The 1,153,433-nt window shown below is 44.0% G+C and overlaps 33 protein-coding genes, 7 long non-coding RNA genes and 1 pseudogene across 75 annotated transcripts in view; 27 read left to right on the plus strand and 14 right to left on the minus strand.

The window, feature by feature from the left end:
• Positions 1 to 14,143, minus strand: part of MCM3 (minichromosome maintenance complex component 3) — a 22,079-nt gene extending 7,936 nt beyond the window's left edge. The window contains exons 1-12 of the mRNA XM_083606475.1: positions 13,889 to 14,143; positions 12,809 to 12,921; positions 11,607 to 11,815; positions 10,409 to 10,539; positions 9,507 to 9,745; positions 7,989 to 8,097; positions 7,114 to 7,267; positions 6,426 to 6,557; positions 4,604 to 4,812; positions 3,451 to 3,625; positions 2,541 to 2,667; positions 1,372 to 1,522 (exon numbers count right to left, since the gene is read on the minus strand). Of these exons, the coding sequence (XP_083462601.1) occupies positions 1,372 to 1,522; positions 2,541 to 2,667; positions 3,451 to 3,625; positions 4,604 to 4,812; positions 6,426 to 6,557; positions 7,114 to 7,267; positions 7,989 to 8,097; positions 9,507 to 9,745; positions 10,409 to 10,539; positions 11,607 to 11,815; positions 12,809 to 12,921; positions 13,889 to 13,969 (1,830 nt within the window). The 5' untranslated portion in view covers positions 13,970 to 14,143. The remainder of the gene's footprint in view (positions 1 to 1,371; positions 1,523 to 2,540; positions 2,668 to 3,450; positions 3,626 to 4,603; positions 4,813 to 6,425; positions 6,558 to 7,113; positions 7,268 to 7,988; positions 8,098 to 9,506; positions 9,746 to 10,408; positions 10,540 to 11,606; positions 11,816 to 12,808; positions 12,922 to 13,888) is intronic.
• Positions 14,144 to 27,507: 13,364 nt separating this feature from the next.
• PAQR8 (progestin and adipoQ receptor family member 8) lies at positions 27,508 to 37,756 on the plus strand. Of its 3 annotated transcripts, none has more exons than XM_083606713.1 (2): positions 27,508 to 27,790; positions 34,883 to 37,756. In XM_083606713.1, exon 2 carries the CDS (start codon positions 34,907 to 34,909, stop codon positions 35,963 to 35,965), a length of 1,059 nt encoding a protein of 352 aa, XP_083462839.1. In that variant the 5' UTR covers positions 27,508 to 27,790; positions 34,883 to 34,906; the 3' UTR covers positions 35,966 to 37,756. The 3 variants fall into 3 exon arrangements, with proteins under 3 accessions (XP_083462839.1, XP_083462837.1, XP_083462838.1); XM_083606711.1 differs by having other exon boundaries at positions 27,637 to 27,790; positions 34,873 to 37,756; XM_083606712.1 differs by lacking the exon at positions 27,508 to 27,790 and adding an exon at positions 28,273 to 28,290 and having other exon boundaries at positions 34,873 to 37,756.
• A 5,087-nt stretch (positions 37,757 to 42,843) lies between these two features.
• EFHC1 (EF-hand domain containing 1) lies at positions 42,844 to 57,909 on the plus strand. The gene is made up of 11 exons (XM_083606538.1): positions 42,844 to 42,995; positions 44,679 to 44,900; positions 46,875 to 47,162; positions 48,030 to 48,179; positions 49,222 to 49,414; positions 50,193 to 50,413; positions 51,737 to 51,877; positions 53,980 to 54,193; positions 54,847 to 54,994; positions 56,360 to 56,573; positions 57,745 to 57,909. Exons 1-11 carry the CDS (start codon positions 42,933 to 42,935, stop codon positions 57,814 to 57,816), a joined length of 1,926 nt encoding a protein of 641 aa, XP_083462664.1. The 5' UTR covers positions 42,844 to 42,932; the 3' UTR covers positions 57,817 to 57,909.
• Positions 57,910 to 59,527: 1,618 nt separating this feature from the next.
• On the minus strand, positions 59,528 to 109,726 carry TRAM2 (translocation associated membrane protein 2). Its single transcript, XM_083606701.1, has 11 exons — positions 109,409 to 109,726; positions 89,064 to 89,127; positions 84,304 to 84,413; positions 83,473 to 83,589; positions 74,251 to 74,309; positions 71,631 to 71,715; positions 70,926 to 70,996; positions 68,237 to 68,341; positions 67,537 to 67,680; positions 66,092 to 66,270; positions 59,528 to 64,270 (listed from the first exon to the last, which is right to left on the minus strand). The coding sequence occupies exons 1-11, from the start codon at positions 109,526 to 109,528 to the stop codon at positions 64,197 to 64,199; spliced, it is 1,128 nt and encodes a 375-aa protein (XP_083462827.1). The 5' UTR covers positions 109,529 to 109,726; the 3' UTR covers positions 59,528 to 64,196.
• Positions 109,727 to 115,743: 6,017 nt separating this feature from the next.
• LOC310759280 (gallinacin-7-like) lies at positions 115,744 to 120,120 on the minus strand. Its single transcript, XM_083606250.1, has 3 exons — positions 119,916 to 120,120; positions 117,803 to 117,902; positions 115,744 to 116,042 (listed from the first exon to the last, which is right to left on the minus strand). Exons 2-3 carry the CDS (start codon positions 117,867 to 117,869, stop codon positions 115,900 to 115,902), a joined length of 210 nt encoding a protein of 69 aa, XP_083462376.1. The 5' UTR covers positions 117,870 to 117,902; positions 119,916 to 120,120; the 3' UTR covers positions 115,744 to 115,899.
• Positions 120,121 to 122,624: 2,504 nt separating this feature from the next.
• Positions 122,625 to 130,089, plus strand: LOC310759508. Its single transcript, XR_014546350.1, has 3 exons — positions 122,625 to 124,206; positions 125,941 to 127,195; positions 130,075 to 130,089. It is a non-coding gene; the product is annotated as an uncharacterized lncRNA (long non-coding RNA).
• Positions 130,090 to 141,591: 11,502 nt separating this feature from the next.
• LOC310759502 (cysteine-rich venom protein triflin-like) lies at positions 141,592 to 148,363 on the plus strand. Its single transcript, XM_083606818.1, has 5 exons — positions 141,592 to 141,660; positions 144,156 to 144,301; positions 146,574 to 146,668; positions 146,753 to 146,841; positions 147,702 to 148,363. The coding sequence occupies exons 2-5, from the start codon at positions 144,197 to 144,199 to the stop codon at positions 147,710 to 147,712; spliced, it is 300 nt and encodes a 99-aa protein (XP_083462944.1). The 5' UTR covers positions 141,592 to 141,660; positions 144,156 to 144,196; the 3' UTR covers positions 147,713 to 148,363.
• A 20,013-nt stretch (positions 148,364 to 168,376) lies between these two features.
• Positions 168,377 to 169,823, plus strand: LOC310759001 (NEDD4-binding protein 3 homolog; the record flags this gene model as incomplete). The annotated part of the gene is made up of 1 exon (XM_083605765.1): positions 168,377 to 169,823. Exon 1 carries the CDS (start codon positions 168,816 to 168,818, stop codon positions 169,821 to 169,823), a length of 1,008 nt encoding a protein of 335 aa, XP_083461891.1. The 5' UTR covers positions 168,377 to 168,815.
• Positions 169,824 to 176,378: 6,555 nt separating this feature from the next.
• On the minus strand, positions 176,379 to 177,397 carry LOC310759002 (NEDD4-binding protein 3 homolog; the record flags this gene model as incomplete). The annotated part of the gene is made up of 1 exon (XM_083605766.1): positions 176,379 to 177,397. Exon 1 carries the CDS (start codon positions 177,384 to 177,386, stop codon positions 176,379 to 176,381), a length of 1,008 nt encoding a protein of 335 aa, XP_083461892.1. The 5' UTR covers positions 177,387 to 177,397.
• Positions 177,398 to 192,050: 14,653 nt separating this feature from the next.
• On the plus strand, positions 192,051 to 211,033 carry RHAG (Rh associated glycoprotein). Its single transcript, XM_083606624.1, has 10 exons — positions 192,051 to 192,225; positions 194,642 to 194,825; positions 197,534 to 197,684; positions 199,197 to 199,344; positions 200,886 to 201,052; positions 202,474 to 202,611; positions 204,129 to 204,250; positions 208,426 to 208,499; positions 209,140 to 209,213; positions 210,822 to 211,033. The coding sequence occupies exons 1-10, from the start codon at positions 192,117 to 192,119 to the stop codon at positions 210,891 to 210,893; spliced, it is 1,239 nt and encodes a 412-aa protein (XP_083462750.1). The 5' UTR covers positions 192,051 to 192,116; the 3' UTR covers positions 210,894 to 211,033.
• A 5,542-nt stretch (positions 211,034 to 216,575) lies between these two features.
• LOC310759402 (cytochrome P450 2K4-like) lies at positions 216,576 to 235,189 on the plus strand. The gene is made up of 11 exons (XM_083606593.1): positions 216,576 to 216,948; positions 217,888 to 218,050; positions 218,979 to 219,128; positions 219,805 to 219,965; positions 220,505 to 220,678; positions 223,244 to 223,391; positions 226,578 to 226,762; positions 229,455 to 229,596; positions 229,978 to 231,861; positions 232,537 to 232,798; positions 233,895 to 235,189. Exons 1-9 carry the CDS (start codon positions 216,766 to 216,768, stop codon positions 230,163 to 230,165), a joined length of 1,494 nt encoding a protein of 497 aa, XP_083462719.1. The 5' UTR covers positions 216,576 to 216,765; the 3' UTR covers positions 230,166 to 231,861; positions 232,537 to 232,798; positions 233,895 to 235,189.
• A 1,895-nt stretch (positions 235,190 to 237,084) lies between these two features.
• On the plus strand, positions 237,085 to 316,203 carry LOC310759026 (uncharacterized protein). The gene is made up of 19 exons (XM_083605785.1): positions 237,085 to 237,370; positions 264,770 to 264,932; positions 265,751 to 265,900; positions 266,261 to 266,421; positions 266,889 to 267,062; positions 269,406 to 269,553; positions 277,899 to 278,083; positions 278,431 to 278,572; positions 279,298 to 279,483; positions 279,780 to 279,881; positions 282,174 to 282,358; positions 285,543 to 285,705; positions 286,316 to 286,465; positions 294,300 to 294,460; positions 304,347 to 304,520; positions 305,148 to 305,316; positions 313,902 to 314,086; positions 314,453 to 314,594; positions 314,967 to 316,203. Exons 1-19 carry the CDS (start codon positions 237,188 to 237,190, stop codon positions 315,152 to 315,154), a joined length of 3,111 nt encoding a protein of 1,036 aa, XP_083461911.1. The 5' UTR covers positions 237,085 to 237,187; the 3' UTR covers positions 315,155 to 316,203.
• LOC310759474 (cytochrome P450 2K6-like) lies at positions 247,139 to 257,732 on the plus strand. The gene is made up of 5 exons (XM_083606764.1): positions 247,139 to 248,082; positions 250,280 to 252,388; positions 256,212 to 256,396; positions 256,766 to 256,907; positions 257,292 to 257,732. The coding sequence occupies exons 2-5, from the start codon at positions 252,187 to 252,189 to the stop codon at positions 257,477 to 257,479; spliced, it is 717 nt and encodes a 238-aa protein (XP_083462890.1). The 5' UTR covers positions 247,139 to 248,082; positions 250,280 to 252,186; the 3' UTR covers positions 257,480 to 257,732.
• Positions 316,204 to 316,590: 387 nt separating the features above from the next.
• LOC310759506 (cytochrome P450 2K6-like) lies at positions 316,591 to 335,367 on the plus strand. The gene is made up of 9 exons (XM_083606822.1): positions 316,591 to 316,861; positions 323,588 to 323,750; positions 324,580 to 324,729; positions 325,722 to 325,882; positions 326,410 to 326,584; positions 330,278 to 330,424; positions 333,168 to 333,352; positions 333,723 to 333,864; positions 334,476 to 335,367. The coding sequence occupies exons 1-9, from the start codon at positions 316,679 to 316,681 to the stop codon at positions 334,661 to 334,663; spliced, it is 1,494 nt and encodes a 497-aa protein (XP_083462948.1). The 5' UTR covers positions 316,591 to 316,678; the 3' UTR covers positions 334,664 to 335,367.
• Positions 335,368 to 337,113: 1,746 nt separating this feature from the next.
• LOC310759401 (cytochrome P450 2K4-like) lies at positions 337,114 to 351,547 on the plus strand. Its single transcript, XM_083606592.1, has 9 exons — positions 337,114 to 337,335; positions 341,399 to 341,561; positions 343,207 to 343,356; positions 344,025 to 344,185; positions 344,860 to 345,033; positions 347,454 to 347,601; positions 350,215 to 350,399; positions 350,770 to 350,911; positions 351,321 to 351,547. Exons 1-9 carry the CDS (start codon positions 337,153 to 337,155, stop codon positions 351,506 to 351,508), a joined length of 1,494 nt encoding a protein of 497 aa, XP_083462718.1. The 5' UTR covers positions 337,114 to 337,152; the 3' UTR covers positions 351,509 to 351,547.
• On the plus strand, positions 350,917 to 414,649 carry LOC310759456 (uncharacterized protein). Its single transcript, XM_083606729.1, has 2 exons — positions 350,917 to 350,932; positions 413,483 to 414,649. Exon 2 carries the CDS (start codon positions 413,685 to 413,687, stop codon positions 414,624 to 414,626), a length of 942 nt encoding a protein of 313 aa, XP_083462855.1. The 5' UTR covers positions 350,917 to 350,932; positions 413,483 to 413,684; the 3' UTR covers positions 414,627 to 414,649.
• On the plus strand, positions 356,278 to 372,039 carry LOC310759416 (cytochrome P450 2K1-like). The gene is made up of 10 exons (XM_083606644.1): positions 356,278 to 356,686; positions 356,863 to 357,078; positions 358,963 to 359,125; positions 359,579 to 359,728; positions 360,403 to 360,563; positions 362,320 to 362,493; positions 363,379 to 363,520; positions 365,451 to 365,635; positions 366,257 to 366,398; positions 371,143 to 372,039. Exons 2-10 carry the CDS (start codon positions 356,896 to 356,898, stop codon positions 371,328 to 371,330), a joined length of 1,488 nt encoding a protein of 495 aa, XP_083462770.1. The 5' UTR covers positions 356,278 to 356,686; positions 356,863 to 356,895; the 3' UTR covers positions 371,331 to 372,039.
• LOC310759417 (cytochrome P450 2K1-like) lies at positions 388,818 to 401,764 on the plus strand. 2 transcript variants are annotated; one of them, XM_083606646.1, is made up of 10 exons: positions 388,818 to 388,947; positions 389,115 to 389,330; positions 391,127 to 391,289; positions 391,757 to 391,906; positions 392,564 to 392,724; positions 396,566 to 396,739; positions 397,244 to 397,385; positions 398,123 to 398,307; positions 398,919 to 399,060; positions 400,850 to 401,764. In XM_083606646.1, exons 2-10 carry the CDS (start codon positions 389,148 to 389,150, stop codon positions 401,035 to 401,037), a joined length of 1,488 nt encoding a protein of 495 aa, XP_083462772.1. In that variant the 5' UTR covers positions 388,818 to 388,947; positions 389,115 to 389,147; the 3' UTR covers positions 401,038 to 401,764. The 2 variants fall into 2 exon arrangements, with proteins under 2 accessions (XP_083462772.1, XP_083462771.1); XM_083606645.1 differs by having other exon boundaries at positions 388,876 to 388,947; positions 389,070 to 389,330.
• Positions 405,263 to 421,655, plus strand: LOC310759400 (cytochrome P450 2K4-like). 4 transcript variants are annotated; one of them, XM_083606591.1, is made up of 10 exons: positions 405,263 to 405,339; positions 406,080 to 406,295; positions 407,414 to 407,576; positions 408,044 to 408,193; positions 409,276 to 409,436; positions 409,955 to 410,128; positions 410,272 to 410,413; positions 410,920 to 411,104; positions 419,458 to 419,599; positions 420,738 to 421,655. In XM_083606591.1, the coding sequence occupies exons 2-10, from the start codon at positions 406,113 to 406,115 to the stop codon at positions 420,923 to 420,925; spliced, it is 1,488 nt and encodes a 495-aa protein (XP_083462717.1). In that variant the 5' UTR covers positions 405,263 to 405,339; positions 406,080 to 406,112; the 3' UTR covers positions 420,926 to 421,655. The 4 variants fall into 4 exon arrangements, with proteins under 4 accessions (XP_083462717.1, XP_083462714.1, XP_083462715.1 ...); XM_083606588.1 differs by having other exon boundaries at positions 405,267 to 405,339; positions 410,251 to 410,413; XM_083606589.1 differs by lacking the exon at positions 405,263 to 405,339 and having other exon boundaries at positions 406,035 to 406,295; positions 410,251 to 410,413.
• Positions 421,656 to 422,792: 1,137 nt separating this feature from the next.
• Positions 422,793 to 439,430, plus strand: LOC310759399 (cytochrome P450 2K4-like). Of its 2 annotated transcripts, none has more exons than XM_083606586.1 (10): positions 422,793 to 423,275; positions 423,838 to 424,053; positions 425,168 to 425,330; positions 425,798 to 425,947; positions 427,043 to 427,203; positions 427,733 to 427,906; positions 428,029 to 428,191; positions 428,698 to 428,882; positions 437,233 to 437,374; positions 438,513 to 439,430. In XM_083606586.1, exons 2-10 carry the CDS (start codon positions 423,871 to 423,873, stop codon positions 438,698 to 438,700), a joined length of 1,509 nt encoding a protein of 502 aa, XP_083462712.1. In that variant the 5' UTR covers positions 422,793 to 423,275; positions 423,838 to 423,870; the 3' UTR covers positions 438,701 to 439,430. The 2 variants fall into 2 exon arrangements, with proteins under 2 accessions (XP_083462712.1, XP_083462713.1); XM_083606587.1 differs by having other exon boundaries at positions 422,794 to 423,275; positions 428,050 to 428,191.
• Positions 439,431 to 440,888: 1,458 nt separating this feature from the next.
• On the plus strand, positions 440,889 to 450,148 carry LOC310759403 (cytochrome P450 2K6-like). Of its 2 annotated transcripts, XM_083606594.1 has the most exons (10): positions 440,889 to 441,050; positions 441,613 to 441,828; positions 442,787 to 442,949; positions 443,417 to 443,566; positions 444,666 to 444,826; positions 445,355 to 445,528; positions 445,683 to 445,824; positions 446,306 to 446,490; positions 448,094 to 448,235; positions 449,265 to 450,148. In XM_083606594.1, exons 2-10 carry the CDS (start codon positions 441,646 to 441,648, stop codon positions 449,450 to 449,452), a joined length of 1,488 nt encoding a protein of 495 aa, XP_083462720.1. In that variant the 5' UTR covers positions 440,889 to 441,050; positions 441,613 to 441,645; the 3' UTR covers positions 449,453 to 450,148. The 2 variants fall into 2 exon arrangements, with proteins under 2 accessions (XP_083462720.1, XP_083462721.1); XM_083606595.1 differs by lacking the exons at positions 440,889 to 441,050; positions 441,613 to 441,828 and adding an exon at positions 441,915 to 441,947.
• Positions 450,149 to 456,974: 6,826 nt separating this feature from the next.
• On the minus strand, positions 456,975 to 467,962 carry GLYATL3 (glycine-N-acyltransferase like 3). Of its 2 annotated transcripts, XM_083606750.1 has the most exons (6): positions 467,172 to 467,962; positions 466,330 to 466,439; positions 463,685 to 463,792; positions 462,499 to 462,625; positions 461,560 to 461,686; positions 456,975 to 458,474 (listed from the first exon to the last, which is right to left on the minus strand). In XM_083606750.1, the coding sequence occupies exons 2-6, from the start codon at positions 466,405 to 466,407 to the stop codon at positions 458,048 to 458,050; spliced, it is 867 nt and encodes a 288-aa protein (XP_083462876.1). In that variant the 5' UTR covers positions 466,408 to 466,439; positions 467,172 to 467,962; the 3' UTR covers positions 456,975 to 458,047. The 2 variants fall into 2 exon arrangements, with proteins under 2 accessions (XP_083462876.1, XP_083462877.1); XM_083606751.1 differs by lacking the exon at positions 463,685 to 463,792.
• A 1,907-nt stretch (positions 467,963 to 469,869) lies between these two features.
• Positions 469,870 to 480,959, minus strand: CENPQ (centromere protein Q). Its single transcript, XM_083606756.1, has 8 exons — positions 480,834 to 480,959; positions 478,093 to 478,150; positions 476,193 to 476,313; positions 473,914 to 473,982; positions 472,585 to 472,714; positions 471,726 to 471,845; positions 470,935 to 471,012; positions 469,870 to 470,473 (listed from the first exon to the last, which is right to left on the minus strand). The coding sequence occupies exons 1-8, from the start codon at positions 480,954 to 480,956 to the stop codon at positions 470,348 to 470,350; spliced, it is 825 nt and encodes a 274-aa protein (XP_083462882.1). The 5' UTR covers positions 480,957 to 480,959; the 3' UTR covers positions 469,870 to 470,347.
• A 129-nt stretch (positions 480,960 to 481,088) lies between these two features.
• Positions 481,089 to 497,597, plus strand: MMUT (methylmalonyl-CoA mutase). Of its 7 annotated transcripts, XR_014546322.1 has the most exons (14): positions 481,553 to 481,692; positions 483,034 to 483,451; positions 484,157 to 484,524; positions 484,615 to 484,772; positions 485,300 to 485,471; positions 486,146 to 486,394; positions 487,921 to 488,032; positions 489,388 to 489,503; positions 490,757 to 490,872; positions 491,946 to 492,077; positions 493,972 to 494,119; positions 494,455 to 494,545; positions 495,221 to 495,388; positions 497,166 to 497,597. XR_014546322.1 is itself a non-coding variant. In XM_083606484.1 (13 exons), the coding sequence occupies exons 2-13, from the start codon at positions 483,073 to 483,075 to the stop codon at positions 497,292 to 497,294; spliced, it is 2,247 nt and encodes a 748-aa protein (XP_083462610.1). In that variant the 5' UTR covers positions 481,089 to 481,222; positions 483,034 to 483,072; the 3' UTR covers positions 497,295 to 497,597. The 7 variants fall into 7 exon arrangements, 6 of the variants coding, with proteins under 6 accessions (XP_083462610.1, XP_083462611.1, XP_083462612.1 ...); XM_083606484.1 differs by lacking the exons at positions 481,553 to 481,692; positions 494,455 to 494,545 and adding an exon at positions 481,089 to 481,222; XM_083606485.1 differs by lacking the exons at positions 481,553 to 481,692; positions 494,455 to 494,545 and adding an exon at positions 481,094 to 481,358.
• A 468-nt stretch (positions 497,598 to 498,065) lies between these two features.
• On the minus strand, positions 498,066 to 505,665 carry LOC310759003 (rhodopsin-like; annotated as a pseudogene). Its single transcript, XR_014552298.1, has 6 exons — positions 505,659 to 505,665; positions 500,707 to 500,842; positions 500,400 to 500,433; positions 500,195 to 500,309; positions 499,475 to 499,626; positions 498,066 to 498,669 (listed from the first exon to the last, which is right to left on the minus strand). The product of XR_014552298.1 is annotated as a rhodopsin-like (transcript).
• Positions 505,666 to 505,930: 265 nt separating this feature from the next.
• LOC310759511 lies at positions 505,931 to 509,529 on the minus strand. Of its 2 annotated transcripts, XR_014546359.1 has the most exons (4): positions 509,468 to 509,529; positions 506,323 to 508,805; positions 506,127 to 506,199; positions 505,959 to 506,029 (listed from the first exon to the last, which is right to left on the minus strand). It is a non-coding gene; the product is annotated as an uncharacterized lncRNA (long non-coding RNA). The 2 variants fall into 2 exon arrangements; XR_014546358.1 differs by lacking the exon at positions 506,127 to 506,199 and having other exon boundaries at positions 505,931 to 506,029; positions 509,468 to 509,482.
• LOC310759556 lies at positions 509,108 to 510,150 on the plus strand. Its single transcript, XR_014546409.1, has 2 exons — positions 509,108 to 509,288; positions 509,477 to 510,150. It is a non-coding gene; the product is annotated as an uncharacterized lncRNA (long non-coding RNA).
• Positions 510,151 to 514,109: 3,959 nt separating this feature from the next.
• Positions 514,110 to 635,170, plus strand: LOC310759510. Of its 6 annotated transcripts, XR_014546353.1 has the most exons (7): positions 514,110 to 514,460; positions 514,511 to 517,711; positions 517,742 to 518,887; positions 519,422 to 519,729; positions 521,502 to 524,131; positions 528,861 to 528,957; positions 529,153 to 529,350. It is a non-coding gene; the product is annotated as an uncharacterized lncRNA (long non-coding RNA). The 6 variants fall into 6 exon arrangements; XR_014546352.1 differs by lacking the exons at positions 521,502 to 524,131; positions 528,861 to 528,957; positions 529,153 to 529,350 and adding an exon at positions 635,107 to 635,170; XR_014546354.1 differs by lacking the exon at positions 521,502 to 524,131 and having other exon boundaries at positions 528,861 to 529,350.
• On the plus strand, positions 518,992 to 519,321 carry LOC310759513. Its single transcript, XR_014546361.1, has 2 exons — positions 518,992 to 519,074; positions 519,198 to 519,321. It is a non-coding gene; the product is annotated as an uncharacterized lncRNA (long non-coding RNA).
• MLNR (motilin receptor) lies at positions 532,610 to 536,156 on the minus strand. The gene is made up of 2 exons (XM_083606714.1): positions 535,242 to 536,156; positions 532,610 to 533,099 (listed from the first exon to the last, which is right to left on the minus strand). The coding sequence occupies exons 1-2, from the start codon at positions 536,005 to 536,007 to the stop codon at positions 532,816 to 532,818; spliced, it is 1,050 nt and encodes a 349-aa protein (XP_083462840.1). The 5' UTR covers positions 536,008 to 536,156; the 3' UTR covers positions 532,610 to 532,815.
• AFTPH (aftiphilin) lies at positions 550,106 to 590,914 on the plus strand. Of its 5 annotated transcripts, none has more exons than XM_083606450.1 (10): positions 550,106 to 550,556; positions 561,177 to 562,905; positions 570,000 to 570,148; positions 570,697 to 570,823; positions 571,336 to 571,392; positions 572,204 to 572,326; positions 575,940 to 576,000; positions 577,362 to 577,445; positions 580,848 to 580,971; positions 589,763 to 590,914. In XM_083606450.1, exons 2-10 carry the CDS (start codon positions 561,208 to 561,210, stop codon positions 589,905 to 589,907), a joined length of 2,568 nt encoding a protein of 855 aa, XP_083462576.1. In that variant the 5' UTR covers positions 550,106 to 550,556; positions 561,177 to 561,207; the 3' UTR covers positions 589,908 to 590,914. The 5 variants fall into 5 exon arrangements, 4 of the variants coding, with proteins under 4 accessions (XP_083462576.1, XP_083462578.1, XP_083462577.1 ...); XM_083606451.1 differs by lacking the exon at positions 550,106 to 550,556 and adding an exon at positions 551,939 to 552,025; XM_083606452.1 differs by lacking the exon at positions 577,362 to 577,445.
• On the minus strand, positions 627,893 to 758,958 carry SERTAD2 (SERTA domain containing 2). 4 transcript variants are annotated; one of them, XM_083606720.1, is made up of 3 exons: positions 659,617 to 659,914; positions 659,150 to 659,256; positions 627,893 to 630,705 (listed from the first exon to the last, which is right to left on the minus strand). In XM_083606720.1, exons 2-3 carry the CDS (start codon positions 659,188 to 659,190, stop codon positions 629,742 to 629,744), a joined length of 1,005 nt encoding a protein of 334 aa, XP_083462846.1. In that variant the 5' UTR covers positions 659,191 to 659,256; positions 659,617 to 659,914; the 3' UTR covers positions 627,893 to 629,741. The 4 variants fall into 4 exon arrangements, with proteins under 4 accessions (XP_083462846.1, XP_083462848.1, XP_083462847.1 ...); XM_083606722.1 differs by lacking the exons at positions 659,150 to 659,256; positions 659,617 to 659,914 and adding an exon at positions 758,138 to 758,958; XM_083606721.1 differs by lacking the exon at positions 659,150 to 659,256 and having other exon boundaries at positions 659,617 to 661,644.
• A 25,063-nt stretch (positions 758,959 to 784,021) lies between these two features.
• LOC310759491 (histone H3-like centromeric protein A) lies at positions 784,022 to 787,544 on the minus strand. Its single transcript, XM_083606790.1, has 2 exons — positions 787,072 to 787,544; positions 784,022 to 785,654 (listed from the first exon to the last, which is right to left on the minus strand). The coding sequence occupies exons 1-2, from the start codon at positions 787,411 to 787,413 to the stop codon at positions 785,520 to 785,522; spliced, it is 477 nt and encodes a 158-aa protein (XP_083462916.1). The 5' UTR covers positions 787,414 to 787,544; the 3' UTR covers positions 784,022 to 785,519.
• A 15,166-nt stretch (positions 787,545 to 802,710) lies between these two features.
• LOC310759537 lies at positions 802,711 to 859,964 on the plus strand. Its single transcript, XR_014546389.1, has 2 exons — positions 802,711 to 802,758; positions 858,886 to 859,964. It is a non-coding gene; the product is annotated as an uncharacterized lncRNA (long non-coding RNA).
• SLC1A4 (solute carrier family 1 member 4) lies at positions 831,321 to 859,964 on the plus strand. The gene is made up of 9 exons (XM_083606564.1): positions 831,321 to 832,535; positions 839,192 to 839,234; positions 842,744 to 842,806; positions 843,461 to 843,529; positions 846,647 to 846,813; positions 850,909 to 851,142; positions 852,193 to 852,387; positions 854,503 to 854,637; positions 856,873 to 859,964. Exons 1-9 carry the CDS (start codon positions 832,000 to 832,002, stop codon positions 857,120 to 857,122), a joined length of 1,692 nt encoding a protein of 563 aa, XP_083462690.1. The 5' UTR covers positions 831,321 to 831,999; the 3' UTR covers positions 857,123 to 859,964.
• Positions 859,965 to 870,407: 10,443 nt separating this feature from the next.
• CEP68 (centrosomal protein 68) lies at positions 870,408 to 893,500 on the plus strand. Of its 3 annotated transcripts, none has more exons than XM_083606488.1 (7): positions 870,408 to 870,708; positions 882,092 to 882,538; positions 885,908 to 887,338; positions 888,556 to 888,678; positions 890,099 to 890,195; positions 890,850 to 891,012; positions 893,056 to 893,500. In XM_083606488.1, exons 2-7 carry the CDS (start codon positions 882,143 to 882,145, stop codon positions 893,057 to 893,059), a joined length of 2,214 nt encoding a protein of 737 aa, XP_083462614.1. In that variant the 5' UTR covers positions 870,408 to 870,708; positions 882,092 to 882,142; the 3' UTR covers positions 893,060 to 893,500. The 3 variants fall into 3 exon arrangements, with proteins under 3 accessions (XP_083462614.1, XP_083462615.1, XP_083462616.1); XM_083606489.1 differs by having other exon boundaries at positions 870,500 to 871,166; XM_083606490.1 differs by lacking the exon at positions 870,408 to 870,708 and adding an exon at positions 875,300 to 875,438.
• A 2,594-nt stretch (positions 893,501 to 896,094) lies between these two features.
• RAB1A (RAB1A, member RAS oncogene family) lies at positions 896,095 to 922,560 on the minus strand. The gene is made up of 6 exons (XM_083606769.1): positions 921,972 to 922,560; positions 909,129 to 909,201; positions 906,672 to 906,767; positions 900,593 to 900,688; positions 899,949 to 900,080; positions 896,095 to 898,112 (listed from the first exon to the last, which is right to left on the minus strand). The coding sequence occupies exons 1-6, from the start codon at positions 921,992 to 921,994 to the stop codon at positions 897,915 to 897,917; spliced, it is 618 nt and encodes a 205-aa protein (XP_083462895.1). The 5' UTR covers positions 921,995 to 922,560; the 3' UTR covers positions 896,095 to 897,914.
• A 5,359-nt stretch (positions 922,561 to 927,919) lies between these two features.
• On the minus strand, positions 927,920 to 952,019 carry LOC310759465 (N(4)-(Beta-N-acetylglucosaminyl)-L-asparaginase-like). Its single transcript, XM_083606752.1, has 10 exons — positions 951,889 to 952,019; positions 948,679 to 948,817; positions 948,295 to 948,451; positions 946,991 to 947,036; positions 944,024 to 944,062; positions 943,457 to 943,545; positions 939,419 to 939,434; positions 936,258 to 936,325; positions 929,342 to 929,446; positions 927,920 to 929,092 (listed from the first exon to the last, which is right to left on the minus strand). The coding sequence occupies exons 1-10, from the start codon at positions 951,998 to 952,000 to the stop codon at positions 929,000 to 929,002; spliced, it is 864 nt and encodes a 287-aa protein (XP_083462878.1). The 5' UTR covers positions 952,001 to 952,019; the 3' UTR covers positions 927,920 to 928,999.
• A 124-nt stretch (positions 952,020 to 952,143) lies between these two features.
• On the plus strand, positions 952,144 to 978,449 carry ACTR2 (actin related protein 2). 3 transcript variants are annotated; one of them, XM_083606666.1, is made up of 10 exons: positions 952,144 to 952,293; positions 958,722 to 958,832; positions 963,443 to 963,457; positions 965,649 to 965,864; positions 967,568 to 967,640; positions 969,592 to 969,728; positions 971,069 to 971,218; positions 973,482 to 973,627; positions 973,967 to 974,099; positions 977,056 to 978,449. In XM_083606666.1, the coding sequence occupies exons 1-10, from the start codon at positions 952,246 to 952,248 to the stop codon at positions 977,224 to 977,226; spliced, it is 1,200 nt and encodes a 399-aa protein (XP_083462792.1). In that variant the 5' UTR covers positions 952,144 to 952,245; the 3' UTR covers positions 977,227 to 978,449. The 3 variants fall into 3 exon arrangements, with proteins under 3 accessions (XP_083462792.1, XP_083462793.1, XP_083462794.1); XM_083606667.1 differs by lacking the exon at positions 963,443 to 963,457; XM_083606668.1 differs by lacking the exon at positions 952,144 to 952,293 and having other exon boundaries at positions 958,733 to 958,832; positions 963,440 to 963,457.
• Positions 978,450 to 987,913: 9,464 nt separating this feature from the next.
• On the plus strand, positions 987,914 to 989,903 carry LOC310759297. Its single transcript, XR_014546305.1, has 3 exons — positions 987,914 to 988,621; positions 988,876 to 989,053; positions 989,426 to 989,903. It is a non-coding gene; the product is annotated as an uncharacterized lncRNA (long non-coding RNA).
• Positions 989,904 to 1,012,329: 22,426 nt separating this feature from the next.
• Positions 1,012,330 to 1,092,295, minus strand: SPRED2 (sprouty related EVH1 domain containing 2). 3 transcript variants are annotated; one of them, XM_083606654.1, is made up of 6 exons: positions 1,091,787 to 1,092,295; positions 1,035,794 to 1,035,971; positions 1,033,146 to 1,033,314; positions 1,032,208 to 1,032,272; positions 1,020,664 to 1,020,813; positions 1,012,330 to 1,017,667 (listed from the first exon to the last, which is right to left on the minus strand). In XM_083606654.1, the coding sequence occupies exons 1-6, from the start codon at positions 1,091,831 to 1,091,833 to the stop codon at positions 1,017,014 to 1,017,016; spliced, it is 1,263 nt and encodes a 420-aa protein (XP_083462780.1). In that variant the 5' UTR covers positions 1,091,834 to 1,092,295; the 3' UTR covers positions 1,012,330 to 1,017,013. The 3 variants fall into 3 exon arrangements, with proteins under 3 accessions (XP_083462780.1, XP_083462781.1, XP_083462782.1); XM_083606655.1 differs by lacking the exon at positions 1,091,787 to 1,092,295 and adding an exon at positions 1,052,630 to 1,052,748; XM_083606656.1 differs by lacking the exon at positions 1,091,787 to 1,092,295 and adding an exon at positions 1,048,700 to 1,048,824.
• Between the last annotated feature and the right edge of the window lie 61,138 nt (positions 1,092,296 to 1,153,433).

Below are 1,153,433 nucleotides of genomic sequence, written 5' to 3' on the forward strand. Positions count from 1 at the left end.
TCCGCCTCCCGCTTTTTGTATATAGACTGAAGCAAAGACCTTGCAAACTAACAGCCTGGAAAACTGCTTTAAAGTTGGAAATTTCCTGCATCTACAACTAATAAAACCCCCCTTGAAAGCAGGAGAAAAGGGGGGGGGAATTTGACTGTTTAATCCTGCAGGAGGAGAGTAAAGGAATTTAAGTTTCCATCGTCCCAAACCTGGGGACGGGTGTCGGGACAGAAATTGTTTGAGACGTCCATTGATTGAAAGTGGAGTGCTTTGACAGATAGTATTAAAAAAGAAGAGAAACAAATTAACTTCAACGCCACCTTCTGCATTTCTGTATTTTAAAGATACAAAGTATCTTTAAGATAAGATAAGGGTAAAAAGATTAAGGTAAATTGAATAACAGATTATATTAAAAGATGGAAGGGCAATGTTGAATTAATTGATAAGATAGATTGGGAAGATTAATAATTTAAATTAAAATTGAGAAACATGGGAAGAATTTGCTGAAATAACGAATTAAACTAGAATACAAAAAGGGAGGTGTGAGGAGGTTCAAGAAATAAGCAAATGGAAAGTTGTAAATTTGAGATTTGTATTTTTCTTTTTCCTTTTTTGGTTTTTTCTTTTTGTTTTATTGTGTGTTGTATTTTTCTGATTTTTTCTGTTTTGTTTTTGTTTTTGTATTGATGAAATTCTGAATAAATATCATTTAAAAAAAAAGGAAAAAGGAAAAAAATATGAAAACCAAATACAGTCATACCTCGGGTTACAGACACTTCAGGTTGCATTTTTTCAGGTTACAGAAGCGCCGAAACCCGGAAGTACCAGAATGGGTTACTTCCGGGTTTCGGCGGTCGCCTATGCACAGAAGCACTAAATCGCGCTTTGCACATGTGCAGAAGCACCAAATAGCAACCCCCGCGTGCGCAGACACACCGCTGCGGGATGCAAACGTACATCCCACATGGATCACATTCGCAACCTGAGCGTCCGCTGTACATGTAATTTCTCAGATCCATAGAAAGAATCTGCCCACCCATCTGCCAATACTAGTGTGTTACATGCAGATGCAATTTTTTTTACAAGCGTGCTTTAAATTCAATGGGATTTTAATCTGAGGCTACAGGCTGCACTCCTAGATTTTGTATGTTATGGATGGGGGCCAGGGAACGTTATGATGCTCAGGTAACTTCCATCTGCACAAAATCCTCTTATTAAGCAGTGCTGCAGCCCTATAGCATTGTTCCCTGCTGCTGTTACTCAGAGAGGAAAGTGAGGATTTCCAGGCTGAGTTCGGCTGACTGAAAAGCAGCTAAGCTGCACATCAGAAAGCAAAACAGCTGCATAGTCAAGGTAAAAAGCACCCAGCCCCCTACTCACTCTAGCCACATCAGAGCTGATCTGGTCCTGACTGCGAAGAGAAGAATATTCCTGAGCGATGAAGGCTGCTGCCTCTTCGGTCAAGACTGGCTTGATCATCTTGGCGAAATGAATGTATTTCCTCATGAACTCCACACTAACGATCTTCTCTCTGTTTGGCAAACGCAAAGTGATCAAGTTCTGTAAGCAATTCAAACTAGGTTCCTCCCTTCAATGGGTCAAATACACAGCCCTAACTGTAAAAAGAAGAGAATTAAAGCCAGTGAACCCCTTTGCCGTTTCCCTTTTACGAACCCTGCAGCCTCACATCCCCAAACTAATCTTTGTATTAAGAACTGTGGTGGAAGCACCTTGTAGGAGGGAAGTCTCAGAAAAATGCGGGGGGGGGGGGGGTCGTGCCTCTCTGGATGATTCTCCTTACCTCCAACTCCCAGAACTGCCCTGCGCAGAGAAGGCAAGTAGTAGGGGGGGTCCCCAACACAAAAAAAGATGGAGGGGCGGAATCTTCTCTATGAGGAAGAGCAACAGTGTTTAAGGCTTTCAAGTTTAGTGGGAAACTACTAAGGGGGGGTAATATGAACAAAAGCTTATAAACTCATAAATGCTGGAGCCAAAAGTTCTCCTCTCTTGCCACAATACATGTCACCCAATGACTTTGGATTGGCAATAGATCCACCACAGAAATAAGTACTGCACAATAAGCATAAGGAAGTCAATGAATTCATTGCCACAAGGTGCAGGGCTAGTTGGGGGTTGGATAGCTTCAAAAGGGGGGAGTCATGGAAGATGCAGCCTATCTATAGCTCATCCCTGCAATGAGAGGCTGGCGAACAACAAGAGTAGGGCAATGCCTTCCATCTCCTGCCTGCGAACTTTCAGACACACAGCTCACCATTGGAAAATAAAAGCCGGACCTTTGGTTTGATCCAGCTGGGCTGCTCTTATACTATCTAACCAAAACTTCCTGTCAGTTCCTGAGAAAGCAAAAATATAGGGAGTGTGTGTGTGTGATATAGGGCCCCTGAATATAGGCTACTGATTTGCATTTCTATATGGTCTGGAGGCTGCGCTTTAAGCCACCTGTGTTTTAAGCTACAGTAAGTGGGGCAGGAGAAGAGATTACGGCAATCAATCTATCTGCAAGGAGGAAGACTGTGGGAGGCACTCACTTCCTCCTCTTAGGCCCATGCAGTAGATCGTCGTGTTTTTCATACACCTGCAACTCGTGGTCCTCCTCCTCAGCAAAGGCAGGATCATCGGTGGCCAACAGCTCAACGGTACTGCCCAAAGGCATGGCTGGAAAGAGAAGGGAAGGGTTGCCTGGAGACATATCTAGGTCACATTCAATCACTATAGCAACAGACACAAAAACCAGCACCTTCTCACTGTACTGTTTCCTGAAAAGCTCCATTTAAAAGAAAAAAATCTGGGCAGCAGATCAAGTTTTAAGTCACTACCGATGAGAAAATATTACAGCAATTGGGCAGTGCCTTTACTGGCATGTGCATGGGCCTCTCTGGGCATGCACTGTGCGCTCAGTGGCATCATTCCTGTACAAAGCCATGTAGAAGTGGAAATTCTGGCTGGTACAGCTTCCCTGCAGGGATGAGAAGAGCCAAGCTGCCAAAGCTCCTTCTAATAATGAAAGCAGGCGTGGTGAAATAAACTTGTATTATCGGTCCATTTTTGACTCTGACCCTACCTACAAGGGGCCTGTTGCCCAGGAGGAGATGTGGCTCTCGGGCTGAAATGGCTCCCTGATCCCCGTGATAGGAGAAAAGTCTTCTGCTTTTTCTCCCCTACACATCTGCATGCTAAAGTTCTATTTCCCCCTCAACTTCCAACCTGGCTTCCTATTAGTTGCAGTGGAATTCCTTATCTAATGTTAGGAGCATCCCTGCGTTCCACAGGCCACTTAGCACGATCATTCCACCTCCCACAACAGAAAGTGAAGACCTGAAAATATGCCATGGCACAACAGGAGTGTTGCTTGCAAAAGAAAGAAGCCTTGGGTAACTCCGATTAATTTTCATGTCACATAGGATTTCCCACAAAGCTTTTCGGGAAGAGAAGACTCACCATCTCCATCCTGTTCACCAGCTGCTCTGTAACGATGCATCCGCAAAACATGGTCCGAAATCTCCCGATCTAGCTCCGGATCCATTTGATCCAAGACAATGAAGAGCAAATCAAATCGAGACAGTAGAGAGTCTTGCAAGCCAATGTTCTCCATGGGGGTTTTGTATTGGTCATACTGTAAAAAGTTATATGAAAGAACAGCACGTTCAGCCTGCAACTGTTAAGGGTATCTTATTCCTAAAGAGGGAAATAAGGCCTACTGGACGGGGAGAGCAATAAAGAGAAACCCAGCATTTTCTGAAATAAAAAAAAAATAAGCAGCACAAATATTGGTACTCATGCATACCATGGTACTGTTTTTGAGTACAGAAAATGCAGGTGAATGACAGCCAAAGCTTGCCATTCACGTTCCCCTCATTCTCTATTACATCAAAGAACTCCATTTTCAAATAAAGACAAACAAACACAAACCATTGTGGTGACTCTGGCCTGCTTGGCATGGCTATTGCCATTTTTACAGCCAATTTTGGGAGCAGCAACAATCACGTCTATTAATATGCATATATACCTTGTTTCCTTTGCCTACGTATTACAGCACTTGGTTTTAATTGTTTAATATTAAATTATCCACCCTAAAAACCTTATGTAAGGCAGGCTATAAATGGATTAAGTAAAATGTGTTTAGTACAATTCACAGCATGTACCTGGGTCATTACATCGTGAATCTCCTGTTTCTGTCAAGAAACACCACTCATTGCATGGAAGACCACAATATCAACTCACGTGGCAAGTTCATCTGGATCATGTTTCAAAAAACTCTTTCTCTATCAACTTGGGGGAAAGAGGGCAGGAAGCACCCTAGCCGCTTGCCAGTCACTGAACAAAGTGCAAAATGCAGATTGATGCCAACTGGAGAATTCCACCTGAAACTATGCCACGGGTTCACCATCAGCCGTATGTGAGAATGTATATGACCATCTGAAGAAGGCTATCCCCATATTTAAGATGACACAACCTCTTTAGCTGCAGCCCCACAAAGTGACTAACAAAACCAGTATCAAAATTTGAAGCAATAAAAAGGAAACCAGAACGGTCTGCAAAGTCAACAACTCTGCCATTAGGTATGCCTGAAGAAGCATCTGCAAGTACTCACCTTTCCATACACTGGGTTGGCAGCTGCTAGGACACTGCAGCGAGCATTGAGCTGGGCCTGAATACCTGCCTTGGCAATGGTAACGCGACCTTGCTCCATCACCTCATGGATGGCTGTGCGGTCAATGTCAGACATCTTATCAAATTCATCAATGCATACCACACCCCGGTCAGCCAAGACCATGGCACCTGCTTCCAGACAACGCTCTCCTGAAGACAGTAAATTGAGAGTACACATGAGTTTAGACACAGCTCCCTTCACACCTTTCCAACTAGGTGAACTGGAATACTGATATCCAAGCACTCAAGTGTTATACTACTTCCCCATCTCCATGAACACAGTAAGTTGTCCCAGCACTGTCCCTTAACATTCAGTAAGTTCTACAGAAGAGCAAAGAGAGTCTAGCCCATTGCTATGGGCCTCCAGTTGCCCTGGATCAGAAAATTGAAGCACACATGTTGATTACACCCATCCACTGACCACAACTTCTTGAGCATTCATCTCCAAGTTAGCAAAAGTGATATGCTAAGCAGTACATATTAACCAAAGGCTGCTGCTCCACCTGAAAGACAGGCTATTTAGCAGAATTAGCTCCTAGAGTACTGTTTCCATCTATGAAGCTGCCAATAATCTGTGCAGATCCTGCACATAAATGCTTACTTGTGCAATTCAACTAGCAGCAACATTGTACTTTCCCAATGCCTCACTTCTGCTCAATAAAAAGGAAGATATTGAACAAAGGAAGATATTGAACAGGGAGAAATGTAAAGTATTGCACTTGGGCAAAAAAAATGAGAGGCACAAATACAAGATGGGTGACACCTGGCTTGAGAGCACTACATGTGAAAAGGATCTAGGAGTCTTGGTTGACCACAAACTTGACATGAGCCAACAGTGTGACGCGGCAGCTAAAAAAGCCAATGCAATTCTGGGCTGCATCAATAGGAGTATAGCATCTAGATCAAGGGAAGTAATAGTGCCACTGTATTCTGCTCTGGTCAGACCTCACCTGGAGTACTGTGTCCAGTTCTGGGCACCACAGTTCAAGAAGGACACTGACAAACTGGAACGTGTCCAGAGGAGGGCAACCGAAATGGTCAAAGGCCTGGAAACGATGCCTTATGAGGAACGGCTAAGGGAGCTGGGCATGTTTAGCCTGGAGAAGAGGAGGTTAAGGGGTGATATGATAGCCATGTTCAAATATATAAAAGGATGTCACATAGAGGAGGGAGAAAGGTTGTTTTCTGCTGCTCCAGAGAAGCGGACACGGAGCAATGGATCCAAACTACAAGAAAGAAGATTCCACCTAAACATTAGGAAGAACTTCCTGACAGTAAGAGCTGTTCGACAGTGGAATTTGCTGCCAAGGAGTGTGGTGGAGTCTCCTTCTTTGGAGGTCTTTAAGCAGAGGCTTGACAACCATATGTCAGGAGTGCTCTGATGGTGTTTCCTGCTTGGCAGGGGGTTGGACTCGATGGCCCTTGTGGTCTCTTCCAACTCTATGATTCTATGATTCTATGTTTTTGTCCACAGATATGCATAAGTGTAAGAAAGGATTAAAACATACACCCATTTTTCCAGCAAGGAACACGAAGACCCAAACCAGTTATAACCAGCAGGCTGGTAGCAGAGCAAGAGATATAAGCCAATTTGTAACAGCCATAAGGCAACTTTGCTCTCCACAGAGCTGTGCCCCATTGATGTCTCCAGTTCTGGCTCCAGCTGCCATGTAAGAACACACTATCTTGACTTCAGAGAGCCAGTCATCAACCTGTTTCCCATTGCAGTGACTGCTAACCTTGTGCGTTAGCGTGCTCCTTACCAGTTTCCGGGTCTGTAGTGACGGCAGCAGTCAGACCAACTCCAGAGGAACCCCTGCCTGTGGTGGGGATGGCCCGTGGAGCTGTGCACAGCACATAACGCAGCAACTGAGACTTTGCAACAGAAGGGTCACCTGAAAGAGAAGAGACAGTGGGCTCGTTATGATGTTAACACCGCCTCAGTACAGACCCTCTAGCCTTCCATTTTGGCCCATGAGACTATCATGGCCAAACTATGCTCACCTGTCTTACACTTAATGTCGTCTATGGCATCAGGTATGGGGCAGACAAAGCTGAAGTTGGGCCAAAAAGGGTTTTGCAGGCATTGCTGATTGGCTGATGATCAGCACCCGCAAATCCCTATGCAAAGTGCTGTGCTCGGGACTTCACAAGTGTTGGCCCTCAGCTGACCAGTGCCACTTGGACAGTGCAGGACTGTGCCTTTGCCCATGGGGTTTGATTTCAAATTGCAGAAGCCCAGACAGGTCACACAAGGTCACAGAGGCATTAGGTGATTGACAGATGGGTGGCCCTGGCCCCAACTACTACAGGACAACTAAGTGGCAAAGCAATACAGCAAAACAGAATTAAAACATCTTCAAAACAATTAAAAACATCTAAACTATGGCTAGCAAGCTATGAACATTTCCATGATATATATTTTTTAAAGAGAAGTGCCCACAGTCATACCAATTAGCAGGATGTTAATATCCCCTCGGAGGCGACTTTTGTTCTCCAGCACCTTCTCCACTCCACCTAGCAGCATGCAGAGAATTGCCTTCTTGATGTACTCATGGCCATGGATACTGGGAGCCAGAGACCTTGACAGCTGATCAAACACATCCTAGTTTCAGGAAGCAGAAAAATGTATTAGGAGGTGCCCATAGACAATTAACCGTAGTTTCAAATGGCAACAGAAATCAAAACTACTTTCAAGGCACATCAGGAAAAGGAGGGTTCCGCCACAATTGTATGGAGGGTCAGAACTGGTTTAAGATAACACCCATACTGGAACTAATATTTTTCAGTATCAGTTGAAAAAATGTAATACAGTACAGTGATCATGATATATTATGGAATACGTCAGAGCAAGATGATGCTATAGAAACACACTAAGATGTATTTGCTTATTAGCGGTATTTGAAGGCCAGTATATGCCGAAGTTTCTCAATGTCTCACAACAACAAAACCCCACAATTTAAAACTGAATAAACCATAAAATGAGCAGAGTAAAAATGGCTTTAAGCCTAATAGATTTTTAAAAATTCAATGCAGACATTCCTAATCTTAATTTTAGTTTTGATTTTACTATAAACAGGCTCCTTATAATTAAGATCTAAAGCCCTTCACACTACTCTCTGCAACCACAGTTTTTAGCACAAAGTTTACAAGGTCCACTTAACACATTCCACTTTTAGGCACATGGTTTAAACATTGTATGCCTCAGAACTGACTACAAGAAACACATGGATTGGTTGCAACTCTGCTGAGTCAACATTAAGAGCAAACCTGAATCTTCCCAAGCGAAATATGTGACATTGCCCTAACATCATAGCCCAATTTACCTTTGAGTGGCTTTTGCTGAATTTTTTTATCTTTGAAATATCAGCTGATGAATATTCAGGCCGAACCTCCTTATTCATCTGCTTCACTTGGCAAGCAATCAGAATAGTCCTAGAGAAGGTGAGAAAACAAAGACCCTTTGTTACAGGTTTGCTTTGTTACAGATCTATACCGACCAGCTGCAGATTAGCGGAAGATTGCTAAAATAATTTTGACAAATCTTAGTCAATAAGTGTTTGGTCCATTTCCAATGAAACTTTAGAGAAGGTACAATGCTCAGGGAGCCTTTTTTTAAGCCATACTCCACTTCACTATATTAATATCCTCAGAGCTGTAATGTTTTAAATTTTCAAAAGACTAAAAAGTATCTCCAGTTAATTTTTTTCCCCCAACACACACACAGATAAAACACCATCTGAAGAGTCTTTCTCTGCCTTCCTCTTATGCTACATGAATGGACTCCAAGATGATGGACTGGTTCACATGCAGCTAAGAAGCCATGGTTTAGCACTATGTACACAAGCCACAATGAGCCTGAACTAATTACACACTACCTCCCTGCCATGGCTGCTTCCCAATACTGGCTTCATATTGAAGGCAAGTCTGAAGTGGGGGAAGCCTGTGCACACAGATGGGGAACAATGTCATTTGTCCCACAGCCCCTTCTCCTTAATTACAGGCAAGTTGTACTTGATCAGCAGAAAGGGAAAGGCCTTCAGAAGCACTTCTAGTGAACCCAAATTGTCTAGGAAAAGTAATAATTGACTACTAAGCCAAAGAACAATTTGGGGACCTCTGAATATGATACTAAGTCTTCTGGGTGCTGCTACTCTCCTGCATTTAAGAATGGCATGTTCAATGGGAGGAGAGAGGGATTATCAGATATTGGCATGTGTAAATTCTTATGTATGCACCACCTGCAATTTTAGGAGAAATGTGTGATGGAGGAGAAACAAAAGAAACCATTTGTGAGGGGCTTCAGGCAAATTCTTATGATGGGGGAGACAGAGAAACAGAAACAAACAAAAAAAAACCTCATACTGAGAGAGGCCAACAGAGATCACACAGACCAGAAACAGTAAGTCAATGAATAAAACGACCATAAGAACATGTGTGAAGGACAGAATCACACAATTTATCAAGAGAACTGAGATCTACATGATGCACTTTAGAAGTCAGGCTATCTGGAATTTTTTCGGCACATATATTTGGCAATGTCCTTTGTGAAATAAACTGACATTAATCCTCTTATAGAATTGGGGGGGGGGAGAGGTCTTGGCATAGCAATACCTTCCCTGGGACAAGACAGAATCTTTGTAAACTGCCAGAAGATTTAACAGACAAGAGAAATGAAGCTTAAAATGTTGTAACATCATTACCGTAACTAGGCAGATAATGTTTTCAGTTTCTGTGGCAAGTAGGCAGCAGTAAGGGCAAGAATCCATTGCAAGAAGTCTTGCTGAGTAGATTAATTTTATGACAGCACGCCAACAAATAAGCTTGCCTGTTGAGCATTTTACCTAAATGTCCCTGAAGTGTAGCCACCTTTCTTTCCTGGCAGACAACGGAACGTCCCAATGACCTGCACTCTGTCCCCTGGTTTCACCTTGTCTACCAAGTCATCGTCTAAAATGATGTCCACAGAGCGAGGGAGCTGCCCAGCTGGTGCTTTCTCTGGCATCTCTTGGATTGTGATTGTCTGGTGGTCCTTGTAGGTAGACAGGCCATATTCTGTCTCAAGCGGGTTGTTCTCTTCATCCTAGATAACCAGCGTAAGATAAAAATGTAACTTGCTTTTTAGTGTAGCCTGTTATGTCCACACTGGGTGGCGCCCAGGCATGGTCCAAGTGCCACTTAGGGAAATGCTGTTGTTAAGTAATTTAGCAAGGTACATCATGAGAGATTATTTTAACTGTAAGCTTGGAGGATCATAAAATGAATGGTTTTTTTATGGGCAAATAAATTGAAGAGATTCTGGTAGACTCACTACTTCAACACATCAACACTTTCTGCTATTATTATTTGTTAAATTTGTATACTGCCCTATACCTGACCAGTATATGCTCTAGAGATCACTATGTAGAATCAGTTGCAGAAGCATCTGTAGCTGCATCTGTTTTGTGGGGGGGGGGGGGGTTACACACAGAGATGTTGAACAGCACAAACCCTTTCAGACAACAATTTGGGGGGGGCGGTGTCATTTTGAACCAATTTTCAGGGAGCACAAAGGGCAGCAGGACAAATAGCCTCCCTCAATTCTCTCTCCTTTTAGCAGAAAAAGAATGCATGAAAGACGTATTCTTAAAGAGGTAGGAAACTGAGGAGAAAATAGAACTGAGATAATTTGGATAAAAGATCCACTGAGGAATGTCCATTCTATTGATGGGAACACCCTTGAGGACATGGAACCCACTTGGCTCACCTTTGTAGGGTAAACAGCAGCTGATGGAAAAGGTTCCAGGGATGTCATATCTGTGTACCGGCGCTCAATTGTCTTCTTGGTAGCAGGGCAATAGTGCACACTGCGCACAATCTTTGGGCGGACCAAAGAACCTGTGTTGGAGTGGGAACAGCCTTTAATTTTGTTTTAGGTCACAATACTCTGCAAAAATAGATGTTGCATTAACAGCATTCACCCCAGACATTCGCAAGTGAAATTCCAAATTTCCATTTCAGAGCCTAACATTAAAAGCCCGATTCTGTCCAGGGCTACAGCCTAAGTACCTGTTTAAATATGTTGTAACTGACTCCAAAGGAAATCTATTTCCCACAGGTGCTTCCTTACTCCCCAGGAATAGCCATGACCAACATCAGAGCTCATGAATATTCTTTTTCAGAACGTGCTTCAACATTCCCAATCCCTTGTCAGATTCCTACACTCTCTCTCTTTCAGCTAATGCAAAGACTGGAAGAAATCCCACAGCTAGACTGACAGTCTCCAAGCTGGCTGGGGAAAGATTCTGCTGCTCCTGGCCCACTCACCATACCACTGTTTCCACACAAGTGTCCTCTCCCACAGTAGCATCAAGCTTTGGGGAGCACCCCACCCCCAGCCACCCATCTTCCTTTGTGAGTGTCCCCACCTGAGTCAAAAAGGTGTTTGCCAAGGTAACATTTACTTCCAACCAAATACATAAGACCTATACAAGGCGCATAAAAACACACAGGAAAAAACAAGGAGGAGTTATGTGGTTGCTGCGCCCATGCCCTCTTCAGTCTGGCACCATCAGCCTCGATTTGCAGACTTGCAGAGGGCAACTGTGTGAAACAGGTACCCTCCGGAGTACTGCATCCAAGGAGGCTCCCTGTGCATTGTGGAACCCATGGATACGAGAAGCTCCCTGCTTCACACAGTTGTCCTCTGCAAGTTGAGGCCTGTGGGCAGCATTCTCATTGCCATTGCCCCCCCCCATGTTTTCTCTATACCTCATGGCAACACCAAAATAGGGCCACTATATCCATTGTGCCACACTTAGCTTTGCCCTGCAGTCATTTATTTAGACCACTGATGGTACATGTTTTCGCAGAGAAATCAAGTGCTTGAGAAGACTACCACTGGTCCCATTACATTCCCATCCATGCAGTGTTAAAAGCTGTCCTCACTTTGTTTTTTAACTCACATTTTGTTACAATACCCTCCACACAGACGATGCAGCTGAGAAAGTGGGATGTCAACGTCCGTGGTGTCACATGTTTAGATCCAAAGCTTCCCTCAAGCCCAATGTAAAAATCTTCATACTGCTTGGAATAGGTGGCATCAACAGAAGCAACGAAGTCCTTCAGGGCACGCTGGAAAGCCACCATCTCCTCAAAGGCACTGTTCAGCAAACTGGAGCAAAGATGAACAAGACTCTGGTGTCAGAATCCCTAATGCCACGTCAGCCCCTACCAATATGTCAGTTGCTGGCAGTTTTTTCCAGGGGAAGGGAGACAGAAGATCCCTGGTCTTCTAAGGGATGCTTATTGGCCTTCCTCCCCTTTCCCATCTCTGTGGCCAAACAGTTCTTTCTTCCTAAATGGAAACTACATCAACTTCTGCCATTTTACTCTGCTTATGCTAAATCTTCATAACACTTAGGCAGGAAGAATCCACTGCATAAATATAAGATGGATTTCATGCACGATCTAGTTGAGATTCCTGCACTGAAAGGGGTTGGACACTGCAGGGCGAGAATCCTCGGGGGTCCTTCCCGCTCCACAATTCTATGATTCTATAAAGGGCTGCCCTAGCTAAGAAATGCAACACCTGGAAGCTTTCCAGTGACAAGAGCCAGAGAAATCAGCCACCATGGCTCCTGAAAAGCACTTAAGACAGCCTTCTCTTCCTTTTTCATCTCTTTAGAGGTTATTGTTTACGTTGTGTTACCACTCAACGGGCTGTTTTATATTTTCAAACCCTGCTCCAAATTCAATTCCACATATAAAAGTTTCTTACTGTGGCAATTTTAAATCATTTATCAGTCACATTGACAGTAGCATCTTATTCTTTAAAAAGTAGCTGTCATGTGTAGTTCTTTAATTCCATCCCAGTGTGATGCATATTAAGGCTTTTGTGTCTTAAACGTTGCATTATATACAGCAGATCTATTTGTATTTATTTATTTTAAAAAACAGTTGTACAGAAGGCAGTGAGATGTTCCTGAGCTTACAAGTACTGTAGCTGATCAAAAGAAAAGGAAGAGGGAAGGGTTAGAGCTGGAAGGGACCCCTAGAGTCATCTAGTCCAACCCCTCTGCAATACAGGAATCTCAACGAAAGAATAAACACACACACACTATATCTATCTATAGATCCGCGGTGACCCAGCGCAAGTGTAACTTACCGACTGGCTCTTTTCTCATTTTTTCTTCGGAGGTCATTGATGTTCACAATCAGGCGGTACTGGTTGTCGCTAATCATGTCCCGGACTTTACTCTGGTAAATCCCCTGGTCCTCCTGCAACCAAGATCAGATCCCAACCTTTGCTGGAGCCCAAGACCCAAAGCATTGTAAGGGACTCCGGCATCGTGCAGGATGACATACCCCCAAAAAGAAACAATCGCAACTATACACCTGTACACACACACACACAGTCATACCTCGGGATGAAGTTGCTTCAGGTTGAGCACTTTTGGGTTGCGCTCCGCGGTGACCCGTAAGTAACGGAATGCTCACCCATGTGCAGACGGTCAAAATGATGTCATGCGCATGTGCGGAAGCGGCGAATCGCGACGCACAGACGTGGGCTGCGTTCGCTTCAAGATGCGAACAGGGCTCCTGTTCGTATCCAGATGTACCACTCTGTGTGTGTGTGTGTGTGTGTGTGTGTGTGTATGTACAGTGGTACCTCGTTTTAAGTACTTAATTCATTCCGGAGATCCGTACTTAACCTGAAACTGTTCTTAACCTGAAGCACCACTTTAGCTAATGGGGCCTCCTGCTGCTGCCACGCTGCCGGAGCACGATTTCTGTTCTCATCCTGAAGCAAAGTTCTTAACCTGAAGCACTATTTCTGGATCAGCGGAGTCTGTAACCTGAAGCGTATGTAACCTGAGGTACCACTGTATATACACACACACACATATACATACATATACGCGTATATATATATATATATGTATATCCACGCAGCATGAGCTCTATTCCCTGGAGGCTTAAGCCCTCCTTCCCCGAGGGGACCCTCACCCTCCTAAGCCTGCCTCTCCCCCAGGGGACCCCCCCCCCGCCGGCCTTCCGCCAAAGCCCCTGCGCAGCCCCGCTCGGCCCGAGGAGGACGCAAGAGGCTTCTACAGGCAGCGAGGCGCGTCGCCCACACAATCGAGATTCCAACGAGCTCAAGTCCTAAAGAGTCACGAAGCTGCACTCTGCACATGCTCGGCCGCGCCCTCCTTCGCCTCACGGCCGCCGCCCCCCCCCCGCGCACCTCGTCGTCCAGGAAGTCCAGGTAGTCCCTCTGGGCCTCCCTCAGCTCCGCGTCGTCCAGCACCGCTGCCGCCGCCGCCATCCTGCCGCCCGGCTCCGTCCTCTTCCCTCTCCGGCTCCCTCACGGTTTTGGCGCCAAAAGCGCGCCGCCTTTTCCCGCCAAACCGAGCGGAGGGCGGGGGGGCGGGGCTCTCGAACACGCCGCCCAATGGAACGGCACGCACGGCGCGGAACTCCACTCGCGGCTCCGCGCACGTCCGGAAACTGTCGGCCAATCCGGCGGTAGGCGCGGGAGGGAGGAGGCGGGCCCTCGCGCCCCCGGTGCATTGTGGGGCTTGTAGTTCGCGGCCGTGAGTTCCTGGTTTCTCTCGGTTTCCCGCGCGAAATGAGCCTGCCTGTAACACTGCAGCCAGGAGGGGGCGGTAATAGGCCTTTTCCCCACCAAAGAAGGGTCAGCGAACTTTTTCAGCAGGGGGCCGGACCCCTGTCCCGCAGACCTTGTGGGGGGCCGGACTATATTTTTTTTGGGGGGGGGGGAGAACAAATTCCTATGCCCCACAAATAACCCAGAGATGCATTTTAAATAAAAGCACACTTTTTACTCATGTTAAAACACGCTGATTCCTGGAACCATCTGGGGGCCGGATTAAGAAGGCGATTGGGCTGGATCCGGCCCCCGGGCCTTAGTTTGCCTACCCATCCTCCAGTGCAAGATTGCAGTTCCTTTGCTCTCCACTGCCTGTTATCCCTGGGATTCTCCAGGAAAGAAGAGCCTTGCAGGATCAGGCCCATGAATAGCCCACCACGTCCAGGATCCTGTTCTTGCAACGCCCAACGTGTGGGGGGGAAAGGGTTAACTGCTCTCCCCACCCCCCACCCCCAGACCCCACTCCCCATCCTGCTCAAATCCCCTGCAACACATAAACACGCAGCTATTCAACGTGTAAAAACTTTTTTTTTTATCAATGCAGCCACACGATTGTCATGTCCCGCCTGGCCCAAGAGCGCTATGCAAAGGAGCCTCTGCAGCAGCAGAACTTTCTGTGATGTGTGACACAAAATGGGGAATAAGAATCATGAAATATACTCAGAGTCGCAAAGTGATTTCATGCTCTTTATTCAGCTCATAGTGGTGAGGAGGAATGAATGAAAGTCCCCTCAAAGTATCTGCTTTATATACATTATTTACACAATGGGCTGCACATGATTGGCTAATTCCGGAATTCTACTGTAAGCCAATCAGGTTGTGGATTCACTTCTATCTGGAGCATGATTGGGTGGTTCCTGCCAACCAATCATACTGCTGCATTGTTCTAGGACCAATCAAACTGTTGCATTCTGAATCCTATTGTTCTAGGACCAATCAGAATGCTGCAGTTTGGATCCTATTCAACTCAGTACATAACAAATCACTTATCCTAAAACACATCTTTCAACCTGATCTCTCTGTATTTCTTAAATAACCGGTGATCTTTAGCACATGATTTTGACTGATGCCAGTGGTCCTCCCTCTGTCGGCAAAGCAGCACTTACCTAACACCTGCAGGTGCAGGATTGCTCCCTTAAGCTTTCCTCCTTTTTTACGCTATGGAAGTTGTGTTCTTTCTTCTTCTCTTTTCACACATGATCATGTGTGGTGAATTTGAGGTGTTTAATAACAAATAGCCTACCCCATCATTTTCCTTGTGATTGGTCATATCAGCAGAATCAAGTGCCACAGAATATCTGTTCCGCATTTGTAAGACCTCAACCGTTTACTTTGGAACTCCCTGCCCATTGAGATCAAGCAGACGCCTTCCTTGTACTCTTTTCAGTACACTTCCTGCTAAAAAAACATTCTTGCTTAGACAAGCCTGCCTAGATGCTTAGAAAGTTGCGGTAGTTTTAATCTGTTTCAGTATTTTAACATTTTTATGTTTTAAAGTAGTGTTGTGTTTTTTTCTTGATTTTCTTGGTTTATCTTTTTGTAAACCACTTTGAAGTTTTTTTTTAATGAAGAAGAGGTATATACATTTTATTAAATAAACAAATGACAGCTGACACTGAGCATATAAAGTGTTGTGTTCTTTATATACTACTAATGATGAAATGGCTCACTAAGGCTCTCAATTTTCTTTCTGTTGCGTGTGTGTGTTTCTTTTTTTTAACAAGAATAAAAATATATTATCCATTACTTCTTATATTGTTTGTATTTTTGGGTGAGGTGTACATGTGTATATTTAGTAGGGCTTCTAACATTTTTTATATCATGTGTTAGTGAACATATGTGTACTACTAATACATTAAAATAACAGACAAAAAAATCAAGGTAAAATTCACCTCCAAGTTTCCCTCAAAAGACAGGCGTTCTATTGAAAACATCTATATTTGGAAGCCCATTAAAATGACTGTGTTAATTTTCAACATAAAATAATAAACCATCCAGTCTTGTAAACAAAGAACAAGGAAACTGCAGCCAAATCTCCCAGTATTGAATGAGGGATAGGTAGAACCAACATCTTCGTAGTAACACGACATACCCACTCTGGGCGGCTTCCAGCATCTATAAAAACATAATAAAACATTAGACGTTAAAAAATGTCCCTATACAGAGGTGCCTTCAGAGGTCTTCTAAAGGATGTATATTTACTTAGCTCAGGGGTCGCAACTCCACACCCTCCTACATTTCTCCAATTGAAATAGGGACGTCCTAAGGAAAAGTGGGACATTCTAGGATCAAATCAGATTCTGTAAATCCAGGACTGTCCCTGGAAAATAAGGACACTTGGAGGGTCTGACATGAATGAGTGAAGTGGAGCAACAACAGCCACATAATAGTGTTTCATGCCGTCCCAATCTCTGAGTGGCGTGAAATTCCAAGGGTCCCAGGCACTTCTCCAGGGTCTGTGTTTCCTTTTGGAAATGACACACAGTGGAGACTGTGGTGTCTTTATGATATATGGTTTAATTCCACATATATACAACCTAAGCCTAGATGGAGAGTGCAGAGCAGTCACATCCCAAGAGGGTCTTCTTGCCTTCTCTCTAAGCGCAGCGTTGGATTCAAACAGACACCAGCCATTTCTCTGCCTCCTGCTCTCTCTCTGTGTCACATAATTTCTTCCTCCTGGCTTCTAACCCACCTGGTGTGAGGTGATAGCTCTGTGTATTTGAGCTGTGTGTTGGGTGCTTCTAAACCCACAGGACATCACTTTACACACTTGACAAAGCTGATAGCAATCCTTGAAAGAAAGAAAAAGACTTTAAAGTGATAAAATTTTAGATGATAAATGTTTAGACTTTAAAGCGTCACAAGACTGTTGTTTTTGCTGCAAGAGACTCTATGAAAATTGGTTTAATGGGCTAGATTGTGAAAGAAACTACCCTTCAGGCGGGCTTGTAAATACCCACTTAACTGGATACCAGTAGCAAGTTAGGGTGCTATGAAGCAAGTGGGTATGTTTGTGACAAGCACACGAAATCAAAACATGTGTGTCTCGCAAGCAGCACCTTTTAGGGGCCACCACCATGCTAAATCATTGCTGGCTGCAGCCCTGCTCCCTTCCACTGAAAAAGTAAAACAGAAAACAGGCTTCACTGGAGATAGATAATTCTTACTCTTTCAGCCCTTTAGGAGGAGAAATGGGCCTTCAGTTGTACTTTGCAAAAAGGGTTGCTTGTCTCCCCATCCCAATAAGCTGCTGTTAGAGATTTGGGGGGGAAACAACGTCATGGGGCCATATTCTTAAAGTGATTGTTAGCTACTTTGGTTTTCATTATTCAAATATTTTTTCCATGAAGAACAGCTTGTGCCCAAAATGTATCGGGAAATACAGTGGACGCTCGGGTTGCGAACGTGATCTGTGTGGGATGCACGCTTGCAACCCGCAGTGGCGCGTCTGCGCATGCGTGGGTTGCAATTCAGCGCTTCTGCACATTCACAAAGTGCGATTTAGTGCTTCTGCGCATGTGCAACCGCCGAAACCCGGAAGTAACCCGTTCCGGTACTTCCGGGTTTTGGCGCGTCCGTAACCTGAAAAAATGCAACCTGAAGCGTCTGTAACCCGAGGTATGACTGTACTATTGTTGTGGTGGTTTTTAAAGCACCATCCTGGAACCCACTGGAATGTTTTTAGAGACTTAATATGAAATATACTCAGAGTCGCAAAGTGATTTCATGCTCTTTATTCAGCTCATAGTGGTGAGGAGGAATGAATGAATGAAAGTCCCCTCAAAGTATCTGCTTTATATACATTATTTACACAATGGGCTGCACATGATTGGCTAATTCCGGAATTCTACTGTAAGCCAATCAAGTTGTGGATTCACTTCTATCTGGAGCATGATTGGGTGGTTCCTGCCAACCAATCATACTGCTGCATTGTTCTAGGACCAATCAGACTGCTGCCTTCTGAATCCTATTGTTCTAGGACCAATCAGACTGCTGCCTTTTGGATCCTATTGTTCTAGGACCAGTCAGACTGCTGCAGTTTGGATCCTATTCAACTCAGTACATAACATAATATTTGAAGGATGGGTCAGGAGCAGGCAGCCTACGATTTCCTGATTCTGTTTTGTACCTTTTCTTGCTCCTGAACGGAATAGAGTATAGATAACAAGGAGTCTTCTTTTGCTGGCGGCAACAAAGGCTGCCAGTGCGACCTTGAGCCGAACACCTGTAAGGACCAAGAATGAAGAATGCATTAACTCAGGCTCAGTAATAGCCTTGTATGGTAATTGGCATTAGAACCAATGGCCCGTGTCAAGGTAACTAGAATCGGAACTAAAAATAGTGGCTGGTTGCTCTCCATTTGAGAATGCCCGTTTGAGCAATGCTAAAGCTATGTTCTATTGGAACAGTCCAGCTTTAAAGAAAATAGAGAAATGAAATGAGAAGGCACGAGCCTTGGCTGGATTGACTTCTTTCTTTAACCCCCCCATGCCACCCCTACCTAGGGTTGTCACCTGTCCTGTATAATACAGGATTGTCCCGTATTTCGTCCCGCATTGATACAGTTTGTCCTGTATTTCAAGTCTTTTCTGTCTCTGCCGAGTTAGGGATCCTCTCCAAATGTATGTGTTCGAAAAGGTCATGTGTTTAAGCTCTGGGTAGCCAAACTCAGACCAGTCCCAGAGGGCCACCCTGTTAGGCTGCAACAGATTGTAATGGATTGCTTTGAAGTCACGTCAGCAACAGATGAAAAAATAAATCGCCCCCAATTGCCCTGCCCTGCCTTGTATTTTAACAGAACAAAGGTGGCAAGCCCCTCACAAGTTCTAAGAGAGGGACCACTGTAGCGCTATCTCCGCAAGGTTAATTGTTTTTATTTTGTAGCTATCAGTAGCCATTGTTTATTGGGTAACTATCAGTAGCAATAGGCATTCACGGTATTACCTGGTGCCACATTTCTGAAAGCTATCTCTCTTAATGGTGGTCATATATCGGCGGGTGGAACCAACCTTTGGCTCCCCAGATGCTGCTGGTCTAGAACTCTTGTCCTGCCTGATTATGAGCTGGTCTGCTTGCTGGGTCTGCCAGGAACTGGGAAGCCATCAATACCCGTCCTCCATATCAAATCTGATTCTGATGGGAAGATCCAGGCTATGGCATTTCTGTTCTCAATTAGCAGCTCAAGCACAAGGGTGGGAAGTCCTTCTGCGGCCTGTGATAGGAATTTTGAGGTCTTAGATATATGTTGAATGTTCATAAGTGTACCAACCAAGCACGTACATAGATCAGCACAGGAAGACCGACCCGGAACCATTTTTGATTCCCAAACTGACCAAATGTTTTCTCTGCAAGGTCAAAGGAAAATGGAAAAGCCTCCCCACTGTCTTTTCCTTCACAAATCCTGTCTTAAGGGTGTGTCTGTGTTTGAATAGGGTGAGCCTGTGACCGGGCTCAGGAACTAAGTATTTATCATTACTAAGTATTTATCATTACAAAAGACTGGCCAGGCTCCCCAGGTTATCCAATCAAGTAAGCAGGGTATCCAATCAAGTAACCTGCCAGACAGGAGATAAACAACATTAAAATTTCTGTTTTAGACTGCCTTTTCTGTGATGTAGGGATGATGTTTCTGGGGTGGTGGTCTTGGGTTACACCCCTTCTGTGATGTGTGTATGATGTATGGAGGGGTGGTCTTGAGCTCCAGGGCAGGGAATTTAAAATGTCTATATAAGGCCTTGTGCGCCATTGTTCGAGGTCCTTCTCCTTTCCTGCGGGTGAGGGGAGCACCCTGTTGCAACAGATCAATAAAGATCAAGCTTACTAGCTGCTTTGCTTCTCAATATTCTCTGGTTGGCCTCTGTTATTTTCTCCTAGCAATAGGGAACCTACATAAGGACTCTATATGGGCTCTTGGATACCCCATAAGGGAAAAAGGGCAGATTTTGTTTACAGCAGGCCCAAGGGGCACATTTCCTCACGGACCCCTGACCCTTCCTGGGGTTGCATGCCAGTGGTGGGAGAAGGCAAAGACAAAAAGCAGGTGAGCTGACAGAGACGATTCTCACCTTTGCACAGTAACCTGCCTTCCAGCTCCACAGGCGCCAGAGGTTTCTGCAGGCAAATGCAGCCCTCTCTCCCCACAGTTCAAGGGCACTTTCTGGCCATGCGAAAGCACTCAAGGAGGGTGTGGAGCAGAGTCAGCGGCCTGGGCAGAGTTTTGAGGGCCAACCAGAGACTCGGAGAAGATGTCTTTGCGACAACAACTTGGTAGTTTTTTGACCAGTCAGTCTGGACTGTGGTTTGTATGACGGACAATTGTGTGTTTTTTATCAGTGCTGGTCCAGGGACAATTTATGATGTTAATTTAAACACCTTACAGCCAAATCCTATGCACGGAAAAGTATGGGCAATGTCTTTCATATCGGCAACAACAGGGAGGTGTTGGGTGTTTTTTCGTGATATGATAGCCATGTTCAAATATATAAAAGGATGTCACATAGAGGAGGGAGAAAGGTTGTTTTCTGCTGCTCCAGAGAAGCGGACACGGAGCAATGGATCCAAACTACAAGAAAGAAGATTCCACCAAAACATTAGGAAGAACTTCCTGACAGTAAGAGCTGTTTGACAGTGGAATTTGCTGCCAAGGAGTGTGGTGGAGTCTCCTTCTTTGGAGGTCTTTAAGCAGAGGCTGGACAACCATATGTCAGGAGTGCTCTGATGGTGTTTCCTGCTTGGCAGGGGGTTGGACTCGATGGCCCTTGTGGTCTCTTCCAACTCTATGATTCTTCTTCTTCTTCTGCTTCTTCTTCTCTTCAGTTCCCCCACCCCAACATATACTGTGAGTAATATGTCCATGTTCCCTTCCACCTCCTGCCTTTGCTCCCCTTGGCCCTGGCCCAAGAGGCGTTATGGCTCGCAAACAGCTGAGCTGCATTTTTATTTCGCTGAGGAGTTCCTTCCTTGACTAAGGATAATCAGAAACTTGGGAAGTCCTGCTCCTCCCTGACCTTTAGCTGCACACTGATATTGCTGGCAAATTGAGATGACGGGACTTGTTGCCTTTTGTTTGTCTACATGAGTCAACGAATTCTTTCTTTAAATTATCCTCACTGTTAATAGTAACCAAGGAACAATAAAGCCAACATAACTTCTGGCTGAAAGATAGCATGGTCCCTAAGAAGGCAAAGAAGAAACCGCCTCTCACTCAGGACAACACCCTCTGTGAGTCAGTCCTGCAAAGGAAAGACAGGGAGAAGTAAGTTTTTTAAGGCCCAGCATAAAAGCCAAATACGATCAAAACCCACAGGGTTGCTGTTAAGTTGTGGGTGAACATATCAGACGACGCAGCGATTTCTCCAAAGCAGCTCTTTATTGGTAAGCTGGAACAGAACTGAACAGCAAACAGCTCAGCCGGCCTGCTTTTCTAGGCAGCCGGCTGTCAACATTGTGACAACAACAACCACCACCCAGGGTTTCCAGCCTAAATTAACTTACGAGGACCTGAGTGAAAACTATATACAGTGGTACCTCGCAAGACGAAATTAATTCGTTCTGCGAGTTTTTTCGTCTTGCGAATTTTTCGTCTTGCGAAGCATGGAACTGCACCTCTTCAAGCAACGCACCCTGGGTATTAACGGTTTTAAGAAAAAGGAAACAAACTTGCAAGACGTTTTCGTCTTGCGAAGCAAGCCCATAGGGAAATTTGTCTTGCGAAGCAACTCAAAAAACGAAAAACTCTTTCATCTTGCGAGTTTTTCATCTTACGAGGCATTCGTCTTGCGAGGTACCACTGTACACGATACTCCTGGTGGCCAGGGTGAGACCTTCAATACATAACAGTTGCAGCTGCCATTATTTTCAGGACCTCTCTCTTTTCTCTTTTTTTTTTGTAAATCGACAATGTTAAAAACATAATTATGACCGTCTGTAATGTATGTTTTATTTCCTTCGTACCTCACGACCTTCCACTGTCAGACAGAAGGAATATGATTTTTCTGTCTGGTCTCATGGGAGCATCAGCTAGATTCTAGTATATGTCACTTCATTTCACATTAGATTATCTATCGTGGAGATAGGAACAGTTTGTGCATGCTTTATTTGCAAAAAAACCCCTACACCATTGGCAATATAAAATACAATGAATACATATATATATATATATATATATATATATATAACAAATGCACACAGACACATCATTCTGGTCTGCTTTGCATGTCATGCTGGCATTGCTTTCAAAATAGATATGCTGTTAAGCACTGGATTTCTGCAGGATAAATTTGATTTAATTACAGTGATCTGCTGAATAATACGGATCCTCAAATATGATATCCATGTCTTAGGTTTGCTGAGCAAGAGAAAAAGATTTTGGGGTTAGCAAGTCAGTAAAACATTTTAACTTCACATTATCTAGTACTGTACACTTCCAGAACAACTAATCAATATGTTTTCCTGTTAATGTTCCGTGTGCCCAAATTGAAAACAAAAACAAAAACTTTCAATTGAAGCTGATTTTTCAGTGATAAGTAAAACCAAACTGATTCTACAAAAGATGTAAAAATAACGCTCCACAGAAGGTTGTTTTATAATTTAAAGAATATATTTATTCTATTTCTTTGGTTGATGGGGGTAAACTGGACAATGAGATCCAGAGGTGACAAATCATTAGAATCTCAAATGTATGTGCATACTTTCTAAAATGTTTTTGTATTTTCAAACACTTTTCAAGGTCAGTGGGGGGGGGAGGGGAACTTAACGACCCCGCTTTTCTGCAAGAGCAGTTTGTAGCAAAACAAGTCTGTTATCCACTGGTTCAAACTGGGTCTGATATTTGACAACCTCTGTTCTGACTTAAATAAAAACCTCTTGACCAGTTCATCATAAATACTCAAGTATAGCCACATGAATGTACAGCGGTTTCTTTAAAAGGTCGTTTTGCTTATGGTTTATATAGTGCTGCTATCCTTTCAGAAGTCAGGATATTTTGAAATGCAAAGAACCCCTTTTTTCATAGCAGAAGATCAAATAATGCTAAGCAGACAGTGCAATAATCCATCTACAGTGGTACCTCGGGATGCGAACGGGATCCGTTCCGGAGTCCCGTTCGCATCCCGAAAGGAATGCAAGATGCGATGGCGCATCTGCGCATGCATGGGTCACGTTTCGCCGCTTCCGCGCATGCGCGTGACGTCATTTTTAGTGTCTGTGCATGCACGAGCAGCGAAACCCGGAAGTGATACGCTCCATTACTTCTGGGTTGCCGTGGAGCGCAACTCAAATGCGCTCAACCCGAAGCACATTCAACTTGAGGTATGACTATATTCAACTGCTCATGTGGCAGATAGGCTCTGGTTCAGGTGATAGGGATGGGAGAACGCTCTCGCCATCCCTATGTGAAGGGTATTAATAATAGTTGGTTGATATTGGGCAAGAGGGAAAGTCATCATCACTATGATATTTGTGTTTTCTTACCCAAAATGCCTTTCACCACTTCCTTTCAACATGCACTTTTTGTTCTTTGACTTTCCTCTTGCCTTCCACCTCCTTTCAATCTCACCTCCTTTCACAACCTGTCTGCCTGTGGCCTCCTTCTCGCTGCTCCTGCCTTCTTCCCCTTTGGTTTCTCAAACATTTATACACCTTTTCCTGCCTTCTTCTGCTTCCTTTTGCTTGCTGCTCCTGCCTTCGTGTCTCCCTCTCACTTTCCATTTTACCTGGCTCACTTTCTTCCACCTGATGTCATCTTCTCTGCCACTTTAACTTGCCTTTCTTTGACTTTGACTCCTCAGGCCAACTTGCCTGAAATCAAAATAAACTGGATTTCTGGTAAAGGCACGTCATTCTCAAAAACTCAGGTAGCCAGCAGCCATACTTGGTTGGATGATGACACCTGTAGACAATCCTCAGATTCTTTGAGACTGAAGTAACATACAGCTGTAGTTCCAAAACAAAAAGGGTTTTTTTGTTTTGGTTTTTAATTTGCAGAGTCCTGCCATTCTTTTTAAAAAGGCAAATCAGCACTGAAATATTCAAGTTGCAGTCCTGTACATACTTGACTTCTGACTGACATAGTATCTGCTTGTTACTTTAATTAATGTTAACTAAGGTTTTCTCTCCCTCTGGGGATCTGAGCCTCTTCCCTCTTTCTTGCAGGTTTCAAGGTTTTGTTTTGCTTTTTCTATGGGGGCCTTTCTTTCCCTCTGTCGCAACCACTGCTTATCTGCCCTCTCCTTGTGTCCACTTGCCTGGCTCCTACTCTTAGAGTGTGCACTGAACACCACTCCTTACTATTGAGTGGACTCTCACACTGTTGGGCTTGCCCTCCAGAACGGGAGGTGTCTGGACATACCCCTTCCAGAGTGAGTGCCCCACTGCTGCCACCAGTCTGAGCCCCTCTTTTCTACAGAGAGCAGAGGTGCCCCATGGCTTCTCGGCCTCCCGTCACAACTCTCTGGCTTTTGTGGCATGCCATCCACTAAAACTGGGTGCACAGCCTCTTCCACAGCCAGGGAGCATATGCCCAACAGGGATGGGACTGATGCTGCACCAAGGCTGGGTCGGGTCAGGCCAAAGTGGGGAGGTGGGAAGAAAAGTGAAGGAAAGGCAGCAGCGCCCAGGCTCAGCTGAAGGGTTTGCATGTAGTGACAGATTTTCTGGAACCCACTGAAGACCTAGGGAGATGTTTCAGAAGGAAAAAGAGAAAGTTTGCTGCTTAATGGAGTTTGCTGGGTAAGTCCACTAAAGTCTACAACCTCTAATCTGAGCGTATTCAGTGATGTCCTGCAGAAAAGATCGTGGCAGCTTCCAGCAAAACTGCATGATTTTGTAACCTGAGAATGAGTCAAGCATGTGCTCAAGTTCTGGCCTTTTTTAAGGTGCACACTTTCAAATTGCACACTTAACACTGCAATGTAGTGTTTGAAAGCATGTGTATCATACTCAACAGAGAGTTAGGATTGTTTGAGTCTCTCTGTTGCCTATACATTGTGAGACAAACTTGGGTATAATGCTGTGTAATGAGCGATAGCACTATTTGGACTTGTGTTTGAGTAGCCATACACTTGAAAGTCATGCATTTGTGGCCAGTTTATAGTTGCTTCTCTATTTGAATTTTCAGAATACACAGAGTGGGCGAACTACCATTGTTCTCCTACCCCTTCAGAGCTTCAAAGGATTTCAGAGACACAGCTGTTTTTCACAGCTGCTGTGCTATTGAAAAACAAATTGACCTAAAGGACATGAAGATCTGGTAATATAAAAGAAACTATCTTTGAAAAGATCAAGGGTTTGGAGAGAGATGTTGTTTCTTCCATTGCTGTTAGTCTTTAAAGCTGATGATTGCTGATCATTGTCAGTAAATATTATAAATTAGACCTGCAGAGGTAAGATAGGGGCTGTTTAAGCTGACTGTGGAAAAAAACAAGTGCAGCACGTTGTATAGCATGTGTCAGGAAAGATGAGTGTGCATAAGTCCAAGTGACTCTCATGCATGTGATCGTTTGAGTGATCCTATTGTATCAGGGTGAACATCTTGCAGAATGCAAGTTTGTGACTACACCAAAAACTGGGATTCAGTTTGTAGCTGTCAGTTTCTGTGCAAATCTTGTGGGCACACACATATCTTGTGATTGTCCAGGATGCTGACACTGTCCCCATAGTGGCCCCGATTCTGATCTGGAAAACAGAGCAGGTTCTCTTCCAAGAAGCCTTACGACCACAGTGAGAGTTTCACCATAGCTTTATTTTGATAAGTGGGAGGGTGTGTGTGGTTTTTTTTTAAAAAAAAATATTTCTCTTTGCTCTGGTTTTAATTTGGGGTGGGGGGTTGTTTGTTTTATTGTAAGTTGCTTTGAGTTGCCCTGGGCAAGATAACATTCAGCTTGGCAGAAAAATTATGAAAAAATAAAAAGGAGGTGGACATCCAGGGAAAGAAGACACTGGCAACCCATCTGCTATTGCACCCGATATGTTTTAACTATGCGTGATTTGGGATTCTGGGAACTCACCTCTTTGAGGTCTGTGCCCTGGGCGGCTGCCTAGTGGCCCTACTGATAGCACTGGCCCTGCAAACCCTATAATAAAAAAATGCTACAACGGAGGCTGCATTTGCAGGGTGATGAAGGGGGCAGGTGAAGAGGAAATGCAGGAAGAGGAAGGCGAGGAGGGTGGTGAAGAGAGGAGGCAGTTCCCACGTGTGTGCAGGGCGGGTGCTCTCATTCGGCCAACTAGGCTGCTGCCTCAGATGCAGACCTCACAGGAGCCGACCTTGGAGGAACTTTATACAGTTCAGTTTTGGTTATACAGCAACTTACAGATTTCTGATGATATTTTAGGCCTTTGGCTAATTAAGCAATCTGTGACAGGGGTTCTCAAAGGGTGTGGCAAGAGAGGATGACAAGATTCATGAGCAATCATAAAATATCTAAACATTCAGTGTAGGATCAAAATGAGAGCAAGAGCATCAAGTGGTTCATGTTCTTATGTGGCTGCATTGTTTTATATTTTCTGGATGTCCCATGATCGTATTCTAACATAGTTGTGTTCTATGTTACAAATCAAGCACTGCTGGGAGTTGTTCATTTGTTTCCCAGTGTATTTCCTATCAATAAAAACATCAGTGCTGCGCAAACAAATTCCGAGTGTGGCCCAGATAAAAATGTTTGGGAACCACTGATCCTTTTAAACTCGGGGGGGGGGGGTTGATGAGTAGTTTTTTGGTTGTTGTTCCTTACTACGGTATTTTTGTGCTTTTATATTGAAAACTGCCCCATGATCCTTAAATGAAGGAAGAGAAATGCAATGTATAATAATAATATAATATAATATAATATAGAAATGTAATATATAATAATAATAACCAGGAAGGCCAACTTGAATAAAATATTCGGGTGGGTGGGAGGTAAGCCCCGCCCACCTAATCGATCACATGATGCGGTGCACACACATTATTTGAATGGCAATGCCCATCAACTTTGGAGAGTCCGGCCCCCCTCAAATATTTTACTGGAGGGGCGGGCTGAAGGGATCTCGGCTCCTATGATAACAAAAACAACCATACTTTCATAGCCTGAAGAATTTCATCATTCCCACACGACATCTGTTTCTGAGAACTCAGAAGTCAGCCCAAAAAGCAACACCCCCCACCCCGCCCCCGCTTGTGGTTGTGCGCCGCCAGCAAGCCCTGGTCCGCGTCGCCTGGCGCGCAAGAGAGGTTTCCCCCGACGGCCGGGCGCGCAGCTTCGTGGGCCTCGGCGGGGCGAGAAGCCCCTTTCCGGAGGAGGAGCCCGGCCGGGGAGGAGGAGGCGGAGGAAGGGGCGCGGCGGCCGAGAGGGAGGCGCCGGCAGCTCGCCGGGCAGCTTCTGGGCACGGCGGGCGCCCCGAGATGCCCTTCTTCGGGGCCGGGATGGAGGCTCCGCCGCGCACCCCCGGCAGCTGAGCGGGCGCCGCGCATCGCCCACCTACCTGCTGCTCCAGGTGAGCTGGCAGCGGGAGTGGGGGGGGGGCTGTCCAGAATGCTCTCCAAGCATGTGCAGAGTGCCGTTTGTCCTCCCGCAGTCAAGCGCAGCGCAACGCTCGGGCGCAGTCGAGGGCTCCCCACCCACCTTTTTAAAAAGCCCCCCAGGTCCGTTTGCATCCCGGCCCGAGGCCAGGTGAGGCGAGGGCTCCGGCGGCAGGATCCCACCCCGCAACCCCGCCGGATGATGCCCGTCTCTCTTGCCTGGCGGCCCCTTGGCGCTTCGCCGCAGGTGCCCAGATGCCCGGAGAGGAACGGCTGAAGGGCGCGGAGGACTTTGCGCACAGCCCCGCCAGGGCGCCTGGCGAGGTCTGCAACGCCGCTGCGAGGAATCCTCAGCAAAGGGCGCTTGCTGCGTTTTCTTCGGTCCTCTCTGCCCGCGCCCGGGCTTGTCTTTGCGCACCTGCGTGTCCTGTTTGCGTTGCCTCTCTCTTTCAGCTGCGTTGCGCGGTGCCTGAAGGTGGGCTTTTGCCTCGGTTTGTCCTTAGCGGCGAATCTGGCGCTCACCGTCCTCCACAGTCAAGGAGGAAGGCGAGATGGGCTGCCCTTCATTGCTCAGAGAGTTGGTCCTTGGGGGGGACGATGCAAGCCCTTTCCTACCCAGCTGGCGCGTCCTCATCTACCCCCTGCAATTAATTGCAGGAGATCCCACTCGAGATTACTTAAGTTGGATCACATTAACTTGTTGACCGGTCTGTTGGTGCTCACAGCGGGGCGGGGGGTCTCTCCATAATCTTTCAACACAGCCCCATTGAATTGTAACCTGCTCCGTTTATTTTTAATATGGAATATTGTTGTTTCTTTAATAATTGCCAAGAGTGCAATTTTGTGTGTGTGTGTGCTTTGATGAGGGAGATGAAGGGAGGTTCCCTTGCAGTTTTCTTCCTGGATTATCTAATTGCCCATCAAATGCTACACACACAAGACCCAGGAATCTTGAGGCGGCCTAGATTCTTGCTTGTATGCAAGAATCAAGCGCTGGTTGGAAAAGGAACAGGTCAGTTTCCCCGCTTCAAAACTCCCAGCCAAAGGTGCTCGATGAGCTGTGTTGGCAGCCTAACTTGTCTCTGGGCGCAGATTTTCAAACCCCTGGATGGCTTGGGCCTGTTGCCCTGTTATTGCTTGCACAGAGGAAGTCCGGGCTCCAACCTTCAAAGGTTTATAATGTCATTGGTTAGGTGTGGCAAGTCTTCAAAAGGAGCGCTTTGGAGGGAACTGGAGAAAAGGAAAGCGATGAGGTTATAAAAGCATCTCATGTGTACAAGTTGCAGAATCAACAGTGGTAGAATTTACACAAAAGCTCTTACAGTTTATTAATTAGGATTAGTGTGATACTCCTAGTAAAAGGGTAAAAGGAAGGAATGTTAACTTATTCAATTCTCCATAAACAGTATAAGAAGCCACATATTTGGCTGAAAAACCATGCAAAGGAATCTCCTCCTCATCATGCACTTTTGTTTTTAAGTTATTTTTGGTACTTAGAATAGTAGTTTTGTTTTTCTTGAGTCAATTTTGCAAGTGGGTAAGGAATGCATTATAATGACTTTTGTTGACTTTTTTTACGCTGTTACAGCCTTTCAGCAAATATTTCCTCTGTTTATTTGCGGATTTAAAGTTTTTTCCAGCTTTTGTGTAAATATAAATACACTGGATAACTTATCTTTTTACTGTTTTTTTCTGAATGCATAATGCTTTTATATATTTTTTGTTGTGGATCGATTATCTTATGGAGCTCCTTTTTCTTACACACTTTCCAACCCAGTCTCCTGCTAAGCCCTTACCACAATTTCAGGCATAGTGCAAAAATTAGGAATGAACTAACTAATCAATTATTTCTCCAGCTACAGTCACTGACAAGTTCATTCAGCCTCATTTCTCCATCAAGATGATTTTTTAAATTAAAAAAACTGCATTAAAATGTGAATCTAAATATGTATTTCTAGAAATACCCACCACTAGATATATTTTCTCTCACAATACTAATCTTCAAATACATTTTGATATATCTTTTGAGCAGAGAACTGTGCCACCATAATTGGAGAACTGCAAGCTGCATTCTGATCCACACATTATTCCAGGAGGTGTAAGTCAGGTCAGCTAATACTGGAATTAAAGTCCTATGGTATAGGTTATTCCCCTGAGGAACCATGAATCGCTCAGTTCTCTGCTGGAGCTTGCAGAGGTTATAGAATTGAACTTAGCCTGTGCCAGATTCTAACAGTGTTCGCTCATATACAGCATTTCTGTGAATTCAGACTTGATTGGCTTTCTGCGTACCATGCAATCACAGTTATCACTGGAGTGTTTGCAGTGGATTCTGCTACATGCAGCTTTGCATGAGAATACATGCGTTCAAGGCCCAGGGGTCAGCAACCTTTTTCAGCCTTGGGCCAGTCCACCGTCCCTCAGACCTTGTGGTAGGCTGGACTGTATTTCGGGGGGGAAATGAACGAATTCCTATGCCCCACAAATAACCCAGAGGGACATTTTAAATAAAAGGACACATTCTATTCATGTAAAAACATGCTGATTCCGGGACCATCCGTGGGCTGGATTGAGATGGCGATTGGGCCGCATCCGGCCCCCGGGCCTTAGGTTGCCTACCCCTGGTTCAAGCCCATCAAACAAATGAATCGTTCCAAGTTGCAAGGGGTGCTGCCAAGCCTTATGAGGAACAGTTGAGGGAGACAGGTATGTTTAGCCTGCAGAATAAGAGACTGAGAGGAGATAGGAGAGCCATCTTCAAATATCTCAAGGGCTGTCACATGGAGCAAACTTGTTTTCTCCTTCTAACCTGAACCAGTGGCTTCAAATTACAAGAAAAGGGTTTCTGGCTAAGCATTAGGAAGAACTTTATGACAGTAATGCTTGGCAGTGAACGGACTCCCAGAAGAGGTGCTGGACTCTGATTCCTGGGAGGTTTTTAAGCAGAGGTTGGAGGGCCACCTGTCATGGATGCTTTAGCTGAGATTCCTGCATTGCAGAGGGTTGGACTAGATGACCCTCAGGGCCCATTCCAACTCAACAATTGTGATTTTATGTTGTGAACCACCCTGAGACCTACGTTTATAGGGAGGTATACAATTTTTTTTTTATAAATAATAATAATACAGTGCTGTGATTTTGTGATTATAACTGCTGTATTTTGCCCTTGCTTCTTTGCTGTGTCCTACTAGGAGTCCTTGAGGGACGCGGGTGGCGCTGTGGTCTAAACCACAGAGCCTAGGGCTTGCCGACCTCCCTGCGACGGGGTGAGCTCCCGTTGCTCGGTCCCAGCTCCTGCCAACCTAGCAGTTCGAAAGCACGTCCAAGTGCAAGTAGATAAATAGGTACCACTCTGGCGGGAAGGTAATCGGCGTTTCTGTGCACTGCTCTGGTTCGCCAGAAGCGGCTTAGTCATGCTGGCCACATGACCCGGAAGCTGTACGCCGGCTGCCTCAGCCAATAAAGCGAGATGAGCGCTGCAACCCCAGAGTCGGTCATGACTGGACCTAATGGTCAGGGGTCCCTTTACCTTTACTAGGAGTCCTTATCTGCTACTATTTTGTGATTTTAGGCATCTGTACTATTCCTATGTTTTGTAGCGGCCATTGCATCACACACAAATAAAATCAATCCTACCACCATAGAAAACGTTTAAAAATAATTAAAAAGTTGGGGGAAATGATTTGCCAGTGTACTGCACCTAACCTTTTTCTAAACTAGAACTCCTTCAGATATTTTGGGGGGAGTATTACATAGACCCCCCCTCCCCCAAATGCTAAGCACAGCAAAACAAACATAGCTACACTGATACTTCTGGAAACACGTCTAAAAGTAAAAACAGTGGACTGTTGAACCATAGAAATGCCAAATTCTGTACTCCTTAGGGAGACATGAGCATCACTTTGTAGATGGGAGTATATGAGCTCAGTATCCTGTTTTAGTACTGCAGTCAGCCAGATGTAATTGAGAATTGGTTGCCCAATGCCAGATGTATTATGCAAAAGACACCTTACAGAATTCTAGGCAGACCCACCTGATAGATGCTTTCTGTTTAAACTGACTTAACAAGTTTTAAAAGCTCTTGCAGCTGTGAAGATGAGCTTGAAAGTGTGTGGTCCATGCTTGGTGGCATTGTAGAAGCTGTGTGGAAGGACCTTGGGGGGGGGTGATTGGGGGGGTATTCTGGCTATAGCAACACCCATTTTATCCTCATGTTCTTTAATACGTGCACCAGCTAGTTGCGCCTCCCCCAATCTCTTTCATTTGCATCGGCTAAGTTACTCAGACAAGTTGCACACAAATGCTGTTATTTGGGAGTAGCCAAAATAATTCAGCTCTCCGAAGGATAGAGGGTAAGCTGAGGCTGAAATAGATGCCCTGCAAAATGAATATAGCTGTTCAGCAAACGGCTTCGCCCACGCAGAAATGAGAGAATAGAAGCTTTGTGGAAGTGAAACAGTGAGGGCTGCTGACCTTGGGCTTTTCAGTCTGTAATATTAATTGCTTTCTGCTTTGTTCATCATCACCACATGACTGCTGAAAACTGGCAAGTTGTTCTTGTTTGCTAATGTCCTGGAATTTTCTCAAATGAAGGATTCAATGACCGCTGTTGATTTTTAAATATTTTTTTAGCTTGTTTTCCAACTCTTCAGTGTTTTCTTGATGTTCAGATATTTTCTGAGAAATCTTGACTCTTAATTTAACTCTTCTAACACCAGTGTTTTCATCAAAACACCACAGATGCACTGTACTTGTTTTGTTCTACATATCCAAGCAGCATGAGATGGTTATCTGTGGTCATGGGAAACTTGTAGAACAGATTTTCTTAGTGTAATTGCGATAAAGAAAATGTGTCCTTTGCACCTGCTAATAATGAACTGGGAGAGGGGGGAGTTATGTGGTTCCTAATAACGCATTTAGCATCGGTTTGGACCTTAGTACTGAATGGAAACTGTGTGGAAGATGCTGGCATTAGAAAGCAAGAAAACAAGCGGATAGAACAAAAAACCAATGAAAGCCCTCACAGGGTTAGCCGTCATCATCCAGACCTTTTGATTTTGTGTTGGGAGGGGAGGGGGGTGAAGTTGAGTATGGCTGCTCTTTCTATTTCAGGAAAAGATGAAACAGTGATTTCTGAATTAATTTAAACTTCAAAAATGGTTGTTTTGAAAAGCAGCTCTGGTTGAGGTGGATGTGAAAATTAGGCTCCCTTTTGCTGGAACTTCGTTTTCAACAGTGGAGGAGTGGGAATTTGGTAACATCTGTGAAGTAGGTGGAGGAAATTATTTGACTTTCACAGGAGGGAAGAGTTAGCAAATTATTACGTGGTCAGAGGGCCTTTTTCTCTTCCCCTTTCCTCCTTCTTCTTTTAAAAAAACATAATTTGATGCTTGAAGCAGCTAGGAATTGTGACTTCTGCTACACACTTTCAAAACAGAGCAAGAAATCACCATGTGCATTGTACTGAGGGGGAGTGGGGAGATGGCTGCCTTGGCTATTGTAATTGTAAGCTAATTATCCACCCTCTTGGAAGTCCATCTTTCTCACTGGATTGTCCATCTCACGCTCCTGCTCTTCAGGAGGGTTTCTGCACAGGCAACAACCTTTGCAGTTTAGCTGGACTGATACTTATGACCTGGCCTTAGTAAGATGCCAGCGTGAAGCAGCTGGAGGTGTAATACAAAAGCAAGGAACACTAGGCTGCCAGCTTTTGTTGTTTAGTCGTTTAGTCGTGTCCGACTCTTCATGACCCCATGGACCAGAGCATGCCAGGCACTTCTGTCTTCCACTGCCTCCCGCAGTTTGGTCAAACTCATGCTGGTAGCTTCGAGAACACTATCCAACCATCTCGTCCTCTGTCGTCCCCTTCTCCTTGTGCCCTCCATCTTTCCCAACATCAGGGTCTTTTCCAGGGAGTCTTCTCTTCTCATGAGGTGGCCAAAGTCTTGGAGCCTCAGCTTCAGGATCTGTCTTTCCAGTGAGCACTCAGGGCTGATTTCCTTCAGAATGGAGAGGTTGGATCTTCTTGCAGTCCATAATTCAAAAGCACCCATTCTTTGGCCATCAGCCTTCTTTATGGTCCAGCTAAGAATGCCAAACAATGAGGCATGCTGAGAGGATCTTGCCTTCAAAACTGAGGAGCACAATGATCTTTAATAGTTGCTTATCTCCCCACTGGGGTGTTAGGGGAGGGGTAGTACCTCTGGTGGGGGACATGTCCTGCTCCTTCCGGAATGGCTTGGTCCACACCCTGCGCTCAGCTCTCACCTCAGGCTCCTAGAAGCTGTCAGCATGCAACAGCAGCCACACCTCCAAAAATGGCTTCGACTAGCCGGCTAAACCAGGTGAGGGAGCTGATGGGTCTCAAACCCTCTGTGGGCTCTGGCTGATTGAGTGGACAAGACCAAGATTGGGTCCAGTGGTCAAGAAGGTGGCTTCTACACATGCTGTGAAGGGACATGAGAGCAGATGGGCCTCCTCGATGAGCTACCTTCCCAGGTTGCTGAGCCCCATCTGCCCCTCAGTTTCCTTTACAGGACGTGCAGAAGCCTCCTTTCTGACAGGCATCATGGTAAGAATGCATACGTTTTAAGTTCCTTGGTTCCTTGCTTTGCAAGATCTGTGAATGGGAGCGGGAGTCAACGAATACATTCCATCAGCGGAAGCCCTGTGGAAGTGCTTCTGCAGGAGGGCTTTCTGCCCCCAAAATTGCCTCAGGGAAGTTGAGGGAGCTGCCAGAACTGTACATGGAGGATCATTCCCTCTGAGAAGCTGAAACGCTTGCCCAGATGCAACCATCGCCTTAGCTTAACGTTGAATTCCTCCTAGGATGTGTGGTTGTTTTCTTAAAACAAGTTTAATAGCAGCTTTGCACAGGGGACGAAGGAGATCATACACAGAAGACTTGAGTTCCACCCCCCTTGCTCCTGTCTTCTGTCCATACTTCTTAGATGTTGTGTGACGCAAAGTGACATACACAGAGACTATGAAATATCTGTCTCTGCTTATTTCCAGTTCCTGCTCTTGCTAATGGCTTCTCTTTCTCTTTTCGCTTCAGGGATCCACAGGACCTCGCCACACACTTCGGCACGATGACAGCCATCCTGGAACGGATCAGCACCTTGTCCGTCAGTGGGCAGCAACTCCGCCGACTCCCAAAGCTCTTAGAAGAAGGCTTCCCCAAGATGCCTGGCACTGTCAAAGAATCGGATGTCCCTCAGCTCTTCCGGGAGCCGTACATCCAAGCTGGGTATCGCCCCACAGGGCAGCATTGGCGCTACTACTTCTTCAGCCTCTTCCAGAAGCACAACGAGGTGGTGAACGTCTGGACCCACCTGCTGGCCGCTTTGGCTGTGCTGCTGAGGTTTAATGTTTTTGCGGAAGCAGAGGCGTTGACTTTGGAAGTCCAGTCCCTGCCCCTCTTCCTCTTCGTCCTCTCCTCTGTCACGTATCTCACTTGCAGCCTCTTGGCTCATCTCTTGCAGTCCAAGTCCGAGATGTTCCACTACACCTTCTACTTTGTGGACTACGTTGGGGTCAGCGTCTACCAGTACGGAAGTGCCCTGGCCCATTTCTATTACAGCTCTGATCAAGCCTGGTATGACAAGTTCTGGCTCTTCTTCCTGCCGGCGGCTGCCTTCTGTGGGTGGCTGTCCTGCGCCGGCTGCTGCTACGCCAAGTACCGCTACCGACGCCCTTACCCCGTCATGAGGAAGGTGTGCCAGGTGATCCCAGCAGGGCTGGCCTTCATCTTGGACATCAGCCCCGTGGCGCACCGTGTGGTCATGTGCCACCTTGAAGGTTGCGAGGAGACGGCGGCCTGGTACCACACCTTCCAGATACTTTTCTTCCTCGTCAGTGCTTATTTCTTCTCCTGCCCGGTTCCCGAGAAGTACTTCCCAGGTTCCTGCGACATTGTTGGCCATGCCCACCAGATCTTCCACGCCTTCCTGGCCATCTGCACACTCTCCCAGCAGGAAGCCATCTTCCTGGATTACAAGAACAGGCGAGACATCTTCCGCAGGCGGCATGGACCCCTCTCCGTCATTCTGTCCTGCGGCTCCTTCTTTGGCTTAGTGGCTTGCAGTGCTGTCACCGCACACCTCCTGCAGCGCAGGATCAGGGTGGAGCTGGCCATAAAGGAATCTTGAGGGATCGCCGTGGGGACAGGGCTCAGGCCCGGCCTGCTTGAAGGAAACCAGCAAAGATGAGCTGCGTATAAATACTGTATATAAGTAAATTAACAAAGGGAGTTGCCTCTATAAATTATAAACAAGGAATTGCTTGCAGTCTGGAACTACCATAAAAAATGCTGCCTTATGTCCTAAACATTTTATTTTTTTTACTGCAGTGTAATAGTTGCTGGCCAAAGAAGCTTTTTAGGCAGATGTTTCTAAGTTGTCCTGAGTTACCTGCTGAAATTTGTATGTATGTCAAAGAGAAGTGGGAACGGATAAATAATATAAAAGGGAAGTACCACGGAATCGCTCATTTACAAAGGCACAATTCTAACTGAAATACTAAATCTGTGTCTGTCACAATGGATGTCAGGGTTCACGTACCTGAAAACCAAAAGTAGGAGTGTGTGTGTGTGTGGAGGGAATCACTGCATATAGCAAAGTAGCATGTCAGGGAGAAGACCAGACCAGACCAGACCAGACCTCATCTACTTGCCATGCTGCTGCAGGAGTTTTGTTTTTGTTATGGCAGGCATTTAATAGTTTGAATTGCTACCTGCAACTGGAGACAGCGCATCATAAATACAGATTTATGAACTCAGGAGAACTGGGTTGTAGTTCCAGGTATATGGTGAAGATTGACAGGGTTCAGGGACATAACCCAGTTTGGTCTGTTCCATTTTAGTTACCTGTGGCCTTGAGGCTTGAACTTCCTCCTGAGTTGTAAATTTCAGGAATAAATATTTTACATGTCAGAGATAGTGCAGACAGGAGTAATGTTTGGTCTCAGTGATCTGTTTACCACTCTGATTTAGGTATTTGTGAATTCACAGCTCTTTTGTGGGAGAGAGTGAGCCACCTTTTCTTCTAGTAAGATGCCCTGTACTAGTATGTCCAAATTCCGTTTTTCGTCTGTGGGTTCCTGCTTGTTTAATCACAGCAAACGATTCCCCCATAGCAAAAGAGAAACCTTCCTCTAGGTGTGTATCCTCCCCCCACACCTCTGTCCCTCACCTCACCTCCTGAGTTGGTGAAGGGGAAGCAAGGTAATGTAGCCATACATGCAATTTTATCTTGCTCATATAATCTGTTGGCTCTCACATTTTTTCTTCCGCTGTTGAGATGTTTCAGATAGTGCAGCCGGCTTCCCTCTGCAACTCGCTTGAAGGATCTTGGGATGTGGAAAATAGGAGGGGAGAACATTTCAGCAGAAGAGATACAAGAGAAAGGGAGGGGTGGGAGTGCATTTTGATGGGGTTCAGCTGACTGTGAAGACTGGTTTTGACAGGAGCCCTATGACCATAAAATTGCCTTCTTCTCCATCACCCTCCTGGATCCTCTGATTATGCTCTGATTGTGAAGGTCTGTAGCTGCCATCTCTCTAGAAAATACAAGATCTTTTGTATCTTCCAAAGACTGTTATTTTTGTGTAGCCTAGTTCCTCCTTAGCCCATTTCTGTGGTCTCCACTGCACACTCCTGTTCAAATCAGCTGTCGGGGTAATGTGGTGAGACTTTTCTTCTCCCTTCTTTACCTTTACACATAGCCAGAGGGGGGCTGGCGATGTCTTCATCTGATGCACATTGCCTGTTTGGCTTCCCCATGCCTGCAACCTCTCCCCACAGCTCCAAAGAAGCCGTCTTTGTTTGTGCAGTGGCTGTCTCAAATGTACACACCTCCGCTTAACCACAAAATTAACGTGACTTACGTTTTGAAATCAGATGGAAATTGGTTTGTAGAAAACTACAAGATAGATATGTGTCAGAGCTACCCTAGGTCCCAGCTCACAAAGGACCAACGCTGCTTCGTTGTTAAGTATAAAAGTCTTTATTGGAGTTCAGTTTCACTTCCAGAGCCGCAGCGCGCAGCCCCACGTCTAAAGTCTCAGACCACTGATGCTCCGTCTGAGTCTCCTCCCCCTTGACACCAATCTAAGATTTTAGCCTTGCTCCACCTTCTCCGCTGCTCCTTCCTCCTCTGGGTCCGCCTGCCCGCCGGGGTTCCGCCCTTTCTAGCCTCTTCTCCCGCTGATTCCCCTGAGCCTTCTCCCTCCCTCCGGCGGGCTTTAGGAGCTGGTTCCCCATCTGGGTCTCCTGCTGTTCCGCGCGCCTGCACATTTGAACTTGGCGCGCGCGCCCAGCCAGCAGCTTTCCTCCTGACCGTTCCACTGCTGCTGTCACTGCTTCCCCCTTCGGGGGGGCTAGCTGCAACTGACCTCCCCTCCGTTGGAGGCGTGGTCAGCCCTGACTCCCTCTCTGGAGGAGACACTGCTCCTGACACATGTGACTCCTCCCCCCCACTACGCTCTGGTGGGGAAACTGGTCCCGATCCTCCACTGCTGCTTTGGGGTTCCCCTCTGGCTCCTTGTTTCTGGTGCGTCCCCCCTGGGACCCCCCTTGCCCTGACCATTGGCGCCCCCTTCTGGGAATCTTCTGATTCGCTGGAGAAGCTCATGGAATCTCTCGGGCCACTGTCATACTCCCCTAAGCTGCCCTCGGATTCTTCCCCTTCGCTCTCCCAATCCTCTCTCCCTGGTGCTCCTGCTCCTGATTCCCTGACAATATGGATTGTAGCTAATGTCATGCACAGCTTCAAACACCAGCCATGGGAATGAACTGGAACCAGAGTAAATGTCATGTGTACACAGGCAGCCTAAGATATAGGAGCTTCAAACGCCCCATTCACTTTCAGCTGTTCCTGCTATCCTTCTACTCTGCATGGGGTGAGCTCTGGGACCTGTGTGTCTTTTGAGAATGAGATACAGTCGTACCTTGGAAGTCGAATGGAATCCATTCTGGAAGTCCGTTCGACTTCCAAAACATTTGAAAACCAAAGCACGGCTTCTGATTGGCTGCAAGAAGCTCCTGCAGCCAATAGGAAGCCTCTTCAGAAGTTCGGGTTCCAAAATAATGTTTGCAAACCGGAAAAATCACTTCTGGGTTTGCGGCATTCGGGAGCCAAAACGTCCGAGTACCAAGGCATTCGGGATCCAAGGTACCACTGTAATGGTATTGAATTACTACCCCAGTCTTGCCCACCTCAAAAGGACACACAGATTTACCCTAATCATTGAAGGAAGGCCAGTTCGGCTGGATTTACAGATGCACCAGAATGAGGCAGTAAAGTCCTGAGATGATAAGAGTAGACTGTATCACTTTAGACTGCATCACACACACACACACACACACACACACACACACACACACATATATATATATATATGTAATTTTTAAATGCACACAAGTACTACCCAGAATGATGTAGCCATCTTGCAGTGCTAGTTTAATATTTTGCACTGGTGTTTATTTTTTAAATATAATTCCTGTCTGCAGAGTAGTGGGTACCATACATTCTGCTACCTAATTCTTCTCCATAAGACACATCTTGGACCAGATTAAGAATGCCCTGCAGGTGCCAACATCTTCTTAGTTGAAGCAAGGCTGGCGTGACTGATGGGTTTTGGTTTCACTGATAGTTTAGGGACCATGGTCTTCCATCTTCTCCTCTGTTCCTTTCCATCCCATAACCTCCCTCCTGGGCTCCAGCTTCACAGTGTATTTTAGGGACAGCTCCTTTGGAAGATGGGATTACCCATAATGGCCTGGCTTCTCCTTTTGGAAAATGGCAGCTAACTGTATCCCAGCTTCTCTTAGACAAACAGAAACATGCAGAAATTCAGCACTAGTAACCTTCATGAAAATTTAAAACAACGATAGAGAAAGAAACACTCAGGGATTGGTAATGAGATATGGAGCCATTCTTTCGTTAGAGCAATTTGAACACATGCTGAGCTTGACTGTGAACAAATATAACGGGAACCCAGTGAGCCTTGGGCCTAGACAGGATGAGGCTGTGTTCAAAGCTCGGTTTCCTTGGGACCAGGTTTCTTTGTTGGTAGGGAATCAGCATGAAATATTAATTTCTCCTTTGGCTTGAAGGGTAGATTTTTGCATAAAATTGACTCCTGTACTGCTTGCTCTGCAGCAGTCAATGAGGCGTATCATTCAAACTCGGGTCACTGAGTGAAGGCGCACTTTCTACCTTTGAAGCTGACGTTCTTGCTTTGTGCGCGACTCAGAATCACACGTGTAAAGTCAGACCCCCAGTTTCCAGCAAAATGTAATTTTCAACTGAGGCAACCAATAGGCTCCGCCGATAGGCATCATGTTATCTTCTAGCATGTCGCTGTACTTAAACGGTGTTAAACAGAGCATGTGTATGTTCTGTATGTAATGTAATGTAAAACTCAGTAATAACAGTAAAAACTCAGTAATAACAGAAAATATTTTTTCCAAGCTGAACAGTGCATATCTGAAAGCCATTCTGTCTGTTGTGCCAGAATATGGCAGAACTGGGATGGATTCTGGACAGTAGCAATTCAGATTGCACCAGGGCCCATAGGTGTGTTGTTTTCAAATGCTTCCCCTTTGTAAAATCTAAACATCTCCCTTTGTGCCGCAAACTAATACAGAATAAAGGAATGGGTGTATTAAACCTTTTCTCTGATGTGATGGTTTACTACATGTGATCTTTTTACACCACTGAGCATTCAAAAGGACGACTCAGCCCACTTTTGGAGGCCGAAGTAGTACAGTAGTACAAAGAGAATACTCTCTGTAGATCACCTTCATGAATTTGGTGAAAGTGAGTTTGGCTTATGTAGATTTTAAAAATACTGTAAGGCATTTAGTCTAACGCTTCTGATTCAATTGCACCTCTTGTTTGTTGTCACCAAAAGTTTTTAATACAGTGTAAGATATTCAAATATGTGCTAAAATTATTTGAGGAACCCTTATCAGCTTGAAGTTTAATGCAGCTGATTTCACTTTTAAATTACCACAAATTGAAAACTAACCACCCAGAAAAAGGAACGCATGAAATGTCATGTTGGATATCTTTAAAATAAGAGAATTGATATGTTCATCATTCTGAACTGGTGGACTATATGAAAATTCTCAGTGATTTTAGACCACCACCTAGTGGTATAATAAACCAAGATTTTCTGATAGCTTTAAAACTTTGGACTTGAGATTTACACTTGAGGCTTGTCCCCACTTCTGCTTGTTCCATGTCTGGACAGCATGGATCCGAGCAGTTTCCCTTCTGGCCCTCTCCTTTCCTTTCTTTAGCTCTAAATCAGTGACCATCTGCAGAAAACCCAATTGCTGTTTGCTCCAATTGAGTGCTAAAGAGCAGTTTTCCTCAGAGGCAAGCAGCACGACAAAAGGAACTCTGAACAAGCCCTTGCAGAGCTACTTTATTTTAATTCAGTAGGAGGTTCCTTTATAAATACTAATTTGACCAAAGTTACTTTTCTGTTATTATAAGTACTGTATGAAATACTAGTACTGTCCATGTCCCCCTCTCTGGAACTTCAAAAGTCACTTTCATAGCTCCTCATACTTCATGCTTGGTTGGCCTAAAACCTGATATTAAAAGTGATGACCGAGTCCCATTTAATGTATTGAAAGGTTTGTGACTGGCATCATTGGGCCTAGAGATAAGCATGTACGAAGACTTCTTTATTACATTTAGCTTGAAAAAGCACTTTGAGGACCAATCAGGTGATTAAAGAACTTCGGTGCAATTGGTTATTCCCCAGATCCTCTTTAGCAACAATATCTTCCTCAGATACTTTCCATAATCAATTGCTGCCACTTTTTCTCTACATTTCCAAGGAGACTTAGGCAGGACAGATGTGTTAATTCAAAGGTTTGTTGACCGGTAAAGTAAAACTGATTATCTTCTATAGAACAATCAGACAGAAACCTGCAACATTTACTTTGCAGACGCCATTACGTCTAGATGATCAACAGCAATTGAAAATGTAAGCCTATTTACAATAATACATGCTCACCAAGAATTGGGGGATGAGAATGTCATCTGCAGCCTCATACATTGTTGTTCGTGGGCTTGGGAAGGATATGAATTTAATAAATAAAGAAATTTCAACTGTTCAGGTGTGGTGTTTAGGCAGAACAAGGGCTGAGTTATGTGAACTTATTTTTTCCAGTACATAATTAGAGGAGCACATGCTAGGTGCTTCTGGTGTGTTTTGTGTACTTATGCCTTTCAAGGGACGGTTTTTAATGATAATTTTAAAAAATACATTATAAATAAGGGAGGGGGGTTGTATTTTCTTTTTTCAACCAAGGGGTGTTAGTTTTGATACTGCGCAAATGACTTCTCCTTGTTTATCTCCTGAAGTCTGTATTGTTCGGAACATTTGCACATTTATACTGTATTAACAAATGTTGAAGGGAATCAAGAATAAAAGTTGAGAAATTTAAAATAAATATTCCAGTCAGCTGTGTATTTTGTCACTGAATCTGAAAGAAAAGAGAAGACTCTTAGAGGAACTTAGGGGAGAAATTGTTCCATGGGGTGGTTGGTTGGTGGGGAAGCAGCAAAGAACTCTGGCAGAATGGTGAGAATTGTCCTGGAAGCAATTTCACTTTCCATGGAAAGCGTCTTGTCTCTTTTCCTTGCAAATTAGGGAGGGGTGGGGGCGTCTCACTAACAATGCCATGCCACTTTCAAACTTCATCTACAAAAAGTTCAGAGTCATTTTTTAAAGAAATGCACTTAATCCCGTATTGTGCTATCCGGTCCTAAGCATTTTTTTAATACAGGAGCACCTGCCACGATGCTAAAATTACACTGTAAACATTGGTGCCAACTCCTAGGGGTCGAGGTCTCTTCCGTGCCCCCCCCGGCCCAACATATTGGAGGGGGGCAACTACGATTCGAGGAAATGCAAGAAGCACACGCCTTTTTTTGCTGGGAGGGAGCGGGAAGCAGGCGAAGGAGGAGTTGGCTGCGCAAAGCGCGCGCAAGGAGGGGCTCTCCATGTCGGCGCGTCGACGGTCGCCGAGGAAACGCGCGCGTTGCCCGGCTGCGAACGGGGAAGGGAGCCGCCAGGCCGCCGAGGCTCGGCGCCATGAGCTCGCAGCCGGTGCAAGGGCTGCCCCTCCTGCCGGGCTCGTCGTTCCGGGACCCCACGGTGAGCACAGGCGCCCCGCAGGCCCCGGAGCCGCGCTCCTTCCCCGGGACGCGGGGCGGAGAAAGCGCCACTGGCTGCGCCCCGCTCGCCCCGCGGAAGGAGGGTCTTTGCGGGGAGCGGGTGGTGGTGGGGGCTGAATGCCGGGCCCCGGGGCCGAATTGAGGTTGGATGGGGCCCTAAGCTGCTGGAGGTAATGGGGTTCTTTATATGTCCTTTGTCAATAACCAATTGTCGCTGGTTTTTTTGTGATGCTAGATGGTAATTTATGGGTCTAAAGGTAAAGGGACCCCTGACCATTAGGTCCAGTTGTGGCCGACTCTGGGGTTGCGGCGCTCATCTCGCTTTATTGGCCGAGGGAGCCGGTGTACAGCTTCCGGGTCATGTGGCCAGCATGACTAAGCCGCTTCTGGCGAACCAGAGCAGCGCACGGAAACGCCGTTTACCTTCCCGTTGGAGTGGTACCTATTTATCTACTTGTACTTTGATGTGCTTTTGAACTGCTAGGTGGGCAGGAGCAGGGACTGAGCAACGGGAGCTCACCCCGTCGCGGGGATTCGAACCGCCGACTTTCTGATTGGCAAGCCCTAGGCTCAGTGGTGTACACCACAGCGCCACCCGCGTCCCCCTTAGCAAGTCTAAAGGTAAAGGGACCCCTGACCATTGGGTCCAGTCGTGACCGACTCTGGGGTTGCGGCACTCATCTCGCTTTATTGGCCAAGGGAGCCGGCATACAGCTTCCGGGTCATGTGGCCAGCATGACTAAGCCGCTTCTGGCAAACCAGAGCAGCACACGGAAACGCCGTTTACCTTCCCGCCGGAGCGGTACCTATTTATCTACTTGCACTGGTGTGCTTTCGAAATGCTAGGTGGGCAGGATCAGGGACCGAGCAACGGAAGCTCACCCCATCGCAGGGATTTGAACCAAGTTCTCTACCATCTCTGGAACAGGGCATCTAACCCTCTGCATATTCCACCGTCTCCCCTCTCCTCTATGCAAAGCCAGATATCCAGGCCTCTTCAGAAACATCCACCCTCCCCATGGATCCCTGACCAGAAAACCCAAAAGGGTGTTTGTATTGTATTTCCCTCTCTCCCACTGGTCATGAATGTATCTATGTGCGAGGGTTGTTTGTTTGCAATCTGCTCTGGGTTGCCTTAGGCAAGATAAAGTGACTAACAAATTTAATAAATAAAAATAATATAAGTAGTAGAGGAAGCCACACATTGGGACAGGGGGCGACATTCAGATTGTGGAAGAAGAAGGTTGAAGCGATTTAAAGTTTGAGAGGGAGAGGAGTGTGTTTGTGTTTGGGAGAGTGGCGTACCTTAGGGACAACTCTATATCCATGGAATGGATCCCGATCAACCTTTACTAGAGCATTCAGAGGCATCTCTTATAAATAAGCCACTTCTAAAGGCATCCAGCAGGTCTGCCTGGCATTTTTGAGGCGCAAAATCCTTCCCCCCCGTCTCCCGGCTGCCTGGCTGCCAACATTTCACAGCTGGGAACTGGGGCACTCATGCAACTTCCACAATTTCATGCCAAGGATCACAGCGTGTGCTCTGACCCTATCCCACTACGCAGGGTGTTCCCACCCCCAGCCACTGTACATTATGCACCTTTGCTCAGCAATGACAGTGATCTGTCCCGCATCCGACTCTTGGTTTTCTTTCTTCCCTTAGAAAACTGCCTTTCATCGCTCTCAGACTTTGGGTTACAAGAATGGCTTTGCGTTTAAGCGGCTTCCAACCACAGGGATCGGTGGCCAACGGCTGCATGTCAACCAGTTGTCCCCAGCTGAACTGGATGAACTGGCCAACAAGAGACCCACTTTGACCTACGGCCAAGCCAAGCAAGCCCCACCTTCAGACTTCATCCCAGCCCATGTGGCTTTTGACAAAAAGGTATTGTTCAAAAACATCTCATTTCAGAAATGCCCAGTCCTGGAAAAGTGTCTATTGGGAAGCTCAGGGAATGACTGATTTTAGAAAACATTATTTTCAAATATGTCTTTGGCAAAAGACAACCAAAGCCTGGCTTGAAAAAGAAATTCTTTGCTTAGAAACCATGCTGTTTCAGTGTCCTAAGAGTTCTCCTAGAAGCTAGAAGTCTGAATAGTTGGAAGAGATTAATGATGTAAGAGAACTGATGAGCATATTCATGTTTCTGTTTTCAGAACTGTGCTGTGTGGACTAATCTAGGTGTGCAGGTGTCAGAGTTTTGTGTCAGAACTGAGTCACAGCTGAATCCCAGTGCAGCGGAGGAGGACAATTTAAAGTTTACTAAGGGCAAGTTCTTTCTGCCCATGTTTCCTTCCCCAATTGCCTCTTTCCAGCTGTTTTTTTCTCTCTCAAGAGGACTCCATGCATTTAAAGCATGTGATGCCCCCCAAAAGTACCCCAGAAATTGTATTTTTTTATGGGTGCTGGGAATTTCAGCTCTGCGAGGGGTAAACCGCAGTTCCCAGGCTTATTTGGAGAAATCAAGTGCTTTAAATCTATGGTGTGTAGTTAGCTTAAGTCTGGAATTAACCTCCACAGAGCAAAAAAACAGCTGGGGAGAAAATGTGGTTTTCTTCACACCATGCAGATGATTATGCTTTTATAGAAAATCAGTACCTGTTTTCTGAGGTACTAATTTTTGATCAATATCCAGGTAGAATGCAAATTGGGATAATCCATAGTAATAATATGAAAGTACAGGCATGCCTTTTCAGCAGCAATTAAGGACTGATTAGCTGTTTATTGTTGGTATCTAGCAGTTAATTTATTAAAACGTTTCTACACTTATAGACAACCTTTCTCATTAAACCTTAAGGCAGCTCATATCAATATAAACAATATAATTAATTCCGTACACCCTATAATTGCACCCCAAACAAGCTCATCCTCCATGATCACCTGTGCTGAGGAAAGAAAGTTCTTGTTTTATTTTCTCCAAATTCCTCTTGGTTGAAAGACATTTAACCTCAGGGTCACATCTTAGGCCCACCTGACCTGTTTTCATAGGACTAAAGGGAATGGAGAGCATTGGGCAGCTAGTTGCTGCCATTGGTTTCATGTTTGATGGAGCTTTCCTCCTATTTCCAGAGACACCAAATCCTTTTATACCTCCTGCGTTTAGCATGTCCCCATGTGCTCCCGCTCTCACAGGACCTGCTCCCTGCAAGAGAAGGGCGTGCTGAATTTTTCAGCTTTTAAATTCCTAAAACCAGGGTTGCTAAAATGGTTGTACCATGGCTTGGGAATTCAAAAGGTATTTTGGTTACATTAATATGTTAATTTTGTAAAATAATTTAGTTTAAATAAAATGTGTGCAAAACTGCATAGAAATAAGTGCCAAATACTTGTAGTTATATCATGTATAAGAGCTTGGATGTTCCACCTCCTTTTGTGTGAGACAAGGGTTAAGATCTACCTCTGATAGAGAGCTTTGCATTCCCCCTTTTCCTTTTCTTTTTTGGTTGTTTTCTTTTTACCTAGATTAGTTTGTTTTTTATTGTATTGTATGTTGAAAAGTTTCAGTATTTTTTTTCTTTAAAAAGATTGCCAAGTATTTGCAGTTATATTATATATTAATATTAATATCATTACTTATTTAGCATTACCTGATATTCTGAGAAGGTAAAATTTAAATTCTTTGGTTTTCCCAAAGCAGTTTATGTGCTTCTCCATCATACATAGACTTACCAAGCTAAATGTTGTCCAAGCACAAAAATAATAGCAGACTCAAAAACATACTTTTAAGAACCTTCACTAAAGAAATTTGCAAAAATTAAGTTTCACCTCCTAAAATGACACATTCTTCTGCAAGGGTGTCTCCTGCGATTTTACCATGAAAGAAATACCTTGTGTCTCATGGGGCTCTTTTCCCCGCAGGTGCTGAAGTTTGACGGTTACTTTCAGGAAGATGTCCCCATATCTACGGAAGAGCATTTCCGCATCCGCCAAGTGGGCATTTATTATTACCTGGAAGACGATAGCATGTCTGTCATGGAGCCCATTGTGGAAAACTCTGGGATTCCCCAGGGCAAGTTCATCAAACGCCAACGTCTGCCCAAGAACGATCGCGGGGACCATTATCATTGGAAAGACCTGAACAGAGGAATCAACATCACTATCTATGGCAAGACCTTCCGGATCGTTGATTGTGATGCCTTCACACAGGTACTGGCACCCGGGCTGCTCGTTTCCAGAACTGACTGGGGGGAAAGTAGGAATTGAATCAATTGTAGTATTCCAATAGACGTGTTACAAAACAGATAGACAGGGAAACGTACATCTTTTGTCTCCCCTTTCAATTCATAGATTCTTTTTCACGGTCCATTTACAATTAGGGAGACACTTTTGTCATAGACATCTTGCAGTTGGGGGGAAATGAGTGGGGGCGAAAGGTGGGGGGTTGTATTGTTCTTTCGTTCAGTTGCCTAGTGTTAGTGGTAGGGCAGGCATGGCCAAACTTGGCCCTCCAGCTGTTTTGGGACTACAATTCCCATCATCCCTGACCACTGGTCCTGTTAGCTAGGGATGATGGGAGTTGTAGTCCCTAAACAGCTGGAGGGCCAAGTTTGGCCATGCCTGCCCTACCACAATATTGTGATAGATCAGGGGGTTCCTGAGCTGGGTTGGTTGTGTTCTGCTGATTTCAATGTGGTTTGTTTGTATGTGTTTGGGGAGGCAGGTTGTTGGATCAGTTAAGCCACATTGATTTGTATGCTGTTGCGCTGTTTAATGAACAGGAACCACACCGGGGCGAAGGCATCCTCCTTTGTTTGTCCCTGTGCTAGTTTAAGTTTGTTGGTCAACTTTCCCATACATTTTGATACCAGTGGTCTGTCTGTGTTCACTCCTGATAGGTCTTTCCAGTGTCTAGTCATGATGTTTCTGGCTGCTGATATTAAGTGACTCATGAGTTCCTTGTCTTGGATTAAACTGCCCCTTGGATGGAGATTTTGTAAATCGAAGCCCCTTTGCTGTTCTGCAGTTCCTTGCTGTCTTTAGCCTGGTATTAATGACATGGCTGTCTTTTCCTAGACTTTTCTGGAGAGCCAGGGAATAGAACTGAACCCTCCGGAGAGAATGATTTTTGACCCTTACACAGAGCTGCGTAAGATGCCTCTGCGCACATATGTCACGCCCTCAGATTTCGACCAACTCAAGCAGTTTTTGGCCTTTGACAAGAAGGTGAGTCTCTGAATTGTTCTATTTTAGATTCTTTCTAACACACCTTTCTATACAATGACAATGATGATGATTAATACTACTACTAGTAGTAGTAGTAGTAGTAGTGTGGTGAGAGCCAGTGTGGTGTAGTGGTTAAGAGCGGTAGATTCGTAATCTGGTGAACCGGGTTTGATTCCCCGCTCCTCCACCTGCAGCTGCTGGGTGACCTTGGGCCAGTCACACTTCTCTGAAGTCTCTCAGCCCCACTCACCTCACAGAGTGTTTGTTGTGGGGGAGGAAGGGAAAGGAGAATGTTAGCCACTTTGAGACTCCTTAAAGGGAGTGAAAGGCGGGATATCAAATCCAAACTCTTCTTCTTCTTCTTCTACTACTACTAGTAATAATAATACACCGTAAATTCAAAGCAGCAAACTAGCCCCCTATGATAAAATCAAGAAAATAGCAATCAACAAAACATGCAAGTAAACAAAACAATTAAAACAGGAGATTAAACACTAAAAAGGCAGTCTGAATAATAATTATAATTATAATAATGTGCCTGTATGAAACAGAGACTCTGCTCCTTCCTTCCTTCCTTCCTTCCTTCCTTCCTTCCTTCCTTCCTTCCTTCCTCCTTTCCTTCCTCTCTCCCTTCCTTTATTTAGAACTTGGGCTTATGACTGGCATTCTCATATGATTTACACAGCTACCTTTTACTAAGTCAGACCATCTAAATCCAATTCAGCATGTTTTAAACAGATTCTTATATGCATGTAGTTTTAATTCTATTAATGTTTAATTGTGTTTTAATTGTTGTTTTCCCTGTGCTTTTAGCAGTACTTGGTTTTTATCTGTAAGCTGCCTTTGAGCCCCCTCAGGGGGAAAGGTGGGGTACAAATAAATTCTTCTTCATCATCATCTTCATCATTGTCATCATCTAAGACTGCCTCCTCTGACTGCACCTTTTTCTTAGGGCCTTTTTCAATGGAGGCTGAGATTCAGTGGGGCTGGGCAAAGTCTGTTCTTCCTCACCCTGAGTTCTGGCCCCTCCCGTGCCTTACAGGTCCTTCGCTTCTATGCCATGTGGGATGATACCGAGAGCATGTTTGGTGAGAACCGGCGTTTCATCATCCACTACTACTTGGCAGACGACACAGTGGAAGTCCGGGAGGTGCATGAGCGGAATGACGGCAGAGATCCATTCCCTGTGCTGATAAGACGCCAGCACCTGCCCAAAAAGCTTGCAGAGAAGAAAGGTAAAGGGCAGCTGTGCTTTACCTTTTAGGGTTGATGTGTAAAAGGAATACCTAACTGGGAAAATTGGCGTGCAGACGGTATGTGTGCAAGCAAGAGTATTTGGGTGCAGTGTGAATCCTGTTAACATTTTGCATACCAGGAATGCATTCAGTGCTATTTTTCCAGAAAAGGAGGTGCCAGAACTCGCTGTGAACTTCTCCTTTGTTCTCTTAGAATGGCAATGGCGCCCACCTGAGAGGTGCCAAAACTGAGCTCTGGTTAGCTCTGGCTGGAAAACAGCCCTGAAGGCATTAATATGGGAAAGTGGGAGCTTGATCTATGGCAGGCAGTAGCCAGGATGAGAAGTATGTTGAGGCTGGGAGAGGGCCCTTTTTCAGACAGATGTGGTAGAATTAGACAGGTCTTCTAGCATGTGATGGGCAAAGTTATCCACCATACCAGTTAAATGCCCTGTTCTGATCACACTGCTGTCTAAAGTCCTAAATGTACTCTTGTCTTTCCGAAGGATGCTGCATTTTCTTTAGTTTGCTAAATATTGCCTGATGATACATTCTGAGATCCTTTGGAAATTACTTCCAGAGTTTAAGCATGATCGGTTTTGATCTGTTTAAAATTGCTTGTCCCATTTAAATTGCTGAGGCACGGAGGCTGCAGTGTTATCACCATTTGCGACTGTTTGTCCCCGGAGATAGTTTGTACTTCTTTCGACAGCCGAATACTCTCCTTCCTTAGGAGTAATCGGAGACAGGACACATCTAACTCTCTTTCTTCTGCTAGGACCCTTCCCAACTTGTGTGCTGGAGATCTCTGATCAGGAGGTCCTGGAATGGTTCACGGCTAAAGATTTTGCTGTAGGCAAATCCACTACCCTCCTTGGGCGCTCTTTTTTCATCTATGATTGTGATGAGTTCACGCGGCAGTTTTATCAGGATAAGTTTGGCATCACTGACTTCCATCCAGTCGATGTAAGAAAGCCACCTCCGGAGGAAATCAAGCAGGTAATGGCAGGGAGCAGGAAGGGGGAAGATGGAAGAGCGATCGGTGTTTGACTCAAGGCTAAGGCTCCAGTCCCTACCCTGCTTGCTTGCAAGGAAACTCAACTGAGTAAGGGGGCACCTTTGAAGGTGACCCGGAAACGGCAATTAATCCAGAATGTGGCAGCTAGACTGGGAGTGGCCGCCGGGATCACATAACACCAGTCCAGAGAGATCTGCATTGGCTCCTAGTACGTTTCCGAGCACAATTCAAAGTGTTGGTGCTGACCTTTAAAGCCCTAAACGGCCTTGGTCCTGTATACCTGAAGGAGCGTCTCCACCCCCATCGTTCAGCCCAGACACTGAGGTCCAGCACCAAGGGCCTTCTGGTGGTTCCCTCATTGCGAGAAGTGAGGCTACAGGGAACCAGACAGAGGGCCTTCTCGGTAGTGGCACCCGCCCTGTGGAACACCCTCCCTTCAGATGTCAAGGAAATAAGCAGTTATCCTATTTTTAAAAGACATCTGAAGGCAGCCCTGTTTAGGGAAGTTTTTTTAATATTTAATGCTGTATTGTTTTTAACATGCGATTGGGAGCCGCCCAGAGTGGCTGGGGAAACTCAGCCAGATGGGTGGGTTATAAATAATAAATTATTATTATTATTATTATTATTATTATTATTATTATTATTATTATTATTTGCAAACACCTCTCTGCTTATGGAGTCTTGGCAAGCCACAGCAACCATTGCTAGAGCATTCTGGTCCTTTTTTTAGTGGTTAGCTTAGCATTAGCTCTGCAGCCAAATGATTATGCATCTTTCCCCCATCAATGTTGAGCCATATGTAGGTTCAAGATGGAGCCTCACAGGGGCTCTGCTAAGGCTGCACGCCAGAGAGACATCCTCACTCCCCCCCCTCCCCAATTCAATTGGACAAACTGCATTTTCATGTTAAGCTGGAGGGCAGCCACCTCTAATAAGTATCTCATTCCAAAAATGGGATACTGACTGACAGCTGTTGAGAGATCATCCGCTGTCATTAGCTCCCCTCAATAAAACTCAGCTCTCTAAGACAGACAGGGAGCAATCAGTTCTACAAAGGATGGTCTGCCAACTGACATAACACCAGAGATCTGACATCAGCAGAAACTTGGGGATGAAGTTAGCTGGGACGCCTCAGAGGGTATTGACAGGGGACTGTCTCCTCCCTTCATCTCTGCTGTAATGGAAGATAATGGTGATACAACAGAAGGTGCAAAGTGAATGAAGTCCACTCTATGATCTTGTGAACAAAGTTGCAGAGCGTTGCATTATACTTCTTTATTTGTGACTTCTTTCCTCTGCAGGAAATCCCTCCGTACAACGGTTTTGGTTTCCTTGAAGACTCTCTCCAAAACTGCTTCAGTCTGATTCCTCAAGCGCCCAAGAAAAACGTTCTGAAGATGCTAGAGAATGACCGCAAAGTCTTGCGCTATGCAGTTAGGATGGTGAGATGTCCTGATGTGCTTTCTGGATGTTTTGGAGATTGGGTGTTCTCATCTCTAAGGGCAATCTTTCAAACCCCCAAATGGTTGGATTTTTGTGTTGCAAGAAAGATTACTCCAAAAGTAGGAGTGCCTGGGCAGGGGCAAAGCCTAAATGAGGCATCAGGGACGCTGCTTCACCTGGCCTGCTGCTGCTCGCTGGCTGGGGCAGAAGGGAACAGGCAGGTCACTGTGCCAGCCTGGAGCTGGCGCTGGCGCTGTGATCCGTCCAAGATTGGGCCTGATGCCAGCAAGTGATGGCAGTGCCTGGGCTCAGGACCCAGTAGATTAGAAGCCAGCTCAACCTCTGCCCAGGCTAGAATGCTCTGCCACACACAGGGATCCCTTCAGCAGGTGGAACAGGGAGGTCCGTGCCAGCAGAGCGATATTGCCTGAAAATCAGGGCTGAATGGAGGGACATCCACCCTGCTGCCCAGTCTTGATGCAGACAGCATTTGGATTGCAGCATCCATTGATCAATCTACTCATTAAGGCTTGCAGTCCTAATGTTAACCCTTTTCATGATGCTTTCAACATCTCAGGGTATCGGTTTAGTGATGTTATTTCTTCACCAATGTACATGGCATTTAAAGCCTTGGCTTTACATGGCAAAAAAGCAAAAATCCCTGTGCCGAGGACTTTTAATCTGCAGCATAACAGTGAGGAGGCATTGAAGGAAGGAAAAGAGGCTGTGATAGAAGGTGGCACACATTCCTGTTGTATTGCCTTAGTAATGTCTCCCATTTTCCTCATTGCATCCTCAACCTTCTTAGCAAAGTCCAGCATCAGAGCTACAGACCGTTAACAAACAAGAGAGTTGACAGCGGTTGAATTTATAAATGATCACCCTGTTTTAGGCTTCCTCCACGTGAATAGGAGTTCACTTTTTGAAAAATAAGAATTATATGTCACGGGGAGGGGGGCATCAGGATCTTAGAGGTGCTTAGGTGGGGCATGACACGGGTGGTGCTGTGGGTTAAACCACAGAGCTTAGGACTTGCCGATCAGAAGGTCGGCGGTTCGAATCCCCGTGATGGGGTGAGCTCCCGTTGCTTGGTCCCTGCTCCTGCCAACCTATAATAATAATAATAATAAATTTTATTTATATCCCGCCCTCCCCAGCCGAAGCCGGGCTCAGGGCGGCTAACAACAATCAAATAATCAAACAATCAAATAAACCAACATTCTAAAAATATTTCATTATAAAAATTCATTAAAATCAAGTTGATGGCAACCATTAAGCAAAATTCTGTGCAGGTTGCCAGAGGAGGGAGTCAGGCTGCGCCCTGACCAAAGGCCTGGTGGAACAACTCTGTCTTGCAGGCCCTGCGGAAAGATGTCAGGTCCCGCAGGGCCCTAGTCTCTTGTGACAGAGCGTTCCACCAGATTGGAGCCGCAGCCGAGAAGGCCCTGGCTCTAGTTGAGGCCAGCCTAACCTCTCTGAGGCCTGGGACCTTCAGGATGTTTTTATTTGCAGACCGTAGGTTTCTTTGTGGGGCATACCAGGAGAGGCGGTCCCGTAGGTACGAACCAGAGCAGCCTTTCAACCTAGCAGTTTGAAAGCATGTCAAAGTGCAAGTAGATAAATAGGGACCGCTCTGGCGGGAAGGTAAACGGCATTTCCGTGCGCTGCTCTGGTTCGCCAGAAGCGGCTTAGTCATGATGGCCACATGACCCGGAAGCTGTACGTCGGCTCCCTCGGCCAATAAAGCAAGATGAGTGCCACAACCCCAAAGTTGGTCACGACTGGACCTGATGGTCAGGGGTCCCTTTACCTAGGTGGGGCATGGCCAAAAAAAGGTTGGGAACCAGTGCTTCAGAGCCTTCTTAAGACCCTTTCTGAGTTCTTAGCTTATTGGAATCAGATTTCTAGCCAGCTCAGTTGTTTCCTGTCTGACAGAAGCAAACGGGGGGCTGGTGCTGTGCTATATACCAGGATGGAGAGACAGACGGGATGGGATGGGGGTGGCAGCACAGTTGGGGGGAGGTCAGGTGCGAGGTGCCATCCCAACCACACTGCCTGTTGCTGCTCCCAGTGCAGTGATCTCTGTATGTAATCTCTGCAGGAATCGCCCAATCCTGAAGACAGTAAGCGTCATTTTGTGCTCTCCTATTGCCTGGCCACTGACATGATGAGCATCTATGAACGACCTATGCGCAATTCAGGGAGAATTGGAGGCAAATTCCTAGCCAAGACCAGGGTGTGCAAGCCAGGGTCCACTACAGACTATCCTGTTTACTATGAGCCCGCTGACTTCACCATTGGAGCCATGGTGGAAGGTGAGTAGAAAACAGCAGGTAAGTAAATTGGATGCTCTTATGTAGAAAACAGCAATGTTGCTGGTTTTTTCTCTGTTAGCTATCCAGAATGTAGTCTGCCTTTGCTATTGTGCTGGTCAATATCTTGGCATGCAGTTGAATAATAAAGCTTGAAGTCATAATAGACCATTTAGAAACGTTTTGTTCAATTTTTCTTGCATTCGTGAGGCACAATGTTTAAACCCAACTAGCTCAGAACTGACAATCTGGCTAAAGCACTGCTGAACCCTTTGCTGAGGAATCAGAGTTCTTTAAGGTCTCTGACCTCCAGATCCCTTTTGCATTACTCTCTACATTGTAGGGAGAACAAAGCAATAAGGAATTGAGACGGAAGCAGAAAATGCTGCCAGTTCCTCCTTTGTTTTAACTCAGCAGAGGACTCACCAGAGAGCTGTAGAACTGGGCACCATTCTCTGCTCTCTGGTGATTGTAGGCATGGAAGGTTCTGTTCTGAGTTTTGCTCTGGCCACTTTGCAGAGCGAAGGAGACTGCCAAGCTGCAGGATCAGATGAAAACTTTGGCACCTTGGACGCTTATTCTTCAAAGAAAGTGCTCGATCGTCTGTGCAGCTCGTGCTTAATGGTGAACACTGGTCTCCTTTTCTTTCATTCCAGTGTTCAGCCACAGGTTCATCATCATAGATGCTGATTCATTTGTCCTGAAGTATATGGAAGGCAATTTGGAGAGTTTCCCACCAGCAGTTGTGCAGTCCATGAGGGATCACTTCGCACCTCGCCAGGCAGCAGCAGAGGCAGTAAAGAGGTGGGCTTTTAAAGAAACCCATGCAAACGTTTCTCCAGACATCATTAGATTCTTCTTGGGAAGCTTCATTCCATGTTTCTTTGTGTGACGCTATCCATGCCCATCCTAGGGCCATTATATTCATTGTGCAGAATAAGGTCCCCGTCTTACATTATCACCACGGGGAGGGAATCATTGTAGCACAGTCCCTCGGACACTATGGAAGTACCATGAAAATCCTCAGGGAGCCTATACTACTCTTACTTTACTAGCTGTTGGGGAGTAAGGGTGGGAGAGAGCTTTTTCATTCATGGCCCGTCTTGCAGGCATCCAACTGGCTGCTGTGGGAATTGGGGTGCTAGTCTAGGTGGGCATTTTGCCTGATTCACTAGGGCATTTAAAATGAATCACAGAACAGTCCAACCCCTGAGGGAGTCCATTCCACTTCATACGCTTATGTTAGTTTCCCATCAATTCTAATCATGTCCATTCAAACATTTCCAGGGTGTGCGTGTCTTATTTTGAAGACTCTTAAAGGGTGCATGCTAAACCTTTCTACCCTAATGGTGAAGGGTTTTCCTTTTTTACATGCAGGGTGCTATTTGCATAGCTGTCAACTTTTTCCTTTTCTTGCGAGGAATCCTATTCGGAATAAGGGAATTTCCCTTAAAAAAAGGGAAATGTTGGCAGCTATGTGCTATTTGTTGCTGGGGAGCAATTCTCCACCTGCTGTCTCAAATTGTGAGTTGTAGAGGAAAGAAACAATATCTAGGAGGAAAATGAGAATATTTGGTCCTAGTTGTTTCAGTGAACCAATATAGGAAACGGTTGGCTACTCTTGGTGTACCCTTGTTAGTCAAATGTGCAACTTCCCACTTTAGGAATTGTGCAGTTTAACCAGAACAGACACAGGGAGAACAGAAAGCTTTGTCTAGCTGCAAAATAGAACCTGAAATTCCTACCTTACTCAGAATTCTGATAAATTTTGCCACAGCAGTGTTTACGATTCACAAGTCTTAATCATTTTCTCTTGTAGGTGGATTCACTAAAAATTTAGTAGATTAATCAGTGGGGCTGTGAGTTAGGAGCAAGCAACAACAAACCCTTTAAGAGGGGACTTTCTGGCAGATTTTATTTATTAAATAGCAATTTGAATGTCTTTGTTGAGGTTTCGCCAGTATGCAAATTTATCTAATTTTAAATCAGCTTCGCTAACAGACTGGTGAATAAGGAACAACCAGTCTGTTCATCTTTAAGGTGACGGGCCTAATGATCTGTACGTAAGCCTTTTGAGATCATGGTAGCCAAGCCAGACAGGTTCGTGCACAATGGAGGAGGTGTACTTGCCGACTCGTGAAAGACGTTCCTCCCCCCCCCCCCTTGTAGGTTAGCTTCAGATGAGCCTGACAAGCAGGAGCTGGATGCCCTGACTGAGCAGATACAGGAGCACATGAGGAGACATAACTACTTGCCAGACAGCAACATGCAGGCAGCCTTCCTCCAGCAAGACAAAGATGGCTCAGGGCTCCTCAGCAGAGAAGAGTTCTGTGCCCTCTGTGACCACTTCAAAGTGCCTGTCGATGACCCCCTTTTCCAGAAGGTGAGGAGTAGGAATAGTCACAGCATCTGAATTTTGCCAAGAAAGCCACGGCAGCGATTTGCACTAACCTGACCGCTTGTCTGGTGCACACGTATCCTCATGAATTCAGTGGCACTCACTTCCGAGTCTGTTTTTGTCATATCGTATGCCAACATTAGGACAAGGGCAGGCAATGTGGTCAGCAGCAGGGGCCGCGATGGAATCATAAAACAAGAGCAAATAGCAGCACTGCTTTCTTGAATAGAATTTGTAATGTACTTCTGGTACAGTGCTAGTTTCCTCTTCACTGTTGGTGAACAGTGAAGAGTCTGGGAACAAGTCAAAATCAACAGTGACAGTAAAGTATTCATGACCTTTGGGTTACAGTGGTACCTCGGGTTACAGACGGTTCAGGTTACAAACTCCGCTAACCCAGAAATAGTACCTCGGGTTAAGAACTTCGCTTCAGGATGAGAACAGAAATCGCGCGGCAGCAACGGAAGGCCCCATTAGCTAAAGTGGTGCTTCAGGTTAAGAACGGTTTCAGGTTAAGAATGGACCTCCAGAACAAATGAAGTTCTTAACCCGGGGTAACACTGTACTTTTATTTTTAAAATAAATAAATAGTAGATAATGAGTGAACAAAGCTTACTCTTTGCTGCCATGTTGGAAGTGTCCTTAGCCTTAGATCTGTTGACAATTCAAGTTGCAGTAATTAGAATTGGCATAAATTTAGGAGAGGGTGTCCCTCACTCGGTGAGGTGTATTGCATGATTTCTCAGATGCCATTTGCCTAATTTCTCCTAGGAAATTAAAAGTAGCGATCCTTGGGATTTTTTGGATATGGGTTCCTTCCACACCAGCCCTTTTCTCTTGAATTGCCCTCTGTGGCTCACTCACTTTTTTACAGTATCCACATTGTTGTGAACTCTTTGGATTTAAGTGGTTTTTGGAGGTGCTGTTTTTTCAGACCTCACTTGTGGTGATTTGGGGGGGGGGTGGAATACAAAGCAATTGCACTACTAGCCTGAGCCCTCTTTTCAGGGTTCCTGTTGGCGACAAACTGTTTCTCACCACTGTGGAACCACATTTGTTCTTGAATATCAGATACATTACAAACTGGCCCCACTAGTGAAATAGTAATATTACCAGATTTTTCAGCTACTTGACTTTCCTTCCTTTTCTCTTCCAGCTGATCGCCCTTTGTTCCCATGGTGAAAACCAGATCAGATACCCCAACTTTCTCAGAGTTTTCGAGGGATGAACACCAAAAGGTATAAGCAGTAGTAGCAGCAGCAGCAGCAAGAGGCACTTTTGCATATAGATCAACATGGATTAAACTGAGCTAATTCTTATGTACTTGTTCTGGTCTCTTTTTCCTTCCATCCTGCAAACTTGGCAGAAACGAACATCACTGCACGCTCATTCCAGTTGAATACCTTAAACCTTCCGAGAAAGAGCTCCCAAAATTATAATCACACTAGATAGATAGATAGATAGATAGATAGATAGATAGATAGATAATTGGGGGGTAGAGAGAGGCCTTTGGACCTAGATGCGGAAAGGCATAAACCCTTCCACTTTACTATGCCACTTACCACAACTAATTAGATTTTCTACTCCAGAAGTGACTCCATGTCTGCTGTTTAGCAACATCCCCCTGTAATGACCCACATTTGCTGTTTGATTGGCAAGGGGGTGGAAAGGGGAGACTATTCAAACGTGAAGTAATTTGTAACTGCGGTCTGGTCAGGGCTGCCTGGGACGTTTTGCCGCTAGAGGAAAAACAGGTTATCTACCACCTTGCAGTCTCTTCCTCCACTGGTCGCCTACTGGGGTGTGCAACGCCCCCCCCCCCCGCTGTCTGGGGTCACATGGGTGGTTCTGGCCCTGCTATGAACCACAATACATCTGAGCAGTGCTTTTTTTCTAGGGGGACGCAGACCCCTAAACATTTTGTGAATCTAGGTTTGGCCTCATTGAGGGGCAGCATTTCAATATGATTAGGAAAATGAGAGCACCCCTAAACATTTTTTTTAAAGAAAAAAAGCACTGCATCTGAGTGCTCCTAGGACCTTTGTGGGTACCAGTTTAATATCCTCCCCTTTCTCCAAGGAGCACAAGATGGCATAAATGGCTCTTTTCCTTATCCCCATTTTATCGTCAGCCTAGCCCTATGAGGTGGTTTATCTACAAGACCCAGTCAGGTTTCAAAGCTCCATAGATCAACGTCCTTTGTAGACCGGGGTAGTGTGTCTAAATGTGGGCCATCTGAAGAGTTGCCTTACACACAGTGTGACTGTTCGTCTCAAGTAGCAGACTCTTACTTTGGCAGCAGCTCTGTCTCAGAGGTAAAGGTAAAGGGATCCCTGACCATTAGGTCCAGTCGTGGCCGACTCTGGGGTTGCGGCGCTCATCTCGCTTTATTGGCCGAGGGAGCCGGCGTACAGCTTCCGGGTCATGTGGCCAGCATGACTAAGCCGCTTCTGGCGAACCAGAGCAGCGCATGGAAATGCCATTTACCTTCCTGCCAGAGCGGTACCTATTTATCTACTAGCACTTTGACCTGCTTTCGAACTGCTAGGTTGGCAGGAGCTGGGACAGAGCAACGGGAGCTCACCCCGTCACAGGGATTCGAACCGCCAACCTTCTGATCGGCAAGTCCTAGGCTCTGTGGTTTAACCTACAGCGCCACCTGCGTCTCTCTGTCTCAGAGGACTTTCCTGCTAAAAGAGCCTGCTGGTTTCAGCCCATGGATTTCAAGCACGAGTCTGGGGAGGTAGCAAGGACTTAAACCAGGACATTTCTACAGCCAACCTCCCCAAAATGTCCAGTCTGCACCTCCAGCTTAGTCAGACAAACTGCAGACTGAACTTTCCATGCCTGGCCTCACAACAAAGGAGACCTATTCGCTGAGGTGACTAATGTCAAGCCAACACATGTTAGTGGTGAATGCACGCGCACGAGTTCTTGAGATCTTTCTATGCCTTTTTATTTCAGAAAATATTGTGTCACAGATAGCTTTGATAAAAGTTGTTCCAACAACAAAAATTAATACATACTTTAAGGTTTTCAATGGTATAAGGGGGAAAATAATTGACAAGGAATTCCTGAAAAAAGTTGTCCTCTCCTTCCCACCCCTCCAGAGCCATCAAGATGAAATGTGAAAAATGGAAGAACAGGCATTTTATTTCAGCTTCCTGACTTAAATTTGGTCCATAACATTAACACAAACCCCGCCACAACAGGTACACATTCAACACCATATTCTGTTGTATACTTTGCAACAATTCTGACGTAGTTGTGCACTTGGGATAATAGAGGCTACACTTCTGGAAGACACAAAATCAGGAATAGAGGTAACTGATTTTTACCTGTAGTAGTAGATGTGTTTTACATAGCATTTACCTTTTGTTCGAAAATCGCCCACAGAACACGTAAGGATTGTGTGGGCAGAAGAGAATTATGTTTTCCTAACCGCTTTACCAGATAGGCACTTTAAAAACAAGCAAAACCTAAGCTATTTTAAAGAATACAAATTTTAATGCCCTGCTGTAAAAATACCAATATATGAGCTTTGGAACGTTTGTGGTTAGACCTGCAATATATTGCTCCACAACTTCTGATCTACCTAGGACATGAGGGGCAGGAAAAGGACTGTGAGGTTACCTCTCTCAACCCAGAACAGGTAACAGGATAACTCCCCGCCTGGGCAAAAAGTAATAATAAAAAAACCCATCACATTAGATAAACGATTGCCCTATTTCCTCCTCCCAGAGTCAGAGCACTCACAAGGGACCACAAATCTAGGTGAGCTTTTTATTGTCCAGCCTGGGAGGAAAACCACGGGACAAGGAGGGGTGTTAGCACTAAACCAAGTAGCTATGAGCTCAGTGCTACGTGGGATAGCCTTTTCCTAGCTGAAGGCACCCTCAAGGTCAAAATGCGCTTGGGGTGTTGTTTAATTATGCTTCGGTGGGTGGGGGGCTCTGAAAAAGACATGCACTGCAGCTGCCGAGATGGCAATCTGAAGCAGACCACCAACACAGGGGAGACAGAGTTGGGACTTGGCCCCCACTTTGAGAGGCACCCTTTTCTTTCCCTTTTTCAGGGTGTTTTTCAGCAAAAAGGCAGAGCTAAGGAAACCTACACACACAGCTTCTGCTTCAAACTGCAGCCTCAGTGAGCGACTGCATTAAAAACATACACACAAAAGAACATAACTATACATAACACCTAGTTCTGTTCTCAGTCGTCACGAAAGGACCATACGAACAAAATGAACGAGACTCCTTGCAGCTTCTGCATAAAGTTTCAGAATGAAAGCTAGTTGTCTAGAATTAAAAGCAGGCAACTGAATCAGGTCTGCTGTGGAACTAAGAGTACATGTTTGCGTACTGAGGCTTGTGCTGTAATACAGCAGAGACACTTTCCATTAAGGTACTTACTAAGGAACACCTACCGATAGTATAAAAAAAGGCATAGAAAATTGAGGCAATGTGTTCAGCAAAAGCTGTCCCTTTTATGACTAGCTAAACTGGTGTACAAATGTCGGGGGGGGGGGGACACTACATGGAGAGACATACAGAAGAAAGGTACAAAAGGCTACGTGGCAATGTAAGGCACTTGTATTGTTCTGCAATATGCTACACGGTGGCTTGACAACTTTGTGCAGGAGGAAGCAAGGTTGTGCAGGCTGCTTTGTGCACCTTTTAAAAGTGATCCTCTGAGCTGCCTTGGAAGACATATGGCGCCGGTTGCTGCAAAGTCAAGGCAGCTCTATTTGGTGACGGTGGGTTGTGCTGCAGCAGCTTGGAGTCTAGCACAACAAAGTAAGGAGAGGTCCCAACTTAAAACAGTGGTGTCTCTCTTTGGAACAGTGTCCAACCATGCTAAGGAAGGTGAGGGCAGAAGGGAGGCAGGCCCGGCTCCCATTAGGCTCAACCAACAGAGAGAAGCCTTCACAGCTGTGTCCTGTTGGCTCAGCCCACTTCGCCTGACCTGCTTATAGCACCATCGTCCACCCAGCATCGCCCTTCACTCCTATTCAAAACAATATACAGATGAGGTATATTTGGGACTCAACAAGGAGTGACAGGCACACGCTGGTAAGTTTGGCTTCGGCTCAGAATGTCCCTTGTCTGGACATTCCAGGTTTTGGAGGAAAGGGAAACTGATGTCTCCAGGTACGCTCCCAAGTAGCGCCAACAAGGGAACAAGAGTGTTTCAACTCCTCATACTTGGCAACGTTCCCAAAAGCTGTGCAACCGGTGGCCAAGCAAGCTCAACCAAGCCCCTGCCTTGGCTGCCCCTCTGTTTTACTGTCCTGGAACATGAGATACAAACACAGCTTGGTGGGTTAAAAGTTACGCCGACTCAACTGAAGGACACTACAGGATAAGAACGTGTGCACAAAAATAGAAAGCTGGAAATGAAACCTGCACCAGTTACTATAAAAGATCCCATTTGGGGGGCGGGGGCGGGAAATATTTAAAAGAATAAACCAGGCATCTGGTGGCTTGAACGCGGTGAAGAACCACCCGGTCACTCGCTCGCTGTGAAGGGCTGCTGAACAAGCTGCCATTCCCTAACCGGTGTCAACCCTTTGCAGAAGCCTCCTTAGCATGCATAAATCGGGAGGAAATGCTGTTGGGATCAAGAATGCAGCAGAGAATGGCACAGGAGAACATCCACCACCATTTATGGCACAGGAGAATGGACGCTTCAAGCCCCCAGTGTCTGAGGCACAAGGTTTCTACGTAGCACTTGCTGGAAACGGCAGCTGGGCTCCAGTCCTGCTTTGCAGGCTTCCCAGGGGCACCTGGCTGAGAATGCTGGACTCAATGGACCACAGGGCTATAGGGCATAAGATGCTCTTATGTTCTTAAAACATGTGCAAGGTGATCCAGTTGCACTGGGGACAAAGGCAAGTCCCAAAACCCTGGCGACTGAGGCAGACACAACTGCACTAAGGAGGACAGCGGATACCGTTCCCTGAAAACCAAAAAGGGTAGCAGTACAAAGAAGCTGTCAGTTCTTCTTGGGTGAAGGACCTATTCCCTCTCCCAGAATATGCTTCTCACTGTTAGTTCCACTTCAACAAAAAGAGGAAATGTAGCAGTTAGAGAAGGGTGGCCCCCGAGGTAGACTGTACACTGAGTGCCCCCACCAGCTTTGAGAATAGGTGACAGTAGATGGAAAGCAGTTTCACCCATGAGATTTCCTCTCACCGCATTCATAATACATCCACGTATTAAAGGTTAGGAACTGTGCAGCATTCTGTGTGGAAGAAACCTATGTAGCCTTAGAAGAACACCATTCTCAGGAGCTGCAAAGAGCAGCCAGAGTGGAAATGGGTTCAGATCCCCTTGGACAAAACTTGTGAAAGAGTAGGGGGGTGGGGACGCCTGAAAAACAGAAGGCTATGGTTGCCATCCTAAAGACACTGGCTAGGGAAGAACAAGAGGCTTACTTCGGAGCAAACTTGCACTGAATACACTGTACAGGCAATAATATTGCTGTCCTATGTTGGTATGGGTGGACCACTTGAACATGACAGACCCAGTCATAAAGATTTCACCAACACTTCATGAAGGAAACTTGCTGCAGAGGAAACAAAGGCACGAGGAAACTGTCCGCTTGTTAAGTAAGGAGGTCACAGACCACCCACAGACGTCTGCCCTGATCTGCTATTTCAGTGAGCAGTGAATCTTCTCCCTGGACTAAGGCACAGTCGGCTGAGGGTGATTCTCAAGGCCTGGGGAGATGCAAAGCCTGTCTGACACATACCAAGCTGCCAGGCCAGCAGGTCTATTTGTTGGTGTTTCAGGAGAATGCAGTAAATTCTATTTTCGGCTAAGAGGAAGCAGTATTGGAGAGAAACTGTGCGCACCTGTCCCCTTCTCCAGAATGCAACTGGCTAAAATTTCAGTCTCTGCGAACAGGCATAGCACAACCCAAAAGTTACATACATACTAAATTATGTTTGTGCACTTCGCCATCATGCTGTGAAGGCCTGGCACATTCTAAATGTTCCGCTAAGATTACTAGATATGTAACAGAATTAGGAAATGCAGGCAGAGAAGGGACCTTAGAGGTTTGCTCCATTTCCCATTCCAATGCCATTTCCTACAAACTCGCTGTGCAAGAGTGCATTGTCTGAAGGGATTAAACCTCCACATACTAGCCAAATGTTCTATTGTCCCGGCAACGAAGCAAATCATGTCCTACAGATGCCACCTCTCCAAACCAAAGCATCACGAGCGAGAGTGAGGTGGGTGATACTAAGTCAGGGAATGGGATTCCAAGGAATAATCGTTTACAAAAACATCTCTGGGTGCAGGAAAAGCAGCAAGAATACATTGGAGGACAGATTAAAATGAGCAATAAGAAAATACACTGGCTGAGGAAGGTGTTGGTGTTCTGAAGCCCCACTGCGGATGGAGAGGGGCTTTTTGGTTATTGCAAACTGTCTGGAGGCAGAGAGAGAGGGGGAAAGAGCTTTTCGGTGGTACGTTGATTCAAGCCGTTTGAAACCGGGCTTGGTGAAGACACAAGGGAAGGAGCTGCTTCTTATTCCCAGAGTCCTTAGTCTCGCATTTTCCATTTCCTCCTCCAAGATTCCTTGAAGACTGTGCTTTGGCTCTAGGGAGACTTGATTTTCTTGGTCCGCGGCGACGTACCATTTTCTGCTTTCACCACTCCATTTTCATGGTAGCCTGAGGTGTGGGGAGGAGAAAATGGTATTTTAATAAAAGTCTTCAATAGGTGCTTGTACAAGGCTTTTAAAGACTCAAAGAATGGAGTCTGGAATGTTGTATTTAGTACTACAATTGTAGGGTGAAGGCAGTGCCCGCCACCCCCTCAGCTAACTCTGACAGTTCACATTGTCCCCTGAGGTTTTCCGAAGCCACAAGTATGGGGTTTGGTGGTATGAGCAGAACTGCTCTACAGGAAACATAGCTGAGGCTCCTGGCAGATTTATCCTATGATGTCGTTGGCTTAACTGGTCATATTCTGCCGTCCCTCCAAAGATCCAGCAGTAGCTCACCTATGGCTCTCACGAATTCACCTATTCAGGAAAATTGCAGTGCCAAAAAAAATTGCTTGGGCAGCAGCATGTGAATCAAAGACTATTATCTTGCCCGTTAGACCCCAGGGAGTGACTGGGTGAGATGGGGGGGGGAGCTGCAAGGGAACCAATAGGTGTCTCTGGGCCACTAATCCTCCCCCCCCAAATATGTGTGTTCTAACTGCAGCAGCTGCTTGGGACCCAGCCAGGTCTGGCCTGTTTCAGAAGAGCTCATTGCACAGACCAGAAAAAGCCACTATTGTCTACTAGCTGCCTAAACGAGAAGAGTTGCCCAATTAAAACAACCCTAGCCGCTTAGTCATATATATCTTAACAAATTAACCAGATCTGCATATATTAGGCATATAAAAGAACAACATGTGTCACAGCAGCAGGTATTAGCTCAGAAGAGGAGTCTCCCACATTCTTTTTAACACAGAAGATGAAGGTTAATTCTGTGTCCAGGGCGGCTGTCTACCAGCTCCACCTGGTACGAATGCTGAGACCCTACCTGCCTGCAGACTGTCTTGCCAGAGTGGTGCATGCTCTAGTTATCTCCCGCTTGGACTACTGCAATATGCTCTACGTGGGGCTACCTTTGAAGGTGACCCAGAAACTGCAATTAATCCAGAATGCGGCAGCTAGACTGGTGACTGGGAGTGGCCGCCTGGACCACATAACACCGGTCTTGAAAGAACTACATTGGCTCCCAGTACGTTTCCGAGCACAATTCAAAGTTTTGGTGCTGACCTTTAAAGCCCTAAACGGCCTCGGTCCTGTATACCTGAAGGAGCGTCTCCACCCCCATCGTTCAGCCCGGACACTGAGATCCAGCGCCGAGGGCCTTCTGGCGGTTCCCTCATTGCGAGAAGTGAGGTTACAGGGAACCAAACAGAGGGCCTTCTCGGTGGTGGCACCTGCCCTGTGGAACGCCCTCCTATCAGATGTCAAGGAAATAAGCAGATATCTTATCTTTAAAAGATATCCGAAGGCAGCCCTGTTTAGGAAAGTTTTTAATATTTAATGCTGTATTGTTTTTAACACTTGATTGGAAGCCTCCCAGAGTGGCTGGGGAAACTCAGCCAGATGGGCAGGGTATAAATAATGATTAATAATAATAATAATAATAATAATAATAATAATAATAATGCCTGCTTCTTTTCGTTCTTGATGAGTATTTTTAAATATATATATTTTCAAATCTGCTGCCCAATTAATCTTTTCCTCCCAGCTGAACAATATATATATTTTAAGAAACGGGATTAATCTGACCACACAGTCAGCTACACACTAGAGCTAAGGCACATCGCAAGCTGCCTCTCACACCAAGTAGGGCCCCTGCTCCCTCTGAGCAGAAGCCCCTCTGCAGGTTCCAGGCAGGCAGCCTTTCTGAGGGGATGCAGTGCACACCACACAGTGCTCAGAGCTTAAACCAGACACGGGTGTGATGCCCCAGCAGGATGCTCACCTGACTCCCTTTTGATGGTCTTCAGCTGCTGCTTGCCATGGGTGGCGGCCGCAGCCGCAGCGGCTTTTTTCCTAGCGCTCTGCTCATTCCAGTACTCCCGCCAGCGCCGCAGCTGAAAGTGGATGAAGCGCCACATCATCCAGGCCTGTGAGAAGCACACCAGAAGCAGGACACACATCCTGGGGGAAGCAAGCAAGGGAACGAAGGCTGTGACTGAGCAAGGAGCTGGCCGGCTTCAAAGGGGCGCCCCAGGGAGTGAAAGAGGCTGCCGATTTAAACACCTGCCTTTCTGTATCAAAAGCCCTGGGGAAACCTAGACTGAGGGCTGGCGCACCCAGGTTATCAACTCTGCCACTGCCCATCGTGGGCTGGTAGGCATGCACATTTTGCTTTGATCCACAGCCAGATCTCACATGGCAGTGTATGAAAAAAATCCTGAAGATAATGGTGGACAGCTTCATTCAGAGGACTCATTTCCAGGGAGAAGCTATTTGTGCTTGTTTACCCCGAGAACAAGGGATGCGGGTGGCGCTGTGGTCCAAACCACTGAGCCTATTGGGCTTGCCGATCAGAAGGTCGGCGGTTCGAATCCCCGCGACAGGGTGAGCTCCCGCTGCTCGGTCTCTGCTCCTGCCAACCTAGCAGTTTGAAAGCACGTCAAAGTGCTAGTAGATAAATAGGTACCACTCCTGCGGGAAGGTAAACGGCGTTTCCGTGCGCTGCTCTGCTTCGCCAGAAGCGGCTTAGTCATGCTGGCCACATGATCCAGAAGCTGTACACTGGCTCCCTCAGCCAGTAAAGCGAGATGAGTGCTGCAACCCCAGAGTCGTTCGTGACTGGACCTAACGGGCAGGGGTCTCTTTACCTTTACCCTGAGAACACTTCAGCTACACCGGAGCCCCATTTAGGCATTATGTTACCCTCTGGTAACATAAACTTCAGGTTATGTTACCGGCAATCCCAGAACTGTTTTGCCGTGCAAGCATGTGAAGAAGCAGTCTACCACCACGCACGCATGCGCAGAAGCGGCACTTCCGGTAGCAAAAACTTCGGGATACGGCCGGACCTCCGGAACGGATCCCGTTCGCAACTGAAGGTACCACTGTATATTCTAAACAAACCCATGGCACCTCTCTTATGGCTACAGGGCACAGTCAAGTACTAGTTAAGGGGAATCTCTAACAGGTGCCCGCTGCAGTCAACGCTGGTGCCAATTTAACACTTAACCATGTTTAAAACCCGCAGGGTAAAGGGAGGACACAAATCCTGTACTTTATGCCGTGGGAAAGAGATGGGAGCTGGACTGACTGGGAGGGAACTGTACTGCTCTCATGCATTACTTCTGCACCAGGCCTAAATAGATGGAGCCCTGAACTCATCCAGCACCCCTGCCCTTGGGCTTTCCTTTGCTCACCTCCCAGAAACAAAATGCACCTGAGCCTTACCTGAAAAGTAAAGTGTTGAAGTTTCCTTTCTCGGGGTCAAACGCCTGGTTCTCCACTCGAGCCAGCCCAAAGCCAATGACCAGCACGGATAGGGTGAGGGTGAAGAGCCGGGAAACGACGAACACCACTGCCCAAGCATTAAACCTTGTGGAATTAAATAGGAGACCATTCGACATTTCAAAAGGGGGATACTTGCCATGCCTCTTAGGTGGGCATTTTTAATAATGTACAGGAGCTGTCAAAGACTGTCAAGAGGCAGTAGTAGCGCTTCAGAAGAAACGCAGTGTGCAGGTTATTTCAGTGGTGCACCCACAAAACACTACACTGAGCTGTAGTCAACTAAGTCCTATTGAAATTAACAAAACTATGTTAGTAGTCACTCTTAATTTCAATGGGTCTACTCTGAATAGGGCTAGCACTGAATGCCACCTACTGGGTGTGATTCAACTAGTGAGTCCCGTCAGTAGAAGTTATTCAGCAATTATGTTAGAAGTCTTTCTTTCTTTCTTTCTTTCTTTCTTTCTTTCTTTCTTTCTTCTTTCTTTCTTTCTTTCTAATTCACATCTAGAGTATAGCAGGAGATGATACTGGAAAGGAGCATCTAGTCTTAGAATTCCCCAGACATTTGCTAGTGAGCCTCAGAGGCTGCGGGTAGCCATGAAAGGAAAGCCATGCTTCACCCACACAGAAGAGCACTTACAGCTTCTCGTTGTTTTCATCTGTGAAGTAGAACAGGCGAGCCATATGGAAAAGGAATTCAGCTACGTACTGCAGCAGCAACAGGATGAGTCCCAGGCGTGTGAGGCTGGAGAAAGGGAAGGACAATGGTGATTGCAGTAGAAGGGATGAAACCTTTTGAGCCTCCTCTTCCCTCTCCCTAGCATTTTACTCCAAGATTCCCCTCAGGGTCCCTTCCGACTCTATAGATTGATGAGTTAAAAGGCTGTGCTGCGATCATGGAAACTATCAGGCGAATCAACTTTGATTCCACCTCACCCCACTCCTTTCAAAGACCAACGCTGAGTTTTACTGTGCTTTTACCCCGGCCTCCCAATTTTATGTGACAAGAACACCAATTATGAAATTTATAAATCAAGCAAAGTCACACATAAAAAGTATCAAGGTGGTGCAGAACGACATATGCAGGTACAATGAACCTTAAGATACCATAAAAACTATGCAGAGTAGTCATAAAAATGACTGGCTCATCCTGAAAAAATGAAAACAACTGAATAGGCCTTTGAACGTAAAGAGGTCTTCCAGAGATGCCTGGAAGTTAGCAGGGAGGATACTTGATGAATCTCTGCTGGAACACATTTGCTGCGTTTAAATCACTGGGCTAGTCTTGGGAGGAGGCCATGAGCTTTGCTGTGTAGGAAATCAATTCCTCTACCTCCTGCTCAAAGCCTAGAGACTTTGGGGCAAACATGCTTAAAAAAGAAGTGTGTTTTAACACCATTACAATCATTGTGAAGAAAAAGCAGTTGTCTAGGCCCCTGATCCAATGCCATACTTCCAATCCAAATGGACCCCCCTCTCACCACGTCCCCATGCTAAATCCCCTACAGCTGCTTTTTTTTTTTTTACCCCAGAAGGTGCTGTTTACTGCAAAAATAGCTGTGTTAAGCATCCCTTTTAAAAAGCACGACCAGCACTAATACAGTCAGTAGGAATTGCACCCAACCTCTTGGCCTCTTCTCCGATGGCGGTGCTGTTTTGGGCATGGGACAGGCCTTGGGTCTGACAATTGTCTGACTTTATCTATTCCTTTATTTACTTTATTCAACAGATTTCTATCCTGCCTTTAAGAATGTCTACTGTCACAACATTGCTGGCATCTGTCTGTCTCGAGAGGCAATGGAGACCGCCTCTGGGGATGAAGTCAAATGGCTGTGTTAGCAGCACCCAAGGGACCTCCCTGGGGTGCAAGCCTGAGCAGTACGTATGGAGGTCCTGGGGTGCCCAGACCACAAGACCCCCTTCTCGGCCTTGCTGAGGTGGCCCAAAGGAAAGCACCAGCTTGGCTGCATGAGTTGCTGGAAGGAGGCATACGAGGCTAACACCCCAGAGGACAGGATCACACTTCAAAACGACCTTGACAGATTAGAGAACTGGGCCAAAACAAACAAGATGAATTTTAACAGGGAGAAATGTAAAGTATTGCACTTGGGCAAAAAAAAATGAGAGGCACAAATACAAGATGGGTGACACCTGGCTTGAGAGCAGTACATGTGAAAAGGATCTAGGAGTCTTGGTTGACCACAAACTTGACATGAGCCAACAGTGTGACGCGGCAGCTAAAAAAGCCAATGCAATTCTGGGCTGCATCAATAGGAGTATAGCATCTAGATCAAGGGAAGTAATAGTGCCACTGTATTCTGCTCTGGTCAGACCTCACCTGGAGTACTGTGTCCAGTTCTGGGCACCACAGTTCAAGAAGGGCACTGACAAACTGGAACGTGTCCAGAGGAGGGCAACCAAAATGGTCAAAGGCCTGGAAACGATGCCTTATGAGGAACGGCTAAGGGAGCTGGGCATGCTTAGCCTGGAGAAGAGGAGGTTAAGGGGTGATATGATAGCCATGTTCAAATATATAAAAGGATGTCACATAGAGGAGGGAGAAAGGTTGTTTTCTGCTGCTCCAGAGAAGCGGACACGGAGCAATGGATCCAAACTACAAGAAAGAAGATTCCACCTAAACATTAGGAAGAACTTCCTGACAGTAAGAGCTGTTCGACAGTGGAATTTGCTGCCAAGGAGTGTGGTGGAGTCTCCTTCTTTGGAGGTCTTTAAGCAGAGGCTTGACAACCATATGTCAGGAGTGCTCTGATGGTGTTTCCTGCTTGGCAGGGGGTTGGACTCGATGGCCCTTGTGGTCTCTTCCAACTCTATGATTCTATTCTATGATTCTATGAGGCGGTCTTAGGGACCCCACTCCAGATTTGTGTAGGGTTTTTACCCCTTTACCTTTTCTTCTCCCAAATATATCCCACAAAGCAGTAGAAGTTTAGGACCATTTTCCCTTCCCCGAGATGGGCTGCCTTCTCAGGTTAGCCAGCCCCATCTGCTCCTCGCTTCCCTCTACAGCACGTGCAGAAACAGCCTTCTTGACCGTTTGGACCCACTATGATTGCAACATAATCATAAAACAACCAACAATATATTAAAGCAAAAATTAATAAACAAAGGGCTTAGGCAGGTCCTCTTAGAAGACTAGAACCCAAGCCTGCTTTCTGTGAAGTTTAATTTAAAACCGAAGCAAACTATACAGCTTTGGAGCTGCAGACAGAAAAACGCAGGAACTATTTATTAGGAGTTCCTTTTAACCTGAAGAGAAAGCAGGTGTGCAACATTGCCATACTGAAGACGGTGGGACCCGCAACACTTACTTTAAGAGGTATGCTCCAGCTATATGCACTAGATAGAGGCTGATATATTGCAGCTGACGAGGAATCTCTTCCTGCAAAGAAAGGGGAGACCAGAAGAAGCCAATTTGCATCGTAAGTGGCAGTGACTGGGCTGCACCTAACACGGGCGAAGCAGAGCAGGTGCAGTCAAATGCAGGGCCTTGGTGCATCTCGCATCAAAGAAATCTGCATGCCAGTACAACACACTGCTGCACTTTCCACAAGGCTTCCGTGGAGAAATTCAAATATGTTAGTGGAAGGGTGTCTTTCACACACCACTAGGACCTGAGTAGGAGAGCAGGAGAAGTGCTTTTCAAAGTATTTTCTACAACTGTGAAAATGTACCGTGGCTTTCCTTGGCCTTAAGAAAAAGCATCAACTTGGAAACTTCTTAGTCAGTTTAATATTATTTTAAACATTCATTCAATTTTTTTTTTTGTATATAAAAAAACTTATTTATTTCACTTTGTATTTAACAACTCCGCTGGTAACTATGGGTGAATGGAATCTCATGCGGACACGCGAGTGGGTTGGCAGAGGAGGGACTGATCTCTCTCGCTCACCCACTGGCTTAAAAAATGCAGGCTAGTAGCTTTTGTGGCCTTATCAGCACAACCCCCACCCACCCACCCACCCCTACTGGCCTCCAAAGAACCCTAAGAGAAAGTTAGTTAGGATGGTACTTACCTTCCGCACCTTTTGGAAATATAGTTCAGGCAGTGCATGCAGCCAGTAGGACAGCTGGCAAAGGTAGAAAAACTTGACCTGGAACCTAATATTTAAGAAGAAGAAGTGCATTTCTTAATCATCCACATGAAGCAAAACATTTTTTGCCATTCTCCCTCCTGACTGTGAGGTCCTCCTTTTGAAGCTTAACGGCACAGACGTTTCGGAAACAGAGGATTCCTGAGACTGTCTTAGCGGATGAAAGCTGGCCACTGACCCTTGGCAATTGCTGCTGCAAAATATGTTTTGACGAAGGGGGAGAAAGGGAAACGAATCACTTCTGCTAATCTGGTGCGCTCTGGCAGGCGAGGAAGCAGATGGCCACATCCTATCTCTGTGCTGGGTCCCAGGCAGAGATGTGAGTTTGCCAAAGTGGTGCTTTCACGGCTGTGCAGCTGTCATGAACTGCTGAGAGGCACCGCTAGAGGGATGATAACATGAGCGGAAGCCTGACTTGGTTATAATTCATGCTCAGTGACGACAACTCAGGAATCGGACGTATCATTGACACATAAACTATGGAAAAACTACACACTGTATCCAAACAATATTTATTTAGGACTCACAGGGCAGACAAGGATATTGATAGGATTCAGGACTGAGGCTGATGAGACAAAAGAGTTCCAGAATACCTGCACAGCCTAGTAAAAGAGAGGCCTTGTGGAATCAGGAGCAGTTTGTTTCTAATGCCAGCTGTGAGGGTCTCTGGGGTAGTTTTTACGCCTGTTAAGATGCTCTGCTTTACAGTAACACTGAAATGTTCTCAGGATATGGAGGAATTTTATTTTTTTTAAAACTGCATACTTAAAATGAGGCAAGCAAAACTAACCAAAAGCCAGTTTTTAAATCTCTAGTGCAATTGTCTTGAAAAAGAATGAATACCAAAGTTGAGAGCAAAATTGTAAATTTATCGTTTCAATTCCTTCATCACCTGCCCAAATTACATATAAGCGCAGGGTAAGACGGGATGTCACCCATGGTGAGTGATAAAGGAAGTGAAGCCCCATCTGCACAAAATAGGGCAGTATCATGCCACTATAAACGGTCATCGCTTTCCCCAAAGAATCCAGGGACATGTAGTTTGTTAAGGGAGCCGAGTGTTGTTAGGGAACTCCTGTTCCCTTTTGAGAACTACAACTCCCAGAGTTCCCTGCAAAGAGGGATCAATAGTTACACCACCCTAGGAATTGTAGCTCACGCTGGTTGGGGGAGTGGGGGAGGAATGTGGGCCTCTTGACAATTCTCAGCATACTGAACACACACCAGTATCTCAAACAGACCCATCAATCATGCCATTATGTGTGCACTTAAATCACCGTTAAAGGAAATGTCATCATTTTCCCTACAATCCTACAGTGGTCAGGGTGTGGTCTGAAAGCACCTGATCTAGGGGTGACCACAGCTTGGCACCTTCAGTTCCATGAAAGGAGAAAGGTGAGATATGAAGTGTAAGGAAAATAGAATGTAATACGGGATTTTAGTTCAAGACACAATTTCTCAGAATGCATAAGGAACTCCATACAAGTGCAGAATCAACACAATCTTTTTTATCTGGCTGGGTCGAACCTTCCGGAGGGGTAGTATTTGAAGCTCCTTTCATAAAACACCCTTCTTGAGATGACATGACATTATTAATACTGGCGGGAATAAAGCCTTCAAGGACACAACTGATACATCAGAGAGAATCTATGGAGTACTTCTCTGGAACTGGAAGGTTAAAAGGTGCGCTTGATCCCAACATTCCTAAGAGAAGTATCAAGATCAGGATTTGCGAACAGAACACAAGAGCACAAAAGCGTACCTGAAGTTTGCTAAGGATGCTGTCTGGATTACTTGGGAATGAACTTCCTGCGGTTGGGACACAATCCTTTAAGAAGTGCCCAGCACAATGCGCAGTCCGTTCTTCCCCTGCTCTAGACTGCCCCTCCGAACACCTATCGGCAGACGGTTTCCTTTTCCTTGGAAAAGAGTTGGCCTCACGGGGAGCAAGAGCATTTATGAAGCAGAGTTGCTGCCCATAGACACAAGCACACTCCTACAAGGAAAGTGAAGTCCCCCCATTCCCTGGAATAAAATGGTTGCCTTTAAGTCTAACAACAGAATTCACGACCACAAGTCATAGTGCTTGTTGGCCACTTGGAAAGCTCTAGAAGGAGATGAGATCATCTTGTGGAGGAAAGGCTACTGGTCCTGATGGCTCTGTCTTGCCTCCAGTAGCAGAGACCCTATGTCTCTGAATACAAATTGCGAGGGATTCCAGCGCAGGAGAGGAGAAGGCTCTCAAGCTCACGTCCTGCCTGCCCATTGGGGCATCTGGTTGGCCACTGTGAGAACAAGATCCTGGAGCAGAGAGGTCTTTGGCAGGAGCCAGCAAGACCACCTCAGGTTCTTAAGGATAAGGATTAAGCTTGCAATATCAGCATTGCACACAGGAGGGGGCTGCAAGATCACTTCTGGCCGGTTTGAAGATGCAACTGAAGTACTCAATTCACCCTTATTCCTGTTATCACTCACTCCTGACCTCAGATAAACCAACGAGGAAGGAAGTGGTTGTACTTAACAGTACTCTGTGGCTACTTACGGGAGATGAACATGAGGGTAGTTCTCCCACAGACTCTTGGGGTTTGATAAGTATCCTTCCTGAAATGAAGGAAGACACACAAAGTGAGAGAGGGAGTGGGAAAGAAAGGTGAGTTAGCAGCGAAGACTGGCTAAACAACAGCTGCCCAAGTCCCCATCGCCTCTGCTAAAGTTGATATGTCTAGGTGACAACTCCAAGCTATTGCGCAAGACTGTGGGAAATATAGACACCTTTTCTTTGTACAATAAGCAAACAATGGGGAAGTTCTTTCTACAACAAGGGTGGGGAACCTGCGGCCCTCCAGATGTCGTTGGACTACAATGCCCAGACTACCTGGCCAGGCTGGCAGGGGCTGATGGGATGCAGAGTTCAGCAACAAATGGAGGGCCACAGGTTGTGCACCCTTGTTTTTCAGCAACAGCAGTTGCAGACAAGTGGGGTTGGTTGTTGGCTTCTGTCTGTCTTGAGGGACAATGGAGTGACGTCTGGGGACGAAGTCAAACCACTGTGTTAGCAACACCAAAGTGACCTCCCTGGGGCTCAAGTCTTGGCAGTGATTCTGGAGGTCTTGGGCTGTCCAGATAACAAGACTCCCCTCTTGGTCCCTGTGATGTGGTCCAAAGGAAAGCAGAGCAATGCGTTTGGCCCCAGCTTGGCTGCAGGAGCTGCCAAGGCACCATCCAACCATCTTAGGGACTCCACTCCAGATTTGTGTAGGGTTTTTACCCCTTTGCCTTTTCTTCTCCTGAAGATATCCTGCAAGGCAGTGGAGGTTTCAGCGTTTTTCCTCCTCCTAGATAGGCAACCTTCCCGGGTTGATGAACCCCATCTGCCCCTCATTTCCCTCTGCAAGCAGCATGTGCGGAAGCTGCCTTCTTGACTGCTGGACCCACTCTGGGTCTCGTCCGCTCAATCTGCCACAGCCTGACTTTGCATGCAGGGGAAGTCCCTAACTCACCAAGGGTTTGAGACCAGGGTAATGAAACAGGAAAGACACGCCCCCCCTCCAATATACACACAAATGCAAATCCCAACACTCAAAGTTCAGAATCTGAAAGCCAGATGCAGAATGAAACCGTAAAACAGCTGCAGAGGACGGAAGTGGCTGCTGGGCAAAACTCACACACGAGTTTCAGGGCTCAGAGAATTCTCCTTCAGCCAGCCACCATCAGCTCTGGCACGGAAACAGCTTTAGATGTTTACTCAGGAGACAACAGGCCCTGCTTAAGCAATCTGGGCATAAAGGGGTGTGATGGGGAGGGAGAGAAGCTTGGCTGACAAAGCCTCTTAGATAAAAGCCATCCTGCTGCTTCTTTCTCGAGGCAGATGGGCTGAAGAGAAGGTTTGAGAAATGGAACCAGGTCCCCAATTCACCCCCACCTCTCCTTCTGAAGGTCCCCCCAAGGCTCAGCTGCAGAGAAGTATCTGCCCCCCTCAAAAGTGCCATTTGCAAATAGGTTTAAACCAGCAACACTGCGATCAATTTCCCACACATTTCAAGATGAGACCAGCCCAGTACCTCTACCAAAGTCATTCAATGTAAAAGCCATAACTGGTATGGTTATGATGCAACTGGAGTTCCAGCAAGCGTGCTGGCATTCGTTATTTTCCCATCCTAGGAGGCAGTGGCAGGCCATGTATCTGAGAAGACCAAAAGCACTGGCTGTACTCAGTGATGCAAGCCGAGTGCTTGTCCTCTGGTCTGTGCCACAACCCATGTGGCAACAGGAAAAAGCAGCAGCTAGTAGTCTGGTGGCTGCTGCAGGCAGCAACATCCAAGGAGACTTCCTTAAGGAACAAGGTCACATGGACTTCCTTTGCTTTGGAGATAGGCTCACTGCCTGTTACAATGGCCATGGAAGGAATTAATTCAGAATTGGGCCTTTTGTGGTTAGTGGAGGTTTGTCTTGAAGCTAAGATATCTGCCATACAGAAGTCAACTGTAACAGGAAGCTCAAGAAGCAGGGTCAAATGAGGATCCCGTGCGATTAACAATGGTGGCCTCTCCGACTGCATTGCTGAAAGAAATGACACCAGTGTCATTCAAGAAGGACACTGACAAACTGGAACGTGTCCAGAGGAGGGCAACCAAAATGGTCAAAGGCCTGGAAACGATGCCCTATGAGGAACGGCTAAGGGAGCTGGGCATGTTTAGCCTGGAGAAGAGGAGGTTAAGGGGAGATATGATAGCCATGTTCAAATATATAAAAGGATGTCACATAGAGGAGGGAGAAAGGTTGTTTTCTGCTGCTCCAGAGAAGCGGACATGGAGCAATGGATCCAAACTACAAGAAAGAAGATTCATAGAATCATAGAGTTGGAAGAGACCACAAGGGCCATCGAGTCCAACCCCCTGCCAAGCAGGAAACACCATCAGAGCACTCCTGACATATGGTTGTCAAGCCTCTGCTTAAAGACCTCCAAAGAAGGAGACTCCACCACACTCCTTGGCAGCAAATTCCACTGTCAAACAGCTCTTACTGTCAGGAAGTTCTTCCTAATGTTTAGGTGGAATCTTCTTTCTTGTAGTTTGGATCCATTGCTCCGTGTCCGCTTCTCTGGAGCAGCAGAAAACAACCTTTCTCCCTCCTCTATGTGACATCCTTTTATATATTTGAACATGGTTATCATATCACCCCTTAACCTCCTCTTCTCCAGGCTAAACATGCCCAGCTCCCTTAGCCGTTCCTCATAGGGCATCGTTTCCAGGCCTTTGACCATTTTGGTTGCCCTCCTCTGGACACATTCCAGTTTGTCAGTGTCCTTCTTGAACTGTGGTGCCCAGAACTGGACACAGTACTCCAGGTGAGGTCTGACCAGAGCAGAATACAGTGGCACTATTACTTCCCTTGATCTAGATGCTATACTCCTATTGATGCAGCCCAGAATTGCATTGGCTTTTTTAGCTGCCGCATCACACTGTTGGCTCATGTCAAGTTTGTGGTCAACCAAGACTCCTAGATCCTTTTCACATGTACTGCTCTCAAGCCAGGTGTCACCCATCTTGTATTTGTGCCTCTCATTTTTTTTTTGCCCAAGTGCAATACTTTACATTTCTCCCTGTTAAAATTCATTTTGTTTGTTTTGGCTCAGTTCTCTAATCTGTCAAGGTCGTTTTGAAGTGTGATCCTGTCCTCTGGGGTGTTAGCCACCCCTCCCAGTTTGGTGTCATCTGCAAATTTGATCAGGATGCCCTTGAGTCCATCATCCAAGTCGTTGATAAAGATGTTGAATAAGACCAGGCCCAAGACAGAACCCTGTGGCACCCCACTAGTCACTCTTCTCCAGGATGAAGAGGAACCATTGATGAGCACCCTTCGGGTTCGGTCAGTCAGCCAGTTACAAATCCACTGAGTGGTAGCATAGTCAAGACCGCATTTTACCAGCTTCTTTACAAGAATATCATGGGGCACCTTGTCAAATGCCTTGCTGAAATCAAGGTAGGCTACAGCCACTGCGTTCCCTTCATCTACCAGGCTTGTAATTCTGTCAAAAAACGAGATCAGGTTCGTCTGACATGACTTATTTTTCAGAAATCCATGCTGACTATTGGTGATCACAGCATTCCTTTCTAGGTGCTCACAGACTGTTTGCTTAATGATCTGCTCCAGAATCTTCCCTGGTATTGATGTCAGACTGACTGGGCGGTAATTATTTGGGTCCTATCTTTTCCCCTTTTTGAAAATAGGGACAACATTTGCCCTCCTCCAGTCTGCCGGGACTTCGCCTGTTCTCCAGGAATTCTCAAAGATGACTGCCAGTGGTTCTGAAATCACATCTGCCAGTTCTTTTAATACTCTTGGATGCAGTTCATCTGGCCCTGGAGACTTGAATACATCTAGACTAGCCAAGTATTCTCGTACTATCTCCTTAGTTATTCTGGGCTGTGTTTCCTCTGCTGAATCATTTGCTCCAAATTCTTCAGGTCGGGCATTGTTTTCTTTATCGGAGAAGACTGAGGCAAAGAAGGCATTGAGGAGTTCATCCCTTTCTGTGTCCCCTGTTTGCATCTCACCATCTTCTCCTCTGAGTGACCCCACTGTTTCTTTGTTCTTCCTTTTGCTACGAACATACCCATAAAAGCCTTTTTTGTTGCTTTTAACCTCTCTAGCAAGCCTGAGTTCATTCTGTGCTTTAGCTTTTCTGACTTTGTGTCTACACGTGCTGGCTATTTGTTTGAATTCCTCTTTGGTGGTTTCCCCCCTTTTCCATTTTTTGTACACATCCTTTTTTAATCTTAGTTAAAAGTTCTTTAGATAGCCACCCTGGCTTCTTTAGGCACCTTCCATGTTTCCGTCTCATTGGTATTGCCTGAAGTTGTGCTTTTACTATCTCCCTCTTAACAAACTCCCAGCCATCATGAACTCCCTTTCCTTTTAGTATTACTGTCCATGGGATCACACCCAGCACTTCCCTAAGTTTTATTAAGTCGGCTTTCTTAAAGTCAAGAAATTGAGTCCTAGTATGCTTGGCTGCTCCTTTCCGCTGTGTAGTAAACTTCAGAAGAGCATGGTCACTCGCGCCTAATGATCCTTCCACTTCTACCCCACTAACCAGGTCATCAACATTGGTTAGGACCAGATCTAAAATGGCTGTTCCTCTTGTTGCTTCTCCCACTTTCTGGACAATGAAGTTGTCTGCAAGGCCAGTGAGGAATCTGTTTGACCTTATGCTCTTGGCTGAGTTTGACATCCAACAAATATCCGGGTAATTGAAGTCCCCCATTACTACTATCTCCCTTCCTTTTGCATGCTTGGCCATCTGTTCCAGGAAGGTATCATCTATATCCTCCGTTTGGCTTGGGGATCTATAGTAAACTCCCACAATGAGGTCACTGTTATTCTTCTCTCCCTTAATTTTGACCCAAATGCTCTCACTTTGGCTTTGAGGTTCTAAATCTTGGATCTCTTCACAGGTATACACATCCCTGACATATAACGCCACTCCTCCTCCTTTCTTGTCTGGTCTGTTTCTCTGAAATAGATTGTATCCCTCCATTATTACATTCCAATCGTGGGACTTATCCCACCAGGTTTCAGTGATGCCTATTATGTCATATTTAGTTTGCTGTACCAAGAGCTCAAGCTCATCTTGTTTATTTCCCATGCTTTGCGCATTAGTGTACAGACACTGAAGTCCATTAATCATTCCCCCGTGTCTCTTATTTAAGGATTTTTTCCACCCACCACTAGGTCTGCGTGCTGTTTGCTCCATTTGGTCTATGACATTTGGATGATCATCTTCATCAATTGATAGACTCCTACCTTCAGGAGCACTGTCTCCCTCCCCCACATTAGTCAGTTTAAAGCCCTCCTGATGAGGTTTCTGAGATTTTTTGCAAAAACATTCCTCCCAACCGTTGTGAGGTGCAGCCCATTGCTTGCCAGAAGTCCATCTTCAAGAAACTGCAGTCCGTGATCTAAGAATCCAAACAGTTCCTGTTTACACCATTTGCGAAGCCAGTTGTTCACTTCCACTATTTTTCCCTCTCTCCCTGGGCCACGTCGTTCAACTGGGAGGACAGATGAGATGACAATTTGTGCATTTAATTGCTTCAATTTCCCGCCCAGAGCCTCGTAATCTCTTTTGATCTTCTGGAGGCTATTGCTTGCAGTGTCATTGGTTCCCACATGAACCAAGAGGAAGGGGTATTTGTCAGGGGGTTTTATGATTCCTTGCAGTCGTTCAGTTACATCTTGGATCTTAGCCCCGGGGAGACAGCACACTTCCCGAGACATCTTGTCAGGCCCACAGATCACTGCTTCTGTTCCCCTCAGTAGGGAATCCCCTATCACCACTACATGCCTCCTCTTAGGTCTGGTCGGGGTTCTTCCGTGAGCTGTCCGTTCCAAGGTCGCTTGCACATTCCCTGAGGACTGACTTTGCTGCTCGTCTTCATATACCTGATCGACTGTAATGAGGGAGAGATCCTCAAATGGAGTCTGCTCTTTGTCTTCCATGCTAGGGGAGAGGACCTCAAAGCGATTGTGTATTTCTAAACAATCAGAGCGAACGCTGGGCCTCCTACTTCTTTGAGTCACGTTTCTCCATATATCTGGCTCCTGTGTTGGTGAACTAGCCTCCTTCTCAGGGGAGTCCCCTGTCTCCTCCTTGGTGGAGACGGTGTGCTCTGTTGCTTCCAAGAAGAGCTCCAGCTCTCTAATTCTTTGGAGCGTAGCTACACGTTCCTCCAGTTGCTGGACTTTGTCTTTTAAGAGGGCAATCAACATGCAATTGCTGCAGGTAAAGCTGCCTGCAACCTTTGGCAAGATGGCAAACATTGCGCAGGAACCGCAGGCGACTGCAGCTGTTCCCTCACCCTCCATGTTGAGAACGTGTCGTTGGGGGTGACTACAGCGGTCCTCCATCATAAAAAGCATGAAGACAGGACAAATAAATCCCCCCAAAAAAACCTAGGTCTCCCCCAACAAACGTTTGAGACTAGCTCCCCTAAATCTAAAAGATGGATCAAACTGCACACCGCTGCCCTGCAAGCTCTGATAAGCTCCTCCCACAGCTAATCACCTACCTCAACAGAAACCCTGCCCCCTCTGACCTTTGCACAGGGAGAGCAGCTAATCAGCCACAAGAAACACACACAAGAAAACCCTTTGTGCTCCCTCTTCAGCTGCTGCCCTGCAAGCTCTGATAAGCTCCTCCCACAGCTAATCACCTACCTCAACAGATCAATGGTCCTGCTAGCTAGGGATGATGGGAGTTGTAGGCCAACAACCTCTGGGGAGCCTGCATATCAGAAAACCCCACTGCGGTATCTGGGCTGACTGCGGAAAGTAACCAGAAACCCCAGATTCATTTTAGAACATTTGTGCTCCCTTGTGTTCAAGGTGCAAAAGGGATTGGTAGGAAAAATATATAAACTGCTTAGAAAATCAATGTACAGAATAATCATCAATGATATACAAATTCAAATTTAAAAGTATGTACAAAGTTATATATCGTGACAGTTCTTGTAGAACAGGGGTGTCAAACTCAAATTCATCGGGGGCCGCATCAGCAGTTTGGTCACCCTCAAAGGGCCGGTTGTATCGGCCTAAAATATTTGAGCAGGCTGAGACCCCCGAAGTTGATGGGCTTTGACATTTAAATGGAGTGTGTGTGGCATGTGATAAATTATGTGAGGTTCGAGCTGGTCTTTGACCAGTAATAAATTATGATGATGATGGTGGTGGTGGTGGTGGTGATGTGAGGTGGGGCCTACCTGCCCCCCCCTCAATATTTTATTCAGGCTGACACCCCTGTTATGAAAGATTACTAAAGTCTGCCCCTGTGGTGATGTATCATAACATTGTGCAGGCCCAGTCTGAGGGCACCTTCACCGGACTGCGTCTTGTGCCTGGGGCTTGACTGAGCCTTCTCTTCCTTCGCTGCCTGTTGCTGCCTCCTCCCTGTGCCAGGCGCTGGTGGGGGGGGGAGATGTGCCAGTTGCACCCCAGTTTCTGAGGGGGGCCAGTGCTGCTTGTTCCTCCCTCTGCTTTTCAACAATATATCGCTACCGTATCACAACATCACTATCACAATGTTGAAAAGTTGGTATCGTCTGCTTTTAGGGGCTGAGGGGCTTACTCAGTACGGACAGGGGCACGCCTAGGAATTTATTGGATTTCAAATCCCATTGAGGGGGGGCAGGGGCGGACTTTGGTAATATGGCATCCACCCTGAGTGAGGACAAAATTTGGTGCCCCCCCCCAATAGAATAAATAGGCATCGTTATCATTATTTTGTGCTCCCTTGGCTCGGGGCGGGTGAGGCGCCCGCACGGCACCAGATCTGGCGCTGGTGGAGGAAGCAAATTTCCACGACGGACCGAGCTGCCCCTGTGGATCCTGCTGCCTGAGGCAGCCGCCTCCCCTTGTCCTCCGTGGCAAGCTGAGGCGGAGGAGGAGCCAGGCGCGGGGCTCCCGTCCACTTGCTCCGGCGCGCCCGCTGCAACCCTGCTGCCAGCAGCCATCGGGGAAGGCGGGCGGCCAGGCTCCGGGGCTCGGTGGGGCCGGCCGGCAGAGGGCGGTGCTGCGCCTCGCCTGGAAGCCCTGCTGGCACGTTGTTCCCCACACCGCGCGTCCGCGCCGAGCTCCCGCCTCCATCTCGGCTTGCTCCCTCCCATCCTCCGCCTCCGTGCCTCGCCTGCCAGACTCGCATCCCTGCCCGGCGCCGCCGCCGGTGCAGCGGAGGCCGAGCATGGCGCCAGCAGCGGCTGCTGGGGCATGCGGAGGAGCGTCCGGCCGGGCAGCTCCGCTTGCTGCTGCTGCTCGCGCTGGGCGCCTCCTGGGCAGCGCGCCTGTCAGACCGGCCGCCAGAGACACGGCAGCCCGCGGGACGAGGCGGGCGGCCTGCGGGGTCGCACCAGCGGGGGACCTCCAGAGGCGGCCTCTCTGCTCACCACCTCCTTCGTGCTGAAAGGCGACGTGGTGCACAACCAGGCGATGGTGCACTGGACGGGCGAGAACAGCAGCGAGAACGGTGGCTACACGGGCCACATGACGAGGTCTGGCGGGCCGGATTCGGCCCGCGGGCCTTGTGTTTGACACCCGTGTTGTAGAAAGAGGAAAGTTTTTAACAGGCATCTAAAACAGTTCTGCGAGTTTACCTGCCTAACTGTAAGTTCCAAGGGGGGAGAGGGAGATTCAAAGCAGCAGTGCTGCCACACTGAACTATAGACTCCTCACAGATACAGAATGAACCAGTATATGGCATGCATAGGAGTCCAAGTTCTGCAGATCATAATGTTTGCGTGAGCAAGGTGGTCCTTCATGTAATCTGGTCCTAAACTGTTAATTTTTTTTATATACTAACAATAAAACCTGAGATGTGGCCCAGTGTGAACTTTAATTTTAAAAAATTGCACGCATACAGATTTAAAACTGGCTGAGGTCCATCACAGAGCCAGATTTTGAATTTCTATACAAAAATACTTGTTTTGGTATGTCATACAATTCCCACTTTGGGTTCAGAATGTGACCTGAATAGCAAGTGGACATCAATACACTTTTCAAAGTCAGCAGTGTATGTGGGGAGAGTTTGAACCATTCCCTCTAAGTCCTACCAGCAGATTCACATCCTGAATTAAGAGGTGCTTTGAATAAGGTGACCCTATTTGGCCACTTCCCGTAATGTGATCACATGTGCGCAAAGGGGAAGAGCAGAGAAAGCAAGCTGCACCCTCCATGTATAAATTCACGTCCCGTCTTTCTAAAGGAAGCTTACCGTTGCCAGTACATATAGGCACCAGGCCATGGAGGCAATATGAAACGCTACCAGCTGCCCAGACTCATTGAACTTGCTGTGCTTGATCTTGGAAAGGTGGAGCCTCCGGTTGATTTTCTAGAAAAAAACAAAAATTCAGCAAGACTGGAAGAAAAAACAAAGCATCCTACATCCTCAAGACACAATAGCTCAAAGCTTCTTTTTGGCATGTCACTATGCCAGCCCTGGAAAGTTCAAATCAAATGATCAGAGGATACCAATAAAGGGTCCACCAGATGTTTTGACTTGGCTTAATAACCAGCAGCCATTATTTGTGGGTGCAGTCAGTCCACCCTAAAATGCAAAATGAGACAAGGCCCAGGCAAGGGAAGAAGGAGAGAGCAACGCTACAAAAGCCTGAAGACGTCAGAGGGACCCCCAAAAGGAGAGCACTGAAAAGAAAAGAAAATCTCACCCAAACTCAGGAACAAGCAGAAGCAGTCCTGAGAAGGCAACTGACTTGTTCCAGCCAGGAAAGAAAGAAAGAAAGAAAGAAAGAAAGAAAGAAAGAAAGAAAGAAAGAAGACTTGAAAGTTAAGAGAGGGAAGTTATAGTTGTCACAATGACACAAGTTCACATTCTTCAGTCCCACAGTTTGGTAAAAGCTGAATGCGAAACAAGGCATAACATTCCTCTACAAGTCCATTTCACCTTCTAGAAAACAGGACTAAATACTTTCCTGGTGCCATGGGGCCACTGTAAAATGCAACTGTGAATCTGAAATGTTCTACAGCCCACAGCACAAGGGAGAGGTGTAGGTATTGGCTAGCTTGTATGAAAAGCAAGACTTACGTCCAAGGCATACTCCTGCACCACAGCATGCAGAATTATTGCTATGAAGATGTAGAAGAGGATTGTGACCAAATCCTTCAGCCCGTAGTGATAAAGAACAATTTCACCATCTGAAGAAGAGGAGTGGGGTAAGGGAGGAAGAGATTAACATTAAAGAGTTAAGCTGAGAAGCCATATAGGGATCAAACTTTTAAAGGCTAAGAGGCAGGATTTAAGTAACAAAGAATTAGCTCAAATGTTGGCAAGAAGCAGAAACAGACCACCATGAGCTTAGAAGAACTGAATTTAACCAGAATGCAGAGCAGATGTGGACAGTTCAACACACACACACACACGTATACATCTTCTTCCCACTCATCGGAAGTCCTCTGAGAGCCTGTTTGCATGATGTGTTATTCTGAGATAAGTGTCCCATGAACTCCCTTCATCCTCGGATTTATTGCCACGTTCCTTGGAGGCAGGGGGGTGTCAATCAGAAGGTGAAGTAGTTCAGAGGACTCTGGGAAGACCAAGGGTCCTCAACTCACCTATTTTTCATCCCCGGGTAAATGACTGTGGGTGGGTCGAGATCACAGTTCCATAGCGAAACACAGTGACCTGCGAATGACCCAAGACAGTTAGCAGCAGAATCCAGCTCAGGGCTGCTTCTCACTTTACATTTGTCCCTTGTGTACGAATCCACCAGAACAGATACACAACTCATGCCAGCTGTGAATGGAGGGTGTACATTGACATTACAACTTTCTTGTCATGACATATAGAACAGGGTTGCCATATGTCTGGATTTTCCTGGAGATGTCCAGGATTCCAAGGGCAAAATTACCATCTGGGGGGATTTTTGAAAACTTGGCATGATGTCTGGATTTTTGCAAACAGAACCAAGAAGCTCAACAACTTGCAATCCTAATATAGAAGTAGCGGCACAGAACCACTGAACTGGAAGGAGGGGGACCTTGGGGATCACAGAGTGCAGGATCTGTAAAGCGGGATGCGATTGCAGCATCACCAACAGATGGGCTCCCAGCTTCTGCTTAAATACCTCCAGCGAAGAAGAGCCCCCCCCACCTTCTAAGGGAGTCAAGCAGCACCCATCTTCTCTCTCTTAATATTTAGCCAAAATCTATTTCCCTGCACTGGTTCTAATCCTGTTCTCTGGAACAAAGGGAACATGCCTGCTCATCTTCCGTGTGACATTTGAAGATGACTGTTGTGTCTCCCCTGACAGTCTAAACTCAGCTTTTTCAACCATTCATCACAGGACTTGGTGTTGAGACCCTTCACCTTCTTGCTGTCCTACTCTGAGCGCACTGCAGTTTGTCGATGCCCTTCTTAAAACTCTTGCGCCCGAACGTAAGAAGAGTCCTGCTGGAGCAGACCAAAGGCCCATGTAGTCCAGCGTCCTGTTCTCACAAAGGTCAACCAGGTGCCCATGAGAAGCCAGCAGGACCTGATCGCAACCCCACTTGGTCCTCCTGTGATTCCCAGTGCCTGAAATTCAGAGGCCCAGTGCCTCTGACAGCGGAGGCAGAAACAGAGCTCTCAGGGTACAGAGCCACTCAGAGCTTTGTCCTCCATATATCTGTCCCATCCTCTTATAAATAATCCAAATTGGCAGCCAACCACTGCCACTTCTGGGAGGGAATGCCATGGTTTAACTATGTGCTGTGTGAAGTGCTTTTCTGGGAGCGGCCTGAATCTTCCAACACTTTCATTGAATGTTCCTCAAGTATTGAAAAAGGGAGGAAAAAATTACCCATCCACTATCTCTACAACAGGCTTAATTCAATGACATCACTTCTTACTCGCCTTTTGTACAAAATAAAAAGCCCCCAACATTCAAACCTTTCCCCATACAGAGGTCCTCCATTCCCTTCGTCATTTTGGTTGCTCTTTTCTTGCCCTCTTCCAGTTCTGCAGGATCCTCTTTGAGGAGAGACAACTAGAACCACACACAGCATTCCAAGTGAGCTCACACCATGGATCTGCATGAAGCTGTTATCATATTGGGCATTTTATTTTCAACCCCTTTCCTAATGATCCCTAGCACAGAATTTGCCCTTTTCACAGCTGCCACACTCTGGGTCGACATCTTTGAGAAGCTAGTAGCTATGACCCTAAACTCTCGTACCTGGCTGTCACCCCATGTTCACACCCCATGAGCATGTATGTGAAACGAGAATTGTTTTTGGCCCAGTGTGACTCACTTTGAACTTGCTTACATTGAATTGCATTTGCCATTTTACTGCCCATTCTCCCAGTTTGGAGTGTCTTAGAAGAGGACTGTCCAAAGGAAAACAGACAGGACCCAATGCCTATTCATGACCTGAACACAGCACTTCTGATGATGAAGTCTAGAAATGCATTAGCCTTATTGGCTGCCCTGTTGCACTGCTGACTCACGTTTAAGGATGGCTGCATCCCAATGTTCTCCTCTGTCAAGAGTGCTTTAAATCTTGACTGCATCTTCTATGACATGGGTAGGCAAACTAAGGCCCGGGGGCTGGATCTGGCCCAATCGCCTTCTAAATTTGGTCCGCGGACGGTCCGGGAATCAGCATGTTTTTACATGAGTAGAATGTGTGCTTTTATTTAAAATGCATCTCTGGGTTATTTGTGGGGAATAGGAATTTGTTTATTATCTTTTTTCAAACTATAGTCTGGCATCCCCCAAAAGGTCTGAGGGATAGTGGACTGGCCCCCTGCTGAAAAAGTTTGCTGACCCCTGGTCTATGATGTTAGCTACACCTTCCAAATTTTTGTACATGTGACAAACATCCTCTCAACATGTCAGCTGTAAAAATGTCCGAGCAGTGGGTCTAGGACAAAGCCCTCCAGTACCCCACTCAAGATCGCCCTTGTTTCCAAGTTACCTCCACATTTGTGTCTTGCACCTTGAAGAGTAGTGATTTAAAGGTGTGCCCCACTCCATTCACAACAGGCATGAGGTATGCATATTTTGTAGTCAGATATCCTAAGGTAAAAGTGGGAAGTGCCTTTGGGGTCCCCAGAGTACCTTGGTTCTTTATTGCAGGGTGTTAACATTACAAACTAGGGATAATTACCTGTACCCGGTAGCCCCTGCACCAGCAACTGAGGACCCTAGATTAATGTGCACTTTTTTGTTACGCAAATAGTAGACATGGGGAAGTCTGAGAAGGTGGTGGTGAGAAAATTCAATTTTTACTACCTCCTGAGTCTGTTGTTTGCATTTCAAAGGGAGCCTCCATTGAGACCCATCTCTTCTCAGAATTACTGTCACCAGCCTGGAGATATTAAATTGGTAAGACGGGCAGCTAAGTTTATACTGCGCTGCCCCAACAGAGCAGACCATACAATCTCAGTGCATAGACAGACAGGAACCCTCAGTCTCCAGGGTTGCTAATCTAGCTCTTTGCATCAGCACGCGAATCATTTGAATATGAGGCTCAGGTTGTCATGTGAGTCAGACCTAAAGCATTTGTATGTCTGAGGCAAGCATCCAGAGACAGCCCACACGCTGTTTCTTGAAGAGCTGTGGTTCAGGGCACGTGCCAAAGACCCCAGCAGCAGCGAGGCACATCGTGAAGTGGGTGACTCAAGCTGGGTATTTCCACAGCTGCGGAAGGAAGGCCTCAGGGAGCACCTGTTTGGAAGTGCTTTATGAACACACAGGCAGGGCAGCAGAAGTTCAAACAGGGCCTTCTTAGTGAAATATTTCTCTCTCTCTCTCTTCTTCCCTTTGATAATGAGCGCAACCCCTTAAGTCTCCAAGTGGCGCAAAGATCTGTGGGACCTCTTGCCTCTCCCCTCCGCCTGCCTGCACCCACTTTCCCTCACCTCCTGGGGCAAAGAGCTGGGCACGCTTGCCACAGCGCAGACGAGGAGGTGGAAGGGTGCCAGGAGGACTTGAGAAGGACAATGCCCCGGGTGGCCATTTGTGGGAGCAGAAGCTTCCCCGGGGGTTTTCTGCCGCACTCCCGTTTTGCTGCTCTTGCCATTTTGCTTCATCTTGTGGTTTTAGCTTATGGTTCTCATCAACTGTACATTGTTTAAAAATGTGGCATTTCACGTGACATGTCCTGGAACCACAGACATCATTCTCAGCCTCAAGGAGTTGCTGCATGTTTTGTGCAAGCACACGTTAGAAGCCTAATGCTGGCTTTTCGCTAGAAAGCAGCTTCCGGGGAGGGGACTGTGGCCGAGAGGAAAGAATGCTTAACCCTTTCTTCAGTCCATCTGTTTCCCTGCTCCATATCAGTACCCCAGTAGGTTTTCCTATGGCACAAACATACACACAAATTTTGAAACCCCACAAAAGGGGGGCAGGGAGGAACAACCTGGAGTGGAGAATTGATGGGCTAATGAAAAGGGTTGTTCAGTTTTCCACGTAAACAGCTCCTCTGCTTTCAGTCTCACCCATGCAGAGCTGCTTCACCAAAATGAAAACTGCAGAGAGCTTGACATGTTCCTACTGTGTAGTCTAGCCTCAGACACCAGATTACACCATGCACACTGGCTGCTCAGATATTCACAGGAGGAGGTTGGAAACCATCTAATAAACAAATAAACTGAACACACTGAAACCGAACAAACTTAAAAGCTTTTCCAGCATTCCTCTGTCTCCTTTTATGTCACAACCCATATAATCACAAGGAAGCTGGAGTGTCATGGTGGTGACACAAACCTAGCTAATGGGAAATCTAGGGCTCATAGCTTGCAGGCCACTGAAACAGGGTTTAATACCACCAAAGTGCTATCAAGATATGCATAGGCTGCCTTACCTGCTGTAGGCACACTGACATTATACTGAGGTAAGATGAACAAGAAGGCAGTCTTGGCTGTGACCTGTAAAGACAAAGTAAGTTGCTCTATTAGTTTGTATGGAAGTCCAAATGGAAATCTTTTTGTCGCAGGCATCTTGTGGGTCCCACCATCACAACAAAAGGGTGCTACCACAGTGATAACTTTATCCTACTGCTCCAACATCCTCGACAGGAAGGACTCCACTGCAAATTATTTTGAAAAGCGAGAAGTTAAATTCACTTTTCCTGCAAATGAACACAAATATGCAAGACTGCAGAAACATGGGAAACCAACTTGGTGCCTGCCATAACTTTTGGACTGCAGCTGCGATCGGCCCCAGCTCACCTGGCCAACAGACAGGGCTGGTGGGCATTGCGGCCCAAAGCATCTTGAGGGCACAAGGTTGGCTACCACTGTTGCAGATGTGCTTCCTGCTTCCAGGAGACAGAGGCTGCTGCCTGAGCTTGAAGTTTCCATGCTTTTTTTTTTGTGAATGACTGAATCTGTATGTGCCTAGAATTTCCTCCAGGTGGGATATTTTTTCCTCCACCTGATCTCTAAAGAAGGGCGTTTGCCACAGGTCTTCTTTTCCCCAAGCCAGGCTTAAGTGCTTGAGCTGAAGAAAAACGAGGGGACCAGTAAAGCCCTCCTGCCAGGCTAGGGCTGCTGTGTTTTAACAGCTAAAAAAATCAGCAGCTAAAGCTTGTCTGGTCATTGCATGATGGGGGAAGACTGTCCTACAAAATTACTGCCTGCTATGCAGCTGTTGAGGAGGCAAAAGGCCCTGTTGAAAACCGTAGAGCATCCAATTCAATCCCAACCAAAGAAGAGGGGACAAATTCCCCCAAGATTTCCAGGTCCCTGAGGATAAACACCAGAAGAGGCAATCCAAGTGTGGGTTAAGGCACAGAGGCTAGCAAGGATATAAAGAAGCAAGTTAGTCAAGCAGAGCCAAGATAAAGAGCCAAGTCTGTAGCTAGGAAGCATCAAGCGGAAAAAATGAAGGCAAGTATTAGCCGTTGGTTCCTCATTGTATACCCGTTATGTCAAGTATGCACTCTGGATGAAATATAGCTTAAAATGTTGAAACAGAAGAAAGCACAGCCTTCAGTAGCCAAGGGGTGCAGATGGGCATCGGAAAGGCACTGGCTTAGAATTTAGAGCGGAAGAGGGACTTTAGCTGAAGTTCATTTGCAGAACGGAGGAGGAATTTGCCTTCCTGCTGTGGACGTTGCAATAAACAGCAGCCCGTCTTGGAGAAGGGACTGCAGCAGCTGGAACTAGGCCCAATACAAACAAAATCAATGAGTCACCCACTGGGAAAGTATTACACAGACAAGAACAAATAATAATAATAACCAGGAGACTGAAGCCTATAGCAGTTGTGTGTATGTTGAGAAGGGAAGGGTAGTAAACAGCTACATTACTAGAAAGCAGAACTTGCAACAGCTAGGCATGGCTCACTTTCTTGATCTGGCAGGGAGAGATGGGGGGGGGGGGGGGAGTAGCAGAAGACCAGGCAAAATTAGGCTCTTGCAACTGCAGTCACAGCAAACAGGGCACAGAAATAGGGGGACAATATGCAGGGATAGGGTTCTCCTGGTGCAGACTGCTAAACAGAACAGAACCTGATCAAAAGCCAATTTTACCACTAAAGTAGTCACGAAGCCCACAAGATATTCTGCACTTGTAAGTGCAAATCAACTGAAACACAATTTTATTGACTTTGGGGTCTTCTGCATCCTCCCAGTCTACCAGAGTTTTCAAGAAGAGGTCCTAAAATACAGTATTTCCTTATCACTCAGTTGTGTGTTTTCTTTCTGTCTCTCTTACCAGAGAAGACGAAGAAGAAGAACATGAACATTTATTGGTTGCTTTTTCTTGCCAAAGGCAATTCAGAGCATCATCTCACACAACCAGAAGACCCCAAAGAAACAAAACCCCACATAGATACGTTAAAACAAAAACTACTTTTTGGTTTTGCTTGTTCTACATTCTTCCCACCAGTGGTTCTTTACTCTTCTAACAGTACAGGGAGATAGCTTCTCGCTGAGTGGCTTGCATGACACAGAAAGCCCAGCCTTGTCCAAACGCAGGCTCCTAAAGGGGGCAGCCGGCAGCCACTCTGCTTCTCCCCATTTTGCTGTCACTCTACATTGTGCTAAGCTCTGGCTTAGCATGGCTGTCTGAACTGCTGTCAGAATTCTAAGGTGTCAAAAACAAAATGAATGTTCTTAAGTGCATTCTTGCAACAGAACCAGGATTCATCCTTAATCACTATTTTCCCAAGCCATGAGCTTTGTCTGAAGAGGAGCAAAGCAGCCTCCAGGAACTATACGGCTTCTGCAGGCCACCTGCTTATTAATAATTAATCCTGATTTTATTGCTCACACAGTGGTTAAACTATTGGCATTTCTTACAATTTGGTTGGAAGCTCTCTCTCTCTCTCTCTCTCTCTCTCTCTCTGTGTGTGTGTGTGTGTGTGAGAGAGAGAGAGAGAGGGAGAGAGAGAATTTCAGTTATAGACAATAAAGTTACATAAAATAAAGTGATGAAAGAAGAAAGAAAAGAAGAGGGAGAAAAAAGTACAACAATACAATAAGAAAAAATAATAGAAAACAGTAAATATGATCAGTTACATTTCCATACATTATTATGCAGATACTGTATATAAATACTAGGTAAAGGGACCCCTGACCATTAGGTCCAGTCGCAGACGACTCTGGGGTTGTGGCGCTCATCTCGCTTTATTGGCCGAGGGAGTCAGCGTACAGCTTCCGGGTCATCTGGCCAGCATGACTAAGCCGCTTCTGGAGAACCAGAGCAGCGCACGGAAACGCCGTTTACCTTCCCGCCACAGCGGTACCTATTTTTCTACTTGCACTTTGATGTGCTTTCGAACTGCTCGGTTGGCAGGAGCAGGGACCAAGCAACGGGAGCTCACCCCGTTGCGGGGATTCGAACCTCCGACCTTCTGATCGGCAAGCCCTAGGCTCAGTGGTTTAACCCTCAGCGCCACCCGCATTCCTGTATATAAATACTACTATCGTCCAAATACATGTATGACAAGGAGTATCCCTTCTGCATTCCTCCTAATTTGCCCGTGGGGATGTTAACACATCTTCCTAGAAATCCTTTCTTCACCCCACATGTTTCGGTGCATTCACTGCCTTGTCGCTTTTGAAACCACAAAAATTCCTGCAGGCTTGAAACCACGTTAACTGGTCAGTTCCAGGACACCCTTGAATCCTGTCAAATACATTGGGCTGTAGCCAACTAAGTCCTGCTCAGAGTAGACCCAGTGAAATTAATGAACCTACGTTAGTCATATAATGGGACTATACTAAATAGGCTAGTGTGGGATACCATACTGACAGTTTGAAGACACTCATCGCTCAGCTAACTATGTTGTGCAACCCAGGTCAGTATTTGCAATGAAACGAGATGAGCAAAATGCAAGAGGTATCCATGGAATGATGCTACAGATTTACTGTATTTTTCGCTCTATAAGACGCACCAGACCACAAGACGCACCTAGTTTTTGGAGGAGGAAAACAAGAAAAAAAATATTCTGAATCTCAGAAGCCAGAACAGCAAGAGGGATCGCTGCGCAGTGAAAGCAGCAATCCCTCTTGCTGTTCTGGCTTCTGGGATAGCTGCGCAGCCTGCATTCGCCCCATAAGACGCACACACATTTCCCCTTACTTTTTAGGAGGGAAAAAGTGAGTCTTATAGAGCAAAAAATACGGTAAATATTTCTATATTACACATATAGAAAACTGTTATGAGTGTAATTTATTGTAATATCTCTCTTATGCATCACTCCCCCCCCCCACTGCCATTAAGATTTACAGTTGTATATAAAATTTGGGGGGGGGTGTCAAAGTTTAACTATCACTGCAACCATTTTTCAGTCTACAGCTCTCATTGCTTCATCTCAAATACTTCACCCCAATTCACCTTTAAAGAAATGATACAAGTATGCACAATAAAACAATGCAAGCTGTTCTAAGCTTCCCAATTTTTTTTAAAAATGAAGACATAAAAGTGAGCTAGAGCTATTATTTCTTCAACACATGTGTACAGAGTGGAGTCCTATCTTAACAGATAATTTAATCTCATTTGCAGGGGCATTTAAAATTCATGCCAATTTTAGGGGGGGAGCAGTTATCCTGGCAACACTAGGCAAATATCTTTACTATGAGGTGACAGGCATGCTGCAAGGAATTCAGACAACTTCTAGCCTCACACTCAATAGGCGGCTGAATTTCAATAGTGAATGTGTTCCTGAGATATACAGGTATAGGCAACAGACTTTACAAAACCTTGAGAATTCGGAACAGCAGCTGCTTGCAAGGTCAGTGATATGATTCCTTACCCAGACCCAGACATTGCAATAAAGAAAGGATATTGGCATCCTATGGATTCTGCCAGGGAAACAAACAGCCGAAGAAAACCTGAAGAACACAACAGCTGGAAAGGCTGCTGGTCAAATTTGTGGATAAGGATGCCCTGTGCCTGTATCACAGGTGTAAGTTTAGTATTTTTACATCCCCACAAGGCATATTTTAAATTTGCCCTTGTCAACATTCATTTGTTTGCTCTTCGATTCATTCAGGTCACTCTCAAAGTCAACAAACCCAGACATTTCCCTTTCCCATCATGGTTCAGGGTTCAATTCCACAGATGTTTGTACTTCCCATCAATGCCATTTGCACTCACCAAATAGTTCGGTACCACCGGATTATAAATCTACCACACCATTTGCTCCTACTTTCAAAGAAGATGAAGGAGGATCCCTTTTTGAATGCTAGATGCAAGAAGCATCTGTGGGAAAAGGCACACTCATCCACAGAGTAAACCATGGGCATAGCCAAACTGAAGAATTTAAGAAATATCAGCAGTGAGATATTCAAGACTTCTAGTGACCTCCCAGACTCACCAACCAATTCTTAAAAACATGCCCTAGGAATCGGAGCACTGAAGTCAGTCACCAGTAGTTGCAGTTCACCACCCAAGTACCGTATTTTTTGCTCTATAAGACTCACTTTTTCCCTCCTAAAAAGTAAGGGGAAATCTGTGTGCGTCTTATGGAGCGAATGCAGGCTGCGCAGCTATCCCAGAAGCCAGAACAGAAAGAGGGATTGCTGCTTTCACTGTGCAGCGATCCCTCTTGATGTTCTGGCTTCTGAGATTCAGAATATTTTTTTTCTTGTTTTCCTCCTCCAAAAACTAGGTGCGTCTTGTGTTCTGGTGCGTCTTATAGAGCGAAAAATACGGTATTTGTCATAAAAACAGGTCATTAGATCTCTTTGAGATGGACTAGTATTCTAATGCTATAGCTGCAGAAGCAAGTACTCCCCACTTACGTGGGGGCTCCATTCCGGCCCCCTGTGCACATAAGTGAAATGGGCCTAAATGGGGAGCACGCTGCTGTGTCTCCAGCTCATGAGGAGAACTTTCCTGGAGCCCAAAGAGGACACCCCTTAGGGCTCCGGGGTAGATCTCCTTGTGAGAATAACAACAGGCTGCCTGCAATGTGAGAGGACCTACAAATGCCGTTAACTTGGAGGGCGTATAATTTATATTTCTTAGAATCCATAGCTAGCTCACCCTTAATTCTGATTCCTTATACCCCAAATAAGCCTAGTAACTGTATGTGAAACCATCCGGGAATGTATTTTATTCCACTATTTATTTATTTATTTGTTTGTTTGTTTTCTGGTTGTTCTCTATTCGGGGAGGGTTTAAAAATGGACCTTTGGGCGCTGCTGGCAACGCCTCCTGCAATGAATGGGTCACTAGGTCCTTATCCTGGACTCCACATAGAACTACGGACACTCTTTGAAGATCACACGGCCTTTTGGGTGGGTTGACCTCAACGTGCTCTAGAAATAGCAGCTCCTATATTGAGCAGAGCTCATAGGCTCGACTTGGGAGAACATGACTTGTGACAGGACCAGTAAGGAAATGTTGGGTTTCCACATGCTGTTAGTCACCGGATCAAAATAAATGATTCAACAGAAAGGAAATGCAAACACACAGAGAGAGAGAGGGGAGGGGAGAGGGAGAGAGAACCCTGAATTATCTCTGTAATGCTTTGGGGCAGAAGGTTCATTTTTCCTATTCATCAGCAGCCTTAACCAATTTGAGAAGGAGCAAAAAACCCAAAATGGGTTAAACCTAGGCATACTTTGCTTGGAAGCAAGACCCATAAGCAAAGTGTGAGCTGCTCTAAGAGGAAGCTTGTTTCCCCAGCCCTTTCCAAATAAAATAATAGGCTGCTTATGGGTGAAACCAAGGTAGTGAGAAAGAGTGCAAGGAGGTCCCACTCTCGTGCTACGGGATGTCGACTGGAAAGTGTGGCCCTTTTGCTTCAAGACAGAGGTCTTTAAGAAGTCAGGCACACCCACAAGTTGTGTGAGGCCAGTGGAAATCCCACCATGATATCTGCTGAGCTATCCTGAGCTATCCGTATAGAAGACAACAGTGGAGATGCCATATTCTGAACAGCCGCCTTGTCCTGCATCTCTAGGCTCCTTTCTCTGCTCTGCTGTGACTGCAGATCTTTCCGGGGACGCACCGCCGTCAGCCTCTCACGGGAATCTTTAGGACCCTCCTTGAAGGAGGCACAACTGCCACTCACATCACAGATCCTGAGCAAGTATGCATTTCAATTAATGGGGACTTTACTTCCTACTAAATGTGTTTGAAATTATAGACTAAGCTAGATAACAATAGAAAGAAGAAGATGTGGAGAATGTTACCAGTGAGCAATTAGGAAAGCAGGTTCTTTTTACACAACTGTTAAATCACTCATGCATAATTTTTCACTTCCAAAATTAAAACCATAGTCGTTTCCAACTACATAAGACACGAGAAACAGACCCACAGCTGCATTCAGCCAACTGTGAAATACTTCAAAATGGGGCAAAGGAATATGCCCCACTCTTATCAATCTCCTACAACATGTGATGTAGGGCAGAAAATTTTTGGTAGAAAATTTTCAGTAATTGTTATATTCCTGTATTTTCACAGCAAAAGTCCATCAAAAAAATGAATTTTCCTAAAATAAATTAGTAGCATTCCAAAAAGATATCGTATCTTGTGAAAAAAAAAATTTAAGGTCATCCTAAGGAAACATGCATACATTTAAGTACTTTACATTTCATTTTAGCACACTCACGTATCAAAATGTGCACAATTATTCAAAGAAAAATAATATCCTATTAATTATTTTATTCTGTTGGAAAATAACATTTAAGCCACATTTAAGTAAGCTTTGTTCATTTTTTAACCCTAAATATTATTTCAAATACTTTTAGGTTATTGGGAAACCTTTCAAGATATGTGTTTAGCATGTAGAACATGACATACTTCAGTTTCGTCTGCTAAATGTAAGGCAAATGTGTTAAATCAGGTTCCAGTCAGTTTTTAAAGCACTGGAGATTTTCCAGAAAACTCACACCACTGCTAATAACCTAATTCCCATTGCCTTTAATTACACATTAACTTTTTCTTCCACACAGCCCAACATGTCTCCAAAGGAAAACTTAAAAACATGAAAAGAGCCTGCTGGATCCGGCCCAAAGTGGCCCATCTACTCCAGCATCCCATTCTCACAGAGGCCACCCAGGTGCCTGTGGGGAACCCGCAAGCGGGAAATGAGCGCAACCACCACTCTGCCCACCTGAGATTCCCAGTGACTGGTATTTGAGGCATCCTGCCTTGGTAGTGGCGGCTGAACATAGCCATTGTGGCTAGTAGTGACTGAAAAGTACAGTCATATCTCAGGTTACAGACGCTTCAGGTTGCGGTTTTTCAGGTTACGGACGCGCCAAAACCGGAACGGGTTACTTCTGGGTTTTGGTGGTCATGCGTGTGCAGAAGCGCTAATAGTGCTTTGCGCATAAGTGCCAAATCGCAACCTGCACGTGCGCAGATGCAGCGCTGTGGGTTGCGAACACTACGGGTTGCGAACGTGGCTCCCGCACGGATCACATTCGCAACCTGAGCATCTACTGTACTAGAACAGTACAGTGGTACCTTGGGTTACATACACTTCAGGTTACAGACTCCGCTGATCCAGAAATAGTGCTTCAGGTTAATAACTTTGCTTCAGGATAAGAACAGAAATCGTGCTCCGGCGACACGGTGGCAGCAGGAGGCCCCATTAGCTAAAGTGGTGCTTCAGGTTAAGAACAGTTTCAGGTTAAGTACGGATCTCCGGAACGAATTAAGTACTTAACCTGCGGTACCACTGTAGTCTGGTCCTCATTGAGCGCCTTTCCAAAGCAGCAAGGTGGACATCCTTTGTTTCCTCTGGACCCTACCCACACCTGCTCCTTTGCAGGTTATTACATTTGCCCAGCTTTCAAAACAGCAATGTTTTGTTACTGGGGGAATTGCAATATGCTGTGTGGAATGTGTGCACCTGAATGCAGTATTAGAAATTCCCCAGGAGTCAGGTGTGTTTTCTGACTCGCGCTGGTCTAATTGTGACCACGTGGAGATCTCTGGATGCCAGATCTCTGGCAACGGACATCTCCCTTTGGCTGGCGCCTCCAGGTTTCTGAAGCAGGTAAGCAGAAAAGCTTGTATATTTGGTGGTTGAATGTGTTGTCAACTGCTTTGGGATTTTTTTCTTTAAAATACAAAGAGTTATAGAAATGAAATCATCATCATCATCATGGGGTGGGGTTTGGTGCCTAGACATTCTGTTCAGGTGACCGCAACCTAGCTTGAAGGAGCCATTTGGCAATTAGCTTATACAGTGGTACCTCAGGTTAAGAACTTAATTCGTTCTGGAGGTCCGTTCTTAACCTGAAACTGTTCTTAACCTGAGGTACCACTTTAGCTAATGTGGCTTCTCGCTGCCGCTGCACCACCAGCGTGCGATTTCTGTTCTCATCTTGAGGTAAAGTTCTTAACCCAAGGTACTATTTCTGGGTTAGCGGAGTCTCTAACCTGAAGCGTCTGTAACCCAAGGTACCACTGTACATCTGAGTTTCTAACACTGCAAGAGCAATTACCCCTGGCACAGTGCTGTAGTTTTCATATGCTAGAGCCTTAAGCAGCGTTTAGGTTCTGCCATAATCAACCAAATTCTCGCCTTACATGTTGAAGTCCGGAGAGGCTTATCATTTTACTGCAGGGGTGACTTAACCTCTGGCCCCCAGATATTGCTGAACTACAACCCCTTGACCTCTGAGTATGCAGGATCGTGTTGATGGGAGCTGTACTTCAGAAACACCTTGGGGGGCTGCAGATTAACCAGCCCTGTTTCATGCCTTTGCTTCAGAGAGGCTGAAAAATGCTTTGAAAGTTCCTGGCCAAGACGGAGCAGAGATACAGTGGTGCCCCGCAAGACGAATGCCTCGCAAAACGAAAAACGCGCAAGACGAAAGGGTTTTTCGGTTTTTGCGTCGCTTCGCAAGACGATTTTCCCTATGGGCTTGCTTCGCAAGATGAAACGTCTTGCGAGTTCTTGCGAGTTTGTTTCCTTTTTCTTAAAGCCGTTAATAGCCGCTAAGCCGTTAATAGCCGCTAAGCCGCTAAGCTGCTAATAGCCGCTAAGCCGCTAATAGCCGTGCTTCGCAAGAGGAAAAAACCGCAAGACGAAGAGACTCGCCAAACGGATTAATTTCGTCTTGCGAGGCACCACTGTAATCATTTCAGGCCAACACAAACGCCGACAAAAGGGTTAAAAGAAACCAGAGTTTCCAGAGGCCTGGAAAAAGGAAAAAGCCTTCCTGGGAGGAAACAAGCTATTGTGAATCAGGATTCAGCCATTTCCTTTCTATAGCCCTCCATCATGCAGAGGATATACCAAGCCTACCCTCAACTCATGAAAGCCTTCTATAAGCTCTAGCACGAGGCCATAAGCTGCAGAAATGCTGATTTCAGTCCAAACAGACCAAAACAGCATGAAAATATGGGTTGCAATGGACTGTGAAGTGAGAGGAACATGCCTTGTGCAGTTCAGATGATCCAAACTGCCCCAGCATCACACAGCCACTGCCACCCAAGTCTAAGGTAGCTCAGAACTGAAGCAGAGACAACCAGAAAATGAGAAATAGATGCTGCATCCCATAGCATTTGTGTTATTTCAAATAAAAATACTTTTTAGGCCACCTTATGTGATAATGTCCTCTGTTGGTAACAAAAAAACCCAACACTACTCCCCTAGTGAAAAATCAAGTAGATGGCAAAAAATAACTACAGATTACTCTTCAACACAATCCCCGCGACAGGGTGAGCTCCCGTCGCTCGGTCCCTGCTCCTGCCAACCTAGCAGTTCGAAAGCATGTCAAAGTGCTAGTAGATAAATAGGTACCGCTCCGGCGGGAAGGTAAATGGTGTTTCCGTGCGCTGCTCTGGTTCGCCAGAAGCAGCTTAGTCATGCTGGCCACATGACCCGGAAGCTGTACGCCGGCTCCCTCGGCCAGTAAAGCGAGATGAGCGCCGCAACCCCAAAGTCGGTCACAACTGGACCTAATGGTCAGGGGTCCCTTTACCTTTACCTTTACCTTACTCTTCAAAACAGGGGTAAGGAACCAGAGGCTGCTGAACTACAACGCACATCACTCCTGGGGCATATGGGAACCGTAGCTTTCAACAACACCTGGAATAATAATAATACAGTGGTACCTCGGGTTACATACGCTTCAGGTTACAGACGCTTCAGGTCTTAGACTCCGCTAACTCAGAAATATTACCTCGGGTTAAGAACTTTGCTATAGGATGAGAACAGAAATCGTGCTCCGGTGGCGCGGCAGCAGCAGGAGGCCCCGTTAGCTAAAGTGGTGCTTCAGGTTAAGAACAGTTTCAGGTTAAGAACAGACCTCCAGAATGAATTAAGTACTTAACCCGAGGTACCACTGTAATATAATAATAATAATAATAATAATAATAATAATAATAATAATAATTTATTTATACCCCGCCCATCTGGCTGGACTTCCCCAGCCACTCTGGGTGGCTTCCAACAAAATATTAAAATACAGTAATCCATTAAACATTAAAAGCTTCCCTAAGGCCACGGGTAAGTCATCTCTGCTTTAAAACAAATACAGCCTAGCATGAAAAAAGCAAGAGAAAGCGAGCGAGAGAAAGAGAGAGAGAACTAGTAGGTTAAAAAGCTTCCCACAAACAGGAAAGGCAAACGTAGAGCAATCAGCTCCTTGCCAAAGATTCCTTGTACCTTCAAAGCGCACTACATTTGGCAGCTACAGCTTCTCATGAGTAAGAACTGCCTGCCATCTGCTCCACTCCTTCCTCTTATGCAACTTTAGGGGAAGATCACCAGAAAATATGGAGACATTTAGGCAACAATTTCCTTGCACCCCTACCACAATAATGGAAATGGTAAAGAGAAAGACCTGAGTGATTTATATTGCTAAATATAAGTAAAATATAAATATAAAAAGTAAAAAGTAAGCAAGTGAAAGTAAGGGTTGAGGGTCCACCAGTTTGCCCTTAAGCCAGAAAGCAAAATGGTATATGCCCAAAAGTTTACTTTGCAGGACAAGAAAACCACCCTGAGAGCCAGGAAAATAAGGCAGTCGTTGCCAGTTGGATCAAAGTGATAAGCAAGCGAAGAGAGACTGAACAGAGAAATACTGCAATTATTGACACTTTCATGCAATGGAGATAAACTGAGCCCCCTACCATTGCATATACTGGCCCCAGCCTTGCTTCTCACAAGCGTTCCAGTGCCTTTGCACTCACTGGCTAGAAAGCCAAAGGAGGCTTACAGGGCTACTCAGAAGTAAGTCACACACAATGGAGCTTAGCCCCAGGTACACACATGCAGTATTTCAGCTTTCCTTGGTATTAAGCCACTGGGTATAATACCGACTGCACATTTTGCTTTTGTATGTTTGTAAATAAAAAAGCTAGTCACTTTATTTTGTTTTATGTTAAAGCAGAGAAGCTAAAAAATGAGGGAAGCCCCCACCGCAACCGATGGCACAGGTCAAGATATCAATGCCTTTAGCATCCAACATGTTCAGCAAATGCAACAATCTCAATCCCAAGAACCACAGAAGGCTCTGAATGGTGGAAGAACTCCTTTTTGTTTACTACGCTGATGCATTCTGATTTCAGTTTCTGGGGTATTTTGTTCCTGTTTCCCCATCTAACGAAAACTAAGTGCATCTGCAGGTGCATCTTCTTGCAGCTCCACCTGTAACACTGTGCAAATAAAATTACAAAATTTTTCTTAAGGCAGCAACAAAAATGCAAGTTTTTGTGAGCACATTTCTGCACCCACCAACCTTGCAAGCACACAGCTGGCAAACCGTGTCCAATGAAAACAACACAGGTAGGGCAGATGAATTGCATCCACTGGAAAGTACGTAAACCGGTTAGCTGACAAAAGGCATCCAGTGAAAACCACAAGTGACCAGTTATTAAGCCATGTATTTAGTGTTGTGCAGTGGTGCCAAATGAGAAGAAAGCATGTTTTTCTTCCGGATTAAATAGGAATGAATAATTTTGGGGGGGGAGACACTACCATTTCCTTCTTCTATGCAGCATCAAAATCATGCACTGTGTTATGAAAGTCATTGGCTTAGCTAAAACTGCTTCTTGTCTTGCCAAGTTACAGGAAACCAGGCAGAGGGTCTTCTCGGTAGTGGCGCCCTCCCTGTGGAATGCCCTCCCACCAGATGTCAAAGAGAGCAACAACTACCAGACTTTTAGAAGACATCTGAAGGCAGCCCTGTTTAGGGAAGCTTTTAATGTTTGATGTATTACAGTATTTTAATATATATTTTTTGGAAGCCGCCCAGAGTGGCTGGGGAAGCCCAGCCAGATGGGCACGGTATAAATAATAAATTATTATTATTATTATTAGCCGCTGGTGTTTGCGTTTGCTCTTAACCATAATCCTGCAAGGCAGATCACAACAGTATTACATACAGAATCTTGAACATGGGTCTAACCCTGGCTCTTGTTTTCCAGCTCAAAAATTCTGCAGCTGAGATCATTCTACTGTGAGACGTGTTTTCCTCTAGTCGTTTTTGTGGGGGCAGGAGCAGGGGGGAGCGGGAAGAGGCCATGTATTTACCTTGAGCTAACTCACATGACTTATCAGCCAGCACAGAGAGAGGAATCTCAAAGTTTAAATGGGCAGGTTTCACCTAGCGGCAAGCAACTAAAGGTCAACTCCAGGCAACAGGGAGTTACCTTCTCATGTCTTTGTCCTTGCAAAATTTTCTCAAGGGAACTCAGATGTTCCCCCTTTAACATAGAGGAGCCCTAATCTAGCAGGAGTCACAAACTGTCTGGTTCACAGGAAATCAGGCCCTGGGAATCTTCAGTGAGAACCCCGCTGCAAATCTTGTAGCCTGCCGGCAAGAGCAGCAGTTTTGGAATTTGTATTCCTACCAGCTGGGATTTCTGGTTAATTAGATCAGCAGCAGCACACACACACACAAACACACACCGTCCCTCCATCAAGTCACCCATGTTTCTGTGTACTGGAAACTACTTGTTAAATGAAGTGAATGGGAACGCAAATGCAGCTGGAAGTCGCTCTTCTGCAATTTGCTAGCACAAAGTGAAACGTGGCACTGAGGAGCAAAGAGACAAGGTTGGGTTTGGGTTTTTCCTGGGTTTTTTAAAAATTCAGCTTCTCAATCGCACTCTCGACTGAGCCATAGACGTGCGCGCACACACGCACCGCAGCCAGACTCCACGTCAGAGTTTTGCAAGTGTGCCCCTCATCTGCCCCCCCCCCTTGCCTGCAAACTAGGGAGGGAAGAAAGAGAACGCCAGAAAGGCGAAGGAGGAGTTTGGCATTCCTGGCATTCCTGCGCAAAGTGCCAGGGTTGCAGAGGGGGGAACTGCCTGGAGCGACAGGGAGAAAGACCTTGGAAGGAACCCCCGAGAAGCCTGGGGCGGGAGAGGGAGGGGGGAGAAAGAAAGCCTCCATTCACAACTACCCAAATCTCGTTAGAGGGATGGAATTTGGGACAGTCTGAAGTTCTGAAAGAAACCCTCCAGCTGTACACCACAAAAAGGCAGGCCTGCGCAGGAATCAGACAGAGGACATTCATGTCTTGGCAGCAGCAAAACATTCCCTGGGCTCCACTGGGCAGGAGGTGGGAAGCAAGAGGAACCAAAGGCTGGGGGTGTCAGGCTGGCTCTAGGCATCCCTTACACAGAGAGGAGGATCCTTTGCTACCCAATACTTATTTCCAGTAGAGAAGGAACACCATCGCCAAGGAAGGAAAGCAGCCATGAAATGCCAAGGTTGAATGAGGAGGGTTGGGAATGAAAAAGGGAAATGGATTATGTTCATACATGTTAAAATAAGGCCAAGGAACATGTGAGGAAGATTTGTTTGACTCCCCCTCCCCCTGTCTCAAATACAGATGGGGTGCAATTTTGATCTCTGGCACAGGATCCTCTCCAGTGTGAGAGCCAGTGTGGTGTAGTGTAGTGGTTAAGTGGTTAATCTGGTGAACTGGGTTCGCTTCCCCGCTCCTCCACATGCAGCTGCTGGGTGACCTTGGGCTAGTCACACTTCTCTGAAGTCTCTCAGCCCCACTCACCTCACAGAGCATTTGTTGTGGGGGAGGAAGGGAAAGGAGATTGTTAGCCGCTGTGAGACTCCTTGGGGTAGTGATAAAGCGGGATATCAAATCCAAACTCTTCTTCTTCTTCCAGTGCTCCTGGAGAACTTTCCCCCACAATTCCATTTTTGTGATCCATGCCATCTTTCTGCAATTGCTTTCCTGCCCAAAGGGAGATGGCAAATAGGGAAGGCATATTGTGGGGTCCGGACGCGGGTGGCGCTGTGGTCTAAACCACAGAGCCTAGGACTTGCCGCGACGGGGTGAGCTCCCATTGTTCAGTCCCAGCTCCTGCCCACCTAGCAGTTTGAAAGCACGTCAAGTGCAAGTAGATAAATAGGTACCGCTCCGGCGGGAAGGTAAACAGTGTTTCCGTGCGCTGCTCTGGTTTGCCAGAAGCGGCTTAGTCAGACTGGCCACATGACCCGGAAGCTGTCTGTGAACAAACGCCGGCTCCCTCGGCCAGTAAAGTGAGATGAGCGCTGCAAGCCCAGAGTCGTTTGCGAATGGACCTAATGGTCAGGGGTCCCTTTACCTTTTTATTGTGGAGTCAGGCTTTTTTATTTTTAATGGAGTTCTATCAGTACAACATGAGTGGGTGATATCAGCATAATACAGTCCACATCATGAGTGTGATGTGCTCACCCTACAAGTGCCCTACAGATGAAGGAATTGAGGGGATGGTCATCAAATTTACAAGTGACACCAAACTGGAAGGGAGAGCTAATGCCACTGAAGACAGAATCCAGATTCATGATGACCTTAAACAGATGGGAGAACTGGACCCAAACTAACAAAATGAATTTCAACAGGGACAAATGTAAGGTTCTGCACTTAGGCAGGAAGATCCAGAGGCACGAGTATAAGATGAGGGACACCTGGCTTACTAGCAGGACATGTGAAAAGGATCTAGGGGTCTTGGTGGACCACAAGCTGAACATGAGTCAACAGTGTGATGCAGCAGCAAAAAAAAAGCTAACACTATTCTAGGCTGCATCAACAGAAGTATAGTGTCCAGATCAATAGTACTTCTCTATCGTGCCTTGATCAGATCACACCTGGAATGCTGTGTCCAGTTTTGAGAGCCACATTTTAAGAAGGATGTTAACAAGCTGGAACATGTGCAGAGGAGGGCAACCAAGATGATCAAGGGTCTGAACCAAGCCTTATGAGGAACGGTTGAGGGAGGTGGTCTGTTGAGCCTGGAAAACTGAGAGGAGATACGAGAGCCATCTTCAAATATCTCCAAAGCTGTCGCATGGAAGGTGGAGCAAGCTTATTGTCTCCTGCTCCAGAGGGACTCAGACCAGTGTATTCAAATTACATGAAATGAGATTCCGACTCAACATCAGGAAGACCTTTCTGACAGTAAGACAGTAAGAGGTCTTCAGCAGTGGAAGTGTCTCCCACAAGAGGTTCTGGACTCTGATTCCTTGGAGGTTTTTAAGCAGAGGTTGGATGGTCACCTGTCATGGATGCTTTAGCTGAGATTCCTGCATTGCAGAGGGTTGGACTAGATGACCCTCGGGGTCCCTTCCAACTCTACTGTTGTATGGTTCTATGAAAAAAGAATAAAGTGCTTGCGTCTTTCCTGCCATACCTGCCACATGCTCTGGTTGTGTGCTGCAGCAGCGATTCAAGCTCACAGAAAGCCATTGTCCCGATTACATGATCCGACGAGTTGAACATGTAAATGTCTGGGACATCAAACAAGCATAGGAATGCACCATGGCTGGACCGGCAGCCATGCCACAGCAACCATGACCATCCACAACACTCCCCAAGGAAAACAACCTACACAACAGTAACACCTCACTGAAGAGATAAAGCAAACTCTATGGGTGGAGACAGCATGCCACCAATTTACAAAGCAGCCACCACTGGCTCCTGCAATATGCAGACGTACAAGAGACAACCCACCAGCAAGAATCACTGGTTTCTCCCTGCTTGTGCAGAGGGCAGGCGGGTTGCCCGGCTGCAGGCATAGTGAGCAACAACACAGAGATGAGGTAGCCCAGAGACCCTCCCAAAGTAAGGTAAAGGTAAAGGGACCCCTGACCATTAGGTCCAGTCGTGACCAACTATGGGGTTGCGGCGCTCATCTCGCTTTATTGGCCGAGGGAGCCGGCGTTTGTTCACAGACAGTTTTTCCGGGTCATGTGGCCAGCATGACTAAGCCGCTTCTGGTTAACCAGAGCAGTGCACGGGAACGCCGTTTACCTTCCCGCTGGAGCGATACCTATTTATCTACTTGCACTTTGACATGCTTTCGAACTGCTAGGTTGGCAGGAGCAGGGACCGAGCAACGGGAGCTCACCCGGTCGCAGGGATTCGACCCGCCGACCTTCTGATCAGCAAGTCCTAAGCTCTGTAGTTTAACCCACAGCACCATCCTCGTCCCTGGATACCAATACCATAAAGTAGGATACCAATAAAAAGACCTGCTTCCTAATGCAGTCTTGCATTCTCTGAGGACCCTCTCTCACCATTGCTTAACGAAAACCGTTTATTTTTAAAATGCTTTGAACATCCTTCTTGACTGCATAGTGAATGAAGGTTGGCTATGGATTACGGAGTGAAATAATGACTTTGCCCCATTTTTTTCAGTGCATATTTGTCTGTGATGCTAATATTCTAATCCATGTCAGTAATTCATGAGTGACAGAAGAAGGAAGCATCAGATTACTCCGCATTAGCCCAAGAAGAAAAAGAAAGCTGTTAAGTGTCCTCATGAGGTGAACCATGCAAGGCTCTCTTGGATAGCACCATACGTTCGCAGATATTTTCCACATTTCTCACTTCACACACACACACACACACACACACACACACACACACACACACATCCTCTGAGAGAGCTATCCAAACAGTTGCTCCCCCATGTAAAGGGGTGGAGAGAGAGCCCTGCGGGTTCAGAAACTTTTTAGCCTCAAGGAATCTCTTTCATGTTCATTTATCTGCTCAGGAATCTGGGAACATCCTAAGGCACAGAGTTCACAAAGGATGCTACAAGAGCACACTGCAGAATGCATCCCCAGTGGCTGTAGGGAGCAATCAGAGTTCCAGGGTACCAGGGGTTTTATGATCAATACTCTCACTGAGAAACCGCTAAACAACCTCTGAGGATGCAAAGGTTTCCCTGGAACCGTGTTCGAAAGTGCACAGATCATGCCACCAGACAGTGACAAAACGACAGGCCTAGGGACTGGAGTGGTGGGAGTCTGATAGGGCTATTCCATGTTACAGTGATAAAGGTAAAGGGACCCCTGACCATTAGGCCCAGTCGTGACCGACTCTGGGGTTGCGGCGCTCATCTCGCTTTACTGGCCGAGGGAGCCGGTGTTTGTCTGCAGACAGTTTTTCCGGATCATGTGGCCAGCATGACTTCTGGTTAACCAGAGCAGCACACGGAAACACTGTTTACCTTCCCGCCAGAGCGGTACCTATTTATCTACTTGCACTTTGACGTGCTTTCGATCTGCTAGGTTGGCAGGAGCATGGACCGAGCAACGGGAGCTCACTCCGTCACAGGGATTCAAACCGCCGACCTTCTGATCGGCAAGTCCTAGGCTCGGTGGTTTAAACCACAGTGCCACCCACATCCCGTTACAGTGATAGTGTGGCATAAATCCTATGGCTCCAGCATAGCAATGCTCTCTGCCTGCTTCTGGACACTGATGAGAGATTTCAGAGCAAAACTAAAAGGAACAAGATGCCCACAGGTAAGAAGAGGCTAAGAGAAGAAGAATTATCTGCAGAGTAGGCAAACACTTCGGTATTAAAAGGGATGCTTTAAACAGCTGCCAATTAGCAAAAGGGAATTGAAGTTATACAAGGATGAGCAAAGTGTGTCTCCGGAACAGCACAGGGTCCAGGATGCTGGGGGGATGTGAGGTTGATGTGATGATTGTGCCTGCTGTTCTATGCCAGGAAGACTTCTGTTTCCTTCATTCTCTTGCCCTTCTCCACTGGGCAGTTCGGCAGGGAGGCCTGGCCAAGGTGCACCTTATCTCAACTGCCCAGGGAGACAGCAGAGGGTCCACTCCCCCTCCGCCTCCTGGCAGCACAGCAGGGAGGATAGCACCAGACCCCAGCTCCCTTCCTCCTCGCTCATTCTCTGTGCTCTCTTTCTCAATGGGTCATTAGGGGGGGCACAGAGAGCCCTGTCTTTCTCAAACTGCCAACCAAAGGCAACCAACTGCTCTGATTAAAAGCAGACTCTGCTCCTCTTCCTTGCTGCTCCCTTGCCTTGACTTGAAAAATGCAGGCAGGGGAGCAAGGGACGCGGGTGGCGCTGTGGGTTAAACCACAGAGCCCAGGACTTGCCGATCAGAAGGTCGGCGGTTCAAATCCCCGCGATGGGGTGAGCTCTCATTGCTCGGTCCCTGCTCCTGCCAACCTAGCAGTTCGAAAGCACGTCAAAGTGCAAGTAGATAAATAGGTAACGCTCTGGCGGGAAGGTAAACGGCGTTTCCGGGCACTTCTCTGGTTCGCCAGAAGCAGCTTATTCATGCTGGCCACATGACCCGGAAGCTGTACGCCGGCTCCCTAAGCCAATAAAGCGAGATGAGCGCCGCAACCCCAGAGTCGGCCACGACTGGATCTAACGGTCAGGGGTCCCTTTACCTTTACTTTATAAAGGGAGCAGCAGCCCAAACTGCCTCTGCACGCTCTCTGGGAGCTGCAAGTGCTGCTGGATTGGGCCCTACTGCCCAGAGCTGGAGGGCAAGGAAACAGGGGCAGTGGCTTGCTGCTTGCTCCCCTGAGCCGGAAACGGCACGCAGCAACAGGCACAATGAATTTAGTCGTCTCGCCAAGACGGGTCACCAGAGACTCCTCTTCCTCCTCCTCCTCACTGCTGCCGGCAGTTTGCTTGCAGAGGAAAGAAGCACCCAAGAAGCAGGCAGTGGCTGAAAGATGTGTATTTATGGGGTTGGCCAGATTGACCCCCGACAGGGTGCAGGCCCGGGGGGCGTGGTAACTGCACCTCTCCACATGGATACATCTGCCATATATGCTTCAGCTGATGTTCCTGAATTGCAGGGGGTTGGACTAGATGACCCTCGGGTCCCTTCCAACTCTACCATTCCATGATTCCTTGCCAATGGCCAGAGGGAGCCGAGCTATGCCTCTACCAGTCGGTGTGGACCCTGCTGAGCCAGGCGCTTCCTCTGTTCCAGGTGCCCAGCCCCACCGAGGCCCATATTCTCCAAGCCGTCTGGGAAGCGGCCCGCTCCTCCGCTGCTCCTTGGAGCTGCCAGCCGCTCGCCTGCCTCGGGTGGGAGAAGGAGGCCGCGTTTCCTGCCGCGGGTGAGAGAGGCGGCGCCCCCGACGGGTCTCCTCCGGCGCGGCAGCTCGCCAAGCGCTAGCGCCGGCGGGCCTGAGGGGCAGCTGCCCGGCACAGCTGACCCCTGGACGGCGGCGCCGCCAGCAGGACCGGGCGCGGATGCAAGAGCAGGAAGGAAGCTCGAGGGCTCCCGGGAGGGAGGGAGCGGGAGCGCCGTCGGAAGCGGACGGGGACAGGCTCCCGTTTGGGACACCCGTGAATCGGAGTGCTTAAGGAGAAGTTGGGGGTTTTTGGCGGGGGCGGGATGTGTCCCCAAGGGCCGGGACAGCGCGAGGAGTGGCTTTCACCTCGGAAGGGGCTCCTCCTCCTCCGCCGGCAGCAGCAGCAGCAGCAGCTCCCTGCCGGGGCCGCCGCGGAGCGCGGAGGACGCGGGGTCCCGCGGCCGGAGGCTCACCTCGAACATGAGCGCGACGAGGACGCAGAGCACCAGGCAGAAGCCCACGTCGGCGTGGTTGTGGATGAGGAACTCCTGGCTGAAGAGCGGGTGGCTTTTGGCCCGCCTGCGGAACGCCATGGCCGGCGCCGAACCCGCCAGCAGCGCGGCCCCCGCCGCCCCGCTCAGCCTCCGCGCGGCCGCGACGCCAACTTCGCCTGCTTCTTCCGCGGCCCCTCGGACAACTTGGCGGGCGGGCGGGCGGGCGAGGCGCAGCCCGGCCCCCCAGCGCAGGCGCGCCTCTCGCTGCTGCCGGCCTGCCCGGCTCCTCCGCCCCGCCCGCCCGCCCGCCCGCCTTAGCCCGGCCTCTGCCTGGACGGGCGTCCGCCGGGGGCGGGCCGGGGGGCGGCCCGAGTGCGGCTGCTGCTGCTGCTGCTCCGCGCCGACCCCGCCGCGTCCCGGAGCGCGCTCTGCCTTCGCCCGGCGGCCTGGCGTCGTGGCATCCCGCGGAGCTGGACGGGACCCAGCGGCCCAATTCCGGCCACGTTGGCTTCGGAGCGCGCGCGCGCGAGACACCCGCGGACTTTGCGCCCGAGCGCCTTCGGGATTTTTCACTTTTTTAGTCCTTTCTTCAGGAGAAAGAGAGAAGCTCCTGGACTGAGCTGGCCTTTGTCTTGTTTTGGCGTTTGTGTGGTGCACACACACACACGCTTTGCTCTGCACAAGGTGCACGGGATTGCACATACCTAATGGCTGGGCATTGCTTTATACATAACGCGCGTCGAGATACGTTTAAGAAATGTAAAATTCCAGCACAATTGGCTGTGGCAGTCTGTGATGCGTATAGGTACACAAACAGTAGTGCCTTGTCTTTTAGAAACTTAACTAGCTGCTTGTGGCACAAGCTTGCGTTAAAAATGTGTAGCCTGTCACCAGTTGTTGTTGGTTTGACACACTTAAACCTTCTGCACCATCAGGAGGGGTGTGGAGTTTACTTGCAATAGTGCAAACTTTGTGCCAAAGCCAGTCCATAGGTAGGCTTTCCTACTGTGCCTGTTCTTCACCTGTGGCACCACACACACACACACACACGTGGCCAGGGCTGGCCCAAGCCATTTTGGCACCCGAGGGAAACCACAAAATGGTGCCCCCCCCCCAGAAGCTGGGGAAGAGGTGGGGGGGGGGAGAGAGTGAAGATCTACATTGGGAGCAAGCGGGGGAATCAAATTAACCTTAGCCCACCACTGAAGTGAGAATCCAAGGCTGTTTGGGTGGGGGAAGAGGCCCACTGAATCACGCTGGGGGAGTGCAGAGCCCAGGAGATCCTGGAGGGCAGCCCTTGCCACCTCCCGGGAGAAGAGGAAGAGCAGCAATGCCTGCCATTGTGTACCACAACTGTTGCTGCCACCATGATGGTGGCTGCAGGCGATGCAGTACTTGGAGGTGGGATATGCTGCCCCTGTGGATCCTGCCACCTGAGGCATTTGTCTTCCTTTGCCTCGTGAGTGGACCGGCTCTGTATATGGTGAAGCCCAGCAAGTTTAGCGATTGTACAGGCCAGGAGAAAGCATTGAAACAAACAGTTTACCCATCCCAGCTCCTAGAGTCTCCCATCCTGAACCTGGAATAGCTGCCAGATTTCAGCAAATAAATTCTGGGCCACCTCTCTGTATCATGCAACTAATCTACTAAGATACGTTTTGCTTTCAGCAAAGATGATTTTGCAATTCAGCAAAGGGCTGATGTTCCGTCAGTTCCTTTAAAAAAGAAAAACTCTCCCCCTTGGGAAAGTGCATGAGTGTTTGAAGTCTCTGCAGGCTAAGGAATTCAGTGAAGATGAATTTATGTGGAGTAGTCATCTGGGCTGAGTTACAGTCAGGATTCCTGAGCTATTACGTATCAGCCTAGCCCTGCCTGGAACTGCGGGAGTGTATCTTATAAAACATGCTTATATGCATGCATAAGAGCCAACTCCTAGGGGCTGAGGTCCCTTTGCCTGCCCTCAATAAAATGTTTAAGGCCCCCCCCCCTCCCAAAGTTGATGGACATTGTCTTTCCAATGGTTTGCATGCACCATGTCTTATATTCGGTTACAAGGGGCAGGACTTACCTGCCCCCCCCCATTTTATTCAAGTTGGCAGCCCTGTATACATGGTACTGAAGTTAGTTTACTGGTTCCCAGCTCCTTACTCAGGTTAAGAACTTAATTCGTTCTGGAGCTCCATTCTTAACCTGAAACTGTTCTTAACCTGAGGTACCACTTTAGCTAACGGGGCCTCCTGCTGCCGCCGCGTGATTTCTGTTCTCATCCTGAAGCAAAGTTCTTAACCCGAGGTACTATTTCTGGGTTAGCCGGAGTCTGTAACCTGAAGCGTCTGTAACCTGAAGCGTCTGTAACCCGAGGTACCACTGTATTTGCTCTAAAGTTTGAAACACCTTAAAATAAAATAAATCCATAATAAACACTGGGATATGATATATCACATACTGGTAGCTATTCCCTTGAAGCCCAACAATTATCATACTTGTGAAACCCACAAATCCCCTTCTGTGCAGTCATAGCAAGGCAGTGTACCATATAAACAGGAAAAAATGAGTTTTAAACTCCTACGCTCAAAACCAGTTGATACACTTAAAAAACTATACAAAATAGACCCTCATGGTGAACACCCACCCAGTTATCCTGCTGAGAAAGCCTGCCGGAGCAAGAGTGTCTCCAGTTGTTTCCAGAAAGTGCAAGGAAAGTGTGAAATGGCAGAAAGTGTGAAATGGCGGGGAAATCCCCAGAATCTAATAATGCATCTTGACCTCCCCCCCACCTTTATTTCATATACTGTGCTAGCAACTGTTTAAGCAAGGCTGGAAACTTGCCCTTTGCTGCTTCTTTCATATGGAAAAGACTGGTTGGTGATGACGCTGCGCCAGCCGTTGTATCGCTGGTCCCTCCAGTGGCCACCAGACAAACTGAGTGAATGAAATGGAACACAACCCAGCCAGGCAGTGGGATTTTTAAAGCCTGACCTTCTGCCTGCGTATCATCCAAGTGCAGGAAAAGCACAATCCAAAAGAGGAGACAGAAGAAGCTATTTCTTTTATTCATTTTTAAGCATTTATAAACCGCTTAGTATTTTAAGCATCTCTAAGCAGTCTTGTGATCACCGGCGAGAAGGCTTGATCTCCTCTAATCCAGTTTTTGTTATCTGAAATATACTTGGAGTGAAGTGTGGATTTCATGCTCTTTATTCAGCTCATAGTAGTGAGTTTCCCCGAAATGTCTGCTTTATATACATTATTTACACAATGGGCGCCATGTGATTGGCTAATTCCGGGATTCTCCTGTAGGCCAAACAGGTTGCGGCTTCACTTCCACCTGGAGTTGGATTGGGTGGCTCCTGTGGACCAATCAGACTACTGCATTCTGAATCCTATTGTTCTAGGACCTTGGTCCTACCTTGGTCACCCTTGTTGGTGACATTTATCAGGAGAGAGGCGCCCAATTCAAGGTACTCAAATTCGTGTTTAAAACCCTAAATGACTCAGACCCCAGGTCTTTGAGAGGCTGCCTCCTTCCCTTCAGACCCTCTTGGGTGCCAAGATTGGCAGAGGGGCCCTCTTGGTGGTTCCTCCACCCTCAGAGGCTTGGGGTGGGTGGTGGCCCAGGAGAGGGCATTCTCGGGGGCAGGCACTTCCCACAGAGGTGTGCATGGCATCTTTATTATACAGCTTCTGAGGAAACATGGGCAGCGTTACGACTCACTACTTGGTGTTGGGTTTAATTTTACAAAAGGAGAATTAAGGTCAGAAGTCTACAGGAAATTAATAGCTACTGTCAGGGAACTGCCATCGGAGCTAGAGGCAGAGGGAAGGCTCCAGAGGGATGCCGGAGAGGGTCCCAGTAGGGAGAGAGGCAGCCCATCTGCTGGGGAAGGAAATCAGCGTAACACCAGTGGAGAAGGGGGACAGATGGGGGAATCGGAGAGGAGACGTCCAGGACTCTTCACCGGAGACCAGCGGGGAGAGCACGGGTCCTCCGCTGCCCACACCCTCCCTGCGCAGAAGACTTCCGCGCAGGGAGAGTAGGAGGAGACTTGGCGTCAAAGAACTTCTTTGCTGGAAGAGGTTCAAGAAATGCCCACTGACGGATTCTGCCAGCGACTGAGACAGCCACGAAGTGAAGGGCTGTCCAGACAGAAAGGGTTCAACCAGGTAACCTAGCCAGGAGTGGCGGCAACTTACGCACGAACAACCCCTTAGAACCATTACAGCTACTTTCTGACCAATGACAACCAAGAGCTTAGCCAAGTGATGATTTGGGATTCTTTCAAAGCTGCCCTTGGAGGACATAATATTAAAGAGGCATTCTATCTAAAGAGCCAGAAAATTCATGCAAGTTAGCTTTGTTGAAATAAATTATTTCCCTGGAAAGACACCACAAACTCATGGAGAGCACATTGTGAATTACAAGCTTTGGACACTGATCACATCTCTGTTGCCATGGCCAAAACGTACAGTATGTATTGCAAATTTGGTAATAAGAGTTCTAGATTCTTGGTGTGAGTGCTACACATAAAGGGAAAGAACACAACCACTTATGTAGAGTTCTAACTTCGGAGGGCATGCCCTATTATAACTCAGCTTCTACAAACAAAATATTTACATGCTTTGATAGTGACTTCTATAATACAGACTACCCTTCAACTGAGAATATCTGGACATGAGACTCAGCCACATTAGTAAAGAAAAAGCATTTTATATGCGTTATAGCACCATGACACCAGATGGCGTGGTGGAGTCCCATCTTTCACCAATGTGATTTTTCACTATGCAGTTTACAACGCATTTTCCTGAAACGCTTTTTCGAGCCCTGGTTAAACAGAGTAAAACTTAAGCCCTTGAGTCAACAGCACAGAGACTTCATGGAAGAACCCATCTCAGAACAGGAGATCTGAGATGTCATCAAAAAGCTGAGAAGGGGGAAAGTGACAGGCCTTGGTGGGTTTTGACTCCAAGATTGTTTTAAATCCTAGACCAACATATTATGTAATTATACACGCAATGGTAGGACTACATCTTGGTCCTGAAAAGAAACCAGGCTTTTTATAATAGTGAAGCCAGGTAAAGTCCAGAGTATGATGGGATCTTAACCATCCCAACTCATTAATCAACCAGGGCTGGATCTAGAGACATCAAAAAAGCATTTCAGAAGAACACATAAACTTCATACAGTGGTACCTTGAGTTACAGATGCTTCAGGTTACAGACACTTCAGGTTACAGACTCCGCTAACCCAGAAATATTACCTCGGGTTAAGAACTTTGCTTCAGGATGAGAACAGAAATCATGCAGCGGCGGCACAGCGGCAGCAGGAGGCCCCATTAGCTAAAGTGGTGCTTCAGGTTACGAAGAGTTACAGGTTAAGAACAGACCTCCAGAACGAATTAAGTACTTAACCCGAGGTACCACTGTAGTGGAAAATCACACTGGTGAAAGATGGAACTCCACAGCGCCATCTGGTGTCACAGTGTTATAATGCATATAAAATGCTCTCTCTCTCTCTCTCTCTCTCTCTCTTTTTTTTTTTTTGCTAATGAAGCTGAGTCTCAGGACATTAAGATTTTGTAATCAATAAAATTAATATTTTTTTTTTTAAAAAAAAGATTTTGTGTAAGCTTTCTCGGTAGCATGCCTCAATTTTTTATTGGTGCATACTGGCCATACTGGTTTTAAAAGGGAAATTCCCTTATTCCGAATAGGATTCCTCGCAAGAAAAGGGAAAAGTTGACAGCTATGTTTCAAAGGAGTAAATTTCAAACACCATTTCCAGGATCCTAAATTTGACCTATAAAGCCAATTCCCAACTATTGAAGAAAGAGGCAGTAAAACAAAATAGTTTGCAGTGCATCATGCTGCTAAAAATGCTTCCTGAAAGGTAAGCCAACCAGGTTTATTGCAGCGTACAGCAGAACAACGCTGTGCACTCTCTTTAAGCGTGGGGTGGTGCAGCGTTACTTACACTGTTGCAATGACAATGCATCATATTCTATAGCATCTCAACCAGCATATTCTGAATACAAACATGCAACCCACAGTTGTCAGCAGCAAATGTTTTGGGAGCACCTAAAGCAGTGGTTGTTGAAGCTCAGTGGGTTTGGGCCCCATAATTCTAGCTTTTCTACAATAAAAGTAGTGTATAATAAATAGGAGCAGTCAGCAATGCAAATTTCAGTTCTGTAATATCAATCTCCATATGCAATGGTCTGCCATAGCAGACTTGTATAAGACTTCAGGGTTTTGAAAGTCCGCTTTTGGCAATTTTGGAGAACTCATCAAGAGAAAATAACCACTGCACAAACACGTATTGATATATGTTCACAATAATGAACAGCATTTATTTATGACCATGTAAACCATTAGACTTTTCCACCTGACCACGGAAGCATTTCCCCCAGAACCACAAGCCTTGTTTTCGGCTGCATATCTCCCTTTCTTCGCTGCCGTTTCCAGCAGGCCTCCTACTGTCTGTGTCTCCGAATATCTTCAGCATCGTCGACACAGCAATTTCCCATTCCATTGTTGCATCGGCCAACATAGACTTCCACAGGATGGCAGAGAGTATGCCGGCAAACTCCCTTTAGTCTCCTACATCGCCCTGTGCCTTCATAGAGAAAATGAGACTTTGTGAGTCTTATCAGAGCTGCTCTGGACTCCTGTGCAGAAGACATTATACGAAGCTGGAGAAGACCAAGACAACACATGCACAGACTGGACTGCCATAAATCTTCCAATACAAGAGATTGAGATCTTAGGGGAAGCACCAGCAGATCAATATCCTTGCCCCTCAATTCTCCCTACCTACATGCACTGTCAGCAATACTGGGGACATCTGTAAGAAGGCTCTTTTGGAATGTTTGCACAGCTTACTATCGTACCAGGACTCTAAATTCTGATTTTCCTCTGCTGTTTAGGTGCACAACAACGCTGTGTATATCCTGGTACTCAGGAGTACTTCATGAGGGACCATCACACGATGTTGCACATGGACAAAGAACTGGTGTACAGAGGAATATTCACCTCTTCTTGTCTCCAGCATCATGCAATGACATTCATGTGTGCATAGGAGCCAACACCCAGAGGCTGAGGGGACTTCGCACCCCATAAAATATTAGAGGGGGTCGGGCCCCTCAAAGCTGATCGGCATTGCCATTCAAATGGTGTGTGCGCACCGCGCCATGTGATTGAATATGCGAGTCAGGTCTTACCTCACCCCCCATGTTTTAGTCAAGTTGGCACCCCTGCATGTGTGGATAAACCCTCACCAATAAATCACCGCAGGCAGAGGCTTGCCGTCAGCTGTAGCACAACACTTTCTCTTGGATGTGGCTCATTCAACATACCCATTCAAATGTTGCTGATTATTGCAGGGACTGGGAACAGATGTTGTGGGTCCTTTCAGTTCCAGCAGGTCAATGGCTAGGGCTAGTGAGAGTTGTAGTTCCAACAAAACCTGGAAGGCCAAGGTTTCCCCACTCTACTCCTGCCCCTCCATCAGTTTAATGCTTCTTTTTAAAAAAAAATACCCGTTGCCAGTTCCCTGCTTATAATAACTGAATGTCCCATCTGCAATGCTAAGCCCTCATTGTAATTAACTTCTGACACATTGCTCTTGCTTCTTCACCTTCAGATAACTAACAAAAGTCTAGGTGCTCTGCATTATGTAATACAGTTTACAGTCCTGCAGTCTTTTGTGCTCTTACCTGGGAGTAAGTCCCAATGGCTACAGGGGGACTTCTGAGTCACAAGCTGTACTGATGGCCACCAAATCAGATGGACGGCAAGGCTATCAATGGCCAATACTAGTCTATCTACTACTTCCAATATCAGAGGCAGTGTTTCTCTGAACACCAGTTGCTGGAAATTGTGTGTGTGTGTGTTGTGCTCATATCTTGCTTGAGAACTTCCCATGGAGGCATCCAATTGGCAGCTTTGAGAACAGATGGGCTTTTGGTCTGATCCTGCACAGCTCTTTTCATGTTCTAAAATGTCAAACATTAAAAAGGTCCCAACCCAGGGCACAATTTCCAGCGTTCAGATGTCATCGGAAAGTTGTGTGGTTGTTTATCCTTTCGAAACAATAATTTAAAAAGAGCAGGGGATGAATAGGAGGCAGTCCTCATAAATAAACATATTGTTTGCCACACCAAGAGAAGCAGGAGGAACCTGCTAGTCACCTGGGAGCTCCCTGCAATAGTTATGAATTAATTTGGAGACAATAACCCACATGACACTGTCGGGCCATTCCCAAAGAGAAGGGTTATGAAAACACACATAATACGGAAGAGGGAAATGAGTTTTTCCTTGGGGAAAACACCAGAGCAAATTGAAAATGTGTATAGTTCACACCTTTTTGACACTTACCTGATTTGTCCAGGTAGGCAGGTTGGAACAGGAAAAAGATAAGCAGGAACAAACAAAGAATCCTCATGCTGGCTGATGTACAGGTGGAACTCAAATTGCACTAGGAGGGAAAGTAGCACAGATACAATGAGACTGTGCTTCTTAAATATATGATAGCTATGAAATCTATGAAATTAACAGGCACTTCATGCCACCCAAATAAGGGCCATTCCTCCTGCAATGGGGGCAAGGTGTGTTTTTGTTTTAGTTTGGGGTTTTTTTTTTTTGCTATCCTCCTGTATTCACAAGAGAAACATAACACATTAGCTGGCAACTCAAGAGTCTCAGCCACAGTAAAACAATGTATTTTTAAATATTTCGGCAGTCTGTAAACAATTCATTCATAGGTAAGCACTTTAAAATGGCATATATTTCACTGAGAGAGTTAACCACATGCCTGGGGTTGATGCAACTCTATTTAAAAAAGGATCCATTTTATTCTGGCTTCTGACGATTTAAAGTTTTTGATGTCCCACCAGTGATTTGGATTTGGACTTAAGCACATATTTGGTCTTACTGAAACCAGTGCATCTTAAAAGTGCATAACTTTGGCTGGATTACACTCATGTTCAGTATAGAGTCAGTGCTTAAATTAATATTTTTTTCAATCTGCAAAAGAATATAATGACTACACAAGAAATGGATAGAAATGGACTATGAACCAGAATGGAAATCTAGTCTTCTGTATATCTTTCCTGCATGTAGATTTTGTATTCACATGACAGTCTTTCACAGGGAAGAAAATGGTCATGCCAGAATTGGGATTCCAGAATCATTCCATTTTATTGTGGGATTATTGTGGTGTTTTTTCGTTTTAAATCAGTTTCTAAAACATACTTTCACATGTTTTTTAAAAACCCTGTGCAGTACAGATTAATGGCCTGGGTGAATGTGGCCTGAGTCCTGCAGTTCAGTTGGCACCAGCCTTGGGTTGGCAGGCTTTGCTGGAGAAGGAAAGAGGAGAGGGCAAAACTGGGCAAACTTGGGCTGCAGAAAAGGAGATCTCCCCTTTCTACGACTTCAGTTGCTTTCTAAGCAGGGAAGGGATGCTGAATCTCCCTTCCGCGGAGGCTGGGGAGGGTTGTGATCAGCCACAGGGGGCAGGGGCTGACCAGGAAAGGTCATCAACTGAACAGGAGCCTGAGCAGGAGGGTGCAGTCTTGTTTCCTAGAACCAGGCATCTCCTTGATAGAGGAGAGCACGCTTGCAGCCCCAATATTCCCATAAGGCAAGAGAGTCTCGCAAGTGAGCAAGGCATGCCTTGTCTTTAAAAGCTTGGCAGGAGGTGCAGGGAAACCTCTTGGGACATCTTTGTGTCTTCCGTTGAGGCCCAATATACTTGCCTGAATAAATATCTCTTTCTTACTTCCAAGTAAGAACTTCTGCCTGTGTCTGCTGGGTGGCAGACAAGACACAGTGACCACTCCAAGAAGAAAACCAAACTAACTGTCAGGTGTGCATGCAGGAGCCAGGCCCTGTGACCAATAGGACTTTGCAGGACTGGGGCCTTCCTAAGTTTGTTCAGCCACATGGGTGAGGCTGATTGGTAACTCACAGCACCTGGTGGCAAGAGCCGGAAAGGATATAAAGTTAGCATTTTCCCTTCGGCTCTTTGCCACAGCAACACGTTCCCTGCCTTGCTGCATTTGACTCCTTGCTTCTTGATCCTCGGACCCCTGACTTCGTGACTCCCGGCTCTCTGACCCTCGCCTTGGCTTTCTGACTCCTGGCTTCTGGACTCTTGTTTCTGCTCCCACCCCGCCATCTTGCCCCTGGTCCCGACGTCCCCAGCCGAGACTTCGATCACCCGTGAACCGGACCATGACACTAACCCCCTCTGCCCAAAATGGGCACTTGCACCCAAGTGTGTAGTTGTCTTCTATGGGCCTTGCGTGTGTGTATGTGTTTTGTTTTTTTTTAAAAAAAGCAACCACCTTCACATCTCAAAATAATTCCAAAGGTCACCTTCTCTTCCCAAGTTTGGCCAATTTAAAGAAACCTAAAAAATTCCAAGCGATATACTCCAAACCTATTAAATCAATGGCAGTTTTTCTATTGGAACGTAGAACTTTACCTCTCCTTCTTGCCTCTAAAGCCTGTGTGAAGAATCTATAATAGCAGACTATTTCCCGCCAACATCAAATTGGAGTGTCTATGGACAGTGGCGCTCTCAGGACAGTATTGATATCTGAGTATTCCTGTCTTTCAAGTGCTGCCACCAGTTTCTGCTCCCAGTCTCAGCTGGGCCTCCAATGGCTGCAGAACAGAACCTTCACCACAGAATCCCTGTGACATCATCATTTGTGACATTCAGGCAGAGGCTTTTCTGATGCCCCTCCCACCATTCTCTTGCTTACCATACATAAAATTCAAAGACAGTTTGTGTGTGGTAGATAGGATCAGAATCAGAAGCCAGGGACCCCATAATGAGGCTTTTTGTTAATACTATTAAATTCTTTTTAGTTCTGCTCATTGGCAAGACCCTCTGCATCAACCCTGGTATTATTTGAGTAGTCCCCTCACCAGGCTTCCCCATCTTCTGAGGTCAACCAAGTCACTCCAAGTAACAGGGGTTTATTGATAGTGATGTTATCCTTACGGTACTCTTTAGTCCAGGCCGAATCTCACTGGATCAGAAATGGGGCTAAGCCGAAAGACCAGGAAAAGGTGAAATAAGCAAGCTGAATATAAATGGACTATTTGGTTCTTCCAGGGTTCATGTGTTTGTGACTGATCCTAGCCCCTCTTGGCCCATTTCCAAGGAGCAACGTTAGTTCCTCAGGTCATGAGACATGAAAGCTTTTACTGGTTCTGTCCAAAGTGTTTTATCTGTGAAGGTCTCACAGCCTTCCCCTTTGGCCTACAGGCCATTTTACAAAACTTATCAAAAGTGGGAAAGTAAGTAAAAAACATCCTTTTATTGTCACATGTGAGCAACCTGTGGACCATTGCAGCCCTTGTGGGTCTCCCCTGAGCTTGCCACTCTGCCCCCCCCCCACCAATTTTGTGGCACAACTGTGATGGGAGAGCACCATGCATGAAAATGGCCATCTCTGTGTACCATCTTGCCCAAACAGCTGCTTGGCAGGGAAAGCATGATAGTGATGCGGAGGATGTTTGAGGGGCTGCCGAGAGCCTTACGGTTGCTATCAGTGGCTTTCATCTAAAACCAGAGGGCGGTTTATGCACGCAGAGTCTTTTTCTCTCTCCTTTATTGATATATGAACACCCCTGGGTGTGTCTGTGTGCTTGTATGCTGGGATAGGACTTCTCACTGCAAAGGTGAAAGGAGATGTTGAGTGTTGTGTATTGAGTCAAAGGATTTTATATCTGTATTATTATTGTCTGTATTTGCATTAGGGTAAAGTAACTGCCTTTTGGTTCCAGAGGGTACAGCTACTATTGGTTCATTTAAGCTGCTGTATTTGGATCCTCTGTCTTATTGGTTTCCTCCAAAAGGCAGGACTGTGATTGCCTGATATTGTTCCCTCCAAAATGTATCCTTTCTAGCTAGTTCCCTGTCCCTATAAATGTAGCTCTCCCCTCCTCAGTTCTCAGTCTTGTTTGCTGTAATAAAGAAGTGTTACTACAGAACTGTCTCCAGCATATTATGTCAAGAGAGCTGAAATCACAAACCCCGCGTCACAACATTGAGAATGGTGGAACTCTAGGCACACGCTGTGCACTATTTCTCTGTGGGAGGAAATGAACAAAGAAGAGAGGTGTCCATTTTGTTGCTGAGACAGAACACCACAGTTTGCAATGGACATTTCATTTGGCAGCAATCCTTCCTTTCTTGGTTGGTCAGAAGAGCCACCCACAGCACAATGGCAGGGGTCAATAGTTTCGGGTAGGGGACCAGAGAGGCAAGGGAGAGAAGTTCACACTGCTTTGGGTTTCCAACCAGTAACATAGCACAGGGCACTTGCACCAAAACCAGCAAGAGGGATTCAAGCAGTTAGCTCAGGCAAGACTCACAGCACGCACACTTCTGCCCCGGGGCCAGGGAGGGGAATCTTCTAAACATGCTGAATCAGATCCTTTCTTTTGGGACAAATGACTATTGCTTAATAACTTATCACACTATAACACACAAGTTCACAGTAGGTGACAAAGATAGTCGTTTGTGTTTGTAAGGATGACCCATTAATGCAGAGATGGGGAATGAAAGCAAAAAATCTCATAAAAGGTGAGCGTTGATGGCAGTCGAATGGAATTGTTGGGTGATGAGCAGCTGATAAGGAGGAAGAAATAGTGGCTTGAGACCTAAAGCAAGACCGGCTTCAGGGTTTTGAGGCCTCACACCTTAGTGAACACACACCATTGTTTACAAACTCAGCATCTATTTCTTTTAACGGGACAATAAAGCAGAGGTGTTTTTTTAAAAAAACCAACAACATCTGAATAGGAAGAAATATATAAACATGGTTTCACAGACTTACAAATTCAGTTGCATATTAACATATAATTTATAACAAATTAAACAAAAACAAACAAAACAGCATGAATTTAATCTTGTAGACCAGGGGTCAGCAAACTTTTTCAGCAGGGGACCGGGCCACAGTCCCTCAGACCTTGTGGGAGGCCGGACTATATTTTGAAATGAACAAATTCCTATGCCCCACAAATAATCCAGAGATGCAATTTTAAATAAAAGGGCACATTCTACTCATGTAAAAACACGCTGATTCCCGGACCGTCCGCGGCCGGATTTAGAAGGCGATTGGGCCGGATCCGGGCCCTGGGCCTTAGTTTGCCTACCCATGTTGTAGACTAAGTTATAGGCAAGGCTGAATATCACTAGAGTAATATAATGTACAGTAACCTATGGTGTTTAGATTGGTGAGCACAGGTAAATAAATATCAGTTTAAACTGATAATAATTTAGATGTACTTATTTCAATATCCATTCATTTTGTTACTGGTTACCTAAGTGAATATTAAACAACCCAGAAGAAGTGACTCATACACACCAGACGGTATTGACGCTGTAGGTACTGCCCTGCCCTATGCTCCATTGTTTGTATAATTAATAAAAACTTATCAAACCCTATCTAAGCTGTCTTGTTTCTTTTGCCCTCTTGCCACTTTTAATTTTTGTGTCAATTTTTCTAACAATCCTTCATGCCAGACACTGCTTTACCATTGGTCTATATTTAATAAACAGATCCTGAAGCTGAGGCTCCAATACTTTGGCCACCTCATGAGAAGAGAAGACTCCCTGGAAAAGACCCTGATGTTGGGAAAGATGGAGGGCACAAGGAGAAGGGGACGACAGAGGACGAGATGGTTGGACAGTGTTCTCGAAGTTACCAGCATGAGTTTGACCAAACTGCGGGAGGCAGTGGAAGACAGGAGTGCCTGGCATGCTCTGGTCCAGGGGGTCAGGAAGAGTCGGACACGACCAAACAACAACATATTTAATAACAGTAAAAATTTTGGTTAAAAGTATGGCAGCTAAGGTAAAAGTAAAAGTAAAGGGACCCCTGACCGTTAAGTCCAGTCGCAGACGACTCTGGGGTTGCGGCGCTTATCTCGCTTTATTGGCCGAGGGAGCCGGCGTTTGTCCACAGACAGTTTTTCCGGGTCATGTGGCCAGCATGACTAAGCCGCTTCTGGCGAACCAGAGCAGCGCACAGAAGCGCCATTTACCTTCTCGCCGGAGCAGTACCTATTTATCTACTTGGACTTTGATGTGCTTTCGAACTGCTAGGTGGGCAGGAGTTGGGACCAAGCAATGGGAGCTCACCCCGTCATGGGGATTCGAACTGCCGACCTTCTGATCAGCAAGCCCTAGGCTCTGTGGTTTAGACCACAGCACCACCCGCGTCCCAATGGCAGCTAAAGGGCAGTATATTTTCAGAGGAGTTTGTGCCAGAGTTTGGTTCAGGCTCTGTCTGGGGAGTGCATCTTATGCAAAACCACGAAACCCTGTGGCAATTATACAACCTCATTGAACCTGTCACAAAGATCTGGCTAATTAGCATCTGTTCATTGGAATGCCTTCATCCTGTAATATTCTATTCATGAGCATTCACAATAAAGGTACCGGTAGATGTTTTGTAGGCAAACAAAACTGAAATGCAAGCTTCACCTGTCGGCAATACTTCTCTGTGACGTAGCAAATAAACATCAACAACAGAAAATTGCAACATAACTTTTGATAAATTGCCATTGTCATGGGGATAACGACATGGTTTCTATACCTCCCAGTTTCACTGAGCCACTATAAATGGAGGTGCAACCTTCCTCCTCACTGTGTGTCTTCTCTTTTCTGAAGACTTCAGGATCTCTCGCAGCACTCAGCATGAAAGCCCTTTTTCTTCTCTTCGCTCTCCTCCCGCTGGTGTTCCCTGCTGATCCAGGTAAGATGCATCTCAGTTCCAGGGCGACTGCAAATCAGGGGCAGCCAAGGCAATGTCACCCAGATGTTGCTGGACTGCAACTCCTATCAGCTGCAGCCAACATGTCTTTTGGTCAGGGATGATGGGAGCCATCTGGAGGGACCCCACACTGGCTTTCCTTGCTGTAAAGGGTGGAGGAATCATAGAATCATAGAGTTGGAAGAGACCACAAGGGCCATTGAGTCCAACCCCCTGCCAAGCAGGAAACACCATCAGAGCACTCCTGTCATATGGTTGTCAAGCCTCTGCTTAAAGACCTCCAAAGAAGGAGACTCCACCACACTCCTTGGCAGCAAATTCCACTGTCAAACAGCTCTTACTGTCAGGAAGTTCTTCCTAATGTTTAGGTGGAATCTTCTTTCTTGTAGTTTGGATCCATTGCTCCGTGTCTGCTTCTCTGGAGCAGCAGAAAACAACCTTTCTCCCTCCTCTATGTGACATCCTTTTATATATTTGAACATGGCTATCATATCACCCCTTAACCTCCTCTTCTCCAGGCTAAACCTGCCCAGCTCCCTTAGTCATTCCTCATAAGGCATCATTTCCAGGCCTTTGACCATTTTGGTTGCCCTCCTCTGGACACGTTCCAGTTTGTCAGTGTCCTTCTTGAACTGTGGTGCCCAGAACTGGACACAGTACTCCAGGTGAGGTCTGACCAGAGCAGAATACAGTGGCACTATTACTTCCCTTGATCTAGATGCTATACTCCTATTGATGCAGCCCAGAATTGCATTGGCTTTTTTAGCTGCCACATCACACTGGTAGGGAAAGAAAGAGTCTTCAAATGAGGAATGGTAGTAAAAAGTTTTGAGACGTGAGATTATCAGTAACCTGGGAGAAAAAGTGAATTACGGTAACATGCTCAGCGTGCTAAAAGTACGACAGAGGAAGGTGCCTTATACCAAGTTGTTTCATTGGTCCTTCTGTACTCAGATCTGTACTCTTCAGCTTACTTCAGCCAGTGTGGTGTGAGAGCCAGTGTGGTGTAGTGGTTAAGAGCGGTAGTCTCGTAATCTGGGGAACCGGGTTCGCGTCTCCGCTCCTCCACATGCAGTTGCTGGGTGACCTTGGGCCAGTCACACTTCTCTGAAGTCTCTCAGCCCCACTCACCTCACAGAGTGTTTGTTGTGGGGGAGGAAGGGAAAGGAGAATGTTAGCCGCTTTGAGACTCCTTAAAGGGAGTGAAAGGTGGGATATCAAATCCAAACTCCTCCTCCTCTTCTTCTTCTTCCTCTTCTTCTTCTTCTTCTTGCTTCAGAGATGCAGAGGAAAGATTTTCATGCATGCGCACCAGAGTCTTCAGTATCTGATTCTAGGTTAGCAAATGAACCTTCTCATTGCTGTTTAAAACAATGTTTGGTATCTGAATGAGAACCCAATCCTTCTGAAAAGGATGGTTGCGGGTGGGGCTCCTGCATTGCATGGGGTTAGACTAGATGACCCTGGCTGTCGCTTCCAACTCTACAATTCTATGATTCTATGAAAAACAAGACCAAGACTTGTGATGCAAAGACTCCCAGGCTGTGAAGTTAACGTGGGAACATGCCTTTCAAATTCTGCAAAGGATACCATGAAGTGCTCTTTAAGAAATACTATCTCTGTTCCTCTTATATAATAGTTAAGTAGGTGCTTCCTCAAAAACAAGAAGCAAAGAAACTTACCATATTTTCTCTGCTGCCTTTTTTTCCCTTTCAGAGACAAATGAATCTGATACGGTTGCTTGTCGGAAAAACTTCAACATATGTTCCACTTTGCTTTGCCCTGTCTTCTATACAGCCAATGGAACCTGTTATGATGGAAAGCAAAAATGTTGTGTACCTTGGAAGATCAAGGAGATGTTGTTGCCCCTCCGAAAAACATGAAAACAAGCAGTGCAATTTCTTTGCCTAATGTAGATAAAATGCACATTGTTTTCCTTTGAGTAAAGACTCAGGTTTAAACAAAAACATTTTGCTTGGATTGCGATCATTTGTCCATAAATAGCCCAAGGAATTATCTGAAGGTCATGACAGCATTTGACTGCTTGAAGGTTTACCCCAGCCACTGGACGGCTAGAGAGCCATAAGTGAATTGCCATGAGCTCTTTGGGGAAGAACAGCTTAAACATATAACAAAACCCACAAAGGTAACAATTGCATGTATGGGCACAGAGACGACCAGCTATTCTGTCCCAGGCAGTGGTCTCAGCTGGAAAACCAGGCTCTAGCCAAGTAACCTCTAGCCTCTGCTGAATTTAGGGCACCAGATCACGATGTCCTGCTAGCTCCAGTTCCAAATCCAAGAAGCAGAGCCCAGCCAGTCACAGGTCAGGTTCCAGCAAGATAAGGCTCAGGCATGTCCAGGACATCAGATATAATAGTTGTGGAATGTCAGATCCTGTATGTTGGGAGTAAAGCAACAATACCTGAACCGGAAAGGCAACATGTTCCTCCTCCATACTCATTCCTTCTCTTTTAGTAACTGCTTGTTGGCAATTCCATCCAGGGTTTTACTTGCTTCCTGCTTCTTCTACTAGTTCAAGGCGGTTACAGGATGAGCTGGTGTTAACTTCTTGGCTCCATCTTGGTCACCTGTAATATGGATGCTTAGAATGGCTTTGTTTGACATGAGTAACAATCCTTAAGTTCTCTTCACCCTTTCTACCAGCAGTCTTAGTGGGTGCTTTCTGCATGCTGCTGCCATGTATTTACCCAACTCCAAGAAGATACACTGGGAGATCAGGTCAGCGCAGGCTGCTTGGCTGGTTCCTCCTGATCAAGGCTGAAAATGATGCAGAGGAAGCTACTGGTGCTCACAAACACCACACTCTACAATAAACTGTGCGTGGTGGGAATAGTGATGGTGGCTGGGAAGGCAGATAGCAAGCAGACCCAGGTGACTGGGGTTCTCTGAGACAACACTCTCTCAAGGACACATAAGGCATCCAAGAACCCATCTGATTATGTGGCAGGTAGGATTGGGGGGAAAAGTTGGGCGAGTTCGCACATTAATGCGAGTGTACCTACCGTAATTCACATTTCTCAAAACATTGTGTGTACTGAAATGCAGCCATCCTTTGGAATCCACACTTCTCTGAGTTTTGTGATGCCGTTCTCTAACCCCAAAATGTGTACATCAGGGGAAAGTGCGCATAAGTATGCATAGAACAGTGAAAACACCACACAGAAGTGCATTGTATTAGGGAAAAACTGTTTGGAAACAGTGTGTTAATATAAGGCAATTGTGTACACATATTAGGAAAAATTGATGCTAAAATGCTAAAGGAATTTTTGTGAGGACTTTTTTTAATAGAAAAAAACTATTGCACTGATACAGAATTGTTTGCTGGATTTAAGACTGGAAAAATGAGAAACAGAGTATTTTAATTTATTATTTATTTAGCTGATAAAAATTCTATGCCACTTGATTGGGGAAAACCTCAAGGCAGTTTACGAAAAAGATAAGACAATAAAACCAAGACAAATTTACAATCCTACTTTAAAACATACAAAAGTTAAAATACTAAAACACATTAAAATCACCTCAATTTTCTAAGCATCTGTGTAGACTTATCTAAACAAGACTGTTCTTAGCACCTGGTTGAGTGGGCACTCGTAGGGTAAGGCAATTTCATTGGGCTTTGGGGCTTTGTATAGTAACAGCAGCACCTTGAACTTGGCAAATTGGCAACCAGTGCAGATCTCTGAGCTCAGGTATCATATGCTGTCAAAGCAGTCGCAGTTGGTGAAAGGCACTTCTAGCCTACCTGAGCCTCCAGTGACAGCTGGATCCAGAAGGACCCCTAAACTACGGACCTTCTCCTTCAGGGGGAGTGCAACCCCATCCAGGGAAGGCAACTGACCAATTTCTTGGACACAGGAACTACTGACCCACAGTGTCTCTGTCTTGCTAGAATTCTTGCTTTGCTTATATTTCTTCAAGCCTTTCCCCACTGTGCCCAGGCAGTGGCCCAGGTACTGTGCAGCCTTGCCAGATTCAGATGTTATGGAGCTGTGTGTCATCAGAATACTGGTGGCAGATTGCCCCAAAACTCCCATTGGTTTCACGTAGATATTTTTTTTTTTAATAAATGTTTATTAGGATTTTACAGCAAATAAAAATCAAACAAATACATATCAACACAAAAAACAAAAAATACACACTTAATAAAAAAAGAAAAAGAAAAAGAATCCACTTTTAAATTTCAAGGTTCTATATCCCTCTTTCCTGACCTCCTCACATCTCCCTTTTTTGTGTTCCTCTTTATTCCGTCAAATTCAGCAAATTCTAACCCTCTTTCACATCTCGTTTATAATTGTGTACTCCCACTTGTTATATCTCTAATTTCCCCTCTTTTTTAGATCCTTTTTTTCATACCTCTTTTAACCATATCCCAAATGCCGTGTTACCTTTACATCCCACATCATTTTAACATTCAAACAATTTACTATATTTCCGTAGATAGTCCTTGAACTTTTTCCAGTCCTCTTCCATCAACTCTTCTCCCAGGTCTCGAATTCTGCCGGTCATTTCTGCCATCTCCATATAGTCTATCACTTGCATCTGCCATTCTTCCACGGTGGGCAAATCTTGTGTCTTCCAATATTTAGCGAGAAGTATTCTTGCTGCTGTTGTTGCATACATAAAAAATGTTCTGTCTTTCTTTGGCACCAATTGGCCGACTATGCCCAAAAGGAAGGCCTCTGGTTTCTTAGGAAAGGTAAATTTAAATACCTTCTTCAGTTCATTATAGATCATTTCCCAGTAAGCCTTAACCTTTGGGCACGTCCACCAAAGATGAAAGAATGTTCCCTCAGCTTCTTTACATTTCCAACACTTGTTATCAGGCAGGTGATAAATTTTTGCAAGCTTAACTGGGGTCATGTACCACCTGTAAATCATTTTCATAATATTCTCCTTTAAGGCATTACATGCCGTAAACTTCATACCGGTGGTCCACAACTGTTCCCAGTCAGCAAACATGATATTATGACCTATGTCTTGCGCCCATTTGATCATAGCTGATTTGACCATTTCATCCTGTGTATTCCATTTTAACAGCAAGTTATACATTCTTGACAAAATCTTAATTTTTGGGGTTTCACGTAGATATTAAAAAGCAGGGGGACGAAAGGCCCTCTCCCAATGCTGCTCTCTGGACTTGGTCCTGAAGGTAAGATTGGAACCACTGTAATCCTGTGCCCCCAGTTCCCATCTAGAAGCAACAGTAAGGTCACGCTCCCCCTGTCCCACTCTCTGCAGAGGTCACCCATCAGGACAACCAGTGAAATGGACACATTTCTTCATCATTAATGGGGCAAGCGCTGGAGCTTAGGAAGACAAGCTAAGCCTTGGTAGCAATTCTTGTCCACTAGAGGACACTCCTGCCTAAGATACTGCCTTACGGAGATGAAGTGAGCATGCCAGCCACAAAGCGCTAGAAAATCTCTCCAGGAGCAAAGAACGATGAGGTGAGGCCTTTTCTGTGGAGAAATTTTTGAGACCCAAATCCGATCTAGACTAGCCAGTAGGCAGCCATATCAGAAGTGTGATGCCTTCTGATTAACATGGAATGAGGCCTCCAGTGCTGAGATAGGACCATCAGAGTGAGAACACTGTAAAGCCGTGTCTTTGAAATTGCCTTCTGTTTTCTAGCTGAAGTGGGCAATCCACCCATTAAATATAATCAATTAACTGATGAATCAATTAGTAAACAACTGCATGTAAAAAATTGGACAAAATGTCAACATGGGTGGGTGTTTTTGGTGTTTTTTAACATTGCAAGAAGTATAGTATAATAAATTACCAGACATAGCAAAAGCCAATGCCACCTCTCTCATTCTCTTTCAGAGTTACACCTTGGCCTGGGTCTGGGAAGTGGAGAGGAGCAAGTTCAGCTGCAGCCCACACAGGAATGCCAAGGAAGCAGAGCCCTTCCATTTTTCTGGAAAACAAACAAACAAAAGCAAACAAACACAAAACAGTTGTGTTGTTGTTGTTGTTTAGTCGTGTCCGACTCTTCGTGACCCCATTGAGCAGAGCACGCCAGGCACTCCTGTCTTCCACTGCCTCCTGCAGTTTGGTCAAACTCATGCTGGTAGCTTTGAGAACCCTGTCCCACCATCTCGTCCTCTGTCGTCCCCTTCTCCTTGTGCCCTCCATCTTTCCCAACATCAGGGTCTTTTCCAGGGAGTCTTCTCTTCTCATGAGGTGGCCAAAGTCTTGGAGCCTCAGCTTCGGGATCTGTCCTTCCAGTGAGCACTCAGGGCTGATTTCCTTCAGAATGGATAGGTTTGATCTTCTTGCAGTCCATGGGACTCTCAAGTCTCCTCCAGCACCAGAATTCAAAAGCATCAATTCTTCAGTGATCAGCCTTCTTTGTAGTCAAGGCCAATTGATGCATTTTCTCCATTGATCCCTTATAAGTTCTTATATTTATTTCTTGCATTTATTTAAGTGTATACAGTGGTACCTCGGGTTAAGAACTTAATTCGTTCTGGAGGTCTGTTCTTAACCTGAAACTGTTCTTAACCTGAGGTACCACTTCAGCTAATGGGGCCTCCTGCTGCTGCTGTGCCGCAACTGCACAATTTCTGTTCTTATCCTGAAGCAAAGTTCTTAACCTGAGGTACTATTTCTGGGTTAGTGGAGTCTGTAACCTGAAGCGTATGTAACCTGAAGCGTCTGTAACCCGAGATACCACTGTAAACCTATTTCAAAAATAGTGAATGTGAGCACTTACATGCTTGATAACTCTGAACCTTGAAAGTATTTTCTGCATCCCAGAACCAAAGCAACTCCATAAAATAATTGCCTAAACATGCCATCAACCCACAGCTCCACAAATTAAAACTGGCTTTCACTAAATAATCAACTGTCACTATACAGTGGTACCTCAGGTTACAGACACTTCAGGTTACAGACGCTTCAGGTTACAGACTCCGCTAACCCAGAAATAGTACCTCAGGTTAAGAACTTTGCTTCAGGATGAGAACAGAAATTGTGCGGCGGCAGTGGGAGGACCCATTAGTTAAAGTGGTACCTCAGGTTAAGAACAGTTTCAGGTTAAGAACGGACATCCAGAACGAATTAAGTTCTTAACCCGAGGTACCACTGTAATCCTATCTTCTTTGGCAATCACTCATAGCCGAGTAAGATTGTCTTCCATGAACAAGGTCTTAACAGTGAGTCCATAAGTGGCCGTGGAGGTCAATCCTGGATCCGCACATCCTTCGACAGTGGGCACATAGGTTTCCAGGCAGGAGTTGATCACAGTGAGGGGTTGCCAAACGTGCCTTCCTTTTAGTACATTTCTCCCTTCCATCCTGAGTTTGAGTGTCTTCAAAGCCCATGACACTCGAACTCAGGACGAAAGGTATAATCTGTTCTCCAATTGGAGGTATAATCCTTTACTTGTTTATCCAGAAGTAAGTCCCCCTTTGATCAATGGAACTTATTCTCAAGTATAAGATTACACATTAAAGCTCAAGTTGACTATCTTATTTAATATCTCCTTTCCAAGGAAGGATAAGTTCCTTTTGTTACAACTGGAAATATTTTATAGGTAGTTCTTCCTTTCTTTCAAGTGAGGTACATTGAACTATGTCAGCTTTATGTTGAAAATAAGAGCACTTTGTTCAATCTAAGCATCATTTGTTTCAGCTAATCTTTGCAATATGACTTTACACATGCAAGTTTAGAAACACATGACTAGAATGAATCAGTGCCCTTCTTTCTTTAGACATGCATGTGAATCCTTCCCATACTATGCTTTAGATCCCTGTTGTAATTTCTTAATAACTCTAAACGGGCAGTAGTGTATCCAAAACAGAAACAGAGGGTAGCAGGAAACAAAAGTGGTCACACTCTTTCTAAGTTAAGCTTTGATTCACATGTTTGAGTGTGTGTGTGTGGTTTTCATGGTGAGTGATCCACTGCCATCTGGTGAGATGTTAACTGGAAACTCATCCTCTTCTGCTACATGAAGCTGGGGGGAAACATTTCCTCTGATGCAAAACACAATTATGGAGAAGGTCCCTGACAACCTCTCCATTTCCCAAGCTGAAGATGGTTGTTTGCACAGTGAATGGAAGATCAGCCCTGAGAAGCATCTCTGTGATTCAATGCAAGCACGACATCTGGAGGAGAAGGCTGGGGTTGGGAATGGACCATGGTGTGCTCAGAGGTGTGGCTTTGCCACCAACTGCACAAATATGGCCCAGCCCCTTCTGGAGCTAACCAACCACCTCAATATGTCCATTGTTTTCAGTATAGGAAAGGCATGCAACCACATAAGTGGCTGGAGGGGGTTGTATATGACCCCTAGGCAAAAAGGTTTTGGTAGGAGTGGGCATTTGCCTCTGGGTGAGGAGTTGAAGGTTCAAATTTGGATTATTCTTGAAATAACCTGAGTAATGGTTCAGTTGAGTATATTTCCAGGGGGGTGAGAAAGAGAGCAGGAATTGGCCTACTTCAACTCCTACAAGCTAATATTGTTCTATAGTGGGGATTAGGGTCAGGAGGATGTGTACCAAAAACAGTTCTCTTTCCAGATCTATAAAGAGTGATAGGAAGGTAAAGGGACATTTCCCCCTCTTTCCCACTCCAGAATTGTCCCCCACTTGCTATGTGGCAATAATCAGACCCCATTTTGAACCCCTAATAGTATCATAGCCAAGAAAGATTTCAAGAAGATGGGAGAGAGAGAGAGAGATCCTTTCCCAGCTCCTGAAACCTTCCACCTCAACATGAGCACCTCCACAGCACTTCAAAATCCCTGTTCTTAGGCTAGTTAGAGGCCTGAGCAGGATTCATATAATTTATGTTCCCATTTGGTATTTTGAAATTCTGTTCACTGTAGAAAAACTGTGGTTGGTGAATATAATTGAATTTTTGTGCGGCATCTTAATATAACTCAAAAGCAAACAAAATCTATAGACCATCAAAGTTGAGCTGGCAGCATATCAGCCACATACTTCCTAAGAAAATACAAGACTTTAAGGAAATGCAGCTTGATGCTGAATATTGTTTTTTGCAGTACTCATTTACAAAGCAGGAAGTCTTCCTGCTATATACTGTATATAAATACACCGCCCCATTGCAATTTAGATGTAACTGCTGCAGCCTTTCCAAGTACCCCAAAGGAACTGCAAAAGGTAATGTAAAAAAGCCTTTATTTAGGGGGAGAAATAGAAGAAAATCTGCTTCTTAAAGCAATGGTCTGCCAATGGCTTTTAAATTTCCTATATAATTTCATTATTCCAGTTCCATCTTAATTTCTTAAGTTTATGTTTGGCATGTCTATATGTGTTGCTGGTATACTGATTTTAATCTGAAAGAATGTTCCATTGACTTGGGGCTTCGTTATCACCTTTATGTCCTCCCAAATCCTTTGTATTCCATGTGGTGATGGATTCTTATAAATCTGCTTGTATAATGAAACTGAAAGTTACCGTATTTTTCGCCCTATAGGACGCACCGTCCCATAAGGTGCACCTAGTTTTTTTGGGGGGGGGAAAGGGGAAAAAAATTATTTTTCCCCCCCCCCAGGCGCAGGGCTGGGGCGGGGGAAGCCCGAGCTTCCCCCAACCCCAGCCCCCAGAACAGGCAACTCTCCGCAAGCCGTGGGAGCCCGGCGCCGGGGGCTTGTGGAGAGCTGCGCAAAGCTCGAAGCCTGGGCGCGCTGAGCTCAGCACGCCCAGGCTTCGGCATTCAGGCAACTCTCCACAAGCCGCGGGAGCCCAGCCCCGGGCTCTCACCGCTTGCGGAGAGCTGCGTGAAGCCTGGAGAGTGAGAGTGGTCGGTGCGCACCGACCCCTCTCGCTCTCCAGGCTTCAGTGAAAGCCTGCATTCGCCCCATAGGACGCACACACATTTCCCCTTCATTTTTGGAGGGGAAAAAGTAAATCCTATAAGGCGAAAAATACGGTATTTCAGTTGAGCTTTCTCCTCCGTACTTGCATATTGCAACCAGAGACCTGCCTGCAGGAGCTATATGGCATGGCTGCTCCAGCAGCCTGGCTCTTCCCAATCACTGGGCTTTAAGAATGGGGCGCCTTATTTGAACTAGCTATCTTTTCATAAATCCAGATTATGGAAAGCTTTATCACTATCACCCAACTCCCCCCACCCTTGCCTGAGGCTGGGCTCTGGAGTCATTGGGCTGGGCAGAGGGCCCACTTCTGCTTGTTCTGCTGCTGAATGGGAACAAACATCAACTGGGTTTTCTGCAGACTGGCGTTTGCTCCGATTCAGTGGTAAACACCAGGTTTTCCCATGGGAGGCAGTGAGGAAAACGAAAAGCCGCTCAGTCCTGTGCTCTCTAAGGTCGGAACAAGCAGAAGTGTGGACAAGCAAAAAGTGATATTTGTACTTTCCAAGTGCAGACATTATTAGGAGTTTAGAGGAACTGAACCTGCTTGTGAAAACCATCAGAGATCGCAAAGAAAGGAATTTATGATAACAACAAGAAGAGAAAGGAAGTAACAAAGGACTATCCGGATCAAACTGGACAGAACTGTCTAATTAATGCAGTAAGACAAGTGATAGTTTTGGACTCGAGCTGAGCTTGATGTATGGGTATTCCACCCCCCCCCAAAAAAAATTGGCTGTATAATTTGGAATTAATGCGATATGGATAATGTGATGTGATTGGCCTGTTAATAAAAATTATATTTAAAAAAAGGAGTTTAGAGGAACTGGGGGCTCAACCACACTTCCTCTTGCTCCGTGCTTCCTAGGCAAAGGTCCCGGCTTTTCAGGCATGTGTCCAAGTGGGAGGTTTGTTGTTGTTGTCCTGGTGTTTTCCTTGGGAAAACATATGTTTTCCCACTGAATCGGAGCAAATGACAATCAGGCTTTCTGCGCCTCAGAGTTCCTGAGCCTAGAAAGTGTGGAGCAAAGCTAAGTGTGGATGAGTTCTAAGATAAGTAACCGCTTACACAGTCTTTCCCAAGACAACCTTCAGATTCCTTTTGATCATTTCATTGGGGGACTCTAATTACTAAGCAAGTTGCATAATGTCTAAATATTGTTATTTTCCTTCAACAATCTATGATTGTTTTCTCTCTCTTTTTCCCATTTAATGTTCCTATACATTTTACATTCTGTAACTTTTTATTTGTGGTCAACTATAAATAAACAATATTAGTATCTCCTATCCCTAAATATAATATAAATATAAATGTTAAGACCATATTCACAGAATACAATCTTCCTGGGCTGCATGTGATCGCCGAAGAAGAAGAAAATATAACAATATTTCATGTATATTTCTATACTGAATTTCTGTACTGTATATTTCTAACTGAATTTTCTGTTGATAGAAAAACATAGTCAGCTGTGGTCAAAGATGTTTACTTCATTATTCTTGCTATCAGAAGGGTTTTCCAGAAAAGACAGTTGATTGGTGACTTGATAATGTTGGATGTGTCCTCAGAGCATGGCAAAATTTTGTATGAATCCACCTCAAGGATTCCCTTCTAAGCATACTTACTATGAAGCTGGTCCTGTTGAATTCAGTGGGATTTGCTTCTAAATACAGACTTGCATTAGATGTCAAAAAACAAAAGGTTCTAATCACATTTGCTCATTGTTTTTGCTTCCCCAGAAATGCTTCTTCCAGCTGTACTGCTGCCATTGGCTGCTATGCTGCAACAGTCCCTAGGAGAGGCAAGTCTCTTTAAGATTATAAATCTTAGTCTACATCTGTCAGGCATGGCTTGGTCAGGGATCTGCAGTTACTTTGCGTTCCAGACTACACTTCCGTGTTTCTTACTGATCTTAACACTATTTCTTTGCAATTTTCAAAGATTTAAGAATGTGTAAGAGAGGTGGTAGAAGGCATGAAAGTAAGAGGAAAGATACCCAAGCGATTCTTGCAGGCTTTTTCAGTAGCATAGCTGTGAGGACATCATTTACTCTGAGGCAGTAATTTTTCTAACTTTCTGCCTCTGGGGAACTGTTCCCACATCCACTTGTCTGAGTCCTTGGTCATCCTCTGCCAAAGAACCTCAGCACATCACAAAGGATCCTAGGCCCTGCAAATTCACTTCCTGCAAATTCACTTCCTGAAGCATCCTCCTCTGCCTTGCTTCACAGCCCTAGGGAGAGTTCAGTTCTCTCCTTTATATGACTTGTCCTCATATGCAGCTGGGTTGGGTTAGATTTCTAGTGATACAGACTCTGCAGGGGTCGGCAAACTATGGTCCGAGGGCCGGATCCGGCCCAATTGCCCTCAGGATCTGGCCTGCGGATGGTCCGTGCCTCTCTGGAGCCAGCTGCTTGTCCCTCCGCCTCCATCTCTGCCGCTAGCCTCTGCTGCTCACAAGGGCAGGCACAGGAGCCATGGTTGGCAGAGTGCAGTGCCTTTCTGGAGCTAGTCAGCCCTTGCGCCAGCAGCACCATAGGTAAGTGGGGAGGGGAGGGGCTGGGGGAGAGAGGGGGAGAAAGAGAAGCCCCCTCCACCTGGTGTGCGTGCACGCATGCATGGTCCGGCCCGCCACAAGGTCTGGGGGAATGGTAAACTGCCCCCCAAAAGTTTGCTGACTCCTGATACAGACAATATCAAAGATGAGGATTAAGCATTCTGTTGCATGTCGAAGTCCTAAGACACCCCCCCCCCAAATAACAGACACATCACACAGAATTTTTGTTTAAGGTTTTTGGCATAATTTTGGCCACAACTTTATTAACATACATGGATGTGAGTCAGTGGCGTAGCGTGGGTTGTCAGCACCCGGGGCAAGGCAAGTAATTTGCGCCCCCTAACCCGTGGATTTGTGCCCCTAACCCTAACCCCCAGATGTTGCGCCCAGTGCGGCCGGCTCCCCCTGCACCCCCCACGCCACGCCACTGATGTGAGTGGTTGCTTAGGCATTGGTTAGGACTATCTGTCCCCCGCCCAGGGACAGAACTGACTTCCGGACACCAATGAAAGTCAGTAAGGGAAAGCAATATTGGGGAGAAAATGGAGCTGGTCACCAGACCCGCACCTCTCCCCAAATGCTCCCAGGGGCTTGCGTGGCCCAAGCCCCACGCCAGGGATTCGGATGAAAGCATGGTGAACCCCTGGATTCCTTTAACGGAATTCCCTTGCAGCAGCAGCATTGGAGGGCCAGGCATAGCCAATCCTTACCCATCCACCAACCAATTCCTAACCACAACCTTACAAGTTGTGACGATTTGCTACGCAGTAGGCAAAAACCACATGGCACCAGCCAATCAGCCAAATGGACAAAATTCCTACCAGGCCCCTGCCCCAAAAGCAGATGACCCCATGACAGGCATAGCAAGGTCAACACACAAGACCCAAAATAAGGGAGGGTGGGCGGCTGATCCATTGCACACAGCAAAAGTGAAAGCTCCCATGCTGCGTGCATTGCTTAAAAAACCTCTGTTCCCACCCCCAAAATGGCAACATCAATTTTACCCCAGCAACACAAACTACCAATCCCTGCTAGAGACCATCTATCCTAACCCGCCCGGCAACAGGGGTAGCTTGGCTGGCCCCAACCGCAACACGTGTTCTCTTTTAATGAGAACATGCTTTGTGTTCTAATGATACATCAACTATGTTGCTGCATTTTAGGCTCATGACAAATGGAAGTGTAATTTTTCAAATCTTAAGAAATCTCTGACACACTCCCCCCCCCTTTAATGTCAGCAACCCCAAGTGACTGAGATCAATGAGAAGCTGCAGATGGAAATTACTGAACATATCAATAATCTTAGGAGGGAGGTGATACCTTCTGCCAGCAACATGCTGAAAATGGTAAGTCCTCACTGTGGCATTGCAAGCAAAGCTTCTTTCCTCCTCTCTTCCATTTTATGGCGTTTGGGACTTAAGTTTGGAAACAGGAGATAATGGACACTGAGCATGTGACATGTTCTCAAACCCAGAGGCCCTGTCAGCTAGGCATGGATTGATCTCAGGGTGACGTGCTTATCCCATATGGGGCACTGTTAGGAATTAAAGCATCACCAGGCACTCATTGAATATTCAAAAGCTTTCCTTGCGGAACAGATGATAAAAGTAGAATATGCAAAACATATGCTTATACAAGCACAGCTCCCACTTTCAGCTTTGTGCTCAGCCTGTACTTTATTATATAGGCCACGCAGGTACTTTAAGAAATCCAGCATCTGTTTCAGTCTTTCTCTCTGCTCCACTCAGAGAGCCCATTTACTGCTGCACTGCACTCTCTCTTTCTGCATTTAGAGAGACCTCTCTATCTTCTTCATTCAGAGAAGGAGCATTAACATTGTCCTGCTGGCAACGTTCAGAGAAAATTCGAAACCCTTCTCTCACCACAGTGTTTATAGCAGCTTCCTAACACTGTGTCCTAACACTGTTGATCCAGTCAAAACACAAAGTGCTTTCTGTAAACACACAGCAGTATTCATTTTTGTGTTTCCATTTCTGCAAATTAAACTACTATACTTAACACACTAGCCAGGATGAATGCATGGGGCGAAGTCATGCATGTAGCCCAGCAAGTGTCGTCCTCTTTTTCTACAAAGTGAGTGGGAACACAACCCAGACACCTTGGGCACATGATGCAAGTCACACAAGGAGCAGTGTAGGGTTAGCAGCATGTAAAGCGGTATGTGTGTAGCACAGCAGATCTGAGCTTGCTCTGCATCCAAAACTATCCCCCTCTATATATTACAATAAAAAGTTTGTGAATGTTTATTCAAAACTTGCCAAAAAAGTCCAGTTCATTTTGTTGCTTCTTCAAATATTTCATAAAAGGTTCCCATTCGTCTTTGAAGTCACAGTTATCCTTATCACGTAGTTTGTGTGTCAGTTTTACCAGTTCTTTCGTCGGGATTTCCTCATTCTTCCATCCTTGTGCTATTAAGACTTGCTGCCGTTGTCGCATACATAAAAATATTTTTTAATTTCTTTGGCAGGTCTTTCCCCACTATCCCTAATAAGAAAGCTTCAGGCTTTATCACAAATGTTAAATGGAACATTTTCTTTAGCTCATTGTATATCATTTCCCAAAACATTTTGATTTTACTGCAATACCACCACATATGGTAAAAAGTCCTTTCTTTTTCCTTGCATTTCCAGCATAAGTTTGAGCCAGTTTTGTACATTTTCCTTAATTGTACTGGTGTTATGTACCATCTATACATCAGTTTCATGTAATTTTCTCTTAATAGAGAACAATTGGTAAATTTTAAATCAATTTTCCATAACCTTTCCCAATCTTCCAGCAAAATATTGTGCCAGCCTTAACAATCTTGATAGCAGATTCACCAGTGTGCTGTGGACGGAGGTTCACTGTTTTATGAAACTTTAATCCCCAAACAGCCTTTGAGGTTCCAATTTCTGCTTCTGTCCCCATGATGCAGCTTTTTATTGGAGACGTGTGTGAGCCGGATGAAAGCTGTAAAACTGACTGTGCAGGTCGATGCGGCCCCCTGCTCTGCTGTGTGGGGCAATGAACCTGCATTTAGGGTGCTTAATTCTCTTCCACTAAAATAAGTGTGACTTCAAAGCCTCAACTGTATCACGCTCAGCGAAATTATAAAATGATTGGGGTTTAAGCGGTTTAAGGGAAAGGACCTGCCTCCTATCTTCATTCAGTAAAAAGGTAAAAGTAAAGGACCACTGACAGTTAAGTCCGGTCGCGAATGACTCTGGGGTTGCGGCGCTCATCCCCATGGCCGAGGGAGCTGACGTTTGCCCACAGGCAGTTTTTCTGGGTCGTGTGGCCAGCATGACTAAGCCGCTTCTGGCGAAACCAGAGCAGTGCACGGAAACGCCGTTTACCTTCCCGCCGGAGCGGTACCTATTTATCTACTTGCACTTTGACGTGCTTTCAAACTGCTAGGTTGGCAGGAGCTGGGACTGAGCAACGGGAGCTCACCCCATCGCGGGGATTTGAACCGCCGACCTTCTGATCGGCAAGCCCTAGGCTCTGTGGTTTAGACCACAGCGCCACCCGCGTCCCTCTTCATTCAGCATTTGGTGCTTAATGATTTGATTCCAGTCCAGCAAGGGGGGAGGTGAATCCATGTGGGGCTTCCATGTATGCATCCCAGCTGAATAGGGACCCCCATAGCACTGGCAGAGGAAGGGGGGTGCAGTGAGTGTGGCCTACCCCAGGTGTCATCCCTGAGGGGGGTGACATCGCTGTCCTGCCCCTGGGACGCTTACCCCGCCCCCGGGTGCACAGCATGTGCACCGCTCCAGGTGCCGGAGCAGCTAGCTCCACCTCTGCCCCACAGGTACCAATGGGTACAAGTGGGGTTCCCCTCTCCAACTCTGCAGCCAGATCTGTGCAACCCCACATTTTAAAAAAGAAAGAAAGCTAATCTCCTGCTTTTGAAGGAGAGCTGCGAGTACAGATCCAATCCCCGTTCCCCATCAGTTGCCTGACTGGTAGGATTTTCCCTGTCGCGTGGGAGCATGTGTCCAGGCTTTCTCTGCAGCCTGCCAGTTTCAGCAGATATGGGGCTATTCCTTTTGCGGCTGCTAAGCTGTGCTATTCCTCACCCACAGAGTTGATCTGGCACCGTCACTGTACAATGGAACCTCTACTTACAGACGTAATCCATTCCGGAGGTCCGTCCGTAAGTTGATCCAGGTCGCTGGTAGAAGCGTCGTTGTGCGCAGGCGCATTCGGTGACAGCGTGCTTCTGCGCATGTGCGCAAACGGCAGAAGCTGCTTCTGCGCGTGTGTGAATCATGGCAAACCCGGTATTTACTTCTGGGTTTGCCATGGTCGCAACTTGAATCGGGCCCAAGTAGAGGCGGTCGTAAGTAGAAGTTCTACTATATAGCTTTCATCTTATGCTGAAGACACACCTCAGATAAGATATATTTTAGAACCCACACTATTCTTCCGATTGTAAATTGTTTAAACCTATTTTAGTATGTACTGTGTTTTTTACACACGGGTGCTGCTGTGGTCTAAACCACAGAGCCTAGGGCTTGCCGATCAGAAGGTTGGCAGTTCGAATCCCCTGTGACGGGGTGAGCTCCCGTTGCTCGGTCCCTGCTCCTGCCCACCTAGCAGTTTGAAAGCACATCAAAGTGCAAGTAGATAAATAGGTACCGCTCCGGCGGGAAGGTAAACAGTGTTTCCGTGTGCTGCTCTGGTTCGCCAGAAGCAGCTTAGTCATGCTGGCCACATGACCCGGAAGCTGAATGCCAGCTCGCTTCCGCAACCCCAGAGTCGGCCACGACTGGACCTATGGGTCAGGGGTCCTTTACCTTTACCTTTAACCTGCCCTGGGACCTTACAGCTAAGAGTGGGAAATAAATCTTATAAATAGTAGTGGTAGTAGTAGTAATGTATTCTCTCTCTCTCTCTCTTGTTTACTTTGAAAAGACATGGAGTGAGAAGGCTGCTGCTAGTGCTAAAAAACATGCTTCAAAATGTCAATTTAGAAACAGTCCCGAAGAGGACCGAAAATTGGGTGGTAAGTCAACTAAACATCTCTTTTATACTTTCTAAATAAAAAGTCCATGGAGTTTTCTTGGCAGGGATCCTGGAGTGGCTTGCCGGTTCCTGCTCCAGGTAGATCACGTTTAGTCAAAACTCTCCACTATGACCTGTCTGTTTTGGGTGGCCCTGCACTGCATAGCTCATAGCTTCTCTGAGTTATTCAAGCCCCTTTGCCACAACAAGGCAGTGATCCATGAAGGAGTACTCTGGTCCATGGGGTCACGAAGAGTCGGACATGACTAAACAACAAATAAAAAGTGTGCTAGCCACCAAGGGGAAACAGTTCTTTGGAGGGGGAGATTTTGAGCAGAAAATGGCCTGAGGGAGAAAGGGGAAGCAACCCCCCTCACAGTAGCTCCTCAATGGCAGGCAGTTACATACCTCCTCACAAGTCACATAGAGTTTCATCCTATGTTCAGGAGGGAGACAAGGGCTGTGTCCCCACTGGGTGTTAATGCATACTGAGCAGGGGACAGATCTGGTTTTTGCACAATTTTGTGCACCTCCCTCCACACATGAGCATTTTCAGTGTTATGCTTCTAAAATAAATCCCAGTGTTTCATCTCCTCAATTCCAATGACTACTCACTGCCCCCCAGAAGTTCCAGAAATCTGGATCCAAACATAGGCATGTTTGCTAATGAGACATTTGGACTTCTAGTTTGGTCCTCAGTAACAAAGAAACGAGCTTCTAGCTTCTGGTGTTCTGATCCATGAATGCCAAGACATTGGAATGATTGAGAAGAGCTTGGGTAATGGCATCCCCTCCCACACATAATGGTATTTTTAATGGCATTTAATCAAACATGTGGCCGCCGTTTAAATACATTAGGTTACTATTTATTAGGTGTGTACACAGGGGGAAAAATCAGTTTGGTTCCAGTCTCAGTACTTTAGAAAGGAGTCCAATTCCTCTTAGATGGATTCAGGGAACAATTTCGGATTGAGTCAAAGGCTTGCTTTGGTGAAACTTTGGGGCAGCTATCAAGCCGCCGGGAAACAATCAAGACAACATGAGATCCCATTAAATAGCTAGAGAGACTCCAAGTTTGCTCAGCTTGGGTGGGCTCTGATGGTGCAACCTTGGCTTTTGAATCTCTGAAGCACTCTCAAGCTGTGGGTCCAGCCAGCTCCACTTTGGATCATTTTGGGCAGGACCGGCACCATTTGGGGGGAGGTTCAAATACCGCCAAAGCAGGAGGCTGCAATTTGGTATTTGGGCTTCATCCAAAGTGGATGCATATCTCTACAACAAACTTAGTTGGTCTCTAAGGTGCTACTGGACAATTTTATTTTAGTCTACAATATATGTAACTTTTGGCTATGGTCTATGGCTGTGTGTGCATTGAAACACAGCTAGCTCATTCTTTCAGTTCAGATTGAAGTCAGTTGAGAGGTGAGGGACACATTAAAATGCAGTACAGTGGTACCTCTGGTTACGAACTTAATTCGTTCTGGAGGTCAGTTCTTAACCTGAAACTGTTCTTAACCTGAAGCACCACTTTAGCTAATGGGGCCTCCTGCTGCTGCCGCGCCGCTGGAGCACGATTTCTGTTCTCATCCTGAAACCAAGTTCTTAACCCGAGGTACTATTTCTGGGTTAGCAGAGTCTGTAACCTGAAGCGTATGTAACCTGAAGCATATGTAACCTGAGGTAGCACTGTATTTCATAAATGCAGCAGGATAAATATGGATTGCAGTCATGTGTATAAAGGTAAAGATAAAGGGACCCCTGGCCAATAGGTCCAGTCGTGGCCGACTCTGGGGTTGCGGCGCTCATCTCGCTTTATTGGCCGAGGGAGCTGGCATTCAGCTTCCGGGTCATATGGCCAGCATGACTAAGCCGCTTCTGGCGAACCAGAGCAGCGCACAGAAACACTGTTTACCTTCCCGCTGGAGCGGTACCTATTTATCTACTTGCACTTTGACGTGCTTTCGAACTGCTAGGTTGGCAGGAGCAGGGACGGAGCAACAGGAGCTCACCCTGTCACGGGGATTCGAACCGCCGACCTTCTGATCAGCAAGTCCTAGGCTCTGTAGTTTAACCCACAGCACCACCCGCATCCCAGTCATGTGTATACCCCTTCCCAAACCAGGGATGCAAATGCACTGGAATCAGAGTAAACACACACGCAACCAAAATGTCTGTACATGTCCAAATTCTAGGGTCAGCTTTGTGGCTAATCTTAATGAATCTGCGTCAAGCAAAACAGAGGGCTCATCCAGACTTGGGCTTATCGTGTGCCTAGAAAGCTGGATCCAAGCATTTTCCTGCTTGTCCTTTCTAAGCATGGGCTCAAGCGGTTTTGCCATTGCCCCAGGAAAACCCCCACTTTAGCAATAAATAAGAGAAAATCTGATTGATGTTTGCTCTGATTCAGCGGTAAAGATCAGGTGAGGGGCGGGGTGGGGGTGCATGGGCAAGCCCGGATGAGCCCAGAGTTTGCAACGACATTCCTTCTTCTTGCAGATGTGACCTGCAGTGAGAATCTGTCGCAAACAGAGACCGCCATGCCCTGGGGAGACTTGATTGAAGCCTGGGCCAGCGCACAGCAGTACTTCAAGTTCGGCAGTTTGCCAGGTGATGGGGAAGGAAGCATTCTTAGCTATACTCAGGTACAAACAGAAACACCCAATGAATCTAGGATGCAAGACGGTCTTTTGGGAATAAAAATAATGTACAGAATATTTGTTGTTTGAGTAATGATTCTGTTATTCTACCTGTGTGAAGCTTTGGTAATATGCGTAGGCTGTGAACTATGTTCTGTTCGTGCTATGCCATTTGGCCCTCTCTGTGGGGGGCACAGGGGGGCAGGAGGGCTCTGAGAGCCGGGCCACCAGCAGAAGCAGCAGGCTGGTTTCCTACACTTTGCTTCATAATAATAATAATAATAATAATTTATTTATACCCCACACATCTGGCTGAGTTTCCACAGCCACTCTGGGCGGCTCCCAATCAAGTGTTAAAAACAATACAGCATTAAATATAAAAAGCTTCCCTGAACAGGGCTGCCTTCAGATGTCTTTTGAAGATAGGATAGCTGCTTATTTCCTTCAGATCTGAAGGGAGGGTGTTCCACAGGGTGGGCACCACTACCGAGAAGGCCCTCTGTCTGGTTCCCTGTAACCTCACTTCTCGCAATGAGGGAACCTCCAGAAGGCCCTTGGTGCTGGACCTCAGTGTCCGGGCAGAACGATGGGGGTGGAGATGCTCCTTCAGGTATACAGGACCGAGGCCATTTGGGGCTTTAAAGGTCAGCACCAACACTTTGAACTCTGCTCGGAAACGTACTGGGAGCCAATGTGGGTCTTTCAGGACTGTCTTGGTGGCCACTCCCGGTCACCAGCCTAGCTTCCACATTCCTGTTTTAAACAGTGACACTAAGGGGCATAATTATCTCTGTTTTACTGATACAGTTGTTTGTCTATGGTTCTGTTTGGTTCTGTTTTCTGATGGTCACCAATATGGCTTTTTCATTTTATTTTTAAGCTGAAATACATATTTCTCCCATGGGACTAACTAATACATTTTTAGTTTTGCTTTACATGCTCTTCCATATCAGTGATTGGGTGACAGTTTTCCGTTTCCCCCTCTTCTGTGTTTGATGCAGAGAGGACCACTCCCTGCCCTTTACCAACAATCGTGGTGTTCCCATCCACATTCAGCCAGCCACCACTGCTTAAGCACGCTGCATGCTTCTCCCTCCCTCCCCTCTACAGAATCACAGAATTGTAGAGTTGGAAGGGACACTGAGGGTCATCTAGTCAATCTCAACAAAAGCATCCATGGCAGATGGCCATTCAACCTTGCCTTATGCAAGATTTATTTTTAGTCATGATTTATTCATTTTTCCAAATCTTTGGTCTTTTCTCTCAAACTGCAACATATCACAATTACGGCATGTTGGATTTTTCATCTTTCAAATTCCAAAAATGAGGTGTGCTAAAAAGTTGTATCGTGACTTGGGAATTCAAAAGATATTTGGGTTAAATTAAGATAATTTAGTTTTGATTGGGAAGTAAAATGTGTGTGAAATTGCATAGAAATTGTTAAAAAAAAAGATTGCCTGCTTGCAGTTATTATTCCTATATTCTCTCTCTCATTCATAGATAGATAGATAGATACACACACACACACACACACACACACACACACACACTTATTTTTATTACTTGACATTACTTGACATTTTCAGAACATAAAATTAAAATCTCTTGGTTTTTTAAAAGCAATTTACGTGCTTCTTCATCAAATGTAGACTTACCAAGCTAAATGTTGTCCAATAAGAAAAATAATAGCAACTTTGAATTCCTCACACCCAAAAACATATTTTTAAGATCCCTCACTGAATAAATTTGCAAAAAGTAAGTTTCATCCCATAAAACGAGGCACCCTAAATTTTCCACATGACTCCCAATTCCCATCAAATCACCACCTTTCCTTCCTTCCTTCCTTCCTTTTTGTCTCAACAAAGAAACATTACTTAATATTTTAAACCCTATATCCGAGAACTTTAATGGCAAGGATATTTTCTTCCTTGCAGAATGGATTTGGCAGTTGAGAATCAGATGTGTTGCTCTGTTGTGTATCTAAAGAAGTGTGATAGTTTTATATGTACGCAGAGATGGAAACAGTGTAAATGTTTAGGACTGAAAATGCATATTTTCTAGGGCTTACCTTAGAAAATGGCCTCCGGGCAGGAAAAAATGGCTCCCTTTGTAAATATCTGGGGAAACCCGGGCATATGGAACCCATATTGGAAATGGGGTTTTTTTTTGCCTTTTCAAGTGCAGAAAGTTTATCTTTTCATATCTTAAAGTGCTCAGTGTTCAAATGTAATTCTGTATGGTTTCCTGGTTTGATGTGTTTCCCCTCTTATGCTCATAGCTCATTTGGTACAGTTCACATGAAGTTGGATGTGCGCTTGTTCACTGCCCAGAAAGTGCCTCTCCTTATTTCTACCTGTGCCACTTCTGCCCTGGGTAACTATCAGTTTTGAATACAGTGTTCTTAATTTTCCCTCCATGAGAGCCCACATTTCATGCTCTATGGCTCTGTGATTTCAGCGGGGACATAAAAGGCAAACTAGCAGAACCCTACAAAGAAGGCCCATCGTGCGAAGCGTGCCCAGACAACTGTGAGGATAAACTGTGCAGTAAGTTACTTATATAAAGCAATTTCTCTGGACTCTGAAATTTGTGTTAGATATAGTTAAGCACTCCAGAAACTTTTGTGAATGGAAGGCTAGTGGTCTTTCTAAGAGGCATCTATAGCTGTCTCACCACCCGGTGCTGAGAGCTGCCTTGGGGACTGAATCCCAGCATTTATTTACTGCCACAAATAAGGCTTTATTCGGAATAGACTTTGCAGGGGAGCAGAACTCTAAGCAAGGCCCTTTGGGAGATCATTGCGAATGACCAAATTTCCTAAAATAAACTGGGCCTCTTGACCAGTTAATAAAATAATAATAATAATAATAATAATAATAATAATAATAATAATAATAATAATTATACCCCGCCCATCTGCCTGGGTTTCCCCAGCCACTCTGGGCAGCTTCCAGCAGAATATTAAAATACAATGATTCATCAAATATTAAAAGTTTCCCTAAACAGGGCTGCCTTCAGATGTCTTTTAAAAATAGGATAGTTGCCTATTTCCTTGACATCTGATGGGAGGGCGTTCCACAGGGCCGGCACCACTACCGAGAAGGCCCTCTGTCTGGTTCCCTGTAACCTCACTCCTCGCAGTGAGGGAACCAGCAGAAGACCCTCAGCGCTGGACCTCAGTGTCCGGGCTGAACGATGGAGGTTAAGACTTCTTTAGGTAATTAGTGACCGTCAGTGCCAACGCTGACATAAAATAGTTTGCATGAAAAAGGATAAATCACCCGGACTGTTGCAGGACTGAAGTCACAGAGTCAAGAGATAGATAAATGGCAGATAAAAGGAGGTGTGTTTTGCTTTCTGTTTCTCCTTTTGAATCTAACTTTTCTTTCTGTTTGTTCTATTTCAGCCAACCCATGAAGGCCTGTTGATTTTTACGACCGCTGTAAGGAAATGCTAAAACACTTCAAATGTAGTGCGGGAATATTGGCTGAATATTGCCAAGCTAGTTGTCACTGCCACACAGAAATTATTTAACATGTACACATGAGTACCACAAGGTTAATTTTCAGAGGGTCATTCTTTCATTCTTCACCGAAAAGCATGGAAACTCAGCATTAAAAAGAAACTCCCCCCTCTAAAACTGGTGCATTTGCATGCTATTGATTTTTTAAAAAGAGCATTTGCAGGAATTGTTTGCAAAAAAAGTGACAAAAATATGTCAACCTCTGTGTTCACTTTGGGTTTAGTTTTATTTTATTTTTTTAAAAAACTATTATGTTTTAGAGAATGCTTCGAATACTTCAAAGCTAAATGTTTGAATATTGCAAATATTGCAAATATATTCACTCTCTACCCATCACATTCTAACGTTGCGTTATATTTCAGTTCCCCACAAACAGTTTAGAATCTTGTTAAATAAGCTAGAAATTTGTTGTATAACTGCTTCAGATTGTGATTGTAATCATCAGGTGGTATGCTGTAGAACTCAACTTAAGTATAGCATTCCTATTTATTTTATGTTTAAAATCAGAAAGTGGCTGCAATAAACTTTTAAACAAACTATTAGACATTCATTATTAAGTTTAATTTCCTTCTCTCATAGCTTTTCATCGGCTGTAAAAAATGATAGTAATCTTGCAAAATAAATGTATTCTCAAACTTCACTAATGGCTGTCAAAGATCGCTCTTAATTCCCTACTTTTTAAGAACAAAGAATCAAGCATGGGTAAAATCCTGCAGCTAATTAAATGCCAAGCGATGGTATGAGTTATTAGGAGCATAGGGTAAAGACTGGACCATTAGGTCCAGTCGTGACCGACTCTGGGGTTGTGGCACTCATCTCGCTTTACTGGCCGAGGGAGCCGGCATACAGCTTCCGGGTCAAGTGGCCAGCATGACTAAGCCGCTTGTGGCGAACCAGAGCAGCACACGGAAACGCCGTTTACCTTCCCACCGGAGCGGTACCTATTTATCTACTTGCACTTTGATGTGCTTTTGAACTGCTAGGTTGGCAGGAGCAAGGACCAAGCAACGGGAGCTCACCCCGTCGCAGGGATTCAAACCTCTGTCCTTCTGATCAGCAAGTCCTAGGCTCTGTGGTTTAACCCACTGCGCCATCCACATCCCCTATTAGGAGCGTGCTGAGTGCCAAATCAAAGAAAAATGGGCCAGAATGGGGCACCATTGCAGCAGTTCTTTAGGGGCTAGGACTTACTCTCAATGTCTTGGTGTTTATGGCCCCAGGCACAACTGGAACTCAGACAGGAAGAAAGAAACCACATGAAACTCATGGTGGGATGCAAAGAAGCCATAAATATTATTGGCTACAACTTCCTAACTGACAAATTACAAACACAAATCATCAGGTCCAGATTGCATTGACCTGAGAACTCAGGTTTGAAACGGTTGATCTTCTAACAAAAATATGTAACTTGTCCCTAACATCATACCTGAGGATTGGAAAGTGGTCAATGTAACACCAATTATTAGAGCAAATGTGGGAAGGGTGTGGATCCTGGAAATCATGGCAGTTAGCCATGTCCTGTGGAAACTAGTGGAGAGTATTGTTAAGAACAAAAGAACCCCAAGCATATAGAAGAGCAAGACTTGCTGAAGTAGAACCAAGGTCTTACTCACCTTTTAGAGTTGTTTGAGAGTGTCAAGACAGAGGTGATCCACTTAGCATTGTGCATTTAGCCTTCAAAAAGCTTTCAACAAGGTCTCCCAGAGAAGGGATGTGGAAAGCAGAGTCCTCCAAAAGTTGGAACTGGGACCTGTGCTTCTTAACTTGTTTGTTAATGTTCTTGAGTTAGAACAGGCATCCCCAACCTGCGGCCCTCCAGATGTTCTGGCCTACAACTCCCATGATCCCTAGCTAACAGGACCAGTGGTCAGGAATGATGGGAACTGTAGTCCAAAACATCTGGAGGGCCGAAGGTTGGGGATGCCTGAGTTAGAAGTTACTAGTGAGGTAGACAACTTTGCTTTCCAGTTTAGAAAAAAGTAAGGAAGGTAGTGGCTGATAACATTTTGGCTTGGTAGGGTTGCAGTTTTTAACCTCGATTTTTTCATTACAAAAGGACTTGTGTACCCAGGCACAGAAATCCCCACATAACCTGACTTTATTATTAAGGAATATACAAAACCCAAAACTGTTGGCCAAATGTTATACCATAATGTTATTGATTACAGATGCAAGAGGTTTGGCATGGGCATTGGGTACAATCATTAACGGCCAGCCCGTCTGCTGGCAGTGCGTGAAGTGCTCGACCTTTTGTGAGGAGGTCCTATGACGTACAGTGGTACCTCTGGATACGCACAGCTCTGTTGTGTATCCTTCGGGTTACGCACGTGGCAAACCCAGAGGTATTTTTCTGGGTTTTGCTGCGCGCGCATGCACAAAAGCACTCTACCGCACTGCACACATGTGCAGAACAGGCACCTCTGGTTGCGAATCCCTTGGGATCTGACCGGAGCTCCGGAACGGATCCCGTGCGCAACTGGAGGTACCAATGTATATCAAATAGGACCATCCTGATGGGACTGCTGATGGAAGGAGACCTATGGCCCAGCCCCCACCTGGGCGTCCAGACAGAAGCACCTCCTCCCAGACACTTTTAACAGGATACACCTTTCTTTGGAGGGGCAGGCAGAGTCTACAACCTCCCTTCCAACCGACCAACGCTAAGGTCAACCCAATGCCAAAGTTGAAACAATTGCTATGAGGTTGGCAAAATCCCCAGGTTGGACCAATTTAGTCTAGTTCTGTGACCAATGATGTCGCTAGCAAAGTCAACCCAATACAAGCAAGGCAATATGGAAAGAGAGGGAGATTTGACAAGGAACTGCTGCAGAGGGTGGAGGGGGCTGTGGGGTGGCCCTGGGCACATTTTTTGAGAGGGCTCAAGGAGGGCGCCCAAATCACAGGCTCCCTCATCACAGCCAGAGCTGCAGGGAGGGAAGCCGTGCCTGAGCTGAGCCTTTGGGGCTTAGCGCCAGCATGTGAGGCAGCCATGAAGGCCGCTTCCTCACCCAACACTGCCAGCTGGCTGTAGTGCCGGTCCCAGGTCAGGCCGTCATTTTGACATCACACAAATATTGACTAAAACACATTTGTGAGAGATTAAAAATGCCTTATCCAGAAAGCAACATTTCGGCAGGACAGGGGAATCTCCTGATTATGCAGATTTTTTTCAATGAATCCAGGGACACTTTTCAACTTCCTACTAAATAGATAGGGACGCGGGTGGTGCTGTGGGTAAAACCTCAGTGCCTAGGACTTGCTGATCGCAAGGTTGGCGGTTCGAATCCCCGCGGTGGGGTGAGCTCCCGTCTTTCGGTCCCAGCTCCTGCCCACCTAGCAGTTCGAAAGCACCCCTAAGTGCAAGTAGATAAATAGGTACCGCTTTATAGCGGGAAGGTAAACGGCGTTTCCGTGTGCGGCACTGGTGCTGGCTCGCCAGCTGCAGCTTTGTCACGCTGGCCACGTGACCCGGAAGTGTCTTCGGACGGCGCCGGCTCCCGGCCTCTTGAGCGAGATGAGCACGCAACCCTAGAGTCGGTCACAACTGGCCCGTACGGGCAGGGGTACCTTTACCTTTACCTTACTAAATAGATGGATTTTGTCAGGGGACTGATTTGTAAATCCAGGGACTGTCCCCAGGAAATGGGGACGTCTGGTAACTTTAATCTACACAGAGCATACAAGGGTAGAATAAAGTTTGATTTCTAGACAGGGGAGGATACCAGCTAGTCATGAGTTTCTAAGATTGTAGTTAAAATTTACTACTGTAACCGTTATCTGAAACAAATGGAGTATGCATTGAACAAAGCACTTGTTATCTTTCTACTTCAGATTATCATTACCATTACCATTACCATTACCATTACCATCAGATTATCAGATTACCATTGTTCGCTATGATGTGGATGCCTTAACTGACAAAATAAAACTACCTCAGAAAAACCCCTTTGGTGCCCCATGGTCTGACTCAGTAGAAGGCAGCTTATGTTGCCCATGTGCTGCTGCCCTGGGAGCCATGAAGGGCATTCAGGGCAGTCAGGCAAGCCTCTTATTGCTTCTTAATACATCCTTTGTGCGTCCAGTACGTCCAGAAAATCCACCAACGTTGGGAACGGAATGCTCAACTGAGCAACCATTTGCTGTTGGTTTGTAGTTAAAAAACAGCTTCAGCTTATCTTTCAAGGGCAATGGTGCCCAACCACAAATATTAAAAGTACTCTGCATGTCAGCCTTATACGTCGAGATTGATTTATAAGATTGCACATGGATTACAGCAAGTAGATAGCAACAAGTTTTTCTCCCTTTCTCATAATACTAGAAGTGTCCAATAAAACTTCACACAGAGCACAGATAAGCTATGGGATATAAGCTATGGAATGGACATAGTGTGATGACCACCAACCTGGAGGGCTTCCAAAGAGGATTAGACAAATTCATGGAGGGGTGAGACAGCAGAAGCCAGTAAAGCAGTGTGGGCATTGCTCTCCTGGCTTTCCAGTGCAGTTGTCACTGCCGATAGCCATGAGGTGGAGGGAAGAGGCATGGGAAGGTACAGTGTGTGGAGGCAAAGTGCGGATCTAAAACTCCAGTGAGAGCCAGTGTGGTGTAGTGGTTAAGAGTGGTAGTCTTGTAATCTGGTGAACCGGGTTCGCTTCCCCGCTTCTCCACCTGCAGCTGCTGGGTGACCTTGGGCCAGTCACACTTCTCTGAAATCTCTCAGCCTCACTCACCTCACAGAGTGTTTGTTGTGGGGGAGGAAGGGAAAGGAGAATGTTAGCCGCTTTGAGATTCCTTAGGGTAGTGATAAAGTGGGATATCAAATCCAAACAATTCTTCTTCTCTTCTACCCATAGGACTACTCTATGCTGGGAAGTTGCCTCCCCAGCAACTGTGAAGATCGGACACTGAGCTAAATGGGCCTTGTTGTAAAGACTTCTCTAGAACATTAGCTCCTCGATTAAAATGGCTGTGGCCTGAATCCTGTCCAGGACAGACAAAAGCAGATGCAGTCTGAATAGTGATGCCTCCCAGCTGACCAGAAAAGTCAGGTCAGCAAAACACTAGTTGTGTGACCATGAACTGCAGCACGTACAACTGCACCCTTGAAATTGTCTCGTACTGTCTGGTTGAAACTAAATAGAGCAGTCATGTGATTACAGATAATTTATCTGACTAATAATCTTTTTCTAACCGATTAATCAAGTAACCAGTCTACTTGATTTATTTTATCCCCTGTGCAGTTTAATATTTACATGAAACATCAGCATGAGGCCAGTTGAGTATGGATGTCATCAGTATGCAGATGGCATCCAATTTGATTTCACTTCTCAGCAAACCCAGGGAAGGCAATTGCGATGTTTAATCAGTGCCTGGCTATGGCAATGGCTTCAATGAGAGGCTCAGCCCCAAGAAGACTGGGATCTCTGAGTGAGTGGAGGGTGTTCAACCTAAGCTGGAAGGGGCTGAACTCCTTCTAAAGCACCAAGTTAATAGTTTGCCGGTGCTCCTTGATCCATCTTTGTTACAAGATGGTTTAAGTGGTCTCTGTGGCACAAAGCACCTTCTACCTGCTTAGGTAGGCATGGCAGCTACAACCCTCACAGGAAAAGGTCACCTGGCTTCTTTTATGGTAATCTCCCATTTGGACTACAGTACTGTACTTGTGGGACGCGGGTGGCGCTGTGGTCTAAACCACTGAGCCTAGGGCTTGCTGATCAGAAGGAACAAATGTCAATCAGCCTTTCTGCAGATTGGCGTTCGTTCCAATTCAATGGTAAACAGGGGGTTTTCTCAAGGAAAATGGCAGGACAAACATAAAGCTGCTCAGACCTATGGTTAGAAAGCTCAGAAGAAGAGGAAAATCTCTCAGACCCATTTTTCGAGGACGGGGCAAGCAGAATTGTGGACGAGCCCTTCAGGTACTGCAGAACATAGGGAACAGGCTGAGCCACGAGGTGGGATACTCTGCAAACCAGAAAGGCAGCTGGGAGACATGACCCAAGGGAAATAAAACCAGCCGTAGCTAGGGGGGGTGAGGTGGGCCCCCGCCAGGGGTGCAGGTGATGTGGGGGCACAAAATCGGCTAAAAATATGTCCATAAATATAAATATTGATTGTTGCCTCATAAGAAATGGTTTTAAATAGAGGGTGAATTGAATGGGTGGGTGGGGGGTTGGTTGGAGGAGAGGTGGAAAGAAGAGCTAATTTGTCCATGGCTAGGGGGACGCGGGTGGCGCTGTGGGTTAAACCACTGTGCCGCTTGGGCTTGCCGATTGAAAGGTCAGCAGTTCGAATCCCTGCGACAGGGTGAGCTCCCGTTGCTCGGTCCCAGCTCTTGCCAACCTAGCAGTTTGAAAGCACGTCAAGTGCAAGAAGATAAATAGGTACAGCTCCGGCGGGAAGGTAAACGGTGTTTCTGTGTGCTGTGCTGGTTTCGCCAGAAGTGGCTCAGGCATGCTGGCCACATGACCCGGAAAAACTGTCTGCGGAAGTGGACAAATGCCAGCTCCCTTGGCCTGTAAAGCGAGATGAGTGCCTCAACCTCAGAGTCATTCGCGACTGGACTTAATTGTCAGGGGTCCCTTTACCTAGGGGGCACAATCTGGACGGTTCTGCCAGGGGCGCAAGATCATCTAGCTATGACTCTGCCTGAAAGAAAAGGCTTCAGCAACTCCCCTGTTGTAGAAGTGCTCAAACTGAAAGCCAGCTCAGGCTGTTTTTCATGGAACAAACCAACAGAAACAAAACTTTTGGGAGACTGTTGTATGCACCTACTATATAATATCTGGGTTCACTCACCCAGACTTGTGCTTGTTCTGCAGTTTCTCCCTGGGAAACAATTCTCTTTAGCACTGGATTTGAGCAAACGTCAATGGGGTTCCCTGCGGGGGGACAAATGCACCGATTCATTGCTAAGTAGTGGGTTTTCCTGGGGAAAGTGGCGGCGCAAACAGAAAACTGCTCAGGCCAGTGCATAGAACTCATGGGGAAATGCTTCGACCCAGGAACAAGGCAAGCGGAAGGGTAGACGAGCTGTGGACTCAGGTGGCAGCATGAATTGTGAAGGAGCGAAAAGCAGTTGGTTAGAGTATGGTGCTGATAACGGCAAGGTTGCGGGTTCGATCCCCGTATGGGACAATTGCATATTCCTGCATTGCAGGGGGTTGGACGAGATTCTCGGCGTCCCTTGCAACTCCATAGTTCTATGATTTCTATACTAAACTATAGTTTCGCTTTGCATTCAGCCAAACCAGGCCCAAAAGTGACAATAATAGCTGAAAATAGTATTTGTGTGTGTGTGTGTGATTTTTCACAGAGGAAAGCTGTATTGCACTTTTCAGGATGCAGCTCGTGGTTTTTTTTCCATGGGAGCTGCAATGCGGGGGTAGCCTTCTTTCCATCTTTTTATTTTTTTCTGCCCACAGAGGTGACAGCACCAGACCTTTTCTTTCTGTGGCGTGGGGGCTATATTCTGTCCCACGAAAGCCCCAATGCAGCTTGTGGCGATCACACAGGGCCCCCGGACGTTTCACGGTCTATTGACCCTGTGTCACCACTGTGATTGCTTTCTTCGCTGCCACCACCCCGCTTCTCACGGGGACACACGGAGTCCAGTCAGATGTTAACATAAACAAATAATCAAGTTTATCTTAAATGCAGGAACAAGCGTATGGTTTCAGTTTATTTTTCTCTTATCAGTTTCTTAATCTTAGTTCCTAACAACTCCAAACTGATTATTCCCACTATCTATCTGACTCCACCTGACAATTCCTCTCACTCTCTCACAATACAACTCTACCAACCCACACTCAGGGTCCCTTCCAACTCCACGATTCTATGAAACTATTATTATCTATGAAACCTAATCCTCCCTCTTAACTCCCAAACATCAACTCCCAAGTCCCAAACCTCAACTGACTTTCAAAACCTCCCACTCTTAACTTTTACTCCCCCCTTGCATTCTCACTGGCCAATCACATCACACCCATTTTAACCCTTTCCTTATGACCCATCCTAGGAGGCAAACGCCACACAGCTTCATCCCGGGACTTTGGGTGGGTGGGTGGGGGGGAGAATGGGCAGCTTCCACCTCCCAATTCATCAATGCTCCGTAATGACATTGTGTGTCTGGGGACTCTTAGAGGACCATCAGGAAATAATGGTTGCACCACCAAAAAAGGAAGATGAGTTGCTGTCATCATAGTTTGTTCTTAGTGTCCCCGCACTCCCAAATAATCTTGTTTAAACACTATGCCTTGCATTGTATGGTATCATATCGAATTTCTTTTAGATACAACCCATTCTGGAAAGTTCAGTGAAGGTCAAGTAACAAATACAGTAAATAAATAAATAGCAGTAGCAAACCTATCCCTGATTGTGGTGATTTTATCCACCATTGTGGATTTTTCTGCAAAATGGCACCCCAACTTCACCACCTGAGTTGGACCCTATTATACTCCCGTGCATTCAATCACGTTGTTCTTCTTGCAGGGATCTTATGTGGTGAAAGCATGTCAAATTCAAATTTCGTCAGACCTTGGAGAGATGTCATCAAAAATTGGTATAGTTCAGTGGCAACTTTCAAATACGGCCATGTTGAATTTGGCACAGAACATGATTTTTGGGGGTATACTCAGGTATGACTGGGAACACTAGAAACATTCTTTGTACTTCTTCATTTGAAGATTTATATCCCCCTTGCTATGGTAAAATCAAAGACAACTTGCAAGTAAAAATACAAATCACAAAACAAATGAAAAGAATCCTCACAAAAGACCCGTTAAACTATGGAACTCATTCACACAGGAAGCAGCGTTGGCCACCAATCTAGACATCTTTAAAAGAGAATTCGGCAAATTCATGGAGGGGAAGTCTATCTTCTTCTTTTTTATTTTTATTTTTATTGAAAGTTATAACAAAACATATTTTCCAAAAACATATCCTTATTCCCCCCCCCCATTTTTCCTCCCCCCTCCCCCCCACAAACCTATCCCCCCACCCCACCCCCCGACTTCCCTCAGTTCGTCTTTGGTTTCTCCAATAATGCTATTTTCTGCATGTTACAAAGTTGTATAGATCCTCAAACTGTTTAGCTAATTATTATCAGTAAGAAAATTGTGAATGTTTATTCAAAACCTGCCAAGGAGTCCAGTTCGCTTTGTTGCGTCTTCAGATACTTTGTAAAAGGTTCCCATTCATCCTTAAAATCACAGTTATCCTTGTCCCGTAGCTTGTATGTCAGTTTTGCCAGTTCTGCATAGTCCATCAGTTTTTCTTGCCATCATTCTTTAGTTGGGGTTTCTTCAGTCTTCCATCCTTGTGCTACCAGAACTCTTGCGGCCGTTGTCGCATACATGAAGATGTTTTTCAACTTTTTTGGCAGATCTTTCCCTACAATCCCCAACAAAAATGCCTCGGGTTTTTTAACAAATGTTAAATGGAACATTTTCTTCAATTCATTGTATATCATTTCCCAAAATGTTTTAATTACTTTACAATCCCACCACATATGATAAAATGTTCATGGAGGGGAAGTCTATTGATGGCTCCTAGCTTTGGTGGCCATGCTTTGCCTCCACATGACAGCTATGCTCTCCCTTCGGAGCACCAGTTACGGGAAACCACAGGAAGGCAGAGGGCTCTGGGGCTCGAATCCTGTTTTCTGGATTCCCACCGGGGCATTTGGTTGGCCACCATGTCAGAGAACAGGATTTGGGATGGGACGGGATGTTGGCCTGATCCAGGGCGGCTCTTCTGATGTGCTTTCTCTCTCCACTGCAGATGTTTTGGTATAATTCACATGAGGTTGGATGTACATTTGTCCACTGCCCACAGCTTGAGTCCCCTTACCTTTATATGTGCCGTTTCTGCCCTTTGTGAGTATGAACTCTCATCGTACCTTCTTAATTCTCTCTGTTTAAGACTTCACGTGCATGCAGAGAGCTCCGGGGTGTGTGTGTGTCCTCCATTTCAACACAAGTAACAGGTCTCAACACAGGTGTGCAAAGGATCCCAGGCCAGGCCAGCCCAAACAAAACATGCGGCCTCCTTTGCCACCTCTTTGAAGGAGCCAGGCAGTGGCGAAGGAGAATGTGGAGGTGGGCACAATGGCAGCTGCCTGAGGCAACTGCCTCACTTTGCCTCATGGGCTGGCCAGTCTTGAAAGGAACATACCAACCCGCTGTTCTAACACATGAATGGAACAGTTCTTGTGGGGAGGGAGGGTCTCATTTGTATGAAACAGCTGAAACAAAACTGACTCCCTGAACCTGGGTGGCCATCATGGGCTCAGGTATCCTGCCCAATAATTTTAGATGGGTTGGAAATGATCCAGCACAATGGGGTTTAATGACAGCTGCTCTGGTAGGGGGCTGACTACTGTTTCCTTAACATTGATTGTATGCTTACTTTCTCACTGTGGTGCACTGATGCTGTTTCAAATCCACTTGGCCAGTCCACTTCTAAGGATGGCTGGGCCTCAAGAGTACCAGTGGTTGATTGCATGCCAGTTCAGCCAAGTAACAAAGGGCAATGGCTATGCTAAGCCTCCTTCTCTCATGCATTCATTTCCCCCCCATGCAATTCTCCATTTGCACTCTGAATTAATATGAAGAAGGGTTTTTACCATCTCTGTTCATGTAATATGTAGATTTGCCCCTTTGAGGTCAGGTGGCATTGCGGGACAGCGCCTCCACCCCCTGGCTGGATCCCACAAGGGGGTGATTATCTTGGGACTTTTCCGGCTGGTGCAATCCTTACATGGACCCTTACGCCAGCTGGGAAGATGGATTGTAGCCTGCCTGCAAATCGGCCAATCACAGGCAGGCTGCTAGGCTGGCTCCTCCCCAAGGAAGCTTCCCCAGCAGGCTTCACTTGGGTCCGCTCCTTGGGTATAAATTCCCACCAGCCTTTTAAGTTCCATCAACAGTGTCACTCTCTGTAATCTATCACAGTCATTGTGTCTGCTGACTACCATATTTTTCCATGTATAAGATGAGTTTTTTTTTCTTTTAAAATTATGTTAAAAATTGGGGGTCGTCTTATGCACGGATGGTGCAGAGGGGAGTATGGGCGATTCGTTGCAACTGCAAGCATGAGATTGTGAGCAGCTGTTGGGCGGTTGATTGGTGGCCATGGCAAGGGCTGTTGTCGATTGGCTGCCCCTGCGGCAATTGGGTGGGCAATTGGTGGCTTTTGCGTTGCTTGCGATTTTCAGCATTGGTCAGGTGAGTGAACGATTTTCGGCAATTTTGTAATACTTGACAAATGACCTCACTGCATTTTAAGCCACTAATGTGAGCACCACCTTGGTCAGATTCCCAATCAATCTCCATACTCAAATTTGCTTTCCACCAAGAAGTTATATATGACTGAGACTAACCTTTGCATACCTTTAGAGTCTCCCAGACAAAGTTTCTCGATTATTTTGAGCCTGCTGGGGCAATCCCTCTTTTATTAGCAAATGATCTAACAGTGTGCCTTCTCTGCTTTATGACTCCCATCAGGGTATTCAGGGAACTAAAGCTATGTCAAGAGGACAGCTGCATTGGCCTGGCATGTCTAAGGATATTAGGGTTGTTTAAGAAAGACTCCAATATTGTTGAACATTTTTTCGGTTGACAAAGCCTTTCAGAAATCCACCCCCCACCAGATGTCAATTCCACCTTTGAAATCCCAGTAAGGTCCAGGAAAATCTGGACATATGGCAGTCCTAAAGGACATTGAGAATGTGGTTGGAAATGGCTGTGCTTGTGCTAGGCTTGCTCCAGGTAATCAAAAGGAACCACTTATATTGTACGAGATCCCTGAATTAGCATGTCAGAAGCTGAGTGTAGATATATATATATATATATATATATATATATATATATATATATATATATCATTCTTCCCCTTCTCTTCTTGTGGATGATTGTTTTTTGAAGCACCTAGAAGCATGGAGCCTATCTTGCAAGATTGCAAGAATGGTGGTTGTTGAACTTAAAGCTGTATTTGCTTGCTATGGGATTCTAATAGTTTCAGTGGTTTGCAGATGACTGGGGGTTTGAAAAATGTTTTACTAGCCCAGGATACCCACAGTCCAATGGAACGGTTGAAAGAGCAATCCAGTCTATCAGACAGGTTATTTACTGTGGGAGGCAGAAGCTGATTGGTTAGACCTGCATTTGGTGTTGCAGCAAAACATCAGTTACTGGAATTACCGTATTTTTTGCTCTATAAGACTCACTTTCCCCCTCCTAAAAAGTAAGGGTAAATGTGTGTGCGTCTTATGGAGTCAATGCAGGCTGCGCTGCTATCACAGAAGCCTGAGCAGTAAGAGGGACTGCTGCTTTCACTGCGCAGCGATCCCTCTTGCTGTTCTGGCTTCTGAGATTCAGAATATTTTTTTTCTTCTTTTCCTCCTCCAAAAACTAGGTGCGTCTTGTGGTCTGGTGCGTCTTATAGAGCGAAAAACACGGTATTTCCTCTGGCTCAATGTTAATGGGCAGGATGTGCAAGAGTAAGCATCCAATAATGACTAACTTATTACTCCCTAAGATACCTACTAATATACATAAGGAACTTCAGATAATTTGGGACAGACTAAAACATTTGTATGTTTGTGCAGCAAAGTCACTCAAGGCCCTGGCAAAAAAAGAAATTTCATACGGATAGATTCTAATGATTCTTTTTCTTTTGATTTGCAAACTAGCATCTTCATTACTGGGGTGGAAACAACTACCATGTCTTGGTTCATGGCTCTGTGGGTTTGTGCACAGGGCTACTAAAATTAGTAAAATCAGAGGGAAAGATAGGGATCTAAATGGTGATGTATATGAGCAGGATGAGGCTTTATTACGGAAGAAGGAAGATCACGACTTAATTCTAGTAATGAATGTCTAAGATAGCATTTCTAATAACCTACTATAGCAGGAACAAATGATGGAGCTTTGGTTGAACAAAGTTACTAAAAGTTATGCGCTTTCCAACATGGTACACAGTGCTTTTCCCCCATGTACCCACTTTATAAACTTCTTTCATTTCTGCGTAACAAATGTGAACAACCTGAATGACAAAAAGAGCACCATGAACCATAAAGAGCATACAATGTTGTCAGGAAATGTTAGCAAGTGTTGTGTTACTCACTAAGTATTACTTTATGTACCCAGTTTGTACAATAAATTACCAACATGGAAAACTAAATGTCCAACTTTCACCTATGTTTCTTTTCCTTATCAAATTTGAGCTTTACCAAACCTTCCAAGGCTGGACGTCAACACCTGGGAAAATTCAAACGATACAGCATGATGCTGTGGCTGCAGGATCTTGTTTCTATTGTTTCTATCCAACAATATAAATAAAGTATTTTTACATACTACTACTACTACTAATAATAATAATAATAATAGAATGATGAGAGTTCGTATTCAACAATATCTGAAAAGTCATAGGAGCTCTCTGATAGCCTTAGAGTAACTGAAAGAGAACTGAAATTGACAGAGCCTTCCATCCCTGCCTCTGAGTGCATTTTTTCCTCCCAGTTCACAGAGAACCCATTCCTGGTCTTCCCTAAGGTTTTCTTTCTTTTTTCTTTGCTTTTGCAGTGTAATTTGAAAGTGGTGTGGGGAATTGCTGCTATTGTTACTGTTAGGTTGTGGGCGAACATAGCAGACGACACAGCGATTCTTCAAACAGCTCTTCTTTATTCAGATGTCAGAACAGAACTAAGCTGAGGAGCTCAGTCAGCCTGCTTATATAGAGCTCCAGAACAATGTAACTGTTGCCATTTTCTAAAACTATCCAATCACTGAATGTCACTTTTCGATCCTTCATTTGCATACAAAACTATCCAATCACTGAACGTCACCTTTCGACCCTTCATTTGCATAACTATCTACAGTATCCCCCTGCTGGCCCAGGGTGAGAACTTCAGTACATAACAGTTACACAACTGGGAGACAGAAATAAATGGTGGGCTACTGCTGTAGCTGCCCTTCTGTACCAAAATCATGATTGGGCAACATTTGGGTTGTTTCTGTTGAGTTGGGGGGGGGGGGGTAGGGAGGCTATTTACTCCCATCACAGCCTCCAATTTACCTCGTGTGGGTCGGAGAGATGTTATTGTCAGCCATCTTCTGATGCGCCCCTAGTGGTCCCCCAGCCTACCCTACCTCAAAGGGTTGTTGTGAGGATAAGATTGGGGAGGGAGATAACTAAGTAACCACTTCGAGCTTGTTGGAAGAAACATGGAATATAAATATACAGTGGTACCTCGGGTTAAGAACTTAATACATTCTGGAGGACAGTTCTTAACCTGAAAGTGTTCTTAACTTGAGGTACCACTTTAGTTAATGGGGCCTCCCACTGCCACTGCCGTGTGATTTCTGTTATCATCCTGAAGCAAAGTTCTTAACCCGAGGTACTATTTCTGGGTTAGCGGAGTCTGTAACCTGAAGCCTCTGTAACCCGAGGTACCACTGTAATACATAATCACAATAAATGACACAGCAAAGATACATTAGGGGGCATATTTTGCCATAGCTGCTAGAAAGCTGTGCTAATACTATGTGTTTGAGCCAGCAATTAATTGCGTAGTGGGTGATTTGTTTTAAACATTTGTTTGTCTGACATTTTATGAATATATTTTTAGTTCTTCTGTTTTATGTGTGTAATTTGTCATGGCATGCGCTGTATACAATAAATCTTTGAGTGGGACTTCCGGGTCAGCGCCATCGACGAATGGCGGAGTTCCTCTGACCGGAGGAACGGGCTCCGTGGAAATTGGGTATTCCAGCCGCGGCGAAGGCGGGGACCTGCTAGAAATCCCAGGCGGAGGAGCCTGGGAATGTGGGGTTCGGCAGAGCACCAAAAGCGCCTCCCCTACTCGCAGGGAAACCCCCTCTTTGGGGCTCCGGAGCGAAGTGGGGTGAGCAGCGCGGTGCAGCGAACCGATTGCTACTTTCATGGAGGGAAGCCGCACAGCCATCGTCGGAGAGCGCTGACTTTTTCCTGATGACAATTGGACTCTAAACAAAGTACCCGTGAGTAAAAACGGAAAATTGGATTAAGAAATTTGTGAATTAGGCTCTGAAGCGGGAAGGTTTAAACAGGAAGTCCGCCTTCCGCTTTTTGTAAACAGACTGAAGCAAAAAGTTGTCTTAAAGATTGAAATTTCCTGCATCTACTACCAATAAAACCCTCTTGGAAGCATGAGAAAAGGGGGGGGGGGAATTTGACTGTTTAAGCCTGCAGGAGAGAGAGTAAAGGAATATAAATTTCCATCGTCCCAAACCTGGGAACGGGGTGTCAGGACAGAAATCGTCGGAGACGTCCATTGATTAAAAGTGGAGCACTTTGACAGATAATTTTAAAAAAGAGCAACAAACTAACTTCAACCCTGCTTTCTGCATTTCTGCATTTTAAAGAAACAAAGTATTTCAAAATCGAAAGTAATTTTCTTTTCTTGGATACATTTTTAAAGATGGATACAAATAGAAATTGTGTCCCCTAGAGGGAGCCTGTCAGTTTGCTGTTGCAGTTTATTCGGTGACTTCACAGCTGCGAGATAGAGATCGTGGGACCAGTCGTTTGACCTTGAACAGAAATGTGCTGGGAGGAAGTTTTGGTGTCTGCCCTTGGCAGGACAAATGCATTGCTGGAGCAGTTGCATGAGAAGATGAACTTGATGAATGAAAAGTTGGACTTGATGACTGCTGTAGCCAGTGAATATGATTTAACAAGGATAAAGAAACTATACAGAGACCAATTCAGGAAACTGGTTCGACAGGGCAAGTCCAAGGGCAGATGAAGACGGAAGAGGCTGCGACTGTACCCCAAGCAACACAAATGGTGAGACCTAAAGTCCTGCAGGAGCAAAAGCCGCTGCTTTGGAAGATTGAACTTGGAGTGTGGCTGGAAGCGTCTGAAGTCAAGGAAGCTCTTAATTCTGGTGGGATATGAAACAGGTTGATAATTATCTTTTGGATAACCACTTTTTGGATTACAATGACGATGACGGGGAGTGGGACTGCGGGGAATGGGCTAGTTTGATGAAGGAAAATGGAGATTATTACCGGCTGGAGTTCCCCGGAGACCCACCCCCCAAGGAGAAAGGAAGGAAACTACGAAAGAAACCAACAAAAGACAAAGAAGAACGTAAGCACAAACAAGAACAAGAAAATCTGCAGAAGGGGCATAGAAGAGACTTAAGGGCCTCGGACATAAGATCACCAGATTGATGGACTGGATGCAATGGTTAGAAAGGACTGACATAACCCGAGACCAGGAAGAAGGGACGTTGGATAAAAACTAGAGAAAAAGAAAAAGTCTATAAAAAGGAAAATCTTTTTTTTTCTTTTCTATTTTTGGAATTAGTGTAACACTAATGAAATATCAGGGATTATGCTGGAATGGAACCAATTGGCTTTAGTAAAAAGGATTTAAGGAGTTATGTAGAAATATGGTTTAAAATTTGAATTTTAAGATTTTTAAGGCAAGATAAGGTTAAAGAAATTGAACAATAGAATATAGTAAAAGAATATAGTACAATAGAATATAGTAAAAGATGGAAAGGATATATTGAGTTAAAAAATAAGATAGATTGTTAAGATAATTTATTTAAACAAAAATTGAGAAATATGGGAAGAATTTGCTGAAACAACGAAGTAAGCTAGAATACAGAAAGGGAGGTGTGAGGAGGTCCAAGAAACAAGCAAATGGAAAGATGCAACATGGGATTTCTATTCTTTTTTTTCTTGTTTTTTCTTTTTGTGCTTCCTTTTTGATATATTTTTCCGTTGTATTTTTCTGTTCTTTTTTTCATACCTATGTATTTTTGAAACTTTGAATAAATATCATTAAAAAAAAAACAATAAATCTTTGAGTGAGTCAATAACCAACCGCCATCAGACCTGCCACACAATGTAAGCTACAAAAGTAATTTTGCGTAGCACCTTTGATGCAAAGCATGTTGTATAAGGTAAAGATAAAGGGACCCCTGACAATTAGGTCCAGTCGGTGATGACTCTGGGGTTGTGGCGCTCATCTTGCTTTACTGGCCGAGGGAGCCAGCGTTTGTCCGCAGACATGTGGCCAGCATGACTAAGCCGCTTCTGGCGAACCAGAGCAGCGCATGGAAATGCCATTTACCTTCCTCCGGAGCGGTACCTATTTATCTACTTGCACTTTGACCTGCTTTCGAACTGCTAGGTTGGCAGGAGCAGGCACCAAGCAGCGGGAGCTCACCCCATCATGGGGATTCGAACCGCCGACCTTCTGATCGACAAGCCCTAGGCTCTATGGTTTAGATCACAGCACCATCCACATCATAAGCATATTGTACTGCTCTGCAATTTCAGAGGGAGCATAGTTAAACAATTGCAAGAACCCTACAGACCAGGTCCACCATGTGGAGACTGCCCTCAGAACTGTGAAGATAAACTCTGCAGTAAGTTACTGATAATATGAAGCAACTTTTCTGGATAAGATGGACTTCTAAATCATTTTATTTCTAAAGTATCTGTTGCAAAGCTAGTTCTCCTTAGGGAGTCATGTCTTTTATTTCTTATAGAATAAGAGTCATCAAGGTTATGATTTAGTCCTGTGTGCCTCCCTGACTTATCATTTAAGTATTACCACAAATAAAACATTTTCCATAACAAACCTTCCTACTAGGAGCTGAATTCTCTTGGGAGATTGTTGTGAGTGAAAATATTCCCTGTGCTAGGCCATTTAGACCTCTGTAGGTTGTAACAAGTTCCATCAAGCCCAGAAATAGAGAGAAAATCAGCATTACTATAGGAAGAGGAAACATCAAGACTGTGATGATATAATAAGGATTTAAATAGTGGTTTTCTCTGTTTTGTATCTAACTTTGTTTTGACTTGATTGCTTACAGCCAACCCTTGCCAGTATGCGGATAAAATCAAGGAGTGTGATGTTCTGCTACAAATGGCCAAATGTACTGATGAATTGCTGGGAGAAAACTGCCAAGCTACCTGCAAATGCAAAACAGAAATCAAGTAATAAACGCACGAATGTCACAAAGATCTGTCTTGAGAGAATGGTTGCTAACTGAAGAAGATAGAAATTTGGCATTGACAGGAACTTCTCGTTTCCCCCTCTAACTGGCCAAGATATGGCATTTGAAATTATTAGTGTAAAACAGGAGTGGTACCTCGGGATGCGAACGGGATCCGTTCTGGAGCCCCGTTCACATCCCGAACAGAACGTAAGATGCGACAGCGTTTCTGCGCATGCGCAGGTCACGTCTCGCTGCTTCCACACATGCGTGTGACGTCATTTTGACTGTCTGCGCATGAGCGAGTGGCGAAACCCGGAAGTAACGCGCTCCGTTACTTCCAGGTCGCTGCAGATGCAACTGTGAAAATTCTATCCTCATGAGTCTCCTCCTCCTTTCCTATCCCAGCAGCCAACTCTGCTTCCCAATTTTAGTTGCCTGCAGACCAGTTTAACCGTCAAGAATGACGAAAAAGAGAAAAGCCAATATAGACAAGAAAGCTTTATTATCAAGGTACTTTACAGAATTCCCATCAGGAAAACATACTGGCGATAAATCTTTCTTGTAATCACTGCTTTAGACTTTTCATCCATGTTGATTGTACTTAACGTTGGGTCATAAAATATACCCCTCACAAACTGTCCGTGACCCTGGTACAAGCTCTTATCTCAGACATGGCCTGGAAAGAATAATTAACACCCTGACTCCTGCTACCCACCTGAGATAAAGAGGCCACAGGTGACACCATTAATTTCAATCTAATTAGGCAACAGCTTTATTGATTAAAGATGTAAGGGGATTTGGCCTAGGCATTGGGTATCTCTGATATCAACCAGCCCGTATCTCCTCCTGGAACCCTAGTGGGATACCCAGTTCCCTTAGAGGGACAGCTGGAAGCCTACAAGCTCCCTTCCGACCATGACTAAGGCTTTATCAAATCCTTAACCCGTCCAAGTTGTAATTATTGCCACGAGGAAGACAAAACCTTCAGCTCCCCACTTAACACACAATTCACTTATGCACGCAAGGGCCCTGAACCTAACCCCCGTATAAGTGGGCAGTCGCCTTTATACAGTAGATTCATATTCAGGCAGAGTAAGCAAAGAAGAAGAAAAGAAAGAATCTTTATTTGCGTCAGCCATAGCAATAAAACAACAATACGATATACAAAGAATAGAAATAAAAATGAAGGTTAAATGCTTGTATAAAGATACTGTTTATATAATGCTTATATAAAGATACAAACAGAAGTACTGTTCTTGGGGGACAGGGAGCGGGCGGGTGTGGGGGATTCCCTGGTCCTGAATGGGGTAACTGTGCCCCTGAAGGACCAGGTGCGCAGCCTGGGAGTCATTCTGGACTCACAGCTGTCCATGGAGGCGCATTCATCATCATCATCATCATCATCAAAGGTTTCAGTAGGAAAAGTCTAGTGAAAATTTACTCTTTGATGACATAGAAAACATGGTGTGGAATTTAAAACATTGGGAGGACTTCCTGTGAAAGTTGGGACGCGTCAGTGGAAGCCACATGGATAGTGTTTGAATGGTTTCGTCATGGCCTTTGGGTAGTACAATAAAGCTTACTGCAGAGGAAGCCATGGCCACCCGCCACCCCCTCCAACTCCCCTCTCATGTGCCATTACATCCATAGAATCAATGTACAACTGTGGCTTTTGCAATGTACCAAAGCCAATGGTAATGCCCCAAAAGCTGTATAAATGAACTTTTGAAATTATACAGCAAGGTAACAATATAAATATATATATATAAGACCAAGTGGGGAAAATTGCAAATGGTTTTTTTCCCATTAACACACACAAAACAATGTGTTGAAAGAATATCATATTTTTCAGTGTACAGTGGTACCTCAGGTTAAGTACTTAATTCGTTCTGGAGGTCCGTACTTAACCTGAAACTGTTCTTAACCTGAAGCACCACTTTAGCTAATGGGGCCTCCTGCTGCTGCTGCGCCCCCGAAGCACAATTTCTGTTCTTATCCTGAAGCAAAGTTCTTAACCTGAAGCACTATTTCTGGGTTAGCGGAGTCTGTAACCTGAAGCATATGGAACCTGAAGCGTATGGAACCCGAGGTACCACTGTATAAGATGCGCCCAGGTATATGACGACCCTGTTAGGATATTTCCGTTCCACCTTAAAAGGGAGCAGGATGTTTGTGTCACAGCCTGCGTATTTCCTGTTCACAGGATGTTTATGTTTGTCTGTTCCTTTCGTTTTCTGATGCTGTTTTGCCTGAGCAGTCGGAGCAGACGGTCATGTCTTCTTTTGTTCTGACCTACGCAAAATAAACTGTAAATATGCTGTCCTGCTTGTGCAACTTTTGCTGTGTGAATTCTGCTGTTAAGAGTGTGCACTAAGCCAGAGGCTTAGTGTCGCTAAATTGCTGATACTGCGTGACTACGGGAGGTCGATGGATCGTCCGGCACCGAGCTTGGAGGGTCAGATGGACATTATCTCCCTGGCAGTATCCCAACAGACCCTTATTTTTTTGAACCCAAAATTAAGAAATCGGGCGAGAGCCCAAACCTGCACTGCCCGCACCCGTGTCAAAGCCCAAACCGAACCCAAGTCCAGGTCAGAGCTTGGGCCGCCCGCACCAGAGCCAGAGCCGGAACCCCTGAGCATTCACCAACCGTATAAAACGACCCCCAAATTTTGACTAAATCCTTTAATATATGGAAAAATATGGTATGTTGTTAGCAACTAAAGAAGAGTGCAAAGAATGAATATGTAAATGGATGGAAAGACAAGGATTATGGAGCCAACCAAGGGGCTGCAGGAGGAGGAGGAGGAGGTCGCGGAATGGAGTCCAGCCCAGTCTAGCCGGAGATCAGGCTGCAGGCAGCCATCATGTGCTGGCATTCCGCTTGTGTTTAAAACTCCATAGCAACAGAACAGACCTCTCATGTGACCGTTAACCCCTGCCATTGTCGGTTTGATACCTTCACTCTGGATTCTGAGCCTGACAACGACGGCAGCATGGGCAACGTGGGCAGCCGAGTAGAGAAACGGGATTTCTTGCCGACTTCTCCAGGAGGTCTGCATGGCAGGCGTCAGCCAGACGGGCTGCTCCGGAAAGGAACATCACAGCGTGGAGTTTTGGGCTACTTCCATTGGGGCAAGCGGGACACCCAGGCCGAGAAGAAGCACCAGTCATCTGGAGGTGGCTTGGAAAGGGACTATGAGAGTGACCAGGAGAACCAGTCCCCCGAGCGGTATTTCCGGGACCATCAACAGGCAGCTGATTTCTCCAAGAGCTCATTGCCTGAACATGGATGCTTCAACAGGTGTCGGATCAGACCCTCTGCCTTCAAGGTGGTATCATGGAAGAGCCTGTTGTGCATGCCGAGGCAGTCATCAGCCAAAGGCCAGAAGCTGTCCAAGAGCAACAGGAGCCTGACCCAGAACAGCACCAGCAGCTCCTCGCAATGCAGCCCTCTCCGCAGTCACCTGCTGCACACCATCAGCCTGGACGAGAGCACAAAGGCTATCCAAAGCTTCCCCACCAACACTCCACATTTCAAACCTGCTCCAACCCAGCTCAGTGCTTCCGTAGGCCACAAGAACCAGACTGGCGACTCCTTAGACAGGGCTTCTCAGGGGCCACACGATGCCTCGGATGTAGACAAAACACCTCCGTCTTGCAAGAGCCTGAGCCCCCTGCCCAGCTCTGGGGAACCACACCCTCCGAATGAACCCACAAACTCCTTGGAAGATGTGGTGAAGGAGCTCGAGGACCGGCTGACTGAGAAGGGCATGGAGAGAAATCTGAGTGAGAATGATGATCCCTTCACTCAGATATTTGAGGACAAATGGCGTTTGTGGATGGTTGAGCTGGATGAACTGAAGCAGGAAATTCAGCTACAGCTCTGCAAAGCTGAGCAGGAAGAGAAACGGCTGCAAGAAGAGCTGGACCTTCAGCAGAGGGTGCAGCACCAACAGGCAGCTGGAGAGGCAGCTAAGTCAGTTCCGGCAGTTCCAAGCTAAGCCCAGATGTATCAGCTAAAGGTCTGGTTCACCTCGTCCATAGAGGATTTTGAAGATTGCTGCCGTCCATGGAATGGAATTCCAGCATTGCTCCTGGCATTTTCCGTCCATCCATAGTTGCCCTTGCTCTGTCTAGCTTGTTGCTACTTTTCATAATTTTTTTTATTCCACCACTGTATTAGTGTTTAAATTTCCATTCTTTTAACTTTTTTTGCCACCCATTCATAAAACAACACTGTTCTATTTATGTAATTATTTGATATATTATTCTTTCCTATGTACAAATATTTGAAATTTATTAATAAAATATTGGACACAATCTGCCTGATTGAAGAGAATCGTAGTAGAAGAGGTTCTAACACACAAACTCATTAACTGAATTTAGATCAACATATCAGCTGCTATGCTGTTATTGTTATATTGCATCTTCAAAGAATGCAACATTTCAGTTATAGGGTCAAAAGTCTATTGTAGGTCCATTTATTCAGCCAGAAGACAAGATTTGCTGGCTTTTCCTTTGACGAGTCGAATGCGATCACTTTTAATATAGAATAACTTGTCAGGACTTCTGCTGATGTGACTACAGTAAGCAGAAGGAAACTGCGTATTGTTAGAGCTGTGATGAATATTCACGTTTTAATAGCCTATCATTTCAGTGGGGTACAATTTTTTTTCTTAACAAACACTCATATAGTTCAGTGAAACGAGGTTTGTAGCCGGCATCCCGTTAAGGCTTTGTTCAATTCTAGGTTTTTCTAATTTTTTCCTTAAACTTTTTGATTTTTGTTATTTAGTTTAATTCTGTAAGATAATATTTCTAGTCTATTACTTCTCGTTTCAGGGATTTTCACGGTATTTCGTTTGTTTTGTGTGAGCCATCTTTAAGATGAGCATCAAAACGCATTTGGAGGAAAAGAAAATGGCAGCCACAGCTTGCTGGCCCTCTGTGGTTGGCAGGGATTGGGGAGGCAGTGCTGAATGGAGGTGTGACCCATGCACACACAAACAAAATGCCCCAACCCCACCAACCTCCACTTGCAAAGCGCCAGAGGCAGGGCTGTCGTCATCAAGTCAACACTGCTGGGGAGCCCATGCGCGTAGCCTGGAGCTCTGATCAGGACTGCTGCTTCCCTGTACCTCCAGTCTCCAGTTCGGGGCAAGCTGCTTCCCTGCAGCAAGGATTGTGGGTAGGCCAGAAGAAGAAGAGGAGGAGGAGGAGGAGGAGGAGGAGTTTGGATTTGATATCCCGCTTTATCACTACTCTAAGGAGTCTCAAAGCGGCTAACAATCTCCTTTCCCTTCCTCTCCCACAACAAACACTCTGTGAGGTGAGTGAGCCTGAGAGACTTCAGAGAAGTGTGACTGGCCCAAGGTCACCCTGCTATCAGCTGCATGTGGAGGAGCGGGGAAGCGAACCCAGTTCACCAGATTTTGAGTCCACCGCTCTTACCACTACACCACACTGGCTCACCAGTGGGTGGAGCTCCAGGCTGTGCCACCCAACTACCCAGTGTCACGGCAGCTAAAATATGTCACCTGTGATGTCGGCACATGGAGGGAATGGGATCCTGATTAATATTGTGGGAATAATAATTTTGGCATGCTACCCCACTCATCTCACAGCTCCAATCAGCAGCACCTAGATTGCATAGGAAAGCCAACAGCCCGCTGGCTGCAGAAGCGGGAGTGGTGACAACTTCTGTTAGCACTACTGCCCCCATCCTGGGCTAGCACAGTGCCTTCTGGGGAGAGCAGCAGAGTCTATTTATTCAAGGGCTCTCGAAACCTGGAGCTGGACTTGTTTCTCAGTTGCACACAAACACTAATAATAAGGACTGTCAACCAATTAAAGGATTTACATATTGATTAACCATCTGTCTTAACTGACCGAGTCTAAATACATTTGTGTGTTGCCCAAATCTAAGTGCAGCTGCCTTTCTGAGGAACTGAAGGAAGTGTAAAATAACGTGCGGTTGATTGCTTTCAATAAATTCCAATGCTTTGCTGTTGCTTATGACCCGTTATGGCTAACAATTCACCGAAACAAGAGAAGTCCAACTGATAAAACTTTGTCTTCACTGAATAAAGGTTTTTTAATCTACCAACGGAACCAAATAAAGCTCAATCATAAGTACTATTTGGCATTTCTCTAGTGGTTTGAAAGTGTTCTTGGTGCGTCAGATATACCATCTCATTCTTTAATACAGCTTTGTAAGGTAGGCCACTGAGGCCAGAGTGGAGTGGGGTGTACAGCATGTGGTACATCTACTAAATTCAAACCAGGAACAAAATATGGACCAGTGCCTTCCCAGCTCACAATTTCAGCCTGGTTCTTCATTTATTTTCAATACATTTACCCCACTTTTCCAGCCAAAACCTTATTATGGCAAAGTATACGCGGGTGGTGCTGTGAGTTAAACCACAGAGCCTAGGACTTGCTGATCAGAAGGTCGGCGGTTTGAATCCCCGTGACGGGGTGAGCTCCCGTTGCTTGGTCCCTGCTCCTGCCCACCTAGCAGTTTGAAAGCACGTCAAAATGCAAGTAGATAAATAGGTAGCGCTCTGGTGGGAAGGTAAACGGCGTTTCCGTGTGCTGCTCTGGTTCGCCAGAAGCAGCTTAGTCATGCTGGCCACATGACCCAGAAGCTGTACGCCGGCAAAAGTTCTGTTTTTGAAGTGTTTCACCTGTCATTGTTCTGTTTTACTTAACATGGAGGGGGTGATCTTGTCTTAGAAAGCAGCAAATGTACCCACAGTTCTTTAGTCAGATATTTGAAGGTAATTGCTTCCTCTTTTCCTTTAGCTCGACAAATGTACAGCAAAATTTCCTATCCTAATTGTTCGTCGGGGAGTTCATGCTGATTACATTATAGTTTCATTATACCATGTGTGGGTGTAATATGTACTTCACGTATGAAACTAGTAACACATCCTTTCTTATGATGAAAAAAAATTGCATTTTATACAACTGTGGGTAACCCAAAACATTTCCTTGGTGGTATTTTATCACTCATTGAATGAAGTTCTGTGAGTTTCATTGACCTTTCCTACTCAGTATTCTAAGCCGAATAAACATTTATTTCCTAGTCCTGAAGACATTTATTGGTGAGTCCCATTAATTTCATTCGAACTTGAGTGGAAATAAGTGTGTGCAGGATAATTGTCATCAAGAGGCAAAGATCTTCAAAACCATGGGCCGTCTTGGAGAAGGAAAACCTTACAATACAAATCTGGATTGAAAATGTTACTCAATATCCCTGAATAAAATGCTCTGTTTTGTTACCTTTCAAAGTGAAAATGATAGCTCTTTTGATGCTAGCAGACTTATTATTCGAAGCCTTTACTCTTCAGGATTTAAGAAATTTTAAAAATGGGCTTTTGTTGTTGTTTTTTTTATCTGTTGTGGTTGAGTATTGATTTTTTTATAGGTAAAGGTAAAGGGACCCCTGACCATTAGGTCCAGTCGTGGCCGACTCTGGGGTTGCGGCGCTCATCTTGCTCAACTAGAGCCAGGGCCTTCTCGGCTGCGGCTCCAATCTGGTGGAACGCTCTGTCACAAGAGACTAGGGCCCTGCGGGACCTGACATCTTTCCGCAGGGCCTGCAAGACAGAGTTGTTCCACCAGGCCTTTGGTCAGGGCGCAGCCTGACTCCCTCCTCTGGCAACCTGCACAGAATTTTGCTTAATGGTTGCCATCAACTTGATTTTAATTAATTTTTATAATGAAATATTTTTAGAATGTTTGATTATTTGATTGTTTGATTATTTGATTGTTGTTAGCCGCCCTGAGCCCGGCTTCGGCTGGGGAGGGCGGGATATAAATAAAATTTATTATTATTATTATTATTATTATTATTATTATTATTATTATTATTATTGGCCAAGGGAGCCGGCGTACAGCTTCTGGGTCATGTGGCCAGCATGACTAAGCTGCTTCTGGCGAACCAGAGCAGCACACGGAAACGCCGTTTACCTTCCCACCAGAGCGCTACCTATTTATCTACTTGCATTTTGACGTGCTTTCAAACTGCTAGGTGGGCAGGAGCAGGGACCAAGCAACGGGAGCTCACCCCGTCACGGGGATTCGAACCGCCGACCTTCTGATCAGCAAGTCCTAGGCTCTGTGGTTTAACCCACAGCACCACCCGCGTATACTTTGCCATAATAAGGTTTTGGCTGGAAAAGTGGGGTAAATGTATTGAAAATAAATGAAGAACCAGGCTGAAATTGTGAGCTGGGAAGGCACTGGTCCATATTTTGTTCCTGGTTTGAATTTAGTAGATGTACCACATGCTGTACACCCCACTCCACTCTGGCCTCAGTGGCCTACCTTACAAAGCTGTATTAAAGAATGAGATGGTATATCTGACGCACCAAGAACACTTTCAAACCACTAGAGAAATGCCAAATAGTACTTATGATTGAGCTTTATTTGGTTCCGTTGGTAGATTAAAAAACCTTTATTCAGTGAAGACAAAGTTTTATCAGTTGGACTTCTCTTGTTTCGGTGAATTGTTAGCCATAACGGGTCATAAGCAACAGCAAAGCATTGGAATTTATTGAAAGCAATCAACCGCACGTTATTTTACACTTCCTTCAGTTCCTCAGAAAGGCAGCTGCACTTAGATTTGGGCAACACACAAATGTATTTAGACTCGGTCAGTTAAGACAGATGGTTAATCAATTTGTAAATCCTTTAATTGGTTGACAGTCCTTAGTGTTTGTGTGCAACTGAGAAACAAGTCCAGCTCCGGGTTTCGAGAGCCCTTGAATAAATAGACTCTGCTGGTCTCCCCAGAAGGCACCGCGCTTGCCCAGGATGGGGGCAGTAGTGCTAACAGAAGTTGTCACCACTCCCGCTTCTGCAGCCAGCGGGCTGTTGGCTTTCCTATGCAATCTAGGTGCTGCTGATTGGAGCTGTGAGATGAGTGGGGTAGCATGCCAAAATTCTTATTCCCACAATATCAATCAGGATCCCATTCCCTCCATGTGCCGACATCACAGGTGACATATTTTAGCTGCCGTGACACTGGGGAGTTGGGTGGCACAGCCTGGAGCTCCACCCACTGGTGAGCCAGTGTGGTGTAGTGGTAAGAGCGGTGGACTCAAAATCTGGTGAACTGGGTTCGCTTCCCCGCTCCTCCACATGCAGCTGATAGCAGGGTGACCTTGGGCCAGTCACACTTCTCTGAAGTCTCTCAGGCTCACTCACCTCACAGAGTGTTTGTTGTGGGAGAGGAAGGGAAAGGAGATTGTTAGCCGCTTTGAGACTCCTTAGAGTAGTGATAAAGCGGGATATCAAATCCAAACTCCTCCTCCTCCTCCTCCTCCTCCTCCTCCTCCTCCTCCTCTTCTTCTTCTGGCCTACCCACAATCCTTGCTGCAGGGAAGCAGCTTGCCCCGAACTGGAGACTGGAGGTACAGGGAAGCAGCAGTCCTGATCAGAGCTCCAGGCTACGCGCATGGGCTCCCCAGCAGTGTTGACTTGATGACGACAGCCCTGCCTCTGGCGCTTTGCAAGTGGAGGTTGGTGGGGTTGGGGCATTTTGTTTGTGTGTGCATGGGTCACACCTCCATTCAGCACTGCCTCCCCAATCCCTGCCAACCACAGAGGGCCAGCAAGCTGTGGCTGCCATTTTCTTTTCCTCCAAATGCGTTTTGATGCTCATCATAAAGATGGCTCACACAAAACAAACGAAATACCGTGAAAATCCCTGAAACGAGAAGTAATAGACTAGAAATATTATCTTATAGAATTAAACTAAATAACAAAAATCAAAAAGTTTAAGGAAAAAATTAGAAAAACCTAGAATTGAACAAAGCCTTAACGGGATGCCGGCTACAAACCTCGTTTCACTGAACTATATGAGTGTTTGTTAAGAAAAAAAATTGTACCCCACTGAAATGATAGGCTATTAAAACGTGGATATTCATCACAGCTCTAACAATACGCAGTTTCCTTCTGCTTACTGTAGTCACATCAGCAGAAGTCCTGACAAGTTATTCTATATTAAAAGTGATCGCATTCGACTCGTCAAAGGAAAAGCCAGCAAATCTTGTCTTCTGGCTGAATAAATGGACCTACAATAGACTTTTGACCCTATAACTGAAATGTTGCATTCTTTGAAGATGCAATATAACAATAACAGCATAGCAGCTGATATGTTGATCTAAATTCAGTTAATGAGTTTGTGTGTTAGAACCTCTTCTACTACGATTCTCTTCAATCAGGCAGATTGTGTCCAATATTTTATTAATAAATTTCAAATATTTGTACATAGGAAAGAATAATATATCAAATAATTACATAAATAGAACAGCGTTGTTTTATGAATGGGTGGCAAAAAAAGTTAAAAGAATGGAAATTTAAACACTAATACAGTGGTGGAATAAAAAAAATTATGAAAAGTAGCAACAAGCTAGACAGAGCAAGGGCAACTATGGATGGACGGAAAATGCCAGGAGCAATGCTGGGATTCCATTCCATGGACGGCAGCAGTCTTCAAAATCCTCTATGGACGAGGTGAACCAGACCTTTAGCTGATACATCTGGGCTTAGCTTGGAACTGCCGGAACTGACTTAGCTGCCTCTCCAGCTGCCTGTTGGTGCTGCACCCTCTGCTGAAGGTCCAGCTCTTCTTGCAGCCGTTTCTCTTCCTGCTCAGCTTTGCAGAGCTGTAGCTGAATTTCCTGCTTCAGTTCATCCAGCTCAACCATCCACAAACGCCATTTGTCCTCAAATATCTGAGTGAAGGGATCATCATTCTCACTCAGATTTCTCTCCATGCCCTTCTCAGTCAGCCGGTCCTCGAGCTCCTTCACCACATCTTCCAAGGAGTTTGTGGGTTCATTCGGAGGGTGTGGTTCCCCAGAGCTGGGCAGGGGGCTCAGGCTCTTGCAAGACGGAGGTGTTTTGTCTACATCCGAGGCATCGTGTGGCCCCTGAGAAGCCCTGTCTAAGGAGTCGCCAGTCTGGTTCTTGTGGCCTACGGAAGCACTGAGCTGGGTTGGAGCAGGTTTGAAATGTGGAGTGTTGGTGGGGAAGCTTTGGATAGCCTTTGTGCTCTCGTCCAGGCTGATGGTGTGCAGCAGGTGACTGCGGAGAGGGCTGCATTGCGAGGAGCTGCTGGTGCTGTTCTGGGTCAGGCTCCTGTTGCTCTTGGACAGCTTCTGGCCTTTGGCTGATGACTGCCTCGGCATGCACAACAGGCTCTTCCATGATACCACCTTGAAGGCAGAGGGTCTGATCCGACACCTGTTGAAGCATCCATGTTCAGGCAATGAGCTCTTGGAGAAATCAGCTGCCTGTTGATGGTCCCGGAAATACCGCTCGGGGGACTGGTTCTCCTGGTCACTCTCATAGTCCCTTTCCAAGCCACCTCCAGATGACTGGTGCTTCTTCTCAGCCTGGGTGTCCCGCTTGCCCCAATGGAAGTAGCCCAAAACTCCACGCTGTGATGTTCCTTTCCGGAGCAGCCCGTCTGGCTGACGCCTGCCACGCAGACCTCCTGCAGAAGTCGGCAAGAAATCCCGTTTCTCTACTCGGCTGCCCACGTTGCCCATGCTGCAGTCGTTGTCAGGCTCAGAATCCAGAGTGAAGGTATCAAACCGACAATGGCAGGGGTTAACGGTCACATGAGAGGTCTGTTCTGTTGCTATGGAGTTTTAAACACAAGCGGAATGCCAGCACATGATGGCTGCCTGCAGCCTGATCTCCGGCTAGACTGGGCTGGACTCCATTCCGCGACCTCCTCCTCCTCCTCCTGCAGCCCCTTGGTTGGCTCCATAATCCTTGTCTTTCCATCCATTTACATATTCATTCTTTGCACTCTTCTTTAGTTGCTAACAACATACCATATTTTTCCATATATTAAAGGATTTAGTCAAAATTTGGGGGTCCTTTTATACGGTTGGTGAATGCTCAGGGGTTCCGGCTCTGGCTCTGGTGCGGGCGGCCCAAGCTCTGACCTGGACTTGGGTTCGGTTTGGGCTTTGACACGGGTGCGGGCAGTGCAGGTTTGGGCTCTCGCCCGATTTCTTAATTTTGGGTTCAAAAAAATAAGGGTCGTCTTATACCTGGGGGCATCTTATACAGTGGTACCTCGGGTTCCATACGCTTCAGGTTCCATATGCTTCAGGTTACAGACTCCGCTAACCCAGAAATAGTGCTTCAGGTTAAGAACTTTGCTTCAGGATAAGAACAGAAATTGTGCTTCGGGGGCGCAGCAGCAGCAGGAGGCCCCATTAGCTAAAGTGGTGCTTCAGGTGAAGGACAGTTTCAGGTTAAGTACGGACCTCCAGAAGGAATTAAGTACTTAACCTGAGGTACCACTGTACACTGAAAAATATGATATTCTTTCAACACATTGTTTTGTGTGTTTTAATGAAAAAAAAACCATTTGCAATTTTCCCCACTTGGTCTTATATATATATATTTATATTGTTACCTTGCTGTATAATTTCAAAAGTTCATTTATACAGCTTTTGGGGCATTACCATTGGCTTTGGTACATTGCAAAAGCCACAGTTGTACATTGATTCTATGGATGTAATGGCACATGAGAGGGGAGTTGGAGGGGGTGGCGGGTGGCCATGGCTTCCTCTGCAGTAAGCTTTATTGTACTACCCAAAGGCCATGACAAAACCATTCAAACACTATCCCCGTGGCTTCCACTGACGCGTCCCAACTTTCACAGGAAGTCCTCCCAATGTTTTAAATTCCACACCATGTTTTCTATGTCATCAAAGAGTAAATTTTCACTAGACTTTTCCTACTGAAACCTTTGATGATGATGATGATGATGATGATGAATGCGCCTCCATGGACAGCTGTGAGTCCAGAATGACTCCCAGGCTGCGCACCTGGTCCTTCAGGGGCACAGTTACCCCATTCAGGACCAGGGAATCCCCCACACCCGCCCGCTCCCTGTCCCCCAAGAACAGTACTTCTGTTTGTATCTTTATATAAGCATTATATAAACAGTATCTTTATATAAGTATTTAATCTTCATTTTTATTTCTATTCTTTGTATATCGTATTGTTGTTTTATTGCTATGGCTGACGCAAATAAAGATTCTTTCTTTTCTTCTTCTTTGCTTACTCTGCCTGAATATGAATCTACTGTATAAAGGCGACTGCCCACTTATACGGGGGTTAGGTTCAGGGCCCTTGCGTGCATAAGTGAATTGTGTGTTAAGTGGGGAGCTGAAGGTTTTGTCTTCCTCGTGGCAATAATTACAACTTGGACGGGTTAAGGATTTGATAAAGCCTTAGTCATGGTCGGAAGGGAGCTTGTCGGCTTCCAGCTGTCCCTCTAAGGGAACTGGGTATCCCACTAGGGTTCCAGGAGGAGATACGGGCTGGTTGATATCAGAGATACCCAATGCCTAGGCCAAATCCCCTTACATCTTTAATCAATAAAGTTGTTGCCTAATTAGATTGAAATTAATGGTGTCACCTGTGGCCTCTTGATCTCAGGTGGGTAGCAGGAGTCAGGGTGTTAATTATTCTTTCCAGGCCATGTCTGAGATAGGAGCTTGTACCAGGGTCACGGACAGTTTGTGAGGGGTATATTTTATATTAAACTCATGCAGACATCACAGATGCCATGATCCATAGAAACAAGCCATGCAGAGAGTCCTGAGTAGGAGGAGAAGCTTCGTCCTCTAGGGACAATTATGTCTACCTCAGAGCTGCCTGGAAATACACTTCCGGGTGGGATGTGCATAATTTTTCTGGGTTGTTGCATGCCGTGTAAGGACAGCGGCAGCCTGAACATAATGCCCCCCATTATACCCATAATAACTCTCTTGGTTGCCCCATCACCAAAAGACGTATTTTTATAATATGTTGTAAACTGCCTTGATCAGAAGACAGGGTATTTACTCTTTGAGATAAATAAAATCCAACCCAGAGGAGATTTCAAATTCTCCCCAACCCCCTTGCACTCACTTTCCTTCCTCGCTGCTCTTGCTGTTGTTGAATATGGCAATTCCTTCCCTGTCTCTTCCGCTTGAGCTGTCTCTTCCACTTCTGGCACCTAGCACGCTGCTCGCTATCTTTGCTTCCACCCTAAGGACTAGCGTACTTATTCCCTTCAGTTTGTAAAGGTGCAGTGCTCCTGGGGCTTGGCTTGCAGTCATAGCAGCGCGACATCTTTGAGAAGAGGGAGGGAACCTTCCTTCCCTTTGGGAATTCTGCCACTGCTGCTACTGGAACAGCAAGCCAGATAGCGAGGGAGGGAAGTTAGCGGGGGGGGGGGGGAGTTGTAGGACTCAACAGGGAGTTCAGAGAGGGGCTGCACACCGTCACATTTCTGATAACATGTGTGGGTTGCAGCATGGGCCCAGTTTAGCTCAGAACAATCGCAACAATCCAACCCAATATTTTGGGTTTCTGTTCCAAATTATTAATTAATTTGGACTTCCCATATTCTGGAGCTCTGAAGAACTCCTCTCACAATAGTTATATTTCTGCCCTCTTCTTCTTGTTCTCAAGAATGTGGTTTATGAGCAAGCTGTAGAGGGAAGTGGGGGACAGGCCTGGCTTGTCCACCTGAGAAGGTAGACCATCTAGGATAAGGAAAACTCTCATCCGAAACCTCTGTTGACTTGCAGGATATCTTCGCGAGAAGAAAAGGCTAAGGCTTTCTCTCTTTTTTTTACACCTAACTTTGTTTATTCTTTTCAGCCAAAGGATGTGCATACACAAATAACACTGAGGGCTGTAGGACACAAAGATGTGTTCAGATGTGACTCACAACTGCCAAGGCACCTGTAAATGTACAACATAAATAACATTGTAAGAACGTTCTTGAGATAACTATTCTTAATTTAAGATAGAACTACAGCATTAAAAGTAAATAATCTTTGACTTTTTCTTTCAAAAAATGGTTTAAAATTTACATTATTGGCACCAGGAATATTTCCCGAAGACCAGCTCTTGGAGGTGATGGCGAAGTCCAAAGTCCAGCTATTGAGGTTGATGTAGTTTGTTTGGTTAGGGCTTCCTCATTGGGAATAAGCTCCTTCCCTGTAAACTTGGAGCACAAACAAATTAAAATTAACTTTATACTTTATAACATAAGACTACATGACTTTAACTGCTTAATGATGTCAAATTACGTAATGGGTAGAATTACAAAAGGGCAATGCATGTGCCACAGATCACGTGCGCACGTGAGGGTTGGGAGAGGCAAATAGCACAATTTAAAGTAAATAACACTAAACAGAAATAAAATTTAAACAAACCACATTATCTGCTGCTGCTGAGGCTGAACTGTGAGTTATTTTTTTATTAGATGCATAGGACTGAAGATCAGCATGCAAAAAAGCAAGGACAAAGGGGGAAGGAATTTGATGTAATTTGGATGAAAATATACAAAAAGCTACCTATCTGCAATAGAAGGTGCTGTCAGAATTATTATTTTTTATTATTATTTTACACATATATATCTGGACCATCAGAAAATGAGCCCAGGGCGCCTTATACAACCCCATAGTTTATCACATGGAGTAAAAGGCAGGTAAAGTGTGTGTTTTTCCAGCATCTCTGAGAAAAATGCACAAAAGTGGTGCAAATCTGCTTGCCTCAACCTCCCAACCAACATGTACAGAGAAATGAGCACCCCACAAATAATAACAATACTGACATCACAATCATTGACATATACTCGGAGTCGAGTATGGATTTCATGCTCTTTATTCAGCTCATAGTAGCGAGGAATGAAAGTTTCCCCAAAATATCTGCTTTATATACATTATTTACACAATGGGCTGCAAGTGATCGGCTAATTCCAGGATTCTCCTGTAGGCCAATCAGGTTGCGGGTTCACTTCCACCTGGAGCTGGATTGGTGGCTCCTGTGAACCAATCATAGTGCTGCATTGGTCTAGGACCAATCATACTGCTGCATTCTGAATCCTATTGTTCTAGGACAAATCAGACGGCTGCATTTTGGATCCTATTCAACTCAGTACATAACAATCATCATCATCACCACCATCATCAACAATCCACATCAAAAAGAACCTGTATTTTTGTGGTTTAGAAAGTGATGAAGAAATGCATTGAGAAATAGGAAAGATAGACTAAGATCAAACAAATCTATCTGTCGGCAAAGCTGGAAAGCCAACATCTATCCAATATCACTGAAGGGGTAGGTACCTGACAGAAAAAGAAGACATTTGCAGGCCTTTCAGAGACCATGTTGTTCTGCAGCATGCATTGGTTCTTATTTATTTAATTATTAAAATTATTTATATCCTGCTTCTCACAGCAAACTAAAATGTAAGATCTACTGTGACTCAGTGGCTAAGAAACTGAGCTATGAGTGAGGGACCTGGCCCCGCTTTGAATCTCGACTCTTCTCAGTTGGAGGTGGGATGGATGGAACGGCCTCCAGTGGTGGACCCCAAACTTTGCTTAGGCAGGTGATAAAGTGCCACTGGCTGTAGACACTGGGAGTCCCCAAAATGGGACACTTGGCTGTACAGGGGGGTACTGACATCTTTGGATCCTCTGGAACTCACATAGCAGGGGAGAAAACAAGAAAGAACAACAAGCTGACTGGTGTAAGCCGGCAGCGTTTCTGATGCAAAAGTGGACTTGCAGCTCTATCACAGCTGTCAACTTTTCCCTTTTCTTGTGAGGAATCCTATTCGGAATAAGGGAATTTCCCTTAAAAAAAGGAAAAAGTTGACAGCTATGAGCTCTAAGCCTGCCTGACCGCTTGTTGGGACTCATCTAACTGCTGAAAGTACTATACAAAAGTGCCACCATCATCATTAATAACAGCAAAAAACTGAAAGGCAGCAGCATTAAACCAGTGCCCCATAGCAATAATAAATTCTAGATTGCCTTCTGGAGTAAAAATGTTTTCAATTCCAGAACTGTAGCATGATGAACCCTCTCCCTTTGGTACTCACCAACAGAGGCACCATTCTGAAGCGCACCGAGGGGTCCTGACGTTGTGCGCGCAATGTTGCATGAGGTCCTGACATTGCTCTGCACCCGGTTCCAAAAATAAGGGAGTGCCACCCTTAAAAAAAAAACCCTATTGAGGGTCCTCCAGAGCCTTGGCCACCTAGAGCCAGTGCCTATGCTTGTCAATCAAGTATCTGCTACTGGCAGATTTTAAGCTCAGGTTCTTCTTCGCTGATGTCATGAGTTTGGCTTTCTTCAGCACTCTTGTGGGAGCCAGCTCTCTTCTCCCTCCCCCAGGGGTGTAGGAAAGGGGCGGGGGGAGTGCCCCCAGGTGCCATCATGGAGGGGGCTGACAAATTATCAAGGAACAATTACTGTCCTACTAGGGCGGTTCATAAAAACCTTTTTAAAAAAACGCCTGCTCCAAAGGTCTTATCTTACTACACTAGGGATTATACAGCTATATCTGAAATTTCATGCATGTCAGTTAATATCTTGACCCTCCTCCACGAAAATAACTGTTTACTTGGCTGTTTTCGTATGTCGTGAAGGCTGAAATTTCAATTCAGTGGAGCTAAAACGCAATCCATCCTGTAGATTTAAGTATCTGTCCACAGTCGCCTACTTGTTATCAGGGGCCCAGAACCCACATTCCTCTGTAAGAAAATATGAAATAACGTAAAACCATTTTGCAGGCGAAAAATAAAATAAAAATCATTGTGTGTGGGGGGGTGACAAGAAATTTTCCGCACCAGGTACCACCTGACCTTCCTCCGCCTCTGCCCTCCACATGAATGTCCCAGGGGAACACTGCAGTGTTGCTGTCCTGCCAGCACTATTTCTGCAAAATTTTACAAGGTCTGGAGCGCTAATGCAGAAACAAAGAAATGAGGGAAGGGGGGAGTTTGCATTAAAAAAACACAAAGTTTGATTTAGACTTTTGCTTCCATTTTTCATTGTGATAACAGGCTTGCAGCCTAGGCCCCTCCAAAGCCCTGCGCCCCCCTGACTAAAAATTCTCTCCTCCCCACCAATGTGTTCACTACTTTGCACATTAATTGTTCCTAGACTTAGCAGGGATTTTATTTTTTCCTTTCAGAACCAGAATTAACTATGATAAGGATGGCAACCATGGTGACACATGTAGTTCATTCTCAGGTCCAGATGCAACCTTTTGATTGACTGGGAGGGGTCATAAACGAAACGGCTCGCCACCCTTTAAGGATCTAGAGCCAAGGCAACTCCAGTTCTTTTCCACAGTGATATGCAAAACAGCTTTTATCTCTATTCAACAGCTTGCTGTGGGCTGTCTGGTTAATCGTAAAGGGAACTTTACTTTCTGCTCTTGCATACATACATTTTGGTGATGTACAGCAGAAGAACCAACCAACACATGCTAATCAAATAAAAATTTACCTCAGAAAGCGTTGAAAAAGTCCCATTTGCAATAGATAACTGATCTGTTTGAGAGGCAAATACCATTCTTTCTAACGCTATAATGTTGGAGAGAATTGAGTGTGAACAAGCAGAGCTTAATACTACAATGGTACCTCGGGTTACAGACGCTTCAGGTTACAGGCACTTCAGGTTACAGATGCTTCAGGTTACAGACTCCACTAACCCAGAAATAGTACCTCGAGTTAAGAACTTTACCTCAGGATGAGAACAGAAATTGCATGCTGGTGGTGTGGCGGCAGCGGGAGGCCCCATTAGCTAAAGTGGTGCTTCAGGTTAAGAACAGTTTCAGGTTAAGAACGGACCTCCGGAATGAATTAAGTTCTTAACCTGAGGTACCACTGTATTACATTTCCACATTTTCTGGTCTGCTGAACACTCTAAAGAAGATGTTCCCATTCGTGCCGCTTATGAACCCGTGAAAATTGCTGAGGGTCTTGGCAGACCATTTAATGATTCCCACCCACCCACCATCTGTTGTAGCAACTGTTATGCACTGTGTTAGATGCAGTGTGGATTTAAATTGCATTTTTATTGCTTCTTTTCTTTCTCATATTGCATAGGGTTCAAAGTGTATGTGTTCTTCACAGCAACACCACAGACCATCTGAATAAAGCTCATGGGTCACTGGTGGTCCATGGAATCCAGTTGGGGAACCCCTGCTCAAAGGCTGATTAAATGGAGTGGTTTATGGCAGGGCCAGCCCACCCCTGAAGCAAGGTGAGACCACTGTCTCAGGCGGCAGGATCCACAGGGGCAGCAAATTTGAATTTACTGTAGCTATTCCCCCCCCCCTTGTTCCCAATGTAGATTAAATAGAGATATTAAAAAATTATGATGGGACGCGAGTGGTGCTGTGAGTAAAACCTCAGTGCCTAGGACTTGCCGATCGTATGGTTGGCGGTTCGAATCCCTGCGGCGGGGTGAGCTCCCGTCGTTCGGTCCCAGCTCCTGCCCACCTAGCAGTTCGAAAGCACTCTTAAGTGCAAGTAGATAAATAGGGACCGCTTTATAGCGGGAAGGTAAACGGCATTTCCGTGTGCGGCGCTGGTGCTGGCTTGCCAGCTGCAGCTTCGTCACGCTGGCCACGTGACCCGAAAGTGTCTTCGGACGGCACCGGCTCACGGCCTCTAGAGCGAGATGAGCACGCAACCCTAGAGTCGGACACGACTGACCTGTATGGGCAGGGGTACCTTTACCTAAAAAATTATAGAGCAGCCCACCTCTTTGTTTTGGACCTCTCCTTATTTTTCCTCTCAGGGGGTGGAATGGAGAGTTGACTGTAGAACTCAACAGAGAAATCCAGGATATTATTCTAGCTGTGATTAGACAGTTATGTGCCCATCCACCCAGGTGAGAAAATTATTGTTTCGACTTTTGCCCAAGGTAGCAGCAAAAAATGCAATTGTTCTGAGGGTGTTGTTAGGGGACTAGGGTGATCTGGATGTCGTCTCGGGATTCCTTCCAGCCCTGTGGAGTCAAAAGACGGGGGGTCTGCAGAAGAGGCTGGCTACTGAAATGGTCAAACGGTTTCCTTTTGTTAGGTAAGTAGCTGGGTCTGGCAAGCATCTTCTTTGCTATGTAAGCTAGGGGCAAAGTGTTGTCACTGAAACAAAGTAGTTGGAGACGCCTTAGGAAGGTGACAGCAAATGTGGCAAAAGAGGACACCTCTCCCCTCCCCTGGCTGGAGGTGACGTCACTGAGGGGTCATCTGTGGGCAAAAACACCACAAATGACCTCATTCAAAGGATACCAATCCTAATAATAATAATAATAATAATAATAATAATAATAATAATAATTTATTATTTATACCCCGCCCATCTCGCTGGGTTTCCCCAGCCACTCTGGGCGGCTTCCAACAAAGTATTAAAATACAGTTGTCTGTTAAACATTAAAAGCTTCCATAAAGAGGGCTGCCTTCAGACGTCTTCTAAAAGTCTGGTACTTGTTGTTCTCTTTGAAATCTGGTGGGAGGGCGTTCCACAGGGCAGGCGCCACTACCGAGAAGGCCCTCTGCCTGGTTCCCTGCAACTTGGCTTCTCGCAGTGAGGGAACCGCCAGAAGGCCCTCGGTGCTGGACCTCCGTGTCCGGGCAGAACGATGGGGGTGGAGACGCTCCTTCAGGTATACTGGGCTGAGGCCGTTTAAGGCTTTAAAGGTCAGCACCAACACTTTGAATTGTGCTCAGATACGTACTGGGAGCCCATGTAGGTCTTTCAAGACCGGTGTTATGTAGTCTCGGCAGCCGCTCCCAGTCACCAGTCTAGCTGCCACATTCTGGATTAGTTGTAGTTTCGGGGTCACCTTCAAAGGTAGCCCAACGTAGAGCGCATTGCAGTAGTCCAAGCGGGAGATAACTAGAGCATGCACCCCAATGCGAGACAGTCCGCAGGCAGGTAGGGTCTCAGCCTGCATACCAGATGGAGCTGGTAAACAAGTGTCCTGAACACAGAGTTGACCTGTGCCTCCATGGACAGCTGTGAGTCCAAAATGACTCCCAGGCTGCGCCCCTGGTCCTTCAGGGGCACAGTTAACTCATTCAGGACCAGGGAGTCCTCCACACCCACCCACCTCCTGTCCCCCCACAACAGTACTTCTGTCTTGTCTGGATTCAACCTCAATCTGTTAGCTGCCATCAATCCTCCAACCGCCTCCAGGCACTCACACAGGACCTTCACCGCCTTCACTGGTTCTGATTTGAAAGAAAGGTAGAGCTGGGTATCATCCGCATATTGATGAACACCCAACTCAAACCCCTTGATGATCTCTCCCAGCGGCTGCATGTAGATGTTAAAAATATACCGTATTTTTTGCCCCATAGGACACACTTTTTCCCCTCCAAAAATGAAGGGGAAATGTGTGTGCGTCCTATGGGGCAAATGCAGGCTTTCGCTGAAGCCTGGAGAGCGAGAGGCATCGGTGCGCACCGACCCCTCTCGCTCTCCAGGCTTCAGGAAGCTATCCACAAGCCTTGCAAGCCCGGCGGGAGGTCCCGCCAGGCGTGCGAGGCTTGGGGCGGCAGCCTACCACCCAAAGCACGGGGAGCCCTCCGGAGGGCTCCCCGTGCTTCGGGCAGGTGTCCGCAAGGCTTGGGGCGGCACCCGCGGCTGGGGGGGGGAATAAATTATTTTTATTCATTTACTGCCCCCCAAAAACGAGGTGCGTCCTATGGGCCGGTGCGCCCTATAGGACGAAAAATACGGTAATCTGAAATCCCTGAAACCTCACTGCTTGGAGACTGAGGAGTGTACAGCAGTTTATCTGGTCACTTCAAATGGCCTCCTTGTTGAACATCCATCCTGGTCTGTTTGCACAAAGTTTGTGGGCAAGTTAGATCAGCTGACCCTCTTGATTTCACCACTTACGCACTTGCAAACATCATTGGTAATGAACAGAGATGAGGTGAGAAATCAGATGTGGACTAAACAAATGCAACAAATAAAATAAAATTGTGCTTAAATAGACCATCCCCATTAGTAGTTTATGTAGCCTGTACCTCACTTGCCCCTTTTCTCTAGTTGCTTCAGACCCCCTACAAAAAGGAAAATATCCTCACCTTGGGGAACTGGGAGGTGGGCAGGCCCACTTGCCAAATACATCACTTCTCACATCAAAACCCTCTCTTTCTCACGCTTTAAAAAAAACGGGAGATGGTACTAAATGGTACCTGCAGAGACAATTCTGTTCTTTCAGTAAGACACCTCTGATTGTCAGTAATATGGAGAAGGTAGAAGGAGCAAAGTGGGGTTAATTTATTTTAACTCTTAAAACTTGAATTTTACTGGATTTTGACTCAAATTTGCTAGGGCCACTTGGGTACCAATGATATTGAGTTAGTCCTGATCTGGTGAATCTCTGGTCTGAAACTTGGGCAGTATGAATTTAACTTAACAACTTAATAAACAAAAAAGTTCAGCCATTAGTAACTTAAAAACCTGCTTCATTTTTGAAGGAATAAAAATGTTAATATAAATAATGAATTTTAAATTAAACACCCATATAATAACAAAGTTGTTTCACTTAATATAAAACATTATTTGCGTTAGACAGAATGATGAACTTCCTTCCTTATAAAAAGGGGATTGTTTGCCCAGCTTTATTCTTTTGACTATATTCTATAAAACATTATTTGCAGTAGACACATACCACAGAATGATGAACTTTAATCCCTATAAAAATATAATTGTTTACCCACCCTTATACTGCTGGGGGTTATAATCCCATGCACACTTTGCAGGAGTAGGCCCCAGCACATTGAACTAAATGGGGCTTATTTCTGAGTAGATATGTATAAGATTGTTCTGGAGAACACAAATAAGGCATTTAAAGCAAAATAAGGCACTCACATTTATTAAAATTAGCATTTATTATGGCAAAATATTGTTGGTATCTCTCTTAGTAGAATTTTTTAAATTTAAAAATCTGTTTTATCTGTGGAAAAATACAGTTGTGGGTTGTATTTCCTTCTTTATTTGATTTCTCATTCACCCTTCACCGCAAGGTCACAGGATGGGTTAGAACAATATACCATATTTTTCCGTGTATAACACGCCCCCATGTATAAGACAACCCCTATTTTTTGGGACCGCAACAAAAAAATGGGGGGGGGGGAGATTGCCCACGGTTGTTGAGCTAGCTTTTTTTGGGGGGGGGGGAGATTGCCCAGAGTTATTTAGCTTTGGGGGGGGGGTCACCGCCTGTCCACCAATACAAATCGCACACATCGCCATGGCCGCCAATCATATGCACACTCGCAACAAAAAGCCGACCTCCTCCTCCTGCTTTTCTCAACATTCATTGAAATGCCAATATTCAGTGGCAGAGCATATACTATCACCACTCCGGGATGGGGCATGGAGGGATCCCGCTGCAGTTTGCCTCACAACTTGGTGTGGGGGCGCACTTGCGTGCCACAGTCTAGCCAGGGAGAGGGGCGCTGTCTCCAACTCTCCTCCTCCTCTCCGCCACTGAGTCAGGCCTGACCCAGGAGCAGAGCTGCGGCTGGACACAAGGAAGCTGCCTAGGCAGGTTGCCCACAGCCAACGCGAGCTTCCTTCCCTCCATCCCTCCGAACCCCTATGTGATGGCCTGGGACTTGGGCTCAGACTCAGAACCGGAGGAGTCTTGGTCTGCACTGGAGCCTCTGCCTCAGGCGGCATCTGAACCGAGTCTGGGGCCTGATTCTGAAGAGCCCCAGTCTGCACAGGTTCCCCTGCAACAAGCACCAGCTGGGCCGAGTCAGGGGCCTGAGCCTGCCCTGGCTCCAGATGCAGGGATTACCTTGTTGCCCTCTGGGTATTCAAGTACAGCTGCTCCACTACCAGTTGGGCCAGGAGAAGCTGAGGCAGCCTCTGGGTCTACCCACTGACATCTCCCGAGCTGCAGAGACTCAGGTCTGGGAGAAGGAGAGACCTGAGTACTCGCAGGAGGAGACAGGGAGGTGTGTCACCGGGGGATCAGGACCAGCCGTTACCCCGACAGAGATAAAAGGCTGTCAGGCCCGCCCCAGGTTGCGGGAGCAACACTGCTGCTTGCTGGAACCTGCCTGAGACCCGGTGCCCGACCTAGCCTGGTTTCCTGCTTTGAGACTTGCCTTGGCCCTGTTGGACTGACTCCTCACAGAATCCTTGGATCCGGGACCAGACCTGGACCGCGTTGCTTGGGTTAACCCCCGGGCCAGCATACCTTTCTCCTGCAAGCGGGTGGGTCCAATCCCTTCCAGCTTCTCCTCAGACCACACTCTCCAGCCCCATCCCACTCGGCCGCCCATCAATCCCATCACGATCCCAGGCACACGGGCATGCCAGGGTGGGGTGTGTGTGCATGTATGTGAGAGAGTGAGATGTTGCCGGTGTTAGTGACAGCTCCCTCAAACTGCTGGGAAGGGACCACCGGTTCGGCGGTGACTGCAATCCCACCCAGCTTCTCCTTCTCCACACATGTACCTCCTCCTCAGTTGCCGGGCGAAGCGGGTCTGAAGGGGGAGGGACCGACCCATATCCCAGTCGGGCCTGGAGCCAAGCCCGGAGGAGGCGTCACCATCACTGAGAAAGGCTTGTGGAAATGTGGGCATAGCGCAAAGGCGCAGCGGCCGTCACCAGCGCCACAGCTGGACCCAGGGCGCTGGGTCTCTCGCTGGAGGGCACTGAGGGAGGAGCAGCCAGATGTTGCCACTGCTGCCCAGAGCCTGAGGTGGCACCTCTTTCCTTTCCTCCCTCTTACTTGGTCGCCCTCCTCTCTCTCTCTCTCTCTCTCTCTCTCTCTCTCTCTCTCTCTCTCTCTCACACACACACACACACACACAAATATATTCCCCCCAATGACATACTTACAAGTTTATGTTGATTAAAATCGTTCTTCATTGTATTTTATTGTTTTTCCTGTTTTTTGTGCACTACAAATAAAATATGTGCAGTGTGCATAGGAAATCGTTCATATTTCCCCCCCAAACTATAGTCCGGCCCCCAACAGTGTCTGAGGGACAGTGAACTGGCCTCCTGTTTGAGGACCCTGCTCTAGCCCTTTCTCTCCCCAAACATAAGAACACCAAACTGTCCTAATAGTAATAATAATGAGAAAGATAATTCTTTATACCAAGCTCATCTTGGGTTGCCCCAGCTACTCTGGGCGGCATGCAACACATAAAAAGATCAAACATTAATAGTAGCAATCTGATCCAATATAAAGGATCACAATAACTTCAAAATAAACAACTTATATCAAACAAAGCAACATTAAACAATCCATCAGAATCTAATAGTAAACAGTAAAATTAAACACCAGCAAATAAAAATTAAACAGTTTACACTTATCAACCACAATAAAGAATTACCAATCTATAATCAATAAAAATAACAGCAAATCACAATGCATAAAATACCACAAAGCATACAAAACCATGTAAAAGGATCAAATTGAGAAACAAGGACAGGCAAATTATAAAACAATTACAACTTACCTTTTCTCAGCTGCTGCTGCGGCTGCTGTTCTCAAACTTATGGTCTGGGAAACACCATTGTATGATGAGGAACAGAAAGTCTCTCTCCCCGCACAGTTCTTCCTCTGTAGCAGCAGAAGTAATAATAATAATAATAGTCTCCTGGATGCAGATATTTGAGAAAAGAAATGAAAAAGTGCTGGTACTGTGAAAAAGTGAGTACTGTCTGGAAAAAAAAAGCACTGGTTCTGGGCACCTATTATAATCTATATCTATATATCTGTATCTATCTCATGTATAAAACCGTTACAGTTCCACAATTTAGGGGCTGCCACAGAGAAGGCCCTCTCCTGGAGTGCCATTACCAACTCAAGGGTGGTTACCTTAATACCTGAGAAGGCTACTAGGGATAGATGGAGTCTTGCAGATATTTGGGGCCTAAGGCACCTGAGGCTTTAAACCACCTTGAGTTGGACCCAGAAACAATTCTGGCAACCAAATTGGGAAATACCATGCAGAGTTATTTGAACTTTGTACTACAAACCATTTCCGACAGATTATAGCATCAGTGGCTATTTTTATACCTTTTAAACAATATGCGGGGGGGGGGGGACAGTTAGAAATAATAATAAAAAGTGTTTCGAAGCTATATAAGCATGAGTCATAATTTCATGACATTTCCATCCTTGCCACGACTTAGTGCTACTTTGGTTACAAGCCTATATATCCCACAGAATATTTTTTTTTTTTTTGGAAGAGCAGCATATAAAAATAACAATAATTGTAAAGTCTGAGACAGGAGACTTTTGTGAAGTCCTCCTTTCAGTGAGCTTGACATGGGCAAGGGCAAGTTTTTGCCATGTCATTCTGTTGTAACCCAAAGGAATATAAACATTGAGCCTCTCTCTCTCATTATCACTCGTCTGCAGACTGCTGCAAGGCTGGCCAACACAGATCCATCTTCCTTCACAACCATGAGGATCAAATTCCCCATACTTGCCATTTTCTTGGAGGTGGTCATTATAATTTTATTTGGAGTATTTGTAAAATATGACACAGTGGACAGGAGACAAGTATACCCACGTGAGTGTTTTCTATTTGTTACCTTTGTATACTGCCCATCTCATCAAGTTCTTGAAGAAGCCTGCTTTGTTGGTTCGTAAACTTGCTTTCTGGTACAGCGAGGTGCTATTTGCATTGCTGCACCATGGTGCACAAGTACAGACTCACCTGCTAACTTTGTAGAGCTTCTTGGTTTGTCTCCTGGTTGTATGCCTTAAACTAGTAGCATATCAAACGGCCGTAAAGGTGCTGAAGGCTCTATCTCACTTCTGCCGCACGTTGTTTCTAGAAAGCAGACTTTTGTGTTGATAATGTGAGACTCCTGTTCCTGCTGCACCCATCAAAGTTGTCATTTAAAGTTTTGTTTCTGTCCATCTAACTGCTTTGCAGAATTTGGGGATTCAAACTGTCTTAGGCCTTGTGCATCTGAAATCTTCTGGCTTTGGAGACGACACAGAGGATTCTCATTTACCATTTTGAACTCCTATCTCGTTTTACTGCCTTCTCTCACACCCCAAGGGCTGAATGCTCGATTAAAACAGCCAGGCAATATAGGAACGACTATCTTCTAACCCTTTGGCTTGAGCACTTTTCCTCCTGAAACTACGGAGTCACTGGGTTTGGGGGCTTTAACTGATGCTGAAAGAAACTTACTGTCCCTTAGCCACACATAGCTTTTGTCATGTTACTGCAGTTCATCATCTATTCTGCAGAAGCCTTTAAATAGGATTCAGTAGATATGCATTCAACTGAGTTAATTTTAAGAATGGTCTGTCCCATAAACAATTAAACCAGGAATAATTTGCTAAAGTGTCTGTTTATTTAAGGTGGCATAAAATAAGTGTTATTACAAAGGTACCAAGTACTCATGTAGCGCTCGGCCATTTCACAAGTTATAATATGTAAACTTGTTTAATTAATTAATTACAATTAATCAATTCCTCAGCTCTGTTTGAAAAGTTTTGGAGACCACATACCCTTACGTAAGGTCACAAACAGCCGTGGAAGGATCAGGTCCCCCATTCCCATCCTCAAAAAGAAAATACCGTATTTTTCACTCTCTAAGACGCACCAGACCACAAGACGCACCTAGTTTTTGGAGGAGGAAAACAAGAAAAAAAAAATTCTGAATCTCAGAAGCCAGAACAGCAAGAGGGATCGCTGCACAGTGAAAGCAGCAATCCCTCTTGCTGTTCTGGCTTCTGGGATAGCTGCGCAGCCTGCATTCGCTCCATAAGATGCACACACATTTCCCCTTACTTTTTAGGAAGGAAAAAGTGAGTCTTATAGAGCAAAAAATACAGTAGGTGGAATTTTAAACATATCAACGCAACTGTTATTTTAAAAAATATATCTGTTAATTCTTTTTATAAAATATATTGCAATATATTCCCAGAAATATGCACCTTGTTACACCCCTGAGTTTGGGAATTTATTTTCCATATTTGAGAATATTCTACCCATGTGCCTGTTGCTTGTCGAGGACCCCATAGCCACCCTCAGATAAAGACGCAATTCACACAGAATTTTTGTTAAAGGTTTTGGGCATAATTTTTGGCCACAACTTTATTGATTACAGCATGTGAGTGGTTGCTTAGGCATTGGTTTGCGACTATCTGTTCCAGCCTAGAGGTAGGAACAAAACTGACATCCGCAAGCCTGCGAAAGTCAGTAAGGGAAAACATTTTGGGGAGAGCATAGAGCCGGGCGCCAGGCTCTCACCTCTCCCCAAATGCTCCCAGGGGCTCTTGCGTGGCCCTAGCCCCTTGACAGGTGTTTGGACAAGAGCATGGTGAGCACCTGGATTCCTTTAATGGAATACCCTTGCAGCAGCAGCATTGGGGGGGGGGGCAGCACAGCCAACCATACCCCCTCCACCAATGTCTAACCGCAACCTTACAAGTTGTGATGATTTGCTACGCAGTAGGCAAAAACCAAATGGGACCAGCCAATCAGCCAAATGGCAAAATTCCTACCAGGCCCCTGCCCCCAAAGCAGATGACCCCATGATACGCATAGCAAGGTCAATGCGAACAGCCCTAAATATGGAAGGGTGGGCGGGTGATCCAATGTGCGCAGCGAAAAGAGGAAGCTCAACGCTGAGTGCAGGGAATAAATAGCCCCTCATCAGTCAATCATAAAATTGCTACACAAATTCTCTCCAACGACTGAGGGGTTCCCAATCAGAATTGTAGCCCTCTATACTAACCCACCTAGCAACAGAGGGATGTCTTGGTTGCCCCCACCGCAACACGTGCTCTCCAGGAAGGAGAACCCACTTTCTCAGAAATGATTGACTGCACTTGTTTTAAAAATATGCTCTGTGGGAAAAGAGAGGGTTCTTCATGGTGGGTAACTGGGAATAAGTTGCCATTATTAGCTTTCAATTTATGCAACCCATCGTGGGCCCAACACATTGTCTTCCTTATCCTTCCAGTCTTTCAGGATGTTCATGTGATGATATTTGTTGGGTTTGGTTTCCTGATGACTTTCCTGAAGAAATACGGCTTCAGCAGTGTTGGCATAAACTTCCTCGTTGCAGCCTTGGGTCTCCAGTGGGGCATCCTGCTGCAAGGATTCTGGCATATGCACTCAAATGAAATCCACATCAACATTGGCAGGTAAGGGGGCCATCCTGAGAAGCCCCTGTCACTTAACAGACACCACTGTCACTGGAAAGCCCACAGGAATTCATAAAAGGGTCCCGTGGCTCCTTAAAGGCTGAAAATAGGATTGTGCTGTAAGCTTTTGCAAACTCGAAAACTAAAGCTCACTTCATCCGATCAGGTGTCCATGCTTAAACCAATGCTGTCTCCCACATCAACTTGCCCAAACATTAAACATTAGAAGCTTGTCCCTGTCGCATCAGAGAAAAGGCATGCGGGGGGGAAAGGATAAGGTCAGCCCCCCCCCCAAAAAAAACACTGTTGCTGCTTCTTCTTACTTTTGGGCATGAAGCAAAACTGAAGAATAAAAAAATGCAAAAACATTCTCCCATTCTCCTGTTTGTTGAATATCCCTCTGATACTGTATAGGACATTCTGGTATTTTAACTATTTTTGTTGCCTTGCTGTTGTCTTTGCTGTTTTGTAGTTATTTTCTTTTTAGTAAATTTCACTTATGTGCATTATCAAAGGCAGTACAGCAATAGCCTAAATAAATAAACGTGCCAAAATAAAACACCAGTTTATGCATCTGATGAAGAGGGTTCTACATGAATAAACTTTGTGTTGGAATACATTTGTTAGGCTTTAAGGCACCACAAGACTCTTGGGATTCTTTCCTATCAATGCCCCTCCCTGACAGAAGGCTCTTGGGAAGTGGCTGGAAAACCCCTCTGCCCAGTTTCATGGCCCTCTGAAAACGAGGAGATGGGTCAGTCCAACACTTCTGGGTGGTGATTCTGAGCTATGCAGCCTCTTTTCCATGCTTCTGGGAACTGCCAGAATGGTGGCCGAATGCACAATCTGGCCAATGAGCCAAACGTGCATCCAGGAATTGGTGATCTAAAATCAGGCTTACCTTGGATTTGAAGGCTGAATGTAATGTTGGTTTCTAGAAAGTAGTCATGCTGGGTGTTATATTGGGGTGGATGAGTTGAATAATGTTTATATTCCCTTCTTTTCTTTTCCCTTCATTTCCTCTGGATTTTTAACATTTAGTTTGGACAAAAAAAATAAAATAAAATCAGGCTCACCCATGCATCCTCTTTTTGAAGTTTCAATGGGACTTCCAAAGCCACCTTCACCCATCTAGTACTAGAACTGAATTTTATGCAGAAATAAAATCAAGCAAAAATTGATTTCAATAGAACTGCTTAGTTACTATCATTTCCCCATAGTGGCTGGAGAAACCCAGCCAGATGGGCGGGGTATTATTACTATTATTATTATTATTATTATTATTATTATTATTATTATTATTATCATTATTATTATTATCACAACCACCCTCCCAATAGCATTGTCAAGTATATTGTAAAAGTCATGAAGTCAATAAATAAGACTTTTACACTTATATGAAAGTGTAAAACGAAGCAAATACAGTTAAAATGAGTTTCACTTGGAGCATATATTTTAGCACAATTCATAGAGCCTTTCCAGGTTATTGCAGTTTTCATTCAAAACTACACAGCTCATAGTCAGCTGCTGCAATGAATTAATGTATCTTCCCTCAAGGTGGTGCTCTTGCAAATGAGTTCTTTGCATCTTTGCTCTGTGCATTTTCCCAGCGTCAAAATGCAGAGGGTTATCGTTAACGAAATACAATTTGCCGCCAGCAGCTCCACTGCTATAAATGTCATAGGCACCTATTAGAGACAGGTCTGCCTGTGACATTGCTACTGGCAAGTGGCAAAACCTCATCTCTCCTGCGCACACCATTTCCTGCACTTTCCTGCTGCAATGTTGTGATGTGCATTCCCCATGAATGCAAAAAGCTGGATGCATTTCCGCTCCCCACTTTTTACCTGAGACAAAGGAAACAGAAGACAAACTCAGCCAGACATTCTCCTGGTCTTTTTCCTGCCATGGTCCCAGAAAGGAATTTGTAAGAGGATTGAACCAAAGGGGAAATGTGAGGTTAAAGTACATTATTGTAGGGTTGCCTGGGTAAGGCCTCGGAGTCTCAATTCAATGATCAATTCAATAAACATCAGGATATTTTTTCAAATTAATTGCATTTATTCATTCAAATGGTTCGGGTCCAAACTAGACATTCTAAGACCTACACAGACCCTTGTCTTTTCTCCCTCTCCTCTCCTTGTTACACAGAATAGGAAGGAACAATGGTTCTCCCTGACATTAGCAGCCAACATTGTGAGCTGCAAGTGCAAGGATATGCCCTAACAATGATGCCTGGTTGTGATGTTTTATAAAGAAGAAAAAGATGGACAAGAAACACTGAGTGGGGGCAGTCCTATGTGGTACTTTTAATATCTGGGCTGGCCCTCAGGGTGTTGACACCGTATATTGTTCCTAGTACTGTTGTTGTTTTAGGGTTTACCTGGAGGCCATTTTTTATTTTTTTGAAGCACTAGGAGCTGTTGGGCCCTGCTCTGGAATCTGCTCCTGATGCAGACTGGGCGTACATTCTGCACTAGAGGACCACGACTGCTTGTTCTTCAAACTAAAAATGGCCTTAAACCACGAAGGGTGTAACTGGTAGCTGAGATCTTTCATACAGTCCCCATACAGCTTTCAAAGCCACATCTGCTTAGGCATAGGATAGCAGCATCATGCCACTTCATCCTGGTCTCTGAACCCTCATACATCTATGACATCATGCCTGACTTTGGTTTTTATTCTCCATGTTCCCTTCCAATTGAAAGCATGATCAATGCAGACTTCAGCACAGCAGCTGTCCTGATTTCCTTTGGAGCTGTCCTGGGGAGAACAAGTCCAATCCAGATGCTGATCATGGCCATTTTTGAAATCACCATCTTTGCCTGCAACGAACACCTCGTCGTGTCAGTATTACAGGTAGGAATTTTCTGTGACATATAGGAAGCGAGAAAAGTTGTTCACTTACCATATTTTTTGCTCCATAAGACACACTTTTTCCCTCCTAAAAAGTAAGGGGAAATGTGTGTGCATCTTATGGAGCGAATGCAGGCGGGCGGCTCTGCTCAGCGCTCCCTTTAAAGAGCCGTGCGGAGTGTGTGTGCGGCTCTTGCTGGCTTTTCCCCAAGGAGGGAGAAGGGACTGACGGGCTGCCCTCTGTCCCTTCCCACACCTCCCAGAAAAGCCAGCAAGAGCCACTTTCAGGCTCTGCTCAGCGCTCCCTTGTAAGGGCTCCCTTTCGTCCCTCATCCCGCTTTGCTGGGAAGCCAGCAGAAGAAGAGGTGCTGCGCAGCTATCGCTCTTGCTCTGCTGGCTTCTCAGCGAAGCGGGAAGAGGGACGGAAGGGTTTAAAGCAAGAAAAGCGAGAGCCACTTATTTGCTCTGAGCAGAATATTTTTTTTCTTGCTTTCCCCTTCTAACAACTAGGTGCGTCTTATGGTTGGGTGCGTCTTATGGAGCGAAAAATACGGTATATTCTGCCCATACTTTATAGTGGAAACATATCCTATCTCTGTTTAGTTTGATGTGCCTCAAGGCTTTGTGCTTACACTTGTTCTGTTTCATCTTCGTTGAAGCTTAATTCATGCAGTGGTGTCTAGTGGGGTGGGGTGACCAGGGTCAGGAAGGCAGCTCCACCCCAACACATCAGCTGCCCCTGAATTCAAGAAGAACAGCAACATTTGACTGTCATTTAATGATCGATCCTTCAGGAACCTTGCATTGATGCTGTCATGCCAAAAGATCCCCTGCAATCTGTCCTTTAAAGAGAGAAGAGAGAGAATATAATGAATAATGAATGTTAAAAATGATTTGAAATAGTGTTGCATGGAAAACCCCTCTGGAAGGCAGTCCTGAGAGCTGACATTCTTGCCACGCTCACTTTTACGTTTTGATCCTGTCCACTTTTACATGGCTGAAATCACACCATGCAGGCAAAATCACAGCCCTGCACCTTGCATGTGCCAATGTTGACCTGGCTTGCTGGGGCTGGCAAAACACACTTCCTCCTTAGAAAGAAAATGGTGCATTTTCCTCACCCATCTCTATCTGCCCATCTAACTCCAAAAGCCTGATATAGTAGTAGTAATAGTAATAAACCTAACAGCTGTTTCTCCTCCAGCTTTAGGAGAGAGGAGTATAGGGATGCATCTTAACAAGCCAACCCACCTCCCCAACTCTTGTATGTAGCCACCAGACATTGTCTACGGACAAGGAGGGAGGGAGGGAGCCTTGCATACTTGTACACTGGCACCAGAAACTTGAAATGAAAAGGATTCGTTTGGAAGACTCCCACGTATTCACAGTCATAGTTATCTGAAGTTTTCGCCCTCTTATGATGGCAGCTGTTGCTTGGCTTTAAGACAGCAGTTCAGCATACTACATGGTTAGGATTAACAATTAATTGTTGCAACTAATTATGCTGTTTTGCAGGCCACCGATACTGGTGCATCCATGACTATTCATGCTTTTGGAGCCTATTTTGGGCTGGCAGTAGCTCGGGTCATATACCGCCCTGCTTTGAGAAATGGACATAAAAATGAAGGTTCTGTTTACAATTCCGACATGTTTGCTATGATTGGTGAGTAGGAGGCTTCTTTCTATTATGACTCAATTTTCATGATACTGTGGAGAAGAAACATACCATACCATGAGGGTGGCCAACAAAAGCTCTTTTCAAAAGCTATTTATCATATGATGCCTTGCCTGGCATTAAGGCATGGTCAAGGGTTCTGAACCAGTTATGCCAGGAGACTCAGGTAATTAGGTCTGTGTGAAAGAACCATGAGGGCCTGATGCCACAGACATTAGGCACTTTTAATTCCAGCTTTTGGATTGATAGAAACAGTTGTCCCACTTCTCCAAGGGATGTGGACTTGTGGCATGTTTCTAAGGTATAAAGGTAAAGGTACCCCTGCCCGTACGGGCCAGTCGTGTCCGACTCTAGGGTTGTGCGCCCATCTCACTTAAGAGGCCGGGGGCCAGCGCTGTCCGGAGACACTTCCGGGTCACGTGGCCAGCGTGACGAAGCTGCTCTGGCGAGCCAGCACCAGCGCAGCACACGGAAACGCCGTTTACCTTCCCGCTAGAAAGCGGTCCCTATTTATCTACTTGCACTTAAGAGTGCTTTCGAACTGCTAGGTGGGCAGGAGCTGGGACCAAAAGACGGGAGCTCACCCCGCCGCGGGGATTCGAACCGCCGACCATGCGATCGGCAAGCCCTAGGCGCTGAGGTTTTACCCACAGCACCACCCGCGTCCCTAAGGTATACAGCTGTACTAAACCACTAGGTGTTCTGGATGAAGTCCTAAGTGCTGCCCTGACACAATTTGCCAGGCATGATGGAACACCAGTATTGGTGTACCAGTGCAATGATAGTTCAGGTGGTCACATTGGACCAAGCGTATGATAATTGGAGGGAAGAAAAGTATAGGAAGGTTCCATTCCCAGAATCACTGGTTAAGAGGATCAGGCAATAGAGGATGGGGAAGATCTCTCCCCGAGACTTTTGGGAGTCATCAGAGTTTTCTTTTCTTTTTTAAAAATGTTTTTTATTTAAGATTTTCTTGATTTACAAAGGTATGTGCAATCTCTCTCTCTCTCTCATAACTTTTTTTTTTACAAATCGGTTTCATTTGTTGAGACATTAGGAAGAATAGGGGGGAAGAGGTGGAGGGGAAAAAAGATTAGTGGGGTTGGGGTTGGGTGGTGATGTTTCTATTTTACTTAATATATGTGGGGTTTTGTGTCAGCACTGCTTGTGCAAGTTCTCTGCTGTTCACTTGTGTTCCTTTGGTGGTGAGAGAAGTTGGGGTTGGCCTAGGGTGTGGCTGTTCATTTGTGGTTGGCTGTGGTGGTCTTTGTTTTCATGTGTGAGTGGGGTGGGTGGGTGTTTTGGATCAGGTTAGGCATATTGATTTGTATGCTGTTGGTGGATTTTTGTCATTGTCTTGTTGAGCTTTGTATGTGATAAAGGGGAGCCATATTGGGAGTCATCAGAGTTGAGAATACAGGGAATGGTCTGACCAGCTTCCAATGTCCTTCAAAGAAAACCAGAGGAGATTAATTAATGACATCCTGCATTTTTTTGTTTTTGCTTTTGAAAAAACATTATTTATATAGGTACCCTTTTCCTCTGGCTGTTTTGGCCCAGTTTTAACTCAGCAGTTGCAGCAACAGCAGGTGCCCAGCAAAGAGCGATCATCAACACATACTTTGCTTTGGCAGCTGGCACACTCACAGCATTTGCCACCTCTATCCTGGTGGAAGGCAGAGGCAAACTTGACATGGTAAGCTTTGTCTTGAGCACGATGCATATCCATCACAGTTAACAACCACACATTTATGTCGGGGTTTCTCATTTCTCTACTCTCTAAATTCAGTTCACCACATTCCCACATCTGTTTGCAATTCAAGAAAGTCATCACAAAAATTCATCAGCATTTGGATTCTCTTAATATACAGATTTCTGTATGCAATTTTGCTTATTGTGCACAATTCTTTACAAGCTAATATGATGCTTTTTAACACTTTCCCCCAATATATGCATTTTGCACATATTTTTTTGGTTGGAGGACTGCATCACAAAATTTGGAGAACCAAATTTCTTCCTTATCACTAGTATGGATTCAGTTGGGTTTCTCAGAATGTCAGTATACAGTTGTTGCCTCAGAGCCACCCAAATCAGGGATTGTTTTGCTTTGGCTAGAATGAATTTTTATAGACTTCATAAAGGTTTATGTCTTCTGGGGCTGTTCCTGTCTGACACACTTTGCAGAACATACCAATGCCAGCATGTAGACACTTTGAAAAACCTCTGTCCACAAGGAACACTCATCCTACAATAAATATCCATCAGGAAGACCCTTTGTTGAAAAGGTAATTAATTGTATGTAGGGATTGCAAAATATATTCATTTTGCTTTCTCTCCATTTCTCATTTTTACACTCTTAAATTCAGTTCTCCGCATTTCCACGTCACTTTGTAATATATATTTTTTAGTCCTCATGAAAATTACCAGCATTTTAATGCAATTTTCTCCCAATATACACATTTTTGTTTGCAATTTTGTCTTATTACTCATCTTGCAAAACAATTTCCTCTAATGTGATGCATTTCCTATGCCATTTTCACTAATGCATTCATTTGTATGCACATTTTTGTGTATTTCTGTACACATCACTTGAATAAAGAGCTGCAGTTCAAAATTCAGAGAAGTGCAAACTTTCCGAAGGATGACTGTTTCTAGTCACATATTTTCTTACAAAGTGTGAATTGGTTCACCTTTAAATGCAAACTGGATCTAATTTCTCCTCCACCTCTAGTTGTAAGTCACCAGCTACAGTGAAAAGACCAATCTGTGGGGCTAGTGGTACGGGTGAGGGAAAGAGGATAACTCTGTGAACTACTTACAGCCAGAATGAAATTCTGGTCAGCCTGCTGGTCACATCTAATTTCTGCATTACAGGCGACTCCCCACTTACACAAAGGTTGCATTCTGGGCCCCTGCGTGCTTAAGTGAAATGTGCCCCTGGTCACGTGAGGATGCCAAGTCCAGCTTTGGTTCAATTGTCTTCAACTGCTTTTCAAACGTCATCTTTGCAAATTCCTTTGCAACTATCTTGCAGTACTAGTCAATTACAGGAAAGGCAAACGGTCTCTTGGTTTTACTGGTGTGATATAACGTGTCAATATGTTGTGCCCCACACAGGTGCACATTCAAAATGCTACCTTGGCAGGAGGAGTTGCTGTGGGTTCCTGTGCCGACCTGAACATCTTACCTTTCGGTGCAATGTTAATTGGCAGCACAGCTGGATTCATCTCAGTTGTTGGATTCAAATACTTGACTGTGAGTGCTACTTCGTTCTTTTTAGATTTGTCCTACCTTTGATAAGAGAATTTGCACACTGCACTGAGTAGGCCGAAATCCAAGCTGTGCTTGTTAGTTTACTTAACAGTTATTGCCGTGGCTCAAGTTGCCAGGATTCTGCCCCTTTCTGAGTGTGTTTTCAAAGCCAATCAAAGGGAGTAATGGGAAATTTCAATATAATCCTGACTTATTCTGGTATCTAGATAAATTTCCTTTGGTACATCAGGGCCTGCTGCAATTAAATATTATGGTTGCTGTTGAGTGAATGTCCCATTCCATTGCCCTTGAGCAGGCCGGCTTCTCTCCTGAGCATCACACCATTCAGCACCTGGCAGCAATGGGAGCTCCTGCCTCTCTCTGGTGCCCTTACACAATTTGAGCTCTCTCACATTCTTTTGAATGGCTGGAGACCGTTTTTGTCAGACTGATTTCCACATTTGGAGCGGGAAAGAAAAATGTTCCCCCGGTTGTTACGATTGTAACTAACACCTTATCTCGGTGGGGAGGGGTGTTATGTACCAGCAGGGGGATACTGTAGATAGTTCAGGTGGACATATGCAAATAAGGGATCGAAAACGACGTTCAGTGATTTCGCTCGGTGTTTCAGCTCTGTGATTCAGCTCCGCTCAGAGGGTGGCTGCATCTGGCTGTGCTCTGTTGTCCATCCATCCCACCTTCATCGCCAGTGTTAAGTTGTGGGTGAACATATCAGACGACACAGCGATTCTTCAAACAGCTCTTGTTTATTCACAGGCCAGAACAGAACTGAACTGAAGGGTTCAGCCAGCCTGCTTATATAGAGCTCCACTAGAACGCAACAGTAACCATTTTCTGTAACTATCCAATCACTGAACGTCACTTTCGATCCCTTATTTGCATATGTCGACCTGAACTATCTACAGTATCCCCCTGCTGGCCCAGGGAGAGAACTTCAGTACATAACACCGGTCATACTGGGAATTTGCCCTATTGCCAACATAGAGGTGTGCAACTGTTTTTTCTTACCATATGGGGAGACTTGTCCCGTCAGGTGGCAAGGAAAATTGTGTTGGATTCTGAGTCAGTAGTCTTACAAAAGCCAGAAACAGCTTCCCATTCCACCATTACTCCTCCCTTGCATGGCCACAGCCTCAAATTCAGTTGTCCAAAGATGTTATCTAGGGAAATATTTTTGAGATGATTAATAAATCACAGAATGGGGACCTCAAGGGTCATCTAGTCTGACCCCTGCAATGCAGGAATCTCAGCTAAAGCATCCATGACAGATGGCCATCCAACCTCTGCTTAAAAACCTCCAAGGAAGGAGAGTCCACAGCCTCCCGAGGGAGACCTTTCCAAAATGTAGATTATATTGCAGGATACAGTGGTGTCATTTTATGTTGTGCAAATTTGCTCTTCGATCATGTAAGACAACCTGTGAAAACAAGGTGGAACAACATCCTTTCTAGATACCCTGTTTTACAGTGACTTGGAAATCACCTTTTGTTTCCTTACAGCCTTGCTTTGCCTCAAAGCTGAAGATTCAAGACACCTGTGGAGTCCATAACCTGCATGGCTTACCTGGCCTTTTGGGAGGCATTGCAAGTATCATTGCAGCTGCTTTACAAGTCGAGAACAAGTGAGTTGCCTAGAATCAGGTCGTATCTGCTAGTAAAATAACATGTTTTAATTGGTTGCAAACTAAGTTTTGACAGGTGACAAAAATGGCCAAACTAAGAATGTATGAAATGTTGCTTTTAGATTGCCTTCTTGGGATGCAGTAGGAGCAGTGTTAGAGCACAGATCTAATCTAGAGCACAGATTCGAATAATAGAATTGTAGAGTTGGAAGGGAACCCCAGGGTCATCTAGCCCAACCCCCTGCAATGCAAGAATCTCAACAGACCACAAGGCCAACATAGTTTCAGTTCCACTTTCTCTCATTTTCTCATTTCCCCCCAATCTTAAGATCTGCTCCCTACATTCCACATCACTTTACGATTTACTCATTTTAAAGTCCTTATGAAAATTGCCCAGAACTTTATAATGCGTTTCCCTCACTTTGTATATTTTTGCAAGCAATTTTCCCTTACATACTGCATTTCATGCTATGTTCACCAGTATATGAGTTCTTAGGTGCACTTTCTCCTAATATATTATTTGGCTGGAGATCTTTGAAATGTAAATTTAAAAGAATAACTGCATTTCAGTTTGTGTATTATTTCAGGAAGTGCAAAAGTAGTTAAGTTTGCTTTAAACTGCAAACTGAACTGAACTTCTGCCCCATGCTGACTTTAGCACCACATTAGCACCACATATTTTTAGATGCTTTTATTGTTTCTTTTTTTAAAAATAATTTTTATTCATTTTCCAAACAAATTTTATACAATCAACAAATTATTTTGCACTCATTCTTCAATTTTTGACTTCCCTCAGTTTCTCTGTCAATCTTTCATAAAATTTCTATTTATTGACGCATTTCTAAACATGATATTGCCTTTCCCAACTCCTTTTCCTCTTACTCTCTTTTTTGCAATATTTCTTACTATCTCACAGAGTCTCTTCAAAACCAACAAGCGTTGTCTGTATATCACATATATTTTTCAGATATTCTGTAAATTTCCCCCAGTCCTCGATAAACTTTTGGACTTTCTGATATCGAATCTTCCCAGTCAATTTGTCCAATTCTGCATATTCAGTCAATTTCCTTCTCCATTCTTCCACTGTTGGAATTTCTTCCTGTTTCCATCTTTGGGCCAGAAGTATCCTTGCGGCAGTCACTGCATATTGAAACAGTTTACAGTCTCTCTTATTAATTTCGTTTCCTACCATTCCTAATAGAAAGGCCTCTGGTTTTTTAACGAACGTATATTTCAACATCTTTTTCAATTCATTGTATATCATTTCCCAGAAGTCTTTCACCCTTTTACACTCCCACCACATATGATAGAAAGTACCTTCTTTTTCTTTACATTTCCAACACTTATTGCATGTTTTATACATTTTAGCTTTTATTGTTTCAAAGTATTATTATTTTTTTTGTAAAAAGTTATTTGTATTGTTTTGTTACTGGTGTTTTTTCTGTCATGGGTTCCTTTAGGAAGAAAGACAGGATTGAAATTTAATAACAGCAACAAGAATACTACTACTAATAATAATTTATTATTTATACCCTGCCCATCTGGCTGGGTTTCCCCAGCCACTCTGGGTGGCTTCCAACAGAATATTAAAATACAATAGTCCATCAAACATTAAAAGCTTCTCTAAACAGGGCTGCCTTCCAATGTCTTCTGGTAGTTGTTTTTCTCTTTGACATCTGGCGGGAGGGTATTCCACAGAGCGGGTGCCACTACTGAGAAGGCCCTCTGCCTGGTTCCCTGTAACTTGGCTTCTCGCATAGAGGGAACCACCAGAAGGGGGTAGAGACGCTCCTTCAGGTATACTGGGCCGAGGCCGTTTAGGGCTTTAAAGGTCAGCACCAACACTTTGAATTGAGCTCGGAAAGGTACTGGGAGCCAGTGTAGGTCTTTCAAGACCAGTGTTATATGGTCTCGGCAGCCGCTCCCAGTCACCAGTCTAGCTCCCGCATTCTGGATTAGTTGTAGTATCCGAGTCACCTTCAAAGGTAGCCCCACGTAGAGCGCATTGCAGTAGTCCAAGCGGGAGATAACTAGAGCATGCACCACTCTAGCGAGACAGTCCACGGGCAGGTAGGGTCTCAGCCTGCGTACCAGGTGGAGTTGGTAGACAGCTGCCCTGGATACAGAATTGACCTGCGCCTCCATGGACAGCTGTGAGTCCAAATTGACTCCCAGGCTGTGCACCTGGTTCTTCAGGAGCACAGTTACCGCATTCAGGACCAGGGAGTCCCCCCACACCTGCCCGCCTCCTGTCCCCACAAAACAGCACTTCTGTTTTGTCAGGATTCAACCTCAATCTGTTAGCCTCAATCTGTTAGAAACACCTGTGTCTGGGATAGGAAAGTGCATGTCGACATTCTGTCCCTGTTGCCTTAGACAGCGTAGAAGCTGGCTGCCCATTAGCGTCAAGAGGGTGCCTGTCCATAGAGAAAGAGTCACATGTTTGCTTCCTTTCATTTATTAGCTGAGTGAGGGGAAATGGATCCTTCAAGAAAATGTCAACCTCTTGTAAAGTAAATTATACTCCACTAGTATGCTCCGTTCTACCTTTCACAGATCACATAGACTACTTGGGCTTTCTACAGGTTGGGCAGTTTCTCCCTCTTCCCTCCTTATAAGCAGGATCAGCCCACCCATGAGGAGACTGCCTTGGGTGGCAGGATACATAGGGGTAGCAGATCTGGCCTCCAAGGAGTGCATTGCGCTGCCGCCTCCTTGGCAGCCCCCCCCCATGCCACCTCTAAAGCGCCCTATGGCATAGCTGTCAACCTACCCTTATTTGGCGGGAAATTCCCTTATTCCAGTGCCGTTTCCCGCTGCTATCCCGGATTGTTAGATATTCCGTAAATTTCCCAGATTTCCAAGGAAGCAGCTCCTCTCCCTCCCTGCCGGCCAGGGAGGCTCCTCAACTGCGTTGCTCACCAATAAGGAGTCTGAGAATGACTGGGGGGGGGGTGGAGCTTGCATGCCTTGCACCCATAAAATTGGCTGTGTTGCCTGGGGACTCGCCTTTGCTTCAGTGCTTCCCAGCGGTGTGGTTTCCTTGCTGCTGTATCCCTTTGCTGGCTTGCTGCGCTGTGGGAACCACCGCTTGAGGCTTCGTTTGGCTGCTGGCTGGGCTTTCTGCCTTTGGGCCTTTGGCTCAGAGGGGCTCGGAACATACCTGTGCTCGGAATCGGATGGCTACATCGATGGCCCACTCACCCTTGCCGGGGATAAGGTCTGTCTGGAGCGGGGGCACATGGGGGAAAGAGAAGGAGCGGCTGGTTGAGTACAATGGCAGGTGGCGATCGCATGGGTGGGTGGGCTTTTGGATTTGTTTTGGAGGCTCCTTCAATTGACTGTTATGGGGGGAAAGGAAAGGAACTGGTTGACTAAAATGGCGGGTGGCGATCTCAAAGCTACCAGCATGAGTTTGACTAAACTGCAGGAGGCAGTGGAAGACAGGCGTGCCTGGCGTGCTCTGGTCCATGGGGTCATGAAGAGTCGGACACGACTAAACAACTAAACAACAACAACAAAAGCCTGGTGTAAATTAATTTGTAGCCTGGGGGGATTACCGCGGTGTGGACTGTCCCTGAGAACTGTAGACTGTCCCCGGGACAGGTGAGGCTGCTGATCCCTTATTTTGGCTTCTGATCCCTTATTTTCAAATCTGAGAGTTGACAGCTATGCTTTTGGCGAATTGGAGGCATGCTGGTCCTCTCCAACTCCTAGGGAGCAAAGCTTTGGGGTTGCCCTCTGGGGTCTCCTGGGCTCTGCACCCACCCAGCATGATTCGAAACAGGCCTCTTCCCCCTCACCCCAATGGCCTTTGAGTCCCATTTCAGCTATCTGGTAAGGTTGATTCCTCGCCACCCCCCACTTGTTTCCATTGTAGATCTTCACTCTCCCCTTCTTCCCTGGCTGGCGGGAACACCCTTTGGGGCCTTGCCTGCTGAAAGGGGAGACAAAAGGAGTGAACATTGAGCCTCCTCCTTCTTGTCCTGAAGGCAGGGGCATTGGAGAAGTCAAGAGGCAGCAAAGAGGACGGCACAGGCAGCTAGGGGACCACTGAATATTGGACCGTCACATTATTTTTTAAAAAGCTACATGTCCCAAAGAACACACCTAACAAATTCCACTCATCATGGGTGAAGGTGATGCAATATGTATTTTATCTCCCCATACTACAGTTTATCGACTGGTATGCAGGCTGCTGCTCTGGGATGCTCCATTGCAATTGCTTTGGTAGGAGGAGCTTTTACAGGTCAGTAAAATACAGACCCTTATCGGTGCCGTCTGAGGCTGCTTTCAGACGGGTGTTTGTTGTGGGACGGGTTCCCCCCCTTTATCTGTTTAACAGCATTAATATGTTGATCGGTTGTAATAAAACCTCTAAGCAGTTTGCAAGAAGTGTTGAAACGATTAAGAAAAACAGTTTAAGACCATTAAAAATATTTAAAGAGAAAGAAGAATAAAAGTAAAAAACGTGTCTGCTTCTATGTGTCTGGAGAGGTTTGAAAGATGTTTGAAACAGGTGCTGAAAGAGTGCGTGGAAAGCCCAAGGTTTTTTTGGAAAAACAACAACAAACGTATTTACAATATTAAACCACAATCTGGAAACCTCCTTACAAGTGTGTCTGTTTTACTGTGTAGAACCTAGTGTGAAATGTCATTGCACTGGGAAGAAAACAGAAGACCCCTCAATTTTCTATTGCTTCAAGTTGAATTAAAATACACAAAGCTAATGTTAAGCCTAAATTTTACTTTGGGGGCACAAATTGATGAGATAATAGACTAATGAGGTTTCTGTGGCATTTCTCCAATATTCCGTCTTACTATTGTTATAGAAAATGTGTTATGGGATGTTTTTAACTATGGCTGTGTTTCCCCCCTCCCCAATGCAGGGTTGATTCTACATTTGCCTTTCTGGGAGCAACCACCTGATCAGAACTGCTATGATGACTCCGTGTATTGGGAGGTAGGACAGAATAATACAACTGAGTGCATAAAAATAGCATTTTTTCTTTCACGGTATCAGCACGATTAGATAGCCAGTGCCAATGTCTCTTTCTGGGCCATCCTTCCAATTTCTTAATAAATGGCTCCACTTTGCAGTGCTCTTTTCCAGATCACATTTGCCTGCTTGGGATTCCCAGGGCATAGAAGGATGTGCTGTGAGCTGTGCTGTAGTTTCTTCAACCCAGAGTTTTAGAAATATCACAGGATAGTTCCCCCCACCTTTTATTGTTAGACTTTATTGTGCAGGGATTGTTTGATTTTCAGTTAGTTTTTATTAAAGTATTTTTAAAAATAGATAAAGGGGAAGATCTCCACTGTTGTCTCCACTTTCAATTTCTAGGCTAGCTGAACTTTAGTGTAAAGCCTGGTGTTCAGCTTTTGAGAGCCATTACTGCATTCCTAAGTTAACCATGGGGAAACTTTTCGTGTTACATTTATAACATTATTTTCCATTACCCTGTTCTCTATTAACCTCCCATAGAGCTCCTTTGTATCCTTTCTCTGGACTCCACAGTGTAGGCACCAGCCCATCTGAACCCCATAGCTCCCCCACCCCTCTGCTTTGCCCTTGTTTCCCCACCCCACAGGTCTCTCTGAATTCCCTTTCCTCCCTTGGCACCTTAGAGAGCATAGCACTCTCTCTGCACCCCAGCCATCACCTTAAACCTCTTCATCCTTCTGACCTCACAGTTCATTCTGCAACTAATTCTCGATCATTTTCCTTTTCCTCTTCAGCCTTTCCCTCTCAGAGCCAAAATGCACATCACTAGTAAATGCATGGTCACATTTAACATATGGGGTTTTTTGTTTTGTTTTTAAAACAGCTCCCTCCAGCAGCAAATGGCAGATTCAGGACAGCAGAATGTTCATCACTGTGAAGCTGTGATTTTTTTAAGTAATATTTTTAAATTGGTTTCACTCCCATTTTTAATGGACTTGGACAGGCAACTGATGTTCTTTCCACAAATGTGCAAGTTAACTGGTATCTCTTGCTGAAGATTCAGTAAAAAGACATGTCGCCATAGACAGGTGGAAAAGGACCACATCTTTGGAATTTCTCAAGGGAGGCTTAAAAAGTTAGGCAGAAGACTGCCTTTGGCCCACTTTTAAAGGAAGAGCTCTTCTGCATGTTACCTTGTACAGCAGGAAACTGACAGAAATGGCAAATCGCGTTTTTAAAAAATGGGATTATACCTGTACAAGGAGTTTGAAGAATGCAGCTAAATCTCTCTGCAAGTTGTTTGCTGACTTAGAATTGGGTTTGTCTTTTGAAGTGAACTCACTGTTGGAAACTAGTAGAAGTCTGGAGGCAATGGATTAAAATCCCAGCTCTGGAACTTTCTGAATAGATCAACCATCTATCATTGCTGCAACTATCCACTTTACAGTCTTCAGCACTAGCTAACCTGCATAAAAACATAACAGTCTGATCTTGTTTATCACAATGGTTTAAGGGATTACAAAAAAGATATTGAACTCGCTTTAGATTTTGGTATGTGTGGTGTAACTTCCTTTCGCTACCAACTAAATTCTGTCTACTCAAACATCTTGTCTGGTTTCCTTCTAGGTTCCCCTTGAAGAGCCATCATACGAGAGCAGTTTTCATTTACCCAGAGAGCCACAGCAAGCTCAGCATTGAAGCACAGAAGGAACTATACATATTTAGCTATTTTCCCAAAGGTGTTTTCTGTTTCTGGTGAAATAACTGGACCATGCATTGTTTTTTTCAGTTTATATCTGCTTTAATTTACTGCAAAAATAAAACCAGAGCAAAATGTTTTTCTGGACTAGTATTAATATTATGCACATTCACGCATTACAGCACTACCCACTCAATGCTTGTGTTTCTAATGTATTCAGAACCTGGCAGCAAAATAATTTGAGAGAATGCTTGCTGATAAAATAAATATGCAAAGTGACAAGTGACTTCACACCCAAGCTGCAATCTCCTGGAGTTGATCAGACAGACCCTAAAATGAAACCAGATGCTATAATTTAGTGCCTCTTTTCATAGATAACTGCATTTAACTCAACTCTTTCCACCATAACAAAGGTAAAGGTAAAGGGATCCCTGACCATTAGGTCCAGTTGCGGACGACACTGGGGTTGCGGCGCTCAACTTGCTTTATTAGCCGAGGGAGCCGGCGTACAGCTTCTGGGTCATGTGGCCAGCAGGACTAAGCCGCTTCTGGCAAACCAGAGCAGCGGACGGAAACGCCATTTACTTTCCCGCCAGAGCGGTACCTATTTATCTACTTGCACTCTGACGTGCTTTCGAACTGCTAGGTTGGCAGGAGCAGGGACCGAGCAAAGGGAGCTCACCCCGTCACAGGGATTCGAACCGCCGACCTTCTGATCAGCAAGCCCTAGGCTCTGTGGTTTAACCCACAGCTCCACCCGCGTCCCTTCCACCATAATATTGGTAGTTAAATTTTAAAGTCCTAATCTGGGCATCAGTTGCATAAAATAAACAGTAGCTATTGATTATGATGGTACTGAGTAAAAGGAAATAATACCACTGTAGTCAAAGAAACTGAAATACAAGCAGTACAATTTATTTAAGACACTTCAAACCATGGAAAGCATTACTTGTGACTAGTGCTTTTTTCCTTGTTGTTGTTTAGTCGTTTAGTCGTGTCCGACTCTCTGTGACCCCATGGTCACTGTGGCATCACTGTGCCTCTGTCCTAGTCTGCCTTCAGCCAGCCCCCAATATGGTTCTGACCTTCCATCCCCTCATGCAGTTCTGGCCCCTTCTTTTCTTCTTCCCAAAAGCCCTTGCTCAAACCTCAGTTTTAAAAGGACACCTTTCTTCCTGGGGAGGTGTCCCACACCCCTGATACCCTGGCAAGCTCCCCACTTTCTTGTCTGCTGCTGAATGCCTCACCTTTTATCACGGCAATGACTCACAGGCTCCTTTCAGAAGAAGGGTGGAATGTGATTTTTGTGGTTTGGTTTGGTTTGGTTTGGTTTGGCAAGCCTGTCCAGCCACACAGAAAAGCATGAGGGGCAGATTGAGCCCTGGAAGTAAAAAGACAGGTTTGTTGTATGATACAGATGCATATTTTAGAAAGGGGCAAATAACTCCAAATGGCTCAAAAAGAGAACCAAGCAAGATGCTACAGAAAAATGCAGATTCCACTGAAGGGAATGTGAACAGGAGTGAACATGGACCACTGGTACCAAACTGTATGGGAAGCAGTCTTACTCTAAAAGCTAACCAGCAAACGGAAACTCGCACAGCGACAAATAAAAGAGGATGCCTTCACCCCGGTGTGGCTCACCTTTATTCTACACACAGCCCAACAAGACAACAATGTGAACCCACCAACAAATGAAACCTAATGAGTCAATAGAAAAAGAACCTACCCACATCATGCTGCCACAAAAACTAACCCCCTTCTCCCCCCCCCGGCTTCTCCCCTCAACCTTTTACTGTGTACAACAGCCAGGGTTGCCATAGTTCAAAAAGTGAACATCTGGGGGGCAAAGTTTTGCACAAAATTGTTGAGCTTTTTCTGAGGGGAAATTGCCAAAAACGACACTGCTGGCACAGGTTGCCATATGTTGGGATTTTCCTGGACATTTCAGTGTTTTTCACCCGGACGCTGTTTCCAATGGCTATGTCCGGGAAATTCTGGACGTATGGCAACCCTAGCAACACTGAAGTCTCACATCAAATACAGCTGATCTGTAAAAAGGACTTTATAATCTGAAAATGGAGACAATGTTTGTACTTCTGTAACCCAAGAAAACCTTTAAGAAAAAAATTAAAAAGAAAAAGAAAAATGCAGATTCCACTCCATCACACCATTGAGCTGGTTGATGTGGCAACATCTTTGTGAGGGGTTCAATGGGAGAAATTCAGGAAATACTGGTGCACTTTCTTTTTTTTCTTTTTAATTAATTTTTATTAAAGATTTTATTGGTTTAAAAAAGTACATACCGTATTTTCCGGCGTATAAGACAACTGGGCGTATAAGACGACCTCCCCAACTTTTCCAGTTAAAATATAGAGTTTGAGATATACTTGCCGTATAAGACTACCCCTCTTCCAACGCACACCAAAAAAAAAAAACACAAAAAAAACCAAAAACCAGTCTCAAGTCTGGCTCGGAAATCCGCTCCACTTCCCAGTGGCTGGGGGGCTTCTGGGGCCAATTTTCAAGCGTATTTCTACTTCATCTAGAGAGCTTGGTGTCCTCTGATTTAATTTGCTGTCGTTTTATCCTTTGGTGGGGAGTTACTGCAGGAGCTGCTGCTGTAGCCGGCGTATAAGACGACCCCTGACTTTTGAGAAGATTTTCCAGGGTTAAAAAGTAGTCTTATACACCAGAAAATACAGTATCTTGTCTCTTTTTTCAGGTTGTACAGTCTTTCTTACAAATCAGTTACATTTGTTGTGAGACATTAGTGTTGACTACAGTATAAGGTTGGGGAAGAAGCGAGGGGAGAGGAGGTGTGGGGTGGTGGTGAGGCTTATATTCTTCTGTATAGTGTATGTGTGGGGTTTCCTGTCAGTGTCAACTGAGCAGGTTCTCTATTAATTCCTTGGTAGTGAGAGGGATTGGGGGAGACCAGGGCGTGGTTGGTTCTCTGTGGTTGGTTGCAGTGGGGTTTGTTTGCATTGGGGGGGGGCTTGTTGGGTTAGGTAAGCCAGATTGATCCGTATGCTGTCAGTGGATTCTTGTTATTGTTGGGCTGTGTATGTGATAAAGGGGAGCCATACTGGGGTGAAGGCATCCTCTTCAATTTGTCCCTGTGTCAGTTTCAGTTTACAGTGGAACCTCTGGTTACAAACACCTTGGGTTACAAACACTTCGGGTTACAGACTCCACTAACCCGGAAATAGTTCCTCGGGTTAAGAACGTTACCTCAGGATGAGAACAGAAATCGTGTGCCAGCAGCGCGGCGGCAGCAGGAGGCCCCATTAGCTAAAGTGGTACCTCAGGTTAAGAATGGACCTCCAGAACAAATTAAGTTCGTAACCAGAGGTACCACTGTATTACCGTATTTTTCGCCCTATAGGACGCACTTTTTCCCCTCCAAAAATGAAGGGGAAATGTGTGTGCGTCCTATGGGGCGAATGCAGCTTTCGCGGAAGCCTGGAGAGCAAGAGGGGTCGGTGCGCACCGACCCCTCTCGCTCTCCAGGCTTCAGGAAACTCTGCGCAACCCTCGGGAGACCGGCGCCACTTCCCGCCCGCCTCCTGATGGCTGCGCAGAGCTGCCTGCAGTCCCGGGGCCAGCGCAGCTCTGCGCAGCCATCCTGAGCGCGGCGCGAAGTCGCGCCCGCCTCCCGATGGCTGCGCAGAGCTGCCTGCTGTCCCGGGGCGAGCGCAGCTCTGCGCAGCCATCCGGAGCGGGGCGCGAAGTCGCGCCCGCCTCCCGATGGCTGCGCAGAGCTGCCTGCTGTCCTGGGGCGAGCGCAGCTCTGTGCAGCCATCCCGAGCGGGGCGCGAAGTCGCGCCCACCTCCCGATGGCTGCGCAGAGCTGCCTGCAGTCCCGGGGCGAGCGCAGCTCTGCACAGCCATCCTGAGCGGGGTGCGAAGCTGCGCCCGCCTCCCGATGGCTGCGCAGAGCTGCCTGCTGTCCTGGGGTGAGCGCAGCTCTATGCAGCCATCCTGAGCGGGGCGCGAAGTCGTGCCCGCCTTCCGATGCCTGCGCAGAGCTGCCTGCAGCCCCGGGGCCAGCGCAGCTCTGCGCAGCCATCCTGAGCATGGGGCGAAGTCGCGCCCGCCTCCCGATGGCTGCGCAGAGCTGCCTGCATTCCGAAGCCTGGGGAGACCGGCGCGACTTACCGCTGGCCTCCCTAGGCTTGCGGATAGCAGGCTGTTCTCGGGGCTGGGATTGGGGGAAGCTCGGGCTTCCCCCACGCCAGCCCCGCGCCTGGGGGGGAAATAATTTTTTTTCTTTATTCCCCCCCCCAAACAAACTAGGTGCGTCCTATGGGGCGGTGCGCCCTATAGGGCGAAAAATACGGTAGTTAGCTTTTTTAGTAAGGCCATTTCCCATACAATTTGATACTATTGGTTCATGTTTACTCCTGACAGGTCTCTCCAGTGTCTGGCTATGAGGCTTCTGGCTGCTGAGAGTAGGTGGGTTATAAGCTCTGTATAATGTGAGTGGTCATTATGATCTTGGAAGATGTTCAGTAGGGCCAGTTCTGGGGTGAGTTCTAATATCTGTTTAGTTATTTTGCATATCTCTTGTAGGACTGCTGTCTAGAAGGGTTGGATTGGAGGGCATTCCCACCACATGTGGAGGTATGTGCTTGTGGAGGTGCAGCCTCTCCAACATCGTGATGAGGTTCCTGGGTGTATCAGTGCCAGTTTCCATGGTGTGAAGTACCACCTGTATTGTAGGTGAGTTCCAGAGTTCCATTCTTTTGGCTGGTATGGTCTAAAAGGGAGGTTTAGACCATATTCTAGTGCATTGGGTAGTGTTAATTTCATAGCCTATGTTGTGCTCCCATTGTTCTTTGATTGTGTCAAGGGGGGTTGTGGGATTTTGGAGCAATATTTTTTATATTGCGGATACCATCCCTTTACTGTGTCCCTCTGCTGTCAAAAGAAAGTTTTTGAAGGTGGTCAAGGACCTAATGGCTGCTAATTTTACTGCTGGGTTGTTTAAGAAGGCATGTAGTTGTTGGTGTGTTAGCCAAGGTATTTAGGTGTCCCCTAGTTTGTCTTGGATTTCATGTGTTGGTATGGGTTTGTTGTTTTCATAGAAATCTCTTAGACAGTGTAGGCCTTTGGCTTGTCAGGTTTTCATCTGGAGGTTTTTTCTTCTTTTCTGTTTGGCTCTGGAGGCCTCCAGGCCTTGGAACTCTGCTGGGCTGTTGATGAGATCCTTCAGGTCCCGTGGGGTGAAGGCCACTGGGGAGACTGGAAGGTGCAGCCTCCCTGGTTGTCCTGTTGGGCCCCGTGCTAACCTACTGGTCACAGCAGCGGCAGTGGCCGAGTTGGCAGTGCGGGCACCAGCCAGGCAGCACCATTGGTGCTTATGGTCCTCAGAGGCTCCATGCTGCTGTGGGGCTTGCCATCTTGCCTCACTGGAAGTCCACACTGGTGCATTTTCAAACATCCGTCCCTAAATGCAGTCCAATTATTACTCCAAAGAATTTCACAATGCTGCCCTTTACTCCCATTATAACAGATTAATTTTACAGATAATCCTGAGTGACAGGTCTGCGGCCAGATTCAAGAGAGTTTGAATCTGTTCTGGAAAGCATTAGTTTGTGGAAGTGGGCAGTTCCCCCTTGAGTAAATATTAAACTGCAAGGCAAATCATTCAAGATACAGCTTTGAATAGTTGTGGAGGAGAAGAAAAAATTGGAGGGGCAAAGCAGGACACTTTCAGTTTTAGTGGGTGGTTTAATGACTCGCTAGAGACAGTACCTAGCATAATATATATGCTGCTCACTGCAATTGCAAGACATTGTCCTCGACCAAACTGCACTGTGGCTTTCATTACAACCACTACCCCAAATAATTGCTTGCTGAAACAAAATGGATTGGACGGAGCCGATTCCAGCATTGTTCCTCTTTATCCTTATGATTTCCTTTGTCTTGAAACTGGGTGCTTTCTGGAACAAGAGCTCCCAAAATCTTCCACCAGGTCCAAGGCCTTTACCTCTCATTGGGAATCTCCACATCATGGATCTCAAGAGGCCTTACAGAACCATGTTAAAGGTAAAGATTCCAGTTCTTCTCATGGCAAGGCTAAAGGATACTGGGGCAGCCCAGTCAGATGAGCGGGGTAGAAAATTACTACTACTACTACTACTACTACTACTACTACTACTACTACATATTACATTACATTTTGTTCTTTTAGAGACTATAAATCTTATCTCCCCTTTGTGTGCTATAGAACCTCCTCTTATCTTTCTCAATAAATAGTCATAGGAGCTAGTTGCAATTTATAACTGGTAATTTGAACAAGATGACTGGGGGTGTCTGGTGTCGAATCACGTTTGACTCTGCCTCCATTTTCAAGGATGTAAAAGTGCCTGTGCAAAGCTTGCCCAGCCCAACCTCCTTCTTGAGCCTATCTTTCTAAACTAGATTTGAGAGGTGCCATTAAAGGTATAATCACTTTTATCCTTACAACTGCCTATTTTGTTCTGGTTTCCTGAGCATTCCTAGCAAATATTTGTGCTGCCGCACCACAACTGAACTGGGTGAAAGGGCTGAGCTGCTGTATCATGAGTCCAGAAAATGTTGCTGCCACAGCTATTAGTAGCAAATGTCTTTAATGCCATTGAGGAATAGACAATGCTCTTTTAGCTTTACCATTATGTTATTTGGATTCTGTTTTGCATGGTGATTTGCAAAGATACAAAAAGGGAATTCATTCCACAAAATTACTATTCTTAAGTCGTATGTTTTCAGCTCGATCCAAGGCACAATGACATGGAAGTAATTTCTACTGAGTTCAATAGTAGTTATTGGAAAAAAGCTGAAAAAAATAGTAAAACTTTGCTACTAGATTCTGTGGAATGTATAAAAGAGTCTTTTCTCTTAGGTAAATGTGCAAGCTAATGCAGTCAGTTCTGTCAGAGATTATTTACATTAATATATTCTTTGGGTATACTCTGTTTCCCATTTTTTTCTTCTGTTGAATTCCAGTTGTCAGAGCAATATGGCCCTGTCTTCAGCATCCAAATGGGACCCCAGAAAACTGTGGTGTTGACAGGATATGAGACAGTAAAGGAGGCTCTGGTTAATCAGGGGGACGCATTTGCAGACAGGCCCATCGTTCCATTATTTCAAGGGCTTGCACAAGACTTCGGTGAGGCACTTCCCTTTTTATTGAAACTGGTAATGTGAATTGTGAATAACTGTCAGGCTTCAGGGAATTGGCTTCCTCCCCCCATGGCAGTAGATAAGCAGAACAAAGGAAACAGAGTCTTCTTACCAGTTAGAATTCTTCAATAATCACAGCAAGGGACAACAAATGCCTCCCGCTAGAATGGAGGTGCTCCCAATTAAGGATCCCCCCTCCCCCTGCCATCCCTATCCATCCACATCACTTCTACATCTCATAACCTGAGCATGTAGTTGCTGTGCTTTCTGTTCGGAGACTTTCTGAGCCCTCCTAGATCGAGGGGAGGAGGATGTTATCCAACAACTGTGAATGTGTAAACCCTCTCTCTTCCAGTGTTTCTTCTCCTAGCTCCATCCAGTATTTCCCAGCTTTTGCCTTCTCAGCTATGCCCCTCTGCAAACCACCAATCTAAATCTATACTGTCCTCCTGCTCCTGGGGAGATTCAGGGTGAGGGGGAAGAGGCAGCTCCCACCATGCCTCCTCATTGTAGTTCTCCTCAGCATGATACCTGCCAATAATCGTCCCATGGAAAAGTAATGCCACACACCGGGTGGAAACTGACTAACCATTTTCTGGTCCAGCCTATACAGAGAGGAAACATGAAGGAGGCATAATGTCCGCCCATGGATTACAAAGTATCAAGCTGAGTGCTGCTGGGACCCCTGACATGTACAAACAATCCTCTACTCTATCCTCTCTATCTATGTGTTCTCAGGTCATGCTCTGATGGCACATCTACCAGCTACTTTGTCAAAGCTCAGAAGTCTGACTCTGAATGGGAGAATAGCTGGGACCCATTCTCAGTTCCATGGAAGAAATGCAGAACATAATTTATTGATATTTTTGTACACTGGCCATGCAGACATGAAACCTTTCTTCCCATCTCTTCAGGTATAGTTCTGTCTAATGGTGAGAACTGGAAAGTGATGCGGCGGTTTGCTGTAAGCACATTACGGGATTACGGAATGGGAAAGAGGTCCATCGAGGATAGAATTGTTGAGGAATGCAGTGTCCTGATAAAGAAATTTGAATCTTACGAAGGTGGGTTGGTGTTTTCCTCTGGTGCATAGCTACACTACCATAGTATCGTGTTACATATTCCTAACTTCCAGAAGCACAGATCCCAGTGTGCCTCCAGGGGTGAAGTCAAACCACTGCGTAAGCATAGCACTTTAAAGGTGCTTAGAGTGTTGTGTTCCACAGGGCTCATCCACATATCCTCTTCTCCTGTTGCTTTCCCTTGGGAAAAACCACGCTGTTGAGCAATTTGGGCTTTCTCCAGTTGCCATTGGTTCTGATCTACTGCTAAAGAGTGGTTTTCCCCTTGGAAAGGAATGGGGAAGGGGGAGAAATGCTTCAACCATACCTAGAAAGCATGTGTGAAGTGGAAGTGTGGATGAGCCCATACTTATGGCTAACTCCAGAACTACAGTTCCCAGGGTTTCCTGTGGAGATGTAATCGGTCTTTTTCTTCTGTAGTGTGTAGATTATACTCCAATAGCTGCTGTGACTTCCAAGCCCCTTTAAGCATTTCTTAGCCCACCTATGGCCACATCCAGCAGCACTTAGGATCAGTTTCTTTCATAAAGGAGGTCTACACATAGGGAAGCTGCCAGTAGGGATTTAAGGCAACAAAGAGCAGACTTAAAAACAATGCCCTTTCCATACTTGGAATTTCAACAGAATATTTTTGTTTAACTGTCATATTCATGTATAGGAAACCCGACTGAGACCACCACAATTATGAATGCAGCTGTTGCCAATATAATAGTGTCCATACTACTAGGCAAGCGATTTGATTATGAAGATCCCACATACATAAGACTTCTGAAGTTGACTAATGAAAATGCCCAACTTTTTGGAAGCTCTTCGGTCATGGTAATCTATTTTTTTTCCAATTAAAACAAACAAACAGTTGATTTTAATAACAGTATATGCAAAGTGGGCAGGGAAACATGTTTATAGTATATTGTTCAGGTTTCACCACAAAACACAGAATATTGGTCTCTTGAGAAACTTGGTGATGATTCAAAATATTTAGAAAACTCACATGGCACAGTCATCCCATAACTATAATAAAGTCTCTTTTGCACACACCCTTTCGTGTCTCACTGCCATTGGGACTCCAAGGACAAGGAAAAACAAGTGATAGTTGGTTCCATGATGGCTCAGAAGGGGCCTCCAAGGGCAGATCTCCCTCTCTGAAGACGAACCTCCAGAGGAAAACTGCCATAGCGTATTATTCTGGGGTTGCACGTAAATTATGCTATGCTGAGTTACCCCATCCCCCATTCCAAATGCCATTCAAGAGCTTTGTGTTGTATCTGGGCAATCATGCTTTGAGAGACCCAGCTGAGAGAACTGTACTGAGCTTTCCTAATGTCTCTTTTCCTTTTTTCACATGTTTATCCTTTCAGCTGTATAACATGTTTCCTGCTCTTGGTTTTCTTTTGGGGGCTCCTAAGACTTTCAATCAAAACAGAGATGAGCTGTTTGCCTTCATAAATGCCACCTTCATAAAACACCTCAGAGATTTGGATGAAAATGACCAGAGGAGCTTTATTGACTCATTTCTTATCCAACAACAAGAGGTAATGGAGTCTTTTAAGTTGGCCCAGAATAAGCGTTGACATTTTCAATTCGTGTTTGCAAGTGAATGCATAAGTTGTAGTCAGGAAGTCTCACTTCAGAAGGGACCAACCTGGCATACTTCCTCCCCTTTCCCAATAGTCAGCCGTTGTTAATGTGTTACAGAAGTTACCTCTGCAGGGGCAAAGGTTGTGTGCTCACCAACATTTCTGAAAAAAATTCCCTGATCAAATAAACAGGCCAATGGGCGTATATGAATTTCCAGGGGTGGAATTATGTCAGACTGACCATCAGCTGCTGGAGCTTCTGCCAAGAGAGATAATTATGCAGTGATAAGAGGTAATGGTTGCCAGACTCCCTTTTGATACAAGGGCGATGGGAAAATGCCTTGCATGCTGAGAAGAAGGCGTTCTTCACACTGGAGGAGATAGGAAACTTTGAGGGTGGGGAGGCATCTCGGAGCAAGGAAAAAACATTGGCCCATGCACTGACCAATCACCCTTAAATTATGGCTTCAGTTCTTTTAACCATTACTAAGATTGGAAATGAATATGAATCGGAGTTTCTGTTTACCAATTAATTAGCACCCAGAAAAGGAAACAGGTGGTTGGGTGACGACAGAGTTCTAAATAACAGGTTGGAAATTATTTTTAAAGGGTTGGAAAAGTTATAAGATATATCGGTCTGAATTTGCTTTTAATTTTCAATCTACACTGCCTGTAGGGTTAAGGTATAAGTGATAAAGAGCTTAGAATTATAATCCTCCCCCCTTCTTTTTGTTTTCTCTTTTAAAAAATTCTCCTCTTTTTTGGTTTCTAGCTTGTCCTGCTGCAAATACATGGCAGTCTGAGGCTGGGCCTCTTTTAGATAGGCAGGGAGGCCATTTGGGAGAGTAGGTGTTTGTACAATGGGGGAAAATGGTAGAAAGTAGAATTATTGGGTGCTAAGATCCAATTTTGGGGCAAATACTGTTTCATGAGAGAACTCTAGCAGAGATTTAAAAATCACAAAATATGCAGCAAAGTAATAGTGGAAATATAAGTTGTTGAAAAGCATCTTTTAACATATGTATCAAATAAAGGTTCTAAACAGCTAAGAAGTTTTAATGTTATTTCACTCTGCTTTTGATCCTCTGCCTCACTTGTGAATCTGCTGGTTGTAATGTGAAACTGCATGGCTGCGCCTTTGTGAGAGAAAAATGCTAGGAATGTATCCCTGATAAGCAAGGACTTTGTGGATCTTAGAAAAAGTGCTCAGTATGGTGAATATCCTGAAAAACACACCACTGTTGGTTGGTGCCGTACAGCAACTATTGAATGAACAATTGGAAGAACTCCTTCCTCTCTTCACTTCCTTCTGACTCCCAGCAGGACAGGCAGCTATTACAACCAGCAACTCTATTTGTGTTACAGGTGTTGAAAAGTGTGGCTGAAGGTAGTTGCTATCTCCAAAATATGGAGGGCACCACATTGTCTATCTCAGTTTAATGAAACAGTTCCAGATGAATATGTGGTATTTCTGAGTCATTTTTCCAGTTTAAACTATGAGTAAATACATTAAAGATCTTATGAGATGTTCAGCTGAGAACGATATATGTCAGCAAAAAGCAACACTTTATGGTAACCCTGATTTCAGATCTCCACAAGTGTTCACCAGAAATGCTGTCTTCCATGGATGTAATCATATAATACTGTTGCAGGTTTATGGGGTCAGTCTGCAAGATGCCTGAGTATGTTCCAAATTGTGGGGATCTTGCACCCAGTAAGGGTTAATTCTAATGGAATTGAATCTATTGTTGAATCAGTCAGACAAGTTTCTTTGTGAGATGAGGGCCATATACGTGTCACGTAAATACTACCACTAGTTCCTTTGTCTAAACCAGGCATAGGCAAAGTCCGGCCCTCCAGATGTTTGGGACTACAATTTCCATCATCCCTAGCTAACAGGACCAGTGGTCAGGGATGATGGGAATTGTAGTCCCAAACATCTGGAGGGCTGGACTTTGCCTGGTCTAAACCAGGGGTTATCAACCTGGTCCCTACCACCCACTAGTGGGCGTTTCAGCATTCTAGGTGGATGGTAGGGGTTCTACAGCACAAGCTGAATCCTCCTTTCATTGAACACTGGTGGGCGGTAAGAAAATTTTTCCATCAGGAAAGATGCATTAGTGGGCAGTAGTTATAAAAAGTTTAGACCACTGGTCTAAACAAAGGCATTTGGCTGAGGAGTTAAGCACCACTATGAGTATCAAAGAAGAAGGAGCTGGATTGCCAAGTTTCCCCAACCTCCTCTCTTAGCTGGTAGATGGAGAGCAACAGCTGTGACTATGGAGAAGCAAGACATTTTGGGGTCTTGATGCTGAGCCCCTCCATCTTAGGCTCGGGTTGTATATATGTGTAAATAAACCCTATACCATCATCGCATAGTCTGGAAACCTGGAATCTCTCACTGCTCAGCAAGCAGCAATACTTTGATCATCAGGTCCTGTCAGGTATTCATTTTTATCTCTGCATATGAAATTTTCTCACTCCATTCGTTTTAACCCATTCATACTCTTTGCAACACAGGAGGAGAAGAAGAACAAGACGAATGGATTCTTCCACAACGAAAACTTAAAAACTGTTGTGGCCAACTTAATAGCTGCTGGCATGGAGACCACTTCTACCACACTTCGCTGGGGACTGTTTCTAATGATGAAATATCCTGAAATTCAGAGTGAGTGCTTTTAATTGGGTTGGCTCCCATTATTCTGAGATATCTTAATTCCAGTTATATGTAACTATTAGAGAGAGAAAATGTTTATAATTTGCATATGTGTGTGTGTGTATATGTATAACAACTATTGTTCAGTCATAAGTTTAACATTTCAACCTGGACTGCCTTCTCCCTCTTTCTGTGGTTCTTTACATTTCATTTCATATTCTTGCATACTCCAAATTATCTCAACATATTATTTTAGATATATATTCCTGTATATATCCCATATATACTTTGAGACTGCAGGTTTTTACATTAATCCTGCCAATGTCTTAATCTGTTTGCAGTTTGTTTGTGAATATTTAATAAACCATTTCCATTCCTTTCTTCTTCTTCTTCTTTTTAAAAAAAGTTATCTTCTGGTTTTTTAAACATCTTAAACGTCTTTTTTATTTTATTATATATCATTTCCCAGTAAGTTTTAACCTTATTACAAGGCCACCACATATGAAAAACGGTACCTTCTTTCTCTTTACATTTCCAGCACATGTTCAATTTGGGTTTATACATTTAGCCAATCTACTACGTGTTAAGTACCATCTATATAACGCTTTCATATAATTTTCTCTTAAAGTATAACATTATGTAAATTTTATATCCATGTTCAATAAACTTTCCCATCCATCCATTTCTATGTTATTACCAATAACTATTGTTCAGAGTATCATTGAAGATTTCACTTGTTCATCCTTTGTCTCCCATTCCAATAATATCTCATACATTTTAGATATCGCTTTAACATTACAGTTTAACAGGTCTCTTTCTAAGTGTGATGTTTCATCCCCAACCCCCTGCTATATATCCTTTTAAAATACTTCATTCAAATGATGATATTGTAATCATGTTGTTAACATCTCTGATAAATCATTATTTTAATTTCAATTCTCCACCTTCTCCACTTAAATTTGTATGTTGCCCAATTTTCCATCATGTTTTTCTTTTTCACCGCTATGGGTTCTAAAGGTGAAAGCCATAGTGGTGTTTTGGTCTCCAACAGGTTTTTATACTGATCCCATACTCTATAATCCCCCCCCCCAATTATATGGTTTGCATTTTTAAAATTAATTTTAATTGAATTTCTGTTTTATAGTAGTTAATATTATGATTGTATGGTTTGTAAAACCTTTATGCACTTTCACCTTTTCATACCACAAATAAATGTGCCAACCAAAAATGATATCATGACCTTCCAAATCTAAAATATGTGGATTCTTCAATAACAACCATTCCTTCAACCAGTACAGACAAGGTGCTTCATAATATTACCTCTTTTAATACAGTTTTCAACCCATTAGCTAATTTGTCTGCAAACAGTTTAGAATCTTTATTCAACAACAAAATAGGTTGATAGCTCTTAACCAGCTTTGGATCTCTATTTTGCTTATGAATCAAAGTTATGCACGCACTCCTCCAGGATTTGGGTAACTTTCCTGTATTCAAAGATGTATTCATAATATCTTTTAAACGTTGTATTAAGTAATCCTTTAATTTTTTATATTATATTGATGAAAGTCCATAAGGTCAGGGTGCCTTCCCTAATTTACCGTTTAAAATTGCTTGCTGTAATTCCATCATTGTGACAGGTCCATTAACAAATGACATTTTATCTTTTGGTATCTTAGGTAGTCTGCTGTCTTCTAAATATCTACCCACTTCTTCTAAATTACCTCATATTAGCTCAATATAGTTCTGTATAAAAACCTCACAAATTGATTTCTTATTTCTTTCAGATTTTGCACAACTCTACCTCCTACATTTATTCTATTAATGCAGGTTTTTTCTTTTTTCTTCTTTATTTGCCAAGTTAATAATTTTCATGACTTGTTAGCCTGTTGAAATTGTTTCTGTTTAAATATTTAATTTTCCACTATTTCTTGGTTTATTATAATTGAATATTGCATTTGCAACATATTGATATCCCGTTTCACTATCTCTTTTCAAGGGGGATTTATTAATTCTTTCCCGTTCCCTTTCATTTCTTGTAAAATTTCTTGTTTTTTTCTGCTCTCTAATATTTCTTTGCTATGCGCGTTGCTATGTAACACCCCCCCCCACATTACTACTTTACTGGCATCCCATACCACCTTTGAATCTGTCTCTTGGTTCAAATTAATTTCAAAATAAGCCTTTAATTTTTTTGTCCCCTTTTTCTAATATTACTTGATCATTTAATAAATTTTCATTTAGTCTTCATCTCATCGGGAAACTTGTCCCTGTTCTTAATTCCACTATTATAGAGTTGTAGTCTCATAATGTTCTTGATAGAATTTCTGCCCTCTTTACTTTAATATACAAATCTTTAGAAGCCTCCTGTCCCAATCTAGGGAGGCTACACCATTCATACCACCCATCAAAATAATCTTTTCATTCAAATTTTCAAATAATATTTCTTCTAGCCTCTTTTAAAAATCTGGTTTTTTTTCCTCATTAGGTGCATACACACCAATTAATAATACTTTTTCTCCATGTGATGGTATCTAAGTTATCAATATTCTTCCTTGTTGGTCTTTGAATAATTGTTTTGGGTCCAACCCTGGTTTTATACACATTACAACTCCTCTCTTATTTGTTACATCAGAAGTTACAAAGTAGTTTCCCAACCTTTTATTTAAGTTTTATTTATCCAAGTTTAACTTCTTTACATGTTCAATTTTATTCCCTTTAGTCTTATTATTTAGCCTATTTACATTCCAAGTTAGAATTTTCAAAGCCATCTTGTTCCATATTTATTTCTCTTTCGCCTCCACCTCGGTTGAATCTTCCTCTTCCTGTCCAAATGCTCTTTCTCTAGCTAACTTTCCACCATATTTTCTCCAAAATCTGTATGGCTCAGTAGGATCACGAAATATTTGGTTTTTACCATTATATGTAAAAGATACCACTTCAGGATATTCCCAGCAGTGATATTTTAATAATCATCCTGGATGCATATCTCTCCATCAGTATATCAAGTTATTGGCTAAAATGTCCTATTTAAAATATACCCGTGTCACATTCTAGAGATTAAGTATGTGAGCCCAGGGAATTGGAGAACCAGTTTATTCCAGTTCTATGCTGGAGAGATTAGTATTTTGAGAGACAAAAGCCGAATCAAAGAGATAATCTTGGCAGAAAAATTAATGCTTTTCTTTTAATTTCCCCCAGCAAAGGTCCAAGAAGAAATTGCAAAGGTTGTTGGATCTTCCCAGCCAAGGATTGAACACCGAACAAAAATGCCTTATACAGATGCTGTGGTCCATGAGATCCAGAGGTTTGCCAATATTAACCCAACCAACCTGCCACATGCCACGGCTAAAGATGTTACCCTTAATGGCTACTTCATTCCAAAGGTGATACATTTCATTGAACTGCTGCCCACTAGTTACAATATATTTAAAGGCTATCCTGGGAGTAAGCCCCTTGGACTTCAGTGTGGGTGACATCTGAGCAGACTTGTATAGGATTGCACTGTAAGCATGCAATCTACCCTTCGGAAGCTGTCAGGCATCAGCTTCAACCCATTAAACACATCTCAGTGGGAAGGAGAACAAGGTTGGAAAAGAAACCTTTTCTGGTGGGAGATATAGTAATAATAATAATAATAATAATAATAATAATAATAATAATAATAATTTATTATTTATAGCCCGCCCATCTGGCTGGGTTTCCCCAGCCACTCTGGGCGGCTTCCATAGAAACCAAAAATGCACTATTATCACATGTTAAATGCACTATTATCACATGTTAAAAACTTCCCTGAACAGGGCTGCCTTAAGAAGTCTGCTGAATGTCAGGTAGTTGTTTATCGCTTTGACATCTGATGGGAGGGCGTTCCACAGGGCGGGCGCCGCTACCGAAAAGGCCCTCTGCCTGGTTCCCTGTAGCTTTACTTCTCACAATGAGGGAACCGCCAGAAGGCCCTCGCGCTGTACCTCAGCGTCCAGGCAGAACGATGGGGGTGGAGACGCTCCTTCAGGTATACTGGGCCGAGGCTGTTTCGGGCTTTAAAGGTCAACACCAGCACTTTGAATTGTGCTTGGAAACGTACTGGGAGCCAATATAGGTCTTTCAAAACCGGTGTTATGTGGTCTCGGCGGCCGCCCCCAGTCACCAGTCTAGCTGCTGCATTCTGGATTAGTTGTAGTTTCCGAGTCACCTTCAAAGGTAGCCCAACGTAGAGCGCATTGCAGTAGTCCAAGCGGGAGATAACTAGAGCATGCACCACTCTGGCAAGACAGTCCGCAGGCAGGTAGGGTCTCAGCCTGTGTACCAGGTGGAGTTGGTAGACAGCTGCCCTGGATACAGAATTGACCTCCGCCTCCATGGACAGCTGTGAGTCCAAAATGACTCCCAGGCTGCGCACATGGTCCTTCAGGGGCACAGTTACCCTATTCAGGACCAGGGAGTCCTCCACACCAGCCCGCCCCCTGTCCCCCAAAAACAGTACTTCTGTCTTGTCAGGATTCAACTTCAATCCATTAGCCGCCATCCATCCTCCAACCGCCTCCAGGCACTCACACAGGACCTTCACCGCCTTCACTGGTTCTGATTTGAAAGAGAGGTAGAGCTGGGTATCATCTGCATATTGATGGACACCCAGTCCAAACCCCCTGATGATCTCTCCCAGCGGCTTCATATAGATGTTAAAAAGCATGGGGGAGAGGACGGAACCCTGAGGCACCCCACAAGTGAGGGCCCAGGGGTCTGAACACGCATCCCCCACCACCACTTTCTGAACACAGCCCAGGAGGAAGGAGCGAAACCACTGTATAACAGTGCCCCCAGCTCCCAGCCCCTCTAGACGGTCCACAAGGATGTTATGGTCGATTGTATCAAAGGCCGCTGAGAGATCTAGCAGAACTAGGAAATAACTCTCATCTTTGTCCCTAGCTCGCTGGAGATCATCAACCAGTGCGACCAAGGCAGTTTCAGTCCCATGATGAGGCCTGAATCCTGATTGGAAGGGATCCAAATGGTCCGCATCCTCCAGGCGTGCCTGGAGTTGTTCAGCAACCACGCGCTCAATTACCTTGCCCAAGAATGGAAGATTTGAGACTGGGCGATAGTTGGCCATACTGGCCGGGTCTAAAGATGGTTTTTTAAGAAGCAGTTTAATGACCGCCTCTTTCCGCGGATCTGGGAATGTTCCCTCACAGACCTGGGTTGCTGTGCGTAAGAGAAACCTGGTGGGCAAGTAGCGGCAAGAACAGGCCCATCTGCTTCCTCCAACCAGGTCTCTGTCACACATGCCAAGTCAAATCCTCCATCCACAATCAGGTCGTGGATGGCAGTAGTTTTATTCATCATTGACCTGGCATTACACAGCAACCCCTTCAGGTCATGTGGGTTTCCCCTGTTGATTCCAGTATCCATCCGGTCAAGGCCAGACCCGGAGGCAGGGATAGTCCTCAAACAACGACTAAACCTGCCTCCTCGGTAATGACATGGTCTGGTCTTAGCGTAACTCCTCCTCCTGCCCATGATCACCGAGATCGGGTGTCCCAGTGCTTCCCCCCCTGTGGAACTTGTCCCAGCCATCGTGTTAGCTGGGGCCCCACTCCCAGGCAGCCCTGATCCCGCCCCTTAAAAAGAAACACAAACTATACAGAACCAATAAAAGAACAAAAAACAAGAACAGAACAATTATACTAAAATTAATCCCCAACCAAATATCCATCCCACCCACCCACCCCCAACAAAGAAAAAAGGAAATAAAGAAATAAAAATTTAAATTGCCACCGACAGCTTGAGGACATTTTAAAACACATTAACCACTTGGAACAGGGAAGCAATGGCAGAACACTTCCCACACTTCCCCAAAAGTTTGTTCCAAATAAGGGCCTGGGCCAGTTGGAAAAGGCCCTGGAAGGGAGCAGGCCCTGCAGTCCTCCCCACTGCCGATTATCCATGACTTATATGTTAAAGTTTTTCGAACTAAAGACATTTCTCAGATGAACTCAAATCTCATTTCTCCTGCACTGAATATTTATTGTACCAGAGACATATGTTTATTTTTAAATAACTCTTGCTTTGCCTTTGCAGGGGACATACATCATAACATTGCTGGCTTCTGTGCTGCATGATGAATCTCAATGGGAGAAACCACATAAATTCTATCCTGAGCATTTTCTCAACTCTGAAGGAAAATTCATAAAGAGAGATGCTTTCATGCCTTTCTCTGCAGGTAACTTTTTTTTTTTTTTACTTTTGTGTATATCTGCATAGTGTGTGCTTAGTCAATGGGATTTTTACATGCTGGAATGTAACCTATTGTGTAAAGGTAAGAATCACATCAGTTGCTGTGGCCATTTCTGGCACCAGATCTGGCCACCATTGGTGTGCGGCCCCTGGAATGTTGCTCACCAGGGAATGTGGCCCTCAGGCTGAGAAAGGTTTTCCACCCCTGGTTTTCACATTGCAGGATGGCTCGTATTGGGAGCTCATAATTCTTTTAAGGTGGGCACTGTGAGCTGTTATTTTATCTCTGCATTTTAATCTGCTTCAAAGTATTTGTGATGATGCTATTGAGCAACTGCTAAACCCTGCTGCCTGTGTGTCCTTACAGGTCGGAGAGCATGTATAGGTGAGACTCTTGCCAAAATGGAGCTCTTCCTCTTCTTCACAAGTCTCCTGCAGAGATTCACCTTCCAGCCACCCACTGGAACATCTCAAGAAGACCTGGACCTTACTCCTGCTGTTGGGGTTATAACACCTCCCATGCCCCACCAGCTCTGCGCTCTACCACGTTCCTAAGGTTCACAAGTTCCTGGCTTGCTTATCCTACCTGTATGTGCAATGCGAGCCTTTTTTTAAACACTCCTGTTCAACAGGGGTGTTTTGATTGAGTAGCCTAGTGGTGGAATTGGTGCATGCTTTGTCACAAACCTGAAGTGTTCCCCTTTACCTGCCATACTGCCGAATCCCGTGAAACTAGCATTGGAGCATCTCTTACTTAAAACCTGGCCCTGAGTTCTTATGACACTTGAGGCATAGAGATCAATCAGCAAAGCTGGTTTCATGTATTCCCATGTTAAGGTATACCTTCAAATATCTTGAAGCATCATATTCCCAGGTAGAATGCAGAGAATTGTGACCAAGACGATAAAGGGTCTGGAAACCATGCCTTATGCTGAAGTTGAGGAAGTTGGTTATATTAGCTTCTGTGGCTCCAAAGTAGTCAAGTCAAGTAACCTTTATTGGCATTACATAAGAACATTCAGAATACATTCAGAATAGATAGGCCAGTATGATCTCGTTGCCACCCCAATGGCATAGTCACCCACCAAAGGGCAGAAGAGGTGAGCAATCCGCCTCATCTCTGTGGGTTTCCAGCAAGGGCAGGATCCTGTAGCATACTTCCGCAACAAAAAATCAAATAGAGGAACTTAGCTACTGTCTTGGTGAGCTCCTGGTCTCTCCCCTGTAATAAGAAGCGCATAACCTCCGTCCTCTGGTTTCCATGTTGGAATACATAGATGGTCTAGAAACTGTTGGCGGAGATCATCATACATTTTACATTTAAGGGCCATGTGAGCTAGAGTTTCCACCAGGTGGGCATCGCATGGGCAGATCCTATCTCCTTCTGCCAAACCTGCAAACCTACCCCAAGGGAGGTTAGAAGGATTAGAATTGAACCTAGCCAGTGAAAAGGTCCTTCTTTCTTGCGCATTAAACGAAAATTGTAAATAATTAAGATTAAATTCCTGCACCCAAGAGAGTTGAAAATAAAGAGGGGAGCATGTTTTTTCCCCAACTGAGATTAGTTCCTGGCGATCCCACAGCCTAGTTTTTAACATGGTCTTTGCAACTGGGAAAGCCACAGCGTCCAGGAGATCCTCTGAAAGCCCGAGTTGCCGTATCTTTGTGCAAAACAGTTGTAGCCCTGCGGAAGGGAAGGAGTCAGACAGAACTTCACTGAGTAATGTATCTTTGTCTGAAAAACAGATGCTTAGCCAGCATAAAAGAAAACTCGTCCAGGCAACTGTCTCTAGCTTATGTTGGCCTCCCTCAAAACACAGGGCTGCGTAAGGTACGCATCGTGGGACAGCAAAGATCTTAAATAGAAAGGCTGCCTGCACTCTTTCCGCTGACTGGGAAAACCCTGACATCCAGATTGGAATTCCATAGAGCAGCTGAGCTCTGGCTTTAGCATTAAAAGCCTTGAGGGCTGAAGGGATGTGTTGGTTACCTCTTGTTGCAAAGAAGCGCAATATGGCCCGCATGGACAGCTTGCTGGCGTGTGAAGACCACTGGAGCCTGTGATGGAAAGTGATCCCCAAGTAGTTGAATTCAAATATCTCCTGGATGTGTTTCCCACCAAAAAACCCAAGTATATCTCTTATGAGAATTCCTGAAAACCATTATTTTGCTTTTGTCAAAATTCATACTCATTTTCATACTAGACAGTCAATACAGGCACTTAACAAATGCTTTAAGCCAATTCTAGTCCGTGAGAGATCATGGCCACTGGGCCCATCACCTCCTGGCAAATAGAAGGGGAAGAAATGGAGGCAGTTAGAGATTTTACTTTTTTGGGCTCCATGATCACTGCAGATGTTGACAGCAGTCACGAAATTAAAAGACACCTGCTCCTTGGGAGAAAGGCGATGGCAAACCTAGACAGCATCTTAAAAAGCAGAGACATCACCTTGCCAACAAAGGTCCGTATAGTAAAAGCTATGGTTTTCCCAGTAGTGATGTATGGAAGTGAGAGCTGGACCATCAAGAAGGCTGATCGCTGAAGAATTGATGCTTTTGAATTATGGTGTTGGAGGAGACTCTTGAGAGTCCCATGGACTGCAAGAAGATCAAACGTATCCATTCTTAAGGAAATCAGCCCTGAGTGCTCACTGGAAGGACAGATTGAAGTTGAGGCTCCAATACTTTGGCCACCTCATGAGAAGAGAAGACTCCCTGGAAAAGACCCTGATGTTGGGAAAGATGGAGGGCACAAGGAGAAGGGGACGACAGAGGACAAGATGGTTGGACAGAGTTCTCGAAGCTACAGACATGAGCCTGACCAAACTGCGGGAGGCGGTGGAAGACAGGAGTGCCTGGCGTTCTCTGGTCCATGGGGTCACGAAGAGTCAGACACGACTAAACGACTAAACAACAACAACAACAGTCCATGAGAGCAGAATCATATCATGTGCATATAGGAGAATGGGAATTTTTGATGCATTGAGTTTTGGGCTGTGAGCATCCACCAGTTTTAGTAATGGGGCAAGGTCATTTAAGAAGAGATTAAAAAGAGAGGGAGCAAGAACACATCCCTGTTTCACACCTCAATTTATAGCAACAGGGTCTGACACCTCGTCTCCTGGAGTTATTATTATACGACAGGTATTATTTGAGTAAAGCTTTTTAATCAGGTAAAGTAACCTGGGGTCTGTTACGGAAAAATTCCGGGTGCGAGTCTGCTCAGCCTCCCGGCTCGTCGGACTAAGTCCGCGGGTCCTAGCGGAAAATGAGCTCAGCCGGACGCAGGAGCAAGATGCGGAGATCCAAGGTTTATTGCGCAACAGGTTCAAGACAAGATTGAACAGCCAGAAAAGGGGTGACACCAACTTTTAAAAGTTCCCTCCAAGTCCCAGAATACAGTGCAAGAAACGTCATGAATACATTATGGGAAGGTTGGGTTTCACGACTTACATCATGAATATGTCACGGAAAGGTGGGGTTACACACATTAGCATTTCAGGGAAGGGAGGGGGTAGTGCGCAGAGTAAGAGATATGCATAGATAAGCACTTCCTGAGTACCAGTGATGATAAAACAATAGTCCAGATATGCATCGTCTGCCACCTGGCATTGCCCGGAGGAAGGGCTTGGCAGAACGATCTGACAGGATTAGGGTCTTCCTGAGTACGTGACTTGTCGCTTAGGAGATTATGGAGGCAAGTAGGGTGTCATAGAGTCCTGAGGGAGCTGAGTCGATTGACACCAGAACGAAGGAAATCGGTACTATGGTTGATTTTATATGAATTTTAGAAGTTTTAGCTTATTTCAAGTTCACTCTCATATTGTTAATCAAAGTCGGAAGTGAATGGATACATTGTTGCAGCTCTTGATACATTCAAGGGTCCAGGAGTTTCGGTTCCATTGTTCTCCCAGCAGGGGAGCTGTCAGCAACTTGTCAAGAGGTTAAATGAGGCGTGCAAAGCTAGCTGAGCTACCTCTGCACGGCGAATGCACGGTCCTGATTGGCCAAAGCGCGGCCATTATAGTCAATGGGAGATGCATTTTGACACGGTCTACCCACGTTAGAAATGGAGCGAGAGGAAAGCTTAAGAAAGATGGTGGGCTTATTTCGCCCGTATAGAGGGAGAGGGAGAAGTCCTTTATTTACAGGACTAGGGTGCAGTGTGGTGCTTGTGCGACAGTGTGGGGTTTGAGGGGTTAGGGAGCCGTCGAGGTCGTCGCCTCGGGTCCACTGGTGCTGGTGGAGGGACCGAGAACGGTACCCCCCCTCCTTCCGTATCAGGTCTAAGCCCAGTGTCTCCAGTTTGGACCATAACAGTCCTCTGTCGACTGAGTCAAAAGCAGCCTTAAGATCTAAAAAGGCCACAAATAGTCCTTCTTTATGGTGTCGCATGTACTTGGTGGCTAAATGGGATAACACTATACAGATACGTAAAGTGGATTTCCCTGGCCTAAACCCTGCCTGCTCTGGGCCTATGATGTTGTTTAGGTCAAGCCACGTAGTTAATTTGGATAATAGATGTTTTGCATACAATTTCCCAATATTTGACAATAGGCTTATTGGTCGATAGTTCGAAAGTAACTTTTTGTCCCGCTTTTTAAAGATTGGAATAATTATGGAATTCTGCCATGAATTAGGCAGAATTCCAGTTTTGTCCACCACAGTGAATAGTTCCGCTAGTATCGGAGCCCACCAGTCTGGCTTGGCTTTAACTAGTTCAGACAGGATGGCTCCAATGTATTTGGATCCTGTAGAAGACAAGGCTATACAATTCTGTATATAACTACCCCACTGGCAGACATAAAGACATACCCACCCACAGATTTATAGTTTTTTTGCACCCCCAGCCCATTCAGTGTCCATGTAACCTACCTGTTCAGGATCACTGTAAGTTGGCAACTTTAATTTACAGTTCATTATACCATTTAGATGTCTGACAACTCTCTTGATAGCTGTCCAGTCGTGTTCAGTAGGAACTTTCACTTTTCTGCTCAGAATAATCACTGCATTTGGTATAACCAACCTGCATGTCATGGTCAGGTATAAAAGTATTGCTGAGCTGTATTTGTTGTTGTCAGGCAATGGCTTTGTTTCCTCCGGGTTCTTTAAAAAGTCTCTAGTAATAGATGGGTTTGCCTTTGGCATCTCCATGCTGTCAGTTAGTTAAGTGACTTTCTGTTTCTGGCTTAGAATAAAACAGCCATCTTCTCTCTGTATCTGGACTAGCTTCTGCTCTGAGAGGGAAGAGGGAGCTAATCCCTTTCACATTGGAGTCAGTGGAAGTCACCAGGTGCTCACCAGGAAATAGAAAAAATGCCCGCTTTGAATCTCTCTTCTCTCTTAAGAAAATCTAGCCACACCCACTATAATACTTTGAATTTTGTCTTCACTGGGCCCCATAACCTTTGTAGGAATGGATTTAGGCACTATGAGAGGATGTACGGTTTAGTTATTGTCCTTCCTTGTTCACATTGTTGCATGTCATATGCTCTAATGTATACAAAGATATAGCCTAATGCCATCATGTTAAACAGTTTCAAGATGAAAATGAATAAAAACTATGCTAAAAAGAAAAATATGTCTGAGTGTTTCAATGGGAGAAAGTTCAGGAAATACTGGACACAATGCAGTCATACCTAATTAAAGTTGAATAATTTTATCTGCAAATGATTTCACAATGCTGCTCTCTACTCCCAGTGTAACAAACAAACTACATTTACAGGTAATCCTGAATGATGAGTTCTCCGCCTTCAAGAGCATTTGGATCTGTTCTGGAACATAGCTGTCAACTTGCAGATTTGAAAATAAGGGACCAGCAGCCTTGAAAATAAGGGATCAGCAGCCAAAATAAGGGATTTTAGTCAACCAGCAGCCAAACGAAGCCTCAAGCGGTGGTTCCCACAGCGCAGCAACCCGGCCAAGGGGATGCAGCAAGAAAAACCACCATCACCTCTCCGCTGGGAAGCGCTGAGCAAAGGCGAGTCCCCAGGCAACGCGGCCGATTTGATCGGCACAAAGCATGCAAGCTACACCCCCCAGTCGTTCTTAGACTCCTTATTGGGTGAGCAACGCAGCCAAGCAACACAGTTGGAGCCTCCCTCCTCCCTGGCCGGCAGGGAGGGAGGGAGAGGAGCTACTTCCTTTGAAACCCGGGAAATTTAAGGGACATCATCAGTAAGGGACAACAGCTGGACACAGCGCTGGAACAAGGGACTTTCCCACCAAATAAGGGACGGTTGACAGCTATGTTCTGGAAAGCATTAGTTTCTGCAAGTAAGCACCACCCACTTGAGTATACATTAAACTGAAAGGCAAATCATCCAATGTACAGCATTGAATAGTTGTGAAGAAAAAAAAATCAGAGGGATGGTTTAATGATTCGCTAGAAACATTATGTATGGCTGCTCATTGCAGTTGGTAGACACTGTTGTTGACCAAACTGCACTGTAGTTTTGTTGTTTTTGAAGAAGTCTTTTAGACAGTGTTAGCCTTTTGGTTGCCAGGTTTTTATATGGAGGTCTTTGGTATTTTTCTGTTTGGCTCTGGAGGCCCCCAGGCCTTGGAGCTCTGTTCAGGGGCTGAGCAAGGGGGTGCAGTTGGGGCGGGCCACACCGGGTGACATCCTGAGGGAGGGTGACACTCTGCATGCGTATCCCCTCCTGCGACTCCCAAGCCTACGCCTGTCAGGGCCGCTGGCAAAGCGGCAAAGCTCCACCGCTCCCCCGGCTCACTGTAGGCTTGGGAGTCATGGGCGGGTTGCCCCGTCATCCAGGAAAAAGCCTTGCTCCACAGATCGCCCGCTTGCCCACTTGGTGCTTCGCTTCCTTCCTGCTCGGGCTGCGAGGGGCGGGCCAGGGAGGCGCATCAGTGGGCCACGAGAAGCGTCCCCTCCCATCCACCCGCCAGCTGGTGGGGGGCCTCCTTCCTTCACCCCTTCCTGCCTCTTCTGCACACACGGAGCAAGAACCACCCCCTCAGGCCTGTAAAACAGGCTCTCTCTAACATTCCAGAGAAACCAAAAAGAAAAGTCACTGTTTTGAGCTCGTCTCTTTTATGGATGCACGATTAGTTTTAGCTACAACCATTGGGGATTGCACCAGCAGGGTAGAAAAACGCATTTGCAATGCTTTGTTCTGATGCATGGCCTCGCCTTTAATGAAATAATGCGCCCCCCTCCCAGCCATGGTGGCGATGCTGGGACCAGCCAGGCAGTGCCATTGGTGCTTGTGGTCCTCAGGAGCTCAATGCTGCTGTGGTGCTTGCCATCTTGCCTCTCCAGAAGTCCATACTGGTGCACTTTCAGAAATCCATCCCTGAATGCAGTTCAATGATTACAAAGAATTTCACAATGCTGCCCTTTACTCCCCTTATAACAGATTAATTTTACACATAATCTGGGTGACAGGTCTGCATCCAGGTTCAAGAGAGTTTAATAATGGTTTAATGATTAGATCGAGACAGTACCTAGCATAATATATATGCTGCTCACTGCAGTTGCAAGACATTGTCCTCGACCAAACTGCACTGTGGCTTTCATTATAACCACTGCAAAAAAAATTGCTTGCTGAAACAAAATGGATTGGACGGAGCCGATTCCAGCATTGTTCCTCTTTATCCTTATGATTTCCTTTGTTTTGAAACTGGGCACTTTTTGGAACAAGAGCTCCCAAAATCTTCCACCAGGACCGAGGCCTTTACCTCTCATTGGGAATCTCCACATCATGGATCTCAAGAGGCCTTACAGAACCATGTTAAAGGTAAAGATTCCAGTTCTTCCCATGGCAAGGCTAAAGGGTACTTGGGCAGACCAATCAGATGAGCGGAGTAGAAAATTATTATTATTATTATTAATATCAATAATGCATTACATTTTGTTCTTTTAGAGCCTATAAATCTCATCTTCCCTTTGTGTGCTACAGAACCGCCTCTTATCTTTCCCAATCATAGGACCTAGCTGCAATTTATAACTGGTAATTTGAATAAGGTGTTTGGTGTCAAATCCATTTGACTCTGCCTCCATTTTCAAGGATGCAAAAGTGCCATTGCAAACCTTGCCCAGCCCAGCCTCCACCTTCAGCCTATCTTTCTAAACTAGATTTAAGAGGTGCCATTAAAGGTATAATCACTTTTATCCTTACAACTGCCTATTTTGTTCTGGTTTTCTGATTATGCCTAGCAAATATTTGTTCTGCCACAACTGAATAATAATAATAACTAGAGCCAGGGCTTTCTCGGCTGCGGCTCCAATCTGGTGGAATGCTCTGTCACAAGAGACTAGGGCCCTGCGGGACCTGACATCTTTCCGCAGGGCCTGCAAGACAGAGTTGTTCCACCAGGCCTTTGGTCAGGGCGCAGCCTGACTCCCTCCTCTGGCAACCTGCACAGAATTTTGCTTAACGGTTGCCATTAATTTGATTTTAATTAATTTTTATAATGAAATGTTTTTAGTATGTTGGATTATTTGATTGTTTGATTATTTGATTGTTGTTAGCCGCTCTGAGCCCGGCTTCGGCTGGGGAGGGCGGGATATAAATAAAAAATTTTATTATTATTATTATTATTATTATTATTATTATTATTATTATTTATACCCTGCCCATCTGGCTGGGTTTCCCCGGCCACCCAACAGACTAAGAATATGATAAAACATCAAACATTAAAAACCTCCCTTAAAAGGAGTGCCTTCAGGTGTCTTCTAAAAATCAGATAGCTGTTTATTGCCTTGACATCTGATGGGATGGCGTTCCACAGGGCAGGTGCCACTACCGAGAAGGCGCTCTGTCTGGTCCCGTAACCTCACTTCTCACAGTGAGGGAACAACCATTAGGCCCTGAGCCCTGGACCAGAGTTTCCAGGCTGAACAGGAGTGTGTGGAGACGCTCCTTCAGGTATACAGGTGACCTTTAAAGGTCAGCATCAACACTTTGAATAGTGCTTGGAAATGTACTGGGAGCCAACGTAGGTCTTTCAGAACCAGCGGTATATTGTCTTGGCAGCCACTCCCAGTCACCAGAGTAGCTGCTGCATTCTGAATTTGTTGCAGTTTCCGGGTCACCTTCAAAAGTAGTCCCACATAGAGCACATTGCAGTAGTACAAGCAGGAGATAACTAGAGCATGCACCACTCTGGCAAGACAGTCTGCTGGGAGATAGGGTCTCAGCCTGCGTACCAGACAGTTGCATTGACACAGAATCGACCTGCGCCTCCATGGACAGCTGTGAGTCCAAAATGACTCCCAGGCTGCACACCTGGTCCTTCAGGGGCACAGTTACCCCATTCAGGACCAGGAGTCCTCCACACCTGCCTGCCTCCTGTCCCCCAAAAACAGTACTTCTGTCTTGTCAGGATTCAACCTCCATCTGTCAGCCACCATCCATCCTCCAACCGCCCCCCGACACTCACACAGGACCTTCACTGCCTTCAGTGGTTTTTATTTAAAAGAGAGGTAGAGCTGGTTATTATCCGCATACCCCACAAGTGAGAGCCCAGGGGCCTGAACACTCATCCCCCAACACCACTTTCTGAACACGGCCCAGGAAGAAGGAGCGAAACCACTGTATAACAGTGCCCCCAGATCCCAGTCCCTCTAGACGGTCCAGAAGAATGTCATGGTCGATGATATCAAAGGTCACAGAGATCCAGCAGAACTAGGAAACAGCTTTCACCTTTGTCCTTAGCCGGCCAGAGATAATCGAGCAGCATAAGCAAGGCAGTTTCAGTCCCATGATGAGGCTTGAATCCCAAATGGAAGGGATCCGAATGGTCCGCATCCTCTAGACGTTCCTGGAGTTGTTCAGCAACCACCCGCTCAATCACCTGGCCCAAGAATGGAAGATTTGAGACTGGGTGGTAGTTAATGCAGTCTTGGTTCTGTCAGAGAGGATTTGCATTAATATATTCTTTGGGTATGCCAGAACTCTGTTTCTCAATTTTTCTTCTGTTGAATTCCAGCTGTCAAAGCAGTATGGCCCTGTCTTGGGCATCCAAATGGGACCCCAGAAAACTGTGGTGTTGACAGGATATGAGACAGTAAAGGAGGCTCTGGTTAATCACGCGGACGCATTTGCAGACAGGCCCATCGTTCCATTATTTCAAGAGCTTACAGAAGGCTTTGGTGAGGCACCTCCCTTTCTATTGGAACTGGTAATGCTTGCAAACACACACTGCTCCCACCAGGTGAACACAATCTGTTCCCAAGAAATGGTTTGTAAGATGAGTGTTTGCAAAGCAAATCATCGAAATCCATTGTTTCCTGTGGGGGAAAATCCTTGTGACTTTTTCAACCCACCTCAGTGCCTTTGACATTGACAGAGTATCTGCAGGCATTAGGCTGAGAATGTGTCACAAAAAGTGTCACCTGTGGATTTCTGCAGATCAAGCTAAAATGTTAAAAAGACCAGGACAACTTTTTTTGGTCTTGACTTTCAGTGGCTCAGTGGGGCTCTGTTGAAGAAACAAAAATGGAGACCACTTAAAGCAAACCTTTCCCATTCCCACCTTCTTCCCAACAGTCATATTTTAGAGCTGGGGGAGAATGAGACAGGAGGATTGTGAATAATAGTCACACAGCACAGTAATGCCACACACCAAGGGGAAACTGACTGACCATTTTCTGCCCCAGCCTATATAGAGAAGAAAAATGAAGGAGGCATAATGGAATACAAAGTAACAAGCAGAGTTCTGATGGGATCCCTGACATGTAAAAACCACACTCCACTCTAGCCTACACTTTATAATGGAAAATATTGATCAATGGGTTCTCAGGTCATGCTCTGATGACACAGCTGCCAGCTACTTTGTCAAAGCTCAGAAGTCTGAATGGGAGAATAGCTGGGATCCATTCTCAGCTCCATGGAAGAAATGCAGAACACAATTTATTGATATTTTTGTACAATGGCCATGCACACATGAAACCTTTCCTCCCGTCTCATCAGGTGTAATTTTTTCTAATGGTGAGAACTGGAAAGTGATGCGGCGGTTTGCTTTAAGCACATTACGGGACTACGGAATGGGAAAGAGGACCATAGAGGACAGAATTCTTGAGGAATGCAGTGTCCTGATAAAGAAATTTGAATCTTATGAAGGTGAGTTGGTGTTTTCCTCTGGTGCATAGCTACACTACCGTTATTTAAAGGTGCCAAGACTATTGTGTTACATATTCCTAACTTCCAGAAGCACAGCTCCCAGGGTTCCCTGCAATTGGTCTGTTCCTGTAACATGCAGATTGCACTGCAATAACTCCTGTGACTTCCAAGCATTTCTTAGCCCAGCTATGGCCACATCCAGCAGCACTTAGGATCAGTTTATTTGTTAAATGAGGTCTACACATAGGTAAGCTGCCACTAGGGATTTAAGGCAACAAAGAACAGACTTAGCATGTCCATTCTAGGAATGTTGTACTCGTCTCTTATGTGTTTTACATCCCACAATTTAAACAGAATATTTTTGCTTAACTGTCATATTTACGTATAGGAAAACCATTTGAGACCACCACAATTATGAATGCAGCGGTTGCTAATATAATTGTGGCCCTACTACTAGACAAGCGATTTGATTATGAAGATCCCACATACGTAAGACTTCTGAAGTTGGTCAATGAAAATGTCCGGCTCGCCGGAAGCTTTTCAGTCACGGTAATCTATTTTTTACAATTAAAACAAACAAACAGTTGATTATAACAAACGCAGTTGATTATAACAAACAAACCCAGTCACTCGGCTGGGTGAGGACTGCAGGGCCTGCTCCCTTCCAGGGCCTTTTCCAACTGGCCCAGGCCCTTATTTGGAACAAACTTTTGGGGAAGTGTGGGAAGTGTTCTGCCATTGCTTCCCTGTTCCAAGTGGTTAATGTGTTTTAAAATGTCCTCAAGCAGTCGGTGGCAATTTAAATTTTTATTTCTTTATTTCCTTTTTTCCTTTGTTGGGGGTGGGTGGGATGGATATTTGGTTGGGGATTAATTTTAGTATAATTGTTCTGTTCCTTTTGTTGTTGTTTTATTGGTTCTGTATAGTTTGTGTTTGTTTTTAAGGGGCGGGATCAGGGCTGCCTGGGAGTGGGGCCCCAGCCAACATGATGGCTGGGACAAGTTCCACAGGGGGGGAAGCACTGGGACATCCGATCTCGGTAATCATGGGCAGGAGGCGGAGTTACGCTAAGACCAGACCGTGTTATTACTGAGGAGGCAGGTTTAGTCATTGTTTGAAGACGATCCCTGCCTCCAGGTCTGGCCTTGACCGGATGGATACTGGAATCAACAGGGGAAACCCACATGACCTGAAGGTGTTGCTGTGTAATGCCAGGTCAATGATGAACAAAACCACTGCCATCCACGACCTGATTGTGGATGGAGGATTTGACCTGGCATGTGTGACAGAGACCTGGTTCGAGAAAGCAGATGGGCCTGTCCTTGCCGCTGCTTGCCCACCAGGTTTCTCTTACGCACAGCAACCCAGGTCATGTGGGCAGAGAGGGGGGGTTGCAGTGATTTTTAGGAAGTCACTAGCTTGCACCAGGCGTCCTACTGGGAAGATCCAGTTTTCTGAGTGCATGTTCTGGAAGTTGGGCAATAGGGGCAGTACAGGATTCCTTTTGGTGTACCGACCTCCGCGCTGCACCAAGGATTCCCTGTCCGAGCTGCTTCAGGTCGTGGCGGATTTTCTCCTGGAGACACCTAGTTTGGTTGTCCTAGGGGATTTTAACATCCATGCCGACACGACCTTACAAGGGGCAGCTCGGGACTTCGTGGAAAGCATGGCCTCCATGGTGGCTGTCCCTGAATAAGTTTGGCCCAACTCATAGTCATGGACATGCCTTAGACCTGGTGTTCACCTCTAGTGACGTGGGTGATCTGACACTAAGAAAAAGTGAAACAAAAGAAGTGCCATGGTCAGATCACTTCCTGGTGCAACTGGACTTCTTCGCGACCCTTCCCCTCTGCAGGGAGGTGGGACCTATTCAGATGGTCCGCCCCCACCACTTAATGGATCCAAATGGTTTCCAGAGAGTGGTAGGGGATGTTTTATCCCATGTTGATGGCCTTTCAGCTGATTCCCTGGTGGCCCACTGGAATGCGGAGTTAACCAGGGCTATTGACTGTCTGGCTCCGAAGCGCCCTCTCCGATTGCATGGAGCCCGGACAGCCCCGTGGTTTTCTTCAGAGCTGAGGGCGATGAAACAATCGCTGAGACGGCTAGAGCGTCGGTGGCAGAAAACTCACTCCGAATCTGACCGGACACAGGTTAGAGCTCAACGTCGAGCCTACCAAGTGGCGATAGCGATGGCGAAGAAGACTTTCTTCACCGCCTCTATTGCATCTGCAGAAAATAGTAGCAGGAGACTCTTTCAGGTGGTTCGCTATTTAATGGAACCACCTTTACCAGCGGGGCCTTGTAAAGACCCCAAGATCTCCTGCAACAATTTTGCAAAGTTTTTTGCAGATAAAATCACTCATATTTGGAAGGAGCTAGACACCACCGTGGGAGCAGGGCTGGGGCGGGAGAGTGCTGGAGCTCTGTCTGGTCAAGTTGCATGGAATCAATTTCAATCTGTTACCCCCAAGGATGTGGACAGGCTGCTTGGACGCGTGAAAACAACCACCTGTCTCCTTGATCCTTGCCCATCCTGGCTAATAAAAGCAAGCCGGGAAGGGCTGGGCGATGGGCTCTGCGGGGTGGTGAATGCTTCCCTCTGTGAGGGAACATTCCCAGATCCGCTGAAAGAGGTGGTCATTAACCCGCTTCTTTAAAAAACGTCTTTAGACCTGGCCAGTATGGCCAACTATCGCCCAGTCTCAAATCTTCCATTCTTGGGCAAGGTGATTGAGCGCGTGGTTGCTGAACAACTCCAGGCATGCCTGGAGGATGCGGACCATTTGGATCCCTTCCAATCGGGATTCAGGCCTCATCATGGGACTGAAACTGCCTTGGTCGCACTGGTTGATGATCTCCGGCGAGCTAGGGACAAAGGTGAGAGTTGTTTCCTAGTTCTGCTGGATCTCTCAGCGGCCTTTGATACAATTGACCATAACATCCTTCTGGACCGTCTAGAGGGGCTGGGAGCTGGGGGCACTGTTATACAGTGGTTTCGCTCCTTCCTCCTGGGCTGTGTTCAGAAAGTGGTAGGGGGGGATGAGTGTTCAGACCCCTGGGCCCTCACTTGTGGGGTGCCTCAGGGTTCCGTCCTCTCCCCCATGCTTTTTAACATCTATATGAAGCCACTGGGAGAGATCATTAGGGGGTTTTGACTGGGTGTCCATCAATATGCAGATGATACCCAGCTCTACCTCTCTTTCAAATCAGAACCAGTGAAGGCGGTGAAGGTCCTGCGTGAGTGCCTGGAGGCGGTTGGAGGATGGATGGCGGCTAATGGATTGAAGTTGAATCCTGACAAGACAGAAGTACTGTTTTGGGGGGACAGGGGGCGGGGTGGTGTGGAGGACTCCCTGGTCCTGAATAGGGTAACTGTGCCCCTGAAGGACCATGTGCGCAGCCTGGGAGTCATTTTGGACTCACAGCTGTCCATGGAGGCGCAGGTCAATTCTGTATCCAGGGCAGCTGTCTACCAACTCCACCTGGTACGCAGGCTGAGACCCTACCTGCCCGCGGACTGTCTTGCCAGAGTGGTGCATGCTCTAGTTATCTCCCGCTTGGACTACTGCAATGCGCTCTACGTTGGGCTACCTTTGAAGGTGACTCGGAAACTACAACTAATCCAGAATGCAGCAGCTAGACTGGTGACTGGGGGCGGCCGCCGAGACCACATAACACCGGTCTTGAAAGACCTACATTGGCTCCCAGTACGTTTCCGAGCACAATTCAAAGTGCTGGTGTTGACCTTTAAAGCCCGAAACGGCCTCGGCCCAATGAAGGAGCGTCTCCACCCCCATCGTTCTGCCCGGACGCTGAGGTCCAGCGCCGAGGGCCTTCTGGCGGTTCCCTCATTGCGAGAAGCAAAGCTACAGGGAACCAGGCAGAGGACCTTCTTGGTAGTGGTGCCCGCCCTGTGGAACACCCTCCCATCAGATGTCAAAGAAATAAACAATTATTGGATTTTTAGAAGACATCTGAAGGCAGCCCTGTTCAGGGAAGTTGGGTGGGGTACAAATAATAAATTATTATTATTATTATTATTATTATTATTATTATTACAGTGTATGCAAATGGACAGGGCTACCTGTTTATTGTATATTGTTCAGGGTTCACTACAAAACATAGAATATCTTGAGAAACCTGGTGCTAATTCAAAATATTTAGAAAACTCACATGGTACAGTCATCCTGTAACTATAAAAGTCTCTTTTGCACAGACGCTTTCTGGCCTCACTGCCATCGGGTCTCCACGGACAAGGAAGAACAATTCCATGATGGCTCAGAAGGGGCCTCCAAGGGCAGATCTCCCTCTCTGAAGGCGAACCTCCAGAGGAGAACTGCCATAACCTATTATTCCAGGGTTGCACATAAATTATGCTATGCTGAGGTAGCCCACCCCACATTCCAAATGCCCCATTCCAAATGTTTTGTTTTGTATTTGGACAACCATGCTTTGAGAGACCCAGCTGAGAGTACAATACTGAGTTTTTCTAATGTCTCTTTTTCTATTTTCACATTTTTATCCTTTCAGCTGTATAACATGTTTCCTGCTCTTGGTTTTCTTTTGGGGGCTCGTAAGACTATCAATCAAAACAGAGATGAGCTGTTTGCCTTCATAAATGCCACCTTCATCAAACACCTCAGAAATCTGGATGAAAATGACCAGAGGAGCTTTATTGACTCATTTCTTATCCAACAGCAAGAGGTAATTAAGTTGGCCCAGAATAAGCGTTGCCATTTTCAATTCATGTTTTAAGGGCATATTCGCAAGTGAATGCGTAAGTTGTAGTCAGGAAGTCTCACTTCAGAAGGGACCAACCTGGCATACTTCCTCCCCTTTCCCAATAGTCAGCCGTTGTTAATGTGTTACAGAAGTTGCCTCTGCAGGGTCAAAGGTTGCATGCTCAACAGCATTTCTGGGAAAAAAATCCCTGATCAAGAAAACATGTAATTATAGATAATTATGCAGTGATGAGAGGTAATCAGGTCATAAATATTGGTTGCCAGACTCCCTTTTGATACAAGGGACGATGGGATAATGCCTCATGTGCTGAGAAGAAGGCATTCTTCACACTGAAGGAGATAGGAAGCTTTGTGGGTGGGGCGGCATCTCAGAGCAAGGAAAAAACATTGGCCCATGCACTGACCAATCAGCCTTAAATTAGGGCTTCAGTTCTTTTAACCATTACTAAGACTGGAAATGAATATGAATTGGAGTTTCTGCTTATCAATTAATTAGCACCCAGAAAAGGAAACAGGTGGTTGGGTGATGACATAGTTCTAAATAACAGCCTGGAAATTATTTCTAAAATCTTAAACTAATTACTGATGAGTTTGAAAAGTTAAAGCAGATCTACAGGCCTGGTGTGCTGGTCCCATGGGTTACCCGAGAGGCGAGATCCAAGTCCGGTCCGTGGTCAAAGGCGCAACATGGAGGCACTCCGTAGTAGCTGAAGCTGGGTGCAGGGCAGGGAATCAGGTGAAGTCAGGAACAGGCCAGCAGGGAGACAGGGCGGGTCACGAGCTCAGGCAGGAAAACAGGACAGGGTCCAGGCAGGAACTAGCAACCAACAATGTTGCTCCTGCAAGTTGGGACTGCGGCTGGCTGGCTTTTATCTGCCCCGAGGCATAGGGCGGCCCTGATCCTCTGGTGACTCACCTCTCCTGGCCTGGAGGCGAGCACTCCTCCTGCAGGAACTTAGTTCCTTCCTCCTCTCTGCCCTGAGCCTCTGCAGCTCAGGAGAGGCTGGAGGGTTACCGGACCCAGAGGCAACCTCAGTTTCCTCTGACAGGGCTGAGAGTGGAGCACCTGCAGGTAATGGGTCCTCCATCACCTCAGGAGCCAGAGCAGACTCAGCTGATGCCTGCACCTGAGGATCCAGCACAGGTGAGGACCCTTCAGGCTCATGCCCCAGCTCTGGCTCAGCTGGTTCTGGAGGCGAGGAATCCTGTGCAGGCTGGGATCCCTCAGGTTCAGCATCCGAGTCCAAATCCCAGGCCATCACACTTGAATTTGCTTTTAACTTGCCTGTAAAACTGGCAAGTCTTTCCCGTGCTATCCTGACTGGGAAATAAAAGTGAATTCTATCTGCATCACAAGGGCAGCATAACGGAGATGCTCAAGTGTGTGTGGGGGGTCTCATAAATCAGGCAAAAATAATTGACTCCTTCATTGCTTCTTGAAAATATATGAAAATGCCATAATGAACAGTTAGCACAGTTAAGAGATGAGATGTGCAGAAAGTTTGGAGAGATTTGATCAGAGATGCAATTGCAGATGAAATAATCTATAGAACCTGTGGGAAAAGACTTGGACTTTTCCCTGCCTAAATGGGGAAACAACAGCTTTACAGCTGTATGAAGGGATGAAACAAATAAAAGAAGCTGTTGTGAAAATCTGAATATTTTGAATAATAGTTATATACATAATTCACATACAGAGATGCGGAAGACTACTTTTCTTCCTTTGCTTTATTTTATTTTTTAGCTTGCTTTTTCTGTGACTTTTAATCATTGTTAGTTCTCTGTACGTTCTGTTTGTATGTATGTTTTGTTTTTTGAAGTTATATATTTTGGATAAATGAAGATACCCTCAGGAAGGAGATGGACCAAAGATGAAAGGATCTGTGTGAGATGCAGAGAGGATCCCTCAGGGTGGGAAGCTGAGGAAAGAGGTGGGAACTGGGAGGGTTCACTCTTCTGGGTCTGGAATAAGGGTTAAGGTATAAATAATAAAGATCTTAGAATTATTATCCTCTTTTTTTCTCTCTTCTTTTTTGGTTTCTAGTTTGTCCTGCTGCAAATTCACAGCAGTCTGAGACTGAGCCACTTTTAGATGGCCATTTGGGAGAGCAGTTGTACGATGGGGGGCAGGAATGGTAGAAAGGAGAATTATTGGGTGCTAAGATCCAAGTTTTGGGCAAGTACTGTTTCGTGAGAGAACTACAGCATAGATTTAAAAAGGACAAAATATGCAGCAAAGTAATAGTGGAAATATAAGTTGTTGAAAAGCATCTTTTAACATATGTACCAAATAAAGGTTCTAAACAGCTAAGAAGTTTTAATGTTATTTCACTCTGCTTTTGATCCTCTGCCTCACTTGTGAATCTGCTGGTTGTAATGTGAAACTGCATGGCTGCACCTTTGTGAGAGAGAAATGCTAGGAATGTATTCCTGATAAGCAAGGACTGTGTGGATCTTAGAAAAAGTGCTCAGTATGGTGAAAATCTTGAAAAACTCCCCACTGCTGGTTGGTGTCATACGGCAACTATTGAATGAACAATTGGAAGAACTCCTCCGTCTCTTCACTCCCCTCTGACTCCCAGTGGGACAGGCAGCTATTACAACCAGCAACTCTATCGGTGTTACTCTTCCTGTTAGAAAGTGTGGCTGAAAAGACTTCCGGGTTAGCGCCAACGACGAATGGCGGAGTTCCTCCGACCAGAGGAACGGGCTCCGTGGAAATTGGGTCTTCCCGTTGCGGCGAAGGCGGGGACCCGCTAGAAATCCCAGGCGGAGAAGCCTGGGAACGTGGGGTTCGGCAGAGCACCAAGAGCGCCTCCCCTACTCGCGAGGAAACCCCTTTTGGGGCTCCGGAGTGAAGTGGGGTGAGCAGCGCGGTGCCGCGATCCGATTGCTATTTCCACGGAGGGAAGCCTCACAGCCATCGCCGGAGAGCGCTGACTTTTTCCTGATGACAATTGGACTCTAAATCAAGTACCCGTGAGTAAAAACGGAAAATTGGATTAAGAAATCTGCAAAATTTGTGAATTAGGCAACGAAGCGGGAAGGTTTAAACAGGAAGTCCGCTTTCCGCTTTTTGTATATAGACTGAAGCAAAGACCTTACAATCTAATAGCCTGGAAAACTGTTTTAAAGTTGGAAATTTCCTGCATCCACAACCAATAAAACCCCCTTGGAAGCAGGAGAAAGGGGGGGGGGGAATTTGACTGTTTAACCCTGCAGGAGGAGAATAAAGGAATTTAAGTTTCCATCGTCCCAAACCTGGGGACGGGGTGTCTGGACAGAAATTGTTTGAGACGTCCATTGATTGAAAGTGGAGCATTTTGACAGATAGTTAAAAAAAAAAAGAAGAGAAAAGAAAAGAAATAAATTAACTTCAACGCTACTTTCTGCATCTCTGCATTTTAAAGAAACAAAGTATTTGAAAACCGAAAGTAATCTCCTTTGTTGGATACATTTTAAAAATTGGATACAAATAGAAATTGTGTCCCCTAGAGGGAGCCTGTCAGTTTGCTGTTGCAGCTTACTTGGAGACCTTACAGCTGTGAGATTGGGATCATGGGACCAGCCATTTGACCTTGAACAGAAATGTGTTGGAAGGAAGGTTTGGTATCTGCCCTTGGCATAACAAATGCCTTGCTGGAGCAGCTGCATGAGAAAATGAACTTGATGAATGAAAAGTTGGACCTGATGAATGCTGTAGCCAGTGAATATGATTTAACAGGAAATAAGGATAAAGAAGCTATACAGCGACCAATTCAGGAATTTGGTTTGACAGGGCAAGTCCAAGGGCAGATGAGGAAGGAAGAGGCTGCGATTACACCTCAAACAACACAAGTGGAGAGATCCAAAGTCCTGCAGGAACAAAAGCCACTGCACTGGAAGATTGAACTTGGAGAGTGTCTGGAAGTTTTTGGAGTCAAGGAAGCTCTCAACTCTAGTGGGATTATGAAACAGGTGGACAACTATCTTCTGGATAACTATTTTTTGGATTACAAAGCTGATGACGGGGAGTGGGACTGTGGGGAATGGGCTAGTCTGATGAAGGAAAATGGAAATTATTACTGGATGGAATCCTCCGGAGACCCACTCCCCAAGGAGAAAGGGGAGAAATTACGAAAGAAACCAACAAAAGACAAAGAAACACGTAAGCACAAACAAGAACAAGAAAATCTGCAGAAGGGGCCTAGAAGAGACTTAAGGGCCTCGGACATAAGATCACCAGATTGATGGACTGGATGTAATGGTTAGAAAGGACTGACATAACCCGAGACCAGGAAGAAGGGACGTTGGATAAAAATTAGAGATATTAAGAAAAAATTCTTTTTATTTTTGGAATTAGTGCAACATTAATGAAATATCAGGGAACATGTTGGAAAGGAACTAAATTGGCTCTAGTAAAAAAAAGATTTAAGGAGTTATGTATGAATACGGTTTAAATTTTGAAATTTTGAAAATTTAAGGTTTTTAAGACAAGATAAGGTTAAAGAAATTAAGGTAAACTGAATAACAGAACTTATTAAAAGACGGAAAAGTTATGTTGAATTAATAAATAAGATAGATTGTTAAGATAAATTATTTGAATTAAAATTGAGAAATATGGGAAGAATTTGCTGGAATAATGAATTAAATTAGAATACAAAAAGGGAGGTGTGAGGAGGTTCAAGAAATAAGCAAATGAAAAGATGCTATTTGAGATTTGCATTTTTCTTTTTTTGGGTTTTTCTTTTTATCTTATTTTTTTGCTGTATTTTTCTGTTTGTTTTTTTCTTTTTTCTCTTTTTTCATATTTGTATTCATGAAATTTTGAATAAATACCATTTTTTTTAAAAAATAGAAAGTGTGGCTGAAGGGAGTTGCAATCTCAAAAATATGGAGGGCACCACATTGTCTATATCAGTTTAATGAAACAGTTCCAGATGAATATGTGGTATTTCTGTGTCATTTTTCCAGTTTAGACTATGAGTAAATACATTAAAGACTATGAGTAAATGCATTAAAGAAGTTCAACTGAGAACCATATATGTCAGCAGAAAACAACACTTTATGGTAACGCTGATTTCAGATCTCCACAAGTGTTCGCCAGAAATTCTGCCTTCCATGTATGCAATCATAATACTGTTGCAGGTTTGTGGGGTCAGTCTGCATGATGCCTGAGCACGTTCCAGCTTGTGGGGATCTTGTACCCAGTAAGGGTTAATTCTAATGGAGGAATCTATTGTTGAATCAGTCAGACAAGTTTCTTTGTGAGATGAGGGCTATATACTTGTCATCTAAATACTGCCGCTATCTCCTTTGTCTAAACAAAGGCTGTTGGCTAAGGAGTTAAACACTACGATTCGCATCAGAGAAGGAGGAGCTGGATTGCCTAGCTTCCCCAACCTCCTCTCTTAGCTGGTAGATGCTGAACAACAGCTGTGACTATGGAGAAGCAAGACATTTTGGGGTCTTGATGCTGAGCCCCTCTATCTTATGCTCGGGTTGTATATATGTCTAAATAAACCCTATATCGGATTTCCTGTTTCTTGCCAAGGGATATGGCTGCTTCCCATGAGATAGGACACCCAGTTGTGCCAGAAATTCAAGACTAATATGAGGGTAATTTGTCCTGCTGACCCTTCCAGGGGATGAGGGAGCTGTCTCACCCACAGATCGTCTGATATCTGTCGCCCACAACAAGATGTGGGGGCAGAGGACGCTGGGTGCTGGACCCTGGCACAGAAGAACTCTCTGGATTCCATCTCTCGAGCAGGGACACCTGTTTTTAAAAATTACTAAGATTCAGACCAAAAACGGGCGTTTCCTGGATGGAGGAAATGAAAGAAAAATCTGCTAAATTATACAGTCGCTTGGGCTGAAGTGGCTTGGGCTGAAGTGGAGATAAGATGGCGGCGGTTGCTGCACACTTACAAAATAAGAATCCTCCTTCCCCAGAGAGGCTGGAAATATTTTCTCGATTATAAAAAGGGGTGTATTTTACATAAAAATGCATTTGCTTGCATGGATATATTTTTACACATGGTTTCAAGAGAGAGTGACATCAAATTTTGGGTGCCTTCCAGTTTTCTTAGGACCCGGGAAAACTGGTGGGGGGACATGGGGTGCATAGAAGAGCTGCAACAATTTCTATATAACTTACCGTTTATGCAGCACACCCTCACCGAATTGCATTTACTGGACACATTCAAAACATCAGTTCATCAAAAGAGAACAAAGAGAAAACAGGGCCATTATTCTTAACTTTGGATGGAAGCCCAGGACTTTCAGCAGAAGGAGATGCCACCAAGAGAGAGCTGTCTTTTAAAATAATCTAAGAGAGGGAAATATTGAAATAAAAGCTCCTGTTAAAACAAGATTGGGAGTCACATACCAGCGAATGATTGATAGAGAAGGCAAGGACGGTTAATCAGAATTTGGAAACTGGAAATTAACAAGAAAGCAGAAAACAAATAAATATATTATCTCTGAAACCCAGGACATGAGGAATCCTACCTTTAAAATTTCTTTGAATTTGGAATATATAATTGGTAATATTGTATATTATTTCATTTGATTTGTTAATAATTGGAAGATTTTTATTGGAAAATTAATAAACATTATTTTAAAATAAATAAATAAACCCTATATCATCATAATGGCATAGTCTGGGAAGCTTGGCATCTCTCACTACTTAGCGACTGGGGTGCTGTGCAATGATACTTTGGATCATCGGGTTCAGTCAGGTCTTCATTTTTATCTTTGCACATGAAATTTTCTCACTACATTCGTTTTAATCAGTTCATACTCTTTGCAACCCAGGAGGAGAAGAAGAAGAAGACGAATGCATATTTCCACAACGAAAACTTAAAAGCTGTTGTGGCCAACTTATTTGCTGCTGGCATGGAGACCACTTCTACCACACTGCGCTGGGGACTGTTACTAATGATGAAATATCCTGAAATTCAGAGTGAGTCCTTTTAATTGGGTTGGCTCCCATTATTGTGAGATATCTTAATTCCAGTTATATGTAACTATTAGAGAGAGAAAATATTTATAATTTGCATATATATATATATATATATATATATATATATATATATATAATCACAACAATTGTTCAGTCACAAGTTTTACATTTCAACCTGGACACCCTTCTCCCTCTTTCTGTGGTTCTTTACATTTCGTTTCATATTCCTGCATACTCCAGATTATCTCAACATATTATTTTAGATATATATTCCGGTATATATCCCATAGATATATTGAAACTGCGGGTTTTTTCATTAATCCTGCCAATGTCTTAGTATGTTTACAGTTTGTTTGTAAATTTGTAATAAACCATTTCCATTGCTTTCTAAAAATAAGAATAATCTTGTTCTCCCAGTAAGTTTTGCCATTTCTGCGTAGTCCATTAATTTCTGTATCCATTCTTCTCTTGTCGGAACCTCTTCATCGTTCCATTTTTGAGCAAATATTAATCTTGCAGCAATGACTGCATAAATAAATAAATTTGTATAAATTTATATAAATTGCATACATGAATAAATTTCTAAATATTCTATACTAAATAAATTTCTAGGTAGTTCTGATCTCATAATTTCCAAAAGAAAAGCTTATGGCTTTTTAAACATCTTAAACATCTTTTTCAGTTCATCATATATCATTTCCCAGTAAACATATGAAAAATAGTACTTTATTTCTCTTTACGTTTCCAGCACATATTCAGTTTGGATTTATACATTTTAGCCAATTTACTAGGTGTCAGGTACCATCTATGTAACATTTTCATATAGTTGTCTCTTAAACAATAACATTCTGCAAATTTTATATCCACATTTGATAAACTTTCCCATGCCTCCATTTCTATATTATTACTAATATCTATTGCCCAGTGTATCACTGAAGATTTCACTTGTTCGTCCTTTGTCTCCCATTCCAATAAAATCTTATACATTTTAGATATCACTTTAACATTACAGTTTAACAGGTCTCTTTCTAGTTGTGATTTTCGTTCCCCAACTCCCCGCTTCATATCCCTTTTAAAGACTTCATTCAAATGATGATATTGTAACCATGTTGTTAATATATCTGATAAATCTTTTAAAAAATTTAATTTACCGGTAAATTTTCCAAAGGTGAAAGCCATAGTGGTGTTTTGGTCTCCAAAAGGATTTTATACTTATCCCATACTCTATACATTTTTTTCCTGATTATATGGTTTGTAAAACCTTTATGTACTTTCACATTTTCATACCTCAAGTAAGCGTGCCAACCAAAAATATTATCATGAGCTTCCCAATCTGAAATATGTGGATTATTCAATAACAATCATTCCCTCAAACAGCATAGACAAGGTGCTTCATAATAGAATCTCATATGTGGCAGGGAAAAACCTCCTTTCTCTTTCATCTGGCAATTTTTTTATGTTTTATTCTTATTTTTCCTTGTCAGATATATTTAGAAATATATTTTTGCCATTTGTTAAAACAATTTGTCGTCCTGATCACTGGTATTGATTGAAGCATTCCATGACCTTTTAAAATGTGTTTTTTTTGTAGGGGGGTTATTGGGTGGTTGTTTTTATTTTGATTATGTATTTTGTGGTTTTCTATTTTGATTTTATTCTGTGAATAATAAGGATAAACAAAAAGAATATTGACAGTAATACATTCATTTTAATGGTTGACGTAATGTAAGTTTCATTCTACTCCATATTTGCAAATTTATTTTAATATCCTCCCAAGTTTTTAAATAATTATCCTTATACAAATTTATATTCTTGCTCTTAACCACACACCCAAATATTTAATCTTCTTTTCACTCTTTAAGATGGATAAACTTTGTAATTTATTTTTACCCTCATCATTCATATTTTTTACCAGGAGTTTGGTTTTATCTTTATTAATTTTAAGACCTGCTATTTCTAAAAAAGAAAATAAAAAAATCTTTTCCAATGCCTTTGGGATTGACTCTATTGGTTCCTCGACAAATATCACCACATTATCTGCAAAAGCTATTATTATATTATATTATATTATATTATATTATATTATATTATATTATATTATATTATTATTATATTCATATTGTCTCTTTCCCGCTTTTATTCCCGCTTTTTTTATTTTATTACATCTTATTCTTTGTGCCAAAACTTCTAAAACTGTTATAAACAATGACGGTGATAGTGGGCAACCATGTCTAGTTCCTTTAGTTATTTTACAATTCTCAGTCAATACATTACTTACTGATGGATCAGTATATATTGCCTTAACTCCTTTTATAAAACTGTCTCCACAAACCATATATTCCAAAGCCTTGAACATATAATGTCCCAGGAGACATTGTCAAATGCTTTCTCGTAGTCTAAATGCTTTCTCTTTTAATACAGTTTTCAACCTATTAGCTAATATGTCTGCAAACAGTTTATAATCATTATCCAACATCGAAATAGGTCGATAGCTCTTAACCAGCTTTGGATCTCTATTTTGCTTATGAATCAAAGTTATGTATACACTCTTCTGGGATTTGGGTAACTCTCCTGTATTCAAAGTTATAGTCATAATATCTTTTAATAATATCTTTTAAAGGTTGCATTAGGTAATCTTGTAATTTTTTAATAATATATTGCTGAAACTCCATCAGGTCCGGGTGCCTTCCCTAATTTTGCCTGTAAAATTACTTGCTGTAAAATCATCATTGTGACAGGTCTATTCAGAAATGACATTTCAACTTTTGGTATCTTAAGCATTCTGTTGTCTTCTAAATGTTTACCCATTTCCTCTACGTTACCTCATTTGCTGTATAAAAGCTCACGAATTGATCTATTATTTTTTTCAGATTTTCCACAACTCTACCTCCTACATTTATTCTATCAATGCAGTTTTTTCTTCTTTCTTCTTTATTTGCCAAGCTGATAGTTTTCCTGTTTCTTGGAGGCATATAACTTCCAAGTTTAACTTCTTTACAACATGATCAATTTTATTCATTTAGTCTTATTATTTTGCTTATTTACATTCCCACTTAGAATTTTCAAAGCCATCTTGTTCCGTAGTTATTTCTCTTTCGCCTCCACCTCGGTTGAATCTTCCTCTTCCTGTCCAAATGCTCTTTCTCCATCTAACCTTCCACCATATTTTCTCCAAAATTTGTATAGCTCGGTAGGCCCACGAAATATTTGGTTTTTACCATTATATGTCAAAGATACCACTTCAGGATATTCGCAGCAGTGATATTTTAATAATCATCCTGGATGAAATTCCCTACATCAGTATATCAGTTTATTGGCTAAAATGTTTTTCCTGTTTAAAAAATACCTGTGTCACATTCTAGAGACTAAGTATGTGAGTATATTCCCTATTTATTTGTCTTTTGCCTCTACCTCTGTTGAATCTTCCTCTACCTTCCTCTAGGTTCCCTTCCAAATACTCTTTCTCCAGCTAACTCTTTCCCATATTTTCTCCAGAATTTGTCAGGGTCTGGAGGATCCCAAAATCTTTGTTTTTGACCTTTATATGTAAAAGATACCACTTCAGAGTATTCCCAGCAGTGATATTTTAATAATCATCCTGGATGCATATCTCTCCCTCAGTATATCAGGTTATTGTCTTAATTGTTTGTTTGTTCTTCTTAAAAATACATTTGTTAAATTCTAGAGATTAAATTTGTGAGCCTATGGAACTGTAGAACGAGTTTGTGGCAGTTTTATGCTTCAGAGATTAATTTTTAAGAGACCTAAGTCACAGAGATAACCTGAGCAGAAAAATAAACATATTTCTTTTTGTTTCCCCCAGTAAAGGTCCAAGAAGAAATTGCTAAGGTTGTTGGATCTTCTCAGCCAAGGATTGAACACCGAACAAAAATGCCTTATACAGATGCCGTGGTCCATGAGATCCAGAGATTTGCCGATATCGTCCCAACCAACCTGCCACATGCCACGACTACAGATGTCACCCTCAATGGCTACTTCATTCCAAAGGTGATCCTTTTCATTGAACTGCTGCCCACTAGTTACAATATATTTTAAGGCTATCCTGGGAGTAAGCCCCGTGGACTTCAGGGTGGGTGACATCTGTGCAGACTTGTATACGATTGCACTGCAAGCTTTCAGTCTACCCTTCGGAAGCTGTCAGGCATCAGCTTCAACCCATTAAACAGATCTCAGTGGGAAGGAGCACAAGGTTAGAAATAAACCGTTTCTTGTGGAAAATCATGGTTTATACATTAAAATTTGTCAAACTAAAGACATTTCTCGGATGAACTCAAATCTCATTTCTCCTACACTAAATATTTATTGTACCAGAGGCATACACTTTATTTTAAAATGACTCTTGCTTTGCCTTTGCAGGGGACATTCATCATGCCATTGCTGTCCTCTGTGCTGCATGATGAATCTCAATGGGAGAAACCACATAAATTCTATCCTGAACATTTTCTTAACTCTGAAGGGAAATTCATAAAGAGAGATGCTTTCATGCCTTTCTCTGCAGGTAACTTTTTTTTTTTACTTTTGTGTATATCTGCATAGTGTGTGCTTAGTCAATGGGATTTTTACATGCATGGAAAGTAGCCTATTGTGCAAAGGTAAGAATCACATCAGTTGCTGTGGCCATTTCTGGCACCAGATCTGGCCACCATTGGTGTGCGGCCCCTGGAATGTTGCTCACCAGGGAATGTGGCCCTCTGGCTGAGAAAGGTTTTCCACCCCTGGTTTTCACATTGCAGGATGGCTCGTATTGGGAGCTCATAATTCTTTTAAGATGGGCACTGTGAGCTGTTATTTTATCTCTGCATTTTAGTCTGCTTTAAAGGATTTGTGATGTTATTAAGCAATTGCTAAACCCAGTTCCTCTGCTGCCTGTGTGTCCTTACAGGTCGGAGAGCATGTTTAGGTGAGACTCTTGCCAAAATGGAGCTCTTCCTCTTCTTCACAAGTCTCCTGCAGAGATTCACCTTCCAGCTACCCCCTGGAACATCTCAAGAAGACCTGGACCTTACTCCTGCTATTGGGCTTACAACATCTCCCATGCCCCACCAGCTCTGCGCTCTGCCACGTTTCTAAGACTCACAAGCTCCTGGCTTGCTTAGCTTACCTGTGTGTGCAATGCGAGTCTTTCTTAAAACACCCCTGTTCAACAAGGGTATTTGGGTTGAGTTGCCTATGGGTGGAATTGGTCCGTGCTTTGTCACAAATCTTGTGTTCCCCTTTACCTGCCATACTGCCGAATCCCGTGAAACTAGCCTTGGAGCATCTCTTACTTAAAACCTGGCCCAGAGTTCTTCTGACACTTGGGGCATAGAGATCAACCAACAAAGCTGGTTCATTTATTCCCATGTTAACATATACTTTCAAATATCTTGAAGCATCATATTCCCAGGTAGATGTGCAGAGAAAGCCACTTCCGAGCTAGGGAGGAGGTGGGGTTGCGGGCTTCACGCCCCTTCCCACACTCGCGGGGACTGGCTCCAGCCCACACGATAGCGGGGAATCCTCGGATGCGTCATACCCCGAGCCAGCCAATCGGCTGGCTTGGGGGGCGTGGCCTCGCCTACTTAGGTCTGGCGCGGCCAGGGCTCTTCCTCTTTCCCGCGCCGCAGCTGACCTGGTTTTCCCTCCCCTCCCACCCTTTAGGCTAGGCTCTCTGACGTTGCTATGGGCTTCGGTCGGTCGCCGTCAAGGGGCCTGGTAGGAATTTTTCCAACTGGCAGATTGGCACCAGCCACTTGGTTTTTTGTTTTTTTTTAAGCCTTTGTTAATTTTCCAATAAAAACATCCAATTAACATATCAAATCAAATCCAATAAAAATAAAAAAACTAAAATAAAAAAGTCCAATTGTCTTCCAAATTGTAATAATTTTTGTTTTGGCTTCTCACAGTCTGAATTCTGAAGCGCTTTCAGCATCATAGTCCTGCCTCTCATTATCCTCAATGTTTTTCATAATTCCATATCCAATTTTTTTCCTCCACGTTTTGACTCTGGTTCTGCGCTCCTCATTCATGTCAGAAAACAGATATTTTTTTTCCTATGGAGTGCAGATTTGTCCGTATATTGTACTCTTTCAGCTGCTTTTGTTTTTTCATCGCACCGCTTCATTTAATTGCATCCAATTTCAAAGTTCTGTCCAGCTCTTTGAGAATTGTTATTTTGGCAGCTCCCAAATCGTTGATCTTTCCCGTCCAGGTGTTATCAAAGAAACAGAGAGAAACCTCCTTCTTTATTCTTAAGCAGACTGTTTGCAATGTAGCAATATATCAGACAGTTAACAATTGGCCTTTGGAATCCTCCCAATCCCCCCTCCGGGCCCTAGAGGGGGGCTGCCAGACATCCATTCAGCCCTCTCTCTCGCTCATAATAAAAAAGATCTTTGTGCAAACAGTTGTGTATATAATATTGTTTCCAGTCTTTATGACCAACCATCAGTTAGCTCCTGTTTTTCTTAATCAGGGAAGTATTTCAGATATTCCATAAGTGCGTGGTGGGTAGAAGCCATTTTGTCCTTTGTCCTTTGTTTTCGTCTTTAACAGGCATTTCAAATCTTAGAAGCAAAGCGGCTGTGAATAGGTCCCAATTATATATGAAAGTCCATCTGTACTCACTTTTTGAAGAGCAATTTAGGTTCTTAATGAGGCTTGGCATGCAACGCAAATTGTTAATGTAAGAGGGAAAAGAAAAAACATACCAAGACTGTCCAGATTCCAAACATCATGATGAGGATCTCTTTGAAGTTCGATGTACCAGAGACTGTACATACTTCAGGTTTTTCCCCAGCTTCGTCAGTTCAGAGCGTGTCTGGTTGTTCTCCAAATCTTTATATTTTCCCAAACAGATGCGTCCGGTTATGGGGTGGCATCGCAGGAGTGTCAGTCCATCCCTTGCTCCGTGACCCAGTGCCCCTGCCGTCTGCCACATCAGCAATCTGGGGCAAACCGCGGGTCATTGAGACAGTCCTCCCCTGCCCTGGGGAGGCTGCCAGGGCTAATTACCCCCCTATCAGCCCTGAATTATCGGAACGGCTGAGGTCCAATCGTGTGGGATCCGCCATTTTCCACGGCCGGAAACAGGAAGCCCAGCACCAGCCACTTGGTTAACTCAAACTCTTGTGTCCTGTGTCTTTATTTCTATAGGGTGAGGCAGGAACTTGCCACGCAATTGTGACCAAGAAGAAAAAGGGTCTGGAAACCATGCCTTATGAGGCATGGTTGAGGAAGTTGGGAATGTTAACATCTGTGGCTGCAATGTATTCTGATTCTGATCTGTATTTGTTGTTGTCAGGCAATGGCTTTGTTTCCTCCAAGTTCTTTAAAAAGTCTGTAATAATAAATCTGGCAACTGGGTTTGCTTCTGGCATCTCCTTGCTGCCAATTAATTCTATGGCTTTCTGCTTCTGGCTTAGAACAGGGACGTCCAACTCCCACGAGACTGTGATCTACTCACGGGGGGGACTGGCAGCCAAAGTTGTTCAGGTACTTTTAGAGAGGAAAGTTCCATTTTGGGGGTTAGGCCAAGCTTCTTGAGCCTTTTTTATGGAGAAAATCTCCTTTATTAAGGGGGAAATGTCAGACTAGAGTAAAGGGGAGAGGGGATTAGTCATTCACCAAAAGATCGATATGGAAACAATTTGCCTCACAGCCAAAACACCGTCTTCTGTTCCAGCGATCAGCTGGATATGGTGGGCGGGGAGAGGGAAAGGGCCAGCTGCTCTGAGGCAAAAACAAAGGAAAAGGAGCCAGGAATCGACCAGAACCTCCTGGGTATCGATCAGTCGATCCCGATCAACCTATTGGTTATCCCTGGAATAAAACAACCATCTTCCATCTTCTCTCTGTATCTGAATGAACTTTCTCTGTGAGTCTGGGTAGCTTAAGGCTACCCTCATCAATGGAATTCTGACTGGTCATATGAAAAATAAAAATGGCGGAAATATGTCAAAATCAAAATCAAAACTTAAATCTCCACAAGAGGAAAAACTCAATACCTTCTCTGCCTAGCTTCTGCTCTGAAAGGGAAGAGGGAGCTAATCCCTTTCACAATAGAGACAAGGGAAGTCACCATGGTCTCACCAGGAAATAGAAAAAATGTTTGGTTTGAATCTCTCTTCTCTCTTAAGAAAATCCAGCCACATCCACTATAACACTTTGAATTTTGTCTTCACTGGGCCCCATAACTTTTGTAGGAATGGATTTAGGCACCACGAGAGGATGCATTGCCTAGTTATTATCCTTCCTTGCTCATATTGTTGCATGTCATATGCTCTAATGCCACCATGTTCAACAGTTTCAAGATGGAAATGAATAAAAACTATGCTAAAAGGAAAAATATGTGTGAGTGTTTCAATGGGAGAATGTTCAGGAAATACTGGACCCTTTCAAACTAAATGCTGTCGTACCTAATTGAAGTTGAATAATTTCATCTGCAAATGATTTCACAATGCTGCTCTCTATTGATAATCCTGAGTTATGAGTTTGCCGTGTTCAAGAGCATTGTAATCTGTTCTGGAAAGCATTAGTTTCTGCCAGTGGCGTAGCGTGGGTTGTCAGAACCCGGGGCAAGGCAAGTAATTTGACCCCTAACCCGTGGATTTGCGCCCCCTAACCCTAACCCCCAGATGTTGCGCCCGGTGCGGCCGGCCCCCCCTGCACCCCCCACGCTACGCCACTGGTTTCTGCAAGTAAGCACCACTCACTTGAGTAAACATTAAACTGAAAGGCATATCATCCAATGTACAGCTTTGAATAGTTGTGGAGAAGAAAAAAATCGGAGGGATGGCTTAATGATTCGCTAGAGACATTACATAACATAATATATGGGTGGCTCATTGCAGTTGGTAGACATTGTTGTTGACCAAACTGCTCTGTAGCTTTGTTGTTTTTGTAGAAGTCTTTTAGACCGTGTCGGCCTTTGGCTTGCCATGTTTTATCTGGAGGTTTCTGCTTTTCTTCTGTTTGGCTCCGGAGGCCTCCAGGCCTTGAAGCTCTACTCAGCTATCGGTGGGATGCTCCCAGTCCCAGCGGGGTCGAGGCCACTGGGAGGTGGCTTGGGGCTCTTCACGGCCTCCTCGGTTGTTGCGTTGGCAACCCCTGGTTACCCCCCAATCATGGTCTGATGGTGGTGCAGGTACCATCCAGACAACGCCATTGGTGCTTGTGGTCCTCAGAAGCTCCATGCTGACCTTGGCACTTGCCATCTTGCCTCACCGGAAGTCCATACTGGTGCACTTTGAAACATCCATCCCTGAATGCAGTTCAATGATTACTCCAAAGAATTTCAGAATGCTGCCCTTTACACCCATTATAACAGATTAATTTATACATAATCTGGGTGACATGTCTGCAGCCAGGTTCAAGAGAATTTGAATCTGTTCTGAGAGGCAACAGTTTTTGGAAGTAAGCACCACTCACTTGAGTAAACATTAAACTGAAAGGCAAATCATCCCATGCACAGATTTTAATAGTTGTGGAGAAGAAGAAAAAAATCAGAGGGGCAAATCAGAACACATTTCCATTTTACTGGATGGTTAAATGATTTGCTAGAGACAGTACCTAGCATAATATATATGCTGCTCACTGCAGTTGCAAGACATTGTTCTTCACCAAATTTCACTGTAGCTTTCATTATAACCACTACCCCAAATAATTGCTTGCAAAAACGAAATGGATTGGACAGAGCCGATTCCAGCGTTGTTCCTCTTTATCCTTATAATTTCCTTTGTTTTGAAACTGGGCACTTTCTGGAACAAGAGCTCCCAAAATCTTCCACCAGGACCGAGGCCTTTACCTCTCATTGGGAATCTCCACATCATGGATCTCAAGAGGCCTCACAGAACCATGTTAAAGGTAAATATTCCAGTTCTTCCCATGGCAAGGCTGAAGGGTACTTGGGCAGCCCAGGCAGCAGAGCGGGGTATTAATAATAATAATAATAATAATAATAATAATAATAATACATTTTGTTCTTTTACAACCTATAAATCTCATCTCCCCTTTTTGTGCTACGAAACCTCCTCTTATCTTTCCCAATAAATAGTCATAGGACCTAGTTGCAATTTATAACTAGTAATTTGAACAAGGTGTCTGGGCGTGTCTGGTGTCGAATCCCGTTTGACTCTGCCTCCATTTTCAAGGCTGTAAAAGTGCTGGTGCAAAGCTTGCCCAGCCCAACCTCCTTCTTGAGCCTATCTTTCTAAACTAGATTTGAGAGGTGCCATTAAAGGTATAATCACTTTTATCCTTACTACTGCCTATTTTGTTCTGGTTTTCTGATTATTCCTAGTAAATATTTGTGCTGCCACAACTGAATAATAATAATAATTTAATAATAACTTATTATTTATACCCCACCCATCTGGCTGGGTTTCTCCAGCCACTCTGGATGGCTCCCAACAGATTAGGAACATGATCAAACATGATCAAACACCAAACTTTAAAACTTACTTTAAAAGGACTGCCTTCAGGTGTCTTCTAAAAGTCAGATAGTTGTTTATTTCCTTGACATCTGATGGGAGGGCATTCCACAGGGCGGGCATCACTACCAAGAAGGCCCTCTGCTTGGTTCCCTGTAACCTTACTTCTCGCAGTGAGGGAACCGCTAGAAGGCCCTCAGAGCTGGATCTCAGTGTCAATGATGGGGGTGGAGACGCTCCTTCAGGTATACTGGGCCGAGGCCGGTTGGGGCTTTAAAGGTCACCACCAACACTTTGAATTGCGCTAAAAAATGTACTGGTAGCCAATACTGGTCTTTACGGGCCGGTGTTATATGGTCTTGGTAGCCACTCCCAGTAACCAGTCTAGCTGCTGCATTCTGGATTAGTTGCAGTTTCTGGGTCACCTTCAAATGTAGCCCCACGTAGAGCGTATTGCAGTAGTCCAAGTGGGAGATAACTAGAGCATGCACCGCTCTGGCGAGACAGTCTGCGGGCAGTCTGCGGGCGGGTAGGGTCTCAGCCTGTGTACCAGATGGAGCTGGTAGACAGCTGCCCTGGACAAAGAATTGACCTGTGCCTTCATGGGCAGCTGTGAGTCCAAAATTACTCCAAGGCTGCGCACCTGTTCCTTCCAGGGCACAGTTACCCCATTCAGGACGAGGGAGTCCTCCACACCTGCCCACCCCCTGTCCCCGCAAAACAGTACTTCTGTCTTGTCAGGATTCAGCCTCAATTCAGCCACCATCTACCTCCAACCGCCTCCTGACACTCACATAGGACCTTCACTGTTCTGTTTTAAAAGAGAGGTAGAGCTGGTTATCATCCGCATACTGATGAACATGTAGCCCAAACCTCCTGATGATCCCTCCCAGCAGCTTCATGTTGATGTTGAAAATAATGGAGGAGAGGATGGAACCCTGAGGCACCCCACAAGTGAGAGCCCAGGGGCATGAACAGTTTTCTCCCAACACCACTTTCTGGACACGGTCCAGGAGGAAGGAGCAAAACCACTGTATAGCAGTGTTTCCAGCTCCCAGCCCCTCTAGACGGTCCAGAAGGATGTCATGGTCGATGGTATCAAAGGCCACTGAGAGATCCAGCAGAACTAGGAAACAGCTTTCACCTTTGTCCTTAGCTGGCCGGAGATCACTGGCCCACAGTTTCAGTCCCATGATGAGGCCTGAATCCAAATTGGAAGGGATCCAAATGGTCCGCATCCTCCAGGCGTGCCTGGAGTTGTTCAGCAACCACCCGCTCAATCACCTTGCCAAAGAATGGAAGATTTGAGACTGGGTAATAGTTCACCATATTAGCTGGGTGCAAAGATTTATTTTTTAATAAGTGCCTTTATAACCACCACTTTCAGCCGGTTTGGGAAGGCTCTTTAACAGGTCTGCACCACCCCGCAGAGCTTTTATGAGCCAGAATGGGCAAGGATGAAGGAGACAGGTGGTCAGTTTCACTTGTCCAAGCAGCCTCTCCACATCCTTGGAGGTAACAGTTTGGAATTGATCCCATGCAACTTAACCAGACATCCCATGCGACTTGACTCTAGCACTCTCCCGCCCTGGCCCTGCTCCCAAGGTGGAGTCTACTGAACTGGGTGAAAAGGCTGAGCTGCTGTATCATGAGTCCAGCAACTGTTGCTCCTACAGCTATTAGTAGCAAATGTCTCGAAGAGGATTGTGGCATAGACAATGCTCTTTTACTTTATCATTATGTTATTTGGATTCTGTTATTGAAAAAAACTGATAACAGTCTAAGAGTCAAACTGTGCTACTAGATTCTGTGGATTGTATAAAAGAGCCTTTACTCTCAGGTAAGTGTGCAAGCTAATGCAGTCTTCGTTCTGTCTGAGATGATTTACATTAATATATTCTTTGGGTATACCAGAACTCTCTTTCTCACTTTTTCTTCTGTTGAATTCCAGTTGTCAGAGCAATATGGCCCTGTCTTCAGCATCCAAATGGGACCCCGGAAAATTGTGGTGTTGACAGGATATGAGACAGTAAAGGAGGCTTTGGTTAATCAGGCAGACGCATTTGCAGACAGGCCTACCTTTGCATTATTTCAAGAGCTTGCACAAGGCTTTGGTGAGGCACCTCCCTTTTTATTGGAACTGGTAATGCTTGCAGACACAAACAGGTCCCACCAGGTGAACATAATCTGTTCCCAAGAAATGGTTCGTAAGATGAGTGTTTGCAAAGCAAGTCAATGAAATCCATTGTTTCCTGTGGGGAAAATCCTTGTGACTTTTTCAACCCACCTCAGTGCCATTGAAATTAACAGTGTATCCTTAGGCATTAGGCTGAGAATGTGTCACAAAAAGTGTCGCCTCTCAATTTCTGCAGATCAAGCTAAAATGTTAAAAAGAGTAGACCAGACCAACTTTTTTTGGTGTTGTCTTTCAGTGGCTCAGTGGGGCTCTGTTGAAGAAACAAAAATGGAGACCATTTAAAGCAAACCTTTCCCATTCCCACCTTCTCCCCAACAGTCATATTGTAGGGCTGGGGGAGAATGGGGCAGGAGAATTGTGAATAATAGTCACATGGAAAAGTAATGCCACACACCAAGGGGAAACTGACTGACCATTTTCCGGCATAGCCTACACAGAGAGGATAAATTAAGAAGGCATAATGTCTGCTCATCGAATACAAAGTAACAAGCTGAGTGCTGCTGTGACCACTGTCATGTACAAACAACTCTCTACTATATCCTATCTATCTATTTGTTCTCAGGTCATGCTCTGATGGCACATCTACCAGCTACTTTGTCAAAGCTCAGAAGTCTGAGTCTGGCTGAGAAAATAGCTGGGATCCATTCTCAGTTCCATGGAAGAAATGCAGAAAATAATTTATTGATTTTTTGTTCAATGGCCATGCAAACATGAAACCTTTCCTCCCGTTTTCAGGTGTAAGTCTGTCTAATGGTGAAAACTGGAAAGTGATGCGGCGGTTTGCTTTAAGCACATTACGGGACTACGGAATGGGAAAGAGGACCATAGAGGACAGAATTGTTGAGGAATGCAGTGTCCTGATAAAGAAATTTGAATCTTACGAAGGTGGGTTTCTGTTTTCCTCTGGTGTATAGCTACACTACCATAGTTTAAAGGTGCCAAGACTATTGTGTTACATATTCCTAACTTCCAGAAGCACAGCTCCCAAGGTTCCCTACAATTGGTCTGTTCCTGTAATGTGCAGATTGTACTGCAATAACTCCTGTGACTTCCAAGAAGGTCTTAGCCCAGCTATGGTCACATCCAGCAGCACTTAGGTTTAGTTTCTTTGATAAATGAGGTCTACACATAGGGAAGCTGCCAGTAGGAATTTAAGGCAACAATGAGCAGACTTAAAAACAATGCCCTTTCCATACTTGGAATTTCAACAGAATATTTTTGTTTAACTGTCATATTTATGTATAGGAAACCCGTTTGAGACCGTCACAATTATGAATGCAGCTGCTTCCAATATTATAGTGGCCCTACTACTAGACAAGCGATTTGATTATGAAGATCCCAAATACATAAGACTTCTGAAGTTGGTCAATGAAAATCTCCGGCTTTTCGGAAGCTCTTCAGTCACGGTAATCTATTTTTTCCATTTAAAACAAACAAACAAACAGTTGATTATAATAACGGTGTATGCAAAGTGGGCAGGGCAACCTGTTTATTGTATATTGTTCACGATTCACTACAAAACACAAAATGATATTGTGAGAAACCTGGTGGTGATTCGAAATATTTAGAAAACTCACATGGCACAGTCATCCCATAACTGTAACAAAGTCTCTTTTGCACACACGCTTTCTGGCCTCACTGCCATCGGGACTCCAAGGACAAGGAAGAACAAGTGATAGTTGGTTCCATGATGGCTCAGAAGGGGCCTCCAAGGGCAGATCTCCCTCTCTGAAGACGAACCTCCAGAGGAGAACTGCCATAGCCTACTATTCTGGGCTTGCACATAAATTATGCTCTGAGAGACCCAGCTGAAAGTACAATACTGAGTTTTTCTAATGTCTCTTTTTCTGTTTTCACATTTTTATCCTTTCAGCTGTATAACATGTTTCCTGCTCTTGGTTTTCTTTTGGGGGCTTATAAGACTGTCATTCAAAACAGAGATGAGCTGTTTGCCTTCATAAATGCCACCTTCATAAAACACCTCAGAGATCTGGATGAAAATGACCAGAGGAGCTTTATTGACTCATTTCTTATCCAACAGCAAGAGGTAATGGAGTCTTTTAAGTTGGCCCAGAATAAGCGTTGCCATTTTCAATTCATGTTTTGAGGGCATATTCGCAAGTGAATGCATAAGTTGTAGTCAGGCAGTCTTATTGCAGAAGGGACCAACATGGCATACTTCCTCCCCTTTCCCAATCTTCGGCCATTGTTAATGTGTACAGATGTTGCCTGTGTAGGAGCAAAGGTTGCATGCTCACCAGCATTTCTGAAAAAAAATCCCCGATCAAGAAAACATGCGAATGGGGGTATATAAAAGAGCTGTTGTGGAGCCCAAAGAGATTGATGGATTTATGTTAAAAGGTGACTGGAGGTGACAGAGATTGGATTTAGAAAGCGAGATTCTAGTTAACAAATTGAAGGAAGAAAAAACCCCTCACCTCATAGGTTTGTAAAATGACTGGATGAAATTGCAAAAAAGAGAGAGAACTCTTCCCTTTTAAAAACCCCCGAACTGAAACATCACCAACTAGAAAGGAGTTTGGAATGTGGCACTAGGTATGATTTAATGAAGATACAATATGCAAATATTTATGAGCTATTTTACTGTTAAGATTTGTTGGAACCCTTGACAACTCATCATATTGAAACAGAGAAAGGCTGTTTTAGACACTTGATGAGAACAACAATTAAAGAGCTATATTTGGACTTTTTAAGTTGAATAAGGTGAACCCAAGAGGGCTGGGAGTAAAGATTAAAAAATATCATCTAGCAGAATGAAAAAAAGTGCTCAGTGTGGTGAAAATACTGAAAAACACCCCATTGCCTGTTGGTGCCATGCATCAACTATTGAATGAACAATTGGAAGAACTTAGAGTGGAGAGGCATTAAATTGTTAATAATGGGGAGCTGCTGCTAAAAGGCCAATTCTCATGTTGCCACGCTCCGTTGTTCTTGGAGAGGAGCTACAGGAAGAAGCCTCAGATGGATCTGCAGGATCTTGGTCGATTTATATGGGGAGAGGTAGTCTTTGATGTATTGCAGTCCTCAGTTGGCAGTTGGACTAGGACTTAATTAATTTTAAGTATGCTCCTTATGTGAGGCAGGTTACTCCACAGTAGGGAAGCATTTGCTCTTTGGCAATAGGCCAGGCATTTATCCTTCTCCCTCTTAACCACCACAGTTAAGATTCTTCCCTTTTCTCCTTCCTCTCTTCACTCCCCCCTGGCTCCCAGCGGGACAGGCAGCTATTATAACCAGCAACTCTATCGGTGTTACTCTTCCTGTTGGAAAGTGTGGCATAAGGGAGTTGCAATCGCGAAAATATGGAGGGCACCACATTGTCTATCTCAGTTTAATGAAACAGTTCTAGATGAATATGTGGTTTTTCTGTGTCATTTTTTCCATTTTAGGCTATGAGTAAATTCATTAAAGACTATGAGTAAGTGCATTAAAGAAGTTCAACTGAGAACCATATATGTCAGCAGAAAACAACACTTTATGTTAACCTTTCAGATCTCCACAAGTGTTCACCAGAAATGCTGCCTTCCATGTATGCAATCATAATACTGTTGCAGGTTTGTGGGGTCAGTCTGCATGATGCCTGAGCACGTTCCAACTTGTGGAGACCTTGTACCCAGGAAGGGTTAATTCTAATGGAGGAATCTATTGTTGAATCAGTCAGACAAGTTTCTTTGTGAGATGAGGGCCATATACTTGTCATCTAAATACTGGCACTAGTTCCTTTGTCTAAACAAAGGCTGTTGGCTGAGGAGTCAAGCACCACGGTTCGCATCAGAGAAGAAGGAGCTGGATTGCCAAGCTTCCCCAACCTCCTCTCTTAGCTGGTAGATAGAGAACAACAGCTGTGACTATGGAGAAGCAAGACATTTTGGGGTCTTGATGCTGAGCCCCTCTATCTTAGGCTCAGGTTGAATATATAGTCATACCTCGGGATAAATACGCTTCAGGATAAGTATTTTCGGGTTGCGCTCTGCGGGAACCCGGAATTAACGGAGTGCATTACTTCCGGGTTTTGCCGCTCGAGCATGCGCAGACGGGCAAAATGACATCACACACATGCGCGGAAGCAGTGAAACATGATCAGCGCATGTGAAGACGCACAGTCGCATCTTATGTTCTGTTCAGGATGTGAACGGGGCTCCAGAACAGATCCCGTTCACATCCTGAGGTACCACTGTATGTTTAAATAAACCCTCTTTCATCATGATGGCATAGTCTGGAAACCTGGAATCTCTCACTGCTCAGCGACTGTGGTGATGTGCAATGATACTTTGGATCATCGGGTCCAGTCAGGTATTCATTTTTATCTTTGCACATGAAATTTTCTCACTCCATTCGTTTTAACCAGTTCATACTCTTTGCAACCCAGGAGAAGAAGAAGAACAAGACGAATGTATATTTCCACAACAAAAACTTAACAGTTATTGTGGCCAACTTATTTGCTGCTGGCACAGAGACCACTGCTACCACACTGCGCTGGGGACTGTTACTAATGATGAAACATCCTGAAATTCAGAGTGAGTGCTTTTCATTGGGTTGGCTCCGATTAGTCTGAGATAGCTTAATTCCAGATATATGTAACTATTAGAGAGAAAAAATATTAATAATTTTCATATCTATCTCACAACAATTATTCAATCATAAGTTTAGCATTTCAACCTGAACTCCCTTCTCCCTCTTTCTGTGATTCTTTACATTTCGTTTCATCTTCCTGTGTACTCCAAATTATCCCAACATATACTTTTAGATATATAGGTAAAGATAAAGGTACCCCTGCCCGTACGGGCCAGTCTTGACAGACTCTAGGGTTGTGCGCCCATCTCGCTTAAGAGGCCGGGGGCCAGCGCTGTCCGCAGACACTTGCGGGTCACGTGGCCAGCGTGACAAGCTGCATCTGGCGAGCCAGCGCAGCACACAGAACGCCGCTTACCTTCCCGCTAGTAAGCGGTCCCTATTTATCTACTTGCACCCGAGGGTGCTTTCGAACTGCTAGGTTGGCAGGCGCTGGGACCGAGCGACGGGAGCGTACCCCGCCGCAGGGATTCGAACCGCCGACCTTTCAATCGGCAAGTCCTAGGCACTGAGGCTTTTACCCACAGCGCCACCCGCTTCCCTTTTAAGATGTATATTCCCATATATATCCCATATATATATATATTGAAACTGCAGGTTTTTACATTAATTCTGCCAATGTCTTAGTATGTTTACAGTTTGTTTGCTAATATTCAATAAAGCATTTCCATTCCTTTCTTCTTCTTTCTTTTTTTTTAAAAAAGGTTATCTTGATATATTATTCTCATGGTAAGTTTCGTCATTTCTGTGTAGTCCATTAACCTCTGTATCCTTTCTTCTCTTGTCGGGACCTCTTCTTCCTTCCATTTATTTATGTATAAATATATGGGCAAATAACATTCTTGCAGCTGTGGTTGCATACAAATCTGGCCCGCAGACAATCAGCGTGTTTTTACATGAGTGTCTTTTTATTTAAAATGCACCTCTGGGTTATTTGTGGGGCATAGGAATTCGTTCATTCCCCCCCCAAAAAAAAAACATAGTCCGGGCCCCCACAAGGTCTGAGGGTCAGTGGATTGGCCCCTTGCTCAAAATGTTTGCTGACCCCTGTGCTAAATGGTTGACTGAGCGGCATCCCTTATCAGAATAGGCTTTGTTTATGTTCTCAGGACATCGATTGCATGACGCATATCTTACTGCATTGTGGCAGTATGACCAACTGATCGAACCCCTACTGGCAAATCTGCTGGGAAAATCTGAAGCCTCCCATGCTAAATATCTTTTGGATGACAGGTCTAATGATATTACACTGGCCGTGGCAAAGTTTCTTTCGGAAGTTATAAGAAACAAAGATTATCATGCTAGAGACAAAACAAAATGACCCCCTCTGTTGCTCTTTCTTGTGTGGTTGACTATCTTAACTGTATTTTTTTCTGAAATTGCTCTATGGGACTTTGATCCGCCATAAAGATTTATTATAATACAGTTTTAAACCTATTAGCTAATCTGTCTGCAAACAGTTTATAATTGTAATTCAACAATGAAATTGGTTAATAGCTCTTAACCAGCTTTGGATCTCTATTTTGCATATGAATCAAAGTTATGTTTGTACTCTTCCAGTATTTGGGTAACTCTCCTGTATTCAAAGTTATATTCATAATATCTTTTAAAGGTTGTGTGATGGGATGTTGAGCTGCTTGTGCGTAAAGTTCCTAGTCCCTCAGTGTTTGGCTAAGTCCACAAACCACTGTCTGTAATGGAGCGCCATAAACATGGCTCCGTCAGTCGCTGGCAGAATCTGACAGTGGGCGTTTGCGGAACTTCTTCCAGCATAAAAGCTCCTTAACGGAAACGCGCCTTCTGGACTCTCGACGCGATAGTTTCCGGCGGGGAGTGGGCGTCCCTATGGGAGGTCCTGAAACCTCCCCGCTGTTGCTGCTGGAGGTGTCTCTGCGCCATATCTCCGACTCACTATCCCTTGGAACTGCCTCTCTCCCCCTGCTGGTTCCCTCCTCAGCTGACAAGTCTCTGCCAGCCTCTGTGAGCCCCTTCCTCTCCAGTTCTCCCGATGGCAGTTCCCTGACATCCACCTCCCCTCCAGGGCCCCCTTCACCCCCTCCTTTCCCCTCCTCTGCGGGAGGCGAGGGAGCAAAACCCCTGAAAGAACCTCCCTCATCTTCCGAAGTCTCAAACATTTCCCTCCACCGGTTGCTGTTTCTGGTTTCTAAGTAGTCCTCCTCCTCGGAGTCTATTCCTTCTTCCAACCCCGATTCTGTGAACCCTTCCAGTTCCTCCTCGTCGTCAGTGGTGCCAAAGTACTCCCTCCGGAACCTCGCTACTGGCTGAGGTTTCCTGGGGAACCTTCGATGGAATGTTTCGATCAAGATCTCGTCATTGACCTCCTCTGCCGCCACCCAGGTGTTTTCTGACTCCGGTTCCCCTTCCCACGCTACCAAATACTCCACCTGATTACCCTTCCACCTGGAGTCGAGGATTTCCGCCACATGGTTGCTGTTTTCCCTTTCTTCTAAGACTGGTCCCCGTGTGGAAAACCCTTCACTTCCCCCCCTATACGGTGACAGTAATGACCTGTGGAATACTGGATGCAGTTTCATGTGGTTCGGTAACCGGAGCCTGAAAGCTACTGGGTTGACTTGTTGAATGACCTCAAAAGGTCCCAATCTTTTGGGTCTCAATTTCTTGCAACCCCCCTTGAACGGCAACCCTTGGGTTGACAGCCATACCTGATCCCCCACCCTTATGGTTTCACCTTCCCTTCTGTTCTTGTCGGCCTGCCTCTTATATTCTTCCTTGGCCCTTTCTAAGTTGAGTTGGAGTTGACGATAGATCGCTTCCATTTCTTCTACAAAATGTTCGGCTGCTGGGACGCTCCATCTCTCCCCTCCTCCCCCTGGAAATGCCCTGGGGTGGCACCCATAATTAGCCAAAAAGGGGCTCATCCCAGTGGACACGTTCTCCGCATTATTGTAGGCAAACTCCGCCAGCGCCAACTTTTCGACCCAATCGTTCTCTCTGTCATTGACATAACACCTCAGGTATTGTTGGAGGATACCGTTTGCTCTTTCCGCCTGCCCATTGGTTTCAGGGTGCCGGGCAGTTGAAAAATTAACCTCTACGTGCAGCAAGCTCATGAGCTTCTTCCAGAACCTGGACGTAAATTGTTTGCCTCGGTCTGATACCACCCTCAAGGGGCACCATGCAGCCTGAAAATATGTTCTACAAACAATTTGGCTGTCTCTTCAGCCGTGACTGCATGTGAGCAAGCTACAAAGTGGCCCATCTTAGTTAACAGGTCTACCACGACCAGGATGGCAGTTTTCCCCTTGGATTTAGGTAGGTCAGTCATAAAATCTATCGATACTGCCTCCCATGGTCGTTCTGGTGCGGGTAACGGTTCTAATAACCCCGCCGGCGCCCTCCTTTCTCCCTTGGCTCGCTGGCATTGGTCACACCCTCTTACATACTCCCTTACATCTTCCCTCACCTTGGGCCACCAAAATTCCCTGGTAACCAACCACATGGTTTTGTGTTGCCCAAAATGCCCCGCTGTGGGGCTGTCGTGCAGCTGTTTGAGAACTCTCCCTCTCAATTCCCCTTCGGGTATATACAGTGCCCCTTTGTAATACAATGCTCCGTTTCTTTCTTCAAAACCTCCGGGGTTTTCTCCCTCCCTCCTGAGACCTCTGAGCTTATTCTGGGCGTATTCATCATTCTCTGTCTCCTCTACCAGTTCCCTTTGCCCCACCAACGCCGCCCCACACACCCAGCGGTCCTCTGGGATGATATGTCTCTCTTCGGGTGCTCCCTCCCCCTCCAAATACTCTGGTTTGCGTGAGAGAGCGTCCGCCCTGACGTTTTCTGGGCCTGGCACATAGCAAATTTCAAAATAAAATTTGGAGAACTCCTGTGCCCATCTCACTTGCCGTTGGTTGAGCACTCGTGCCGTTCTCCAGTACTCTAAATTCTTGTGGTCCGTGCATACTTGCACCTTGTGTTGTGCACCAATTAGTAAGTGTCTCCATTTCTGAAACGCTTCGTGAATGGCGAGTAGTTCTCGGTCATATACCATGTAGTTCCTCTCGGATTTGTTTAACTTCCGCGAGAAGAAGGCACACGGTCTCCACTCCGACTTATCCTTCCCCGGCTGAAGAAGCACCGCCCCCACCGCCTGGTCTGATGCGTCAGTTTCCACTCTCATGGGTTTTTGTAAATCCACATGCAGGAGCTGTTCTTCCGAAGCGAAGGCCTTTTTCAATTCTTCGAATGCTTGCTCCGCTTCCGCCGTCCAAACAAATTTCTTCTTGCTGCTGAGACAGTCCGTGATGGGAGCCGTTAAGTGGGCAAAGTTCTTGATGAACTTCCGATAAAAGTTCCCAAACCCTAAGAATCTTTGCACATCTTTTTTCGTTTTCGGTGTCTTCCATTCCAGTACCGCCTGGACCTTGCCTGGATCCATGGCTAATCCCTTGTCTGACAAGCGGTACCCCAGGAATTCCACCTCCTTGGTGTGAAACTGACACTTCTCTAATTTCACCCACAGTTGGTTAGCTTGCAGTTGGCTCAACACTTCCCTGACGTCCTTTACATGCTGCTCCTCATTCTCTGAATATACTAACACGTCATCTAGGAACGCCACGCAATTCTTGTAGAGCAGAGGTCCCAGGACGTGGTTCATGAACGATTGAAAACATGCTGAGCCTGCTTGTAATCCAAAGGGCATAACGAGATATTCGAAAGCCCCCAAATGGGTGAACATGGTAGTCTTCCATTCATCCCCCTTCCTTATCCGTATCAGGTTGTATGCTCCCCTCAGGTCCAGTTTAGTAAAAATCTTTCCCTTCCTCACCCTGGTCAAAATGTCATCAATCCTGGGCATAGGGAAAGCCACTGGTTCCGACACAGCATTTAGGGCCCGGTAGTCCACGACCAATCTCGGTTTATCCGTGTTTTTTTTGTCCACAAAAAACACTGGGCTGCCCCCCACCGCCCTGGACTCTCTGATGAAACCTCTCTTCAGGTTTTTGTCAATAAACTCCCTCAACTCCTGCATTTCCCTGTCTGACATGGCATACAGCTTGCCCACAGGGAGCTGGGCTCCAGGGACTAGATTGATCTGGCAGTCAAAGGGTCTATGCGGTGGTAGTTTGTCTGCTTCCCTTTCGCTGAAGACATTGCTCAGGTCAGTGTATTGTTTGGGCACCTTTCTTTTGTCCGTTACTTCTGTTCCTGCTAGAAAGGCCCTTGCCCCTTCTGGAGCCTTGCCCTCTTTGCAATGTTCTAGGCAATGCGCTGACCCAAAGGAGACCACTCTCTGATGCCAACCCACTAGCGGATCATGCAACGTTAGCCAGCTCATCCCCAAAATAATGGGAGCCCCTCCCAAGGTGGCCACATTGAACGCTATTCTTTCGGTGTGCCTGGCTACCCTCATTACCATTGGGACGGTCTGTAAGCTGACTTCTCCTCCCAACAGCTCTCTCCCATCGATCGTGGTCACCTGCAAGGGGTTGCTTAAAGGGATAGTCTGTATCTGGTGTTCTGCTGCAAACTCCTTGCTCATAAAATTACAGGAGCTGCCTGAGTCCAATAGCGCCCTTATCTTTAAGGGATGTCCGTTTGGCAGCTCTAGCAACACCTCTATCACTAGGGCTGGTCTCAGAGGTTCTGGCGTGGGCACTTTTACTGCTCCTTGGCCTGACTGCTGTGCCCTGATGGTGGCAGTCAGGCGCTGGCTTTTACTTGGTCCTGCCCTTCCTCCTCCTTCCCCCCAACAGCTCCTGCCATCCCTTGCCATTCCTTTCTTTGTGGACAGACCCTGGCAAAATGACCTGGCTGCTGGCAGAGATAACATTTCTTGGGGCTCTTCCCCTCCTTCTTCCGCCCTTCACTGGGATTTGAAACTGCCCGCGCGCGCGCTGTTCCAACTTCCATCGGCTCTGCGGGCGGGAAAGTTGGCTCCGGAATCTCTGGAATGCGGAAATCCCTCCAACGCTCCCCTTTCCCTTCCCGCTTCTCCAAGGCTCTAGCCTCCTGGCGTGCTCCAATGGTCAGCGCTGATTTGGTCAGCTGGTCCATAGACTCCGCCCTGGGCGCCCGGGAAAGTTCATCTTTCACAGCCGAAGAAAGTCCCTCTTCGAAAAGCATTTGAATGGGTTCCGCTGACAGATCCCACCCCAATTTGTGTATCAACATAGTAAACTCAGTCCAGTACTCACGGACAGATCGGCTCCCCTGTTTACAAGCCATCAACTGTCTGCGCACCACTCCCTGTTCAATCTCGCTGGAAAACATCAGGTCCATGGCGCGAAAAAACTTCCGTGCGTCTTTCAAGACTTCATCATGCCTTGCCATCAGGGGTCTAACCCAGTCTCTCGCCCCTCCTTCGAGATGGCTAACCACAAACCCCACTCGCGATTCCTTGTCGGGAAAGTCATCAAACTGCAGATTAAGAGCATACTGCATCTCTGTCCTAAAGGCTTGATAGTTCCTGGGATCCCCCCCAAACTTCTGCACCAATCCTGGCATCTTTCTTCCTTGTGGGGGGGGCCTTTGCCTTTTCTGCATCCTGAGCCCTCCTCTCATCGAGCCTCGCCGTTTGCAGCGCTAGCTGGACCTCCAACACCCGGTACCTTTCTTCCAGGCTTGGACCGGCTCCAGCTCCTCCTGCAGCTCCGGTTCCTGCTGGGTTGCTCATGATGCTTTCTCTGCACAAGCTGCTTTCAGGGTCTGTCAGATTGCTGTGATGGGATGTTGAGCTGCTTGTGCGTAAAGTTCCTAGTCCCTCAGTGTTTGGCTAAGTCCACAAACCACTGTCTGTAACGGAGCGCCATAAACATGGCTCCGTCAGTCGCTGGCAGAATCTGACAGTGGGCGTTTGCGGAACTTCTTCCAGCATAAAAGCTCCGTAACGGAAACGCGCCTTCTGGACTCTCGACGCGATAGTTTCCGGCGGGGAGTGGGCGTCCCTATGGGAGGTCCTGAAACCTCCCCACTGTTGCTGCTGGAGGTGTCTCTGCGCCATATCTCCGACTCACTATCCCTTGGAACTGCCTCTCTCCCCCTGCTGGTTCCCTCCTCAGCTGACAAGTCTCTGCCAGCCTCTGTGAGCCCCTTCCTCTCCAGTTCTCCCGATGGCAGTTCCCTGACAGGTTGCATCAGGTACTCTTGTAATTTTTTAATAACATATTGCTGAAAGTCCATCAGGTCCACGTGCCTTCCCTAATTTTGCCTGTAAAATAGCTTGCTGTAATTCCATCATTTTGGTATCTTACGTAGTCTGCTGTCTTCTAAATATTTACCCATTTCTTCTAAAACTGCTTTTGTTCATTTTTGAATACAGTGGTACCTCGGGTTACATACACTTCAGGTTACATACGCTTCAGGTTACAGACGAATTAAGTACTTAACCCAAGGTACCTCTGTAATTGTTTTGGGTCCAGCTCAGGTTTTATACACATTGCAACTCCTCTCTTTTTTGTTATATCAGAAGGTACAAAGTCCTTTCCATGCCTTTTATTTATTAAAATTCTTCTATGTTTCTTCACAATGTGTTTCTTGGAGGCATATAACATCCAAGTTTAACTTCTTTACATGTTCAATTTTATTCATTCAGTCCTATTATTTAGCCTATTAACATTCCAAGTTAGAATTTTCAAAGTCATATTGTTCCTTATTTATTTCTCCACCTCTGTTGAATCTTCCACCTTCCAGTTCAAATGCCCTTTTTCCAGCTAATTCTTGCCCATATTTCCTCCAAAATTTGTCTGGCTCTGTAGGATCCCGAAATCTTTGTTTTTTTTTGCCTTTATATGTACAGTGGTACCTCAAGGTTACATATGCTTCAGTTTCATACGCTTCAGGTTACAGACTCCGCTAACCCAGAAATAGTACCTCGGGTTAAGAACTTTGCTTCAGGATGAGAACAGAAATTGTGCAGTGGTGGTGCAGCGGCAACAGGAGGCTCCATTAGCTAAAGTGGTGCTTCAGGTTAAGTACAGTTTCAGGCTAAGAACAGACCTCCAGAACGAATTAAGTTCTTAACCCGAGGTACCACTGTAAATGCTACCGCTTCAGGATATTCCCAGCAGTGATATTTTAATAATTATCCTGGATGCATTTCTCTCCCTCAGTATATCAGGTTATTGATTAAAATGTTTGTCTTATTTAAAAATACCTTTGTCAAATTCTAGAGATTAAATTTGTGAGTCCGGGAAATTGGAGAACCAGTTTATGGCAGTTCTATGCTGTGGAGATTAATATTTTAAGAGGCCAAAGTCAAACAGATTATCTTGGCAGAAAAATGAATGCTTTCTTTTTTTGTTTCCCCCAGTAAAGGTCCAAGAAGAAATTGCAAGGGTTGTTGGATCTTCTCAGCCAAGGATTGAACACCGAACAAAAATGCCTTATACAGATGCCGTGATCCATGAGATCCAGAGATTTGCCGATATCGTCCCAACCAACCTGCCACATGCCACGGCTACAGATGTTACCCTCAATGGCTACTTCATTCCAAAGGTGATCAGTTTTATTGAACTGCTGCCTACTATTTACAATATATTTTAAGGCTTTCCTGGGAGTAAGCCCCTTGGACTTCAGGGTGGGTGACATCTGTGCAGACTTGTATACGATTGCACTGTAAGCAAGCTCTTCAGCGTCATCTTCAACCCATTAAACAGATCTCAATGGGAAGGAGCACAAGGTTGGAAAAGAAACCATTTCTGGTGGGAGATCATGGTTTATATGTTTTTCAAACGAAAGACATTTCTCAAGTGAACTAAAAATCTCATTTTTCCTGCAGTCAGTATTTATTGTACCAGAGGCATACGCTTTATTTTAAAATGACTCTTGCTTTGCCTTTGCAGGGGACATACATCATGCCAATGCTGTCCTCTGTGCTGCATGATGAATCTCAATGGGAGAAACCATATAAATTCTATCCAGAACATTTTCTTAATCCTGATGGAGAATTCATAAAGAGAGATGCTTTCATGCCTTTCTCCGCAGGTAACTTTTTTTTACTTTTGTGTATATCTGCATAGTGTGTGCTTAGTCAATGGGATTTTTACATGCCACGAATGTAACCTATTGTGCAAAGGAAAGAATCACATCAGTTGCTGTGGCCATTTCTGCCACTAGATCTGCCCACTGTTGGTGAGCCACCCCTGGAATGTTGCTCACCAGGGAATGTGGCCCTCAGGCTGGAAAATCCCCACTGCGGTTTTCAGCATTGCAGGATGGCTTGTATTGGGAGTTCTTAATTCTTTTAAGATGGGCACTGTGAGCTGTTATTTCATCTCTGCATTTCCGTCTGCTTTTAAGTATTTGGAATGTTATTAAAGGTAAAGGTCCAGTCGTGGCCGACTCTGGGGTTGCGGTGCTCATCTCGCTTTATTGGCCGAGGGAGCCGGCATACAGCTTCCGGGTCATATGGCCAGCATGACTAAGCCGCTTCTGGTGAACCAGAGCAGCGCATGGAAATGCCGTTTACCTTCCCGCCGGAGTGGTACCTATTTATCTACTTGCACTTTGATGTGCTTTCGAACTGCTAGGTTGGCAGGAAGAGGGACCGAGCAATGGGAGCTCACCCTGTCGCGGGGATTTGTACCGCCAACCTTCTGATCAGCAAGTCCTAGGCTCTGTGGTTTAACCCACAGCACCGCCCACGTCCCTTGGGATGTTATTCAGCAACTGCTAAACCCAGTTTCTCTGCTGCCTATGTTTCCATACAGGTCGGAGAGCATGTTTAGGTGAGACTCTTGCCAAAATGGAGCTCTTCCTCTTCTTCACAAGTCTCCTGCAGAAATTCACCTTCCAGCTACCCCCTGGAACATCTCAAGAAGACCTGGACCTTACTCCTGCTATTGGGCTTACAACATCGCCCATGCCCCACCAGCTCTGCGCTCTGCCACGTTTCTAAGACTCACAAGCTCCTGGCTTGCTTAGCCTACCTGTGTGTGCAATGCGAGCCTTTTTTAAACACCCCTGTTCAACAAGGGTATTTGGGTTGAGTAGCCTACAGGTAGAATTGATCTGTGCTTTGTCACAAACCTTAAGTGTTCCCCTTTACCTGCCTTAATGCTGAATCTCGTGAAACTAGCATTGGAGCATCTCTTACTTAAAATCTGGCCCTGAGTTCTTATGACACTTCAGGCATAGAGATCAACCAACAAAGCTGGTTCATTTATTCCCATGTTAACATTTACCTTCAAAGATCTTGAAGCATCATATTCCCAAGTAGATGTGCTGAGAATTGTGACCAAGACGATAAAGTGTCTGGAAACCATGCCTTATGAGGAATGGTTGAGGAAGTTGGGTATGTTAACTTCTGTGGCTGCAGTGTATTCTGATTCTGAACTGTATTTGTTGATGTCAGGCAATGGCTTTGTTTCCTCCGGGTTCTTTAAAAAATCTGTCATAATAGATCTGGCAACTGGGTTTGCTTCTGGAATCTCCATGCTGTCAATTAGTTCAGTGACTTTTTGCTTCTGCCTTAGAATAAAACAACCATCTTCCATCTTCTCTCTGTATCTGAATGAACTTTCTCTGAGAGTCTGGGTAGCTTAAGGCTACCCTCATCAATGGAATTCTGACTGGTCATATGAAAAATAAAAATGGCAGAAATATGTCAAAATCAAAATCAAAACTTAAATCTACACAAGAGGAAAAACTCAATACCTTCTCTGCCTAGCTTCTGCTCTGAAAGGGAAGCGGGAGCTAATCCCTTTCACAACAGAGACAAGGGAAGTCACCATGGTCTCACCAGGAAATAGAAAAAATGTCTGGTTTGAATCTCTCTTCTCTCTTAAGAAAATCCAGCCACACCCACTATAATACTTTGATTTTTGTCTTCACTGGGCCCCATAACCTTTGTAGGAATGGATTTAGGCACTATGAGAGGATGTACAGTTTAGTTATTATCCTTCCTTGCTCATATTGTTGCATGTCATATGCTTTAATGTATACAAAGATATAACCTAATGCCACCATGTTAAACTGTTTCAAGATGAAGATGAATAGAAATTATGCTAAAAAGAAAAATTTGTGTGAGTGTTTCGATGGGTGAAAGTTCAGGAAATACTGGACACTTTCAAATTAATGCTTTTGTCCCTAATTGAAGTTGAATAATTTCATCTGCAAATGATTTCACAATGCTGCTCTCTACTGATAATCCTGAGTTATGAGTTCGCCGTGTTCAAGAGCATTGTAATCTGTTCTGGAAAGCATTCGTTTGTGGAAGTAAGCACCACTCACTTGAGTAAACATTGAACTGAAAGGCATATCATCCAATGTACAGCTTTGAATAGTTGTGGAGAAGAAAAAAATCGGAGGGATGATTTAATGATTCGCTAGAGACATTACATAACATAATACATGGGTAGCTCATTGCAGTTGGTAGACACTGCTGTTGACCAAACTGCTCTGTAGCTTTGTTGTTTTTGTAGAAGACTTTTAGACCGTGTCGGCCTTTGGCTTGCCAGGTTTTTATCTGGAGGTTTCTGCTTTTTTTCTGTTTGGCTCCAGAGGCCTCCAGGCCTGGTGTAGTGGTTAAGAGCAGTAGACTCGTAATCTGGGGAACCGGGTTTGCATCTCCGCTCCTCCACACGCAGTTGCTGGGTGACCTTGGGCCAGTCACACTTCTTTGAAGTCTCTCAGCCCCACTCACCTCACAGAGTGTTTGTTGTGGGGGAGGAAGGGAAAGGAGATTGTTAGCCGCTTTGAGTCTCCTTCGGCTAATGAAAAAGCGGGATATCAAATCCAAACTCTTCTTCTTCTTCTCAGCTATCGTTGGGATGCTTCCAGTCCCAGCCGGGTCGAGGCCACTGGGAGGTGGCTTGGGGCCCTTCACGGCATCCTTGGTTGTCACGTTGGGCACCCCTGGTTACCCCCCAATCATGGTGGCAGCAGTGGCCGGGTTGGCAGTGCAGGCACCATCCAGGCAGCGCCATTAGTGCTTGCGGTCCTCAGAAGCTCCGTGCTGCTTTGGCGCTTGCCATCTTGCCTCGCCGGAAGTCCATACTGGTGCACTTTGTAACATCCATCCCTGAATGCAGTCCAATGATCACTCTGAAGAATTTCAGAATGCTGCCCTTTACTCCCATTATAATAGATTGATTTTACAGCTAATCCTGAGTGACAGGTCTGCAGCCAGATTCAAGAGAGCTTGAATTTGTTCTGGAAAGGATTAGTTTGTGGAAGTAGGCAGTTCCCCCTTGAGTAAACATTAAACTGAAAAGCAAAACATCCAATATACAGCTTTGAATAATTGTGGAGAAGAAGAAGAAAAAACCAGAGGGACAAAGCAGGACACTTTCCATTTTACTGGGTGGTTTAATGATTAGCTCAAGACAGTACCTAGCATAATATATATGCTGCTCACTGCAGTTGCAAGACATTGTCCTTGACCAAACTACCCTGTAACTTTCAATATAACCACTGAATAGTTGTGGAGAAGAAAAAAATCGGAGGGATGGTTTAATGATTCGCTAGAGACATTACATAGCATTATATATGGGCTGCTCATTGCAGTTGGTAGACACAGTTGTTGACCGAATTGCACTGTGGCTTTCATTATAACCACTACCCCAAAAAATTGCTTCCTGAAACAAAATGGATTGGACGGAGCCGATTCCAGCATTGTTCCTCTTTATCCTTATGGTTTGCTTTGTTTTGAAACTGGGCGCTTTCTGGAACAAGAGCTCCCAAAATCTTCCACCAGGACCGAGGCCTTTACCTCTCATTGGGAATCTCCACATCATGGATCTCAAGAGGCCTTACAGAACCATGTTAAAGGTAAAGATTCCAGTTCTTCCCATGGCAAGGCTAAAGGGTACTTGGGCAGCCCAGGCAGCAGAGCAGGGTAATAATAATAATAATAATAATAATAATAATAATAATAATAATACATTTTGTTCTTTTACAGCCTATAAATCTCATCTTTCCTTTGTGTGCAACAGAACCTTCTCTTATCTTTCCCAATAAATAGTCACAGGACCTAGTTGTAATTTACACCTGGTAATTTGAACAAGGTGTCTGGGGGTGTCTGGTGTCGAATCCCGTTTGACTCTGCCTCCATTTTCAAGGATGCAAAAGTGCTGGTAGAAACCTTGCCTAGCCCAGCCTCCTCCTTGAGCCTATCTATCTAAACTAGATTTGAGAGGTGCCATTAAAGGTATAATCACTTTTATCCTTAAAGGTAAAGGGACCCCAGACCATAAGGTCCAGTAGTGGCCGACTCTGGGGTTGCGACGCTCATCTCGCTTTATTGGCCGAGGGAACCGGCATACAGCTTCTGGGTCATGTGGCCAGCATGACTAAGCCACTTCTGGTGAATCAGAGCAGCGCATGGAAACGCCATTTACCTTCCCGCCGGAGCAGTACCTATTTATCTACTTGCACTTTGACGTGCTTTTGAACTCCTAGGTTGGCAGGAGCAGGGACCGAGCAACGGGAGCTCACTCCATCACAGGGATTCGAACCGCTGACCTTCTGATCGGCAAGTCCTAGGCTCTGTGGTTTAACCCACAGCACCACCCACGTTATCCTTACAACTGCCTATTTTTTTCTGGTTTTCTGAGTATTCCTAGCAAATATTTGTGCTCCCACAACTGAATAATAATAATAATTTAATAATAATTTATTATTTATACCCCGCCCATCTGGCTGGGTTTCCCTGGCCAATCTGGGTGACTCCCAACAGATTAATAACACGATAAAACATTAAACATTAAAACTTACCTAAAAACTACTGCCGTCAGGTGTCTTATAAAAGTCAGATAGTTGTTTATTTCCTTGACATCTGATGGGAGGGCGTTCCACAGTGTGGGTGCCACTACCGAGAAGGACCTCTACCTGGTTCCCTGTAACCTCACTTCATGCAGTGAGGGAACCGCCAGAAGGCCCTCGAAGCTGGACCTCAGTGTCTGGGCTGAACGATGGGGTGGAGACTCTCCTTCAGGTATACTGGGCCAAGGCCATGTGGGTCTTTAAAGGTCAGCACCGACACTTTGAATTGTGCTTGGAAACGTACCCGGAGCCAACAGTGGCATAGCAAGGTCAGGTGATACCCAGTGTGGGTTTATTGTCACCCCCCCACACACACACCTTGAAATATATACAGTGGAACCTGGTGGCACTGTGGGTTAAACCACAGAGCCTAGGACTTGCTGATCAGAAGGTCGGCGGTTCGAATCTCCACGACGGGGTGAGCTCCTGCTGCTCGGTCCCTGCTCCTGCCAACCTAGCAATTTGAAAGCAAGTTAAAGTGCAAGTAGATAAATAGCTACGACTCCGGCGGGAAGGTAAACGGCATTTCCGTGTGCTGCTCTGGTTCACCAGAAGTGGCTTAGTCATGCTGGTCACATGACCCGGAAGTTGTACACCAGCTTCCTTGGCCAATAAAGCGAGATGAGCGCCGCAACCCCAGAGTTGGTCACGACTGGACCTAATGGTCAGGGGTCCCTTTACCTTTACCTTTACCTTTACCGTGGGTTAAGAAATTAATTCGTTTGAATACCTGACGGCCAGGAATGATAAACAAGCGATATTAATGTTTGTAGATGCGGAAAAGGCCTTTGATAATATATCTTGGGAATTTATGATAAAGAATATTGATTTAATGGGCACTGGACAATTGTTTATAAAAGGTATAAAAGCTATATATTCTGGTCAAAAAGCAAAATTAATAGTAAATAATATAATAACTGGAAATATTGAAATTACAAACGGTTCAAGACAAGGGTGTCTGCTCTCACCACTATTATTCATATCGGTACTGTAAGTCTTTCTAAGGACAATAAGAGAAAATGAGAAAATAAAAGGAATTTCAGTTGGCTGGAAAGAACATAAAGTGAAAGCCTTTGCAGATGACTTGGTACTAACTATAGAAGAACCATTAAATAATGCCAAAGAAGTTATTAAAAAAATAGAACAATTTGGACAAGTAGCAGGTTTTAAATAAAACAAAATCAATACTAAAATATTAGTTAAAAATATGAAACAAGACTTGGTTGATATATTGCAGGAGGAAATTGGTATAGAAGTAGTCAAAAAAGTTAAGTATTTAGGAATTTGGTTAACCACAATGAACATAGATTTATTTCAAAATAAATCCTCCAGGCGTTCCTGGAGTTGTTCAGCAACCACCCGCTCAATCACCTTGCCCAAGAATGGAAGATTTGAGACTGGGTGGTAGTTCACCATATTAGCTGGGTCCAAAGATTTATTTTTTAATAAGTGGTTTTATAACCACCACTTTCAGTGGAGCTGGGAAGGCTCCTTAACAGAGGGAAGCATTCACCACCCCGCAGAGCTTTTATGAGCCAGGGTGGGCAAGGATGAAGGAGACAGGTGGTCAGTTTCACTGTCCAAGCAGCCTGTCCACATCCTCAGAGGTAACACATTGGAATTCCAGAAATCTGGCACTCTCCCGCCCTGGTCCCCCTCCCACGGTGGACTCTACTGAACTGGGTGAAAAGGCTAAGCTCAGTTCAGGAGACTCCACCATGGGAGCAGGGCCAGGGAGGGAGAGTGCTATCATGCAGCTGTAGCAGCAACTGTTGCTGCTACAGCTATTAGTAGCAAATGTCTTGATGAGCACTGAGGCATAGACAATGCTCTTTTACTTTATCATTATGTTATTTGGATTCTGTTTTGCATGATGATTTGCAAAGATACAAAAAGGGAATTCATTCCACAAAATTACTATTCTTAAGTCATATGTTTTCAGCTCAGTCCAAGGCACAATAACATGGACGTAATTTCTACCAAGTTCAATAGTAGTGATTAAAAAAAACCTGATACTAGTCTAACAGTCAAACCTTGCTACTAGATTCTGTGGAATGTACAAAATAACCTTGACTCTTAGGTAAATGTGCAAGCTAATGCAGCCTTGGTTCTGTCAGAGATGATTTACATTAATATATTCATTGGGTATACCAGAACTCTCTTTCTCACTTTTTCTTCTGTTGAATTCCAGTTGTCAAAGCAGTACGGCCCCATCTTCAACATCCAAATGGGACCCCGGAAAACTGTGGTGTTGACAGGATATGAGACAGTAAAGGAGGCTCTAGTTAATCACGCGGACGCATTTGCAGACAGGCCCATCGTTCCAATGTTTCAAGAGCTTGCAGAAGGCTTAGGTGAGGCACTTCCCTTTCTATTGGAACTGGTAATGCTTGCAGACACACACTGGTCCCACCAGGTGAACACAATCTGTTCCCAAGAAATGGTTTGTAGGATAAGCGTTTGCAAAGCAAGTCATTGAAATCCATTGTTTACTGTGGGGAAAATCCTTGTGAATTTTTCAACCAACCTCAGTGCCTTTGACATTGACAGAGTATCTGCAGGCATTAGGCTGAGAATGTGTAACAAAAAGTGTCAAATGTGGATTTCTGCAGATTACATGGAAAAGTAATGCCACACACCATTTTCTTGCCCAGCCTATGCAAAGAAGAAACATGAAGGAGGCATAATATCTGCCCATGGAATACAAAGTTCTGCTGGGATCCCTGACATGTACAAACCACCCTCTACTCTATCCTACACTTTGAAATGGAAAATATTGTTCAATGTGTTCTCAGTTCTTGCTCTGATGGCACAGCTGCCAGCTACTTTGTCAAAGCTCAGAAGTCTGAATGGGAGAATAGCTGGGATCCATTCTCAGTTCCATGGAAGAAATGCAGAACACAATTTATTGATATTTTTGTGCAATGGCCATGCAGACATAAAACCTTTTCCTCCCATTTTTAGGTGTAACTTTGTCTAATGGTGAGAACTGGAAAGTGATGCGGCGGTTTGCTTTAAGCACATTACGGGACTACGGAATGGGAAAGAGGACCATAGAAGATAGAATTGTTGAGGAATGCAGTGTCCTGATAAAGAAATTTGAATCTTACGAAGGTGAGTTGGTGTTTTCCTCTGGTGCATAGCTACACTACCATAGTTTAAAGGTGCCAAGACTATTGTGTTACATATTCCTAAATTCCAGAAGCACAGCTCCCAGGGTTAATAGAATCATAGAATCATAGAATCATAGAGTTGGAAGAGACCACAAGGGCCATGGAGTCCAACCCCCTGCCAAGCAGGAAACACCATCAGAGGCACTTCCGGAGGCGGCGCCAACGGCAATGGCGGTCTCCTTCTGAGTAGGAGGGAGAAGCTCCACAGAAAGTGGGTCTGTCCGCTACGGCGAAGCGGAGACCCGATCAGAAATCGCAGGCAGAAAGAGCCTGCGAGCGTGGGACTCGGCAGGCACCTTTTGCGCCCCCCGATTCAGCGAGGGAGCCCCGCAAGGGGTTCCGGAGCGCAACGGGAGCGGCGCGGTGCTGCGAGTCGATTGCTGCGTCTGCGGAGCGAAGCCGCGTAGCTGTTGCCGGAGAGCGCTGACCTTTTTCCTGTGAAAATTTGGCTGCAAAAAGAACATCCGTGAGTAGGGGAATGTAAAAGACTTGGATTTGAAGAGAAAAAATAAGTGAAATTGGGCTCCGAAGCGGAAAGGTGTAAACAGGAAGTCCGCCTTTCCGTTTTGTAACAGATCAAAGCAAAGACATTCCAACGCTATTACTTTAAAGTGGACTTTAAAGTTTTAACTTCAAGCATTAAAAGAAAGAACCCCCCCCTTAGAGGAGAGGGGGGAAGTTAAGAAAGTGACTTTATTTCTTCTGGGGATCTTCTGGGAATTAAATAGACTTTTTGCGGAATCCCTGGGAACGGACTGCCAGGTTTATGAGGATTGCTACATTTGGGCTCGCACTATTTATGGATACTGTAAATATTTAAGATTTAACTCTGCAAGGAGATACATTTAGAAGTCTTCTTTGGACTGAATTGTATGTTTCAATTAAAGAGGGGACACGGAAAGTTAGAAAAGACTTTGTTACTTTGTTATTGAGAATCTTATGGTGGTTACTGTGTCCCCCTAGAGGACTACTGAAGTCTGCATCTGACTGGGGGAATTTTCCATTGCTAACATTGGGGACTTTCCACTGCAAGGCTTGACTGTGGGAACTGACCTTGACTGAAGATAAAGGGGAATGACTGACCAAAGAGCAACAAGATCTAAGGTCAAAGTGCAACAATCTATCTCAGTCTCCCAGCAACGCAGAGCATCTGTGCCTGGCCTCCCTGTGACTCAGGAGGAAGATTCAGGGCAAATTGAGACAAAAGGAATGGCCTCAGAAGGGGAATTTACATCTGTACTGAATAAAATTTATGAGAAATTGGAAGGCCTAAGCAAACAGGTTTCAGACCAATCAACTGAAATTAAAGGGAACACAGCCAGTATTAACTCAAATACAAAAGCTATAGAAAAACTGCTGGAGGAATCTGCGTCTACCAGGAAAATAGCTGAGGAAGCAAAAGAAAAGGTTGTGGCTGTGGAGGAAGAAATCAAACCTATGCGTAAACAGATTGGGGATCATCAGGCTCTATTGTCCATGATCGAATTGAAAGAGAAGCAGACAAACCTGAGGATCAGGGCGGTGCCAGAACTTGAAAAAGACAATTTGAGCAACTACCTTTCACAGGAATTTGAGAAATTTTGGAATTTGGAGCTGGAAAAAGACTTTAAGATAGTGAGCGCCTTCAGACTTGGAAGAGGAGGGAGGAAAAACAGGGTGAGAGACTGTTTGGTGACCCTCCGTACGAAAGAGGAGAGAGATAAGATATTGGGTGCTCACTTTCAGAAGACTTTAGAGATTAATGATTCCAGAGTGGAGATCTTTAAAGATATACCGAAACACCTTTTGGACTTGAGAACTAACTACAGAGACTTGGTGGCCTTGCTGAGAAGGAATTGCATTGTTTTTAGATGGGAGTTTCCCCAGGGACTGTCTTTTACGTTGAAAGGGAAAAAGTTCAGAATCAGATCAGTGGAAGACAAGGAAAAATTTTTGAGAGATTTTGAAGAAGACTTACAAAAAGAAGTGACAGATGTGCTAAGAGTCCTGAGACCAGGAGTTCTAGACATAGCACCACCACCTTTGGGACCTGACAAATCGAAAAAAAGGATACCACCGCAAGAACTTGACGAGCTTTTGGGAGCAGCTGGAGGAAATTAAAATAATTACACCATGTCTCTGCAATTATTAAGTTGGAATATTCACGGTTTTAACTCCCCCGAGAAGAGGAGGAAAGTCTTTCATATATTGAAAAAGGAACAATTGAACTTAATTTGTTTACAGGAAACTCATGTGGCAAGGCTCCATAGAAAAGTTCTTATTAATAAAAGATTGGGTCAAGAATTTATCTCATCGGACAAAGTCAAGAAGAGAGGAGTTGTTATTTATGCTAAAGAGAGCCTATCACCGAAATTTGTCTTTAAAGATGAACAAGGAAGGATTGTTGCAATTGAGATTCAATCACAAGGTGAAAAATATTTGATCGTAGGAGTGTACGCACCAAACGAGGGGAAGTCTGAATTTTTTAAGAAATTGCATGAGACATTGTTGGACTATTTGGACTATAACATCATTATGATGGGAGATATGAATGGGGTGGTATCTACAAACATGGATAAGTCGCAGAGACAGGTGGTAACTAAAGATGGCAGATTACCAAAAACTTTCTTTGAACTGGCTGACAATATGGACTTGATTGACATTTGGAGAACTAAGAACCCCCTTGGAAGAGAGGGAACATTCTTCTCTGAAGCCAATATGACCTGGACAAGAATTGACCAACTATGGATAACTAGAGGACTGGCACCCAAGATACGAAAAGTGGAAATTTGCCCAAAAACTTGCTCCGACCATAATGCAGTGAAGATGGAGATGAAACTAACGCCAATCGGTTACTATAGATGGAGGATGAATGACACCCTGTTCAGAGACCAGGAGGTGATTAAGAAGGCCCAAAAAACTTTGAGAGATTACTTTGAGATAAATTTGAACACTATGGTTGAAAAAAGGACAATCTGGGACGCAGGTAAAGCGGTTATGAGAGGGTTTTTGATCCAACAGAATGTAATAAAGAAGAGAACCCAAAATGAGAAAAAAGATAAAATTTTGGAAAAAATAAAAGAAGGAGAGAAGAAATTAAGAGCGAAACCAAAATCGCAGGAGATTCTGAGAGAAATTAAGTTATATCAAGTACAGTATATGAAAATGATAAACCAGGAGGTGGAATGGAAAATTAAGCAGATGAGACAAAAGTCATTTGAATCGGCTAACAAATGCGGGAAACTGCTAGCATGGCAGATGAAGAAAAGACAGAAACTAAATACTATTATAAATTTGGAGGTAAATGGAAAGATCATACAGAATCCATTGGAAATTAGAAACTGTTTCCAGAGATATTTCAAACAACTATATACACAAGGGCCACAGAAAGAGGCGGAGTTAGACCAATTCCGGAGGAAAAATGGACTACAAAAAATTTCCCAAGAAAAAAAGACAATGTTGAGTGATAAAATTACAGAACAGGAAGTGGAGGGTGCCATTCAGAATATGCAATTGGGTAAATCTCCAGGACCAGATGGCTTAACCTCCAAATATTATAGAGTTTTGAAAGATTGGTTAATTCGGCCACTAAAGGAGGTCTGCAATGAGATCTTAGAGGGGGAAAAGGCGCCGGAGTCGTGGCAGGAAGCCTACATTACACTTATACCGAAAACTGAGACTGAAAAGACGCAACTTAAGAACTACCGCCCCATATCCCTCCTTAATGTGGATTACAAAATATTTGCTGATATTTTGGCTAATAGGCTAAAAAAAGTATTATTGGAAGAGATCCATAAGGACCAAGCTGGCTTTCTCCCGGGTAGACACTTGTCGGACAATACAAGGAATATAATTAACATTTTGGAGAAGCTGCAAGTGAACATAAATACTAAAGCAGTTTTAATTTTTATAGATGCGGAGAAAGCCTTTGACAACATTTCTTGGTGTTTTATGAAGAAAAATCTTCAGGGGATGGGGGTGGGCCAAGGGTTTGAGAATGGTATAAGTGCAATTTACTCAGAACAAAAGGCTAAACTAATTGTTAACAATGTGGTGACAGAGGGATTTAAGATAGAGAAAGGTACACGACAAGGCTGCCCAATTTCCCCATTGCTGTTTATTTCAGTCCTGGAGGTACTACTGAACATGATCAGAAGGGACCGTCTGATTAAAGGTATTCAGGTCGGAGCCAAGCAATACAAATTGAAAGCATTTGCAGATGACCTAGTTTTAACATTACAGGAGCCAGAATCTAGTTCAAAAAGGGTTTTGGAATTGATTCAAGAATTTGGGCAGGTGGCTGGTTTTAAGTTGAACAAGTCAAAAACTAAAGTTCTTGAGAAAAATTTAACACCGATTGAGAAAGGTTTCAGAAGGAGACAGGCCTAACAATAGTAAAGAAAGTTAAATATTTGGGGGTTAACATGACCGCTAAGAACTTAAATTTATTTAAAGATAATTATGAGAAATGTTGGTTGGAAGTGAAGAAAGATCTAGAGATATGGTCAAACCTGAAGCTTTCCTTGTTGGGCAGAATTGCGGCTATTAAGATGAATGTATTGCCAAAGATGTTATTTTTGTTTCAATCTTTGCAAATTTTGGACAAAATGGACTGTTTCAAGAAGTGGCAGAGAGATATTTCTAGATTTGTCTGGCAGGGCAAGAAGCCCAGAATAAAATTTAAAATACTAACTGATGCTAAAGAAAGAGGTGGATTTGCCCTGCCAGACCTGAAACTTTATTATGAATCGGCCGCATTTTGTTGGCTGAAAGAATGGCTGCTTCTTGAGAACACAGACATTTTGGACCTAGAAGGTTTCAATAACGTTTTTGGATGGCATGCATATTTGTGGTACGACAAGGTTAAAGCTCATAAAGCATTTAAAAACCATATTGTCAGGAAAGCACTGTTTAATGTTTGGCTAAGATATAAAGACTTATTGGAGAATAAAACCCCAAGGTGATTGTCACCAATGGAAGCAAAGGCACTGAAAAAGTCCAATATGGAGGCCAAATGGCCGAAATATTGGGAAATATTGGAACAAGAAGGAGATAAATTGAAATTGCAGAGTGTTGAGAAACTAAAAGACAAGGTGCGAGATTGGCTGCATTATTTTCAAATAAGAGAGGCCTATAATTTGGACAAAAAAATAGGTTTCCAGGTGGAAAAATCAAAACTGGAAACTGAATTGTTAGAACCCAAAACTAAAACACTTTCAAGAATGTATAACTTGCTGCTAAAATGGAACACGCAGGATGAAATAGTTAAGTCTGCTATGATTAAATGGGCACAAGATGTTGGTCATAACATTATGTTTGCTGACTGGGAACAGTTGTGGACCACAGGTATGAAATTTACGGCATGTAATGCCTTAAGAGAGAATATTATGAAAATGATATACAGGTGGTACATGACACCAGTCAAGCTTGCAAAAATCTATCATTTGCCCGATAATAAATGTTGGAAGTGTAAAGAAAATGAAGGATCATTCTTTCACCTTTGGTGGACGTGCCCAAAGATTAAGGCCTTCTGGGAGATGATATATAATGAAATGAAAAAAGTATTTAAATACACCTTCCTGAAGAAGCCAGAGGCTTTTCTCTTGGGCATGGTCGGCCAATTGGTGCCAAAGAAGGACAGAACTTTTTTTATGTATGCAACAACAGCAGCAAGAATTCTCATCGCAAAGAATTGGAAGACACAAGAGCTACCCACCCTGGAAGAGTGGCAGATGAAGTTGATGGACTATATGGAATTGGCGGAAATGACTGGCAGAATCCGAGACCTGGGAGAAGAGTTGGTGGAAGAAGACTGGAAGAAATTTAAAGACTATCTTTGGAAATACTGTAAAATTAATGAATGTTAAAATTATGCTTGGATGGGTAATAAGTGGTAATTAGTGACAAAAGCAATAAGAGTATGTAAAAAAAAATATGTATGGACAGAGGGTTGAAAATATTGGGGTATGAGATGTTATGACACAAAGTTAAGATAATTTGAAAAAGGGTAAGAATTTGCTGAATTAAGTATGTAAATGGGAACACAAAAGGGGGGAGGTGTGAGGAGGTCAAGGATACAAGCATATGACTTTGAGGATATTGAGAAAAATGGAGTTGTTTTATTCTTTTAATTTCTTTTTTCTTAACTAGTTGTTTTTTGTGTGTTTTGTGAGTTTTATTTTTTGTATTGTCTATTTTTATTTGTGGTTTTTCTTTTTTATTCTGTAAATCTTTATTTTTCTCTTTTGTAAAATCTTAATAAAAATTTATTTAAAAAAAAAAAAGGAAACACCATCAGAGCACTCCTGACATATGGTTGTCCAGCCTCTGCTTAAAGACCTCCAAAGAAGGAGACTCCACCACACTCCTTGGCAGCAAATTCCACTGTCGAACAGCTCTTACTGTCAGGAAGTTCTTCCTAATGTTTAGGTGGAATCTTCTTTCTTGTAGTTTGGATCCATTGCTCCGTGTCCGCTTCTCTGGAGCAGCAGAAAACAACCTTTCTCCCTCCTCTATGTGACATCCTTTTATATATTTGAACATGGCTATCATATCACCCCTTAACCTCCTCTTCTCCAGGCTAAACATGCCCAGCTCCCTTAGCCGTTCCTCATAAGGCATCGTTTCCAGGCCTTTGACCATTTTGGTTGCCCTCCTCTGGACAGGTTCCAGTTTGTCAGTGTCCTTCTTGAACTGTGGTGCCCAGAACTGGACACAGTACTCCAGGTGAGGTCTGACCAGAGCAGAATACAGTGGCACTATTACTTCCCTTGATCTAGATGCTATACTCCTATTGATGCAGCCCAGAATTGCATTGGCTTTTTTAGCTGCCGCGTCACACTGTTGGCTCATGTCAAGTTTGTGGTCAGCCAAGACTCCTAGATCCTTTTCACATGTACCGCTCTCAAGCCAGGTGTCACCCATCTTGTATTTGTGCCTCTCATTTTTTTTGCCCAAGTGCAATACTTTACATTTCTCCTTGTTAAAATTCATCTTGTTTGTTTTGGCCCAATTCTCTAATCTGTCAAGGTCGTTTTGAAGTGTGATCCTGTCCTCTGGGGTGTTAGCCACCCCTCCCAGTTTGGTGTCATCTGCAAATTTGATCAGGATGCCCTTGAGTCCATCATCCAAGTCATTGATAAAGATGTTGAATAAGACCGGGCCCAAGACAGAACCCTGTGGCACCCCACTAGTCACTCTTCTCCAGGATGAAGAGGAACCATTGATGAGCACCCTTTGGGTTCGGTCAGTCAGCCAGTTACAAATCCACTGAGTGGTAGCATAGTCGAGACCGCATTTTACCAGCTTCTTTACAAGAATATCATGGGGCACCTTGTCAAATGCCTTGCTGAAATCAAGGTAGGCTACATCCACTGCGTTCCCTTCATCTACCAGGCTTGTAATTCTGTCAAAAAACGAGATCAGGTTAGTCTGACATGACTTATTTTTCAGAAATCCATGCTGACTATTGGTGATCACAGCATTCCTTTCTAGGTGCTCACAGACTGTTTGCTTAATGATCTGCTCCAGAATCTTCCCTGGTTCCCTGCAATTGGTCTGTTCCTTAATGTGCAGATTGTACTGCAACAACTCCTGTGACTTCCAAGCATTTCTTAGCCTAGCTATGGCCACATCCAGCAACACTTAGGATCAGTTTCTTTGATAAAGGATTTCTACACATAGGTAAGCTGCCAGTAGGGATTTAAGGCAACAATGAGCAGACTTAAAAACAATGCCCTTTCCATATTTGGAATTTCAACAGAATATTTTTGTTTAACTGTCTTGTTTATGTCTAGGTAACCCATTTGAAACCACCTCAATTATGAATGCAGCTGTTGCCAATATTATAGTGTCCATACTACTAGACAAGCGATTTGATTATGAAGATTCCACATACATAAGACTTCTGAAGTTGATCAATGAAAATATCCGGCTTTTCGGAAGCCCTTCAGTCACGGTAAGCTATTTTTTCCAATTAAAACAAACAAACAAACAAACAAACAGTTCATTGTAATGGCAGTGTGTGCAAAGTGGGCAGGGCAACATGTTTATTGTATATTGTTCAGGATTCACTACGAAACACAGAATATTGATATCTTGAGAAACCTGCTGGTGATTCGAAATATTTAGAAAACTCACACGGCACAGTCATCTCGTAACTACAACAAAGTCTCTTTTGCAAACACGTGTCAGCGAAGCACAGATTCTGACAGGAGGAGAAGAAGCAGGCACAGGAGGACTTCCGGTCAGCCCAGTGGATGAATGGCGGATTCCCTCCGAGCTCCGGTGGGAATCGGCTTTGCGGTGACAGGGTCTGGCCGCTGCGGCGAAATGGAGACCGGGAAAAATCACAGGCGGTGAAGCCTGTGAGTTTGGAGGCTCGGTGGGCTCCATTTGCGCCCCCCCCACTGCGAAAGAGCCTTTTTAAAGGCTCCCGATCGGAAAGGGGGTGTATGGCGCGGAGCTGAGCGCCGTCTACCTTCTTCGCGGAGTGAAGCCACAAGCCATAGCCGGAGAGCGCTGATTCCTTTCTGGACAATTGGAAGCTAAAATAACTACCCGTGAGTAGGACTAAGTAAATATTTGGAAGAAAATCTTATTAAATTCGGCCGAAACGGGAAAGGTATAAACAGGAAGTCTGCCTTTCCGGTCTTGTAAATAGATCAAAGCAAAGAGACTGTAAAGCTGTAACTTTGAAAGACGTTATTAAAGACTTAAAATCCAGCACCAAAAAGGCGACCCCCCCCCCCCGTTTGCAGGGACAGAGGGGTGAAATTGAGTAACATTTATCCTGCAAGAAAAAAAAAAGGAGAAAAGGTTTATCTGCTGTCTTTAAAACCTGGGAACAGACTGCCTATGAGAGGGAAGCCGGTTATTGGGATGAACTGTCAACACTTTAAGGCTAAAGAATTCTGACTTAACTCTGAAAGAAAGTTACAGTGTCTCCAGTACTGTTATCAAAAGTAACTTATTTAGGACATTGAAAGTGTGACTTTTAAGAGATATTGGAGACTTATAAGGATTATTTGTTTGGAAAGTTACAAAGTGAAATTGGAAGTGTATCCCCCTAGAGGAGACTATGTTGCAATAACAACTAAGCCAACAAGTAACTAAGCTGTGGAAAATTCCTCTTCAAAATAAATTTCTTCAGGCGTGTGACTGACCTTGGGTTGTGCTTGAGAGTGTTATGGCAGATGGAAAAGGGAAGATAGAGCTGACACAGGAAAAGACCACTAGGTCTGGTAGACAATACAAGACAGATACCACACACCAGAGAAGGCCTTCAACATCTGGAGCAGTAGGCACAGCAGGAGCTGCTGCTTTGCAAGTAAGGCCAAAAGCTATGTCATCTGAAGAGTTACTAGCTCAAGCACTTGGCAAGATTGATGCATCTTTGGAAAAATTAGCTAACCAGGTTGCAGAGACAAATAAACAAGTAGCTGAGGCCTCAGCAAAAATGGATTTGAACACTACAAGTATTAATGAACTGGGAAAGAAGGTAAATTCTAATACACAGTCCATCGAAAAATTATTGGAGGAATCGGCCTCGACTCGAAAGATAGCAGAGGAAGCCAAGGAAATTGCAACCGTTGTTCAAGAAAAGATACCACCGGTATATAAGAAATTAGAAGAACATGACCTGACATTGTCTAGACCGGTTGGTTAAAGGTATACAGGTCGGAGCTAAACAGTATAAACTGAGAGCATTTGCAGATGACCTAGTTTTGACCTTACAGGAGCCTGAATCTAGTACTAAAAGAGTTTTAGAACTAATTCAAGAATTTGGCCAAGTGGCAGGATTTAAACTGAATAAGTCGAAAACTAAGGTTTTAGAGAAAAATCTAACACCGATTGAAAGAGAGAAGTATCAGAATGAAACAGGTTTAACTGTTGTGAATAAAGTGAAATACCTGGGGATTAATATGACAGCTAAAAATGGGAATTTGTTTAAAGATAACTATGAAAAATGTTGGATGGAAGTGAAAAAAGACTTAGAAATTTGGTCAAATTTGAAGCTTTCCTTGTTGGGTCGAATCGCAGTTATAAAGATGAATGTATTGCCTAGAATGTTGTTTTTGTTTCAAATATTACAAATTGTGGACAAGATGGACTGTTTCAAGAAGTGGCAGAAAGACATTTCTAAATTTGTCTGGCAGGGCAAGAAGCCAAGAATAAAATTTAAGATATTAACTGATGCAAAAGAAAGGGGTGGATTTGCCCTGCCAGACCTTAAACTTTATTATGAAGCAGCAGCGCTTTGCTGGCTGAAAGATTGGCTACTTCTTGAGAACACAGACATTTTGGATTTAGAAGGTTTTAACAATGTTTTTGGGTGGTGTGATGGGATGTTGAGCTGCTTGTGCGTAAAGTTACTAATCCCTCAGTGTTTGGCTAAGTCCACAAACCACTGTCTGTAACGGAGCCCCTAAACATGGCTCCGTCAGTCGCTGGCAGAATCCGACAGTGGGCGTTTACGGAATTTCTTCCAGCATAAAAGCTCCTTAACGGAAACACGTCGCCTGGACTCTCTACGTGACAATTTCCGGCGAGGAGTGGGTGTCCCTATAGGAGGTCCTGAAACCTCCTCGCTGTTCTCGCTGGAATTGTCTCTGAGTCCTCCTTCCGACTCACTATCCCTTGGAGCTGCCTCTCTCCCCCTGCTGGTTCCCTCATTAGCTGACAAGTCTCTGCCAGCCTCTGTGAGTCTCTTCCTCTCCCGTTCTCCCGATGGCAGTTCCCTGACATCCACCTCCCCTCCAGGGCCCCCTTCACCCCCTCCTTTCCCCTCCTCTGCGGGAGGCGAGGGAGCAAAACCCCTGAAAGAACTTCCCTCATCTTCCGAAGTCTCGAACATTTTCCTCCACCGGTTGCTGTTTCGGGTTTCTAAGTACTCATCCTCATCGGAATCTACTCCTTCTTCCAACTCAGACCCCGTGAATCCTTCCCATTCCTCCTCCTCGTCGGTGGTGCCAAAGTACTCCCTCCGGAACCTCGCTACTGACTGAGGTTTCCTGGGGAACCTTTGATGGAACGCTTCAATCAAGACCTCGTCATTGACTTCCTCTGCCGTCACCCAGGTGTTTTCTGACTCCGGTTCCCCTTCCCACGCCACCAAATACTCCATCTGATGACCCTTCCACCAGGAGTCGAGGATTTCCGCCACATGGTTGCTGCTTTCCCTCTCTTCTAAGACTGGTCCCTGTGGGAAAACCCCTTCATTCCCCCCCCTATACGGTGACAGCAATGACCTGTGGAATACTGGGTGCAGTTTCATGTGGTTCGGTAACCGGAGTCTGAAAGCCACTGGGTTAACCTGTTGAACGACCTCAAATGGTCCCAATCTTTTGGGTCTCAATTTCTTACAACCCCCCTTGAACGGCAATCCTTGGGTTGACAGCCACACCTGATCCCCCACCCTTATGGTTTCACCTTCCCTTCTGTTCTTGTCTGCCTGCTTCTTATATTGTTCCTTGGCCCTTTCTAAGTTGAGTTGGAGTTGACGATGGATCGCTTCCATTTCTTCTACAAACTGTTCGGCGGCTGGGACGCTCCATCTCTCCCCTCCTCCCCCTGGAAATGCCCTGGGGTGGCACCCATAATTAGCCAAAAAGGGGCTCATCCCGGTGGACACATTCTCCGCATTATTGTAGGCAAATTCCGCCAGTGCCAACTTTTCCACCCAATCGTTCTCTCTGTCATTGACATAACACCTCAGGTATTGTTGGAGGATACCGTTTGCTCTTTCCGCCTGCCCGTTGGTTTCTGGGTGCCGGGCAGTCGAAAAATTGACCTCCACGTGCAGTAAGCTCATGAGCTTCCTCCAGAACCTGGACGTGAATTGTTTGCCCCGGTCTGAGATCAACCTCAAGGGGGCGCCATGCAGTCTAAAAATATGTTCTACAAACAATTTAGCTGTCTCTTCCGCCGTGACTGCATGTGAGCACGCTACAAAGTGGCCCATCTTAGTTAACAGGTCTACTACGACCAGTATGGCGGTTTTCCCCTTGGATTTCGGCAGATCAGTCATAAAATCTATCGATACCGCCTCCCATGGCCTTTCTGGTGTGGGCAACGGTTCTAATAACCCCGCCGGCGCCCGCCTTTCTCCCTTGGCTCGCTGACATTGGTCACACCCTCTTACATACTCCCTTACATCTTCCCTCACCCTGGGCCACCAAAATTCCCTAGTAACCAACCACATGGTTTTGTGTTGCCCAAAATGCCCTGCTGTGGGGTTGTCGTGCAGCTGTTTGAGTACTCTCCCTCTCAATTCCCCTTCGGGTATATATAGTGCCCCTTTGTAATACAATGCCCCGTTTCTTTCTTCAAAACCTCCGGTGTTTTCTCCCTCCCTCCTTAGACCTCGGAGCTTATTCTGGGCGTATTCATCATTCTGCGTCTCCTCTACCAGTTCCCTTTGCCCCACCAACGCCGCCCCACACACCCAGCGGTACTCTGGGATGATATGTCTCTCTTCGGGTGCTCCCTCCCCCTCCAAATACTCTGGTTTGCGTGAGAGAGCGTCCGCCCTGACGTTTTCTGGCCCTGGCACATAGCAAATTTCAAAATAAAATTTGGAGAACTCCTGTGCCCATCTCACTTGCCGTTGGTTGAGCACTCGTGCCGTTCTCCAGTACTCTAAATTCTTGTGGTCCGTGCATACTTGCACCTTGTGTTGTGCACCAATTAGTAAGTGTCTCCATTTCCGGAACGCTTCGTGAATGGCGAGTAGTTCTCAGTCATATACCGTGTAGTTCCTCTCGGATTTGTTTAACTTCCGCGAGAAGAAGGCACACGGTCTCCACTCCGACTTATCCTTCCCCGGCTGAAGAAGGACCGCCCCCACCGCCCGGTCTGATGCGTCAGTTTCCACTCTCATGGGTTTTTGTAAATCCACATGCAGGAGCTGTTCTTCCGAAGCGAAGGCCTTTTTCAATTCTTCGAATGCTTGCTCCGCTTCCGCCGTCCAAACAAACTTCTTCTTGCTGCTGAGACAGTCCGTGATGGGAGCCGTTAAGTGGGCAAAGTTCTTGATGAACTTCCGATAAAAGTTCCAAAACCCTAAGAATCTTTGCACATCCTTTTTCGTTTTCGGTGTCTTCCATTCCAGTACCGCTTGGACCTTGCCTGGATCCATGGCTAATCCCTTGTCTGACAAGCGGTACCCCAGGAATTCCACCTCCTTGGTGTGAAACTGACACTTCTCTAATTTCACCCACAGTTGGTTTGCTTGCAGTCGGCTCAACACTTCCCTGACGTCCTTTACATGCTGCTCCTCATTCTCTGAATAGACTAATACGTCATCTAGGAAGGCCACACAATTCTTGTAGAGCAGAGGTCCCAGGACGTGGTTCATGAACGATTGAAAACATGCTGAGCCTGCTTGTAATCCAAAAGGCATAACGAGATATTCGAAAGCCCCCAAATGGGTGAACATGGTAGTCTTCCATTCATCCCCCTTCCTTATCCGTATCAGGTTGTATGCTCCCCTCAGGTCCAGTTTAGTAAAAATCTTTCCCTTCCTCACCCTGGTCAAAATGTCATCAATCCTGGGCATAGGGAAAGCCACTGGTTCCGACACAGCATTTAGGGCCCGGTAGTCCACGACCAATCTCGGTTTATCCGTGTGTTTTTTGTCCACAAAAAACACTGGGCTGCCCCCCACCGCTCTGGACTCTCTGATGAAACCTCTCTTCAGGTTTTTGTCAATAAACTCCCTCAACTCCTGCATTTCCCTGTCTGACATGGCATACAGCTTGCCCACAGGGAGCTGGGCTCCAGGGACTAGATTGATCTGGCAGTCTATGCGGGTCTATGCGGTGGTAGTTTGTCTGCTTCCCTTTCGCTGAAGACCTGGCTCAGGTCAGCGTATTGTTTGGGAACTTTCCCTTTGTCCGTTACTTCTGTTCCTGCTAGAAAGGCTCTTGCCCCTTCTGGAGCCTTGCCCTCTTTGCAATGTTCTAGGCAATGTGCTGATCCAAAGGAGACCACTCTCTGATGCCAACCCACTAGCGGATCATGCAACGCTAGCCAGCTCATCCCCAAAATAATGGGAGCCCCTCCCAAGGTGGCCACATTGAACGCTATTCTTTCGGTGTGCCTGGCTACCCTCATTACCATTGGGACGGTCTGTAAGCTGACTTCTCCTCCCAACAGCTCTCTCCCATCGATCGTGGTCACCTGCAAGGGGTTGCTTAAAGGGATAGTCTGTATCTGGTGTTCTGCTGCAAACTCCTTGCTCATAAAATTACAGGAGCTGCCTGAGTCCAATAGCGCCCTTATTTTTAAGGGATGTCCGTTTGGCAGCTCTAGCAACACCTCTATCACTAGGGCTGGTCTCGGAGGTTCAGGCGTGGGCACTTTTACTGCTCCTTCGCCTGACTGCTGTGCCCTGAAGGTGGCAGTCAGGCGCTGGCTTTTACTTGGTCCTGCCCTTCCTCCTCCTTCCCCCCAACAGCTCCTGCCATCCCTTGCCATTCCTTTCTTTGTGGACAGACCCTGGCAAAATGACCTGGCTGCTGGCAGAGATAACATTTCTTGGGGCTCTTCCCCTCCTTCTTCCGCCCTTCACTGGGATTTGAAACTGCCCGCGCGCGCGCTGTTCCAACTTCCATCGGCTCTGCGGGCGGGAAAGTTGGCTCCGGAATCTCTGGAATGCGGAAATCCCTCCAACGCTCCCCTTTTCCTTCCCGCTTCTCCAAGACTCTAGCCTCCTGGCGTGCTCCAATGGTCAGCGCTGATTTGGTCAGCTGGTCCATAGACTCCGCCCTGGGCGCCCGGGAAAGTTCATCTTTCACAGCCGAAGAAAGTCCCTCTTCAAAAAGCATTTGAATGGGTTCCGCTGACAGATCCCACCCCAATTTGTGTATCAGCATAGTAAACTCAGTCCAGTACTCACGGACAGATCGGCTCCCCTGTTTACAAGCCATCAACTGTCTGCGCACCACTCCCTGTTCAATCTCGCTGGAAAACATCAGGTCCATGGCACGAAAAAACTTCCGTGCGTCTTTCAAGACTTCATCATGCCTTGCCATCAGGGGTCTAACCCAGTCTCTCGCCTGTCCTTCGAGATGGCTAACCACAAACCCCACTCGCGATTCCTCATCGGGAAAGTCATCAAACTGCAGATTAAGAGCATACTGCATCTCTGTCCTAAAGGCTTGATAGTTCCTGGGATCCCCCCCAAACTTCTGCACCAATCCTGGCATCTTTCTTCCTTGTGGGGGGGCCTTTGCCCTTTCTGCATCCTGAGCCCTCCTCTCATCGAGCCTCGCCGTTTGCAGCGCTAGCTGGACCTCCAACACCCGGTACCTTTCTTCCAGGCTCGGACTGGCTCCAGCTCCTCCTGCAGCTCCGGTTCCGGCTGGGTTGCTCATGATGCTTTCTCTGCACAAGCTGCTTTCAGGGACTGTCGGATTGCTGTGATGGGATGTTGAGCTGCTTGTGCGTAAAGTTACTAATCCCTCAGTGTTTGGCTAAGTCCACAAACCACTGTCTGTAACGGAGCCCCTAAACATGGCTCCGTCAGTCGCTGGCAGAATCCGACAGTGGGCGTTTACGGAATTTCTTCCAGCATAAAAGCTCCTTAACGGAAACACGTCGCCTGGACTCTCTACGTGACAATTTCCGGCGAGGAGTGGGTGTCCCTATAGGAGGTCCTGAAACCTCCTCGCTGTTCTCGCTGGAATTGTCTCTGAGTCCTCCTTCCGACTCACTATCCCTTGGAGCTGCCTCTCTCCCCCTGCTGGTTCCCTCATTAGCTGACAAGTCTCTGCCAGCCTCTGTGAGTCTCTTCCTCTCCCGTTCTCCCGATGGCAGTTCCCTGACAGGTGGCATGCATATTTGTGGTATGACAAGGTTAAAGCACATAAAGCATTTAAAAACCATATTGTCAGGAGAGCATTGTTTAATGTTTGGGCAAGATACAAAGACTTATTGGAAAATAAAACTCCAAGGTGGTTGTCACCAATGGAAGCGAAAGCTCAGAAAAAGCTCAATATGGAGGCCAAATGGCCGAAATATTGGGAGATTTTGGAACAAGAAGGAGATAGATGGAAACTTCAGAGTTTTGAGAAATTAAAAAATAAAGTGCGAGACTGGTTACATTATTTTCAGATAATGGAGGCTTATAATTTGGACAAGAAAATTGGCTTCCAGGTGGAAAAATCCAAACTAGAAACAGAACTGTTAGAACCCAAAACTAAGATTTTGTCAAAAATGTATAACTTGCTGTTGAAATGGAACACTCAGGATGAGTCAGTTAAATCTGCTATGATTAAATTGTCACAAGATGTTGGACATAACATTATGTTTGCTGACTGGGAACAGTTGTGGACCACAGGTATGAAATTTACGGCATGTAATGCCTTAAGAGAAAATATTATGAAAATGATATACAGGTGGTACATGACCCCAGTCAAGCTTGCAAAAATATATCATTTGCCCGATAATAAATGTTGGAAATGTAAAGAAAATGAAGGTACATTTTTTCACCTTTGGTGGACGTGCCCTAGGATTAAGGCTTTCTGGGAAATGATTTATAATGAATTGAAAAAGGTATTTAAATATACCTTTGTGAAGAAACCAGAGGCCTTTCTCTTGGGCATGGTCGGCCAATTGGTGTTAAAAAAGGATAGAACTTTCTTTATGTATGCTACAACAGCAGCAAGAATACTCATCGCAAAGTATTGGAAGACGCAAGATCTACCCACTCTGGAAGAATGGCAGACGAAGTTGATTGACTTTATGGGATTGGCAGAAATGACTGGCAGAATCCGTGACCAGGGAGAAGAGTCGGCAGAAGAAGAATGGAAGAAATTCAAGGACTACTTACAAAAATATTGCAATATTAATGAATGTTGAGTGACGTTGGATTGAAATTAAGTGGTTTCTAGCTGTAATGGTACACAAGAATATGAAAAAATGGTCCTTTTTTTCTTTGTATATAAGTAAGAATTTAAGCTATAATAATTTAAGAAGATGGATAGAAAATAAGGGGTTTAATTGTAATGCTAGGAGATAAGGATTTGCTGGATAAACAATTTGAACTGGAATACAAGAAGGGGAGGCATGAGGAGGTCAGGGAAATATGTTATTGAAAAATAAGTTATGAACTTTATGTGTTTTTATTATTTTTTCTTTTTAATTTTTCTTTGTTTGTATAAAATGGAAAATTCTAATAAATATCTTATACAAAAAAAGAGAAGAAGCAGGCACAGGGAGAGGACAGTTAACAGCAGAAAGCAGAGAGGAGGGGGAAAGCAGCTGTAATCTGAGCTCTGGCCAAAGGGACAGACAGAGGTGTGAGAACTCCAATAGTGGGCAAGACATTGGAATGCAGGAAATACTCTCTGCCAAATCTTGTAGGATTTCAAAAGTGGCAGAGCCGCGCGAAAGATACTGGAAGAGAAGGTGGGAGCTTCTGTACTGGGGAAGGGGGAGGAGCTCAGTCTGGGCAACTCCATCTGGGGAGGAGCTCTGTCTGAAATAATTAACAGCCCGTGTCGACTTGAATTTCTGGGAGAGACCAAACCGTAACAACACGCTTTCCGGCCTCACTCCCATCAGGACTCCAAGAACAAGTGATTGTTTGTTCCATAAGGGGCCTCCAAGGGCAGATCTCCCTCTCTGAAAGCGAACCTCCAGAGGAGAACTGCCATAGCCTATTATTCTCGGGTTGCACATAAATTACGCTGCCCTGAGGTAGCCCTAACCCCATTCCAAATGCCATTCAAGAGTTTTGTTTGTATTTGGACAACCATGCTTTGAGAGACGCAGTTGAGAGAACTGTACTGAGTTTTTCTAATGTCTCTTTTTCTTTTTTCACATTTTTATCCTTTCAGCTGTATAACATGTTTCCTGCTCTTGGTTTTCTTTTGGGGGCTCGTAAGACTGTCATCCAAAACAGAGATGAGCTGTTTGCCTTCATAAATGCCACCTTCATCAAACACCTCAGAGATCTGGATGAAAATGACCAGAGGAGCTTTATTGACACATTTCTTATCCGACAACAAGAGGTAATGGAGTCTTTTAAGTTGGCCCAGAATAAACGTTGACATTTTCAATTCGTGTTTGCAAGTGAATGCATAAGGAGTAGTCAGGAAGTCTCACTTCAGAAGGGACCAACCTGGCATACTTCCTCCCCTTTCCCAATAGCCAGCCATTGTTAATGTGTTACAGAAGTTGCCTCTGCAGGGGCAAAGGTTGCATGGTCAACAGCATTTCTGAAAAAAATTCCCTGATCAGGAAAACTGGATCAAGGAGCTGGATTGGCAAGCTTCCCTGATCTCCACTCTCAGCTGTGACTATGGAGGAGCAAGACATTTTGGGGTATTGATGCTGAGCCCCTCCATCTTAGGCTTGGGTTATATATATATATATATATGTATTTACACGCACATATATATGCGTGGTGTGCTCTGGTCCATGGGGTCACGAAGAGTCGGACACGACTAAACAACAACAACATATTTGTGTGTAAATAAACCCTATACCACCATGATGGCATAGTCTGGAAAACCTGGAATCTCTCACTGCTCAGTGATTGGGGTGATATGAAATGATACTTTGGATCATCAGGTCCAGTCAGTTATTCATTCTTATCTTTGCACATGAAATTTTCTCACTCCATTTGTTTTAACCAGTTCATACTCTTTGCATCCCAGGAGGAGAAGAAAAACAAGACGAATGCTTATTTCCACAACAGAAACTTAATAGTTATTGTGGCCAACTTATTTGCCGCTGGCATGGAGACCATTTCTACCACACTGCGCTGGGGACTGTTACTAATGATGAAATATCCTGAAATTCAGAGTGAGTGTTTTTCATTGGGTTGGCTCCCATCATTCTGAGAAAGCTTAATTCCAGTTATATGTAACTATTAAAGAGCGAAAATATTTATAATATTCAATCATAAGTTTAACATTTTAATCTGATCTCGCTTCACCCTCTTTCTGTGGTTCTTTGCATTTCGTTTCATCTTCCTGCGTACGCCAAATTATCTCAACATATTCTTTTAGATATATATTCCCGTATATATCCATTAATCCTGCCAATGTCTTAGTATGTTTACAGTTTGCTTGTAAATATTCAATAAACCATTTCCATTCCTTTCTTTTTTTAAAAAAAATGGTTATCTTGATATATTATTCTCATGGTAAGTTTCACCATTTCTGTGTAGTCCATTAACCTCTGTATCCATTCTTGTCGGGACCTCTTCTTCCTTCCATTTTTGGACAAATTACATTCTTGCAGCTGTGGTTGCATACATAAATAAATTTATATACTGTTTAGGTAGTTCCAATCCCAAAATTCCCAAAAGAAAAGCTTCTGGTTTTTAAAACATCTTAAACATCTTTTTCAGTTCATTATATATCATTTTCCAGTAAACTTTAACCTTATTACTAGACCACCACATATCAAAAAGGTACTTTCTTTCTCTTTACATTTCCAGCACATATTCAAGTTGGATTTATACATTTGAGCCAATCTATTAGGTGTTAGATACCATTAGATACCATTTATATAACATTTTCATATAGTTTTCTCTTAAACAATAACATTCTGTATATTGTATATCGATAAAGTTTCCCATGCATCCATTTCTATTATTACCAATGTCTATGGCCAAGTGTATTCTTGAAGATTTCACTTGTTCATCCTTTGTCTCCCATTCCAATAACATCTTATACATTTTAGATATCGCTTTAACATTACAGTTTAACAGGTCTCTTTCTAGGTGTGATGTTTGTTTCCCAACCCCCCGCTTCGTATCCTTTTTAAATACTTCATTCAAATGATGATATTGTAATCACGTTGTTAACATCTCTGATAAATCCTTATTTTAATTTAAATTCTCCACCTTCTCCACTTAAATTTTCATGTTGCCCAATTTTCCATCATATTTTTCTTTTTCACTGCTATGGCTTCCAAAAGTGAAAGCCATAGTGGTGTTTTGGTCTCCAAAAGGTTTTTTTAATTATCCATACTCTATACAATTTTTTTCCTGATTATATGGTTTGTAAAACCTTTATGCACGTTCACATTTTCATACTTCAAGTAAGCATGCCAACAAAAAAATATTATCATGACCTTCCAAATCTAAAATATGTGGATTCTTCAATAACAACTATTCCTTCAACCAGCACAGACAAGGTGCTTCATGATAAAATCATAATATTACTTCTTTTAATACAGTTTTCAACCTATTAGCTAATTTGTCTGCAAACAGTTTATAATCTTTATTCAACAACAAAATAGGTTGATAGCTTTTAACCAGCTTTGGAACTCTATCTTGCTTATGAATCAAAGTTATGTACAGTATGCACTCTTCCAGGATTTGGGTAACTTTCCTGTATTCTAAGAGTTACTCATAATTCTTTTAAAGGCTGTATTAAGTAATCTTGTAATTTTTATATTATATTGCTGAAAGTCCATCATGTCTGGGTGCCTTCCCAAATTTACCCTGTAATTTTGCTTGTTGTAATTCCATCTATGTGACATGTCCATTATGAAATGACATTTTATCTTTTGGTATCTTAGGTAGTTTGCTGTATTCTAAATATTTACCCATTTCTTCCAAATTGCCTCATTCGCCTCAATAAAGTTCTGTATAAAAACTCACAAATTGATTTCTTTAATTTTTTACATGTTTATAAATTTTATTAGTATTTTCCACACAACAACAACAACATGAAAAATATCGAAAAATAACAATACACAAAACCAACATACAAAAAATCAGTGGGTAACTGATTCCCTTTCCAATACTTAGCCACCAGGATTCTTGCTGCAGACGTTGCGTATAAGAAAAAAATAGTTTTCATAGAATCATAGAATCATAGAGTTGGAAGAGACCACAAGGGCCATTGAGTCCAACCCCCTGCCAAGCAGGAAACACCACCAGAGCACTCCTGACATATGGTTGTCAAGCCTCTGCTTAAAGACCTCCAAAGAAGGAGACTCTACCACACTCCTTGGCAGCAAATTCCACTGTCGAACAGCTCTTACTGTCAGGAAGTTCTTCCTAATGTTTGGGTGGAATCTTCTTTCTTGTAGTTTGGATCCATTGCTCCGTGTCCGCTTCTCTGGAGCAGCAGAAAACAACCTTTCTCCCTCCTCTATGTGACATCCTTTTATATATTTGAACATGGCTATCATATCACCCCTTAACCTCCTCTTCTCCAGGCTAAACATGCCCAGCTCCCTTAGCCGTTCCTCATAAGGCATCGTTTCCAGGCCTTTGACCATTTTGGTTGCCCTCCTCTGGACAGGTTCCAGTTTGTCAGTGTCCTTCTTGAACTGTGGTGCCCAGAACTGGACACAGTACTCCAGGTGAGGTCTGACCAGAGCAGAATACAGTGGCACTATTACTTCCCTTGATCTAGATGCTATACTCCTATTGATGCAGCCCAGAATTGCATTGGCTTTTTTAGCTGCCGCATCACACTGTTGGCTCATGTCAAGTTTGTGGTCAACCAAGACTCCTAGATCCTTTTCACATGTACTGCTCTCAAGCCAGGTGTCACCCATCTTGTATTTGTGCCTCTCATTTTTGTTGCCCAAGTGCAATACTTGTCTTTTGGAATATCATCATTTAAAATCCTTAAAAGGAATGCCTCTGGCCTTTTACTATATGATATTCTTAGTATTTTCTTTATTTCTTCGTGGATCATGCTCCAAAATTTCCCAATTTGGGGGCAAGTCCACCACATACGGTAGAAGGTTCCTTTTAGTTTCTTACATCTCCAGCACTTATTATTATATGTTTTATTCATTTTTGCCAGCCTTTAAAACATTTTATCCCAATAATTATTGGGATCGTCTGGAAAAGGAAGAGCATTTTTGGGAGAATTGACATTTTTATCAAGTATATTCTACCCCATAAAGACAAGTTCAATATATTCCATTTATTTAAATATCCTTTTATTTCCTTCCACTTAGTTATCCTTGTACAAACTGGTATTTTTATTTGTGATCCAGATCCCCAAATACTTAACTTTTGTGGTGATTTTAAGGCCTGTTACCCTTTCCAATTCTTCCTGTTCCTTTACCCTCATATTTTTCGTTAATAATTTTGATTTTTCTTTATCTAACTTGAAGCCTGATACTCCTCCATACTCAAACAATTTCTTTAGGGCTTCTTGTATACTTTCTTCTGGATTTTCTGTAATAATAAAATGCTTTAACTTTAAATTGTCTATTGCTTAGACCAATCCCCTTGATTTTTAGGTCCTTTCCTATCGCTATTAGGAGTGTTTCCAGCATCACAATGAACAAAAGTGGGGATAGAGGACATCCTTGTCTGGTGCCTCTTTCAATTTGGAATTCTTCAGTTATTTCATTGTTAATTATTAACTTAGCTTTCTGGTTTTCATAAATCGCTTTAACACCATTCAAAAGTTTGTTCCCAAGTTTCAAACTTTCCACGGTGTGGACCAGAAAATTCCAGGCCACACTGCCAAAGGCTTTCTCTGCGTCTACCAGTAACATTGCCACCTTTTTACTAGGTTTCATATCAATATATTCTAGAAGATCAATCACTACTCTTGTATTATTTTTTATCTGTCTCCCATTCTGATCCTTGCCTATTATTCTGTTCAAGTATTTTTTCAATCTATTTGCTAACACACCTGCAAAGATTTTGTAATCAATATTCAGTAGTGAAATTGGCCTGTAGTTCTTTATAATGTTTGGGTCCATTCCTTGTTTTGGTAGTACAGCGGTTCCTCTGGTTACGTACTTAATTTGTTCCGAAGGTCCGTTCTTAACCTGAAACTGTTCTTAACCGGAAGTACCACTTTAGCTAATGGGCCTCCTGCTGCTGCTGCGCCGCTGCTGCACGATTTCTGTTCTCATTCTGAAGCAAAGTTCTTAACCTAAGGTATTATTTCTGGGTTAGCGGAGTCTGTAACCTGAAGCGTATGTAACCTGAAGCGTATGTAACCCGAGGTATCGCTGTATGGTTATCAACGCTTCATGCCAAGAGTCAGATGTGTGTGGTACGGAAGCTGTACTACCCAGGACAGGATGAGGTTGTGCAGAGTTGTTAAGGCAGCAGAGAGCATTGTTGGCTGCCCACTCTCCACCTTAGAGCAGATTTATGCCACAAGGTGCCATAGGAAGGCACTGGACATAGTAAAAGATCCATCGCATCCTGGTCACTGTCTCTTCGAGCTCCTGCCGTCGGGACGGAGATACAGGATGATGAAGACAAGAACGAGCCGTCTTAAGAACAGCTTCTTCTCCAGAGCGATCTCGGCCCTGAATGGGAAGCCTGGACTTTGAAAGTCATCTAATCTTCCTTGCTGTACTATACTGTATTGTTTAATTAGTGTTTTTATGGAGCAGCCAAGTAATTTCGTTGTCCCCGAGAGGGGGCAATGACAATAAAGATATTATTATTATATATTATTATTATTATTATTATTATTATTATTATTATTATTATTAAGTTGTGGGTGAACATATCAGACGGCACAGCGGTTCTTCAAACAGCTCTTGTTTATTCACAGGCCAGAACAGAACTGAACTGAAGGGTTCAGCCAGCCTGCTTATATAGAGCTCCACTAGAACGCAACAGGAACCATTTTCTGTAACTAGCCAATCACTAAACGTCACTTTCGATCCCTTATTTGCATATGTGGACCTGAACTATCTACAGTATCCCCTTGCTGGCCCAGGGTGAGAACTTCAGTACATAACATCAGGGATTTTCCCTTCTTCCATTATCTCATCTTTTTAAGTCTAGAGATTACTACTTCTTCTACTTTCTTGTAATAAATAGTCAGTATTCTGTCTGGGCCTGGTGATTTCCCAGTTTCCATTTTCCTTATCACTTCTCTTATTTCTTCCGAGCTTATGCACGAGTTTAAATTGCTAAATTCCTTACCATCTATTTCAGGGATTTTGTTTTCTCTTACATACTCTTTAATTTTATTCTTATCCTTACCTTCCAATTCATATAATTTTTTATAAAAGTTCCTAAACATCGTTTTTATTTGGTCCGGAGCTGTAATTTCTTTTCCTTGTTCAATAATCTTATTATAACCCTATCCGCTTGTTTCTCCTTTGTTAACCAAGACAACATTCTACCAGGTTTATTTGCCGATTCAAAATACCTTTGTTTTGTCCATTTGATCTTATTGTCCACCTCTTTGTTTATTAAATTAATTAGTTGGGATTGTAGAATTTTAATATTTTGGATTATACTTTCTTGTTTTGGATTTTTCAACAATTCTTTTTCATTCTCCCTTATCTGTTTATTGATTTCCATAGTATCATTTGCTTTAGCCTTCCTTATTCTTGCCATTTGTTGTATTGTATTGTTGTATTCCAATTCCTCTCATATAGGCTTTACTGGTATCCCAAATGATTTTCCTGTCAGTCCCATGTCTCTCATTAATTTCAAAAAATTCCTTCAACAATTCCCTCATTTTATTCACCTTTTGCTCATCTCTCCATACCTCATCATTCATCCTCCACCTCCCTCTCGTATGTTTTTTTAAATTTTATGTGTATAGTAACTGGATTATGGTCTGAGAGAGATTTGTTCAGAATCTCTGCTTTTACCAAGCTCAGTGTCAATTTCTTATTTCTTTCGGATTTTCCACAATTCTATCTCCTACATTTATTCTATTAATGCAGGTTTTTTCTTTATTTGCCAAGCTAATAGTTTCCCTGGCTTGTCAGCCTATTGAAATTGTTTCTGTTTTAAATACTTAATTTTCCACTCTATTTCTTGATCTATTATCATTGAATATTGCACTTGCAACATCTTGATTTCCTGTTTCACTATCTCTTTGCAAGGGGAATTTATTAATTCTTTTCCTTTTCCTTTTATTTCTAGTAAAAAATTCTTGTTTTTTCCTGCTCTCTTTTATTTCTTGTCTATGCCCTTTGGAGTGTAAAAAACGCCCCCACACTACCACTTTACTTGCATCCCATACCACCTTTAAATCTGTCTCTTGGTTTAAAATACAGTGGTACCTCAGTTTCCAAATATCTTCGTTGAGGAACATTATAGTTTTAGAATGGCTTCCACTGAGTGTATATGTTATTTTTCTCAGTTTTCTCTATTAAATTCCCAGACTGCCATTTGTGACTCAGTTTTTGAATGTTTCAGAACTTGAACAGTATTCCTGAACAGATTATGTTCGAAAACTGAAGTACCACTGTAATTTCAAAATAACCTCAGGTTAAGAACGGCTTCAGGTTAAGAACGGACCTCCAGAATGAATTAAGTTCGTAACCAGAGGTTCCACTGTATTCCAAAGCTTTAAATATATAAAGTCCTAGGAGACATTGTCAAATGCTTTCTCAGAGTCTAAAAATATTAAAGCTGCCCGTTTTTCATTTCTCACTACTAAATATTCTATTACATCAATTATGTTTCTATTATTATTATCTTTCATTTGTCTTCCCAGCAAAAATCCAGCCTGATCTTGATGGATTCCCACTTTTAATACAGTTTTCAACCTATTAGCTAATATGTCTGAAAACAGTTTATAATTGTTATTCAACAATGAAATAGGTCGATAGCTCTTAACCAGCTTTGGATCTCTATTTTGCTTATGAATCAAAGTTATGTATGCACTCTTCCGGGATTTGGGTAACTCTCCTATATTCAAAGAGATATTCATAATATCTTTTATAGGTTGTATTAGGTAATATTGTAATTTTTCTTATAATGAATTGCTGAAACTTCATCAGATCCAGGTGCCTTCCCTAATTTTGCGTGTAAAATAGCTTGCTATAATTCCATCATTGTGACAGGTCCATTAAGAAATGATGTTCTTATTTCTTTCGGATTTTCCACAACTGTACCTCCTGCATTTATTCTATAAATGCAGGTTTTTTCTTGTTTCTTCTTTATTAACCTACATAATAGTTTCCCTGGCTCGTTAGCCTTGTCAAATTGTTTCTGTTTTAAATATTTAATTTTCCACTCTATTTCCTTGTTTATTATCATTGAATATTGCAATTGCAACATCTCGTTATCCTGTTTCACTATCTCTTTTTGAGAGGGATTTATTAATTCTTTTCCTTTTCCTTTTATTTCTCCTAAAATTTCTTGTTTTTTTCTGCTCTCATATTTCTTCTGTATGCGCTTTGCTGTGTAAAATAAAACAAAAAACACCCCACATTACCATGCCACCTTTGAATCTGCCTCTTGGTTCAAATTAATTTCAAAATAACCCTTTAATTTTTTGCCCCTTTTTCTAATATTTCTTGATCATTTAATAAATTTTCATTTAGTCTCCGTCTCTTCGGGAAACTTGTCCCTGTTCTTAATTCCACTATTATAGAGTCGTAGTCTCATAATGTTCTTGATAGAATTTCTGCCCTCTTTACTTTAGAATACAAATCTTTAGAAGTCCATACAGAGTCTTTTCAGCTTGCAGAATAATTCACAGTCAAATAAAATGTACATTGTCCTTTGGGTGTTTTTCTCTCCAAATGTCAATTAAACTTAAATTGTCAGTCATCCTAAAAAAGGCATTCAGTAGCTTGCCTTCTTTTGTTTCATTTTTTCTCATAGTCCTGTCCCAATCTAGGCAGGCTACACCATTCATATCGCCCATCCAAATCACATTTTCATTCAAATGTTCAAATAATATTTCTTCCAGCCTCTTTTAAAAATAGTATTTTTTTTCTCATTAGGTGCATACACACCTAATGCGTTAATAATACTTTTTCTCTATGTGATGGTATCTAAGTTATCAATATTCTTCCTTGTTCATCTTTGAATAATTGCTTTGGGTCCAACCCTGGTTTTATACACATTACAACTCCTCTCTTATTTGTTGTATCAGAAGGTACAAAGTCCTTTCCTACCCTTTTATTTAACTTTTATTTTTCCAAGTTTAACTTCTTTGCAACATGTTCAATTTTATTCATTTAGTCTTATTATTTAGCCTATTTATATTTCAAGTTAGAATTTTCAAAACCATCTTGTTCCATATTTATTTCTCTTGCACCTCCACTTCTATTGAATCTTCCTCTTCCTGTCCAGCTTCCCTTCCAAATGCTCTTTCTCCAGCTAACTCTTGCCCATATTTTCTCCAAAATTTGTATGACTCTGTAGGATCACGAAATCTTTGTTTTTCACCTTTATATGTAAAAGTTACCACTTCAGGATATTCCCAGCGGTGATATTTTAATAATCATCCTGGATGAATTTCTCTCCCTCAGTGTATCAGGTTATTGGCTAAAATGTTTGTCCTGTTTTAAAAATACCTGTATCATATTCTAGAGATTAAATTTGTGAGTCGACAGAATTGGAGAACCAGTTAATGGCAGTTCTGTGCTGCGGAGATTAATATTTTGAGAGACAAAAGCCAAAATCAAAGAGATAAGCTGAGCAGAAAAATAAACGTTGTTCTTTTTGTTGCCGCCAGTAAAGGTCCAAGAAGAAATTGCAAAAGTTGTTGGATCTTCTCAGCCAAGGATTGAACACCGAACAAAAATGCCTTATACAGATGCCGTGGTCCATGAGATCCAGAGATTTGCCAATGTTAACCCAACCAACCTTCCACATGCCACGACTACAGATGTTACCCTCAATGGCTACTTCATTCCAAAGGTGATCCATTTCACTAAACTGCTGCCCACTAGTTACAATACATTTTAAGGCTTTCCTGGAAGTAAGCCCCTTGGACTTCAGTGTGGGTGACATCTGTGCAGACTTGTATAGGATTGCACTGTAAGCAAGCAATCTACCCTTTGGAAACTGTCAGGCATCAGCTTCAACCCATTAAACAGATCTCAGTGGGAAGGAGCACAAGGTTGGAAATTGAACCATTTCTAGTGGGGGATCATGGTTTATATGTTAAGTTTGTCAGACTAATGACATTTCTCAAATGAACTCAAATCTCATTTCTCTTGCACTCAATATTTATTGTAGAGGAATATACTTTATTTTAAAATAACTCTTCTTTTGCTTTTGCAGGGCACATTCATCATACCATTGCTGTCCTCTGTGCTGCATGATGAATCTCAATGGGAGAAACCACATAAATTCTATCCTGAGCATTTTCTTAATTCTGATGGAAAATTCGTAAAGAGAGATGCTTTCATGCCTTTCTCTGCAGGTAATTTTTTTCTACTTTTGTGTATATCTGCAGTGTGTGCTTAGTCAATGGGATTTTTACATGTCTGGAATATAGCGTATTGTGCAAATGAAAGAATCACATCAGTTGCTGTGGCCATTTCTGCCACTAGATCTGGCCACCATTGGTGTGCGGCCCCTGGAATGTTGCTCACCAGGGAATGGGGCCTTCAGGGTGAAAAGACACCCCCCCCCAGTTTTCAGCATTGCAGAATGGCTAGTATTGGGAGTTCATAATTCTTTTAAGATGGGCACCGTGAGCTGTTATTTTATCTCTGCATTTCCTTCTGCTTCAAAGGGATGTTATTAAGCAACTGCTAAACCCAGTTTCTCTGCTGCCTATGTTTCCTTACAGGTCGGAGAGCATGTATAGGTGAGACTCTTGCCAAAATGGAGCTCTTCCTCTTCTTCACAAGTCTTCTGCAGAAATTCACCTTCCAGCCACCCCCTGGAACATCTCAGGAAGACCTGGACCTTACTCCTGCTGTTGGGCTAACAACACCACCCATGCCCCACCAGCTCTGTGCTCTGCCACGTTTCTAAGACTCACAAACTCCTGGCTTGGGTATTTGGGTTGAGTAGCCTACTGGTGGAATTGGTCCGTGCTTTGTCACAAATCTTAAGTGTTCCCCTTTACCTGCCATACTGCCGAATCCCATGAAACTAGCATTGGAGCATCTCTTACTTAAAACCTGGCCCTGAGTTCTTATGACACTTGAGGCATAGAGATCAATCAGCAAAGCTGGTTCATTTATTCCCATGTTTACATATCCTTTCATATTCCCAAGTAGATATGCAGAGTATTGTGACCGAGACGAAAAAGGGTCTGGAAACCATGCCTTATGAGGAATGGTTGAGGAAGTTGGGTATGTTAACTTCTGTGGCTGCAATGTATTCTGATTCTGAACTGTATTTGTTGATGTCAGGCAATGGCTTTGTTTCCTCCATGTTCTTTAAAAAGTCTGTCATAATAGATCTGGCAACTGGGTTTGCTTCTGGCATCTCCATGCTGTCAATTAGTTCAGTGGCTTTCTGCTTCTGGCTTAGAATTAAACAACCATCTTCCATCTTCTCCCTGTATCTGAATGAACTTTCTCTGAGAGTCTGGATTAGCTTAAGGCTTCCCTCATCAATGGAATTCTGACTGGTCATACGAAAAATGAAAATGGGGAAAAGTTGTCAAAATCAAAATCAAAACTTCAATCTCCACAAGAGGAAAAACTCAAAACCTTCTCCGCCTAGCTTCTGCTCTGAGAGTGAAGAGAGAGCTAATCCCTTTCACATTGGAGTCAGTGGAAGTCACCATGGTCTCACCAGGAAATAGAAAAAAATGTCCCCTTTGAATCTCTCTTCTATCTTAAGAAAATCCAGCTACACCCACTATAATACTTTGAATTTTGTCTTCACTGGGCCCCATAACCTTTGTAGGAATGGCTTTAGGCACTACGAGAAGATGTACGGTTTAGTTATTGTCCTTCCTTGCTCACATTGTTGCATGTCATATGCTCTAATGTATACAAAGATATACCCTAGTGCCATCATGTTAAACAATTTCAAAATGAAAATGAATAAAAACTATGCTAAAGAGAAAATATGTGTGAGTGTTTCAATGGGAGAAAGTTCAGGAAAAACTGGACACTTTCAAACTAACTGCAGTTGTTCCTAATTAAAGTTGAATAATTTCATCTGCAAATTATTTCACAATGCCTCCCTTTACTCCCATTATAACAGATTAATTTTACACATAATCTGGGTGACAGGTCTGCATCCAGGTTCAAGAGAGTTTGAATTTGCTCCTGAAAGCAATAGTTTGAGGAGGTGGGCACCACTCACTTGAGTAAACATTAAGCTGAAAGGCAAATAATCCAATGTACAGCTTTGAATAGTTGAGGAGAAGAAAACAAAATCAGAGGGCCACTTTTTACTGGATGGTTTAATGATTTGCTAGAGACAGTACCTAGCATAATATAAATACTGCTCACTGCAGTTGCAAGACATTATCCTTGACCAAACTGCACTGTAGCTTTCATTAAAACCATTGCGAAACAAATTTCTTGCTGAAACGAAATGGATTGGACGGAGCCGATTCCAGCGTTGTTCCTCTTTATCCTTATGGTTTCCTTTGTTTTGAAACTGGGCACTTTCTGGAAAAAGAGCTCCCAAAACTTTCCACCAGGACCGAGGCCTTTACCTCTCATTGGGAATCTCCACATCATGGATCGCAAGAGGCCTTACAGAACCATGTTAAAGGTAAAGATTCCAGTTCTTCCCATGGCAAGGCTGAAGGGTACTGGGGCAGCCCAGTCAGCAGAGCAGGGTAATAATAATAATAATAATAATAATAAATAAATAAATAAATAAATAATAAATATTGTTCTTTTAAAGCCTATAAATCTCATCTCCCCTTTGTGTGTTGCAGAACCTTCTCTTATCTTTCCCAATAAATAGTCATAGGACCAAGTTGCAATTTATAACTGGTAATTTGAACAAGATGTCTGGTGTCCAATCATGTTTGACTCTGCCTCCATTTTTAAGGATGCAAAAGTGCCGGTGCAAACCTTGCCTAGGCGAACATCCTCCTTCAGCCTATCTTTCTAGATTTGAGAGGTGCCATTAAAGGTATAATCACATTCATCCTTATAACTGACTATTCTGTTCTGGTTTTCTGAGCATTCCTAGGAAATATTTGTGCTGCTGCAACTGAATAACAATAATAAGTTAATAATAATTTATTATTTATACCCCGTCCATCTGTCTGGGTATCCCCGGCCACTGTGGGCGGCTCCCAACAGATTAAAAACACGATAAAGCATCAAACATTGAAAACTTCCCTAAAAAGGACTGCCTTCAGGTGTGTCTTCTAAAAGTCAGATAGTAGTTTATTTCCTTGACATCTGATGGGAGGGTGTTCCACAGGGCAGGTGCCACTACCGAGAACACCCTCTGTATTTTTCCCTGTAACCTCATTTCTCACAGTGAGGGAACTGCCAGAAGTCCCTCAGCCCTGGACCTTGAATGATGGGGGTGGAGACATTCCTTTAGGTATACTGGGCTGAGGACGTTTAGCGCTTTACAGGTCAGCACCAACACTTTGAATTGTGCTCAGAAACGTACTGGGAAGCCAATCTAGGTCTTTCAGGACTGGTGTTATATGGTCTCACAGTCACCAGTCTAGCTGCTACATTCTGGATCAGTTGCAGTTTCTGGGTCACCTTCAAAAGTAGCCCCACGTACAGCGTGTTGCAGTAGTCAAAGCGGGAGATAACCAGAGCATGCACCACTCTGGTGAGACAGTCTGCCGGCAGGTAGCGTCTCAGCCTGCGTACCAGATGTAGCTGGTAGATAGCTGCCCTGGACAGATTTAAAAGAGAAGTAGAGCAGGTTATCATCCACATACTGATGAACACCCAGCCCAAACCCCCTGAAGATCCCTCACAGAGGCTTCATATAGATGTTAAAAAGCATGGGGGAGAGGACAGAACCCTTTGGTGAGAGGTGAGAGCCCAGGGGTCTGAACACTTATCCCCAAACACCACTTTCTGGACACAGTCCAGGAGGAAGGAGCAAAACCACTGCATAACAGTGCCCACAGCTCCCAACCCCTCTAGACGGTCCAGGAGGATGTTATGGTCAATGGTATCAAAAGCTGCTGAGAGATCCAGCAGAACTAGGGAACAGCTTTCACCTTTGTCCCTAGCCTGCTGGAGATCATTAACCAGCGTGACCAAGGCAGTTTCAGTCACATGGTGAGGCCTGAATCCCGATTGGAAGGGATCCAAATGGTCCACATCCTCCAGGTGTGCTTGGAGTTGTCTGGCAACCACCCACTCAATCACCTTGCCCAAGAATGGAAGATTTGAGACTGAGTGATAGTTGGCCATATTGGCTGGGTCGAAATATTTATTTTTTAATAAGCAGTTTTATAACCAGCATTTCAGTGGGTTTGGGAAGGCTCCTTAACAGAGGGAAGCATTCACCACCCCACAGAGCTTTTATGAGCCAGGGTGGGCAAGGATGAAGGAGACAGAGAATATTATGAAAATGATTTACAGGTGGTACATGACCCCAGTTAAGCTTGCAAAAATTTATCACCTGCCTGACAACAAGTGCTGGAAATGTAAAGAAGCTGAGGGAACATTCTTTCACCTTTGGTGGACGTGCCCAAGGGTTAAGGCTTACTGGGAAATGATATATAATGAACGGAAGAAGGTATTTAAACTTACCTTTCCTAAGAAACCAGAGGCCTTCCTTTTGGGCATAGTTGGCCAATTGGTGCCAAAGAAAGACAGAACATTTTTTATGTACGCAACAACAGCAGCAAGAATACTTCTCGCCAAGTATTGGAAGACACAAGACCTACCCACCGTGGAAGAGTGGCAGACGCAAGTGATCGACTACATGAAGATGGCAGAAATGACTGGCAGAATCCGTGACCAGGGAGAAGAATTGATGGAACAGGACTGGAAAAAGTTTAAGGACTATTTACAAAAATGTAAAATGTTTGAGTGTTAACATGATGTGGGAAGTGAAGGTAACAGGGCATGTGGGATTTGGTTAAAAGTGAATGAAAAGAAGAATTTTAAAAAAGGAGAAGGGGGTTATGAACCAACCCCAACCAAGGGGGTTATGAACCAACCCCAACCAAGATGGCGGCGCAAGCACTTGCAGCGGCTCGGCACTCCGAAGACCGGTATTCAGTGATTTGTGTTTTATTTTTATTTGTGAACTTGTTGCTGCTATGGACTGTGAATACTCAGGCACAAGAAATTTATAGTCGTCAAGAGCTCTTAAGTATCGGCAGAGGAGAAGGTTGCAGCCAGGAGGTCTCAACCTATAACATTCCAGCTGAGCTTATCAGAGAGCCTCCATATCTTGCACATTCCTGGGATACTCCCCTTGCTCTCCTTGCCAGAAAGAAAAGAAAACGGAGAGGGCGTAAGCAGAAGAGGGGTTGCAGGGCTGGACTACGAGTGAGGTTAGGTAAAAATCCCCACAAGCCTGCATTGCCAAGTCTCCTTGTATCAAATGTGAGATCCTTACCTAACAAGGTAGAGGAGTTGGAGCTTATTACCTCTCGGCAGAAAAGTATCCGGGACTGCTGTGTTATGGTCCTTTTAGAGACGTGGCTGGATCCCTCCTTTCCACAGGGACTTCTGCAGCTAGAAGGACGCTCAGTAATTAGAGCGGATAGAACCGCTGAATCCGGGAAGAGCAGAGGAGGAGGAATTTGCGTTTATATAAATAACAACTGGAGCTCGGACATCAAACAAATGGACACGCATTGCTCTCCTGACTTGGAGTACCTAGTGGTGAAGTGCCGCCCTTTTTATTTGCCACGTGAGTTTAATGTTGTTATAATAACAGCGGTGTATATACCTCCCGATGCAAACACTACTACAGCTATGGGCCACCTGCTAACTGCTATTAGCAAACAGCAGCGGGCCCACCCGGATGGAGCATTTGTGGTTGCTGGTGATTTTAACCGAGCCGATTTAAGGACTGTGCTTCCTAAGTTCCACCAGTATGTTGATTGTCCCACTAGGGGGGGAAATACCCTGGACCGAGTATATAGTAACATCATGCATGGATATAAGACCAAGCCCTTGCCCAATTTGGGGCAGTCAGACCACATATCTTTACTTATGATACCATCATATAGACCTCTCGTATGCAGAATTAGACCATCAACTAGAGAGATACGAGTGTGGCCAGTAGGTGCATCTGAGCAACTTCAAGACTGCTTTCGGAGCACCGAGTGGTCGCTTTTTGTGGAGAATAATGTGGACACATACGCTTCGACAGTACTGTTCTACGTTAAAAGCTGCATTGATGTTGTCACTACCACCAAACAAATACGGGTGTTCCCTAACAACAAGCCCTGGCTAAACAGGGATGTGTATCTTCTGTTAAAGGCAAGAAATGCTGCTTTTCATTCTGGTGATGCGCAACAGTATAGAGAAGCCAGAGCCAAATTGAAAAAGGGCATTAGGAATGCCAAAGCTATGTACTGCCGGAGGATTGAAAAACATTTTGAGAGCTCCGACCCTCGTCGAGTATGGCAAGGCCTGCGACAAATCACAGGGCAAAATATTAAAAACGAACTGGCCAGTAGCAGTGCGCACCTGGCTGATCAACTGAATCAATTTTTTAGTCGCTTTGAGGTGGGAACTGGAACTACCGTCACTACAGCATTGGCTACCAGCACATCATCAGAAACTACTACTGATAGACAACCATTTTTATTACAGACCTCTGACGTACAACGTGCCTTTCGGAGCATTAACATTAGGAAGGCAGCTGGACCGGATGGAATTATGGGACGGGTTATTAGGGACTGCGCTGCAGAATTAGCTGGGGTATTTACGGACATTTTTAACCTATCCCTGTTGCAGGGTTCTGTCCCTACCTGCCTGAAGACATCGATTATAGTGCCAGTCCCCAAGCAGTCAGTGGTGGTATCTCTCAATGACTATAGACCAATAGCTCTAACATCTGTTGTTATGAAATGTTTTGAGAGATTGGTGCTAGATCATATTAAGGCTGGTCTTCCATCCACTCTAGACCCGTTCCAGTTTGCATACAGAAGAAATAGATCTACTGATGATGCTATTTCCATCGCTGTCCATACTGTACTGAGTCATCTAGAACGACAGGGAACCTACGCAAGGCTGTTGTTCGTGGACTACAGTTCTGCCTTCAATACAATTCTGCCAGACAGGTTATTTCTTAAAATGACCAATTTGGGTATACATCAGAAGATCTGTCTGTGGGTAAGGAATTTCTTGACTGATAGGCCGCAGACAGTGAGAATGGGACCTTACTATTCTTCTACTCTAGTATTAAGCACAGGAGCCCCTCAGGGATGTGTGCTAAGTCCCTTTCTCTATTCCCTGTACACATTTGATTGCACCCCACTGTATAAGTCCAACACAATCATCAAATTTGCGGATGATACAACAGTGGTGGGGCTCATTAGTGAGAACAATGAGACTGCTTATAGGAAAGAAGTACAGGGGTTAATTCAATGGTGTAAAGAAAACAATCTTATGCTTAACACCAAAAAAACCAAAGAACTCATAATTGACTTTAGGAGAAAGAAAAGTGTATTTTTACCATTGTACATAAATGGCGAGGAGGTGGAGAGGGTTGGTAGTTTTAAATACCTGGGCATTTATATCTCTGAGGACCTCTCATGGACTGCAAATATTAATATGGTTGTGAGGAAGGTGCAGGGGAGGTTGTATTTCCTGAGAATGCTCAGGGGACTGAATCTATCTCAGCACCTACTTCTGTCCTATTATCACAGTACCATCGAGAGTGTCTTAACCTATAGTGTATTATCGTGGTATGGGAGCAGCTCCGAAACGGATAAAAAAGCTTTACAGAGAATAATTAAAATTGCCCAGAATGTTATTGGGCTCCAACTACCAACCCTGGATGAGATCTTCACGTCTCGCACTTTGAAGAAGTCACACAATATCCTGAGAGATCCCACCCATCCTGCTCACAACTTCTTTGAACTGTTGCCTTCGGGCAGAAGATATAGGACAATGAAAACACGAACCACACGCCTTCTGAATAGTTTCTATCCAAGAGCTCTGATTGCACTAAATAATGATCTCAGGGCCAGTTGCAAGAAATAGCAAGCAGGGAGTAGGAAGGAATGAGATAGGTTTTAGGTTATGTTATGCCTTTAAATAGGTTATGTTATATTCTGGATTATGTTATGTTTTATAGATTATGTCTGAATAGGATGAGAGTGTTGGAGATACGTGTAAATGTGTATGTGAACCCGGTCTTTGGGGGGGTGTTTGATTTTCGTTGTTGTGTATACTGTGTATATACGGACAATGACAATAAATTTATCTATCTATCTATCTATCTATGAACAGAATAATATTATGTCATAGTATACAAGGTGGAGTAAGGGGCTAAGATAAGGGAAATTTGAGACATAATAACTAGAAATATATAACTATAAGTAAGGTTTGAAAAAGGGGCAGAATTTGCTGAATTTGATGGAACAAAGAGGAACACAAAAAAGAGAGATGTGAGGAGGTCAGGACAGAGGGACATGGAATTTTGAAATTTAAAAAGTGGACTTTTCTTTTTTCTTCTTTTTCTTTTTTTTGTTAAGTGTGTATTCTTTCTTGTTTTTCTATTTCTTGTTTCTTGTTTGGGCTTTATCTAATCGATTGATTTATTTGAAATGATGATCTTTTTGTTTTGTAAAATCTCAATAAACATTTATTTTAAAAAAAAAGGATGAAGGAGACAGGTGGTCAGTTTCACTCATTCAAGCAGCCTCAGAGGTAACACATTGGAATTCCAGAAATCCAGCACTCTCCCGCCCCGGGCCTGCTCCCACGGTGGAGTCTAATGAACTGGATGAAAGGGCTGAGCTGCTGTATCATGAGTCCAGCAACTGTTGCTGCTACAGCTATTAGTAGCAAATGTCTTGAAGAGCATTGAGGCATAGACAATGCTCTTTTAATTTGGATTCTGTTTTGCATGGTGATTTGCAAAGATACAAAAAGGGAATTCATTCCACAAAATTACTATTCTTAAATGATATGTTTTCAGCTCGGTCCAAGGCACAATGACATAGAAGTAATTTCTACCAACTTCTATAGTAGTTTGGATTTTGTATTTGATATCCTGCTTTATCATTACCCTAAGGAGTTTCAAAGAGGCTCACAATCTCCTTTCCCCTCCTTCCCCACAACAAACACTCTGTGAGGTGAGTAAGGCTGAGAGACTTCAGAGAAGTATGACTAGCCCAATAGTAGTTATTGGGGGGGAAACTGATACTAGTCTAACGGTCAAACTTTGCTACTAGAGTCTGTGGAATGGCCTTTTCTCTTAGGTAATGTGCAAGCTAATGCAGTCTTGGTTCTGTCAGAGATGATTTACATTAATATATTCTTTGGGCATACCAGAACTCTCTTTCTCACTTTTTCTTCTGGTGAATTCCAGTTGTCAAAGCAATATGGCCCTGTCTTCAGCATCCAAATGGGACCCCAGAAAACTGTGGTGTTGACAGGATATGAGACACTAAAGGAGGCTCTGGTTAATCAGGCGGACGCATTTGCAGACAGGCCCATCGTTCCAATGTTTCAAGAGTTTGGACAAGGCTTTGGTGAGGCACCTCCCTTTCTATTGGAACTGGTAATGCCTGCAAACACACACTGCTCCCACCAGGTGAACACAATCTGTTCCCAAGAAATGGTTTGTAAGATGAGCTTTGCAAAGCAAATCATCGAAATCCATTGTTTCCTGTGAGGGAAATCCTTGTGACTTTTTCAACCAACCTCAGTGCCTTTGACATTGATAGAGTATCTGCAGGCATTAGGCTGAGAATGTGTGACAAAAAGTGTCACCTGTGGATTTTTGCAGATCAAGCTAAAATGTTAAAAAGAGTAGACCAGGCCAGCCTTTTTGATCTTGACTTTCAGTGGCTCAGTGGGGCTCTGTTGAAGAAACAAAAATGGAGACCACTTAAAGCAAACCTTTCCCATTCCCGCTTTCTTCCCAACAGTCATATTGTAGAGCTGGGGGAGAATGGGACAGGAGAATGTAATAGTTGTCACATTTGAATTGTGAATGATTGTCACATGGAAAAGTAATGCCACACACCAAGGGGAAACTGACCATTTTCTGGCCCAGCCTATACAGAGAGGAAAAATGAAGGAGGAATACAAATAACAAGCTGAGTTCTGCTTTGACGCCTGACATGTACAAACCACCCTCTACTCTACCCTACACGTTGTAATGGAAAATATTGATCAATGTGTTCTCAGGTCATGGTCTGATGACACATCTGCCAGCTACTTTGTCAAAGCTCAGAAGTCTGAGTCTGAATGGGAGAACAGCTGGGATCCATTGTCAGTTCCATGGAAGAAATGCAGAACATAATTTATTGATTCAATGGCCATGCAAACATGAAACCTTTCTTCCTGTCTCTTCAGGTTTAACTCTGTCTAATGGTGAAAACTGGAAAGTAATGCGGCGGTTTGCTTTAAGCACATTGCGGGACTATGGAATGGGAAAGAAGACCATAGAGGACAGAATTCTTGAGGAATGCAGTGTCCTGATAAAGAAATTTGAATCTTACGAAGGTGGGTTGCTGTTTTCCTCTGGTGCATAGCTACACAACCGTTGTTTAAAGGTGCCAAGGCTATTATGTTACATATTCCTAACTTCCAGAAGCACGGCTCCCAGGGTTCCTAACTATTGTTCTGTTCCTGTAATGTGCAGATTGTACTGCAATAACTCCTGTGACTCCCAAGAAGGTCTTAGCCCAGCTATGGCCACATCCAGCAGCATTAGTATCAGTTTCTTTTATAAATGAGGTCTACTCATAGGTAAGCTGCCAGTAGGATTTAAGGCAACATGAACAGACTTAAAAACAATGCCCTTTCCATACTTTGAATTTCTGTGGGGATGTTCAGGGAGGCAGGAGGGGATATATTGTTTAATTATATCCTCCCTAACTTGCGTTAGCAAGTTCTATATCTTACCAGAGTTTAAACGCATAGCGGTTTGCTTGTTGCAGGCTCATCTGAGCTTCTCTATATAAGATTCCTGGTAAGATCCCTTCTTTTCCCTCTTAAAAAGAATAGACATGACAATCTTATTAAAGTCAATATAAAAGTAGTTTACTCACATTCATTCAGTTCATGGATGGATGGATCCCTCAAGGCAGACTTAGGTTACAAAAGTATATATACATGTGGAACTATCCCATTAGGGAGTTAGACCCAAGTGACTGCAGACAGGCAGTCACTTCTACTAACACGTAGAAAAATGGAGGAGGAGGAGGAGGAGGAGGAGGAGGAGAGGAGGAGGAAGAAGAAGAAGAAGAAGAAGAAGAAGAAGAAGAAGAAGAGAAGGAGGTGTGCTCCCCTAACCCAGATTAGGCCACACCCGCATCTAGTCACATGCAGAGGACGTTTGTCCCAGCTCAGGAGGAAACACAAAGTTTTCTCCTGGCTGGTAGAAAGCATCCACTAGCATGTCCATTCTAGGAACGTTGTACTCGACTCCTGTGTGTTTTACATCCCACATTTTAAAAAGAATATTTTTGTTTAACTGTCATATTTACGTATAGGAAACCCATTTGAGACCACCACAATTATGAATGCAGCTGTTGCCAATATTATAGTGGCCCTACTACTAGACAAGCGATTTGATTATGAAGATCCCACATACATAAGACTTCTGAAGTTGGTCAATGAAAATACCCGGCTCTTCGGAAGCTCTTCAGTCACGGTAATCTATTCTTTTCCAATAAAACAAACAGTTGATTGTAATGACATTGTATGCAAAGTGGGCAGGGCAACCTGTTTATTGTATATTGTTCAGGATTCACTACAAAACACAGAATGATATCTTGAGAAACCAGGTGGTGATTCAAAATATTTAGAAACCTCACATGGCACAGTCACCCAGTAAATATAATAAAGTCTCTTTTGCACACACGCTTTCTGGCCTCACTGCCATCGGGACTCCAAGGACAAGGAAGAACAAGTGATAGTTGGTTCCATGATGGCTCAGAAGGGGCCTCCAAGGGCAGATCTCCCTCTCTGAAGGCGAACCTCCAGAGGAGACCCTTCATAGCCTATTATTCTGGGGTTGCACATAAATTACACTTTCCTGACGTAGCCCACCCCCCATTCCAAATGCCATTCAATAGCTTTGTTTGTATTTGGGCAACCATACTTTGAGAGACACAGTTGAGAGAACTGTACTGAGCTTTCCTAATGTTTCTTTCTTTTTTCACATTTTTATCCTTTCAGCTGTATAACATGTTTCCTGCTCTTGGTTTTCTTTTGGGGGTTCGTAAGACTGTCATTCAAAACAGAGATGAGGTTTTTGCCTTCATAAATGCCACCTTCATAAAACACCTCAGAGATCTGGATGAAAATGACCAGAGGAGCTTTATTGACTCATTTCTTATCCGACAGCAAGAGGTAATGGAGTCTTATAAGCTGGCCCAGAATAAACGTTGACATTTTCAATTCATTTTTTAAGGGCATATTCGCAAGTGAATGCATAAGTTGTAGTCAGGAAGTCTCACTTCAGAAGGGACCAACCTGGCATACTTCCTCCCCTTTCCCAATAGTCAACCATTGTTAATGTCTTACAGAAGTTGCCTCTGCAGGGGCAAAGGTTGCATGCTCAACAGCATTTCTGGGGTAAATCCCTGATCAAGAAAACATGACAGTTGGGGTGTATGAGTTTTCAGGGGTGGAATTATGGCAGATAGACCATTGGCTTATGAGAGGTAATGGTTGCCTGACTCCCTTTTGATACAAGGGGGATGGGAAAATGCCTCGTGTGTCAGAATAAGGCGTTCTTCACACTGGAGGAGATAGGAAACTTTGTGGGTGGAGAGGCATCTCGGAGCAAGGAAAAAACATTGGCCCATGCACTGTGCTTGTTGTTGGTGGTGGTGGTGGTGTTTAGTCATTTAGTCGTGTCCGACTCTCTGTGACCCCATGGACCAGAGCACGCCAGGCACTCCTGTCTTCCACTGCCTCCAGCAGTTTGGTCAGACTCATGTTTGTAGCTTCGAGAACACTGTCCAACCATCTCGTCCTCTGTCGTCCCCTTCTCCTTGTGCCCTCACTCTTTCCCAAATCAGGGTCTTTTCCAGGGAGTCTTCTCATGATGCAGCCAAAGTATTGGAGCCTCAGCTTCACGATCTGTCCTTCCAGTGAGCACTCAGGGCTGATTTCCTTCAGAATGGAGAGGTTTGATCTTCTTGAAGTCCATGGGACTCTCAAGAGTCTCCTCCAGCACCATAATTCAAAAGCATCAATTCTTCGGCCATCAGCCTTCTTTATGGTCCAGCTCTCACTTCCATACATCACTAATGGTGACAGCTTTAACTATACAGTGGTACCTTGGGTTACAGACGCTTCAGGTTTCAGACGCTCAGGTTACAGACTCTGCTAACCCAGAAATAGTACCTCAGGTTAAGAACTATTGGTGTTACTCTTCCTGTTGGAAAGTGTGGCAGAAGTGAGTTGCAATCTCCAAAATATGGAGGGCACCACATTGTCTATCTCAGTTTAATGAAACATTTCCAGATGAATATGTGGTATTTCAGTGTTATTTTTCCATTTTAGACTATGAGTAAATACATTAAAGATGTTCAACTGAGAACCATATATGTCAGCAGAAAACAACACTTTATGTTAACCTTGATTTCAGATCTCCACAAGTGTTCGCCAGAAATGCTGCCTTCCATGTATGCAGTCATATAATACTCTTGCAGGTTGACTTCCGGGTTAGCGCCAACGGCTAATGGCGGATTCCCTCCGAGCTCCGGAGGGAATCAGCTCTACAGGATTAGGGTCGTACCGCTGCAGCGACGCGGAGACCCTTAAAAATCACAGGCGGTGAAGCCTGTGAACCTGGTGACTCGGCGGGCACCATTTGCGCCCCCCGACCCGCGAAGGAGCCTTTTTAAAGGCTCCGGAACGGGGGACGGGGTGAGCGACGCGGTGCTGTGAGTCGTCTGCTCCTCCTGTGGAGTGAAGCCGCGTGCCATGGCCAGAGAGCGCTGACTTCTTCTTGTGATTTGGACTCTAAAATATAACCCGTGAGTAGTACGGAAATTGGTTTTTTAAAGAAATTTTTTTGAAGAATTAGGTACGATCGGGGGAGGTGTAAACAGGAAGTCAGCCTCCTCCTTCTGTAAATAATCTAAAGCAAGGACCCGCTAACTAAGGTCGAGAGAATTTTTTTACATCATTTGACAAAAGATATTAATTTCACGATTTGGAACTAGAAGAAATCTTACTGGAGGATAAGAGCTAATTTTGGGAGTTGAAGTGCCACCCTCCCGGACCCGGGAGTGATCCGCGAGAGAGCCTGCTGAAGGTACTGTAAGAGTTTGACAGCTGTCAAATTAGCTGTCAGACGGAAAGAGAGAACTGTGTTTCTGTTGCTTCTGCTGGCTATATTTGTTACAATTTGACTATACTTTGTTGAAAACAAGAAAGAACTGATACAATCTAATCTGATTTTGGGGTTTGAACTGGAAAGAACACTAAGTAACCAAAATCCCTCTAGAGGGGGTTTTGGGACATTACAAGAATGGCTGAAGGAGGAGAAATTCAAGCTGAACTGGACAGAGTCTTTGTTCTCTTGGGAAAGTTACAAGGCCAAATTGATGTTTTGGCTACAAATGTTACAACTCTGGACTTAACAGTAAACAAACTCATTGAATCTGACAAGGAATCGACACAGGAAGCTCATGCAGCTGAACAAGAAGAGAAACTGGAGAGTTTTGAGAGTGGGAAGAAAGAGATATATGGTGTTCCTGAGAAAGAGGAAGGAGGAGCTGTAATTTTACAGAGGGCAAAGGAGAGCCAGAGGCCTGGCATGATGGCTGTAAAGGAAGATAAGAGCTTGATGGTGAAAATTTGGATTGAATTGGAGACTGAAGAATGGAGAGATCTTCTTGTGTGGAGATCTGAAGACCTATGGATTACAAATTTGATTAAAATGGAAGTTGGAGCTTTTGCGACATTTGGATTTAAAAAGAGTAAGCAACAAGACTTAGGCTCCAATTTTGAGTGTGGAGGTCTGGCTGGAAGAAATATGGACTTTATTGGACTAGAGCTTCTCCGAGATTTGGTGTTTAATACTAAGGATTATCCAAAAAGCCGGCAGAGAGGAACTGAGAGAGAATTGAGAGCCTCGGACGTGAGATCCCCAGGCTGAGAGTAGACTAAGACTGATGGACATTTGTTGGGGATTGAAACCGGGAAAGGGGGGGTGGAGTTTGGGAATCCAAAGGGGGCATAATTATAATTTGTTCTGTTTTTATTTTGTTTTGTTATATGTATGAGAACTGGGGAAATCGTGGAAGGGAATTTAGGTCGACTTTAGAAAAAAGGCTTTAAGTATAAGAACAGATGTGCAATTATTGATGTTTATAAGTTATAAATTATAAATTTATAAGTTAAAAGTTTAAAAGTTAAAATTGGTTTTTCTAAAATGACTGAAATGTAAAAAGGTTAAGAACTGGGGACAAGAACTTGTTGAGCCAACAATTTGAACTGGAATACAAGAGGGGGAGGTGGGGGGAAGTCAAGAAAATATGTTATTGAAAGTGAGGACTTTGAATTTTATGTGTTTTAAATTTTTTTCTTTTTGTTTTGTTTTCTTATTTGTGTTTTTGTGTTTTTCTTTGATTTTTTTGGATAATGGAAAAATTTTAATAAATATCATTTTTATATATTTATATATATATATAAATATATATATATAATACTCTTGCAGGTTAAGCACTGGCTGAGCAGTTAAGCACCACGATTAGCATCAGAGAAGAAGGAGCTGGATTGCCAAGCCTCCCCAACCTCCTCTCTTAGCTGGTAGATGGAGGGCTGTGTCTATGGAGAAACTAGATGTTTTGGAGTGTTGATGCTGAGACCCTCCATCTTAGGCTCGGGTTGTATACATGTGTAAATAAACCCTATATTGTCATGATGGCATAGTCTGGAAGACCTGGAATCTCTCACTACTTAGCGATTGTGTTGATGTGCAATGATACTGTCATTTCATTGGGTCCTGTCGGGTTTTCATTTCTATCTTTGCACTTGAAATTTTCTCACTCCATTCGTTTTAACCAGTTCATACTTTTTGCAACCCAGGAGGAGAAGAACAAGACGAATGCATATTTCCACAACGAAAACTTAAAAACTGTTGTGGCCGACTTATTTGGTGCTGGCACGGAGGCAACTTCTACCACACTGCTCTGGGGACTGTTACTAATGATGAAATATCCTGAAATTCAGAGTGAGTGCTTTTCATTGGCTTGGCACCCATTAATCTGAGATATCTTAAGTCCAGTTATATGTAACTATTAGAAAGTGTGTGTGTGTGTATGTGTGTGTGTGTGTGTGTCACAACAATTATTCAATCCTAAATTTAACATTTCAATCTGGACATCCTTCTCCCTTTCTGTGGTTTTTACATTTCATTTCATCTTCCTACATCATTTAGATATATATTTCCATATATATCCCATATGTATATCGAAACAGAAGGTTTTTACATTAATCCTCCCAATGTCTTAGTATGTTTACAGTTTGTTTGTAAATACTCTATAAACCATTTCCATTCCTTTCATTCCTTTTTAGGTAGTTCCGATTCCAAACTTCCCAAAAGAAAAGCTAATGGTTTTTTAAACATCTTAAACATCTTTTTCAGTTCATTATATATCATTACCCAGTAAGCTTTAACTTTATTAGTAGAGCACCACATATGAAAAAGTCTACCTTTGTCTTTACATTTCCAGCACATATTCAATTTGGGTTTATACATTTTAGCCAATCTATTAGGTGTTAGGTCCCATCTATATGGGACGCGGGTGGTGCTGTGGGTTAAAACACAGAGCCTAGGGCTTGCCGATCAGAAAGTCGGCGGTTCGAATCCCTGCAACGGGGTAAACTCCCATTGTTCGGTCCCTGCTCCTGCCAACCTAGCACTTTGAAAGCACATCAAATTGCAAGTAGATAAATAGGTACCGCTCCGGCGGGAAGGTAAACGGCGTTTCCGTGCGCTGCTCTGGTTTGCCAGAAGCGGCTTAGTCATGCTGGCCACATGACCCGGAAGCTGTACATCGGCTCCCTCGGCCAATAAAGCAAGATGAGTGCCACAACCCCAGAGTCGGTCACGACTGGACCTAATGGTCAGGGGTCCCTTTACCTTTATCTTTACCATCTATATAACATTTTCATATAGTTTTCTCTTAAACTATAAAATGCTCCAAATTTTATATCCACCTTTGATAAACTTTCCCATACATCCGTTTTTATATTATTAACAATATCTATTGCCCAGTTTATCCTTGAAGATTTCACTTGTTCATCCTTTGTCTCCCATTCCAATAACATCTTATACATTTTAGATATCACTTTAACATTACAGTTTAATAGGTCTCTTTCCAGTTGTGATGCTTGTTCCCCAACCCCACCACTTCATATCCTTTTTAAATACTTCATTCAAATGATGATATTGTAACCATGTTGTTAACTTCTCTGATAAAACCTTAAATTATTTTACTTTAAATTCTCCAAAGGTGAAAGTCATAGTGGTGGTTTGGTCTCCAACAGGTTTCTGTTTTTAGTGTTTCTGTTTTAAATATTTAAAACACTTTTCCACTCTATTTCTTGGTTTGTTATCATTGAATATTGCATTTGCAACATCTTGACATCCTGTTTCACTATCTCTTTTCAAGGGAAATTCATTAATTGTTTCCCTTTCCCTTTTATTTCTTGTAAAATTTCTTGTTTTTTTCTGCTCTCTTATATTTGTTTGGTATGCGCTTTGCTATGTAAAAAAAAACCACCCCTACATTACCACTTTACTCACACCCCATACCACCTTTAAATCTATCTCTTGGTTTAAATTAATTTCAAAATAATCCTTTAATTTTTTTGCCCCCTTTTCTAATATTTCTTGATTTAATAAATTTTATAATTTACTAATTTTTCATTTAGTCTCCATCTCATCGGGAAACTTGTCTCTGTTCTTAATTCCACTGTTATAGAGTTGTAGTCTTGTAAAGTTCTTGATTTCTGCCCTCTTTACCTTAGTATAAAAATCTTTAGAAGTCCATACAGGGTTTTTTCCAGCTTGCAGAATAATTTGCAGTCGAATAAAATGTACTGTGGGTGTTTTTCTCTCCAAATGTCAATTAAACTTAAATTGTCAGTCATCCTAAAAAAGGCATTCAGTAGCTTGCCTTCTTTTGCTTCATTTTTTCTTATACTTATACTCCTGTCCCAATCTAGGGAGGCTACACCATTCATATCACCCATCAAAATCACCTTTTCATTCAAATGTTCAAATAATATTTCTTCTAGCCCCTAATGAAAATCTGGTGTATTTTCCCATTATCAATATTCTTCCTTGTTCATCTTTGAATAATTGTTTTGGGTCCAAATCTGGTTTTATACACATTACAACTCCTCTCTTTTTTGTTATATCAGAAGGTACAAAGTTCTTTCCCAACCTTTTATTTAAGTTTTATTTATCCAAGTTTAACTTCTTTAAAACATGTTCAATTTTATTCCCTTTAGTCTTATTATTTAGCCTATTTACATTCCAAGTTAGAATTTTCAAAGCCATCTTGTTCCATATTTATTTCTCTTTCACCTCCACCTCTGTTGAATCTTCCTCTTCCTGTCCAGCTTTCTGTCCAAATGCTCTTTCTCCAACTAACTTTCCCCCATATTTTCTCCAAAATTTGTCTTGCCTTTATATGTAAAAGATACCACCTCAAGATATTCCCAGCAGTGATATTTCAATAATCATCCTGGATGAATTTCTCTCCATCAGTATATCAGGTTATTGGCTAAAATGTTTGTTTGTCCTGTTTTAAAATACCTTGGCCTAGAGATTAAATTTGCAAGCCTAGGGAATTGGAGAACCAGTTTATGGCAGTTTTATGCTTCAAGTATTAATATCTTAAGAGACCAAGGTCAAGGAGATAATCTTGGCAGAAAAATTAATGCTTTTCTTTTAATTTCCCCAGTAAGGGTCCAAGAAGAAATTGCAAAAGTTGTTGGATCTTCTCAGCCAAGGATTGAACACCGAACAAAAATGCCTTATACAGATGCCGTAGTCCATGAGATCCAGAGATTTGCCGATATTGTGCCAACCAACCTGCCACATGCCACGACTACAGATGTTACCCTTAACGGCTACTTCATTCCAAAGGTGATCCATTTCATTGAACTGCTGCCCACTAGTTACAATATATTTTAAGGCTTTCCTGGGAGTAAGCCCCTTGGACTTTAGTGTGGGTGACATCTGTGCAGACTTGTATAGGATTGCACTGTAAGCATGCAATCTACCCTTTGGAAGCTGTCAGGCATCAGCTTCAACCCATTAAACACATCTCAGTGGGAAGGAGCACAAGGTTGGAAAACAAACCATATCTGGTGGAAGATCATGACTTACATGTTAAAGTTTTTCAAACTAAAGACATTTCTCATATGAATTCAAATCTCATTTCTACAGCACTCAATATTTATTGGACTAGAGGCATATGCTTTATTTTAAAATAACTCTCGCTTTGCTTTTGCAGGGGACTCATATCATACCGTTGCTGTCCTCTGTGCTGCATGATGAATCTCAATGGGAGAAACCACATAAATTCTATCCTGAGCATTTTCTTAATTCTGATGGAAAATTCATAAAGAGAGATGCTTTCATGCCTTTCTCTGCAGGTAACTTTTTTTTTTTGCTTTTGTGTGTATCTGCATGGGATTTTTACATGCCTGGAATGTAGAATACTGTGCAAAGGTAAGAATCACATCAGTTGCTGTGGCCATTTCTGCCACCAGATCTGGCCACCATTGGGGTGTGGCCCCTGCAATGTTGCTCACCAGGGAATGTGGCCCTCAGGGTGAAAAAGATTCCCCTTCCCCCAGTTTTCAGCATTGCAGGATGGCTCATATTGGGAGTTCATAATTCTTTTAAGATGGATACCATTAGCTGTTATTTTATTGCTGCAATTTAATCTGCTTTAAACTACAGTGGTACCTCAGTTTATGAACTTAATCCGTTTCAGAAGTCCATTCTTAAACCGAAACCGTTCTTAAACCGAGGTGCGCTTTCACTAATGAGGCCTCCTGCCGCTGGTGCCCTTCCACCGCTCAGATTCCGTTCTTAGACTGAGGTAACATTTGCAAACCGGGACACTACTTCTGCTTTTGCGGAGTTCGTAAACCAAATCGTTCGTAAACAGGGCTGTTCTTAAACCGAGGTACCACTGTATTTGGGGTGTTTTTAAGCAACTGATAAACCTGGTTTCTCTGCCCCCTTTGATTCGTTACAGGTCGGAGAGCATGTTTAGGTGAGACTCTTGCCAAAATGGAGCTCTTCCTCTTCTTCACAAGTCTCCTGCAGAAATTCACCTTCCAGCTACCCCCTGGAACATCTCAAGAAGACCTGGACCTTACTCCTGCTGTTGGGCTTACAGCACCTCCCATGCCCTACCAACTCTGCGCTCTGCCACGTTTCTAAGACTCACAAGCTCCTGGATTGCTTTGTCAGGAGCTCGTCCTACACTCGAGTAGGACCCTGGTAGAGTCACATGCCTGACTGGCACATTCTTTCCCTCCTGATTGTTCGTTCGGGAGCTTCAAAAGCTTTCTTCAGCCTGAACATTACAGTGATCGATGCCAACAGACATTGGCACACTTAGGGATCCACAGAGTCTTCACAGCTTGCGTAACAGACCTCAGCAACTCAGCATTTTGGCTAATCTACTTTATTTACATATAAACACACACGGAGCACTGCAACATGGCTCCCTCTCTCTCTAGCATCAGACAGCAAAGAGAAAGAGTAAAGGACAATAGTCCAACTTCACAGAACACAGTAACACAAACATCCTGTCTCCATCAATTCCCACTTTGTGGAGTCAAAACATACACTGTCATGTGAAAGACAACAATCCCATGACTGCAATCACGGAGCAGGAATTCTAACATGCTTATCCTATCTGTTTTTGCAATGCAAGCCTTTTTTAAACACCACTGTTCAACAAGGGTATTTGGGTTGGGTAGCCTACTGGTGGAATTGGTCCATGCTTTGTCACAAAAATGAAGTGTTCCCCTTTACCTGCCATACTGCCGAATCCCATGAAACTAGCATTGGAGCATCTCTTACTTAAAACCTGGCCCTGAGTTCTTATGACACTTGGGGCATAGAGATCAAGCAACAAAGCTGGTTGCATGTATTCCCATGTTAACATATACTTTCAAATATCTTGAAGCATGGTATTCCCAAGTAGATGTGCAGAGTATTGTGACCAAGACAATAAAGGGTCTGGAAACCAAGCCTTATGAGGAATGGTTGAGGAAGTTGGGTATGTTAACTTCTGTGGCTCCAATGTATTCGGATTCTGAACTGTATTTGTTGATGTCAGGCAATGGCTTTGTTTCCTCCTGGTTCTTTAAAAACTCTGCCATAATAGATGCGTCAACTGGGTTTGCTTCTGGCATCTCTATGCTGTCAATTAGTTCAGTGACTTTCTGCTTCTGGCTTAGAATAAAACAACAATCTTTTCTCTGTATTTGGACTCCTAGATAGTACGGTGGTACCTTGGTTTATGAACTTAATCCATTCCGGAAGTCCGTTCTTAAACCAAAGCGTTCTTAAACCAAGGCGTGCTTTCCCATAGCAGCGGGGGACTCAATTTACAAATGGAACACACTCAACAGGAAGTGGAAAATGTCCTGCTTCCAAGGCAAAGCTCACAAACCAAAACACCTACTTCTGGGTTTGCAGTGTTCTTAATCCAAGTTGTTCATAAACTAAGCCGCTCTTAAACCAAGATACCACTATAATGAACTTTCTCTGAGAGTCTGGGTAGCTTAAGGCTTCCCTCATCAACAGAATTCTGACTGGTTATATCAAAAATAAAAATGGGGGAAATGTGTCAAATTCAAAATCAAAATTTACATCTCCAAAAGATGAAAAACTCAAAACCTTCTCTGCCTAGCTACTGCTCTGGGAGGGAAGAGGGAGCTAATCCCTTTCACATTGGAGTCAATGTATATCACCATGTTATCACCAGGAAATAGAAAAAAAATGTCCGCTTTGAATCTCTCTTCTCTCTTGTTTCTGTATATATATAATTTTTATTTATTTCCCATTTAATAATATACGTTCACATCATTACAATCCACTTTACGTCCCTGGCTCTTTACAGCCTATCAACTTCCTTCCCTCCCGTCTCATGACTTTCAAAGTTAACCTTTACACCATTGTATTTTGTACGTTTTCCAATTCTAATTCCACTCATTACAAAATAATTCAAAATTTAAATATAGAAAGGTAGAAAATTTCTCATTACAAGTCTTCAGACACCCGTGCTAGTGATGATAATTGCTTACAATAATCTTTCAGATATAGTCGTACCTTGTTTTGTGACTGGGATCCGTTCCAGAGCCCCGGCTGCTAGCCGAAAAGGACATAGGGCAAAGCCCCACATCTGCACTTCTACGCATACATGAAGCGCAATTTAGTGCTTCTTTTTTAGTGCAAACCCGGAAGTAACCATTCCGGTACTTCCAAGTTTGACGCGGATGTTCGCTGGAATGGACGCTAGACGAGGCAGACATTTGCAGAGGTATTACTGTATTGTATAAATTTATTCCAGCCCATTTGAAATGAGAGGATGCACTGCTTAGTTAGTATCCTTCCTTTCAAACTAAATGCTTTTGTCCCTAATTCAAGTTGAATAATTTCATCTGCAAATGATTTCACAATGCTGCTCTCTACTCCCAGGGTAACAAACAAACTAAGATTACAGGTAATCCTGAGTGATGAGTTCGCTGCCTTCAAGAGCATTTGAATCTGTTCTGATGGTTTAATGATTCGCTAGAGACATAACATAACATTATATATGGGCTGCTCCTTGCGGTTGGTAGACACAGTTGTTGACCGAATTGCACTGTGGCTTTCATTATAACCACTACCCCCAAAAAATTGCTTCCTGAAACAAAATGGATTGGACGGAGCCGATTCCAGCGTTGTTCCTCTTTATCCTTATGATTTCCTTTGTTTTGAAACTGGGCACTTTCTGGAAAAAGAGCTCCCAAAAACTTCCGCCAGGACCGAGGCCTTTACCTCTCATTGGGAATCTCCACATCATGGATCTGAAGACACCTTACAGAACCATGCTAAAGGTAAAGATTCCAGTTCTTCCCATGGCAAGGCTAAAGGGTACTGGGGCAGCCCAGTCAGAAGAGTGGGGTATTATTATTATTATTATTATTATTATTATTATTATTATTACTACTACTACTAACAACAACATTGCATTTTGTTCTCTTAGAGCCTAAAAATCTCATCTCCCCTTTGTGTGCTACAGAACCTCCTCTTATCTTTCCCAATAAATAGTCATAGGACCATGCTGCAATTTATAAGTGGTAATTTGTACAAGGTGTCTGGGGGTGTCTGGTGTCAAATCACGTTTGACTCTGCCTCCATTATCAAGAATGCAGAAGTGCCAGTGCAAACCTTACCAGCAGCCAGGACCTGTGCAGGAGGACCCTTGCTTGCCCAGTTGCAAAGCTCAGGACATAAGCCATGCAAGTAGAGGTGCCCCCCTACAAAAGGGTGTGTGTCAAGTATTTGATCAATGTCTTGGCTAAGTCTATCCCCGTCTTGTTATACTCTTGCATGCACCACCTGTTTGTAACATGGAAACCCATTTTGGGATGCTTGTACTTATTTTACCAATAAAACTTTCAAGCCCAAGGAGAGCACTGCAAATGAAACAAAGAGAAAGAAAAATAAGCTTTGCAGAAAGATATTTATTTTAGATATGGTCTCCTTCTAAATAAATAAAATCCAAGTTTGAGTTTTGAAATGGGTATTGCATTGAATCTCTCCCTCTCCATTATCTTCTTATGGAAAATGGTAACTAAAGAGAGGGGAAGGATACCACAGACCAGACCCACCTGTGAACTTTTAGCATTTTCTAATATGCTGCCGAGGTGATGCAAAGGATTGGTATATGTCTGCAGGTTTCTTTTCTGGCTCTGCCTTACTGTTTACAGCACCCTGGCATGCAGCCATTCATTCACAGAGAGTGTTTTTGTTTGCCTTAAGTCTGCAAATTATACATAATTACTGCCTTCTTATTTGGTATGTTGCTTGAAAATGACTCCCAACACCTTCTCCTCCACCTTCTGACGCAACTCGGGGTGGCCTGGTTAAGCCCTGGTGCACTCAAGGCAGCGGGAGGAGCAAAAAGAGCAGCTGCAGCCCCAACTCCCATGTGGCCGTGAGCAGCATGCCCCTTGGGGGCCTTCAAGCTACAGAGACACAAAGGGGGAGAGTCATGGGGGTGGGTTTAGGCTCCTTGGATCTGCTGCACCCCTCCTCTGTTGCGTGGCGAGGCCCCGGGGCCCCCGGTTCCCCTTAGATAATAAACACATGGACACAAATATTTTTAGCTAATGGGATAAACAAGGCCAGAACTTTATTGGTTACAGATGTGAGTGGTTTGGCTTAGGCATTGTGTGAAACCAGACTATATCCTGATTCCTGCACGTCCACAGGAAGTCTCTTAAGGGTCAACCACCATCAATTAAAAGCTCCCCCAGGGTCCCTGATGGGGTTGTGGCATGGCCCTAGCCCAGGCTCAGGCTTCGGACAGGATCCACACTCCTGGATCCCTTTAACGGGATACCTTTAACAAGGAGGGGCAGGCGGAGGCGACAACCTTCCCTCCCATAAACAAGGCTTACGCAATGCCTAACCTTACAAAGTTGTGACGATTGCTACAAGGTAAGCGAAAACCAAATGGCTGGTGCCAATTTGCCAAGTGGAAAAATGCCTACCTGGCCCCAACAATAAGGCAACCAACATTAGTCTATAGCAAGGCCAAAGTCAAGCAACGCATAAAAGAGGGCGGGTGGGCTGGGTGATCCGACGAGGAGGCAAAAAGGAGGCTGCCCCCTCAGCTGGGCTGTGATTTAAACTGCAGTGGCCATGCCCCCTGGCTAACCAGACTGGTCCGCTGGGGTGTGTGACGCGGCTGGGAGTCCCGATGACGCGGGCACCATCCCTCTGCCCACTGCTGGGTCACAGGGTGGTCCTGGATGCCCTCCCGCAATTCCACCCCCCAGGGAAGGGGAGTGGTCTTCTCAGCCTGCTGCCTAAGGCTAATGGGCAGGCAGGCCCCACTAAACCTGCATTTTAAAAGTAAAATTAAATTTGAAACGTAAAACAACAGGTCTTCTCTCCTTAACTGCCTCTAGCACAGCCCTCTTGCTTGAGCCTAACTTTTAAACTAGATTAGAGAGGTGCTATTAAAGGTAAATCACATTTATCCTTACAACTGCCTGTTTTTGTTCTGGTTTTCTGAGTGCTCCTAGAAAACTGGGTGAAAGGGCTGGTCTACTGTTGCTGCTGCAGTTAGTAGTAGCAACCGTCTTTGCGTGGACAGGCGGCGTCCCCCAAACCCTGGAGGACAGACAATGAGCTTTATCATTACAGTCAAACTTCTTCTTACATCCTTTTTTGCCTGAAAGTAACCAGTGGGTTTGCCACCATTCATGCATGTGGAGGAGCGGCAATCGCCATTGGCGCCTGCACAGAAGCGGGCAATCGTTGCCTGTGCCTGTGCCCAATGGCGCCTCGCCCAGCAACCCATTTTGACTTTTAGACAGGCCTCTGGAACGGATTGTGGTCGTGAGTACAGGTTCCACTGTATGTCATTTGGATTCTGTTTTGCACAGTGATTTGCAAAGATACAAAAGTAAATTCATCTGCAAAATTACTGTTTTTAAATCACATGTTTTCAGCTCAGTCCAAGGCACAATGACTTGTAAGTGATTCCTACTGACTGTAAAGGTAAAGGTAAAGGGACCCCTGAAAATTAAGTCCAGTCGCGAATGACTCTGAGGTTGCGGCGCTCATCTCGCTTTACAGGCCGAGGGAGCCAGCGTTTGTCCGCTCTGCAGACAGTTTTTCTGGGTCATATGGCCAGCATGACTAAGCTGCTTCTGGCAAAACCAGAGCAGTGCACGGAAACGCTGTTTACCTTCCCTCTGGAGTGGTACCTATTTATCTGCTTGCACTTTTCGGTGTGCTTTCGAACTGCTAGGTTGGCAGGAGCAGGGACTGAACAACAGGAGCTCACCCTGCCACAGGGATTCGAACTGCTGACCTTCCAATCGGCAAGCCCAAGAGGCTGAGTGGTTTAAACCACAGCACCACCCGTAACCCTTTCTACTGACTGTAGTAACATTTATTGACTAAAACTGCAAATAATCTTACGTGAAAACTTGATTCTGTAGAATGTATAAAATAGTCCTTACTCTGAGGCAAGTGTACAAGCTAATAATAATAATAATAATAATAAATTTTATTTATATCCCGCCCTCCCCAGCCGAAGCCGGGCTCAGGGCGGCTAACAACAATCAAATAGTCAAACAATCAAATAAACCAACATTCTAAAAATATTTCATTATAAAAATTAATTAAAATCAAGTTGATGGCAACCATTAAGCAAACCTCTGTGCAGGTTGCCAGAGGAGGGAGTCAGGCTGCGCCCTGACCAAAGGCCTGGTGGAACAACTCTGTCTTGCAGGCCCTGCGGAAAGATGTCAGGTCCCGCAGGGCCCTAGTCTCTTGTGACAGAGCGTTCCACCAGATTGGAGCCGCAGCCGAGAAGGCCCTGGCTCTAGTTGAGGCCAGCCTAACCTCTCTGAGGCCTGGGACCTTCAGGATGTTTTTATTTGCAGACCGTAGGTTTCTTTGTGGGGCATACCAGGAGAGGCGGTCCCGTAGGTACGAGGGTCCTAGGCCGTATAGGGCTTTAAAGGTTAAAACCAGCACCTTAAACCTGATCCTGTACTCCACCGGGAGCCAGTGCAGCTGGTATAGTACCGGATGAATGTGGTCTCGCAGCGAAGACCCCATAAGGAGTCTCGCCGCGGCATTCTGCACCCGCTGGAGTTTCTGGGTCAGTCTCAAGGGCAGCCCCACGTAGAGCGAGTTACAATAATCCAGTCTGGAGGTGACCGTCGCATGGATCACAGTGGCTAGGTCAGGGCGAGAGAGATAAGGGGCCAACTGCTTAGCTTGGCGGAGATGAAAAAATGCCGCCTTTGTTATAGCTACTGCAGTTTTGTATCCATGAGAGTTGCTTGACATTAATATATTATTTGAGTACCCTTGAATAGTGAGAAGGGCTTTATTTGGTGACCACACTGTGTTCGTTCTATTGAATTTCAGTGGTCAAAAGAGTATGGCTCTGTCTTCAGCATCCAAATGGGTTCCGAGAAAATGGTGGTGCTGACAGGGTATGAGACGGTCAAGGAGGCCCTGGTGAATCAGGCCGATGCATTTGCCGAGAGGCCCATCGTCCCAATTTTGGAAGAGATCACAAAGGGCTTTGGTGAGTCCGTTCCTTATGTAGTATCTGCTACTGCTTGTAAATAGAGTAACCATGCCAAAAGAGTCTAATCCAAAAGTTATCGTGGGAGAAATGCAAAGTATACTTTCCCCTCTCTGTAGATTCGTAGCTTACTCTATAACAGAGGTTCCCAAACTTATTTGGCATATTGCCCCTTTTTCAGAAAAAAAAATATACTCAGTGCCCCCCCCTGGAAATCGACATTCTTTATGCGAACAAACAGTCCAATCTGCCCCAGAGGCAGGGCCAGTGCTGCAGCCCGCCTGCCATTGGCCAAATAGGCAGGCAAGCTGCAATCCACTTCCCAGGCGTGGGTGAAGCCGAAAAGGGTTCCCCCATCCTGGGAAAACCCCACACCTTCAGCACAACCGCCCGATCCAGGGGCGGAGTTTTTGCCATCCCTTAATGGCTCCCAACCTGGCGATTAACATCATTACACAAAAGATGAAACACAATTTTTTCAAATTTTTCTTCTTTTCTTCCTTTATGCTTCCACCGCCCCTTTATTTTTATTCAATGTCCCCCAATTGCACCCGAGGCTACTAGCATCCCCCAGGGAGTGCTATCTCCCACTTTGGGAAACACTGCTCTATAATTTGAGAATAGCTTTTGAATTTTTCTACCAGCCTGTGTTCCTTTGATAGGAGCACAGGATCTGCAGGCATTAGGCTGATCCTGGGTCCCTCCACACCCCAGGCCCCCAACGTCATATGAAGCGTCATCTGCGGATTTCTGTGGATCAAATGAAGTTTTGGGTTTTTTAAAAAAAAATAGGCCAGAGTTCAGTAAGGTGCTCTTGAATAAACAAAAATGAATAAAAGACTGCATATGTGTATAAAGGATTTCTATGCACTGTCTCATGTACTCATTTGTTTAATTTCTATTCCACAGTAATAACATAATCATGAAAATCATTGTCTGAAAAACCTTTAAAAGGTTGTTATCATGGGAGCACTGACACGTGGCACAAAAAAACCTTGAAGTTAGTAGCTTTAGTAAGGAATCAAAGCATGATCCATGCAGAGACTCATGAGAAATGCTCCCTTATATTGAGCTGTTGCTGAGACTGCCTGGTACCTCCCACTTCATTCTATTCCTTCTGAGTCAAGCCCCTCCTTCTGTCTCTGGCGAGTCCCAAGGGACCCTCTCCTTCTCTGCTTTGCCCTGTGTTCTACTTTGTGAAATAACTGCCTTGTTCTGGGAGTGGGAGGAAGAGCTGGCAGCCCGTCAACAGACACACTGTCAAGGGGGTGAGGGGCTTGTGGTGAAGCTGCTAAGTTTGACTCCTGTATTTGCTCTGTGCTGGGCCACCTGCTTGTTATCCCCTTTTCCTCACCCTCTAAGCTCCCAGCCTTCAGTAACCCCCAGCTCTTCCCCTCCTCTGAGGTGCGTCCGGTTGTCCACCACCAAGAGCCCGACTCCAAGTCTTCTTCCTCTGCACTTTCCATGGGAGACCCTTGGTCAGGGGGTTTCCACCACTCCTTCTCATCTAGCCAGTCCATGACAGCTGGGGGTCTTGTCTGTGCCTGTCTCAATTCTTTAGTTAAAGGATGAGATGTTAAACAGCAAGTACATATTACTATGGCCAGAATGACTCTGAACCTGCCCCGCTTTTTTCTCTCTTCAGGTGTAGCCTTTTCTCATGGTGAATACTGGAAAGTGATGCGACGGTTTGCACTAACCACACTACGGGAATACGGCATGGGAAAGAGGTCCATAGAGGACAGAATTGTTGAAGAGTGCAGTGTCCTGGTTAAGAAAGTTGAATCTTACCAAGGTGGGTTGGTGTTTTCCTCTGGTGCTCCAGGGTGTATCTTGTTGTTGGCATCTGTCTGCCTTGAGAGACAATGGAGTGTGCCTCCAGGGGTGAAGTCAAACCAGTGCATAAGCACAGCAGTTTAAAAGTGCCTGGAGTGTTGTGTTCCATGGGCTTTATCCACACTTCCTCTTCTCCCACTGCTTTCCCTTGGGAAAAGCCACTCTTTGGAACAATTTGTGTTTCCCCCAGATTGCCATTAGTTCTGATCTACTGCTAAAGAGTGGTTTTCCCCTTGGAAAGGAGTGGGGGAAGGGAAAAACTGCTTCAACCATGCCTAGAAAGCGTGTGTGAAGTGGAAGTGTGGATGAGCCCATACTTATGGTTAACTCCAGAACTACAGTTCCCAGGGTTGGTTCCTTGTGGAGACGTAATTGGTCTGTTCCCGTAGTGTGTAGATTATACTCCAATAGCTGCTGTGACTTCCAAGCCCTCTTTAGCATTTCTTAGCCAACATATGGCCACATCCAGCAGCACTTAGAATCAGTTTCTTTGATAAATGAGGTCTACACATAGGTAAGCTGCCAGTAGGGATTTAAGGCAACAAAGAGCAGACTTAAAAACAATGCCCTTTCCATACTTGGAATTTCAACAGAATATTTTTGTTTAACTGTCATATTTATGTATAGGAAACCCATTTGAGACCGTCACAATTATGAATGCAGCTGTTGCCAATATTATAGTGGCCATACTACTAGACAAGCGATTTGATTATGAAGATCCCACATACATAAGACTTCTGAAGTTGATCAATGAAAATGCCCGGCTTCTTGGAAACTTCTCAGTCATGGTAATCTATTTTTTCCAATTAAAACAAACAAACAAACAAACAAACAAACAAACAAACAAACAGTTGATTGTAATAACAGTGTATGCAGTGTGGGCAGGGCAAGCTGTTTACTGTATACTGTTCAGGATTCACTATAAAAGACAGAATCTTGGTATCTTGAGAAACTTGGTGGTGATTTGAAATATTTAGAAAACTCAAACAGATGGCACAGTTATCCCATAACTATAACGAAGTCTTTCTGGCCTCATTGCCATTGGGACTCCAAGGACAAGGAAGAACCAGTGATAGCTGGTTCCATGAAAGCTCAGAAGGGGCCCCCGAGGGCAGATCTCCTTCCCTGAAGATGAACCTCCAGAGGAGAACCACAATAGCCTATTATCCTGGGGTTGCACATAAATTATGATATCCTGAGGTACCCTACCCCCCGCATTCCAAACGCCATTTCGGAGCCTCCAGGAGACACTGCTGACTGCTATGGGGCAATTTGACTTACACCACCCTTTTAGCCAGAGTAACTTTAAGAAGTCTTTAAGGTGTAATTACTAAACATTAAATCAACCTGAATACATTATTGTTTTGTATTGTATATGGGCAACCACACTTTGAGACACCCATCTGAGCGTACAGTACTGGGCTTTCCTAATGTTTTCTTTTTTCACATTTTATCCTTTCAGCTGTATAACATGTTTCCTGCTCTTGGTTTTCTTTTGGGGGCTCCTAAGACTATCATTCAAAACAGAGATGAGCTGTTTGCCTTCATAAATGCCACCTTCATAAAACACCTCCGAGATCTGGATGAAAATGACCAGAGGAGCTTCATTGATTCTTTTCTTATTCGACAGCAAGAGGTAACAGAGCATTTTAAGTTTGCCCAGGAGAAATTTTCAATTTATGCTTTAAGTGTATGTTTGCAAGTGGTTGCATAAGGAAGCCTCACTTCGGAAGCACACTTTCTGCCATTTCTAACTATTCCACCATCATTAATGTGTTACAGAAGCAGTCTCTGCAGGGCCAAAGGTTCCATGCTTGTCAGCGTTTCTGAAAATCTACCTTAATCAAATGGCATCTGTTGTGCAATTGTTAGTCACTTGTTTCTTGCTATCACCTTCCTTTTTGTAGACACAGCAGAGGCTGAAGAGGAGATTGTCTAGCCAAGGCTGCCAATTATGCAAGGTTTTGTGCTAATAGTACAAAGGGGGAATAGTGGCTAGTTTGTCCTGCTAGAAATTCATTGCGTTCTGAGGATAGCCACATTTCGACAGGCAGCAATAGCCATTTGGGGGAGTAGGAATGGATTTGCTCTTTGCATTTCTCCTCCTTCCACTTAACCTCCACAGTTCTGACTCCTCCCTTTTCTTTCTTCCTCTGCTCCCTCCCCTCTGGTTCCTGGCAGCACAGGCAGCTATTATCCGTGCTGCTGCTCCTGATGCTATTGAAATACAGGGAACTCACAACAGAGGCACATTTAACTTGCCTTATGCACTTGGCATTTTTTTTACAAAATCAAAAAAGCAGTGGGCATCCAACAAAAAAGTCTTGGCAATCCTACTCGCCATTGAATCCAATGTGCTCTGACTATAAGCAATTTTGGCTTTACGGGCTTTACCTGGAACGTAACTCTTGTCAAGTTGAGAGTCACCTGTATACACTTACTGATTCACACTTGTGTGCATATGAAGGGTTAACCTCTGCTCAAGTTACCTGAGTGTGTGTGGCTCTCAGCAGACTCTGTTCCCCAGTTTGTTGCTCTTCATGCTTCCTGGAACAAGCAATGAAGGAGCCAGGCAGCTTCTGGCTCCCTGCAAGTGAACTGAATCTCTTCAAACGGGAGATTTTATAGCCTGCACTTTTGCTAATCCAAAGATTGCATGATCCTTTTTGTAAGGAAACCAAGTCCTTTTCTTTTTAATCCGCTTAGAACCTTCTTTCATCTTTGTTTTACTGCCAGCAGACGGAGACTTGTTTGATGTAACTGCAGGAAACTCTGAGTAAGATACTCACTTATTTGCAAAGCTAAGTTCTGTGATTTATTCCAGCCTAAGTATTTTCATGGTTTGTGCTTGTTTAAAGCTGAATGAGGGCAGATACAAATCTCACCGGGCGCCTGGAACAGTAACCACTGTGCTCAATTCTGCTCCTGGAGATTAGGAATCTCTCTTTGTATAAGGTTTCATGAGCCATTGTGTCAGATGCAATAACACATTCACACACACATACTCTACACAGAAACTCTGCTCTGAGATTCCTTTTTGAGGACAAATGGTGGGTTAAATTTCTCTTTTCCACCGCAAAAGCCAGGCATACATTCACTTCTACAACCAGTAACAAGAAGGACACAAAGCTTGTCCCTACTATACTGTGACCTCCATCACAAGTTGGCTGGGGCTGGTGGGAGCTGTGATCTGCAACATCTAGAGGGCCCCATGTTGCTCACCTCAGTTTAAAGAAGGTTAACCAAATATAGTTCCAGACTGACATGTGCTATTTCTGTGTCATGCTTTCCTTTTGGACTATGTGTAAATTCACCAAAGATGTCAGCTGAAAATAGCACTTTATGCAAAATGGCCACTAACCAAGTGTTCACCAGAAATGCTGCCTTTCATGCATATTAAGTCTGCATATTCATATTAAGTCTGCATGATGCCTGAGTATGTTCTAACTCATGGGGTCTTGCACCCAGTAAGGGTTAACCAGTGCTTTTCCCCCTGGGGATTCTATAGGGTATGCAGTTCCAGAATCTTCTTCTTTTTTTCTAGAAGAAAAGCCCTGGTTAATTCTAATGGAGGAATCTATTGCTGAACCAGTCAGACAAGTTTATTTGTAAGATGAGGACCACACACTTGCCACCTACATAATGCCATTATTTCCTTAGTCTAAACCAAGGCTGTTGGCTGAGCAGTTAAGTGCCATGATTATCATCAGAGAAGAAGGAACTGGATTGCCAAGCCTCTTCACTTAGTTGGTAAACTGAGAACAATAGGGTCAGACCCATTCTTGGTGTTTGCTTGACTCCAAAGCTGTGACTAATGGATGAGCAAGACACTTTGGGGTGTTGAGCCCCTCTGTCTTATGCTTGGGTTGTATATATGTGTAAATAAATCCTACATCATCATGATGGCATGGTCTGGAAAACCTGGAATCTCTCACTGCTCAGTGATTGGGGTTATGTGCAGTGATACTTTGGATCATCGGGTCCAGTCAGGTATTCATTTTTATCTCTGCACATGAAATTTTCTCACTCCATTTGTTTTAACTCTTTGCAACCCAGGAGGAGAGGAAGAACAAGACGAATGGATATTTCCACAACGAAAACTTAAAAGCTGTTGTGGCCAATTTATTTGCTGCTGGCATGGAGACCACTTCTTCCACACTGCGCTGGGGACTGTTACTAATGATGAAATATCCTGAAATTCAGAGTGAGTGCTTTTCATTGGGTTGGCTCCCATTATTCTGAGATATCTTAATTCCAGTTATATGTAACTATTAGAGCAAGAGCTGAAAGAAAACTTGGGGCAGATTTGGATGTTACCTGAAACAACAGCAGGAGGGGATGAGAACATTGCCCTTCCTGTTATTGTGAAGATTGGCGTGAATCAATTAATCAGCCAGGGGGCAGGATTGTGTGAGGCGATTATGAATATGAAAACACTGAAAACACATATTGTAGAGCCCTGCTTGGTCAGAAATCTCCATGGAAGTGGCCACCTTATGAGAGCTACAGCCATTTTCCCACGTGATATTTAAATAGCCATCCTGGATGCATTTGTCTCCATCAGTATACAGTGGTACCTCGGGTTACATATGCTTCAGGTTACATACACTTCATACATACATACATATGCTTCAGGTTACATCCGCTAACCTAGAAATAGTGCTTCAGGTTAAGAACTTTGCTTCAGGATGAGAACAGAAATCGTGCTCCAGCGGCGCGGCAGCAGCAGGAGGCCCCATTAGCTAAAGTGGTGCTTCAGGTTAAGAACAGTTTCAGGTTAAGAACGGACCTCCGGAACGAATTAAGTACTTAACCCGAGGTACCACTGTATTAGGCATTGGCTTAAATCAGTGGTTCCCAATTAGCCAATTACTGAGGACCCCATATTTTTCAAAAGCCAAGCCACAGAACCCCTGCTTTTGAAAATTTTGATAACTCTATGGCAGTTACCTGTGCAAGTCATTTTAAAAAATGTGGGGGACCCTCTAATAAGACAAGGATTTTAAGTGTACTAAATAGACCATAAAATTCGTGATACTTCCGCACAAAATGGCAAAGATTTAGTTGGGGGAGAGAGAAATTTAATTTTATTAACATATAGTACAAGTGAACACATTATGACATGCCAACAGCTACTAAACCCAAATAATAATAATAATAATAATAATTTATTTACATGCCACCCATCTGACTGAGTTGCCCCAGCCACTCTGGGAAGCTCCCCAAAAAATGTTAAAAAAAACACTAAACCTAAATGTGATGGGAGAAATCATGCCTCTTTTTGTCTAACAATCCCTTCCACATCTGGTTCAATATTTCCTATTTTTATTCTCAAATCTGGTCCAACAGCAAGCTGATTTCTATGCTTGTTCTTCATATAACAAAATGTTGAAAATGTTTGTTCACAAAGATATGTGGAAAGTAATCCCAGAAGATAGTCGCTAATTATGCAGGTGCTCAGTGATGTAATGTTTTACTTCTGGTATCAATTCTTCTTCAGAGGCCTCCAGAAATGTCTCCTCTGTTGGGATGTTAGTGAGGCTACAACCTTCTACTCGGCTTGCCCAAATTTTTAAATAACTACCTCAATCTTATCTTCAATGTAAAAAAAATTCACATCACTACCTTGAAGGCTTATGTTGAGACTGTATGTGAACCATGCAAAGTTGTTTAACTGATCACTTGGAAATTTTGAATCTGTCAAAATTTTAAATCAGAAGGTGAGCTGTTGTGCTAATCATTGTGGCAGTTTGCTTATTCCCCCTGTTGGACTTCCAAGATGACACATGAATCCCAAACACATATGGCAAGATTCACTGAAAACCCTACCTACAAGTAGTAGAAGAGTCCTATAAACTTGAGAGTCGCTGAAAGCAATTAGAAGTTATTTTCAGTTAAAAAGTGAAGCAAAGGGAAGGGATCTCTTCTTCTTCTTCTTTTAATGATAAACACATAAGGTAAAAGGTAAAGGACCCCTGGACGGTTAAGTCCAGTCAAAGATGATTATGGGGTTGCGGCGCTCATCTCACTTTCAGGCCGAGGGAGCCAGCGTTTGTCCACAGACAGCTTTCTGGATTATGTGGCCAGCATGACTAGACCTCTTCTGATGCAACAGAACACCGTGATGGAAACCAGAGCACACGGAAATGCTGTTTACCTTCCCACTGCAGCAGTACCTATTTATATACTTTCACTGGTGTGCTTTCGAACTGCTAGGTTGGCAGAAACTGGGACAAAGCAATGGGAGTTAACCCTGTCACCGGGATTCAAACTGCCGACCTTCCGATCAGCAAGCCCAAGAGGCTCAGTGTTGTGCACCATAGCGCCACCCACGTCCCATGTAAACCCACGCCTTGGAGCAAGCTGTTCTCTCTCCCTCTCCCTCTCCCTATTCCCCACTCCAATCGCAAGAGCCCTAAGATTGTGTCAGAGGTTTTTGCTCAATCCCAGGTCACTTCCCACCCAGGAACTCTTTCACAAGTTTTTCCCCTGCTGCTCCTGAGCAGAGGCTGGATGATGCCTGAAAGGCTTTCACTGTGCAATTAACAAAGCATGTGAGTCCCCCAGCAGGTGATGGTGCTGCAGACCCACAGCAGTCCCTGAACCCCTCACGGAGAACCACTGCCTTAAATGTTTGTCCTGCTTAAAAATACCTGTGTATAATTCTAGAGATTAAATTTGTGAGCCCACGGAATTGGAGAACCAGTTTATGCCAGTTCTATGCTGGAGAGATTAATATTTTGAGAGACAAAAGCCAAAGTCAAAGAGATAATCTTAGCAGAAAAATGAATGCTTTTCCATTTTTTGTTTCCCCCAGTAAAGGTCCAAGAAGAAATTGCAAAGGTTGTTGGATCTTCTCAGCCAAGGATTGAACACCGAACAAAAATGCCTTATACAGATGCCGTGGTCCATGAGATCCAGAGATTTGCTGATATTGTCCCAACCAACCTGCCACATGCCACGACTACAGATGTTACCCTCAATGGCTACTTCATTCCAAAGGTGATCCATTTCACTGAACTGCTGCCCACTAGTTACAATATATTTTAAGGCTTTCCTGGGAGTAAGCCCCGCGGACTTCAGTGTGGGTGACATCTGAGCAGACTTGTATCGGATTGCACTGTAAGCATGCAATCTACCCATCAGAAGCTGTCAGGCATCAGCTTCAACCCATTAAACAGATATCAATGGGAAGAAGCACAAGGTTGGAAAAGAAACCACTTCTGGTGGGAGATCATGGTTTATACATTAAAGTTTGTCAAACTAAAGACATTTCTCAGATGAACTCAAATCTCATTTCTCCTGCACTGAATATTAATTGTATCGGAGGCATATGCTTTATATTAAAATATCTCTTGCTTTGCCTTTGCAGGGGACTCACATCATACCATTGCTGTCCTCTGTGCTGCATGATGAATCTCAATGGGAGAAACCACATAAATTCTATCCTGAGCATTTTCTCAACTCTGAAAGAAAATTTGTAAAGAGAGATGCTTTCATGCCTTTCTCTGCAGGTAACTTTTTTTTTTACTTTTGTGTATACCTGTATAGTTTGTGCTTAATCAATGGGATCTTTACATGCCTGGAATGTAGAATACTGTGCAAAGGTAAGGATCACATAAATTGCTATGGCCATTTCTGCCACCAGATCTGGCCACCATGAATGTTGCTCACCCGGGAATGTGGCCCTCTGGCTGAAAAAGGTTTCCCACCCCTGGTTTTCAGGACTGCAGGGAGGGATAGTATTGGGAGTACGTAATTCTTTTAAGATGGGCACCGTTAGTTGTTACTTCATCACTGCATTTTAGTCTGCTTTAAAGTATTTGGGATATTTTCTTCTTATGATCAACTATTTGGAGCAATGACACATAATACTAAGCAACCGATAAATCTGGTTTCTCTGCCCCCTGTGATTTGTTACAGGTCGGAGAGCATGTATAGGTGAGACTCTTGCCAAAATGGAGCTCTTCCTCTTCTTCACAAGTCTCCTGCAGAGATTCACCTTCCAGCCACCCCCTGGAACATCTCAAGAAGACCTGGACCTTACTCCTGTTGTTGGGCTTACAACATCTCCCATGCCCCACCAGCTCTGCGCTCTGCCACGTTTCTAAGACTCACAAGCTCCTGGATTGCTTAGCCTACCTGTGTGTGCAATGCGAGCCTTTTTTAAACACCCCTGTTCAACAAGGGTATTTGGGTTGAGTAGCCTATGGGTGGAATTGTCACAAACCCTAAGTGTTCCCCTTTACCTGCCATGCTGATGAATCCCATAAAGCTAGTGTTGAAGCATCTAGACCTGAATTATTATGACATTGGGGCTGGGGCACCAACTCTATGGGGCTGAGGTGTCTTAGCCTCTCTCTCACCCCTCCATATCTGTTGGAAGGGACCATGCCCCCTCAATGTTGAGGGGGTGAGGGTGGCCATCCAGGGAGCTGAGCGCAGTGCAGAACAGTGCAGCTCCACTGACTGGCTCCTCCTGAGTGCAGGAGGAGAGGAACCACCGGCCATTGAAGCCAAGCCATTGTGGACTCCATGCTTGGTCTCCCCTGATGATGGGATGTTATGCACTCATGACGTCACATCTTGGGTGCAAGTTGGTGCCTCTGCTTTGGGCATAGAGATCAACCAATGAAACTGGTTTCTTGTAGTCACATGTAAACAAATGCCTTCAAATATCTTGAAGCATCATATTCCCAGTTAAATGTGCAAATATGAGCTAATGATAATGGTTTTGCTTGGGAAATGCAACTGTACAAGCTGCAGAGACCCCAAAATAGTTTTTTATACAAGCAAATTATCTGTGAAGCACCCTCATACAGAGCGGGTGGGCTCTTCAAATCCATGGTTTGTACTCCCCTACCAATTTCTGTCAGTGGGGAATCCAGGTCTGCCCACACCTGAAGCAGTGTCCTCAAGTGTAGTATGTTGTTCTTTGCCTTGAAGGGCAGACACAAACATTCACTCTAATTTGAGAAAGTAGCAATCTTCACGTTACATTCAACAAGTTTACAATCTGTGTACGCAAGTAGCTAAGTTGTACACTCATACAATCATTCACAGTTATTCACTTTAAGAAGGCTGATTTCAAAAAGCTTAAGGAACTACAGGGTGAGATCCCATGGCCAGAAATACTCAATAAGAAGGGAGTCCACCTTTCTTCAATGTGAAATATTGAAGGCCCAAATGCAGACAATTCCAGCAGGAAAGAAAAGTGGGAGGCATCTAAATAAACTAGTGTGGCTGCATGAAGAGTTCACAGATGAGCTGAGATTTAAGAAGGACATGTATAAGAAATGAAAAAAGGGGAAAACCACAAAGGAGGAATATACACGAGTAGCCAAGATTTGCATGGAGAAGGTCAGGTGGGCCAAACTCAGAATGAACTCAGACGTCAAGAGAGGTTTTTTCAGCTATGTTTGAAGTAAGAAGAACAAGCAAATAATAGGTCCTCTGCATGGAGAAAATGGGGAAATGCTAGGGTAACAGAGAGAAGCTGAAACTGCTCAACAACTACGGTACTATGCCTGTGTCTTCACCCAAAATGAAAGCAGTGCCAGACCTGGTGATAACAGAATGAACAGTGCAAAGAGGGAGCTGCAGTCCAAGAGAGGAAAAGAGGTGGTAAGGGAACACCTAGCTACTTTAAATCAAATCTCCGGGGCATGTTGAGCTGCACTCAAGGATACTAAGGGAGCTTACAGATGTCTCAGAGCCTCTGTCTATAATCTTTGAGAATTCCTGGAGAACAGGTTAGGTCCCTGCAGTCTGGAGGAGGGCCAATGTTGTTTCCATCTTTAAAAGTGGGTAGTTACCCACGATGGCCAATTATCGCCCAGTCTCAAATCTTCCATTCTTGGGCAAGGTGATTGAGCGAGTGGTTGCTGAACAACTCCAGGCACGCCTGGAAGAAGCGGACCATTTGGATCCCTTCCAGTCGGGATTCAGGCCTCATCATGGGACCGAAACTGCCTTGGTCGCACTGGTTGATGATCTCCGGTGGGCTAGGGACAAAGGTAGGAGCTGTTTCCTAGTTCTGCTGGATCTTTCAGCGGCGTTTGATACCATCAACCATAACATCCTTCTGGACCGTCTTGAGGGGCTGGGAGCTGGGGGCACTGTCATACAGTGGTTCCGCTCCTTCCTCCTGGGCCGTGTTCAGAAAGTGGTGGTGGGGGATGAGTGTTCAGACCCCTGGGCTCTCACTTGTGGGGTGCCTCAGGGTTCTGTCCTCTCCCCCATGCTTTTCAACATTTACATGCAGCCGCTGGGAGAGATCATCAGGAGGTTTGGGCTGGGTGTTCATCAGTATGCGGATGATACCCAGCTCTACCTCTCTTTTAAATCAGAACCAGTGAAGGCGGTGAAGGTCCTGTGTGTCTGGAGGCGGTTGGAGGATGGATGGCGGCTAACAGATTGAGGTTGAATCCTGACAAGACAGAAGTACTGTTTTGGGGGGACAGGAGGCGGGCAGGTGTGGAGGATTCCCTGGTCCTGAATGGGGTAACTGTGCCCCTGAAGGACCATGTGCGCAGCCTGGGAGTCATTTTGGACTCACAGCTGTCCATGGAGGCACAGGTCAAATCTGTATCCAGGGCAGCTGTTTACCAGCTCCATCTGGTACGTAGGCTGAGACCCTATCTGCCTGCAGACTGTCTCGCCAGAGTGGTGCATGCTCTGGTTATCTCCCGCTTGGACTACTGCAATGCGCTCTACGTGGGGCTACCTTTGAAGGTGACCCGGAAACTACAACTAATCCAGAATGCGGCAGCTAGATTGGTGACTGGGAGCGGCCGCCGAGACCATATAACACCGGTCTTGAAAGACCTACATTGGTTCCCAGTACGTTTCCGAGCACAATTCAAAGTGTTGGTGCTGACCTTTAAAGCCCTAAACGGCCTTGGTCCAGTATATCTGAAGGAGTGTCTCCTCCCCCATCGTTCTGCCCGGACACTGAGGTCCAGCTCCGAGGGCCTTCTGGTGGTTCCCTCACTGCGAGAGGCCAAGGCAGAGGGAACCAGGCAGAGGGCCTTCTCGGTAGTGGCGCCCGCTCTGTGGAACGCCCTCCCATCAGATGTCAAAGCGATAAACAACTACCTAACATTCAGAAGACATCTGAAGGCAGCCCTGTTCAGGGAAGTTTTTAATATGTGACATTTTAGTGTATTTTTCATCTTTGTTGGAAGCCGCCCAGAGTGGCTGGAGAAACCCAGCCAGATGGGCGGGGTACAAATAATAAATTATTATTATTATTATTATTATTATTATTATTATTATTATTAAACTACCGACCAGTCAGTTTGATGCTGATACCAGGAAACATAGAAGCAAACTCCTAGGGGCCAAGGTCCCTTTGGCCCTGCCAATAAAATATTTCAAGGGGCTGCCACCCCCCGGTGATGGGCATTCCCATTCAAATGGTGTGTGTGTGTGCCGTGTCATGTCATGTGACTGATTATGCTGAGTAGCAAACTTTCAGTTCATAGTGTAATTAAAAATTTGCTCATTCCAGCTTCTCAACAAGAGCTTTAATTTGAATAGTTCCCTCATTCAAGCTCAAAGCGCATGCTTGCTTGTAACTCCAATGGCTTTCTGTAAACTGCTAATCATCTGAATGGCTGTGTCACAATTGTTGGTGCGGATTAGCTGGGAGTCTGAAAGAATATCCATAGTAATACACTGTTAATCCATAGTAATCCTGCTGCATCATTTCTAGGTTTCTCTTGTTTGATGCAAGAAATGACCCTCTCATTCTAAGAATGACATCCAATCTTCACTTCCATTGGATAAAGTTACTCTCTGTGCATCTAAGCAGTATGAGAAGCAATGAGATTGTGGATATCCATCGTAAAAGAGAGAGAAAACCCAAAAGAATTTTAAAATATGTCAGGAACAATGCAGAAAATAAGAGATTGTTCTCAAAACTCTACAATGTGGGGGGGATACCTCAGAATAATAAAAAAACAAAAATACAACATGGAGTCTCATGGCTGAGTGAAACCATGGGGAAGGGCAAACTTTCTCTGTTTTTAAAGTCAGGTTTTAAAAAATCATTTTAAATGCCGAAATGTCTACTAAAGTATTCCCCACTGGACTCTTAACAAATATATTCTTCCCTGGACCCACTAGAATTCCTGGGTACCAAGATCTGAGTTAGGGGCAAGTACTCTTTGATGAGAGAACTCCAGCAGACATTTAAAATTACAAAATATGCATCAAAGTAAAGTGTGGAAATATAGGCCGTTGGACCTTTAAAATATATCCTTGTGAATTCCAAAATTTTCTTCTTCCCTAGGCATAAGAAAAGAACACAAGTTTGATAAGTTAAAAACTGGTTTACTTACAAAGGTCAGGTTCATGTGCTTTTCCATACATCAGTCAGAAAAGACACAGGCAGTAAAACCTGGCTAAGATTCAAAGTGGTGAACATTTTTAAATTATTGGTATAGGAACTCAAGAACGGCTTGTGAGCAACCAGCTCCGTCTTCTTTTACATACTGAGCTTCTCAGGCAGACTGAGGTACAACAACAGGCTTGGATATCTTCCAAGGTGAGGGGAAGTGACCTAAATAAACCTGGCAGGACAGCTTACTCTATGGTTTTAACCCATTCATGCATTAGCATGCTGGTTGTATGAGGCTGGTTATCTCACACAGATAAGTCCTAAGACACAAAATAAGCCAGTACCTGCTCTAATACTGTAGTATCCACCTATCAGCACCTGAGCATCCTACCACCAGGTGCTTAAAATGGATGTAATCTGTTCTGGGACCTTATGAGTCAAGAGCAACTGTAAATAAAATACATCATCATGAGCTAAACCACAATGTTGCATAAGCCAAGAGGAAGTATATAACACAAGTTTGTTTATGAAGCAAATAGTTCCAGAGATGACTTGACAGAAGAGGGCCATGCTGCACAGTGCAGAAAATTGCACGCACACACACGCACACACATAAAATATTTGTGCAGTATTTCCCAGGGAACATCTCCCTATTTTGCTGCCACCAGTATATTAATTAACTTAACTAGTTACAGACAAATGCTGAATAGCAGAATATTTGCAAAGAAAAAGTTCAAGAGGTTCTGAAACTATTTCAAAAATATCTCACTAGTTCAATAATTACACAAGAGGATTTCTTAACGGTTGTTTGGGTTCCTTCCAACTCTCCAGTTCTGTGATTCTATAATGTTGTTCTAAAACTGAACATTGGACCTCCCGAGAATTCAAAAGAGGTTGAACCGGCTGAACGATGCTTTCATTTCCGGAAGAAAACATCCCTGCTCAAGTAAGTATAAAGGGATAGCTAAATCATCAAGCTTAGATTGCAATAAAGTCGGGGGGGGGGAGAGTGGAAGGCAATTCATTGAATGAAATGATTCACTAGAGACAGTTCCTAGTATTTGCTGCTCATTTCAGCCAGCGGACATTGTCCTTGATCAAACTATGTTGTGACTTTCACAGTAATCGCTTCAGAAATTTCCTCACTGGAAAGAAATGGATTGGACTGAACAGATTCCAACATTGTTCCTGCTCATCCTTACAATTATATTCATTTTGAAATGGGGCAGTTTCTGGAATAGGAGCTCCAAAAATCTCCCACCAGGTCCTACACCTTTACCACTTGTTGGGAATCTCCACATGATGGATCTGAAGAGACCTTACAGAACAATGTTAAAGGTAACGTTTTCTTTTCTTTCTGCAGCAAGGCAAAGATTCTGTGGATCTTTTTAGGCCAGGTAGATGTCAGTGTTCCATCTCATAAATGCAGATGTGCAAAAATGATAAAACTCTGTCAAGTATGGCTTATTCCTTTTTTTTCTTCCTTTTTGTGTGTGACTGCTGTTATGGTTTAGGCTGATAGCTGATCTGTGCAGTGGAGGGACTGGGTCACTGGAGGAGGGGAATAGGAATGTCACAACCAGCCTGGGATATGGGTGACGCTGTGGTCTAAACCACAGAGCCTAGGACTTGCCGATTAGAAGATCAGCAGTTCAAATCCCCAAAACAGGGTGAGCTCCCGTTGCTCAGTCCCTGCTCCTGCCAACCTAGCAGTTCAAAAGCACATTAAAGTGCAAGTAGATAAATAGGTACCGCTCCACTAGGACGGTAAATGGGGTTTCCATGAGCTGCTCTGGTTCGCCAGAAGCTGCTTAGTCATGCTGGCCACATGACCCGGAAAACTGTCTGCAGACAAACGCCAGCTCCCTCGGCCTGAAAGCAAGATGAGCACCACAACCCCAGAGTCGTCCATAACTAGACTTAACAATCAGGGGTCCCTTTACCTTTACCTTAACCAGCCTTATCCACAAAAATTAGCTGCAAAATTATCGAACTTTTCAGTGTGAAGCCAGCACTTCTAAATACATCATTTTAGAATCCACTCAAATTTTCACAATTATCTTACGTGAAACAAAACAAAGCAATTATATTGCTGAATGTGGGCTTTTAAGTGCGCCCATGACTGAAATTATGTTCCTATTGAGAATGTTCATCTCTTCGCAACACCCACAATTTCCCAGGATTCTTTAGGCAGGTGTAAAAAAATTTATTAGATTAAATCTAGATTAAGTCTCCAGGGTAATTTTAGCTAAAGGCAATATTGGAAAGCACTGGTGCTCCTCGGGTGAAACTGAGGAGCCTAATTCTGAGCAGCCAGAACTGATAGCTCAGTTGATCAAGCAGGGGACTCTTAATCACAGGGTCGTGGGTTCGATCCCACGTTGGGCAAAAAGATTCTTACATTTCAGGGGGTTGGACTAGATGATTCTTGTGGTCCCTTCCAGTTCTACAATTCTATGATTCTAACTTTAAGGAAGGAAAATTCACATCAGTTTTCAACTTTATTTGCTCACAATTATCTCCAAATATGCCTGTTGTCTTTGTCCATGGAGTTTTCCTGGCAGGGATACTGGGGTGGCTTGCCGGTTCCTGCTCCAGGTGGATCACGTTTGGTCAAAACTCTGCACTATGACCTGTCAATCTTGGGTGGCCATGCACGGCACAGCTCACAGCTTCTCTGAGTTATTCAAGCCCCTTTGCCACTGCAAGGCAGTGATCCATGAAGTTGAGGCTCCAAGACTTTGGCCACCTCATGAGAAGAGAAGACTCCCTTCAAAAGACCCTGATGTTGGGAAAGATGGAGGGCACAAGGAGAAGGGGACGACAGAGGACGAGATGGTTGGATAGTGTTCTCGAAGCCACCAGCATGAGTTTGACCAAGCTGCGGGAGGCAGTGGAAGACAGGAGTGCCCGGCGTGCTCTGGTCCATGGGGTCACGAAGAGTCGGACATGACTAAACGACTAAACAACAACAACATCTCCAAATAAAATAGAAGAGCTGCAGAATTAGCCGTCTTACTGCACTTTCTTCTTAATAATTTGAAGTTACTCCTCTTGCTAAAGGCACCCATGTGATAGACAATGCTTAGACATTTTAAGTTGATGAATTATACCATGCAATCATGTAAATTAAATCAGTTTTTATTTCAGATCTGAGAGAGTATCTATGTATGTTTAGGGGGATTCATTTGATGTTTCTCTCTTTTGGTCATTGAACTCCAGTTCTCAAAAGAACATGGCCCCATCTTCCGCATCCAAATGGGATTCCAGAAAATGGTGGTGCTGACAGGGTATGAGACAGTCAAGGAGGCTCTGGTGAATCAGGCGGACGCTTTTGCAGAGAGACCCCTCATCCCAATTTTTGAGGAGTTTACAAGGGGCTTTGGTGAGGCCTTTCCTTCTGTATAATAGCTTGTGCTGTTTGTGAAATTTAGTTATCATAGCAATATAGAATCTGTGCCAAAAGGTTCATAGAACTGATTGTTAGTTTCAATTATAGCTTGGAGGACAGCCTGCCAATCGACCAGTGTAGCTGCAGCCATTGGATGGATAATGTCAGATGTCTTTGTCACTGCCAGCAAAAGAGTAGTGTTGAGAGAATAGGAGAATCTGGTCATAAGATAATGTACCGTTACAACTGAAGGGCCGTAAACTAAAGAACCCCCTGTGCAATTGTGTTCTGAGGGTACAACCCATAGGGATATTGCTGAAGTGTCCTATCAGAGACCGGAAGAGGGACCAGCTGAGAGGCATCCTCAGTTCCACAGAAGAAGGGTGACATAAGCCAAAACATATTATCGTGGCCATGATAACTTGAAACTTGATCTCTGTTCTTCAGGTGTACTTTTTTCACATGGTGATACCTGGAAAGTGATGCGGCGGTTTGCACTAAGCACATTACGGGACTATGGCATGGGGAAAAGGTCCATAGAGGACAGAATTGTGGAAGAATGCAGTGTCCTGATTAAGACATTTGAATCTTACCAAGGTGGGTTAGTGTTTCCCTCTACTCTTCCAGGGCAAAACAACACTACATTAGATGCCCAGAATAATGTGTTACATACATATTGCTAACTCTCAGAAATATAGTAACCAGGATTCCCTGTGAAGAAGTAACCAATCTGCAGTGTTCAGGTCAGCGTGAGGTAATGCTGGCCTCTGTCCCTCTTTCCTGTCCTTCCTCCCACGATCCCCTCTCGCATCTCTGCCTCCCAAAGGCTTGCACAGCTGTTTGTTGCAGCAGCCCTGGCTACAAGCTCCCAAGGAGAGGGGAGAGGAGAGGTGGCTGAGGGAACACTTCATGAGGGAGGGTGTTTGAAAAAGGGTGAGAGGCCACTGGCTTTGCAGGCAAGGGGTGACATACCGGTAACTGGCTCCTGAGGCTTGGAGTGCATTTGCCCCACAGGAAAACCACAGAAAGAATGTAGCTGGTCAAGGGAGTCGTGGACTCAAAAAGGATGAAGACCTCTGCTTAGGTATATACTGCCCATGACTCTTTTTAGCGTTTCTTAACTCAGATATCTTCAAGTACACCAGAACGTAGGATCAGTTTCTAAGATAAATGTGCTCTATACATCGGTAGGCTGACACTGGGAACCTAAGGCAGAGAAGAGCAATTCTACTTGGTATTTCATCTGAGCATTGTTTAATATTTATATATAGGACAACCATTTGAAACCACCACAATTATGAATGCCGCTGTTGCCAATATCATAGTGTCCATCCTACTAAACAAGCGATTTGAATACGAAGATTCCACATTTAGAAAACTTCTGAAGTTGGTCAATGAAAATATCCGGCTTTTTGGAAGCCCGTCTGTCATGGTAATCTAAGCTTTCTCAAATGGAAAAGAAATAGTTGGTTGTACTCACAGAATGTGGGTGCCATTCCATATTGTTCGGGCTTCACTGCAAAACACATCTTGAGAAATATGAGTTGCGTAAGATCCCAGGACAGCATTTCCTTCCAAAGGTCCTCACTCAGTTGTCTTTGTGCAGCTTTTAGGAGGGGAGAGGTATTGCATATTTGCAAGGAAAAGTATTCGTAGAAAGGAATTGCAATCTTCAGGTATTAAGGAAAGCAGAGAAATTAATACTCACCTTCCAAAGTAAAGGTATGTTGGCCAAATAATGCAAATAATTATTCGGTTTAGATCAATCATCCTTCAGTTTTGAGCAGAGACATTTGAGAGAGACATTAATTCTCCAGTTACTAAAGATGAATGGAAGTGGTTATAATTTTCAAAGAGACAATGTTGGAAATTCAAAAATATAGGAGCAGCTATTTTACACATATATTTTGGACTTGTTGTAAGATTAAAAGCTTTTGGTTATAAATTAAATTCTTGGTACCAATATGATTTTAATACCCAAATACATTAGATTTGGAAAGGCATAGCAAGCAAGGGAGATTTTGAACTTTGCTACTGTTATAAGCACTACAGCAAGACTAGTCAAAGCTAAATTTATGTATAAATGTATATATGCATAAAACACATGGGATGCAGCATTGTTAACACAACTTAAAAGTTCTAAAAGAGATATTGAAAGAAGGGCCCCAAATAAATTTATTTTAAAAAAGCAAATATAAAAATTCAAGACAATATTCACCCCATTTATTATTTTCATTCATATAATTGGATATTCTGCTTAAAATATAATAGTTAGATAACTCAAACCATAATTGACTTTCTGTATATTGTATGCATGATCTTATGAAATTATATATAGTTGAAATATTTTATTTCTTTTGTAATTTCACCTTTTTAAAAAATAAAGGTGCTTTTCTTAATGTACAGGGCCCCATATCTATCCGTTGGGGACTCCACTTCTACATCCTTCTATTGGGAGAATGTCTGTCTATTCCTATGCCCCACTTCCTGACCCACTAGAGGTTCCTCTCCTCCTTATTCCAACACCTGCTTTTCTTACCCAGGAGTCTTTGTTGTGCAAGCTTTTTTGAAAGTCTAAGTCAGGTGTGTCAAGCTTTTGAGTCAAGCTTTTGAAAGCCTTTGGCCCTCCAGCAAGAATGGCTAATGGCCAGGGATAATACAAGCAATGTTGGGGTAGAGCTAAAAATGCCCCACCGCCAGCCCAAGACAGATGCTGACATGAGCCGAGGTGAAGCAATTTGCCTCAGGTGGCAGATCCAACCGCTTCTCTGTCCCTGCTGTTGCACCACTGCCAGCCATGTCTCAGTTTTGCCCATGCCACCATGGCTGCTGCCACAGTGCCCTGTATTGTGGCAGCACTGTGAGTGGCACCATGGGTCTGTGGGGGACAGTGCCAGGGGGGCATTTTGCTGCCCCTGGGCACTTCTGGTTGACCTCTGTCTAGGGGCTTGTCCACATCTGAGCAAACTGCTAATCCACAAGTACAAGGGGGCTCCATAACTACAACAGCACATAAGAAAATGGCCTCCAGCCTTGGCCTCTAAGGGAAATTTACTCAACGTTGCTCCAACCCAAGTACATTTTTGTTCTGTGTCATTGTTTATTCCTCTGTGGAAGATGAGATATTTGGAGTACCACCTGAGAATTAAGCACTGGGCTTTTCTCTTTGTCGTATTCTATCCTTACAGCTGTATAATGTATTTCCTGCTCTTGGCTCGCTTTTGGGAGCCCGTAAGACTATCCTTCACAACAGAGATGAGATGCATGCCTTCATAAATGCCACCTTCATACAACACCTCAGAGATCTGGATGAAAACAACCAAAGGAGCTTAATTGATTCATTTCTTCTGAGACAGCAAGAGGTAATAGAGTCTTTTAAGCCCACCAATAATTTTTTTTATACTTTCAAATGTTGAAATTTTCACGTTTTAAAAATATATTTCCATGTGAGCTGGTGTCTAATATACAGTGGTACCTCGGGTTAAGTACTTAATTCGTTCCGGAGGTCCGTTCTTAACCTGAAACTGCTCTTAACCTGAAGCACCACTTTAGCTAATGGGGCCTCCAGCTGCTGCTGCGCCGCCACTGCACGATTTCTGTTCTCATCCTGAAGCAAATTCTTAGCCTGAAGCACTATTTCTGGGTTAGCGGAGTCTGTAACCTGAAGCGTATGTAACCCGAGGTACCACTGTACTCTGCACATTTTATTTTACTTTTGCTCTATAAAGCTTTGGCGAATATCCGGAGTCTGTGATCTGATTGCTTGCAGGGCTGTTTTCCAGTGGGACTCCCACTCCTCTCAAGAGAAAAAGGAAAAAAATCAACCTTTGAGATACGGTAGCTCAGTTGGTAGGAATACGATGCTGCGTACGCCAAGGTTTCAGATTCGATCCCTGTAAGGGACAGCTGCAGTCCTACTCTGCAGATGTTTGGAACAGATGATCCTCAGGGTCCTTCCAACTCTATGATTCCATGATTCCATGACTAGTCCAACACGTCATGCTTCCCCCCCCCCCCCAGTATTTCTTTTGTACCATGCTCCTTTCTTCAACCTGTGACATGCTTTCATGGATAAAAGAGATTTAAGTGTGCTTGCTGTGTATGATTTTTCTACTTTCCTATACCACTTCTCTGCTCTTTCCATTCCAGTGAGTGCCCTCCCAGCCCTTGGCTAACTCCTTTGATATCTGCAAATGGAATTTCCTCATTCACCTGGTTATTGCCAGTTCTTTCTTTTTACACCCCAGGAGAAGGACAAGCCGGATGGATATTTCCACAATGAAAACCTAAAAGCCGTTGTGGGAAACTTATTTGCTGCTGGCATGGAGACCACTTCTACCACACTGCGCTGGGGACTGTTACTAATGATGAAATATCCTGAAATTCAGAGTGAGTGCTTTTCATTGCGTTGGCTCCCATTACTCTAGCTAGCATATCTTGATTCTAGTTATACATATCTACAGTGGTACCTCTGGTTAAGTACTTAATTTGTTCCGGAGGTCCGTTCTTTTTTATAAAAAAATAATAATAATTTTTATTAAGTTTCCATTTATCAAATCAAACATATCATACCAATTAGTCCAAATTGTAACAATACAAATCATAAAATCCAAATATTTTCCAAATTATAATTTTTTGTGGGGGGTACCCAGGCTCCGAGATCGGCAGGACGCCAATCATCTATATTTCTGCTGCATTGTTGTTTGCAATGATGCTTTCAGTCTCCTCTTCTCATCTGCTTGTCGTTACTCATTTTCCTTTTCAGTCCCTCCGAGTTGTCTCCACAAGTGGATTGAAAGAAACAGTCTTATTTATTCTTCTGTGTGGACTTTGTAGTGCTCTCTTGTAAAACAATCACATAGATCCAATAATCATTCGAGCAGTCGCCGCCATCTTATTCCATTCCAATGAGATACAATCTTAATGTCCGCTCGTAAACTTTTCCAGACCCGCTCCATCGTAAATTAGCCTCTCCAGGAGGGTTACCGCCTTTTCAACTTTATGATTCCAACCAGATAACAAATCGGCTCCCCTTCCCTAAGGCCATATATCATGCAGCAAAGGTCTGCCTGTCCATGTCGGATCACATTGTAACTGCGTCACACCAAGAGCCAACTCTTCTTTCCAAATCTTTTACAGAATAAAACCTTCAATTCGTATTTATTTTTCCCCACACAGTTTATTTTTAGTCCCACTTACAATTGGTCGTAGCGACGGTTCTTCTAAGGGGGAGGGTTGTTAAGTAAATCACATTGAAAAAGTAAAAAGTTCTTTCCTCCCCTCCTTTCTGTTCCGTTCCACATACCAACATGTCTGCGATTCTTTGATGTAATCCTCCTGTCCCAATCTTCTTCATCTCGGTGGTAAAATTATTAGCAAATAAAAACACTCCTGACCTCTCTCGAAGCATGTGCGTTTACTTCTCCAAATTTTTTCCTTTTAAGTAACGCAACTAGTTTCGCTCCTGGAAGCAGCTTCGGAGGAGTTCCGAGACCCACACGAGGGTTATGCGCCCAGTGCCTCGCACCCTCTCCTTCTTCCGAACTCAGGGATGATTTATGGCAACCACGGGCGAAAACAGCATCTTCCCCTTCCCTGGGAAGATAAGGGAGGCTGATTTACTCCCCATAATCAGCCTCAAATTACCTCGTGCGAGCAGGATAGATGGTATTATCCGCCATCTTCCAAGGCGCCCCTAGCGGCCCCCTCCAGAGGTCCGTTCTTAACCTGAAACTGTTCTTAACCAGAAGCACCACTTTAGCTAATGGGGCCTCCTGCTGCCACCGTGCCGCTGGAGCACGATTTCTGTTCTCACCCTGAAGCAAAGTTCTTAACCTGAGATACTATTTCTAGGTTAGTGGAGTCTGTAACCTGAAGCATCTGTAACCTGAAGCGTCTGTAACCCGAGGTACCATTGTATCTGGGGGCCTGGGAAGCTGGGGGGCTGAGCCCCACAATTTACAATGAGGGGGGTGGCCCTCCTCAATATTCCGCAACTGGGTGGGCCTTGTTGGGCCTAGTTTCACTGTGTGACATCAAACATGTCAGCCCCCCCCCATGTTGGGTGTAATCAAGCATGCATGTTTCTGACTTTCGCTTCGTACATAACTATAAGCAAATTGTGTATTTCCACTAAAATTCCCAGGTGAATAGCGTCTTCCACAATTTTGCCTTATGTCGTGAGATTGTGCAGTCCCATTGCATAATTAGCTGTAAGTTACACCAGGAAATCTGAAGATATGAGTTGATGGCAAACATATGCTTTTGAGCCACCAATGAGTTTATTTTAACAAAAAAATTCCTACTCCACTGCCCCCAGTTAAGGTCCAAGAAGAAATTGCGAATGTTGTTGGATCTTCTCAGCCAAGGATTGAGCACCGAACGAAAATGCCATATGTAGATGCAGTGATCCATGAGATCCAGAGATTTGCTGACATTATCCCAACAAATCTGCCACGTGCAACCACTGTGGATGTTACCCTCAAAGGCTATTTCATTCCAAAGGTAATCACTTTGATTAAACTGCATTCTTTGCTCAGTAGACTGCGATCAATTTCTTCATTAATTAGGACATTACACTTTAGGCTAAGAAGAAGAAGAGTTTGGATTTGATATCCCGCTTTATCACTACCCTAAGGAGTCTCAAAGCAGCTAACATTCTCCTTTCCCCTCCTCCCCCACAACAAACACTCTGTGAGGTGAGTGAGGCTGAGAGACTTCAAAGAAGTTTCACTAGGCCAAGATTACGAGTCCACCAGATTACGAGTCCACCGCTCTGAACCACTAGGAGCAGGCCCCACTGACCTCCTTGTAAAGTAGGGGGCCATTGCCCCCCTGGGGGCCCCTGTTGGAGACCCAGTTGCCTAGTCTGGGCCTACTTGCTTCTGCCTTCCTCGCTGCATACAGGTCTTTATTGAGTCATCCCAGAAAAGTTGGGCAAGGGCCTCAGTCAACAATTCTCTCAGTCCAATGATGACTGTTTAAGGATCTAATGGTATATAATCTCTGCTTTACATTCTGGATCATTTCTTCCTTTAAAAAAAAAAGACATTGAGGACTATACCATAACGATTTGCTTGATGGGCCATATCCATTTTTTAAATAACTCTTGCTTTTCCTTTGCAGGGGACTCACATCATGCCACTACTGACCTCCGTGCTGCATGATGAATCTCAGTGGGAAAAACCATACCAATTTTATCCTGAGCACTTTCTTGACTCTGAAGGAAAGTTCATAAAGAGAGATGCATTCATGCCTTTCTCTGCAGGTAACTCATTTTCTGTCTATTTATACATATCCAATGTGAGCTAAATGAACAGGCCATCCTAAGTATATTAACATAAAATAAAACTTGGATGGAAGACACAATCCCAAACTGTCATTTCGAACTGCAATAAGATACGCAACATTATTCATTTTCAGTAGGGCAACTTCTGGGCCAGTGGCCAAATTGGACTCTTCAAGGCTCTCTAACCACCCTCAGAACTTCCCCCAGGCCTTGGCTTTCAGTGGACCTGCTCTGTGTTCCCCTCGTGGGCTTTGGCCTGGCCGGAATGTGCCACTGATCTGTGATAATGCCACCTGCTTGCTGTGGTGGAGAATGGATACAGGCTGTTTGGAGGATTAGCGTACAAGAAACTCTCAGACCGTGGGCTGAAAAACATCCGTTCCCCTTGGTTTTCAGCCCTGTAGAATGCTTCTTTATATATATATATATATATATATATATATATATATATATATATATATATTCATTTTCAAACACAAATTTATACAACCATTTTCGAAATTTATTACATAGTCTTCTTTTTTGACTTCCCTCAGTTTCTCTGCCAATCTTCCATTTTAATCTTTTCTTTTGTTTACACATTTCTAATTTTTCTATTGTCTTTAAATTATAACTTCCCCAATCTTATTCCCTTTTTTACAATATTCCTTATACTTTCACAGAACATCTTGAAAACCTACAAGCGTTGTCTGCTCATCACATATACTTTTCAGATAATGTGTAAATTTTCCCCAGTCCTCGATGAACTTCTGGTCTCGCAAATATCGAAATATCGAATCTTCCCTGTTAATTTATCCAATTCTGCAAAGTCCGTCAATTTCATTCTCCATTCTTCGATCATCGGGAATTCTTCCTGTTTCCATTTTGTGGCTAGGAGTATTCTCGCTGCTGTTACTGCGTATTGGAAAAGTTTGCAGTCTTTTTTATTTACTTCATTTCCTACCATTCCTAAAAGAAAAGCTTCCGGTTTTTTAATAAATGTATATTTCAACATCTTTTTCAGCTCCCAAAATCATTTCCCAGAAGCCTTTCACTTTCTTACATTCCCACCACATATGATAGAATGTCCCTTCCTTTTCTTTACACTTCCAACACTTATTACATGTTTTATACATTTTTGCAAGTTTTACTGGTGTAAATATACCATCTATAAACCATTTTCATGACATTTTCCTTTAACACGGTACATGCCGTAAATCTTAATCTATCATTCCATAATTTTGTCCACTCCTCAAAGTGTATATTATATCCAAAATCCCTAGCCCAATGCACCATCACCGATTTAAGTTCTTCGTCTTTTGTATACCATTCCAGCATCAATTTATACATTTTTCATAATATTTTGTGATCATTACTTAATATTTCTATTTGAAATTTTGAATCTCTTTCCACATAACCATACTCTTTAAAATCCTTTTTAAACATTTCATTAACCTGATAGTAATGCAACCAATCATACACATACTCTTTTACCTCTTCATACGGTTTCATTTTCCACTTCCCTCCTTTTATTATTAGCTCTCCATATGTTATCCATCTCCCCCTCATATTGATCTTATATATATATATATATATATATATATATATATATATATATATATATATAATATTTATTAGGGTTTTACAAAAAACAGAGATTTACAGAATAAAAAGAAAGCAAAAAAAAGAAGAAAATTTTAAAAATACAAAAAGTACAAAAATACATAGAAAAAAAGAAAATACAAAATACAAAAAACAAATAGATAGGAAAAAATTAAAAACAAATCCATTTTTTGATATCTTTAAGCTCATTTGCTTGTTTCCTTGACCTCCTCACACCTCCCCTTTTTGTATTCCCATTTACATAATCAATTCAGCAAATCCTTACCCTCTTTCATTTATCTTAACTCTATATCTTAACATATTATAGCTATATGTTTTCATCCATTATCAATCCATTTTTGCATATTCTTATTAACCTTGTTGCTAATGCCACTTAATTTCAATCCAGCATCATTTTAACATTCATTAATTTTACAATATTTCTGCAAATAGTCTTTAAATCTCTTCCAATCTTCTTCCATCGACTCTTCTCCCTGGTCTCAGATTCTGCCAGTCATTTCCGCCAATTCCATATAGTCCATCACCTTCATCTGCCACTCTTCCAGGGTGGGTAAATCTTGTGTCTTCCAATACTTTGCAATAAGTATTCTTGCTGCTGTTGTTGCATACATAAAGAAAGTTCTATCCTTCTTTGGCACCAATTGGCCGACTATGCCCAGGAGAAAGGCCTCTGGTTTCTTCAGGAAGGTATATTTAAATACCTTTTTCATTTCATTATAGATCATCTCTCAGAAAGCCTTAATCTTTGGGCACGTCCACCAAAGGTGAAAGAATGTACCTTCATTTTCTTTACATTTCCAACATTTATTATCGCGCAGATGATATATTTTTGCAAGCTTGACTGGTGTCATGTACCACCCATATTGATCTTTTTAACACTCATCACTTCTAATGGAGATAACCAGTGCGGAAGTTTTGGTTCCAGTAGGTTTTTATACCTATCCCATATTTCTATAAGAGATCTACGGAAAACCCTTATGTATTTTCTTCTTTTCACACCATAAATATGCGTGCCAGCCAAATCTATTGTCAAAACCTTCCAGATCCAACAGCTCTCCATTATCTAATTTTATCCACTCCCTTAGCCAACAGAGGCATGATGCTTCATAGTATAATTTCAAGTCTGGCAGGGCGAAGCCTCCTCTTTCTTTCGCATCTGTTAATAGCTTATATTGAATTCTTGGCTTCTTACCCTGCCAGATATACCTTGAAATTACTCTTTGCCATTCTTTAAAAATTCCACACTGATATATAATTATTTTGAAACAGATCAATATTCTTCGGAGTTAACCATTTTGTTGTTTAGTCGTTTAGTCGTGTCCAACTCTTCGTGACCTCATGGACCAGAGCACGCCAGGCACTCCTGTCTTCCACCGCCTCCCGCAGTTTGGTCAGACTCATGTTTGTAGCTTCAAGAACACTGTCCAACCATCTCGTCCTCTGTCGTCCCCTTCTCCTTGTGCCCTCCATCTTTCCCAACATCAGGGTCTTTTCCAGGGAGTCTTCTCTTCTCATGAGGTGGCCAAAGTATTGGAGCCTCAGCTTCAGGATCTGTCCTTCCAGTGAGCACTCAGGGCTGATTTCCTTAAGAATGGATACGTTTGATCTTCTTGCAGTCGGAGTTAACCATATTCCCAAATATTTAATTTTCTTTACCACTTCTATCCCTGTCTGTTGTTGCATTGTCTCTATCATGCCTTGATTCATGTTTTTTGCTATTATTTTAGTCTTTTTCTTATTTAATATAAACCCTGCTACTTGACTGAACTGCTCTATCTCCTCTAATATTTTTCCCACACTTTTTACTGGTTCTTCCACCGTTATTACCAGATCATCAGCAAAAGCTTTCACCTTATACTCATTTTGACCTACTGTCACCCCTTTTATTTCTTCATTTTTTCCTATTGATTTCAGGAAGACCTCCAGTACCAAGATGAATAACAAAGGAGAGAGAGGACATCCCTGTCTTGTACCCTTAGTTATTTTTATCTCTTCTGTAGTGATGTTATTAACTATCAACTTTGCTCTCTGTTCTGTATATATAGCCTTTATTCCATTGAAAAATTCCTTTCCCACATCCATCAATTCCAAGTTCTTTAACATAAATTGCCATGATATATTATCAAAGGCCTTTTCTGCATCCACAAATATTAGCATAGTTTGTTTCTCATTCCTGGCAGTCAGATATTCCAAAATATTAATTATATTCCTTATATTATCTTTCATCTGTCTGCCAGGAAGGAAACCCGCTTGATCTTTATTGATAATTTCTTGTAGTAACTCTTTCATCCTCTTTGCTAATATGCTTGCAAAAAATTTATAATCTGTATTTAGCAATGCTTCTTGCTGGGAGTTCATCTTTTGCATACTTGCCAACATTCTTCAGATGAAAATCAGGACATTTTTCATATGTCCCAACTCACCCTCCTCAAAAGACCATTTGTGTTCCCCTGCCCCCCGCAGAGCATTTATTTTCAGAAGAAGGTCGAGTGCCGCCATTTCTAAACCAACAGGACTCACGACTTGCACCCTCCACTGTCCTGAGAAAACCCCTTAGCCCCAATCTGATTTTATTCTTTTGGTAGATTTACAAAAGGGAAAACACACACCGATAAACACATTTTAGAAAGAGGCCACATCCTCTCCTCCAGCAGCTGCTACAGAGGGGCAAGCGCTGGCTCATCCTTCTCCCCAAGCTCAGCAGTAGACCATGCATTTTTAATAAATCCAGATGCCTTGTGCTCTGTTCTGCTCCCCCTTCCTCCCACCCAGGACTGCTCTGCCCTCTGCCCCTCCCTCAGAGCCACTGCATCATCATGCTAGTTCTCGACAGCCACATCCTCTCCTCCAGCAGCCGCTATGGAGGGGCAAGTGCTGACTCATACTTTTCCCCAAGCTCAGCAGCAGAGCATGCATTGTGGGACTGGCACTGGAGAATTGGGACACTTGGAGAACATGCAGTTCTTCAAGATTAGTGTTCATTCTTGTTGCATTTTAGAATGGTATCGTTATGAAATTTCAAACAGTAAGCAGTTTGATGCATTCCATTATAGATAAACCAATAAAATGTTGTTAAGTAAGCCATGAGCCCAGTTTCAATCCTGCTTGCACTTCCTTACAGGTCGGAGAGCATGTTTAGGTGAGAATCTTGCCAAAATGGAGCTCTTCCTCTTCTTTACAAGCCTCCTGCAGAGATTCACATTCCAGCTACCTCCTGGAACATCTGAAGATGACCTGGATTTGACCCCTGCTGTTGGGTTCACAACACCACCCATGCCCCACCAACTCTGTGCTCTGCCACGTTCATAAGACGCAAAGTTCATGGGTTGCTTATCCTCCCTGTGTGTGCAATGCAAAATGCTTTTTAAACACCCTTATTAACCATGGACATTTTGGTTCAGTAGACTTCCAGTCGGATTGGCCCATGAAGTGTCACAAAACTTAAGTGTTGCACACTATGTTCTGCTTAATGTTTGTAGTAAATACGATTCCGTGTTAATTGTAGTGCTTTAGTTCAGCCTAGGAATTTAATTTTGAAATTTGATTCTGTTCAGAAAATAAATTTCCTACTATAATCTATATACTGGTAATAATTATAATCTATATCTTTTGTGTCAAGCCACTTCATTCCTTGTGTATTTTACTGCTTCAGCATGTGGTTCTAAGTGAAGGGCACTTTTAAAAACAAAGATTAAAGTGATGGATGGTCAAAAAGGAGTAGTCAAATGCAGGTGTTTCTCCCCACTCTGATCAAGAGGCTCAGATTTTAACTGAGGGTCACAGGTATAGCAAGTCTACAGGTAACAAAATAGATTAAGTCTTTCCATGTGAAAAGAGCAATGATAAATTCCACTGGTTTTTTAAATTTACATCAGGAATTTGATTAAAAACATTAAAAACTTTCTGTGTAAAAATTCTATTTTAAAAATTGGGGGGAGGGAGGTGATGGTAATATGGAAAAACTGGATGGGAGAAACCACTGTTTTGCTTTCTTTGAATAAAGAGTTAACTTCCCCGGCACTGGTGGTCTTTTTATTGCTGACCTACTCCTGCCTCCAGCTCCTGCCAGCTTATGAGGACTGAAGGTCTCCACCTTCCCACTGCCCTCTAAGGCCCCTCCCCCAGCAGCCTACAGCTCCATCACCTTGCATCTCATGACTTTGCCATCTTCATTTCTCTCCATGTTCTGGGTGACCAGGGAGAAGGGAGCTGGTCGCAGCAGGAGGGGGAGACTCCCTGGATGAGGCAGGCTGTGTCATCTCTGTCTCCTGGCCCCCTTCCTCTCCTGTCTGAACTGTTCTCTGCCCCAGCTTCTTCCTTCTCTCTTCAGCTTCCAACACCTCCTCCCCCCAGTCAGCTCCCTCTTCTCCCACTGACCACTCATCCCTCCACCAGTGCCCCGGCTCTGAACCTTCTCCCCCTGGGGGTTTCTCAGCTGCTGCCTCTCATCACAGCCAGTCCATGATACCTACCCACTTTGAACTTTTTATTTATTTACAGCCAAGTGGTGCAGTGGCGTAGCGTGGGGATGCAGGGGGGGCCGGCCGCACCGGGCGCCACATCTGGGGGGGGCGCTCGCACTCACAGCTCTCTGCCCCTACCTGGCTCACTCACTCTCTCTCACGGGCCTTGCCCCGGGTGCTGACAACCCACGCTACGCCACTGAAGTGGTGTGTAAATGTTATGAAATATATAAATAGGGCTCGGGTCCATCTTGCAGTCTCTTGTCATATCTTTCCCGACATTGTGATGTTGTGCGCTCATGATGTCACCGACATTGTGATGTTGTGCGCTCATGATCAACCGACAAAACTGGTTTCTTATATTCACATGTTAACAAATGCCTTCAAATTGTCGCGAATTCTTCGCGGTGCTTTAGCAGAATGCTCAGAGTCCCAGGTTCTTCAGTGCAGTATTATTTATTGTGAGCGAAATATATACAAATATCTACATGTCAGAGCTACCCTAGGTCCCAGCTCACAAAGGACCAACGCTGCTTCGTTGTTGAGTATAAAAGTCTTTATTGAAGTTCAGTTTCACTTCCAGAGCCGCAGCACGCAGCCCCACGTCTAAAGTGTCAGACCGCTGTTGCTCCATCTGAGTCTCCTCCCCCTTGACACCAATTTAAGATTCTAGCCTTGCTCCACCTTCTCCGCTGCTCCTTCCTCCTCTGGGTCCGCCTGCCCGCCGGGGTTCCGCCCTTTCTAGCCTCTTCTCCCGCTGATTCCCCTGAGCCTTCTCCCTCCCTCCGGCGGGCTTTAGGAGCTGGACTTCCGGTTAGCGCCAGCGCTTAATGGCGGATCTCACCCGGAGCTCCGGGAGAGATCTGCTTCGTGGGTTCGGGTCCTGTCAGCTACGGCGAAGCGGGGACCCTCAAAAATCACAGGCGCGTTGCCTGTGAACCGGAGACTCGGCGGGCACCTTTGCGCCCCCCCGACGCTGCGAAATAGCCTTTTTAAAGGCTGCGGAGCAGCGGAGGGGTTTTGGAGCGGTGCTGAGAGTCGTCTTCACCCAGCCTGCGAAGCGAAGCCGCGTCGCCATTAGCGGAGAGCGCTGATTTCTTCCGGTGAAATTGGATTAAAAGAACAACTATCCGTGAGTAGGATTGACCGCTAAAATATAATTGGACTCTAAAAATAAAGAAATTGGGCACCGAGACGGACAAGCACTAAAAAGGAAGTCTGCTTTCCGTTCTGTAGCAAGATCAAAGCGAAAGGCACTCTAGCTGTAACTGCTTGAGAGGAAATTTGTGGGAATTAAGAAATCCACCACCAAAGCAAAGAACTCCCTCCCCGAAGGCAGGAGGGGGGGGAAGAAGATTTTAAAGTGTTTTCCTGCCAATTTAAAAGAATCGAATTAAGTACCGCTGCTCTTTTACCTGGGATCGGACTGCCGGAGAAAAGGAACCGGCTAAGGACTGTTGCTATAAGAAGGCTAAAAAGTATCTTTAATTGACTTTGGCTACTTCCAACTTGAAACATTGATTTTGTTGCATTGCAAAGTTACTTACAGGACACTATTGATTGGGATCCCCTTGAAAGAGGAAAGAAAAATTGGAAGGGACTAGGAAAACTTTTGTTGTTGTTTTTTTGAAGAGTGTGGGACTATTTTGAGAAGTAAAGAATTGACTCTACGCCCTCTAGAGGACCTACAAATTGTTTCAGCAACAAGTGGAGTTTAAAATCTGAGAACTTTTGTTTGATAGCTCCAAAGTGTGGGAATGACCTTGACTAAAAGACTTTGTTATGGCAGATGGTAAAGAGAAAGGGGATTTACAAGAAACAACCTTGAGATCTGGCAGACAATATAAAATTGACCCTTCCATGCAAAGAAGGGCTTCTGTAATAGGAGCCTCTGGAACTACAGTTGCTGCAAAGCCAAAAGTGAAAGCAATGTCTACAGAAGAATCATTTGCTAAGGTACTGGAGAAGATAAATGACTCTTTGGAGGAATTAAAAAAGCAAGGTGCAGAGACTAAATTACAAGTTGCCGAAACTAAAGTACAAGTTGCTGAAACAAATAAAAAAATTGAAGAAATCTCTGGGAAAATTGACTTAAATACAAAAAGTATAACTGACCTTGGGAACAAAGTGAACTCAAATGCAGAAGCAATTGGGAAATTATTGGAAGATTCATCTACAACACGAAAGATAGCCGAGGAAGCTAAGGAAATTGCAACTGCTGCGGAGGAAAAATTTCCACCAGTTTATAAGAAACTGGATGAGTATGAGTTGGCACTCTCTATGCAGGATATGCAACGTAAGGAGAGGAATTTAAGGATCAGACTTGTGCCGGAAAAGGAAGGAGACAACTTGGTGGACTATTTGACAAAAGAATTTTCTGATTTCTGGAAGCAGGAGTTGGAGAAAGAAGACTTTAAGATAGAAAGTGCATTTAGATTGGGAACAAGACAGAAGAAGAATCGACCCAGAGATTGTCTTATTACTCTAAGATCAAAGGAGGAGCGAGATAAAATACTGAACCTGCATTACCAAACAACCCTTCGAATTGAAGATTTTTATATCGAGATCTTTAAAGACATCCCTAAGAGTATCTTGGACGCAAGAGGACATTACAAGGACCTGGTGATATTGCTGAAGAGGAACTACATACCATTCAGGTGGGAATTTCCCCAAGGCTTGACTTTTAAATACAAGGGAAAGAAGAGAAGAATAAAGACTGTAAGTGATAAAGACAAGTTCCTGGGAGAACACGAAGAAGACCTACAGAAAGAGACATTTCCAGGACAAGGGCATCCGTCACTGGACACGAACATGGCACCACCGACAGACGAGGAACAAAAACAGGGAGCTGTAGGAGGAAGGAGTAAATAATCCCATCATGGCTCTGCAACTTCTAACCTGGAATTGTAACGGTTTGAACATTCCCAGGAAGAGAAAAAATATATTTCATGCCTTAAAGAAAGACCAACTGGACTTGATTTGTCTACAAGAGACTCATGTGACAAGAGCACATAGAAAATTACTAATAAATAAAAGACTGGGACAGGAATTTATATCCTCAGACAGAGTAAAAAAGAGAGGAGTGGTGATCTATGCAAAAGAAAAATTGCAACCGAAACAAATTTTTAAAGATGATCAAGGAAGATATTTGGCAATTGAAATTCAATCCCAAGGAGAGAAGTATTTGATAGTGGGAATCTACGCACCAAATGAAGGGAAAGCTGAATTCTTTAAGAAGTTGCATGAAATTTTGATGGACCATATGGATTACAACTTAATTTTGATGGGAGATATGAATGGAGTAGTTTCAACAAATATGGACAAAGCACAAAGACAGGTAATAACAAAAGATGGAAGATTACCAAAGACTTTTTTTGAAATGACTGACAATATGGACTTGATTGATATTTGGAGAACAAAACACCCATTAGAAAGAGAGGGAACCTTCTTTTCTGAAGCCAAAATGACATGGACAAGGATTGACCAAATTTGGGTGACTAGCAGTATGGCGCCGAACATAAAAAAAGTAGAAATCTGCCCAAAAACTTTCTCCGACCATAATGCTGTAAAGATGGCGATGAGGCAAACAACAACTGGTTCCTTCAGATGGAGAATGAATGGCACCTTATTCAGAGATGAGGAGATTTGCAAGAAGGCCCAAAAAACTTTGAAAGACTACTTTGAAATCAACTTAAGGTCTAAAGTAGAAAAAAGAATAGTATGGGACGCAAGCAAAGCCGTGATGAGAGGGTTCTTGATTCAGCAAAATACCTTAAAGAAAAGAAAGCAAAATGAGAAGGAGAGAATTTTGGAAAAGATAAAAGAAGGGGAAAAACAACTAAGATCGAAGCCAAAATCCCAAGAGATTTTAAGAGAAATTAAATTCCATCAAACACAATATATGGAACTGATGAATCAGGAATTAGAGTGGAAAATTAAACAAATGAGACAAAAGACCTTTGAATCTGCTTACAAATGTGGTAAGTTATTGGCTTGGCAAATAAAGAAGAGACAAAAACTCAACACGGTGACAAATATTGAGGTGGAAGGAAAGAATATAAGCAACCCAGTGGAAATTAGGAACTGTTTTCAGAACTACTTTAGACAACTCTACACACAAGGGCCGCAGAATGAAATGGATATACAACAATTCCTCGAGAAAAACGGGCTGAAAAAGGTTTCGCAGGAAAGTAAAGCAATTTTGAATCAGGAGATATCAGCACAAGAAATAGAAGATGCCATTCAAGGCATGACGCTGGGCAAATCCCCCGGGCCGGATGGACTGACTTCCAAATATTATAAAGTTTTGAAGGAAGGACTGATACAGCCCTTGAAGGAAGTCTGTAATGAGATTATGGAGGGGAAAAGGGCACCTGATACGTGGAGTGAGGCCTATATCACACTTATACCAAAGACAGAGACTGAAAAGACTCAACTTAAAAACTACCGACCCATCTCGTTATTGAATGTGGATTACAAAATCTTTGCTGATATTTTAGCAAAGAGACTGAAAAGAGTTTTGATGGAGGAGATTCATGGGGACCAAGCGGGCTTTCTCCCAAAAAGGCATTTGTCGAACAATGTAAGGAATATAATTGACATTTTGGAAAAGCTGGAAGTGAATATAAACACTAAGGCTGTTTTGATATTTGTGGATGCCGAGAAAGCCTTTGACAACATTTCTTGGAGTTTTATGTTGAAGAACCTCCGGGGGATGGGGGTAGGCCAAGGGTTTGAGAATGGTATAGGTGCAATATACTCTGAACAGAAAGCGAAACTTATTGTAAATAATGTGGTTACAGAAGAGTTCAAGATTGAAAAAGGGACACGTCAGGGGTGCCCTATCTCCCCACTACTTTTTATATCGGTCCTGGAGGTTTTGCTTAATATGATTAGGAGGGACCAGTTGGTTAAAGGGATTCAGGTCGGAGTTAAACAATATAAATTGAGAGCATTTGCAGATGATTTAGTACTTACATTGCAAGAGCCAGAAGCTAGCACGAAAAGAGTTTTGGAAATAATTCAAGAGTTTGGTCAAATGGCAGGATTTAAATTGAATAAGTCAAAGACAAAGGTTTTGGAGAAAAATTTGACACAGATAGAAAAAGAAAGGTTTCAGAACGAGACAGGGTTGACTGTGGTTAAAAAAGTGAAATATTTGGGTATAAATATGACAGCTAAAAATGTGAATTTGTTTAAAGATAATTATGAAAAAACTTGGAGAGAAGTGAAAAAAGATTTGGAGACTTGGTCTAATTTAAAGCTTTCCTTGTTAGGCCGAATTGCAGTTATAAAAATGAATGTATTGCCAAGAATGTTGTTTTTGTTTCAAGCATTGCAAATAATGGACAAAATGGATTGTTTCAAGAAGTGGCAAAAAGATATATCTAAATTTGTCTGGCAGGGCAAAAAGCCCAGAATTAAATTTAAGATATTAACGGATTCAAAGGAAAGAGGGGGGTTTGCCCTGCCAGACTTTAAATTGTACTATGAAGCGGCAGCTTTTTGCTGGCTGAAAGAATGGCTGCTTCTTGAAAACACAGACATTTTGGATTTGGAAGGTTTTAACAATATTTTTGGGTGGCATGCATATTTGTGGTATGACAAGGTTAAAGCACACAAAAGTTTTAAAAATCATATTGTCAGAAAAGCACTATTAAATGTTTGGGTTAGATATAAAGATCTGCTGGAAAATAAAACTCCAAGGTGGCTGTCGCCAATGGAAGCTAAGGCAGTTAAAAAGTTAAACATGGAGTCCAAGTGGCCAAGATACTGGGAAATTTTGGAAAAGGAAGGGGACAAACTGAGATTGCAGAGCTTTGAGAAATTAAAAGGGAAGGTGAGAGATTGGTTGCACTATCATCAAATAAATGAAGCGTTTAAACTAGACAGTAAAATTGGCTTCCAGGTGGAAAAATCAAAATTGGAGACAGAACTGTTAGAACCCAGTACTAAGAATTTGTCAAAAATGTACAATTTGCTGCTGAAATGGAATACACAAGATGAAACGGTTAAATCAGCCATGATTAAATGGGCTCAGGACATTGGTCATAATATTTTGTTTGCTGATTGGGAAAAGTTGTGGACCACCGGGATGAAATTTACGGCATGTAATGCCTTAAGAGAAAATATTATGAAAATGATATATAGGTGGTACATAACCCCAGTCAAGCTTGCAAAGATTTACCATTTGCCTGATAATAAATGTTGGAAATGTAAAGAAACTGAAGGTACATTTTTTCATCTTTGGTGGACTTGCCCGAAGATTAAGGCATTCTGGGAAATGATCTATAATGAACTTAAAAAGGTATTTAAATATACTTTCCCCAAGAAACCAGAGGCCTTTCTCTTGGGTATAGTCGGCCAAGGGGTGTTAAAGACGGATATAACTTTCTTTATGTATGCTACAACAGCAGCTAGAATACTCATTGCGAAGTACTGGAAGACGCAAGAGCTACCCACACTGGAAGAATGGCAGATGAAGGTGATAGACTACATGGGCTTGGCAGAAATGACGAGCAGAATCCGAAACCAGGGAAGAGAAGCAGCGTAAGAAGAATGGAAAAAATTCAAGGACTATTTAAAGAAATATCACAAAGTTAACGAAAGTTAGAATGATGTTGGATTGGAAAGTAAATGGTTACTATTAGCAATGGTTAAGACAAGGAGAATAAGGAAGATTAGTTTAAATCTAAATTAAAATAAGGGAAGATTTGCTGAGTAATTGATAAGAATTTGGAATACAGAAAAGGGAGGCATGAGGAAGTCGGGGAAGAAAGGTATAAGAAATTAGGATATGAAATGGTACATGTTTTTTGTTTTGTTTATGTCTTTGTATGTTTATGTATGTTATGTTTATATGGAAAAAATTCTTGAATAAAAATATTATAAAAAAAAATATTTATTGTGAGCGAAATATATACAAATATCTACATGTCAGAGCTACCCTAGGTCCCAGCTCACAAAGGACCAACGCTGCTTCGTTGTTGAGTATAAAAGTCTTTATTGAAGTTCAGTTTCACTTCCAGAGCCGCAGCGCGCAGCTCCACGTCTCAAGTGTCAGACCGCTGATGCTCCGTCTGAGTCTCCTCCCCCTTGACACCAATTTAAGATTCTAGCCTTGCTCCACCTTCTCCGCTGCTCCTTCCTCCTCTGGGTCCGCCTGCCCGCCGGGGTTCCGCCCTTTCTAGCCTCTTCTCCCGCTGATTCCCCTGAGCCTTCTCCCTCCCTCCGGCGGGCTTTAGGAGCTGGTTCCCCATCCGGGTCTCCTGCTGTTCCGCGCGCCTGCACATTTGAACTTGGCGCGCGCGCCCAGCCAGCAGCTTTCCTCCTGACCGTTCCACTGCTGCTGTCACTGCTTCCCCCTTCGGGGGGGCTAGCTGCAACTGACCTCCCCTCCGTTGGAGGCGTGGTCAGCCCTGACTCCCTCTCTGGAGGAGACACTGCCCCTGACACATGTGACTCTTCCCCCCCACTACGCTCTGGTGGGGAAACTGGTCCCGATCCTCCACTGCTGCTTTGGGGTTCCCCTCTGGCTCCTTGTTTCTGGTGCGTCCCCCCTGGGACCCCCCTTGCCCTGACCATCGGCGCCCCCTTCTGGGAATCTTCTGATTCGCTGGAGAAGCTCATGGAATCTCTCGGGCCACTGTCATACTCCCCTACGCTGCCCTCGGACTCTTCCCCTTCGCTCTCCCAATCCTCTCTCCCCAGTGCTCCTGCTCCTGATTCCCTGACACTACAAATATCTACAGAAGCTGTACATACAATCAGACAGAGTGCAGTATTATTTATTGTGAGCTAAATATATACAAATATCTACAGAAGCGGTACATACAATCAGACAGAGTACCTGGCTGCACCTTAAAGCAAATAGGAAGACTCTTTTTTAAAAAAAAATATATTCTTTATTTAATTTTATTTATAATAATATTTTATTAAGTTTAACAATAGAAATAGAAAAATACATAAAACACACAGAAAAATAATAAACAACAATACAATCTTTCACACACAAAAAAGAAAAAGACAATCAAAAACACCACAAATAACATAAATAACCTAAAATAAACACAAATCACTCTTTGCTAATTATTCATCTTTAGTTAACTTATTTTCCTGACTTCCTCACACCTCCCTTTTTTATATCCCTCTTTAACAATTAGCTCAGCAAATTCATATCGTACTGCTTTGTCCTTAAATGTTTACCTCCCAAATTTATAATTTCCAATTTTTATCTCTTGTTACTAGAACTTCTTCTTTTAATTTCAATATCATCCACATTCATATTGTGAAGGGATGTTGAGCTGCTTGTGCGTAAAGTTCCTAGTCCCTCAGTGTTTGGCTAAGTCCACAAACCACTGTCTGTAACGGAGCGCCATAAGCATGGCTCCGTCAGTCGCTGGCAGAATCCGACAGTGGGCGTTTACGGAATTTCTTCCAGCATAACAGCTCCTTAACGGAAACACGTCTTCTGGACTCTCTACATGACAATTTCCGGCGAGGAGTGGGTGTCCCTATAGGAGGTCCTGAAACCTCCTCGCTGTTCTCGCTGGAATTGTCTCTGAGCCCTTCTTCTGACTCGCTTTCCCTTGGAGCTCTTTCTCGCCCCCTGCTGGTTCCCTCCTCCGCTGATAAGTCTCTCTCAAACTCTGGGAGCCCTTGCACCACCGGTTCTTCCGATGACAGTTCCCTGACATCCACCTCCCCTCCAGGGCCCCCTCCACCCCTCCCCTCCCTTCCTCTGCTGGAGGTGAGGGAGCAAAACCCCGGAAAGAACTTCCCTCATCTTCCGAGGTCTCGAACATTTTCCTCCACCGGTTGCTGTTTCGGGTTTCTAAGTACTCATCCTCCTCGGAATCTATTCCTTCTTCCCACTCTGACCCCGTGAATCCTTCCAATTCCTCCTCCTCGTCGGTGGTGCCAAAGTACTCCCTCCGGAACCTCGCTACTGACTGAGGTTTCCTGGGGAACCTTTGATGGAACGCTTCGATCAAGACCTCGTCATTGACTTCCTCTGCCGTCACCCAGGTGTTTTCTGACTCCGGTTCCCCTTCCCACGCTACCAAATACTCCACCTGATTACCCTTCCACCTGGAGTCGAGGATTTCCGCCACATGGTTGCTGCTTTCCCTCTCTTCTAAGACTGGTCCCTGTGGGGAAACCCCTTCTTTTCCCCCCCTATACGGTGACAGTAATGACCTGTGGAATACTGGATGCAGTTTCATGTGGTTCGGTAACCGGAGTCTGAAAGCTACTGGGTTAACCTGTTGAATGACCTCAAATGGTCCCAATCTTTTGGGTCTCAATTTCTTGCAACCCCCCTTGAACGGCAGTCCTTGGGTGGACAGCCACACCTGATCCCCCACCCTTATAGTTTCACCTTCCCTTCTGTTCTTGTCTGCCTGCTTCTTATATTGTTCTTTGGCCCTTTCTAAGTTGAGTTGGAGTTGACGATGGATCGCTTCCATTTCTTCTACAAACAGTTCTGCGGCTGGGACGCTCCATCTCTCCCCTCCTCCCCCTGGAAATGCCCTGGGGTGGCACCCATAATTAGCCAAAAAGGGGCTCATCCCAGTGGACACATTCTCCGCATTATTGTAGGCAAATTCCGCCAGCGCCAACTTTTCCACCCAATCGTTCTCTCTGTCATTGACATAACACCTCAGGTATTGTTGGAGGATACCGTTTGCTCTTTCCGCCTGCCCGTTGGTTTCTGGGTGCCGGGCAGTCGAAAAATTGACCTCCACGTGCAGTAAGCTCATGAGCTTCCTCCAGAACCTGGACGTGAATTGTTTGCCCCGGTCTGAGACCACCCTCAAGGGGGCGCCATGCAGTCTAAAAATATGTTCTACAAACAATTTAGCTGTCTCTTCCGCCGTGACTGCATGTGAGCAAGCTACAAAGTGGCCCATCTTAGTTAACAGGTCTACTACTACCAGTATGGCGGTTTTCCCCTTGGATTTCGGCAGATCAGTCATAAAATCTATCGATACCGCCTCCCATGGCCTCTCTGGTGTGGGCAATGGTTCTAACAACCCCGCCGGCGCCCGCCTTTCTCCCTTGGCTCGCTGGCATTGGTCACACCCTCTTACATACTCCCTTACATCTTCCCTCACCCTGGGCCACCAAAATTCCCTGGTAACCAACCACATGGTTTTGTGTTGCCCAAAATGCCCTGCGGTAGGGCTGTCGTGCATCTGTTTGAGTACTCTCCCTCTCAATTCCCCTTCGGGTATATATAGTGCCCCCTTTGTAATACAATGCCCCGTTTCTTTCTTCAAAACCTCCGGAGTTTTCTCCCTCCCTCCTTAGACCTTGGAGCTTATTCTGGGTGTATTCATCATTCTGCGTCTCCTCTACCAGTTCCCTTTGCCCCACCAACGCCGCCCCACACACCCAGCGGTCCTCTGGGATGATATGTCTCTCTTCGGGTGCTCCCTCCCCCTCCAAATACTCTGGTTTGCGTGAGAGAGCGTCCGCCCTGACGTTTTCTGGGCCTGGCACATAGCAAATTTCAAAATAAAATTTGGAGAACTCCTGTGCCCATCTCACTTGCCGTTGGTTGAGCACTCGTGCCGTTCTCCAGTACTCTAAATTCTTGTGGTCCGTGCATACTTGCACCTTGTGTTGTGCACCAATTAGTAAGTGTCTCCATTTCCGGAACGCTTCGTGAATGGCGAGTAGTTCTCGGTCATATACCGTGTAGTTCTTCTCGGATTTGTTTAACTTCCGCGAGAAGAAGGCACACGGTCTCCACTCCGACTTATCCTTCCCCGGCTGAAGAAGCACCGCCCCCACCGCCCGGTCTGATGCGTCCGTTTCCACTCTCATGGGTTTTTGTAAATCCACGTGCAGGAGCTGTTCTTCCGAAGCGAAGGCCTTTTTCAATTCTTCGAATGCTTGCTCCGCTTCTGCCGTCCAAACAAATTTCTTCTTGCTGCTGAGACAGTCCGTGATGGGAGCCGTTAAATGGGCAAAGTTCTTGATGAACTTCCGATAAAAGTTCCCAAACCCTAAGAATCTTTGCACATCCTTTTTCGTTTTCGGTGTCTTCCATTCCAGTACCGCCTGGACCTTGCCTGGATCCATGGCTAATCCCTTGTCTGACAAGCAGTACCCCAGGAATTCCACCTCCTTGGTGTGAAACTGACACTTCTCCAATTTCACCCACAGCTGGTTAGCTTGCAGTTGGCTCAACACTTCCCTGACGTCCTTTACATGCTGCTCCTCATTCTCTGAATATACTAACACGTCATCTAGGAACGCCACGCAATTCTTGTAGAGCAGAGGTCCCAGGACGTGGTTCATGAACGATTGAAAACATGCTGAGCCTGCTTGTAATCCAAAGGGCATAACGAGATATTCGAAAGCCCCCAAATGGGTGAACATGGTAGTCTTCCATTCATCCCCCTTCCTTATCCGTATCAGGTTGTATGCTCCCCTCAGGTCCAGTTTAGTAAAAATCTTTCACTTCCTCACCCTGGTCAAAATGTCATCAATTCTGGGCATAGGGAAAGCCCCTGGTTCCGACACGGCATTTAGGGCCCGGTAGTCCACGACCAATCTCGGTTTATCCGTGTTTTTTTTGTCCACAAAAAACACTGGGCTGCCCCCCACCGCTCTGGACTCTCTGATGAAACCTCTCTTCAGGTTTTTGTCAATAAACTCCCTCAACTCCTGCATTTCCCTGTCTGACATGGCATACAGCTTGCCCACAGGGAGCTGGGCTCCAGGGACTAGATTGATCTGGCAGTCAAAGGGTCTATGCGGTGGTAGTTTGTCTGCTTCCCTTTCGCTGAAGACATTGCTCAGGTCAGCGTATTGTTTGGGCACCTTTCTTTTGTCCGTTACTTCTGTTCCTGCTAGTAAGGCCCTTGCCCCTTCTGGAGCCTTGCCCTCTTTGCAATATTCTAGGCAATGTGCTGACCCAAAGGAGACCACTCTCTGATGCCAACCCACTAGCGGATCATGCAACGCTAGCCAGCTCATCCCCAAAATAATGGGAGCCCCTCCCAAGGTGGCCACATTGAACGCTATTCTTTCGGTGTGCCTGGCTACCCTCATTACCATTGGGACGGTCTGTAAGCTGACTTCTCCTCCCAACAGCTCTCTCCCATCGATCGTGGTCACCTGCAAGGGGTTGCTTAAAGGGATAGTCTGTATCTGGTGTTCTGCTGCAAACTCCTTGCTCATAAAATTACAGGAGCTGCCTGAGTCCAACAGCGCCCTTATCTTTAAGGGATGTCCGTTTGGCAGCTCTAGCAACACCTCTATCACTAGGGCTGGTCTCGGAGGTTCCGGCGTGGGCACTTTTACTGCTCCTTGGCCTGACTGCTGTGCCCTGATGGAGGCAGTCAGGCGTTGGCTTTTACTTGGTCCTGCCCTTCCTCCTCCTTCCCCCCAACAGCTCCTGCCATCCCTTGCCATTCCTTTCTTTGTGGACAGACTCTGGCAAAATGACCTGGCTGCTGGCAGAGATAACATTTCTTGGGGCTCTTCCCCTCCTTCTTCCGCCCTTCACTGGGATTTGAAACTGCCCGTGCGCGCGCTGTTCCAACTTCCATCGGCTCTGCGGGTGGGAAAGTTGGCTCCGGAATCTCTGGAATGCGGAAATCCCTCCAACGCTCCCCTTTCCCTTCCTGCTTCTCCAAGGCTCTAGCCTCCTGGCGTGCTCCAATGGTCAGCGCTGATTTGGTCAGCTGGTCCATAGACTCCGCCCTGGGCGCCCAGGAAAGTTCGTCTTTCACAGCCGAAGAAAGTCCCTCTTCGAAAAGCATTTGAATGGGTTCCGCTGACAGATCCCACCCCAATTTGTGTATCAACATAGTAAACTCAGTCCAGTACTCACGGACAGATCGGCTCCCCTGTTTACAAGCCATCAACTGTCTGCGCACCACTCCCTGTTCAATGTCGCTGGAAAACATCAGGTCCATGGCGCGAAAAAACTTCCGTGCGTCTTTCAAGACTTCATTATGCCCTGCCATCAGGGGTCTAACCCAGTCTCTCGCCCCCCCTTCGAGATGGCTAACCACAAACGCCACTCGCGATTCCTCGTCGGGAAAGTCATCAAACTGCAGATTAAGAGCATACTGCATCTCTGTCCTAAAGGCTTTATAGTTACTGGGATCCCCCCCAAACTTCTGCACCAATCCTGGCATCTTTCTTGCTTGTGGGGGGGCCTTTGCCTTTTCTGCATCCTGAGCCCTCCTCTCATCGAGCCTCGCCGTTTGCAGCGCTAGCTGGACCTCCAACACCCGGTACCTTTCTTCCAGGCTTGGACCGGCTCCAGCTCCTCCTGCATCTCCGGTTCCGGCTGGGTTGCTCATGATGCCTTCTCTGCACAAGCTGCTTTCAGGGACTGTCGGATTGCTGTGAAGGGATGTTGAGCTGCTTGTGCGTAAAGTTCCTAGTCCCTCAGTGTTTGGCTAAGTCCACAAACCACTGTCTGTAACGGAGCGCCATAAGCATGGCTCCGTCAGTCGCTGGCAGAATCCGACAGTGGGCGTTTACGGAATTTCTTCCAGCATAACAGCTCCTTAACGGAAACACGTCTTCTGGACTCTCTACGTGACAATTTCCAGCGAGGAGTGGGTGTCCCTATAGGAGGTCCTGAAACCTCCTCGCTGTTCTCGCTGGAATTGTCTCTGAGCCCTTCTTCTGACTCGCTTTCCCTTGGAGCTCTTTCTCGCCCCCTGCTGGTTCCCTCCTCCGCTGATAAGTCTCTCTCAACCTCTGGGAGCCCTTGCACCACCGGTTCTTCCGATGACAGTTCCCTGACACATACATTTTACAGTACTTCTGTAAATAGATTTTAAATTTCTTTCTCTCTGACTACACTCCTCTACACCAGTGTTTCCCAACCTTGGGCCTCCAGCTGTTTTTGAACTATAATTCCCATCATCCCTGACCGCTGGTCTTGCTAGCTAGGGATGATGGGAGTTGTAGTCCAAAAACAGCTGGAGGCCCAAGGTTGGGAAACACTGCTCTACACCACCACCATGACCTCTGGACAGGTTAACCTTTTAAACCGATGACAGCACATTACTGCTTAGTCATTCTGACCCAGTAACTCTACAGAAAGTATTGCATCAGCCTGTTGCATCAACTAGCAAACTCAAGCCTGCAGACTTACTTTCACAGCATTCTGTGAATCCCGACAAAATATCTCGAAGCATCATATTCCCAGTTAAATGTCCAAATATGAGCTAGTGGTAATGGTTTCACTTGGGAAATACAACAACTGTACAAGCTGCAGAGACCTAAAAATAGTTTTTTATACAAGCAACTAATCTGTGAAGCCCCCTCATGCGAAGTGAGTGGGCTCTTCAAATCCAGGGTTTGCACTCCCCTACCAATTCCTGTCAGTGGGGAATCCAGGTCTGCCCACATCTGAAACAGTCAAGTGTAGCATGTTGTTCTTTACCTTAAAGGGCAGATACAAACATTTACTCTAATGTGAGGAAGTAGCAAGTATTGCAAATATTCACATGTTACATTCAACAAATGCTCAATCTGCGTACACGAGTAGCTAAGTTGTACACTCATACAATTATTCACAGTTATTCACTTTATGAAGGCTGATTTCAAAAAGCTGAAGGAACTACTGGGTGAGATCCTATGGTCAGAAACACTCAATAAGATGGTCCAAATGCTGAAATTTCTACTGAAGTATTCCTCACTGGACTCTTAACAAATATATTCCTCCCTGGGCCCACTAGAATTTCAGTGGTACCTCGGGTTACGAATGCTTCGAGTTACGTTTTGTCGGGTTACAAATAATTTTAACCCAGATGTGAGTTTTCTGAGCTCTCGGAGGCCTCGCCACTGCCAAGTCCCAACATCCGTGGGGCCTACGGACGCTCAAAAATTGGCCTCCAGCCATGTGAGCTCTCCGAGGCCTCCACGGATGCCGGGAGCCAAGCCAATTGTGATTGTGGAAGAGGACCCTGAGCCCCATTCAAAAAATGACTCATCAGCACAAGTAAGGAAAAAAAATCACATTTTCATTTTATACTGTTTTATTGATTTCATTTTATGGATCAATGGCTTCGTTAGATAGTAAAATTTTTGCAGAATTGCTGTTTTTGGGGTCGCTTTTCGTCGTCTGGTTCCTGATTGTGTGACTGCAGAAATGGATAAGACCTACACTGGCTCCCAGTACATTTCCGAGCACAATTCAAAGTGTTGGTGCTGACCTTTAAAGCCCTAAACGGCCTCAGTCCAGTATATCTGAAGGAGCGTCTCCACCCCCATTGTTCTACCCGGACACCAAGGTCCAGCACCGAGGGCCTTCTGGCGGTTCCCTCACTGCGAGAAGCCAAGTTACAGGGAACCAGGCAGAGGGTCTTCTCAGTAGTGGCGCCCTCCCTGTGGAACGCCCTCCCACCAGATGTCAAAGAGAACAACAACTACCAGACTTTTAGAAGACATCTGAAGGCAGCCCTGTTTAGGGAAGCTTTTAATGTTTGATGTATCACAGTATTTTAATATTCTTTTAGAAGCCGCCCAGAGTGGCTGGGGAGGCCCAGCCAGATGGGCGGGGTAAAAAAAATAATAATAATAATATATTATTATTATTATTATTATTATTATTATTATTATTATTATTAAAGCACCCCATCCAAACTGACTATCATCAGTTATTTTTTTTCATCTAAACTGCTGTCTTATTTACTTTATAATGCAGTACAATGATTATAGATCAATGGTCTCGTTAAACAGTAATATTCGTGTTAAATTGCTGTTTTAGGGTTGTTTTTTTCATTGTCTGGAACCGATCAATCCACTTTCCATTACTTTCAATGGGAAAGTGCGATTCAGGTTAAGAACGCTTCAGGTTACGAACGGACTTCCGGAACCAATTAAGTACTTAACCTGAGGTACCACTGTACCTGCTCTGAAACCGTGGGAACCGCCTGTCAACACCTGAGCCTCCTGCCACCAGATGCAGAACAGCATGTGCTTAAAATGACTGTAATCTGCCCGGGGACCTTATGGATCAAGAGCAACTATAAATAAAAGACATCATCATCAGCTAAACCACAATGTTGCACAAGCCAAGAGGAAGTATATAACACAAGATTGTCTATGAAGCAAATAGTTCCAGAGATGACTTGACAGAAGAGGGCCATGCTGCATAGTGCAAAAAATTGCACACACACACACACCCCAAATATTTGTGCAGTATTTTTCCAAGAACATCTCCCTGTGTTGCTGGCACCGGTATAATAATTAACTAAACTAGCTACACACACATGCCGCATAGCAGAATATTTGTAAATATTTCTCACTAGTTCAATAATTACGCAAGAGGATTTCTTAACAGTTGTTTGGCTTCCTTCCAACTCTCCAGTTCTGTGATTCTATAATGTTGTTCTAAACCTGAACATTGGACCTCCCAAGTATTCAAAAGATGTTGAATGTGCTGGACAATTTTATTTCAGGAAGAAAACACCGCTGCTCAAGTAAGTATAAAGGGAATGCTGAATCATCAAGCGTAGCTTCCAATAAAATCTGGGGGAAAGTTCATTCCATTGAATGAAATGATTCATTAGAGACAGTGCCTAGTATTTGCTGCTCATTTCAGCCAGCGGACATTGTCCTTGATCAAACTATGTTGTGACTTTCACAGTAATCGTTTCAGAAATTTGCTCACTGAAAAGAAATGGATTGGACTGAACAGATTCCAACATTGTTCCTGCTCATCCTTACAATTATATTCATTTGGAAATGGGGCAGTTTCTGGAATAGGAGCTCCAAAAATCTCCCACCAGGTCCTACACCTTTACCACTTGTTGGGAATCTCCACATGATGGATCTGAAGAGACCTTACAGAACAATGTTAAAGGTAACGTTTTCTGTTCTTTCCGCAGCAAGGCAAAGATTCTGTGGATGTTTTTAGGCCAGGTAGATGTCAGTGTTCCATCTCATAAATGCATATATGCAAAAATGATAAAACTCTGTCAAGTATCACTTATTCGTTTTTTTCTTCCTTTTTGTGTGTGATTGCTGTTATGGTTTAGGCTGATAGCTGATCTGTGCAGTGGAGGGACTGGGTCACTGGAGGAGAGGAATAAGAATGCCACAACCAGCCTGGGACGCGGGTGACGCTGTGGTCTAAACCACAGAGCCAAGGCTTGCCGATCAGAAGGTCGGCTGTTTGAATCCCCGTGACAGGGTGAGCTCCCGTTGCTCGGTCCCAGCTCCTGCCAACCTAGCAGTTCGAATCCACGTTAAAGTGCAAGTAGATAAATAGGTACTGCTCCGCCAGGACTGTAAACGGCATTTCCATGCGCTGCTCTGGTTCGCCAGAAGCGGCTTAGTCATGCTGGCCACATGACCCGGAAAACTGTCAGCAGACAAAAGCCGGCTCCCTCGGCCTGAAAGCAAGATGAGCACCGCAACCTCAGAGTCGTCCATAACTGGACTTAACAGTCAGGGGTCCCTTTACCTTTACCTTAACCAGCCTTATCCGCAAAAATTAGCTGCAAAATTATCGAACTTTTCAGTGTGAAGCCAGCACTTCTAAATACATCATTTTAGAATCCACTCAAGTTTTCACAATTATCTTACGTGAAACAAAACAAAGCAATTATATTGCTGAATGTGGGCTTTTAAGTGCGCCCATGTCTGAAATTATGTTCTTATTGAGAATGTTCATCTGCACTGGAAGCAATCGCTATTAAAAAAAAACAACCACATCAAAGAGAACTGGATAACGTATAACACAATATTAAGGGAAGAGGTGGGTCAACTACCATATTTTTCGCTCCATAGGATGCACTTGACCAAAAGACGCGCCAAGTTTTTAGAGCAGGAAAACAAGAAGAAGAAAAATCTGACTCAGATGTTGTACTAAACTATTTCAAACAACAAAGTGGGTGGCTCCTGTCCGCTTTGCTGCTTTAAAGCGAGCCACAGTATACAATGAAGAGAATGGAAAAAGGACAGACATGGTGGTAGTATGGTTGCATTGTTTTTTTGTAACATAAAATCATTCAATAAAAATTATTTTTTTGAAAAAGAGAATGTTCATCTCTTTGAAACACCCACAATTCCCATGATTCTTTGGGCAGGTGTGAAATTTTTTATTAGATTAAATCTAGGTCTCCAGGGTAATTTTAGCTAAAGGCAATTTTGGAAAGCATTGGCACTGCTCGGGTGAAACATAGGAGCCTAATTATGAGCAGCCACAACTGATAGCTCAGTTGGTTGAGCATGAGACTTTTAATCACAGGTTCGTGGGTTCAATCCCACGTTAGGCAAAAAGATCCCTACATTTCAGGGGGTTGGACTAGATGATCCTTGTGGTCCCTTCCAACTCTACAATTCTATGATTCTTTCAATTTCTTAAGGAAGGAAAATTCACATCAGTTTTCAACATTATTTGCTCACAATTATATCCAGATAAAATAAAAGACCTGCAGAATTTGCCATCCTACTGCACTTTCTTCTTAATAATTTGAGGTTACTCCTCTTGCTAAAGGCACCCACGTGATGAACAGTGCTTAGACATTTAAAGTTGATGAATTATACCATGCAACTATGTAAATTAAATCAGTTTTTATTTCAGATCTGTGACAGTATGTCTGTATGTTTGGGGGGTTAATTTGATGTTTCACTCTTTTGGTCATTGAACTCCAGTTGTCAAAAGAACATGGCCCCATCTTCCGCATCCAAATGGGATTCCAGAAAATGGTGGTGCTGACAGGGTATGAGACAGTCAAGGAGGCTCTGGTGAATCAGGCGGACGCTTTTGCAGAGAGACCCCTCATCCCAATTTTTGAGGACCATGCAAGGGGCTTTGGTGAGGCCTTTCCTTCTGTATAATAGCTTGTGCTGTTTGTGAAACTTAGTTATCATAGCAATATAGAATCTGTGCCAAAAGGTTCATAGAACTGATTCTTAGTTTCACTTATAGCTTGGAGGACAGCCTGCCAATCGACCAGTGTAGCTGCAGCCATTGGATGGATAATGTCAGATGTCTTTGTCACTACCAGCAAAAGAGTAGTGTTGGGGGAATAGGAGAATCTGGTCATAAGATAATGTGCAATTACATCTGAAGGGCCGTAAACTGGAGAACCCCCTGTGCAATTGTGTTCTGAGGGTACAACCCATAGGGATATTGCTGAAGTTCTGGAGAATGTGTGTCCTATCAGAGACCAGATGAGGGACCAGCTGAGAGGCATCCTCAGTTCCACAGAAGAAGGGTGAGATAAGCCAAAACATATTATCGTGGCCATGATAACTTGAAACTTGATCTCTGCTCTTCAGGTGTTGTTTTTTCACATGGTGAAAACTGGAAAGTGATGCGGCGGTTCGCACTAAGCACATTACGGGACTATGGCATGGGGAAAAGGTCCATAGAGGACAGAATTCTGGAAGAATGCAGTGTCCTGATTAAGACATTTGAATCTTACCAAGGTGGGTTAGTGTTTCCCTCTACTGCTCCAGGGCAAAACAACACTACATTAGATGCCCACAATATTGTGTTATATACATATTGCTAACTCTCAGAAATATAGTAACCAGGATTCCCTGTGAAGAAGTAACCAATCTGCAGTGTTCAGGTCAGTGTGAGGTAATGCTGGCCTCTGTCCCTCTTTCCTGTCCTCCCTCCTACGATCCCCTCTCGCATCTCTGCCTCCCAAAGGCTTGCACAGCTGTTTGTTGCAGCAGCCCTGGCTTCAAGCTCCCAAGGAGAGGGGAGAGGAGAGGTGGCTGAGGGAACCCTTCATGAAGGAGGGTGTTTGAGAAAGGGTGAGAGGCGACTGGCTTTGCAGGCAAGGGGTGACATAACTGGCTCCTGAGGCTTGGAGTGCATTAGCCCCACAGGAAAACCACAGAAAGAATGTAGCTGGTCAAGGGAGTCATGGTCTCAAAAAGGATGAAGACCTCTGCTTAGGTATATACTGCCCATGACTCTTTTCAGCGTTGCTTAACTCAGATATCTTCAAGTACACCAGAATTTAGGATCAGTTTCTAAAATAAATGTGCTCAATACATCGGTAGGAACCTAAGACAGAGAAGAGCTATTCTAATTGGTATTTTATCTGAGCATTGTTTAATATTTATGTATAGGACAACCATTTGAAACCTCCACAATTATGAATGCCGCTGTTGCCAATATCATAGTGTCCATCCTACTAAACAAGCGATTTGAATATGAAGACTCCACATTTAGAAAACTTCTGAAGTTGGTCAATGAAAATCTCCAGCTTTTTGGAAGCCCCTCTGTCATGGTAATCTAAGCTTTCTCAAATGGAAAAGAAATAGTTGGTTGTATTCACAGAATACTCAATGTGAGTGCCATTCCATATTGTTTGGGCTTCACTGCAAAACACATCTTGAGAAATATGAGTTTTGTAAGATCCCAGGACAGCATTTCCTTCCAAAGGTCCTCACTCAGCTTTCTTTGTGCAGCTTTTAGGAGGGGAGAGGTATTGCATATTTGCAAGGAAAAGTATTCGTAGAAAGGAATTGCTTCTTCAGGTATTAAGGAAAGCAGAGAAATTAATACTCACCTTCCAAAGTAAAGGTATGTTGGCCAAATAATACAAATAATTATTCGGTTTAGATCAATCATCCTTCAGTTTTGAGCAGAAGTGACAAAGAGACATTAATTCTCCAGTTAATAATAATAATAATAATAATAATAATAATAATAATAATAATAATAATTTTATTTATATCCCGCCCTCCCCAGCCGAAGCTGGGCTCAGGGCAGCTAACAACAATCAAAATAATCAAACATTCTAAAAACATTCATTGTAAAATTTATTAAAATCAAATTAAAATCAAATTGATGGCAACCATTAAGCAAAATTCTGTGCAGATTGCCAGAGGAGGGGGTCAGGCTGCGCCCTGACCAAAGGCCTGGTGGAACAGCTCTGTCTTGCAGGCCCTGCGGAAAGATGTCAGGTCCCGCAGGGCCCTAGTCTCTTGTGACAGAGTGTTCCACCAGATTGGAGCCGCGGCCGAGAAAGCCCTGGCTCTAGTTGAGGCCAGCCTAACCTCTCTGTGGCCTGGGACCTTCAAGATGTTTTTATTTGAAGACCGTAAGTTTCTCTGTGGGACATACCAGGAGAGGCGGTCCCGTAGGTACGAGGGTCCTAGGCCGTATAGGGCTTTAAAGGTTAAAACCAGCACCTTAAACCTGATCCTGTACTCCACCGGGAGCCAGTGCAGCTGGTATAGTACCGGATGAATATGATCTCGCAGCGAAGACCCCATAAGGAGTCTTGCTGCGGCATTCTGCACCAGCTGGAGTTTCTGGGTCAGTCTCAAGGGCAGCCCCACGTAGAGCGAGTTACAATGATCCAGTCTGGAGGTGACCGTTGCGTGGATCACAGTGGCTAGGTCAGGGCGAGAGAGATAAGGTGCCAACTGCTTAGCTTGGCGGAGATGAAAAAATGTCGCCTTTGTTATAGCTGTAATCTGCGCCTCCATAGAGAGGGAGGTATCGAAGATTACACCCAAACTCTTAACGGACGGTGCTGGCACTAATTGCACCCCCGCAAGAGATGGGAGTTGCCCCCTCAATCCCATATCGCTCCGTCCCAGCCAGAGGACCTCTGTCTTCGAAGGATTTAACTTCAACCGGCTCCCACGTAACCATCCAGCCACAGCTTCCAGACATCTGGTCAGTGTGTCTGGGGCCGAGTCAGGATGGCCATCCATCAACAGATAGAGTTGGGTGTCATCAGCATACTGATGGCAGCCCAGCCAAAAACTCCGGACAAGCTGGGCGAGGGGGCGCATGAAGATGTTAAAAAGCATCGGGGAGAGAATCGCACCCTGAGGCACTCCACACACCAAGGAGTGGCGCGATGACAATTCCCCCCCAAGCGCCACCCTCTGTCCCCGACCAGAGAGAAACGAGCGCAGCCATTGAAGGACTGTGCCCTGGATCCCCACGTCGGCATGGCGGTGGTCCAGGAGTTCGTGATCGACCATGTCGAAGGCTGCTGACAGGTCTAGAAGAATCAGCAGCCCCGACCCGCCTCGATCCAGCTGCCTGCGGAGATCATCTGTTAGGGCGACCAGAGCCGTCTCGGTCCCATGACCAGCGCGGAAGCCGGACTGGAATGGATCGAGATTCTATCAGGGTCCATCAGCCTCTGCGGGCGAGCCCAAATTGGCTCGCCACCTAAGCAGGGTGGGGGTGGAAAATCAATCCTGGCTTTCAGAGCGTAGTGATCAGACCATGGCACCTTCATCGAAGGAGACATGATCACATCTATACCGGCGCCAAAGATCAAATCCAGCGTGTAGCCTGCTTGATGTGTGGGGCCCGAAACAAATTGGGAGAGCCCTAGTGTCACCATGGAAGACACCAGGTCCAGAGCCTGTGAGGAGGGAATGGCATCGGCATGGATTTTGAAGTCCCCCAATACCAATAGGTTAGGGAACTCCAAGGCCCAGTCGGCCACCGCCTCCAGCAGGCCTGACAGGGTGGCTGCTGGTGCGCTAGGTGGCCGGTACACCAGCCAGACAGCCAAGCTCACCTCGGAGCCCCACACTAGGCCAACACATTCAATGCCGGGGATCGATGGCAATGGTAGAGCCCTGAAAGAACAATCTTCTAGGATTAATTATGCCACCCCTCCCCCCCGGCCCACAGTCCGCGACTGGTGGAGGACGGAGAAACCCGGGGGCGCCATCTCTCGTAAGGTAATACTTTCCCCTTCGCGCACCCAGGTCTCCGTCACACAAGCCAGGTCAACCCCCTGCGAGGTGAATGGAAGTGGTTATAATTTTCAAAGAGACAATTGTTGGAAATTTAAAAAATATAGGAGCAGCTATTATACACATATATTTTGGACTTGTTGTAAGATTAAAAGCCTTTGGTTATAAATTAAATTCTTGGTACCAATATGATTTTAATACCCAAATACATTTGATTTGGAAAAGCATAGCAAGCAAGGGAGATTTTGGACTTTGCAACAGTTATAACCACTACAGCCAGACTAGTCAAAGCTAAATTTATGTATATATGTATATATGTATATATGTATATATGTATATATGTATATATGTATATATGTATATATGTATATATGTATATATGTATAAAACACATGGGATGCAGCATTGTTAACACAACTTAAAAGTTTTAAAAGGGATATTGAAAGAAGGGTCCCAAATAAATTTATTTTTTAAAAAGCAAATATAAAATTTCAAGACAATATTCACCCCATTTATTATTTTCATTCATATAATTGGATATATTAGATAACTCAAACCATAACTGACGTTTTGTATATTGTATGCATGATCTTATGAAATTATATATAGTTGAAATATTTTATTTCTTTTGTAATTTCATCTTTTTTAAAAATAAGGGTGCTTTTCTTAATGTACAGGGCCCCATATCTATCCGTTGGGGACTCCACTTCTACATCCTTCTATTGGGAGAATGTCTGTCTATTCCTATGCCCCACTTCCTGACCCACTAGAGGTTCCTCTCCTCCTTATTCCAACACCTGCTTTTCTTACCCAGGAGTCTTTGTTGTGCAAGCTTTTTTGAAAGTCTAAGTCAGGTGTGAGGAACCTTTGGCCCTCCAGCAAGAGCTAAAAATGCCCCACCGCTAGCCCAAGACTGATGCTGACATGAGCCAAGGTGAAGCAATTTGTCTCAGGTGGCAGATCCAACCGCTTCTCTGTCCCTGCTGTTGCACCACTGCCAGCCATGTCTCAGTTTTGCCCATGCCACCATGGCTGCTGCCACAGTGCCCTGTATTGTGGCAGCACTGTGAGTGACACCATGGGTCTGTGGGGGGACAGTGCCAGGGGGGCATTTTGCTGCCCCTGGGCACTTCTGGTTGACCTCTGTCTAGGGGCTTGTCCACATCTGAGCAAACTGCTAATCCACAAGTACAAGGGGGCTCCATAACTACAACAGCACATAAGAAAATGGCCTCCAGCCTTGGCCTCTAAGGGATATTGACTCAACGTTGCTCCAACCCAAATACATTATTGTTCTGTGTCATTGTTTATTCCTCTGTGGAAGATGAGATATTTGGAGTACCACCTGAGAATTAAGCACTGGGCTTTTCTCTTTGTCATATTTTATCCTTACAGCTGTATAATATATTTCCGGCTCTTGGCTCGCTTTTGGGAGCCCGTAAAACTATCCTTCAAAACAAAGATGAGATGCATGCCTTCATAAATACCACCTTCATACAACACCTCAGAGATCTGGATGAAAATGACCAAAGGAGCTTGATTGATTCATTTCTTCTGAAACAGCAAGAGGTAATGGAGTCTTTTAAGCCCACCAATAATTTTTTTTATATTTTCAAATGTTAATAATAATATAAAGCTTTGGCTAATATCTGGAGTCTGTGACCTGATTGCTTGTAGGGCTGTTTTCCACTCGGACTCCCGCTCCTCTCAAAAGACAAAGAAAAAAACCACCTTTGAGATACAATAAGGTTGCAGATTCAATCCCTGTAAGGGACAGCTGCAGTCCTACTCTGCAGATGTTTGGAACAGATGATCCTCAGGGTCCTTCCAACTCTATGATTCCATGATTCCATGACTAGTCCAACACGTCATGCTCCCCCCCCCCAGTATTTCTCTTGCACCACGCTCCTTTCTTCTGCCTGTGACATGCTTTCATGGAGAAAAGAGATTTGAGTGTGCTGGCTGTATATGATTTTTCTACTTTCCTAGACAGCTTCTCTGCTCTTTCCATTCCAGTGAGTGCCCTCCCAGCTCCTGCCTAGCACATTCTTTTTTCTTTTTTTTATACCCCAGGAGAAGGACAAGCCGAATGGATATTTCCACAATGAAAACCTAAGATCCCTTGTGAGTAACTTATTTGCTGCTGGCATGGAGACCACTTCTACCACACTGCGCTGGGGACTGTTACTAATGATGAAATATCCTGAAATTCAGAGTGAGTGCTTTTGATTGGGTTGGCTCCCATCACTCTAGCTAGCATATCTTGATTCCAGTTATACATAACTAGAGTGGTACTTCTGGTTACGTACTCAATTCTTTCCGGAGGTCCGTTCTTAACCTGAAACTGTTCTTAACCTGAAGCACCACTTTAGCTAATGGGGCCTCCCGCTGCCATCGCGCCATTGGAGCGCAATTTCTATTCTCATCCTGAATCAAAATTCTTAACCCGAGGTACTTTTTCTGGGTTAGCGGAGTCTGTAACCTGAAGCGATGTAACCTGAAGTGTCTGTAACCCGAGGTATGACTGTATCTGGGGGCCCAGGAAGCTGGGGGGCTGAGGCCCCACAATTTTCAATGAGGGGGATGGCCCCCCTCAATATTCCACAACCGGGTGGGCCTTTTTGGGCCTAGTTTCACTGTGTGACATGACACATGTCAGTCCCCCCAATGTTGGGTGTAACCATGCACGCATGTTTCTGACTTTTGCTTCCTACATAACTATAAGCAAATTCTCAGGTGAATAGCATCTTCCACAATTTTGCCTTATGTTGTTAGATTGTGCTCATAGATCGGGCATTCCCATTGCATAATTAGCTGTCAGTTACACCAGGAAATCTGAAGATATGAGTTGGTGGGAAACATATGCTTTTGAGTTTGGCATTGGGGGGGGGGACAAAAAAAACCACCAATGAGTTTATTATAACAAAAAAATTCCCCCTCCACTGCCCCCAGATAAGGTCCAAGAAGAAATTGCGAAGGTTGTTGGATCTTCTCAACCAAGGATTGAGCACCGAACGAAAATGCCATATGTAGATGCAGTGATCCATGAGATCCAGAGATTTGCTGACATTGTCCCCACAAATATTCCACATGCAACCACTGTGGATGTTACCCTCAAAGGCTACTTCATTCCAAAGGTAATCACTTTGATTAAACTGCATTCTTTGCTCAGCTGACTGCAATCATTTCTTCTTTAATTAGGACATTACACTTTAGGCTGAGAAGAAGAATAGTTTGGCTTTGATATCCCGCTTTATCACTACCCTAAGGAGTCTCAAAGCAGCTAACATTCTCCTTTCCCTTCCTCCCCCACAACAAACACTCTGTGAGGTGAGTGGGGCTGAAAGACTTCAGAGAAGATTACGAGTCCACCAGATTACAAGTCTACCGCTCTGAACCACTAGGAGCAGGCCCCACTGACCTCCTTGTAAAGTAGGGGGCCATTGCCCCCCTGGGGGCCCCTGTTGGAGCCCCAGTTCCCTAGTCTGGGCCTACTTGCTTCTGCCTTCCTCGCTGCATACAGGTCTTTACTGAGTCATCCCAGAAAAGTTAGGCAAGGGGCTCAGTCAACAATTCTCTCAGCCCAATGATGACTGTTTAAGGAGCTAATGGTATATAATCTCTGGATTATAATCCAGATTGTTTCTTGTTTTTGTTTTTTTAAAAAAAGACATTGAGGACTATACCATAACGATTTGCTTGACAGCCCATATCCATTTTTTAAAGAACTCTTGCTTTTCCTTTGCAGGGGACTCAGATCATGCCACTACTGACCTCCGTGCTGCATGATGAATCTCAGTGGGAAAAACCATACCAATTTTATCCTGAGCACTTTCTGGACTCTGAAGGAAAGTTCGTAAAGAGAGATGCATTCATGCCTTTCTCTGCAGGTAACTCAATTTCTGTCTATTTATACATATCCAATGTGAGCTTATGGGACACAGGTGACGCTGTGGGTTAAAGCCTCAGCGCCTAGGACTTGCCGATCGAAAGGTCGGTGGTTCGAATCCCCGCGGTGGGGTGCGCTCCCGTCGCTCGGTCCCAGCGCCTGCCAACCTAGCAGTTCGAAAGCACCCTTGGGTGCAAGTAGATAAATAGGGACCGCTTACTAGCGGGAAGATAAACAGCATTCCGTGTGCTGCGCTGGCTCGCCAGATGCAGCTTGTCACGCTGGCCACGTGACCCAGAAGTGTCTGCGGACAGCACTGGCTCCCGGCCTCTTAAGTGAGATGGGCGCACAACCCTAGAGTCTGTCAAGACTGGCCCGTACGGGCAGGGGTACCTTTACCTTTACCTTTAATGTGAGCTTAATGAACAGGCCATCCTAAGTATATTAACATAAAATAAAACTTGGATGGAAGACACAATCCCAAACTTTGGAGTACTTATATCTGTCATTTCGAACTGCAATAAGATACACAACATTATTCATTTTCAGTAGGGCAGCTTCTGGGCCAGTGGCCAAATTGGACTCTTCAAGGCTCTCTAACCACCCTCAGCACTTCCCCCAGGCCTTGGCTTTCAGTGGACCTGCTCTGTGTTCCCCTCGTGGGCTTTGGCCTGGCCGGAATGTGCCATTGATCTGTGATAATGCCACCTGCTTGCTGTGGTGGAGAATGGATACAGGCTGTTTGGAGGATTAGCGTACAAGAAACTCTCAGACCGTGGGCTGAAAAACATTCGCTCACCTTGGTTTTCAGCCCTGTAGAATGCTTCTTGCTGGGAGTTCATCTTTTGCATACTTGCCAACATTCCTCAGATGGAAATCAGGACATTTTTCATACCCATCCAACTCACCCTCCTCGAAAGACCATTTGTGGGCCCCTGTCCCCCGTCAGAAGAAGTCGAGTGCTGCCATTTCTAAACCAACAGGACTCACGACTTGCACCCTCAACTGTCCTAAGAAAACCTCTTAGCCCCAATCTGATTTTATTCTTTTGGTAGATTTACAAAATGATAAACACATTTTAGAAAGAGGCAAGATTAGACATGGCTGCCCCAAGCATTTTTTAATAAATCCAGATTCCTTGTGCTCCGTTCTGCTCCCCCTTCCTCCCACCCAGGACTGCTCTGCCCTCTGCCTCCCCCTCAGAGCCACTGCATCATCATTGTATTGTATTGTATTGATCTTTATTACGGCCATTGGCCCATCACACGACAGTTTCCCATACCAACATAATGTACTTAAACCTCCAAATTTAAAACCACCAAAACTTACAAACAACAGACAAAAACCAAAGCAAAACAAAAACAAAAGACCAACATCATACATTACAATAAATTTGTAACATAAACATCGCCCTCTGCTCATAAATTAGTAGAAGACATCAATGGTGATATCACCTAATTACAACCTAAAACATAGAGCCACTGCATCATCATGCTAGTTCTCGACAGCCACATCCTCTCCTCCAGCAGCCGCTATGGAGGGGCAAGTGCTGGCTCATCCTTCTCCCCAAGCTCAGCAGCAGAGCATGCATTGTGGGACTGGAGAATTGGGACACTTGGAGAACATGCATTTCTTCAAGATTAGTGTTCATTCTTGTTGCATTTTAGAATGGTATCATTATGAAATTTCAAACAGTAAGCAGTTTGATGCAGTCCATCATAGATAAACCAATAAAATGTTGTTAAGTAAGCCATGAGCCCAGTTTCAATCCTGCTTGCACTTCCTTACAGGTCGGAGAGCATGTTTAGGTGAGAATCTTGCCAAAATGGAGCTCTTCCTCTTCTTTACAAGCCTCCTGCAGAGATTCACATTCCAGCTACCTCCTGGAACATCTGAAGATGACCTGGATCTGACCCCTGCTGTTGGGTTCACAACACCACCCATGCCCCACCAACTCTGTGCTCTGCCACGTTCATAAGACGCAAAGTTCATGGGTTGCTTATCCTCCCTGTGTGTGCAATGCAAGTCTTTTTTAAAACACCCTTATTAACCATGGACATTATGGTTCAGTAGACTTCCAGTCGGATTGGCCCATGAAGTGTCACAAAACTTAAGTGTTGCACACTTATGTTCTGCTTAATGTTTGTAGTAAATACGATTCCGTGTTAATTGTAGTGCTTTAGTTCAGCCTAGGAATTAAATTTTGAAATTTACTTGATTCTGTTCAGAAAAAAAATTTCCTACTATAATCTGTATAATATATATATATATATATAATCTACATATAATCTATATATTTTGTGTCAAGCCACTTCATTCCTTGTGTATTTTACTGCTTCATCATGTGGTTCTAAGTGAAGGGCACTTTTAAAAATAAAGATTTAAGTGATGGATGGTCAAAAAGGAGTAGTCAAATGCAGGTGTTTCTCCCCACTCTGATCAAGAGGCTCAGATTTTAACTGAGGGTCACAGGTATAGCAAGTCTACAGGTAACAAAATAGATTAAGTCTTTCCATGTGAAAAGAGCAATGATAAATTCCACTGGTTTTTAAAATTTACATCAGGAATTTGATTAAAAACATTAAAAACTTTCTGTGTAAAAATCCTGTTTTAAAAATTTGGGTGGGTGTGGAAAAACTGGGTGGGAGATGCTGTTGGCCTGCACTATTTTGCTTTCTTTGAATAAAGAGTTAACTTCCCCGGCACTGGTGGTGTTTTTGTTGCTGACCTACTCCTGCCTCCAGCTCCTGCCAGCTTATGAGGACTGAAGGTCTCCACCTTCCCACTGCCCTCTAAGGCCCCTCCCCCAGCAGCCTACAGCTCCATCACCTTGCATCTCATGACTTTGCCATCTTCATTTCTCTCCATGTTCTGGGTGACCAGGGAGAAGGGAGCTGGTCACAGCAGGAGGGGGAGACTCCCTGGATGAGGCAGCTGCGTCATCTCTGTCTCCTGGCCCCTTCCTCTCCTGTCTTAACTGCTCTCTGCCCCAGCTTCTTCCTGCTCATGAAACCCTGTTACCTCTTCAGCTGCCAACACCTCCTCCTCCCAGTCAGCTCCCTCTTCTCCCACTGACCACTCATCCCACCACCAGTGCCCCGGCTCTGAACCTTCTCCCTCCGGGGGTTTCCCAGCTGCTGCCTCCCATCACAGCCAGTCCATGATACCTACCCACTTTGAACTTTTTATTTATTTACAGCCAAGTGGTGTATAAATGTTATGAAATAAATAAATAGGGCTCGGGTCCATCTTGCAGTCTCTTGTCATATCTCTCCCGACATTGTGATGTTGTGCGCTCATGATGTCACATCTTGGGCGCAAGTTAGTGCCTCTGCTTCGGGCATAGAGATCAACTGACTTGTATTCACATGTTAACATATGCCTTCAAATATCTCGAAGCATCATGTTCCCAGTTAAATGTCCAAATACGAGCTAGTGATAATGGTTTCACTTGGGAAATACAGCAACTGTACAAGCTGCAGAGACCTAAAAATGGTTTTTTATACAAGCAACTAATCTGTGAAGCCCCCTCATGCGGAGAGAGTGGGCTCTTCAAATCCAGGGTTTGTACTCCCCTACCAATTCCTGTCAGTGAGGAGTCCACGTCTGCCCACATCTGAAACAGTCCCCTCAAGTGTAGCATGCTGTTCCTCACCTTAAAAGGCAGATACAAACATTTACTCTAATTTGAGAATGTAGCAATCTTCACATGTTACATTCAACAAATGTTCAATCTGCGTACACGAGTAGCTAAGTTGTACACTCATACAATTATTCACAGTTATTCACTTTAAGAGGACTGATTTCAAAAAGCTGAAGGAACTACTGGGTGAGATCCTATGGTCAGAAACACTCAATAAGATGGTCCAAATGCTGAAATTTCTACTGAAGTATACCTCACTGGACTCTTAACAAATATATTCCTCCCTGGGCCCACTAGAATTTCAGTGGTACCTCGGCATAGCTGTCAACTTACAGATTTGAAAATAAGGGACCAGCAGCCTCAAAAATAAGGGATCAGCAGCCAAAATAAGGGATTTTGGTCAACCAGCTGCCAAACGAAGCCTCAAGCCGTGGTTCCCACAGCGCAGCAACCCAGCAAAGGGGATGCAGCAAGGAAAACCACCATCACCTCTCCGCTGGGAAGCGCTGAGCAAAGGCGAGTCCCCAGGCAACACGGCCGATTTGATCGGCACAAGGCATGCAAGCTCCACCCCCCCAGTCATTCTTAGACTCCTAATTGGGTGAGCAACCCAGCCAAGCAACACAGTTGGAGCCTCCCTCCTCCCTGGCCAGCAGGGAGGGAGGGAGAGAAGCTGCTTCCTTTGAAATCTGGGAAATTTAAGGGACATCATCAATAAGGGACAGCAGCGGGACACGGCGCTGGGATAAGAGACTTTCCCGCCAAATAAGGGACGGTTGACCGCTATGTACCTCGGGTTACGAATGCTTTGAGTTACGTTTTTTGGGGTTATGAATAATTTTAACCCAGACGTGAATTTCTGAGCTCTCGGAGGCCTCGCCGCTGCCATGTTCCAACATGCATGCGGCCTACGGAAGCTCCACAATAGGCCTCCAGCCGCGTGAGCTCTCCAAGGCCTCCGCGAATGCTGGGAGCCAAGCCAATTGTGATTGTGGAAGAGGACCCTGAGCCCCCATCCAAACAATGACTATCATCAGCGCAGGTAAGGAAAAAAATCACATTTTCATTTTGTACTGTTTTATTGGTTTCAATTTTTGGTCAATGGCCTTGTTAGATAGTAAAATTAATGTAAAATTGCTGTTTTAGGGGTCACTTTTCATCGTCTGGTTCCTGTTGAGTGTGTTTCGTTTGTTAATTGAGTCCCTCACTGCTAATCAAAGGCTTCCTGTTGAGTCTGCCAGCTGTTGAGTCCTGAGCACCCACGCAACACAGAAGTTATAGTTGGAAGTTTTGTTTTTGCTATTTTTTTGCATTTTGGTTGTCTGGCTTTTTCAATTTTTTGATGTGACTTGTTCTTCATTTTATGGGACTGACTCGTGACTTCGCTTCTGTGACTGTGGCTTGTGATTTCATTTTTGTGACTTGTTTTTGTGACAGTGTGGAACCTAGTTCAGCTACTGGTTGATTGTGTGACTGCAGAAATGGATAAAACCCCCCATTCAAACTGACTATCATCTGTTAATTTTTTTCATCTAAAATACTGTCTTATTTATTTAATAGTGCAGTACATTGATTATTGGGACCCCTAAGTGCACCCCTAAGTGCAAGTAGATAAATAGGTACCGCTTTATAGCGGGAAGGTAAACGGCATTTCCGTGTGTGGCGCTGGTGCTGGCTCGCCAGCTGCAGCTTCAGCACGCGGGCCACGTGACCCGGAAGTGTCTTCGGACGGCGCCAGCTCTCGGCCTCTTGAGCGAGATGAGCGCGCAACCCTAGAGTCGGACACAACTGGCCCGTACGGGCAGGGGTATCTTTACCTTTTTACATTGATTATCACCTTCATTTTATGGATCAATGGTCTCGTTAGACAGTAAAATTCATGTTAAATTGCTGTTTTAGGGGGTGTTTTTCATCATCTGGAACGTGTCAATCCACTTTCCATTACTTTCAATGGGAAAGTGTGCTTCAGGTTAAGAACGGACTTCCAGAACCAATTAAGTACTTAACCTGAGGTACCACTGTACCTGCTCTGATACCGTGGTAACCGCCTGTCAACACCTGAGCCTCCTGCCACCAGATGCAGAACAGCATGTCCTTAAAATGGCTGTAATCTGCCCGGGGACCTTATGGATCAAGAGCAACTTTAAATAAAAGACATCATCATCAGCTTAACCACAATGCTGCACAAGCCAAGAGGAAGTATATCACACAAGTTTGTCTATCAAGCAAATAGTTCCAGAGATGACTGACAGAAGAGGGCCATGCTGCATAGTGCAGAAAATTGCGCGCGCACACACACACACCCAAAATATTTGTGCAGTATTTCTCCAAGAACATCTCCCTATGCTGCTGGCACCAGTATATTAATTAACTAAGCTAGCTACACACACATGCCGAATAGCAGAATATTTGTAAAGAAGGAGTTCAGCAGATTCTGAGACTATCTCAAAAATTTCTCACTAGTTCAATAATTACACAAGAAGATTTCTTAACAGTTGTTTGTGTTCCTTCCAACTCTCCAGTTCTGTGATTCTATAATGTTGTTCTAAAACTGAACATTGGACCTCCCGAGAATTCAAAAGAGGTTGAACTGGCTGAACAATGTTTTCATTTCAGGAAGAAAACACCCCTGCTCAAGTAAGTATAAAGGGATGCGGGTGGCGCTGTGGTCTAAACCAATGAGTCTCTTGGGCTTGATGATTCGAAGTTCGGCAGTTCGAATCCCCATGACAGGGTGAGCTCCCGTTCCTCTGTCCCAGCTCCTGCCAACCTAGCAGCTCAAAAGCATGCCAGTGCAAGTAGATAAATAGGTACCACTGCAGAGGGAAGATAAACAGCATTTCCGTGCACTCTGGCACTTGTCATGGTCCTCTGCGCACCAGTAGCAGTTTAGTCCTGCTTCCACATGACCCGGAAAACTGTCTGTGGACAAACGCCAGCTCCCTCAGCCTGAAAGCGAGATGAGTGCCACAACCCCAGAGTCGCCTTTGACCAGTGGCGTAGTGTGGGTTGTCAGCACCCGGGGCAAGGCAAGTAATTTGCGCCCCCTAACCCGTGAATTTTAGTAGGGGCAGAGAGCTGCCAGTGCGAGCGCGCGCCCCCCCCCCGATGTTGCACCCGGTGCGGCCGGCCCCCCCTGCACCCCCCACGCTACGCCACTGCCTTTGACTGGACTTAACCATCCAGGGGTCCTTTACCGCACCTTTAAAGGGAAAGCTAAATCATCAAGCGTAGACTGCAGTGAAGCCTGGGGGAAAGTGGAAGGCATTCCATTGAATGAAATGATTCACTAGAGACAGTTCCTAGTATGATAAATTTGCTGCTCATTTCAGCCAGCGGACATTGTCCTTGATCAAACGATGTTGTGACTTTCACAGTAATCGCTTCAGAAATTTCCTCACTGGAAAGAAATGGATTGGACTGAACAGATTCCAACATTGTTCCTGCTCATCCTTACAATTATATTCATTTGGAAATGGGGCACTTTCTGGAATAGGAGCTCCAAAAATCTCCCACCAGGTCCTACACCTTTACCACTTGTTGGGAATCTCCACATGATGGATCTGAAGAGACCTTACAGAACAATGTTAAAGGTAATGTTTTCTGTTCTTTCCGCAGCAAGGCAAAGATTCTGTGGATGTTTTTAGGCCAGGTAGATGTCAGTGTTCCATCTCATAAATGCAGATGTGCAAAAATGATAAAACTCTGTCAAGTATGGCTTATTCATTTTTTTCCTTCCTTTTTGTGCGTGATTGCTGTTATGGTTTAGGCTGATAGCTGATCTGTGCAGTGGAGGGACTGGGTCACTGGAGGAGGGGAATAGGAATGTCACAACCAGCCTTATGTGCAAAAATTAGCTGCAAAATTTTAAAACTTTTCAATGTGAAATCAGCACTTCTAAATACGCTCTTAGAATCCAGTCAAGTTTTCACAATCATCTAACGTGAAACAAAACAAAGCATTTATATTGCTGAATGTGGGCTTTTAAGTGTGCCTATGTATGAATTTTTTAATGTCTAAAATTATGTTCTTATTGAGAATGTTCGTCTCTTCGCAACACCCACAGTTCCCAGGATTCTTTGGGCAGGTGAAAAAAATTGCATTAGATTAAATCTAGATTAAGTCTAGATTAAGTTAGCGTTTCCGTGTGCTGTGCTGGTGCTGGCTCGTCAGAGCAGCTTCGTCACACTGGCCACGTGACCCGGAAGTGTCTTCGGACAGCGCTGGCTCCCGGCCTCTTAAGCGAGATGAGCGCGCAACCCTAGAGTCGGACACGACTGGCCCATACGGGCAGGGGTACCTTTACCTTAGATTAAGTCTCCAGTGTAATTTTAGCTAAATGCAATATTGGAAAGCACTGGCACTCCCCAGAGGAAACAGAGGAGCCTACAATTCTATGATTCTAACTTTCAATTTGTTAAGGAAGGAAAATTCACATCAGTTTTCAGCTTTAATTGCTTTCGGTTTCCGCCAAATAAAATAAAGGACCTGCAGAATTTGCCATCCAACTGCACTTTCTTCTTAATAATTTGAGGTTGCTCCTCTTGCTAAAGGCACCCAGGTGATGGGCAATGCTTAGACATTTAAAGTTGATGAATTATACCATGAAACCATGTAAATGAAATCAGTTTTTATTTCAGATCTGTGACAGTATGTATGTATGTTTGGGGGGTTTATTTGATGTTTCTCTCTTTTGGTCATTGAACTCCAGTTGTCAAAAGAACATGGCCCCATCTTCCGCATCCAAATGGGATTCCAGAAAATGGTGGTGCTGACAGGGTATGAGACAGTCAAGGAGGCTCTGGTGAATCAGGCGGACGCATTTGCAGAGAGACCCACCATCCCAATTTTTGAGGACCATGCAAGAGGCTTTGGTGAGGTCTTTCCTTCTGTATAATAGCTTGTGCTGTCTGTGAAATTTAGTTATCATAGCAATATAGAATCTGTGCCAAAAGGTTCATAGAACTGATTGTTAGTTTCAATTATAGCTTGGAGGACAGCCTGCCAATCGACCAGTGTAGCTGCAGCCATTGGATGGATAATGTCAGATGTCTTTGTCACTGCCAGCAAAAGAGTAGTGTTGGGGGAATAGGAGAATCTGGTCATAAGATAATGTACCATTACATCTGAAGGGCCGTAAACTGGAGAACCCCCTCTCCAATCGTGTTCTGAGGGTACAACCCATAGGGATATTGCTGAAGTTCTGCAGTGTGTGTGTCCTATCAGAGACCAGATGAGGGACCAGCTGAGAGGCATCCTCAGTTCCACAGAAGAAGGGTGAGATAAGCCAAAACATATTATCGTGGCCATGATAACTTGAAACTTGATCTCTGCTCTTCAGGTGTTCTTTTTTCACATGGTGAAAACTGGAAAGTGATGCGGCGGTTTGCACTAAGCACATTACGGGACTATGGCATGGGGAAAAGGTCCATAGAGGACAGAATTCTGGAAGAATGCAGTGTCCTGATTAAGACATTTGAATCTTACCAAGGTGGGTTAGTGTTTCCCTCTACTGCTCCAGGGCAAAACAACACTACATTAGATGCCCACAATATTGTGTTATATAGATATTGCTAACTCTCAGAAATATAGTAACCAGGATTCCCTGTGAAGAAGTAACCAATCTGCAGTGTTCAGGTCAGCGTGAGGTAATGCTGGCCTCTGTCCCTCTTTCCTGTCCTTCCTCCTATGATTCCCTCTCGCATCTCTGCCTCCCAAAGGCTTGCACAGCTGTTTGTTGCAGCAGCCCTGGCTCCAAGTTCCCCAAGTGAACGGTGCCTTTGTAGCCACAAAGGCCAGGGGGTACTGGTTCCCAGGAGCTGATGTGGTTCAGCCAGTCAACCAGCCCTTGATGTTGGTAATGGACAGGCAAGTGGGAGGCTGGGCAGGCAGGCACTGCACTGGCCTATATTGTCAAGGCCTGCCTGGGAGCTGAGTGTACAGTGCCGAAGGGAGCCTTTTCCCCATTCAGGCCTGGTGGTGCCCACTGCTGCCACTGCTGCTCCCAAGGCATGTAAAGGTGCTGGCTTCACATTCACCTTCGTCCAGTCTCCGTCAGGCCGCTAAGGCTGGGGCATTGTCTTCCTAGGCCTTTGTGGGGCAGCATGAGGAGGCACCTCTCTTTGGGGCAGGGGGTGGCTCAGAGACCAGGGGTGGCTGTGGCGGCTGCCTAGAGGACTCCCAAGGAGAGCGGAGAGGAAAAGAGGCCGAGGGAATACTTCATGAGGGAGGGTGTTTGGAAAAGGGTGAGAGGCCGCCGGCTCTGCAGGCAAGGGGTGACATAACTGGCTCCTGAGGCTTGGAGTGCATTTGCCCCATAGGAAACCACAGAAAGAATGTAGCTGGTCAAGGGAGTCATGGATTCAAAAAGGATGAAGAGCTCTGCTTAGGTATATACTGCAATAGCAACCATGACTCCTTTTAGCGTTTCTTAACTCAGATATCTTCAAATATACCAAAACGTAGGATCAGTTTCTAAGATAAATTTGCTCTATACATCAGTAGGAACCTAAGGCAGAGAAGAGCTATTCTAATTGGTATTTTATCTGAGCATTGTTTAATATTTATATATAGGACAACCATTTGAAACCACCACAATTATTTATGCAGCTGTTGCCAATATAATGGTGTCCATCCTACTAAACAAGCGATTTGAATACGAAGATTCCACATTTAGAAAACTTCTGAAGTTGGTCAATGAAAATATCCGGCTTTTTGGAAGCCCCTCTGTCATGGTAATCTAAGCTTTTTCAAGTGGAAAAGAAATAGTTTGTTGTATTCACACAAAACTCAAGATGTATGCAACTCCGTATTGTTCAGGATTCACTGCAAAACTCATTTTGAGAAATATGAGTCGCTTTCAGTCCATTTTAAAAAAGCAGTCTTCCCCCCATTTATTATTTTCATTCATATAATTGGATAGTCTGCTTAAAATATAATAGCTAGATAACTTAAACCATAATTGACTTTTTGTATACAGTATTGATGCCCCTGGCCACTACTGGTTGACCTCTGTCTAGGGGCTTGTCCACACCTGAGCAAACTGCTAATCCACAACTACATAACTACAACAGCACGTAAGAAAATGGCCTCCAGCCTTGGCCTCTAAGGGATATCTACTCAACGTTGCTCCAACCCAAATACATTATTGTTCTGTGTCATTGTTTATTCTTCTGTGGAAGATGAGATATTTGGAGTACCACCTGAGAATTAAGCACTGGGTATTTCTTTTTGTCGTATTTTATCCTTACAGCTGTATAATGTATTTCCTGCTCTTGGCTCACTTTTGAGAGCTCATAAGACTCTCCTTCACAACAGAGATGAGATCCAGGCCTTCATAAATGTGACCTTCATACATCACCTCAGAGATCTGGATGAAAATGACCAAAGGAGCTTCATTGATTCATTTCTTCTGAGACAGCAAGAGGTAATGGAGTCCTTTAAGTCCGCCAATAATGTTTTTTGATATTGTCAAAAGTTGAAATTTTCACATTTTAAAAATATATTTCCATGTGAGCTGGTGTCTAATATACTCTTGTTATAGCCAAGTTCTTTCTTTTTACACCCCAGGAGAAGGACAAGCCGAATGGATATTTCCACAATGAAAACTTAAAAGCAGTTGTGAGTAACTTATTTGCTGCTGGCACAGTGACCACTGCTTTCACACTGCGCTGGGGACTGTTACTAATGATGAAATATCCTGAAATTCAGAGTGAGTGCTTTTCATTGGGTTAGCTAGCATATCTTGATTCCAGTTATACATAACTATCTGGGGGCCTGGGAAGTTGGGTGGCTGAGCCCCACAATTTTCAATGAAGGAGACGGCCCCCCTCAATATTCCACAATACGGTGGGCCTTGTTGGGCCTAGTTTCACTGTGTGACATGACATATGTCAGCCCCCCCCCCAAAATGTTGGGTGTAATCAAGCATGCATGTTTCTTACTTTCGCTTCCTACATAACTATAAGCAAATTGTGTATTTCCACTAAAATTCTCAGGTGAATAGCATCTTCAACAACTTTGCATTATGTTGTGAGATTGTGCTCATAGATCAGGCAGTCCCATTGCATAATTAGCTGTCAGTTGCTCCAGGAAATCTGAAGATATGAGTTGGTGGCAAAAATAAGCTTTTGAGTTTGGCATTTGGGGGGTGGGGACAGAAAAAACCACCAATGAGTTTATTTTAACAACAACAAAAATCCGCTCCACTTCCCCCAGATAAGGTCCAAGAAGAAATTGCGAAGGTTGTTGGATCTTCTCAACCAAGAATTGAGCACCGAATGAAAATGCCATATGTAGATGCGGTGATCCATGAGATCCAGAGATTTTCTGACGTTAGCCCAACAAATCTGCCACATGCAACCACTGTGGATGTTACCCTCAAAGGCTACTTCATTCCAAAGGTAATCACTTTGATTAAACTGCATTCTTTGCTCAGCTGACTGCGATTGATTTCTCCATTAATTAGGCCATTACACTTTAGGCTAACCCTAGGAGCAGGCCCCACTGACCTCCTTGTAAAGTAGGGGGCCCTTGCCCCCCTGGGGGCCCCTGTTGGAGCCCCAGTTCCCTAGACTGGGCCTACTTGCTTCTTCCTTCCTCGCTGCATACAGGTCTTTATTGAGTTATCCCAGAAAAGTATATGAAGCCGCTGGGAGAGATTATCAGGGGGTTTGGGCTGGGTGTTAATCAGTATGCAGATGATACCCAACTCTACCTCTCTTTCAAATCGGAACCAGTGAAGGCGGTGAAGGTCCTGTGTGAGTGTCTGGAGGCGGTTGGAGGATGGATGGCGGCTAACAGATTGAGGTTGAATCCTGACAAGACAGAAGTACTGTTTTGGGGGTACAGGGTGCGGGCGGGTGTGGGGGATTCCCTGGTTCTGAATGGGGTAATTGTGCCCCTGAAGGACCAGGTGCGCAGCCTGGGAGTCATTTTGGACTCACAGCTGTCCATGGAGGCACAGGTTAATTCTGTGTCTAGGGCAGCTGTTTACCAGCTCCATCTGGTACGCAGACTGAGACCCTATCTGCCAGCAGACTGTCTTGCCAGAGTGGTGCATGCTCTAGTTATCTCCCGCTTGGACTACTGCAACGCGCTCTACGTGGGGCTACCTTTGAAGGTGACCCGGAAACTGCAATTAATCCAGAATTTGGCAGCTAGACTGGTGACTGGGAGTGGCCGCCGGGACCACATAACACCGGTTCTGAGAGATCTGCATTGACTCCCAGTACGTTTCCGAGCACAATTCAAAGTGTTGGTGCTGACCTTTAAAGCCCTAAACGGCCTCGGTCCTGTATACCTGAAGGAGCGTCTCCACCCCCATCGTTCAGCCCGGACCCTGAGATCCAGCACCGAGGGCCTTCTGGCAGTTCCCTCATTGGGAGAAGTAAGGTTACAGGGAACCAGACAGAGGGCCTTCTCGGTAGTGGCGCCCACCCTGTGGAACACCCTCCCTTCAGATGTGAAGGAAATAAGTAGCTGTCCTATCGACTTCCTGGCGTGGTGCGCTCAGCATCGGGTCAGGGAAAGCGCTTTGCTGCAGTAAGAGCGCTCCCAGTCACGGATACGGGATAAAAAGACAGGGAAGCGAGGGCGACGCAAACCCTGAAGAGGTCTGAGAGGAGGTTCCAGACTGAAGAAAACAGATCCAAGCAGCGCATAAAGGGGTTTTCTGCCGTTCCAGCACAAAAAGTGGAGGAAGGTGGAAGAACCTCCGTGCAGAAAGATCGCACACCCGACCGTGAGACGCCCCTGAGACCCGAATGAGAAAGCACCAGGCTGCTCCAAACTAAAACTGTAAAATCAAGAGTACTCCTGAAGGAAGAAGGTAACAACGCTGGCTTAAATTAAAATAAAAGGAGTACGGACTAACTTAATATTATAAAGGACAGTAAAGCTAATGGAGAGAGGAGCTTCAGCGTTCTGAGACTTATCAAGTTGTGGAAAATAAGCCTTGTAAAGAGGCAGAAAATAAAAACTGAGACATACTGAGTACCTGCTTCTACAGGGGGACGCTCTGTTGAGAAAGACAAGGAGCTGAAATAGCAAGCAGCAGCAGCGGTGACAACAAAACAGCGGCCATTGAGGAGGAGATCAGCGTAAAACAAAGGGGTGAGTGGGGGGGAAAAGGAGGGGGAGGAACGTGGAGGATACAGTGGAAAAGAGAAGGAGTAGAAAAGATTTGAAGACCAGGCAGCGGTAGGAAGATAAAGATTAAGATAAAGAAGTGAAAGGGAAGAGGAAGAGATATACAAAGGGAGAGAAAGAAGGAGGAAAAAGACTGGAGTAGGGAAGAAAGCAGCTGGCGAAAATGGCGCTGGGGGGGAAGTGTGAGTCATCACCCTCAGAAGGGAAAAAAGCCGGAAGAAGAATAGTGGCAGAAACAGTCACTGCAACAAAGAGAAGCTAGAGAAACAAAACAAGAAGGATCACCTCATAAGTAAATTGGAAAATCGCGCCACCTAGTGGCGGAAAATAAAATTACTCTCATAATTTAAAAAACACTGCTAAGACACAGGTTTGAAGCTTTTATGGGCTAATAGCCGTAAATAAATAAATAAAACAGGTTTGAAGCACAACCATAAAGAAAACTAGCTATACACGAAAGGATACCTGAAATACCAAGTTCAGCTTCTAGAAAATAAGTTCTTAAGACGGATGTTAAGTACTGCGATGAAATTTTTCTCTGACAACTGCCAAAGTAATTAAAATAAAACAAAATATTTAACTAAATTTATATCAAAACTTGGATTTATTTTTTTACTTTTTTATCTTTTAGGAAAAAAATTAAATATTTGAGATGAACTGATAACGACATAGTGTAAAACCACCAGAATCTTAACTGACTTTCAATCCCAACAGATGAAATAAAAGGACCAAATTATAGACTATAAACAGAGCATTTTCAAAGTTTAGGAATATATATATTCTTGGTTTGAAATAAAGATATCTAGATCAGAACCAAAAGGCAGAAGACAAATATGGGTTCTAAAAAATACCAAACTACACTGACATCTGGGTCAGGTCTACAAGTGAGAAGACAATCAACAGCTGAAACAGACCCCAATGCTGACATAAAAGACCTTATAATGGGGATGGAAAAGAGCTTGAATGATAAGCTGGACATATTAGCTGGCAACATCCAACAAAACTCAAAGCTAATAATAGACTTAACAACACAAATAAGTGACCTCTCACTTAAAAATAAAGAACTGGATAAATCTGTACAAGAACTCAAGAGTAAAACTACCAAACAAGAGGAAATGACGAAGAAATTGCAAATGGAAAATAAGGACATTAAAAAATCACAAGATTCAACGAAAGAAGAAATAAACGACTTAAAGAGAGCCCATGAAGAGCTGCTAGATGATTTATCATTGATGGGGATGCGTCAGAAGGAGATGGTCCTCCGCTTCCGAGGCGTCCCACAAACTCATGATGAACAAATTCAAGAGAAACTATCACAGGAGATTGCAAACTGGTTGGGAGTAGAGGTAGAAGAGATGCTATTGGATATTGATAAAATTTTCAGGATCAAATCAGAAAGATCGGACACTTATAAAGGGCCAGGAGATTGCTTAATTTTTTTCAACTCAAGACTTTTAAAGGACAAAATATTACATCAAAAAGGACAAGTGAAGTTAATAATAGAAGATAGGCCTATCAAAATATTTAAGGAAATCCTAAAAAGAATTTTGAAGAAAAGGCAGAACTATAAGACAGTAACAGAAGCACTCAAGAAGAATTCGATTCGATTCTGGTGGGAATTTCCTGAGGGCATCACCTTCACATATAAGGACAGAAGAAAAACTTTTAGATCAGTAGACGAGCTGGGAAAATTCTGGAGGAAGTACAAAAAAGAACTAACTGGAGATCCAACATTGGAGCGAGAGGAAACAACGCAGACGCCACAAGAAGCATAGAGAGACAAGCGGGTATTAAGGGGGGGAGAGATTGGAAGAAACATAATATCAAAATCCTAAAATTTCTGAGTTTTTTTTCTTTTTCTTTTCTTTTTTCTTTTATTTACTCAATGAAACCATTGTAGATAATAAATAAAGATTAATGAATCTAAAAATTATATCTTGGAATGTTAATGGTTTAAATGACAAGAGGAAGAGAAATAAAATAGAACATGTATTGAGGAAAGAACAATGGGATATCATATGCTTGCAGGAGACCCATGTGACTAGACACCACAGAAGGGTTTTAGAAAACAAGAGATTGGGTCAAGAGTTTATATCCTCAGATGTAAAAAAGAAAAGGGGAATTGTGATCTATGTGAACCCTAAACTAGACGCAAAAAAAATCTTTAAGGATGATGAGGGTAGATTATTAGGGGTAAAAATAACAAAAGGTAAAGAACATTTAATTACAGTAGGAGTTTATGCACCGAATGGTAACAAAACAGAATTCTTCAGAAAAGTAGAAGCTAATTTACTGGAATTTATAGAAGAGGAAATTATTTTGATGGGAGACCTAAATGGTGTCACATAAATAGAAGTAGATAGGACACAGAGAGAAAGAAAATCAAAAAAAGGCAGACTCCCAGATACCTTCTTTCAGATGGTAGAAAACTTAAATTTGATTGACACATGGAGATATAAAAACCCAGGAGAAAGACACTATACACATTTATCAGAAGTAAAAAAATCAGCCGGCAGAATTGACAGCATATGGGTATCAAATAACTTAACAACTAAAATTAAAAAAGCAGAAATACAGACCAAAATTATTACAGATCACAACCCAGTCACATTAGAATTAAAGGAATACAAGAAAACTAATAAAAGATGGAGACTTAATGAAAGAATATTAAATGACGAAAAGATTGTGAAAAAAGCGCAAGAACTAATGAAAAATTTATTTGAATTAAATAAAGAACAGGATACAGACATCAGGACAATATGGGATGCAAGTAAAGCTTTCATAAGAGGCTTTTACATACAACAAAGTGCAATGAGGAAAAGAAACAGAGAGCAAAAACTAGAACAAATAAGGAAAGAAATAGGAATAAATGAAAATTTATTAACAAAACAACCAAAAAATGAATTAATAAACAAAAAACTAAGAATATTGCAAACCCAGGCTTCAGCAATATTAAATAGTGAAATTGAGGACAATATTAAATGGATGAAACAAAGGTCGTTCGAATTTGCAAATAAACCCGGAAAGATGCTAGCCTGGCAATTGAAAAAGAGACAAAAGGAAAAACTGATTGATAAAATAGTGGAAGAAGGGAGAACTTTAGATAATCCTGAGGAAGTTAAAAAGTGCTTTATAAAATATTATAATAAGCTATATAAAGCAGGGAATGAGACAGAGGATGAAATAAAAGAGTATTTATGTGGAAAGGATATACCTAAAATTAAGAAAGAAAAGATTCAAGATCTAAACTCCCCAATAACCACGATAGAGCTTCATCAAGCGATAATTAAGATGAAACTGGGAAAATCCCCAGGTCCAGATAGTCTTACCGCAATACATTACAAAAAATTAGAGGAACCATTATTATCACCTATGAAGACACTCTTAAATAGAATACTAGAAGACGGGAAGATTCCCAACACCTGGAAACAGGCTCACATAGTAGTAATCCCAAAACAAGGATGAAATAAAGAGTTTATAACCAATTATAGACCGATATCATTACTAAATAATGATTACAAGATCTATGCACAAATATTGGCAACAAGATTAAAGACAGTTTTGCAGGATTGTATAAATAAAGAGCAGGCAGGGTTCTTGCTGGGCAGAAAAATGAGTGATAATATAAGAACAGTGATTGATATGATCGAGTATTTAGACATGAAACCGAGTAAGAAGGTAGCCTTTGTTTTTGTGGACGCGGAAAAGGCGTTTGACAAAGTATCATGGAAATTTCTAAAAATATTATTAGACCAGATGGACATGGGAGACCAAATTACAAGAGGGCTAAAAGCAATTTATGAACAACAAGAAGCAAATATAATAATAAATAATGACACGACTGGTTATTTTAAAATACAGAAGGGCACCAGACAAGGGTGCCCACTTTCACCATTATTATTCCTTTTGGTTTTGGAAATATTAAATCAAGAAATCAGACTGGATCAAGAAATAAATGGAATATCCCTAGGAGAGAAAATATACAAAATAAGGGCATTTGCAGATGATTTAGTCTTAATGGTGGAAAATCCAAAGGAAAGCATAGCAAAGGCTATAGAAAAAATGGGAAACTTTGAAAGGGTCTCAGGTTTTGCTCTGAATAAAGAAAAAACAAAACTAGTGGTAAAAAACATGGGAGATCAAGAGAAAAAGGAACTGGTAGAAAAATTTGGATTACAAATTGTAAAAAAAAGTGAAATATTTAGGAATACAAATAACAATGAAAAATATAAATTTGTTTGAAGATAATTAAAAAAATTGGGAAGAAACAAAAAGAGAAATGAAAACTTGGACAAGATTGAATTTAACACTCTGGGGTAGAATTTCGGCTATTAAAATGAATATTTTACCAAAACTCCTGTTCCTTTTTCAAATGATTCCCATAATAGGTAAAGATGATTGTTTTAAAAAATGGAAAATGGACCTAACAAAGTTTATATGGCAAGGCAAAAAGCCACCGATCAAACATAAATTATTAACCGACATAAAAGAGCGGGAAGGTTTCGGACTCCCAGACCTGAGACTATATCACGATGTGGCATGCTTTACTTGGATCAAGGATTGGATCAAATTGGATAACAGCGACATTTTGGACTTGGAGGGATGGAACAACAGATATGGTTGGCATGCCTATCTAATTTATAATAAAGTGGCAGTACATAAAGAATTTCTAAGCCACGTAATTAGAAATGCATTATACAAGGTCTGGGTGAGACATAGAAGGTTGTTAGAACCGAAAACCCCATGGTGGGTCTCACCGTTAGAAGTACAGTGGTGCCTCGCAAGACGAAAATAATTCGTTCCGCGAGTCTTTTCGTCTTGCAAAGCACGATCCGTCGCAACTGCGCCTCTTCAAGCGGCTTTAGGAAAAAAGCGAACAAACTCGCAAGACGTTTTCGTCTTGCGAAGCAAGCCCATAGGGAAATTCGTCTTGCGAAGCGATGCAAAAACCGAAAAACCCTTATGTCTTGCGGGTTTTTCGTTTTGCGAGGCATTCGTCTTGCGGGGCACCACTGTAATATCGGTTAAAAAGAAAAATACTACAGGAAGAATGGCGACATACCAGCAGCTCCTAAAGGAAGAACAGGGCCAATTAAAACGAAGACCATATGAAGAGGTGACCCAATACTGTACTACATGGTTACAATATCACCAAATTGCACAAATATTTAATCAGGATAAAGTAATAGGATTTGAAAAAGAAGAATCAAAATTACAAAAAGTATTATTACAAAACTCAAAAAAGAATATATCCAAAATGTATAATTTATTATTAGAATAGGAATTAAAGGATGAAGAAGTAAAAGAAGTTATGATTAAATGGGCATGTGATATAGGATATGTAATTCGGCTGGACCAATGGGAGAAATTATGGAAATATGATATTAAATTCATGGCATGTTATACAATAAGAGAAAATTTTATGAAAATGGTGTACCAATGGTACTTAACTCCGGTAAAATTGGCTAAAATTTACAAATTAAAATCGAATACCTGTTGGAGATGTAAAAAAGAAATAGGAACAATGTTTCACATGTGGTGAGAATGCCGACCTATTAAACAATTCTGGAACAAAATTAATGAAGAACTCAAAAAGATGTTTAAAATATCTTTCAGTAAAAAACCGGAGGCATTCCTTTTAGGTTTAATTACAAATGATATCCCCGACAATCAAAGGAAAGTATTCCTTTATGCAACAACAGCTGCCAGGATGCTTATAGCAAAAAACTGGAAAGGGAGGAAAATTCCATCAGTGAAAGATTGGCAAATTAAATTTTGTGAATACATAAATCTGGCAAGACTCACAGCATTCATAAGAGGACAATCGGAGCAGAAATAGTTAAAAGAATGGGGTTGTGCTAAAGAGTATATGAAAAAACATTGTTCTGGAGTAAGTATATTGGTATGTAATGAATGATGCTTTACAGGGTTAAAGGGGGGGAAATGGTGTAAAAAAAAAGGTACAAAGATGGAAGTAATCTAACCAGACACAACAATATAGTAAGAGTAAATTTTTTGAGGTCTTAGAACAAAGGAAGGAAGTAAATATGTGTATATGTATGTAATGATATGGTTTTTTTCTGTAGATGTGTGCTTTTTCGTTTTTGTTTAGTTTTGTTTTGTTTCCTTTGCTTTTTTCCCTTTTTCTTTTCTGCTTTTTTTTGTATGTTCCGTTTTTGTTGTTTTTTTGTATAACATTATTTTGGATTCAATGTTTGTAATTTTTGTTATGATTCTGCATTGAAAATAAATTAAAAAATCTAAAAAAAAGAAGTAGCTATCCTATCTTCAAAAGACATCTCAAGGCAGCCCTGTTCAGGGAAGTTTTTAATATTTAAGGCTGTATTGTTTTTAATACTTGATTGGGAGCCGCCCAGAGCGGCAGGGGAAAATAATAAATTATTATTAGGGTATAAATAATAAATAATTATTATTATTATTATTATTATTATTATGACTGTTTAAGGAGCTAATGGTATATAATCTCTGGTTTATAATGCAGATTGTTTCTTGCTTTTTTAAAAAAAGACATTGAGGACTATACCATAATGATTTGCTTGACAGGCCATATCCATTTTCTAAATAACTCTTGCTTTTCCTTTGCAGGGGACTCACATCATTCCACTACTGACCTCTGTGCTGCACGATGAATCTCAGTGGGAAAAACCATACCAATTCTATCCTGAGCACTTTCTTGACTCTGAAGGAAAGTTCATAAAGAGAGATGCATTCATGCCTTTCTCTGCAGGTAACTCATTTTCTGTCTATTTATACATATCCAATGTGAGCTTAATGAACAGGCCATCCTAAGTATATTAACATAAAATAAAACTTGGATGGAAGACACAATCCCAAACTGTCATTTAGAACTGCAATAAGATACGCAACATCATTCATTTTCAGTAGGGTAACTTCTGGGCCAGTGGCCAAATTGGACTCTTCAAGGCTCTCTAACCACCCTCAGAACTTCCCCCAGGCCTTGGCTTTCAGTGGACCTGCTCTGTGTTCCCCTCGTGGGCTTTGGCCTGGCCGGAATGTGCCATTGATCTATGATAATGCCACCTGCTTGCTGTGGTGGAGAATGGATACAGGCTGTTTGGAGGATTAGGGTACAAGAAACTCTCAGACCGTGGGCTGAAAAACATCCGCTCCCCTTGGTTTTCAGCCCTGTAGAATGCTTCTTGCTGGGAGTTCATCTTTTGCATACTTGCCAACATTCCTCAGATGGAAATCAGGACATTTTTCATACCCATCCAACTCACCCTCCTCGAAAGACCATTTGTGGTCCCCTGCCCCCCGCAGAGCATTTATTTTCAGAAGAAGGTCGAGTGCCGTCATTTCTAAACCAACAGGACTCACGACTTGCACCCTCAACTGTCCTGAGAAAACCTCTTAGCCCCAATCTGATTTTATTCTTTTGGTAGATTTACAAAACGATAAACACATTTTAGAAAGAGGCAAGATTAGACATGGCTGCCGCAAGCATTTTTTAATAAATCCAGATTCCTTGTGCTCCGTTCTGCTCCCCCTTCCTCCCACCCAGGACTGCTCTGCCCTCTGCCTCCCCCTCAGAGCCACTGCATCATCACCCTAGTTCTCGACAGACACATCCTCTCCTCCAGCAGCTGCTATGGAGGGGCAAGCGCTGGCTCATCCTTCTCCCCAAGCTCAGCAGCAGAGCATGCATTGTGGGACTGGAGAATTGGGACACTTGGAGAACATGCAGTTCTTCAAGATTAGTGTTCATTCTTGTTGCATTTTAGAATGGTATCATCATGAAATTTCAAACAGTAAGCAGTTTGCTGCATTCCATTATAGATAAACCAATAAAATGTTGTTAAGTAAGCAAGGAACCCAGTTTCAATCCTGCTTGCACTTCCTTACAGGTCGGAGAGCATGTTTAGGTGAGAATCTTGCCAAAATGGAGCTCTACCTCTTCTTTACAAGCCTCCTGCAGAGATTCACATTCCAGCTACCTCCTGGAACATCTGAAGATGACCTGGATCTTACCCCTGCTGTTGGGTTCACAACACCACCCATGCCCCACCAACTCTGTGCTCTGCCACGTTCATAAGATGCAAAGTTCATGGGTTGCTTATCCTCCCTGTGTGTGCAATGCAAGCCTTTTTTTTAAACACCCTTATTAACCATGGACATTTTGGTTCAGTCGACTTCCAGTCGGATTGGCCCATGATGTGTCACAAAACTTAAGTGTTGCACACTTATGTTCTGCTTAATGTTTGTAGTAAATACGATTCCGTGTTAATTGTAGTGCTTTAGTTCAGCCTAGGAATTTAATTTTGAAATTTACTTGATTCTGTTCAGAAAAAAAAATTCCTACTATAATCTGTATACCGGTAATATATATAATCTACATATAATCTATATATTTTGTGTCAAGCCACTTCATTCCCTGTGTATTTTACTGCTTCATCATGTGGTTCTAAGTGAAGGGCACTTTTAAAAACAAAGATGTAAGTGATGGATGGTCAAAAAGGAGTAGTCAAATGCAGGTGTTTCTCCCCACTCTGATCAAGAGGCTCAGATTTTAACTGAGGGCCACAGGTATAGCAAGTCTACAGGTAACAAAATAGATTAAGTCTTTCCATGTGAAAAGAGCAATGATAAATTCCACTGGTTTTTAAAATTTACATCAGGAATTTGATTAAAAACATAAAAACTTTCTGTGTAAAAATCCTGTTTTAAAAATTTGGGTGGGTGTGGAAAAACTGGGTGGGTGATGCTGTGATCACTAGGCCTGCACTATTTTGCTTTCTTTGAATAAAGAGTTAACTTCCCCGACACTGGTGGTGTTTTTGTTGCTGACTTACTCCTGCCTCCAGCTCCTGCCAGCTTATGAGGACTGAAGGTCTCCACCTTCCCACTGCCCTCTAAGGCCCCTCCCCCAGCAGCCTACAGCTCCATCACCTTGCATCTCATGACTTTGCCATCTTCATTTCTCTCCATGTTCTGGGTGACCAGGGAGAAGGGAGCTGGTCACAGCAGGAGGGGGAGACTCCCTGGATGAGGCAGCTGCGTCATCTCTGTCTCCTGGCCCCTTCCTCTCCTGTCTTAACTGCTCTCTGCCCCAGCTTCTTCCTGCTCATGAAACCCTGTTACCTCTTCAGCTGCCAACACCTCCCCCTCCCAGTCAGCTCCCTCTTCTCCCACTGACCACTCATCCCTCCACCAGTGCCCCGGCTCTGAACCTTCTCCCTCCGGGGGTTTCCCAGCTGCTGCCTCTCATCACAGCCAGTCCATGATACCTACCCACTTTGAACTTTTTATTTATTTACAGCCAAGTGGTGTGTAAATGTTATGAAATAAATAAATAGGGCTCGGGTCCATCTAGCAGTCTCTTGTCATATCTCTCCCGACATTGTGATGTTGTGCGCTCATGATGTCACATCTTGGGTGCAAGTTAGTCCCTCTGCTTCGGGCATAGAGATCAACTGACTTGTATTCACATGTTAACAAATGCCTTCAAATATCTCGAAGCATCATATTCCCAGTTAAATGTCCAAATATGAGCTAGTGATAATGGTTTCACTTGGGAAAGACAACAACTGTACAAGCTGCAGAGACCTTAAAATAGTTTTTTATACAAGGAACTTATCTGTGAAGCCCCCTCATGCGGAGAGAGTGGGCTCTTCAAATCCAGGGTTTGCATTCCTCTACCAACGGATACTGAAACGGATCAATCCACTTTCCATTACTTTCAATGGGAAACTGTGCTTCAGGTTAAGAACGGACTTCCAGAACCAATTAAGTACTTAACCTGAGCTACCACTGTACCTGCTCTGATACCGTGGTAACCGCCTGTCAACACCTGAGCCTCCTGCCACCAGATGCAGAACAGCATGTGCTTAAAATGACTGTAATCTGCCCAGGGACCTTGTGGATCAACACCAACTATAAATAAAAGACATCATCATCATCAGCTATACCACAATATTGCACAAGCCAAGAGGAAGTATATCACACAAGTTTGTCTATGGAGCAAATAGTTTCAGAGATGACTGACAGAAGAGGGCTATGCTGCATAGTGCAGAAAATTGCGCGCGCACACACACACACACACACACACACACCAAAATATTTGTGCAGTATTTCCCCAAGAACATCTCCCTATGTTGCTGGCACCAGTATATTAATTAACTAATCTAGCTACGCACACATGCCGAATAACAGAATATTTGTAAAGAAGGAGCTCAGGAGGTTCTGAGACTATCTCAAAAATTTCTCACTAGTTCAATAATTACACAAGAGGATTTCTTAACAGTTGTTTGGGTTCCTTGCAACTCTCCAGTTCTGTGATTCTGTAATGTTGTTTTAAGCCTGAACATTGGACCTCCCAAGTATTCAAAAGAGGTTGAACTGGCTGAACGATGTTTTCATGTCGGGAAGAAAACACCCCTGCTCAAGTAAGTATAGAGGGATGCGGGTGGCGCTGTGGTCTAAACCACTGAGTCTCTTGGGCTTGCTGATTCAAAGTTCGGCAGTTCGAATCCCCATAACAGGGTGAGCTCCCGTTCCTCTGTCCCAACTCCTGCCAACCTAGCGGCTCAAAAGCATGCCAGTGCAAGTAGATAAATAGGTACCACTGCGGAGGGAAGATAAACAGCATCTCCATGCACTCTGGCACTTGTCATGGTCCTCCGTGCACCAGTAGCAGTTTAGTCCTGCTGGCCACATGACCCGGAAAACTGTCTGTGGACAAATGCCAACTCCTCGGCCTGAAAGTGAGATGAGTGCCGCAACCCCATAGTCACCTTTGACTGGACTTAACCATCCAGGGTCCTTTACCGTACCTTTAAAGGGAAAGCTAAATCATCAAGCGTAGATTGAAGTGAAGTCTGGGGGAAAGTGGAAGGCATTCCATTGAATGAAATGATTCACTAGAGACAGTTCCTAGTATGATAAATTTGCTGCTCATTTCAGCCAGCAGACATTGTCCTTGATCAAACGATGTTGTGACTTTCACAGTAATCGCTTCAGAAATTTGCTCACTGAAAAGAAATGGATTGGACTGAACAGATTCCAACATTGTTCCTGCTCATCCTTACAATTATATTCATTTGGAAATGGGGCAGTTTCTGGAATAGGAGCTCCAAAAATCTCCCACCAGGTCCTACACCTTTACCACTTGTTGGGAATCTCCACATGATGGATCTGAAGAGACCTTACAGAACAATGTTAAAGGTAACGTTTTCTGTTCTTTCTGCAGCAAGGCAAAGATTCTGTGGATGTTTTTAGGCCAGGTAGATGTCAGTGTTCCATCTCATAAATGCAGATGTGCAAAAATGATAAAACTCTGTCAAGTATCACTTATTCGTTTTTTTCTTCCTTTTTGTGTGTGCTTGCTGTTATAGTTTAGGCTGATAGCTGATCTGTGCAGTGGAGGGACTGGGTCACTGGAGGAGGGGAATAGGAATGTCACAACCAGCCTTATGTGCAAAAATTAGCTGCAAAATTTTTAAACTTTTCAATGTGAAATCAGCACTTCTAAATACGCTCTTAGAATCCAGTCAAGTTTTCACAATCATCTAACGTGAAACAAAACAAAGCATTTATATTGCTGAATGTGGGCTTTTAAGTGTGCCTATGTATGAATTTTTTAATGTCTAAAATTATGTTCTTATTGAGAATGTTCGTCTCTTTGCAACACCCACAGTTCCCAGGATTCTTTGGGCAGGTGAAAAAATTTGCATTAGATTAAATCTAGATTAAGTCTAGATTAAGTTAGCATTTCCGTGTGCTGTGCTGGTGCTGGCTCGTCAGAGCAGCTTCGTCACGCTGGCCACGTGACCCGGAAGTGTCTTCGGACAGTGCTGGCTCCCGGCCTCTTAAGGGAGATGAGCGCGCAACCCTAGAGTCGGACACAACTGGTCCGTACGGGCAGGGGTACCTTTACCTTTACCTTAGATTAAGTCTCCAGTGTAATTTTAGCTAAAGGCAATATTGGAAAGCACTGGCACTCCCCAGAGGAGCCTACAATTCTATGATTCTAACTTTCAATTTGTTAAGGAAGGAAAATTCATATCAGTTTTCAGCTTTAATTGCTTTCGGTTTCCGCCAAATAAAATAAAGGACCTGCAGAATTTGCCATCCAACTGCACTTTCTTCTTAATAATTTGAGGTTGCTCCTCTTGCTAAAGGCACCCATGTGATGGGCAATGCTTAGACATTTAAAGTTGATGAATTATACCATGAAACCATGTAAATGAAATCAGTTTTTATTTCAGATCTGTGACAGTATGTATGTATGTTTGGGGGGTTTATTTGATGTTTCTCTCTTTTGGTCATTGAACTCCAGTTGTCAAAAGAACATGGCCCCATCTTCCGCATCCAAATGGGATTCCAGAAAATGGTGGTGCTGACAGGGTATGAGACAGTCAAGGAGGCTCTGGTGAATCAGGCGGACGCATTTGCAGAGAGACCCACCATCCCAATTTTTGAGGACCATGCAAGAGGCTTTGGTGAGGTCTTTCCTTCTGTATAATAGCTTGTGCTGTTTGTGAAATTTAGTTATCATAGCAATATAGAATCTGTGCCAAAAGGTTCATAGAACTGATTGTTAGTTTCAATTATAGCTTGGAGGACAGCCTGCCAATCGACCAGTGTAGCTGCAGCCATTGGATGGATAATGTCAGATGTCTTTGTCACTGCCAGCAAAAGAGTAGTGTTGGGGGAATAGGAGAATCTGGTCATAAGATAATGTACCATTACATCTGAAGGGCCGTAAACTGGAGAACCCCATCTCCAATCGTGTTCTGAGGGTACAACCCATAGGGATATTGCTGAAGTTCTGCAGTGTGTGTGTCCTATCAGAGACCAGATGAGGGACCAGCTGAGAGGCATCCTCAGTTCCACAGAAGAAGGGTGAGATAAGCCAAAACATATTATCGTGGCCATGATAACTTGAAACTTGATCTCTGCTCTTCAGGTGTTCTTTTTTCACATGGTGAAAACTGGAAAGTGATGCGGCGGTTTGCACTAAGCACATTACGGGACTATGGCATGGGGAAAAGGTCCATAGAGGACAGAATTCTGGAAGAATGCAGTGTCCTGATTAAGACATTTGAATCTTACCAAGGTGGGTTAGTGTTTCCCTCTACTGCTCCAGGGCAAAACAACACTACATTAGATGCCCACAATATTGTGTTATATAGATATTGCTAACTCTCAGAAATATAGTAACCAGGATTCCCTGTGAAGAAGTAAGCAATCTGCAGTGTTCAGGTCAGCGTGAGGTAATGCTGGCCTCTGTCCCTCTTTCCTGTCCTTCCTCCTATGATTCCCTCTCGCATCTCTGCCTCCCAAAGGCTTGCACAGCTGTTTGTTGCAGCAGCCCTGGCTCCAAGTTCCCCAAGTGAACGGTGCCTTTGTAGCCACAAAGGCCAGGGGGTACTGGTTCCCAGGAGCTGATGTGGTTCAGCCAGTCAACCAGCCCTTGATGTTGGTAATGGACAGGCAAGTGGGAGGCTGGGCAGGCAGGCACTGCACTGGCCTCTATTGTGCTTCCTGTGTGCAAGGCCTGCCTGGGAGCTGAGTGTACAGTGCCGAAGGGAGCCTTTTCCCCATTCAGGCCTGGTGGCGCCCACTGCTACCACTGCTGCCTCCCAAGGCATGTAAAGGTGCTGGCTTCACATTCACCTTCGTCCAGTCTCCATCAGGCCACTAAGGCTGGGGCATTGTCTTCCTAGGCCCTTGTGGGGCAGCATGAGGAGGCACCTCTCTTTGGGGCAGGGGGTGGCTCAGAGACCAGGGGTGGCTGTGGCGGCTGCCTAGAGGACTCCCAAGGAGAGCGGAGAGGAAAAGAGGCTGAGGGAACACTTCATGAGGGAGGGTGTTTGGAAAAGGGTGAGAGGCCACTGGCTCTGCAGGCAAGGGGTGACATAACTGGCTCCTGAGGCTTGGAGTGCATTTGCCCCATAGGAAACCACAGAAATAATGTAGCTGGTCAAGGGAGTCATGGACTCAAAAAGGATGAAGAGCTCTGCTTAGGTATATACTGCAATAGCAACCATGACTCCTTTTAGCGTTTCTTAACTCAGATATCTTCAAATATACCAAAACGTAGGATCAGTTTCTAAGATAAATTTGCTCTATACATCAGTAGGAACCTAAGGCAGAGAAGAGCTATTCTAATTGGTATTTTATCTGAGCATTGTTTAATATTTATATATAGGACAACCATTTGAAACCACCACAATTATTTATGCAGCTGTTGCCAATATAATGGTGTCCATCCTACTAAACAAGCGATTTGAATACGAAGATTCCACATTTAGAAAACTTCTGAAGTTGGTCAATGAAAATATCCGGCTTTTTGGAAGCCCCTCTGTCATGGTAATCTAAGCTTTTTCAAGTGGAAAAGAAATAGTTTGTTGTATTCACACAAAACTCAAGATGTATGCAACTCCGTATTGTTCAGGATTCACTGCAAAACTCATTTTGAGAAATATGAGTCGCTTTCAGGCCATTTTAAAAAAGCAGTCTTCCCCCCATTTATTATTTTCATTCATATAATTGGATAGTCTGCTTAAAATATAATAGCTAGATAACTTAAACCATAATTGACTTTTTGTATACAGTATTGCTGCCCCTGGGCACTTCTGGATGACCTCTGTCTAGGGGCTTGTCCACATCTGAGCAAACTGCTAATCCACAAGTACAAGGGGGCTCCATAACTACAACAGCACGTAAGAAAATGGCCTCCAGCCTTGGCCTCTAAGGGATATCTACTCAACGTTGCTCCAACCCAAATACATTATTGTTCTGTGTCATTGTTTATTCTTCTGTGGAAGATGAGATATTTGGAGTACCACCTGAGAATTAAGCACTGGGTATTTCTTTTTGTCGTATTTTATCCTTACAGCTGTATAATGTATTTCCTGCTCTTGGCTCACTTTTGAGAGCTCATAAGACTCTCCTTCACAACAGAGATGAGATCCAGGCCTTCATAAATGTGACCTTCATACATCACCTCAGAGATCTGGATGAAAATGACCAAAGGAGCTTCATTGATTCATTTCTTCTGAGACAGCAAGAGGTAATGGAGTCCTTTAAGTCCGCCAATAATGTTTTTTGATATTGTCAAAAGTTGAAATTTTCACATTTTAAAAATATATTTCCATGTGAGCTGGTGTCTAATATACTCTTGTTATAGCCAAGTTCTTTCTTTTTACACCCCAGGAGAAGGACAAGCCGAATGGATATTTCCACAATGAAAACTTAAAAGCAGTTGTGAGTAACTTATTTGCTGCTGGCACAGTGACCACTGCTTTCACACTGCGCTGGGGACTGTTACTAATGATGAAATATCCTGAAATTCAGAGTGAGTGCTTTTCATTGGGTTAGCTAGCATATCTTGATTCCAGTTATACATAACTATCTGGGGGCCTGGGAAGTTGGGTGGCTGAGCCCCACAATTTTCAATGAAGGAGACGGCCCCCCTCAATATTCCACAATACGGTGGGCCTTGTTGGGCCTAGTTTCACTGTGTGACATGACATATGTCAGCCCCCCCCCCAAAATGTTGGGTGTAATCAAGCATGCATGTTTCTTACTTTCGCTTCCTACATAACTATAAGCAAATTGTGTATTTCCACTAAAATTCTCAGGTGAATAGCATCTTCAACAACTTTGCATTATGTTGTGAGATTGTGCTCATAGATCAGGCAGTCCCATTGCATAATTAGCTGTCAGTTGCTCCAGGAAATCTGAAGATATGAGTTGGTGGCAAAAATAAGCTTTTGAGTTTGGCATTTGGGGGGTGGGGACAGAAAAAACCACCAATGAGTTTATTTTAACAACAACAAAAATCCGCTCCACTTCCCCCAGATAAGGTCCAAGAAGAAATTGCGAAGGTTGTTGGATCTTCTCAACCAAGAATTGAGCACCGAATGAAAATGCCATATGTAGATGCGGTGATCCATGAGATCCAGAGATTTTCTGACGTTAGCCCAACAAATCTGCCACATGCAACCACTGTGGATGTTACCCTCAAAGGCTACTTCATTCCAAAGGTAATCACTTTGATTAAACTGCATTCTTTGCTCAGCTGACTGCGATTGATTTCTCCATTAATTAGGCCATTACACTTTAGGCTAACCCTAGGAGCAGGCCCCACTGACCTCCTTGTAAAGTAGTGGGCCCTTGCCCCCCTGGGGGCCCCTGTTGGAGCCCCAGTTCCCTAGACTGGGCCTACTTGCTTCTTCCTTCCTCGCTGCATACAGGTCTTTATTGAGTTATCCCAGAAAAGTATATGAAGCCGCTGGGAGAGATTATCAGGGGGTTTGGGCTGGGTGTTAATCAGTATGCAGATGATACCCAACTCTACCTCTCTTTCAAATCGGAACCAGTGAAGGCGGTGAAGGTCCTGTGTGAGTGTCTGGAGGCGGTTGGAGGATGGATGGCGGCTAACAAATTGAGGTTGAATCCTGACAAGACAGAAGTACTGTTTTGGGGGAACAGGGTGCGGGCGGGTGTGGGGGATTCCCTGGTTCTGAATGGGGTAATTGTGCCCCTGAAGGACCAGGTGCGCAGCCTGGGAGTCATTTTGGACTCACAGCTGTCCATGGAGGCACAGGTTAATTCTGTGTCTAGGGCAGCTGTTTACCAGCTCCATCTGGTACGCAGACTGAGACCCTATCTGCCAGCAGACTGTCTTGCCAGAGTGGTGCATGCTCTAGTTATCTCCCGCTTGGACTACTGCAACGCGCTCTACGTGGGGCTACCTTTGAAGGTGACCCGGAAACTGCAATTAATCCAGAATTTGGCAGCTAGACTGGTGACTGGGAGTGGCCGCCGGGACCACATAACACCGGTTCTGAGAGATCTGCATTGACTCCCAGTACGTTTCCGAGCACAATTCAAAGTGTTGGTGCTGACCTTTAAAGCCCTAAACAGCCTCGGTCCTGTATACCTGAAGGAGCGTCTCCACCCCCATCGTTCAGCCCGGACCCTGAGATCCAGCACCGAGGGCCTTCTGGCAGTTCCCTCATTGGGAGAAGTAAGGTTACAGGGAACCAGACAGAGGGCCTTCTCGGTAGTGGCGCCCACCCTGTGGAACACCCTCCCTTCAGATGTGAAGGAAATAAGTAGCTGTCCTATCGACTTCCTGGCGTGGTGCGCTCAGCATCGGGTCAGGGAAAGCGCTTTGCTGCAGTAAGAGCGCTCCCAGTCACGGATACGGGATAAAAAGACAGGGAAGCGAGGGCGACGCAAACCCTGAAGAGGTCTGAGAGGAGGTTCCAGACTGAAGAAAACAGATCCAAGCAGCGCATAAAGGGGTTTTCTGCCGTTCCAGCACAAAAAGTGGAGGAAGGTGGAAGAACCTCCGTGCAGAAAGATCGCACACCCGACCGTGAGACGCCCCTGAGACCCGAATGAGAAAGCACCAGGCTGCTCCAAACTAAAACTGTAAAATCAAGAGTACTCCTGAAGGAAGAAGGTAACAACGCTGGCTTAAATTAAAATAAAAGGAGTACGGACTAACTTAATATTATAAAGGACAGTAAAGCTAATGGAGAGAGGAGCTTCAGCGTTCTGAGACTTATCAAGTTGTGGAAAATAAGCCTTGTAAAGAGGCAGAAAATAAAAACTGAGACATACTGAGTACCTGCTTCTACAGGGGGACGCTCTGTTGAGAAAGACAAGGAGCTGAAATAGCAAGCAGCAGCAGCGGTGACAACAAAACAGCGGCCATTGAGGAGGAGATCAGCGTAAAACAAAGGGGTGAGTGGGGGGGAAAAGGAGGGGGAGGAACGTGGAGGATACAGTGGAAAAGAGAAGGAGTAGAAAAGATTTGAAGACCAGGCAGCGGTAGGAAGATAAAGATTAAGATAAAGAAGTGAAAGGGAAGAGGAAGAGATATACAAAGGGAGAGAAAGAAGGAGGAAAAAGACTGGAGTAGGGAAGAAAGCAGCTGGCGAAAATGGCGCTGGGGGGGAAGTGTGAGTCATCACCCTCAGAAGGGAAAAAAGCCAGAAGAAGAATAGTGGCAGAAACAGTCACTGCAACAAAGAGAAGCTAGAGAAACAAAACAAGAAGGATCACCTCACAAGTAAATTGGAAAATCGCGCCACCTAGTGGCGGAAAATAAAATTACTCTCATAATTTAAAAAACACTGCTAAGACACAGGTTTGAAGCTTTTATGGGCTAATAGCCGTAAATAAATAAATAAAACAGGTTTGAAGCACAACCATAAAGAAAACTAGCTATACACGAAAGGATACCTGAAATACCAAGTTCAGCTTCTAGAAAATAAGTTCTTAAGACGGATGTTAAGTACTGCGATGAAATTTTTCTCTGACAACTGCCAAAGTAATTAAAATAAAACAAAATATTTAACTAAATTTATATCAAAACTTGGATTTATTTTTTTACTTTTTTATCTTTTAGGAAAAAAATTAAATATTTGAGATGAACTGATAACGACATAGTGTAAAACCACCAGAATCTTAACTGACTTTCAATCCCAACAGATGAAATAAAAGGACCAAATTATAGACTATAAACAGAGCATTTTCAAAGTTTAGGAATATATATATTCTTGGTTTGAAATAAAGATATCTAGATCAGAACCAAAAGGCAGAAGACAAATATGGGTTCTAAAAAATACCAAACTACACTGACATCTGGGTCAGGTCTACAAGTGAGAAGACAATCAACAGCTGAAACAGACCCCAATGCTGACATAAAAGACCTTATAATGGGGATGGAAAAGAGCTTGAATGATAAGCTGGACATATTAGCTGGCAACATCCAACAAAACTCAAAGCTAATAATAGACTTAACAACACAAATAAGTGACCTCTCACTTAAAAATAAAGAACTGGATAAATCTGTACAAGAACTCAAGAGTAAAACTACCAAACAAGAGGAAATGACGAAGAAATTGCAAATGGAAAATAAGGACATTAAAAAATCACAAGATTCAACGAAAGAAGAAATAAACGACTTAAAGAGAGCCCATGAAGAGCTGCTAGATGATTTATCATTGATGGGGATGCGTCAGAAGGAGATGGTCCTCCGCTTCCGAGGCGTCCCACAAACTCATGATGAACAAATTCAAGAGAAACTATCACAGGAGATTGCAAACTGGTTGGGAGTAGAGGTAGAAGAGATGCTATTGGATATTGATAAAATTTTCAGGATCAAATCAGAAAGATCGGACACTTATAAAGGGCCAGGAGATTGCTTAATTTTTTTCAACTCAAGACTTTTAAAGGACAAAATATTACATCAAAAAGGACAAGTGAAGTTAATAATAGAAGATAGGCCTATCAAAATATTTAAGGAAATCCTAAAAAGAATTTTGAAGAAAAGGCAGAACTATAAGACAGTAACAGAAGCACTCAAGAAGAATTCGATTCGATTCTGGTGGGAATTTCCTGAGGGCATCACCTTCACATATAAGGACAGAAGAAAAACTTTTAGATCAGTAGACGAGCTGGGAAAATTCTGGAGGAAGTACAAAAAAGAACTAACTGGAGATCCAACATTGGAGCGAGAGGAAACAACGCAGACGCCACAAGAAGCATAGAGAGACAAGCGGGTATTAAGGGGGGGAGAGATTGGAAGAAACATAATATCAAAATCCTAAAATTTCTGAGTTTTTTTTCTTTTTCTTTTCTTTTTTCTTTTATTTACTCAATGAAACCATTGTAGATAATAAATAAAGATTAATGAATCTAAAAATTATATCTTGGAATGTTAACGGTTTAAATGACAAGAGGAAGAGAAATAAAATAGAACATGTATTGAGGAAAGAACAATGGGATATCATATGCTTGCAGGAGACCCATGTGACTAGACACCACAGAAGGGTTTTAGAAAACAAGAGATTGGGTCAAGAGTTTATATCCTCAGATGTAAAAAAGAAAAGGGGAATTGTGATCTATGTGAACCCTAAACTAGACGCAAAAAAAATCTTTAAGGATGATGAGGGTAGATTATTAGGGGTAAAAATAACAAAAGGTAAAGAACATTTAATTACAGTAGGAGTTTATGCACCGAATGGTAACAAAACAGAATTCTTCAGAAAAGTAGAAGCTAATTTACTGGAATTTATAGAAGAGGAAATTATTTTGATGGGAGACCTAAATGGTGTCACATCAATAGAATTAGATAGGACAGAGAGAGAAAGAAAATCAAAAAAAGGCAGACTCCCAGATACCTTCTTTCAGATGGTAGAAAACTTAAATTTGATTGACACATGGAGATATAAAAACCCAGGAGAAAGACACTATACACATTTATCAGAAGTAAAAAAATCAGCCGGCAGAATTGACAGCATATGGGTATCAAATAACTTAACAACTAAAATTTAAAAAGCAGAAATACAGACCAAAATTATTACTGATCACAACCCAGTCACATTAGAATTAAAGGAATACAAGAAAACTAATAAAAGATGGAGACTTAATGAAAGAATATTAAATGACGAAAAGATTGTGAAAAAAGCGCAAGAACTAATGAAAAATTTATTTGAATTAAATAAAGAACAGGATACAGACATCAGGACAATATGGGATGCAAGTAAAGCTTTCATAAGAGGCTTTTACATACAACAAAGTGCAATGAGGAAAAGAAACAGAGAGCAAAAACTAGAACAAATAAGGAAAGAAATAGGAATAAATGAAAATTTATTAACAAAACAACCAAAAAATGAATTAATAAACAAAAAACTAAGAATATTGCAAACCCAGGCTTCAGCAATATTAAACAGTGAAATTGAGGACAATATTAAATGGATGAAACAAAGGTCGTTCGAATTTGCAAATAAACCCGGAAAGATGCTAGCCTGGCAATTGAAAAAGAGACAAAAGGAAAAACTGATTGATAAAATAGTGGAAGAAGGGAGAACTTTAGATAATCCTGAGGAAGTTAAAAAGTGCTTTATAAAATATTATAATAAGCTATATAAAGCAGGGAATGAGACAGAGGATGAAATAAAAGAGTATTTATGTGGAAAGGATATACCTAAAATTAAGAAAGAAAAGATTCAAGATCTAAACTCCCCAATAACCACGATAGAGCTTCATCAAGCGATAATTAAGATGAAACTGGGAAAATCCCCAGGTCCAGATAGTCTTACCGCAATACATTACAAAAAATTAGAGGAACCATTATTATCACCTATGAAGACACTCTTAAATAGAATACTAGAAGACGGGAAGATTCCCAACACCTGGAAACAGGCTCACATAGTAGTAATCCCAAAACAAGGATGAAATAAAGAGTTTATAACCAATTATAGACCGATATCATTACTAAATAATGATTACAAGATCTATGCACAAATATTGGCAACAAGATTAAAGACAGTTTTGCAGGATTGTATAAATAAAGAGCAGGCAGGGTTCTTGCTGGGCAGAAAAATGAGTGATAATATAAGAACAGTGATCGATATGATCAAGTATTTAGACATGAAACCGAGTAAGAAGGTAGCCTTTGTTTTTGCGGACGCGGAAAAGGCGTTTGACAAAGTATCATGGAAATTTCTAAAAATATTATTAGACCAGATGGACATGGGAGACCAAATTACAAGAGGGCTAAAAGCAATTTATGAACAACAAGAAGCAAATATAATAATAAATAATGACACGACTGGTTATTTTAAAATACAGAAGGGCACCAGACAAGGGTGCCCACTTTCACCATTATTATTCCTTTTGGTTTTGGAAATATTAAATCAAGAAATCAGACTGGATCAAGAAATAAATGGAATATCCCTAGGAGAGAAAATATACAAAATAAGGGCATTTGCAGGTGATTTAGTCTTAATGGTGGAAAATCCAAAGGAAAGCATAGCAAAGGCTATAGAAAAAATGGGAAACTTTGAAAGGGTCTCAGGTTTTGCTCTGAATAAAGAAAAAACAAAACTAGTGGTAAAAAACATGGGAGATCAAGAGAAAAAGGAACTGGTAGAAAAATTTGGATTACAAATTGTAAAAAAAGTGAAATATTTAGGAATACAAATAACAATGAAAAATATAAATTTGTTTGAAGATAATTAAAAAAATTGGGAAGAAACAAAAAGAGAAATGAAAACTTGGACAAGATTGAATTTAACACTCTGGGGTAGAATTTCGGCTATTAAAATGAATATTTTACCAAAACTCCTGTTCCTTTTTCAAATGATTCCCATAATAGGTAAAGATGATTGTTTTAAAAAATGGAAAACGGACCTAACAAAGTTTATATGGCAAGGCAAAAAGCCACCGATCAAACATAAATTATTAACCGACATAAAAGAGCGGGAAGGTTTCGAACTCCCAGATCTGAGACTATATCACGATGTGGCATGCTTTACTTGGATCAAGGATTGGATCAAATTGGATAACAGCGACATTTTGGACTTGGAGGGATGGAACAACAGATATGGTTGGCATGCCTATCTAATTTATAATAAAGTGGCAGTACATAAAGAATTTCTAAGCCACGTAATTAGAAATGCATTATACAAGGTCTGGGTGAGACATAGAAGGTTGTTAGAACCGAAAACCCCATGGTGGGTCTCACCGTTAGAAGTACAGTGGTGCCTCGCAAGACGAAAATAATTCGTTCCGCGAGTCTTTCCGTCTTGCAAAGCACGATCCGTCGCAACTGCGCCTCTTCAAGCGGCTTTAGGAAAAAAGCGAACAAACTCGCAAGACGTTTTCGTCTTGCGAAGCAAGCCCATAGGGAAATTCGTCTTGCGAAGCGATGCAAAAACCGAAAAACCCTTATGTCTTGCGGGTTTTTCGTTTTGCGAGGCATTCGTCTTGCGGGGCACCACTGTAATATCGGTTAAAAAGAAAAATACTACAGGAAGAATGGCGACATACCAGCAGCTCCTAAAGGAAGAACAGGGCCAATTAAAACTAAGACCATATGAAGAGGTGACCCAATACTGTACTACATGGTTACAATATCACCAAATTGCACAAATATTTAATCAGGATAAAGTAATAGGATTTGAAAAAGAAGAATCAAAATTACAAAAAGTATTATTACAAAACTCAAAAAAGAATATATCCAAAATGTATAATTTATTATTAGAATAGGAATTAAAGGATGAAGAAGTAAAAGAAGTTATGATTAAATGGGCATGTGATATAGGATATGTAATTCGGCTGGACCAATGGGAGAAATTATGGAAATATGATATTAAATTCATGGCATGTTATACAATAAGAGAAAATTTTATGAAAATGGTGTACCAATGGTACTTAACTCCGGTAAAATTGGCTAAAATTTACAAATTAAAATCGAATACCTGTTGGAGATGTAAAAAAGAAATAGGAACAATGTTTCACATGTGGTGAGAATGCCGACCTATTAAACAATTCTGGAACAAAATTAATGAAGAACTCAAAAAGATGTTTAAAATATCTTTCAGTAAAAAACCGGAGGCATTCCTTTTAGGTTTAATTACAAATGATATCCCCGACAATCAAAGGAAAGTATTCCTTTATGCAACAACAGCTGCCAGGATGCTTATAGCAAAAAACTGGAAAGGGAGGAAAATTCCATCAGTGAAAGATTGGCAAATTAAATTTTGTGAATACATAAATCTGGCAAGACTCACAGCATTCATAAGAGGACAATCGGAGCAGAAATTGTTAAAAGAATGGGGTTGTGCTAAAGAGTATATGAAAAAACATTGTTCTGGAGTAAGTATATTGGTATGTAATGAATGATGCTTTACAGGGTTAAAGGGGGGGAAATGGTGTAAAAAAAAAAGGTACAAAGATGGAAGTAATCTAACCAGACACAACAATATAGTAAGAGTAAATTTTTTGAGGTCTTAGAACAAAGGAAGGAAGTAAATATGTGTATATGTATGTAATGATATGGTTTTTTTCTGTAGATGTGTGCTTTTTCGTTTTTGTTTAGTTTTGTTTTGTTTCCTTTGCTTTTTTCCCTTTTTCTTTTCTGCTTTTTTTTGTATGTTCCGTTTTTGTTGTTTTTTTGTATAACATTATTTTGGATTCAATGTTTGTAATTTTTGTTATGATTCTGCATTGAAAATAAATTTAAAAATCTAAAAAAAAGAAGTAGCTATCCTATCTTCAAAAGACATCTCAAGGCAGCCCTGTTCAGGGAAGTTTTTAATATTTAAGGCTGTATTGTTTTTAATACTTGATTGGGAGCCGCCCAGAGCGGCTGGGGAAAATAATAAATTATTATTAGGGTATAAATAATAAATAATAATAATAATAATTATTATTATTATGACTGTTTAAGGAGCTAATGGTATATAATCTCTGGTTTATAATGCAGATTGTTTCTTGCTTTTTTAAAAAAAGACATTGAGGACTATACCATAATGATTTGCTTGACAGGCCATATCCATTTTCTAAATAACTCTTGCTTTTCCTTTGCAGGGGACTCACATCATTCCACTACTGACCTCTGTGCTGCACGATGAATCTCAGTGGGAAAAACCATACCAATTCTATCCTGAGCACTTTCTTGACTCTGAAGGAAAGTTCATAAAGAGAGATGCATTCATGCCTTTCTCTGCAGGTAACTCATTTTCTGTCTATTTATACATATCCAATGTGAGCTTAATGAACAGGCCATCCTAAGTATATTAACATAAAATAAAACTTGGATGGAAGACACAATCCCAAACTGTCATTTAGAACTGCAATAAGATACGCAACATCATTCATTTTCAGTAGGGTAACTTCTGGGCCAGTGGCCAAATTGGACTCTTCAAGGCTCTCTAACCACCCTCAGAACTTCCCCCAGGCCTTGGCTTTCAGTGGACCTGCTCTGTGTTCCCCTCCTGGGCTTTGGCCTGGCCGGAATGTGCCATTGATCTATGATAATGCCACCTGCTTGCTGTGGTGGAGAATGGATACAGGCTGTTTGGAGGATTAGGGTACAAGAAACTCTCAGACCGTGGGCTGAAAAACATCCGCTCCCCTTGGTTTTCAGCCCTGTAGAATGCTTCTTGCTGGGAGTTCATCTTTTGCATACTTGCCAACATTCCTCAGATGGAAATCAGGACATTTTTCATACCCATCCAACTCACCCTCCTCGAAAGACCATTTGTGGTCCCCTGCCCCCCGCAGAGCATTTATTTTCAGAAGAAGGTTGAGTGCCGCTATTTCTAAACCAACAGGACTCACGACTTGCACCCTCCACTGTCCTGAGAAAACCTCTTAGCCCCAATATGATTTTAGTCTTTTGGTAGATTTGCAAAACGATAAACACATTTCAGAAAGAGGCAAGATTAGACATGGCTGCCCCAAGCATTTTTTAATAAATCCAGATTCCTTGTGCTCCGTTCTGCTCCCCCTTCTTCCCACCCAGGACTGCTCTGCCCTCTGCCTCCCCCTCAGAGCCACTGCATCATCACCCTAGTTCTCGACAGACACATCCTCTCCTCCAGCAGCTGCTATGGAGGGGCAAGCGCTGGCTCATCCTTCTCCCCAAGCTCAGCAGCAGAGCATGCATTGTGGGACTGGAGAATTGGGACACTTGGAGAACATGCAGTTCTTCAAGATTAGTGTTCATTCTTGTTGCATTTTAGAATGGTATCATCATGAAATTTCAAACAGTAAGCAGTTTGCTGCATTCCATTATAGATAAACCAATAAAATGTTGTTAAGTAAGCAAGGAACCCAGTTTCAATCCTGCTTGCACTTCCTTACAGGTCGGAGAGCATGTTTAGGTGAGAATCTTGCCAAAATGGAGCTCTTCCTCTTCTTTACAAGCCTCCTGCAAAGATTCACATTCCAGCTACCTCCTGGAACATCTGAAGATGACTTGGATTTGACCCCTGCTGTTGGGTTCACAACACCACCCATGCCCCACCAACTTTGTGCTCTGCCACGTTCATAAGATGCAAAGTTCATGGGTTGCTTATCCTCCCTGTGTGTGCAATGCAAGCCTTTTTTTTAAACACCCTTATTAACCATGGACATTTTGGTTCAGTCGACTTCCAGTCGGATTGGCCCATGATGTGTCACAAAACTTAAGTGTTGCACACTTATGTTCTGCTTAATGTTTGTAGTAAATACGATTCCGTGTTAATTGTAGTGCTTTAGTTCAGCCTAGGAATTTAATTTTGAAATTTACTTGATTCTGTTCAGAAAAAAAAATTCCTACTATAATCTGTATACCGGTAATATATATAATCTACATATAATCTATATATTTTGTGTCAAGCCACTTCATTCCCTGTGTATTTTACTGCTTCATCATGTGGTTCTAAGTGAAGGGCACTTTTAAAAACAAAGATGTAAGTGATGGATGGTCAAAAAGGAGTAGTCAAATACAGGTGTTTCTCCCCACTCTGATCAAGAGGCTCAGATTTTAACTGAGGGCCACAGGTATAGCAAGTCTACAGGTAACAAAATAGATTAAGTCTTTCCATGTGAAAAGAGCAATGATAAATTCCACTGGTTTTTAAAATTTACATCAGGAATTTGATTAAAAACATAAAAACTTTCTGTGTAAAAATCCTGTTTTAAAAATTTGGGTGGGTGTGGAAAAACTGGGTGGGCGATGCTGTGATCACTAGGCCTGCACTATTTTGCTTTCTTTGAATAAAGAGTTAACTTCCCCGACACTGGTGGTGTTTTTGTTGCTGACCTACTCCTGCCTCCAGCTCCTGCCAGCTTATGAGGAATGAAGGTCTCCACCTTCCCACTGCCCTCTAAGGCCCCTCCCCCAGCAGCCTACAGCTCCATCACCTTGCATCTCATGACTTTGCCATCTTCATTTCTCTCCATGTTCTGGGTGACCAGGGAGAAGGGAGCTGGTCACAGCAGGAGGGGGAGACTCCCTGGATGAGGCAGCTGCGTCATCTCTGTCTCCTGGCCCCTTCCTCTCCTGTCTTAACTGCTCTCTGCCCCAGCTTCTTCCTGCTCATGAAACCCTGTTACCTCTTCAGCTGCCAACACCTCCTCCTCCCAGTCAGCTCCCTCTTCTCCCACTGACCACTCATCCCTCCACCAGTGCCCCGGCTCTGAACCTTCTCCCTCCGGGGGTTTCCCAGCTGCTGCCTCCCATCTCAGCCAATCCATGATACCTACCCACTTTGAACTTTTTATTTATTTACAGCCAAGTGGTGTGTAAATGTTATGAAATAAATAAATAGGGCTCGGGTCCATCTAGCAGTCTCTTGTCATATCTCTCCCGACATTGTGATGTTGTGCGCTCATGATGTCACATCTTGGGTGCAAGTTAGTCCCTCTGCTTCGGGCATAGAGATCAACTGACTTGTATTCACATGTTAACAAATGCCTTCAAATATCTCGAAGCATCATATTCCCAGTTAAATGTCCAAATATGAGCTAGTGATAATGGTTTTACTTGGGAAAGACAACAACTGTACAAGCTGCAGAGACCTTAAAATAGTTTTTTATACAAGGAACTTATCTGTGAAGCCCCCTCATGCGGAGAGAGTGGGCTCTTCAAATCCAGGGTTTGCATTCCTCTACCAACGGATACTGAAACGGATCAATCCACTTTCCATTACTTTCAATGGGAAACTGTGCTTCAGGTTAAGAACGGACTTCCAGAACCAATTAAGTACTTAACCTGAGCTACCACTGTACCTGCTCTGATACCGTGGTAACCGCCTGTCAACACCTGAGCCTCCTGCCACCAGATGCAGAACAGCATGTGCTTAAAATGACTGTAATCTGCCCAGGGACCTTGTGGATCAACACCAACTATAAATAAAAGACATCATCATCATCAGCTATACCACAATATTGCACAAGCCAAGAGGAAGTATATCACACAAGTTTGTCTATGGAGCAAATAGTTTCAGAGATGACTGACAGAAGAGGGCTATGCTGCATAGTGCAGAAAATTGCGCGCGCACACACACACACACACACACACACACCAAAATATTTGTGCAGTATTTCCCCAAGAACATCTCCCTATGTTGCTGGCACCAGTATATTAATTAACTAATCTAGCTACGCACACATGCCGAATAACAGAATATTTGTAAAGAAGGAGCTCAGGAGGTTCTGAGACTATCTCAAAAATTTCTCACTAGTTCAATAATTACACAAGAGGATTTCTTAACAGTTGTTTGGGTTCCTTGCAACTCTCCAGTTCTGTGATTCTGTAATGTTGTTTTAAGCCTGAACATTGGACCTCCCAAGTATTCAAAAGAGGTTGAACTGGCTGAACGATGTTTTCATGTCGGGAAGAAAACACCCCTGCTCAAGTAAGTATAGAGGGATGCGGGTGGCGCTGTGGTCTAAACCACTGAGTCTCTTGGGCTTGCTGATTCAAAGTTCGGCAGTTCGAATCCCCATAACAGGGTGAGCTCCCGTTCCTCTGTCCCAACTCCTGCCAACCTAGGGGCTCAAAAGCATGCCAGTGCAAGTAGATAAATAGGTACAACTGCGGAGGGAAGATAAACAGCATTTCCATGCACTCTGGCACTTGTCATGGTCCTCCGTGCACCAGTAGCAGTTTAGTCCTGCTGGCCACATGACCCGGAAAACTGTCTGTGGACAAATGCCAACTCCTCGGCCTGAAAGTGAGATGAGTGCCGCAACCCCATAGTCACCTTTGACTGGACTTAACCATCCAGGGTCCTTTACCGTACCTTTAAAGGGAGAGCTAAATCATCAAGCATAAATTGAAGTGAAGTCTGGAGGACAGTGGAAGGCATTCCATTGAATGAAATGATTCACTAGAGACAGTTCCTAGTATGATAAATTTGCTGCTCATTTCAGCCAGCGGACATTGTCCTTGATCAAACGATGTTGTGACTTTCACAGTAATCGCTTCAGAAATTTGCTCACTGAAAAGAAATGGATTGGACTGAACAGATTCCAACATTGTTCCTGCTCATCCTTACAATTATATTCATTTGGAAATGGGGCAGTTTCTGGAATAGGAGCTCCAAAAATCTCCCACCAGGTCCTACACCTTTACCACTTGTTGGGAATCTCCACATGATGGATCTGAAGAGACCTTACAGAACAATGTTAAAGGTAACGTTTTCTGTTCTTTCTGCAGCAAGGCAAAGATTCTGTGGATGTTTTTAGGCCAGGTAGATGTCAGTGTTCCATCTCATAAATGCATATATGCAAAAATGATAAAACTATGTCAAGTATCACTTATTCGTTTTTTTCTTCCTTTTTGTGTGTGCTTGCTGTTATAGTTTAGGCTGATAGCTGATCTGTGCAGTGGAGGGACTGGGTCACTGGAGGAGGGGAATAGGAATGTCACAACCAGCCTTATGTGCAAAAATTAGCTGCAAAATTTTTAAACTTTTCAATGTGAAATCAGCACTTCTAAATACGCTATTAGAATCCAGTCAAGTTTTCACAATCATCTAATGTGAAACAAAACAAAGTCTAGATTAAGTTGGCGTTTCCGTGTGCTGCGCTGGTGCTGGCTAGTCAGAGCAGCTTCGTCACGCTGGCCACGTGACCCGGAAGTGTCTTCGGACAGTGCTGGCTCCCGGCCTCTTAAGGGAGATGAGCGCGCAACCCTAGAGTCGGACACGACTGGCCCGTACGGGCAGGGGTACCTTTACCTTTACCTTAGATTAAGTCTCCAGTGTAATTTTAGCTAAAGGCAATATTGGAAAGCACTGGCACTCCCCGGAGGAAACAGAGGAGCCTACAATTCTATGATTCTAACTTTCAATTTGTTAAGGAAGGAAAATTCACATCAGTTTTCAGCTTTAATTGCTTTCGGTTTCCGCCAAATAAAATAAAGGACCTGCAGAATTTGCCATCCTACTGCACTTTCTTCTTAATAATTTGAGGTTGCTCCTCTTGCTAAAGGCACCCATGTGATAGACAATGCTTAGACATTTAAAGTTGATGAATTATACCATGAAACCATGTAAATGAAATCAGTTTTTATTTCAGATCTGTGACAGTATGTATGTATGTTGGGGGGTTTATTTGATGTTTCTCTCTTTTGGTCATTGAACTCCAGTTCTCAAAAGAACATGGCCCCATCTTCCGCATCCAAATGGGATTCCAGAAAATGGTGGTGCTGACAGGGTATGAGACAGTCAAGGAGGCTCTGGTGAATCAGGCGGACGCTTTTGCAGAGAGACCCCTCATCCCAATTTTTGAGGAGTTTACAAGGGGCTTTGGTGAGGCCTTTCCTTCTGTATAATAGCTTGTGCTGTTTGTGAAATTTAGTTATCATAGCAATATAGAATCTGTGCCAAAAGGTTCATAGAACTGGTGGTTAGTTTCAATTATAGCTTGGAGGACAGCCTGCCAATCGACCAGTGTAGCTGCAGCCATTGGATGGATAATGTCAGATGTCTTTGTCACTGCCAGCAAAAGAGTAGTGTTGGGGGAATAGGAGAATCTGGTCATAAGATAATGTGCCATTACATCTGAAGGGCCATAAACTGGAGAACCCCCTGTGCAATCGTGTTCTGAGGGTACAACCCATAGGGATGTTGCTGAAGTTCTGGAGAATGTGTGTCCTATCAGAGACCAGATGAGGGACCAGCTGAGAGGCATCCTCAGTTCCACAGAAGAAGGGTGAGATAAGCCAAAGCATATTATTGTGGCCATGATAACTTGAAACTTGATCTCTGCTCTTCAGGTGTTGTTTTTTCACATGGTGATAACTGGAAAGTGATGCGGCGGTTTGCACTAAGCACATTACGGGACTATGGCATGGGGAAAAGGTCCATAGAGGACAGAATTCTGGAAGAATGCAGTGTCCTGATTAAGACATTTGAATCTTACCAAGGTGGGTTAGTGTTTCCCTCTACTCTTCCAGGGCAAAACAACACTACATTAGATGCCCAGAATAATGTGTTACATACATATTGCTAACTCTCAGAAATATAGTAACCAGGATTCCCTGTGAAGAAGTTACCAATCTGCAGTGTTCAGGTCAGTGTGAGGTAATGCTGGCCTCTGTCCGTCTTTCCTGTCCTTCCTCCTATGATTCCCTCTCGCATCTCTGCCTCCCAAAGGCTTGCACAGCTGTTTGTTGCAGCAGCCCTGGCTACAAGTTCCCCAAGTGAACGGTGCCTTTGTAGCCACAAAGGCCAGGGGGTACTGGTTCCCAGGAGCTGATGTGGTTCAGCCAGTCCACCAGCCCTTGATGTTGGTAATGGACAGGCAAGTGGGAGGCTGGGCAGGCAGGCACTGCACTGGCCTTTATTGTGCTTGCTGTGTGCAAGGCCTGCCTGGGAGCTGAGTGTACAGTGCCGAAGGGAGCCTTTTCCCCATTCAGGCCTGGTGGCGCCCACTGCTACCACTGCTGCCTCCCAAGGCATGTAGAGATGCTGGCTTCACATTCACCTTCATCCAGTCTCCATCAGGCCACTAAGGCTGGGGCATTGTCTTCCTAGGCCCTTGTGGGGCAGCATGAGGAGGCACCTCTCTTTGGGGCAGGGGGTGGCTCAGAGACCAGGGGTGGCTGTGGCGGCTGCCTAGAGGACTCCCAAGGAGAGCGGAGAGGAAAAGAGGCTGAGGGAACACTTCATGAGGGAGGGTGTTTGGAAAAGGGTGAGAGGCCACTGGCTCTGCAGGCAAGGGGTGACATAACTGGCTCCTGAGGCTTGGAGTGCATTAGCCCCACAGGAAAACCACAGAAATAATGTAGCTGGTCAAGGGAGTCATGGACTCAAAAAGGATGAAGACCTCTGCTTAGGTATATACTGCCCATGACTCTTTTTAGCGTTTCTTAACTCAGATATCTTCAAGTACACCAGAACGTAGGATCAGTTTCTAAGATAAATGTGCTCTGAACATCGGTACGCTGACACTGGGAACCTAAGGCAGAGAAGAGCAATTCTACTTGGTATTTCATCTGAGCATTGTTTAATATTTATGTATAGGACAACCATTTGAAACCACCACAATTATTAATGCCGCTGCTGCCAATATCATAGCATCCATCCTACTAAACAAGCGATTTGAATACGAAGACTCCACATTTAGAAAACTTCTAAAGATGGTCAATGAAAATATCCGGCTTTTTGGAAGCCCCTCTGTCATGGTAATCTAAGCTTTTTCAAATGGAAAAGAAATAGTTGGTTGTATTCACACAAAACTCAAGATGTATGCAACTCCATATTGTTCAGGATTCACTGCAAAACTCATTTTGAGAAATATGAGTCGCTTTCAGACCATTTTAAAAAAGCAGTCTTCCCCCATTTATTATTTTCATTCATATAATTGGATATTCTGCTTAAAATATAATAGATAGATAACTTAAACCATAATTGACTTTTTGTATACAGTATTGATGCCCCTGGCCACTACTGGTTGACCTCTGTCTAGGGGCTTGTCCACATCTGAGCAAAGTGCTAATCCACAAGTACAAGGGGGCTCCATAACTACTACAGCACATAAGAAAATGGCCTCCAGCCTTGGCCTCTAAGGGATATTTACTCAACGTTGCTCCAACCCAAATACATTATTGTTCTGTGTCATTGTTTATTCTTCTGTGGAAGATGAGATATTTGGAGTACCACCTGAGAATTAAGCACTGGGCTTTTCTCTTTGTTGTATTTTATCCTTACAGCTGTATAATATATTTCCTGCTCTTGGCTCGCTTTTGGGAGCTCATAAGACTCTCCTTCACAACAGAGATGAGATCCAGGCCTTCATAAATGCCACCTTCATACAACACCTCAGAGATCTGGATGAAAATGACCAAAGGAGCTTCATTGATTCATTTCTTCTGAGACAGCAAGAGGTAATGGAGTACTTTAAGCCCGCCAATAATGTTTTTTGATATTGTCAAAAGTTGAAATTTTCACATTTTAAAAATATATTTCCATGTGACCTGGTGTCTAATATACTAATATACTCTTTTTATAGCCATATATATATTTCTTTTTACACCCCAGGAGAAGGACAAGCCGAATGGATATTTCCACAATGAAAACTTAAAAGCAGTTGTGAGTAACTTATTTTCTGCTGGCACGGAGACCACTGCTACCACACTGCGCTGGGGACTGTTACTAATGATGAAATATCCTGAAATTCAGAGTGAGTGCTTTTCATTGGGTTGGCTTCCATTACTCTAGCTAGCATATCTTGATTCCAGTTATACATAACTATCTGGGGGCCCAGGAAGCCAGGGGGCTGAGCCCCACAATTTTCAATGAGGGGGGCGGCCCTCCTCAATATTCCACAACCGGGTGGGCCTTGGTGGGCCTAGTTTCACTGTGTGACATCAAACATGTCAGCCCCCCTAATGTTGGGTGTAATCAAGCATGCATGTTTCTTTTGCTATATAAGCAAATTGTGTATTTCCACTAAAATTCTCAGGTGAATGGCATCTTCCACAACTTTGCATTATGTTGTGAGATTGTACAGTCCCATTGCATAATTAGCTGTCAGTTACTCCAGGAAATCTGAAGATATGAGTTGGTGGCAAACATATGCTTTTGAGTTTGGCATTTGGGGGCAAAAAAAAAACACCAATGAGTTTATTTTAACACAAAAAATCATGCTCTACTGCCCCCAGATAAGGTCCAAGAAGAAATTGCAAAGGTTGTTGGATCTTCTCAACCAAGGATTGAGCACCGAACGAAAATGCCCTATGTAGATGCAGTGATCCATGAGATCCAGAGATTTTCTGACGTTAGCCCAACAAATCTGCCACATGCAACCACTGTGGATGTTACCCTCAAAGGCTACTTCATTCCAAAGGTAATCACTTTGATTAAACTGCATTCTTTGCTCAGCTGACTGCGATTGATTTCTCCATTAAGTAGGACATTACACTTTAGGCTAACCCTAGGAGCAGGCCCCACTGACCTCCTTGTAAAGTAGGGGGCCATTGCCCCCCTGGGGGCCCCTGTTGGAGCCCCAGTTCCCTGGGGGCTCAGTCAACTATTCTCTCAGTCCAGTCCAATTCTGCTGGATCTCTCAGCGGCCTTTGACACCATCAACCATAACATCCTTCGGGACCGTCTAGAGGGGCTGGGAGCTTGGGGCACTGTTATACGGTGGTTCCGCTCCTTTCTCCTGGGCCGTGTCCAGAAAGTGGTGTTGGGGGATGAGTGTTCAGACCCCTGGGCTCTCACTTGTGGGGTGCCTCAGGGGTTCCGTCCTCTCCCCCATGCTTTTTAATATCCAAATGAAGCCGCTGGGAGAGATCATCAGGGGGTTTGGGCTGGCTGTTAATCAATATGCAGATGATACCCAACTCTACCTCTCTTTCAAATCGGAACCAGTGAAGGCGGTGAAGGTCCTGTGTGAGTGTCTGGAGGCGGTTGGAGGATGGATGGCGGCTAACAGATTGAGGTTGAATCCAGACAAGACAGAAGTACTGTTTTTGGGGGACAGGAGGTGGGCGGGTGTGGAGGACTCCCTGGTCCTGAATGGGTTAACTGTGCCCCTGAAGGACCAGGGGCACAGCCTGGGAGTCATTTTGGACTCACAGCTGTCCATGGAGGCGCAGGTTAATTCTGTGTCCAGGGCAGCTGTCTACCAGCTCCATCTGGTACGCAGGCTAAGACCCTATCTGCCCGCAGACTGTATCACCAGAGTGGTGCATGCTCTAGTTATCTCCCGCTTGGACTACTGCAATGCGCTCTATGTGGGGCTACCTTTGAAGGTGACCCGAAAACTGCAATTAATCCAGAATGTGGCAGCTAGAATGGTGACTGGGAGTGGCCGCCGGGACCACATAACACGGGTTCTGAGGGATCTGCATTGGCTCCCAGTACGTTTCTGAGCACAATTCAAAGTGTTGGTGCTGACCTTTAAAGCCCTAAATGGCCTCGGTCCTGTATACCTGAAGGAGCGTCTCCACCCCCATCGTTCAGCCCGGACACTGAGATTCAGCGTCGAGGGCCTTCTGGCAGTTCCCTCATTGCGAGAAGTAAGGTTACAGGGAACCAGACAGAGGGCCTTCTCGGTAGTGGCGCCCACCCTGTGGAACACCCTCCCTTCAGATGTGAAGGAAATAAGTAGCTATCCTATCTTCAAAAGACATCTGAAGGCAGCCCTGTTCAGGGAAGTTTTTAATATTTAAGGCTGTATTGTTTTTAATACTTGATTGGGAGCCACCCAGAGTGGCTGGGGAAACTCAGCCAGATGGGCGGGGTATAAATAATAAATTATGATGATGATGATGATGATGATGATGATGATGATGACTGTTTAAGGAGCTAATGGTATATAATCTCTGGTTTATAATGCAGATTGTTTCTTGCTTTTTAAAAAAAAGACATTGAGGACTATACCATAACGATTTGCTTGATGGGCCATATCCATTTTTAAAATAACTCTTGCTTTTCCTTTGCAGGGGACTCAGATCATGCCACTACTGACCTCCGTGCTGCATGATGAATCTCAGTGGGAAAAACCATACCAATTTTATCCTGAGCACTTTCTTGACTCTGAAGGAAAGTTCATAAAGAGAGATGCATTCATGCCTTTCTCTGCAGGTAACTCAATTTCTGTCTATTTATACATATCCAATGTGAGCTAAATGAACAAGCCATCCTAAGTATATTAACATAAAATAAAACTTGGATGGAAGACACAATCCCAAACTTGGGAGTACTTATATCTGTCATTTCGAACTGCAATAAGATACGCAACATCATTCATTTTCAGTAGGGCAACTTCTGGGCCAGTGGCCAAATTGGACTCTTCAAGGCTCTCTAACCACCCTCAGAACTTCCCCCAGGCCTTGGCTTTCAGTGGACCTGCTCTGTGTTCCCCTCGTGGGCTTTGGCCTGGCCGGAATGTGCCACTGATCTGTGATAATGCCACCTGCTTGCTGTGGTGGAGAATGGATACAGGCTGTCTGGAGGATTAGGGTACAGAAAACTCTCAGACCGTGGGCTGAAAAACATCCGCTCCCCTTGGTTTTCAGCCCTGTAGAATGCTTCCTGCTTGGAGTTCATCTTTTCCATACTTGCCAACATTCCTCAGATGAAAATCAGGACATTTTTCATACCCATCCAACTCACCCTCCTCGAAAGACCATTTGTGGTCCCCTGCCCCCCGCAGAGCATTTATTTTCAGACGAAGGTTGAGTGCCGCCATTTCTAAACCAACAGGACTCACAACTTGCACCCTCCACTGTCCTGAGAAAACCCCTTAGCCCCAATCTGATTTTATTCCTTTGGTAGATTTACAAAAGGAAAAACACACACCGATAAACACATTTTAGAAAGAGGCCACATCCTCTCCTCCAGCAGCTGCTACGGAGGGGCAAGCGCTGGCTCATACTTTTCCCCAAGCTCAGCAGTAGAGCATGCATTGTGGGACTGTCACTGGAGAATTGGGACACTTGGAGAACATGCAGTTCTTCAAGATTAGTGTTCATTCTTGTTGCATTTTAGAATGGTATCGTTATGAAATTTCAAACAGTAAGCAGTTTGATGCAGTCCATTATAGGTAAACCAATAAAATGTTGTTAAGTAAGCCATGAACCCAGTTTCAATCCTGCTTGCACTTCCTTACAGGTCGGAGAGCATGTTTAGGTGAGAATCTTGCCAAAATGGAGCTCTTCCTCTTCTTTACAAGCCTCCTGCAGAGATTCACATTCCAGCTACCTCCTGGAACATCTGAAGATGACCTGGATTTGACCCCTGCTGTTGGGTTCACAACACCACCCATGCCCCACCAACTCTGTGCTCTGCCACGTTCATAAGACGCAAAGTTCATGGGTTGCTTATCCTCCCTGTGTGTGCAATGCAAACCGCTTTTTAAACACCCTTATTAACCATGGACATTTTGGTTCAGTAGACTTCCAGTCGGATTGGCCTATGCTGTGTCACAAAACTTGTGTTGCACACTTATGTTCTGCTTAATGTTTGTAGTAAATATGATTTTGTGTTAATTGTAGTGCTTTAGTTCAGCCTAGGAATTTAATTTTGAAATTTACTTGATTCTATTCAGAAAAAAATTACCTACTAACATTGAAATCTGTATATTTTGTGTCAAGCCTCTTCATTCCTTATGTATTTTATTGTGTCATCATGTGGTTCTAAGTGAAGGGCACTTTAAAAACAAAATTTAAGCAATGGATGGTCAAAAAGGAGTAGTCAAATGCAGGTGTTTCTCCCCACTCTGATGAAGAGGCTCAGATTTTAACTGAGGGCCACAGGTATAGCAAGTCTACAGGTAACAAAATAGATTAAGTCTTTCCATGTGAAAAGAGCAATGATAAATTCCACTGGTTTTTAAAATTTACATCAGGAATTTGATTAAGAACATTAAAAACTTTCTGTGTAAAAATCCTGTTTTAACAATTTGGGTGGGTATGGAAAAACTGGGTGGGAGATGCTGTGATCACTAGGCCTGCACTATTTTGCTTTCTTTGGATAAAGAGTTAACTTCCCCGGCACTGGTGGTCTTTTTATTGCTGACCTACTCCTGCCTCCAGCTCCTGCCAGCTTATGAGGACTGAAGGACTCCACCTTCCCACTGCCCTCTAAGGCCCCTCCCCCAGCAGCCTACAGCTCCATCACCTTGCATCTCATGACTTTGCCATCTTCATTTCTCTCCATGTTCTGGGTGACCAGGGAGAAGGGAGCTGGTCGCAGCAGGAGGGGGAGACTCCCTGGATGAGGCAGGCTTCTCACTTCCCTCCACAACATGTGCAGAAACAGTCTTCTTGACTGTTGAACCCAGTATTGGTCCAATCCATTTAATTAACTAAATTAATGTCCCTAGTGGTGGATTTCTTACATGAATAGCAAAAAATTGGTAAGTGGTACTCGAAGGACAGTGAAAATCTGATGTAACTTTTCAATGCTCTCTTGCAAGTTGTAATCCACTAATCCAGGAGGATTTCAAAATGCTACTCTTTCTACCTTGCATCATTAAGTGCAATTGAATGTTGCAGTTTATCCTGTGTTGAGTCTCTGTAGGTTTCAAGAGGTTAAACCAGTTTAGCAAAGTTTTTGTTTGAGGAGATAAAGGTAAAGGGACCCCTGACCATTAGGTCCAGTCGTGACCGACTCTGGGGTTGCGGCGCTCATCTCGCTCTATTGGCTTCCGGGTCATGTGGCCAGCATAACTAAGCCGGTTCTGGCGAACCAGAACAGCACACGGAAACGCCATTTACCTTCCCACCGGAGCGGTACCTATTTATCTACTTGCACTTTGATGTGCTTTCGAACTGCTAGGTTGGCAGGAGCAGGGACCGAGCAACGGGAGCTCACCCCGTCGCGGGGATTCGAAACGCCGACCTTCTGATCAGCAAGTCCTAGGCTCTGTGGTTTAAGCCACAGCGCCACCCGCGTCCCTGTTTGAGGAGGTAGGCACTAAGTATTAAAATGGAGAGTAAACCATCAAGGGAAGATTTGAATAAGAACTAGGGAAAATTGGGGCACATCCCATTGAACTGGATGGTTTAATGATCAAGGTGTCTCCCCTGCCAGGTAAGTTAAATGGTTCACTAGAGAGAATGCCTAGCTCAGCATATATGCTGCTCATTTCGCTTGACTCTGTGATCAAAATTTTCATTATAATCACTACAGGCAAGTTGCTGAAAGGAAATAGATTGGGCTGAGCAGATTCTAAGTATTCCTACAATTACATTCATTTTGAAACTGGGCACCTTCTGGAACAAGAGCTCCCAAAATCTTCCACCAGGACCCAGGCCTTTACCGCTTGTTGGGAATCTCCACATAATGGATCTGAAAAGATGTTAAAGGCAAAGCTTGCAGTTCCTTCCATGGCCAGCCAAAGGTCTCTGGATTATGCGGATCTTTTAGAGCAAATAGACATTGGCTTTCCCTATCTCAAATGCGATGTGCAATGTGCAAAGCAATAAACCTTTGTCCAATGCTATCTTGTTTTTGCTTATTTCATTCTTTGCAATTGGTGTTTCACAGTTTGGACTGAAGGTCAATAAGTTCATTTGGGGGATGGTGCAAGGCAGGCTGGGAATGGAGGACCCGATAAATTTTCAGAGGCCCATGACCCCCGATTTTTTGGGGAGGTGCAGGGGTGCCTGACCCACCCCCTCCATTTCACTGCTCCATTCATTGCTGTTCTTAAAGACCTCCTTCAGTTTGTGCTGGGTTTGGGGAAATTTGCCTTCGTTTCCAGATTCATCAAGGAATTATATTTGTGTGTTTGCTTCTTCTTTTTTTGTCATCTGGGCCAGCAGAACAAAAACCTTATGAGCTCCACGATCCTAATATCTCCGTGGTATCAAGGTGTAACAGAATGAGCTGTGTTATGTCAGTTTTATATCCATTTCACTGGCTTCCAGGTTGTTTCCTGTCTCTAATAAATGTGTTGGCATTGGTCTCTAAAGACCTAAATGGTCTGGGGCTTGAGTATTTCAGGAACTGCCCTCTCCCGTAAAAGCTTGCTTGAAAATGTCTCTCATTTTCTGGGGTCTTTGTTGTCCCTCCTCCACCACACCCCAAAAAGCAGCGGGCAAATTGAGCCTTTTTGTTGTCCATCTTGGTTCCTACCCACAAAGGAGAACATAAGTTGGTGGAGATAAGGGAGAAGACCATTTCTATCATGGCAAATAAATCATGTTCTGCTTTTCCAAGAGGCAATTTGCTGGCTCCCTCTTTGCCTGCCTATATGATGCCATTGAAAACTGACATTTAGACTTCCGGGGTGGCGCCACCGGCAATGGCAGACTCCCTCTGAACTGGAGGGAATAGCTCCGTGGGAAACGGGTCTTTTCCGCTACGGCGAAGCAGGGACCCTTTCAAAAATCACAGGCGGATGAAGCCTGTGACCATGGGACTTGGCGGGCACCTTTAGCGCCCCCCCAACTCGCTAAGGAACCCACTAACGGGCTCCGAAGTGAAGAGGGGGAAGTGGCGCGGTGCTGAGAGTCAACGGCTATTTCCGTGGAGCAAAGCCGCATAGCCGTTGCCGGAGAGCACTGCCTCTTTCCTGGGACAATTTGGACTTTAAAACAAGCACCTGTGAGTACTTAGATTTTGAATAATTGGGCATCAAATAAGGACTAGCGAGCAGAAAAGAATTGGATCTTAAAATACCTATTTTAATTTGGTCCGGAACAGGAAGGTCTAAACAGGAAGTCAGCCTTCCGTTCTTTTGTAAACAGAATAAAGCAAAGACAACATAAATTCCATCATCTATAATTGTGGAACCCCCCTTTGACAGCAGGAGAAGGGGGAGAATCATTTTTAGACTGTTTAAAGTGAGTTTAAAGTAAAGTAACTTTCCTCCGTCCTGATACTGGAGCGGGGGTGGCAGGACCGACGTTTGAAGTTCATTGACCAGAAATAAGTGTTTTTGACAGATAGCGAAAAGAAGAGAAACATAGTGATTCCATTGTTCCTCTTCGCATTTGAAAGGAATAAATATTGACAAAGTATCTTAAAAGGGGAAACTCTGTTGCAAGAACAAATAGAAGTTTTCCCCCTAGAGGGAGACTGTGAAACTGTAACCAACTCCAGGGAGCCGGCAGCTGTTATAGATTACAATCGTGGGAACAGGCATTTGACCTTGCAGGACAATGTATTCAGAAACCTTGTTGTGTGTTTTTTATAAAACAAATGCCCTACTGGAACAATTACATGAAAAGGTGAATTGGATGGCGACCTCGACTAGAAATTTGGAACAGGCAGTGGGAAACTTTGAACAGGCAGTGGGAAAATATGTGGAGCCCACTCAGGAATTAAATCAGGAGTGTGTTTTGACAGAACAGGCCCAACAGGAATATGAGTTTTCGGACTTGACAAATGAACTTGGAGAAAGCCAGATTTGGAAAGAAAAAGTTTGGTTTGGCTTGGAAATGGGGGGCTGGATTGACCCCCCTATGCTGAGATGTCTGGACTTTTCAAATATGGCAATGGGCCGTGAGATGTTTGGGATTGTGGGGGCTCTTAATCTTGGAGGGTTTTTGAAACATGCTGTTAAATACCATATGGAATTTAGTGTTGAATATGGAAAGGGGGCTGATCTGTCGAGAAGGGCTAAAAATATTGTCAAGCTGGAGCTATCACGAGCAGGAGACAAGGGAAAATACAGCTACAAATATGAAGAAGAGCTGCGGAAGGGACATGGAAGAGACTTGAGGGCCTCGGATACAAGGTTGCCAGGTTAATGAGCTAGATCTTTGTGATAATAAGGACTGACAAAACCCGGAACCAGGAGGAAGGGATGTCGGATGAAGATTGGACTTGTTTGTATTTTTCTCTACCATTAGAACTGTTTTATAAAATTGATGAGCATTAGAAAAATGTTGGAATGAAATTACTTGGCTTTAGCAAAAATGTTTAAAAAATTATGAAACAATGTTATGGTTATGAGAAGCTGGTAAGGACAAGATTTAAGTTTTAAGCTTTAAGATTTATCTTATTATAGAAAGATAAGACTAAAACAGTTTAGGGTAATGTAATGATAGAATATTATGAAATATGGAAAGGATTTGCTGGGATAATTAACAACTAGGATACAAAGAAAGGGAGGAGGAGGAGGTCTAAGAAAGAAGGTAATGACAGTTGAAGATTTGGAAATAATGAATTTGTTTTTAAATGTTTTTAATTGTTTGTGATGTATTTTTGTATTTTTTTGTATTTTTTTGTTTTGTTTGAATCTGTATCTATATGGTGGGAGGGGTTTGTCTTTTTTCTTTTTTAATTTGTTAATTATTTTTATTTTGCATTTTTCTTTGTCTCTATTTTATTTTGTAACATTTTGAAAATTCCAATAAATATCATTTAAAAAAAAAGAAAACTGACATTTAGTGGCCATTTTATAAACTATTTTTGGAATTGTGGTGTTTTTCATTTTTGCTGTATGTTTTTATTGTTGTAGGTTTATTCTTTGATTATATTTTGTCTTGATTTATTATATTGTTCTGTTTTTATGATACTGTAAACCTTTCTGAGAAAGGCAGGAAATGGAACGATAGTGAAATCTTTGTGTTCTTTAGCATCCTTTTGAAAGAGAAACGCCTCCCAGTTTATGCTCTTTATGCTGAGAGAGCGGTGTTGAATTTCACTTTATCATCATCCACGGTGCCATGGGCTGACTTCAACACTTTCAGAGTTGAGCTTCTCCTCCATTTTCGTCTCTCAAGGTGTCTCAACTATTCGCTGAAGTTAGTAGTTCCACAGGCCTAGCAGAACAGGTAAAGAGTAAAGGTAAAGGGGACCCCTGACCATTAGGTCCAGTCGTGACCGTCTCTGGGGTTGCGGTGCTCATCTCGCTTTATTGGCCGAGGGAGCCGGAGTACAGCTTCCAGGTCATGTGGCCAGCATGACTAAGCCGCTTCTGGCAAACCAGAGGAGCGCACGGAAACGCCATTTACCTTCCCGCCGGAGCGGTACCTATTTATCTACTTGCACTTTGACGTACTTTTGAACTGCTAGGTTGGCAGCAGCAGAGGGCCAGCCCCAAAATAAACCATTCTGCCCTGCCAGGAAAGAAGGGGTAAAGGAAGAACTACACCAAAAACCAGGAGGGAAAGGTTGACAGCGGGGTCTGCTGCCCTTGTGGACCCTGCCACCTGAAGCAGTCGCCTCACCTTACCTTATGGGTGGGACGATCTTGTAACTGAGGCCAAATTAACAATACCATGTATACCTATCAAAGCAGCCAAGCAAGCACATTGCATATTGTTTCAGAAAGTATGAATTAGGTAGGTTCACCTTTAAATGCAAGCATAATAGAATTTCTTTCTGTCCCTAGTGTAATGCAAACCTGCAGAACTGCACCCCCAAGGATGTTCCCCAAAATTTGGCTCTCAGTGGAATTGGCCCACAAACTTAAAAGTGCCCCACATGCCATTGCAGACCCACTTGCAGTGACCCATTTCCCCAGGGAGCGAGGCCTGAGCCACGAAGGGGAACAAACTGGACAAGATAACGTTAATTCCAGCTGTGAGTGGTCACCCTGCTGCAGTTTTCAGACCCCTGTGGCAAGGAAAACTATTGGTTGCATATGTTAATCAGAACATGCAGACAAACAGCATAACATGTATTTTTCTGTAGGTCCTGACAAGCAACATACAGACATACAATAATGAGTCGAGATGCTTGAGAGGAAAGTCTATAAAAACTAATTTACTTTCAAATATCAAGCAATATTTATGTTAACAAGAAGATATTGTATGAGAAGATACAGGGGGGAGAACAATAGTGGTATCTGCAATAAGAACAAGCACATCTTAAAGGCTTACTTGGCCAACATGAACACCATACATTTAAAGCACTATAATGCCACTTTATACTGTCATGGCTTCCCCCAAGGAATTCTGGGAGCTGTGGTTTGTCAAGGGTGCTGAGAGTCTCTAGGAGGCCTTCCTTCAAATAGCTACAATTCCCAGGGAATTATGGATCATGTTAGCAAGAGATTTTAACAGTACAGTGGTACCTCGGATTAAGTACTTAATTTGTTCTGGAGGTCCGTTCTTAACCTGAAACTGTTCTTAACCTGAAGCACCACTTTAGCTAATGGGGCCTCCTGCTGTCGCCGCGCCACCAGAGCACGATTTCTGTTCTCATCCTGAAGCAAAGGTCTTAACCTGAAGCACTATTTCTGGGTTAGCAGAGTCTGTAACCTGAAGCGTATGTAACCTGAGGTATCACTGTACTAGGCTTAAGGAAAGTATATTTCTCAAGTCCCTTAAAAGATCTTTCTTTACTCCTCCATGTAAGGTAAAAAAAATATGACCATGTTGGCAGATACCGATTAGAACAGTGATGGCCAAACTTGGCCCTCCAGCTGTTTTTGGGACTACAATTCCCATCATCCCTGACCACTGGTCCCGTAAGCTAGGGATGATGGGAGTTGTAGTCCAAAAACAGCTGGAGGGCCAAGTTTGGCCATCACTGGATTAGAAGAACACTAAACTGAAAGTATAGAGGCAAAGTGTACGGTAGGTGAGAGAATAGCTTAGTTTAATGCAAGTGCAACTGCAATCTATTATTCATTCCTAATATTTCTATGAGAGGATAAGGTAATAATTAAGAACAAACCGTTGAAGCAACAAAAACTTAAGGTTCATTTAAACAATATGAAATGATACACTAAGCCAAGAGTAGGCAAACTAAGGCCTGGGGGCCGAATCTGGCCCAATTGCCTTCTAAATCCGGCCTGGAGTCTGGGAATCAGTGTGTTTTTACATGAGTCGAATGTGTGCTTTTATTTAAAATGCATCTCTGGGTTATTTGTGGGGTTATTTGTGGGGCATAGGAATTTGTTCATACTATTTTCCCAAAATATAGTCTGGCCCCCCACAAGGTCTGAGGCACAGTGGACTGGCCCCCTGCTGAAAAAGTTTGCTGACCCCTGCATTAAGCACTAAAGCAGAGACTTCTGGGATCACAATATCTATCTATTTTGGTAGCTCTTAATGTGGGGTGCCCAAACCGATTTGGATTAGAAGATGCAGTTGTTTAATTGGACTCGGATAAGCTTGCATTATGGATTGGTGATATTCACCCAGATTCATATTCACAACATGCACAGAAGCAGCTCTGTGGAGCTTGTCTCAGCCCCTGGCAAGCACCTCTGGCCAGCTTAGCCCTCCGAGGCCAGGGGCAAGTGTGCTTGGCTCCCTCCCATCGCCACCCCACTCCACAGGAGGTTACTTTTGAATTCATATAATAAACGTCTGGTGCTAGATACATTTGGGTTAGGTTAAAATAAAATCTTACTAAGGTCCGTCAGAGCTTTGTCATAGACTTCGGGGAGGACTGGTTTTCCAGATAGATTTTCATGCACAAGAAAGTACTGTATTTTCTGGCGTACAAGACTACTTTTTAACCCAGGAAAATCTTCTCAAAAGTCGGGGGTCGTCTTATACGCCGGCTACAGCAGCAGCTCCTGCAGCAACTCCCCACCAGGATAAAATGACAGCAAATTAAATCAGAGGACACCAAGCTCTCTAGATGAAGCAGAAATAAGCTGGAAATTTGGCCCCAGAAGCCCCCGGCCACTGGGAAGTGGAGCGGATTTCCGAGCCGGACTGGAGACTGGTTTTTTTAATTTTTATTTGGTGTGCGTTGGAAGAGGGGTAGTCTTATACGGCGAGTATATCCCAAACTCTATATTTTAACTGGAAAAGCTGGGGGGTCGTCTTATACGCCCAGTCGTCTTATACGCCGGAAAATATGGTACTATGCATACTGCTTTAGCTGAGATTCCCGCATTCTAGGGGGCTGGACTAACTCTAAGATTCTATGAAGTTTTCTGACTTTTCTACATATCACCAAATTTCACCCCCCAAACTGCTGCAGTGTATCTTTCATCCGTTGTAAAGAAATGCCACAAAGGTCACTGAATCTCTAAGTTACAGCCGAGATGTGTTTACAAAACCGAAAGGCGTGTGGATAAGTCTGACAAACTGGCAGGGCAAGAACTGGGCATTCATGCTTTTCAGTAGAGTTACTGATGGGACGTTATCCTCCAGGACATTTCCCTGAGCTGGGAAGCCCTGGCTATGTAACTTCTTGGCAAGGACTGTCGCTATGAGCCGGTTGTACCCTTTCCTGCGGTGTTCCGGCAAAGTATAACCATGGATCATAGTAGCAAATTGGTCCGTCAAACCCCAGGCAATGGGGCAGCCCCCTTCATCCAGGACGCAGGTACTAGGGAAACAGGAAATGAGGCTGGCAAGGTATTTTCGGCATTGTTCGCTTCCTCCTCGGGACCATGTGCTGTTCAGCAGGCTGGCATGGGAGACATCGAGGGAAGCAAGCTTGGGTGGAGGTACTAGCCTAAAAAAGATTTATCCAGTTAAAATGTGCTGTAAAATCCATAAGGTACAGACAAAAACAGGGAATACATACTAAGGGGCTTATCCTTTGCTCTTTCCAGGCACAGTGAGCACTTTAAAGCTCTGTTTCCGAGTGCCTGTCATATGATGATGATAATAATAATAATAATAATAATAATAAATTCTTTATTTATACCCCGCCCTCCCCAGCCAGAGCCAGGCTCAGGGCGGCTAACACTGAACATAAATTACAATAAAACATAATAGAAAAAAAGAAAAAAGGAAAAAAAAGTTAATTAAAATACGGCTTAAAATATGGTTTAAAATACAGCTTAAAATGCAGCCTCATTTTAGTAGTAGCCCATAAATCAAGACCATAAGGGGAGGAAACATTTATATACCAAATCCCATATAAGGAGTCAGAGTGAGTTCAAGCCGAAGGCCAGGCGGAACAGCTCCATCTTGCAGGCCCTGTGGAAAAAGATGTCAAATCCCACAGGGCCCTGGTCTCTTGTGACAGAGTGTTCCACCAAGTCGGGGCCAGTGCTGAAAAGGCCCTGGCCCCAGTTGAGACCAATCTAACCTCCCTGAGGCTCGGGACCTCCAAAGCGCTATAATTTATGGACCTTAATGTCCTCCTCGGGGCATACCAGGAGAGGTGGTCCCGTAGGTACGAGGGTCCTAGGCTGCATAGGGCTTTAAAGATCAAAACCAGCACCTTAAACCTGACTGTGTACTCCACCGGGAGCCAGTGCAGCTGGTAAAGCACTGGACAAATGTGATCCTGCGGCAAGGACCCCGTAACGAGCCTCGCCGCAGAATTCTGCACCCGCTGGAGTTTCTGGGTCAGCTTCAAGGGCAGCCCCGCGTAGAGCGAGTTACAATAATCAAGCCTGGAGGTGACCATCACATGGATCACTGTGGCCAGATCAGGGCGAGAAAGGTAAGGGATCAACTGCTTAATATGGCGGAGATGGAAAAATGCCACCTTTGCTGTGGCTGCAACCTGTCTCCATAGAAAGGGAGGTGTTGATGATGCACCCAAACTCTTGACAGAAGGTGCTGGCACTAATTAAGCCCCTGCAAGACATGGGAGTTGACCCCCTCAACCCCATGTCGTCCCGACCCAGCCAACGGACCTCTGTCTTCGAAGGATTTACCGTATTTTTCGCCCCATAGCACGCACCGCCCCATAGGACGCACCTAGTTTGGGGGGGAAATAAAGGGAAAAAAATTATTTCCCCCCCAGGCGTGGGGGCTGCCACGGGGGAAGCCTGAGCTTCCCCCGACCCCAGTCCCCAGAACAGGCTGCCGCCCCAAGCCTTGCGCGCCCGGCGGGACCTCCTGCAGGGCATGCAAGGCTTGCGGACATATGCCCGAAGCAGGGGGCTGGCTCCGCAGCTCGCCCCCTGCTTCAGGCTGCAGGCTGCCGCCCCAAGCCTCACGCACCCGGCGGGACCTCCCGCCGGGCACGCGAGGCTTGCGGATAGCTTCCTGAAGCCTGGAGAGCAAGAGGGGTCGGTGCACACCGACGCCTCTCGCTCTCCAGGCTTCAGCGAAAGCCTGCATTCACCCCATAGGACGCACACACATTTCCCCTTCATTTTTGGAGGGGGAAAAGTGTGTCCTATAGGGCGAAAAATACGGTAACTTCAACCGGCTCCCATGCAGCCATCCAGCCACAGCTTCCAAACATCTGATCAGTGTGTCTGGAGCCGAGTCAGGGTGGCCGTCCATCAACAGATAAAGCTGGGTGTCATCAGCATATTGATGACAACCCAGCCCAAACTCCAGACAACCTGGGCAAAGGGGCACATAAAGATATTGAAAAGCATTTATCTATTGCTCTGGAGTTCTCCCAGCGAAAATCTGCCCTTTAAAGCTCAATCCGTGAGAAACCTGAACTGACATTTGCTCTGATTGAGTGCTAAAGAGCTGGCTTTTGAGGAGAAAGCTCTGTGGCAAAAAAGGGCTTGGACACAGAGCTTTTAAGCACAGACCAGTGCCTGGAAAGAGTGGGCCAAAAGGCAAGTGTGGATAAGCCCTACGTGAGATGGGTGGGAATGGAAGGAAAGGAGTCAAACAGAAGGGAAAAGTGGAGCCAGTAGGCGATAAGGCCTATCAGATATTCCGTGCTCTCGCTCCCCACCTCGGCCTTTTGGGATAATACTTATAGGTAAAGGTAAAGGGACCCCTGACCATTAGGTCCAGTCGTGACCAACTCTGGGGTTGTGGTGCTCATCTCGCTTTATTGGCCAAAGGAGCCGGCGTACAGCTTCTGGGTCATGTGGCCAGCATGACTAAGCCGCTTCTGGCGAACCAGAGCAGTGCACGGAAACGCCATTTACCTTGCCGCAGGAGCGGTACCTATTTATCTACTTGCACTTTGACATGCTTTCGAACTGCTAGGTTGGCAGGAGCAGGGACTGAGCAACGGGAACTAACCCTGTCGCAGGGATTCAAACCACCAACCTTCTGATCGGCAAGTCCTAGGCTCTGTGGTTTAACCCACAGCGTCACCCGCATCCCTTTGAATCCTACTAATACAAGTCCATTCTTAATACCAAAGGTGAGTTTGAAGGAATGCATCTAACTGAAACAATGCATTCTTTGCTTTCACACCTGCAGGGTAGCAATTTTGTCCATGGAGTTGCTCCTGAAAATGGTTAAAAAATACAAAAAGGGGATTCTTTTCTTCATCTGTCACAGCATCCTAATTTAGAAAATGTGGCAATCAGAACTAGGGAAAGGAAAGATTCAGCAGTGCATTTTAAACTTCCTTGTTTAATACTATGCTGTGTGTCACCCACCCAACTTTCCTTCCAACCGTATTTTGCACCTGCCATCGGCCAGTGGATCTAGTAAAAAACAACAACAAATAAGATTCTACAAGCCTGAAATCTGCCCACCGATGTTGCAAAACATTAATACAGAAAAGGACAGGAATCAGCAGACTGGGCGGGGCGGGGGAATCCTTGAGTGAACTGTGGCGTCTTCACCCAACTTCATAAATCAGTGTCTAATTTTGGCACATATTTCAAGAGCGGCATTGCTGTGGAAAATAATAATGATATGACTAAACATACGGGAGTTTAACCTCAGGAAGTGTATCAGGATCTGGATGGATAACCATTTGGAAACAAGACTGCTTTACATCCACAAGCTTGGAACTAGCTACAGCTTGGGAAACGTCGTATAATCCATCCTGCAGTCCTGCGTACAGATAAATGAGAGAATAAGCCTTTAAAACGCAAGATATAAGGAAATGGACTAATCCAGTTTAGCCAAACTAGCTAGAGGTGCTGTATTGTGTCCCACAAAATACTTTTTTTCATTTCTTTAGAAATGCTCCTTTTTCACACTCATAAGACAGCACCCAAAATTCATTTTGATGCTTTATATAGACATTTTGTGGCACCTGTACTGACAACCAAATTTACATCCCTCACTGAATGAGTCAAATTAAAAGTTAAATTCATTTCATTTTGTGAGAAGGTACCCTGGGGCATTTAAGCAAACAGCTGAAAGAATCTAACACAATGGTGTAAACAAAACAACTTGTATACACATTTTCATAAGCTGCAATCATCACATCAAATTCCCTAGTGCAAAACCAACCATGTGTGTGTGTGTGTGTGTGTGTGTGTGTGAGAGAGAGAGAGAGAGAGAGAGAGAGAGAGAGAGAGAGAGAGAGAATCGCTTTACTGCTGGACACATAAATAAGCAAGTGTTTGTGTGAAAGCCTGCAAGAGAACATACACCATTTAATTTCTGCTATATTTTCACCATTCATTCTATAATCTTTAGAGCACAGCGTTTGATATAGATATTCTTAGTATATTGCAGGTACAACATACCCTGGCAAAAATCTAGTTTGTGACAAAGGGCACACTGCTGAAATTCTCAAGTCTGTGCCACTAACTCTTTCCACACTCTGACAATATTGCTTGGAAATCTTTCTTCAGAAGTCAGTCATAGCATTGGCACATCCTTATTTCCAATACCCAGCAAGAAATAAGCTTTACCCTGTATTTGGAAGACTTGCTCCCAGTTTACGGTTTCTGGGTTCTCCAGCAACGCTTGATATGCTTGCTGGTCCTTGTAGAATACAGCATAGGCATTCGTAAAATGGTCCAGGTCATCACTTTCAGCCTGTGATTTTAAAGACACAAAAACCCCTAGTTCATCCCATTATACACACAAATACACAATACTTTCGTTGCTATAATCAAAACTGTGATGTGCCAGAGGACTCAAATCAGGAGGCCTGGTCAAATGGCAGGTCAATGAAGAGAACTTAGAATGAAGAAACAATGGCCAAAAGTCATTATTTCTTCTCAATAAATGAGTTTTGTAGCGATTCTCATTAGGCTTCCCATTTCAAATTGCAGGAGTAAGGAAGTGAGCATGTCAAATATGTACAGCAAGTTTCAGCAATCATTTGTATATAAATCAGGAAAATTTGGATATAAATCAAGAAAACTAAATGAAAAAGCTTGTTTGCTTTAAGGACTCATGTTGAAACTTCTGTTGTCAATTAAGTATGGTTCATCATTATCTATGAACCTAAACTGTAGTCAATCTCAACTATGATTTAGGGCAAACAAGCCAGTATAATAAAACATGGTTTGAAGCTGGCCTGACTCCCTAAACCATGCTTAAAACTAACTGGTTTGTTCAGCTTCAGGCATAATAAAAAACGGAAGTGAAACCTTCTTCTCCCCTCATGCTCATTGTTTTGTACTGAGTTGAATAGGATCCAAATTGCAGCAGTCTGATTGGTCCTAGAACAATAGGATTCAGAATGCAGCAGTCTGATTGGTCCTAGAACAACAGGATCCAGAATGCAGCAGTGTGATTGGTCCACAGGAGCCACCCAATCCAACTCCAGGTGGAAGTGAATCCGCAACCTGATTGGCCTACAGGAGAATCCCGGAATTAGCCAATCACGTGGGGCCCATTGTGTAAATAATGTATATAAAGCAGACATTTCGGGGGAACTTCGATTCCTCACTACTATGAGCTGAATAAAGAGCATGAAATCCACACTCGACTCCTAGTGTATTTCACTCATGCTGCAAGAGAAGAGGAGAACTCACAAATCCATGGCTCTTTTAAGCAATGCTGAACACCCAGCACCTAAATGTTGTGTGTATGGGGGAGGGGAGGGACATGGAGAGAGAACACACTAGATTATACTCTTTACTATACCGTTCTCTGCCGGCGGGTAATAACAGCTTTAAATTCTGGCCATGAATCCACCACCACTTCCTTCCTGAAGGGGTTTCCTCTGTTTATATTTAACACTGCTCCATAAACCTTCAAAAGGAAAGATGAGCTGTTTAGAGGTTGGGAAAAATATTGTTACAAGGGTCAGTCTGGATGAAACCCTAGGTCCCTTCCAAAACCTGTGATCCTGTATCAGTGAGGCTAGCATGCATGAGGGAACCTGGTAGACCAGCCAAATTAAGTCATTTAGCTTTCACTGGCCAGTTAAGTGCTCATAAGCATCCGAAAACATGAGGCAAGAGACCGTGCTCTCCACAAAGGGGGGTAGGCATTTCCCCCCACTCCCCACACCTGGCTGGATGCCAGGTGATCCCAGGCAGCAGAACAACAGAGCTGTTGTGTATAAGAGCTGGAAGCTGGAGGAGACAGAGAAACGTCGGCCTTTTATGCTGGACTTTGGTGCCCATCTGGAACCCTAATAGGGAAGCAAGATCTGTTGGGGTGTTAATGCTGTGAGTGCCTCCATCCTATGCTCAGGTTGGATATATGCAGCGCTTTCTTTCTGGGGGGACGCAGACCCCTAAACATTTTGTGAATCTAAGTTTGGCCTCATTGAGGGGCAGTATTTCAATATGAGTAGGAAAATGAGAGCACCCCTAAACATTTTTTTAGAAGAAGAAAAAAGCACTGGATATATGCATAATAGGGACGTGGGTGGCGCTGTGGGTTAAACCACAGAGCCTAGGACTTGCCGATCAGAAGGTTGGCGGTTCGAATCCCCGCGATGGGGTGAGCTCCCATTGCTTGGTCCCTGTTCCTGCCAACCTAGCAGTTCGAAAGCACATCAAAGTGCAAGTAGATAAATTAAATACCGTATTTTTCGCCCTATAGGACGCACTTTTTCCCCTCCAAAAATGAAGGGGAAATGTGTGTGCGTCCTATGGGGCGAATGCAGGCTTTCGCTGAAGCCTGGAGAGCGAGAGGGGTCGGTGGGCACCGACCCCTCTCGCTCTCCAGGCTTCGCGGACCTCTCCGCAAGCAGCGGGAGCGCTCCCGCTGCTTGCGGAGAGTTGCCAGCATACCGAAGCCTGCGCGCGCTGAGATCAACGCGCCCAGGCTTCGCGGACCTCTCAGCAAGCAGCAGGAGCCAGCGCTGGGCTCCCACGGCTTGCAGAGAGCTGCCTGTTTGGGGGCTGGGGTCAGGGGAAGCTCGGGCCTCCCCCGCCCCAGCCCCGCGCCTGGGGGGGAAATATTTTTTTCCCCTTTATTTCCCCCCAAAAAACTAGGTGCGCCTTATGGGACGGTGCGTCCTATAGGGCTAAAAATACGGTAGGTACCGCTAAGGCGGGAAGGTAAACAGTGTTTCTGTGCGCTGCTCTGGTTCGACAGAAGTGGCTTAGTCATGCTGGCCACATGACCCGGAAGCTGTATGCCGACTCCTCGGCCAGTAAAGCAAGATGAGCGCTGCAACCCCAGAGTCAGCCGCAACTGGACCTAATGGTCAGGGGTCCCTTTACCTTTACCTATATTCATCACTGCCTAAGGAACTAAGAATTAGGCTGCTTCAAAAGGTTGAGTTATTTCCCTCTCTCTTCTGCAAACGTGTTTTCAGAGAACCATTGTAGATGGAAGCAAGATCTTACTGACATTTACGGAGAAAAGAGGACAGAGAGAATGGAGACCATTGTTCATCCCCTACTCCCATGACACTCTGCAAGCCAAGGGCTTGGCTGCAGTAATGAGCTCGAAGGGAGGCAAAACACAAGGGAGGGAAAAGCAAGTTTCCAAAACCAACAAACTGAAAGGAGCCTTTAAAGACGTTTCAAAAGACTGCATATTCTGAAGTTTTCCAGAAAAGTTGGGTATGTTTTGCCTGAAATCAATCAGGCACAATTCTGTATCAGAAACGATGGTGAGTTTTTGTTTTGTTTTTCTCAGGGAGTAAACATTCGGCTTTCTTGAATGCTTCAGCTTACAGAGTTAAGCATCACCTCACTTGATTTGCTGGCTGCAATTGAGACCTCAGCTGAACGTGGGTACCTTGATCTGAAGAGACACCAGCATAATGGAGCCTTGCACTTTTCATTCAGAACTGGCACAGACCTGCAGAGCATAATCAATGCTACCCTCTCTGAACATCTATGTCTATGCATGTGTTGCACATTTATGACGAACTGAATTTATAGGGTAGATATAACATTTCATCTTTATGAATTTTCAACAGGTCTCCATTAATCACTGATGACAATGTTTGAAGGCAGGAACAAAACCAGCCTGCCATTTTGCATCAGATTATTATTATTATAACTGTCAACCCTCTCATAAAATTCTAATGTTCATTATCATAATACTGTAGTGATCATTTTGTAATTGTTTTATGCAAGTCTAAATTTTGTTCTGGGGGTGCTAATATAAATATAAAATGCATTTTTATTTAATAAAAGAATACAGACCATCCATCTTTTCAAAAAGACAAAAAACAGCCCCCAACTGCATTTCTGCATGGAACACAAGTACAAATTCAGGTCTAATAGCAAAAATCTGTACTCCAACATCTCTCTAAAATATACACCCTGATAGTTCAGACTTTCAAGCCCGTAAATAAAGTCTACGTAGATTTGCATTACCTTGAGTGATTCAGGAAAATTACTGAGTAATTTGTGTTCCAGTATTTGCAGCTTTGTAGAACAGTTTAACACCAGCATCTTGCAACCTTCATGCAAACATAGGTAGCCTACTAGAGGGCACAAGAAGAAGAAAAACTGTGACTAGCAGCAAATGTTACTTCAGTGCACTGGAAAATGGAAGCCCAAAACATAATCCTAGAGATCATACCCTTCTGTATTTATAATTACATTTTATACAGTGCCATCGCCCACCCCACCCCCCCAGTACCCTATAATCAGCTGGACTTTATTCTGGACTAAAACCCATGAGAAGCTTCTTGAAGAAAATTTCACACAGTAACTGCCACAAATTTGATGTTTTTACTGCTCTACCTTTTCCAGTTTGCTGTAAGCAGCTATGAGAGTGACAAGTCCGAAGGGGTAAACATTTTATAAATAAAATTAATAAAAACTTTGACAGCGCTGTTGTCCACTCTCATAGCTGTAAACCCAATAAAGGGTAGTATAGAGAGAACCTGTCTTCACCCTAAACCTGAGAGGGTGGGGAGCAGTGCATGGGCAGCCGCTCTCTCTAAATTCACAAGGCAGAGATTATTTTGTTGGAATGCAGAACTCAAAATTCTTCTACAATGGGGTAAGAAACACCATCATATAGAGATTCATAGCCCGTTACTGATAGCGTATAGATCAAAACAGGATTTTAAATTGGGTTAAAGTTTCATTACATCATGTCTGCATTTTGCGTCAAAATGGGCTGCGGACACAGATACGTGCCACTCTCTGAACAAAATACACAAATATACAAATATCCTACACAACCCTCATATATCTAGGTCGCATACCTGCGGCTGATTTTCAACTGGCTGTTCAGATATAGGAAACAGCTGGAACACTAAGAGGCACTTTTGGTTACATAGATTTTCTGGCAGCAGGTAGAAGATGAAGAGGAAATAGCCCCACCCTCAGAAGGAGGGACTTACAATACAAGCTTTAAAAGACAATAGTAAAGGTCAAAAAACTCAAAAGCCCTGCAAACCTGCCTCATTGCCCACAAGACATTTGATATCGCAGCCCTGTTTCTTGTAAGATATCCCATTTCCACATACTTTAAAACAAATTACAATGATTATTAAGGAATTATTGAGCAATTACAACGGTGTAACCAGACATCAAAGAACTAGTCATAGTTCTACAGTCTTGTGGGAAATGGTCTAAACTGTGCAAATAGAAATACATTGTGGGAAGCAGAAGACCTCTGTGCCTTTGAAAATCTCTCAATTTCCCCCATGTTCAAAACCCCGTTTGTTCGGTTAGGCTTTTCCTAATGCTGCTCTAGCTTCTTCCCATAATCATTTGGGCCGGGCTGAATCTGCTGAACAGAAACTGAGTAGAATGTTATCAGAGTCAGGAAAAAGCTCTGCATCTCTTGAGAAGACATCTGTAAGAAGAGGTCCTAAAAGTCTTGTATCTGGAACAGACACGTGGAATAATCCTGTGTCCATCTTCAATTACTTTCAAGGCTATATATTTCTAACTTCTAGGCTATTTATTTTTACCTTGTGAAAATTCCTAAACTGAAATTAAGTTTGGAAGCAGGCCAGCTGCGTACCCCTTCCAAAGAAGGCAGCAACTTCAGGAATCAGATATAATTTCATTTTCATTGTTCTCTCTAAAGCATTTACCTATGTATCTACCTCAGTATCCCATTCTTTACCAGATCTTATATTGCACAGATAAGCTGATTAAATATTAGGTGTGGGAAACATGGCTGATTTACAACCCGCTTAAAACTTATATAAATATGAATACTTCTTTTGAAACAAAGCAATTCTAACTTATAGCTAAAATCTGTCTTCCATATACCCTAGGTGCTGAAGTCTCATCCTTGGCAACCATACATGCACTTTTAGTTCCCTGTGGACCACAGGCTAGAGCACATTTGTCATTAAACAAAACCGAGATCAGTAGCATGTAAACAAACTGCTTCGACAGTTCTCTTGGCTGTACAGTGTTCTAGAACATCTTTGTGGGTGTAGCGGAAAGTTGTTTCTTTTATTCAGGTTTATTTCAGATGCAGAGAGACAAATATGCAAGCCAGAGATGTGATATACCTGTTTTGCTTGTTTTCCAAAACTGAATGGCATTTGACAATTAAACCTAAGAAAACAGAACTATAAGAAAGGAGAGTTACACCGTAATCTTGTGGTTCCTAAACCTAAGAAATGCCAGGTGTGATTTTCCTTACTGAAAAGTAAAGAACCAAACCCTGCTTTGAAAATAAAAGGTAATCCTTTAATTTCAGTTTTCTCTCCCTTTTTGGCATTAGTTCCAATATCCACGAGATCCAATTTAACTTGAAGAGGCGACTGCAAGTAGGTAAAATTATATTTTGTCAGATTGCAAGCAAGACTTTATTTTCCTCTTTTAAAATGCAGATAAAAGCCTAAATCATTCACAACCCTTCCCATTTGATATAAATGAAAACTTATTATTGTGCCTTACGATTTTCATGAGAAACTCGGTAGATTTCTAGAGCACTGAGGCAGGAAGCACTGAATAAAACCCTGACAACTTACACTGGGGAGCTAAGCAGGGAGTTGCTCTGCTAAATTGGAAAGGTCAAACTTGCTTATTCACCCTTCTTCTGCATGCTTACTTCAAAAGCAGAGACACTTGGCAGCTGCTCCTTCTGCTTAGAATCAACGGAATACAGTGGTACCTCAGGTTACATACGCTTCAGGTTACAGACTCCGCTAATCCAGAAATAGTACCTCGGGTTAAGAACTTTGCTTCAGGATGAGAACAGAAATTGTGCAGCGGCAGCGCAACAGCAGCAGGAGGCCACATTAGCTAAAGTGGTCTTCAGGTTAAGAACAGTTTCAGGTTAAGAACGGACCTCTGGAACGAATTAAGTACTTAACCCGAGGTAGCACTGTATGACAATGACTTGGGATGATGAGAGCCAAGTTCAATCTCCAGGATACTTACGGCAAGCTTCTCAGCTTCTGAATGTAGCACACATAGGAAGGAGAGGCTAGGTTGGCTCATCCCATCAGGAAAGCCCCCCCTCAATAGGCCCAACCCCTTAATGTTGGTTGATGGAAAAGGAAGTGTCTATGGATTGGGGTGGGGTACTGAGACCCCTTAAATAAAGTATTGTGTTTTAATTTGTTGGTGTAACCCAGTCAGATGGGCAGCATATAAACAACATATTACTACTACTACTACTACTACTAAAGGGTTAAAATGTCCAGCATGGCATGCTTAAGGTCATCCCCTCTTGCAATTAATCTTTTGGAACTGCTGCTCCCCCAGCCTGGGCTGCACCTGGATGATTTGAAAGAGCCATAAACAATGACTAAGACTAACTTGTTCACACTTAAATCAGCTTGTTGATGAGATTAGTAAACCAAACGGCTGACTGGTTTTACCTGCAGCAGCACATCATCTGACTTGAGTAGCCAAAGCCAACCCTATTTGTAGCAAGGATGGCTACACATGGTTACACAAAAATATGTGTCTGCAGCATATCACAAAAGCGAGGCAGATGCTACTTTATTCATATAAGACCGAGAAATCAATACAATACATATTTAAGTTTTATTATTTCATTATCTGGAAAAATAAATAGAAATTTATAAAAGCAAAAGTCTCATAGAGCTCTTTTGCGTGAAGCCAGTCTCTCAAGTTCTTTGTATCACTAGAACTGTAGAATATTGCACTCATTTATCAGGATTACTGCAATAAAAGGGAAATTTCTCATGATACAGGCAAATAAGCTACAAAGATATATACATATTGTCAGATAGGGTGGTTAACTTTAAGATATCTCAATTAATCTGTTTTAAAAGTCTGCACAAAACACAATGCAGATTGTAACAATCCATCACTTTCCTGAAGACAGAGTACCATCATAACCATCATGTTTTGAGAACAAAACATTCATGGAAGATCAAAGCACCAAGAAACAGGGCTAATCCTTGTTCTTCAATAAGTAATGTCCTTCAACTGACTTTCTTCAGACATCCACATAGTCATATGCCTGTTCTAGGAAAGCAAAGAGTGTCTTCATTTCTTCTGATTCTTGTATGGTGTTTATGTCATTAAGAAGACCTTCTTGGTTCCTGACCTTCAGAAGCTCATCCTACAGAATGTGAAAAGGGAGAAAGTTTAAGATGGTATGAGGAAAACAAAGGATTTTCAGGTAGGAAATCAGTGCAATTTCCAGCAAAGCTTCAGGTAGCTCAAGGATGCAAAGAGGGCAGACAAAATTAAGGAGCAGCAAGCCTTAATACACAAGAAAGAATGGTTTCTGGACAGCCTTCCCCACCCTGGAACTTTTCTAATGTTGCTGGATTACAGCTCCCACACCGCTGACGGCTTGCCACACCGGCTAGGATTGGTGGGAGCTGTCCATCATCATCTAGAGGGCACCAGGCTGAGGGAGGCTGGGTTTAGGAAATACCATTTAATCGCTGTGTGAACAAGAAGAAAGGTGCTGGTTCTGGAACAAAATAGAAAAGATACTTTTGCAAGAAGTGATTTTTAAGAGCAACTTCCTCTTCACTCTCGGGAGCCTTCTGAAACAGCCCTCCCGCCACTCACCTGAAGAATGGGTGCTGTGAGTTGGTACTGTGCAACATCAGGAAGACCAAGATCATCACTGCCATTTGTCTGGATTAACTAGAGAGGGAAGAGAGGAAATATCTGCATCTGTATTGGATTTTTTAAAATGTTTCATCTTTTGCTGCCCTGGGCTCCTTTGAGAGGAACGGCATGCATGCATGCATATATCAAACATCTACCTCTTTCCTCCCCTGTGTACTTGTACTAAATCATATCTAATATGTTATTTATAATATACTTATATACTGCTATATTCCAATATATTTAGCTATACCTCCTTTTCAAACTGCTATGTCAACGATACGCCTTCAGCAATCCTGAATTCATTCTTCCATGGACTCAAGAGTCTGGGCAGATGAGGCTCGTCAACCTGGGGAGTAGTTCATCTAGAAGGACAACTCTGATTCTAAACCTCCACTGCCTTGCAGAATACCTTTGGGAAAGAATGGGTAAACCCTACACAAATCCGGACCTAAGACAGTTGGATGGCGCCTTATACGACTCCTTCTGGCAACTCCTGCAGCCAAGCTGGCGCCAAACATATTGCTCTGCTTTCGTTTGGACATCAGCGAGGCCGAGAGGCAGGTCTTGTCGTCTGGACAGCCCAGGACCTGCACACACACTGCCCAGGCTTGTGCCCCGGAGAGGTAACTTCGGTGCTGCGAACACAGCGGTTTGACTTCATCCCCAGAGACACACTCCATTGTCCTTTGAGACAAGCCCAGTTCATCGTGCCCAGACTCAAAATTCCATCCCCATCTCAGAGATACCTCATTTGCTGTTGCTTTCTCTGTAGCCAGCTGACATTTTAATTTGTGTATTTTGTTCTGGAGATGTTGAATATTTCCTTCATGGAGCTCTGCTGTGGATGAAACTTTGTTTATTTCTTCCTGCATTTCAAAGGAAAATGAAACTTAAGAAATATATTTAAAGCAAGGAACCATCTGTGTAGCAAACATTCTGCCAGGATTAGATTAGCCCTCACTGCTACATATCGGTTATGAGGCTGAAGCAGCTCAAGTATTTGCCATCTTTCATGATTCATTCTACAGAATAGATTGCAAAAGATCTCTTTTCTACTTGAACAGAAGGAACACTTGTCTGATAATACATAATAGTTTATAATATGTAACCTGGGAAGCAAGGGCTAATTTTATGATTCACAAATATTAACTCTTATCAGTAATTTGTGGTGCCATGGTTGTTATGACATTTAAAAGCATCCTTTGCTCCAATTTCCACCTCTCTTACTTTGAAGAATGCCATAAAAACTGGCAGCATGAAGCAGATTTTGTATGGTAACCAATAACGATGGTCTAGGCATAATGATTTTGGAAAATACAATAGCTCCATCTGTACCAAAAAGCTTTACATTTCCCCTCAGAGAGGGGTGCAGAATGTAGCATTACGGCATGAAGGGGTGAAATAATTTGAAATATATTGCAATAATAACACAAAACCTTTATGAATACCAATTGAAGCACTATAGAGTAGTGAGGAAGTTTTCAGGTTTCAAATCACCTAAAGCTCATAATCTTCTTAATTCACAAGAACGGATTAGTCCTTTGCTGTGTACTCAGATGATATGCCATGTAAATCCCCAAGATGTACCCTCTCTTCCTTCCTCACCTGCAGTTTTGCCAAACCCTCTTCAAGAGAAACACTCTTTTCCTTTTCCTCTGCTAGCATCTTATGCACGCTCTTCAGGCTGCTCACCTTCTCCACAGGAACCTTTAGGGTCTCAAAATGTTTGACAAGCCTTGAGCAAAACGATAAACAAGATTCACACCTTGTGTAATATTTATAGTTATGGAAAGGGCAATACTATATTACTGTATTACTAGAGTTCTCACAAGCCTTGCTTACTTGAAGTACTGAACAGCACAGAAATATTTTTTGCTTTGGACTGAGGAAGAAGAGAATGTTCAATATAATCCAAATGGTCAACCCATATAGCTAACTTCTGTTTTCACATGGACCACTTTATTCTCCAAACAACAGGCTAAAAGGTCTAAATGTATTTTATCATATAGACTGACCTCCCTCATGAGCAATCTGGCACCAGGCTTTCAAAATTAAGGAACACTGGAGCATAATTATCTCAAGGAACAGTTTAACATTAAGTTTCACTCTCACAAAACATATTTTATTATGAGTGAAACTATGTCTATTTCACCAGCTCCTTTGACAGAGGTATAATAGGCTTCCAAGGGGAGAAGTAAAGCAATATAATGTGGGACCTAATCCATTGGGACACCAACTGAGACATCCTAGCATTAGGAAAGTGTGGGGAACCTCCGGCTCATGTGCATGACTAGGCCTGCAAGGTCTCAGAGGTTGCCCCACCAACCTATTTTTGGCCAGCCGTGTCCACCTTTCCCAAGCCTGACATCATGTATGACATCAGTTACAGCAAAGTTCAAGATGCAGCTGCTGCAAAGGAAGAATAGAGTACTGGAATGTGATCCTCATTCTTCCTTTGCAGCTGTACCCAATCACCTGATGTCATATAAGATCCGATGATTGACAGATCCATGGCACCCCCACCTGTCAAAATCGCCCATGGGGAGGGTGGCCTGGACACATCTGGATCTGGCACATCCCTGCATTGGATATTTTATTTATAGCGTTTATAACTCACTGTTCCTTGGAGGAGCTCAAGGTGGCATACATTGTTCTCCCTGTCACCATTTTATCCTAACAACCCTTTCAGGTAGGTTAGGCTGAGAGACAGTAACTGGCCCAAGGTCACCCAGAGAACTTCATGGCTGAGTCCAACACTCTAGCCACACCATACCTGCTCTTATACCTTTAAGGCTGAAGCCCTAAAGATTAATGGAAGTATACCAGGGATTAAAAGTAACTGAATATAGCATTTATGTATGTAAACATGCTCAGCGTCATGTTGCACAAACACCTGCAGTCCTTTCCCCCCACTTGCTATGCTATATTCCTTACCTTTTCCTGAGGCAATTTAAGTGCTTTTCAGTTTCATTGTTATTCTGTGTAGTTTCATACTGAAGAGATCTGGCAGGAAAGAGAATAACATATTGATATTTTATTTCTTCCTTGTGGAAAAATGTTTGCTGAATTTGCTGCTGCTCTCAGATAAGAACTAGGTTGATTTGTTTTGTTTCCTGATAGCTATCACTTTCTGTGTATGATAAGGGTTAAGAGCTACCTTTCAGAGAGGACTCTACATTTTCTTTCTTTCTTAGTTTCTTTTATCTTATTGTATTAAGAAAAAGGTTTATTAAAAATTTATAAAGAAAAGAAAAAGAAAAAAGGAACAGGTGGGTCCAGCACTGTTCTCTTCAGGGCCCGTCATTATTCAACATCTTATAAATGACTTTGATGAAGGAATTGAGAAGATAAGCATCAAATTTGCAAATGACACCAAACTGGTAGGGGTAGCTAACACTGCAGGGGACAGGATCGGGATTCAAGATGACCTTAATAGATTGGAAAACTGGGTCCAAACCAACAGAATGAATTTCAATAGGGAAAAATAGCACATTCTGCATTTAGGCAGGAAGAACCAGATGCGCAATTATAAGAGCCATGACTTGCCAGCAGTACTTGTGAAAAGGATCTAGAGGTCTTAATGGACAAGCTTTACAGAGTCAATAGTGTAATGCAGAAGCAAAAAAAGTGAATACTATTCTGGGCTGCATCAACAGAAGTATAGTGTTCTGATCAAGGGAAGTTATAGTACTGCTCTATTCTGCCTTTGTCAGACCTCGCATGGAGTACTGTGCCCAGTTCTAGGCACAATTTAAGAAGGATGTAGACAAGCTGGAATGTGTGCAGAGGAGGGTGACAAAGATTATTATCAAGCTTCTGGAAACCAAGTCTTATGAGGAACAGTTTAGGGAGTTGGGGATGTTTAGCCTAGAAAAGAGGAGACTGGAAGGAGATATGATAACCATCTTCAAACAACCAAAGGATTGTCACATGGAAGCTTGTTTTCCACTGCTCCAGAAGCCAGGATTCAAACCAATGACAATAAGGGAGATTCCAACTAAACATCAGGAAGAACTTTCTGACTGTAAGACCTGTTCAATTGACACCCTTGGAAGGTGCTAGACTCTTTTTCCTTGAAGGATTTTAAGCAGAGGCTGGATGGCCATCAGTCATGGATGCTTTAGTTAAGATTCATATATTACAAGGGGTTGGACAAGACAACACTCAGAACTGCTTCCATCTCTACAATTCTATGATTGTTAAACGAGGGTACAGACTGTGTACCTGTATGCACAGCAGCTGAGCTGTTCACTCACACCATACATACACTATACAGATTTGCTGCCAGCAAATATTAATTGCTTCAATGCCACTTAATAAAAGCCATTCCCTTTTGCTGGTCGGAAGGTAAGTTCTCTTGGAGAAAACCAAATATATTTATTTCTCTTGAGTTCATAGTTAAGTCATGTGTTCCTTTAAACCACAAAGGGGCACTGCTTATATAATAATCCAGCCACCATGTGTAGCTCTCTAATTTAACTCCACTGCTAAAAGCTGAACCATTTTGTTTCCTGTTTTGTGTCTCTCATCTCCACACACACTGTAAATGGTTGATGCATCAATAAAGCATTTGAAGTCCAGAAACTGTAAGTGATTCTTCCAATTTAATTCACTCAAGATATAAGGTCTGCTAACAAGAGTAAAGGTAAAGGGACCCCTGGCCATTAGGTCCAGTCGTGGCTGACTCTGGGGTTGCGGTGCTGATCTCGCTTTATTGGCCGAGGGAGCCAGCGTACAGCTTCCGGGTCATGTGGCCAGCATGACTAAGCCGCTTCTGGCGAACCAGAGCAGCGCATGGAAACGCCGTTTACCTTCCCGCTGGAGCGGTACCTATTTATCTACTTGCACTTTGACGTGCTTTCGAACTGCTAGGTTGGCAGGAGCTGGGACCGAGCAACAGGAGCTCACCCTGTCGCAGGGATTTGAACTGCCAACCTTCTGATCGGCAGGCCCTAGGCTCTGTGGTTTAACCCACAGTGCCACCCGCGTCCCGCTGCTAACAAGAGTGGAAGAAGGCTAATTGAATATAATGGGATGTTAGTTAAGATCCCCACATTGCAGGGAGATGGCCCTCGGGGTCCCTTCCACGTCTACAATTCTATTGGTCTAAGAACTATTGCTATTTACTGATGACACAAATAAATGTATCAGCATAGCTGAAGCCTCTCAAAGGAAGTTAATATAGTACTGATGGAAAGGTCTTTCATACTTACGTTATTAACCAATGCATCATGGATTCCAACTCCTCTCTTGTGTTCTTTGGAAGTGGCTGCCATTTTGCTCTTTGGCCTGCAGTCACCTTCACTACTTTTGAAGACAGAGAAGTTGTTTCGGCTGGCAAAGAACAAGCAAGTTTGTCAGTATCACCACTGTGATTGCTAGATGTGCCTAGAATGCTGTGCCAACAACTTCTTAACCAACTTGCAGGGCAACAGAGTCACTGCCTTTGCAAATCACCCACAATTAATACTGCCTATGTGTCCCACCCTCCCCTTTGCATAGTAAATAAGGAACCAGGAACGGCCCAGTGCCTCCTAAGCAATGGGGATCCTTTCAAGATTCCTCCATACCTACCAACTCTGGCCTGGTTGTGCTAGAGCAGTGGTTTTCAACCTTTCTGAGTGCATGCCTCCTTTAACCAACCACATTCATTCTGCAGCTCCCTTGTGGGAGCCACCTTTGCTATGATTCTGTTACAGTACATGTGTAAATGAATATTTCCCCATTCTGCCCCGCCCTTTCACTGGCCCGTCTTTGGTGCGTCTTTAAGTAGGAGCACATGTGTCAAGGGGAATCCAAGCAATGTCACTGCTCTGCAGGGCTGAGCTAACACACTCCACATGGCAGTCCCAGCCTGCCTTTCCTGAAATTAGTGTGCAGTATAGGGGTGGAGAGAACAAAACAAGATCACAAACCGAAATACAGTGGTACCTCAGGTTAAGAACTTAATTCATTCTGGAGGTCCGTTCTTAACATGAAACTGTTCTTAACCTGAGGTACCACTTTAGCTAATGGGGCCTCCGCTGCCACTGTCGCGCAATTTCTGTTCTCATCCTGAAGCAAAGTTCTTAAGCCAAAGTACTATTTCTGGGTTAGCGGAGTCTGTAACCTGAAGCATCTGTAACCTAAAGTGTATGTAACTCGAGGTACCACTGTACTTTGTTATTATGTGGAAGGAAAGCAAGAAACACCCGGCACAGGATGGTCTTTTCCTGACTATCCCTGTCCCTATAAAGCTGGGTGACTGTTAAGGAGTGGGGGATTGCCTAGGATGAGAGGTAAAGATGAAGAGGGGGAAAGGGATGCTGGGAGTAGGAGAGGACACACCCTACATTCAGGGTTCTTTTTAAAGGCCTCCTTGTAGAACACAAAGCAGCTTGCTCCTCCCGCCTGGTACTTCTTTGCTGAGGATCAGGCAGCCACACGCCACTCAATGAAGGAGGAGACCCCACCGGCTTGCACAAGTTGGAAAGGCTGTTTGAGTTTTGACCCACAAAGTTGGTCAGGTTTAGGGTGCAAAAAAGTCCAAGAGAGAGAATGAGAGCAAGAGAGAGAGAGAAATAGGCCACCACCATAAAAAAGGAAGGGGTGGGGGAAGTTTAGATTTGAAAGAAAAGGAGAAGTATCCTACTGAAGTTGGGAAGAGAAAAGGGGTTGTTACATTTTGACATAAAGGAAGAAGGAAGGAGAGCAGAATGGAGCCTGCAGAGAGACAGGATCCAAACACAGAACACTGCCCCTTTTTAGAAGGGGTCTAGATAGGCAGAAGGGAAGACGTGGGGAAAATATCCAGACAGTAAAAAGGAGAATAATCTGGGCCAGGTTAGGGCAGGGAGGAAGAGGTCAGTGGAATGCTGGGATTCCTCCCCATGAATCAAACAGGCAGCAGCCTCTTAGAAGTGTCAGCAATTTTAATTACCCACAATGCATCCACACTAACAGAGTGTGGAGACATTGTGACAGTGGCTTAATTTTTCATACACTTTTCGTGTAGTAAATCCCTACACTTTATGGGCTACGGCTTGCCCTGCCTACAAATTCACAATTGTAACAGAGCTTTGAGATCTATCTCTGTGCTAATAATAAGATTATTACTAATACCAATACTAATACCTTCAAAAGACTGTGCTCTCTGCTGCCTTTGTTTCTTCTGGACTGCTTGCACACTTTGCTATAGAGAAACATACAGGAAAACAGATTCAATTAAATGCTTGAATTGCCATGGGTTTTTACAAATGTAGTATACAAATGCCTGATTCACAACCCACTGAAGCCCACACTGGCTTCTTTATGAGCACCATATCAAGTTAAAACATATACAGTGGTACTTCGGGTTACATACGCTTGAGGTTACAGACTCCGCTAACCCAGAAATAGTACCTCGGGTTAAGAACTTTGCTTCAGGATGAGAACAGAAATCGTGCTCCAGCGGCGCGGCAGCCCCATTAGCTAAAGTGGTGCTTCAGTTTCTAACACTGACTGGATAGGTTCTCTTTCTATTTGCTTGTCACAATTTCCTTGGTAGTGAGAGGGATTAAGGGGGCCCAATGTGTGGTTGGCTGTAGTGGGGCTTGTTTGCATTTGTGAGGGGTGGGGGCGGCTTGTTGGGTCAACTTTGCCAGATTGATTCGTATGTCAGTGGGTTCTTGTTGTCTTGTTGGGCTGTGTATGCGATTAAAGGGGAGACATACTGGAGTGAAGGTGTCCTCTTCTATTTGTCCTCTTGTCAGTTTCAATCTGTTGCTTCTGAGTTTAAAAACACTTTGTGCCTCATGAAGACAGTATGGGCAGAATGCTCCATCCACAGCAAAAAGAAACCTGCAGTGTTGTCATCATACAAATTGGCACTCAAGAATGAAACCTGCATAAGACGCCTACAACCATGCCAGGACATAAACCAACTATCACTGGCCCTTGCCCAATAAAGAAAGATTTTAGTGACTTGCGGGGGGTTTTCTGTGCAGCAGAAAGCAGAACCTCCTTCTCCATAGTTCCAGCCTCAAACTAAAGATCTTAACACTTGTGCATCAGAAAATATAGTGCAACTTATGAGTAACCATCCAACTTTTGCTGAATGACTGAAGCGATCCTCCCCACAAACATTTATGTACTGCTGGATACTTCTGGTCCTTTATTTAACTGTACGGCTTGCCCAGTTGCACATCTCTGGAACAACTCCACCATCTAGTGGCCAGTTGAGTCTAACATCACTGTAATTTGGGCTTTCCTATGATGATACTACTTAGAACTCTTACAGCGATTTAGAAAGTACAAAGCACATTGCATACATGACATTATCACAGCCCCTACAATCACCTTCTAAGGCAAGTCAGTTGTACTGCAGATGAGTGGGAGGTGGTTAAGGCTTGAATTCTTGAGTTTATGGCCGAGGTACAGCAATACATTCACAGCTTGTTATGCAGCTTCAGGATACTAAGAATGCAATCCTACACACACCCACACCCCTAAGAAACAAAACTGTGTGCACCTAACACGCATCTTACACAAGGGTTTGGTTCTAGAGGTCCACACGTAAACATGAAATCATGTAAAGCCAGTAACCCCTGCAACTCCCTCCCCTGCAAGATGGGGAAGGCTGCTTACCAGGCGCTGGGAAGGTTGTGAGGACATAGCTGTCAACTTTTCCCTTTTCTTGCGAGGAATCCTATTCGGAATAAGGGAATTTCCCTTTTAAAAAGGGGAAAGGTTGACAGCTATGTGTGGGGAGGCACTAGGATGCTGCCAGGGGAAAACCCACCAGGTGCACAGGTGTGAATAAAAGGGGAGCGGGGAACAGTGGGTTCCCTCCGCTTTCCATTTATTTCCAACCCACCCACCCCAATCCGTGCAAGGCTGCGATGGCATGGGAAAGCAGCCTTCACGTGAGAGTTACCTGCGCAGAACCATTCTGCACCTGGTTTACCTGCACCTGATCAATCAATTTCCTTTATTCAACCAGAAATAAAAGTCAGAAATAAAACATTACACAATAATTATAAACTATAACATCATAGGGGTACATAAATAAGGTAGGGCCACAGTACTAGACCTCTCACAGATAACCCACATCAAAGCATTCAGTTATACGTTTCCGACACTTGAGTGCCAGGAAAAGGAATTTAGCCACTGACAAAGTTATTTTCCCAGAAGACTTATTTAGCAGATTTGCTGTCTGCTTTCCTCTTTGTCGGGAACTGAGCTGGGGTAAGTATGGAGTTATAAGGTACTGTCTTAAATCGTTGTAGAAGGGACAGCTCAGTAAGATGTGCTCTGTGGATTCTACCTCACCCAATGCACAGTGGCATAATCTCTGGTCATATGGGACTCCTCCATATCTTCCCTTCAGAACCGCCGAGTCAAGAACATTCAGCCTAGCCGCAGTAAACAGTCCGCGATATTCCACATAGTGGATATCCGCCAGGTAGCGAGCTGGAGCATCCCGATACAACTGCTCCCCCAGAAACAACCCAGGTTTCACACGGGCTATGTCCTCCTCTCTGGCAATATCCCTTAATCTTTGAGCGATCACCGCCTTTGCGTGGCGATACGTCATGGACTCTATATAAAGGGAGGACAACCCGCACTTCTGCACTTCCTCCACTATCTCCCCTCCTGCACCTGATCTATCCGGGTGAGCTCCAACACAGCGGCAAGGGCTGAGAGGGGGTGGTCGTGCGAGTACAACTCTCCCTCAAGCACGAAATCCTCTTTGTCAGTCATGTGGTTTGCCATGAAAGAGACGACAATCTCCTCCTCATCAATGGAGAGATGAACATCCACGGAGAGGGAACCTCAAATAGCAAGAGGGCTGACACTCCAACCACTGCACCGCGCCGCCGCCGCCGCCCGCTTACTTTCCCCTCAGCCGTCCTCTTCGGCCGCCTCCCGCCGGCTCCCCCTCTCGCGCCGGAGGGTCCTGGCCGGCCGCTGGGCCCCGGCGCTGCCCTCGCCGCTCTCTTCCCCGGGCGGCTTTTCATCGCTCCTGAAACTGAGGGAAACTGTCGGCCGTTCCCGCTCGGGAATGTTGGGCGGCTTCACTCGCTCCGCCCACTCTCGCGAGACGACGTTCCGGGAGCCGTTAGGAAGGGGGCGGGGCCACACAAACAGACAGACAGACGCAGAAGCCTCAGGCGGCCGGAAGTGGCTCGCTAAGGGGGGGGGGGCCTGGCCGCAGCGGCGCCTGCGCGTTGCAGTCGGACGGCGCCTCCGCTTCCGTCCCTGGCTCCGCAAGCGGCCGCAGCAGGTACCGTAATGGGCGGACGAGAAGCGCAGGCGGTTTTGCCTTTCCTTCCTCTCCGTCGTCCTCGGCCTCCTCTTCAGCGTCTCCCGCGCAGCTCCCGCTTGAGTCACGGAGAGCCCTCGGGCGTCTGATTCCACAGGTGCCCCCCCACGCCTCTTTGGCCCTTGAGGAGAAAAGCGAGCGGGGATAATCAGGGTTTCCCAAACGCTGGGTGTCCAGCTGCTGCTGGACTACAGTTCCCATCTGCCCCGGTCGCTGGTCTTGCTAGCGAGGGATGATGGGAGTTGTAGTCCCTCCAGAAAACAGCTGCGGACGCAAGGTTGGCAATCCCTGGGTTAAATCCTTCAAGCGCGCATGCGCAGACTGGAGGGTTAGGGTCTCTTCTTATCTGACAGGAGGCCCGTTTTGAAATACTTATTTTACGTCGTCCTCTTTTCCTGCAACGACGGAAGCTGAGGCGAGGCGAGAGAACGGTATTCGCGTGGCAGCCCCGGCCCTGCCTGGGAGCCAGAGCATAGCTGTCAACTTTTCCCTTTTCTTGCGAGGGATCCTATTCAGAATAAGGGAATTTCCCTTTAAAATAGGGAAACGTTGACAGCTGTGAGCCAGAGGGAGGAGGAGGGTGCCTCTGTCCATGCGCAGAGTGCATAAGGGCAGTGATGCTGAATAGGCACGCTTGAGTGTTCCCTTCCGCGCAAAATGGGGAGTCAGGCCCGGGCGAAAGCAACCTCTCAAAACAAAAGCTCGTTCTCTTCTTTATCGAGCTCGATGAAAGTCAAATATCTCTGAAATATTGCTTATAAATTCATGACCTTTTAACAAGTTTGCAAACATATGGCATTAACAAAGACATTCACTCCTAACATTCAAAGGGAGATTGTAGCTAGGTGGTAACATTACACAAAATCAGGCCAGACACAGGCACCTACGTCATGTGTTTGATGTTACAGAACAACTGTGCCTAGATAGTAAAATATGCCTGTTTTTTTAAAAAAAAAATGGCAAGAGGCCCAATTCCCCACTAGATTATGAGGCCCTAGGCTAGGGCTACAGCCCACTACTCTGCCCATTGTACATCTGGCACTCCAGTGCTTTCTTCCCCAGCAGCTGTGTTCCTGCAGTGGGGATCTAGATTGCCTTCCTTCCCCCTTGAACAGAATGAGTCCATGTACTGCTCTCCCCATCCCCCCCCCATATTCCTATTCTGATAGGCTGAAGGGAAAGGTGCTGCCTAGCTGCTTCCCCACTAACCTACTACAGTGGTACCTCGGGTTATGAACTTAATTCGTTCTGGAGGTCCGTTCTTAACCTGAAACTGTTCTTAACCTGAAACTAATGGGGCCTCCCACTGCTGCCGCGCCACCGGAGCACGATTTTTGTTCTCATCCTGAAGCAAAGTTCTTAACCCGAGGTACTATTTCTGAGTTAGCAGAGTCTGTAACCTCAAGCGTCTGTAACCTCAAGCGTCTGTAACCTGAAGTGTATGTAACCTGAGGTACCACTGTAGTTGATCACTTGCTACAATAATGTCAGCACACAAACTGAACGCTCCATGTCATTCAGCTGGTGGCAGAAAGCAGGCTGTTATGTGTGCTCTCTTTTTTTTTCAAAAAAGGAAAACTTCAGTGCATAAGAAAACTCTCTGATTAAACTGCCTAAAAGCCTTTGTTGTGCAACAAGGCTAAGGGTGGCTGCAACAAAAGAAACTTCAAAAAATATATATCTGCAAACTTTTATCTGTTTTTGATGCGACTGGTACTCACATCTCACTATGTCGTATTGTAATATTGTAATATTCAGATCTCAATCCACAGGCTGCAGCTTAACAGCTGCCACTTCAGCAAAAAATAATAATGTTACGTGCCAAGAATGGACTTCTGCGCCTCTGGCCCTCCTGTTACAGGAAAGAAGCAGGGCCACACCTCCGTGAGCAGTTTTGGCGCGCGCTCCATGAACAGGTACTCCACCCAGAGTGGGTGGCCATGGCCAAAAAGCAGTTAAAGGGCAAGAATCCAGAGGAGCTGATATGGCACACCCCGGAAGGAATCGCCATCAAACCGTTGTACTCTACTCGGGACACAAAGGACTTTCCTGAGGAACTACCTGGCGTCAAACCCTTCACCCGTGGTCCTTACCCTACCATGTATACCTACAGGCCTTGGACCATCCGCCAGTATGCTGGTTTCAGTACTGTTGAAGAAAGCAATAAATTCTACAAGGACAACATCAGGGGTGAGACACAGGGCTAAGGGAATGGGGTGGGGGAAAATATTGTCTTAAGGCAGGCTTCCTCAACCCCGGCCCTCCAGATGTTTTGAGACTACAATTCCCATCATCCCTGACCACTGCTCCTGCTAGCTAGGTATCATGGGAGTTGTAGGCCAAAAACATCTGGATGGCTGAGGTTGAGGAAGCCTGATCTAGGGCTGCAGTCCTAACCCCACTAACCTGGGAGTAAGCCCCATTGAATTCAGTAAGACTTGCTTCCGAGTAGGCATGGTTAGGATTGCACTGTGGTTTTGGGACCAAAGTATTTCATGTATAACTGTGAGAGCAATCCTAGGCATGCATACTTAGAAGGAACCCAGGACACTTCTTCTAAGTAGCTATGCATAGGATTCTGCTGTAAGATTGCATCACTGTGCACCCTTACTTGGGAGTGGGGAACACTGAGTTTGATGTGCAGGATCAGGCATATAGTTTATAAGGGTAGGTCTGGAAGCAGAATATTTGATCACTTGCAGATTCTTATGTTAGCTCTCAGTGGTCAGTTTTTTAGTTAAAAACTACTGCTAACATTTATTGTATGATTCTTGTTCAAATGCTGCCAGAACACGTGTAGCTTGTGATTCAGTCTGACTCTTAATTAAGATGTGTAATATTAGGGGGTTTTATTTTAACTCTTTTGTTATTAATCTTTTTTTTTTATGGGACTAGCTGGCCAGCAGGGTTTATCTGTTGCTTTTGATCTGGCAACTCACCGCGGATATGATTCAGACAACCCCCGAGTCCGTGGAGATGTTGGAATGGCTGGAGTTGCCATTGATACAGTAGAAGATACCAAGATACTTTTTGATGGGATTCCTTTGGAAAAGATGTCCGTTTCAATGACAATGAACGGGGCAGTAATTCCTGTCCTAGCTACATTCATCGTAACTGGGGAGGAACAAGGAGTGCCACAATCCAAGCTCACTGGGACAATACAGAATGATATACTGAAAGAATTCATGGTTCGAAATACATATATTTTCCCTCCAGAACCATCAATGCGGATAATTGCTGACATATTTCAATATACATCAAAGGTATTATTTGCTTTAATATCCATTAATTATCATTACTACGTGTAGTTGATGTCTCTTGTAGAACAAAGCTGTATACTTTTTTTATTGCAGCACATGCCCAAATTTAATTCTATTTCCATCAGTGGATACCATATGCAAGAAGCTGGAGCCGATGCGATTTTGGAATTAGCTTACACTATAGCTGATGGCTTAGAGTACTGCAGAACTGGACTCCAGGCTGGTCTCACTATTGATGAATTTGCACCAAGGTACATCAGTCGGTCATCTTTGTCAGGGGGAATCTAGTTTTTAATATCAAGACTGGGCTCTGGTTCCAATGTATAAAATGGTTTGATGCTATAGCAATGGATGTACAAACCTTTTGTTCTCCTTATGTCGGAATCTGCTCTGGAAGGTTCCCCCAGTCCCCTGGAAGAGATCTTGAAGGAGGGACTGCAGAAGAGGAAGGAAGTTCCATTGCACAAGTGGAAGCCTGTTGCTTGAAATGGAACAACAGTGTTAGATACAACCCAACATTTCCAACCCCAGGATGAATGTGGCCATCTGGTGGCTTCATGGGATTGATCTATCAGCCATGACTGTTGCTTGTGATCAGAACTTTCTGCAGATGTACTCTTGAAAACCCAACTATCCCTTTAGTATTTCAAAGAGAGGCTGAAGGACACATCTTTCAATTTTGGGTTCAAGAACATTGTTATTTATATGTACTGTATAATCCACAGTGTAATTTGTTCCTTATTCTACTCTGTTAAGACCATTTGTGCTCTTATTCTAGGCTGTCTTTCTTCTGGGGAATTGGTATGAACTTCTACATGGAAATAGCCAAGCTAAGAGCTGGGAGGCGGCTTTGGGCTCATTTAATAGAGAAAATGTTTCAGCCCAAGGACACCAAATCACTTCTCCTTCGAGCTCATTGTCAGACTTCTGGGTGGTCACTAACTGAGCAGGTAGGAATCCCATTTTAATTATCTACCCCAAGTGTAGTAAATATAGCGGTGCATGCTCACAGATAATAAAGCAGTAGCCTTTCTAACTCTGGGTGCCTTCGAACAGCTTCTGTTAAAAGACAAAGAGAGGAAGGAATGAGGAAATAGTATTGACTACCTAATGTCATTACTAAATAAGATTTTGCTCAACTTTCCTGCATCCTGATATTTAATTAAATTTATTTTAAATGTACATGCAATTTAAATGTATTTAGATGTGTGGTTAACAGTGGTGTACATATAGGAGGAAGTCATATTTAGATGGTCAGCGATTCTGAATACGGCCAAACAGATTTCCACCTCCAATCTCCACCAATGAAGGGGGTTAAGATAAGGCAAAAGGGACCCTTTGCCATCAGGGAAGGCTCCTCTCTGCCCCAGTGGGGCAGGAATCTACCTCTGGCAGTGGCCTGTGGACAAGCCCCAAGATAGGGCATTTGAGGATAGGGACAGGACACTGGTAGGTTCGGATCGGCTGGATTCAAGTTTCTGTGAATCCCCTGAGAGGCCCAATTTTGGGGCCTCAAAGCTAAAAAAGTAAAGGTAGAGGAGCCCAGTTTTTTTAATTGCTAATCTACTGCACTCTGTATATTGGTGTACTATATTCCTTACAAATGCTCTGGTTTTTCGTCTAGGATCCTTATAATAACATCATCCGCACTACAATTGAGGCATTGGCAGCTGTTTTTGGAGGTACTCAGTCCTTGCATACAAATTCATTTGATGAAGCTTTGGGATTACCAACGGTGAAAAGTGCTCGAATTGCCCGCAATACCCAGATTATAATACAGGAAGAGTCTGGGATTCCTAAAGTCGCAGATCCATGGGGTGGCTCCTTTCTGATGGAATCTCTCACCAATGATATGTATGGAGCTGCATTAAAGGTCAGTCTTTTGCTTTGAGGAGGGAGGCAGAGAGAAAAAGGAAGCTGGTAATTTTAAGCAGCCTTGCAAATAAGTCTTGAAAACTTAGTAGCCTGTATATTTGCAGAGCGATCTAAACCCTTGATACGCTGTGTTTGGGGTTTGGACAAGACAGAAATGTTCCTCTGTACTGCCCAGCTCAGCTTCTTTCCACCATTGGTGAGGAATGTCCCAGGGCACCTCTGAACAGTGGGCAGGGAGAAGTTACCATCACTGGCTGGCAGAGTTGATCCTTTGCCAACCCTGCTGTTCTCATGTGACTGCAGCAGATCCATTCTGGGCCTGCACCAGCCTGGGTGCTGGCATAGCGAAAGGATATTTCTCTCTCTCTCCCTCCCCCTTTCACAATGACTGGTCAGAGGTTTGGATTGACCTCTTGGGCAATCCAAACTTAGGCAATGCCTAAAATAAGAGAATAGGGACGTGGGTGGCGCTGTGGGTTAAACCACAGAGCCTGGGGCTTGCCGATCAGAAGGTCGGTGGTTCGAATCCCCACTCCCGTTGTTTGGTCCCAGCTCCTGCCCACCTAGCATTTCAAAAGCACATCAAAGTGCAAGTAGATAAATAGGTACCGCTCCGGCGGGAAGGTAAACGGCGTTTCCGTGCGCTGTTCTGGTTCCCCAGAAGCAGCTTAGTTATGCTGGCCACATGACCCGGAAGCTGTATGCCGGCTCCCTCGGCCAATAAAGCGAGAAGAGCGCCGCAACCCCAGAGTCGTCCGCAACTGAACCTAATGGTCAGAGGTCCCTTTACCTTTACCTAAAATAAGAGAACTACATGCTTTCCAATTTACATACCGTCCTGATTAGCAGGAACAACATCTTGCTTTACTTGGGTGGGTAAACAAATAGCTATTCACAAACCTGGTTTTAAGAAATGCCATTTGGAAGGGTGAGCTCCTGATTGTTCCTTGGCAAGTGGAACTCCCTTTCAGTGCTGTACAGTTCCTCAGGAATTTCCCCATGGGAACTACCCAGTGCATTGGGGAGGGGTTTGTTTGTTTGTTTGTTTGTTTGTTTGTTTGTTTGTTTTTGAAGCACCGAAACTGCTTTTAAAAGCAAGAGGGGGAACTCTGTGATCATCAGCTGAAGGGCCGTATACAAATTTAATAATTAATAATAATAAAATAATGCTTTCAATGGAAACTGCTTTGTGTTTCAGGGCACACTCCCAGCACCAGTCAGCTGATTGGACTTGGGAGCATACCTTCAAAGGAGGTAGCTGTAACTGCCCATCAGCTGGGCAGTTTGCAACAATCCCCTTTGGACTTTGACACCAGAGTGTGAGAGTCTTAGGGAGCCAGCACACTGGCTGGAGGCAGTTCCCCACCCCTGGTCTTAAATGGTTGCATTTCATCTGTCCCAATTTTGTAAGTGGTTTCCTTGCAAATAGTGGGGTGAGAGAATGTTGCTTTAATGGTGATTTTAGTGCTAGACAGCCACATACTGAGAGTCATTAACAGTATCCAAATTCTGTTGTTTGGTTAGCTCATTAATGAGATTGAGGAAATGGGTGGGATGGCCAAAGCTGTAGCTGAAGGAATACCCAAACTTCGAATTGAAGAGTGTGCTGCTCGGAGACAAGCCAGGATTGATTCTGGTAAGGAAAATGGACACTATTTAAACACAACATACACTTACGTAACTGCGCAGCCGCAGTCTGCCAGACATATAGACAAGTATCAGTCTTGAACTTGAATACCTTTATTCATATATTAAGACTTAAGTTCCCGTAACTCGTAAAACTCTAGTCCAAAATTAGGAGAATGAAAATGTAGAATCCAAGTTGAATTTCAGCAACACTTGCTAGTAAGATAAGTCTGTCAGTGTATGAAATAAAATCCTTTGGAAACAGTAGTACAGTGGTACCTCCGGTTACGAACGGGATCAATTCCAGAGGCCTGGCCATATCCCGAAAATTTCGTAACTGGAGGACCGCTTCTGTGGACACACGCGGCGGAGGTTACACAACACAAGGTACCACTAAAGTTGCATTTGTTTTTTGCCTGTCTGAGCTAGACACCATACATGAAACAATGGCTGGGTTCCAGTGAACTCTGCAACTAGTGCTGCAAGCCCAGGGGGAATTGTTTTTCTCATGCTGTCACCCATGCTGCATAATGAACCACCTACTAAAGGGGGGGGGCTTTCAAAAAGTAGTTTGTATTTTTGAACTGATTTCTATTGCCCTATACAAGTCCTCTGTTTCATAGGGGAATTGTTTATTTTCTGGCTGCTATAAGGGACACGGGTGACGCTGTGGGTTAAACCACAGAGCCTAGCACTTGCCGATCAGAAGGTCAGTGGTTCGAATCCCCGCGACGGGTTGAGCTCCCGTTGCTCAGTCCCTGCTCCTGCCAACCTAGCAGTTCGAAAGCACGTCAAAGTGCAAGTGGATAAATAGATACCGCTTCAGCGGGAAGGTAAACAGCGTTTCCGTGCGCTGCTCTGGTTTGCCAGAAGCAGCTTAGTCCTGCTGGCCAAATGACCTGGAAGCTGTATGCCAGCTCCCTCGGCCAGTAAAGCCAGATGAGCGCCGCAACCCCAGAGTTGTCCACGACTGGACTTAATGGTCAGGGGTCCTTTTACCTTTTATTCATATAATCTTGCCTGTGACTTCATATTGCACAGCTATTTCTGTTAATAGCATCCACTGTTTCTTACATTGTTCATGGGTCCCATTGACTTTGGCTTTTCTGTATTTGAGGTTTCCTCTCCTTTGCAATACAGATCGTGACATGTTCACCTGTGTGGAAGCATTGCAGTTTTTACGTGCATGCAAGCTGAAAATCTTAGCTACCTAAATTAAAATTTGAATGCCATTGGTGAAAAAGCTTTCAGGTTGTGTTTTTCTTATTAGAAATCTGACTTCATGTCGCAGCTTGATAGAAACTTGTTTTAAGTTAGCAGTTTCTGAAATTTATTTTAAATCCTTAACGTTTGGGAAATACCCAGGTTCTGAAGTAATTGTCGGAGTGAATAAATACCAGTTGGAAAAAGAAGAGACTGTTGAAGTTTTGGCAATTGATAACACTTCAGTCCGTAACAAACAGATTGAAAAACTTAAAAAGGTAAGTGTTAGAGATTTAATAGGTGAAGTAATATTGACATTATAAATCAGCATACAGTGTTATTTTATATTTGTGTCAAACCATATTACAGTTAAGAATACTTCTTAATATGCTTAGGATCACTTTGACCGATTGAAATAATATGCATTTTCCATATTGCGTGCTCGTTCTCTCTCTCTCAGAGAAAATATCATTTTAATACTGTTCTCTACTCCCTTCTTTGCTGAAGCCCCTCTCTTGTCCTGTCTGTATCTATGTCTTGTAGCTGGGGAAACCCAGCCAGATGAGTGGGGTATAAATAATATGTTGTTGTGTGTTGATAGCTATTTAAAAAAATACATACTTTAATTGCTCACAGATATAGTATAACACTTCAGAAGCTGAACAATTGACAATGTCAAAGGTAGTGGCTTATTTCAGTCATAGCTGGAGGTTGTATAGCTAATAATTTATCCTGTTTGGGCTTTTTTACCAGAATAGGCAAATACATTATCAAACTACTATTGTTGATTTTGAACATTCCTGATTTTCATAAACAAAGCTTCTGGACCCTTCATTTTATTTTAAATGTTACCACCTTCCTAAATTGACTGCTAGAATTGTGTTAGAAAACTGTACTAAACCTGTTTAGTTTGCAGGCTGAACTGCATCCTCCCAACACACACACACATATTGGACAGATGATTAATTAGCATTGATGGTCAGGGTGTAATTTTTAGAACTAAATAATGTCATGTGTGTGCAATGCCTGGGTTTGTTCTTTTTCAATGATAGTAGATGTCAGCAGAGTTCCCTGATTGGGAACCTCTTAGACGCAAACAAGTGAATCTGCATCTCTGTGAGGGTTTCCTATTTTGGGGCTTCAGAGCATATCTGTTTGCATTATATCAAAGGCAATGAGTGATATTTCCTTTAAGTTTCAGGAGTGACATTTATGGCAAGATAGATAAACTGCTGGCACCAAGGAGATGTACTGATACAGGTCTTATTGAAGCTGGTAATCTAATAAATATTGATTACATGAGTCCTCTTCAAACTCTTTTTTTACAAAACAGTCTCTATTACTTACTTACTCGTTTACTTTGATTATTTATCCCACCCTATAACTAAAGCTCTCTGTGTGGCTTGCAGTATAAAAACAGAACAAATTGTATAAAAGGAACAACTTAAGCAGAACCAGGGAGCCCTATAGAATTATGCTGCAAACAGTTCTTGGCTGTCGTAAAGTTTTGCTTTTGTGTCTTTCCTTGAAGGTGAAAGCTTGCAGAGATGAAGTTGTAGCTCAGCGTTGTCTTGCTGCCCTATCAGAATGCGCCGCCACAGGCCAAGGCAATTTGCTGGGCCTAGCAGTGGAAGCAGCACGTGCCAGGTACTGGGGGAAATACTGTGCATTTAACCAAAGGGTAGTTCAGAGCATCTCTCCCAGGCTCTGACTAACTCCCTGTGGCCCTGCTCTGGCAGCGCATAAGTAATGTGTGGGACTAGAGAGATGTTTTCGATGGTGGAAAGGCCCAGATTTAAAAAGCTGTGAACCTCACTATGGGAAGTCAGTCTCTCAGCCTGATTTCCTTCACTGAGGGGCAAAGGGGTGGGGATTATGAAGCTAAATCATCACTCTGAGTTCATTGCAGGAAAACCAGAAGAAAAAGACAACAAATTTTTAAATAAATAAAACGCAAATAAATATCTAAGGGAGGAGGGAAGCCAGAAGCAGCCATAACAAATATTTTGCTCCTTTATATTCTCAGTGGAACATTTCAAGACTGCTGTGGGGAGGATGACTGGGAAGTCAGGGTCCACAAGCCCCATTGTATGTGCTTAGCTTTGGGTCCAACTAAGGCATCTCCTAGGAGCATTTAGCGCAGCTCTACTGAACATTAATACACCATTCTAACTTCCGATAGGGGACGCAGGTGGCGCTGTAGTGTAAACCACAGAGCCTAGGGCTTGCTGATTGGAAGGTCAGCAGTTCGAATCCCCGCGATGGGGTGAGCTTCCATTGCTCGGTCCCAGCTCCTGCCAACCTAGCAGTTTGAAAGAACGTCAAAGTGCAAGTAGATAAATAGGTACCACTCCGGCGGGAAGATAAACAGCGTTTCTGTGCGCTGCTCTGGTTCGCCAGAAGAGCCTTAGTCATGCTGGCCACATAACCCAGAAAAACTGCCTGCGGACAAACGCCGGCTCCCTCGGCCAGTAAAGCAAGATGAGCGCCGCAACCCCAGAGTCGTCTGCAACTGGACTTAACTGTCAGGGGTCCCTAACCTTTTTTAACTTCCAATATTGCAGAATTGGGGAAAGTTGAGATTAAGTTTGCTGTGCTTAGATTATTGTAATATGAAACTATTGTGAGAAGTGCCATTGAAATAGGCGCTGAGTTTTTATTTCTTTCTGTTGAGGTGTGTTTACCCAACCTTAATGTTTGGGCCGCATACATTTTTTCAGATGTACAGTTGGTGAAATAACGGATGCAATGAAAAAGGTGTTTGGTGAACACAAAGCCAGTGACCGCATGGTGAGTGGAGCTTACCGTCAGGAGTTTGGGGAGAGTGACGAAATTGCTCAAGCAATCAACAGGTAAGGTGTGCTGTTTCTATGGAAAGGATTAAATCAGATGGTGTGCTATCAGGCTTACAAATTTTTGCATGCTACGAATGTATGTCCCATCTCACTTCCAAAGTTTTAGAGTATTTAAACTATACAGTAGTTTGTATTTCACAGAATTTCTTACACTTCTCAAATTTATTGCACTAATGCTAGTTCCTGTCAGCTGTGCCCCCTTCCCTCCAGAGCAGATTGAGGGGGGCACAAGAGGCAGAGGAGGGAAGCCTATCTCACAGGCAGAAATCCTAGCACTGATGGGAGGTATTCATTTGATACTGCCCTCTGTAATTTCTGCATTTCTTTTATCTTCTCCATTTTTAATTGGGGGATTACATTCTTTTATCCACTTTATAAGCCAACCATTTTTATTTAATAAATGTTCTTCCAAATTTTATAAAGTCAAACAATTACCTTAAAGCTATTACCTCTTTGCCCATGTCTAAAATGGGTTGGTTTTGTTTTGTTAATGCTGGGTTTTCAACCTTACTATGTTAGTTATGTTTGTTATCAGGTTTGTTGCATCCGTTCTGCAAATTCGCTGTACTTTTTTTTTTTTTTAAATAAATTTTTATTAGAGTTTTACAAAAGATAAAAGTAAAAATTTACAGAATAAAAAAAGAAACCACAAATAAAAATAGACAATAAAAAAAACACACGAAATACACAAAAAACAGCTAATTAAGAAAAAAAAGAAGTTAAAAAAGATAAAACAAATCCATTTTTCTCAATATCCTCAAATTCATATGCTTGTATCCTTGACCTCCTCACACCTCCCCCCTTTTGTGTTCCCATTTACATACTTGATTCAGCAAATTCTTACTCTTTTTCAAATATCTTAACTTTGTGTCATAACATATTATACCTCAATATTTTCAACCATTTATCAATACATTTTTTTTTACATAATCTTATTAACTTTTGTCACTAGTGACCACTTATTACCAATCCAAGCATAATTTTAACATTCATTAATTGAGAAGAGTTGGTGGAAGAAGACTGGAAGAAATTTAAAGACTATCTTCGGAAATACTGTAAAATTAATTCGCTGTACTTTTTAATTGGTTATGGGAAGTATTGTAAACTAGACATTTAACAAAATAAACTCATCGCCTTTAATTTAAGACTGTTGATGATGAGGACAACCTGATAAAATACCAGGCTGCGTTCAAGGTGTTACCAGTAGTATATAAAGCCATTAATACCTTGGGACCAGTCCACCTGCAAGATTGCTTTAACCCATATTTTCCCACTCGGCCACTTCATTCTGCAGAACTGGCATGGTTACGGGTACCACATAATACTTGTTAATAATAATATCCTTCAGCGTAGCCACATCTACATTTGGGAACTCCTTTCCTACTGACATCAGGCAAGCACCTCTGTTACTCTGTTTGGTAAAAACATGCTTGTTTTGAGAGACCTACCCAAGAGAATGGTGATGTGTGTTTTAATCTGTGTTAAAAATCAGTATTGCTGATTTTATTTTTTCAATGTTTTGAAAAGGTTGTTTTTAGTTCTTTTTACTGCTAATTTTATTGCTTTTATGAAATAAATAAAGAAAGCTCAGCATAATTATGCATCTATTATCTTGGGAGTCACTAGAATTTTTTTGTGTTATTTTAATGTATTCCCTGTTTTTCCTTTTGTTCATGATTTGATTCAATCGCATCATTACCAAAAGGAAGGTAAATGAGAGATATAAAATTTCCATATACACATAAAACTCCATACTACTAATAGAATTCAAATGCATATAGATAAATTTTTAAAAATAGAAGACTTTTTTGTTGTGGTCACAGCTGTCAAGATACCCTTAAAAATGTTACTTAAACCGTCTGCAACTTACAAAAGCAATTTCTAAATTCAGAGTTAACAAGTTTGTGGAACGTGAAGGTCGGAGACCACGTCTTCTTGTTGCAAAAATGGGCCAAGATGGCCATGACAGAGGAGCCAAAGTGATTGCAACAGGATTTGCTGACCTTGGGTTTGATGTGGATATAGGCCCACTCTTCCAGGTATTTAGTCTCTTCCATTCAAATTTTTATTTGTTTGCTTGCTTGCTTCTCCTAGCAATTAAAATGTCTGACACTTGAATAAAGGATAGTTAAAGGTAAAGGGACCCCTGACCATTAGGTCCAGTCACGGACGACTCTAGCGTTGCGGCGCTCATCTCGCTTTACTGGCCAAGGAAGCCAACGTTTGTCCACAGAAAGTTTTTCCGGGTCACGTGGCCAGCATGACTAAACCGCTTCTGGCAAAACCAGAGCAGTGCACAGAAACGCCATTTACCTTCCCGCCGGAGTGGTACCTATTTATCTACTTGCACTTTGACGTGCTTTTGAACTGCTAGGTGGGCAGGAGCTGGGACCGAGCAACGGGAGCTCACCCCATTGCGGGGATTTGAACCACCGATCTTCTGATCGGCAAGCTCTAGGCTCCCAGTAAGTCATCTGTAGGAATGGTTTTATTTATTTTTTTAATATATTTTTGTATTTTATATTATTGTACACAGCTTTGAGGGCCTCGGGCTTTTAAGCAATTTATTAATTTGTAAAACTATTTTGTAAAAAATACATGCAGCTATTGTTTCAATTTCCTGTTCGCACCAAAGGTAACAACCAGAATATGTTGTACTGGGATGATTTTACAGATTTCCGAGTTGGAAGATGCAGTGGGTTAGGTGGTTATGTTCCTCTCTGTACTCTACTTTCTGGGCACCCATACAGTGGTACCTCGGGTTAAGTACTTAATTCGTTCCGGAGGTCTGCTCTTAACTTGAAACTATTCTTAACCTGAAGCACCACTTTAGCTAATGGGGCCTCCCACTGCCACCGCGTCACCGCCAAGCAATTTCTGTTCTCATCCTGAAGCAAAGTTCTTAACCCGAGGTACTATTTCTGGGTTAGCGGAGTCTGTAACCTGAAGCGTATGTAACCCGAGGTACCACTGTATTGTCTAACCTAAATGCCAGCAGCAGCCTTCAGCGGTGCATGCTGGTGTCTAGTGTTTTTTTGTCACTCTTCCCTATGAAAAAAGAAGCGTGGGTCTGCATGCAGTGTTAGGTTTTATGCATTCTTCCTTCCCATATTGTTTGACACTTCGCTTTCTCTTCCTAGACACCCCGTGAAGTGGCCCAGCAGGCGGTAGATGCGGATGTGCATTGCGTGGGTGTGAGCACCTTGGCTGCTGGCCACAAAACGCTTGTTCCTGAACTCCTCAAAGAGCTGCATGCCCTTGGCCGCCCAGACATTCTCGTCATGTGTGGAGGCGTCATCCCTCCCCAGGTACTGTGCACCACCATCACAAGATGGCTTGTTGTGAGATGATTAAATTGTTCCCAGTGAGGTGGGGTCTCCATCTACTTCCTCCTCCTCCTCCTCCTCCTCCTCCTCCTCCTCCTCCTCCTCCTCTTCCAGGCAAATGAACACCATTAAAAGGCTTTTAAAATAACATCTAGCTATTGAAATGTGGAAATCCTTCAGCAAATTTTGGAAAGCGTTGTAGTTTACAGGTTTAGGGTTCACAGAACAACGCCGTTGAAAAGCAGCCTCCTAAAAGCTTTCTAAAACTGCCAATATAATCAAATAATTTAAAAATCACTTTTTAAAGTTAAAAATATTCATAAACATTTTAAGAAATGAAGAAAAAAGGGACTAGTTTCCTTTACTGACATAGAATATACTGTATTTTTTGCTCTATTAAGACTCACTTTTTCCCTCCTAAAAAGTAAGGGGAAATGTGTGTGCGTCTTATGGAGCGAATGCAGGCTGCGCAGCTATCCCAGAAGCCAGAACAGCAAGAGGGATTGCTGCTTTCACTGCTGTTCTTGCTGTTCTGGCTTCTGAGATTCAGAATATTTTTTTTCTTGTTTTCCTGCTCCAAAAACTAGGTGCGTCTTGTGGTCTGGTATGTCTTATAGAGCGAAAAATACGGTATATAATTTTTTCTTCTTCCAGAATTTTGTTTTTTTCCAGGGGGTGGTGGGGCGTTATAAACAAGAATAATGTTATACAAATGAGTATAGTGGTACCTCGAGTTACAAACGCTTCAGGTTAAAAACTCCGCTAATGTGGAGTTACCTCAAGTTGAGAACTTTGCCCCAGGATGAGAATGGAAATTGTGTGCTGGCGCAGCAGCAAGAAGCCCCATTAGCGAAAGCACGCCTCTAAGAACAGTTTCAGGTTAAGAACGGACCTCCGGAACGAATGAAGTTCGTAACTAGAGGTACACTGTATACTGTACCAAGTTTTCTTATGTCATTTGTATATCACAAAAATAGCATAATAAATGTGGGAAAATATCCAGAACATATGTTTCATTATTAGTGGTCAGTGTAGAAGTTCTTGGTTCATGAATTGGTTTAAACAGTTAGAAGGGAAGAAAGGGCTGGAGGGGAAATGGAGAGTGGAGTGGGGTAGAATTTGCTTTTCTGCTTCGAATCTCTTGACCTTGGTATACGGTAATTGTTAAACCTGGCTAAAGATTCGTATAGAGCCACAAGTCTCTGGTTGTCTTGGAGCAGAGGTGAAAATGTTCACCACTTTTGATGATTTCATTCTTTATGTTAGATAGGATAACACCTAGAGCAGAGATTGCTTGAACCTGTAGTCACTAGGACTTTGCACACATGGCAGAGTTTGCACAGGTGACAGCATCACTGCTTTTCCCCATAGCTAGCATAGTCGTACCTCGGCTCCCGAATGGCTTGGGAGTCGAATGTTCTGGCTCCCAAATGATCAAAAACCAGAAGTGAGTGTTCCAGTTTTCGAACGTTCTTTTGGAAGCCGAAAATCCAGTGGTGCTTCCACTTGGCTGTAGGGGCTTCCTGCAGCCAATCAGAAGCTGCGCATTGGAAGTTGAACGTTTTGGAAGTTGAACAGACTTCTGGAATGGATTCTGTTTGACTTCCGATGTATGACTGTACTAAGTTATTTTCCTTTCTCCATGTGCGCTACCTCCTCACTTGCCATCGCTAAACCCTGCTCTTTTAGCATGTGTTCTGCAGAATTTTACTTTACAAAGTTTGCATGCATGTTTTATGTCTGTTTTTCTCCTGCACAGGATTATGACTTCTTGTATGACTCTGGTGTTTCCAATATATTTGGCCCTGGAACCCGAATCCCAAAAGCAGCTGTCCAAGTTCTTGAAGATATTGAGAAATGCTTGGATAATAGGCAGCAATCTGTGTAAACTTCTGTCTCATAACAAACTTTGTATCTCATGCTGAATCTTATAGTTTGTGTTGATGCATTGTGATAAAAAGAAGTAATTCATGCTAAATCATCTACAATGTCTGGTGTTGCTTTATGCTTTCTAAGAAAGTGGGAAATTATCTGGAATATTATTACATACATATGTAAAATCTATCAAAGAATGTAAATGAGATGAGTAAATTTTCAAATTTTGCATATAAGACTGCATTATATCTGAAATACACTTCAGATCTTTGGATATGCAAATTACAATTTTAAATAAATGTTACTGATACAGAAAGGTAGTGAAATTTTGTCCTGCTGTTTCATACTGTTTGTTCACATGCCTCTTGCCCTTTCGGTCCAGTCTCGTTGCCCTAGCTTTGTTTGCTTGTCAGATTGACAAATATCCAATTCCTACCCCTGGTAGTCTACCTTTTTCTTTTCCTGCTCAATAGCCTCTGTAGAGTCTGAAGTTGGTGGCCTTACGGGAGATATGGGCAGTTTCCAGTTCTGTGACCTCACGAATCCTTTACTGAGATGACATGCACAAGATGGGTAGAGCCACCCTTTTATGAAAAGTCCATTTTTTTGTAAGGTTCTTGCTCAACAGCCTTAATAGAAGTATTGAAGGGGGAGGTGTTAACAGCCTGTTAAGCAAAGGTCTTTTCTTATTCTTCAAGACGCCTGTGCCTCTTGAGACTCCATCATTGACACCTGAGCTCAGCATCCCATACAGTCCAACAAAAGCACAAAAACAAATGCCAAGTTCACTAACATTACAATCTCTTTTAATTGCATAAATACCTCCTCTACCAGCTATTAACATAGCAAATTCTAATTTAGTCCATGTACTCAAAATTCCTTGAGATTCCTCATTTCTTGCTGGCAGGTCTTTTTTTTAAAGAACAGAGACCTCAGAATTATCCTGCAAGCAGTTTATTATAAACTTCCTAGGGATTACTGCCCTTGCAGTGTTTCCCTGGGAGACTTCATGATCTGAACACTGGAGCAACTTTTTCAAATAAGACTTCTGCAGCTGATGGATTTGGAACTTCTCCACTGTCTGTCCTTCTGAATAAAGAAATGTGTGTGTTATCCCATCCTGACCAAATCACTGACACATGGCTATTGGTGGTATGCTTGGTGCTAAAGTAAACTTTCTGGCTACAGCAGCACTGGAGGCGCTTAATTTCACGCCGGAAAGTTTCGCTGAAAGTCTAGTAAATGAAAAGGGTTGTAGGCTGTTGAGGATTTAGCAAAAAGACATGGCAACATTCACTGGATTCACTGGAGTGAAATATTGACCAGAAGCTGACTGCGGCATATGGTGTCCATGCGCTGAAGAATCCCACACTGATCAGTACAGCCATCTGTAAAAACAACCACTTCTAATTAGTTACTGGCTGGCTTTTTATATTTTCTCCTTCTCTATCTGTTATTTCAAATGGGTGAGAGAGAAATGAAGGATTAGTGCTTCAACATTTAAGAGATATTGAAACAATTGGCTCTTGCTTTTATTTTAGGCTGTCCATTCATTTTATCCTAAGACCCAAAAGCAGTATCCTCTGCAGTACTCTAGCGGTAAAAAATAGCACAAGATCAGGATAAGAAATTAAGAACAGCATCCTTTGTGTTTATCAGATGCTTTACATCATAATGGAATGTCACCTGTTTCAAATTATAGTCCTATAGAAGAAAATATGCCAAGACCAAAGCATCTCATACAATAGCTATATATATATACCACATGCTTCCTCTATGAGCCCATGTATTGCAAGATCTGAGAGTCTTACAGTATACAGGTTCATCATTAAGTTAGTCCCCAGTATGTATGTGGCTGCGAAAACCCAACCAGATGGGTGGGGTATAAATATTTTGAATATTAATATTATTTCGCATTAATACAATAAGCTTTCATACCAATGAATCTAACAACTGAAAAACAGAGGAGTTGCTCAATGTCTGCAACTCAAATGGAACACAAACCATATATGAAGGCAAACACACACAAATAGCCCAGTCCATAGCATCCATAAGTGCTTTGGCATTTCCCCAATATTTTGACAATAATTTTCAATCTGTAGGGACAGACTCAATGTCTGAGTCAAAGGAACACTGTGTTCCTATTGCTCTTTAAAATACAAAAATACTCTGCTCACAACAACACATACCCACCAATGTCAATTTCTTTTCCAGCTTTGCTGCATTTGAAGTCCTGTTGAAGTTCTGCATCTCATGAGAGGTTTTATGAACCTTCCAGGCTATACCCAAGTAACAGATGGTGATGGTAATTGCTGGCAGAATGGTACAGATCCTACAGATGACTTACTGGGTTATACATTAGGGAGAGCTTTCCTAAATAAAACATCTTCAAGAAGACACGTAAACATTATGGTGCTAGGCACCTGTCTAATTCCAGCTGGGAATGGATTCCAGAGGGCTGGAGCTACACTACTAAAAGCCAATTTCTAGTACAAACTAAGCACAACTCTGGCTCATGCAGCACTCTCAGCAGCGCCCCATCTGAGAATATAAAGGAGCAAAATATGTGTTGTGGCTGCTTCTGGCTTTCCTCCTCCCTTAGATATTTATTCAGGTTTTATTTAAAAAATTGTTGTCTTTTTCTCCTGGTTTTCCTGCAAAGAACTCAGTGATGATTTAGCCTCATAATCCCCACCCCTTTGCCCCTCAGTGAAGGAAATCAGGCTGAGAGACTGACTTCCCATAGTGAGGTTCGCAGCTTTTTAAATCTGGACCTTTCCACCATCGAAACCATCTCTCTAGTCACACACATGGACCGACACATTCCTTATGCGCTGCCAGAGGAGCAGAGCCACAGGGAGTTAGTGCAGAGCCCTGGAGAGATGCTCTGGACCACAGCATTTCCCCCAATACCTGGCACATGCTGCTTCCACTGCTGGGCTATCAAATTGCCTTGGCCTGGGGCGGCGCATGCTGAGAGGGCAGCAAGACAACGCTGAGCTACATCTTCATCTCCGCAAGCTTTCACCTTCAAGGAAAGACACAAAAGCAAAACATTACAACAGCCAAGAACTGTTAACGATTGATAAAGCTGCCCCAATGCCGCCCAGTCTCTTACTCCTCTTCCTCCAGGTCTTCCAGGATGAGCTCTTCTGAAAGGAAAAGAAGAGAAGGCTGCCAGTTAGAGAGGCTTCTTACACACACAGAGAGAGACTTTCTGAACACATCCACAGAAACAGACATTACCTTCAGGATTGCTTTCTTTCTGTTTCACCTGAGGCGGCAAGGAAGTCCGTGGAGCCTACAGGGAAACAAAGAGCCACATGGCGTATGATGATCCAAAGCTCAAAATAGGCCTCAGACAGAGACCTTTCCCAAGAAATCTTAGGGACTGGAATCAACTACTATATGCTGAAAGGTTTTACCTTTGTGGTCCTTTTGAAAAGGGGTCCACAGGGGGAGGCGGAGGGGCAGGCGGGGTGCGGGGGGGAGGACTCGGGGAGAGGGCGCACTTTATTTTTTTTCGCCATCCGCGAAATCGCTCTTCGCAGTCTTGAAAGCCTAAAAAGGAAAGAGAAAAATGTGAGAAATGGGGCTCACAGTTAGTCCTCTCCTGATCTACGTCCCTAAACTGGTTTTTGCATTCACCCCTCAAAGCTCACTACTGAAAAACCAAGAGGCCAGTACCAATTTGCCAAATGGAAAAAATTCCTACTCGGCCCCTATTCCAAAACAGGCGACCAACCGAAGTCCAGAGCAAGGCCAGAGCACACATCTAAATCGAGGGCAGGTGTTTGGCGGCGCAAACCTAGGTAACCCCCCCCCCCAACGCCGCACCACTGCCTTTTAAAGGCCCCCCTCAATCACACCACCACTCCCAAGGGAGTGTGCAACCTATGGCCTGTGTGCAACGCGGACCCTCAATTAAGATATGCTGAAAAGAAATCCTACTTACATGCTGTCTCTACTCTCACAAGCACAGAATGATCCAAGCATAGGAGATCCCAGGCCTTCTAGAGCTCTGGCGACCAATGAGCCAGCAGAGGGAGATGTCACAATGAACCTCGCGCGATGCAGCACCCCTGGGCCCTGAGAAAACCAGCAGCTACAAGTCCTGCTCCTCTTAAGGGACGCGACTAAGTTTTCACATATGGTTTTCTTCCATGTTCCACTTTTTATAAATATGCAGAATGTGCCTATTCCTTTGGATTCCAGCTGAAGCTGTTCCTGCACCTTCGGAGCACTAGCTATCTCCTATACCTGTCCCATACCCTCCAACATTTCTCCCATGCAAATAGGAATGTCTTATTCCATGATGATGATGGTGATGATGATTCTGACTGGGTTGTCCCAGCCACGCTGGGCAGTTTCCAACATATACAAAAACATAATAAAACATTAAATGTTAAACACACCACTTCAATATCACGTCCCAATGCTCTAAAGTAGAGCTTTCCGGGCCGGCAAGAGCCAATGGATCTGCATAGGTGCAAGGGCCCAGCCAGTAGGGAATCAAACGTATGAATATTCTCTGTGTTAGAGGGTAAGGGCTGCAAATATGTGCACCAGGAAGGGGCATGGTGTTCATCAGCCATGACACCCACATTCCTGCAGTTCACCTGAACTGGGCAGGGAGGAGTGAGGTTAGGGCTGTGCAGGCACACAGGTGGAGCCAATCCAGCTCTCCCACCCGTGCCCACACACAGCCCCAATCTCACCGCTGCCCCATCCAGGAAAGTTGCAGCAGCGCCTGTATTGGGGGTGCAGCTCTGCCCCATGGCACCAACCAAGACTGATCAGGGCAGACATTTATTTCAACGCTAGCATGGTAATTTGGGCTTGTTCTGAGACTTCTGGAATTGAATGAAAGGGAGAAAAATAAAGGTAGGCATTCCCTATTTGTTTTCTACTACACAGCTATGGTGTTGCTAAAACGATCCCAGGCTCCTGTCTTCAAAGCTGATAGACCTTTTAATTTTCTCCTTAGGCAAGCCAGAACAGGTAAGTATGAATCAAATTTATCCGTAGAAGCTATTATGACGATAGCAAAATATTATTGCTTTCTTTAAAACATTATATAGATTGGAAGTCCATAAAAGTTCATAAAAAGAAAGAAAATGAATATTGGGGATTGCTTTCTTGAAAGCATCACCGCACCCAAGATGGCAGTAGCATGGGAGTAGCCAGGGAGGCGAGGGGGGGGGAGCTGCCCCCTCTAAATCAAATAAATCAATAAAAATACTTAACTAACTGACCAACTGCATCACAGATAACTCGACTCTGCCCTTAGCCTCCAAAATAAAGCCTGCCCCACAATAAATGCTGTTTGCACCTATGGCTCCTGGTATCAGTTTTCCAAATCCGGGGTGGTGCTTTCAAGGGCGCAATTTCAGCCACATTTATTCTGATCCTTTTGAAGAACTGTTCCCTTTCCCCCATCCTCTTAACAAATAAATTGCCACAGTGGCAGGTTTGATCCCCAGATGGGCCAGCCATATATTCCTGCATTGCAGGGGTTGGACTAGATGATCCGCTGGGTCCCTTCCAGCTGTACAATTCTGTGATTCTTATGTTCTCAAGCTCCCCTGGTGCCAGCCAGGTGGGCCACTCAGTTTCCTCAAGTACTTGAGGAATGGCAGCCTGTCATAAGAGGATGACAGCTGATGGGCGGCAACAAGCCTCTCCTATCTGCTGGGATTGCCAGGCGGCATACTCTGTGCATGCTCAAAGATGCCTGTTGCTTACAGCTACAGCCATCTCATTCTAGTTTGCGTAAAGGAGTTTCTAGCCCAAGTATCTGCCAGGGAAATAAAAGGTCTGGAAAGGTTAACCTCGCTCAGAGCGGCCAAGGCTTAATAAATAAAGCTCATCTCGCTTTATTGGCGTCATGTGGCCAACATGACTAAGCCGCTTCTGGCCACCCGAGCAGCGCACAGAAACACCGTTTACCTTCCCGCCGGAGCGGTACCTATTTTTCTACTTGCACTTTGATGTGCTTTCGAGCTGCTAGGTTGGCAGGAGCAGGGACTGAGCAACGGGAGCTCACCCCATCGCGGGGATTCGAACCGCCAACCATCTGATCAGCAAGTCCTAGGCTCTGTGGTTTAACCCACAACGCCACGCGCGTCCCTTACAGCTACTGCCATCTCGTTCTAGTTTGCATAAAGGGGTTTCTAGCCCAAGTATCTGCCAGAGAAACAAAGGGTCTGGAAAGGTTAACCTCGCTCAGAGCGGCCAAGGCTGCATCACTTGGGAAGACAGTACTCTTTAGTATTTCGTATCCATCTCTTAATAAACAACACAACAGGGTGTCCTTACAACCAACTTCAGATGATAGAGGGGAGCTAAGTTTCAACCATTTATTTTATACACCTTTGATTTTCACAAATTTAAGCAGGTGTGTTAAGTCTAAGAGCTCAATTCTCAATAGCCTTTCATAACTCAAAAAGCTGACGTGCTTTTTTCATGGCAGAAGTTTGGTGGGTCAAAAGTGTCAGAGCCACCTTCTGAATCTTCTCATAGGAGTCCTGAAAATGAATTGTGCCTCTGAGGGCACCACACATTCAGCAGCGCTTGGGAGAACAAAGAGGGAAGAGCAAGTCTCCTCCTTCCACCATTGAGATATATAAGAAAAAGAGAGCTCTGTACAACTGCACAAATCCAGTTCTGATCAGAAACTTCCACATGCAGGTTAAGAAGTGGGAGGAAACATGGCAGGGAAATGTCCCTAAATCAGGGCAGGTTGACAGACGCTTTCTGCACTGCTCTCCCTTGCACTTTTGACTATGATGACATACCGAGGGACGTTCAGAGCAGGATCCTGCCTCCGCTCTGGTTGCTTGAATAGAAATGGGGAGACTTAAAAAAAATGATTTTCTATATTTCCCTCCCTGCTGCCCAAGGGTTTTCTTTCAGGCTAGAAGGAGAAAGATTATCCCCACCCCAGGCTAGGTGGGGATAATTTTAATTTTTCCGGACAGTAAGGGAGGTGCGTGAAAAGGGAAGCACGTGCATAGGCTGCATGAACACTGTATTTTGAAAGCACGCGGGCAGCAGCCCAGTCTTGGCCGCAAAGAATTCTGGGCATGGTAGTTTCCCCCTGGCAGAACTCCCATTCCCAGCAAGGGACTGGGGCTGCTGGGTTCTCTCCGCCCCTTGGTCCCCGCTCCCCTCTCGGAGAAAGGGGAGCCGGAGGGGGCCCGGGAGGCGGGCGGGGCGGCAGCGCCGGGCTCCCTCTCCGGAGGCGAGAGACCAGGGACAGGACCCCCCCCCCAGGGTCAGTTCTGCTGCTAACGGCCCCCCAACGGCTGGATCCTTCCCTTTGCCTCTCGCCCTCCCTCCTCCAGCGCTGCCCTGGGGGGGGCAGGGGGGGTCTTCACTCCTCTAGGCAAGGGGGGAGAGGCACCGTGGTTGCCCCCCCCCCCGGTCCTGCGCTGTGGGGATGGAGGGGCTGCTTTCCTGGCAGAGAGCCCCCGGTCCAGCCCATGGAGTGGAGGGGGGGCCAGGGTCCCTTCTCCATCCCTGGAGGGGCATCGCTGCTGGGGGGGAGTGTAGTGGTTTGGCTGGGGAGAAGGCAGATGGGGAGGTGGGGGCAGCTCCGGATTCATGCTTGGGGAGGGGGCAGAACCAAACTATCTGTGGCACAATTAGTCAGTTATTTACTTGATTTAGGGGGGCGCCTACCCCCCCCCCCGCACTCCTGGCTACACCCATGCTTCTGCTTTTTTCTTTGCTGTGGCTTTTAAGCTTAGTTACTATGGGATATTTTGTAGATGCATTTTTGTAGATTCATACAAACCGTATTTATGATGGCTCTGTGGATGGAGTGTCTGCTTTCTGTGCAGAGAGCCTCCGGTCCAGCCCCTGGGGTTGAGGGGGGGGGGCCAAGCTCCCGTCTCCATCCCTGGAGGGGCATCACTGCCCCTTTGACTCGGGAGAAGGCAGCTTGGTAGGTAAGGGGCAGAACCAAGCTATCTGTGGCGCGATTAGTCAATTAGCAAAGTATTTTTATTTATTTACTTGGTTTAGGGAGGCAGCTACCCCCCTGCTTATTTCTTATTTTTTCACTGTGCCTTATAAGATTAGTTACTAAGGGATAGTCATGCATATCTGTAGATTCATATAATCCATATTTATGATGGCCAGTTTATAACCATAAGGCTAAAATAGAAGGGGGGGACCCCAATAAGAGGCTGGGATAGAATGAATGACCACTGGCTGAAAACTGATTTCCCGAGGGTGAAATCCTAAACTGCACTTACCCGGGAGTAAGAGCCACTGCATTCAGCAGGACTTGCTTCTGAGTATATAGAATTGTGCTGGATGCTACTGCAATATTAGTGGTAGAATTATTCTGAGATTATTCTCATCGTTTTACCTGGCATTCTTACATGTAATTCCATGTAATTCTTACATGTAATTCCATGTAATTCTTCTCCATCCATTTACTTCGGAGTAAGCCCCATGGAATTCACAAGGACTTAGTTCTGAGTAGACATCATTAAGTTTATACTGTTAGTCACTTTTTTGCATTAAATAGTCCATAGCTGGTGAGACACTTAAATCAAAAGCCACTCCTCTGTTGGTATGAATCCACAATCCTATACCCACTTATTTGGGAGTAACCCTCATTGAAGTCAACAGGGCTTACTTCTGAGTAGACATGCATAGGATTGTGCTGTAAATATGCCACACTTTCATGTTTCCTTTGTTCTTTCTTCCTCCTGCCATCTTCTTCCATATCAGCCACTAAGGGGGCGGAAAGCACATACCATGCACAAATCTTTTTTGAAAAAAATCTGAAATTACTGAGTAAAACACAGTATGAAAGTTAAGAATGACATACCAATAGATCCATTTCCAGAGAAAACAGGGCAGTTTTCATTTCACTCATTAAGCATGTGAGCACACAAACTTTCCTGTAGGAAACCAAATTCGAGCTAACGGTAAGTACAGTCTCAAGATGCAGAGAAAATATACAGTAGAACTGTTTGGGGGACTTTCTTATATACCCTGAAGATCTCCTTGGAAATGGACATTACCTTCATGTTTTCCTTGGTCTTTCTTCCTCCAGTCTCCCCCTGCTCTTCCTCGAGGTCTTCGATGATCAGATCATCTGAAAGGAAAAGAAGAGAAGGCTGGCAGTTAGAGAGACTTTCTTATATACACTGAACACATACATAGAAATAGACATTACCTTCTGGATTGCTTTCTTTCTCTTTCGCCTGAGGCGGTAGAGAAGTACGTGGAGCCTACAGGGAAACAAAGAGCCACATGGGATATGATTATCTAAACCTCAAAATAGGCCTCAGACAGAGACCTTTCCCAAGAAATCTTAGGGACTGGAAGCAGCATCTATTCGCTGATAGGTTTTACCTTAGTAGTCTTTTCAAACAGGGGTCCGCAGGGGGAGGCAGAGGGGCAGGCGGGGGGCGAGGGGGAGGACTCTGGGACAGGGCACACTTTATTTTTTCTCGCCATCCTTGAAATCGCTCTTCGCAGTCTTCCAAGCCTAAAAAGGAAAGAGAAATGGGCCTTACAGTTAGTACTCTCTCATGCCTCTAAGCTCAAGAGGAATTCACTACCCTCACAGAATGCAGATGCTGAGAGAAATCCTATTTACATGTCTATCTTTTTCCTGGAACAAACACGAAATGATCCAACCATAGGAGTTCACCAGGCCTTTTTGCACTCTGGTGACCAGTGAGCCAGCAGAGGGAGGTGTCACAATGGCTTCTGTACATCTGGGGCTGTCCCTTGAAAATAGGGACACTTGGCAGGTGTCCTGAGGTGCCCAGATGGGAGACCACCAGGGAACCCATGATATGGTGCTTAGAATTATACAGGCAAAAGTATTACTTCAATAAATGCATCTCTAGACACACTGTCCTTTTGGTCTTTTCTCATGCAAGAATATTTCCCTAAGTCAGAAAGAGGCCTCCTGCTCATGAAAGTGCACCTTCGGGCCTGAGCCTCCTAAATAGCTCTACTTGGGAGTAAATTTTTCTGACCCCAGTGGAAATTGGGTCCTAGTGAGCATGCTTGGGATTGTGGTATGAGGAACAGGACACTGCTGTCAAGAAAGGGGAGAGCTAGCTTGACTCAAGTTTGCCACGTGTTGGGGGGCTCAAAAAAACAATCCCATGTTTGGATGGGTGGTACATCTAGAAAGATTTTTAAAATGTGTGTGGCACGGTGAGGTAGAAGAAGGGTTGTGTCATTCACACATCATTAAAAATGCCACACACATGATCCAGTAGACACCTCTGGAAGTTGTGCAGCAATGGCCGCCACATCTTGCTGGGCTACACAACTCTCAGCAGTCCCCACCATCATGGCCAACCGTCAGGGATGATGGGAGTTGTCCTCCACTAACATCTGGAGGGCATCCCATTGGTTACCCCCCAAGTATAAGGGTGTTCAAACCTTAATGTGTTAATTGTTTAAAAATCATAGCCTCCAACATTTATCTGATGACAATAGGGACGTCCCATTCCATAATGATAATTTTACTCTCTATACCCCACACATCTTACTGGGTTGCCCCAGCCACTCTAGACAGCTTCCACCATATATATAAAGGTTTTAGTATGAGAGGAACAAAGTATAATACAGTGATACGTGTGTATGAGTGTACGTATGTGTTTTCTTTAAAGAGAGAGTGGTGGGATGGAAAAAGGGAGGGGGGAGAGAAAAAGAGAGAAGGAAGAGGAGAGATGGGAAGAAGAAAAATGGGGTGGGGAGGGAGAGGGAACTGTAGCAGTGGTATGGGGGAAAGTTTTGTTTTTTAAAAGAGGGGGTAGGAGGGGGAGAAAGGGCTCCCCCCGCAAAAACAGACTGAGAAACAGGCTAAAAAGGGGGTCCGATTTTAAAAAACAAAAAGGATAGAAAATGAGGATGAAAATTAAAAAGTGAGGCGAAAGGAAAAAATAAGGGAAAAGTAAATTAGAAGGAGTTGTGTGTCTGGGGTGGAGTGGCCTGTGCTGGTTCAGGGCTCTCTTCTGGGCACTGCCATTTTAATTTTTGAAAGAAAGGTTTGAGGTAGAAATAAAGATAAGATTTATTGTATAATTTTTTATTATTGTTATTATTTATTTAAAAAGGGAGTTAAGGAAAATATATATTGAGAAGAAGGAAATAAAATAAAAATAAAACAAAAGATATTGGAAAGGAAAGAGGACAACAACAACAAAAGTGCCCCTCCCCCTTTTGGAGGGGTGGAAAATGTGTTTTAAGTAATATATGGATGTATTTTTAAAATGGTAGTAATAGTAATTTAGTAAAAGAGCTGGAGACTTAGGGAAGGGGGGGAAGGGTTGATTTTTTTAAAGGGGGTTAAAATATATGAAAGGGGGGAAGTTTATGTACTAAATAATAGAAGATGAAGATGATAATAGTAATATAAAAATATTTTTAAAATAATAATATTTTTTGGAAAAAAATATAGTTTAAAAAGGGGGGGGAGGAAAAATAAATAAATAAACTCTATAGAAAAAAGCGAGGTCTTTTTCCAGCGGGCCTCCCTCTAGGCTCCGGGGGAGGGGGGCTCGGGTTGGGCCTGGGCTCAGCCGCGTGTTTCCTCGCGGCCTCCGTCTGCCTCTCCTCCTTTCCCTTAGTGGTGGCAGCGTAATGGTGGCGGCAGTGAGATTGGCGTTCTTCCCCCCCAAAAGGGCCTTCTCCTCTCCCTTCTTCCTCTGGAAGAGTGAGGTGGGTGGTCAGGCCTCCAGGCCTCAGAGCTCCGCTCGGCCGTTGGCCGGATGCCCTCAGCTCCGGCCTGGTGGGGTCGCTGTGGGGGGGGGTCTGGCGGTTCCCTGGTTGATACACCGGGTGCCCCCAGCCCCCCCACAGCGGTCCCGGCAGCTTGGAAGCCGGTCAGGCAGCACAAGCAATACTGGCCACCCCCAGGAGCTCTGCGACGCCCTGGTGTGCGCCATGTTGCTTTGCCCACCATATATATAAAGGTAACAAGGTCTTTTTCCAGCGGGCCTCCCTCTGGGCTCCAGGGGAGGCAGTGGCGTAGCGTGGGTTGTCAGCACCCGGGGCAAGGCAAGTAATTTGCGCCCCCTAACCCGTGGATTTGCGCCCCCTAACCCGTGGATTTGCGCCCCCTAACCCATGGATTTGCCCTAACCCCAGATGTTGCGCCTGGTGCGGCCTGCCCCCCCTGCACCCCCCACGCTACGCCACTGAGGGGAGGTGGGCTCGGGTTGGGCCTGCGCTTGAAGGAGGTGAGGACAGGTGACCCCACCTAGGCCCGAAGTCACCCCCCCTCAATAATCACCCCAGGCCTCAAAACTGTCCAAAATTCCTTTTGTCTTCTAAAAATCCACAGCTAAAGTTTTCCTCTGTTTTCTCACAAGACGCATAGGCAAACCGTTACTTTTATCAGTACAAGAGAGCTTCAGAAAGGCTAAGGAATAGACTCTGTCAGAGCAGGCCTGAGAACGGACTTTTATCTCATTCAGTTGCAACATCTTGGACATGCTGAACTGTTCTCATTCCCCTTTCCTGGGAAGGGCGCCAAGAGTCCACAATAGTCCCAAGAGAGCTTTCTGTACATGCCCAGGAACCTCAACATGGGGCAGGACTCCTGAGGGAGGAGAAAGGGGAGGGAACTAGAAGGGGAATATATACTCTGTGCACATGACTGTGAACTCGTGCATGTTTTTGTGAGTTATCACGCTTGCTCCTTCTACCAGTTCATGGATGGTAGAAATAAAGCTTTTTCTCCAAAACTATTCCTTGAGTGTCTGTTGACTCCCACTTCCCTTTCCCGGGCGCAATATTTTTCCCACCCGAGGGCAAAGCCTCATAAGGCTACAGGCTCAGCCACGTGTTTCCTCGCGGCCTCCTCCTGCCTCTCCTCCTTTCCCTTGGCATTGGCAGCGCAATGGCGGTGGCAGCAGGGCCAGGGCTTCTCTCCCCCTCCACGCTCGCTCCTGGGTCCCACCGGCCCCAGATGGCCGGGCGTCTGTCTCCTCCTTCTCCTATCCCTCTCGAAGAGCGAGGTGGGTTGTCCCAGGCCTTGGAGCTCCGCTCGGCCGTTGGCCGGATGCCCTCGGCTCCGGCCTGGTGGGGTCGCTGGGGGGGGGTGTCTGGCGGCTCCCCGGTTGATACATTGGGTGCCCCCAGCCCCCACGTGGCGGCGGCGGTCCCAGCAGCTTGGAAGCCGGTCACGCAGCACAAGCAATACTGGCCACCCTCAGGAGCTCTGCGATGCCCTGGTGTGCGCCATGTTGCTTCACCCACCATATATATATAAAGGAAACAAAAAATGAAACATTAAAAAAAAACCATCCCTGTACAGGATTGCCTTCAGATGGCTCGGGGGTCAGATAACTCCATACCCTCTTACATTTCTTCAGTGAAACTAGGGACACCATAGGGAATGGTGGGACTTTGAAGGATCAAATCAGAAACCAGGACGTCTTCTCTCAATCAGGGACATCCCTGGAAAATCGGGACACTTGGAGGGTTTGAACAATGTGTATTGTTTCAACTCTGTGTGAACCACCCAGAGAGGCTTTCACCCCTATCGTGTTTATCAATTAATAATAGCTGCAGAAAGGATTCAATGACTTAAGAGAGGGGGGCCTCCCTTTTGGTGAAATGTCCTTTGGGCCTACTCCAACATAAGCCTTGCTTTCTTCTTAAGCCATAAGTGGTAGCAGAAACTGCACAGAACAGCTGATGACTGTTGGGCGCAAGAGATCTGGCATTCCAGGTTGCCATCACCACCCATTTCTGCAGGTGAGGGTAAATGAAAGGCAAAATACTACAAAGAGCGCCCACAGCTCCAATGTTTTTGGAGCTGGTCCTTCGTTGCCCAGATTTCTCTTCACTATTCCCTACCTTGGACCCCTGACCATTGGGTCCAGTCACGGACGACACTGCGGTTGTGGCACTGATCTCGCTTTATTGGCCGAGGGAGCCGGCGTACAGCTTCCGGGTCATGTGGCCAGCATGACTAAGCCGCTTCTGGCGAACCAGAGCAGCGCACAGAAACGCCGTTTACATTCCTGCCAGACCTATTGATCTACTTGCACTTTGACATGCTTTCAAACTGTTAGGTTGGCAGGAGCAGGGACCGAGCAACGGGAGCTCACCCTGTCGCGGGGATTTGAACCGCCCACTTTCTGATCGGTAAGCCCTAGGCTCTGTGGTTTAACCGCTACCTTGGTTGTTGTTGTTGTTGTTTAGTCGTTTAGTCGTGTCCGACTCTTCGTGACCCCATGGACCAGAGCATGCCAGGCACTTCTGTCTTCCACTGCCTCCCGCAGTCTGGTCAGACTCATGTTTGTAGCTTCAAAGACACTATCCAACCATCTTGTCCTCTGTCGTCCCCTTCTCCTTGTGCCCTCCATCTTTCCCAACATCAGGGTCTTTTCCAGGGAGTCTTCTCTTCTCCTGAGGTGGCCAAAGTATTGGAGCCTCAGCTTCACGATCTGTCCTTCCAGTGAGCACTCAGGGCTGATTTCCTTAAGAATGGATAGGTTTGATCTTCTTGCAGTCCATGGGACTCTCAAGAGTCTCCTCCAGCACCATAATTCAAAAGCATCAATTCTTCGACAATCAGCCTTCTTTATGGTCCAGCTCTCACTTCCATACATCACTACTGGGAAAACCATAGCTTTTACTATACAGACCTTTGTTGGCAAGGTGATGTCTCTACTTTTTAAGATGCTGTCTAGGTTGGTCATTGCTTTCCTCCCAAGAAGCAGGCGTCTCTTAATTTCGTGGCTGCTGTCACCATCTGCAGTGATCATGGAGCCCAAGAAAGTAAAATCTCTCACTGCCTCCATTTCTTCTCCTTCTATTTGCCAGGAGGTGATGGGACCAGTGGCCATGATCTTCGTTTTTTTGATGTTGAGCTTCAGACCATATTTTGCACTCTCCTCTTTTACCCTCAATAAAAGGTTCTTTAATTCCTCCTCACTTTCTGCCATCAAGGTTGTGTCATCTGCATATCTGAGGTTGTTGATATTTCTTCCAGCAGTCTTAATTCCGGCTAGGGATTCATGCAGCCCAGCCTTTCGCATGATGAATTCTGCATATAAGTTAAATAACCAGGGAGACAATATACAGCCTTGTCGTACTCCTTTCCCAATTTTGAACCAATCAGTTGTTCCATATCCAGTTCTAACTGTAGCTTCTTGTCCCACATAGAGATTTCTCAGGAGACAAATGAGGTGATCAGGCACTCCCATTTCTTTAAGAACTTGCCATAGTTTGCTGTGGTCGACACAGTCAAAGGCTTTTGCATAGTCAATGAAGCAGAAGTAGATGGAACTCTCTGGCTTTCTCCATAATCCAGCGCATGTTTGCAATTTGGTCTCTGGTTCCTCTGCCTCTTCTAAATCCAGCTTGCACTTCTGGGAGTTCTCGGTCCACATACTGCTCGAGCCTTCCTTGTAGAATTTTAAGCATAACCTTGCTAGCGTGTGAAATGAGTGCAATTGTGCGGTAGTTGGAGTATTCTTTAGCACTGCCCTTCTTTGGGATTGGGATGTAGACTGATCTTCTCCAATCCTCTGGCCACTGCTGAGTTTTCCAAACTTGCTGGCATATTGAGTGTAGCACCTTAACAGCATCATCTTTTAAAATTTTAAATAGTTCAACTGGAATACCATCACTTCCACTGGCCTTGTTATTAGCAGTGCTTTCTAAGGCCCATTTGACTTCACTCTCCAGGATGTCTGGCTCAAGGTCAGCAACCCCACTACCTGGGGTGTACGAGGCATCCATTTCGTTCTGGTATAATTCCTCTGTGTATTCTTGCCACCTCTTCTTGATGTCTTCTGCTTCTGTTAGGTCCTTACCACTTTTGTCCTTTATTATGGCAATCTTTGAACGAAATGTTCCTTTCATATCTCCAATTTTCTTGAAATCTCCAATTTTCTTGAACCTACCTTGGTAAGTACTGCTAAATGCCTCGTTATTTGCAAGGACTGTGGCAAAATAGGTCAGGAGGTCTTTTCCGCCTTTTTAAAGCTCAGTGAGGTCTGCCTCACACAAGCAAAAGGACAGAGGCAGGAAAATGCCCAGGTGGCAGCCTTCTTTGAGTCACACTTGTTCACGATTGCAATTTGGCGACACCAAAAAGGAAACCCACCAGGGCATAATAAATGCAAGTTGCATGGCCCCCCAACCAGGCATGGTTCCAGGTAGAAGCAATAGTCAGGGGATACATGCTGATGGCCATTCCAAGATACAGCCAGATTAATCGTCAGGAGCTCAGGTGACCTGAGATGGGAGGAGCGCTTCACAGTTACTGCCAGGACAGCTGAATTCCCCAGAACTGTCAGGATGCCTGAAAGGAGGAGGAGGAGGAGGAGGAGGAGGAGGAGGAGGAGGAAAGCAGTGTGGTTTTCAGGCATTCATAATCAGTCAGCAAACCAGCGCGGTTCATCACCCTGCAAGATGCAAACATCATGACCCACAGCCAGTGAATACTCTATAACTCAAGGTTTAGAAGCCATAGCAGTCTTCTTTTTTTAACGAGAAGTAGGTAGTTTATTCACAGGCCTTTCTCCACAATAGGTAATGTGTTACCCAAAGTAACATGAAACAGCTTGTGAATTTATATCAGTGGATTTGTGACTGAAGGACAGGTAAGGGTCAGAACAAAAGTGGATTCTGTTTCAGCCACAAATCAGTCACCTTCTAGCATCTAGTCTTGATACCTGTGGTATGCTTTCTTCAATACTGTAGAGTTATTTTCTTGACATTGTAAAAGGTGAATTAAAAGGTGCATCCAAAAGAAAATGTTGGTGGGGTCGCCTGACATTCCCAAGAATAGCAATCCCTAGAGTAGTAAGAAGTGGATACCCTTGTTGGTGCAAACTCTGTGCTCAATAGCAGATTCTCAGAGAAGACAAAATGGGTGGAAGTGATCGTGAATATAGTTCCGGACACTCCCAAGCTTATGATTCCGTGGGTCTCAACGTTCAAGCTCTCTCCCTCCACCACCCCCAAACCTTGATAGCCATGGCTCAAGGTTTCATGGCCTCAGTAAAAACTATTAAGTAGCATCTGCACTCACCTGGTCAAATGCTTGATTTAGGCTGTAAACCAACACACCATTGCCTGAAAGTAAGTCACAATGAAGTCATCTAGCCTTACATTTCAGTAGATGTCTATAGGCTTGCACTGCCAGTTTGTTGTCAGCTCTGGACACAAAGTTGTCCTGAGCACCTTGAAAGAAGGATTTAAAAAAAGGGTGGTGTCCAGAGAAGTAGTTCCACTAGCACTAGAACTTCTGTTTGTGTACAGAACAACCCTTTCTGCTTCTCTCCTTGTGCCTGCTCCACAGATCTGCTCCGGAGGGTGAACAACAGAAAATAAGACAGAACCCTTTCTCTACCATTTACATGTGAAGAGAACATCTTGTTAAGGGCCACCCCAATCTCTCCCAAGTGGTGTGAGGTTCCAGGAGTCTCTGCCCTTATCCAGGGTTCATGTTTCCATTGGAAAAGTGAGGCGCAGTGGAGTCTTTAAGATAATATGCTTTTACTTACACATATATTCACCTTAACCTTGATGAAGGGAGTGCAGAGGGTGAATGTATTTTTTGCCAACCTTTCAGGGCAAAGTCTTCCCATTACAGCTTTCAAAAACTAGCTTATGACCACAATATCTAGTGATGGCTTTGATAGCTTAGGGGACCAACTGCAACCGCTGCAGATAAAAGTTTTCATATGACAGTTTCAGTCTCTGCACTCATTTCACAAGTCTGTGCCAACTCATCCAACAGAGATTCAGACACCATTAGGAGAATGTGTGAGGGGATCCATGTAGGATAGTGGCCACTTTGCTCCTCTTCCCTCTGCTGCTGCACTAGTGGAGATAAACCATGGTTTGGCTTAATGTTACACCTGAATTGGCCTTGTAGTTTTTTCACTGCAAACAAACTGCAAGCTGTAACACAGCTCTCCAACTTCCATTCTTGCCAGCTCATTTATTGTGAGCTGCGTCTTCTTGCCAGGGTTAGGAATGCTGATCCATCACCATCCTTCCTTTTCCCTCCGTTTCTTTCCCCCCCAAAGAACTAGCTTTAATATCAAAAGCATTGCAGGTGAGTTCAGGTGAGACTTTGCAAGTACACCATCTTCATTCCCCCCGCCCCACTCAATTTTTTATTATTAATGTTGCAATACATATATGAAATCTTTACATATTGATACATATACATTATATTCGTAAATTCACATTTTCACATTTCATTATGTACCAACATTTATCCATTTCTTATTTCTTACTCTGTGTCTTCCCTCCACCTGTACATGACTTCCTTGTTATTATTTTGTAGCTTTATTATTGAGATTGTGATTTTGTGTCTTAATAATTAAACATTCAATCTTATTATCTGCTTAGCTTAGCTTAGCTTAACTTAACTTTGTGAAATCAGTCTATACATATCAATAAATTCTTGTTGGAGCATCTTTTGGTCATGTATTCTTTTACACATTTCCATTCCTGTTTGAGATTTTGATTAGATTGCATTCTAATTGTTGCTGTCATTTTTGCTAATTCAATCATTTCAAAAAAATTATTTTGCCAATCTTTCAATGTAGGTACTTGTTCTGATTTCCAATTTTTTGCAATCAATAATCTTGCGGCAACTGTTGCAAATAAAAAGATTCTTTTCGTGTCTTTTGGGGTGTCATTTGTTATAATTCCTAAAAGGAATGTTTCCAGCTTCTTACCAATTGTTGTTTAAAACATTTTTTTCAGTTCCTCATGTATATTTCCCCAAAATTTCTTAATTTTATCACATCCCCACCATACATGATATAAGGATCCCTCTGATACCTTACATCTCCAACACAGATTTGATGTTAGTGTATAAATTTTTGCCAGTTTTACAGGGGTTAAGTACCACCTGTAAAACATTTTCATAATGTTTTCTTTGATAGTAATGCATGCGGTGAAATTAATATCTGATTTCCGAAGTTTTCCCCAATGATCTAATGAAATCGTGTATCCAAAATCCTGTCCCCCTTGATCATTACTTCTTTTATTCGTTCGTCTTTGAGTTCCCATTCAAGTAATAGATTATACATTTTTGATAGATTTTTTTGGGGGGTTGTTCAAAAGTTCTATCTGGAATTTGGATTCTTCTTTTTGGAAAGCTATTTTATTTTCAGAGTTAAATTTGTCATATAATTGATGCTATTGTAGCCAGGTGGTACAAAACTGTTTACTATTATCATCTCCATGTTCTATTATTTAATACATAAGCTCCCCCCCTTTCATATATTTTAACCCCCTTTTAAAAAAATCAACCCTTCCCCCCTTCTCTAAGTCTTCAGCCATTTACTTAATTATTATTACTACCATTTTTAATTAATATTAATATTACTACCATTTTTAAAATACATCCATATATTACTTAAAACACACTTTCCACCCCACCAAAAAAGGAAAAATATCGGCAATTAAAATGAATGTGTTGCCAAAAATGCTATTTCTTTTTCAATCAATACCAGTCATCCTGAAAGATGAATGTTTTAAAAAATGGCAGAAAGAGATTTCAAAATTTATCTGGGGGGAAGGGGGGGGGGCAAAAGGCCAAGGATAAAATATAAAATACTTACAGATGTAAAAGACAGAGGTGATTGAAGGGAAAGTAAAATTACTGAAGGCCGCATACAGCATACTATTAGAATGGGAGACGAAAGATGAAGAGGTAAAATCAGTTATGATTAAATGGGCACAAGATGTAGGTCACAATATTATGATGGAAGATTGGGAAAAATTATGGAAAACTGATTTAAAATTTACAGATTGTTCCCTCTTGAAGGAAAATTATATGAAGATGATGTACAGATGGTACATGACACCAGTGAAGTTAGGGAAAATGTATAAAACTAGTTCAAATATATGTTGGAAGTGTAAAGAAAAGGAGGGGACATTTTATCATATGCAGTGGGATTGTAATGTAATTTAAAAATTTTGGGAAATGATATACAACGAATTAAAGAAAATGTTTCATCTAACATTTGTTAAAAAACCTGAAGCATTTTTGTTAGGGATTGTAGAGAAAGACCTGCCAAAAAAGCTGAAAAACATCTTCATGTATGCGACAACGGCTGCGAGAGTTTTGGTAGCACAAGGATGGAAGACTGAAGAAACCCCAACTAAAGAATCATGGCAAGAAAAATTGATGGTCTATGCAGAACTGGCAAAACTGACATATAAGCTACGGGACAAGGATAACTGTGACTTTAAGGGTGAATGGGAACCCTTTACAAAGTATCTGAAGCCGCCACAAAGCGAACTGGACTCCTTGGCAGGTTTTGAATAAACATTCACAAACTTTTTATTGATAATAATCAGCTAAATAGTTTGAGGACCTATACAACTTTGTAACATGCAGAAAACAGCATTTTTAGAGAAATCTAAGACTGGAACTGAGGGAAGTCGGGGTGGGTGGGGTGGGGGTTGTGTGGGAGGGGGGAGAGAGGAAAAATGGGGAGGGGAAACAAGGATGATATGTTTTTGGATAATATGTTTTGTTATAATTTTGAATAAAAAAATTCAAAAGGGGGGGGGACACTTTCTTTTGTTGTTGTTGTTGTTGTTGTCCTCTTTCCTTTCCAATATATTTTATCTTCTTCTACCTCACCGTGCCACACACATTTTAAAAATCTTTCTAGATGTACCACCCACCCAAGCATGGGATTATTCTTTGAGCCCCCCCAACACGGGGCAAACTTGAGTCAAGCTAGCTCTCCCCTTTCTTGACAGCAGTGTCCTGTTCCTCAGACCACAATCCCAAGCATGCTCACTAGGAACCAACTTCCACTGGGGCAGAAAAATTTACTCCCAAGTAGAGCTATTTAGGAGGCTCAGGCCCGAAGGTGCACTTTCATGAGCAGGAGGCCTCTTTCTGACTTAGGGAAATATTCTTGCATGAGAAAAGACCAAAAGGACAGTGTGTCTAGAGATGTATTTATTTGAGTAATACTTTTGCCTGTATAATTCTAAGCACCATATCATGGGTTCCCTGGTGGTCTCCCATCTGGGCACCTCAGGACACCTGCCAAGTGTCCCTATTTCCAAGGGACAGCCCCAGATTTACAGAAGCCATTGTGACACCTCCCTCTGCTGGCTCACTGGTCACCAGAGTGCAAAAAGGCCTGGTGAACTCCTATGGTTGGATCATTTCGTGTTTGTTCCAGGAAAAAGATAGACATGTAAATAGGATTTCTCTCAGCATCTGCATTCTGTGAGGATAGTGAATTCCTCTTGAGCTTAGAGGCATGAGAGAGTACTAACTGTAAGGCCCATTTCTCTTTCCTTTTTAGGCTTGGAAGACTGCGAAGAGCGATTTCGCGGATGGCGAAAAAAATAAAGTGTGCCCTCTCCCCGAGTCCTCCCCCCACCCCCCTCTGCAGGTCCCTTTTCGAAAGGACTTCGAAGGTAAAACCTTTCAGCCTATAGAAGTTGATTCCAGTCCCTGAGATTTCTTAGGAAAGGTCTCTGTCTGAGGCCTATTTTGAGCTTTAGATAAATAATCATATCCCACGTGGCTCTTTGTTTCCCTGTAGGCTCCACGTACTTCTTTACCGCCTCAGGCGAAAGAGAAAGAAAGTCATCCAGAAGGTAATGTCTATTTCTATGTATGTGTTCAGAAAGTCTCTATCTCTGTGTCTCTGTGTGTGAGAGAAGCCTCTCTAACTGCCAGCCTTCTCTTCTTTTCCTTTCAGAAGAGCTCATCGTGGAAGATATTGAAGAACTGAAGGAAGAGGAGTAAGAGACCGGAGGAAGAAAGACCAAGGAAAACATGAAGGTAATGTCCATTTCCAAGGAGATCTTCAGGGTATATAAGAAAGTCCCCCAAACAGTTCTACTGTATATTTTCTCTGCATCTTGAGATTGTACTTACCGTTAGCTCGAATTTGGTTTCCTACAGGAAAGTTTGTGTGCTCACATGCTTAATGAGTGAAGTGAAAATTGCCCTGTTTTCTCTGGAAATGGATCTATTGGTATGTCATTCTTAACTTTCATACTGTGTTTGACCCAGTAATTTCAGATTTTTTTCAAAAAAGATTTGTGCACGGTATGTGCTTTCCGCCCCCTTAGTGGCTGATCTGGAAGATGATGGCAGGAGGAAGAAAGAACAAAGGAAACATGAAGGTAATGTCTATTTCCAAGGATATGTTTAGGGTATATAAGAAAGTCCCTAAAAGAGTTATGATCCCAACCTTCTCTTCTTTTCCATTTAGATGACATAATCCTTGAAGACCTGGGCAGGACAGCTTTGATACTGACACAACGAGCCACAGAACCTGAACACGGAGTTTGCCATCGCTCTGTACCAACGCTGGGCAGAGCTCCACCATGGAACGAACCTCGCCATTTCCCCAGTGAGCGTGTCTCTTTCTCTGGGGCGCAAGGGAGCACATTGGCCCAACTGCAGCCTGCTCTGGGATACAGCACTCATGGTAAGGCAGCCTTCTGAAAAACAGCTTTTTGGTGAGCAGTGCAGGCTGTCGTCAGCTTCGCCTGACAGCTTGGACTGTCCTGGTAGGCAGAGCATATAAAAACAAAAGCAAGTCACACAAGGGGACTTACTTCTGAGTTAACCCCCTTTCATGCCATGCTCTTCACTTCAATGGGCTCTACATGCACATCCTACACCTTTCAAGTAGATTCTTTCCCCCAAAGAATTCTGGGCACGGTAGTTGACTCCTCACAGAGTTGCCAGTCCCAGCAACACTTCAGGAACTGCAGTGCCCAGAATTCTTTAAGGAAAGAATGTGCCTCAGGGGTTGGACTAGATGGCCCTTAGGTCCCTTCTAACTCTACAATTCTATGATTCTGTGAATGCATATGGAACCATGTATTGGTGTGTGCTGAAAGCTATCCACACCTTGGTTCTGTTGAAATTAGTTAGTCACAGCTAGCTAAGTCCCATTGATTTATGAAAGTGTGGCTTATTTACAGGACAATCCTATGCATGTCTACTCAGAAGTAAGCCCTGTTGACTTCAATGAGGGTTACTCCCAAATAATTGGGTATAGGATTGTGGATTCATATCAACAAAGGAGCGGCTTTTGATTTAACTGTCTCACCTGCTATGGACTATTTAATGCAAAAAAGTGACATGTCTACTCAGAACTAAGTCCTTGTGAATTCCATGGGGCTTACTCCCAAGTAAATGGACAGAGAAGTAATTAAGACCCTTCAGCATATATGTTGATTTCAGAATAACATTAGTCCCTAAGGTCTCTCTGTAACTGTCTGAGGCCTATTTTGAGGTTTAGATACATAAACATATCCCGTGTGGCTCTTCGTTTCCCTGCGGGCTATGCAGACCTCCTCCCTTCCTCACATGGAGGAAGATGACCCAGGGCAAAATGAAGGTAATGTCTTTTTCCATGTATATGTTGTTGTTGTTTAGTTGTTTAGTCGTGTCCAACTCTTCATGACCCCATGGACCAGAGCACGCCAGGCACTCCTGTCTTCCACTGCCTCCTGCAGTTTGGTCAGACTCATGTTTGTAGCTTCGAGAACACTATCCAACCATCTCGTCCTCTGTCGTCCCCTTCTCCTTGTGTCCTCCATCTTTCCCAACATCAGGGTCTTTTCCAGGGAGTCTTCTCTTCTCATGAGGTGGCCAAAGTACTGGAGCCTCAGCTTCACAATCTGTCCTTCCAGTGAGCACTCAGGGCTGATTTCCTTAAGAATGGAGAGGTTTGATCTTCTTGCAGTCCATGGGACTCTCAAGAGTCTCCTCCAACACCATAATTCAAAAGCATAAATTCTTCGACGATCAGCCTTCTCTATGGACCAGCTCTCACTTCCATACAGCACTACTGGGAAAACCATAGCATTAACTATACGGACCTTTGTTGGCAAGGTGATGTCTCTGCTTTTTAAGATGCTGTCTAGGTTTGTCATTGCTTTTCTCCCAAGAAGCAGGTGTCTTTTAATTTTGTGACCGCTGTCATCATCTGCAGTGATCATGGAGCCCAAGAAAGTAAAATCTCTCACTGCCTCCATTTCTTCCCCTTCTATTTGCCAGGAGGTGATGGGACTAGTGGCCATGATCTTTGTTTTTTTGATGTTGAGCTTCAGACCATATTTTGCGCTCTCCTCTTTCACCCTCATTAAAAGGTTCTTTAATTCCTCCTCACTTTCTGCCATCAAGGTTCCATGTATATATTCAGTATATATAAGAAAGTCTCTCCAAGTGCCAGCTTTTTCTTTTCAGAAGATCTAATTATAGAAGACATTGAGGAAGAGCAAGAAGAGACTGTGCGGCACTGAAGCAGCTCCTAGAGGGGATGATCAGCAAGACCAGGACCAAGTCTCAGATGTGTGCAATTCACCACTCTTTAAATACATGGACAAGGATTATGCCAAGCTTGGCCACTCATTGGCTGTCCCAGGAGAAGGCATGAAGAAGAAAGGCCCAGTTACTCCACAGGGCGAAGCAGGTGAAGCAGGTGGAGGAGCTTCCCGTGGCAATGAGGAAGATGATGACTATGCAAGTGGACTGTTGTAACTCCAGCACAACTCAACTCTTAAAAAGCAACCTAGCTGTTTCTGGCCAATGAGCAATTCTGGAAGCTCCCGAATAATTACCACCAGTTCATTGCAATCGGGAAATTGGAAATAGAACAATTTGTCTGCATCTGGGAAACTTGTACAGAAAGCATGGCTGGAAAAATCTTTTTTAATAATTCCAGTGGCACCTTTAAGATCAACTAAATATAAGCTTTCAAGGTATGAGCTTTTGTGTGTAATACACACTTCATCAGATACTCTGAAGCAGAGGTCGGTTCAACCTTATAACTGTTGATGACTGTTATGGCAGTTGGTTCCACAGGGAAGGGCAAGGGATTTTTAAAGGGATAGATGACCAAAATTAGCTTTAGTATGTATAATGGGACATGAATCCAATATCTCTATTCAGACCAGGTCTCTCCATAGTTTTTAGTTTGGTAATGAGCTGTAATTCAGCAACTTCTCTTTCAAGTGTATTTTTAAAATTCTTTTGCAATAAGACAGCTACTTTAAGATCTTGTATAGAATGTCCTCGGAGACTGAAGTGTTCTCCTATTGGTTTCTCTGTTTTATGATTCCTGATGTCAGATTTATGTCCATTTATCCTTTGGCGTAAAGTTTGTCCTGTTTGTCCAATATAGAGAGCTGAAGGGCACTGTTGGCATTTGATAACTTATATAATGTTGGAAGATGAACAATTAAATAGGCCTGTTTAATGTTTGATGTTATTGGGCCAATAATGATGCTGTCCGGGTGTATGTGGCAGCAAAGTTGTCATCTAGATTTATTGCAGGCTCTTGTGGCAGTGTTCATGTTCAGTGGCGTAGGAAGAGGGGGGCGGGGGGAGCGGAGCGCCCTGGGTGCCATCTCTGAAGGGTTGATGAGGGCACGCCGTGGGGATGCCATTGTGCCCCTGCCCGCAGCCGTGGGCAAAGGATCCTCTGCACCGCAGCGCCTCTTGGTCTCTCTCTCTCTCGCATGCGCGTGTGCGAGCTACAAGCCTAGGGCACATTTCTCTCCCCCTCCCACCTATCAGGCTCTTCCTTCTTGCGCAAGCGCGAGGGATGGGGAGGAGGTGGGGGTGGCAACATTGCCGGCTCCCCCGCTCTGGATACTTGGGAGTTGAGGGGGGTTGGCATGCCATTGCCCCAGCACCCGAGTCCTGGCTGGAGCCTGGAGGAGCAGGCAGGAGGTGGGGAGAGGATGAGTTGCTCGGCTTTGCTGGCAAAGCCGTGCAGCTCCCTCCCCCCACCACCTCGCTTTCTTTTTGCTCGGCAAAACTTTGGTGTTCTCATTTTTCTTTCATTTTCTTTTTTGCAAAAGCGTGTGGGGCATCTGAAGACTGGAAGCACCTGTAAGAGGGTTCGGGCAGGCACAGTTTTTTGCCTGTTGTTTGGATAGGTCAAGCATCACCAGTTTTACATCTGTGAAATGAGCACTTTGTGGTGCCCATGACAATTTATTAGATATAGGTCTCCAGGTTCCAGAAAGCTGAGGACCATGGACTATGGTAACTTATAGGTTGAATTACTGCAACGGGGCTGCCTCTGAAGACTGGAAACTTCAGCTGGTGCAGAGTTCAGCAGCCAGGTTGCTCACCAGGGCAAGATGGTTTGATCATATTGTTAAGTTGTGGGTGAACATATCAGACAACACAGCGATTCCTCAAACAGTTCTTGTTTATTCACAGGCCAGAACAGAACTGAACTGAAGGGTTCAGCCAGCCTGCTTATATAGAGCTCCACTACAACGCAACAGTAACCACTTTCTGTAACTATCCAATCACTGAACGTCACTTTCAATCCCTTATTTGCATATGTGAAAACTATCTACAGTATCCCCCTGCTGGCCCAGGGTGAGAACTTCAGTACATAACACATATAATGCTGACCATATTGGCTACTACCAATTAGCTTCCAGACCCAATTCAAAGTGCTGGTTTTGACCTATAAAGCCAACATCAAAGTTAGACTGAGTATTTAGGCCTCAGGGGGCCTTGTGTGCTGTGAATATGTTTTCACATCCTTTACGTTCGGAACATGAATAGCTAATGGCTGACAACAGCAGCAGTGCCATGTATTTTTGTAATCTGAGTGAGCAGCTTGACTGCTCAAATATCTGGAGATTCATTTGTTTTTTAGGTAGCTGTGTTTTCAGATCAGCTGTGTATTTCAAAGAAGCTCAACAACTTCAATTTCCTAAAGAAAGCTCAACAACACAAACTCCACAACTTTGGTCTGCCCCAGGTGCTAGCAGGGATTGCTACGCTGCAGGAAAGTGATCAATACCCAAAACCTCTTGGAAACACAGGACATGAAACAATTAAAATGACAGGTATGGAAGAACATTCAAAAGGTCATCAAAACAGTCATTATATAAGCGTGTGTGTGTGTGTGTGTGTGTGTGTGTGTGTGTGTGTGTGTGAAGAGCTAGGCAGCAATAAATCAGAAGAAGAAGTAAGTTAACTCTGTATTAGGAGAAACAAAGTCTGCTCAGGAGTGTCACTGCAAAGACTTAAAACTGAGAACCATTTGGCCCACCGGGTGAATCCTTCAGTTAATTTGTTCATAGTCTTACAATGTAGATTCTCCATATTATGAGCCTGAAGAAAAAGAATAATAAAAGCCACACCCAGATATTGTCCCTGGGCTAATGCATGAAAAAGCCTTTCTCTCCACCTTCATTCCCATAAGCTCTACATATCACTTTAAAGCATATCTGTTTTTCACCTCTATCCCACCTGGTCATGAGAACAACTGAAGTTTAAGAATTGGTGCCTGAGCTTGCTTTTAAGGCCCTCCTCTTCCCTTCTTCCTTGTGTGTCATGTCTTTTTAGAGGGACTGTCCTCCTGCTGTTCTTTGTAAGCCAGTATGGGAGCTTTTTCAGCTAAAGAGTGAAGTACCAGTGGAGTGCTCTTCTACAATATTTGAACTAGAAAGATGGGTTGGGTGCATACCAGATTTTAAGAATTTGTTGTGCTCCATTTGGAAATCTTTTCATTGGACAGGATGCTTACCTTTTAGTCAACTGCAGCTTTAAACTGTAGCGTGTACCAGAAAGCCAAATTTATTTCCCCACTCCTCCTGATAAATAAGAATGCACCTCAGATAAGGAGTAGCAAGTGAATTGTTCAGCTAAATGAAAATTAACTTGTGAATTTCAATCCTTTCCCCATTATTTTGACCAGTTACAATAGCAGTCCAGCTGGCAGGAAACTGTAAAAACACACACACACACACACACACACAGAAAACACGACCTGCCATACAAACTGGCATATTTGTTGTATGAAGCAACGTGTACACAGGATCAGTGCTGAAAAGAGTGTGATTTTTAGCAGAGCAGCTAGATAACATGGGTTGCTTGGGGTTTCTGTTTGCAGAAAAAATTAGGCATGCCTTTCTTACGCCAAACAGCTTTTCTTCTCACAAAGAATGGCTGATGGAGGACGGAGCACACAAATTATAATGGTCCTGTAAAGAATTATTATCAAGAGTGATAAAAGAAATGCAGATGTTCTAGATCTGTCCTTGACTGCATCTGATGGTTAAATAAGTAGAAGGCAGCTTGCATAACCAACCTTTCTCCTCTCTGCAGAGGGTCCTCGGAATTGCAATGCAATGGGGAAATCATCTAAAATTGGGTGGAGGGATCTTGCATATGATCAATTTGACCCCATACCCCAAGACTGCAGCTCTATGCAACACAGCCCATGCCAACCTCTGGGGTTGGTGAGAAAGCAGGGCTTTTCTCTCCGGGAATTCACAGGACCTTAGTTCCGACACCTCTCAGGTGGGCGCCAGTGCCATTCTAAGAGAGGAATTCTGACACCTCTTTTTCTAGAAAAACAACACAGATTACATATCTGTCCCAACTTAAGGCTGCATATATCTCCCCCTTCACATGTTATCCTCACAAAAACCCTGTGAGGTAGTTTAGGCTAAAAGTCAGTGACTGGTAAAGGGTGACCCCGTGGGCTTCACTGCTGAGTGGGGACTTGAACCCTGGTCTCCCAAGTGGTATTCTGATACTCTAACCACTGTACAACACTGGCTTAGTTTCTCAAGGCGCTTTCCATTTGGGCAGCCATTAGATACCACCCTGCCTTGGGGGCTGAGCTTATGGCTGAGCTAGAGAAATTTATTTTGGTAATGTTTATGGAGAACCCTGCCATAGTTATTTCCAGACTGCAAAACAAATACAAATATTCAGATTCTCTGCCTGTTTATCAAATAGGTTTTACAGTGCTCCAGTTCACATCTCAGTCACAGCGAAAGCTTCTATATTTTGATCCATGCCATCAGGCTACTCCTTCAAGCAGTAGCCATTCCATCATGCTGGAGGGAGAGAAGGAACTGCAGAGCCCCTCTATTAACTAGGCTGACAGACCAGAGATTTTGCCTCATTCTCTTCTCAAACTGTTTCCATTCAGACTTCTTGTTTGAAGAACTAGTGGCTACGTTCGCATTTTTCCTCTTCCCTACTGTGGTGTTTGCCTCCTAGGTGGGTCATAAGGAAAGGGTTAAATGAGTGTGAAGTGATTGGCCAGTGGGAACCCAAGGGGATGAGTTAGAGTTAGAGTTGGAGTTGTGTGGAAGTCAGTTGGGAGTTGGAGAAGGAAGAGGGAGGATAAATCTGTGGGTTGGTCGAGTTTTGATGTGAGAGAAACTGATAGGAGGAGTTAGATAGACAGTGGGATAATCAGTTAGCAGTTATTAGGAAGTATAGGCCAGTATAGAAACTAAGGATAAGAAACTGACAAGAAAAATTAACTGAAACCATAAACTTGTTCATGCTTATAAAATAAACTTGATTATTTGTTTTAATGTTAATAAACTGTCTGGACTCAGTGTGTACCCGAGAGAAACGGGTTGGTGGCAGCGGGGAAGTGATCATAGTGGTGGCACAGGGATCAATAGACTGTCAAACGTCCGGGGACCCTGTGTGATCGCCACACCTACCAATCCATTTTCCTTTTGTATCCTGTCGTTGAGATTGTCAGGACAACAGCAGAGACCATCTTACTATTGATATTTGTAAGCTGCTCTCGGGGGGGAGGGGAATTCCAGTAGCTCCTTAGAGACCAACTAAGTTTGCTCTGGGTATAAGCTTTCATGTGCATGCACACTTCTTCAGATATCTGAAGTATTTGAAGAAGTGTGCATGCACACGAAAGCTTATACCCAGAACAAACTTAGCTGGTCTCTAAGGTGCTACTGGACATATTTTATATTTTTTTTGACTGCGTCAGACCAACATGGCTACTTACCTGAATCTATAAGCTGCTCTGGTAGTCATCTTTGATTTTTATTCCCTGACAAAATGTGCAGTTGTGGAACTATTGAAACACAATGATAAAGAACAAAAATTGAGGATTATACTTCTTGACTACACTTCTTGTGTATAGCTGTCTCTCTTGGTTAGCAAGTGTTTACATGCAAATTTAGAAAACATTTATTGTTTCTATTCATATTCCATTTTATTGTCAGACATCAATTGCTTAAATTACTCCTAAATGGAAATTTAAGGATGAACAAATCTTATACAATTTCAACAATTCTCAAATGCTTCTTTTGAATTGATAATAAATGGTATCATTTGCCACCAAGCAGAAAACATCTGTCTGTTAATCCCCTACACAACTCTTCACAATAAACTCTTACAAGACCAGCAGCACACTGGTTTCTACATCTTTTCTAAAGAAATCTGAGCTCTTCTAAATAAGACAAGAGTTGTTTTTGTGTGTGTAACTTTGCTGGGTACAAACTTTAAGGAGGATCCCCCGATCAGAAGAAACTTGTGAGCCAGTGGGATAGCAACCTTCAGAATTTTCATATCTCCCACACATGATAAATTCATTGTTGTGGGTTTTAGAATATACAGTGTTCTAAAATCAGTATCGGTTACATTGGCAGGGCAAATCTGGTTATCCAGGATTTCCGTCACAATTCAATTTTTGCAAAGTTCAATTATGCTTTACTTACAAATTGGCTATAGGCCATTACAGTTCAAACATGATAATCCATATCTTACAAAGTGATACAATGGGTAAATGTTGGATCAACGTAATTAGTTATCAGAGCACTTAGGGTAGAAACTCTCAGAAGATTTCAATGAAAGCAGCATGAAATTTAGATTAATATACATTCTGTAATGCATCTTAACAAAAAGTCATTCTTTTCAAAATCTAACCAATTTCCCTTAGCCAACAAAAGCTGCGAGATAAGTACTGACTGACGTGATTTGGTAGCTTTTGTAAAGTGGCTATGCATATCTAATACTTTTCAAGATTTTTTTTGTGTGGAGTAGACTTTTGGAGCCAAACTATATCATAATTTGTCAGATCTTTGTACGCTCAAAACTTCCCAATTCAATGTTTCTATATGATGGTGTTAGGCCATCTTGTTTCAAATCCCTTGTGTACATTTTTTTTTTCAATCAAAAAGCCATTCTTGGAACATAGTCAATAATACCATTAGAGATTTGAAACAGGGGGGGAAATTTGACAAACCAGTATTTCCACTGTAACTAGCCTGCCAAGTGTTCATGTTTTCCTAAGTGGCTCTGTCCTCTTATATTGTCTTAAACACTGAATATTTGAGAGCACTGCCAAATGTTTATTGCATGATGTAGTAGTAAAGGTAAAGGGACACCTGACCGTTAGGTCCAGTCGCAGATGATTCTGGGGTTGCAGCGCTCATCTCGCTTTATTGGCCGAGGGAGCCGGCGTACAGCTTCCGGGCCATGTGGCCGGCATGACTAAGCCTCTTCTGGCAAACCAGAGCAGCGCACGGAAACGCAGTTTAGCTTCCCGCCAGAGTGGTACCTATTTATCTACTTGCACTTTTTGGCGTGCTTTCGAACTGCTAGATTGGCAGGAGCTGGGACCGAGCAATGGGAGCTCACCCCGTCGCGGGGATTCGAACCGCAGACCTTCTGATCGGCAAGTCCTAGGCTCTGTAGTTTAGACCACAGCACCATCTATGTCCCAATGTAGTAGTAGTAAGAAGCAAAAAAAAAGCACCCACTCACAGCTGATAATAGTTCTTCACTTTGTTCTAGTGTGTCCAAGGAAAATAGTCCACATCCATTTGCACCTCAGTCACAGAAACACAGTTCTCTTAAGATTTTCAGTAACATCTAAACATTCTTCTTTCAGGTAAGTGATTGTGTCCTCTGCAAACAACTTTGAAACATCACTGACCAATAGCCCTTTATAGATGTTTTCCATGAATTTCTGGATTGGACTTGCCATTTCTCAATCAGGCATAAAGTCAGTGAAAGGGTGCTGTCAGCCCCCTTTTAGCTAAATAGCAGCAAAGTAGCTTGGCATCTTTATTTGTTTGTTTTACAGATAAAAGAAGAAAACATTGCATTGTGAACAAACAAGCAGCATCAGCAGTAGTCGTAAAATAAGTCACAAGCAAAAAGATATAAACAGTTGTTCTCCAAATTGTTTCTAATAACATAAAGGGTGAATGTTTTCTTGTGTCGTGTTATACTTAACAAAAATGCTTCATTTTTAAATGAATAAATTATCAAGTTGCCTTCCTTCCTTCACTCGTACAATATTAGTCAATATTAGTCAACTTTGAGAGTTGAGTCCAACTTACTGGTGCTTAGGGTAGACTTACTGATATCAATGGACTTAAGTTAGCCATGCCAATTGATTTTAATGGGTCTACTCTGAGTATAACTTAAGTGGACTACATCTAGTCTCCTAGATGAATAAATGTCCATCCCCACAACATATTCCTGTACTAGTAGTTATTAACTGACGTATTGTCAATTTGACATCTCCTGGTTAAACCAGATCCTTAAAATTTCCAAATAACATTGTTAATGGTTCATCATTTATATTTCCACAAAATTTCACTATCTTAAGAACATGACCAAAATATGTGCCAATACGTTTTAGCTAAAATGGTGGCAAATAGCTTGGCAATTTAAAAGGGCAATTGACCTGTATGATCAGAGGGATATGATGTTTTCTGCAAAAATACCGTGTCAGCTTTCTCCTTTCGTAATATTTGAGCTACCCTTCCTCTTTTAGTTAGGTTGCCAAGTTATTTTATGTTTGGACTGATAGCATTTCCCATTTCAAAAGGTGACAAGATTTGCCCCCATGCCATTTATGCCCCAAACCATCATGCATTATGTTACTATGGATTCCTGCCTATGTGTTTGTTTTACAATTAAGCCTTCATCGAAGATAGCACAAAAACAGTCAAGCTCCATGCAGGAAGGTTATTACTCATTACTCACATTTTGAGTGAAATGAACCTGCTCCCAATATACCAGGCTTTTCAGCTCATTCCCAATTTTTCTATGTAATGGACAGCAAGGCAAATTGATGAAAGCAACTTGCCTAGGTAAACTGTGTTTCTTTAAAGTTCCCATAGCTCTTAAAAGGGAGCGGTGTTAGAATTAATAATAACAATAGCAACAATAATAATTTTTGTGGTTTCACACTATTAAGTTTGCATTTATTCAGCTGCAATCATCTGCCCCTGTTCTTGCGGGTGACACAGTCAAGAACTTAACTTCAGAACTCTGCTTTAAGTGTGTCTCAAATAAGAAGCCATATAAGATATGAGAAGGGAGCTAAGTCATTGATTTGAAGGTTTGGCAGCTGCTAAATCTTCATTTTCATAATATTTATATCTCACTTTTCCAACCTGAAGGTGAGTTCTCCACATTTCTACACCAATTTGCAATAGGTCCTATTGAAACTTCATTAGCATCTTAGTGCCAATGTCTCCTATAGGCACATTTTCAAAAAAATAATAATCCCATATATAATGCATTCTGGTATGCAATTTTTACGAATATTTGCATGCTTATGTACACTTCAGTCTAGGATGCACATTTTTATACACTTTACCTGACTGGTAAGTATTGCAACATCGGAAGAATGTGACTTCTGAAGAATGGTTGTGTTTTGGTTCATGTAGTAGAAACAATAGAAAGTGTGGTTTTGTGAAGTTTGAATGCAAACTCAATAGAATTTCTCTCCAAACCCTACATTTAACACAAGGCAGCATATGTGTCAGTTGGTAGAGCAAGAGACTCTTAATCTCAAGGTCCTGGGCTCGAGCCCCATGTTGGGTAAAAAGATTCCTGCATTGCACGGGGTTGGACTAAATGACCCTCGGCATCCCTTCCAACCCTACAATTCTGTGATTCCATGTGATTCTCAGGTGGCCAGCCATTCGAGTGCTGACAGGATCCAGACCATAGCTGTCAACTTTTCCCTTTTCTTGCGAGGAATCCTATTCGGAATACGGGAATTTCCCTTTAAAAAAGGAAAACGTTGACAGCTATGATCCAGACCTGCTTGGCAGTAGCAATGTACTGGCCATACTCTAGGACAGATAAAATTTTACCATTTTCTTGCCTGGAATCTAACACTTCACTAACATCTCAGAGCATTCCCATGATCAGACGGAACTACAAGTAATGTTGATTCACAAATCTAAACATTTAGTGGCAAAATTGTGGAAACAGATTTACAATTAGCATATCAGAAACTCTCTAATTTATGCAGGATGTGTCTTAAAATAGAAACTGTGACAATGTGAAAACCAATTAAAATGGTCCTGATTCATTTCGATATCAGCTAACAAAACCTAGAAGCAGTAGCTCTGCAACTGTTCCAACAAAATATCTGTCTGGTACAAGGCCTATTTTACTATATGAATCACTACAGCAACTTACTGCAACACAATATAAAGCTCCACAAATATTATACTAAGATGATGGAGTGATCCAGATAGTAAATTAGGCAACTTAGCTACCTTATGAGATAGACAATCTGTCCATTTCACCCAATGTTGTCTCACATACAACTGGCAGTCTCAAGGCAGAGGTTGTTCATCTTACTTGCTCCTTGACTTTCTTCTTAACTGGGGATGCCGGACCTAAAACCTGAGGCCTTCTGCATGCACAGCATGTGCCGTAATATTGAACTGTGGCCTTTTTCAATGATGCGACTAGGTAAACAAGCCTTGAGGAATCTCAAGTATGCACACACCATTTTTGCATTCTCCAATTCCCACTCCCCACCCGACATCTTAAATTTGAATGAATCACAGCTTGCCATTTGGACTGACCAGAGAAATTATGGTTTGCCCTTGCTTTACAAACCAGGATCAGTCCATGGTTTCTAATCCTGGTTTGCAGGGAAAAAGACAAAGTATAGTTTGCTGGTAAATTGGGGGGCATTTGTGGCATTGTTCTTGTATCCGTGGTCATGGTCTGGGTTTTGCCTGCATCATCCTACGGATAAATTCCACAAAATGGCGTCCTCCCACCAGGGAAGAAGGGGTGAGCAAAGATCTACATCAGGAACAAGGATGGAGGGTGGGATTAAATCAACCTTATCCGATGGTTGAAGTGGGAATCAAAGGCTGCTGTGGGAGAAAAAGGACCTGCTCTGAATCATGCTGGGGGGGGGGCAGAGCCCTGGAGACCCCAGAGAGCAGCCCTCGCCATTTCCTCACTGGGGTGGGAGGAAATCAGCAGCACCTCCTATTTGCTGAGAAGAGATGGCATGGGAGGGGGCGATGCTGAGGAGATGGCAGCAGCTGCAGGCAACACATTCCTTGGAGGCTGGATCTGCTGCCCCTCTGGATCCTGCCACCTGAGGCAGTCACCTCACCTTGCCTCGTGGGTGGGCCAGCCCTGTGGAAAGCTAACCATGAGCTACCCTTATTTTCACAAATCTGCTTTAAAGTATATCGATGAAAGCAATGCAAATGAAAGTCAGCAAACTTTTTCAGCAGGGGGCCGGTCCATTGTCCTGCAGACCTTGTGGGGGGCCGGACTATATTTTTTGCGGGGGGGGGGTGAACGAATTCCTATGCCCCACAAATAACCCAGAGATGCATTTTAAATAAAAGCACACATTCTACTCATGTAAAAACACGCTGATTCCCGGACCGTCCGCGGGCCGGATTTAGAAGGTGATTGGCCGGCTCCAGCCCCTGGGCCTTAGTTTGCCTACCCATGTTTTAAACTACCCACTTGTCTCTGGGTAGCTCACAGTTTCTCTAGTAATAGTAGAAGCCCTTTCTGCAGACTTGGGAGACACTAGTAGCTTATAAAGTGCTGCCCTGTATTTCTTCGAGATGAGGTTGTAGAGGATTGGGTTGATACTTGCACTCAAGTAGAAGAGCGGCAATGCAAAAATATTGAAATACTGAGAGAAATGCATCATCCTGGTATCCTTTGAGTGGGTGTATATTATCCTCCCGACATGGAATGGCAGCCAGCATACGACAAAAGCCAGGACCACCACAACTGCAAGAGGAGGGGGGAAAGGAGGAAAGAATTACTCTCTGCCCTGCCACAGCTGACTCTTGCCCTAATGGGCTTGCTCAAAGTAGGTGAGAAGTACACTTGTTTCCAAATATTTGGATTGCTCTTTGGCACACAGAATGCAGGTGCTGAACAGGGCTAGAATCGTCCAGCAAGGCAGGAAAGCACAATTTTCGGAATCAGATCAGGGCTAATTTGTGTGGGAAGTTACTTGCTACTGGTGCCTGCAATATACAGTGGTACCTCGGGTTAAGTACTTAATTTGTTCCGGAGGTCCGTTCTTAACCTGAAACTGCTCTTAACCTGAAGCACCACTTTAGCTAATGGGGCCTCCCGCTGCTGCCGTGCCGCCACTGCATGATTTCTGTTCTCATCCTGAAGCAAAGTTCTTAACCCGAGGTACTATTTCTGGATTAGCGGAGTCTGTAACCTGAAGCGTATGTAACCTGAAGCGTCTGTAACCCGAGGTACCACTGTAATTGGCATCAGCAGTATGTAAGCAAATTACAAATTACAGAGAGAGAGTTGGAGGCAATGAAGTTGTCCCATTGACATAAGCACTTCTGTCTGCACAGTGAAAGTTCCCCTTCCTCTTTTCTCCCTAAGAAGGATTGGGAGAACCCCCAGAATAGATCTGGGAGGTGACTGGGGGAGTGGAGGGAGGGGAAGTTTAATTGTGGGAATCCTTGCGGGATTGGGTACAGCCCATAAGCTGTAAACAGGTGGACACGTATCTTCGGAGATGGGTGCTTTAGTCTCCCCACTATTATTTATGGGATTTTTTTATTTATTGAATTTATATTTCCATAATTCCTCCTGAAAGATTTGGCTGGTATCATGAAAAGAGATTACTTTTTAAATAGGTTGCAAATTAGTCAATAGTTAAAGGACTTGAAGGTGATTCTGCAAACAAAATCAGACAGTGTCAGATGGCTAGTGGTTGTCTGCTTCTGGACATGCTCCACTTTTCCCAGCTGAGGCTTGAAAGAGAGGCAATTCCGTGCAATGAAGCAGACAGGCAACACTTTAGTTTTAGAGGTTGTTTGCTGTTGGTAAGAAGCTGGGGAGCTATGTTTTATTATTACATTTATTCCATTTTTGTATTGCATTAGATTGTTATAAGGTGTACATCATTTGTTTATTCAGCTTGTAAACCGCTTTGAGTATTGTAAGATAGAAAGACTGTATACAAATTAACAGTGATGATGATGGGGAGCCAGGGAGCAGAGCAGTAGCTCGGTGATCTTGCACCCATGGCAGAACCGTCCAGCTTGCGCCCCACAGCCACAGACAAATTAGCTCTTCTTTCTGCCTCTCCTCCACCACCACCTCCACCCATTCAATTCACCCTCTATTTAAAACCATTTCTTATGAGGCAACAATCAATATTTATATTTATGGACATATTTTTAAGCCGATTTTGCACACACACCCATCGCCTGCACCCCAGCAGGGGCCCACCTCACCACCCCCTAGCTACAGCCCTGCCAGGGAGTGGGGTCAAGTACATGCTTCAGAGGAACTGGTGCAGCTTGAGAGACAGGTATCATCTGCTTGCCTGCTCTCTGTATTCAACTTTTATGCTTGTAATCAGTTACTACCAAAAAAAAAAAACCCCCAATCAAACCACATCAGTTTTCTCTGATTTATAAGATAAATGTCCCCGGAACTCGCTTCCACTTGAGACAGAGAAGATGTCTGGCAAAAGCTTTGTGTTTTCCATGGGACATTAATTCAATGCATGGGGGTCCTTGTGTGAATCTCTTTGGAGTTTACAACAAAAGGCTTTTCTCCAGGGCTGTGGGTGAGTTTTTATTTTCTAGGAACTTCAGCGCAGCACTCTGAGCCGTGCAAAAGCTTCTTGCTAAACACTCATTCACACACTCATCCAATACGTGCAGGATTGGCTGGTGACCATGGCAGGGTGCCCTGAGATGCTCTAGGCACTCTTTTGGATGGAGACATCCTTGTCCGTTTACTTTTGGGGTCCATAAAGAATCAGGTTAGCTCTACTGCATTCTATAAGCATAGGGGAAATTCCATGGAGACTTGGACATGGAGGCACTAAGGCATTGTTCTCCTCACACCCTCCAGACTGCATAATGCCCCCCTCCCAATACTCACCCAACATGCGCACTGTTTGCTGGTGGTTTCGGTATGATGCCCCGCCAAGATGTGTCTTGTTGACCCGCAGAAGCTCCCTGACAATCAAACTGTAGAGGATGTAGAGGCAAAGGAAGGGCAGCACAAAGTAGCTGGTGGTGACCCAGAGCATGGTACCCAGCAGCCCTGTCTGTTGGGCATGGTCTGTGGGGGCACACTCATACCTGGCATCGATGTCGCTGGAGAAATTGCCAACCCGTCGAACTCCCACAAGGAATAAAAAAGGTGCAGCGGTGAGCAGTGCCACGGCCCAGAGTCCCACCAGCAGGGCTTTGACACGCCGTTGGGTCACCAGGACTTTGGCCCGCAATGGGAAACAAATGGCAATGTAGCGCTCGGCCGTCAGGGCCGTCAGATGCAGGATGGAGCAGTAGGCGCACGCCTCGCCGGACCAGTGCCACACGTGGCACAGCAGTGTACCTAGCGCCCATGACTGTGCGTGCCACAGGCGGTACAGGTCCAGGGGCAGACCAAGTAGCAGCAGCAGCAGGTCAGAGACAGCCAGGCTGGCTAAGTAGAGGCTTGTGGTATTGCGCAGATCCCGGGAGCAACCTGTCACAACCATGGTCAGGACATTGCCTGTTACGCCAAGAACCAGCAGCGCCAAACATATGGCTGTCACTGGGATGAGAGTGTGCAAGGGCAGCAGTGGGCACAGGGACTTGCTGCATACCTCTGTATTCTGTTCTTGGTGTCCAGCAGAACTGCTGATGTTGGCTGAGACCATGTTGCAGGCAGCTCTCGATTTGCCTCTCTACAGAGCATCCGGAGGAAATGCAAGCATGGCAGAACGCTCAGATGGTGTCAGCGCTCCATCCTTTTCTTGGTCTGGTTTCTGACTGATGCTTTCTCCACGCTCTGCAAAATCTCAGGAGCAGCTTAGCTTTTCCTCGCGTAGGGAAATAAAGCGTCTGCGCTCCAAACGTAGATTGATAGATACTCAAACAAACTCCTCCCAAATAAGTAGCAAATGGAAAATCATTGCTTTTTCACGTGTTCTTTATTATTTCATATCTTAGCAACAGGTGGGGCTATTGAGAAGCTGTTAGAAATCCCTCTCAAAGCCACTGAGTTGCAGAGGAAATAGAAACCATGTACAATATAAGTACCCAAAACAAAAAAGAAATCTTGTTGTACATTCAGGGCTAACAGAATTATTACAGCACGTCTTGGTTAGCTAGAGTCCACTGCATCAGATGTATGTTGCTTTTCGTGGCAGTACTCATTGGTATTGTGAGAAGTTGGGGTTAGACTAAATGGTTTTTTTGGGATCTCCAAATCTGTGGTGTTATAGCTGTAGGATTTGAGTCTGCAGAAAAAGGGGACTGCCAAAATAGTCAAACCACAGAATCATAGAATTGGGACCACGAGGGTCATCTAGTCCAATTCCCTGCAATCTCAGCTAAAGCATAGATGACCAATGGCCATCCAACCTCTGCTTAAAAACCTCCAAGGAAGGTTTTTAAGGAGGTTTCTTTGTTAAATAAGTGTTCCTAGCCAAGTCTATTAAGTAGCTGCTGTAGGTACAGTTGGAAGGTGAATTGTAGGCAGCATGTCTTCACACATGTCCATGCTTGGCTGGAAGTGATGGCATAAAGGTGTGTGCCTATAAAAGGAAACACAAGACAGCCATTCTTGGGAAAGGGGGTGGAAAGACAGAAGGGCCTGATTTGCTTCCTGAGAGAATTCAAAGCTATGTAACTTGATGGAGTTCAATCTCGGGGTGGATAGGAAGTAAATGACCTGGAAGAAGACCTTGAAAACTTGCTGCAGAACCAAGTTCTAGAAAAAGTACAAGACGACTGGAATAGATTGTCAGAGCATCTTCTTCATAAACGACACCTGTCAGCATTCAGGTATCAGATGGAGACATGGTTGAAGATAACTTGCTATTAAAGACAAATCTATCAAATACACACTTTCTGAAACAATGTGATAACTGAAACACAGCCATCCTTTGACGTTAGCACTTATCCAACCAATGTTTACCAAAAAAAAAAGCATATATCAGGAGAAAGAGTGCATAAAAATGAATACATTGGTGAAATGACATACAAAAATTCATGAGAAAAATTGCTTGCAAAAATGTGTACATTAGTCAAAACTGCACCTAAAAATGTGTTTATTAGGAGACGTTAATTAGGAGAAGTTTGCATTAAATTGCTGAAGTTTCATGAGGATTTTTTAAAAATTGTAAATCACTGTAAGCAATGTGGAGAACTGCATTTAAGAACAGAAATCACGAGAGATTGAGACAACTGCAAGTGTCAGATCCATCCCTGGGCTTCTCAATCCAAACCTTCGAAAAGTTGGTTTAAGAAGTCTTTGCACAGGTTCCTCTCCTCCCCTCTGCTCCATTTAAACTCAATGGTACATTCTCTTGATGTAAATTAGTCAGTTTCCCAACCTGATGTTCTCCAGCTGTTTTGGACTACAACTCTCATCATCCCCAGCCAGCTATTACAGTCCAAAGCAGCTAGAGGGTACCAGGTTGGGTAAGGCCTGTTAAGTCTGAAAAGATCCAGACCAGGCAGTGCCAGCCTTGGCTACTCAATTTATCCACACATAAAACCTGAGTCATGTGAGAAACAGAGGGGAAATGGGTATCAGCCCTATGTTTGTTGATTAAAAAGCTAGTGGTGAGGGGTGGGGTGGAATGGACAAATGCTATTATTGATTAAATTACTTTTGTTTGTGCGTTTCAGTATCAATGTCCCACTGCAGTGAGACAAAAGATAAGGATGTACCACTCTTGAAACTTCTCTGCAAATTGACCTCTCTCAGGAGCAGAGGGTTGCCTCCAATTTCTGCAAGATTTCGCAGGCTGTTTATTGCTATTTAGGAGCTTTTCGTTGTGGTGGCCATTTTGCCAGGCCCACATTTTTAGACCTGCTTGCCAGACAGCTTGCAAGTCAGTCAGAAGGTCACACCAAGCAAACAAGGGTACACACCACACATTCGTTTAGAGTCAAAACGCATTGGGTTCAATGGCAGCTGGGATTTGCTAAAGTCACTTCCCACGGACTCCTGCCCCCTTTTACAGTGGTACCTCGCAAGACGAATGCCTCGGAAGACGAAAAACTTGCAAGACGAAAGAGTTTTTCGTTTTTTGAGTTGCTTCGCAAGACGATTTTCCCTATGGGCTTGCTTCGCAAGACGAAAACGTCTTGCAAGTTTGTTTCCTTTTTTTTTTAAACTGCTTGAAGAGGTGCAGTTGCGACTGACCGTGCTTCGCAAGACGAAAAATTCGCAACACGAAAAAACTCGCAGAACGAATTAATTTCATCTTGCGAGGCACCACTGTAGTTTTTTTTTGCTATGCACATAAATTGCAGGCTAACTGTACTTGTGTAATCTCACAGAGCAACATTAGTGAGAGTTTTGTAATTTTTGATGTTAATTTCAGAAGAGGCCTTCAGAAAACAGCAGTGAAGGAGGGCTTCCAGTAAGTAGGGAGTAGAGCTTTAGGCCTTGCAGAATTTGCTGATCCTTCCCATCACTATTCTCTGCAACTCCACCTTTAATTTCAGCTTTTAAAGCCTTTCCTTTCAACATGTCAGACATAGTAGGTATCCTATGGCCACTAAAGAATTTCTCTTGTTTCTGAAAATGTAATTTGAAAAAAATCAATTTCTTTTATAAGCTACTGGAAATGATATGATTATCTCATGAAGCTGGCTTCCTAGACAGATTTGTGTTGATTAGTTGAGGTGAAGTATCTCAAATACTTGGTGTAGCTACTGATGTTGTTTTAATATGCTTTGTGTCTTAATAATATCATTACAATAAAATAATGGGAAAATAATATTCAAAGCAGCCTGTTGAAAGGAAACTGTAATCAAATCATGCATATTAACTATTCCATTGTCTCCTGAGGCAGATGGATGCCAACCACCTAACAAATTAAGACATGTGCTTTATTGTGTACAGCCAGTCCATATTAAATTGTTATAATTTTGATAAAGCATACTTGTTTCAGCTTCACCAGAAAGGAGCTGGATGCATCTGACAAAGTTCTCTCACAGACGTCCCTAACGGCTCCCAGGTTAGAGGGCTTAGGAGTCTTTTGTTGCTCCTATGCTTTCTGAGTCTCGCTTTATTTTCAGTCCTGGGTCCAATTCAGTCTCCAGTTCTAAGAGCAGGGATGAAGGAACTTCCTGCTGGGAAGTCAAGCAGGGGAGGCGACTGGGTCAAAAATCCAAGGGGAAAGGAATTGGGAAGGGTAGGGAAGGCAAGTGAGTGAGGGAATGGGCAGGCAAGGAAGGAGGAGGAGGCAAGGCAGAAGAGGAAGCTGCTGTCCCGTTGCAGCTCTACACGGCAGGCTTGTCATAACTGCTGTGTAAAGTGGCGGAAGCAGCAGGGCACTATCTTGCTGTCTTCCGGGCGCTTGGTGAGTAGACCAGTAAGCCTATTCACCAAAGCCACGCAGAGAGGGGCAGCAACTGGAAGAGGAAGAGAACCTGCTGCCACCTCCCCTTTGCATAGCAGTGATAGTGACCCCATCATGTAAGGCAGCAGTAGGGCAAGAGCTTCCTCTTCCCCTTCAGTGCTGCTTTTCTTAGGTGCCACCCGAGGCAGCTGCCTCACCCTGCCTCATTGGTGGGCTGGTGTTGCAAAAATAAACATTTGGGGCTGAAAGAAAAACTCACGCAGCAAATGAGGAAAACAAAGGGCTTTATTTTGCAAGCCAGCAAAATAGGCACAGAGGAATAAACTCCAAAGTCTGCGCCCGACCCATAAAAAGGGGCACACGCCTTAATATACATTTCTGTTCTCTCCTAAGGCAATGCATATGCATAAACTGAGGCAACTTCTCCTATCCTAGGCTACATCGCCCTATTAGCATACCATTTATGGTCCTTCCTTAATGAATATACATTGAGCAAACGAACAAAGAACTCTCTCTAAGCAGCACCTTGTTGCACGTGATCTCTTTGCATTTCATTCTATATATGGGTATGTCTGAAGGATCAGGGCCTCCAAGTGTTATGTACTGAAGTTCTCACGCTGGGCCAGCAGGGGGATACTGTAGATAGTTTTCACTCAGGTCTGCATATGCAAATAAGGAATTGAAAGTGATGTTCAGTGATTGGATAGTTACAGAAAGTTGTTACTGTTGCTTTGTAGTTGAGCTCTATATAAGCAGGCTGGCTGAACCCTTCAGTTCAGTTCTGTTCTGGCCTGTGAATAAACAAGAGCTGTCTGAAGAATCACTGTGTTGTCTTGTAGCACCCTGCTTGTGGTTAACGCTTAGCTGGAATGAAATATTCAACACAGCAATAGAGAAATTAAAATAATAATTTATTTGTCAGACAAATAAATGATAGGCACAGTGGTATATGGTTACCAAAGCTCTGCCTGCCCTCCAGCCCTGATGGCCAGCACTTATATTTCCTCAACCCAGCCCCCTTGCTCCTCCTTTGGCTGCCTCTGTCCAATCAGCCTGGTTAAAATTCCTATTGGCTGTTTGCTAGAACCAATCATAAAAGATACACCCATTTCCTATTACCTTTTATGGGAGACAAAGAGCTATATTTCCTTCTATCCATAAATGGCAGACAAGTAGCCATATATCTTACATTTGCCTCGACAAGGCACCTTAATTACCAGATCACCTTTTGCCCCTGTTGCCCCTACATTCCAAAACAAATGGTTAAAACAGATGGCTCATGGTATTATTTTCTGTTAAACAATAAATCTTACTATTTACCAACTCTTAATTAGTGTTTTTGCAGCTTGATTGTATTCTGTAATATGTAGGGTCAGTGTAACCTTTGCTCCCAGTCTGTATTTCCCTTTTACAACTTTGAGAAACCTGTCTCCTGCTACTGCTATAAATCAGGGGGGCCCTTGTCCAGGAGAGCAGAAAGATAAACAACTGAAAAAAAAAGTACTTAGCCAGCTGGTTTTCTGCCTGGCATGAAACATTTGCAAATCTTTAAGCTCATTTTAAAATACAGGCCTTGATCAGATGCCTCAGTCTGATATGTTCACCCACAACTTAACACCAAGAATGTGTGTCTGAGAGATAGAGCAAGGCCGACCATGGACGGTACAATAAGAACAAAGGCCGCTCTTAGAGTGTGGAGACAGGAGATCACCCCTTTCTTATGCAGACACCTTTGGAATGTGGTTTCACAAGATAAGGCACTACAAAGAAACAATAGGCAGAAGGCCTCTAGCCTGGCTAGTTAGCTGAGCTTATAGGTCTCTATGTGCACCACTGGTGCCCTGCTAATAGGGAAACATATCGTCCTATGGACATGCATGGTTTCCCTGGCGAGTACTGCCCTCTGTGATCCTTAACCAGCCCTTATATTGCTAGTTAAACTGAGTGGCAGGCCTCCCCGCTCCACTCCTGCCCCCAGATCCTGCCTTCAGTCACATAGGCTTGGACTTTACAAAAACTGGGATCAAAGTTTCAAACTTCTTTCAAAGCAAGCTCTTCAATCTCTGTACAGAACAGTATTAGGCAACACACATCTAAGACTACTATATAAAAATAATAGCAACGATTCATTTGGAACACTACAGTGCTGCTGGTCCCCTTCCTGCCTAAAGCGATGTTTGAGGAAGACGATGCATTCAACTCATACGTGTACACAGATCAAAACAAGATGGGCAGAGAGCTGGCTAACATCCTTAAGCCAGGGTGGCCCAACACATGGCCCACATGTTGCATGAGGCTTTTGAGGCCTTTTTGGTGGCTCTTGCTAAATGCCGAAACTACAGGGGACATGTGGCTGAGAATCCTCCTCGGGGACAGGATGAGGAGAAAGGGTGATGAGGGAGAAAAGAAGATAAGGAAAAGAGAGGTAGTGGAGTCAAAAGCGGCTCTTAAGTCTATGAAGGAGGCATATAGGGAAGTTGTTTTACAACAGGAATATTTCCAAATCAAATGATGTAAGACGAAGCGCTGCTCAATAGTGGATTGCCTTTCCCTAAAACCAGCTTGTTCATCTGCTAGAATGTTCTCTTGCTCCAACCAATCCAATAATTTCCTGTGTAAATGTCTTGCATAGAGCTTGCTGATGGTATTAAGTAGACTGATTGGTCTATAATTAGCCGTTCTTTGACCCTTTTTAAAAAATGGGACTATGACTGCCAGCCCCCAATCCGAGGGGGCTCGTCTATGTCAATCAATGCAAGTAAAGGGAGAGGTCAGCATAGGAGCCCAGAAGTCCAGATTGTTTTTAATAGCTTCTGGTGGGATTAAGTCCTCCCCTGGGGCCTTTCCAGGTTTTAGTTGGGCTACAAGTCTATTTTGATTTTGGACACAGATATGGGTGGCCATGTTGGAAGATGGTCTATAAGGTGGCCAGGATCTTCTTTCTCAGAGTTAGTAGCTGAATATAATTCATGGAAATACATTTCCCAGTTGGCTGAAGTAATGAGAAATTCCACCCGCTTTGGACTGCTGTCTTGTATCCCCGAGACTAAGTGCCAAAAGCTGGGATAAGTCATATCAATGTTTTCTTCCTGGTTTCTTTCTTTTTATATTCCAGTGGTTTTTTTATACTGCCTCTTTTTTGGTAGAAGCTCAGAAGCAGCTGCTACTGATGTGCTAGTTAGATAAGACTGGTAGGTAGCAGTAAAGGTTGGTGTTTTTTCGTTTTTGTTTTTTGGTTTGCTGTTACACAGTCTTTATCAAACCATGGTTTGGAGTAGATCTCATTTAGTCTTGATTCAGTACTGCCATTATTAGCTAGAATCTGAATAGCTCCTGAATAAGTTTGTTGTAGTTCTCTATCCGGCATTTCAGCTTATACCGCAAACTGAAGAAATTGACAGCAATAGGATGACAATAAATCAGTTACTGACTGGTTTTTCTGTGCATTTCATTTAGTTCTACAGTAGGTTCTGCCTTCTGGTGCTATATCAATTTGATGATGAGCCTCAGGATGGAGTTCTTGGGAAAAGTTATTTAACTGCAGTGAGATTGGAAAGTGGTCACTATCAAACCTTGGGAAAAATTCCAGAACCTTAGCATGTGCAAGGAGGTCTCTAGATGTAATTATATAGTCAATTGCACTCATTCTGGAGCCTGAAAGATAGGTGAATCCTGAAGGATGATCTCTCTCCACTTAAAATGTGGAGATTTAGTTTAAAGCAGAGTTTTCCAAACTGTGCGTTGTGACACAGTAGTGTGTTGGCTGCAGTGTGTTGGTGTGTCGCACGAACGCTCTCCACACTGGAAAGGGTCAGGGGTCAACAAACTTTTTCAGAAAGGTGCCAGTCCACTGTCCCTCAGACCTTGTGGGGGGCCAGACTATATTTTGGAAAAAAATAATGAACGAATTCCTATGTCCCACAAATAATCCAGAGATGCATTTTAAAGAAAAGGACCCATTCTACTCATGTAAAAACATGCTGATTCCCGGACCAGATTTAGGCGATTGGGCCAGATCCGGCCCCTGGGCCTTAGTTTGCCTACCCATGGGTTAGTCTCTGGTTTGCTAGTAAAACTGAATTATTGTGTCATGAAATGATGCAGGTCTAAAAAGTGTGTCACCAACATGAAAGGTTTGGAAAGCTCTAGTCTAAAGGTTGTTAGAGTCAGGCACAAAGCCACATTCTTGGATTTATGATCCTTTGAACAGTGTGTCAGTAAAACACCATCTTCCTCTAAATGAGGGCAGGGATACTTATGCTACAAGTACAAAGTGCTGACATTGAGGCCTAGTCTAGCATTCAGGTCACCCCCTAGAATCTTACGTGCATGTGGGTTTTTCATAATGAGAGTAGCCACGTAGACCTCAAGTTCCACCCACAGAGCTTTGATCCGGGACTTCTGCCTCAGTGAGGACATGTGAGCGTTTATTATCAGTATACAACAGAACTGGAATTGAATTTTGACTGCCATAGCATGTGACTTAAAAGAAGGTAAGGTAGTTATAGCAGCTCATAAACTCAAAGAAACGAGAATTCCCAGTCGTCCTCTTGCTCGACCAAAGCTGCCCCTTTGTACCGCCCCTACGGAGAAGGTATGAAAGCCATTTAAGGACAGCTTTCCGGTGTGCCAAGTTTCCTGGACAAGAATAATACCAAAGCCAGTTAAGAAGGTGATGAATGTAGGGCCTCTGGTGGATGCAGCCTAGCCAGCCACATTCCAAGTGAGAGTCAGAAGGGATGGGTGAGAGCCAGGGTTAAGAAACATCATGAACATCATTAAAGGACAGCACAAGCTCTGAGCCTCTGTAATTCACAGCAAGACTTGGGCAGGCGGATGAAGAAGATGATCCCAGACGCCAGCAGGATGGCAACCACAACACCCAAAATGGCTCCCACAAGGAGCCCCAGGTTGATAGGCTCCTCCCAGGCCACGTCCAGGTGCTCCATTAGGCTGTCATGCTCCACATGGCACCGGTAGCGCTCCCTCTCCTCGAGGGCGATCTTGGCACTAAGCAAGACATAGCAGTACTGCAAATATATGTAAGTCTGAGTATAAACTGCCCTTCTAGAGTTTATCCTGCAGCTCCAGGCTGTCCACAGCCTAGCTAGTTGGTTCAAAGAACTCAAATAAATAGCATTTTCGGAGAGGTTTGCTCACCGCTGCTGCTTCTATAATGCCATCTTGTCTCCAGTATTTCCAGCAAAAAATCTATGGACTGAGAGTTAGGAGGAAGCAGCAGAACCCTTACATTAGGAAAGGCCAACTTCCATATGGGAAAAGGTAGACTTTCTTTTCCAGACTGTAGTTTGGAGACCAGAGTTTGTTTGGTCCCCACACAGGGGTGTAGCGTGGGGGGAGCCAGGGGGGCTGGAGCCCCAGACCCACGTTAGGGGGAGTCAGGCAGCCCTATACAGGGATCCCTGTCCAATCCTGCCTGCCTCAGGAGGCCTCTAAGCCTCAGAGCCTGGCCTGACTCTGTCATTGCATCCCCAGCCCCCTGAATGGCTGCTTGTCCAGCATCGGGATGGGGATTTGCCCCCCAAGGGCCATGTTGGCAGGCTGGGCTCCTCCCTGCATGGGCAGGCAGGGGTGCAGTGCAGCACTGCTTGGCTCCGGTAACCAGGGCCAAGCTGGCATGCGGGCTCCGTGAACCTTCCATGCTCTGTGTATGTGCACCTGGCAGTGTGGGCTGCCGTGATGGGTTCATTTAACTTGGTGGGATTTGGGTCTGAGTAAAACTACATCTTAAAAAGCAGAGAAATCACCTTGCCAACAAAGGTCCGTATAGTTAAAGCTATGGTTTTCCCAGTAGTGATGTATGGAAGTGAGAGCTGGACCATAAAGAAGGCTGATCACCGAAGAATTGATGCTTTTGAATTCTGGTGCTGGAGGAGACTCTTGAGAGTCCCATGGACTGCAAGAAGATCAAACCTCTCCATTCTGAAGGAAATCAGCCCTGAGTGCTCACTGGAAGGACAGGTCCTGAAGCTGAGGCTCCAATACTTTGGCCATCTCTTGAGAAGAGAAGACTCCCTGGAAAAGACCCTGATGTTGGGAAAGATGGAGGGCACTAGGAGAAGGGGACGGCAGAGGACGAGATGGTTGGACAGTGTTCTCGAAGCTACCAGCATGAGTCTGACCAAACTGCGGGAGGCAATGGATGACAGGAGTGCCTGGCATGCTCTGGTGCATTGGGTCACGAAGAGTCTGACACAACTAAACAACAACAACAAAAACTATTACGCAGCGTTTCTCATCTACCCCTTGGGTGGCCAAATGCACACGAGGGTAGGTCCTGAACAGCGTTAGAAATACCCCAGGCAATATGAACCACTGCTTTCTCCTTCCCTATACAGTAATGCACTTGTCCCGCCTCTGTCTTATTTTATAGGCAGAAATTCAACAGGTTAAGCCTCTTCTGACATCAAAATACAATTATGGGGAAACCTTTTCCATGGAATCGTGAGGTGTAAAGGCCTATTGATACTAAGTGCGCTCATCAGCACAGGGAAGCCCACCGTGCCCCCTGTATTCTAGGGAGCTGTGCGCTATGAAAAAGTCTGGACAATGGCTAAAAGTTGCTCTACAAAGTATCAGCCCAAGGGCCTTTCCAAAGCACACCTATTAGAGAGAATCTTAGCCTTTGGCTTCCATCTAGTGGCTGTGTGCAGTAACAACCACTAGGAAATCAGGCTTATTTCTGCCCTTGTGGATGCATCTACCAAAATGTTGTTTTTTTATGGGCAGAAAGCTGAGACAAAATGTAGCACCCTGCTTGTGGTTAACGCTTAGCTGGAATGAAATATTCAACGCAGCAATAGAGAAATTAAAATAATAATTTATTTGTCAGACAAATAAATGTGAGGCACAGTGGTATAAGGTTACCAAGCTCTGGCCTGCCCTCCTGCCATTATGGCCAGCACTTATATTCCCTCAGCTCAGCCCCCTTGCTCCTCCTTTGGCTGCCTCTGTCCAATCAGCCTGGTTAAAATTCCTATTGGCTGTTCGCTAGAACCAATCATAAAAGATACACCCATTTCCTATTGCCTTTTATGGGAGACAAAGAGCTATATTTCCTTCTATTTATAATTGGCAAACAGCCATTAACCTCTACAAGGCACCTTAATTACCAGATAACCTTTTGCCCTAGACTAGGCGCCTTAACTAACATTTCATCTTTTGCCCTATTGCCCTATTCACTCCAAAACAGATGGTGGCTAATTTTATCTAAACAGATCTTTTGTTCATCTTCCCACACATTATCAATGAAAGATCTCCTTCTTTGGAGGTCATTAAGCAGAGACTTGACAACCATATGTCAGGAGTGCTCCGATGGCGTCTCTCTGTCTGGCAGGGGTCCGGACCCAATGGCCCTCGTGGTCTATTCCAACTCTTCTATGATTCTATAATTTCTTACTTTCTAAATCCTTTGCATAATTACATTTAAGCCAATATTTCATACATAACATATATAGATTTTTAGAAGCAAAGACCTTTTCTAAGTAAAAGGGAACTTAGTAAAAGCTAAGTTCTATAAGTTTTCTAAATTCTCTGAAGCTTCAAAGCAGCTTCAGAGAGAGAGGCCTCTTCCCTAGCCAGCTGCTGTTTGTATTAGCTCTTGCCTTTTTAACCTTAGGAAGATGTGGCTCAAGTTTAATGGGAGGCACAGTAATTTATTGTGTTTTTGCAACCTTGATTGATTGTATTCTATAATTTGTATGGTCAGTGTGACCTTTTGCTCCCAGCCTGTTTTATGACCGCAATAAACCAAAGGGGCCTCTGACAAAGACCTTGCCTGCGACAAAGACCTTGCCTGCTGGTTCCCTGTCTCGAAAGAAACATTTGTGATTTTTAAGCTCATTTTTAGAATACAGGAATCTGATCAAAATATAAGCCTTGATTAAAAATGCAGGCTATGATCAGATGCCTCAGTACGTGTTTTGGGTTCTGTTTGAGTCAGCGGGCTGCAGCGGGCCTTTAGGAGGCTGTGATGGGCCCTGGCAGGACTACCCGCAGGCCGGGCGGATCTCGTAGTGTCTACCTGCAACCACGGTGGGGCCTTCCGGAGGCTGCGTACTTGCGGCCGGAGCAGCCCTTCTCTGCCAAGCGGTGGCAAGAGCCCACAGGGTCCCAGGCACCCACACAGGGTCTGTGTCTCTTTGGAGAATGGAAGACAGGGTGGGCTTCTCTTGTATTGTTAATGTCCCTCAGTTGTTCTTTAGACAGCCATAGCTCAGCCAGGTTGTTTTGCATAAGCTAGCCCAGGAATTCCTTTACAATTTGCATTCTCCCTTCATATCACAAATAACCAAAATCCTAGCATTTATTAATTTCTATGGTTTAGGGCCCCCCCTCACTAAATCTATAACATTATCAAGCTGCTGAAATGCTGATTCCATTCTAAATTGAGTTATTTGTGCCCTTTAACAGCAGTGCGGCTTTAAAGAAATTAAGCAAAGGGAGCCTTTTTGAACATAGGAATACAGTTAAGGGGGAAAGTTTCACATGTTGACACTGTCATTTCCTCCCTTATTAGTTTAAGTTGTACAGAAGCCAACAACTGCAATGTGTGTGTTCGTTTTTGTGTGTGTCGCTTCTTCAAGGCTAAGAAAACAAGGTGAATCTCTTCTGAAATCTTAACAAGTCAGTGAGGTGCGCTGTGCATAGGGCGGGGACATGGGTGTAGCCAGGATTTATTTGGGGGGGCCCTGCAGATTTTGGGACAGATGCATATTGTGACGCAATTGGTCAGTCAGTTAAGAATTTTTATTTATTTACAGTACTTGATCTGCCCCCTGTCTATGCCCATGCATGAGGATTTGATGTGGTAAAATCCAGTTTCAAAATCCTTTGAAGCTTTGCTCATCCCAGAATATTACAGGTTTACCAGACCTGCTCCATCAAGAAACTTTAAATACATATCTTCCAACATTTCTCCAATGAAAATAGGGGTGTCCTGTTGAAGAAGAAGAAGAAGAAGAAGAAGAAGAAGAAGAAGAAGAAGAAGAAGTAGTAGTAGTAGTATATCCCACCTATCTGTCTGGGTTGCCGAGTCACTCTGGGCAGCTTCCAACATACATAAAAACATAAGAAAATATTGAACATAAAAAAAAACCCGTTCTCTATACAGGGCTGCCTTCAAATGTCTTCAAAAGGGTGTATAGTTACTTATCTCCTTGGCTCAGGGGTCAGATAATACAGTCAGAATAACTGTAATACTACACAAATTATAATAATAAGATTTTCTGCCCACTCTTCACCATGAGATTCCATGGTTGAGTAGGAACAATGTTAAAATACAGTATAAAACCAGATAAAACTAAATGAGTAATAGTGCAATGCTATGCATGTATAAGGGACGCAGGTTTAAACCACAGAGCCGCTTGGACTTGCCGATCAGAAGGTCAGCGGTTCAAGGCCCCGCGACGGGGTGAGCTCCCGTTGTTTGGTTCGAAAGCACGTCAAAGTGCAAGTAGATAAACAGGTACCGCTCCAGCGGGAAGGTAAACGGTGTTTCCGTGCGCTGCTCTGGTTCGCCAGAAGTGGCTTAGTCATGCTGGCCATATGACCCGGAAACTGTCTGCAGACAAACGCCAGCTCTCTCGGCCTGTAAAGCAAGATGAGCACCGCAACCTCAGAGTTGTTCGTGACTGGACTTAACTGTCAGGGGCACCTTTACCTTTATGCATGTATACGCTGAAGAAAACCTCCCTGTGTTCAGCAGGGCTTACTCACTAGTGTTCTTAGGTTTGCAGTCTGTGGTCTATGACCTGGGAGAATCTCTGCTCGGCCATGAATCTCACTGGGTGACTTTGGGTCAGTTACCATCTCTCAGCCTAACCTACTTCACAGCCTGGTTGTGAGGATAAAATGGGGAGAACCATATGCACTGCCTTGAGCTCCCTGGAGGAAAAATTAGTTTAAAAATGTAATAAATAAAATAAAGTGTAACACAAGTTCTGCTTCTGTATATAATATGCCAAACTTAAAGAACTGAGGCAGCGTAGGGTACCAGCACCCAGCTTAAGTGATTCTCTGCAATATCATGTTGTGCTTTCCTATTCTTTTAAGTATGGCAATCATAGCAAAAAGAAATACAGTATGACGATCCAAGCAGTATAGCGATCAAAGGAAAGGAGCAAAACTTTTATAAGATGTTGTAAAATACTATGTTAATGTTTAAATGGAAAGAAAGAAAGAGGTAATTTGACTAAGTAAATTTTATGTGAAATTGGTTTTGGAAAACTGCTACCATGGAGTACGTGGAAACTCAGCTAGGGGGATTTGAGGAAGTCACTTAACAATGTTAACAAAAGTGGAATCATTATAGCAAGGATAAATGCTTGTTTGTTTGTTTTTGATGTCTTTTTTTGTTATAATTTGGAAAATTAATTAAAAAAATGGGGGGGGATAAAACAACAACAATGGAAAGCGCCACTGACCCTGGCGAGACCCTAGTGCCCTTTGACCGCCTGACGGCAAAAGCGTTGGACTTTGAACTGTATACCGGAAAGGCGTCGAGAAGAGCGCGTCGGGCGGAGGCCCTAACCGCCGCCGGAAGTGACGCGAGAAAGAGGATGTGGCGGTTCTGACCGTGGCGGCGGCGGCGGTAGCAGCAGCAGCAGCGGCAGCATCGGACGCCGGGCGAAGAACCTAGGGACGTTTCTGTCGCGCTGCATGCCGGGAGACAATGGACTAAGTGGGAGTTGGGCTGGACCAAGGCGCTTCTTGTCGGGGGGGGGGCATCTCCGGAGTGAAGGAGGCGGGGGGGATTCCAGATGGATTCGCCCTGATGGCGGTTGCCGCGGGAGGCCCCGAGTAACCCTCCGAGCCCCGTCTGGCCTGGCCATGCCCGGCCCAGCTGCCCCTGCAGGAGGCCTGAGGTAAGAAATGCCGCCGCTGCTTCCGCCCTCGTCGCTCCGGGGCTCGGCAGCCGGAAAGGTAAGGCGGAGCCTCCCAGCCGGGCGGCGTCCGCCGACCACCCCACACTTTCTGAGGGCGGGAAGCGGCCTCTTTCCTCCTCGCTTCTCTGGTCTCTTCTTAACCCCCCCCCTTATTTACCAGGCAGGCTTCTCCATGGAAACGGGCCCCCTCCCGCCCTACGAAGCGCGGGCCCGAGGGTCTCCCATTAAAATAAAGGGGCCGCTCGCCGTGAGAAGGCAGCGTCTGCGGGGTGGGGAGAACTTTGTAACTTCTCGCCCTCTGTGGGGATTGTGTCCTATTGACCGTGTTGCCTGGGGAAAACACGAGAGGAGGCGGCGGGGCTGTGTGGGCTAAGAAAGTAGAGGTAAGGTATTTACGCACTTATTTACACACACACACACACCCGCTCTTTCTTCAAAGTTAAAAATGTGAGAGAAGGTGGTGGGAGAAAGAGGAGGTAAGATAAGGAAACACTTTTCCCCTCAGTGAGGGACCATTTCTCTTCCTCTCCTCCGTTCCTCTTCAGAGCTAAGGGAAAGAAACCACAAGGATATTGTTAGCACTTTTGAGACTCCTAGTTCAGATAACTTTCGTTGTGTATTAGCCCCGTTTTATGTTGTGACTTGAAGAACTCCATTTCAGTATGGTGCTGCTTATTGGCTTTTGCGATAATGAGCCCTGAAGAGCATAATGGAATATTATAAAACTGTAATGACTGGGTGTTCCAGTTTTCAGGGTAGTATTGTTTTTAAAGTACAACAACTGTTAGGTTTGAATGGCTTTTATATCTTCCTCCAGTCCAGTAAATGACATTTATATCTTACATCAGTTCATTGTTCCTTAAGATTTTGATTTAAGTTTCTACGTGGGCTAAAACATGACATTTTAATATTTCTCGCCACTGTAAACAAAGGAAAATAGTTTGTGTCTCTTGGTAGAGAACAACATGGCTGTCTAACAATCAAATTTCCTGTGAAGTACACTTTATGATTTTGTTGACAACAATAATTCATTGTTGGGGTTTTGAAAAGCTGGTCTAGGTTCTTCTTTTCTCACCATCCTGAGTTGTTTTTTTTAACATGCTACTTCTATCTATCACACAGAGAGAGAGAGGGAGAGAGAGAAACACAAATATTTAGTTACTGTGGCAGAAAGAATTCACATATGAACTTGATGTACGAGATCAGGCATTATTTATACTGTATTGTTTGTTCTAAAACCTTAATTTGTGACCAAAGTTGGAGTATGGGGAATGTAATAAATATTGCCATAGTGTAGTTGTAACAACCAAATTATGACTAACTATTTTAATATGGCAAAACTAATCTCTAATTTAGAGGCATGTGACAGTGAAATGGATGCTTCCAGGTCAACAATAGAAAAGTTCCAGCATGAATAATGTGTAAGAAGGCTTTAATATTTAAAATAGGTAAGGACACTCCAGAGCACATGGTATGCCATTGGGCCGTGAGGCTGACATAACACTAATGTGACTTTGTCCTAGGTGGCTTGTTTTCTTTAATGTAATTCCTATTGCTATTTGTTTATATAAACAGCTACTTAATAGTGTGTTTAAGACAGTATTCACTGTCGTAATACTGCAGGTTTTTTGTTTAAAAGAGAAAGGAGAAGCTTTTGAACACACACAACCTCTCTTATTAGGATTAATTTCCACAAATGTATTTATTTTAGAGATTTTTATTTTAAATGCTTTTCAGGGCAAGGGTTCTTTCAAGATAGCTCACAGTCCATATAATAACAGAATACAGCAGAATAATTTTATCAATAGAAGCATTGAAAGTACTTTTGAAAAACAACATAGAATAAAAATAGATACAGTGAGAATCAAGATAAATATTCCCCATAATTGTTTCACATTACCTGAGATAGTGCTTACAATTTGTTCTTGGATACTTCTCTGATGGCTCAAGTGGCATTTTTAATTTCTTGTGCTTAAGAAAATATTAAGCATTTGCAGTTAAGCACATGCCCATATGATGTGAAACTCAGTTTTCCAAGAAGAAACTTTCCACATGGGACCATTTGGACCTTATGGCTTGGCCCTCCATCCAGACGTAGTGGACTGCTGCACTCTGGACTACACTGGTTCTTTATTCAAAAGGTAGTGAACACTGTGCACTGTTTTCAGTTCCCAATGCCAAAACAGGCATTGGAAAAGGAACATTAAGAGAAGGGAGAAAGCCTACAAAATTGTAAGCTATTTCCTTCTCTTTCATGCTATAGAGCAGAGATAGGTTGAATTTAGTTTTTCCATTCCAGCATTCTGATATTACAAAGAGCCCTTCTAGAGCAGGCCAACAGGTGCATCAGCTATAGCATCCTGTTACCATAGTGCCCAATCAGGTGCCTGTGGGATAAGCAGGATGTGAGCACAAAAGCACTGTCCCAACTTCTGATTCCCATCATCTATTCCTGAATGGCATACTGCCTCTGACAGTGGAGATAAATCATAGTCATCCTTATAGTATTGATGGCCTTGTTATCCAAAAATGTGTCTAAATCACCTTTTAAAGCCATCCAAGTTGGGGGCCATAACATCTTGGTGGAGTGAATTTCATAGTTTCATTATGTGCAGTGTGAATAAATGCTTTCTTTTGTCAGTCTTGGGTGCACACGGGATGACTTGAGGCCTCTATTATTAAGCTTCTGTGTCTGACTATTGTCAAGGTAATGGGCAGTATCCAGCTAAACAGTTCTGCTAGCACAAGAACTTTTGACTTCACAACAGAACTTCCTTTTCTCTTTCTGCATATCCCCTAAATATGTTCAGGGGCTTTCCCCAACCCTCTGTTGCTGGTTTAAGTGATAGTGAGGGGAAGTTCCATTGTGCAGCCCAAAGTACTTGTGCCTGTGGAGCAGTTTAGTTGGGTACTAGGCCTGGGAGTTATATTGACATCTCGCCCAGGACTGGTGTGAGGGGCAGACCGTAATGACAGCTTCACTCAGCTGTCAACTGTTGAGCAGGTCGAGCACAGTAACAGAAGCATCTGCAGTTGAAAACTGATAGTTTTTATTGAAAGATAGACGGATTATGTACAAAAACAGAATTCTTTCACTTTGTTCTACCCACCACCTTGCTGTTCTCTCACTGCAGATTTCTCTCACTTCTCACTTCAGAGTGCAACTGCCTGCTCCAAACTGAGAGCAAGTTGCCTTTATCTCAACTCAACTCCCAATGTCCTTGAACCTAGACATAACAACAGGTGTATTTGCCCTGAGCCAAGTACTCCCAATTAACTGTTGCTGAAGGTACGGTATATTGCTGGTGAAGCCATCGCAGCTCCTGAGTCCATCTGCCTCCAGTGCCCAGCGCACTGAAGGAGAAACAAGCTGTAGACGGGCGCTGCAGACAGAGGGACTCAGGAGAGGCAGAGGTTTCACCAGTGATGTACTGCTGAATGAAACCACCATCTGAAACCGCCATCGCGGTCTGCCCTCATCCTGGCAGAGGGAGAAACAAGCTGCATCGGCGAGACACCGATACAGCTTCTTACTCTCTCAGTTTCTTTAAACTGTTTGGCTGAGGAGCACGCCGCTGCCCTTGCCTCAGCCAAGCAGTTTTATGGAGCCCCCAAACCACCACTGGCTCACACAAGCCAGCAGTGTGGTGGAGGCTCCGTTAAAGTGCCTCCCCCCAGCTAAGAGACCCCTGCTCCTGCTTATATGCAAGCAGGAGCAGGAGCATGGCTGCTCAACTGAGGAGGTGTGGGCTCTGTCACCCTTTTCCACCGCTGCTATCCACTCTCCAGTGGAGAAGTTTAAAGGAACCGCAGGTGAGCAGCAGACTGGTGAGAGCTGAGGCAGTTTTTCCCTGCTCCTCCCAGGCTAGAGCCAGTGCAGCTTGTTCAGTATCATGGTTTATCACCAAACCGTGATGTTTGGCTGATGATAAATCACGATGTTGAAAATCTAATGTTGCTCAGCCCTATTGGATACTGCCCGATACTTTTGTATAGGTAGCTGCTCCATATTTTTGTATATGGTACACTGATTTCTATCCCTTGCAAATAAAATGTGCTTTGTACAAAAATATAAGGGTTTTGTTTTTCTCTTTTTTTCAGATACACTTAAAGTCCGATATTTTTTTTTCAGCTACACTTACAGTCCGATATTTTTCTATATCGCAGGACAGCGTTGCCTATTAGGATCATTTGCTCACATTCATCGGTAGAAGTTTTCTTCTACAGCAGTTACTTGGGGGGAATAATTATCATAAAAGCAAAATTGGCTATCGATTCCTGCCAGTTGCATATTGCCATGGGCTCTGCCTGGATGGAGTTTGTGTGGCTATAATTCCACAAGATGTTCCACTTTAAAATGGAGCGTTGTTGAACTGAAGCAGACAACTGCTAAAGAAATGTAATATCCTGTGTTCATGTTTCCATTACAAGTGACTGGAGGACAATGGTAATGATTTCAACACTTCGAGTTTATACAGTGATGGTTTAGATAGAATCTAGTGATACATTATAGATGAGGTAAGCTTATGCTGGCTAGGCTAAGAACAGCATGACTTGTTTCTTTGTATGTGTATATCACTCATAAATCTAAAACTTAGTAAATTGAGAAGTAAATTTTAAGCCTTGATGTCTGTCAAAGAAAACTGTTTTAACCCATCAACATGAAGTACCGTATTTACTAACATGCGCCTTTTTTGCCAAATTATGTTGCGAAAATTAGCCATTGGGAGGACCAGGCTCAAATTTCTCACCTCTCGATCCCTCGGCAAACCTTGCTTCTCCCCCTTCTCTATTCCCCATCCACTCTTTCCCCTGGAGGACTGGTGAGAATTGTTGTTGGAAAAGACCAAAGTGATCTGCCCTGAGACCTTTGGGAATAATAATAATAATAATAATAATAATAATAATAATAATAATAGGATTTTGTCTCATGGGTAGTGTAAGGATAAGCAGTTCTGTGGACTGTGATTTTGAGTCTGAGTTCCAGCAAAAGTTTGTACACACTAGGACCCCTTCAGTCTATTTCTGATGCCTCAATTTCTGATGCCAAGATGCTTCTGCTTTAAAGCTGTTTAGGGCACAGAAATTCTACTGTATAGGAAATAGCTGCAAGAACTCATATGCATACCTGTCTGTGATTGAGGTGTATTTGCGTGGATACATTTGATAAGTATTGAAGTTTGATCTTGGTTGACTATGTTTCCACTAGAGAGTTAATGCAAGAGAATAAATTATGTAAAGCTCATCTGAAAACTAGTGAATGAAACTTTACAAAAGATAACTTTAAGAATATCAGATTTTAGATTAGGTTACTGATAAGACTTGCAATTTTAATATACCTAAACTGAAATAATTAATGGTTAATATTGAGCATACTTCCCTTCTTCTGCACTATCTCACTCCCTCTTCAGTTCCTTGTATCCCATCAGTTGCTCTGGAGGGTTGACAGACCTCCATAGCAGATTTAGAAAGGGGAGGGGCTGACAGTGTTTGAAATTAGCCAGGGGTATTTTACTCCTGGCATGAGTCCAGTTGTGAAATTGGAGATTTCTGGGCACCCAGTTGGCAATCACAGTTCAAAAACCTCTGCCTTACTCGATAGTTAATACTATTTCCATTTCCACCGTGTGTGTTTCTCCCTGCATACAGGAACAAGTGAATTATTGTAAGAGCAATATATCTCTATATTTCTATAGTCAAGCAATGTAGTTGAGATCATAGAACATAGAATTGTAATGTTGGAAGGGACCCCAAGAGTTATTTAGTCCTGGCAAATAGACATTCTGATTTGGTGACCACAACCTAGATTCAAGGTGCCATTATGTGTCTAGCTTATATACCTGAGTTTTTAACACAGGGGACTGAAGAGGGGAAGCCCCTTGCACTTGCTCTCATGATCTTGATTGTGGTAGTATTTTATGCAAAAATACTAGGATGAGCACAGCAAATACTTCTATTTAAGTTTTTATGAAATATTTGTGAAATATAATGTTTATCTGGTATAGGGAAATAAAGCAAATTAATGTTTAAATCAAGAAGTAATATGTATTGCATATGGAAAGCGACTTTTAAATCAAGGATACCTTTGTGTTATATGCCTTTTAGCTGTTCTGAATGGATTTGCACAGTGAAATTTCCTTACAGTAGCTATTTCCATTTATTATGAGTGTGAAGAAATGAGAGCTGTCCAGAAGAAAAACATTTTAATGCTTTAGAGAGATAAGGATTGTTTCTGGTAGTTATGTGCAGTTTTCATGTGAAATGGCTAAATAAATAAATATGCCCGAGCAACAATTTAGAGGTTGAATAGTCAAGGACAAATTCCATTACCTTTCATTAAGAAGAAAAATGTGAAGCTGCCAGAAACCTGGTTTAGTTCAACCCTTAAACCATAGCAACAGCTGCTTCTCCTATTCTAACTCCCCGCCCTTCCCCAAAGTAGAAACATTTAAGATAGTTTCTTTAAAAACACTGAAGATGTAGTTGTGCTCAAATTTATGTTTCTATAGTTGTCCGAACAGGTTCTCATTGGGTCGTGATTTCAAGCCCCATGTTGGGCAAAAGATCCTTGCCTGGCAGGGGGCTGGACCAGAAGACCATTGCAGTCTACAAGCCTATGATTCTATGTCTTTGAGAGTGTGAGCTGCTTTCAGAGTGGAAGCTTGCTGCTCATACACTAAGGTTCTGAACCTGGCAGCTCCCAGTACTTTATAAGTAGAAATATAAAAATATAGTAAGCAAATTAAATTTATAACTTGACCTGTTGATTCAAGTGGGTCATATAAGCAGGCTTATATGTGTGCTAGAAGTGTATTCCAATTCTGAACCACATAATTTGAAAAACACTATATGAGGTGTGGAATAGATATAATAATTTATTAGAACGCAAAACACCATGGTGGCTGTCCCCGTTAGAGGCTACAACTGTAAAAAAGTTAAATATGGGGGAGGGGGAACTGGGCCACTTATGGTGATTTGCTGATTGAAAGAGATAATCAGTGGAAATTAAGACCATATGAGGAAATAAAAAAATTGGTAAATGATTGGTTGCATTATCGTCCAATAAATGAAATGTTTAGAGAGGACAAAAAGAAAAATGGATTTGAATATACAATATCCAGGTTTGAATTAGATTTATTGAGTAATAAAGTAAAAGTATTGTCAAAGATGTATAAGCTACTTCTGGAATGGCATGTAAAAGATGAAGAGGTTAAATCTGTTATGATTCATTGGGCAAAAGATAATGGTTATAATATACAGTTAGAAGATTGGGTAAGATTATGGAAAGAGGGAATAAATTTTACGGCCTGAGTTCGCTTAAAGAAAATGTAATGAAAATGATGTACAGATGGTATATAACGCCAGTGAAATTAGCAAAAACATACAGAACAAATAATCAATGTTGGAAATGTAAAGAAAAAGAAGGTACCTTTTAACATATGTGGTGGGTTTGTAAGAAAGTAAAGGCGTTTTGGGAAATGATATATAATGAACTTTTTAAAATGTTGAAATATACATTTACAAAAAAACCCAAGAAGCCTTTCTATTAGGTATTGTAGGAAGAGAAATTTGTAAGCAGGATAAAACATTGTTTTTATATGCAACAACTGCAGCGAGAATACTATTAGCCCAAAGATGGAAGCAAGAAGAATTACCAACCAAAGAAGAGTGGCAGATGAAATTATTAGACTATGCCAAATTGGCAAAATTGACTGGGAAAATTCAGAACCAGCAGGACCAGACTTTCCTGAAAGACTGGAATAAATTTATGTTGTATTTGAAAGACAGCTGTCAACGATTGACATCGTTAGTAGGGTTACAAGAAGTTTTGTAAGGATAAATTATCATTTATTATTAAGATTGGTTTAATTTTTTAAATAAAAGTAGATTTAATAATAATAATAAAATACAATTAAATGCAGGATTAGAAAATAAGTTTGAAAACCATTCCGGGGGGGGGGGGGGAGTCTCAGGCTTATGTAGCCAAATGTTTATGGTGTTACATAATAATGTTGTTGTGTTTGAAAAATGAAAAAAACCAATAAAAATTATTATATAAAAGAAGTGTATTCCAAAATCCAAGATGTCTCTTACAGTATTGAGATGAGGGTAGGGATGAAGTGGAGTGGGAGAAGAATTTAACTTGTGATCATGTTTAGCTCTTGGCTTTTGAAGGCATATGAGTAAACGTGTTTACAAGTAGCTTTCAATTCAAAGACAGGCACTTTTGTTGTTATGAGTAATTGTAATGCTTATTACATAACTCCTGTAAGGAAAACATTTGAACAAGTAGAAAAAGATGTGGGGTTTACTTTAAGTTGTGAGTTTGCTTTAGCTCTATTATAGATGGATCTTTTGCTGACTTAGTATATGAAATTTTCTGCAGGTTGAATTATTATTGGATGAAGTCATTAATAATAATAAGCTTTGATTAACAATATATTTGAGGCTAGAGAGTCAAGTTAACCATGTTTAAATAGCATAACTCAGTGAATTCCAAGAGAACTCTAGTGTTGCAAAGCATTTCTGAGAACACAAAATTATAACATTCAGGAGTCCTGGGTCATTGTGACTTGCAGAACTGGGCAGGGTGGTTTGAATTTTAAACAGTTTTTCTTTGTCCTTTGTATACATTTTATTTGTCAAGGGATTGGCTCTAGTATTGAAAGTATATAAAATGCTTTGAAATGAAATGTGGTGCATACTCACTAGAAATCCTTTGTACATACAACATATTGCACTAATTGTCATAATTGGCAGGAGAAGGGAGTACTCCTGCTCTACATGTTTTCATTATCTGAATGAGGTATACCAATGATTTTTTACTGCTGTTACAGTAACCTTATTAAGTAAGAAGGACATGGGGAATGAGTTGCTTTTGTTTTTATATATATATATATATATATACATATATATATATATACACACACACACACACACACACACACACACACTTTTTAGGCTTCATAGTCAAAAGTAACATCACAGATCTATTGTTGTCAGTGCACACTTCTAAGGAAGGGCTTCAGCTGTGGTATCCTCCAGAAGGTCTGGCTTATTGTTAGCTTGCAAACACAGTCAGGGACAAGAACCTGGGAGAGGAGGATGGAATGTTAGGAAACAGATATGTGTATACTGCAATATAAAAATTAAGTAACTTCTGCTTTAACAGGTTAGGGCAAAACAATATGGCAGCCTTGTTTACTTTCTTACAAAATTCTCATTTTTAACACCATGTACTTCAACATTATTTCTGTACGAGCCATGTGTGCTGCTCCAGCAATAGTAAAAACAATCTGGGCTTCTGTTGCATGTATCTTGACTTTTTCCAGCTTCAGCAGGAGCGTGCCTGCCATTATAGGCAAAGCACTACCAATATATTATCTTTGCACAGTAAAGGTTGAACTGAAGCTAATAGTGGATAACACTTTGGAGCTGCTGTAGCTTTAATTTTATCTGTCGTTGCAGGTTGGGCTGAGATACTAGTATACAACAACTTGCAGTACGCTTGATTGTTATACACCTATTGCAGGATGGAGGGCTGTACTGAGAGAGAATAGCTTGTAGTAGTAGTAGTAGTAGTTTAGTCGTGTCCAACTCTTCGTGACCCCATGGAACAGAGCACACCAGACACTCCTGTCTTCCACTGCCTCCCACAGTTTGGGCAAACTCATGTTAGCTTCGAGACCACTGTCCAACCATCTCGTCCTCTGCCGTCCCCTTCTCCTTGTGCCCTCCATCTTTCCCAACATCAGGGTCTTTTCCAGGGAGTCTTCTCTTCTCATGAGGTGGCCAAAGTATTGGAGCCTCAGCTTCAGGACCTGTCCTTCCAGTGAGCACTCAGGGCTAATTTCCTTAAGAATGGGTAGGTTTGATCTTCTTGCAGTCCATGGGACTCTCAAGAGTCTCCTCCAGCACCATAATTCAAAAGCATCAATTCTTCGGCGATCAGTAGTAGTCCACTGTAATACTGCTGGTCAGATGGTGAGGCTACCAAAAATACCCCTTATCTCTTGGGTTGCAGCAAAGATCTTAAATTGTCCCCTTAGGCTTCCTCCCAGATCAAAACAAGCACTCGGTTATAGTTGTATGCAGAAGCCGCAAGTGCCATTAACTTGCATGCAGAACGGTTGCAATTTTTAGTCTTCAAACATTTGGCACATGAAGAAAGACCCAAGTGTGTATTTTTGGGTAACTTATGTTTCTCCCCAACCCTCTCAGCCACGGATTCAGCACACACCAGGAATATACTGCAACACTTTGACCCACTTGTAGTATCATAAGTCTTTGAATATTATAAATAAAATAACTGAATGAAACCTATTGTAGATAGCTTATCTGTGAATTGATAAATTATGTCCCATGTAGTTAGGGCAAGTCGCATACCAATGGAATTTGTGGTTCATCAATAAGAAATTTGGGGCAGAGGCATGTTCTTTTAATAGCATCTTCACACTGGATGTTAAGATGAACAATTAAAGTGAAGTGTTTATTGCATATTGTAAAATACAGTAAATTGTTTCCAGGTTTCTCTTATGTTATAGTTGACAGCATTTTGAACTCAGCATGTTGAAGTAATTTCCCCCTTTTTTCTTGTAGGTGCAAAGTAACCTTCATAAAAGACTGAACCATGGAACCAGATATCATCCGAATGTATTCTTCATCACCACCACCACTAGATAATGGAGCAGAGGAGGAGGATGAAGATGAGTTTGGTGATTTTGGTGGGTTTTCCGATGCTGGAAGTACTGGAGCCTTTGACTTTGCATCAGATTACTCCAGTTCAAAGGAAGAACATAAACCTTCATGTAACTCTGATTACTCAGGCAGTGTAGATGGCATTATAGCTTTTACTACTGTTAAAGAGTTTCCTCTTGAAAGTAACAAAGAAAAATGTGAGTGTAGAAGTTTGGGTACTTCACTTGATGATATTTATGCAGAAGAAGTTAAGAGAACTGGAAAATTAGAGTCGTCATACTCTGAAATTATTAGGACTGATATGAAAGTTCCAAGTCAGGACCACCAAGTAGACAGCTGTAATGGTGAGAAACAGCCATGTCCAGAAGTTCTAACAAATGGGTTTGCAGCACTGGACACGGCAAATTCTCAGGAAGCTGAAGATACAGATGGTATCAGTGACTCAAAGGGATTAAAAATAATTAGCACTAATAGCTCTGAATTAAGTTTGGAGTCTATACCTACCACGGCAGAGGATTTTGCAGACTTTGCCACGTTCTCAAATAAACAAACAAGCCTGGTTGATGAAACAGGAAATAAAATATGCACAAATTCTAGTGAAAAAGAAGTGTTTTGTGTACAGGAAAGCAATATTATAAATGGTGAGGGGGAATCTATGAAGAAAGCAACATCAGATCGAAGCTGTGAATATGGACAGATTTGCATTTCAAAAATTAATTTGGCGAACAATGAAGACTTCAAGGCTAAAGAGGACTGCACATCACTAGAACACAATGCCTTTATATCTTCCATACACACAACTGTGAATTCAGTAGGCACAACTGAAAGTATTGGAGGAAGAGAGGAGTGTGACACTGGAAATAGTAAAGAACATACCTTTTTAAGGACCAATGATAATGCAGATACATTAAGCCTTAATGTAGGTGGAGTTCAAAGTCTTGGCTCTCATCCTACAGAAGAGAACATATATGATTCTGAAATAGTTAAGAATGGTGAAAGTGACATTGGGCATGCATCATGCAGTGGTTTAAATGAAGATGATTTTGGTGACTTTGGCACAGTCAGCAATGGATCCCTTGCTTTTACTCAAGTTTCTGCCAGCCAAGAACACTTTCAAAGCCCTTCTGAAGACATCAGTAAAAGAAGTAATGCATGTGGTGACTTCACAGATAGAAGTGATGTTCATCAGCGATCATCAAAGGGAACTCCTCAATCAAAAGAGATTTCAAACAAGAATGAATGTTGCACAGATGATGCTGGTTCTAGCATGACAGTTCAGCCTCTTGCAGAATTGGAAAATGGAAATGACAGTGAGTTTGGAGACTTTGGCTTAGGGGTAAAAAGGTTTCCAGACTCTGATGAGTTTTCAGCCTTCAGTTCTGCTGGTTGTAACCAAGCTACAGAGTGGAATGCTTTTGAGGCTGAGCAAAAAGAGAGCTGCTTGTGGGCTGCTTTTGAAGATGAGCAGGTGGTGGAACCTCATCCCATAAACGATGTGTGGCCATCAGATAGGACAGGCACAACTTTTGATGATGAAGATTCAGTGACTCATACACCTAACAGTGTTTCTGTAACATCTTTGCACGGAACCAGTAGTGGGAAGTTGCAGGACTTGCCGGCTTCAGCTCGGGTAACTACCACACTTTGCTACTGATGCTTATGGTTTGCTTTTACAATTCGCTTTATTATGTAAAATGCACACACTTCATTTTACCTCTTACTTTTGCATTCCAATACGATGCATGTTTACATGGGCATTAGTCCTTCCAGCAAAATTCCCTTTAAGCTTGAGGCTCTTTGAAATTTCCTCAGCATGCACATGCATTGAGCAGGGGGATGTTGCCCGTTTTCCTTTCCAACTGCAATTCCTCACAGGGCAACAAATGCCTCTTAAGCAGAAAAGCTATTTTCTGCATTAACTCTGGTGAACCCCACAACCTCAGAAGCAGCTCTAGGGGTGGAGCATAAAGTCCAGCAGAAGGAGAGGGGCTGGTGTGGGAAACCTAGCAGGTCCACTTTGAATCATAACTACTATGTTGAGTTGGTTTACTCCCAGATTGGACCACTACTGTGATTTTCCAAGAACACTTATTTTAGGTATACTTGGGAACACATGTAGCACAAGTGATAAATCTTTGTGGTCCTGTTGTCTGCATTAAATAATTAGAATTTTGGGTGGCAAAGACAGTTTCAGCCCAGTTGGAATTTCTGTGCTGTTGGTGCAGCACACACATACAAAGCTTCTTGCAGTTCCAACTGCTCTGTAACCAGACAATCCTCCTCATTTGATGGAAGAACATTTGATAATTTGTGATTTAAATTTTTGTCATATACAGATAAGGATGCTCTTTCATTTTAAAAACTAGCCAAGTTTTGAAAGCATAGCAGATAGAGGTTATGCAGCTTAAAGTTTAATCAAGCGTCTACATGAGAGCCATTCAAGGTAGAAGCAAGCTATAGAACTGAATCTGAAGAGGAAATTGGATTAAGGTTGTGTTAAACTCAAGAGACATTGTGAATAGGAAACATGCTGGCTACAAGTGCAAAGTTTAGGGTCACTTTTCTCTCAGAAACCAGTAGTAGAAGAGGCTTTCTGCTAGCAGGATGCACATTTTGGATCCAAGCCGTTTTAATGGGAATTTCAATTTTCATGTGTTCCATTAGCATAGTAATGTAGGCACCTTTGTACATAATTTATATAGCTGAAAGTCATGTTTCAGAAATGAAAGACTGTTTAAAACCAATTCTGTCACACACACACACACCCTCATGGTAGCTGCAGAAATCACTGAGGTCTCCTTGCTCACCAGTTGAGTATTTCTGCTGCTATATGTAGCATGAAGGTTTTGATATATAAAGCCTTAAACAGCTCAATACCTAAAGGAGTTCATCTCCCCATATGAACTAACCCAGATCCTGCAATCGTCATCTGAAGCCCTTCTTGGGGTGTTCCCTCCCCAAAAGTTCCAGAGGGTGACAACATGAAAATGGGCCTTTTCTGTAATGACTCCCTATTTGCAGAATGCTCTCCCCCAAGGAGGCTCACCAACCTCTTCATTACATACCCTTAGGCTCCATGTGAAAACATTACTTTTCACCCAGAGCTTTGGCTAATTAAACAATCTTTGGTGTTTAACTATTGTGGGGGGCCAGGAGTTATTGTTTTGTTTCTTATTATGCTAAGTTTTTTTAATAAAAAATACTGTAAACTGCCCTGTGATCCTTGGATGTAGGGTGGTATATAAATTTAATTAATAATAATAAGCAGAAGTTGCTGGCAATGAGTAGAAAGTTTCATCCAGCTGAATATGACTCTGAATGTTGGCAGGGAGCCAACAGATATACATGATATGATTTCAACCAAATCTGTGAATTGGCATTTGAGACCAGATCATATTTCACTACAGCTGGCTGGCCACCTCTTCATATCATTGGTTTTAAATTCCTCCTTGCAAAGGCATCAGAGCAATTTTAAATTAAAACCTCAGTTTTTGATCAATAGTGTTAAAAATACAGTAGGCCTTCTGTTTGGTTATCCTGACAAATAGGTCACTGGATAGTGGATGCAGGAAGTCTGAAATGTTTACCATTCAATTAGATTTAAATTAATCCAAATGATGAATGTAATTTATTTTTACTTATTAAAACATCTATATGCTGCTTTCAGAAATATCTGAAGTTGTTTACATAAGAAAAATGACAATTTGCTAAGCTGACTGGGGTGGTGGGGATTATAGTCCAACAACATCTGGGGATCCAAGTTTGAAGACTTTAGTGCAAGAGAGTTACTTACTTTTAGGCAAAAGATAGATAGCTTCTTGATATTTTTTATATTCACTTATATAAATGGAGTTTTATGCTGGAACCATAATTATAATGATTGAGTAATGCTAATCTGAGAGAAATGTTTAACTCTGTATCATATTTATCAGCTTCTTTGCTGGTAGCTGTTCCCCTGATCAAAAGCAACCCATGGCAGGAAAACAGTATGTTTTTAGCCAGCGTCATTATGACTAACCAGGAAGTAGAAACACAATTCTGTGCTATCACAAAATTCTCAGAGCATTTGATGCTAAAAAGAGAAGGAACCCATTCCAACCTTGTGATATAGTCTCCAGTTCATTAATTCTTTTGCAAATGGGCCTTGACTGATTTTTCCCCCTCCAGTTCTGCCGAAAGTAATGCCATTTCTAATATAATCAGGTGTTAATTGAGCTTTAAGAGAAGATCCATAACTTATAATAAGTTTTCATACCTCAGCTATGTTAGCATATAGAGTTTATATGTAGCTGCCAAATTAAACTTTAGTTAAATAAATCTTTGCTTAGAGCACAACTTTCATTGAAAAGTATTCAGACTGAGACTTGGAATAAAATAGTTCTCAGCAGTGTTAAAAACTCCCTTTGTTCTAGACGCATTTTGTAACAGGGAATTTCATTAGCGGGTGCAGTTTCTGAGCACTGAGCGCAGTACTGTGCCTAAGATTTCAGTTTAAAACTGCAGAGTGGAAGGAAGGGAGGAACTTTTTCTGCCTCCCAACTTCCAGCTCCTTTCTGAAGACCCTCTTAAGAATACTAGGGGGTGGTCAGGGGACGGACTAGACCATGTGAAAAATGAACATAATATTTTAGTTGCAGTTCATTCATTTTCAGCTTTGTATTCTCGTTATAAAAAAGTGTGCCTAGACATTCCATTGTTCCATCCATAACCTAGGTTTAAGGTGCCATTTAGCTCCTAGTTTTCATATCTTAGTTTTTTACGCTGGTTCTCAGACCTCTCAACTCAAGAGCCAGAATAAAATATATGAGGAGGAGTAGGAAATTGTAAAAAGGATGCAACCTAAGACATAGCAGTCTAAACTTCAAAGAGAGAGGGAGGTCAGCATAGAGAGAAAGACACAGGGATAGTGTGAGAAGCTGGTGGTCCCTTACTCTATCTGTCTTAATCCATGCAAACCGCTCTCAAAAACCTGAATTGCATCTAAACTTCCAACAAGTTAAAGTGTTTTGTGTTTATCTGTTGCTTACCGTATTTTTCGCTCCATAAGATGCACTTTTTTCCTCTTGAAAACTAAGGGGAAATGACTGTGCGTCTTATGGAGCGAATGTGTGGTCCCTGGGGCTGGGGGGGGGGGACCCGGGCTTCCCCCGCAAGCTTCGGGAGCGGAGGCAAGGCTGTGCGCAACCTTGCCGCCACTCCCGGACCAGTTCTGAGGGCTGGGGTCGGGGGAAGCTCAGGCTTCCCCAGCCCTGCAAGCTCCGGGAACGGAGGCAAGCTCCGGGAACGGAGGCAAGCTCGGGCTTCCCCCGCCCCCAGCCCCACAAGCTCCGGGAGCGCTCCCAGACCTGTTCTGGGGGCAGCTGCCTTGGCTTCTTTGCTCTTTGGGGCTGGGGGGGGGGATTCCCCTGACAGCCCCAGAAGCTCTTAATAAGATTTTTTTTCTTGATTTCCCCCCCTAAAAGCTAGGTGTGCCTTATTGTCTGGTGCGCCTTAGGAGCAAAAAATATGGTAACTGAGTACTGTGGGTATAGTTCTATGCCATTTAGTACTAATCAATAAAATAAGTCCCGTTTATCATTGTCAATTTATTTTTATACCACATTTTCCAGAAGTAAATCTGTCCTACAAACAGTTCACACACAAATTAAAGTCTTAATGCAGTAATACAATAATAATAATACATAATAAGATATACAGTATCACTGCAACATAACACTACATAATTAATTACCAACAGTTTGCAGTTCATTTAACACACACAAAAATTAAGAAAGTCCTGTATACAGCTTGCCAATAAGTCAAGTCAAAGTACCCATTAAGCCAGAGGTTCCCAACCTTTTTGGTACAGTGGCCCACATGTCCAAATTTACTCAGTATGATGACCCATTGCTTTATTGTCTCCTGAATTTTGGGCTTCCAGAACTCCTCATATCGTAGTCAATTTTAAAATTGCTCCCCATCCTCCTCCTTCCTGTGCCCCATCCCCCTTGAATTTGCGATTAACTTTTTATTTAAGGGGTTTAATTTTAAAAAGTTAATAAAAATTTAAAATACATAAAAAATTTAAGCGTTTATTTTACAGGTGTTGTTTTATACTTGAAGTTTTTAAGAATTAAAACCAAGGTATAAGACAAAATTAGAGAGAGCAGTAATTGCTGCTGCTTCCCCCTTGCTGCAAAAATCCAAACCCACCTCATGCTTACTATGGGAGGTCAACTATGTCCTGCTGTTCCTCATTGTAGAGCTCAAACAATATAGATTTTCTATACAGACACCCATACTTCTTTCTGCTACTTTCTAATAACAGGAAGCATTCCCTTGTACTAGGAAAATATAAAAGGTGGCCACATTACTCTTGCGTGCAAATAGAGCACACACATGCACTCCCCATATGCATACAGACAACAGACACACATACCCCCCTCTTTCATATGTTTCTATATATAATCACATACACAGAAGCACATACAGTATATGCCTCCCTCTCTGCCCATGTGCATACATACCCCCCCCACACCACACAAACCTCTCCTTCTCTGCCCAAGTGCATCTCTTGTCCCCATCACACTCACATACATACACATCCCTTTCTTTCACATGCACACACGCACCACCAATATGTATCTCACCAACAATTGTGCATACGTACTGTTCTCAATCACAAACACACATTGCTTGAGAAAAAAACCCAACCCTGTCAGAAAAGGGGAAAAAGAAGCTCCTGCCACCAGCTGCGCCTGGCTGGCAGCAACAGCATCCTGAGCATGCGGGGAAAGCCTCACCACTCCTTTCCACCCCAGCCTTCCTTTAAAAAAGTAAGTGGCTGGCAGGTAGCAGTGGCATGAACAAAGATGACAGTGCTCCTCACTGGAGCATTCTGACAGGGCAAAAGCACTGAAACCTGCAACCAATTTGCACTTGCAACCCACTTGCAGGCCATGACCCTTCAGCAACCTAAACCTGTTCTCTGTGTGTAGATCCTGAATGGTCAGGTTGATCACTCCCCCACCAACATACCATGCCAACATACCACAAAGATGCCTTGGTATGGGCTGGCCTTGCTTAACAGCAACGGGTTGCAGGCATGCTTCTCCCCCGAAGGATATGAGTAGATGCATATCTACTCATCAGTGAGTCATCACAGCCCTCTTTAATGGTTCTGGTCAGCAGTTTGGGGGCAGGGGTGACCCAATTTTATTTTTCTTCTTTCAAAGCAATTGATCAGCTGCTGTCAAATCTGAGAGTCCAACTTCATGTGACTATCCCATATTGTATTGGGACACTGAAGTTACTGAAGGGCTGCTGAGACGTGATGCTTTCAAGCAGTGTGAAATGCTGTTTATATACTACTATGGACAGTAGTGTTCAAATAGGAACTGTGATCGTCACTGAGAGAACTGATGAAAGTCAGTGTTGACATGGTGACTGTGTGGCATCAATGTTCTGAGCAAAATGCAGTGCCTCATAGAGCATGCCAGCTGCTTTATCTCAGGCATACATAGTTGTTCTTTACCCAATAGTTACTGTAGTGTAAAGCATGCAGAACAGTTAACTTGTGATTGCTTTCTGTTATGCTTATTCAATGCACAGTGTGATCATCTATGAAAATTTGGCCTTTGCACAGTGCATGTTTGAAGTTTGCTGCTTTGACACAAAAGCTAGATGGGATTCTTAAAAGCAAAATAAAAATCTTAATGTGGAATCTTTAAAGGGGTAACTTTGTGGCATTGTATTTCCAATTAAGTGGTTAAAGTTCTAAAGATATTGATATGATTTTTATCTTTGAAACTCAATGCATTTTCATCTTTAACCTCTCCCCACAGACATAACATGATTTCATGAGCAAAGGATGTTTGTATGTCCCCATATCTGACTGAAGTGTTGAGGCCAACAACTCTCCTGAAATCAATTTAAGGCAGAAGTAAAAACAGGAAAGAGGCAAAGCACAAAGGCTGCTGAGATTGTTGTTGTTATTTCTATTATTATTATTTCAATACAGCTTTATATTTTATAGAACAAATCTCAAAGCAGTTTACAACACATTAAAACATCAAATACAGCAATCTAGGAAAAAACCAAATCCAAGCTTCATAAACTAATTTTAGTGCAAGTTGATTCTGTGGAAATTGAAAGTGTAGTTAACACTCACAGGCATCCACAGAACTTGAATGGCCAAAGTCATTGAGCGGAAATGTGTGTTTGGCAGGGTCCTGTGTCTCTCCTTGTCCTTGACTTTGCAGTTCATATCTGCGCCAGGTTAGAGGACGGTGCCCTTCTCAACACCGATTTGGGAGTTGGGAAAGGGGGCAGGGAACTTCTCCAAAGTGTGGGAACTTACTTGCACGACTCTCTAGCTTGAAGTGTAGAGGGAGAGGTTGCTTTGGTGCTGGGCTGCCACCCCATCAGGAGTGTCTTCACAGCACCAAAATGGAATCTTCATTCTTCATTCCAGAGATGAGTTGCACCTCCAGACTGGAGAAAGAAACGGGGTTTTGTCTTGTTGCCCTCACCAGAGACCAGTAGGGTACTTGTGAGTGGAATTGAGGCCCACTGATTAGTTATTTCCCAAAGCTATATCCATTTATTTATTTATTTGCTTGCTTGCTTTGTTTGATCTGTGCTTAGGAAATAATATCTAAAGTTTGTAATTTCATATTCCCCTGACTTTTAAAAGCAGTAATTTGCATAATTTTCAACAAGTTGGTTTTGTCTGTTCTGATGCAGACAAAGCTGCTAAGTCGTCTAGAACGAATATTTGAAGCCTGTTTTCCTCCTGTAACTGTCTCTGAAATGGAAGAAGAGATTGCTCCTTTAAATCTCTTGTTGGAAATGGGTAATAAACCTGGGAGGACAGAGGAGACCTTGTCACAAAGGTATGGACCATTTTTAAATGTGATACATACACAGAAGCATGCAAGCTTTCAGTGATGTTTTCTGAGGGTGTATAGCAGTAATCTTCTAATGGCTGCAAACATCAATGGATTTTTAGTTACTGCTTGCATTTTGTTTTCTTTTAAAAAGCATAGTTCAATGTGGTTAGTTTTTAGTGACTGCTTTTGCTGCCACAGAATAATCTACTTGGTGGGTTTTTGTTGTACTTTCAGTGATGTGCAAATGAGGTAGTTAAATAGGATGTGGCTTATTACTTACAGTTATATTATTTATTAATATGTTGAATTCCAAGTAGACATCTTTCTGTTTGCTACAGACATCGTTTTCTAATTATAAGTTAGAAAATTAATTGTTCTGAGAACCTTATACCACTGTTATCTCCCTAGAGGTTTGGTGTTTGGGCTTGTGTTTAATGGTTATAGTGTTATACGCCAGTCATTTAAAGATACAGATTGAAGTGGTTAAAGCTGCTGAGTTTTAGCATTTCCTCCTCTTCACTGTTTCACTTGATGTATAACTGACTATGTAGGGAACTGCTAGATGTGTGGACAGAGCTTCAGGATATCCACGATGCATATGGATTGAAATATCAGTGGGGTGGCTCCCTCAGCAACAAAAAACTCCTCTGCTCTCTGGGAATCGACACAAGAAACATCGTGAGTTATCCGCAAAGCCAACTAACCAACAATTTCTTCCATTCTATTGGTACACAAAATAAGTGTGCGATATTATTCCTAAGAATGTTATTGTTTATATTAAAATGTATTTATTCTATCAGTTGCCCAAAATCTGTTACTCTTGTGTGACATACAAAAATGACAAACAATTTCAAATTGTCCATGTAATTTTATATAGTAGCAGTTATGCTAAAACAATCATTTCTAAATTTGAGAATAAGTCTAAAAATCATGACAAGCAGCAATTAATACTAAATGCTGCATCAGATAGTCAGGGACTCTTCAGAGGGGGGTGAGTGGGATTCTGGGGGCAGATGAGGAAGGGATAGTCTCATGTCATGAGTAGAACACAGCTCACATGACATTGATTGCAACCCAAAGATACTGCATGAAAATAGCTAACCATTGACCCAAAAATGAGTCTTGAGGCTAACTGGACTTCACAAATAAAATGTTTCAGTCTAATCAGATGGAAATTTCTTTTGTCTTAGCTCTTTACAGGTAACAAGAAGCAACCTGTTATAGTGCCCATGTACGCAGCAGGATTGGTAAGTTTTTTAACTGTTTTAGGCAGTTTCCTTAGAAAGCCTAGAATTATCTAAACTGTCTTGTCAGAAGTAATTGTAGATTTGGTATAATACCTACAGCATGTTTTATAGTCCATAAAAAGAATGATAAGTATTTTGGTTATTACTTAATATTTTAGCAAACTAGATAGATCTTAATTTTGTTAAACTATATTTAGAGGCACTAACATCACACACTTTGACTGTGGCTGGGCAGAAATGGGTAACAAATTCCTTTATGTTCCCTCCCTTATAGTCGCTTTCAACCATTTGTCCTTTTTTTATCTTTTTAAGTTATGTATGGTATAATCATCTTTTAATTATTGGTTTTTATCCCTTATCTGTTTTAAGTCTTATGTGTTCAGTTTATCTGTTTGTTTTATCTTATGCTGGTCTGTGACCAAAATAAAGTTTGTACTGATGCTAACAAATTTATAAAATCATTGTACGGCACCCCAGTGTTTTCTCTTGGTTTGAAGATCAAATAGTTCTGAACTACAATAAAATCAAAATAGTTCTGTAATACAGTAAATTTGGTTAGAAAATCAAAAGTTCTATACTGCAGTATTTTGTCCCTAAAACAAATTAAGAGTGGCTTTTTGTCATTTCTTTAACGTGAATTATAAAAGTAAACTTTAAATAATAATGCTAAGTAGTCAATCAGGGGAATATACAAAAGTGAATCCAGCATTATCGTTGGAAGAATAATTGTTTGTTTCTTTGGGGTTTGACTAATTTTTGTTTTTCCTAAAGGGTGGTATTTGAGCAGATTCTGTGATGTCTTAATTTCTAGGGTATGTTAGAGCCTACAAAGGAACCCCTGAAACCAATATCTGCTGCAGAGAAAATAGCTTCCATAGGACAGACTCCACTTGCATCACCAGAGATGAATATATGTACAACTGATCAGTTCCAGGTAAAAAATAATAATGTTTTGTGGCATTGATGCCACCATCAATGGCTCTGGGCATATGCCTGTTCAGAGCTCATAAGTTTGGGGTGGGCGGACTGTTGCTTCTCTTGACAACTTGTATAGTGCACCAACGTCCCCACTCCACCCTGCCTTGAGGTCTTGCCCTCATGCCTGAAGAGTCTCATAACTAGATCTCTGGCTGACTGCCAACAGAGAGGAGGCTCACACCTGCAAAAGGCTGTAGTGAGTTCTTCTGCCTCAACACTTTCTAATAATCTATAGCGAATGAGCTGTCCTGACCATACAATATACCTAAATAACAGCTTCCAGTAGATTAAAATGGTTATTTTCCTATACCTCTTCTTATGAATTTGCCCTTTTCAGTTTTAAGGCTGTTGTGATACTTATAGAAATCACATGCAAAGATTTTAATCCTTTCCCTATTGGTTTTAACCCTCTTGTGCATTTGAAAGACGTGCCAGAGTTTAAAAAAATAACACTTTCTATCCTTGAATGTTTTTCCCTCTCCTGCATTTAGATATAGATTATCTTTCCTAGTCCTGTTAAATTCTAGATGATTGGAAAAAGAACAGTGATTGAAGGAAGTGATCTATAATCTACTTTAATTGAAATTTTGAACATAACCAAAAAGGATAATTCATACCACTTATTTTGTCGGTTTACATCTCTTGTGTTTAAAACCAAAAAAGGGTATCCAAACAGTAGGATGATCAGACTTGCTTCTTTCTATAGGAGTATGCAAACTACTGAATTTTGCAGAACATGCCTCTAGAGCAGGCCTGCACAGCGTACATGGGTCACTTGCAACCTTCCAAAGGATTTTGTGCAGCTTGTGAAAAATGCTTTGTCCATGCCTGCTTGGCCCTGATGGGGAGCTGAGCACTCATCTTGCCCAGCCTCCCTGTTGCCCACCCTACCCCTCTCTCATTGCAGGCAGCTCGCTCTCTCCCCTTGAGGCGGAGGCAGCTGTGCCTCACGCACCTCACGCTTTCCCATCAAAAGCAACCTTCAAGTCTCAAACAGGACCTAGAAAAGCCCCCTTGCTGCACAACACCTGCCCTCCTCGTGAATCATTCCTGAGCCCCAATGAGGAAGGAAGGAAGGAAGGAAGGAAGGAAGGAAGGAAGGGGGAAAACTTGGAGGGAAGGCTGCTGAGAGAAAAGCCCTAGATGTAGCCATGTGCTAGCCAACAGGAAAACTCCCTACGCAACTGAGGTCATCCCCTGGGAAACGGCAGCAGTGCTCCCCAAAGGGAGCTTCCTTCTGCCTCCAGCTGAGCCCTCCACGGACCCTCCATGAGCACCCTGACAGATCAGCAGGGTGGGGGAGAAACATGGCACCCAAAGGACCCACCACTGGAAGCTGTGAATGCCATGGTGGCCATGCCAAAGAGGAGGCCACTGAGGGGCACTGAGACATTGAGCCACAAAGAAGGAAAACCTGCGGGCCACTAAGCCAACCCGCTGGCAGATTCCCACCTCCCCTCCGCAGTTGAGGTTGCCCCCCCCTCCAAGAAACAACAAGAAGTCCAAGTAGACAGTAGGGGCACCAAGAACAAAAAGGGAGGGGGAGAGGGAGAGGGAGAGAGAGAGAGAGAGAGAGGAGGCAGAGAAAGCAAGAAAAGTACCAACAACGATGAGAAAAAATACTTTTATTTTGGCCCATACCTACTGCCAAGTTGTGCAGGTCTGCTCTAGAGGTAGTTCTGATAAAATATTGCTATTTTAAATTCCATTCCCATTTGGAACAAATATTACAACAATAATTTTTGCCATGAAACATTAACATATATTTTTTTTAAAGTCTGATAACTAGAATTAGATCTACATAACAAACTGCTTGACTCACCCTACCTGATCCAAAGCATTGTGTTGAAATTATGCATGATGTATGTGTTTTCTTGCCAGTTTTGGATATGTTCAGAATATCTAGCGCTGGCACATAAATTCTCCTAGTTGTCACCAAATGTTTCAGGAGATGTGTAGATCACTGAACAGATTAGATGAATGGGGTGAATAGACTGTGTGCCTCTCAGCAGAGGACATCCATAATAGCAGGTTGGGAAATCTCTTCGTGATTTCTGTGTGTGTATTTCAGTGGCTAGCCCTTTGGTAAGTTAGAGCTCTAGTGTTTTATAAAAGTAAGCTTCAGAACAACTTAGAATCTCTCCTATCATAATTGAAAATTTGTGTAGAATGGTCGGTAAATTTCCTCAGCTGCGCTTTTGTCCATTGCATTTGCATTATTTAGATTGTTCTCTATGCTGTAATCATTATGAGCAGCACACTTTGATCCGACCTTGCTTTGATGCCTGTTCAAAAAAAGGTGATTCTGCAGTTCACTATGAATGTATAAAAGTAGAGGTAGCAAAAAGTAGAGGGGCAGCAGAAAATAAAGAGAGGCAAGCCTGTTTATGGTAATAACTAGGAGGCTTATTCTTGTAGATAAGAATGAAAACTGCAGATAAAAATTATGAAAATTGTCACTTTATTAGGATTCAAAGATACCACTTCAGAAAGAAATTCCAATAAGAGTTTTTGCCTTTCTAAAAAAAGATTTAAGTATAAACCAGCTTATGGCTCTCCTTTTGCGTAGAGAAATCGGATAAGAAGTACCTTCAGACAACCCCCCCCCCCCCATTCTTGCCACAGCTTCCACACTTCAGTCCCTAAACCAATAGATTTAGTATACGTGTCTATTGATTATATATGCCTGTTGGTTTAGGTTTGCCCATTGATGTGCAACCAAATAATACTTTTAGTTATTAATAACTTAACAATTATTTTAAGATTAAATAATTATTTAAAGAGGATCCCACTGAGCCAGTTTTATCCGTCTGAAGTTGCATATAACAGTTAAGTTGCGTTGTAAGTGACTTTAAGGGTTTTCAAAGCTGCAGAACTGATGATGCTGTTATAGGCAGAAGGGTTTTCAGATGGAACTCACCAGAACTGAGTTCCAGCACCTCTTTGTAGCATGCTGGTAGCTGTATAGAGGCACGGCGCCCAGAGCTGCGTGCCGGAGGCTTCAGCTGCATGGTGCTTGTGGCTTTGTGTTGGAGGCCATGGGGTCGCATCAGAGGTAACATCGTAACGCATCCACAGCGCTGCCCCCCCCAAAAGCGTTCTTCTCCCCCTAAAAAAAACTCATCAACTTAGGGTTGTCCGTCAAAAAAATGAGGAGTTCCTGCACTTCTTTTTCTAGGGGAAAAAAGCACTGGTTACAGGTGAGGCTGGTTCTGTTTCTGCTGCCCTGATCTTAAGCATTCCTGCCAGTGTTACCTGCCAGAGTGATAGCTCTGCAATGCTGGCATAATATAATGGCCTGTTTCATTGTATTTTGGCAATATTTGCAACTCCCCATGAAAATTTCCAGACCAGGCAGTCTAGGAACAATCTGTAAACCATAGTTATTCTTAGGTTACATGAAACACTGTTTTTATGACTTCAGTTTAGTTTAGTTATTACCTCTGGCTCATTGTCCTTTGGCTTTTCAATTGTTGCTTTTTTGCTTGCATGCAAAAGAACTTCATGCGACACGTTTTGTTATGCTATGACCTGACTGTAAAATTTGATTTCTGACTTTTCAACTCTAGGAATCCCTACCACCTGTCCAGTTTGACTGGAGTAGCAGTGGCCTTACTAACCCTTTAGATGGTACGTCTCTCCGTAGAGCCTCTAGCACAAGAGCTAGAGTTAAGAAACCTACAAAGTTCAGACAAACATCTCTCTGCTGATTTATTTTATATATATATCTGTGTTTTTGCGTGTGTGTGTGTGTGTGTGTGTGTGTGTATGTACATATACACACACACACACAAAAAAACACAGATAGATATATACACACATACACACACAATTTCTTAACTTTGGAAATTCAGGCTTTCTTTCTGTTTAGTTATGCACTATTTAAAGTAGTGTTTAAGAGCAAGGTAATACACCATTTTGCTGAATTGGTGTTGCATACACACAACCACATTACATGTTCTAAGAATAGAATAGTTAAATAATTTTTGTTTACTTTATAGCTATCACCTCAACAAACCCTTGCCTGTTTAGACTTTTGTAAAGTTTGAAATGGCATAGTCAAGTGCGTAATTGGGCTTGCTTTCAAGCACAGTTTTTAACATAACCTGTTTGCAAAAGGAACAGTTTTTAAATTTTTAGTTTTAAAATGTGCATATATTTTATCAAAGCTTCAAAATCTAAAGGCCTCTAAATTTAAACTAGGGCTAGTAGATAGTGACATAGTTTCTTAGCCATTTGTTAATAATGCTGTTGAACTTGTCATAATTACTGGCCATACCAGTGACCTAAAAACACTGCTATACAATGTTTAAAGATGTGACCACATTTCGGTCCATATCAGAGTGCTGAAGGAAAGCCTGGATGGACTCTTTTGCTGTTGTCTGGTGTCTTATTACTGCAGTCAATTCATCTTGCTTTCTTTTAACAATTTCTATAAAATATGTACATCTGATTTTTCTGTTTCAGTATTAAAGGGGAACAATGTAGTTTGCCACCAAGGAGCTGGATGTAATGAGAACCATTGTTACCAATATTCATATTTTGTTTTGCTAACCTACTGACAATCTGCTACTTTAAGCTATAGATACAATTTGTCAGTCTCTTTAAATTATGTAGAGAACATATATGATTTTGAATTAGATGAATAGTTTGGAATTTTAAAAAATGTTTCCCTTTAATTAATCCCTTTAATCTGGATCTCTGGTTCTGTCCATTTTTCTAAACAATGTTGGCTACTTTTTAAGTTATTAGTGTTGAATTCCTTGCCATTAGAATGTACACTGACTTGTTAACATCTTTAGAACCTACAAACTAATATTGTAAGCACTATTATGTGAATTCTTTTTTTTTTTATAAAACAAAACTATGTAATGAGTACTAATTATAACTGGCATGTTCAAGTGTGTGTCTTACCCCCTTTTTACACATAAATCCCTCCCTTGGCTTACCTTCTATATGGCTGCCTACCAACACGGTCACTGAATTTCAAGCTAGTGGAGGTTCCACTCTTCTGAACCTTGATTTCTTTGGGCCCGTGGAGGACAGTAGCTCTAGCACCACCACCACCATCCCAGGTCAGCAGAGCGCTACACTGCAAACTTAATCTCTTAACATTCTTACTAAAAGCATGAGCCGCATTATGTGACTTTCCTACAAACAAGAAGAATGTCTATGCTCCAAGATGCCCGCCTTCAATAGTTCCCCCTTCTATCATTTGCCTCCAGTAGTTAGTTAATACTATTTGGTTGGTACTCTAGAATGTTAAGCGAAGAATGGATTTTAAGAAATTTTAAGAACTTGAAATCCTTAAAACAATTTTAATTGTGGGCTAAAATCTTGATGTATCCCACTTGAAAATGCAGTTGGAATAAAATCCTAGTATTCCTGAGAATGTTGCTCAGTTGAAAAAAATCTTAAGACTGTGATTAATGCACTTGCTTATGGGTCTTATTAATCTTAGTACTTAACATCTTCTGAAGATAACCAGTAGATGGCTGCAATTTCTTCTTGCAGTAATGAAGTTTACAAACAAGAGCTTACACCTAGCTATTTTATAGATAAACTTTGCTGTTGTCATTTAAGGCAATGTAAATGTATTGTAGTTCTGCATGACACTTAATGCCTTAAATATTTTAATTGTTGAGTTGAAAAAACTGCAAATTTAGAAGAAAAGTCTGATTAGTTACAGCATATCTTTTTACAGAACAGTCTGCTTCAGTTTAATTCTCTTGAAAGATAAAGCTGTTTCTCACTTTACCTTGAATTATTAATCTGTTGGGAAATCAGAATGCAAAGAGACGTGGTTACTAAAGGAGTGGCATCTATTAAATCCTGCAGCTGCAGGATTATTGAACAAAGGTGGGAGAACCTGTGTTCCTCCTGATGTTGTGGTTCTTTCAACTCCTATCACTCCCAGCCTGCATCACCAATGACCAGGGATGATGAGAGTCATAGTTCAACAACATCTGGAGGACCACAAGTTAGTCATTCTGGAACAGAAGATGTGAACACATTTCCCATACCCTTGTACAGTCCTCTGCTTGGAGTTTGTTTCTTGATAGAGCAGAGTTTTGCCCATGCACTTAAGGGATGGGGAGAACAGGACTCCATTATGATCTGTAGATATTTTTTTCATGGGTGGAAAAATCACGTCCTTGATTTTTTGTGTGTGTGTGAGGGTTCTTATACGTCATTGTCATGATTAATTTTTCACTTCTAGTGTTTATGTTTCAGAACTACTTGATCATATTTTCTGGAAGTCAAAAGTACAGAAACTTCTTGAGTTTTGTATGGGAGTTTGATATAAAACTTCACACACTACTTTTAAATCCATCTATTCATTCCACAGTATTGATGATTATTAGTAGACATTTTTTGGCATCTAGTAAAATACAGTTTGACTACTTCTGATACATTCATTTGAAGTGATTATAAAGAAGGCACCTTATCATTTATTATGGGTTTTCATTAGAATATTGTCAACAAATTCGCAGATGTCATCATTGCTTGTAGGTTTTCTGGCTTGTTTCTTGGAAAGTCATTTGCTTCTAGCCTGCAGCTCTCTGTGTGGGTTATGTATGTAATTTTGTGTGGTGTGTGTGTTTTGCCTAAGCTAGGCGCTTGATCTAAACTTGGTTGCCTAAATTTCCTCAATCTCATTAAGGTTTTTATAAATAAACGCATTTTCTTTGAAAATCCTTTTCTTTTGTTAGCTGCCTTTTAATCATTTTGGTGAAAGGCGGTATATATTTTTTAAAATATATGCATTTAAAATATAGGTATATATTCTTTATGGGTATTAGTAGACACTTTTAGATAATATTGATCTATGGCACTAATTTTTTTAAGCACTTTAGTGAAATGATTGCAGTATCAGAACATGTAGTGGTAGCAGTTATAATCATATGCTAAGGTAATAAATTTCACCTAATGCGTGTAGTTGACAACAGTGGCGTAGCGTGGGGGTGCAGGGGGGCCGGGCGCAACATCTGGGGGGGCGCACTCGCAGCTCTCTGCCCCTACCTGGCTCACTCACTCTCTCTCACTGCAGTGCTGGCTGTGCGAATCCGATCCGAGCCGCCGGGTCGCTGCCCACTGTGGAGGGGGTGGGTGCCAGGCGTGCGGTGCGGAGAGAGAGCGAGGGACTATCTGGGGGAGGGACAGTGCAGCGGCCGCCCAGCGCAGCGCTGAGCGCGGGAGAGAACCACACCAGACCAGACCAGGCAGCAGTAAGAAGAAGCTGGCAGCGGCGGTAGGTTAGGGGGCGCAAATTACTTGCCTTGCCCCGGGTTAAGGGGCGCAAATTACTTGCCTTGCCCCGGGTTAGGGGGCGCAAATTACTTGCCTTGCCCCGGGTGCTGACAACCCACGCTACACCGCTGGTTGACAAGTGGCTTGAAAATACAAAGTGCTGCAACATGTTACAAATCCTTCTTAGATATTGTAAATTTCAGTTGTGATTTTTAAAATCTTAAATACTGACAGCTTTATTCAGTGGCATACCTTAATGGGATTTCAGAAGCTTTGTTTCTTGTACTGTTATTATTTCTGTATGTAACTCTTCAGAAGGCCTGGGCCTGTTGTATTTAAGGGTTCTGTAAACATCTGACAGTATTTCAAATGTATTCTGTATTTTAATTTGAGATTTGAACATGGGACTGTTTCAGTTGAATTGATCGCAAGGTTGAAGTGGATATGAGACGCAAGTGCTGCTCCATCTTTGCCTTAACCGAAGGATTCTCTACTTGATCATTCTACGTAACAGATAGTGTCACCCTTTAACCTTCATATGAATAATTTCTGATGAAAGTTTTGTTGTGGTATATCTTGGAGTCCTCATCAAAATGATTTTTTAAAAATGGATGTCTTCCCATTTTTGCCATTTTGAACTCCTAGGTGTCTCAGCTTTTAAAAAAAAAATAATTAAACTGAATTCCATCAGTTTGTCCAATTATATTACATATTTCTAGAAGCTTGCTTTGAGATATTTCATTGAATCCTGAAATCCACTCTTTCCATAATTGTGTCCAAATAAAAGGTGAGAAACAAATAAGAAGGTTGAGAAATTGTTTATACTTTAGTGAAGAGAAAAAAAATTGCATGAGGACTTCAAATACTCTCTACTTGTATGTTCTACAGAGACAGTGGAATGGAAATGGAAGTTAAAGAATCAATGTGTAGCAATGAAATAATGTTCTAAATAATAATGTAAAGCCTTGGAGGATTTTGGTACAAGAAGAAAATGATTATTCAAATTTGCTTTTCGCTCCTGGCTGATATCTTTTATGCCAGTTTTATCTGCAACTCCAGTTCTCTGAGTAGTGCATGATGAAAATTAGCAAGTTGTATCTCAATCACATATTAGACATTTAAGTAGCTCAGATGTTTACAGAAGATGGAAATACAGTATCCTAAATTGCAATTGAACATGTGACACTTGTTTCCATCTATCACTGATTATAATTTTATGCTATAAGGTGTGGATCCAGAACTGTATGAGTTGACAACTTCCAAGCTGGAAACCTCCAACTCCACCAGTAAAGTGACTGATGCATTCGCAAAGCTAATGTCCACAGTAGAGAAAGCAAGCACATCAGCAAGGTAAATCACTGTGATTAGTGACCCTTATTATTGGAAGTTAAAGCTTGTTCAGTAACTACAGCCTAAATATCACCTAATGCATGAGTTCAGTTCCTTGATAGATCTCCTTGGATCTCTATTGCTGTACTAGTATATATTTTTCACAGATTCTATTCTGCTTCTAATGTCACAATTAAATCCATTGGATTGAAATGAGTTGTCAGAACGGTTGCTTTTAAAGTTTTCAGCCTATCCACAGTGGTATGCAGCCTTCTAGGCTCATCTGCACTGCTGAAAGCTCACTTGTAAGCCATAAAGCTGATGTTTCCCATGTTATAAACTGTTAGTGACAGCAGGAACGTAGCTTCTAGCTGAAAGCAGAAATTGTCTTCGATGTGAAATGCCTTAACACTTTTGCGTATGTATAAACACACTCTCTCTCTCTCTCTCTCACACACACACCCCAGCTACTGCATAATCCCGTTTTTTGTGCAATCCCTTCTTTTGTGCATAGCATAATAAGCAGCCATCACTTATTGACTAACTATTTCTAGGAATCTAGAAACAGAATCTGATTTGTTCCTATGTAGGTAATGGGATGAAAGACTGCGAGTAGGGGTCCACTAGTCTGTAATCTGAAAGTAGGATAATGGACTGTGCTCGGGCTATGCTTGTGTGCATCACACAAATCACATCTGATTTGTGTGTTACGCCTATTTGTTAAAACATTTATATCCTATATGTAATATAGAATAAAAGTACAACATAGACTTTTCAGATTGTGAATATGGTAGCACTGCTTCCCTAGGAATGTGTAGCACTTGTGAATTGCACATTATGTAGCTTCATGCACAGATACAACATGTGAGATGACTGTGCTGGTTGACAGGTGCTTGGGTACTAAAGTAGTGAGTTGTGGCAACTTGCATGTGCTGTGAATACTCATTTTAGCAAAGATTTGAGGTGATGCAAAACATTGGCTTTCATTCAGTCAGCTCACAAATTCAAAAGTAGCAAGTTGTCATGAGCTAAACTGAAAGTATACAGAGAACAGCTGTAGCAGGGAATGCATGAGGCTATTACAGAAGTTAACAAATGGTACGTGTGTAACTCTTATTGCAAGAGCCCTTTACACATGTAACATTAACTCCTGTAATGGCCTCATTTTCAGAACTATTTCTCTGCTGTGTTACATTCAGCTGTTTGCCACTAGGGGGGAGTGCTAAGCCTTGATGAATCTTTGCTCAGGTCATTTTCAACTTGGCTTTTCATCAGTTCTGATATAAGAAAAGTGAAAATGCAGTGTGTCCTCCTGCTGACACTTTATTTTTTGTTTTATTTTTACTTACACTGTAGCCTTCAAAATAGAAAACTAAAGGCTTCAGTCTTTCATGCCAGAACATTCTTTGCCTCCACTGCTTCTGTACAATGTAGATATTACCCCCCCAAAGCTTAACCTCATAATATTTTTGCCAAGTGCATAGGGAGTTGAAGACCTCTTTACTTATGCTGACTCTTCATAGGTTTGTAATGATTTGCCTGACCTGACTTTTTCAGATCTGGTAGAGATGGACAAGGAGAAAGGGGGTAAAATGTGAGTGAAGTACCAAAGGCAGGAGGTGGGCAGTGAGAGATCATCTTGGTACAAAGATACAAAATTAGCATGAATGCTGCTCTTCCAAAGTACAAGAATTATTTGTTGTGAACATAAGTATGATACACTATCCTGTGAATGTGTCCTTTATGTCATATTGCCTAATCTACTCTTAGGCATGAGTTGCACATAACATAGATGTTGCACGTGGTGGCAGCTGAAGGAGAGTGTGGTGTTGAATCTTGTTAGACCCTGTCCTTTGCTCATGCCACTGTTAGAGGAAATTTTCAGGGTGGACAGAAACCTTTTATGTACTGTCCTGCTTAGCTTGTCTGTGTGGGTGGAGTTACTATGGAACAGCTGGGACCACGTACAAGTTTCCAGCATTGGACACATCTCAGTTGCTAAATAAATACTCACTTTGAATTAATGTTTATCCTCTAAACCACAAATGCAGCAGGGAGAGAGACAGGGAAAGAAAAACTATTCACAAGGATGTCTGTTTAAGCAGGGGGGGTGGTACCTAGAGCAGGAAGAGTTGCCATGTTTAAAATTCCATCTCAGATTGGAATTGTGATTAAAGCCTCTGTGTTGCTTGTTGAAATGAAGGAATTTTAATACATTGTCTTTTTCACTTGAGAAAAAAAATATCACGATGGCTTATTTCATTTCAAGAGTAAATGTCAGAACAGTACTAATTTTATTAACAGAATACTATGCATTGCAAAATAAGGCCCTTCAATTCTTGGGACACATGAGAGGCTACAGTAGGGAAGAGGGCATAGAAGTCCCATTCCACTTACAGTGTTTTGGATCTGAGCTAATGTATCCAAATTCACATATATATCAAAGGAAGTTCAGATCTATGACGTAAGTAGAATATGCTTATTAAAGATGACATCAAGATACCAGCTCACTCAAATGAGGTTTGTTCAGTCCAACCATAGCTGAATGTGACAAAAAATACTGTATTCCTTTTTTAATTTAATTTTATTTTATTTTTGGACAGTAGGAATTGTGGATGTTCCATACAGCCTGTTTATTCACACTGTTTGGTTCTTACCCTTCACTTTCTAGTGCTGTTATTATTTTCTAACCACAAAAAGTCTAGTAAGAAAGATGAGGAAAAATCCACTGGAAAGTGCATGATAATAACCCCTAGTTGACAAGGTCATATCTAGCTTCCACATAATTTGAGATTTCAACAAGGACTAGAACCTCCAGACACTTAGAATCATAGAATCATAGAGTTGGAAGAGACCACAAGGGCCATCGAGTCCAACCCCCTGCCAAGCGGGAAACACCATCAGAGCACTCCTGACATGGTTGTCAAGCCTCTGCTTAAAGACCTCCAAAGAAGGAGACTCCACCACATTCCTTGGCAGCAAATTCCACTGTCGAACAGCTCTTACTGTCAGGAAGTTCTTCCTAATGTTTTGGTGGAATCTTCTTTCTTGTAGTTTGGATCCATTGCTCCGTGTCCGCTTCTCTGGAGCAGCAGAAAACAACCTTTCTCCCTCCTCTATCCTTTTATATATTTGAACATGGCTATCATATCACCCCATAACCTCCTCTTCTCCAGGCTAAACATATAAACACTTTTTATATGATTTGGCATTCCTACCATCATTTTCAAGAGCCTGGCAAATCTTGGAACTGTGTTTGATGATCTGATGAAGTTGATCGTCTTTACATGGACTTTCTTATTTTAACTCATGTAAAACCACTCATTCTACATGCCTGTTTCATAGTTTTGCTTGTCACTTTTTAATTTTTGTTGTTATTATGAAATGAAATAATAATATAATCTCTGCATAAATATATCCAGATGAATACTTAGTAAATAGGCAACATTTTATGGATGAATACTTAGTAAATAGGCAACCCCCTCAGATTTTATGTGAACATAATACACTTGAATTCTCAGTAAATAGCTAGTCTGGAAGCTCGTTGTGCTCACTTTTTCCATGTTGTGCCTCTTTACTATGCTGAAACTTTACCAGTCTGTCTGGGCATATTACATACTATGCAGCTATCTGCAAACAAGGCAGCCTGGATCAAAGATGTCTGCCTGCCTTTGTTAAACCTATTATCGACAGTTTTTTTTTTGGCTTCTCTCTTAAAGGATAACTATCTGGAGCCCCAGGGGCTACATTTCAGCCCCCTACATAGCTTCTAATCCCATTTTGCCCAGAAGAAAAGTAACAGAACAAAATCATATCTCCCAAGTCCCTGCACCCCCAGAATAGAAAGTGAAATGTCCTGTATGTCCATACATTTCTGGGGCTTTTGTTAATAGTCTGTCTAAAATATTAGACTCATTCCCTGAATATGTGGCACAGCTACTTTATTGTGCACAATCAAGGTACAGGAAAACGGCTCCCAATACCTCACTGTGAACAGTGAAGGTCTGAGTAGAATTCACCCTTCTTGTTTTACATTCCTGTCAGAAAGTTGGATTTTGGTGTTTGACATACTCATGGGAAGGGTAAGATTTGGGTTTGTTGGTTGTGGGGTTTTTTAAATACTTTAGAAAGACATAGCCTTTCTAAATATAGCAAACATTTTTATATGTGATCTGTTTCAAATTTCTGTGATGTTCCGTTGACACAAGATACAAATTTTACTTTTCACCCAGTAGCTGATGCAAGAACTGCCATAAATGGTCTGGGTCTTACTCTGTGAGTTTTAGTATTGGGCATATGAGTAGCAACTTTTTTGGAAAAAGTCAGCTCTTTACTAACATAGGGGATGCCCACCTCACTCTTCTGATCATGAATGCGGCAGAGACCTAAGACAGATATTTTACAACATATGGGAGATGAGGTCACATTTAGACGGTGTTCTCAAATTTCCACTAGGAAAGTATATTATCAAACTGGAGATCTAGAGGTAAGGTTCCCAATCAGTGAGTTTTGCTGTAATGCTAGTAAATATTTAATTAGTTAGATTTGTTGTTTTACAGATTCAGTGCAGTCTTCTGGTACAGAGTCACTTTGGCCACATTAACTTTAAATCACGGCCATCTGAAAATAAGTATTAAATGGTGCTTTGGAATTAACAGGTTAATCTCTAACTTGCATGAGACCTATAAATGGTCTTTAAGTCATTTGATTAAATAGTTAGACTGAGTCCCTCGTCTGTGCAGCTGTATACAGGATATTTTACTTTCTGTTCTGAAAATGCAATACAATACTGGCACTTGTGAAGTTTGACTTTGAACCAGTATTTTATTAATTAATGTTGTCAGTATACGGTCCTGAAAGTTACCAATATTTGTACCAATTTGTACCAATATTGTTGTCAGTCTGTCGTCTGTCCCCTCCCCCCCCCCCAATTTTCTAAAGACTGGGTTGAAAGAGATCAGCTCTGCCAGTTCTAGCAGATATTATTATGGAAATATGCTTGTATAGCCTTTCAGATTCACCTTCTTTTGTGGAAAAGTGAATTCTAAGCAGCTAATAAAAATAGTTTCTGCTGTAAGTGCAACACCACGGATGCAGTAGCCCATACACAGTAAACTACAAAGAGCCTACTCACTACTGATGTCTTCCTTCAGACACCTACCCTACAAAACACATGCAGAGAGCAATTTTGCCCAGGAGAGTGGTAGACTCTGCCTCACTGGGCATCTTCAAGCAGAGACTTGGTTGCTATCTAGTGGGGTTGAACTACCTCTGGATTTCCTACATTATGACTGAAGTTGGATTATGTGGCTTACAAACCCCCTTATTGCCTTTTAGGGCTCTTTATGTTTAGAGAAAAAGTGGGTGGGGAAAACATTGTAGGTTCATAAAATTATGCATGATGTGAAGAAAGTGGCTAGAGTTTTCTCCCTCATAATAATAGAACTTGGAGTCATCCAGCGAATTTAATTAGCAGTAGACATAGAAAAAGATAATTAAGTTTTGGAATTCACTACCACAGAATGTGGCTATAACCACTAGCTTAGAAGGCATGAAAAGGGAACTAGACAAATGCCTGGCGATATCAATGGTTCTGGGGCATGATACTGTATTCCTTACTCTGTTTTTTCTGCTAAGATGTACAGTAGGAATTGTGAACCCAGAACCCAGTTTCAGAGGGCAGTTTGCTGCTGAAGACCAGTTGTTGCAGAAAAGGTCTACTACCTTCAAGCTATGCTCATAACCATCCAAATGCCTTTGGGAAACCCACTGTGGGAAGCATGAAAGTGAGCTAGATGTTCTTAAGTTAATAAACTTAGAAGAAACTGGTGCTACATAAGCACACATGCTAGAATGGAAAGTAGATTTTATACATGGTTGGTCAAGGGAGTATGAATTAGGCTTGTGTGTGTCCCCTTGCATTTGTGTTCTACTGCACATGGTGCATCTCTATTCATAATCCGACACCAAAGGAATCAATTGTATTACTTGTGATACTTTTCATACAAAGGAGAGAGACTGGCTTTACACCCCACAGTGTGAAGTCCTCTCAGAGCAGTGTAATTATATCCTCCTGAGCAAAGAAAGCAGGGTTAGTATCATTGCTTTGGAGCCATAGCCACAGGTTTATGGTGGTTACAATGCACGAGTTTGCAATGCAAAGCTATAATAAATTTGTTTCCTTATGTAGAGGCACTTTGTGTTTAGGTATCTTGAAGTGTGCATTGATGGCAATCTGCAGAAATGCAATATTTGTTAGTCTTAACCTGCACTACAGAACAAAGATGAACCCTGAAGATGTCACAAAAATAGAATGAGGGAGGAAAGTTTCTTGATTTGTAGTAGATAGAAATGTATAACAGTTGTATAATGGATTCTTTGGCTTGGCACAGAAATCATAAGAAGCCACTCAGTGAAAAAGTCCCTATAGTTTATCTACTGGGTTGTGCATAATGGGAAATGAAATGAAATAGAATACATTTGCCACATTGCCACCCCCTCTCCCCTTTTCCTCACGAAAACTGGAGGAGTGGGGTGTACTACAACTACCAATGTGATCCTGACTCTGCAAATAAGTGTGAATAAATATTTATTGATTGCATTTCTACTGTACAGTTGTTTACATGTTTGTAACAAGTAGGCGGTATTGGGTATGCTGGTTGTTGTTGAAAACCAGATAATGTATAGATTTTTTTTTAAAAAAGGCACTCAGACACACACAAATACATATAAATGTGTTTTTACTGCTATGTTAGAAATAATCCCAGTCTTAATTGGCTTGCACTCTGCCATCAAAATCTAATAATCTAGAATCTAGTCCTCATCAGAATCTAGTAAAGGGAAGAGGTAAATGCAAACATTATTAGCTGAGTGGTGCAAGCTTTTGTGTAATACTGCAATAAAGCACATTGGCACTTCAGAAACTCTCATAAAGTTATTCACTGCAATCCCCCACATGACCCATCTGTTCAACAACGTCATAAAAGGGGCCCGCATCCCTAAAACCTGGTCCTCCTCCAAGTTAGTCTCTATTCCAAAGCTACTCAGGGACAGCCGTAAGGTAGAACTAGGCACTGGAAGGACCTATCAGAAGTGAACATAGACCACTGGTACCAAAATGCATGGGAAACCGCCCTACTTGAGAAGTTAGCCAACCAACTCTAGCACAGGGACAAACAAAGACACCTTCACCCTGGTGTGGCTCCTCTTCTTCACATACACAGCACAACAGGACAATGACCTATCCCTCCCTCCCAACAGCATACAACAACCTACACACACACACACACCCCACAGATACAAACAAGCCACACTGCAATCAACTGAACACAGCCAACCAAACTCGGGACCCCCTGACCTCTCACGTTATCAATAAAAAGAAATAAATACATAAACAAAGGACCTTGCCATGGGATGCTGATACAAACCCTCTACACTAATAATAGGCAATAGACCAAAAGAACAAGACCCCATCTCTCTTTCCCCCTTTCCCTCAAATGCAAGATGTCTATGACAAAAGTGTCTCTCACTAAATGTAAACGAACTGTGAAAAAGGCTAGGAATTGAAAGTGGAGACAATAGATGCACCTTTCCCTCTTTGTCTGTTCATTTTGTAACACAAAAAACTTTAATAAAAACTAATTTAAAAAATTTATTCAGTATATTCCTTAGATATATATTTTGTGGGTAAACCAAGCTAGTGAAAATGCAGTTCTCTCCTGGCGTTGTTTAGGAATGTGTTCCTACAGGTATATAAGCTAGTATTATACTGTAAAGCAAAACTTATTGTGTTGAAACAATTAGAAGAAAAGAGACATTTCTTCAGTATTGCAACTACATGTAAGAGGGTATTACTTGAAGAAAGTACAGGCTAGATTGGTTCATAGACTGTTTCTGTGTAGCCTTGTACAAATAGTAAACTTTTACCTGTGGGGCGGGCAGAGCAAAATGAGCAATTATTCATGTTATCTTGAAATCAACCTTTCTGCAGTCACCTGTGCTGACATTTCCCTTCTGTTCTATGCCATGTCCATTTAAGAATTCCTTTGTGAGTTGTGCTGCAAAGAGTCTGCACTTCTAAAATTGTAAACTAAGCACAAGATTCTAATGAAATAGGGATAACTGGTATCACTTTCCTCTTTAGAAGTCTGAACTTTAGGGACTTTGGGGTTAGAGTGGACTGCAAGAAACACCAGGTTCTAGTCACAGTAACATGCTCTCTCTGTTTAGTGTTCATGAATTCCATTTCAATTGATTGGGGCGGGTTGTCTTATATAAGGTTTTCTGTGAAAATAAGGGTATGCTCAGGACCCTGTTCTGCAGTGGTTGAAAGGTATTTCATCCTCTTAAGCTCCTGGATACGCTCAGGTCAAATTCTGTATCTTCTATAGCGAAACATATTGACTAAGATGACTTCCTCTATTCAGGTATCTTTCCACAGTGATTTTAACAAACATGATATAAGATTCAAATGTTCAACAGATTTCAAATTCTATTTCCTTTCAGTTATGGATGCAGTAACTTAAGGGTTTTGATTTCATATTTAGTTAATAGGTAGTGGGATTTGATCCTCTAGCAGTTGTGTTAAGGACCTGTTAACAGTTCAGAACGAAGCATTGAATTTACATGAAGTTCTGGATGTGAGGAGAACCAGTTTTCTCATTGCCAGGGTTGCAATAAGCCCAATATACTAAATAGCCACATGAGGCAATATTGACATATATGGCACAACTTTCCTTCAGAGAGGTTGCCTTATCTGAAGACCTTTCTCTAGCAATTCTGAGTAACTTTTCTTTTAACTTTTTTTTAATAGAAAGCCCAAAAAGGAAGAACAACTCAGTGAAGAGGCTGCCAAGGTGATTTCTAGCCTTCCTGACTTATCTTTCATGCATGCCAAGGTGTTGATGTTCCCAGCCACATTAACACCTTCAACAAGTTGCCAAGGCAAGGTAGACTAAGGTGAAGTGAATTGGACAATTTCCATTGATTCTTGCCCTAGCCCCCCTTTCTGGGTCCTATGAAGTGATCTTGCTTCAATTAAAAATAATTCAAGTTCAGATGATTTGTTGGTAAGCAGCACTAGAAAGGTATACATACTTATGTATATTTATTTACATATTGGAGTCCTAAATTTATATTAGACAAATGTAAATAACTGGAGAGGATTGAACCTTTTTTGAAGATTTATCCTTTTTTGTTGTGTTGGGGTGTAACCATTTTGTCTTTGTGGAATACACTGGTAGTGTCCTTCTTACAAAACTTTCTAAACAATTTTTAAAAATTGAAATTTCCAACTTTTGCTCTTCATGAAATTTCCCTTTGCCCCCCACCCCACCCAATTTAATAACTTACCCTTGATGAAAATCCTTTTACTGAAAGCTTTAAAGCTTACGGTCTTTCAGTAGTCTTCTTTTAAGCAGGCTGAACCTTCCCTTATTTTTCATCTCAAGTGGCTTTTTTTTGCAGGGGTGGGGTGGGGCTAAGTGGTTGATTTTTTTGATTTATTTTTTTTAGCTTTTTGACTATTAACAGTGTGGATTTATCATCATTGCCTTTCAAGAGGTTTGCTGTCAATTCTCTTTAGTTAAGTGATCACTGCCTAAGCACTTGATTCTCGAGATCTATGTGTTAATCAATTTGGTTTGGGATGGAAGGACCAAAACTGTCTAAATGTCTTACACTGAAATATACCTGTTACATTTTTTTTGTTGTACCACTATCCCTATATTTTGATTTTGCACAGTGTAAATTTGACATAATCATAGATTGCTATGGTTTAGGCTGTATGTACAGTAAAACTATGGGTTGTAAATGTTTGGGGAAATTCCTATGGAAAAAAGAGAATGCTATGTAGAACAACCTCTAACAAGGTTTATGTGCATGCCTGAGGTCTTTTTGAAATTTCAGTGTATAAATTTCCTCTTAGCTTACACAAAATAAAAAATAAAGTTATATAGTCTGTTAACGTGTGTAGTAATATTGTTTTTCTTCCTACTTTTACAGTACTGCCAAAGGCAGTAGGAATATCGCTTTTTCAGAGAGAAAAAGTCTACTTGCAGAATATTAACTCTGTACCTTAACAAAAAGCACTGGGTTGGGGGTTTTTAAGAGCCAATGCATTTTTTTGTTAACACATGTGGGAATGCGTTCCTTCTGTTGTACCAAAGTTGTCTGGAAAACCAAAGCATTTGGGCCCATTGGCTGGAGTTCACACTGGAAGCTCACAAGTCTCTTCCTAGTTGGTAGGGCTAGGTCAAAGAGGTTGGTGGTCACCTGTAGGTTGCTCACCCACTTCAAAACTCTTCACATAAGGGGCACACTCATTGTGACATACAGTATAATCTATAACACTTCTGCCTTGTGCAGAGAAAAAGGTAAGGTTCCCTGCTAACTGTTTCTGTCCAGTACCATTACAAATATCCTTTCATAGAAGAGCAGTGCTTTGTAGTTTCTCATTTTGCCTTTTCCCCTCTGGACGCTTCCTAAAAACCCAGACACATATTAAAGAGTTACAGTTATGCTTCAAGACAGTTCAGGCAAAAACATTCCTTTTTAAACCAGGCCTTTGACTTTTAACAATCTATGGCCTTTTAGAGTGGGTGGTGTGTTTTAATGTATTTTTTTCTCCTTGTTTTAATGTATGCATTTTTAAAAAGTTGTTTTGAGTTGTGGTGGTATAAAAAGAGCTACTGATACATTTAATTTATAATTATAACACTTTATTCTGTCTTAACACCATCCTCTCTATAGTGTTGATTGCTTTTCAATACGGAATGAAATTTTTGGTCAATATGTTGCATTAACAATGTCTTGTTAAGATATTAACTCTCTTAAATATACAGGCACAGCCTTCTGAATGCCAATAACAGTAACATCAGATCATCTTATTTTATTTACAGTATTCTTTCCATTGCATCTCCTGTGTCCCAAATTGTTTTGCCTCTTCATACTCCCACCAATTGTGAAAATAGCTGCCCATATAAGCCACATTTTCTAATAAGTTGTGGCCAGTAGGGCAGTGTTAATACAAAACCACTATACAGGAAACCCCTGCAATGCTGAACTCACGCTTGTAAAAAGCCCACCTGCTTTAACAATTTGTAGAATATATCCTCTATAAAGCTGATAATTCATTAGTAGTAATGTGTTCTAGCCTCGAACATCCTTACAACTATTTTTCTTTCTTCCCACTTCTAACAACATGTGCTGCATGGTAAAAATAAGTGCTTTTGTTTCCATGCCCTAAAATATTTGGTAAAAAAGAATTCACCCTAATGGTATAGCTGCAGAAAAGAACTATATAGCTATTGTATCAGGACGGTGGTTGAGAGTTAGCTCAAGATTCAAGGCTAGTAGGATCAGCTATTGAAGGCTTTCCAGGAGGGGGATGGAGTAGGAATGCCAGCTGCAAGCTGAGAGCTTCTGTCTTCACACAATTGCCCTTAGTGGCAGCTGCCCATTTGTCTTGATGTGCAAGGGCTGGTGCTCCAACAGAAACAGGAAGGAGACGAGGAGAAGGAGGTTGTCTGATCACTAATGTTCAAACACAGACCGTTAGCTTCTAGTTAGCTATCCTCCTTATCATAAGTCCTCACTCCATCCCTGATAGGACAGAAATCATGGTCAAAGTGTCCATTTGTTTTAAGTTTGGTTACAGGCTTTCTGCTTTTATAGAGAAAGGTTTATTCTTACGCAGATTCTCTCTCTCTCTGTTTAGTATGTATAATATACAGAAAGAGTGAAAGTGATGGGCAACTCAGTCCAGCCCAATTCTAGAAACACCTTTGCCATACAGCTCAGGTGCTATTTTGCATCCAAACGGGGCCAAGGCTCTTTACTGTAGATGGGAGCTAAGACCTTCAGAAACCTCTACTAACTATGCCCACAAGCACTAATTTTCTTCTGCAGTAGGAAGTGCTGATATTACATCAAGCTCCATGTGATGTTTCCGTTGGTCGGCAAGGAAAAAATACGTATACGAAAAGGAGAATTCCAGAATGCCAAGATCCAAGTTTGGGGCAATTACTCTTTGGTGAGAAAACCCCAGCAGAGATTTAAATTCTCAAAATAAGCAGCAAAGCATGCAAATATAGGCTGTTAGACCTTTAAAATATGCCTTTCTGTGTTCCTTCCAAAGTTCTCTCTCTTCCCTTAGCATGGAAAAAGACCACATGTTTGGTAAGTCAGTCAGTAAAACGTGCCTTAGTTACAGTGGTGAAAGTTCCTAAATTATTGGCATAGGTACTCAAGGAAGGCTTGTTGGAGCCCTCAGTCTGAACTTGGAGCAACCATCTCAAACCCTTTTACACATTGCACTTCTCTGGTAGACTGAAGGGGAACAATACGCTTGACTAGCTTCATCTCAAAGTGAGGTGTTATGATTTAGTTATGCCTGTGGTGTTAACCGCTTCATGTATTGATTAGACTTAAGCGTGTTGGTTATATGAGGCTAGTTATCCCACAGTTTCCCATGTCTATTCCTCCACGGGGGGGAGAGAGACAACTCTGAGGGATAATTTTGAGTGAATGGAATCATAAAAAGGAAAAGAGTTGAGCAGGTCCTCTCCCTGCCAAAACTGCTTTGCCAGGGTGTGATAAAATAAGGAGTGGGAAGGAAAGAAATAATCATTTGAACCTCAAGTATACCTTCCTCCCCTTTAGAACACCCCAGCTGCTCACTTGCATTTCACTTTTTCTTGACACGCTCACAGAAGTGATAATGGGAGGACCCTACTAGTCAGTCCTTGTGCCCTGTGCTATCCAAAACTCCTGGGGTTGCGGTGCTCATCTCACTTTACTGGCTGAGGGAGCCAGCGTACAGCTTCTGGGTCATGTGGCCAGCAGGACTAAGCCGCTTCTGGTGAACCTACTTGCACTTTGACTTGCACAGTGCTTTCAAACTGCTAGGTTGGCAGGAGCAGGGACCGAACAACGGGAGCTCACCCCATAGTGGGGATTCAAACCACTGACCTTCTGATCGGCAAGCCCTAGGCTCAGTGGTTTAACCCACAGCGCCACCCGCATTCCTATCCAAAAGTAGCTAAGGGGGAAAGTCCTTGCTGCTAGCACTACTAGTAACTTTTAGGGAACAGTGCCACCTAGAGACTGTATCAGAATATATTGATCTAGCCTGCGCTTGATTAACTTTAAGGTTGCCAGTGGAGAGTTCATCAGAGCATACAAATGAATATGCCTTTTCTATGTGCAGTTACCATTCAGTGGAACATGCCCTACATTATTTGCCTTCAAAATCTGATGTTTTAAGGTTTCATGCACATGGAACAGTAGTACACCCTTACTTCTTGGAACACTTATTATGGTAGAAAAGGTATGGCTTTACTTCTTTCTTTGTGTAATATATACATTAACAACATGTGAAGTTGTGTTCGTTCTGCCTTAATTCACTTTTTAACATCAGAGTTAAATTTTTAATTTTAATTTAATGCTGATTTTTAATTTCAGCATTACTACCAAGGAACATGGTGCTGCAGAAACAGAATGTCTGCTCAAATGTGGCTCCTGTACGTACAGTCAATGTAGTGACTCTTTTGAGGGCTTTCTTTTATATACTTTTGTCACTTATCACTATATTGACTATTCTCTATAATAATCAAGCACTTTCAAGCACACTGAGCACTTTCCAAGCACATGGCTTGCAAAGCCCCTTGCACAGAGCTTTCCAATTGCCTGACAACCAGCTGACCACCAGACTTTTTGGAAGCACAACACATTGACCCATGTCAATCACCAGATGCCATTATTATGTCAGGTAATTGACTGCTTAGTGCTCCTGCTCACTTTTGAAAGTTGGCTTGTAAGGGGTGGCTTGACCCGCTAAGCCAAAAATGTTCCCTACCCCATTTACTGTAGTGAATTATGTGTAGCTAGTTCCTTTTCTGCAATCTGCCTCAAGACACGCAAACAAGATTACATAATTCTGCCAATTATATGGATAATGGAAATATTCCTATATCAAAGAAATATGTCTCATTTTTCTGTATTAAGAAATGGAACAATACACCGTTTGCTTGGTTGTTGTTTTTTTTTATAAAAAAATCAAATAATTTATGCTTGTTGCCACACAGAACAAAAGAGGGGTGGGAGTGTTCTTAACTAGCAACACATCTTCACTGGGAATTTGCAATGTAATTTTTGCAGATTAATAAAATTAGACATGTGGTTCTATTCAGCTTTATTAGATTCTTCTTACTCTTGTTTGTTCTTCACTTCTGCCTCATTTATTTTAATCCTTCGTGGCTTGCCTTCAGTAATCTTCCTACTCCCAGTTGGTTTGTGCTTCTGTCACTAAAGTTTGGCCGCTGGGACCATTCAGGGGTGGTTTGACCCTGTCTGCAGTTATACTGCCCTTAACGGAAATCTCTTTTATACAAAAGGGCTTGGAACTAGTCATACATTGCTCCTCTGAATGTGTTGCTTTAAGCCTCTAGCCAAAGCGTACAGCTTTCAGTCCTCACCCTTCCTCAGATATTACACAATAATTTATTTGGAGCAGACTAGAGATGTATGGTCTTTCCTTGGTGGAGAGTGGCTTAGAAGCAAGATGAGCTGTTTACTCCAAAATTGGTAAGTAATTTCCGAACCAATTGGGGCAGCTCCTGAAAGCAGCCCACAAGAAAGCAAAGCTGCTTTGAAGAGCTGCCTTTGGGAAAACTGGAGGTGGTTCCCTGTGAGGTTGAGCTACTATCGCTCCCCAGCTTTCATGGGGTATCTTTTCGAAACGGCTCCCTAGCAAAGCAACTGAGTAACATTTTCTTAAGGAGCTGCTTTGAAAAAGGCCATAGGTCAGCGGTAGAGCATCTGCTTTGCTTGCAGAAGGTCCTATGTTTAATGCTCTTTAGGTAAGGCCAGGAAAGAACCCTGTGTGGAATCCTGGGGAGCTGCTTCAAGTCAGTGAATACAACACTGAGCTAGATGGACTAATGGTCTGGCTCATTCTAAGGCAGCTGGCCCATGGAAAACTAAGGCTACATCTGTGCCATACCTTTAAACAACCACTATATCACTTTTGAATTCTGGTTCTGGAGGAGACTCTTGAGAGTCCCATGGACTGCAAGAAGATCAAACCTCTCCATTCTGAAGGAAATCAGCCCTGAGTGCTCACAGGAAGGACAGATCCTGAAGCTGAGGCTCCAAGACTTTGGCCATCTCATGAGAAAAGAAGACTCCCTGGAAAAGACCCTGATGTTGGGAAAGAGGAGAAGGGGACGACAGAGGATGAGATGGTGGGACAGTGTTCTTGAAGCTACAAACATGAGTATGACCAAACTGTGGGAGGCAGTGGAAGACAGGGGTGCCTGGCATGCTCTGGTCCATGGGGTCACGAAGAGTCGGACACGACTAAACAACAACATATCACTTTTAAGTCATGGCTTTCCTCAAAGAATCATGGGAACTGTAGTTTGTTAAGGGTGGTGAGAGTTGTTAGGGGACCCCTATTTCACTGAGCTACAATTCTTCAAGTGGCTTAACCATCAGTCTTTATTTCCAAGGAATTCTGGAAACTGGTTCTGTAAGGGAAATAGAGATCTCCTAGCTACTCAGCACACTTAACATAACTGCAGGTCCCATGATTCTTTGGCAGAAGCCATGACTGTTAAAGTAGCATGACAGTGCTTTAAATGCACACTGAGGATGGGGCCTCAGGCTGGGGAGCAAGAGTTGACCTTCACTCCACGTGGTAGTCTGCACAGGTGCTCTTTTGTCATCCAGCTCCAACTTTAGCTAATTCTTCAGACAAAGTTTTAATTCAGAGTGGAGGAGAATTCAGGGACTTCTAATGCTGATCTCTTGTTTGGGGTTTAGCATTATCAAATGCCTAAAACTGATATCTGAGCCTTAGCTTAGCACCTCTAGATCGGACTAGGAATCCATCTATTCAAGGACTCAGTCTCTAAAGGTGGCCTCTGTATATTCACAAAAGGGGCATCATCATAAATTATAATTTGTACGCTGCCCATCTGGCTGGGTTTCCCCAGCCACTCTGGGCAGCTTCCAACAAAGATTAAGAATACATCAAAATGTCACACATTGAAAACTTCCCTAAACAGGGCTGCCTTCAGATGTTTTCTAAATGTCAGGTAGTTGTTTTATCTCTTTGACATCTGATGGGAGAGTGTTCCACAGGGCGGGTGCCACTACCGAGAAGGCCCTCTGCCTGGTTCCCCGTAGCTTTGCTTCTCGAGAGTGAGGGAACCACCAGAAGGCCCTCGGCACTGGATCTCAGTGTCCGGGCAGAATGATGGGGGTGGAGACGCTCCTTCAGGTATACTGGGCCGAGGCCGTTTAGGGCTTTAAAGGTCAACACCAACACTGGTGACTATCATATTTGCAAGCATCTGAGTTTAAACTTAGAAGCAGCACCTCCTGCAGCACCCCTAAAGTAACAATCTGTGTCAAGTGCAAGCTGACCATAAATGGTCCTGGATATTACCAGTGCCTGTTTGTAACAAGGTCAGTAATCCAATTTGTAATCTGCATGTACCTTTACCCCTCTGTCCCATACCAAATGTAGTGGGTGCTCCCTATGGAGGATTGTATGGGATGCGGGTGGCACTGAGGTCTAAACCACTGAGCCTTGGGCTTGCCAATCAAAAGGTCGGTGGTTCGAATCCCTGCAACGGGGTGAGCTCTCGTTGCTCGGTCCCTGCTCCTGCCAACCTAGCAGTTCCAAAGCATGCCAGTGCAAGTAGATAAATAGGTACCGCTCCAGCGGGAAGGTAAACAGCGTTTCTGTGCGCTGCTCTGGTGTCAGTGTTCCATTGCACCAGAAGCGACTTGGTCATGCTGGCCACATGACCTGGAAAAACTGTCCGGACAAACGCCGGCTCCCTCGGTTTGTAAAGCGAGATGAGCGCCACAACCCCAGAGTCGTTCGCGACTGGACTTAACTGTCAGGGGTCCCTTTACGTTTATGGAGGATCGTATGCTGAATTCATCTCTCTCCTTCCTTTCTGGAAGAATCAAGCTGCTTTTTAAAGCAATCCCATTCACTCTCCATGGATGGTGAAGGGGAATTGTGCTCACCTGCTCCACAGGCACAGGGAAGGCAAACAGCCTGAGGCGTGAATGAAAGTGGGCTTTAAGTAAATCACCCTGCAACAGTGACTTTAGCGAGGGTTTTCTTTCTTCCCCTTTTTTCAGCTTGTGATCATGTTACAGGACTGGAAATGGTTGTCTCCGTTGTGAATAGCTCGTTAACATGGGCAATAAATTATCCCTTTGCTCAGCCTACACTGAAATAGTTTAAAAGAGAGAGACAGCCTGACAATCCAGTTGCTGGTCTAAATGTGCCATCTCAGAACTGCTGTTGTGAAGGTGGCAGGTTTAAAGCCACGCTGCGGAGTGAAAGCTGGAATTCTGACAAACCCAGCCAGCCATTTCTGTCATCAAACACTTTAGCATTTAACTTTCTCTTCTTTCTCCCCTTCCTGCCCAGCATCTCTCTCTCTCTCTCTCTCTCTCTCTCTCTCTCTGTGTGTGTGTGTGTGTGTGTGTTTTGTATATATCTGGAGTTGTCCCTCTTGGCTGGAAGGAAGAAAGTGATGGGGAGAGGAGACCAAAGCAGCAGGCTGGCAGTGTGAGCCTGTGTATCAGGAAGGCTGGATTTTCATACAAGAAGCTATTCCTCCTGAAGCCGTAAGCCCAGTGAGTGTAAGAAAGTTCCATGGACCAGGTGAATGTGATCTGGAAGTTCAGCAGGAACTTTCAGTTCAAACTTCTGGTACCTAATTAAAAACTTAAAAATTGAATCCCTGCAACTTGTGGAGGGGGCTCATGTGTTTCCATTAAGAGGCAAGCCAAGCTTGTACAATTGACGCCCTTCTCTATTATTACTTCCTTGGATACTATTGAAATTATGCAATAGATAGGACTCCTTTCCTTTTCATTAAATGCACTGTTACCCAAGGAAAGGGCTTTTATTTACCTGTAGATAGGATCTCAGTTCAGGAAAATGTAGGCTTAGTTTGTCTTGAAAGTAATGGGAAATTTTAGTTGTGACTTACTGGTAAGTCGCACTGAAATCAATGTAAATTAAGCTTTTCTAACTTTCTTGGACTAAAATCTATCACATTCCAGTTTTAAAGGACAATGCTCTGCTCTATTTGTCTTCACTGTTCCAATTTACAATTGTGTACTGTTATACTGAAGATGCTCATCGTAAGATTAACACTCATTATGTAACAAATGTAAGCTAATAATTAGTATATTCTACACTGAACACTATAACGCTGAGAAAATCAAAATTTTAACATTTTATTTTATATTTAAACATTATAGGAGTCAATTGTTCATGAAGCTTTCCCCCCTTACTCATTAATTAATTTTCTTATGATTGAAATACAGTCAATAGTGTGTGTGTGAAATACTCAGAGTATTCTGAGTATTTCTCTGCCTTTGCTGAGCCTTGCTGGGTGGCGAGTTTTATCTCTCTGCTACATTATCGTGAATCTGGCTGGCTGGAATTATTCCACTTCCTTGCAGTCGCCATCCTCTGTTAAACAAGTGATGCATCTATCCACCACTGGCCTGCATCATCCAGCTGGCGAAAGATGACAAAGCTCCACTGCTGCCTTCAATAGTCAGGCTTGCTTGCATCATTAGAAGATCTGGTCTAACAGGTTTGTCTGTTGTGAAATGGAAGAGTAGACTTTAAACCACATAAGTACAGTACGGCTGCCAACATCCCCCCCCAATTCTGGCAGGACTCCTGTGCCACGTGGCAGGCAGAAACTTAGCAGGGGGGACTTTTTCTATCACTGCATCACATGTGACCTGCTTTATTTCTGTTAGGCATTATTATTAATTATTATTATTATTATTATTACGACAGGAGCCCAAGCAAATGGAAGATGACAACTCATAGAGCCCTTCACTCATAAGAAAGACACAAACCAGCTTTTAACATGTAACCAATGGGTTCAAAAACTCAGCATTCAAAGACAGGCTGCCCTGGGGGAGCAGAGCACAAGGAATCTAATATATATATGCTTTGTGTCCACATCTAATCTTGTCCCTTTCTTAAATTTATTTATTGGTGTGTGCTTTTCTTATCTGCCAAATCTCAGGATGGCGGAGGGTGTGTGTGCTGTGTCCTGTTGTTGTTGCTCTGGTGGTGGCGGCACTTGCCCTCCTTCTGATAGGAAATGCTATGCCGGGGGGGCACAAAAAATTGGGGGTCAAGGAGGGTCAGTTAGTGGGGAGTGAGAAATGTCTCTGTTTTTATCTGAAGGGTATGCATACAATAAATATTAAAAATATTGCTTTATTTTATTTCACATACATACAATTTATAGGCTGCCCTGTAGCCAAAGTCTGGTCGCAGCTCACAGAGAATAAAACAAACAAAATTAGCAATCAAGCAGCAAATTTTGCAGCAGCACCTTCATTTAAAGCAGAGGTTTAAAGAGAGCTCTCAACTGTTTGTTTTTGTTTGTTGGTTTGTTGAAACAAGCCACTGGAATTGAGCTGTTGCCTGAAGGCTTCAGCATGGAAATACGGGTGTGCACAGTTGTCTTTTTCAAGTGGCTGCGTTGACAGCAAGTCAAGAGAGGGAGAAAGCAGGTCCACGGTCTCTGAATGTGGTTGCCGGTTCTGGTTTGGTATTGCTGTGGGATTACTGTCTCGTGTGGTCCAAATAATTCACCAGCAAAAAGGAAAGCGGAATTAGATGGGCAAAGAGGGTCCAACAACCCCTGCGCCAATGGAAAAGATTCTTCGTAAAGTAATGGAAGCAGTTACCTTGATGAATAGGGAAAGGGGAGGTTGCTCGTCTGCTGCTCTGGGAGAAACCGGCCCCACTCTTCTCTCCAAAGAGGACACAGGAGTTCAGAATCTACTTCGCATCCCTAGCCAGATGCCACTTTTATTTGCCAGAACCAGCTCCAAACACCTGCATATCCCACAAAAGACGAAGCTCCAGGACACATAAAGGACACATAATGATGGAAATCAGCAAGTGTAAAAAAGCACATTTTATTCAGTGTCAGCAGTGATAATTGAATCTGTACTAATCACCACCACATTCAGCCAAGTTATTCCATGTTCTCTATCAACAGGTATCTTAATCTTTTAAGATTAGTATTATTATTATTCAAATAAAGAGGAATGATCACTCTGGAGCTTTGGTGAGCACTTGCCAGCTTTGTTTGCTAAGGCAGGGACCACCTCTAGCGTCCTGCTTTACCTATGATATATTTCACTTTTCCAATGAAGTTATCTTAAATAGTCTTTAAATTTTATCCATTCTTCCTGGTACTCCTCCTCCTTCTGGTCGCGGACTCTTCCAGTCAGGTCGGCTAGCTCCAAAAAATCCATCATCTTCATCTGCCAATCTTCCACTGTTGGTATTTCTTGTGTTTAAAAGAGAATTAGACAGATTAACAGAGGAGAGAGGTATGGATGACTACTAGCCGGTTGCTGAATACCAGTTCCTACAAACCACAGCTGAGGAAAAGTACTCTTGCGCTCGGATCCTGCTTGCAGGTTTCCTACCTGTAAAGGCATCTGGTTGGCCACTGTGAGGATAGGATGCTGCCTAGATGGGCTCATTGGTCTGATACAGTAGACTTCTTATGTCCAACAGCAGTACTAGCCTTCTTGGTAAAAATTATTTCAAAATGCTGTGGGGTCCTGTGAGCAATGTCACTGTTGTTCTACCCACACTCATTTCTTTTTTTTTTTTTCTTAAAAAAAATCTCAGCTGTACATTTCTTCCCTGCTGTGCTATGGTGCTGCCATAATGGGATAGACATAACCTAGAATGCTTAAGTGTGACTCCTGGTGTGCAAGATGAGCCTTACAAAGTACTCGCTACGTGGCTTGAGTAAGGTGCTTTTCATTGGTAATTTGATGAGTTGCTTCATTATGGTTAGGTAGGGGGTCGGCAACGTGCGGCCCATGAGCCAGATGTGGCCCACGAAGACCATTTTACTGGCCCACGAGCCGCCCCTGAACTGAGCCGCCCACTTGGCGAGTCCCCCACGCACTGCACTAAACTGGCACGGCGCGGGGACTCGCCGAGTGGCACCGGAAATTGAGTCTGCACTCGCGCAGATACTGGAAATTGCGTCTGCGCATGACCAGACGTCGAAAATCGCTTCTGCACAGGTGCGATTTCCGGCACCACAGATATGCGCAGAAGCAATTTCCAGCGTTGCGCTGCATCAGTCATGCCCATGGACGATCTCTGTGGGAGTGCTCTGGCCCATGGCCAGTAAACCTGGGTTAGGTGAACATAATAAGAAGCTTGCTGGATCAGGCCAATGGCCCATCTAGGCCAACACCCTGTTCTCACAGTGGCCAATCAGAGATGCCCATGGGAAGCCAGTGAACAGGCCCTGAATGCAACAGCGGTCTCCTCACTTGTGATTGTGAGCAATTGGTACCGTATTGGCCCGAATATAAGCTGCACCTTTAAAATTCAAAGGGTGAGGGGAGAGGGGGGGAAAGACAATACCCAAATATAAGCCCCTCCCTTAAAATTCCGCAGGCACTCACACCCTTCCATTTTACTGTATGTCTTCTTCAGAAGCAATATCATAAAAGCTAATTTTTGTAAGGTCACAAATTTAAGCTGCACTTTAACTTTTCACCATTGGAATTGCGGGGGGGGGGGGGGAGTACGTCTTATATTCGAGCCAGTGCAGTATTCAGAGAAGAAAGAAGTGACTTTATTATGGTTTTTAACCATGTTTTGCAAACCTTTTTCAAATACCAGGTTCGCACTTAATGGTGCCATACGTCCGTATTTTCCCAGACATGTCCTCTTTTTCAGAGGTAAAATCACCATCTGGGTGGATTTTTAAAATTTTGCAAAATGCCCAGGTTTTGATTTTTGTACCATTTGTTTGTGACACCGGCAGCCGGCTGAGTGAGTGACGTGGCGCAAACTGGGGCGACCTTCGCGTGGCTGCTCTAGGCCTCGTGTTGTTTCCAGTGGCCATGAGGCCAGAGGTGGCCTTCCCAGGGCCGCTCAGCCTCGCATGGTCTGGAGATGCAGCTTCTCGTGAGCAGGAGGTCCAAGATAGCAAAGGTAAGAGAGGGGAGGGGAGGAGGGGGTGAGCAGGCGGGCGAAGAAGGGGTTAGTGACAGGGAGGGGCTGCCCCAAATTTTTCTCACAAAATGTTGGAGGGGAGGGCATTTCATTTCATTTTTAATTGTCGTTATTAAATATTTCAACACACTTTTTCTCTTTTACTGCACACACACACTATTAATACTATTTTTCTTCCTCCCCCCTTCCCCCTGGCCCACCTACAAATGGCAAATGCATCCTCTTTTTTGCTCTTCAAAATATGGCAACCCTGTTTAACTGCTAGGGACGTGGGTAGCGCTGTGGGTTAAACCACAGAGCCTAGGACTTGCCGATCAGAAGGTCAGCGGTTTGAATCCCCATGATGGGGTGAGCTCCCGTTCCTTGGTCCCTGCTCCTGCCAACCTAGCAGTTCGAAAGCACGTCAAAGTGCAAGTAGATAAATAGGTACCACTCGGGCGGGAAGGTAAACGGCACTTCCGTGCGCTGCTCTGGTTTGCCAGAAGTGGCTTAGTCATGCTGGCCACATGACCCGGAAGCTGTATGCTGGCTCCCTCAGCCAGTAAAGCAAGATGAGCACCACAACCCCAGAGTCTGCGACTCGACCTAACGGTCAGGGGTCCCTTGACCTTTACCTATCTTCTAGATCAAGAGTAGCCAACGTGGTCCCCTCCAGATGGTCCCCTCCAGACGCCGTGGGCCACAACTCCCATCAACTTGAGGCAGCATGACCAAAGGCCAGGGATGATTGAGTTGTAGTCCAAAATTGATGTCTGGAGAGGAGCATGCTGGGCAGCCCATTCTAGATAATTAAAAACAACAATAGTAAAGCCGCACTTCATAAGATTCAAAACCCCTGACTTGAATAGGTGCAGAATACAATGTGCAAAAATGGGAGCTTATATTTCACCATCTTGACCAATCTGGCCGTCAAACCTTGACAAATGACAGCAAAAACACATTGACAGCTATGTGTATGCCGGCTCCCTCGGCCAATAAAGTGAGATGAGCGCCACAACCCCAGAGTTGCTCGCAACTGGACCTAATGGTCAGGGATCCCTTTACCTATTTAACCACTGGTCTGCCTTTGGATTTGCAACCACTAGCACGCATTTGCACACAAAGACAAATCTAGGATTTGTTGTCGTGTCGTAATGAGATTAAAGGACCAGGAAGAGGCAAAGCAGCTGTGAGCTCCTCCTGGTGAGCCATAGTTTGGCTTACAGTGTCCTGTCAACCAACCCAAAGAAAGAGTGGGGAGGAAGTGGCACAAAATTCAACTTCAATAAACTGATGCAATCTTTTCTAGCTGTGTAAGGTTTTTATTGGATGCCATATGTATGACATCTAAGAACTAGACACATGGCCAATATGAGAAGGTTTTTCAACATCTCCCTCTGAATCCTGCTGCTTGGGGTGTGGGGTGTGAAGATAGCAGGGGTAGGAAATGTCTCCATGGTTTCTTTTCTGTGTCTCCTTAAAAATAATAATAATAGCAATGCCATTTATCTCCCTCACCCCATCCAACCATTCTTAAGCCAGCTCAGTGTAATTATAGTAAATGCTACAATGGTACCTCGGGTTACATACGCTTCAGGTTACAGACTCCGCTAACCCAGAAATAGTGCTTCAGGTTAAGAACTTTGCTTCAAGATGAGAACAAAAATTGTGCTCTGGTGGCGCGGCAGCAGCAGGAGGCCCATTAGCTAAAGTGGTGCTTCAGGTTAAGAACAGTTTCAGGTTAAGAACAGACCTCCGGAATGAATTAAGTACTTAACCCGAGGTACCACTGTATAGGTGAACAACTCATTTCTCTTACTGTAAATGTTCACAATAAATATAAATTATTTCCGCACATTGTAAAGATTAGGGCCTGGGTGGTATAGTGACTAGGACAGGGGTCAGCAAACTTTTTCAGCAGGGGGCCGGTCCACTGTCCCCTGGACCTTGTGGGGGGCCGTACTAGATTTTGGGGAAAAAATAAATGAATGAATTCCTATGCCCCACAAATAACCCAGTGATGCATTTTAAATAAAAGGACACATTCTACTCGTGTAAAAACACGCTGATTCCTCGGATTGAGAAGGCGGTTGGGCCGGATCTGGGCCCCGGGCCTTAGTTTGCCTACCCATGGACAAATCCCCACTTAGCCTTGGTGCTCCCTGGCTGCTCTTGCTCTCGTTCAGTTTAATTTACCTCACAGAGTTGTTGTGGGGATGGCAGGGTGGACAATCTGTGAGCTCCTCAGATGTAGGGCAAGACAAACATGTAGTTAAATAGGCAAGCCAGGCTTTTGCATGTACAAAATGTAAACGACATTTTCCCAGTATCTGGAATATTGTTAAATGCAAGGAGCCTGGATGGGTGGGTTGGATTCCCCTCTGTGCTGATTTCTCTTCCCTGCTACCACAGTAACCACCCCAGGAGAGCCATGTCAGCTCATGCCATCAGATAAAGAACACATGCAAACTGCAATAGTTCAAGCAAAGCCTAGCTTTTTAAATTTACGTCAACATGTTATTTACCATATCCATGACATTTTGCAACCTACAATGGTTTGGTATAACTAGTAAAAACAAAACAAAAAATCTTTTCCAGCAGGGATCTATTCCATGCAGGATAAGTGGCTATAATATTGTTTCCAGGTTTATGTAAGCTACTGAGACAAAAACAAATTGTTGGCTCTTAATTGTGTGTGCCTATTCCAAAAGCAAGGATATTTCCATTTCAACTGCAAATGAAAGACAAATGCAATCCATTTATAACTAGGGACCTAGTTATAATGGCCAACCTCCCTCTCTCCTTGCCCCCACACAACAAACTAGTGCTCCCAAATAGATGCTCCAACACACCTTAGCCAATTTCTTAATAAACTGGTGTTCCTTCCCTATTTACTTAGAGGTTTAAACACTACGTTAGCAAAAAAACCTATTGTTTTACAAGGTCCTATGACTACACAGTCAGTGCTAAGCAGGCAAGCTTCAATGGGTGGCCTTTTGGGTGTTGTTGGACTACATCTCCCATCGTCCTTGACCATTGGCCATGCTGGCCGAGGCTGATGCAAGTCGGAATCTAGCAATAACTGGAGGGAAATCAGTGCTATTTTTCTTGAATACATCCCTTGTTCTCTTATAATGGCAATGGCACTCCCCTGGGAGGTTCCAGTAAGTTCCGGCTGGAAAACCCCTCTGAGGGCAATGCACTGGTTACTCTTGGTTAGGAACATAAGAAAAGGAGCCCTGATTTCTCAGACCAAAGGCTCATCTGGTCCAGCATCCTATTCCCCAAAGCAGCCCATTGAATGCCCCCAGGAAGCCCACAAACAGGATGTTGGGGAAATGGTCCTTGCTCCCCAGCGTCCGGTCTTAGGGGAATGTTGCTTCTGATCATGGAGGCAATATTAAGCCATTATGACCATACTCTCAGACTGTCCCTATTTTCCAGGGACAGTACCAGATTTACAGAGTCCGTCCCGGTTTCTGATTTGACCTGAGAATGTCCCACTTTTCCTTAGGACATCCTCGTTTTCATCTGAGAAATGTTGGAGGGTATTGAGTTATGCAACCCTCAAGCCAAAAAGTTAAGTAACTATGCAAGCTTTACAAGACATCCGAAGACAGCCTTGTATAGTTTTAGTATGTTTTTTATATATGTTGGAAGCTGGCCAGAGTGACTGGGGCAACCCAATCAGATGGCTGGAGTATTATTATTATTATTATTATTATTATTATTAATAATAATAATAATAATAGAATAGGACATCCCTATTTTCATTGGAGAAATGTTGGAGGGTATGCACGACTCGTAACCATTGATAATTTTATCATATATGAATTGGTCTTTCAAAGCCATCCAAAGTTGGCGGCCAACACTTGATCTTGTGATATGCTTGTGGTGTACAGCTACTTTGAAATATGCTCTAAGCACAGATATTTCAATTCTTATTCCATTATAAATCTGTAATACAGAGTGCAGAAGTAAAACAACTGCTGCTATCACAAACGATGGACAATTTAGCACAGTGAACTTTTCATTATTATGAAGCCGTCCTGGATTTATTGAGGTCAGGTGGTGTTAAGCATTGCAGCTGGTCAAGATCTCCCATTGCTAGACCAGTTGGAGAACTATTGATCAGGTTTCATGCACACTATGGTGCTGTGGGTGGGGAGGGGGGATGTGATAGATGCATCTCAGGATTAACACAACAACACTTACAAAAGCCTTAAAAGTTAGATCAGTATTATTATTCCCATTTCACTGAGAGGGAACTGAGACTGAGAGAGAAAGGACCTAGTCAAAGCTACGGCATGGGCCCATGGCTGACCTAAGGTTCGAAACCAGGATGTCCTGCTGTAGCTTATGCTTTTAACCACTATCCCAAGAAGCTTTGGGGCTGCTGGAAAAGGCTGGGTTAAAAATCTCAGCAGGATCCTGCCCACCCACTTCCCTGCCAGCTGAGATCCACACATCCCTTTCTTGGTCCGCATTTTTGCTTTGCCTGGCCACCCACACTAGACCCCGCCTCCAGGAAGCAGTTGGAGGGGAAACAGCTGCATATGTCAACACACAGCAAGGGCCTAGGATGGGAGAAAAAGAAATAAGCAAGGAGGGCAGCACCCCAGAGAGGATAAAGGGGCAAATGGAAGGCCCTCTTGGGATTTGTGGCTTTGAGCAGTTCTGCCCTGAAGAATCTGCAAGAGGATATAGAGTGCGTTGCTTTGAGAAGGTTGGAGGAAAGCACCCTTCCGCACCCAGACCAGCTGCATTTCAATTATTTTGACAGACTTAAGTTTCTAGGCCTGAAGAAGTGATCAGAAATGTGAAAAGGTGTCTGCTTTGAGTACTGCTGCTGTGAGGGCTGGAAGGAATACCTGCTCCCCGCTGCAATGCCCATCTCCACTTGGCCCAGGGGGCAGAGCCCAGACTCACCCTGGGAGGCCAGAGGGACGGTGCTGGAACAACTCATGGGTTGGGGCAACTGCCTAAAATGTTTTAAACGGTTTTAATTTTGGTTCCTCTGTTTGGTTTTTGTTGGGTTGTGATTGGTTAAATGTTAAGTTGGGGTTGGCGGGAAAGACACTTTATTCCATGTGGAATGCTTGGAGATCACCGGTACTTGGTGTCAGTAGTTGTATGCTGATCTAGAGGCAGAGTTTAAAAGGCAAATATTACTGTTTATTTGACAAGGAGAGTTTGGTAAGGAAGGATTCAGGGTCCACAACTATTACAAGTGGGAATTTGGTGCTCTAATGGATGGATAGATCACCACAACTAAATGTGTTTGTGGAGGGTTATTGGTTTATTTTGTTTTTGTTCCGGTTTTTATTTTTATTTTTTTGTGTTTTTATCTTGCACTTTTACGCTGTTGATCGCCTTGAGATCTTTGGACAAACAAACAAAAATGGATAAGCAATGGGATAATAGCAAGAAAGAAAGACCTTCTCTCCATGCTAAAACAAGTGTCACCTCAAACAGGTTAGTGCCACTCCTTGGTGGTGATATGGTTTCCCCAGGGGCGTAGGAAAGTGGGGGGGGTCACCCCCCCAGGTGCCATCATGGAGGGGGGTGACAAATTATCAAGGAACAATTACTGCCCTACTAGGGCAGTTCATAAAAAACTTTTTTTTGAAAATGCCTGCTCCAAAGGTCTTATCTTACTACACTAGGGATTATATAGCTACATATGAAATTTCATGCGTATCAGTTAATATCTTGACCCTCCTCCATGAAAATAGCAGTTTACTTGACCGTTTTCCTATGTCGTGAAGGCTGAAATTTCAACAAAACACATGTTTTTGCTAGACTCTTTTCGGGCACCTTCTTCTTTAGGCAAGCATACCTTGATGCTTAGGAAGTTGAAGTAATTTTAATCTTAATATTTTAGCTTTTGTATGTTTTAAAGTAGGATTGTTAATTTTTCTTGATTTTACTGCTGAGGTGTTTTTTTTGTTTTTTGTTTTGTTTTGGTAAACCACTTTGCAGGTTTATCAAAATAAATTTTATTAAATAAATAAACAATAAATATAAATAAAATAACACAAGCCAAAACACAATCCATCCTGTAGATTTAAGTATCTGTCCATAGTCATCTACGTGTTATCAGAGGCTCAGAATCCACATTCCTTTGTAAGAAAATATGAAAGAACGTAAAACCATTTTTGCAGGCAAAAAAAATAAATCAAAAAATCGGGGGGGGGGGATACATTTTCCGCACTGGGTACCACCTGACCTTTCTATGCCTCTGGGTTTCCCCCTCATTTTTTAAAAATGAGAACAGACTGCAGCACAAAATTAGTACAGTAGTAAAGTTACTAATGTTCATGTCAACAGATAGTGTAGCCATGTGTCCTACTTTGCAAATGACAATCCTCTATTTGAAGGGCTGTCAGAGGCTAGTCTCTTATTTGAAGGAATATTCCTAGGGCACAGGCCCATAAAGGCCCATAAAGACTGGAGCTTATTTAATTACACCCCTGGACTCCTCTGTTTGAAGGCCTGTCCAGCACAAGCCCACTTTAAGGATAAAGAGCCATAATAAGAGAAATCAACAATCAGTGGTCAGAACAGCAAACTGAGCCAGCACACAGATCACTTCATTGCAATCTCCCCCCCTACGGTGAGAGGTTTTTCTACTTAAATGGCTGCAATTATTTCTATATTCGTCTCTATACAAATAAATCAGCACATACTAATTTATGCAAATCTATTTATTCCCCCGTCCTTGTTGATTTGTAAGCAGCCATCCTATCAGTAAATATGATAGCAGAAAGCAAGGCTGGAAAGTCTTGCCCTCCTTAAGATTCCTGACCCTCCGTTAAGTGCAAGCTTACAATGGTAATTCCAGGAAGCATTATATTGGAAGTGGATGCATAGGGTATTTAAAGTTTTTAACATGTTCCAATGGGTTTCCACTGATCTCCCACTTTTGAGGCTTCCGAGATCCTAAGAAATCAAGCACTTTAGATTTTGCGTAGTTTCGTTCCAGTGCGTTGGCTATACAGTATTCCTGGCAGTGGCCCAAAAGCCGCTTCAAGCCAGTCCTTGTGCGAGAAGATGACTGTGTTGTTGGCATATAGTAAGATGGGAACATGGATGGAACTGAGCTTCAGGCAATGGCCATCCACCCTGCGTAAATGGGGTGCAAGGATGTTTAAGAAAAGGACATTGAATAAATTGGGGCAAAGACGCAACTCTGTTTTACCCTTTTGTTGGCAATGATATGGGGGGGGGTTAGCCTGCCTGATGGGGAGCATCTCACCTGGCAGCACGTGGAGGTGTGTAGCTTTCTGATGAGAAAGAGTAGCCTGTCATCTGTGTCCAATTTGGACAGTTTGTTCCAGAGCAGCTTGTTCAGGATTGAGGCAAAGGTTACGTTTAGGTCCAGAAACACAGTATTTTGTTGAGGAGCACTAGAGTATTTATTCACCAGGTGGGAAAGTATGACCCAATGATCCAAGGTGGTTTTTCCCTGGCAAAAGCCCACCTGCTCAGGGCCTGGTAATGCAAAATTGGCATATCCATTGGATAAACTTTCCCAGAAGATGTTTAGCATAGAGTTTCCCCTCTATGGAGAGGAGGATTATTGGTCTGTCTTTGGATGGTACTGTGCGCTTTCCCTTATTGTATATTGTAACGATGATTGCACTCATCCATGCCTCTGGCATAAGTAGGACTGGGAATTTGCCCTGCCTGAGAACCTGGAGAGCCTCTTCCAGTTGGTCAGTACCGCTACCTCAGACAATACTGAGGTAGATGAAGAGTTTGGATTCGATATCCCGCCTTTCACTCCCTTTAAGGAGTCTCAAAGCGGCTAACATTCTCCTTTCCCTTCCTCCCCCACAACAAACACTCTGTGAGGTGAGTGGGGCTGAGAGACTTCAAAGAAGTGTGACTGGCCCAAGGTCAGCCAGCAGCTGCATGTGGAGGAGCGGAGACTCGAACCCGGTTCTCCAGATTACGAGACTACCGCTCTTAACCACTACACCACACTGGCTCCCATAGGCCATGCTGGCTAGGACTGGTGCCAGCTAGAATCCAGCAATATTGGGAGAGACAGAGGTAGCTTCCCCTGTGGATTCATTTTTTAAATCTGCAAATACAGTGGAACCTCGACTTACGTACGGCTCTGTTGTTGTTGTTTAGTCGTTTAGTCGTGTCCGATTCTCTGTGACCCCATGGACCAGAGCATGCCAGGCACTCCTGTCTTCCACTGCCTCCCGCAGTTTGGTCAAACTCATGCTGGTAGCTTCAAGAACACTGTCCAACCATCTCGTCCTCTGTCGTCCCCTTCTCCTTGTGCCCTCCAACTTTCCCAACATACGGCTCTACTTACGTACGATTCCAGTTACGACCTTCAGTAGGTGCTTCGACTTATGAACTTTCCTCTAGATATGAACAGAGGCCTTGCCAGCAGCCTGGAGCTTGCCCGGCCGGCTGCGGAGCAGCGCTGAGGCCTCTGCTGCCAGGGAGAAGGAGCCCATCCCACCCCTGAAGCTGTGGAAGAGGTGCCGCCTACAAGAGGCACAGCAGGGCACACTGCAGCCCCAAACCCTGCCGAGGAACTAACCTGAGGAAGTTCAGAGAAGAACCTGGCCTGGCAAGAAAAAAAAGTGACCCTGGCTGAAGTGAACCAGCTCTTTGCTGACCCTTGCCGCACCCCCAGCTTGTAGCCAGGTAAGCCCGCCCACCCTCAGTGCACGTAAGAAAAAAAAAGTTTTTTTCATCTACAATACTGTCTTATTGTACATTGATTATTGCCTTCATTTTATGGATCTATGGTCTTGTTAGACAGTAAAATCCTTGTTAAGTTGCTGCTTTAGGGGGTGTTTTTCATCATCTAAAGGTTTTTCAACATGCTAAAGGGACCCCTGACCATTAGGTCCAGTCATGACCAACTCTGGGGTTGTGGCGCTCATCTCACTTTATTGGCCGAGGGAGCTGGCGTACAGCTTCCGGGTCATGTGGCCAGCATGACTAAGCTGCTTCTGGCGAACCAGAGCAGTGCACGGAAACGCCGTTTACCTTCCCGCCGGAGCAGTACCTATTTATCTACTTGCACTTTGACGTGCTTTCGAACTGCTAGGTTGGCAGGAGCAGGGACCAGCAACGGGAGCTCACCCCGTTGCGGGGATTCGAACCGCCGACTTTCTGATCGGCAAGCCCTAGGCTCTGTGGTTTAATCCACAGTGCCACCCGTGTCCCTTCTTTCATCATCTAGAACGGATCAATTCACTTTTCCATTACTTTCTATGGAAAAGTGCGCCTCTACTTATGTACGTTTCTAGTTATGACCGGACCTCTGGAACGGATTATGGTTGTAAGTAGAGGTTCCACTGTATAACTAACATAGGCCCCATCCTCACTATACATTCAAAGCAGTATCATACCACTGTAAACAGTCATGGCTTCTCCCAAATAATTGTGGGAACTGATTTGTTAAGGCTACTGGGAGTTACCAGAGTCCTCTCACAAAGCTACGGTTCCCAAAGTTCCCTGGGAAGAGGGATTGGTTGTTAAACTACTCTGCAGCTTTGTGGGGGAAGTAAGGAGTCACCTAAAATCCTCATTTAAACGGACTGCTGTTCCTAGGATGCTTCTTAATATGGTACAACACTGCTTCAGATGTATAGTGCAGATGGGGCCCTAATCACTGTGTACACACTATACCCTTAAAGCACATTTGAAGCACATTCTTTCCCTCAAAGAATTCTGGGCACTGCAGTTTGTCAAGGGTTGCTGGGAACTGTAAATCTGTGGGGGTAAACTACATGTGTTTCGCATGTGCTTTAAAGGCATTGTGCTTTTGGGACTGCAGGACTTTTGCCTCTGTTACAACCTATGCCACCCATGTTGCCACAATAGCATACGACCGTTTTCTTCAAATCAGGAGACTTCTATGTTATGCCTGTTTTGAGAGTGAGGAAGCAGGGCCTGGGAGAGATCGGGTGGTATCTTGTTTACATGAACCACCATGGGAGTGAATGCCATTGGAATTTTTGCTGCGTTGAGGTAATTCCCGATTATACTTCTTCCTGCCTACAAGGTCCTTTTACCACATGGTGAAGGATCCTAGATATCTAACCTGCACCAACAGTGTTTTGATTTTGCTTTGTTGTTATGAGGGCTCATGTGGCTGTGGGGTGGGGTGCAAAGGTGAATAAATGAATGGATGAAGAGGAAGCTTGATGCCACTCCTGAAAAGGGAGGATAGAAAATTAGCTACACTTGTCACTTTAAGATTTCGGTATGTCTAGCAATGTAGCCTGAGAGAAGTGTAGAAGCAAGTCATTCCAGCCTTAGCTCCTTTCACTCTCCCCTATTAAACACTAGCAAGCCAGATTTTAATTTTGCCCCTTTAAGATAAAAGTTGCAGACCTTCCAGAACTGAACAAGTATGCTAAAGTTCTCAAGGATTAGTATGTAGATTGAACCCATAGGCAATATAACCACTAGGTAAAGGCAAAGGGACCCCTGACCATTAGGTCCAGTCGTGACCGACTCCGGGGTTGCGGCGCTCATCTCGCTTTACTGGCCGAGGGAGCCGGCGTACAGCTTCCAGGTCATGTGGCCAGCATGACTAAGCCGCTTCTGGCGAACCAGAGCAGCGCACGGAAACGCCGTTTACCTTCCCGCCGGAGTGGTATATCTACTTGCACTTTGACGTGCTTTCGAACTGCCAGGTTGGCAGGGGCTGGGACCGAGCAACGGGAGCTCACCCCGTTGCGGGGATTCGAACTGCTGACCTTCTGATCGGCAAGCCCCAGGCTCTGTGGTTTAACCCACAGCGCCACCCGCGTCCCAATATAATCACTAGTCATGTTCTATTTTTCATCACAGAAGGAAAGCAAGAAGGATGAAGTCTTGCAAGATCCCTTTTGGTTAACGAGCTTTGGTTATTTTGATCTCTGATGCTGCCCCTGAGCAAATAATAATAATAATAATAATAATAATAATAATAATAATAATAATAATAATAAATTTATTTATACCCTGCCCATCTGGGGAAACCCAGCCACTAAGAGAATTTTTCCTCTAAAGTATGCTGAGATGTATTCTTCTGCTGTGAAATGTTGGGTTATTCTGTTCAGGAAAGAGAGGAGTTGTTTTTGGATATTGTCTTGATCATTATTTTTATATAGGAGAAGATCTTGGTGCTTGGGGAATCACACTAACACCCAGATATTTCTTGAGTAAGTAAATAGACCGTAGCTTTTTAAAACATCAGAAATTCAAATGGCACCTTAAAGACTAACAAGTTCATTATGGTATAAGCTTTCATGGACCAGAGTCTACTTCATCAGATGCATGGGATGTTAATTTAATTTGGCAGATATTACATACACATGTGCATAAAGAAAAAAATGTTTGTAGTAAGGTCCAAAGGAAATGAAAGGGAAGAAATACTGATTGAGTTTATTGCCTTAAATAGTAAATGTATATAAAATAACTACAGTGCCCATTCACAACACTCTGTTGATGACAACAATGACATCCTGCATTGGTGAGCTAATTAACACTTGTAATTAGATGAAACCCCAGAACCTCAATTAAAGCCATAAGCAACAGGCCTAATTTGTAGGCTGCTAACAGTGAAATTCTATACTGTACATGTTTCCCTAGAATTAAGTCCCACTGAGTTCCATGTGTCTTGCTCCTAGGTATGTGGATATAGTAATGCAAACTAAGGCTGCAAACCTAACCCATAGCTGCAGTTTGATGGAGTGATACAGCCAGTAGCAAAACTTGGTACTTGAGCTGCCGGGGACAAAAGGTGGGGAGGGGGGCAGGAAGAAATACCCACGGTAACACCTTCACTGTGCCAAGATTACAGCAGATCCTGAGCCAGCCAAGCCCCAACCCCATTTGGGTGGTCTTTACTATAGGGCTTTCCTGCTCTTGGTAGAGGCTAGTGGAGCACAACAGGGTTGGGAAGAGGGATCCTCCAGCACAACAGATTGGGGAACTGGATTGCACCAATGCAATCCTAAACCCACATACTAGGGGACAAGTCCCACTGAAGATGGTAGGACCCCTGGATGGTTAAGTCCAATCAAAGGCAACTATGGGGTGCAGCACTCATCTCGTTTCAGGCTGAGGGAGCCGGTGTTTGTCCGCAGACAGCTTTCCGGGTCATGTGGCCGGCAGGACTAAACTGCCTCTGGTGCAACGGAACACCATGACGGAAACCAGAGTGCATGGAAATGCCATTTACCTTCCCATTGTAGTGGTACCTATTTATCTACTTGCACTGGCGTGCTTTCAAACTGCTAGGTTGGCAGGAGCTGGGACCGAGCAATGGGTGCTCACCCCGTTGCGCGGATTCGAACCGACAACCTTCTGATCGGCAAGCCCAAGAGACTCAGTGGTTTAGACCACAACGCCACCCACGTCCCCTAAGTACATAAATTTATAAGTAGAGCACAAGATGAGGAATGCAAATTTGTATTTCTACCAGATAAAATGATCAGCTACCCAATATCAGATTTCCAGAGAGAACCCCCACGATGCCTCAAGCCTTTTAGCTAGTTCTGTGTTTCTGTCTCAAAATGACTTACGGTACCTTTTGCTTTCTTTTTATCTCTCTTTTGTATGCAAGGTTTTTTTTTTTTTGGTGTGTTTTTTTTTGCAACATTCACATGCCACTTTTGACATAAAAATGCCAAGCTCTATTTCATAATACTAAATCCTGATTCAGCTTTTCAGTGGAAAATCTCATATGTTAAAAAAACCACTGTTACAACATCTTGCCAGCCTGCAATATGTAAACAACTTGTTTGCAAGATAAAATTCTTGTCCATCTGTCTGTCTCTCGACCATCCTTTCCACCTGTAGGAGCTTGGAAGTTCTACCTTCCCCAAACTCATATTTCCACTTTCAAACTTTACGCACAGATCTCTGTCTCAAGAAGCCATCTTTGAATAAAGAAGCATCAACTGGCCATCTTAGGCCATCAAGAAAAATGAGCATTATTTTATCATTTCCAGATTCTCATCAGGTATTGCTTTGAGAGCAGACCATGGTAATAGACCTATTGACAAAGAAAGCAGACAACAAACATGCAACAATACATTATACAGCAGTATATCTGTATGCTACCCTTTGTTCTCATAATGAAGTGTTTGTACTAAGTGGCTTATTGGACAGGTCTCCCATTGAGGGGCAATGAGGGGATTTTGAACCTGCAGGAATAAGTTAGCATTTGGGTTTTGTTACAGCTTTAAATATATACATCCTGTTATATAGCATTACATCTGGAATACCTAGCAGTTGTTATGAATTGTAAATGAAACCTTTTGTCTTGGCACTGGGCTGTCTTTGCTGGATATTGCAAAACGCTGGTGTATTAGCTCATCCCTTTTTGTTAACCTCAGTCATATTTCTGTCTCCTTTTAAAATTATGACCATGCCCCCTTATATTGTGACAAACAAGGAATGCATTCATTCTTGTGGACCCTGATCTGAAGAATCTTCCTTTAAAAGCTTAGTGCCAGGGGGAAAATGATAGACAGCTACAGCCACAAGCGCTTTGATCTTTACATAGCTTTTGATACCATCCTTCTGGAATGGCTCTGTTGGTTGGGACTAAGGAGTGTGACATTGCTGTGGTTGCATTTCTCCTTGTAGGACCGCTACCAGAACATGGCACAAATTGGTGCCTGCTTGACTCCTTGACTTTAAGCTGTGGAGTGCTGTGGGCTTCTCTTCTGTTCCCAATGCTGCTTAACATCTATATATCAAGGTATTGGGAGCGGTCCTTCCAGCTTGGAGCATGATGCCATGCCGTCAGTTTGCTGTTGAAACCCAGCTCTAGTTCCCTTTACCAGTTGAGTCAGATGAAGCTATGCATGTGTTGGACAGGTGTTTGGATGCAGTGGAGGACTGGATGAAGGCCAGTGGGTTGAAACCGAATTGTGACAAGGAGGCCCTGTGGGTAGGTAATTCCCAACTCTGAGAATTGGGGAGCTTGCTTGTTCTGGATAGGGTTGCTCTGAAGGAACAGATTGTAGTCTGGTAGTGCTCCTAGAGCTGGAGGTTCAAGTGAGATTTGGGGGAAGGGGTGCCTTTCACCTGCTATACAGCTGATTCACCAGCGTCTGGTAATCCTGAACAGGGAAAGTCTTACTACCGGGATCTACTGTTGACCTCTAGAGTGGACTATTGCAGTGCACTCTCTGTGGGGCTGTCCTAGAAGCTGGTTCAGAACCTACAGCTACTGCAGAACGTGAGAACTAGGCTTCTATCCGAGGTGGCCTACTGCAAACATATAATACCAGTTGGGGGGGACCCTGTATTGGCTGCCTATCGCTTCTGAGCCTGCTTCAAAGTTTGTACTGACTGGGATGCCTGAAAGTACACCATTTCCTCTATAGAGTTGCCATGTCTTAAGATCTACTGGGGAAGCTCACTTTGTTGTGCCACCTTTAGGCCCTGCCATATTCCAATGTGGGGAAGAGCCTTCTTGGTGGTGGTTCTTTGGTTCTGGAGCTCCCTCCCCTCTGGAAAATGACTGCTGCCTACTCTACGTTTTAGAAGCTGGCTGAAGACCTGCTTGTTCACCCAGGCTTTTAGTGGAATATGGTGCTTTTATTAGATGCGTAAAAAATATTTATACAAACCACAAATAACAAGCTTAACTTTAACCAGGCAAGGCAGGGTCTCTGTAAGGTGTTTCATGGCATGAGTCAAAGCAGAGACCCTTGAAGTGTTTTGTATGCCTTTGTGTGCCTGCAGACCAATGTCTGTGAAAAGCAAAGTATTGTCTCTAAGCCACGATGTGAGAGGGCAGAGCAGTTTTGCAGAATCAAAGCTCTCACCTCCAGCTTAAGGAAAACACCAAGAACAGGAGAGGGAGGGTCCCCTCTGCAACCGATAGGTCTAGTTTGCAATTATAAAGAATGACAAAGTCACGAGTGGGGGGTTGGGGTCTCCTGTGGACTTTGGCTGAGGGAAGGGAGGGCAACCTGCTATACTCCCCTCTCCACAACCCCAGCTAAGTTCCTGCTGATGAGACTGGGGGTTCCCTTTGGGCTTTTGCCCTTGGCCCAGGTACCCTTAACCCAAGTTCAGTGCTTGGGAATGAGCTTTCACCATTGCCCATTGTGTGCTGATCAGACCTCCTCTGTTGGCTGGAAGCTATGCAATTCTTGTTCTGTGTAGTCCCAGTTCTAGTGTGAGGGGCTGTTCTAGGAAAGGCCTTATGCTACTCTCTTCTTGCTAGTAAAGGAGGCATTGCTATCTGTATACTTGGGAGAGTGGGCAAACGGACATGCCACTCAAAGTGCAGGACAGAGCCCTCTTCTATACTTTAATTTTTAGGATTTTCTATTTAAAGACCGGGAAGGGGAACAGGGGAAAGTATGATGTGTATATGTATATGTATATGCAATAAACGTGTTGGCCTTACATCAGGCACTTGCTCCTCACTGCTCTAGTACTCAGTATGTAAGATGTGAATAAATTGGGTCACTCCAACATCTCAATCTCACTGAGACCAGCAGCCAGGGCAGAGCAGCCTAATCCCAACTGGATAAAAATACTGGTTGACAATTCACCATTTCTTTCTGCTGTTGCCAAACTCATTTTCCTCCTCCCCCACCCCTTCCACTGCTCTTGTGTGTCTTCAAGGCTCACAAGATGATAGAGATCTGTGATGGGATCTCCTCTCTTTACATTTTGCTAAATCAAATCTGAACGGTGGTGGGGAGGGATCGCGTTAACCATGCGTTAAACATGTCTCCTCTTCTCAACTGCTGCAGTTCTAGGCCAGACATTGCCACTCCTGCACATGCTGTTTTGCAAAAATTGTAAATGTTGGGAAATCCAATCATGCCTTCTCCATCATCTTGTCTAAATTTGGCCCTACTTTGGCGGCACATGTGTTTCATTTTCTGCCATTCTTTGAAGTGTCCTGCATTGCTGATCAAGGGTATTGATTGAAATAAAAATAAAATTATTGTATAGTTATCCTTAAAAATATTTATGTTCTTAGCTGTTACCCATACTCCTAAATATTTAACTTTCTTCTCAATCATCATTCTGTCCCTCGTAAGTCTTTTTTATATTGCTCTGTCACATTTTCCACCAATACTTTCATTTTACTTTTATTTAGGTTTAAAACCTGCTACTTCTCCAAACTTGAGAATTTGTACCAAGACCCTTGGTATGCTAGGCATAGGGTCTTATACAGTTACCACAAGGTCATCTGCAAATGCTTTAAGTTTTTATGCTTTGTAACCTACTATTATCCCTTTTATTTCTTCATCTGATCATATACTTCTAGCCAGGGTCTCTAAAACTAAAATAAACAATAATGGTGACGGGGGACATCCCTGTCTCTTCCCTTTCATTATTTTGCATTTTTCTGTTATTGCATTACAGTATTTACTATCAGGGTAGCCTGTTGGTCAGAATAGATTGCATCAATTCCTCTAAGGAATGACTCTCCAAAGTTTATCATCTCTATGGTCTTCTTCATAAAAGTCCATGAAATGTTGTCAAAGGCCTTCTCTGCATCTATAAACATCAGTGCTGCTTGCTTATCATTTCTAACCTCCATATATTCTATTATATCAATTATATATCTTATATTATCCTTCATCTGGCGGCATGGTAAAAAACCGGCCTGGTCCTGATGTGTGCGGGTTCTATAAAAGCAGCTTTGCTTTTGTTGTGCATTGACTCTCCAGGATGGACTCTTGATGGTCTGATGGAACTCAAGGCTGCGGACTGCTGAGATACAAGTGTATGGACTGTGGTCAGGGCTCTGGCTGCTGCTAATGGACTCACTCTTGTAGATAACTGTAATAGTTAAGCATCTTAATTTGCCTGACAGTAGAAAGTCTGTCTGAAGCACGGTTGTCCTGTGATTTATCACTACTCCAACCTGGGTCTCTGCATGCTGGAAGCTGTGTGCCTTTACTGCTCTGCTGAATGGAAGTGTGCTGGGCCTGATCAATCAAGTAGCTGTCGTTTTTATGGCAATTGGCACATCATAAAAAATCCAACAGTCCGCTGGTTTCAGGAACTCTTCTCCTTGTGAGATTTTATGGATGCGTTGGGAGTTTGGACCCTGGGTGAGAACCCAAAGGCTAAGAGGGAGGGTGTGTCAGAAGGAAAACGAATTGATATTGATTTATATATATTAGTATCTTTGTACTGATGTAATTTTTTTATATGTAAATGTATATTTTTGTAGTATTTTGTTTGTCTATTTTTGCTTCAGTTTTTTGTACACTGCTTAGAGTCGTCCGTGACTGGACCTAATGGTCAGGGGTCCTTTTACCTTTACTAGAGATATTTTTAATATATTAAGTGGTATAGAAATTAAATAATCAAAATAATATTTTTACAATATTATTTTAGAGCTAGGAGAGCATTACAGAACAATCAATTGTACATAGCAGGAATTATGTACAGAAGGACTATATATATAGTTGTTGATTATGTAGAAGGGATGCTGTAGCCAGTGGGACCGGCTACTGATCTGCTTTTTGAAGATTGCAGCCTATGGTTCCATAGGACAAATGCATAATCATAAAGCACAAATCCCAACTTCTCAATGAACCTATTACCTGAAGAAGGCGGCAGCAGCTTTGCTTCCTGATACGGCCCTGGAGTGAGCTGCAGACTTAACCTGTCATAACTTGCAAATTGTTCTGTTGACTTGCACTGTTCAAAAATCTTCCTCCTGAAATTATGCATGTCTGAGGCAGACAAGTTTTACCACTGGGTGGGGGAGGGAATGTAGACAGTTATATTTCTGCCAACTTATGCTTGCAAACCTTAGATCACAGTGCCTGCAGTCCGGAGGTTTTGAGTGGAAGAAGCAGCAGCAGTAAACCCCCCTCCTAGTTTTGTACATGAATGTTAATGTACAGTGAGTTGCGCATCTGCCTTAGGAACAGATTATCTGAATGCAGACATTCCCACCGCCCCCCACTGGCTCAGTTGCCTGCTTTCATGGAGAAAATACTCCGCATGAGGAAGACAGCATGCATGACTGAAACTCTGGCTCTAGGTTTTCTTATCTCAGAATCCAAGTCACCAGTTATAAGTTAACTTCAGGAAGTTCACAGAAGGAAAATTTCCAATCCCTCCTTGCAGTCACTGATGCTTCTTGAAGATCCTATCCAGAAGTGGGGTGTCAGGGGGCCCTGCTGAACAATGTGAAAAGGCATGGGGGGGTTGATGAGGGAGGGGGAAGTTGCCAAACCCTGTGCAAGACCCACCCTCTTTGGGGCAATTTCCCCCTTCCTCCAAGAAGCTATGCTTCCTTTGGCTAACTTATATTAGGATCCAAACTACTGTGTTTAAGCATGCCCACGGCCTGCAAAACCATTATTAGGGTGCAGAACATGATTTCTTGAAAATTTCAGGTTTTATTTGGCAGGGGGTAGGGGAAGAGTATAGTTCTCAACATTGCAAAGCTGACAAGTCTGTCCTGTAATGTAAGTATATGAATGGGGCAGATCCCTAACACACAAATCAGAACACCGTTGATCCTTTTTAATTTGATAACTACCATTGCAAAATAATATGTTGCAAACAATGAACAGTAGTTGATAGTGTTATGAGTTGTGGGTGGGAGTTGAGACCCTTCTAACCCCTGGACCCAGCAAGTGTTAAACTATAAGCCAGGCTAGATTTCTGATGAGGTGAGGAGCCATTAAGAGAACAAAGGAAAGGGGGTCTCTGTGCGAAATGGCAAATGTGAGGGGACCCTCCCTCAATTCAGAGATAGCTAGAAGGACAAAGCCAGAGTTTGAAGTAGTTTTGAGGCTATGGTGTGAACTAGAGGAAAAGCAGCAAGCAGAGAGCCACACCAGATCTCTACTTGAATAGCTGTGGCTATGGGAGAAACAAGATCGATTTTTTTGGGTGTTTATGCTGTGAACATCTCCATCATAGGCTTAGGTTGTGTATAAGTATAAATAAGCCATATATCCTAAAGACACCACAGTCTCTGCTGTGCCTCATTCCAAAAGGAAACACTAACCCTGGGTAAGTGCCGGGATCCCCTGGAATCTCACACTGCTTGGAGATTGGGGTGGCATGCAACAATATTTAATGAATGTGAACTGTATGTTAGTTTCTGGGACAATCCCCAGAGTGCTGGCATTCAAATAGTTGATTGTTAAGGGCCTTGAGAAAGGAAGAAAAGCAAAATCCTAGCAAAATCCTAGAAACTGGGGGAAACCTCCGTTCATCTGCGTTTCACTTTCTCATGTTGCCAGCTGATAACAGGGCTGAATGGCCTTTTGTAGTCTCATTTTACAGGCCTCTTTTAGGGTTTGCTCTGGTAATATGTATGAAAGGTAAAAGGTAAAGGACCCCTGACAGTTAAGTCCAGTTGCAGACGACTCTGGAGTTGCGGCGCTCATCTTGCTTTATTGGCCGAGGGAGCCAGCGTACAGCTTCCGGGTCATGTGGCCAGCATGACTAAGCCACTTCTGGCGAACCAGAGCAGTGCACGGAAACGCCGTTTACCTTCCTGCCAGAGCAGTACATATTTATCTACTTGCACTTTTGGTGTGCTTTCAAACTGCTAGGTTGGCAGGAGCTGGGACCAAGCAACAGGCGCTCACCCCGCTGCGGAGATTCGGACCGCCGACCTTCCAATCAGCAAGCCCAAGAGGCTCAGTGGTTTAGACCACAGCGCCACCCGCGTCCCCCATAATATGTATGAAGCATCTGTCTTATTGTGGTGTATGTCTAAGAAACTGCTTTGAAAATGTTGGTGCACCTTTATAAACACTTACTAGCCTTTTAAGAGGAAGAACTGCAAGTTAACATTTGAATAGGTCTGAGAACTTATAATACAGAGCCTTAACTAATTACAGTATTGACATTTCACAAGGACTGGAAACAAATTTTGAGAACTTCTTTCTCTGAGCAAGCTTCTTCTACAAAGTCAACCTGGAAAGCTAGGAATTTTTGAATAAAAATGATGCCCAAAAGTATTGCTCTGCTTTCCTTTGGGTCACTTTGGCACTGTTAATGCAGCAGTTTGACTTCACCCGTGGAGGTGCACTCCATTGTCAGACAAGTGCCAACAGCTATCCTTGGGTACAGTATCAGCTGTAAATCCTATCTAGTCTCTCTAGTCAGCAGTGAAGTTGCCTTGGAGTATTTGTATCTGTTCTACCCCCCCCCCAATCCACAAATTTCATCCACACCCCCCCCTTTGTTCTTGCACATAGTACGGTACTTTCTTTGCCTTTTGACTCCTACTATATGAAAATACCGAACACTGAACCAAGGACAGCTGTGTTTCTTTTTAAACTGTTTATTGTATAATATAAAACTACAAAAGTAAGACTGCTCATTTCCATGTAATTTGCCCAACTGCTTTTTGTTTTGTTTATTACAGCTCATACCTACAAGTGAATACAGTAATCTGGTTTCAGATGTATATGTCTGCAATATTGCATAGAAAAGGCACAGCTCTAAGGTCTGTGGTTTGGGGGTGGGGACAGGGGGAAGAGAAAATACAGCCTTTTTGGCAAAAACAAGCCCTGTTTAAATAACCATGCACCAAACATGTTAAGACTATTTACATATTTTCTCCCCCTCACCCCTGAATCTCTGCCTTCAGACAGTCTAGTATGGATTACACTGTTAAGCATTTATGAAGTGTTTTTTTTATTTAAAAAAAGCTTTTTTAAAAAACAAAACAAAACCCAGAATTTGCATTAGGATTATTTTTAGCATAACATTGAAAAACAAAAGGCTATAAAATGAGCTAAAATTTCCAAAATAAAATTCAGCCATAATATTATAAGCATTGTAATGTTCAAGAAAAGCAAGATACTGTTTGTGTGGGGGTGTTTCTTGTGGGTTTTTGTTAGAGAGAGACACACACAATTACATTCTAGAGCCAATAAATGATTTTTCAGGGGAGGACATTTACATCTGCTCTCTCTCTTTAACTGTAAACTTTTCAGTCAGGGTTTGTAAGACATCAGGAAAATCGCACATTGTACGATTTATTCTCACACTGGTCACTTTAGAAAAATTGCGATTGTATTATGCATCTCGCTGTAAACATGAGCAACCAGTCAGGAAGGGCAATGTGTGAGGAAATCTTCACCCACACAGGAGGCTGGGATGGTCAGAAACACCACCACCATAAAGTCCCTGCATACGTAGGGCCCACCGGTTCCAGGGCACACAGTGAGGCCAGGCACTCACCTCTTCTTCCAGCAGGCAACCCATTCTGCAGAAGGAATAATGGTGGCAGGGAGATAATTCAAAGAGTACTGACGCACACTTGTGGTTCTTTGGACCTGAAGCCTGGGAGCAAGGGCACAGCAAATCTACAAACTCTAATTGGTTTTGTAATGGTTTAGCATGACTTCTCTCTGAACTGTAGTTTAGTGAGGGTGCTTAGAACTGTTATATTGCTGGATTATCTCTCGGGAACAGGAATGCTGGGGAGTTCTTACTCTCAAACTCAGGGTCTGTAGCGAAAGGTGATGTGCAAAATCTTCTGGCGTTCAGCTATCTTTTTAAAAGGTGGGGAGGGCAGGGAAAAGTTTTGTTTCACACCAGCACAAAATGCACTTCTGAAGACCTGTTACGTTCCTCAGCACTACTTTAACCTGTCTTGAAGCACACTTTTGCAAACCTTTGGAAAGTGTGTCTGGGTTTTTTTTTTAATGTTTGCCCTAACAAGATCTACTGTCTGCACTTGCATTAGCAAATTCCTTTGATGAGCAGCAAAAACAATATGAAGGCAAATGCTCATACTTTACTAGTGATAATATCCTGAAAACAGCTTTTGTTCAAAAAACGCCTCCATTTTTGCCCACATAGGTTTCCTCCCTCAGTTTCACATACTGAGGCCAGTTGATCTCTGCAAGCCATGCAGCACTCGCAAGACTAGCAAAGTCACTACAAGTTGCATTATTCAGGGGGCAAGCCTCCAAACCACTGTATTCCTCTCCCCCCTGCTTAGTTTTGTCCTAGGAGGTTCTCCATGGCAGTGCCGGGACCCAAGGAAACTCAACTTTGTTGGGTCTGATCCGTCGCAGGCTTCTTTCAATAGTGCTCTCTACTCATCAGCACCCTGGCTAGTACAGTGGTACCTCGGGTTAAGTACTTAATTCATTCCGGAGGTCCGTTCTTAACCTGAAACTTTTCTTAACTTGAAGCACCACTTTAGCTAATGGGGCCTCCTGCTGCTGCCGCACCGCTGGAGCACGATTTCTGTTCTCATCCTGAAGCAAAGTTCTTAACCCGAAGTACTATTTCTGGGTTAGTAGAGTCTGTAACCTGAAGCATATGTAACCCGAGGTACCACTGTACTGCACATGCGTTTAAAATGTTTAAAGCCTTTAAAAAGTAAATGATGCAACAAAAATGTCTGAACATGCCTTTTTGCAGCAGATTGTACTACATTAGTCCAAAAAGCAGAGGGAAAGGACTGCCAACTTTTAGGTGCAACGTCAAGGCCAAACTCACTCGGCTCTGTTAATAGATTGTGCTGGTACACCCCACCCAGTTAAACTCCCTGGCCAAAGGAAAAATGAAAAAAACGCCTAACACTTCTAAAGCGCTTTAAAAATATTTGAGGGGCAATTTAGCAAAGGTATAACCCACACAATCAACTCCTAATTTTAATGGATCATAATTGGAGACGTACATTGTTTCTTCTTGCGTGGTCAGACTGTTTTATCCTAATGACCAGTTCAACAGTGCACTTTGAAAGCTGGCCTGAAACCTTCTCTCTCACTATGCTAGTGCCCTGCTCAACAACAAGCTATGTGCCAGGTCTTTGTGTGCATGTTTACAGTGATCGGCCAGCATATTCAGGTGCCTCAGACTATGCTGCCCTAACACACCTGTCCGACTCAAGTACCAGTGCGAGAATAAATTGCTTAAGGTCTCTAAAGGGGCAAAGCCTCAGAGAAACCAAGGCCATGCTGGGCTGCTGAAAACTGGATCTGGCCCTTTTACAAAGTAACCAAGAATACAAAACAGCTCAATTTTTATAACTAAGTCTATAAACCATTTTTTTCTTTTTTCTTTTGCATAATTCTGTCCAACCAGATCTACTCATAGTAGAAAGGGAGGAGTAGAGAAATGGGGGATGAATCTTGTGAATGACATGTATCCTGAATAGAACCCAGTTAATCTTCAAACCTAACTTTCATTCCCCTCTCGTATGGATTTACATTCCTACCAGAGAATACATTCCTACCGTACATTCTGAACATGTTACAATCCAGATGTTGTTAGCTTCACAATAAAATAAATATATTTACAAAAGGAAAAATAAGAAGGAATAAATAACTTATGGAAAACAAAATGGAAAAAATTACTTCAGATTCAAAAAAGCTCTTTTAAATTCTGCTCTCTTCTTGTAACTTCATTGCACATGAGTGTAAATAAAAATCCCCTAGTATTCATGACTTCGGGGGCGGGGGAGAGAAATCATAGCCTGTTAAAAGTTGGCCCTTCAAGAAATGTGAGTCACACTGGGGAGAAGGCTATCCAGGAGCAGACATTATTTCAGTTCATATATTCAAGGGCTACAACGCATTATAAGAAACACTTGGTCATTTGGACACAAAATACTATAGAGAAGTTGCTTTTCCTGGTCACATATGCCACCCATTTGCTCCAAATTATGTTCTAAGATAGACTTCAGCTACAAAAGTTATAATGGATTCACTGTGCAGGGTATAAGGGCCAGTTTTTGAAAAACAACTTACTGCTTTGCTCTAAAAACGATGTTCCAACATATGGAACTTGTTTAAATTCTTAGCTAGTCCAAAGAGGAAGACAGTTGTTTCTAAGTTAGTGTAGAATCAGATTTTAACAATGGTGAAAGCACTTATTTTACATTGCTGTTCTTCTTAACGATGCTTACAACTGTATGGATTTTAGCCTGAACTTAATATTGCACCAGCAGAGAGATGTTTGGAGTAAGTTTAACAATTGCTGAGCCATGCCTGTAATGCATGTGATTACTCTCCAGTTTTCAATATCTGCACCCAAAGCTGTAACTAGTAACTTGGCTGGTAGCCTGGAGCACAGAAGCATCATCTACAGTTCAATCCCAGAGAGAAGGTTCTATAACTGTGAAGTGAGCTGGCTCTTTCAACTTCAGACTACTCTGGTGCTGCACAATTCTAGCGCAGATGTGGGTAGGTCAATGGGCCAGTAGAAAGTGCTGTGGGCTAGTAAATTTTTTGGAGTTATTGTTAAGGCTAGACTCCACCAATACACAGTTTTGTGTGACCGGCTAATTTATATTTATGGTTTATATACCACCAGCTGTATACATGGATCTAGATGAGTTATTAGACCCTGTCATTAGGAGTTTTGAATGGCTCACCCTCTGCCATACACACCACTGATGATAAGCAAAAGTATTCTCTCAAAACTTCACTTATTTCACACTGAAATATTAAACACTTTTCAAAATATTAAAAACTAATGGCCGAATTGGGATTTAATCGATGCATTTAGCTCAGACAAGCAATTCTCTATTTGCCAAGTTGGTTGGTAAGGGAATGAGAAGCCGAGTGTGCATGCCACATAATACATTATATGCATTTTAAATAAATAGAGATGGCCTGTTCTAAAGTGCCAGTTTTATAAAGCTGCCTTCTTAAAGGCAGACAAGACACATTTTTTTAAAATCCATGACAAGAAGTGAGCAGAACTGGCTGAATATGGCCAAATTACATAAAACATAATTTAAAAATTCTTAAATAAATATAAAAGTTATTCCTAAAGAAGCCATATGCATATCAACAATATAGTTTGTAACCTGCACTCAATTAAGTACCATTTAAAATTAATATGCCATAGCAATTTCAGCAACAGGCATGATAGATAACATTGCAAGTTTTCTTTAAAATAAATGTACATCACAAATGAAAACAGAGGGGGTGGGAATTGCAACAGTAGCTGTGATGAGAAGACTGCAGTTGGAAGGGAGACATGCATAGAGAGCTGCAGTTGTCGAGTCAAAATAAAACAGGTAACACAGTCAGTTCAAAAAACCAACCCTAGAGAAGACACCAAGAGTTCGCCATGGGACAGGCTCCAGTTCTGACAGCAGAGGATATTTGAGTGAGTCCATCCATTGCTGATAAGAGATGATTTCACTGCAGTAATACTGAAGTTTCTTTCTTTTTTCCCAGCACTTGTTAACACAGTGAGTATGTTCTAAGAAAAGGCGAAAGGTAAGACTAATTCAAAGGAATACAGTATATTCGCGTTACACCATTTCCTCCTCCCAAGACCCCAAAACACATTTCCATGGAAGAAAGCTTCGCTGACTTCAATGTAACTTACTTTCAAAGTTTATGCAGCCAAAAAAAAATTATTATTTTTTAAAAAGGCTAGACACATTGTTGTAATATGGTTCCATTTAAAAATAATTGCAACTTACTAAGTCATGACATTCTAAGTAGATGCAAATACAATGGCTGCAATCCAACAGAGAGTTAAGCACACAGAAGGCCATTAATTTGGATCCTAAATTTTTGCTCCATGACCAGCTCACATAATGGGCCTTTCCCAAGCAAATGAGCTTAAGGATGCTTAATTTTCTGTTAAGAATGTGGTTGAAGTCAGGTTTTAGTATTTTAATTTTTTAAGAAATGCTTCATTTCATGATTTTTTAAAAAAACATTCTTGATCGTTTTAGGGTGGGGCAGGGAGGGAGGAAGAGGGAATTTAATCAGAATCAAGTTTCACAGCTATTTCCTGCCAACTGTTTGACATCAGTGTTGGAATAGACATGGCTCTAAGGTTTTTGTTAAAATCACAGTAGTACGCGGTAGGGAGCAAATATTTGTGAAACTTTAAAAGGGAAGAGCCCTTGGCCTTTTCGTTCAAGCATGTGTGTCTGGATTCGGGGAGGCCAACTTTAGAATGATTTGATCCAAATTTCTCTTTGCACCATTGTACACATATAAAACACTACAAGTCTGTATAAAACTACAAGCAGTTCTTATACATCAGAAGGTGTATGCAGGAACTGGGTGAGCAAATCCTACCAAAATAGCTATTTCCTTTTTTGTGTGTGAGTATAAACAGCTTTTTGTTTTTTGATTTTGTTTTTTCCTTTTTCTTAAGAAAAGACCCCAATATCATAAATTGCAGAATCTGTACAAAAATATAAAATAAATTTGGGTAGCAGGTATTTTTCTTTTAAGAGCCATGTAAATGCAACATTTAAAGAGGAATAGTTAATACCTCTAAAAAGGCTGAATTGCTATGTCAACCTAGACAGGGCTAAAATGCCAAAAAGTTACAGCGATTATCTAAATAATATTTTCACCTCTTGCAGTAAAACTTATAGAAAAAATAGACAAATATGCACATGCAATTTACAGCTTTCCCCCAACATAATCCTTGTGCTTAGCTTTTACAATTCATTTTTTTGTCAAACATATTAATATTGTTTACAATATGCATCCCCCCATATCAGGATTTCAGGTCTCCCTTGAGGAACCACTTTCAAAAATACATTAAAAGTGGTCATACATGGATGAAGGCACTCCAACTCTGCTTGAAGCAAAAACTAGTGTGATCCTTTTTAGAAAAAGACAAGCAAAGATGCATGCAAAGTGGTGTGTGTGTGTGTGTGTGTGTGTGTCTGTCTGTCTGTCTGTCTGTCTGTCTGTCTGTCTGTCTGCGTAGATTTGTAAGAAGGGAGAAGGTTGTGAAAATACTACCAAGTGTTTATACTGGAACATTTTTTGTAAAAAGTTGCTATATTTTAAGACCCAACAAGCACCTCCATTATATGATCCAGTTCTGTTAGGTCCATTTTGAAAGGCTGATTGGGGGTTACTGGCTGGGTGCTGTAGGGAGCCAGAGTTTTTAGGAGGTCATCTGCAGAGACAGGAGCCATTTTTGAGGCAGCCCCCGTAGTAGATGTGCAAGGGTCAAAATCATACATAGAAGTATCAATGTCAGCAAAGAGAATATCATCCAAGGTCAAGTCTGTAAGAAAACCTGTAGATGTTGTGATCTCAAAATTGCCAGGTAAAGAGTCCATTAGTTTAGGTTCATTTATTCTGTTCTCCTGGACTCCCTCGGACTTCTGAATGCTGGATTCACTGGAATTCTCTTTAGAGTTATCAGACGCCGTCATTTCTGTTGCTGTAGCTGCTACTGCCTCAGCGGAGGTAGGTGTTGGACAGAGCTCCTCAATTTCATCCAAGGCCGAGGAGAAACTGTCCTTTACTGGTTGGATAGTTGGAGGTGGTAGTTTTATAGGACCATCTTGTAGGATAGCCTGGGAAGTGCAAAAAGTGTCATCCTCAAGCAGAGAGGCAGGGGTGAGGCAAGACTCCAGTGGCGTAGTAGTGCTTGCTGAGTCAGTGGGGTGGACTGGCGGAGAGGCCAGATGGCTAAAGGCAGGCTGAACCTCCCGGAAGTTTTCTCCAAGAGGGTCTGGAGGCTGTGAAGGGGTGATGAACACAGGCCTCAAACTGCCTTCCTGTTTGAGTTCCTCCTGGATTCGCCTCAACATGTTGTTAATTAAAACTGTCTTTTGCAAGCTTGGCTCTGTTAATGGCCTGTGGTTATAAAGTTTCATAAGGGAAATGTTGAAGATAGTCTGGCGCTGTAAGGTGTAAGACACCTTCGATGGACCATCGGTAGGAGACACCACTTTGCCTTCCAGCCCATCTTCATGCTCATCAAACTTCCGCTTTCCTCCTTTCCCCAACATATATCTGAAAAAAAGGGGGGAAATGATAACTAAGCAAAAAATAAATACATGCAACATCCATATCTTGCTTTAAGAAAAGTCCTCAGAACTGCACAGAAACTGTGGTCTTGGTCTTTTTGTAATTTATTAGAGTGACAATGCACAAGGCATTTGAAATTTTAGAGAAATTGAAGTGCTTTCGCGCTTTAAAGAAAAGAAAAAAGGGCCCAGCTCTCTATCAAAGCAGCTTGCCATGCGCGCCTGAACTCTGACAAGTAGCAAAGCAACAGATTCACACACATTATCAAAAGTTACAGTTTCTGCTCAGGCATGCAGAATAGCGCATATTGAGGAGATCATGTTAGTTTCAGAGATGGAGATGTTGGGTATCATATGCTCTCCTCACCTTGCACCCTGCATGGGGCATAGAGAAGAAAAAGAAAGGGAAGCCAAAACCTTCTCTATCTGGGAAGTCATTGAGAACCAGGGAATGACACCCCCACCCCCCATCTCCACCAGGTTATCCTTGAGAGAGAAACCAGACAGAATTCCTGGTTATTCTAGGCTCTTTTTCTTGCCTTTAATCTAGCACTTGTCTAATTTAACTTACCCCTAAACACAAACCAAATATGAGTTGGAAATCAAAGTTACTCATGGGGTTTTAACATCAGAATAACTGAATGGTGTAGATATGCATGTATGTGTGTGTGTGTCATAGTAATTAATTTGGAAAGAGAGAAATCCAACCTGCACTGGTTCTGGGACCCTAATGCAAAGGGCCTTACTCTAAAGTAAGGTCTAAGGTACAGATTCAGAGACAGTTCTGCTCAGGTTCTAAAGCCAGAGAACAAACATCCTAGAGAGAACCATCTCTCTCTTTCATGCTGCTAACATTTGATGCCATCACAGTAAGCATGCACCTTGAAATATGAAGGAGTCGCACATAGGGTAAGCCCCATGCTACAGTTTCTTTGCTACTGACAAAGCTTAGGTGAGAAAGAAACCTTAACAAGTAAAGGGCACTGGAAAAAGAGCTGAAGGCCTCAACATTCAAATGCAAATATGTGGTTAAAGTCACATGAGAGGAAGTAAGAGCAGGAAGTGCCTTTTCTATTGTGGCCACATCTCAAGAATCAGATGCACAAGGACATTAGGTTCCTCAAGCAGCTTAGGATCGGGGGACAGAACTGTGGCCTGCTCTGCGCCCCTTCCGTTAGCTTGGAGCCTCAGGTGCAGAGGAAGATGCTTCCCCATCACCAGTGTTGATAAAATTCAAGTGCCTGCCTGGTCAACTTCTCAACATAGAATGGGAAGGGGATGCCATCTTGTCCTTTGGCTCAGGCAAGAAAATATGCTGGGCCTGCCCTGCAGAATTAAAACAGTCCTTTAGGTTCACTGGTTAAGCCCATTCCCTCGTTCTTCCCACCAATCATTAATCGGTGTTCACTGAAAGATAAGGAAAATTTTAGCTATCAGGGCTACAGAGAGAATGCGGAAGCTGAAACTGGTTTCTGCTAATTGAGTAAGGGACTCCAAACTGATATAAACTGGTAATCACAGGGTGGGACATCCTCACCTAGTACAGGTACAGCCAATGGGCATAGCCAGTATTTTTTTGCGGGGGAGGACTTTTGTTGGGGGCAGAACCAACGTGATTGGTCAGTTAGCTAACTATTTCTATTGTTTTACTTGATGGGGAGGCAGCTGCCCCCCTGCCCCCCCCCTTGGCTACACCCATGGGACAGCCCTTGATTTAAATCCAAATATTGTCCCATGATATTATGCAGTCCATTACTAAACCACTGAAATAACATGAAAACTGGCAGAGATGCCACCTGCAACAAGTGTGCGCCAAAAATAAAACATTGTAATGTGCATCATTTAATCCTAATGTAAAATTTGGATGTGTTGGTTGCAAAAGTAGGAATTTTGTCACTCTGGGATTTGAGATTTCCTGTATTCTTCTTCTTACAGGACACAGAGGATTTAGCTTACAGCCTCTTAAACCCTTATGGTAGCTAACCTGTGGCCTTCCAGGTGATGTTGGACTCAAATTCCCATCAGTCCTAGTCAGTATGGCCAAGAGTCAGTGGTAGTCCAGCAACACCTGGAGGGTCCAAGGTCTGCTACCTCTGCCTTAAGGCATCATGACACATTCCCCTGCAGTTAAAAGGGGTGATCTGTAGTCTATTGCCACTTGTTGGCAGCTGTTTAGAGAGCTGAGCTTATGGAGAACTGCTTACAGAGATTCAGGCGCCATGCACAGAGCAGATACCATGCAATTCCTGGTCTTCTGAACCTATTCAGGCAGGGACCCATGTCTGACTGCTTCTGGAGAATACGAGCTGCAAGCTGAAATGAGAAGTTGCTCATCTCTGCTTCATCTAGAATTTGAAGCCTCAGTCCAAAGCACCAGGTCTGTTAACATATAATTGCGTGCCAGTGATTCAAGCTTAACAACCTAGAGGCATACAGTCAACATCATTTGGGGTCACTTGCCTGCCCACCTAACCGATCCCTGAATTTCTTCTTCATCTAGAACACAGCTGCACACATCATACGTGCAGGAATTTTTTCTTCGGCTCCGACTGTTGAAGCAACTGCAGTGGCAAGAGCCCCCAGGCTGTAAAGCTTATCCCCCTGCAGAAACCCTCCCTCCTCCTCAAGACCTCAGTGAATAAGGTACACCGTCCTTGGAACTGCAGCTGCAAGAGTTCTCTTTGGAGTTATTCCAAAGCAGAAAATACAAGCACGCACAAAGCATTCCCTCCACAGCACACACCCTAATGTAAATTAGGATGGGAATATTTATCAAAACACTACCCTGGTAGGGGGATGTAAAAATGACACGCAAGCGCCAAAGATATTGATAGGGTTGGCTATTGTCCTTCTATCTCTGGAAGGGAATGCCATTGCTAGTTGTAGGTTTGGGCTGCCTCACCAGACGCGCTGCTCATCTTCCTCACCGAACAGAGAAACACAAAGCTACTCAGGAAGGAGGAGGTTATAGGTAAAGAACTAAGTATTTGCTTTGTAACCTTAAGAAATGCAGCTAAGAAGTTCTTGAGCCAGAGCAAAGAACAACACTGGGCCTAAAGCTGGTCTTCATTCATTGGGAAGGACACCTTGTGAGCTCTTCTGATGGTGACACAGATGTGCCTGAGGAACTTGCTGCTCATCCCCCACCCTTGACAAATCAGAATCTGCAAGGAGGGAGAGGAGGATGTCAGGTGGCATAAAGAAGAGGCTTCATTTACAGCTCCTGGGATCTTGGCTGTCCAACAGCTACATCTTCTGCCTTTCACTTACAGCCTTCAGGAATATAATCTGTCCTATAACTCTGGGTCTGCTTTCCACCCCAGTTGTACAATGCCTCAGTGGTGGTGGTAGATTACAATTATTTTAAAAGCAAACTAAAGCCTACTGTAAGGTAAAAGGTAAAGGACCCCTGGGCAGTTAAGTCCAGTCAAAGGCGACTATGGGTGCGGTGCTCATCTTGCTTCAGGCCAAGGGAGCTGGCATTTGTCCACAGACAGCTTTCCAGGTCACGTGGCCAGCATGACTAAACTGCTTCTGGCGTAACAGAAACACTGTTTACCTTCCCACCGCAGAGGTTCCTATTTATCTACTTGCACTGGTGTGCTTTCGAACTGCTAGGTTGGCAGGAGCTGGGACAGAGCAATGGTAGCCCACCCCGTCACGCAGATTCGAACTGCTGACCTTATGTCCAGCAATCTCACCTGCGTCCCACCCCTCTTGTAAGACATAGGCCTCGGGCACAAAAAACTGCAACGGATGGAACAAGAAGGAGATAAATTGAAATTGCAGAGTTTTGAGAAATTAAAAGATAAGGTGCGAGATTGGCTGCACTATTTTCAAATAAGAGAAGCCTATAACATGGATAAAAAAATAGGTTTCCAGGTGGAAAAATCAAAATTGGAAACTGAGTTGTTAGAACCCAAAACTAAAATACTTTCAAGAATGTATAACTTGCTGCTAAAATGGAATACGCAGGATGAAACAGTTAAATCTGCTATGATTAAATGGGCACAAGATGTTGGTCATAACATCATGTTTGCTGACTGGGAACGGTTGTGGACCACAGGTATGAAATTTACGGCATGTAATGCCCTAAGAGAGAATATTATGACAATGATATACAGGTGGTACATGACACCAGTCAAGCTTGCAAAAATCTACCATTTGCCTGACAATAAATGTTGGAAGTGTAAAGAAAGTGAAGGAACATTCTTTCACCTTTGGTGGACATGCCCAAAGATTAAGGCTTTCTGGGAGATGATATATAACGAAATGAAAAAAATCTTTAGATATACATTCCTTAAGAAGCCAGAGGCCTTTCTCTTGGGCATGGTGGGCCAATTGGTGCCAAAGAAAGATAGAAATTTCTTTATGTATGCAACAACAGCAGCAAGAATTCTCATCGCAAAGTATTGGAAGACACAAGAGCTACCCACCCTGGAAGAATGGCAGATGAAGCTGATAGACTATATGGAATTGGCGGAAATGACTGACAGAATCCGAGACCTGGGAGAAGAGTTGGTGGAAGAAGACTGGAAGAAATTCAAAGACTATCTTCAGAAATATTATAAAATTAATGAGTGTTAAAATTGTGCTTGGATGGGTAATAAGTGGTAATTAGTGATAAAAGTTATTAAGATTATGCAAAAAAGGAATTGATAATTGGTTGAAAAATAGGGATATAGTATATGTTATGGTACAAAGTTTAAACATTTGATAAAGGGTAAGAATTTGCTGAATTAAATATTTGAATGGGAATACAAAAAGGGGAAGGTGCGAGGAGGTCAAGAACATAAGCATATGAAATTGGGGTTATTGGAAAAATGGAATGGTTTTATTTTTTTCTTTGTTTAAATGTAATTTTTCTTAATTAGTTGTGTTTTTCTTTCTGTATTTTTTTTTCTTTTGTGTGTTTCTTTTTTCTGTAATTTATGTTTTTTTATTCTGTGAATTTCTATTTTTCTTTTTTTGTAAAACTTTAATAAAAATCTTATTAAAAAAAAAAACAAAAAACTGCAACGGAGTGAAGATGAGCTGTCCTTAACAGATAAAAAATGGGTGTGCATTTATTATGCAGAAATGCTCCTCAGCCCTGCAACTCCATGATGGCCACACATACTTGTTCTCAAGCACTAGTGAGCAACCTCAAGTCCAGGGGTTGGGTGTGGCCCTCAAAGATTCTCTGTGTGGCCCTTTAGGACTTTTGCTACACTACACTCTCACCAGGCCTCCTCTGCACACCCCGTAGGTGCATTTAACAGGCTAGAATATGCCCTTGGTCTGTGATAGTTCCCTCTTGAGTCCCTGAATGAATGGGTGGGGGAGGGATGGGGGGGGAGAGATCTTGATCCCTGCACGCTCTATATTTGCTAATCATTCACACTGAAGCACCCGCACCCTGCTTTCTCAGTGCTCTTCTGTCTCCACACTGGAATCCATTTCAGCTAGAAGCAGTTTATTTTCTGTGCCACAAGTGTGCTGTAAATTCTTTGTATCTGTTTTGCCTTGCATTCGACCATGTAAGCTGTGGCTTAAGAATGTATGTGCAGTTCACTGAATCAAGCCATTGCCTGAGCGACACTCAAGAATCGTAGCAATCCTAAAGCACCTTTTAAACAGTGCAACAATATCCCTGGAAGATACCACCATCTTCACAGTTTTCCAATTAGGACACTCCTTTTCAAACAATTTCTTCACTCGCCAACAGCACACTGAATGCCAATAGTTTTTAAGCTGTCAAATAAATACTCTACAGTGAGGGGCAAGTTCTTTTATCAGGAACAGGAAGAAAAGCTGAGAGAGAACGGAGTCTACAATCTGAAGTATACTGAGCAGGAAGTTTAGCCCCACTGAATTCAGAGTAGTCTACTTCAGAGTAGACATATTTTAAGAGCCAGGCTACAAACTTTTCAGTTTAGAGAGAACACAAAAAGTCCACTGTCTCTGGAGTAATTCTTCACAGAGAAAAGGGGGGGGGGGAGAGAGAAAAGAAAAAAGAATGCTATAGTAAACACCAGGGACGCAGGGGCACACATACCCCTAAACACATTGTACTTTTGTCCATTTACTGTATTCCCCCACCCGATTTGAACTATAAAATGGTGATTTTCTTGAGTCAAAATGAGAGTACCCCTAAACATTATTTTAAAAAAACAGAACGCACTGAGTAACACTATTAAGAAACCTGCAAGTTTTTAAAAACTTGAAGCTTCTTGGCTGCCTTCCAAGAACTGAAGGTGCATGAGGATGCTGTGATTTAGCACTGGTCCCCAAAAGTGAGATTTAGCTCTACCTCCCCAGGACCACCAGCATGGAATGTTCTTTCTCCCCAGGGAGACCCTGGGCACGCTGAGAGCAGAGGGCGGCCATCAAGCATGCATCTGGAGTGCTACAGTTTTATAGTTCTGTGCAGTTTTGCTAGAGGAAAAGGGGTGGAGACTGAGGAAGATTCATAAATGCTTTTTAAAAAAATAATTATTTTAAATGGTTCTTATTTTTATATGTAAGCCGCCTAGAGTCCCATCAGAGAGAAAGGTGCATTACAAGCAAGCTGTTGCTTTTAAATCACTTTTTGGCTTTTCTTCTTCTTTTTGATCATAACATAAAGAGACAACATCACAAAGTACTGGATCATTAAAACTTGTCAGGCTGTGCAGATCAATGCTGTGCCATTAGAAAAAATACCAGCTCTATAAAGCAAAGCAACCCCACTTTGCTTATTGAAGGTGACAATATGGGTAGCAAATACTTTATTTTTTGCTCTATAAGACTCACTTTTTCCCTCCTAAAAAGTAAGGGGGAATGTGTGTGCGTCTTATGGAGCGAATGCAGGCTGCGCAGCTATCCCAGAAGCCAGAACAGCGAGAGGGATTGCTGCTTTCACTGCGCAGTGATCCCTCTTGCTGTTCTGGCTTCTGAGATTCGGAATATTTTTTTTCTTGTTTTCCTCCTCCAAAAACTAGGTGCGTCTTGTGGTCTGGTGCGTCTTACAGGGTGAAAAATACGGCACTTTGTCTACACTACCAATAACACTCTACTTTCTACAGTTGCTTTGCCTTAAGTGTTTAAAAGAAATGGCTGAGCTGATTTCTAAGAACAGGACTTAAAGGTTTATTACTCAAAAAGTTAAAATGCCTTCTCTTTTTTCTTAAAAGAATCAGGCAAATTATAGCAGATTCTCTCAGGATTGCTGTGGGGGCTGCGCTAAGCTTTGAAGTGACTCAGCCAAGCCTTTCCTGTACACAGGACTGTTTGCTTTCACATATAATTCATTCTTCACTGATTTAAAAGAAACCATGCTCAAAATTGAACCTTTTTCACTTACAATGCAAAGCCACTGCTATGGGCGAATAATAGACGGCGATGAACACACCTAAGCAGTTCTGCACCCGCTGAAATGTAGGTAGTGGCCATTTCCAACTTCACATACTGTAACAGTGGAAGAGCAATGATCTGCCAGCTTGAATCCACTCTGAATGAACTCTGGAGATCTCTCATCTAACACTCATCCTCCCCGGTGTATAAAGCCTCTCCATGATGTTAGCCAAGGCATGCCTGGGTTACACTTACCCAAAATATGCCTTTTCAATAGCTGGAGCTGGCTGAGCTACTTCAGTCACCCCCAAGTTCTTAGGCCAGCCCAGGGGGAACTCTTTCCAACATAATACCCACGATATATCACAAGCTGTTTTTGAGAGCCCATTTCCATTTGTTAAAAGCTTGCCTCGTCAAGTTTGTTTTTATGATTCCTTTTGTCATACTGAAGTATAAGTATTTGCACTCCAAGGGGGAGGAAGATCAAAATTAAATAAGAAAGCCAAAGATTCACGAGAGGCAAGGCAGAAATGAACGTTCCTACAATCAGATTGTAGGGGAGGAGGGAGAGAGAGAGAGAGACAAAAGACCTTCAAGCACTGAGGGGGCATCTGCTCTTGAGCCTGTTTGCTTCCTCCCACATGTGGCACAGTCAGAAACAGGAGCAAGGGAGCAAAGCCACCCCACCTGTTAAAACCATCGCTGATTTTAAACTATAGTTTAACGTGTGCAAAGCAAGCCTCTGTTGCTCTTCTGAACAAATATTCAACATTTCACAGCTGTGTTTCAATAGAACAGGAGATGTCAGGAGACAGCTTACAAATCTCATTTGACCTATATTATATCACAAATGTGGATCCAACGGGTGTCTATGAAACCAAAGGTCCAACAAGGGAAGAGACTCAATATGCAGAGAAGCGTTTGTTTATTTATTTAATTTGGCTGAGAAAATACAGCACGCTCTGTTCAGCCAGAGACAGTTTAAATAAACCTTGCCACCCCAACCCCACAAAACACAGATAGCAAAGTTTCTTTAAGCTCACAATATAGGCCAACTGCACCACCAACTGCACCACCCCACCACAAACTCTCTCAGATACTGGAGTCACTAGTGCCAAAAAAGGCTATAAATTTTGGCACAACCATGCTCTAGTATAGGATGTAGCACAGGGGGCAGCAAACTTTTTCAGCAGGGGGCCGGTCCAGCGTCCCTCAGCATCACCAGTCCAGCTGCCGCATTTTGGATTAATTGTGGTTTCCGGGTCACCTTCAAAGGTAGCCCCACGCAGAGCGTGTTGAAGTCCAAGCTAGAGATAACTAGAGCATGCGCCACTCTGACCAGACAGTCTGCGGGCAGGGAGGGTCTCAGCCTGTGTACCAGATGGAGCTGGTAGAAAGCTTCCATGGACACGGAATTGACCTGTGCCTCCATGGACAGCTGTGAGTCCAAAATGTCTCCCAGGCTGTGAACCTGCTCCTTCAGTGGTACGGTTGCCTCAGGACCAGGGAGTCCCCCACACCTACCCACCTGTCCCCCCAAAACAGTACTTCTGTCTTGTCAGGATTCAGCCTCAATCTGTTAGCCGCCATCCATCCTCCAACCGCCTCCAGGCATTCACACAGGACCTTCACTGCCTTCACTGGTTCCAATTTAAAAGAGAGGTAGAGCTGGTTATCCGCACCCAGCCCAAACCCTCTGATGATCTCTCCCAGCGGCTTCATGTAGATGTTAAAAAGCATGGGGGAGAGGTCGGAACCCACAAGTGAGGGCCCAGGGGTCTGAACACTCATCCCCCACCACTTTCTGGACACGGCCCAGGAGGAAGGAGAGGAATCACTGTATAACAGTGCCCCCATCTCCCATCTCCTCTAGACGGTTCAGAAGGATGTTTTGGTTGATGGAGTCAAAGGCCGCTGGGAGATCCGGCAGAACTACGGAACAGCTTCCACCTTTGTCCCTAGCTCACTGGGGATCATCAACCAGCACGACCAAGGCAGTTTCAGTCCCATGATGAGGCCTGAATCCTGACTGGAAGAGATCCAAATGGTCCGCATCCTCCAGGCATGCTTGGAGTTGTTCAACAACCACCCGCTCAATCACCTTGCCAAAGAATGGAAGATTTGAGACTGGGCGATAGCTGGCCATACTGGCCGGGTCTAAAGATCTTTTTTTTTTAAGAAGCAGTTTAATGACCGCCTCTTTCAGTGGGTCTGGGAACGCTCCCTTACAGAGAGAAGCATTCATGACCCCGCAGAGCCCATCGCCCAGAACTTCCTGGCTTACTTTTATTAGTCAGGATGGGCAAGGATCAAGGAGACAGGTGGTTGGTTTCACTCGTCCAAGCAACCTGTCCACATCCTCGGAGGTAACAGATTGGAACTGATTCAGATTCCTTCCCAAACAGATTATTTCATTTCTATTTTGCATTCATGTGTGCTTTGAATAAGATTTGGGGTGGGGGGAGCCAGCTGATTAGCGGCCTTTGACTCCATCAACCATAACATCCTTCTGAACCGTCTAGAGGAGATGGGAGCACTGTTATACAGCACACCTTATCACTGCAATGTACTAGAGGTGGCTTTGTAGTGCTTTTTCTGAACAAGTCATTCTTGGTCTTTGACTATTTTTGCTCCTTTAGTCTTTCCCTGAGTCTTGGGTATCTTTTATTTTTTTGCCACATCATTTGCAGAGACTACAAATGAGAATCTTCTGTTAGTCCTTAAAAAGTGTGACAATTCTTCATCCCGAAAATGAACATTTGTTCAACTATATGCTCCTTTTGAACTTGTGGTATCAAAATATCTGGCCCATAGCCAAACATGAGTGCTAAAAAGAGAAGTCTCTGGAAGCATTTTATGCAACATGGAATAAATTTTACAGTGGTACCTTGGGTTAAGTACTTAATTTGTTCTGGAGGTCTGTTCTTAACCTGAAGCACCACTTTAGCTAATGGGGCCTCCCTCTGCCGCTGCGCCACCGGAGCACGATTTCTGTTCTCATCCTGAAGCAAAGTTCTTAATCCAAGGTATTATTTCTGGGTTAGCGGAGTCTGTAACCTGAAGCATATGTAACCTGAGGTACCACTGTATTTTGTTTCCCCTGGAACATGATTATGCTCCTCCACCAACAAAAATGCAAAGTAGGGCTTTAGGTTAACTGCAGTTTGAAAAACTATATGCTCTTTTTCTGACTGTCCCATGGAATGCGCTCACTATTCCTGAGATGAAAGTCACAAACCCATTATTGTCCTGGGATTTAGGCTCTCTCCAGGCTTTTATGTAGCAAACCCATTCAACGTGTATACACTTGTGATCCTCACAATAAATTTGCAAACTGTGGGCAACAAACCTTGGCTTCCACTCGTGGTTTGTTTGGAGAGAAATAAACCACAAGTTCGGACAACTTGACAAGCCCGACCACAGCTTGTTTCCTGGCAGCTTGAAGAAGGGAAGGAGATGAGCAAAGAACCTACAACTTCAGCAGCACAGCTTGTTCACATTCAGCCAGTTTATTTTAGGTATGGCTTAATGTGACTTGCAAACCGGGTCACAAAGTGGGGAGCTTTTGCAAATTTGAAGAATTAACCTTTTGCAAATGTAAAGAATCAGAGGCTTAAAGGCTCCGATTGTTATCCTCAGATAGCTGAACATGAAAAAGCAGCCCTGGAATATGACCTGCTGAGAACGTTTTTGTCTACTACATGTACAGTGGTGTTACACCAGTATTTCCCCCTGTAGTATATTGCACAAAGTGTGGGCTACATACAGACATGCACATACACCTTGAAACACCAATTCTGATACTAGAAGAGATGCTTGTGACTCTCTGTAATATCACGTGTGCAAGTTGGACAGAAGCAGATGCCAAAACGAAGGTCAGTTTCTTCCCCTCCTGCACGGTGACATAATATTAATTATGGTTTTTCCAACTTTCAAGGCTCCTCTCCCCATTTCCATAAATGAAGTCTATATTAGCTATGCTTTCCCTTTCCTCTGCAAGGAAACTATTATTTATTAAGAATATATTTTTTTAGAATTGCATCAAAATTGGCTCCTTTTCAGTTCTGGGAAATAACTATGGAGCCAGAGAACAAAGGCTTGTTTAGTAGTGTTCATCGGTTGTCACTGTAAAGATTTCAGGGCTGCCAAAAACCACACATTGGAGAGATCTGCTGCGTTTAAATTTTTAACACGAACCAGTTCTCCAAATTTACTCAGGTGTGGATGGATAGGTGGAGTCAGGCAGAAATTAATCAATCTGAAGCCATAATGCACGCAAACACACAGGGTAAGTTTCTAATCCCCCATACTCTTATGCTGGCAGAAATCCAATTTTTGTATGTTGCTCCCCAAAGCCCTTTTGATGACTGGCCTGTAAGTGTGTGACTTACTGGATCTGGAGAACACCCACCCACCCACCGTTACTTACAGATGCAAAATTGCAACAAAAATCAATCAAAGCTTCTTGGTGGGGAAAAAGCTAGGTACTTTTTAATTTATGTGCCACAAAACACTTATTTATGAGATACTGCACATCAAATTTAAAGAGATGGAAAATTGACGGACAGCAAAAAAATTAACGATAGTTCATCTTAGAATACTCCACAAGGGTCTCAATATCAATCTGACATGTGTTTTGGGCCACCCTGCAGAAACTATGAGGGTGAACTCTAGATCAGGGGTCAGCAAACTTTTTCAGCAGGGAGCTGGTCCACTGTCCCTCAGACCTTGTGGGGGGTGGACTCTATATATATTTAAAAAATGAACAAATTCCTATGCCCCACAAATAACCCACAAATGCATTTTAAATACAGTGGTACCTCGAGTTACATACGCTTCAGGTTACATATGCTTCAGATTACAGATTCCGCTAACCCAGAAATAGTGCTTCAGGTGAAGAACTTTGCTTCAGGATGAGAACAGAAATCGTGCTCTGGTGGCGCGGCAGCAGCAGGAGGCCCCATTAGCTTAAAGTGGTGCTTCAGGTTAAGAACAGTTTCAGGTTAAGTACGGACCTCCGGAACAAATTAAGTACTTAACCCGGGGTACCACTGTAAAAGGACATGTTCTACTCATGTAAAAACACACTGATTCCCGGACCATCCATGGGCCGGATTGAGAAGGCAACTGGGCCAGATCCGGCCCCCGGGCCTTAGTTTGCCTACCCGTCCTCTAGATCTTCTCCTTCCTCCATAATCATGGGAAAGTATTTCAGAGTAGCTACTTCTGCCTTGTATTCTTCACAAATCACAGGATTTGCACCCTGATTTCAAATGAGGCTATCGACATATACAAAGCCAAGTTTTTACCCTGAAGACAGATATATAAATATATATCTGTAGTAAGAAACCTTATTTTAAGAAGGGAAAGTTTGATTCAGTTCAAGTTTATCCTGTACGATATAGGCTGAGTAACCTATAAATAAATAAAGTTATTGCAAAATGCTTGCACTTGGGAGTAATTTCGGGGGGAGGGGGAGAGGGAGAACAACTCTGGAGAGCTCCAAAGTAGTAACGTCTATTGTAATTGGGTGGAAAAGGGGAAGTCTTTCTTCACACAAATAAGCAATGCAATTATATGGCAAGTCAATAGCATAAGGCACCTAACACGCTCCTGCGATATTTTGAAACTGTAACCCGATACTACTGTTTCCATCCTCCAGCCTTGCTTGCACTCCCTTGTTGCATACTGTACTATTTGAGGCCCAGAGGGCAAAGCGAGTGCTTGCTGTTTATTAATGATCAGAGGCTGCAAGACACGGGGGGGGGGGGGGGCGCAGCGCATGGGGCGGGGGAATGTGCACCAACACATATTACTACTTTCTCCAGACTTCAAGATCACAGACTACTGAAACTTCTGCAGAAAGCAATCCCTTTGCTCCCAAACAAGATTTTACTGTAGTCACACACACACTCACACACACACACACACACACGAAAATAAACAATTCAAGCAGGCCTGCAATTCATGTGGCTTGCTAAGGTTTTTGCAGGAAGCATATGTTTCTATTAAATTAGAAACAGTTTCTACCGTTGTCAGTTTGCTAAGGGAAACCTCTCCTCCCGAAAAAGAGGAGCTTGTTTAATGGTTTTGACAAATTGCGCTTGCCAGACAGGGCTATGTCAAATAAAGCTAAGGAGCCCTTTACTAAATATATCCTTTCGAATAAATTACTGCCTCATTTACTAATCCTCTGAAAGAGGACCAGGTCTTGTACACTAAAAGACTCAATTGTTCCTGAGAATGTTTATAATATTAAGGAGTAGTACGAAGTCCTCTTGCACAAAGTGTAATCAGACCCACCTCTTTTAGGTTGCTAAGCTATTAGAAAGTACACTGGGGAAAATAGACTGTCCTGCAGAATGGGACTTTGAATACTATGGCTGAAATCAAGAGCAAGTCAATCTGAAAATACTAAACAGCTAATGCATAGAATGTTTCCCCATTGAAATCAGGGCAAACTTGTAAAAGTAGAATACTGGCACATAAAGCAATTGTTTTTTATGGGGGGGGGGATGAACTGGGGCAGAGTATTGATTTCATATCAACTGAACCTCTCATAGAGCCACTATTGGTGTATGTTCTACCTTGCAGAAGCATAACCAAAGTCCTGAAATGGCAGTCGGAACACAAAACTAACAGAAATGCTATGATAGAAAAATGCAAAGTTGAACTTTGTTTACTTAGTGTTGCTCTTCATATGTTCAGCATCTGACTGCTGACTATCAAGACTGGACCACTGCACACTGCCACCACAGGATTAGAAAAAAAACAGTTGGGCATATGCAATCTTAAGGCTAGATAACTTCAACTAAAGTTTTGTTTACTGTGTCACTAAATGTGTGTGTGTGTGTGTGTGTGTGTGTGTGTGTGTGTGTGTGTGTGTGTACCCACAAACTAGGCTGCCCACAGATAATCTGCAAAGCTGTTTTTCTAACAAAATGTTGGGAGTAGTGACTAGAGTAGTGGAGAAACATCTCTCTCTCTCTCTCTCTCTCTCTCTCTCTCACACACACACACACACACACACACACACACAGGTCTCCATTTGGCAGTTCAATGGAAGCTGCCAATCACAAATCAGATTATACTACATGTGTTTATGCAAGACTCTATGCTGTACATTTCATGGCACAATGGCTTTACTACTGGAGTGAAGGACTAGAATACAGGTAACGAAGCAACAGTATCTAAATATCCTTTGACCATATAGATGCACACATAAATGGCACAGGACCTAAACACATACTATGACTAATTTCATGCCATGATGAAGTTTCTAAGATGCACCAACACTTTCTGTCTTCCTGTTGCTACAGACCATCATTGTAATTTCTGGAATTTGGACTGCTTCAGGGATAGATAATCCAAATTAAGCAACTCCTCTTAAAGACTCAGTAGGTAAAAGTCTTTAACAAATGACTTTTTGTTCCAAAAGCTGGGTAAGGGACCATTCTGACCAGGCAAGTGGTGGGAGGGGGGGAGATTGCCTATTTAAAATCAAGACAGCTTAATGGAGAGGCAGATATGAAAAGATCACAAAATACTCTTTTTAATTATGAATAAACTTCGCTGGAAGAGGCAGTTTGATCACAGATTACACGTAAAATAACGTGGAAAACTTTCAAGGCAGGCGGCAAAAGCAAAGCACTCTAACCAATCAGAGATGTTCTTCCTCTTTTAAAATGGTATGCCTGAAAAAAACACAAGATGCTGGGAAATGCTTTAGCCCCCCCCCCCCTCAGCAATTACTAACCAGTGAGCCATTTGGCTGAATGGAACCATCTTCAGCTTGTTGAACAAAATGTCACTATTGACATGTGTATCTCTGGCTGGTGTAGTTTGTGCATTTAGAAGTCTCTGCATCTTTGGGCTCCATTCTCCCTTGCAGATATCCACTCTACATAAAGATTAATGACAGTTTTGACTGCACAGCAGGGAGACAAGAGCCCACCCCCCACATCCCTTTGCGCTGCAATGGGTGATCCCCTCCCCCTTTCCTGGTATTTATAATTACTTGGCTGGAGCCTTTATTTTTCAACCGTGCTGCAAAATCTTTTCCCTAAAGATACCTTGTTTTCCCCCTCACATTGTAGACCCTTAATAAAATACACTGGGGGCTGTGCGCGAGCGGGAGGGGGGTGGGAGGTGGAGGACTAACTTTACACAGCAAGAAAGCTCTGCTCAATCAGTATATTACAGATTGGGGGGGGGGTAGTTTGATCAAGGATGCAACTCAAGCTAATTCTCACCACCAAAAAAGGTGCAGTGACTGATTTGCAAGATTTACTTTTAAGCGAAACGCATTAAGGATCAGAGCACCAAATAAGTGTCACACCAAAAAAGGTAAGTTTTAGGTACTGTATAAACTGCAAGCATTCTGAATGGTTCTGGCAAATGTTATTGCCTAGTCTCTTGCTACTGCACAGATTACAACAACGAAAGCGTTTCCATGGGGTTCCTTTTTGCAGGAGCTTGTCCTTGTCACTTCAGAAGCAGTTTTCAGCATTTCTTGCCTTCAGCCACAGTCTGCACACAGCAGCGTTATTAGACAAATGTAGCATTAAAAATAAACAAACAAAAGAAAAACAGCTTTGTGAATCTTCAATGTGTAACTAATCATAATAATTTATGTAGCGCTTTTAGAGCGTTTAAAGCACTTCACTCCTTGCAATCCACACAAACACTTGTAAGAGACTATTTCTCCCATACTGCAGGTGGGGGATGAGAGCGAAAGAGTGGACCCCAAGGCCACTGAGACGAGTTCCAAGAAGCGGACCAGGAAATGTCCCAATTTGTAGTTCAAGCTCTTAAGGAAAGAGATCACCAAGTGGATTTTTTTGGTCCTCTTTTAATGTTTGGCAAAATGGAAGGGGCCAAATGTACCACAATAGCTTAATAGGACTCCTCCTGCCCAGAGAGTATTTCAAATAATAAATAAGTGTTGCAAGTTTGCACAATGAGAATATTAAAGCCAATGTAGAGAACAACTAAGCAAACAATTAAGAGTAAAAATTACTCCTGGCCCAACTGACCCATTCAGTCATTTTGCAATGGTTTCTTTTTTTCTTTTGTACATGCAGGAATGAGGGAGGCAACTACCATATTGCTTCTGGAGTGGCACAACCACATGCAAACATCAATTTATTCTACCTATTCTATTCTGAGAAGTTTCTGGGGAGAGAATGGATCTCAGTTAGCTTAGGATTTCAGGCGTTTGGAAGTTTTGTTTTCTGTTCAATGGGAAGAAATCAGACCCCTAATGGCTTAGCAAGTTAAATGCCTATTTTAAAAATATTATTATTATTATTATTATTATTATTATTATTATTATTATTATTATTAATGAGAAGGAGCAGGGGAGAGAGATGGACACTTGACAGCTGACCTTCTCGGTGGTGACGCCCGCCCTGTGGAACACCCTCCTGCCAGATGTCAAGAAAATAAACTATCTGACTTTTAGAAGACATCTGAAACTTCCAGGTGGAAGAGGTGGCCCGCCCCTGTGAAGGCGGCGAGGGCTGAGGCCCCCCCCCCGGCACCCACCTGTGCTAAGGCACCACTGGCTGAGGCTGCCACACAAGCACTACATTTGTGCAGTGGCCTCAGGCACCATTGCCACGGGCAAGCTACTTCTTCCTCCCAGGAGAAAGAGGTGGCCCGCCAGCCGGCTGGTGAGTTACAGGCAAGCCACCCACTGAGGGGCGCAAGGCTGCCCACCACCCCTTAGCGGAGCAGTTTAATGAAGCCCCCCCCCCCGGTCTGGGGGTGGCTTGATCAGCTGAGAAGCAGGCTTTCTTAAACCACCCGCTTCTCAGCTGATCATAGGCTGGGTGGGGGCTTCAGTAAACTGCGCCACTGAGGCGCTGACAGCTGTGCCCCCCATCGAACCACTTAAAGAAGCCCCCTGGTGGTATGAGGGCCAGAATGCAATGCCTGCTTCACCTGGCTGTATATCGCAGGTGAAACAGCAGCCGCTCCTGAGTCCCTCTGGTGGCAAAGGGAGATACTACTGCCGGGCAAAGCAGCCATCGTGGTCTCGCCCTCGTATTGGTCCTCGACGATGTATCGTACATTGCCCAGACCTAACTGTGAATCACCCTGAGATCTATGGATGAAGGGGAGTATACACATTTACATAACAACAGTAATGCTAGACAAATGAGGGTGAATGCAGAATTTTTCAGTGCATTACGGGCTCTTGCACTGTTTGAACTATAGTGCACTTGCAAGTTTTGTCTGAGAAGAATTTTGAAAACTCCTATAGGGAACTTAGGATGATTTATTACAATTCCACACCAGCCAAACAATTGAATTCTAGAAAGTACAGGTACATGAATGTTAAGCCACAGTGGGCTGTAGGGCAAGTGGCCGGCATTGTGATAAGGGTTACTTATCACAATAACTGCCAGCAGACAGTTGCCATTTTGTGCTTCGTAAAACATGTTCATTTGTCCCATCTTTACCCCTCAAAGTCAAGGGGGAGACTGAAGCTGTGTACACCTTTAAAGAGCCTTCAAAACACATTCTTTCCCTCAAAGAATTCTGGGACCCGTAGTTTTTCGTTGTAATTTCGTTGTCCCCGAGAGGGGGCAATGACAATAAAGATATTATTATTATTATTATTATTATTATTATTATTATTATTATTATTATTAATTTTTCCCAGAACTGCAATTCCCAACAACACCAAACAAACTACCATGACCAGAATTATTTGAGGGAAATAATGTGCTTTGAATGTGCTTTAAAGGTACAGTGTAGCATGTGTACAGTTTGGCACAACATTTTCTGCTTCATTTTGCCGTACAAATCACTGTGACAGAAAGATTTAAGTTAGAGCCACTAACCACTTGCCAGAGTGAGGAACTACATACTGTACTGTAAACTGAACAAGTCCCCAGAGGGACGAGAACTGGAGGCATTTACAAGGGAGAAGTGGCAGGTGCAAGGGGTGGGTTGCTTAACCCTTTGCCCTGACTCTCCCCTGCAAATGACCTCCAATTATTTGATCCCATTTTCCCTCAGCCGGACTCTTACACAGAGGGGAAATGGCCTGTGGGGATGGTTGGTCTTCCCACATCCCCCACAACTACAACACTTAAGTGAACATGCGCTTGGAAATCCTCCCTCATTGCCTCTTCCCCCTAATAATATTTCTATCAACATGGGCTCTCCTACCAGCCCCAGCCATTTAAACAGCCACAGGCTAAGGCCATCCTGTGAGGACAGCAGCCCCTTAAAAAAAGTGGGGTGGAAGATCCAGATGTAGCCTGGGCTGGGGTTGTTCCTTCCTGTGTCAGCAGTGACCCCCTGTGAACAGGTTACCTCCCACAGCCACAAAGAGGTAAGGAAAAGCAGCCAGTAGCACCCAATTTTGCAAGCAGCCAGTCCCTCCCACCCCATGGAGGGAACTTGGCTGGGGCTGGAATACCCTAGGTCAAGCCTACGCCAGCGGTGGCCTTGTCTATGCCTCCCTCCACAGATGTTTTGACTGACTAGCTCAAAAACATTTGCCGCCTCCTCATTCAGTTGAAGAAAACAGGCAAAGTTGCATTTGGTGGAACTGTCAGTTATACACATCACTTAAAGCCACTCTCATTATTGGAACAGCCAACCCCAGGTCTGCTTTGGTCCTCTTGGCTTCCAAAGCTGCTTTGCCTGTTGGTTTTCTTTCTGGCCCTGCTCTGTTAACAGCAGCCTGGCGCAAAGAAATTAAGCAGGCCAAGTTTTTCCTAACAGGAAGATGGCACAGTAAGTGAAGGGCTGCTTGCTTAATTTCTTTGTACCAGGCTCCTGCTAATGAAAGGGGGAGTCGCAATTGCACTTGCTAGCCCATAGCTCACAGATCCGTGTTGCTCTTAAGCTGCTTATAGGGTTGCCCACTTTTTGTGCCAGGGTTTCCAACGCCTCCAAATGCTGAAATGTAATGCATGAAACCCTAGTGGCCTCCCAAGGCCCAAGCCTTCACATGCATTTTTGTACTCTACTGCTTGGCTTTTCCTTCAGTGCCACACCTTTGCCAAGCAAATCCGTTCATGCCAAAATCTCTTGTTCCTTAAGGTGCCACAAGACTTTCTGTTGTTTTTGCCACAACAGAGTACTATGGCTTCCCCTGTGAAAGTTGTTTCCTCAGATCTCCTGATTCTCTCTCTTCCTACTGCTAATTGGTTCTGCTTCCTTCAAGTCTACTGGCACCCAGCCAACATCCTTCGCTGCTCAGTCCTCTTATTTATCTCTCCACCCCTCTTCCTGCCAGCAATGTGCACCTCATGTAGAAGCCTTCTCTATGTACTCCTCACTGGCCCCTCCTTTCCTCTATTCCTTATCTGCTCAGCCTATTGTTTCCTCAAGCCCTTGCCTGCTCCGGGTATGCTTTGATCTGGTTTCCATTTCTGAGTCTAGTGCTAACTCTGCAACCTTCCTCCCGGCTCCCTTTCCTTCAGCTGTCCCACTTCCAGGGTCTCCTCTTAGTAAACCTATTTAGGCAGCCAACATCTCCTGCCTCTACAACCAGTATGACATTTTAGTTCTAGTCTAAGTGAGCTCTCACTTCACTCACCGAAGACTATCTATGAACACTCCACAATGCTTCCACCTCTTCTCCAGTGTCATACGTGACTCCCTTGCTCCCAACATAACCAAAAATTCCCTTGGCTAAAAAGTCACTGGGGATCCAAGAGAGAGGAGGCCCAGCAGGGAGGAAATACTCTCAGGGACAGAGCACACAAGCAGCAGACTGGCAAGCTGGGACCTGAGAAAAGGAAAGTGGGAAAGTGAAGAGGCAGAGGAGCAAAGCAGCCGCAGCAATTATGACCAGAAAATTGAGGGGCAAGGAAGCTTTGAAGACTTGGGTAATGAAAGCTAAAGCAACCAACATGTGTGTAAATGACAGGACCAAATTCCACATGTTGTTTTCAGTTAACAAGCCAACTCTCTGGTTGTAGGCTCCTACCTTTCACAGCCAGGTAAGAGTGATGACCTGAACTTTCCCTTAAAAAACAACTAGGCACGTGGCTCTAAGGCAGCCTTGGAAGATCTGTGGGCAACAAGCTGTGTCCTTGTGAGCCTCAGGTCCTCATATGCAGAAACTGGTTACCCTCTCACAAAGAATGGGCTTCCTCTCTCCATGCTGTCACATCCCCTGCAGGCCCCACATGTCAGTGCTATCAGGGACTATGTGGACAACCAAGACATCTGCTGAAGGTGTGGAAGCTCTGCCATGGTTCCAGCTCACAGCAAGAACTTATGCGGCTTCAGCAGGGACTCCCCATTGCAAAAATGCCCCCCAAGTGTGGAGAGCACAGCAGGCTGGAAGGGGGCATGATGGCAGGAGTAGAGTCCCCAGGGACAGCCCCACGTTCTCAGTCTCTGCACACTTAAGAACATATCAGGAAAGGATGCTAATGTTTAATCCAATCACTCTGTTGTGTAACTAATTGAATATATATATTTTTATGCCGTGTTTTATTACTTTTGTACACCACTTTGGAATACACACACATGCACAGAGTACGCAAGTGCCTACATTCAATTTTAAATACTGGATTTCATAATTAAGTATCTGCTTGACAGAAGTCATTTTCTCCCTGATGGGTTATCTGTGGAACACTGTGTAGTTATGAAGACATCATGGTACGGTTTAGGAGGGTGGCTGTGGTGAGAACAAAAGTTGGAAAAATGGCCATCGGGGAAAGAAAAAGTTGCAAAGACATATGCAAATTCTATAGCAAATTCTCTGTTAAGAGGGAAGCAACATGAGTGACTCATCCCCCTCTACCGCCCCTTTCCTCTTTTTACCAACCATATGAATCAACTCTTAGTTTTACTGTATAGTTAGGAGGAGGAGAAAAACTAGAACACACCATTGCAGCGTGCATCATGTATATCATATTACATTAACACTTGGGAACAAGAGCCAGCTACTTACGTTTAAAAAACAAAACCAAAGAATACGCTCTGGCTGAAGGGTTATGTGCAACAAATACAGCAAGAGAAGGAAATCAATCAGAAATTATCTGCTCCCCAAGCAGATGGAGAGGAAAGTGGGACGCAGGCCTGATTTCTGATTCACAGAGGAAGAAGAATTATGGCCTTTGGGGGGAGAGGGATGAACTAAAGAAACTTTCTGACCACTATACAAAGCAGCAAGTCACTTTTCTGTGATGGAAGGCAAAAGAGGTTAAAAGCAGCAGCACCCTGCAAATAATATTGCAGGCTGTTGAGACAAAGAGAGTATGAATGGCTCATTGCTGCTTCATGCATGTTCTCAGTGTCCTGCAAGGCCTATCTAACCAACACAGCCAGGCTACATGCTTTGGTATAAAACAGGGGTCAGCAACCTTTTTCAGCCGTGGGCTGTCCCTCAGACCTTGTGGGGGGCTGGACTATATTTTGGAAAAGAAAAAAAAATGAAAGAATTCCTATGCCCCACAAATAACCCAGAGATGCATTTTAAATAAAAGCACACATTCTACTCATGTAAAAACATGCTGATTCCCGGACTGTCCGCGGGCCGGATTGGGAAGGCGATTGGGCTGTATCCGGCCCATGGACCTTAGGTTGCCTACCCCTGGTATAAAATATTCAGACTGCCCGTGCTCCTCTGGGCAGAAGTTAAGAATGTCCCCACCATTCCAAGGAACCAATCAATTATCATTATTATTATTATTGAGAGCCAGTGTGGTGTAGTGGTTAAGAACGGTAGTCTCGTAATCTGGTGAACCGGGTTCGCTTCCCCGCTCCTCCACATGCAGCTGCTGGGTGACCCTGGGCTAGTCACACTTCTCTGAAATCTCTCAGCCTCACTCACCTCACAGAGTGTTTGTTGTGGGGGAGGAAGGGAAAGGAGAATGTTAGCCACTTTGAGACTCCTTCGGGTAGTGATAAAGCGGGATATCAAATCCAAACTCTCATAATCACCATCATCATCATCATCATCATTACCCCGCCCATCTCGCTGGGTTTCCCCAGCCACTCTGGGCGGCTTCCAACAAATTATTAAAATACAATAGTCTATTAAACATTAAAAGCTTCCCTAAACAGGGCTGCCTTTAGATGTCTTCTAAAAGTCTGGTAGTTGTTTTCCTCTTTGACATCTGGTGGGAGGGTGTTCCACAGGGTGGGTGCCACCACCGAGAAGGCCCTCTGCCTGGTTCCCTGTAACTTGGCTTCTTGCAGAGAGGGAACCACCAGAAGGCCCTCGGAGCTGGACCTCAGTGTCCGGGCAGAACGATGGAGGTGGAGACGCTCCTTCAGGTATATAAAGTGCACTAAAAAGAAAAGTGCACTATGACAAGTTCTATATTTTTTGGTCTGCTTTATCTGAATTTGAGAAAGTTCTCTTTAGCTGCAAAAAAACGTAACTCTTTTATAAGGAGATGTTAAGGGGGCACTATACTGACAAATCTGGATTTAAGAACTTCATTTCACAGCTACCTGCACTTTATTAAGACGAACCCGCCCTGGGGCATTCAGAAACTAGTCAGACCTGCTGACTGACAAGCTGTACACTCAGCTTCAAACAGGCCTTCCTTCCAATACCCCCCCCCCAACACATCCACACACATTTTCCTGCTATCATGGGTGTTTCTCTATTGCTGCTCATTTTATAAAGGCAAAAGAAAATACTTTAAATTCAATGTAACAGCTGCCACCATCACCACCAGTAACTGATGCAGAAGTCCAACTAAAGAAAGTAACAAACTAATGATCATGTTGCCTTAGAAAACTTTTCGAAGCTTTTCAGCACAGTTACCTCACACTACATAAAAAGTCACACCTAACAGATCTATTAGTTCAAAGAAAATATTGTGCACACATATTAATTAAAACCTTAAATTACAGAGAAAGTATATAGCAGTTAAGTGGAAAACAACATCTTCAAAAATTAAAAGCAGTGGGTTTAGATTTGGTGTGGGGTTTTTTAACACATATTTTATTAATTTTGTTTAGAGCAATTATATCTAGTCCACTTCTTTTCATATGAATACTACCCGATGCAAGAAACTTTAGTTATCTCAAAGCATTGCAAACTGCCCAAGAATTCTTCAAAATGTAAAACTTTTGGAATTAGAACTCATACATGTCCCAAACCTCCAGCGATTTGATGTTCTGCAGCACCACTCTAACCCTGATACCCAATGCAAACTTCCCTGGGTGTAACCCCTGATGAACAGTGTGTCATAACTCCTGGATAATTTGCAAAGGATTGTACCATAGATGAGTGAGACTGCCTGACATTTCCAGGCATGGCTCTTTCTGTGCCTCAGCATTAAGGAACTGAGCCCTTGTTTAATAATCACGACACACACAAAAAAAATATGTTAGGACCATGGGAGCAGCAATTATCATCTACACCAGTGAATGTCTAAGTTTATCAGCCCAGATTTCAAGTGTTAGAAAAGGTGTAGACAGTAGTCAGTTATCTATTTGCTCTCTTAACTACTGTGCTCAGCAAGCAACTTCCACACCATCATAGATACTCAAAGGTTCCTAGCTTCCCCTCTCTGCAGGGCCCACAAGCTAGCTTTCTGAAATCTAGGGACTCTCTGAACTCCTAAAGAATAAAACAGAAAATTCCCCAGCACACTTCTCATGTGCCCTGGACGTGACAGAATAAGGAATCAGAATTGTGTGACCAAAAATCAGCTCTGGTCATGTGTTCCTATACAATGAAATGGGTACAGTGGTACCTCGGGTTACATACGCTTCAGGTTACAGACTCAACTAACCCAGAAATAGTACCTCGGGTTAAGAACTTTGCTTCAGGATGAGGACAGAAATCACGCAGTGGCGGCGTGGCGGCAGGCCCCATTAGCTAAAGTGGTGCTTCAGGTTATGAACAGTTTCAGGTTAAGAACGGACCTCCGGAACGAATTAAGTACGTAACCACTGTACTCAGTTGCTCCTGCACACAGTGATCTCATCAACTTTTTAAGCTATAGGAAGATGTGCAGCAAAAAGAAAATCTTACCTCATTATGTACTGAAAATGGATCTGGCTGTGGAAGCTGATGACTACTTTATCACATGATCAGCAATAATAGCTGAGCTCACCAAACAGCCATGCTGATATTCAGTCACATGACCCAACCGTGGGCTTTCTGAAAGGAGGAAGACACTGGCCCCATAACCTTTAACAAAGGGTATTCCAAATCCACACCAGCATGACACAAATAAGAAATGCACCCTGTAAGGTTCACTACAAAAGACTTGGGAGAGCAACAGGTTGGTGAAGACTGAGATGGTGACAGATTATTTGTTCCTGCAAGAGCTTTGGGTAGGGCAAAAGTTTGTTAGACTTTCTCCCAACTGATGTGGAGCTGGAGTCCTAAGCCATCCATTTCCTGTAGCACCAGAATTTGAAGAGTCAACCCAGCCAATATCTGTTCTCCCTCACGTGAGAGCATTCACCAGATGATCTGAACATTTAAGTAAGTTTGAAAGAGAGATCCTTGTCGGCGGTCTCATTTCAACCGCTGTCAACCTGCTTTCAAATCCCTTAATATATCCTTTTTCCAGCCATGGTGGAAACCAGAGGCTGCTGGGAGGACACACCGAGTTTCAAGCCGAAGCAACTTAACCAATTTATTGTCCCAGCCAGGAACTGAAATCTGCTAGTGTACCATGAAAACCACACTTGACTGTTAAATGCCTTTGAGGGCATGGGAGTTTGCATGGAATTGATTTGGTGGGTCAGTTGTTTACATAGCGCACCAGATCTGCACAAAGCTACATGTGTCCATGCGCAGCATGTGCTGGTTTCCTGCTACCTGCACTGCAGACCAGGGAGAGGTCATGGGTGAGCACACTGTCCACATAAAGGGATGGCAGAACCTCACACTATGTGGAGTGGCTTTCCCTACCTTCATTCTGCACATCAATGAATTTTTGTTCCCTGGATGATTAGCTTAACAATTAGCAAAAAGAAAAAAGGAAGGGGGAAATGCTGATTTTACAAGTAGGAGAATCAGCTGTGCCTGTGCCCTAAACCTACTGCCAGCCTGCAGCCATTTAAACTGAACCTTGCACTCTTTCTCTTTTCCCCTTTAGTGCATTAAATGATCTTTGGACTCTGTAATCAGAGCCTGCTGTTTCTGGCACAGTTACTTTTCCTCTCTCTCTCCCCCCCCCCCTTTTTGGCCAAGAAGCTGTTGCAACTGGAGCCGTCTCCATTTGTGCTATCTTTTTAGACAGAAACTGTATTTCCAAAGAAGGCACTGAAGAGCCCTTATAAGTGGGTCATAGGAAAATTGCCCACATTTTAAATAACGAATATAATCTCCCTTCCGATATACAGCATATGAATATACATACATAACGTCAATGCAAAAATTCTTCACTAGTAAATATTGCTGATCACATATCAGCACCAACTGTCCAGCTACTTCCAAAATATGCAAGGTATAAAATGAAACTATGTAGTGTTTTCCCCAGCAATGATTCATACCAAGGGTGAAGAAAGCTCAGTAGTCATCAGCAAAGTGGTTCAACTGGCTATTGCATAAGACAGGTTGGAGGTGAAACTTCAAACTTTTTAGTCCCGAGTTTGGAGAAGACTGCTTTGAGTATGTACACCAAATTCAGCCAGGATCCTACAAAACAATGACTTCAGTAAATCTGGTTTTTGGTGGGATTGCCATATGTCCAGATTTTCCTGGACATGTCCTTTTTTTCAGAGGCAAAATCACCATCTGGGCGGATTTTTAAAATTTTGCAAAATGTCCAGGTTTTATTTTATTTTTGTACCATTTGTTTGTGACACTGGTAGCCAGCGGAGTGAGCTACATGGCGCAGAATGGAGACGCTCTAGGACTCATGGCATCTCTGGCGGCTGCCAGGCCTGTCCCGGGGCCTTCCCAGAGCCGCTCAGCCTCGCATTGGAGGCCGAAGAGAGGGGAGGGAAGGAGGGGGCGAGCAGGTGGCCATGGAAGGAATCAGTGGCAGGTAGGGGGTGAGTGACGGGGATGCAGGCTGGTGGGGGGGGTGTCCCGAATTTTTCTCACAAAATGTTGGAGGGCATGTCATTTTCATTTGCAATTATTAAATTATTAAATTAAATTATTAAATATTTCAACACACCTTTTATTTTTTACTGCACACACACTAATACTACTACTACTACTACTACAGTATTTTTATTCCTTTCCCCTCCACACCCCAGCCCACCTGCAAATGTGTCCCGGCAAATGTGTCCTCTTTTTTGCTTTTAAAAATACAGCAACCCTATTTTATGGGTGGTACATATTATGCAATTTCCATCACTGCTTGCTACAGCTCCGTAATTTGGGAAATATGGGGTGAGCAAAAAGGAATAAAAGGAAACAAAGCATGTTTTCTTGTGCAGCCCAAACTTAAGCATGTATACTCAGAGGTAAGTTCTACTGCTTTCAGTGGAGTTTGCTCTTAAGTATTCACCAGACTTCACATTAAGTTAGCCTTCATCTCAGGTTTGCCTTAAAAAGTCACATCTAAATGCCAATGTATTTGAACAAGTTTCCCCATTTATTTATGGCAACTTCAAAAGCAAGAGAAACAACACTGGACACACTAAACAAATCATATTTGGATTTTTAATGCGCATCATACAAATTTTAACAAGACTGCATTTTTTAATTGCTCCTCCTGAAGCCAATCAGCGATTTTTCATTATAGAGCTAAATGAAGTAGTATCAGGCACAAAAAAGAAAAAGAAACACTTGCAGCTGTTAAGATGCTACAATACTTGTTTGTATCCTAGGGAACACTACCACTGTCCAGACTCATGTACCTGTCTAGCACTATTATTATTCAAGTCACTAGTTTCTGATATATCAATCTGTATATACAGCGCAGCACTTTTTATTTATTTACAGAAAAACATTTTTTCAAAATTAACTCTACAGCAAACTTGACCATATGAAAGGCTTGACAATCCAAGAAGAGAAGCCTGCACAATTCTCATATCTGACAGCTACAACAGTCTAGAGTTTGGGAGCAGTGCTGGCCCCCCCCACCCACTTTTATTCTTTTCTTTCAATAGCACCTTGATACAAAGGTACATGTTTCTGCAGATGAACTTTGAAAATCAATTCCCTGTCATCTCAACCAAAGGAAACCAGAAGAAATTAAGACATGCATGACCTGGCTCTGGCACTGGGCATTCAAAGCATTTACGAGAACTTCACAGAAGCCTAGGAGAGGACCTTTAGTGGTAAAATTGACAGCGTTTGGTTTGATTTTTGGAGAGCAACTGAATTGCTTTATCTTGATTCAGAATCTTGAATGCTAGATGGGAAAATAAAGAGCTTCCAGGGAGGGCCCTTGCTAGGTGAACCTGCAGCCACCTGAGCTATCCATTTCATTTTGCGCTGCTAATTTGCAAGAGGAGTCCCTGCCACAAAACATCTTGTATCAAGAAAAACAAGTGTATATTCCATGAGAAGGGTAGGAAACCAACCAGGGTACTAACATGCATTCAGTATTTATGTGCTGTCAATGACTGGAGAAGCTAGAATCTACTAGAAAGTGCAAAACAAATCTTAGGAACAATAATGCTTGCTAGTTTCCATGTTAAAGACCAGCTTTGGCAGCTAGCACTGCTTTTAAGATGCAGAATATCTCCATGAAAAGACACCCACATACAGACATCACCACCACAATGTCATGCTGAGACGCCAAAGCATGGAATACCATAATCTAGCTCTTTTAGTAACCTACCAGAACATGTAGGCTTACAACCTGTCTCACTTTAAAGAATTTTAGTTCCACCTACAAAAACCTTCTGCGTTGAGCCTCTTTTCCCCAGTTCAAAGTGTCCTCACCAACACAGAATCACCCTCACTTGGGGTCTGCCAGTTTGTTTCGAAACAAGACCCTCAACTTTCCCAGCTCGAGGTTCTGAAACGCCCACGCTACTTCTTCCTCTCCTCCAGGATCAGAAAGCAAAATTACAGGGTACAGTTTTCCAGCGAATGTTGGTCTGCAGCACATACTGAAACTTATCGGAGAGCAAAAGCAAGTTGCACTGTAAACATGGCTCGGAGAAACTCTTAAATGCGCCACTCATATTCTCTGCCTCCTCGTCTGTTGTATGAGAAATTCGGAATACGCGCGCGCGCGCACACGCACACACACCTGCTCAAAGCAACACGGGAACCTCCGATCCGTCTGCACATTTGCACCCTCAACCGTTTCCAAGGAAGAAAAGTAACTCAGCCGACCTCTTTTCCCTGCACATCTCTCTGAAGGCGGGGGGGGGGGGGGGGAGAAAGGTAGTTCTCCAGAAGGTTACAAGGGGGTGCAAATCATGCAACCGAAAGCCAGCGCTTCCTCGGCCCCCTCCTGCCCCTCTCCCCGCGACACGGGTCCCCTTCTGCCTTCCTTGCCTCACCAACCAACTGGGGAGGGGCTGCTTCTGAAGCGGCAGCCTCCGGGTTTGCCTTCTTCCATCGCCACCTCGCCCTCTCCCCGAGACAAGACAGTTTGCTGGCAGAGTTCTCAGCATCTCCCCGATCCAGTGGATCCCCGGGCTGGGCAAAGCGGCAAGAGACCCCCCCCCCTCCGGTTCCAATCTTTCCTTCCGAGCGGCGAGTTGCACTTACCACATGCAGTTCCTCCTGAGAGCTGAGAAGCATCAGGGGCTGCTCCTGCGCGCTCCTCCTAATCTTCCCCCAGCTCCATATGTCGTTCTCCTCGCCCGCGGGTGGGGGGCTGGCGGGGGGCAGGAGGAGGAGGAGAGGAGTGGGGGCGGGGAGCGAATGCAGCTCGGAAGGATTTAAGCCTCCGCTTTGCTCGGGCTGCGGCGGTCACGAAGCATTATACAATGGAGGAGGAGGAGGAGGAGGAGGAGAGGCGGGGAGGGACCAGAGAGGCGGGGAGGGGGAGGAGAGGCGGCAGGCGCTGCGAGGAGAACGGCAGCAGCAGCAGCAGCAGCAGCAGCAGCCCCGGCCAGGCAGAGCGAGCGAGCGAGCGAGAGGAGGAGAGCCTCCGCGAGCTCCTTGCCCTTTGGCTCGCTTGGGAAGCCCCGCCTCTGTCCCCAGGCAAGGCGGGCGAGGCGGGCGCGTTCAGCCGCTGGCTCGGCTCTCCATCCCGCGACACCAGGCCGAGCTGCACACGCGGCCCCCCTGGCGGGGCCAGCAGGCAGGAGGCGGAGCCGCTCAGCTCCAGGCAGCTATCGCTTACATGCGCCTTTCGTGGCGGGGGCGAGGCGGGGCCAGAGCAGCCGGGCTCACGCCAAAGCTGCTGGATGGAGAGGCCGAGCCGGGGAGCGCCAGGAGAAAGGGGGGCGGCGGCGGCGGCAGCGAGCGTCTCCGTCTTCTCCCCTGAGCCCACCCGGCCTCGTGTCCGAGGGGGGCAGCAGGCGTCCTCGCCGCCGCCGGGCGATCTCAGGGCGGCGCGTCGGGGGCCGGTGGGTGAGCTGCACTCTGCGTATGCCCAGTGGCACTGCGCCGGCTTCCTTCCTCGCCTGGGCCAGCTCTGAAAGCAGCCACGGAGGCTGCCAACGAGCCTACCTGCCTCTAGATACACCTGTGAATGCTGGAATGAATGGAGGGGCGCGCACGGTCTCCTATGGAGTCCGGCTGCTCCAGGCGACACAGGGGAGCGGGGGGGGGGTGAAGCCTGACTCCATCCCACTGGAGATGCGGGGTGGGGGCGAACTTGGAAGCTGAACTGCCTTCCGCAGGAAAACACAAGGCGCACAAACAGGCGCCTTGCAGCAGCAGAGCGTCTTTCAAAAGGCAAGCAAAGCAACCCAGCCAGGTGACTTTCGTTTCCGGGGCGAAGAGCGGGTGGGGTGGGATCCAGACCGGCATCGAGACAGCGGTGTCTACACGCACGTGGCCCGTGACAGCTTCACGTGCACACGTTAAAGTTGCAAGCTTGGTGGCGAGGAAGGGAGCTCGCTCCATTGACAAACGCGCAAACTCGCACGCACGCACACACATGCAAAGCAGTTCCTAAATTGGGCGCGCGCGCGCGCACACACACACACACACACCAGCCTGCTTGCTTGCTTGCTTGCTTGCTGAGCAGAGAAAACCACAACTATGCTAAGCACGCGAGCTATTCAATAACTTGAAACTGGTCAACAAGTCAAAAGTGGAGCAAGACTGCGAGTGCGCCTGGAAGCGGCGGCGGCAGCAGGAGCTCCGCAGAAGGAACAACAGCTGGGGTCCCCCTGCAAGCCAGGGCAGCGATCGGGGAGGGGGGGAGCGCCGGCCTGGCTGCTGCTGCTCCTGGCGAAAGGAGGAGAGGGCCTCCCTCCGGGGCATGTGTGCGAATAGACGGAGGAAGCCTTGTTTTCGCCGCTCAACCCGGGCCGGACCTTTCCCTCCCGGCCCCCGCGAGCATCCACTCTCTTCTCTCTGTCTCCCCAGCCGTAGGTGAGCGAGGTGGACCCTCCCAGCCATTGCATAACCCGGCGATGCCCGCAGCCGCGTAAAGGGCCGGCGGGGAGCGGCGCTGCCGAAGAGCAGGCGAAGCGGCTGGCTGGCCTCTCTCGCTTGCCAATCCAGCCAGCCCGCTGCCCTGGCAAGGGAAGCAGAAGCTTTCCCGGTTGAACTTCGGCTCGCCTGGGGTAGATCCCGGCACCACAGAGCCAAATCGAAACCAGTCGCCTTCCGCGCCCCCACCCCCCCACCCCGCCAGTTACACCTACAGGCAGAAATCATTAGAGGCACCCCATACGTACGGTTATACCAATGGCAGAGCGGTGGGGTGCGCTGCGTTTTGGCAACATTTCATAGCTTTTTCCCCCTGTCTAGGCAATCCAGGAGATAATGGCTTTATGGGAACGTGTCGAATACAAATAAGTGGGGGGGCAGTTTATTTACCCCTTTGGGCAGCAGTTTGGCGAGCTGGTTTAAGCACCCTGGCCCTGTTCATAGCTGCTCATAATTTCTCCCAGCTCCCACCACTCAAAATGCCTGTTGGTTATCCCCCTCCCCCCCCCCAGTACGGTAGGAGGAGTAGGCGGCAGCTGCGTCACGAAATCAGTAGGAAGAAACCGGTGACCAATCTTCCTTCATCTTGGAAGTTTGTTCTTAAACCTGGGAAACTAAATCCAAGAGTTTTTCTCTCCCCCGCCCCAACCAACCCCCCATCTCAAATCCTTTCTCCTTGCAATTCGGCGCACGCACGGAAGTTTTAAAGAGAGGTTTGTAATAGGTAACGTAGTAAGTGACACTTTAGAGTTATATAAATTGTTGTAAAATAGGATGATAAAAGGCAATTCGTGCACCTTGAAATGTTGGCTGTGACCCTGAAATCATGCCATCATGCTTTGCCTTCGCACAAGGTATAGCTAAACTGTGGCGTTTGCCCCCACAAGAGGCAGAAATGGCCACCTACTCAGATGGCTATACATGGGCAGAGGCAGGATTTTTGTTAGGGGGGCAGAACCTATGTATTTTTATTGATGGGGGGGGCAGCTGCCCCTCCCTGCCCCCGCTTGGCTACTCCCATGTGGCTATAAAAGAGGATTGTGCAAATTCATGGAGGATTAATAACCATGATGGCTATTTGCAGCCTCTACTGTCAGAAGCAGTTTGCATTTACATTTTGTTTCAGCTTTATATCTGTTTTGATTTTTGTATGGTAAGTTTGCTTTGAACTTAAAGGTAAAGGGACCCCTGACCATTAGGTCCAGTCGTGGCCGACTCTGGGGTTGCGGCCCTCATCTCACTTTATTGGCCGAGGGAGCCGGCGTACAGCTTCCAGGTCATGTGGCCAGCATGACTAAGCCGCTTCTGGCAAACCAGAGCAGCGCACGGAAATGCCGTTTACCTTCCCGCCGGAGTGGTACCTATTTATCTACTTGCACTTTGACATGCTTTCGAACTGCTAGGTTGGCAGGAGCAGGGACCGAGCAGCGGGAGCTCACCCCGTCGCGGGGATTCGAACCGCCGACCTTCTGATTGGCAAGTCCTAGGCTCTGTGGTTTAACCCACAGCGCCACCCACGTCCCTTCCCTTGAACTTACATTTCATTAAACAAAAAAAGTGACTTAATATGTCTAATGACTGATAAATAAATAACACCCATTGCTGGGAACCGCAGGTGGGGGAGAGGGCTGTGGACCCGCCCCCCCCCCGTATTTGTATTAGTGTTGAAACTGTTTTGATACATGTTTTCATTGTTAAAGTCTCACCTGTTTAATGAAGCTTGAGGATGTTTTATAAGAAGCAATTCATAAATTAAATAAATATCCAAATGCACACATGCCAGCCACATTGGAGAAGTGCAAATTAAATAAGATTTCCTCTTGCTGCAATAATCTGCAAACTGATTTTTGATAAATGGTTCAGGAACTGAATAGTTTCGACAAACTGATATGAAAGTTAACTAGTAAGCTGGATATAACATGGCAGAAGAAGCTGGCTTCTCTACCTGCTTTTATGAAAAGAGCTTTTCCTCTTGATTTTTTTAAATCTTCAGTTTATTTTTCCACTATAGTGATATAATCAAACATTGAAAGCTCATAAAAATAAGTGCATTTTCATGAATTTGAGTAACTTATTATCAGTGTTGAGAATAAAGATTTGGTGGTTGTTGTTGTTGAATTCAGGCTTTATTGGGAGCAGAATTAGGACATTCTGGAGGGAGGCAGCAGATATGAGCAGCCCTGGCTGAATTTAAGCAAACATAAAATGAGCTATATGTTCCATATATTATACATGTACTCTCTCACACACATATGCAGACAAGTAAGTCTGCACCATCAAATTTAGAAGTAAAATGACTGCCAGAAATCATCAGGAGAATGTCAGATGTAGCCTGAACTCCCACTTCCATTTTGTTCCATTACAAGCAAGTGCAAGGCCAGTTTCAATGAACTAATTAACACAACAAACATTCTTTACACTTCCATACCCACCCTGTCTCTCATTCCATTTCAAAATACTTACAATTTAAAAAACCATGAATGAAATGCAGGCAATTTCCCATTTACACGGAGGTTGTGTTCTGAGGCACCATGTACAAGAGTGGGACATGCTTAAGCCTGCCCTGTTCTGACCCCACTCCCTTGTGCCCCAAAAAGTGCATGTGTCAGCAGTCACACGCATGCCGATCGCATGCAAATGGGGAGTTGCCTATACAGTGGTACCTCTGGATACTCACACCTCTGGTTGCACATCCTTCAGGATGTGAACGCGGCCAACCCGGAAGTATTTTTCCGGGTTTCGCAGCATGCGCAGAAGCGCTCTACCATGCCTTGTGCATGCACAAAAGTGGCACCTCCGGTTGTGAATTCCTCGGGATTCAACTGGAGCTCTGGAACAGATCCCACGTGCAAACGGAGGTACCACTGTATATCAAATTCTTCTAGGATTTATAGAGTTGTCAAAACAGCTCACCTAGTCTCATTCAAACTGCCTCTCTCCACGAAGAGCCCTCCTCCATTGATGCAGCCACGAGTTTCTAGAAATTGTTATTATTTCATCATCTATGAATGCCTTCCCATACAACATCCCAAAGTGATTTAACAATAAAACATATATAAATGCAATATAAAGACAGTGCTTGCCAACTGTTCAGGCCAGAGTCCACACCTAAGTGCCAGGGGAGAAGGGACCATGCATGTATTTCTGGGGTTTGCCAGGGTATGACTGCTTGTGCTAGAGCAGTGTTGCACTGTGGTAAATAACCAGGGCCTCAAGTGTTCTTTTAAAATAATAATGTGGCTTTATTTATTTTATTTTGTACTAGAAGTAAAGTATTTAGCATTAACTCTGGAAGTGTTCCAGAGTTGGTTGCCAGATGTGAAATATATTGGCATTATTTTCAGCTCTCCTACCTCATTAGAGGAGGGAGGTGGGCAGAGAGATGAATGAATGCAGGCAGGTCCTGGCAGGCAGAAGGAAAAGGCTGGAGTGGAGCTTCGGCCCAGCACATATAGTTGCATTTGCGTAAGTTTGATGTGCATAACATGCGGCATGACTGTATTCTGCTTCAGACCCCAGCAGTGAAAAGCACGCTAGAGCCAGAGGAAGTGGTATGTCAGGGACTGACGGGACTCTGGTGAGTCTGCCCTGGGGGAAGAGGAGCTGGAGTCTGACTCGGGAGAGGGGGGCAATGGTCTGTGGGCACCTGTACCAGCCAGCAGGCAAGAACTGGAGGCAGGGGGAGCTTCTGGGCTGGAGAAAGAGGCAGGCCAGGCAAGTGAAGGGCCAGGGGCTTTCCCACCCTTTCCTTGCACATTGAAGCAGGAAGAAGGGGCTTCCACAGAGGCAGAGTCTCTGTCTAAGTGTGCATAGCCTGTTAGGGGAAGCTACTGGTGGAGGGGGACTTGTTCCTGGTTGCTGCAACTGCTCCATAGAGTACAGACCTGGGAATAGCTGCCTAGGCACTAGATTGGTGTGTGGAGGTCTCCAGAGCCATAGAAGTGACTGTCAGTGTTATATTTGACAATAAAGAGTTAACTCTCTGCCTGGTGCATTCCTTTGACATGGTGATGCATATACTGCCCCAGGCTTGCAGGCTGCCCCTTCCTCCTCTTAAGTTTTTGGATGTGGAAGGATGAGATAGAGGTCTTTCTCAACTGTACTAACCAAAGTTCCCCATTAGAACAAACCACAGTTTCCTATGTTGGGGCACATACTAGGACTGAACTGTGGTTTGACATGCTACTGTATTAAGTAGCCAAAATTCCACAAGAGCAGATTGTAACAGGGAACTGTGGTTAGTTCAAAAGTGTAAGCTTTTTTTATCCTCTCTTCGCATGTATTAAGGGAGGAAATGTGAACACAAGTCCTACCTCAAAACCATGGTTTCCCGTTACATGCGAAACAGGCCAATCTGTATCATATCTCTTAAAACTGTCTTTGTTGTTGGGATAGCCCTCAATATTCCCTTCCCTTCCAGATAGCACATTTAATTGCTATTCAGGTTGCTGCATGGAATGTGCTTACACAAATGTTCCAGGTAAAACTTGGTATTTTTAGTGCTGTTAATTAATCTTGAGCCTTACTGTTTCCCCTCCCCTATGCTGGCACCATTTTATGAAAATGCTTGGTTGGTTAAAAATATAGATCTTTGTGGATGTTTTGCTGCCTTGCTGTGCAATTCCACACCTGGGAAAGCTCATCCTGCCATGCTCAAACACACAGTTTCTTTAGAAAAGGGACTTGCAGGAAGGCAAGGCAACAGCTAAGCACATTTTTGGCGCAATTGTTGTGCAAAAAACCCCCTGTGGACGCAATCCACTGATGTTTCCTAGCACAGGCCCCACCAAACTGTAGCACTGATAGCTATATAATGTGGAAGTATATGCTGCGTAATGGCTGCAATCCAAATGAAGTTGGCTGAGCAGACATCCTCTGGTGCACAGTTGAGTAAGCAGCTCTTTCCCTGAATAACACTGCAAGAGCTCACTTGCTTGTTTATCATGTGTTTAATAAAGGCCTTCATAGATCTAATGCCACAGACAGAACTGTCCAATCGCCCCACGTCCCCTGAAAAACACACAAAACTTTTCAACATACTCATTTAGTCCAGTTCTGAGGCAGGACTTGACATGCCAGCCCAATGGATTTAAAATAGGCAGTTGCAAAATCATAATGGAACCACGACTGCCTAAGTGTGAGCTACAGTATGGTGTAGTGGTTAGGGTGCTGGAATAAGACCTGGAAGCCCAGGGCTGAAATCCCCACACAGATAAGAAGCTTGCTGGGTGACCTTGAGCCAGTCACTCTCTCTTAGTCTAATTCGCTCTCAGGGTTTTTGTAAAGATAAAACATAGAGGAGCCTTGAGCTCCTTGGAGGAAATAATAATTTGTCGTTGTTATGTCTCTACCATACAACAACAAATAATTATTACAGTTGTTGCAAGCCACAGGGCATGCAATGCAACTAGTCTCATAGTTTTGGTAAGTGTGCGTGCTCTTTCAGACACCCTGGTCAACAGCTGGAAAGCGCTCTCTTTGCTGGCAGCCACTGCAGGGGAAAAAACCCTCTTTCTGCCACTTGGAGACTGAAAACGCTGTAGTATTTGTAGCATAAGAAACCATGGTGTCAGCTGAAAAGAGACTGCCTCCACAATAACAGAATACAGTGGTACCTCGGGTTCCATACGCTTCAGGTTACATACGCTTCAGGTTACAGACTCTGCTAACCCATAAATAGTGCTTCAGGTTAAGAACTTTGCTTCAGGATAAGAACAGAAATTGTGCTCCAGCGGCGCGGCAGCAGCAGGAGGCCCCATTAGCTAAAGTGGTGCTTCAGGTTAAGAACAGTTTCAGGTTAAGAATGGACCTCCGGAACGAATTAAGTACTTAACCTGAGGTCCCACTGTACATGTATTGATAGCCTCTTTCTTTTTCTATACAACATATTTATAACTTTTATAGGGTGTTGAGTTTGTTGGTGCTGAAGTGAGCAGGCACCCACTTAAAAGAAAGTGAACACCCCCCACTTGCCTTTATTTATTTGTTTTTGCTAAGTGCTTCTCAGCACTGATGGTGTCAACAGACAAAAAATGGTGTGTCCAATGCAAAGCATTTCTCTCCCTGTTAAATTACCAAGTCAAGCTTCTCCTTTCTCAATGAAGCTACAGCAAGGATACATCTGCTTGAAAGGAGCCTTTAGAAGTTGTAATCACGCTGTTCCTCTCTCCACCCCCACCCCAACTAGCAGTTGCTGAGTAGCTAAGGTGGTTCTAAATAAAGAACTGGAGTCAACAACAGGAAATAACTCCCACAGAAAAAAAGAGGCACACAGAGAGAGAGTGAGAGAAAGCGCAGAATACAAACTCTCACAAACCCTTGCACACAGCTGGTAATGACCTTTTTGTTCTACACATGCTGCATCTAAAACCACTGCTTTTCAGAGCATGCTTTTTCATCAAAACAAGTAAACCTGTCCCTGGCAGCAAGGTCTCTCAAGCTCCGCCCACCCAACCCTGCCCATTTGGTCTGCCACAGTGCAGCCTCTTCCACCATGTCAGCTGCACACACGACAATGGTTGGGTGTGCTCTCTGAAAATAAGACATGCTTCTTTTTAAACTTGTGCTTTCCTTTCCAACATGTTCTCGAAAGGAGAAGTAGGGGTGGAGGTGGGGTGAGGCAGCGGCATAGCGTTGGTTGCTGGTGCCCGGGGTGAGTGCGCACGTGTTGGGGATGGCAGCCCTCATGGCCAATGGAGTGACCCCAACCCCGCTGGAGCAAAGTGGGGCCACACTGAGCTGCCTGCTGACCTGGCTGGCCGACGTGGCCTTGGGGTCACTGAATGCAAAAAGAGGCAGGGTTACCAGCTTCCACAAGAATGCAAGAAGAGCTTGCTGGAGCAGACCAGTAGGGCTGGGCAATATCTGGGTTTCAACATCATGATATACCAATATATCAGGATGTCTGAAACTAGTATGGAGCTATGTGGAGGCATTGGCTGGCTTCACGGTTTCCCCCACATTGTTATTTTTGCATAGCCCGCGTGCACACACACACACACACACACACACACACACTTCATGATATATTGCCAGGTCAAAAATTATGAAATATGGACTTCAAATTGGTTTGGGACAATATATTGATATATTGCCCAGCCCCACAGAACAGTGGCCTATTTAGTTCAGCAATTCTGTTCTCACAGTGGCCAATCAAAGCCCACGGACAGGACACGAAGAGCAAGAGCACTCTCCCCTCCAACTAGAATTCAGAGGCATAGCACCTCCAACAGTGGCGGCAGAACACATCCAACAGGGTGAGTCATGTCCACCGCTTTAAATTCAAAAGCTATTCTGCCTCCCCCAGCTTGGTGCCATTCCAGATGTTGGATTCCAGTGTCCTTCAGTTTCAGCCAACATGGAAAATGGTCTGGGATGATGGAAATTGTAGTGCAGGAACATCTGGAGGTCACTGGGTCAGGTGCCCTCCAGATTGAAACAGAGGAAATCTGGAAACATCCAGCAACATCACCTATAACAATTTTCTAGGGACATTTGGTAGAACCCTCCACAACTCGGCAAGAAAAAAATGCAGTGAGTTTTTGAAGCAGCATAAAATCTCCAGGGTTTTCATGTTTACGAAAGGGGAAGGATCAAACTCCTGCGTATACCGTATTTTTCGCTCTATAACACGCACCCGACCATAGCACGCACATAGTTTTTAGAGGAGGAAAATCCGCAGGCATGCCACCCGTAGGCATTCCCTCCATAACACGCACAGACATTTCCCCTTACTTTCTAGGAGGAAAAAAGTGAGTGTTATGGTGCAAAAAATACGGTACCTTGGAATAAGAGACGACGAGCTGTCCATGTAATGAAGAGACAATTTACTTATTACAGAATGCTAGTTAGGGTTCTCCAAAGCCAAATTCAGCACTTGCGAGAGACTGGAAAGCCCACCACTTTCTCAGAAAATCTTGAGATCTCTTCTGCTGAATGTTCTTTGGGAGCACCTAAAGTCATATTAATAATGCAATTCTAAGTGCCTAATGCTTTTTTACTTTCTGTACCATTTACACTGATGCAGGTCTTTCTCCCCTAGATTTATAGCAAAATGGTTGCCATCTTCACAAAAGATCCATGCTGTTCTGGATCTTCTGGGGAAAGCCAATATTATTTGGCCCCCAGTTTACCTGGTATGTAAAGCAGAACCTTAAGTGCTATTGAGATAGATCCACTGAGGACAATACTATCAGGCGTAATGAGCTATACTCTCTGGCTAACTGTGAATGATCCACAGGCCTGGAGTTCCATTTCCAAATTTAACTGCAGCCTAATTGTTCTGTGGAGTCAGTAATCAGCCTCTTGACACACCCTACTGAATTGCCCAAAGTTAGCAAGCTGTTTAATACTGCCCTGCCACGAAGCTCCTAGTGCAAAGGGGACTGAGCTATTAATGAATGGGAAGTGGACCCTCAGTCTTATGAGGAAGCTCTAGCAAAAGAAAGCTAGTTCACTCTGCAGGTAGGAAATTTCTGCCCATCAGAAATGACTGATGAGCTGTTTACAATGGGATGCAAAAAACTGAAACATACAAAGATAATCATAATCTCTCGAAACACCATAAAGTCTACAGCAGCACTATGTTTTCAGAGCAGTGTTAATTTTCAACAGAACCGCAATCACCATTTGAGCCAACATACCAGAGTAAAAAATGAACATATTTAAGACTTTTGTCTTCTGGGTTTCTGGGGGTTTTTTCCTGTTGTTATTCTGTCTCTCACAGCTACAATAAACCTACCATTAAAATTATGGACTGGTCATTTCTTCGTCAGAGGGCAAACGGGCAAATTTAGCAGGGGGTCAAATACTCCCCCCCCCACTATATATCTTTCACAACATTTGAAAAAATGCACCACTCATGGTGGATTGTTGTAACCAAATCACAGTATACTCTTTTGTAGGCACAGATGCATTCTGCCCCAAGATCAAGAAGGGCCAGAATACGCAGGAAAGATGGTCTGAATGCTACCCAAACTGCAGCTGGGAGATGACCTGCATCTGATAGAAGGGAACAAGCAGTAGTTGGAGAAGTTGGCTCAGAAGAGGCAGAAAGCAAGAGGATCAGATGGGTAGCTAGATGGGTCAAGAAGAGGACTCTGTGGGTCGTTGAAGTTTTTTGGGCTGAGATGGTGATGAAACTTGGGTCAGGAAGATGGTATGTAGGTATGCCTTTGCACAAGTCTTTTGATGAGGCCCTCCAGATGTGATGAGCTTCCAGCCCCTATCAACCCTGGCCATTGGTCATGTAATAGGAATTTTATGGTCTTAGATATATGGTAATGTTCATAAGTGTACCAACCAAGCACATACATAGATCAGCACAGGAAGGCCAACCTGGAACCATTTTGATTCCTAAATTGTTCCAATGTTTTCTCTACAAGGTCAAAATGGGAAACCTCCCCAGTGTCTCTTTCCTTACAAATCCTGTCTTAAGGACACATTTAAGATATGAATAGGGTGTGAGCCTTTGACCTGGCCCAGGAACTAAGTATTTATCATTACAAAAGACTGGCCAGGCTACCCAGGAAATCCAATCAAGTAACCTGCCAGACAGGAGATAAACAACATTTAAATTTCTGTTTAGACCGCCTTTTCTGTGATGTAGGTATGATGTATCTGAGGGGTGGTCTTAGGTTACACCCCTTCTGTGATGTATGTATGATGTTTCTGGGGGTGGTCTTGATCTACAGGGTGGCAATTTCAAAAGTCTTTATAAGGCCTTGCACACCATTTTTCTGGGTCCTCCTTTCCTGCGTGTGAGGGGAGCACCCTGTTGCAACAGATCAATAAAGATCAAGCTTACTAGCTGCTTTGCTTCTCAATATTCTCTGGTTGGCCTCTGTTATTCTCTCCTACCAATAGGGAACCTATGTAAGGACTCTATATGGGCTCTTGGATACCCCATAAGGGAAAAGGGCAATTTTTGTTTACAACAGTCATGCTGGCTGGTGCTGGCAGGACCTAAAGTCCAACAACATCTGGAGATTCCCAGGTTCCCCACCTAGATAAAGCCTACCTCTTTGAAAAATGTAGTTCAGATAAAAGTTATTCTAGCACAGCTGACCACTGCCCTCTTGCCCATTTGTGTCACTTTGCACAGTTGTCAGGTCTAGCTACTAAATGTGGCAAGTGCTGCGTTCAAGCCTGAAGGCATTTTGACAGCTGGACATGTGCCTTGCAGCTTCCAAGAAGGTGTCAGCCCAAGTGTCAGGAGTGTACAAGCAGTGGAAGAACGCCCACTAGGAGGGAAGGTGCAGGCAGCTTCCAAGTACAAATAAGAGAAATGGGACATTCATTTAAGGTCTCTTTTATGGTATCTGGGAAGCCCAAATGGCAAGATTTCTCTTAAGTGAGTAAGTAAAACAAATATTCCTCTAGGTTGCCTTGCTTGCCTACTGTAGTCATAACAATGTTTATATTTCTCTTTACGTTAGTTCCAAGGCTGTATGATTATTTGTCTGTCCAAGGCTTATTTGTCTGTTTTATAAAGGGATTGGTAAGGAAATAGCTTTATTGTATTATTAGTATTTTGTACTGTGCTTGATTTTTATTCTTTATATAAGGGGTTTAAAATTCTGTTTTGAGAATTATTTATTGTCTTTGAAATCTCTTTAATACACTGTTTGATTTCTTTTGTGTTGTATTTGACCTACACTTTGCATATTCTGAGGTCCCTGTACAGTCATACCTCAGAAGCCGAACAGAATCCATTCCGGAAGTCCATTCGACTTCCAAAATGTTCGGAAATCAAGGTGCAGATTCCGATTGGTTTCCGATTGTGCACGCATGCTGAAAACAATAGCAGAAGCCACACCGGACGTTTGGCTTCCCAAAAAAGTTTGAAAACCGGAAGACTCACTTCTGGTTTTCAGTCATTTGGGAACCAGAACGTTCAACTCCCAAGGTGTTCAGGAGCCAAGGTATGACTGTATTCGATTTTTAAATTCTACATTGGACTTTTTGTTTGATACTTGAACACTATTTTGTAAGTGGTTTGATATTCTTCTGCCTGCTACTGGACCTCGGCTTTGTATAATGTTCTGCAATTCTGTTAGATTCTTATTTTCTGTAAATTGCTTTTGAATATAAAGCAATTAAGACATTTTATAATATATTGCAAGCACAAAAGTCGAGGAAACTAAGCATGTTCATTAAGCAAGCATGCTATTGCTAGCAAACTACTGAATGCTGCATCAACTGGCAAAGCCTTTCAGTGCAGAGTATTTACCAAATAATCTTCACCAGCCTTTTTGCATCACTGGTCATAAGCAACCAACATACAATTCCTACCCTTTCTTGGGAAGGCAAGTTCCTTCACATTCTTAAAATGAAAGTATGAAAGTTAATCTGTTTGTTTGTTTGTTTGTTTGTTTTAAAAAAGGTTAACCATCAAAACCCATTTCCCCACCACATACTTGCACTACATAGTAACTTAAACCCCTGACAAAAATGCATTTAGAAACCAAAGTCTGCTTTGAACCATTCTAGCCAATCTGACTAAACTTGAAACATGCAGGCTTGGGAAATTTGCAAGAGAGAGAAAGTCAGCTTTATTTGGCAAGCAGGGAACTGGCTGCCAGGAGAACATCAAAACAACAATGAAAACAAAATACAAACTCGGGAGTGACACTTGGTAGCTGTTCTAGCAAATCTCTTCGGAAAACTTTGGGTTTACAAACCAAAAAACTGCTTCAGTCTTTTGTTGCAGTTGTAAAACATTGATACCTACTGCTATCAGCTGCTGCTGAGAGCTACAGTGTTATCACTGAAAGCAGATTTTTAAAGGTATTAAGCTTTTTTCCTCCTTTCTCAGCAACTAAAAATCTAGGAGGAGGTGGCAGTAAGTTGCTTCTAAGTTGCAGGCCTTGATGGCTGTCCTTTCAAAATGTGACACAAAAAAAGAATCAGTCATGTTTATAAGCTTGAAGATTCTTAGCAGAAATTCTGTTAACATTTTTTAAAAATGCTGTGTTCCTGCCCACTTGTGCTGACACACACAAAGCCTTAACAACAGCAGTGATTCACGGCCGGTTCCAGTCATGCTCACAAGTGATGTGGCACATTTTCGGTGCCTCCGGTATTTGCGTAATTGAGCTTCGTTTGCTCTGCCCCCAGCCTGCGAGGAGTGCCAAAAAAGCAGCGGTGTCATCTGCCCACAACTCATCCTCCTACCTGCCTGATGGATGATGCACGCAGCACGACACAGGATGAGGAAGGGAGAAAAATAAGGATGACAAAAGCTGCATTTGCTGATCAGAGAAAGCTTCCTGAATCAAAGCGGGGAGCGGGGGAATAAGAATGAAAGGCTGATAACCATGGATTAGAGTCTCTTTTAGACACACAAACTCGTGTGTTTAACATATGCCATTTTCAACTTTACACAGTTAAAGTCTGGCTGGTGGAAAAACACACAAATTAAATGCACAGAAGGCAGGAGAGCTTAAAAGCTCATTTTGTGCTGGGGTTTTCTGGTGTGGAAAGAGCTTTTAAGCTCCCTGCCTTGCTTACTAGGTAGGCTCTGGGAGGCTCTTGCAAGATCTCAGATGGCCCTGCAAGATCTCACAAGAACCTCACAGAGTCTAGTACGTAAGGCAGAACACTTAAAAGCAGATCCAAGGAGTTTTTGCACATATGTTCCATCCCCAGAACAAAACCCTCACGCAAGTTGTGAGTTCCCTGTATTGTAGCAAAATTACCTGTTCTGAACAAATTAAATCTGTATGCATATTGTGGCACAACTTGGGCCTATTTGGCGCTGTGGGTTAAACCACAGAGCCTAGGACTTGCCGATCAGAAGGTCGGCGGTTCGAATCCCCGCAACGGGGTGAGCTCCCGTTGCTCGGTCCCTGCTCCTGCCAACCTAGCAGTTCGAAAACATGTCAAAGTGCAAGTAGATAAATAGTTACCACACCGGCGGGAAGGTAAACGGCGTTTCCATGCGCTGCTCTGGTTCGCCAGAAGCAGCTTAGTCATGCTGGCCACATGACCCGGAAGCTGTACGCCGGCTCCCTCGGCCAGTAAAGCGAGATGAGCGCCGCAACCCCAGAGTCGGTCACGACTGGACCTAATGGTCAGGGGTCCCTTTACCTTTACCTTAAGTCCCACAGAATTCAGTAGAATCTACTTCATGATAGGTGTGCATATCGTCTTTAAACTTTGTGATTCTAGAAAGAAAATTCAGAGACTCTTTGGAAGTCACTTGCATCAGTTTCACAAATATTTATTGATGATGTGTTTCACTTCATAGCAGGGCTTTAGGAAGTGACTTGGTCAATAAATCCATCAGGGCAATGGGTGGAGGAGGGTGGAGCATGGACTCTCTCTCTCTCTGGTGTGACCTTGTGCATCCCCAAACATTCACCAGCTCCTCCAGCTCTCACAATCAGAGAACTCTGTGACCCCACATGCCACCTCCCATTAGGTGCCTAGAAGATGGGAACCAGCATGATTCTGCTTCTCAGGAAGAGCCCCTTTCCATGGGAGAATCCCCTAGGCAGAGTCCCCAGGAAAAGGGGAGGAAGGCAAAACAGACTCACAGCATGATCTGTCCAGACTTCCAGCATGAATCATGAATGGCAGAACAAGATGTCAGCATGAACTTCTGGGCACTTGGCTTTTGCCCCGTTCTACCAACCAATGGGCACAGTGGCAATTTTCCTTAACATAAAAAGGTAAAGGTAAAGGACCCCTGACAGTTAATTCCAGTTGCAAATGACTCTGGGGTTGTGGCGCTCATCTTGCCTTACTGGCCGAAGGAGCCGATGTTTGTCTGCAGACAGTTTTTCTGGGTCATGTGGCCAGCATGACTAAGCCGCTTCTGGCGAACCAGAGCAGCACACAAAAAAGCTGTTTACCTTCCCACCGGAGCGGTAACTATTTATCTACTTGCACTTTGATGTGATTTCGAACTGCTAGGTTGGCAGGAGCTGGGACTGAGCAACGGGAGCTCACCCCGTCGCGGGGATTCAAACCGTTGACCTTCTGATCAGCAAGCCCTAGCCTCAGTGGTTTAGACCACACCACCGCCCGCGTCCTTAACATAGTTACCATTAATACACTTTTCTCTGATAAAAAGCCTAGGGTGTTATATCGATCTGGGGAGGAAAGACTCTCAACTTCTATGCAACATGGTATCCTTTTATTGACTTCATTAACACAATTGAACATGGTTTCACCCTCCATCAACTCATGGAGATACTTTCATTTGATTGCCTTTCTTGGAATGTCTAAAACTATCAGCTGCCTTTTCTTGAACTATTTTTCTTTCTTTCCTGTACTAAGCTCTGTTTTCCTTGTATGGGTATGTTTTGTTGCTTGAAATTAAAAAATAAATTTTAAATCTTATTTTTTAAAAAGCCTAGGGTGTTAATTTTTATTTATTTATACATTTTCCATAATTTGATACATCCACTAAACAGTTATTATAATTTATCCTACATTCTTGGGCTGCCCACACACTCCTCAATTCTTGTTACCTGCATTTCCTTAATCACCACCTCTCCTCTGGCTGCTTTTAACTGCAACCTACTAGTTATTATATTTCTTTATACAGTCTCCAAAGTATTCCCACTACTCTCTTGTGTCCGATTCATCCTGATTCCTTAACTTTACAGTCAGCATTGCTAATTCCACATATTCTATTAGTTTATTCTGCCAGTCCTCTTTTGTAGGACTATTTTTATCCTTCCACCTTTGGGCATACATTATTCTGGCCGCTGCTGTTGCATAATGGAAGGGATTAAGTACTTCCTTAGGTATTTCACACTCTGTTATACTCAGCAAGAATATCTCTGTCTTTGGGGGGAAATGACAGTCTTAACATCTTTTTAAATTCTGAATATATCATCTCCCAATATACTTTGGTTTTCTTACACCCCCACCACATGTGTAAGAAGGTCCCCTCGCTCTCTTCACACTTCCAACATAGTTTAGTTCCTTTTTCAGTACATTTTTACAAGTTTACTCGGGGTGAGATACCATCTGTAGATCATTTTTTGTAGGTTCTCTTTTAGAGTACAGCATGCTGAGAAGTTTATCGTTGTTTTCCATAGCCTCTCACAGGATACCATATCTATGTTGGGTCCTAAATCAATTGCCCATTGAATCATGGATGTTTTTGTTGTTTCTTCCTTGGTCTCCTATTCTAATAAGATTTCGTAAATTTTGGAGACTAATTGTTCTTTATTTCCCATTAGTACTTTTTCAAGTTCTGAGCCTTGCTCAGAAAATCCTCTTCCTTTGTCTTTCTTAAAAATCTCATTTAACTGGTGATATTGGAACCAGTATTTAATCCAATTTTGTATGTCTTTTCTCTTTTTTTAATTTTTATTCTCCTTCTTTAAATTCTATGATATCTTTGTAGGTACCCCGTTCTCCCTTTGTATTTGTCCTTTTTATTGATAGTGCTTCCACAGGCGATAGCCAGCATGGCGTTTTCCTTTCTAAAGTGTCCTTATACCTTAACCAAACTGAATAAAGGCTCCTTCTTATTATATGGTTGAGGAACCCTAGAGTGTTAATTCTACAGGTACAAAATAGGCAAGTTGAGAGAATGCTAGCACCATATAAGGAGGCCACCTACGCTTGAGAATAGCACTCAGCTTTTATTTTTAACATACATGTTTCTAGCCCTCAATGAATGAAGGTAGGCTTGTAAAATGTATGCATGAACAATGCCTGCTGAAATCAGTGCTTTTGCTGAAAAGAGACATCAGTAGAAGTCGTAGTTCTGGTTCCAAGCCAGCAGTAGCAGAAATAAAGAAACTGTACACACATTTGTTTAGTTTGCATGCTTTAGAATTTTTTTGTTGTTGTTATACAATGTGTACAAAGCCTGAATTACGAGGAGCAGAAACACATCCTAAATAAAAGCCACATGCAAATGTTTCAAGTTTGTTCAGATTCAACAATATAGTGCTTCATGTAGTTGCTAAACAGTCCTCTTTATAAATATCTGAAACTTGCTGTCATCCTTTCGGTTCAGTCAAATTTAGGTTTATTTACCTTTTTGAATATTTATAATCTGCACTTTCATAAAATATATCAAGGCGGCTTACAACATGCAAAATACAATAAAGTTAGTCTGTATAGATCCACAAAACGTCATTAAAAGCATCAACAAAATATTAGCAGATACTGGTTTGTTAAAAAGAAAAAACTGTATTGTGAAAGCTTGTGTAACCAACAGAGTTTTCAGCAGGCACCTGAAAGGAGGCGGCGGGGGGCGGGGGAGGCTGGCTTCCTGCTGAATCTCTACAGGCAGGGAGTTCTGCAGGGAGTTCCACACTACACTCTCAGCTCCTGGTGAAGGCCAACTAACCCTCAAGGGCCTGGGAAACCACCAGAAGTGTCCCATCAGAGGAAGTGAGAATATATAGGGTCATGCTTTGGAACTGACTATGGGACCAAGTTGGGTACGGCTTTGTTAATTAGCACAAAAACTTTGAACCTGGCCCAGTAGCAAGTTTCTCAGCAGCAGAGCAACCTATTGGCCAGGATCTATTCCTGTGAGCAGTCTGGCCGCTGCATCGTGCACGAGTTGCAGCTTCCCAACCAGATACAGTGGTACCTCGGGTTAAGTACTTAATTCGTTCTGGAGGTCTGTTCTTAACCTGAAACTGTTCTTAACCTGAAGCACCACTGTAGCTAATGGAGCCTCCCACTGCTGCCGCACAATTTCTGTTCTCATCCTGAAGCAAAGTTCTTAACCCGAGGTACTATTTCTGGGTTGGCGGAAACCTGAAGCGTCTGCAACCTGAAGCGTCTGTAACCTGAAGCGTATGTAACCTGAAGCGTATGTAACCTGAAGCGTATGTAACCCGAGGTACCATTGTACTGTACAAGGGCACCCTTCACAAAGCTAAAAGTAGCCATCTCCTTCTGCCTTACCCCCACATCCCAAACCTACTCCCAAAATTTACGAAGGCGTTACACTAAGCAGCAATTTCTGCATGATGGGTTAGGCCGCAACTCACAAACACATTTCATTGGTAGATCACATTTCCGGATTTGCTGTGTTTCTGTAAGCCAGAGAACCTTTGGTGGCTTTTTCCATGTGGGCGTGCTAGAAATCAGATCGGCATTAACTTCCTTCATGATAAAGGCACACAGTTCTTCAAACTTATGCACCGTTGCACCTGTAATTAACCCTCAACACACACACACCCCAACCATAGCTTTTATTCTTCCATGACAGAAAAGCAACTACTTTTTCTTAGTTTTGTTTTCTCTACACTTCCTGCATTGGATAATGGAACCAAAACAGACAGTAGCAAGGACAAGAACAAACTTCCAGGCTAAGAGGTGTTTAATAAGATATACTTCACAAGTAACAATACTAACACACATCTCATAGAACTCAGAATATAGAGCTGGAAGGGACCCGGAGGTCATCTAGTTCAACCCCTTGCTGTTTTCAGCCACAAGGACAAAGGTCTTCCAGCCCCATATTATAGGTTACAGGAGTCTCTTCTCTGCCTGCCATACTTCATACCCATTTATTCTGCATGTTTCTGCCCAGCATTGGATTCTGAAATGGGATGTTGCTCAACCAACTACAACAGTTTCCTAAGAATATTTTATCTCACCGTGCATCTGGCTCTACTTGTTATCAAACAGCTGCAACTGAAACACATTCAGCTACATCCACCAGCTGGACAGGGAGCTGGGGGAGGGAGGGAAGAAATGCAGGGCACATTTTGTTTGGTGCCTGTGCAAATGTAATTAGCAATGTTACATATATGTGCACTATAAAAAAACAAAAAAACAAATTAGTCTAAGCCCCTCCCTCAGATATTTAACTCTGAGTGACCAAAGGGAGAGTGCTGACACCAGATGAGTTTTCCCAAAATTAAAATATGGGAAAGGGTTTCACCAGGAAGAGATTGTGAAACAGGTTATGTACGAAGCAGAGGGGAAAACATGGTGGAATCTCATAGCAGAAAAGCAGAGGTATCATGCTAATGGTTAAATTCTAAGGTAGCAAACCAGAAAAGTCCACATCAAGGTCCCAGTTTGGGCAGAAAGAAGCACACATACAATCCTCCAATGCAAGGATACTCCTGGGCACCCATGTTTTAATCCCAACTCCTGCAGAACTCAAACCATCTAACCAGCAAACAGTCTTTCTGGAATCGGCAGATGGCAAGTGTGTGTGTGTGTGTGTGTGTGTGTGTGTATGTGGTGTGTGCGTGCAGGGGACAAATACAGGCCACATCTTTCATGTGATCCATTGGGCTGTTAGATCTCTAGATCACTTGGGATTTATTTACTGATTTGTATCAAGGTGGTTGTGGTGGGAGATGAAGGATTTCCAACACCAAGGGGAACAGAGCTGAAGAGCTCTGCCCCATCTGGTTGGCATGCAACACGGCTGCTCCAGCTGCTCAGACACAAACCATTCCTTGTGCTGCCACAATTGTGCTGCAGCAGCATAAAATCAACACAATATACACAAAAAAAGCCGACCAAGGGGACCAAGTGAGAGCAGGGAAGGAGAGTTTTAGTGTTAAACACCTCAGTTAAGAGAAGATACAGATGACTCATTTCAAGGTCAAATAGCTCCACTGGGCTGCATAAAATCGCAGGTATTAAAAGGCTGCGTTTAATTCAAAAAAGAAAGAAAGAAAGAAAGAAAGAAAGAAAGAAAGAAAGAAAGGAAGGAAGGGAGGGAGGGAGGGAAAAGTTATGAGGCTCAGTAAACTTACAGACAAACAGGAGACCCAACCAATTTATAACTCCTTCTTGTAGTGTTCTTCAGGGTGAGTCAACTGAACTAAAAATGCTGCTGGTCCAGTGGAAGTCCAAGGACATCATCTTAGACTTCAAAAACCAGGGCAGCTGATGAGCTAACGAAAAGAAATGAAGAATAGCAGTGTGCTATACTTCTGTGGCTGCACCTTTGATGCAAGGAGGGGGAGATCACAAATTAATACAGTGGTACCTCGGGTTACAGATGCTTCAGGTTACAGACTCCGCTAAACCAGAAATAGTACCTCGGGTTAAGAACTTTGCTTCAGGATGAGAACAGAAATCGTGCTCCAGCAGCACGGTGGCAGCGGGAGGCTCCATTAGGTAAAGTGGTACCTCAGGTTAAGAACAGTTTCAGGTTAAGAACAGACCTCCAGAACAAATTAAGTCCTTAACCCAAGGTACCACTGTACTCCCCTCATCAAAAACTGCTGCCAGGAAGAAGGGTTCTAGTATAGCACTGCTATGTGCAGGGATGTTTTAAGGCAGGGAAGTATTTGATCAGGGGATTTCCCCCATCTCTATCTTGTAGTGGCATTGTCTCATGACAGCTGCATCACATGCTTTTTCTGGAATAACTTCTGCATCTTCCTGTACATGCCATATTATTAACCTGGCACCGCATTAAAACACTCTGGAACAAATGTTCTCTGTTATGCAGAGGCATGGCAGTGTAGTGTTTACAAAAAGCAGCCATAGTGTCAATGTTCTTGCCCAACAACTGTTCCTAGTTACATGATTCAGCGCACAGGTCAGACCGCCTTTCAAAGTGCAAAGAGAAAGCACCATTTCAAAGCTTGTTGAGTTACAGACCTCTTGCCACTAGCCATTAAGAGAGCTCACACATGGCGGTGGCTTTCTGTGACATGCATTATAATACAAAGACTGAGCTGAACTCCATTTTAGAGTAACAGACCAAGCTTGGGCAGAGGTCAAAAGCAAGACTACTGTTTGATAAATCTTGTTAACTTTCTGGCACTGAAGAAACACTTCAGATGGAGGAGCATGTTATGGTAAACAGAAAAAGCAGTGTTAGAAACTGGGATAGAAAAGCTAGGAGCCAAATGGCTTTGGGACCTGGGTTGTGGGCGCCAAAACAGAATGTCTAGTCACTATTTTATTGGGGGGGGGGGGAGGTCAACAACATTTATTATTTATTATTTTGATAAGCATGAATACGCAATTCACATAAGTGACACATTGTTAATATTATATTTTTTAGCAGAAATTGTTAATACATGTTCCATTTGGTGTTGACAATAAAAATGCTGGTATCATACTTCAGTTTTCAAAAAACTCTGCTCTTTATTGTTCAAACTCCTTAACATATTGTATATCCTTAACCTATACTTTGAGGCTTCAAAGCACATACATTTCATTAATCCTTGAGTGTCAGCCAGGTGCAAAAAAAAATGGCACCCAGACCTTTTGAGGAGCTCGCAAATGGAGAACCTTCAGGCACAAAATGCGCCCTGCTAATTTTGAACCCTGCGAAAAAGGGCAGGCAGATTTCTTAGGGGCAAAAGGTGCTACTAGTTATGGCTGCAATCCTAAGCCCAATTACTATAAGATCCACTGAAGGGGGACGCGGGTGGCGCTGTGGGTAAAACCTCAGCGCCTAGGGCTTGCCGATCGCATGGTCGGCGGTTCGAATCCCCGCGGCGGGGTGAGCTCCCATCGTTCAGTCCCAGCTCCTGCCCACCTAGCAGTTCGAAAGCACCCTTAAGTGCAAGTAGATAAATAGGTACCGCTTTATAGCGGGAAGGTAAATGGCGTTTCCGTGTGCGGCGCTGGTGCTGGCTCGCCAGAGCAGCTTCGTCACGCTGGCCACGTGACCCAGAAGTGTCTGCGGACAGCGCTGGCTCCCGGCCTCTTAAGTGAGATGAGCGCACAACCCTAGAGTCGGACACGACTGGCCCGTACGGGCAGGGGTACCTTTACCTTTACCTTTAAGATCCACTGAATAGGGTAAAATTTAGTTCCAAGTACACAGAAACATAGGAAGCTACTTTACACTGATTCAGATCATTGGTTTATCTAGTTCAGAATTTCAACACACTGACTGGCAGCAAAATTCCAGCATTTCATCCAGGCTCTTTCCCAGCCTGACCTGGCGACGCCAGGGACTGAACCTGGGAGGTCCTACCATGGCTCCTGTCCATTAGTATGCTACGGTTAAGGATTTGTCGTCATGTGGCAATTTCATTTTTCATTTATATGGCTCTTCCAAAGAACTTCACAGCCTTGATCTTGCTCACTCAGTAGTTCTGTGAGGCGCACACTGTGGTTGTTACCATTTTACAGATGGGAAAACCATGCTAATAGATAAGCGCTCGATGCCACCCAATAAGTCTAGGTGCAGTAATGTAAGATTCCCAAAGGTCTATACTGTATGCACCTCTTATTTAAAGGGAGCCTTGTTGTTTCACTCATGTGGTGGAAGCTGAGACACACGGATAAATAAAAAGCAAAAGGTTTTCTACAAGCACATAAAAGTAGTCTTGCCAAAACCAGGCAAGCAATCCGTCCAGCTCAGTTGTGAGCCATGTTGGGGTATTGCAGGGGTTGGACTTGCAATATGGTCTCTTGGAACCAGCTCTACAGCTCTATGACTCTATCTTCCGCTATCTATCTATCTATCTATCTATCTATCTATAAATTGCCTTTCCAATATGTGTGCACTACAATACGCTGTACACCGCTTTGAGGTTTTTATTAAAAATATAAAGTGGTATCGAAATTAAAAAATAAAATAAATAAATAAAAATGGATGCTTGCAACAAATAAGAACTTCGTTTCACAATAAAATCCAATATCACGACAAAATAGGATTGAGGCAAGTGGAACAGATAACCACCAATAAGTCTTTGCCAACTGGCACAAACAAAAAAAGGGGGGGCTACCCAGCACTGGGGGGCAGAGTGCTCCACAATCCGGGTGCAGCCACTGAGCATGCCCTCACTCTTGTTCCAGTCAAACAAGCCTTCACCCAGCCCCACAGATGGGACCCAGAGAAGGGCAGCTCTCCCAGTGGGCAAGCCAGCATGGCAGATGTTTTGAACATGGCAATACTACGGAACAGGACTTGCTGCTTAGGCATCAGGCCTTCTCATTAAAAAAGCAATAACCCACTAACCGTATTTTTGTTGCATGTCCACAGGAGTTTTAGTCACTTGCTCTACAGCCTATGGATCTAGTTCATTTCTTAGTGAAAACATTAAACAACTGTGTTTTTTAAAATGTTGTTGGGCGGTGGTCTTTGTTTTTTGAGACCATGGCTGGGAAGGGAGGCATAAAAATGAGTATGTTAAATACATTTCAATAGTTATCTTAGGTGTCACTGGGGGTGCTGGGGAGAAGGGCTGGTGGGATATCCTCTTACCTTTTCTGGAGGCCTTAAAGGTAAAGGGACCCCTGACCATTAGGTCCAGTCGTTGACGACTCTGGGGTTGTGGCACTCATCTTGCTTTATTGGCCGAGGGAGCTGGCGTACAGCTTCCGGGTCATGTGGCCAGCATGACTAAGCCGCTTCTGGTGAACCAGATCAGCGCACGGAAACTCCGTTTACCTTCCCACCGGAGCGGTACCTATTTATCTACTTGTACTTTGACGTGCTTTCGAACTGCTAGGTTGGCAGGAGCTGGGACTGAGCAACGGGAGCTCACCCCGTTGCGGGGATTCGAACCGGTGACCTTCTGATTGGCAAGCCCTAGGCTCTGTGGTTTTAAGCCACAGCGCCACCCGCGTCCCAGCTCTGGAGGCCTTAGTACACTTTTATTTGGATTTCCAGAGGGGGAGCCATGTTGGTCCATTGCAGCAGACTTCCTCACACACAAGAGGCCTGGGCTCTCTGAAGTCCAGGGACTTCAAATTGGGACGTCAAATTGTCCAATAAGCTGACATCATTGTGACATCTGGAGACTGACAGATCAGCAGCTCCATCCACCTGTCAAATTTGGCCTAGGTCTGGCCCATGGAGGTGGGGAACTTTTTTATCTCCTAGGCTTAGGCCTAAAGCGCACACCCCTCACCTTGTTCCAGAGACTATACATGAACCACCCACCTCAGAATCTAGCAGCGAAAGCCAAGCATTTGAGCACTAATTGGCACACTTTCAAAAACTGATTCTAATTAGCCAGTTCATTCATGAAAAAATCTGCTAGTTGATTTCCCCCCACTTCAGTTTGCTGTTTACAAAATGGCTCACATGTCTAGATGATTAGATCACAACCCACTTGTGTACAAAGTGATGCAAAAGAGATATGTTTAACTTGCTAAATAAAGCCATTGCCTCCTGAATAGAGAATGCAACTTCATTGAAATATTGTAAGAGGGTTAAAAGGTGCCTAACTGAAATCTACAGACACGGAAGTCCACATATGAAGAATTCTGAAATTAAATATTGGCAGACAATACTCATTCAGCATCCATACTTACTATGTTTTGAATGCGTCTTACGTGACATAGGATGGACATGAAGCAGTGGCCGTTACTATTTTTACTGACAGGTACTGAAAGCTGCTGAGGAAGGCATAATCTTCTGCCACCATTGCATCTTCAGAAATGTGCAGTGGAATTTAGGCTTCTAATTGCTTTTTTGGCTGATAGGTTTATCTTTCTTTTCATATGCTCTGCCATTATGTTCTTTAGTTGCAGTATATAAAACTTCGAGATTGTATCTTTAAAGGAAGAAGCGCATGTGAGCCTCCACTCTGGCATGGCTGCAAGGAGACCAGAATATTTCACTTCCCATTTTTTGTTAACCAAAGTTCAGTGTTAGGTCTGAACCATAAACTTTACTATGGTTTATTGATTAAAAAAACAGCTTAATCCAAGGTCTGAAACTGGCTGTGTGTGTGTGTGTAAACTATAGTTAATTCTAGCCACAGTTTGTCCAGGTGGAAAACACTTAACTAAGGTTACTCAAGAACAAAAGTGAGACAATAAACCATAGCATGTCACTGCATAACAGAAACAATAAACCACAGCATACCATTCCATCAAAATACAACCTGCATTGCTAAAGGAAGATCCAAATTTGAATCACACCACTTATTAGATTACCAAAGGAAAGCTACTCTATCTTAGCTTCAACATCTCCCTCCCTCCCCAAGCTCTACAGCAAAGAAACTATATGGTTCTGCTGTAGGTAAAAGGTAAAGGTAAAGGACCTCTGGACAGATAAGTCCAGTCAAAGGTGACTATGGGATGCGGTGCTCATCTCGCTTCCGGCCGAGGGAGCTGGCGTTTGTCTGCAGACAGTTTTCAGGGCCATGTGGCCAGCATGACTAAACCACTTCTGGCACAACGGAACACCGTGATGGAAGGCAGAGTGCACAGAAACACTGTTTATCTTCCTGTTGCAGTGGTACCTATTTATCTACTTGCACTGGCGTGCTTTCGAACTGCTAGGTTGGCAGGAGCTGGGACAGAGCAACGGGAGCTCACCCCATTGCGTGGATTTGAACCGCCGACCTTCTGATCGGCAAGCCCAAGAGGCTCAGTGGTTTAGACCACAGCGAAATAAATAATAGCATGCTGGTCTAATTTAGAAGGCAGTTTAAAATGATCATATTTGAGTGCTTTAAAACTCTATAAATGTTCTGAAACTCTATAAATGCTCATGGTTAATTAGCAGATAAGAAGAATACAGACTAAAGAAGCTGGGTACGCAGGAAGGGGACTAAATAGGAGAAATACACACATAGTTTGCAATTGCCCACCATATTTGAGGAGGATTGAATGTAAGGGAGGGAGGAAACGGTTCCTAACCTCAAAGTCCATTCTGCAATGGAATAGCAAGGGAAGCTGTGGGAAATCTACTTCCTTGCAAATTTTCAAGGCTGGACCAGTGAGAACAGTAATGCTTTAGGTATGAGGCATCCAGCTTCAGGAAAGGCTTTTTAATTAGATATTGCTAGACTGAGATATTTTGACACCTGCCCTTTTGTTGGAACTGGGGAAAACTTCAAAATGCAACTTTAACATAAAGGCCTTAGAACGAGAGACTTGCATATGAAGTCAAAACACTGCGGCCTGCTCCAGTTAAGTGAAGAGCAGAATGGAGAGATGCAGCCAGGAAACTCTCTGCACCTCTGAAAATGAAGTCAAGAACACAAAGCCACGCATTGCCTCTTGTCTCAGACTGCAGTTCCCCTCTGCACGCAGCAGGCAAACATTTCAAGGACCTGGGCTACGATTTATTGTTGCTAACAAGAGAGCACCCTTGTGGTCATGCTTTTACAATGGCAAAACAAAGAACCAGCTGGGATCCAGAATTTATTCCCCCTCCTTAGCTGACAAAAGTACAAGAGCTGTTCTTCAAAACACACACAAAGCCAAAGAAGTTTGTTGAATTTAGCTCCTTTATCAACTTTAATTATGTTGATTTGCAGCATCTAAAATGTCTGACTAGGTGTCGCTTAATCTGCTAGACAGACTAAAATCACATAGCCAAAGCTGTTTCTTTTCCACCGTCCTCTCTGCTGCATCCATTTCTGCATTTGAAAGTCTCACTACATTTCTCCTGCTTGCCAGCTTGCAAGCTGATGAAACACCAGGCCTAGAAACAGCTGCTTGAATCTATGTCAAACTGCATCTGGCACCCATCTATCTTCCAACCAGCTATATTCACTTCTGAAATCATACCAGAGCAGATCACATAGTCCCACCCCTCGCCCCCTTGAGCCACAGAAACATACCAGGCCTTTGTCTTGTCACTAGACCTATTGAAGCAATTTATTTGCTGATTTGCCTTGTGTTTTGCAGGCAGAGATCTACAACGGAAGGGATGAATTGAAATATATATCTGGCAGCATGCGTAGGGTGAAGGGGAATAACCCACTTACAAATAAAAGTCCCACCAAGTTCTCATTAAATCCAGTTTTTGGCTTAAACAGAATGTTTAGGGGTTTTCCAATGGAGACTTTCTGGTGCCTGCAACTCTCAGGGAAGGAGGGGAGTCTCCTGTACAATTCTCAAATTGTTGTCATGGCCATTAACTATACTGTGGTAGAAAATACCCAACAGGGCTGAAGTGCTGGCTCCAGAGAGGTATTAACAAAAAGTCCCCAAAGGCCTCATGCTAAATAAATAATTTACTATTGTCCAAATATGAAACTTAAAAGATTAAGTCAACGGCATTAAAATCTACACTCTAGGCACACATTTTTATTTAAAATTAAATCCATTTAACATTTAATCCATCACATTAAACAGGCCGGATCCTTCCAAAAGCATTTGGGAAAGCTAAATTCCATCTCCCCTAGAAAAAAAGTGAACAGCAGCACAGTTAGACTCTGTGTTTTGCTACTGTTTTCACACAAGGGCAGTGGTACATGAGTCAGTAGTATAACAAAACCTTTTGGGAAGGAACGGCAGCGCATGGATAATGTGCTCATTATCTGGGAACTGGAACTGCATAGAGGAACCTAGTGTTCCAACTTTCTCAGGGAATTGTGGTTTCTCTGCGTTAAGGCAGAACAAATCAGCCACAATAAATCCCCTCAAAATCAGTATTTCCCAATTTCTTTCTAGAGGGCTTACTAGATATGTCTTAGGTCCAGGCTACATAAATCATGGACCATGTGCTATTATTGTGTCTGGACTGTACCACTTTAGACCGTTGGAGTCGTGGCGGCATATCTGCCCATCCCACAACCCAACATATAGAAAATTGGCACATTACCGAGAGTAGAATTGTTCTCCCCAATATATTACTTCTGTGTACAAGGAGATGCTTTATTTGGGAGAGCATATACACGGCTAATATGCCTATTTTCATCATAGAAATGTTGGAGGGTATGATACAGTCATGTGATTGTAAATGCAAGATCACATGACAGGTACAGTGCAGGAACAGTTTTAATAAGAGGTCTGCAATAATGTCTGTTATTTCAGAGCATTCTGGCTCCATAGAGGAAATGTTCCTGCTTATGTAAGGCTCTATAGATCCTATAATCTCTGAAGCTCCTACCAACTTCCATTTCTTCTGAAGTTGATCAGACAATCTCATGCACGACCTGAGCATTCTCCATACTGTGTCTTTGTTTTGCCATTTTATATGCACGTGTGAATTGTCTGTCTATTTCCCATTTGGACAGGGCTTTTACCCACCTCTTCTCTTGTGGCACAAAGCCCCATGTGCAGTGGAGGGGAGGCATGTGCAAAGGGTATGCCAAACTAGGTGGCATTAAAAGGCAGGAACGGCCTGCCTAATTTGATGTGTAAGGAAAGGGATTTGGAGGAGAGGAGCTATGTGCAAATACACAAGCAGGACTCCGTGATGATTTGTGCAGCAGCTCTTTGGGAGGATTAAACAGCAGCAGAGGGGAAAGGTCAGGAGGCCCACAGTAGGGAATGTGAGAGATAACCGAGGCTCAAGCAAGGACTGTCAGCAGAAGGCACAGTGGAGAAAAGAAGGGCACAGAATATCAGGGCTACAACCCAAGATGAGGCAAGACGTGCCTGAACTTTCTTTGCCTGTGCTTCCAACTTCTGAACTCTGGGCTCTATTCTCTTACCTGTCCTAGCTCCCAGGTCCTGTGTCTACCCCATGACCATCCCAACTCCAGGTATATTCACATTAGTGGCTTGAAACGCAGTGAGGCCATTTCACGCCACATAGCCTTCTTGGCTTCCTTGCCCATGCAACCTCCCCCCTAGAAATGCCACTCATTCACTGGTCATGCATTCTGCATGTGAGGTGGCTGTTAGGGTATGTTCAGATTGCTACTTACTCCTCATCCAGGTTTCTAATTAGACTGAAACCAGTTTGAGAGAAAAAAATGTGCCAAACAACAATACAGTGGTACCTTGATTTAAGAACAGCTTAGTTTCTGAACAACTTGGATTAAGAATGCTGCAAACCTGGAAGTAGGTGTTTTGGTTTGTGAACTTTGCCTTGGAAGCAGAACATGTTTCGCTTCCTGTTGATTGTGTTCCATTTGTAAATTGAGTCCCCTGATGCTATGGGAAAGCATGCCTTGGTTTAAGAATGCTTTGGTTTAAGAACGGATTTCCGGAACGGATTAAATTTAATAAATTCATAAACTAAGGTATTAGTGTACTTGCCAAGAAATGACAGAATCGCTAAAATAATAATAATAATAATAATAATAATAATAATAATAATAATTTATTATTTATACCCCGCCCGTCTGGCTGGGGTTCCCCAGCCACTCTGGGTGGCTTCCAGCAAAAGATTAATTAATCAAATATTAAAAACTTCCCTAAACAGGGCTGCCTTCAGATGTCTTCTAAAAATCAGATAGTTGTTTATTTTTTTGACATCTGATGGGAGGGCGTACCACAGGACGGGTGCCACTACCAGAAGGCCCTCTGCCTGGTTCCCTGTAACTTCGCTTCTCGCAATGAGGGAACCTCCAGAAGGCCCTTGGCGCTGGACCTCAGTGCCTGCGTGAAACAATGGGGGTGGAGATGTTCCTTCAGGTATACTGGATTGTATGGATTGTGGCATATAAGAAGCATGGAGCACAACCACAAACAGAGTGAAAGACAAGTCAAGGAACAAGGGAGAAACTGAACTGGTTGGGATCTGAAATGCCACACACACACACACACACACACACACACACCCCATGCAGGCAAAAGTTACAACACAAACTGCCACTGAACATGATATCTTTGTGCTTAACAGATGTTTCCTTTTGCTGTGTCTCATTGAAATACTTCAGTGCCCCCAAAAGGGTGTGTTTCAATCTTTCTCTCTATGCAACGCACTATTTGGTGCATTTAACTGAACACGCTGCTGGAGAGACAAGCCGTTTTGCAGCCAAACCTGCATGTCCTTACAAAGTACTTAACCAACAATGTGATCCTAATGCATGCTTACACAGAAGTAAGTTCTACCGTGTACAACTGAGCATATTCCTTGGCAAATGTGCTCAAGACTAGAGCCCAAGTTTCTCTGTCCCGAGGGCAAACATGATGAATGGCGTCCTGTGAAAAATAAAATCTGGCCTGCCTCAGTTCTAATGGCTGCTGAAGTCAGGAGTCAGCCATGCTCTGGCGTGCTTTCCAGGTCTCCTATGAATCTGAAAGGCTGGCATGTATGGAAAATATTATGTTTGCATAGATGGGCTTTTCCAGACTGCTAACTGAAGGAGAGGAACCAAAAAAGATGAAACCCCTTGTTATTAAAAATCCTGACATAAATAGATGAAGCAATGACTCCAAACTGGCAATAATAATAATTATGAATGTGTATCTTATGTATGTGGGACATGGGTGGCGCTGTGGGTTAAACCACAGAGCCTAGGGCTTGCTAATCAGAAGATTGGCGGTTCGAATCCCCACGACGGGGTGAGCTCCCGTTGCTCAGTCCCTGCTCCTGCCAACCTAGCAGTTCGAAAGCACATCAAAGCGCAAGTAGATAAATAGGTACCACTCCGGCGGGAAGGTAAACGGCGTTTCCGTGCGCTGCTCTGGTTTCGCCAGAAGTGGCTTAGTCATGCTGGCCACATGACCCAGAAGCTGTATGCGGGCTCCCTCAGCCAGTAAAGCAAGATGAGCGCCACAACTCCAGAGCATAGCTGTCAACTTACAGATTTGAAAATAAGGGACCAGCAGCCTTGAAAATAAGGGACCAGCAGCCAAAATAAGGGACCTGCAGCCTCACCTGTTCCAGGCACTCCAGTCTTCCTGTCCTCCTGCAGTCTGGTCAAACTCATGCTGGGTAGCTTCAAGAACACTGTCCAACCAACTTTGTAACCAGAGGTTCAACTGAATAGAATCTGAATCACATGCACCACAAGGCCTATGCAGCCTCAACTTAAGATGGCTCCCCGGCCTGGCTTTGCACTGCAAAGTTTGCAGCAGCACGTGCAACAAAATGGCGTCCAGCATTCAAAAACCCCCTCAGCTTGCATTAACTAGCCACACACAAGGCATGCAAGCTCCACCCCCAGTCGTTCTTATACTTCTTATTGGGTGAGCAACACAGCCAAGCAACACAGTTGGAGCCTCCCTCCTCCCTGGCCGGCAGGGAGGGAGGGAGAGGAGCTGCTTCCTTTGAAATTTAAGGGACATCATTTAAGGGACATTTAAGGGACATCAATCAATAAGGGACAGCAGCGGGACATGGTGCTGGAATAAGGGACTGTCCCTTCAAATAAGGGACACTTGACAGCTATGACCCCAGAGTCTGCGACTGGACCTAACGGTCAGGGGTCCCTTGACCTTTACCTATCTTCTAGATCATGAGTAGCCAACGTGGTCCCCTCCAGGTGGTCCCCTCCAGACGCTGTAGGCCACAACTCCCATCAATCTGAGGCAGCATGACCAAAGGCCAGGGATGATTGAGTTGCAGTCCAAAATGTCTGGAGGGGAGCATGCTGGGCAGCCCATTCTAGATAATTAAAAACAACAATAGTAAAGACACACTTCAGAAGATTCAAAACCCCTGACTTGAATAGGTGCAGAATACAATGTGCAAAAATGGGAGCTTATATTTCACCATCTTGACCAATCTGGCCGTCAAACCTTAACAAAAGACAGCAAAAACCCATTCACATTCTCTAATGTGGAATTTCTGCTTAAATGCATTTATCCATATTATTTCAAAATCTAGGTTTCTTTGAAAGCATTCAATGTGTTCCTCCTTTTTAATTTCTTTAGATTACCCTGCAGACAAGGAAAAACAGAGAAGTCTGCCAAGACCTTAATCTAAAAGTGACACACTATATGTTGTTCAGCTGCTATAGAACTACTCTCTCTAATGCAATGTTCTCTGTCAAACTGAGAACACCGTCAGAAGCTTATGTTGAGTGTTTACACTCACTAAATTATCCTATCTTAGATTGTGAGGCTGCAAACTGCCGCCCGCCCCCCCTTTTTAGGTAGCACACTAAATAATAAATACCATTGAACGCTATGATGTTTCAGTGTCATCAATGTAGGACAGAAATCAGAAGGGAGTCATATTTAATTGGCACCATGTGGCCAGTTTCTAGGTATTATGTTTGAATTCGAAATGTGGAAAAATGGAAGACTCATACGCATCATACATGGTTTCAAACATCTTATGTGAAAACCTCCCATGAGATTTTCCTTCTGTGTAACCTGCCTATATTGTGGGGGATAGCTGGAAGGGAAGATACAGTAGTGCTGCTGTTGAGACAGGTCCTTTGCACACAACATGCAAAGAAAGGAATAAAAAGGTAAAGGTAAAGGACTCCTTACAATTAAGTTCAGTTGCGAACGACTCTGGGGTTGTGGTGCTCATCTCGCTTTACTGGCTGAGGGAGCCGACATCTGTCCTCAGACAGTTTTTCCAGGTCAAATTGTTATTTAAATTTGGCTGTCCCTCAAGGGACGTTAAAGACCTAATTATACTAAATAATTGCGTGGTCAGCCTTTTCCAACATTACACCATTAAGTTGGATTTGTGGCACTACAGAGGGGTTGTTTAGTGCTTGTTGGTGCAACACTTCAGATTTTTTTGATGTTGACCGTTAGGCCAAGCTTTTCATAAACTTCTGCAAAGATATTTAGGATGGTTTGGGGGTCATCCTCTGAGTGTGTGTGTTTCCCTTCGACAATGTGCAGGATCATGGTGATGAAGATAATAAACAGAGTTGGGGCGATAATACATCCCTGTTTAACACCTGATCCCACTGTGAATGGTTCACTTTGAGAGACATTGTTATCCACGATATATTATCGTGGAGGAGCCAAAGGATGTTGACAAATTTATCTGGGCAGCCAATTTTCAGAGTGTCAGACTAGGACTTAGAAGAACAGGATTCAAATCCTCCCTTTGTCATGAAGCACTGCTGGATGGACTTGGTGTTGGGCCTCTCACTATCTCACCTCTTAACCTACTTCGGGTTGAGGACAAAAGGAGGTGTCCATTGCCCTGAGCTCCTTTCAATGAGAGCCCAATGTAAGTAAAATAATAAATGTATTGCAGGACCAACTGTTCACCCAGTGAACTTCATGGCCGGGTGGGGCTTTGAACCCTGGTCTCCCAGGTCCTACTCCAACACTTTAATTGCTACACCACACTGGATGAACCTTAACACCCCCTTCCAACAATAACATTCCATCACATTGTGCACCCCTCTCCGCCCCAACCTTTATTCATATCCTTAAAAAAAAAGTCTCTGCTTTAAACCCTTAAAAAGCAGAACACCTCTCTGCAGACTCTGTGACCCCTTCTCACCAGCAACTGGACAGGAACCAGATCAGTGGCTCTCAGACTTTTTTCTCTGGGCCACACTCTCAGAATAAAGATATGCTTGCACCACACCACAATTTTTATTGATAAGCAATACACTGGAAAACAGAACTAAGATTGTCCTCAGTATCACTTGATTCCCTTGCTTTCATTTTGAAAAGCTATCTACCCATACTCTGCAAATATTTTTTTAATATATATACAATACTATAATATACTACTCTGAAATGTTTAAATGACCTTGAATCTTCCCACCACCCTTGCCACCCTCTCCTGCCACACCCTTTGAGAATCATTGACCCAGATGGCACACCCCTGGCACAGAACTTGGATTAGTTACTTTACAGTTGGGATGGGGTGTGTGTGGAGGCTGCTGAACAAAAATGACTAGAAGGACATCACATAAGCAAAGCAAGAGTGTGAGTAGTCCTCTTCCTCCCTCCCCATACCATATTTCACAATGCAACTGCCACTGAAATCCATGCCTTAAAAACCAAGCCCACAATGTAATAAGATACAGATGTGGAACTCTTGTTTTGTTAAGATCTTGTACTGCTGTGCCTTCTGTCACCCCAGCGGCACATCTCAGAATACACATACTAGCGTCTGTGAAGAACACGGAACTATTCTAGCAATTTAACAGTTGATGGCACAAAGCAGAGATCAACTTGAATATTCCCACTTTCTGCTGAACAATACAGCCAAAACGATTTCAAGTGCTGCAGGTATTATGCTCCTCTTAGCACTTTCCACCCTCCCTCCACCTCTAGGTTAGAAACAGTACTGGGAAACTAGACAAAAATCCTCACCCACCTTCTTCTTAGGCAGGAAGAACCATATGCACAAATATAGGATGGGGGACACCTGGCTTACTAGCAGTACATGTGAAAAGGATCTAGGGGACTTGGTGGACCACAAGCTTAACATGAGTCAACAGTGTGATGCAGCAGCAAAAAAAAGCTAATGCTACTCTAGGCTGCATCAACTGAAATAATAGTGTTCAGATCAAGGGAAGTAATACTATTGCTCTATTCTGCCTTGGTCAGAGCACACCTGGAATAATGTGTCCAATTCTGGGCACCACAATTTAAGAAGGATGTTGACAAGCTGGAACGTGTGCAGAGGAAGGCAACCAAGATGATCAAGGGTTTGGAAACCAAGCCTTATGAGGAGCGCTTGAAGGAGCTGGGTATGTTTAGCCTGGAAAAGAGGAGATTGAGAGGAGATATGATAGGCATCTTCAAATATCTTAAGGGCTATCATATGGAGGAGGGAACATGCTGGTTTTCTCCTGCTCTAGAGGGTAGGACTCGAACCAATGGCTTCAAATTGCAAGAAAGGAGATTCCGACTAAACATTTGGGAAAACTTTCTGACAGTAAGAGGTGTTCAGCAGTGGAACTGTCGCCCACGAGAGGTGGTGGACTCTCCTTCCCTGGAGGCTTTTAAGCAGAGGTTGGATGGCCATCTGTCATGGATGCTTTAGCTGAGATTCCTGCACTGCAGGAGGTTGGACTAGATGACCCTTGAGGTCCCTTCCAACTCACAGATTCTATGATTCTACAAATATATGACAATGTGCTTCTCCTCCGAATGCCAAGCAGATTGTGTGTGCTCTCTTGTTTCTAGTACAGTCAAACCTCGGTTGTCAAACATAAACTGTTCTGGAAGCCTGTTCGGCTTCCGAAATGTTTGACAACCAAGGTGTGGCTTCTGATTGGCTGCAGGAGCTTCCTGCACCCAAGCGGAAGCAGCGTCGGACATTCGACTTCCAAAAAACTTTCGAAAACCAGAACACTTACTTCTGGGTTTTCAGTGTTCGGGAACTGAAACGTTCCAAAACGGAGGCGTTTAGGAACTGAGGTTTGACTGTATTACACTTCCCAATGTTTGTACTAAAAACAAAAGAGACATGCAGTTTTCTAAATACATTTTTAAACGAGCTCAGGGATTGATGGAAATAGCTGAATGAATCTGCGGTGTGCAAATTTAAGCACAAAATGTCTCTTGGGCTGGATTCGGCGGGGGGGGGGGGCGTTGTTGCATTGGCTTAACTGATTATAGTGTTCCTCTTACATGGCAGTACCTGTTGCATTAAGGAACTATGTATTTTTTTGCTTGATATACCACCATGTCACACAAAATTTTACATGGTGGGGAAAAACTGCATGCCAGGGTTATAACCACCCCCAGATTTTGACACACAAGCAGTAGTGGAGTGATCATGAAAACTGTCAAAAGATTACAGTGCACACAGTGCACTGCTCCTCCGCCCCCCGCGAATTTTCGAGGCTGCAAATGGATATTTTCTGGAAACAACATGAAAACTAGTGTTAAACTTCTGCTAGATTCCACTTCTGCTTTACTTCAGGAGATGATTACCATTTTTGCCCTACTGAAGGTAGGAGGAGTTGGCAGGTACCACAAGGACATACAATGACACGCAAAGAGCCCAAGATAGGAGGGATGTGTGACTGACACAAGGCGAAGTTTGGATAAATAGGGGCTGCTATCTCAGGGCAACAACATTAGTAATATCTGAAAGGTTAATTGTGCAAGCCAGTCCTGTCAATGATAATGGAGCAGGCAACAAATCCTGGGCTAGGCAAATGATACACTTGATCTCCACAAGGATTGGTTCCATGGCAGGCCTGGGTCCTGGGCTAAGCATATTTACTATGAAGCAAATGGCCGCTATACATATAATGTCTCCTGTTATCTCCTACACCAGAGCATTCCAAACTTTTCATGTCGGTGACACACTTTTTAGACATGCATCATTTTGCAACACAGTAATTCAGTTTCACTAGCAAACCAGCACCAGGAGGACTGCAAGGAGTGTTCACGTGACACCTACACACAGCAGCCAACAGACTAATGTGTCGCGACACACCATTGGGAAAGCTCTGCCCTACACCTTCCATTGATAGTTCATTTGCTCTGGCAAATTATGCACCTCATTTGCATGCTTGCAAAGAAAACTTTACTTACCAAGTGTTGTGGTTGGGCGGCTTTAATAAAGCTATTATAGGCTTTATGTAGTTTGCTGACAGCTGTTTTGCATCATGTAACACACCGCCACAAAACTCTTAGGGTAACATGATTTGGAGGCACCCACCCAAGGGTCCATCTAGACCACAAAATCCAATGCACACCCTTCCTTTAACTAATGATTACACACAGAGAGAAAGAGGCAGGCAGACAGACAGACAGAGAGAATGAATCAGTATGATTCTCTTGAGTAGAAAAGTCCTGCTTGTACAGTGGACCCTCAGGTTATGTTACCTTCGAGTCACGTAACTTCCGGGTTGCGAACGCGGTTTCAGCGCACGCACATGTGCAGATTCACTCTGCGCACCGCACGCATGCACAGAAGTGCTCTATCATGCTGTGTAAGTGCGCAGAAGCGGCGCCTCATGTTGCAGACTTTTTAGTGTATGTACGGACCCCCAGAACGAATTAAGTTCGTGGCCGGAAGGTCCACTATACAAGGCTTTGCTTTGAGATTCAAGGTAGGATTGCCATCCGTCTGGATTTTTCTGGACATTACCGGGATTTCAAAGGTGGGGGAATTTCTGAAAGGCAGCACTTTTTCTTGGATCTTAGGCAAGTAAATCAAAAAAATGCCTTTTTTTGGCATTTTTGTAAAAAAGAAGTGGTTTTCCCTTTTTGAAATATGGCAACCCTAATTCAAGGCAGAATGGTAGAATCACCCTAATGAAACACGAAGATGAAAATGAGAATGACAGTTACTTTTTCTCATACATTTTTATCTTGCCCTTCCTTCACAGAAATGAAGGAAGCATACTGTACAATCTTCTTCCCACAATCATTTCTTCCTCACAACAGCCCTGCGACGTAGATTTGACCAAAATATAGTGACTGGCCAAATGTCACCTAGTGAACTACATGGCAGAGTGAGGATTAGAAGCCAGGGCTACATGGCCCATCCAACAGCCTAGCTCAGCCTTTCTCAACCTTGGGTTCCTAGATGTTGTTGGACTACAACTCCCATAATGTCTAGCTAGCAGGGATCTAGGCTAGTGGTCAGGGATGATGGGAGCTGTAGTCCAACATCTGGGCACACAAGGTTGAGAAAGGCTGAGCCAGACCACTGGATATTCACACTGGATCAGGATATCTTATGGAAAGCAATCAACACAGTTGGGCACAGAAGCCAGGATGCACAGTCTCTAAGTAGCATAAACTGAAAGCACACCCAACTCTGCTCTACATGCTGCTCTCATCCAAGACTCTTAACTCAGGAAACTTTGGAAGATGGCCCTATGCAGAATACTAGGGAAAGACACATTTGTTCAGTTCATGGCAAGCCAGTATTAGATGAGAAACTCACAAATGCCACAGGCGTTTTAAGATCGTGTACACCAGTTTAATACAACAAGCATCAGCCTTCAAGGATTTCAGTTTAAAGAGCCAGGCTCAACATTTCAAATATAGTTTCATGGAATTATAGAATTGCAGAGTTGGAAGGAACCACGATGGTCATCTAGTCCAATCTCCTGCTGATTAGAGCACAAATTTCATGCAACAATTGTGGTAACTGGCCAAATTAGTACCAAAACCACAAATGCTTTGCATGTTGAAGTTCATCTGGAAAGGGCAAAAAGCTCTCTCTTTTTACATTTGTCAAAAGAGTGGGAAATAAGATGTTCACAGATGCACAACAACAAGAAGAAGAAGACCACCCATTAAGATGAGGTTATCCTAGTCCACTGGTCTTCTAAGGGGACACAGTGTTGGCTCCCCTTTACATCCAGCTGCTTCTACAGATGTCAAACAAAGCTCTTTCATTAATATAGTCTGCAGCCAAAAAAGCAAGGAGGGAAGAAATGCCCAAACTGGAGTCTCCAATAAGAAAAATGTAAGAAGAAGAGTTGGCACAAGACCTTTCAGCACTATGCACAGCCATCAAGAAAGCAGAAAAACTTTCCAACTATCAGCTCAGTTGGTTAGAGTGTGGTGCTGATAATGCCAAGGTTGCAGGTCTGATCTCTGTATGGGAGAGTTGCATATTCCTCGGGATCCCTTCCAACTCCACAATTCTATCATTCTATGATCACCAAGACCACACATGAGAAAGAGAGACGGGGTGGATGTCTGAGGAGCTGAGGTCCAATTTACCCCAAACACCTCAGTAACAGTAGGAGTTTCATATGGATTCTGTTTTACCCGCTCTTTCATGAACCAATATCACACATCACATAAAGCCCCAAACATCTCAGGACCAAGTTACTTAAAAGACCTCCTGCCCCTGTATAGACCTGTCAGGTCACTTAGATTACCCCAGGGAATTTTACTCATGCTACCACACCTGACAGAATGCCATAGGGTGGTGACCCGGAAATGGGCATTTTCTGCAGTCACCCCCACTATACTGTGGAAAGCCCTTCCCTCTGCCCTCTACATGAGGCAGCAACCAACCATTGCTCCACACATCATGCAAATCTGAATCTTTTCGCCAAGGTTTTCCCTGATCCACGAAAATCAAATTCAGAATTCTCTGGATACCTCTTTTTATATGCTGCTTTACTGTTTGCGTGTTGTGTTTTTGTTTTAATTCTTTACTGCTTTATGTTGCGAGATTTTTTTTTAAAAAAATGTTAAGTGGTTTATAAATGTAAATAAATAAATAAAACATACTTATTTTGACTGCTGTGGATGCAGAAGGTTCCCCACTGCCAACAATGTATCCATCCCAACCTGTTCAGGCACAGAACTGAATTTAGAAGCCACCACTGCCAGCATCTAAGAAGGGCAATTTCTAATACCTTTGGATTTGTTTTAATACACATTCTAGATTGCCCATTAGTTGTCAAGTCAGTCATCCTGTCAGTTATTACCTGGGCTAGACAGTCCAGAGCTTTGCAGGTGCCAACTGTGCAATACAAAACCACTTTGAATTCCATCCAGAATGATACTGGCTAGTAGCCAAGGGCATACGTAGAAGCATAGTGTGCAAAACACCCCACTTGCATCTCTGTCCAACAAACAGCTACATAAAGAGTGTTGTTTTGCGTTATACTTGAAATAAGCTGCCATCGTATTTCACCTCTGTAGACAGGAAATAGCTTCACCTTATCCGGGCTGAGACACAGGCACGACTTGCATTCATAATGAAGTCTCACATGGGAAAAGGCTCAGCCCAATGCGTGTTGTGGTTATACTTCCTGTACAGGCAGCTGTGCCTTGAGATCCCCTTCCAGCAATTTCTCTGCACTTTAGGCAAGGAAAGAAGGGCCACCACAATCACTCACACTTAGGGCAGTGGGGTGTCTCATTGCCTCTAGCTGGACCTGCAGCAAGAACTCAGAAAGTCATGGCATAACTGGATTATACTGGTGCCACTGGAGTAATTGCAGAAGCAAAAATGCAGAAGCACATGACCAGGGCGTTTTCTTTTTGTTACCAAAATGCTTTTGTTTCTGTTTTGCTGAGAGGCGTAAAGTTGCACATGCTGCAAGTATTTTTCATAGTCCATGAAAGCTTACGCTGTACAGTAATGAATTTGGTAAGTCTTTTTCAGATACTACAATACTTAATTCTGTTGTACCTTATTTCATGTGTTCCTTTTTGGGGTAAGGAGGGTTGTTTTAGGAATTGCACCAGGGCTCCGAAGAAGAAGAAGAAGAAGAAGAAGAAGAAGAAGAAGAAGAGGAGGAGGAGGAGGAGGAGGAGGAGGAGGAGGAGGAGGAGGAGGAGGAGGAATTTGGACTTGATATCCCACCTTTCTCTCCCCTTAAGGAGTCTCAAAGCGGCTCACAATCTCCTTTCCCTTCCTCCCCCACAACAAGTGAGTGGGTGAGAGAGGCTTCAGAGAAGTGTGACTAGCCCAAGGTCACCCAGCAGCTGCATGTGGAGGAGCGGGGAAGCGAACCCAGTTCACCAGATTATGAGTCCACAGCTCTTAACCACTACACCATGCTGGCTCCCAACCATCTTAATCTGAACTTGAGCCCTGGCAATAACATGGGGCAAGGAAAAGGCTGGAAAAAGGGGGGCCTTCTCAGCCTCTAGTTGCCATTAATGCTGCCAGAAAGCATTATTCAACACATTGCCTTGTGAGACCAAAGAGGGGAGGAGGCTGTGACATTCATGCCCTATAATTTGACATTGAACAGGCATCAGCCTGGCCATTACTGGAAACAGAATGCTGGATTAGATGGGACTTGGCCTGATCTAGAAGGGCAGTTCAGGTGGGTAACTCTTGAAACTTAAAGGAATTTGTTTTACCAACTTTGTTTCTTCCACGCTATCTGGAATACTTTGCCACTCATAGGATAACATATCAAAATACCGCCCCCCCCCAGTTAAAATTAAGATGTCAATTTGCAGAGTTGGATAACACAGGAAAAACAAGGTTCAAACAACAAGTTTAGTAAGAAAAAGTTGGTCCTCTTTACTACTGGAATTATGTTTGCAGAACTTTGCAGCTACATGTGGACTACAACCATCAAATGCATCCGGAAGAATAATTACAGGGTGGAGTGCACTAGCAGACATTTACGGCTGCTATGAGGGATTTAATTTTTTTTTAACGCAATGATGATGCCGCCAGGAAATGGGTTGGGGTAAGGATGGGGAGACTGGTGAACGACACGGCAACTGTCAGGAAACTCACTTGGCCAGAACTGTGGAAAACAAGAGTAGAGAATGAAATACCATCAAGTATAGTAGAAAATACTAGAAGCCCAGTATTGGAGCTCACAACACTGGACAAACATGAGGTCTGGCTATCTAGGGCTCCACAGGCTCTCCATCCCTGCAGGTAAAGAAAGAGTCAAGGAAGAACACTTTCTGCAAGGGGGAGGAGAACTTGAAGTGCTTCTTATTAAAAGCTATGTCAGACTTTTTATGCCCTTTTCTAACTGATTCAACCATAAGAACCAGTCCATTCATTAGCTCTGTAAAAGGAAGCATGGAGAGTCCATTCTTGGTTGGTGATGTTTTTCAATGTTCTTATGCACAATTCAGTGCCATTCCAAATTAACCATCCTTTCTATGCACACTTTTTATCTCAAAATGTGCGTTTCAATGTTTTCAGACGTTCAAACTGCTATGAACTGCACATTAAGAAAGGTGCAAAAAATAACTGGATCGCTGTTTTGATTCCCACATTAGTCCAAGAGGAGCAAGCCATTTTCTTTAGGAATTCACAAAGCTCGGTGGAAAGCAAGCGCTTTTTGTACCATAAGGGAAGGTGACGGCACAGAAATATGCACTCTATGAACAGCAAGACCAAAAGCATATTCTGTAGGGTAAAGGAAAACTCATCAAGATATTGCAACTCTAGATGTTTGCAAATAATGTTGTGCTGCAGTTTTTCAGGTGAAGATTTTCCCTAGCATTAGTGTTTCAAGCTATACCCACTGCTATTTGCTTAAGATTCAGGAAGGCAAAATGCAGCACATTAAGAATTCTCCAGAACAAGCAGATCATTTTAATTTGGGCAGTGATAGTAGTGGCAGATCAGGCTGTACAGAAGTTAGCTTGCAGGACAATAAAATGCAGGTTTGCAACAGGCTAGCTTTTACAAAGCAATCTTTTTGTCCCAGATTATATTTTGTGACCAGGAGCAGCAAGCGACTGCTTCAGATTAGAACAGGAGCTCTCACAGCACACACATCACACACACACACACATTTGTGCTACAAATAAATATAAAGAAGGTAAAGAGACCCCTGACCATTAGGTCCAGTCGTGGCCGACTCTGGGGTTGCGGCGCTCATCTCGCTTTATTGGCCGAGGGAGCTGGTGTACAGCTTCCGGGTCATGTGGCCAGCATGACTAAGCTGCTTCTGGTGAACCAGAGCAGCGCACGGAAACGCCATTTACCTTCCCGCCAGAGCGGTACCTATTTATCTACTTGCACTTTGTGCTTTCGAACTGCTAGGTTGGCAGGAGCAGGGACCGAGCAACGGGAGCTCACCTCGTCGCGGGGATTCGAAGCACCAACCTTCTGATCGGCAAGCCCTAGGCTCTGTGGTTTAACCTACAGCGCCACCCACAGCACAAAAAGTTTTGCATTTGAAGCAGTGCTCCAAGCCCCACTTACTTGGGAGTAAGCACCATTGAAGTCAACTGATTTTACTTCTGAATAGTTAGGACTGCACCGTTAATCAGTTTCTCGTTTGACTAGTTTTTTGGAACTGTGGCTATAGGCAGGAGGCTCCTGTGTCCAGGAGGTCTGACTTGACAGACATTCATGCTTTCACATGCCTATACAACAACTCAGCCAACAGGAAAGAGAAAATGCTTTTCACAAGATACCTGCTGCAAAGCTCCCCTAAAACAGTTTCACATTACAAAAGTTTGGAGTGGAGAATAACTGCTGATATGTGTGACCCATTCACTAGCAAATATACACAGTAACAGAACATGAGGGAGGGTGAAGGCAAAAAGGGCTGGTTTCCTTAACAGCATCAGTTCTGAAACATAAACAAAGCCACACACTTGGAGAAGCAAGGTTCCTCCTTCAAGCCAGCTGCAAAACTGCAAAACTCTTCCACTAGCTACCCTGCTGATTCCCAAGTGTTTCTCCATCCCCTAAGCTCCTGAGTTGTTTCAGGTCAGGAGGAGCCTATTCCCATCTATGCTCCACAGAAGAAACATATTCTCTCCATCAAAAGCCATCCAGCAAGTATCTTCGCCTAGCTCTAGAAACAGGCAACTGACCACCTGCAAACAAGTGAGTTAAAGATCAGCATGTTCTCTTTATCAAAAAAGGCACAATAGTGTTTCCACTACAATATTATGCATCATTATAATTATTTTCATGAACTCAAAATTTCCCCCCTTGGCTAAAAATGTTGCTGTTTCCTGAGTCATGGCCGTGGGCAGTGGCACCGCCACACACAGGAATCCACCCAGATTCACAGTCGGGAAGTGGAAACTGGGCTAGGGACTCAGCATGCATATATATGGCTTTTAGCTTTGTCTATAGCAGCTGTAAAACAGCCAAGTGGGTGTCACTATGACATCATGGCTGCTTATTTACATGGTTATTTACAGGAGACAGCTTACATGAGACAAACTCCTGGTTTTGAAGAAGGGTCTGATCTGGTGTGGAAACTAAACAAGGTTGTGTATGGTCTTAAACAGAGCGCGAGGTGCTGCAATGGCTGTTTAAACCAGAATCTTGTAGAACTTGGGTTCGACAGAAGTACTGATGATCCCTGTCTGTATACTAAAGGGTCAGGTGATGCTTACATGATGGTGGTGGCATGTGTTGATGATTTGCTAGTGGCAGGGAGTTCCACACACAAGCCACAGGAGTTAGCAAATCAGCTGGATAAATGGTTCAAACTGAAAGCCTTAGGGTGGGTCAGTAATTACTTAGGAGTGGTACAAAAAACTGCCTGATGGAAGTTTTCTATTAAGTCAAAAACAGAAAATTATTCATTTGCTGGAGCAGTTTGGAAAGCAAGACTACAATGGTGTTCAAACTCCTAAGACAATAGATTTCCAGAAAACAGAGTGCGACATGGTATTTGAACATCCAGACCTCTGGGATCCCACAGCTGGTTCTCCCCTGGTCTCCTCGCTGGCCCAAGTGGGACTAATTTAGCCAGCTAGCCCTGGTGATCATCTAATGTTTATTGGATGGATTTTCCCCCTAAATTGATTTTTGGTTCTTGATTTTATTGTTATTTATGCTTTATACCGTATTTTATGCTGGGGGGCGGGTTTGTAGCATAAATTAAGTGTTTTAAATTTGTTGTTAGCCGCCCTGAGCCCGGTTTCCTGAACCAGGAAGGGTGGGGTATAAATAAAAAAATATATTATTATTATTATTATTATTATTATTATTATTATTATTATTATTCAGCCATTGGTTCTCTGCTTTACCTAAGCCAGTGCTCCAACCAGTGGTCCAGGCCTGACATTGCCTGTGTTGTAGGTATTCTGAGTCATAAAGTGGCTAAGCCTAGTTCAGCTGACTGGAATGCTGTAAAAAGAGTACTTATGTATCTGAAAGGTATTCAAGACATGTGTTTAAAATTGTCTTCATCAGAGTCTGAAATGACACAGGTATATTGACAGTGATTTGGGATTGTATAACAACCTGGAAATCAACAAGTAGGGTAGTGATAACTTTTGCTGGTTCGCTGGTTGGGTGGAAGTCCAGAAAATAAGGATGTGTTGCAACTCCTTCATGTGAAGCTGAATTTTATGCGTTATCCAAAGCTTGCAGTGAATAAACTTGGTTCATTCAGGTTCTGAAAGACCTGGGGTGCATAATAAATTTGCCAGTCAAAAATTCATGAAGATAATCAAGCTTGTATAGTGATGGCAAATTCAGAACTCATGACATCAAAGACAAAACATGTGGCAATTAAATTTTGTAAATGTGAGGGATCGTGTGAACTGGGGAGTCGTCAAATTAATTTACTGTGAATCACAGGAGAATCTGGCAGATTTGTTTACTAAACCATTATCTGCACCACGTCACATGGATTTAGTAGCCAAACAGAGAAGTGTAAATAAAAATACTCTTTGTAACTGTGTGAATTCTACACCCAGAAAACTTGAAGGGGTGTCAAGGATTGTGAGTTTTATGGGTGCAGAACTTTCTCAAAACATGCTTGCAGCTGTTGTTTATCTGGTTAGTCTGTGAGTCTGTAGGACTCAAGGTCACCGCTCAGAGGTGAGTAACATATCTCCTGCCTGCTGAGAGTTCTGTGTCTCTCTTTTTCTGTTCCCAATCTCTCCTGTCTGTTCTTTGCTTCTTTTACTGGATGTGCTCTTATTAGCTGAAGTTTTTGAACCTTACTGGGGATCCGGTAACATGCTGGACTTTGTAACCATTTTTACGCTTTTAAACTTCCGCAAACTATTACTGAAGAATTCTGCTGCCTGTGTGTGTGTTTTACTTTGAACTATATGCATGGGAGTTGCACTTGCAGCTCCTGTTAGGTAAAGAGTAAAGGGACCCCTGACCATTAGGTCCAGTCGTGGCCGACTCTGGGGTTGCAGCGCTCATCTCGCTTTACTGGCTGAGGGAGCCAGCGTACAGCTTCCGGGTCATGTGGCCAGCATGACTAAGCCACTTCTGGCGAACCAGAGCAGCGCACGCAAACGCCTTTTACCTTCCTGCCAGAGCGGTATTTATTTATCTACTTCCCTTTGACGTGCTTTCGAACTGCTAGGTTGGCAGGAGCAGGGACCGAGCAACGGGAGCTCACTCCGTCACGGGGATTCGAACCGCCGACCTTCTGATCGGCAAGTCCTAGGCTCAGTGGTTTAACCCACAGCACCACCTGTGTCCCTTCCAGCTCCTGTTACTCTGCTGTTTTCTGTCCATGCCCTAGAGTTGCTGTGCTCAGGCATGGAGATGGGGGGGGGGTGACTGACCAGTCCTGTCAGAACAGGATACCTCAACAGTTGAGTTGAGCCTGGATATTCAGAAGTAGCAGGAAGTATGTGAACTGGCCACTCAAAAAGGAATAGGGACCTAGAGAGAAGACTGAATTACTTAAAGAAGACATACCCTGGCAGGGCAGATCTGTGTCACGTTAATATTTTGATAGCTGTGTTGTAAATTGCTCGGGGACCATAATCAAGGACGGGCAGTTCAGAAATTGAGTTAATAAAACAAAACAAAAGAGGAGTAGCAAAAGTAGCACTAATGTACAAGTTCTGTGCCAATGCTAATAATAATCAAGGACGGGCAGTTCAGAAATTGAGTTAATAAAACAAAACAAAAGAGGAGTAGCAAAAGTAGCACTAATGTACAAGTTCTGTGCCAATGCTAATATTACATTCCACAAGGATGTATCTGTTCTGGGATTATTGATTTAATAATAATAATAATAATAATAATAATAATAATAATTCAATTTATATACTGCCCTTTATCAAAAGATTCCATGGCGGTGTACATTAAGAACATATTTTATATTATGTTCTTAATAATAATAGAAACAAAGCATAATAATAGACAGCATAATAAAATAATCATAATAACAGTGTGGTCCCCCCACCTTTAACAGGCCATAAATTATTTGATGGCTGGGTAAAGAGGAATGTTTTTGCCTGGTGCCTAAAGGCATGTAATGATAGTGCCAGGTGAGCCTCTCTGGGGAGACCATTGCACAGTCAGTCAGGGAGCCACCAAAGAAAAGGCCTGTTCTCGTGTTGCCACCCTCCTGACCACTTGAGAAGGGGTGACATAGAAAAGGGCCTTAGATGACAAGGTAAAAGATTTACATGATCTCGAAGAGAAACCAGAGCTCAAGGTCTGGGTCAGTTCATATGGGGATAGGCAGTCCTTAAGGTATTGAGGTCCTGAGCCATGTTCCTCAAGTGGCCCTTCTTCTTAGATTATTCCCTTGACTGCGGTCAAAAAGTCCCTTGTGCATTTAGAGCTGGTGTATCATTACAGTGGTACCTCGGGATGCGAACGGGATCCTGAATAGAACGTAAGATGCGATGGCGCATCTGCGCGTGCCGCGTTTTGCCGCTTCCGCGCATGCGTGTGACGTCATTTTGAGCGTCTGCGCATGCGTGAGGGGCAAAACCTGGAAGTAACGCACTCCATTACTTCCGAGCTGCCCCGCAGCGCAACCCGAAAGCGCTCAACCAGAAGCACATTCAACCCGAGGTATGACTGTACTTATTCCAAGTTTAACAATGAGATTTGGAACTAAGCTTAGGATATTACTCCCCAGCCTTTTAAAAAAAGAAAATACCCAAAACTGAATCAAACAAACTCACTCCATTATGTTTGCAAAGCATGAACTTATCCTCATCTCTAGGATGTGGTCATTCCAGCTCAAGTTTGGAACAGGTCAGTGATGGAAAGAGTGGAAGGTGGCACAGGGGAGAGGATGTATGCCTCCTCTCCACACCTCACACCATTCTTCAGAGAAACAGAGATCTTCAGTTTCCACAGCAGCCAGTCTATTTGGCTCCTCTCTTAGTCACTTAAAAACCACCCATTGCCAAAATAAATGCTTTACTATTAATAGATGGAAAGCACTGCAGAATTTATTGAGTGCATACCTCTCCTTGCCTACTGGAAAAGGATCAAAACATCAGCCCTTTTGTCTTTATAGTAATCAGCCATGCCACCTTGAGCTGAGAGCTAGCTGGTTCCTGCAAGCAGAGATGGGTCAAACTCGACCAGTGAAGATTGGCACCCATTGCAGCTGGTGAGGCAGAGGGAAGGGCAACTCTTGGTTGGTGGAGCCAGGGGTCACAGTAGGTGGAGCTAACTAAATATATGCCCTCCTGCAGGGCCGGATTTAGGTCTGATGAGGCCCTAAGCTACTGAAGGTAATGGGGCCCTTTATATGTCTAGCTGTCCCTTGTCAACAACAAATTGTCACTATTTTTTGTGTTGAGTACAGTCATACCTCAGGATGAATACGCTTCAGGTTGAGCGTTTTCGGGTTGAGCTCTGCAGCGACCCGGAACAGAACGCGTTACTTCCGGGTTTCGCAGCTCACGCATGCGCAGACGCTCAAAATTATGTCACACACATGTGCAGAAGCGGTGAAACGCGACCCGTGCAGACGCGTGTTACATTCGCTTCAGGATGCGAACGGAGCTCCAGAACGGATCCCGTTCGCATCCAGAGGTACCACTGTATATGCTATATGGTAATTTATGGACCTAATAGGTATTGAAAGCCATTTGCACATAACAAAATATGTATTTTATCAAAGGAATTGTTGAACTGAAATACAATTATGAAGAAGTATATTAATAGTGAAATACAATTAAGAAGAAGTATATTAATAGTGAAATAATTATTAAGCTCTAACTGTATGTAGGCTTTATTTTATTTGTTTTTTATCTTATATTTTGGAAATGTACATCCAAGTGTTTTTTTCATTTGAAATTTTTGGGGGCCCCCAAGAGAGTGCTATAACTTGTTTAGCTTATACGTAAATCCGGCACTGCCCTCCTGCCCCATTCAAAGGCACTAAGAGTACAAGGCTGCAATCCTCTGCATACTTAAATGGCAGTGAGTCTCACTGAACTCAGTTGAAGGTATTTCTAAGTAGGTTACACTGGATTGCTTTGCCTATACAGTCATACCTCATGTTACGTTTGCTTCAGGTTGCGCGTTTTTAGGTTGTGTCCCGCAGCGACCCGGAAGTAACGGAACGGGTTATTTTCGGGTTTTGCCGCTCGCGCATGCGCGCAAAATGACATCATGCGCATGCGCAGAAGCGGCAAATTGTGACCCGCATGTGCGCAGACACGGGTTGCGTTATTTTCAGGTTGCGAATGGGCCTCCAGAACGGATCCCGTTCGCAACCAGAGGTACCACTGTACCAAGAGTTGTCAACCTGGTCCCTACCGCCCACTAGTGGGCGTTTTAGAATTCTAGGTTGGCGGTAGGGGCTTCTATAGCACAAGCTGAATCCTCCTTCCATCGAGCACTGGGGGGTGATAAAGAAATTTTACCATTCAGAAAGATGCATTAGTAGGCGGGAGGTATAAAAAGGTTGACTACTCCTGCCCTATACATCCAACTCTCTCTTATGCACACACACACCATGAAGGAAGGCCACAGAACTGGGTTTCCAAGCAAGCAGACAGAGTGTGCAGATAGTGAGTTATTATAGTGTGGGGAAAGAAGCTAGGAAGAGTGGGCTGAAGTTCTGGGTTCTGAGGAGCCCTGGGGTGAACACTTCTAGCAGCTCATAGCAAACAACTTATCCTGGAGCAGCCCCTGCAGAAGAAACCGCCATGGAAAAAATAAGCCATTCTGCTAGTGAAGCCAGCAATTGCATGATTGTATAGCTCTCTCCAGAGAAGATATAACAGGTGAAGTATGGACATTGATTTATGAGTATTAGATTATGTTAGTAACCATTTACTAGAATGGGCATTATGGCTTATCCAACGTACATTATGGATGGTTTACATTTTTGGGCAGTGGCCATTTTCACAATCTCAGCCAAGCTGTTAGTACTGGCATGGGCCACGGCCAACATTACATAAACACACACACACAGGCCACACAACTGGCAATGTATAAGCAAAAAATTGGTAGGTGTTCCTTGATATAAAACCTGAAATCTTATTTTTCAGCTACAGAGCAGGATAAGGTAAAGGTAAAGGGACCCCTGACCATTAGGTCCAGTTGTGGCCGACTCTGGGGTTGTGGCACTCATCTTGCTTTACTGGCCGAGGGAGCCGGCGTTCAGCTTCCAGGTCATGTGGCCAGCATGACTGAGCCGCTTCTGGCGAACCAGAGCAGCACACGGAAACACTGTTTACCTTCCCGCCGGAGCAATACCTATTTATCTACTTGCACTTTGGCGTGCTTTCAAACTGCTAGGTTGGCAGGAGCAGGGACCGAGCAACAGGAGCTCACCCCGTCACGGGGATTCGAACCGCCGATCTTCTGATCGGCAAGTCCTAGGCTCTGTGGTTTAACCCACAGCGCCACCCGCGTCCTTTACAGAGCAGGATACTTAATAGTAAAATCAGCAGCCATGGTATAATGTGCTTTCAAAGGAGAAAGGGCTTTCAAATGAGAAACAAAACCAAGTATGGCAAGATGCTTTTTGAAACCTAGGCAAGTTTCTGAAGTACTTTGAGACTGTGTGTGAGTCCATACAAGCTCCTGTTTGTGTCTAAAATAACTTCTTGGTTTGTGGCCAGTCTTTCATGAAATGTAGTCACCTAAGGAGCCAGTAACTCTCAATAGCGGAACACGAAAAAGTTAGATATAAATATAACTAAGGAAACATCTGAGCAAATAATGATAAGGCACAGAATTCCCCAAAAGGAAATCAGTTTCAGATATTTATCATCAGGTGATCTAGAAGCTGTTGCCACATAATCTCAAAAATAGAAGTGATATATGGGCAGGATGCTTCTCGAAAGTCAAACATAAAGATCTTTCCCCAAACCAGGTAAATTCTCCATTCTGTATTCCCCCATCTATAGCACAATATCCACCCAACCTTTTTAAATACACTTACGCACCCAGATCTAGTGTGTGAATTACAAGTGGATTAGGGACTTCACTTCCACAGCAGAGGTAGTCCCATATCCAACAATGGAAATAGTTCCATGTGAAAATATGTGCGCACGATTATGCATGTGCGCATTGCTGCAACCTGGAAGTGGGCAAAAAAGGGGGCAGGGTGGGACGTCAAAGGGAGGCTTATACACAGTTGGGGTCAGGAATGCAACCCCCACACAAGTGGGGGGCTTGCCTGTACACATAAGCCTAGTTCAAACATCATAGTAAACCACACTTAATGGTTTACTGTGAACGCACCAATCAGGGCTGTTTTGGTCCTCATAGGGATTCATTTTGCTCAAACCAGCCATGATGAGTAAGCCTGAGACAAGCCTTAGGTACAGATTTTATTTTCTCGGGAAGAAAGCAAACCACAATCCCTAGTTCGGACATAATGCTGAGCCAGAAGTCATTGTTTATTTCCTCTGTGCAGTAGAAGGGAAGAGCAAAGCAGTCGAGATCAGTGCATTAACAGTAAATCATTAACCACCATGATAAGCAAATTGGGCCATAGTGAATAATGCAAGTTAAGATACAGATCTCTCATTCTCACCTGCAAGAGAGAATGCCTCTTCTGAGGTGGTACTTGCTCTGACACACATCCATGTACTAGCTAAACTTAAACAATGTCCTTTTCCTTCAGAACTAGTGTTTCATTCATATGTAAATCTAAACAGGTTTGGTTAATTAAAACTCACCAAGTGACAACCCTAATTAAAATTAGTTTGAAGAAGGAGTCTAGATTTCTGCCAAAAGAAAAGAATAATAAGTTTCATGGTACAGCTACATGTCCATATGGACTACTGCAATGCGCTCTACGTGGGACTACCTTTGAAGGTGACCCAGAAACTGCAATTAATCCAGAATGTGGCAGCTAGACTGGGAGTGGCCACCGGGACCATATAACACCAGTCCTGAGAGATCTGCATTGGCTCCCAGTACGTTTCTGAGCACAATTCAAAGTGTTGGTGCTGAGCTATAAAGCCCTAAATGGCCTCGGTCCTGTATACCTGAAGGAGCGTCTCCACCCCCATTGTTCAGCCCAGACACTGAGATGCAGCGCCGAGGGCCTTCTGGCAGTTCCCTCATTGCGAGAAGTAAGGTTACAGGGAACCAGACAGAGGGCCTTCTCGGTAGTGGCGCCCACCCTGTGGAACACCCTCCCTTCAGATGTGAAGGAAATAAGTAGCTATCCTATCTTCAAAAGACATCTGAAGGCAGCCCTGTTCAGGGAAGTTTTTAATATTTAATGCTGTATCGTTTTTAACACTCGATTGGGAGCCGCCCAGAGTGGCTGGGGAAACTCGGCCGGTTGGGCAGGGCATAAATAAATTAATAAATAATTTTATTATTAATACAAAGTTCAGATAAGCTATTAAGGCTGAAGTGGAAGGAGATATTGCCAGTGTGGAATCTGGTCAGCTTTGCAGAAACCGCAACCCATACTGGATGTGTGTTTACAACTCAAAAGCCCCTATTTACCATTTTGCTTTTTAAAAAAGCCTTTGGTGTTCTCTCAGACCAGGGATGGGGAACCTGTGACCTTGCAGGTGTTGCTGGACTATGACTCAAATCATCCCTGTTTCAAATCAAATGCGTGCCCTTGCATTCCACCTCTTCCAAACAAGGATGAGGGGGAAAGGTAGAAAAAGCAAGCTGCTATCTCTGTCTGTTGCTCTTATCACAGGCCTAAGGCGGCTGAAGGTCTGCAGCTGGTAAGACACTGCAGAAAGGAAGTTTAAGAAACTGGCTTTGGCCAGCGGCTGTTACAGCTCCTTACCCCCTGTCACTCATAGAAAAGGGGGAAGGAAATAAGCCTTGAAGAGAAATGAGGAACATCTTTTCTTTGTCAAGGTAGGATTCCCTCCACATCCACCCCACACCCTTTGGCCTCAAATCTGTTCTTTCATTTACACAGGCCCACATAGAGGAACAGCTTCTTAAGAATTCCTCCATGCCTTTATGCCTTTATCTTGATTTGCAATTATGATTTTTCAAAGAGAGATCCAAAACACACACACACACACGTGTAGGCAGTGACCATTAAAAAAAAATGTAAAGGATCCTGATAGTTAAGTCCAGTCGCGAACAACTCTGGGGTTGTGGCGCTCATCTCGCTTTACGGGCCGAGGGAGCCGGCGTTTGTCCGCCGACAGTTTTTCCGGGTCATGTGGCCAGCATGACTAAGCCGCTTCTGGAAACCAGAGCAGTGCACGGAAACACCGTTTACCTTCCCACCGGAGTGGTACCTATTTATCTACTTGCACTTTTTGGCGTGCTTTCAAACTGCTAGGTTGGCAGGAGCTGAGACCAAGCAACGGGAGCTCACCCCGTCGCGGGGATTCGAACCGCTGACCTTCCGATTGGCAAGCCCTAGGCTCAGTGGTTCAGACTTTAGGCACATCCAAACTGACTTGCGACCACCAATGCACAGGCTCTTTGTTGACCCAGAAGAAGGCAGAATGGGGGTGGAACGAGGGGGGTCTATGCTTATATGAACTCCACTGACGTGTGCAGGGGCCGGGAACAGAGCCCCTGTGAGAAATGGTTGCTGCCTGTATCCAAAACTGTCCTTTCTGTTTTGCTAAAAATCAGCTGCTTTGTTGATACATATTGTGCCTCCCCCTCTCTCTGCTGAACAGTGGCAAAAGCCCATGGGGTTGCCAGCACTCAGCCAGGGTCTGTGGTCCTTTGGAGAATGGAGACTTTAAGCAATTGCAACTTTAAGAAATATGGTTTATTAACTTATTTACACCTTCAGTCTGCATAGAGGGAGTCCAGATCTTACAGCTTGGTCATTTCAAGAGGGATGCGTTCCCCCACAGCAGTGCAGCCAGCCTTCAGCCAGCCTGCCCAAAATGGACCCCCATCTGCTTCCTCCTTCTTCCTCCCAGCAACCCTTGCTCAAAACTCACACCCAGTTACCCTGGCAAACTTCCAAACCCGTTCTTTATTCACACCTCAGATGAAGTGGGTGGGGTGAGAATAGAGGTCCTGCATTGCCCATGGTCCTCAATGGTTCCTTAATCGCCCTGGCTTAGCCAGGTTCTTTTGCATAGGCTAAACCAGGAATTCCTCTGCAGCTTATATTTCACATCCCAAATAATCAAAATCCTAGCATTTATTTGATTTCTAGAGTTTAGAGGGTCCGCCCAGTCTAATACAATATGTTCATCTACAGTGTTAACATATGTGCCTGTTTTGAGCAGCAAAAACTTCTGACCCATACTTTACACATTCTTCTGCTACTAAAGTTTCCCTGTCTTCTGTTTTGATGGCCTTGCTTTGTGTCCTTGGTTTAAGTGGACTGCCTCATTCACACAGATAAATGTGTGCATTTTCTGTGCCTAGATCACGTTTCCCCACCGGGTTACCTCCAGATGTTGTTAAAACTAGAACACACATCATCCTTGCCCACTGGCCATTTTGGCTGGGGCTGATGGCAATTGGAGTCCAACACTGGGTTGAAGAAGACTGGTCTGGCCAGGCCACTATACCTAAGAGGATGATAGACAGGGGAAATGCTACTGCCACCAGTGTTGCAATCGCCTTTCTTAGGAGCTGGACTAAGATCCTTGATAGTCTTCATGGACAACCTTAGTAGGAACAGGCAGACTTCTGCTCATTGAGGAAAGCTGACACTCTCTGCAGAACAGTTATATGGGTCAACTATTTACCGTATTTTTTGCTCTATAAGACGCACCAGACCACAAGACGCACCTAGTTTTTGGAGGAGGAAAACAAGAAAAAAAAATCTGAATCTCAGAAGCCAGAACAGCAAGAGGGATCGCTGCGCAGTGAAAGCAGCAATCGCTGTTCTGGCTTCTGTGATAGCTGTGCAGCCTGCATTCGCTCCATAAGACGCACACACATTTCCCCTTACTTTTTAGGAGGGAAAAAGTGAGTCTTATACAGCAAAAACTACGGTACTTTGCAGAATTGCCTGGAGACTTCAGACATCCTATAGGTGGATGCGAACACAGCTGAAACAAAAGTGTCAGTACAGATAGCTTTGCAAGCTTTGTCCAATGTACAAGAAACTCCAGCAATGAGACTGGGATATTGCTGCAAAAATGACATTTTGGATCTTTGCAACCGACATCATTAAGCCACTTCACGCAATAATACTTTTGAGATGGGATGGGAAACACGCTTTGTTGCACTGTGTGGGGAGGCCACGCACACCTGTTCTCCAACATCCAACCCTCATATTCTGGAAACCTAACCTTGGAAGATGGATATCCAAATATGAATATGACAGTCCAGGAGCCAAGTTCTGCATAGGCTTCCTACATTATGTGAAAGCACATCTCCTGAGTACCCTTGCCTCAGGGAAAATTACTGTGGTGTATGACATAGCCCATTGGGTTGCAAACATCTGACAAGGCACAGGAGATGTGTGAGACCCAATATCCAAAGGCATTTATATTGGGAAGCGGGTATGAACTGTTCTTCAATTGGGATTTGTAACCAAACTTTGGCTGTTGCTAGTGGTTACCTTGCAAGAGGCTCAGTCGACTCCCTCCCTCCACGAATTAAGGAGGCTGATCAAAATCTTCCTTTTAAGGAAGGCTTTTATACTTGTTTTTCTTGCCTTATGGTATTGTTTTACTTTTGTTGTTTCTGTATTTATTGAACCATTTTATTGTTTGGGAAGCAAACTTAAGCTGTTCTTAGCTTTTCTTATTTTATCTGTAAGCAGCCTTGAGTCCCTATCGGGGGGGGAAATATTATAGTTATCTAATCATATATTTATAGAATAATATTCTGCAGGATCTATTATTTTGCCGGGAAGCAGGATAGATGCACACACACACACACACAGCATCACATCTGAAGCAGCAAGCCAGCTTAGAAATGCTGGAGAGGCTGTCTGGCAAAAAAGAGGAATGGCTGGCGGGCTCTGGAGGAATGGTTGGGGATGCTCCTTTCTGGCCTCTGCTGCTTGAGGTGGGTTGTCTGCCTAATGGTAGAGCCGGCCCCGGCACCCAAATATTAAATGTTTAATGAACTGCATAAGCAAGAGGAGTTGATTCAACCTGTGGAGCATTTATGAACCTTCAGTTTCTTTTTTTTATAAGATATTTATTAAAGTTTTTGGATGGAAATACAAGAAAATTCAAAAAACCCTCATTTTAAACAAGAAAAGATAAAATACAAAAAAGAGGGGGAAAAAGAAATCAAAAAGAAAAAACAGAGAATTAAAATCCATTAAGCAAAAAAGAAAAGTCAAATAAAAAATACAGCACATCTTCCCATTACTGATCTTTCATTAGCTTATTTCCCTGACCTCCTCACACCTCCCTTTTTTGTATTCTAAGTCAATTATCCATTTCAGGAAATCCTTTCCCTCTTTTCAAATTTTTGTCCTGTAATTTTATCTTGAAATTAATATACCTTTACTTTCCCTCCTTTCACCAATTAACAGCCTATTTTTCCTAAATCTTTGTAACATTTCTGCTAGAATCACATAAATTCATTCCAACATCATTCTAACATTCATTATGAACCTTCAGTTTCAGGCAGGCAAGTAGATTACACTTTTACACACAATTTTCTGGCCTGTGTTATCTTAACTCCATATGTAGATTATCTGAATGATGTAGGTTGTTTGGTCATATCTAAAAGACAAGTGGGGACAATGTAGGCTTAGTTCTCATGTCCCACTCGTATGAAAAGTGGTAGATCCCAGTACCAAATCCTCTCCTACTACAACATGATTTGCGTTCCAAAAAGATGTAAAGGACATAGGAATTGAGGCAAACACATTTTCCTTATCATAGGACTACTGCACATAGTAGTCTTATGTCTAATAAGATAATAGTAAATTTATTATTTATACCCCATCCATCTGGCTAGGTTTCCCCAGCTTCCAGCAGAATATAAAAACATAATAAAACATCAAACGTTAAAAACTTCCCAATACAGGGCTGCCTTCAGACGTCTTCTAAAAGTTGTGTAGTTCTTAATCTCCTTGACATCTGATGGGAGGACGTTCCACAGGGAGGGTGCTATCGCCGAGAAGGCCCTCTGCCTGTTTCCCTGTAACTTTACTTCTTCTCAGCAAGGAAACCAGAAGGCCCTCGGAGGTGGACCTCCATGTCCAGGCTGAATGCTGGGGGTGGAGACACTTCTTCACGTATACAGTGGTACCTCGGGTTAAGTATTTAATTTGTTCCGGAGGTCCGTTCTTAACCTGGAACTGTTCTTAACCTGAAGCACCACTTTAGCAAATGGGGCCTCTTGCTGCCGCCGCGCCGCCAGAGCCCGATTTCTGTTCTCATCCTGAAGCAAAGTTCTTAACCTGAAGCATGATTTCTGGGTTAGCGGAGTCTGTAACCTGAAGCGTATGTAACCTGAAGCGTATGTAACCTGAGGTACCACTGTACTGGGCCAAGGCCATGTACCAGGGACTCCTTATCACTTCCTCTGCTACTCAAAAGTTCTGATGTGACTTCTCATTTGTTAGAAACTCCAGGAAAGGTTAAAAAATAACCTTTGGATAGGGACATGAAGAGTACTTCATATACTGCAGTGATGGCCAAACCTGGCCCTCCAGCTGTTTTGGGACTACAATTCCCATCATCCCTGACCACTGGTCCTGTTAGCTAGGGATGGTGGGAGTTGTAGTCCCAAAACAGCTGGAGGGCCAGGTTTGGCCATCTCTGATATACTGCTACATAAGCATTAAACATAAGGAGAAGGATGCAACTTCTATAATGTCTTGTTGGAATTCCTACCTCTGCTATGAACTACAATGCAAGTCTATTGCTATTAGGCACCTGATGGAACTTCCCTCAACCCCCAGCTAAGTTAGTGCTTTCATGATAACAGCATTTTCACCAGCAGCAGAACGTGGAAGGGATGTCAACGTATTTTATTTTGAAAATATTTAAAATAAAAATATTTTTAAAGGATCAGGCAGCCATCAAAGGATCTGAGTGACAGCAGATGGTTGGTTGGTTGGTGAGAAGTACAAAAATGTGCATGCAAAGTTTACACAAAGATATGCATTGGAGAATTAAAATGAGCAACGTTTTAATAATCTGCTTAGGGTACTATGATGGGCTAGCCATAGCAGCCTTAACTCTGAGTGATAGATATAAAGAAACGAGAAGAGAAGAGAAGAGAAGAGAAGAGAAGAGAAGAGAAGAGAAGAGAAGGAAATTATTATGTACAGTGGATGCTAGGCTTGCGAACGTGATCCGTGTGGGATGCACGTTCGCAACCCGCAGCGTTCACAACCCATGTCTGCGCATCTGCATATGCGCGGGTTGCAATTCGGCGCTTCTGCGCATGCACAAAGCATGATTTAGTGCTTCTGCGCATGCACGACCACTGAAACTCGGAAGTAACCCGTTCCGGTACTTCCGGATTTTGGCAGTCCGCAACCCAAAAAAACGCAACCTGAAGCGGCTGTAACCTGAGGTATGACTGTAATGCAAACAAAATCACATGAAAAACAAGCCCTCTTAGGTCTGGCCTTCAAAGCATATGGATTTGGTCATATAGTTTTCTGCTGATAGATTTTTTTCATCTCATCCCATCCCATCTACCGACTTCCTACTTATGCTTTTAAAAATGTTGGAGGTCAGAATTTTTTTTGAAACATACTTTTACTTGAAAAAGTAGATAGAAGTAGCAGTTCATTCAGATTAAAAATCTTGACCTAACAGATTCATGCTTGTCCTTGAGAAGACCTGAGAGCCAGTGCAGCCTAGGACCCTCGTACCTACAGGACTGCCTCTCCTGGTATGCCCCGCGGAGGACCTTAAGGTCCATAAATAACAACACTTTGGAAGTCCCGAGCCCCAAGGAGGTTAGATTGGCCTCAACCAGGGCCAGGACCTTTTCAGCTCTGGCCTCGGCCTGGTGGAACGCCCTACTGCAGGAGATCAAGGCTTGCAGGATTTGACATCTTTCCACAGGGCCTGCAAGACAGAGCTGTTCCGCCAGGCCTATAGGCTGGACTCTAACCCCCCCCCCCTCATTTCTTTTTTTCCTTTTTTTCCTCTTTGATGGAACCCCTAATATGGGATTTGTATATAAATTTTCCCTCGGCTCTTTTTGCTGGCCCGTGTAGGACCAGCATGGATAGTTGGCCCTGGTGAATATTTGACGTTTTCCCCCCTTATGGCTTTGATCTATAGGCTACCACTAAAACGAGGCTGCATTTTAAGCTGCATTTTAAACCGTATTCTAACTTATATTTTAATTAACTGGTTTTTTTGTTTTTTGTTTTTGTTTTTAATGTTTTTACTGTACAGTGGTACCTTGGGTTACATACGCTTCAGGTTACATACGCTTCAGGTTACAGACTCTGCTAACCCAGAAATAGTACCTTGGGTTAAGAACTTTGCTTCAGGATAAGAACAGAAACCACACGGCAGCAGCAGGCGGCCCCATTAGCTAAAGTGGTGCTTCAGGTTAAGAATAGTTTCAGGTTAAGAACGGACCTCCAGAATGAATTAACCCGAGGTACCACTGTCTTTATATTCAGTGTTAGCCGCCCTGAGCCCAGTCTTGGCCGGGGAGGGCGGGATATAAATATTTTTTAAAAAACAATTTTTTTAAAAAAATATTATTATTAGTTATGTTAGAATTAAATTAAGACATTGTTATGGATTTTGTCATCCACATTATCTAAAACGTGTTTTGGGGGGGAAGAGGAGGTTCCTGGTTTGTTTTTTTAGGAGGAAAAACCTAAGTTTCTCTTAATAGCATAATTGTAACTGCACGTCAGGTTGTGAACTTTATGAGTTTAACAGACGTTACTAGCAAATGATACAAAGGAACTGTAAAGCAAGACAAAATAAAGCTGATGAATCTTATCTCTCTATTATAAATATGTGGGTTGAATTTATGTCTCCTTGAGCTACACATCTAAATTATTTCCATTGCATGTGGTGGAGATACTTCTACTTGGAATTATATGGTAGGTTAACATGTAAGACATTTAAAAGCAAAATAAAACACAGTCTTTTTTTGTTTGTTTTGCATAGTAATTTTTATACTTGTTTTGACTCTTCCACTGTTACCAACACAAGCAATCCACTTTAAACAACATTTTTAGTGTCAGGTTGCAAAAGCAAACCTGCATTTGGGACAGAGAAACTCAGGTATATCAGCTAGGCACCAAATGACTCCTTAAACCAAGGCTACAGTTGCCAAAACAGAATGTCTAGTCACAAGCGGTCACTAGCCAGGAGCAAAATGTGACTGGCACCTGGCTAATTTTGAACACTGGTTTGGAACGCAAGCCAAACAACTGAAAACAGCCATACTCACTGGGTGGCTAGAAGGAGAACCAGTTAGTACAGTAATTAAGTCTTAAGAATGAGTTTATAAGGAGCAATGAGGTATTTCTCAATCCAAACATCATTTTCATTGTTACATGTTATGGTATCTATTGACTGTTCTCAGTTTTCTTACAGTGCGCACTGCTAACGCATATCTCCCGACCATCTTTATTTTCTGGATACATTTTCACATTTTGCATGATAACATACAGTGTTATTATGCCAACCTAGCAGTTCGAAAGCACGCCCAAAAGTGCAAGTAGATAAATAGGTACCACTCCGGCGGGAAGGTAAACGGCGTTTCCGTGCGCTGCTCTGGTTTCGCAAGAAGCGGCTTAGTCATGCTGGCCACATGACCTGGAAAAACTGTCTGCGCACAAACGTCGGCTCCCTTGGCCAGTAAAGCGAGATGAGCGCCACAACCCCAGTCGTTTGTGACTGGACTTAACTGTCAGGGGTCCTTTACCTTTATATACAGTGGTACCTCTGGTTACAAACTTAATTCGTTCCAGAGGTCTGTTCTTAACCCAAAACTGTTCTTAACCTGAGGCACACTTTCGCTAATGGGGCCTCCCGCTGCTGCCGCACCACCAGCACATGACTTCCGCTCGCATCCCTGGGCAAAGTTTGTTACCAGGAGCATCTACTTCCAGGTTAGGGGAGCTCATTGCCCAAAGCGTCCGTAAGGAAGATGGTACGTAACCCAAGTTTCCACTGTACTTGGGAACTAAACTTTCCAATAAAACATATAAATTCTGCAAGGAGTATTTTTGGCACAATATGTTGAACAATAAGAAACAATAAGAAAATCTGTGTGTACATTCACGTTTTAGGCTGCAGGACACCATACAGTATTTGCAAATTTAATGCTTCTAAACTTCTTCAGCTGAGTAATTCCAATAGTCTCCAGCAGGGTGTAGCCAGCGGGGGCAGCTCCCCCCCACCCAAATCAAGTAAATAAATAAACATACTTAACTAACTGACCAATTGTGTTACAGATAACTCAGTTCTGCCCCCCCAACATAGTGCCTGCCCCCCCTAAAATACATCCTGGCTATGCCCATGATTCCCAGTGGCTTGCCTTACCCATTTTTTCCTTTTTGCTTATGGCGCGCTGTGAACCACATGTTCAATTAACATGAAACAAGCTAATATTGTCAAATACTGGAGGGCATTGCTGATCACTCATAATTAGACTGTAATCACTGCTTGTGTACTCTGCTTAAAAGAAAAAGCCCGCTTCTTCAGCCAGTTTAAAATTATACAAATTAAATAAAATGGTGCATGTTCTTCATTTGCATAATTTATCCTGCTGCTGTTGCTAATCAGGGCAGGAATAAAGAGCTATGAAAGATGCTAAAACCGTATCCCAAACTACTGGAGGTCTCATTCCTTAATCCCTCTAGCTTTAGAGATTTCGGGGTTCAATATCCAAACACTTCCTATCCTATCATCACAGCTGTAAGAGCGTAAAAGAAAGAAAACTGAGTTTCACAGAGATCTGAATAATGTCCCTACTATTACATTATGCGGGACGTGGGTGGTGCTGTGGGTTAAACCACAGAGCCTAGGACTTGCCGATCAGAAGGTCGGCGGTTCAAATCCCCGCAACAGGGTGAGCTCCCATTGCTCGGTCCCTGCTCCTGCCAACCTAGCAGTTCGAAAGCACGTCAAAGTGCAAGTAGACAAATAGGTACCGCTCCGGCGGGAAGGTAAACACCATTTCTGTGTGCTGCTCTGGTTTGCCAGAAGCAGCTTAATCATGCTGGCCACATGACCTGGAAGCTGTACGCCAGCTCCCTCGGTCAGTAAAGCAAGATGAGCACCGTAACCCCAGAGTTGGTCACAACTGGACCTAATGGTCAGGGGTCCCTTTACCTATTACATTATGCACATTTTCTTTACTCATGTGGATGTCATAGAATACACACACATCTGTATGTAAAGCAGATTTACAATGGAAAACATTCCAAATAACACAGCTCATTTCCCAACACTAAAGGCAACATGAATACGGGCACTTCCAGATGGGAACCTAAAAGTGGGCGCAAGTCAGTATCTTTGCAGGTGTTCATGAAAACAGCAAAGCCAAAGATTCTCCAGACCACTGAAGGTCTCTCAGTCCTTTTAAGGTGGTCTTTCTCCTCATATCCCATCATATCCCCCTCCACACGGAGGTAGTGGAGCCTAGAAGTGCCCTTTCCCCCTCACTTGTCAGATTTCCACAGCAGCGAATAAAGCAGCTCATAGGGAAGTTTTTAATGACTGGTGTTTTATTTTTAATTTTTTGTTGGAAGCTGCCCAGAGTGGCTAGGGAAACCCAGCTAGATGGGTGGGACATAAATAATAAAAATATTATTATTATTATTACTACTACTACTACTACTACTACTACTACTACTACTACTACATAGTGGTTCAACCTGGAGCAGGAGGAATCCCAGGGTCATGGCAAAAACAGGCCATCCTCATCTGGACACCTCAACAAAATTGAATAAATAGGACAGGCTGCTTATGCAGTAAAATACAGACCCGGAAGTGCTCCAAGTTCACTAGTTACCTTGTCTACCTCATATATCAGATAAAGCAATTTCTCATTGACCTATATGGGTAACAGTGTACGGTATAATGCAGCGTTTGCAAGTGTGAGGTGCCTGGGCTACTTACTGCAAGGCACAGGGGAATGTTTGCTGGGGAAGGGAGGGGAAACTACAGCTGGTGCTTGTGACTATAACACACTACGACAGCACTTAAAAAAAACTTTTTTAAAGCCCTAGCTGAATGGCAAAGCACCCCCCAAAAGGCAGAGGTAGCTTTCTGCCTTATATTTGTGAGAGCAGATTCTCTGAAATCTTCTTTAGCTGGTGTTTGGTGGAGAGGGGAGGGGTACCCTAACAGCGCTAGTATAGTAGAGGATTTTCTCGCAATGCAAACACCAGCCTTCAGAAGACACTCTCATGCTACAGATAGGGAGGAAATGATTAAATTTATCCTGTGCCACAGCATGCATGCCTGTTAATTATCAGCCCTCCTAAAGCAATTTCCATTTTGAAAAATCTGAATATTAAATGCAAAGGTGCATTTAAATGCACACCTATTTTGGCTCTTGAGTGCAGAAAACATGCACAGGGATGCGCTGCCAGAGGACTATCAAGGTGCCTGGTTTTGTTTTTTTCATCCCAAGGCTGCAATTGGATCCGCATTTACTTTGGAATAATTTCCATTGACCTCAGTGGAGCTTAGCATCAGGTAAACATGCATAGGTTTGTGATGTAGAGAATGTCACCATTCCAAGTATTAGAATTATTTGGTCATTCAAGAGAGGAGAAGAACCAGTACCACCCCAACTTTAGACTATCACATTCAGTTTTGGTTATGAAACAAAATAAAAAAATTCCTTCCAGTAGCACCTGAGAGACCAACTAAGTTTGTTATTGGTATGAGCTTTCGTGTGCATGCACAATTCTTCAGATACACTGAAACAGAAGTCACCAGACCCTTATATATAGTGAGAGGGTGGGGAGGGGTATTACTCAGAAGGGTGGTGGGAATGGGGGAATGGGAATGGGAATGGGTTTACCACACCTATCAGCCAATCACCCATTCCCACCACCCTTCTGAGTAATACCCCTCCCCACCCTCTCACTATATATAAGGGTCTGGTGACTTTTGTTTCAGTATATCAGAAGACGTGTGCATGCACAAGAAAGCTCTTACCAATAACAAACTTAGTTGGTCTCTCAGGTGCTACTGGAAGGTATTTTTTTATTTTGTTTCAACTACGGCAGATCAACATGGCTACCTACCTGTAACTAGAGTTTGGGTTATGGAACAGGTAGCATGGCAGAAAAAAGAATAGGGCCAGTTCTGAATTAATGTAAAGTTAATTGCTTTAACTTACTAACATTTGAAGTGCTGCAAATGAAAACAATGTGAAAGTAAAAAATTAATAAGTACAACAAAACTGATTAATTCATCAGTGCCAAAAATTCAAATTGCAGTATTGCAAACTCTATTTCTGCTTTTCCTCTGGAAAAGTGAATTAAGTAATACAGAACAGCAGAAATAGACCACAAAACAACTATTACACAGCAGAAACCAGAATTTTAAAAATAACATAACCCACATTCACTAAAACAAAAAACAAACAAACAAAATCACTATAATAGACAATATAATCAGAAATTGGCCTATTATTTCTGTCATTAGCCAATCCATTTTTTATCCTGGGTCCTCTAAAGCACAGCCAAAGATTATCAATCCCAATGATAGGCTTTCAGCAGCTTGTCCAGCTGAAAATCTCTCAAGTTGTGCTGCTATCAGCCTTGCATGAACTGACGTCAGTCGGTTGTTTACAAGAGATGGGACGCTGCCAATTTCCGCTGAACTGAAGACAGCAGTCTCCTGCCTCTCTCAGTTGTTCAGAAGCAAAGAACAAGTTCCTTTTGTGTGTGATGCCCATGAGAGGCTGAATATGTGCAGAGATACAAACACACAGCAAAATCTTGTGCCTTCAACCACCATCTAATCAAAACAAACACAACTCTGTATACAACGAAAGTATAATATGCACTGAATTTCCCAGTGCAATTGGTATTGTGACTCAAAATAAGATCCACACAAGGTATATATGTATAGTCGCCAAGAACTTGAATATATATATACGCAGTCTTGCAAATTGCTATTCAATATAACTGAGAACAAAAGTTCAATAGTTCAACTATGGAGTAAATCTTCTAGATAAGACTGTGTACACGAAGGACTCTGGTCGACGAGACGCCCAGGTACAGTCTTCACTTCATATGTATTCTTCAGGACAGTTGAGATATATTGATAAACGTCAAGTTCGTGCTCATTTTTGGGTCAGCTTTTGATTTGCATGGGTGCTCAGCACCTAGAATAATGCCACCATCTAAGCAAGTTCTTCCAATGTCAAATTTAACCCACCAAACTAGATGTTCTGCTGCTAAAAAACATCTCCATTACCCAAACATTTTCAGAAATTAAAACAGCAGCAGCAACACCCCTTCGTATATACACACCACAGCAAGGTTCACAAAAAACCCTGTTGGCTGGAACACCCAACATGAAGGTGTTAGATGTTTCAGGCTTCTGTTTTAAAAGTCTCAGACTCACAGCCCCCCCCAAAAAAAATCCACCACCAGTAATCTAATCACAAAAGTAGTAGCAGGATAAAAATATGAATGCCAGCATTCTGCCCTAACAAACTTAAGATTTACAGGAATCCCTTTAAATAGCAAAAGTTTGTTCCTACATTAGCAGCAGTATGGCATGCAGATTCTACAGGAGGAAGTTAGTCTAAGAATACTGTATAATAACCTAAGAAGGTTTCTCATTTCCCTCCTCGTTACCCTGTAAACAAGATGATTTCCCAGTTGGGCTTACTTAAAGAAACTGGGACTCTATTTTCCTCCATTTTTTTAAAGCTAGCTTTTCCTATCATGACTGGAACCACTATTATCCAAATGGGACCATTTCACTGTTATCTTACACTGAAAGGCTGAACCGGGCAGGGAGCAGACCCTGCAGATCTGAAGGAGGTAATGTATAATGCCATTTAATATACTGTATATCTATATAGTATAATATTCCACAATAATATATCCTTAAAAAGCCAAGGTTAACCTTCAGCATTTTGATCTTCACTCTGGCATAACAGCTCTGAGGGTTTTTAATAGGCAGCATGTGGACAATGTCCATTAGGTCACTAACAGCAAGTAGCCCTCTCACCCTCAGCAATTTATTATAATTCATATCTATCCCGTTCTTCCTGTAGAAATCTCAGAGAACCTTACACAGATGTTTTCCACTAAGGAACTGTTCACATCTCTTTAGCTTTCCCACTGTTACGAGTTAGGTACTCCCAGATAAAACTCTGCAGTTTTCTTCAGCACATTCACATTTCCCTTAGTTACAGTGGTGCCTCTGGTTAAGAACTTAATTCGTTCTGGAGGTCCGTTCTTAACCTGAAACTGTTCTTAACCTGAGGTACCACTTTAGCTAATGGAGCCTCCCGCTGCCGCCACACCGCTGCCACATGATTTCTGTTCTCATCCTGAAGCAAAGTTCTTAACCCGAGGTACTATTTCTGGGTTAGTGGAGTCTGTAACCTGAAGCATCTGTAACCTGAAGCGTCTGTAACCCGAGATACTACTGTATTAAGATGAACAGGGCAGAAACTGACAGCAACCAGGTCTAATAAGTTTAGTAGTGAAACAAGGCCTGGTCCACACGATGTGGTCGAGTGCATGAACCACTTCAGACATAGGAATGTAAAAAGCTGCCTTATAATTGAACTACAGTGTAACCTCGTGTTACGTACTGCTCTCCTTACGAATGCTTTGGGTTATAAGCTCCGCTAACCCGGAAGTAGATGCCCCTTGTTGCGAACTTTGCCCCGGGATGCCCATAAAAGTCGCGCCCCAGCGGCGTGGCAGCAGTGGGAGGCGCTGTTAGCAGAAGCATGCCTCGTGTTAAGAACAGTTTTGGATTACAAATGGACCTCCGGAATGGATTAAGTTCGTAACCGGAGGTACCACTGTACTGAATGTGATGATAATGTCCAACACCACGATGGAGATCGACTAGGCTTGCCTGTTGAGCACACTGCTTTATGGAAGTCAGTCGTGAGTAAGTTACAACTGCCAGGAGTGACACCTCAATGCCTTCCATAATGCACTACAACCAGAAGATTTCGGGCATCACATGGCAGGTCAGTCTCAAACAAAGACGTGTTCTCCCAAGTCCACATTCCCAGCATGTCTGCCCTCCTGTCTTAGTGACGTCTATGCTGACTTAGTCATGGCCACAGAAAAGAAGATGGAAGGATCCCCAAGGACATGCTCTATGGGGAGCTGGCTTCAGGTACCAGGCCCATTGTCAGACCCTCTATGCGTTACAAAGATGTCTGCAGACGTGACCAAAAGGCTGGCAACATCAACCCTGCCGTGTGGGAATCTCTTGCAGGCGACTGCAGTGTTTGGAGACAGGCAGGTCAGGTATCCACAGCAATGACCAGAGGAGGAATGACCACTGGGAGGAGCACAGAGATAAGAAACACCATGGCGCATCTGCAGCAGCACAACCGGACGCTTTCATCTGCCCCGGCTGCAACAAAACATGTATCACCTGTATCGGTCTCTACAGCCACAGCAGGCACTGTAACCTTCCAATTGTTAGACTTCAGCCCCAAAGGCATACTCCTCCACTGTCTCCTGAGACATGCCAACAATGACTGAACAATGATTGAGATCAGGACTGTCTGCCTTGCCTGCCAGTAACTCTCCAGGTGTCAGACAGGGGTCTGGCGTTTTGGAGCACATTGTCAGGAATATGCTGATAACACACACCTCTGCTTACCTCCTTTATCCACTGCAGGTGAAGCAGTGGGTGTACTGGAGCTTTGCCTTGCCTCCGTAATGGACTGGATGAGAGCCAACAAACTGAAGCTCAATCCAAATAAGACTGAGGCACGGCTCGTGGGTGGTTCCCCACACCAAATGGGGTTGCACGTTCTCTGAAGGAGCAGGTATGCGGCTTGCCGGTACTTCTTGATCCACGGCTGTTGCTTGAGGCTCAAGTGGCTCTTCTGGCGCTGAGTGTCTTCCTTTAGCTTTGGCTGGTGTCCCAGCTGCACCCCTATCTGGACAGAAACAGCCTAACTTCTGTCATCTATGTTCTAGTAACTTCTAGGTTGGATTACTGCAATGCACTAAACAAGGGGCTGCCTATGAAGGGGGTTCAGAAACTTCAGCTGGTGAAGAATTTGGCCGACAGGTTGCTCACCGGGCGAAGAAAGGTTTGAGCGTTGTACGCCAATCCTGGCCTGACTGCACTGGCTGCCAATTAGTTTCCAGACCCATTTCAAATGGACCGCAATACCTCAAGGACTGCCTCTCCCCATATGAACCAACCCAGACCCTGCAATCATCATCTGCGGCTCTTCTTTGTGTGCCTCCTTTATGAGAGTCCTGCGGGGTGGCAAGACAAGAAGGGCCTTTTCCGCAGTGGCTCCCCCTTGTGGAATGCTCTCTGTTATGTACTGAATTTCTCACCCTGGTCTAGCAGGGGGATACTGTAGATAGTTCAGGTCCACATATGCAAATAAGGAATCGAAAGTGACGTTCAGTGATTGGATAGTTACAGAAAGTGGTTACTGTTGCGTTGTAGTGGAGCTCTATATACGCAGGCTGGCTGAACCATTCAGTTCAGTTCTGTTCTGGCCTGTGAATAAACAAGAGCTGTTTGAAGAATCGCTGTGTCGTCTGATATGTTCACCCACAACTTAACACTCTCCCCAGGAGGCTCACCTGGCAGCTTTGTGACATATCTTTAGGCACCAGGCAAAAACATTCCTCTAATCCCAGGCCTTTGGCTAATTAAACTGTGTGTGGGGTTATTGTTTTTGCTTGTTACTATGTTATGTATTTCTGTATTTTCATGTTGTAAACTGCCCTGTGATCTTTAGATGAAGGGCAGTATAGAAATTTAACAAAACAAACAAATAAAATAAAATCATGAGGACAGGGACTTGTTTGTAGTACAGTGGTGCCCCGCAAGACGAATGCCTCGCAAGACGAAAAACCCGCTAGACGAAAGGGTTTTCTGTTTTTCGATGTGCTTCGCAAGACGAATTTCCCTATGGGCTTGCTTCGCAAGACGAAAATGTCTTGCAAGTCTTGCGATTTTTTTCGCTCCCCCCCCCTTTTTCTAAGCCGCTAAGCCGCTAATAGGGTTGCTTCGCAAGACGAAAAAACCGCTAGACGAAGAGACTCGCGGAACGGATTATTTTCGTCTTGCGAGGCACCACTGTAAACTGTAAACCACTCTGGGAGCCTCTCCGGGGGAAGGATAAAAATATATCTACTGTATTCTCCTTTCTAGCATGCCTTCACTAGTGATACATTCTAGTCCAAAAAGCCCTTCATAGAATCAAACTTGTGACAACACCCAGATTCTCTTGCCAGAGAAGAAAGCAGCTGCTGGTGGCGAGAATCATGTCAAGTCAGGGGCAGAATATCTTCATTCCTATTGGATTGTTCTGACTAAGCTAGAAAGACTGGAAATTTAATTAGCCGAAATTAATAGGTATGTTGAGTGAGTGATATTTAGCCAAGATACAGCCGATGTATTTTCGCTAAAGCTACAGCTATTTCAGAGAACAGCTTACACTGCATGGCATTATCTGGCCAGTTTGTACACACACACAAACACAAAAACACACATTTTAACCCATAGCATTTTAATAAGTTAGCTCTACATTATCCGGCCTGCATATTGGTAATGTTTTTCAGCTTCTGAAAAGTCTGAGTAAACTGAGGTTGAAAATAGTTGAACACAAGGCTGGCAGGGGGAGTGTATGTGCCAGAAATAAGTCAGGCCTTCACCATTTACATTAACTGTAAGCTTGCAGTGAAATACCCACATCAAAAAGTAGTTAAGTAATCTTACAATGTCTGGAGAGTGGGTGTCTGAGCTGGTGGCTGGAGACATTAGGTTCAGGCAGGTTCTAGACAGTCTTACGAGCTGTTCAATCTGCACAACAGGGACTGTTACAAACCCAGTTTGGGGCAGAACCAGATAGCGAACTTTATAATAATAATAATAATAATAATAATTATTATTATTATTATTATTATTATTATTATTATTTATAACCCGCCCTCCCCAGCCAAGGCCGGGTTCAGAGCGGCTTACAAGCAATAATAAAAACAAGTTGAATGATTACAACTTAAAAACAAAATTAAAATATAACATTAAAATATTGAAACATTAAAATATTAAAATGTAGCCTCATCGCAGGAAGAGAAGGAAAGGAAAAAAGAAAGAGAGGGAGGGAATCAAATTGGCTCCAAGCCAAAGGCCAGGCAGAACAACTCTGTCTTACAGGCCCTGCGGAAAGGAATTAGATCCTGCAGGGCCCTGGTCTCATGAGGCAGAGCGTTCCACCAGGCTGGAGCCAGTGTTGAAAAGGCCCTGGCTCTGGTTGAAGCCAATCTAACTTCCTTAGGGCCCGGGACCACTAGGGTGTTGCTATTTATGGACCTTGAGGCTCTCTGTGGGGCATACCGGGAGAGGCGGTCCCATAGGTACGGGGGTCCTAGGCCGTGAAGGGCTTTAAAGGTCAAAAGCAGCACCTTAAATCTGACCCTGTGCTCCACCGGGAGCCAGTGCAGCTGGTATAGCACTGGGTGAATATGCTCCCATGGCAGAGACCCCGTGAGGAGCCTCGCTGCAGCATTTTGCACCCTCTGGAGTTTCTGGGTCAGCTTCAAGGGCAGCCCTGCGTAGAATGAATTACAGTAGTCAAGCCTGGAGATGACCGTCGCATGGATCACTGCGGCCAGGTCGGGGCGGGAAAGGTAAGGGACCAACTGCTTGATGCAGCAAAGGTGGAAAAATGTCGCCTTGGCTGTTGCTGTAACCTGCTCCTCCATGGAAAGGGAGGCGTCAAGGATTACACCCAAACTCTTAACGGAAGGCAATGGCACTAATTGGGCCCCTGCAAGAGAAGGGAGTTGGTCTCTCATCCCCATGCCATCCTGACCCAGCCATAGGACCTCTGTCTTCGAAGGATTTAGTTTTAATCGGCTCCCACGAAACCATCCAGCCACAGCTTCCAAGCATCTGGTCAGTGTGTCCGGGGCCGAGTCGGTGTGGCCATCCATCAGCAGATAGAGCTGAGTGTCATCAGCATACTTTATACAACTTTTTAGTTGTTTTTTTTTGTTGCAAAGAAAGGATCCCGGGTTATGTGTGTCAAAATCTGAGCAACCTGGCACATGCCGCAAGGCTGTTGTTTAAAATTCCTATACAGTTCCACCCCCAAACTGGGTCTGTAGCAGGAGGAGTCAATCAGATGGCAGGAGGTCCCAGGTTCAGTTCTCCTTTTGGAGATCCTGCCTGAAATCTTGCGTATCTGCTTACAGTCAACATGGACCAGTGGTTCTCAAACTTTGCTCTCTGGGTCACACTTTAAGAATAAAAATTTCCTTGCCCACACCAAATTTTTTTGGTAAGGAATACACTGGGAAACAGGAACAACTCCTAGCAGTGCTTGATTTATAACACAGAACACAACCACTTTATAGTGTGGTCATGGGACATCCAGAAGGTATAAAACAATGCAGCTGCATAAGAACATGAATCATTCCCAAAACAAAATTATAAACGAGCCTCTTGCAAATGTACCTTAAGTATGCATAACAAACTCAATGAGAGGTGTGAGCTTGGGTTAAGAACTTAATTCGTTCTGGAGGTCCGTTCTTAACCTGAAACTGTTCTTAACCTGAGGTACCACTTTAGCTAATGGGGTTGCTGCTGCGCCGCCGGCACATGATTTTTGTTCTCACCCTGAAGCAAAGTTCTTAACCCGAGGTACTATTTCTGGGTTAGCGGAGTCTGTAACCTGAAGTGTCTGTAACCCAAGGTACCACTGTATATTAGGTCTAATTTGAGGCAAATAAGATCTCATCTCCTCATCAACACAAAGAAGCCTTTCTCTTTTCTGAGCTTTCATATTTGTCAGAGTTAAAAATCCCTGTTCACAACAATATGTCCTGGAGAACTGTACAGGAGAATAGCCAATTCTATGGAGGAGAGGCGTGGATACCATCTCCAGTATTATATACAAAAAGAGTTCAGTGGCACACTGTATTATTTTGATGCTATATTACACTATAGTGCACTGCAATGTTTAAATGTTTCTTTGATTGTCCTTGAACCTTCTCCTGCCGCACCACCAGTATGGCACACCCTTTGAGAACCCTTTGAGAAGCACTGATGCAAACAATGTGAAGCTACATGCAGTAACTGCCTGACTGGCAGTGAGGCCATGTTCCATGTTATAGACAGGAATCACAAGGTCTCTTCGCGTCACTGGAGCATGCTGGGCTGCAGTACACCTGTTGGCCATCTGTCAACAGCTTCCCTAGTGCCATATTGAATAAAGCATCTCCACCCTAATACAGCAGCCCAGGAGAAGTTGGGAATGTGGGCAGCAATTCCTAGGGCTTCAAGAAGGAAGGATGTCTCTATCCTTTCAGTTTCTGTATCTGGAGCAAAAATGCTTTTTCTTTAGTTTAGTTTATTTATATATATATTCACACATCCAGAAGTGTCCTGAAGCCATTTATAGTTAAGAAAATGTGAGATAGGAAATGCACAAGATAGTCAATAAAACATAAGGTATCCAATAGAACAGCACAAAATATAATTCATTTCAAGCAGTAAATGAATTATAGGGTAGTTGTGAATTCAGTATAACAAGTCAGAAACATGTAGCCTTTGGCTGATTGAACTATCTATGGCCTTTTAAATGTGTTATGGAGGGCTTTTTCTTTTTGTTATTGCATTGTGTATTTTGTGTTTTTTTATGTTTTGATCTGCCCTGTGATCTTTGGATGAAGGGGTATATAAATTTAATAAGTAATCACAATTGCCATAGCCTTTGAAAAAATGCACCAGAACCCCTTCATCAACAAGCAGCGATGGTGTGAGCATCGTCCAAGTTGGCTATTCTACTCCCCCTCCCCCCAAAAAAACTGAGACTTAACATTCTGTGGCTACTGTTCAGTCCTTATTGAACTATTGGGCAGGACTGTCTGCCAAAACACATTGGGTACAATGGTGGGTGGGATTGCCAAAGTCTTTTCCCCCCCAGATGCCCGCTTCCTTTTATTTTTTTTTAAAATTGCCAAGCGCATAAAGCTGAATGTGCACAAGTTGTGTGTTTACTGTTCTCTCTCTCTCCCTCTCCCTCTCTCTCGTTCCTTCCCCTAAAAAGAGGCTGGGCTGCATACAGCAGTCATAGCACTCCTGGATTTCTCCAGTCAGGAAATATTAGCTGCTGGTTCTGCAAGCATATAAGCTGCAAGCCTGTTTTGGAAGATGTTCTTCCTGGCATAAGCCCCATTTGGCACAACCCCATTTATTTTCTTCAAAAAACTTATATATACTGTCTTTCACACGGGTACATTTCAGCATAAGACCAAGTGCACTAAAATTGCATTTTAGGTAAAGATAAAGGGACCCCTGAACGTTAGGTCCAGTAGCAGACAACTCTGGGGTTGTGGCGCTCATCTCACTTTACTGGCCAAGGGAGCTGGCGTACAGCTTGCAGATCATGTGGCCAGCATGACTAAGCCGCTTCTGGCGAACTAGAGCAGCGCACGGAAACACCGTTTACCTTCCCGCAGGAGGGGTACCTATTTATCTACTTGCACCTTTTGGCGTGCTTTCGAACTGCTAGGTTGGCAGGAGCAGGGACCAAGCAACAGGAGCGCACGCCGTCACGGGGATTCGAATCGCCGATCTTCTGATCGGCAAGCCCTAGGCTCTGTGGTTTAACCCACAGTGCCACCCGCGTTCCTAAAAAATTAAATTGCATTTTAAGATACATTAAAAACAAAAAGCAAACAGGGAATCACCGAGCAAAAAAAGAAATTAAAATCCAATAAGTGTTCAAGTGAACAAAAATGTGGGTGGGTAGGTAGAAATTGGGTGCGTCTTGCAGAGAATTCTCCCCCCCTCCTTATCCTGAAATGCCCTCCTACCCATTTAATCCATTTGCATATCTTTTTTTTCTTTTTCTTTTTTTTAAAAAGCCCAGTACTTCAGCTCTTAATACTAAGCTTTACAGACACAATGTCCCTTTCTTTAATGAAATTACCATTTATTTCAAAGCCACTATCTCCCATCTCCTCGTGGTGCCCCATGATAGCTCATCATTCACTGGACTTCACTTTTGTGATGAATGAGAACCAGCAACACATGCTTTCTAACAGCTCTATTTAAACGAGCTCCACAGTTGAAACAAATCATTCCAACAGCAGTTCTGAATTATGCATGGAACCATTCAGAAGCTAAAGGCAGAATATTCTTCAACGTTCACAGGGTTTAAGATCTTCAGACAGAAATTACTCAAGGCGATGTAAGCTCTCATTATTGCCAAGTCAAAGTTCTACCAAGGCATGGCGCTTGTGTGTTCTGCAAGAAATGTTAAGAACTATAGATGGCTAGGGATCACTGAAACACTCAAATCTTTGTGGTGGGGTACAGTGCTCAGAGATCATTGCTATTCCTTCACTTTTCATAAGCAGCACATACGGGGACACACAAATGAAGTTCTGTTTGTCTTCAATACAGTCATACCTCGTGTTGCGTTAGGTTCATGTTGCGTCTTTTCAGCTTGCGAACGCGGCAAACCTGGAAGTGTATACTTCTGGGTTTCGCCGTATGTGCGTGCACAGAAGCATTCTGCAGCGTTTGGTACGCTATGCACATGCGCAGAAGCGCTCTATCGCGCTGCACACATGGGTAGAAGCAGCACTTTAGTTACAGAATTTTCGGGGTGCGAATGGCACCCTGGAACGGATCAAGTCCGTAACTAGAGGTACCACTATACTGGTCCACACCTCACCTGCTCCTGAACCCAAACTCCATTCTCTCTCTCTCTCTCTCTCTCTCTCTCTGTCTGTCTGTCTGTCTCTATCTCTTTTGCACAGAGCCTGTAGTTTTATTATAAATCTTTTACAACAGGATTGATTCCCTAGAATGCATTACAGGATCAACTGTCTGTCACTCCTAGCTTGGTGGTTTTCCAAATTTTTACCTTGAAGTGCACTTGATTTTTACACTGATTCAGATGCTGTAGAACCCACCCACCCATTACAAAAATTCTGCACACTGCAGGGAGGGGAACACAGGAGAACCACGACTAGTCAGCTGATTTAATGACCTGGCAGCACGATGGGAAGAAGAAAGATGATCTCAACAAGGGGTGTAGCTGGGACTGGGACACACTGGGGCAAGATGGGGATGGGGAAGGAGAGGTTAGTTTAGGAAGAGGGGATGGGGGTCAGTGCACAGGAACCAGAGCAGCAGGACCCATCACCAGAGTCAGATGGGCCTCTGTCTCCATGAACACAGTGGGCTCTGAGGAAGGGAGCAATGGGAGGTACACTCTAGGAGACTGAGGCAGGCAAGGGCCAACAACCTAGCTCACTGGCTGGCCAGATGGGGCTTGCTAATTCTGGGAGGAGATATGTGATTCTTCAGCTGGAGTACCACCACAGGTGGTACTGAGGTGGCCCACAGGTTAGAGCAGCCTTTCTCAACCTGTGGGTCCCCAGAAGTTGTTGGACTACAACTCCCATCAGCCCTAGCTAGCAAGGCCAGAGCTCAGGGATGATGGGAGTTGTAGTCCAACAACATCTGGGGACCCACAGGTTGAGAACCGCTGGGTTAGAGGCTTGCAGTTCTAAAATAAGAGCTTCTCTCAAGGTTGCCTCCTTTGGAAGAAATCACAACTGGCAGAGGTCCTAGTGCAGACAGAAAGAATGGGAGAAGCGGTTTTCCTCCCTTCAGAAGACAAAGCAGCAGATGGGTCCCTATCCCCAGGAGCAAGAAAGTACACAGGGAGCAAAATAGAGACCAGAGGGATAGGGAGGAAGAGGAAGAGGAAGAGGCTCAGACTCCTCACTCTGCAAGTAAACTGTGCCCAAACATGGGACCAATTCCACCAGCCAACAAAATCACGCAGGATTAACCCTCCTCACTCTAAGTGGACAAACACTGTGTTAATGGACAGAAAGCCAAATGCATTGGAATAAAACAAGCCCAGATTGAGTATTTTCCCCCTAGAAACCAGGGGCTGTATTTAATCTTGAGTGTAAAATTGCACTTGTATTTCACAGGCAAGATATTTGCTGGAGTAGAAGCATTCAGAAAGTGCAAAGAGAAGCCTCTCTCGATGGCCAGGATCCAGCTTGCTTGTTCAAAGCTCCAGCATATGATGGGAGGCCCAGAGGGGTGGAAATAGACAGCAGACACAGCGCAGCCAGGGATGTGAATATTCCGATATTACAAAAATAAGTCTTAACATTTTTTATTTGCTGGCAGCTTTATAATCCGGCCTTTTCTCTCTCAGACACTCAAAGCAGATAACAACACAGAAGGTGAAAATGCAAAGCGTGGGGAAGGGACAGTGTGTGAACATTGTGCAAAGCTTTTGATTTGCCTACACACACAAAAATTATAATAGGAAATAATTTTAACTATTAGTAGGAAAAAATGTGGAAATAACAAACATTACAGAACCATGTTTTTATAAAACGTGAGCACTTACAGGGTCAAGCAGAGTTGTTGGCTCATTTGACAATGAGCAGACCTAGAGGAGTAATTTAGATGTTAGTACTATTTGGTTTTGTACATTACCATTACATTTCGCATAACTTCAGAGGGGTACCCTGCCGTAGTTGTGTGGTGAAAAGCAAGTTAAATGTAATCCAGCAACAGCCATTCCATTAGGCTGGTGCAGAAGGCAAAAAGGGAAGCAGGCCCAGGAGCTGAGAGATCGGCAATCATAGAATCATAGAATCATAGAATCATAGAGTTGGAAGAGACCACAAGGGCCATCGAGTCCAACCCCCTGCCAAGCAGGAAACACCATCAGAGCACTCCTGATATATGGTTGTCAAGCCTCTGCTTAAAGACCTCCAAAGAAGGAGACTCCACCACACTCCTTGGCAGCAAATTCCACTGTCGAACAGCTCTTACTGTCAGGAAGTTCTTCCTAATGTTTAGGTGGAATCTTCTTTCTTGTAGTTTGGATCCATTGCTCCGTGTCCGCTTCTCTGGAGCAGCAGAAAACAACCTTTCTCCCTCCTCTATGTGACATCCTTTTATATATTTGAACATGGCTATCATATCACCCCTTAACCTCCTCTTCTCCAGGCTAAACATGCCCAGCTCCCTTAGCCGTTCCTCATAAGGCATCGTTTCCAGGCCTTTGACCATTTTGGTTGCCCTCCTCTGGACACGTTCCAGTTTGTCAGTGTCCTTCTTGAACTGTGGTGCCCAGAACTGGACACAGTACTCCAGGTGAGGTCTGACCAGAGCAGAATACAGTGGCACTATTACTTCCCTTGATCTAGATGCTATACTCCTATTGATGCAGCCCAGAATTGCATTGGCTTTTTTAGCTGCCGCGTCACACTGTTGGCTCATGTCAAGTTTGTGGTCAACCAAGACTCCTAGATCCTTTTCACATGTACTGCTCTCAAGCCAGGTGTCACCCATCTTGTATTTGTGCCTCTCATTTTTTTTGCCCAAGTGCAATACTTTACATTTCTCCCTGTTAAAATTCATCTTGTTTGTTTTGGCCCAGTTCTCTAATCTGTCAAGGTCGTTTTGAAGTGTGATCCTGTCCTCTGGGGTGTTCGGCTCCTCCTCTCCTTGAGCAGTTTCCATTCCAGCTGGTCATTTCAAGAACCCTGTTACAAAGCTCTAGTGCCCAAATTTGCTTTTACCCTTCTCCCTGCCCCAATCCCTTTTTCCTGTTTTGTTGAGCAGCACCAAGAATATCTTTCTGTTTCTCCAGTCTTTACTAACTCCAGTCTATTTACTCACTTATTTACCGTATTTTTCGCTCTATAAGACGCACCAGACCACAAGACGCACCTAGTTTTTGGAGGAGGAAAACAAGAAAAAAAATATTTTGAATCTCAGAAGCCAAAACAGCAAGAGGGATCGCTGCACAGTGAAAGCAGCAATCCCTCTTGCTGTTCTGGCTTCTGGGATAGCTGTGCAGCCTGCATTTGCTCCATAAGACGCACACACATTTCCCCTTACTTTTTAGGAGGGAAAAAGTGAGTCTTATAGAGCAAAAAATACGATATATTTTTATATACACATTTCTATGTCACCCTTCTAGTGCCTATGCAGTACACAGAGTGGCTTGCAACTATTTAAAATCACAATTGCATTTAAAAAAAATGCAGTAATAAAATACCATGCTGAAGTATTGTATGTGTCACCCTCCAGCATGCTATGTCTTTGTTAATTTTGTTATGCATATCCTATTCAAATTCAGGCCTTGCACTTCTGCAATTAAGAATAGAATAAATTTTCTGCATGTCTTCATTTACTGACTGGATTGCTTTAGTGTTCTGGGCTAGTAGACACAAGAGTGCATTTTAACCATTCCCTTGGTGTATGAGGGGACAGTACTGTAATCCCTTCCCAAAAAAATGTTATTTATTGTACTCATAAGCAGCAAGAGAAAAAGTTGTGGAAAGGACTGTTTCCCTTCCTAGCTTTCCAAGCTGGTTCTTCCCCGTTCACACTGCTAGAAGAAACACCCAACACCAAGCATGTAGTTAGTCCCCACATGTCATTGTAGATTTGGCGTATACTGTAACAAACAAAACAAATAGTCTGATACAGGTCTCAGCAGATGTCATAAGGAAGAAGAAGAATACTGTAGAAAAGTAGAAAAGTTGATCTAGCCATTTTTCTCTTCATAGCTATCCTTAGATTCCACTATTGGAATCCATATGCAAATCATCATCATCTCCCTTCTCAACAGCTGTGTTAACACATAATGCTAAGCTAGATCACAGCTTGGTGCAAGCTACCAAGGAGGTGAATGGGCTTTCTCCTTCTTTTGCAGCCAAGGCTACAAATCATGGTTTAGTAGGAGAGACCGTAACCACAATCCCAGGTTTGGATAACATGCTAAGCCAGACTTTGGTTCAACTACCAGGCCAAGTTGAGCTAAAAGGATCAAGGAGGAGCAAAGTGGGTGTGAGCTGCTCTCCGGGAGCCAACACATTTCACGAACCTGTTAAGCCAGCGTTTCTCAAACTTGGGTCCCCAGCTGTTGTGGGACTACAACTTCCATCATCCCTGACGACTGGGATGTTTGAGAAACACTGGTTTAAGCCATAGTTTGGCTTATTGAGTCATGTCAGCCAGGCAACAATCATGAAAGACATACGAGTTGTCCCTTTGCAGACTTCATTTAACAGCTCTTCATTTTTCAAGAGGCAGCTGGTAGAATATAAAATCACTACAGAAACTACAAAGTTAGTGGGGGTGAGGGGAATCAAATATGTGTTTCTCTCACCTCTTTTCATACATAGTTTGTGTGCTATGGTGCTTCTAATTCACAAAAAGAGAAAGAGCGTGGAAGGGAAGTGTGCGGAAGGGGGGGGCACGAATGCCAAAAGATCCATTAAGCCACAATAAAAAGGTGCGATTGTGCATGCATGCCCCTAGACAAAGTACAGAGCTTCATATTCCCAAATAAAAGTCAGGATAATAAATATCCACCATCCCACAGAGTATGCACATGTGTGTAGTAACAGAAGCATTATGGATGAATTAGGCTTATGATTTTCAATTACGTATAGTAGCAACACCCAGACACCCTAGAGGACTGTGAAAACGTAAAATGAAGCAAATACTTGCCTCCAAGGACCACACCGTCCGCTTTTTGGAGACTGGAAATTCCTGAAACAGCTACTGTTTCATCTGGCATATACTAGTTACCAGCTAAAAAGGCCACTTTTTCAAATATAGCACATAAGCAAAATTCTGCTTCCAGACTCTGTGGGACGCAAAGGAGAGCATAACAACAGCAGAAAAGTCTTGCTCATTCTTCTTTACTCCTTGCAAAAAATATTCAAAGCAGCAGAAACTATTTATTAAGAAATGCCACAAAAGGATTGCTTAAAAGTAAGGAATGAGAACCTAGAGAAGAGCACATATGGCTTCTTTGCAATAGGGACCCCCTTCATAGAGATCCAATCTGCTGTGATTGGAGCTTTTGCAAAACACCTCAGGCGATGCTCAAGAATGCTAAAGAGAACACTTCCAAGTCTCCCCCACATGTACCCAAAACATCTGAACCGCACTTGTGACTTTCATCATCGCTTCAAGAAGCACTACGTGAAAAGCTCCAATCACAGCAGAGAAATTGTGTATTAGAAAATAGCCCTGTAATTCACAGGTCAGGTGAAGAACAATATAGCCAAGGGTTGTACGATATATTCAACATTGCACTAAACTGTTTTAGTGCAGGCTACAATTTCCACATCAATTTGTCTACCCCAAGTATCAGCCACAAACCCTCTGTGAAGAGTATTAGGGGGCATGTTCTAGGATGTGCTTTTATGAAGGGAAGGTGTGACTGTGAGCACAGCCATGCTGCACAGCCCCATATCATGCAGATCAGCCCTCCCCCCACAGCACCCACATTTACAGCACAAAAGTCTGTGTGGAAGTCTACACAGATGTACATATAAATGCTTCCACGGGAATTCCAGCAACTCCCTCTCACATTGCCCAGCATACTCCATGCTCCAATCTCCTTCTTCCTCCTGCACTAAGTAGCTTACAGCCAGCGAGTTTTCCTACACCATAAGGTTTGAATCCTGTTTCTACTTGCAGGATGGTTCGTGGGCTTAGGTTAGCATAGAGGAAGAGATCAGCCTTGACAGTTCCTTGCAGCTCCTTACAGGGAGCTTTCCCCCGGGGCTAACAGCAGGGCAGCAGGAGCAATTCTTGCCAGGACCATGGCAGAAGTGTAAAACCTCTTTCCCATTCACACACCTATCATTAATCAAGGGGTGTGTGGAACTTAGTATGGTTCCTAAATGTCACCTTTAGCTTCATGTATAGTTTGGCTTGCAGTAGATTGTAAAGACTTACATATTTTGTTTTGCCTGAAAAGATTTACATGCAAAGTGCACATTGAATATGTTTATTTCCAATGAACTGAACACATGCATTTTAAATACTCACATTGAGCGCACATGCCAGTGTTGCAAGTGTGGAATGTCCTCAAACTCTGATTTTATGCAATGTCTCGATGGTTGGGTCTGCCAGCTTCCTTCAGTATGCTAGCAAATTGAAGTTGCTTTTAGCAGCTCTAGCTCTTGTGTATAAGAACCAAAATGCACAATTGCAGCCTCCCCCCTTTGGGTAATATAGTTTGGCCTCACTATATACTGGTCATCACCCTGAATGTTAAAATAAAGCCTTTAAAAAGTTGATTCTACATGAAACCAGCAAGTCAATGTGTAACCCCCAAAATCAGCAAAGCAGTTCAGAAAACTTGTATGAATGAAGTCTGAGATTCAGACACAAGGTTGCTTAACCAAGTCGTTCCCAAACTGTGCATCTTTTAAACACAAAGTATTTATGCAATATTTCTATTGATAGGTGGCAGCCATTTTTAAAATGAACAAAAAACAAGAAGTGCTACTCCCTCAAAAGGAGGCTGAGAACTACAACTTTACACGATTTATTGTTGAGGCCTTGACTCCTTCAACACAGCCGTTTTCAGAGTTTAGTAAAATCTGCTGCATCAGTACTTCAAGTACAATTGGATCATTATTTCTCAGAATGGCAGAACCATCTGCCCTCAAGAGCAGGTTGGCCTGTTGTGCCGCTTTGCGGACCAGTGTTGTGATCTTGTCTCATTCCAGTGAAGAGGCAGGCCCAGCTCAGCCAACTGATGCAGAACTAAGGGTGGGGTAGACATGCTTTTCCAAGAGTGTGCCTCAGATATCATAAGTTTTGAACTGCTGGCTCAACTGTGCAAAAAACACCACATACGCCAGCTTCCACATTTGTTAAACACAATGGCTTGTATTCAGCACAGTGCTAAGCCTCCCATCCGCACAAAGATTTATTGGGCGATATCCAACTCCCTCATCTTGCCAACACAAGATTTACACTTGCAAAATGGGATGCTCTCCTCCTTCTGCTCCTCTCCCCTTAAATTTGTTCTGGGGTTTTCCCCAAGACTCTGGATAATTTTGGGGGAGGGACCAGGGCATATGTGGTTGGGGAGAGGAGGGGCTAAGTGTTAGACAAACCAGCCATGTTTGGTCACAATGCCTGCCCCAGTCACATATTCTTCTTCTTCTTCTTCTTCTTCTTCTTCTTCTTCTTCTTCTTCTTCTTCTTCGGCAATCACTCGTAACCAAGTAAGATTGTCTTCCATAAACACGGTTTAAACAATGAGTCCATAAGTGACTGTGGAGGCCAATTCTGGACCCACACGTCCTTCCACAGTGGGGACATTGGTTTCCAGGCGGGAGTTGATCACGGTGTGAATTTGCCAAGCGTGCCTTCCTCCTAGCACGTTTCTCCCTTGCGTCCTGAGTTCGAGTGTCTTCAAAGTCCATGACACCTTTGGTAAAGGTTGTTCTCCAACTGGAGCACTCGCAGGCCAGTGTATCCCAGTCGTCAGTGTTCATACTACATTTTTAAAGATTTTCCTTGAGACAGTCTTTAAACCTTTTTTGTTGACCACCAGCATTACGCTTTCCATTTTTAAGTTCGGAATAGAGTAGCTGCTTTGGAAGACGATAATCAGGCATCCACACAACATGACCAGTCCAACAAAGTTGATGTTGAAGAATCATTGCTTCAACACTGGTGATCTTTGCTTCATCCAGTACACTGATATTAGTTCATCTGTCTTCCCAAGTGATGTGTAAGATTTTTCGGAGTCACATATAACGCATGCAGGAAGAAGGGTGGTATTTTTTTTTACCATAAAAGGTGTGCGTCGCTGAGGGAGAACTGAACCCTCCCCACAACCAAGCCAGCTCCAATGCTGCAGCCATTTTCCTCCCAACCTGGATGCAATACTAGCAGTGTGCTGAGCACTGACATCTCAGTCAGCAGCCACTGACTGGCCAAAGGTCAGGTGGGCAGTGCAACCCCACCATGCTGTCTGCACGTGCCCCCATCCAATACACAAGCCGAGGCAAGGCTGCTGGCTGGCAGAGGAGTTGAACCATCTCAACAAAATAACAGTTCAACATTTTGACAGCCCCATTGCCTAAAGTTAAGTTGCCTTCCTTCAAGAATGTGCCTATCCTGTAACTGGCTAGACCCGGTAGCCTGCTATCACTCAGAGCTACCTGGGCACAGAAGACCAAAAATAATGGTATCCCTTTGTCCCTCAACCAACTCCAGAGGTCCCATTCAACTACGTTTTACACAGCTCACGCCCACTGAAAGTGACAATGACTAAGCTAGGTCCATTAACTTCAACAGGTCTACTTTGAGTAAAACTTTGTTGAATACCACACCAGAAGAATAAGTTTTGCCATGCTGATTTGCACAGTATAGGATTAGACAGAACAAACTTCTGGTTTAGGGTTTTATTTTCTTTTTGACCGTGCACACTTACTGCTTCTCCCCCTCCCTTGTTTATACAGTGGTACCTTCGGTTACAGACGCTTCAGGTTACAGATTCCACTAACCCAGCAATAGTACCTCGGGTTAAGAACTTTGCTTCAGGATGAGAACAGAAATCGCGTGACGGTGGCGCCAGGCCCCATTAGCTAAAGTGGTACCTCAGGTTAATAACAGTTTCAGGTTAAGAACGGACCTCCAGAATGAATTAAGTTCTTAGCCTGAGGTACCACTGTACTCCTTTTAAATTAGCCTAGGCTGCAGTCACGAAATTAAAAGACACCTGCTTCTTGGGAGAAAATCAATGACAAACTTAGACAGCACCTTAAAAAACAGAGACATCACCTTGCGGACAAAGGCCCATATAGTTAAAGCTATGGTTTCCTTAGTAGTGATGTATGGAAGTGAGAGCTCGACCATAAAGAAGGGTGGTCGCCAAAGAATTGATGCTTTTGAATTATGGTGCTGGAGGAGACTCTTGAGAGTCCGATGGACTGCAAGGTCAAACCTATCCATTCTTAAGGAAGCTGAGGCTCCAATACTTTGGCCACCTCTTGAGAAGAGAAGACTCCCTGGAAAAGACCCTGATGTTGGGAAAGATGGAGGGCACAAGGAGAAGAGGACGACAGAGGACGAGATGGTTGGACAGTGTTCCCGAAGCTAACATGAGTTTGACCAAACTGCGGGAGGCAGTGGAAGACAGGAGTACCTGGCGTGCTCTGGTCCTTGAGGTCACAAAGAGTCGGACATGACTAAACGACTAAACAACAACAAAAGGCTGCATTGATTTCTGAAGACATTCATGGGCCATTTGCTTTCCCCTCCCCAGTGTTGCTTAGACCATTTGGGCTATGGTTCTGTTTCAGAGTGCCTGGGAGATTAGCAGGGGCAATGCCAAGCAACAGACTTTGAATCCAGCAGGTAGTCCCTCTACATGAAAGTAGACCACTAAATCCTTCTCATCTTGCCCTGTATGACAAACAAACTGGTGATGGCAAGAGGAAGAGAAATTGGATGGCTGTCTTACCTTACTGGGTTTACACTGCCCTTCATAGTCAGTGGATCTAAAAAAAGAGTGGCCAGATATCTCAAAAACGTACTGATAGTGACCAAACAACACGCCTCATTTTATCTACAGCATAAGAAACCAAATCAGACTTGCCTTCCTGCAGGCCATTAACCGAGTCTATAAAATAGCCCCCACTGCCCCTGTTTCATTATCATTATTCTAATCATGCTTGTGGTGTGGCACAAATCCAGCAAAACCATTAGAAAAGCCAACCAGACAAGCACCAGGGAGTGTGGATACATGCGTGTGTGCGTACAGGCACACATATACCACGTCACACAAGGAGCTAGCTTTCTTCTAAGAAAATGTCTTCCAAAATAATAATAATAACAACAACAACAACAACAACAACAACACTTTTTATAATTCTCCAGCGCAGTACAGTAGTCTTATTAGTTTTCAGGGCACTTTACGAAAGGACAAATGAAGCAACATTATAAAGGCAAAGTGATTTTCCTAGACCAGCTACTACCAGATCCTTTGCAAAGGCAGGGAACATCATCCAGATCTCCAGAGTCATAGAAAACCGATTCCCACAAACATTTTTTAGTACAGTAGTACCTCAGGTTAAGAACTTAATTCGTTCTGGAGGTCCGTTCTTAACCTGAAACTGTTTTTAACTTGAGGTACCACTTTCGCTAATGGGGCTTCCCACTGCCGCCGCCACACGATTTCTGTTCTCATCCTGAAGCAAAGTTCTTAACCCGAGGTACTATTTCTGGGTTAGCAGAGTCTGTAACCTGAAGTGTCTGTAACCTGAAGCATGTGTAACCCAAGGTACCACCGTACTGGTATCAGAGCAAGTAGACTCTTTGGAGAGCCATTTTATTGTGAACACCACCAGATCGGTCTTGTTTTCAGAGAGGTCTCCACAGCCCCCTAACCTCCTCGTCTTTGCAGACTTCACATGGCATCAAACACACTCAGAGTCTGATTGGAAATAGGTAGAAATGCCCTTAAAAAGGAAATAACTTTTTGACAGCTCTAGCCTAAGGCAATTAAAGAAGGTGCCATTGAAAGGAGAATGCCATGCTATTTAATAAATTATGCTCATTCTTGTCAACACACACGCAGAAGCTTTCCTCATCACAACCTAAACAGCAACATGCAATCCTTGTCCACAGCAGGTACTACAGTAATCAGTTTGGCATCCAAAGATGAACCCTTAAAGGAAGCAACAACAGAGGCCAACAGAAGCAAACAAGCAATCCATGAGGAATGACTGGCTAAACTAGAAATGTGAGGATTCCAGCACACATGTGCAAGTGATTCATCATTTGAGATGGGAGTAAGTACAACTTTGGTGCCTGTATAAAATTTACAACATGTAATTCTAACTAGCAGGTATAACCCACCACACACAACACAATTACTATGGCAACCAGAACTTTTTGTGCTCCTGTGCCACGACCACAATGCATTGCCTGAAGTCCTTACAGCAACCTAATTTTGAACTGCAGTTAGTCATATTTTGACAGCGCTGCTCTTCCTGCAAATACGATTCCTTGCCTACTGTCAGCACATATTTTTGCAGATGTTCAGGAAATAGAAAAAGGCAAGAACCTCTGAAGAGGGGCTTAGCTTCCCAATCCCAACCGCTTCCAAAAGCAAAAGTTTGGGATTTCCTTGATTACAAAGAGAAGCCACGGCAATCTGGCTTTTACTTCTTAAGAGTTATGTGCTGCTGGAGATATATAGAGGGATTTGGGCAGTGCTAGGGAGAAGTGCCAGGCAATATTGTGGATAATGTGGAATTTATTTGTTTACCTCTAAAAACCCTATCTGCCTTTCAGGGATTGTTTCTAAAGAGCACTCAAGCCTTTCTTAGCGTTACACTGGAGCCGCAAACATGATAGCAAACGTTTGCTCTAATTCAAATCAGTCTCACTTAATAAGTAGGAAAACCACAACATTTTGATTTTTTAAAAAATCCTTTTCTTAGCATGGTAAACAAAGAATGGTTAAGTTGGGGAGGAGAAACTGGCAACTCTTCCTCCTCCTGAACTGAAAGCATGAAATAAAAGAGTACACATCCACTACAAAACGTACACACTGGACTGGGCCACACCCCAGCCAGCTCTCCCTCTGAAATGTCAGCAGGGACGATACTATTAATTTTCCAACTTGGTGACCTTTACTTCTGCATGCATCACCAATCCAGCAATAGGAAGAGTTTCTCTTTTCTGCAAGTTCTGTAGGCCCCAACCAGAGTCAGAGCTCACTTTAAACAAGCACCATGAGCCTCCACAGCAAACCTCTTTGTGAACCCGGCCTGATCCGGACCACAAACCTCAGCCCATTTCCTCCCTTCCCTTCTGCACCCACCTTGGCACCACTGCCCCCCCCCCCGCCAAGTCCTCTTCACCAGCACTGCCCACCAACGAGGTGGATTTAAATCAAATCGATTTAAATCAAATCGATTTAAATCACTAGTCAGTAAGACTTGATTTAAATCTTTCTTTCTTTCTTTTTTACAGAAAGGCATTCCTGCTGGTATAATCTTAATATTTACAACCAGATGAAGGTTTCGTTTTTGGAATAATAAATTTTCAGAGTAGTTTTTACAGTTATAACAAAAATTGCTGATTTGGTTATACAGTGGTACCTCGGGTTAAGTACTTAATTCGTTCCGGAGGTCCGTTCTTAACCTGAAACTGTTCTTAACCTGAAGCACCACTTTAGCTAATGGGGCCTCCCGTTGCTGCCGCGCCGCCAGAGCACGGTTTCTGTTCTCATCCTGAAGCAAAGTTCTTAACCCGAGGTACTATTTCTGAGTTAGCGGAGTATGTAACCTGAAGCGTATGTAACCTGAAGCGTATGTAATCTGAGGTACCACTGTACTATTAGAAATACATAGACAGATAATTATGAAATTATTGTGAGGTTTAATAAGTTAACTGTTTACATTTGGACAACTTTTCTGCTGTACTTTATTGGAAGGAGAAAAATAATCATTTCCTTAATAACAATTTAAACAATTTATTTAACTACAACAATAACATTATAGCATATGTATCCATGTTTGTTAACTGATGTGGTTAAACATTTTTTTTTAAAAAACTGATTTTCAGCACACATGGAAAACTTAAAACAAATCCTTATTTCCTGATGGTCTTTGGAATATAATGTAACTTAAGTAGAAAACTATCTTTAGAAATATATTTTCCTCCAAAACATTTTATTTTAAAAATCCAATTTAAATTTTTAAAAATTGATTTAAATTTTAAAAAATTGATTTAAATTTAAAAAATTCAATTTTTTCAAATTTATTTTTTAGAAATAATTGATTTTTATCCACTCTGCCACCGGCTCACTCCTTCCCCTTTTTCAGCTGCCAAAGATCTCTCCGTTCCAGTTCCGAATCCCCTGCTTCAACCGCTTGCCCCCCTCCAACTATCTCAGCCCTCTGAACTGCTCTTAGCCCTGGAAGTCCTAATATCTGTGGCGCCCCAATGCACACCCATGTCCTCAGGCCTCTGCCCAAGCCTGGTTATTGTGGAGGCTCCTCTGCCATCCCCCTCACAGCTGCTATCACTGCCCGCCTGTCGCCATCCCTGGGCGTCGTCAAGGGACACCTTGCCCACAGACCTCAGCGGTAACCAAAGAGAGAGGCAAAGGGGCAGGTGGAGTGGTGCACTGTCTTCTGCGCCTGGGCACCACTATGTTAACCGGAGGCAGGGAATTGGGAGCCTTTGTTACTACAGTGGTACCTCGGGTTACATACACTTCAGGTTACATATGCTTCAGGTTACAGACTCTGCTAACCCAGAAATACTACCTCGGGTTAAGAACTTTGCTTCAGGATGAGAACAGAAATCGTGCTCCAGCAGCGCAGTGGCAGCAGGAGGCCCCATTAGCTAAAGCGGTGCTTCAGGTTAAGAACAGTTTCAGGTTAAGAACGGACCTCCGGAACGAATTAAGTTCTTAACCCGAGGTACCACTGTATTGGCATGGGCAGGACTCAAGGTATTAATGGCACGGAGGGAGGGTGATGCAGAGAGAGAGAGAGAGAAATATATACTGGACTCCCAAGTATAGCAAATGAAGTTGATATTATTAAACATGATAAAGAATAGAGTAAAGCAGGGGTAGGCAAAGTAAGGCCCGGGGGCCGGATGCAGCCAAATCACCTTCTCAATCCGGCCTGCGGATGGTCCGGGAATCAGTGTGTTTTTACACGAGTAGAATGTGTCCTTTCATTTAAAATGCATCTCTGGGTTATTTGTAGGGCATAGGAATTCGTTCAATCCCCCCCCTCCCAAAATATAGTCTGGCCCAACACATGGTCTGAGGAATGGTGGACCAGCCCACGGCTGAAAAAGGTTGCTGATCCCTCGATTAAAGCATCCCCTACTCTTGCTGGGCATAGCATGAAGATCCAAATATCCCCCTCCCCTCATATGCATACAAAGAGGCATAGCTGGCTGGCTGCACAAAGGGTGTGAATATCGCCACTGCCATTCGCAAGATTATGCGCTTGCTCCTTGCCCAGCGCATGAAAGACGCCTGAGTAAGGCACGACTTTTAGCTCATGTGAGAGTGCGGGACTGAAAGAACGGACATTCCAGGATCCAATCAAAAGCCAAGAGGGCTTCTGCAATTCTGGGATGTCCCAGTCAAATCATGGCAGTTGCAGAGTATGTCATCCTGTATCAGATAATCAATTAGATCCTATTCAGAAATACTGCAGTTACAACTCAGGACAAAGACTGTGCTACAACAGCTAAGAGGCACCCAAAATGAAGCAAGCCAAAGAGAACAGCCCGACTTTGTGTTAGTTTATATTCATAAAATATAAGTAAACTGGTAATGCCAGCCTAATTTTCTTGGTGCTTCCCAAGTAGGACTTATTGAGCAAGTGTTTCTGAAGCAAGGCAAGAGCATAGGATTGATGTTAGAGAAACACAGTTAGAGAAAACTTTAATGTCCACTCACTTCATAAAACATAACACAACTAAATGGATCGTTTTCACTTGGTTGAGGGGAAGGAAACACAGAAGGCAACAGATTCTCCTTCCTCGCATTCAAGATGTTTGAGAAACAAGTTCCGACAAAAAAAGCAGTACCACAGTGAGGTAAATCTAGCTGGATCCTAGACAAAATTTCCCAACTATGACAACAAGTAACCTAGGAAGGTTCTGGAATGTTTTTTCCCTGACCACTAGACAAAATTTGTCGGGATGCTTTAGCTATCCTACTGGTAGACCATCACACCTAATCTTCCCATTTTGAGTCTTCACAAAACACTTCTGCCCTCCATATAACAAAAGAGACTAAAACCCATTTTCTTATCTTTTGAATTTTAAAGGTAATAGCCTTTCCATGTAAACATATGTCATTAAAAAAAAAAGTGAATCCACATTTAAATGACAAAATTATCTAGGTTGAAAGGCTGTCAGTTTTAAAACTACTTTAATTCAAGGTGGGTAAATAGATTTTAACTCTTTATAAAGAAGGAACATATTTTGATACTCCTATTAAAAATCCACTATTTGTCATAAATTTACTAGGGATGGGGGAAGACTCTGTGATCTATTCACACATTTTCATCTAACTATTTCAAAATCTGTTCCTTCTCATACCATGCTGAACACTTTTTTAAAGTTAAGTGCTTTTAAAGGCTGCATTTTTCTAAAGCTTGAATTCTACTTTGGTCACCTCACCTGTGCCGAAACGAGTTCCTCACTAACAAAGTTAAGCTTCCCTAGAATCCTAAAACATAAGATTTTTGTTTACTGCATAAACTATTTGGCAGTATCATCAGCCAGAGAGCCCCTAAAGGCAACTAAGTCTGTTTAATTAATGTTAATTACTAAAACATCCCCATCAGTGACACAAAGCATAGCTATGAACACTCAGTTACACAAGCCAGTGGAAACATGATGACACAAACAGAACAATCGCTCGTCATTCCAAAAGCTTCAGATATGGGTTTCAGGAGATTTCATTTAAAAGATGCAAATACACGGTAGTAGAGCTCAAACCCACTTAGCAAGCCTTCTTGATAATCTGTTAGAGGCACAGCTTTCTGCCAAGACAAGAAGCAGCTCAGTAGTGTGAACATTTTGGATAATGCTATCTTCTAACAACATCAGACCAAAGTTTGATCTATCAACCTTGCTAAGATGCTTGCTTAGATGTTTGATTCAATTCACACAAAAATCAGCGATAAAAATCTGTGCTTTAAATAACAGGCTTACAGGAATATAATTAATCAAAATTCCTTCAAGCTAATTTCAATGTGATATATATATATATATATATATATATATATATATATATGCATGCGCAAGAAAGACAGAATGATACACAATTAACATTCCTCTAGACCTAGGAAGGGAAACAAAACTTATTGCATCAGCACACAAATATCTTCCAGCACTATTGTACTGAGTCATACCACTGGTTCATCTAGCTTAGTAATAGGTGAACGAAAAACCAAGACAGAACCAGGGTTGAGATCAAAGTAAGTGATCAGGAAAATAAACAAAATGTACGTTACAAAATATAGCATAAATAGATGCAATCTCTTCATTATGCAAGAAAAACAACAACATTGGGATAAAATAAATCAACTTCAGTGTATGTATCGAAGCTTCAATATGTCCAATGAGGCTGGAAAAAGAAATTGGTACAGATTTTCATTATTAATATAAAAGTCCCACCCCACTCCCAAGGAAGAGTCCAGTTTAGTTTTTCTAGATAAGAATCTAACATGCCAGGTAATTGTTTTTTGTAAGACAATGTTCCTTACGCTGTGCCACCATGTTGAGCGACCAACATTTGTCAATTATCTAGCTCAGTTTTGCTTAAACCAGGAATGGGGAAGAGGATCTTTCCAGGGGGCTGGATCCTGAGCTCCCCACCCCCACCCCGGGCCATTTTGAAAGGTGAGTGAGGCAGCACAATATTCAATCACCACCTGATTATTTTTTTAAAAAAAAGTGAATCAGGACCGCACTAAGTGCACTCCTAATTCTTTCCTTCCTTCCCTCACAACCTGATTTGAACACAAGCCTGGCTGCAAAGGCCTGCCAAAGTGGGGTTCCCAAGAGCAGCCATTCCCAGCTGGGTTGGCAAACACTGCCATCAGCTGAACCTGCAAATCCCACTCTAGCGGAATTGGCCGAACTGGTAAGCTCCAGAATGCAGCCCATCCCATCCCGCTTACTACATTTTGAAGTAAGTGAATTAATACATATTACCATCCAAAAATGGGAAAGCAGGTGCTACGGTCTTTAAACCTGGAGTCTAAAATTATGTAACTATACCACTGGCTGGGAGGGGAACAGGAACTAGCAGAAGTTGGCAACACCCCTCCCACTTGCACAAGGGGGGGGAACGTATTGTGCAAGTGGCTTCGAGACTAGAGCCATTGATTCTTATCTGATCCATCACACAAAAAATAAAAGGATCTAGTCACAATTCTGGTGAGCAAGATGGAGATTGGGCAAGTGGGGGGGGGCAGCCTAGGCTGCTGAGCTTTTTTGAGGGGATCTTCCCAAAGTTTTTAAGCTTTTTTAAGGGGCATTACAGACATTACTGGGCTTCTGCTTTTCAAGAATTTTTCTGGATCCCTTAGCTACGCCCATGCTTTACACTTACCTACATTGCATCACAATTCCCATTTTGTTAACCATTTGAAAAGATCCTTTTGGAATAACTTATAGTTATTTATTATTTCAATTTATATCCCCAACATGCTTCAGCAACAATTAAAAGTGTGAAATCCAAACCATGCTATTAAGTTATTAACAATTAAAAGTGTGAAATCCAAACCATGCTATTAAGTTATTTAAAACTTGGTTTTTCAAACCACAAATTCAGTTCTTTAAAAAACTGCAAAATCACAACAACAGCAACAGACTCCAACAAAACATTGTGTTGAGTCCAGAGGGGGCGGGAATCATATTTCCTTCAAATGTGGTTTTAATGGACATTCTCAGTCTAAACCGAGGAGGCCTGATGAACTTCCCAAGGAAATAATTCTATCAGTTCTATACCACCAAGAGTATATTCCAAGCTTCTTCAACCTCGGCCCTCCAGATGTTTTGAGACTACAATTCCCATCATCCCTAACCACTGGTCCTGCTAGCTAGGGATCATGGGAGTTGTAGGCCAAAAACATCTGGTGGGCCGAGGTTGAGGAATCCTGGTATATTCTGTCTGTGCTGGTCACCCTAAGCCAGGGGTTGTCATCCTGGTCCCTACCACCCACTAGTGGGCGCTTCAGGATTCTAGGTGGGCAGTAGGGGATTCTACAGCACAAGCTGAATCCTCCTTCCATCAGTACTGGGGGGCGGTAAGGAAATTTCACCATCAAGAAAGATGCATTAGTGGGCAGTAGGTATAAAAAGGTTGACTACCCTGCCCTAAGCTAACAAACTCAGAGCAGGATGCCGTGCATTGCTCTTCAAACGTTCATATGGAAGAAGATGCCACAATTTTTAAAAGTCAAAAACAGCTATTCAACTTGTGCCTAGAAATTAATCAGCCAGTGTATATATAATTTAAACACAAATGTTACATGCTCTTATGCCCTATCCTGCACTATGAAGTGATTTGATGAAGTTTCTGGATAGCCTTAGGTGACATCACCCCAAAGAAGAAGAGGAGGAGGAGTAGTTTGGATTTGATATCCCGCTTTATCACTACCCGAAGGAGTCTCAAAGGGGCTAACAATCTCCTTTCCCTTCTTCCCCCATGACAAACACTCTGTGAGGTGAGTGAGGCTGAGAGACTTCAGGGAAGTGTGACTAGCCCAAGGTCACCCAGCAGCTGCATGTGGAGGAGCGGGGAAGCGAACCCAGTTCACCAGATTACGAGTCCACTGCTCTTAACCACTACACCACACTGGCCATGTGGTATAATACCCATGCCATTTAAAATAGGTTGCCAAGGTATTTATGACAGCAGCTACATCCCCTTTCTCCAGGAATGTCCACAGCTTGATATATCATCTGAACCTGACAAAAAGTGATCTTGGCCACAGACACCATGCAGGAATTCAAGAGATTTCCAGATCCTGCAGAACAGGCAACACTGTACAGGTACATTTTAAGGGGTAATTGCAACCCCATCCAGAATGCAATACACCAACAACTAACTCAGTCAAACCATCCACTGTTAACATTTACATCATGCCTGAACAGAGTTTCTGTTGCTGACTCCAGATAGCCATGCAAGGCTTTCAATGCTTCATCCAGTTCAGATAAGAGGAGAAAGTAGTGCTGAATGTCAAAGGAATATTGACATCGCCACAGTCCAAACCTCTAGGAAACCTTCCCCAAGCAATTTCACCTGAACGTTGATGAACATGGGAGACAAGCAAAAGCTAGTGGCACAAACAGGGCATATTTAATGGGATGCATCAGCAGCCGTCCTCAAGGAACACTGATCTAAACCAAGGTAATTTACATCGTTCTTTTAAATGACAAAGAAAAAGGGATAGTTTTAGAATAACTGTATCAAAATCAAATTTCCATCTTTCATGTATGCCCAGAAAAGCATGCATACTAATTGGTTGCTCATAAAACATATCTGTTTGCAACTAAACAGAGCTTTCATACTATCCAGAAAAAGAATATTCCAGTCATGTAGCTCACATGACATTTTACTAAGAATTTTATGTATGCCCTGGTGAGCAATTGTGAAATTAAGGAATGCTGTGTGGCTCATCTTCCAGGATCTGTCCAAAAGGAGCACAATTCCCTTCAGAGAGCCTAGAAATTAATCAGCGAGGGTGGTATATATTATTGAACACATGTGTGTTTGGATGATGGTATGAAGGGAAAGAGTGTCTATGTGATTGCATGATCCTGGATGACAGAAAGAATAGGGAGAGGAAATTGATTGAGAACTAATTTAACAATAAGTTATTTGGGCATGATTTTGGGGGGGGACTGATTTTTGGGGGGGATGTTTCTATTATATAATAATAGATCTGCTATTACATTATATATTTTCTTGTGTGTGAGCAGGTATGTTATAGCATCATGTAATATGCATAACTCACTGGATATGAGTGCTCACTGGAAGGACAGATCCTGAAGCTGAGGCTCCAATACTTTGGCCACCTCATGAGAAGAGAAGACTCTCTGGAAAAAACTCAGATGTTGGGAAAGATGGAGGGCACAAGGAGAAGGGGAAGACAGAGGACGAGATGGTTGGACAGTGTTATAGAAGCGACCAACATGAACTTGATGAAATTCCGGGAGGCAGTAGAAGACAGGAGTGCCTGGAGTGCTCTGGTCCATGGGGTTATGAAGAGTTGGACACGACTAATCGACTAAACAACAACAACAACAACAACAATATGCACAAACAGTTATTTCAGGGGCCCCAATAGTACAAAATTCCTGGATACAGCCCTGCCTCCGGGGCAATCACAGCAAGCCAAAGAAGAAGAACCAGCAGCTGCATGTGGAGGAGAGTGGGGAAGCGAACCTGGTTCCCCAGATTCTGAGTCTATCACTCCTAACCACTACACCACACTGGCTCTCAAAGGCTCCCCAGCCCTGAAGTTTTCCTACATTCCTTCATGGACAGCATGCTTCATTGACAGAAATTCCCTGAAAAACTATGGACTCCTGCATGTGAGAGAAAGTGCAGGGGGAGATAGCATCTACAACTTGCCAATTCCCTGCTTTCAATGATCAACAGTGTAGTTAGTGTTAGCCAAGCATTCCCTGACGGTCATCTGGGAATCATCTATAACAGTGGTTCCCAAGTAGCTAATTACTGAGGACCCCCTATTTTTCAAAAGCTAAGCCACAGCCCCCTACTTTTGAAAAGTTTGACAACTTTATGGCAGTTACCTCTGCAAAGCAATTTTTTGAACAAAATACGGGGTAGCCCCTAATAAGCGAAGGATTTTAGGTATTAAAAAAAAAAAACAGACCAGGGCTGAGAGATACAGTGGTACCTTGGGTTACATACGCTTCAGGTTACAGACTCCGCTTACCCAGAAATAGTACCTCGGGTTAAGAACTTTGCTTCAGGATGAGAACAGAAATCGTGCTCTGGCGGTGCGGCAGCAGCAAGAGGCCCCATTTGCTAAAGTGGTGCTTCAGGTTAAGAACAGTTTCAGGTTAAGAACAGACCTCCAGAATGAATTTGTAGGTGAGCTGACAACACCCACCCAACCAAAGAGCACCATTCTCCTGGCCAGTGCATAACAAGAAATCCAAAGCAAGTCTTTTTTTTATAAAGAAAATATTTTAGAGGATTTGCTTAAAAGCCAGGGCAGACCTACATATTTATACATATTTTTCATGACCGAAAAGCCAAAATCATCCATTTCAAAATAGAACAAGTGGAGTTTGCAACAAAATGTCATAGTGTAGAATGCTCCTCCTCAGGGTACTTCCTTTCCCATTTCTCCTGGTTTTTCCATTTCACTCTTGACCTCTTTCAATCAACCACCATTTTTAGTTCACTGAGCATGCTCAGTTCTCAATGGGCTGTTCTCTCCCCCGCCCCTGCTTTTAGGGTCTTTTAAAATGTATTTCTGCAAGCTGTGGAGTTCCCCCAAGCCAGCTGATACCTGCTTCTTATGCATGGATGGTGTTGTTTTGGCTACATAATCAATGACACTTGCTTCTGAAGATCACAAATAGGAGGAATATTTAAATGTGCACTTCCAAATGCTGTAAAAATTGACAGCACTGAATATTAGGGTTGCCACCTGTGCTCTGGCAAAATACAGGACAGGACAGGGGCCGTTGGTGGACGATTTCTTTTTTTCATCTGGTGCTGAAGTGACTTCAAAGCAACCCACCACAATCTATTGCTGCCTAACAGGATGGCCCCTCTGGAATTTGTGACACATGCATGTCCGCACGCACAGACACAAATTTGTAAACATCTCTGTGCTTGGGTACCCAGAGCTTAAATACAAGACTTTTCATACACCCTTTTCAAGCACATGTACTTGGCAGAGAGAGAGAAGACCTGAAATACAGGACAAAACTGTATCAATACAAGATACAATATTGGAATACGGAACAATCCCGTATTATACAGGACAGGTGGCAACTATACGTGAACATAAAGGAAATCATACATTATGCGGGGAAGGGGGAAGCATAGCAAAATTGTGACTGGTTAAAACAGGGGCAAAGCATTTTCACTCTTACTAAACTCCCGAGAGACATCTGATCACACAATACTTGCAATTAAGGCTAAATTCACAGGAACATTAGGTACTTTCTGCAAGGGCTATGCAGGAAGGAGAAGCATATATCTGTACTGTGCACAGTACAACTGCATAGCTTTCCTCCTCACTCAGACTGATCACAGTGAGTGAACTCATGATGTGGAGATACCCCAGTTCTTCTTGGCTTTGACTTCTGCTGAGCAAACAGCCAACGCATTGCTTCCTCTGGCAACATGTCCATAACATTCACATTAACTCTTTTATAAGGAGGAATACAGACTCCTGTTCCTTCTCTACTATGCTCTCAGGGCCATTAATGAAATAGTTTTCAACGTTCTCAGATCTGGGACACACTTTTAGCCTAAACATGCATTTGGAGATCCATTTCTTTCTCTTTTTTTAACCAGGGTGGTTGTACTGCTATTGTAACCTACAAGCTAAAACATATTAAGGATCAAAGGTGCATCCCTTAAACAGAAGTCACTGCTTACCTGAAACTGGTTTAATTCAAAAGACTGACAGCATTGGGTGGGTAAGTAAAACTGAAGGTTCATGGCATAATGACAGAGGCATTGTGAAAGTAATACAGTGACCCGAAAAAGGCAAGGGATGCTCAACAGCTTTTATATAAAGACTGAAAAATAATACTAAAATAATATTTAAAACTGGTGATGCAGAGGCACAGACACACATTTGGAGAATGTCTCCAAAAATGAGCTAAGCTAGCAAAGCATCATTGAAGTTACTAAATCGCATACCACGAAGCCTGACCTTACACGAACTATTTATGCACACACCACACAGGCCACCACAGTGCAAACCCAGCTTCACACAACTTGCTCAATGGAAAATGACCATAGTGTCATTGTTAATACCACTGCTTCTGACATGCCAGAATAACAGCCATTTATGTTGCTCTAGCCAACATCCTTAGCTTTAGGGCATTAGTGAAACATTCTGAATCTTTTGAATGTAAAGAATAAAGGAGTTGAGGATTGTAGTTTAGTAAATGCAGCACAAAGGAGACGCTTGCAGCGGCAGACCGAAGGGTCCATGAAGTCCAACATCCTGCTTCCTCCAGCAGCCAGCCAGATGTCTTTTGGAAGGCTGCAAGCAGGCAATAGCCTCCCCCAACCCAGTGCTCCTTAGCAACTGGTGTTCACAAGCATAACTGCTTCTGAAACTGGAGTTTCCATATACCTGTCATGGCAAATATCCACCCAAGAAAATGCACAATAAAACAGCTCTAAAGATGCATTCACCTAGGGAAGAAATTTAGTGCACAACCTCTTTGCCACCAACTGAAAGCGATCCGTTTTCATTCTGGAGTGATCAGAAGCATTTTACACAGTCAAAAGAATGCACTATTATTGTAAAAACTTTGCTCAAGCATCTGAACGCAAGAACAATCCCAGCACATCTACATTTTGAATCTGAATGGAACACAAAAAAGTACATTAAAACCAAAGAGGGTTGAAAAGGGCCTAGCAAACAAAAGAAAGTATATGTGGTGTTTTTATTTAAATCAGGACCTATGAGCCTCAGAAATAAAGGGGACAGGCAATGAGGAATGTCTGTATTTAATAAAACAATTCCATGGTGCTCTCAGTCCATGCTGCTTTGTTGCTAAAAACTGTATACAGGTGCAAAGTTTCACTTTTTAAACAATTATTTTCTACAATGTCAAAATAATAATACCAACACCCCTCTTTCCCTACCCACCGAATGATGGTGATTGATGCTTACTAAATGTTGATTACCTATTGCTATTTATTGACTTTATTTCATATACATTCCTAAGAATTTGGGTTGGGGGTCAATGACACCTTTCTAAGCTCAGAAGTCTGAGAAGGAGCCCTGATTTAGGTGCATATCTACCATTTCACGCCACCAGACAGTTATCAATTCCTAGTATTATATAATGTATAATAGAAGGTAGAGGGATAGGAGAAGTCTTGTTAGTCAAAAGAAAGAAGAAGAAAACAGGTTTAACTTTTACAGCAGTTGGCACAAACCTAGAATAAAGTTAGCCATTAAAATGCACAAAAGCTGCTTAATTCCTGCCATCCAGCCTGTCATTTCCCTCCCCTTTCCATTTTACACAGTGCAACGAACAGATCGAGAACATTGCGCTCTTGAGCAAACGTGTTTAAAAAAAACACAAAACATTTCGTACTCACCCTTTCCAGAAGAATTCAGCAACCCAGGCTCATAAGGGAGGGAGAAAAAGAGGGGGATCAACTAAAAAAGGGGGGACTGGGGGAGGGGGGACAAACACGAAAAAAGACACACGGAAGACAAACAAGAGTCTCTCCAAGGAAGGGGCAGGAAAGGGAGAGGGGGGTAAGATCCGAAGAGTGGGAAGGGGCGACCCAGGCTGGCCAGGAGCGAAAGGCATGCGCCCCCTCCCCCCGAAAGGTGCTGAAGGGGCCTTTTTGTTTTTATTTTCTTGGTCTATCCCATCCCTTCGCAGCGGCGCCTCTGCCAAGGACCTCCTAGCCAGGGAGGGAAGTTGGCACTGCAGCGGCAGAGGAGGATGTGACACTGTAGCGAGTGCAACCAGCTAGCCATGTATCAGCAGCGAGGGAGAGAGGGAGGAGGAGGGAGGAGGAAGAGGAAAGAGGAGGAGGAGGCGACGCCGGCGAGAACGGGAGGAGGGCTGGCGGGACCCGGAGCAGGAGGAGCCCCGGCCCGCCGCCCCCGCCGCCTCAGCGCCCCCGCCCGCGAGGCATGTCTGGGGACGCGGGGAGGAGGAGGAGGAGGCTGGCGCAGCCCCGGGGGCGAAGAGAGACCTCTGAGGCCAGGCACCCGGGCGGCGTGGGGGGAGCCTATGCCCGAGCCAGCGGGCACGGAGCGGCAGCCCTGCCCAGCGCCAGGGCCGGGCAAGCGAGCGAGCCTCGGGTGCCTGGCTCCTCAGCGGAGTCTCCTGGGCGCGTCGACGGGGAGACGCGGAGGGAAGAGAAGGGGCGTGAGAGAGACCGTGAGGGAGAGCAGGGAGCCTTGCCCCCCCCCCGCTCTGTTTCTTCCCCAGTCTGTACAAAGTGGGCCAATGCCGTGTGGGGAATTGCATGATAGGCAAGGAGAGACCGGCCAATCAAGGGGGGAGGAGGGGAGGCCGAGGAGGGAGGCTGGTCAGGCTTTGCCCCGCCCTCTAAGAGAGGCGTCGTGGAAGCATGGAATGGGGTGGAGTTGGGGGCACCCGGGGGTCATCTAGTCCATCCCCTGGGGAGTCGAAGCTAGATCGTGGAATTGTAGGGATGGAGGGCACCCAGAGGCTCCTCTAATTCAGTCCCCCTGCAATGCAACTAACGTCTCCACTGGCAAATGGTTCTCCAACTTTGGTTCCAAAGCCTTGCCGGAAGGAGAGTCCAGCACTTCTCACAGGAGTCCGTTCCACTACCTGCCAGACGGTTGCATTGGAGCTACTGGGTGAAGGAGATGCACTGTGTTGAAATGGTCCTCTCCCTCCTGAGGGGGTGGGCACAGGAAAAGAGGGGCAAGGGGCACCTGAGGGCTGAGCCAGTCCCATGCATGCCCACTTTTTTGTTTTGTTTAGTCATTTAGTTGTGTCCGACTCTTCGTGACCCCCTGGACCAGAGCACGCCAGGCACTCCTGTCTTCCACTGCCTCCCGCAGTTTGGTCAAACTCATATTCGTAGCTTCGAGAAGACTGTCCAACCATCTTGTCCTCTGTTGTCCCCTTCTTCTTGTGCCCACAGTCATTCCCAACATCAGGGTCTTTTCCAGGGAGTCTTCTCTTCTCATGAGGTGGCCAAAGTCTTGGAGCCTCAGCTTCAGGATCTGTCCTTCCAGTGAGCACTCAGGGCTGATTTCCTTCAGAATGGATAGGTTGGATCTTCTTGCAGTCCATGGGACTCTCAAGAGTCTCCTCCAGCACCTTTACCTTTACCTTTATACAAAACATTCCTCCTCCAAACCCAGTAAGGTAAGACAGCCATCCAATTTCTCTTCCTCTTGTTTGTCATAAAGGGCAAGATGAGAAGGTTTCAGTGGTCTACTTTCATGTAGAGGGACTACCTGCTGGATTCAAAGTCTGTTGCTTGGCATCACCCCTGCTAATCTCCCAGGCACTCTGAAACAGAACCCTAGCCCAAATGGTTTAAGCAACACTGGGGAGGGGAAAGCAAATGGCCCATGAATGTCTTCAGAAATCAATGTAGCCTTTTGTTGTTGTTTAGTCTTTAAGTCGTGTGCGACTCTTTGTGACACCATGGACCAGAGCCCACCAGACACTCCTGTCTTCCACTGCCTCCCGCAGTTTGGTCAAACTCACATTAGCTTTGAGAACACTGTCCAACCATCTTGTCCTCTGTCGTCCTTTTCTCCTTGTGCCCTCCATCTTTCCCAACATCAGGGTCTTTTCCAGGGAGTCTTCTCTTCTCATGAGGTGGCCAAAGTACTGGAGCCTCAGCTTCAGGACCTGTCCTTCCAGTGAGCACTCAGGGCTGATTTCCTTCAGAATGGAGAGGTTTGATCTTCTTGCAGTCCATGGGACTCTCAAGAGTCTCCTCCAGCACCATAATTCAAAAGCATCAATTCTTCGGCGACCAGCCTTCTGTATGGTCCAGCTCTCACTTCCGTACATCAGTACTGGAAAAACCATAGCTTTAACTATTCTTACCTGTAAGTCCACTATGAGGCCAGGTGATGTGACTGCCTCGGGCGGCAGGGTCCACAAGGATAGCACATCCTGGTGCAGAGCTTTATTCAGAGCCAGCTCACCAATGAAGCCAGGTGAGATGACCATCTCAGGTGGCAGCATCTGCCAGGACAGCCCAGCCCAATGTCAGTTTCCCCACTACATCCCCTTGTTCCTGATGGAGATCTTCTTTCACTCCATTCCTCCCTGGTTGGGATTTGGGAGCGAATGGGCTCCATCGTGGGGTCATCTTAGCTAGGGGATGATGGGAGTTGTAGTCCAACAACATCTGTGGACCCAAAGTCGAAGAAAGGTTAGAGTGTTAGACTAGAACCTGTGTGCCGAGGGTTCAAATCCCCACTCGGCCATGAAGCTTGCTCTGCCAGTCTTGGACCAGTCACCATCTTCCAGACTAACCTAGAGGAAGGGGGTGGGGGCCATGTATATGCCACCTTGAGCTCCTTGGAGGAAACAAAAGTTGGGCTACGAAAGCAAGAAATAAATAAACTGTCTTGGATTTGTTTCCAGTTTTGAAGGTACCTTAGAATGGCTACCTGAGGCGTTGGATCACATCCCGTGTACCCAGGGTCCATTAGTACTACAGTGGTACCTTGGGTTACATACGCTTCAGGTTACATACGCTTCAGGTTACAGACTCCGCTAACCCAGAAATATTACCTCAGATTAAGAACTTTGCTTCAGGATGAGAACAGAAATCGTTCTCCGGTGGTGCAGCGGCAGCGGGAGGCCCCATTAACTAAAGTGGTGCTTCAGGTTAAGAGCAGTTTCAGGTTAAGAACAGACCTCCAGAATGAATTAAGTTCTTAACCCGTTCCGGAACCCCGTTCGCATCTAGAAGCAAACATAACCAGTGAGGGCATGTCTGTGCACGCATGCGTCGCTTTTCGCCGCTTCTGCACATGCGTGTGATGTCATTTTGAGCGCATGCGCAAGCAGCGAAACCCAGAAGTAACGCACTCCGTTGTCGCGGAGTGCAACTCGAACGCGCTCATCCCAAAGCACATTGAACCTGAGGTATGACTGTATTGCCAACATTGCCTTCCCATATAACAGGGACTGGCAGCCACCTTTTGCTTTCGCTTTTGTTGTTATTATTTTGCAGCAGAGCCAAATTAGCCTTGCAAAATAAGCAGGAGTGCACTTAATTTTCAGGCCCACCACTTCTGGGAATGCCCCTGTGCTAATTAACCAGAGCATTTGATGGTTAAGCATCTGAACTTGCAGAATTCCCATGTTAGCAAATTCTATCGTTTTGCTTTCATGAGATGAGATAATAAGCACAATGCAGGCCTAGAAATATGTTTACCAAGACTAGCCACTAAAGTGGTGTGTGAATATTACAGAGAAACTACAGGTTCTGTAATGGCAACTGCTGTTGTGGTTGAGTTAATATATGAACAACCCTTTGGGGAAAAGAGATTGAATTTTCTTAGCAGTGGTGAAAGTGGATTCCATCTTCTGCTAGAATCATAGTCAAAACAAAAAAAAAATTTCTTTCCAGTAGCACCTTAAAGACCAACTAAGTTAGTTCTTGGTATGAGCTTTCGTGTGCATGCACACTTCTTCAGATACCTTCAGATTCTTCAGGTATCTCAAGAAGTGTGCATGCACACGAAAGCTCATACCAAGAACTAACTTAGTTGGTCTTTAAGGTGCTACTGGAAAGAAAAAATTTTTTTTGTTTTGACTATGGCAGACCAACACGGCTACCTATCTGTAACTAGAATCATAGTGTTACAGGATGTAAGTGCTTTGTAGGAATGACTTATAAGTTTTGTTTGTGATATTCCATCGGTTCATTCTGCTTTCACCCTGGGAAGAGGAACACAGGTAGCTACCTTATACTGAGTCAGACCCTTGGCCAATCTTAGCTCAGAATTGTCTGCACTGATGGGAAAGGGCTCTGCAGAGTTTATGACACGGTTGTCTCCCACCCCTGCCAGGAGGTAAAGGTAAAGGGACCCCTGACCATTAGGTCCAGTCGTGGACGAGTCTGGGGTTGCGGCACTCATCTCGCTTTATTGGCCGAGGGAGCCAGCATTCAGCTTCCAGGTCATGTGGCCAGCATGACTATGCCGCTTCTGGCGAACCAGAGCAGCGCACGGAAACGCCATTTACCTTCCCGCCAGAGTGGTACCTATTTATCTACTTGCACTGGTGTGCTTTCGAACTGCTAGGTTGGCGGGAGCTGGGACCGAGCAACGGGAGCTCACCCTGTTGCGGGGATTCAAACCGCCAACCTTCTGATTGGCAAGTCCTAGGCTCTGTGGTTTAACCCACAGCGCCACCCATGTCCCACAGTGCCAGGAGACACTGGGATTAAAACTAGGACCTTCTGCAGGCAATGCAGATGGTCCATCGCTGAGCTACATCCCTTCCCCAGTCTTTTCCAACTGGAATGTGTGCGTAGGCACAGGATAAGGGTGGTTTAATCAGCCTGGTTTTCATTGCCTGGAGAGCCCTAGAGCATGTGAAGAAAACAGTAATGATGATGCCTCTAACACGGGCAGAGTTATTTCCCTCGCTTCTGAGTAACTGCACCTGGGTTGCTTTCAGACAGCCTGTTTACCGCCCGCTCATTCTGATTTGTTTGTGGGGAGGGTAGACCATGCTACATCAATCAAATGCTGACCTACACTTTTCAGAGCATTACCTTGTCCCTTATTGCAAGAAATCTGATCTTTTGTGGAAGGAGTTTTGTTGTGCAAGAACTCCAATCAACTTCAATTGTTCAACCTAAATCGATCAGTATGTGACTGAATCCCACTCCCAAGTAGGGACAGTTCGAGAGCATTCCCCCATCCTCTGGGCCTCTCCAGATGACTTATTTATTCATCATCCATCCTAGTTTGCGTTCACAAAGCTTACACAGTGGTTTGTTTTGCTTGCAGGGTGGTTGTACGACAATGAGCGTTCATCCAGCATTCATCCTTATTTTCTTGTGTGGTGTTTTCACATCTTCCTGTTAGTCATTCATTCTTCCCACACTCTTCAATGCATTTCCTTATCACGTCCAAAAATTCTAGGTTCTTTTTAAAGTGTGTTTGTTGTGCTAGGGTGACAGACCCCTTTAATCCACTTTAAATGTGGAAACTTAGGGTGTGTACACACAGCTGTTTAAAATGGATTTGATGTATCTCACATGTGCCTATTTTTTTGCATCCTCCACCTACTCCATCCCCATCCAACTGGCAGCCTGCATTTCCCCCAGGTTAATTCAGATTTCCCTATTCTGCGGATAATCCAATAAGGGAGGGAAGCTGACATAAAATTGCACATTACCAAAGTGTGGATGTTTTCACCATACCTTCTGTTTCCATTTGGTCCTCTCCTGAGTATCACCTAGTTATTCTGTTTCCATCAGCCCACAGGAAAGGATATACAAGTAGCCTGTTTATTTCCACAAGTGGTTGCTGAAGGCATCTTCACATTATTATTATTATTATTATTATTATTATTATTATTATTATTATTTTGTTTTCAAAAGAGCAGTTTTGCACAGAACTGCTCTTGTGCAAAGCAGCTTTTTAAAAAGGAATAATACTGTTTATGGAACTTCTGATGAGAAGGGCAGTAGCAATTGAAAGGACAGGACAACCACACATAGTGTGAATACATCCTATGAAGCACTGCCCACTAGTGTGGATGGGAAGAACAGATTTCAGCTGAAAAGGCTCATCTGTGACAAAAGTGCACAAAAGCATACATGAAAGGTCTGTCCAGCCCATGTGCACACTGATGCCCAGGTGTGTACACAGCCCATAAACCATTTTGTTTGTGCTTGAGTCCCTCCTGCAAAATAGTCACTGGCTAGGGGCACCCTCTGTGAGCGAAGGATTAGAAGAAGTACTGTTGTTGTTTAGTCGTTTAGTCATTTAGTCATGTCCGACTCTTCGTGACCCCATGGACCAGAGCACGCCAGGCACTCCTGTATTTCACTGCCTCCCACACTGTTAGAAGTACTGTTAGAAGTACTGTTAGCAGGGCTTTTTTCCAGCCGGGACTTGCCCGAACTGTTTCCGCACCTCTCAGGTGGGTGCCACCGCCATTCCAAGAGAATGAGAGAGGTGTTCATATGATGAGTTCTGGCACCTCTTTTTCTAGAAAAATAGCACTGACTGTTAGGATAAAGTTAAGGGACCCCTGACCATTAGGTCCAGTCGTGACCGACTCTGGGGTTGCGGCGCTCATCTCGCTCTATAGGCCGAGGGAGCCGGCGTACAGCTTCCGGGTCATGTGGCCAGCATGACTAAGCCGCTTCTGGCGAACTAGAACAGTGCAAGGAAACGCCGTTTACCTTCCCACCAGAGCAGTACCTATTTATCTACTTGCACTTTGACCTGCTTTCAAACTGCTAGGTTGGCAGGAGCAGGGACTGAGCAACGGGAGCTCACCCTGTCACGGGGATTCGAACTGCCGACCTTCTGATCGGCAAGTCCTAGGTTCTGTGGTTTAGGATAGATGGAGCTTATTTGTTTGTTCGCTTGCTCTGAAATCTTGGTATCCGTCTTTTGGCAAGTTAAGCACTGAGGATGCAGAAAAAGATTTACTAGGTGGGCAAGGAGTCGCAGAAAAGAAAAAGCACATGCCCGTTTTTGAAAAGCAAAACGGAATAAGAAAGCAGGTCGCCTGCACTGAAGTCAGAAAACAAGCACTTCCAGGGAACAAGAGAGGATTGCCAGAAGGGGACGGAAGTGGTCTGCCTTGGAAATGGAGAGGGCCCACAGGGGGACCGAATCGCCTGTCATGAAGAGAAAGTGGGCTGTCTCCAAGCCTGCAGTAGCTTGGGAGGCCTGAGGGAAGGGAGAGCTAGCAAAGTGTGCTTCAGAGAGCAGGGAGTGGGGGTGGGGGGAGTGTGTGGTTTTTCAGAGAGGGAACATTGGCAGGAAGGCTGCTCTTCCCAGCCAGAGCTCCCTGCTGTTTTCAGAGGGGGGGGGCACACAGACCCTTCCTTGGCCTGTGGATTGCCAAGAGATGTGGGATTTGTAATGGCCGTGCAGCAAGCGGCTTCCTAATTATTGGGACAGCACATTCTGGTAACGGATCTTGAAACACTCATAATTTATTGCACATCTGTTCTATCTGATATATGTGGGCTGATTGCCCCTAAGCTTAGAATGCCTAATTCTCCCCACCCCTATCAATATTCTCAATTTGTCGTCGTCTTCTTTTTATTAAAAACAACAAAACCAGGATTGCTACAAAGGAATGTACAGATCCATATATATTGTTATTAGCGTGCATTACAGAAATGGCAGCACAAGCCAATAGATACTGGAACTACAGAAAGCTCAAGTTGATGCAAGTGTGAGATTGTAGCTTCGGAACACAAAGTCATGGACAAGTACCATTTATTGCTGATTTAGACATAAGCAATTACAACACAGCAAAAAAGTACCAGACTTTGTACAGACCCTCTGGGGGAAAAGGAGTGTAACTATACAAACACGATAGAGAAAGGCCATTAATTAATAAGGCTAAACATTGACTTACCTAATGCAGTTTAAAACAATGGGCTTAACAAGTTCAGCTCTTGTCTTCCAAATGACCATAGCTAAGAGGGCTGCTCAATTAATAACACAGCTTTCTTTGCCATCCATTGGATAAACACATTTCTTTCAGAGTCCTGATCTTAAACAAGTTTGCACACGCATTGAACTTAATCGAATTGCACATCTTTATTTTTCCAGATTTTGTACCGCAACAGTGGAAACTTTGCTGATAGAGGGGGAAACTGCTTGTTTGTGATATTCATTGTCTCTGGACTTAAAGAGTTTTTATACACCTTCAGTTCCTCATCATTTGATCTCTCAACATTCTCACCTGGCTCTTGTCCCCCCCCCCCCCCACATCATCATATATTTGTTCATAGGTATCACACACACACACACTCAATTACTTCAGCTATGTTAATGGCAGGAGTGCCAACTTAAATGAAATACGGGGGGGGGAAGAGGGGGCTGGTAAGCCCCACCCTGCATAATCAATCACAAGACGCAGAACACACACACCATTTGAATGGCAATGCCCATAAACTTGGTGGGGGGCGGCCCCTTCAGTATATTATTGTGGGAGGGGGGAGTGAAGAGATCTCAACCCCTAGGAGTTGGCTTCTATGGTTAATGGGCCTTCACAGGTCTAACTCACCTCAGTGAACGTGGGGCTACAGATCTCACAGCACACGTCACCTCAGACCCAGTTTTTTCCTGTGGAGTCAGCTCACACATTTGCAGTAGTCTAGTGACCTTATGCGCTTGAATGTGTGAACTGCCTCTGCTGGAAAGTGCTTTACTGATGTTAGGCAATATGACTGCTCAGTGTGGTGTTTCATCTGGGAATGGCTTTACACCGACTTCAAGTGATGAGCGGGGTCTCTGTGAACATACCTGTCTTCATAATACCCCAACGATAAGATTTTGAGGTTGACAAATATTTTTAAGAATGATGTTAAAATAATTGTATCTTACTCCTGAAGACCATTCTCGCCAAAGGTTTGCATCCTCTGTCTGTTTCCTTAAAGGCATCAAGTTCAGGCATTTGCCAGGGTCCCAAGACTGGTAAAGGATGCATGTTTTCTGCCTCCCTATTGCCTAAATTGGGAGTGGTTGTTACCTTTATGGGTATGTTCACATTTGCAGTTGCATTTACAGTGTTCTTCATGTCAAAGAGTGTGTGTGTGTCTTCACCTAGCAGGCATAACCTTTTAGGTTTCTCCACCCTGGAACACCTATTTATGAAGCTGTTGTTGTGCATGCACACTCATCTGTGCATGTGAGATGGCTGTCTCAAATGTTTGCACTATGCTAAAGTAAAGAAGTAAATGCAGCTTAAGTTTTCTAGTCGGATTGAAGCTGGCTTGAGGAGGAAAAAACACATCAAACAGCAATAAACTATAGGATCAATATGGATTGTGGCTAATGTGGTGTGAACACAAGTTTCAAAAACCAACATTAAGAGCGCACTGAATACAGAGTAAGTGGTAACATGGACATACCCTGAAACATTTTCCAAATCGCATCCCTCTCTTTGTTTTAGTTTTATAGAATTTGATAAATTACCATCTTTTAATAGTACGCAAGCAAGTGCTGAGGTGAGGTGTAGACTTCTGCATTGTAAAGGTAAAGGGACCCCTGATTGTTAGGTCCAGTAGCAGGTGACTCTGGGGTTGCGGCGCTCATCTTGCTTTATTGGCCGAGGAAGCCGGTGTTCATAGACAGCTTCCGGGTCATGTGGCCAGCATGACTAAGCCACTTCTGGCAAACCAGAGCAGCGCACGGAAATGCCGTTTACCTCCCCGCCGGAGTAGTACCTATTTATCTACTTGCACTTTGACGTGCTTTTGAACTGCTAGGTTGGCAGGAGCAGGGACTGAGCAACGGGAGCTCACCCCGTTGCGGGGATTCGAACCGCCGACCTTCTGATCGGCAAGCTCTAGGCTCTGTGGTTTAGACCACAGCGCCACCCGCGTCCCTAGAGACTTCTGCGTTAAACAAATACAAATTCTATAAACATGGAGGAGAAAAACAGGAGAAAGTGACTTGACAAAGATTGAAGCACCAATAGTGAATTTTCTAGATAGACCCTTCAACAAATCTTGGGCCGAAGCCTTAACTGCAGATTAAGGGCTGTATTCCAACAATAGCAATCAAACCCCATTTACATTTAGCTCCAGTGATTCTGGACGGGCCTGTAAAGTAGATGTTTAGTGAGTGGCATGAGATGTTCCCTTTTTTGCTCTTCACTCTGTGAAGCATTTGAGGGCTGGCCACAATCCAAGGGAGATGCATCATTTGCTCAGCGGGAAGAGAAAAGGGCAGGCGGGGGGGACATTGTGGGGACCTTTACCAGCTGAGAAAGAAACAGTGAGCAGCACCCAGCTGCCAAGTGGCCTCACAGTGCCGCAGCTGCTTGTCTCTGCTAAATATAAAGCTCTAGCTATCAGGAGCAGGGGGACTGGCTGGGGAAAGTTTGGCATGAAATGGCAAAAGGTTTTGAATCCTGCACCAAATCCTCTTGGCTGGGCCAGGGGTTTGGGGAGGCATGCTCCGAAGGGAACAGCAACATTTTCTAGAGGTTGAGAGAAGGACTGCCAAATTTTGGGTTTCCCAAATTCTGGCACTAAGGTGGAGCCAAGGAGTGGAGAATGGATGGAGCCCAGCAGACTCTGAGGAATTAATCAGAAAAAGAACAGGTGCTTTCTCTGTATGGCTGTGGCTGGCAGGTACACTGGACAGAAGTGGGCTCCTGCCCTCACTCAATGTTCATCAACCTTAAAATTCACATCCTCTGCACTGGGGTGGGAAACCTTTTCAGCCTAAGCGGGCTGGATCCTGAGGCCACCCACCCATTATGTAAATCCCTTTAGGGCCTACAAACTATCCCCATAATTCACGAAACTTTGCACAAATTACACTCATGGTTTTTAATCAGCATAAAGAAATAACTGTTTATTCTGTTTATCATTTTGACAGTCAGTGCACTGAAAGAACATGAAGATTTACAGTACACACATAATGTAGCTTGCCTTGCTAACTATCACCTGTCACTTTTTATTTACATTTATCACCGCCTGACTGCAGACAAAATAGAGCCTCTTTGTAAAGCTAACCATAGCTTTTGATATCTCCTAATGATGAGTTTCTAACTAATTACCCATTTCTAGCGATTTTATATGTGTATGTGCTGGAGGAATGAAACCTTTGAACAGGTCATTCTGTTGTGCTTTGCCCAATGGTTAAGGGCTCTCACATTCTGGGCTCCTGCAAATAGCTCCCAGCACCCCGTCTATTGGCTGTGCAGCTTCTGAAAGTCCACAAGATCCTAATTCCTGCTGTATTCCCTGCACCAGAGTGGTCCAACATGCAGCCCAATGGTTTTTTTTTTTAGTAGCCCTCCACAACACTGGACGCCTCCCTGCAGCCCTTGCTCTTCCTTCCCAAAGCCTGGTAAGTGAGGCACTGGGCTTTGGGAAGGAGATGTGAGACTCTGACAGGGTCAACAGTTTCCCAGCTCTGGGAAGGGGGTGGGAGGGTTCTACCAGCCTGCCAAAGCCTCCTGCCTCCTCCCCAAAACCTGGTGCCTCTTCTGAGCTGTCTTCTGACCCCCTGTTCCCTTCACACAGCTACAGTTCCCAGGATGGTTTAATAATCCATCTCTCTTCCAAGGAAACTCAGATTTAGATGAATGGCTTCAGAGCTATATCTAAACATTAAATTTAGGCTATGTAGATATTAGTGGTTAAAAACACAGCAAAGTTGTTTGAAGTCACTTTTTTATGTTGCCGTGCAAACTAGTGATGGGGCAGTTAAGCTGCCATCCAATGTACATTACCTGATTTGTGTCTATTCACTGAATCCACCTGTCCATATGCAACAGCTGCCTCAAATGTACACACCTCAGCTTAACCATGGCTTCATTTTCAAATCAGATGGAAGCTGGTTTGAGGGGAAACATGCCAATCAGCTGTATTTCTCAAGAAACTACAGAATACAGTGGTACCTTGGGTTACATACGCTTCAGGTTACAGACTCCGCTAACCCAGAAATAGTGTTTCAGGTTAAGAACTTTGCTTCAGGATGAGAACAGAAATCATGCTCTGGCGGCAGCAGGAGGCCCCATTAGCTAAAGTGGTGCTTCAGGTTAAGAACAGTTTCAGGTTAAGTACGGACCTCCGGAATGAACTAAGTACTTAACCCGAGGTACCACTGTACAGCTGGCTTGTGCCTAATGTCACTCTGCTTCAGACATCAGCAGTGTGAGCACATTGGACCCAGAATAAACGGAAATATTCACACAGCGTCCAAACTCAGACATTGTGTGCAGAGCTTGCTTTTCTCCTCACAACACCATTTGTTCTGAGAGTTAAAAGGGGAGTGTCTTTTCCCTTTTATGACAATTCAAATTCTACTGCGTTTTGCTTTTTGAATTTAAAAACAAAGGACCACACTGCTGTTTGAACTGGAGAAGGCATTTTAAGGGCAAAGAGGGACAGGACCCTCCAAGAAGCCAAACGCTTCCTGACGACACCACCTGGGCAGCCAGTGGTTTACCTCCAGCATTCTCCTCTCTCTTCCTGGGCCGCGACCTTCAACAGGAAGGAGTTATGAAAAGACTACCTGTGCCGCAAGGCTCTTCAGCTATCTGCCCAGAGTCTCATAATCCCATCAGTCTTGCTGCTCCATAGCAGTCGACTCAGTTCTATCAAGAAACTCTGCACATTGTCCTGCCGGTCGAGCTGTGGGCCTCAAACTGCTGCGCCTTCTCTTTCAGCAAAACAACCAGCTTGCACTTGCTACAAGTGTACTGTTGCATGTTCTCTGGCAGAAGGACCAAAATGGCACAGGTGTCTTGGTCCTATGCACACCGAGAGACAGTGCTCTGGGCCTCCCCTTTAAACTCCCCTGCTAAATACCCCTACAAAAGCCCCTGTTTGCAGGGTCTGTTTGCGAGCTCACAGAAGCTGCAATGGTCTCAGTTTGACTACTGCTGAGTTGCTGTACCTTTTTGTTAAACTGTTGTAGCCCTGGGGAAAGAAAGGGGTCGAACAAAACTTCGCTGAGGAGAGGATCTTTATCTGATGTAAGGCAGATGTTTAACCAGCATAGAAGATATCTCGCCCAGGCAACAGTCTCTACCTTGTGTTGACCTCCCTCTAGACGCAAGGTCGCATAGGGTACACAGCGTGGGACAGTAAAAATCTTGAAGAGGAAAGCTGCCTGCACCCATTCTACCAACTGGGTAAACCCTGGCGGCCAGACTGGAATACCATAGAGCAATTGAGCTATAATTTTGGCGTTGAAGACCTTAAGGGCAGAAGGGATATGCGAATTACCTCTTGTTATGAAAAAACGCATTATGGCCTGCATAGACATCTTACTGGCATTCACCTCCGTTGCACGGTGCGTGGACCAGAGCAGCCTATGATGGAATTAAATTCCCAGATAGTTGAATTCAAATACCTGCTGAAGGGTTTTCCACCAAATACCTAGCTATAGCTCTGGCGTGAATTCCCCAAAACCATTATTTTGCTTTCGTCAAAGTTCATGCACAATTTCATGATTTGTTTTGGATCTTTGTATGTGATGCCAATAAAAGGTGTGATGATGATGCTGACTACTGCTGGCTGTTAACTTTTCCCTCTGTTCACTTCAGTTCACTTTAGTGTTTTGAGATGAAAACACAAAATACATAAAATAAACCAATGACAAACACCTCCCCCCCCCCCGACAACAAACACATTTAAAAGGCCCTGTCCATGTGCATCAAACAACACCAGAGTAGGGTCAGGATAGATCAATCTAATTATTATTATTATTATTATTGTTATTATTATTATTTATTATTATTTATACCCCGCCCATATGGCTGACTTCCCCAGCCAATCAAGTGTTAAAAACAATACAGCATTAAATATTAAAAACTTCCCTAAACAGGGCTGCCTTCAGATGTCTTTTAAAGAGAAGATAGCTGCTTATTTCCTTCACATCTGAAGGGAGGGTGTTCCACATGGTGGGCACCACTACTGAGAAGGCCCTCTGTCTGGTTCCCTGTAACCTTACTTCTCGCAATGAGGGAACTGCCAGAAGGCCCTCGGTGCTGGAGCTCAGTCTCCGGGCTGAACGATGGGGGTGGAGACGCTCCTTCAGGTATATAGGACCGAGGTTCACAGCTCATACACATTCTGATCACCTTTTCGGTTTTTAGTCTTGTGGTCCAGTACTTCCTGGGGGCTTGCTAGGGAGCAGCGCCAGGTTGCTCAAACCTGAGTCTTTTGTGTTGCATTCCAAATCTCTCTCTATTTTCTACTTTCCTCCTTGGTTTCAAACTTAAAAAATAAATAAAAATAATTACCTGGCTGCTTAGTGTGCTGCAAGGCACAGTGCTGATGAGACCCCACCCAATATTTTAATTTGCTCAGAGACTAAAAAGTGCATATAAATTAGCATATGTGAATTGTATGCAAATTTGTGCCAACTTGGGCATATGCCCTGAGTCTCCTACTTATCTAGCAATGCTCCTGAGTCCAGTGTTGCTGCAGTCTTCCTGGTGACAAGAGACAGTTGCTCCTAGCGTTTGCCCTTCTTGGAGATTGAAACATAGAGGTAGGGCAATTTAGACATCCTTCCTAGCTTTGCACAGTATGCTCTGACCACTGTAACACCACTGCTGCAGCTTCTCCCTTGGTTTTACCTTGCCCCTGCTGCTACTTCTCAACTCTCAGATCCATACCTGCAGAATCCTGTGTTGGAATCCATTGCTGCCACCCACCTCACAGCTGGTAGAAGGGGCTCAAGAACTGCCCATCCGTTCTGGAAGCGGAGATGGCCTGCTGTCCACTTGGGATACGTTTGATTCCCCTTAGATGGTTTATCATGAGGGATGGAGAGAAGGTGGCAGATTATTTAGAGCAGGGGTCAGCAACCTTTTTCAGCCGTGGGCTGGTCCACTGTCCCTCAGACCATTTTGGGGGGAAATTTAAACGAATTCCTATGCCCCACAAATAACCCAGAAATGCATTTTAAATAAAAGGACACATTCTACTCATGTAAAAACACGCTGATTCCCGGACCGCCTGCAGGCCGGACTGAGAAGGCGATTGGGCCGCTTCTGGCCCACGGGCCTTAGGTTGCCTACCCCTGATTTAGAGCATGAACCTTCAGGATGCATTGTGAGCATCCCAGTCTTCCCTGGCCAGGATTTCCCCAACATCTCTAGTTACAACTAATTGACAGCAGAGGGAGCACAAGTGTAGTTAAGGCTTTTACAGCTGCTTTCTCCTCCTGTACAAGCATCCTCCTCTGGCGATTAAGACCTTTGGGTGGGATTCTGATCCAAGCTCTATCTCATGCGGAGTCTGGAAGGGCCATGATGGACCTAATCCAGCACCCCTCTTTCCTCAGTGACCAACCAGATGACACTGCAAAGCCCAAAGCAGTAGTACCTCAGTGCTGCAGTACTTTTCATGCTGCTTTTCCCCAGTGACTGGTATCCAGAGGCATGGAGGAAATATATATTGTTACAAAAGTTGGGTGCCTGCCCCTTTCTCTGCTGAGTGGTGGAAAGAGCCAGGTGGGGTCTGTGCGCCTTGGAGAATTGAAGACGTGGCAGAGACTGCTGTGACTTTAAGAAATATGGTTTGTTTGCCCATTTACACCTTCAGTCTGCATGGAGGGAGTCCAGATCTCGCAGCATAGTCATCTCAAGAGGTGCTTGTACCCCACAGAGTCCAAGGCATCTCTGCCGTTAGCCCTGCAGCCAGCCTCTCCCAAAGATGGATCTCGGCTCTTCTTCCTCCTTCTTCCTCCCAGCACCCCTTGCCCCCTGTGGAGCAGTTAACCATGGCAACCTTCCAAATCCCCATCTCTGTTAACACCTGGGGCAAGGGGGAAGGAGTTCTCTTGTATTGTTAAAGGTAAAGGGACCCCTGACTGTTAAGTCCAGTTGTGAAGGACTCTGGCGTTGCACACTCATCTCGCCTTACTGGCCGAGGGAGCTGGCGTTTGTTCATAGACAGCTTCCAGGTCATGTGGCCAGCATGACTAAGCCGCTTCTGGCGAAACCAGAGCAGCGCACGAAAACACTGTTTACCTTCCCGCCGGAGCGGTACCTATTTATCTACTTGCACTTTGACGTGCTTTCGAACTGCTAGGTTGGCAGGAGCAGGGACCGAGCAACGGGAGCTCACCCCGTATGGCAGCCATATTTAAAGCACATTCAACACCATGCTAATACTTATGTCCAATGTGACTCTCCCCCACCCACAAGAGCCCATATGGGGGGCAGAAGGAGAGGAACTTTCTACTGTGGCTCCCACTATGGCAACTCTTTAGTTGAATCTGACCCATAATGTGTATACCAGTCTAATATGAATTGGCCGACTTTCTCAGCTGCAGCTGCATGCTTTCTTTCTTTCTTTCTTTCGCCAGCCTGACTCCCAGCATGTCTCCGGAGTCCCAGAGCTGATGCTTCTGAATTGCTCCTCTTTCATTCCCCCATTGAAAGGCTGCCACCAGCCCTGGTCGTTGTTTTCCAGAACTGCATCATTTGCTCCAGCCCCATGGTTTTATAGTTCAATCAATATTTTGGTTGCTTCAGGCAAGACAGTGACTGTAAATTTTGACTCAAGTGGTTTCAGGAGATACGCACATTTAGTTAGCATCAGCTAACTAGCATCAGCTAATGGAATGATTTGTTGAGCACTTTTAATCCAGAAGGGTCTTTGGCTTGTAAGATGCTTATTTTAGCTGTTACTTCAGAGCAGCCAACCACCAGAACACAATAGCTACAAATATCATTTACACATGATTAATTCACTTACTTTTCAACAGCAGCTAAAGTAAATGTCCCGAGCCCAGTTCCTCACCATTGTCCATCCCATGGAGAAGTTGTTTTCACCTACATAAAGCTATCATGAAATGCTATCACATCTATGCCCTCAGACAGTGCTGTGCAGGTACACAAGCAGACCACACAAGGACAGAAGAATGGAACAGGAAGCAGTTTCTTCACCCGCATATAAACACCAAAATGCATATTTCATTGTGCTGTAGCAGAACGGATTCAGAAGCAGTGCTGTGCGCTGACACCAAAGTACCGGTACTTTGGACTTCTGCCATATCACTTAAGAAAGCTTCTTCGGGGCTATGGGCATTTATGTTGAGAAACAGCAACACAAAATCCTCCTTAAAATAATATTTTGCATCAGATAACCCAAATTCAGCACCTGCAAAACAAACGTTTCCTCCGTCTCTGAATGAACTGAATGTCCATCTATTTCCTTAGTTTGCACACTTGTTTCTGCTTGTGATGGCCAAAGGCGTGAGCACAGGTAGTGTGTCCTTTATGGTACCTCTAGATCAGGCTTCCTCTGCTGTGCCCTATACCACCCCCGAATTTGTGGGGGTGGGGGCACTAGGCACAAAGCCCTCCTGTGGGATTCCGGCACGCCTGGACGCCGTCCCTGATTCGCGCCGCTAGTTGCAAGCATCTTCAAAAGAAGCAATTTGGACGAGATAAATTGCACATGCTTCAAGGAAAAAGGGGAGTAAAGACTGCTGACAGAAGAGATCTCTGATAACAAGACAAGAATAAAATATGAGAAGATACGTCAAGATACGGTATGACTGAGTGGGGAGGGGGGAAAAACCTGCCTTCCTTTTTCTTATGTGATTTAACAAGAATCCCCTCCCCTAATGAGTCAGAAACTAAGGACTTAAGCCGAGTCAGAAACTAAGGACTTAAACTTTCGAACCAAAGCAATGTTTCAAGATGAAGCTGGAAAGCTAAGAGTTTTGGAATGACGCAGTTAAAAATGCCGTCGCCATTTTGGGAGGCATTGTTGGAGCTCTTGGGTCTGGGAGGAGAAAGAGAGAAATAGAGTTGTTTACATATCGTGGATCAACTTCTCGGTGGGACTTAAGAGCGACAAATGCCAAATTTATGATGGAAAGAGCGATGTTATCTACGAAGGAGATATATGGAAACCATCTGGACTTAGTGGAGGAACGGGAAATCCACACAGGATTATTATTTTGCTTATCAGCTTAAGGAGACTAACAGAAGAGATCGTAAAGGAAATATAGAAATTATATGAACAAGATATGATGTGGAAACACCAAGATAAGACTGGATAGAATTATGAATTTTGTTTGGACTGATTGGGACTGATTTGGACATTAACGCAGTAATAAGAAGATGATCTGAATCCCCCTTTGGATCTTGAAGTATGGGTTCCCGCAACAAAATTTAAAAATTTGGCTTTGTAATTTGGAATTTATGTGATGTGATTTAATTTGATGTAATTGGCCAGTTAATAAAAATCATTAAAAAAAAAAAAGATCAGGCTTCCTCAACCTTGGCCCTAACGGTCAGGGGTCCCTTTACCTTTTTAAAGACCTGAACTATAGAGAAATCATGGGACATACATGCATGTGTGAACCAAATTTAATAATATGCATCGGTATTTATTAGGCTTTAACCATACAATCACATACACACTTACTTGGAAGTAAGTTGGATCTAGTTATGAGCAGGCATGCATAGATTTCAGTCTTAGGATACCTGTACATCTGGATTGCAGATGGCTAAAAAGCTGTACATTTAACCAAAATAAACAAGCGTAAAAATGTATTTGAGCCAATAAAATCATTTTTGTGACATGAACAATCCCAAGCTTTTCTCTTTAATACAAATTATCACTCACAAAAAGCAAATATTTCCAGACGCCCATGTTACAAGCTAAAATATTCTGAGTATCAAAATGGGATGTTTAGTACAGGTTTAAAGAAAGTTGCAGGGGTTTGGGGTGGTTGCTTTTTTAAAAGCTTCCTTGTCCCCATTTTTCTGCTGGACCAGAACAGTGCCTAACTGTTTAACTTGTGGTTAAGGATTATTTGTGTAGGGCACTTCTGTAGGTAAAGTGTCATGTATTTGGCAAGGCGCCCACAGAACACTGTGCAGGATCTCTGGTTACAAATTGCAGCTGTATAACATAACAGGAAATGTCGGGCTTGAAGTTATTCCACTGGAAAGATTAATTATTTGGAAAAATAGCTACGCAGCAGCCTGATGTATTTCTGGAGCAAAGGCAAGTGACACCATTTTATAAATGCATAAGACAATAGAACCATTTTGGAAAGCACACTTTAAACGCTACCGACTTTTCTCTTCTGTGACAATGTGCGTCGGGTTAGAGCTGTCTGTGTGCCTCTTTCTTATTCTCAGAATTTAATTGGAGGCAGAACTCACCCAGAAGTTATTTTCCATGAGAGAGCTCAGTCCTGGAACACGTGAAGGAGCAATTAAGAAGATGGTGCATCTGTGAATGGGCAGTGCCACTCCCCATGGAGGAACTACTGCCAGCTACCATCCTTCTGAGCCCCGGGAGCAGGAATATCATTTCAGAATATATACCAAGCTACCAATTTCGATGCTAACATTGCTTTTATGAATTTAAGGACTGATAACGCCAGCATCATGCCCAAATACATAACTGCCCTGCCTGGGAAGTGAATTGGATACAGCATGGACTGCACTAGTCAGATAATTCATCCCCAAAGACATAGGGGCACCAAGCTTTGCTCAGTGGCTGTTCTTCGTGTATATACTGTCTGCAGTGAGGTAGGGAAACAAATTGCAAGTGTCTGTAACCTTTTACCTTTTATTCAACATTCTACAGGTTGTTTGGGTGCTAACTACAAAAAAAAAAAACCTTCCTTCAATTAGTTTTAAAGAGGGGAAATGGTATATTGACATGTAAGATGACACTGAATCTCAACATGTCACATAATTATGACATAACGGGACCTCTCCCTGGACACAAATTAGTAAGCATTTTACATAGTTTTGCATGAAGCAGAATAGTTCGGTTTAGAGATCTTCCCTTCCCTGAATCATGCCCATTTTATTTCACGGGAGACGACACCTTATCGCTCTGACAAGAATCATCCAGAACTGTGAAGTAAAAGTTCGATGTGAAGCAAGTTCATCTGCATCCATTTTAGAGCTGTTTAAAAGGCGGCCGTTGTGGGGCAGAGTCCAAAACATGCCTGCGACCAGGATTCCTTTTGCGTTTGTGTGTGTTCCCAAAGGGAATGTGGTTTGGATGAGGTATGGGGAGGCAGAGCTATTTTAAAACCAGCACAACATGCCACTTAATAAAACTTTTCCACCCAGAAGTCACTGAACTGAAATCCACTTTAGGAGCAAAACGTTACTGCACCATTAATGCATTTGCTAGCAGGGTTTTGCCTGAGGCTCTGATCAACAGCTGCCAGCCAAGGTGTTCTTGAGCTACTGTTCCTGCTAATAGGAAATCCCCACTAGAGAAACATCTGCAACCATCTATTTTGTGTGGATTTTGGACGTACTCAGGAGAAGTTTGGTATTAAAATCTACCAAAAGGAAAGAAAAAAGAGAGAATAGATGTTTTCATTTTCCATTGTGGAAAGCTTAGCTGGTTTTCCTTAAACATTAATAATAATAATAATAATAATAATAATAATAATAATAATACAGTGGTACCTCGGGTTAAGTACTTAATTTGTTCCGGAGGGCCATTCTTAACCTGAAACTGTTCTTAACCTGAAGCACCACTTTAGCTAATGGGGACTCCTGCTGCTGCCGCCACGATTTCTATTCTCATCCTGAAGCAAATTTCTTAACCTGAAGCACTATTTCTGGGTTAGTGGAGTCTGTACCCTGAAGCGTATGTAACCCGAGGTACCACTGTAATAATAATAATTCAAATGTCTCTTTTCCTTGCTTTTCCTATGCAGTTCATCAAATAAAGGGCCTGTTTTTTCCTTACTTGCTGAGCCATAGGTTAAATATCTTAGGCTATTATGCCTTTTTCTAGAGGAAAATGAACACAGTAGGTGAATGGTTTCTTGGTCTGGTAAGGAAGAATTCTCCATCTTTTGGATAGGCTTGCACTAATCCTGAAATGATTGAGAGGACTCCTTAATCTAGCACTGTCACTTAAGGTACAGGTATCTCCAGGGATGAAAAATGCTCACCCCACCCTCCCCAGTTTAGGATGATACATCAGCTGCAACCTCTTCTGGGCAGGAAAGGGTCTTGGTTAATGATATATTCTTCTCTTGGCCAGCACTCTGTCAACTGTGCTGCACTGCCTCTCTAAAGAATTAACAACCACAAATTCACAATGAAACTACAGATTAGAAATGGGCATTCCATTATATAAATGGGACTGCAGCAGATCATCTCAAAATAAATAAATAAGCTTTCATGCTTGAGGCAGAAAATCCATGTAGCACCAACTCACAGCAAAAACAATAATTAATTAAATATCCTTTATTAGTTTTCATAAATCAAGTAACTAACCATTTGTTGCCTCAAGATTCTTATATAAGCAAATCTCAAAAACAAAACCGGTATAAGGTATGTGCAAACACATCAATTCCCCCTCCCCCAGCTGCAAATCTGTAGAATGTGAGTACTTGAGCTAGCTTCTCGCAGATTCCAGGAAGGCATTCACAATTATGAAGAAACATTAATGTGCTTTTAACAAAGTGATCAAGAGAGTCAAGCTTGCAACTATATGACGATGATGCTTGGAATCGTGCCCCAAATATGGCAGATGTGACTCAGATCTTCCGGGTTAACACTGAAGCCAAAAGCAAACAGGTGTTCTGAAGGTCAAGTCTTGTCCTTCTGCCTGTGTTAACAGAGTATGGCTCCAAGGCTGCTAGGACATTGATTTTCAGGCTATGCCAAAGTGCCATGTGTTGACTGCAACAGGAAATTAATTTCTGTAATTTATTATCTATATCCAGGGTGCCAATCAAAGGCCAAGACTGGAAAAGCTACATGGTTGAACAGGTGGCATATGTCTTGATGGCCTTCCCCAAAATGCTACAAGAAAGAAAATATATTCTGCTTATGTCTGCCTACAATGTAATGAACAATGGGAGCAGTGGCATAACGTGGGTTGCCAGTGCTCAGGGCCGCGTGGAGGGGTGGGGTGGGATGGGGTGGGGTGGGATGGGGTGGGGGAGGTTTAATGGATGGAGTATACATGCACACGTCACCCAGAAGATTGTAGCCACAGAAATAAGAAAAGTTGTTCTGTTATCTAGAAAGATCACTTCCTGGTTCACATGGAGAAGCCATTTTCAACAAAGCCCAGCAATGGAAGCGCACAGCAGCATTGAGGCAGCACCGGGTGTTTAAATTTTGCTCCCGTAACAATTTTGCACCCCTGTGGCTCTCCCATGCTATTGGAGTAACTGAAATTAGCTTTTATCAACCTAACCTTCCACTTGCATAGCTTGCGCGGAAGGTACCAAGAGTGAAAGATAACCTGGCAGTCATGGTTCTTTTGCCTGCTATGCTCATTGGCTGTACCCGTCCAAGGGAAGCAGCAAGCTAGACGGTTTGTGGAGCATAGAGTACTAATGAACAACAAGCTATTGCCATAAAAATTCAAGCTTCCTTCAAGAGCACAAGGGACTTCCAGATGGGTGATTATTTTAAGGCTGGTGCTCCTAACGCATGGAAGCTCTGCCCCCAGCACCCACATGACATCACTGGCACAAGCCCATACTTCCAGTGGCAGATTTAGGGCTCTGCAAGAGGTGAGCACACACTGGGCTCTGAGCAGAGGAGGCGCAGTCTCAAAAACCTAGTAAGCAAGGTGCTGGGCATTGGGAAGGAGGTGGAGACACGACAGGTTCCTAGAGTGTGAGGGCTCGGGGGGGGGGCACCAAATTCTGACATTGCACAGGGCGCCATAGTACCCTTGTCTGACACTGATACTTCCCCCTCTATTTAATCCAAGCTTGCATTTTCCAGAGAAAATTCAGTAGCTTGAAAAACCACCACCACCAGTTCTTGAGGACTTGTTTGTGATAGCTGAATGACCACTCTGGAAACACCCAGTGAAGAATGAAGGAACTTTAAAACTGCAAGAACAGCCCTCCATCCTTCTTTGGCCTGCCTTCTCTGCACTGTGCACTTACACAACACAATGTCAACACAATCTTTCATGCACAGCTCCTTCTGGGTTCTGCTTTGAAGAACTGGGCTCCTCCAAGAATTGTCCCTCCAGTAGTTATTCAACTGTAGGCAAGGCAGCTGTGCAGAACCAAGTTGTGGCGCTGCTCAGTACGTCAACGGGTGATATCCAACAATGACGGTCTGCTGGCAGAAGGGAAGCTCTTGGGAAGCTCTCCTCTCCCCTAGCAGGACGCCATGCTCCAGAGGGACCCACTAATCCTCTGGAGTAGATTTAAAGGGTGGGGTGACACTGCTGGGTGAAGGAGGGATGGCCAAAAATTGCTTCCCTCCCCGTTATGTTGGCATATTCCCTTCAGTCAGCAGACTGCATATTGTCAGGTGTAGCTTCTCATGCAGGAATTCAAAAAGCAGCACCTGCCTAAACTCTCAGTTCTGACTGGTGATTAGGCTAGACTAAATGGCCTTTGCGTTCTTTTATAGTGGAGATGCTAAACAGAAAATAAAAAACCTGGCTTTGGTCTTTCCGCTGAACTGCTGTACAGTGAGACTGAAGTCACATCCACACCACATATTTAAAGCAAATCCAATACTGTCAGAGCGGCCCAAGGTCCCAGCTCACAAAGGACCAACGCTGCTTCGTTGTTAAGTACAAAAGTCTTTATTGAAGTTCAGTTTCACTTCCAGAGCCGCAGTGCGCAGCTCTACGTCTCAACTGTCAGACCGCTGATGATCCCTCTGAATCTCCTCCCCCCGTACACCAGTTTAAGACCCTCGCCTTGCTCCACCTTTTCCGCTGCTCTTTCCTCCTCTGGGTCCGCCTGCCCGCCGGGGTCTCTCCCTTTCTAGCCTCTTCTGACGCGGATTCCCCTGAGCCTTCTCCCTCCCTCCGGCGGGCTTTAGGAGCTGGTTCCCCATCCGGGTCTCCTGCTGTCCCCCGCGCCTGCACATTTGAACTTGGCGCGCGCGCCCAGCCAGCAGGTTTCCTCCTGACCGTTTCACTGCTGCTGTCACTGCTTCCCCCTCTGGGGGGGCTAGCTGCAACTGACCTCCCCTCCATTCCCCCACTCTCCGATGGAGGCGTGGTCAGCCCTGACTCACCTCCTCTTCCCGCTGGAGGGGATGCTGGCCCTGACACATGTGACTCTTCCCCCCCACTACGCTCTGGTGGGGAAACTGGTCCCGATCCCCCACTGCTGCTTTGGGGTTCCCCTCTGGCTCCTTGTTTCTGGTGCGTCCCCCCTGGGACCCCCCTTGCTCTGACCATCGGCGCCCCCTTCTGGGAATCTTCTGATTCGCTGGAGAAGCTCATGGAATCTCTCGGGCCACTGTCATACTCCCCTACGCTTCCCTCGGATTCTTCCCCTTCGCTCTCCAATTCCTCTCTCCCCAGTGCTCCTGCTCCTGATTCCCTGACAAATACGCATTTAAAGAACATGACTTCCCACAAAGTGGAATACACAATGTGACACTAGATGGCGATGGTATTTTTTCAATGTATTTAAAATGCTTTTTTAAAAGAAGCATTTTCAGAAGGTTTTTGGTATGTGTGTAGACTCCACCCCAGTATCAGAGAAATAATTGAAAGAAACCCAAACAGTGATGGCCTAATGATCCCAGCAACTCTTCCCGGTAGGTCTTGCTCAGGGGTCGGCAAGGTTTAGCTCGCCTGGGCCGCTTCACTCCAGTGGAGATCGCTCCATGGGCCAGATCACGTGCACGCCTGTGATTTTCGGCGTCTGCGCAGACACAGTTTCCGGTGCCACGGAAGCGAGTCCCTGTGCTGCACTGGTTTAGCGCAGCACACAGGGACTCACCGAGCAGGCGGCTCATGGGCTACTTAAACAACCCCTGTGGGCCACTTGTGGCCCATGAGCCTTAGGTTGCTGATCGCTGGTCTTGCTTGTGAGGGCGTTGTGATGACTGAAGATCCCTGCCTTTCCACCACTATCTAAGACTGCTTCATCTTGTCTATCTTTGCTCCACCCTCTTCATTTCTCTGCATGTTCTGGGAGACCAGGGTGGAGAGGAGCTGGTCACAGCAGGAGGGGGAGACTCCCTGGATTCTTCAGCAGCCCACCCCCACTCCTTTCCTACCCCCACTTCAGCCTCTAATTCCGGACTGCTCTCTGCCACAGCCTCTTCCTGTTAAACCCTGTTATGTCTTCTGCTTCCGAAACCCCTTCCTCCCAGTCAGCTCCCTCTTCTCCCTCTGACCACTCATTGTTGTCCCACCACCAACCCCCTGGCTCTGAGTCTTCTTCCCCTGGGGGTTCCCATTTGGTGCCCCCTGCCACTGTTCTGCATCCAGCCAATCCACGACAGAATGCAGCAGGACGTGCTTAGACTCCACCCACACAGGGTGGAGGAACGCTATCTCCGCCCAGCAAGACTTAGCTCAGAGATAGGATGAAACTGAAGATACTAACAGATGCATTTTGGAGAGTTAAAGAGTCAGCAATTGGGTAGGTGTTCCTGCATTGATATCTAGAACCTGGAATTTCCTAGGTTCTTGAAAAGCTTAGCTCTGTGCTCCATGCACCTTGCATTATCCCTCCCCCAGACTGAATCAATTAGAATGAAGTTCTGTCAGCATCAGAGCTGAATCTCATAAGATCGCAGAGATCATTTCTCAGCTGGACATGAAAATTCATTGCACAGTTCATCCAGAAATGGCAACAACCAGTTTGATGAAGAGTCACAACAGCTTCCTGAACGAAGTAGAATGAAATGGCTTAGCAATCAGACGTGTCTGTTCACATCAAGCACTAGGGTCATTTGTATTTGCCAAAGCATTCTTTGGCAACCAAACAGCTGTATGCATGTAGAAAATCTACCACTAAGCTGATAGCAGTCAAGCGCTCAGCACTGGTGAATATGCATCCCATGCAGCAGTCAACCCATCTAGTTTTGTGAGCAAGATTTTGATTTATTTATTAACAAGCGTTCAAACCCGCTTTATTCAAACTTTGACAGAAAACATCTTGCAACATTTAAAAAGAAAAAGAGGTTCACTCTTTCTGCGTCGCTCCCTCCATCCCTGCTTTGCTGCCTTGGAATTCACTGCTGGTTTAGAAAAGGGCCTGTGTGTATTCACTCTGGTTTCTGACAGTCATTCCCTAGTTTTTGGCAGGGATCAGGCCTGAGGCGAACTTGCTTTCCCTCCATGTCCAGCTGGAGATAAAGCATTTTTTCCTCCCCTCCAATAATGTTCGCGTTTCTGATGCGAAATGAGAGAATAAAGCGGGAAGAGATAAAATAGACGGCAGAATATCAGCAGGACACGGAAGGCGCTGGCCTGAGGCCCTTCAGAGATTTTGGGTGCATGGGAGTTGTAGTCCAAAATGTCCGGAGGGGCCAAGGTTGACAAGAGCCATGCTAGAGCATCCACTTGGAGGGGGGCAAGCATGGCAGTGAGCAGAAGGGGCATCCACTGGCAACAAGAGCAGTTAAGATAAAACTTCATGTTTAAAAAACCAAGCAAACTCTAACGTTTCCCAAACTTTGGGTCTCCAGCCGCCCTTGGACCACAACTCCCATCATCCCTAGCTAGCAAGACCAGTGGTCAGGGATGATGGGAGTTGTAGTCTGAAAACAGCTGGACGCCCAAGCCTGGGAAACACAGCTCCAAAGCCACATCTGCGTTATGCATTTAAAGCAGTATCGTAACCCCTCTAAGCACTCGTTGTTTCCCATCAAAGAACTGTAGCTTGTTAAGGCTGCTGAGAATTGGTCGGAGCACCCCCCTACTTCTTAAGAGAGAGGTTTAGCAATCCATCTTCGCAGGAACTCTGGGAATTGTCGCTCTGTGCACCCCTAAACTACAGCTCCCGGGTCTCTTGGGGGGCTAGTTAAAAGCGGCGTGATACTGCTTTAAACACACAGTGTCGGTGAGGCCTAAGTAAAAAAATTGTGAGAGCAACTTCAACAAAGCTCCACTGACTTTCCATGAGAAAGATTTTAAAAGCGGGGGGGGGGGGGACTCGTGGCTGCCCACAACCATCAGCTCCAGCCAGCATCACCAATGGTCAGGGCCGACGGCAGCTGTGCAACATCTGGAGAGGTCACAGGTCAAGTGTCTCCCTCGCTGGAGTCAAAACAGGGCTTTAAAAGCAATTCACTTGGAGCTGAACAGGACCCCTTTCTTATTCTGCCCCCTTCCGCATATGACAACCCAACACTCCCACCCCAGATCCCACCCCATCATGCCTCCACCTCAGGGAGGAGCTGGGGCAGGAAGCAGGCGGGAAAAAGGAGGGAGCCAAAGAGCTGAGGCCGCGCTGTGCCCCTCACAGGGGCTTTTAGGTCCAAGTCAGCCGCTCTCAGCCTGAAGGAGGTCCCTGAGCACGTCGCAGTTTCTGGGATGCTCCCGGTTGCCTTTTCGCTGCTCCCTCGGAGGCAGGAAGCTAGCCCAAGCCGCCATGAATGCCCCGGATCCGCCGAGCCAGCTGGATGTCCTTGGGGTGGAGAGTGACCCTCTTGGCATGGATGGTACAGAGGTAGGCATCCTCCAACAGGAAGACGAGAAACGCTTCAGCGGCCTGGAGGGGAGAGCAAAGGGGGATGGGGAGAGAAGAGAGAGCAAGTGGGAAGGGTGCAGGCAGTTGGCGGAGCTCCCATTTCCCCCCCCCCCATGCTGTTTAACATCTACGTGAAACCGACGAGATTAATAATAATTTTTTTTTAATACCCCGCCCTCCCCAGCCAAGACTGGGCTCAGGGCAGCTAACAACCAATAATAAAAACAATAATATCGCTTTAGGCTCAGATGTCCTCAGTGATATAGTGCTTTCTTTACATATTTTTAGGCACCAGGCGAAAACTTTCCCCTTCCACCAGGCCTTTGGCTGATTAACCAATCCATGTTAGGTGATGGTGGGTTAATCCTTTTCTATTATTATGTCGTGTATTTTGTGTTTTTTATGTTGCTAACCACCCTGTGATCTTCACCTGAAGGGTTGCATATCAGTTTAATGATGCTGGCTGAGGTTGATGGCACTGGGACTCTTTGGGGTCACAGGTTACCCCACCCTGGTTTAGCAAATCCACTCCCATCAGCAGGACCCTTCCGGCTGTCCTCACCCCCAATTCCATGGGGGAAGGAGATGGGGCTCATGCCCTCAGGTTACTGCAGCCAGCCCCACAACTCTGCCCCTCCCCCACAAACAGCTGCCAAATGCCCTCCCCTAAATCATTTCCAGGGTTTAAAAATGCTGGACACGTTGTGACAGATTTTACTTTCTTGGGCTCCATGATCACTGCAGATGGTGACAGCAGTCACGAAATTAAAAGACGCCTGCTCCTTGGGAGAAAGGCGATGGCAAACCTAGACAGCATCTTAAAAAGTAGAGACTTCACCTTGCCAACAAAGGTCCGTATAGTAAAAGCTATGGTTTTCCCAGTAGTGATGTATGGAAGTGAGAGCTGGACCATAAAGAAGGCTGATCGCCAAAGAATTGATGCTTTTGAATTCTGGTGCTGGAGGAGACTCTTGAGAGTCCCATGGACTGCAAGAAGATCAAACGCATCCATTCTTAAGGAAATCAGCCCTGAGTGCTCACTGGAAGGACAGATCCTGAAGCTGAGGCTCCAAGACTTTGGCCACCTCATGAGAAGAGAAGACTCCCTGGAAAAGACCATGATGTTGGGAAAGATGGAGGGCGCAAGGAGGATGAGATGGTTGGACAGTGTTCTTGAAGCTACCAGCATGAGTTTGACCAAACTGCGGGAGGCAGTGGAAGACAGGAGTGCCTGGCGTGCTCTGGTCCAGGGGGTCACGAAGAGTCGGACACGACTAAACAATAAGTGCCAGCTCCCTTTGCCCCCAGTCCGTAGGGAGGGTCTGATGTGGGGAAGGGAGCCTTCTGTTCTCATGCAACTGGCATCCCTGCAGAAAGGAGATCCGAGAGGCCGGCCAAGAGGAAGCCCGCCTGCCCCTCCCCAGATCTCCGCCCTTACCTCCTGCAGGGCGAGCAGGGCCATGGCCTGCCATTGCATGTCGACCCCCCGCGTGTAATCCAGGCAGATCTCGCGCACCACGCGGGCGAAGGGCAGCTTCCGGATGAGCAGGTTGGTGGACTTCTGGTACTTGCGAATCTCCAGCAGGGCTCGCTGGCCGGGGCGGAACCTTCTCCGGCGGGGGCGCTGCGCCTGGTCCGCGGGGGGCGCCCGGCGAGGCGAGGCGGGGGGCGCCCGCTGCCTGCGCGGAGAGGCTCCGCGGCGTCTCCCCCGGCGGGAGGGCGGGGTGGGGGGGGCCCTCCGGGAGGGCGGGGTGGAGGGGCTTCTCCCGGACCGCCTCATGGCGCCTCCGGCAGCGGCGGCGGCTCTGGACACTCTCCTCGTCTCCCCCGTTTGAATTCGCGTTCTCCAGCCCCCGCCCCGCCCCGGGAAGGCCGCCCGCCAATCCGCGGCTCGAACGCCGCCGTTCGAATCATCACAGCCAATCGGGTGGAGCGGGGGGAGGAGCCTGGGGCGGGAAGTAGGAAGCGCGGCGCGATCCCGAGGAAAATAGTCAATGGGCGGGGGGGGGGAGCGGGGGCGGGAGGTTTTGCTACGTCCCGGCAAGCGATTGGTTAGTGTTGGAGAGAAAGGCAGGAAGTTAGTCCAATAGAAGCTGAGAAAACAAACAAACAAACAAACCGACAAACAAAGATTTCGACTTAAAAGGCAGATTTTCAGTGGCATCTCAAGGCATTTTCGGAGCTCTTCTGCAATAAATGTACATTTATTGAATTTAAGCCACTTGATGCTGCTCTTTTATTGATTGATTGATTGATTGACAGATGAAAGATAGAAAGGGCTGTGACTCAAATCCCAGAGAAATTTAGGGGAGTCAGGTTACCTCAGAGTTTCAAAAAGCCTTTCCAGGTATTGATACAGAGCTGGACCAAGACATTTTGGCTCCTGGGATGAATCACACAATGGCACACAGGCCTTCCAGAGAAGATCAAGGAGTGGAATAAAGAGCTGCGTCAGGAATGAGGGGGGGGGGGCAAGGAGTGAAGATCTACATCAGGAACAAGGGCTGGGGTGTCAAATCAACCTTACCTGAAGGTTGAAGTGGGGCCCCACTCCAAATCACACTGGGTGGGTGCAGATGCCAGGATAACACACTACTATATTTCTTTTTTTTAAAAAAATATATTTTATTAATTTTCCATACATTCGTACCACATTAACAATTTACAATAAATTTTCAATTTTTTGACTTCCTTCAGCTTCTCTGCCAATCATTCGAATTCTAATTTTTTGATACACATTTCCAAATTTTAGTATTACCTTTATGCTTACCCCCCTCTTATATTTTGCTTTTTTGCAATATTTCTTGTTCTGTTACAGAGCTTCTTTAAATGCCACTAACGTTATTTCGTTATCACTTATACATTCCCAATAATCTGCTAATTTTTTCCAGTCCTCGATGAAACTTTGATCTCGTTGGTATCTGATCTTCCCAGTCAGTTTGTCAAGTTCTGCATAGTCCATCAGCTTCGTTCTCCATTCCTCCAACGTTGATATTTGTTCTTGTTTCCAATTCTGGGCCAATAATATTCTTGCCGCTGTCACTGCATATTGGAAAATTTTATAATCCTTTCTATTTATTTCATTACCAATTATTCCTAAAAGAAAGGCCTCTGGTTTCTTAACAAATGTATATTTCAACATTTTTTTCAACTCATTATATATCAACTCCCAGAAGCTTTTCACTTTCTTACATTCCCACCACATATGAAAAAATGTACCGTCCTTCTCTTTACATTTCCAACACTTCTTACATGTTTTGTACATTTTTGCTAGTTTTACTGGCGTGATATACCATCTATATATCATTTTCATGACATTTTCCTTTAATGCAGTGCATGCAGTAAATTTAATACTTTCATTCCATAGTTTTGTCCAATCATCAAATTGTATGTTGTGTCCAATATCTCTGGCCCATTTTATCATAACTGATTTAACTTCTTCATCCTTTGTGTGCCATTCCAACAATATTTTATACATTTTGGATAGATTTTTATATTCGTTATTTATTATTTCTATTTGAAATTTAGAGTCCTTCTCTGCATATCCATATTCTTTAAGGTCTTTCTTAAACATTTCATTTGTTTGAAAATAGTGTAGCCAATCATACACAAACTCTTTCACTTCTTCATAAGGTTTCATTTTCCATTTCCCCCCTTCTTTAATGATCAAATTTCCATATGTAATCCAATTCTTTCTCATATTGATTTTTTTTACAGTCATAACCTCTAATGGCGACAACCAGTGTGGAGTTTTTGTTTCGAGTAGGTTTTTATACCTCTCCCATATTTCTATTAACGGTCCTCTGAAAATGTGGTTTCCAAAACCTCTATGGATTTTCTTCTTTCCAGCCCATAAATATGCGTGCCATCCAAATCTATTATCAAATCCTTCTAAATCCAACAATTCTGTGTTTTCTAATTTTATCCATTCCTTTAACCAACAGAGACCTGAGGCTTCATAGTACAGTTTCAAGTCTGGCAAGGCGAAGCCTCCTCTTTCTTTTGCATCAGTTAATAACTTAAATTGAATTCTTGGCTTCTTTCCTTGCCAGATATACCTTGAAATTACTCTTTGCCATTCTTTAAAAACCCCAGTCCCCTTGATTATTGGAATTGTTTGATATAAAAACAATAGCTTTGGTAGCACGCTCATCTTTATCGTTGAAATCCTTCCCCAAAATGATAATTTCATTCGTCCCCACATATCCAGATCTTTCTTTATCCCATTCCACACTGGTATGTAATTATTCTGATATAAATCTATATTCTTGGGGGTTATCCAAATACCTAAATATTTCACCTTTTTCACCACTTCTATACCTGCTTGCTGCTGTATATTTTCAATCTTATCTGAGTCCATATTCTTGACAATTATTTTAGTCTTTTTCTTATTCAGTATAAATCCTGCCACTTGACCAAATCTCTCTACCTCCATAAGTATGTTTTTCATACTTTCCAAGGGATCTTCTACCGTTATAACCAGATCATCGGCAAAGGCTTTCACCTTATATTCATTCCGGCCTACTTCAACCCCTTTTATTGCCTCGTTTTCCCTTAATGATTTTAGAAAAACCTCCAGTACCATGATGAATAACAATGGTGAAAGTGGACACCCTTGTCGTGTACCTTTAGATATCCCAATTTCCTCTGTGATCACATTATTTACAATTAATTTAGCTTTCTGCTCCGTATAAATTGCTTTTATTCCATTGAGAAATTCCTCCCCTACTTCCATATATTCTAGACTTTTCAGCATAAAATCCCAAGATATGTTATCAAAGGCCTTTTCCGCATCAACAAATATTAACATAGCTTGTTTCTCATTTCTGGCAGTCAAATATTCCAAAATATTAATTATATTCCTTACATTGTCTCTCATTTGTCTGCCAGGTAAGAAACCCGCTTGGTCCTTATGTATAATATCCCTTAATATTCTTTTCATCCTTTTCGCCAAAATACTTGCAAAAATTTTGTAATCTGTGTTGAGTAGTGAAATAGGCCTATAATTTTTTACTTGTGTTAAGTCAGAATCTTGTTTCGGAATAAATGTGATAAATGCTTCCTTCCATGTTTCCGGGATTTCTCTTTCTTTAAGAATATTGTCCATAACTTCTTTCAGAGGCAACGACAGGATGTGTTTCATCTTTTTGTAGTATCTTGCTGTAAATCCATCCGGTCCTGGAGATCAGACTTCCGGTTGAGCCTGACACCAGTGCGAACGGGGATTTTCTCCGCTGAGAGAATCCCGGGTTTTCCGAAGGAAAGGGGGGTGCTACAGGGCGCAGTAGCCCCCGAAAATACTCTCTGGAGGAGGTCCAGGAGTTCTGGTTCCCGCTGATGCCGAAACGCTAACCGCCCGGCCGTCAGGTAACTCCTATTTGGGGCGAAGAGAACGGCGGGCAGGGAAGCGGGCTGAAGGGAAGCCATTGCTGCCTTCGGAAAGCGAAGCCCCGAGTTCGCAGGGGAAGTGCTCAATTCTCAAATTATAAGAAATTCGGACCCAATTACAACAAAAAAGAACTGATTTGGCTTAAGGAAGGATTCGGAACTAAAAGTTAAAACAACGGAGGTCGGCTTTCTCTGAAATCAGCTTAGACGCAGGACTGCAAGCAGAGCTGGAAACGGAAAGTGAGTTGCCGCTAGCGGCTTTGATCTCCTTGCCCCCTTTAAAACTTTCTAAAGTAACGGTTACTCTTTAAAGTAACTGTTGCAGCGGCAGTGAGAATATAAGTTTAAAAAAAAGGGGAAGGAGGTGGAACTTTTAAGCCCTCGAGGAAATAAAGTATGGAGTCAGGAGGAGTCCGTGATAATCGGGATCTGTGACTCTTTGAATATCTGCGCAACAGAGCTTAAGACTCCATTGTTACTATTTATAGAACAATGCTTCTTGTTGGGAATGCAGAGAAGAAGGAAAGATTTGAATGCTGTGCCTACAAGCCTTGTTAGTTTTTGCAGGTTCTTGCTGCTGTTTTTTCGTTTTTTTTCTTTTGTTGGAAGGAGCACAAATTTGTTTTTCTTCTTTCTTTTAAGCTTTGGGGGAAAAATAAGTAAAAATTGGCCAAAAATCGCTGTTTGAAACCCTGTGGACAAACAGGGAACTACAACATGTTTTTTTTCGGAACTGGCTACTTTCGATTTTTTTTCTTACATTTTCTTGGCCCCCAAGCTTAGAAACTGGTTAAATTATTTTATTTGGAACTACCCTATTTTGGAATCTATTCAGAACTGGATTAAGACTTTTCTTTCTGAGATTACTGTATTGGACTCCTGCTTAATTGACTCTCTTTTTGGTTTTTGTTGCTGTTTTGGCAACCTCCAAATTCTTTTTTTTTTCTTATAAAATTGTGACTCTGGTCTGCTTCTATCTCCAATTTGAGAAGTATCACTGAGTGTATTTGGATTTAATTTTTGGGATAATTTAAAAATTTGGACTTTTGGATTATCTTGGAGAGGAACTATCTATAATTTGGATTACAAAATTTCTACATTTGACTAATTTTCTTATATACTTACTGACTCTTCTGTTTGGAACATCGTGGACTGGATATTTTGGTTTTGATTGCTCTTACTTAATTGGAAATAGCCTAATTGGTGGCGGAAGAAGGATTAGCCTAAGTGGTGGCGAGAAGAGAAGGGTCATACCATCCTACCTCTATTAACAACAATTGGATTTATTGACTACACCCTTTCCGACTCTCAGGGGAAAAGGACTATTTGTTAATTGACGTGATATTGTCTGATAGCAATAATCTGAATATTATTCTATTCGGTGTATAATAAGTGGTTATAAATTGTTATTGGGAGAAGATGAAGAAATCGGGGGAAGGAACCCCAGGGGACAGGAAAGGGTCAAAACAAGAGTCAGATTTTAGAGCGGAAATTTTGAGGATGTTTGCAGAAATTAAAGAAAGTGAAAAAAATTTGGAAACTAAATTAGAACAGGTGGATAATAGAATTGGTAAAATGGACAAAAAAATTGATGAAACAGTGAACGAACTTAAAGGGCAAATAAAAGAGGTAACTAAAAGAACACAAAAATTAGAGGAAGGGTGGAAAAGAACAAAATTAGAAATGAAAGATATGAAAAAAGAGGAAGAGAGGATGAAAACAGGTATGTCAGAGATGAACAAGACCCAGGAGGAAGTTTTGGATTCGATTGCAATGAATGAATTAAGACAGAGAGAAGGTAATTTGAGGTTGAGAGCAATACTGGAAACACAGGGAGAGAACATTAAAGAGAAATTAATAAAGGAATTGGCACAATGGTTGGAGATAGAGCAGGAAGAGTTTGCAAAGACAGTTCAAAGTGCATTCAGATTGAGAGTAAAATCAGTTAAAACACGGAAAGTACCAGGAGACTGTTTAATTACGTTTAAAGACAGAGACATGAGGAACCAGATATTACAAAAAAATAGAGAAAAAAGACTAAACATTGATGGGAACTACATCATCATTTTCAAAGATATTCCAATAAGACTGTTGAAACGAAGAGAGCCATACAAAGCATTTGTACAAATTCTTAAGAGAAACAAAATAGAATTCAGATGGGAATTTCCTGAAGGAATCTCATTCTTCTATAAAAGCAAGAAACACAGATTGACCAGTCCAGAAGAGACAAGCAAGTTCCAGAGAAAATATAAAGAACTAAGAACAGAAGAAGATGAAGAAAAAGGAGCTGTAGGAGGAACAGCAGTAGGAGGACTGGGCTCAAGGGCAGGTGAAGAAAAAGAGGAGAGAGGAAAGGGAACAGACGAAGAAGAGGAAGAGGAGGAGGAAGAAGAAGAAGAAGAGGAAGAAGGGAAAGCAAAGGAACAATAAATTAAGAGGAAAAAAGATTATATTTAATTCAAGAGGCAAAAATGGCATTAAAAATTTGGAACTGGAATATTAATGGAATGAATGATAGGAAAAAAAGGAATAAAATTGAACAATATTTAAAAAAGGAAAATTTGGACATAATCTGCCTACAAGAAACTCATGTGGCAAAGAAACATAGAAAAGTCTTGATCAATAGAAGATTAGGGAACGAGTTCATTTCTTCTGACAAAAGTAAGAAGAGAGGAGTGGTAATATACGTGAGGAGTAAAATTGATGCCCAACAAATCTTTAAAGATGAAGAAGGAAGAATTATTGCGGTACAGATCAAATGGCAAGGCGAAAAAATAATAATTGTCGGGATCTATGCACCAAATGGAAACAAGGTTGATTTTTTCAGAAATTTGGAAGAAAAGCTGTTTGAATATGTAGACCAAAAGATAATAGTACTGGGGGATATGAATGGAGTGGTGTCACTGGAAATGGACAGACTAAGAGCAGCAGGAATTAGTAAAGAAGGAAAACTTCCAAAAACATTTTTTTCACTGATAAAAAGCTGCAATTTAATAGACATTTGGAGATTGAGACATCCACTGGAAAAACAATTTACATTCTATTCGGATCCGAACCAGTCAATGTCAAGAATTGATTAAATTTGGGTCTCAAATGAGCTAACTCCAAGAATCAAACAAATAGAAATCCAACCAAGAGTAATATCAGATCATAGTCCAATAAAACTGGAATTACAAGGATACGAAGAGAGAACATTTAGATGGAGAATGAATGATTACCTCCTAGATGATCAAAAAATTGTGGAGAAAGCCCAAAAATCTCTGACGGATTATTTTGCAAACAACTATAATAAAGGCACGAAAATCAACACGGTTTGGGACGCTAGCAAGGCGGTTATGAGAGGATTCTTTATCCAGCAGAATTCAATCAAAAATAAAAATAGAGAGAAAGGAAAGAAGGAAATTCTAAGACAAATAATGGACAATGAACAAAAATTGGTTAAAAAACCGAACAATGAGAAAGTAAAACAGAATATAAAGGCGTTGCAAACACAATTTGCGATGATAATTGTCAGCGCTGCCCAAGGTCCCAGCTCACACAAGACCAACGCTGCTCCTTGCCCAAGTTTAAAAGTCTTTATTGAAGTTCAGTCTCATTTCTAGACGCGCAGCGTGCAACGCTACATCTGTCCGTCAGACCGTAGAACTCCCATCTGAATCTCCTCCCCCCTGACACCAGCTTACGATTCTAGCCTTACTCCACCTTTTCCTCTGTTCCTTCTTTCTCTGGGTCCTTCTGCTAGTCGGAGTCTCAGCCCTCCGAGATTCTTCTGACGCTGATTCTCCCGACTCCTCCCCCCCCCCTCTTTCGGGCTTTAGGACCTGGCTCCCAATCCGGGTTTTCTGCTGTCCCGCGCTCCTCCACATTTGAACTTGGCGCGCGCGCGCAGCCTCCCACTTTCCTTCTGACCGTTACACTTGTGTCACTGCTCCCCCTTTCGGGGAGGCTAGCTGGACCTGGCCTTCCCTCCGTCTCCCCACTCCCCGATGGAGGAGAAGCTGGTCCTGACTCACGTGACTCTTCCCCCCCACTGTGCTCTGGTGGGGGAACTGGCCCTACAGCTCCGCTACTCCCTTGGGACTCCCCTCTGGTTCCTTGTTTATGGATCGTCCCCTCTGGGACCCCCCTTGCCCTGACCATAGGCGCCCCCTCCTGGGAATCTTCAGATTCGCTGGAGAAGCTCATGGAATCTCTCGGTCCACTGTCATATTCCCCTACGCTCCCCTCTGATTCCTCTCCTCCGCTCTCTATTTGCTCTCTCCCCTGCTCTTCTGCTCCTGAGCCTCTGACAATAATCAACAAAGAGGTAGAATGGAATATAAAAAGAATGAGACAAAGGAATTTTGAATCGGCGAATAAATCAGGAAAATGGCTAGCCTGGCAAATCAAAAAAAGAAAAGAACAGAGCACAGTTAACAAAATCATCGTGGAGGGAGAAGAAATAGATAGCCCAAAAGGCATCAGAAAAGGATTCTTGGACTTTTACAGACACTTATATAAAAGAACAGAAAAGAATAATATGAGAAAAATAGAAAGATATTTAAAAGAAAAAATGGTGCAGAAGATCCCGACAGAAAAAAGAGACAGGCTGAACACCCCAATTGAATTAGATGAAATAAAAGAAGCTATAAAAGAACTTAAAAAAAACACACTACTATATTTCAGGGGTCAGCAAACTTTTTCAGCAGGGGGCCGGTCCACTGTCCCTCAGACCTTGTGGGGGGCCGGACTATATTTTGGAGGGAAAAAATGAACAAATTCCTATGCCCCACAAATAACCCAGAGATGTACTTTAAATAAAAGCACACATTCTATTCATGTAAAAACAAGCTGATTCCTGGACCATCCGCGGGCCTTGCGATTAAGGCAATTGGGCCGGATCCGGCCCCTGGGCCTTAGGTTGCCTACCCATGCACTATTTCCTCCTGGCTGGGAGAACAGCATTGCCTCCTGTTCACCAAGAGGCTGATGTAGGGGCTGCAGATCCAGCCTCCGAGGCGTGTGCCACACCAGTTGCTGCTGCCACAGAAGCCAGCGATTCATTCCTTGAAGGCCAAATCTGCTGCCCCTGTGGATCGGATCCTGCTGCTAATCTTGCCTCATAGGCCGGCCATTCCTTGATAGTTGCTGGGTATGCCTCCCAAATCTGCAAAGCCTTAGTGAGCCTGCTTGAACTCTTTTTTGTCAAACCAAAGCCTTAATACTGAAGGAAGGTGAGGACAGGTGACCTCACCTAGGCCCGAAGTCACCCCCCACAAAAGCAGGCTCAAAGCTTCTCAGAGCTTTTCAGAATCATTTTTCTCAGCAGCTAAAAGGCATTAGCTAAGCATCAGAAACATTCCGCTTGCTGTAACTAAAAAGATTGCAACAAAGGTAGAGAACAGTCCATTGTTTCTCAGGCCTTTCTGATGCCTTCTGGCCTTGCTAAAGAACCACATTGCAACTTACTTTCTGTCCGGGAACCATGCCAGAACAAGACATTGAAACATATCTGAACACTCTGAAACCCCTTTCCTGGGAAGGGTGCCCAAGTGTCCCAATAGTCCCAAGACAGCTTTCTGTTCATGCTCAGAGGACTCCTGAGGGAGGAGAAAGGAGGAGGGAACTGGAAAGGGGTATATATGCTTGTGCACATGACTGTGAATTTCGTGCATGCTTTTTGTGACTTATCACACTTGCTCCTTCTACCAGTTCATGGATGGTAGAAATAAAAAGCCTTTTCTCCGAAACTATTCCTTGAGTGTCTGTTGACTCCCACTTCCCTTTTTTTTTTATAAATTTTTTATTGGTTTTTCAACACATATTAAAAGACAATACAACACAATACATAAACAAACAAACATATAAACACGTATAATTTCTTAACCTTTTTTTCCTTAAACCTTCTTTCAGCGACTTCCCCATACCTCCCCTTTCTGCATCCCTGTTTTAAATCTTTTCAGCAACCCCTAATTTCAATTACTCATAGCACTTTCTTTAAATCTTTTTTCTCGTATCCAATTGTTTGTCACTGCAATTCTATTTTGCGTTACCCAAGACATTTTAACACTCATTAATTTTACAACAGTTCTTAAGATAAACTTTAAATTTCTTCCAATCTTCTTCCACCGTCTCTTTCCCTTGGTCACGGATTCTGCCAGTCATCTCTGCCAGTCCCATGTAGTCTATCACCTTGGTCTGCCATTCTTCCAGTGTGGGTAGCTCTTGTGTCTTCCAATACTTTGCTAAAAGTACGACTCCCACTTCCCTTTCCCAGGCGCAATATTTTTCCCACCCGAGGGCAAGGCCTCATAAGGCTACAATACTTAGCAGCAATGGTTGACGATAGATCAATATGATGTGTAGCCTATTATTCTCAGGCTTGCCTGGTCCATTAACAAGGCTTGCAAACACGGGGACCTGCAGCCTGGCATGTCTGGGTCCTTGATGCCCCCTTTAAAGCCCTGATTCAGAAAATAACTGTGGATGTTGAAAAAAGGGAACAGGTTGAGAGTTGGGGCTACTTAAGGAATTAACCCTGGTAATAATTACAAAGATAGTCTGTCAAACGTTTGAAACTGCAAAACACAGCACCTGCCCCAGGCCCTGATCCCTTGGGCAGCAGGAGACAGACGGTTTAGTTTTGTAAAGTAAAAAGCCCCAAGCAGCTCCTGATTTCAAGGCTGCACAAAAACCCATTGCTCCTTGGACCTTTCTTTACAAAAGGAGGGAGAAATCAGGTGACAACCTGTGGGGTGAAGTATGGGAAATCCAGCTGATGCTCAGGAGTTATGAGGTGGTTGGAGGTTTTCTTATTTTCTCCCAACCCCATTTTTTCAAAGATAAGAGCCATTCCAAGTGGCCTTTAAATAAAATTCTTTTAAAAAACGTTTCAATTCCCCCCATGAAATTCCACCCCCTGGAGCTTCAACCACCCCTTTCTGACCTTTGAACTATAGTATAAATATAATATAATTCATATAAATAAATAAATAAATAAATAAATAAATAATATAAATATAAATATAATTCATGAATAATGAATGTTAATTCCTTATGTGTTTGTGGGAGGGGTTATCAGTATGCTTTTGTTTATTACCGTATTTTTTGCTCTATAAGACTCACTTTTTCCCTCCTAAAAAGTAAGGGGAAATATGTGTGCGTCTTATGGAGCAAATGCAGGCTGCGCAGCTATCCCAGAAGCCAGAACAGCAAGAGGGATTGCTGCTTTCACTGCACAGCGATCCCTCTTGCTGTTCTGGCTTCTGAGTTTCAGAATATTTTTTTCTTGTTTTCCTCCTCCAAAAACTAGGTGCGTCTTATGGTCTGATGCGTCTTATGGAGTGAAAAATACGGTATGTATTTTGTGTTCTCATTTTGAAATGAAGTCGCTCCAGCTCTTTGGTGATTCTGATTATTTTCTGCACCTTTTCCAGCTCAACAATATCCAAACCACGCAAGACCCCATGCAGACCTCATAATCCTTCTTTCAGCATCAGTAAGGGGAGGGCAGAGACAGGGCCAGGCGGGTCTTCCACCTGGGCTGGTTGTAAGGAAGGAGGCAGGCAGGTGGGGGTTGGCTGAGGGCAGGTGGATGTCAGTGGGGCAGTGCCCCATTTCCCCTAATGGACCAGCCACTTGACACATTCCCCCTCTACAGGGAAAGCAATCTTTAGGCGTCCTGCGTATTGTCGGAAGAGCTGGTCAAGCGAAGAGTACACCGATGGGGCAGTGAAGACTGCCATTCATGAATTGCTCGGCCAGTATCCTTGCAGGAAAAAGGGCACCTGGATGCCTGGTTTCAACCATATGAATGACCAGGCAGTGGTGAAGTACCGTATTTTTCGCCCTATAGGACGCACTTTTCCCCCTCCAGAAATGAAGGGTAAATGTGTGTGCGTCCTATGGGGCGAATGCAGGCTTCAGGAAGCTCTCCGCAAGCCTTGGGAGCCTGGCGCGACTTCCCGCCGGGCTCCCAAGGCTTGTGGACAGCAGCCTGTTCTGGGGGCTGGGGTCAGGGGAAGCTCAGGCTCCCCCCCCCGCGCCTGGGGGGGAAATAATTTTTTTTCCTTTATTTCTCTCCCCCCAAACTAGGTGCGCCCTATGGGCCAGTGCGCCCTATAGGGCGAAAAATACGGTATATGCACCAGCCTCCCAGGGTGGGCGCATGGGGCATGCCCCCATGGGTGTGGGGTGTGGAGGGAGCCCACTGATCCCAGCCTGGGTTGGGTGGGCTAGAACACTGCCTGGGCAATGCTGCTGTTGCCTCTCCTCTCGCCTCCCCCCTGCCAATCACGCTTGACCCAGGAGTGGAGCCCCTCAGCTGCTCATCGGGGTCAAGGGCTGGGCGAGCAGAGGGTGGAGAGCACCCAGGGCGCCTTGCCTAGCTCTTGCCGCCAATGGGTGGGTGTCAGCATCCTGGGTGGGAGGAGGGTGCTCTTCAACACTTCCGGCACAGGTTGCCATACACCCGGGGTTTTCCGGACAATTTGCCAATTTTAGAAAATTCCGCCTGGATGCTATTTTTGACAGATGAATCGAGGCTATGTCTGGGAAATTCCAGGCATAAAGCAGACCTGCAATTACTGAATATAGATCGCTGGTATAATATAGTCTGGCAAAGAGCCACAATGGAAAAATTGTCAAAAATTGAAGGTGGCAGAAAAAACATACCTGTGTGGTATGAACTTATTACTTATACAAATGAAACAAGACAGGGATGAGAAACAGCTACAAATTATACTGCAATATGGCGGAGATAAGCAGGCAATATTCTTTAGTTATCTCCTACTATTCTGTGTTTTCCAAACTGATTGACTGAATACTCCATTGAACTGCTTTAGTGTCATCACTTCACTATTTTGTACTGTAAAATAAAATGTTTTGCATTAACCCACTAGTGACACGTTTTTTGTTAGTCTTGGCATGTTTTATGTTTGCACAAAGAAGTGATAATTAAAAAAAACACACACCTTAAAATCAACAACAACTCCCATTATTCCTGACTGTCGGCCATGCAGGCTGGGACTGATGGGACTTGGAGTCCAGCAACATCTAGAAGACACCCTACTTTGGCTAATTCCAGGATAGTGTTGCTGAGCCACTGGTGGCAGTGAGTGCTACAGCTCTTTCAGTCCTGCCTGGTTGGAATCTCAGCAGGAGTGCCTTAAGTGCACAAAGAGCAGAGCTGAAAATGAATATTCTGGAGAAGTGTCTCACTCTCATGATTCCACGCATTTTCATTATACAGTGGTACCTCAGGTTACATACGCTTCAGGTTACATACACTTCAGGTTACAGACTTAGCTAACCCAGAAATATTGCTTCAGGTTAAGAACTTTGCTTCAGGATGAGAACAGAAATCGTGCTCTGGCGGTGCGGCAGCAGCAGGAGGCCCCATTAGCTAAAGTGGTGCTTCAGGTTAAGAACAGTTTCAGGTTAAGTACGGACCTCCGGAACGAATTAAGTACTTAACCCGAGGTACCACTGTACGAGGAACTAAGGGGAATGCATTGCAATTCTTCTGTCTTCAGTATATACAAAAATTCCATATTCTGTTCCTGCAGAGAAAGAAAACAAGACGGAAACAAAGCAATTCCCATGATGGGGCCTAACAGGGAGGGGTAAGGTCAAGATTAAAGACTGAGTGGCATAGCATCTGACAAGTTGTGACACAGCAACAATGGCTCTGCGGAATGCTTGTGTTGCATAGTCAGCCCTATGCTTTCTGAACTGTACTACTCTTCCATCTCAGGATGGGCCAATGACAAAGACACTCTATACAGAGAAATCCAAATCAGGAATAGAAAAGGCTGGGGTTTTTTACGGCTTCGTGCAGCTGCTCTCTGCCTTGGAGATGACTGGGAAGTTTTTAATCAATAATCCTCTGTGAGTGCTATAGTCTGACAGAGGAGACATAATCCAGGGTCCTTGAACAAATCTCGTGGAGTTTCGCTCTTAAAGAGAAAATGAATGAGGTTAAGCAGGGATTAGTGAGGCTACAGCGAACATCAGGTCTAAGCACGGTCACATATAGTGTTTATATGTTGATTTATAATAGCCATTTTTTAGTATAAAAATCAACTCATCACGCACCCCGCCCATGGTGATCATCAAGGACAATTGATAAAAGGGCATTGACAGATCAGCAGAGTAGGGATAACTGGCACATACAAAGAAGGGGGTGGAGACTAAAATATTTGGTTCAGATTATGTCTTGTTAATGGAGAAGTTAATGGAGGGCTCCCTTGGACAAAAAACAAGGACACCAGCCAGGAATACCAGAGCAAAACAGCAGCCAGTAGGCTTGGTCTTTATTGAAAACTGTCGCGACAGGACTCCCACCCGCCACAAGGTGGAACAAGATGGAAGCCTCGAACAAAAGAGCCCCCAAACTTTTATTAGCTGCTAATCCCCATGTTACACCCCCCCCCCAACTACATCACGGTTACATCATGAAAGGGGAGGTCTGGTGGCAGTAATCTGAGCATCCTGGGCCCTGCCCCATGGTTCTCCCTGCCCTCCACCAAACACCCATCAAGTGTAACAAGTGTTTTGTGGGGACAAATCACAAAAGTGATTGTGCTGGTTTTGGTAGTGGGCTGCATGTGCATGATATCTGCTGGAGGGGCAGCCCCCCCCCAACCTATACATAAATTCCTGCAACAGTTTAAAGAGTTCCATTTCATTCTGTTTCAAAAGTTTTTGCATTTTGTAATAGAAAGATGCCTTAAACCATTCAACAATATTTTTTAAAAGGTAAAGGCTGTTTCTTATGTACTGAAATTACCTTCAGACAGTTCAAATAAGAATCTGGGGAAGGAATTAATGTGAATGAATGCAGTTTGTTTTACAATTCTGGGGAAGCTGGAAATGGCTGCCTTGTGCTATACTTTGTCACTTAAAAATATTGCTGACTGGATTTTCCAGTGCTGATGTCTCGCAGTGAATGAGTTTAATGTAAAGTGGGATGTTGATGGAACTTAACATAAAATGAAAGTTGGGGAAACAAATAGTTATATTGCACTTCCCAAACAGGACATCATGCGCTGTACCCAATGGTTGCATGAATGGAAGGCTGTTTTGTGTAACTTTGCTTTCCAATGCTCATTACAAGTTTCCAGTTTTCAGGTCCATTCTTGCATTATTGCTTCCAGTTGATAGTGGATGAGGACTTGGGAACTTCATAATTGAGTCTTGAATAACTGCTCCAAGGTCAGTTTCAGTTCCTGCACTGGAAATAGGCTTTAATTACTATATCTTGCATTAACTTTCCCCTCTTTTCTATAGTGAAATAGCGCTATTCTTCTATTATAATTTTTTTTTAAACCCTATGGGAGAAAAAGCACAACAGAATTTGTTTACTCAACAGAAATTGACATTGGAGCAATTAAGTTATTCAACAGGCAAGTATGTAGCTGTTGTTGTAAACAAAATCTGCCCTTATTCCTTTATGGGGTACACAAGAGCCCTTATAAAATCCTTTGTAGGTTCTCCATCAGTAGGAGAAAATAACAGACGCCAACCAGAGAATACAGTGGTACCTCTGCTTACGTACTTAATTCGTACCGGAGGTCCGTTCTTAACCTGAAACTGTTCTTAACCTGAAGCACCACTTTAGCTAATGGGGCCTCGCGCTCCTGCTGCGCCGCTGCCGCGTGATTTGTGTTCTCATTGTGAAGCAAAGTTCTTAACCCAAGGTACTATTTCTGGGTTAGTGGAGTCTGTAACCTGAAGCGTCTGTAACCTGAAGCGTATGGTACCTGAGGTACCACTCTACTGAGAAGCAAAGCAGCTAGTAAGCCTGATCTTTATTGACTGTTGCAACAGGGTGCCCCCCCACACACACGCAGGAGAGAGGAGGAGGACCCTGAACAATGGCAAGGCCTTATATATCCATTTTGAAATTCCCTGCCATGGAGCTCCTGTTGTTCAGTCCCAGCTCCTGCCAACCTAGCAGTTCAAAAGCACGTCAAATTGCAAGTAGATAAATAGGTACCACTCCGGCGGGAAGGTAAATGGCGTTTCCATGCACTCTGGTTCTCCAGAAGTGGCTTAGTCATGCTGGCCACATGACCCAGAAGCTGTACGTCGGCTCCCTCGGCCAATAAAGTGAGATGAGCGCCGCAACCCTGGAGTTGGTCATGACTTGACCTAATGGTCAGGGGTCCCTTTACTTTTACCTTTTGCTTGGTACATTTATGAACATTATATATATATATATATATATATATATATATATATATATATATATACATACACATATATATGAATAACCTTAAAAAATTTATTACACTATTCCTCACTAATGTCCCAGCAAAAGACAACAGGAACAAATAAAAGGTGTAGGAACAACAAACTGGAAACCTTAATTTAAAGGTACAATAGCCCTGAGAAGTCTCAATAGTGCTCTGGCAGAGACTACATTAGACAGGCTGGTGCTGAAATTGCATTTAAAAATTAGGCCAGTGAAAATCAAGAAAATACTGGGATATGGTATAATGTGGCCAGATACAAAAAGAAAGAAAGACAGCAAAGGAATTGACTTCTGCACCTTTAACAGTTGTGCAGAGCAGGGAGTTTCAGCAGAGCTCCATCTACTGACATTTCCTCTCTTCAGTGATATGACCTTGTTAAGGAAAATTCTGGGTTGAAGGACTATTCAACAGCCCAGCTCATCCACTCCAAGCAATTTGGAGCAAAACAGCAGTCAGTATACTTAGATCCTTTATTGCTGCGCAACAGGTTCAACAGCAGCGAGGGAACCCAGAGCATGGGGCGAAATTGACTTTTAAAACTTTCCCACCATATCCCAGAGTACAGTTCGCACAACATCATCAATACATCATTGCTACATCACTACCATGTCACAAAAGGGGAGGGTTACACAAGATTAGCATAGGCAGCTATGTCAGGGCAACACCCAAGTATAAGATTAGCATAGGCAAACATGTCTTAAGTACCCACCACCCAAAGTACAATAGAACTTCCTTTGCATGTCTGGAGCCGGAGGCAAGTCTGGTGATGAGATTTGGCTTCCCTTGGAGAACAATGAGCCCAGCAATTGTCACCTCTGGGCATTTCCTGGGGTAGGAGGTGTGTATACATGTCTTCAAGCTTGGGGAGCTGGAAGGGGAAAGAGTCCTTTATCCAAGGGCAAAATGGTGTCGGAATGGAGGAACTTGGCAAAGGGGTTGATTTTATATGATTCATAAAGCTAGGTATATTCCCTGAGCTGTCAAGTCGAAAGCATACATTCAGGCATAGTATTTGTAACATTTAACAACTTTAAAGATGTGCGCCCCCTCCCCCCCCCGGTTAATTTCCGTCACAACCTCTTCAATGACACTACATCATCAGGATGCTCTGAAAAATGTGAATGAAATAAGAATAGTATTTGCAGTGAAAAAGACAATCTTAAACCTGAAAATATTATCTCCTACAACTGTAGCACATACATATGGACATATGCTATCTTAAGTCAAACTTCTTCAATATTTTTCCTTGGTTGAGTCAAGCCATGCAATCAGCAGAATCACATGCAGTATCTCTTTCCGAACTGTACCATTTCAGGCTGCAAGCGGATTTTCAGATGTCTGAATGTCTCCTTAAGTTGAACAAAAAGAGATGAATCTCTGTACTGTACATAAAAACGAGCATGCTAGGAAAAAGATATATGCCTGTCTCTGCCACTAGGTGTCACTGCACACTTGTCAACAAGCTGTGAGAAGTGGCTCATTGGTTTTCACATCCCCACCCGGAAAATGGAATGTTTTGCTGGTGCAAGGCATTGTGCAGGGGGACGCACACCCCTAAACATCTTGTGAATCTAAGTTTGGCCTCATTGAGAGGGAGTATTTCAATATGAGTAGGAAAATGAGAGTACCCCTAAACCTTTTTTTTAAGAAGAAAAGCAATGGTGCAAAGGTATACAGTTCAGACTGCTTGCGTAGGCTGGTCCTTTTTCTTCTTTGTTGGTGATCACTCGTAGCCGAGTAAGATTGTCTTCCATAAACACGGTTTTAACAGTGAGTCCGTAAGTGACTGTGGAGGCCAATTCTGGATCCACACATCCTTCCACAGTGGGGACATTGGTTTCCGGGCAGGAGTTGATCACGGTGTGGATTTGCCAAGCGTGCCTTCCTCTTAGCACGTTTCTCCCTTGTGTCCTGAGTTCGAGTGTCTTCAAAGCCCATGACACCTTTGGTAAAGGCTGTTCTCCAACTGGAGCGCTTGCAGGCCAGTGTTTCCCAGTTGCCAGTGTGGTGTAGTGGTTAAGAGCAATAGACTCGTAATCTGGGGAACCGGGTTCACGTCTCCGCTCCTCCACATGCAGCTGCTGGGTGACCTTGGGCTAATCACACTTCTCTGAAGTCTCTCAGCCCCACTCACCTCACAGAGTGTTTGTTGTGGGGGAGGAAGGGAAAGGAGAATGTTAGCTGCTTTGAGACTCCTTAGGGTAGTGATAAAGCGGGATATCAAATCGAAACTCTTCTTATACTACATTTTTAAAGATTTTCCTTGAGACAGTCTTTAAACCTCTTTTGTTGACCACCAGCATTACGCTTTCCATTTTCAAGTTCGGAATAGAGTAGTTGCTTTGGAAGACGATCATCAGGCATCTGCACAACATGACCCGTCCAACAAAGTTGATGTTGAAGAATCATTGCTTCAACACTGGTGATCTTTGCTTCTTCCATTACACTGATATTAGTTTGCCTGTCTTCTGCACCTGAGACAAGCAGGTACAGCTGTAAGATAGTGAAGGAGGAGCTGGCAAAGCAAAGACAGGGAGAAGCAGAAGCAAAGGGAGACTATGGTGCCAGCAAATGTTGCTGAATCCACAGGGGCCAGGACCTCTTCCTCCCATCTTTGGCTTCTCCCAAATTGACAGATGCTGGGACAAACGGATGACAGACAAGAGAAGGAGAAAGTTGGCGACTGTATGCAAAAAGTCCAGCCTTTAACAACTCATTTGGGAAATAATTCGGTTTTACACCTTTCAAATGTTTTTAGATGTTCTTAACTTTTACAAATATTTTATTAGTTTTTAAACATTTAAAATACATTCCTATTTTATTTTTAATTGTATTTTTTAAAAAAAAGATTTTGGCATCTGCCATCCTGGGCTCCATTGGGGGGAAGGGTGGAATAGAATTTTAATAACAAACAAATAAATGAAATCAAGCCTGATTTTCAACGAAGTCCAAAGCAGCAAAGGGTCTGAAAGAGAATGAGGCCATTGGGAGCAGGGGATTCTGGGGCTCTCAAGAGAGCTTTCTCTCTCTTTTCATCTTGCACAAGGGACAATGAGCACCGCCTGCTGCTCCTACAAAGTGTGCAGCAACGTGACACGAATGAAAATGGAGCACATGGCTGGAGCCATTTCCCACTCCCCATAAGGGTGAGCCAAGGAATGACCATGGAATAATAAGCTCAAGGGAGCCGGCGAAAAGTTACATGGAGAAAACAAAAAGGCCATAAGAAAAAAGAAACCTTCGGAAATCCACAGTTGGACAATACCTTTATTAGGACCAACTAAAATGCGGCAGAATAGTGCACAAGCCTTTGAGTTATCCAGAGCTTTTCATTGGGCTAGATGTTACCCTGCTTTTTTAATATCTACCCTGGGGAACTGAAAGCTTTCTGGTTATTTTGCAGCATTCAGGTTGATCCTAATACATTGGTATCTCTAGTTACGGACTCAATTTGTTCTGGGGTGCCGTTTGCACCCTGAAAAGTCCATAACTAGAGCGCCGCTTTCTTCGCATGCACGTGGTGCGATAGAGTGCTTCTGCGCATGTGCGTGTGGCGAAACCCAGAAGTATACACTTCTGGGTTTGCCGCGTTCATATCCTGAAAAAAAAGCAACCGGAGACTGACGCAACAAGAGTCACGGCTGTAAAGGTATTGTCCAACTGTAGACTTCAGAGTGAAAAATTAGTAACCTCTCAGGTTCTAAATAGAAAGGAAGGAGGACAGGAGTGTTTTTCTGAGGGTGAAAAATACAAGCAAGGTGTTTAGCAAATCTGCACCAGAATACTTGAACCCAAGACACTGAGGAGATAATTTCCACTTGAGAGGAGGACACCTAACAGAAAAGTGAGGAAGAGGCACAGAAACAAGCAGTCGCCCAGGTGCTGCTCAGCCTCTCTTCTGTAGTAGTAGTAGTAGTATTAATAATCATAATCATAATAATCATAATAATTTATTGTTTATAGGCTGACCATTTGACTGGGTTTCCCCAGCCACTCTGGGTGGCTCCCAACAGAATATTAAAAACACGATAAAACATCAAACATTAAAAACTTCCCTAAACAGGGTTGCCTTCAGATATCTTCTAAAAGTCAGATAGTTGTTTATTTCCTGGACATCTGATGGGAGGGCGTTCCACAGGGTGGGCGCCACTACCGAGAAGGCCCTCTGCCGGGTCCCTGTAACCTCACTTCTCGCAGTGAGGGAACTGCCAGAAGGCCCTCGGAGCTGGACCTCAGTGTCTGGGCAGAACGATGGGGGTGGAGATATACTTCAGGTATACTGGGCCGAGGCCGTTTGGGGGTTTAAAGGTCAGCACAAAGACTTTGCATTGTTCTCGGAAACGTACTGGGAGCCAATGTAGGTCTTTCAGGACTGGTGTTATGTGGTCTCAGCAGCCACTCCCAGTCACCAGTCTAGCTGCTGCATTCTGGATTAATTGCAGTTTCCGGGTCACCTTCAAAGGTAGCCCCATGTACAGCGCATTGCAGTAGTCCAAGCGGGAGATAACTAGAGCAGGCACCACTCTGGCGAGACAGTCCGCGGGCAGGTAGGGTCTCATCCTGCGTACCAGGTGGAGCTGGTAGACAGCTGCCCTGTACCACAGGCCAGGGGGTCTGGTGGGCCAGAAGGTGGGGAGATCCCCCAGGAGGTGGAGCGAGAGCCACTGAAGGGCAAAGTCAACTAATTCCAGGTTTATCTCCATCCTTTTCCTGCTTTGTTCTACAAGGGCAACAGTGCGACAAAGGCGGAGGAAGCTGCCAGCTGGTTGTAAGAACACAGGCAGCTGAGGGGTCCAGATCTGCAGTCCCAAGCCCTTTCAAGCACTGCGGACCAAAAGACAATGCTGTTGTTTTTGTTGGTCATATTCTAGCCCTGCTTTATAGTCATGACTTTTCAGACGTGTTTGTGACCATGTCTCCTGTGTATTATGTCAGCCAGGAAAGGACCAAGTGTGCTTGGCAGCTGTTATAAAGCAATCTGCATTCTTTATTTTTTAAAAAAACAACAACATAATTTTAACTTGATAATTATGGCACACTGTTTTAATTTATGTATAGCTGGTTGCTGTGCTATTTTTCTAGAAAAAGAGGTGCCAGAACTCACCGTGAACACTTTCTTTGTTGTCTTAGAATGGCAATGGTGCCCACCTAGAGGTGCTGGAACTGAGTTCCAGTGAATAGAAGCCCTGCCTGGCTGCTGCCTTGAATATTCTGACAGAAGAAATTAAGTGTTAGATTCTTAGTTTTTACATTGTTTTGTGATGGGTTTTAGCTTCTGTAATGAATACATATTTTAATACTGGTTGCAAGCTGCCCTGGAGATATCTTTATGTGTCTGTCTGTCTCTATAATTACGACAGGATGTAAATCTTGCTAAGAAAAGAAATAACAACAAATAAATGTTATGTACTAAGCTTGGATCCTAGAACTATAGGCAAGTAGGATCCTAGAATGCGACAACTGATTGGCTTGCAGGAAAAGACCAATCAGGCTCCAGGAGGAAGTTAATCAGCCTATTAGGCTGGTAGGATCCTAGAATGCAACAACTGATTGGCCTGCAGGAGAAGACCAATCAGGCTGCAGGAGGGAAGCAGGATCAGCCAATCAGACGGGACTCATTGTGTAAGTAATGTATGTAAAAGCCTGAGGTTTGGGGGGAAATTTAATCACTGTTTTACAAGCTGCAATAAAGAGCATGAAATCACTACAGGACTCTGAGTATATTTCAAATGTGCTTGGTGTAGTTGTGAGTTTTGAGAACAGGAATGAGTAGGAGCAGGATTGACCAGAGAGGCTCTTCAATGAAGTGGGCTTTTGAAGAGGAATATGCAGAGTGTAACCTATCGGGTCTTGATGTTCTAGCGATAAGGGGGAAACCGGGAAAATGATGTATTCAGCAACATGAATCTGGGGCAACTGAGGACAGTCATGCCTTATTAGACAGAAAGGAACTCTGTGAGACAGGCTAAGGCAGAGCCAAGGAAAGCCGTGAAATGAAAGCAGAGAATTTGGCCTGGATATGAAAAGAGACAAGAACTAGCGGGAGGGCGAGGGGCGGGGATTTGATGCCGAAGTACACTGAGGACTATTTCACACCAAGGAGTGGCGAGGCTTTCTTGGGGAATCTGGGACAGTGGATATACCCTGCCTTAGTGCAGGATTAGGCAGGCAGACAGGGGAGCCAACTTGAATAAAATATTGGGGTGGAGGGAGAAGGAACCTCAGCCGTTGGCTCCTATGCAGGCAGACGTAGGTAGTCCATTTTGTCCTTCCCAGTTCTATGATTCCAACAGGAAAGGAAGAAAGACCTAAGTTTTGGCACTGTCAACTTCAGGCTGCCCATTTGTGTTTTGCTCCAAACCAAGGCTGCCATTCTGTGCAGGAGAGATAACAGGATGGTGTTGCAAGGAAGAAACAGATTAAAGTGTGAAGGACTCATATAAGTAAGATACAACGTGTTTGAAAAGCAGAGGAGGAGGGACGGAGGAGGGAAAGGAGCATGACTCCTTCGTAAGTGTAGCAGAAATATTTTCCCTAAGCATCCGTATGACTGAAAGGAAACACCAAAAGCTCTTGAGCTAGAAGGATGTAATAATATAGGGCTTCTGGGAGACAAAAGACAGGGTATTATGGAGAGGGGTGTAAATTGTACTTTTAAAACAAAGTTTGGTGACCAAATCAAATACACATTGTGTAGGAGAAAATGTCCTCCTCAGCTTTTGAAATATAAAGCCTTCAATGGCACAGGACTACCATACTTGACCTCTCCTCATATAAACCGTCCTGGACTCTGTGTTCATCATCTGAGGCCCTTCTTCATGTGCCGCCTCCAAAGGGTGGCAACATGAGAACGGGGCCTTCTCTGCAGTGGCTCCCTGTTTGTGGAATGCTCTCGCCAGGGAGGTTTGCCTGATGCCTTCATTACAGTGGTACCTCGGGTTAAGAACTTAAATTTGTTCCAGAGGTCTGTTCTTAACCTGAAACTGCTCTTAACCTGAGGTACCACTTTAGCTAATGGGGCCTCCTGCTGCTGCTGTGCGATTTCTGTTCTCATCCTGAAGCAAAGTTCTTAACCCAAGGTACTATTTCTGGGTTAGCAGGGTCTGAAACCTGAAGTGTTTGTAACCTGAAGCGTCTGTAACCCGAGGTACCACCGTATATATTTTTAGGCACCAGGCAAAAACTTTCCTCTTCAGCCAGGCCTTTGGCTGATTAATATTCTACAGTCTTTTAAATGTGTCTGTGGGAAAGGGGGTTATTGTTTTGCTGTTTTGTTTTTAATTATTTACTTTTTTTATCCTGTACTTCATTCTATGAACCGCCCTGAGATCTTATGATGAAGAGCAGTATATAAATCTAATAAATAAATAAAATAAAGTTATGGTATTTTTGTTTTAAAGGGGGACGCAAAACAGTTGTTAGCTCTTCAGTTGCAAGATAATTTGTCACTTTTTCAAAATGTACCCTGTCTTTATTGGAGTCTGCCTCTCTGTCACACGACACAAAAAAGATACCGAGGCCGGAAGCAAATGCTGGAATGGGAGGACGATTCAGTGGGCAAAGCATGAAAGACTTAATCTCAGGGTTGTGGGTTCAAATCCCATGTGGGGCAAAAGATTCCTGCATGGTATGGGAGTTGGACTTGATGTCTCCCATGGTACCTTCCAGCTCTACAATTCTATGATTTAAGTCTGACATTAAGGGAGGTAGCTACAGCCAGCTCTTTCTCCCCCACCCCCAAATAATCTTTATTAGTTTTTCAATTAGATACTCCACATACACATACTGTATTACATTTTACATTTATACTTGCTCTTCAGAGCTGACTTCCCTCCTTCCTCCTTCTGGTTTTTTATATCACATATAATTTTATCGCATTATTTTCTTCCATTTTATATATTGTTATTCATTTTCCATATTTGTCCATAAACAAATAAGTCCTCACGTTTATACAATTCTTGTTGTCTGTCTGTATTCGTTTACCACGGCTGTCAGTTATATTAGTTTCCTTAAACATTTTGCTTCTTATTATTTTCATTATCCATCACTTTTCTTAATCTTTCCTGTTATGAGGTTTGTTTCCAATTCTGCTGGTTTTACTGTTTCATCTTATCTTTCCTATATACAACATCATTTCCCCCAATCTTTTTGAAATGTTTCCTCGCCCTGTTGTCGAATTTCCCCTCTTAGTTTGGCTATTTCTGCATATTCCATTACCTTCTGTCCCCATTCTTCTACTGACGGTAATTGCTGCTGCTTCCAAACTTACAGCCAGCTCTTTCCTGGGTCTCCCAGTGGCAGAACCAGCCCAAGACATGTTGGTGCCCGAGGTGAACCACAAAATGGTGCCCCCCTCCCCATCAGGGAGGAAGAAGAGAGTGAAGACCTACTGCAGGAACAAGGGGCATAGCTGTCAACTTTTCAGATTTGAAAATAAGGGATCAGCAGCCTCACCTGTCCCGGGGACAGTCTACAGGATATCTAACTGTTATGTACTGAGTTGAATATGATCCAAACTGCAGCAGTCTGATTGGTCCTAGAACAATAGGATCCAAAAGGCAGCAGTCTGATTGGTCCTAGAACAATGCAGCAGTATGATTGGTTGGCAGGAACCACCCAATCATGCTCCAGATAGAAGTGAATCCACAACCTGATTGGCTTACAGTAGAATTCCGGAATTAGCCAATCATGTGCAGCCCATTGTGTAAATAATGTATATAAAGCAGATACTTTGAGGGGACTTTCATTCATTCCTCCTCACCACTATGAGCTGAATAAAGAGCATGAAATCACTTTGCGACTCTGAGTATATTTCACTAACAATCTGGGATAGCAGCGGGAAACGGCGCTGGAATAAGGGAATTTCCCACAAAAAAAGGGAAGGTTGACAGCTATGACAAGGGCTGAATAAAGAGCTACACTGGGAGCCTGAGCCAGCGGTCTTACCTTGCCTTGACTTATTTCCAAGTCAGTAATAAGTATGTGACCTGCCGTGTAGCACTCTTTGCAACTGCTGCTAGGAAAATTAGAGCAAATTATATAGCCAAGGCAGCCACCAACTGTAAAGGAGATGAATTTATTTGACCCTATCTACATCAAGCTATATTCTATCTTTATCACCAAACTCCGAATATAATTGTACATTGTATTAATTAACATTATTTTTTTAATATATTAGTGGCCATGTGATAATTTTAGCTTATAAATTTTGTTGTTTAATGTCTTAACTTGTATATTAAGGTACTTTTATAGCTCTGTTTAGAGTAATGTCTTGATAATATAAATGTTTTAAGTTTTTTGTATCAATCCAGTATATATATATTTAATTGTTGAATGATTCTGTGTACATTGTGGCAGCCTTTGGCTATGTGCGATAAAACTGACTGACTGACAGTAATTAGGTTCATTCCCGCATCACTTCAGCCATTCTGCGATATCTGCTGCTCCCAGGCAATGCTGTGGTTGGCAACCCACACTAGTTTCACCTGCCTCTTTTTGATCCTAGGAACCAGCCCACCGTTTGTTCCCCAGTAATCCCTCAGCCGTATCCTTCCCAGAATCTCAGATGCTATTGGGAGAGAGGTATCCCCTGTCCGAGTATTTTCCTATGTGATAAAAACAAGATCTGCCCTTATTCCCTTATAGAGAATTCCCTTATATAGAGCCCTTATAGAGTCCCTTGTAGGTTCTCCATCAGTAGGAGAAAATAACAGAGGCCAACCAGAGAATATTGAGAAGCAAAGCAGCTAGTAAGCCTGATCTTTATTGAACTGTTGCAACAGGGTGCTCCCCTCACACGCAGGAAAGGAGGAGGACCCCGAACCAAGGTGTGCCCACCCTTATATAGACATTTTAAATTGCCCGCCCTGGAGTCCAAGACCACCCCCAGAAACATCATACCTACATCACAGAAAGGGGTGTAGCTCAAGACCACCCCCCAGATATATCATACCTACATCACAGAAAGGGCAGTCTACAACAGAAATCTGAGTGCGTTGTTTATCTCCTGTCTGACAGGTTACCTGTTAATAGTCACTTGACTGGATTATCTGGGGAGCCTGGCCAGTCTTTTGTAGTGATAAATACTTAGTTCATGAGCCAGGTCACAGGCTCACCCTATTCATACACAGACATACCCTTAAGACAGGATTTGTGAACGAGAAGACAATGGGGAGGCTTTTCCATTTACCTTCGACCTTGAAGAGGAATATTTGAGGTCAATTTGGGAGGGACAAAATGGCTTCAGGACTTTTTATGTGGGGTTTCAGACATGTGGTTTATATATGCAGCTATGAACATTTATCTTATATATATATATATATAAGACCTTACATTTTTTATTTCACCTATCTAGGAATGAAGGGGGATGCGGGTGGCGCTTTGGGTTAAACCAGAGCCTAGGACTTGCTGATCAGAAGGTCGGCGGTTTGAATCCCCGCGACGGGGTGAGCTCCCATTGCTCAGTTCCTGCTCCTGCCAACCTAGCAGTTCGAAAGCACGTCAAAGTGCAAGTAGATAAATAGGTACCACTCCGGCGGGAAGGTAAACGGCGTTTCCGTGCGCTGCTCTGGTTTGCCAGAAGCGGCTTAGTCATGCTGGCCACATGACCCGGAAGCTGTATGCCGGCTCCCTTGGCTAATAAAGCGAGATGAGCGCCGCAACCCCAGAGTCGGTCACAACTGGACCTGATGGTCAGGGGTCCATTTAGCTTTACCTTTTAGGAATGAAGTAGTTGTAAATCTGTGGCCCTACAAATCTTCCTCCACAGGTTGATTTGGCCACAGTGTTTATGTCAGCAAAAAACATTGGCTATGTTAAAATGTCTTCTGCATTGTTTTGTTGCCCTTTGGAATGGGTTTTTCCCTTGATCAGCATTCTACAAAGCAATTCCATGAGTGTCAGCAGACTATACTTTCCAGAGTTCAGCTAAAGGGAAAAGTTTTAAAATTCAACAGATGGATAATTACGGTAGTCTGCTGTTTTATCCATATTCTACATATACAGTGGTACCTCAGGTTAAGAACTTAATTCGTTCCGGAGGTCTGTACTTAACCTGAAACTGCTCTTAAGCTGAAGCACCACTTTAACTAATGGGGCCTCCTGCTGCTGCCGCGCCGCGGGAGCACGATTTCTGTTCTCATCCTGAAGCAAAGTTCTTAACCTGAAGCACTATTTCTGGGTTAGCGGAGTCTGTAACCTGAAGCGTATGTAACCTGAAGCGTATGTAACCCGAGGTACCACTGTATCATCACAATTCAGATCAGAGCCTGCATCTCATCTACCTGTGGCTACATTGCAATCTTCGTGTCAAATCTACGTCTGTAAATTCTAACTGGGACTTTCCATATCAAGTGATACAACTTTTTTACCTCATGCCATCCAAATTTCAATTTTTCATCTCATCCCATTTTTGAGTTATGAGGGTTTGAAATTTCAAAAAATTTGTAATTTTGGCCTACACAAAAACCATTAAAGCTCATCCCATGATTGAGATATGCCAAAACTAAAACCATCAAAAATGAAACCTGTGCAACAAATGTTCTTGAAAAGTGTTTGGTGTAAAGTATAATAATGGAAGAATAAATGTTTCCAGACACATTTCATGTGTAAGTCGTCGTCCCCCCTTAATTTTGTTTGATATGCATGTAATGTTCATGAGATGAAGTAATAACAAGAATTCTTTCAAAGTATTAATATTTTTTATAATGTGATCCCACTGAGAACTCAAGATGAGATTTTGCAGGAAGCTCTTAGAAATATTAAATACAATTTTTTTGGAAAAATTTAATTCTATTAATTTTTTTAATGACTTTTTAAAGTTTTACATTTTGTAACTTACATTTAAAATTTTAAGTAAGTCCATCATGTGACATATCATATTAAAGCCCATGAAGTTCTCAAGAGATTGGTGTTTTTGTGTAGTCCAGAATCAGTGATACTCAGAGGAGACTGATAAACTTAAAGGGGGGGGATGACTTTTTATCTTTTTCCCCTCTATGTGATTACTAATAACCCTCCCTCTGAGAGGATCCGTCACAGCAACTAATTGGCAAATGGGACTGGATATGAACTGTGTGGGAATGATATAAATTTCCTGTAAAGGATTTGGAAAGAAGGGCTCTCTCTGTGACGCAGTTAAAATGGAAACTGGATACGAGACCTGTGTTGCAGGAGGTTTTGGTCTTGGGGGAGGGCGAGCCGAAGATTTATTTCTTTCAATGAGATTGCGAACTGGAAGGGGCAGCCCTCCTGGAAAAAGGCTAATTTATGATGCAACAGGTCGGGAAAGCTAAAGAGCGAGCTTTAGACTGTATTTCATCTGAACGACAAGATGGCGAGTGCTTGCTCGAGCAGAAACGCCTGGATTATTGGGATTTAAGAGAGAGCAGTATAAAGTCCACACAGAAATACAAATAATACAAATAATACAAATAATACAAATAATACAAATAATACAAATAATACAAATAATACAAATAAGTTTTTTTTTCCAACCCACTTGCGGAGTAATTCTGAGGCGAAGGAAAAGGAAAATGTGTAACGACAAGGATTGAGAAGAGGAGACTGAAAATATCATTCTTAACATGAAGGCAGCAGAAAACAGCTGAGGATTGGACTCCTGCCAATCGAGAAGCATGGGTACCCCCCACAAAAAGAATTTATAATTTGGCAAATAATTGGATTATATATGTATTGTTACAATTTGGACTAATTGGTTTGATATGTTTAATTTGGTAATATGAAACTTAATAAAAATTATTTAAAAAAAAAGAATTGGTGACTGATCCAAGGTATTTTGGGTGAATGGGCTCAAGTGCAGGCGTGTTCTGGTACCTCTTCAGAGGTTGAAGAATAATGATCAATAATGAGCAGCAACTTACTATTAACCGTTCTCATTGCCAATGTTTGTTACTGAGTGGGGGACAAGCTGTGTGTGTTGAAATGCTGACAGTTGTTCAGTGTCCTAGCAAAGAGCTTTAGTTCCTCAATGATTGTGTCAAACACAGGAAGTGCCTCAATTTACAGGTGTAAAATGCCCACAAAAACTATCAGGCTTAGGTCAATGGGTTTTCACTTGTTTATTTAGCCCACTCTGGACAAAGTCCTAGCAGAGGAGCCTGGTTGGTATTATTAATGGTCAACTGTTCAGATTTCATGGCAGAATGATTGTTTCAGATGACAAAGTACAGCAATCCATCAGTTGTTTGCCCATGGTTTTGATCTAGTTGGAGCCTTCCCATGTGGTCTTTCACCCCTTGGAATCTGCACTTGTTGAACATCTTACTGATTTACAAAAACTGCATTGCTACCATACCCTACTGCAATTCAGATGTTTATATCTTATGCTGCTTCACAAACTCTCTTGTCTGCCACACTCCATTTTTAAAAATAGTATTTGGTTGTATACACACAATCATTCAGTCTGAAGCCATGGGAGGAATGTTGGTGTGAGAAGGAACTGTCAGTCAACTGTGTGTCCCTCCCCCTAACAACAACAACAACAACAACAACAACAACAACAACAACAATAATAATAATAATAATCTTTATTCGTATCCCGCCGTCCTCGGCCAAAGCTGGGCTCAGAGCGGCTAACAACAGGTAAAAATAGCACAGTGTACATAAAATCACACAGTCAATTAAGTAAAATACATTCTAAAATCAATTCAGAATCAAATTAATGGCAACCATTGGGTTAGAGTTCTATGAGGATTACAGAAGGAGAGAGGGGGTCAGACTGTGCCTTGGCCAAAGGCCAGGCAGAACAGCTCCGTCTTGCAGGCCCTGTGAAAAGATGTCAAGTCCCACAGGGCTCTAGTCTCTTGTGGCAGAGCGTTCCACCAGATCGGGGCCAAAGCCGAAAAAGCCCTGGCTCTGGTTGAGGCCAGCCTAACCTCCCTGTGGCCTGGGATCTCCAAGATGTTTTTATTTGAAGACCGTAAAGTCCTCTGTGGGACATACCAGGAGAGGCGGTCCTGTAGGTACAAGGGTCCTAGGCCGTAAAAAAAACCAAAAACCACCTCACCAAATTTACCAAACAGCATGAAACCCTGACATATGAACATGGCCTTAACTTTGATCCAGAATTTGCTATTAAGTGTCTGGATTGCAACTGTCTCAAGCTGGCTTTGAAAGCTTTCCAGGAGGCAGCAGGTGGGAAAGTGCCACAGATTCACAAAACTGACTTTGTTTTGTCACTTCTCTCCATGGTCAACAGCAACATACCCCTTCCTCTTACAACACACTGTTTTCTTCTGTGTGTTCATGTCAACAAAATATTTTTCATTTTATTTTCTTCTTTTCCTAGTGCTGTCCCTTCTTACTAATTCCAGGGCTGGGGGAGTGTTTGTTTTCTGTGGGTTTACTTTAGTTCAACTTTGTTATCTGGTGTTCGTTCTTCTTTCCTGAGAGGCTCCTCAGCTGACAACCCAGTCCCCTTGGCTATTTTTCCAAGCTATTAAAGCTTTCTGCATCTTTCCTGCCCTTTTCAGATTTGATTTCCCCCTTTTTTTTCTTGATCCTTTAGTGCTTTGTAACATATAAAGGGATATCACATTATCTGATGGGCTTTAATTTGGGACAGTCCATATTCCCAGTAAGTTTTTTTAAAAAAATCAATCGTTTTTAAAATCCTATTTTTCCATTCATTAATTTCTGTGTCAAGTTTTACCTTGGAGCCAAGGTCTTTTAAGTGCATGCATGATGTGACAGAGAGGCTGGAGTACGTCTCTGATGTGGGCTAGTCAGGAAGGAACCCAGAGCTGCTTTGGGGGAAGTCAAGGCTTTGAGGTTCTGTTCAATCATGTCAGATATGGTTAATCTTATCCCCTGCTCTCCCAATATCTATGACATAAATGTCTGACCACTGGTAGGCACAGGATGCAGCCATCTTCAGATGCTGTGTGGGGATCTGAACCCTGGTCCTCCAGGTTCAACACTCTCACCAACTACACTACACAGGATGCCAGCCTCTTGTGCCATGCTAGCAAGAGCCCAGCCAGACTAAGGTAAAGGTAAAGGATCCCTGACAGGTCCAGTCACAGATGACTCTGGGGTTGTGGCACCCATCTCGCTTTACTGGCCAAGGGAGCTGGCGTTTGTCCGCAGACAGCTTCCGGGTCATGTGGCCAGCATGACTAAGCCGCTTCTGGCAAAACCAGAGCAGCACACAGAAACGCCGTTTACCTTCCCGCTGGAGCGGTACCTATTTATCTATTTGCACTTTTTGGTGTGCTTTCGAATTGCTAGGTTGGCAGGAGCTGGGACCGAACAACAGGAGCTCACCCCGTCACGGGGATTCGAACCGCCGACCTTCTGATCGGCAAGCCCTAGGTTTAGACCACAGCGCCATCAGCGTCCCTCCAACACATATAGTAACATAATAAAACTTCAAACATTAAAAACTTCCTGATGCAGGGCTGCCTTCAGAAATCTTATAAAAGTGGGACTCTGAAGATTGTGAACCAAATCACAGTCAGGTTGGGGTAGCGGAACACAATGTATCTCTAACATAGAAGATCATGCCACCATCTTTGTTTATTATTTTAAAGCTTCTTTTCTGGGAAAGCTCTTCCAAAACAGCTTGCAATTTTTTTTTTAAAAAATCCACAATGGGTGAACTATCACTAAACAAGCCAAAAGAAAAGAAAATACAACAGAAGATTTGCGGGAGCATTTATGGCAGAACAACATTTGAGTTTTGGGTGGTGGTTGTGGGTGTCTCTGAACATGCTGAGTAAGCTAATCCCACATAATTCATGATTTCCTTTTTCCATGAGCCTCTACAACTTCTTTCTGGGGTTACTTACTGGATGCTGAAAGAGCTCATTGGGCCATGAGAACTTTTTGTTGTTATTATTATTAAGGGATAGTTTGCTAATACTGGGAAAGTTGAAATGCTTTAGGATTTCTAAATGATTTAATTATCCAGAGAGTTCTATTTCGCATTTCAGGAATCCCCTTTAAGCTTCTGACAGGTTGCAGAAAAAGGAGAAATGGAACGCTAGGAGACTCCACCTGCCTCTGAGAAAGTCTCCTTTTGCGGTTGTGAAGTTTCACAATCATCTAAGATAACAGAAAAGGTTGAGGTCAGACAAGAAGAGCTACACTGACCCTCCAACATTTCTCCGATGAAAATAGGGACGTCCCATTTCATAATCATAATTTTACTACTTCTATCCCACACATCTTACTGGGTTCCTCTAGCCACTCTGGGAAGCTTCCAACATATATAAAAACATAATAAAATATTAAACATTTAAAAACTTCCCTGTACAGGATTGCCTTCAGACATCTTGGGGGTCAGAGAGCTCCATACCCTCCAACATTTCTCCATTGAAAATAGGGACACCCTAAGGAAAAGTGGGACATTCTGGGACCAAATCAGAAACTTCTCTAAATCAGGAATGTTCTTGGAAAATAGGGACACTTGGAGGCTCTGCATATCACATTGTTTCCACCCTTCCTCATACCCCTAAACAGCAAAGCGGATTGTTCCCTCAAAATCTGTTTCCTTTCTTCACTTCACTTTCTACCACTGAATGATGAAACAATTTGCCAGCTCATTGCTTTCTTGCAGTCTCTAAAGTCTGGTCCCACAACTGGTCACCCCTGCGAAGTTTTCCATTTAAAATCCAACATCGGGGTGGGTGGGTGGAACTGTTGTGTGGCCAAAATGACTACTGCTAAGACCTTAACAAACAAGCTCAAACCTTCCCGTTGTGTTTGGCTTGGCTTGCTCTTTGCATTTTCAATTCATAGCAATGAAAGGCTTTTTTAGCATCTTTTAGCGGAAGCTTTCTGCCCTCAGTCCTCCATCTGCCCTCCCCTCTTGACCTCTTGCAACAGAAATTTCTCCAGTGTTTTTGAAATTTACCACTATGACCATGCTTTGTATTTATTATAGCTTTATTGTAATTTGTGATTAAAAACAAGGATTAAAAAATTGGAGCAGACTTTGCAAGAGGATCCCTCCCCCTTTAATCACTTTGCAAATTTGTAGTTGGAGAGCAGTTGTTCAAGGGATGTGTAACATGTTTCCGTCTTGTACATCCAACTTACATTCATTTAAAGGTCTGCAGTGTGGGCCTCCAGATGTATGAAAAGCAAAGCATCAGTCTCATAAGCTTCTCTTCCAGAAAGGCCTTTTAAAAATCCCATTAGCTTAATTGTGTGCGTCAGTGTTGTCACTGAACGGAGAGCTCAAACAGCATGGGAATGGGATTAGGATTTAGCTGTCAACCATCCCTCCATACCCTCCATTCCCTAGCATAAAAAATAAATACACTCTTTTGCACTTATAGCATGGATATTTTCACACCAAGGATCCTTGCCCCTGACTATTACATATTGCAAAAGATTCAACTCAACCCAAAGGCAGTAGCCTTTCCCGGGCATACATAAAAGCCATTTGGGGGTTTGTCCTTTTTATCAAAGCCATGTCAGAAAATCCACAAATGTCCCACCAGCAGTTCAAAGTGAACCTTGCCAGCTGCAGCCGCCAAAAAAGTAGGTTGTACATAATAGGGCATTTCTGTTTGGTGTGGTTTTTTCTAAAGGAGGAGGCCACTTCAAAACAAGCATTTTATTAAATCCTGGGCTAAATGTAATAGCTTACAATGTTTGGATTCCCGCGGGGCCTTGTTCTAGGCCAGCCCTTCTGAATGTCTGTGTTACATGCAATTTAAAGAAAAAGAAATTGTACCCAGACACAACTCAGAGAGCCAAATTACAGGTTATGTCAATTATGTACTTGCGCCCTAAGTACAAGGTCTGCCCCCCCCCCCCGCAAGTTGCCAAGACAGAGGCCCCAATCTGGATGATAATAATAATAATTATATGCCACCTATCTAACTGCCCCAGCTACTCTGATTATGCTGATTAGCTTTGTTGTTTTGCTTTGTGTTATGTAGATTGTAATCTGATGATTTGTAATCATAATACTGATCATTTGTTAATTACTCTATGTGATTTATGTCGTATTTGTGATGGTCTATTCTGCTATTTTTATTTTTTGTTTGTAAGCCGCTATGCGGTTCATGTGAATGAAAAGCGGCAAAGAAATACCTATAATAAATCAATTAAATCAAATCAGGCATCATAGGCAACTTGGCCTCTTGATGATAGAACCAGGGAAGGCTACTTTGCTTATAACAAACCCAAAGAAAGAAGCAGCATTCCCGGCAGGAACTGGAAAGTCAAGGAAAAAGGGTGAGATAAGGAAGCAAATTGGCAGGGAGCTGAGGAAGGGTCATTGTAAAGGACGACAGGCCTGAGAAACAGCAACGTAAATGAAGGATATGTGCAAGAGGAAAAGAGGGGACAGCGAAAAGTTTGTGCACAGGAAGGATGGTTTTGTTCACGGTCAGCAATTCACCCCCAGTATTCGGATGGCCTGCTTGCTGTTGCACAGATTAGGCGACAAGGGTAGCAAGGTAACAACACAGGTTGACTGGATGGGTTGTTACGGGTCTTCAAAACTCCCCAAGATGAATCTTCTTTATCTAGTTCGTTAGTTTTGGAAGCAAAAATTGCAACACAGTTGGGTTTTTTAATGAAAGCATAGCCCACAAAGGTTAATTGGTCAGAAGCTCATTTCTGTCAGGGTTTTTTTTTTTTTTGCAGATGCAAATCCAAACCCCAACTATCTTCTTTCTCTGCAAACTCTTATTTGTGCAATACCTGGCCAACACACTGCAGAGAACACTGTGACTTTGTGGAAATTAAATATTCACCTCAGATCAATCAATGTTTTCTGTTATGTTTATCCATGATGTTTGGGTAATGAAGTAATATCTGCTCAGCTGTCTGAAACCACTTGAAAGCAAGGCTGCATTTCTCAAAATATGTTTCCACAAGGTGTGGGAACCTAAACAGATTCAGACCATTGGCAGGGAGAAAGGATCAATTGGGATTATGATAAAAATTATAAAAATGTAATATGGGGAAGTTAATAATTGCTAGGCTAAGGCAGGATGTTAGGAATGCTCAAAGAACCTGATTTTAGTGAGGGTCATCATTAATTCGTACAGCACAAATCTGTACGTGTCCATGTAGAAGTAAATTATCCAGAGTTCATAGAATCATAGAATCATAGAGTTGGAAGAGACCACAAGGGCCATCGAGTCCAACCCCCTGCCAAGCAGGAAACACCATCAGAGCACTCCTGACATATGGTTGTCAAGCCTCTGCTTAAAGACCTCCAAAGAAGGAGACCCCACCACACTCCTTGGCAGCAAATTCCACTGTCTAACAGCTCTTACTGTCAGGAAGTTCTTCCTAATGTTTAGGTGGAATCTTCTTTCTTGTAGTTTGGATCCATTGCTCCGTGTCCGCTTCTCTGGAGCAGCAGAAAACAACCTTTCTCCCTCCTCTATGTGACATCCTTTTATATATTTGAACATGGCTATCATATCACCCCTTAACCTCCTCTTCTCCAGGCTAACCTCCTCTTAACCTCCTCTTCTTCAGTTCAATGGGGTTTACTCCCAAATTATGCCTGCATAGCAATGCAACCTTATGGATATAGGTATCACTGAATCTGAAACTCATTTCCACCCTATGTGGAAAGTTTCACTTTTCTGAGGGGCATCTTGGCAATGAGGCAGCAAGCGCAGAGCAGAGTGGGAAAGCGATTTACTGTCTACTATTCGACAGAGTGAGGCAGGTGTTCATTATTTAAAATGCTATTATTGCATTTTTATAGCCAAGGATGGGGAGAGGTGCTTGTGTGAATCTGCCAAAAGTGCCAAAAAACCCACCTGTGCACCTTGACTTTAGATGGGAACACAATTTGTGGCAAAATGTCTCAGGCTGGTCCTGGTGATTTATTATCAACCTGCTATGAAAAATGATGAAAAATCATAATTCAATATAATAAAAATTGTAGAAGGGAATTTGTGCCACAGCGATTCAAATATATTGCCATGAGGTTATAATTCTAAAATAGAATTAGCTCTCCAGAAGCAAGTACACACCATGTACCTTCCCCATTACCCAGTTCATTGGATGGTTAATTATAATAACATAAGGTTACCAGATTTTTATCAATGAATCCAGGGACAATTTTCAACTTCAGTAGGAATGATAGGATTTTGTCAGGGGACTGATTTGTAAATCTGGGGACTGTCCCTGGGAAACAGGGACATCTGGTAACCTTATAATAACCTATGTTCTAGAAAGGCTATAGATCACGACACGAAGTGTTATAGATCATGGCTCAAATAAGCATCTGCTTCCATGTAGATGCTTATTGTGGAATGGAGGGGTTCTCACGCAAGCAAGTTTTTCAGAGGGTCTACATGATTGGCATCAAAATGCCAGCCTGTATTTGCCCTCACCCCACGTAATCTGGAATTACTTATTCTGGGTGAAATCCAATAAATTAGCAAAAAAACACAACCCACCCCTGTTGCCAATGAACCATTTATGATATCTGAATTATCATCATCATCATCATCATCACCATTTGTTAAATTTGTATTCAATCTGAAGATCACAGGGCAGTTCACAACGTGAAACTAGAAAACGAGAACACAGGATACACGATAAGACAAAAACACAAACAAATTATCTCCCTCTTCCCACAAACACATTTAAAAGGAGGTAGGATGTTAATCAGCCAAAGGCCTGGTTGAAGAGGAGTGTTTTCCCCCTGCGCCTAAAGATGTATAATGAGGGTGCCAGATAAGCTTCCCTGGGGACAGCATAGCCGCTTCTCATGTTGCCACCCTCCCAGCCTCTTGTCGAGGAGGCACACAAAGAAGGGCCTCAGGTGGCGATCGCAGGGTCTGGGTCGGAGCATCTCACCTGCTTATGACAATAAGCGTATCTGGAAGCACTTGGAGTTCACTCCCAGATTAAATTCATTACCATGGTCAGGTTTGGGGAGACCCTTAGTGCCCCCTGCCCCCATGCCTTTCCTCTTTGCTCATTCAGGGGCTCCCTGCCAGGGTGCCCAGCGGGAGAGGCCAAGCAGAGGCGGCGGCTTCCGGTCTGCCCTTCTACTTGCTCAGGTGGAGGCCCAAGTGCAGGCAGCCACACTTGCTCTGAGCCTCGAAGGGCTAAGCTGGCTGCGGTGTGTGTGTGTGTTTTTGTTTGAGTTTATAACTTTATTCTAACAAGACTGCTGCCCTGAGCCTCAAGAAAGCTCTCTGGGCAGTTTAATGCTTGGTCCTGGTCCTGCTGTGCTACCAGGAGTCTGGAATGCCTCCAGCTGCCTGAATGCTCTCCAGTGCCCTGGAGAGCCCCAGTCTAGCCCCACTTTCCAACTCTGGGAGAGAGTGGAGGCAGCGGCCACCGTCCCTTGCATCTCTTGGTGGTGCAGCCATTGGCACTGGGTGCACTAGGCCCAGTTGCCTCTTCCTTGCCACCCAGAGGGAGAAAAGAACAGAAACAGTGGCTGTTCTTTGAAGCTGCCTCTCCCATTTGCTTGTCTGAATAGGAGACCAAGGAGCAGTGGACTATGGGGAGCAGCTACCTTCATCTCTGCCCTCTCTCTGGGCAGTGCAGTGATCAGGGTTTGGCTTTAATAATAATAATAATAATAATAATAATAATAATAATAATAAATTTATACCACACCCTCCCCGGCCAGAGCCAGGCTCAGGGCGAGTAACACCAGTAAAATTACAGTAAAAACATAATAGGAAAAAACAACACCAATTTAAAATACAGGTTTAACTAGCCCAATCTTCCTCTCCTCACCGCCTCGAAGGGTAGAGTGGAAGCAGCCTTCCACTTGGTCCAACCGAGTATTGCCAAACACTGCCTAGAAGTGGCTCTCAAGAGCTTCAGGAAGGGGAAGCTGGGGATGTAGACTGGGACCTTGCACATTCAAGGCCGGTGCTCTCATCATGGAGCAATGACTCTTCCCCATCGTAAAGGTAAAGGGACCCCTGACCGTTAGGTCCAGTCGTGGCCGACTCTGGGGTTGCAGTGCTCATCTTGCTTTATTGGCCGAGGAAGCCAGTGTACAGCTTCCGGGTCATGTGGCCAGCACGACTAAGCCGCTTCTGGCGAAGCAGAGCAGTGCACGGAAACGCCGTTTACCTTCCCGCTGGAGTGGTACCTATTTATCTACTTGCACTTTGATGTGCTTTCAAACTGCTAGGTGGGCAGGAGCAGGGACCGAGCAACGGGAGCTCACCCCGTTGCAGGGATTTGAACCGCCAACCTTCTGATCGGCAAGTCCTAGGCTCTGTGGTGTAACATTCCCCATCATGGAATCATATAATTCCCCATCATAGAATCATATAATTCCCCATCATGGAATCATATAATTGTAGAGTTGAATGGGATCCCAAGGGTCGTCTAGCCCAACTCCCTGCAATGCAGGAATCACAGCTCCTTCACCCAAATGAAAATGCTAAGTAAGAGGAACTTTTTGCTACCGGAGGCAATAATAATAATAAAAATAAATTTTTATTTATACCCCGCCTTTGGGAGCCAAGACCGGGCTCAGGGCAGCTAACAACCAATAATAAAAACAATCATAGCCGCTTCTTGCCACTGTGGTGCGTGGCCCCCTAAGGCACAGCCATCTGGGGTCGCCTGCTGGCTCTCTCCCTCCAGGTGGGTCCAGTTCCCTTTGCTTGTCTGCTTTGGGGGCTGCGGGCGGGGAAGAGGGGGGGCTGCTTCCAGAAGCTCCTCAAAAACCTCCCCGGGGCTTCTCCCGCCTGACAGTGGCGGCTGTTGCTCCTCCGCGACGCCCAGTTAGGGGGCAGCGCCCCCGGGACGGCCTCCGCGGCCAGCCAAGTGATGCCAACCTGGGAGCGCGCTCCGCCGCTCGCCGCAGCTGACGCACGAAGGTGGCTCGCACTGCTATCGGGGAATCCCTTCTCGGATTGGATGGGATTCCACGGGATGAGCGGCGATTGGGCCCACGCAGCCGAGTGAAGCGGTCGGACGCCGAGGGCCTGCAAAGCGCCGCCCATTGCTGACCACGATATTCGCACACTTCGCCTTGGACCACAGGACCATCTTTTGACCTCTCTCCTGCTTTTTCAAACCACCCTGCAAATAGAGGACCGTCAGGCGACCAGATTTTCTCCGTTGTTGTTATTACTATTATGTTTGAAATATACTCAGAGTCGCAAAGTGATTTCATGCTCTTTATTCAGCTCATAGTGGTGAGGAGGAATGAATGAAAGTCCCCTCAAGGTATCTGCTTTATATACATTATTTACACAATGGGCTGCACATGATTGGCTAATTCCGGAATTCTACTGTAAGCCAATCAGGTTGTGGATTCACTTCTATCTGGAGCATGATTGGGTGGTTCCTGCCAACCAATCATATTGCTGCATTGTTCTAGGACCAATCTGACTGCTGCATTCTGAATCCTATTGTTCTAGGACCAATCAGACTGCTGCAGTTTGGATCCTATTCAACTCAGTACATAACACCCCTCCCCTCTAAGTTCCAGTCCTGCCCGGGAGGTCGCATTCATAGTCCTCAAGGTACGCCGGTGGCCTACGTGTGCGTTGCGGCCTGGGGTGTTCCCTGGTCCGGGGTTCAGGTTCTGGCTCATGTTCCAAGGATGCTGGCTGTGATGGGCCTGTCTGGTCTGGTGCAACCGGCTCGCTCAGTCGTGGTTCTGGTTCCGGTGTCCTTTTGGCTTCACGGGTCCTCTCTGTATTTACTGATTCTGCCTCTCCTGCTGGCCCCTCCTGCTCTATGGGCCTCACTGCCCCTCTGTTCCCTTGGGACTCCTCTGACCTTTCCTCCTCCTGGTTTTCTCCCGGGAATCGTCGCCGTATCTGGTCGCAGTGGCGGCGCCAGCATTGCCCCCCATCCGTTAGCACCTCGTACGACACGGGACCAGTGACCCTGGTGACTGTGGCGGGTACCCATGCTGGGCCTGCCCCAAAATTCTTTGCGTACACTGGGTCCTGGGCCTCGAAGGTCCGGGGGTTCCTGCCTTCCCCCACCACTACCTCATCCTGAGCTCTATCGGGGTGAAGGCGGTCCAATCTGATTGCAAGGCGCCGACCCATTAGTAGTTCAGCGGGGCTCCGGCCAGTCGTTGAGCTGGGGGTGCTGTGTTGTGCTAGGAGGAATGTGGCAAGGCGGTACTCCCAATCCCCTTGCGTCATGCGGCGAAGGGTGTCCTTGGTGGTCCGTACCATGCGTTCTGCTTGGCCATTGGTGGCAGGGTGGAATGGCGCCGAACGGATGTGGCGGATGGCGTTCTGCGCTGTGAAGGTTTGGAATTCTCCTGACGTAAATGCAGTCCCGTTGTCTGAGACGAGAGTGTCAGGGAGCCCGTGGGTTGCAAACAGCCTGCGTAGTACCCGGATGGCTGCGGACGTAGAAGTGGACGGTACCAGTGTGACTTCCAGCCATTTGGTGTAGGAGTCCACCACTATGAAGAATGTTTTCCCCTGAAAGGGGCCAGCGAAGTCCACATGCAGGCGTGACCATGGTGCTCGGGCGGACTCCCAGGACTGGACTGGGGCCCTTGGGGGATCTGGGCGGGATTCTTGGCAGGCCTGGCAGTGTTTGACCCAGGCCTCTATCTCTCCGTCGATCCCCGGCCACCACACATAACTCCTGGCAAGGGCCTTCATTCTTACTACCCCTGGGTGTGTCTCGTGTAGGGCTGTGAGGACCCTTTTGCGGAGGGGCTGGGGAACAACGACCCTGCTTCCCCATAACAGGCACCCCTTGTGGGCTGACAGTTCATGTTTGCGGGTTGTGTAGCCGGCGAATTCTGGCCCGGGGCTGCTGCTGGGCCATCCCCTCCACACCCAGTCCAGGACGCGGGAGATGACCCTATCTTTCTTGGAATGGTGTGCAACTTCTTGTGCCTGAATGGGGCGGTCGGGAAGCAGCTCCAGGCTCATAACCTCTTGTGCAGGTGCTGGGTCGGGGCCTGTTTCCGGTAGTGGTAGCCTGCTGAGGGCGTCCGCATGGCCCATCGCCTTCCCAGGGCGGTGAATCAGTGCATACTGGTAGCTGGCAAGGAAAATTGACCACCTGAGGACACGAGGAGACAGCACTTGGGGGGTCTGCTTTTCGGAGGCAAACAAGCCAAGCAAGGGCTTGTGGTCAGTCACCACGGTGAAGGGCCGCCCGTACAAGAAATCATGGAATTTTTTTACTCCCTTCACGATTGCCAGACCCTCCTTGTCGATTTGCGAGTAGTTCCGCTCGGTTGCGTTGAGTGTCTGGGAAAAGTATGCCACCGGTACCTCTCTTCCATCCGGGAGTTGGTGTCCCAGGACAGCGCCAATGCCATAGGGCGAGGCGTCGCATGCTAGCACCACTGGCAGCCTCTCGTCGAAGTGTGCCAAGACCGAGTTTGAGACAAGCAAGTCCTTGACTGCCTGGAATGCGGCCTCCTGGCGCTGGCCCCACACCCAAGGGGCCCGCTTGTCCAGGAGTCTGTGTAGGGGCTCCGCTACCGCCGCCTTGTGGGGAAGGAAGGAATGGTAAAAGTTCAATAGTCCCAAGAAGGCCTGAAGTTCAGTCTTGTTCTTGGGCGCTGGGGCATCACAAATGGCCCGTACCTTGTCCCCAGTCGGGTGGACCCCTTCTGCGTCCACCATAAATCCCAGAAAGTCCACCTGAGGCACTCCTAGTAGACATTTTTCCCGCTTCACCTTGAGACCCGCCGTCTGGAAACGGTGCAGAACGGTGCGGAGGCGGTCCTCAAACTCCTCTGGTGTGGGCCCGGCAATCAACACATCATCGAAGAAGGGGGTGACGCCAGGAATCCCTTTAAGGAGAGAGTCCATTAGATTCTGGAATATGCCTGGTGCCACGCTGACACCGAATTGCAGCCGCTTTACCCTGAACGCTCCTCTGTGCGTCACAATCGTCTGTGCCTCTGCTGTGGCCTCATCTACTGGCAGTTGTTGATATGCTTGGGCCAAGTCCAGCTTGCCAAAAATTTTCGACCCAGCCAGGGTGGCAAGGACATGGCTGACCACTGGCACTGGGTATGCATGGGCCGTGAGGGCCTTGTTTATGGTACATTTGTAGTCTGCGCAGATGCGGACCGAACCATTCGGCTTGACGGGTGTGACGATTGGGGTTTCCCAGGGGGCATTAGGCACCGGCTCCAGCACGCCTTGCTCCACGAGTCGGTCCAATTCCTCGTCTATCCGGGGTTTCAGGGCGAACGGGACCCGGCGGGCCTTGAGCCTGACTGGTCGTACTGCGGGGTCAAGCTGTAGAGCAATGGGGGGGCCCGTATACTGTCCCAATTTCCCATCAAAAACCCCCGGAAATTCCTTGCATATGGCGTCCACGTCCACTTGTAAGCTCGTGTGGTTCACCCCGGTGACGGCTAGCCCCAGTGGTCCAAACCATGCCAATCCCAGTAAGCTAATGTAGGGGCCCTTGACCACAAGCAAGTCCAGTTGCCGCGTCCGCCCTCGGTATTGCACCCTGAAGGTCCCCACCCCCATTGTGGGGACCTTACGTTTCTGGAAGTCCCGGAGGGTGAATGGGGCCGGCCTGAGTTTGGGACCCCCAGTAGGACACAGTTTCCTTAAGGTCCTTGCCGAGATTATGGATAGAGTTGAACCCGTGTCAAGCTCCATGCGGCATGGGGCCCCCTCTATGTGTACCTCTACATAAATTTTCTCTACGTTGGGGTGGGGCAACTGGTATACCTGGAAGTCCGTGAGCTCCGTCGAGTTGCCTTGGTGTGTTGGGCCCCGGGACCTGGGGCTGTTGGATTGGTCATCTGATGCCTGGCGTCGGGTGGGCCGAGCTCGACACACCCGGGCGATGTGTCCCAATTTTCTGCACTGCCTGCACTCTGCGTTGCGGAAACGGCAGGTCCTCCTCTCGTGACTGTCTCCACAGCTTGCGCAGTTCCCTGCTTCTCGTCGAGGCAGCTGTGGTATGTGGGCTGCTTGAGTGCGCTGCTGTACTCGGTGCACCTCCTCCCTGTTGGATCCTGAGTCGTCGGTGAGGTCTTCGTGGTGGACCCTCGGTTGGGACAGCTGGCTCGGCCGTGCCTCTTGCGTCGACCTCTCGGCAGCTTCCGTTGCCAGGGCCTCCTCCAGAGCGACCTGGAACGTTAGGTCCTTCTTAGCGTAGAGGCGTCGTTGCAGCTTCTCATCCTTCAGGCCACCGACGAGGCGGTCACGAAGCATGTTCTCCAGCTCTGAGAAGTTGCAGAACCGGGCAGCTTGGCGGAGAGAGGTCACAAACCCAGTTATGGTTTCCCCAGGGGCTTGCCGCTTTGCATAGAAGGCATTTCGACGAGCCACCACAGAGGGCTGTGGCGAAAAGTGCCCCTTCAGCTGTTCCATTATTGTTTTGTATGGAACAGTAGCGACGTCTTCGGGTGCAAGGAGAGCCCGGGCGATTTCAAACGTCTCCTCTCCGCAGACGCTGAAGAATATCGCCCTCTTCTTGGCGTCTTCTTCATCGGTGACCCCTTTGGCTTCTAGGAGGAAGGTGAAACGGGAGGCATACGCTTCCCAGTCTCCAGATGCTGGGTTGAACGGCGAGAAGCTGCTGTCGGTTGCCATTCTGAGTTCCTTGTGTCCCGGAGCTGAAGCCTGGATACACGGTGCGAGGCAGCGGTGCGGCAGGTGGCGGTGCTGCGGTGCTGTGTGTGGCAGTCAGCTCAGCGGGATCCCACCCTCGTCGCCAGTGAAATATACTCAGAGTCGCAAAGTGATTTCATGCTCTTTATTCAGCTCATAGTGGTGAGGAGGAATGAATGAAAGTCCCCTCAAGGTATCTGCTTTATATACATTATTTACACAATGGGCTGCACATGATTGGCTAATTCCGGAATTCTACTGTAAGCCAATCAGGTTGTGGATTCACTTCTATCTGGAGCATGATTGGGTGGTTCCTGCCAACCAATCATATTGCTGCATTGTTCTAGGACCAATCTGACTGCTGCATTCTGAATCCTATTGTTCTAGGACCAATCAGACTGCTGCAGTTTGGATCCTATTCAACTCAGTACATAACAATGTTGTTATTATTATTATGTAGGAGTTTCTTATTTTAAAAGCGTGCGGCCATTCAAATGCGCCCCCCACCCCCGTCTCCAGAAGTGGCTCGGCCTCATCATGCCCCCCCCCCCCCCCCGCCGGCGATTCTCTGCCAGCCGCTTCATTCCGCTTCCACGCGCCTCGGATAGAAGGTGACGCGCGCCTCTACCTTCCGTCGCCTCCGTCACCTTTTATGGGGAAAAACAGGAGGAGACCGGAGGCGCCCAAAATAAAACCGTAGCGGCATTCGGCACTCCGCCTCCCCGGTGGGATCCCGCGCGGGCGGCCGGGCAAGCGGCGAGCCGAGGGGGAAAGTCTGCATTTCAGCCCCGGCGGACCGGCAGCAGCTTCAAAGCGCAGTCGCCTAGTCGGCTCCACCCTCCCGACAACTCTCTCTCTCCCCCCCCCCCGTTTCTTGCTTCTTTTTCGGAGTCCGGGGTTCAACCCCTCCACTTGCAGCGCAATGAGCCGTACCAAAGAAGAGGGGAGGGGGCGCGCGTGAGGGGAGGAGCCTTCCGAGTGGGAAGGGGCGGCGGGAGCGGCTGAGCCCAGACCGCCTTCGCCTTGCATCATCCGGGTTGCGGGGAGAGGCGAGGAGCCGAGCCGGGCGCCGCTGCCCACCTTGCTTCAGCCGGCGAGCGCCGCGCGTCAAAGGCGCTGTGAGGGCGCGCGCGACGCTTGGCCAGGAGAGGCTGCCGCTCCGGCCGGGAAGGACGAGCGGCGCTGAGGAAAAGCTCCCCGGGCAGCGTCTCTGGTCTCCGCGCGGCGGGCGGCATGGAGAAGCCCGACGAGAGCCGGAATGGCTACCTGGAGGCGACGGTGGTGTCGGGCTTGGAGGCCGGGGAGGAGGCGGCGCGCCGGCCCCGCCTGAAGCTCTTCCAGCTGCGCGGCCTGGGGGGCTTCCTGAGGAGGAACTGCATGGTGATCCTGACGGTGTCCGGGGTGCTCCTCGGCGTGGCCATGGGCACCCTGGTGCGGCGCCTGCACCTCAGCCCGGCGCACGTCGCCTACCTGGCCTTCCCGGGGGAGATGCTCCTCCGCATGCTCAAGATGATCATCCTGCCGCTGGTGGTCTGCAGCCTGGTCTCGGGCGCCGCCAGCCTCGACACCCGCTCGCTGGGCAAGCTGGGCGGCATCGCCGTCGCCTACTTCTTGATCACCACCCTGCTGGCCGCAGCCCTCGCCGTCGCCCTGGCCTTCATCGTCAAACCCGGCGTGGGCGCCGGCAGCCTCAACAAAAACTCCCTGGGCTTGGATGACGCCGCGCACACCGGCAAGGACACGGTGGACTCTTTCCTGGACTTGGCGAGGTAAGGAGTGGAGCTGGAGCCACAGGAGCAAATTCGGGAATGCCACGTGTGTTGTCTTCCTGGCTCATAGTCTCCCATTTTGGGAGAGTAGCATCTATGCGGTTTGTTTTTATTAAAAAAGCCCTTTGCTAACCTAGTTACAGATAGGTAGCCGTGTTGGTCTGCCATAGTCAAAACAAAAAAAAAAATTCAGTGTATCTGAAGAAGTGTGCATGCACACGAAAGCTCATACCAAGAACTAACTTAGTTGGTCTTTAAGGTGCTACTGGAAGAAAAATTTTTTTTGTTTTGCTAACCTAGTGTGCTTTGTGCCAGACTCCGCGGAACTCCAGACGTGACTGACATTTCGAGATTAGAACCCTGGACATTCCTGCCGGTTAAAAACATAAAGTGACATGCTCGCCCTAGGCTTCTGTCCTCAAGCGGTCCTCTCTGGGCAGTTTGTTAATAGTTAGAAACCTTGGTCTTCGTAAAAGGTACTTGGAGCTAGGGAACTAGTGTGTTGCCATGCCATGAGTGCCAGTTATTGAGATTAAGAGAATTAAATAAGGATTTGAGAGCTTGGCCAGTGCATAGGTGCTTGTACTTCAGGTTTTTATTGCACACAGGTGCATGATCAGCGCAATCTAAAGGCCAAAATGGGCAGGACTGAGCAGGATTAAGCCAGGCACCCCCAAACTCAGCCCTCCAGCTGTTTTGCAACTTCCATCATCCCTAGCTAACAGGACCAGTGGTCAGGGATGGTGGGAGCTGTAGTCCCAAAACAGCTGGAGGGCCGAGTTTGGGGATGCCTGATTAAGCTCTTTGTGCTTTCAAGCGTTTCATGGTCCAATAAACTTTGGCAAAAAATCATGTTGATTTACAGAAGAATATTGCTAAAGAAGCATTCATTTTAATGCTAACTCCAGAGCGGAGGCAGCATTTCTCTGTTGAAGCAAAAATAACAATGTCTTGTGACACATTAAAGTTTAAGTTGAACGCTAACAGATTTTTGTGTGGAATGAATTGTTAATGGATCAGAGTCTGCTTCCACTCATGAAGCATATCCTGGGTTGGAAGAGAGAGAGAGAGAGAGAGCGCGCGAGCTATAATAACCAGGGGCTAGGATAGGGCTTGGTCAAGTTATTGTCTATATCTGAATGGCCAACATTTGGTTTTGGAAACATTGTGTGCTTTCTTATCTGTATTATTTTAATGCTTCTGACTTGTGATTCTCATTATGTGTCTCATAATTTATCTCCTTTGTTGTCGGATTGTATCTTGTGGAGGTTTAAGATCTTGGCACCTGTTTCCTCTGGAAGAGTGGAAGATCTATTAACATGGTCCACTAAAGTCTTTGGAGAGTTTTTCCAGATAGAGTGGCAGATGCTCCTTTTGAAGCCCTAGTTCCTCCCTGGATTGGAGAGACCCTATGCATCCTCTTCCACTGAGCAGATCAAAGGCTTGGTTTGTACCTGAGCTGAGGGCTACGATGCTAGTCAATGATGGCTGAAAAGCAAGTGGAGCAAAATGCATGATGAATTGGGTTGAACCCAAGTGACAGCCTGTTATCAGGCCTACTCATGGTGGTGTGAGAAGCAAATAAACTTTTATCCTCCCCCATAGTTTTCTCAGTGTCATCAAAAGGAGCTTTCTCTGGTGTTGCGGGACCTTTTGCAATCGGGGCAGGGTAGGGGAATTTCATAGAAATCTGGGTAGCAATGCAGTAATGCATTTGCAAGACACTGTGAAGGTCTTGCATATCTATCAGGTATCCTGTCCTTTATTGTGAAAAATTATATTTTGATGCATCCCTCCCCCCGAAACCAGCTTGATGTGACCTGAGAAATAGAATGACATAGCTGTGTTTTAAGCTGGTAATGTGTACGCAGCTGTGGATGAAACAGATTGTGTGGTAATGGAATGAATGAAGGTCTCACAGCACAATCCTAAAAGCATGTCTACTCAGAAGTTTATTCACCTTTCTCTCTTTTTCTCTCTCCCCTCCCCTTATTTTTTCTTTCTTTTCCTCTGGATCTATATTTTTATTTTATCTTGATTAATGTTTTAGTCTGGACGAAAAAAAATGTTAATAACTTTTGTATCTCTTTTTATGAAATCTAATAAAATGTATTCAGACGAAAGAGAAGTTTATTCATCTCCATTCAATGCATTACCATATCCAAGCCCTGATTCTGACCATTCACAGACTTGCTTGCATCTGATGGAAAAGAGACACAGCTGGGGTTTGTTCATGTATTGGTGACACCTTGACGCAAATCTCTGGATGACTTCTCTCAGATATTAAACAAAATACGGCAGGTGCGACAAGTTGCCCTCAGCATTGGGGGGGGGCATTGTATGCTCATGACATCACACATGTGCCGCCCCCCCAACCTGGCCAGGCCAATACGGCCAACCCGTCAGCTGTCTGACCTTTCGTTCGCCACCGCAGGGCTGAGGCCACCTCCGCAGGTTACCTTTTGTGAAAGGGACCTTTTGAGGATCGCCACAGAATTTGGGGTGGGAGCATCCTTGAAAATATGGGGGGGTGGCATCCCTGCCCCCAGATGGCACCCCTGGAAATAATTGATCTGTGTAGGATCCAAGGGGATGAGCAACAGTGCATCTTGTCCCAGGTAACAGGTTAGGATTTCAGTCTCAGTCCTGACAAGACAGATCTACTACTATTGGTGGGTGGTTGGCCTTCTGGGTGAGTGATACTCATACTGTTCTGGAAGTGGTTGCACTCTCCCCCTAAAAGATCAGGTCTGCAGTTTGGGGATCCCGCATTGTCCTTAAGCACTCAAAACATATTTTATCAGCTTCAGTTGGGCGCCAGCTGCGGCCATATCTGGCTTAAGATAGTGTAGTCACAGTTAACCTAACCTAACCTCCCACTTAGGTTGCTAACAGACTATTGCTATTTTATTTGGGACAGTGCTGGATTAAACGCCCTGGAGGCCCCATGGCAGTTGAAATCTCAGGGCCCCCTTCATGTGCACTCTCTAGTGGGATAACATTGAACTAAGAAAGCTTGATTGTAATTTTCTTTCAAGATAAAATGAATATCGTTGTGATCCGCTGTCACAGGGGTACTAAACAGCGTGGGGCCCACAGGCCAGTGCCTATACTGCTTATTTGGTAATCCAGCACCGATTTGGGGATCCAGTTATATACCAGCAAATTCATGTTGCACAATTAGAGTTGGTTGGGAGGTCTTATGCAACAAACCCGCTTCCTCAAAATATCAGACTTTTTGAGATAAGGAAAGTTGGGGGAAGCGGGAGATAACACTTCCATTTATTTAACATCATCTAACTCTCCCCTCCAATAAATCAGAACAAATGTCTATTAAATAACCAATGTTTTCTTATGTCCCTGCAAATAAATTTGGATGAGAATGATCAACGAACAGGTCAGGTGGAAGTGTGCATAGACTTTTGTAATGTGTTGTACTTGGGGCTGCCTTTGAAAATGGATCAGAAGCAAAAGTTGGCTCAACCTAGAGCAGCAAGATTACTGACTGGGTGGTTTGACCATACTAAGCCTGAACTTTAACAGCTGCATTGGCTACCAGTCAGTTTCTGGGCCTGATTTTAACTGCCAGATTTAACCTATAAAGCCCTAGAGTGTTTAGGACCAGGTTGCCTGAAAGGCTACCTCTTGCTTCATATTTCTTAATTTAACATTCCCTATGCTTGATAGCCTGCCTCAACAACCAATTTCTCTCTGTATCTTTGAAGTGTCAAGGTATATTAGCCACATATCCCTATTTTATCACACTTGAGAACAGCATTTTGTATGTGTAAAATTCTGAACTCTACACATTTCTCCAAATAACATGTAGTTACTTGTGCTCGCAATTTGTTCTGTGATAAAATTGAGGCATTAGTTGAATGCTTTGGGGGCTATTTTCCTTTTTGTTTGCTTGCTTAGCCTCAGATTAACTGTTTCTGTGAAAACTTGTTTCAGAATGTGTTGTCATCGCACTCAGGATCTAGTACCTGCTCTGCTTCATTGGCTGCTGTTTATTTATTATATGCTATATGTTTGTTTATTATATGCTATTGTGAGAGAGAAGAGTTGTTGATGGGCCATTGTTTTCAGCAGCACTCATGCATCTCCTGTGTTACCTAGTTCCTGCCCAACAGCTTTTGATGCTTAACAGTTAACTGGGGCACATTGATTTATAGTGAGATAACCATATCAGACATTGATTTTGCACTTGCTAGGGAGTAAAAACCCTACTGAATGCAGTAGCGCCTATGTCTGAATAAACATGTGGAGCAAAGCTTTTCAAACTGTGTCTCGTGACATGTTAGTGTGTCGGCTGCAGTGTGCAGACGTGATCCTCCTGGGGCTGGAAAGGGGTTAGTTTAACCTCCGGTTTGCTAGTAAAACTGAATTACTGTGTTGCTAAATGACACATGCCTAAAAAGTGTGTCACCAACATGGAAAGGTTGGAAAACTCTGATGCAGAAGGTTGCATTTTTGCCTGTGCAGTCAGGTAAAATCAGTTCAAATGGACTTTTAGCAGTGTCTCCAATTTGTCATTTAGCACCCTACATCCCAGCCCGTGTTGTCCATCAAAGTAGAAGGTGTTTCCTTTTTTTTTTTTAAACTTAACATTCCCGGACCATCCTGAGGCCGGATTTAGAAGGCGATTGGGCCAGATCCGGCCCCCAGGCCTTAGTTTGCCTACCCTATGATTTATACCCTGCCTTTCCCCCGATGGGATTCAAGGCAGTTTACAGATAAAAATAAGAACTGTTAAAAACATACAAAAAGAAATCATTGAAAAAGGATTAAACATTGATAGAATTTAAAACTATATACATATATAAAATCTAGTAAAACCATACCAATAGTTGCAATAAAAACAGCACAGTGCCATTTCATTAAAAGCAGCCAGTTCCGAAAAGCAGTCTTCACCTGCTGGCAGAAAGACAACAGGAAGGGAGTCAGCCTAGCTTTTTCAGGGATGGAGTTCCAAGGTCTGGGAGAAGCCACAAGGAAGGCCCTATCATTTTCCCCACCAAGCATGCCTGGGAGGTGATGGGACCATGAGAGGGGCCTCCCGCAAAGATCTGAAAACCCAGGCAAGTTCATATGAAAGTATGTTGCTTTGAGCATAGAAAAGTAACTGATACATTTCTTTTCTTCTTTTAAATCAACTATGAGCAGCACAAATTAGCTTCCTGTGTGTGTCTAGTTAGGCTGCAAAGATGAGTGGCAGCAGTGAATGTAAACAAAGCGCCAACATTTTATGCAGCCAAAGAAGTTTGGGATTAGTTTAAAGAAACTTGTTTGGAATACATCTGAAAAATACAGTCTGATACATTTTGTAAAGTTTGAAATAGAACAGTACTTCAAACCCCCTGAATTATTCCCATTCGTTTCTAGTGGAGTAGGGGTAGAAAATCAACAACAGGAAAACTCAGACGCTGGCAGAAGCAGTTTTCAGGGCGGTTGTGTGCATGGCTGCTCATGGCTGTGGGAGAGTTCACTCAGTGTGAGTTGAGTAAAGAACTTGAGACCAGGCAGCTTATCTGTGGTTTAGATAATGGCTCTTCCCTTTGTCATACCATTCTCACTGGTTCACTTTATCTTCATACAATAAGTCCTGCAAGCTTATTGTTTTTCTTTCCACCGCTGTACAGTATATAGACTCCAGTCTCAGATGTATTATGTTGTTGTTGTCAACTGAAGTTCTGTGCTCTGTGTGTGCCTCTTCTGGGATATACCCGCTCTCCCATGTGAAGTGTGACCTGAGTTGTATGGGCTGTTGTGGAAGACGTGTGTACATCTGTACATGCAGAATTGGGCTGGTGGGTTCTAGATTACCAGATCTCATCTCACATGCTATCTTTGAATTACACAGCAAAGTTAAATGTAGCAGTAGTTGTAGTAATAATAACACAAAACGCCTAACCTTTTCTAAGACAGGCTGACCATCTAATACAGGCTTCCTCAACCTTGGCCCTTCAGATGTTTTTGGCCTACAACTCCCATGATCCCTAGCTAGCAGGACTAGTGGTCAGGGATGATGGGAATTGTAGTCTCTAAACATCTGGAGGGCTGAGGTTGAGGAAGCCTGATCTAATAGATAAGATACAGAAGGGGAAAGGAAGAGGGAAGGAAGTGGAAACCTGCATTGATGTGGCTGCTTCTTTGCTAGCCAACAGATAGAGCCTTGTTGCCATGCTGAATTGGAGCAAAGTGTCCTTCCTTGCAGATTGAGGCAGGACATTATTTGGAGAAGCATTAAGAAAAGTCTGGACTCAGTGGATTGGCCAAGGGACTAACCTAATGACATCTGTGGGATCTCAGGATGCCAGTTTGATGATGGCTCTTTTTAAAAAGTTGGATGTTCCATATGGTGGGGAAATGTCACATGACAGTTTTGAGAAAATAGTCATTGACTCAACTAGTTCATTCCTATATTCTGCAACGGCAAGTGTATCTGCTGAGGCCTAATAAGATTGAGGCAAGAAGTGATTATATGGCATTGTACAACATTGTTAATGCTGAATTAATGCCCTAATCCTACTATATAGGCATAATGTTGTACTAATGTGAAAAGAAATAATTAAGTTGATAAGCTGTCATTAAATTCTAATCTTTGTTTTTCTTCTCTTTTTCCTTTTTTTTTTTTTTGGTTCCTGCTCACCCAGAAACTTGTTCCCAGCAAATCTTGTTGCAGCAGCCTTTCGATCGGTGAGTTTCATATGCCTTTTCCTTTCTTTCTTTGGACTGAGATTTCTGAAGCATGTGACCAAGAAACAAAAAACAGAAACCCAACTCAATTCCTAAGGGGATCATGTCATTGATATACCGTATTTTTTGCTCCATAAGACGCACCTGACCATAAGACCATAGTTTTTAGAGGAGGAAAACAAGAAAAAAATATATTCTGAACGAAACAGTGGATGTATGATTTTTGTGTTTCATGCTATGGCCACAGACATGTGATTTGACGGTGAGTTTGAGGTAGCCCAATGCAAAAATCCTGAGGATCCATGTGGATCCGTGCTTTGTAACCATGTTTTTGCGCCATTGTGGCCCCACGAAACAGTGGATGCGTGATTTTTTTGGTGCAGGCTGTAGCCATGGACATGCTATGTGATCTGATGGTTAATTTGGGGTGACCCAATGCGAAAATCCTGAGGATCCATGTGCTTTTACCTCCCCCCTTCCAGGCAGCCTCCTTTATCGCTAGCCTCCCTTATCTCCCTCCTGATCACTTGCCGACCAGCTGCTCAGCGGCTTCGTTTCAACACCCCCTTCCCTCTTTCTAAAAAAAAAAAAAAAGCATGATCTGCCTTTTGCCCCTGGGCAATTTGGCTCCAGGGACCACGCATTCGCGCATAAGACGCACAGACGTTTCCCCTTAGTTTTTAGGAGGAAAAAAGTGCTTCTTATGGAGTGAAAAATATGGTACTTTCACTGAGACATAATAGTACCTACAATTCTTTATCCTGGATGATTAAGAAAATAAATTATTATTATTATTATTATTATTATTATTATTATTATTAAAATCAAGGCAACTGATCATTTACTTGTTACTGTTTATGTACCAGTTTAAATAGTCACTGAATTTAGCCCATAGTGTGGTTCAACTAAGTATAGTAGTTCACTTATCAAGATGAATGAGGGGTTGCAGAAATATGTAGACTCAGATTTAAAAGAGGACTGTTTGCACAAATGTTGTGGAGGGCACAATGAATTTGGATATCTAGCAATTTCAACGTGCTGAAGACAGACTAATGGAAGAATTTCAGCACTGAATTCTTCCTTTTTATCTAGTGCATAACCTCTTGATGAGAAGCTACCCACTAGCATTACTACAATGGACATTCTGACATTACCGTGATGTATTTCTGTGGCGCTGGCAGAATCTGGCTATTTCAGAATTATTTTTCTCCCTTTTCTTGAACTGGAATATTATCTCACATATACCTGACAGATCTCCCTCATGCAGCAGCTGCTGTCTGAGAACATTACCTCTGATTCCACAAATAATTCAATTTCCACCACTTATCAGAAAGTCTTTCAAGTCACCAAAACTACAGTTCTTACACAGCCTCCTTAGTTCTGTAACATACTGATCAATAGGTTGCTTTCTGAATGCATATTTCTTTCAGAAACATCATTCTTTTTAGGCATACTATATTCTTCAAATTTATCAGTTATTTCTTTTAGTTTCATATTCTCACCCTTAGCAAACACAAAGTTAGCATACATGTTCAGTGTCTGCTCTCCCACTAGGGTTGCCATACAGTGGTACCTCGGGTTAAGTACTTAATTCATTCCGGAGGTCCATACTTAACCTGAAACTGTTCTTAACCTGAAGCACCACTTTAGCCGCCGGAGCATGCTCAGATGAATGCTGCTTGCTCTGATCTAATGATACTGCTTTGGCAATGTAAACAAAGGAATCATGGGGCCTTTTTACGATTAGGTGAGGTGGTTGGGGTGCTGTTGGACCTGACCCTGCTTTTTGGGGGGCAGACGTGGGCAGTGGCCAAGATTAGAAATCAAAAGTGCCAACCAGGTGCTCCAGAAATGACTAGCACCTTTTATTGGGAAAACACGTCAAAGTGCAAGTAGAAAAACAGGTACTGCTCCGGCGGGAAGGTAAATGGTGTTTCCGTGCGCTGCTCTGGTTTGCCAGAAGCGGCTTAGTCCTGCTGGCCACATGACCCGGAAGCTGTACGCCGGCTCCCTCGGCCAATAAAGCGAGATGAGCGCCGCAGCCCCAGAGTAGGTCACGACTGGACCTAATGGTCAGGGGTCCCTTTACCTTTAAAATAATGTACCTTGGGTTACATACGCTTCAGGTTACAGACCCCGCCAACCCAGAAATACTACCTCGGGTTAAGAACTTTGTTTCAGGATGAGAACAGAAATCGTGCTCCGGCGGTGTGGCAGCAGCAGGAGGCCCCATTAGCTAAAGTGGTGCTTCAGGTTAAGAACAGTTTCAGGTTAAGAACGGACCTCCGGAACGAATTAAGTTCTTAACCCAAGGTACCACTGTACTGGGAAACAGAAGCTTTGAAGGTTGAAAGAAAAGTATAAGGGCTTTCTGTAGAAGGTTGCCACTGAAAGCAAAGAAGCAGAGCTGTTTTTAGTTGTTTATCTATGGATATTATTTATTTCATAATGCACACACACATTGTTGTGACGCGGGGTTTGTGATTTCAGCTCTCTTGACATAATACGCTGGAGACAGTTCTGTAGTAACACTTCTTTATTAAAGCAAACAAGACTGAGAACTGAGGAGGGGAGAGCTACATTTATAGGGACAGGGAACTAACTAGAAAGGATACATTTTGGAGGGAACAATATCAGGCAATCACAGTCCTGCCTTTTGGAGGAAACCAATAAGACAGAGGATCCAAATACAGCAGCTTAAATGAACCAATAGTAGCTGTACCCTCTGGAACCAAAAGGCAGTTACTTTACCCTAATGCAAATACAGACAATAATAATACAGATATAAAATCCTTTGACTCAATACACAACACCCATACTGCTTGAGTGTAAAAAAAAGAACCTCACAGCGGTTTACAAAGAAATATCCACAACTATTTCAAAAAGCAGAAGACAGTGAGCCCAGACACAAGCTGAATGTACTGCTTCCTCAGACATTGTACACGCGCCACCAGTGTGTCTCTGTCAAAAGAGACAAATAATATCCAGGTACAGCCAAGGGCAGGAAAACATCCCAACTGAAAATAGAGCACCTAATAGGGTTGCCATATTTCAAAAAATGAAAGTCCGGACACAAAAGTTGTTGAGCCCCCCCCCCCCACTTTTTTCCAAATCTCCCCAAAAATTAATTGACGTTTTTGAGCTATTTTTAAGGAAATCCATCAAAGCCCGGAAATGTCCGGGAAATCCCGGGCATATGGCAGCCGTAACCTACCATTGAATCACAGGAAAAGCTGGATATAGGGGACTACATATTGAAAGCAATGTTATTTATTTGTTGAATTTAAAAGATGTTTCACCTGCCCTTTGAGAAACATTTTCCACAAAGGGTCTTACAAAACACACGTCAAAACACACCACAAAGATATTAAGAGAGCAAAACTGACCTCTTAATATCAATAGAGCCTCATCAGTGCAAGTAGCAGTTTCCAAAATTACATTTAAGAGATCTGAGATATTTCCAAGCTGTCTACCAGTGTAGGACTCAGTTTATCCTTTTGCATTTACAGTATGCCACCGATTATAAAGCCATAATAAGAAACGCAACTATCGGAAACGTTACCATTGAAAAGGTAAGCAATGGTTTTGTGTTAATTTCACCCTCTTCATATGAGATTGAGATTAGAATTAAATCTTCCTAAAGTCTTTATAAGATACATAATAACATAAGAGTGGCTGGGGCAAACCAGCCAGATGGGTGGAGTATAAATTATTATTATTATTATTATTATTATTATTATTATTATTATTATTTATTTACTATTTATATAAATCCTAGGCATCTTACAAAAGTAAATAACACTGAATTCAATGGGATTTGTTGCTAGGTCCAGTGTATGTAAGATTGAAGGTCAGGGAATGTTCAGAAGTACCATTGAAGAAAAAGCTCCTAGGCTACCTCTAGGCTTGAAATGGTAAAAGAAAACTATTTTGACAAATGTGTTAATTTTATTTGTACCAATGTGTGTGGTGGTTTCCCTTATTATGTATGAAGCTCTGGATGTGAATTCGCAAGCTGTGTAGCGGTTTTCCCCAAACAGCTGCCCTCCAGATGTTTTAGAGTTTAGTTCCCACTATCCCTGATTATTGACCATGGCGGTGGGAGTTGTAGACCAAAGCATTGGAAAGGCACAAAAGCTGGGAAAGGCTGCTGTATAACAATGAACTTCCATACCTCTGTAATGATACATAGAATATTTAATCGAAATATTGTTTTTTGTTAACAGTATATTACTGATTACAACGCAGTAGTGATAAATGGAACTTCAGTTGTTGGAAATGCTTCGATTGAAAAGGTAAGCAATCGTTTTGTTTTCACCTCTCACGTTTTAAGGTTTCGCATAGATCTTAACATGTGGATGTAAATGCTTCCTTTAGAGTTGGACTTTTGGCTTCAAAATGTGTGTGATTTTAAAAAAAATTAAGCACTCTCAGAGAACGTTGTCTTTTAATCCTTTGTCAAACACAAGGGCAACCTCTATGCAGTGACCTGAGGCCATTCTTGCAGCCCTAGAGTTGATGTTGCTGTTTAGTCATTTAGTCATGTCCGACTCTTCGTGACCCCATGGACCAGAGCACGCCAGGTACTCCTGTCTGCCACTGCCTCCCGCAGTTTGGTCAAACTCATGCTGGTCGCTTCGAGAACACTGTCCAACCATCTCGTCCTCTGTCGTCCCCTTCTCCTTGTGCCCTCCATCTTTCCCAACATCAGGGTCTTTTCCAGGGAGTCTTCTCTTCTCATGAGGTGGCCAAGGTATTGAAGTCTCAGCTTCAGGATCTGTCCTTCCAGTGAGCACTCAGGGCTGATTTCCTTAAGAATGGAGAGGTTTGAGGGATAGGCAAATCAGCCTGTTTCTTTGTTTGTTTCACTTAAAGGGGGAAAAGGCACATTTTCGCCCATTATTAGGGTTTGCTGATTGTGGAGCAGCAACCAGACTGCTGGAGTCCCAGATCTTCTAGGAAGTCATAAAACGACATGATGCTTCATATTTAGAGTCTAAAACTATATAAAACACATTTGTTAAAAGTTCAGTTGCTAAGGTTGTGCCATATTGGCCAGTTACATCAAAGCCATTGCCCTCTCTGTTTTGTGTCTCATAATGTGGGGGTGCCAGTCTGCTAAGCCCCCTTGGTCTGGCGGTGTTGCTGCTAAATGCCAGGTCTTTTGAGAACAAAGCATCTATTATCCATTATTTGTTTGCAGGTGAGAGCGCTGACTTGGCATGCATAACTGAAACCTGGGTGAATTGACTGGGTGGCCCCATTCTCAGGTGCTTGATGCAGCACCAGCCCAGTTTACGTCACTCATCCATAAACATTCCATATCTTTTCCCTGGAGACCTATCTGCACTGTGTCTGGGTGTGATGCCTTGTTTGTGTTGTTCGGCCAATGAGACAGAACAGGGATGTTGTTAGTGTACCGTTCATCCCAATGCTCAACAAACTCCCAAACTAAGCTGCTGGTGGAAGTCTTGGATGTGGTGTTGGAGAATCCTTTCACGGTAGTTTTGGGGGACTTCAGTATCCATGCTGAGGCTGCCTCAGATGGGCCAGCTTGGGACTTGATGTGTCTTAGTATGATGTCCAAATACAATCAGAGTACAGTGGTACCTCGGTTTAAGAACAGCCCTGTTTACAAACTATTTCATTTAAGAACTCTGCAAAACCAGAAGTAGTGTCCCAGTTAGCGAACTTTAACTTGGTCTATGAACGGAAGCTGAACGGTGGAAGGCCCCGGTGGCAGGAGGCCTCATTAGGGAAAGCGTGCCTTGGTTTAAGAACGGTTTTGGTTTAAGAACGAACTTCTGGAACGGATTAAGTTCGTACACCGAGATACCACTGTAAAAGGAATGTTTACATTGGAATTCAGATGGCATATGTGAAAACTCTTAAGCTACAAAGGGCAAGAGCCAATATGTGCTGTACTGGGTTTATATTATATTTGAAACACACACACACTGAAACCATTTACCTCTTTTTGTTTTATCTTGTAAGATTTTAATGTGGCTTTTGGACGCTTAATAATGTGGAATCCTTTTCTCATGGTTTGATCTCCTGGTGCTCTGGTATAATGGAGCCCTGTGTACATTGGAAACACAGCATGATACGCCTTAGGCTGTCCCTGAAATCTGGCTAGCTGTTGCTGACTTTGAACAGTTTTCCTTTCTAGTTCTTGAATGTTTCATTTTGTTTCTTATTTTAAATAGTTTGATTTTTGTTTTTGACAATCAGAGCATCTCTAAGATATGAACAAAATATTTCTAAATAATCTCTGATTTGGCAGGTTATTGCCCCATGGATAGTTCTGGGTGTGTGGGTGTGTGTGTTTCCATGGGTTCTAGCATGGTGCCACATCAGCACTTGTTAGGTGAACTGAGACCTCCAGGTATAGGGTGGTATATAAATTCAGTTAATAATAATAATAATATGGTCAATGTCTATTCAAAAATAAGTTCCTGAAGAGGTATGCTTAGGATTCTAATAGGTGCAATCCAGCATTAGCCTGAAATGGTTTGTAATGGGGAAATATTCTATTTGATATTGAGTTACCACTTTAGCAGAGTTGGATTCTTGGGACACATGGAAAACTGGAACATCTCAATTGAATACACACCCACACACCCTGCCCTGATGTACAATGAACAGTATAACATTTCACAAGCATGCCTGTGTTTTATTCTTGCTTTTGATTACCTCTCTTGATTATGTAAGTTTTGTTCAGACAACATATGCATTAATCAAACATATGGGGACAATTTGGGGTTGTGCCTGCAGTACATGCACAGTCACCCGAACATCTGCACAGAGGTTACATGTGTGCAATATGTACGCTTGCAGACTCCATTCAGACATTATGTCTAATACATGTGCAGGGCAGGGGCTGTGCACACAATCAGAGTCGCTCAGTGTGCCTTTAGTCAATGCACATACAACACCGTCTTTCCTTTCACAAAATTTAACCAGATATAGAAGTAATTCTTAACCTATTGGTCTGTATAATCAGTGTATAGAGAAGAATTTCAAGATGTCAACTATATGATAGCAGTGGTCACTGCTGAACGGAGTAGGCTGTGACCAGGTGGGCTGAGTGGGAAGGGGTTGATCCTGTGACAAAGCACTAACTCTTAAATTTCGAGATTGGGAACGATGGAGGCTCTACTGTCTTTATTCTGAGCTCTCCTGGAAACAGTATTTTCTGTTCAAGGTTTTACATTTGTGTCTAGAGACTGGCTGTTTCTAGTTGTCCCCTGGTGTTTCTACAATATTTTGCATGTATCTTCTATCCATTCTGTGACCTGCCATAGTTCATATCAAAAGAGGGGGAAAGGGAAAACTGACCTAAAGATTTAATTTCATACAATTGGAGTTTAGCACTAATATATTTAATATTACAACTATGTATTATTTCACAGTTCCCAGTTGGCACGGATATTGAAGGAATGAATATCTTGGGGCTGGTCCTGTTTTCTCTGGTTTTGGGAGTTGCCTTAAAAAAGCTTGGCACTGAAGGAGAAGAACTCATCCGTTTCTTTAATTCTTTCAACGAAGCAACCATGGTCTTAGTATCTTGGATTATGTGGTGAGTGTTCTTTGGGACGATCCTCTCTGGCAATTTTGTGTGTTACCATCAGCAAAAGTAGTACAAATCAGCTAAATATAGGCACAGGCCAACTTGGAGATTGCCCTGATCCAACAGGCTCTTCTTATGCTCTTATGAGATGGGTCTGGATTTATCAAAGCAGTATCGCATATCTTCTTTCTGTGCCCATGCAAATAAATTTTTTAGGGATTTCCTTTGGTGTTCCAGTACTGGGGAACGGGCAAAACTACACGTATATGTACCCACATAGACATTTCTAGTTTACAGGTATGAAGTCTGAACCAGCCTAAGAAGTATTAATGCAGTTCTTAGGGCAGCACACCATCAGCCTGTCTACTTATATGGCAGTACAGATGCCATATGAAATGCAGGATCTTTGAAATGTACAGGGGACCTGCTGCTACACTTGATCCTGTTATTTAAAAACTGCATCAGCCACTCTGGGCGGCTTCCAACAAAGATTAAGGTAAAGGTAAAGGGACCCCTGACCATTAGGTCCAGTTGTGACCGACTTTGGGGTTGCAGCGCTCATCTTGCTTTATTGGCCGAGGGAGCCGGCGTACAGCTTCCGGGTCATGTGGCCAGCATGACTAAGCCGCTTTTGGCGAACCAGAGCAGCGCACGGAAACGCCGCTTACCTTCCTGCCAAGCGGTACTTATTTATCTACTTGCACTTTGACGTGCTTTCGAACTGCTAGGTTGGCAGGAGCTGGGACCGAGCAACAGGAGCTCACCCCGTCACGGGGATTCGAACCTCTGGCCTTCTGATCGGCAAGTCCTAGGCTCTGTGGTTTAACCCACAGCACCACCCATGTCCCAACTCCAACAAAGATTAAAAATAAAACATCAGTCATTAAAAACTTCCCTAAACAGGGCTGCCTTCAGATGTCGTCTAAACGTCTGATAGTTGTTTATCTCTTTGACATCTGACGGGAGGGCATTCCACAGGGCGGGCGCCACGACGGAAAAGCCCTCTGCCTGGTTCCCTGTAACTTGGCTTCTCGCAGTAAGGCAACTGCCAGAAGGCCCTCGGCACTGGATCTCAGTGTCTGGGCAGAGCGATGGAGGTGGAGATGCTCCTTCATGTATACTGGGCTGAAGGTGCAAGTTGGAGCTGGTTTGTTCAGGAAAAAATAGGGGTTTGGAATAGGGTGGAGAAGGGATGTGCATGATAGGGTATTCTGCCTTGAAGTTTTCTGTTGAAAAGAAAAGTTTCTCCACTAATTACACCACATTGGCTCACAGTCCGGTCTGAAAACTATTTGTTTCTTTCACTGTCTTACAAATAAAATCTGTTAAGTGGTTATGCCTACTCTCCCACATAAACCCCATGCTTTAAGGGATCGGGCGTCCTCCTTTAAACAAGGTGTTCACAGTGAGACAGTAAACTTGGATGTTGTGCAAGCTCACCGCTTATCAAGCAGTCATTTTCAGAATATTTGACTGCAGGTGGCAACGTTCAGGTATTGGTTCATAAAATCTTCCTGGGTGAAAAGGGAAAGTGGAAGCCAGACTTCACACATAATCACTGCTTTACTTGAAATTCATCATTTTAGAGGGTGTATGCCTGCATCTTCTTAAGAAGCTTTTCTCAGCAGTTAATAGTGTCCAATGTTGGGCTTGATCCGTAAGCAATGGAACAAATCTCATAGAACATATGACCTTAGAAACCAGACCTTTATGTTAGTACTTGCCATTAGGGATTTGTATTAGAGCAGCTTAAGGTTTTTACTTCCAAGGATAATTAGGGATGGATGAGCTCATTAAAGTTTGGCCCACCCAAGTTCTCAGCGTAAACACTGGGGGCGGCCATGCTTTCTTCCCATACTGTTCCCCCTGAGAGTAACAGAACATTGTCAGATCCCATCACTCCCAAAAGGACTTGCTGTATACGAATTCAACAAACAATACACAGGCTAGTGATATAATAGCAAAATGCAAAGTCACACAAAAATATATCACCAAGGGCAACTGCTCCACAATAAGTAGCCTTCCTTTGGCTAACAAATAGAAGGCCAGAGAGCCTCTTCCTGTAGTAGTAGTAGTAGTAGTAGTAGTAGTAATAATAATAATAATAATAATAATAATAATAATAATTTATTTATACACCGCCTATCTGGCTGGGTTTTCCCAGCCACTCTTGGTGGCTCCCAACAAAATAATAATAATAATAATAATAATAATAATAATAATAATAATAATGTGATAAAACATCAAACATTAAAATAAAATAAAAAATCCAAACCTGAACAGCAAAATGGCAATTGTGTCACATGATACTTAGATTTGAAAGTGGCCAAAGGGAGTGTGCGACTTTTGAAGGGCTGCAAGACCTGAAGGCTTGGCTGCTTGTCCCTGTGTAGACCTGTATTATCACTTATATCATAATAACAATTTATTATTTATACCCTGCTCATCTGGCTGGGTTTCCCCAGCCACACTGGGCGGCTTCCAACAAAATATTAAAATACAATAGTAAGTCAAACATAGAAAACCTCCCTAAACAGGGCTGCCTTCAGATGTCTTATAAAAGTCAGATAGTTGTTTCTTTCCTTGACATCTGATGGGAGGGCATTCCACAGGGCGGGCGCCACTACCGAGAAGGCCTTGGGAGAGATGCATATAAGGACAGATTGGCCCAGTTTTCTAAACTATTGATTGTATACCGTTAAGATTTCACTGTTCAGCTTGATAGTTAAGCTCATTTGTGGGAAGAAACGCTGATTATACCAGAACATCATTGACTCACAAGTTGATGTACACAGAGGTGATTGTAAAGAAAAAGACTACTTCTGGGATTTATTTATTTGCTTGTTTACACTACTTAATGTGGAGCAGTTGCCCTCGGTGATATATTCTTGTGTGACATTGTATATGAATTCAAAGCATGCAGAGACAAGGAGCCCTGGGTGTTAGTCAGTCCAAGTTACGGATGCCCTACTTTTGGGAGTTTAAACGCAAAACATTTTTAAGGACCTTCTTGCAAAGCAATCCACTGGACTGTGGATTCTGAAGTGGAAGATTAATGTTTTCTGGGCCATGATCTGCCCAGATCAAATCAGGTGAGTTTGCTCTGGAATCTGAGTAGGATTCCCCCCCATCCCCCAATTCCTAAATATAATGCCTTTATAATATTAAAGCAATTGATAGGTGGCATCATCGTTTTGTCATTACTAAGCCAGCACTCCAAGTTAATTAGTCATCAAATAATCCTCCACTTTGTAGATTATGGGCATATATTTTAGCTTGACCCTGGAATGAACAGAAATTCTCAGGGCTGCTTTTCTCCTTTTCTGGAATTTATTATCTCCCTCTTTGAAATCCTAATTAGCAAATTGAAGAAAAGCCACCCTGCTATAGATTAAAAGATCAAACAGATAAATTTTGTTTTTAAAGTGGGATTCAAAACATCAACTTCATTAGGTTTCATGCTCAAATCATATTTAGAAACAAATAATGTTGCTTTTATGCTTAGTGAAACCATTGGTTTATCTTACTCAGAATTGTCTATATGTCTGGCAACCACTCCCCAGGGATTCAGACAGGAATATTTCCTGGCCGTACCAATAAATGCAAGAGAGTCAACCTGGGACCTTTCGTAAGCTTGGATCAATTTGTTCTGCTCCTATGTATTTAGGAGGCCCACACACTTATTTAAACAGCAGCATTAATATGATGTCCCTTGCCCAGTAGATGAGAGGAGGAGACAGTGACAGTTTTGCTGTGGGAGCACAGATATTTTACCTGTAGCTCTCAGATCTTCCCCCGCCCCATTTGAGCTGGATCAGTGCTGCAGGGCTGACTTAGCATAGCATGGTAGCTGTCAAATTGTGATAATAATGAGGGTGGGCCTTAAATATAAGGGTTTGGGAAATGTAGGCAATGCAGAAACGGTAATATTGTTTGTGGGGGAAAATATGCTCATCAAAGAACAAACCTTAGTCAAATGTTTTAATTAGAATGTTGTTCCAGACTTGGTCTGTATGGCATGGCTGTTGCATTCTTCACATGCTTTGGTTTATGGCACTTTAAAGTCCTGTCCCTTACTAATGTTGAGTGTTAACTTCCCTGCAGGTATGTACCTATTGGCATTACATTTCTTGTTGGAAGCAAGATAGTGGAAATGGACGACATTATGCTGCTGGTGACGAGCCTTGGGAAATATATATTTGCTTCAATTCTGGGCCACTTCATCCATGGACTGGTCGTTTTACCACTTATTTATTTTGCAATTACACGCAAAAACCCTTTCACTTTTCTGCTAGGACTTATAACACCGTTTGCAACAGCTTTTGCCACTTGTTCCAGGTTGGTTGATGTAAGCTTTTATATGTGAAATGGGAATAGCATTATTCTAATTCAGGGTAATAATTCTAGGTTAATGACCTGCTTAGTCACTTTCATAGCCTTTATTGCAATGCAAGAAACCCTCTTATGGGTGTCTAATTTCTCAAAATGTCACACAGGATTTTAGAATGATATTTGGATGTCCCATGTCTATATCCTGCCCTCCTGATCCACTGGCTGAAGAGATTTAAGACGGGGTAAAGTTTCTCCAGCAGAGTAGGGGTGCCCACCAAAGAGCCCCCCTCTCTCCTTGCACGTGGAAAGCTCTGCAGGTGTAGACCTGCTGATGGTAGTAGCCATTAGTTAGGCCCGAAATAAGGCATTTCAGGAGCAGGCCAGAGGCAGCCTTGGTTCCACTGGATCCAAATTCTTCCAAGATCCTACAAGAAGCTCCAAGATCAGGCTCATAAGCTATGCCAGTTTGAGACTGACATAGCCATTTCCTCTTATTAGTTTCAAAGCAGGTGGGGGGCATTTAGAATTGGGCGAGGGCTAAAAAGAGAGAGAAGTCCCTGTTGCAACCCCATCGTGGGCAGCTGAAGCCAAGAGTTGTAAATGATCTGTTTCTTCACTCCCTTTCCCACTTACGAAGGCTCTGACCAGTTTTAAAGGGCCAGAGAAAATAGCAGCACCTCCCTAATAGTGTGAGATAGCTGAGGTGCAAATTGTCTGCTTTTGGCCACCAAGACAAATAATGAAATCCAGTCTAATCTAAATTCTTAGACAGTGTCTTGCTTAAACTAGTCATAACAGCTCTGAAACAAACAGTAATTTTAAAATGTACCCAAGACCGCTCTTTATGTTTCCTCTTATAAGACTTGGATGGATCTTTTGGAAAAAATAGAACGTGGAGCTCTTTTCAGTTCCCGGGTTACCCTGGAACGGCATGTACCTGGAATGCTGCACAATATGTTTAGGCTGGCAGAGAGATCCAGCTGTTAGAATGTTTATATTAGTGGGTCATATACATTGCCAGACCTGATGATGATATCCTTTCTTGGCCACATCTAGCTCTGCAACTCTTCCATCCATGATGAAATGCATCGAGGAGAATAATGGAATAGACAAAAGAATTAGCAGGTTTATTCTGCCAATTGGGGCCACGGTGAACATGGATGGAGCTGCCATTTTTCAGTGTGTCGCTGCTATCTTTATTGCCCAGCTGAACAACCATGAGCTCAATAGCGGACAGATCTTCACCATTCTGTAAGTTGCAATGCAGAGCTGCCTTTTTCTGATGGCCGAATGCAGCGATGGCTCCACTGTGGATATGCAATAAATGAAGTTATCTAGCTGTAAAGGTGCAAGAGAGAAACAACAGCTTGCCTTCTTGCAGCTTTCTTGGTTGCACTGCTAGTACTATTTAGAACGTGTGCCCTTCACAGAGGTGGTGGGTTAAATCCAGGCTTTCCCTTCTGTGAATGAAGGAGCTTTCGTCTGCGTAAGGGACTCAGATTCACGGGAGTAAGTCTTCCATCGTTCCTGCCGGTTGTGTCCAGCGCCACTCAACATGCTGTTCTGGAGGGAGGATCCCTCAGATCTTCTTTGGGGGTGGGAGCACAGGAGTCTGCAGGGGGAATAGGCAGAAAATAGTGTCCTCTTAAGACAGCACCCCATGGGCAGTGTTCCACTTCATGGGTAGTCTGGGTTCAATGTGCTGAAAACATCAGGAACTTTCTCCTCCCAGTGAGAAAACAGTATATTTTGCAATTGTGAATAAGTGCTCAGATGGGCAGAAGGTCTGAGCATGAGACTCATGATCTCAGATTTGTGCGTTTGAGCCCCATGTTGGGCAAAAGAGGCCAAGCTGGGTCTTCTTGCAGAGACGGTTTCAGGGTAGCGTGACCGGTTTGGCCACACTGGGCACCAGCACTGCAGGGGGCACCACAACAGTGATGTAGAACAGAGTGTGGCAGTTGGGTGCGCACTGAATTTTAGCGTCACACAGGGGGCCACTGAAATTTGAGAGCCCAAAGTCTGCCACTTGCTCCCTTCCAAGGCAGACCAAACTAACCCCATTTCTGTGGCTTTCTGCATGGAGGCAAAAGCCTTTGTTCCTAAGCTGATGTATAAATACGTTGCCATTGGTTTTAACTGGTTGTTTCTATTGATGCCTCCTCTTTTTTGCTTGCTTTTATTAATTTTTTGTATTGCTGTTAGCTATTTTGAGCACCATCTGGTGAAAAGGCAGGCTACAAATTTAAGAAGTAAGTTAAATAGATACATAATTAAGCCGAGTGTGCACAACAGTGATTCAGATATGCAGAATACAGCTTGAAGAAATATATCCACTTTGAATTGTGAGTGTGATGCAAATGGAGACCATGATGAACAAAATTAAACCTAGTGCTGGTAGTAAGTGTATAGTTCCCAATGGTGATATGAATCATCTGTGTTGCAAAAAAGCACTTTTGTTTTTACATCTAAGTACCTGGAACATAGGGACGTGGGTGGCGCTGTGGTCTAAACCACTGAGCCTAGGGCTTGCCGATCGGAAGGTAGGCTATTCGAATCCACGCAACGGGGTGAGCTCCTGTTGCTCGGTCCCAGCTCCTGCCAACCTAGCAGTTCGAAAGCACACCAAAAAGTGCAAGTAGATAAATAGGTACTGCTCCAGCGGGAAGGTAAACGGCATTTTCGTGTGCTGCTCTGGTTTGCCAGAAGTGGCTTAGTCATGCTGGCCACATGACCCAGAAGCTGTACGCCGGCTCCCTCGGCCAATAAAGCGAGATGAGCACTGCAACCCCAGAGTCGGCCACGACTGGACCTAATGGTCAGGGGTCCCTTCACCTTTACCTTACCTGGAACATAGGAATGCAGGTGGCACTGTGGTCTAAACCACTGAGCCTAGGGCTTGCCGACTGGAAGGTTGGCAGTTCGAATCCACGCAAAACAGGGTGAGCTCCCATTGCTCAGTCCCAGCTCCTGCCAACCTAGCAGTTCGAAAGCACGCCAAAAAGTGCAAGTAGATAAATAGGTACTGCTCTGGCGGGAAGGTAAACGGCATTTCTGTGCACTGCTCTGGTTTTGGTGTTCTGTTGCGCCAGAAGCGGCTTAGTCATGCTGGCCACATGACCCCGGAAAAACTCTGCGGACAAACGCCGGCTCCCTCAGCCTGTAAAGCGAGATGAGCGCCGCAACCCCAGAGTCGTCTGCGACTGGACTTAACTGTCAGGGGTCCTTTACCTTTTTACCTGGAACATGTTGTGCCAGCATGTGGGAAGGAAGAAATAACCCTAGACATAAAAGGAAACCTTTGGCACTTTTATGCATATGTGCCATTGCAGCACCACAGTAACCAATATTGATTCCCATTGACAGTGTAACGGCAACTGCATCCAGCGTGGGAGCTGCTGGAATCCCAGCGGGAGGCGTTCTCACCATAGCTATTATCTTGGAGGCAATTGGACTTCCCACCAATGATATCTCCCTCATACTGGCTGTCGACTGGATTGTGTAAGTACTTGGTGTGTGGTTAGGGCACACATTATTGTGGCGTCGTTGCAGGTGGTTGGTGGCATGAATTGAATATTATATTTTGAGGGGAGCATACACCACTCCAGTCTCCAAGTGGTGGGAGATTCCTGGGGTTCGAGGTGCTTCACCCAAGGTTGTGTTTCCTTTGCAACGAGGTACCGTGGAGACTGTAGTGTCCTTAAGATATATGGTTTATTTACACATATATACAAGCTGAGCCTATGATGGAGGGGTTCACAGCATTGACATGCCAAGAATGTCCTGCTTCTCCCATAGCCACAGCCTTGGATCCTAGCAGAAATCAGCCATGGCGCGCTCTCTCTCCCTCTCTCTCTTTCTCTCTCTGCGTTTCCAATCTGCCACTTTTGTATCCAGCTTCTAGCTCACATCACTCAACTCTCAACTCCAGCCTCTTGTCTTTCTAACTAACAGAACGTTGAGAAAGGGAGACCCACACGTTTGTCCTTTGGCACAGAGCCATTCCCATATTTAGTGGGCCATGATCTAGTGGGCTGGCTTGGCTATTCCAGCAGTTGAATCTGTGCTGGATCCAGGAATTAGCTTGCCTGCCTCCTCCCCACAAACTCATAACAATACATTTCAGAATATATATTTTTTTAAGCTGACAGTGTGAATGAAGTACAGAATTCCTAAAAGGCAGGAACCTAAAAAATGAAAGAGAGATGCTGTATACTGTAGGTCAGTTATCAAGGGCCAATCTTGATGATGTTATGGCACAGCTTATCCTTAGAATCTCCAGTTAAAGTGATTAGGGACTCAGCTACATTAGTAAAAAAAAACACACCAATGCTTTGACTGTGTAACACCAGATGGCGCCAGAGAACAAACATATTTTCTATGCGATTTTTACATAGGTTTTTTTTTGTTATAACGATTTAATTTCTGACTTATTTATAGCGTGGTTTTCCCCCCCTGTGTGTAGATCCACCCTGGGTTGCAGTCTACCAGTCAGTAGACAATTTGGGTCCAGATTGATCAACAGTCTGACAAGCTATAAGACAGTTTGTTGTGTGAGGGGAGCTAAAGTTTCTCTCCATAGCAACTTACTTTCCCACAATCCACCCCTCCAGACACTTTTTGTCTGGCAGCACTGGGAATGATTGACTTTTGACTTATCCACGCTTCCCTTTCCTCCGCTCTTTCCAGGCATGGTCTGCGCTTTAAAGCTCCGTGCGAAAACCCGCTCTTTAAAGCTCAGTTGGAGCAAATAGCAATCCATGGAGAACCCAAATTGACATTTGCTCCGATTGAACACTGAAAAGTGGGGAAAGCTCAGACCAAAAAAAAGAAAATGCCTGGGACACAAGAGCTTTTAAGTGTGGGCCTGTGGTTGGAAAGAGTGGGGCAAAAGATAAGTGTGGACAAGCCCTAAGAGAGAAGCATTGTGGAGGGTGGAGCTGTAGGGAGCGTCAGCGTTGGAGCACCCTCTCTGCTTGCAGAAGGTCACAGGTTCAATCCTCAACATCTCCAGGTAGGACTGAAACCCTGAAGAGCAGGTGCCAATTAGCCCTGACAATACTGGGCTAGATGCACTGTTGGTTTGACTCGTTATAAAGCAGCCTTCCATTTTCCTATGAGATAAGCCACAATTCAGCAGAGAGTAGCCTCCCCTCCCCTGGATCTGCTGCTGCCCTGTCTGGTTAGAGTCAGACCCTTGGACAATATAAGCATTGATGCCTCCAGCCAGCTATAGTAACCACTGTTTTTGATTACCACTGACCTTTAAAGCCCTAAACAGCCTTGGTCCAGTATATCTGAAGGAGCGTCTCCACCCCCATCGTTCTGCCCGGACACTGAGGTCCAGCGCCGAGGGCCTTCTGGCAGTTCCCTCGCTGTGAGAAGCCAAGTTACAGGGAACCAGGCAGAGGGCCTTCTTGGTAGTGGCACCCACCCTGTGGAACACCCTCCCACCAGATGTCAAAGAGATAAACAACTACCAGACTTTTAGAAGACATCTGAAGACAGCCCTGATTAGGGAAGCTTTCAATGTTTAATAGACTATTGTATTTTAATATTCTGTTGGAAGCTCACAGAAATGGAGCAAATTCTGAGAAGCTCTACTCAGTTTCTCATGACGTCTGAACTGTATACATCTGGGGGGAAATGGTACCCTGTAGGCTGACTGAGCAATCTCATCTTCTGTGATGTTTTGTTAACACCGGGTTCCCTTTGTCTTCTTTCCCAATTGACCAGGGACCGGACCACGACAGTTGTGAATGTAGAAGGGGATGCCTTCGGAGCAGGTATCCTTCATTATCTGAATCAGAAAGAAGCCAAGGAGAAAGCAGAAGAAAAACTAAATGAAGTCTGCGTAGAAGCCGTTCCAAACAGCAAGGCTGAGGGGGAAACGTCACCTCTGGTAATGCACAGAAGCCAAGACATCACATTTGCCGCTCCGCCACCTAGCACTAAAGATCTAGAATCTAAAGAGTCAGTCCTATGAATGAGAAGGAGCGGGGAGGCACTCTGAGGACACTGTATGTTGGAGACAACAGCATATTTAACTTGGAGCAGACCCAAGCGGCCGTTTGGATTGAACAGATGCGTCCCTTTTCCATTTTGGTGGTATGGAACACTGTGGTAGCCAGTCACAGACTACGTGTGTGCGCGCGCATTTCTGGAGTGTTTCCCCCTTTGAGTGCAGACACATTTGTGATGAGGTAGTGATGTTTCATAGTTTTGCGTGTGTGCAAAATATGCAACACTCGTGCGCTGATACGAGTGAAAGCAAGGTGTTTGCTTTTTGCTGGAACACTAAAGGCCCACTCTGAGAGGTAGATTTTGACAGCTGGATCGTACTAGGCAAGGTCACCTTGATAGCCTAGCTTGTACGGGGAGACAAATTGAGTTCTCTCCCTTTATTACATCAAGCCTGCCCTGTTGTATTCTGAAAGGCCCCCTCTCTGTGAAGGGATAAGTCTTCTTGATTCTAAGGCCAGAGATTATGGGATTATGTTTCTGCTACCGGTTACTGGATATATCTTGATGATGCAGAGTGGACTTGAACCAATGTATGCCAGACATGTATGCCTAATGGAAACTAGTCCTAGCTATTCTAAAAAGTACGTTCTCATTTACCATATTTTTTGCTCTATAAGACTCACTTTTTCCCTCCTAAAAAGTAAGGGGGAATGTGTGTGCGTCTTATGGAGCGAATGCAGGCTGCGCAGCTATCCCAGAAGCCAGAACAGCAAGAGGGATTGCTGCTTTCACTGCGCAGCGATCCCTCTTGCTGTTCTGGCTTCTGAGATTCAGAAATTTTTTTTCTTGTTTTCCTCCTCCAAAAACTTGTGGTCTGGTGCATCTTAGAGAGTGAAAAATACGGTATATTTCTCTTATCCCCCTCCTGCTAAGCCACACTATCTGTGTATGTTAAACATTGGGATATTTGGAAATAATCTTTAGCTGCTCCAACTAAGAAATGTCAAGAACCTGTAACTATACAGGAATGGCCACAGTGAGCTTGATGCAAGAAGTTCAAAGACCGTTTTACACAAGACACTTAATTTGCGTCTGTGCATCTCTCGGCTCCTTTATTCTAACACCTGGCTGTTGTTTAGACAGATGAAAGGCATTTGTAATGTAATTGAACATTCTGGATTATTGGTAAGTGTTAGCATCCATATTACAAACCTGATTGAAGAAAGCCTGATGTAAGCTTCCTGTGCAGATATTCTCATTCTGGTTTCCTTCTTATCACTGGTACCAGTTAACACACATTATTACTTAAGGCCTTAAACCTCAAGAATGCAGACCAAAGAAAAGACTTGAAGCAGTATAGTCATTATTTTCTCTGTGACTGTTAAAGTGCTTGTTCTTTGCTTTAGAAGAGCAGTTCTTGACCTCTAATGCACTACTACCAACTATTTCTGCACCATTATCATTAAATGCCCCCTAAGCCGTAGGTAAGAATTAGGACATAAAATCAGGACTCCAGACAAGGCAACTTATTCTAATATATAGGAATAGAGAGCTGTTGCAAATGCATCCCTGCTCAGAATATATTTAATACATTATATCGACTGTTTTGGAGGAAGGGAGAACAGAATGAGAGCCTAGCTCTACCTTTCCCCCAAAGAGGTACAGTGGTACCTCAGTTTTTGAACGTTTCCATTGACGAACATTTCAGTTTTTGAACGCTGTAAACCCGGAAGTAAACGCTTCCGTTTTCAAACATGCCTCGGAGTTTGAACGGCTTCCACTGAGTGCATATGTTATTTTCCTCAATTTTCTCTATTATATTTGCAAACTGCCCTTTGCGCCTCGGTTTCTGAACTCGAACAATCTTCCGGAACGGATTACGAGATACCACTGTATTTTAACACCCAGCTGGCACTTGTGGATTGTGCTTTGAACCCAGGCGCTTGCCCACAATCCCTTTCTTGTGTTTCTTTGTACAAGATGGGGAGCCTTTTAGTGTAGGATAAAATGGGATAAGCTGAGATGAACTCCTCCTTGATACAAGGATAGGAAACTCTTGATTATCTTACTACTACTAATAATGCTGATTTCTTATCTGCCTTTTAGGAGGAATGATCCGGTATCTATCTGCTGAAATGACCCTTTTTCAGTCAGCACAATTTGGTTTAGTGCAGGCCCTTGAAAAAAGGTTGCACATAAATACTGGCCCCCAAAAATCTCCCTTCTCGGTGGGAACACAGCAGTATTTATCATGTGTACCTTTTCAAGTGTACTTCTTCTTACAATGTGTTATGCAAAGAATGCTGTCTTGTTTTGCTGGGTCCTATAGCTAAAGGTCTATGACATGCTGACTGACAAAGGCCCTGCTGTAGTCTTAGTAGCCCAGCCAGTTAAGCCAGTCCTATTTGCACAAATTGCCAGGTTCTCTTTTGCAAGAAAGATACAATCTGTAAATAATCCCATTGCCTTTCTGTTAGATAATCACTGTCATAAGATTGCATCCATCCCTTGCTTAATTTGTTGAGCACACTTCAAAAAGGATGGGGGTATATTCTCACTGTCTGTGGTCTTGATTTCAGGGTTCCTGTTGAACAAATGACAGACATACAGACTGAGATAACAGACATACAGATAAACTTAGCTTGCATTGAAGAGAAAGGCAGTGTACATCTTTTCTTGTTTCTGGCACCAGCTTATAGCTTTGTTTGGGGTTCATGAGTCAAGTATTTCAGCTTACACATTCAAAGTATATAGGAGAGCTTGCAGGGAAGAAGCAATCCATTTGGAGAATAAACACCAGCAAACTGCTTTAATTGATCTAGCAAATGTTTAAGCAGGAAATAAAAGAAGTTCAAAAGTTGAAAGTAGCGTCTTTCCTAATCAGTAACAACATTTAACTTCAGCTGTTCTTCAGGAAATACCCCATTTTCTCAACCTGTAATATACAGGAACTACTTTTGCAAGAACGGCTCAAACAATTTACATTTTGGAGGTGATAAAGGCCAAACTACACAGGATATTCGTGACTGGATCTCCCAACACATTTAATTTTAACTTAACAGGAACTCTAGGGTCTCGCCTCCCTCCTCTCCCTGAATTGGATCAGGTTGAGGAAGGGGTGGCTTAATTACCGTATTTTTTGCACCATAACACTCACTTTTTTCCTCCTAGAAAGTAAGGGGAAATGTCTGTGCGTGTTATAGAGTGAATGCCTGCGGGTGGCGGGGGGGGGATCTGCTGCAGTTGTGAACAAAGGATCCATGGTTCCCCTTCCTTCCCTCCTCCGTGGTTACAAAGCATGGATCCACATGGATCCTCAGGATTTTTGCATTGGGCTACTCCAAACTCACTGTCAGATCACATGTCTGTGGCCACAGCATGAACCACAAAAATCATATATCCACTATTTCGTTTAGAATATTTTTTTTCTTGTTTTCCTCCTCTAAAAACTACGTGCGTGTTATGGTCTGGTGCGTGTTATAGAGCGAAAAATACGGTATTTTCCTCTTTACACTGTTTCCCCTGCTGCTAACTATGGGAAGTGTAAGTAAGGGAGGCTGTCGTGCTCACTTCTGTTACCTATGAGAAGCTAGAGGGTGGAATAAGGAGGGACTAAATGTAACTACTCGAGGTGTAAGAAACAAAGGCTTACCTAGTCCAGCATCCTGTTTCTCGCAGTGTCCAAGCAGGTGCCATGGGGAAGCCCATAAGCAGGGCAATAGCCCTCCCCTGATGGTGACCCCCAGCCAACTGGTATTCAGAGGAATACCCCCTCTGGTCCGGGAGGCAGTAGACAGCAATCTTGACTAGCAGCAATTGACAGCCTTACCCTCCATGTTGAAGTGGCTTATTTCAGATGGAGAGTGAGTACCACGTCCAGGGAGAACTAGGCCATAAAGGTAAAGGGACCCCTGACCATTAGGTCCAGTCGTGACCGACTTTGGGGTTGCAGTGCTCATCTCGCTTTATTGGCCGAGGGAGCCGGCGTACGGCTTCCGGGTCATGTGGCCAGCATGACTAAGCCGCTTCTGGCAAACCAGAGCAGTGCACGGAAACGCCGTTTACCTTCCCGCCAGAGTGGTACCTATTTATCTACTTGCACTTTGACGTGCTTTCGAACTGCTAGGTTGGCAGGAGCAGGGACCGAGCAACAGAAGTTCACCCCATTGCGGGGATTCGAACCGCTGACCTTCTGATCAGCAAGTCCTAGGCTCTGTAGTTTAACCCACAGCGCCACTCGCGGCACACATTAATGAGCCCCAGTTCCATGTTGAGTCTATAGCAGAGGCAGGACTGCTGGGGCACTGCCCCACGAACCTTGGCCTGCTCACCAGCAGCCCCTACTTGCCTACCTCCTTACTTGCAACGGTGGCACAGCTCCCTTCTCCTTCTTAGCCTCAGTGGTGCCCTTGTGGAACTCAGTGGGAAAGAGGATGGGGTCAGAGGTAGAATTAGTTGGCTCCACCTCTCATTGGCTCTGGCTGCACCCACTGTCAGACTCTCTGCCTTCGGTACCACCGGTTCCAGTGGATACCACCCAGCGCAGCTTAGCCACACAACTCCCTCTAATTCTTTATGGTGTTCACGGTAGCAAACACTGTTGTGCACACAGTAAACACACCCCTTGTCATAGGAGAAGGTGGAAGACTAGTTTCCTAACGTCGCTGCAGATATCCTCTGTAGCCCGTCATATAAGTGGGGCTACAACAGAACAAAACCTGTCTCCCATGCCAGATAAAACCTGTCGTTAATGTCTGCAAAGTGTCATGAGATGAAGAAACATTATTGAAATGATACAGGGTGTCATAGAAATGTAATCTGCTCTGCTTTTGGGCACTCAGGTTGCCTAACAAATACGGTATTAAGAGCCAGTACGCTTTTTGCCCCGGTGGGAGGCTTGAACAAAGAACCCTTCTGCGGAATCTCCAAAATGGCGAAACCAGCTGAATGTGTTCCCATCATCTTTTGCTGAGAAGATAAAAGCCTTTGGGGATGTTCTTGCCCGTAATGAGGGTACCTTTTCATGCTAAGTATCTGAATTGCAGGCTGATTTAGGAAAAGCTAATTGAGAACAGAAGCTAAAGAGGAAAACATTTGTTTCTCAACATTTTCTTCAGTTCAAATATTGAGTCAGTGCCAACATAATTACCAAATTGCGGTCTTCTCTTTCCTTCTCTTGTTAAACAATTCTGCTTTCCCCAGTATCTCTATTTTCGAGAAAATCAAGTGGGTACATAGCTGGAAATTGCGCAGGTCATGTGTTCTTTGGCAGCTACAAACTTCTTTTCTACAAGGCAATCCCTGGACAAAATCCAAGGTGATCGTATCCTTTCTACCCCAACACTGTGTACATTGCGTAACACATGTCCTTTTGTACCTTTCTGGAAAGCAAATGCAGCTGCTTTTTTGAACATGGATGGTACAGCCTGTCTTCAGGCGCCCTATGGACCTTTAAATTAGCACATGCCCATTAGGCATAGCCACACTACCAGGTCAGACTGTGTTAACCTGCAGCACGGTACTGTCTCCTTTGACTAGCAGCTGTTCTCCATCATCTCAGGCCTTTTGCATCCTTTTCAAGCTGGTTCTTTTTAATTACAGATGCCAGAGACCACCCCTAAGTCATTCTGCATGCAAAACTAGTGATAAATTACTGTACTCTGGTCCCTCACCAGTTGATTTAAATGGCACGAATGTAGTTAGAAGAAGCTTTGAGTTTTGTGAGTAGTCTTGCGTATTTGTAGCCTGAAACAGCAAACCTTCACTACTATCTGATAGTTTTAACAACATTCCAGTTTTCTACAGGCCACTAAGAAATCTTAATGGCATAATCTCTGCTCTCCTCTCCAGTCTCTGAATATTTCCCATTCCTTCAAAAGAGAAGGGTTTAAACCACTTGAGATAGACATTAGTCTTGTCTCCCTCTAGAGTAATTAGAGTGAAGAAGGTAATAGTTTTCCCCCCATGTGATAAATTGCATCTGTGTGCGATTATTAGTGCTTCTTTATGTGCAAGCAAACACTAGCTATGTACACACTCTGCCATTAAAGCACATTTGAAGCAGTTTCTCCCCCTCAAAGAATTCTGTAGTTTACCTCTCAGAAATACAGTTTCCAGGAACTCTAAACTTCAGTGCCCAGAATTCTTTGAGGGGGGGGAATGTGCTTTGAATATGCTTTAGAGTAGGGTTTCCCAAACTTGGGTCTCCAGCTGTTTTTGGACTACAACTCCCATCATCCCTAGCTAGCAGAACATGTGGTCAGGGATGATGGGAATTGTAGTCCAAAAACATCACTTACACCACTTCAGTGGCTGAAAAAAGAAACCCTGGAATTTTTTAAAGGATTGTTTTGCCAGACCTCCTTATGCACTTGAACATGGCCAGTAGATTTTGTTGTTCTTGTAAGGATTTCTCGTATTTCATGAAACAGCCATATCCTGGGCTAAACTGATTTCCAAAGCCATGGAAGGAGAGTGAAGGATCGATGTAAACACTAAAAATGAGGATTCAGGTTCATAGTTTAAACAGTGACCAAAGCAGTTGATTTTTGCAGTGCAGTTGTGGAAAGTGCTACTGAAAAGGAAGATAATTAGTTGGAGGGGAATTGTGGAGAGGGATCGGAGAAAACGTGAGGGGTATGTAGAGATGCTGTCCTGTTTTCATTATGGAGGAGATCTGGCCTGAAGTGTGTGTGGTCTTCTGGTGATTTCAGGTGATCCAGACTAGCTTTCAGCTAGCTTGCCAGGAGGGGGAAATGCAAATCTATGCATTGTGACTGGTGAGGCTTTGAAAATAACTGTGTCCAAACTGTAACTGACTGATTTGGTGCTACAGAACTCAACTGGATGGGAGAGGAAGTTGAAAACGTATCAACAAACATAAGTGTTCCCACTATAGCCATTCTTTTAGGCGGTTGTCTCTCTGGTTCCTGCTACACTCCCATTTTCTTCTGGTTTAGTGGGATCAGTCCAAACCCTCATGTTAGCAAGATCACTTCAAAGTGGTATATCATTTCAGTGACTAAACTTCTCATAAGGAAAAATACGGTTCTGCCATCTATTTCAGACTTCGGAGTGCTTTCCCGTTCTGTGTGTCTGCATTTTTAAGCCGTATCTTTACATATATGTGCTTTGTGACTCTTCTTAGTTAGGTTTTTAGGAGGAAATTTAATGCCACGCCTTGTTACAGTGTAACAATGCCTTCTGTGTCTTTCTCTGCTGATGTCCACACTAAATGGCAGGTGGAGCCAAAAGAACCTCTGTTAAACTGAAAACGAACCGCTGGATGGATATTTTGCTCAACATGGTGCCTACATAATAAGGAAGGCCCATGCTGGGAAGGCCGTGAGTCTAAAAAAGAACTATGACACCACCTGCCTTATTATACCTCAGGTGCTTTGACCTGCTCAGCGCTCCTGTTGGCCACTGTTTAGTATCTTGCTCTTTTTATAACTATGCACCGTGGCAGGCAGAGCCTCCTGTTGCTAGCAGTGAGGTGGGCCAGTATCCAAGGAGAAGGAGGGCCAAATTACACGTGATGTTATTCACACAGCAATGGTGTGACTGGTGTTTTTAGAGTAAATAGCAGCTGCAAGAGGGCCTAATCCAGACCATGAACAGAGTAAAGGATAGGGAGGTATTGAACCCTTTACAGCTGCTGCAGTCCCACTTGATCTCTCTCTCTCAACACACGCAACTATTTGCAGTGGAAGGAAAGTTCCCATTGGCATCAATTGAATTGTTGGATGTATTCCTTCATTAAACTCGTTGGTTCACTGATATGTCTGCTTTTTTTAAACTATGAGTTTGTTTAACAGGGACAGATCAGAAAGGTTATTTTTTTGCATGATTAGTGCAGTATAATTCTGTACTATTCTAATGTTTCAATGAACATTGTTATGTTGCATCACACCTATCTTGTTCTAGTATATTTCATAGGAATATAAAGGCATAGCCCTAAAGGAAAGGAATTGTCAGATGCCAAAAACCTATGTTGACTGTACAGATAACCACTCCATTTTCTAAAAGTTCCTCCCCTCGCTTTGTGAAATGTTCTTAATATATATTTTGTCCATATGGCTCCATACAGTCCTGATCACTACAAAGGACCAATTACATTTGTGTACATTAAAGACATTCTATGTAGATATGTGATTGCAGAGCTGATGTTATGATACTATTTGTGTATTTTGCCTCTACACATAAGATGTTCCTCAAGCCCTCACTTGTTCTTGCGTAGAGTGTGCTGCCTAATGAATCAAGTTCCTTTCTAACTTGACAGAGAATAAACTCTCTAACTCCCAAACAATCATGTTTGTTCACTGGTTTTTTTCCTGAATCTGAAATAAAATTCCTTTAGTCTGAATGCACCATGATTGGTCTTTTTGGAAAAAGAATATAGATTCTATTGTACAATAGAGGTATTCTTAGAACATGATACCTTTTGGTATTGCCCGTCAGGAAGTTATTATCATGGCTCTTTGCATGGCCAGTTCTGAGTTTATATGTATGACAGCAGTAAGGAGCGCATGAATTTGCCCATTTTTGTCTCTCTCTTTCTCATTGTATTCCATTCTTCACAATTCTGCAATATATTTTCCCACTGGTATATGCATTTTTGTGCACACTTGGATTTTTCCCTGTGCAAAGGCTTACATCTTGCCCCCACCATCTTTGCTAGAGATGGATGGGTGGCAAAGTGGCAAGGTAGTATTGGGTTCTGTTCCTTTGGTAGGGTCCAATCAAGCCACCTCTACACAGGTAAGTAGCAGAAGGGATACTTTAGTGTAGATCTTAAGACTAGAACACATAAGGAGTATCCACCGATTGTTGTCGCTTAACCAGCATTCCCTGTAATTTGCAAGTCGACCAATACTTCTTCTGGTGCCAGCAATGCAGAACGTATTCTCCCATTCTGCATTTGAGCCAAATAGACTCCAGCATTAACCTCTGACATGCTCTGAGGCAGAGATGCCAAACTTTCAAGAGATTTTCTCCCTCTCAGCCTGTACATATGTGGGGCCACAGGTAGTCTAATTCAGAGTTGTGGAGAGCAATCTGAACAAGCACAACATTGCATAAAGATGCACCTTTAAATATATAACTGCATACAAAATCCAGAAGTTGGCCTATTTAAGTGTGAAACGCAACTTTTCCTTACAACTTGTAGAAAACAAGGTCAAACTGAACAATATTTTTAACACTTGCTTAATTAATAATGTTGGGCCAGGTGATATGCATTAGTGCCAGATCTACCGGTAATTTATGGGGTGCACGGTGGCAATCTTTGATCTAAAGCAACATTATTTTATAGTGGTTGAAATGCTTGAAAGAACATCTTTTGTCCTTCAGAATCGTATGTATTTGGTGTCATTGTGAAAGGGCCGTAACAAACCTTTTAACACATATTTTACTTGTTAGTAAAAAGTAGAGGATAAAGTGGGCTTGTCTTTCCACTTGACCTCCCCCAGTTTACTTTACCACTTTGCTCTTTGAGCAGTTCTTGCCTTCAAAACAGAAAGATGCCCTTTAAAATTAGAACTTTGACTTTTCATTTCTTTTAAAGAAATAGACCATTTGCTATGATTTATCTTAGCATCCAAGAGGAAGCAGATCTGAGAGGCTGTATAAAGTAAGACTATGAATGCAACAAGATACGATGGATCCAGCTTAGTACCAAAAGTTCTCTTTGAGAAACAGCATGGGTATCATCTCAAGAGATTACTACAGTTCACACCAAGCTAAAATATGGTCTTTTACACCAGCTATAAGTAGGGATGCAATGTTTGTTTAATAATGGGTTTGATATCTTGATTGAGGCTGCAGTCTTATATCCACTTACCTGGGATGGAGTAAGACTCATTGAAATGAAAACCAAGGAAAACCATGTGAAACAAAGTGATGAGAGATGCCTGCCCTGTGCATTATAGGAGTATGCAAACCGCTGTAATCTGCAACAGAATGACCAGGTCGGTGCTGAAAGTTTTAAAGGCCAGGTTAAAAGTAAAGGTAGAGGGACCCCTGACCATTAGGTCCAGTTGTGACCGACTCTGGGGTTGCAGCGCTCATCTCGCTTTACTGGCCGAGGGAGCCAGCGTACAGCTTCCGGGTCATGTGGCCAGCATGACTAAGCCACTTCTGGTGAACCAGAGCAGCGCACGGAAACACCGTTTACCTTCCTGCCGGAGCGGTACCTATTTATCTACTTGCACTTTGATGTGCTTTCGAACTGCTAGGTTGGCAGGAGCTGGGACCGAGCAACGGGAGCTCACCCCGTCATGGGGATTCAAACTGCCAACCTTCTGATCGGCAAGCCCTAGGCTCTGTGGTTTAACCCACAGCACCACCCGTGTCCCCAAGGCCAGGTTACTTCTCTTTAAATCACCTGCCTCTTAACTGTGCACTTCTAGAGGGGGAAAGAGAAAGCATAAGACTGGATTATTTTCCTCAGGTAACTTGGTCCTCCCTTTACATATGAAACACCAACGTAGGTCACTTCTAGGCAATCTGCTTATTCAGCATTCATCCTGATTTGCATGTCTGGAGGAAATACAACATTGCATCATGCAATTTTTATTTATGTTATTTATTTATTTCTTGCATTTATATTCCACCTTTCCTTCAGGGAACTCAAGGTGACTCACATGGTACGTTATCCTCACGACAACCATGTGAGGTAGGCTAGGCTCAGAGACTGTGGCTGAACCAAGGTCACCCAGTGAGTTTCATGGCTTGAGTGGGGATTTGAACTCCCAGGTCCTAATCCAACACTGTAAGCATGGGGAGTATATTCCTATCTAAGGTTACCAGACGTCCCTGTTTCCCAGGAAGAGTCCCTGGGGGATTTACAAATCAGTCCCCATACAAAATCCATTGAAGTTGAAAAATGTCCGCGGATTCAATGAAAAAAAATCTGGCAACCTTATTCCTATCATGCAAGAAGTCTGATATGTGGGGACGGGGGAGAGCAGATTTGTTGTGCAGGAGTGCCAAAGCAACTTTAATGGTGAAACCTGAATGTGCTGGAATGGGATTGTATCCCACCCAAAAACAGAGCCAGGGAGCAGCCAGAATTAATGCAGCTAAATAAACTGGAGTCTATTTCCATCTTGTGGCTAGATGAAGAAAGTGCAATTTTACGCTTTCCCTAAGAACATAACCGGCGGGGTAAACTTGTTTTTTTCCTGTTGACAAAAGTGCAAGGGGTGGAGATATCTGAAGCTCTACATCGGTAGCTGGGATGGGGCAGATTAAGGTTTACCCCATCCTGCATTATCAACTTCCCTGCTAAGTAGTGCTGAAACCTGTCCAAAAATTTATCCATTATCCTCCCTTGCAAAAGTGCCTTCTATTTTTATTGTGCCACAGAGCACAGAAAACGCTTAAGGGAAGTCCTTAAAAACATCTTTCTGCACTGTCTCTAAAAGTGTAAAAGGAACTGTGCTTAAAAAGAACAACAATGAACAGCTGCCAGGTGTTCATGGGGCAATGTCCCCATCTTCCTGTGCTCACAGGAAAGCCCAGCAGAGGATACCATGAGGTTTTTAGGAAACACATGCAGTTGGAAAGGCCCTAGAATGCAACTTGTGCAGAGAGATGGTTTGGAGAAAGAAAGGAAGGGCTCTCACAAACACACTTCGGCTACTTTGAAAGTAAGAGGAGCATAACAAAAACTCAACACGCCACCCATTGGAATTTCGCCAAAGTTTTCTATTTATTTTCTCATGGTTTGATGGAGAATGGTTAAGAAAAAAAATGACCTTTTCACCATATCACTACCTCAAAGCTTTTCTCATCCCCTCCACCATCTGTCCCTGGAGCTTTGATTTGGTCTTGGAGTCCTCAGCATGGGAGAAAATGGCTGGACAGGAAAGATGGGTATTACAACTGCGTGATATCCACTTAGGCTTCTGCTTCTCCCTAACTTCACACCCACACCTTCACATTTAAAACATGTTTAAAGCATCCCTCTTCCCCCCCAAGAATCCTCTACAACTGGGGATTGTACTGAAAAGAGAAAATAAGGAGTGCCTCAACACTACAATGTTGAATGTCTTACACTCCTGGTTTGTCTCAAGCATTTATTTAACAGGATGCAACTCATCTCAACTGCATTTCAAAAGATGCCTGCCAAGACGCTATTTATTCAGGGTTCATCGCCTACCTCACTCCAATGCATTTCAGTGACCCTTTGAACGGACAATACATTATTTTTTGGTTCTTTGTGACATTCCTTAATTATACTGCATAAGCTGCCCATCACTCAGGAATGCAATGCATTCTTTCCAAATGACTATTTGAAAATCCATTGCATTTCTCTGGTCATCCAAAAGGAACTAATGTATCTCAGTAGCCATTCATTGTTGTCCTAGGACATGGGTAGGCAACCTAAGGCCTGGGGGCCGGATGCGGCCCAATCGCCTTCTAAATCCAGCCCGAGGGTGGTCTGGGAATCAGTTTTTATAAGAGTAGAATGTGTCCTTTTATTTAAAATGCATCTCTGGGTTATTTGTGGGGTGTAAGAATTCGTTCATTCCCCCCCTTCAAAATATAGCCTGCCCCCGCACCCAGGTCTGAGGGACAGAGGACCAGCCCCCTGCTGAAAAAGTTTGCTGACCCCTGTCCTAAGAGGATATATTTTGCTGTGACACCTGTGCAGTATAATGAAAAGTAGCTGCGTTTTTCTACTCCCCCCCTTTCTTTGGTTTGCAAAAGCTCAGAGTCTTTAAACCTTGGGTTCCTAGCTGTTGTTGGACTACAACTCCCATCATTCCTACCCCGCACGGCCAGTGGCAAGAGATGATGGGAGTTGTACTGTATCACAGAATCAAAACAAAAATTTTTTTTTTCCTTCCAGTAGCACCTTAAAGATCAACTAAGTTAGTTCTTGGTATGAGCTTTCGTGTGCATTGCACACGAAAGCTCATACCAAGAACTAACTTAGTTGGTCTTTAAGGTGCTACTGGAAGGAAAAAAAAATTTCTTTTGTTTTGACTATGGCAGACAGAATTGTAGAGTTGGAAGGGATCCAGAGGGATCTAGTCCACCCTCTGCAACGCTGGAATCTCAACTGAAAAAGGAAGGAGAGGCGCCCCCCTCTCGTGGGGGGATGTCTTATTCTGGGACCCGCCTCAGGTGCCCAAAAGTCTTGGTCCGGCCCGGGGGTGACAGCTTCTGCGCCCACTTTTGGCGCGCAATGCGCCCCTGGCCAAAGCGGGCAAGTTTCCCCCCCGTTTCCATTTCCAGGCCTCCCTTTGTCTCCGTCTCCCTCACCAAAGCGACAAGACCGCGCCCCCTCCCCCCCGCGCGCGCCCGCCTCCTCTCGTCACTTGGGCGCGCGCACCCCCCCCCCCTAGGAGGCGCGCCAGGCCTGGACGCCCGCAGGTTCCCTCAAGGAAAGGGCGGAGAAGAAGCGCGTTCCAGGCGCGCGCAGCAGCAGCCTCCGCGCCTCTCCAAGGCGGCCCCGGGCTGCGCTTCGCGCCCCTGCTGCTTCCAAGCGCCTCCGTTTCCAGAGGCGGCCCCGGGGGGCGCGCGGGCTCCCGCGTCGCGGCCGGACGAGGGCCGGAGGGCGCAGAGCGGCGCCCGGAGCTCGGCGGGGAGCCTCTTCGGGTAAGGGCGCGCCGCTCTCCCGCTCGCTCCTCCTTGGCCTGCGCCTCGGAGGAGGCTGCGCGCGGAAGCTCCGCGGAGACGCCGCCGCCGCTGTTTTCGGGGGAGGCCGAGGGCGGCCCCGGCGTTGCTTGGGGCCGAGGCGCTGGCCTTCCCTGCTGCGGTTGTCGGGAGAGGAAGCCGGTCCGGCGCTGACCTTGTCATTTCTATGGCGCAGGGCGGTTTGCAAGAGGTTTTTGAGCCGAGGGCTGAGATTCTGGCATTGGAAGGCGTTGGGCTCAATGACCCACCGCCGGGGGGGGGGGGCTCCCTTCCAACTCTGCCCTTCTATGATCCGGTTGAGGTTTTTGCATTGCAGAGGGCTGGACTAGATTTGCCCTCGGGGGTCTCTTCCAGCTCTCTAGTTCAGTGGTTCTGATAACAAACAAGGCTGTCCCCCCTTTCAGAAGGCCTGCCCTTGAGTAAGTTATTTGTTATTAATTAATTAAAATCCTGTACCGCCCTTCACCGAAGATCCTAGGGAGGTTCGCAACAGAAAAATTGCAAATATATATTATAAAACAGAAACACACCAAGAACCCCTCTCCCACAAAAGCATTCTTGATAACGCCTCTAACTTGTTTTTTTCTTTTTTTACAAAAGCCCTCTGCGGGATTTTATTAAATGCCATGGTTCTTTTTAAATCTTTATTTTCTCCTGCTTTGCATCCTTCTAAATTTGCGATTGATAAGCCACAATAGTTGCATCTGTGTGAATGGTAGTGTACAGGGATCGGCTCTCTTGGGTGATTCTTTCATTCGTTTAGGTTTTTGTAAGAAACAAACCGAAACTGGTGTTTTCTGGTGGGTTGAAAACAACGTGGTTCACCATCTGTGTAGAGGAGATTTAATTTCTTGGCCAAGGCAGGATCTTTTTAATAGCAATCAAAGCACTCCAGAGACTTCAGAGAACATTGCAAAATACTGTTATTGTCTGGGGACTTGGTTGTTAGTATTTAAAAGTCTGGCAATCGGGGGGTATTAACAAAAGGCAGGGCTGGCATTGTGTTATGAAAACTAGCTGTCTCCATCTCTACCCACACAGAGTTATGGCAGCCATCCATGTGCTAACAGTTTTCCCCCCAATAATACCAGAATAGTTATAGGCTTTCCTATTACTATTCAACACTTTTTTCCACTTAAAGTTAGGGGCAAAACTTACTGACAGCAGTGTCTGTTAGGATTGTAAAGTTTGGGTCCCGATTTTAGTGCTTGGTGGTTAAATTCTGTACTTTTGACTGCTGAAATAAGCAGCTCTTTGGAAACACAAAATAGGGAATCAAAGCCTCTGAAGTCCAGGAGAATTAACTGGCATTTATTAAGAGTAGTCCTAAATTTCAACTAGGCAGTGTGTTAAATGCATGCCCATAAGAGCAATTGGAACCCAGCCATTGTGTGCAAAGTGTAAGGCAGGCAAGCACAAACCGTTGGCAGGGGAAACATGACCTGTTGCCTCCTTCAAGTATGTGTGCGTGTGGGTGCATGTGGCTCTGGATACTCAGAGAGCTGTGTTGTTGACAGACTGTCCTTAATTTTCATGGGTTTGCTTCCCTGTGGCGTTGGGAACCGTAAAACCCCGAATCCACGTAGTTTTTGCTTGTTCCTCTTCTGCTGTATGTCTGCCTGTTGCTGGCCTCAAAGATAGGAGTGAGCGTTGAACTGGTCTTATAACCACAAGGAGCTAAAAAATAATAATAAATCCTAAGAAGACTCTTGAAGGACAAAAAGTAGTAGAAGGAAATGCCAAAGACCTTTGCCATAACCAGAGCGGTAGCTATGGGGGGCTAGTTGGGGTTTTTGCCCTGGGTGAAACCTCCAGAGGGGTACCATCAGGGCCGTCTTAAGCATATCCGGTGCTGTGGTGCAAAGCTCCCTCCGGTGGCGCCTCCTCCCGTTTCCCAGAGTTTTTTAGGGAGGACGGTGGGGCTGGAGGAGGTGGGCAGTGGCTGGAGGGTGGCTCCTCCAGCGGGGAAGAGGCGGAGGCTGGACATGGAGCCTCCTGGCTCAGCTGGCCGCTTCGTGCCGCGGTGGCCACGGCAGACGGAGGCTCCGGGTGCGGCGCTGCTTCAGCATGGCATGGCAGAGGTGGGCGAGGGTGGCAAGCTGATACAGGGTGGCGCTGCGTCCAGCCTCTGCCTTTTCCCTGGCGCCCTCCAGAACTTGGTGCCCTGCGCCACTAGCCTCTATGGTAAGACCCCCCCTGGGTGCCATTGAGGCTTTCAGTGTGTGTGTGTGTGTGTGTGTGTGTACGCAAATGTCAAACTGGGTTCTTGACCCGGGTGAAATAAAGCCTAATTTCACCGCTGCCATAACAGACAAGTGACAAAAATTGGAACTCTGGGCCGTGCAGTGATACGATTTGCAGAAGGTTTGGGACAGTTATTTGAGGGATTTGCTGGCACAAGATGTGATCCTGGGTAGCTTTAAATGGGGATTTGAGAAATTCGCGGAGTGGCAGGCTCAAAGGCTGCTACAAGTGGTGCCTATATGCAACTTCCAGTTTCAGAGGCTGCAAGGACACGAGGTGATGGTTGCTTTCATATACTGAGACAGGCAAGATGCTGCTATTCTGGATGCACCTGAATTTGAGCGGCTTGCGAGCCATCCCATGGTACCTGTAACAAGAGGCACAATGGAGGTGGGTGGCCAAAAGCCCCTCACAAACCAAAACAATGGTTTATAGTGTAAACCTGTACATGTATTATTTTGCTGTGTTATTAGAATTCCGTGGTTGAACTAACAGTTGGGATGGTGATCTCCTCCCTAACAAATTCTTGTGTTTAGTGGTGCAGTAGTATTGAACAGAACTAGTAGTGGTTTGTGGGGGCTGGACCAAGGGGTGGCAATAAATGAAGAATGATTAATTCGGAATGAAGGAGGAAGTGAGTTTTGTGTACATTCCTGAAGTAATTTGAGTTGTGATTGGAAAAGTAGGAAGCCTTTGCCGACAATAAAAAGGTTTGCTCTGACTGGGGTACAGTTTGGAGCAGGAGTAGCCTATTGCAGTTATCAAATAATACAAGAGAGAAATGTGCATTCCTGGAGGGAGGGGTGCGAATGCCAGAACAAAATGTTTGCTGGGTTTCATTTCTCATTTCGTTTTGCAGGGGTAAAATAAACATCCTCTGCTAGAATGGCACAGCATGGCAACCCTCACAGTTTGAAAATAAACAAAATCTACCTATAAAAAATGTGTGCTACAAAGAAAGTAGAGAGAAAGTAGTCCATTGTTTTGTCAACAGTGCTATCTCTTGGGAACTACCTATAGTTTTTAATCTTTTTTTGGGTCATGGCATGGTCCTTTTTAAGAATCTGCTGAAAGCTATGGATCTCTTCCCCAGAAATTCAACTTCTTTAATCTCCCCCCCCCCCGCAAGACACATTTCAAAGTAAAAAAGATAAAGGTACCCCTGACTATTAGGTCCAGTCACGGACGACTCTGGGGTTGCGCGCTCATCTTGCTCTATAGGCCAAGGGAGCCGGCATTTGTCCGCAGACAGAAATAAAAGGGGAGGGGGAATCAATGGGTTGGGTTGGTTCATGAATGCCCTAGGTATCTATGGACTGCAGGTTGAGTACAGTCATATCTCATGTTACGTTTATTTCAGGTTGAGCGTTTTCAGGCTGCGTCTCACGGCAACCCGGAAGTACCGGAAAGGGTTACTTCCGGGTTTCGCCACTCGCACATGCACAGATGCGCAAAATGACATCACACGCATGCGCAGATGCAGCCAGTCGCGACCCGCAGACGCGGGTTGCGTTCTGCTCATGTTGCGAACAGGCCTCCGGAACAGATCCCGTTCGCAACCAGAGGTACCACTGTACTTCTGTACTAGTCTCCTTTAACACAAAAAACCACATCCCACATGGAACTTTCTTTAACCAGATGAGCTCACTGCTGAGTAAATGGGAGTTTTGCCTTGACAGAAGTGCTTTGGGTTGTCTAGATCTTGCATAATGATGGAATAACAGATGCTCAGTGTTTGTGTAATAAAACAACCACCTGGAAGGGCTCTTGATGCGTATGGCTTGAGCTGACTCTCATGAAAGTTTTGTGATGGATCCTCTCAGTTACTTCATCTTTCTTTTGTTTGCATGTTGAGTAGACCTGCCCTTAAGCGGCAGCTTACTAGTCTCTGGTGGTTTTTTCTTTCTCTTGGGACCGAACAGTGTGCTTGTTATGCATGCCCTGTAAAATTGATGAAGCATTTAATTTGCCTCTTTCATGCTCTGCAGTGCTTTCCGATTGTTTCGTGATATCAACAAACTGCTTCATATATAGCACCCCTGGTAAAGCACTCTCACTCTCTTTTCTGAAAGCTTCATTTGCTCCCATGAAGAACCTGCTACATATTGGGAACCTTGAGGGCACCTTCTCTCTTGTGGAGCAGCAGACCAGAGAGATGCAGTGCTGTGGCCAGGGCAGAATTAGGCAGTCAGTGGACAAGGCTGGAGGTGGACCTGATGGTGGCATCCCAAAAATGGCATCTGAAAGAGGCCTCGTGGAATGTAAGGCTGCGTTTGTCCTTTCTCACAATCTCTGCCATTTTTTTGCAGTTGGAAGAATTCAAAAATCCAGCATTGGTTGGATGAGGCCAGGATTTATCTGCTTCAAGTAGAAGTAACATGCATAAAGGGTTTCCCCTCTTCTAGATGTTCAGGAATAACTCTGAAGTTATTTCTTACGTGACACAGGTAACTTTTTTCTTCTTAAACAATGGCTCTTGTTAGACTGACGTCTAACATTCCCTAGTACAGGGGTCAGCAAACTTTTCTTGGTGGGGGCTGGTTCACCGTCCCCCAGACCTAGTGGCAGGCCAGACTGCACGCACGGGAGCGCACGCGGTGGAGGGCGCTTCCCTCTCCCCCCCCCTTTTCAGGCCAACTTTCCCAGGCGCCAGGCGCGGGGCCAGCAGGTGTGCCAAGCTCCAGCCCACAGTGCGGCCATGGGGAGAGACCCGTGGGCGGCGAGGCTTCCTATCAAAGCCTAGCTCCCTTCCTCCGCAGGGCCGGAGAAGCCAGGAAGAAGGAGGGAGGAGCCGCTGTGAGGGAGGGGAAAATTGCCAAAAAATGGCGCCCAAAAAAAGATTGAAAAAAAAATGGTGATCGCGCTAACCCAAGCAGCGATTGCAGAACTGTTCACAGGCCGGATCCAGAGAGCAATTGGGCTGGATCCGGCCCGTGGGCCTTAGTTTGCCAACAAAGTAGCATGGTACTCTAATTAGGATGAACTCAGAGTAGCAGTATGGTACCGATTTTCTTCTTTAAACAGCTGCTGCCTGTTGCTGATACTCGGATCTAGCCAAATAACCATCTTGTTGATGTTAACAGGGCCATTTATAATATGTGATTAGGCATCACAGTGATAATGATACAGCATCATGCAACTCTTTACATTTGGCTGTTTGTGATGATGTCACTAAGGGCAAATGAAGCTCTCTAGCTGGCCTCACTCTTTGCTGGAAGCAGAATGGGTTCCTACGTCAAGGCAGCAAAACCAATGCTCCAAATCCTGATATGGTGCTCTGATAGTTCATTACATGCCAGCACACTGTGGCAAGGGAACATTAGCCTACCTGACCTTCACAATCTATAAATATTTATTCCCATTCCCAGAGCATTGGGAAGAGCAAAAATTGTCTCCCCAGTCTGGACTATCTGAAGTTTTGTATAATACTGTCTGCTCCCAGTGACCTTAGTTTATTTACTGTCTAGTGTTTCTTGACATGGATTTTGTGTGTGCATCTGTTACAACACAAGGGTTGAGACGCTGAAGAATAAAAATAGAACAGTAGCCTGCTGCACCAGCAAACTGTATTTTGTATGTGGTTCTTGCATTCAAGACTTGGTCAGATTGCTCATGTTGCTTACATGTATTGAAAGATCCAACAGACTTTAACTCAGTAATCATACCTACATTACGTAAAACAGCAGAAGCTTGAGTTATGGGGCAGTGTGCCACCAGATGTTTTCTTCTTTCAGTTTATTTCTTTTTGCATCTGCAATCCAAATGACATTAACACGTGTTAGGCATTGCACCAGCTACATCTCAGACGCAGCAGGCATGGGGAACCTGTGGCCCTGCATATGTTGTTGGACTCCAGGTCCCATCAGCCTCGGCCAGCATAGCTGTTGGTCAGGGATGATGGGAGTTGTAGTCCAGCAGAATCTGGAGAGCCGCTCCTCTTTGGATTACAGGAAACCAATTCCTTTTGAAAGCCAAGATGAAGATAAAAAAGGCAAAGGGACCCCTGACCATTAGGTTCAGTTGTGACCAACTCTGGGGTTGCGCCACTCATCTCGCTTTATTGGCCGAGGGAGCCGGCGTACAGCTTCCCGGGTCATGTGGCCAGCATGACTAAGCCGCTTCTGGCGAACCAGAGCAGCGCACGGAAACGCCGTTTACCTTTCCGCCGGAGCGGTACCTATTTATCTACTTGCACTTTGACGTGCTTTCGAACTGCTAGGCTGGCAGGAGCTGAGACAGAGCAACGGGAACTTACCCTGTTGCGGGGATTCGAACCGCCAACCTTCTGATCGGCAAGTCCTAGGCTCTGTGGTTTAATCCACAGCACCACACACAGCCTAAATATGAGGACAGTGCTAAATGAAGCATGCTGCTTGACGTATCAAGGCTTCTCCTGCCTGAGGATGCAAACTCTGCCCATGCCTTTAGCTGTTGGACGGAAGTTGAAGCAGGCCTTTTTGTTATTCATGGTGGCATGACCTGAAGCATGTAGCGAATTTCCCAGCAGGCCTTTCTTTCACCTGACTCAGTGTTCTCGCCAACAGACTTGGATGGAGGGGGCTAGGAAAAGAGGCTGGATTCACTTCTTGCAAAGCTCCTGGTCGGTTGTTAACAGAAGCCCTATTTTTTTAAAATTTTAAATATTTTTTATTAGGAATTTCAGTTTAACAGTTTTTCAAAAAATACATCATCCTCAATTTTCCCCCTCCCCATAAGAAAAAAAAGAACAACACAAACAGAAAACCCTCCCCCCCCCAAAGACTTCCCTCAGCTCCTCTCTCTGGTTTTTCAGCACTTGCTATTCTCTGCATGTTATAAAATTGTACAGATCCTTAATTTATCTATCTAAATGTTATCAATAAAAAGTTTGTGTATGTTTATTCAAAACCTGCCAAGGAGTCCAGTTCATTTTGCTGTTTCTTTAGGTACTTTGTAAAAGGTTCCCATTCATCTTTAAAGTCACAGTTATCCTTCTCATGTAATTTATGTGTCAGTTTTGCCAATTCTGCGTAGTCCAAGAGTTTAATTTATGTGTCCGTTTTGCCAATTCTGCCTAGTCCAATAGTTTCTCTTGCCACAGTTCTTTGGTTGGGATTTCTTCATTTTTCCATCCTTGTGCTATTAAGACTCTTGCCGCCATTGTCACATACATAAAGATATTTTTCAGTTTCCTTGGCAGGTCTTTTCCTTCAATCCCTAACAGAAATGCTTCAGATTTTTAAACAAATGTTAATTGGAACATTTTCTTCAACTCATTATATATCATTTCCCAATTTTTTTTAAAAATTTTACTACAATCCCACCACATATGATAAAAAGTCCCTTCTTTTTCCTTACATTTCCAACACAAATTTGAATCAAACAGAAGCCCTATTTTTGAGCTGAGCAAGGTCTGAAGGGCTTGCAACGTTGGTGCTGCCCTCTGAAGTGCTGGGAAGGAGGGCTTTTTCACGCCCCCTCCCACAGTGCAAAACCCAACGGAAGATTCCGCAGAGGCACCAGTTATCTGTGCAGGATTGAGCAGGAGGACAATGGGAGCATCCAGGCAGAGCGTCGGTTGTTGCTCATGTTGGGGGACGGGGGTTCAGAGGCCTTGCCTGTGTCCTCGCCTTGAGGTGTGCAACAGGGATCTTGTGTCGGGAGGTGCTTTTGTATTGGGTTGTGCTGAGGGCTAGATTTGGACCCTGGGTCTGCAGCAAGACCCACAAGAAGTGGGGCTGCCCTTGAGTGCTGCTAGATTACTGGGATTACCAGGTTACTAGGATGGGGGTAAGCTTTGTTGCTTGGCACTGTAACACCCGCAGACATGGCCCAACTTGGCCCTCCAGCTTTTTTGGGACTACAATTCCCATCATCCCTGACCCCTGGTCCTGTTAGCTAGGGATGATGGGAGTTGTAGTCCCAAAACATATGGAGGTCCAAGTTTGGCCATGCCTGCATTACGCTGACTAGTAGCTTTTTAAAAAAAAATAAAAAATAAAAACAGTAAGCATCACTGCAGGGGATACTCAACTGTTCCATTTGAGAGGGGAAATGTCTAATGTGAATTTTATTTATTTAATGACCTTTATATACCTCTCCATTGTAAAAACAACAACCTGTGTACAGTTTACAGCAACATAAAAAACCCTTAAAAGTGGTTAATAAAAAACAGCTAAAAACAAATTACTAAAAAGATGACTAAAATCAGCAGTATCTAAAAAGAAATAAAGCACATGCAACTTAAACATTTGTGGATAGGCTTACCTACACAACACAAGGATGTGGTTTTGGGGTATACAGTGTTCATCTTGGCGGTGCAGGGGATCCGCAGCCACATGGGAACGTCTTGAGATGACTGGGCTGTGCTGCTGAAACATCCTGGAGCTTTCTTCTCCGTTGAAACAGAATTTGCAGTCCCAGGTTGACAGCTGCGGGATAGTAATGTGTGCATGTTTAAAATGAAGCAGTTGTAGTTAGAAATACAGTCTGGAAACGAAAGTTTCACTTGCATGGGGTCTGTCATATTCACAGTGCCAATGTTAGACCTGCACAGGTGAATGAATACTTTGAATATGAAGTTTGAACCAGAAAGTGTGTTTGTGTATTGGAAAATAGGGGGGGGGGGAGCTGCGATTTTTGTTTCCTCTCCCACTGCGTCTTCCTTCCTTCTCCTTTGTGGGTGGGTGTTTCTGCTTTTGGAAGCTGTTGCCTGGAAGAAATTGTGTGTGTGTGTGTGTGTTGCGGGGGGGGGGGGCTTTCCTGTCTTGGGAGAATACAATGGACATTGGCAATGGGGAGGGAAAAGATGAGATTTTGCCAAGTATTTTCCAGATTACTGCTAGGAGGAAGCGGGAGGGAGATCTTCAGGCCAGGTGACCTCATGAAGGCTTCCTCTGTGAACAAGGCAGGCTGGAATTGTGTAGGCATAAATTTTTTGAGAGATTGCTGTTGGACCCTGCCCAGGGGCATGTTTGCAGAATGGTTGTTATGCATTTTTGTGCTTTCATTTTGTATTTTTATGTTGTGAGCCATCCTGTGATCTTCGGATGAAGGGTGGTGTGACGTTTGCCCTCCTAGGTGTATGACATTCATAAAGAAAGGGTTAACTAATTGTAAAATGACTAACCAATGGGAACCCAAGGGGCGGAGTTAACTGTATAAGATTTAAGCACTGAGGTTTTAGTAAAGGTAAAGGTACCCCTGCCCGTACGGGCCAGTCTTGCCAGACTCTAGGGTTGTGCGCTCATCTCACTCTAGAGGCCGGGAGCCAGCGCTGTCCGCAGACACTTCTGGGTCACGTGGCCAGCGTGACAAGCTGCATCTGGCGAGCCAGCGCAGCACACGGAACGCCGTTTACCTTCCCGCTAGTAAGCGGTCCCTATTTATCTACTTGCACCCAAGGGTGCTTTCGAACTGCTAGGTTGGCAGGCGCTGGGACCGAGCGACAGGAGTGCACCCCGCCGCGGGGATTCGAACCGCCGACCTTTCGATCGGCAAGTCCTAGGCGCTGAGGCTTTAACCCACAGCGCCTAGGGAGTAATAATAATAATAATAATAATAATAATAATTTATTATTTATACCCCGCCCATCTGGGCAGCTTCCAATCAAGTTAGAGTTAGAGGTATAGGTCAGTAAAGAAACTAAAGTTAAGATACTGACAGGAATATTTTCTGAGAAACCATAAACTTGTTAATGTTTATAAAATAAACTTGTTTATTTGGTTCACTGTTAACAACTGTCTGGGCTCCGTGTTTTACCCGAGAGTAACAGGTTGGTGGCAGCAGGGAAGCGAGCACAGTGGTGGCACAGGGATCAATAGACCGTTAAACGTCCGGGGACCCTGTGTGATCGCCACAAGTGGTATAAAAATTTTAGAAATAAATATGGAAGTAAAAATAAAACATAGGACTAGTTCTGGCATCACCTTTATCCATGGTTGTGCTCACAGCATCACCAACAAAATCCTCATGTGAGAACCCTTACCTGTTAGCTGCTCCCTGTTCCAGGAGGTATTGCTTCCATTCTGGCTGCCTCTACCGTCAGGTGGGCCTATGTGGTGCTCCCTGGGTGTTTTGGACTTAGAAACCCCCCAGTCCTGGGCAGCAGGGATGATGGAAGTTGTAGTACCAGATTAGCTGCCTTTGTCCAGAGGCACTTGTTTTTAAAGGGGGACCAAATAAAATAACCCAATGAGGCCCCAAAGTTCTGACTTCTGCAGCTTAAGAAGGCTGAATCCCAACTGTATACAGGAGGGATGACAAATGCGGCTGAAAAGAATTATGCTTGGGCCACCCAAAAGCTCAGGTAGTTGGGGGCATTAAGTGGGAAAACGATATTGTCACTGGGTTCCTTGGGTGGTCCTGGTGATCTGCGCCAGTGCCTGCTCTGTGATAATTTCTTAGCTCCTGAATCCAGTAGGAAGTCCACAATAACAAATAGGATGCATATTGTATCATTTTTGAAGCGTAACCTAAGAAATCAAATATTTTACCCATGGACCATAGCTCTTTATTAAAAGCTCCTTAACTGTTAAATAGGTGGTCATGATTCACTTCCAGAAAATGTGTGTGTGTAACACTTTTCTGCAATGCAGGAATCTCAGCTAAAGCATCCATGACAGCTGTTTATCCAACCTCTGCTTAAAATCTTCCTAGGGAGTCCACCACCTTCTGAGAGAGACTGCTATACTGTTGAACAACTTTTACTGTCAGAAAGTTCTTCCTGATATTTAGTCGGAGTCTCCTTCTTTGTAACTTGAAGCCATTGGTTTGGGTCCTAGAATCTGGAGCAAGAGAAAACAAGCTTGCTCCATCTTCCTCTCGACAGCCCTTTGTTTATTTGAAGATGGCTGTCATGTTTCCTCAGTCTCCTCTTATTCTTGTGTTTGTTTTTTTAAATATCATTTTTACTTGCTTCCTGGGAGTAGATCCCATTGAAAACAGTATGACCAGCTTACAAATGAATATGCATGGGATTGTAGATATCCAGAACAATCCTAGGGATACTTTCTTGGACGGCTAATTGGAGCTTACTTGCAAATTAGCATGCATAGGCTTGCAGCCTCTGTGTTAGATGGGAGTTCTTAAATAATTCAGTTGCATCTCTTGTTTATTTCAGGTTAAAAGACTCACATTTGAGGCATTGAAGGAAAAGAAACCTGCTTTATAGATGGCCTTGGAGGTAGAAAAATCTCCTTTTGAGGCATCGTTGAGTGCGAAGGCCAAATGCTATGGGAGGTGGAACTACCGAGAACTCGAGATGGACCACTCTGAACTAGTTAGCAAGGTTTGCCAGCCTTCAGCTGTGGAAGAAGAAGAGCCTTTGCCCAAGGAAACAGGGGTTGGAGAGCTCAAGGCCATAGAGAAAGCTGGCCATACATTTCCTGGCATTTTCTGGAGAACTGAAAAATGTGATAAGATGTCTTCAACAGCTTCTAACAAGTTTTGCAAGATGAAAGCAAAAGTAAAGTATGTGGAGAGACGGCCGCTCATCAGTAGGACCACTTTTGATAGTGAAGTAGCTCCCAGTTTTAGCAGAGATGGTCTGTTTCCAGAACAACAACAGGTGAGCATGTTTAGGGATTCATACTTGCACAATGCTTCTAAGAAAAATGCTAAGGAGTCTGGATTCTCACAGTTGAAGAGTGAATGATCATAGTGCAGAAAACATTTTTTATTTCCTTTTATACATCTCTTTCCATTGGCACATGTGACATGGTGGATAAGCAGTTTGGAAGAAACTTTAGGAGTTATCTGAATTAGAAACCAGAGCAAATACCTTGCAGCCTTTGACTGCCGTTCTGATTTAGTCACGCTTCTGCCTCTTCCTTTAAAATTGTTTTTATTGAACGTTGGTCAGGCTGGGTCAGAATGCAGGTGGGGAGGGATGATCAGTGAGAAGGATAACAGATTGCTACCCAGTGTTAGGCACACTTAATTGGGAGTAAGCTTCATTGAACACAGTGGGGCTTGCTTTTGAGAAAATGCACATAGGGTTGTGCTGTGAATTCACGTATTTTAGAGTTTCAGATTTATGGTATTTGCTAGTATGGCAATATTGCAAGTGAGGGTGGGGAGGAAGAATGATGGACCCGCTTCCCTGAATGTATTCTTCAGGGTTGGGCAGCATTGTGAACTTTTCTGGTTTTTTTTTAAGGAATATTTATTAAGATTTTACAAAGACAAATATACAAAAACACATAATAAAAAATAATAATAATAAATAAGTAAACATACAAAAAAAATAAGAAAAATTAAAAACAATTATTTTTCATAGCTTAAAACTCATTTGCTTGTTTCTTTGACTTCCTCACACCTCCCCTTCTTGTATTCCCATTTAAAAAATCAAATCAGCAAATCCTTACCCTCTTTCATTCATCTTATCTCTATAACTTAACATTTTATAACTCAGTATTTTCATCCATTATCAATTCATTTTTGCATATTCTTATTAACTTTGTTGCTAAACCCTTCTTCCATATTCTTAAAGCATTACAGCTGGAAACCACTTAATTTCTATCCAACATCATTCTATCATTCATTAATTTTACAATATTTCTGTAGATAGTCTTTAAATTTATTCCAATCTTCTTCCACCGTCTCTTCTCCCTGGTCTCGGATTCTGCCAGTCATTTCTGCCAATCCCATATAGTCCATCACCTTCATCTGCCATTCTTCCAAAGTGGGTAAATCTTGTGTCTTCCAATACTTTGCAATAAGTATTCTTGCTGCTGTTGTAGCATACATAAAAAAAGTTCTGTTCTTCTTTGGCACCAATTGGCCGACAATGCCCAGAAGGAAGGCCTCTGGTTTCTTCAGGAAGGTATATTTAAATACCTTTTTCATTTCATTATAGATCATTTCCCAGAAAGCCTTAATCTTTGGGCACGTCCACCAAAGGTGAAAGAATGTACCTTCAGTTTCTTTACATTTCCAACATTTGTTATCGGGCAAATGATAAATTTTTGCAAGCTTGACTGGTGTCATGTACCACCTGTACATCATTTTCATAATATTCTCTCTTAAGGCACTACATGCCGTAAATTTCATACCTGTGGTCCACAACTCTTCCCAGTCAGCAAACATAATGTTATGTCCAACATCTTGTGCCCATTTAATCATAGCAGATTTCACCGTTTCATCCTGTGTATTCCATTTCAACAGCAAGTTATACATACTTGACAAAATCTTAGTTTTGGGTTCTAACAGTTCTGTTTCTAATTTTGATTTTTCCACCTGGAAGCCAATTTTCTTGTCCAAATTATATGCCTCCATTATCTGATAGTAATGAAGCCAATCTCGCACTTTGTTTTTTAGTTTCTCAAAGCTCTGCAATTTTAGTCTATCTCCCTCTTGTTCCAAAATTTCCCAATATTTTGGCCATTTGACCTCCATATTGAGCTTTTTCTGGGCTTTTGCTTCCATTGGTGACAGCCACCTTGGAGTTTTATTTTCCAATAAATCTTTATATCTTATCCAAACATTGAACAAAGCTTTCCTGACAATATGGTTCTTAAATGCTTTATGTGCTTTAACCTTGTCGTACCACAAGTATGCATGCCACCCGAAAACATTGTTAAAACCTTCTAAATCCAAAATGTCTGTGTTCTCAAGAAGCAGCCAGTTTTTCAACCAGCAGAATGCTGCTGATTCATAGTAAAGTTTAAAGTCTGGCAGGGCAAATCCACCCCTTTCCTTTGCATTAGTTAATATCTTAAATTTTATTCTGGGCTTCTTGCCCTGCCAGACAAATCTAGATATATCTTTCTGCCACTTCTTGAAACAGTCCATCTTGTCCACAATTTGCAGTGTTTGGAACAAAAACAACATTCTAGGCAATACATTCATCTTTATAGCTGCAATTCGACCCAACAAGGAAAGCTTCAAATTTGACCAAATTTCTAAATCTTTTTTCACTTCCGTCCAACATTTTTCATAATTATATTTAAATAAGTTCCCATTCTTTGCTGTCATGTTAATCCCCAAGTATTTCACTTTCTTGACCACATTCAGACCTGTCTCATTCTGAAACCTCTCTCTTTCAATCGGTGTTAAATTTTTCTCTAAAACCTTAGTTTTTGACTTGTTCAATTCGAATCCTGCCACTTGACCAAATTCTTGAATTAGTTCTAAAACCCTTTTAGAACTAGATTCTGGCTCCTGTAACGTCAATACTAAATCATCTGCAAATGCTCTCAATTTATACTGTTTAGCTCCGACCTGTAAGCATTGTGGACTTTTCTGGAAACCTATCCAAATGGTGCACAAGATAGATCTAGTTTGTTGGCTTAAATACGGGTGAACGCTGCCTGAGCAACAGGAACATAAATAGTCCATGGGAGTCCGGGTCTTTCTATTTGGGTGTGTGTTTTGAGATTCCCAAATACATAAGTAATTAGTGTCATCCTTTTGATGACCCTTCCAACTCTGCAGTTCTATGATTCTGTGTCATGGGTAGGCAAACTAAGGCCCGGGGGCTGGATCCGGCCCAGTTGCCTTCTAAATCTGGCCCGCGGACAGTCTGGGAATCAGCATGTTTTTACATGAGTAGAATGTGTCCTTTTATTTAAAATGAGTCTCTGGGTTATTTGTGGGGCATAGGAATTCATTCCCCCCCCAAAAAAAAGATATAGTCCAGCCCCCCACAAGGTCTGAAGGTCAATGGACTGGTCCCCTGCTGAAAAAGTTTTCTGACCCCTAATGGCATTCGCATCAGAATGCTGGTTTTCATTCCTCCAGCCTTCAAATTAATCCAGGTTCACTTATTTCTGGGGGGAAAGCCATTGAGCTTAAAAGAAAAGAAAGAAAGAAACAATTGTCAGCAGCCTGTTTGCTAATTAAACCCCCACATATATTGGAATATTCTTTCTTTGTAAATAAAAAAAAAAATCCTGCCTTTCTTGCCTGACCTCTTTTTAAAAAATGACTTGCACAGGTGACTTCAGCAGAAGACTCGGATTCTGCAGAGCCGCTTCAGGGGTTGCTGGAAATCACAACCAAAGCTATGGACTCAACATTTTACAGCCCTACCACCAAACCCCTCTACAGCCTCGATGCCGATGGGAGGAGCCAGGTGACAGTTGCGCCTTATTCATCCACTCCCAAACACCTGCCAGGTAAAATAAACCATCGTTTTGATGCTGTAACACCTGCATTCCCTCGGACTAGTTTCGCCTTACAGCCTTCAGAAGACTCCGGTTTTGATCAGCAGGGGATGGTGAGATCAAAGAGCTTTTGGGGGGCTGGGGCTCTTTCGTCGTCACCTGAAACATCTGCTCCCTGGCAGCTGCCTAGTCTCCCTGACCCTTCAGGAAACCGCATGCTGGGTGCACACGGGCACATAGCTTTGGATAGCTCCCCCACAGTGGGTCACATGAGAAAGATGTCCTCCTTCCAGGCAGACTACTGGGCGTGTGCCATACCCGATTGCCTGCCCCCATCGCCAGACCGCCAGTCGCCCCATTGGGACCCTAATAAAGAATATGAGGACTTGCTTGATTACACTTATCCTTTGAGGCCGAAACACAAGCTTGCAAAGAACCCCAGAGAGTCTTCTGTCCACGATTCTGGGGTTGACCTCAACAGCCTTTCCATTTCTCCCGAGAGTACCTTGAAGTCCATGAACCTGCAGGGCCAGGAACCCCTGGCTGCAGAGATCCCACACTCAGAGAGCTTTCCAACCCCTTTATTGGAAAAGTCAGAATTCCCCCTTCCAGTTTCTCACTACAGACTCTCACCTGTTGGGAAAGTGTCCTTTTCTGATGGTGTTCCCTCTCCTGGGAGAACTCGCAACTCTGGAGAGATGGCGCATGGCTTGTCTCCTATGTGCCCACGACCAGATCCATTTGATTCATGCAACTTGGATGAAAGACGCTGGGACACAAGGGGATATGGCTGCCTTACAAAGAGAGATGCTGTCAGTAGCAACTTCATACGCTCCACAAGGGTGTTGCCTTTACAAAACGGGAGTTCCAGTGATGAAGAGTATCTCTCCTTACCACCCAGGCTCAAGGAGCTAGAGACGTTGGCTCAGCAGCTGACTGAGCTTCCACTGATCATAAGGAACCCCAAACATTTTGCATATGCCGATGTGAATGGAGAGCAGCTTCCACTGGAGGCTCAGGGAGATGGCGGAGCCAGCAAGAGTCAGTGGGAAACAGATGGTGATTCTTGTCATACGTGTAGCTTCCATGAACACATTGAAGAAGACCTTCTGAGCAACCAAAGCTGCCAGAACCAGGAGGGGTTTCCAGGAGAGGCTGCTAGTAGCATTGACTTGCTCAAAACAAGATTCCTCAAGAGCGGACGTCATCATGTCGAGCAAGAGACAACCCGATGCAGAGACTCCCTTGCACTGCATATGAGGGTAAGTAAAATTAATCCAAACCTGAACAGCAAAATGCCAATTGTGTCATATGATACTTAGATTTGAAAGTGGCCAAAGGGAGTGTGCGACTTTTGAAGGGCTGAAAGACCTGAAGGCCTGGCTGCTTGTCCCTGTGTAGACCTGTATTATCACTTATATAATAATAACAATTTATTATGTACCCTGCCCATCTGGCTGGGTTTCCCCAGCCACTCTGTGCGGCTTCCAACAAAATATTAAAATACAATAGTAAGTCAAACATTAAAAGCTTCCCTAAACAGGGCTGCATTCAGATGTCTTCTAAAAGTCTGGTAGTTGTTTTTCTCTTTGTCATCTGGTGGGAGGGCGTTCCACAGGGCGGGTGCCACTACCGAGAAGGCCCTCTGCTTGGTTCCCTGTGACTTGGCTTCTCGCAAGGAGGGAACTGCCAGAAGGCCCTCAGCGCTGGATCTCAGTGTCCGGGCTGAACGATGGGGGTGGAGACGCTCCTTCAGGTATACTGGACTGAGCCCGTTTAGGGCTTTAAAGGTCAGCACCAACACTTTGAATTCTGTTTGGAAACGTACTGGGAGCCAATGTAGGTATTTCAGGACTGGTGTTATGTGGTCTCGGTGGCCACTCCCAGTCACCAGTCTAGCTGCCACAGTCCGGATTAGTTGTAGTTTCTGGGTCACCTTCAAAGGTAGCCCCACGCAGAGCGCATTGCAGTAGGTCATCTGGGGCAAGTTTATGTGTAGCACAACCTACCTAATGTCATAGGGCAGGGACCCGAAAACAGGCATTTTCTGCTCCTGCACCGTGCCTGTCTCTGTACCATTTGTGAAGCAGCAGCCACCAGTATTGTATTTAATGTTAATTCTGGAAGTGTCCCTTCCAACACTACAATTCTATGGTTCTATGATATTTGAGGCGGGTATCATAATGGTGTATATTTTGCTCTAGGAGGCTAAGTTAGGTCACTATCGAGAATACACTTCCAGAATTCACACTGAATACATTACTTCTGGTAATTGAGCCACTGTAGTCACTTGAGGGTTGTGAAAATTTGTGTCCCAGGCTTTTTGGACTCGTCTAGTTTTCCGCTCTCCCACCCCACTACTGCTTCTAACCTGGGAACTTAAAACCCCCCAAACAGTTTTACAGTTATGCCTATAAAACTGAATTTTACTATGTCTTTTGCATATAACGGGTGCCTTTGTTCTGATTCATCCAAGTAGATATTTTGCTGTCAACTAGAAGAGCTCATTTGTTGGCTGCACAAAGTAGCAGAAGTTACAGACAACTGGATTCCTCCCAAGCCAGATGTTGGAAGTGTCAAGGCAGCATTAGAAAGCTACCTGGTAATTCCTTCCCCCCTTTTTCCTCCTTAACTGTGGATTTGAGTAGCTCTGAGGTCACTGGGCTTCATTATGTAGGAGCAACTGACTGCTGAAAAGAGGCCCAATTCAAATCAAATAATCCCTTAAGCAAACCCCTGTGAGAAATAAGAAAAGGCTGCAGCCCCACTGTGGCCTATCAGTTTGGAAGAATGCCTATTGTAGAAAGCTCTTAGTCCACATCATGAAACACCAGTCTCCCTTGTCCCCCTGCCCCCTCAAATGTATAAATCAGTGGAATACGGTATTGGGAAAATGTATATTCTCGCCATGTGCTCACCCTCCTAGGAGAGTTCTGCTGTTCTTGGTGTACAGTTGGTAGTAACCCGGGGGCAGATAGGCTAAGAGCAACCTTTTTCAGCCGTGGGCCTGTCCACCATCCCTCAGACCATGGGGTGCGCCGGACTATATTTTTGGGAAAAAAATATGAATGAATTCTTATGCCCCACAAATAACCCAGAGATGCATTTTAAATAAAAGGACACATTCTACTCATGTAAAAACACACTGATTCCTGGACTGTCCATGGGCCGGATTGAGAAGGCAATTGGGCCGCATCCGGCCCCCGGGCCTTAGGTTGCCTACCCCTGGCTGAGAGCATTGTGATCCCTGTTTCATCAGAGCAGCTCACACAACTGATATTCCTGCGCCCTCCTTCCTGCCCACCCCTGACAGCCGTAACCCTGTCCAGAGATTCAGAGGGCCCTCCTGAACAGTCGAGGCTGCATTGCACAGGGCTGCAGTACAAAGGGGGAAATTGCCTAGACTCTGGCAGCAGGATCTTTCAGCAATGGGAGCTTCTGCTGGCAGACGACCCCTCCTCTCAATTTTAGCAGACTTCCCCTCCTATTTTGCACTGCAGAACTGTACACCACAGCCTCTGCTGTTTCGGAGTGCCCCATTGCCTCCATAGATAGGGGTTTTTTTAATTTTTGTTAAGTACAGCAGCTGCAGGCAGAGGAGGGAAAGAAAAATGGGATACACAGGCTGTCTTCTCACACCGTTGGATCTAACCTATAACTTTTAAATACATTTTGCAGAACCTATGTGCCCACTTGTGGATAATGAGTAATTTTTCTTTAGAAAGATAAATTTAAAGGACCCCTGGCGGGAGTTTGCCTTCCCGCAGGAGCGGTACCTATTTATCTACTTGCACTTTGATGTGCTTTTGAACTGCTAGGTTGGCAGGAGCAGGGACTGAGTAACGGGAGCTCACCCCGTCACGGGGATTCGAACCGCTAACCTTCTGATTGGCAAGCCCAAGGCTCAGTGGTTTACACCACAGCACCACCTGCGTCCCTAATTTTTCTTTACTCATTAATTGATTTTTAATGCTTTGGCTTTGAATACTGTTGCTCATGACATCAATCACATTTCTATGCAGGAGTTCAAAAAGGATTTAGCTGACCACCAGACACTGACTGAAAATGTCTTGCAAGATGGCGATAGGCTTCTCAAATGCATGGTATCAGATTCACCAGGTGAGGGGAGAGACAACTATAAGGGGGAAACAGAACCAGAATATGGTGTAGGGGAGGACAGGGGGACTGCAGGCCACCAGATCAGACCTTGTAATATTTTTCTGAAACTCCTCCACCTTCTCCCACTGGGTTTTCAACTTTCTAGCTCTCATGGTTTTCAACATACTTGGCAAATATAGTTTTCAAGTCTCATTTGTTTAAACAGAGCAAACTTAAGCACATATTTGATGTTCTCATAGAAAGCTGTAGGATTTCAGAATGCTTTATTCTTGCTGAAATATGCCCCATGTTACCTTCTTTTTACTATATAAAGGCTGAAAAACTAGAAACCACTGTGCCTGAGCTGTGACCTGAGCACATGTGTGTTTGCTAATAGAAAACGGAGCTTTGGGGTAGTGCTTTTTGGTGAATCCTTCTTGTTAGTTTCATCCGCTTGAGAAAGCTGCTATAACTTGTACAGCACCATCTCTCTATTCCTAGCATGCACCATAATCTACTCTTCTTTCTCTTATCCTCTAGTTATTTATTGCAAGCGAAGCAGAACAATTAATGCCTCTTCTTGTGGCCATTTCTAACAGTGTTAGTTACCCAAAATTGTCAAGGAGAAACATCACAGAATCCAGATCTTAAATTTGTATTAACCCTTGCTTCTAGTTTTACAGAACACTCTCAGCTTGATCGCCAAACAATCTGACAGGCTTGAAAGCCATGCTGAACGCCTGTATGAGACTCTCCTAGCAGCTATGGACACCCTTGGCGATGGCTTGATAAAGAATTGTGATGCTCAGCAAACGGCTGCCCAGGCAGAGTCGTCAAGGTGGGTAAGCGGAAGAGAAGATGTGAGGGTGGGCGTTAATGAATGTGTTCTTGTGTGCTGCCAAATAAGGAAGCAGACAGAGCTTTCACCAAGGTTGCCTGGCTCCAAGGGCGTTTGAAGTTCCTTAAATAGTAAACTTGCACCCTCTCATGAATTGACGCTCATCTTGAGCTTTTCGTAGGGACGCAGGTGGCGCTGTGGGTTTAACCATAGAGCCTAGGACTTGCCGATCAGAAGGTCAGTGCAAGTAGATAAATAGGTACCTCTCCGGCGGGAAGGTAGAGGGCGTTTCCATGCGCTGCTCTGGTTCACCAGAAGCGGCTTAGTCATGCTGGCCACATGACCCGGAAGCTGTACGCCGGCTCCCTCGGCCAATAAAGTGAGATGAGCGCTGCAACCCCAGAGTCGGCCATGACTGGACCTAATGGTCAGGGGTCCCTTTACCTTTACTTAGGCAGATGCACCCAGTTTTTCTGGGGTGGATATAAGGGTATAAACGTTTTAAGAAATGTCCTCAAGGTTATAGTGAATTAAGGTGGAAAGGGTGGTCTGCAGGGGCAGCCCGGGATATTTTGCCACTGTAGGCAAAAGTCCCCCCCCCGCCCCAGAACCAGGCCCCCTCCCTGCCCCCACTGTCACACCCCCTGCAGGTTGTCCTTCGGTTCTTATGACTGCGAAAGACTCCTTCCTGCCGGCTGGTCTCAACTGGGCTAGGTGAGCCAATGATCTGATTCTGTGCAAAGCGTTTCCTCTGCTCCTAATGGGAAATTTGGATCCAAGGTCTAGCGCTTTGCACCTGAAGGGACCTCCATTGGCTCTTTTATTCCTCTTTTTGTCCCTGCTCTTTGTGGATAGAGTGGCTTCGTTAAATAAGGGACAGGGCTTCTGCACTGTTAATGGCTGCCAAGAAGAGTGAATTTGCATGACAATCTGCATCTCTTGAAACTACCTCTCCAACACAACAATTAAAAGTTCAGGAGCCTTTGTTCTTTTTTAACCTGCCATCTTTAGGTGACTCATTAAGGCTGCAATCCTGTACCCAGATTCCACAGAGTAAGCCCCACTGAATTTAGCTGAACTTACTTTGATCAGACATGATACAGAACAGCACTGTTAAGGAGTTCAGCTGCCTCTGTGCTAAAGGGTATAAGGATCCCATCCTTCAAACGAGAGCACACACTTTCTAGTTTTGTTGCTCCTTGCTTTCAGCCAGTGGTTTAATTTAAACTATCATAGCAATCATAGTCACTAATAGTAAAATGCAGAAAACAATTGGGAAATTAAGCCTGCATTGTCTGAATAGCACCTTCCTGGCCATTGGCTTTTAAAAAGATTTATGACGGGTTGAAAGTGGCAGTATTAACAGTGGCCTTCTAGAAATGTAGAGCTTAGGTTGAAGTTTATCTGTACCTGTAAGGTAAAGGGACCCCTGACCATTAAGTCCAGTCGTGGACAACTCTGGGGTTGTGGCGCTCATCTCGCTTTATTGGCCGAGGGAGCCGGCGTACAGCTTCCGGGTCATGTGGCCAGCATGATGAAGCCGCTTCTGGCAGAGCAGCGCACGAAATGCTGTTTACCTTCCTGCCGGAGTGGTACGTATTTATCTACTTGCACTTTGGCGTGCTTTCAAACTGCTAGGTTGGCAGGAGCAGGGACTGAAAAACAGGAGCCATGTAACTTAAGAGGGCTACTTTGCAATGTAACTGAGGCATCATCATCATCATCATCATTTATTCCCCACCCATCTGCCCGAGTTTCCCAGCCGCTCTGGGTTTCTCCAGCCACTTTATGTCCTGAGGAACTTTTGGTTGCAAATAAAAGCATACTAACCCCCCCCCCCCGAATTATTTAAAGTTATTTAAATCCCATAGAGCAAATGAATGCTTGGTACCATGGGCAATTTTCAGTGTGTAGTCTAAAGGCATTTGACGTAGCAGCCTTGCTGAAGTGAAGCAGGTCTGCTCATCCTGTCTATTTAGTTTGAAGTCCACAATGGAAAAAAGACAGGACGCATTTGTTAACTTGCAGATTACTTTATTTCAGATAATGCCTCTGTGTGGAATTTCACAGGCCTTCTTTCCCTGAATGAAAGAGCTGCTTCAGTAAGGAGTTCGAGGAAATATTAAAGTGCTCTCAACAGTGTGCTTGAAGCCTGGAAGCTATTTGACCTCTTGCAGCGTCACCAAGATTTGTTTCCAAGTTCAGGTGTTACAGCAACTGGCTCCATCTCTGGCGCCCTTTGGGAGTATGCTGGATACAGCGCCCACAGGTGCTGGTGTGGTCATTGACTTAATGATGAACCGCCTCTAAAGTTGGATGCCCTTTTTTATGTTATCGTTGTTCAAGTGAACAATTAGAAGTCTCCAGTGCCTGGTCCTTTAATGTACTTGGGTTTTCCTTCGAAATTTGGTTCATTTGTTTACATGTAATTTCTATGGAAGACTACATTTCAAATAAAAGAATTTTATCACCATATATATTAAAGAAAGCACTGGCAATGTGTGATTTCAGTACACCTGCCATCTCCCTGTCACACAGTGATCTCTAAGAAGACACGGATAACTTCACCTGATGCTTTTTAAAGGAATAGTGCCATGGCTGGTTTGTTCTTTGGTTAATCATTGGTAGAGGTTCTCTAGCAAACTGCTGTTTAAGAGCTGCTGATTTTCTTTGGAGTACAGAGAACTTATCCTTATAGCTCTTTTGAAGAATTGCTATGTGGTTTGCTAATGGCCTCATTTTATAAAGAGGAATGAGACTGCAGGCCTCCGCTGCCTCCTAGTATTTGCTTCCATTTTCAGCTACAGTATAGTTAAGTCTAAGCAGGGAAGTGCAGTTTTGCCAAACTCTGGATTATGCTTTGAAGTTGCCATGTTAAAACTAAACCTGGTTTGTCTCAGTCTGGAAACGAATTGCAGTTTAAAACAGTAGCTGTGCCAGTAGATGCGTGCCCAAATCCAAGACTTGTTCCCATAGTTTAGTACTGTGTATGATCTTATTCAATGAGGTAAACAGTTTTGCTACTGAAGTTGAGTTTAAGAATCCTTACTGCCAAACATCAAAATAAGAATTTTGAATATTTAAAATACATCCCCCAAAATTGGGTAACTGGCTGCTCATGCACATTTGGCTAAAGCAAGGCTGCATATTTTCCCCCCCATCGTAGCAAGACTCACTGCATAAGCTATCCATGCAAAATTAAACTACCTGTTTTTCAGTAACTAGTTTGCTCAACACATGTGCCAAAAAATAAGATTCCAAACCAGTTTATCTCTGGTTTGCAGGAAAACATTGGGTTGAGTAAACCAGTTTGCATCTTAACTGTGCCTTTCCTCATATTTGCTTCTCTCCTCAATCATGGGGAATAAAATGAACACAAGATGAGACCAAGGCCCTAAATAGGCTGTATGAATTGAACCTTTTCCTGCTGTTTTCAACTATGCCACTTCAGTTACCACTACGGTGATAGCTGTTGCGAGTAGTTTAATCTTTGCCTATTTTCTAACCTAGATCCTAGCTGCATCATTGCAGCTTTAAAATAATGTGCTTTTTACAGGCTTCCCATTCAGCTCCTGCTATAATGCTCTTCAGCAAGACAGGTAGTTTTAGTTGTCTGATACCACTGTTCTGAAGGTGACATGATAGAAGGCACCCACATTTAGCAATTGGAACCTTTAAACTGAATGATCCCAGTATGTTGAACTGTGGCTGTTGTGAGCTCAACTTTACTAGAGCCCAGTGTAAGAGAGATTTGCTTACAAAGAACCGAGGGTTTTTGTTATTGCTGTTCAACTGGGAGACAAAACAGGAAACAGCAGTGACGTGTGGGTATGTACACTCAAGCTTACCTGCTATTGTTGCTTTATGAACATGCTTCAGGAATAACAAGACATCCCAGTTACTCAGTTCTATGTCTTGCAACCCAAACTGTCCTGTACATTTGAACTCCCTGAAGCTGTAGTCATAGCACTTTTTGAAACTTCCAAGTTCCTGCTGGGGGCAAGAACTTAAAATATAAACAAGTAACGGAAATGAGAACCTATCATCTCGTTACATTTCCGCTGCTCCTGAGAAAAATACTCTCGTGACTGACACATGGGAGTTTCATAGTGCAAGTTAACTCTTTGTATTTTGTCACATGTTTGAGTGCCCAAACCACAGTGCTGTTTTGCCTTCATCCTAGTAATGCGGATAAATTACTGCTTCACGGAGAGCAGTGAGGCGATGGAACGTGCATCAGAGGAGACAGTGATGGCCAACAGCTTGGATGGCTTTTAAAGATTAGCCTTTTCCTCTTCTCACAGTGACTGTTCTACCCCCACTGTCAGAGGTGGGCATCTCAAGTGTGGCACTCACTTCCTGCTTACAGGGTTTCCACAGGCTTGGTTGGCCACTATGAGAACAGGAGGCTGCAGTAGATGGGCTATTGGTTTGATCCAGCAGACTCTTCACTACTCAAATACTAAGGAGGACCTGCCCTACAACTAACAGGATGTAATTTACACAGCTCTTTGTGTTTTCAGGAGAATGGTTAGAACTTGCCAAGATTAACCGGCTGCTTAACTTCAGCAAATAGGCACAGAAGGGTCCTCTGTTATACTAATAAAGTATGGTGCCTACATTAACCATGTGAAACTGGCTAAGCACCCAGTTGTCAAAATGTGTTCATCAGCAAGATCTGCTCTCCCCTTTGCCAGGGTCTTAACTTCAATAGCCTGGTTCTCAGTGTTAAACCTGCTAGAACCTGAATTAACTCTGCACACGAGGAGGAATCGAGTAGGCAATCAGATTACAAGTTTGTTAACCAGAGGTTATTTGAGTACAATGGGTATATAGATTTCGTACACTTTTATTCAAGAACCTATTTGCATCCTAGGTGTTTTCTGCACTTCAGAAATTAATTTAAATGATTGTGCTCAATGAATTCACTGCATGAAAGGTTTCAGAAGTAGTTTCAGAATAACCAAAATTCCTTGAACACAAAATATTCTAGCTGGATATCTTCTACGTAAGAACCATTTTGATCAAAACAGTACACTATCACCCTCAAAGCATGTTAGGAATTGATCCACTAAGCACATCTCATTATGAAGTACACTTTATTGTGAAGTTCAAGAGCATATTCAAAGTTTCAGTAATTTCAATCTTCTGACAACAGTATGAAGACTTAAGGTACTATGTATTCCAGTTGTGGATGCAAATCACGTTTATCCCAATATTGGGATGAGTAATCATTTTAGTGATTTGCTAATACACTTGCCTCTCAACATATCTAACTGGCATATTTTGCAGTCACATCTGGTTGTTTTCTTGCAAAAAAGCCTTAATGGCAGTTTTAATCTCTTTTAAAAGAGAGATTATTTAATCAAGTTGGTAACTTTAAAACCCAGATAACAGGCACTAATGGATTAGTTTCTCTGTACAAGACGTGGTCGCTGTAGCAATAAATCAAGTTTTGAGTTTTTGCTCAAACTTACATTTTAGAGTCTTCCTGCTGCACAAAGTTACATTAGTCATCTGGTTATTTCCTTGATAACCAGTTCCCACCGCTCCAGCTTCCTTGTGCATAACCAAGCCAACCAATAAATTGCACTAAGTTTTATTAAAGTCAACAGTATTTGATTGTGAGAGAATGGAAGTAACATTATTTAGAAAAGACATAACATCAGATTTTAACATCACCTTGTTAGTTTGAAGTCATTCATATATTAGGAAAATACTGCTTTCCTCTTCTATGACAGAGCAAGAGACACAAGGTATTTCTAAATGAAATCATTTAGAAAGATCCAGACACTTAGGAGCAGGGAGGGGGAGAATATGGTACATTTAGAGTGATTATGATTCTATAAACAATGTTATAAGATTTTGTGTTCCAAGTATAGCATACACGCCAGAAACACCATGGCAACTTTTAGTCATTTAAGCCATACTTGCTAGTTATTTGTTCGGCTGGGAAGGTATGGTCCAGGAAAAGGTTCTAAAGTGCCATTACTGCACATAAAAAGGTACATTTGGGGCACAATGCAAGCCTTTCCGCTTTGCCATAAGAATTAAGACAATACTTAATCACCATACAGTTTGATATTACTTCCAATAAGTACAATATTTATTAAACATTTCTTCAGTTTGTTACATATTGTGCAACAAATTACAATGTTCTGCAGCCACAAATTATATGCAGAGTATTAAGAAAAATCAGCATCTTGGATCCAAAGAGCTACTTTAGGATTGCCCAAGGTCTAAGGCATTGCCAATGGAAATCTGCGACTTTCCTTTCAGGGGCAGCCACCCCTCACCCCCAATGAAACATGCCTCAGTTAAAAAAAGAAAAAAAAGGTTTGTCTGGGAGAGGTACAAGTAGAATCCAAACCTGCCTTGGGCGCACAGAACCAATTAGTGCAGTTCTTTGGATCAAAGACAGATTGCAATCTCTCCGTTTACAACTCTACAAGGAACTAGCAAATCAGATCTTACATAGAACATTTGTCTTACTGAACTTTATGCATGGAAAAGTGACAAGACACAGTTGTGCTGTTGGATACAAAAAAGGCTATACTTCATCTTCAGAAGACTAAACCTGACATCTAAACATGCCAATATGATCAGAACAAAATAATATATTCCAAGTTTAGCCAACCACAGGAAACGATCTGGTATAAGAAAAAGCAACAAGGATTACACGCATTTATAAACCAGCACACAAAAGGTTTAACATATTTCTGAAAATGAAGTTAGCTTTATTGAATCGGGGGAATAAAAAAGTCAGTATTGACCATTTACAATCTCTGACCTTTGTGGAGACGATAAGAATCTGTTGTAGTGCAGCTACATACAGTACAATTCAGGCATTTTTTTTCAGTTGGGTTCAGGTTTCAGATTCATTGCAAATGGGGAGGAGAGTTTTAGCAGCAACCTCCACTGGACTGCTTGACGGGAGTGCTCTGAATTTTAACATTGGACTTCTCTGCACCACCTGCTGTAGCTCCAGGGCCCATCCGTTTTTTGATCTCAGCAGCCATGGTCATGAAAGACTGTTCTACATTTGTTGCATTCTTTGCACTGGTTTCCAAAAAAGGAATCCCAAGGGAATCTGCAAATTCCTGTAGGTAAAGCATATCAGTGTTATTTATGCTGTCCAAAACTTGGAGAAAAATAAAGTAGCTCTGCATTTTGCCACTATACACGACGAGCAAGTCAGGTGTATATTAATGCCTTACTACCAAAGTCAACACCATCCTTTTATATTAGGTACATTTTACATATCTTGAATCATTGGTACTAGGACTGTGTGATTTACTGATACATTGCTGAAAACCAGCTTAAAGTCCAGATCGTGATAAAGGTTTGATAATTTTTTGGCCATGCAATACATTCCCACTCTGTTCATGAGGGGTGGAAGCAGTTGCTGAACTCCTTGCTGCTAAATGCCTCTGTGCTTGCAAGGAGTGTGCTATCAGCTGGCTATATAGTCCTTTACTGCAGAGTAAATAGGTACCGGCAGGAAGGTAAATGGTGTTTCCGTGCGCTGCTCTGGTTCGCCAGAAGCGGCTTAGCCATGCTGGCCACATGACCTGGAAGCTGTACGCCGGCTCCCTCGGCTAATAAAGCGAGATGAGCGCCACAACCCCAGAGTCGGTCACGACTGGATCTAATGGTCAGGGGTCCCTTTTCCTTTTTAAAGCATTTTACTGCCATGTAAAGGGCTGCTAGCCAGATCTAAAGCAGCTCTGCACCCTGTTGTCCAGGGAAGAAGGAAAAAGGAGTGGAATTAATCACAGCCAATTGTAATCTCTTTGGAGGCTGTCCTTATCATTGCTCTGTCAGGCAATGGATCTCTTGCAGTGGAAATTGTTCCTAGAGGGAACTGGAGAGGAGGGATGCAGAAACCAAAATTGTCCTCAGGGACAGTGGAGGAAATCATGACCGCAGATCTGGTTCATGAGACCTTGCAGAGGGAGGTGGGAGTGTGCTTGCCAAAGCCTCTCTGTCGCGATTCTTCTGCAAGAAACTTTCTCCCTCTGTTTTTTAAAAAAGATAATTCCCTCCCCCTCTCCCCACCACTTGTTGATCTCCTATTCTTTAGTTGCAACTGCAAACCTGCTTCTAGGCAAAACGAGGTTTAGGAGGAGTCAGGCTTGGAAAAGATTCTCTCCCCCGGCCCCAATTTCCTAGCTTACAACTTATATCCTAGTAGCCCCAGTGGACTTCTTTAAAACGTTTTCCACTGCTATTTCTGGTTGAAACTGGCCAACTTGGAAATAGCTTGACTCCAGGCCCTTAAGTGCCTTAAATTTCACCCCCAGCCAAGAAATGGTTGAGTTTTCAGCTGGGCGGGCAATGACTGATTCCCCTGCCCCCATTCAATGAGTGACTAAACAACTGGGCATTTTTTACACACACACACACACACACACACGGAGCAACTGCCAATCATTACACAACTGTTGCTCTAACTAAAGGGCAATATTGTCTTTTTAATTTAGTGAATAGCACTTCTAAAAAATTTAAAGCAGACACTGAACACTTTAAAAACAAGGGTATCCCTGGGGTGTGAATTTCTCCTTTCACTTGTTCATGGTTATGTTTTTGGTACATTCCTGGGGAGTTTTAAAAAGTGCAAAAAAATTCCTCCCCCCAAAGAAAATGCAAGGAAGTGCTGCAGGAGAACAATGTTCTTTGCTAGGGCTGGGCAATGCATTGTCCAAAACTGGTGTGAAGTTCACATGCAGGAATCAACGGCCTTCCCCTCCCCACCTTCCCCTCCTTCATTCTTATTTCAGACATTGTCATATATATTGTTATATCATGACATTTAGCTGGTGATATAGCACAATGTTGAAAACCAGATATTGCCCAGCCCTACACCACCTTAGCCCATATCCAAAGTCAGAACTGTTGCAATTATTTTAAAAAAATTGTAAAATCAGTTGACGTACCTTTGCTGTTGTATAGTCTACTACTTTCTTTGTGGTCAGATCACACTTGTTCCCTACCAACAACTTGTTAACATTTTCACTGGCATAACGATCTATTTCTTGAAGCCACTGTTTTACATTATTGAAAGACTCCTGGAACATAAGGAGGTATGTGTTAAATCTTGCCTTTATCTTGTACAAGTGTACGAGAGACTTGAAGTGTTGCTATAAGCTAGCTTAAAGCTCACCCCAGCAATTTTTTTTTTAAACTGGACATATTTTTTGACTAAGGTACTTAAAACACACTCTTCTTAGCTCCATCACTTCTTCCTGTGGCTGCAGCCAAGGAAAAGGACCTTGTCAAGCGCAAGATCTTTCCTTCAGAGAGCCACAATAGCAATGTAAATAAGCTGCATTTAAAGCAATTTGGTGTGTGTGTAAACTCTAAAACAGACACCTTTCAGGTCACCTAGGAAGGAATAATTGAAAGACTGCCAGGAAAAGTGGAGCAGGAGGCTCAGAGGGTAGAACTACCACTTTATATGAGCCTCCTCTCTGCACACAAGCTTTTGACACCTATGTACAAAGTTTACATTTCCCCATGGTTTGCTCAGAAACCATAAACAAGCTTTTAGACACTATTTCCTCAAAGGCCAAGTGCTTACCTGATCTGTAACATCATACACAACTATGATGCCATGAGCTCCTCTGTAGTAACTAGAAGTGATCGTTCGAAATCTCTCTTGGCCTGCCGTATCCCACTACAAAAAAGCAAAAGAGAACTTAGAAGATGGCATCTGTTCAGAGATGCAGCTCATTCTATCCCAATAACTCAGGGAAAGTTAAAAGGAGTTCTGTAAATTCTTTCAGTGATCCTTTATGGACTGCTCTGAAGTACCTGCCACAAAAAAGAGGACACCTTTACACTACTGAAGTGAAATTGAAAGATACTGCCATACGTTAAAGCAAGGGGTGTCAACTGTAAAACATGTGACTATTCAAGGACCCCCAGTACCCCATCCCACCCCCAGCACCCCCCTCTCTAAATAGCACCAGGCTTTAAAGAGTGAAAGATCAAACCCTCAACAGTGAGGGTTAGCAGCAGCCCTGCCATCATGCGCCTTCAATTAGCAGCCAAGAAGCTCAGAAATAAACAGCAGCAACATGGTAATGTCCCTGGTCTGGCAGCCGTTGTACTACTAACTTCAGTGAATTACAATTCAGAAACTTTTTACATATTTAAGGTCCTCAGTTTTTGGAGAGCTGCACTGGTCTTGAAAGTGCAAAGGCTTTTAGATGGTCACTGCTGTGCCATGGAGCACAAAGGACGATTGAAATGTGAAATCTCATGGGAGCCTTTGCTTTTGAAGTGTTCTATAGAACTCCGATTTCCCACATTCAATGCATCAAGCACAGATTGCAAATTTGGGAGGGTCACATGAGCCAGGCTTACCTTTGCAGAAGCTGCACGTTTAAGACCTTAAAAAGCATGCAAGGCAAAAGTGACAGACCCCAGGAGACAGTCAGTGACATGGCCTTTGCTGCTGTCTACTTTCACAGTTTAAAGGGAAAATGCTACCACCAGAAAGGTACAGTAAGCTCTCTCCTCCTCACCTCCCCAATTCGTATTTCCACCCCTCCAATTACTGGAACGGCACCTGGTCAGTGTTCAAAATTAGCCAGGCGCCAGTCACATTTCACGACTGGCAGCTGGGCCTTTGCAAAGGCATGCAGATGTCTGGGCGCCATATTTTGCACCCTAGCTGTGGCGGGAGACGTGGCCAAGACAAAAGCAGGGTGCACAACTGCCCTGAGGTTGCTGCTGAAGAGCCGTTTGTGACTGCTGCCTGGAGGCCCCCCCCCCCCCCGTGAATGGGGAGCTGCTGCTTGTTCTGCCCTCCACGGAGCACCTGGCTCAACCCAACCCTGCCACCCTCTCGCCCCACAAGGCAGCAGGAGTGTTCTTGCCGCCACTGCCTTCTCCTATTTTCCATTCCTCCCTTTCCCTCCGCTCTCCCTTCTGCAGCCTCGAGCTCTGCTCACCCGACTCTTGAGTAAGCCACTGAGTTTCTCCGGCTGAGGGCGCAGACTCCAAAGTAAAATTAAGAACAGTTTCCCAGATTCATTTGACTACTATGCTGAGAGGGACAGGGGAGGAAAGGTGAGCCCACTGAAGGAGAGAGTTCCCCAGGCAGCACAGAGAGGGGAAAGTGCCTTATATGTTGGTTTAGATCAGGGGTCTGCAACCCGCGGCTCCGGAGCCGCGTGTGGCTCTTTTACACCTTTGCCGCGGCTCCGGGGCGGATACTAGCGAGGGGAGGAGGCGCATTGTGCACCCCAACACTCCCCACTGTGGCGGGCGCTGTACTGGCTGTGACGTCGCATGGGGGCGGTGCGTGCGTTAGTCACGCACCGTCCCGACGTCACCTTCCCGCCCACCCGCCCGCTACATTGTAAGGGGCATGTATGCTGGTCACTGCATTGAAAGGGGGCATGTACGCTGGTCACTGTTTTGAAGGGGAGTGAAGAACACACACACAAAAAAAGGTAACTTGTTAATTTAACGTTTATTTCTATGAGGAGGAGTAATTCTGAGGGGTCAAACAAAGAAATAATAATAAAAAAGTGACAAAAAAGTTATTTTTATAATGACAAGTTTTGCGGCTCACAGTTTTTTTCCTTCGGAAACGGGTCCAAGTGGCTCTTTTTGTCTTAAAGGTTGCAGACCCCTGGTTTAGATCATGGGTAAGCAAACTAAGGCCCGGGGGACGGATGCAGCCCAATTGCATTCTCAATCCGGCCCGCGGACAGTCCGGGAATCAGTGTGTTTTTACATGAGTAGAATGTGTCCTTTTATTTAAAATGCATCTCTGGGTTATTTGTGGGGCACAGGAATGTGTTCATTATTATTATTTTCCCCAAAATATAGCCCAGCCCCCCACAAGGTCTGAGGGACAGTGGACGGGCCCCCTCCCAAATAAGTATGCATGAAGTTGCAGCTGGGGGGGGGCTGCTTCTGGTTGGGGCTGCGTGTGTTTCTCTACCAGACACAGTCATTTTCTCATGATTCCAGCCCAATCCAACACATTAAACCCGAAGAAGTCAGCTCAGCAGTTGTTCACACCTCTTTTCTCTCCGTGTGTGAGAGTGTGCATGTGTGTGTATTTGCAACTCTTTTCTCTCTCTCCCTCTGATGTGAATTGTGTATTAGATCATGCATTTCAAAAAAAAAAAATAGAAAGTGCCATCACGGTTTTTTGGAGGGGGGGAATAGTGACTAGCCATTTTATTTTTGTGACTGAAACCCAGGTTCCAGGCGCCGTGTGGTGAATAGCTTTTTTAACACTGCCCCTGGTTCCCCCCTTCCCCATTTATAGCCAAAGGTTCTCAGAATTTGAAAGTTCCATTCTCAGTGTCGCCAAACGTCATGCAGAACCTAACTTGAGAAAGTCCTTTTAAATTCTACGTCAGCTATGGACAGACCATGAATACAAAGAACAAGACAAGACTGCACCACTATCATGCATTTCAGTGCATATGTAAACCGTGGTTTGTGGCTGCTCTGCTCAGCTGTGGAGCAGTGCAGGTCTGCTTATGCCATATAGCCAGTCCTATGACTGGAAGTGCCACTAAAACACTCCAGCCTGTGTCATATGTGGAATTAGTGTCAAATGTTGATCACACATTATGGAATAGGTTTCTGCTTCCCATACAAATGGATTCAAGTTACAAGAAAGGAGATTTCAATGAAACACCAAGAAGAAATTTCTGACAGTAAGAGCCGCTCAACAGTGAAACGGACTCCCTTGGAAGGTGGTGGACATTTTTCATTGGAGATTTTAAAGCAGAAATTAGATGGCCATCTGTCATGGATGACTGAGATTCCTGCATTGAAGGGTTGGACTAGATGACCCTCAGAGTTCCTTCCAATTTTATAATTCCAAGCGTTCAGGAGATTTACAGCTTCTTTAAGCAACCTAAATTTCTTCCTAAACCTGCTTGCATATACCTTTTCAGCTATTTATCCACTATCTTAGGGAAACTCAGGGTGGATAAAAATCAAAGTTTTTTAATAAAATAAATAAATCAGATATTTTTTTATTTAAATTGGATTTATAAAAATAAAATGCTTTTGAAGGAAAAATCTTTCTAAAGATAGTTTTCTATTTAAGTTACATCATAGTCCAAATGCTATTCATCAGGAAATAAAGATTTGTTTTCTATTATGTAGCATGAGGCTTTATATGCAATGTTTAATTTTTTTGGTAAATGAATTCCATTAATCCATCACAATGTCATGATCTTCCAGAGGTTTCTGTAAGATTATTTGGGGCAGTTTTTCTAAGGAGAAGGTATTATCACAGATGCTTTTTTTTGCAGTTTCCAAAAGTGTGAATTTGTGTCTGCAGAGATAACATGCCTTTTCTTCATTGGAAAAATGTTATAAAATAAATATACAGAGTTGAGGGGGAAACCTTAACCCCATTGTTCCTTTGCAAATTTATATACACAGAATCGACCCCTTACCTCTTAAATGCTAAGTTCCAAGAGGTTCAATGAATAGATTGTTTGGAGTGGAATAGATCTGCACAAGTAGCTAAGTGTGAAGCAGTAAAAATAAAAGTGCAACCTTGTGAGCAGAATACTCCGCAAGTCTTGGGATCTTTGTGTAGTAATTATGCAAGTCAGTTGCATGTCTGTGTGACTCAGACTTGAGGCAAGTGCTGAAGGCACTTCAGGGCTGGCAACCTCTATCCAATCCATTGGGTTCCAGCAACTGCACTAACACTTAACTGTACAGAATAGGCACCTGAATGTACTGTAGAAGCAAATCTAAAGGGATGGTTGGTGGTGGAAATACAGAAGTTTTAAGTTTTTCATGTGTCTAAAACTCAGTCTAAGTTTTTTTTGGTTTTTTTAATGTTTAACCACATCAGTTAACAAACATGGAAACATATGCTATAATGTTATTGTTTTAGTTAAAGAAATTATTTAAGTTGTTATTAAGGAAATGATGATTTTTCTCCTTCCAATAAAATACAGCAGAAAAGTTGCCCAAATATAAACAGTTAACTTATTAAACCTCACAATAATTTCATAATTATCTGTCTATGTATTTCTAATAGTATAACCAAATCAATAATTTTTTATATAACTATAAAAACTACTCTGAAAATTTATTATTCCAAAAATGAAACCTTCACCTGGTTGTAAATATTAAGATTATACCAGCAAGAATGAGTCTTTCTGTAAAAAAAGTGATTTAAATCGATTTGATTTAAACCAAATCCACCCTGGGGACACTACAGCCCTATTACTGTTTCTGCATAGGCCTTTCACAGCGAACCCCAGCCTTAACCCTTAACCATTTCAGATACAGAATCTTATCTCACTGTATCAAATATTTTGATAGACTTTGATTCTACGTAAGAGGATTGCAGAACCTTGAGTTTAGTCCACTGTGCCCCTGAAGTGTCCAACACAGGCATTTCCCCTACCCCAATTAGCAAGCGTAGCTGAAAAAAGAGGGGGCATACCACAAGAAATACAAATTTGCAAACAATACAAACCACTGATAGTTGGCTTAACATGAACAGGCTCTTAATGGGCTATAGCAGGGAAATGCATTAGATAACATATGAAAATTAGCTTCAGTAAAGAAATAAGAGTAGAACCTTATGCAAATAACACAGCCATAACCACGTGCAATCTCACGACCAAATTGTTCTGCCCTATTAAGTCATCTCTGATATTGCCCAAGGATATAAGCTCTCCAAGAGGAGTAAGGAACCTGTTTCCTTCCAAATTAACTCCCAATTGCCATCAGCCTTAGCCAGCATGGCTGCAGGTCCAGGGATCCGGCAATATCTGGAGGGTCCAGGTTCCCCACCCCTGCTCTGAATCTTACTGTGTTTTCCTTAGTTTGCTGCTCCCTAGTACATCCCCAAGTGTCACGATTGCACTTGGTTTTCACTGTGTTCAGGGTTAATGGAGCTTGTTAATTGTATCATTGCAGAAGTCTCTCTGCATTTAGCACATTAAGATACACCAGATTTCCCAGACTTGTAGTTTGCCAATTGTTTAATTTAGAAATATCGCCTTGCTTAGCAGAGAATACAAACAGCAGTCAAGTTGATTGAAATGAAAAGTCTTCCCTGGTAAAGAGCCTATAAGAGTTCATTGTTGGCTTCTGCACAAGGTTTCCTACCCCTCCCCAGCACAGACAAAAGCAGGTTATTTTGCTTCAGGGCGTCAGAACATAGCAGCAGGAACTTAAGTCAGAAACCAAACAAGTTTCCAGTTTTAAAACTGGAGCAGGAACCATATCAACGGGAATGAATTGTAAGGCCAAACGTTGCAATAATAATAATAATAACAAAAACAACACTTGACTTGAAATCACCAGACTGCATTTTAATTAAACATGGGTAAAAAAATCACAATTCCCCAAACTATCTGATTAGCAGCAGTAAAGCACTTGGACCATTCATTCAGCTCCTACTTCTAATATTTAACCATTTTATAGCACTACAGAAATTAACAAATGGGGCTGGATTCAACTAAGCAGTTGCACAATAAATCCTTCTCTTCACCCGCCCCGTCCCAAATCAGCACTGGGGGTGTGCCCCCCCCCAAGAACAGCACATAGGAGAGATTGCACTGAAGGGACAATCATACTGGCACAATGTTGAATTCCTTCCATGAACTAGATTAGATTCACCAAGCAGAACAGGGGATACTTACTATCTGAAGTTTGATTGTTTTCCCATCTAACTCTATAGTTCTGATTTTAAAGTCCACGCCAATTGTGCTGATGTAGCTTTCTGTGTACGTATCATCCTAAACGGGAGAAGAGAAAAAAAATATCACCATTTACAAATCAACAGCACTGTGTCCTACAAAGGCGAAACAAGAATCAAGACAAGTCAAGGTTCTGGAAAGGGTGGAGCTGAAGCCATTATACCAGCCTGTACTCTCACCTTGCGTAAAACGTGATGCAACTATATGCACCAGCAAAGGTAAGGTGTCATGGATCACTGCAGACACGACTTGCAGTCAAAGTTTGGCCACAGTCACAACTATTGCAATATATATTTCAATAATGCAATGGGTGAGGAAACCTTAAACCACTATCTGCCTGGTGTCACAGTAAGGGCTGATTCAAGTAATTCTGTCAGGGATAGAAAAGGAGCGAGAAAAGGCATGCTCAAACAGAAAAGCATGAATTATCAATATGGTGTGTGGTTTTCCATTGAACCATGCATTCCCCATTAACAACCCCAAAATATTGGGTGGGATTCAACTAAATTATTGCACAAGTGGAATTGAGTAAGGAAACTCCTTCCTCCCATCTGTTCTGGGGTTTTGTCATACCTCTGCAAATTAAGGGATGGCATAGGGCACATGCAGGGGGAAGAGAGGGAGAAGTCCTGTTGTGCAAGCAGAGGTTGTTCTGCTCACACAATTATTTAGTTAGATACTGTTCGCAGTTTATATTAATCAGTTTATTGTTCAATTATAAATTATAACTTACATGCTATATAGAGCTATTTGCTCTACATGAAAAGTTTGGGCTTAGCTTTTTAAGACGTTATTTTTCCTGGGAATTCCCAATTACACAAAAAACCATTATAATGCACTGCATGAGTCTGCTGGGCCCTAGGAGTAGTTTTACACAAAGAGGTTCTTTCTGCTCCAGGTGGGTTTTATCTCACTTTGGGTGTAAACTCTTATTGTGCAAATATTTACTTACATACTTATTTACTATTTATTTACTTGTTCGGATATTGTTGTTTTAAGAAAAAAAACTATTAAACTGTTGGGATTATTGAGATACATTGGACACCCTTTTCATTACATTATTTATTTCTGTTTTGTTCTTCTCCTGGGTTATAAGTACAGTATTTTGCTCACACATATTTTCTAGTTTTGCCTCTAGGGCTTCCCAATAACTTAAATTCCTCATTGGGCTAACACTGTGGTCTAAACCATAGAGCCTAGGGCTTGCCGATCAGAAGGTCGGCGGTTCGAATCCCTGCAACGGGGTGAGCTCCTGTTCCTCGGTCCCTGCTCCTGCCAACCTAGCAGTTCGAAAGCACGTCCAAGTGCAAGTAGATAAATAGGTACCGCTCCGGCGGGAAGGTAAACGGCGTTTCCGTGCACTGCTCTGGTTTGCCAGAAGCGGTTTAGTCATGCTGGCCACATGACGCCGGCTCCCTTGGCCACTAAAGCGAGATGAGCACTGCAACCCCCGAGTTGTCTGTGACTGGACTTAACGGTCAGGGGTCCCTTTACCTTTAATGTTTTTGGAATATGATGATACTAATAAAATCTTCATTAACTTGTGAATTAAGAGTTGTTGACTCTTGAGATAAGCAATAATGGACTTTCAAAAGCAGTTTGTGATGTAGCATGGGGCCTGCTTTTCAAAGAAAAAAGCATTAGGCATGCTCAAGATTCTGGCCTACTGATTCTCCCCTGCTGCCAAGTCTTAGATTTAGTGAAGGAAAGAATAAGAAAGACAACCACCACAATGTTCCTCCCTGAGTTATAAGCTAAATGTAGAACTTCATTGTCTTATGCAAAATTAGGCACAACTCACAGCTGCAAACCTTAGCATACTTATTCCAAGTAGACTTGGAACTCCATACAACTGTCCTACTGAACTCCATGCAATTTACTTTCAATTTAATTGTGCATAAGATTAAACTAAGAGTTCAACCTGCTTGTGTTTCATATTCTACAAATATTACAAATCATAGGATTAGTTCTCAATATGGCCTACAGTTATCATGTGGTAATTGCAAAGATCATATAGCAGTATGTTCAAAGATCATATGTTTTGATAGCTCTCCATTCAAGCTACCAAAAGAAGGAAGCTTATCAAGCAATCATGCAAATGAGCTTGGCATAATTGCACAGCAAGGAGAATTCAACAATATGCGAGTTGTCAGGTGTATATGCAACTAAAAAACTAAACTTCAGTTCTGCCTGCTAGAAGAACCCATTTGAATTTGAAGGGTAACTGCACCCATACAAGGAGAACTCCTTTTCATGTGACTGTAAATTGGTATTTTCTTTTGATTGTGACTACCCAGTATGAAAGAAAAACCAGGAAACCTGGAACACATTCATTTTTGCATTACAATCAGTTTTTAAGGTTACTCGTTAACACAAAGTTGAAGATGCATGACAACTTACTGCAAACCTAAGCAGAAGGCAAGATTTTCCAACACCAGAGTCTCCAATCAGAAGCAGCTTGAATAAATAGTCACTGAAAAGAGAAAACCATAATTAAATCTACTATAGTATGGCACATAGCAATTGAAACTGTTGGTTCATAATACACTTTGTTCTATTTCTATCACAAACTAGGGAAATTTCACACCCGTGTGTGTGTGTATGAGAGACCTATACAGTGGTACCTCGGGTTACATACGCTTCAGGGCGGGGGGAGTTAGCTGCAACGAGATAGTCTTGCAAGGCTGTCTCACAACTGTCACTCCTCCACAACCGGCTAAATTAAAAGTTGGGGAAGATGTCTGGCAACCTGCTAACATTTGCAGTAAAACACCACTGCGGGTATGAACTGCAGCGCAGTGTGCATGTCAAATAATAGTTGCATTTATTTATTTATTTCGCAAAATTTATACACCACTTGATTGTAAAAAACAACCCTCAAAGCAGCTTACAAAAGAGAAAACCGTAAAATCAAGAAGAAGAAGAAGAAAAATCACAACCATGCAAAAGTTAAAATCCCAAAACGGATTAAAATTACCTCTGAAGATTAAAATTACTAGTTTTGCAGTTCAAAAGAGCAGGGCTTGAATTGTGGGTGCAGTGGCGTAGCGTGGGTTGTCAGCACCCGGGGCAAGGCAAGTAATTTGCGCCCCCTAACCCGTGGATTTTAGCAGGGGGCAGAGAGCTGCGAGTGCGAGCGCACCCCCCCAGATGTTGCGCCCGGTGCGGCCGGCCCCCCCTGCACCCCCCACGCTACGCCACTGTGTGGGTGAGGGTCTGCAGTACAGTCAGGGAATTGGCTGCATCCTGCCAGTGTAGAGTGCAGATAATGTTTCAGATACATATACAGTAGTACCTCGGTTTACATACGCTTCAGGTTACAGACACTTCAGGTTACAGACTCCGCTAACCCAGAAATAGTGCTTCAGGTTAAGAACTTTGCTTCAGGATGAAAACAGAAATCGCGCAGCAGTGGCACGGCAGCGTGGGAGGCCCCATTAGCTAAAGTGGTGCTTCAGGTTAAGAACAGTTTCAGGTTAAGAACGGACCTCTGGAACGAATTAAGCACTCAGCCTGAAGTACCACTGTATAAGTAATGCTTGTACCTAAAGTACAAATTTAAAACTAAATTCCATGGTTACCTGGAACTACACTTTTGTGAAGGTACTGAAAAAGGTTAAAGATCCTTAAGTTTCTTCAAAAAAGCTACAAGGCTGTCCAGATGGGAACTGCTGGTTGTAGAACCTGGTCAGCTGGTTCCACAAGGTGATGTTAGGTGACTATTGTTCCACACACTGGCACCAGTGTCATCGTGTTCCATAGGGCTCTATCTTGTCTTTGGACATCATCCACTGAATTGGAGTCTTATTTAACGTCTAAATGAAACTACAGGTTAGGGCACCTGGGCTAAGTGTCAACAGTATATAGATTACAACTAGCTTCACATCTTTTCATCCAATCCAGGTGAAGCAGTGGGCATTCTGAACCAGGAACCTAGCTTGCTAATGGACTGGATGAGGGTCAATAAACAGACAAGAGAGAAGCACTGTTGGGGGTGCTCCTAGCTGTTTATTGAGGCTCTGGTATCTTGGAACACCTTTCATAAGCTACAGTCACCTATACTCTGGTACCCTCCCAGGGTGACCACTGCAATACATGGGGCCCTCCCCAGAGACGCTCGCCTAGCACCTAGTGTCTTTTAAATGCCAGGTGAATAACGTCCTATTCGTCAAAGCCTTTTAGCTTCATTTTTGGATACTGTACTAAAGCTACCCCACAGGCTGCGTGCTGTTGCTAATATTTTAGCTGCTTTTTCATACTACATGTGTTCTTGGGGTTTTAAATTGTCTTCTTGGTAACATTCCCCTTTAAAAAATGTTTACCATGTTGCAAACTGTCTAGAGCAGGCTTCCTCAACCTCGGCCCTCCAGATGTTTTGAGACTACAATTCCCATCATCCCTGACCACTGGTCCTGCTAGCTAGGGATCATGGGAGTTGTAGGCCAAAAACATCTGGAGGGCCGAGGTTGAGGAAGCCTGGTCTAGAGGACCCAGTAGGGTGAAAAATATTCAAGTGTGACAAATACATAAAGGCTTCAGAGACACTTTCTAGCCCTTAAGAAGAGGTATGCACCATTGTAGAGATGGTTCAAACTCCTGCTGTTCAGTAGCTATGAATAATAGGATGCTTAAGACATTTGTGATAGCATGGTTGTGGAAGCCAGAAAAGAAAACATTGCTATTCTCAGGAGACTTCTCAATACAGTTACTTAAAAAACACTAGGCTAACGACTAATCGCAACATGGAATATGTTTTCAATAGAAGAGGGATCATGTGAAGACCACAGAATTTGTGTAGATAGGAGAGAATTCTCACAAACCTGAAGAACAGTCCCAGTGCCACATAACATAACTTATAAACCCCCTTTAAAACATTGGAAATCCCATTTTTATTAAGATTGCTGTGAAAAGCCTTTTGAACACCTAGGCTTTACTACCTGCCATAGACTGCATTACAAAGAACCCAGTATGCATCAAGAGCAATACTAGTTTCAGGTGATCATAAATCCCCTAGAGTAGCTGAAAGTAAATAATGAACAGCAATTATAGAAAGGATTTGTATATGCAACACCACAATCCTAAACTCATTACTTGGACAAAGTAAAACTCAAATAAGATTGACTTCCAATTAGTTTAGGATTAAAATTCAAGAGTAAGAAGAGGTAGAATAATGAAAGCTAAAGGGTTCAACTAGTATGTGTGCCCCATGTTTGTTCCATGCCACGTTTAGAAGGAATAGATAATGCACAAACCACTTAAGTCCAGTATGTCATATTTATTTAAATATATAGATTACAAGCAATTATGAATACACTGAGTTGCCGCTGACCTATCTCAGTATTAGCAGCTGCTAACATGATACACTTTCAGGAAATGTTTGTCTTAAAACCTTGAGCCTGTTAAGATTGGTCAGAGAATAACACTCACTACAGTGCCAAGACTTCCTTAGAACAGATTTCTTGTTCAGCACTCCATGTTGTCAGCTTTACCTAACCAAAATAATGTGACTGTCTGTACTGCATTAACTACTATGGCAGCTGTAATTAGGTCCAGTTAAGAGTATAAGAGATATAAGGGAAGCTCATCAGAAGCACCCATTCTATTTTTAAGTGCCCTAGAGTAGTTGCAAAAATTCAAATGCATTTTGCAGATTTGACATTGGAATGAGGACCTCTCACTTTAACAGTATCAAGCAAGTTAACACTGATTAACCATCACATTAAAAGCACTGTTATTGTTCAACGAAGTCTCTGTCCTGACAGTAACATTGAATCACTCGTTCAAAAGCATTTTCATCTTAAAATGAACAATCTTATTATTGCATTTATATCCCACTTTTTCTCCAATGAACGCAGGGTTTCAGTTTTCTGGTATAGTTTTCTGGATATTAAAAGCAGATTTGACATTGCAGATAAGATTTCGGCAGTGGGAAGGATCCGATTATCTCAAGTGCCATTCCACATGGTATTTGATATTAAAAACCCAGAGGTAGGCTGATGAACTTTCAGACATGAGCAGCCTACATATTGGTATGCAACTGCTAGAAGAGATCTAAATAACAAGATTTAGAAACAAAGCTTAATGATGCAGTCCTATGCAAACTTTCCTGGGTGCAAGTGCCAATCAAACAGTGACTCTTATTTCTGACAATACCTACCTACCGCGCCCTTCATTCTAGGATCACAGGGCAGTTTACAATATAAAAACACAAACATAATAACAAACAAAATACCCCACCAACAGTTTAAAAGGCCTTAAATTGTTTAATTAGCCAAAGGCTTGTGAGAAGAGGAATGTTTTTGTCTGGCACCTAAGATATGTAACAAAGGCGTCAGGTGAGCCTGCCTGGAGAGAGCACTCCTTAAGTGGAGAGCCACCACAGAAAAGGCCCCCTCTCATGTTACCACCCTCCACACCTCTCAGATGACGGGCCTCAGATAATGATCACAGAGTCCAGGTCAGTTCATATGGGAAGAGACGGTCCTTGAGGTATTGGAGTTCTGAGTACCTTAAGGCTTTATGGGTCAAAACCAGAACTTTGAGAATTGGGCCCAGAAACTAATTGGCAGCCAGTGCAGTCAGGCCAGGATTGGCATTATATGCCCAAACTGTTTTGCCCCCGTGAACAACCTGGCCACTGAATTCTACACCAGCTGAAGTTTCCAAACCGTCTTCAGAGGCAGCCCCATGTTTAACACACTGCAGTAATCTGACCAAGAGGTTACCAGAGCACAGACAAAAGAAGTTAAGCTATCCCTGTCTAGATAGGCGCACAGCTGGGCCACCAGCCAAAGCTGATGGAAGTCACTTCACTTCACTGAGGCCACCTGAGCCTCAAGCGACAACAATGGATCCAAGTACAGTGGTACCTCGGGTTACAGACGCTTCAGGTTACAGACTCCGCTCACCCAGAAATAGTACCTTCGGTTAAGAACTTTGCTTCAGGATGAGAACAGAAATCATGCTCTGGCGGCGTGGTGGCAGCAGGAGGCCCCATTAGCTAAAGTGCTACTTCAGGTTAAGAACAGTTTCAGGTTAAGAACGGACCTCCAGAACGAATTAAGTTCTTAACCCGAGGTACCACTGTACCCCCAATTTGCGTACCCACTCCTTCAGAGGAAGTCTAACCTCATCAAGACCAGACAACTGCCCATCCATCTGGTCTAGGGAACCACCCACTAAGACTGCTTCAGTCTTTTATGGATTGAATTTCAGTTTATTGGCTCTCATCCAGTCCATTACTGGATGAGAGACATGGGTCCAGAACATCCATTGCCACACCTACAGATGCAACAGAGCTGTGTGTCATCAGCATATTGCTGACAATGTACTCCAAAACTCTGGACAACCCTCCCCCACACTAAAGACTTCACAAGACTGAAGAGCACTCCCTAAGCATCATCCTCTGAAAATGGCCATCCAAGTAGGACCAGAATCACTGCAAAGCGACGCCACCCACTCCTAACTCAGACAGCTGCTCCATGGCCGATGGTATGGAAAGCAGCTGAGGGGTTGAGGAGAATTAACAAGGACACATTACCCTGTCTCTTTCCTGACAGAGGTCATCCTAGAGTGTAACCAAAACAGGAATGTATGATCAATTTATTTCCTAGGCTTCCCATGTTCATCTGCATGTTTCTCCTCTTCCTCTATTGTTTTGTTGCATCCACTTTCAGAATGAAAGGTCTCTAGGCCACTACAAATACATAAAATACAGTCCATTCTTCAGAATATGGGAAATCAGCAATACCAGAAAACATTTGATTTTACTGTGCTAAAACGTGCTATTGTTAAAACATGCTAAGTACAGTCGTACCTTCTGACGCGGCTTCTGATTGGTTGCAGGAGCTTCCTGCAGCCAACTGGAAGCCACGCCTTGGTTTCCGAACGTTTTGGAAGTTGAACGGAATTCCGGAATGGATTCCATTTGACTTTTGAGGTGCCACTGTACTGTTAGTTCACAGCCATTATTTTATTCATATGAAGCACTCACTTCTTACTGATTTCAAGGGCTGGGAGCAAAAGAACTGTGCAACTAGTTTTACATGTCCAATGGCATTACACGGGGTTGATTCACTTTCACATTAGCCTCTCCTACTATTGTGCAAACTAGTTCTGAAACCAAGGATACTTCCATAAGGATCTGGCACACCAGACTGCATTCTTCACAAAGGCAAAAAGAGCAACTGACCCGCACAAGGCCTTGGATAGGCCCAAAGTAGCTCACTAAATCCCTGCCATTAAATCTATACGGACTATAGTAATGACATTCTTCATTAATCCACACACAAGATGAAGCCCTTTTTGGAAATACTGGATTAAAACAAACATTTGCAGCAAATAATTATTCACTGCTGATCTCCTATTTTAGGCACACCAGAAACTGAAATGAACTTTTGTCATCAGAGTCATCCATTTTATTTCCATATTGCCCTTCCTCACATGGGAGCTTAAGGAGATGAAGATTAAAAAATCCAAAAATAATTGAAAGCACCTAAAAATCACACCTCAAAAATAAAAAAGCATTGGTAGGTATTGGGGGAGGCAGCCCTTTACATTCTTGGGCCCCACACCATTTGGGGCTTTACACCGGTATCAGCACCTTGAATTGGTCCTGGTAGCACACACAGTCTCAGCTTGCTGCCCTGCTGAGCAGGGAGTTCGGCCACCTGGGCCTCCAGGGAAAGTCTGGAATTAAGGAAGAAGCCCAAGCTAAATACCTCAAAGGGAGCACAACCCTAACCAGAACAAGTTGTCTCCCCAATTTCTGGAGATGAGGACCACCAATCTACAACACCTCCAGATCATCAGCATTCAGCCTCAGTTTATTGTCCCCCATCTAGCCCATCATTCATCCCCACACTGGTCCAGCACAGCCTCTCCGATGCAGGCGGAATGGAGCGAGAAGAGAGTATCACTCCAAATTTTAGGATGACAGTTCCCAGCAGCTTCATAGAAGTATGAAACAACATGGTGGACAGAATATACCCCCACAGAGCAATACACCACAAGTGCCACGAGGTCAAGCAGCCGTTCCCCAGCACTACCCTCTGGTAACAATCCTGCAGGTAGGAGCAGGAATGCTGTTAACATGGTCAAACACTGCTAAGAGATCAAAAGCCATCCTAGTCAAAAATCTCCCTGCCCTTCTCTCCAAAGGTTATCAATAATCAAGATGACCAAGATGTTTCAGGGTCAAATCCAGATCTGAAGATAGACTGCCTCAGCTTTGACAGAAAAGGGAGGGCAGGGGGAAGCTTTGCGGAGGGAACAGTAGCTGAGAGGGGGGAGGCTTCGCTTCCCTGCCTGGCCATGCAGAGGGGGCTGGGAGAAAGCCATCCTCTGCAGCATTGGGGAAGGGGAAGAAATTAGGAAAGCTCCACCTGACAGAGGGAGGGAGACAGTGATAGAAAATGGGATAGGAATGCTAGGAGTCGTGGCTTCTGGGACCTAGGTTGCAAGTGCCACAACAAAATGTCTAAGCACCATTAAAAAAAATAAATTGCTGCCCCACTACCAAACCGGGCAGCCTCGAGGAAAAAAAAGGTGCTGGGCAAATCAGGGAAGCTGCAGGGTAGTGTGGCACCAAAAGACATGTATTTTGCTACCACTCTATCCTGTCAAACACCTGCTTCACAGTCAGCACAGAACAAAAAAAGATGTGTTTTTTGGCTGCTGTGCTACCGGGCAAATAAGGCGTGTGTCATTTGCTACCACTGTGGCTGGCAGGCCAGCTGACTGCAACCAGGCAGGTGGAGATGCTAGGTGCCAAGGGTGGCTCCTGAACATTTCCATCCTGTCAGAAAAGGCTGGCTACCTGATACAAAATGTGACTGGCACCCGGCTAATTTCAAACGCTGGAGGGAGAATAGGAGGAGGCGGCGGCGGCAGCAGCAAGAGCGCTCCTGCTGCTGTCGCCTTGTGGAGCAAGAGGGTCATGGGGTTGTTTGGAGCCATAACGCACCTGACGCCGAAGTCCAGAAGCCGTGGGAGCTGCTTAAGAAGTTGCAGCAGCAGAACAAGCAGCTCCACAACTGCAGTGCCGGTAGGGCTCCAGGCAGCCGCCACAAACAACTTCTTGGCAGCATCCACAGCAGCAGGGGGTAGGTGTCTGTATGCCATTGATTGTGCCACTTGCTGTGTCAGCACCCTGCTGTTGCCTTCACCACTGTTCCCTGCTGCCATGAGCAGCCTTTTGCTGCCTGGCCTCAAGAGTCACTGCCTCGGCTCCAAGAAAACTGAGCCAAGGTGGCCTCTGCTGAGTGGGTAAAAAAGGAAGAGGAAGTGGCTTGGCACCGGTGGATGTTATGGTGGCAGGGGAAGCCGCAGAGAATGGCATCCTTATTATTAGTGGAGCCGCTGAAGCCTGATGAGCTGGACTGGCTGTGGGGAATCACCTGGCTCACGCAGCACCAAAATATGTGCTTCTTTTGGTGCTGTGCAAGCCGCGAGACCTGTGGGGCACCGCAGCACAAATGGGACTAGACAATGTGTTTTGGAGCCCCACAACCCAGGTTCCAGGCGCCATGTGGGACCTAGCTTTGAACACTGCCTCAGATGTCATAGCCTAACCCTCACACCATACCTTTCCTCAACCCTGCCGACCCACGCTCTGAGCTCTCCCTGTCCCATGCTCTTTTCTTACTAATTTCAACAGAACACAAGAAGAGAAACTAAATCCAGCCATAATCAAGTGTGGGATGCAACAACAAATTAGATTGTAGGAACCCCAGTTTAGACTGGCAGCATTTCTGTGCAGTACTTTAGCCATATAATGCTAAAAAGATGTGTATCTTAGCTTTTTCTTCACCATTCATGCAGATCAAATGGGTTTCTAAAGTTGGTAGTACTAGTACCACTCTAACATCCTATTGTAAATCAAAGTAACATGTGAAAACACAACCCGAGTTTCTTGATGGCTGGGGCACAATCTGTCCAAAATTAAGTGCTGTCCAAAATTAAGTAGTACCTACTTAACTTTCTCTCAGCTGTGGGAGGATTTTGTCTTTGGTAACTTGCTGTTTTTTAATAATCAGCTGTTTCCGCATCCCCACAATGATCTGACTATATTTCCTAATCACATCCACCCTCCCGATAATTCAGCAGACTCCTAGCAAACTTCACATTGGCACTCTTTAAAATAATTACTGCTCCACAGTCAACAGATGCTCCTCCTGAAATTATTTATCAGACAATACAGATTTATGTCAAATTATCTGCTACCTATGAGCTCACTTCAAAGACACAATAAGATATCACTCAGTATTCCAATCTGAAACATCAAGAAACTTGTTACTGCAATTTAAATATCCACTGCATATCAAAACAAGTTACAGCTGTTGTTGTTTTTTAAAAAGGGGGTATTAGGATGAAACACTGATACAACACCTGACCATTTCTTTAATGTTTCTGTTGCAGAATATTAGAAGCAAATACAAACTTCCTAGAGCTGGGGCACTGCTGGGTACTAAAATGACTCACAGCACAGGCTCATGAAATAAATTTGCAGAAAATGTGCATATGCTAATTTACATGCATGGGTGCAAAATTTGGGCTGAATTTCATAGGGGAAACTTTTTTGCCTCTTGCTATGGGTTTCCAAAAGAATTTCATTGATATAGTGGGTTATAGCCATTGCTAATCCTGTTCAGAGTAGACCTAGTGAAGTTAATTAACATGGCTAACTTAGGTTGATTAATTTCAGTGGGTCTACTTTGAGAAGAACTTAATAAATGGATTGGGTCCTACACCTCACCTACGTTCTATATGCACCTATTAAAAACTAGAAGAAATCTTGTCCAATATCTAACATAACACTCATGGTCTCTTTCACAAACACTTCTCCTTCCACATGCCATCCAGCTATTGCATATATTCACAAGTCCCCTATCACCAGTCAATACCATCGACACACGATATTCAACAACCATGATCTATACTAGAATTGGGAAGCAAATGAAAATAGAGGGTGGTGGGGTCTCAAAGCACTGTACTTTGCAGTTCACCCAGCCATCCTATAGGCAGGTTTATTTTTATTTTTTTTGGACTGGGGGAGGTGAGAAGAACCATGGTCTAGCACAAAAGACCCAGGGTCAGTCCCCAACATCACCCCTGCCTAGTGTCCCCATACAAAGTTTTGAGAGTCATAATAAATTTAGATTTACTGCCCTACAGTGTCACTGTTGTTGCCAGAAGCAGAACATGATCTCCTGATAGCAGCCTACACAGTTCTCAAGAGAGGAAGAACTTTAAAAAGTGCAAGGGTCAAAGAAGTTCAACAGTTAAACAACCATTTTAAACAGCTAAATAACTTCTTTTCTTAGAAGCTATCACTGTGATGCAGCAACATTGCAAAATTAACGTTAAGCCCACAAAGCATTTTGTAAGCATCATGCGGTGAGCACATGACCAGCAGCTAAGTGAAGGGTAGACATCTATGTCAAGCAGTCAATAGCAATTGGTTGAAAAGTGTGTTAGATGAACTGCCAGAATGAGACAAGACTTCACTTTATTCCTTACAGCTTAAATTTAGGGAACTCAACTAAGCTTTACTACATTTTAATACAAAACAGCAGGGTTCATTAGAAAATAAGCTTGTATGGCAGCCTTAAGGGCGTAAGTAAAGTAGGCCTGCTATGTGCGCAATTGCTTCTCAGTGTAGAGGAGAAAATATCATTAACTTTTCATGACGTGTCATAAAATCTTCTCACTCCCCATCTGTGACCACTGCTGTTTGTAACCCAAACTCCCATGGGACAACATTACAGGCTTCCTTCATTTCCCTTTCATTCGCCTTCACGTTTGTTAAGTTTCTAATACATTTTGAAGACAGCTGAAGCCCGAAAGTGTTTCAGTAGTGTAAACAGAGTCAACTGCTAAGAGTGCAATTTTCAGCCAACAATTTCTTGCCTCAATTGTTAAATCCACTAGATGGCTACTCCCAGCTTCATTCCACTTCCTGCACTATGGAAATAATACTGACTTCTCTGTTAAAGCAGGGCTGAAACCACAAGGCCTCTGGGTTGACTGTGCTCCTATATGGCCGGAGTAGAGAATCTGATCCAACCCTCCTCTATCTGACCCTTGAGATTCTCCCCAGTCACACCCTCTAGTATTTGTGCTCTGCTGGAATGTGTTCTTAACTATGGAAGTGCCTCTTGCTTGTCTGGATGGGTGACAGAAGGACGTGTATGAGTACTAAAGTACTGTACAAAGGTAAAACTTACATTCATTGCTCCACCCACTTTTGCCTCTGGACCTGCTCACCACTGACAAGCTCCATAAAGTTGCACAGAAAAGAATGCAGCCCTTGCGTTCCCCATCCCTGCTAAAATTAATTAATTTTAAAAAAAATATTGACCACACTTTCAAATAAAATATTGCAAGGCAATAAACCACCTAAAAACACCAATACAAGAACCTGAGGTGCTCAGAATTTGTGGTCTATCTTCACATCTGTGTAAGAGCAATCCAAGTCCATCATAACTGAGAGCGAGGGCAGGAGATAGTCTGCACCACTACTTCTGTACTGTCCCTCCTATATTCTGAAGCACATAGTGACACTGATACCAGTTTTTCCAGTCTTCTGCAGCTGGCCAACTAAGCTGCATGTTCACCTGAATCTCAGATCCCTTCATTAAGATACTGATGCTACTAAACTAAACTAAGAAAAAGGAGTTTGGACAAGACAGCAGGCCTTCAGGGGGAGAGAATCAAACAATGAAAATTGGGACAGGGAGGCTGGGAAGAGAAACTGGTAGGTGGAAAAGACAAATATGGGAGAGTTGGAAGATAGCAACAAAGATGCAGTTGTAGAGACTTGTAAGAAAAACGGTGAAGGGTGTCGCTGAGATACCTAAGTGAAGATAGAGACTGCACCTGCAAAGAGGGAAAGAGTGCCATTGGGTATAAAGAGAACAGAAGAAATGTTGAGAGAGAGAAGTTCAGGGAGGCCTGTAGCCACGGGGTGGGAGAGGAATAAATACACTTATGGGTCACAGAGAAAAAGAGGAGGCGAAGAGAGAGATTACAATTAAAAGTTACAGCTGAGGGCACAAAGCAGGGGTCAGAGCACAGGACTTAAACCTGGGAGACCATTCAGTCACAACTCATGCAAGCGATGTAGATCAGTTGGTACAGCAGAAGACTCTTAATCTCAGGGTTGTGGGTTTGAGTCCCATGCTGGGCAAAATTTTCCTGCATTGCAGAGGGCTGGACTAAATGATCCTCATGGTCCCTTCTAAATCTACAATTCTATGATTCTATCCTGGGTAACTTTGGGCTAGTTACCTATCCTATATCAAAGGAATGTTGTGAGGATTAAAAAGAGGCGAGCCACATATACTGCCCTGTGCTCACTGGAGAAAAAGTGGTGTTTTTTTTAAAACAGCCCCCACTGACTTTCAGAGATTAAAATACTAACACAGCTCTAGTGTGTTAGTGAAAGCATTCTACACAGGGTGATTTGAGTTGTGCACCTCTACTATAAGGTTTGCCAGCATGTATGCATACTACTACTTAGCATCTGGGCTCCACAATTTAAAGTTTGAGTTGCATACAACATAGGTGTGCAGAACACAAAGGCACAAGAACGGAAGCGGGCAAAACCATATCTCACAAACACTTTTTAAGAGATTGTTTCGCCCGAATCTGTTCTTGTGCCTTTGTGTTCTGTGCACCTATGGTGAATGCAACTCAAACGTTAAATAGCGGAGCCCAGACGCTAAGTAGTAGTATGCATACTTACATACTATAGTAGTAGAGGCGAACAACTCACATCACGCTATATATCTCTCTCCACAGCAGGAACTGCGCGAATAGCTACCTGTGACATCCATTCCCCTAATACTGGAGCCCCTGTATAGATCCTCGCCGGCCAAATGCGCCCAAACCGCCCCCCTCCCGGCCCCACAACAGGACTTGGGAGAAAAACCCTCAGGCACATTCAATTCCACCATTCGTCTCCACAGGACCCCCCCGCCCCAATATTCCATTAATACCACTTTTTCGCAGGTCCTTCAGCCCCCTGCTTTCTGCGGCTGGGAGGCCGGTGGGAGCAACTCACCGCCCCCCCCGCGTCCAGCCCCCTTCACCCCAGAGATATTTGCCCCCCCGCACCTATTCCATTCGACTTCCGCGTCGCCCCCCAACCCCGAATTAGGGTTCCCCCTCCCCCCTCATAGCCCCCCCCTTCGGCCCACGCGCAGGCGCAGAACGACCCTCCCCTGGCGCGGCGCTACTCACTATTCGGGATTCATGCTTGACATGTCAGCGGGGCCCCGCGGCCTGTGAAGAACGAGCTCGCTCCGCGGAGCAGGCGGCGGTCAGACCCACCGGTGGCGGTGGCGGCGGCGGCGGCGGCTCCTCCCGGCGGTCAGGCTCCCTTTATCCGACCGAGCAGCGGAGGGGCGAGCGGAGGGCAGCACCGGCAAACGGACGCGGCGTCTCCCTTCTCGGCCGGGCTCCACTCCTCCCCTCACAGGCGGCGGCAGGCAGCGTCCGCTCCGGCACCCAGATCCCAAAATGGCTGCCGGCCCCGCGAACCAGGAAACAGAGAGGCATCCGAGAGGAGGGGCCGGGCTTACATTGCGGCGCCCGAGCGGGGGAGGCCTTCTCGGGGCACGCCGGGAAATGGAGTCTCCGCGGGAGGAGGCGGCCCTCGGCCCGCCGCGGAGGCGTCGGCGGGAAGAGAACTCGGTTTCCCGGCGGCGCCCTCGGCGTAGCTGGCGCGTGCGCGGTCCGGGTCGCCTGTCTCCCCCGCGGCTTCCCGGTTGACTCAACTCCGATGTTCTGGTAGCGGATTGGCTGCCGGGCGAGGCCGGCCGGGTTCACGTCAGCAAGGAAACGTGGCAGCTCGGGCGAGCCGTTGACCTCGCCGGACGGGAGGGAGGGAGAGGGCGGGGCCTGGCAGCCTGTGTGGGCGGAGCCACGCTGGCAGGCGGAGGGCGGGATTCGAACTGAGGGGCAAAGTTGCCTCTGGACCTGATCCGAGTCCCAGAACAGCAGGGCCGGCCCAGCCGTGAGGCAAGGGGAGGAGGCCGCCTCAGGAGGAAGGATCTACAGGAGCAGATCCTGATGTAGATCTTTATTCTCAATTTTTTTTATTGGTTTTCACAATATTATAAACAAACAAACGCATAAGACAAACAAACATAAATCATAGCCTTATTAAAAATTACACTTATTAACATTGTTAAGTGACTTCCTTGCTTCCCCTTGGTTGAATTTCATTGCATGTCCTTTTAACGGTTTTCCAAATCACAGTTCTTACAATTTTTTAACTTAAACATTAACATCCTTAGATCTTTACATTATGAAATTAAACATATTAATTCATCACTTAAGTTAAATAAATTCCTAAGCCAATTAAGTATCTGCAAGCTGTTTTCAGTTAATTTAACTTAACATATTTAACTAAGTAATCATTAAATTTGATCCAATCTTCCTGATACTCCTCCTCCTTCTGGTCGCAAGCTCTTCTAGTTAGGTCGGCTGCCTCCGAGAAATCCATCATCTTCATCTGCCATTCTTCTATCATTGGTAATTCTTGGGTTTTCCACTTTTTAGCTAACAAAATACGAGCCGCAGTTGTGGCATACAAAAATAATTTAACATCTTTCTTGGGCAATTCCAAACCTGTTATTCCAAGAAGAAAGGCCTCTGGTTTCTTTATAAATGTATATTTCAACATTTTTTTTCAATTCGTTATATATATTTTCCCAGAAGTCTTTCACCTTGGGGCAGGTCCACCACATATGATAAAATGTTCCTTCCTTTTCTTTACATTTCCAACATAGATTATCACAGTTATGATATACCTTTGCTAATTTTACAGGAGTCAAATACCACCTGTACATCATTTTCATTATATTTTCCCTTAATACAGTACATGTGGTGACCCCTTTCTTCCACAATCTTTCCCAATCCTCAAACATTATATTATATCCTACATCTCTTGCTCAATCTATCACCACATCTTTATTCTCTCTCTCTCTCCCCCCCCCCCATCCCTGTAGATCTTTCCTCAGCCTTTCTTCCCTGACTGGGGGAATGGGTGCAATTTTGTGGTTTGTCTGGGGCAAAATGTCTAGGGCTGGTTCTGCTGGAACATAGATAGGGAGCTGTCTTTTACCACCCACCCTGTGGAACGCCCTCCCACCAGATGTCAAAGAAATAAACAACTATCTGACTTTTAGAAGACATCTGAAGGCAGCCCTGTTTAGGGAAGCTTTTAATATTAGATGAATTACTGTATTTTAATATTGTGCTGGAAGCACCCAGAGTGGCTGGGGAAACCCAACCAGATGGGTGGGGTATAAATAAATTATTATTATTATTATTATTATTATTATTATTATTATTCTACTGAGTCAAGCCCATTGCTCCATGTAGCTCAGTATTGTCTACACGGACTGGTAGCAATGGCTCTCCAAGCTTCCAGGCAGGGATCCTCTCTGGGGATTGAACCCAAGACCTTCTGAGCTATGGCCCTCTCCTCATTTATCTACTAAACTATTGGTTTGTTTAAGGGGGCACATTGCTACAAATATATCAAGTGATGCTCAGCGATTCCAGAAGCTGTAGGTGGCGAGGTTCATCTTGGACTGTGTAATGAAATATTACTATGTCAAATAATAGCAAAATCACACTTTTCCTGTTTTTCCTGCGTAATAGCAGAGGTGGACCACGTTCTCCTTTTGTACAAATACACAAGTGTCCCTTTTCTCATCTGTGAAATATTGTTGAGTACAGAAAGTTGGAAAAAAAAGTCTGATTGAGAGATGGGAGGCCCACTGCTATAAAATAGACATCCTGTCAGAACATGGTAATTTTATGCATGGAGGTGACATCTTGTAGGAATCGGGTGCTGTTTACAATGATAAGAGCAGCTTTTCAGGCGGGGAACATTCCCAGTCCTCTCTGGAGGTTGTACTTGGGATCTTCTGCTTGCAAGGCAGATGCTCTACCAATGGCCCTTCCTCCTCCATTGGAGCATAAAGAGAAATAGAAATAGCAAGACTAATTTAAGGCTTTAAGCAGTCAAGGATGTACAAGGATCCAACGCACAGATCACTGCCTTCAGTAAGCCAAGATTCTTGTCAGTGCCCTTGATAGTGTACAGAATAAAACTGCCATCTGGTTACTTGCAACAAGTGGTTGATCTGGATACCGCCAGTTTAGACACTGCTCTCTAAAAGCCACATCAAAGCCAGACTAAACATGAATAGCTTTTTATCAGCAAATTAATGTAGCAAAGGCAACAAAGTGAGCAACTGTTCATTCACTTTCTGAGGAGCTACTTGTCTTTCAAAATTTACTGATTTTTCACTACCATGCAGAACTCAACTAGACACAATTCCTGCTAGCAGCCACCAGAAGCTCTGTACAGAAAAATAACACTGGTGTGTGTTCGTTAATACAGTGGTACCTCGGTTTACGAACCTAATCCGTTCCAGAAGTCCGTTCTTAAACCAAAACCGTTCTTAAACCGAGGCGTGTTTTCCCTAATGAGGCCTACTGCCGCCGGTGCCCTTCCACCGTTCGGATTCCGTTCTTAGACCGAGGTAAAGATCTCAAACCAAGACACTATTTCCGGTTTTACAGAGTTTGTAAACCAAATTGTTGTTAAACTGGACTGTTCTTAAACTGAGGTACCACTGTATGTGTTGGGCTCAGAACAAGGTTCCCATGGAGACCACAACGTCCCGAGTAGAACTAGAAGCACTCTTGGCATGGGCATCTCTTGAGATTATTATTATTATCATACATTTATTTCTACCCACATTTTTCACTGATGGGACTGAAGGCAGCTTACTATAAAAATGAGAACAACAAAAAAAGAGAAAAAGCCACCATTAAAAACAATTAAACACTGTTTAGTAAAACTAAATACGTGAACAAAATCTATTAAAACTATACAAAGAATTAAAATAAAAACTGTATGGCCCCAGCCCTTTCATTTAAAAAAGTTAGTTCCTGGAAGTCTGTTGGAACAAAAAAGTCTTCACCTGCTGGTGGAAGCCAGTCTAGCTTCTCTAGAGAGGGAGTTCCAAAGTTGTTTGAGTTGTTGGGAGTCACTGTTTTGTATTCTCTGTAGTGTTTAAATTTTTTTATGTAAAGTTTTTCTGTTCAAAATACAACAACATTGGTGTAGAATTGTAGTGAATGCTGCATATTGCTCAATATTTGCAATGTGTGTCATATGGAAAATCATGGGAGGCGCCCAGCCTGATCCCACATTCATAGGATGGGATAAAAGCAAATGGACGACTGAAATGAGTTAACTACTAATTTGAGTATTGCATAATTCACTTTACAGAACATTTGTTTGCACCTGCAAAACAAGTTGAAAAGTACCATACAGTAGATGTGGCACAATGAGAGCTGTAGTGCAACAACACCGAGGGCACTACACTGGCTAGGCCTGACCTAGACAAATAGGATATATGCAAAAATTAATGTAAATAACACAAAAGCATATTAATGAGCTTGGTCTTGTTCAGAGAACCAGCATCCCTGAGAAGCTGCCTGGTTTAACACCAATATGTTTTGACGCTTCTGCAGAGCCGCCAGTGCAGTAAAAATGTCAGTTATTTAACATTGATAGGAGTGTACATACAACCTGTTAGCTATCAAGAGAATGCTTTTCCCTTTCTAAACTGAGCATAACATGATAAATATTTGGCTTACAGTTGTTTTCTGTCTCTTGAGTATCTGTTGCAAAATAAGGGATAATATTCTCATGTCCCTTTGAGGGACTCATACAACTTTGATCATGCACGTGCATGCGCAGAGCAAAAGAACCCTCTTACACCTGGAACTCTAAATTTTGCATTTTATTCATTGCCAGCGTATGGGTACAATGAAAAGCTAAACTTAAAAAAGCAGTTATCTGAATTGGAAGATAACTCCTTGCTCCCTAAATAAGTCAGCAAAAGGATTTGGGTGGTTGTGAATGTAATTATAACGTTCAGATATTTCACATTAGACTAGTGCTCTCATGTTATGTCTCCAAAGATGTTTTAAAACTGGTTAAAGAAATGGTTGTGGACCAAAAGGTAACAGCAATCCTGTTTCCTTGTAAAGAACAAAAGCAGTGTCCAAATGACAAAGGCAGCCCATAATTATCAGCAGCCCATATTTCCACTGAGATGGCAAGCTGTGATTATATCCTAAAATGTCAATGTATTCTTATCTTCACCCTTTTTTGCAGGCAGAATGTTTTTGTTTTCTGTAGATAGTCTCTCCAGGCACCTGGTCACAGATCAGGAAGAGAATCTGGAAGAGATTCAACGAACTCGTGGGTCGCATCCAGTTTCCATGGACTTTTTTCCAAATGCAATCATTGTCTCCATCATGTGAGAAGGGGATTTTTAGCATAATGGCAGAAGCTTCTAAGATGTCCACTCATTTTATGCTGGGAGCAGCAACACAAATATTGCTTAGGGCTACCAAGTGTCCTTCCCAGGGCCAAAAGTTCATTTTCTGCTAGAACAAGTGCCTCCCAGATTAGAAGCCGTTCAGAACCTTACATACTGCTTTTTAACTTAGTAGTGCCACCTTTACCTTCCAACATGGCAGGAACCCCTACTGGAACAAAATAAGAGGGGAGAGGACATTTAGCAACTTTTATCAGCCTGGGGGTGGGATAACCTGTTCACTGCAGCTCATGTTCCATTACGTTACTCTACCATTTCACTTCAGAACTAGGTCTAGAACTCATTTAAAGTTGTGCCATTGAGGATATGTCAATGCTCTAGACTAGTACAAGGTGTGGCACCAACATGTTCTTCTCCTGTGCTGCGTATTATGACTAAATGACCCCTGGGGTCCCTTCCAACTCTACAATTCTTTGAGTCCTCGAAGAGGTGTCACAATATGTATGCTGCTCCAGCAGCTATTACTTTACTTATTACTTTCATATGGCACGGTTATTGCAAATTTGCTACAGAATGTTGTAAGTTTTGCCTACCACGGCAATTGACTGCCTCCAATGTGGCAGGACTATCAGTGCTAGTACCAAAGGTCGAAAATCTGCACTGATTTGTGCAACTTCTGTGAAATCAGCAGCACACAGAACTTTGTCACTGTGATGTACAGAAGGAACAGTTATCAGTAATAAAATATTGCTGTTTCTGCTCTACGCATCCCAGAGCGACTTTTATTTTTTAAAGAAGCCTGGACAAAGCATGTATAACTTAAAGCATGTATAGTTTTATTGAAAAGGCTTTCCCTTAATAAATATTAGACACAAGAGAGCATTATACATTTGCAAAAATACTCTCAGGGAAATACAGTATAAGCATATTATGAAAGGTTTCTTTTTTAAAAAAAGCAGAACTCCACCCCCCTTAATATATCTATGGTCTTACCATTTTCTTCCATGAGTGGAGCTATTCTGGCTAGTTTCCAAATGCCACCTCATAACTGAAGCTGCTATTTGTCTTAGGAGAGAAGCTGTCATTGGTGTTAATGGCAGTTTTCTTCCTGGAATGAACAGCAGCTGAGGGTGGGTGTGATTTCGTAATGATCACAACAGAGGGGAGAAAGAGTTAAAATCCTCCTCTCAGTTCAAGGTCTTTATTCTCTCTCACACACGGTGTCAATGGTGGGAGGCAGCAGCTGGGGAATCGCATGGGGAACACAGCTCAGGGCCTGGGGAAGATGGCTGAGAACCTGGAGATTGGTCGTGGGACAACAATGAGTGATCAGAGGGAGAAGAGGGGCAAACCTGGGAGGAGGTGTCAGAATCTGAAGAGGTAACAGGGTTTAGTGAGCAAGAAGAGGCTGTGGCAGAGAGCAGTCCAGAAGCAGGAGAGGCGGGGTGGGTGTGTCAAGAGGCAGAGTGGAGGGAGACTGCTGAAGAAGCCAGGGAGTCTCCCCCTCCTGCTGCGACCAGCTCCCCTCTGCCCTGGTCTCCCAGAACACCCAGAGCAGGCCTTGTTTTCTCTAATAAAGTGTTAACTTCATGTACTTTGTGTGAGTTATTGCTGGCTGGCTCCCTGGCATACATGGTATAAAGATGAACAGTAACTGCACATTTTAATGTATTGTCCAGCTTGGCCGTAAGAAATCACAGTTTCTTAATTAGGTATAGGCTGAAGCTCTCATATACCCATAGTTCAGACCTTCTGAAGAAAAGTCTCAATTTAGATTCCCCTCCCCAATACTTTACATGAGAAAAGGAAACGTCACAAGATAAAGGTGGATGTGACTCTGAACCTGGGCGCAAGAGGTACAGAATATTTTTTTCTTTGATCCTTTCAAAGTTGTTAGCATTGTTGCATCAATTGCTCTACAGAGTCCTTTCCCTGAGACCAGATGCAGTATGGGAATGGCATTGATGAAGCAGCTCCAACTTCTCCCTAAACATTAGAAATCCACAAGGGGAAAAAAGATGAATAAATTAGGATTCATTAATATCCTATTCGATTTGCCTCAATTATTATTGCAGCAACTCCCATCCTACCATTTTGTCCATGTTTAGTCATAATCTAGGCTAGCTTGCTACATTATCCCATATGTGGGATATACGATGAAAGGTAAATAGGAACATAAGTTATCATAGCCATGATCAACCAAGAAGACGTGGGGAAACACTCGTCTTTGCGTACCTTCATATTCATTGCAATTATTCCAAGTTCAAACATATTTTCCTTTCCTGTTCGCTGGAGGATATCCTGGACAACAGTCTGGCATGCATCCATGGGAGACAAGCCCTGAAAGGTAAACAAAACCTAAAACAAGTTTCTTTCGCCACTCATTTCTATTCTATGTATCTAAGCAAGTTTTAATTCCTGCCCTCTCAATGCTGCTTACATTGACCAACAGACCGCAATGTAAAAACAGATGCACATTGCTCTTCATTTTATCTGTTTATACATTAAATCACACAGTACACTGCAAGGCATAATTTGGATTGTTCAACAGAGGGCAACGTAAGGATTACAACTGCAGAAAATGCCACAAGGACATTCTGTGGCAATTTCAGTGATCAGGAGCATGTGCCAGGATTTATTTGTGCAAGAAGAATTCTTATATTAGAACTCAAATCCTTATCTCAGAATTGTGCTGCCGATCACCTCTAACAAATCGGTGAAACGTATCTAGTCCCTCTACGATTGGTTTGCAGGACTGGTCTCATAAGGGTCCGTAAGAAAGTGGTCTAGTGAACAGAACTTCCTAACAGAGCCTCGCTTTCTTGTATTAAGAGGGCTGGGTAAAATTTTTAACAGGGCTGGCAAGCTTCTATGAACAGACAAGGGACAGAATGTTTTACATATAAAGTGCTAGAGTCTAGACTGCACCCTCTTCAGCACTCTGTCCTCAACTTTAACTGGCTAACTTTGACTACTGATGCTTTCAGCTTCTGCCTACCATTTGGCCTTTCTTTCTGCTCTTTTCAATCACCTATGTCAGAGGTATGTTCCTTGAAAGGGACTGTTGCCGCAAACAATTTCTTTAGAGTCTACACCGCCCTGAAGCAGGAGGCTTCAATCATTTCTAGTCAACACATTATGGTTGAAAACCACTTCCCTTGCCCTTACTAGCTAGTCCAGGGATAGGCAAACTAAGGCCCGGGGACCGGATCTGGCCCAATCGCCTTCTAAATCCAGCCCGCATACGGTCCAGGAATCAGTGTGTTTTTACATGAGTAGAACGTGTGCTTTTATTTAAAATGCATCTCTGGGTTATTTGTTGGCCCTGCCTGGTGTTATTACATGAGTAGAATGTGTGCTTTTATTTAAAATGCATCTCTGGGTTATTTGTTGGCCCTGCCTGGTGTTATTACATGAGTAGAATGTGTGCTTTTATTTAAAATGCATCTCTTGGTTATTTGTGGGGCATAGGAATTTGTTCATTCCCCCCCCCCATATAGTCCGGCCCACCACATGGTCTGAGGGATGGTGGACTGGCCCACGGCTACAAAAGTTTGCTGACCCCTGAGCTAGTCTCTCTTCCTCTCCTCTCTCCCAGTGATGCTCTTAATGATAGTGCTTCAAAGTAGGCATGTGTCAGGGAACTGTCATCTGAGACGAAGGAGGTGAAAGGGCTCATGGAGGGTGAGAGAGACCACTCAGCGGAGGAGGGGACCAGCAGGGGGAGAAGTGGAGTTACAAGGGAAAGTGAGTCGGAGGGAGAGCTCAGAGATACTTCAAGCGGGAACAGTGGAGAGGTTTCAGGACCTCCCGTAGGCACACCCACTCCTCGGCGGAAACTGTCACGCCGAGAGTCCAGAAGACGCGTTTCCGTCAAGGAGCTTTTATGCTGGAAGAAGTTCCGTAAACGCCCACTGTCCGATTCAACGAGCGATTGATGGAGCCATGCTTAAGGAGCTCCATCACAGACAGAGGTTTGGGAACTTAGCCAAACTCTGAGGGATCAGGATTTTACGCACAAGCAGCTCACCATCCCATCACAGCAATCGGACAGTCCCTGAAAGCAGCTTGTGCAGAGAGGCATCATGAGCAACCCAGCTGGAGCCGGAGGAGCAGCAGGAGCTGGAGAAGGTCCAACTCTGGAAGAAAGGTACAGAGTTTTGGAACTCCAGCTAGCAATGCAAACGGCGAGGCTAGAACAAAGGAGGGCGCAGGATGCAGAAAAGGCAAAAGGCGCTACACTAGCAAGAAAGATGCCAGGAATGGTGCAGAAGTTTGGGGGGGACCCCAGGAACTACCAAGCCTTTAGGACAGAGATGCAGTATGCTCTTGAACTGCAGTTTAACGACTTTCCCGATGAGGCATCGCGAGTGGCGTTTGTGATTGGCCATCTCGAAGGGGGGGCGAGAGACTGGGTCCGGCCCCTGATGGCAGGGAATAGTGACATGCTGAAGGACGCGAGGAAGTTTTTTCGCGCCATGGATTTGATGTTTTCCAGCGAGATTGAACAGGGACTGGTGCGCAGACAATTGATGGCTTGCAAACAGGGGAGCCGATCGGTTCGTGAGTACTGGACTGAGTTTACAATGTTGATACATAAATTGGGGTGGGACCTATCGGCGGAACCCATTCAAATGCTCTTTGAAGAGGGGCTTTCTTCGGCGGTGAAAGACGAACTTTCCCGGGCGCCCAGGGCGGAGTCTATGGACCAGCTGACCAAATCAGCGCTGACCATTGGAGCGCGCCAGGAGGCAAGAGCCTTGGAGAAGCGGGAGGGGAAAGGAGAGCGTTGGAGGGATTTCCGCATTCCAGAGATTCCAGAACCCAGTTTCCCGCCCGGAGAGCCGATGGAAGTTGGAACAGCGCGCGCGCGCGCAGTTTCAAATCCCAGTGAAGGGAGGAAGAAGGAGGGGAAGAGCGCCAAGAAATGTTACCTCTGCCAGCAGCCAGGTCACTTTGCCAGAGTCTGCCCACAAAGAAAGGAATGGCAAGGGATGGCCGGAGCTGTTGGGGGGAAGGAGGAGGAAGTCCAGGAGCCAGTAAAAGCCAACGCCTGTCTGCCGCTGTCAGGGCACTGCAGACAGGCCAAGGAGCAGTAAAAGTGCCCACTCCGGAACCTCCAAGACCAGCTCTAGTAATAGAGGTGCTGCTAGAGCTGGCAAACGGATACCCACTAAAGACCAAGGCGCTGTTGGACTCAGGCAGCTCCTGTAATTTTACGAGCAAGGAGTTTGCAGCTGAACACCAGATACAGACACTCCCTTTAAGCAACCCCCTGCAGGTCACCACGATCGATGGGAGGGAGCTGTTGGGGGGAGAAGTTAGCCTACAGACCGTCCCAATGGTTATGAGGGTGGCAAGGCACACTGAAAGGATAGCGTTCAATGTAGCCACCCTGGGAGGGGCGCCAGTCATTTTGGGAATGAGCTGGCTAGCGTTGCATGACCCGCTAGTGGGCTGGCATCAGAGAGTGGTCTCCTTTGGGTCAGCACATTGCCTGGAACACTGCAAAGAGGGAAAGGTGCCAGAAGGGGCAAAAGCCTCCCTGGCAGGGATGGAAGTGGCGGACAAAGGGAAGGTGCCCAAACAATACGCTGACTTGAGCAAGGTCTTCAGCGAAAGGGAAGCAGATAAACTACCACCGCATAGAGACTTTGACTGCCAAATTAACCTGGTCCCTGGGGCCCAGCTCCCCGTGGGCAAGCTGTACGCCATGTCAGACAGGGAAATGCAGGAGTTGAGGGAGTTTATTGACAAAAACCTGAAGAGAGGTTTCATCAGAGAGTCCAGAGCGGTGGGGGGCAGCCCAGTGTTTTTTGTGGACAAAAAAAACACGGATAAACCGAGATTGATCGTGGACTACCGGCGGCTAAATGCCGTGTCAGAACCAGTGACTTTCCCCATGCCCAGGATTGATGACATTTTGACCAGGGTGAGGAAGGGAAAGATATTCACGAAACTGGACCTGAGAGGAGCGTACAACCTGATACGAATAAAGAAGGGGGATGAATGGAAGACAACGATGTTCACCCCCCTAGGGGCTTTCGAATATCTCGTTATGCCCTTTGGATTACAAGCAGGCTCCGCCTGTTTTCAATCGCTCATGAACCATGTACTGGGACCTTTGCTCTACAAGAATTGCGTAGCCTTTCTCGATGACGTGCTGATATATTCAGAGAATGAGGAGCAGCATGTAAAGGATGTCAGGGAAGTGCTGAGCCAGCTGCAAGCAAACCAGTTGTGGGTGAAATTGGAGAAGTGTCAGTTCCACGCCAAGGAGGTGGAATTCCTGGGGTACCGCCTATCAGACAAGGGATTAGCCATGGATCCAGGCAAGGTACAGGCGGTGCTGGAATGGAAGACACCGAAAACGAAAAAAGATGTGCAAAGGTTCTTAGGGTTTGGGAACTTTTACCATAAATTCATCAAGAACTTTGCCCACTTAACGGCTCCCATCACGGACTGTCTGAGCAGCAAGAAGAAATTCGTTTGGACGGCGGAGGCGGAGCACGCTTTTGAGGAATTGAAAAAGGCATTCGCTTCGGAAGAACAGCTCCTGCATGTGGATTTACAAAAACCCATGAGAGTGGAAACTGATGCCTCAGACCGCGCGGTGGGGGCGGTGCTGCTTCAGCCAGGGAGCAATAAGTCGGAATGGAGACCGTGTGCCTTCTTTTCGCGTAAGCTGAACAAATCCGAGAGGAACTACACGGTATATGACCGAGAACTACTCGCCATTCACGAAGCGTTCCGGAGATGGAGACACTTACTAATTGGTGCACAGCATAAGGTACAAGTATGTACGGACCACAAGAATTTGGAGTATTGGAGAACGGCACGAGTGCTCAACCAACGACAAGTGAGATGGGCCCAGGAGTTCTCCAAATTCCATTTTGAAATCTGCTATGTGCCAGGTCCAGAAAACATCAGAGCGGACGCTCTCTCTCGCAAACCTGAATATTTGGAGGGGGAGGGAGCGCCAGAAGAGAGACATATTATCCCAGAGGACCACTGGGTGTGTGGTGCGGCCTGGGTGGGGCAAAGAGAGCTGGTAGAGGGAACGGTAAATGATGAGTACGCCCAGGATAAGCTCAGAGGTTTAAGGGGAGAGGGAGAAGACCCCGGAGGTTTTGAAGAAAGAAACGGGGCATTGTATTACAAAGGGGCGCTATATATACCCGAAGGGGAATTGAGGGGGAGAGTACTCAAACAGCTGCACGACAATCCCACAGCGGGGCATTTTGGGCAACACAAGACCATGTGGTTGGTGACCAGGGAGTTTTGGTGGCCCAAGGTGAGGGAGGATGTACGGGAGTATGTGAGAAGGTGTGACCAATGCCAGAGAGCCAAAGGAGAAAGGCGGGCACCAGCGGGGTATTTAGAACCGTTACCCACACCAGAACGACCGTGGGAGGCGGTGTCGATAGATTTTATGACTGATCTGCCCAAATCCCAGGGGAAAACCGCCATACTAGTCGTAGTAGACCAGTTAACTAAGATGGGTCACTTTGTAGCTTGCTCACATGCAGTCACGGCGGAAGAGACAGCAAAATTGTTTGTAGAACATATTTTTAGGCTGCATGGCGCCCCCTTGAGGCTGGTTTCCGACAGAGGGAAACAGTTCACGTCCAGATTCTGGAGGAAGCTTATGAGCTTGTTGCACGTAGAGGTCAACTTTTCGACTGCCAGGCACCCTGAGACCAATGGGCAGGCGGAGAGGGCAAACGGTATCCTTCAACAATACCTGAGGTGTTATGTCAATGACAGAGAAAACGATTGGGTCGAAAAGTTGGCACTAGCGGAATTTGCTTACAATAATGCAGAGAATGTGTCCACCGGGATGAGCCCCTTTTTGGCTAATTATGGGTGCCACCCCAGGGCGTTTCCAGGGGAAGGAGGAGAGAGATGGAGTGTTCCGGCCGCTGAACTTTTTGTAGAAGAAATGGAAGCGATCCATCGTCAACTCCAACACAACTTAGAAAGGGCCAAAGAAGAATATAAGAGGCAGGCAGACAAGAGCAGAAGGGAAGGTGAAACAATTAGGGTGGGGAGTCGGGTCTGGCTATCAACCCAAGGGTTGCCGTTCAAGGGTAGTTGCAAGAAATTGAGACCCAAAAGATTGGGACCATTTGAGGTCATCCAACAGGTCAACCCAGTGGCTTTCAGACTCCGGTTACCGAACCACATGAAACTGCACCCAGTATTCCACAGGTCATTACTGTCACCATACAGGGGGGAAGGTGAAGGGGTATCCACACGCGGGCCAGCCATAGAAGAAAGGGAAAGCCGCAACTATGTGGCGGAAATCATCGACTCCAGGTGGAAGGGTAATCAGGTGGAGTATTTGGTCGCGTGGGAAGGGGAACCGGAGTCGGAAAACACCTGGGTGAAGGCAGAGGAGGTCCATGACGAGGTCTTGATCGAAACGTTCCACCAAAGGTTCCCCAGGAAACCTCAACCAGTAGCGAGGTTCCGGAGGGAGTACTTTGGCACCACCGACGATGAGGAGGAACTGGAGGGATTCAGGGAATCGGAGTTGGGAGAGGGTACAGACTCCGAGGAGGAGGAGTACTTGGAAACCGGGAACAGCAAAAGGTGGAGGGAAGTGTTCAAAACTTCGGAAGATGAGGGAGGTTCCTTCAGGGGTTTTGCTCCCTCGCCTCCCGCAGAGGAGGGGAGGGAAGGGGGTGAAGGGGGCCCTAGAGGGGAGGTGGATGTCAGGGAACTGTCATCTGAGACGAAGGAGGTGAAAGGGCTCATGGAGGGTGAGAGAGACCACTCAGCGGAGGAGGGGACCAGCAGGGGGAGAAGTGGAGTTACAAGGGAAAGTGAGTCGGAGGGAGAGCTCAGAGATACTTCAAGCGGGAACAGTGGAGAGGTTTCAGGACCTCCCGTAGGCACACCCACTCCTCGGCGGAAACTGTCACGCCGAGAGTCCAGAAGACGCGTTTCCGTCAAGGAGCTTTTATGCTGGAAGAAGTTCCGTAAACGCCCACTGTCCGATTCAACGAGCGATTGATGGAGCCATGCTTAAGGAGCTCCATCACAGACAGAGGTTTGGGAACTTAGCCAAACTCTGAGGGATCAGGATTTTACGCACAAGCAGCTCACCATCCCATCACAGCATGCTTGAAACCCACTGATGACATACCTGTTTCATTAACAGGGCTGCATGAAAACAAGGACAGAAACACATAATCTTGTCTCCATCACCAGTAGCTGATGGGTTAAAAAAAGATTTACTTGTGAACTAGTGTTCTGTGTTAACTTCTGGAAATAAGAAAACAGAATTGAAAAGCATCTATATACAAATCACTCCTCTTCTATCATACATTGTAGGAGTACGACAATGTTGTCTGGTTTCAGTGGATAATACCAACAGAGAAACACTTCGACTAGACTGTTCCCAAAGTATATTTTCTTGTACTCTCTGTATTGTCTTGGATTTAGTAGCTTGTAAAGTGGTACCTCAGGTTACATACACTTCAGGTTACAGACTCTGCTAACCCAGAAATAGTACCTTGGGTTAAGAACTTTACTTCAGGATGAGAACAGAAATCATGCTCAGGCTGCGCGGCAGCAGCGGGAGGCCCCATTAGCTAAAGTGGTGCTTCAGGTTAAGAACAGTTTCTGGTTAAGTACGGACCTCCGGAATGAATTAAGTACTTAACCTGAGGTACCACTGTATCACAATGGCAAAAATCGCCTCCAGTCAGATAAATTTTACAAAACCTGTGTTGTTTTCCACCCCATGCTTTTAGGAAATAGAGACTGAGGCTGCAATCCAAGGCAAACAGGTAGAAGCAACAGTAACTTACTTCTGAGTAAACAAGAATAGGATTGCACTGTAAGGCTGCAAACCTACACACTCTATGGTAAATCCTGCTGAACGCAATGGTGCTTATACTGTAGCAGAGACATACAGGATTGCAATGTAAAAGATTTATGTGACTGTGTGGTTGATGAGTAATTTTGGCGGGCTAGCAACACTCAGCCATGAAACTCACAGGCCAATCACTCACTCTCAGCCTAACTGACCTCACAGCCTTATTGTGAGGATAACATGGGGAGGAGGACTCCTATGTAAACCACCTTGAAGTCCTTGAGGAAAAGTGAGATATAAATGTAATAAATAACAAACAGATAACATTTACAATTATGGCTGGGATACTTTTTTTGCAATAAACGTTTGTACATGATCCTTATTCATCCTTCAAAACGCTTTAGGTGAATGTTTATTTCTAAGGACTAAAAACCAAACAGTTCTTAGCAGTTATCCAAGCATCTTGGAAACAGGTGTGGCAGTTTTGCTAAGCCCTTGCTAGAGCAACAGAAAATACTAGCATTAGCATAACAAGGTTAGTGCAAGAGATTAGGATAGGTGTTTTTAAAAAAATTAAAAGGAAAGAGGCTACAGGGTATTCCTATTTCAATTAGCCAAGGTATGGAATTGTAACAATAGGCTATGTGCAAGGGAACCAATAAGCTTACATACTTCAGGTCTCTCCCTCTTTTTTTGGAGGGGAGGACTAATGTGTCCTGTGTTTATCAGCAGATATTGCTGCAATAATGATTTCTTCAACATTCCAGTTTCCTTTTGCCTGACTTCAAGGGCACGACAAAGCTATAGGAAACTGCCTTGCACAGACTACGAATGGGCAAATCTGTCCATTTTGGTTTCTCTGTTTCTTAGTTTTCTAATCTGAAATTCAGGTCTCAGCATTTCCAAATCAGTTTGCAATGGAGTTTTTTCCTTTAAAAAAGTCCTCATGCATGCATACTTGCAAACTAGTTTTCCCTAATATAATGCAATACACACACACACACACACACACACATTATATGCACACTTTAGATGTATTTTATAATATAGGTAAAGGTAAAAGTACCCCTGACCATTAGGTCTAGTCACGGACTCTAGGGTTGAGGCACTCATCTCACTCTATAGGCCGAGGGAGACAGCGTTTTCCGCAGACAGCTTCTGGGTCATGTGGCCAGCATGACTAAGCCGCTTCTGGTGAACCAGAGCAGTGCATAGAAACACCGTTTACCTCCCCACCAGAGCGGTACCTATTTATCTACTTGCACTTTGACGTGCTTTCGAACTGCTAGGTTGGCAGAAGCAGGGACCGAACAACGGGAGCTCACCCCGTCACGGGGATTCGAACCACCAACCTCCTGATCGGCAAGCCCTAGGCTCTGTGGTTTAAACCACAGCGCCACCCACGTCCCCTATTTTATAATATATTATATGCATTTTACACACCCTTTACCCTACTATATGCATTTTTGGAAACATTACTTGGGTAGAGAACTGCACCACAAAATTCAGAGAAGTACAAATTTTGAATGATTGATGAGTTTCAATTCACATATTATTTCCAAAAGTGCAAATTACATAGAATAATGACATTAATGCCCCAGCGACCCATAATGTGGTGGCAAGAAAGATTAGGAAGAAGATCAGGATAAAACTGCAGTAAACTGTAAGTGAGATTCAAAGGTCTAAATGGGGAAATACTGTATGCTATGTGGAGACCCTTAAGTCACGCATGCACCTGTGTTCTATGATTCTGATGGTTTAGGCAGAGGTTCTGTTTTTATACATAGATTCATAGAGATTTATTTCTTTGGTAGTCTGTATGCCTTTGTCATGGCCTTTGGCTAGTACAATAAAGCTACACACACACCCTACATGCTAGGAAAAAGGTTGTGTGGCCATTCCCTCCTTTCATAGCCACCCCAATCATCCTTCAGAAAGTGAAAGTTTCGGAGGATGGTTGCGGTCATGCATTGTTTTGGAAAGTGCAGATTAGATAGGCTTGCCTTCAAATGCAAAGAAAATTGACTTTCTCCCCCATCCTCACCACAGATATATTCTTCCTTTTAAAACTGTGTTCATGGCCCAACTAGTCTCTAAATAGTCCTGTTAAGCAACTACTTAACTCATACTCACTCTTCCTGATCTCATACCCTGCTTTGTTATTTCTGGCTAATGTGTTCCTTTCAACAACTGCACCAACATGAGCTCAGCAAAACAGAATCTTGATCTGGGAAGCAGGAAGATGGCCTGAAGTGTTTAGAACCCTTTAAAATAGAAAAGTGGACATTTTTCATTTCTGGCATGAGTACAAGAGGTAAATGTTTCCATAATGTGTGGAACCGACAGGATAAACTCTAAAAGAACCTGGAGTAAAAATGAACATCAAGGACATTAACTGGTTCATGGGAGATTTCAGCTCTAGATATGCATGAATGTATTTAAACATAAACAGGTATGCAAATCTTTTAATTATTACTACTAATACATACCTACTGCAGCTCCTACCTAGAAAGAAAGAAAGATATTACTTTGGAAGTAGCCTGATCTGGATTAATTATTCTCAGGGCCATAAAGAAATTGACAGCACAATTCTAACTCCCTGATCAGCAGGGCTGGGAAAGGTAAGAATTAGGTGGAGGTGTCTCTCTGCTGGCAGGCGGGCTCCGCTGTAACAGATGCCCCTGTTGCGCCCACTGAAAGGGTGGGTGGTTGAGAAGCTACTGCCAGCAGTGGCCAGTGTAAGGAACAGAAACAGGGGAGAGGGGAGAGCAGGGTAAAGCTACCTCTCTATCCTGTCCAGGCAAGGGCTCACTCCAAGCCCCTTGGTTACTCCAGTCTGGAGCTGGTATAGCAAAATAATAAGAACAAAAAAATGTCCCCCTTCCACCCTGGTTGCTGTGAGTAGCAGGGCTTTGGATGCAATGGTGGCTCCATTGCTTCCCAACCACATTTAGGGTTGCTGCTATTATTAATCACACACTCATCTTGAAGACAGACCTCAACATTTCAAAAAGGACAAGAGGTTTCCCTGTTGCAAAATGTTGCCTTTTCCGCCATCTTAAAGAGAAGGGACTTTATATAAATAAGATGGGGGGAAACGCATAATAGGTTGCAATTAACCAGCCTATTCCTTCTGAGCACAATCAGAATCACATAATTTGAAATTTGAAATACTTTATTGTCCCTTGTACAACTTGTATACAGTGAGATTACACGAGCACCCCCCCATCAGCTCTCTTAGTCTTAATTCCCCTCGTTTACTGACGCACACCCACCAAACCCGAAAGTCAGTTGCCCTGTTGTTATCTTTTCATTCAGCAGCCTAACAGCCCACGGATAGAAGCTGTTCTTTACCCTGTTGGTGCAACTAATCATGCTTCTTTATCTTCTGCCCGAGGGCAGGAGATCAAGAAAGTGCTGGCCAGGGTGTGAATCATCCCTGAGAATTTTCCTCACTTTCCTGAGGCGACGTTCTTCCGCTATTTCATCCAGCGGATTCACGGGACAGCCCATAATATCTTGTGCTATATTTACCACCCTCTGTAGGCACTTCCTATCAGTTGATGTCAAACCAGCATACCACACCGTGATGCAATATGAAAGGACACTTTCTATTGCGGACCGGTAGAAGGAGATTATCAAATGTTGATTGACAACGACTTCCGGTCAGCGCCAGCAACGGTAATGGCGGATTTCCTCCGATCTCCGGAGGAAATCTGCTTCGTGGAGCTAGGGTTCTACCGCTACGGCGAAGCGGGGACCCGAAAAAAATCACAGGCGGGGAAGCCTGTGAACTGAAGGCTCGGCGGGCTCCATTTGCGTCCCCCCCCGCTGCAAAGGAGCCTTTTTAAAGGCTCCGGAACATACCGGGGGTGAGCGGCGCGGAGCTGAGAGCTGTTTACCCGTCTCCGCGAAGCGAAGCCGCATGCCATGGTTGGAGAGCGCTGACTTCTTCCTTTGAAATTTGGACTAAAAGTAACAACCCGTGAGTAATACGGAAATTGGATATTAAAAATTTCCTTTTTTGATTCGGCACGAGCGGGGAAGGCGCAAAGAGGAAGTCCGTCTCCCCCTCTTGTAAACATTTTAAAGCAAGGACTAGATAACTAAGGTTGAAAAGAACATCTTCTTCGTGAGAAGTTAAAAGTAATTAATTTCACGTTTTGGCAGTATAAGTGAATGTGCTGGAGGATAAGAGTTAATTTTGAGAGTGGAATTGTTACCCCCCCCCCAGGACCCGGGAGCGATCCGCGAGGGAGCCTGTTGGAGAGATTTAGAAGACTTTGACAGCTGTCAAACTAGCTGTCAAAGCTGAGAGGGGAAAAAAAAGAGAGAGAACTTTGTTTCTATTGCCTCGGCTGGTCATATTTGTTACATTTAGGTAACAAATTGTCGAAAATAAAGGAAAATAAAGCACTTTTGGATTTACAACTGGAAGGAACACTAAGTAACCAGTACTCCCCTAGAGGGGGCTCTGGGACATTACAGAATGGCTGTAAGTGGAAAATTACAGACTGCACTTGAGAAGATCTTTCGTAGCCTGGGAAAACTTCAAGAACAAAGCATTGTTTTGGCTAGAAATGTTACAATATTGAATGAAAAAGCAAACAAACCTGCGGAAATTGGAAGGGACTTGACTCAAATCTTTGTACCAGAACAAAAAGACTTTGCTTTTGAGCTAAAAACTCTTGCAGCTGAACAAGAAAAGAAATTTGAGAAACTTGAAGAAGATCCACATAACAATTTAGAGGGAAAGGAAGGAGGAGCTATAATGCAGCAGAGGATTAAAGAAAGAAGTAAAAAACAAGATTTGGATTACAATTTTAAATATGGAGACCTGGCAGGCCAAAGGCCTGTAAAGATGGATACAAAGGAAAAGACAAATCTGATTAAAGTGGAAGCAGGAGTTTTTGGGACATTTGGACTTAAAAGAAGTAAAAAACAAGATTTGGATTACAATTTTAAATATGGAGGCCTGGCAGGAAGAAGTATGGATCTTATGGGGACAGAGCTTCTCCGAGATTTGGTGTTTATCATAAAGGACTATCAAAAAAACCGGCAGAGAGGAAAGGAGAGAGACTTAAGGGCCTCGGACGTGAGATCACCAGGCTGATACCAGATGGATTGATGGACATCGGTTGGAGATTGAAACCGGGAAAAGCGGGGAGTGGGGTTTTGGGTATCCAAAGGCGGTACAAATATATTCTGTTTTTTCTTGTAAATAATTTGTTTTGCTATTCTAGATTAAAATGGGGAAATCGTGAAATGGAATTGGGGTTGACTTTAGAAAAAGGTATTAAGAATAAGTTTTGATGTATAAAGATTGAGGTTTATGTTAAAATTGGTTAAGCAAAAGGATTTAAATATAATAAGGTAAAATTTGGGGATAGGAACTTGTTGAATTAAAAATTGAATTGGAATACAAGAAGGGGAGATGTGGGGAAGTCAAGGAAATATGTCACTGAAAGTTATATGTTTGTTTCTTGTTCTTTTTTGTGTTTTGTTTTTCTTTAATTTTTTTTGAAAATTTCAATAAATATTCTATAAAAAACAAAAAAAATGTTGATTGACAACATTGTAGAGTTGGATCATCTAGTCCAATCCCTACAATACAGGAATCCCAACTAAAGCATCCATGCCAGGTGGTCATTTGACCTCTGCTTAAAAACCTCCAAGGAAGGAGATTCCACAACCTCTAGAGAGAGACCAGGTGTGTGATCGGGGGGAAAAGGAATTATCACTTCGCTCACAGGGAAAATTCTTTCATCCTTTTTCGTTTGTTCAAATTACACTATTCACATTTATGCAAATTGTGTCCATGGTCTAATGAAACTGAGCAAAAGACAACATGCAAAATGTTCAGAGTGGTTTTGAAACTAACCAGGTGTCACATATTTGTTTTGTTGTCAAGTAAATGCAACTGGCTTCCACTTCTACAAGGTCATCCTAAAAAGTGGCAATGGATGGAAACCATTTTGGTTGTTAAGGCTGCAATCCTTTGTGACCAGAAAGTAAGCCCCAGTGACCACAGTAAGACTTACGTCTCAGTAAAGATGTAAAGGATTGTGTGGCAAGGCTCTTTCCTACCTTGAACGGTTTTCTATATTTGTGTGTTTTAGTAACTATATTTCTTTAATGAAAATATATATACCGCCCGTCATCCAAAGATCACAGGGCAGTTCACAACATAAAAATACAAAACACATAATAAAATAAAAGCAAAAGAAGCCAATAACCCTTTCTTCCACAGAAACATTAAAATGAATAGTAATATTAATCAGACAAATGCCTGGTCGAAGAGAAACTTCTGAATATTTGTGTTTCTATACACTTCTTAATTATAACAAAATGAATATTACTAACTGTTCCAGAGATACCTGTGTGATCACATAACTATTGCTGACAGTGGAGTGGGAAATACTGTTACTACTCAAGTTACTTTTTAGGAGCTTTATGGTTGACTACTTGTTTCTAAATGCTGTATCCTACTGCCATTCCTATGCTCCATACAATTTATCTTGGCATACCTCTTTATCAGCATACAGCCCACATCCCGGCATCGGAGAATCTCCCACTCTTCCTGGATATTTAAAAGGTGCTCCAGAAGTAGAAACCCCTAAACATTTTTTTTTCAAATCAGTAAAATATTGGTAGTTATTCCGATAGCAATAGAAGAATGGTTACATGAGATAGCGGAAATGATAGAGCTAACTGAATCATTATCGTTTATTCACCACAAACACACACCTCACCATCTTTCATGCGTTTGGTTTATATCTTGGTGAAAAACTGTCAAATGACACAGCTTCTCTGCTAACGAATTCTGCTGTAGTCACTGACTGTAAATGTTACACAGTGCTAACAATTGTAATCAAGCTCTATTTTTTAAGGGTTCATAAGTCCCCTGTAAATACTAACACAGATGGATGTTTCTCATGACAGATTCTGCTTCCTTCTCCCCTCCAATAAAGCAAGTGTATTATTTCCCTTCCTGTAAATGATGAGAAGACCCACACAGCTAATTAGCAGCAGTTGTATAACATAAGGCAGGGGTGAAACTCATTATTTATTTTGTTTATGCTGCTCCCTCTTACCAACTGTTATATTTCCAAAGGTATCCAAGGCAATCAAACCTAATGAAAAGACAAAAATAGAATAATAGAATTAACTTACCAAGCAACACTAGGAATATTGCTTCAAATAACAGTCTCCGTTAGCTATCAAAATTTTATAATTTCCCCATTTTAAAAAATACAGGAATATTTATCAGAAATTTACTAGACAACAGAGTGAATCCCTCATTTCATCCCAAGTCTGCTATACTGTCACCTTGCAACTTAGAAAGGACTCTAATAATATGGGTGAGTGCACTGTAGAATTCAATACAGTGGTACCTCGGGTTAAGAACTTAATTCGTTCCAGAGGTCTGTTCTTAACCTGAAACAGTTCTTAACCTGAGGCGCACTTTCGCTAATGGGGCCTCCTGCTGCCGCTGCACCGCTAGCGCACGATTTCTGTTCTTATCCTGGGGCAAATTTCTTAACCTGGAGCAACCGCTTCCTGGTTAGCAGAGTTTGTAACCCGAAGCGTCTTTAACCCGAGGTACCACTGTATTGTTTAAAAAAACCAAGCATGTGGTTATGATATCTGGAATAAAGAGAGATCCAGGTAAAAGAAGTATATATTGCATAAATTCTGTACTAGTACACTTGTTAACCAACCCTTCCACTTGGAGAGGGTAGCCGTGGGGAAAGTGGGGGCAGAGAAGTCTGGTTTTGATGCCCCTGTTACATGCATTAACCCAGAATCATGTTTAACTAGTATCACTGTGATATGTGATCTTAAAATTATCTGAATATTTTGGATTATTTTGAGATTGTTTATATATGTACATTCAGGCATATTGTACAGGTACTGAGTATCTGCCAGTGTAAACAATTAATTGTCATAAGTTCTACTGAAACATCTTTTCAGACATCACTTTACACCTAGATGTTAAGCAACTGCATTTAGATTATCTTTCATTTTTTATATGCTGCCTAGCACACAATAACTGTTCGAGAGGCTAAACTTGGTGCTGTTTTAGAACCAGCAGAAATATCAAAGCCAACACCAAATTTCCATGAGTCCTTGATGATTTTGGGAACATAACAATAGTTTGTGTTATAGAGCCATCATTATCTGCAGTATACCTGTTCTTTATTGTGCACTACTGCCTCTGGCCAAACTGGCCTTGCAAGTGTTTATAAGGCTTTAAGTTGCATTCTGGAAACAGCCAAAACAAGAAATGTGGCACTGCTGAAAAAGAGAGCACGGTAGTTTTGACGTGACTTTCACAGATGTCTATTGGACTGTCTTCATCCCAAGAAAAATGCTGCATTTCTTCCATCCTAAATATGCAGAACACTTTTGGAACAAAGTTATTGTTTTTAAATCTAAAGTATTTATCAATATACAATTCTTGAGGTCTTTAAAAAGAAAAGTTCAACGTCTCCCTGAGAGAAATTTAATAGAATCTTCTGTTTCAATGGAAGACAGCAGCGACAAATGAATTGAGAAAGGGTTCCCTGAAAGTTCAAAGTGGCTACAATAGGAAAACACAGCCTAAGATACTTCTCTTCTCCCACCCCTCCTATTCATTACATTAATAGTGATGACTCTTTCAATCCTAGATCAGGACTTGTGCCACATCTTAACAATAAAGGGGAAATGGTAGCTGTTCCATAGAAATGTTTGTGCGCTGCTAGCTTCACCACTTCTGTTGTGCGTATCTAACATGGGAAAATGTATGTAAAAAGTGAATTCTTTTAAGAAGGTGGAAGATTTACCCTTAAGTTAATTTTAAAAACCCTGTGATTCTACCTACTGTACTTGGGAGCGACACTGGACTCATTTTCAAACAAACTTGCATAGGATTGGAAGGCAACTGCTTACAGTTGTTCTGTCAACTGGATATTTACAATGTCACTTTGAGGCTGAAATCATTTACTCACTTACCTAGGAGCAAGACTCACTGAAATCAATGTGGCTTATTCTTTCCCCCCCTTTTTACGTGGCTTATTCTGAGTAGACATGTATAGGATTGCACTATAAGGAGTAGATCCTATCCCAAGCACCCTTAGAGCCAATGTATTTATGTTGTCTATTGTAAAGGTGATGGTAGGCACAATTGCTGGAGCTGGAATAATTGCCAGGCGATTTTCAATTATTTCAAGGCAGAAATTAAATACCTTTTCCTAGCCACCATTTCCTTTAAATCCAACCTTAACAGTTTTCTTATAGCTTTTATTAAGCCATAGCACCCTCTTGAGGCTGAACAAAACTTTTGCAGGATACTGAATAGGGAAACATTTTCTGGAATGGAATGGCCAGTGCTGCAGTAGGCAGAAGAATACCTAACCTAGATTTCTGTGGGCCCTCAAGTAAAAAGATCTAGCAATAAGTTCTATTTACTTCCTACTGGTCCCCTGGCCACTGAAAGTGAAGTTATTAGGATGAATTAGAGAGCACGCTATACTCCATGATCTCACAGCAGCTCCCTGAATTTTCCAGGCACGATGTCACTTATATTGAAGCTTTCTTGATATTCTATGCGTACTTAAAAAGGGGCTACATTTAAACTAGAGATGTATGTCAGGCGGAAAAGAAACCATGCCCATACACACTGTCATCTGAGAAAGACAACATCTATTTGCTGCAGCCTTCTGCACATGTTCACGTGTTCATTGAGATAGATGTAGATGCTGCTGTCATGCATGACACACTACATGAAGACCCGCATGCTTGGCTATAAGGAAATGGAATATGTAGGAAATTACCATGCTGGAATCAGCCCAGATTGTTTCCAAAACTTATCGATTAATTCCTGTATTATTTCAGCAAGTCTGTAAAAGTTGCCAGTTAATACATAAGAATTAATTAACCACAGCATCTTATGTACCTGTAAATTTTTGGTAGCATAAACATACAACTAGAAAATGGCAAGTTAATGCCTCCACAATTACAAAAAGAAGACCGAGCACATCCCATAAAAGTGTTATTTTAATAAAAATATTACTTACCCAATGTATCATGTTTCTTCAAGCTCTTTCCCTTTTCTAAATATTCCTACAGAAAAGATAAGACTAGAATGAATTGTGCTATCAAATGCCACCCATTTGTAATGATAATTTTTCCCCAAAGCAGGAATCTGTTAAGTAAGCAGAATGTATCTTCTTATGTATAAGTAGCATCCAGAAGTTGTATCTGAAACATAGTTTCTTTCAAAGGATTAATCCTAAATTGTATGTGGGTTCAGAGGGAGAAATTGTTGGGCTCTTCTGATCATTCTGTCAGCGCAAGCATTGTCGGCTTGCTAGACAGAACAATCTCCACTCTCCTCCTCCCATGTGCTGTTCCACAGGTTCTCCAAACACCCCAGAGCCAATTTTGGGGGTGGGGGCACACAGGGGGGAAACACTGATGGGATTCATTCGTTGAATTCAATCCTCAATCTTGGGACTATTCTAAGGGCTGGCAACTCACAGCCCATGGCCACTGGCAGGGGTTTTCCAATGCATTAAGAAGCAGCATAACTTCCCAGCTAGTCTCATGCCAGGTGAGACGAGGAAACATTAACTTTAGAAAGGAGAAATAAGCAGAATTTCAATCTATTTTTCTCTCCTTTCCTTTTTTTTAAATAAGTTTTTATTGTTAAAATAGTTCATCATTAATACACATATACAAGCATACAAACATACATTTCATACAATCCTTAAAAGTGTTCAAACATACTTACACTCAATCCCACAAAGAATTCCTTTCCCCATCACCATCCACCACCCCTCACCCCACCTTTGTGTTTGACTTCCAATCTACTCAATTACAATTTCTTTCCACTTCTATTACTTTCTTTCACACACCTTTAGCCTAATTTCATACTTCTTTTTCTATTACACATTGTTATCCATCTTATTTGATATTTCAGTATTTGAAACGGAACTTGTTTATTCTAATAGGAGTTCTGATTTTTCGATATGATTTTGCAAGTATTTTTCTCTCCTTTCCAAGCCAACCATAGCTGATCCTTCCTCAGCAGTCAGCATGAACGTATGCCATTGTCCATGCAGTTGTGAAGCACTTTGGCCAACAGAATATTAGTAGTCAGTTAATTTGAATTCTATTTCTGACTATCTGATTCTTGACATTTTGAAAATGTCACATTAGGTGACCCCTTTGTTGTTTGAAATGACTTCAAAGAGACTTCTTGATGATTCATGAGTCAGGGGTGCTCAGAACATCTGCAAGGATATTTATTCCTAATGTGAATTATTCTACTACTGCATAAACAAACTCACATCACTATTGCTCCAAAGTAGAGTGTTACCTGATAAGCTTCTGTACTCTGCTCACTCATCATACTTCGGTTATCTTCCACAGTGAAGCCTTGGTCTTTTGCAAAAGCCACAGCACCATCCCCAACCAGAAAACTGTGTGGAGTTTCTTCCATGACCTTACGTGCTACAGCGAGAGGAGTTCCAATTCTTTATCAGCAGAAAGAATATAATCTGAGAAGGGGTTTGTTCCATATATACTTTTAAAGAACTGAGTTCTATGGTTAAATGCAATGATAAAAATTATGAAGAGCTAAAAAATTAGGCTCTAAAAAATAAAAAAAATTCTGTGAAAAAGCATAATTAAAAAATAATAATCTCAGAGTTTTTGGTGCCAGGCTAGTGACCTCTGATGCATAGCAAGGTATAATACATACCCATGCAAGGCTGCCACAGCTCCAAAACGCCCAGGTTGTCCTTCCATTATTGCTGCATCACATTGGATTATGCCCTGTTTATTTGGGTAGCCTCCCCGTCCTACTACAAAACGTCCTGTTTTCTCATCGTTCTCAATATCTGAAAACATTTTTAAAGAAAAAAAGTGTTTTAAAACCTTTTATTTCCATAGCTATATCCTTGAGCACATTCAAAGCACATTTTCTCCCTCAAAGAATACTGGTTACAGTACTGCTGTTAAGGGTTGCTGGGAATTGTAACTTTGTGAGTGGAAAACTACAGCATCCAGAATTCTTTAACAGGAAAATGTGCCTAAGATTTCATATTAGCATTTGAAAATTAGCATACAAAGGTATCCAGTGTGTGACAGTTAACCATTAATGTATGATTAATAGCATGTGCTTTAATAAGCTAGGTGTTTGTATTATTATTTTTGACCTTATTGGAAAAAAGTATTTTCCATGATGGACTGATATGAATGATAATACATAACTATTGGTTAAAGGGCAATTAGTCCTGAATTCATCTCAGTTACATACAGTGTTTTTTTCTGGGTCTGTACCATTCATACGAAAGGAAGCAATTGTCACAAGTACTGCATCCTTTCTATGTGGCAGTCATATTTGTGGTGCATCACCTTTACATATCTGCCATCTTTATTTTGATCAGCTAGGTGGACAATACTGACATCTTATGTCATTCATATGCCACTAGATATAGCATGAAACAGTAACCTTTATAAGTAAGGTAAAGGACCCCTGGATGGTTAAGTCCTGTCAAATTCTACTATGGGGTGTGGTGCTCATCTCCACTTTCAGGTTGAGGGAGCAGGTGTTTGTCCGCAGACAGCTTTCTGGGTCATGTGGCAAGCAGGACTAAACCACTTCTGGTGCAACGGAATATCATGACGAAAGCCAGAGCACATGGAAATGCTGTTTACCTTTACCTACGTTATATGTTAGCTACAGCCACAGTACTTTCACTGTTGGTATGCTGGCATATACATTTGGCTGATTTTTTGTTGTAGAAACTGAGGGGGAGAGGGACCATAGCCGGTGTTTTTTCCCCTAGAAAAATAGGTGCTGGTACCATGAAATTGTTGCAGTAAGTGCCACACTTTTTAACAACAACAAAAGTGCTACTGGTACTACGTATCCTAGGAAAAAAGCACTGCCCATAGCGCACCATTGGGGTAGGCATCTCTCCTATTGCATTGTTTTTTAAATCATGGAGGGGGGGATTCTTAAACCCTTCCAGATTGAAGCCTCGAGTCCCAAATGAAAGAATTGGACCCTTAATATTTTGTTGTACATATCCAAATTTCTCTCCGCCCATGCTTTACACATAGTCTTTGACAAGTGAGATATCTGTATATCTATATATCCCTATTTGGGCCCACCCTGCTATTCCAATAGTAAATTTTAAAAAGCTGGTTTTGATATTGTTGTAACCCTCAGTGCGTTGAAGGATGGTTAAGAAATACAAAAAATTATAGTGTGGGAAGGGACCACAAGGGCCATCTAAGTCCAACCCCCTGGGTACCCAACCAGGGCCGGTGCAAGCAATCTTGCTGCCTGAGGCAAAGGGCAAGATGACACCCTCCCTCAAGGTGCACACACACGAGGTCAGCCCACCCGCCTTTGAACCTTGCTCCAATACAGTGATACCTCTGGTTGCAAACGGGATCCGTTCTGGAGGTCCGTTCGCAATATGAAAAGAGCACAACCCATGGTGGCTTGTCTGCGCACACGCGGGACGCGATTCCCCGCTTCTGCGCATGACATCATTTTGTGCTTACGAGTGGCGAAACCCGGAAGTAACATGAAATGGACGTAACATGTGTTATGACTGTACTACAAAGGACAGCACCTTCCACTGGACCTGAGGGCAGCAGGCTGGGGTGCAAGGTGTGCAGGCCCAGGTCCTGCAGCGCTCCCAGCTCTGGACATTTCTTGAACCCCAGCATCTACATCCTAAGGTCTTAAGAGGACAGCACTGATATATAGTGGACATAAGGGACACTTGGTGGAACTGAGAGAACCAGGGCTTTTCCCCAGCCAAAACTCACCAGAATTCAGTTCTGGCACCTCTCTTGTTGGCACCATTGCCATTCTAAGAGACCGAGGGAGGTGTTCACGGTGAGTTCTGGCAACTCTTTTTCTAGAAAAATGGCACTGGAGAGAACCAGTGTGACACTGTTATCTCTGAAGAAGTATCTGAAGAAGTGTGCATGCACATGAAAGCTCATACCAAGAACTAACTTAGTTGGTCTTTAAGGTGCTACTGGAAGGAAATTTTTTGTTTTGTTTTGACTATGGCAGACCAACACGGCTACCTATCTGTAACTGTTATCTCTGGATATGAACCCAATAGGAAGGGCACAGAAGGACATACTGCAGGACATACTGTTGCTTTGCATGTGAAAGAAGGCGCTGATTCAAGCAAGCTAGAAATCCCAGATAAGGGAGACTCCTCCAAAGAATTATTGTGGGTGCTGATACCTGACTCCAGAAGTAATCTACTACTGGGGGCACACTATTGACTTCCTGGAGAAAACTCTCAGGGAGATCTTTTGGTGGAGAATGGGCTCGGGGAAGCATCCAAAAGATGTCACAGTAAGTAAAAAACTATTGATGCCCCAAAAAACTGTTACAGATAGGTAGCCGTGTTGGTCTGCCATAGTCAAAACAAAAAAAATTTTTTCCTTCCAGTAGCACCTTAAAGAACAACTAAGTTAGTTCTTGGTATGAGCTTTCTGAAGAAGTGTGCATGCACACGAAAGCTCATACCAAGAACTAACTTAGTTGGTCTTTAAGGTGCTACTGGAAGGAAAAAAAAATTTTTCCCCCAAAAAACTGTGCGCTAGAACAGTTGGTGAGGGAGCCCAACCAGGGTGACCCTGGACCAGCTGCGCCCAGGAGGCTTCCTCAACCTTCGGCCCTCCAGATGTTCTGGCCTACAACTCCCATGATCCCTAGCTAGCAGAACCAGTGGTCAGGGATGATGGGAATTGTAGTCCAAAACATCTGGAGGGCCGAGGCTGGGGGTGCCTGATCTACAGCCTGAGGCAGCTGCCTCACTCTGCCTCATGGGAGGGCTGGCCCGGAACGTCGCCCGTTGCTAGGCAGCGGAAGAAGGGGTTTTTGTCGTTGGTTTTTTTTTACTCCTTCACATTTATGATCTGTCTCTACCTGCCATGGCCTCCTGGAGGCCGTCGGTCGCTAAGCCCCCCTCCAGCAGCAGCTGCCTCATCCTCTCCACAGCCGGGCGCGAAAAGGCCCAGGTTCCCGCAGCGGCTGCCATGGCGACGCCCGAACGCGGGGCGGGGGCTTCGAGGTCTTCGGGAGGCTCTGATTGGGCGGCCGGCGGCCTGTCAGTCACGGCGGGGTCACGGCCGTCGTCTTCCGCCTCCCCGCCTTCCCTTCCGGGGCTGCCTGTGAGGGAAGAGAGAGAGAGAGAGGCCTGGTTGGAGTCGCGGGGAGGAGGCGAAGCTACCCTTCACTTCAGCCGCTCGCTCTCGGGCCCCTTTCGCCACGGAAGAAGGAGCCATGGACACGCTGGGCCGGAAAGTGGTCGTCTGCGACAACGGCACCGGGGTGAGGAGGAGCCGCCTCGCTCCCTGGAGCGGCGGCCGCGACTGAGCTCCCCCCCCCCCCCGATACGAGGGCGGGAAGGGCTGACGGCTCGAACGTCAACCGCCTTTCCCCACCTCACCTCAGTAGCCCGGAGGGGAAACCCTAGTGGGTGTCTGGCCCGCCACACGGGGGAGCGGGGCCTGAGGCGGAGAGGCGGGGTGGGTGCGGGGTCTGGGAGGTAAGGCGTTAGCCCACCCTGCCAAATAATTATACACAGGTAGGTAGCCGTGTTGGTCTGCCGTAGTCCAAACAAAATAAAATAAAAATAAATAAAAAATATATTTCCTTCCAGTAGCACCTTAGAGACCAACTAAGTTAGTTATTGGTATGAGCTTTCGTGTGCATGCACACCTCTTCAGATACGTGCACACGAAAGCTCACACCAATAACTATCTTAGTTGGTCTCTAAGGTGCTACTGGAAGGAATATTTTATTTTTTTTATTTTATTTTGTTTCAAATAATTATATACAGTGGTACCTCGGGTTACGGACGCTTCAGGTTACAGACTCCGCTAACCCAGAAATATTACCTTGAGGTTAAGAACTTTGCTTCAGGATGAGAACAGAAATCGCGCAGCGGGGGGCCCCATTAGCTAAAGTGGTGCTTCAGGTTAAGAACAGTTTCAGGTTAAGAACGGACCTCTGGAACGAATTAAGTTCTTAACCCGAGGTACCACTGTAGTTATATACCGTATTTTTTGCTCTATAAGACTCCCTTTTCCCCCCCTAAAAAGTAAGGGGAAATGTGTGTGCGTCTTATGGAGCGAATGCAGGCTTCACAGCTATCCCAGAAGCCAGAACAGCAAGAGGGATTGCTTTCACTGCACAGCGATCCCTCTTGCTGTTCTGGCTTCTGAGATTCAGAATTAATTTTTTTTCTTGTTTTCCTCCTCCAAAAACTAGGTGCGTCTTGTGGTCTGGGGCGTCTTATAGAGCGAAAAATATGGTACTCTGCAGTTTTCCCCTGACAAGGACTCAAGGTGGCTTGCAGATTAAAAAAGAAGAACTTCTCTAAAGCATACGGCAGGGGTGGGGAGACAATGGTCGGTGTGACCATTGAGAAACCATTAAACATCAATGAGCTGCAAGCCTTTGAGTCCTTTTGAGGTGCTGGTAGAAGCAGCTAGAATGATCTTTCCTCTTTCTCCTCCCATTTAACTTGCGGAAGGTGCGCGCGTGCCTAAGTTAAGCATTTCCTCTCATACTGTCACGCTTTCTTTAAACGAATTCTTTCGCTTTTTCGCTGAATTGTTGCATCCCTATCGCACACTTCCATCCAAGGAGCTAAAGGTGGCGTCGGCACATTCTCCCATCTTATCCTCACAACAACCCTGTGAGGTGGGTTAGGCTGTGAGTGATTGGCCCGAGGTGGGCTTCTTGGCAAGGTAGGGATTTCATCCTGCATCACCCAAGTCCTAGTCCAGCACTCTAAGCATTATGCTGTGCTGCGCTGGCACAGAATCAGTCCCATGGTCACTTTTATTCCAGTTCTGTTGGATTACAATCCGACAGAAGTTGGATGAGTGTCTCTCAATCGCTCGCACACTCCTACCACTTTTCTAACATTTTGCCATCTACTGGCACCTGAGTTACTTTCTTTGTATTTGGCTGTCCCCTCAAACAGTTTGTCACAGCTGCACGCCACTTCTCCCCTCCCTACCTGTCCACCCCATATCTGTTCTCTAGGTGTGTCACTGTTGTGACTCTTTCCCCATTTTTTAGTTTGATGTTTTACTATGCTTTTACATATGCTGTAAAAGCCCAGAGTGGCTGGGAAAACCTAGTCAGATGGGTGGGGTATACAGAATAAAATTATTATTATATTTAGGTGAGTATGTGCTCACATGGGCATAGCCGGGGGTGTGTGTGTCAGATGGCCCCCTAGATCAAGTAAAACAATAGAAATACTGTATTGCTTGCTTCAGTGTCCCACCCCTCATGTTTCATAGTCATTCAAACAAGACACCAGAGTGCTGGTTTCAGTCCCCCCCCCCTTGAATGGCCTAGAATCAGCAGTACTAATAATAGTACCTAGACTCCTCCCTCCTCTAAAAATATGTTCTCTAACGAAAGGTCTTTCAGTTTGAGAATACCAAAAGTAGAATATTGAAGTCAGAAGACTTAACCGCCTTTTTTTCAGCCTGAGGCTAGAATCATTTTTTGTACTCTTCCCTAACAAGCCATTAAAACATTTCCCTCCCTGTATAGATTTATTGCTGATAGTACGGTGGCAGGGAATACAGTGGTACCTTGGTTAAGAACAGCTTAGTTTATGAACAACTTGGATTAAGAACGCCGCAAACCCGGAAGTAGGTGTTTTGGTTTGTGAACTTTGCCTTGGAATAAGAACATGTTTCGCTTCCTGTTGAGTGTGTTCCATTTGTAAATTGAGTCCCCCGCTGCTATGGGAAAGCACACCTTGGTTTAAGAACGCTTTGGTTTAAGAATGGACTTCTGGATCGGATTAAGTTCGTAAACCAAGGTACCACTGAAGGTACCGCTGTTACAGCATTTCTCACTGCAGAGCGATGAGTGGCCTGAGCTTTGGGGTGGAATTATTATTAGCCTATCGTTCACCCTAAGCTCCCACGGAGGGTTGCAAGAGTTTAAAATACAACTTTAAAGATAATGCTGAAGTGTAATGACTTTCTTTGCAAGTGAGTAATGGCCCCTTATAAAATTGATGCTTACTGTGACTATTCTTTATGTGTGTGTTTGAAATCTGGCTTCTCTGTATCACAGAGGGCTCATTCATTTTTTGGAATGTAAGGCAAAGCTTCACTTTGGTTATTGCTTCTGCTTTTTGTTGATGAAAAATTGTATGCTTTCTATCTGCAGCCTGAGCCTGTAAGTCCTATGCACATTTATTGGCAGTAAATCTCATTGAACACATATGATTGAACACATATGTAAATCCTCATTAAGAACATAAGACGAGGCCTCTGGGTCAGGCCAGTGACCCTTCTAGTCCAACATTGTGTTCTCACAGTGGTCACCCAGATGCTTGTGGGAAATCCACTAGCAGGATTTGATCGCAAGAGCGCTCCCTCCTTCTATGGTTTCTAGCAGCTGAAGTTCAGAAGGATACAGCCTTCAACTGCAGAGGCTTATTAACTTTTGACACATTCACAATTTATTTTTTCAAATAAATATTTTTAAAAAGCTCAAGCTTTCCTTAGGGTGAAGTTAGATGTGACATTAAATGCATGTTTAAATTTTAACATGTATGTTTAAAAAAATTCAGATAGCAAGTGGGGGGGGGGAGCTGATAATTGTCAGGATCTCAGCAGGCATGGAGAAGGAATCCTGTTAACATCCCTTCTCTGAAGCTGCTGTTTGCATTTAGAGGAAACACCCTGTTGACACCAATGGGATTTCAGCCTAACTAAAATGCCAGCTTCAGAAGATGAATTTTCTTCTAAAGCAGTCATTCACCAACAATTGGAACATGTTTATATTTCCAGTATGTGCAGTGTTAGCAACATCAGCAGGTGTACTTCAAAACTGAGTTTTCAGTTTAGTGTTTTTGGATTAATGGCAGAATGCTTCAGGTTTGGGTATTCTCATTAAAACCTTATTCTTCCATCAGGAGAACTAAAATGAAGGAAGTCTACCTTATCTGGAAATTATGATGGGAATAATGCCATTTAATATTAACGAGAAGACCTATTTTTCAAACATTTGTGCTTTCCATTTGAAGCAATATTTATAGACAGCAATTTATTACCACTTGATGACTTAACAGGAAGTGAGAGAGCCAGTCATAACCACATAGCGTGTAGAAGAAACTATATATGGTAAAGCATACAGTAGATAAACCCAGCAGATTTTCCTAAAAGAGTTTTTTTTAAAAAAGGTTATGTTAATGTCTATATGTACAATTGTGAAGTTAGCTGGTTTAGTGCTGTATTTCTTTTTGAAGAGGCAAATAGTTAGCAAATGTGCTCAGCACTGCGGTAAGCTGAAATAGCCAGTTTTATTCATTTACTTAATTAAAATTAAAATTATTTATACTTAGACTTTAAGCTAAAAAATCAAGGCAACTTAATATTAGAGAGACCTAAATAATAGGTTAAAAGCTTTCCCTGGTTACTTTATTTTGTTATATTTAATTTTACCCTGGTTTTCTATAGACATCAGGGCACCTTACGCCACATATCAAAACAGCATGTCACTTAAATGCTTTTTCGCAGCATACACATGTATAAAAGCTAGTATCTAAAATGCTTTTACTGAAGATTGGCTTATGTAGCTAGAGAGAGGGGGATGAAGAGCAATGACAAATGAGGTGTATGCATTTAAAACACTTATAGGCTGCTTTTACACAAATCCAAAGCTATTTATGGTGCAAAATAAACACTTTGCAGCACAATGGAGAGAAACAGGTTCCCAAATGATCTCCTCCACTGAAAAGATCTTTCACAATCAATCGAAGAGCAATCTTTGTGTTTTTCTAAAGTCTATAGATTTTCATAACCATTTTGAAATAATCATAAATATCCTTTGACACTCTTGTGTTGAGATCATGACTCAACACACCCTGCAGGGTTGTGCAGGATATAATAAGCCATGGCTGGAAAACATAATTCACAAGATTCGTTCAACATGCATTGAGAGAAAGTCAAGTCAAGTTGCCTTCAGCACCACATGAACTTCCTGCCCATTGATATTAATTAGGCAGGCAACTTTGCTGAACTGCTTTCAACACCTGCTAAAAACATTATTGTTTAGGGAAGTCTCCCTAAATACGCAAACTTGACAAGTATTTTAATATGTAATTGTATTTTATTATGTGTTTTTTAAAAAAACTACTTTTAAATATTTTGAATTTTTAAAGAACAAATTCTGTTTGATTGTATCTGGATATTTTATGTAACCTGCTTAACGGCTTTGACTAAGCAGCATATAAATCTGGTAGAATAAAATAAAAATCAATTTCCCACTGAATGGGAAGCTCTGTGCACCAGCATGCAGCCCCCCATTGCTTTCACTTCACATGAGCAGGGAAACAAACCAGTAAGCCCATAGCTGACCATAGCTTCCTGTTAAGTGCAAGCTGGAAACGATGGTTAATCATTTCCAAGATTCCCAGCCTAAACCAGGATGAGCCACCATTATCTGTTCTGGGGGAAGAATTCCAAGAGACAGGCAAAGTCTCCACAAAGATAGTGGGACCCTCACTATCACAGTGCTATTTTACTACCAACTGTGGGAAGGATCTTGTTGCTTTTTTATTTTTTTAAAAAGAAAATTACTGTTAACATTCTTAATTTTTAAAATGTAGTTTAGTGTTTCCTGTAAGCCACCTTTGAAGGATTTATATTCTGAAAGGCGGGGTGTAAATAATTGAGATAAAAAATGCATAAATTATATAAATCAAGGACATGCATTCTGATTATGCTAATAATTAGGGGGGTTATATTTGGCCACCCAGAGCACTGGACTTATTAAACAGTTTCAAAGATTTAATCAGGCATTGCCTACACAACTTTCAAGCATCTTTTTACATATAAAATATTTGGAGCATTTTAAAAAAAATGATGGCTGGGATTTTCAGGAAGCTGAGTTTAGTGCACCGTGCTTACGTACGGTACTTCACATCAAGTAACAGAATTCCAGCAGCTCTATGTCTTATAGATACTGGCAAACCTAAGGAAATCCCTACTGCTTAGATTGGTTTTTTTGAAGTGTATCCAGCCATCAGCAAGGCAAGAATTTATTGCCCTTTTTATAATTGACATTTCATGCATTCAGAGGTTTTCTATCAGCATAAGTGCAGAATCCATGGATAAATCTAAATCTCTAAGCAGACTTTAATATACATAACCAGATGAAACTGGACTATGTGTATTTTTCCTTTACTGTATTGGCCTGAATATAAGCCTCACTTTCCCCCCAAATTCTGACCATGAAAAGTTAAAGTGTGGCTTATATTCGCGACCTTACGGTATGCAAACAGCGCCAGGAGTGCGGCAAAATGGTGTCCACCCCGCGCGTATTCCCCTGTCCTCTCCCCCAAGGTCGGGAAGGGAGAGAGCGAGGAAGGGGAAAGGCCGCCGGCAACACAGCGTGGCTCCCCCCCCCCCCTCACAGCCAGGAGCAGCAAGGAATGGAGCGGCTTATATTCGGGTATTTTTTCTCCCCCCCCCCTCCAATTTTAAAGGTGTGGCTTATATTCAGGCCAATACGGTAATTGTCTTTTCACGATTTCCAGCATTTCCTTCATGAGAACATTTTTAACTTAAAATGATAAGTGCTTATTTGGGAATTTGTCCAGCTATCTTTAACTTGTAGTTTTATGTTAAAGTAACAGAACAGCATCAACAAGCTATTAGAATGTATGTGGGCGCCAACAAATTAACTTGAATGATTTTTATTTTATTTTTCAGTTTGTGAAATGCGGATATGCAGGATCCAATTTTCCAGAACACATCTTCCCAGCTTTGGTTGGAAGACCAATTATTCGTTCAACTACCAAAGTGGGAAACATTGAAATCAAGGTACTATTAAAGAACTTAAGTCCTTTGCATGGTACTTTGGGGTGCTACCTCTCCCTTCTGGATAACTTCTTCTAATGTATTATGTGATAATCTAGTTAAATCAGTGCAAATGGAAACTGAGATGTGGCTTCTTTATTGACAAAAATACACTGATGGCGCTATTTAAGTACAGTCATACCTCGGGTTACAGACGCTTCAGGTTGCATTTTTTCAGGTTACGGACCCGCCGAAACCTGGAAGTACTGGAACCGGTTACTTCCGGGTTTCGGCGATCGCACATGCGCAGAAGTGCTAAATCGCGACCAGCACGTGGGCAGACACGCCGCTGTGGGTTGCAAATGCTGTGGGTTGCGAACGTGCATCCTGCACAGATCACGTTCGCAACCCGAGCGTCCACTGTAGATTTTTAAACGATTGTGAGTAAGTAAGCGAGCTGATAGCAATATTTTGTACAGTAGTGGTTATTGTGTCAGACTAAGATTGGGGAATCCATGCTGAAACCCATTCATCCATGAAAGATCACCTTGGGCCAGTCATTTTCCTTCAGCCTAATCTGCTCACAGGAAGGGAATTTTCAGGACATTCTTGCTTCCCATTCTCGACCCTGACAGCGCAACAGATAAGCTAGGTATAATATTTATTCTGTGACATTCCAGAAGACCTTTATTCCTATTGACTCATTCTGTTGGAGTTTAAAATAGCCTTTCCTTTGAGTCATGATTGTTTGGGGATCCTGGCATTGCCCCATTTATTATGTTGAGGTATAGCAGGGGAATCAGACTAAATCAAGTATGTGGAGGGTAGCAGGCAGAGAGCCTGCTAAAGTGAGATTTGCTTAAGATATAACATGGGTTGATATCAGTAGAAAGTTGCATGTTGCTTTGTTCACTTAGGTTATGGCCCAAATTGCCCTCCTCAACCAACTACATAACCACAAGGAAACATGGTGGAATTGGAGATATCAGACAAGCGGGCCTCAGAATGTTTAAGTAAAACCAAATCATGGGGGTGGGGTAGAGCTTTCTAAAAGCAAAGGGGGTGATTACAAACAGGCAGTACCACCTTGTATCCATGTAATTCACACAGATTTCTGTCCAATCTTGTTCATGCAATATAACTGGAGCACTGTCAGTCACCTTCATTTTAGTGGAGTAGTTATAACTTGTGGTATATGACAGCAGTTCCATTTCCTTTCACTGTCTAGGATCATGTGTAGTTTTCCCGTCTGCTACTCCATTCTGTGTCTAGGCTCATGTTCATTCTTCTTTTCTGGCCAACTTACAACATCTCAGATAGCGTAACAAACAGTTCTGTTTTCTCCTCCTCACGATGCCCAAACAGATAAACAGCTTAGAAGAAGAGAACACACCAAGCATGGGCAGGGGGGGGGGGCAAGGATGTTCAAAGTCTGCACCTACTTTCAAACTATAACAGTGATTGGCTAGCACAATTTTAGAGAAACCTTGGCTTTTACTACGAGTATTAATACTATCAAGAGTTAAACAATATATTAGCACTGCCAACTTGAGAGGTCCCACAAGAATTTTCTGTAGCCAAATAGCACAAATACTTAGCAGGCATTAGGAAGAGAAGAACGATGGCCATCCTACTTGACTAGATTCTGCTTTGTTACTGCTTTGGATTAAGACCTCATTCTACTCAATAGGCAATTCAGTTATTCATGTCCAGTCTTGAAGGCAAGGGGAAGATGATTCACCTTTGGGAAAGGGTGGTAGTTGAGTGGCAGATTGTCTGGTTTGGCTGCAGAAGGGCCCAGGTTCAGTCCCCAGCATCTCCAGGTAGAGCTATGACTATCCCTTGTCTAAAACCATGAAAGGTTGCTGCCAGTCAGTCTAGACAATGCAGAGCTAGATGGGCCAACGTTCTAGCTAGATATAGGGCAAATTCATGTGTTCCTGTAATCTAAAAAACACATCTATGCAAGGCTGAAGAAAACTCGAAGGATGAGATAGCTCTTCTCACCTGGTTTAACCCAGCTCTGGCCACCAAAATCCATCTTTAATAAGTTTCACAGTGCTCATAGATGCCCAGGCCTGCATGTTAATGGGAGCAGCCTCCACATCTGTGTGATTTTCACTTGGCTAATGAGTGGTATTACAAAGAAAGTGTGCTTTGGGAGAGGATTGCTCTAGGCATGCTGGGCCCAAGCCCACATTTTTAGCTGCCCTACACACATATGAAATGCACTGGCATTACATATTGGGCACCAGCTGAAACTTCAAAGCGGAGGTGTGAGCCTTGGGCTCAGGGGCCAAAAGGGCCCCTCCAGATCTCTCAATCTGATCCTTGGGATTCTCCCAAGATCCTACTCTTCTCCACCTACATCCCATCTCCCTTGGCAACACCCCTTCCTAGCCGTACTTTGCATCCTCCTTTGGTGTTTTTTGCCTAATGGGAACGAGCCTGTGAACTCTAATAATGGTTCTTGCTTGTTTGGATGGAGAATACAAAGGTGTGTGAGTGTGTAGAAACTAGACTTCTGTATGAAGGCAACATTTATATTCATTGCTTTGCTCTGGCCCCTGCCCACCAGTGGCATGTTGCCCCTGAAAGATTGACCTGAACAGAATGTGAGCTTGGAGCTGAAACTTTCCCCATCTAAAGGGAGCATTGGTTATTTGCATCCTTGTGAGATCTTTATCCTTAGCAAATTGTGCTTAAGCAGGTTCTAAGAATGAGGGATCCTGAGTCATGCAGCACTCATTTTCTTCGTCTGAAAGCAAAAGTGGGGTGTCACATAGAGACATTCCACACCGTTTCAGTTTTTCCTGGCATATAAATAGGCAAAACAGTAAGGAGCATGATCAGATTTCTAAACTGTCTTTTCAACATACACAATGATACAGAAGTTTCCAGAATATACTTATTGGAACCTAGATGCTAATTGCAACAACACAGCAAAGAAGAAATTGGGGGCTGCATAATTTGATATCTGTTTTATATGCAAAATACATAATTTTCATTTAAGTGATATTCAGAAAATGGCCCACTTCACACATAATGGTAATCTACAATCAGGAATGAACTATGGCTTGTCATGAACAATCAATCATACTGGTTTCAGCTTGTGTACCTCAGAGAGAAACAAGCCATGAGTTTTGGGCTCAGTATTAAAGGGAAACCAGCACTTGTGGTTTGTTTTTTTCCAGAAAAACCATGACTTGAAGCCAAGGTTTGTTCTTGGTTTAGCCAAACTTCATAGTTTGTTTTTGCCACAGGCAGGCAAGGCACAGTTGAACAGTGCATACCGGCACACTGCTCATTCATGCTAAGCTATGGTTTTGTTTCTGAACTGGAGTTACCTTTATGGGCAAAGTAGGGCACTGAAAGAGGGGTGATTGTCAAGTGGCTACAAAAGTCAAAATTTTGCAGAAGCAGCATCAATGCATGCAAAACCACCAACTAAACTATTAGCCTCTTTAGGCTGCCTGGACTATATGTGCACATTGGGGTAGCCCTAAAAAAAATATAAAAATGAATAATTGTAGTGTTTTGGGCAGCTTAGTGGACTTAACTTTGCCAAAGATTTGATTTTTCAAAACATTATAAAACACTTTAAAAAACACCCCAAATTTGACCCCAGCTATTATTGATGAAGTTCTCACAATGCTTAGTGTTCTTACATTTCAAACACCTTTGAAAGTCTCTTTGACTCCTACTGGTTTAAAGATTTGTGTAACTGCACTGTAATAAACTATAGTTGCAGTTCCTCCTTTTCTTCCCTAACCCAAACTCCCAACCAAGAAACAAGCTTCTGAAACACTGATAGCAGGAAATTCGCTCTAAGGGGATGAAAGTAGGCTGCATGGTACAGTCTGGATTTTTTTCTGGCAGAGATGGAGGTGTATCTGCTCTCCTTGGCTCTACATTGAAATATAGTAAGTAATCTAGTATACTTGAAGCTAATGGCTTTCCTTAGTGACACGAGATATTGTGGGCTCCTTGTCTTAGATTAGTGACAAATAGCCATTGTATAGATATTATACTAGTACTTGAATTTTGCTTGTCTACAGAAATGCAGATTACTGCACTATAGAACAGTGAAAAATTCTATTCTTTGCTTTCGAATTAGCAATGTGCTTAGAGAATTAAAGCATGCAGTGTTTAACATTTATCTGGTTGTATGTATATTTTTCATCCTTATTTTTCTTCACATTTTGAGTCAAAATGAATAACACATTAATTATTCAATATATTTTTAGTGGTTAAAGGATAATAGTCATTTCTTGGGGGATGACAAATGCCGTCCTGCATAGCAAAATTGCAGGCACACCAGGATACTTGTAGTGCATTATTGATGAAAATCAAAACATCAGGCATTGCATGCATGGAAATAAGCTCTTCTTGTTTCTATTTCTGTTTCGGTTCTTGGTTTCTTTGTTCTGTTTTTTAAACTTAGTAGACTTATTCTCACTTGCCCTGAAGTATGCAGAATTTGGAGCATTTCCACCTGTCCGTGCATCTGTTTTTTCTGCTTTAGTTCTGTTGTTTATACTTGAAATAATTTGAAAAAAAAAAGATTTCACTTAGGCCTCTTCTGATTCTCTTGCTTCTGCCTTTTCTTCATCTTTCTTGACCTGTTGAAGTAGAATAACAAAAAGATGGTAAGTGAGGCGTCCCTGTGCTATCATCCACTCTTTTGCTTGGTGGGACCTTGTAGCCTCTTTTTTTGGGGTGCTTTATAATTTTCATGTCCTGTCCACTTATGTTCTGAATACATAACCATTTTAATCTTTCTTCATTGCTTTCATTCAGTAGCTAGTACTTCCTTAAAGCTATTGTACACATCTTGCAGATGTGACATGCCCCAATAATTGCAGCTGCCTGTAGAGGCAAGGAATCTGAAGGTCAGTATCAGTGCTAGAAACCACTTGCTGAGTCATAACAAAAATGAGTCATCGAAAACTACTTGTATCTTGTCTGCTATGTAGGCAAGACATATTATATGGAGAGTATTAAAACCAATAATGTCAGTTCACACATGCAAACTCGCCATTTCTTTTTTTCTGGTGATTCCTCTTGCAACCCCCATGGGGAAATGCAGTGTGTGAAATGGTGGTGAACTGTTCGCACATAGAGCTATTTCTACAATCTCATTAATACAGCGGTTCCCAAAAGTGCAGATGCAGAAATCATGGCTATGACGCGAACCTTCCTACGATTCCCCATGCAGTCCTGCATTCTAGGGATACTCGAGGGAAAAATTAACTGGCTTGTATGTGTGAATCTACCCTTAATATGTTCTGTGTCATCATGTTGCCATATATTTAATATTTGTTCTTCTAAATTGAATACAGGATTCTCAACATGCTTCTTCAAGATCATGTCTGAAGCATGTGCTAAAAGCTGTGTGATTCGTTGCTCCTCTTGTTTGATGTAGATCAAGGGTTGTCAACCTGGTCCTTACCGCCCACTAGTGGGCGCTTCAGGATTCTGGGTGGGCAGTAGGGGGTTCTACGGTACAAGCTGAATGCTCCTGGTGGGCACTGGTGGGCAGTAAGGAAATTTTACCATCAAGAAAGATGCATTAGTGGGCATTAAGTATAAAATGGTTGACTACCCCTGATGTAGATTGAAAAAATAGTATTTTAAAAGTAGCATTAATAGGACCAAGGCAGCAGTGGGGTAAAGTGATACATTGAATATACTCTCTTTACCTTTCAGGCAATTTTGCTTCTAAATTTGTTAAATGAATTATCTTCAGCAGACTATTTCAGCCACAGCTAGTATGAAGTTAAGAGCTATAGTAGAGGTGCAGAATTACAATAAAAAAATCCTAAAAAGCACAATATTAAAATCCTGCTTAGAGGAGGATTTCAGTTTGGTTTTAAAGATGCCTTTTCCTCTTTCATGTAAGTTCCCCATATGACAGATATATTTAGGCTCAAATACTCCATAGTTGCTGGAGATCTGTTACTTTATTTGAAAAATAAGGGACTTTACTGTTTAAATCTCCCCCTGTTTTGAAGCATGAGAAAAAAATTAACTTTGTTCCTTTTTAATATCGTGTTAGTTAGGATATTGATGGGATAGGACACAAAATAGATTAGAGGTAAACTTTTTCTATGCCTGTGTTCATTGCAAGAATGATGCCATATCACTGACTTGCCATCACTGACTTGCAGTGCAAAGTATTTTTGGTAACTTCAAAATAGATCAGAGTTGCTTAATCATTTCAAAAATGTCTTTATAAATCAAAATTAAGTTAGGAATGAAGTTCATATGTTTGTGGAGGATAGTTTACAGACTTTGAATAAGTGGTGCACATTGCAGAAATCTTCTGACTAATATAAAACTTCTATTTTTTTCTCCTCAATCAGTGTGGAATTTGCAGTCCCTTATTTGCTTTTGCTACTTGTTCTCTATGCTTGTGCAGCACTCGTTATTCCCATTTAGTAATGTGCACAAAAACATGAAACATGCATGGAAATTTTATTCTGCTAAGCCCACCTATTATTGTGTGCAATTCCACATCACGTGACTTGTTCATATATAAATGTGTAATAAAAAGTTGAATGTATTGGTCTAGAAATCTACATGTAAACTAGGCTCTTTTCCCCAAATTCCGTTTGATTTTTATGTACATAGCTGTTTGTAGAGTTGTGCCTACTGTGTTTCTTTCATTTTAAATACCTTGCTATATTTTTCATTCAAACATGTAAGTATTATCCCTCTCCATTGTATTGTAAGACTTAATAATAAAAGCAGCTTCTTTTTATAGTTTTTTTAAAGAGTTGAATTCAAAAAATGGTTTTGGAAAATGTTAATTTGCCAGTTTTCATTTGTAACTTGTAGGATCTTATGGTTGGTGATGAAGCAAGTGAGCTGAGGTCCATGTTAGAAGTTAACTACCCCATGGAGAATGGCATTGTCCGGAACTGGGATGATATGAAACACCTTTGGGACTACACCTTTGGACCAGAAAAACTTAACATTGACACAAAAAACTGTAAAATACTTCTAACAGAGCCTCCTATGAATCCAACAAAGAACAGGGAGAAGATTGTGGAGGTAGGTACCTTGGAGCAGACCCTACTTTCTGTCTGAGAAAGCCCAGGTGGCAGTATATTATGGCAGGAGGAGTTATATTCTGTTTGGGGGCAGGGAAAACAGGCTTTATCCAGGATCATGAAGTTACCTGTGTTCAGAACCTTCTGAAATGGCAGTGGAAAGTTAGATATCCTTCAATGCTTAGGATGTTTTTCAGTGAAGTAATCTGTCCTTCATTTCTTTACTTCCCTATGCTGGCTTATTCTTGCATGCTAAAGAGCATTTTAGGTAAAGGGACCCCTGACCATTAGGTCCAGTCGTGACCGACTCTGGGGTTGTGGCACTCATCTCGCTTTATTGGCCGAGGGAGCCGGCGTACAGCTTCCGGATCATGTGGCCAGCATGACTAAGCCGCTTCTGGCAAACCAGAGCAGCGCACGGAAACGCCGTTTACCTTCCCACCAGATCGGTACCTATTTATCTACTTGCACTTTGACGTGCTTTCAAACTGCTAGGTTGGCAGAAGCAGGGACCGAGCAACGGGAGCTCACCCCGATGCGGGGATTCAAACCGCCGACCTTCTGATCGGCAAGTCCTAGGCTCTGTGGTTTAACCCACAGCGCCATCCACGTCCTAAAAAGCATTTTAGGCCTTGTTAAAACAAGCGGAGATGCATTTTAAATAAAAGCCCACATTCTATTCATGTAAAAACACCAGGCAGGCTCCACAAATCACCCAGAGATGCATTTTAAATAAAAGGACACATTCTACTCATGTAAAAACACACTGATTCGCGGACTGTCTGCGGGCTGGATTTAGTAGGCAATTGGGCCAGATTCGGCCCCCGGGCCTTAGTTTGCCTACCCATGCCCTAGATGGAGAATCTTGAACATCAGTTTATTTGTATGCCACTTTCCTAGAGCAAATCCTGGCTTGGAACATCAGTAAAGTTTGCATTTCAAGATAATTCAGTAACCATGAGAAAACAGGAAGGAAATGCACTTTAAAAAACCAAAAAAATTAAAGGTAGGAACAGCATATAATGCACCAGTAGGGATAGATATAAAGTGTTTAATAGTGTTAGATGGAAGGCCTTTCATAACTTGTGTTCTGAAAACACTTCTAATTTAACTTTTAGAAATTTAGTAGTCTGTAAAAATAGTTTTAGCAGTCTGTTAAATATTGACAATTTTTCAACATCAAAAAGCAACTCATTTGTTCTGTGCTGCATATTAACTGAATTGAAATATGTTAAGTTTATGACAACTTTTTGAACTTCCAAACAACTATGAGCCATGAGCTATATGATGGTCCGGGAATCAGCGTGTTTTTACATGAGTAGAATGTGTCCTTTTATTTCAAATGCATTTCTGGGTTATTTGTGGGGCATGGGAATTTGTTCTTTTCCCCCCAAAATATAGTCTATCCCACCACATGGTCTGAGGGACGGTGGACTGTCCAACGGCTGAAAAAGGTTGCTGACCCCTGCTCTAAATGTTCAGAAGATAAAATCAATTTTTTTCTACATTGAATTTTTAAAAGTATGGACTGCTTCTATGTTTGAGGGGTGGAGAGACTTGCAGTGATCTTTATGTGACCTGTAAACCACACTTTTTTTGCAAATACAGATAATGAAGTTGCCAAATAGTGCTTTGTCAAACACTGACTTAACCTATGAAATTTACTGTGCTTTCTTCAAATAAGAGATAACTTTCATTTTCCAGGTAATGTTTGAAACCTACCAGTTTTCTGGGGTCTATGTAGCCATTCAAGCCGTTCTCACTCTGTATGCACAAGGTAAGTGTAAATACTCAATAGCAGTCAGTTGGGTGAGGCTGCACCACTCAAACTCCAGTCATTTTCTTTTTGGTGTTTACTGGAAGGAGGGGCAAGACATTGGTACAAATGCATAATTGGGAGTACTGGATTGTCTCCTCTGGTGCATTTGAACCTAACTGCTGTTTCACCTCTCTCTCTCTCTACCTACTAGAAAGCAACAAAGATACAGGTTGGGTGAGAACTGCCGCCCCACCTTGGCCGACTGCTACTGTAAATGCTACTTTGTACTTAAGATTTATTTATGTATTAGCAAAATTAGCCATCCCAGCCCTAGCTAATGGTATCTTTCTCAAACAATGTGGTTTGGAGGCCTTGTTCAAGCTTAATTGCTGTGCAAGGAGATCTTCATGGTGTGCCACGAGTGACTATGTTACATATCCTCATGACCACTGCTCCATGTGCATTTTTCTAATCTATGGGTTGTGCTGAAGAAGATTCCAGCAAAACAGTCAGATCATCCGGGATCACTGTCCTACGTTGTTATTCAATTACTACTTCGGCACAATTAACACCTAAAAAGGTTTTACCAATTATCCCACAGGATAGCATCTATTACGTTGTTTCAACTATAGACTTATTATACTTCCACAGACTTTCAAAGATTGACACATGTGTGTTCATTTGATTTCAAATATATTAGAGAATTTACAAGTGTACACATTTTGTTTTTGTTGTACTAAACATGTATATCATGCAATAAGAATTGCAGTGCTATCTAATATTGCTTGTATTGCTTGTATTGTTTGTTGACGAGTGACTATGAGGCAGCTCTGCCCACTGTGGCTTGGGCCACCCATCCCTACTTTAATTAGTAGCTAAAAAGCATAGCTAGTAGTACTTCTGTTCTCTAAAGTGCACTCTTTTCTATTGCTAATTGAGAGACTACTGCTAGCTCATAATTAGGGCAGAGAGAACACTATGACATGTATTAGACTGAAACTGCATGTTGCTTTACTCTTGGGTCAAACTAATAATTTTTTATGGAAGCAAGCTACTTCATGTATTGATTGAAAAGGCTCGAAAGCCTATTCAACTGGCCGCTTCATTTACTGAGACTAGAGGAAGACAGCTTGACTTTTGGAGCCTGAAGAAAATAAAACTTGTATCCAAATACAAATGGAACCATGATGCATGCTTGATGAAAGTTGTTCAAGCCAGATGATTATTATAATGAGCTTGCATTGTGAAGAATATGAAAAAACGACTCTTATCAGCAACATGCTCAGCTACTAAAATATATATCGCCATTCTCCATGTATGCAGGACCATCCTTCATACATGGAGAATGACAGTATATATTTTTCGTGGCTCAGTATGTTAGGTTACACATTTGAAATGCTAGCTGGTATTTTCCACTGTGATGCCTTTGTTTCCTTGAAGGAAATAAGCAAAAGCAATCTGCACCAGGCCTATAAAAGAAAGGAAGACTGTGTAAAAAACGACACTAGGAATGTGCCCAAATGTCTTCTTTAATAGTTTGAATAATAATTATTTCTACGCTGTAGTGTGAAAGCCCTAAGATGTTATAGTAGCATGCTTTCCATCTTGAGGCAGAATGACACTAGCCATTCTTGATATCTTCATATGGTGGGATATAAATATAATAACACAACTAAATTTAACTTACTTTTTTGCTCAATGTGGACACTGTATCATGATGTTAGTTTCACAGGCTTCTGGAATAAGCTATTCAAGAAGTGACAGTCCCAGTCCCCAATCTAGATAACTCTTCCAGGATTATACTTTCATTGTCTGTGTCACAAGACACAGAGAGATTTAGGAGAATCTGCTCATGCTTTCCTCTGACCTTCTCCCAGCATACAGACCAAGGCTAGTTTTGTTTCCTAGACTTAAAACCAGGATCCATATTGACATGTTCTCATGTGCTTTTGCCATTATTCTTGTTCAGGTTTACTGACTGGTGTTGTTGTGGATTCTGGAGATGGTGTTACTCATATTTGTCCAGTCTATGAAGGCTTCTCTCTTCCTCATCTCACGAGAAGACTAGATATTGCTGGTAGAGATATTACCAGATACCTCATCAAGGTAAGCTAGTGGTGTTGAATCTGAGCAGAATGCATGTTGTTGTTGTTTTCAAGAAAAAAGAAAACTTTCCACATATACACTCCCAATACACAATATACATTTTCCATGATGATTTTGTTTTCTGCCCTTTGTTGCACCCTGTCTATCTCTTAGGTCATAACAGTATTACAGTAAGTCCTAATTCTTTGTTGCTCATATTAAAATCCTGCTTGCGAATTCCTCAAACTATAATATTTATTTAAATAGTCCAAAAAAGGCTTCCATTATTCCACAAAACGGTCATCAATTAATTTTAGCTGTTAACTTTGCCATTTCTACATAGTCCATCACCTTACCCATCCATATTTCTTTTGTGGGAATTTCTTCTTCCTTTCATTTTTGAGCATATAAAATCCCTGCTTCTGTCGTAACGTACATAAACAATTTAATCATATTTTTTTGGAACTTCTGTAGGGTGTTTTTTATTGTATAATCACTTGAAACATATTTTTTACCTCATCATATATCATCCTCTAAAACATCCTTACTTTCCTACAATTCCATCATATGGGAAAAAGGATCCTCCTGCCTGTTTACATTTCCAACAGTTCTTACGAACCTTCTTATACATTTTAGCCAATTTACTAGGTGTTATATACCATCTATACATCATTTTCATATTTTCTTTTATAACATAACAAGCAGTAAATTTCAAATTTGTTTTCCATAACTTTCCCCACACGTTTATTTCTATATTACATCCTAGATCCTTGGAACATTACTGATTTAACTATTTTATTCTTCATCTCCCATTTCAATAATAGATCATACATTTTTGACACCTGGGAATTTCAGTCTGGGTTATCCCCAACAAAAAGGACTCTGTTGTTTTTGGGAAAGTTATACTTAAACGTGTTTTTCAATTCATTATAAATCATTTCCCAGTACCCTTTAACCTTTTCACGTGTCCATAGCAAACTAAATTGCTGGACTTGAAAACTCAGTTCCCTTAACCTATGTAATTTGATTATTTTCTTAAAAGTCATGCTTTTATCAGCTTGTCTTTCAGAAGCCTGCTTATTTTAAAAAGCTATACAGTAAGCCTGCAACTTACATGCATTTAACTTGTGTGCATTCAGCTTTACATGTGTGGCTTTTTTTTTTAGGGGTGGGGTCGGGGTTCCAGAGAAAATGACTTTGGCAGTCCCAACCATCATTGAACCCAATGGGTTTTTATTAGATGCAATTTTGGGTTAGGCACAATTCTTGGAACATAACCCCCACGCAGGCTGTGGCCTTACACTATGTAGAAGGGAGAGCAGTTTTCAGATTTGCCACTAATTAACTTACTTTTATGCCAGCTGCTTTTACTACGAGGATATGCCTTCAACCATTCCGCTGATTTTGAGACTGTTCGTATGATTAAAGAAAAGCTGTGCTATGTGGGCTACAACATTGAACAGGAGCAGAAACTGGCCTTGGAAACTACTGTGCTAGTTGAGTCCTACACGGTGAGTATGTCACAGGCTTAAGCTACCACACTTAGGCAGATTACAGATAGGTAGCCGTGTTGGTCTGCCATAGTCAAAACAAAAAATTTTTTTTCCTTCCAGTAGCACCTTAAAGACCAACTAAGTTAGTTCTTGGTATGAGCTTTCGTGTGCATGCACACTTCTTCAGATACACTTAGGCACTACTTCAAATGCTGATTTGAGTGAAGCCTCTTCTTCTAAAGCAGGGGTAGCCAACTCTCAAGTGACTGTGTTCTACTTTCAGAATTAAAAACTGGCAGTGATCTATCCCTGTTTTTGGGGGGTTCAGCTCAAAGTTGTTGAGGAATAGAAAAGCGCCGTTTTTATAGGAGTTTTTTTTTTAAAAAAGCTTTTTGAGGGGCAACTTCTGTTTTTTTTGGGGGGGGTAAAGGCAAGGGACAAAGGAGTGAAGTCACTCACAGGCACAGGTCAAATCCGTGTCCAGGGCAGCTGTTTACCAGCTCCATCTGGTACGCAGGCTGAGACCCTATCTGCCTTGCCAGAGTGGTGCATGCTCTGGTTATCTCCCGCTTGGACTACTGCAATGCGCTCTACGTGGGGCTACCTTTGAAGGTGACCCGGAAACTACAACTAATCCAGAATGCGGCAGCCAGACTGGTGACTGGGAGTGGCAGCCGAGACCATATAACACCGGTCTTGAAAGACCTACATTGGCTCCCAATACATTTCTGAGCACAATTCAAAGTGTTGGTGCTGACCTTTAAAGCCTTAAACGCCCTTGGCCCAGTATATCTGAAGGAGCTTCTCCACCCCCATTGTTCTGCCCGGACGCAGAGATCCAGCGCCGAGGGCCTTCTGGTGGTTCCCTCACTGCGAGAAGCCAAGTTACAGGGAACCAGGCAGAGGGCCTTCTCGGTAGTGGTGCCCTCCCTGTGGAACGCCCTCCCACCAGATGTCAAAGAGAACAACAACTACCAGACTTTTAGAAGACATCTGAAGGCAGCCCTGTTTAGGGAAGCTTTTAATGTTTGATGTATTACAGAATTTTAATATTTTTTTGGAAGCCGCCCAGAGTGGCTGGGGAAGCCCAGCCAGATGGGCGGGATATAAATAATATAATAATAATAATAATAGTAATGATCATCGTCATCATCTCTATGGATGAAAACAGCAGCACAGAGAAAGCTCCGTCTTCCCTTCCAGAGATCATACAACGATGGAGGGCGGGGCGAGGGGGCAGGGCAGGAGTCAGTTTTAGCGACGCTAAGGAAAGGGAGCCAGAGATCGACCGTGATCTACCAAAACCTCACGGGGATCTTCCAGTAGATCGCGATTGACCCGTTGGACATCCCTGTTCTAAAGTGTTCATTGTTCAAATGGGCTGCCTTGTTCCAAATTCTATTGAAAACATGTTCCTTAAGGCTTAATAAAAGCTGATGAGTCATCTGAAGACATTACCACTTGGTGTGCCATTTGCCTATCACTGTCTGACTAACTCATGTCTTTTATGCTCCTAACTACCTTAGACATACAATTTAACCACTTTCTTGGAAAGAGCAGGAAGCAAATGCTTCCAGTTAATGGTCATCTGCCTCTGTTTTTGCCTCGTTTTGTCTCAGCTACCTTGTTGGGGTTGTGTTTTGTTGTTTTTTAAACTGTTGTAAGACACCTTGGAGGATTTGTCGACAGGCGTGATGTAATTTTAAAATTATATCATTTAAAATTAAGAGCTGGAAGAGGGAGAAGATTGGAGTGTTATTTTGCCAGGAGACGCAATACTGGGTCATGATAACAGCCTGTCTTGCATCAGTTGTGCTTTCTGGTCAGAAGTCAGAGAAAAAGCCACACAACAACCACTATGGTGGCTGTAAGCGAGGCGTTAAAGAGCAGTCAGACTCCTGGAATAAAACCACCTTTTACATGTGGTTTTTTTTTGGGGGGGGGGCTAATTGTTTGTTTTGTTTTTGTTCTAACTTTATTAGTGCTTTTATATTGTCTTTTTCTCTTGTAAACCTCCCTGAGATCTTCAGAGAAGGGTGGTATATATATTTAATAATTAGAATTAGAATTCAAGTGGAGATAGAGCCCAAACTACAAGTCCATCAAAATGAGATTTGTTAACTTTCCTCCCATCACACATTTGGACCAACTTGGGACTGCTAGAGGGGTTTCCAGTGATTTATCTAAACGCTATCAGTATTTATTTATTTTTTAAAAAAACTTTTATTATCAGTAATTTAACAGTAATTTTATCAGTAACACCAGACGTTCTGTTCCATAGCTCCCAGATGGCAGAATTATTAAGGTTGGTGGCGAACGGTTTGAGGCGCCAGAAGCTCTGTTCCAGCCTCACTTGATCAATGTGGAGGGAGTTGGTGTTGCTGAACTGCTGTTCAATACCATCCAAGCTGCTGATATTGACACCAGGTAGGACCAGGAAAAACGAGCACACTCAAATCTGTGTGAAGGTAGAAGATGGGACGGACAATTTCCTGATGTTGCATGGATGTTGTGTTTAAAGAGATGAGTATATGAGAATACAATTAAGATTCAAAGACTAGGCAGAAATGGCTACCAATCATCTGTACAGCATTTACAACTCCTGTCTTGCTGCAGAAAGTCAATCCTGAATGGGAATGTTTAAGGGACTATTACTGCATCTTTAATGTTGGTTCCTGTTCCCCTTTTTGGAAGTGAAAACATGTCTTTCACACTGGTGTTGCTGCAGTCACTCTCATTGTTTACAGAAGTGTGTTTCATCTTTAGGTCTGAGTTCTATAAGCACATTGTGTTATCTGGAGGTTCCACGATGTACCCAGGGCTGCCTTCACGACTGGAACGTGAACTTAAACAGCTTTACCTGGAACGGGTCCTGAAAGGTGATGTGGAGAAACTTTCAGTAAGTAGCCTTCAAATAAATCCTAAGTTATATACAGGACTGTCACTAGAGGGAGCAAGGTGGTCAAAAATAGCGTGGGACCGTCAGGATTGAGTTTGTAAACTTTGAATAATCAACTTCACATTGAGATTACAGTTGTTTGTGAAATTGGTTTAAGCTGCTCAGCGTCTTGGATTGTACTAAGTACACTGTGAAGAAGTTTCTAGAGTTCTCTCTAGAATGGCATCTCAGTAGAGCAATGGTGTCCAAACTTTTTTCAAAGAGGGCCAGATTTGATGAAGTGAAGGGCCATTGAGGGCCGACCCAAGTTGTTAACCTTTTTTAGGATTGAAGTTGTTGCGCTTCTTTTAGGGTTGAAGTTGTTGAGGTTTTTTTAGCATTTTACCCCAGGAAATAAACTGCCACAGGGGCTGGATTAAACCGACCAGTGGGCCGGATTAGGCCCCCGAAACGGACTTTGGCCATGCCTGCAGTAGAGGAACTACTAAGTTGGAACAATGAGGAGGAACTGGTTTTGCTTTGTGTTGTTGTGCATTTCATAACATACAGTAGAAGTTTAGTTTCCTGAAGCTCTTAGGTGGTCTTCATCCTTCATAAAAGAATTATTTAACCCAGGATGGCCAGGGTGCATGTTGTATACAGTCCCCTGAAGGAATTTCTGGCAGCTCCTGAAGCTTCCCAACAATGATCTTAAGACAAGAGAAAATTTAAAAATCCCCCAGCAGGCGGCATGGACCCAGTATTGTGCTGGTCATACTGGACAGGTTTCAGCCTCTCCACTGGTCTCCTAAGCTGCCTCTTTTCACCGTTGCAGAGGGGCAGCTTCTCCCTTGGGTGCAGGGTCCTTGTTAGAAGTTCTCAGAGAGGCTTAGCAAATGGGAAGAAGCACTGCTTCCATGTTCCTCTTTAAGAACATCTGAGAGCATGTATATATGTGTGTTTATATGAGTGTGCACACATACTGGAATGTGGCCCTTGGAGGGTGGCATACCTTTAATGTGGCCCTTGAGCAGAAAAAGATTAGCCACCTCTGCTTTGACCTATCCACATCAGTGGCGTAGATTAGAAAATGTTCCAGTGCTCAATCTTTCTGCAGGAAAACTTCCGTTTCATGAGTTTGTTAGTACCAATGAATGGCTACTGATTGTCCAATTTATTTTGCAATCTTGGCAGTTTCAAAGTTTTTAGCTTGGTTTACTGAAAATAAGTAAAATAAACCTGCTAAATTAGATCACTCTCTAACATGAAATCTTTGACCCTCTGGAAATTGCTGGGCTTTTGTACAGGTTTCCAGAAATACCAAACACCACTGTGTTCTCAAAATTACATGTGAGCTGACCTCACGTTTGTGGGATCAACCTTGATTTCTTTCTTACTAGCATCAGTTAATTTTCTATAGTATAAAGCTACCTGCTTTATGGGATAACTTTGTAACAGATTAGATTTAAATGTGAATGGATTAATCACGTAAGAGTACCGGCATTGGTTGGGCAGCATATTTTTACAGCACAATTTTTAATACAAGTGTTTATACAAAATGTAGGTGACAGAGGAGGAATGCCTCCTAAATTGTGTGCATCTAAATGTATCAAAAATATTATTGCTTCACAGACATTGTGTATATGCAGGTTAATTGACTAAAACTGATTAACTGGTTTAAAATTGTGCAAACTGGGTTGCAACTCTACAGTATGTCATATATAGATCTTCCAAAATACAGTGGCTTACCAATTACAGAACTTTAAAGAGCCTATATATTAACATTTTTAATACTCTAATATTTACATAATACTTCAGTGGCATAATATATATAATTAGACATCTGCATTATACTCCGCTTGCATATTGGATAAGGTCATTGATTATAAACTAGTCTCTTGGTATCTCTGTCCACAACTACTTTTGTGATTGTTCTGGATCAGAACATAAGGAAAAACCTTCTGAGCAGAGAATACAAGGCATGCTATGTTTTGCTGGTACTCTTGAGTCCACTTCTACAGGGAGCCAAACCCAAAGCCGGGGGAATAGATTAGAGGTCTAATCTGTGCTATAACACTTCAGGGAAATAAGGCAAAATGTAGAATGCTCCCCTCTGTTGCCAAATGCATCCACATAAAGATAGTTTACAGATTCTCCTGCTATCTAAATCTGCTTTTTTGTAATCTATGTACCGTATTTTTCGTCCCATAGGACGCACCTACTTTTTTGGGGGGAAATAAAGGAAAAAAAATTTCCCTTTATTTCCCCCCCAAAACCAGGTCGGGGAACAGTGGGATGGCGGCGCTGCGCCTCCTCGCTGTCCCCCGAGCTTGTGGGGCTGGCCGATGTCTGCCCGGCGCGAGGGACGCTCTGCTTCAGGGCACCCCACGCGCCAGGCGGCAGGATGCGGACACCTGCGTGAAGCATGGGGCGTCCTCTGGAGGGCGCCCCGTGCTCCACGCTGCAGGCTGCCGCCTGCAAGCCTTGCGCGCCCAGGGGAACTCCCCCTGGGCGCGCAAGGCTTGCGGATAGCTTCCTGGAGCCTGGAGAGTGAGGGGTGTCGGTGCGCACCGACGCCTCTTGCTCTCCAGGCTTCAGCAAAAGCCTGCATTCGCCCCATAGGATGCACACAACATTTCCCCTTCATTTTTGGAGGGGGAAAAGTGCGTCCTATAGGGCGAAAAATACGGTATATATCAGGGTGGTTTTTTTAATGTAATAGGCTACAAGTTCAGATAAATCCATTAGAAAAAGACAAAATTGGAACTACAGTTCAGTTTCTAATTTGCAATGTTTCCCATAATCTCCCAAGCTATAGCTCTTTTATACATGGTGTCTACTAATATTCCAGTACTGTAGTCATTGACCATCCAGAGAGAAAGAGCTGTTTGAATGCCAGTTCTGCCATTCTTAACAGGTTTCACAGCTTTGCTCCATAACCTCTAGTAATGCTGCTTTATCATCTTTTCCCGTTAAGAAATTTAAGATTCGTATTGAAGATCCACCTCGTCGAAAGCACATGGTATTCCTTGGTGGTGCAGTTCTAGCAGACATCATGAAAGACAAAGATAACTTCTGGATGACCAGACAAGAATACCAGGAGAAGGGAGTACGTGTGCTTGAGAAACTCGGTGTGACGGTTAGATAAACTCTGGAGCCTGCTCCCATCGCAGCTCCAATGCTCGCATTCCTTTATTGCCAATCTTTGAACTCATTCAGCTGTGTGACACGGAAAGGCCTGTCTCTGCCCTTTGACCCAAGGGCTAGGTTTTGTTCTGGTTCCTTTTGTTAGATATTTTAAATGTGGCTATATTTGACTACTTAATTGGACCACTTCTCAGCAAACAAAACAAGGGCACGAATAGCCTGTCTGTCACATCGTTCCTTCCCAGTAGGCAGTTGGGTAATTCCAGTAGCTTTTTCTTGGGTTATTGCTATAATGCTGTCGGCATTTGTCTGTAGCTCATCATGGATGGAAACTTTTTTTAGCACGAGAGAACCTTTGGACAAACAGCTCTTTACTATCATGTGGTTGTAGTGATTTATCTTTGCATCCTTTTGCCTTTGTCCCATGCTGTTCAGTGTCTTTATATTGTAAGAACTCTGAAATCAGTGTCTTTATATCTTGCTTATGATCTCTTAAATTAGATCGAATGGCAAACTTTTTTAAAAACCTTTCCCTGGAATATTTTGGGGTCTGAAATTGTTTCACGTGAAAATTGATTATGTATCCTTAATCAGATGGCAGAGTTATGAGGAAACTAAAATAGAAATTTGCCTGTCTGTTGTTGCAAATTAATTATCTTAACTGCCTGCACTTCTCTCTTCTCAAATGTATATTTCTAGCTTAATGATTTGGCACTAGGTAGTTGTTTTCTCCTATGGAATGCATACAGAGCTTCTTGCAATTTTCTTTCTTTCTTTTTTTTTGGTACTGTGATACCATCTTTCATTACCATTGGGGCTTAAATACTTTTTTTTTAAATGGGTAACATTAGAATGTCATCTGGGACTGGATTCCTGGATATAATCTATTGAAAGTAGTATGTTAAAAAAAATACCTGAACTTTATTTACTGGTACAAAATTAGAGAAAAACAGAATTGTATTAAATTTGAACACACAGTAACACAGTGCCAAGTAATTATTGCTTTTTTTAAAATAAAAAAAATATAATTGTTAAATGTTATTTAAAATCACCCAGATATTTATATATGGAACTGTGAGGTAGGTTGTGAGGAATGACCTATATTTGTAGCGGTTAAAAAACCCCACATTGGAATATTGGCATTGTAGTAAACTGGTAAATACTCAAAATTTACCTGTCTAATCTTGACTCTGGGATAAAAGGAAATAAAATAAGTATTTGAAATACTACTTCATTAAAGTCAAATGAAGAAAGGTATAGTGATTATTGACACCCTTCGAAGTAACATCCACCAGGAATGCCAGAAGACGAAAGCTGCTTTCTCACCAGAGCATTCTTGGTAATTTGTGGTGTTCCATACATGTGCATAAAAAGGAAAGCCTGTCAAAAAGATGGGTGAAGCAGCTTCAGACAGAAAGAAGTACAACACACACAGGGCAACTGTTCCATGTGAATAATATTCTCTCTTTTTGTGTGTGCATTAAGCATACCTGTTGAAAGCAAGTGCCAATGTGTGCAGTTCCTCACACAAGATGGGTTCAGCTTCAGCTAGTAGTAGCATGTACATTGTGAGTGCCTTTTGCTGGTCCCAACTCTTTCTGCTTTTCATTCCTCCTTGGGTTTGTGGGCTTTTACTCTACCTTTTCCCCCTAGGTGAAAATCCCAAACAGGAACACAAACTACAGGGTTAACCCTTGTTTTCTACTGTGAGAAGCACTGAAATATGGTAAAATAAACTAGATAACCTGTCTCTAGGTACATAAGATCTACAAATGCCAACTTTGACAAGTGGCTGGCAACAAACACTGACTCAGAACTGTCAGCCTTTTACTGTGTGGGAGAATATGGTGTGGGTGTTCTTGCAATAATGTGTGTTATCGAACCTCAGCATAATTTTTAGAGTTTGGGAGTAAGATCACTCCAACATAATAGCCCCCCCCCCAAAAAAAATTTCAGACGAGAGAGAAATAAGTTAAAAGGCATGAATATATATAAAACAAGGAAAAAGTACAACAGTTTCACAGAGCAGTTGCTAAGATTTTGAGCAGTACCCATCTTAAATGTTTAGGGAGTTAAGAGACTAAAACTCAATATCGAGAGCACCAGCTATTTTTTGGTTACTGATGCTATCACAGAGAATGAGGCATATTTTTCCAACCATAAAGCTATATAGACAGTTCGAAGGCATCACATTCAGATTTTTTTAAAAAAAAACCCAAACCTTTTCCTGATGATGATGATGATGAAGATATTTGTATTCTGCCCATCTGTCTGGGTTGCCGCAGCCATTCTGGCTGCTTCCAACTGAGCATTAAAAACACGGGAAAACATCAAAACATTAAAAACTTCCCTAAATTGTTTAAATGCTTTAAACAATTAAAATGGAAAAGAAATAGTTCTACACTCATGAGAAAAAACAAAAAAAAAATTTTTCTTTCCAGTAGCACCTTAAAGACCAACTAAGTTAGTTCTTGGTATGAGCTTTCGTGTGCATGCACACTTCGTCAGATACACCAGATGTGTATCTGACGAAGTGTGCATGCACACGAAAGCTCATACCAAGAACTAACTTAGTTGGTCTTTAAGGTGCTACTGGAAAGAAAAAATTTTTTTTTGTTTTGACTATGGCAGACCAACACGGCTACCTATCTGTAACTCATGAGAAAGGAAGTAAATAAATTCAAATGTTTTATGTAACAAAACTGCTTTACGTGAAAAAACTGAAGGCTATGTATTAAAAAATAGAGCTGGATGCCTCTTACTTAAATTAATTACCTCTGTGCTGGATTGTGGCCATACAAGAATTCAAAGTGCAAGCAGTTTGCAAGATGATAATACAAACTCTTAAATTTTTTACAGGATCTGTAAAATGTGAGTAACGCTACTTGCATGGAAGTTCTTTTTCTGTGGACTCCAACAGGCTCCAGACTAAGGAGTTTAGCTAGTCATTTGCAGTGTTGCCAAGATAAGAGAGAGCTTAAAATGACAGACCAAATTGTCTTGATTTATGACACCAAATAACCTCAAGAAGCTTGGCTGATTTCAGTTGATTCATCTATTTCTGTAGCATGAGGGTGAAAAATCTATTGCAGTAGAGATGGAAGAAATTACTTCTGACTCTAGAGACTGAGGGAAATAGGAATCCTTGCATGTAGAATAAGGCAAATTTATGTAGCAGTGAATTAAATGCTCTAGAGCCTGGGAAACTATAAAGAGAGCTGGAGAAAAAATTAAAACAAGTAATGAACATTGCATAAACTAATAGCAAGAGATGAAATTTAAAGCTGTTACTCATTATGTGTACAAAAAACATAAGGGATGCAAACTATAAGATACCTGGACGTTTTAGCACTTCCTGTCCAGAAAAGCTTAAATTTTAGTTCAAAATGGAAATGCATCATTTCGTTTAGGAAATGTAGAAATTAGATACTCCATTTTGAATAGCATACTTAGTACTACTTCTGTTTTGTTCTGAAAATGTGTAAGGTATGCCAACATTCAGATCAGCTGCTTGAGGGAAGCAATTTTTGCCTTCATGTGTTGGAGCTTCCAGAGCCATCAGGGTGGCTGTTGTACAAAAAAGCATATAAAACCCTAAGGGTCTGGGGTTTCCCATCCTTGCTCAATACACTGGGCCTTACGGTCAGCAGGGGAGGCATCACTGCGGCTTAATTAAGCTTTCTACTTAATGATTTTTAAAGCACCAGGACACTCACCAGTGAGGCTGATACTGTATATAGCAGCACTACTAAAGGTGGGAAGGACCAAATGGCTATTTCATTCATAAGGTCCCATGTCTTGTTTTATTGCACACAAGAGTATGCTTACAAAAAATCTCTGAACGGGAACAGACCTGATCCTGTAACCTGATTCACACAGAACACTAAACTATAGCTTAAAAACACATGGACAAGCGGCTTCTGTTGTGTGCTTTCTTCCTCCACTCAATCCCTTTTCAAATAAACCATAGTGAACATCAAGCTGTGGTTAACAATCCTCACTTGTTTCGCTAAAATATTCTTCAACAAGCCACAGTTAGTTGAAAGCTTCCACTACCCATTTTATTGGCGAAGGATCAGGAAGCATATGACCTTATAGCTCACCCAGATTCCTTCCCATAGCACTTTAACATTGTGTCCAAACATAGCCTCTACACTGCCTCATGTACTTTGATAATAATTAATAATAATATTAATAATAATACCTTATTTATACCCCGCCCAGAGCCGGGCTCAGGGTGGCTAACACCAGTAAAATTACAGTAAAAACATAATAGGGGGGGGGGGAAGCAATTTAAAATACAGGTTAAAATGAAATTTAAAATGCAGCCTCATTTTAAAAGTAGCCCATAGATCAAAACCACAAGGGGAGGGAAACATAAGGGTCAGACTGAGTCCAAATCAAAGGCCAGGCGGAACAGCTCTGTCTTGCAGGCCCTGTGGAAAGATGTCAAGTCCTGTCTCTTGTGACAGAGCGTTCCACCAAGTCGGGGCCAGTACTGAAAAGGCCCTGGCCCTAGTTGAGGCCAATCTAACCACCTTGCGACCTGGGACCTCCAAAATGTTGTCATTTGTGGACCTTAAGGTCCTCCGTGGGGCATACCCGGAGAGGCGGTCCCATAGGTACATGGGTCCTAGGCCGCATAGGGTTTTAAAGGTCAAAACCAGCACCTTGAACCTGATCCTGTACTCCACCGGGAGCCAGTGCAGCTGGTAAAGCACTGGATGAATGTGATCCAGGACCCCATAAGGAGCCTCGCCGCAGCATTCTGTATATCTAATACAGGCATGGCCAAACTTGGCCCTCCAGCTGTTTTGGGACTAAAACTCCCATCATCCCTAGGTAGCAGGACCAGTGGTCAGGGATGATGGGAATTGTAGTCCCAAAACATCTGAAGGGCCAAGTTTGGCCATGCCTGATCTAAAAGGTTCATATGGTTAAATTTCTCCATCTATTTATTTCTTTTATGATACCCTACTTTTCCCCGTGCAGGATCCAGTGCAGCTCACAGCATAAACCAAAACAGATACAACTAAAACCACACAAATATAAATATGCACAGAACATGCCCCTCTGCCTGCACCTGGCTAAGAAGAAATGACAAGCCTTAATTAAATTTTAGAGTATCAGTATCAGCAGTGTTGGGAAGATTATAGGTGAATAGGGACACTTTGCATATATGGGAATGATACCTTCAAATAATATGCATTGTAAGGGGAAAATTCAAACTGTTAATCTACTGCTAGAAGCAACTGTGCTTTAGTGGAATCTCTCCAAAGGGATCTGTAATTCAGGAAAAGTGCCAGTAACATCTTTCCCTGGTAGAATAATGTATTACAATGTATAGGAAAAGGAGTGAGTTTCATCTCCTGCAGCCTGGAGGCACAAATGGAAAAAGCAGCTCTGGCAGACAACTTCACGGCATCTTAGCTGCATCTGAATGTTACATTGAACCTGATTATTTTTTCCTTTACGTGCTATTGTTAATTGGGATAAACAGCATTTAAAAATTACATTAGACTGGAGGAGGTTAAACCTTTCGTCCACTTCATGTTCTGGGGTCTCATTACCACTTGGCTGGTGTTTACTTACAAATTTTAAAAGATTTCTAAACTTGCTACCTGACTACATCCTTTGGGACAGGGGCTTATATCAGACTTTTGTTTTCACAGTCCTTCTGAAAGTGACACCCTGGAAGTGACTTTCAAGGAAACTAACAGCAGATACGTTGAAAAATGTGAATATACTTGAGGGCAGGGGTCAGCAAACTTTTTCAGCAGGGGGCTGGTCCACTGTCCTCAGACTGGGGGGGGGGGCAGACTATATTTTGGGAAAAAACTATGAACGAATTCCTATGCCCCACAAATAACCCAGAGATGCATTTTAAATTAAAGGACACATTCTACTCATGTAAAAACACGTTGATTCGTGGGCCATCTGCGGGCCGGATTTAGAAGGCTATTGGGCCGGATCCGGCCCCCAGGCCTTAGGTTGCCTTACCCATGCTTTAGGGTTTTTTTAAAAACCAAAATGAGTAGAAGGTTATCACAAAAGTGAGCTTTACAGAAGCTAGAATAGACGTAGGAATACTTGGGGCCTTTTAAATGAACATTAATTATTCTTCATACTCTTTTTGATTGCCCAACACAAAATGTAGCCTGCAGAAGACTTACAAGCAGAATAAAAAAGATGGAGTTAAAAACAGCAATCACCAATATGTAACTAAAACAACCACCTCACAAATCATATCAACAAAATCAGTAAAAAAGCATTACTGTATAGGAGCCAGGATAACCCATCAATTCACCAAATGCCTGGGAAAAGAGGAAGGTCTTAACCTATTGAAAAGTCGTTGCCCGGTGGGTCTTACTGGAAAGAAAACTTACCTGGGTGTCCGTGACGGACAGCAGAGCCAGACCACAGTCTGGTGATGCAATGGCTCAGAATTCCACCAGAATGGTGGAGCCTCTCTCTGATTGGCTACCAAAACAGCTAGCCAGAGGGGGGTGGAGCCAGCACTTTGGGAGGGAGTAAAAGGAGCCGTTTCCGAAGGGGGGAGAGACAGGGACAGAGATAGGGCTTGATGTGAGATGGAAGATAAGGATTAGGATAGGATTTCACTGAGGGAGAATTGGTTCTGAGTTGAGTGGAACATCCACACAGAGGAGACTTATCTACAGCAAAAGGAATGTGCCTTGCCGCTGAGATTGGGTTGAGGGTCTGGGGAAACCAGGATCCTGGCTGTGAAAAGCTTTAATGATGAACCTCAGATTGGGTCAAGGAGCAGGATGGGAACTGGTGCAGAACAAGCTGAATACGTGCACGCCTTCCAGTATCATGACAGGAAATGTGCAACTGCATCCGACACCAACTGATGCTTCTGAGCAGTGCCACATGCAGCACACACTGCAGTCCTTATATCATTGTGCCATACCGTGCTTCAGAAGATCTCTGCCACCTCATTCTGAAAACATTGGACTCCATGACAGCAGGACTATCCCAAGGTGGGAGGGGGTGCTAGGGCAAATCGCAGTCTTTGGGGACCTTTCACCTTCATCTCTCGTCTGCCGCATCCACCCTCTTCCCCCTTGCTTGCCAGGGAGGGAGGCAGCAGGGCTGCCAGTTGCAGATACTGTTGCCAGGCACAGGTCAGAGGTGGGTTTAGGGGACGCGGGTGGCGCTGTGGGTTAAACCACAGAGCCTAGGACTTGCTGATCAGAAGGTTGCCGGTTCGAATCCCCGCGACGGGGTGAGCTCCCGTTGCTTGGTCCCTGCTCCTGCCAACCTAGCAGTTCAAAAGCACGTCAAAGTGCAAGTAGATAAATAGGTACCACTCTGGTGGGAAGGTAAATCGCATTTCTGTGAGCTGCTCTGGTTTGCCAGAAGCAGCTTAGTCATGCTGGCCACATGACCCAGAAGCTGTATGCCGGCTCCCTCGGCCAATAAAGCGAGATGAGCGCCACAACCGCAGAGTTGGTCACAACTGGACCTAATGGTCAGGGGTCCCTTTATCTTTACCTTTTAACCAGTTCCATCACACTGGGAGCCAAGCCTAGAGGATGCCACAGGGCACTGCAGCTACAAGGTAGTGAATTGAGAAGAACAGGATGCCTCTGAAGTCTGAAAGTCTGTCCCTGCATGGGTCGTGCAAAATGCTTAATAGTGACCACACACACAACACATGTGGGCAGGCCTGAATGTTAGCATGGGAGATCTATCTTAACCTAATTTTACCAGCTGAATCATAAGTAACATGTAAATTGGAATTGGATAGTATTAGTAGCAGGGAAAATGGCATTTATATTTATGTTTCACATATGTGCAGCATTTCAATAAGAAACCAGAGTTTTCCTCAAGTTTAAGAATCTGGTTTTAAAATACGATGTGGCAGAAGAATGCCATTTCATCTACTCAATGCTACCAATGGATGTTTTTGTACCTTAGGTATTTGCCATGCAGTGGGGGTGGGGAGGGGATTCCTCTGCCCATAGGGGGGAGGGGGGAGGGCTTCCTCTTGGTTTTCATTTTTTTAAAAAAATTAAAAAGCCCTTGTGTCGCACCATATTTGATGTAATCGCCTGAAATAGCCACTTGGAAGTAAACCTGCTGTGTCTGCCTTCCAGTGTTCGAGTCCAAGGAACTGGGAGAACTAGTGGGGGATGCAGCCCAGCCGGTCTCTCGCTCCGGCCCTTGGGACCAGAGAGCCCTGCCCATTCCCTAGGCCACATCTTTCTTCGGCTCTGCTGCACAACCTCCTCAAGAGTTTTTGCAGGTTCTTGACCTGTGATAATGCCCCTTGCTTGGATGGAGAGGGGTGTGTGAGTGTGCATGCGTGTTTGTGTGTGTGTGTTTATGTGTGCGTGCATAGCATTCGGAGGCTGAATGTAGCCTACTACAGTGGTACCTCAGATTACAAATGCTTCAGGTTACATACGCTTCAGGTTACAGACTCCACTAACCCAGAAATAGTGCTTCAGGTTAAGAACTTTGCTTCAGGATGAGAACAGAAATCGTGCTCCGGCGGCGCGGCAGCAGCAGGAGGCCCCATTAGCTAAAGTGGTGCTTCAGGTTTCAGGTTAAGTATGGACCTCCGGAACGAATGAAGTACTTAACCCAAGGTACCACTGTATACCAAAGGAATGGCCCCCATCCCTCTTTTAAATTTTAGGCAACATGTATTTAGAATTCTGCATCGATTCCTCCACTCCACCTCCATTCTGCTGTAGCGCAGAATCACCACAACATGTCTGGTTGGAGGACAGTGTTATGTTCCTGTTCCCTTTCCCCTTCCCTGTCAGCAGGTTTTGCGAGGTGCTGTTACCTGTCATTTCCCATGTGGTAGTCACTTCTTCCCCACATGGTGGCATCTAAGTTTCATGGCCACTTAGAGATTGAAATTCAGACTCCCTGGAGATGGGCTAAATCGAAAAGAAGTGTTGCTTGTGTAGAAATGACAGGTGGAGGTCCTTTTGTTTTTCCGAACAGGGAGGACTGGGCAGCAGTCTCTTATGAATCTGCATTTTCTGTTACTAGCGCTGGGGAAGAGTGTTTTGAAGGACATTGCTTTCCCGCTCATTCTAGCACTGTTGCTTTCGAGAATATGGACGGCCTGTTTTCTTCAGACTGTAGACTCTTGTCTGGTAAAGTAATTATCTGTGAGGCAGACAGGGAAGGAAAAAATCCCATCTGCACAAGACAGGACAATCCGGCCGGGACAGCAAAGGGGGAGAAGCTGAGGGGATCCCCACTAGAATCCCAGCTGCCCACCAGGCAGAGGAGCAGAGCTTGCCAAAAACAGTCAAACTGATTTATGGGGGAAAGCAGAGGAAGCCATTTCACCTCCAATAGCTTGGACTGGTGTCACACTGCAAAAAAGAAAAGAAAAAGGAACTGAACATGTTCAAACCATGTCTTTGTGTCCCGCTTAACTGACTAGCTTATTTTCACAGAGGTGCCTGCTGGAACTATTATTATTATTATTATTATTATTATTATTATTATTAATACTCCACCCATTTGGCTGGGTTTCCCCAGCCACTCCGGGTAGCTTCCAACAAAGTATTAAAATACAATAGTCTGTTAAACATTAAAAGCTTCCCTAAACAGGGCTGCCTTCAGATGTCTTCTAAAAGGCTGGTAGTTGTTCTTCTCTTTGACATCTGGTGGGAGGGTGTTCCACAGGGTGGGTGCCACTACCAAGAAGGCCCTCTGCCTGGTTCCCTGTAACTTGGTTTCTCGCAGCGAGGGAACCGCCAGAAGGCCCTCGGCGCTGGACTTATATAGGATAAGTGCTCCTTCTGTTCAGGATTCGAGCCAGTGCATTCCATTCTCTCTCCCAACAGTCAAACAGAAGTTTGTAGCTACTGGGACAGCTCACTGAGCTGCTTCCGGTCTTCCCCTACAACCCAGGATCCTGCCCTTCTCAAAGACTCCTTGTACTTCTGCAAACATTGAGGCTCCTACACGGATGGGGGCATTTTCATTCTAGAAGCAATGCAATTTTCACTACTTTAGCAATGGCCAGAACATTGGAAACAGCGGGGGGATCAGAGGCGGAGCAAGGTGGGTGTGGCCCCCACGTGGCAACGCTGCGAAGGAGGATCGTGGTGGCGGCGGCCCTTGCGGGAGGATCAGGGCGGCGGCCTCGTTGGTGGGCCGCCCCACCCCCGCCGCACCGGGTACCGGAGGAGATATCTACGCCCCTGTGGAGGATAACAGAAGATGATTCTGTCCACTTCAAAACACAAGACAGTTGTTATTAACAAACTTACAAATAATTACTGAAGAACTAAAAAAGCTAGCAGAGCTTATGAACCAATAGTCACTACATGTTAATGATGGCTAAAACCTGATGCTATGTATAATGGAAAAGTGTTCCTATTTCCTTTTCTCTCCAATTTGAGCTAACCCCTCTTCTATGACTAAGCTGGAATTTTTCTGCCCACCATATGCAGTTCCTCATCAATGGCCTAAAACAGGGGTGGAGAACATGTGGCCCTCCAGATGTTGAACTCCAGTTTCCATCTGACCCAACCAGCCTGGCCTTGGGCAAAGGATGATGGGAGCTGTAGTCCAACAACATCTTGAGGGCAACAGGTTCCCATTAGTGGTAAAGGATGAATATTTATTTACTGATGAAATTTGTATATCACCCTTCAGCTGCACATCTCAGAGTGGTTCACAACATAAAAATGCAAGATAAAAAATACAATTAAAAACAAGAACAAAACCAAACTCCCTTCCACAAACACATTTAAAAGGGGAAGGGATGTTAATCAGCCCAAAGCCTGGTTGAAGATGAACATTTTCGCCTGGCGAAATGTATGTGTGTATACATTTATAATGAAGGCACCAGCCGCTCCTCCTTGGGAAGAACATTCTGCAAATGGGAAGCCATTGAAGAAAAGGCACATTCTCATGTTGCCACCCTCCAGACCTCTTGTGGAGCACATGAAAACGGTTCTCAGAGGAAGATCTCAGCATCCGGGTGGGTTCATATGGAGTTTGTGGTCCTTAAGGTTTGCAGTCCTGAGCTGTTTAAAGCTTTATACGTCAAAACCAGTACTTTGATTCAGGCCTAGGAGCTAACTGGCAGCCAGTGCAGTCAGGCCAGGATGGGTGTAATATGCTCAAACCTTTCTTGCCCAGGTGAGCAACCTGACTGCCAAATTCTGCACCAGCTGAAGTTTCTGAACCATCTTCCGAGGCAGCCCTGCGTGTAATGCATTGCAGTAATCTAACCTAGAGGTTACCAGAGCATAGACAACAGACACCATAGGGACAACATTAGAAATATTGAGACTTAAAATGTGGGTTGTTTATCATGCCTTTCTTCCAAGGAGCTCATGACCACAGCCTTTCCCCCTTTTATCCTTGCTACTGCCTGGTGAGGTACCGTATTTTTCGCTCTATAAGATGCACGAGACCACAAGACGCGCCTAGTTTTTGGAGGAGGAAAACAAGAAAAAAAATATTCTGAATCTCAGAAGCCAGAACAGCAAGAGGGATCGCTGCGCAGTGAAAGCAGCAATCCCTCTTGCTGTTCTGGCTTCTGGGATAGCTGCACAGCCTGCATTCGCTCCATAAGACGCACACACATTCCCCCTTACTATTTAGGAGGGGAGTCTTATAGAGCAAAAAATACGGTAAGTAATGCTGAGAGACAATTTCAGTTCTAAGGTTCATAGCCATGTGGGGATTTGAACTTTCATTGCCCCCACAATCCAACACACTAATCACACTGGCTCTTTTTAAATATATCAAAGCTTCCACTGAAAGACATTTCTGCTCACCCAGAGCCAGGAAATGCTTGCTCATGTGGGACGGAGGTGTAAAAGGTAAAGGGACCCCTGACCATTAGGTCCAGTTGTGGCCAACCACAACTGGGGTTGCGGTGCTCATCTCACTTTATTGGCCGAGGGAGCCGGCGTACAGCTTCCGGGTCATGTGGCCAGCATGACTAAGGTGCTTCTGGCGAACCAGAGCAGCGCACGGAAATGCCATTTACCTTCCCGCTGGAGTGGTACCTATTTATCTACTTGCACTTTGATGTGCTTTCGAACTGCTAGGTTGGCAGGAGCTGGGACAGAGCAACGGGAGCTCACCCTGTCACGGGGATTCGAACCGCCGACCTTCTGATTGGCAAGTCCTAGGCTCTGTGGTTTAACCCACAGCGCCACCCGCATCCCATGTGGAAGGAGGTGAAGCACCCCTAAAAGGCAAGGTGTTGGTTCCTCTCCTCAGCGTGCCATGAGAAAGCACCAGCAGCTAGAACATAGGAAACTGCCCTAGAACATCTGGCTGAGCTTTGCCTACTCTGACTGGCAGTTGCTCTTCAGGCCTTTATGCAGGCTTCTCTCCCCATCCTACCTGGAGATGCAACAGATTCAGTCTTCTGAATGCAAAGCAGTTGCTCTACCACTAAGCTGCACAGTTCTTCCTCTACGCTGAATGCCTGCCAGGCAACTGAGGGGAAAGGTGAAGAGGAGGAAATCAGCACTTTCCTGGCAACCTTGAGCCTTCTTGAGGTAGCCTTGCCTTCCAAATCCCAAGAACAAAGGATGTGGGTAAACAGAACACTGGGAATAATGTTTCTTGGGGTCATAAAAGGTAAGAGAGATTTTACTTTCTTGGGCTCCATGATCACCGCAGATGGTGACAGCGGCCACGAAATTAAAAGACGCCTGCTTCTTGGGAGAATAGCAATGACAAACCTAGACAGCGCAGTCTTTAGCATATGCGATGCCGGGATGCAAAGATCTGTCCAGCGTCCCCAAATTTAGTTTAGCCTCCAAATTAACTTTTATAATGATGTAAGAGTTAATGTAAGAGAAAAGCAATGACAAACCTAGACAGCATCTTAAAAAGCAGAGACATCATCTTGCCAACAAAGGTCCGTATATTTAAAGCCATGGTTTTCCCAGTAGTGAAGTATGGAAATGACAGCTGGACCATAAAGAAGGCTGATCACCGAAGAATGGATGCTTTTGAATTATGGTGCTGGAGGAGACTCATGAGAGTCCCATGGACTGCAAGAAGACCAAACCTATCCATTCTTAAGGAAATCAGCCCTGAGTGCTCACTGGAAGGAGAGATTGTGAAACCGAGGCTCCAATACTTTGGCCACCTCATGAGAAGAGACCCTGATGCTGGGAAAGATGGAGGGCACAAGGAGAAGGGGACGACAGAGGACAAGATGGTTGGATAGTGTTCTCAAAGCTACCAACATGAGTTTCACCAAACTGCGGGAGGCAGTGGAAGACAGGAGTGCCTGGCATGCTCTGGTCCATGGGGTCACGAAGAGTCGGACATGACTAAACGACTAAACAACAACAAAAGATCCCTAACAGTTAAGTCCAGTTGCAGACGCCTCTGGGGTTGCGACGCTCATCTCGCTTTACTGGCCAAGGGAGACGCCGTTTGTCCGCAGACAGTTTTTCCAGGTCATGTGGCCAGCATGACTAAGCCGCTTCTGGTAAACCTGAGCAGCGCACGGAAACGCCGTTTATCTTCCCGCCGGAGCGCTACCTATTTATCTACTTGCACTTTGATGTGCTTTCGAACTGCTAGGTTGGCAAGAGCTGGGACCGAGCAACGGGAGCTCACCCCGTCGCGGGGATTTGAACCACCAACCTTCTGATCGGCAAGCCCTAGGCTCTGTGGTTTAGCCCACAGCGCCACCTGCGTCCCTTTCTTGGGGGCATAGAATCATAGAATTGTAGGGTCATCGAGTCGAACCCCCTGCAATGTAGCAATCTTTTTGCACAGCGTGGGGCTCAAGACCTATGCTCCTGAGATTAAGAGCCTCATGCCCAGCCGATGGTGACTGCGAGACATCACTTTATCCGTGTGCATAAACCATGGGAAGATTGCACCCCCCCCCCCCCGGAACATGCCCACTTTTAAAACAAAAGACGAGAAAAGGTATATTTCCAAATCAGTTTTTGCAGGCTCCCATGTGAGCAAGTGCAATCACTGCCTTTAACTTCCTCTTCCAGAGGCAGCAGAAGAAGAATTTTCCTGTGTATATACACTTGCATTCATAGCAACGGGGCCCACAAACATAACAGAAGGCCCATATGTTGAAAGACTAATCTGCTGTAATGAGAATTGCCGCGTTTTGGGGGCAGCGTAGTGGGACAGCTACACAGCAGCTGTGGCTTACTCAAGCGGCAGCTAATTTCGCGAGCTGAACTTAAGGATATTTCCCAGAACTACAAAACAATGAATAGCAGTATTGTTTCAGATTACCATGAGGGGCTTACATCCTCCCCTGACTAGAAGCAGAGAGAGGAAGCCTTTATCGATGGTTCTGGGGCAGAAGTGGGGGATTTCTGGCTAGTCCATCCCAGGCAGCCCCCAGGGAAGCAGAGGGGACGGAGGGGGAAGTAAGGGAATGGGGCAGGACAAAGAGCGGTGCCTCAGGAAAGGAAGCACTTCAGATGACAAAGCAGGCTAAGAAGGCCAGATCCTCCTGGGCCTATCTGAGTTCTTGTTACATTAACTCCTTTTAGAAAGGCATAATAATAATAATAATAATAATATATACATATATTTTTAAAAAAACTTGAGCAGGCGAGACTTGGTCTAAAAGTGTCTCCAAAGCATGCTAAGCTTAATGTTCTGTATATTTAGAGTGCCTTTCTAAACCAGTGCGTTCATTGTTTTGGATATAAATAGGCTGTTTTCAGAACATGTGAGTCTTAAGTTAAGCATCATTTATCAGGGCTCAAGAAGCATTTCAAAGTTTTCAAAAGAAAGATGGGATTGAAACTTAAGCCCTTTGAGAGCTGATGCAGTGCAATGGAAGCACGTGAGTTGAGCTACAAAGCTCTCTCTTCAGCCATGAATGCCGTATGCACCCTTTCCCAACGTTGTGGCCTGCAGATGTTCTGGACTACGGCTCCTAGCAGGCCCATAACTTATAAATGCTGCAGTGGAACGCAACTGATGCTGGGCTGGACTCAGCACCAGTCCCTTCTATTCCGCTCTTTTTCGCTTTACAATTTTCACAAATATTAGAAAACCAGAGGCCTCAAAGAAATTGCCAGCAACACTTGCTTCTGCAAAAATCTTAACCTGGACTATACCCCAGGCCAGAAAAACTCCAGTTTTTTTAAATGAAAGTTTCTGTCCGTAAGGACTGTGAAGATGGGCTTTAAAGTGGGCAGGCAACTAGTGTGGACATGCCTGGCACAGTGCAGTGCTCCTTCCCTGGGAATTATGGGAAATGTTATGTACTGAAGTTCTCACCCTGGGCCAGCAGGGGGATACTGTAGATAGTTTTCACTCAGGTCCACATATGCAAATAAGGGATCGAAAGTGACATTCAGTGATTGGATAGTTATAGAAAATGGTTACTGTTGCATTGTAGTGGAGCTCTATATAAGCGGGCTGGCTGAACCCTTCAGTTCAGTTCTGTTCTGGCCTGTGAATAAACAAGAGCTGTTTGAAGAATCGCTGTGTCGTCTGATATGTTCACCCACAACTTAACAGGAAATATATCTAGATAAATAGAAATTGGCTTCTTTTGCAGAGTTGCAGAATTAAGCTTTTATTGTTGGAGAATCCAGTGACTGGTATAAACTCCAGTTTTGTGTGTGTGTGTGTGTGTGTGTGTGTGTGTGTGTGTTTTAATCAGGTGTGTGTTTAATCAGGTGTTTTCTCATTGTGAAATGGGCCATTTAGTCAGATGGCATGGTTCAGTTTTAGGTTGTCTTTCTGCATCTGTCCAGGGGTTGGCACTGCAAATTTGTTACAGGTTTCGTACATGTTAACAGAGCCCTGGCAGACAATTAAGTTAGATCCAAAGAACTTTTTCAGATTAAAAGAAAGCAAACAGGGAACTGGAAGAGGGATTGATTTTACTTTTGTTGTAATTAGGGACAGATTGCAAAACAGTATCATCGCACATAGTGCAATGGGTTTTCTAGACAATTTCCATCCTCTTCACCCTGTGCACAGTTCATTCATATAAATATAGTTCTTTATTGCTGAGCAGCTGAGATGACTTCAGAACTAGTGCACCACAATGGACAGACAGGTTGTCGAGCTGGACAGGATCAAGTTCAAATCTTGCTGGGCAATTCACAATTTGTCAGCTTAGCCTGCCTCACAGCATTGTGGGGGAGCGATGTTGTAAGGATAAAATGAACTAACCCCAAATATGTTGCCATAAGCTGTTTGCAATAACGGAAGGAAAGAAATATGGTAAAAAAAAAAAAATGAAAATAACCCACAGATTCCAGAGGGGTAGCTATGTTTCATTCATCATTCATACATACATACATACATACATACATACATACATACAGTTTGCATATAAAAATGAGAACCGCTAAAAACGTAGAAAAACCCACAATCATTTAAAAAGCAATTAAACATTGAAAGGAGAAAAACATAAACAACACAATCAAGAGCAGCAGGACATGGGATAGAGCAGCCTCAAAAATGAGTGTACAAAAAAATAGAGCAACACAAAAAAACCAACTGTTTTAAGCCCCCAGCCCCAAATCTGTGTTATATGTTTACAGCAGGGGTGCCAACTTGAATAAAATATTGCAGGGGTCCAGGTAAGCCCCGCCCAGCAGAATCACATGACGCAGTGCACACAAACCATTTGAATGGCAATGCCTATCAACTCAAAAATTTTATTGTGGGGGCCGAAGCCCCCCCAGCCACTAGGAAATTCCAATTAGCCTTTGTCATTGCTCACTTAAAGAGTAGGTTGATCTCATAGGTTGCAAACCATAAACACAGGCACTTGTCCATGTACCCTATTCAGTGGCGGTCTGAAAAAGGGTATATAATCTGTGACTTTTTAAAGGTTGCAATTGTTTTCTCCCCATCCTCTTTGTAATTTTCAAGACTACCAATGGGGGAAAAAAAGGAAAGGGTTTTGTTCGTTGGTTGCTCTGAGCATGAACAAAACCAGAATAAATTCCACATTACTGAGAGCAGGAATGCCGTAGCAAAGGAGAAAAGGGTAGACGATATGCATGCAGAACATGCGCCTTGCGATGTGAACTGCATAGCAAAGAGCAGATTATAGAACAGTCCTGACTTATTTTCACAGGCAGCTATTTTGTAGTCAGCATAAGGAGCAACCACGAATAGAGAATAGCAGACAAGACACAAATTACAACATTGACTAAAAGAAGAATGCTGATCATGTGGCACTTTAAACGGCAGACCAGATGTCTCAAGAGATGCATTCAGTGGTTTGTGATTCGCTTTGTGTGTTTTCCTTGGGGCGGGGGGAGTTAGCTGCAACGAGATAGTCTTGCAAGGCTGTCTCACAACTGTCACTCCTCCACAACCGGCTAAATTAAAAGGTGGGGAAGATGTCTGGCAACCTGCTAACATTTGCAGTAAAACACCACTGTGGGTATGAACTGCAGCGCAGTGTGCATGTCAAATAATAGTTGCATTTATTTATTTATTTCGCAAAATTTATACTTGATTGTAAAAAACAACCCTCAAAGCAGCTTACAAAAGAGGAAACCGTAAAATCAAGACGAAGAAGAAGAAGAAGAAGAAGAAGAAGAAGAAGAAGAAGAAGAATCACAACCATGCAAAAGTTAAAATCCCAAAACGGATTAAAATTACCTCTGAAGATTAAAATTACTAGTTTTGCAGTTCAAAAGAGCAGGGCTTGAATTGTGGGTGCAGTGGCGTAGCGTGGGTTGTCAGCACCCGGGGCAAGGCAAGTAATTTGCGCCCCCTAACCCGTGGATTTTAGCAGGGGGCAGAGAGCTGCGAGTGCGAGCGCGCCCCCCCAGATGTTGCGCCCAGTGCAGCCGGCCCCCCCTGCACCCCCACGCTACGCCACTGTGTGGGTGAGGGTCTGCAGTACAGTCAGGGAATTGGCTGCATCCTGCCAGTGTAGAGTGCAGATAATGTTTCAGATACATATACAGTAGTACCTCGGGTTACATACGCTTCAGGTTACAGACTCCGCTAACCCAGAAATAGTGCTTCAGGTTAAGAACTTTGCTTCAGGATGAGAACAGAAATTGTGCTCCGGCAGTGCGGCGGCAGCAGGAGGCCCCATTAGCTAAAGTGGTGCTTCAGGTTAAGAACAGTTTCAGATTAAGAACGGACCTCCGGAACGAATTAAGTACTTAACCCGAGGTACCACTGTACTGTATAAAGAAAATGACTTTCCCTCTCATTGGGAGGGTGGGTGAAATCAGTGAGCTACATGTCTCTGCACCTCACATCAAGGAACATAAAACTCAGCTCATCGTTTTTAAATTTCATCTATAGCTAGAAAAGAGGTTTGTTCAAGTTTTTTATGCAGCCCAAACAGCAGCATCTACACACAAGAGACAAGTATCTGCAGAATCAGCTTATGAACAATTTAATTATTTTATTTGAAGGTTACTTTGAAAATGTTTGAAAAAATTAGTACCCGCAAATCATTTTGAGAAAAAAATAAAACAAAAACGGGTTAAGTGGGACTTGATTAGTAAACTGTGAGCAGAAGGCAAACCTGAAATCCCCTCTAGGCGTTAGCTATAATACTTGGCCAGCCATCACAGGTCTGAGTAGGACTGCACATTATCATTTTCAGAATAATACTTCTTTGATTAAGGTGGACCTCTATCTTCTCCATTTCCAAGCCTTGACAGACATTTTGCAAGTGCTCCAGGGATTTTTTGCTTGCCCACCTGAGCTGCTATTGCGGCAAAGCAAGGAACTGCTTGCCTCTTGCAAAGCTTTCATGGTGCTTTTTAGAGGGTTTGATTAAAGTTTAGAATTTCGGATTGGTAACTTGCTTCTTCTCCTGCCGACCATGGTTCATAGGGTGATAACTGGTCTGGCTATTGCTCTTCGTAGGTCACGGGGGCCAACTTGAATAAAATATTGGGAGGCCAGATAAATCCCAGCCCACATAATCGACTCCAAGACTAGGGCTGCCATATTGGCAACCCAACACAAGACGCGGCACATGCACACCCATTTGAATGGCAATGCCCATCAACTGAGGGAAGGCTGCCCCCTCAAATATTTTAGGGGCCAGCAAGGGACACACGCCCCTAGGAGTTGTGGGTTCATTCAAACATGATTAAATATTATTTCTTATTGACAGGTTTGCCAACGCTTTGAGCACATATACAGTGGTACCTTGCGTTAAGAACTTAATTCATTCTTAACCTGAAACTCTTCTTAACCTGAAGCACCACTTTAGCTAATGGGGCCTCCCGCTGCCGCCGCGACGCTGCTGCACAATTTCTGTAATCATCCTGAAGCAAAGTTCTTAACCCGAGGTACTATTTCTGGGTTAGCGGAGTCTGTAACCTGAAGCGTCTGTAAGCTGAGGTACCACTGTATATAAGAGTGCAGACAGAGAGCCATTTTATGTCCATGTTTAATTACAAGGCATTCCAAAATATGCAGATGGTAGAAAGATGGTAGAAAGATAATAGGTCTGTATAGTGAAAGCTATGGTTTTCCCAGTAGTGAGGTATGGAAGTGAGAGCTGGAGCATAAAGAAGGCTGATCGCCAAAGAATTGATGCTTTTGAATTCTGGTGCCGGAGGAGACTCTTGGGAGTCCCATGGACTGCAAGAAGATCAAACCGATCCATTCTGAAGGAAATCAGCCCTGAGTGCTCACTGGAAGGAGAGATCCTGAAGCTGAGGCTCCAATACTTTGGCCACCTCATGAGAAGAAAAGACTCCCTAGAAAAGACCCTGATGGTGGGAAAGATGGAGGGCACAAGGAGAAGGGGACGACAGAGGACGAGATGGTTGGACAGTGTCTTCGAAGCTACAAACATGAGTCTGACCAAACTGCGGGAGGCAGTGGTAGACAGAAGTGCCTGGCGTGCTCTGGTCCAGGGGGTCACGAAGAGTCGACTAAACGACTAAACAACTAAACAACAACAGAAAGATAATACTATTTATAAAGGCACTCACACATTGGCACCTTTGAAGGCAGGGTGCAAGATTCAAGGTCCCTGACAACGACTAATTAATCAAATGGAGGATAATCAAGTGGCTGCTAACCACAGTGGCAATGTTCTACTTGTGATCTTATGAATTATGGTGCTGGAGGAGACTCTGGAGAGTCCCATGGACTGCAAGAAGATCAAACCTCTCCATTCTTAAGGAAATCAGCTCTGAGTGTTCACTGGAAGGACAGATCCTGAAACTGAGACTCCAATACTTTGTACTTCCTCCAAGCAAGTCAGCAGCACCGCTTCTAAGGATAACAAATGATGGTACAGCAAATTGATTTGTGCCTTCAGCACATTGGGGACCTGGGTGCCTGAGCACCCACAAAATTGTGCATCCACAAATTTCTGTGCCAGGGCCATGCACACTGCTTGGCGCCCACGGCCCCGGGCACCCACAGTCGCGAGGCCCCACTGACAAAGGAGGTGATGTCTCTCTTACTGCCCCTGATTCGCTTCATTTGGGAAGTCACAAAATATGCAAGCTTCAATTGCAAGCCCATTATATTTATCGATTCTTCTGATGGCACAAGTGAAAATAAATATATAAAACACTTGGCTTCTGACCAGAAGTAAGATAGTTTCCACCCTTGAAACTATGTGTGTATTTTTGGTGCACTACTGGCTTTGCATCCTTCAGAATTTTTAGACCTCCCGCACCCTGCATTGCCGGACATCAAGGCACCATCATTCATCTGATTTTGTCCGTCTTTGCCAGGAATGAACTTTGAACAATATGGCAGTCGCTGGCCCGACTTACTCTCTCACATTGTCACTTTGAATCTAAAGACAGAGCCACTTGGTCGGTTTTAGAGTTCAGTGTAAAACCATTGACAAGTCCATTAGCCTTGGGTACTTGGGATTTGTTTTTCTTACTATCATTTTTAGAGTTTCATCTCTTGGCTCTCTCTCTCTCTCTCTATATATATATACAAAAAACCCCACACCTAATTTCTTTATTTTATTTTTTTTAATTTTATTTTTAATACACACATATTGTGATTATACAAGCATACAAACATACATTTCATACAATCCTTAAAAATCTTCAAACATACCTACACTCAGTCCCACAGATAATTCCTTTTCCCATCACCATCCACCACCCCTCACACCACCTTTGTGTTAGACTTCCAAACAACTCAATTGCAATTTCTTTCCACTTCTATTACCGGTACTTTCTTTCACACACCTTTAACCTAATTTCATGTTTCTTTTTCTATTACACAATGTTATCCATCTTATTTAGGATTTCAGTATTTAAAACGGAACTTGTTTATTCTAATAGGAGTTCTGATTTTTCAATATGGTTTTGCAAGTATCCTTTAAACACCTTCCAGTCCCTGTCTATCTTCTCTTTTGAGATCCTTCCAATTTCTCCCACTGTTTTGGATATATTGTAATACTCCAATAATTTGGCAAGCCACTCTGTTTTTGTCGGTATAATGCCACTTTTCCAATTTTTCGCAATCAATAGTCTTGCGGCTACTGTTGCGTATAAATATAATGTCTTTATATTTACTCACACCTAATTTCAGGACACTTTTACCACAGCATTTATGTTTAGCAAGCTTACACTCATAGATGAGTGTGGGTCTCCATTAGCCTCCATCTTTCCCTCTAATAGTGAACTTGTGTGGTCAAATACCTATCCATTTTAAATTAAAATGGGGCTGTTCAAATAAGAAGATAGTGGCTTTTTCACGGGCTCAAGGGCTAGATTAACCAAAGTACGGAAATGTGTACATTTTTAACAAAATCCCAAATGGCCCTGTGAGTTTCCAGGACATCAAAGGAATCTTGAGGACACAGAGATAATAAAAGGATTCAGTGATTCACATCTGGAGGGATAAATGCTATGTTTTTGTTTTTTTAAAAAAACAACAACCTCCCCTTTCACTAGACAAGGTCTTGTGCAGTCATAGCACTTGAGGAAGTTCTGTGGAAGCTTTATAAATGTGAGTAGGAGAGTAGACCAGCCATTCATTGGGAGGAAATTATTCACGATAAATACACTGTAAATTCCTTACAGATATACAACAAAGCCTAGTACAATGAAGTCAGCAAAGTCTTTTCTTTGCAGTAGCATCATAATTTTGGAACTACTTACCCAAGGAAGCCCATCTGCCTTGCTTTGGGAGGCCCGTAGATTTTTTGAGACTCATTCTTATGGACCTTAAAGACAAACTGCTGATTTGTTTCTGACTGTCTCCCGCTTGGACTACTGCATTGTGAGGGGAGAGAGACTTTCTGTTCTTCATCAGGCAATAGTGCTTCCACCTGCCTTGCCCTGGGAGCCTTTCCCAGACCATGACATTAAGAACAGCAGCAACAGCAGCTGGGAAAAAAAGGAGTTCAGGGATATTAAAAAAAAAAGAAGTCTTATAAGTTGTGTGCTTGTTTCTCAATTTGATCCTTTTACATGGTTTTGTATGTTTTGTGCTATTTTATGCATTGCAATTTGCTGCAATTTTTATTGATTATAGATTATAGATTATATTGATTATATTATAGATTATATTGATTATAGATTATAGATTAGTAATTCTTTCTTGTGGTTGATGAGTGTAAACTGTTTAAATTATTGTTTGCTGATGTTTAATTTTTCTGTTTACTATTAGATTATGATGGATTGCTGAAAGTTCTTTTGTTTGATATAAGTTGTTTATTTTAAAGTTATTGTGACTTTTTATATTCGATCAGATTGTTACTATTAATGTTTGATGTTTCATTATGTTTTTATTTGTGTTGGAATCCGCTTAGAGTGGCTGGGGCAACCCAGCCAGATGGGTGGGGTATATAAATAAAGTTGTTGTTGTTGTTGTCATGCATTGTGCCATTATCTATTACAAAAAGTTTCTCTATTACAATTATTCTATCATTTTTTCTCCACTGCTTTTATCCGAATCCTGCCCACGCTTTCATTTGAGGACAATATTTTTATAAATATTCCATGAAAGGCCTCTGTGCTTCTATAAAATGTTCATCATTTTGATCTCCTAATTTCACTGTCAGCTTTGCCATTTCTGCATAGTCCATTACTGTCAAAAGCCACTCTTCCTTCGTTGGAACCTTCTCTTCTTTCCATTTCTGGGCATGTAATATTCTAGTTGCTGTTGTCACATACAGAACTAGTTTGGTTATCTTCTTTGGAACCTTCTGTCCCTATTTTTTTTTAAAATATTTTATTAGGGTTTTCTTGTTTTACAGTGTAAGTGTAATGCCTCGTATTTTTTTCTTCCATGTAACATTTTTACAAATCCGTTTCATTTGATGAGGCATTAGGGAGAGAAGAAAAAAGAAATAAAAAAAGAAAGGGGGTGGAGGGAGGGGAGATGGATGGGGGTGGGGTCGGGTAGCGGTGTTTCTATTATGCTTAATGTATGTAGAGTTTGGTGTCAGCGTGCTTGTGTTGTTCACTTGTGTTCCTTTGGTGGTGAGAGAGGTTGGGGTTGGCCTAGGGCGTGATTGTTTGTTTGTGATTGGCTGTGGTGATCTTTGTTTTCGTGTGTGAGTGAGGTGGGTGGGTGTTTTGGATCACGTTAGCCATATTGATTTGTATGCTGTTGGTGGATTATTGTCGTTGTCCTGTTGGGCTGTGTATGTGATAAAGGGGAGCCATACCGGGGTGAAGGTGTCTTCCTCTGTTTGTCCCCGTGTCAGTTTCAGTTTATTAGTTAATTTTTCTAGTAGGGCTGTTTCCCATACTATTTGGTACCATTGGTCCATGCTTACTCCTGACAGGTCTCTCCAGTGTCTGGTTATGGTGTTTCTGGCTGCTGGGAGTGGGTGGGTTATGAGTTCTTTGTGGTGTAAATGGGCATTGTTGTCTTGGAAGATGTTTAGTAGGGCCAATTCTGGGGTGACCTTCTGTCCCTATTATGGATATACAATGGTACCTCTGGATATGAACAGGATCTGTTCCAGAGCCCCATTCTCATCCTGAAGTAAACATAAGACGCGACTGCGCGTGACATCATTTTGAGCGTCTGTGCATGCGCAAGCGGCAAAACCCGGAAGTAACACGCTCTGTTACTTCCGGGTCGCCACAGAGCGCAACCCGAAAATATTCATCCCGAAGCTACTTCAACCCAAGGTATGACTGTAATGAAAGCTTATGGTCTTTTGGAAGTAGCCCATTTAAACATTTTATTCATTTCATTATATATCATTTCCCAAAAGCCTTTAGCTTTTTTACATGGCCACCACATATGGAAGAATGATCCATCTATCTGCTTACATTTACTTGACACATTTTTACACATCTTGGGCAGTTTATTTGTTGTATGATTTGTGAGTTTAGAATGAGTGGGGCAGCATTTACTCCAGGCTAAAAACTAACTCAGGGCATATAACTTCCCTAGCATCTGTGGGATAGGGTAATTTAAGTCTGAAGATCCTACACACCTGGCAAGTCTAAGATGCTCTAGTTGTGCATGGCCCCTCCACAGGGAACCAAGACTAGTTCAGTACATCTCTAGCAGAAAGCACACCTACACAGTTTTCTTGTACCTAAACTTCAGATGCTGGCAGTAGGTTAGCTAATTGACTCTCAACTGCACTTCGTTAGCACATATGAAGTGTCCGCAAGATGCCATCAGCCAACAAACCACCCGTCAGCCGCAAGTTTATCCTGTTTCCTTGCTGCAGTTATTTCTGCAACCAAATTAGCTCAAGTAGGCACACAGCATAGCTCTCTCCTCAAGTCAGTGTCCCAGTTCCTGCTGGCACTGCAGGCAGCTCAGTCCCCCCGGCTGAGCTATTGCTTGCTTGTGCCAACCTTATTTAATCTTCCTTTTTATTTTGATGGTATCCGACAGTCTTGAGAGGCAATGGAGTGCACCTCAGGGGGTGAAACCACTCTCCAGTCACAGCGCCTGCAGAGACCGTTAACTCAAAACTGTTGCCTCCTGTCTTGGTTTTGCTGCATTAACAGCAGCAAAGTGACTTCTCCAGGGTGCAAGCCCAGGCAGCGAGTCTGAAGGCCTTCCCTCTCAGCCGCATTGATGTGGTCCAAAGGAAAGCCCAGCAAGACGTTTGGCACCAGCTTGGCTGCAGGAGTTGCTGGAAAGAGGCAGACAATACATGCATCTGTCTTCGGGATTCCGCTCTACTCCCGATTTGCGTAGCGGTTATTTTTATAACCACAAACGCCAAGGAACACAGGAAGCTGCCTTATATTATCTCAGACAATGGTCTTCTGCATGGGACCAGAGCATGTGTTGGACCACTAAGATATGGATTCTTCAATATAATTTAAAGTACACCATTTTAATTATTTTAACAACACCATTCCTAAGCTTCTAAAAATACTTCTCCCGGCTCCAAGTCCCTCTTTTTGAGGGTATCCTCCCCACAGAGCCCAACACGGAGTAAAATAATGAGTGTGCTGTGTCCTCAGTTTGCTCTGCTGACTTGGGTGGTGACATCACTTCTTGCAATTTCCTTTTCTCCCTCCTTCCAACTCAGCGCCACCTGGATGGGGCTGAAAGCAAGACTGAGCATCAGCTGCTGCTGACATCTCAGTGTTAAACTACAGATTGCAAGGATAACTATTATCCTGGCTCTCACTCTTCCATGTTATTACGAAGTGTCCTCTTGCCTTTTACCGTGGGGAACAAGAGCTCTTCCCTTGCCGTTAAATACAGATATTTCCAGACTGGGGGTATGTGTTTTGGATAGCAGAGCTCAGGGTCTCTTTATCCAGGGAGTTCTCTAAAATGGCATTCAGCGCAGCCCAAGAGCCATCTGCTGTCATGAGTCACACACACGTTACACTTGCATCTCCTCTATTCTTATCATAATGAACTTGAATAACCTTGGGCTGCGCTTCAGCTGGGGATCACGAAATGCACCAATTTACCTCTCTCCCAGCATTTAAGAGGGATGGTTCCCTTTCCTCTTCTTGATTCTCTGCTGAAAGTCAGAAGAAACAGCTCCTCAAAAGGAGGGAGGACTATCGTGGATGTAATAATTCCGGACAAGGCTTGACAGACAGCTGGGAAGTGTTTTTGGCTGCCACAGACCAGCTGCTTCCTGGCGGTCATGATACAGGTGTGCATTTCTTCAGGGGGGGGGATTGGAGATTTCCTGTTCCCCGTGGTTGCCATCCTTTTACCAAGGGGTGGGGTTGATTTTGCCATGAAGAAAACCAAAATGCTGCACGTCAGGCAAATTCTGACTGCAGTTCTGCATAGCTTTTGCAAGCTATTTCTGAAAAACTAAGGTCTGTTCTGTGTGTTGATGAGGTGCTGCATTCAACAGCAGAGTTCCAAAGCATTTAAGAGGGAAGAGGGTTTAGTTAGGGCAGGTGAGAGGTGGAAAAGGAAGACAGTGAAACAAACACTTTTCAGTTACAGTGGTACCTCGGGTTAAGTACTTAATTCATTCCGGAGGTCCGTACTTAACCTGAAACTGTTCTTAACCTGAACCACCACTTTAGCTAATGGGGCCTCCTGCTGCCGCCGTGCCACTGGAGCACGATTACTGTTCTCATCCTGAAGCAAAGTTCTTAACATGAAGCACTATTTCTGGCTTAGTGAAGTGTGTAACCTGAAGCGTATGTAACCCGAGGTACCATTGTATTAAGTTTGCAGGCCTTTATGCAGGTCAGTGGGGCTATGCAGGAGGCATGCAGAGGATTGCCCTGTTGTGCCTTAGGGTTTACTCTTTGCTGACACGTTGTGTAAGGAACATTAGCGAATGAATTGTTTATCATTTGTTGTCTTTGGACAATTGCCTCTACTTCTTTTACGGGTCTCAGTTAGACCGACTGCCTTTCTGCTTTGATTAAGCATGTCTGGATCTCAACGGAGGGAAGAACAAGGCATCGATCAACAGAGGGCAATACAGGCGACCGCAAGTGGGGTCCCCAACAAAATGTTGCGGCGTACCTCTGGTACGAATATAAGCAACACTCCCCCGCCCCGCCCAATTCTGACACTGAAAAGTTAAAGTACGGCTTATATATATATCAGAATATTTAGAATTAGCCAAATCGACAGATATAATAAGACAAAAACCAAAAAGTGAAGTGAAAAAGGAATGGGAGTGTCTAAATGAATACCTTAAAAGCCAAGGTTCGAGGACAGAAATCTGGCTGAGTCTGGAATAACCTTGTGAAATGAAAGCATAGGAAAGGGATTTCTATCTAGATGCTAGGATAGAGATGATAAGGAAATCAGGAAGACATAATGAGAGGTAAAGGAGGTGTTGTGGGATTGGCGGAAGTCAATGTTTGCTTTTCTTTTTAGTGTTTATATTATTAACCTGTAAGATATGGATTTGGTTTTTTTTTTGTATGTTGGTTTTTGTGTTTTGTGTATTGTTATTTTTCGATATTTTTCGTGTTGTTGTTGTGTGGAAAATACTAATAAAATTTATTATTTAATTTTAAAAAAGAAGAAGTGCGGCTTATATCCAGAACCGAGTGCTGCGCGCCTGCCTCCCAGCACTACTGCCGTGAACGGGGGCACAACCACTTTGGGGAGGGAGTGCCAGGAAGCGGGCTGCACACACAAATAAGCCTTCAATTTTAAAGGTGCGGCTTATTTGCGGGTGCGTCTTATATTCGGGCCAATACGGCAGACTGCCGTTTGCTGCAGCCTGAGAAGCCAGTCCCACGCCCACCTTCTCTGGATTGCTGTGCCCACTGATCATTTTCTGCCCTCATAAGGCTGTGTTTCCCCCTGGTGCTGTGGGTTAAACCACAGAGCCTAGGACTTGCCGATCAGAAGGTCGGCAGTTCGAATCCCCGCGATGGGGTGAGCTCCCATTGCTTGGTCCCTGCTCCTGCCAACCTAGCAGTTCGAAAGCACATCAAAGTGCAAGTAGATAAATAGGTACCACTCCAGCGGGAAGGTAAACGGCGTTTCCATGCGCTGCTCTGGTTCGCCAGAAGCGGCTTAGTCATGCTGGCCACATGACCCGGAAGTTCCCTCAGCCAATAAAGCGAGACGAGCGCCGCAACCCCAGAGTCAGCCACGACTGGACCTAATAGTCAGGGGTCCCTTTACCTTTACCTTTAAACCTAGGGGTTCCCCTAAGCCTGCTGATTCCACTCTCCTGTGTGTCTGTTGCACTTTTGACAATGTAAGAATTGGCACCCACCCCACAAATAAAGGGAATTATGATAGGCGCAGAACTCAAAGAATGGGAAGCTGTTTTGGAAAGAATAAATACATTTGACCCCCTTCCCCAGTTGAAAGTAAACTACACTCAGCGCCCTTCTAGGGTCTGGAAAGAAACAGCTCACCTTTTGAGAATCATTTGCAAAGCGGATGGGCCTGAAAGGACAACAGCCCTTCAAGGTATTTCCTGGTTTCTCCTTATGTGATCCACGCATGGCCTCCACTATGAAATGGGAGTCTAGCAAGGTTCCTCGGTCTGTGGCGAAAGTTGTCGTTTTGCCTATTTGCTGACATATCTGAGTCTGCAAAATTAGTTGGAGAAATATATATATAAATAGTGTATTACTAGGTAGACCTTGTTCTCCATCCAGTCTTCGCGTTTCACAGCAGCTCCACTGTGTAAGATCCCGTATGACTAATGGTCTCAGGTGGGCAAGTTAGTGAGGACCTCTGCCCATTACCTTGTGGAGATGTTGCAGCAGACTGGCTCTTGTTGTACCAGCTCAACTCAAAGGCACAACCTTTTACGGAATAGCTGAATTGCACAGTATAGAATGGGTAGTAGCCCCCTCTCTAAAGTCAAGAGGAAAACACATCTGTGAAATAGTTTGATGGTTGCATCTTGGTGTATACACTGAACATTAATTCAATATGGAATTTCAATAGGAAAAAGGGCCCCTCCCTTTGCAGATGTATGAAAACCCAGAATACTTGAGCCTCTCCGCTCTTTGCGTTTAAAGAGACCCATAAAAGAACCCTCATGGGAAGAGAATACCATTATCTGACTTTGCAAGGCGAATAACCCTAATTTACCCCCATCCTTTGGGACACAGGTGGCATTGAGGGATTGCCGATCGGAAGGTCGGTGGTTCGAATCCCTGCGACGGGGTGAGCTCCTGTTTTTCGGTCCCTGCTCCTGCCAACCTAGCAGTTCGAATGCACGTCAAAGTGCAAGTAGATAAATAGGTACCGCTCCGGTGGGAAGGTAAAGGGCGTTTCCGTGTGCTGCTCTGGTTCACCAGAAGCAGCTTAGTCATGCTGGCCACATGACCCGGAAGCTGTACGCCAGCTCCCTTGGCCAATAAAGCAAGATGAGCGCTGCAACCCCAGAGTCAGTCATGACTGGACCTAATGGTCAGGGGTCCCTTTACCTTTTACCACATCCTATGTTAGACTTCTGCTCAGAGCACTAGCTAGTCGAGGATCCAGGGGTAGTTCAGCTGGTATAGGTAAAGGTACCCCTGCCCGTACGGGCCAGTCGTGTCCGACTCTAGGGTTGCGTGCTCATCTCGCTCTAGAGGCCGTGAGCCGGCGCTGTCCGGAGACACTTCCGGGTCACGTGGCCAGCGTGACAAAGCTGCTCTGGTGAACCAGCACCAGCGCAGCACACGGAAACGCCGTTTACCTTCCCGCTAGAAAGCGGTACCTATTTATCTACTTGCACTTAAGGGTGCTTTCGAACTGCTAGGTGGGCAGGAGCTGGGACCAAACGACAGGAGCGCACCCCGCCACGGGGATTCGAACCGCCGACCATACGATCGGCAAGTCCTAGGCACTGAGGTTTTACCCACAGCGCCACCCGCGTCCCGCTCAGCTGGTATAGCATAAGACTTAATCTGGTGGTTGTGGGTTCAAGCACCATGTTGGGCAAAGGATTCCTGTATTGCAGGGGTTGGACTAGATGAATCTACAATTCTAGGATTCTGTGTCTGCTGGGAGTGTGCAGCGGCAGGGCAGAGTGCTTCACTCCCAGAAAGGGCACCAATGGAGTGATGTCCATGTGTGAGGAGATTAAGTCCCAGCCTCTTGGGACCACTCCCACCACCTGAACTGTTGATGGGTGGGAGGGGGACACATAGCAAGCTGGTTCAAATCCAACTGTGGTAGTCCATAGGCTATTTTGTTCCTTTTTGCTTTTTCTTCAGTTGGTCCCAATAAAAGGTATCCCCACATGTCACCTACTGAACCCCAAAGAGACTCCTTTGCCAACAGACTCCAATGACTGCACCGCAGTCTACTCTGAGTAACAGGAAGATCCGGAGATTTCCCACAGCTAGGAATCCTACTGCCAACAGCTGCAGAAAAGGACACCATCCCTTTACAGTAGTACCTTGGGTTACGAACTTAATTCGTTCCGGAGGTCCTTTCTTAACACAAACCGTTCTTAACCTGAGGCACGCTTTTGCTAATGGGGCCTCCTGCAACCAGCACGCGATTTCTGTTCTCATCGTGGGGCAAAGTTCATAACCCGAGGTACTACTTCCAGGTTAGTTAGGCTGTATGAATTGTGCATTGCTTTGTAACGATTTGTTGGGTCTCTGGACAGTAATAAAGATTGATTGATTGATACTTCCAGGTTAGTAGAGTTTGTAACCCGAAGCTTTTGTAACCTGAGGTGTTTGTAACCCGAGGTACCACAGTTGCAGCACTCGTGACTATCTAATTCCGAAGTTTTTAACCTTTTTGAGTCCATGGTTCCCTTGACCAACTACATTCTTTCTGTGGCACCCTTGTGGGGAATCATGCCGCAGAGCCAGCAGCCCCTCACCCCTTTTCAAATACCCTCCTTTGTGAAGTGTTCCCTCAGCCTCCTCTCACCTCTCCTTGGGAGTCCTCCAAGCAGCCACTGCCACCCCCAAGAGAGGTGCCTCCTTACACTGCCTCCCAGGCGGCTGGGATGCCCCCAGCCGTAGCGGCCTGACGGAAACTGGCCAAAGGTGAATGTGAGGCCAGCACCTTACTCACCCTGGGAGGCAGCAGTGGGTGCCACTGGGCCTGCAAAGGGTCCCCTTTGGCGCTGTGCACTCAGCTTCCAGGCAGGCTTTGCACACAGCAAGCACAAGGAAGGCCAGCATTGTGTCTGTCTGCCTGCCCGGCCTCCCACTTGTCTGTCCATTCCCAACAGCAAGGGCTGGCTGGGCTCCCTCACCCACTTGCCTGCTTGCTTCGAGGTTGCCTCAGTTCCTGGGAACCAGCACCCCCTGGCCAGCCCCAGAGGCACCATTCACTGGCAGAGCTTGTAGCCGGGGCTGCTGCAACAAACAGCTGTGCAAGCCTTTGGGAGGCAGAGACGTGAGAGGGAAGAGAAGACGGATGGAGTCAATGTTGCCTGAAGCAGCCCTGATGGCACACTGGTTGAATACCCCTGGCCTGCTCCAAACTCTAAAAGATCTACCAGTTCCCTTTGACACCACCGAGACCTTATCTTCTGCCTCTGCTGCAGGACCACGAACGGTGGTCCTGAATCAGCAACTTGCTTTTTGTTCAAGGTACTGAGCTTGCCTTACCTTCTCATCTGTTCCAGACGTGGGTGGCGCAGGGGACACAGGTGGCGCTGTGGGTTAAACCACAGAGCCTAGGGCTTGCTGATCAGAAGGTCGGCAGTTCGAATCCCCACGACGGGGTGAGCTCCCATTGCTCGATCCCTGCTCCTGTCAACCTAGCAGTTCGAACGCACGTCAAAGTGCAAGTAGATAAATAGGTACCGCTCCGGCGGGAAGGTAAATGGCGTTTCCGTGCACTGCTCTGGTTCGCCAGAAGCGGCTTAGTCATGCTGGCCACATGACCTGGAAGCTGTACACTGGCTCCCTCAGCCAATAAAGCGAGATGAGCGCCGCAACCGCAGAGTCGGCCACGACTGGACCTAATGGTCAGGGGTCCCTTTACCTTTAACCTCTACCTCCCCTTGCTGGTGGGATGCCCTCATGGATAAGGACAGCTGTATAGCAGGCCCATCAGACCTCAAAGTGAAGATAAAAATACAGAATGAATACATTTGATTTGGCCGAGAATATTTTCAATCTCAATATAAACGATACCTTGGCATCTCCACCTGCTGCATCGCTAGGTTCAAAGATATCAAAGTGGGGGGTGGGGAAGCAACAGAAAATGTTCACTTGCTATCTTTTGCATACCAGGCTGTTAAAATGCACAGGAGCATGGCAGTTATCCTGCTTTTGGCAGTGTTTTCCAGAGCATGGTTGGAGGTATTTACAAGCTTCCCGGATGGATTTGGATATTAGCAATATCTTCTTTGCACCCACCCACACTCCACAGCTGCAGAGAGCAAGAACCGGGCATCTCTATCCCTGCATGGTGTGCTCTGCTCATGAGATCTAATTCCGAGCAATGGATACAGTGAAACCGTTCAATGTTGACCAGTGTTTTAGGTAACACAAAAAGCAGCGTAGGAGTACAGTTCATCTCATTTCTTCCCTCATCTGTTAATGGAAAACAGAGCTGTCAATCAAGCTGCTTTAGAAAGACATTGCCTTTTTTGTATTTTCACAGGTTACCTCCTGCAATGTTTGATTTTTAGTGGTCAATCTGTGCTGCGCAGATGCACAGCATCACTTCAGACAACTCAGTAGCGGATGCAAGACTCCAAGGATGTTTTAAAAGTTGATGACTGCACTCAGCGAGCTTTACACAAACAAACATTGCCACAGAGAGCCACCTTGAAAAGGCAGCAGTTTAACTAGTGCATTTTAATTAATATATAATACAACCACAGATGTTACTAGGTCGTGTCTGGTGGCCACCTAAAACCTGTAAAGCTTCTGGGAAAAGGTGGAGAGCGTTTTATATGGTCAAATAAAGGATGGCAATATTGCCTTGCCTGAAATTAAGGCTGATTGGGTATCCATACTGTAATTCTTAGTTCTTTCATACATAAAAGCAAGAAAATAATCAATAGCCTCTGGAGTTACATGAATGCAGAAGGAGACCTCCTTTAGAAAACAAGGCTGAAATCATAGGCTTACTTGCTCGGGGGCAAGTCCCACTAAATTTATTGGGAATTGTTTCAGAATGCCAGCATGATTCCCTATCAAAGTCCCTTGGGCTATGGATATGCAGTATGTCATCATGTTTAGAAAGCTGCGATGAAGTGTGAAGATCCATGGCACTGATAGGAAGACTTCCTGTTACCTAGCTGAGCTGATACAACTAATCCCAAGTGAGATCATGAGATGCAGAAACCAAAGATGTTTGAATTTTAAACCCTTCTCTCTAGTTCCTGAGATTTGTGGACAGATCACTACGACTGAGAGCCAGTGTGGTGTAGTGGTTAAGAGCAGTGGACTTGTAATCTGGTGAACCGGGTTCGACTCCCCGCTCCTCCACATGCAGCCGCTGGGTGACCTTGGGCCAGTCACACTTCTCTGAAGTCTCTCAGCCCCACTCACCTCACAGAGTGTTTGCTGTGGTGGAGGAAGGGAAGGGAGATTGTTAGCCGCTTTGAGACTCAAAGGGTAGTGATAAAGCAGGATATCAAATCCAAACTCTTCTTCTACAGTGGAACCTCAGTTTTTGAACATAATCCATTCTGGAAGACTGTTCAGCTTCCAAAATGTTAGAAAACCAAAGATCAATGGGCTGGCTGCAAAGTCAATGGGGGGGGGAACTCCCTGGAAGCCGTTTGACTTCCCAAAAACGTTAGAAAATGGAAGCAATTACTTCCGTGTTTGGGTTCCAAATTGTTCGGCTTCTGAGACGCTCGAAAACTGAGGTTCCATCGTACTGAAGTCAAGAGTCTTCTGAAACAAAGGGTGGAAACACAAATCTGTTTGCAACATTTTGGAGTCTCAAAAGATCAGGATCTTGGAGCTGAAATGTGTACGTTCTGTGAACTGCACACTGATCTCACAGGGGGGAAAAAATAGTACATCACCTCTCCGAGAGAGCTGAGTCTCTCAGACTCACAAGAGGATTATCCACTAGGCTACAGTACACTTTCAGTATCTCCATACCTAAAATGCTTTTATTACATTGGACCGTCTCTTCAAGGTTGATAGCACTGAAAGCCTCACTCACTGCTGATCTGGTTCTCTCCCCTGTGAAACTGGATATATCTGTGTAGGAAGAGGGCAGGGCAAGAATGAACCCAGGGACAGAGAATCAACAGAGAATGAATTCTGTTCTTACATGTTAAGAGAGAGAGGATAACTTGAGAATTCTGGAATTACCACTAGAAATGGGATTTTTTTTTAAAAAAAGCAGTAAACCATATCAAAATAGCATTTTGCATTTAACAACCTATAGTGAAGTTACAGTAATTTAAAAACATTTGGGTTTGATGTAGTTTCTTTCCTGATACAAAATGCCAAGACTGGAGGAAAAAAAAAGTTAGGATTAACACAGAGGAAGCCTGACACCATACATGCACACACAGAGCTGATTTTACTGGCACTGCATAAGACTGCAGCCTAGTATCAAGTTAAAGGTAAAGGTAAAGGGACCCCTGACCGTTAGGTCCAGTCGCGGATGACTCTGGGGTTGCTTTATTGGCCAAGGGAGCCGGCGTTTGTCCGCAGACAGCTTCTGGGTCATGTGGCCAGCATGACTAAGCCACTTCTGGTGAACCAGAAAGGCACACGGAAACACCGTTTACCTTCCCGCCGGAGCGGTACCTATTTATCTACTTGCACTTTGATGTGCTTTCAAACTGCTAGGTGGGCAGGAGCAGGGACCGAGCAATGGGAGCTCACCCCGTCGCGGGGATTCGAACCACCGACCTTCCGATCGGCAAGCCTTAGGCTCTGTGGTTTAGACCACAGCGCCACCCGCGTCCCTATAAAATATCAAGTTAGGGGGGCACTATGTTGTCACCACTTCCCAACGCACTTACAATGGAGATCAATGTCTCCTCCTTCCTCATGGAAGAACTGCAGGCACAAATATTGTCCTGCATATGTTGAGGGAGTGCAGGTGAAGAGCAGCTTTGAATTTAGGACCAGTTTGTGGAACTGAATTTCTCCACCTGAGATCAGTGAAGGAAAAGGTAGGATGAGCTACAATATCCATGACTGCACTTTCTAGATCAGCTGCTATCGTGGGGAAAGGACATGACAACGTTTTCCCAGTTCACGCTACAATTTCCTTGTGCTAAGAGATTATTGCTCAGAAAATGGGTGCACCTTTAGTATTCTGGAATGCAGCACAAAGATACACCTTGGTTCTCATCTTTCAGATACCCAAATATTCGGTTAAAGACTTGCAAAGCATGTCACACAGCTTTTCTTTTGATATGATGTATTTATATTTACATGGTACATTTTTAAAGCAATAGCTACAATGATCATACATATTAGAAACAATAAAAAAAGAAGTTAAGAACTAAAATATACATCATACACTTGTATATATATTCTTTACACAGAGGTAAAAAGGCATATAAAAATCAATACAACAGAGTTTTAAACTTTTAGTATACAGATACATAATAGAAGGTTTGCTTCAGGCACTTAAATTTGTTAATGTGAGCAAGAGCTTGGGGGGGGGGGGGCGGAAATGTTCCGAACTGGGGGGAAAGAAACAGCTTTTGGTTAATGGATTGTTACCACAGATACAAAAATAAAATCTGAATAATTTCTCAGATGATTAATGTCAGTACTGAAAAACCAACAGAGGAAAAACACTACACACTGTTCAGCTGCAGTGTGGAGATCAATGGGGAATATTTACAGGGGGGAAACCCCCCCCCAGCCTCCCATTTCTACCCTTGTGCCAATTTCGCTGCACTAACGAAAAGAAAAACACCCCCCAACAACTCACCTGGAGGGGGAGAGAGGGAGAGGGAGAACAAACATGGAACGACTGAATCAGGATTAAAACAAAACCAGAGAAAAGAGGGAATTTACAGAAGAGGACATACATCGAGGCTTGGAGCATGTCTGCTTTAGCAAAATAAATAGGGGCACTTGAACTGAGAGGCTTGACAACCTGTAAGATCTCTTCTGTAGTGTTGTGCTTTTGTTGGGGGCGGGGGGAGACCTTACAGAAATTCAGAATAGCGGAACAACTTGCAAAACCAAAATACTGTCCCCATCACTTTGTTATTATTTTATTTTGAGGCTGGCATGATGTTTGCTAGTCACCATTTACAGCGATTTGTCATTTGCTATTAGGCACAAAATATTTATTCCTTCCACGAGTTTACAAAATAAAAATTAAAAAAAAAAAGAAAATGAAAAGCTTCCCTTGCCATTTAGCAGTCCATTTACATTTACAAACGTAAAACCTAACCAATGCAAAAACATTGAAGCCTACGTTATATATGTTACAGACAAATCCCAAATCTTGAATACCAAAAGATGAACTAGAGAGATCACACAGCCAATCTACACATTATATTGAATTTTAGACTGTATCACTGCAGGTTGCAGATTTTTTTTTTTTTACCTGCTTAATAAGCCTAATAGACTAGCACATCAGAAAAACAGGCATGCTTAATCTCTCTGGTCTGCTAGCTTGTTACAAGCAACGAGTCTTTTGTTGTTGTTTTTTAATATGGGGGAAATTAAATGTGACTCCCTAACTTCAGTGGTACAGTCCAGAATTCTTCTGCCTTGGTTCTTTATATATATATATATATGATGATGATGATGATGTCTGGGGCCATCTTTCCATTACCTTTGAGAAATGGAAGTTACTGCCATATGCTCTTTTCTGTATGGAAAGGTAATGTGGGAAGTCCCAAACTGCCTGGGAAGAGCCTATGCTGCAGCTCCTCCCAGAAACGAGGGCAATTATTGGCATGGGGAGGAGCTCCAACACAAATTCCAACCCCCCCACCCCACCCCGGCCTGGGAGCTTATGGCTGTGCCTTTGTGGTGAGTGGGGAAAGGGCTGTGCTCCAGTCGTCTTCTATGCTGCAAAGGCAAGAAGGATCCCACAGAAGTCCCTAGGAATGTTCAAGTTTCAACACAGACCCCCACCTCCACCCCAAAGGTCTCCCCGCTTGGTTTCTGAAACTGCTCCTGAAGGTCCCCTGAGTTTCACAACAGTGGCTTGTCTGGTGGAAAGAGGGTAGGGTGCAGGGTCCGTGTTTGCAAACAGGCCTCAAATGATTGCTTTGCCAAACGGCCCTGGAGTTTCTGGGGTGGCCCAATGGATGCTGCCAGGCGCGCAGTTTAAAAACCAAACAGAAAAGCTCGTAATCAAATCATTAAGTCAGTGACTGAGTGTTAGCAGATCTGCTCAAGCTCCAGGTTTCAACCGTAACATATGCCACACATACCCGCTGCATATGTGACAAAAAGCTGTGGTGACTCCTTGTGGCCCGTTTTCACAAGGAGAGTGGCAAGGGTGTCGCTATTTGCATCTATTTGGCAATAAAATAAAATAAAATTCAGTTCCTCTTCCTTTAAGACTCATGTCAATGTGCAAGAAGGAGGGGGGGGGGCAAGGGCATGCACTCACCGGCACTTGGCTGCGGAAAAAAGATTATGGCAGAAACAGCAGCGCCAGTTCTCACAAGCCGGTGCCTCTAGCTGCCTCGGATTACTCAGATTGTACTATGCTATATTATAGCTAAACTGCTCTACATTATTCCTTTGAATAAAAAAAATGGCCATTCCATGTCATATATTAGAAAAATATTATTATTTCCCCAGATAATTACAAGCCTTGTACACAAGACATGGCTTTGAAGAAGAAAATCAAACCCACACAAAGTCAAAAGCATCGTGTCACCCTACTGTACGCATTTCACAACCAAGAAAGAAGCAGCCTGTTAGAAGGTACAGATCCTGCAAAGCACACACGTTTTATGCACCACCAAGTACTACGGAAATCAACTGCCTTTCCGTGTTGGGGCACCCACGGATTTCCGCAGGGCCTGCCTCTAACTTAGGGCAGGGCTGGGGGGAAATGCTTCAATGCTCCTAGTGTTTGGTTTGAAGGCACCAAGGTGACCAGGTGCCTGGGATTGACCCAGCTCTGGCCTAAGGGATGTCTGCCCTGGGTTCTCTGCAGATCCCAAATACGCTGGTTCAGTGCATTTGGAAGCAGAAAGAGGCACGACCCTCTGCTGACCCCAGGCGGATCCTGTTGTCTGCACAGCAGACAGAACTGGGGGATCAGATCAGGACACACCATGGAAAACCCTGGTAACACCACAGCACATTTCCCCCCTCGGTACTTTCTGCTTCCTATCTGCGCATTAAATCCACCAGGAATTATTCGTGCCCACACTGCAAGTGCGCGTACTTTGCAGATCCAAAGGCTTGGGGGATGGAAGAGACTTGCTGCCCAGGTGGGGGGAAATCCTTTATCAGTCAATTTCACCAATGCACTTGAAAAAAAAGTGGAAGGAAGAGACCCTGCAATGCGCAGCAACGTTAAAGCTTTCTTGAAACTGACACACACACAATTCTCTACAGCTAGCTTAGAGAATCCCAGTGAAACTGATTAGCTCATAAACTTTTACTAGGCTTCTCCGGACTGGTGGGGCTGACGTTTGTCAATTTCACCTTTCCCCCCTTCAGATTCCTGTAGGCCTTCTGAGGAAAACTGAATAATGAAAAAGAGAAGCCATGCCCTTACCTGCGCCCAGGTGATTGTCAAATGCTGTGATGATAGGATGCCTGTCGTGGTGCTGGATCCACAGCCACACCTGACAGTCTCAGATGCAGGCAGTGGTGTTTTTCCCTCTGTCCAAAAAGCTTTCCCCTCATGGGAAGTGGTCCCAGGAGAAGTTTCAAAACACCCTCGCCTGGTCCAAAAGGCCTCCAAGGCAGAGAGAGGCAGGCAAAGCACAAATGAAAACACTTCGCACAGACCAGCTCCTGCTGGCTGAGGAGGCTGCCCTGTATTCCCAGGTTGGTTTGGAAACGCTGGAAAAACACAGGGCCCCAGATCCATTCCCCAAATGCTCCTGGATTCTAGAGAGAGCAGAATTGTCACCCATCCTTAGTACACAGGACTGTAGACATGGTTAAAATAAAAATAAAAATAAAAGACAACTATGTTCCCTCATATGTTTCAAGGTACACCACAAGCACATGAGTGTACCTGCTAATTTAGTAACTTGTGAAATTCCCCCTTTGTTTCAAATAGAAACACTGTAGGATAGAGGGAGTATTTCCACTGTGAAGAATATCAACACTAAAGCTATAATTTCCAATGTTATTTGGAGGAGAAAGACTAAGGTGGTGGTGCGGGGGGAGGGGAGAAGAGAGAAGACACTTAAGGGTTTCCCTTTCACGTGTAAAATTGGTCTGAAACACAAGTTCTCAGATTCACAAATGTTATACAGGTGATACTAAGGCTCATTTCCCACATTTTGCTTGAATACTTGGAGATCAGAGAAATCATTCAAAGCAACTGTCAAAAGAACGGATGGACTCAAAATTCTCACAATAAAGATTGTCAGCGATACTGTGTCATGGTACACATTTGTTATTAGCACAATTTCTATACACACACACATTCTCTCTCTCTCTCTCTCTCTCTCTCTCTCACACACACACACACACACACACACACTCTTACTGGCTGCAAGTTGAACACAATTTAAAGTGGGATTTCATTATACCTTATTTCCACATGTGTCAATAGGTTGCTAAATACAGATACAGCCGTAATAAGTTCTGAAAGTCCACCACACTCAACCATTCAACTGAGGGGAAGGGAAGAGGGGAGGTATAAACATGTACAAGACATTCTTGCTTGATTACAGATCAATAATACAAAAGTCTTTTATGCTGCACATCAGTCTGTTAGAACTCAGTGAGCAATCAATGCATAGCAGCCGAGTGGGAAAGGGAGAGAAAGAAAGGGGGAAGAGGAAGAGGGAGGAGCCCACTGGTTTCTGAACTCTTGTCAGTCTCCTTGGGCTGTGTGACGACGTACGTAAAAATTGAGAACGCTCTGGACCAAGATGCTACTTAGCTAAAAGGGGAAAGCTTCGAGTGTTGTCATCCAGCTGCTTTGTGTTTCCCACCGCAACACCTGCACATGACCCCACAGTGATAGCAAGCCCGGAGGGGCAGGTAACAGCACATACAGGGGGCAAGGAAAGACAAGGCGATAAGGGCCAACCACCGGAGGCAAAACTTGTCATCACTGGTGTCGCAAGAGCAAGGGTCTGTATAGTCTCCTTCTGGGTCAGACATACAGTGATAGAGCATGCTGTCCGCACACCACATACAGCTGACTTGGCGGATGCAACTCTTTATTCTGTCCGGAGCATCCTGGCACTGACCCCGCCTGTTCTCCTCGTGGTTGAACATGTCCCTGCAGTAGACGCACCTCGACCTCTCCCCATCCTCCTTTCGCCGCCGCGATTTGCACCTGGCAGGCTGAGTCTTAACCACAGCGCCCTTGATGTCTTCGCACAGATCGAAGTCAGAGTTCCCCACGTAAGGGTAATTGTAATCGTGTTTGGAGGCCTCGGTTTTGGCAAATCGCACATACGAGTCCCCATCGTCCGGATCAATGTACTTCTCCCGCATGGGGGTGTGGCGGTAGTCCTCATAACCCGTCACCCAGATCTTTTCTCGTGGGTTAATCCGCACTATCTCCTCGTCATCGTCCGGGAAGCTGACGTGCCGATAGGATCGTGGGATGGACTGTTGGAGAAGCATTTCAAAAAGAACATCTCAAAAGCTGGCAACGCATGACACACTCAAGAAGTTTAGATATTAAATATATTTTCTGTTATTCTATCATCTAATCTCTCTACACACATACACACGTTTATATATATATAACAACACGATACAAGCAAGGCAGACTTCGTTTTAAATTTCTCACGGCTCCAATCACCAAAAGGTATTTGAAGTGGATGAGGAGAGCTTTCATTCATTTCAGATGCCAGAAACAGTAATTCTAAAAATCCCATTATCCAAGTTATTGTGGTACATATAGCTGGAAGTGGAGAATATCAGATCAAAAGCAGTTCACAGATATAACCCGCACGATATCCCAACTGTACCCAGTGAGGAACAGCCATATGACCCAGGCTACCAGCAATGACTGCAGGACTTGGAGAAAGGGCCACTGCAATTTAAATTCTTGCCTGCAGTTGTCAGCTGTAAGTCTCATATATATATATATATATATATATACATACATACATACATACACACACACATATACACACACACACACACACACACACACACACACATATACACACCGTATTTTTCGCACCATAGGGCGCACCGGACCATAGGGCGCACCCAGTTTTTAGGGGGGGAAATCAAGAAATCCATTTTTAATCCTCTTTAAACACTTCATTTATCTGACAATAATGCAACCAATCCCTCAATGATTCTTTTGTCAGCAGCCTTTGACATGGTCGATCATGATCTTCTGGACCACCGCCTCGCAGACGTGGGGATACAGGGCATAGCCCGTAACTGGTTGTGCTCTTTTATCTCTGGTCGGGGACAGAGGGTGGCACTAGGGAGGGAAATGTCGTCGCGCCACTCCTTGGTGTGTGGAGTGCTGCAGGGCGCAATTCTCTCCCCGATGCTTTTAAACATCTTTATGCGCCCCCTTGCCCAGATTATCTGGAGCTTTGGGCTGGGCTGTCACCAATATGCCGATGACACTCAGCTCTATCTGCTGATGGATGGCCACACCGACTCGGCCCCGAACACACTGACCAGATGCTTGGAAGCTGTGGCTGGATGGTTTCGTGGGAGCCGATTGAAACTAAATCCTTCGAAGACAGAGGTCCTATGGCTAGGTCAGGATGGCATGGGGATGAGGGACCAACTCCCTTCTCTTGCTGGGGCCCAATTAGTGCCATTGCCTTCCGTTAAGAGTTTGGGTGTAATCCTAGACGCCTCCCTTTCCATGGAGGAGCAGGTTACAGCAACAGCCAAGGCGACATTTTTTCCACCTCGCTGCATCAAGCAGTTGGTCCCTTACCTTTCCCGCCCTGACCTGGCCACAGTGATCCATGCGACGGTCATCTCCAGGCTTGACTACTGTAATTCGCTCTACGCAGGACTGCCCTTGAAGCTGTCCCAGAAACTCCAGAGGGTGCAGAATGCTGCAGCGAGGCTCCTCACGGGGTCTCTGCCATGGGAGCATATTCACCCAGTGCTTTTCAAGCTGCACTGGCTCCCGGTGGAGTACAGGGTCAGATTTAAGGTGCTGCTTTTGACCTTTAAAGCCCTTCACGGCCTAGGACCCCCGTACCTACGGGACCGCCTCTCCTGGTATGCCCCACGGAGAGCCTCAAGATCCATAAATAGCAACACCCTAGTGGTCCCAGGCCCTAAGGAAGTTAGATTGGCTTCAACCAGAGCCAGGGCCTTTTCAACACTGGCTCCAGCCTGGTGGAACGCTCTCCCTCATGAGACCAGGGCCCTGCAGGATCTGATTTCTTTCCGCAGGGCCTGTAAGACAGAGTTGTTCCGCCTGGCCTTTGGCTTGGAGCCAGTTTGATTCCCTCCCTCCCTCTCTTTCTTTTTTCTTTTCCTTCTCCTCCTGCGATGAGGCTACATTTTAATATTTTAATGTTCCATTATTTTAATGTGGTATTTTATTTTTGTTTTTAAGTTGTAATCATTCATCTTGTTTTTATTATTGCTTGTAAGCCGCTCTGAGCCTGGCCTTGGCTGGGGAGGGCGGGGTATAAATAAAAAATTATTATTATTATTATTATTATTATTATTATTATTATTATTATTATTTCCTCAAACGTTTTTAATTCCAACTGGTTTCCTTCCTCCATCACTACATCTCTGTAGGAGGCCCATTTTCCTTCCATATTAAATTTTTTAACCACAATCGCTTCCAATGGCAAGAGCCACCACAGAATTTTACGTTCTAATAGACTTTTATATGTATTCCACACCTCATAAATTGACTTTCTCATGATGTGGTTCAGGAATCCTTTATGTATTTTTACCGTCTCATCCCATAGATACGTGTGCCATCCAAGTCTGTTATTATATCCTTCCAGATCTATTTTTTTTTAAATAATTTTTTTATTGATTTTCCAAAATATATTAAAACACATACAACTAACAACACATAAACAAACAAACATATAAACACGTATAATTTCATAACCTCTTTTTCTTAAACCTTATTTCAACGACTTCCCCATACCTCCCTTTTCTGCATCCCTGTTTTAAACTTTTCCAGCAACCCCTAATTTCAATTACTTATAATTCACTTTCTTTAATCCTTTTTCTATATCCTTCCAGATCTAACAGATCTGTGTCAGTTGTAAGTCTCGTGCAGCCAGCCTCATGCTGACGTTTCAATTTATCTCAGAAACAGGCAAGGAGAATAGCATTGGTGGAGCAGCCAGCTTTTACCTGCAAGGCCTCCCCTGAAATGCTAAATCACAGGGATTCATCTCTGTCTTTCTAGGCAACTGGCATATACCAACCTGGCAAGAGAAGTCTTGCACTGCTTCCTGAAGGTCAGCCAAATAGTCCTTGGAAGACTATGGTAAGCAAGCCTTCTTACCAAGAGAACCCCCTCCCCAGCTCCCCCTAGAAATGCATCCACAGAGAATTATTTAAAGCATATGGAGTCTGGTGTGCCCATGAGTGGCAGCGGCAAGACCGCAAAAGGAAAACACGGGAAACAGGCTTACTTGTTCTAGATGATACTGGTCAGGGTTAAACTGGTCGTGCAAATGTCCCCGGGTGCAAATTCTGTGGTGCTCACAGGATGGAGGAGATGCCAGTGTTCGCAAAGGCTGCTCCCTCTTCTGAGAAGAATTAGAGGAGCTGTCTGTAGCATTCTGTTAGTAACATAAATGGGAACAGGGAAGGTAAGTAACACAGCTCCATTTCTATAGACAATCTGAGCTGCAATCCAGATTTCTCCTTAGGCACTGGGAGACATTTCCCCCGCCCCCAAAATCACACTGCCGCCCTATAAACCTCTTTAGAAACACGCATGTTTTTCATGAACAGCAACATGGTTTGAGAAATGTTGGTCTACAATATATATTTACCGTATTTTTCGCTCTATAACACGCACCCGACCATAACATGCACGCAGTTTTTAGAGGAGGAAAACAAGAAAAAAAATATTCTAAATGAAACAGTGGATGTATGATTTTTGTGGTTCATGCTGTGGCCACAGACACGTGATCTGACAGTGAGTTTGGAGTAGCCCAATGCAAAAATCCTGAGGATCCATGTGGATCCATGCTTTGTAACCACGTTTTTGCACCACTGCGGCCCCAGGCAACAGTGGGTGCGTGATTTTTTTTTGGTGCAAGATGTAGCCATGGACATGCTATGTGATCTGATGGTGAATTTGGGGTGACCCAGTGCAAAAATCCTGAGGATCCATGTGGATCCGTGCTTTGTAACCACGTTTTAAGTGGGGAGGGAAGGAAAAGCACTCAAGGGACAAGGAGCACGTGTGGGGTGTGTGGAGAAGGATGCTGCTAATAATGCAGGTGAGGGGTTTAAGGGGAGAAGGCTCCTCTCCTCTCCTGCTTTGCTCCTTTAAAGCAAGCAGGCTCTGCTTTTCTCCCTCCTCCCCACTCATCCCCGGCTTAGCGAGCTGAAAAACTTTGCTGCTATTTAGTGAGCTGAGTGGGGAGGAGAGAGGGACAGAGAGCCTGCTTGCTTTAAAGGAACCAACCGGACAGGAGCCGCTTACACTCGTGTAAGCGGCTCCTCTCCTCTCCCGCTTTGCTCCTTTAAAGAAGCAGGCTCTCTGTCCCTCTCTCCTCCCCACTCAGCGGCTCTTCTCCCGCTTTGCTGTTTCAAAGCGAGCCACGGAGGAGGGAAGGAAGGGGAACCATGGATCCTCTGCTCACGACTGCAGCAGATCCCCCCCGCCACCCATAGGCATTCGCTCCATAACACGCACAGACATTTCCCCTTAATTTCTAGGAGGAAAAAAGTGAGTGTTATGCTGCAAAAAATACGGTAATCTGCTCACAGAAATGAAGTTGGGCAGTTCCTTGGGTTTCGCCTCCTTCGTTGGACACCACTTTGCTTTACAATAAAAATAACGTGTTTTGTGGCACTTGAAAGACCGGAAGTTATTGTGACATAAGCTTTCATGGGCTGGAGTCCACATCATCAGATGCATGCGACGCAGCAGAGACTAACATAGGTACTCCCCCTCCCCCCCAAAAAACCGCCTAGTCCAACACACACACACACACACACACACACACACACACAGAGCGCACAAAAAGGGTGGGACAAGTGCCTATTTTTAACCACATTTTAATCTAAAATACATGTAAGCTGGGGTCCGACCAACACTTGTGTGCCTCTTAAAAGTGGAATAATGTTAAAAATACACACCCTGATTTGATTCTCTGTACTTATTTTGTACTCCTTGGGTAGTCATACTCAACTTCAGCTCTCAGCACTGGCTGGGGAAAATACAGCCGCATCCTCATATGCAGCCGCTATGTGACAAGACATGAAGATGCCGCACTGACAAAACTGAGCTAACCGATCAACATCAGTTTATTGTCTGCTGCAGCTTACGTGCAAGTGATTTTTTTTATTTATCTCCACATAGGTTCCCTTCAGGTAGATTAGCATCTTTGCCTACACCCAGAGCAGTGAAATGGAACACCTTTTGCACCCCCCTTGCTCCCTTTGACTGGTTACAAGGAGCCCAGTATCTATGGAATAGTCCAAAATTATTTTATAAATAAATTTGCTGGCTGTTATCTTCCTTCCTTACTTCTGAAAAAGGAGAAACTGGAGATCAATAAATGTTATGACACTTTACAAAAAGCAAAGACGTATCTTGGAGGAATATTTTGGAAGTTTTAGTTGCATCAGCTGTTGGGTTCTATTTCAGTGGCAGATTCCAGTTAAAGTTAAGAGTAGATGATCATAACTGCAAATAAGTGACCCCATCTGACTTCTTAAAATATCGTTTCTGTCTGCTCTGAGAAGTCTCTGCCTGCAATAACCTTCCTTTCAACTCTTAAGCACAAGCTCATATGAATGCGCAGCTGAAGTCGGGAGGAATTTTTAAAAGCTGTAAATAGCAAAGTATGAATGTAAAACATGTAGATCTGCATGAAATATTTATCACAAAATTTGCACTCAAATACTTCTATTTTAGACAAATATAGTATCTCACCTGTCATCTTATTCATTCTTGCATATAAATCTGGAGGGATGGACATCTGTCCCTGGAAAGTATTTTCTTTCCTCTTTCCTCTATCTTGCTTCAAAACCTTTAACCCCCTATTTTGAATTTTATGACTAATTTGCAATTTGCTCCAACAGTTTATAAAACTATGTGGTGGTGGTGTTGTTGCTGCTGTTTAAAGTTTTGGTCTTTTATAGTTCTGGCAATTAAATGTCCAGAACTATATTTAAGAAGTCAAAACTTCATGATCCCAACCAGTTAAGAATTACTTGTCCACAGGCCTACTGCCTTGTTTCATCATATTCTGCATCATCAAGAACAACCTCTTCTGGCACTGCTAACCGTCAAGCAAGCTAACAGTGGAAAGATAATACCTCTGTATATGCCAATGAAACAGTTAAGCCAGCCACTTTAAGCAGCCTTTGCCCGGGAAGCACCTAGGATATGAAGAATGGACCTACTCAGAGAAGAATCCTCTAAATTAATGGGCGTGACTATTAACTGAGGACCATTAATTTCAATGGGTCTACTCTGACTATACCTTAGTTAGATTCTTCTTCCCTCCTTCCTCTATTTTACAACTGTTGCATTTCCCCCACTGCTTGGCTCTGGCTGACTAATTGCCTTTTTGTTTCAAATGCAACTAGACGGAACAGAACTTCAGTAAAAAAACACATTAAGGAAACTGTGCACACTTTTAAATCTCCATGCATATTTCCTAAAAATCAGAATAGATCAGAGCTCAGTATCAAATCTGAATAGGTCTTCTGGAAGCTGTAGAACAGAAATTTGGCATTGATCTGCCCTGTGGTCTTATAGCAGTTCCCCTGCCCTGAAGATGCTCCATGAAGATACCTGGGTCCAAGTCAGCCCTTGGCTGGAACTGCCTTTCCTCCTCTCCCAGCCTGGTTACCAAAGAGATAGGGAAGTCAGAAACAAACTCAGAGGCCAGCTGCAACTCTCCCTTCCCTCTGAATATTCATAGGAGCCTTGCCAATGTCTTGCATTATAGGCTGCAAGGCAATTCTCTAATCCTTTTCACTTTGTTAACAGGAAGTTGTCAATCATCTTGTTGTCAGGCTGCCAGGGCCGACTTTCTCCAACCATGTTTACATGCCAAGCGTGGCCTGCCCAGTGCGTCACCTTGGGGGCAGAATGCAGGACAACACAAACATTTCTCAGGACTCTGTTTGTCACTCTGGGAATCCAACAAGATGCACATTTTTGTTTTCAAAAAGCATGCTGTTGAATTAAGACCTCTTCTCCCCACTGCACTCACCATCCCAGTCAAAATCCTGGGTGAGTCAAACGGGTAAGAATGGCACATAAAAGCACAATACACTGTGCAGAATTTTATTTTTACCTCTAATAAGAATCCAGCTCTCAGGAATATCCTGGATCAAACTTTCATGGGTGACATATTGTGATGAACATCTGCAACCATATAGATCTATTGGAAGTGTCAAAATCCATTCCAAGGATTATGTTGTTATGAGTTCAACGGAAGCTGCAGCTAGAAATTGTTTATTGCATATTTACACTAAAAGTTACATTGCTATATAGACCAGGACAATATATAACAAAGAGCTTAAGTTACATAATGGGGTTAAATTACTATGTGCAGGATTCAACTAATGAACCCTGTCAGCTGAAGCCCTATGCAAGGGCTTCCACTAGTGCAATGGGGCCTTCTCCTCTTCTCTTCCAGTAAGACCTCAAAAACTGGCTCGGTGTGGTGGCTCGGTTTTAAAACCTCTGCAATAATGCATATTGGGACGCCTAGGACTTGCCGATCAGAAGGTCGGCGGTTCGAATCCACGCGATGGGGTGAGCTCCCGTTGCTCGGTCCCTGCTCCTGCCAACCTAGCAGTTCGAAAGCATGTCAAAGTGCAAGTAGATAAATAGGTACTGCTCCGGCAGGAAGGTAAATGGCGTTTCCGTGCGCTGCTCTGGTTCGCCAGAAGTGGCTTAGTCATGCTGGCCACATGACCCAGAAGCTGTACACCGGCTCCCTCGGTCAATAAAACGAGATGAGCGTCGCAACCCCAGAGTCGGTCACGACTGGACCTAATGGTGAGGGGCCCCTTTACCTTTACAGAATGTATAGGGGAGGAGGGAGGGATTTGGCAAGTCGAAACACTTGCCTTGATGGAATAATCAGCTTAGCAAGGCGTTGAATTCCTCCCTATATATTTTATTTTTAAGAGATTTTTAAACTGCCCTCAAGTAAAGCTATCAAGGCAGAGCAAAATCAGGACTAAATAAACATCAATTAAGGCAACACACTGGATGCATCCAACACTCTTATGAGCTTTGGAACAGGTGGGTCTTGTGCAGCATTGTGATTTCTGACCCTTGACAAGGAGAGAGAGAGAGAGAGAGAGAGAGAGAGAGAGAAAGAGAGAGAGAGAGAGAGAACAAACACCTTGGGACTCCCTGACACAGCTTCTGCTGCAGCAGAGACAGGCGCAAGGGAGTTCTGGGAACATGACTATGGTCTCTGGCTCCTGAGCACTTGTTGCACCTACAGGGAATGGATCTTCTACAAGAAAACAAGGGTGAAGGGCACAAGAAAGAGCAAGGAAGCCAGAACTGTGCAAGGCACAAGACCTCCAGGGCAGGAAAAAAACAGCAGCAGCAGCAGTCTGGCTCATCAACAGAACAAGTTAGGAGGTGGGTGAGCTCCCGTTGCTCAGTCCCTGCTCCTGCCAACCTAGCAATTCGAAAGCATACCAGTGCAAGTAGATAAATAGGTACTGCTGCAGCAGGAAGTTAAAGAGCGTTTCCGTGTGCTCTAGCACTTGTCGTTGTGTTCCGTTGTGCCAGCAGCGGTTTAATCCTACTGGCCACATGACCCAGAAAGCTGTCTGTGGACAAACACTGGCTCCCTTGGCCTGAAGCGAGATGAGCGCTGCACCCCGGAGTCGCCTTTGACTGGACTTAACCATCCAGGGGTCCTTTACCTTTACCTTACTCACTATTTCCAAATTCCACCAAAAAAGAAACCTAAACACGTTCTTGAGGGACGTCGAAGGACAGATCAGCCCAAACAACTTTCTAATCACTGCATTCAACAACGATGGCTCTGAAATTTTCTCTTTTTAGGGAAACCCTGATCAGGTTCTAAGGCACCCCTGGAACATCTGGAGGGCTGAGGTTGAGGAAGCCTGGCCTAACCGTCCTATCTCAAGCAGATTGGAAAAAAACAAACAAACATCTGCAGAAACCATTTTTTAATCCTCTTTTCCACCAGATGGTGTGAAGACATCATCATTATTGGGGGGGTCTTGTTTCTCATTCAGATTGTCAATCTTCATAATTTTCAGGGTTCCCCTGTCCTCCCTAATCTACATTCTGGCGAAACAAACAAAAATTTGTTTTACAAACTCAGCCGAGATGTTTTTTGGGAGAAAAAGGGAGAGCGGGTGGGGGTAGGGGATATGTAAGCGCTGCTCTCCCTCTTGTGTGCATATTTTAATAGTGTGGCTGAAACATACTTGACACTCATCTGGGAGACCAAAGTAGGCCAAAGGTTTCATGAAGGAGGCAGCAGAAAGAGATCTGGTTTCTTCATTTCATGTTATTTATGCTGACTACGAAGAGAAAAGGATGCTTGAGTTGGTTAGCAGGATCTAAAGGTCCAGATAAATCTTTCCCATGTGCTATATATACTGCATTATGTATACGGAAAGTCACTTATAGCAAAGCTAAGACAGTTGTCAACAGGCGGCGTCAAGCATATGCCATAAAAACCTTTTGCTTCAGGCTTCACAACTCCCATGTTCTAAGTAGTCATCAACTACCATGAGGTGTGAATTGCCATGTTGTGTTTCAGAGGCCCTCTCCTTCACTGAAGTGGTGATATTCTTAATTGTGTGGCTTTGGGGGTTAGCTAAACCCCTATTGGGGTGACTGAGTAAATCAAATATGCACATAAGACGACAGGCGGCAAAGTGACCCCAGCAAATGCTGTACAGATCCATCAGTTGCTGCTCTCCATGCCTATGGATGTTTGGCCCAGGATGAGCTCTGCCTGCTTTGTCCTTGCCCATTTCCTTGGTGCCAGCAGGGGCAGTCCGTTCCAGTTGTTGCAAGGTCTTTGAGTGTCACTAATTGTTCATCATTTGTATTATTCTCATTTTGGCACAAAAGCACACACTCTCTCTCTCTCTCTCTCTGAGTGTGTGTGTGTGTGTGTGTGTGTGTGTGTGTGTGTTGGGGAACACAACTCACAGATTGTGCACAGGGGACACCTATCAGAAACATAGGGAGGGAAATACTTCACATGGTGTGAAAAGTATAGAATTTGCAGCACCAAATGCAGTGGTGGCCACTAGTTTTAAATGCTTTATAAGCACAATAGTCAAATTCATCAAAGCAAAAGCAGCAGCACAGGTCGTGATGCCCGCACAGACCCATCAGGTTCAAAGGCAACATGCCACGCAGTATCACTGGCTGAAGAGGAATGGTGGCCGGACGGGGAGGTGACTGTCTTCCAACACGCTCTGGGTGTGGACTTCCCAAAAGCACGTCGTTGATCACTGTGAGAAACAGGATGAACATTTGTCTGCTCTAGAAGGAAGTCAACAGCTAGCATAAGCAAACCAGGCTGGGAATAGCTTGCCAAAGTGTGGACAGAGCACAGGTCCACACAGAGATGCTAGCTCCACTGACCTGGTCCACACAGAATGCTAAGCTTAGGTAACCAAAGTTAAACTTTCTTATTTGAACCCAACACTTCTTCACCAAGGTTTGCTGTGGTATAAACCATACTTTTCCATCTTTATAAGACTCCCCCTATTTTTGGGGACTCAAAGTTAAGAAAATGAGGCAATTGCCCAGGGTTGTTGAGCTTTATTTAGGGGGGGATTGCTGAAAATCGCTCACCTGCACGTGTCCCAAAATCTGCCTCCCTTCTGTCCCATCCCGGCAGAAGCTGCCAGTCGCCTGCCCAACTGCAGGAGCATCAGCCAATCAACACCACCCATTGACGCAGCAACCAATAACACGCACAACAGCCGCTGACAGCTGCGGCAGCAACCAATCAAACATCCACCCTGTGCACTACCCATGTATAAGACGACCCCCACTTTTTGGCATGATTTTTAGAGAAAAAAACGTAAGTCTTATAAATGGAAAAGTTAGGTAATTCTTGGTCAAAGTTAACCTTAGCATTAAGCATTAAACATTGTATGCAAAACCAGAACCTCTAGTTGCAGCTCACAAGTTGCGGAGCCACAAGAGAAGAACAGCTCAAAACTCAAAATAATTGGGGGGGGGGGAACTATGCTGTGACTAGGTCTGAGTGACTGCCTGTGAGATGCTTTGGCTTACCCACAGTATATAATAAACTATGATCAACATTAATTATGGTTACTGCACAAGTCCAGGCCTTTATCACAGGGCTGGAGAAATCACTATTCAGAAAGATGCAGAGCTGCGAAACACTCAATTTCTCAGTGGATTTCTATTTTTTTTAAAGAATCCATTCACACAGCCTTCCTGAACCTTGGGTCCCGAAAAGATGTTGGGCCATAATTCCCTGCCACCACAAAACTACCGTATTAAAAGTCAGCAAGAGCCACATGCTCTTTAAAGGGTGTGCAGCTCCTGCGGGCTTTTCTACGAGATGGGGGAAGGACAGCTCATCAGTGACGGGCTGCCCTTCTCCCTCCTTGGGGGAAAAGCCCCCAAGAGCCGCACACATGCTCCACGCGGCTCGTGAAAGGGAGTGCGGCTTTCGGGGGCTTTTCTGGGAGGTGGGGGAAGGGACTGAGCGGCTGCCCCCTGTCCCTTCCCCCACCTCCCGCAAAAGCCCGCAAGAGCCGCATGCTCTTTAAAGGGCGTGCAGCTCCTGCGGGCTTTTCTACGAGATGGGGGAAGGACAGCCCATCAGTGAGGGGCTGCCCTTCTCCCTCCTCGGGGAAAAGCCCGCAAGAGCCACGTGGAGCATGTGTGCGGCTCTTAGGGGCTTTTCCCGCCTGCATTTGTTCCATAAGACGCACACACATTTCCCCTTACTTTTTAGGAGGGATAAAGTGTGTCTTATGGAGCGAAAAATACGGTATTTGCATCCCTTCAAAAGGCTACACAGGAGGTTTACAAAGACCCCCATCTTCCAGAATCTGCATCTATGCTTTCAAGGACAGCAATGAAAATCTGCACCGTCAGCTTTTCTTAGCTCCCTGAGATTGATTTCAGGACGGTCATCTTGGGAGGGTCCCGACAAGTTTTGCTATTTATTGTCCTGCTGCAATAAGGAGACAAAGCAAATATGGTAGTTGCAGCCTCATGTCACTTCCCTTCACCGCTGCACAGAATGAGTGGCTATGCAATAGAGAGAGCACATTACATCATGATTCAGTGGTACTTCCCAAAAGATGAACATTTATCCAAAGGGGAAAACAATCTGAGTGCAGAAAGTGGATTAATTAACTGGAAGCAAAGTGTAATTTCAGATTGCTGGCAAGCAAGATGCATTCTCAGTCAAGGCAAAAATGAACAACTGGCTTTACTCAGGTCGCCTCTAGAGAAGAGCACGCATACAATGCGCAGAGGCTGGAGAAATTTATTTTCAAGCATATGGAAAACATTTGTGGATTGTAATGAGGCTCTGGAGTTAAGGTAACATTACATTACATTACATCGCAGAGATGCCTCCTAAAGGGAAACTTCATCTTTGGAAAACACAAAGAGCATAATTCAGCCACGGTAAAGACCTTTTAGCTCCCTTTGATTTCATTGAAGGGGGGGAGGAGAAGGGAGAGAGTTAAGTGCATAGTAAACATTCACTGGAAATCAATAGGGCTCATAGATGTGCATTGACTTTACCATCTTCCAAATAAACAAAAAGCTTGTTGCCCTTTCTGGAGATATTGAGGTCTTTGTTCTTGGGCCGATTCAGGGATAGAGCATCTCTGCACAGACTGCAATTTGCGTTTTAGGGGGCCAAAGATATACACAACTGATGTTTTTAAGCAGTACAGACCTGATGCAGATGTACGAAGGTATCTTTGCTGAATAATTTGCTATTAAATAGTATGCCATTCCAGCTCTCCTACAGCAAAACCTGCCCCCCCCTTCCATTCTTCCCTCTCCATCACAGAATCTATAAATCACTTCTGGCAGGTAGCTGGGAAGCAGCTGCTAATGATAGTTTTGCTCTGGAGGAAAGGAAGTCACCTTTTAACCCTGCCTGCTGTTGTTTGTCTTATAACTATGACAAAAGAACAGAGGAAAACAACATGCCAACTGTCACGGAGGATCTGGTCACACGCTACAGGAAACCCATTTCAGGCCCTCAGCATTATCAAGCCTTTCAGGCTGAGGATGTTCGTCCTCTATAATCAAAAAGATTCGACTGCATGGGTCCCAGTCCTCCCCACTCCAACTATCTTCTCCTCATGCAAAAAGAAAATAAAAGTTCAGCAATACATTAGAGAGGCAGTCATGGTTTTCCACTGAAACAGAAATGTCAAAGAAGTCTGTTCTTTCAACTTTCATCTCCTTATTTTAAAAATTTGCAGATTACTTTCCGCAGTCCCCTCCTCTGCTTACATGACGGCAACCAGATTTTACATTGCTCATTAAGAACAGACTTAAAACTGGGTCACACAAGAGGGTTTTTTTGCTTACGGACTGGACTGAGACTCTGCCTCCCCAGTGCACACATCTGTTCTGTTGTGACAACTCTGCTTCAGCCGGCAAGAAGGTCTGAAACAGGGTATTGCAGAGGTGGCTCTGCTGGATCCAAAGTTTGTTGGCTCACCTGACAGGCCCCTGGACTGGATCCCTAAACTGTGGCTGCCTGGAGGTGGCATAGTTATTGCTAGCCCTCTAGAATGCAAAAAACTAAACAGCAAGTCCCTGTTTCAGTTACTTAGCAAGAAAAGCAAGAAACAAAAATAGGGGCGGCATTATTATTATTTTCAACATGCACAGTATTTTACAGAGTACAGTCATACCTCATGTTACGTTCGCTTCAGGTTGCGCGTTTTCAGGTTGCATCTCACGGCGACCCGGAAGTACCGGAAAGGGTTACTTCCGGGTTTTGCCACTCACGCATGCGCAGACGTGCAAAATGACGTCACGCGCATGTGCAGAAGTGGCGAATCGCGGCCCTCGCGTGCGCAGACGTGGGTTGCGTTCTTTTCAGGTTGCGAACGGGCCTCCAGAATGGATCCCGTTCGCAACCAGAGGTACCACTGTACAAGGCCCTTACAATCTAAAAACTGCCACTGGGAAAACTGAGGAAGAGGGAAGTACAGTAATGTTTTGTTGTTGCAGTTTCAGGCTTAGGGAGTGATCCTTAATCTTTTATGCCCTTGTCACTTCCAGGCTGGGTTATTGTAATAAACTGTATGTATGGGTTTGTCCTTGAAGACAGTCCCCAAGCTTCAGTTGGTTCAGAATGCTGCAGCCGGACATCGCATTGTGCCAATTTTGTTTCGGCTTCATTGGCTACCTATTTGTCCTGGGCTCATTTCAAGGTGCTGGCTTTGGCCTTGGGACGAATGGCCCTAGGACCAGTGTCTCTCAAGAATCACCTCTTCCAGTATAAACTTGCTTAAGACCTGTGCTCTGTTTCTGAGGCCTTCCTTGTTGCCTATTCACCAACAAAATGCATGGCTTGTGAGGTCAAGAGAGGGGGACGTTCCAGTTCTGGCGATCCCAGGAATAATTTATCCTGCCCCACTTCTGCCCATTCTTAAAAAACCTTTGGATCAGGATTACTGTTTCTATCAGAACTTGTGCAGGTCTATACTAACGATGCTGGGTGTTTATAGTTAGTATTGTATTTTAACTTGCTCATTGATAATGTAATTATTATTTTTTGGTAACGTAGTCCTGAGTATGATTTTTCACAGAAGGGTGGGAAAAGAGGTGCTGAAATAATAGAACAAAGAAATACATATTCACGCGTCTTTGGACTCTGAGAATATCTTTCATTGTACTGATAGCAACCAGTCAGATACACGACAGCCTTTAGTGGAGAGCAACAAAGCCATTCAGAGGGCATAAAGAGCAATTCCTATTGAGAGATACTTACTGTAAAGACATCATCATCTCCAACTTCAGTCTCATTGTGGATTGTTGAGGATGAAGTTGTAGATCCTGGAAAGACATTTTAAAACGGACACTGTTTCTGTATGTAATTATCACAATCCACAACAAGCCTATTGATCCTGGTGCAAAGCTGTGCACATGTACAACTAGGGAATTTGCTTCGTTTTTGGCACAGATGTGTCTTATAACTTATATATAAAAACTTGCCCATGTTTCAAAAGCCAACTGGTGATGAGGGATGGTGAAAGGTATGCTCCAGAAAAAAGAAGAAAAGGAAAAAAACTAAACAAAGAGCCCAGCTGCGTGCTTAGAACGGACGTATATGTTCTCCTGGAATGTGGCCAATGTTTTTTTCCCTGCTTGTTTTTACAGAAGCAATTAACTTTATCTGAATATTCTTGGCAAGATCCAAAACAAGTATTTGAAAATGGTAAAGAAAATTGTGTCAAAATAAGGGATAGTTATTCTATATGGGTTAGAGAAGTAACTAAGAAAAAACTGCTTCAACAAATTTAAGTTTAGTTTTTTAATTTGCTTAATCTGGTAGCATAAAATCCCAAACAATTCATTCAAGACAAACAACGATTAAGGCTGAAGTCACAGAAAGCTGCTTAAGAAGTCATGTGCTAGAATCATTTGAAACTTCACTCAATATGAGACTTTGTGAGTCAATTAATATTGTATTCATTTGTGGATTAGCTTCAAATATATAAATTCCTAGATCTTACAGAGATTGAAAGCTGAATAACTTGAATCACATCCTCCCTAAGAAATTGAAAGCTGACAAAAAAGACTAAGACTTTGATTTAAGGAGTAGCTCATTTCAGTGAAAAATGTGTGAAATTCAGCCTTCAAGTTGTAACAATAACAACAAAGCGACTTAGAAACAAACAACATAGTCCCTGGATGCTGGTTTTGTACCTTCCATGAGATCTTCAATGGCTTTTCTCACACCTCTATCAAATGCTCGTGCATCAGCAGGGCTTAGAAAAGTGAGCCCAAACTTTCTGTTGTCGACTTTCCAGTGATGAAATGTAGGGTTTGCTTTAGTGTAGACCAAGTCCTTCTTCACATAGCATTCCAATACCACCTGGGGTTCAAAATGCAAAGAGGTAAAAGGATGTTAACAAGTGAAGGCCGTGAGTTTGTTAGTTTGGTTCATTACTGCCTCTCGCATCGTGAAAACATGTCTAGTCTCTATGCAATTGCTTTGGTGAGAGAAGCTCTCTTCACAGAACAGGTCAGCAAAAATAGCTTTGCAAGTGAAACCAAAATGTTTCAAACAGTTCCCACTGGAATGACAAAGGAACACCATTACATTATACAGAGCCATAGCTGGGGTAGGGGTGGGGGCTAGCTAGGTGTTTTGTCCCAGGTGAAGCCTCCAGAGGGGCACCATTGAGGCTCCCAGCTTGTAAAAGGTAAACGTAAAGGACCCCTGACCATTAGGTCCAGTCTGGGGTTGCGCCGCTCATCTCGCTTTACAGGCCGAGGGAGCCAGCATTTGTCTGCAGACAGTTTTTCCGGGTCATGCGGCCAGCATAACTAAGCCACTTCTGGCGCAACAGAACACCGAAACCAGAGCACTGCACGGAAATACCATTTACCTTCCCACCGGAGCGGTAACTATTTATCTACTTGCACTTTGACGTGCTTTCGAACTGCTAGGTTGGCAGGAGCAGGGACCGAGCAATGGGAGCTCACCCCGTCGCGGAGATTCGAACCGCCAACCTTCCAATTGGCAAGCTCTAGGCTCAGTGGTTTAGACCACAGCGCCACCCGTGTTGTGTATGCAAATGTGCATGGGGAGGGGACCAAACTGGGTCTTGGACCTGGGTGAAATGAAGCCTAGTTTTGCCCCTGACATTATACACTACCGTTGCACACCTGGCCCAAACAGATTTCAAAATTTAAACAGAGCTACCCAACTCCCTCTGCAAAATGTGCACCTTTGTCTTGCTTAGCATAAAAACCAAGAAGTTAGTCTAATAAACAAATGTAACAATAAAGTACAATTCTAGCACCATTAATAAGGATATGCAAATTTTGTGCATAATAAAATCAAATATATGCAGATAACGCGCGCACACTCTAACTGCCCCACGGCAAACTAACTTGTCACACCCTGCCACTTATTCTGCCTTCTTCTGTAGTGAACAGCTTGCTTCATTTCTTTGATTCAACTGCAAATATTGAAAGAGAAAATGTGGTGCAGTGGATACTGAATTGCAAGTCGGATGGGGAGACTTTGGTTCAAATCTCCACTTGGCACAGAGTTGCTATGAGGATTAAATGGCAGCAACCCCATGTACAGGGGCTCCAAGCTTCTTAGAGATTACAAAAAATTGTGTTCTGCAAGCGTGTTGGTACTATGGGTGCACCCTGTTAAGTTTCTGCCTATGGGACATTTTATTGTTTTACATTTGATGTGCCTATGCAGGGATAGCTGCTGTTGTGTTCTCAGTAGCCAGCCTTTTATCAAACAGTGGCCCAGGGTAGGTGTATTTATCACATTTCACAGCCCAAACCCCTTCTATGAAGTCAGGATGTATAATAAAGATAACAGCAAGAGGTCCGTGGTTGTAGGGCACATTCTTAGATGTGGCCAGATAATGATATATACATACTAATAGTGAACCAGTTCTCCAGAAGTAGCCAGAACACCACCATCTATGCACAAGAGGGGAGGGAGGTTTTTATCACCCCAAATTTCTGAAGAATGACCCAAAAACCCTAGACAGAGAAGGACAAAATAAGGACTGAGCATGGAGCACTGAGTGTCTGGGTGAGGAAAGAGGATGGAATGGAGTGTCAGGGAGAAGAGAACAGCTGGCCAAAATTCAGAACAAGGCCACGCCATATACTGCAACATTTTGATGCAGATCCAACTTTTATCACATAAAGCCAAAATGTGTTTAAGTGATGTTGGGCCAACAATTTCTGAGAACAAGAATTTGGTAAGGATCTACTTCACAGGTCATCCGCTGGCCATCCCTGGTTGGGCTAAATCTGTAGGTGGAACCTACGTCTGGTAGCTAGCTGATTCGTTCTTGCAGCTTCATGATTTAAATGTGACTCCCGCCCCCCCTTTCCCGTTTTATTTTGTGCAAAGAAGCAGGAACTCTTGGTTCTATAAACAGCCATGGTAAGGAGCAAAGTGTCAATCCGCAAGATAAATTACCCTTGCATTTTTGCTCTGCCAGCCTATACCTCAAGCAGAAGGTGGCATAAATAATTCATTGCCATTTTAAAAGCTTGAATTACTCAGTACAACGTGACTGGCTTTTTCTATTCTTTATACTACAATCTGCGATGCTACAGGATTTTGGCAGGGTGGAGGAAAAGTGTCAGTTTCACTTCTTTGAATAAGAAGGTGTTAACTACATAAAAATGGAGGTTTTAAAACATTAATGTGCAGCTGCTATTTTGGGGAGAAAATAGATTGTGTTCCTTTGAAGTAGGAGGAGGGGTTTTTGCCTGATGGGTCATGTATGGTCTTGTGAAATGTTCAGATAGCTGTGGAGGCGGGGGAAGGAACCAGAAGCAAATACTGAATTAGATTAAATTACCAGTTTGTCTTTTTGCCTTTCTCCGTGGATCAGAAATCCACTTCTTCCATTGCCCTCTGGGCACATGACCTTGCAGACACCAACTCTACTGAGACCGCCTCCTTCTTGCGGCAACCATCCTCCACTGGAGTCATCTCGGGTCATAACCACAGCTTTGACTCTCACAATATAGCTGTCACTGAAACAGACAACAAGAAGAAGAGACCGTTAGATCAGGCAGCGAAGTTCACAAATATTAGCATCCACTTATCAGAATCCATGGGGGTGAAATCAGCCAGCTTCTGCAGATGAAGCCGCTAACAGTGCTCTCTGATATAATAGAGAGATACCAGGACCCTCTCATGCTCCCGTAAGCCAAAGTGGTTGATTCATAAACATGAAGGGAAGTTCTTACTCTGTGAAGAAGAAATGAAACTCAGCATCCTAAAATCTCAAATATTTTGGTTTTGAATAATCAAAGAGTTTGTTTTCAGAAATTGGTGTGTGCAGTGAAAGTGTTCCATCTTCATGTTTCATTATGAAACATTATTTTTAATCTTACACATACATTTTGGAGGTAATAATGTATTGCCCACAAAAGCTCATGCCACAAAAATAAGCCTGTGTTTCAACAGTCTTGTGGCAGCTTAGGCAGATGTGAACTTTTTGGGTTAAGAATCAACTGGTGGCAATTGGAAATATCTAATTAATCTGAGGGGATTATGAAGGAACAATTTGACTAGAGGCTGAGTTGGAGCAACAAGAAGCTATAAGTTCTAGGGTTACCATAGGTTCTAAGTGCATCCATCCACTAGTCTGCCTCCCTTTCCCCCCTGACTGGATTACTGCGCCCAGTAGGGTCACCACTCAGCGGTCGTAAAAGACAACTGAACTTTGGAACATGGAATATAAGGACATTGTTGGATAACACTGAAAAAGAACTTCCATCATTGCAAGAGAGTTGCAACACATTAACATCGATATTGCAGCACTTCAAGAAACTCGAAGAGCAGGAGCGGGACAACTGAAGGAAGAAAATTTAGGAGGCTACACATTCTTCTAGAAAGAGAACGTTGAATACATGGAGTAGGCTTTGCTATCAAAAACAATCTTGTGAAGCTCTTGTCAGAAGTCCCTACAGGCACTAATGAGCGACTTTCAACCCTTCAAATAAAACTCACCAAAAACCAGAAGGCCACTATTCTAAGAGCTTCTGCACCAACATTGGATGCCAATGGAGACGTGAAAGATTTTTTTTACTCTCAGCTGGATACCATCCTATCAGAGATTCCAAAGGAGGATAAAATTATCCTCCTCGGTGATTTTAATGCAAGAATTGGGCGAGATTTCGAAAAGAAGGAAAGAAGGAATTGGCAACAGCAACCAGAACGAAATCTTACTTTTGACTATATATGCAGCGAACAACCTTGTTATTGCCAAAATACTCTTTCAACAAAAGAATAAATTTAGAACATCATGGAGGCACCCTCAGTTGAACCACTGGAACCTCTTGGACTATGATATTGTCCGTGCTAAAGATCGCCATGATGTGCTCCCTACCAGAGCTATGACAAGTGCCAACAACTGCTGGACAGATCACCGACTAATATGGCTATCAAGATTATACCTCAATGCTGGCTTCAGAAGGAAACCAAGGCACAAAATGAACACTCAATGAATGCATTATTGACAAGAAAAGGAAGGCCTTTCAGATCTGGCAAAGAGAAAGAAACTTCACCACTATCAAGAAAACCTAAGCCAACGCTAAGGCTGAGGCTCAAATAAGAACCAGAGAACTAAAGAACACCTGGTAGATAAAAAAAAGCTCAAGAGATCCAGCACTTAGCAAACACTTGTGATGCACAGATTTTCTTTAAAGCCACAAAGACCATCTATGGGCCAATAAAACATGGCATACGCCCCCTACGCTCAACCAATGGTACCACACTTCTAAAAGAAAAAGAAACTATTGCACTGCGCTGGAAAGAACATTACCAGCATCTCCTTAACTGCAACTCCCCCATAGCTGCTGAGGTCTTCTCACAAATTCCACAAAAACAAATTAGAGATGAGCTTGCAGTATCTCCAAATCTGGGAGAGTTGTGTACAGCTATTAACCAAATGAAAAACTACCAACCTTACTGTATGCTTGTGAAACACGGACCACTTATAAATGCCATCTCCAACTCCTTGAAAGATTCCATCAATGGTGACTGAAAATTTTTGCACATCATTTGGGAAGACAGGCAAACTAATACCACTGTACTGGAAGAAGCAAAAATCACCAGTGTCAAAGCCATAATTCTTCAACATCAACTTCGTTGGACTGGTCATGTTGTTCAGATGCCTGATTAACGTCTTCCAAAGCGACTAGCCTATTCCGAACTTAAAACTGGAAAGCGTAATGCTGGTGGTCAACAAAAGAGGTTTAAAGACTCTCTCAAGGCAAATCTAAAAAAATGTGTTCTTCACTAGAACCCAAAACTAAGATGTCAAAAATGTATAACTTGCTGTTGAAATGGAATACACAGGATGAAACGGTTAAGTCAGCTATGATTAAATGGGCACAAGATGTTGGACATAACATTATGTTTGCTGACTGGGAACAGTTGTGGACCACCGGTATGAAATTTACGGCATGTAATGCCCTAAGAGAGAATATTATGAAAATGATATACAGATGGTACATGACACCAGTCAAGCTCGCAAAAATATATCATTTGCCTGATAATAAATGTTGGAAATGTAAGGAGATTGAAGGTACATTCTTTCACCTTTGGTGGACGTGCCCAAAGATTAAGGCTTTCTGGGAGATGATTTATAATGAAATGAAAAAGGTATTTAAATATACCTTCTTGAAGAAACCAGAGGCTTTTCTCTTGGGCATAGTCGACCATTTGGTGCCAAAGAAGGACAGAACTTTCTTTATGTATGCTACAACGGCAGCAAGAATACTTATAGCAAAGCACTGGAAGACGCAAGATCTACCCACTCTGGAAGAATGGCAGATGAAGTTGATTGACTGTATGGGACTGGCAGAAATGACTGGCAGAATCCGCGACCAGGGAGAAGAGTCGGCAGAAGAAGATTGGAAGAAATTTAAGGACTATTTACAGAAACATTGCAAAATTAATGAACTTTGAAAGATGCTGGATTGAATTTATGTGGTCTCTAGCTGTTATGGTAAAAAGAATTGGTATAAATATTGTTTAAGTTACAAATTTTAAGAAGTTGATTGGAAAATAAGGGGTTAGTTAAATGGAATGTTAAGAGATTAGGATTTGCTGGATAAACAATTTGAACTAGAAAACAAGAAGGGGAGGTATGAGGAAGTCAAGGAAATATGTTATTGAAAATTGGTATTGAAACTGATTTGTTTTTAATATTTTTTTTCTTTTTCTTTTTTGTTTGTATAAAATTGAAAACTCTAATAAATATTTATAAAAAAATAAAATAAAAAAATGTGTTCTTCAAATACAGTTGCAACTGTGTCTGGCTAATCATCAAGCATAGCCTTCCTCAGATAAATATCCATCCTGTCCCCTACTTGTGTGTGTAAGAAAAGAATACGGACATGAATAGTAATGGTAACTCCTTAATTCATGAGGTGAGAAGAAAATGGTAGGTAGGTAGGAGTAGGTGAAGACCAGCTCAGAACCTGCTCCAGTTGGATTTCCCCTCTCATCGCAAACTATTCGGTTATCAGTTACCCAGAAGGAGGCCAGAAGAAGAGCAGATGCAGGCAAGACCACCTCAGAACCCATCCCAGGGTGGCTCTATCATCAACTCCCCTGTTGGAAGGAGCCTGATGACGTATTATTATTATTATTATTATTATTATTATTATTATTATTATTACTACCGCCATGCCTTTTTCCCTGACTGGGACTCAAGCCAACTTACAGGTAAAAAGAAGAACAGCTAAAAACATAGGGAAATAACTATTAAAAACAATTAAACATTGGTTGAAATTATAGATAGGTAGGTAGATAGATAGACAGACAGACAGACAGACAGATAGACAGATGATAGGTAGATAGATAGATGATAGAAAGACAGTTATACAGCTCATCAATTAAAACCATATAATCACAACAAAAACAGCATGGAACCAACCCTTTCATTAAATGCAGTCAGTTCCACAAAGCCTATTGGAACAAGGTCTTCACCTGCTGGCGAAAGGAAAACAATGAGGGAGCCAGTCTAGCTTCTCCAGGGAGGGAGCAGCCACCAAGAAGGCCCTTTCCCACATTCAAACTAATCTTGCCCGTGAGGGTGGCGGGTCTGAAAGAAGGGCCTCCCACAAAGATCTCAAAACCGAGGCAGGTTTGTATGAGGGAACATGGTCTTTCAGATACTGCTGCCATTGTTTAAAATACTGTACTACTTCTTTTTTAAAAAAGATAATATAAGCTGCCTTGGAAGGATTTGTATCTGGAAAGCTGTAGTGTAAATTAGTTTAATAAGTAAATTAAAAATTAAAACCTGAACATATCCTGTATTTCAAACGTTCAAATGCAGCATTTTTCTTTCTTTTAGAGGTTCTCTCTCTCTCTGCCTCTCTTCCCTGAATTCAAACATCAATTTTACCAAACACACTATTTTCCACATTCTTTAAAAAGATGGATTTCAACTTAAATATCACATGATTGCCACTTTGAGGACAATTCTGCCTCAACAGCACTAAACAAATTAGTCATTAGCTTTGATCCTGTTCACTTACTGTTTCCTTTATATATTCAAGAATAAACGGATTCAACAAGGGAACCCAAATCTGTCATGTCCTGAATTAATAACCCCTTTCCCAACATCCAAATTGTTTCCAAAATATATAGTAGACAACAACCATACTAAGCTTGAACACTCAAAGCTTGACTGTGAACCCTTTTCTAACTGTGTACAAGACTGAAGCTCCCATCCCACCCCCAAAATACAAAATATTCTGAAAACTAAATTTGATACCGAGCTACTTCACGCAACACTGACACAACAATATTTCCTGGTTAGACAGCCTTGTGAGACATCTCTGGGAGAAGAAAAGCCTGAGGAACAGACTGACAGACTGAGAGGATGAGACAAAGAGTGGGTCCAAAGTTCAAGAAGGTGGTTGGATCCTGCACGTGATGCAGAGGGAAGTGAGGGGCCGATAGGGCTCATCAACCTGAGAAGGTAGCCTGTCTAGAAGAAGGAAAACTCTGATCCTAAACCTTTGCTGCCTTGCGGGACATCTTTGGGAGAAGAAAAAACCCAAGGAGTGAACCCTACAGAAATCCAGAGTGGAGTCTCTAAGATGGTTGGATGGCTCCATGTACACCTCCTTCCGGCAACTCCTGCAGCCCAGCTGCTGCCAAATGTATTACTCTGCTTTCATTTGGGCACCCCAGGGCCTCCATACACACTGCCCAGGTCTGTGCACCAGAGAGGTCACCTTGTTGCTGCTAACGCAGCAGAAACAACACAAGAGGCAATAGTTACGTGTTACCGGTCTCTGCAGCCGCAGCAGCCACTGTTATTCTCACCCCTGGAGATGCACTCCATTGTCTTGAGACAGATCTGTGCCAACAACAGATAACCAGGCCATAAAGGTGTGCCAGGACACATAATCATTTGCTACCCAGCCCTTTTGAGGATATTTTTCTAACATTTCCTCAGGGCAGAAGGGGGAAAATGTAGTTGCAGCTTCATGGTATCAAAGACACCAGAAAGAGACGGTAAACCACTCATGAAACTATTTTCGACACCAGTTTAAATTTATACAGTGGTACCTCTGGATGCGAACGGGATCCATTCCAGAGACCCTTTTGCATCCAGAAGCGAACGCAACCCACGTCCACGTGTCTGTGGGTTGCAATTCGCTGTTTCTGCACATGATGTCATTTTGACCGTCTGCGCATGCGCAAGCGGCGAAACCCAGAAGTAACACGCTCCGTTAATTCCGGGCCGCCGCAGCGCGCAACCCGAAAATACCGTATTTTTTGCTCTATAAGACGCACCTGACCATAAGACGCACCTAGTTTTAGAGGAGAACAAGAAAAAAAAATATTCTCTCCCTCTCTGTGCAGCGCCCCTTCAGCGAAGCGGAGCCCCTTCCATTTCTCCTTTTCATTTTCATTTCATCAGAGGCTTCGCATTGCTTTTGCTGAAGCCATGGAGCCTGCACTCACTCCATAAGATGCACACACATTTCCCCTCCCTTTTTAGGAGGGGAAAAGTGTGTCTTATAGAGCAAAAAATACGGTACTTATCCTGAAGCTACTTCAACCCGAGGTATGACTGTACTCTATTGTATGGCCACTGTACCTTCTCTCTCAGAATTAACACAAGAAGAAACGACCCTTCCCCCCAAAATAAAAACATAATTTGAACTCTTCAAGACAAAACTCACACAATAAATGTACCACCATCTCCCCAGACAGCCAACCGAACGATCTGGTGGAAACAAGAGATTGGCATATGCAGTAATATGTCATTCCATAAAATGCAGGACATGACGGCTGTATCATGGCAGGATTCAGCCCTGGTGCTATACTGAAGTGAAAGCGCCCCTGCCCAGCAACAGCTCCACAGATCCTTTCCTGTATCCACTTTCCATAGCAGAACCACCAAGGTCACAGACGCCCTTGAATGTGTCCCTTGTAATGTGTAACCTGCAAGCCCAACAACTCAAGTCCATTCTTGCAGCAGAGTTTCATCTGTGCAGTCTGCTCTTACTTGTGTTAACTGGCAGATTTAGCTACTTTAGCTCAACTGATATCTATGGTGGTGGAAGCTTAGGGCAAATGCAGGTCTCTGGACTCCTGAGCTACCTGGAAACCTGCCAGCCCTTTCCTTCCATCACAGTGTCCAAAGCTTTGCATTCATCCCACCCAGAACAAGACTCATCAATTCATCCAATACTGAGGTGGGTAGCCCCACACCAATCAGCAGGAAATGCAAAATGGAGACTCCCACATACAAGGTTTTCTTCAGCATAGCTGGGCAGTATAGCATACAGAAGCGAAATATATTGGAGGCTTGGGGGGGGGGCGGGTTAGATGCCCTACACGCCAGCATCCACCAAGCCCTTGCACTGTTTCTGTGCGCTGCTCTGGTTCGCCAGAAGCGGCGTAGTCCTGCTGGCCACATGACCCGGACACACTGTCTGCAGACAAACGCCAGCTCCCTCAGCCTGTAAAGCGAGATGAGAGCCACAACCCCAGAGTCGTCTGCGACTGGACTTAACTGTCAGGGGTCCTTTACCTTTTTATATTTCGTTTGCTATTCACCGAAACAGATTCAATGCAACCACAGTATCCTTTCAATTTATTTATTTTTAAGTCTGCACTGCAGAATCAGCTTGCTTTGACTTAAAATACAACTACAGTACTTGCAGTTTATCTCCAGGGGTGCTTAAAATCTAAAAATACTTTCTGGACTGTATTCTTTAAGTGTTCCTTGGCAAACATAGGACTTGGGTCAAGAAGCAGAACATATGCGTTTAATTATCTGCTGTCTCTAAATGTGTGGCGCTAACAGCACTCCAACACCCCCCCCCCCAATTCTCTTTCTATTTCATTTAGAAAGCAGCAAGGACAAGAGACACAAATTTGGTTACTCAAATATAGCTCAAAACACAGTAACTGTCAGCTTTCTTGCTTTAACATAAACAACTAATTTCCTTCCAAAATGCGTTTTGTACAATAATTATACTTATTATTAATATTTACTATTTATGTAGTGCTTTTAAGTAGTTCAAAATACTTACGCAATAATCCTTTCAACGGGGGTCAGCAAGGTTTACCTCGCCTGGGCCGGTTCACTCCAGCGGAGGTCTCCCCGTTGGCCAGATCGTGCGGGCGTGCAAGTGTGCGCCCACGATTTCGGTGTCTGTGTCTGCACAGACGCATTTTGCAGCGCCGGAGAAGCAAGTCCCCACGCCATGCTGGTTTAGCGCAGCGCGCAGGGACTCGCTAACTGGGCAGCTCGGTTTGGGGTTGGCTTGTGGGCCAGTTAATAATAATAATAATAATAATAATAATAATAATAATTTATTATTTATACCACAGCCACCTGGCTGGGTTTCCCCAGCCACTCTGGGCAGCTTCCAACAGAATATTAAAATACAGTAATCTATTAAACATTAAAAGCTTCCCTGAACAGGGCTGCCTTCAGATGTCTTCTAAAAGTTTGGTAGTTATTTTTCTCTTTGACATCTGGTGGGAGGGTGTTCCACAGGGTGGGTGCCACTACCGAGAAGGCCCTCTGCCTGGTTCCCTGTAACTTGGCTTCTTGCAGCGAGGGAACCACCAGAAGGCCCTTGGCGCTGGACCTCAGTATCCGGGCAGAACGATGGAGGTGGAGACGCTCCTTCAGATATACTGGTTAACGATCCCTGTGGGCCGCTTGTGGTCCATGGACCTTAGGCTGCCGACCCCTGCCTTACAACAATCTTTTAGTTAGGTTGGAATCATTATCCCCATGCCAGGCTGAAAGAGTGTGCATGTTTGTGTAATCAATGCACCAAGATACACAATAACTTCATGCACCTGTATGCAAACTTTTAATCCTGGCTTCTCACCTCCCTTCATGCAAGTGGGTAAGAGGACAAACAAACCAAGGACACCCAGTTTAACCACAGCTTCCTGTTCTCCGCAAGCTGGGAATTATGGTTCATGGTTTCCAAACAAGCCAGGATCAGGATGCCAACCTTAAACATGGATTCAACATTTGCATTTGTGTGCAAAAGAATAACCAAAATTAATTCAATTTGCTCCCAAGCTGCAGCCATCATCACAAGCTCCAACAATTAATCAATGGGCTCTTTTTAAGTAATCAATGTGAACTTTTTCATTCTTAGTGTTGTATTAAGGTAAAGGTAAAGGGACCCCTGACCATTAGGTCCAGTCGTGACTGACTCTGGGGTTGCGGCGCTCATCTCGCTTTATTGGCCGAGGGAGCCGGCGTACAGCTTCTTGGTCACGTGTCCAGCATGACTAAGCCACTTCTGGCGAACCAGAGCAGTGCACAGAAATGCAGTTTACCTTCCCGACAGAGTGGTACCTATTTATCTACTTGGTGGTGGTGCGAGAAGGTAAAGGTAAAAGACCCCTGACAGTTAAGTCCAGTCACAGACAACTCTGGGGTTGCGGCGCTCTTCTTGCTTTACAGGCCGAGGGAGCCAATGTTTGTCCGCAGACAGCTTCCGGGCCATGTGGCCAGCATGACTAAGCTGCTTCTGGCAAACCAGAGCAGCACACAGAAACGCCATTTACCTTCCCGCTGGAGCAGGACCTATTTATCTACTTGCACTTGACGTGCTTTCGAACTGCTAGGTTGGCAGGAGCTGGGACTGAGCAACAGGAGCTCACCCCATCGCGGGGATTCAAACCGCTGACCTTCTGATCGGCAAGTCCTAGGCTCTGTGCTTTAACCCACAGCGCCACCTGCATCCCAGTGTTGTATTACCTTGATTAAAATTATGGTAAAAGGGGAGAGGGAAGTCCCAACCTGTTAAATCATCTGCCTAAAGTTTAAAGGAACGGCTAAACTGATACAGGAAAAGCAGTAGCTGTGCTAACTTGCATTAGGCACAGTGTGAAAACATTTTGAGTGCCACCTCCTCCCATTAGCCTTAATGCTTTAAAACAGAAGAATTGTAGCACCATAACAGATGTAACACTTGAAGCAGACTTACTGTGGCATAAACCTCCAAGGAGGAGAGAGCCCACTTCATCATATGCATGGAAGTAGTATGCAGGTAAGGGACGCGGGTGGCACTGTGGGTAAAACCTCAGTGCCTAGGACTTGCCGATCGTATCGTCGGCGGTTCGAATCCCCGCGGTGGGGTGAGCTCCTGTCTTTCGGTCCCAGCTCCTGCCCACCTAGCAGTTCGAAAGCACCCCTAAGTGCAAGTACCGCTTTATAGCGGGAAGGTAAACGGCGTTTCCGTGTGCTGCGCTGGTGCTGGCTTGCCCGAGCAGCTTCGTTACGCTGGCCACGTGACCCAGAAGTGTCTCCGGACAGCGCTGGCCCCCGGCCTCTTAAGTGAGATGGGCGCACAACCCTAGAGTCGGACACGACTGGCCCGTACGGGCAGGGGTACCTTTACCATTACCTTTTAGTATGCAGGTAAACAACCAGGTGTAGAGAAAACATATGTACCGGTAAATGCCCCATCTCATGCCAAAGTACCTTAATATGGCTGAAAGAGTATTTAAGAAGGAAAAGGAAATCAAAGTAAACAAGAACAGCAGTGTGTGGGTGTGTACAACCCTTGCAGCAGCTTGGTCAGCCTCAAATAAAGCTGTCTTTACTTTTCACTAGAAAGCAGAGAGAGAGGAGGTCACACTTCCCAACAATTATAAACAGTTGAGCCAAAAGACCATTAAAATCCAATGACTATTCTATGCAAAGTCCAGTTCTATACAGAATGACCACAGTGACTTTTTTCAACAGCAGTAATAGAAAATACTTGAATTTTGTAATGGGAGCGAACACTTTTGATTTCACTTGAGTTCTGAATGGGGATGGGCATGTTAGAAACCAAGTGTCATATGGGAGGCCGGGGGACAGCCCTTCTCTCAGATCCTTTGATGATAGCATTCTGCTCTGTTCAGCTAAGATTATGTGGTAGGCTGATCTGCTTGCAGATTTCTCAGATTGGGAATAGCAAGAAATCACTATATTTAAAAGCATAATTCCATCTTGTAACCATCGGAAGGGGCCATGGATCCCCAAACTGCAAATTATTAAAGCGTTTGGGTGTGATGGAAAGGGGATTTTTGCTATGAAGTCAGAAGCAAGGCTCTGGCCTTCAACAGACCAAGCTGGGGAGCTGAAACTCTTCCAAACTTCAATAATTCTTCTTTACACTTTTAATTTAAAGTGTTGGCCAATACAAGAAATAACTTGGAAAAACCTAAATTGCTTCTCTCTTAGATGGCTTTCATTTCATAGTTAACACCTCCCATTCCCCTCACCACTCAAAAGAGAGAAATGCACTGAAGAAATAAGCAAAGCAACTTTGAATTCATTGGCAAAACAGAGACAAACTGCATAAAAATGAACAATTAGCCCTCTCACCATAAACAAGTTGTAATCTGAAATGATTTCAGAACCTGTTTATTTTACAAGCAAGGGGGAAATTAAAATGAGCAAACTTTCCCCAAGCATTTGACTTATAATTCTTCAATAATTCTATAATTAGAGATGCATTAAATTACTTTGCACTGATGTGGCTGCAAAAACAGAACCAAGGGTGCATGTAACCCACATATTCTTACACTGTGTGCTATGACCAAACTGAGTTCTGTGGAGCACAAACACCCTTATTTCTCTCCAGAATCTTCAAGCACAGAACAAACCATTTGGCACAGCAAAAAGCTTTAAGAATAGAGTGCTCCTAATGACTCCACAATTTACAATGGAATAATCATCTGGCTCTAAAGCATCCATTCAGCAAAAGAACATTATAGTGTCAGAGGTCAAAGGTGGAGGTTGTTAAATGGGAACAGACAAAAGGAAAGGGCGGAATCCAATAAAGAGGCAAATTAATGGCTGAAACACCATTCAGAATCTGCACTAACTCCATTCAGCTTCACATTCTGCATTCGCATTCACATGAGGTCATGGTAAAAAGGAATAAACCAGATTGATCCAATTACTTGGAAAGAGCAAATTTCATTGGCTGCCTGGTAGGTGTTTTTTGTTTTCGGGAAAAACAGAGCATTATTTGAAGGCTAGCATTCTCTAAAAACAGAATTGAACTCTAATCTCAAATCTCCTGGAGGAATCATTTAACTACAGCACTGATCCTCAGATCTTTTACCCAGGGCTGCCATATTTTGAAGAGCAAAAAAAGAGGACGCATTTGCCGACTTCTACTTTTAACTACGGGTCGCTATGGCGACTCTCATTTTAAACACCCCTACTATACGTAGGCTATAGAAGCTGTAATATATATTGCTAGCAGCAATGTTCTTAACTTTCAACAAACGCCTTTCAGATGGCCATGCGTGTCACCACAGGTGGAAGTTAAGCTGGCCCTGCTCTCTCTGGATCTATTTGCTGAGTCTCTGCCTGAAACTCTTCTTCAAAACACTCAGGGAATCACAGCTTTTCTAACGCAGGTGATTACACAAAGTTCTTTTCTTTGCAGATCAAGAACCTATCAATACATTATGCAGATTCAAGCAGCAAATTCCTGAATCGTGCTACTTCTGGTGGCGGGTATGACATATCTGTCAGATCTGAGTGTGCTCCTGCACAGACAGAATTCCCTGCATAACTAGGAAACCAGAGGGAAAAAAAGGTTTAGTGCAGCTTTCTTTCTGGCAAGCGAATGCATATGCAATCCTAGGCTAACATCACATTCTGTGTGATGTGTAGAATGGTTGCAAGTTTAGCACAGTACAAGTTTTAGTGGTGACCAGTAAATTTTAATGCCCACTTAATTTGCATGGAAACTAAATGACTAGCCGCCAAGAAACCCCAAAACTCAAACACCAAACTATTCTAGTGGCTGGCAAGATCCTACCTGCTCAGCTGCTATCCAAGTGGTCTACTCTTGGTGATGAATACAGCCTACATTTGAGACTCTGTAAACACAAGCCAACATTGGGAAATTGAAATGGTTTACTTTTAAACACTGTCTCCTAACACCATAGAAGAATGTCTGCTCCTACTTACAGCAGGCTATAAGGGCTGCAGGTCCTTGTATGATAAATACCAATAAATCCTTTTGGAAAGTATACATTGGTCTGCATTGCTTGCACTCAGAGAAAGCAATGCATCACTTTTACCAGAATCACATAAGCAGAATTCCTAGGCTAAAGCATTTTGTTACAATATCAACAAAGGACAAGAGTGCTGACTCAAAAGACAAGTATCAAAAGATCACATTCCTAATTTCTTTTAATAAACAAAAATGCTTTTCGTTCAAAGATTTACCTCTTCTAGAATATATAAAGCTTAGATGCCTGGAGACAGACAGGTCCTCTAATAGACACACCTCTGGTATTGCCTTGGTCATGTTTCTGGAAGTGGAAGTGGAAGATGTGGACCAGCAAAAACTCTTCTCTCTATTTATTGGAGGGTTGGGTCTGAGATCTGGAATCAATGACATCATAGCTTTTGAAGTTAACCAATGAAATTTATTTTATCCCAGATGGGCCAATGGTAGGGAGTTCAATTCTAGGATACCACCCATGGGATAAAACAAACCTATTAATAGAAGCATGAGATTGTTGACGTGTAGACCAGTGAATGGGAGGAGTTCCCTTGTTGTTAGGATGAGGCAGTTTTCCTCCCAGAAGAAAAGTATTGTGCAATCTGCCGTGCTTTTCCTTGCATGAAACAGCGGAAAATGGGATGCCAATTAGCTTTTTTGTTTGGGATAGGCAAAAGGATTTCTATCCCGGGAGAAAGCATGTATCCAGGAATCATTGGGAGATGCTATCACTTTGATTGCATTCTGCTGCCCTATCAGTTGATCTTGGGCAAGAGTTATCAGGGGACATGGTGTCCTGTTCTTTTAGATGTGGAGCTACTGGAGTGCTTCTATGCATTCCTGGCAGAAAAGACACAAAAGGTAATTGCTGCTCAGCGCAATGAAACCTTCTTGTGATGTCCCTCTGGGTCCCATTTCACAGCTTCATTTTCAGCCATCGGGAAGTTGCAGGAGTGTTGTTTTTGAGACATAACTCAAGGAGATACTATCTCAACAAGCTCTTAAAAAGCCTGGACCCCCCAAAGACATTTCAAGGTCATATCTTCCCTTACATCTGGTTGAAATTGCCACAGCATTCTTCTAGGATACTTTCTCTGCAAAAGTTTAGGCTGCAAGTGGCCAGAAGTGCAGAATAGAGTGGGCTCAGCAAAAAGTCTATGCCCCCCTGCAGAGTTGCCAAAGCAGGGTGCCTTTCTTGGGGTGGCTTTTGTTGGTGATGGTTGATGTTTCAGCCTTATGAAGATCTGTTTTCAGATCCACATTATAACCAGCTGGTGAGTGAGACAAGTTACATACAAAAAGCAAGATTAGCAGAACACTCAAAATGTGGAGAAGCCTCACACAAGTGGATGGGAAAGTCCAAGGTCACTGTGTTTATGTGATGGAGATTCTTGATAGCAAGAAAAAAGGCATTGTGCGACCTGTCATGCTTTCTTCACATCCTTGTCGATTTGCCTTGTTTACTATTCATATTTCACATTCTCTTTGAAAGTGTGTTTCTTTGGGGTTCATTGTTTGATCGGGGGCAGACTATTGTGGTACTTTGGCTAGATTCTTTGGATTAGATCTGTGCATGCTGGTCTGATCCTGACAGCTTGAGACTGTGCGTGGGGAAGGGAGAACTTAATGATTACTGATCACAGTATTGAAAATCACAAGAGAATTGCAGGCTGAAAAGTGACATGAATTCCTTAGGTGAAAAGGTAAATCTCTGAACCAAGTTTTCGAGCGAAACATCACATTTAACATTTCAACAAAAGGCATTTGGGAATGAGCTACATTTTCTGATTTACATCAAACATTTATTTCTCTTCTTTTTGCCTCCTTTGTTCCTCTCCCTGCCCAACTTTCTGTCCTATGGGTCATAAACTCTGTTCTTCAAAATAAAATAAAATGAACGCGGGATGGAGGTGAGTGAGGACAAGAAAGATTGAAAGCAACACTGAAAACAATATAATCCAACTCAGGATATTTCATCCACCTCGCCTTTTGTTATCCCACAAGTACACAAGCGGCAGCCCCCAGACTGACTCCAAGGATAGACCCACATAGTAACCCAAGTGGGAGGTTACACAGGGCAGGGGAGGCAACTTTCTGTCTTCCAAGATCCAGGAACCACTCACTCACAAGTTTCTTTCCCTGATGTCCGGAGAATGAGCATGTAATAAACTGTGAAAATACATATACACATATCCTCTCTTGCCTTTCCTCCTCCTCCTCCTCTTCTTCTTCTTTGCCAATTGGTGAACACTTTGTTTTATTCCAGCAGACTTTTGCTTCATGCAGCAAGTAATTTTTTTAAGTGTTTGTTTTTAAGTGGTGGCTCCTGTTTCTTTTAGATAATTGTAGATTTCAAATACTGTAAGATGCGCAGAGTGTGGGGTACAATTATTTTTAATAAAATAACTAGATGTCATATTGAGAGGGTGAACACACAGAAGGGGGAATTTTAATGAATTGATAATTCTTCTACAATTGCATCCATGGCTGAAAACGGTCCTCAGAGAATTATTATTATTATTTTAAAAAAGACATACAGATGATGTATGTCGTTTTTAAAAATCAAGATAACCTTGTCGTTAGACAACTACTATTCTTCCTGTTTCTTCTAAAACTCCCCAGACAAGTCTCCCTGTCACATGGGTCACATGTGCTATGGCTACAGTTCATTAATACAAGTATTGCTTGCCGAACCGTGTGTCAAAGCATTTGTCCTTCTAGGCTGTGATGCCTTATGATTAACATTTTTGATTATTGTGTTTTCTTTGCTGTTGTTATGTTTGCATTTTGTTGTTGTTATCAAATTAATACAAAAGGGAAAGCATTCATTCAATGTTTCTCTATCAAAATTCACTTCTGTCTTTTGGCAAAATATTCCACAGATACGGAAATGATAGGAAGATTGGCTCTGTTGGAAGATGAGCTTTTGCTGGTGAAGCCTGCTTAAAGTTTTGGAGGGGCTTTGAAGGGGACCTAGGGACAACTGGGACATGGTGGTGCTATTCTCTAACCACTAAGCCTAGGGCTTGCCGATCAGAAGGTCGGCAGTTCAAATCCCCACAACGGGGTGAGCTCCCGTTGCTCAGTCCCAGCTCCTGCCCACCTAGCAGTTCGAAAGCACGTCAAAGTGCAAGTAGATAAATAGGCACCGCTCCGATGGGAAGGTAAACGGTGTTTCCGTGCGCTGCTCTGGTTTCGCCAGAAGCGGCTTAGTCATGCTGGCCACATGACCCAGATAAACTGTCTGCAGACAAACGTTGGCTCCCTCGGCCAGTAAAGTGAGATGAGCGCCGCAACCCCAGAGTCGTCTGCGACTGGACTTTACTGTCAGGGGTTCTTTACCTTTACCTTTAGGGACCATTAGCTTAAGCTGTGATGCCAAGCACATCTATCAGCAAAAGTAGCCCGACCCCTAGGCTTTGTTATGCTTTACAGGCATAGCTATAAATAGAACAGTTGGATTACTGGATCTGCAAGCCGCACCACCAGGCCACTGGCAAAATGTAAGTGTCCCCACAGACTTCCATAAATGTACCTCTACCTGAGGTTGAATTTCTCTTTTTTTCATCCCTGGTTTGTTTTTGTTTTTTTAATGCTGCATAAAGCAAATACAGACAAAAATAAATAGCAATACAGCATTTTGTGAAGCATAAAAGAAATTGTCCCTTTTGAATTTGCTGAGAGGGAAATGCTCCCCAGGGCAAGAGCCCTCTGCTATTACTGCATATACCGTTGGTTAAAGTCTAATTTATCACAACTCAAATCACCTATGATAGATACACTCATCCTTCAAGGAATCTTAGTCACCTGCCAACTCATACAGATAAAAGCCGCAGTCCCCAATGATATGCTTTGCCATTCAAAATCCAGTTCCCTTTTTGCCCTGTCAGTCAGTTCATGAACAGGTAGCCTTCATCCCTCTCCCGCCCCAACTCCACATTTCAGTCCAAAAGGGTCATGTAAGCACAAGTTACTCTCCTCAGTGAAACATCTTAAATGTAAGCCATGAAAATGTGCCTTCTTTCCACAACACACCACTGCAGAATTTACAGACTTGTTTTTAAAAAGGGAGACTAGAAACCATGGAAAGAGGAAAAATCCGGCTACCTGAGCCCAGGCACACACAGCATCTAAAAGAGGAAGACACGTACCTGCCGACAGATGCCATTTCCTCTACATTTTATAACCCCGCGTGCAGTTTTTACCATTATTGCCACAATAAACCATACGATAAAATGGATTGCCTTGCTGACTCGAGTACCAGCTGGTTAGTAGAAAAGTGGCTCTCCCCCCCCCTTGCATGATTCAGTCTCCTTGACAAATATACTGCATTGTACTAGATGAGTCATCAGAGGACTATTCTGCATTTTATAGGCCAGTTGCGTAGTTCCTCATGTTTCAGCATTCCCACAGTGAATTAAACCAAAAACTGACCAAACACTTCCACCTTTACTCTTCCACCTTCTCCGTTGGTGTTGTTTTAAAAACCAACAGCAGCACCCTGCTGTTACCATTTATATCCTGCCCTCAATATTGAACAACCACCCTTGCATTGCCCTGAACCAACTGAATGTATCGGCACTGCTTCCAGTGTTAGGAGGTTAAAAGCTGCAACACAAACATTTTACTCAGGACCGCTAAGGATGCTAGGGGCTGGTGCTACCCCGATTTGGTGCAATGTACATCTGGGGGAGTGGACCACACCTGCACAAAACAGTGACCAACCCAGTCAAACACATGCCACAGAGCGATGCGAGGCAGCGCACTGCACCTCTGAGAAGTTAGCAAGAGCCTTGGATTGTGGCTTATGGACGGAAACTGTTAAAAATAGCTTCCCCTGATAAAAGAGCATCTGTCCTTAAAATGCACTGAAATATTTATCACAATGTCATTGTAATAAATACTTAATTCCATTATATATTTTTATTTTCTTCCTCCCATTCGTGGTTTGGTGTTGGTCATTATGGAACTACATATTGGTCCCACCCATCTGGCTGATCACTTGGGGCTTACAGGGGTCAGCAAACTTCCCTCAGACCTTGGGTGGGGGGCAGACTATATTCTGAAAATAAAAATAAAAATGCCCCACAAACAACCCAGAGATGCATTTTAAATGAAAGCACACATTCTACTCATGTAAAAACACCAGGCAGGTCCCACAAATAACCCAGAGATACATTTTAAATGAAAGCACACATTCTACTCATGTAAAAACACGCTGATTCCTGGACCGTCCGTGGGCCTGATTTAGAAGGCGATTGGGCCGGATCTGGCCCCCGGGTCTTAGTTTGCCTACCCATGTCATAAGACATGTCCTTCATAGGGAAGCATCAATTGCCAAGGTCCAACAAACATTGGGGGGAGGGGCATAGGGGTCATTTGTATTGGAGAACTGGCATGGGGAGAAAGGAGCGTTTAACCCCTTCTGCACTCACCAATTCTTTTAAAACCCCTTTGCTCCCAGAAGTTGAGCATATCTCTGGTTTTGGAGCCCAACTGATTTAAACATGGCGGGGGGGGGGGAGAGGTAGAGGGGGGAAGTTGTGGGAGTATTAGTTCTACCGCACAAGCGCTCTCCTGCATTTGCACACTTGTATTTCCAAGTGTGAGATGCGGGTGGCACTGTGGTCTAAACCACAGAGCCTAGGCGGTTCAAATCCCCGCGATGGGGTGAGCTCCCATTGCTCGGTCCCTGCTCTTGCCAACCTAGCAGTTCGAAAGTATGTCAAAGTGCAAGTAGATAAATAGGTGCTGCTCCGGTGGGAAGGTAAACGGCGTTTCCGTGTGCTGCTCTGGTTCGCCAGAAGTGGCTTAGTCATGCTGGCCACATGACCCAGAAGCTGTACGCCGGCTCCTTCGGCCAATAAAGCGAGATGAGCGCCGCAACCCCAGAGTCGGCCACGACTGGACCTAATGGTCAGGGGTCCCTTTACCTTTACCTTATTTCCAAGTGCAAGGGCTACCAAGGCTGGGGCCAGCAAACCACAACTGAAGCTCCCCTATAAGCAAGTCAAAATTGGATGTTAGCACAAACTTCCTACAAAAGAGAAGGGTGCGGAGGAACGGGACAAGCCTCTCCGTAAGAGAAGGGGAGGCTACATAACAATCAGAGAGCAGAAGCAGGTGGACCCCCCCCCCCAATTCCACATGTTGGGACCAGCCACTGGAATTGCCTGGAGGGACAGTGAAGAGGTATGTAGAGAAGAGTGTGGAACTAGAATTCTCTAGATTTTGACAGCCGAGAGAAGCCTGAAACAAGGCAGATAGTTCTGCAGGCTTATGTAAATATAGCTATGCATCACAACCACCCAGTTTTGATCAATCCTGTATTAACTGTGCAGCCTACAGATGACAGAGCTCAGTAGCAGAAGTGGTTTGCGAAGAGGACGGCAGGCGTTGATGAAAGGGATACGTGAGTCAGATCAAAAGGAGCACAGAGTGCTCTTTTTAAAATTAAAAAGCAGCATTTATCTAAATATTCAGAGTATGTTAAAGGCTTTAGTCACAACTAAGTTATCAAATAATATAGAAGAGGGCTGGAAGAGATCCAGCCTTGCTGTTTCCAATAGGCGAATGATTCTATTGAAGAAACATGCACAAAAATGCTACTATTTTTAAATATAGCTGGCTTTGAAGCTCTAATTGCTTTTAATTCACTTGGATTTTTCAAGGAGAGAAAGGGGGAAATTATGAAGTACCTTTGAAACAGTTTCAAGAGCACAGTGTGACACACGCACACACAAACAGCAAGGTATTTTAAAGATTTCATTTTCATTCAAGATAGCAGAAATGGAAAGGTATCTGATGTTTATTTAAAAGCCTACTTCCTTCCCTAAGAGAGATTAAAAACACCATAACATGCCTGTTTATCATCCTGAGGCAGGCAGGGGGTGTACTTGAAAACAAACCAAAGACAAGCTTTTCACACTCTGGCTGCTTCCAGACAGATCTGTTTACTGAACATTCATCCTGATTTGTCTGCATATCGGCTGTTTCTTGGGAATTCGCTCCAATTTTTTTGAAGGGAGGTTACACAATGTTACGCCAAGGAATTCTCACCCCACACATTCCAGTGCATTTTCCTGTCACTTTCCTAACTGCAAGAAGTCAAGTTTGAAGGGCGGGGGTGGGGGGAGAAACAGGTTTGTTGTGCAAAAGCACCAAATCCACTTTAATTTTACAACCTGAATTTGCCAGTATGTTATTGAACCCCCCACCACAAAAAACCCCCAGTGACAATATGAAAGCTGCCTGTTTCAAAAGAAGCAAAAGGAAAGGAAAATCTTCCACAGATCCACAATGGGCAGAAGAATTCAATGGGTAAAAGGAAGCAACATGCCCATGAGTTGCCCCACCAGAATGGAATACGTAGAGTCTTCAGGCATATATTGTATGATTTAACTGACATAAATCAGTGGTGTCCAAACTGTTTTCAAAGAGGGCCGGATTTGATGAAGTGAAGGGCCGTGAGTGCCAACCAAAGGGCCGACCAAAGTTGTTGACCGTTTTTTAGGGTTGGAGTTGTTGAGCTTCTTTTAGGATTGAAGCTGGTGAGGGTTTTTTAGGGTTTTACCCCAGGAAATAAACTGCCACAGGGGCCGGATTAAACCGACCTGCGGGCCAGATTACGTCCCCAAAACGGAATCTGGACATGCCTGATGTGAACCAACAACAGCTTAAGCCATCATTGTTGGCAAAACTTTCCATGATTTCCCAACACTCACCTCAAACCAAAAAGCCAAGCCACCCATGTTGTCCTGCATGTAATATCGACACAGCCATGTTTGGATTGTATCTTGACTTAAGGAGACATCAGCACAAACTGTTTTTTTCTTCCTTGACAATGCACAGGAAGTATCTAATTAACCCTATCTTCCCATCTGAATGGGAAAACCATGGTTACCAGCTTTGGGATCTTAAACTAACTTTAAACGGATCAAAAGAGGGAGAGAGAAAGGCATGATAGAATCATAAAATTGTAGAGTTGGGAGGTACCTGAGAGTCATCTAGGCCAGGCTTGCTCAACCTCAGCCCTCCAGATGTTTTGCGACTACAATTCCCATCATCCCTGACCACTGGTCCTGCTAGCTAGGGATCATGGGAGTTGTAGGCCAAAAACACCTGGAGAGCAGAGGCTGAGGAAACCTGATCTAGCCCAACCGCCTGCAATGCAGTAATCTCAACACACAGCCCCCTATCCAACTTAAAACCAGACCCAACCTTGCTTAAGCTTTGCAAATGTGCTAGCAGTTCGAGGAGGAGACAGGTATGTGTGTTGATTCTTTTTCTTGTACCTTTCTGAGTCTTCTTCCTCCCTTAAATTCGGGTGGTGGTTGCTATATTAGTACCTCTCATACATCTCTACAGGTCTGTCTCCTTATCTGCTCCTCTTGGCTGTGTTGCTTGAATGAGGAAGCGAGTCTCTTGTCTTTCTGACATCATGTATGGAGGCAGAGTTTCTATGTGCATTTATAGGCGTCCTGTGACTGTGTTGCATCCGTTGCAAAAGGAGAAGTAGCGAAGGGGAGCTTGCATTTGCATTTGAACTCTCTAACATGAATTCATAGATTTCCCTTGAAGCTTGTCTCTGTAATCTGCAAAATAGGCAGGAGCTTTCTAGAATTTCTCCTGTACATACACAGGTAATTTTGACCTGTAACTTGGATTGTTCGTTTTGGGTGAGTGGTTGAGAACCATTTGCTCTGCATGCATACGGTTTATTCATACTTTCTGGTCATAGCACACCTATCTGTTACAATCTTTGGATGTCCAATAATGTTAGAATTGTTTGGGGCACTCCTGGACCCACTTGAAACCTATTTGGCTGCTTCTCATGTGTAAACCTTAGTCTTCATTCTCCCCATTTTTGCTATCTAAGCTGACTGCAAAATTATGTAACAGGCACACAACAGGCAATGCTTCAGGTTACAGACTCCGCTAACCCAGAATTATTACCTCGGGTTAAGAACTTTGCTTCAGGATGAGAACAGAAATCGTGCTCCAGCGGTGCGGCGGCAGCTGGAGGCCCCATTAGCTAAAGTGCTGCTTCAGGTTAAGAACAGTTTCAGGTTAAGAACGGACCTCCAGAACGAAGAGGGGTCACGAAGAGTCGGACACGACTAAACAACTAAACAACAAACACTCTATATCCAATTCCCTCTCTTCCTAGTTTTTCTAAGTAAAGAAATTTATCTCTTGAAACAAATCAGGTATATAAATAGACAGAAACTTTAGCATTTCCTGGGCACCATGAATCAATTTGGATGAATGTCCCCTTTGAATGTAAAAAGCTAAGTACCCGGATTTAAGCCATCTCTAAGAGTGGCTTCACTTTTAATAGCCTTTTTGAAAATGCGTATCATAGTTAAGGTTTCAGGAAAGTGGAACAGTCAGGTATATGAAAGAGAAACCTAAAAATAATAGTCTAATAATATTTCAGATGATAAATGCCATAGATTAGGGAACAATACTTAAGAGGTCATCTTTTTACCTAGAAACTGAAGTAGAAAGTCTCAGTCACTGTGGTTATGTGGGAAGCTGATCTGCCAGAGAAAACCTAGTGACCCCATTACAAAACCTACTTATAAAAATATAAGGCAGCTTTTTGTGAAGCCAGATTTCATAAAGTGCTATCTCCAGTATCAGTTTTGAGCACCAGTCCTATCAGCTAATCAATGTAGGTAACATTTGTGTGGCAAATTCGCAATACCCTGTCAGCATCCTCTGCTCCCTTCAGTAGGTTCACAGGTGGAAGTACATCTCTCAGGAGCTGAAATTAAGGTGTTGGTTCTACAACAGCCAACTTTTACCAGGTTAAAAAGAAAGAAACACAATTTTATCCACTGATTTACCAAGGTTGTTCAAAAGCAATTTTGATTCTGCACTCCTAGAATTGTTCTGAGGGCGGCTTTCAAAAACTTAACATCTTAAAGTTAGGAGTGAACAGAATAATAAATAAAATAAAGTTAGGAGTGTACAGAATAATAAATAAATGATACAATTTAAACTAGAAACTACATGTTAAGAATCCCAAGGCTTCAAAATAAGATTTGCAACATCCAGTGCTGTTCCCATGAACCCATCCCAAATCCAAATTTAAGAAACTGGCATTGGGGATTAAAGAGACCAAAGCATAAATAAAATCAGTGAGTGATTGAATTTGGATCCTATGATATATAGTCGTACTTCCATTTACATAACCCTCTGGTTACGTAAACTTTGGGATGCGCGTGGCAAACCCAGAAGTATTTTACCAGGTTTCACCGTGCATGCATGCGCAGAAGCAGTCTTCAGGTCGCGGAAACCTCGGGATCTGACCGGACCTCTGGAACAGATCCCGTCCGCAAACAGAGGTACCACTGTACAATGATGCCCTAATCTTAAGACCATATACAGTGGTACCTCGGGTTACAGACGCTTCAGGTTACAGACGCTTCAGGTTACACACTCCACTAAGCCAGAAATAGTGCTTCAGGTTAAGAACAGAAATCGGGCTCCGGCGGCGCGGCGGCAGCAGGAGGCCCCATTAGCTAAATTAGTGCTTCAGGTTAAGAACAGTTTCAGGTTAAGAACGGACCTCTGGAACAAATTAAGTACTTAACCCGAGGTACCACTGTATTTGGAAATTCCATTGAAATCAATATTGTGATAGTAGCTAGGATCCAAAGAGCTGAGTATTGAGGGATTTCTTTAAATGGTATGTTAGGGGACTAGTACCTCTGGTGTGGGGGATGCGGGTGCCACTGTGGGTTAAACCACAGAGCCTAGGACTTGCCGATCGGAAAGTCGGCAGTTCGAATCCCTGTGACGGGGTGACGTCCCGTTGCTCGGTCCCAGCTCCTGCCAACCTAGCAGTTCGAAAGCACATCAAAGTGCAAGGAGATAAATAGGTACCACTCTGGCGGGAAGGTAAATAGCGTTTCCGTGCGCTGCTCTGGTTCGCCAGAAGCGGCTTAATCATGCAGCCACATGACCTGGAAGCTGTACGCCGGCTCCCTCGGCCAATAAAGCGAGATGAGCGCCGCAACCCCAGAGTCGGTCACGACTGGACCTAATGGTCAGGGGTCCCTTTACCTTTGGTGTAGGGTACGCTGCACTCCTTCTGGGGTAGTTTGTGCACCTTTGGTCTCCACCCTGCACTCAGATCTCACCTGTGCTCCTCAAAGTTGTCAGCATGAAACAGCGGCCACACCCCAGGAACTGCTTTGACTGGCCGACTAAACCAGGTGAGGGTAGCCAATGGGTCTCAAACTGTTGGTGAGTTAGGGACTTTCTGTGTATGTGAAGACAGCCTCTGACACACTGAGAGGACATTTCCTATTCTTTGCTTTAGGAACTGCCTTCTATAATCCCGGGAGAGGGGAAACAGACGACATGTAATTGGCAAAGTTTTGGGCTAGTCGAACAAACATAATTCTTTCCCCAAAACGTGCACTATCCCGGGAAGAACCTAGGCCAATAGCATTTGTGTGTTCACAAAGAGCTTCACATGCGCTTCATGTACATGTGTGATTTTGTAGGTCAGAACTTTACTGTTGGAGCCACCTCAAGGTCACGTGGCCCCCAACCCCTGGTCCCCATCGACAAACATGAGATGTGGACATCTGCACGGGGAAGCCTTGGCCCATGCCTTCCCATGTGAACTAGAAGCACAGTAGCTCAGGGTTTTAGCTCATGTGACATTGGGGCAGGCCCAAAGGGCTGCATGACCCTGGGGTGGGGCCAAATCCCCTTAATATGTGTGATTCCCCCTCCCCCAAGATGTAAGGGTTTCCCTCAGCAATCTATTCAGCAACCCAGTAATGTTGCTCGGTAACATCACAGCCACACAGCAGATAGGGCGGTGGTGCGAGAAGGTAAAGGTAAAAGACCCCTGACAGTTAAGTCCAGTCGCGGATGACTCTGGGGTTGCGGCGCTCATCTCGCTTTACAGGCCAAGGGAGCCGGTGTTTGTCCGCTTCCGCAGACAGTTTTTCTGGGTCATGTGGCCCGCATGACTAAGCCGCTTCTGGCGAAACCAGAGCAGCACACGGAAACGCTGTTTACCTTCCCGCTGGAGCGGTACCTATTTATCTACTTGTACTAGTGTGCTTTCGAACTGCTAGGTTGGCAGGAGCTGGGACTGAGCTACGGGCGCTCACCCCGTCGCAGGGTTTTGAACCGCCGACCTTCCGATCAGCAAGCCCTAGGCTCAGTGGTTTAACCCACAGCGCCACCAGTGTCCCAGTGGTGCGAGAAGGTAAGGCTAAAAAAGGCACAGCTTGTCTATGACCATGCAGAGAGTTCACGTGGGAGGCAAGACCTGAACTAGGGCATTCCTAGCAAACTGCACAAACAAACCTAATGCCCAGCTTCTGCCTCTGTTGTCCCTGCCTGTTCCTACAGCTGCTGGCATGTGGATTCCACCCCCCTTGCCTTCCACTAATGATTAACACTTTTCAGGTAAATATACAAAAGCTCTCCTATACATTTTTTTTCTGCATCTACTGGCAGTGACACTGTATCAGGCACAAACATGCCCCTGGAATTAGTTTTGCCTGAACTATTTTACTTGAGCACATAGCCTGTCAGCTAACTCTTGGGGGTACCATCTGACGTCTACTAAACACAATCCATCTGAAAAGCCATTTCCCCAGGTGAAAGCACTGGCGGGGCAGAAAGGGTCCATTGTGTCTTCTTCTGTGTGCCTTAGGAGAAAAGGGGGGGGGAGGCTGTGAAAATGTGGGAGTTTTAGGAACCGTGATTCTGTTGTGAATTCTGCCACTCGTTTCATTCCTGTTTCATTGCCTAGGTTGTACTTTTGTATGATGCCCTTTCTAGCGCATTGGAAGTCACCATAAATAAATAACACCACCAATAAAAATAAAATAAATGAAAGATTAAGGTTCCTTTCCTTTGCAGCACTGTGCCTTACTCTTAGGAGGAGAAGGTGGCAGATTTCAAGTTACTGCAGCATTTGCAGCTCAATGTATCCTGCCACCTTTATGTACCCTATAGACCAGGCATAGGCAAACTCTGGCCCTCCAGATGTTTGGGACTACAATTCCCATCATCCCTGACCACTGGTCCAGAGTTTGCCTATGCCTGCTATAGAATTATAGTTCATGCCAATGTCAAACTTTAGACAAGAGGACAATTTCTAAGAATAACCAGGTGAATAATCAAGGGTACCAGCAGGACTAAGAGCTATCTCTAAACCAAGACAACTTGCAGACTACTCTCACTTCCAAGATTAACATCCTTTGGCTTCTTTGTTCATGCCCTGAAGCACCATGAAAGGAATTTAGTAGTCACTCAGAAATTCATTACACGCCCCAGCACTGTTTAAATTTGACTATATACTGTACAGAGGGATGCTACAAAACATCATGTCTAGACATGCTGCTGGCAAGCTTTTCTGTAACAGTAAAAGAAAAGAAAAGAAAAGGATTCATTATTAAAGCTGTTCTCTTCGCACCTTTTCCAAAATGCTGGTTTTGTTTTGGCTGTTTTATACGATACAAGGCAAAGATCCCACAAATCTATCCAAAGCATCCATTTTTATTTTTATTTCAAAATGAAAAAACAACTGAGGGTGAAATTCAATGTTGTGCAAGCGCCCTTCTACTTATGATGGGGCTTCTCCTTCGCAGATGCATTAGACAGGGTCCCCCACACCTCCAGAGTAGACTGAGGAGGGCATGGGAGCTGCAGTACAAAAGAGAAGGAGGGAGAGTTTCATTGCCCAAGCAGAAGCCTGTTCTACTCATGCACATCGTACACCTTCCTACACACGCCCCCTTGTACAGTGGTCCCTGAATACTTTTGCCTACCTGAAACACCTGTAGGAGGAAAGAACAGGGCTTGCTAGTCCCCCCCCCCCAATATGCCATTATCTCCTCCAAGCATAAAAACAACTGCTTTTGGGACTTTTCTGCAAGTGACTAAGAGCATCTTCAGGCACCAGGAAAACCATGCATTTTTCAACAAGACTATGAACTGCATGGGGCTGCAGCCAGTCAGCGTGCATTTGGAACATCAAACACTTGGGGGGGGGGAATTAAAAATGTGCACTGTCATTAACACTAAAAGAAAAGCCCTAAAAGAATCAGTTACTCAAGCATTTTAACTGCAGTTTTTGCTTAGTTGTGACTGTTTATTCCCCATAGGTGATTGATGTTATGTTTTGAGTTGTCGAGTTTTGCATTATTGCTTTAACATTTTAATCACTTATGGCATGCCAAGCAAGACAGATCAAGAGAAGTATCGTTCAAAGGGATCAGGAAAATCCCCTCTATCCCAGCAAATTTTCTGCAAACTGCAGGGAACTCAGAAGGAGGGATCAGATACTCACTTCTACTGCTAAATTCTCATTTGCTTCCTGCCAGGCTCCAGGGAACTAGTAAGTTCAAGTGTGTTTTTGATCAAATCCCTCCTCCAAGTTCTCTGAGCATGGCAGATGACTCTTGGGAAGAGATCTATGACAACCATAAATAACAGCTGGCTACTAGGCCAAAACAAAATCTGTGGATCCGCTTTTGCCCTCTCACCAGTCTCTTATGCTCCAGGTTAAAGGTAAAGGGACCCCTGACCGTTAGGTCCAGTCGCGGACGACTCTGGGGTTGCTTTACTGGCCAAGGGAGCCGGCGTTTGTTCGCAGACAGCTTCTGGGTCATGTGGCCAGCATGACTAAGCCGCTTCTGGCAAAACCAGAGCAGCACATGGAAACGCCGTTTACCTTCCCACCCAAGTGGTACCTATTTATCTACTTGCACTTTGATGTGCTTTCGAACTGCTGGGTGGGCAGGAGCAGGGACCGAACAACGGGAGCTCACCCTGTCGCAGGGATCTGAACCGCTGACCTTCTGATCAGCAAGTCCTAGGCTCAGTGGTTTAGACCACAGCGCCACCCGTGTCCCTTATGCTCCAGGTTACATTGCCACAATCATTTGAGGTCCAAATCTCAACTAACCTCCAAAGAAAGAAAGAGTCCATAAAGCAAACCAACAAATAATTCTTGTGGCATCTTAAAGACCAAAAAATGTAGTAAAGAGACGTACTGTACAAAATTTTACTCACAGTTACACTATAAGGATGGTCTTGCCTTTCCCCCCTTGATGCACTCCAATTTGAGGGCGGAGTAAGAGAATCATATCATAGGATCATAGAGTTGGAAGGGACCCAAGGATCATCTAGTCCAACTCCCTGCAATGCAAGAATCTCAGCTAAAGCATCCATGACAGACTGTCATCCAACCTCTGCTTCAAAACCTCCAAGGAAGGAGAGTCCACAACCTCCCGAGGGAGACCATTCTACTGTCAAGCAACTCTTTCTGTCAGAAAGTTTTTCTGTACGTTTAGTCGGATTCTCCTTTCTTGTAACTTGAAGCCATTGGTTCAAATCCTACTCTCCAGAGCAGGAGAATACAAGCATGCTCCATCTTCCATGTGATAGCCCCTGAGATATTTGAAGATGGCTATCACATCTCCTCTTTTCCAGGCTAAACATACCCAGCTCCTTCAAGCGTTCCTCATAAGGCTTGGTTTCCAGACCCTTGATCATCTTGGTTGCCCTCCTCTGCACACGTTCCAGCTTGTCAACGTCCTTCTTAAATTGTGGTGCCCAGAATTGGACACATTATTCAAGGTGTGCTCTGACCAAGGCAGAATAGAGCAATACTGTTACTTCCCTTGATCTGAACACTATTATTTCAGTTGATGCAGCCTAGAGTAGCATTAGCTTTTTTTTTGCTGCTGCATCACACTGTTGACTCATGTTAAGCTTGTGGTCCACCAAAACCCCTAGATCCTTTTCACATGTACTGCTAGTAAACCAGGTGTCTCCCATCTTATATTTGTGCATCTGGTTCTTCCTGCCCAAGAAGAACCTTAGGTTTGTCCCTATCGAAATTCATGTTCGTTAGCTTGGGTCCAGTTCTCCAACTTGTTAAGGTCATTTTGAATTATGAATCTGTCTTCTGACAGTAATATCCTAGTGCTCATTGGCACACAGTTAGGTAGTTCTGATCGGCAAATTCACTGACTTTTGAGTCCAAGAGCCTTTTCCCTTTGATCTTGTTGCCATTTTTCTGTCTCTTGATAACAGAGGCTCTTGCTGCTATAACCAAAGCTGTGCAAATTGGGTCATGCGGTGGATCAGTGGAACGCTTATGCCTATGCTAGAAGAGTTTACTTTTAAAAATTGTTCTGCTCTATTTGACTTCAAATACTTTGCCACTTTAGACACATCTGCTTTGGGGAATTGCAAACCATGTCAGAAACAGTGAATATCAAGTTCTTGTCAGATACCTGTAACATGCAAGCGAGGTACATTTTGGAGATGGCAACACAAGTTGGAGTATCCAAACCTAATTCTAATAATAGACAGGATTCAGGTAAATCTCCTCCCAAAGTGTGACAAGCCTGTATTTGACATACCAAGTTTGGATTACCGTATTTTTCGCTCTATAGGACGCACCCGACCATAGGACGCACCTTGTTTTAGAGGGGGAGAACAAGGAAAAAAAATTCTCCCCCTCTCTGCTCAGCACCCCTTCAGCGAAGCGGCAGGAGAAACGGAGCCCCTTCCATTTCTCCTCCCGCTTCGCTGAAGGGGCGCTGGGCAGCTCTCCCTCTCTGCTTAAGCCAGGAGTCTTGCTCTCCTGGCTTCAGCAAAAGGAACCCAAAGCCTTCGGAGCGCAGCGCGAGTTCCCGCTGCGCACCGACCCCTCTTGGTCTCCAGGCTTCAGCAAAAGCAACGCGAAGCCTCCGGAGCGCGGAGGGAGCGCTCCCTCTGCGCTTTGGAGGCTTTGCGTTGCTATCGCTGAAGCCAAGGAGCCTGCATTCGCTCCATAGGACGCACACACATTTCCCCTTCATTTTTGGAGGGGGAAAAGTGTGTCCTATAGAGTGAAAAATACGGTACACATGCCATTTGCAGAGGATCCAACCTGGATATTTAGCGAGGGGTGGAAATGGACTAATTTTACAGAGATGCAAAGAGCAAGAGCATGCAACCCTATAATCTGCCACTGGCATGTGCAACTGATAAATACGTCAAATGTATCACCCAGTATTTGAAACTCCCATTGTTCTAGGCGCATTTTGGGGAATTTCATTAGCGTGAGCAGTTTCTGAGCTCTGGGCACAGTACTTCACTGTGATTTCAGAGTGAAAGGAACTGCCTCTCCATTTCCAGCTACTCTCTGAAGACCGGAGAAAAGACCCTCTTAAAAATATTAGGGGGGTGGGCAGGGGAAGGACTAGACCGTGTAAAAAGTGAACATAATATTTTAGCTGCAGTTCATTCACTTTCAGCTTTGTATTCTTGTTATAAAAATGTGTGCCTAGATGATACATTACACCAGAGAAAGTGGCTAAAATGTATAAGACAGAGTCAAAAACTTGTTGATGTAAAGAAAAAGATGGTACATTTTATCATATGTGGTGGGAATGCAAAAAGGTCAGAAATTATTGGGAAATGATATATAATGAATTGAAAAAAATGTTTAAAAAGACTTATGTTAAGAAACCAGAAGAATTCCTCCTAGGGATTTTAGATCAAGAAATAAGAAAAGACAACTGGAAACAATTTATGTATGCAACAACAGCGGCAAGAATTCTACCAGCACAAGCTTGGAAGACAGAAGAAACCCCAACGAAAGAACAATGGCAAGAGAAACTCATGGAATATGCAGAATTAACAAATTAACAGATAAATTACATGAAAGGGGCAACAAAGACTTTAAAAGAGAATGGGAACCATTTACAATATATATGAAGAGACAACATGAAGAGTTGGACTCACTGGCAGGGTTTGAGTAAACATTCACAAATGTATATAATTAAAAAATAGATGTAAATGTATTAGGAATTAATTGGGGAAATGCTACGCAGGATGAATAAATTGAAAGTAAAACAAAGTGGAAGTATGAGGGAAGTCCGGGGGAGGGGGGCAGGAAAAAATTGAAAATTGTTAGAAATATATTTCATAAAGGATGTATATATCGAAAAACCAATAAAAACTATTTAAAAAAATAAAAAAATAAAAATGCATGCCTAGACATTCCGTTGCTGTGCCCATAACCTAGGTTTAAGGTGCCATTTAGCTGCTAGCTTTCATATCTCAGTTTCTAACACTGACATCACCACCACTATTCAGTAACAGAATGCTTAGGCTGAAGACAAATGTCATGGAAATCCATGTTCTGGAGACATATCGTAGCATTACAGCTTGATTTCTCACTCACTAGCATCCAGCTCAAAGACACATTTAATACTGAAGCTCACCTTTAACATTTTAACCGTACAGATGATAAGAGTCAGAACTTCTCAAAGATTTATCTAGGTATCACAGAAGTCAAGGGGCTTCAACATGGTGTCCTTCAGATGTTGCAGACCCCCAACTCTGATCCTCCCTCACCATTCTGTCTGGGGCAGAAGGGAACTGGAGTCCACAACATCTGATGGGTGCCATGTTGGCTATTCCTAATGCAAGTGATGAAAAATCACCACCATTATATACCCAGAAGAATAAAATTAGGGAAATTATAACCCCACTCGACTCAAAGTAAACCACTCCTACTGATAATCCAAAAAGGATAATCTGTACTGATAAGAGACCAGTCAACACCAGATCTGACGTAATACCCATGAAAGTATGTTGTATGCAAGTATTATTCTTATAGAACTAGTGATATGAGGTACTTGTGGTGGATGGGTGATTTCTATGACCAGTTGTTGCCAACAGGAACTAACCACCACTGATGATAAACCGCACAGGCATTCCTAGTCCAGACAAAAGTGGTTACATACATGGTGTTTAAATCCAGGACAGTAGGCCTGGGCAATGTATCAATACATCGTCCAAGATCAGTATGAGGGCCAAACTGTAATGGTTGCTTCACCCAGCAGTATACCATGGATGAAACAGAAGCTGCTCCTGAGTCCCTCTGCCACCATAAGGTCATATGGAAAAGTCATTGTAAGTGTTGAATTCCACACATGGGAAATAATTCTGCTATGGTTGTGTCCTTCACAACGCTATAACCCAACACCATAAATCCTTCTGGGATTCCCTCCACCCAAACATTTTAATTTTCCACGTAGTTTTGCAATACATTTCTTCTATGTAGTTTTGCTCTCCCCTCTTTGACTCTTGATTCATGCTACTTTGAATTGGTTTGGTTAGCAAGGCACTTGAATCTACTCTACATTCCCCAACCTCTTAAAGAAGATTAACCATTTAAACTGCTTTAAATTGATGAGTTTTGCCCCCACTGCTCCAGGCAGCACTATAAGTACTCTGATTCTGCTCTGTTTGTTGGCAGACAATGCAAAGGAGAGAAGCAGAGATTGCGTTATTACTTCTTTTTGTTGTAAAAGTTATTGATTTGGGGTAACATCCAATTATGTCTACCCATACATGCCATGGAACCTTCAGTTCCTTTTCACACACACCCTCCAGAGCAGCTAAAAGGGGGTGGAGAGGAAGGACTCAGACCATGCTGGATTCCACCATTGGTGCTTATCTGTGTCCAGTGTTGCTTGGGTGTTGGCAATGGCCAGGTTGATTTCTAAGTGGTATTTGCATAGTTTTAGAGATATCTCAGCTCTTGACACTAGTAACTATGCTAACACTAAAAAAATTTTTTTTCCTTCCAGTAGCACCTTAAAGACTACTGGAAGGAAATTTTTTTTTTTTGTTTTGACTATGGCAGACCAACACGGCTACCTATCTGTAACTATGCTAACACTAGAGAACAGAATTCTAAAATAATTGGTACGGAAAGAACCAGCAATTGAACCAGGTATGAATTTTCATGTTTTGACCAAACTGCATTTATGGATGGTTTTCACTTATTTTATTCTTAATAATAATAATTTTTAAATGTATACCCCCGTCCATCTGGCTGGGTTGCCCCAGACACTCTGGGCAGCTTCCAACACATATAAACACACAATAAAATATCAAATATTAATAATAACAATCTGATCCAAGACAAAACGTCACAACAACTTGGAAATAAACAACTTATATCAAATAAAGCTATATTCAATAATCCATTAGAATCTAACAGGAAACAGTAAAATTAAACATCAGCAAATAATAATTACATAGTTTACACTTATGAATTACAATAAAGGATTACTAATCTGTAATCAATAAAAATAATGGGAAGTCTCAAGTCATATAATACCACAAAACATACAAACCATGTAAAAGGATCAAAATGAGAAACAAGGACACACAACTTACAAAATTACTTTTAAAAATGTGCTGCATATCATATTCTTATGTGATGCATACCACCATGATATATCTTTATGAAAGTGCTGATTATAAATACAGAAACAAATAGAGAGAGAGAGAGAGACAATATTGGCAAGAACAGAATGCAGAGCTGAATTATACATACTCTGCTTACTATCAGCCCTAGAGAAAGCGTGTAAAGTTCGCCTACAAATGCAACTGCTCTTATTTATTTTAGAGAGATAAAACCGAAGCACTTTCTATGTAGCCCTTTGCACATGGGCCAGCAGCAGGTTAAGAACTTTTCCAATCACATTTAGTGGTGCCTTTGGATTCTTGGGTTATCACAACAGCCTGCAACCCCTGCTGGTCGTCAAGTCCTCTCACTAAGGCATCTTAGACCACAGGTCAAATTCTTAGGATGTAACTACTTAGTGTACAGTTACCACAGGCTTCCCTATCTCCTCTGATAAACTATAGGCCAGTATAACCTTACGCTTCAGTGTAACATTATATAAACTACACTCCCATTCCAGGGCGGTATTGCTTGTATTTCTCACACACCGTTAAAATGAAAGATTTCACCGTACATTTTTTTTTCAATTAAAAAAACCTGCTCCGTTGGAGAAGCATCAGAAGATGTAGGAAACCAAGCTGCTAACTTGCGTAGAAGGGAAAACACATGCAGAATTCCTAGGCACAATCACTGCATAGGACCGAACAGTTTCAGATTTTTGAGCAGTAAAGGACATTTCATGAACCACATAAAAGCCCTTTTTTCACAAAGTGAATAAAAGACAGAACACACTCATAACCAAGCCAAAGAACACAACTCCCTTTACATGGTGCCACTGTGAGTGCACACGCACAGAGTTCAGTTTTCACCTTTTGTGTGTGTGGTTCTAAAACATGGGTACAGCAAGTCATTTTTCTGCTTTCAAAACTACTTTCAAAGTGAGGAAGAATAATCCCTCTAGAACAGCAAGTGTGCTGACTTTTGGAACACATGAGTGCATCATCGAGATGAAAAACTACACAGATACAAGTTAAGAACTTGCAAAAACATGAATTGGCTTGACTAATGGCTCTGGAGAAGCTGCTGGATAGAACAGGTGTTTAGGAATCAATTTTAACACACACATCTGCTAGAGATGCTTGAAGCCTTGTCCCCCAGGACATACTGGGAGACACTACAATTAGCTCCTTTATCCACTGCAGGCACTGGGGAAGGGATGTGGTTCGCTTGACACAGTGCACTTAAGATGAGAGCTCGCTTATCAATCGTACCCTCTGATCTGGAAGCCCTTTTCAGTAACAAAGTTGTCAGGTAACTAAGAACACACCAGGTGCACGGAGCTCTTCAGATGTTGCAAACTACAAACCCCATAACCACTGGCCATGCTGGCTGTCACTAATTCTAGTTCACAATAACTGAAGGGCACCTTGTTGGCTACCCTTGGACTAGGTCAACAGCGGCCTGGGGTGCTTGAAACCATAGGCAAATATTTTCATATCCCAGAGGGAAAAACTGCCACCTGTTCATGTCTGCAGGCCAAGGTGCTGGTTAGAGGCACAACAGACAGATCTGCAAAGAAGATGGAAACCCCGGGTTGCAGGTATTGTGTGACTATTTCAATCCTTCCGCATATGCAAAGACATTTTCATTTCAGGTTCTAAGCACAGAAATAACACCTTGGAACAGGCAATGGGGGTGAACTTCAAATCCAGCTCTGACATGACGTCTTAAACACAGGCAGCAGTCACAGTGCTTGCTTCCCACCTGCCAGCCTACCCGCCGATTCCGGTCCCGATCATTTGGACTAAGGAGGCTGCTTCCCTTTCAGTTTTCCGGATTTAGGAACAGAGTGAACAAAGTGAACCACAAAGTCAGCCACATTAACAGTACTCTGCCATGGAAACAAGCCGCATTGCCATGGAAACAGCCTGTTCCAGTGGCATGCAGTTGGTGGAGGAAAAGGTGGGCAGTGACAGCCTCTCCTTTCTTAAAAAAGGTACAAGAGTGATGAGAGCTAACGTTTGGGGAGGGGGGGGAAAGCAATATACGGGGTCAAATCACCAAATAAGCCCATTTAAAGGTATCCACTGATTTGATGCCTAGTGATGGGGGGACAGGAATTTCTTGAGACAAAACAGATTTCACAGCCCTTTGAATATCTGGCTCCTAAATAAGTGAAAGTTCTGTATATGGACAGCTGACTTCCAGTGATATTTTTTTTTTGGGGGGGGGGAGAGAAAACTGGTAAAGTTACCAGAAAGTCTTCCTATGGAAATTTGGGTGATTTTCACTGGAGATTTTCCTGACACCCTAGAGTGTGATCTAACTCAATGTGTTTACTTTACTTGAATTTTAGCAAACAAAGCTTGAAAGATTGAAACTGCCAAGCTTGTCTTATATTGCAATTGGCAGGCATTCACAGTTAGCAATAGACTTATGAAATGGGGGAAATTGTTGCTGAAGAATAAAGCACTTGAAAAATGTTATGCCCCGCAACACCGCCAACTTCACCTCAGGATATACGCAACTGTACGCCACCCCTCGGTCTTAAAACTTTGTAAACAAAACAAAGAAAGACCAGCAGTTAAAGGCCCTTTGCAAGAGGTATTTTATTCAAGACTATTAACAACAACATTTTATTTGTATCCTGCCCATCTGACTGGGTTGTCCCAGCCACTGTGGGTGGCTTCCAACATATACAAAAACATAACAATTTTATATATAATATTTTATATATATTTTATATACTGTTGGAAGTTGACCAGAGTAGCTGGGGCAACCCATTCAGATGAGCTGGGTACAGGTAATAAAAATTTTGTGGTTGCTGCTGCTGCTACTGCTAAATGCTGCCATTATGTCTTATTCCCCCCACCGCAGCTGTAATTCTCACAAACCACTCTGGAAATTATAACTTTGTGAGGGGAATAGGAGTTCTCAGCTCCTTTAACAAACTACTCTTCCCAGAAGCCTTTGGGGGAAGCCATGGCTGTTTAAAGCGGAATAACGCTGCTTTGAATGTATAGTGCAGACAGGACCTTTAGGCATTCCACCGGAAACTGGGCAGCAGTCCACTAGCAGATCATTATCTCCTTAACATAATCAATTACAATGCGGCCCATTTGGAGGAAAGAATAAAAAGTCCAGCAAAATAAATTGCAATAGAAAAGTGAAGCTTTGTTGACAAAAATTTCAAGGTTCCTAAGACTTAAATGACATTTATATGCTGCATTTCAATGGACTGAAGAGTTTCAGTAATCCATTCAGCAGTCCTGTACACCAGCCACTATAATTGTTCCAGAAGAGACAGAGGCTAAGAGAATAACAGCTTAGTTAAGACTAAGAAGGTAAAATTTGAAACAGAGACTTCCTGCGTCACATCTCAACCACATACTAGGCCGTATTTTTTAGCACAGTGTGGCAGATGAAGCTATTTCATTGGATCCATTTTTCTCTGGTTCTCTCAACTCAGAATGACTATATTCCTACTATCTGAAGCCAGTGAGATATTGACATGTCACCTTTTAAACATTTGTGGTGCAGTTTTTAAAGAAGGTGATGGGCTGGTTTGGGCAACAGGTCAGGGGAGCTTAGATATCAAAACTTTTACACTAACTTTTATTGCTGATAGTTTTAAGCAGGGATCAGCAACCTTTTTCAGCAGGGGGCCGGTCCACCGTCCCTCACACCTTGTGGGGGGGGCCGGACTATATTGTGGGGGGGGGGGGGAAATGAACAAATTCCTGTGCCCCACAAACAACCCAGAGATGCACTTTAAATAAAAGCACACATTCTACTCATGTAAAAACACCAGGCAGGCCCCACAAATAACCCAGAGATGCATTTTAAATATAAGGACAAATTCTACTCATGTAAAAACACGCTGATTCCCGGACCATCCGCTGGCCGGATTGAGAAGGCGATTGGGCTGCATCCGGCCCCCGGGCCTTAGGTTGTCTACCCCTAGTTTTAAGTACCAGAAATACAAAGCAGTTGCACAAGCACAGCTTATAGACCTGACATGTGCACATGCACATACACCCCTTGCTTCACTTCCAAAGAAATCCAAATCCATGTTTTGATCTTGTGCAAATAATATTGTAAAGTGGGGACAGAAGCCTCACTAGGAGTATGGCACGTCACTACGGAATGAATTATGTAGCAGGGCTATGCAATAAATTGCTATCCCGTCCAATACTAGTACAGTGGTACCTCGGGTTATGTACTTAATTCGTTCCGGAGGTCTGTTCTTAACCTGAAACTGTTCTTAACCTGAAGCACCACTTTAGCTAATGGGGCCTCCCGCTGCTGCCACACCGCCAGAGCACGATTTCTGTTCTCATCCTGAAGCAAAGTTCTTAACCTGAAGCACTATTTCCGGATTAGCGGAGTCTGTAACCTGAACTGTCTGTAACCCAAGGTGCCACTGTATTGAAATGACATCGTGGGCAAGTGCTTGAACCAGGCAATATACCATGAAGGAAATGTGAGCAAAAGGTGAGGACTGACAGATTCCCAGTGGGGCAGCACAGCTGAACTGATACTTTCTTGGCAAGAAGGCACCACACGCTGGGGGTGGGCAGCCAATTTCCCGATGAGCCCTTGCCTGCAAGCACACGGACCAACTCTTTAAGTGCAACTTCCTGCTCTGGCCCCCAAAACTTCCAGAGTTCATCTAATGACGCGGATCCTGCTAACAATCCAGGAGCAAACACACGTGTGCACACACACCCATGGCTACACAATCAAAGAACCAGCGGCAGAAACACAAAGCTGAACTGAACTTTAAGCAGTCAGCAGAGCCCAGACACGGCAGCTCCCAGCCCAGGGAGGGACCATGCCAGCGAATTGGTACAGCAAGATCTGGAAAGCAGAGCCTTCGGCAGCAGATTTCCCAAACAGATACTTTTCTTGGCAGGAAGGCCCCTCCGTCTCCCTGCTTGCTCCTGGTATGTTGCTGCCTTTGTCTTCTTTTGCATGTGTGTGTGTCTTTGTGCCTCTGTGTTGGTGGTGCCTTTACTTCAGAGAAAACACACAAAAAACCCAAAACCTTGCTGTGTTGTTTAAATCTCTGTACCTCCAACCCTATACAGTGGTACCTCAGGTTAAGTACTTAATTCGTTCCAGAGGTCCGTTCTTAACCTGAAACTGTTCTTAACCTGAAGCACCACTTTAGCTAGTGGGGCCTCCTGCTGCCACCGCACTGCCGGAGCACAATTTCTGTTCTCATCCTGAAGCAAAGTTCTTAACCTGAAGCACTATTTCTGGGTTAGTGGAGTGTGTAACCTGAAGCGTATGTAACCTGAGGTACCACTGTATTTCTTTATATGCTTCATCTTCTTCTTATTTCCTTATACAGTGGATGCTTGGGTTGTGAACGTGATCCGTGCGGGAGGCACGTTTGCAACCCACAGTATTTGCAACCCACAGCGCCATGTCTGTGCACACGCAGGTTGTGATTCAGCGCTTCTCCGCAAAGTGCGATTTAGTAGTTCTGCGCATGCGCCAAAACCCAGAAGTAACCCATTCTGGTACTTCCAGGTTTGGTGTGGTGCACAACCCGAAAATGCGCAACCTGAAGCGTCTGTAACCTGAGGTACGACTGTATGCTTTGTCATTTCCACCACCACGGTTGGCCTGCAAAGGAACTCAGCCGCCGCCACTGTGGGGAGGCCCAGCAGGGTCCAGCCCCTCAACACTGTGAGGGTTCAGCCCCATCCCTGCATACTTTGGGGCCCCATAGAGTTGGTGTGTATGAGTTGAAGCATGCTATCAGACATTGTGATACATAAAAATATTATGATTTATTTGGTGATATATCGCAATGTTGAAAACCAGGTATCGCCCAGCCCTATTATGTAGGCTGGGCTACAAATCCTGGCTGCAAGATAAAATTTCCACTGTAAACCCTTGAGTAGAAATGCAAAAGCATGCAGCAGTGAAACAGTATTTATTTCATATAAGCATGCTGGAGAAAGAAGCTAATCATCAATGCATTTACTCCATTCAGAAAAATTGTAACGCTGCTACAAACATTATGTGATTTCTTTCTTTCTTTCTCTCTCTCTCTCTCTCTCTCTCTCTCTCTCTCTCTCGTCTGTCTGTCTGTCTCTTTTTTTCTTTCTCATGTAAAGTCACTCTCCCAGCAAATATTCCTAAAGAGCCCAACCTCGTACTTGAAGGATTTATTTATTGTTACAAAGTACTGAAGTCAACTTCTACCTGTATCTAATTCAGCATTAACTGCACCCAAAGCTGAAGTCTAGAAGTGGCTTAGTAGACACAGAATGCCCTTTCAGTTCCCTGCCATGAGTGCCTTGGAAATCTCACTTCCATCAGCAAATTCAACAAAAAATACAAATGATCCGTTCTGATGGTATGTGGCTCCCAAAATTTTACCTGGGGAGGGAATTGTGAAGACGCCCCAGCATGCCCCTGCTTCATTCATCCTCCAAACCGCCCTGTTATCAGGAAAAGACCCAACCAAGAAGATCCTGTGTTTAAACTGAACATGAGATTTGACTGACTTAGTGATGCAGGACCCAAGATCTCTCTGGTTTGATCATTCATAGAATCATAGAATCATAGAGTTGGAAGAGACCACAAGGGCCATCGAGTCCTACCCCCTGCCAAGCAGGAAACACCATCAGAGCACTCCTGAAAGAAGTGTGCATGCACACGAAAGCTCATACCAAGAACTAACTTAGTTGGTCTTTAAGGTGCTACTGGAAGGAAAAAAATTTTTTTGTTTTGTTTTGACTATGGCAGACCAACACGGCTACCTATCTGTAACTGGAGCTCCTGACATATGGTTGTCAAGCCTCTGCTTAAAGACCTCCAAAGAAGGAGACTCCACCACACTCCTTGGCAGCAAATTCCACTGTCAAACAGCTCTTACTGTCAGGAAGTTCTTCCTAATGTTTAGGTGGAATCTTCTTTCTTGTAGTTTGGAACCATTGCTCCGTGTCCGCTTCTCTGAAGCAGCAGAAAACAACCTTTCTCCCTCCTCTATGTGACATCCTTTTATATATTTGAACATGGCTATCATATCACCCCTTAACCTCCTCTTCTCCAGGCTAAACATGCCCAGCTCCCTTAGCCGTTCCTCATAAGGCATCATTTCCAGGCCTTTGACCATTTTGGTTGCCCTCCTCTGGACACGTTCCAGTTTGTCAGTGTCCTTCTTGAACTGTGGTGCCCAGAACTGGACACAGTACTCCAGGTGAGGTCTGACCAGAGCAGAATTCACTGCTTCCTGCAGTGAGGTGGTGAGGGGAAAAGGCACCGGTGGAGAGAGCAAGGGAGGCGGCCAGCCAAAGAATCCAGCAGGCAAAGTATTGTCCTCACCAGCCCTTAGAAAAAGAGATGTTATGGTCTGGACCCAGAGAAAGAAACAATGACCTTCCATTTTATCCATGGTCATAAGCTTTCCTGCCTCCAGTTGCATTTTACGTTCCTTTAAACACTATATGAATTAATTAAGAAAACAACCATGTCTCGTTAACAAGGGTAGATACCAGAGTTAAGGAACTGCTGGTTCCATGGCAATTTTAAATTTGCTGCTTTAAGCCTTATATAAAATGCCTGTGTGAATCTTTCTGGGCTAAGTCTAGAAACTGCCTTGAGGGGACTAATCACTACCTGTGTTTTGCCCATTGTGAGCTCTCTTCCAAAGGATTACCGTATTTTTCACTCTATAAGACGCACCAGACCACAAGACACACCTAGTTTTTGGAGGAGGAAAACAAGAAAAAAATATATTCTGAATCTCAGAAGCCAGAACAGCAAGAGGGATCGCTGTGCAGTGAAAGCAGCGATCCCTCTTGCTGTTCTGGCTTCTGGGATAGCTGCGCAGCCTGCATTCGCTCCATAAGTTGCACACACATTTCCCTTATTTTTAGGAGGGAAAAAGTGAGTCTTATAGAGCAAAAAATATGCTACAAAACAGCATCCTATTTCTTCCTACTATATAGTACAGTGGTACCTCCGATTGAGAATGGGATCCGTTCCGGAGCTCCGGTCACATCCCGAGGAATTCGCAACCGGAGGTGCCGCTTCTGCACATGCACGGTTTAGCACTTCTGCGCATGTGCGTGGTGCGTAGAGTGCTTCTGTGCATGCGCGCGCAGCGAAACCTGGAAAAATACTTCCAGGTTTGCTGCGTACGTATCCTGAAGGATACCTAACCGGAGGTGAACACAAGTAGAGGTACCACTACAGTACACACACACACACACACACACATGGGTGGGGGCGAAGCAGCAGAAGTGATTTACTGTTGTGTCTGAAAATGCAGGGATAATATTAGAGCTGCCCATTTCACCCATCTGGTAGAGCGAATGCCCACTGCCTCTGGTATCACATCCAATCCAAAATGAACACATCAAAACCCCATCAAGATTGCACTAGATCCTGATTTAAAGTATGTATTGCTATAGAGTATTGTGCAAAAATATCTGCTAACTCTAGATGCACATTGGAAGGAAAGCCATGAAAAAGCACCCATTTAAAATTTCAGGTGAGGCCAGCAGAGCTTCACATTTCACCTCACAAGCCTAGCAATTATTCACATAGAAGATTTCTGAAAATGCAGTCTTAGTTTTCCCTATCTGATTAGTACATTGATCCCAAAAAGTTGCATACAAAATGTTGCCTGTTCATGATATGGTGGATGAGATAACGAAATACAATTGAAATGTTCTAACTTCTCAATTTTATGGCTCACCTCCTGCCTTCTGGTTCTGAAAAATCACATCACTTAAAATGTGTCAGACCAAATCAGAGTTATCTGCATAGAAGGTTCCTCAACAATGTAACTGGAAATAAGATAAGCTTACCAAGAACTAAGCATAATGAATCAGATCAGCGCAAGACAACTCTTCTCCATTTGCAAGATATCATATCACCCATTGTGCCATTTAAAATAACTTTGCTAAAATAACTGAGTTGCTAAATAATGTGGTTCTGATGTCTAGCCGTTCAGGTTTAGAAAGTTAGCTATTAATTCTTTGATTTCAAGATATACAGGGGATATCTAGGCTTCAAAAGTACAAAACAGAGAAAAGTACTAATTGTATTGCTTAACCTTAGAAACCTAGTGCGGCCAACACCCAACAAAGATTTCAGGGCAAATTTAAGAATATACAAATGAGATCACCAAGTATCTACTGTGATTTTCTTGACTGTCAAAAACGGGGACATAACCTTAGATTTCAAGGTCAGAAGATGATGTTTAGTTGCTCTCCTTTTAGATTTTCAACAGACTGCTGTTATGAACATTCTGCAAGCTATCAATCCCATTCCTTTTCCTACAGTGGGAACATGGGAGGAATACAAGGTTAAGAGAACTTGTATTCAGAACAGAGAGCAAAGTATCAGCTCCATACATTCCAAGTACTCGAAGATGAACTGTTTTTATCCTTATAAAATTCATCATATGAAAAAAGAGAGGGTTGGATAGACAAATACACTCATTTTCAAACCTAGAATCAAAAGCCATAAAGAAATGACCAGGGGCATGATCCACTGAACACCACACATCTCAGAATTTTCCTCACTACATGTAATAAGAAATCAGGTAAAATGCCTGCAATGTTTTAGATTTTTAAATGCATACTGACATGGCAATGGTTCAGGCTGATTGCACAATTTCATTAAATATCAGGTCCATAGCCAGAAGACAAGGGATAAGAACACACACACACACACACACACACACACAAGTCCCAGCCTCCCACCCACTCTGGCATTTGAGCATTAGTGTATTCATAGCATTTATGTGCTTTGCTTCAACTTGAGATTCACGTGTGTGTGTGTGTGTGTGACACACACACACACTCACTCCTGTATATGTTTCAACTTGAATTTTTCATAACCTAGATCAGCTCCAGGGCATAACTTTTTACTCATAGCCTATATAAACAGGCAGAAGATCCCTTACCAAGTGTTAAAATACAAGCACAGAACCTTCCCCCCTCCCATCTTAACAGTTCTAAAATTACACTGTTAAAACATGTTTGTGGAAAATATAGGCTGAAAGCAGGAGTTAACTATACAGTGTTCGCCTTGTCTCTAGGTGGTCATTCCCCTGAATGCCTTTAAAGAAACAGAGAGAATGAGAGGGGGCAAGGAAGAGGAAAGAAGCTGCTCTGATTTAACTGCCCTTCTTCGAGGAGACCATTTTGTTTTTTGTTTTTTAAAAAAGATATTTATTGAAGTTTTACAAAAAGAAGAAAATTACAGAGTAAAAAGAAAACAAAAAAAGAAAGAAAAAACTACAAAAAATACAAAAATACATAGAAAAAAAAGATACCACACCCAGAAAAAGTAGATAGAAAATAATTAAAAACAAATCAATTTTTTCATATCTTAAATTTCGTTTGCTTATTTCCCTGACCTCCTCACACCTCCCTTTTTTGTATTCCCGTTCACATGGTTAGTTCAGCAAATCCTTACCCTCTTTCATTTATCTTAACTCTATATCTCAACATATTATAACTTTATATTTTCATCCGTTATCAATCCATTTTTACATATTCTTATTAACCTTGTTGCTAAGGCCGCTTGATTTCAATCCAACATCATTTTAACATTCATTAATTTTACAATGTTTCTGCAAATAGTCTTTGAATTTCTTCCATTCGAGGAGACCATTTTGACTTGCTTTATGCTCTGTGTCACGTCTCTGCGCCAATCCAATTTCTCAAGATCCTGAGAGAGGCGAGTAAAGGTGGTCATCCATGATGGGACCAAGTCTGAATCTAAGTCAGGCGTGTCAACTTTGCTTCGGGGGCCTAATCCACTCCACAACTGGTTTTATCCGGCCCCTGTGGCAGTTTATTTATTGGGGTCAAACCCTTAAAAAAGCTTAAGAACTTTGGGGTGAAACCGTAAAGAAAGCTCAACAACTTCAATCCTAAAAAAATCATTAAAAAGAGCTCAACAACTTTGGCCGACCCTCATGCATGTTCACTTCACCAAATCTGGCCCTCTTTGAAAAATGTTTGGGCACCCCTGATCTAAGTCATAGAGGAATTAAAATAATGTGCAACTTATGCTCCACTTCAGAATTGTACAAAGAACTACTTAAAGACAACAGTAAATGTCATCATCCCAATCCTACCAGCATTTAGGAACCCATTTCACGAATGAACATTCCCCAATCACATAGTTTGCTTTTGGGGTGAAACAAGGGATCACTAATGTGCAAGGAAAAGGACATACCACATAAACTCCTATGTCCCAGTGCAAGAAACACCTCCAAAAAGGTGAGATGCTGCTCTAATGGAAGCAGAGAACCAACTTTACTGCAGTTTTTTCTGTGTACCATAAACACTTCATTCACAAACCAAGAACTTTCACAGCTTCTGCCATAATTATATTTCATATGCTGCTTCTCCATGTAGTTGGTCCAAATATATGCAAAGCCAACCTCTACAACTTCCATTAACAAGCTAGAGGACACACACCCAAAAAATTAAGAATGGGTAGCATTTGACCAAAGAAGGAAGAAAACTTTAACTCTATATTCAATTTTATTTACCTTTATATTTTCAGTACTTAGCTTAAAAAAGAGGATTGAAAATATTCCAAAATTTCCTGGTTCGACAAAGGTCTGAGTGCCTAAATACCCAAGATGATGGGATATTTGCAGCTCTCTCGTCTAGTATAAAGAGGCTTGCACTGAATTAACAGGGAATAAAAATTACTAAGTGGGAACAGAAGTATTCAGTTTCTTAAATATTCTCAAATTCCAGAATATTCTAAATTGTTGCATATAATGCCAGCAGGGTTAGAGACAAGTTGTACAATGTTGTATATTTTGCGAATCTAATTTGCATTCAAAGATTTGCTGCATATGTATCCAGCATCTCTCAAGCCCTCTTGTTGCACAATAAATTCATTCGCTCAGTTATTACTAATCCCAACAGCTAGATTACTATTCCTTATTCCTCAGATACCAGAATCACAACTGAATTAAGTTAAGTAGTTAGAATTGCTCCAGCTCACAGAATCATAGAACTATAGAGTTGGAAGGGACACGAAGGATCATCTAGTCCAACCTCCCGCAATGCAGGAATTTCAGCTAAAGCATCCAGGACAGATGGCCATCCAACCTCTGCTTTGAAACCTCCAAGGAAGGAGAGTCCACAACCTCCTGAGGGAGACTGTTCCACTGTTGAACAGCTCTTCCTGTCAGAAAGCTTTTCCGTATGTTTAGTTGGAATCTCCTTTCTTGGCGTGTGAAGCCCCTGGTTTGAATCCTACCCTCCAGAGCAGGAGAAAACAAGCTTCTTCCCTCTTCCATGTTCCTCTGAAGGAGGGGAACTGTTAGCCCATGACCAGACGTGGCCCACAGCACCATCCCTCCTTGTCCCTTTTCATGTGGCGACCTTGCTTAAAGAGAAAGAACAAGCCTTCTATCGACTCCAATAACTGTTTTGACTAATTGCTAAAGGCATGTGGGTTGGTGAATTGGTCAGGTTATATGACCACCCTGCCAAAGAGCTCCCTTGTGGAGCAATTAGGCATTTGAAAACAAAGAAACACAAATCAAAAACCACCATTCCCATTGGCTCAAGTGGGAGGCTACCTTCCAACACTTAAGTGGGGCACAGGAAGGGGAGGAGATAAACACACCTGGGGAGGGAAGGATTAGGCCAATCAGAAGGTCGGTGGTTCGAATCCCCGCAACGGGGTGAGCTCCCGTTGCTTGGTCCCTGCTCCTGCCAACCTAGCAGTTCGAAAGCATGTCAAAGTTCAAGTAGATAACTAGGCACCACTCCAGCGGGAAGGTAAACAGCGTTTCCGTGCACTGCTCTGGTTCGCCAGAAGCGGCTTAGTCATGCTGGCCACGACTGGACCTAATGGTCAGGGGTCCCTTTACCTTACCTGTGATCTCTGTCATTCCTCATTGCAGGAATGCTTTTTTCCAGGTCAAGTTGCCTGGTGTCAAGGTGTGACTATACACGTGCACACACACATATGTACCGCGAACTGCAGCGCTGCAATAACACCGTTAACTAGATAAAAGTTATGTCTCTCTGGCCTGCAAGTTCCTTACTATGCAACTTCAAAAAGCCCTTACATACAGAAGTTAAAACATTTCAACTTTGAAGGCAAGAATACTGCTAAAATCACCTGTTCAAACCCTCTTCTTGCCCAGTGCCCACTATTTAAACTAAAAGGAGCTTAATTTTTGTTTTGTTTTGGATGCAAGGCACTGGAACTCATGCTTATATTTCCCAGGACAGCCTTTCCTGCCTGAAAAGTGCAGGCTGATGTCGCGACAGGAGAGCACAACAGGGGTCCCTCCGCACAGCCAGTGCTCCCTGAGGATAAATACAGTTGGGTAATTACTGTTACTACAAAGCCATTGATAATATTTCATAGGCAGGGGCTGCCTGGGAGAGAGAGATAGAACATCACACAGAGCAATCTTTGGGAGTCCTCTGAAGCAAAGTAATGTTATATTCAGATTTGTTGCGCTTGTTCTCACTGCTATCCACGGACGCTTGGTTCCAGAGCTCAAAGAACAAAAGCAGCGCATGAAATGTTCTCTTGCTCAGGAAAAATACTAACAGCAACAGTCATTGAGAAGCAACCGCAGCAGCCTATGTCCTCCCACCCACGCAGCAGCAAAAATCATGTATTAAAGGCACATTAACGTTCGGTTTTTAAAGTTGTTAAAAGAGCTGATAGAACAGCTGTGCTGGCTGGGAGTTGTAGTTCAGAACATCTGGAGGGCAACAGGCCACCGCAATAATTAATCAAGCGGGCAACAGGATTTTATTTATGGAACAAAATTGATGTACTGCTTAACTGTAATAAAATCTCTAAGATGTTTCCAATAAATACTAGAACTATATATATATATATATATATTTAAAAAAAGTAAAATTAACAGTAAGAGAGATTGAAATGCAAGTGGGATATTCTTCCCTCAGCCCCCATCAGCAATTTTGGAATAAGAGTGGCCTAGGCTGTTTTTAAAGATCACTGAGATAGCACATGACACAGGCTAAACACGTTAAAGTCCTCCATATACTATTATTGGTTACTTAAAAAAAAAATATCAAAAAGGGCATATCCAGACACAGGTCTGTTTCTTACCCAGTGTTCGAAATTAGCCAGTGCCAGACACATTTTGCACCTGGCTTTCAACCACTTGCGACAATGTGAAGATGCCTGGGCGCCAAGATGGCAGATGACATCTCCACCATGGAGGTGCATGCCTGGGGATAATTGAATCTGGACTGTTTTCGCAAGCTAATGCCACATCCTGTTAGAATTCTATCAGTTATATTTTATCTGCACAAGCAGAATGAATTCTGGAACCAAAATGCTTTTTCTGTGCAGCCTCAGCAGGAACAGTCACCATTAAGAAAAAGAAGTCGGAGTAGGCCAATATATACGTGGACTGTTCCTGGATCATGGGACTTTTCATCTTTATGTTTTCAAAGCTCTTAACCTAGCTCAAGGTAGTCATCTGAAGTAGCCAGATGTTTAACTGAGAACCAATCACGGTCAGGCCATCATTTGGAAAATAAGACTTTAGAGCTGTCTTGCCCAAAAGTGGCAACTGTAAAATAGTGTAGAATGCCCAAAAATGGTGACTGTAACCTTGGCTTAAGAAGCCATTTTGCACCTGGCTTATATACCTGAGATTCTAACACTGTTTTTACCCCAGCTTTTCCACAGAATGTGCCATTACTAACACAAGTACCGAAATATCACGAAGCAATTCCTGTCATCGGACCAGGAGAACAAGCAAACTGGCTTTGCTTACTCATAGGAATCTGCCTTATACAGAATTAGACCACCAGGTCCACCTTCACAAAGCGGCTGCAGCTTTCCCAAGGTTTCAGAAAGGGGTATATCACCATCCCACTTGGAGCTGTCAGGAATTAAAACTGGGGCCTTCTGCAAGCATAGCATGCCCTGTGCCCCATCATTGCAGGCTCATCAGGCAGCCAACACTGACCCCTTCCCTTGAGGTCGTGTTTCTCCCTCGCACTGGGCTTTCTGTGGGACTTATGAGCAGCAGCATACTGCCGCCACCATAGCTTTGCAGAAAAGCTCAGCAAAAATATCACTGCGCTGGGTGCGCAGGACGAGGCAGAAGAGAATGGAGGAAAAAGGGACACACTCTGCCAGTGCACAGGAGGAAAATGACTTTATGGAACCTGGAATCAAGACACTTCATCTTTCTATAAACTGACGTGAGAAGGAGGAAGAGAAAAGAGGAATGTGTATTCATTCAGCTGGCTCCCAATTTGCAAACCATGGTTTGTTGGGAGTCAGTGTTATGCCCACATTAGGCCAGTATCATAGAGATGCAAACTTCTGCTTCCAATGTCACAAGCTTGAAACAAATGGCTTATGTCTAAGAGTGAGCTGGCAATAAAACACTGCTCAAAGTTGGAATTAACTCTTTATCAGCAAAAATATGATCTCCACAACCTTGGTTGAGTGTCAGGCCTAATGACATTTCTTGGTAGTCTTACTCCCTGAAAATCAGTTGTCAAGAGTGAAAGTCCCTGTCGCCTCACAGCCTTCTATGTCCCTTCTCCTCCAGGGCTTCTCCTCCTGGAAGGGGCTTTTTTCCATTGCAAGTCTAGGTTTCTAAACCTAGAAATGATTACATACATAGGAAACGTTCATCTACAAGCAGCATTCTACGGCAGGGACATGGAGTTTTCATCCAGCCTTAGACAAACAACAAAACAAAACCATATTGCCCCATACAGAGGCATGCATTTATTTCATTCCATGCTCTTCCAAGGAGCTCAGGGACACTTACGTTTGAGTCCCATGCAGGCAATTTCAGACTCAAACCAGCTCAGCTCCAGCCTTCAGCCTATTCTTAGGAGACAGCTTCCTGGCCTCCCATGCTTCTTTCCTATTCCACCGGAAAGTCCCTTGAGCAAGAACCTTCTTAACCACAAAACAGAAGCCGACACCAGGCAGTTTTACAACCTATAAAACAGGAATCTAAAGCAGGTAAGGATGACAGGGATGTTGCAATGGGTCCAGTGGAGGCAGATCTGACACAGCCCTCTTGCCTGCTCTGCCCTCAGTGGACGGATCTGCTACTAGGTGGGTAGCTAGCAAGGAAAATAAGCACTTTTATTATTCTTAATTATCAGTTATATCCTTAATTTACTCACACAAGCTCTTGCTTCTGCCTTAAATGGCAATTTATAGAAATGTTCCCACGATGCCACCACTCCCACGCACACTTAAGGTTTAAATCAGACTTCCTCGACCTCAGCCCTCCAGATGTTTTGAGACTACAGTTCCCAGCATCCCTGACCGCTGGTCCTGCTAGCTAGGGATCATGGGAGTTGTAGGCCAAAAACATCTGGAGGGCCGAGGTTGAGGAAGCCGGGTTTCAATCTTTTGGATTTCACAGACAGGAAACTTTGGATTATTTATCCATTCAGCATCAGAGTACCACAAACAGGTTAATTTTATTTTCTAAGGCCGAAATCCTTAGGTCGCCTACTCCAAAGAAATGCCAATGACCTCAGTGCAGCAGTGGGGAACCTTAATTAGGGGCTACATAGGGAAGCAAATTTGTCGCATGAAGCTACTGTCCAATTGGGAGCTCTGGTCTGCAGCTGATCCAAGCAGAGCTTTAAGTCACCACTGCTCAGTCGATTAGTGGTGACTTCAAGCTTCCCCTTGGATTGGCTGGGGCTGCAGTGTGTCTTGAACTCAAATCACACTGCAAAGAAAAAATGGGTGACCTGGTGCCATGGCAGGGCTGGCTCCTCACCTGACAAAGTGACCTGAGTGGAGGGGCAGGAAACAAAGGAGATGAAAAGGTTCCCTGCTCCCACTTAGTGGAATAACCCTGGAACAAGCTGTTGAATTGCAGTCTAACACCTGATCTTACAATGGAAGGGGTGGAAAGGTACCTCCAAACAAAATTAGCAAAACTGTGAAGGTCAGCTTACAAATGACCAGCTTCACTTAAAAGCATGATTTACACTAGACCAAAGGATGTCTAACACTGCAGGGCAAGGGGGGGAGGATCCAACTTCCAAGGAAAAATATCCTTTAATTCCAGAGTTTTCATAGAATTGTAGAATAGGTAGGGACCCTGAGGATCATCTAGTCCAACTTCCAGCAAAGCAGAAATATGCAGCTGTCCCATATGGGAATCGAACCTGCAACCGTTGCATTATCAGCACCACACTCTAACCAACTGAGCTATCCAGATGCTTTATATACATCTCTCTTGCTGTGGTCTAAACCACTGAGCCTAGGGCTTGCCAATCAGAAGGTCGGCGGTTCGAATCCCCGTGACGGGGTGAGCTCCTGTTGCTCAGTCCCAGCTCCTACCAACCTAGCAGTTCGAAAGCACGTCAAAGTGCAAGTAGATAAATAGGTACTGCTCCGGCGGGAAGGTAAACGGCATTTCCGTGCACTGCTCTGGTTCTCCAGAAGCAGCTTAGTCATGCTGGCCACATGACCCGGAAGCTGTCTGCGGCAAAGGCCAGCTCCCTTGGCCAGTAAAGCAAGATGAGCGCCACAACCCCAGAGTCATCCGCGACTGGACTTAACGGTCAGGGGTCCCTTTACCTTTACCTCTTGCTTCAGAATACATCTTCTTTCAAACTTTATACCTTAGGCCCCTTCCATACATTTGTCTGCAAAGGAAGTTCTGGATATTGCAGAAGATTCTAAATGCAACCTAGAATACACATCCAATCCTCATTCTTTAACGTTAACCAAACCATTCTTCCAAGGCATCATAGAATCATAGAGTTGGAAGAGACCCAAGGGTGCAACCCTCTGCAAAGCAGAAATCTCAGCTACAACATCCATGACAGATGGCCTTCCAACCTCTACTTAAAAACCTCCAAGGAAGGATAGTCCACAATCTCCCAAGGGAGTCCGTTCCACTGTCAAACAGATCTTACTGTTAGAAACTTTTTTCGCAGCTTGTCAGATCATCTTCTTGAAGATCCCCTCCCCCAACCCCACAAAAAGCCTTCAAGGAACTCCAACTTCCCTTGAAATCTTTACAGAGAAACCTCTCAGTGGAAGAAGAAAAATAGTTCCTTCTTTCCTGGAAGTCTTATGAGTACTTTCAGAACATTAAAAGATCAAACCAGGCAGAATGAGGCAAAATTGAATGAGGCAGAAGTTTAAAATATGCAGTTCACCAATATCTTCTTCAGAATGCATCAACAGTGACAGTGTGTTTAGAAATTTTTATTGTTATTGTTGCTTAGACAGGCTGCAATCCTATTTGTAAAACAACCACTTCTATGTAGACATGCATTTCATTAATGATTTTGTGTGTGGTAGTCTTAAGAATATGGATTTTGGCAGTTGTTCTTTGACAATGCATTTCCACAACTGTAAACCTTGGAAATATTAGTGTTATAGTGTTGCCCTTTAGCAATGCTTTAGCAATCGTACTTTTTACAATGTTAGCATACTAGGCTAGCTGGTTGTAATATCACACCCGAAGAATTTATATGCCGGCACAAAATATCTTTATATCAGATCATATCCGTAAGATTCTAGGTAGTGTCTCCATTGGTAATCAGTTACTTTTAAAGATTGTTTCTAATAGGAAATGAAACTAAAGCTTAACAGTAATCAGTTAATTGAACATTTACAAGAAAGTACATTAAAATCATTGGAGAACTTCAGCCCCCCCCCCCCCGCCAGCTGCTATTTAAATGGTGTATTGCTAACAGAAAGCTGCATGTAAAAATACTTAATACTTTCATTCCCATTCAACCTTGGTTAACATAATGCACCGAAGGGAAATGTCTTGCACACTTAACTGTCGATCAATGTACTGGGATACAGGAAGTTACCTAGGTTAGTATTCAAGTGCATGGAATCCCGTAACAAATGTAAATATTCATGCAAATGGCCTAGAATCTCTGCCATCAATAATGGTATTAGCTAAATCAAAGGGGGGGGGGTAGAAAGACATAGTCTTTAACGGCCAATACATTTCTCCCTGTTGTGCAAAGTCAAGATGTCTGAACAAGGCGGTATGTGCTGAAAAGACAGCATTCAGTTTCTGAAGAACAAGAAGCAGTCATCACAGGGATGTCCCTGATAAACAGATTAGAGCTCAAGCAGACAATATGCAGCTCCCCCCCCCCCCGCATTTACAAAACTAGTTCTTCATCCTCATGCATCCAAATATAAAGGTAAAGGTAAAGGGACCCCTGACCATTAGGTCCAGTCGTGACCGACTCTGGGGTTGCGGTGTTCATCTCGCTTTATTGGCCGAGGGAACTAGCGTACAGCTTCCGGGTCATGTGGCCAGCATGACTAAGCCACTTCTGGCGAACCAGAGCAGCGCACGGAAACACCGTTTACCTTCCTGCCGGAGCAGTACCTATTTATCTACTTGCACTTTGATGTGCTTTCAAACTGCTAGGTTGGCAGGAGCAGGGACCGAGCAACGGGAGCTCACCCCGTCACGGGGATTCGAACCGCCGACCTTCTGATTGGCACGTCCTAGGCTCTGTGGTTTAACCCACAGTGCCACCCGCGTCCCTATGCATCCAAATATAAGCGATGGCAAAAATGGCATCAATGAAAGCAGGGCATGAAACACAAATTTGCTATTTCCATTTTCAGGTCTAACAAATCACCTGCATTGATATTACAATACAACTATTAGAAGGAAAAAGGATAACATATCTGGCACTGGCCAGGCCAAAGAATAATATTTGGAGCATACAGTTACACGTTGGCTCCCTCGGCCAGTAAAGTGAGATGCGCGCCACAACCCCAGAGTTGTTCGCGACTGGACTTAACTGTCAGGGATCCCTTTACCCTTTACAGTTACATTTATCCTACGAATTAGCTGTGGCCCTCTGTTTCATTAAACACTGTCAATGTGGCCCTCTGTGCTGGAAAGGGTTGGCTATCCTGATTTACAGCTACTAATATTTTGCAGCCATCTGCAAGAAGGAAGGATTTTTGTTTTGAGTCTTGCACATTCCATACTGTGAAATCAATGGTGGGAAGCCTGGGGTCTTAAGAGATCTTGCTGGAAGACCCAGCCCCAGCCAGCATGGTCAGTAGTCAGGGGTGATGGGAGCTTAGCCCAGAAACATCTGCAGGGCCACACTCTCCCCAACCCTGCTACAAATGAATGCTAAAAATGGTTGCTTATAGCAGACACCCCACCCCTGCCAAAACTAAAATAGCCACCGCCATTGGTAGAGAGGACTAGGCAACTGTTTTTATCACCCTTGTAACCATGCCAAATAAGCTTGCATCAGACTGCTTACTATAAAAGGGACAGAGATTCTGCAACAACTGTGTTGGTCTCACAGAATAAAGGGCATTTCTAGATGTTGGTGGTGCTGAAACAGTAAGTGCGATGTAAGGTGTCTCGCGGTTAGGTGCCACACAGATAAGGCGACTAGTTACAAATGCCCACTGGATTCTAACTTTGAGCCATTCCTTTGGATTGCATGTGGAAATATTCAAGTGGACAGATCACCAGCATGCCAGCACCATCAGCTTGGAGGAGAGCAAAATGGGTGGCTGTAACTAAATTTTAATGGGATCTGCCTTTGCTGCAGCAGAGTAATTAGTTCAAAACAGCTACAAACATAAAGCTATGAGGTGAAAGCCAGCCATTTTTTCCTAGTCGCAACCCTCATACCAAATCTACAATATGGTGAATGCAGCTCTGAACTACATTACAAAGCTGTTCTAAGTCACTCTCCCTCAGGCCCCAAAATACGGTCATATATAATCTCTCAGCCTTGTCTACTATCCCTAACTTTGCAGCATGGGTTTGCTCCTAATGCACAGTTTATTTCTTTCTCTCACAGTGTAAGAAGTGTTTGTAGAACGTTTTCTAAAAAGCTCCAAAGTTCAGACTGTTCCCACAAGAGCAATGAATTTCTCTCTTACTTCTTGGGGATGGGGTGAGAGAGAACAGCACAAAGCTGCAGGGCCCATGATTTCTACACTGACTGTTGCCCAGGAGCAGTTTTCATTTTGCCACCCTAAGAAGAGACTTCTCCATGAAAAGAGAATCAGGCAAGCCAGTGTGAAAACTTTTACTCTGGCCCTTTCCCCATCTGCACAGCAGCAACCAGTCAAGGTGAGGAGTTTAAGGCTTGATCACAAGAACAAAAGACCTTAGGAACAATGCAGGCCCTTCAATTCAGGGCCCAACAGTCTTCCTTCCACCTCTGCAAGGCCCAGAAGCCCGAGAGGGTTTTGCAGCAGTCAAGTGCAGCTATATATTATTTTCGCGGCAGCTACAGATCACAAACTAAGCAGCAGGCGATTCACAATACTGCTAAGCCTCTCTCTTGTCAAACTCCAGCTAGAAACGGGCAAGGGCGATTTATGTAAGAACTGCTCTTTCCCTCCAGCCCTCCCCATTTCCACAAAGCTGAATTAGCAACAGCAACATCCTCTCCACGGATGTGCGCTTCAAACCTTCGACCATCAAACGTTGCATTAAGGAGGAGGGGGGAGGAAAGGGGGGGGGAGAGAAAGTGACTCACTTCCCATTTCCAGCATGGAAACGAGGCCCCTTTCTGGTGCCAATAAGGACTATTTTGACCAGGGCGCCCATTTCCTAATTCTGCAGGGTTGCCTTTTTTTCTCTCTCTGCCCCCCCCTCCACACACACACACACACACAAAGAGAGAGAGAGAGTAACCCCTGCTTCTCTCTCCCTATTCAGGAAAAGGGCAAGGCAGCAACGACAGCGAGTTGGTGAATGAACGAAGGCTGAAGGTTACCGGATTTATGAATGTCAAGATCATGTGACAATAACGGGAAACCGTCTTATTCACAAAAACACAGGGCGAGGGAAAGTGCCGCGGTGCGGAGGAAACGCTGCGGAACCAGAGAGAGAGAGAGAGAGAGAGAGAGAGAGAGAGAGAGAGAAAGAGAAAGAAAGAGAGAGAGAGAGGTGTGTGTCCCCGAGGCAAGTCACCTTTCACCACTACTCGCCTCCGCCGCCCCGCCCCTTCGCCAAAGGAAAGCTGTGCCTTGCAGGAGAGGTGCGGTTGCACGGAGATCAAGCGCGCGTTTCAGGTACACCTTGGAAGGATTCGTCTGGAAATTAGAAAGCTTTCGAGGGAAAGGCGGCTTGAAATTAATTAAGGACCCCCCCTTTTATTTGCACGCACGCTCCCGCTTTTACACACACACACACACGATGCCGATCCGCTGCAGCGCTAACCACGAGCTCCGAGCAGCGCCTGGGGCCCGAGGCTGCCTCGCCTTCTGCTAGTGATTTTTATTTCAGTGCCTAGGCCGCCTTTCGCCCGAGGCCCGCAGGGCGGCTTGCAAGAGAAAAGCACACGAATGCGTGGCATAGTAACAAGCGGACACAAACGCCGCCCCCTGCGCAGCTTCGCAGGCCGACGGGAGCTGCTGCTGCTGCTGCCCACCCGCTCCCCCCCCCCCCGCCAGCGCAACTTCGGCGCCGGCCCAGGCCCAGACGGGGGGACCTCCCTCGCCGCGCGGAGAGCCGAAGCCTGGCTTTCTCCCCTCGGCGGGGCCCGGATCCGCCCGGCAGCAGAAGCCCGGCCTCTCCCCCCCCCGCCCCCAGCTCGCTTTCTTTCTCCCGCGGCCAAGAGCCCCGACTCCCGGCCTCCGAGGAGGGCGGCTTGCATTCTCGCTCTCTTTTTTTTATGAATGGAAACGCGTTATGCAAATGAGCGCGATTCAAGAGGGGGGGAGGAACACGACGCAGCAATGGCGGACGCGAAGGGGGCGTGCGGGGGGGGGCCGAGCCGCGGAACGGAGCGGACCGCGAAGGAGCCAGGGCGCCGCGGGGCATCGGCCCCCCAGCACATCCGGCGAAGGAGACGCAAGGCGCCCCCCCAAAGCCACCTCCCAGAGAGGGGGGGCCGTGCAACATCCCCCCCACACACACAAAAAAAGAGAAGGGGGCGCCCTCCGCCCCAGCCTCTCCCCCCAGGAGGGGGCGTCGTCGGGGGGGGGAGAGACTTGGGAAAGGGCAAAGATGCCCCGGCCGAGCTGCGCGCGCTCCAGATGTTCCCCCGCCAGATGTTCCCCCCTCCCTGGCCACTTACTCGTCGGGGTGGGCTTCTTCGGTCATCTTCTCCCCGTCGGAGCTCATCCCCCTCCGCCAGCCGCCTGGGGGGCTGCGCGCCTCTTCCTCATCTTCCCGGGGCTTCACATCGCCGGGAGAGATGCGGGGAGCGCGCGAGAGAAGAGCGGGGGCAGGACGGGACGGGCGGCGGGGAAGGCCGCCTGGGGGGCCGGGATGGAGAAGGCAGGCAGGCAGGCGGGGGGCCGGTCGCCCGCCCCCCCCCCTCGAAGGCCTGGTCGGGGCAGGCGAGGAAGCGCGGGCTCAGCGCGCGGGGAGGCAGCGCGGCGTGGGCGCCTTGTCGTCCGGTGCGCCCGGGCGCCTCCTCCACGGCAGCGGCAGCAGCAGCAGCCGGCGGCCCCGTCCGAGCCCCATCGCTGCCTTTACTCCATGTTGGATTCTCGCCGCCGCCAACAGGAGGAGGAAGCTGGGCGGAAGCGATGACGTGATCCCAGCCCAGCTGCTGTCGGGGAGGGAGAGCGAGGCGGGCCGCTTCCCTCCCGCGCTCCCGGGACTCGAGATGGGCGGGAGGCGGCGGCGGCGGCGGCCTGGGGCCAGCGCGGCTCCGCGGCCCGACCCGCCCGCCGGCTCCCAAGCGTGGCCCCGGGGGATGCTCCGGGGGGAACGGGGCGGGTGGGTAAGGCTGTCCCCCCCCCGGAGCTTCCAGGGTCCCGGCCCGCGCAGCGCAGCGACGGGGCTTCTCTGAGCGTGTGCAGAATGCTCCGCGAACCGATCGCAGCTTTTTGGTTTTTTTCCCCAAAAATTTTTTTATTGGTTTTCACAACATTATAAACAAACAAACAAACAAACACATAAGACAAACAAGCATAAATCAAAGCCTTATTGAAAATTACATTTGTTAACATTGTTAAGTGACTTCCTCGCTTCCCCTTGGTTGAATTTCATTGCATATCCTTTCCCCCCCCCAAAAAATTTTTTTTTATTGGTTTCCACAATATTATAAACAAACAAACAAAACAAACATAAATCATAGCATTATTAAAAATTACAGTTATTAACACTGCATATCCTTTTAACGGTTTTCCAAATCACAGTTCGTATAAAATTTAACTTAAACATGAACATCCTTAGATCTTCACATTATGAAACTAAACATATTGATTCGACACTTAACATAAAAAAATCCTAAGCTCAATTAAGTATCTGCAAGCTGTTTTCAGTTAATTTAACTTAACATATTTAACTAAAACAATTTTTTTTTCTTTTTTGTTTTGACTATGGCAGACCAACACGGCTACCTATCTGTAACTGGTATATTTAACTAAGTAATCATTAAATTTAATCCACTCTTCCTGATACTCCTCCGCAGGCGGGATCTCCGTGGCCCTGGGGGATGCTGTGGGAGAAACGGGGCGATCCCTTGGCCCGTGGCTGGGTCTGTAAGGGTGTTCCCCCCCCCGGAGCTTCCAGGGTCCCGGCACGTGTGGCACAGCGACAGGGCTTCTCTGAGCATGGACAGAATGCTCCGCGAACCGGTCACAGCTTTTTGCCTTCAATATGTATGTCATCTCATTTCATCTTCTGATAAGGTATTCTGGTGCTCAACAGTAAAGCTCCCGCTTTTTGCCCACAAGGCCCCCAAGTATAAATTTTGCATTTCCAGTTAAAACAGTCTTCCAAAAGACTCTTGCCATAGACATTGGGGAGTGTCAGAGTATGGACTAAGATGTACAAATGACTGAGTTTGAGGCAGAAACTGTTGGACATCAGTTCATTTCATTTCACTTTTAATTTGTATACCACCTTTCTATATCACTATACAGTGGTACCTCAGGTTAAGTACTTAATTTGTTCCAGAGGTCCGTTCTTAACCTGAAACTGTTCTTAATCTGAAGCACCACTTTAGCTAATGGGGCCTCCTGCTGCCGGCGCGCCACTGGAGCACGATTTCTGTTCTCATCCTGAAGCAAAGTTCTTAACCTGAAGCACTATTTCTGGGTTAGCGGAGTCTGTAACCTGAAGTGTATGTAACCTGAGGTACCACTGTACACAAGGCAGTTTACAAGCAGAGGGGGAAAAGAGACAATGAAATATACAACAAAGGTCACACACACAAAAATTTGATCCATAAAAAGAATCCTAGAGACATATCAATAAAATAGTATAACATGGGAGACATCAACTCCTATCAGCCCCGCTTAGTATGGCCAATGGTCAAGAACGATGGGAGTTGTAGTCCAGCATCACTGGGAGACCACAGGTTAGCCATCCCTGCAGTAAATATATCCTTCCTACAGTGAACTTCACACAGTGTTCAAAAAATATTAATATCCTTCACGCACAGTTCGTGGCCTGGTCTTTAGTAGGGTCTTCTTCCACATTCAGTAAGGTCAATAGACCAGGTGTTGGGAACTTTGAGCTCCAACCAGCGTACAGCTTCCGGGTCATGTGGCCAGCATGACTAAGCCGCTTCAGGCAAACCAGAGCAGCACACGGAAACGCCATTTACCTTCCCGCCGGAGTGGTATCTATTTATCTACTTGCACTTTGATGTGCTTTCGAACTGCTAGGTTGGCAGGAGCAGGGACCAAGCAACGGGAGCTCACCCCGTCACGGGGATTCAAACTGCCGACCTTCTGATCGGCAAGCCCTAGGCTCTGTGGTTTAGACCACAGCGCCACCCGCGTCCCCTTTGAATCAGCATAGTACGTTGCTGATGATTGGTGAGCTCACGATGTTTTCCTGCTGCACACAAGAAAGGGAACACCTTGCTCAACATGCAGCACAAAAGTCAAAATGTGTACAGTGGTACCTCAGTTTACGAACTTAATCCGTTCTGGAAGTCTGTTCTGAAACCAAAGTGTTCTTAAACCAAGGTGTGCTTTCCCACAGAAAGTAATGGAAAATTGATTAATCCATTCCAGACAATGAAAAACAACCCCTAAAACAGCAATTCAACATGAATTTTACTGTCTAACAAGACCTTTAATCTATAAAATGAAGGCAATAATCAATGCACTGTACTACAAAATAAACAAGACAGTATTGTAGATGATAAAAATTAAAATTATTATTTTTTCTTACGTGCACTGATTATAGTCATTGTTCGGATGGGGGGCTTTTATCCATTTCTGCAGTCACACAATCAACCAGTAGCTGAACTGGGTTCCACACAGTCACAAAAACAAAGCAACAAGCTACAGTCACAAAAATGAAGAACAAGTCACAGTCACAAAAATGAAAAAGCCACACAAAAACACAATTATTTTTTGGAGCAAAAGCGAAAGCTCCAAATGTCCCCTCTGTGTTGCATGGGTGCTTGGGACTCAACAGCCAACAGTCTCAACAGGATGCCTCTGATTAGCAGCGGGAGACTCAATTTACAAATGGAACACGCTCAACAGGAAGCGGAACATGTTCTGCTTCCAAGGCAAAGTTCACAAACCAAAACACCTACTTCCGGGTTTGCAGCGTTCTTAATCCAAGTTCAGAAACTAAGCTGTTCTTAACCAAGGTACCACTGTATGTGAATGTGCAGGTGCATTTACTACTGACCCATTTACCACACTTTTGATGTGAAGGGAATGTGACTCTTTTCCCACCCCTGGATTAAAGCAAGCTCATCCGGCATTATAAGGCATCAGAATGGCTTCCACCTTGTATTTGGTACATTCAAGTCCAACTGAGTCAGCAACAAGTCTGCCCTTGATGTGGCAAAATGGATGTGGATTCCTAGATGGCTTCGTAATGAAGCAACAGTACAGCTCCTAGCACATTCTTGGTGCTGAACAATTTTTAAAAATTTATAATAGGGGCCATAATTTAGTCGTTGAGCACATGCTTTGCGTACAGAAGGTTTCGGGTTAAGTCACTGGCATCTTCAAGCAGAGCTGGGTTAGCTCTGCAACCTAAAGAGCTGCCATCTGTATAAGGCAACTTCCTAATAAAAGGTAAAGGGACCCCTGACCATTAGGTCCAGTCGTGGCCGACTCTGGGGTTGCGGCGCTCATCTCACTTTATTGGCCAAGGGAGCCAGCGTACAGCTTCCGGGTCATGTGGCCAGCATGACTAAGCCACTTCTGGCGAACCAGAGTAGCGCACGGAAACACCGTTTACCTTCCCGCTGGAGCGGCACCTATTTATCTACTTGCACTTTGATGTGCTTTCAAACTGCTAGGTTGGCAGGAGCAGGGACCGAGCAATGGGAGCTCACTCTGTCGTGGGGATTCGAACCGCCAACCTTCTGATCGGCAAGCCCTAGGCTCTGTGGTTTAACCCACAGCGCCACCCGCGTCCCTAATAACTTCCTAATAACTTGTACATGTTTTAAATCTGTTTACGTTTACCATCTCCAGTGCTAAGTCAGAAGCATGGGGCATCTCTGTTTGTAGACTGCTTTTATCTCTTTCCCTAGTGGTTGTTTTCATAAGTCATTTTATTGCCCGCTTATATAAAGTGCCTTCCCCTAAGGCATGCTGTAAACAGAATCCCATGCAGGGTAATAAGTCATGATTGCTATGTATTTTAAGTGCGCAGCATGCATACCTATTATCCTATAATAATTAATGGGCAATTCTGCAAAACCTCACATGAATGTACAACGGTGCCAACTGCGAGTAGCTGCATGGAATTCGGTGGCAGTGACTGCCAGGCATAAACAGCCTAGCCAGCACATGTGTCTACATGATATGAGAAGTCATCATTACTTTTCCGATTTGAGATGCTGTATTATTTCCTTAATATGTTCAGTGGATCCCTGGTATAGTTCCATCACGAAAGCCCTGTTTTGGAAGGCATTGCTCCGTATTTCTCTTCTGTCCCAGACCTCATGGCTGACTCTGTACGTTTCCGAGCACAGTTCAAAGTGTTGGTGCTGACCTTTAAAGCCCTAAACGGCTTCGGTCCTGTATACCTGAAGGAATGTCTCCACCCCCATAGTTCTGCCCGGACACTGCGGTCCAGCGCTGAGGGCCTTCTGTGTTTTTTTTTTGTTTTTTTTTATTTAAATATTTATTGGTATTTTCAAGAAACATATAACAAACAAAAACACAAAAATAACCAAATTAAAAACAACACTAAAATCCAAACTTAACAGAAAAATAATAAAAAAAGAAAAAAGAAAAAACACATAAAGTTTCAGATACTTATTTTCCTTAACCTTATTTCTCAGACCTCCTCGCACCTCCCCTTCTTGTATTCCAATTTAAATTGTCAATTCAGCAAGTCCTTAACTTATTTCTTCACCCTAACTTAAACATTTATTCTAACATACTATTATTTTACTTTGCTTCTTTTTTCCATTTCCTCAATTTATTTTTACCAGCCTTATTTTCTTTTAATTTAAAAAAGAAAGGGAGGAGAAACCAATTTTACCTTATCAAAATTACACATCAATACTTATACCTCCTTACTTATTCTTAAACCTTTTTCCTAAAGTCGACCAAAATTTCCCTTCCACGGTTTCCCCAATTTCCATACAACTAACAAAAAAAATATAGCAAGAAAAGAAGAATAAAAGACAGATTATACTTATATACCCTTTGGATTTCCAACCTCCACCCACCCTTTTCCCGGTTCCAGTCCCCAACCAATACCCATCAGTCTTTATGTTCTTTAGCCTGGAGATCTCACGTCCGAGGCCCTTATATCTCTTTCAGTTCCTTTCTGCCGGCCTCTTTGATAGTCCTTGATGTTAAACCCCAAGTCTCGGAGAGGCTCCGGCCCAACAAGATCCATGTTACTTCCAGCCCGTCCTCCACACTTAAACGCGAAGCCTACGGGGTATTCTAACTCTTGCTTCAAATTTCTTACAAATCCATATGTCCCCGAAGCTCCAGCTTTCGCCTTCAACAATTCTGTGATCCTCAGGTCTTCAGATCTCCTCCAAAGGAGATCTCTCCATTTTTCGGACTCCCATTCAAACCGGGCTTTCCACATCCAATTTTTATTGTCCTTTTTTGTCATCATGTCAGGCCTCCTATTACCACTCTCCTTTGACTCGTGCAGAATTCCAGCTCCTCCTTCATTTTCTTCAAAAGCAACATGTTGTTCCATCGTGTCTACACTTTCAGTTTCATTTATTTGTTCAGTAGAATGGGCTCCCTGTTTCAAATCCTTATCAGGCTCAAGACAGTTGTTTACTGTTAAGTGTAGTGCTGAGACCTCTGTAGACAAAGCACTGTACTCTTCTTGTAACTTTCCCAAGAGAACAAATGCTCTGTCCAATTCTGCTTGAATTTTACATGCTCCAGCCATTTTTGTAATGTAATGTCCCTATTACCCCTCTAGGGGGGTTTTAGTTCCTTGATATTCCTTTCAGCTCAAAACCAAAAGTCCAGTTATTTTGTATCAGCCCTCCTTATTTTCAACAAGTTATACCGAGTGAGCCAGCAGAAACAGCAAAAACAATGTTCTCTTTTTCCAGCTGACAGCTAGTTGACTGACAGCTAACTTGACAGCTGTCAAACTCTTCGATACAACAGGCTTTCTCCTAGGACGTTCCCGGGTCTAGGGGGGGGTGAAACTTCAATTTCCCAAAAATTCTTTTAATCCTCCGGTAAATCTTCTTATAATGTTAAAACCGTGAAGTCAAGATCTTTTACTAACAAACAAGAAACAGATTTCCTCGACCTTAGCTGCTCGGTCCTTTGCTTTAAGTTGTTTACAAAGAGGGGGGGGGTGGACTTCCTTTTTAGCCCCTTCCCGCTCGTTCCAGATCCAGAATAGAAATTTTTTTTTTATAAGTTCCAATCTCCGTATTACTCACGGGTTGATGTTTGTAATCCAATCGATCAAAAGAAGAAGTTGGCGCTCTCTGTCAATGGCTTGCGGCTTCACTCCGTAGACGAGGGAGTACTCTCAGCACCACGCCGCCCTGCCTCCGTTCCGAAGCCTTTAAAAAGGCTCCGTCGCGGATTGGGGGGGCGCAAATGGTGCCCGCCGAGTCTCTGTGTTCACAGGCATCCGCGCCTGTGATTTTAAGGGTCCCCGCTTCGCCGCAGCGGCCAGACCCAGACGCTACGGAGCCGATTCCCTCCGGAGCTCGGAGGGAATCCGCCATTAAACAATGGCGCCAACCGGAAGTCCCCAGCGCTGAGGGCCTTCTGGTGGTTCCCTTGCTGCGAGAAGCCAAGTTACATGGAATCAGGCAGAGGGCCTTCTCGGTAGTGGCTCCCACCCTGTGGAACGCCCTCCCATCAGATGTCAAAGAGAAAAACAACTACCAGAGTTTTAGAAGACATCTGAAGGCAGCCCTGTTTAGGGAAGCTTTTAATGTTTAACAGACTATTGTATTTTAATATTTTGTTGGAAGCCGCCCAGAGTGGCTGGGGAAACCCAGCCAGATGGGCTGGGTATAAATAATATTATATATTATTATTATTATTATTATTATTATTATTATTATTATTCAGGCAATTAAAATGACGGTCATTGAAATGAGCTGGGCTTGCTGTTAATAATAATAATAATAATTTATTATTTATACCCCGCCCATCTGGCCGGGCCCCCCCAGCCACTCTGGGCGGCTTCCATAGAAACCAAAAATACAATAAAATATCACACGTTAAAAACTTCCCTGAACAGGGCTGCCTTAAGATGTCTTCTGAATGTCAGGTAGTTGTTTATCGCTTTGACATCTGCTGGAAGGGCGTTCCACAGGGCGGGCGCCACTACCAAGAAGGCCCTCTGCCTGGTTCCCTGTAAATAAGTCATGATTGCTATGTATTTTAAGTGCGCAGCATGCATACCTATTATCCTATAATACTTAATGGGCAATTCTGCAAAACCTCACATGAATGTACAGCGGTGCCAACTGCGAGTAAGAGTGCAAAGCAATGGAGATTGTGCTCTGACACTCCCCAGCCTTTGGTAACCTGGTGCCTTCCAATTGTTTTGTTTTGCAATTTGCATCAGCACCAGCCAGGACAGCCATGCTGTCCTCAGGCTGATGAGAGTTGTAGGGCAAAGCAAACAGAGCTGCAAGAATGAGTCCAGTTGCCACTGGAACCTTAACAATGTGGTCCCTGGGTTGCTGGAAAGGTCAGGAAGTCGATTTATCCTGTTATGTACTGAAGTTTTCAGCCTGGGCCAGCAGGGGGATACTGTAGATAGTTTTCACTCAGGTCCAGATATGCAAATAAGGGATTGAAGGTGATGTTCAGCGATTGGATAGTTACAGAAAGTGGTTACTGTTGCGTTGTAGTGGAGCTCTATATAAGCGGGCTGGCTGAACCCTTCAGCTCAGTTCTGTTCTGGCCTGTGAATAAACAAGAGCTGTTTGAAGAATCGCTGTGTCATCTGATATGCTCACCCACAACTTAACACATCCTACTCCCCCCCCCCCGCCCAATTTACTGTTGTGCTTCATCCCACTCCCTTTCTTTCTGATGAGAACAAACACCTATCTAGTTCTACCTAGCAAGGCTCCCAGTTCAGAAGCTATAATTGCCAGTGAGGCTTGAGTAGCCCCAAAAGGGGGGAAAAAAGAGGGAAGGGAATATACCTGAATATAGCAGTAGCAACACGTGACTCCAGCTCTTACTGGTGTGCCCAGGTCTTTGTCTCTCCTCACAAGATGTCTAGAAAATCTGGTTGGCTTTTTAAGCTTTGAAAAGGATGCGGGGGGGCACAGCAACCCTCCCCAGACTGTGTCTACAATGTGCATCATTAGTTTTACAAGAAGATTCTGTGAGGAAGCGTGCGTTGATCTGAATTTATGATATGATTTATTTCTGTAGACCATGGCGTAACTCTCATATGATTTGAGATCCTTCATGATGAGCTTTGGTGACCCTGGAACAAGCCAGATTCTGGCCCCTTGCTGAAAGGCATTCGGGCATATCCTGTGTTCTGACCAGAAGATTAACACAAGTACATGGTACTCAAGTTCTAAGCGAGATCCATCCCCACAATGGTAAGGTGATTTGAAGGCAGATCGCAGACAGAGATGCCTAGGTTCAGATAATTGCTCACTATCAAAGCCTTTCACCCTTTTTTTTTAAGCAAACAAGATGGTCAGTTTTAGCCAGTTTTCACTAAGGTGGGCAAGGTGAGGATTAGGCCAGAAATTCCAGAACTACAGGGATTATAGAAACCCCTTGGCAAAAAGGTATTTAAAAAACCCCAAACTAAGGCCCGGGGGCCGGATCTGGCCCAATCGCCTTCCAAAGCCAGCCTGCAGACAGTCCGGGAATCAGCGTGTTTTTCCATGAGTGGAATGTGTCCTTTTATTTTAAATGCATCTCTGGGTGATTTGTGGGGCCTGCCTGGTGTTTTTACATGAGTACAGTCATACCTCGGGTTACAGAGGCTTCAGGTTACGAGATTTCTGGTTGCGCACTGTGCCGAACCCGGAAGTACCGGAACGGGTTACTTCTGGGTTTCAGTGTTTGCGCATGCGCAGAAGCGCCGAATTGTGACCTCCGTGTGCGCAGACATGGTGCTGCGGGTTGCGAACGCTGCGGGTTGCGAGTGTGCTTCCCGCACAGATCTTGTTTGCAACCCGAGCGTCCACTGTAGAATGTGTGCTTTTATTTAAAATGCATCTCTGGGTTTTTTTGTGGGGCATAGGAATTCGTTCACACCCCCCCCCCCAATATAGTTGTTTCCCCCCCCCCCCCCAGGTCTGAGGGACAGTGGACCTGGAAAAGTTTGCTGACCCCTGCATTAGATTCAAAGGTTAGTTGGCTCTTCTTGCTCCAACAGGACAGCACTTAACCCAGCACTCCCCAGGGCTCAGCATCCTTCTGCTTCACTTAAAGAACAGATGTATTTTCCTTCTCACCCGTTTCTCCACTTCTAGTTTATGCCCAGGTTTCTGTACGCCTTTTAAAATACTTACTCTTTAATCAAGGGGGTGGGTGTGTTGTAAACTTTGCTATCTAAAGCAGTATTTTATGTTATGTACTGAAGTTCTCACCCTGGGCCAGCAGGGGGATACTGTAGATAGTTATGCAAATGAAGGATCGAAACTGGCGTTCAGTGATTGGATAGTTTTAGAAAGTTCTTACAGTAACGTTGTACTGGAGCTCTATATAAGCAGGCTGACTGAGCCCTTCAGTTCAGTTCTGTTCTGGCCTCTGAATAAACAAGAGCTGTTTGAAGAATCGCTGTGTCGTCTGATATGTTCACCCACAACTTAACATTTTATATATTTATATATATATCACTTTCTATTTTATATATTTTATATAATAAACCAAGCTTTATTTATTTCTTTGTGGGAGAGCTTATTGTGGGCCTAAGGTTGACACACATCCATAACAAGTGCATGTCATAACTCCGACAAAAGATCCTAAACCTTTCAGCAGTGTGTATATGAACATACATGAGTGCTGGCTTTGTATGTGTGAGTCCAGGTATACACTCTCAACCATTCCACTCCACCAGGAAAACATTTTCTAGCCCTTATGCAAGTTTAGCAGCATGAGAATAAGCCAGCTACAAAGCATCGGCAGAGAGAAACAAAATCTGATTGTGGCCAAAGGTTTTTTTTAAAAAAACATATTTGACTTATAGTGCAATAAATGCGTAACTGTTTGTTGCACTCATCCAGCCCAGTATTGACAAGAACAACAGCAGTTGTGTCAAGAAACATGATAATATCACCAAGGCAACTATCTGTAAACAAAAATAAACGTCCATAAAAATGGCAAAAGTAGTTTCTTTCCCAAATAGGTTTTACTTTAAACAAGAGCAAACGCAGTAATAAAGAGCTCACTTGTGATATACCAGTGGTTCAGTGCTCGGGGAAAAAACCACTGGATGTACATTTCCAAAATATAAGATAAAAAACAAATAAAATAAAACCTACATACAGTAACAGTGGCAAATGGCTTTAGATACCTATTTGATCCATAAATTACTATGCAGTGGTACCTCAGGTTAATAACTTAATTCGTTCTGGAGATCCGTTCTTAACCTGAAACTATTCTTACCCTGAGGTACCACTTTAGCTAATGGAGCCTCCCGCTGCTGCTGCGCCGCCACCGCACGATTTCTGTTCTCATCCTGAAGCAAAGTTCTTAACCCGAGGTACTATTTCTGGGTTAGTGGAGTCTGTAACCTGAAGCGTCTGTAACCCGAGGTACCACTGTATAGCATATATTCAAGACAAAAAACAGTGACAATTGGTTGTTGACAAACGACAGCTGGACATATAAAGGGCCCCATTACTTTCAGTGGGACACGGGTGGCGCTGTGGGTTAAACCACAGAGCCTAGGACTTGCCAATCAGAAGGTCGGCATTTCGAATCCCCGCGACGGGGTGAGCTCCCATTGCTCGGTCCCTGCTCCTGCCAACCTAGCAGTTTGAAAGCACGTCAAAGTGCAAGTAGATAAATAGGTACCACTCCGGCGGGAAGGTAAACGGTGTTTCCGTGCACTGCTCTGGTTCGCCAGAAGCGGCTTAGTCATGCTGGCCACATGACCCGGAAGCTGTACGCCGGCTCCCTCGGCCAATAAAGCGAGATGAGCGCCGCAACCCCAGAGTCGGCCACGACTGGACCTAATGGTCAGGGGTCCCCTTACTTTTACCTTCAGTAGCTTAGGGCCTCATCAAACATAAATCCAGCCCTGTTTGTAGTAACTAATATACAAGAGAAGACAGTATGTAAACGACTTGAAGCAGGGGTATGCCTGTCCCCATTTTCATGTTTCCATCTGGACAAGCATAGAAAGAGGACAATGTCCTTCAGTTGATGTCTCAAGCTGGCATACATGGTCCTCTCCCGTCTCGGCTCTCTGAGGTAAGTTAGACTGAGAGTGAGGGACGGGCCCAAGGTCACCTTAGGAGCTGAGGCAACCCAGTCAGGTGGGTGGCATATGATCATGTGGCCGAGCGGGGATTTGCTCTCCCAGGTCCTAGTCCATAACATCTGGAGGCACCAGGCTGGGAAGTGCTTCTCTCTTGGCATAGGATCAGGTTTGTGGCAAATATAGCACTGCAGGGAAAGACTCTGAAGACAACTCAAAGATGATGGCTGATTTTCCATTTTGTAAATCTCTTGACATTTTTGTGTTTTAAGGAGAAAGAGTCAACCGTTAAAAGCAACAGCACTAAAAGTAAGGTAAAGGTAAAGGGACCCCTGACCGTTAGGTCCTGTTGCGGACGACTCTGGGGTTGCGGTGCTCATCTCGCATTACTGGCCGAGGGAGCCGGCGTACAACTTCCGGGTCATGTGGCCAGCATGACTAAGCCGCTTCTGGCGAACCAGAGCAGCGCACGGAAACGCTGTTTACCTTCCCACGGGAGCGGTACCTATTTTATCTACAGTGGTGCTTCGGGTTACATACTCTTCAGGTTACATACGCTTCAGGTTACAGACTCCGCTAACCCAGAAATAGTGCTTCAGGTTAAGAACTTTGCTTCAGAATGAGAACAGAAATCGGGCTCCGGCGGCGCGGCAGCAGCGGGAGGCCCCATTAGCTAAAGTGGTGCTTCAGGTTAAGAACAGTTTCAGGTTAAGTACGGACCTCCGGAATGAATTAAGTACCTGAGGTACCACTGTACTTGCACTTTGACGTGCTTTCGAACTGCTAGGTTGGCAGGAGTTGGGACCAAGCAACGGGAGCTCACCCCGTCGCGGGGATTTGAACTGCCGACCTTCTGATTGGCAAGCCCTAGGCAAGAGAGTGTGTTGTGAGGGATCCAACTCTTAATCTAATATATTTTGACCTAACAACTTTAAGGGATGAAATCTTCCACAGAGGTGGGTGCGAGCAATGTGAGGAGTAAGAGAAACTGTTCACTGATCTCTGACGGTGCAATCCCATGAGTGCTTAGTCAGAAGTACATTTCACTGATTTCCGTGGGGTTCGTTCCCCAGAAACTTTGAATAGCATTGAAGCTGTGATGCTATTCTGAGTGTCACAAGATCCCGTCCTTAGGAGTATTGCTAACAGGATGTAATAAAGTGAAGCACACCGCTTTATCTCTAATTATTGATTTGCACCGGATCAGCCATTGCTGCATTACTTCAAGGCAGCAGGTTCTGCTTAGTCATCTTTGGCATGATACATGAGTTCCTCTCCTTCTAGAGGAAACTTTATGCTGCTAATATATAGTGTTCACAGCTTTTTCAATGCAGTGTATTGCAGTTAGTGAAAACGTGACAAGTTTTTAAAACAGATTTTGCTTGCTCCAATAGTCAACATAGGTTAAATGCAGGCACTTCCATGATCACCAGATAAGGTAATTTGCCAAGAGCTATCATGACATCCAATTTGAGATAATTTATAAGAGACAATGGAAAGTGTGCAGTTGATAATGTAACCCAGGAAACACATTGGGGTGATAGGAAGTCATAGTGGAATCTGTGATGTATGGACTTAATTTTTTTCTTTTTCTTTTTGTAATTTGTATTGATCTTGGATTGTTTTTGTTGATTGCTTTTTGCAAAATTAATAAAGCTTTTTTTATATATAAAAAAGATCTGTCATGACATCTGTAGTAGGTCACCATTGTTTGGGTTGAGAGCCAGTGTGGTGTAGTGGTTAAGAACAGTAGACTTGTAATCTGGTGAACTGGGTTCGCTTCACCGCTCCTCCACATGCAACTGCTGGGTGACCTTGGGCTAGTCACACTTCTCTCTGAAGTCTCTCAGCCCCACCCACTTCACAGGGTGTCTGTTGTGGGGGGAGGAAGGGAAAGGAGATTGTGAGCCGCTTTGAGACTCCTTAAAGGTAAAGGGATCCCTGACCATTAGGTCTAGTCGTGGATGACTCTGGGGTTGCGGCGCTCATCTCGCTTTATTGGCCGATGGAGCCTGCGTACAGCTTCCGGGTCATGTGGCCAGCATGACTAAGCCGCTTCTGGCGAACCAGAGCAATGCACGGAAACACCATTTACCTTCCCGCCGGAGCACTTCCTATTTATCTACTTGTACTTTGTGCTTTTGAACCGCTAGGTGGGCAGGAGCAGGGACCGAACAACGGGAGCTCACCCCTTCTTGGGGATTTGAACCACTGACCTTCTGATCAGCAAGCCCTAGGCTCTGTGGTTTAACCCACAGTGCCACCTGCGTCCTTTTGAGACTCCTTAGGGTAGTGATAAAGCGGGATATCAAATCCAAACTCTTCTCGCACCAAGAAGGATTTTTCTTGTAAAACATACCGTATTTCACTGCATAATCGTTGTCACCGCGTAATCGTCACACCCTGTTTTTTAACTCCCAAAATTGGACGATGACCTTTCATGGTGTAATCATTGCATGGTAACTTCTGAGGCTCCACTGGGCCTTTCTTCCTCCAGCCACCGCTGTCCCTGCTCCCCTTGTTCCTCGCTGTCTCAGCAATGAGCTCCCAGCCCACCTTGACTGCTTCCCTAGGCTTGGCCAACTCCCAGAAAACAGCCAGGACCTGGCTGAGAGCAGAACAAGGACAACAAACGCTCACGTCTTGGGACATACCAGCCAAGAAGAGGAAGCAGTGGGTAAGGGACCACCTCCACCACCCATCTGCAACCCCTTCCTCTGCCCCTACCCCCAGCAGAACCTTTGGGCACCTCTGGAGGAGGACGCAGAGGGCCTCCAGAGGGCACATGGCCCAGGGCGGTGGCTTTGGTGGGATGGGAGGCTGAGCTGCTTTCACGGCCCCCAAAAACTTCTTGGAAAGCCAGAGTTCTGGCATGGCACAGGCTTCACGTAATGGTCAAAACCCACTTTTTTGTAAGAGAAAATGGGACCCAAAACCAATGGCTTCAAGTTACATGAAAGAAGATTCTGACTAAACATCAGGAATAACTTTCTGACTGTAAGAGCTGTTTGACAGTGGAATGGACATTTGAAGGCAGCCCTGTTTAGGGAAGCTTTTAATGTTTAATAGACTACTGTATTTTAATATTTTGTTGGAACCCACCCAGAATGGCTGGCAAAACCCAGCCAGATGGGTGGGGTATAAATAAATCATCATCATCATCATCATCATCATCATCATCATCATTATTATTACATTCACCTGAAAGTGCTGGGAGCTGTCATTAGGAGATTTGGAGCTAGGTGTTAGCAAAATACAGTTGACACCCTGCTCTGTCTTCAGTCTGAATCAGGAAAGGTGGTTGAGGTGCTAGATTGGAGTTGAAAAAGGCCTGGATATGGCCCCATAAATTGAAGCTGAATCCTGAAAAGAAGAGATGTTATTTGTTCTGGGTTCCTGGGTCCAGAGGGTGAGGAGGCAGCCTGTTGTGCATGGAGTTGCGCTCCCTCAAAAAGTGCAGGCCCGTAGCCTTCCATTGGCAGAGCAGCTAGATTACTTGCATATACTGCAATGGTTGTCAATTTGTTTCTGGGAGCAATTCAAAGTGCTCATTAAGGTTTAAAGCCTTAAACTAATTGGGCCCCCAAAATCGGGGTTGGGGAATCCTCCTTTCCTGTAGACATTCTCAGGTATTAACACCTGCACATTTCACCTGTAGTTCCACCACATTTAGAAGTTTGCAGGGGGGCATTCTCTGTGGCAGCCCCTCAGTTTTCGCATTCCCTCTGGGACATTCATTGTGTAGTTTTCATCACATGCTGAAGACACACTTTTTTCTCTTGGCCTTTGACACCTGAAATGTCTCATTCAAACCCACCCTGCTCTCTTGATTGTAATATGTTGTAACTGCTTTTAATACTATATATTTAAATTGTTGCAAGCCTCACCAGGACTTCATGGTTAGGGTGGGGTAACAAATCTAATTACTACACACACACCACAAGATTTGTGTGTGAGAGAGACAGCTCTGTGAGGCGCATCACACTTTGTCAGATGCACCAAGTGTAATCTTCAGCTGACAGAGGTGTCTGTCTGTGTGCCATGTTGCTTTTCATTATAAACTGGGACCAGGAAGCTCACAGTGCAAGAGATAGCCCTGTCCCATTACCTTGCAGAATCAAATGCAAACAAAGTCCACTGAAAAAGATAAAGGATGCAATCAGAGTGGGTGTGACTCTCTCCCAACCCATAATGAACTGGCAAAGCAATGATGAATAGGAACACCAAGGGAAGGGTACTTACAGTATTTCTGTAGCGAGCTTGCCACTCCCAGTCTCGATTCAGTCCAAAGCTGATATTTTCCAATCTGCACATGGATTCCAACTCAGCAGCTTTTGTTTTGCTGAAGTATAGCAACTTTCAAGTCTTGCTTTATATCGTTGGTTTTTGTTAAACAATGGTACAGTAATCTCCCTTCCATCTCAGCCACAGCAGCCACTATGGAGAAAACATCTTAAAACTGAATCCTTGTAGATGTGAGCTTAATCTGAAATGTAAAAGGTTTTCCAAGTCTGTTTTGATGCATACAAGGCATGCACGTGTATTTGTCGATCACATGATGTTGTGCATATACACAGTTTGAATGGCATTGCCTATCAACTTTGGGGAGGCCCGGCCTGCTCAAATATTTTATTAGGGGGGCAAAGGGACCTCGGCTCCTATGGTGTGGAATGGCCTTTACTTGACTGGGAGAAAACCTCATTTAGTTCAGTAGGGTTTATTTGCAAGTAAGCATGCATGGAACCATGTTGAATTAAATGCATACTATGAAAGACCAGTTATTGTGTTTCAGAATGCTGTTGGAGTCATGGTAAAGGCATTGTGTTGCTTCCACATGAATGTATCACTTGCTTTCTCTGTACATAAAGGTAAAGGACCCTGACAGTTAAGTCCAGTCGCGAACGACTCTGGGGTTGCAATGCTCATCTTGCTTTACTGGCCGAGGGAGCTGACGTTTGTCTGCAGACAGTTTTTCCGGGTCATGTGGCCAGCATGACTAAGCCACTTCTGGCGGAACCAGAGCAGCGCACGGAAACACCGTTTACCTTCCCACCGGAGTGGTACCTATTTATCTACTTGCACTTCAGGCTTTTGAACTGCTAGGTTGGCAGCAGCTGGGACCAAGCAACGGGAGCTCAGCCCATCGTGGGGATTCGAACTGCCGACCTTCTGATCGGCGAGCCCTAGGCTCTGTGGTTTAGACCACAGTGCCACCCGCATCCCTCTCATTACACATGTGTGTATTAATCCTGGCTTTGCAATACCTTTTCTTTTGTAAATATCTTCATGAGAAGCTTGCCTGGTTGTCATAGCAATGGCTTCTAATGCCTGGAACCCTCCACTTTCCTTTCAGGTTTCTGCAGGCAGCAACCAGCCTCTTATTGTCATTAGCTAATCTCTTAGCAGCATTTAGCCTTTCCATTGTTGTTATTGTTTTGTTTTTATCTCTGAACCCTGTCGGCTTTTCTTGCTTACATTCCTTCAAAGAATCTAGGTCAAAACAGGTTTGGCTTTGCTCTGACTTTACAGAAGAACAACAGCCACCCCACCATTTTGTACTTCATGGGCAGATTTGCCACTGTGCTTGTTTCAGCCCCGAAACATTGATGTTAATGTGTGGCTGTCATATGTCATTGCATGCTGAGGAATGTCTGAAGAGCCAGACATGTTAGCTTCAACATGTTGCTTCTATTTTCTTCTCAGTCTTTGTCAATGGGATGGGGATGGCGTTACCACTTCTAAATTCAACTTGGCCAACCCACAAAACCCCTCTGCCTTGAATCATTATGGTGACTGGATCATTACGGTGATTGGGACACTGCCTCAGACCTCATCCCCCTGCCTTCTCACTTGCAACTGGCTCAGAAGATAGTCCTGGGTGTCAGCATAGATTAGAAGCAGCAACTTTGCAGTTTTGGAGCAGCCATTTTGTGAAGATGCTCCATTAACCCTTAGTGTAAACATAACAGTAGATGTGTACAGAAACTTTAATATATTCTAAGGCAAATTCTACTCACACAAAAAATATAATTTGGGGGTAAGTAGGGTTGCCAATATGGTGCTGGAGGAGACTCTTGAGAGTCCCATGGACTGCAAGAAGATCAACCCTATCCATTCTGAAGGAAATCAGCCCTGAGTGCTCACTGGAAGGACAGATCCTGAAGCTGAGGCCCCAATACTTTGGCCACCTCATGAGAAGAGAAGACTCCCTGGAAAAGACCCTGATGCTGGGAAAGATGGAGGGCACAAGGAGAAGGGGACGACAGAGCACGAGATGGTGGGACAGTGTTCTCGAAGCTACCAGCATGAGTTTGACCAAACTGCGGGAGGCAGTGGAAGACAGGAGTGCCTGGCGTGCTCTGGTCCAGGGGGTCACGAAGAGTCGGACACGACTAAACAACAAGGGTTGCCATCTTTCAAAAAGTGAAAATCTAAGCTCGAAAGTTGTTGATTTTTTTTGGCAAGGTTGTTGAGCTTTTTTTTTTTACTTTTGCCCAAAGTTTTGGCTATTTCGGGGGGGGGGGCACTGCCCACATGGCTTGCTGAAACATTTTGCTGATTTCCGCCCAGATACTGCTTCTGGCTGCAGTTGTTGTTGTTTAGTCGTTTAGTCACGTCCGACTCTTTGTGACCCCCTGGACCAGAGCACGCCAGGCACTCCTGTCTTCCTCTGCCTCCCGCAATTTGGTCAAGCTCATGCTGGTAGCTTCGAGAACACTATCCAACCATCTCGTCCTCTGTCGTCCCCTTCTCCTTGTGCCCTCCATCTTTCCCAGCATCTTTCCTGGGGTAAAATCCTAAAAAAACCCCTCAGTCAATCCTAAAAAACAGCTCAACAAGTTTAACCCTAAAAAAAGCTCAAAAACTTCAATCCTAAAAAAACGCTCAACAACTCTGGGCTAAAAGCCTAAAAAAAGGAAAAAGGTCAACAACTTTGGTCTGCCCTCACGGCCCTTCACTTCACCAAATCTGGCCCTCTTTGAAAAAAGTTTGGACACCACTGCAATGGGAGTTGCAGTTGAACAAGTTCTGGGGGGGGGGGCACTAGGTTGGAGACGACTGTCCACTGTAATGCATTCAGCCTAACTTTGTTTTTTTAATCTTGCAAAAAGCCATTCCAGATGTTCCAAATGAATATGTCTTCAAACAATTAATTCAGCTGTGTTTATCGTGCATTAACAGAACAATTAAGTCTGCATTAGCTGAGAAGTACTTGAGCTGAAGTGGAGGTCTTTAGGGAAATATCTCTCACCAGGGGGTAACTATTTGACTGGATGTAATTATATATGGAGAAGTAATCTCATCATCTTCTCTGTGTGGAAGATTTCAACATAAGGAAAGTGCTCCTATCATCATGCCATTTTTTTTTTAAGGGCTCTTGATAGCAAAAGCCAGTTAACTTTTCAAAAGATGTAGAAACCAGTGGAAAAGATGGAAAGAAAATGTTCCGGAATTTAGATTTTTCTGCTCCTATGCGGCACTGGAATGTTCAGTGCCAGGGATTTAAATATTCTGTAGGTGCAAAAGGTTGTTACAGACGTACTGTTGAGATGTGCCTTCCCACACACAAATACGAAAATGGATCATCCCAATTGCCCTTTCCTGAACTATGTCGCAAGAGGATTCCAGGACAGTGGGAAACATTACGGGATGGTAATGAGTTACAGAGTGCATTATCTCAATCTATTAAAACCATCAACTTGGGTGGAAAATGCTTCATGGATTCAGTGGTGTAGCATCAGTTGCCAGAGCCCAGGGTGGGCACATGTGCTGAATGGGTGGGCGCCAGCCTAGTCCTCGCCACCAGAGTCCCCCAACCAACCCCCTCTGGAGCAAAGTGGGGCCACACTGAGCTGCCTGCCCATGCAGCGGGGAGCCAGGCCAGCTGACACAACCCCTGTTGGGCAGAAAGCAGCAATGGGCCAGGCACACCTACTTTAAAAAAAAGGTAAAGGACCCCTGACAGTTAAGTCCAGTTGCGGACGACTCTGGGGTTGCGGCGCTCATCTCGCTTTACTGGCCGAGGGAGCCGGCGTTTGTCTGCAGACAGTTTTTCCGGGTCATGTGGCCAGCATGACTAAGCCGCTTCTGGTGAAACCAAAGCAGCACAAAGAAACGCCGTTTACCTTCCCGCTGGAGTGGTACCTATTTATCTACTTGCACTTTTTGGCGTGCTAGGTTGGCAGGAGCTGGGACCGAGCAACGGGAGCTCACCCTGTCGTGGGAATTCCAACCACCGACCTTCTGATCGGCAAGCCCAAGAGGCTCAGAGATTTAGACCACGGTGCCACCCGCATCCCCTCCTTTGCGCCCTCTCAAAAATTGTGTGCCCGAGGCCCTGCATAGATTTCAGAAGAAAGAAGCCCTGGCAGAAGTTCTGTGCCCCCTGCAAGAAAGGCTGCTCAGACCCCCCCCCAATGAGGTGAACTGGGAGCATCACACATAAGGTACATCTTTACAGGCAAATGAAAGTGCCATGCTTTCTGTCAACCCTTAAGAAGCCTTGCTGTCAATGGTGGTTGAGTGCTTGCGGGGCTGCCTTGAAAGACAGCTTGGAAGCCTCCGTTGGTGAATTTACACTTTTATCTGCAGAAGGAAAATAGTTCAGAAAACTGAGGTGCCATCAGTCTCACTATTGGTATTGCACATCTCTCCCCCACCCCTCAAAGCAAACTTAAGTCTTTTTACTTCTCACTTCCTGTGCATAACAAGTAGGTAGGAGCCTGTTTTCTTTTTGCTGTGGTAGGGATTGAATTCTCCCTGTTCAAGTCTTGGGTGACAGTGACACCTTGTGATCATTCGTTTAATTGCACCTGAACACTTAAATGGCTTGCAGAGTTTTACCCATGAATGAGCCCACCGTGAGGAGTTCCACTCCTTGTGGCAAAAAGTGAACATAAAGACACAACGATACTTTCGCGATTTGCTTGTGATCTGGGATGCTCTAATTTATTTGGGATGGATCCAGGCGCTTGTTTTAAAAGGAGGGAAGGAAGCTGCATTCAAGATCACACTCCCATAAAGGTAAAGGTAAAGGGACCCCTGACCATTAGGTCCAGTCGTGGCCGACTCTGGGGTTGCGGCGCTCATCTCGCTTTACTGGTCGAGGGAGCTGGCATACAGCTTCCAGGTCATGTGGCCAGCATGACTAAGCTGCTTCTGGCGAACCAGAGCAGCGCATGGAAATGCTGTTTACCTTCCCGCCAGAGTGGTACCTATTTATCTACTTGCACTTTTGACGTGCTTTCGAACTGCTAGGTTGGCAGGAGCAGGGACTGAGCAACGGGAGCTCACCTCATCGCGGGGATTCAAACCACCGACCTTCTGATCGGCAAGTCCTAGGCTCTGTGGTTTAACCCACAGCACCACCCGCATCCCCTCCATATCCCATATCCATCTCCATATCCACTCCCATATCCATGTCCTATTGCACCAGGGTAATAATGGCCCTCAAGACGTCCTTTGGGCTCATGGTGCTGTTGGGGCAGCTTCAATACTGGTTTTGCCTGCAAAAGTTTTGGAGTAGTCACACGGCTTGCTTTATATATAACAGAGCTGGAAAAGGTACTGGAAAAAGTAACAAAACTATCATGGAGTTGGGTCACCTCCCAGATGAGGAAAAACAAAAGCATCTGGGGGAGGCAATTTGGGCATTTACACACAAGCTAAGAAATCTACAGTTTAGGTCATTGGATGATGAGGGGTCTCTCTCTCTCTCTCTGGATATATTACTAAATTTCAAGGTCGACACAATTGGTTAAAAAAATACAGGAAGCAGGGGAAACATGCTAAAGCAGACATTATCATTCTGATATGACATTTGTTCTGTTGAAATAGGACTATTGCAAGATACATATTTCAGTTACATGGTTGGTTTTTAGTTGCATCCTCACCTATGTGCTACTACATATGCAAATATACCAGTTAATTATTTGTATTTTCTATTAAAATAATACACATTACGAAGAAAGCATTTTCGTAATGTCATGGGGCCTCTTAAACTTAACATAGTTTAGGACCTGAGTTCTGAGTCCTCCTTCTCAGTTAACACTAGAAACTGGGACGAGTGGTCAGTGAAGCTGATTTGTGTGGTAAAATGCTCCTTCAAAACCCTTGGAAATCTTATCTGTAAAATTAATTATTTTAAATCTTCAGTTTTCTGGTTGCATTCATATTTCCTTACTTGACACTGACAACTACTAGGGTTCACTCTCATGAGCGGCAGTAAAAGGTAAAGGTACAGGGACCCCTGACCGTTAGGTCCAGTCGTGGCCGACTCTGGGGTTGCAGTGCTCATCTCGCTTTATTGGCCGAGGGAGCCGGCGTACAGCTTCTGGGTCATGTGGCCAGCATGACTAAGATGCTTCTGGCGAACCAGAGCAGCGCACGGAAATGCTGTTTACCTTCCCGCCGGAGTGGTACCTATTTATCTACTTGCACTTTGACATGCTTTCAAACTGCTAGGTCGGCAGGAGCAGGGACCGAGCAACAGGAGCTCACCCCGTTGCGGGGATTCGAACTGCCGACCTTCTTATTGGCAAGTCCTAGGCTCTGTGGTTTAACCCACAGCGCCACCCACGTCCCATATGAGCGACAATAGAGAAGCGCAACAAAAATTACTTGTACAGCGAAATAATTTGCTGAATTTATTGCCACAAGACGTGGCACTGGCTAGCACCGTAGTTGAAAGGTAAAGGGAACCCTGACCACCAGGTCCAGTCGCGGACGACTCTGGGGTTGCGGCGCTCATCTCGCTTTATTGGCTGAGGGAGCTGAGCAATGGGAAGTCACCCCGTCGCGGGGATTCGAACCGCCAACCTTCTGATCAGCAAGCCCTAGGCTCAGTGGTTTAGACCACAGCACCACCCGGAACCCAGCCCTATAGTTGGGCATAACTAAACAGATTGACGTGAACTATTACATAAACATGAACCACATTCTGGAATCATACATAAATAAACATGCATACTTCTCTCTCAGCACACCCAAACACTTTCTGCTAACCTCCTCTACTGCCCCCACCTGATTTTAAGAGCAAAGAGGCGTATGGAAGTGAGGAGCTTGTGAACCTCTCTCTGCTTGCTGGCTGCCTCTCCTTCTCCCTCTGTGTCAGGTAGTTTGGACTGCATTCTGTATTTTTCTGCAAGCTCCTGTCAGAGTCCAGCAGAAATGCCTGGAGGCAAACATTGGAGAGGGTTGATATATAGAAAGATCAGCAGTTTTCATTGGCATCTATAGTAATTTACACTTTAGGTGATTGGTTAAAACTTAGCTTGAAAGAATAAACAACTTTTAAATATCATAGGTAGGCAAACTAAGGCCCGGGGCCCGGATCCGGCCCAACCGCCTTCTAAATCCAGCTTGTGGACTGTCTGGGAATCAGCGTGTTTTTACATGAGTAGAGCATGTCTTTTTATTTAAAATGCATCTCTGGGTTATTTGTGGGGCATAGGAATTTGTTCATTCCCCCCCTTCAAAATATCGTCTCCCCCCCCCCAAGGTCTGAGGGACAGTGGACTGGCCCCCTGCTGAAAACGTTTGCTGACCCCTGATCTAGATTAATTAGTTTTTCAATTTCATTGTTCTGTATGGGACAATGACAATAAAGATATTGTATATCGTATAATAATAATATAATAATAAAATTGTGTCCTGCCCATCTGAGTGGCTTCCAGCATATAGAAAAACATAATAAAACATTAAACCTTAAAAAGCTTCCCTATACAGGGCTGCCTTCAGATGTTTCCTGATGTTACAGGATTACTCAACATCTGATGGGAGGGCATTCCACAGGGTGGGTGCCACTACCAAGAAGGCCCTCTGCCTGAGACCCTGGAGATGGATATTTAGTTTAACCTTTAGTTTAACCTTTCCTACTTTCATAAACCTACTCACCCTTTGTTCCACATTTTCCATTTCTGGCATCTAACTTAAAAGTATGTGTGTCTGATTATGACAATTTTGAAGTTATACACCCTTATAAATATCCTAGCACATGCTCAATACATGCTTCAGTAAAATGCTTTGTTCCTTGACATCCACTTGCAAAGATGCCACAGTTTGCATCTGAGATAGATAAGGGGGTTTTTTATGCCAGGAAGAATGAGAATGCGAAGAGTCCCACCTGCCTCCCTCGCTGCACACACTCTTTGATCTATAATGAATCATAGACAGAAAATTATACCTGCTAGAAACTTTTGACATTAAATATATTTGAATGAGAAAGTTGTTCCCAGGGACTTCTACAATATGGCATGCGCACCCCTCCCTGAATATTCAAATTTTTTAAAAAAAGAGTATTGGACAGGTATTCAAAATAAAAGCCTACAGGTAAAAAGTATGTCATTAGTTAACTGCAGGACTTCTTCTTTCTTCTTTGGCAATCACTCGTAGTCGAGTAAGATCGTCTTCCATAAACACAGTTTTAACAATGAGTCCGTAAGTGACTGTGGAGGCCAATTCTGGACCCACACGTCCTTCCACAGTGGGGACATTGGTTTCCAGGCGGGAGTTGATCATGGTGTTGATTTTCCAAGCGTGCCTTCCTCCTAGCACGTTTCTCCCTTACATCCTGAGTTTGAGTGTCTTCAAAGCCCATGACACCTTTGGTCAAGGCTGTTCTCCAACTGGAGCGCTCGCAGGCCAGTGTTTCCTAGTTGTCAGTGTTTATACTACATTTTTTTTAGATTTGTCTTGAGACAGTCTTTAAACCTCTTTTGTTGACCACCAGCGTTACGCTTTCCATTTTTATGTTCGGAATAGAGTAGTTGCTTTGGAAGACGATCATCAGGCATCTGCACAACATGACCAGTCCAACGAAGTTGATGTTGAAGAATCATTGCTTCAACACTGGTGATCTTTGCTTCTTCCAGTACACTGATAATAGTTCGCCTGTCTTCCCGGCTTTCGACAACGTAAATTGTAATGCCCTGTGGACTGTCCTTCTGAAAACTGGCTGCCCAGATAAATTTGTAAACATCATTCGGCTCCTCCATGATAATATGACGGCAACAATCGCAGATAAGAATGGCTCTCAAAGTGAACTATTCACAGTGGGATCAGGTGTTAAACAGAGTTGTGTTATTGCCCCAACTCTATTCCTTATTTTCATTGCCATGATCCTACACTTTGTCGAACGGAAACTCCCCACCGGAGTAGAAATCACTCACTGGGAACCAGGAGTGTATCACCTGCAACTCACGGTCAGGATGCTTCGCATGACAAAAAAGGGAACTCTTAAAAACGAAAACTTCACTAATGTGTTAATACTCCCTTGCAGCAGAATACTGCTGTTCACCATATTAATGACAGCCAGTTTGGGGGGCTCTGGGCTACCCAACACGTAGCCTTTCTGGTATGGTGCAGCATCTTGTCCCCTAGGGGGCATGGGCAGACTGTAAGAGGCAGCTCAGTCAAGACACAGGAAGGCAGCGCTGTTTACTTTCCCCACAAAAGCCTGGCCCAGTTGCCTTACCGAGGTGACGGACTCATGGCTGGAGCTGCTCCTCTATCAAAAAAAGAAAAGTATCTAGTCCACATTAGGGTTACCAGACGTCCCCGTTTTCCAGGGACAGTCCCCGGATTCATGAATAAGTCCCCAGACAAATTCCATCCCCGGCATGTCCCCGGATTTCATCTAATGTCCCCGGGAAATGCAGCAGCGGCAGTCTCAGCAGCCCGGAGCAGTTGGCTATGGCTGGCTTCAGGAGCTGCTCAGAAGTCCCCATATGATGGTGGTGCAGGGGCTCTCAGATGCAGCTTCCGGGCTGCATCCACTTTCCCTGACCCCAGCAACTAATCTCAGCTGGGAAGGTAGGCTTCCTGTTGCCTAACTGAGAGATCCCCACCCCCTCCTGCTTGTACGCAAGTAGGAATGGGATTGGAGCTGCTCCGATGGGAAGGGAGGCATCGTGCTGCCTGAGCCTCGCCGCCGCTGCACTGCTCTCGGCCCTCCTTCTCCACCTTCCATGCCTGACCCACTGCACACTGCTTCCCCACCACCACTGAAGAACCAATAACTCAGGGGCTGCCCAGGCTCATGGAGAAAGGAGATAGAAGCCATGGAGGAAGGGGGAACGTGGTGGTTGAGGTCAAGGTGGCAGCCGCCCCTCTGCCACCGCCATCGCTGCAGCATCAACGCTTTATTTATTTATTTATTTAAAGTGTCCCCAGATTCATTGAAAAAAAATCTGGTAACTTCACTCCACATCAAAAAACGTGGTGAAGGGCAATAGTACAGCTGCTTCGGATGCAGAAGAAGAAGAAGAAGAAGAAGAAGAAGAGGAGGAGGAGTTTGGATTTGATATCCCGCTTTATCACTACCCGAAGGAGTTTCAAAGCGGCTAACATTCTCCTTTCCCTTCCTCCCCCACAACAAACACTCTGTGAGGTGAGTGGGGCTGAGAGACTTCAGAGAAGTGTGACTAGCCCAAGGTCACCCAGCAGCTGCATGTGGAGGAGCGGGGAAACGAACCCGGTTCACCAGATTACGAGACTACCGCTCTTAACCACTACACCACACTGGCTCTCACTTGAGTTCACATCTCCAGGTAGAGCAAGGAGACTTGAATCAGTGCAGTCCAGCGGTTCTCTGGGCCACACTTTCATCATAAAAATTTGCTCACACCACACCAAATATTTTATTGAAAAGACATACAATGGAAAACAAAAAGGAACAATCCTAGCAGTGCTTGATTTATAACACAGAACACAACTACTTTATAGTATCATCATAAGACATCCAGAAGGTATAAAACAATGCAGCTGCAGAAGTACATGAATCATTCCCAAAATAAAATTATAAACGAGCCTCTTGCAAATGTACCTTAAGTATGCATAACAAACTCAATGAGAGGTGTGAGCTTGCTTTTGCTGGATAATCTCAGTTATATTAGGTCAAATTTGAGGCAAACAAGCTCTCATCTCCTCATCAACACAAAGAAGCCTTTCTCTTTTCTGATCTTTCATATTTGTCAGTGTTGAACCTCCCTGTTCACAACAATATGTCCTGGAGAACTGGAGAACAATGCTCTTGAAGCCGTGGATACTGTTTCTGTATATCTTCTGGCCACTCTTGCAATCTTCTCCTGCCACACCAGTGTGGCGCAACAGACCCTTTGAGAACTACTGGTATACACAATACTGACCGTTGGCCTGATTGAGTCTAAGGCAACATCCTGTGTTCCTAAAAATAGGTGCCAGGGAGAAGGGTGAGCCATGGCTTGCTTGTTTTCTATGTGCAAGGACTTCTGTGGATCTCCAAATACTGTTCAAACTGTTACAGCCCAGACATGGATTTCCTACCTATCATAGAATCTTAGAGAGGGAAGTCCCAGTTTGGACTGCCCCCTCCCCAACAATATGCATGGAAGGGACAAAACCCCAACCTCCCAGTTTTCTTTCCTGGGAGCTGACATGGGTAGATGGGTGTCCCAACCTGAACTGGAAACTTTAGCAAATGGCTAAAGCCCCTGTCCACTATGCTAGGCACCCAGTGTGGATTGGAGGGTTGTGTACTGTCAATTTACATTTTTTAAAAAACCTTGCACTTAGCTTGCAATTTGATGCATACCATATTTCCTTGGGCATAGATCCAATTGGATTCAGTGGGGTTTTCTTCTGAGCACATGCATAGGATTGTGCTGTCAAGGGCGCACAAATATGGAGCTGACTTGTGCTCTAACTTTGGCCCTGACAATCTCGAGAGCCATTGCCATTAAGAGCAGACGAATGCTGAGCTGGGTGGACAAATCTGATTCGGGATGAGGCAGCTTACTGTGCTAAAGATTCACAAGGTCTCATGTTGCCATACACAGGCCTGTAAATTGGCTCTAAAGAGACGTGCAAATGTTTCCCTGTGAAAATGTAATGCAATGGAAACGTGATAGAAACCAATCATCTGAATAAGCATATTTGCAATGAAGCATGCAAAAGTTCTTTAATGACATTTATGTGTATCTTACAGTATGGGTTTTTTACGTGTGTGTGTTTGCGAAAGATCTGTGGAAGTGTGTCTGAGCTACATTTGTCCCTTGTATTTCAGTCGGAGAACAATCCTGAATCTGTTTAAATAAGAATAGATTGTTTGCAGGGATGGGCAAGTCAGTTTGTGGGCCGCATTCTCTCCTGGGAAACCTCCCGAGAGCCACACCATAGCTGTCAAGTGTCCCTTATTTGAAGGGACAGTCCCTTATTCCAGCGCCATGTCCCGCTGCTGTCCCTTATTGATGGATGTCCCTTAAATGTCCCTTAAATTATGTCCCTTAAATTTCAAAGGAAGCAGCTCCTCTCCCTCTCTCCCTGCCAGCCAGGGAGGAGGGAGGCTCCAACTGTGTTGCTTGGCTGTGTTGCTCACCCAAAAAGAAGTATAAGAACGACTGGGGGTGGAGCTTGCATGCCTTGTGTGTGGCTAGTTAATGCAAGCTGAGGGGTTTTTTGAATGCTGGACGCCATTTTGTTGCACATGCTGCTGCAAACTTTGCAGTGCAAAGCCAGACCAGGGAGCCATCTTAAGTTGAGGCTGCATAGGCCTTGTGGTGCATGTGATTCAGATTCTATTCAGTTGAACCTCTGGTTACAAAGTTGGTTGGACAGTGTTCTCGAAGCTACCAGCCTGAGTTTGACCAGACTGCAGGAGGACAGGAAGACTGGAGTGCCTGGAACAGGTGAGGCTGCAGGTCCCTTATTTTGGCTGCTGGTCCCTTATTTTCAAATCTGTAAGTTGACAGCTATGAGCCACACGCCTATGGTGGGTTGGGCCAGGGGCAAAAGCTGACAGAACAACAAATAGAAATTTTACATTTGTACAGTAGGCTAGTTTCTACATGCATTCACTCACGCCTGTCTAGCCTCAACCCAGGCAACGAAGCAGCATTGTCAGAGTTGAAGGGCACAATCCAACTAGGCAAGAACAGAGCAGGGTGTGTGTGTGGGGAGAGGCCTGCATTTGGCCTCTGGGCCTGAAGTTCCCCACTCCTGCTCTACACACTTACCTGGGAGTAAGCCCCATGGAACTCAAGGGACTTTTTTCTGCACAGACATGCACAGTATTGCATCTGGTAAGCTCCTCTTGGCAAGGAATTTCTTCATTTTAATTATGACAGCATGCCAGGGCATATTTATTATTCTTATTTATTAAATTCATATACCACTCTGTTGTGTATATATATATATATATATATATAAATAAATTTTGATGATATGTGATGCCCAGACCCTTTATATTCAAAATAACTTTACTTTTATAAACATATAACTGAGAAGAATAAAATTTCAATTTCATGCTTCTTCACTTTATTCCTTATAGAGAGCTCCTGCACAGGTTTCTCCCTATTAACGTTTAGGGATCTTTCTCTGTCTTGTTTCACTTCAGACAAATCACACTGGCATACACTGTCCTCAGCAGTATCCAGAGAAGCCTCTCTCAGCAGCCATTCTCTCTCTCTCTCTCTCTCTCTCTCTCTCTCTCTCTCTCACACACACACACACACAGAAGCAGAAAACAGTTAAAAACGACAGTTACTTGAATAACAATCACAACAGAATGGAATACCTCCCTCATGTGTCTCACAGTCAGCCAATCATGAGAGCTACTGTCAAAAGAAAAAAAGCCCATTTAAAAATACACAGTAATTTAACATAAGTAAACATTCTCATTTCAGGAAATTAAACCATTATCCTTAACTCGCTCTTCATCCAAAAACTGTGATACCTTAAGTACTGCCTCTCTTCATATGAACCAACCTGGACCACTGGAGGCCCTTCTTCCTGTGCCTCCTTTGTGTGAGGTCTGGAGGGTGGCAACACAAGAATGGGACCTGTTCTGCAGTGGCTCCCTGTTTGTGGGATTCTCTACCTAGGAAGGCTTGCCTGGTACCTTCTTTATACATCTTTAGGCGCCGGGCAAAAACATTAATGTTCTCCCAGGCCTTTGGCTAATTAAACAATCCATGGCCTTCTAGACTGTGTGCATCTGTGAGGGGCTATTATTTTTGTTTGTTACTATGGTATGGATTCTCAAATAGTAAACCATCCTATGATCCTCATAGAATCATAGAGTTGGAAGAGACCACAAGGGCCATCGAGTCCAACCCCCTGCCAAGCAGGAAACACCACCAGAGCACTCCTGACATATGGTTGTCAAGCCTCTGCTTAAAGACCTCCAAAGAAGGAGACTCCACCACACTCCTTGGCAGCAAATTCCACCGTCAAACAGCTCTTACTGTCAGGAAGTTCTTCCTAATGTTTAGGTGGAATCTTCTTTCTTGTAGTTTGGATCCATTGCTCCGTGTCCGCTTCTCTGGAGCAGCAGAAAACAACCTTTCTCCCTCCTCTATGTGACATCCTTTTATATATTTGAACATGGCTATCATACCACCCCTTAACCTCCTCTTCTCCAGGCTAAACATGCCCAGCTCCCTTAGCCGTTCCTCATAAGGCATCGTTTCCAGGCCTTTGACCATTTTGGTTGCCCTCCTCTGGACACGTTCCAGTTTGTCAGTGTCCTTCTTGAACTGTGGTGCCCAGAACTGGACACAGTACTCCAGGTGAGGTCTGACCAGAGCAGAATACAGTGGCACTATTACTTCCCTTGATCTAGATGCTATACTCCTATTGATGCAGCCCAGAATTGCATTGGCTTTTTTAGCTGCCGCGTCACACTGTTGGCTCATGTCAAGTTTGTGGTCAACCAAGACTCCTAGATCCTTTTCACATGTAGTGCTCTCAAGCCAGGTGTCACCCATCTTGTATTTGTGCCTCTCATTTTTTTTGCCCAAGTGCAATACTTTACATTTCTCCCTGTTAAAATTCATCTTGTTTGTTTTGGCCCAGTTCTCTAATCTGTCAAGGTCGTTTTGAAGTGTGATCCTGTCCTCAGATGAAGGGCAGTATGGAAATTAAATAAATCATCATCAGAACCACCACCAGCACCACCGGGCAGTTTACAATATAAAAACACAAAATACATAACACAACAACAACAAATATTTAACCAAGCATGCGTGACACAATATAGTCAAGGGTTTTGCTGAATGTGGGCCTTTGCTGTCTGTCACCGCATGTGTTGTATGAGCTTCATTGCATGTTATGGATTATTTGTATGTTGGCCTATGGAACGCATCAGTCTCAAAAGCATTTTAATGTTTTCCAGTCTGCTTTTGACTTAATTCAAGGTGGTGGTTTTAAAAGTCTCCTTTCTAAATGTCTTAGGGACAGATTACTGCAAGGGCCACCTCTTTCCATGTGAACATGCCCAACTATGGAGATCTTAATTTATTCATTTCCATAAAATTTATATACTGCTTGATTGTAAAAAAACAACCCCCCCTCCACAATCTCAGAGTGGGTCTCTGCACTGAGTGTGGCAATGTGAGATATGACTCAGGATAGGAGCTTGGTTTCATCTCTCTTATCTTTTTGGTGGCCAGGGGAAGTGAGAGCTGGACTATAAAGAAGGCTGATCGCCGAAGAATTGATGCTTTTGAATTATGGTGCTGGAGGAGACTCTTGAGAGTCCCATGGACTGCAAGAAGATCAAACCTCAAGGAAATCAGCCCTGAGTGCTCACTGGAAGGACAGATCATGAAGCTGAGGCTCCAATACTTTGGCCACCTCATGAGAAGAGAAGACTCCCTGGAAAAGACCCTGATGTTGGGAAAGATGGAGGGCACAAGGAGAAGGGGACGACAGAGGATGAGATGGTTGGACAGTGTTCTCGAAGCTACCAGCATGAGTTTGACCAAACTGCGGGAGGCAGTGGAAGGCAGGAGTGCCTGGCGTGCTCTGGTCCACGGGGTCACGAAGAGTCGGACACGACTAAACGACTAAACAACAACATGGTGGCCAGGCAAATAAAGGAGTTAGGTATCCTGTGCTTTTGCTACCTGCACAGAAGAGGCACACTTGCTGAAATCCACTCCTCTACACAACTCTCAAGGTGCAAGAGACCACCTGTCCTCTTCTACACCTCCCCCCAGGTGGTTCAAGATGTTTAGTTTAGTTCAGGGATGGGTCAGGTCCAGAGGAGAAAAGTGGTTGAGACAAAAGATGCGATGCTTGACTTTGTACATTCAAGTCGTGCAAAATTCAGGGCTTTCTACATTCACATCTCTCTGCCCAGGCATGAAAGTACAGTGGTACCTTGGGTTACATACGCTTCAGGTTACATATGCTTCAGGTTACAGACTCCACTAACCCAGAAATATAACCTCTGGTTAAGAACTTTGCTTCAGGATGAGAACAGAAATCACACAGCGGCAGTGGGAGGCCCCATTAGCTAAAGTGGTGCTTCAGGTTAAGAACAGTTTCAGGTTAAGAATGGACCTCCGGAATGAATTAAGTACATAACCAGAGGTACCATTGTAAAGATGGTCAGATCATGGGGCATGGTAAGGATCCTGAGGGCCAAGCAGCGGGGCACCCATGGGTCGGTTTTCCAACCACCTACCCCTCCTCCATGGCTGATTCCCTTAAAACATTTGAAATTCACAGCACCAGGTAGTCATCCAGGAGCACTCCAAATGGGTGCATAAAAAATCACATGCAATAATTATTAGGTTTCAACCTTCCCTTTTATATAATTGGAGATTTCTCGCTGTGCACCAGTAACATATTGCAAGCAGTGCATTTAAAGGGACAGGTGAGGTTGAAGAGAGTATAAATCAAAGGCACACTTTTGCAGTTAAGATGATAGATTTATTTTTAAGGAAATAATTGCATTGCATTCACGCATAAAATAAAATCATTTGGGCCCGAGAAAAGATGGAAACTGATAGAAATCCTAGTTAATCTAGGCCTGGTTCATAATGGGCAGGAGAAAACAAACAAGCGAACCAGGGCAGGAGGTGCATTTGGTGTGCAGCAAGAGTGGGGAACTTGGTGACACACCTCTGGCGTGTAACATCCTTTCAGATGTTGTTGGATTCCGACTCTCCTCAGTGCCAGCAAACATGCCCAACAGCAGGGATAGTTCAACACCATTTCAAAGGCACACGCTTCCCGTCCGTGGTGTGTAGAGGTTTGCCCAGCCAGTGTGTGAAATGTTTTGTAAACTGTATATGCTTTGCATGTTTCTTTGTTCTTAGTGTTCTGTGCTTATAGTTAAAAATGAGTGAAGTGTCTCCTTCTTTTGGAAGGTCCCTGGAATATGCATCAGTATAGCAACAACCTCACCTGCCCTCCCAGGATGTGGCTCAGGAAGATGTCAAGGGCTTCTTCTTCTTCTTCTTCTTCTTCCTCCTCCTCCTCTTTCTTTTCTCCTGTGCTTTAAACTGTGACCAAATGTGTAGAACTTAAGCAAACTGGAAACTGATAGAAATCATAGGTAATCTAGACCTGGTTCATCACAGGTAGGGGGGGAAAAACACACCAGGACAGGAGGTGCTGTGTTTCTGCACATCAGTCTGATGCTTGTGCTCCTGACTCTGGTTTTATTGTATAGGTGTTCGTGCCCTGTGACAGCACTGGCAGGGCCAAGCGCTTTCAGTGCCATTAATGGCAGCTCCAACCTGTCTCACATTGCGGAGCATCATTTTCCAGGAATATCCGTGTGAACTCCTTGCATGTGTGGGAGGGTAACAGTCACTTGGTACCAATGATGTTTATTTTCTGTCCTTGCACGTTGTATCTCCATGATGATAGGACTAGCTTGAAGCCACGCTAAACAGAAAAATGCTTACCATCTTGGCTCTACTATAGGACTGGGCAACATAGAATAAGGTGGAGAGATTTGATGGTGAGTGTCTGTGAGTGGGCTCTTTTGCTAAAAACATCCCATTATTTCTTGAGTTACAGTTCCCTTTAATGTTGTCAACTACTATGAAGATATTAAATATGAATATATGTATGATGAATTACATATATCTAAGATGCTTCTAGTAGCCTTTAAATTTTGTTGGATAAAATACACTTTTTAAAATGGGAATTGATTTTGATATCTTCCAAAGATTTAGGTTAAAAGCTTATTCAGAGTTTTGATACTATTGATGGTCGCTATTAAAAATGATCAATAACCATGTTTCTTGATAGGAAACATCATCGTTTGACATGATACAGATGCAAGTGAGATAAATGTATTAAATTTCAGTGTAAAAATCATTTATTTTACACTGAATTCTAATAGATTTATCTAGCACTCCTTTGTATCATATTGACTGAAGATTGAGAAGACTGTTAATTCTTACCATGTGGTAATAAACCATAAGACTGCATTAGTGATGGGAAAATATTTTATTTACAAGGAGATTCAGAATGAGGTATGGATTAGCTGACAGACAACAATTCAGAAATTCACGTACCTTCATGACCATAGCAGTCTAAAAATAAATGCTGAAGTAATGTGGAAAAATATATTTGAGCAAAATAGTACTGCTCAGACCAGTACCCAATTATCCTGATTATGACAGGGGAGGGGAGTTATATGTATGGGCAAACATATAGATGATTACAGCAGCAGTCATTAATTAACAGCAGTACAAAGCCAGAAAATATTAGTTTAGACCCATTTTTTCACCAGTTACTTTATCCTCTTAACAGTTCAGAGTAAGCAAGGATAGCCATGCTTTACAAAGACTTGCCTTTTAAAGGATCTATTCCCCCCCCCCCTTATATCGTACAAGCCTTTGACAGTGAAGTCTAATGCCCAGGGAGTAGGGATCATCAAGGAGTTGTATCTAAACCTCTATAATTTTTATATAGGTGGGGTTTTTTTAAGGTTTGTATCCATCAAAGTCATCTTGTTAGTGCAAGAACTTTCACTTCTGGATCATCTGGAACTATCTGCTTGCATGGACTTTATTTAGAGCATCTCTGCCCCGCCCCCCGCCCAGTTAGGAGCACGTTTGACCCTGGATTGTGTTGGCTCTTCTGCTATTCTCTGGACCACTCTTCTAGGCTGCCAGACTCTGTCCCAAGCTCCACCCAAATGCACACGCCTTTCTTTATCTTCACTGATGAAATGTTGGAGGTTATTGTCTTAAGATGTGCATGTTGAATGCTTTTGGGGCATGCCTACTAACTTTGAGGTGTGCTTGCAAACACCTGTATCATTTCAAGTTCATGGGCCAGGGAGCAACAGCTGACTGCAGTTTCTTGCTGTTCCAGGTAGGCTAGTGTGATAAGCATGCTGGCCACTGTCAAACGGGTCATAGCCAGTGCTTTTTTCCTAGAAAAATGGGTGTCAGTTCTCACCATGAGTGCCACACTTTTTAACAAAAAAAGGTATGGTATACCTTTGAATATCCGCTAAAAATAAGCACTGGTCATAGCTCTGTCTTCTTGCAGGGCGTTATGGAGTGTCATTGGAATTTTATAAAAACAGTCTCTCCATCCTCACCTATGTGCTATTGGGAAAGACTAATGATTTTTTTAAAAGGACAAGGACTGTGGATCCCTGTTCTGCCAGTTCATCAAGCTTGTTTAATTATACTTCTCAATATCATTCCCTTTTTTTTAACGAACAAGATAGGACTTAGTTGAAACCCCGAAGCACCTTTTAGCTGTACTGTATTTATAATCCGTTGTTTAGGGTCCTTGAGCCAATTTACCTACCACATTACACTCTAAGCTGAATTTAATTATATGATTGAGATTTCAGGCATAAAGGACTTTTGCTGAAAATTGTATTTTTTCCTGGCCATGGCAGTTGTAAACAAAATGAAGGGGTAATATGGATTTGTTCTGCTTTCGTGAACAAATATTCATCTGATACAATACCTTACTTTCAAAAATACAGAATTCTGCAGTCTCCTATCAAGATCAGAGAGTGCACAGTGCTCAGGGCCATCTTTACCCGTGGGTAAAAGGGGTGCAGGGCACCTGGGCGCTGAATTCTGGGGGGCACCAGGAACCCGCCGCTGAAGCCACCTAAGCTCTTAATTTTCTACCTGTTATGAAATAATAAATAATTTTGATCAAGCTAGAAAAACAAAATACATATATACCTAGGTATCACCGAAATATATACATACTGCTTCACTAAAGGACTTTGTGCGCTCATTTACCAATGGCGGCGCTTGACTCAACGATGGCGCTTGTCATTCTCTAAGGTGCCGTGCATGTGAAATTAATTCTTACATCATTATAAAAGTTAATTTGGAGGCTAAACTAAATTTGGGGGCGCTGGGCGGATCTTTGCACCCCGGCGGCGCATATGCTAAAGACTGACAGTGCTTTTAAGAAAGTAACCATCACCACCAACAAAACAAATAGAATAATCAGCGGTGGCTCATACTGATGATCCAGTGGCAAAAAAACTTACTACTGGGTAGTTTGAATTCGATATATCTTTTTGATCTCTGACGCATCTGGTTTGAATCCAGAGCAAATCTATTGTAGTCAGGGGAATTGTGTGAGCCACAACCTCAGTCGCTTTCTCACTTAGATTTTATTTATATTAGCTAATCTGTTAAGAAATGGGGAATTATTAGGGATGGACCAATGACCTCAATATTTGCCTAGAGGCTTAGATGCTGAGTTCGAGCCTTAAAGGCAACAGTATGTGTTTCAGAGTTATTACGGAAACACTGGGATTGCTATTATCTCTGATCGGGCCTGTGAAAAGCTTGCAAAATACCTGTGGAGCTGCATGGGTTGGCACAGCCTTTGGTGAAGACGTGCCTTTTAAAATGTTTATCCAGGCAGTACTGTTTTGGAATTTTGCCACTTCACATGATGCAGAGTAACTCAATATAACTCCTGCAACAAGTGGGAGCATGATGCAAATATTAACTAGAAAAGTGTGTTACGTAGGGCAGAATAAGGTCAGTCAACAGGGGCAGGCATCTTAAATAACCGAACCAGATTATTAAGCATGAGTGTTCTTTGTAAATGGACTCTATAAACAGATTACTATCTAGCTGTGGAAGCAGTGTATTTAATTGCAAGGATTAAATACTGAATGGTTTTTCAAAACCACTTAATCTGGACATTACTAAGGCAGTGGTAGCCAAAATGGTGGACTTGAGATGTTGCTGGACTACAACTCCCATCACCCCTGACCATTGGCCCTGCTGGCTAGGGATGATAGGAATTGGAGACACCTGGCCTTAGTGGCTCAGTGTCTTTTATAAGCTTCATGTGCTATGCCAGCGATGGTCATTCCTGGATAGGGACAACCTGACCACTGTAGTTCACTGTAGTCTACATCAAGATTGGATTATGCCTACACCCTCTATGTAGGGCTGCCCTTGGCTCTGGCCTGGAAGCTTCGGCTCTTGCAGAATGCTAGACTTGTGATGGGAACATGCTAGTGTTAAGAGATGACTCTGCTGTTAAAGATCTGCACTGCTTTCCTTTCTGCTACCAGACCAGGTTCTAGATTTGTGTCTTATTTATTTATTGCACTTATATTCCACCATTTTGTCCAAGGAGCTCAAGCTGGATTACATGACTATGCCTGCCCCTGCCATGGGCAATGCTATGCACATCATTCAACCAAGGAGTGTTGCCATGTGAGTGAAGAGCCTGATTTGGCCAGAGGTCCCCCTTGCATGGAAAATCTTTACATATATAGTAATGTGTGCACACAGAACCCCTTCACAGGACAGCCCAAAGTACAGATGGGGCTAACCTGCCTTCACCTATGATGCCTTTGAGAATGCTCTTGCCAGAGATAATTCACTACCAGTGACCTAGGGGATGTCACCCCGGGCACAATTTTTGAGGGGGCACGAACCAGGTGACCACATACAGGTGCCCCCAGCATGGTACTAATTTCAGTGTACTAGAAGAAGCAAAGATCACCAGTGTTGAAGCAATGATTCTTCAACATCAACTTTGTTGGACTGTTCATGTTGTGCAGATGCCTGATGATCGTCTTCCAAAGCAACTACTCTATTCTGAACTTAAAAATGGAAAGTGTAATGCTGGTGGTCAACAAAAGAGGTTTAAAGACTGTCTCAAGGCAAATCTAAAAAAATGTAGTTTAAACACTGACAACTGGGAAACACTGGCCTGCAAGCACTCCAGTTGGAGAACAGCCTTGACCAAAGGTGTCATGGGCTTTGAAGACACTCAAACTCAGAACGCAAGGAAGAAACGTGCTACGAGGAAGGCACACTTGGCAAATCCACACCGTGATCAACTCCTGCCCGGAAACCAATGTACCCGCTGTGGAAGGACGTGTGGGTCCAGAACTGGCCTCCATAATCACTTATGGACTCATTGTTAAAACCGTGTTTATGGAAGACAATCTTTCTCGGCTACGAGTGATCGCCAAAAAGACGGCTTGTGCTCTTCTCCACTGGCGTCAGGGGATTTGGCTGTTGGGGCTCCCCTCTGTGCGGGTGGGCAGGAGTCTCACCATGGCCCCACTTTACTCCAGTGGAGGTAGAGTCCCGTCTGGGCTTGTTGGAGTCCCCAGGGTGCCCCCACAACAGGCTCTTTCACTAAGCCGGAGCTGTGGGGAGGCAAGCTGCGCCCGGCCAGGCCTTTGTGGCTGGGGTGGTGGCAGCACCTCCTTCTCCTTGTGGCTAAGGGACGCCTGCGTGTGCCAATCCAGGGAAGGAAGGGGAGGGGGCTGGCATGGCCCCCCAGCAAGGGAGGAAGAGGGAACGCTTGGAACACCTCCCTGCCTGTACCTCCCCCAGGTAAGGGCAAAGCATGAGGCAGCCTTCATGTACTGAGTTTGGGAATAATGGGGGGAAAGTCACATTGTGATGCTTTTTACTCATCATAAGAGGTTGTGTAAACCCACATTAATTACTCAGTAGCATAATTTACTCTTGGCTTTGGTAAGCTGAAACATCCATAGCCAAGAAAATGCAGAATCCGTGCAAAAGCTGAAAATGGTGAACATGAAAACTGTAAATTATAAACTTGAATTAATATCTCCTATTCCTTACCCCTCCCCCTCCCCCCCACTATCACATGAATCATACTGGGTGTATCAGTTAATTACCTTAGATTGCCCTTCATGTTCAAACAGCTACCTTCTGAAGTTGTCTTCTATCAAGCAGCAACTGCCAATGCGATGACCTATATCGCACAGCTAGGTGACCTCTTCCAGTTGAGAGACTGCAAAGTCGTTCCCTGCTTGTAGGACTAGGAAGTGTGACCACAGTAATTAGCAGGGGGGGTGTTGGGAGCTGGGTGCAGCACATTTAACGCTGGGCAGATTCTTGGCGGCACTTGACCTTGGAGTGTCAAGAGTGAAGATTGTAGGACAGGAGTTTCGGGAAGGGAGAGGCCTTTCTGGTTTTTGTTGAAAGAGACTGGCAGGGCTGAGCTTGGTGGCAGGTTGGAAATGATGGCTCTGACCCTCTCAGGAAGCCTCACTAAAAGGGGCTGTTGACAAATGGAGCCTTGCGAGTTAAAGGGGACCAAATTTCCTGCTTCAGTGAAAGTTAATGTTCCTAATGTTACAAAGGAAGCAAGTGTTACAACACTTGTTCTCCCCAGGTTGCAGTGATATAATTGCTAGCAGTTGTACAATTTATGGGGGAGAAATGTGCAATGCAGTTAAGGAGGATAAAGGTGAACAGTGGGGGAAATTATGCTCTCTAAGTACCCATCTACTGTACTCTCTAAATGTTGCCCCCAAGGCAAATGCTAGGTTTCACCTCCGCCCCCTTTAGTGTGCTGTGCTTGTATTAGTCACACCCATTTATTTCTGGCATAATTTGTGTGCTATTTCAAACTTGGCAAGAGTGCAGGTGTTGCTTCCAACATTTGGTCCTGCTTCAGAAGTTTCTATGAATATGAATGCCTGAAGTTTTTACAGGCTTATGGTATCACTATAGCAACATGTTAGGAGCTTGCAGGTTTAAGGCAAAAATCTGTAAATTGAACTCTTAGTCAGTGGGATGCATGTTGCTGGCTTCTTTTGAATATCTATAATCTAGTTTGATTTGTTTTGAGTTACTGGAGATAAAAAAATGCTTTGTTTGAGGAACCCAAATGAAGCTTGGGTGTCTTTATCCAAGACCCTCAATTCACACTGAGGTCAATTAGTGTTGAGGTCCCTCAGAAAGTAGTGCGTTATTGAACCAAAAGCAACAATGACTATTATATGTAAAGTATAATAAACCTGTATGAAATACCATCGTCTAGGCAGTCAATGAAGAACATAAAACAATTCAAATGCTTTCCTCATTTTTCTTTTTCCAGGTGCTTTTTAAAGATAAAAAGGGGGGGAAACAGAGATTGATATCTGAAATGAGCCTTTTCGTTGTTGTTGAAGGTCCTGCCACAGCAAAGATCCTGTTCCAAATTTGACAGGTGGGCAGAACCATCCATCAATCACCTGACATTACAATGACATCAGGGGACAAGCTTTTCTGGAAAAAAACATGCATTCAATGCACCCTCCAAGAGACTTGTTCCAGGGTTATGAAGTAGTTTCTACTGAAGCCTTTGCTAAAACAGGTTTTCAATACAAACCCCTTTGCGATCCTGGAGCAAGGCATGCTTTCACCACCCATCAACTGATGGTTTTAGGAAGCATGCCTTGCTTCAGCAAAGGAACAGTTGGGAGCTCACTTTAAGATCCTGATTGTTCATTTATTGCCACATCTATACCTGCCCCACACCTGATGTCACACCTGATGCCAGGTGTGGCACAGGTGGATTTGGTTGGCCTGGTGGGTCAAAGTTGGTTCATTGGCCAGAGTTTCCCCACCATGAGGCTTTGTAGAATAAAGTCCTTTGAAAATATAAATGGATAAATAATGATAACCATCATTTTATTATTTGTACCCCTTCCATCTGGCTGGCTTCAAACAAATATAAAAGCATAACAAAACATAAAAAACCTTCCCTATACACGGCTGCCTTCAGATGTCTTCTGAAAGTTGTATAGTTATTTACCTCATTGACATCTGACACGGAAGCCACCCTCTTTTACTTGACAAAGACTTTCTGAGCATCACGGTCCATGGAAGAACTGGACCTTGAAAAGAGGGGGGAGGAAGACTGATGCCATCGTGGCACAGCATCACCCAATAGCTGCACACAAACACACACCCTATTCTATTTTAGAATCAATAGAGACAGAGTACTTGTTTTTTCCAGGTGCGCAGCTGGGAGTCATTTTGGACTCACAGCTGTCCATGGAGGCACAGGTCAATTCTGTGTCCAGGGCAGCTGTTTACCAGCTCCATCTGGTATGCAGGCTGAGACCCTATCTGCCCGCAGACTGTCTTGCCAGAGTGGTGCATGCTCTGGTTATCTCCCGCTTGGACTACTGCAGTGCGCTCTACGTGGGGCTACCTTTGAAGGTGACCCGGAAACTACAACTAATCCAGAATGCGGCAGCTAGACTGGTGACCGGGAGCAGCTGCCGAGACCATATAACACCGGTCTTGAAAGACCTACACTGGCTCCCAGTATGTTTCAGAGCACAATTCAAAGTGTCTGTGCTGACCTTTAAAGCCCTAAATGGCCTTGGTCCAGTATATCTGAAGGAGCGTCTCCACCCCCATCGTTCTGCCCGGACACTGAGGTCCAGTGCCGAGGGCCTTCCAGTGGTTCCCTCACTGCGAGAAGCCAAATTATAGGGAACCAGGCTAGCATTCTCGGTAGTGGCACCCTCCCTGTGGAACGCCCTCCCACCAGATGTCAAAGAGAAGAACAACTTCCAGACTTTTAGAAGACATCTGAAGGCAGCCCTGTTTACGGAAGCTTTTAATGTTTGATGTATTATGGTATTTTAGTATTTTGTTTGAAGCTGCCCAGAGTGGCTGGGGAAGCCCAGCCAGATGGGCGGGGTATAAATAAATTATTGTTGTTGTTGTTGTTGTTTGTTGTTGTTATTTCCCCCCTATGTAGGCCTCACACAATCTAGTTTTTTTGTGTGTCTGAATCTTGTGTCTGCATCTTGAGAAACTGCTTTCATTCTGAAAACAAAAGGTCATTGCAGATTGATTCTGCGTTACCCCACAGTGTGGAAATGGATGAAGGTGGTCCTGCAATGCGTTGGTGGGGGCGGACCCACACCTGCCCAGTGAAATTGTGGGTGGGCATATAGCAAGCTTGCAATTGCTCCTTCCTTCCTTCTGGGGCTGTGCTAGGAGGAAAGGCTTAATCAAGGGAAGGATTTTCAAACGTGTACCAAGCAACCATGGCAGGATCTAGAATCAATCTAGATTGAAGGCAGCATGTTCAGGACGTGCACGAAGAATTCCAGATCGAGAAAAATTGCATTTTTGTGTTACAAACAGGCTAGTGCAGGCTTCCTCAACCTCGGCTCTCCAGATGTTTTGGGACTACAACTCCCATCATCCCTGACCACTGGTCCTGCTAGCTAGGGATCATGGGAGTTGCAGGCCAAAAACATCTGGAGGGCCGAGGTTGAGGAGTCCTGGGTTAGTGCGTATGTAGCCTTATGTTTCATGCCCCCTGTATCTTTAAGCGCATTTTCCCCTCAAAGTATTCTGGGCACTATCGTTTGCTAAGGGTCGCTGGGAACTGTAACTGCATGAGCAGTAAGCTACAGTGCCCAGAATTCTTTGAGGGGAAAATGTGCTTAAGGGTATACAGTGGTACCTCGGGTTAAGTACTTAAATCGTTCCAGAGGTCCGTTCTTAACCTGAAACTGTTCTTAACCTGAAGCACCACTTTAGCTAATGGGGTCTCCCGCTGCCGCCACGCTGCCGGAGCACGATTTCTGTTCTCATCCTGAAGCAAAGTTCTTAACCTGTAACACTATTTCTGCGTTAGCGGAGTCTGTAACCTGAAATGTATGTAACCCGAGGTATCACTGTAGTTTGTATGCAGTCATAGTCTTTCCCACTGCTAAGCAGCAGAGAAGGTTTGCTAATTTGCCACCTAGAAGTTACAAGGTCTGAAGCTATTCCTCCTTAACATAGTCTCTCTGTGGTGGCTGCATGACTACAAACTGCCGTTGTGTAGCTCAGTGTGTGTTGCATTGTGGTTTCGGTAATTCTTGTGGTTTTCACCTCTGGAACACAGTGGAATGATCTCTGGCAACAGAATCCTCCGCTTTCTTCCCTCCCTTCCCCCTGTTAATTCCTCAAACAGCCTGGAAGGATCCCCGCATTAAAATCTAGCTCCCTAGGCAGTATTTATCTACAATAAATGTTCATCCCAGATGATCCTCACGGGCCCCAGAAACGTACACTTTTCAACTGCTCCACTGGATGTCACTGTAAGGCTCTACAGAAATCCAACTAGAGAGACACACAGAGAAGCTTGTTTGGATATGCAAATTCCAGGAGGTTCGCTGGACTCTTAAGAGTATTTTCACAGTCAAGGTTTCCACTGCCTTTCAACCTTTTTGTAGCTACCGGTGCAAATGTCTAATTATGCAGAGGAAGAAAAATAAAAGGGAATTAGTATTCTGGCTAATTTAGTGTTCACACTTAGTTAGAAACCCAACAGAAGTGACAGCTACTTTAAGCCTTCTGTGTAGTTACTGGTCAGAACAGTTTTGCCTTCCCCCCCCATTCCACCCCCCCAAAAAACCCTTCTCTTTAGTACTAAATCAGAACAAATGGCAACCTGCAGAAAACCCAATTCGGTGCTCCAGGTCAAAAGCCAAAATAAAGGAGAGTTAGAAATGGGGTTGCCACATGCCCTTCAAAATACAAAGGGGGGGCACAGACTCCCCTGTTCTGTTTGGGGTGCCCTTTGTCATGTTTTTTTTTTGAAGTCATTAAAAAATAAAATAAAATAAGTTTGTGTATTCACCCTAACTTGCTTGTGTCATGCAGCTTAGTTTGCGAAGCCCCTTGGAAGTTGAACCCGCCCTCCAAAGCTGGCTGATGGATGCTGCAGGCTAGCCAATAGAGCTCACTAGCCAGCTGGCTCTTCTGGGTTGGGCAGGTGTGATTCCCTCCTCACACAGGTGTATGTACCGTATTTTTTGCACCACAACACTCACTTTTTTCCTCCTAAAAAGTAAGGGGAAATGTCTGTGCGTGTTATGGAGGGAATGCCTACGGGTGGCGTGCCTACGGATTTTCCTCCTCTAAAAACTACGTGCGTGTTATGGTCGGGTGCGTGTTATAGAGCGAAAAACACGGTAATGCCTCCATTGCATAGCTTCCATCACATATCGAAGACATACAACCCTGGCCTTTGGTAACTGAGCTAATTTTTTAAAAGCGGCCACCCCATTACTTACAATTGTAAATCATTTTAACTGGTTTTAATCTTGTATAGTTGTAACCTTCTTGGAAACCTTATGGTGAAGGGTTGGTATTAGTACTATTATTATTTTTATTTCAACCTGAGAAGGTAGAAATTTGCTGTCCAGGCACATTGTACATTTGTCTTCACTTAAAAACACCTCACACATGACTCAAGTCTCTTCTTCGACATTGCGAATGCAGTTTGGGAGGCCCATTGGCCCACACTCAGAATAAAAAAATCCAAGAACTAAGGAGTTAAAATAATAAATGAGGCATTGCGCATCAGTCCTGTTACAAGATCAGTCTGGCTTTGGCGTATGCTTGCTCTTCCTTCATGATGTTGTTGTTGTTTAGTAGTTTAGTCATGTCCGACTCTTCCGTGACCCCATGGACCAGAGCACGCCAGGCACTCTTGTCTTCTACTGCCTCCCGCAGTAGAACTCATGTTCGTAGCTTCGAGAACACTGTCCCACCATCTCATCCTCTGTCGTCCCCTTCTCCTTGTGCCCTCCATCTTTCCCAACATCAGGGTCTTTTCCAGTCTTCTCTTCTCATGAGGTGGCCAAAGTATTGGAGCCTCAGCTTCAGGATCTGTCCTTCCAGTGAGCATTCATGTGCAATCTGGATATTTATTAAATAAGCAATGCCTCTCTCTTAAGAGGCAACTCCTAGGTCCCTTCACCACCCCTAAAATATTTGAGGGGGGCACCTCCCCAAATATATGGGCATTGCCATTCCAGTGGTGTGCTTGTGCCCTCTTACCTACCCCCTCCAATATTTTATTCAAGTTGGCACCCCTGGGTATTGCTCAGGGTTTAGAATGTTGCCAGAGTCCAGGGAGCCCCTAATTTTTTATTTATACCCTGCCCTCCCCGTCCAAGACCGGGCTCAGGGCAGCTAACATCAAATATCAAATACATTAAAACACAATCAAAGAATTGATTAAAATACAGCTTAAAAATTAGAATCAGGATAAAATTAAATGATTGCCCACAAATTGCAACCATAGGGGTCGGGAACCTCAAGTATTCACCAGTGCCAGCTATCCATGTTGGTCCCACATGAGCCGATAAAAGGGCCAAAGACTTATAGGGTCCCATAGAGGGGGGTCAAACTGGGCCCAGACTGAAGGCCAGGTGGAACAGCTCCGTCTTGCAGGCCCTGCAGAATGATGTCAAGTCCCACAGGGCCCTGGTCTCCTGCGATAGAGCATTCCACCAGGCTGGGGCCAAAGCTGAAAAGGCCTTGGCCCTGGTTGAGGCCAGTTTAACCTCCTTGAGGCCCAGGACCTCCAAGATATTATTATTTGTGGACGGTAAGGTCCTCCACAGGGCATACCAGGAGAGGCGGTCCTGTAAGTACGAGGGTCCTAGGCCATATAGGGCTTTCAAGGTTAAAACCAGCACCTTGTACTCCACTGGGAGCCAGTATAGCTGGTATAGCACTGGATGAATGTGGTCCCATGGCAAGGACCCCATAATCTTCATGGCTTTTCTTGATTTGAGTTCTGAAGATCCTTTACTGGATTCTCTGGATATTCTATGGAAACTAGAGAGCCAATTGAGGAGCCACCTGACGGTTTATTTGGAAGCTGAGTTCCGTGTTAATCTTCAGTTCAGAATCTTCAAATTCTGAATCTTGATCTTGGGACAAATGGTTGATGTAGGGTCGCTGGGCAAAGCGCCCTTGCTGGTCTCCTCAGCATTGAAGGGTTCACTGCATACCCTGGTGGGCTTAATACTGGATAGTAGGTTGTGCAGCGGCAGTGTGGACGGGAGTACTGAGTGGCCACAGGGAACCGGCAAGCTGCCATGTTACACCTCCCCCCCCCACAAAAAAAGTGCTCCTGAGTATCATTGCTTCAAAATAATGCTACACTAGGGAGTGGTTAAAATGTAGTTGCAGGTGTGTGGTGCTGGGAAGTGATGATAACAATATTGATGATAATGATAAAACTGAACGATAAAACAGGGATGGATCCTGCCAGGGCTCTTGTATTTACCTGATGATGAAGTACGTTGATGTGGTGAGGTTTCTGCAAGAACATGAGCAGCTGTGAACACAGGGAGAGGGGATATTTTTCTTCAGACATGTTTACCATCCATCTTGGGGGGGGGCAGGGGAGGGAGGCAGCAGAGGCTCTTCTCAAAATAGTTGCAGCGAGCCACATTGTAGATGACAAACTGGGGCCAAACTGGAGATTACGTTGCTACCGTTGCCCTGAAAACGTGATCTGATCTGAAGACAACTTGCATGTGGGTTCTGGGATCTGAAGGAAGTCAAGAGTGTGGTGCAAACTCTTGTTCTAAACCCAGCAACAGCTCTTATGTATGCAAATCACTTTGCAGCTTCAAAGCACTTTACAAGCATCAACTAATCCTCATAAAACCTTTGATACAGTGAACAAGGTATTATTATCCTCCATTTACAAATAGGAAAATGGAAACGAAGTTCTTAAATATGTTCCCTAAGGCCCAGGAGCCTGGATTAGAAAGCCTGATATTTTGGCTCTCTATCCTTTTCTTAGTTTGTACCTGCAGAGCTAAGATTCAAGACATTAGCTTCAGAAGGTAGTTGGCAATTGGTGTGGCCAAAGAGAACCATAAGAGCCAGAAACCTTATTCAGAAGATGGTGGGCATATTATTGCCTGCGCTGGCCACGGGGAACTTACTTGGCCAGCTTCACTGGCTTCCAGATAATTTCTGGGTACATTTGGCAAGTTGGGACAGGCAGGGTGGTATTGCTCACCTGGCTTCTCAACACAGGAGTGTCGCTACCAGTTACTTGAGGGGGTGAGGCAGTGGGGAGCTCAGTGTGGGTGTGGTTCTGGGAGCATCGCCCACAGGCAATCATCCCTCCTTCTCTCAGTAAACTGCAGCAATTTTCGGCATTTGAGAACCAGATGAGCAACACTGTCCGCCACTGCCTGGAAGGTCCTATTTGGCCCCAGGCTTGACTTACCTACCACTGCTTTAAAGGTTTTAAAAACAGTCCAGAAACATACTAGGTAAAGGTAAAGGGACCCCTGACCATCAGGTCCAGTCGTGACCGACTCTGGGGTTGCGGCGCTCATCTCGCTTTATTGGCCGAGGGAGCCGTCATACAGCTTCCAGGTCATGTGGCCAGCATGACTAAGCCGCTTCTGGCGAGCCACGGAAACGCCGTTAACCTTCCCGCCGGAGCGGTACCTACTTATCTACTTGCACTTTGATGTGCTTTCGAACTGCTAGGTTGGCAGGAGCTGGGACCGAGCAACGGGAGCTCACCCTGTCGCGGGGATTTGAACTGGCAACCTTCTGATCGGCAAGTCCTAGGCTCTGTGGTTTAACCCACAGCGTCCCCCGCGTCCCCAGAAACATACTTCCAGCCAGCAAAACTGAATGAAGATGGTATAAGGTGATCTGATCTGCTGGTCCTGTCCAAAGCCTTGGGGGACTAATATTATGGACCATCTTCAGGCTCTTCACTACTTTGTCATAGTAATGCAACTTAGAAATGACCAGAATGTGAATGAGAGTGGTGAGGTTGGATTTCTGCATGAACAGAAGCAAACCTGTGATATGTCAATTATTGATTCGACCTGTTATGTTTTAAGCTTGGGCTTTTTTCTTTTTTGAGGCGGGGGGACTTGGTGCTGTTGAGCCAACTTTGGTTCACTAGCAACTAGGCTCTCTGGGTAAACCAAAGGCCCCTGGGAATTTAGCATTCTTGTGTAGTAATTGCAGGCTGCCCTGGGGATTTATAGTCCTTTTTTTCAGGCTAGTATTGAGGTTTCAAGGATAACCACCCGTTCCTCACTAGTAACATCTTGCTGCTCGGCTGCTCACAAGTTCTCATCTCCTAACTAGTTCTGGAAAGTTCCAGCCATCCTGCCCTTTGATTGGCTGGGGGACAAGTTACGTATAAAACATCTTTACCTTGTATACCCCTCGCCACTTGCCAGCCTCTTGTGAGCGTAAAAATCTTTGTCTTGGTTATTTCTGCTGGCCTTTTTTTGGGCCCAGTTTTCTGGAGCTGAATTTAAAGGGCCTTCTTGGTAGTGGCACCCACCCTGTGGAACTCCCCCCAGCAGATGTCAAGGAAATAAAAAACTACCTGACTTTTAGAAAACATCTGAAGGCAGCCCTGTTAAGGGACGTTTTTTAATATTTGATGTTTTATCGTGTTTTTAATATTCTGTTGGGAGCCACCCAGAGTGGCTGGGGAGGCCTGGCCAGATGGGCAGGGTATAAATGATATATTATTATTATTATTATTATTATTATTATTATTATTATTATTATTATTTTAAAAAGACCAGTTCATTGAGCCACTAATCTCAGGACTGGGGGTGGGCAGAAAATGGTGGAAAATGGTATTCAGTCCTAAGCTAGCATTTTCCTTCTTATTTTATTGGGGTGTGCTTGTGCTTCGATCCAAACGTTCCGAATCCTAATTTGGCTTATTTTTAAAAATATTTATCTCTGCACTAAATTACAGGATCTTGTATTGTTTCTCTTTTACTATCTTAAATGTATTGTTCTCTTATATTTTGTGTGAGTTATTGGAAAAAGTGCCTTAATCCTAATTATAGTGTTTTGGGGAGAGAGTGCTAAAGTGCCTCTCATCCACCGGAAGACCCTCAAAGTGAATTTCCCAAAATTGGACTCATATGTTAATCTAGAACCAGGTGTGTTTCCAGGATGTGAACCTGCTGTTTTGAGGGCGTAAAACACCTCCTCCACAATTGTTATATACCAAAATATCCTTTTAATGTGTGACCACAACCACCTCATGCTTACTTAAACTTATTGACAGCCCTTAGTAATTTGTACTAGGATGTCAAAGTCATGATACAGAATGTGCAAAAGTACAAGTTTTAATCAGCCCTCATTGCCGGTGGATTTTTCTGCATGGTATGTTCAAAATTACATCTGTTCGTGGTGGAGGTTTCTGGATTTCAGCAAAGGCTCCTAACTGCTTGTTTGCATTATACTTTTAAAGTGCTTTCAAAATTATGAAAATATGCAGGATCCTAAATAAATCCTTTCGCATCAAAGGGTACGGAGTGGTAAGGATGACTGAAAACAAAGAATTTGGCACTCTGAAGTGGCTTAGTCTCTCTCTCTCTGTGTTTTTAAGGGGCTAACAAAATCCATCAAAGCCATTAAAGCATAAACTCACAGATTTTGTAAAAAGTGAGAGTGGAATTTTGTTTATCATGGTGTGGAAGAGCCTTTGCAAACGCAGTTCAAATGAGGGTGGAACAAAAGCTTGCCCAACTGCAGTTTTTAGCGGAGTCTTATTGCAGCGAAAGGGGGCAAAAATTGCTTGCTGTGATACCAATTAGAAGAACAAGAAGCATGACGTTGCAAATCTCCAGCATTAAAGATGTAAATCCAAAGCCCAAGGGTGCCTGAAACTCAAGCCAAAGTTGGAAGAGAGAACACATCAAGCGATAAGAAGAGGCAGGATTCAAACGCCATGCCCTGATTATCTCTCTGGCTTTGTGCTGTTGACCATACCAGGCCAAGAGCAGCAATGTAGGCAAAAGAGGCCTTGTAGGTCTGGAGTTACAGCTTTACAGAGATTGAGAATTTTGCTTCATGACAAACTACAAAGGCTACAATAATGGCAGACCATGTAAGCAAGAGCAGATGTGAGAAGAAATAATAGGGATTTTAGCATTAGTGGAATCTAATGCATCCTTTCTCCCTCTCCCATATGATATATATACCAAAAGTTTACATCAATAGAAAAATCATAACGTATATAACTGCACATATGGTACATTACTGCACATGTGGTAGCTTCTCAGTCCCAATTCACACTTTTTTGATGTGGCAATGTGGTCACCATGCAACATCATTTTCATGTGGGGAGGCATTTGTGTGTAGTAATCCCCATATGACAAATCCGAAGTTACCACATTGGGGGCGGGAGAAGGCTTGAAAAGTAATGTTTATCTTAGTTTTCATATGGGGAAGTTTTTTTCCTTTCTTATTTCAGATTTTGGGTTTTTGTCCCCCCCCCCCCCATGGAGGGTACTATTTCATACAGATGTCTCTGTATGCTGACGTTATGTGCTATAGTCACCATGGGAAGACTTTACCACATATAAAACAAAAAGAAATGGGTTTGATTTTATTTCTAACATGGAAAAGTAACCACAGGGTAACCCCCAGCCAGATTTATATTAAACCACATTTCAGTGCAGGTTTCTTTTTTTACAGTATTTTTTTTAAATGTAGCACCAGCTTAAAGCTAAAATTATGTTCTTCCACCTGATAGTGATAGGATTCCGACTATCAGATTCGACTATCTGTCCCTATTCCTAAAGTGAAATAGTAGGAAATATTTTCTACTTGTTTCTGCTTGGTGAAAATGCAGCACCAGTATCTCTGGGGTTGAGGAATGAAAGAGGGGGAGAGAAAATATGCAACTTGCCCACAGTTAGTGCCTGTGCAGTTCTCACTCTATATCTTAAAAAACCAAATGTTCTGATGGGGATAAGAAAAGGAGGCTAATGATAACCTGAAATCATGCCTAAACATCCTTATAAGGATTGCCAAAGAATAATGTTATAAATTTGTGGGTGTCAGACACCCGTAATTCCTGGATGTAGTAAGTGTTAGAATATAATCAGGCCCTTAATAGCTGGATTCAGCTCCCTGTGTTCAGGAAATCACCTGAGAGATGGGCCATTAGCAGAGAACAAACACAGGGAGATGGGCCAGCTAGCAAATGGAGGAAGCCCCTCCCTGGGATCTAAGACTGATAGTCAGAAGACAATGCCAGAGTTCATGTTAGGAAGAAGTTTTAGGATTTCAGTTGGCTGTGGCATGATCAAAGGGAAGAAGGGTCAGTCTGTTAAACACAGCAAGCTATTCTGTCAATAACTTCTGTACCATGTACTCATTTCAAATGTGTTTTGAGAACCACACATATTTTTTTTTTTGTTGCCATTGTCAGGAGACAATGGAGGCATATGCCTTTGAGAATGAAATCAAAATGTAGGCAAGTTATATATTTTTATAGTATGCGTGATGAAGGTAAAAATGAAAACTGTGAAGTATGAAGCCACCCTGAGTAATCCCGAGTAACCTTGATGCATCTGGGGTTAAGGTGATTGAGTCACTATGATACTTCAGGAGACCTGAGCACCAGCCTCTGCTCAAAGATGCTCAAAGAGGCTGATGAGACATATGACACCCCTTGAGATATTTGAAGATGGCTATTATATCTCCACTTTCTCAGGCTAAACATACCCAGCTCCTTCAAGTGCTCCTCATAAGGCTTAGTTTCCAGATCCTTGATCATCTTGGTTGCTCTCCTCTGCACACCTTCCAGCTTGTCAACATATTTCCTAAATTGTGGTGCCCAGAATTGGACACAGGATTCCAGGTGTGGTCTGATTAAGACAGAATACAGCGGTACTATTACTTCCCTTGGGCGCAAGGGACGCGGGTGGGACTGTGGGTTAAACCACAGAGCCTAGGACCTGCCAATCAAAAGGTCGGCGGTTCGAATCCCCATGACGGGGTGAGCTCCCGTTGCTTGGTCCCTGCTCCTGCCAACCTAGCAGTTCGAAAGCATGTCAAAGTGCAAGTAGATAAATAGGTACCACTCCGGCGGGAAGGTAAATGGCGTTTCCGTGGCCTACTCTGGTTCGCCAGAAGTGGCTTAGTCATGCTGGCCACATGACCTGGAAGCTGTACGCTGGCTCCCTTGGCCAGTAAAGTGAGATGAGCGCCACAACCCCACAGTCGGCCACGATTGGACCTATCGGTCAGGGGTCTCTTTACCTTTACCTAGGCACAAAACTGGTGATTGTTTCTAAGTTGGGCTAAAAGGGCCAATCAGCTAAGTAGTGTGGCTAACTGATTTTGTAAGTTTAATGAAATTATAGTAGCTTTAAACTTTTGTCTAAATGTGAAAGAGAATTTCTAGCCATCTCTGAAAAGCACCAGTTGTGCAGGCGCTCACATGAGCCACCTCACCCAGACTGGCTCACTCTGAGGAAGGAGCGTTAAGCGGGGAAAAGTGAATGAAAACCCTGAGAAGAAGCAGGTCAAATAGGATATGAGAAGAAAGAGGGAGCCATTGTAGGGAACTGGACAGAGAAGTAACATAATCAGAATGATATGCAGACTAGATTAGGTGAGCTGAAGAATTCAAGACTGAGGCAAAAGGCAGGAAGACACTGCAAGAACGTTGTAACAGTCAATGCAAGAAATGATGAGAGGATGAAAAGACAGAAAAGGGTGGATTTTATAACTAACCACATTCAGACTGCTTCAAACTGCTCATGCCTGGACACCAGAAGTTTTTTTACTCTGTATTTCACATAATGAAATGAATTTAAAGAGGTTAACTATATATATATATAAAATAATTGAATTGCCCAACACTTTAGTAATGCCTGCAAATATATGCCTTTTCATCTTGCTTTTGTACAAAATAAATTTTGTTCACTTGGCTGGACGTTTAAAAGAATGTTCGACCTGGTCAAAGTCAGCAACAGAGAGCCTAATTAACAATGTTCTCTGGAGCACTGTCAAATATTCCAGCTCAGTTATTCTTAGCTTGTTTGATAGTAAAAATGGCAGGATTCCTAGCTGAAGAGCCAAAACTGTCACTTATCAGTACTAACGGAGGTGAATTTATAGGCTGATTAACATTTCCTGTTTATCCTTTTTTGTAGTTGCATTTCTGGGGAGAGAAATCCCACTCCTACCCCAAAGGTTGTAATATATACACATTCTCCATGCTGACCATTAGAGGGAGGAAGCAGTCAAGGTAAGAATTGCCTTTCTTGATTGTGTGTTTGTGGGGGGGCGGAATACCTGTTGACAGCCGTGAAACGCCCCCCTCAATGCCTTGAGTCTTCTTTGGTGTCTCTTTTGCACAAAAAGGTACAATTGTGAGTCTCACCCTATTGTGGTTAACCCTTTGCATTCTGCCAGTTAAAAGTAAGCAATATACTGTAATGCTTAGTTCATAATAATATCTAGCATTTATGAGTTGCATTTCAAGTGTTCAGAGGATTTCACATATATTATCACAACAATCCTTACAATCGTTTCATCAAGTGCGACAATTGCTGCACATGGAGAGCGCTGGATCTGAGTGGGGACATACCTGAACTAGCTAGTGGGCATATGGCTGAGGTGAGAATATAACTAGCCGCTTCACCACTGTTTGGAGAGAAAGAGGAGGGTAGCCGGCTGGGCTGGGTTGTCCTTCTCTTTAGCATCTCCTCTCGAATGACACTATGTTGGGGGGGGGAAGGTGACTCCATCTTTGGGCTCTGTGTTCGTTTGTGCTCACCTGAGCAAAATGGTCTTCCTGGCTTTTTGGTATGTTTCTGTGTCTTCCTTGGCTCTGATTCGCTGGCTTTCTTCCTCAGCCCTGACCCTCTAACAGCTGCCTGTTGCTCAGCCCTGACAGGATATTGACCATAATACCCCACTGATACCTCCAGGTTCAGAGGCAGAGGAGAAAACCATGTGGGACAGGGCCCCTTATGCTCTGCTTGTGGCCTTGCTGGGAAATCTAGCTGGCCATAACTGGAAACAGGAGATTGGACTAGGTGGACCTGATTTTTCAGTAGTGCTCTTCTTACGTTTTTATGGGTGAGCTGCATTTAGTCTTGCATTTAGTCTTGATTGTGTGTTTGTGGGGGGGCTTGGCTTACTACAATTCCTGAAGTCTATAAATCATTTTAAAATTTACAAGAGTATATGCTCAGGATTTCTTATCAGTTAAGACCTAACCGATCTGTGCTATATAGTTGCATGCCACCACAATCTCCCAGCGGTGTGAGATTTTGGGGGTTCCAAGTGCTCAATAATTTTGGAATGAGGGACAGTGGAGACTGTGGTGTCTTTATGATACATAGTTTATTTACACATACATACAAACTGAGCCTACAATGGAGGGGATCACAGCATTAACGCCCCAAGTGGTCTTGCTTCTTCTCCCAGTCTTGAGAGCCACAGCCTTGGATTCTAGCATAACCCAAGCATGACTCTCATTCTCTGGCTACTGCCTGCTTCGAGTCCAGCTCATAGCACTCTGCTCTGGATTTTGTCTTTCTCAGTACCAGCCAGGTGAGGGAGAGAGGCCCCATTTGCTCTCTGGCCCAAAGTCACTTCCTTAGGTGGTAACTGTGGCCCTTGCCTGGCTAATTCAACAATGGAGTCCTCCATTAGATTTTAACCCTTGCTGGATCCAGGACATGGGAATTAGAAGGGACTAGGGCATCACGCGGGACGTGGGTGGCGCTGTGGTCTAAACCACAGAGCCTAGGGATTGCCGATCAGAAGGTCGGCGGTTCGAATCCTGGTGACGGGCTGAGCTCCCGTTGCTTGGTCCCAGCTCCTCCAGTTCGAAAGCACGTCAAAGTGCAAGTAGATAAATAGGTACCGCTCCGGCGGGAAGGTAAACAGCGTTTCTGTGCGTTGCTCTGGTTCGCCAGAAGCGGCTTAGTCATGCTGGCCACATGACCCGGAAGCTGTACGCTGGCTCCCTTGGCCAGTAAAGCGAGATGAGCGCCGCAACCCCAGAGTCAGTCACGACTGGACCAACAGTCAGGGGTCCCTTTACCTTTACTAGGGCATCATGCAGACTAACCGCTTCCCCGCCACCACTGCAACTCATAACAATGTGACCCTGAGTAAGACCATACAAAGTGGTTTGCTGGATCAGAGCAAAATCCACCTACTCTAGCATTCTTTGTAACCAGCAGCCACTAGATAGCCAACCAGAAACTGGGTCAGTGGTCCACCAGTGGTGGACCACAGTCTCTGTCTTCTACATACTTGTATTAAAAGGTACTCTTCCTCTTCAGGCTTGGGATCACAGTCCTGTGCTTGCTGTGCTTGATACAGAATGGTCACTTAGAAACAGACCTTTTTTAAAAAAAAAGCTGGGAAAGAAATAGAAGGGAGGGATTGCTTTGTCTTGAGCTGTTTGACTTATTCAGTGATCAAGTTTGAATTATTTCTTATGGTTTAGTATTGAACAGCTGCCCCAAAGCTGTAGTTGCTCTTGGCTGTGTGGGCTTCAAAATGCAAAGGCCTTCCAGCATCTTAGAAACTCTCTCAAAATTGTAATTGCTTAGGGAAAGCGATTCTCTGTTTCATAAAATGTTATGTACTGCCAAAATGAGTGAGTCAACATGATGGGGATATTACCTCTTGCCGATCACGCAGCTTTCCCTTGAAAGGGCCAGAAGTGCTAGGGTCTGATCCTGCTCCCATTACATTCATGGAATTTTTGTCATTGCCTTCCAGGGAAACACAGATTCTTTATATTTTTGTAGGTTTTAAATGGCCTGTGCATTGTATGGGTTATACTGTTACCAAGACTTACGTTTGTAATAAAAGACACAATGTTTTGGATATCAGTGCTGCCATGTGTATCAAATACAGAAATAAACTCGGTCAAACTACCCACAGACCTGATGCAACACCATTGACTTAATGGACCCCCACAAGGGACAAATCTGGCCCAGCACACATGATGTAGCTGTTCAGATAATAATACAGAACTTGAGGTGTAGCCCAAATTCACTCACAGGGAGAAACACCATTATATAGCAAAATAAGGAGAAGCAAATTTGTTGGCTTGACTTGGCTAGAATAGATATGGAGAACAGCATCCCTTCAACATGCTCTGGGACAAACCCAAAAGCCATTATTCCCACAAGAAGGTGTGTGAAGCATACCTGGCCTTCAAAATAAGCAGACAAGACAGGAGTTGCCAGGAGTCGGCAAACATAGAGTCTACCAGGAGGACGCAAAATTGTTTGTAGTGTGTATGGCAGTAGTTTTTTTTATTATAGCAAGAATAGTTGTTTAGCAAGAATGAGCAATTGGTGCTCAGTTTATTGACCCTCATCCATTCTATCACAACAACCAATAAGCGCTCTAACTGCCTCTTCCACCGAGGTGAATGGCGAGGAAATGATATGTATGTACAGTGGTACCTCAGGTTACATACGCTTCAGGTTACATACGCTTCAGGTTACAGACTCCGCTAACCCAGAAATATTACCTCGGGTTAAGAACTTTGCTTCAGGATGATAACAGAAATCGTGCTCCAGTGGCGCAGCAGCAGCAGCAGGAGGCCCCATTAGCTACAGTGGTGCTTCAGGTTAAGAACAGTTTCAGGTTAAGAACGGACCTCCGGAACGAATTAAGTACTCACCCCGAGGTACCACTGTATATATCACAACTCTGAAGCAGGTTAGGAATGCTGAATGTTGTCCTGGATGCCATTTCCCAAGAAACCATTCTCCTTAGAAATGAAAATATGAAGTATCTGATAACAGGTCTATTTGTATTTCCTCCTACAGGCTGCTTTTTCTCAAGACTTCAGCAGCTCTGGTTCCCTGCCAGAGTGTGTCCTTTGTTATGCAGTTTCTTAAGAACTAGGCCAGGAGTCAGCAAACTTTTTCAGCAGGGGGCCGGTCCACTGTCCCTCAGACCTTGTGGGGGGCTGGACTAATTTTGAAAAAATATATGAACAAATTCCTATGCCCCACAAATAACCCAGGGATGCATTTTAAATAAAAGGACACATTCTACTCATGTAAAAACATGCTGATTCCTGGACCGTCCGCGAGCCGGATTGAGAAGGCGATTGGGCCGCATCCGGCCCCGGGCCTTAGTTTGCCTACCCATGAACTAGAATGTGAAAGAAGCTGCATCTGCCCAAAGGTCCTTCTAGTCTGGCATCCTGTTCTCATGGTGGCGTGTTAGATGCCTGTGTGAAGTCCACAAGCAGGACTTGAGTGAAGGAATGAGCGCTGGGTGTGGAGCACACTTCTACCCGCAGACAAAGCCACAGCTGTCTGAACATAATGCCCTGTATCTAACCTCTGCTCTCTTAGTGGTCTGCCGTGCTCTGTCTGTGACCTTTGTCTCCTTCGTCATACATTGTGCAAGGGAAAGTGACATGGTGGAAAAAGGTTCCAAAATAACTTTGTACTACCCCTCAATCTCGGGATTGGAAGATGTGCAAAGGTCACAGCCCAAAATGTATCTGACTGGTTTTGCATATTGTGCTAATAAAAAGAGCCTCAGCAGAGCTAGCTGGCAGCTTGCTTATGCACAGCTCACCTGCATTACCAACTCCTGCCTCATGCCTTCACTTCACTGAGTGCAACAGCACTCACCCCACTTGTGCTCCCCAGGTACTCATACCATACCACCTCTGATACCAGATATAATATGGCTAGCAGGAAGTGATAGCCTTACCCTCCATAAATTTGTCTAGCCCAGGCATAAGCAAACTCCAGATGTTTTTGGCCTACAACTCCCATGATCCCTAGCTAACAGGACCAGTGGTCAGGGATGATGGGCATTGTAGTCCCAAAACATCTGGAGGGCTGAGTTTGCCTATGCCTGGTCTAGCCTTATCCTCCATGACACTTGCTTATGTCATCCTTAAATGATGGAGGCTGCTGTCCTAATGACTCTTCCCTGAGAGTAAGCCTTATTGCATTCTATAGGACTTTTTTCTGAGGAGACATGGTTAGACATGAGTAGACGTGATCAAACCATGTTAGATTTCTTGGAATCACATGCAGCAAACATACCAGATAATACCAGTCCTAAAGGATCTACACTGACTCCCAGTGTGTTTCCAAGCACAATTCAATGTGTTGGTGCTGACCTTTAAAGCCCTAAATGGCCTTGGTCCAGTATACCTGAAGGAGCATCTCCACCCCCATCGCTCAGCCCAGACACTGAGATCCAGAGCCGAGGGCCTTCTGGCAGTTCCCTCACTACGAGAAGCCAAGTTACAGGGAACCGGGCAGAGGGCCTTCTCGGTGGTGGCACCCGCCCTGTGGAACGCCCTCCCACCAGATGTCAAAGAGAAAAACAACTACAAGACTTTCTGAAGACATCTGAAGGCAGCCCTGTATTGGGAAGTTTTTAATGTTTGATGTTTTATTGTGATTTATATGTGTTGAAAGCCACCCAGAGTGGCTGGAGCAACCCAGCCAGATGGGTGGGGTATAAATAATAAAATTATTATTATTTTATTGTGCCATTGGATCAAGCCACATGTAGCAGCCTAACTGCTCCAGTGTCCTGTAAACTAAGACAGTGCATTGCATCATTTGGTTCATATTGTCTGGCATTTTCCTACGGATCTCATTAAAATATGTTGACAACCCTTCTCTAATGCTTTTATTAGAGTTTTCCCAAACCACAAGATAGGTTGGAAACTGCTCTAGTATTTATCACTTACTCAGACCTATAAGACCTAAGCTTCCTGGCCTTTAGAACTCACCCATGTTCAGAATGAAATAAGCGGACCAGATAAATTAGTTGTTGTTGTTTTTTATAAAGAAAATGTATCCTGTTATGTCCAACAGCAACCATCTCATTGATTGTATCCAAAAGGAACCAGCTAGCTCAATTATAGGATTTCCTAACTTGGCTGGATCAAGACCAAGCGAAGCTTCCATGCCGCAACGACACAGGGCAGAAGTGGCTCCCTCTTATTCGTACCACATGCTGTTTTCTGGATACATTTGCTTCATCTGATTGCACCTTCAGGCATAAAGATCTTAGCGCCATTTTACCTGCTGGTAGCCTTGATATTCTCATGGGGTTTGAGGCACATGAGTGGAGGTAATTTTTTCCAGTGGGATGCTTGTCAGATCCTGTCAGTTACAAATTAACTGTACTGAAGGTGCAGAAATAGAAATCCTTACCTGTTATGTTGGGTTTTTGAATCTCAGTACAGTAATTTGTACTGACCCTGCCAGCTAGGCTATGGGCAATCTGATACCATTTCTTTCTAGGGATCTGTCTTTCTTTTCCAATAATAGTGTACATGGCTGATCCACTCAGTGGCTGTTCAAAAGGTGTCAGAAAAGTAACTTGGTAGTTTAGTGTTCACCATTTTAGGTCTGCAATCAATATATCATTTGGAGCCCATGGATCACAGCAGATTGAAGGCCGGGGTGGGGGGAACACCTTCAAACAAATAATAGGCAACTAATACTGCTTCAGGATTTTGTGATTCAGAGCTAAATAGGATAATTGTGTTGCAAACTTATGCGTGCTTATATGAGGGAAAAAATCCCCACTTTTAAACATGCATAGGATTAGGTTGTAAAGCTAACCTTCCTGTAAGGTTTTTGGAGGTGTTAATTCATCAACACTTAAGAGGTTTGTTTCAGATTTATCACAGAATTTTATGTGTTTCCTCCTTCCCTTTGAAATGGAGCGATTCCTCCCCTCCTTGCCAGACTTGAGGTTAACCGTGATTTACATTTCATCCCAAATGACTTTGCACTTGCCCTGTCAAAGGATTGTTGTCCTTGAGTCCAGGCCCATGAGTTCCCCATCAGTGTCTACTAGTATTGATGGCTATATCACCTGCAGATGCAGGATGTCTCTGAATACTAGTTGCTGGGAGGAATCACAAGTGGGAAGAGTGCTGTTGTGCTCAGGTCCTGTTTGTGGTCTTCCCATTGGAATCTGGCTGGCCACTGCAAGAACAAGATGCTGGACTAAATCAGCATTTGGTCTGATTCAGCGGCGCTCTTCTTACATTCCCTCATCTTCTTATGTGTAGTGATTTCCTCTCTCCTTTCTGCTTTGCAGTGGGTTTTATATACTACATGGTACCTCGGGTTGCATACGCTTCAGGTTACATACGCTTCAGGTTACAGACTCCGCTAACCCAGAAATAGTGCTTCAGGTTAAGAACTTTGCTTCAGGATGAGAACAGAAATCGTGCTCCGGCGGCGCGGCGGCAGCAGGAGGCCCCATTAGCTAAAGTGGTGCTTCAGGTTAAGAACAGTTTCAGGTTAAGTACGGACCTCCGGAACGAATTAAGTACTTAACCCAAGCTACCACTGTAAAGGTAAAGGTAAAGGGACCCCTGACCATTAGGTCCAGTCATGGATGACTGTGGGGTTGCAGCACTCATCTTGCTTTACTGGCCGAGGGAGCCGGAGTACAGCTTTCGGGTCATGTGGCCACCATGGCGAACCAGAGCAGCGCACGGAAACACCGTTTACCTTCCTGCCGGAGCGGTACCTATTTATCTACTTGCACTTGGACGTGCTTTCGAACTGCTAGATTGGCAGAAGCTGGGACCGAGCAATGGGAGCTCACCCCGTCGTGGGGATTCAAACCGCTGACCTTCCGATCGGCAAGCCCTAGGCTCTGTGGTTTAGACCACTAGTCATGGACAAATCCTCATAAGGGCAAATGACACGTCCTTCTCCCCAACACAATTGATAGATAAAGTACTTAAATATTATGAGCAGGTTATGGATACATGCAAATAACTTAAAGTGATGTTTAGAAACCTTGCACCAAGTCAGCCGATTGGTGTGTCTAGCTCCATACTGTTGGCATTCATTGGCAGTGGCTCTCCTCTCCGTGAGATGCTGGTGATTGAACCTGGAACCTTCTGCATGCAAAAGAGATGCTCTGCCACTGAGCTACTGCCCTTCCACAAAGGGCTTAACCATATGGTGCCTGCCGCAGGTTGAAAAAGTCTTGTTGACATGAATCAGTGAAGGGGAAAAAAGACTAATGGTATTCTAGGCTGCATCAGCTGAAGTCTAGTCTTCAGATCAAGGGATGTAATAGTATTGTTCTATTTTGCCTTGGTCAGAGCACACCTGGAATAATGTGTCCAATTCTGGGCACCACAATTTAAGAAGGATGTTGACAAGCTGGAACGTGCGCAGAAGAGGGCAACCAAGATGATCAAGGGTCTGGAAACCAAGCCTTATGAGGAACGATTGAGGGAGCTGAGTATGTTTAGCTTGCAGAAGAGGAGATTGAGAGGAGACATGATAGGCATCTTCAGATATCGCAAGGGCTGTCACATGGAAGATGGAGCAAGCTTGTTTTCTTCTGTTCTTGATGGTAGGTCCTGAACTAATGGATTCAAGCTGCAAGAAAGGAGAATTTGACTAAACATCAGGAAGAACTTTCTTCTGACAGTGGAAAGGACTGCCTCAGGTGGCGGTGGAGTCTCTTTCCTTTGAGGTTTTTAAGCAGAGACTGGATGGCCATCTGTCATGGATGCTTAGCTGAGATTCCTGCATTGCAGGAGATTGGATTAGAGGATCCCTGCGGTTCCTTCCAACTCTACAATGCATTCACAAGGACATCTATAGAGATCTCCCTCAGATATAGTTTGCCTCCATGGAGAACATCTATATGTGACCAGAGAACCTGGCAAAGATACATAAGCTACTCCAACATCCTGCTCTCAAATGGCCAACCTATGGGGATAACCGAAGCAGGGGTTCAAGATGTTCTGCTGAAAGCACACAGGTCAGAGTGTAACCAGCTGCTTCCCAGAGTTCATTATCCATGGAGATTTCTAGTCAGTTTCATAAGTTCAGTTTTATTACCCCTCCCCTTTCCTGGACTTCTGAATTGCTGCAGAAGGAGAGTAAGCCTTCAAGCAGCTACTGCTTCGCTCCCGGCCATGTGAAGCAACTCTACCATCCAGTGCAATAAGCAGTCTGGTGTCATATAATCCAAGAACATTGGGAAATGGTAAAGCTTGAGGCTGTAGAAGCACAATTATTTCCCAGTTGTTTGGTATTACTCTTAATCAACCGAGTTGTGTCTTTTTGTACATTCCAAGTGATGTCGATAAAAAGCCAGAACAGGATCAGATTTAAGTTCTGCACCCACACAGTAATTTATTTTGAGTGGTTATGAGTTATTAATCCCCTAAAAACTTATTCCATCTTCTACTGTGTAGAAGGGGAGGGGGGAAGGGTGAAAAAGGTTGGATTACAGCACAATTCCTTGGAAATAATTTGCTTTTAAATAAGATACATATG

This window comes from Podarcis filfolensis (assembly GCF_964270895.1).
Source record: "Podarcis filfolensis genome assembly, chromosome: 3".
NCBI classification, from domain to species: domain Eukaryota; kingdom Metazoa; phylum Chordata; class Lepidosauria; order Squamata; family Lacertidae; genus Podarcis; species Podarcis filfolensis.

Excerpts from the sequence above, each read along its gene's own strand:
- PAQR8 (XM_083606713.1), top strand. The coding sequence starts at position 34,907 with ATGACAGCCATCCTGGAACGGATCAGCACCTTGTCCGTCAGTGGGCAG.
- EFHC1 (XM_083606538.1), top strand. The coding sequence starts at position 42,933 with ATGAGCTCGCAGCCGGTGCAAGGGCTGCCCCTCCTGCCGGGCTCGTCG. Across the intron at positions 49,415-50,192 it reads AAAGCTTGCAGAGAAGAAAG|GACCCTTCCCAACTTGTGTG; the intron begins GTAAAGGGCAGC and ends TTCTTCTGCTAG. Across the intron at positions 54,194-54,846 it reads CATTGGAGCCATGGTGGAAG|TGTTCAGCCACAGGTTCATC; the intron begins GTGAGTAGAAAA and ends CTTTCATTCCAG.
- TRAM2 (XM_083606701.1), bottom strand. The coding sequence starts at position 109,528 with ATGGCGTTCCGCAGGCGGGCCAAAAGCCACCCGCTCTTCAGCCAGGAG. Across the intron at positions 74,310-83,472 it reads GCCTATATGTACTGGCAACG|GAAGGATACTTATCAAACCC; the intron begins GTAAGCTTCCTT and ends CCTTCATTTCAG. Across the intron at positions 70,997-71,630 it reads ATTTCCAAAAGGTGCGGAAG|GAAGAGATTCCTCGTCAGCT; the intron begins GTAAGTACCATC and ends CTTTCTTTGCAG.
- LOC310759280 (XM_083606250.1), bottom strand. The coding sequence starts at position 117,869 with ATGAGGATTCTTTGTTTGTTCCTGCTTATCTTTTTCCTGTTCCAACCT. Across the intron at positions 116,043-117,802 it reads TGCCTACCTGGACAAATCAG|GCACAGGGCGATGTAGGAGA; the intron begins GTAAGTGTCAAA and ends TTCTCTATGAAG.
- LOC310759502 (XM_083606818.1), top strand. The coding sequence starts at position 144,197 with ATGCCCTGGGGAGACTTGATTGAAGCCTGGGCCAGCGCACAGCAGTAC. Across the intron at positions 144,302-146,573 it reads GCATTCTTAGCTATACTCAG|CTCATTTGGTACAGTTCACA; the intron begins GTACAAACAGAA and ends TTATGCTCATAG. Across the intron at positions 146,669-146,752 it reads CTGTGCCACTTCTGCCCTGG|CGGGGACATAAAAGGCAAAC; the intron begins GTAACTATCAGT and ends CTGTGATTTCAG.
- RHAG (XM_083606624.1), top strand. The coding sequence starts at position 192,117 with ATGAGGATCAAATTCCCCATACTTGCCATTTTCTTGGAGGTGGTCATT. Across the intron at positions 194,826-197,533 it reads ATCCACATCAACATTGGCAG|CATGATCAATGCAGACTTCA; the intron begins GTAAGGGGGCCA and ends TCCAATTGAAAG. Across the intron at positions 202,612-204,128 it reads TTGGATTCAAATACTTGACT|CCTTGCTTTGCCTCAAAGCT; the intron begins GTGAGTGCTACT and ends GTTTCCTTACAG.
- LOC310759402 (XM_083606593.1), top strand. The coding sequence starts at position 216,766 with ATGGATTGGACGGAGCCGATTCCAGCATTGTTCCTCTTTATCCTTATG. Across the intron at positions 223,392-226,577 it reads GAAATATCCTGAAATTCAGA|CAAAGGTCCAAGAAGAAATT; the intron begins GTGAGTGCTTTT and ends AATTTCCCCCAG. Across the intron at positions 229,597-229,977 it reads TTTCATGCCTTTCTCTGCAG|GTCGGAGAGCATGTATAGGT; the intron begins GTAACTTTTTTT and ends GTGTCCTTACAG.
- LOC310759026 (XM_083605785.1), top strand. The coding sequence starts at position 237,188 with ATGGATTGGACGGAGCCGATTCCAGCATTGTTCCTCTTTATCCTTATG. Across the intron at positions 265,901-266,260 it reads GAAATTTGAATCTTACGAAG|GAAACCCGTTTGAGACCGTC; the intron begins GTGGGTTTCTGT and ends ATTTATGTATAG. Across the intron at positions 266,422-266,888 it reads TCGGAAGCTCTTCAGTCACG|CTGTATAACATGTTTCCTGC; the intron begins GTAATCTATTTT and ends TTATCCTTTCAG.
- LOC310759474 (XM_083606764.1), top strand. The coding sequence starts at position 252,187 with ATGAAATTTTCTCACTACATTCGTTTTAATCAGTTCATACTCTTTGCA. Across the intron at positions 256,397-256,765 it reads ATGGCTACTTCATTCCAAAG|GGGACATTCATCATGCCATT; the intron begins GTGATCCTTTTC and ends TTGCCTTTGCAG. Across the intron at positions 256,908-257,291 it reads TTTCATGCCTTTCTCTGCAG|GTCGGAGAGCATGTTTAGGT; the intron begins GTAACTTTTTTT and ends GTGTCCTTACAG.
- LOC310759506 (XM_083606822.1), top strand. The coding sequence starts at position 316,679 with ATGGATTGGACGGAGCCGATTCCAGCGTTGTTCCTCTTTATCCTTATG. Across the intron at positions 316,862-323,587 it reads CTTACAGAACCATGTTAAAG|TTGTCAAAGCAATATGGCCC; the intron begins GTAAAGATTCCA and ends GGTGAATTCCAG. Across the intron at positions 325,883-326,409 it reads TCGGAAGCTCTTCAGTCACG|CTGTATAACATGTTTCCTGC; the intron begins GTAATCTATTCT and ends TTATCCTTTCAG.
- LOC310759401 (XM_083606592.1), top strand. The coding sequence starts at position 337,153 with ATGGATTGGACGGAGCCGATTCCAGCGTTGTTCCTCTTTATCCTTATG. Across the intron at positions 343,357-344,024 it reads GAAAGTTGAATCTTACCAAG|GAAACCCATTTGAGACCGTC; the intron begins GTGGGTTGGTGT and ends ATTTATGTATAG. Across the intron at positions 350,912-351,320 it reads TTTCATGCCTTTCTCTGCAG|GTCGGAGAGCATGTATAGGT; the intron begins GTAACTTTTTTT and ends GATTTGTTACAG.
- LOC310759416 (XM_083606644.1), top strand. The coding sequence starts at position 356,896 with ATGGATTGGACTGAACAGATTCCAACATTGTTCCTGCTCATCCTTACA. Across the intron at positions 360,564-362,319 it reads TTGGAAGCCCGTCTGTCATG|CTGTATAATGTATTTCCTGC; the intron begins GTAATCTAAGCT and ends CTATCCTTACAG. Across the intron at positions 366,399-371,142 it reads ATTCATGCCTTTCTCTGCAG|GTCGGAGAGCATGTTTAGGT; the intron begins GTAACTCATTTT and ends ACTTCCTTACAG.
- LOC310759417 (XM_083606646.1), top strand. The coding sequence starts at position 389,148 with ATGGATTGGACTGAACAGATTCCAACATTGTTCCTGCTCATCCTTACA. Across the intron at positions 392,725-396,565 it reads TTGGAAGCCCCTCTGTCATG|CTGTATAATATATTTCCGGC; the intron begins GTAATCTAAGCT and ends TTATCCTTACAG. Across the intron at positions 397,386-398,122 it reads GAAATATCCTGAAATTCAGA|ATAAGGTCCAAGAAGAAATT; the intron begins GTGAGTGCTTTT and ends CACTGCCCCCAG.
- LOC310759400 (XM_083606588.1), top strand. The coding sequence starts at position 406,113 with ATGGATTGGACTGAACAGATTCCAACATTGTTCCTGCTCATCCTTACA. Across the intron at positions 407,577-408,043 it reads GGACCATGCAAGAGGCTTTG|GTGTTCTTTTTTCACATGGT; the intron begins GTGAGGTCTTTC and ends TCTGCTCTTCAG. Across the intron at positions 409,437-409,954 it reads TTGGAAGCCCCTCTGTCATG|CTGTATAATGTATTTCCTGC; the intron begins GTAATCTAAGCT and ends TTATCCTTACAG.
- LOC310759456 (XM_083606729.1), top strand. The coding sequence starts at position 413,685 with ATGGGTTCTAAAAAATACCAAACTACACTGACATCTGGGTCAGGTCTA.
- LOC310759399 (XM_083606586.1), top strand. The coding sequence starts at position 423,871 with ATGGATTGGACTGAACAGATTCCAACATTGTTCCTGCTCATCCTTACA. Across the intron at positions 425,948-427,042 it reads GACATTTGAATCTTACCAAG|GACAACCATTTGAAACCACC; the intron begins GTGGGTTAGTGT and ends ATTTATATATAG. Across the intron at positions 428,883-437,232 it reads AAGGCTACTTCATTCCAAAG|GGGACTCACATCATTCCACT; the intron begins GTAATCACTTTG and ends TTTCCTTTGCAG.
- LOC310759403 (XM_083606594.1), top strand. The coding sequence starts at position 441,646 with ATGGATTGGACTGAACAGATTCCAACATTGTTCCTGCTCATCCTTACA. Across the intron at positions 443,567-444,665 it reads GACATTTGAATCTTACCAAG|GACAACCATTTGAAACCACC; the intron begins GTGGGTTAGTGT and ends ATTTATGTATAG. Across the intron at positions 448,236-449,264 it reads ATTCATGCCTTTCTCTGCAG|GTCGGAGAGCATGTTTAGGT; the intron begins GTAACTCAATTT and ends ACTTCCTTACAG.
- GLYATL3 (XM_083606750.1), bottom strand. The coding sequence starts at position 466,407 with ATGCTGGTGTTAAACTGTTCTACAAAGCTGCAAATACTGGAACACAAA. Across the intron at positions 462,626-463,684 it reads TTACCCGCCGGCAGAGAACG|GCTGAAAGTGATGACCTGGA; the intron begins GTATAGTAAAGA and ends TTAAAATCACAG. Across the intron at positions 458,475-461,559 it reads CTTCCTGAGGTTAAACTCCC|GCTAGTACCTCCACCCAAGC; the intron begins GTATGTTTAGTC and ends AATCTTTTTTAG.
- CENPQ (XM_083606756.1), bottom strand. The coding sequence starts at position 480,956 with ATGAAAAGCCGCCCGGGGAAGAGAGCGGCGAGGGCAGCGCCGGGGCCC. Across the intron at positions 476,314-478,092 it reads GAGAGCACAGTCTTTTGAAG|CCGAAACAACTTCTCTGTCT; the intron begins GTATTAGTATTG and ends GTTCTTTGCCAG. Across the intron at positions 472,715-473,913 it reads TTAAATTGCCTCAGGAAAAG|GCTTGTCAAACATTTTGAGA; the intron begins GTAAGGAATATA and ends GTTTTGCTCAAG.
- MMUT (XM_083606484.1), top strand. The coding sequence starts at position 483,073 with ATGTTACGTGCCAAGAATGGACTTCTGCGCCTCTGGCCCTCCTGTTAC. Across the intron at positions 483,452-484,156 it reads CTACAAGGACAACATCAGGG|CTGGCCAGCAGGGTTTATCT; the intron begins GTGAGACACAGG and ends TTATGGGACTAG. Across the intron at positions 492,078-493,971 it reads ATTGCTCAAGCAATCAACAG|AGTTAACAAGTTTGTGGAAC; the intron begins GTAAGGTGTGCT and ends TTCTAAATTCAG.
- MLNR (XM_083606714.1), bottom strand. The coding sequence starts at position 536,007 with ATGGTCTCAGCCAACATCAGCAGTTCTGCTGGACACCAAGAACAGAAT. Across the intron at positions 533,100-535,241 it reads GCAAACAGTGCGCATGTTGG|TTGTGGTGGTCCTGGCTTTT; the intron begins GTGAGTATTGGG and ends CTCCTCTTGCAG.
- AFTPH (XM_083606450.1), top strand. The coding sequence starts at position 561,208 with ATGGAACCAGATATCATCCGAATGTATTCTTCATCACCACCACCACTA. Across the intron at positions 570,824-571,335 it reads GAATCGACACAAGAAACATC|CTCTTTACAGGTAACAAGAA; the intron begins GTGAGTTATCCG and ends CTTTTGTCTTAG. Across the intron at positions 577,446-580,847 it reads CACCACCACCACCATCCCAG|GTGTGGATCCAGAACTGTAT; the intron begins GTCAGCAGAGCG and ends TTATGCTATAAG.
- SERTAD2 (XM_083606720.1), bottom strand. The coding sequence starts at position 659,190 with ATGTGCAGACGGATCGGAGGTTCCCGTGTTGCTTTGAGCAG. Across the intron at positions 630,706-659,149 it reads TCCCGTGTTGCTTTGAGCAG|ATATATGTTGGGGAAAGGAG; the intron begins GTGTGTGTGCGT and ends CCTTTTTTTCAG.
- LOC310759491 (XM_083606790.1), bottom strand. The coding sequence starts at position 787,413 with ATGAGGCGGTCCGGGAGAAGCCCCTCCACCCCGCCCTCCCGGAGGGCC. Across the intron at positions 785,655-787,071 it reads CCCTGCTCGCCCTGCAGGAG|GCCGCTGAAGCGTTTCTCGT; the intron begins GTAAGGGCGGAG and ends TCTCCCCTCCAG.
- SLC1A4 (XM_083606564.1), top strand. The coding sequence starts at position 832,000 with ATGGAGAAGCCCGACGAGAGCCGGAATGGCTACCTGGAGGCGACGGTG. Across the intron at positions 843,530-846,646 it reads GAAATGCTTCGATTGAAAAG|TTCCCAGTTGGCACGGATAT; the intron begins GTAAGCAATCGT and ends ATTATTTCACAG. Across the intron at positions 851,143-852,192 it reads GCTTTTGCCACTTGTTCCAG|CTCTGCAACTCTTCCATCCA; the intron begins GTTGGTTGATGT and ends GGCCACATCTAG.
- CEP68 (XM_083606488.1), top strand. The coding sequence starts at position 882,143 with ATGGCCTTGGAGGTAGAAAAATCTCCTTTTGAGGCATCGTTGAGTGCG. Across the intron at positions 888,679-890,098 it reads CAGCATTAGAAAGCTACCTG|GAGTTCAAAAAGGATTTAGC; the intron begins GTAATTCCTTCC and ends ATTTCTATGCAG. Across the intron at positions 890,196-890,849 it reads CATGGTATCAGATTCACCAG|TTTTACAGAACACTCTCAGC; the intron begins GTGAGGGGAGAG and ends CCTTGCTTCTAG.
- RAB1A (XM_083606769.1), bottom strand. The coding sequence starts at position 921,994 with ATGTCAAGCATGAATCCCGAATA. Across the intron at positions 909,202-921,971 it reads TCAAGCATGAATCCCGAATA|TGACTATTTATTCAAGCTGC; the intron begins GTGAGTAGCGCC and ends TTCTCTTTTCAG. Across the intron at positions 900,081-900,592 it reads TGTATGATGTTACAGATCAG|GAGTCTTTCAATAATGTAAA; the intron begins GTAAGCACTTGG and ends CTTATGTTCCAG.
- LOC310759465 (XM_083606752.1), bottom strand. The coding sequence starts at position 952,000 with ATGGCAGCCGCTGCGGGAACCTGGGCCTTTTCGCGCCCGGCTGTGGAG. Across the intron at positions 944,063-946,990 it reads GAAGAAACATGATACATTGG|GTTTGATTGCCTTGGATACC; the intron begins GTAAGTAATATT and ends TCTTTTCATTAG. Across the intron at positions 943,546-944,023 it reads CTTTGGAAATATAACAGTTG|GGGTTTCTACTTCTGGAGCA; the intron begins GTAAGAGGGAGC and ends AAAAATGTTTAG.
- ACTR2 (XM_083606666.1), top strand. The coding sequence starts at position 952,246 with ATGGACACGCTGGGCCGGAAAGTGGTCGTCTGCGACAACGGCACCGGG. Across the intron at positions 967,641-969,591 it reads TCTCACTCTGTATGCACAAG|GTTTACTGACTGGTGTTGTT; the intron begins GTAAGTGTAAAT and ends ATTCTTGTTCAG. Across the intron at positions 971,219-973,481 it reads TGCTAGTTGAGTCCTACACG|CTCCCAGATGGCAGAATTAT; the intron begins GTGAGTATGTCA and ends TCTGTTCCATAG.
- SPRED2 (XM_083606654.1), bottom strand. The coding sequence starts at position 1,091,833 with ATGAGCTCCGACGGGGAGAAGATGACCGAAGAAGCCCACCCCGACGA. Across the intron at positions 1,020,814-1,032,207 it reads GAGATGATGATGTCTTTACA|AATGCTACAGACAGCTCCTC; the intron begins GTAAGTATCTCT and ends TGTTACTAACAG. Across the intron at positions 1,017,668-1,020,663 it reads ACCAGTATCATCTAGAACAA|TCCATCCCACGATCCTATCG; the intron begins GTAAGCCTGTTT and ends CTTCTCCAACAG.